The sequence below is a fragment of the Saimiri boliviensis genome, chromosome 5, assembly GCF_048565385.1.
Source record: "Saimiri boliviensis isolate mSaiBol1 chromosome 5, mSaiBol1.pri, whole genome shotgun sequence".
Classification (NCBI taxonomy): Eukaryota; Metazoa; Chordata; class Mammalia; order Primates; family Cebidae; genus Saimiri; species Saimiri boliviensis.
This window is the reverse complement of record NC_133453.1, coordinates 123,478,909-124,609,526: the sequence shown is the minus strand read 5'-3', so window position 1 is coordinate 124,609,526 and position 1,130,618 is coordinate 123,478,909. Positions and strand designations below refer to the sequence as shown.

General features: G+C 42.9%; 3 protein-coding genes, 2 long non-coding RNA genes and 1 other non-coding gene across 16 annotated transcripts; 2 read left to right on the top strand and 4 right to left on the bottom strand.

Annotated features, from left to right (window-relative positions):
• Window positions 1-11,824: 11,824 nt before the first annotated feature.
• ACMSD (aminocarboxymuconate semialdehyde decarboxylase) lies at window positions 11,825-79,126 on the bottom strand. Of its 3 annotated transcripts, XM_003931529.4 has the most exons (10): window positions 78,966-79,123; window positions 73,259-73,303; window positions 59,592-59,688; window positions 56,925-56,974; window positions 55,042-55,278; window positions 50,845-50,938; window positions 47,801-47,896; window positions 46,475-46,647; window positions 19,320-19,418; window positions 11,825-15,956 (listed from the first exon to the last, which is right to left on the bottom strand). In XM_003931529.4, exons 1-10 carry the CDS (start codon window positions 79,020-79,022, stop codon window positions 15,894-15,896), a joined length of 1,011 nt encoding a protein of 336 aa, XP_003931578.1. In that variant the 5' UTR covers window positions 79,023-79,123; the 3' UTR covers window positions 11,825-15,893. The 3 variants fall into 3 exon arrangements, with proteins under 3 accessions (XP_003931578.1, XP_074256007.1, XP_010340448.1); XM_074399906.1 differs by lacking the exon at window positions 73,259-73,303 and having other exon boundaries at window positions 78,966-79,125; XM_010342146.3 differs by lacking the exons at window positions 11,825-15,956; window positions 19,320-19,418 and adding an exon at window positions 34,078-45,389 and having other exon boundaries at window positions 78,966-79,126.
• An 89,909-nt stretch (window positions 79,127-169,035) lies between these two features.
• On the bottom strand, window positions 169,036-169,176 carry LOC120368235 (U4 spliceosomal RNA). The gene has a single exon (XR_005582427.1). It is a non-coding gene; the product is annotated as a U4 spliceosomal RNA (small nuclear RNA).
• A 7,973-nt stretch (window positions 169,177-177,149) lies between these two features.
• TMEM163 (transmembrane protein 163) lies at window positions 177,150-451,707 on the top strand. The gene is made up of 8 exons (XM_039479868.2): window positions 177,150-177,606; window positions 183,049-183,168; window positions 346,962-347,005; window positions 348,366-348,457; window positions 397,443-397,539; window positions 442,093-442,204; window positions 449,341-449,482; window positions 450,697-451,707. Exons 1-8 carry the CDS (start codon window positions 177,405-177,407, stop codon window positions 450,755-450,757), a joined length of 870 nt encoding a protein of 289 aa, XP_039335802.1. The 5' UTR covers window positions 177,150-177,404; the 3' UTR covers window positions 450,758-451,707.
• A 1,227-nt stretch (window positions 451,708-452,934) lies between these two features.
• On the bottom strand, window positions 452,935-777,971 carry MGAT5 (alpha-1,6-mannosylglycoprotein 6-beta-N-acetylglucosaminyltransferase). Of its 9 annotated transcripts, XM_074399900.1 has the most exons (19): window positions 777,602-777,971; window positions 762,648-762,754; window positions 730,880-731,012; window positions 651,057-651,439; window positions 635,697-635,861; window positions 587,800-587,876; window positions 586,674-586,763; window positions 568,687-568,758; window positions 566,259-566,420; window positions 562,666-562,835; window positions 559,428-559,562; window positions 554,350-554,483; window positions 541,431-541,564; window positions 503,765-503,914; window positions 493,412-493,558; window positions 484,753-484,869; window positions 479,206-479,280; window positions 465,705-465,862; window positions 452,935-458,876 (listed from the first exon to the last, which is right to left on the bottom strand). In XM_074399900.1, the coding sequence occupies exons 4-19, from the start codon at window positions 651,295-651,297 to the stop codon at window positions 458,678-458,680; spliced, it is 2,226 nt and encodes a 741-aa protein (XP_074256001.1). In that variant the 5' UTR covers window positions 651,298-651,439; window positions 730,880-731,012; window positions 762,648-762,754; window positions 777,602-777,971; the 3' UTR covers window positions 452,935-458,677. The 9 variants fall into 9 exon arrangements, with proteins under 9 accessions (XP_074256001.1, XP_039335801.1, XP_010340449.1 ...); XM_039479867.2 differs by lacking the exon at window positions 762,648-762,754; XM_010342147.3 differs by lacking the exon at window positions 777,602-777,971 and having other exon boundaries at window positions 762,648-776,582.
• Window positions 777,972-826,133: 48,162 nt separating this feature from the next.
• LOC141584638 (uncharacterized) lies at window positions 826,134-849,041 on the bottom strand. The gene is made up of 4 exons (XR_012517805.1): window positions 848,478-849,041; window positions 843,560-844,222; window positions 840,849-841,014; window positions 826,134-827,876 (listed from the first exon to the last, which is right to left on the bottom strand). It is a non-coding gene; the product is annotated as an uncharacterized LOC141584638 (long non-coding RNA).
• A 41,689-nt stretch (window positions 849,042-890,730) lies between these two features.
• LOC141584478 (uncharacterized) lies at window positions 890,731-892,728 on the top strand. The gene is made up of 3 exons (XR_012517547.1): window positions 890,731-890,802; window positions 891,364-891,443; window positions 892,496-892,728. It is a non-coding gene; the product is annotated as an uncharacterized LOC141584478 (long non-coding RNA).
• Window positions 892,729-1,130,618: the final 237,890 nt, after the last annotated feature.

Sequence of the window (1,130,618 nt, the reverse complement as noted above, 5' to 3'; positions counted from 1 at the left end):
TCTTCATTCGGAGTTTGTGTTGTGAATAAGGTTTCTAAGTTTAAAATCCTAACGATTTCGAGGCCGGCCACGGTGGCTCACACCTGTAATCTCAGCGCTTGGGACGGTCCAGCGGGCGGATCACTTGCGGTCAGGAGTTCGAGCGCAAGGGCAACATGGCAAAACCCCATCTCTACCAAAAAATACAGTAGTTTATAGTCCCGGCTACTCCCGAGGCTGAAGTGGGAGGATGGCTTGAGCCCAGGAGGTGGAGGCTGCAGTGAGCTAGGTCGCACCACTGCACCCCAGCCTGGGTGATAGAGCAAGACCCTGTCTCAAAAATGAAAAATGAAATAATAACTGTTTGCCAAAGACCATAGAAGCGAGTGATGTTGCTTTGAATTCCTAATTAAAGCTCCAGGCTCTTTGCCATTGTTTCGGGGCTCCTGTGCTCAGCATACTGTATTGCGCAAGAATATTGATTATAGTAGGCAGTTCTTGTGAACAGTTGCCCAAATTATCTCCTTTCCTACTCCCCTCCTTTGTTTACGTTTTATGTTGCTTACAGTTTTCAGGATAGGTTGATTTAAAGCAACATTTAAGAAGTACACATCCTTGGCCAGGTGCAGTGGTTCACACCTGTAATCCCAACCCTTTGGGAGGCGGAGGTGGGCAGATCACGAGGTCAAGAGACCGAGACCATCCTGGCCAATATGGTGAAACCCTGTCTCTACAAAAAAATACAAAAATTAGCTGGGCGTCATGGTGCGCGCCTTTAGTCCCAGCTACTTGGGAGGCTGAGGCAGGAGAATTGCTTGAACCTAGGCGGCGAAGGTTGCAGTGAGTCGAGATCGTGCGGTTGCACTCCAGCCTGGTGACAGGGCGATATTCTGTCTTAAAAAAAAAAAAAAAAAAGCAAAAAAGTATGCATATTGGGAAAGAAAAAATGAGAGTAGAAATTTAGGATACAAGGTTGAATACAAAAGTCAATTGTTTTTCTGTATCGCAGCTATGAACAATTGAAATTTAAAATTAAAAACACAGTGCCATTTACAATAGTACTGTCTCCCCAAAGTAATACAGGTTAAGTATGACGTATCTGAAATGCTTGAGACCAGATATGTTCTGGATTTCAGATTTTTTAAATTTTGAAATGTTTGAATTATAAACTTAGCAGTTGAGCATTCTAATCCAAAAATCCTAAATCTGAAATGCGCCAGTGAGCATTTCCTTTGAATGTCATGTTGGGGCTTGAAGTTTTGGGTTTTGGAGTATTTCTGATTTTTAGATTAGGGTTGCTAAACCTGTACTTAGATATGGATCTGAGGGGGCCCAGTGGCTCAGGCCTATAATCCCAGCACTTTGGGAGGCCAAGGTGGGGGTTTGCTTGAGGACAGGAATTCAAGACCAGCCTGGCCAACATGGTGAAACCTTGTCTCTACTAAAAATAAAAAAAGTGAGCTGGGTGTGGTGGTGCATGCCTGTAATCCTAGCTTCTTGGGAGGCTGGGACATGAGAATTGCTTGGACACAGGAGTTGGAGGTTGCAAACTGCACTCTAGCTTGGGCTATAGAGCAAGACTATCTAAATAAATAAATAAATAAATAAATAAAATGTTTTAAATAGTAATAGTATATATAAATAATGTTTATAAATAGTAATAAAACATCAGAGTTAAAGTTTTCTGCATATGATCCTGTACCTATTTTAGATCCATATATGTGTATTTTAGATCTATACATATATATGTAAGGATCCATATATATGGATCTAAAATACATATATATTTATTTTATATGGATCTAAAATAGGTACAGGATTTATATGCAGAAAGCTATAATAAAACTTCGATAAAAAAATAAAAAAACATTAAATATTAGAAAGCTATTCTGGGTTCATAGATTGGAAGACTCAATTTACATGTCAGTTCTTCCCAAGCTGATCTACAAATTCAGTGCAATTCCAATCAAAATTCCATCAAGTAATTTTGCCTATATGGACAAATTGATTCTAAAATTTATATGTAAAGGCAAAAACCCCAGAATAACCAACACAATACCAAAGAAATTGGACTGATATTACCTGACATCAAGCTACAGTAATCAAGAAAGTGTGGTATTTGAAAAAGAATAGACACATAGATCAATGTAACAGAATAGAGAGGCCACCCATAAATATAAACTGACCTTTGACAAAGGAGCAAAGGCAGTCAATGGAGCAGTAAAAGTCTTTTTAACAAATGGTGCTAGAGCAACCGGAAAGACATTTTTTTTTTTAAAAAAAGAATCTACATACAGACCTTATACCTTCTACAAAATTTAACTTAAAGTGGGCTGCAGACTTAAATGTGAAATGCAAAACTGTAAAGCTTCTGGAAGATAACAGGAGAAAATATAGTTGACCTTGTGTTTGGGAATGAGGTTTTAGATACAATTCCAAAAGCACAGTCCATGATAGAAAAAACTGGTAAGTTAGAATTCATTAAAATTAAAAACCTCTGGCCAGGCATGGTGACTCATGCCTGTAATCTCAGCAATTTGGGATGCTGAGGTGGGTGGATCACTTAAGGCCAGGAGTTCAAGACCAGCCTGGGCAACATGGTGAAACCCTGTCTCTTCTCAAAATGCAAAAATTAGCTGGGTGAGGTGGCCCATGCCTATAGTCTTAGTTACTCAGGAAGCTGGGGCAGGAGAATTGCTTGAACCCTAGAGGCAGAGGTTGCAGTGAGCCGAGATCTCACCGCTGCATTCCAGCTTGGGCAGAAGGATGAGACTGATCAAAGGGGATTTATCCCTGGGATGCAAGGATGGTTGTAAATCAATGTGATACATCACATCAACAGAATGAAGGCTGAAAACCATATCATTTCAATTGATGCTGAAAATTTATTTGATAAAATTCAGTATCACTTCATGATAAAAACTCTAAAAAAACGGGAGATAGAAGAAGCATACCTCAACATAATAAAAACCATGTATGACAGACTCAACTAGAAGCATACTGAATAGGAAAAAAGTCTTTTCCTCTAAGATCTAGAACTTGAAAAGGATGCCCATTTTCACCACTGTTATCCAACATAGTACTGGAAGTCCTAGCTAAAGCAGTCAGACAAGAGAAAGGTATAAAGGCATCCAAAGTGGAAAGGAAGAAGTCAAATTATCCTTGTTTGTAGATGATATGATCTTCTATTGGGGAAAACCTGAAGACTCCACAGGAAAATGATGGGAACTGATCAACAATTTCGGTAAAGTTGCAGGATACAAAATCAACATATAAAAATCAGTAACATTTCTATATGACTATGCTAACAGTCAACAATGTTAAAGAAATTAAAAAGTAATCCCAGCTGGGCACAGTGCCTCATGCCTGTAATCGCAGCACTTTGGGAGGCCAAGGTAGGCAGATCACAAGGTTAAGAGATCAAGACCAACCTAGCCAACATAGTGAAACCCTGTCTCTACTAAAAATACAAAAATTAGCCAGGTGTGGTGGTATGTGCCTATAGTCCCAGATACTCGGGAGGCTGAGGCAGGAGAATGGAATCGCTTGAAACCGGGAGGCAGAGGTTGTAGTGAGCGAGATCACGCCATTGCACTCCAGCCTGGTGATAGAGGGAGACTGTCTCAAAAAAAAAAAAAAAGTAATTTCATTTACAGTAGCTATACATAAAATTACCTAGGAATTAACCAAGGAAGCAAAATATCTCTATTAAAAAAACTCTGAAACACTGATGAAGGAAATTGAAGACGACACAAAATATGGAAAAATATTCCATGTTCATGAGTTGGAAAAATCAATATTGTTAAAATGTCTATACTACTCGAAGCAATCTACAAATTCAAGGCAATCCCTATCAAAATACCAATGAAATTCTATACAGAAATAGAAAGAAAAATCCTGTATATGGAATCACAAAAGACCCAGAATAGCCAAAGCTATCCTAAGCAAAAATAACAGACCTGGAGGAATCATATTACCTGACTTCAAATTATCCTGCTGAACCTTCATCACCAAAACAGCATGGTATTCACATAAAAACAGACATATAGATCAACAGAACAGAATAGAGCATCCAGAAACAAATCCGCACACCTACATTGAACTCATTTGTAACAAAGGTGCCAAGAACATACCCTGGGGAGAAGACAGTCTCTTCAATAAATGGTGCTGGGAAAACTGGATGTCCTTATGAAAAAGAAATGAAATTAGGCCCTTCTCTCTTGTTTGATAAAAAATCAAAAATGGATTAAAGACCTAAATTTAAGACCTTAACTATGAAACTACTACAAGAAAACACTGGTCTGACCAGTAATTTCTGAGCAATACTAAAGCACAGGCAACCAAAGTAAAAATTGGAAAATAGGATCACATCAAGTTAAAAAGCTTCTGCACAGCAAAAGATACAATCAACAAAGTGAAAAGACAGCCCACAGAATGAGAGAAAATATTTGCAAACTACCCATCTGACAAGGGATATAACCCTAATCTATAAGGTACTCAAACAACTACAGGAAATAAAATCTAATAATCTGATTTTAAAATTGGTAAAAGATTTGGATAGACATTTTAAAAAATAAGACATACAAATAGCAGATAGACATGAAAAGGTTCTCAGATCATCACAGAAATGTAAATCAAAAGTACAATGAGTACCAATCTCACCACAGTTAAAATGGCTTTTATCCAAAAACAGGCTATAACAAATGCTGGTGAGGATATGGAGTAAAGGGAACTCTTTGTGCACTGTTGTTGGGAATATAAATTAGTACAACCACTATGAACAACAATTTAGAGGTTCCTAAAAAAATTAGAGCTACTATGTGATCCAGAAATCTCACTGCTAGGTATATACCCAAAAGAAAGGCAATCAGTATATCATAGAGATATCTGCACTTGCATGTTTGTTGCAACACTGTTTACAATAGCTAAGATTTGGAACCTCAGTGTCCATCAACAGATGAATGGAAGCCGGGCGCGGTGGCTCAAGCCTGTAATCCCAGCACTTTGGGAGGCCCAGGCGGGTGGATCACAAGCTCAAGAGATCGAGACCATCCTGGTCAACATGGTGAAACCCCGTCTCTACTAAAAATACAAAAAATTAGCTGGGCATGGTGGCGCGTGCCTGTAATCCCAGCTACTCAGAAGGCTGAGGCAGGAGAATTGCCTGAACCCAGGAGGCGGAGGTTGCGGTGAGCCAAGATCGTGCCATTGCACTCCAGCCTGGGTAACAAGAGCGAAACTCCGTCTCAAACAAACAAACAAACAAACAAACAAACAAACCAAAAAAAAAAACAGATGAATGGATAAAGAAATTGTGGTACACACACACAAGAAGTACTATTCAGCCATAAAAAAGAATGAGATCCTGTTATTTGCAACAGATGATGGAACTAGAGGTCATTATGTAAAGTGAAATAAGCCAGGCACAGAAAGACAAAGATTGCATATTCTCACTTATTTGTGGGATCTAAGAATCAAAACAATTGAATTCATGGATAGAGTAGAAGGGTGGTTACCAGAGGCTGGGAAGGGTGGGTGGGGGGACTTGTGGGGATATGGGGATAGTTGATGGGTGCAAAAAATGGTTGATGGGTACCCATATAAGTTTTTAAAAGATTAGATGGTGAATTAAAAGAAAAATCTTAAAGCTCAGCAATAAGAAAATAACCCAATTAAACAATGGGCAAAAGATCTAAACTCATAACCTCACAAGAAGGTATACAGATGGCAAATAGGTATATGAAGAGATGCTGAACCAGAGCAACTCCATCTTAAACAGGAGCTGGGTGAAATAAGGCTGACACTTACTGGGCTGAATTCCCAGGAGGTTAGTCATTCTCAGAATGAGATAGGAGGTCTGCACAAGGTACATGTCATAAAAAACCTTGCTGATAAAACAGGCTGTGGTAAACAAGCCAGCTAAAACCCACCAAAACCAAGATGGCGACGAAAGTGACCTCTGGATATCCTCACTGCTCATTATTTGCTAAGTATAATATATTAGCATGCTAAATGACACTTTCATTAGCACTTCACATATGCCATGGCAAGTCATGATCTAAAAAAGGGGATATGGTCTAAAAAAGGGAAGACATGAATAATCCACCCCGTTTAGCATGTAATCAAGAAATAACCATAAAAACAGGCAACCAGCAGCCCTCGGGGCTGCTCTGCCAATGGAGTAGGCATTCTTTATTCCTTACTTTCTTAATAAACTTGCTTTCACTTTATGGATTTACCTTGAATTCTTTCTTGTATGAGATCCAAGAACCTTCTCTTGGGGTCTGGATTGGGACCCCGTTCCAGTAACAAGGGTATTTTCAGCAACAGTTCATGATCGCCAAAGATTGGAAATATGAATGTCCATGAATTGAGGACTGGATGATTATGGTACATCTATGTAATCTATGCAATTTTCATTCATAGGATCCACCCATTAAAAAGAAGAGGCAGTTTATATGTGGAATGATCACCAAGGTATTGAGTATACTGCAAGATACTTAAAAGTTACCAGAAAAGGGCAAATTCTGTTTGTTTAAAATGAAAAAAGGAATATATACTTATAAATACTTGTATTATCATAGACTGTGTTTGCAAAGAATACACACACAAAACAGATAAAATTGTTCCTTCTGGGGTGTAGACTGGGAGACATAGGTTGAATATGACCTGTTTGAACTTTTACTTATGTTTGTGTTGACGTTTTAAAAGTGTACTTTAGCCGGGCGCGGTGGCTCAAGCCTGTAATCCCAGCACTTTGGGAGGCCGAGGCGGGTGGATCACGAGGTCGAGAAATCGAGACCATCCTGGTCAACAAGGTGAAACCCCGTCTCTACTAAAAATACAAAAAGTTAGCTGGGCATGGTGGTGCGTGCCTGTAATCCCAGCTACTTAGGAGGCTGAGGCAGGAGAATTGCCTGAGCCCAGGAGGTGGAGGTTGCAGTGAGCCGAGATCGCGCCATTGCACTCCAACCTGGGTAACAAGAGCGAAACTCCGTCTCAAAAAAAAAAAAAAAAAAAAAAAAAAAAGTGTACTTTAATGTTTTTAAGTTGTGAGCATTTTTTATTTTCAGAAATGGAAACATTAATTTACCTCTTTTCAGTTTTGATTGGGAAAAATCCTCATAATAGTCTCTTTAAGTTAAACAAATTTAAAGCTATATTTCTCTTGGTATGTTAATCTGAAGTGATTACCTTGAATACAGATTTAAACTTTTTGGTTGGGAAATTTGAATTAGGCTGAGCCAGAATTGGCTTCCTTTTTTAGGGAATATAGGAGAAGGTGCTATACAAGTGAAAGAGAAAGGTGCTTTGATGGATGTGAGTGATTGTTTCTCCTTTGGAATCTGGGGTGTTGGAATTTTTAAAAAAGGTCGTTTTTGGAGAAGTACTTGCAGTAGATAAGAAAGGAGAGAAAACACTGAAAAGGCGATTTTCCTGAGTGACTTTACTAGATTCTGTGTTGTGAGCAGATTCACTCTGTGAGCAGTATTGTTCTAGGGCCAGACAATCAAATACGGCATTGAGGAACTTATTCTCTTTACCTTTCCTTAGAATCTTGTGCTGCTAATGGCATCTGAGAAGAATGTCTGCTATCACCAAATGACACCCTTGTATGGACATTGCCAGATTGGTTTGTGACTATATGTAAGGCATTTGTTACATGCTGAATTGTCTCCCAAACTCCTAACCCCAAGTAGCTCAGAATGTGACTATATTTGGATGCAGTTTCTTTTAAGTGGCAATGAAGTTAAAGTGAGGTAATTAGGGTGGGTATGACTGGTGCCCTTAGAAGAAGAGTCAATCATGATGGGAGACATGCATAGAGGAAAGACCATATGAAGACACGGGAAGAAAACACCCAGCTATAAGCCAAGGAGAAGGGCTCACTTAGCTGAAGGAGAAAGGCTCATGAGGATAGTGAAGATTCAAGTCATTGTAGACAGTCACAACTTTGTGAGACCTTGCCATTTGGATTACACTCAGATCTGCATGAATTCCCAACAGACTCAGTGAATATTGATTTCTAACTCTTTTCTTTGCTCATTTTAAGAGGAAGATCTGTTTATTTTTATTTTACTATTTATTCAGTGAATGCTAATGGAGATGTTACTATGTGCCAGGAAATTCAAATTGCGTAAGTCTGCACATTTCTGCACATTTGACTTTCCCTTTTGTATGTCTCAAAGATTCAATATTTCTTCAAACTAAACTCAGAATCCTGCCCTTCCAACATGGTCTTCTCTCTGTGCCTCTTGCATTGCAGTAAAATGACACTACTTCCAGTTACGCAAGTCCGAAACTTAGGGTTCATCTTTGGTATCTCTAATCCTTATCTTCCATATCTAATCGATCACCAAAGCCTTTCTGTTGGCCCTCCTTATTATATCTGGAGTCTATTACATATGTTTCTCCACCAGCAACACTATCATCACCTTGGCCCAGGCTATTCAACTTAAGCTCGGGTGCAAGCTTTTGCCATCCTGCAGCCTGCCAGAGGAGTCTTCAAAATTCAACTGTATCCTGAAGGAACAGTATTCAAAACAAAACAAAACAAAACAAAACAAAACAACAAAATAAGCTCTAATTAATGCCATCCCCCACTTAAAACCTTCTCATTGCTTTTCTTTTTGTTGTTGTTGTTTTTTATTTTGGTCTTGTTTTTTGACTTAAGACAGCAGACATTTATTCTGTCATAATTCCAGAGGCCAGAAGTCTAAAATCAATGTGTTGGCAGGGTCTGTGGTTTGAATGTTTGTCCACTCCCAAACTCATGTTGAAATTTAATCCCCAGTGTGGCAGTACTGAGAGGTGATTGGGTCATGAGGTCAGAGTCCTCATGCATGGATTAATAGGTTAATGTTTTAATGGGTTATCACGATAATGGAACTGGTGGCTTTATAAGAAGGGGACGAGACTGGAGCTAGCACATTCAGCTTCCTCACCATATGTTGCCCTGTGCTACCTTGGGATTCTGCAGAGTCCCCACCAGCAAGAAGGCCTTCACCAGATGGGGCCCCTCAACCTGGGACTTCTCAGCCTCCGTAACTCTAAGAAGTAATTATAAGCAATGAAAACTGGACTAAAACAGCAGGGCTGTGCTCCCTGCAAAGGCTATTGTGGAGAATCTGTTTCTAGGCTCTTTTAGCTCCTGGTGGCTCTAGGCCTTTCTTGGCTTATGACCATAAGACTCCAATCTATGCTTCTGTGGTCACATTGCCTCCAACTCTTTTTTTCTTTTTTTAGATTTTTAATTTTTGTGGATGCATAGTAGTATGGGGTACATGAGATATTTTGATACAGGTATGCAATGCATATTAATCACATCATGGTAAATTGGGTATCCATCACCTCATGCATTTATCCTTTGTGTCAAAACAACACAGCATACACTTTTAGTTATTTTTAAATGTATTATTAAATTATTATTGACTATAATAGTCACCTATTGTGCTATCACATATTAGGTCTTATTCATTTTTTCTAACTACTTTTGATACCCGTTAACCATCCCCATCCCACTACCCATTACACTCTGCAGCCTCTTGTAATCATCCTTTTGCTATCTATGTCCATGAATTCAACTATTTTAATTTTTTGCTCCCACAAATAACTGAAAACATGCAAACTTTGTCTTTCTGTTGCTGGAGTATTTCACTTAACGACCTCAGGTTCCATCCATGTTGTTGTAAATGATAGGATCTCATTCTTTTTTTATGGCTGAGTAGTACTCCATTGTGTATATGTACCACAGTTTCTTTATCCATTCATCTGTTGATAGATACTTAGGTTGCTTCCAAATCTTGACTATTGTGAACAGAGCTGCAACAAATATGAGAGTGCAGATATATCCTTTTGATATACTGACTTCTTTTCTTTTGGGTATATACCCAGCAGTGGGATTACTAGATCATATGGTAGCTCTATTTTTAGTTTTTTGAGGAACCTCCAAACTGTTGTCTGTAGTGATTGTACTAATTTATATTCCCACCAACAATGTGCAAGGGTTCCTTCCCTTTTCTCCACATCCATGCCAGCATTTGTTACTGGTTGTCTTTCGGAGAAATGCTGTTTTTACTGTGGTGAGATGGTATCTCAGTATAGTTTTGATTTGCATTTCTCTGATGATCTGTGATACTGAGGACCTTTTCATATGCCTGTCTGCCATTTGTACATCTTCTTTTGAGAAATGTCTATTCAAATCTTTTGCCCATTTTAAAATCAGATTATTAAATTTTTTTCTTATAGAGTCGTTTGAGCTCCTTATAGATTCTGGTTATTAATCCCTTGTCAGATGAGTAGTTTGCAAATATTTTCTCACATTTTGTGAGTTCTCACAGCTTTTCAATATATACAATTCCTCAACTGACTTATGGCATCACATGATCTTGTCACTTTATACCAAGAATGTCTTCCTTTCTCATCTTCAGCCACAGTGGTTTTCTTTCTTGCTGTGTTCTCTCCTGCCTGTTCCGTGGTGAGCAGGTCTGTGTAAACCCATCCCCAAAGGCTGAGGGAGCTGAGAGGCTGAAGAAAGAGGCTGACAAATTCAGTTTGTCAGAAAGAAATATTTAATAGGATCTTACAAACAGAAGTGATATCTAGGGTGGCGATGTGATGGTGGGTCCCTACATTCACCATCCAGAAAGTATCATTTGTATAGCAAGCTTTAAAGGTACAAACATGTGCAGCTGATTACATCTCACTCTTTCTTGCTGTAACTCATGACCACTGGGGAGATTAGATAAGCATCTTTATACAGGGCTACATACGCTACAGGCATTGGTTAAAGACCTTGCCGTAGAACACTTTGGTATGCAGGGGTCAAACATCAGTTATTATGGTGAGTCCCCTCCCAGATGGAGTCACTCTTGACATACAGTGACTGTTTTCCTACACAGACACAAGGCTTTCATTTATCCTGTTTCCTCTGCCTGGAATACTCTTCCCTTCCCTTTTTAGCTTTTAGCTCTTGTTTGCTTTCAGATTCTAGTTCAGGCAAAACTTTTCTCTGAAAAATCTTTCTCTGACTATTAACTAGGACAAATCCTTTATAATAAGATTTCTACCCACTGTGTGTTTTTCCTTTATAGCTTCTGTTGTGGCAGCAATTTTATATCCATTTGTTTTCTATTTGATACATGTCTCCCTACCTAGATTATAAGCACAACTGAGGGCAGAAACCATGTTTGCATTTTTCATACTCTGAGAAGCCAGCATGGTTGTTGGCCCAAAACAAGTCCTCAATACATTTTGTTGAATGGATGAGTGAATGAAGGTATAGGTCATCCCTCCAGAAAGTCCAGTCTAGAAGGAAGATAGGAGTCACAACTCAAAATGTGACGTGTGCTCTATTAGAGATAGCACTACATTTTTTTTTTTTTAAAAGGGGACTTATTGAGCAATGAAATTCCAGAACCTAGTAACCACCACTTTAGGTCCTGAGGAATTTTAACAGAGAAAGTAATATAATCAAATACGTACTTTGGAAATTTTTCTCTGGCACCAAGGTAGAAGATGAGTTGTATCAGACTAAGCCAAGGGGCAGGGGTACAAATAAAAGATTATTTCAACATCCTTCTGAGAGATGAAGACCTGAATTTAGTTGGAAGCCATAGGGAGGAAAGAACAGATAAGAAATACAATATATAAAATAGGTTGAATCTTTTGGATTTAATGGTGTATTTATATGGGTGAAGGAGAAGACTTAGGTGAGTGGGTAATGCTGTTAATCAGGGTTGGGACTATAAGAAGTGGAATTAAATTTTGGGATAAAAGGATTGAGTTTATCTGAGGCATATGGTTCTATTGAATATCATAGTATTGTAGCTTTTATTTCTCTCTCTCTCTCTCTCTCTCTCTCTCTCTCTCTCTGTGTGTGTGTGTGTGTGTGTGTGTGTGTGTGTGTGTGTCTAAAGCTGTTAGGACTTCTTGAATCTAAAGCTGTTAGGATTTCTTGAATCATTGTCTGTTCTTGACTCCTGAGTATATTTTCCTGGTTTTCTTCCTACCTCACTGGCTACTCTTCCATGCACAAAGCTGGTGCCTTCCTCTAACTGCCTTTTTTTTTTTTTTTTTTTTTTTTTTTGAGACAGAGTCATGCTCTGTCACCCAGACTGGAGTGCAGTGGCATGATCTCAGCTCACTGCAACTGTCACCTCTAGGGTTCAAGCGATTCTCCTGCCTCAGTCGCCTGAGTAGCTGGGATTACAGGCATGCGCTACCACGCCCAGCTAATTTTGTATTTTTAGTAGAGATGGGGTTTCTCCATGTTGGCCAGGCTTGTCTCGAACTCCCGACCTCAGGTGATCTGCCCGCTTCGGCCTCCCAGAGTGCTGGGATTACAGGCATCAGCCACTGCACCCAGCCCTAACTTCTAATTGTTAGTGAATCCCAGGAATTAGTCCTAGGGTCTTTTGTGTCTCTGCTTTACTTTTTCACCAGGTAATTTCATCCAGTCTCATTTCTTTAAATACCTTTTATACACTGGTGACTTTTCCCAGCCTCTCTTTTGAACTCTCCAGACTAGTATACTCTAGTACTTCCTTGACATTCCTACTTAAATGTCTAAGAGGCATCTAAAACATAACAAGTCCAGCTACAAAACTGTTGGTTCTCTTTCTTCTCAAGACTGTTTCTCTCATCATCTTCCTCATTATGGTAAATTGTAATATGTCTACCCAGCTGTTAAAGTGAAAAGCCTGGGAATCAAAGCACCCATGTTGAAAGTATGGATGAGTTTAATACCATTAACTACTATTAATCATCTCAAAGCTTAAATGTCACCAGGATTATATGCCCAGGAAAGTTATAATTAGAAAACCCTCCTTAAACCCAGATTAAAGAGGAAATCACTCATCTTTTCTTCTAGTACCTGCATAGTTTAATATTTTAGAATTAAGTCTTTGATCCAATCAGAGTTGTAGTTTATCCATACGTATGATTTGGGAAATGAATCAAATTTTATTACAGAATTATTTATAATTGTAAAATATTAGAAATTATTTAAATGCTCAAAGATAGGAGACTGATTAACAAAAGCATAGCGTGCACATGTGTACACACACTTCATATTCACACACCCAGGAGTCAACCTTGATTTGCTTCCTTCCCTTCCTCCCTCTTCATCACATTTAGTCCATCATTAAATGCTGCTGGTTCTGCCTACAAACATATCTCATGATCCCCATTCTTGTATTTGTGCCTGAGTCACCATCATTTCTTGCCTAGCCTCTTACTTCCTTTCTTGACCCCCTTTATTAAGTCTCTACAAAACTGTTAATATGTGTGGGTTTCTCTTTTCAGCTTTTATTTTCTTTCTTTTTTCTGAGACAGGGTCTCAGTCGGACACCCAGGCGTGGAGTGCAGTGGCATGATCGTAGCTCACTGCAGCCTCAAACTTTTGGGCTTCAGCCATCTTCCCACCTCAGCCTCCTGACTAGCTGAGACTATAGGAATGAGCCACCACATCCAGCTAATTAAAAAAATTTTTTTTTGTAGAGATTGCTATGGCTGGTCTCAATCTCCTGGCTTCAAGTGATTCTCCTGCCTCCACTTCTCAAAGTCTTGGGATTACTGTTATAAGCCACTACACCCTGCTAATTTTTTTTTTTTTTTTAAAGAATAACATAAGTCTGAGCATGTCACAGACCTGTTAAAGTCTCCAATGGCTTCCTGTGAAACAATATAAAAATCTCAACCCTTGATCGTTATCTACTGATCTGGCCGACTTTTTGGCTTTCTCTCCTATCTCTCTCCCTTGCTCACACACTCGTCACAGGCTTTCTTGCCTCAGAACCTTTCATTTTCTTTCTTATCATTCGAATCTCAGTTCAGAGTCATCTTTAAGGAGGCCTTCTCTGACTCTACAACTTAATATTTTACCCTCATATTTCTCCTAGTCACTACCACATTTTTGTTTTAATTTCTTCATCGTGTTTATCTTTCTTCCTTTTATTCCCCTTTTTCTTCTTCCTTACATGTTTATGTTTCTCATTCTTTAGATTGTAGGTTTTGTCAGAGAAGGAATTTTATCCTTTTTGTTTATATCTGTACCACCACTGCCTGGAGCATTCCTATAGTCCTGGCACATAGAAAGCAGGTAAATATGAATATACCTCTTCACTTTGTGTGTGTGTGTGTGTGTGTGTGTGTGTGTGTGTGTGTGTGATACTGAAAAAAGTGATTGGGTTACTTTTTATAGTAAGACAATCATTAAATGCTGTGTTCAGAGTGCTCAAATATAGAATATTTGAAAAGGTGTAGACATTACCCTCAAAGATTGGGGAAGGAAAGAACAACATATACTTCATGTTGTTGCTTTGTTCAACTTAGTTTTCCTTTTTGGGCAGATGGGAGCAATAAGCAGAATGGCTGTGGTGAGGGGTAAAATCCTGGAAAGAAACAGGGGGCAGGTGAGAAAGAAGAGGAGCAGTGAACTATAAAAAGTGAAAATAATGGCGTGAGCATAGTGAAGTAAGAATTAGATCTCATCTTTATTCTGGAGAAGGGTCAGCACAAATTACATGTTAATACTCAACTCTTTTTTTATTTTTAATTTTTATTCTCTCTTTTGTCCCTTGGCATTTTGAATACTCAACTCTTGCTTTTCTAGATGAATGGAAGGGAAAAGAAGTATGAATGAATCCAAAGCAAGAGGGTAGTTTTGAAAAATCATGTTTGATTTTAGAGTTCAGCCAGAGGTAGATGAATCATAGATGTTCATCACCCATTCCAGGATCAAGTTCCTTTTCAGCAGCCCAAGTGGGGCCGTAAATGAAATGGTTAAAACAAGGCTACCCTTTGGGAGGCCGAGGCGTGTGGATCACGAGGTCAAGAGATCGAGACCATCCTGGTCAACATGGTGAAACCCCGTCTCTACTAAAAATACAAAAAATTAGCTGGGCATGGTGGCACGTGCCTGTAATCCCAGCTACTCAGGAGGCTGAGGCAGGAGAATTGCATGAACCCAGGAAGCGGAGGTTGCGGTGAGCCAAGATCGCGCCATTGCACTCCAGCCTGGGTAACAAGAGCGAAACTCCGTCTCAAAAAAAAAAAAAACAAAAAACAAAAAAAAACAAAAAAAAAAAACAAAGCTACCCTCGTATTGCCCTGTTAACTTTCCAGAGCTAGTTTTATATAATCTGCTCAGTATTTTAAATAAAAAGAGCTTCTGGTAGAAGTAAAATTATAGACAAAAACGTTTCTCCAAAATGGATGTCTCATTCAGTCTGAAACCACAGCTGTGTTCCCATAGTTTTGCCTTCCTGTTACTCATCCTCTAACTGTAAAAATGCCTTATTCATCTCCTGGACTCCCAAGTTCCAATCTCTGTGAAGATCTGCTCAACAGTTTTAGGCCAAAGTAATTCCTCTTAATGAAACTTCGTTGATACTCAAAGTCAAGTTTATAGCTTAGTAATTATTCCAGAAACATGTCTTAGGTCCTTAATTGGAAACTCCCTGAGGTGTTGGATATTCTAGATTCATGTTATTTATTTTGGGGAGGCTAAAGCATTTCCAGCCCAATTCTGGGCTAATGGTAAGTGTTAAAGGTGGATGGAATAGGTTATTTGAGTCCAATTCACATATCTTTATTCAAAATGGACAACCTACCTGAGCTCTTTAGGATGAATCTTTCTCCATATAAATCATTAATGACATTTTATTTTGTATTTCTTCAGATTAATTTAAAGGGCACTGGGGAAATAATTTTTGATTTGCACATGAAATAATGTACTGCTTTTCAGAATGAAAACTTATGAATCATTTTTATTATGAATAATTTAGGATGTTTTAGACATTCTATTTCTGAGTAAAATAGTTCAAAATAGGATTTTGTTAATGCCTGTTGATACATATTTAAAAACAAAAATGAGATATTCTTTTGAAAGTTTGCCTTTGTAGTAAATTCAGTCATTCAAATTGTTTTCTCTCAAGACCCAAAAATGCCAGGGCATTGTCAGCTTTGAGTTTATTCTGAAAAGAAAACAAAATAATTTATATTAAAGCATTATTGGTTGTTTTTTAAGTGCTACATTGAATATGTTGATCAGGTTTTCAAAAAATTACCTCCCCAATCTGAGAGAAAAATATTAGCAGATTATACAGTGAATCTCTTACCCAAATCCTCTCGACCTATGTTTTGCCCTGCTATTTGAAATCTCAATCTGAAACTTGATTGTAGGGGGAGAGAAAAAACTTATAAAGGGGAGAGCCTTCCTTAGGAGATGCCTTTTTTGGGAAGCTAGACCCTGTAACAGGTTGGATCTTAAGGACCGTTTGGAGGCAAATAAAGAGAAAAGGTACAGTTAGATCTGTGGGACACAAGGGCTGCAAAAGGTGCCCAGAAATCATCTAGTCATCCCCCAGCTGCTCGGCCTATGTGTTTTTTTTCACATGGCCCTAAACAAAAGTTAAGCTTTTTCAGAGCAAGAGAAGTGATATAAATGAAGGGTCTCAGATGAGGGTACAAATCTGTACATCTTAAAATTTTCACGTAAAAGAAAGACTCCCCAGCTATAAACTGTATCAACTCTGCCTAAAGAGGAGATTTAAGAAGTAACTTTGTGATACCTTGATTTGTTTATCTAGCTTGTAAAAGACAGACATATAGCTGAGGATGGAAGAAGTGTATGGGGTTGTGTAACATCCATACTATTAATATGTCCTTCTATATTGTGACCACTTTAGGGTTTTTACACAGCCTTGAAAAGTGGGTGATTTGAGGCAGGGACCTCTTACTCAGAGTTCTTCCCCAGTACATACTTAGGACATCGTCCTCTAGAGGAAGATTTCAGAAGTGACTATTGCTGCTCGGAGAAACCATGTGCTTTACCTTTTAAGATAGCTTGGTACCATGTATCCTTTGAGGGAGGTACCTTTTAGAGTGTTAGATGGAGATCTGATCCTGGAGTCCAGGGATTTGGGATCACATCCATATGCTATAACCCACCAGTTATATTGCCTTTGACAAGTCACTAAACTCCCAAGTCTTGTTTTCTTTCTCCCCATCTTCATGGTGGAATGCATCCGCTTATACAGAGCAGTCGCTGCTTATCTATGAAGGATACATTCCAAGACCCTCTGTAGATGCTATATAGAATCTTATAAATGCTATGCACAAATTTATTGTTCCTTCCTCACAGTTTCATAGATAGAAGATGCATGCTTACAAAATAAGAACTTAGCAACCTCAACATATACTTTCTCTTTTTTTTTTCTTATTAAGTTGAGATCTTTTACCCTTTCACTTAAAGGAAGCACTTTACAGCTTCTCTTGGGCACGTCTGAGTTACCAGCATCACTACTCTTGTGCTTTGAGGCCATTATTAAGTAAAATAAGGGTGCGTTGAGCGCAAGCATGGCAATATGGCAACAGCCCATCTGATCACCAAGACAGCTACTAAGTGACTAATGGGGAGGGAGCGGATACAGCCTGAAGACACTGGACAAAGGGGAGATTCACATCTTGGGCTGGAGAGAGCAGGACAATGTGAGCTTACACTGTGCTACTCAGAATGGCATGCAATTTAAAACTTACGAATTGTTTCTGGAATTTTCCATTTAATATTTTTGGACTGTGGTTGACTCGGGTAAGAGAAACCGTAGAAGGCAAAACTGAGGATAAGGGGGGAATGCTGTACCTTCCAATATTGTTGTACTTATCAAATGGATTTATTTATTTTATTTTAAATTTCTTTAGTGGTATTTACCTTTGCATGGTTCAAAATTCAAAATGTATAACATAGATACTTCATTCCATTACTGCCATCTAACTACTTTCTTCTTCCCAGAGTTATCAGTTTCTTGTTTATGTTCCAGAGACATTTTATGTTTATACTGCATAAGCAAATACTTATATTCAGGCATATAAAGCTTCTTTTTTGCAAAAGATGTATTTGATCTACAAATGGAAGTATACTATACAAATTATTTTATACCTTGCTTTTTAAAATTTAATGTATCTTGGAAGTTGATTTCTAATTTATTTGTAGTGGCATAGTTTCCATTTTGTGGATATATTATGATTTATTTAACTATTCACCTAAAGATTGTTTTCAGTATTACAGCATTACAATGAGTAAACTTGTACAGAATGTCATTGTGAATTTGTGTCAGTATAAAGCCTTTATGCAAGAATACAAAAAAAAACTTGAAAGTTACAAGTGCATATGAATAAATAAAAGGCATGTAATAATAATTACTATTATTCTATTAAGTTTTTAATCAGGATATTTGGGATCATCTGGTTTCTGTTTAATTTTGCTTAACAGGAAGTTTTTCATTTTCAACCTTTCTTGTTTAAAAAAAATAAAAAACGTCTTTACGACACTTCCTACTTTAGGAAGGAAACAGGTAAATATTTAACAATATTTAATAGTTAATATTTAACAGTTCAAGACTTTTAGTGCCAAAGGGGACACTGTCTGTGTAAAGCAGTCTGAGGTTTCCCAGTTGATAACTTGTAACTAGTATACTGCAGAATGAATTCTTCCTGGCATCTGTTAATGTGCTTCAAGCCTATTGAGAAGATTTGATGAACAATATCTTTAATGATTAAGGCAGAGAGAGTTCGAAGTAACTTTTGGATTCTAGTTTAGAAGAAAGCCAAAAATTATGCCGAAGGATTACAACTAAGACTTTTGTAAGATTTATTAAGAGTTTATATATTCCCATATTGTTATTTTTGGCTATCCTTGACCTCTGGGGGTGATGAGCAGTGAAGGCCTTAGGATGAAGTAATTTTTTTTTTTCTGAAGGATTGGGGTGTGGAAGGAGTGGCAAAGGAGAAGGATTCTTAAGACACTCATTTTAAACTCATCTTGGTTCAGGAGTCTAAGGGGTAATGGTAGCATTATAGCACATATTAGTTTACCCACCTTAAAAGTCAAATGCCAGGGGAAAAAAAGGCCAGTTACTTGAAGTGTCTGATTCCTTTGGTCCTTTTTAATCAAGACTTTTGTTTCATTATCTAAATAACTAGCGTTATTACAACTTTTAAGATTGGTATATTTGTAACAAATAATATAGAAAAAATCTAGACCTTTTTTTCCATGATCCATCTAACATGCAGGCATATTTTATTGTCATATGCTTCTATACAATTTTGTTTCTTGGGTCTATGAATTTAGTTATACTAGGCTGACTTTCAGTTTTGTCATTTTTTAATCTTTTGCCTTTTGATAGTTTAGCTGTTTATGGAGATAGAGTAATAGTTTTTGGGATTTAAGTGTAATGGTTCCTCTGTTCTTTGTTTTCATGTATCAAAGTGCTCTGAAACCAAACCCAATTAGAGCCGGAAAAGTCAGTAAGAAAGCTGTGAAGTAAAAGACATTATACCTTTGTATCTTCATCAAATTCTTCCATGGACTCTATTAGTTTTCCAGGTTCTAGCTCACCTAGTGGAAAGGGGTAATCAGTTCCCAAAATGACTTTGTCCTAAAAAAAAAAAAAAAAAGATGTATTTCTCTATAATCTTGTAGAACATAAAAGAGCCTCCTGTAAACAATTATATTTACTTATTACAAACATTCCTGTCCTAAAATAACACATTTCTTCCTGATTAACAGAAACATAAAACTGGTCTAAAATTTTAAAAAGATTTAATGGTTCAAATTCTATTCGGACTTTTTTTCCAGCAGGTGTCACTATTAGGTCTCTTAAAGTTCCATGTCAAACCCATTCTCTGTTTTTTAAATAACCGAAACATAGAATACTGAAATACAAGAATTTTTTATTTACTAAAATAGATATATTCAGATGAGATTAAGGGATTCTTTCTTAGAATGTATATTGCAATTGATTTCACAATTTTTCAAAGCATTCTATTAACAGAGTAGGAAAGGAAAAATAAAAAACAAATTAACTAGATAAAAATTTTAAAAAAAGAAAAAGAAAAAGAAAATCCCCAAACAATTCCTATCTCTGAATCAGTTCTTATAAACAATTCCTATAAACTGGATCATGAGTTTTTGAACAGTATAACTTTGAATTTGTATTTGTCACTTTATACAGTGAAATGCATAGGCTTGTCAATCTACAATTATATTAAGCAGTATGTCAGACAATGTGCTAGACTCTAGATGTACGCTGGTGAACAAAACAGACATAGTCCCTTTTCTCAAGGAGCTCATAATCAAGTGAGAAACACATTAAATCAATAATGGCAATTTATTAAAATAAAATAAAAATGTTTTCAACCAGAAATTTTACTTCTCAAAATGTATTCCACTCTTACACTTGTGCTGGAAAGATAGAAAAGGAAATTAATTGGAACATTATTTGGAACAGCAAAAGACTAGCCAACTAAATTATAGAATATCCCAAAATAAAAATGAATAAAGAATACTTACATATGCTGAAATGGAATAATCTGCAAGGAACAGTGATCTTGAAGTTATAAGGAGAAAAAAAGAGTCTAGAACAATGTGTCTGCTATGCTTATGTATCTGTTTTTAATAAGGGACCTACAGACCCACAAATATGTGTTTGTACATATACGGTCTATTTCAGGAATGGTATCTAAGAAACAAGTAACATTGATTGCCTCCATGGAGGACGACTAGGGTTTGGGGGTCAGAAGATTCCCTTTTCTTTTTTTTTTGAGATATAATTCACATACCATAAAAGTCACCCCCTTTAAAATGTGTAATTCAATGGGTTTTAGCATATTCGTGAGTTTGTGTAATCATTTCCACTAATTATAGAATGTTTAAAGAATATTTTTTTCATCTTATATAACAGCAGATTTATATCACCTCCAAAATAAACTCTATATCCATTAGCAGTGATTCCCCATTCTCTTCTCCCTCCAGCCCTTGGAAAACACTAATTTACCTTCTATGTCTCCAGAATTGCCTATTTTGTACCTTTTACGTAAATAGAATCACAGAATATGTAGCCTTCTTTCATTTAGTTTAAAATTTTCAAGGTTCATCCATGTTGCTTGAATCAATACTATACCTAAGAGTGGAAGTGCTGGCACATATGGTAAATCCATGTTTAACATTTTGAGAAACTATTTTCTACCAAGGCTGCAGCTTTCTGCATTCCCACCAGTATGTGTGAGGGTTCCAGTTTCTCCAGATCCTCACCAACATTGGTTATGGTTCATCTTTTGATTATGGCCATCTCAGTAGGTATGAGGTGGTGTCTCACTGTAGTTTTTATTTTTATTTCTCTAAGAAGTAATTATGTTGAACATGTTTTCATGTGCTTATTGGCTATTTGTATTTCTTCTTTGGAGAAATGTCTATTACGATCCCTTATGTACATCCATGTCCATTTTGTTAACTTTTTATCATTGAATTTTAAGAGATCTTTATGTTCTGAAAACTAGAGCCTTCTAGATATATGATTTGCAAATATTTTCTCCATTTTGTGAGTTGTCTTTTTTGTTTTCTTAGTATTGTCTTTTGAAGCACAAAAGTTTTAAATTTTGATGCAGTCTTCTTTATCTGTTATTTTCTTTGGACACTTGTGCTTTTGGTGTCATAGTAAAGAAACTGTTACCTAAGCCAAAGTCACAAAGATTTACACCTAAGGTTTCTTCTAAGAGTTTGTGGTTTTAGCTCTTCAATTTAAGTCTTTGATCCATTTTCAGTTAATTTGCATGGTATAAAGGAGTCCAACTTTATTTATTTATGTATTTTACATGTGGATATCCACTCTTATCTCACTGTCATATGTTGAAGTCTATTCTTCATCACACTGAATTGTATTGGCACCCTTGTTGAAAGTTAGTTGATCTTTATATCTGTCTTCAAGCTAGTCACACACAGTCTTGATTACTGTAGTTGTACAGAAAGTTTTGAAGTTGGGAATGTGACTGTGCCAATTTTTTTTCCTTGATTGTTTGGCTATTCTGAATCCCTTGCATTTTCTTTTTGAGACAGTTTCATTCTTGTCGCCCATCCTGGCTCACTGCAACCTCTGCCTCGTGGATTCAGGCAATTCTCCTGCCTCAGCCTCCCAAGTAGGTGGGATTATAGGCACGCGCCATCACGCCTGGCTAATTTTTGTATTTTTAGTAGAGATGGGGTTTTGCCATGTTGGCCAGGTTGGTCTCAAACTCCTGACCTCAGGTGATCCACCCACCTTGGCCTCCCAAAGTGCTGAGATTACAGGTATGAGCCACTGCGCCCAGCTCCCTTACATTTCCATATGAATTTTTGGATTAGCTTATCAATTTTTACAAAATAAAAGACATCTGGAATTTTGATAGGGATTGCATTGGATCTATAGATCAGTTTGGGGAGTATCACCAGTTAGCAATATTAAGTTTTTGAATCAATCAACATGGAATGTCTTCTCATTTAGGTCTTCTTTAATTTTCTTCAACAATGTTTTTTTTTTTTTTTGAGACAGAGTTTCGCTCTTGTTACCCAGGCTGGAGTGCAATGGCGCGATCTCGGCTCACCGCAACCTCCGCCTCCTGGGTTCAGGCAGTTCTCCTGCCTCAGCCTCCTAAGTAGCTGGGATTACAGGCACGCACCACCATGCCCAGCTATTTTTTTTTTTTTTTTTGTATTTTTAGTAGAGACGGGGTTTCACCATGTTGACCAAGATGGTCTCGATCTCTTGACCTTGTGATCCACCCGCCTCGGCCTCCCAAAGTGCTGGGATTACAGGCTTGAGCCACCGCGCCCGGCTCAACAATGTTTTATAGCTTACAGGGTATATGCTTTGTGCCTTTTTGGGTTATATTTTTCACAAGTGTTTTTCTTGCTGATGCCATTATAAATGGAATTGTGTCCTCAATTTCATTTATGATTATTCATTGCTAGTAAATAGAAATATAATTAATTTTTTATTTATCTTGTACTCTCTAAGCTTGCTAAATCTGTTAGCCCTAATAGTTTCTTTGTGGATTCTTTAGGATTTTTTATATACAAGACCATTTCATCTGCAAGTAGAAATAATTGTGTTCCTTTCCTTCCAACCTAGATGGCTTTTATTTGTTTTTCTTGCCTAATTGCCTTGACTAGAGCCTTCAGTACAATGTTGAATAGAAGTGATGAGAATAGAGCCTTTGGTCTTTCATCATTAAGCATGATGTTAGTTGTGGTTTTTCACTTATTGAACTCTTATATTTTTTTGAGAGTTGGTGAAGAATTTGTTTTAATTTCTTTTTTTTCCTTTTTCGTTTTTTTTTTTTTGTTTTTTTTACATTTTTAAATAGAATTCACCAGGAAAGTCATCTGGTCATCAGCTTTGCTTTGTGGGAAGTTTAAAAATTATTAATTTAATATCTTCACTTATTATAAGCCTGTTTGAATTTTCTGTTTCTTCTTGAGCCAGTTTTGGTAGTTTTTCTAGGAATTTCATAATTTCATTTAGGTTATTTCATTTGTTGGCATGTAATTACTCCAATTTTTACTTACAGTTCTTTTTATTTCTCTAAATTCTGCAGTATTGCTGTCCCATTTCATTTGTGGTTTTAGTATTAGTAATTTGACTCTTTTTTCTTTATTTTTGTTGGTCAGTCTAGCTACAGGTTTGCCAATTTTGTTGCTTTCAAATAACCAAATTTTGGTTTCATTGATTTTCCCTATTTTTTAAATAATCTATTTCTTGTATATGCTCTAATATATAATATTTATTTTCTTTTGCTTGCTTGAGATTTAGTTTGCTCTGCTTTGTCTAGCCCTCAAGGCCAAGTCCTATGCCACCAAATTAAGGTCTTTCTTCTTTTTAAATATAGGTATTTTACAGCTATAAATTTTTCACTAAATACTGCTTCTAGCTGCATTCCATAAGTTTTAGAATGTTGTGTTTTTGTATTCTATTCATGTCTAATATTTTCTAATTTTCCTTGTGACTTCTTCTGTCTCGTGTCCTTCCATTTTAGCCTAAAGAACTCCCTTTGGCATTTCTTGTACGGCAGGTCTACTCATGATGAATTAGCTCAGTTTTTGTTCATCTAGAAATGTCTTAATTTCTCCTTCATTCTTGAAGGACAGTTTTGCTTGAAACTGAATTCTCACATTACAGGGTTACAGCAGTGTTTTTTTCGTTTGTTTCTTTCTTTCTTTTAGTACTTTAAATTTGTCTTCCACTGCTTTCTAGCCTCCATGATTTATGAGGAGGGCTAAGGGATAGAATCATAGGTATCGTAAACATGGTGGGCAGAGTAACTGCAGAAATGGAGAACAGAGGGAGAACGCCTGCAAAAGAGGCAGATAGAGGCAGGGAGGTGGAAAGAGAACTAGAAAGTAGTATTTTTAAAAAATGTAGCCAGCATGGTGGTTCACACCTGTAATCCCAGCATTTTAGGAGAGAGAGACAGAAGGATCACTTGAGCTCAAGAGTTGAAGACCAGCCTTGGCAACATAGTGAGACCTTAGTAAAACAAATTATCTCAGTGTGGTGGCACACACCCGTAGTCCTAGCTGCTTGGGAGTATGAGGTGGAAGAATTGCCTGAGCCTGGAGATGGAGGCTACAGTGAGCTATGATTATGCCACTGTACTCCAGCCTGAGTGACAGAGCGAGACCCTGTCTCAAAAAAAAAAAAAAATGCAGTGAGATATATTGGAAGGAAAAGTATTTAATAGGTAATGATTCACACGAGGATGACAAAGATAAGGACTGGATAGTGTCTATTGGATTTGACTGCTTTATTAAGTACAGTTTCAGTGAGTGATAGAGAAAAAATCAAATGCATTTGACGAAAAGTAAATGGGTGGTGAAAAATGCAAATTTAAGTGTTAACTCCTTACTTCTCTTTCTCTACTCTGTGGGATGAATCCACACATTGCAAAGCAGTTTCAAAGACAGTTTGCTTCTAGGTTTTATCATAGGATATTTGTTTTTTCCACATAGGCCTCGATGGGTTCCGAAATGTCCCTTCCTAGGTTCTACACTGTCCCTTCCTAGATTTACTCTATTTGTGCTGCTTGGGCAGTCAGTCTTATCCTAAGCCTCAAGCCCTGGTATGCGACTTCCTGCTGGACAGCCACACTTGGCTGCCTCACAGGCAATTACAACTCAGCATGTTATTCTAATACTGAAGTTGTCATCTAAGTGTTTACTCAGCATCAGGTTCATTCCCATTCTCTCTGTCACTCTCATTCTTGCTTTTGCTCTCCTGGCCTCACCCCCACTTTGATCCACCTTCGTTCTGGATATCTGCTGCTTGCTCTTCCAGATCTACTTTCCATCCTTCTTCTCTCCTATGTGTCACCTGGAGACTGACTTGTAGGAAGTATACAGTAGACTCCCTTGACCCTAGCTTCCAGATGGGTTTAGTTAACGAGCAACACAGGCAGGAGATTGTAGAATGAAAGGAAAGTATTTAATTACCTAGTATTATGTTAATTAAAGTATGTAATTGCCTTCCATGGAGTCATCTAGCCTCCAACCTAGAAATCTCAGCTCCTATCCACAGGCCCTTATTTATTTATTTATTTCACAACAATAGAACATAAGACTTCAGCGCAGGCCCTTTTTACGGAGCCTCTCTAGCTTCAAGTTTTGGCCTGGAATAGTAATGGAGCTTTTCACAACTTTGTTAATAATCCCTTTATTAATTTCCCTTTATTAGTTTAGTTCTCCCAATTCATGTGTGTAATCTTATTTTCTGCTGGAGCCCTAAATGGGTCACACTGTTTTACAGTTATACCAAAATTTTTTCTATATAAATTTAAGGGCTGTAAGTACAGTTTTGTTACATGGAGATATTGCATAATGGTGAAGTCTGGGCTTTTAGTGTAACTGTCACCTGAGTGGTGCACATAGCACTCATGCAGCAGTTTCTCGTCCTTAGACCCATCTACCCCTTCCACCTTTCCAAGTCTCCAATTTCTGGTTTTCCATACTCGATGTCTATGTGTACACATTATTTAGCTCCGACTTGTAAGAACATGCAATGTTTTACTGTTTCTGAGTTATTTTCACTTAAGATAATGGCCTCCAGTTCCATCCATGTTGCTACAAAAGACATGATTTCATACATTTTTATGGCTGAATAGTATTCCATTGTGCATGTATATGACAGTTTGTTTATCTAGTCATTCATCGATGGACACTTAGGTTGATTCCATTTCTTTGCTGTTGTGAATAGTGCTGTTATGAATAGTGCTGTTATAAACATACAAGTGTAGGTTTTGATATTATTATTTCTTTTCCTTTGAGTAGATGCCCAGTAGTGGGATTCTGGATTGAATTGTAGTTCTATTTTTAGTTCTTTGTGAAATTTCCATACTGCTTTCCATAGAGGTTGTACTAAATTACAGTCCTACATTCCCACCAACAGTGTAGAAGCATTTTCTTTGCATTTCCTCACCAATATGTTATTTTTGACTTTTTCATAAGAGCCATTCAGACTGGTGTATGGTGATATCTCATTGTAGTCTTAATTTGCATTTCTCAGATGATTAGTGATATTGAACTTTTTTTTCATGTTTGTTGGCCGTTTGTATGTCTTCTTTGGAAGTATGTCTATCCATGAACTTTCACTAAGTTGACAAAAACATACACTGGGGAAAGGATACCCTTTTCAATAAATGAGAAAATTGGATTGCCACATGCAAAAGAATGAACCCAGACCCCCCTTATCTCTTACTATATATGAAAATCAACTGAAGATGGATTAAAACTTCAAATGCAAGACCTGAAAATATAAAAATACTAGGAGAAAACTTAGGGAAAACTCTTCTGGGCATTGGTCTAGGCAAATAATTCATGACTAACAACTCAAAAGCACAAGCAACAAAAACAAAAATAAACAAATGAGACTTAATTCAACTAAATAGCTTCTGCATAGCAAAAGAAATCATTACCAGAGTGAACAGACAACCTGCAGTATGGGAGAAAATATTTGAAAACCATTTACCTGACGGGGTATTAACATCTAGAATTCATAAGGAGTTCAGAGAACTCAACAAAAAACACCACCCAAATAACCCCATTAAAAATTGAGCAAAATACATGAACATTTATACAAATATTTTATGGTTTCCTGACTAGCCTGTACTCCTATTTTTTATTCACTAACTGATTAATGAATGTGGTGGCTAATTTTCTATTTTGGCAGAATTTCAAACTAACAGAAATGTTGCAAGAAAATTCAAGAACCTTTCATATAACCTTCACCCAGGTTTACCAATTGTTTATACTTTGCCGTCTGTGCTTTATGATTTTCTCATAGATATTTCCATATATATACACACTTCTTTGAGCCATATGTGAGTTGGAGACATCATGACTCCTTGCTCCTAAATATTTTAGTGTTTATTTCCTAAAAAAAGAGATACTTCTTATATGACCACAGTATACTTCTCAAAATCAGGAATTTTAACATTGATAACAATGTTATTTTATTATCCACAGTTCATAATCAAATTTAGCCAATTGTCCCAATAATGGGATTTATAGCTAATTATTTTCCTTAGTTGATGATCTAATTGATGATCACATATTAAATTTAGTTGGCACGTCTCTGCAGTTTCCTTTAATTTGGATCAGTTGGCCTTATTTTTGTCACTTTTCATCTGGGTTAGTTTTGAAGATTATAGATTAATTATTTTATAGAATGTCCTCAGTTTGTGCTTGTCTGATGTTTCCTTGTGATTGTATACAAATTACACATTTGGTATAGAAATACTACAGAAGTGGTATTGAGTCTTATTCAGTGCGTTATATCAGGGCTTGTGATATCAGTTTCTATTAATGTTGGTAATTTTGATTGTTTAATTAAGTTGGTGTTTGCTGGGTTTCTCTAATGTAAAGTCACTGTTTTTTCTCATCATGATTAATAAGCAATTTGGGATGAGCCACTTTGAGATCATGTAAATATCTTGTTCCTTTTCCAACTTTTCATTCACTGGTGTTATTCAATAATAATTTTCTAACTATTGTTCTTTGTATATTAATTATAAAGAAGAGATTTTATTTCATATATACAAAACACATTAATTTATATAAAATATATATGTTTACCTATTTATTCATATATTCATTCTTATTTATATCATTTTGGACTCATAGACTTAATTTTATCCAATTGGTCTTAATCCATTATTATCACTGTTTATTTGATAGCCAGATCATCTCAGATTTGCTTAGTGTGAATCATCTCTTCAAGTTGACTCCTGTGTCCTTATGTTATTTCCCCACCATCTTTTGAGTACAGTTATCTCTCAAGACCAAAGTCTTTGGATGCTCAAGTCCTTTATATAAAATGATGTAGTATTTACATGTAACCTATGCATATCTTCCTGCATACTTTAAATCATTTCTTCACTTATGTTATCTAATACAATGTTGCTATGTAAACAACTGTTACACTGTATTATTCTTTATATTTGTATTTGTATTGTTATGTTATTTTTATCTTTGAAACTATTTTTGCCTTGCAGTTAGTTGAATCTGTGGGTGTAGAAGGGTGGATACAGAGGGCTGACTGTACTTCCTTTATTTCAGGTACAAAATATTGTTCTAGCTCATTTTGTACTGTCTCTGTCTTGGAAACAATCTTTTCTCCAAGCAGACTAGCTTGCTTTGATGGCAAATGGTAACTAGAAACCAAGATCTGGGCGCTATAAGTGATAACTGCTATTGATGTGGAAATACCCGCCTCACACACACATATCTATATTGCCATATCTTTCTATATTAAAAACTACGAGTTTATACCAATCCATCCATTTTCAATCCAAACACTACAGGGTACCTTCTCTTGTTCCTACTCTTCGTATTTCTAACTACCTTATACAACAGTAAGACACCTGGCATTTTACTCATGTTGTTTCTTCATTTGCATGAGCCTAGAATGCACATGAAGTATTTTCAGAAGTGTAAACCCATACCACTGCTAAAAGCAAATCTACTAGTGTATTTTTTTAAAGTAATAGTTACATAGAGTAAAATGCAAATTCTTGAGTGATGAATTTGTTGATTTTTGACAAATGAAGAGACTGGCATTGCCCACATCCCTATCAAAATGCAGCACATTTTCATCACCCCAGAAAGCTCCCTAATACTCCTTCTTGGTCATTCTCTCCTCTCAATTCTCCTGCTAAAGGTAATAACTTCCCTTTTTTTTCACCTTAGTCTGGTTTTGCCTGTTCAAAAACTTCATATGAATGGAGTCATACAGTTTATACTCTCTGGTATCCAGCTTCATTCATTCAGCCTTTTGTAAGAGTTATCTATGTTGTAGTGTATATCAGCAAATTATTCTTTTTCTTTTTGGTTTTGTTGTTGTTGTTTTTTGCTGAGTAGTATTCCATTGTGTCAAATACATGGTAATTTGTTTATCCATGCTTCTGTAGATGGACATTAACACTTTTTCCAGTTTTTGGCTATTTGGAATGAAGCTGCCAAGAATTTTTTATACGAGTTGTATGTGTGTATGTGTGGATTTGTATTTTGAATTCTTTTAGGTAAATACCTAGGAGTAAAACTGTTGGGTCATAGGATAGGAGTATATTCTACTAACACTGTATGAAAATTCTGGTTGCTTTATATCCTTGCTCATAGTTGAATTCTCAGTCTTTTTTGTTTTGGCTATTCAGTGGATGTGCAGTATTTTCTCATCATAGTTTAAATTGCATTTTTCTGATGAACTAATGATGTTGAGCACTTTTAAGTATGTTTATTGGCTAGTTGTTATTTTCTTTTGGGGAGTGGCCATTTGAGCCTTTTGCCCACTTTTGAAGAGTATTGTTTGACTTTTCATCATGAGTTTTAGTAGTTCTTTGTATATTTTGGATATCAGTCCTTTGTCATATATATGTTTTATGAATGTTTTCTACCATTCTGTGGCTTACTTCTTCATGTGATTAATGTTATCTTATGATAAGATAAAGTGTTTAATGTGATGAAGTATAATTTGTCAAATTCTTCTTTTTGGTTATTGCTTTCTGTGTCTTATTCAAGAAATTTTTACCTGCTTCCAGGTTGGAAAGATATTCTTCTATATTTTCTTCTTGAAGCTTTATTGTTTTAGCTTTTTTGTTTAGTCGCATAATCCTGCTCAAATTAAGTTTTGTGTATGGCTAGTATAAGGTAGGGTCAGGGCTTATATTCCCCCCACTTGATGGATTCTTGTTTCAATACCATTTGTGAAAAGGCTTTCCTTTTCCCGTGTAATTGCTTTCGTGCCTTTGTCAAAAATTAGTTGACCATGTAAAGATGAATATATTTCTGAGCTGGGTGTGGTAGCTCATGACTGTAATCCCAGCACTTTGGGAGGCCAAGGTGGGAGGATAACTCGAAGCCAGGAGTTCAAGACAAGCTTGAGCAACATGGTGAAACCCCATCTATACCAAAAATACAAAAATTAGTCAGCTGTGATTGTGAGCACATCTCAGCTACTCTGGAGACTGAGGCAGGAGAATCACTTGAGCCTGGGAGGCACAGGTTAGAGTGAGCCGAGATCGTGCCACTGCAATCCAGCCTGGGTGACAGAGTGAGACCCTGTCTCAAAAAAAAAAAAAAAAAAAAAAAGCATATATTTTTGGATTCTCTAGTTTATTCTGTTAATATATTTGTTTGTCCTTATGCCAGTATCATACTCTCTTGATTGCTGTTGTTCTGTAATAACCCTTGAAGTCAGTTAATGCAAACTTTTAACTTATTTTTCTTTCTCAAGATTATTTTGGCTCTTCTAGTCCTTTGTATATCTATATACATTTTAGATTTTTAGATTTAGCTTGGATTATATTGAATCTATAGATCTATGTGAGGAGAATTGATATCTCCTGATCTATAAACATGATAGAACTTTCTGTTTATTTAGATTTTTAGAAGTTGATCTTAGTTTTCAGTGTAGAGGTCTTACACATCATTTGTTCAGTTTATTTCTGAGTATTTTAGTTTTTAAAACAGTATTGTAAATTGAATTGTTTAAAAGTTAATTTTGGGGTCGGGCGCGGTGTCTCAGGCCTGTAATCCCAGCACTTTGGGAGGCCAAGGCGGGTGGATCACGAGGTCAAGAGATCGAGACCATCCTGGTCAAAAAGGTGAAACCCCGTCTCTACTAAAAATACAAAAATTAGCTGGGCATGGTGGTGCGTGCCTGTAGTCCCAGCTACTCGGGAGGCTGAGGCAGGAGAATTGCTTGAACCCAGGAGGCGGAGGTTGTGGTGAGCCGAGATCGCACCATTGCACTCCAGCCTGGGTAACAAGAGTGAAACTCCATCTCAAAAAAAAAAAAAAAGTTAATTTTATAATTGCTATGGCTAGTATATAAAAATACAACTGATTTTTAAAATATTGCCCTTATGTCCTGCAGTCTTGTTAAAGCCACTTATTAGTTCCAGTAATTGCTTTGCGGAGTCCTCAGAATTTATTACATGAACAATCATGTCATCTGCCAAAGAGACTATTTACTTCTTTCACCAATCTGTATGCCTTTTTACGTTTTCTTATTTTCTTGTACTGGCTAGGATTGCCAGTGCAATGTTGGTCGGAAGGCATGAGAGTGGACATCTTTGCCTCTCTTCCCATCTTAGGGAGAAGGTGTTTAATATTTCACCATTATCTATGGTGGTAGCTGTGATTTTTTTTAATGACACCCTTTATCAGACTGAAGAAGTTCTTTTCTTAGTTGCTGAGAGTTTTGTTTTGCTAAAAATCATGAATGGGTTATGAAGCCAAGTACTTTTTATTCATCTATAAAACGATCATACTATTTATTTCATGAATATAGTAAATTACACTTATTGATTTTCAAAAGTTAAGGCCATCCTATTCCTGGGATTCCAGTCTCATCTGCTTCAGTCAATACTAAACAGTGAAGAGAAAGGTCTTTTAAAAATACAAATTTGATCATGGCATATCCCTGCTTAAACCATGTCAATAGTTTTCTATTCCCTAGAAGGTAAAGCTCAAGTTCCTTAGCAAGGCATAAGCAGTTCCCAATAAACATGAGAAATAAATGGGTCCCAGACCTTTGCTGGGGAAGAACTTTGTGGTCTGATGTGGCTAGCTGCTTTTCCTTGGGAAGTAATTTTCTTCTTGATAAAACACTTGAGCAATTTTTTAATAGAGTAATGAGCTTAAAAGACCCTCTTAGGTAACCCACTTGATTGATTATTAGTCTTGAAACTAGTCTAAGACCTTTAACCAATAAGGCAAAGAGGCTATCATCCTTAACTAGGTATTATTTTTTTTCTTTAAGAAAATCTAGTTTAATAATAATTATCTCATGATTTTTTCCCTGCAAAATATGTTTGCAAGATGAATTTTTTTGAATTGGACTTTTGAGAATGCTTCTTATTTGATACAAGTTTGGAATAAAACTCTTGACACATGCTTATAATCAATGTAAGAGTTACTTTAACAAATGTGTGTGTGTTGAAGGAATGAATGCTCGAATATATGAAGGATAAAGTCTGACTGTAACTAGACCTGAAAAATATATCTATATACAAACACATATATATTTACACACACATGCACACATACACACACACACTTTTTTTTTTTTTTTTTTTTTTTTTGAGGAAAATGTCTCAGTTCACTGCAACTTCTGTCTTCTATGCTCAAGTGTTCCTCCCACCTCAGCCGCCCAAGTAGCTGGGACTACAGGTGTGCACCACCACACCTGGCTAATTTTTGAATTTTCTGTAAAGACAGGGTTTCACCATGCTTGCCAGGCTGATCTTGAACTCCTGAGCTCAAGCAGTTCACCCACCTCAGTCTCCCAAAGTGCTAAGATTACTGGCGTCAGCCACGATACCTGGCCTAGGCCTGAAATATTAAATGTATTTTAAATACTCTAAATTTGAGATATTTGAGATAAATGACACTTTGATTTCTACCCGCAAAAAAGATTTTCCTAGGTTTTATGACTACATTTATATGAAACAATATGGGAAAGTACATAATACAGTTTAGACGAAGGCCATGATAGACTAACAAGTCAATTTTTAGATTTCTATACTCATTACTGTAGGAAACCAAACAAATACACCTGCTGATAGAAGCCCTAAAGACCCAAAGTTATGTCTACTTACATCTGTGCCAACAGCTGATTTCATTCTGAACTCTCTGTTTGGTATTCACTGGAGGTTCATTTGTCCTTATTTCTAACCTCCTGTTGCTAAAGCTGTTTACAATTCCAAAACACAACATAATTTTTAAAAGTCCCGTGTTTTCACTACATTTTTCAACTACATTAACATGAAAATGAAGTCTAGAACTTAATTTTGCCTTCTAGTCAGGAATGTTTCCATTCTCAGTATTATGGCCTTCTTGTATATAAAATACTTTAAGAGGGGAATGTTCCATGTTAATCTGGAGAAAGCAAATAATTCTAAAGCAGAAACGAAAATCACTCTTCTGCAATTTGTCCTTCTGGTTAAGACACTTCCCTGCTTTCCTTCCTAACTTGAGTTTGGATGCCCATTGCAGAACATCAAACTTAGAGTTTGGCAATGTTTTATTATTATTTAGTGGCTATCATTCACAACTCCTCCCTATAGGAGGTTAATTATCTGCTTGTAATTATGTACAAGTAGCTAATTGTATGTATTTGTATTTGGTTTGTGACTGTTTCATTTTTCATACCTGTTATCTATCTGCACATCTCTTCTTGATAACTTCTGATAAATCTTTGACCCTTTCTGACTTGTCGGTAATTTCTTAAGAGAGAGAACAACAGGCATAAAAAATTGGAAATGAAATTCTTATTGAGTTTCTTGTTCAGAGACAGAAGAGATAGCACCAAGAAAAAATGGGAGGGAAGAGATTCTTCAAGAGTTATATGACCCTGTAGGATGAAGGTCACATACTCCATTGAGTACTGCCAGTCTCCTCTTGATAGATGCTTAATAAATACTTGGGTTAAAATATTTTTTCGGGCGGGTGTGGTGACTCACACCTGTAATTGTAGCACTCTGGGATGTCGAGGCGGGGGGATCACTTGCAGCCAGAAGGAACCTATGTTGACCAGTCTGGGCAACATGGTGAGACCCCATCTCTATAAAATCAAAAATTTAGCCAGGCATGGTGTCTGTGTCCCGGCTACTCAGGAGGCTGTGGTAGGAGGATCACTTGAGCCCAGGAGTTCAAGGCTGCAGTGAGCTGTGATCGCACCATTGTGCCCTAGCCTGGGTGACAGAGTGAGACCTTGTCTCTAAAAAAATTACTTTTTCCTTTCTTTTTTTTTTTTTCCCTGGACACATTGTTATACATTTATTTAAACTACAGTTCAATGATGAGTTATGTTAAGCTGTTTCTCTCCTTCTCACCATATACATATGTAAACTTTTGTGACTTAAAGTATCAGTGTGTCCCACAGTGGGAAACTTTGTTCCACTGCTCTGAACAAAAAAATTACTTTTTCTATTGCTAATTCTGTCACTTACTATTTCTCAACTGCAAATTGCTTATGTTTTAAATGAATTACATGAGGAATCCTGGGTTAAGGAGGCATATTATATGGCCTTAGATGACTGCTGCCTCCATTTCCATGAACCTTACCTCCCTGAGATACACAAAGCTCTCCTGACATATTAGGTTCCCAAATAACGTATCTGTTCGTGGCCTCCCAAAAGCTGAAATTTCTTCTATTTTTGTCTGTGATCCAAGATCCTATTCCCTTAGTATCCACCATGATCATGTACCAGTTTTTAAAAATTTCTGTGCTAATATAGCATTTGACAACATCCACATTTTAGTAAGGCATTTCTAAAGACTCTATTAAACCCCAGGGAATAATTCTAATGGTGGACCTTTTAGGAACCATGGCTGCTTCGTCTGGGATCCCGAAATTCTACCTTTTGGAAAGATGCTGGCTTTCCTTATTAGGCAGTAAAGTAGTAGATAATCAACACTTTATTCTAACATACATTTCCCTCCCCAAAGCCAGCAGCTGCACACATCTCCCTATGAGGTCAAGGACTTAACTGAGCTGATAATAATAGTGATTAATATTCCTGCCAGGGAAAAGAAATAAACTTCTCACCTGCTGGGACACATTAACTTTTTCACATTTTTAGGGAGTTCTGCAAACACAAAGATGTGCCTTACAAAGTAGTTCTAATCATGGGAGAAAGTTTCATTTATCTTCTGGAAAAGGAACACTTAACTATCTTCCCACTAGCATATCTCATTAGTAGCATTTGCAGTAAATACAACATAACTGTTATAACTTATTCCAAAAATTCTAGTATACCAGATATTTAGTTTGTTCCCTGAGGCATAATTTCCTAGAGAAAGTGCCTGGTTTAATTTAATCAATGCAAAGTAAAATTAGCTTTATATCCCCAAGATCATTATACAATTGAATTAAACAAACATTAACTGAATACCTACTACATGTAAAGCAGTGGAGTAGGTAATAAAAATCTCTGACATAAAAAAAAATCTCTGACATTTGTATAGTCCTTTGGCATAGTATTAACTCTTCACACCAACTCTGCCTAGTTATCATCCCCATTTTACAGTTGTGGAAACTGAGGCTGAGAAGGGTAAGTGACTTGCTATTTGGTCACCAAGTAACTAGTAGTAGTACCAAGACCTGAATGCTCTCTCACTTACCACAACTTCTTGAGAAGACAGTAAGGAAGCTTACAGGTCTCAAAAAAGTATTTTTACTCTTTTGAGGATTCTGGTACACAGGAAAATGTCATGTAACCCAAATACTTGGAAGCTGAAGTATTCAAATAAATTTAAATGTCAAGTTAGGTGGAGTTAGACAGGAACAACCCCCCTTTTATTGTTTGAGACGAAGTTTCACTGTGTCTCTCAGGCTGGAGTGCAGTGGTGAAATTTCGGCTCACTGCAACCTCCGCCTCCCGGGTTCAAGTGATTCTCGTGCCTCAGCCTCCCAAGTAGCTGGGATTACAGGTGCCCATCTCCATGCCTGGCTACTTTCTGTATTTTTAGTAGAGATGTGGTTCCACCATGTTGGCCAGATTGGTCTTAAACTCCTGACCTCAAGTGATCCAACTGCCTCAGCCTCCCAAAGTGCTGGGATCACAGGCGTGAGCCACCACGCCTGGCTAATTTTGTGTGTGTTTTTAGTAGAGATGGGGTTTCACCATGTTGGCCAGGCTGGTCTTGAACTCCTGGCTTCAAGTGATCCTCCCATCTTGGCCTCTGAAAGTGTTATTACACCCAGCCTCAGAAACCCTTTTTGTTTTAAGCCGTGTTGGAAATATTTCTAATACCTATGGTATGTTCTGCTGCTTACAATAGCTCTGGGTATAATTAAATCTTTCTTTATTGATAAATAATCTTTTCAGTGCTTCTTGATCATCCTAGCCCTTTAGAACCCCTTGAATAGAGTAGTTCTGAATGTGAAAGATGTAGAGGTTGTGGCCATTGCACTCCAGCCTGGGCAACAAGAGCAAAACTCCATCAAAAAGATGAAAGGAAGGAAGGAAGGGAGGGAAGGAGGAAGGAAGGGAGGGAAGGAGGGAGGGAGGGAGGGAAGGAGAGAAGGAAAGAGGCCAGGCACAGTGGTGCATGTCAGTAATCCCAGCACTTTGGAGGCAGGTGGATCACTTGAGGTCAGAAGTTCGAGACCAGCCTGGCCAACATGGTGAAACCCCATCTCTACTAAAAATACAAAAATTAACCAGTTGTGCTGGCTCATGCCTGTAATCCCAGCTATCAGGAGGGTGAGGCATGACAATTGCTTGAACCCGGGAGTCATGCCACTGCACTCCAACCTGGGTGACAGAGTCAGACTTTGTCTCAAAATAAGTAAATAAATGAAATAAAGTGAAGAACATATGAATAGATATTTTGGTTGGGGTGACGGAAAGTCTAACTTGTAGAAAGAGACTTCTTCACTTAAAAAATATTGAGGTGAAATTCATGTAAACAAAATTAACTATTTAAAATGTGCACTTCATTGGCATAGAGCACATTCACAATGCTGTGCAACTATTACCTCTTTCTTGTTTTAACTATCCCAAGAGCCAGGTACTAAAACATTTTACATGCTCAAAGTATAGATACTTGAGAAAAACATTTAATATGAAAGACTGAGACTTTAAAAAACAGACAAAAAAGCCACCTGAAAGAAGACTTGTAGCGATAAGTAAACTTCCTAAAATTCTTAGTATATTCAGAGAGATAAGAAAAGGTATTTCACCCACCCAACAAGAACAGGATATTTAAAAAAATTCAGGGAACAAGAAAGATAATAATCTTTTGGAAATTAAAAGGCCAATGAAATAGAAGGACTTTTAAATAAAGTTGAAAAAAATCTCCCAGAAAATAAAACAAAAGTTTAAAGAGGTGGTATGTAAGACAGCAAACAAAAATAGGTTCAACTTTAGAATAATGGGAATTCTAGAAAGAAAAAGCAGAGGGAAGGAAATCATTAAAGAAATAATTTAAGAAAATTTACAGAATGAAAGGGTCCACCAAGTGACTAGCATAATGGGTGAAAATAGACCTACATTAAGCAGTATCATTGTGAAATTTTAGGACAAAAAGACATTCTTAGACTCTTTCAAGTTGTGGTGAGGAGGAGAGATAAGCAGGATTTATACAAATTTCAAAAATTAGGATGTCATTACATTACCCAACAGCACCTCTAAAAGCCAGAACATAATAGAAAAATGACTTTAAAATTCTGAGGGAAAAAATTGCTTCCAAGCTAGAATTACCACCTAGCCAAACAATTAGATCATTGTGAAGGATGAATACAAACATTTTTAGATAAACAAGGTTTTGTTTTTCGTTTTTTGTTTTTTGGTTTTTTTTTCTGTTTTCAAGAAACTTTTTTTCCATGCAAGCCCAAATAGGGAAGATCCAGGTTTTCTGGGACCTGCACTAGCTTTAAGCCATGAGAATGAACTGAGTTTTGAGTACAGAGATAAACAACGTTTTGAAAAGTTCATCCCTCATACTTCCTCCTCTGAAAGTTGAAGGATGTCAAGATGAAGGAATAAAACCAAGAAACGGGAAAATAATGAGATTCAGCTAACAAAAAATCCAATGAGAGAGAGAGATTGAGAATATCCTCATGAAGAGAGATTTCAGAATGACGGCTGTGCAGCAGGTCTGAATAGCAACTCAGTCCCAATTAGAGCATCAGAAGGCTCCTGAAGCTATTTCTTTAAGAATACAGAAATAATAGACTAGTGTTAGTCTTTGTGTCTGAATGTACTGAGAGGAAAGTTACAAAGACTGGTGGAGAGGTTGGGATTAAGTTTGTGTAAGTAACATGCAAATAAAATAAAACAAGTAAGAAAGGAAAGAAGAAACTGGTGGTCTGCAGTCATCTTATTGAACCTCAAGAGAAACCCTGAGCCAGAATTTCCAAGCCAGAGGGTTCCTGAATTCCTGACCCAGAGAAAGTGAATGAGATAATAAACATGGATTCTTGTTTTAAACCACTAAGTTTTAGGTTAATTTGTGATGCAGCAGCATGTAACTGATACAGAGTTTGTTTCCTGGACATTTGGTGCTACCAGAACAAAAACCTGAAAGTGTGGGAGTGGCTTTGGAACTGATTAGTGGGAGGAAGTTGGAAGGCCCTTGACAATAATAAAAGACCAAAGGTCCTTGTAAAGACTCTTATTAGAAGCCCAGTAGCCTGTGAGAAGTAAAGGCTTAAAGGAGAATGAGGAAAATATGATTGGAAACTAGAAGAAAGGTGATCCTTGCTATGGTGGTGGCAAAAATTTAGCAATGCTGTCACCTACAGCAGGGGTCCCCAACCCCTGAGCTGATACTATGGGGATTGTTGGGTTTGAAAATTTCCAGCCTCTCCTATAGCAAATTATGCTAAATTAAGATATGGATTTCTGGCAAAAACTAAATCCAGGGCACAACTGGAAGAATGGAGTCAAAAAAATGAAGCTAAGCTGTGACTATAATGTCTTTGTTATAACCTCAAAAAATTTAGGAAGTGCATCAAAAAGCCATTCAGCCAAACAAGAAGGGCTTTTCAGAAGCTTAAGGCTGTTGTCTCTTAGCCACCTAAGCAGAAACCCAAACGTAGAGGAGGGCTTTTCTCAGAGATTTGTGGCTAAGTCTTTTGCCTAATGATGTGAAACTTAATAAGATTCATGAAAGACCTATCTGGTTTTTAAGGGAACTGTATTAGCAGAAACACCACCAGCTTGGACTGAAAGGAATAGACACAAAAAAGGAAAATAAACCTTTGGACTATAAAACATGTACAGGGATGAAGCAGCCTGTAAAAACTGCTCAGCCACAAACACAGGCTTTCATGGAAAAGGAAGGATGACTGAGAAGGTAGACGCAACAGTTATATTGGATTGGCCTCACACAGTGGCTCACACCTATGATCCTAGTACTTCGAGAGACTGAGGTGGGTGGATCACTTGAGTCCAGGAGTTTGAGACCAGCCTGGGCAACATGACAAAACCCTGTCTCTACAAAATATGCAAAAATTAGCCAGCCATGTACCCTTGAGCCTGGGAGGTAGAGGTTGCAGTGAGCTGAGATGGTGCCACTACACTCCAGCCAGGGTGACAGAGCAAAACCCTGTAACAAAAACCAAACCAAGCCAAACCAAACCAAACCAGCTATGTTGAATAGTTTCTATGCTTTGAGTTCTAATAAAGGAACTACCAATATTTTCCTGATGGATTTCAGACTTGCTGATGGCTAGTGACTGCTCTGAACCTCCTGTTTTCCCCTTTTAGAATGGGAAGGATAGCAACTGTTCTATGCTTGTCTCACCATTTTACATTGAGTGTGTGAGGAAGAAAGGAACTTGTCTGTTCAGTACACAGTTCTTCAGATTTGGAGAAAGTATACATGAGGAGCCTCATCCACAAGTTCACCTAAGCAACGAAATTCTAGACTTTAAAGTGATGCTATAGATGGATGAGACTTTTGGGGCAGTCTTGGGAGGGGTGGAGGTGTTTTGCATTTAGGAGGATAAATAATTTGTGACCAGAGGGAGGAATGAGGTAGTTATGCCTCCCTTCAAAAGGTGGGATCTAATTCTACTCCCCTTGAATGTGAGCCAGATAAAATGACTTGCTTCTATGAATAAAATGTGGTGGAATTAATACGACATGACTTCTGACTCTTAAGACATGAAAAGAACAGCCTCTGTCTCGTGTGTGCTCAATATCTCTCTCTCTCTTTCTGTCTCTCTCTCGCTGGCTGTCTCTCTCTTTTTCTTTCACACACACACTCTCTCTCTCTTTCTCTCCCCCTGCCCCATTCTCTCCTTCCCTTCTGTCTCCATTACCATCTCTCCCCATTTCTCTATAAGATAACTCCCTCTTGGCCGGGCGCGGTGGCTCAAACCTGTAATCCTAGCACTTTGGGAGGCCGAGGCGGGTGGATCACAAGGTCAGGAGATCAAGACCATCCTGGTCAACAAGGTGAAACCCCGTCTCTGTTTCAATGTATAATATTGTGATGCATTTTGTATTATTATTATTATTATGTGTAACGTGTTACTCAAGTGTTTGTGGTGATGCTGATGTAAACAAACCTATCCCTGCCAGTCCTCTAATAGTATAGCACAGATAGGCTGGGTGCAGTGGCCCAGACCTATAATCCCAACACTTAGGGAGGCCAAGGTGGGTGGAACACCTGAGGTCAGGAGTTTCAGACCAGCCTGGCCAACATGGTGAAACCCGTCTCTACTAAAACTACAAACGTTAGCTGGTTGTGATGGTACATTCCTGTAATCCCAGCTACTTGGGAGGCTGAAACATGAGAAATGCTTGAACCCAGGAGGTGGAGGCTGCAATGAGCTGAGATCATGCCACTGCACTCCATCCTGGGTGATAAGTGAGACTGTCTTAAAAAAAAAAAAAAAGTATAGCACAGATAATGATGTACAGTATTTAAGACCGGGTAATGATACAATTGACTATGGCACTGGCTTATATATTTTCTATATTATCCTTTTAATCATTATTTTAGAGTATGCTCCTTCTACTAATTAAAAAAAATTAACTGTAAAACAGTGTCAGGCAGGTCCTGCAGGAGGTATTCCAGAAGAAGGCATTGTCATAGGAGATGACAGTTGCAGGTGTGTTATTGCCCCCGAAGACCTTCCAGTGGGACAAGACATGGAGGGGAAAGACAGCGATGATGACCCTTACCCTGTGTAGGCCTAGGCTAATGTGTGTGCTTGAGTCTTAGTCTTTAACAAAAAAGTTTAACAAGCAAAAATTTTTTTAATATAAAAGAGCTTATCAGGATATAAAGAAAGAAAATATTTCTGTACAGCTGTATAGTGTGTTCTTATTTTAAGCTAAGTGTTATTACAAGAGAGTCAAAAAGTTAAAAAAATTTAGAACTTGCCGGGCGCGGTGGCTCACGCCTGTAATCCCAGCACTTTGGGAGGCTGAGGCGGGTGGATCACGAGGTCAGGAGATCGAGACCATCCTGGTCAACATGGTGAAACCCCGTCTCTACTAAAGATACAAAAAATTAGCTGGGCATAGTGGCGCATGCCTGTAATCCCAGCTACTCAGGAGGCTGAAGCAGGAGAATTGCCTGAACCCAGGAGGCGGAGGTTGCGGTGAGGAAGATCGTGCCATTGCACTCCAGCCTGGGTAACAAGAGCGAAACTCTGTCTCAAAAAAAAAAAAAAAAAAAAAAAAAAAAATTTAAAACTTTATAAAGTAAAAAAGTTACAGTAAGCTAAAGTTAATTTATTATTGAAGAAAGAAAATTAAAAAAAAAATTGTCTGGGCATGGTGGCCGGGCGTGTTGGCTCATGCCTGTAATCTCAGCATTTTGGGAGGCTGAGGTGTGGGGGATCATGAGATCAGGAGATCCAGACCATCCTGGCTAACATGGTGAAACCCCGTCTCTCTCCTAAAAAAAATGCAAAAAATTAGCCAGATGTGGTGGCATGTGTCTATAGTCCCAGCTACTCAGGAGGCTGAGGCAGGAGAATCACTTGAACCCAGGAGGAGGAGGTGGCAGTGAGCCAAGATCGCACCCCTGCATTCTATCTATCCTGGGTGACAGAGTGAGACTCCATCTCAAAAAATAAAAAATAAAAATTTAGCGTAGCCTAAGTGTAGCATGTTTACGGAGTCTGCAGTAACGTAAAGTAGTGTGCTAGACCTTCACATTCACTCACTACTCACTCACTGACTCACCCAGAGCCACTTCTAGTCCTGCAAGCTCCTTTCATGATAAGTGCCCTATACATTCTTAATCTTTTACACCTTCTTTTTACTTTCCCTTTTCTATGTTTAGATATGTTTCATACACAAATATTTACCATTGGGTTACAGTTACCTCCAGTATTCAGTACAGTAACAAGTACAGGTTTGTAGCCTACGAGCCCTAGGCTGTACCGTATAGCTTAGGTGTGTAGTAGGCTGTACCATAAAAGTTTGTGTAAGGGCACTGTGATATTCACACAACCTCAACATTGCCTAGGGATGCATTTCTCAGAGCATATCTTCACTGTTAAGTGATGTAGGAGTATGTAATTACGCAGCAGTAGGTTACCAATGGATCTAGCCAAAATTATGATATACCTATAATGAGGATATGACCAACTTCTCAAAAATCTATCCACTTAAATATGTGAAGTGTATTTTCTTTGATCAAGTTAATACAGGGAGGCACTGTAGTTTTTCTTTTTTTTCTAGTTCTCACAGTGATAGACTGATAATCTATAACCTGCATTCTTTGCATCCATGTGTAAAAATCAAAGCAAAGAATTCAAAAGCAAAAGAATTTTAGAAATGGAAGGAAGCCAAGAGATTATGTAATTTAAAGATTTTTTGACCAAATAGCAGAGTTTTAGAAATAGTAGGTGCTCGATGATTGTTTTGGTTCTTTATATATAACATATATCTGTATATTCTTAAGATGTTATTTAAAATTTGTATTTATTGGCCAGGTGTGGTGGCTCATGCCTGTAATCCCAGCACTTTGGGAGGCTGAGGTGGGTGGATTATGAGGTCAGGAGTTCGAGGCCAGCCTGGCCAACATGTTGAAACCCCACCTCTACTAAAGATACAAAAAATTAGCCAAGTGTGGAGGTGTGCGCCTATAATCCCAGCTACTTGGGAGGCCGAGGCAGGAGAATTGCTTGAACCTGGGAGGCAGAGGTTGCAGTGAGCTGAGAATGTGCCTGGGTGACAGGGCAAGACTTCTTCTCAAAAAAAAAAAAAACTTGTACTTATCGAAGTAATGTTTTTACATAAACAATCAAATATTACTAAAAATCTCTATTTTCAAAAGCAGCTCTTTTTTAGAAACATTTTTTGGCTAGGCATGGTGACTCATGCCTATAATTCCAGCACTTTGGGAGGTCGAGGCAGGCAGATTGCTTAAGTCCAGGACTTGCCTGGGCAACAGGGTAAAACCCTGTCTCTACAAAAAATACAAAAATGAGTCAGGTGTGGTGGTGTGTGCCTATAGTCTTAGCTACTCAGGAGGCTGAGGTGGGAGGATGCCTTGAGCCGGGAGGTGGAGGTTGCAGTGAGCTGTGATCATGCTACTGCACTACAGCCTGGGTAACAGAGTGAAATCTTGGCTCACTTTCCCAACTCTTATCCCTTAAGGTAGCCACTTTTCCCATTTTAGCTTGCATCATTTGACAATTACCTTTATAATCCCAGATGATAAGCTTATACTATTGTGTCTTAATTTACTAACTTTAGATAGAGAATATTTAGTGATTTCCCATTATGGTCATTGAGAATTTCTTTCTTACTTCACTGTCTCTATTTTCTTAATAGAATTATGATTTTCAGTTAAACCAGTACTTAATATTTACCCTATTATGACAACAAATATTGCTCACTGCTGAGTCAAATAACGTACAGTGATTATTGCCCCTCACATAGATTTTTTTTGTTTTCTTAGAGTTAATTATACTTTCATTTGCTTAATTTTCTATATATATCCTGCTTTCATTCCTAATGCATCAACAGATCTGTTAAATGTCTGTCAATAAGTATTTCCAACTCTCAGACAGATCAAATAATTCATCAGTTCCATTTTTTTCTTTCTGGAGACCTGCCTCCACAGCATTCTGTCTTCTTGCTCAAATCTGGCCAGATTGCTCTCTATCCCAGATGTCCTGCTAGGACTTTCCTTAGCCATTCTGATTTGGGGATTATTTTAAAAGAGAATTTGCTAATGTGAATATGACTAGAATGAAGAAGCATTAATATTTTTAAAAGAATCCTAAATTATTAATATATACTGCTCCTATGTCCTGGATTCATGAGTCTATGAGATTACATAAAATAAAGTTATATTTGCTCTTTTGTTTTTTTTTTTTTAGGAGATGGGGTTTCACCATGTTGGCCAGGCTGCTATTAAACTCCTGACCTCAGGTGATTCACCCACCTTAGCCTCCCAAAGTACTGGGATTACAGGTGTGAGCCACTGCGCCCGGCCACATTTGCTTTTGATGCCCAAATGATTATAGCTCAAGCTTTCATAGTTTTAATGTAAGATCTCAGCACCAAGGACTTTGTAAAGTACCTGCTATGTTTTTCTGGAGGTCCCTACTAGGAATGTATTCAAATGTGCTCACCAACTACTCTATCCACTGGTTACCATGAAGTGGTTGCCATATTTTTCCTCTTCTGCTCCTGTCCCCTGGCCAGTGTATATTGCACTGGGTGCTCATTGAAGGTACTTATAGTATCCTGAGAGTTTGCTGAAGTTGCTTATCATCTTAAGGAGATTTTGGGCTGAGACGATGGGGTCTTCTAAATACACAGTCATGTTGTTTGCAAATAGAGACAATTTGACTTCATCAGTTCCCAGTTGAATACTCTTTTTTTCTTTTTCTTGCCTGATTGCCCTGGCCAGAACTTCCAATACTAGGTTGAATAGGAGTGGTGAGAGAGGGCATCCTTGTCTAGTGCCAGTTTTCAAAGGGAATGCTTCCAGTTTTTGTCCATACAGTATGATATTGGCTGTGGGTTTGTCATAAATATCTCTTATTATTTTGAGATACGTTCCACTGATACCTAGTTTATTGAGAGTTTTTAGCATAAAGGGCTGTTGGATTTTGTCGGAGGCCTTCTCTGCATCTATTGAGATAATCATGTGGTTTTTGTCTTTGGTTTTGTTTATGTGATGGATTATGTTTATAGATCTGTGTATGTTGAACCAGCCTTGCATCCCCGGGATGAAGCTGACTTGATCGTGATGGATAAGCTTTTTGATGTGCTCTTGGATTTGGTTTGCCAGTATTTTATTGAAGAATTTCACATTGATGTCCATCATGGATATTGGCCTGGGCTTTGGATTTGCCAGTGGTGTTTTCTCCTGGTGTTTCAGTTTCCAAGAATACTAAGGGGTTCTAGGTTTGATGGGATGTAATAAGAACAGCCCTTTCCCCAATCCCACATGATTTTCCCTTTTCCTTTCCTCCATTGCTCAATGTTCAGAGCCCACAAAGTTTCTTTCAGTTTCTGCCCTGTACAGTCTTCTGCTTTCTGACCTCCTCATCATGGTCCATCCAAACCGAAAAAATCAACAGTCACAACCAATTGCTAACCATCCGTCTCTGCAGGGGTGACACAAAAGCTAAACAACTCAAAGACACAGCTCAACCACATAATTGATTATCAAGCTAAAATGCTTAACATTTATATTCTGGTGATTTTCTCAAGCCAGAGAAACAGTCAGCATTAATGCAAGATGACACTACTTGCAACTTTCAAATGATGGGCCTCTTTTTGCTAGACATGATTTTTTAAACCTTAGAGTCTAAACTCAACTCAAGTATCATATTGCAAATTTTTAACTTTTAACCCCAAAGATTTTTTTCTGGGGAAGATTTGGAAATCTTCTATAGATACCTGTTAGTAATAAGATGGAATTGAAATACAAAATATTTTAGACTTTTCATTATGGCCTTTTCCCTAGAAATTCTCAAACCTGCTGAGTTAGCATTTTAAAAGAATACTTAAAGGTGGATGTGCCACCAGCAGCAAGATTTGTGATGAGACCACATCAGAGGAAAAACTTTATCTTGGGGGCTTTAAAGTACCACCATGATGTTGGTGTTTTAATTAAATGAGAGTATCAAAAACCATATTATTCCGGGAAGAAATTTCAGGGCATGATACACAAGACCCTTCATCATCTTTCCCTGACTCCCTGTCCAATGCAATTTCCCAACTATGCATTTCTACCCTTTCAATTTTTCAGTTTTCTCCACATAGTGGATGAAGATGGTTGCATTCACAATTTACCCAACTAGTGACAGGTAGAGCCAGGATTTTAACGCAGGTCAATTTGACTTTGAAACTTGTGGTTCTTTCCTGTTTACCACATTGCCGTGTGTCTTGCTGGGTGTATATAGAGATGTCCCTAAGGAAGAGGAGCTGATGTGGGAGAATACCAAGCCATGTAGATTATCTGGGATTTCCCTGGCATATCTAATAGTTCTTAGTATTATATACTCTGTGTAGAGGAAGGCCTCGGAGAGAATCCCCTGTGCAAGCAAACCTAATCCCAAACCTCACTGTTTCTCTCCTTTCATCTAATGCATTTCTTCCATCCCTTTTTTGGAGAGAGGCCAAGTAACAGGTTGCTGATGCAGAATTCTGCTCCCCATGAGACATCTAAGTGGCAGACTGGGCTTACCTTTCCTATGACATCTGTTAACAGCTTGAGGGACAGAGGATCATGAACCAAAGCATCTGTGTAAAAGGAACCGAGGTATTTCTTTGGGTTCATTGGGTTGTCCTGGGCACACAGATCTGGGCGCATGCTAAATCCATGGGAGATTCTTCCCACTGTGAAGGGGAAGGTACCACCTGCAAGCAAAACCCATGACTGAGGGGCTAGTGTTGATTGTAAAGGATTCCTTTCATCTTGATGTTACATGCAAGAAGTTACCGTTGCCCAACTGATTAACAGTAATTACAAAGGACCTATTGTGTTCTGAACACCGGGAGATTATGAAAGAAATGACACTAACTCATCTAGAAATTCAGACTTGAGAAATTCACCCTAAAGAGAGAAGACAAATGTGTAAAGATATGCGATTAAGGTTTTCAAATATAGTGTGATTATAATAGCAAAATACTAAGACAGCATATCAGTTGGGGACTATCTAAATCATGATGGCGTATCCGTGAAATGTAAGGCCATACTCGAAGCCATCAGAAATGATGAAGCTCTGTATTTGTTGACATGGAAAGATGTCTTCTCTATGCTGTTGAGAATGAAAGGCATAGAGAGTAACATGTAGTTTGACATTTTGTATGTGTGTGTGTGTGTGTGTGTGTGTGTGTGTGTGTGTGTGTGTCTGTGTCTGGGTCTATGTGTCTGTGTCTGTTGAAGGGCCACAAATTCAATTACCTACAGAGACCAGGAAGGCAGTGTAAATGAATGAAATAGGCCTATTTGTAAACAATGAAAAATAGTAGGGACTATTGCAGACTGGGGAGCTCATGATCTAACTAGAGGGATTTAAATAAAAAACAGAAAAAAAAGTGAAAGAAAAATGGTGACAACAAAACTAAACTTGCCTGCAAAAATAGAATTTGGTCCCTAAACCATCATGTGACTAGAATGATGGCTGGAAGGAGGCGATGAACTGAATCGTATTCCTTCAAAATTCATATGCTGAAACCCTAATGCCAAATTTGACTATACTTGGAGAAAGGACCTTTAAGGAAGTAATTAAGGTTACATGAGGTCATAAGGTGGAGCCTTAAACCAATCGGACTGGTGTACTGATGTCCTTGTAAGAAGAGGAGGAGAAACCAAAGGCCATGTGAGGAAGGTGGCCATCTGCAAGCTAGGAAGAGAGCCCTCACTAGAAACCAACCCTGCCAACACCTTGACCTTGAACTTCTAGCCTCCAGGTCTGTGAGAAAGTAAATTTCTGTTGTCTTATAGTCATCCAAATCTGTGGCATTTTGTTATGACAGCCTGAGCTGACTACTAAAGATAGGGTCTTACCGCCATGTGCGAAACACACTTTCAGTTTGGGAAACTTCTCAAACACTCCACCCATGATCATGGAACAAATGGCTATTGTGGTCTCTGTTGGCATTCCTGGAAGAGGAAATAGTTTAAAGGTTCAGAGATGATCACCCCACACAAGAAGAAGTTCAGTGATGTTAGTGGCTGGGGAATTGTCAGTGCAAAGAAACTTGAGGCCCCTGTACCCTGGCATTGTTTGGCTGTATTATAGGGCATTACTTTGGCAAGGAGAACCAAGTAAAATGTCCTATCAGGGGGAGTCATCTAATCGCTAGAGCAGTTAAGGAGCCAGAGGACCTGGCTTTTGCCTTAATTCTCCCAACTTCAGTTTGGGGTGCAATGAGACAGATAGAGTATGCCGAGTCCTGGCTGAACCCCAGCTCCTCCAGTTTCTTCTTCCTGGTCTCTGGCAAGTTATTTCATGGCTCTGAGCCTGCACTTCATCTGTAAGATGACGTTTTTGGTGCCCATTTTGCAAGACTATTGTGGAGCCTTGTGAATAATGATGTCAGCCAAGTTCCTGGACAGAACCTCACAATGGAGGTGTTCAACAAAAGTATTAGTTGCCTCTCTCTCAATTTCGTCATCTGTAAAATGGTGAGTTCCTACAGTGGGTTGTTTTGAGGATTTTGCAGACAGTTAGTAAAGGGTCACTAAATAGTGACTATCATTATGATCATTCTTACCAAATCTTTATTGCATCTTGTAGCTGAGGTTGCAAATAACTGGATTAAAATAAATTATTTCAAGTGCTTTGTGCTCCTAGGAGAAGCATCTGGTCCATGTCTAATGTCTTTACCCCTGAGGAGCCAGTCCAAGCTACATTGCCACTGACTGCTTTTCAGACCATGACTCAGAAATCTGACCTCTCTACAGCTGTGCACTGCACCTTCTGGGGAAGCCTGACTCTGCAGGCTGTGGAGTAATGCTTCACAGGATGCTCATTCTGCCTGGGGCTGGTCACTGCTTCACAGGCAGAGATACCCCTAGCACTGCCTGCCTGGGAATTCTGGAAGCATGAAGAATTTATACCCATTTAGGAGAAGTTTGTGGGCAGAGCTTCCTGAAGGCAGAGAGATGGATGCCATCACTTTCTTCTAGTTCTGTGATTCTATTTTCCAGTAATCACTTGAACCATAACACCACAATCCATTCTCCGTACAGGAGTCAGAGTTATATTTATAGTGTGAATTGGATCATGACCCTTCTCTGCTGAGAATCCTCCACTCCACGAATAACTACCTTTGCATCCAGAATAAAATTCCAAAATTAGCCTGTTTGCTTGTGATATGTATACTTGTTTAGAATCTCCTTCCTCTAACCAGAATATAAGCTTCATGAAGGCAGAGGTTTTGTTCATGTCTATATCCTCAGCGACTGGGACAGGGCGTGGTATGCTAGAAGGAATCAGTGTATTTGTGCTGAATAAATGGATGATGAAATGACTCTGTATGCAGATGCCCTCCTGTTACAGTATAAATAAGCTTATGGGACTTATCAAAGTTTTGTGAATAAGGGTGAAATTTTTCTTTGAAGCTTGACAGTATCTGGGCATCTTGGGTTATCTCGTTCTATTAGTTACTGCCCAATAATTTGGTGGAATGAGTAGGAGGCTGCTTTACTGAATATTTTGGGTTCCAACAACAATCACAGGAATATATAAAACATCAGAGCAGAAAGAGACCTTTGGGGGAATCCAGATCAGCATTCTCATTTTATGGATGAGGGACTGGGGTCCATGGAGGTAAAGTGATTTACTACAGGAAATACAGTGAAATAGAGACTAAGCTGGAACTAAAATTCCATTTTTTTACTTCCAGTATATTGCCCCATTTAATTCTTCATGGTGGTTGCCATTTTGATTACTTCATAACTACTAATTGTACTAATTGGGCTGAGGAGAGAAAGAAGAATGGTCTCCTTAAAGAAAATCCAGTTCTGGCGCTGTGGCTCACACCTGTAATCCCATCACTTTGGGAAGCTGAGGTGGTGGATCACTTAAGGCCAAGAACTCGAGACCAGACTGGCCAAACATGATGAAACCCTGTCTCTACTAAAAATACAAAAATTAGCTGGACGTGGCATTGTACCTCTGTAATCCCAGCTATTTGGAAGGCTGAGGCAGGAGAATCGCTTCAACCTGGGAGGTGGAGGTTGCAGTGAGCTGAGATTATGCCACATACTCCAGCCTAGGAAACAAAGTGAGACCTTGTCTCAAAAAAAAAAAAAAAAAAAAGAAAGAAAAGAAAAAAAAAATCCAGTGCTTTTCATTTGGGGACCAAGTTTTCAAAATTGGGTTTATAGATGAGCTATATTTTTCACCAATAGCTCCAGGATTTTATATCTGTTCCCTATCTCTGCTTATCACAACTGGTAATGAGAGATTGAATAGAGCAAATGGAGTTTTCTCCTCTACCCTTTTGTGGAACTATGGATAGTGCAGGAACCAGAGGGCAGAAGAGAGAAGCAGATACTAGGAAAATTGCAAGCCTGGGGCATCTTTTATCTAATATTTCAAATCTTTGGGTGGTGGAAGTTGACCTTATACTTTTAATTCCAGGGTTCTCATTTGTAGGAGCTGATGCTATTATTATCTTCTAAAAAATCTACTAGATAGGCATGGTTACATTTTTTGAAGCCTCTTTGGTAGTCTGTATAGCAAGACTGGCTTTGGAGTCAGACATATCTGTGTAAATTACATTTTCATGTATTAACTGTGTGACTTGGGCAGCTTACCTAAACACTCCAAGCCTCAGTTTCTCCATCTGTGAAATGGTCATTATAATGTCAACTTCATAGATTAAATATATGATTTATTTATGATGGCATTGGATATGTTTAAAATTAAATGAGGTAATATATAGCACTAATCCAAGTAAGAGCTCAGCAAGTGATAGCTGCTATTACTCATAATCCTGTTAATTATTCATACTTTCCCTATTTGACATAATAGGTTTCCATAGATGATTGGACAAACCCAAGAGTTGGTCCTCTGTTCCAGACCCCACAGAGACACAAACCTATGAGCCAAGGGAGCCAGTATTTGGCCATTCGTCCATCCATCTGCATGTCCCAGGGATGCACGAACAAGGAACACTTCAGCCTTTCAGCTGCCTTCAAAGAAGCAATGAGAGAGAGAGAGAGAATGGGTTACTTTGAGGAGTGAGCAGATACCAGGTACTGTTTTGGGGAAACTGCTTTTCTTTGAGTCTCTATTGGTCTGCACAAATAAACTAAAATGCTTTTAAAATTGTTTTATGATCTCTATAAAAGAGATATTGACAAACTGTTCCTGCTTGGAAAATAAAAGGGACACTTAGAATTAACAAAGAGGGTTGGTAGATTCACGATTGAGGTTGATGAACTTAATTTATCGTTTGGTAAAGCAAGTGTCAGGAAACATCCATCATTCAAATGTTTTGGCTGAGAGCAAAATGCTCAAGGACTAATCCCACACCTGAAATGTAGGGGAAATTTTCCCTGCTGGCTCCAACTTGTTCTACTCTTTTGGAAGGACTGCTTGTAAATGACTATATCCTTGGAGTCAGGGTGAGAGTGCCCCCTCCTTTTCCCCACTTGAAAACCTGAATCTGTGGAAAGTGAGGAAGTGATGGGCTGGCGCTAAAGGCTCAGTGCTGGGCTAGGGCTGGCTGGCCTGACCCAAGCCACGTGACCACTCAGAGCCCAGCCCTGAGTGGAATCCCTGGGGTCTACAGGCATTCACACAGCCCCAGGAGCCCAGCAGAGTCTCTGAACAGTCTGCTGTGAGTGTGATGACCTCAGAGAGGGAAGAGATCAATGCCTTAGCCAGACAGGTACTGAGATGAATGTCATGGGCATGCTCCAGGGCCTTCTGAAAATGGAAACACCATCTGGATGGAATGACCTTTATTCAACAAAAAGTTTAATTAAAAGAAGTCCCCTCAACAGGCATTGAATATTAGTGCTCATCAAGATTCAAAAGAGATTTCCCTTAGAATAATTCTTCACCACATATATTGAGGTTCTGCAGTGACTCATCCTACTCTCATACATAGATATTTGTGCTAACCAGGCTGATGCAATGTGAGTCGTGTACGTGAGCATTTTTAAAATGGAAAGCCAAGTCTGGGACAACAGGGCATTCTGGAAGTGTCAGGAAAAGGATAACTTGAAGAAAGGACTTTTGATTCAACAGTTCCTGGGAAGCAGAAGAGATATAAGTCTTTTAAAGAGAGAGAAGCTAATTGGTTTCTGATAATAGATGTAGGTTAGAAAGAAAATACTGACTTCTTGGTATGGTTTGGGTTTGGCAAAGGTGCACGGTCATGGTATCTCAGTGGGATTTGACTCTTCATTTTGATACAACTTCGTCCTATGTGCCTTTGGTGGTTCTTTTCTTTTTTAAACTTCTTCCTTTTTATTTTATTTTTTGTTAACGTTTATGTTCAGGGTATGTGTGCAGGTTTGTTATACAGGTAAATTGTATGTCACAGGGGCTTGGTATGCACATTATTTTATCACCCAGGTAGTAAGGTAATAACCATAGTACCCAGTAGGTAGTTTTTTGATACCAGTCTTCCTCCCATGCTAATTTCTATTCAATTCAAATTAACATATTGTTGATCTCTTTCTATATGTGAGGCTTTGTAGAGAACAGAAAAAGAAGTTATACTCTCGAAATTATAACTAACGTTGACTGCAAACTTACTATGTGCCACAGCTGTCATGAGAATTTTACAATTATGAACTAGATTAATTTTTTATGAGATGTAAACTTTTACTACCCTCGTTTTACAGAAAAGAGAACTAAAGAAGATAGAGCTAACTTACTCAGGCCTTGTGGCTGATAGATGGTGGAGCTGGGCAGTTGGCATTACCATTCTGTCTGCCTTATACCAGTAGTGAAGTTGTTTTTGCACCTGAAAACTTACCTGAGCATGTGTGATTGGGTTTACTCATTAAAGAGGGAGGGGTAGGAGATAAAGGACAGTTAGACCTTTGGAGTGCCAGGATCACCTTGAAATGACAAAGCCAACTTGGCTCATGATAATTCGTTTCAGCACATTATTGACGCAAGCTAGAGAGCAGAGAGGCAGGCAAACCTTGCTAACCAAACAAATACGCTGCCACCCCCAGGACATCATGAGTCACCTGGGGACAGGATGTGCTCCTGAATCCCCTCAGAGACTGGATGTCCCCAAAACAGCCCAGTTAGAATGATTGATGGGTCGAGCTAGTCACACAAATGAAAATATCCATGTGGATGGGGGAGGGACGGGGGGTTGGGGAGGTGGGAAGAGATAGCACGGGGAGAAATGACTGATACAGGCAAGGGGACGGAAGGCAGAAAACCACACTGCCGTGTGTGTACCTGTGCAACAATCTTGCATGTTCTTCACATGTACCCCCAAACCTAAAATGCAATAAAAAAAAAAAAAAGAAAAAAAGAAAATATCCATGTGGACCCCAACCGGCTGCTGTTGCTTTCCAAGCTCCTTAGTAATTCATAAGCCCAAATCCAATGAATGCTAAAATGACTTGCAGCTGAAGTCTCGCTCACACTGTGCTGAAACAACTTGGATGCATAAGTAAATAAATCCTCTTTTAAAGCTCATTAAAGTTTATAGAAAACAATCACTGCATCAGCTAAGTCACTGCAGCCAGTAAGCTTCAGGGAGTTCAATATTTTGAGGAACATTAAATTTTTCAAGTCATTAGGAGGCAATTTAACAGGCAATCCCCTGACTGGTGGGCAGTCGCCATAGATACAAACATGGAAAATTTTTGGCCTGTAGTTAGACCTCCATAAATACTAAATGAGTAAATGATCAGTAATCACACTGCCTGGTGAGTCCACAAACATCTAGTTAAGTCATTATTGAAGATTTTGCATTTATAATGAAAATAATAGAAAGCAATATTATAATTCCAGGAGGGAAATAAAACATTAAAACTGCAATTGAGTGAAGAATTATGCATCATGAATCTTAGCACTGAGATGAGAAGGTTTGGTTTTAGAAAGAATTGAAAGTGGAGGAAGGAGAAGACGGATGGAGATGACTGTGAAACTATGGACACTTGAGGTCGGATATTTTAGAAATGAATAGCACTGAATTTTTGAAAATACATTTTACCATGAAATATTTTAAGTATAGAAAGTGTAAATAATAACACAATGAGCATCCATATGGCCACCACCTAGTTTCACCAAATGTTAACATTTTCAAAAATATATGATTTTAAAAGTATCTTAATTACAGATTGGTTAAATAAATCAAAACATAGCCATATATTGGAATATTCTGCAGTTATTTAAAAAGCATGCATTAAAAGAATTTTCACTTATGTTGGAAATTTTTAATTAGCATACAAAATCACATGTGTAACAGAATTTCAGTTTCATTAAAATATAGACATAGATATCAAAAAAAGTGATTATGTACTAAAGCAGTGGCAATTTATCTTTGAGAGGCTGGATTATGGGTAATGTTTGTTTTCATCTTTATACTTTTCTGTATTTTCCACAATTTCTTCCAAATTATTTTATAATTTTGACAAATGTTAAGTATTTTTTTTCCAAAGCAGATTTTTTTTTTTTTGAAATGGAGTCTTACTTCTCTTACCCAGGCTGGAGTGCAGTGGCACAATCTTGGCTCACTGCATCCTCCATCTCCCGCGTTGAAGAGATTCTCATGCCTCAGCTTCCCAAGTAGCTGGGACTACAGGCACATGCCACTATGCCTGGCTAATTTTTTTGTATTTTTAGTAGAGACAAGGTTTTGCTATGTTAGTCAGGCCAGTCTCCAACGGTTTCAAGTGATCCACCCGCCTGGGCATCCCAAAGTGCTGGGATAACAGGTGGGAGCCACTGCACCTGGCTGAAATATATTTTTTTTACATGTCATTAACATGATTCTTTTGCACACTGGTTGTGAAGAGGATATTTTGGCTTCCAAGTGAAAGATTAAAAGGAGGGCAAGGGGGAAGGAAGGACAAGAGTTTTCACTGTGTTAACTCAGCGCTGGCCTAGGAACCATTCTACCAGTTCCTCTTTGGAATGGCCCACTCCTTCGTGGGGGCTATTTCCACATCTTTTACCTATAGCTGATAAGTCGTGGGTACCGCTCTCCCCTCCCAGTGAGGTGGTGCTTCACCTCCTCCCTGCCAGCACCCAGCGGTGCCCCCGGCCCAGGCGCTGGACGGCCGGCGTTGGCTGAGCAGCCCCACCTACTCACCGCGTAGACAGGAAAGAGCTCCCGCGCGTTCAGGTCCCACTCGTTGACGTGGGAGCCAATTTGGACCCCAGGAAAGCCCAGCTCTTTCACACAGCGCTCCATCTCCTTGACCGCCAGCTCAGGGGCCTGCATGGGCAACGTCCCCAGACCCACAAACCTCCTGGGGTAGTTCGCAACGGTGGCGGCAAGGTCATTGTTTAAAAGCTGGCATAGGTTTAAAGTGTCCTGAGGTTTGGCCTGGTGGAGACAGAAAAGGGAAAACTGCATTGTTGAAAACCTACTCCCAGCACTTTGGGAGGCCGAGGTGGGCGGATCACGAGGTCAAGAGATCAAGATCATCCTGGCCAACATGGTGAAACCCTGTCTCTACTAAAAACACAAAAATTAGCCGGGCGTGGTGGCATGTGCCTCTGGCCTAAGCTACTTGGGAGGCTGAGGCGGAAGAATCGCTTGAACCCAGGAGGCGGAGGTTGCAGTGAGCCGAGATTGCGCCACTGCACTCCAGCCTGGTGACAGAGCAAAACTCCGTCTCAAAACCACACACACACAAACCCTACTTCTTTTTGACATTTGCTCTGAACAGTGCCTCCTCGTGGCTATAATATTTGTCATTTTCAAATGGCTTTACCACATCAGAAAACAGAGGCACAGATTGGGAAAGGCGGGGGCCACAGAAGACCCAGAAGCCAATCTTTGTAAAGCAAAGAAAACTGCAGTTGTATTGCTGACTCATTAGAAAAATTGAGACCAGAATCAGAAGGGAAGGACGCAATTCCTGGGCCTGGTATCCCTACACTAGAGATCGAATGAGCGTGGGCTATCCCCAACTGCCTCCATCCCCCACCTCCCAGGAGGTTAGGTTTAGCTAAGGGCCCCAGGCCACCATCAAGGCACCTCCTTGTCACGTCTCATTGAGGGTGGCCAGGCGGACTCACTGACTTGTCCTGTCCCTGCCTGTCCTCCTCTCTGTCCTTCCTGTTGGCTGTGACATTCAGGACTGTCATTGGCAAAATGCTGAGGCAGACACAGTTTGCTGTCGGTTTCCCTAAAGCTCCCTTCTTCACTGTTTTTTTTTTCTTCTGTCACCCCACTGCGCCCAGCTCACTGCTAGGAATCTGATCCTCTCTTGCAGTCTCAGTTGTCTGGTCAGAGTGGTAGCCAGTCTGATAAATTCGGGCATCTTGAGGTCTCAGGGCACTTTTAAATAGTGAATGCATTTGCAGGAACAGGTAAGGATGCAGTCACTCGCTAATAATGGATTTATGAACACAGGTTGGGGAAGTGTGTTAGAGCAGGTGGTATTTCCATTGCTCCTTAAATCACGAGAGTATCTGCTTGGATGAGCAGGGACTTAGCACACTCCCAGCTCCGTACAACAGTTTTCCTCTACAGGCTGGAAATCATGCCTGAAACAAAAGTGCTTGAGATTCACTTGGGAAAGAGCATCCAACGTCAGGATTCCCCTTCTGAATTGTGTTTTTTCCTTAGAGAGGTAATATAGTGTGTCATGATTTAACATTCCTACCTCAAAAATCATTCTTATTTCAGAAGACATTGGCTTGTCAATTCCCCAGCAAGGCATTGCAGGAATGAGTCACCAGACAGGTAAGTTCTGATGGAGATTAAGGCTGGTCTAGAACCACTGTACAGTGGAACTATAATGCAAGTCATATAGCAACATGTGACTACCGGCTACCATACTGGAGCAAAGACTTGGCTGTGAAGACAGTTCTAAGCGGGGACCCTGCTGATGTCTAAAGGGAAGGACAGTTGATAGTGGTGGTCAGTGGCAATGGTGTCCAGATTTGAGGCATCTGTTCACTTTTTGGGAGCTGGGCACGAACCTTCAACACCAAGGAGATAGCTTGCGGTTTCACACTCACCCAGTAGCTAAACATGACAGGAACTGTGGAAAGGGCTTGCACTGTTACTCCTAGATTTGGACACAAAGAAAGGCAAAGCTGGTGAGAAGAACAGCCTGGGCACTCCTTCCTTTCCCGAGGCCAAGCGGCAGCAAGCCTCCACCCTAAACTCCTCCTGCTCTCCCTCCTTGTGTCCCTCTCTCAGTCCCTCCCTAAGCCCCCCTCAGCTCCCAGCCCCAGATTCTAGGGAGATAAATAAAGGTTGGACACAAATGAGATCATTCAAGGAAAACTAACTGACCCCATTTCTGAAGAGTTATTTCTACCCTCCTTCCTGTGAAATTTTTTTTTAAGCAAGACTTTTTCAGGTTTTCCATCTTAGGTCATGTACAACAGAGCATGTCTCTCACCCACCTTCCCTGTCCCATTAATTCAGCCTCTGAGTGATCCTAGAAGGAGTCCCATGGTCTGGAATACCCAGAATGGGACCCTGAGTTTGACTCCAGCATCCAGGATGCCAAGAATCTTTTGTCTTCAGGAGGGCCTACTTCCTGAGGTTGTTGTAGGGATTAAATGAATTAATACACGTTAGGTTCTTAGAATAGTGCCTGGCACAAAGTAAATATTCAGTGAGGGTTGGTCATGACTAATTCTCTCAAGGAGAGCCAAGGAATGAAACACACAACAAAAACCAAAGATGACACATGCACTTTGTTTATCCTGCAGCTGTAAGCGGTGGTTTCCGACACCAGCCATTCAAGTCTCATGCTCACTAGTTTTCTCCTTGAAAAGGAGAAAAGGTCTTTGCTGTAGCTCCACATTTCCTACAAAACCTTGCTCTTTGCTGTAGATCAGGGAAGTATGTTCTTTCTCCAGCTTCCTCTCACTCCAATATACTTTTAGAACAGGGCGATATATGCTATACTGTGGAGTACTCTACAGAGGTGCTGCAGGTTTTCTGCAGAGTTCAATTTAAATGCCATTAAAATATACTGTTAATTAAAAATAATTTTTTTTTAGAGACAGCGTCTTGCTCCGCCACCAGGCTGAAGTGCAGTGGTACAGTCACAGCTCACTGCAGCCTCAAACTTCTGGGCTCAGGTGATCCTCCCACCTCAGCCTCCCAAGTAGCTAGGATGACAGGTACATGCCACCATCCTTGGCTAATTTATTATTATTATTATTTTTGTGTGGAGACAGGATCTCACTGTGTTGCCCAGACTGATCTTGAACTCCTGGGCTCAAGTGATCCTGCTGCCTTGGCCTCCTAACATGCTGGGATTATAGGTATGAGCCACCACACCTGGCTCTATTTTTAATTGTTAAAAAATATATAAAGCAATACCTGGATGGAGGTATCTACAGCTAATTCCAATATGCTGGAGACCACCTACTCATTTTGGGATAATGGGTTGATTCCTTTTTTGCAGACCTTGGAATAAAATGTCTCCTAACGTCTCTGTGTATGTTTGAACTTCTTATAATTTGTCTTTGATTAGGAAGGTGGAAGTCCTAAACTGCTCTTTTATTTGTATGTTTGAATTGTTTCTTTTCTGGTTGTGATGTTCCACCAATGGAAATGTGTAGTTCTGACAATGTCAGTGGCAATCAGTTCCCCATCACAGCCCATGGATGCAGCCCACATGTGTCTGGAAGGCTCAGGAGTTTTCTTGGAGCATGCTCTCCTCAGGTGGCACAGTCAGCCAGGCAGTTACAGGTGAAGCATAAAGTGGCCATCATGTCATAGTTTAGAAAGACTTTGAAATTTTTTGTTTGTTTGCTTCGAGACACAGTCTCACTTTGTTGCCCAGGCTGAAGTTGAGCGGCACATTGTCAGCTCACTTCAACCTCCGCCTCCCTGTTTCAAGTGATTCTTGTGCCTCAGTCTCCTGAGAGTCTGGGATTATAGGCACATGCCAGCATGCCTAGCTAATTTTAGTATTTTTAGTAGAAACAGGGTTTCACCATGTTGGCCAGGCTGGTCTTGAATTCCTGACCTCAGGTGATACACCCGCGTCGGCCTCCCAAAGTGCTGGGATTACAGGTGCAAGCCACTGTGCCTGGCCTGAAATTCTTTTAAATTGTGAGGACTTGTTTGATTTTTAAACATTCTTAGAGCTTGTTAGCAATTCAGCTTTGAAAGTAATGCTTCCTAATTCTCTTCTTTCAAATTTCTGGATTGATTTTATTGTAGTGTATTCTGAGATTACACAATTAACTTCGTTTAACTGCTTCTATTTCCACCCCCGATGCGTCGGTGGGAACGTTCCGTGTAGAGTGCAGTGAGACAAACTGCAGAGAGAAATTGGATCTTAAGTCTTACTAAGCAGGCAATTTTCATTCGTAGTTTTGTGATTTCCAGTTTTTACTATTTTAATTGATTTTACAATAAGTAAATACTATACATTTGAACTATTTTTAAAAAAATAATAAAATGCCTCATTTATCTTTTTCATGATATAGCATTCAATTTTAAAGCAGGGTATAACTCATATAAAACATTTTGAATAGAAACTCTAGAAGCATTGTACTGGAGGACCCTGTCCCTCCCACAGTGAAACTGGAACAGCCTGTCCTGGCAGAGAAAAGAGGGTTAGAAGTTACCGTCACATGAAGTTGTCAACAAACTTTAAGCACAAACATTGCCTTTACATCAGATGCTAACATAGGTAGCATTTCTTATAGTACCTTTTTGGTCCATTTCTCTAATACGAACTTCTGGATCCCAGCAATTCTCTTGCACCACTCTGAAGACCTTCCCATCTTTCAACATCTTTGCTTCTCCCTGGGGCAGAAAAACGACATTACTAAAATGCAGTCTAAGCCCACTCGGGCTAATCTTTCCTCATGTGCTTTAGAACCCATTTCTTCCCTAATATTTCAAAAGATTTTTAGTTAATTCTTGTGGAAGCGGAAATCAGTAAGTTAGCAAAAATCAGCTTTCTTTCCTCATGCTTTTCTTTGGCCTGGTGTTGAATGGGTGTGCTCTGTGGGTGTCAGTGGCTGGACACAGAGTTAGCAAGGTTGAGGTCATGTTTCTCTGGGCTGCCTGACCGAGAATGGCTGATCACCTTGCCGATCTGAACTCCTGGCTACTAGATCCAAGAGGGTGGCCCAGCGTCTGGCAAATGTTAGATCCATAACATTTAGAATTGGAAAGAACCTTTGAGGTAGACCATCTAGTCCAACCCTCTCATTTTATAGAGAAGCAATGTATGGATAATGGAAGTATACAATTTGTCAGACAGAGCAGGACCCACTGATGTCAACAGCTGTGGGAGGAGGTGGGCAAAGAATTCAGTCTAGAAGCATGCACACAATTTGGTGCTGAGTTATTTCTTCCATCAGGCATCATGCTTGCCTGGGTATACTACAATAATTTTTATAAATTTTAAATGACGAAAAATTGGCATATATTTATGCTGTACAGCAACATCTTTTGATATATGTGTGCATTGTGGAATGGCTGAATCGAGCTAATTAACATGTCCATCACTTTACAATATACTTTTTTTTTTTGAGGTGATAACACTTAAAATCTATTATTTTAGCAATTTTCAAGTATACAATACATTATTATTAACTATAGTCACCATATTGTGCAATAGATATGACCTTATTCCTCCTGTCTAACTGGGATTTCATATCCTCTGACCTTCTCAGTCTCTCCTCACCCCTTCAGCCCATGGTAACCACCATTTTGCTTGCTACTTCTATGAGTTAGAGTTTTTTAGATTCCACATATATGCATACTATTTGTTTTTCTATATCTGGCTTATTTCACTTAACATAATGTCCTTCAGTGCTTAACATAATGTCCTTCAGTGCTATTCATGTTGCAAATGACAAGATTTTCTTTTTATAAAGGCTGAATAGTATTCCATTATGTATATATAACCACATTTTCTTTATCCATTCATCCATTGATGGACACTTAGGTTGATTCCGTATCTTGGATATTGTGAATGATGCTGTAATGGACATGGGAATGCAGATACCTCTTTGACATACTGGTTTCATTTCCTCTGCATATATAGCCAGAAGTAGAATTGCTGGATCATATAGAAGTTCTATTTTTAATTTTTTCAGGAAAACATATGATCATATCAATAGATACAGAAAAAAACATGACAAATTCTTACGTCCTTTTATGACTTAAAAATTAAATTAGATATAGAAGGAATAAAGCTGGGATTGCCATACATGAACTTTATTGTTTATCAACATAATCCCACAGCTAACATCATACTCAATGGTGAAAATGGTGAAAAGTTGAAAACTTATTTTCTGAGATCAGGAACATGACAAGGGGGCTCACTTTTGCCACTTCTACTCAACATCATACAGGAAATTCTAGCCAGAGCAATTAAGTAAGAAAAAGAAAGAAAAGTTATCTAAATCAGAATGAAAGCAGTTAAATTGTCTCTGTTTGTAGACAACATGGTTTTATATATAGAAAACCCTAAACATTCCACCAAAAACTGTTAAACTAATAAATTGGGTAAAGTTGCAGAATACAAAATTTATATTAAAAAAAAAGCCAGTAGCATTTCTATATGCTAATAATGCACTATCTGCAAAAGATGTCAGGAAATCAGCCCCATTTTAAATAGTATTTAAAAATGCATAATAATGATTCTGACAAAGAGATGAAAGGTCTGAAAACTATAATACACTGATGAAAAAATTAAAGAAGACACAGACAAATGGAAAAACATCCCATGATCATGGATTAGAAAATTGATATTGTTTAAATGTTCATACTACCCAAAACAATCTATAGATTTAATAAAATTCCTCCCAAAATTTCAATGACGTTTTTCACAGAAATAGAAAAAAGCTCATACATTTCATGTAAACCACAAAAGATTTCAAATAGTCAAAGCAATTTGGAGCAAAAAGAACAATGCTGGAGGAACTAAAAGCCTTTTGCACAGCAAAGGAAACAATCAGCAAAGTGGAGAGACAGTCTAAGGAACAGGAGAAAATATTTGCAAACCATACATCTGATAAGGAGTTACTATCCAAACTACATAAGGAACTCAAAGAACTCAATGGCAAGAAAACAAATAACTAGGTGATTAAATGGGCAAAGGACCTGAAAAGACATTTCTCAGAATAGATATACAAATGGCCAACAGGTATATGAAAACATATTCAACTTCACTAATCATTGAGAAATGAGATATCATCTCATACTTGTTAGGATGGCTGTTGTCAAAAGACAAAAGATAGTAAATGTTGACAAGGATGCAGAGAAAAAAGAACCCTGTACGCTCTTATTTGGTACAGCCATTATGGAATACACAGCTTTTTTTTTTTTTTTTTTTTCTTTTTTTTGAGACGGAGTTTCGCTCTTGTTACCCAGGCTGGAGTGCAATGGCACGATCTTGGCTCACCGCAACCTCCGCCTCCTGGGTTCAGGCAATTCTCCTGCCTCAGCCTCCTGAGTAGCTGGGATTACAGGCACGTGCCACCATGCCCAGCTAATTTTTTTTTGTATTTTTAGTAGAGACGGGGTTTCACCATGTTGACCAGGATGGTCTTGATCTCTCGACCTTGTGATCCACCCGCCTCGGCCTCCCAAAGTGCTGGGATTACAGGCTTGAGCCACCGCGCCCGGCGGAATACACAGCTTTTTAATACTCAGTGGAGGGGGCCAAACTGAATGGTGTGTAGAACATGGCAGTGGCATGTACGCTGGGCCTCCAGTTTGTGATTCCTAAGGAAAAGGGAAAGAACTAGAGCAGGCCCTGGAAATAACATTACCTGAATTCAAATTCTTGTTCTGCCACTTATTGTGTGACCTTGAGCAAGTTAAACAATATCTCTGAGCTTCATTCAGTTTGTTCATCTTTGAAATAGGGATGATAATGACTTACCTTAAAAAATGAATATGACTTACATTAAAGGGATCATGTGAGCATGAAATAAGATAATCCATATAAAGCACTTGGTGGAGTGTCTGACACATTAAGTGTTGGTTGTTGTGATTATTCATTATTAATGTTGTATAGCTAATTAGGGGCTAGACAGTGTTCCTCTGCTTTGAGGGCACACCACCTTTGGTGATGCTTCAGGGCCTCAAGGTTACCTTTGGGCCCCACAGAATGTCCAGAGTGGGTGTGTGATGATCAAAGGCTTTGAGCTCTGCTTGTTGGAGTCCTCTGCCCTTCTTCTCCTCCTCCTCCTCCTCTTGGCTTGATCATGAGTTGCATCCAAGCCTTCATCCTTCTACTCCATAGACAAGACCTTCCCCATCTCCTGCATGAAGAAGGCTGGATACTTCACTTTTAAGTGCTATATCCTGTTCATTTTGCATACATATGAGGAAGACCTCAGATCCACATTTTATTTCTCAGGGATGGGGAACAAGTCAATGAGCAAGTTGACTTGCATATTTGTGACAGGTTCCACACACTAAAAGAGATGGGTCTCTGACAGCAGGACACCAAGACTGATGTGCTTCAGTTCCGATCCTCAGCTGACCATGCCAGCATCTGAACCACTTTCTAGGTTGGGGAATCTCCTCCAGGAGTCTTGGTGGAGGCAGGGCCTAGCCTCCCTCTGCAGAAGCCCCAATACTTGCCCTCCCTGCCCCAAGCTTGGCCAATCAGTCCTTGGTTTTGCATCAAGTGCTACAAAAAGACAGGAAGAGTTGAATTTATTCTGCCATTGATTTCAGCAGTGGCCATGTACAGTGGCTATTGGCAGTGGTGCTGGCGGCAGTATCCAACTGAGGCAGCAGCCTCCTAGCCAGGCTGTTCCTGTGGTGTTGTCTTGGCTGTGGCTTCAATCATGGGAATTCCCTGAGCTTCTGCATGTTTTCTGAGCTTGATTCTCCAGATACTTTGTAATTCTTGAGGGGCTTAAAATATTTCAACATATTTATTCTCTTCTTACACTAATGATTGTTGGTTTCTGTTGCCTGCAACCAAGAGTCCTGACTAATACTGGTTGCACAAATAGGATATAGGAACACATGTCTTTTCATTTAGCAAAGAAGGGAGAGGAGAGGGGTGATGGTGAAAAAGAGAAAGTTGAGAAACAAACTTTGATTTGGCAAATTGGAGGTCTTACTTATTTTTGCTCCTTGCTGGGAAAGCTTAATCACCATAAAATACTCAGTATAGCAGAGTGCCAAGGAGCCCAGTGCATTCAGACAGCTCTGGGTTTAAATCTCATTAAATTAGTTACTAGGGGTGGTTACTAGTGAAGCTACCGGCCCTCTGAGTTTAAGCCTCACTTTTTCTATCTGTAAAATGTGATCATTATAACTGTCATGCTTGTGGCCATCCAACATCCTTGGAACACATCCTGTGTGTGAAGAAATGTTCACAATTATAAATTTTGCTTTCTTGAGGTAGACTCCAAAATTTGCTTCCCCAGTTTCCCTTGTAATGGGGCACTGACATGTGCCCTGAGCTTTGCCAATGATATGTACCCACTTGTGAGTTTTAGGAAGTAGGGACCATACAGAGTCCACCTGTAGACAGGGGTGTTGTCTAAGATGTTGAACATGACTGGAGCAGCAGAGGCAATGCTTCTAGTCTCCGATCTCGGCAGAGGTAGCATGAGCATCCTGTCCGTGACAGGGAGTGGCAACACTAGTATCCTTGCTGGAGCAGGTCACCAGGTGTGATGTGGGCATTGATCATGTTAGCACAGCCTCAGAGCTTTTGATCTCTGGCCCACCCAGGAGCTCTATGAGTTGCTTTTCTAATTAAACTAACTAGAGTGGATTCTGTTATTTGCAATTAAGAACATTGAGTGATAAAGAAGATTCAATCATGGAATGTTTGAAAAGAACTTAGCACTAGGCCAGAGAGCACACTCAATAAATAACAGCCAGATTTTACCATGTATTATCAACTGCAAGGGAGGAAATTGGGTTTCTGTGGAAGGTGCCTGAGTAAGTTTTGATTTCAAACAAAGCAGGGTATCTTAAAGCTGCAATAGATTATTTAGTTCAGCCCTTGCATTTTACCAATAAGTGCATGAGGTGCAGTGACTTGTCCAAGGCCACATGCTTAATTGATACAGAGTCCCGGTTTATGAAGCCGTTTTCCATCTCATGAGGCCGATATTTGGTGATTGGTGTCTATGTGGCTAAAGTTAATTACTATAATTTCTTAAAAAGTTTGATCTTGTGGGGGTAGGGGATGCCTGTCATTAGACGGCAGGAAAAGTAGACTCATCAAACTTTGCTTTTTCACATTCTTCATGCTAGATCCATGGTAAGAAAAATGAATGGTAGCAAGTCAGTAGAACTCTTTCTGAGTAAAAATCACTGCAGAGCAGCTGTGCCCCTATAATAAGCCTCCAATTCTCGTTGATTTTTCAGCCAGAATTTTGAGAGCTGACAGCCATTGTAAGAAATCAATCCCTGATCTCTATTGCTTTGCATTCAGGAACCCAGTATCCCTGCAGGGCTGTGGATGTGCCTCAGAGGTCAGCACTTGCTGCTGGAGGAGGAAACGGGGGTTTCTTCGGTCCTGTTTTTTTTTTAACATTGATCTCAGCATCAACCAAGATTTTAAACTAAACTAATAACCAAGTAATGAGAGCAAGCTGCTTTAATTTACAATTAGAACCCAATCCCATTTTTTCTCTACACTCTTAAAAGAAAATTAAGTTTTTTTTTTTTTCTTTTTTCGAGACAGAGTTTGGCTCATTACCCAGGCTGTAGTGGAATGGTGCGATCTTGGCTCACCGCAACCTCTGCCTCCTGGGTTCAAGCAATTCTCCTGCCTCAGCCTCCTGAGTAGCTGGGATTACAGGCACGCACCACCATGCCCAGCTAATTTTCGTGTTTTTAGTAGAGACCGGGTTTCACCTTGTTGACCAGGATGGTCTCGATCTCTTGACCTCGTGATCCACCCGCCTTGGCCTCCCAAAGTGCTGGGATTACAGGTGTGAGCCACCACGCCGGGCCGAAAATTAAGTTTGTTTTTTTTTTTTAAAAAAGAATTTCTCCATGCAACAATTACTGTCCAGATAACATATTTTAAATACACCTCTAATATTTTTAAAGCCAGAACTTCATCTTGGAGTCTGACTCCTAGGGCACCTAACCTGTAAACTTCTGACTTTTAAGTTCTAGTTCTAATACTATCCCTGAACAAGCCCAAATATGGCTGGTATTTCAAATATCTGATACTGCATGTATCATCAGAAATGTATTTTCTTCTTTTTCTTTCCTTTTTAAAAATTGAGATGGAGTCTCGCTCTGTCGCCCAGGCTGGAGTGCAATGGTGGGATCTTGGCTCACTACAATCTCTGCCTTCTGGATTCAAGTGATTCTTCCACCTCAGCCTCCTGAGTAGCTGGGATTGCAGGTGTGTGCCACCAGACCCGGCTGATTTTTGTATTTATAGTAGAGACGTGGTTTCATCATGGTGGCCAGGCTGGTCTTGAACTCCTGGCCCCAAGTGATCTGCCCTCTTTGATTTCCCAAAATGCTGGGATTACAGGTGTGAGCCACCGCGCCCAACCAGAACCAGAAATGTATTTTGAAACTCAGTCTTTTACCATCAGATTTCCATTCTCCTCCCTGTCCTCCCAGTGCCCACTCAAGCAATCCCTCTAGTACACATCAGCTGCCATGCTGGTTGGGCTTGAGGTGCAGAGTTGGCAGAAATGGCCCAGACCTTGTCACCAGGAAGCAACCTCTGTAGTCACTGCAACTCCCACAATCCCCAGGTTCTGAAGGTCAGCCCCTCCTGGGAGGCCCTACTACCACCAACTGGATTTGCTCAGCCTGTTGCTCTTCTCAGTCCCTGGCCTGCTTTTCCTCCTGGGTTGGTGGCTTCTATCCTTCTAAGCCTACCTTACTTTTCTCTTTGCTCTTAGATTACAGCATTTTCCCCTTCCTTCTGCCTGATAGGCCACCATCCAATCCGTTTCCTAATACCATTGATTCTATCTCCAGAATATTGCCGACAATGGCTGGTCCACTTCACTCCACCTCCACTGCTCAGGCTTGTCCCATGCCCTCATCCTCTCTCTGAATGATTGCTCAGCCTCCGGCCACATTTCCCTGCTTCCATTCTGGCTCTCTTTCAACATAGTCTCCACAAAGCAGTCACAGTAAACTTAAAAATTCTCAACTCAGATCTTGTCACTGCCCCACTTAAAACTCTTGAATGGATTCCCATTTCCCTGAAGGTAAAATCCAAACTCCTTAACCTGGCCTGTAAGGCCCTACATGATCTCACCCCTGCCTACCTCTGTAACTTCCTCATGATTACACCTTTATAAATAATCTCTTTATGAACTCTTTTCAAAGTAGTCTAATTTGAGTGTGCCATTTGTTTTCTATTTGGAACCTGATTCAGCTAGCTTTAAAAACCATTTCTATAACATACTAATAATACTCTGTCATTTCTTTTCTTTTTTTACTGTTTTCACACAATTTATTCAGAAGTTTAAAAGTTAAAATGTGGGCATTTTCCCGTAAAACAAATCATCTCCTGCTACTCTCCAACAAAAAGACTCTCCTAACACTGCAGTTATTTCCCTATCTCTTGAACTCCTGGCGCCAAGTGATCCGCCCTCTTTGATTTCCCAAAATGCTGGGATTACAGATGTGAGCCACCGCTTACCACACACTCTTGCAAAACACACAGGAGTCAACACCCCAACTATTTGGTAATACAAAGAGACTACAGAGTTACACAAAAGAATCTCATTTACTTCCTTTTCACTAGCAGGCTATGAATGAAAGATTGAGAGGCAAACACATCATCTTCAAGAGTTGAGACTTCCTTAACCTTTTTTCTTCCTCTAAGAGGTTAAAACCCAAAGCAGTTTCACTGACAACTGTAACTCTGATACTCCATTTTTCTTTTCTGAATGGCTAAGCTAGGAGATACTTTCCTTTCAAAGCTGATCTTCACAACCTCAAGACTGGCAGAAAGCCGGCTCCCAGCTGCAGCTCGGCCACAATGCTCTGCAATAGGCAAAATTCCCACACAGGTGCAAATGATGCTTTAAGAGTTATCAAAACTTTTTTAAAAAGTAATAATGCATTAATATGGAGCCTCCACATTTTTCTCTAAAGGGGGTGGCAGTGGCGGCTGTGAAACAGAAGGCACTTTCTGCTAAAATTCAGAGTCTCTCATGAGAGAACACCACAGCAGAGAGACTCAATCCGCCTAACTTGCAGGCGACTCTTTAGGGTGGGGAGGAGTATTCTCCAGGAAGGCATCTGCAAAGGGAAAAACTGTAATCATGATTCCAAGGCAAAATGGCTAACATTGGGAGAGAAGAAATACCAAGAGAAGAGACAAAACATGGTTGCACCAAGGACTGAGGAGTGAACTTTACAAGGACTTGTCAGCTGGCTCTGTACTTCTATTGGACTGGTTCCCTCACCAGCTCCAAAGAGGTTCTGGAGACCTAGCAGGAACAGGAGCAGCACCTTAGCCAAGAGGATTCCTAGCCTCCTGCCTCTTCCTGGGTTCTCCTTGTTAGGTTCCCAAGGAATAAACTGAGTTCCCATTGGCAGTACTTGCAGGTATTGCTGGTCCACGGCAACATCTGTTTTAGGGGTTTTCTGATACAGAACCCAGGAGACAGAGGTTGCAGTGAGTCAAGATGATGCCACTGCACTCCAGCCTGGGTGACAGAGTGAGACTCCTTCACATACATACACACACACACACACACACACACACACACACACACACACACGGATTGCTTCTACACTGTTGGTAGGAATGTAAATTAGTTTAGCTACTGTGGAAAGCAATTTGAAGACTTCTCAAAGAACTTAAAATTGCTATTCAACCTAGCAATCCTATTACTGGGTATATATCCAGAAGAAAATAAGTCGTTCTACCAAAAAGACACATGCACCTGTATGTTCATCACAGCACTATTCACAATAGCAAAGACATGGAATCAACCTATGGAATAACAATGAATAACAATGGAATAACATTGAATAACATGGAATAACAATGAACTGGATAAGAAAATGTAGTATTCCATGTATATTCCATATACATCATGGAATACTATGCAGCCATAAAAAATGATGAAGTCACATATCCTTGTGGTAACACAGATGCACCTGGAGGCCATTATCCTAATCAAATTAACACAGGAACAGAAAACCAAATACTGCATGTTTTCACTTAGAAATGGAAGCTAAACATTGAGTTTACATGGACATAAAGATGGCAAAAATAGACACTGGGGACTACCAGAAGGGACAAGGAGGGAGAGGACGAGGCCTGAGAAACTGACCATTTCCAGTGGTTATGCTATGCTCACTACCTGGGTGACGGGATCAATTGCACTCCTAAACCTCAGCGTCACTCGATATACTCAGGTAACAAACCTACACATGTATCCTCTGAACCTAAAATAAAAGTTGAAATTGTTTTTAAAAAAGGAAGTACTTTTGAGAACAGGGAGTGCTGGTCCAAGAGTATTGTAGCTTTATCTCTAATGACGTGAATCTAAAAAGAAGCATTTATTCAAATATTACTTATAATAATAATAATTACTCTTAAAAATAAAAACATTTGAGGATATTGGACTCGATCAGTGACGTTCAGCCAGTTTTGGCTGTGACCCCACATTAAGAAATCTATTTTTTGGCCTGGCGCATTGGCTCACATCTGTAATCCTAGCACTTTGGGAGGCCAAGGCAGGTAGATCACTTGAGGTCAGGAGTTAGAGACCAGCCTGACCAACATAGTGAAACCCTGTCTTTGCTAAAAATACAAAATGGCACATGCCTGTAATCCCAGCTAGTTGGGAGGCTGAGACAGGAGAATTGCTTGAACTTAGAAGATGGAGGTTGCAGTGAGCCAAGATCATGCCATTGCACTCCAGCGTGGGCAACAAGAGTGAAACTCCATCTCAGAACAACAACAAAAAAGAAACTTATTTTTCACTGCCATTCAGAATACCCATATATATCTATTTCTGCAGATACAAACTGAGACAGAAGTTTCATGAAACAATATTTACTCTTGCCATAAGCAGTGCATTCTGCTATTTTGTTTTGCAATCTATTTCATTTTTTAAGGGGGTTAGTACTTTGACATATGAATTTGGGGAAGACACAAATATAGTTGATAACGGTGAGGAGTTCAACAGGATAATGTGGGTAAAAATGCTAAGTGTGATGTAAATGTGTGCGCGCGCGCGTGTGTGTGTGTGTGTGTGTGTGTTCCCAAGGCCCTGGGATGAACTCAGGGTGCGTTTCTAGATACTGTTGACCTACAGCTTTGAAATGGGCCCATGTCTACCCTCCTGAGTTGGAGGATTTAAAATGCTCCCAGGTGTCCTTGCCATCAGGGTACAATTCTGCCCCCAGCCCGTGCAGCTTCTGGCAGGTTGTCATACAAACCAAGGACTGACCTGCTACTTTTACTTTTGTAAATATTCAGTCAAAAGACAAATGATATTTTTCAATTCTGAGCAAGGCTTTACCATGACAAGCAACTACCTCTCAGTTTGTTTGGGGAACACTGAAAAACCAAGCGTTAAGAAGAGAAATGAAGCAAACCAGAGAAATGTTTTGGAAAGACCTTTCAGAGAACAGGAATCTTCAGGGTAAGTCAATCCTGGGGGTAGAAAATATTTCTTCACTAAAGGAACATAGGCGAATAAGAATTATTTTCAAATCCCAAATCCTGTATTTTCTCATTACGCTTGGCCCAATTTACATAATCATATACATTTGCATGTTATTTACATTTGCGTATTATTTTCTACGGACTTGAGAATCCCTGACCACTGTAATTATGAAAAATACAGACTGAGTCTGTTTTGGTTTGCTTTGTTTTGTTGTTGAGAGAGAGGGAGAGTGTCAGTCTTCTGTCCTATTTGATTACCATTGTATCAAATTTTGCCGGAAATAAGTCAGTCAGTAGATGTGACTGGAAAATAATTCCTTCTTGTTTTCTTTTGAAGATTTGGCTACTAAGTTTATGAAACTTACTGATATTAAAACAAAATGAAATGAAGGCCATTCAAAGCCTATATTGAGGGACAAACTGAAGACTGGGACATGGAGTAAGAAAAGAAAATCACAGCTGCCTGTCCTTGCAGCTGGGGCTTCCTAACAGCTTTGCCGTCAGCTCCATTCATATACTTTCCCTCAGAGAGACTTGAGGCCAGCATAGAGCATCAGCGTCCAGGCTAGGAACAATCACTTTGAATGGGAGAAGTAAAGCACAGTGTTTGAATTGGCATTCAGTGGACACATTGAAGAAAGTGAGGATGAGCTGTCCTAGAGACAGTGATGTTTAAAACTCTTTAGTGGTTCCCCACTGTCTTCAGGATCAAGTTCAAAACCCTAAGTCCATTTGGAGGCCTAAACCCCTAAATCATTCATGGCCCTGTCTGATGAGGTTTCTGGCCTCCTCTCCAGCTTCTTGCCTCTGCTTCACTCTCTCTACTCTTGCCTGCCTCTATCTGTTCTCCACAGAGCAACCAACGTGGTCTTTTAAAGCCACTAAGACCCTCCGAAGAATTTGCATTGTTTTGAGAATACAGTCCAGACATTTTTGCATGCCCTGCAAGTCTCCATGTGGCTGGGCCTCTGTCTACCTTGCCAGCCCCGTTTCTAACTGTCTCTCCCTTTCACTGCATTTCAGCCACATTGCCCTCCTTTCTGTTGCTTGAACACATCAACTCTTTACGCCTTGATGGCCTTTGCAACCTCTGTTCCTCCAGCCAGGAACACTTTTCCAGGTGTTCCCTTCTCACCCCCAAAGCCTTTGCCAGGTCACTGTCTAGCCAGCCAGTCTCTCGCTCTCTATCACATTACTGCTTTATATTCCATTCTCTAAATTGATCATGTTGACTTCTGACCCCTAGAATCTGAGCACCCTCAGAGCAGAGACTATGTCTATCTTGTTCACCAGCATATTCCCAGTGTCTAGATTGGTGGGCCTAACATAAAACAAGTTTCAATAAAAATTAGTGACTCAGTGAATAAATGAATGTATGAGAACCAGTGGTTCTCAAACTTGAACGTGCTACTTTGGGAGGCTGAAGTGGGAGGACCCTGGGCCACATAGCGAGACCCCCTGTCTAAAAAATAAAATTAAAAAATTAGCTGGGCATGGTGGTGTGCACTTATAGTCTCAGCTACTTGGGAAGCTGAGGCAGGAAGATTGCTTAAGCCCGGGAGTTGGAGGCTGCAGTGAACTGTGATTGAATCACTGCAGTCCAGCTGAGCAATAAAGCGAGACCCTGACCTTAAAAAAATTAATAATTTAAAAAAATCTTGAATGTGTATCAGAATCACCAAGAGCCTTCTTAAAACAGGTTGTTTGTCCTACCTCTAGAGTTTGGATTTGGTACGACCAGGGTAGGGACCGAGAATTTGCATTTCTCCCAAGTTCCCCAATGATGCTGAACCTGCTGGTTGTGAGACCACCGTTTGAGAAATGCTGGTACCATCCATAGCTAAGTGCTTGAGTTCTGGGATCACATATGTTTAATAGTCCACGACTTTGTTCCCTGTCTTCTTTTCCTAGAGCATGGTTTCTTTATTCCTTGGGCAAACCTCCCCACCTGCTTCAAGATGTGGATGAGCATCACTTCCTCCAGAAGGCCATGTCTGATCCTTGGTGCCCAAATCTCTGCCCCTTAGCACCTGGTGCAAAGGGACTCCTAACCTTTCCAGGCTGCATTGGGTTAACCCTGCACATTAACTGGATTTTCAGACCACGAGTCCTCCAGAGCCTGCATTAGTCATGTCTGTGTGCCAGCTGGAAGCTCAGGGATATTCCCTCTGAACTCTGAGAGGGTACGTGATGCCTCAGAAAATGAAGTCAGAACCACACCCTGGGGACACCTAGACTTCCAGCTCATGTTCAAGGCTCATTATTTCCAGAAGGCTTTGCCCACAAGCCGCCTTTTTGCTTTTTCCTTTTACCAACTCAACCCTTACAGTGTCTCCTCCCCTTTGTCTCCAATGTTTAATTTCTCCAGCTTGTGCTCAAACCTAGCGGTTCCATTTATTTTGGTCAGCCTTAATGTACTATAATAACCTGTAGAGAGCACTAGGTCACTTCCTTGAACTCGGTCAGCAAATGCTAAAATTGATTGGTGGTGGGGGAGGAGAGAGAGAGAGAGACAGAATGAGAGACTTGCTAATGGGTTCTCAAATTCTAATTTTATCTTCCTAAATACTGCTCTTTGAAACCTTCTCCATGTTTCCCAATTATTCCGAGAAATCTCAGTGCTGTTCCCTTGCCTAAACAAAGCTAATACAGGGGCAGAAGAGTGGGTGGGGTTCCCTGGAGGCCCAGCCTGCAGTGAGGAATCCCATGTCTCAGCTGTCCGTGAGTCCTACTGATGCTCATGTTTTGGAAGAAACTCACCTTGCTGTGGTGGTGGAGCTGCACCCAGCCTCCGTAGCCAAACCTCTGCAGTGGGGAGAAGCGCAGTTAGAGTCAAGGAGCAAAGACTGGGCTGCAATCAAGGGGCATCCTTAGCGCAGAGGATCCTGAGCTCCATCTTTTAAGCACTGCCTTTGCATTTCCCCCATATCCATGTAGTGCTTATTCAACATTTACAATTAAATTCACTTATATTTTTCCTCCAATATATTGATATAGGAAGAAAAATTCTGTATCTCAGCATTGCTGGTTTTATCTTTTCCCCTAATGCAGCTTGAATTTTTTTTTTTTTTTTTTGAGACGGAGTTTCGCTCTTGTTACCCAGGCTGGAGTGCAATGGCGCGATCTCGGCTCACCGCAACCTCCGCCTCCTGGGTTCAGGCAATTCTCCTGCCTCAGCCTCCTGAGTAGCTGGGATTACAGGCACGCGCCACCATGCCCAGCTAATTTTTTGTATTTTTAGTAGAGACGAGGTTTCACCATGTTGACCAGGTTGGTCTCGATCTCTCAACCTTGTGATCCACCCGCCTCAGCCTCCCAAAGTGCTGGGATTACAGGCTTGAGCCACCGCGCCCGGCCTGCAGCTTGAATTTTTAAAGTGAAGATTAACATGAAAAAATATTTGTTCACGTACCATCTAAAATCATTTCATAGGCCGGCAGGAGTACATCGCCCCCAAGGACCACTCTTTGGGAAATACACTGCTCTTCAAACTGTGGGTTGCAATCCTTGAGTAGATGGTGGTATCAGTTTAGTGGATAGAGACACAAACGTTTTAAAACAGGAAATAGTGTAGGTGGCAGATGCTGTTGGTGTCTACTCATACCCCTTTGCTTTGACACTTCTGTGCATGCTAGCCCACCTCCATCAGCCAGCGTCTGCATTTCATTGGTTGAGGCTTTCCCCTGGAACCTGCTTTGATCAAGCCATCCTAGCATGTCAGAAGTACTAGAAAATTAGCCCCCTGCATCCTCTCGGCCCAACAGCCCTTAACAGATAATTGAGGGAGTTGTATATAAGTACACTGAACACACCATGCCCTACCCCTCAGTCAGGATAATGCGAAGATGAGGCACACATTCTGCTCTGGAATACGAACCTTTCACTGGCTGCCCTGTTTTCCCTGCCTCACTTCCCCACTCTACTGGTGTTTCCTGGGATCACCTCCAAAGCAAACTACTTGCAGTTGAATTCTTGTCTCAGGGTCTGCTTTTTGGAAAACATAAGAGAGTAAAGAATGGAATGGAATAGAATAAATTAGGATGTCTCCCATGTGGTAATGGTTTCATAACACTTTTTCTTCCCGTTTAATGTATATAAATGTTTGTACTGAGTCACAGTGTAAAATAGATTTCTTCCTGGGGATCCTGCATAAAAACTGTTGAAAGCCACTGACTTACAAACATCGGTAAATATGACTCAAGTAACTATTGGCTTTGTCATATACCATCATATCGTTATTCATTCTTCACGCTTTCATGGAGTCTCATCTATGACGAGCCTTACGAGGGCAGAGAAAACAAAAGTGAAGGGCAGTTCCAGCCCGTGTGAAACAAAATCTTGGGAGGTTAAGGCTAGGGTAGGCAAGGAATCCAAGGGCTACATCATCGCATGTGAGAGGCACTGTGACCATGATGCACAGGTGCTCTGGGGGTCTCAGGGAGGGAGCTGACGTATACCTTGGGCTGCGGTATTGGGAGGGAGGTTGAAAAGCTTATCCTGGGGTGAGATTGGAGAGGATTGTCTAGTGTTCAGGATTTCCACGCTCCGTGCATGGCTCTCACAGTTTGATGTCAGAGGGAAGGAATGGAGACAGGAGATAGCTATGAGGGAGATCCTTAATGGCTCTGATTTGGTCAGCGGTGATGGGTCAATGAGTAAAGCAAGCTGAACATCAACTCAACCTCTTGCTTGTTGTGGCTGGATGAGGCCAGGGTGCAGCAGTTGGTTTTCATGCCATGGTGTAGGGAAGTTGTCTATAGGGAGTCAGGTCTTGGTGGAGCCCTTTCCCTAGCTCCTGTCACCTCTACACTGAGGGGAAGGTCTGGGCCTGGGCCACGGTGCAGTATAGAGGTGTTTGTGTCTCTGTGTCTGTGCCTGGAGTCTCAACAGCTTTGTAAGGTTTGGATTAATTCTTTACCAGTCTTATTCTACCTAGGTACAGGTCTGTTCCTGAGTCCTAGCCCCAAATAGTCATACTACCTTTAGAAATCTGTCTTCTGTTTCCTCCTCAGCAACATCAGCAGACCCAGTTTTGCAGGCTGGGCAGGCAAGGGTAACTATTGGCCAGAGCTCAGCTTCTCCTCCCTGCACCAGGCTCTCCTTTGCCTATGCCCACAACCCCTGCTCCCACCCTTCATGCATGCAATACTCTTGTATTCTTTCCTTCTTTCCCCCTGGAAAATACTGCCAAGTCAGGTGTGTTGCAGGAGGGGTGGAATATGACTTTAATCAGTTACACTTTAGAGTAAACTTAAGACTATGTGCTCTCAACTGGAAATTTGCCTTTGAACTTTTATCCTTAATGTAGAAGAAAAGGTTTTATTTCCTTCTTTCTTTACTGCCTGCTTTCTCCCTCTTATTCCTCACTCTCTTTCTTTCTTACTTTTTTGTAATTGTATAAGGAACTCCGCTCCATATATTAGCAGGTGAGAGAAGTATTCCATTTGGGGAAGGGCAGGGAGGCAGGAAAGGCCGAGCAGAGGGATCCTCTCTCATGCAACAATTCACTTACAAGGCCCTTGACTTTGTTGGTGTGAAATGTCTCCAAGTCACTGTTTCCTAATGCATATTAATAAAATGATGCTAACAGGAGTGGCTGGGACATAAGGTTTTTTGGGAATTAGCTGAGATAGTACATATAACGTTGCTGACACCAGGCCTGCCAGTGGACAGGGCTTCATTCGTGCTAACAATGATGCTGATGGTGATGGTGGTGATGGTAGGGGCACGAATGGCCATGGTGGAGGGAGTGAGGTGGGGGTAGTGGTGTGGCTGTAGTGGTGAGTATGGTGGCAGTGGTGGTACCTGTGATGGGTGATGGTGATGGTGGTGGCAGTGATAGCCATGGTGATAGTAGCAGTGGGGATGGTGATGGGGGTGGCAGTAGTGACAACAGTCTTATTCCAACCCCAATTGGAATACCCTGGGGTCAGAACTAAGGAGAGCTGTGAAGAAAAGAACCTTTGCCGGGCGCGGTGGCTCAAGCCTGTAATCCCAGCACTTTGGGAGGCCGAGGCGGGTGGATCACAAGGTCGAGAGATCGAGACCATCCTGGTCAACATGGTGAAACCCCGTCTCTACTAAAAATACAAAAAATTAGCTGGGCATGGTGGTGCGTGCCTGTAATCCCAGCTACTCAGGAGGCTGAGGCAGGAGAATTGCCTGAACCCAGGAGGCGGAGGTTGCGGTGAGCCGAGATCGGGCCATTGCACTCCAGCCTGGGTAACAAGAGCGAAACTCCGTCTCAAAAAAAAAAAAAAAAAAAAAAAAAAAAAAAAAAAAAGAAAAGAACCTTTTGTCACTCTGTGTCTATACCTCCCTCCTTTTCCTGGAAAGCATGAAGTGCCAATTTACATCACAGGCCCCTTGCAAAGACCTAACTTATTTAGGGAAACTTTATTCTTCTCCAGGTCTGTGCTTGACATAGCCCGCCATTCTCATCCTCGGTTGAGCTGAGCTTGGGGTCTCAAATTTATGAACCTGGGAGTGGTTTTGGTCCAAGCAAATGCCGGGAAGTATTTACAGTCTGAAAGTGTTTGACAATAACCAGCGTCTCATAGACATGTATGAGCATGCCAAAAAAAAAGCAAATTGAAAACATTCCAGGGAATTCAGTTTTATATATTGGAGTTACTTTATAAGGCCTCTGCTTTCATGACATCACCTCTGGAAGGCTGTGTCTCCTAATACCATTGTCTTGTGGGTGGGGGTCTTGACTGAATTTTGGGGGAGACATACACATTCAGACTGTAGCTCTTTCTAAGCCTCAAAATCCTTGTCTGGACAAGGAGGTGGATGCCCTGCAGCTTGGAGCCCTGCTTGGAGGGCCCACCATGCTAGCTAGCTCTCTCAGGGGGAGAGTACAGGTGGGCAGTGTCCTCTAGAGACCACAATAGTGGTTTCCAAAGCATTTCATGTGGATGTTCTTTGATACTCAAATAGAGAAAAAAAGCTGTAACACAGGAATTGGTGCTATTAGTGACCGAGGGGTGGGGTATGGTGTGTTCAGTGTATTTATATACAACTGCCTCAATTATCTGTTAAGGGCTGTTGGGCCGAAGGAATGCAGGGGGCTAATTTTCTAGTACTTCTGACATGCTAGGATGGCTTGATCAAAGCAGGTTCCAGTGGAAAGCCTCAACCAATGAAATGCAGACACTGGCTGATGGAGGTGGGCTAGCATGCACAGAAGTGTCAAAGCAAAGGGGTATGAGTAGACACCAACAGCATCTGCTACCTACACTATTTCATGTTTTTTTTGTTTTGTTTTTTTTTTTTGAGACGGAGTTTCGCTCTTGTTACCCAGGCTGGAGTGCAATGGCACGATCTCAGCTCACCGCAACCTCCGCCCCCTGGCTTCAGGCAATTCTCCTGCCTCAGCCTCCCGAGTAGCTGGGATTACAGGCATGCGCCACCATGCCCAGCTATATTTCCTGTTTTAAAATGTTTCAAAGATGGCTCAGTATCATTTGTATTTTTCAATCCACAGTTTCTACCACCCATCTTACCTAAGATACCAATGGACAAAGCAGTACTTAAGATAAACATCCTTCTATGAGACAACTACAAAAAGAAAATAGTTTCCTCTACTTGCACAATGAACCACATTTAATTCAAGTTTGGATTAATTCATTTTCCCTCACTTGGGATAAAACAGTTGAAACATTATCGTTGGTGTGAAAGTACTGGCCGAATGCTGAAGATTGGATAAAAGCTGATAATAAGCCTGAACAAATCTCTAGCCAATTTTACATTTTCTTTATGTTCCTTACGTTCCTCTTTTTGTATTCATTTGAAAGTTCTTAATGACAAAAGGAAATTTTCATCTTTAGAGAAACACAAGGAATATTCTTTAGGAGATGTCACTGCGCAAAAGCTTCATATCATTTATTCTAGGGTTTTTTGATGTACCTACTTCCTAGTTCTTCATGACAAAGATTTATAGAATAGAGAACATCAAACAGTGAAGGTTTCAGGCAGTATCCTAAAATAGACTAAAAATTCACAAAGCTATCTCTTGGTGCTTCTAAAACTTATTTTAAACATTTTGGAAAGGAGATATATTTTAGAAGTCCTCAAAACCCATCACATTTCATTTTTAATAGTCTTTTACTTAAAACTGTAACTTTAAATTCTGTAGTTGGCATGTATCTTCCCAGCAGCTGAATATGTGATTTAAAAAAAGGTAAATCTGCCTGACTTAAATTGACCAGAAATTTTAAAGAATGCTTCATTTGAGGGAAAAAAGGGATTCCGAGAAAGTGCTTATTTCTTTAATCCAATGTTCTTTCAAAATAAATATAAAAGTCATTTTTAATAACTAGGAAATCAGAGCTACCAAATAATTTAACCTCCCCGACCCTGACCAAAGCAGATAAACATAATATCTAATTCCACAAAGAAGAGAAAGGCATTGGGAAACCCGGGAGAAGTTTCAGAAATAATTCAGCAAATTAGTTACCATTACCTTTTCTAGATCTGGCCATTCTTTTGGTAGAATATGACTATGGATGTCAATTTTCATTGCCACAGGATCAGTGAAGCATGTAAGGATAAAAGTTTTGATGTCAAGAGACCTTTGTGAAAACTGTGGAGTTAACTGATTTACTTAGTCTTTTTATAGCCATCTTCAGGCACCAGTCAGTAGGCCTGCCCAGCCCAGTCTAGCTCTATTAGAACTGCCTTATTAAGGTTCAAAGTTCTGTTTATTTGTTAACTAAGCTTTGGTTAACCAAGCTTTATTTGTTAACCAAGCTTTGGGTTCAACCCTCTTTGGTAGTCAGGACTCTTGGCACAAAACTTAAAACAACCAAACAAACAAACAAACAAAACACCACAAAACAAACAAACAAAAAAAACAAAGAGCTGTACTCGACTGTATGAGATCAAAAGCACAACAGGATGTTTAGACTTACAGCAGGCCAAAACTGGACTAATTTTTCATTTTAAATATTTTAAGTTTTGTAAAGCTATACATAGTTAATAATTAAATAGTTTGTAGTTAAAAATAAAACCATGTGGAGGGCTTTTACAGAAAAAGGACAAATCACTAACTCATCTTTTCTTACTTTTCCTTGCACTATTCAGAAGCAGCCAGTTTTTATGCTTTTGCTTTTTGTTCAGTTAGTTACTTCCATATCTTTAAATAACATTAAACAATTGGCTTGTTCATGAAAATTTGGCGTGTTGAAAAGTTGTGGGAAAGTTTCATATTTACTTTAAAATCACAGAAGGAGTCCACTCTTCATGCACGTTTTTTCCTCCAATGCCTTTGTCTTGGACTCATTCATTCATGTATTTTTTTCCTTTTTTTTTTTTTTTTTCAATTTGAGACACAGTCTTGCTGTACTAGCTAGTCTCAAACTCCTGGGCTTGAGTTGTCCATCCGCCTGGGCCTCCCAAAGTGCTGGGATTACAGGCATGAGCTTAATTCATGACTTTAACAGATACTTATGGAGAACTGCTATGTGCTGAGGATATAAGGTTGACTGAGAGATAAGGTGATACATATGCTGTAATGGATAATTGCACACAGCCTGAAGTATAGGGAAAAGAAGATAGTAGCCATTTCCATTTAGCATTGTCAGAGCAGTCATGTAGGGCTTCATGACTGCTGAAAGTGGGGCTTATGGTCATGCCTCTGAGAGAGAGGCTGGAACAAAACAGCCCTCGATTGTTTTGTGTTTACCCTTTCCTCTTCCTGCAAAGCTTAATATGTTCAAGGGACCCCAGATACCCTGGCAAATCTTTAAACCTGCCTTGGATACTCCCTTCCACTCAGACTCCACAATACATAAACTGAGTAGTCAAAAAGCTTCCTTCTGTAATTCAGCTAGATTCTGTATAAATTATAACAAACAGCTTGAAAGAAAATAAAAGAAATCCTTGAAATCCATTTTTTGAAAAAGTCCAGTGAGCTAAAACTGAATAAGTAAGCCTTAAACTAACATGGAGGCACTTGCTAATACCCAGTAAGTAAGTGTGTGCAAGCACTTTTAGAGCACTCCCAATGGGCTAGGTACTGGTCCATGAATTTTATAATAGCAGTTCACTTATTACTCATAACATTCCTATGGGGGAAAAACTAGGACCAATATTCATTTTATAGAAGAGGAAACTGAAGCACAGAGAAGTTAAGTAACTTGTTCATGGTTACACAATAGTATGTGGGAGAACTGGAATTAGAATCCAGACAGTGTGGCTTCAGAATCCTAGAGAGTCCAGGTTTAGTATCCCACAAGGGAATGGGAGATAATAATATGGGCTTGTACAAAGTGGAAATGCCCTCATTACACTAACAGTCTTGACGGTTCTAGACTCTTAGGGAAAAAGTAGACTAGGAAAAAAATCCATTGGCCCAAAAAGGGAGTCTGTTATAAAATCTGTTTTCATTATGAGGGGGAAAAAAGAGAAGAAGTAAGTTTTCGCTGAGAAGTTCTTTGAGAATTACTATTCAAGGTCACCCACTGAGATTTTAGTTAATATGGTACTAGGTTGGTAATGCTCATCTACTTCCTCTCACCCTGTCATAGTCCATGTAGTGTTGCTTTAACAGAATACCTGAGTCTGTATAAAGAAAAGAAACTCATTTGGCTCACAGTTCTGCTGACTGGAAAGTCCAAGAATGTTGCACCAGGAGCTGTTTAGCTTCTGGTGAGGGCCACATGCTGAGTCACAACATGGCAGAGAAGCAGAAAGATGAGCAGATGTGTACAAAGAGAGACAGGACAAAGGAGACTAATGAGTTTTGTAACAACCCACTCTTGGGAGAACAAATCTGTTCCTCTGAGAATGAATCCAACCTCACAAACTAAACCAGTCTTGTGAGAAACCCATCTTAGCAGCCTAATCACCTCTTAAAAACACTGCTTCCCGACACTGCTACATTGGCAATTAAATTTTAACATGTTTTGTTAGGAAGAAATTACATCCAAACCATAGTACTACTCTTGGCCAGAAAAAGGAAATGTAAATCCTCTCTGAAGAAAGACATCCCAATTCTGTCTCCTCAGTATTGCCACAGAGTAAGCACCCCCCCAAAAATATTGTCTCATGATAAAAAATTCTACACACATGAGGGAAAATGTCACTATAAGCAAGAGTCCACAGATATAATAAATAATAGGTTTAAACCTCCAGGAAGGTTTACCAAGTTTGAAAAGGAGCAAAATGAAAAATAAAAATGAAATAAAAAAATTTAAAATACTCATTGGACAAGTTAAACAGCAAAATAAATGTGGCTAAAAATAGAATTAATGAAGTGGAAGAGAACTTTCACACAGAGATGAAGGAATTGAGCATATGTAAGGCACAAAACACAATGGTTAGAATAAAAAAGTTTAAATGGAGTCTAACTGTAGTGCTAAAATAGAGGAGACACAAGTTGGAGAAGAGATACTCCAAGAGATAGGAGCCGAGAATTTTCTGGACCGAATGAACCAACCGATCCAGGAATCAAAAACTGTATCAAGAAGAACTGACAAAAATTCATTTGTAGAAACCTTGTAGTGAAAAACTACAGAACAGCAAAATAAAAATAAGATCTTTGAGCTGTTAGAGAGAAAGAAAGATAATGCCTCCAAAATTCGGGAATTAGACTGACAGTGTACTTCCCATGGCATTAATGAGATCCATAGGACAATATGATAATATATTCAAAAGGCTAAGGGACATTAACTGTGAACTTAGAATTGTACACCATGTAAAATTTTAACAATGAGGGAGAAGTAAAGACATTTTCAGATAAAAACTGAATTTCTATCGACAGAGCCTCACTTAAGAAATGTTTAGGCCAGGTGCGGTGGCTCAAGCCTTTAATCCCAGCGCTTTGGGAGGCTGAGGCGGGTGGATCACGAGGTCAAGAGATCGAGACCATCCTGGTCAACATGGTGAAACCCCGTCTCTACTAAAAATACAAAAAAGTACCTGGGCATGCTGGCACATGCCTGTAATCCGAGCTACTCAGGAGGCTGAGGCAGGAGAATTGCCTGAACCTGGGAGGCAGAGGTTGCGGTGAGCCGAGATCACGCCATTGTACTCCAGCCTGGGTAACAAGAGCGAAACTCCGTCTCAAAAAAAAAAAAAAAAAAAGAAAAAAGAAAAAAAGAAATGTTTAAACGGCATACTCCTAAAAGAAAGAAAATGACTCCAGAAAGATGGTCTGAAATGCAAGACTGAATGGGGAACAAACAAATTGGTAATCTTATAAGTAAATCTAAATATATTAAGTAGTATTACTTCTACCACCACCAATAATAATAATAGTAATGCCTTTTTTAAGGAGTTAAGATGCTAGCAAAATGTTACCCAACTGCATCTGTGGCATGCCGTACCAACAGTGAATCTCCTAAATTTACCGTCTTTTGCAATCTGGATAAACTGAGAGTTTCTTAAATCATTAAGTCCTGCTTTCTTTTAGTTTACTATTTTATCAATCTATCTTTTCCTTTTGCATGTAATATAAACAAGAAGAAACCAGGATGAATCTTTAATACTTTGCTTGGAAATCTCAGCTAAACATCCAGTTTTATCACTTACAAGTTCTGATTTACACACAACTGTAGGGAACACAATTGGTTTAAGTTTTCTGCCACTATATAACTCACTTTCCTCCAGTTTCTGACATGTTCTCATTTCCTTCTGAGCCCTCACCACATTGCCTTTAATATGTATGTTTCTACCAATGGTATGTTTATGATGATTAAGGTGTTCTCCAAGACAATATGTGTTCTCTCTACCAGGCTTCTCACTTCCTTCGAGCTCTCACTGGCAGAATCTTTAACATCCATATTTCTACTAACAGTCTCTTCAAGGCCATCTAGGATTTTCAGTATTCTTTTACCCTCTGCCTAATGTCCCATTCCAAAGCTGCTTCCACATCTTTATGTGTTTATTACAGTGGTACTCCATCTTCAGGTACCAAAGTCTGTATTAGCTTCCAATTGCTGTTGTAACAAATTACTGCAGACTTAATGGTTTAAAACACACAAATTTATTCTCTCATAGATCTAGAGAAAAGAAGTCTAACATGGATCAGCAGGGCTATTTTTCTTCTGGATGCTCTGCAAAAGAATTATTTCCTTGCCTTTCTAGCTTCTGGAGACTATCTGCATCCCAGGCTTCTGCCCCCACAAGCCCCATCTTCAAAGACATTGGTGCAGCATCCTCTAGTCTTCTCTGCTTCTATCATCACCTTGCCTTTTTAAAATTTCTACTAACAGTCTCTTCAAGGCAATCTAGGATTTTCAGTATTCTTTTACCCTCTGCCTAATGTCCAATTCCAAAGCTGCTTCCTGCCTCCTTCTTATAAGGGCCTGTGTAACTACATTGGGCTCACCTAGATAACCCTGGATAATCCTTACTAAATTACATTTTAAAAGCCCTTTTTATCATGTAAGGTAACAGGTTCTAGGGATTATAATGTGGACATCTTTGAGCAGGTGGAGGGGGACACTTTTCAGCTGCCCCTAATTAGGCATTGTAAAATTTCCAGAGTAACTACTAAAAGAATACAAATAGAACATATAACTTATAAGCCAGTGAAGTGAAAAATGGAATAAGAAAAAAAAATTAATTCAAAAGAAGGCAATAAAAGAAAAAAACAGAAATATTAGGGCAAATAGAAAGCACAAAATGAAATGGCAGAAGTAATGAAATCCAGCTATATGTTGTTTGTAAGGAACATATTTAAACTATAAGAATACACAAAGTTTGAAAGCAAAAAATTAGAAGAAATTAAAAGCAGCAAATTCTAACCAAAAGATAGCTATGATAGATTTTGTTTATTTGTTTGTTGTTGTTGTTTGAGATGGAGTTTCCCTCTGTCACCCAGGCTGGAGTACAGTGGCATGATCTCTGCTCACTGCAACCTCCACCTCCTGGGTTCAGGCAGTTCTCCTGCCTCAGCCTTCTGAGTACCTGGGATTACAGGCATGTGCCTCCATGCCTGACATATATATATATTTTTAGTAGAGATGGGGTTTCACCATGTTGGCCAGGCTGGTCTTGAACTCCTGACCTTAAGTGATCTGTCCACCTCAACCTCCCAAAGTACTGGGATTACAGGTGTGAGCCACCGTGCCTGGCAGCTATGATAGTTTTTTTTATCGTAACATTTTATGGTAGCAGGAACATATGTCAGATAAACAAGACTGAAAAATGAAAAGCATTATTGGGATAAAAGAGAACCACTATATAATATATAGAGGACCACTATCAACGTAATATACAGAGAGGACCACAAAATAATATATAGAGAGGACCACTATAATAAAAACTAAAATATGTAATAATTCTAAATTTGTTACAAATTGCCTCAAAATATGTAATGCACACACACACACACACACACACACACACACACACACACACACAGACACACAGACAGACATACATCACTTAACAACAGGGATATGTTCTAAGAAATGCCTCATTAAGTGATTTTTCATTGTGCAGGAATCAGAGTACACTTACATAACCTATATGGCGTAACATTGCTTCTAGGCCTTGCATCTGGATAGCATGTTACTGTACTGAAGACTGTAGGCAATTGTAACACAATGGAAAGTATTCGTGTATGTAAATATAGAAAAGGTACCATAAATATACAATATTATAATCTTATTGGACTTTTTTTTGGTATTTTTTGCATTTTTTGTATATATAGTTTATTGCTGACTGAAATGTCCTTATGTGGCACATGACTGTATATATGTATATATATGTTTTACAAGTTTTCCAACATATGTCTTTCAATGATTGCTAAGTCAGTCAAATAAAAATTATCTACAGGCAGCGGCAGCAGAGTGTCCCAATGTTGGGGAACAGCCAAAGAACTTCAAAAGCATTCCATAAGAAAAGGGGAGTGCTTTTGAAGCTCCAGCGTGGCCCACAGGGCTCTAAGCCATCTTACCAGAGAATCAGTCAAGTAACAACTTTTCTGTAGCTCTCACATTTCCTCCCTCTCTCTGCTAGAGAAAGAGATCAAGCTTAGAGTGGGGAAATGCCAGTTAGGGAAGGAAAAGATTCATATGCTCACCTTCAGGGAGAGAGGCCTTACCTTCCCATGAGGATTGAAGAGATTCCTAATATATTGTACCGATAATTTTTACTTTCTGAACAGAGACTTGGTTTTCAATTTAAAGCAGCCTAAAAGTGAGTAGAAATATCTTGGATGATGGGTTGATGGATGCAGCAAACCACGATGGCACACGTTTACTGATGGTAACGAACCTGCACATCCTACACATGTATCCTGGAACTTAAAATTAAATTAATTTTTTTTTTTTTTGAGACGGAGTTTCTCTCTTGTTACCCAGGCTGGAGTGCAATGGCGCGATCTCGGCTCACCGCAACCTCCGCCTCCTGGGTTCAGGCAATTCTCCTGCCTCAGCCTCCTGAGTAGCTGGGATTACAGGCACGCACCACCACGCCCAGCTAATGTTTTGTATTTTTAGTAGAGATGGGGTTTCACCATGTTGACCAGGATGGTCTCGATCTCTTGACCTCGTGATCCACCCGCCTCGGCCTCCCGAAGTGCTGGGATTACAGGCTTGAGCCACCGCGCCCGGCCTTAAATTAATTTTTTTAAAAAAGTAATGTTTTGGAGGCTACATAGGTTTTCATCCAGAGGGAGGAGAAAGACAACTTTCACTAAGCAGAATTAAAGGGAAAGTGCGAGATCTAAAAAGGTGTGTATATGACTACATTTAATGTATGTTCAATGTACCTGTGACAGAAGAAAAGAGGACTGCTTTTAGTTTTGCTCATAAAGACAGGCAAACCTTTGGGCTGAACTGGCAGGAGGTTAGACACAGTGTTTTTGAGCAGATAACACTTTCTCTTCCCACTATGACACCAAGGAAAGTGAAAACCAAAAGGAAAACTGTATACAATTTCATCTCTACATTATAAATCAGATGAGCTTTTTAAAATTTTTTTAATTTTTTAAATATTTATTTATTTATTTATTTATTTATTTAGAGACAGCATTTCGCTCTTGTTACCCAGGCTGGAGTGCAATGGCGCGATCTCGGCTCACCGCAACCTCCGCCTCCTGGGTTCAGGCAATTCTCCTGCCTCAGCCTCCTGAGTAGCTGGGATTACAGGCACGCGCCACCATGCCCAGCTACTTTTTTGTATTTTTAGTAGATGGTCTCAATCTCTTGACCTTGTGATCCACCCGCCTCGGCCTCTCAAAGCGCTGGGATTACAGGCTTGAGCCACCACGCCCGGCAAATCAGATGAGCTTTATACTGAATGTTCCTTTGTGGAAAAGGCAAGAGATCCTTACATTGTTCAGTAGTTGCATTGCATAAAAATAAAGAGGTTTAGATCATGTCTGAGTAGCTCCATCCTCTTGGCCCTAACCTGATAACTGAATCAGCTCAAATACCAAGGTTTGACTTTCGACTCCACTGCCTATTAGCTGGAAAGCCTTGGGTAAGTTATGTAGTCTCTCCATAAAATTAGGATGATAATAGAAGTGATTTTATAGAGTTTCAGTAAGCATTAACTTGAGTCATATAAAGCTATCAGCTCTGGGTTATGCCTGGCACATAATCCAATTATTTTTTAGTCTACCGTATACAAAGACAGGCTTGAAGTCTGGTACCAGTCAGTTTAAGAGAATGTGCTTCGTCTTTCTTGGGTTATATTATATAAGAATTCTGGGTTTATGTGATCCAGGAATGTGGGGTTGGGGAGTGTCTTCCGTGGTAATCACCACAAGTGTGTTTTCTCTTGGCCAGGTCTGTGTGATCCACTTGAATGCAAGAGCCCCACTGATTGAAGGGACCACTTCTGGAGCTCCCGTTCCAAAATGGGATTCTTTGCGCCGACACTTGCTCCTCTGTCTTGTGTTCTCTGTCTCAGTGAATGATATACTATCCAAGCCAAACTCTCCCTTCTCTGCCTCTCTCTCTCTCTCTCTCTCCACAATCAATAAATCACCAAGTCTTTTTATTTTAACCCCATTGCATTATCATAACCCTGTTCCCTTGTCTCTAGTGTCACTTTCAGGCCCTCATTGTCTCACTCCAGGATTTTAAAATCATCTGCTAATGGTCTCTGACTCTAGTCTTGGTCCACAGTGATCCATTCAGAAGACTCTCTTGGCTGGTATGTGATCTCCCTAAAACCCAAAATGATCACATCCCCTCCCAGTGTAACACTTTTCATGTGTTCTCACTTCTAAGTCCAGGCTTTTATGGGAACTAAGGGCTCCGATGTACTTGTCCACCTCTCTTGTCTCTGTGCTTTGCCACTGTGCCCTATCCCACAGCCACAGGAAGCACTTTGTGCCTAGCAAATGCAGCACATTCGCCCTTCTGTCTTTATTTATGGCTTCCTTGGCCTCTGATGTCTGGAATGACCTTTGCCTGCCCTTCTTTCTGCCAAAGGTATTTGTATCCATTATTCAACATTTAGTTTAAACATTGCCTCCTCTGTGAAGCCTCTCCTGACTACTTCCATCCTCTAATGTTAATAGGAACCATATCCTCCTGGAAGAGTTAGTTGGAGGAGTGGGAGTACCAATGACCCTGACAAAGCAGTGAATGATTTCAATTTTATCTTCAAAGATACCAGAGTCCCTTTCTGTTGCCTTTTCCCAGTCCCCAGCTTTTGATGTCCAGAGACCTTTTAGCCTCTTTCTCCTCCTTATCAATACTTGCTGTGGAACAGGAGCTGGTTTCAGTCTTTTGTACTTTAGTTTGAATTTGTCTATATTTGGGCATTGTTGAATTAAGTTTTTGAGTAAACACCATGGGGGACAGGGGCCATGTTTATCTTGGATTACATTCTCAGTGAAAAGCAGTTGAGTAGATGCTTGTGGTGGTTCATTTTGTGTCAACTTGGCCAGGTCACGGCACCCAGAAATTTTGTCAAACATTATTCTAGATGTTTCTCTGAGGGTGTTTTGTTTTTTTTTTGAGATGGAGTTTCGCTCTTGTTACCCAGGCTGGAGTGCAATGGCGCGATCTCGGCTCACCGCAACCTCCACCTCCTGGGTTCAGGCAATTCTCCTGCCTCAGCCTCCTGAGTAGCTGGGATTACAGGCACGCACCACCATGCCCAGCTAATTTTTTTACATTTTTAGTAGAAATGGGGTTTCACCATGTTGACCAGAATGGTCTCGATCTCTTGACCTCGTGATCCACCCGCCTTGGCCTCCCAAAGTGCTGGGATTACAGGCTTGAGCCACTGCGCCCGGCCCTCTCTGAGGGGTTTTTAAGGTGAGATTAACATTTCAGGCCGGGTAAGGTGGCTTATGCCTGTAATCTCAGCACTTTGGAAGGCTGAGGCAGGTGGATCACTTGAGGTCAGGAGTTTGAGACCAGCCTGGCCAACGTGGTGAAACCCCATCTCCACTAAAAATACAAAAATTAGCCAGGCATGGTGGCAAGTGTCTGTAATCCCAGCTACTTGGGAGGCTGAGGCAGGAGAATTGCTTGAACCTCGGAGTCGGACGTTGCAGTGGGCCAAGATCGCGCCATTGTACTGTGCACTTCAGGCTGGGCGACAGAGTGTGATATCGTCTCAAAAACAAAAAAACAAAAAAGCATTTCAATCAATAGACTTTGAGTAAGAGTTTACTTTCCATAATGTGAATGAGCCTCATCCAGCCAGTAGAAGTTCTTAACAATTATGTGAGCCAATTCCTTAAAATAAATCTCTCTCTGTGTCTCTCCTTTTATGTACACACGCGCACACACACACACACACACACACACACACACATTATTGGTTGTGTATCTCTAGGAAACCCTAATACAGTGCTTTATAAATGTTTGATAAATTTTTATGAGCAAATTCATCATTAAATAAATAAACATGAATATGTGGGTAAAATATCCTTTCAGGAATATTTCTAAGACTCATGTGAAACTGTTATGTAAGAGATTTCAGCCCTTATTCAATATCATGGAGCAACAGGTGCCATTTTTAGTGTGTTCCATTGAACCCTCTGGCTCTTTTTATATTTAGTCAATTAAGTGTTAAAGGGTTTGGGAGGCCGAGGTGGGTGGATCACGAGGTCAAGAGATCGAGACCATCCTGGTCAACATGGTGAAACCCCGTCTCTACTAAAAATACAAAAAATTAGCTGGGCGTGGTGGCGCGTGCCTGTAATCCCAGCTACTCAGGAGGCTGAGGCAGGAGAATTGCCTGAACCCAGGAGGCGGAGGTTGCGGTGAGCCGAGATCGCGCCATTGCACTCCAGCCTGGGTAACAAGAGCGAAACTCCGTCTCAAAAAAAAAAAAAAAAAGTGTTAAAGGGTAAAAACGGAAACCAGCTCTTGGGTTTTGAGTTTTAAAAGCCTCACTTTGAGATGGGCATGGTGGCTCAAGCCTATAATCCCAGCACTCTGGGAGACCAAGGCGGGCAGATCTCTTGAGGCCAGAAGTTTGAGACCATCCTGGCCAACATGGTGAAACCCCATCTGCACTGAAAATACAAAATCAGCCAGACATGGTTGTGCACGCCTGCAATCCCAGCTACTCAGGTGGCTGAGTCAGGAGAATTGCTTGAACTTGAACCTGGGAGGCGGAGGCTGCAGTGAGCTGAGATCATGCCACTGCACTCCAGCCTGGGTGACAAAGCGAGACCTTCTCAAAAAAAAAAAAAAGCCTCACTTACAGTGATCTGTGGGAAGACTTTGAGCCTTAGATTTGGGAGGAACCAGGGTTGAGACTAAATTTTCACTTAAATAAAACTTTGCAGACCAGGCAGAGGGGAGTCAAAGAACAGAAGGGAACGTATGGATACTATGAGTCCCTGAGGAGGGCCTCTCTGAACACTGCCTTCCAGGGCCAAGCTTCAGGGTGGGGTGGGGAAGGAAACCCCAAGTGAGCTGGGGGATTTTGACCTAGTAGTAGAGGGAAACTGGGTCAGCAAGAAAAAGTGTTGAATGTTGTATGTGGACCAAGAAGCCTTTAGATAAGTATTCAGTGTCTGAGGCTCAGCAAGGTCAGACAGCTATAGAGTGGTCATGAAAGAAGGGTGACAGTAGCTGAAAGCTAGCCAGCCATGAAAGGGCTTTGAGGTGAGGAGTGAGGGATGACCCAGCAGGCATGTGTGTGTGTTGATGATGGGAGGAAAACCCAAACCAGACACCACCTGTGACTGCTAATGCTGTGGGCTACAAAAGAGAGTAAGAGAGTCTAGGGAAATGATTTAGAGCGTGCACACTGGCATAAACTTACAAATCTGTTTCTTTGGGCGAATTACTTAATTCTCTATGTATCAGTTTCTCCATATGTAAAATAGGACAATAATAGTAGAACCTATTTTGGGCTGTTGTAAGGATTAAAGGAGTTAAGTCGGGGAAGACGTATCAAACAGTGGTTACTTGGTGGCATATAAAGGTTAGTCATTGTTTTTCATGTTATTATTGTCACATAAGCCTGCCACAATTTAAACAAAATCTCAAGGAAGATGTGTGGGTAAAAGAAACCCTGAAATAACTGAGATTATGTTTCTGCCATCTGATGACATATGGATTTGTATGAACAAATGAGGGGTATTATAGAAAAGTAGAGAAAAATTACATTTTGCACATATTTGTACAATGACATACCTGGAATTTTTGCAAGTGAGTTAGAAATTCCAGATCTCATTATACGGACAGCGAGTTTTTCTTTGGAAGGTAGGGACTGATAATCCCACTGGTATATAGGCCATAATCAAGGGAGGTGTGCTTCCCAAGGAGCCATGGAGTGATGGGGACCAGGGGACAGGTGAGCGTTAGCTCAGTGGGCAGGGAGTGATGGAGATCAGAGTACAGGTGAAGTGTTACCTTTGGAGAGGAGGAATTGTCTCTCCTTTTGAGGGTGAAGGAAAAGATGGAACTATATAAGGGGGCCATGATGTGTTGAGATGAAAGCAATCACCGATCAAGAGCTGTTGGTATCTATGGGCTGTCTAAGGTAGCAAGTGAGTCATCCACTGAAACAGAGTTGGAGATTTACGAAGCAAGGACTAGCTTTAAAATGACATTTGGGCTGCTTTCTAGGTAAAGAACAGCATTAGGTCACCAGTATAGCTGGACTTTAAGAATGTTTGACGACTACTTAGAAACACACTAAGAAATTTTTTTTTTTTAGTCTGGAAGAAAATGCAACCAAATGTATACTGTGGTTCTATTAGAGTAGTAAAATTCTGAATGAATTTTTGACTCTGTGTTTTCCAAATATTTTATGATAAAGTTACTATAATCTGATCATTTGAAAGGTTTATAAAAGCATATTAAATTAAAAAGAATTTGTGATGTTTCACATTGTCACTGTTCTCAAAAGTCATCATCACTTGTCATCTTTGACCCTGAATCACAATGGTGTATCTTTTCTGAGCCGTTTTAGTCAAATCCAATGTTCTCATCCCACTCTGATAACCTCGACATACCTGTTGGCCCGAATAATTGAGTCAGTAATCCTGCAGCCCTGTGTGTTCTACTCCAGTTGCCTCCAGAATGCTTTTAAATCAACTACAGGAACCAAAAATTGAGATTCAATCCAGGATCCCCTCTGATTGTGTTAGCTTTGCCAGGTCAGCATAACCTAATAAGTCTCTGCACTTGTGGAAAGAGCTATGCCTACTGGCATCCAGGAAAAATGTTTGGCTCACTTGAAATCAGATTTATGAGTGCCAACCTAAAAACTAGTGGTACACTTGAATTTTATTCATCTTCTTTTCCACCATGACTTTGAATCAGGAAGCAGCTTTCCTCTGACTAAGCCTCTTCATTCCCTACTGCCATAATTGATGACTAATTCAGAAATGAGGTGGGAGACATTTACATAATGGGATATTATGTGCTATTCATTCATAATGACAATGCTAGGGTTGTCAATCATGGCATACTCTTACAAAGTGATGGAGGGGAGAGGCAGAAATAAAGGAATGGGAAATTCACCATCTGATGTGTGTTTTATGGGGAGAAATGACAGATACAGGTGAGGGGAAGGAAGGCAGCAAACCACCCTGCCATGTGTGTACCTATGCAACAATCTTGCATGTTCTTCACATGTACCCCCAAACCTAAAATGCAATAAAAAAAAAAAGAATGAACCTCACTCTAGGCTTATTCAGAACTCTGGTGACAGAAAATAACTCTTATTCTTGTAAGGTTGGGGTGGGTTAGGCAAAACCAGAGGTTCTCAATCTTAAATGCCAAGTGGCCATCACTTGGGAGAACTTTATCCAACTCTCCTCTTCACCTGTTTCTTACTCACCACAGTTGGCAGGAATGCCTAGTTAAATTTGAATTTCAGATGAATAATGGATAATTATATAAGGTGTTTCTCAAATATTGCTTGAGATGTACTTATACTTAAAAAATAATTCATTATTTACTTATTTTATTTTATTTTATTTTTATTTTTATTTTTTTTTCGAGACGGAGTTTCGCTCTTGTTGCCCAGGCTGGAGTGCAATGGCGCGATCTCGGCTCACCGCAACCTCCGCCTCCCGGGCTCAGGCAATTCTCCTGCCTCAGCCTCCTAAGTAGCTGGGATTACAGGCACGCGCCACCACGCCCAGCTAGTTTTTTGTATTTTTAGTAGAGACGGGGTTTCACCATGTTGACCAGGATGGTCTCGATCTCTCGACCTCGTGATCCACCTGCCTCGGCCTCCCAAAGTGCTGGGATTACAGGCTTGAGCCACCGTGCCCGGCTTATTTTATTTTTTGAGATGGAGTCTCACTCTGTTGCCCATGCTGGAGTGCAGTGGCTTAATTTTGGCTCATTGCAACCTCTGCCTCTCGGGTTCAAGGAATTCTCCCACCTCAGCTTCCCGAGTAGCTGGGATTATAGGCACGCACCACCACACCTGGTTAATTGTTGTATTGTTGTATTTTTAGTAGAGATGGGGGGTTTCGCCATGTTGGCCAGGCCGGTCTCGAACTCCTGACCTCAGATAATCCACCTGCCTCGACCTCCTAAAGTGCTGGGACTATAGGTATGAGCCACTGCACCCGGCCAAAAAGTAATTCATTACTTAACTGAAATTCAAATTTAATTTATTTTTACCTGCTAAATCTGGCATGTACACACCCCAAACCACATTTAGAATTAACAGGTATGAAAGTTGTCAGAAGCAAAATAGAGTCACTTGTGTCAAACTCGTAACAAAAAAATAAACAAAGCTAGGATTCTGAGAAGGGAGGGCCCTCAGTGCGCAAATGCCTGTGATAAGAACTGTTACAAAGATTCTTAGAAGGGCGCTTACGCACATATACCTGAAACAAGAGCTTTAGTCAAGGACTTCTCAAACTGCATCTTGCTACCTGAGTCACAAGCTAGCTGGACATATGGAACACTTGCCTGACACTGTCTCCTTAATGAATTGGCATCAACTCCTGTGATAAGCCCCTGTAACCAATGTTCTTTCTGTCTCATGACAAATTATGTGTAATTTCCCCTTTTCCCTTTAAAAGCTTCCCTTTTGCCTTAACCTCTTTGGACATGCCTATGGTCCTTCTAGTTGCATATCCTGGATTTGCAAATCCCCTGTGGGGTTCCTTATGTTATTTAGGGAAACACAGGTCTGATAGTCTCTTTAAATTCCTCAGGTGACTTTAATGTGCCCAAGATTCTGAAAGACTGGGCTAAACTTTAAAAGACGCCCTTTGCAGCTGGGTGCAGTGGATCATGCCTATAATCCCAGTGCTTTGGGAGGCTGAGGCCAGAGGATCGCTTAAGGGCAGGAGTTCAAGACCAGCCTTGGGCAACATCTTGAGATCCCCTCTCTACAAAAGATTTAAAAAGTAGCTGGGCATGGTGGTGCACACCTGTATTGCCAGCTATTTGAGAGGCTGAGGTAAGGAGACTGCTTGAGCCCAGGAGTTCGAGGCTGTAGTGAGCTATGATTGCACTCCAGCCAGGTGACAGAGTGAGACCCTGTCTCAAATACGTACATATATATATATATGTATAAAATGTATATATTTTTATTTACGCATAATATAAAATACGTATATATATTTGTCTCTATATAAATTTATACATAAATATGTAGATATAATTTGTGTGTGTGTGTGTGTGTGTGTGTGTGTGTGTGTGTGTGTGTATGGATGGTGTCCTTTGTGGGCTCAGGTTGGCAAAGAACAGACTAAAACAGGAAAGAGAAGGCTGGGAAAACAGCCATGGGATGAGTACAACCCATTCCAACTCCTTTATTTGTTTATTTGAGATGGATCCTCACTGTCACTCAGGCTTGAGTGCAGTGGCACGATCTCAGCTCACTGCAACCTCCGTCTCCTGGGTCAAGCGATTCTCCTGCCTTAGCCTCCCAAGTATCTGGGATTACAGGTGTGTGCCACCACACCCGGCTAATTTTTGTATTTTTAGTAGAGATGAGGTTTCACCATATTGGCCAGCCTGGTTTCAAATTCCTGGCCTCATGTAACCTGCCTGCCTTGGCCTCCTAAAGTGCTGAGATTACAGGTGCGAGTCACTGCACCCGGCCCCAACTCCTTTGTTTTTTAATAGAATTTTATAATTATATTAAACATTTATGTAAAAGATGTTTTGCCTTTCAAGAAGGTTTCCCCTATTCCCTATCTTTTCTAACTTCCTCAGAGCAATAAATGGTAGTTACTGTTACATGGACAAGCTGCTCCATTGTGTTGGACAGTAATTCTATCTTCGTGTTTAACAGCATCATCACCTCCAAAACTGCATAGTCTGACCGCACTGTTTCACAGCAAAATTGTACCCCACTCAAATGAGAAGAGCCCAAAGAAATTAGAGCAGTCATCACATTTATGTGAATGAATGATAGACAGTTAAAGATTTCATGAGACTGACGTGCTACCCACTGCGCTCAGGAGGCACCTGACAACCAAAGATTTTAAAGTACTGATTTAGAAACAGTGTCTAAATCACAAGCCTTCCATTTGTCATATTGTTAAAACAACAGATACAGAAATGAAAGCTGTATTAATGAAATGGAATTCAGGAATTAGATTATTAAGTACAACTAACTACATTTTAAATATAGATACCAGGTATTTCCTGATTCATAAAAGGTAAGTATCTAAACTACCTATCCTGAATTCCAAGTGTCAGAGAAAGAGGTCAGAGTCAATTACAAAGAAGGCGATTCATATTACCAGGTCCATTTTTAAAAACGATGAGGTTCTTTGGAGAAATCGCTTCAGTTTTTCTTTTTATCAGTGATTTTTGTTGGTCCTTTTGTTGGTAATCCATTAATGTCTAAACCTTTACAGTCTACTTGGCCTTTATTTTTATCATTGGCTTCTTGTACAGCTTTTCTAGGCAATATATGACTAACAAAAAGGGAAATCAGAGGGTACATGTGTGACTCCAGGAATTTCTTGTAGATCCAGGGGTGAGTTGAAATAACAGTACAAGGAATGCATACCACTGTCCCAGGCTTGAACTCCTAAACAAGGAGTTCAAGGTCTTCACTTTGGAAGACCTCTAGACTTCAAATTAGCTGGCTTTTCCCAGCCAACAACCCTCCCATGATATATAATACTTTGATGCAGCCATGAACCCCACATCACCTCCAACTCCTTTAAGGTCATCTATTTTGTTATCCTATATTCTATATGCACTGTAACTTATTGAAGAGAACACTAATGGTGCTTGCTGCACCCATGGCCTATCTTGAGACTGCCAACCTCTGGCCCCTGCTGAGTGGGCAATTCCAGGTGGTTATGCAGGCATGCATGGCCATGTTTTGTATCAGTGACCCTCCTTGCCTCTTCCAAACTGTGGCTACTGGGATGGGGTTGATTGAATCTAAGGGATGCACATCACCCAAGATGGTCAGTTTAATGTTTGTACAATGATTCATAAGGTGATGTAAAAACAAGAGCTCTGCCCAGGCGGGGTGATGATGATTAATTAGGCCAGACAGGTTCTCTCTTTGCATATTTTATTTATGGATACAGGGCATCAGGTGATCAGTAATAGAAGAGGAATCAGTTGGGTCAGTTGCTCTTAAAATTTAGAGGGCATTAGAATAATTTGCAGAGCTTACTAAAACACAGATTGCTGGACCACATCTCAGAGCTTCTTTATTCTTTTTTCTTTTTTGAGACAAAGTCTTGCTCTGTCACCTAGGCTAGAGTGCAGTGGTACAATCATAGCTCGCTCTAGCCTTGACCTCCTGGGCGCAAGCAATCCTTCTGCCTCAGCCTCCGAAGTAGCTGGGACTACAGGCATGCGCTACCACGCCTGGCTAATTATTTTTGTAGAGAAGGGGTTTTGCTCTGTTGCCTAGGGTGGTCTTAGTCACTCCTAGGTTCAAGTGATCCTCTCACCTCAATCTTCCAAAGTGCTGGGATTATAGGTATGAGCCATTACACCCAGCTATCACCCCAGAGTTTCTGATTCAATAGATCTTGGCTGAAACCCGAGAATTTACATTCCTAATAAACTTCAGGCTACACTGCTGCTACTTCTTTTGATGTAGGAACCACACTTTGAGAATGACTGGGTTAGTTTATGTTGCAGTGACAAGCCTCCAAATCTCAGTGATTTAACAAAAGCTTATTTCTTGTTCATGCCATGTGTCTATCATGCAGTGTCTGCGTGTTCTAGTCCACAATGTTGATTTCCTCACTCTGGGACCTAGCTGGGCTGGATGGAGCAGCCACTATCTGGAGCATTCTGGGCACTGAGGCAGGGGGAAAGGAGAGATGTGGTTAAGCACACCTTGGCTCTTAAAGCTTCCCCCTGGAAGTGACATATATCACTTTTACTCAGTTTCATTGGCCAAAGGAAATCATATAGCCACACACAGCTTCTCATGGAGCAGGTAAATGCAATCCTACCATTTGCTTAGAAGGAGAGAGAGCCAGAGGATTTGGGAACTGCTCTAATGACCATATGGAAAGGAGCGGAAAGTAAAACTGGAACACAGAAGAGAGCAGCAGGCACAGGCCATGAGATCATAGGAAGTGTGAATTGAGCAGAATTCTTGTTGGCTGTTTGGCCGTGGCAGGAGTAGTAGAAGCCAAGGTGTAGATGAAGAGGGTCATGTAACGTAGCTGTGTGAATATGTGTGGGTGTGGCAGGGGGCGTTGGCCAGGCTGTGCTGCTCAGGATTCAGAAGATGCTGCTGAAGCTTCTTTTGGTACTGGACCACATGAAAGGTTGTTGGCATTATATTCTGGTCGACATGGGATGCATTAATATGCCTGTTCCACGCTCCTATGAGAGTCCCAGGATCCTTATTTCCACAGACAGCTGGAAGCTCATGAAGGCTTCACCTATGAAGTCTCATCTCATTACCAAGTCACCACTGATAGAGGCTACCCCAACATTTAAATGTAATTTCTAAGAAACTCCAACTTGTATTTCTTAAACACTATTTAGAGGACACATAGACCAAAATAAAACATCTTAAAATTTCTTTAAATACATTTTTTCCCACATACAGCCTCACGTCCTCAATTCTTCCCCAGCCCCAGCCTTTGGATTTCTAGTTTTTATACTTCTTTCCCTTTTCTCCCAGTTTCAAAGTTTAAAATCGCCAAAGTCTGACTTAGAAAGACAGAAGTAGGAACTGGACTGAGCAGGCCCAGTCGGAATCCTTTTTGGTGGGCAGGGAGAGGGACTCTCTGGGGATACACCTAGGTTAACAGTATGACCTATCGAGGCCTTACAACAAAACCCGATTACTTTAGGTACCTGAGAGACACCGAGTTTGTTGTAATTGACAAAGCACAAACAATCCAGAAATGAACTTTCATGGCCTGAGGGAATGGATTCTAAAATGAAAAGTGCATACGTGCATCTGCACGTGCGTGGCTTAAATATTCTGACATTAACAGCAAAAAGGAAAATGGTGAATTTTCATTGTGGCTCAACTGTCAATCATTTACATTTGCGCTCAGACGTGTCTAATGCATCACGAGTGTGTTGAGTCTAGTCTAGTTGCTTTCCTCCACTATTTGCCCATTTTAAACATGAGTTCATCCTGAGTCTTTCTCTTCAAATAGTAATCTTCGGTTCACTAAGTGATTGACTGAGCCTGAACTCTGCATTTCACTCATCTCCTGGGATCCCTTTTGTGGACACTTCTGGGGGCAGATAGTATTTCTTTTGGACTTGAGAAATAAATATTCCTTCTCTGCACCCCATGCTTAGCAGACAGACACTGACTGTGGCTCTCTTCTGGCCTCAGCCCCTCCCACTAGGGCAGGGAGTCCCAGAGGTCAAGAAGCCATGCCCACTTGTAACCATCTCTCTCACCATTTAGACCATGGCCCTAGAATTCCCAGTGGCTCTGAGTCTGCTTCCAGGTTCTGTGTGGGTCTCTAAGTCCATCCTCCCAAGGACAGAATGTGACACTGTACACATACTCCTAGGACCACAGGGTGGCCAAGGAGTGGCTGTTCATGGGTGTGTAGATGGAGCCTGGACGTGGGGACTAGGATTTTATAGTAGACTATAAATTGTCTAGTGGATATTGTTACCTGGGGACTACACTTATCAACACAAATGTTTGAGCATTTCTTCTGATATAAATCTAAAGCTTGGCTTTTATTTCTCCTCTGTAGTTTAGGTACAGTCCTTTCTAGTGTACATAAGGGTCGCACATTATTTTGTGGTATAATAAAACAGTAGTAGTACATATAACTGCCAAAAGTTAAGGATGTCTTACATTAATTTTTTTATGTACTTGAAGTTCTGCGATACATGTGCAGAATGTTCAGGTTTGTTACATGGGTATACATGTGCCATGGTGGTTTGCTGCACTCATCAACCCGTCATCTACATTAGGTATTTGTCCTAATGCTCTCCCTCCCCTTGCCCCCATCCCCCAATGGACCCTGGTGCGTGATGTTCTCTTCCTTGAGCCCATATGTTCTTCTTGTTCAACTCCCACTTATGAGTGAGAACATGCGGTGTTTGGTTTTCTGTTCCTGTGTTAGTTTGCTGAGAATAATGGTTTCCAGCTTCATCCATGTCCCTGCAAAGACATTCTTTTTTATGGCTACATAGTATTCCATGGTGTATATATGCCACATTTTCTTTATTCAGCCTAACATTGATGGGAATTTGGATTTTATTTTTTGGATACAGGGTCTCACTCTGTTGCCCAGGCTGGAGTGCAGTGGCGCATCTCAGCTCACTACAACCTCTGCCTTCCAGGTTCAAGTGATTCTCCTGCCTCAGCCTCGCTAGTAACTGGAATTACAGGTGCCCACCACTATGCTCAGCTGATTTTTATATTTTTATTAGAGATGGGGTTTCACCATGTTGGCCAGGATTGTCTCAAACTCCTGACCTCAGGTGATCTGTCTGCCTCGGCCTCTCACAGTGCTGAGATTACAGATGCTCAGCTTTGACTGGGATTTTGAAGTCCATTATGGCATGGAGGGAAGCTGGAGATGGGAAGAGAAGCTGCATAGTTCATGGACCAGGGGCCAGAGATCTCGACAATATCGTGTTTGGGATCAGAGCTTTTAGGAACCTAAGAATTAACTTTTCTCCAAAATGTCAATAGTATGAGGTTGAGAAAACATGTTCTAAAGGTTAAGGACATGAAAAAAAAAAAGAAGAATTAACTTATCTCTTAGCATTCCACATAGTTCTGAAGGTATATTTGTTAAGATAGATGGATAGTATATATTTTATTTGATAGCTTGACATATAACTTATACATATTCACAAATATGGTACATGGATCTCCAATTATATTCTTGGCCCAGACCTTGTAGATGTTAGGGTCCAGCCTGTAGGGTAGATGGAGAACTCAGGAGGCTTGGATCTGGATCCTAGCTGGGAAAGTAAGGAAGAACCTGCCAATTTTATTTTATGGTGCAAACACTAATGAGACTGCTTTTACTATATCATTTTACAGATTTTTTAAAAAACAATGGGTTGTCTCCAAATTAAGTTTCCAAAGCTGCACAGAACACCGTAGCAAAAATAGAATAAACACTCCTATTTCACTTAGCCAGCTTGGGTCCCATTTTAGTCAGTCACCAACGTGTATATGATATGCTATGTTATAACAATTTTTTTTTGAGACAGGGTCTTACTCTATCACCCAGACTAGAATGCAGTGGTGTGATCTCAGCTCACTGCAGCCTCTACCTCCCAGGCTCAAGCCATCCTCCCACCTCAGCCTCCCAAGTAGCTGGGACTACAAGCCTGTGCCACCACACCCAGCTAATTTTGTTGATTTTTTGGTAAAGTTGAGATCTCACTATGTTGCCCAGGCTGATCTTGAACTCTTGGGCTCAAGCAGTTCTCCCCCTCCGCCTCCCAAAGTGCTGGGATTACAGGAGTGAGCCACTGTGCCCAGCCTTGGTGTGTTGTAACATTAAGAGCCCTATGCTAGAAGTGGAAGTGGTTTCTGGGCACTGAACCTGGTGGCCAAGAGCACAGGCTTTAGACTCAGAGAGAACTCTGCTAGAATGCCAACCCCTCCGCTTACATGTTGAGTGACTACAGGGATGTCATTCAACCTTTCTGAGCTTCAATTTCTTCATCTATAAATGAAGGATAATGACACCTACATCATAGGGGTATAACAAGGACTTAATGAGAAAGGCTTGACAATGCCTGGCACATAACATGTGTTCAGTAAGGGGTAGCTGCTGCCACTACTGCTGTTTGTATTCTTGCTGCTACTGTTATAATTGATCATGAAATCTTAGACCAGTAAATTACTTAAATTCATTCATTCATTCAGTTAAAAAATCAGATATGAAAAGATTAACATTGAAAAATGTATCTCTCTTTCCCCATTCACCTCATTCCACACAGCCCTGTCAACCATAGGTAACTACTTTTGTTAAGTTTTTGGTGTATCCTTCTGATGTTTCTTGATTTAAGTATAAGAAAATATAAGTGTATATTTTTATTTTCACCTTCTCATACACAAAAAGGTAGCAAATTACATATACTATTCTGTACTGTGCTTTTTTTCACTTAACAGTATATCTTGGAGATCTTTCCATGTCGGTCTGTAGACAGCTTTCTCACTCTTCTTCACAGATGCATGCTGTTCCACTGTGAAGCTTATTTCACTTTTCCTCCAGAGATAAACAAATGTATTTTTCCGGTGTGTTTCTCTAATGAACAAGACAGCTTTGAATGATTTTGAACATGTGCCATTTAATGCAAAGCAGGCATATCTGTAGGACGGGGTTAGTGGAGTAAATGCACCGGTAATTTATTTATTTATTTATTTTTTTGCGACACAGTCTTGCTCTGTCTCCCAGGCTGGAGTGCAGTGATGTGATCTCCGCTTACTGCAACCTCTGCCTTTTGGGTTCAAGCAATTCTCCTGCCTCAGTCTCCTGAGTAGCTGGGATTATAGGAGTGTGCTATTACACCTGGGTAATTTTTGTATTTTTAGTAGAGACAGGGTTTTGCCACGTTGGCCAGGCTGGTCTTGAACTCCTGACCTCAAGTGATCTGCCTGCCTCGGCCTTCCAAAGTGCTAGGATTACAGGCGTGAGCCACCGTGCCTGGCCTGCATTGGTAATTTTGATAGGTAATGCCAAAGCATCTTCCATGGGGTTGTACCATTTTGCATTTCCTCCTGAAATGCATGAGGTTTAAGTCATGTGAACTTTTCACTCAGTTTTTTCATCTGTTAAATAGGACCAATAATGGTGCCCAACTATATTACTTTCCTATTTCTGCTGTAATAAATTACCACAAACTTAATTACTGAGGTCTTCATCATGATGTCTTCCTCCTTCTCATCACCTCCCAAATACAAACTTTCTTCTATAACAAAGGCAAAGACTAACCACACCTCACTTCCAGATGTCTTAGGATGCCTTAGCTCTGTGGGGCGTAGGAAACTATTGCATAGTGTTGAAAAGCCCACTTTTCATTGCTTAAATGTGGATCGTGATAGTACGTCTCTCATAGAATTGACATAAAGAGCTGTTAAAAGAAAAACATATTGTAGACCAACTATGTCAAGTAGAGTTTATTTGAGCAAAGAAAATGTAAGCAAAAGAAAACAAAAAAATGATTCTTTTTTTTTTTTTAAGTAAATCTCTTGAATAAATTTTACGATTTCTGGAAAACAAATGTTTTATGACATTAAAAAAATAGAATTGTTAAAAATTTCGTTGAAAAGTTAATGTAAAACTACATTAAAGGGATTGTGATGCGAAAACTATTAGATAAAAAGTTGATCTACATCCACCTCAGAATTCTCATTGTGTCAAAGTGTCATCTCACCAAAGACTTGCCGTTTGGTTGTGTGGACAAAACATGTTTACAGTGAAGGGATCTTCAGGATCTGCTGACATTGCATCGCGGGGGGTCATTCAGACATGCGTTTCCATTTGTCATGTAGTGAGCAGCTATGATGTGTTCTTGTCAAAAGAGTTCAACTGGAATTTAGTCGAGCTTTTAGATCTAATTTCCCATTTGCAGAAGATACTCAGGTGAAAATGCCATGGTTTCCCCCGTTGGCAGTTTTGCTCTCCACGGTTTCAGTTTACCTGCAGCAAACCTTCGGGCAGCTCAAGAGCCGCGGGGAGAGGCAGCGAGGGAGAACAGTGCACAGAGATGGAAGATGGGAGGGGCCCTGGGGGAGCTTCACAGAGGAGAAGGCAAGGTGGGAACGGGGAACGTTGGTAACGTTCTGTGAAGTCTGCATCTTCAAACGCCCCAGCGCTGTCTAGTCTGATGAGAGAGGAGACTGGCCAGGCTTACGGATGGAGGGGAGTCAGAGAGGGAACGAGGATTTCTCAGGAGGAATCGAAAACAAAAAATGATTCTTGAATCGAGCAACTCCCAGAGCCAGGTTCAGAGGACTCCCACCAAGAGAATGATATGTCAGCATTTATAGAAAAGCCAGGTATAGGATTAGGGGAAGAGGGGAAAAGAAAAGAAAAAGCGAGATATAAAGGCAACTTATTCGGTTACAACTTAACTGATTAATGGCTTACAGAGCCTCCTGCAATTAACTGCAGCTCAGCTACTGGGATCAGCTTCTATACTGGTTTGGTCTGTTGGGCCCAGTGCAAGAGCCTAGTCCAAGTCAATAACTTTCTAAAAAATTGTATTTTAGAAAATAAATTTTTAAAATTTTATTCAGACGAAATGATACAACATTTGTAAAGTACTTAGGTTCTTATTATTGTCAGTCACTCATATCATCACAGTGTGTGTCACAGGGTCAAACCCAAGATGAGATCATCAATACCTGCAGCACCTCTGACATCTCAATGGGAATCATCTTGCTTGGATAATCGCCCCCATCCTTCCATTGGGCATACCACTGTCTCACTATCCACGGCCCTCTATACTCTCAGCTCCTTCCTTCTCAACTTAGATTCTTAAGTGCATACATTCCCTTTTAAACACTCTTGACTTCCATAGTCCAATCTGTCCTTCTTGTACTTGCTTGGCAGAATCCCAGACTTGGTGAAAAGCCAGTTGCTTGCCTCCTCAGTCCCTCAGCAGTGGACAGTAACTGGAGAAAATCATATAATACCAAACCACGATTTGCCTTTTCCACCATGTTGACATTTACACTGATAGTGTAAAAGCAATGATCGGTAAAACTGATGATACCTTATTAAAAGGAATCAAGGCAACACCACCGAACTGCACTAGCAGTGATTGTATTTTCACCATTATGCACTTGCAGTTAAAAGAAAAAGCCAGTTTCATTAAGAATGTCCTTAATAAACCCGTAAAAATTATTACTTGCATTAAATCTAAGCTCTTGATTATCTTTTAAATATTATGTAATATTTGGAAAATATTCCAGTGTAAAAATGGGACTGTCTGCATAAAAAATTGTTGCTGCATATTGAAGGGTGTGTATCTTGAGTAAAATAATTGTGCAGTTGATTTGAGCTGAACTAGCCACCTTTTTCATGAAATAACATTTTTACTTAAAAGAATATCTGGTGGACAAACTACGGCTATTAGTTTTGTGTAACTGACATAGTTTCTTGAAAAGTAACAAAGTAAATTTGTGACTTTAAGGAAGGCAATCAATTTTTTTGTCAACGATGACATTTGATGTTTTGAGCAAAAATTAGAATTTTGGGGAACGTGATGTTCCCCTGTGAGCTAAACAACTTTCTGTTACTTAAAGACTCTTTTAATGTGATCGATAGTGATATTAATGAATGTAGCTTAAAATATTATATAATATTTTTAACTATATATTATATAATATTGCCCACTGCAAACTTATTCCTTCTCAGCTGTGATGTGGCAGTGTTAGTAGTCCTCTGGTCCATGTTCCTGCTCTGAAAACCAAAGACAGTGATCCAGGGATGGTAGACCTGATAAAATCACAGTCAGCATCCCATCAAGTTTAGGTAGTCCTATTTGCAAACACTCTTCATTTGATTCCTTTTCTTTCCTGTGTTTGTTGGGGAATTAGCATCAAAGAAAATATATTTTATTTTCGTTATAAAATATTTGGAAGATCTGTGTAACTCAGAGAACTAATAGTTTTCAGGTCACCAATGCATGATGTTCCAAAATCATTAACAATGCAAGATAGACCATTGAGTTTTAAAGTCACAGAGTATAAAGGGTTCATGTGGATTCAGATTCCACATTGCAACTAACTTTTAAGAAACTTCTACTTGTCAAGTTTTGGTATAGAATCAAAGGAGAATATCCACAATTATCTGAGAGAGCTGTTATAATAGTTCTCCCTTTGCCAACTGTATGTCTATGTGAGCCATGATAATGTTCATGTCCTTCAACCAAAACAACATATCACAACAGCTTGAGTGCAGAAGCAAATGTGAGAATCCAGTAGTCTTCAACGAAGTCCGACCTTAAGATCTGAAAAACTGGAAGACATTACCACACTGCTCTACTTTTTTTTTTTTTTTTTGGACTTTGGAAAATACGGTTATTTTTCATAAAAATTTGTATTATGATTAAGTAGGGTTATGTTATTTTTATTCGAATTAATAAACATGTTTAAATTTTTTTTCAGTTGTAATTTCTAATGCGGTAAAGATTCATAGATTTAACCTACATAAACAAAACTCTTCAGTGTCCTCAGTTTTTAAGTATGTAAAAAGGTGCTGAAGCCATAAAGTTTGAGAACCACTGCTATAATGTGAGCTAGATGATATAACCTTGACCCAGAAGGTCTGGGTAGAGTCAGAGCAGGGAAGAGTAGTTTTAGCGACGGTCTATTTCATTATTGGTGGACAGCATTTTACAAACAAATACATTTAAATAATGCGTAGTTGACTGCGTTGTAACTGAGTAATCAATTTAAGCAGAAACCAGCAGGCAAGTAATTGTTTAAATATTCTTGTACTAATCATCCTCGATTATATCATCCCCTCGAGAAAAACAAAATTGGAAATATAATAAGGCCAAACCTGCTGTCCACACCCAGCCTCCAACTCCAGATCCACCAGCGAGAATGTCATACCAGACTTCAGGGGCTGAGTGGGGTTTGTTCCAATTAGAGTGGAATGACTGACTTCTTCAGAAAATGGAGCAGTGGGGTCAATGGCTAGTTAGCTGGATTCACTTAGTGCCTGCTGTCCAACCTGGATATCCAGGTCTTTACATACTTTTGACGGACTGAACCTCTCATTGCTGCCCAGCATTGGCATTCATGTGCCATTGCCCACTGCAAACTTACTCCTTCTCAGTGCTTTGATGTGGCACTGTCAGTGGTCATTTGGTCAATGTGACAGCTCTGAAAACCAAAGACAGTGATCCAAGGATGGCAGGCCTGACAAAATCAAAGTCAACATCCCATCAAGTTTATACTCTCCTGTTTGCAAACAGTCTTGATTTGATCCCTTTTCTTTCCTGTGTTTGTTGGGGAGTTAGTATTAAATGTCCGTTTCAAACCATGACAAATCTGGTCTTTAATAATTTATATTTCCTAAGTGTAATCGATGTTCCTGACTTTCTATGAAAGTCATACCATATCACCCCATCTCTATTCCCTAAGGCCTGCTTCATTTTCCTGCGTGAGTTTGTTTTCACGTCCAGTTTTACCAACCTCAAGTCAAATCCTTTGTTGAAAATGTCTCTGGGTGCTTTGTTAAGGTCAGCATGTGACAGAGAAATATGTATGAGTCTCACTAATGTCTGCCCATAAGCCACCTTGATGAGATCTCCAGATGGGGTGATTTGGTGGTTGCCTGAGGATGCTCATCTGCTAGCCTCTGCGGCTGGAAGAACAAAGTAAAAAATAATTCATATTTCTGACTTCTATTCTGGTGGTGAATTTTGCTTGGTTTTAATCTGGGATTTGAAGGTTTTAAACATCTGCATACTCAAGCATTGATTTCTCTAGATCCAGGAGGACCCTTCGAAATCTAGTCCAACACCTCCATTTGCTGCTGAGGCCCTTAAAGGCAAAGAAAGGAAGTGACTTGAGAGGTCAGAGTCAGCCGTGGCCAGGCTGGGATGCCTCATCTTTCTCCTTCCCCCACCTTGCAACTGCAGGAGCCTCAAAGGCCTGAGATCCAGTATCTGTCTGTAGGTCCTAGATTTGAGGCATTTTGATCTAGCCTGGTGCCCTACAGCCATGATGTGATGGATATTTGTAGTGTTTTCCTTCCTGGGATTTCTTCCTCTTTTCCTGATAGTATCCACTTCCCTTTCCCCTCTCTCAGTCCACGTGGCTTCAGTGGGGCAAACCCCATCCCAATTCCAGTCTAGACAGTGGCCAAGATGACTGGTAGAGGGATGAACATGTGACCTGCTTGGCCAATCAGACCCAGCTTCGGGCTGTTTGCTGTTGCTGTGAAGAAATAAGGTATCCATTACGTAGGATATAAAATTGAAGGTGTTCATGGTCATTTTGCCATTACTTGGGAAGAGACTGACTGAGAAGCAAATCGACCCTGTGGAAAGCAGAGCTGAGAAGGAGAGACTGAGGGAGAAACAGACAGAGAAACAGAGTGAGGGTAAAAAAAGAGAAGGGCAGGGGGAGAAGGAGCAGAGAGAAGGATTCCTGGTGAGACCCTGTGAGCACCTCAATCCAGCCACATTTCAAGCAAGATCTACCCCTGGATTTTGTGTGTGTGTGTGTGTGTGTGTGTGTGTGTGTGTGTAATATGAGCTATTACATTTTTTGTCTTAAGCCAGTTTGAGTTGATTTGCTGAAACTTGGTCTCTTTGGTTTGCTAAAATTCTGCTTACCGGCTAGAGTTTCGAGCTCCGGGATGACCCTGAATGCTACTTGTTCAGGTACATTATAGAAAAGTGCTAGTTGCTGGGGCAATTTGGTTTCTCTTCCTGTTGGAGCCTGTGGTGAGTTTTCTGTGCTTGAAGCTACTCTTGCCCTCTGAGCAGCCTAAGCCCCTGAGCTATGGGTGATCTGGGTTGCCTCTGAGTCCTTATTTGGTTTGGGGGCTCACTTGTAGAGACTGGAAGAGGATGACTCACTGTTCACCGGCCTTTGGTAGATTATCTCCAATGAGGAGGCCTGACATGCTTCTTTTCTGTCTTAGTTTTTAGGTTTCTATTTGTATTAGCATCTCTATCACTAGAGACATAAAAATAATGAACTCTCATGCCAATGAATTAAAAGGAGCTAGGAATCATGTGCATACTAACCGTAATGACATTACATGCATCATATGGGATGTATAATATAATAGTGTACATCACATAGTGATACTGAGAGAGTGCTGACCCATGCACAATATGAATTAACACAGTTTATTTTCTGTATCAATGAAAGGTCCTGGCAGAAACTGATGGCACATTCAAACTAGAAAATTCGAGAGACCCTAATGAAGGGACTAATTACAAAGTTGTGGGCAGGGTGGAGGGAAGCTGCTGGGTAAGAGCAGTGCCCCAGGGCTGGAAACATTAAGGTACAGTTACCTCTTTGAGGCCTGAATGGACAAGAGAAGAAAGAGGTTCCAGAACCGACTGCGAGAGCTGTGTGGCACTGTGGCCCGTAGGGAGAGAGCTGGGAAGAAATACTCTGTCAGAAGTGGATTTATCCTGAAGCTCTTGAAACTGAAGCCTGAAGGCCCCTACTCACATGGGCCTCTGGAATGCCAACTGCTGTTGGAATGTAAAATGTGTTTTGTGTGGGGAAGCAAAACCCATCAGCAATTGAAAGTATTTTTTACTTCTGGGCATAATGGTTCATGCTTGTAATTGTAGCACTTTGGGAGGCTGAGACAGGAGAATCGCTTCAGCCCAGGAGTTTGAGGCCAGCCTGGACAACAAGTGAGACTCCATCTCTAAAAAAAAAAAGTTAAAAAGCAAGTATTCCTCTGTAAGCGTTTTTGATAAGTTGTCCGAAGAGACCTCACACTAAAGGGACAGGAATCTCCAGGACTCCACTAGTTCGTTCTGATTTCTCTTCTCATTCTAAATAAATATCCATCTGTCTCAGTATGTCTTAGTATTTTTCTCAGTACCTCAAAAATCATATAAGATTTTGGGCTCCACAAAACCTGGATTTGCCTCAGTCTCACTCCCTCCTAGCCTCTCTTGGACCTGAGAGAAACTTAAATGAAAATGTATAATCCCTGTCCTCATGGATCTTAGCATCTAGTGAGGGATACAGATGAGTAAACAGTGGTAGCCTCTCCATGGTTTTCTGCATCCCATATCACCCCATGTGAGCATTATACATTGTGATTCTTATTTTATTGTCCTGTCACTATCTGGGTTTGTCTTTGTCTCTTCTCAGAAATCCAGGAGCTTCTCAGAGGCAGGAAGTGGTGTCTTTGATTACTGAATCTCTCATACCAAGCAAAGAGTAAGAGAAGAGTAAATCAACATATGAATGAATCAATGACTAGATGAAGGAGTGAGATGGGGGCTGTAACTGATCACTGTAGGAGGCATAGTCAGCATAAGGAAGGTGCTGTTCAGTATTTCATCTTTCTTTATGGTATTCTAGTTTACTTCAGATTCATGGGCATGGGATTTAAAAAGTTCTAGAAGTATATAGAACATGCATGCTGCTTTTGTCAAATAGAAAAAAAACACACACACAAAAGAAAACTTACCTCTCATACCTGTAATCCCAGCACTTTGGGAGGCTGAGGTGGCTGGATGTCTTGAGCCCAGGAGTTTGAAACCAGCCTGGGCAACATGGCAAAACCCCATCTTCACAAAAAATAGAAAAATTAACTAGGCATAGTGGTACACACCTATAGTCCCAGCTACTCAGCAGCCTGAGGTGGGAGGATCCCCTGAGCCTGGGAGATGAAGGTTGCAGTAAACCGTGATCACACCACTGCACTCCAGCCTGAGCGACAGAGTGAGACTCTCTCTGACTTAAAAAAAACGAAAGAAGGAAAAACTTACCTATTTATTACATTACACATTATATCAACCTTACCTGGGAAGTTTTGTGTGTGTTTTTTTTTTAAATGTGTCTGTCTGAGCCTTGTTTAGAACCAGTTAGTCAGAATTTCTATAGTTGAGGCTGGACTTCCAAATTTTTTAAAAGCCATAGATAATTCTGATGTTCATTCTTTGTTAAAATCCACTAGATTTAAACTATATAATAATTCCATATACCAGGAATGATATTGCACCACGTATCTGTTGTTCTTGCCATCTCTTCCCCTTTTCCTAGTACTAATACTCTGGCTTTCCTTTCGGGTTGATGTGGTTTGGGTCAGGGTGACCCTATGTCCTCAGACCCTCTCATCTACCCTGCTACCCCATCTGGCTCCAGGGGTGGAGCCGAGAACTGGTTCTGGCCTGCCTGTACATCCCATCCCTCTGGCCACAGAGATTGGCTCAGAGACAGGCACAAGATGTCAGTCCAGGAGCCTCCAGCCTGAAATCCTTGTGGGATATTTTGGAAAAGAGAAGCCCTCTTTCCACTGGGATGGCCAGATGATAGGAGGTCAGTCTGGGGCTGTGAGAGCGCCTGTTGGAGTGTGAAGGCAAAAGGGAAAAACAGATCCAAGTAACAGGGTGAGTCCTGGCGACGGTCGTTAGGCCCTCAGAACCAGCTGTTTGAAACCAAAGAACTCAACTCGGAACCATGTGGCGCCTTTTACTTGTGCAGTCACTTACAACCAGAACAGTCCTAACCATTTATATTAAGTTATTTTTCTGTAAATTTGATTAAAGTTTTCAATAAATACAAGTTGGAGTAATTCTTACAGTGATAAGAGCTAACATTTATTGAGCACTAAAATTTGCCAGGCACTGTTCTGAGAGCTTAACATACTCACTTATTCCATTCTCACAGTAACCTACAAGTGAGTACATGCCTATTTTACAGATAGAAAAACTGAGGCACTTAGTAAGTCCCACTTCCATCAACTCTGTGTTTAACATGCTTCCTGCTCTTGGGTAAGGGAAATATTACAAAGACCTTGCCTGCTTTTTGAGAAGCCACCATTTAAGTGAGTGATTGTACTTTTATGGGTTCAAAGTGTATTACTGCTTAGAGACGTGTGTCACTTTAGCCTTGAGAGGATAAGAAAGAACGGTGGCCACACCAGTGCAGGATCACAAAGGAAAATTGGTGGTCGGCTGGTGAAACACGAGGAGGTCTTTTTGTGCAGAAGAAAAGGTAAGATGGGTTCTTTTTTTCTCTGCAAGATTAACTGAATAATTAAGCGTGGTACACTACCCTTAGAAATTTAGACTCCTGCAGAAGGAAGATGGATGAGGAAATAACGGCACGTTGCCATGGCAGAGGAGATGGGGAGTTGGCTCCTGTGCTATCTCCTGGCAACCATTTGACAAGGAGCCACACTCGACTTTGAATTACAGGCAAGGAAGCTGCCACTCGGGGATCATTTGTAGGAGAACTTCAAGCTTACTTGGTACCGCGAGAAAAGCCCAGATATATTCATAGAAAATAAATACAATTTCAGGTGCCTCTCAGTGGGCCGCTTCCTAGGTCTGACTAGTCGTGAAAGCCATGGAGGCTTTGCTCGTGGAAGAAGCTTCTGCTTCAATTTTCTGAAAGCGGCATGCCCTATGCCAAGGAGGATTCACTCTTGTTTGCAAATGCTTCCACCCCAGGGCCCAAACCGTGGGGGTGGTAGCATCTGGGATACCTCCTGGAATGGAGTTGCCAAAAATCTTACCTCTGTCTTATAAAAGGAGCAAACCCCGTATTTGGAAAGAGGAGCACTGTGTGTGGTGAGTAGGGCAACCACTTCATCTGGCTTACTTGGGGCCTTTCCAGTCTTAGCACTGAAAGTCCAAGTACCAGGAAACCTCTCAGTCCTACACAACCAGGAATCGTTTGCCAAGACCGTCCCTCTTTTCAAAGGGAAAGTCCCACATCCCAGACATCCTACTCTGTTTGGGCTGCTAAAACAAAATACCATAGACTGGGTGACTTAAGCAACAGACATTTATTTTTCACAGTTCTGGAGGCTGGAAGTCCGAGCTCAGGCTGCCTGCTTCGTCAGGTTCTGGTGAGGGCTCTCTTCCCAGCTTGCAGATGGCTGCTTTCTTGCTGTGTCCTACATAGTGAAGAGCAGGACAGAGACAGAGAGAAGAACAGAGAGAGGGGGAGAGAAAGCTCTCTGGTCTCTTCTTATAAGAGCACTAAAATCCCATCCTGAGGACTCCAGACTCATGACCTCATATAAATTGAATTACTTCCCAAAGTGTTGGGGCTTCAGCATATGAGTTTGGAGGCACATATTCAGTCCAGAGCACAAGACAAACTGGCACAGTTGGTCATCTGGGGATGACCCACCTTCCCCAATGGTCATTTTTCATAATGCTTTGTTAGAAATCGAGAATGTACTCTTTGAGCATACAGATATATTTACTTTTGCTTTTGAATTTCCCATAGGCTAAGCCCACTGTGACTAAATCTCAAAAGGGCAATTATTTGCTTGCATAGAAACGAAGTATCCTGTCTACCTTATAAACACAGTCTCAAACACACCTCAAGCTTCACCTACTCTAAGTTGTTGTCTGGAAGTGGTGGCTCACACCTGTAATCTTAGCACTTTGAGAGGCCAAGGCAGGAGGATTTTTTGAGGCCAGGAGTTCAAGACCATCCTGGGCAACACAGCAAAACCCCGTCTCTGTTTATTCTAAAAACAAAAAATAAAACACTTTTTTGAAAAAAGAAGTTCTTCTTGATCCTTTCACCTCTCCTCAAGCATAGAGTCTGTGTTTTGTTTTCAAGGGCCAAGCACATAGTAGATGCTCAATAAATAACCAAGCAAGTAAAAATCTTCTGTAATTATGTATGTCTTCAAAGTTCCTTAGTTGCTCGTGTAGCTTTTACAGTCTTATGATGGTCAGTGATATCTTCTGAACTCAGAGACTAACGTGTATACCTGCTCTGTGACAATAACTCATAGTGCTGGGTGAGGATGGCTTTAGCAATACCCATTCCAGCCACTAGTCTTTGCCAGGGCATGGCAATTCCAAGGTGACTAAAGCCTCTGGGCCAGGTTTTGACTTTCTGATCCATGGAATAAAGATACTATAGGACAGGAATTCTCAACCTTGGCTGCACATTGGAATCATTTAGGAGCTTTAAAATAAATAAATAACCAGCTCCTACCACAACCAACCTAGGGGACTGAACACGATCATTTTGAAAAGCTTCTTAGGTTTTTTCTATGAGCAGCCAACGTTGAAAACCACTGGTCTAAAGGATCTTTAAGGACAGGGATAAGCTATAGGAAGGAATTATTCTGGGAACGCTTATCTGTTCTAAGACTAAAATGCACAGATACCAGCAGTGCTTGAGTCAAAAAAATCTTATTTTCTGTTTTTAAAATATACTGTACTTATTTTTAATTATGGAAATTCTATACAAATTACCTTCGTAAGGCTTCAAATCATTTAGAAGTTTGTAGGTAGATTAAAAAGGCAAAAATTTCTTTTTGGCCACACTGCAGAGGTAACTCTCCTGTTGGGATGGGGTGTATCCATTCAGATCTTTCCATTGCTGTTATATTTGAATATATTTGTATAAAAATATATTTTTCATAAATGCAATTATGCTTTTTATATTTGTCTCAATTTTTTTTTCTCCGTAATGACTGCGTCTTCTAGATATTTCCAAACCACCATATCTGTATCTGCTTCATTCATTTTCATTGCTGCCTGCTGTTTGTAAGATGAATGTTTAATAGTTAATAGTTAATAGTTGATATCACCATTCCCTTGTTTGTTTTCAGAGATTTGCTGTAACAAACACTGCTGCCCTCAACATCGGATTAACACTATTCTGTCCCACACTCAAGTCAATTTGCTGGAATAGAAACCTAGTGGAGGTTTGCTGCATGCATATTTTAAAAATTGAGAGCAACAGCCAAATTGCCTTTCAAAAGACCGTGGATTTACATCCGTACCAACCGCTCTCTGTGAACACTGCCTCTGCTCCCACCCCTCTGGTGGCCTTTGCACATGCTGTGCAATTACCTCTACTGGGATTCTTCTCCCTTCCTCGTCTTTCCGATTCCAGTTCAAGCCCCGCTTTCTCACCCCCTTGCAGGGTCATGCTTTTGTGTCCTAAGCCGTTAGGACATCAAGTTCTTGTCTTTCAGAGTGTTTACTGTGTATATTTACTTTAATTTAGGAATCATTTGATTCCTAACTGGCTCCTTGTGCTGTTTTAACTCTCCCCTGTAGCCCTCCCCCAGGCCCATTCCTTACCCTTCCCTGTGCCCTGGAGGCTGACCCTGGACTCCCTCCCGACCTGGCTCCCCATTGGGTTTAGCCACAGGAAGCACTGGCAGGTGAGGAAGGAGGGCTGTGACTAATACATCCTCCCATTCTAGAAGGCACTGCAGAATGTAAGTGATGTTATTCTAGAGATGACTGCAAATTCCATTTAATACTCTAACACATCATATACAGGTGGGGTGCAGTGGCTTACACCTGTAATCCCAGCACTTTGGGAGGCTGAGGCAGGCAGATCATTTGAGGTCAGGAGTTCAAGACTAGCTTGACTAACATGGTGAAACCCTGTCTATACTAAAATACAAAAATTAGCCGGGCGCAGTGGTGGGTGCCTGTAATCTCAGCTACTCAGGAGGCTAAGGCAGGAGAATCGCTTGAACCCAAGAGGCAGAGGTGGCAGTGAGCCAAGATTGCACCACTGCACCCCAGCCTGGGCGACAGAGTGAGACTCTATCTCAAAAAAAAGAAAGAAAAGAAAGAAAGAAACAAAACGCATCATACAGAAACTTTAGTACTTCATGATGAATCTCAGTGACAGTCCATTATACCTTAGAAGTCCCGCAACAGGAAGTCTGAGAACTAGGATAAGGTTATCAAATAGAAACTCCCAAACTGACAGCCAAATGAGGGGCTTTTAGATACAGATGATTCTTCTTATAATTGGCGGTTATATTCTATATAGTAGCCGCAAACACTGAATTGGCAGATTGGGAACAATTGCTCCTAAGAGAAATACAGGGCTAAATTCCTACAGCTTCTGGTCACAACGCTTTCATCAGCCAATAAATCTATAACCTTGTTTTGTGTGTATTTCTTCTTAAAGATATTTAATATACAGTGCTGACTTGCTAATGTTGAGCTCGTGGCCAACAGCAGTGCAACTCACGCCTGAACAAAGCTTAACTAACACACGGTATTTTCCCCATAGGGCACATCACAGCCTTCTTGCGCTTAAGAACTCTAGGCAACACTTCCACACTACACTTGGAGGCCATTTTAAACAGCAAAATCACAGACAAAAACCCCACCAAAATATGCAACATGTGGCAGTAAATAGGTAGCAGAAAGGACACTTATGTACAGTATGATAGCTGAAGCAGGGAGGCAGAGTGTGGCTGGTTTGACCTCATCTGGGAACATGCGGGTGGGGAGCCTCCAATTTTTTGCTGCTCTATGCATGCCTGCAGATGACCCATAAACACAGGCAAGTATTCCTTTGGAGGCTACATATACAGTTTAGCGAGTAGAGGAATGCACAAATACAGAATCTGCAAACAATGAGGATAGTTTCTAGTTTGTTTGACCAGGATGGTGATGCAAACAAAAAGAAATGGAATGGGAACGGCTGGGACTGGGGGATGGCTTCTGGAGCCGGCTACAGTTCCCTCCACTCCCAGCTGTTTCCTGTGGACTGCTTCACGAATTTACTTTCCCTACCCGGATGGTGGAGGCGTGAGTCTGGGGCACCTGTTGGGGGTTGCCAGAGGTGAAAGTGCCCCTTCTGCCGGAGAGCAGGTCTGAGAAACCATTCACTGTTTCCTCCATCCCAGCGATGTAGGAGAATAAGCACCCAGGGCAGTGGATGCTGAGCGGAAGGAAATCAGGGAAAACAGTGCAGCCTGCAGGGAGGAGGGCAGAGATGTGCTGTCAGCTGTCCTGGTGGGCTTGGGTGTGACTCAGTCCTCTCAAGGAGCCCAAGCGCATGCGGAGACATTGCCTGGCTCCTTCCTCCAGGAGATCCGGCTGCTCCCACCATGGAGGCAGTGAAGGTGGGGCCTGGGCCAGCTGACCGTCTTGCTCTGCCCTAAGGACATTCCCCTGCAGTTTCTAATGAGTGGCCTCACCTGAGCCAGCAGAACTAGAGGGAGGGCCTTGGGTCAGACAAGTTCCCATCATCTATTCACAGATGATAAGGGCTGAGTTTTCCAGGGACCTGAAATGTGTTTGTTGAGCACACAAGTTTACATTTCTAGCCATGGGAGGGAAATCTTTTTGATCAATTTTTTCTTTATTGCCAGGGAAAATGATACTAAACATAAAATAGTGTAGCATTACTCTTTTTTTTTTTTTTTTTTTTGAGACAGAGTCTTGCTCTGTCACCGAAGCTGGAGTGCAGTGGTATGATCTCAGCTCACTGCAACCTCTGTCTCCTGGGTTCAAGCGATTCTACTGCCTCAGCCTCCTGGGTAGCTGGGACTACAGGCATGTGCCACCACACTCGGCTAATTTTTGTGTTTTTAGTAGAGATGGGCAGTTCATCGTGTTGGCCAGGCTGGTTTCGAACTCCCAGCCTCAAGTGATCCGCCCGCCTCAGCCTCCCAAAGTGCTGGGATTACAGGTGTGAGCCACTGTGCCCAGCTGTAGCATCACCCTTAATACAGAACAGTTTTGAACTATGGTGATTTCCTAAGGGCCTGAAGACTCCTACACTGACTGCTTCCTGCTATTTTCCTTTTATCTGTTGGATTTTTGTATGTTTTTAGCTGATCAGTAATTATTGTTTCCTGCTATTAGTGTTCTGATGAAGTCCAGAAAAATGGCAGGGACAGACTTAGCGAAGTAAGCCTGAGCTACTGAAGTCTACAAAAGCAGGAAATACTGTTTGGAAGCTCCAGGGTACTGCAGCGGTTCTGCTTGCCACGGAGTTCCAGGGAGTTCTGCCAGGAGAGCGCTTTACTATTTCCCCTTGGCCTAGTCTATCCTGTGTCCTGCTCAGGACTTCCAGTGCTGAGATGAAAACCTACACTCTCTCAACTTTCTCCTGCTTCTGATCTCCCAGTGACAAACCCACTGCCTTTCGCCATGGTGTGGTCTTTATATTCTGATTGATAATCTTCACATGTATAGCTTCTGGCGTGGGCTTTGGGGCCTCTCTGTCTTCACTGCTCACTTACTGTCTGTTGCAGCTGTTGAGGTTGGTGCTGCTGGCCAGAGAGATGGTAAACCATAGCCCACAACTAGGTATATCATTCAGAGAGGGACAACGTAGGTGGAAAGAAAAGCTCAGTGGGCGGGAGATACAGGAGTGGCAGAGTTTTGTCCTGAGAGGCTAGAGAGGGAAGATAGCGGGAAAGCAACGATCTTAGTCTGTTTGGACTACCGTTACAAAATACCGTAGACTAGATGGCCTATAAATGGCAGAACTTTGTTTCCCGCAATTCTGGAGACCGGAAAGTCCAAGATCAAGGCAGATTCTGTGTGTGGTGAAGGTCCACCTCCTGGTTCTTAGACGACACCTTCTCACTTTGTGTTCACATGGAGGAAGGGGCTGGCTTGCTTTCTCGAGTCTCTTTTAAAAGGGCACTAATCTCATGCATGAGGGTTTTGCTGTCATGACCTAATCACCTCCCACTAGGATGAATTTCAGGGGGACATAAACATTCAGTCTATTCCAGTAAACTCAGACTGCCTGTCCTGGTGGGCTTGGGTGTGACTCAGGCCTCTCGAGGAGTCCCCAGCCCATGCGGAGGCACTGCCTGGCTCCTGCCTCCAGGAGCTCCGTCAGAAGCGGTTCTGGAACGCCTGATGAGGCACTATTTCCAGGAAAGTAAATTGTCGAGCAACTTCACAACCGGTAAAACAAAGACAAAAGTTTTCTTGCCTACAACTAATGTTGAAATTCTGCCACCCATCAGCATCCTACTACAAGCACACTCCTCATGGATTAAACGTGTCCTCCCTACCTCTGGGGATGACACCAATGGCCTATAGACCCAGTCACCCAGGCCAGAAGATAGGGACTCCCACAGACATGCCCTTTCCCTCACTCCCCAAAGCAGATCTGTCACCAAGCTCCATCACTGCCGTCCCCTAATATCACTGGCATCTTCCCACCTCTACCGCTGCCTTCTTTTCAGGTTCTGGTCTCTGAGATCCATACCTCACACTGTCACCAGAGACACCTTTCTAAAAAGCTAATGGGATCATACGTGCCCTGGTACATTGCCAACAAGACAATGTGCTAATTGTGCCAACTAATTTCATTAGCATGGCATGTTCAGCCCTTCATGATCTCACCTACAAAACGCTTGCCAGGAGTCAGCTAGGGACCCTTCACCAGACTCCCGGCTTGTCTGGTAGTGCCCATGCAGGTGTTAAGAGCCAAAAACACTTGGTTCTGTGCCTCAGATTTGCCACCTGCCAACTGTGTGACTCAGACAAGTCACTTAACATTTCTGAGACTTGATTTTCCCATCTGTAAAATAGCGATAATGATATTTAGCTTCGCTACTTACCGAACTGTTCATACTGGCTCCTTTTGGGAAATGCAATCAGGATGAGTGTGAAAAAGCCGCTTACACGTTATACAATCTTAAATTTTTGACTTCTTTAGTAAGAATATGCATTGCTTTTTACCAATGAAAGTGTTAAAGGAATGAAAAAAGTCTGGTAGAGGTTGCATAGCATGGTGGTCAGACTCTGGAGCCAGGCTGCCTGGTTTAAATCCAGCTTGCCCACTTACTCTCTGTGAGATGGTAGGCAAGTTATACCTTTCTGTGCCTGCTCTACTGATTTGTAAAACAGTGCTTAGCTTGAGAGGTGGTTGTAATGATTAAATATGTAACATATATGAAATGTTTGGAATAGTGCCGGCACATACATGCTGCATATAAGTCTGCCGTTATTAGTAACATACAGTGAAACACAGCAAGTGAGTTGTGCCTGTCTGGTGACCTCTGCCCCCGGCAGATTTTATAGAGTTGCTATGAGGATTAAAAGGGGTATATGCAAGTGGCAGCTGGCTCATGTTGTGTACCTAGTACCTGCTGAATAAATGCTAGTTCCCCCTCCGTTCTGCTTTCCTTTTCTTTCCAGGCTCAGTTCAAGGACTTTCCCTTTGGAAAGGCTTTCCTGACCCTGAGGCTGTCTGGGCCAGCCCTGCGTTTTCCTATATTAGGACCCTTTGCACAAGGCAGTGCCGTTGCTGTTTTACTTCTCTGTCCCGAACCAGACTCTAGGAACTTTGCTGGTAAGGATTGTCTTAATTTCGCCTTGCATTTCTAGCGCTTGGCACAGTACCTGGCAAACAGTAAGAGCGCAATCCTTATTCTTTGTACTTTGCGTGAAATAATACGACCTCTACCTTCAAGGAGTTTATAATGTATCTAGGGCGAAATATAAACATCCAAGAGTTTAATCTCATTAAATGTTAAAGACCTGTTTTCGACAATGTCATGGCACGGGTGCTGAGGTTCCCCTGAGGTCTTGGGACAACCGCCTCACCTCTCTGGGATGAAATTCCCTTAGCTGTAAAAGGGGAGGAACACACATTCAGGCCACATGCAAATGCTTGGTCAACACGCTGGTGCTTATGTAGCAGACTTGGGGTAGACCATCTGTCCATTCTGGAGAAACTCAGAGAGGGGACAAATTGGCTTTGGCCTCTGTGGTTCTGTAAATCTTTATGCAAGAGGCAGTATCTGAGTTGAGCTTTGAGGGGGTGGGCAGAGATTAGGGAAATAGGGAGGAAGGCAGACTATTTCAGGCAGGATAATATCTTGAGAAGAAAAAGTTTAAAGGAAATGAAGAGACAGATGGGAAAGAATCGATTTTTTTTTTTTTAACTTTGTTGTCCAAAAAGAGGAATTAAAAGAAAAGGCACATTGTCTGAATGCTGGCATTTTATTTCCTCTATTAGCTTTGAAGTAAAGGAAGGGAAACATGAACTCCAGGCTATTAAAAACAAACAAACAAACAAACAAACAGGGGGCCAGCACAGTGGCTCGTGTCTGTAATCCCAGCACTTTCGGAGGCCAAGTTGAAAGGATTTTGTGAGGTGAGGAGATCAAGGGTTCAGTGAGCTATGATTGTGCCACTGCACTCCAGCCTGGGTGATAGAGAGACCCTCTGTCTTGATTTTTAAAATTTGTTTGTTTTCTGTTTGAGATAGGGTCTTGCTCTGTTGACCAGGCTGAAGTACTGTGGCTTAAACATGGCTCACCACAGCCTCAACCTCTTGGGTTCAAGAGTTCCTCCCATCTCAGCCTCCCAAGTAGCTGGGACTACAGGCATGTGCCACCATGCCTGGCTAATTGGTGTATTTTTTGTAGAGACAAGGTTTGCCATGTTGCCCAGGCTAGTCTCAAACTCCTGGGCTCAAGCAATCTGCCCATCTCAGCTTCTCAAAGTACTGAGATGACAGGCATGAGCCATTGCACCAAAGTTTTTTTTTTGTTTTTTTTTTTTTTTTTAATAATAATAATAAAAAGCGAGAAACACAGAGGTCTGCTCAAACCTGGAGAAAACTGTGATTCTAAAATTTGATAAGACAGTAAAATTAATTTTTTTAAAAAACAGCAGGCTAGAGTTTAAAACAAGCAAACCAGAAACAGTAGGTGCAAGGATAATTAAGCTAATAACCAAATGTTCTTATTGCTTTGGAATTTAACTTAATCAAACGAATTTTAATTTTCAAAATCCACAACTCAGTAAAAAGGTCTTTAAGGAAGGAAACACTAACACTTAGTTGTTCTGTACTAAACTTTTAAGAACTGAAAGTGACATTTAAAAAATTACCTGTGTTTTTTTAGCCGGGCGTAGTGGCTCAAGCCTGTAATCCCAGCACTTTGGGAGGCCGAGGCGGGTGGATCACGAGGTCAAGAGATCGAGACCATCCTGGTCAACATGGTGAAACCCCGTCTTTACTAAAAATACAAAAATTAGCTGGGCATGGTGGCGCACGCCTGTAGTCCCAGCTACTAGGGAGGCTGAGGCAGGAGAATTGCTTGAACCCAGGAGGCGGAGTTTGCGGTGAGCCGAGATCGTGCCATTGCACTCCAGCCTGGGTAACAAGAGCAAAACCCCGTCTCAAAAAAAAAAAAAAAAAAATTACCTGTGTTTTCTAAGTTTTCTACAATGTGGCATCCGTTACTCGAGTGATTTATAAAAGTTCTAAAAAATAAAAGCTAGTTACAATAACCTCTGAATTTTTTTGAGTCCATATTCTCCCTCCTCTGGTTCATTTGCCTTCTATATGGCAATAGCCGAAAGTATAACAATACGAAGGAATACTATGGCAACTGCAGGTCCTCTAGCATCTGTTTATGTCTGTGTTTGTACCTTGCCTACATTTTTTGTTATGCTGTAGAGTATGACAAAGGTAACAGGAAGCTTAAGTACCATCTCTTCTTAGTTTAACCTTTAGCCAGTGCCAGTGCTGGGTGCCCGGGATCTGTTATTAATGGATATTGCCCCCTAGTGGAAAACTCACAGGTCCATTCACATTTGGGACAGCTACTTGGCCACAGTGCAATTTTCAAACCACTCTTTTGTGCAAGTAAGATGAAACTCCCCAGTTTTGAGCTGTTCTGTAAAACCTGGCTGTGGTAGACAGAATATTCTTTCCTACCCCCTACCCCCTAAAGACGTCAGTGTCCTAATTCCCAGAACCTGTGAATATGTTATCATCCATGGCCAAAAGGACTTTGCAGATGTCGTTAAGTTAAAGACACTGAGATGGGCGGTTACCCTGGATTATCCAGGTGGGCCCAATGTAATCAGAGGGTCCTATCAAGAAGAAGGCAGGAGGGCCAGAGTGAGAAAAGGAGATAGGAGAACAGAAGCAGAGTGAGAGATGAAAATGCTTTGATGCTGTCTCTGAAGACAGAGGAGGCGAACACGAGCCAAGGAACACAGGCAGCTTCGTAAAGCTAGAAAGGGCAAGGGAACAGATTCTCCTCTAGAGCTTCTGGTAGAAACCCAGGTCTGGTGACATCTTAATTTTAGCCCAGTGAGACCCATTTCAGAGTTCCAACCTCTAGCACGGTAAGATAATAAGAGTGTGTTGTTTGAATCCACCAGGCTACTGGTGATTAGTTATAGCGACTGTAGGAAATGAATGCACTGGTTTTTGAGAAAAGGAAAAGCCTGTATGGGGCATGCTGCCAGGAGACCTAAAACCCTGACTCTGGTGCTGTTCCTTTTGTGTTAATCACCCAAGAAGAATGTGAACCAAATTATTGAAAGTCATTACACTGTGAAAAATGCATTTAAAAGAAGGCAAATTTTACTCTCTCTGGCCCAGCAGGAGAGTCAATCAAGGTGGTATCCTTGCGAAAGTAACTGATGACAGTTACCTGACTGATGAGAATATATCTGACTGTCCTAGGGAGGGGGATCTTTTTTTGAAATGAACATTTTTTCCTTAGGCAATAGATATATGTTACACATGCACTCTAGAAAATTTGAAAATATAGGAAAACAGAGAATGAAAATCACCCATAACGCCACCACTTAGAGAACCACTGTTCTAGCATTTTTCTTCTACCAGGTTTTGTAATTATCAAGAGTAATTTTGTAATTATCCTGAGCAATTTTGAATCATTTTTTTACTTCATATTATATCATGAGTATTTCCCAAATCACTATAAATCATCTGAAAATATTGCTTTTAATGATGACACAATATGCAACCATTTTCATGTTCTGAAATGGACTGAATGTTGCTGTGATTGAGCATTTAAGCTGTCTGGGATTTCCAGTATAATGAATAATAGTGTGTGAATATTTTTATGCCGAGTCTGTCTGAATTTTGGATTATTTCCTTAAGATAGATAGCCAAAGATGAAATAAGTGGTTTAGAGGTTGTGGATAATTTCAAGGTCTATGAAACTTCTTGAAAAATTATTTTCCATTAGGTTCGTACTAGTTTTCTCTCCTACTAGCAGTATTATGGGCTGGGAAATCTGCTTGTAGTAATCTCAGTGACTCTTAAATATATTTAACTGTACCTCACCCTGAAAACACATACCCACACACTCGTAAACGAACCGAAACCAAGCTTTCTCTCTGAACACATAATGCGCTCCTCTGATGTTGTGTTTTCTTTTGTCTCCTATTCTATTTTTTTTAAATGTTGGCTTTAATTCGTAAGTTGATTTCAAGGCCTATGAATGAGTCATGACCAGTTTGAAAAACACTGGTAAGATCCTGGGAGTGGACACAGCTGAGTGTAATTTACATATGCACCTAGGAGGATCACAAGAACTGCCCTTTTTAAACATACCTCAAAACCCCAATTTCCTGCCACTTCAAGAAACATGCCTGTTTGATGAAATGATCATAGCACTAGATGAAAACAACATCTGCATTGAACAGCTGACCAACCTTTTAAAATCTGAATTTAGCTCTGCCTCAAAGCCTAAATGTCATTCCCATTAGTTCTACATTTTGGATGTTTGTTAATTCAAGAAATTCTCACAGGCACACATCTTGTGATTTCTATGCATTTAATAATGGAAGATGAAGTGGAAACAACGCAGAATTTTGAATTCTGTGAGATTTTGATGTAACTTCACCTTTGGTGTTATCAACACTTTTGTGTATCTGTGAGTTCTTCTACCTAGGCTTCAAAAAAAGATTTGAAAAAAGATTTAGACTTCCCAGCTAACATCTGGGAAAGCCTAATGAACAGCAGTTGGTTTTCAAAAATAGAGAAAAGGACATAGAAGAAAGAAACCAGGCGGGGCTCAGTGGTTCATGCCTGTAATCCCAGCATTTTGGGAGGCCGAGGTGGGCAGATCTCTTGAGGTCAAGAGTTTGAGACCAGCCTGGCCAACTTGGTGAAACTCTATCTCTACCAAAAAGTACAAAGATTAGCCAGTCTGGTGGCACACACCTGTAGTCCCAACTACTTGGGAGGCTGAGGTGGGAGAATCACTTGAACCCAGGAGGCGGAGGTTGTAGTGAGCCAAGATCAAATTTATGCCACTGTACTCCAGCCTGGGTGACAGTGAGACCCTGCTCAAAAAAGAAAAAAAAGAAACCATCTCTATTTTTAGATAAATGTCAGATCTAATTTTCTGGATTCAGTGTAAGAGAAATCCCTTCATATGTTTAACACATGAAATATTTTTTAAATCTAAATATATTAAATACAAATATAAGCAAATATATTAAATACATACTGTAGGCCACCCAGCTCTAAATTTTTTGAGAGCTGAAGGACAAACATTTCATGAAACATTATATTTTTGATTGGTATTTTTTTTCTTTTTCTTTTTTTCACCTGGAAAAGAGAGAATACCAGAAGAAAGACAACAATGTGTAACAGTTAGACATAAAAGATTATAAAAAATGCCTCAAAAATTAGATTACCTTTTATTTTTGATACATGTTTCCTTCAAGGAATTCAAAGCACTTCATAAACATCTTCCTTACTCATTTTCACAGTCCTTTAGTGTAAGAAACAGACAAAAGAATCTTGTATCCACAGTACAGCAAGGTTTGAGAGAAAAGAAGTCTTTTAGCCCAAGGACCTAACCAGATTCAAAAGAAGACTGGACAAAAATAATTTTACATTTAAAATTCTAAATGGTTATCTTACACGTGCCCTATGCCATAAACCACAGGGGACCCTTGGGAGTTTGAGGTTCTGAGAGCAAAGTTTGTTAAACACTTACATAGTATGAACTGTGGCCAGGCACTATTCCAAGTGCTTTTCAGATATCAACTTATTTAATGTTCATGACAACCCTAGAAAGTGGGTTTTACTTATGAGACTGAGGCACTGAGATAAGCGACTTGCTCAAGGTCACGGCTAGTGTGATGGGACTGAGACAGGAGAAAAGGGTCTGAAGGCAGGGAACCTCAGGCCAATTCATGCTGACTTCCTGGAACTAAATCAAAAGGAAAATCCCAACTTTCCATGCCTAAGTAACAAAACGACCAGAGGTTACTCCCTTTGCAAACCCCCACTCCAAACATCTGATTGGTTGCTTTCTGCAATCAGAACCAATCAGATGTTTGTACAGGAGTGTACTCTTTGTAACTTCACTTCAGCCTCTGATCGGTTGCTTTCCACAACCAATCAAACTGATTGTAGGCCAGTACTTTATTTGCATGGAGTAAGCAGCAAGTGGCCAATGGGAAACCTCTGGCGACTATTTGGACCCCAGAAGATTCAGTAACTAGCTCTTGACTACCCTGAGGAGCGTACTTTTGTTTTCAAGAACTCTGCTTTTGTTGCTTAATTCTTTCCTTGCTTCTTTTTGCGTTTTGAACAATTGTTTGTTCAAAATGCCAAGAACCTGGGCACCCTCCACCAGTAACCGAACTAGGGTCGGGGGACTGCAAGTCTGATTCCTTGATCTCAGTGATTATACTCTGTAATTGAACGGTCACTGTTTTCATTGGAAATCCACCCTTCGCTAGGATTTTATGTTGTCTGCTACATCGGGGCATATTTTTTGACATTGTCATTTCTGTCAGAGAAGGAATCCAAAAGCCCGTGTGTGTCTATGAATACATGCATATATACTAACATGCATGTACGAAGCAGGATAGAAGTTTACGCACTACAACTCACACACACACAATGCCCGTACCTTTGTGTTTACGCACTGAGCCCGTCTTGCCCATGTTGAGGAAACGCTTTAAGTTGTGTATTAAATTGACCTCAGTCTCTCCCAGTTTAAAACTGTGAATTGGGGGTAAATAGTGGATTTTACCCTATTTACATTCTTTCTCAAGACTGTGTCTTCCCGTCTCCTTGGGCACCTGGGTATAGGTGGTGGGCGGTGGGGTGGGGGACCCTCTCTGGGTTGCCCCTGCTGACCACTAGATGGCCCTTACCCTACAGGGCCATCTCTAACCATGATGTTGAGGAGGAATGAATCCTGGCTGGAATTTTGGATGTCACCACGAAAGATGAAGGTCTCTGCTACAGCCTTCAGTCATAAGGCCTTATGCTGTTGGGCCACCTCTTTTTGATGGCCAGGTTTCCTCTGGTTCACCTATTTTCTTAGCATTTCCACATCCCCTCCTGGAGCCCTGCATGCACCATGTAGACTGTGGTCCACTGGGACCACTAACTCCAGTTGAATAAAACTGTTCCACCACCACCCTGTAGCATCATGGCCCAGTGTGGGACTTCTTTGGTATCCTACAGTGTCCTCATGTATATAATCCCCAGTGTTCCCAGGGTTCTTCAAATGTAAGAGTGGGCTCATCTCTTCTGGAAGTTTCCACCCTCCCCCCCACCCCCCCAGGACAAGCCAAGACATTTGCACTTGGTTTCTTGTTCCCTTTCCTCTTCCCTTTTCAAATGTTCCCGCTTTATCCAAGTTCTTTCCTTCTCTATGATTGAAGCTTTACTTCTTTTTGTTTAAACAGAAGGTTTCAGTATTTATAAAACACCTTGGTCATTCAACAAAGCCCAGCTTTCAAGATTATTATCTTCGCCATGGATTTCGAATCTACTTGAAACTTAAAGCTGAGCTCTGAATTCTTTGATCTCAGTGGTGTCAGCCTTTTCTCTGAAGCAAAGAGGCCACTGCTTCAACAGGTGGGAAGTTGCTCAGCAACATGATTTACCGGGAATGATAAATAGCATTCCTTGATTCAAGTATCAGCACTGGAGAATAATGAGCCCTCAACTTAAAAATCTTAATTATAGACTACCTATAGGAGTAGAATAATATTAAGGGTAAATGTAAGTGAATGGGCTCTTTTTAAAAATCACGCAGTAAATGGCTCCCATGGCCCTGCCTCCCGTCTTTCTTCTCTACTGCAGTCTGTCCTCGATGGCTTTTAACCAAATAGTTTTGTAATAACTTCCTTCTGTGTTTAAACTCTTTTGACTTCCTGTCACCTTTAGGATTAAGTTCAATATTCTCTGTGATCTGGGCTCTGCATGGAGCTTCAGCTTTCTCTGGTGCTACACCCTGACCACTCTATCCTGCACCCTCCCCACCCAGTACGTCCTATGCCCCACCTGCCAAAGAGCCCAATTCCCTGCCGACTCCCCTGGGCCCTCCACAGTCACAACGGCAATCCCTCGCACATGCTTCCATCCTCTTCTTTCACCCTGGCCACTCGGCTTATCCTTCACGATTCAGATCAAGTGATCAGCCCTGGGGATATTGCCCTTCAAGCCTTGATGTATTGTGATGTGTCTGATCCAAGCAGCCTGACGGCCTTCTGTCCTAGTATTTAGCAAGCTGTGCTTTAATTGTCTATTGTCTATCTATATAAATTGTCTGATTGATCATTTGTAGTCCACATGTCTTAAATACCACTATTTTTACCAATGAGGATGCACATCTAACCATGAATTACATTAATCAACAAGTCACTAATTTCACCATTAAAAAGCAATTTTTGACATTCACTATTCTAATTGGCAAAGCATTGATGGAAATACAATCAGAAGCATGTGTTGTAGGCCTTCTGATGTAAAGCCAGCTGATCACCCCTAGAACACGTATGTTTGATGAAGACAACTGCCATGCTCGGAGATGACATTTGAACCATCTAGCACATATGTGATCACACCTGGTCTATCATGAAATGTTCAAAGCAATTTATAGACCTAGGGACATGCTCTTTAGATGTCAAGAACATCTGTTCCAAGAAGATCTCTGCTGTTGTTGTCAAAGTCGCTACATCCAGAATGGACTTCTAGAGCAGCCTTGGGCTAAATATGAACATAGGTCTTCTTGATCTCTACGACACACTGCATTACCTGGACTTGAAGCAACGTTGCCCATAAAGCAACCACCAGCCCTTATGGTACCTTTGTGCAGATTAGAAAAATGCCCCTTCCTCCAGGTGGATGCAGCCAGTGCCAGGCATTTCAATGAGCAGAGAATGAGCCGGGTTTGCATGCCCACTTGCCCCCCTTGGCCAGGTGGCCTTTTGTGGTGTGGAAAAATGGTCCTGAGTGTTCATGTATAGACTGCCATAAAAACCCTCAGAAAAAAGAATCCCTTTAACTTTTTCCTTCAGCTCCTCATCTTTTGCAAGTGATCCTCCAAGTGCATCCCCAACTTCATAGCACACACATATGTACATCCTAGTGAAATGTGAAAAGGCGACCACTCATCCCTGCAGGAACAATCATCCAGGCAAATGCTAGTCTCCGTTCTACGACAGCCTAGAAAGATCGTGTTTCCTCTCTCACTGTGCTCCTTGTTTCCCCTGCTCTCTTGAAAAACAAAGTAGAAACTTCAGAGAAAACAATCTAGTCTTGTAATTATATATATAATTAAAGTAGAACATTAAAAATCAACTTCAAGTCAATGGGACCATGTATCACTTAGGATGCTTTTAGTGGGAACAAACAGAAAACCGATCTCAAAATGGCTACAACTATAGGGGAACGTATTATCTCACTCTATAGGGGAATGTATTGTCTCACTCAGCGAGAAGTCCTGAAGTGGAGCAGCTGCAGGGCCGATGAGTCCAATGGCTCAAGCAACATTCTCACAAACACAGTTTCTTTTCACCTTTTCCCTTTGTCATCCTCACATATCAGCTTAGCTCCCTCTTTGTTACAAAGTGGTTGCCATTGTTTCGGGCTTCACGAACAGACATGAGAGCGTTCAGTAGAACGATAGGAACTTTTTGTTTAATGTGCTTTTTGGTTCCCTGCTCCCCTTCCCCAAAGATTTCCATACCCATACCCAGGTTGATCACCCCCAAGGAAATGGGATCGCCAGGCTTGGCTTTAGGCAATGCCACCATTCACACCTGGAGCTGGATGAGGAAGGAGGGTTTTTGTCGAGATGCTCAAGGAAGTGAGTCCAGTTCAGGGCGGCTGGTGTGGAGCATGCAAAGGAGGGATGCCTCAGCCCCTCATGCTGTGGGTGAGGAGCTGGCCTTTATCCTGCCTGTCTCACCAAGGCATTTAGTATCTGTTTGTAGAAATAATCTCGAAACCACAATCTTTAAATACAAATTCTCTTCCATTCACACACTGCTCTCCACTGTGACTCTTCTGATGACGTCTAAGTGGAAAAGGATAAGATCACTTATCTTGTGCTTTCGCATTTTCTGTGGGGTGGACTCTCCCTTCAAAGTGTCAGGGAGATTATCTGATGAAGCTGTTTATAAGAGCGGGGCTTAGGCACTTCTCTGGGACCCATGTGCACGTTTCTTCCAGAAGCCACACCTGGGCCCAGCAATGGTTCTAATCCAAGAGGGCCTCATCTCATGAGGCTGGGACTTCCATGCCATCCTCAGGTCCCAGCAGGCCTTCCTCCTTATTAAATGTTGCTGTTGAGACAGTTTTGGGAAGCATCTACCTTTTTCCCCAAAGAGAATTACTCACATTTTCCCAAATTAAACTTCTTGCCCCAGGTCATTTCTATTTTGAACCCTCTTTAGGCCCTGAACTGTGACTTTTGGTCTCTGCACATCACATCAGGTTCTATTTTAGTATGCACTGCAAATGTCAAGGTAATGACATGTGATTCCTTTTTGAGAAAACTGTGGAAGATGCTAATGGAGAAGTGTGTCACCAGATGACCTCCTGAGGTCCCCAGAAGAAACATACGTAGAGGTGGAATCCACTTCCACCAGGCTGGCCTCGGTGAATAGGGAAGGAAAGTCATGTTTGCTGTGACTCTACTCCAGGCCAGGGGCTTTGCAGCCATTTAATCTGCCCAAGAGACCTGACATGGGTATTATCATTTCCATTTTGCAGCCGTGGAAACTGAGTCTGAAAGAAGTTAAAGAACTCAAGGGTGGATTTGAGCCCAAATGCGCTGCCTCTAAAATGAATACTTCTATAAACACATCGTGCTGGGCTCTGGCAGGAGTGAGTAAGGATAAGTGTGCTAAATTCATTATGATAAGAGGTGCTGACCTCCATCTAAAGGAAAACCCTGATCCTGGGGCCCCGGGGGCCAAGTCACACTTTGAGCTTGTCCTGGCCAGAGCATCTGGGACGCTGAGGCAGAGAAGTGGGAAAGGTGTGTGTGTGGCTGGGGAGGGCGCAGCAGATCTTGCCCCATACTCCTCCATTTCTGAATCAGTATTTAGAGCAGCTGCTCCCTGGGGACTTTCACTTTGGGTCTCACATTAAGCAGGGCGGGGGGAAAGCAATCTAAAGACAGGCAGGGCATGAGTTCTGAGCCTTGTGCCAGGTCAGAAATAGAAAGGTGATAGCTCCCTTCTGAATGAGATGTTCTGGGAGCTAAGAAGACAAAATGAATTCCTGAGATTTATTTTTTTCTGTTTTGTCTGAAACTGTTTTCTCTTTCCATGGTGAAACCACTGCTGAATAACCTTCCCTGAACCTCACAGTTTGGATAAGGAAACAAATTTCCTGCTGCCACGGCAACAGCCTCTCACTTACCCAACTGTGGAGTCGGGGGGAAGCCCTGGGCCGCAAGGTCTGTGATGCATGAGATGGTCTCATCAGTGAAGGCCCCACTTACCAGTGCATTCACCAGGTGCCAGGGACCCACATCAGAAGCCCAGGCTCCCTTATCTGCTCAACAGAAGGCAGAGCCACATGGCCACATGGCCCAGGGCAGGGCACTGAGAATTCTTATGTAAAACCAAGCCTCCCTGGGCAGGAAGCCTGCGCTGGGGATAGTGATGGATAGTGATTCTTCACCCTTTCTCTGGGCCAGCCTCCCAGGGGGCTGCCTGCGTTCTTTGATAAAAAAAGCCAAATCGACTCATACTTTTTGGGCAGGGTACTGTATGATATACAAAATATGTATTCTACATTGGCAAGAGTCTGAAAGAAAATATGTCAAATGGTTAAGAGCAATTATTTGTGATTAATGTGATTGTATGTGATTTTTATTTTTGATGTTTATTATGTTTTCTTCAGAAGTCTCTAAATTGAACATGAAATACTTTCCTAGTAAAAAAAGGAAATCAGAAATTAATTCTTTTACAAATGGAACAAAACAAAAATGAAGAAATACAGTCAGTTCTCCCCTCACATCCTCAGTGCAGAAGGGCAGGCGTAAAGTAGACCTGAGCCCCAGCAGTGGCTTTGCCAACCCATGGCCCGTTGTTCTGTCAGGGGCATTTGAATTGCAGCACCTCCATCTTGAATAAGGGCTGGGTAAAATGAGGCTGAGACCCGCTAGGCTGCGTTCCCAGGACATTAGGTATTCTTAGTCTCAGGATGAGCTAAGGGGTCGGCCCCTGCTGATAAAACTAGATGGAGTAAAGAAGCTGGCCAAAACCCAACAAATCCAAGATGGTCATGAAAGGAACGTCATCACTGCTCTTTATACACTAATTATAATGCAGTAGCATGTGAAAGACTCCCCCCAGCGCCATGACAGTTTACAGATGCCGTGGCAACGCCTGGAGTTACCATACATAATCTAAAACAGGGAGGACCCTCAGTTGCGGGGTGGGAGCAATCTCTCCTTCCTGAAAAACTCATGAAAGATCCACCCCTTGTTTAGCATGTAATCAAGAAATAACCACAAAAATAGCCAACCAGCAACCCTCAGGGCTGCTCTGTGGAGTAGCCATTCTCTTGTTTCTTCTGCAATACTTTGCTTTCACTTTACTCTATGGACTCACTCTGAGTTCTTTGTTGCAGGAGATCCAAGAACCATCTCTTGGGGTCTGGATTGGGACCCCTTTCTGGTAGCAGTCCAGTCTCGTGCTTTTCAGTGCCATTTCTCTGACTCCTGATTTTTATCTCCCATCGGATCTCTCCTCTGAATTTCAGATTTGGATTTACGACTACCCATTTATTATCTCCACTTGGATGCCTGATTCTCCAACTTAGTATGTCCAAAACTAAATTCCTAATCTTCGTCTCCTGGCCTCCAGCCACTCCCAAACCTGCTTCTTTTGAAGCTCTTCCCCTTCTCCGGGGTAGCAGTGCCCTCTTTCCGACTGCTCAGACCAAAACCCTCAGAGTCATTCCTGACTTATCACTTTCTCTCACATCCCACATCCAGTCTGTCTATAAATCTGTCTGGCGTAGACATCATATGCTGTCATCTCATACATTCAAATCACTTCTCTTCACCTCCGCTGCTACTACCGTCAACCACACTGTCACCTTCTAATACCTGGATTACCACCATCACTTCCTGGTTTCCTCCCTTACATTTTAACAGAAGTTTTGTGAGATGGCTCTTGTTAGGCCTCTGCTCAAATTCCTCCAGAAGCTCCAAGGCATTCCGGGGCATTCCACATGAAAAGCAGGCTTACAACTGCCTTGAAGACCCTACACCGAGGGCCCACTCTCAGCCTTCTCTGGCCTTGTCTCCTACCATCTCCCTCCCCAACTCCAGCCACACATGTCATTTTCTGTGCTGCAATGAACATTTCAGAAACACTCCAGCCTTGGAGCTGTTGCACGTTCTGTTCCCTTTGCTGGGAATGCTTTTCCCCCAGATGTCTGCATGGCTGCTTCTTTATCTCCCCGAGATCTTCACGCCAATGATTTAGTTCTTCCTAGTGAGGGCTTTCTGTTCCTAAATTCCTCCACCCCAGTTCCAACATCACTTCCCCCTATATCCTGCTATCTGTCTGTAGCAAGAGTCACGAGTCACCATCTAACATTATTTATTTCACTGATGTGTGCTGTTTACTGTCTCCCTCCCCCTAGCTGGATGTGAATTGCCTGGGGCAAGGACTGTGTGTCTTGTCACTGCTGTATCCTCAGTCCCTGGGTCAAAGTAGGCACCAGCACAGTGAAGGGGATGCCAGCGGGTTGGGGCTGGGGGTCCCAAATGCCACTCGGACCTCGAACCCAGCTGGTGTCGAGGCTCTTGACACCATCTCGAGAATGATTCAAAGATGAGTCAGAAAATAGGGAAAGTACGGAGATGGATTACAAAGGGAATAAGTATACAATGGAGAAAAGGGAGTGCAAGCGTGCTCAAGAGAGAAACATGCGTGAGGGGGGATGGTCTGCTACCTTTATGGTTTTATTTAACCAAGGAGTGGGATATTCATGACAATTCTGGGAAAAGGTGGGGGATTTCTCAGAACTGCCGTGCCACCCATTTTTGCACCAACTATGAGTGTTCTCAGAACTGTCATGGTGCTGGTGAGTGTGTGATTTGTATGTTAATCAAATTCATTGCCATGTTGGGCTCAGTCGTCCTTAGCCAGTTTGGTCCACACCCTGTTTTTCAGGTCTTAATCAGCCCCTAGCTTCTGCAGCTATTTCAACAGTTTCCTTTTGCTTGTCATGTGAAACTGCTACCTGGAATTTTCTATTCTCCTACGACCACCTTGTATTATTCCTGTTTCAAAGGCACTTGTGGTAGGCAGAATAATGATCCCCCAAAATGTCTGTGCCCTCATCCTGAAATTTGTGAATATATTACCTTACATGGAAAAAGGAATTTTGCAGATTTCATTAAATTAAGGATTTTGAGATTATCCTGGGTTGTCTGGGTACATCCAACATCAGGATCACAGTGGCCAGGGGTCAGAGTCAAAGAAGGAGACGGGATGATGGAAGCAGGGTTGGAGAGATGTGATTGTTGGAAGGGGCCATGGACCAAGTAATGTGGGCAGGCTCTGGAAGCTGAAAAAAGCAAAGAGTTGGGTTCTCCCTTAGAGCCTCCAGAAAGAATAGAGCTCTTCCATCCCATTTTAGAACTCTTAGAACGATAAGAATAAACTTGAGTTGTTTTAAGCCACAGAGCTAGTGGTACTTTGTTACTTGGTCCCATCTGCAGGCCAGCACTGGAGGCTGACCAAAGCTCTCAGCACATGTTGGGCAGGGAATGGGAGATTTGAACTCATGTTATGATCTCTAATGTTGTATTTTAAACTATATTTTGTTTGCGTAACTGAAAATGAATGCATGTACTTGGCAAACAATTCAAATAGTCTGAATAAAATGTATGATAAAAATAAATTTCTCTTCCACCGCAAACTTACAGTCCTTGGTCTCTCTCCAGATGCAAGCGCCATATAGTTTCTTGCACATGCTTTCGGGAGCTCTATGAATAGAGATATAATTTCCCCCTTTGTTCACAAATGGCAGTGTATTACACACCCTGTTTTGCCTATTGCTTTTGACATTAAAAATATAATTTGAAAATTGTTCTGTATCGGCACACATAAATGGCAATCTTTTTTTTTTTGAAAGGGAGTTTCGCTCTTGTTACCCAGGCTGGAGTGCAATGGCGCGATCTCGGCTCACCACAACCTCCGCCTCCTGGGTTCAGGCAATTCTCCTGCCTCAGCCTCCTCAGTAGCTGGGATTACAGGCACGCGCCACCATGCCCAGCTAATTTTTGTATTTTTAGTAGAGACGGGGTTTCACCATGTTGACCAGGATGGTCTCGATCTCTTGACCTCGTGATCCACCCACCTCGGCCTCCCAAAGTGCTGGGATTACAGGCTTGAGCCACCGCGCCCGGCAGTGGCAATCATTTTTTTTCTGTAACTGTGTAATTCCATTCTCTGACATAGATGTACCTTGGTCTGTTGAACTAATTCCCTAGTGATAGGTTATAGCTAGTCTTTTGTTTTACAACTTGACTATTCATCTTTGCACACAGGTACTGTATATCTGAAGGATGAGCTCTTGGAAGTAGAATGGAGGGCCCTGGAGTAGATACACATTTATTCCGATATTGTCAAACTCCCCTCCAAAGAGGATCATACCTACTCTTACCAACAGTGTAGGGGTCTGTTTGCTCATGGCCTTACTAAAACTTTATTGTTACATCTTTTTATCTGTCAAGCTAATAGACAAAAAATGATATTATGTTGTTTTGTGTGAGGTTGATCATCTTTTATGTGGTCATGAGCCCGTTATATTTAATTCGATTTCTGTGGATTTTCTAGTCATGATTGGTCAGTTTTAAAAATTGATTCTTTGACCTCTATTTACAACTGACTTCGAAATACTTTACATATTAAGGAAGTTAACCTTCTGATATTTAGTATGCAAATATTTTTCCTCTGCAGTTCGTGTATTTTAGGTATTTGTTGCCATGTAGAAAAAATCTAATTTTATCAAGTCAAATGTGTCAATAACTTGCTCTATGGTTTCCAGGCTTTGTGTATTCCTAAGAAAAGCACTCTGCATTCTGTATTTTATATATTCTCCAGTTCTGTTATGGTTTATTGTAATACTTTTATAATTTCTATATTTTATGTTTAAATCTAGATTCACCTGCAATTTATTAGGTGTAGGGATCAAATAAGGGGTTCAGTTCTTTTTCCCCCAGGCTGGCAACTCAGTTGTCCCAACACCATTTACTGAAGGGGTTGTTTTTCTCCACTCATTAGAGGCCCCATCTTTATGCAATAACAAATTTTCAGAAGCATTTGTGTCTATTTCTGGACTCTTCCCTATTGAAATGATCTGCCTATCTATTCATGGGTCACTACCCAGGTAATTCTGTTGATTATTATAGTTTTGACAGTGAATTGTAATATCTGCCAGGGTTTATCTCCTTTCATTTCTCTTCACAAAATTTCTGATTCTTCTAGTGTATCTCACAAAATTCCTGATTATTCTAGTGTGTTTATTTTCTCATATTAACTTGAAAATCAGCTTGTTGACCAGGCATGGTAGCTCACACCTATAATCCTAACACCTTTGAAAGGCCAAGGTGGGTGGATCACTTGAGCTCAGGAGGTCGAGACCAGCAGAGCAACACAGTGAGACCCCGTCCCTAAAAAATTAATTACTTTAAATGAAAAGAAAATCAACTTGTTATATTCCCCTCAAAAAATCCCTATTTTTATTTTCATTGGGAGAACATTATATTTATAGATAAATTTATGGTAATATAACATACTTATAATACCTAATATCCTTTTAAATGGACTTAAAATGCTGTTTATGTTATCGATATAATACATGTGCATTGTAAAAAAAGTTTTGGCAATTCTGTAATTAATGAGGTAGCATATCAAAGTTCATTTTCTTGTGTCCTAATTCTTTCCCTAGAGGTGACCACTGTCAATCATGAGGTGTTCATCCTACAAGTGCTTTCAACAAGCATATTTGTAACTATGCATACACATATATTTAACATGTGTACATTTTCTTTTTTAGAGACAGGGTCTTTGCTTTGTCACCCAGACTGGAATGCAGTGGCTCACTGACACCTTGAACTCCTGTCCTCAAAGGATCATCATGCCTCGGCCTCCTGAGTAGCTGGGAATACAAGTATGTGCCACCACACTTGACTAATTTTTTTTTTTTTTTTTTTTTTTTGAGACGGAGTTTCGCTCTTGTTACCCAGGCTGGAGTGCAATGGCCCGATCTCGGCTCACCGCAACCTCCGCCTCCTGGGTTCAGACAATTCTCCTGCCTCAGCCTCCTGAGTAGCTGGGATTACAGGCACGTGCCACCATGCCCAGCTAATTTTTTTGTATTTTGAGTAGAGACGGGGTTTCACGATGTTGACCAGGATGGTCTCGATCTCTTGACCTTGTGATCCACCCGCCTTGGCCTCCCAAAGTGCTGGGATTACAGGCTTGAGCCACCGCGCCCGGCCATGACTAATTTTTTAATTTTCTTTTTTTGTAGAGACTCGAGTCTTGCCATCTTGAACTGGGTCTTGAAATCCTAGGCTCAAGTGATCCTCCTGCCTTGGCCTCCCAACATACTGGGATTAAAGGTGTGAGCCACTACACCCAGGCTATATTTTTTTAAATAGCTGTATCTAAGTTAATGTCACACATACTCTGTCAAACCCAATTTTTTCTTCAATCATACATCATATTAATACCCGGAGACTTACTTTATCCTTTTAAAGGTCACATGCTGGCACACTGTGTGTGGAAATAAGAATGTCATAATTAATTTACCTATTCCCCCCAGGGAATATTTTCATCATTTCCAGTTTTTCTTAATTACAAATGGTGCTGCGGTGAAGAGCTTCAAGCATTATCTTTGCACTTTTGTGCAGATATTTCAGCCAGAAAAATTCCTAGAAACAGGACTGCTAGATCAAAGTCTAAGGTCCCTTTTAATGATTAAGTGTCATGATGTAGAAATGATGTAGAAATGACTTGTCAATCAAAGGGATACTTTTCTCAGAATGTGCGTTTCTCTAAAGTCTTCCTCCCCAAGCCCACGTGGTGGCAGCTGCCGTTTGTATGGAATTCAGAAGCCCTGGGGAATGCTCAGTCCCATTACAAATGCTTACAGGTCCAGTGGCTGGCTAAGTGAATGGAATTAGCAACAACTTCTGGATGCACAGAGTCTTGGTCTCACCTACAGGCTCGCACTGGAGGCTGACCAAGGCTCTCACCACATGTTGGGCAGGGAGGAGAGTCTCAGAGAAGGGTGGTGAAAGGGAGGCGTGCTGTTGGTCTACTGACCTGTAACTTGGAATACGTTTTTCCACACAAAGGTTACAATTAGTAATAGTGGGAGTTGACATTGAAGTATTCATACAGCCATTAGCTCATGACTTCTGGGACTTTGAAGAATAAATAGGCTTTGATGTGTTGCTGTTTGAAGAATCAAATCACCGTAAACAATAGTTCTGATAGTACAATGCTGTCTGAGTCCAGACAAGTCACTTAAAAATGAGTTTTCTAACCATATGTGAATTGGAGGCTGTGTGTGAAAGACATCTCTCTAGCCTTCACCATCTTCCCCACTTCACTTCTCAGCCTCCCCTCCTTTCCTGTTGATGGTCCCCAGGTCTGCCAGATCCAGGTCTTTGATCCCTAGAGTATCCCATGTCATTTAGTGGCATCCTTTTGCTTGTCTTTCTCTCCTTCCAAACCTTTTACACATTCCTTAAGACCTTGACACGGTCTCAGCTCTGTCATATAGTTGGATGGCTTCATCTCCCATATTACCAAAAAAATTAACCCATTGGGCAAAAACTGCCCTAATTTCCTGGCTCCCACTTTACTTCTAATATATTCATCTATGTCCAATCTTAAAGGATGAGCACCCCAACTAACGCCAAGCTATGTTCTAGATAGATCCCTGTCTATCTTCCCCTCATTGATTATTGCTCCCTGCCTATGTGCAGCTGGGCCACTGCATTGCACAACTGTAGGAGGCGCCATTCTCAAGCGATACAGTGTAAATGGCGCCATCTGGAGTTGGCAATGGGCAGCGCTGGTCCTGAAAATAATTGCTCTCTACCATCCCTTTCTCCCCGGTATGTTATTGTCATTAATAACAATAGCCATCTCCCTTCCTAACACTCATTCTCTCTCCTTAAAAAGCTAAACTTCATAAAGGAGTCATGTACACTTGTCTCCTAACTCTCTTTGACTTTCCATTGTACAATTCATTTATTCTTTCAATATATATTTATTATGTTATATGCCAGGTACCATCCTATATGGTCAGACTACTAATAAATAAGGCCCACACACTCGCAGAGCTTACAGACTATTGAGAAAGAGAAATAGTGTTAATGACAAATATATATATATATAGTCATTAACACATTAGATATATATATCCCACACACTCGCAGAGCTTACAGACTATTGAGAAAGAGAAATAGTGTTAATGACAAATATATATATATATATATATAGTCATTAACACATTATATATATATACATTTGAGATAGAGTCTCACTTTGCTGCCCAGGCTGGAGTGCAGTAGCACAATCTTGGCTCGCTCCAACCTCTGCCTCCCGGATTCAAGCGATTCTCCTGCCTCAGCCTCCCAAGTAGCTTCAATGACAGGTGTGCACCATCATACCCAGCTAATTTTTGTATTTTTAGTAGAGATGGGGTTTCACCATGTTGGCCAGGCTGGTCTCAAACTCCTGACCTCAGGCGATATGCCTGCCTTAGCCCTGCAAAGTGCTGGGATTAGAGGCATGAGCCATCATGCCCAGCCACAAATCCCATTTTAAAAGTACTTAATATCAACTGAAAAATTATGATATCTATAAATTTGGAAAGGCTAACTTTACTTCTTATAAAGGGCTACATCCTGCAGGCTGGCCGTTCTGTGGGCTAGGAAGTATAGCCTCCAGCAGAAACTAAAAGCAGATACTTCAAAGGAGGGAAAGATGAGACATGGATTTATGCTGAATGAGTTAGCCAAGTATATATATGCAAAAGGTTGTAGGAGGAGCTATTAATAGTCACAAAAAGGGGGATGCACACATGTTTAGTAAGCTAAGCAAACATGCCTTTTACATGCATCCCATGTTCACTTTGGAGTGGAGACGTAACATTTAAATGTATTACAGTTAGGCCTTATGTGCCAAAGGTGAAGCAGGGACATGAAAGCACTCAGGGTGCAGCCTCTGCAAACTGGTCAGAACCAGTCTACCATCAGTGATCTCTTAACAGGAGAAAGTTGGCCAGGCGTGATGGCTCATCCTGTAATCCTAGCACTTTGGGAGGCTGAGGTGGGCAGATCACTTGAGGCCAGGAGTTGGAGACCAGCCTGGACAAAATGGTAAAACCTCATCTCTACTAAAAATACAAACATTAGTCAGGTATGGTGGTGCATGCCTGTGATCCCAGCTACTCTGGAGGCTGAGGCCTGAGAATTGCTTGTACCCTTGAGGCAGAGGTTGCAGTGAGCTGAGATCACACTATTATACTCCAGCCTGGGTGACAAAGCGAAAGTCTTGTCTAAAACAAACAAACAAAAAAATAGAAAGTTACTGACCTCAGTCTCTTATCCAATCAAAGCTGTAGCTACGGTTTGTTGAACGTGGGGCCAGTTAGTCAGCATCTGGTTGTCAGTGAGCTGCAATTGTTTCAATACTGCTTATCTCAAGGCCAGTGCTTGTTTAGCTGCTAGAAAAAAAGAAAAAAGCCTTGCAGCAGTTAGAATATTGTTTATTCTTTGGATGTATGACTTAACCCTTGCCTGGCATGGCTTTAGATTCTTGTTCATAATTTGGTATCTTATTGTCACAAAGAGTCCATTCTGTCAGTCTTATGATCTCTATTTTAACAATTGTTTCAAGCAGAGATAGGTTTTATTTCCACATAAATGGAGGCAGCATGTAAAAGCCCCCTGTGTAACAAGAAAGCGGATCTACTGTCCCTATTAAGTAAAGTATTTGCGAAATATACAATCTTGAAATACTACTATATTTCTTTTGGGACTGGCTAAGGATAGGAGTTCTCACCCTATGCTAGGTCAATCGGGGAGACATCTGCAGGTGACTGAAACTTTCCGCATTCCTCAGATCTCTTTGCTTCAACACTTAGAGGCCAGCCTGTTGGAGTATAAAGTTAGAGCAGACATGGAGAGAGAACACTCCAGTCACCTTCCCTAAGCCCTCTGCATATAGTGCAAGAATAAGTGGCTTGACTTTTGAGGCCCCCAGATGAAAACATGCTAATTCGGGGGAAAGACTTCCTGTTTAGCTCTAACTTCAGAAAACAGGCCAAGTGGAGTCAACTAAGCTCCAGACATAAGCACAGAAAAATGCAGAGGCATGAAGGCAGATGAGCGGGGAGGCTGAGTGGCTTCCTGTGAGTCTCATTGTTTATGATGATGGACTGTGGTGCCCCTGACTACCGTTTCTGCAACGCTAGGGGAGTGGGGGAACCCTGGATCCACAGAGCTGACTTCAGGATGGTGCAGCCCAGGAGGGTGAGAAGAGCAGCTGTGTTCAGATCTATGCCCAGCAGCAGCTGCAGGTAGTGAGCCCTTGAATCCGTGTTTGACTGCAGCTGATTACAGAGCTGTAGAGTTGGAATTAAACTAGGGGTGGGAGAGAGGCAAGAGCCTGGCCGCTTTGGCTTTCAGATAGAGAGATAGATATGGCTTTGCAGTCTAGCACTGCCACTTCCTAGCTGTGTGTCCTTAGGGAAGTTGCTCCTGTCAAGATGTGTTGGGTTCCACGTGACAGGATTCTTGACCAGCCTGGCTTAATTTCTGAAGACACCTCTGGTTCACTTAAGAAGCAGTCCAGAGCTAGGCAAGATGAGGTAGCTTTCAGTGGCTCAAGGAGATTGCCAAGGACCAAGCTTTCTCATCCTTTTCTTCTTCTATGCTCAGGTACATCCCATCCCCCACTACCCCTCACGATTGACTTAAGACTGACAAAGACCCCAGCCTCACCTCCTCTCGTGATAACCTCCCAAGCAGCAAGTACAGGAGCAGCCGCATAATTGTCTCCTGTTCTTTTCTCTCTCGTGGGGAGAAGACTTTCCCAGGAGCCCACAACAGACTTCCCCTTCTGTCTGTCATGCCCACCTCCGTACCAAACATGGATAAAGTGGACTATGGCTAGCAAAACTGGCTTCGCTAATCTTGTCTCACTGACTCACCAGGAGCTGGGCTCGTTGCCACTCCCAACAAAATCAGGTTCTGTTAGCAAGAAGGCACAGGGGATTGGCCTTGGGGAGGCACCATCCGCACCTGTCACGCTCAGCCTCCATGAGCCTCAGCTGTCTCATCCTTTCAAAAGTGGAATAATAGCACCTACCTGTTGGTTGGCATGAGGAAGGAAATAACAGAGGCAGAGCATGTGGTACAAAGTAAGCACTTGGTACAAGTCCATTCCCTTCTCTCTTTTTTTTTGAGACGGAGTTTCACTCTGGTGACCCAGGCTGGAGTGCAATGGCGCGATCTCGGCTCACCGCAACCTCCGCCTCCTGGGTTCAGGCAATTCTCCTGCCTCAGCCTCCTGAGTAGCTGGGATTATAGGCACACGCCACCATGCCCAGCTAATTTTTTTGTATTTTTAGTAGAGACGGGGTTTTACCATGTTAGAATCTAGACCTTTAGGACTAGCAGAGACCTCAGATATTAGCAGGTCAGTCCTGAGACGTTGCTTCAGTGGGTCACAGAGCAAATGGGCATTAAAGCCAGAGCTGGGAAAGAAATGCCAGTGGCTTAGACAAGGGCGGTGAAAAAAGTCAGGTGAGAGATATACGATGATGGTACTGCTAACTGAATGTGCTGATGGATTGTGCATGCCAGTGAGAAAGAGCAGAATCAAGGTGGACCCAGGGTTTTTATTTTTCTATTTTTTGTTTTTAAGCATGTATTTATTATTATTTTTTGAGACGGAGTCTCACTCGGTTGCCCAGGCTGGAGTGCTGTGGCATGATCTCGGCTCACTGCAACCTCCCTCTCCTGGGTTCAAGCGATTTTCCTGCCTCAGCCTCCCGAGTAGCTGGGATTACAGGTGCCTGCCACCACACCCAGCTAATTTTTGTATTTTTAGTAGAGATGGGGGTTTTGCCATGTTGGGCAGGCTGGTCTCGAACTACCGACTTCAGGTGATCCACCTGTCTCAGGCTCCCAAAGTGCTGGGATTACAGGTATGAGCCACTGCACCCAGCAGGACCCAGGGTTTTAGATGGTGCCTTGTGCTGAGATGGAGGAGACACTGGCGGGGAAGGCAATTTGAAGTTTTCAGACATTCTTATTGTCTTCAAATTCTGTGTTGTATAGGTTATGTTTTATACCATATAGGAATGGGCAATTTCTACATACATAGAGATTTCCACACGACATCCTACAAATTTCTCAGTATCCTATTACCTAATGTTGACACCTGATCAATCCAGAAAGTCAAATTAATGTTAAAAAATAGTCTCTGCCTCCTGAAATTAACATTCCCCCTATTTGACTCACTCCATTTGGGTGGCAGAAACAAAGATGGAAGAACAAAACATCATTGCCTTTCTGTGGATTCTGGAGGCTTCTGGGCAATGTCTTTAAGAGATACATCCCCTAAAAGTGCTAGTTTTCCTTAATTTAGGAGACACCAAGGGCAGGGTCTTGCATGTAACCCAGGGAGGCTGGTTTTAATTGTATGCTCCAGAACACACCTTCAAATACTGGTTCTTCATAGCCAGGCCTGATGTGGTCCTCCTTGGACTGAACAGATACACTCTCTGATACTGACTGAGATACAGTGTACCCACTTACCCTTGCCTTGGAGTGGTGGCTATGGGTAGGGATCTTGGGAGCCGAGGAAAATACAGATCAGAGAAATAACTTTAAGAGTTCTTTTTTTTTTTTTCTTTAAGGTAAGGTCTTGCTCTGTGGCCCAGGCTGGAGTACAGTGGCACAATCATGGCTCACTGCAGCCTCAACTTCCTGGGCTCAGCTGATTCTCCCATCTCAGCATCCCGAGAAGCTGGTACTACAGGCATGTGCCACCATGCCTGGCTCATTTTTGGAGATGGGGTTTCACCATGTTGCTCAGGCTGGCCTCAAATTCTTGGGCTCAAGCAGTGCTCCTGCCCTGGCTTCCCAAAGTACTGGGATTACAGGCATGAGCCACTGCACCTGGTCGCTCTAAGAGTTCTTAATGATCACCTTAGATAATGGTGCTCAGCCTTGGCTGCACATTGGAATCACCTGTGTATCTTTCAATGCTACTGAGGCCTGACTACCACCCAGAGATTCTTATCCCAGAGTTCTGGGATGTGGTCAGGGCATCAGTAGTTTAAAATATCTCCTCCCCAGGAGGCTGAGGCAGGAGAATTGCCTGAACCCAGGAGGCGGAGGTTGCGGTGAGCCGAGATCGCGCCATTGCACTCCAGCCTGGGTAACAAGAGTGAAACTTTGTCTCAAAAAAAAAAAAAAAACCAAAACCAAAACCAAAAACAAAAACAAAACTCCTCCCTGGGGATTCTAATGTTCAGTTAGTGTTAAGACTTCGTTCCACTGATTTTGTTCCACACTCCCTGTACAGGTAAGCTAATTGGGTCCCTGTACTTAAAAAAGGCCAGATGGCTAGTTAAGTGGGAGGATTCAAACCCAGGTTTCAAAAATCAATGGTCTTAAAAAGAGGTGGGTATAGTCAGAGGAAAAAGACAGGAAGACCAATTTAGAAGGGTTGGTGGGAACATCAGTGAATTCCATGAATTCTAATTTCAGTGGTTCCTGTCAGAATTGTAGTTACATCGTTTAAAACAGTCCCTGGTGGAATTCTGGCATGGAAACTCCAGACACCAGCCCAGGTAAACCTTTCTCCTCCAAAGTCGTGTCCTCTTTTTCTGGGAGTGGTTCTCACCATCCTGGGCAAACAGAATTAAGCGAGAAAGGACAGAGTGCACAGAGAAAGTGGGACATTCCTTGAAAGAAGGACTTTAAAAAATGAATCCATTCTTTTTATTATGATAATTCCAATGAAAAAATTTTTAAATAAAATTCATACGTAGTGGATGTACTTATTTCTGAAGTACATGTGATAATTTAATACATTCATATAATTTGGAAAGATTAAATCAGCATAATTGGGATAACCATCACCTTAAATATTTGTCTTTCATTAGAAACATTCGAAACATTTTCTTCTATTTTGAAATATATAATAGATTATTATAAATTATAGTCACCCTACTGATCTATCAAACACCTGTTCTAATTTCTTCTATCAAACTGTGTATTTGTACCCATTAATCAACCTCTCTTTATCTCACCCTCCCGCCTCCTCTTCCTAGCTTCTAGTAACTACCACTCTACTCTCTATCTTCATGAGTTCCACTTTTTTAGCTCACAAATATGAGTGAGAAACATGCAATATTTGTCTCTCTGTGCTTGGCTTATTGCACTTAAGATAATGACCTCCAGTTCCATCAAGTTTGCTGCAAATGACAGGATTTCATTCTTTTTATGTGGTTGAATAATATTCTATTGCGCATATAAATCACATTTCTTCCTTTTATTTTCATTTTTTTTTTGAGATGGAGTCTCACTCTGTCGCCCAGGCTGGAGTGCAGTGGCGTGATCTCGGCTCACTGCAACCTTCCTCCCAGTTTCAAACAATTCTCCTGCCTCAGCCTCCCAAGTAGCTGAGACTACAGGTGCATATCACCACACCTGGCTAATTTTGGTATTTTCTGTAGATACTGGGTTTTGCCACATTGCCCAGGCTGGTCTGGAACTCAGCAGCTCAAGCCGTCTGCCTGCCTCAGCCTCCCAAAGTGCTGGGATTAAAGGCATAAGCCACCATTCCCGGCCTCACTCTTTTTTTTTTTCTCTCTCTCTCTCCTGGAGAATGTTCCATGTACTTATTAAAAAATGTGTATTTTATTACAGTAAATGTCAATTAGGCCTATTTGGTCTAGTGTGTAGTCAAATCTAACATTTCTTTGTTGATTTTCTGTCTAGATGATCTGTCCGTTACTGAGAGTGGGCTGAAGTCCTCTGCTGCTATCAGTCTATCCCTCCCTTTGGAACTATTAATGTTTGCTTTCTATACTTGGGAGTTCTGGTGTTATTTGTAGAGATACTTAAAATTATTGTTATATCCTCTTGCTGAATTGACTATTTTATCATTATATCATAACCTTCTTTGTCCTTTTTACAGTCTTTGATTTGTAGTCCATTTTTAAATCTAAGTACAGTTATTCCTGCTCTTTTTTGGTTTCCAGTTGTACAAAATATCTTTTTCCAACCCCTTACTTTTATTCTATGAGTGTCTTTTTTTTTTTTTTTTTTTTTTTTAGATGGAGTCTCACTCTTGTTGCCCAGGTTGTAGTACAATGGCATGATCTCAGCTCATCACAACTTCCACCTCCTGGGTTCAAGTGATTTTCCTACCTCAGCCTCTTGAGTAGATGGGATTACAGGCATGCACCACCACACCTGGCCAATTTTTGTATTTTTAGTAGAGACGGGGTTTCTCCATGTTTGTCAGGTTGGTCTTGAACTCTCGACCTCAGGTGATCTGCCCACCTAGGCCTCCCAAGGTGCTGGTATTACAGGTGTGGGCCACCATGCTCGACCTCTATGTGTGTCTTTATAGGTGAAGTGGGTTTCTTGTAGACGATGTATAGCTGGGTCTTGTTTCTTTATCAATTCAGCCACTCTGTGCCTTTCTATTGAAGAACTGAGTCCATTTACAGTCATCGTTATTATTTATAAGTAATTACTACTGCCATTTTGTCACTTGTTTTCTGGTTATTTTCTAGTTCTTCTCTTCTGTTTTTCCTTTCTTAGTGTCTTCCTAAGTGGTTTACTCTAGTAGTAGGTTTTAATTTCTTGCTATTCATTTTTCGTGAATCTGTTACAGGTTTTTGCATTGTGGTTACCATGAAGCTTACAAAAACATCTTATAGCTATAAAAGGTTATTCTGGCAAAGGAAAGAATAGAAACAAAGAAAAAAAAATGAAAAAAATTATAGTTTAACTCTATCCCATCCTAATTTTGACTTTGTCATCTCAAATTACATATTTTTGTATTCCCTATCTCTTAACAGGTTGCTATTGCTAGTTTTAATAGTTTTGTCTTTTGGGCTCTATACTACTGTTATGAATGGATTACATATCCCAATTACGGTATTAGAGTATTCTAGGTTTGTCCATGTACTTAATTTTACCAGTGGGTTTTATGTCTTTAAGTGCTTTCTCTTTGCATGTCAGTGTTTTATTTTTGTTTTTTTTTTTCACATTGAAGAACTCCCTTTAGCATTTCTTGTAAAACAGATCAGGTGGTAGTAAATTCTCTCAGAATTTTGTTTATCCAAGAAAGACTTGTTCTCTGCTTCATAATTGAAGAATAGCTTTACTTGACACAGTATTCTTGGATGAGTTTTTTTCTTTCAGCACTGTGAAACTGTCATGTCACTCCCTCTCAGCCTGTATGTTTTCAGTTGGGATGTCTGTCGCTGGATTAATTGGAGCTCCTTTATACGTTATTTGCTTCTTACCTCTTGCTGCTTTTAGAATCCTCTTGCTGCTTTTAGAATCCTCTTTTTTTTTTTTTTTTTTTTGAGTCGGCGTTCCGCTCTTGTTACCCAGGCTGGAGTGCAATGGCACGATCTCGGCTCACCGCAAACTCCACCTCCTGGGTTCAGGCACTTCTCCTGCGTCAGCCTCCTGAGTAGCTGGGATTACAGGCACGTGCCACCATGCCCAGCTAATTTTTTGTATTTTTAGTAGAGACGGGGTTTCACCATGTTGACAGGGATGGTCTCGATCTCTTGACCTCGTGATCCACCCGCCTCGGCCTCCCAAAGTGCTGGGATTACAGGCGTGAGCCACCGCACCCAGCTAGGATCCTCTTTTTGTCTTTAACCAAATTGAGAGTTCGATTATTATGTGACTTGGAATGGTCTTATTTTGGTCAATTCTGTTTCTTGTCCTCTTACTTTTCAGTATCTGGCTATTTGTCTGTTTCTCAAGTTTTAGAAAGTTTTCTGCTGTTATTTATTCGAATATGCTTTCTACTCTTGCTCTCGTTCAGCTTCCTCTCGAACATCAATGATTAATAGATTTGGTCTTTTGAGGTAATTTTCTTTGTCTTGTAGGCAATCTTCATTCTTTTCATTCTTTTTTCCTTTTTCTCCTCTGACTGTATTTTCAAATAGCCTGTCTATGAGCTTACTGATTCTTTTCCCCTGCTCGATCTACTGTGTCTCTGAGAGCTTCTAATGCAGCAAATTTGAATTTGCTGTTTCCAATATTCGTTTGATTTTTTAAAAAATTTCAATCTCAGCCGGGCGCGGTGGCTCAAGCCTGTAATCCCAGCACTTTGGGAGGCCGAGGCAGGTGGATCACGAGGTCGAGAGATCGAGACCATCCTGGTCAACATGGTGAAACCCCGTCTCTACTAAAAATACAAAAAAACAAGCTGGGCGTGGTGGCGCGTGCCTGTAATCCCAGCTACTCAGGAGGCTGAGGCAGGAGAATTGCCTGAACCCAGGAGGCGGAGGTTGCAGTGAGCCAAGATCGCGCCATTGCACTCCAGCCTGGGTGACAAGAGCGAAGCTCCGTCTCAAAAAAAAAAAAAAAAAAAAAATTTCAATCTCTACCTGAAAACCATCATTCTCAGCAAACTGACACAAGAGCAAAAAACCAAACACCGCATGTTCTCACTCATAGGCGGGTGTGGAACAATGAGAACACATGGACACAGGGAGGGAAGCAGTACACACTGGGGTCTGTTGGGGGGAAATAGGGGAGGGACAGCGGGGGGTGGGGAGTTGGGGAGAGAGAGCATGGGGAGAAATGCCAGATAGAGGTGATGGGGAAGAAGGCAGCAAATCACACTGCCATGTGTGTACCTATGCAACAATCTTGCATGTTCTTCACATGTACCCCAAAACCTAAAATGCAATTTAAAAAATTTCAATCTCTTTGTTATGTTTATCCAAGTAATTTCTGAATTTCTTTTCTGCGTTATTTTAGAGATCACTGAGTTTCCTGAAAACTGCTGTTTTAAATTCTTGGTCAGAGAGTTCACATACCACCATCTCATTAGGGCACTAGTTTACTTTGTTTATTTGGGAAGGTCATCATTCCCTGTTTGCTGTTGTTTCTTGTGGCCGTACATATATGTCTTTATGTTGAAAGATGGTTTACTCTAGTCTTCTCTGGCTCATTTTGTTTTTTATTATATATATTTGCTTAGAGATTCTTCATAATTTTCTTTTTTCTTTTTTCTCCCCTACCAGGTAACTGCTTTCTTTTTAGCACTAGATGATGCCTTAATTTCAGGTTTGCCTCAGTTCTGGTTATCAGAATGCCACCTGACCTGAGTCGGGGAGTCCCAAAGGGATTATCCCAGAGATGCGGGGAAACTGATTAGGGGTTTGTGTCCCTGTGAAATGAATCTCCCACAAAGTGGTGCTGTTGCAAAACTCCTCTGATTTGGCATCTCTTTCGGCCAAGTTACAGAGCAGTATCCAGGGGTGGGGATAGTAGCTCTACTTCCCTGTTTGTCTCTGGCTGTCCTCAGGGATATTTCTCCCTTCAGGCATTCTTGATGTTTCCCATAGGTGGAGGCAGGGATAAGTCTCCTGCCAGAGAACTTGAGGTAGTAGGGAGGCTGGTTGTCTACCTTCATCTCACTTTTTCCATTGTAGAAACTGTGAGTTGTTGGGTGGGGAGGTTCCCTCACGCTGGGTGCTGGGCAGATTGTCAGGAAGGATGTGGCAGATTCTTAGCTGAGAACAGTCTGTTTCTGCTCAGACAGTTTCTGCCCCAGGAACTGTCACATTTGAGTTCTGGGATATTGCTGGTGATAGTCTTATGCTGTATATTTGTTTTCGGTTTTCTGTGAATTTCCATTCACAGAAAACTACAGGAAAGACTTTTGATCTTGGCTTTCTTAGGGCCAAACCACTGTGAATGAAAACAGGATATCTATATTCTTGACACTGAAGATGAATATTAGACTATAGGAATTAATTTTTCTAAATCACACATTGTAACACTTCAAAATCATGCATATATCAAATTAATGCACAAATTTTGCTATGCTTCTGAATTACCTGAGGGGATTTTTTTCTTTTCTTTTCTTTCTTTTTCTTCTTCTTTTTTTTTTTTTTTTAATATGGAATCTGGCTCTGTTGCCCAGGCTGGAGTGCAGTAGCACAATCTTGGCTCACTGCAACCTCTGCCTACCGGGTTCAAGCAATTCTCTGCCTCAGCCTCCCGAGTAACTGGGATTACAGGCGCTCACCATCACGCTTAGCTAATTTTTGTATTTTTAATAAAGACAGGGTTTCACCATATTGGCTAGGATGGTCTTTTACTCCTGTCTTCAAGTGATCTGCTCACGTTGGCCTCCCAAAGTGCTGGGATTACAAGCATGAGCCACCATACCCAGCCCCATTTAAAAAAATATTTGTAAAATACACATACCATAAAGTTTACTACCTTAACCATTTTTAAGTCTACAGTTTAGTAGTGTTAAATACACTCAAATTGTTGTGCTATCCTCATTACCATCCATCTCCAGAACTCTTTCCATCTTGCAAAATTGAAACTCTATACCTATTAAACACTAACTCTCCATCCCATTCTCCCGCTGGTGCCTGGCAACCACTATTCTACTTTCTATCTCTGAGTTTGACTAGGTACCTCATATAAGGGGAATCATACAGTATTTGTTCTTTTGTGTCTGGCTTTTTTTGCTTAGCATAATATCCTGTAGGTTCATTCATGTTGCAGCATGTAGCAGAATTTTCTTCCTTTTTAAGGCTGAATAATACTTCTTTGTAGGTATATACCAAATTTTGTTTATGCATTCATCCTTTAAGGGACATTTGGGTTACTTCCAACATTGGCCTATTTTGAATAATGCTGCTGTGAACATGGGTGTACAAATACCTGTTCAGGTTCCTGCTTTTGATTCTTTTGGTCATATACCCTGATGTGGAATTGCTAAATCATGTGACAATTCCATTTTAACTCCTTGAGAAACTGCCATTGTTTTCCATAGCTACACCATTTTACATCCCCGTATCAAGTGCATTTTGTGCATCTATTGAAGTGCATCTGAAGTGTTTGTTCTTTATTATTTTATTTTATTTTGAGACTGAGTCTCACTCGTTTGACCAGGCTGGAGTGCAGTGGCTCCCTCTTGGCTCAATGCAACCCCCACCTCCCGAGTTCAAGCGATTCTCCTGCCTCAGCCTCCTGAGTAGCTGGGACTACAGGTGCCTGCTGCCATGCCTGGCTAATTTTTATAATTTCATATGAGATTGGGTTTCACCGTGTTGGCCAGGCTGGTCTGGAACTCCTGACCTCAAGTGATCTGCCCACTTTGGCCTCCCAGAATGCTGGGATTACAAGCATAAGCCACCATACCTGGCTTTCTTTATTCTGTTAATATGATGCAGTTCATTAATTGATTTTTAGATGTTACTTCACATTCCTGGGATAAATATCAGTTGATAATGGTACATAATGCTTTGTACATGTTGCTGGATTCAACTTTCTCATATTTTGTTAAGGATTTTTGTGCATATGTTCATGGGGTTATTCATTAGATCAGGCATCCCCAAACTATGGCCCGTGGGCCACATGCGGCCCCCTGAGGCCATTTATCTGGCCCACCGCCGCACTTCAGGAAGGGGCGTCTCTTTCATTGGTGGTCAGTGAGAGGAGCACAGTATGTGGCAGCCCTCCAACGGTCTGAGGGCCAGTGAACTGGCCCCTGTGTAAAAAGTTTGGGGACGCCTGCCTTAGATTTTAGTCGTCTTTTCTTGTGCTATCTGGCTTTGTTGTTAGGCTAATGCTAGCTTTATATGTCATATTGGGAAGAGTTCCCACATGTTCAATTTTCTGAAAGAGATATATATGTAGGATGTTATAATTGCTTCCTTAAATATTGGATGAAATTATCCAGGCAAACTTTTAATTAGTTATTTATTTAATTTGTTGAGACAGTGTCTTTCTTGGTCACCCAGACTGGAATTTGGTGGCACAGTCATAGCTCACTGCAACCTCAAACTCCTGGGATCAAGCAGTCTTCCTGCATCAGGTTCTTGAGTAGCTAAGGCTACAGGCACTATGTACCACTAATCCTGGATAGTGCTCTTTTTTTTTTTTTTTTTTTTTTTTTTGAGACAGTGTCTTCCTCTGCCACTAGGCTAAAGTGCAGTGACGTGATCTCGTCTCACTGTAACCTCTGCCTCACTCGAGGGTTCAAGCAATTCTGCTTGGCCTCCCTAGTAGCTGAGACTATAGGTGTGTGCCACCACACCTGGCTAATTTTTGTATCTTTTTTTTTCAGTAGAGATGGGGTTTCACCATGTTGGCCAGGATGGTCTTGATCTCTTGACCTTGTGATCCGCCCACCTCAGCCTCCCAAAGTGCTGGGATTAAAGGCGTGAGCCACTGCACCCAGCCTTGGATAATTTTTTTTCATGTCTACTTTTTGTAGAGATGAAGTCTTGCTGTGTTGCCCAAGTTAGTCTTTAATTTTTGGCCTCACGTGATCTTCCTACCTCAACCTCCCAAAGTGCTAAGATTATAGGCATGAGCCACTGTGCTAGCCCCAGGTGACCTTTTCAAAGCCTGTTTCAGATTATTTATCTTTTTAGCTTAAAACCATTTAGATTAACAGCTAAACTCCTTACCTTGGTCTATGAAACTAAATGGTCTTTTCTGTCCACTGTTCCAAATTCATCTCTTGCCTGTCTGCTTCTCTTCCCCACCATATTCCAGCCACCCTGGCCTTTTGTGTGTCTCTTAAACATACTGAGCCTGCTCCCACTATGCTCAACTGTTTATACTTCAGGGCTTTGCACTCCCTTTAAAATATACTTTCCCCAGGTTATTTCATCAGTGGTGCTCATCTGGGTGTTTTGTTTTGTTTTTTTTTTTTTTTTGATGGAGTCTTGCTCTGTCGCCCAAGCTGCAGTATAGTGGTGTTATCTTGGCTCACTGCAACCTCTGCCTCCTGTGTTTAAGCAATTCCCCTGCCTAAGCCTCTCGAGTAGCTGGGATTACAGGCACGTGCCACCACGCCCAGCTAATTTTTATATTTTTTGTAGAGATGGGGTTTTACCATGTTGATCATGGTTGGCCAGGCTGGTCTTGAACCCCTTACCTCAGGTGATCCGTCCACCTTGGCCTCCCAAAGTGCTGGGATCACAGACGTGAGCCACAGCCATGGCCTCATCTGAGTTTTTGGATCTCACATCCTCAGAGAGGCCTTTCTAAAATAGAGGCCAGACTCAGGGATCTATTCCATCACTCCGTCTCATCATCCTATTTTAATTCTCTATGTGACAATCACATCCTAGAGGTTTTTGTGTTTCTATATTAACTATTTCTTCTTGCTTGAATGTAAGCTTCTTATGCACAGGACCCTCATGTTTTTTCTTGCCAGTGTCTTCCCACCGCCAAAGTCAATGTTGACACATCGTAGACAGTAAATATTGGTTGAAAAAATGGACATCAATAACCACAATTATAGTTGCTGTTTGGCAGCAGACACTGATTCAAATGCACTGATGTAAGACCAGGTACTAATTTAAATATTCACAAATACCACTTCATTTAGTTCTCTAAAATAACCCTAAATGCAAATATTATTTTCCCCTGTTAAGTAAGGAGGAAATGAGCCTTAGGAGAGGCTGAATAAGGGTCATGGCCATACCACTATTAGGGTGTGTGGCAGGGCAGCCCCAACTCATCTGTACCTCAATACACATCCTATCCTCTTTGGTTACAGGCAGGAAAAGCTGATCCACCAAATTAAACGTGGTGGCCTCGGGCTGACAGATCTCTGGGGAAGCCCAGGTTGAGACCCCTTCGTTCCGAGCGGTGGCCTATGTGAGCATCTGAGGAGCTGCGGTACAGCCAAGGCCCTATCTGGGGCACGGTCTTGATGAGTAACAGGCATCTTTAGAGGCTTTGTTTTCACATCCTCTTTTCAAAAATGGATTTGCTTCCTTAAACACAGTTGGCTTCGTCTTTTACATAATACAAATTCATATTCCTGTCTTTCGTGAAGCCAGTGTCCTTGTGGTCTCCATGTGTGTCAGCTGAAGCTTTAGATTGTCTGACCACAGAAACTGATGACCCCACAGTCACTTGAGCGCTTTTTTCTGTCCCAAGAACTGCACCTAGAGCACCACGGGGATGATCTCATGTCATCCTTGCAACAGCCTGTAGGGTCCAGCCCTACAGGGTTCTGTGAGCCCCTCTCTGCTGGTGTGGAGATGAGAAACTGTAGAAATAAAAGACGAGACACAGAGATAGAGAAAAGAGAGTTTGGGCCCGGGGGTCCACTGCCAACCAAAGCGCGGAGTCCGGCAGTGGTCCCGAGTGCCTGAACGCTCTGACTTTTATTGAGTACAAAGCTGGGGTCAGGGCAGGTAGGGCATGGGGCAAAGCTGGGGTCAGGGCAGGTAGGGCGTGGCCTTGGTGGTCGCTGAGAGGGTCAAGTACATCACGTGTCATATAGGTAAGGGCTTAAGACCTTCAGGTAGCCGAGATGAGGTAAGGAGCATAATGTGTCAGCACTTTTTCCACACTTGTGAGGAAATAACAAAGACATTAAGATTCCTATTACTTTTACTGATTATCTCTTCTAAGAAAAAACGAACCAGGTGCAGAAGCGGATCATGAGAGTGGACATGGAATGTGACCACTGAAGCACAGCATCACATAGAGACATTTAACCCCTGGATGTCTGTGGGGTTACCTGACAGCTGTCAGGCCTACCACAAGAGCCCGGAGGAGCGGAGTTTTCTCCTAATTCCCCCAAGGAAGGAGATGTCTGGGTCATCTTGGATGCCTCCTTCCCAAGATGGCTAAACAGGAGGCGCTTTCCCAGCGCTGGCGCTGCCGGACAGTTGAGGTGCCCTCCAGCAGCCCTTCCACAGGCATGACAGAGGGCTTAAAGCGTCTTGCCTTAGGGTCATTTCTTTCAGGTCACCCCAGGTTCACACTTCCAACCTGAGAGGCATTAGTAAAAGAATTAGGATCACCTGTGAGTAACTAATAACTACCATGGTTATATTTCTTGTTACTTTCTTCTTCATTATTTATATGGAAATAGGCTGAGGCTTCTGGCTCCTGCCTTGGCACTTATGGGATCTCCCCACTACCACAGCCCAGCTCTGGTTACTAGCCGATTTTATGGATTAGAACCCTTAGGCTTAAGGGGGCTAAATTTGTCACTCCAAATCTTGGCACAGGATATAAATGAAGGACTCTTTACGCTCCTACTGCCTATGCATGCCTGTGCAGTGTCTGGCCGAAAGGCATGTGTTATGTGATGCTTATTATTCATTACCTCTCTGCAACAGGGATAAGATAATGATGATGACGATGATAACTCTCAGCATTGTGATAGGCACTTGAGCTACGTAATCTCACAGTAGCGGTGCTATTGGGGCCCCACCCAGATCCCCTTTAATGTACCAAGCTGAGTGTTGGCTACTCAGGTTGCAGTCGCTTCCTTCTTCTGAGTGCTCAGCTAAGGGGAACCACCTTGCCTAGAAATGCCTGCTTTCCGCCTAGAGGTGGCCCCAGCCAATGATTGACAAATATGGGGTGCAAAAGTCTGGTGCCTTGTCTCAAGGTTGCATAACTCTGTGATACCCTCATGCTATGGTGGGATCAGGCTGAGGTTAAAAGGCAGCTGAATCTACATTTTTCTTGGTTTCTTTTTTCCTTCTATCTTGCCACCCACATTCCCTTTCTGAGACCACTTGCACCAAGAATCTCTGTCTCAGGTCCTTCTTCTATAGAACATCAGACAAGCCCTAGGAGTCCAGAACTATTGTCCGTATTTTGCTGAGTGACAGCCTGAAGCTGGAGGTGGCTGTCCTGACTCCATCTAGTCCTAGAGATGTGGCATGGCTCTGGGCACCTTAGCTATGTTGGGAGTGTTCATCCCCAGCGCCCGTCTTTGAAGCCACTGCCTCCCAAGGATGAGAAGTGCAATCTTATGAGCTGTGCTCCTCTGGTCCTACTCTTTATCTGCATTCTTTCCTTGGCTTCTGTCTCATCCTGGTTGCCCATCACCCATCGTGGACCGTGACTGTGGGACCCTTGCAGACAAGTGGAGGCTGAGGTAGCCATGCATTTGGCTTGCCCAGCATGATTTTCTTCCTGTGCCTTATATAAACCCAGGATGGAGTGCTTTCAGAGTCCCTCAGCTAGAGGGTAATGTAAGGCATACTCAGACTCCATCTGCCCTCGACAGTATTTCTGAACCTAGAGGAACTGCTCATGGTGGACCCTGGACTTCTGTTGATTTTTGCTGCTTACCTGTGAGGAAAAAAGTTGCTTTTCCTAAATTGTGCCAGTGTTCTGTCTCACCGAAAAATGCAAGTGGTGAGGTATTGAAGGTCCTTTTTCTCCTTGGAGCTGTCCTGATGGTGTGAGGACTGCTGCAGCCACCAGGGCTGCTTCGAGCCCCAGACAGAGTAAGAACCCTGTCAGAACTCTGGAAGCTGGGTTTGTGCAAAACCTCCTGCCAGACAGACTTTGCGCACATGATCAAGCCAGGACACTCAGAGCCCTTCTTGGGGACTGTTTTATAGAAACTAAGGGAAGGAACAATCTCCTGCCTCTGAGTTGCTAGGATTAGAATCTAGGAGTGTTGGCGTTCATCCTTCCTGCCACATGGGAAATGCCCTTCAGAGGTAATATAGAGTATGCCAACATCCAGGGGGTGACAGCACCGAGACATGGAGAGAGAAAAGAGCAGTCTAATAACAGTAATGCAGGTCAGGGTCTGTCACACCTGGTGCGCCCCGTCCTTCCCACTGGCACAAGCCAGTGGAGGCTCTGTCATTGACTTCTGTCTGTTTCACCTTGAGATTATCCTGGCTTATCTGGGTGGCTTTATTTTAATCACAAAGATCCTTATAAAAAGAAGCCAGGGGAATCAGAGTCAGAGAGAAGAAGGTAAACTGACAATAAAAACAGATTGGAGCAATTCAGCCAGGAGCCAAGAAGTGACGACCACCTTTAGAAGCTGGAAGGTGCAAGGAAACAAATTCTCTCCTGGAGTCTCCAGAGAAATCAACTTTGCCGACACTCCCATAAGATGATTTCAGCCCCATAAGATTGATTTCCAGCTTCTGATTCCCAAAATTGTAAGAGAATAAATTTTTGTGGCTTCAAGCCTCTAAGTCTGTGGAGCAATAGCAAACGAGTACACCCCGCTGCGCCTCCAGTTTCTCACTTGTAAATTGGGAATCTCAGCAAATTTAGCTGACCTGTGAGGCCCCATCTAACTCTCCTTTTCATATTTGCATTCTATAATTATACTTTTGGGCTAGGCAGAATAAGTATCTATCAGCTGGCTTTTTCAGACATTCAGGAATCGAGATGCAATGAAGTAAAATAAGGACACACAGCTCTGACCAAGGCGAATCAGAACCCAGTCACTCATCACTTCAGTTCTGTTAGATTACAAAGACGTAGAAGAGGTCTCTCTTGCTTGTATTTTATTTGGATATAGCACAATTTGAGCCTATCCCAATGGCATCAGCATCACGAGATGACAGCTCAAGGTCAGACTAAGGGAAGACTTGAAAGTCAGAGTCAAGGTGATGAACAGCAGCTCTTCCCAACAGTCAGTGAGCATTAGAACCAATTACCAAGTTTATAAACAGCCACAAAGTTTCACAGTCTCCCAATGTGGCAGAGACACTTGCACACCCAGAATTACTATTTTAGAATTAAAGTACTATCAGGACTTTTCCCCCCCCACTTATTTAGTGGCTTTTCATCTGAAGATCTTAGTGTCCGTTTGTACCCAATGAGAACCTAGAATTTTCAATCTTCACCTGAGAAAAGAGGAAGAAAACATCAGAGGAGAGAGAGGAACAAAAATTTCCACCCTTATATATAGGTTCCTTAAACAACTGTGTTGTAAAAGCCTGCAAAGCAGTGAAAAGGACTATGTTGAGTTCTTTTAATAGGGTCATTTTTAATTCACTCTTTTTTCATTAGATCAGCAAATATTTGTCTACTTTGTAAATGTGTATCTACTTTATACCAGGCACTGTTCTAGGTACTTGTGATACATTTGTGAAGACAAGTGGCAACCCTCTCATCCACATGGGCCACACATTCTCAGGATGTCTGATAAAGAGTGTGGCATTACTGACAGTGGAAAAGCTGATGGCTGTGGAATTAGAGGGCTTCCTTGGGCTCATTCCTGGGAAGTGAGTCACATGGTCAGCCTATGTCTCCAGCAGCCATTCCTCCTTCCCCACCGTATTGCAAACATATTCTTACATTTTTTTTGTATATTATGATCTTTTGACATCATAAAATCTTTTGAGTCAGGGAGAGACTGCCCCCTCCCCCCAGCCCCTGGGGCTAGCCAATTCTTAGAGGTAACAAAAGGCTCAGCCTGAACCATGTTTTTTTTGTTTGTTTGTTTTTTGCAAGACAGAGTCTCACTCTGTTGCCAGGCTGTAGTGCAGTGGAGTGATCTCTGCTCACTGCAACCTCTGCCTCCTAGGTTCAAACGATTCTCCTGCCTCAGCCTCCCAAGTAGCTGGGACTACAAGCACATGCCACCATGCCCATCTAATTTTTTATATTTTTAGTAGAGACAGGGTTTCACCATGTTGTCCAGTATGGTCTCGATCTCTTGACCTCATGATCCAACCACCTTGGGCTCCCAAAGTGCTGGGATTACAGGTGTGAGCCACCGTGCCCGGCCTGTTTTTTTTTTTTTTTTTTTTAGAGAGAGGGTCTCACTCTGTCGTCCAGACTGGAGTGCGGTGGTATGAACATGGCTTAATGCAGCCTTGACCTCCTGGGCTCAAGCCATCCTCCAGCCTCAGCCTCCTGGGTAACTGGGACCACAGACATGCACCACTACACCCAGCAAATAAAAAAAAATTGGAGTAGAAACAGGTACTCGTCTTGTTGTCCAGGCTGGTCTCGAACTCCTAGGCTCAAGTGATTCTTCCACCGTGGCCTCCCAAAGTGGTGGAGTTACCACACCTGGCCCTAGAGCATTTGATTAGCAAACTAACCAACCAGACCCCTCCCTCATCTGACCCATACACTCCAGGAGACAATGTCTCTCTGCTTTCATCACTCCAGAGCCAGGTGCCAGGCAACTAGGGACCACCCCTATGGCCTAGAGCCCACTGAAATTCTTCAAACCAGCCAATCCTAAACTATTCACTCTGCCCCACCTTGCTTTTTCCACAGAAACCCCAAGGAAGGCTCTGGCTTAAACCTTGCCCTGACTCCTGTCTCTGGCTCCTGACCACTCTGGCGTCTTCCCATGTGGCCCTGCAAGGCATGCTATGCTTCCTGTCTCCAGGACCTGTGAGTATAATAAACTTTGTTTTCCTGAGCCTCTCCTGTGTCGGTGTTGCAGCCACACTGACTCACCATTGCACAAAAGAACACAAAACAGCCACTTACCAAGCCCTCGTGTGGTTTAGTGGATGAACACAGGGCCCAGCAGGAGAGCTCCTGGAGTCAGATCCTGTGGTTCCGGTTTTGGCTTGGTTCACCCCCTAGCTGTGTGACCTCAGGAGAGTCACTTTCAACCTCTCAGAGCCTCAGTTCTCTCAGTTGTCAAATGGAGGTGGTAATGATGACTTTGTGTTGCTGCCGTGAGGACTGAAGAATGAAAAGTGCCAGGCCCAGAGTAGCTATGAGTCTCTCGCCTGTTCTCACCCCAGTTATTCTGTGAGTTGCAGAATAGTGTGATTCTATTATAGTTAAAAATTAAATATATATGTTCATATATATATATATATCTACTTGCAAAAAAAAAATGGCCTCAAAGGATATTTATAGCAATGAATAATATGGTGGCCTTCCTAGCCTCCATTCCAACTATAGCCCATCATGTAGTAGCCATTTATTTGGTTTGGTTGGAACTGACCCCTCATTCTTCAGAGGTTTGGTCCTATTCTTGGAACCAATTAGGATAATCCCATCCTTTTTGCCACAGAGATTGATTCAGGAATGGGAACTTCTCCAGTTATTACTTGGCATTCCCCAGGCCTTAATGACTGGCTCATAAGGAGGCATATAACCGAATTTGATCAAGTCAGAATGAAACCTGGGACTTTCACTCCATGGTTGTTGAGATTCTCTCTTTCCTCTCTTCCTTTTCTTTCCCTCCCTACCCACTTCTCTTTGATAAAATATGTGGCCCTGTTGTCAGCTGTGTTACCACCTGAAGTGAGCCAGCTTCAGGATGCCGCTGATGTCTTGGAAGGCAGAGCAAGGAGACAGAAGGAAACAGAGTCTTTGATGACATAGTTGAGTGACTGAATTAAACAAATCCCAAAGCCTGCCCAAACTCTGGACTTTCAAAATCTCTTTACATTTTCTGTTTAAAGTATTCAAAATGAAATGGTCAATGTGGCATTGTTTGTAATAGCAAAACACTGGGAACAAATGTTCATTCACTCAGAAAATGATTAAATTGTGAGAGGCAATACATTGTTTTACTGTTTTGTCCACTTTGCATTGAGCTTTTCCTTACTGGCAACATATTTTGAACTGATAAATGCACCAAACTGTAACACGTGGGAACGGTGGTGGTGAAAATAGGGAGTGGGCAGAGGGTTGATAGGGAAACTCTTTCACTTTCTATGGTTTTATACTTCTGTTAAGTTTCAACTTTCTTCTTTTTGGAGTCTGAGATGGAGTCTCAGGCTGGAGTGCAGTGGCACGATCTCGACTCATTGCAACCTCCACCTCTTGGGTTCAAGTGATTCTCCTGCCTCAGCCTCCTGAGTAGCTGGGACTACAGGCGTGTGCCACCACACCCAGCTAATTTTTGTGTTTTTAGTAGAGACGGGGTTTCACCATGTTGGCCAAGATGTTCTCGATCTCTTGACCTCGTGATCTGCCCACGCTGGCCTCCCAAAGTGCTGGGGCCTCATGTGTCAGCCACTGCATCCAGCCAAGTTGTAACTTTTACAATGAGCATACGTTGCTTTCTTTTGGAAATAAAAACTTTTTTCAAGTAAATGGAGAGTAATATATAGAAGACACTTTTTGTAAAATAGTTTGTGTCAAAGCAACATAGGAAATATTTTCAGTCTTGGGTAGGGGGCAGTTAGTGCATGGAGGGGAACAAAGGAGACACTTCTGGGGTATGGATCATATTCTGTTTATTGAAATGTTTCCACGTGTGTTCATTTGGTGAACATTTGTTGGGTGTAAACTGAAGATCTGTGTGCCCTTCTACATGTGTGTTAAACTTAAATAAAATGTTTATATAAAAATATTGCAGGATTTTAGAGAGGGGCTAAGACACGTGTCAGGTTTGAAATCATGTCATCTCAACAGCATCTGCCACATTGTACATACGGGATGGGAAGGGAAGATTGTCCATCATTTTTAGGAGGATGATATGAAGTTGCATTTTTTTTTTTTTTTTTTCGGAAAGTTCACCCATCTTAGTAGTTTCAAAGCTAGAACACAAGTTTCTCTTTATTTTTCTCCTGATGGAGGGGGAAGGAAGGAGGCCCAGGTGGGAGATGCCATCTCTGGGAACTGCTTCAGTGGCTGGATGTGAAGTCGGTCACAAATGACATGGTCAGCTCAATTATCTAAGGCTTGAAGGGAGCAGCTAAGGATTTACTCATTTGTTTCTTCAACAACCTTTTCTTTTTTCTGGGTGCTTAAACTCTGCCTGCATTCTGGTAAATGCCTCAAACACTAGGATGAATAAACTATGTTCTTGCCTCAAGAAATTTTCCATCATGCAGAAAGAAATTGGTATATTAACAAAATTAGAGAAATACAGTGTTATACGGGCTGCAATGGAAGTATGCAGAGTATCAACAGAGAGAGAGAGAGAGGGAAAAATCAGAGCCCGTTAGTGGGTGGTGTTTCAGGAGGCAGTGATCTAAGGGGTGTTAAGAATGTGAAGTTATCAGAGGTTGGTTACCTGCTGTTTGTAAGGCGTGAGGAAGAGTGAAGTCAAGGGTAGGTATTTCTCAGATTCTGGTTTGAGATGATATGGTGGATGATGCTGAAATTCTCCAATAAAGGGAGGTTGAAGATGCATAGATTTGGGGGTTCCTTTGGATATATTGGATTTGGGGAGTGGGCTGGCTCAGCAGGAGATGTTCAAGGACAGTTGGATTGTGGGTCTGGGGCAGGAGGCCAGAGGGGTAGGAAGAAAATCGTGGAGAGTAGATGCCATAATTTTTTTTTTGAAATGTGAGCAGAAGAAAACGAACCATTCTTTGAGCATATGTAACTCTTTTTTCCCATGTCAGATTCAGCTAACTTAGTTCCTTGGTTTTTTTTTAGCCCCTTACTCCTCCATGTTTTTGACATTTCCCATGAAGCTGAGTTGACTCATTAGTTTTGCGTTGTCAGTAGCCCTTAGCAACCTCTGACCAGTTTCAGTACAAATGTTTAGCCTGGGAAGACCTATCCCTCCCAATATATTGGTCATTCTGGATGAAAATTTTTATCAATAATTTTATTGTAAGATAATACACAGATACTAAAAATCACAAAAATCAAATGCATGGCTTAATAAATCATTATAAAGCAAGTACCACCCAAATCAAGAAATACAACTCTCCTGGGCACCCCAGAAATTCTTCCATACGCCCCATCCAAATCCTTTTCTTCCTCCACAGTTAAGCATTACTTGGAGAAAATTGTGATTTGTACACTTAAAGGTTTAGCTTATTTTATTGCAGAATCCTTCATGCCCACCATTGCCTTTTCCCGGGATGCCCTTCCCCCCTTGCAAGTCAGTGTTAGAACTCACCCCTGTAAAGCATTTCCAGATTACAGGTGTTGAATGCCCACTATGTGTAGTCAGTGTACTAAGGAATCCAAGAAAATAATGTGTCTTAGAACCCTCTCCCTCTCCTTACTGCATTACTAGCTACGTTTATTTTATTTGATTTTCTCCCTTTTGTTAATTTTGTCCTGACATCCTTTTCTTCCTGACTGTATTATAGATGATTTCAAAGTAGAAACAAAACATCCTGCTCGTGTTTTCCAGATTCTTGCCATTCAGAGGCTGATCCATACACCAACATCACCAGGGAGCTTGTTAGAACTGCAGAAAATTGGACCCCACACCTATGGAATTAAAATCTGCATTTTACCGAGATTGCTAGGTGATTCTTGTGTACTTTCGAGTTAAGAAGCCCCGTCCTTGAGCAGGGCTTTCTCGTGCTTTGCTGTACATTGGAATCACTTGGAGATCTTTCAGAAACATTTAACCTGGGTCCCACCCCCAGAGATTCTGAGCAATTGGTCAAGGGTGGGTTGGTTTGAATATCAAGATTTTTAAAAGCAGCCTGATAAGGTGACTAACAGTTTCAATTCCCTGGGACTGAGAGAATTTTCCAAGGCATGGAATTTTTGGTGCTAAAACCAGGAATGTCTCTAGCCAAGCAGGGAGAGTTTGTAGCCCTACGCCTGGTGATTGTAAAGTTGAGACCCACTGCTGATGAGAATGCACAACAAAGGCTGGTAATACAGAACTATGCCATTCTGTTGAGACCACAAGTCCCTTAAAGGCTGAAAGGGCATTTAGACATTCTTTTTGTATGTATATTTTCCAAATGAAGCCGCTGAATAATGCCATAACCAACACGATATTTCTCCAAATGTCCTGTAGTCATACCTCAAGTTTATACGTTTTTTTCATGGGAAAGGGAGTTAATAAATTTAACATTCACACCTTCTGGCATGTGGACCTAAACACACTTCCCTCTTTTCAAGTGAGGATCTTAGAGCCCTTCCTGTAACCGCTGTTGGAGTTGACCTTGGCAGCCAGCTTAGATATGCCAGTACTGGACAGGTCCTCACTCAGCCCCAGCCCTGGAGTCCATGCCTGCAAGAATACCACACCCTAGCGCTTGAGTGTTGCTTATGTTTCTTCAAGACATACAAAAGATGAATAATAAGTTTATATTTGGTTTTCCAAAGTCCATACAAGAAATGGAAGTAAAGCAACTATATACCTTTTTTTTTTTTTTTTTTTTTTTTTTAGAGACAGAGTCTTGCTCTGTCGCCCAGGCTGGAGTGCAGTGGTGCAATCTTTGTTCGTTGCAACCTCTGCCTCCTTGGTTCAAGCAATCTTCTGCCTCAGCCCCCTGAAAACCTGAGATTATAGGCACCTACCGTTATACCCAGCTAATTTTTGTGTTTTTAGTAGAGACGGGGTTTCACCACCTTGGCCAGGCTGACCTTGAACTCTTGACCTTATGATCCACCCACCTCAGCCTCTCAAAGTGCTGGGCCACCGCGCCTGGCCAAAGCAACTGTATACTTTAATCTGAAATCTCATGGAGCTGTATCAGGCGCAGAAGCCATGTTCTTGGCCATCTGTAGATTCTTCCATAGAGGCTGTGCATGGTAGTGGATAAAAGCAGACCTCAGGAATGAGGCTCAATTTCCTTATCTTTATAACAGGGATACTAATAATACCATATCTGATTTATAAGACTATGAGAACTATGTGATTTATTATGGGCAGTTTCATTAGAACACTCATGACCCTTAGCAAGTGGCTCTACCAGAGATAACTGTGATGTTTATTCCCAGAGGAGGCTCTTAACGTCTAATGTATTTCCTTTGACTTCCTGGTCTTTCTTCTCTTTCCCATGTATATTCCTGAAATTGGGGCTCTGGGGACATTTACTAAAAACGTTAAAAAATAGATAAGAACAAAAAAAAGACTCCACTCGATTTCTTTTTTTTTTTTTTTGTGAGACAGAGTTTCGCTCTTGTTACCCAGACTGGCGTGCAATGGTGCGACCTCGGCTCACCGTGACCTTGGCTCACCGCGACCTCGGCTCACTGCGACCTCGGCTCACCGCAACCTCCGCCTCCTGAGTTCAAGCAATTCTCCTGCCTCAGCCTCCTGAGTAGCTGGGATTACAGGCACGCACCACCATGCCCAGCTAATTTTTGTATTTTTAGTAGAGACGGGGTTTCACCATGTTGACCAGGATGGTCTCAATCTCTTGACCTCGTGATCCACCTGCCTCGGCCTCCCAAAGTGCTGGGATTACAGGCTTGAGCCACCGTGCCTGGCCTCGATTTCTTATAGTCTTTCAGTTACAGGTTTTATGCCCATGTGTTCTTATCCATATATGAATTTCTTGTATTTTTTATTTTTTTAACTTTTATTTTAGGTTTTGGGGGTACATGTGAAGGTTTTTTTATATAGGTAAACATGTATCACCAGGGATGTTGTACAGATTATTTCATCACCCAGGTATTAAGCACAGTACCTAACAGTTATTTTTTCTGCAGCTGGGCACAGTGGCTCACGCCTGTAATCTCAGCACTTTGGGAGGCTGAGGCGGGCAGATCACTTGAGGTCAGGAGTTCAAGACCAGCCTGGGCGACATGGTGAAACCCAGTTTCAACTAAAAATACAAAAATTAGCCGGGTGTGGTAGTGGGCACCTGTAATCCCAGCTACTCAGGAGGCTGAGGCATGAGAATTGCTTGAACCCAGAAGGCAAAGGTTGCAGCGAGCCTTAATCATGCCACTACATTCCAGCCTGGGTAACAGACCAAGACTCTGTCTCGAAAAAAAAAAAAAAGTTACCTTTTCTACTCCTCTCCCTCCTACTCTCCCCTCTCAAGTAGACCCCACCAGCCGTGTCTGTTGTTTCCTTCTTTGTATTCGTAAGTTCTTGTCATTTAGCTCCCACTTATAATGAGACATGTAGTGTTTGGTTTTGTTCCTTTATTAGTTTGCTAAGGATGATAGCCTCCAGCTTCATTCATGTTCCTGTAAAAGACATGATCTTCTTTTTTATGGCTGCATAGCACTCAATGGTATATTTGTACCACACTTTCTTTATTCAGTCTGTCATTGACATGCATTTAGGTTAATTCCCTGTCTTTGCTATTGTGAATAGTGCCGCAATGAACATCCTCGTGCATGTGTTTTATGGTAGAATGATTTATATTCTTCTGGGTATATTCCCAGTAATAGGATTACTGGGTCAAATGGTAGTTCTGCTTTTAGCTCTTTGGGTTTTTTTTCCCTTTAGACCAAATCTTGCTCTGTCATCCAAGCTGAAGTCCAGAAGTACGATCTCAGCTCACTGCAACCTCCACCTCTGGAGTTTAGCAATTCTCCTGCCTCAGCCTCCTGAGTAGCTGGGATCATGATGGATAAGCTTTTTGATGTGCTGTTGCAATCGGCTTGCCAGTATTTTATTGAAAATGTTTGAATCTATGTTCATCATGGATATTGGCCTGAAGTTTTCTTTTTTTGTTGAGTCTCTGCTGTGTTTTGGTATCATGATGATGTTGGTCTCATAAAATGATTTGGGAAGGATTCCCTCTTTTTGGATGGTTTAGAATAGTTTCAGAAGGAGTGGTACTAACTCCTATTTGTATGTCTGGTAGAATTTGGCTGTGAACCCATCTGGACCTGGGCTTTTTTTTTGGTTGGTAGGCTATTAATAGCTGCCTCAACTTCAACCCTTATTATTGGGTCTTGTCAGGGTTTTGACTTCTTCCTGGTTTAGGCTTGGGAGGGTGCAGTGTCCAGGAATTTATCCATTTCTTCCTGGTTTACTGGTTTGTGTGCATAGCATTGTTTGTAGTAATCTCTCATGTTTGTTTGTATTTCTGTGGAATTGGTGGTGATACCCCCTTTATCATTTTTGATTGTGTCTATTTTATTCTCTTTTCTTTTGTATTAATCTGGGTAGCAGTCTATTTTGTTCATCTTTTCAAAAAACCAGCTCCTGGATTTATTGATTTTTTTGAAGAGTTTTTTGTGTCTCTGTCTCCTTCAGTTCTGCTTTGATCTTAGTTATTTCTTGTCTTCTGCTAGCTTTTGAGTTTTTTTTTTTTTTATCTTGCTCCTCTAGCTCTTTCAATTTTGACAATAGGGTGTCAATTTTAGATTTTTCCTTGCTTCTCATGTGGGCATTTATTGCTATATATTTTCCTTTAGGGACTGCTTTAAATGTGTCCCAGAGATTCTGGTACATTGTGTCTTCATTCTCGTTGGTTTTGAAGAACATCTTTATTTCTGCCTTCATTTCATTGTTTATCCAGTCAACATTCAAAAGCCAGTTGTTCTGTTTCCATGAAGTTGTGTGGTTCTGAGTTAGTTTCTTAATCCTGAGTTCTAATTTGATTGCATTGTGATCTGAGAGACTGTTATGGTTTCTGTTCTTTTGCATTTGCTGAGGAGTGATTTACTTCCAATTATGTGGTCAATTTTAGAGTAGGCATGATGTGGTGCTGAGAAGAATGTATATTCTGTGGATTCGGGGTGGAAAGTTCCATATATGTCTTAGATTTGCTTGTTCCAGGTCTGAGTTCAAGTCCTGGATATCATTGTTAATTTTCTGTCTCATTGATCTGTCTAATATTGACAGTAGAGTGTTAAAGTCTCCCACTGTTATTGTGTGGGAGTCTAAGTCTCTTTGTAGGTCATTAAGAACTTGTTTTATGTATCTGGCTGCTTCTATATTGGGTACGTATATATTTAGGTTCATTAGCTTTTCTCGTTACATTAATGCTTTTACCATTATGTAATGCCCTTCTTTGTCTCTTTTAATCTTTGTTGGTTTAAAGTCTATTTTATCAGAGACTAGGATTGCAACTCCTGCTTTTTTTTTTTTTTTTTTTTTGCTCTCCATTTGCTTGGTAAATCTTCCTCCATTCCTTTATTTTTAGCCTTTGTGTATCCTTGCATGTGAGATGGGTTTCCTGGATACAGCACACTGATGGGTTTTGACTTTTTATCCAATTTGCCAGTCTGTGTCTTTTGATTGGGTTATTTAGTCTATTTACATTTAAGGTTAATATTGTTATATGTTAATTTAATCCTGCCATTTTGATGCCAGCTGGTTGTTTTGCCCATTAGTTGATCCAGTTTCTTCATTGTGTTGATGCTTTTTACTATTTGGTATGTTTTTGGAGTGGCTGGTACTGGTTGTTCCTTTCTATGTTTAGTGCTTCTTTCAGGAGCTCTTGAAAGGCAGGCCTGGTGGTGATGAAGTCTCTGAGCAATTGCTTGTTTGTAAAAGATTTTATTTCTCCTTTGCTTATGAAGCTTAGTTTGGCTGGATATGAAATTCTACATTGAAAGTTCTTTTCTTTAAAGATGTTGAATATTGACCCCCCACTCTCTTCTGGCTTGTAGGGTTTCTGCTGAGAGATCCGATGTGAGTCTGATGGGCTTCCCTTTGTGAGTAACCCGACCTTTCTCTCTGGTTGCCCTTAGCCTTTTTTCCTTCATTTCAACCCTGGGGAATCTGACGGTTATGTGCCTTGGGGTTGCTGTTCTTGAGGAATATCTTTGTGGTGTTCTCTGTATTTCCTGGACTTGAATATTGGCCTGCCTTGCTAGGTTGGGGAAGTTCTCCTGGATGATATCCTGAAGAGTGTTTTCCAGCTTGGATTCATTCTCCCTGTCACATTCACATACATCTATCAAATGTTGATTAGATCTTTTCACATAATCCCGTATTTCTTGGAGGCTTTGTACATTTCTTTTTACTCTTTTTTCTCTAATCTTGCCTTCTTATTTTATTTCATTGAGTTGATCTTCAATCTTTGATATCCTTTCTTCTGCTTGGTCGATTCAGCTATTGAAACTTGTGTATGCTTTGCGAAGTTCTTGTGCTGTGTTTTTCAGCTCCATTATGTCATTTATATTCTTCTCTAAGCTGTTTATTCTTGTTAGCATTTTGGCAAACCTTTTTTCAAGGTTCTTAGTTTCTTTGCATTGGGTTAGAACATGTTCTTTTAGCTCAGAGAAGTTTGTTATTACCCAGCTTCTGAAGGCTGTTTGTGTCAATTCATCAGACTCATTCTCCATCTAACTTTGTTCCTTTGCTGGTGATAATTGTAATCCCTTGGAGAAGGAGAGGCATTCTGATTTTGGTTGTTTTCATCCTTTTTGCACTGGTTTCTTCCCATCTTTGTGGATTTACCTACCCCTGGTCTTTGTAGTTGGTGACTTTCAGATGGAGCCTCTGAGTGGATGTCCTTTTTGTTGATGATGAGGTTATTTCTTTCTGTTTTTTAGTTTTCTTTCTAACAGTCAGGCCATTCTGCTGCAGGACAGTTGGAGGTCTACTCCAGACCCTGCTTGCCTGGGAATCACCTGCAGTGGCCTCAGAACAGTAAGGGTTGCTGCCAGTTTCTTCTGTTATCTTCGTCCCAGAAGGATACCTGCCCGATGTCAGCCTGAGCTCTCCTTTATGAGGTGACTCTTTGAACATATGGAGGTCAGGGAGTTGCTTGAGGAGACAGTCTGTCCCTTATAGGAGCTCAATTGCTGACCTGTGAGCTCCATTGTTCTGTTCAGAGCTGCTGGGCAGGTATGTTTAAGTCTGCTGCAGCAGAACTCATAACTTCCTTTTTTCCCAGGTGCTCTGTCCTGGGAAGGTGGGGCTTTAATTATAATTTCCTGATGTGCTGCTGCCTTTTTTCAGAGCTGCCCTGCCCAGCAAGGAGGTGGCCTAGTCACAGTCTGCCAGCAGAGGCATTGCTGAGCTGCCATGGGCTCTGCCTAGCTGCTTTGTGAACTTCCTTGCGGTTTTGTTTATAGAGGTGTAGTTAGAACTGCCTCGGTAATGACGGTCTGCCTTGGTAATGGCGGACTGCCTCAGTAGTGGCAGACGCCCTTCCCACACAAAGCTGGACCATCCTAGCTCCAGCTGCGCTTGCTGCAAATCTCTCAGTCCAGAGTGTTTCAGATTGCTGGTCTTTGTGGGGCTGGGACTCGCTGAGCCAGATCACCTGGCTCCCTGTTTTAGCCCCCTTTTTTTCAGTTGAGTGGGCGGCTCTGTCTCCCAGGCATTCCAGGTGCCAGTTGAAACAGCGGCCCAGATTTGTGTTTTTATGCGGTGACCCGCTGAACCAGCTGAAACAGCCATGCTGGAAACTTGTGGTGCTTTTCAGCCAGGGAATCTCCTGGTCTGTGGGCAGTAATAACTCATTTGGAAATGCAGCATTCACTCACCCTCTGTGTTGTTCTTGCTGGAAACTGCACTCCAGAGCTTTTCCTGTTTGGCCATTTTGGATCTGTCCGTTATATATGTTTTAAATGGAAAAATTAATCTATTTACATTCAAGCTTATTATTGATATGTGAGGCTTTGTTACTGTCATGTTGTTAATTATTTTCTGTATTTTTTTTAAAAAATCTTTTCTTTTTCTCTTTTTTTTTTCTTTCAGTCTTTATAGAGACTGTCAAAAATTGCCAATGCTGACTATACTGCAAGTTGGCATGGCAGTGTATTGGGAAAACTTTTCAATTAGCAATAATTGCACCTTGGATAAACCTCATTGGCTATGATACTGCCACTGTGCTAAGCTTCTTTTCTTTTTCTCTTATTGATTGTTGTGGTTTGGTGGATTTCTGTAGTGGTACCATTTAAGTCATTTCTCTTTCTCCTTTGTGTGATTAATTTAGCAATGAGTTTTATACTTTTGTGTGTTTCCTTGATAGTAAATGTTACCTGTCCTCCTCTTCCTCCTCCTCCTTTTCTTCTTCTTTCTCTTCCTCTTCTTTTTGCGACAGAGCCTTGCTCTGTCATCCAGGCTGGAGCACAGTGGTGCAATCTCTGCTTACTGCAACCTCCACCTCCTGGGTTCAAGTGATTCTCATGCCTCAGCCTCCTGAGTAGCTGGGAAGGTATGCATCACCATGCCTGGCTAATTTTTGTATTTCTGGTAGAGACAGGGTTTTGCCATGTTGGCTAGGCTGGCCTTGAACTCCTGGCCTCAAGTGATCTGCCCACCTTGGCTTCCCAAAGTGCTGGGATTACAGGTGTGAGCCACTGCGCATGGTCTAAATGTTATCCTTTTACTTCTAGGTTTAGGACTCTTGAGCATTTCTTGTAGAACTGGTCTAATGGTAAGAAATTCCCTCATCATTTGCTTGTCAGTGAAGGGCTTTATTTCTCCTTTATTTATGAAGGATAATTTTGCTGGATATAGTACTAGTGGTTGGCATCCACCACCCACAGCACTTTGAATATATCATTCTGTTCTCTGGACTGTGGGTTTTCCACTGAGAAATCTAGCATTAGTCCTATGGGGTTTCCTTTTTAGCTGACTAGATGCTTTGCTTTTGCTGTTTTTAGGATTAGCTTTTTATCTTTGACTTCAGACAGTGTGATTATAATGTGTTGGAGACAATCATTATATATTGAATCTTCCTGGCGATTGCCAAGCCTCTTGTGTCTGAATGTCTAAGTCTGTTGCTAGACTTGGGAAGGTTTCATCTATTATTTTATTACATAGGTTTTCTAATCCTTTCTTTGTTTCTGTACCGTCAGGGATACTGATTATTTTTGCTTTAAGTTGTCCCAAGTGTCACAAAGGCTTTGTTCTTTCTTTTTAATCATTTTTTCTTTATTTTTGTCTGACTGGATTATTTAAAAAAAAAAACTGTTTTCAAGTTTTGAGATTCTTCTGCCCAATCTAGCCTATTGTTAAAGCTTTCAAATGTATATTGCATTGCCTTGAATGATTTCTATCTCTTTGGTAAATTTCTCATTCATATCCTGAATTGTTTCTCCAATTTCTTTACAATTTTTAGAATTCTCTCATATTTCACTGAGCTTCTTTAAAATCAATATTTTGAATTCTTTATTTTCAATTTTTAAAAATTTCTTTTTGATTATGATCTATTGCTGGATAATTACTGTGTTTATTTGGCAGTGTCATATTTCCTTGTCTTTTCATGTTTACTGTGATATGTTTACTTTCATGTTACTATGAATATCCTTACATCAATATCTCCACATCTGATATAATGGTCACTCTTCCTGTTTTTAAATTTATTTTTGTAGGGGAAGACTTTTTCCTAAAAATGTATCTGTGGTGTTGGTTGGATAGGGCACTTTGGCTTTGATTCTGGGTGTGTATAGTAATGTAGTCTTTTTTTGATTTATCTGGTTGTAAACAGTATTAGTGTCATCTGCGATGTCCTTGGTGGGTTAGGATGTGGTGAAGTTGTGCTGGGAACTGGGATGCTATGTTAGTCAGGCTTCAGGTCCCAGTAGTGGTAGCAATGGGCCAACTATGTCTATCTTGGTGTGGTTCAGGGTGGCGTGCACTGAAGTTACCATTGGGCCAATTCTTAGGCCTCCAGATGGCTTGCTTGGATGCTGGTAATGGCAGCAGTGGAGTATGTGGGTGGGCAGGATCTCAGGCCTCTGGGCAGCCAGTGTGGCATGGGCAGTGGCAAGTAGCCCATCGGTGGAGTGATTCTCTGGGTTCCAAGCAGTGTGCATGGATGTTGGCTGTGGCTGTGATGGGCTGAGTGGGCCAGACTCCAGGCCTGCAGGTGATGCTTGCAGGCGGGTGGCAGCTGAAGTGGTAGAAGTTAAGAGTTTAGGCCCAATCTCAGGTCCCTGGGAGGAATGCTTAGGTGCTCAAGGTGGTTGATTGGGTTGGGTAATCCTCTGGACTCTAAGCTATATGTTCTATTTCAGAGAGATAGGTAAACCCAGGCTGGGTGGGCTTGTGCTCAGGCCCCACAATAATGAGCGTAGGTACCAGCCATGGTCTGCAGGGGCAGGGTGATCCTCAGACCACAGATGGAGTGCTTGGGTAAAGGGTGGCAGCAGCTGCACCGAGGCCCTGCCACTGGAGAGGGTGGGGCCATCCTCAGTGGCCACAGCCTGGGCCAGAGGGTAGGAAAAGCACATCTGTCTTATGCCCCAGTTCCAGTGGGGCTTGTTTCCCACCCCAGCAGTAGTAGCTTGTTCCTAGTTTATGCCCCCTCCCTGTCTACAGGAGCTCCCACCCAGCTGGCAACTAAGACCAAGCTGCAGCTCACACCCTGCTAGCATCTGAGTCTCTATACCAGTGGCACTCACTTCTTGGCACAACAGCTGCTGCCCATACCTTGCTTGCTTCTTAGCTCTGGCTATGGGACAACTTCCAGCTCATTCCCCAGTCCCAGGAGCAACAGAGTCTCTGTAATGCCTCAGTCTTGGCACCGCTGGGCCTCAGGACAGTGTGTAGTCTGCCAAAGGGTAGGTCTGAAAATGGCACCTTGCCATAGCTGCTTAGGCTCTGAAAGGGTGTGGGACCCAATGGGAGCCCCTCCCTGGAGTGGTTCCATCCCATGATCTCTTAGCAGCTCCTTATGTTAGTTTCAGGGGTTGGGAGGGTTGAGGGGCTCTCTTGCGGCAGGACTACAGGACTCCGTGGTAGGGACTAGGGCCTCTGGAAGTCATTCACCCTTTCCTCGCCTTGGGAATTTACTCCTGCTCCCAGTCCATCCCCTCCAGGAAGGCTATCTCTCTTTCCCTTCTCCTTACCTGCTTTCTGATGTTTCTTGTTACTTCCCTGTTGAATTCCAACATTCTCTCTTGGATGGTGTATTCGAAGTGTGACTGTTTATATACAGTAAGTGGAAGAGGTGGGCACCAAATGCTTCTAATCAGCCATCTTGAAGACCCTCCTCAGCTTTCTTTTTTTTTTTTTAAGAACAGTTTTAGATTTGCATAAAGTTGAGAAGTTTAGAAAGTCCCGTGCACTTGCACCCAGTGCACTCTATTACTAACATCTCACATGAGTACACATTTGTTACAACTAATAAACCATAATTGATACATTACCAACTGAGGTCCGTGCTTTCTTCAGAATTCCTTCATTTTTACTTAATGTCCTTTTTCTGTTCCAGGATCTTTCAGCTAGTGTTTGTGTCTCCTCAGGATCTTCTTGGCTGTCATGGTTCAGTCTCCCTTTTTATACCAACTGTTTTGTTTGGTCATTTACTTATTTATTTTTGAGATGGAGTCTGACTCTGTCACCCAGGCTGGAGTGCAGTGGCGTAATCTCGGCTCACTGCAGCCTCTGCCTCCTGGGTTCAAGCAATTCTCTTGCCTCAGCCTCCCGAGTAGCTGGGATTACAGGCGTGCGCCACTAGACCTGGATAACTTTTGTATTTTCGGTAGACATGGGGTTTCACCATGTTGGCCAGTCTGGTCTCAAACTCCTGGTCTCAGGTGATCCTCCTGCTTCAGCCTTCCAAAGTGCTGGGATTACAGGTGTGAGCCACCGTGCCCGACCCCAACTGTTTTAGATTATTCACTATTGTGATTATGAAATGAATTCATGGTGAATGCATATACACATAGTTGAAAAATCAATATAATGACTTAAATTATAATAGAGGAGGGATAAAAGTAAAGCAATACATAATTAATATTTAAATGCTCACTTGGAGCTACACCAGAGGTCATAAAGTAGTCAGATACTTGTACCTATTTATAATTTAAGAACAAGGAGACAAGCACTCTAGAATATTAATTACACTTTTTCTTAATTTTGTTGTTATTTTGAAACAGGAGCTGAAGAAATATACACATGTGGAATTACTGGGTCTGTGGGCATCATATATGTGTTGATTGCTGAAATGGAAACTATGAATGGAACTGGCTTCTGCATCCCACTTTTCTAAAGTGGTAAACAGAATACCATCCCTTTCTAGACTTATACAGTAGTTGCATTTTCAGAAAATCCTGTGTGTATTCACAAGATGCAAAAACATTTTGTGTTTATTTGTAAAACAAAGTTAAAGTTCCAAGGTGATTAGATGCACATTTTAACTGAAGTAAAGGTCAGGTCTGACATATGAAAGCCGTGTGGGACACAGACCAATCTCCTGTATCTGGGGCCACCCCCAACTAAATGTCAGTGGCCCCCTCCTCCCATCATTGTGATGACCAATGAAAGTACCTGCAAATTTCCAAAATGCCCCCAAGGGGGCGGTACCCCTGTGGATTATGGTGGTGGGCAGAGGTCGACAAGGCAGATTGGCCTTCATTTGTTCATTGGTTAAATGAGGACAGTAGTAGCTGAATGAGGGAGACAATGCATGTAAAACACTTAGCTAGGTGCGGGCACATGGTATGTCCTCCCAACATGTAAACTAGTGCTATCTTCCAGTTAATCAGCAGGGATTGTTTGAGGTGACCCTGTGCCCTCGATATCCAAGTAGGTGTGTGTGAGTAAGGAATGCGGATCAGGCAAGCACCCACCATCTGTGCCCCACACATGAAATAAACAGCGAATTATTAATCAATTACAGTCAGAAAAAGGAGCACCCAGCGGGGAGCTGGAGTCAGAGAAATCTTTCCGGAAAAGACAATAGTGGCTTGTTTAATGAGGGCAGCTGAAACATGATGGGAAATATATTTATTCCATGAATAACAAACAACTCCTAGATCCTTGCATCTCAAAGTGTGGTCTTGAGACCTGGAGCATCAGCAGCATCGGGAAGTTTGTTCAAAACAGAATCTCAGCCTGGTAGAAAACAAAAAAAGAAACTTTTAACGTGAGGAATGAAAGCCCCTACATTATCAGCCCCAGAGACTTAAGTGGAATGAAACCACAGCAGGTGACAACCCCTTGAGTGAAATAATGATCTCTAGGAGCCACTGACTATGAGGGCTGTAGACTAATTTATGCCAAGTAGCCATAAAATGGCCATACGCTGGACACCGTAACTCCTACCTGACAGTTCAACAATCTACAGCCCATCACTAACCCAAGTTATCTCTGCAAACCAATGAGGATTCCTGTCACACAACTTTATATCGGCCTTCTCTTTGGTCCCTTTTCCTTTAAAAACCTGCTTATAACAAAGGCTGATGGAGCACTCCTCAAGGCAACTTAGAAATGTCCTAGGTAGCTGTCCTTATTTAGGCTCAAGAAAATTCTTTCAATTATATTTTGTGCCTCAGCCTCTTCCTTTTAGGTTGACAGCCTCTATCCCAGACTGACTGAATTAGAAGCTGCATTTCTCTAAGAAAAATTGCAGGTGTTCATTGGCACACAAACCTTTGTGATGTGCTGGACTTACAGAACCAACTGAGGAACTAGTGGAAAGAATGATGGTGAGAATCTGCTGTAGACCGTGCGCGCGCGCACGTGTGTGTGTGTGTGTGTGTGTGTGCGAGCGAGCGAGCGAGAGAGAGGCACAGAGCTAGATGGTCCATATCGTGGAGAGTAATCACAAAGGGTGGTTACAGAACAACTGGCATCAGAATATGTTGGAGGGGGGAGGGGGAGGGATTTAAAGGAAGGTTGCCAGTCAGACCCCAGATCTATTGAATCTCAGAGAGCCAGGGAGGAATAATGATTTTTTTTTTAAGCCCCCAGATGACTCTTAGAATGGGGAAGGGCCTTAAAAAATACCCATGCCAATGTTCCAGCCCAGAATGATCATGCTAAATATGGCATCAGAATCTCCAGCAGTTGAAGCTTGGGTATTTTTGTTCTTAGACTTCCAGGTGATACTTTGAGAGCCATTGACAGGGGGATAAATGGGATAGACTGGAGATACTTCGAGAGCCATTGACAGGGGGATAGACTGGAGGAGAAAAGTCAAGGAGATGGCTCTGCAAATATATCTGATGGATGTTCTATCTCAGAGGATAGAACCAGGATTAGTGGGTAGAGATTTTCATTGCCTTTATCCAAGTAATCGTAACATTTTTTTTTTTCTTTGCAACAGGAAGGGATCTTTGAAATGACCTAGTTCAACTCTTTCAGTTTGTAGTTGAAGAAATTTATGGTCAACAAGGTAAAGTGAGTTGGTCAAGGTCAACTCAGATCTTCTCATTCAAATCCAGTAACAATAACAGCAGCAATGAAATAAAATGAGACCCCTTTCCCCATTTCTGGTGATATTTCCAGTGCACCACAAAGGCATTTAAATCCATCCTACTGTCATTTCAATCACAAGCAAAGCAGACATGAAAAAAGAAAAGGGTGACTCTTCAAGAAACAAGGGGGACACCTTTATATGAGGAATTGACATTTTGGAGTATCCAGATTAAATTCAGAGACTGGTATCAATCCAAAGTCGAAAGCCAGACTCTAGAGCTTGGATGTTGATACTACTGAAATAGTAGGGACAGAAAAGGTGTGATGTCTTTCCTCCCCATCATAAGGGGTATGGCTAACATGCTTATAACAAAAGACAGGTTAATAAGAGAAATGCGTAACAAATTTATTGAATCAAAGTTTTATGTGATACAGAAATGAACATGCAAAGACTTAGGGAAAACCATTTTTATGCTTAGATTCAGTGAAGAATGGAGAGCCTTGTAGAAATGTGATGGGACAAAGAGTGTGATCTAATGGTAATGGACTGAGGAGTGAACCCAGCGAGGCCTGTTCAGATTCTTCTTGGCTTCTCTGTGCAGCATGTATAGAGCAGGACCCCTTATGGAATGAGGGTCTTAGGATCTACTATTAGACAATGTAGGTCCGAGTATTTCTTCATGGCCACCTCTTACACAGAAAGGCAGGGGACCAGGCAAGTTGGAGTACTATTTCTAGGTCGTATGACCTCCGTGGGGAAGAGAAATTCTGGTTTCTATGAATTGCTTAGTGGGGAGAAAGTAGGGTGGGAGACAGTCTTTGTTTCTAAGGCAGCTTGAGGCCTCTTTAGTTTTTTTTAGTTCAAACAGCATACCAAAGTGCCATACGTTGGGGTGTATTTTTCTGAGCCCCAACAAATCCAAGCTGAATTTATTAAACAGCAGGTCCTCTTTTGCTCCTCTCTGGGCAACAAGAGAGCTGGTCTGTGCCCTGGTGTGAACTCTCACTGGTGAGACCAGCCCCACCACACAAAATGAATTAAGAGCTGCAGGGGTCAGAGCTGGGGAGACTTCTCGTAGGAGGGAGGCTTCCATGGATTTCTGAAGATCACACAAGACTTGGATGCGCAGAGGGGAGATGAGCCGGTGAGCAAACTGGTTGGGACAAAGGCCCAGGAAGAGTCGAAATGGGGAAGCCTCGGGGTTCACGCATCTTCTAGCATGCCTGCTATCCTAAAGATACCCCATCCCTGGCTAAATGGGTGCTTCGGGAAGAAGCTGGGAGGAGAGTTAAAGCTCCTAGAAGGAGGGAGAGCGATGGGCTTGGGGATAGATGAACCCTTTTCCCCTGGATGAGCAGTGAGGATGGCGGCCCAGGCGAGGACCCAGTACAGCCTCTGAAATCTATGCAGCTCCAGAAGAGAAAGATGCTAAATTAGGGGCGCTGTTCGCTCTCCTACCCAGGCGCGTCCGCGGGCTTTGCGGACCGCAGAGCAATCCAGTGCGAGGGGTCCCCTCTGGGCACCATCCCGCAGCACAGGTGGGGCGGGTCCCCGCTACGCCCTAGCCAAGCTCTGCGGGGCCGGGGGTGGGCCCCCCCGCCCTCAATAGTGACTCCAGCTTCAGCGTGTCTGGCCCAGCCGGGTTCCTCCCTCCCGTCCTCCTCCGTGAGCCGGCTCCCGCGGCCGGGCCTCGGGGCGGGTCCCTGCCGCCCGCACCTGCCCCCAGGGGCGGAGCGCGGCGGCGATAACGCGGCCCCAGCCTCCGCCACCGGCCGCGGAGCCGCGCGGCTCTCCGCTCCTCCCCGCCCCCGCCCGTGCACCTCCACTCCGCTGCGCCCGCCCGCCGTCTCTCCCTGTCCACGCGGCCCGTCCGTCCGCTCCTCCGCCCGCCGGAGCCGCGGCGCCTCGCACTTCTGACTCGAGTCCCCGCCGCGCTCGTCGTCGCCGCCGCCGGGATCCGCAGCCCCGCGCCATGGAGCCGGCCGCGGGCATCCAGCGCCGCAGCTCCCAGGGGCCCGCCGTCCCGCCGCCGCCTCGGGGCCACGCGCCCCCGGCCGCCGCCCCCGGTCCGGCCCCGCTGAGCTCCCCGGCGCGCGAGCCGCGGCAGCTGGAGGAGGAGCGGCAGGTGCGGATCAGCGAGAGCGGCCAGTTCAGCGACGGGCTGGAGGACCGAGGTGAGCGCTTGCCGCCCGGCACGGCCGGCGACGGGGGCGGCTGCTCGGGACCCGCCTCTCCTCACTCGCGGGCTGCGCCGGGCCGGCCGCCGGGCTCGGCGCCTTGGAGCTCGCGGGGGTGCGGAGCCCGGACTTCCCGGCGAGGGCGCGGCGAGCCGAGAGCGGCAGCCCCACCTCCTGCGGCCGGCCCCGCCTCGGCTGCGTTCCTTCCCTTCCCTCGAAGCCCAGACCCCGGCTGCTTCCAGGCCGACACCGCCTGGACCAGCGCCCTCCTCTCCGCCAGCTCCAGCCCCTCCTGCGCCAACGGGAAAAGTTTGCGGGAGGCATTTTTTTTTGCGTTCGGAGCCGAGCGCTCGTGGGTCACTGCGGGCCCTGCTCAGCTCGGAGGGACCCGGGCTCTATTCATCCTCCTTTCCGTAGTCCCCTGCGGCCCCGCCGGCTGCCTGGGAGAACTTCCCTCTGCGGGTATAGCTGCGAGTTGTCCCTCGGCGGCTGCCCGGCTGTCCGCCCCGGCGAAGGGCGCTAGGAGGGGAGCGAGCCGGGACCCGGGCCGTCGCTGGAGCGGTCGCGGGGTCTCGGGCGGTCCCCGACTCTCACCGCGGACCCAGGTCGCGGTGGGTCCCTGCCCCGTCGTCTGATGATGGGGCAGAGAACTGGCACATTTGGATTCTGGCCACCAACCTCATCTGGATGGATGCCACTGAAACCTGATGGTTCCGGAGGGCGCGTCTGCAGACCCTTCAGATCCCCCCTCCACCGACACCGGCCTGCAGGCCGGCACACGTGCCTCTGCTGGGGGACTACACTCTGCCTCCTACCGACTGCCGATGCCCCCAGGAGTCGCCAGCGTAGGACTGGAGAGACTCCCTGCTCATTCCCGCGTCTCTCTCCTCCATCCCTTCCGCGTTTCCTTTCAGCTTGGATTCTTTGCAGAGGGAGCCCTGTTCTTGGCCGCACCTTTTCTGCTTCTTGTTGATCCGAATCCAAATTGTCCCCCTCAGAACGAAATTTGTGGTTCTGCTAAAACCGCTTAGTGGCCAAAGCGAAGATTCTTGCAGCCAGGCCCTTCAGGGGAAGCCGGCTCTTTGCACCTCCACCCCCTTTTCTTGGAAGCCTTATTTTGTTGGCTGTGGCGGGTTTATATATTTTAGACTTAGCAGGTTTTTATCCTATTCTTAGTATCTCCTGTACATTTTTATTCCGGTTTAGTGTTCGGATGCACGATCTCTTTCTCCTTAGAAATTCTCAACTGTAGCATGTGAAATAAAATGACATGGAAACGGCAGTTCCCAGAGAATCCGCTGAGATGCTCAGCCAAAACTGGAGCTGCTCCAGTGGCAACGAATTCTGCACCTCTGTTGCAGTTTCTCCCCCTGTGCTCACATAACTAGATGCCATTTGAGAAGTGGGGACAGGGGACATCACGAGCAGGGAGCAAAACCTCTCACTTTTATTACAGGGTGTGTTCATTACCTTCTCCCCTCTCCAGCTAATGTTGTAGGATTTAAAAATTCCATATTGCAGAAAGACAGAAGCCTGGGCTGAGCTTATTTTTGTAGCATTGCAGGTCATCTGAAGAGCTGGCCTGTTCCTCCCTACCCCCCAAAAGGATAGGAGGGAAAACAGTACTAGAGTGAGTTCATATTTAGCATCATTTGGTAGTTCATATTCAAGTGTAAAAAGCCCTTCTGAATTCATTCTTAAGGTTATTTTTCTCTGGTCAACGGAATTTCATTTTCCATTATACGATAGCATGAAAGCATTGACTGTTCATAAACTGTCACTGTGTGAGAGCATTGCATATCACACACAGCCTCTCTGTTAGGATGAACCCTATTCCCCAAAGAACACAGTGCTGTGTGGCATTGAGAGCTGAACGTCAATGTGATATTCTTTTGTTTGACCTCTTCCTGATGGCAACGTTTATGTGGTGAATAAGTGATTTTTGTTAAGTAAACCAGAATATTACCTGGGGAGGTGTATTGTAAGATTCTGTGTTTGTTGTTTGGGTTATTTTTTTTTCTTATGGGGCTGCATTTTTCCGATATTGATTTTTGTATCCTTTGGGAATGGGTCGAGTGCAGCTACCTCTTCCCGACTGGTGAGGGGAACAGGGGAGGAGGAAGCCCCAGCACTTGCCTGCTGTGTGTCTCAGCATCCTGCCTGACTGGCTTTTTTTTTTTTAGGCTTAAATAGCTGTAGGCTGTCTGTAGAAGGGTTGGGGGCTACCGCAGATCTGCACGTGTTTTGGCATTCTCTTTTGTCCTAACTCCCTTTGGAGCTACCAGGATGCGGTTACAGACCATGGCTAACTCTCATCAAAGGTTTGCTTTTAAACCTAGTGTTTTGAGACTTTGGAGGCATTTCCCCCTTAGAAGTGATGTGGGCTGGTTCTCAGAAACCTAGCTAGCTCAGAATGTCAGTAATTGCAGTGCCATTTGGTTGAGCTTAAATTTCAGGGAGCAAGAGCTCTGTGGTCTACGACCTTTAGGGGCTAAACACAACAACCAGGCCAGGTTTATCTTAATCATTCTTTCCATCCCTCTTGAATACTCATTCTCCCACAAGTATTTTCCCACCATTCTGTCTGTAACCTTAGGGCCCAGCTTAGCCTTAGAGAATTATATGTGTCAGCATTTCCCGCTACTTCCCCATCTAACAAAAATTTCCCTTTCTTCAGAGTTCAAGCTTGACAAACTTAGGAGAAAGGAATTGGAACGAATGCATACTATTGTAGAAATAACTGATTGCTTCAGCCTCTCCATATATATTTGTACCTTCCCCCTCTCCAAAATAAATAAAAGATCAGTTTCTCATTAGTACAGTCCTATGCTTAGTATTCCCAGGCCCAACTTGCAAATGCAGAAAATTTGAGTGAGTTTACAAATTCAAATATGGGTCCAACTGTGGGTAGGGAGGATCCAGCCCTGTCTGCAAGTCAGAGGCCTGTTGTAACTTCTCTAGGCTGTCCTGCCTTTGCGGGCTGCCTTTCTTCTAGCTTTAAAGCACAGCTTCCTGAAAACATTAGGAATTCTCATACCTCTTTGTGACTTGTGAGTGTGCCTGCATCCACCATGAGGGTGGAGGTACCTGTGTGCGGACCATTCACTAGGAACTGAGTCTTTATACGTCATCATACTCCACTTCCCCTTGAGGAGTACAGAGTTTTCCATTCTTAGGATGGGCTATATTTTTAGAAAGGAAAATCAGCAGAACATAAGCAAAGGTTGAATAGAAATGGGAAAGCTCTTCCATTTTTGGACAATCTTCCCATTGTACTTATTCCATTTTATTTTTTAATTTTAAAAATCTCATGGAGGAGGCAAACACAGGGAAGAAGCACTGGTCGTAATTCTGAGAAGTCCCAAGTGCCACCTTAGGGGGACAGTCCAGCTGTCCTGGGCCATCGTCTGAAAGTCCTCCTGGAGAGTGTTGTTTCACTGGTAGGTGAAGCATGTAGATTGGTCTGCATGTGTGGTCAGGACCATTATATTATTGAAACTCACTGACTTTGGATGGAAATGTGACTGAAGAGAAAATGGGCATCATTGTCATTCCTCTTAGAAAACGAAATCTACTTCTCAGAGGAACCTTGTTTTTACCCCAGTGGATAAATCTCTGGAGATTGTTGCTGTCAAAATACCTAGCAAACGAACTGCTTATTTGAATCAGTGCTTAAATGTTACAGCTTCACTTCTGAAAATCAATTGGCCAGGATGAAAGGAAGATTTTTATATCATTTAGGAAAAGGCACATAAATTATTAAGTATGTGTGGTATCTGCTCATTTTAGGATAGTACTATAACTGGTGATTGTACAGATGAAAATTGGAATGGGGTGGTTTTTGGCAGCTAAGAAATAAATAGACAAAGGGACATGACATACACTTATTTAAATCACTTGTACCTGGGCAGAATTTGACAAGGGAGAACGTATTTAGTTTTTCCACCCAAGTCCACTTATGAAGGAAGGTTTGGGGAGGTTTTTACAGAGAGAGGATGGTGTTGGTGTTTAGGCTCAACATTTGCATTCTCATCTCCCTTTTGATTCTGTGTAAGCCTGTAGGTTTCAATTATTTAAAAATCCCTAAGCTGTGAGTTGAGCTCACTCAGCAACCTTCTTGACATTCTGGCTTGCTTTGCTCAGGACTTGTTCAAGGATGCTTGAATCTGGGTTATAAATGGAACTGAGAAGTTTTAGCAGAGCCCTGGTTTTAGCTTTTGATCAGGGTGCAGTTTTTGGCAACCAGAGGCTTAGCGTGGTACCCAGTTGGATGAATGAGATGGTGGCTTTTACGTGATGCGTAGGTGTGATATGTCTCACGCTATGTGATATTTTACAAATTGGTACCTGAGCTTTGATTACCAATTCCTTCATTCTTTGGAGCTGCTCCGATGAGGCTGCCCAACCCCTAAAAGTTGTATCTTGGGTTGTTTCACCAGAGATGGTATAATAAGCTCCTGTTTGTGTAAATGGATGGCTGAAAATGTGGTCCTCTGTGCAACTAAGAGATGCTGTATATAGTCAAAGGATGCTGATCTATAGTCAAAGGAGAAGGATAAAAATGTAAATCAAGATCATTCTGAAGACATTTTAGTCTTTTACCACAGGCAGTTATGGGCATTGCCTGGGAGTTGTCATGAATTTCTGTTGTTCTCGAGGACTCTCCATGTTGAAAGCATAGGAGCTAAAAATAAAACTTGTCTTATACAAGGCCTACCTGGGAAGCCACCTCTAGTTTTAGTAGGTTTGCACCCACTTGAATATTCTGAGAATTTTTGACATGTGCTTGGTAAAAAGGATGTGTATACTATAGAGCAGAATAAGGAGGGAAGGAAATGTGGCATGTAATTTGGGCCTGGAGGCTCTTGCTAGAGGTGGTGAAAGAGAAATGATTCTTCTCCTGCAGATTGTTGGGGGAGCAGTGAGGTCATTTGTAGTCTGACTTCTTGCTTTGGGCAAAACCCAGTCCACCAGTTGGGGCTGTGCTGGTGAATCAATGCAAATCAATGCCCACAGCTGAGGACCCTGAAGGCCCAGCTGAATGTGGGTGGTTTGTGCTGTTTTTCTAACGGAAGGGTCTTGTGGGCTGGAACAGCATCTACCTGAGGCCAAGCAGCTTAACACAGGGGCAAATAAACGGCCTGGTGTGATATGTCAGGGAATGGTGGGGTCTGTGGAATTCTTCGAAAGAGGACGGCTCCTGTTACCCTGCAGAGATACATGGCCCATATTGTCAGAGCCTGTGATTTTTCAAGGGGTGCCAGAAAACTTGATTTTCTTGTGAAATCTCCTAATTGTTAAAACACAGCGTAGTCCAAACAAAACACATCTTGGCCCTCGGGCTGTTACTTTGCAATCTTTGGCTAAGCAATTGTAGTTCTTGCTGTGGGTTTCTTAGTAAGGAAATGTCTAACTTCCTTTTCTCCTTGTTTTGGTCAGGCTTGCTAGAAAGCAGCACCCGCCTGAAACCTCACGAAGCCCAGAACTACAGGAAGAAGGCATTGTGGGTGTCCTGGTTCTCCATTATTGTCACCCTGGCCCTAGCGGTGGCTGCCTTTAGTGAGTATCAGGGGTCTCCTCGGCCCATGTGTGCTGCTGTGGCCCGTTTTATTCTCTAATTCCTGTGGGATGTGCTTTTGCTTTTAGTTGACTGTTATTGATGAGTAATTATTTTTAGATGGTTGGAAAGTCAGGGTACTTATAAATTAATGAAATGGCTTCTCTCCTCTGCAGAGGGACGAGTGGTGAGACGGTGAGGTGAGGAGTGGTACTGGGAGCCTTGGCTCTCCTCAGTATGTGGGTTTGCGGAAGTAGATGCTGGCTGCTGGCTGAATGGTGAAAATACGCTTGGTGGATGCCTTCAGCTTGGGCTGACACATGACACGTATATCTCCTTAAGATTCCTATTTTGAGCCTAATGCAAGAAGATGGGTGCAATATTGCAGTCAGCCCTCTCCTTTTCCCTGATCATATCTGTGTGAGGCTTGGAAGAAAATCCTATGCACATTTTAAGGAAAGGAAAATGGGAGGGTCTTCTCTCAAGTTTTTCAGTGGCCATGGAAACAAAAACACGTATTACAATTAAGACAAACTAAGGAAGTGGAACAGTTTCTGCCAGATAATCCTGTTTGGGGGTTAGGAAGGCCAATGGCATGTGTTTTCTTGACTAACATTTTGCAGCCTATGGAAATGTCCATGTGCTATTTATTCTTATGAATTGTGCAATGACTCACAAGCCTAAGCAGTGGCAGTTACAGCCCAACCTTGGTAGAAACCTGTGGGGTTTTTTTTGTTTTTTGTTTTTTGATGCTGGGGAGAAGATTGCATTTTGTGACGAATTTATTACCTAATAGAAAGATCTATTTTCTCAGTGATAGGCATCATATAAGGTGTCTCCTGTGACAACCCTCAGATTAGGAGAAAAAAGCCTGTGTCTGCTAGAAGACAAGCTCTGTGTGTGTGTGTGTGTGTGTGTGTGTGTGTGTGTGTGTGTGTTGTTTAAAATTCTGTTCTTCAAGGTTAGATCTGCTGCTGGAAGTTGAGGTTGGTTCCCAAGAGGGAATATTAAAATTTGACCAAATGCTCCCTGCAAAACTAGGCATATATTACTTGAAGCAATTTATGTTGGAAACACTGTACTGTGTCTTGGCTCTAAAAAAGCCAAACATTTAGAAGCGGAGGGCAATGCATTCCAGAGTATAAACATTTTTACCAGTGAGCCAGAAATCTGATCGAGGAGAATTCTGATTCCTGAAAATAGCTACTCCTTCCCCTTGCCCCCGCTTTTTTAATGCTGAAAGAAGAATAACAAGCTGGATTGATGTCCCTAGGGGATAATTTGGTTGCAGTGGCTGGTGGAGGACTTTGGATCAGACACCGTAATTTACATATGTAAAGGAAAAGGAAAGGGATGAAGGGAGGTGATTTACAAACAGAATAATAGTAACTCAGACAGGTCCATGTGCCTGATAAAGCTGTTTCGATTTATCACCTGGGTGTTTGAATGAGGACCTGAATGTGAAGAATTAGTGGGCAAGTCTTCTAGGGGAGTCATACTACATTTGATGTACTTAAGGCTCATAATAGACAAAAATTATGAGAAAGTTTGATTTCACATGTTACACCCGATCAGTTGGGTTATCTTAAAAATGTTATTCATTTCCTTTAATACAGAAAGACAGTTGCATGGTGCATACAGAATTAGAATATTGCTTTGTGACAAGTGCTTCTCTTTCTTTTAAAAGTGCTTTTACACCTTCATTGCAGCAAGTATTTAATTTAAATCTTCTAACTTGTAGCCCATAAAATGTTGGCATTGGCATATAATATCATGATTTGTGTTATCTATAGTACATTCAATTTGTTCTCATGTTACTTTCAATTTGTTCTGGTTTAGTTAAACCAAAAAATGCAGAAGGTGAATTATGTTTTCCCCTACTTTATAGAGTAGCTTTAGTGTTTGTGTGTGTGTGTGTGTGTGTTTCATATTTTAAACCCTTGATGTGGTCTCTGATTGTGTTGTTAGGGTTGTTGGTTTTACTATTTAGTTTCCTAAATATATTTCTAATATACAGTATTTAAAATATCTTCGAAAGCATTGTTTACGTGGTGACAGACTTTTGTGAAATTCTCTTCCTAGTTTTGAATGGAAAGAAATAGAGATTTTGTAAACTAACTTTTGAAGTTATGTTTAAATTAGCATATGAAGAAAAATGGGACATTTCAAAAATGGCAGTTTTTGTAACGTGTCACAGAAAGCCCTAGTCCTGGTCTTCAAGGAAGGGGTTAGTTAACAAAGAAGGATAAGTACAATGCTCTGACTTGCTGCACCTCTGTCCAACCGAGTCAAATGGCTGAGTTGAATCAATTAGTATTTTTAAGAGGATTGGTATAGAATTACTGTATGTGATGCTCCGGTGTGGTGAAGTCTTTGGAGTGTGTGCCTGTGTGCATGTGTGTGTTGTGTGTGTGTATGTGTTGGCAGGAGATGTTAATCATGATGAAAAGAAAGCAACTGTATTTATGGACGTGGCTTCTTGCTACTGCTGGATGGTGAAAAATTTGGGGCAGGAAGAGCATCCATCCTTGCATGGAATCAGTAATTAAGATGGAAGTACATGAACTGAGAGATTTTTAAAAACTTTTTTTTAGTTAGGTGGTAGGACAATATTTTTTGGAAAATGATAAATTCTACCTAAAGATTTACATACAAGGCTGAGGTCTCATTTATTTTATAAACAATTACTATTTTTTTGAGGCAATTGGGTCATCCTTGTAGCTATTCTCTTGCTAAGGGAGGTGTCTCGGAGCCACATCTCCTGGGGTCAGCTGGAGTTCCTGTCTTCACCGTCTCAGCTGCCATTTTCTATTTATTTAATTATAGTTACTGATTTTTCTTTTTTTTTTGAGACAGAGTTTCACTCTTGTTGCCCAGTCTGGAGTGCAATGGCATGATCTTGGCTCACTGCAACCTCCACCTCCCATATTCAAGCGATTCTCCTGCCTCAGGCTCCTGAGTAGCTGGGATTACAGGCATGTGCCACCATGCCTGGCTAATTTTTGTATTTTCAGTAGAGATAGGGTTTCACCTGGCTAATTTTTATATTTTTGGTAGGGACGGGGATTCACCATTTTGGCCAGGCTGGTCTCAAATTCCTGACCTCAGATGATCCACCCACTTCAGGCTCCCAAAGTGGAGTTACAGGGATTATAGGCACGAGCCACCTCGCTGGCCTGAGTATATTCTGAAGAACTGCTGTTGGCTTTTTTGAGTTTGGAAATGAGGAGGGGGCACACCTCTTTTTTTAGTCAACTGGAAAGATTTGTATTTTTTTTTTTTTTTTTTTTTGAGACAGTTTCGCTCTTTTGCCCAAGCTGGAGTGCAGTGGTGCGATGTTGGCTCACTGCAGCCTCCGTCTTCTGGTTACAAGCGATTCTCCTGCCTCAGCCTCCCAAGTAGCTGGGATTACAGGTGCCCACCACCACGCCAAGCTAATTTTTGTATTTTCAGTAGAGATGAGGTTTCACCATGTTGGCCAGGCTGGTCTTAAACTCCTCACGTTGTGATCTGCCTGCCTAGGCCTCCCAAAGTGCTGGGATTACAGGCATGAGCCACCACGCCCAGCCAAGATTCTTATTTTTACATGACATGTACATTGTAGGTTGTGAACTCAAATGTCTCTGAGACAGATCTCAATCAAATTAGAAAGCTTGTTTGCCAAGGTTAAGGATGTGCTTGTGACAGTCTCAGGAGGTCCTGAAAACAAGTGCCTGAGGTGGTTGGGGTACAGCCTGCCTTAATACTTTTTAGGGAGACATAATATATCAATGAATATCTGTAAGATGTATATTGATTTGATCGGAAAGTTGGGACAATTGGAAGTGGATGGCTTCCAGGTTATAGGTAGATTTAAAAATTTTCTGATTGGCAATTGGTTGAAAGAGTTAAGTTATGATCTAAACACCTGGAATCAATAAAAATGAGTGTCTGGATTCTGATGATTAGTGCGTTTATGGGGATTGATGTTTTATTATGTAGATGAAGCCTCCAGGTAGCAGTGTGTTCTTAGAGAACACACTGTAAATGTTTCTTGTCAGACTGAATGTCTGTGTTGATGCTAATGCTGGTCAGCTTTTCCTGAATTCCAGAAGGGAGGAGGGTACAATCAGGCTCCTCTGAGTCCCCTTTCCCATACAGCTGGAAACAGTTTTTCAGGTTAACTTTGGAGTGCCCTTGGCTGAGAGGAGAGGTCCATTAAGATGGTTGGGGAGCCTTCAAATGTCGTTTGTATTTTACAAATTAAAGATTGTTATCCTTCATCTCCTGTCAGCTTCCAGGTAGTCAATATACCATGTCTTCTCAAGTTAGTAGTTTCTGAAAGACCTGATGATAAAACTAGCTTATGTCAGTGTTACTGAGTTATTTGTTATAAATCATATATGTAATTATGATTAGCATTCATATGTCTGGTACAGTTTGAAAAATTAGGTGGACTTTCACAGTTTGTACCTCGAGTGTGCTTTGAAAGGGATATGAACTATTTTTTAATGTGAACTATTTTTGATAATACTTGGTAATGTAGTGATTTTGGATCTGTTCAAATGCTGATATAAAACCAGATGGTAATACATCTTGAATATTTCAGAGAGAGCTCTAGTTTGGTTTTAAAATTCATTCTGTTTATAATCGGTAGGCAGCATGGAAAATGGCAATCCTGTTATGAACAAATGTGAAAAAAAGTCTGTTTTAATAATGAAGCTAGAAAGAGAACAGAAGTTCTGTTTCAAAACTCAGGGTTTTGACATCATTGATATCTTTGTTACAGTGATGTAGGAAAATGCATTCGTTTTTGAGGTTTGAGTGCAAGTTAATTTTTAGGCACTCAATACATGTTTTGCGGGAAATAAAGACATATTTGAAACATCCTCGTGGGAAAATCTTTCCTAAGATACACAGCTTCATTAAAAAAGTACTCCAAACCCAGATCCTCTCAGAAAAAGCTCACTCAAAAATTGGGTGCAGCTGTAGATTTAAGAACTAGAAAAACAGCTTGGAAAAGAGTGATTTTTAGATGTGGATATTTTAAAAGCATTTATTTGATTTTAATGTAAACCCTTAAAAATGATAGGATATGTATTTTTATCTTTTTCTTTCTAAATTATGAGACTAAGAGTCGAGAGATGGATAAAATGAAATTGTATGATTCTTCTATAAACTCAACAAAAAACGTTTGAGCACTTTCTTAGGTGTTCTCTCATCTGACAGACACATTGGGAGACAGAAAAGACATAAGACCCTTCAGGCACTTTATGGTGTACTTAGAGTAACATGGAAATAGTTGCTGTGGCCTTAAAGGTGTGGCCTTGGCCAGGCGCAGTTGCTCATGCCTGTAATCCCAGCACTTTGGGAGGCCAAGGTGGGTTGATCATTTGAGGTCAGGAGTTCGAGGCCAGCCTGGCCAACATGGTGAGATCCTGTCTCTACTAAAAAGACAAAAATTAGCCAGGCATGGTGGTGTGCACCTGTAATCCCAGCTACTTGGGAGGCTGAGGCAGGAGAATCACCTGAACTTGGGAGGTGGAGTTGCAGTGAGCCGGGATCGTGCCATTGCACTCCAGCCTGGGAGACTTTGTCTCCAAAAAAAAAAAAAGGGTCTGGTCTGCCCTGACTTTTGCCCCCCTTTTTTCAGATATCCCTAACTTCTCAGGACTGGAGCCCATGTCATTTGGGTCACCCATCTCATGGGTCTCACATGACAGCCTTCTCATTGGCAGCTCCCCTCCCCATAGAGGCCTCACCAGCTGCAGGCAGCCATTCCCCCAGAGAAGGTTTATCCATGACACTGCCAATTTCCCTCATCACAGTTCTTGCCTTTGTGCCCGTCCTCCATGGATGAAGGCTGTGGAGCCCTTGTCTCTTCTGCCCGTGTCCGTTTCCCCTACCCCTGAAATACTTCCGTCCCCCAAAGCCTTAACTGTGCAGCTGACATTCTGCATGTGAAATGATCCTTTGCATAGTTTGCTGGTCATGTATTTATTTTACTGAAAAAAGCAGAATGTTCACAAGATAAAAATTTTTGCGACCAAAAGGTGCACAGCTCTTAAATCTCTGTCCCGTTCTGAAGTCTGTCTCTCCTGCTGGCCACGTTGGTTCCCAGTGCCTTGACTGTTCTTCAAGACATTTTCTGTGCATGTCCAGGTCCAGGCGTGGTGGCTGCATACACTTCTGGCCGCTCCTCATGTCAGACGTGGTGTCTAATCCTTGCTGGACTTTTCTCAGGCCCGGGCCTCTCCGCACGCTCCTGTGTCCACTGCCTCGTGCGGAGTGGAACTGAGGCAGAGAATCTGCAGGAATACTTTCCTGTCCAGCATCCGGCTACCACCGCGGAAGCAGGCGGTGGTGCAGGGGCCGGGATATGTGGGCAGGAAGTTTGAGAGCCACATTCTGGCGGTGTTCTGAGGGATAATGGGCTCTCTGTGGGTGTGCTCAGAACGATAAACCCAGGGGCTGCTTCTGAGAGGTGGAGACCAGGAGGGAGAGACGGGCAGGCGAGCGGTTTGGGAGCCTTGCTCTGACAACTCTCCCTGCCTCTCCACTCTGCCTTCATACCCTGTGGCCATGTGATCAGGGATTCTGTGCCTGTGGCCCTCCATGCTGTGAGCTCAGACAGCACACGGAGTACGGAGGCGTATTTCAGACAGGCTCCTTTGCTTACCATGAGGTCCCTCAGGATCTTGCCCGCTTCTTCCTGGCTGGCCTCACCTCCTCCCATCCCCATGCACTGCTGACTGCAGCCCCCAAGGCTCCCTGTGGGCCCCATGGGCTGTGTCCTGTTCCTTGTCCCAAACCACATCTCTGCTCTTCTCTTGGTCTCAGATGCCGTTGGTTCCTGACCTCCATGCTCTTTTTTTCTAGCAAAATTTTTACTTATCCCTCAAAATCAAGATGAAAGATCGCCTTTTCTGGGAAGCCTTCCGGCTGGTTGACGTGCCCCCCTTCCACCGTAGCCCCACGGACACACAGATCAGGGCCTTGATGCACAATACTTATATTGTCACGTCATCGCTTTCAGCCCTCAGCTCCACACCAGGGCCCGTCTTCCTCAGGCAGTGTTCTCAGCCACTAACGCAGTGGACGCTCGGACGTTGGCAGGACCGGAGTCAGTTTTCTGTCTCCGTGCTGGGGCCACTGTGGTTGCAGCAGGCGGAGGATGTACATTTGCAGGTAGAGACCCCAGACAAAGGAAACAAGGAGGGCATCTCCAACTTTGTAAATGGTGCTCTCACCCCTCCTCCTTACTCCACTGCCCAGCATCCTCCCAGCCCCTCCCCCGCAAATTGAAGCATCCAGGCTTCTGTTGACAGGGACTCGCCTGAAGCTGTTAGGAGGACTCCTCTCCCTAAGTCTCCACTCACAGAGGGCTGCTGTTTCCAGCCAGGAGTGGGGGCGGGGTCTCAGCAGCTGCCTGCCTGCCCTGCCTCCCTTCTCAGTGCCTTCTACACACAGCATTTCATTGGAAGTGTGGCCAGGGCACATTAGCACAAGGTGCCCTTGTCACACCGCCATAGTGGTGACACAGGGTAGCTGGGCGGCGGGCCCCAGGTGGGCTCATCTCATGCCCAGGGCCCATTGTCCCTTCTTGCTTGGGTCCTTGCTGGCAGGGGCCCTTTGGGACATTTGTCAGGGTTTTTCCTCTTGCCTCTCAGTCTTTTTCCAGTCATATTTGTTAAGCAGTTGGATGAGAAGGAATTTTCTAGTCTGTGAATATCCCAGGGCTATAATTTGGTCCTCTAGGAATTGCCTCTGTAAGGTGAATTTCTGGTGTAGCTCCTCTTGGACAGGAGGTGACTTCCCAGAGCCTTGTGCTGTGGCTTGAGATGCAGACCGGAAGGAACAGAGGGAGCCAGGGGGACGGAGGGCGCCCTGGCTCCCACCCCAGCAGGGAAACGCTTGCTCCCTGTCCGCCTTCTCCCATGCCCGATGGCCACGCCTCCTTCCCACTGGAGAATGTGTTTATCCAGGCCTTAGTGAGCGCCTGTCAGCGAACGACAGTCTTCTGTGCTGGCTACGACAGAGGACAGCAGAAAGTGGAGCAGTCTGTCCCCCTGTAGACCTCGGGTCTAAGTGGGAAGGTGAACTCTCTAGCTGTCCGAGACAATGACAGGGAAGTGGGCAGCACAGGTGACCTGAACACTTCCCTTTCCCCGGTGCTAGACACACGGGGCGCTCAGGAAAGGACATCACTGACCTGGTACAGCACAAAGAGTCTACAGCCCACAGGAGCCCCTGGCCTCAAAAGGAATAAGATGAAAATCAGAGCTAGCAGTGCAGAAGCTGGGGATGCTATGGGGTGGGAGTGGGGGAAGGCGTCTGGCCTCAGTTAGAGGGGCTTGGGTTATAATGTCCCCACAGGGACAGAACATAGATGCAACCCCACAGACTCGGTGGCCTAAACAACAGAAATTTATTTTCTCGGGATGCTGGAGGCTTGAAGTTCAAGATCGAGGTGCAGCAGGACTGGTTTTCTCCTGAGGCCTCTCTCCTTGGCTCGTAGATCTCCATCTTCCCCTGTGTCTTTACACGGTGTTCCCTATGTGTGTGTCTGTGTCCTCATTTCTACTATGAGGACACCAGGCATATTGGATTAAGGCCCACCCTAATGACCTCACTTTAACTTAATTACCTCTTTAAAGACCCCATCTCGAAGTTCAACTGCATTTTGAGGTACTGGGGCTTAGGGCTTCAACATTTGAATTTTTTTTTTTTTTTTTTTGAGATGGAGTCTTGCTCTGTCACCCAGGCTGGAGTGTAGTGATGTGATCTCAGCTCACTGTAACCTCTGCTTCCCAGGTGCAAGTGATTCTCCTGTCTCAGCCTCCTGAGTTGCTGGAATTACAGGCATGTGCCACCACACCTGGCTAATTTTTGTATTTTTAGTAGAGACAGGGTTTTGCCATGTTGGCCAGGCTGGTATCAAACTCCTGACCTCAGGTAATCTGCCCCCCTGAGCCTCCCAAAGTGCTGGGATTACAGGCATGAATCACCACTCCCGACCTCAACATTTGAGTTTTGAGGACACATAATTCAGCCAGTAACAAATGGCTTGGTCAGTACCAGGCAGGTGGAGGAAACTAGTAATAAATTCCGTAAAGGGACTTTATCTTCAATGAAAGGTTGGACCAGGATAAATCCCTCCAGCAGCCCAGAGACAATGAAGAACTCATCTGTGCCAGAATAGTTTTGTGTGGGCTGAGGAGGGGGTGAGCGGTGGGGGAGCTTTCACTGGAATTCAGAACCATGAGACTGACCTCATGTACATTTGTGTTTGGGATTTTTGTAGGTCGATTCCCTGGGACATAGACCCAGAGACTCAGCTTCCCTCCAGGAGGCTTGTTGGCGGTGGGGCGAGGCTGGGGGCGGCTCTCAAGGAGAACCCCGGGCAGGGAGCCAGAGATGCAGGACTGGGCAGAGGGGAGGTTGAACCGCAGTGCTGTTGCCTTAGAGGCTTGTCCCACAGGGACTTGGAAGCTGAGATGGCTTTCAGGTGATGCATGGGGGCCAGACCTGTCTTTGGTGTGGGCTGCCCCAGGGACAGGGACAACCATGGGAAGTAGCTTCCTTCAGTGGAGGGCGGTTCCCGGAAAGGGATGTGGACATCAGCAGCCCTCATTCCTGGCAGCTGGGGGAATGAATGCTCAGGTCCTGGAGGAGAATTTAGGAGACACACCAGGGCATCCATTCTTGGAATGTGTACCCTGCACTTAGCTTGGGAGCCCTCAAGCTGAGATAGTAACATGGACATGGTCCTAGGTTGGAAATACACCTGGAGCACCTGAAAGAGTCAAGGGCAGAACTTTGATCAAGGCCCAGCAGGTGTCGGATGGAGGCAGCCCCACCAAGGATGAGCTGACATTCCAACACTAGAAAGCTCCCGAGAAGACGGCCCACCATGACTGAGAGTCGTGCAGACAGCATGATTAGACCTGAAATTCTAGGTGAGAGAAGTAGCCGACAAGATCTGTAAAATAAGTGTGTTTAATATGAGCAGAAAATAAAAACGGAATCAAATATACAAATGCTGAAAAGAGCAACTAAGGAATAACCAAATAAAGATATTTGCTATCTTTTTTTTCTTTTACTGTCTAAGGTGGATGTAGTTATGAGAATGTTAAGAACGACAGCAGCCCCCTATTCCCCACCCCTCTCTCCTGTTTCCCCCTCATTCTCCTCCCAGCAGCCTCTTCACCTCTTGTAGTTAGTTCTTGTATTTACTTGTGTAAGTAAAAGGGTTCCAATGCTAATTCCTAATTTGTTTTTCAAGTTTAGGCATTATTTGTTAACTTCCCAGATGAAGGGAAATAATTTACTCATTTATCCTCCCGGCCCCACACAAGTAGACTGACTTCCTGCATTTCCATCCTTGACCGTAGTTACGGTTTTCATTATTATGACTATGGAAATCCTTTTCCTGGGGCCATAGGGTGAAGTATGATGACTTCTTTTTTTTTTTTTTTTTTTTTTTTTTTTGAAATGGAGTCTTGCTCTGTTGTCCAGATTGGAGTGCAGTGGCGTGATCTTGGCTCACTGCAACCTCTGCCTCCCGGGTTCAAGTGATTCTCCTTCCTCAGCCTCCCAAGTAGCTGGGACTACAGACTCACACCCAGCTAATTTTTCCATTTTTAGTAGAGACAGGGTTTTACCAAGAGATTGGCCAGGCTGGTCTCAATCTCTTGACCTCATGATCCGCCTGCCCCGGCATCCCAAAGTGCTGGTATTACAGGTGTGAGCTACCACACCTGGCCGATGACTTCTTTCTTGTACAATTTTTAATTTTTTCTTGATTTCATGTCTGTTTTGTTTATTCTTATGTTTACTTTTTTACAAATTTATTTCTTATTCAACTTTCATTCAGCATTTCTTTTCTAACCTCAGCTTCTCTGTGATATTTTCAGATGCAGAGGTAATTCTGTCGGTTTCTTCTTGAAGAAACCTCTTGGAGCACCTGACGTCCCGTAACCAGTTGGATTGCCCTTTCCACCTGGTGCACAGCTCCATCCCAGCATCTTCCTTCACCACGTTTTTTGTGATTCCCTTTATTTTTTCTCTTCTGTTGGACCCCCTGTTTCCTGGACACCATGTTTTTCTCTTCTCTGGTTTACTCCCTTTTAGGGGGAACACATCTACTCCCAGCTCCCTAGGTAAGGTCACATGGGAGGTGTAGCTTTCAAGCCATATAATGTCTGAAATGTCTTTAATGTATCCTGGCACTTGATTGATAGCTGGATAGAAAATCCTCAGTAGGAAATAACGTTCCTTAAGAGTTGTGAAGACTTTGCTTCATTGTATTGTCATTTGTAGTGTGGCTATGAAAGTCCTAAGATCTTCTGAAACTTACACCTTTGCCTGGGACCTGCTGTGGTGGATGGAGGCTCTTTTATCCATACACACCCTACTTCCTAGCTCTTTGTCTTTTTGCTCTGCTTCCTGGGAAATTTAATCACCATTATATTCCTACCTTTCTCTCTCACTCTCTCTCTCTCTTTTTTTTTCATAGCCCCAACCCTCCTACCTTTCTCTTGAGTTTTCATTTCCATTACCAAGTTAAAAAAATTGTCTGAGTATATTTCTTTAAAAATGATCTAACTCTTGTTTTGTGGATCGTTTTTGAAAATTAATTTTTAAAAAAATTTTTTTTTAATTGCATTTTAGATTTTGGGGTACATGTAAAGAACATGCAAGATTGTTGCGTAGTTACACACATGGCAGTGTGATTTGCTGCCTTCGTCCTGATCACCTATATCTGGCATTTCTCCCCATGCTCTCTCTCCCCAACTCCCCAGCTCCTGCTGTTTCTCCCCTATTTACCCCGACAGACCCCAGTGTGTGATGCTCCCCTCCCTGTGTCCCTGTGTTCTTATTGTTCAACACCCGCCTGTGAGTGAGAACATGTGGTGTTTGATTTTCTATTCTTGTGTCAGTTTGCTGAGAGTGATGGTTTCCAGGTTCATCCATGTCCCTACAGAGGACATGAACTCATCATTTTTGATGGCTGCATAATATTCCATGGTGTATATGTGCCACATTTTCCCTGTCCAGTCTATCATTGATGGGCATTTGGGTTGGTTCCAGGTCTTTACTGTTGTAAACTGTGCTGCAGTGAACATTCGTGTGCATGTGTCCTTAGAGTAGAATGATTTATAATCCTTTGGATATATACCCAGTAATGGGATTGCTGGGTCAAATGTAATTTCTATTTCTAGGGCCTTGAGGAATCACCACACTGTCTTCCACAAGGGTTGAACTAATTCACACACCCACCAACAGTGTAAAACTGTTCCTATTTCTCCACATCCTCTCCAGCATCTGTTGTCTCCAGATTTTTTAATGATCACCATTCTAACTGGCATGAGCTAGTATCTCAATGTAGTTTTGATTTGCATTTCTCTAATGACCAGTGATGATGAGCATTTTTTCATATGTTTGTTGGCCTCCTGTATGTCTTCTTTTGTAAAGTGTCTGTCCACATCCTTCTCCCACTTTTGAATGAGCTTGTTTGTTTTTTTCTTGTAAATCTGTTTTAGTTCTTTGTAGATTCTGGATATCAGCCCTTTGTCAGATGGGTAGACTGCAAAATTTTTTTCCCATTCTGTTGGTTGCCGATTCACTCTAATGACTGTTTCTTTTGCTGTACAGAAGCTGTGGAGTTTGGCTAGGTCTCATTTGTCTATTTTGGCTTTTGTTGCCAATGCTTTTGGTGTTTTGGTCATGAAGTCCTTCCCTATGCCTATGTCCTGAATGGTTTTGCCTAGATTTTCTTCTAGGGTTTTTATGGTGTTAGGTCTTATGCTTAAGTCTTTAATCCATCTGGACTTAATTTGAGTGTAAGGTGTCAGGAAGGGGTCCTGTTTCTGCTTTCTGCACACTGCTAGCCAGTTTTCCCAACACCATTTATTAAACAGGGAATCCTTTCCTCATTGCTTGTTTTTGTCAAGTTTGTCAAAGATCAGATGGTTGTAGATGTGTGGTGTTGCCTCTGAGGCCTCTGTTCTGTTCCATTGGTCTATATCTCTGTTTTGGTACCAGTACCATGCTGTTTTGATTACTGTAGCCTTGTAGTATAGTTTGAAGTCCAGTAGTGTGATGCCTCCCGCTTTGTTCTTTTTGCTTAGAATTGACTTGGCTATGCAGGCTGTCTTTTGGTTCCATATGAAGTTTAAGGTGTTTTTTTCCAGTTCTGTGAAGAAGGTCATTGGTAGCCTGATGGGGATAGTGTTGAATCTGTAAATTACTTTGGGCAGTATGGCCATTTTCATGATATTGATTCTTCCTAACCATGAACATGGAATGTTTCCCCATCTGTTTGCGTCCTCTCTTATTTTGTTGAGCAGTGGTTTGTAGTTCTCCTTGAAGAGGTCCTTTACATTCTTTGTTAGTTGTATTCCTAGGTGTTTTATTCTCTTTGTAGCAGTTGTGAATGGCAGTTCATTCTTGATTTGGCTCTCTTTAAGTCTGTTATTGGTGTATAGGAATGCTTGTGATTTTTGCACATTGATTTGTATCCTGAGACTTTGCTGAAGTTGCTTATCAGTTTCAGGAGATTTTGGGCTGAGACGATGGGGTCTTCTAGGTATACAATCATGTCGTCTGCAAATAGAGACAAGTTGACTTCCTCCTTTCCTATTTGAATACCCTTTATTTCTTTTTCTTGCCTGATTGCTCTGGCTAGAACTTCCAGTACTATATTGAATAGGAGTGGTGAGAGAGGGCATCCTTGTCTAGTGCCAGATTTCAAAGGGAATGCTTCCAGTTTTTGCCCATTCAGTATGATATTGGCTGTTGGTTTGTCGTAAATAGCTTTTATTGTTTTGAGATACGTTCCGTCAATACCTAGTTTATTGAGGGTTTTTAGCATGAAGGGCTGTTGAATTTTGTCAAAGGCCTTCTCTGCATCAATTGAGATAATCATGTGGTTTTTGTCTTTTTCTGTTTATGTGGTGAATTACGTTTATGGATTTGCGTGTGTTGAACCAACCTTGCATCACCGGGATAAATCCTACTTGATCATGGTGGATAAGCTTTTTGATGTGCTGTTGCAATCAGTTTGCCAGTATTTTATTGAAGATTTTTGCATCTATGTTCATCATGGATATTGGCATGAAGTTTTCTTTTCTTGCTGAGTCCTTGCCAGATTTTGGTATCAGGATGATGTTGGTCTCATAAAATGATTTGGGAAGGAGTCCCTCTTTTTGGATTGTTTGGAATAGTTTCAGAAGGAATGGTACCAGCTCCTCTTTGTATGTCTGGTAGAATTTGGCTGTGAACCCATTTGGACCTGGGATTTTTTTTGGGTGATAGGCTCTTAATTGCTGCCTCAACTTCAGACCTTGTTGGTTGGTCTGAAGTTGGTCTGTTCAGGGTTTCGACTTCTTCCTAGTTTAGACTTGGGAGGATGCAAGCGTCTAGGAATTTATCCATTTCTTCCAGGTTTACTAGTTTATGTGCATAGAGTTGTTTGTAATAATCTCTGATGATGGTTTATATTTCTGTGGAATCTATGGTGATATCCTCTTTATTGTTTTTTATTGCATCTATTTGATTATTCTCTTTTTTCCTTTTTATTAATCTGGCTAGTGGTCTGTCTATTTTGTTGATTTTTTCAAAAAACCAGCTCCTGGATTTATGGATTTTTTGAAGGGTTTTTTGTGTGTCTATCTCATTCAGTTCTGCTCTGATCTTAGTTATTTCATGTCTTCTGCTAGGTTTTGAGTTCTTTTGATCTTGCTCCTCTAGCTCTTTCAATTTTGACGATAGGGTGTTGATTTTAGATCTCTCCTTGCTTTTCATGTGCGCATTTATTGCTATATATTTTTCTCTAGAGACTGCTTTAAATGTATCCCAGAGATTCTGGTATGTTGTGTCTTCATTCTCGTTGGTTTCAAAGAACATCTTTATTTCTGCCTTCATTTCATTGTTTATCAGGTCAACATTCAAGAGCCAGTTGTTCAGTTTCCATGAAGCTGTGCTGAGTTAGTTTCTGAATTCTGAGTTCTATCTTGATTGCAATGTGGTCTGAGAGACTGTTTGTTATGATTTTCATTCTTTTGCATTTGCTAAGGAGTGATTTACTTCCAATTATGTGGTCAATTTTAGAGTAGGTGTGATGTGGTGCTGAGAAGAATGTATATTCTGTGTATTTGGAGTGGAGAGTTCTGTAAATGTCTATTAGGTTTGCTTGGTCCAGGTCTGAGTTCAAGTCCTGGATATCCTTGTTAATTTTTTGTCTCGTTGATCTGTCTAATATTGACAATGGGGTGCTAAAGTCTCCGACTATTATTGTGTGGGAGTCTCTTTGTAAGTCATTAAGAACTTGCCTTATGTATCTGGGCGCTCCTGTATTGGGTGCATATATATTTAGGATCATTAGGTCTTCTTGTTGCATTGATCCTTTTACCATTATGTAATGTCCTTCTTTGTCTCTTTTCATCTTTGTTGGTTTAAAGTCTATTTTATCAAAGATGAGAATTGCAACTCTTGTTTTTTGTTGTTGTTGTTGTTCTTCATTTGCATGGTAAATCTTCCTCCGTCCCTTTATTTTGAGCCTTTGTGTATCCTTGCATGTGAGATGGGTTTCCTGGATACAGCACACCGATGGGTTCTGGCTTGTTATCCAATTTGCCAGTCTGTGTCTTTTGATTGGGGCATTTAGCCCATTTACATTTAGGGTTAATACTGTTATGTGTGAATTTGATCCTGCCATTTTGATGCTAGCTGGCTGTTTTGCACTTTAGTTGATGTAGTTTCTTCATTGTGTTGATGCTGTTTACCATTTGATATGTTTTTGGGGTGGCTGGTACTGGTTGTTCCTTTCTATGTTTAGTGCCTCTTTCAGGAGCTCTTGTAAAGCAGACCTGGTGCTGATGAAATCTCTGAGTACTTGCTTGTTTGCAAAGGATTTTATTTTTCCTTCACTTATGAAGCTTAGTTCGGCTGGTTATGAAATTCTGGGTTGAAAGTTCTTTTCTGTAAGGATGTTGAATATTGGCCCCCACTCTCTTCTGGCTTGTAGGGTTTCTGCTGAGAGATCTGTTGTGAATCTGATGGGCTTTCCTTTTTGGGTAACCTGACCTTTCTCTCTGGCTGCCCTTAGCATTTTTTCCTTCATTTCAACCCTGGTGAATCTGACGATTATGTGCCTTGGGGTTGCTCTTCTTGAGGAATATCTTTGTGGTTGTCTCTGTATTTCCTGGACTTGAATATTGGCCTGCCTTGCTAGGTTGGGGAATTGCTAGGTCCTGGATAGTATCCTGAAGAGTATTTTCTAGCTTGGATTCATTCTCTTCGTCACATTCAGGTACACCTATCAAATATAGATTAGGTCTTTTCACAGAGTCCCATATTTCTTGGAGACTTTGTTCATTCCTTTTTACCCTTTTTTCTCTTATCTTGCCTTCTCATTTTATTTCATTGAATTGATCTTTGAACTCTGATATCCTTTCTTCTGCTTGGTCAGTTTGGCTGTTGAATCTTGTGTATGCTTCACAGAGTTCTCGTGTTGTGTTTTTCAGCTCCATCAATTCACTTATATTCCTCTCTAAGTTGTTTATTCTCGTTAGCATTTCGTCAAATCTTTTTTCAAGGTTCTTAGTTTCTTTGCATTGGGTTAGAACACGTTCTTTTAGCTTAGTGACGTTTCTTATTACCCACCTTCTGAAATCTGATTCTGTCAATTCATCACACTCATTCTCCATCCAGCCTTGTTCCCTTGCTGGTGAGGAGATGTGATCCCTTGTAGGAGGAGAGGTGTTCTGGTTTTGCGTGTCTTTATCCTTTTTGTGCCAGTTTCTTCCCATCTTTGTGGATTTATTCACCTGTCATCTTTGTAGTTGTGGGCTTTCAGATTGGGTCTCTTAGTGGACGTCCAGTTTGTTGATGATGAAGTTATTTCTTTCTGTTTCTTAGTTTTCCTTCTAACATTCAGGCCCCTCTGTTGTAGGACTGCTGAGGTCCATTCCAGGCCCTGCTTGCCTGGGGATCACCTGCAGCAGCTGCAGAACACTAATGGTTGCTGCCAATTTCTTCTGCCCAATGTCAGTCTGAGCTCTCCTTTATGAGGTGACTCTTTGGATATATGGGGGTCAGGGAGGTGCTTGAGGAGACAGTCTGTCCTTTATAGGAGCTCAAGTGCTGAGCTTTGAGCTTTGTTATTCATTCAGAGCTGCTGGGCAGGTACGTTTAAGGCTGCTGCAGCAGAACTCATAAACCCCCTCTTTTTTTTCCCAGGCATTTTGTCCCAGGGAGTTAGGGCTTTATTTACAAGATTCTCTTGTGCTGCTGCCTTTTTTCAGGGCTTCCCTGCCCAGCGAGGAGGCAGCCTAGTCACTGCCTGCCTGCAGAGGATCTGCTGAGCTACTGTTGGCTCCGCCCAGCTGCCGTGTGAACTTACCTGTAGTCCTGTTTATACGGGTGTAGTTAGAACTGCCTTGGCAATGGCAGCCCACCTCTATAATGGTGGACTCTCTGTAATGGTGGGCTGTCTCAGCAATGGCAAACTACCTTCATAGTGGTGGACTGCCTCGGTAATGGCAGACACCCCTCTCCCACAGAGCTGGACTATCCTGGGTTCAGCTGTGCTTGCTGTGAAACTCTCAATCCAGAGCGTTTCCAATTGCTGTTTTTTTGTGGGGGTGGGACCAGCTGAGCCTTATTATCTGGCTCCTTGCCTCAGAGCCCCCTCCTTTTTTTTTTTTTTTTAACTGAATGATCGACTCCCTCCCAGGTGTTCCAGTTGCGTGTTGAAAAGGCTCCGGGATTCCCGTGCGGCGACCCACTACGCAGGCTGAAACAGCGGTGCTGAGATTCCTAGCACTTTTTTGCCCAGGAATCCCCTGGCCTGGCTCCCTGTTTCAGTCCCCTTTTTAATCAGATGAATGGGTGGCTCTGCCTTCCCAGAGCTCCAATCGCCAGCTAAAACAGCACCCAGACCCGTGTATTTTGTATGGAGAACTGCCACGCAGAGGTGCTGGCTGCCACGCTGGCCAAAACAGCTGTGCCGGCGAAAACAGCTGCCCTGGCCAAACCAGTTGCACTGGCGACCCGTGGGGCTTCTCCACCTGGGAATCTCCTGGTCTGTAGGCAATAAAAATCCATCTGGAAATGCGGCATCCACTCACCCTCCGAGGTTTCACTGGAAGCTGCAATCCTCAGCTGCTCCTAATCGGCCATCTTGGATCCCTCCTTTTTTTTTTTTTTTTTTTTTTTTTTGACAGGGTCTCTCTCTGGCACTCAGACTGGAGTGCAGTGGCGCAATCACAGCTCACTACGGCCTCGACCTTCCAGGCTCAGGTGAGCCTCCCACTTCAGCCTCCCAAGTAGCCGCAACTACAGGGGCTTGCCACCTTGCCTGGCTAATTTTGGGATTTTTTTTTGTCGAGATGGGATTTCACCCAGGCTGGTCTTGAACTCCTGGCCTCAAACATTCTGCCCACCTCACCCTCCCAAAGTGCTGGGATAACAGGTGTGAGCCACTGCTCCCCACCATGGAGCTTTTTAATAGTGGTTATCTTTCTGAAAGTATTTGTGATGGTTAAAAAATACTTTTTCATGCCGGGCGTGGTGGCTCAAGCCTGTAATCCCAGCACTTTGGGAGGCCGAGACGGGTGGATCACAAGGTCGAGAGATCGAGACCATCCTGGTCAACATGGTGAAACCCCATCTCTGCTAAAAATACAAAAAACTAGCTGGGCGTGGTGGCGCATGCCTGTAGTCCCAGCTACTCAGGAGGCTGAGGCAGGAGAATTGCCTGAACCCAGGAGGCGGAGGTTGCGGTGAGCCGAGATCACGCCATTGCACTCCAGCCTGGGTAACAAGAGTGAAACTCCGTCTCAAAAAAAAAAAAAAAACTTTTTCGTTTCTTGCATCGCCTTTCTCCAAGGTGCTTCTTTCTCCAGTTGCTTTGGATTTATCATTCATCTTAGGGGAGGAATCTTAGGAGTGTGGTCCTAGATACTCTGCTCTTGTTCAAAATAGATCATTAAAAGGCTGGCCTGAGCTCCGAGCTTGTGGGTGGTGTTCACTGTAGGGCGACATGGTTGGACTGTTTTGTCAGTGGATTCCAGTTTGACACCTTCAGATCCTTCCTTTTGGGCTGCCCAGGCTTCCCTAAGATGGGTACTCTGAGCCTCCGCTTTGAAGGTTGACTCCTCACTGCCTGAATTTTGGGAGCTGAGTTGGGGATGAGGATGGAGATACCAGTTTTCTGTTTGAAATTCTTTTTTTTTTTTTTTTTTTGAGACGAAATTTTGCTCTTGTTCCCCAGGCTGGAGTGCATTGGCACGATCTCAGCTATCTAAAACTTCCCTCTGCCTTCTGGTTTCAAGTGAGTCTCCTGCCCCAGCCTCCCAAGGAGCTGGAATTACAGGCATGTGTCATCACACCCGGCTAATTTTTATATTTTTAGTAGAGATGGGGTTTCACCATGTTGGCCAGGCTGGTCTTGAACTCCTGAACTCCTGATCTCAAGTGATCCACCCACCTTAGCCTGGGCTGGGATCAAAGTGCTGGGATTATAGGCACTAGCCACTGTGCCCGGCCTAAAATTCTTTACTGGGTCAGCTACTTTGAGTTTGGTTCCTCCATCTTTGCCTGAGTCTGGTATTCCTCAAAGAAGAGACTGTTGCACCTTCGCTAGAGAAAAATCCTCCAATAATCCTATAGGATTGTTGGGGTGAGTGGGTATTGCCCTTCTGGGCAGAGCTGGGGATGGATTCTGGAGAGCTGCTTTTTACACAGGCTTTGAGCAAACCTCTCTATTGCCAGTCTTCTCTTTATTATACTGTGCTACCAATTTCTGTTTTATTGGGTATCCTGAGGTGTAAATTGGGTTGTCTTTTTGCTTTCACACTACTGTGTTAGGAGTTTGCTTTCTGGAGTCTGTTAAATCAATTACCACTTGCCCATATGCTTTCTAGCTTCTAAAAATTGTTTTTGTTGCCTTTTCCATTTTCTTTTTTATAAAATTCACTTTCATTTCTTTCTAATTTTTATGGTTTTACTTTTTATATTTAACTTTTTAATTTGCCTTGAATTTACTTTGGAGTACCAAAACAACATGTTTAGTGTCTTTGTACATTGCCTGAGCTCCAGATCTGTGCTTCCAACTGCCAGTTAGACCGTGTGGATTGTCCCTGTGCACCATGCATCTGCGTTCATCTAGTTTACTGGAGGAGTCTCCTTTGTGTTTGTTTTTGTTTTTGTTTTTTACTAATGGATTTGTTTTTTATTTATTTATTTAATTAGTTAATTTATTTGTGAGACAGAGCTTTGCTCTTGTCATCCAAGCTGGAGGGCAGTGGTGTGATCTCGGCTTACTGCAATCTCTGCCTCCTGGGTTCAAACAATTTTCCTGCCTCAGCCTCCCAAGTAGCTGAGATTACAGGCCCTGGACACCATGCTTGGCTAATTTTTGTATTTTTATTAGAGATGGGGTTTTACCATGTTGGCCAGACTAGTCTCGAACTCCTGACCTCATGTTCAGCCTCCCAAAGTGCTGGAATTACAGGTATGAGCCACTATGCTCAGCTGGGTTTGTCTTTTTAAAAACACGCCTCTATTCTTAGTTTAGTGGGGTTTTTAGAGGAAGCAAAATTACACAAGTAACCATCCTGCTATATTTCCCTGGAAGCGTCAGAAGAACAATTTGTAATGAAAAATATAGTATGTGAATCAGAAACCAATGAGGAATAATTAGAGAATCAAACTGTACATCAGAAGAGCTTACCTAGATTGTAGACCAGGGATTCTTTACATTCATGTTTACTAAAAAACATGGAAGATAGGATAAACTCTAATACAAACAAGTAAGAATTCCAAAAGCAGAGAAGAGAGGAAATAGAAAACAGTGTTTTTAGCAGTATCTGAATCTGTTTCGGAGTGGATGGGAGGGATGGGGCATGTACCTTTCAAATCATTAGGTGAAAAAAAAGAATTAGGAAACTTACCTCATTCAGTAGATGGCAGAAGTGAAATACATGATACAGACAAAAAGCACAGGAAGTACAAAATAAAATGTAGAAACAAATCCAGATGTTTCAGAAATCGCCAAAAGTATAAATGAATTAATCCATCAGTTAAAAGTCCGAGATAGATTGCTTTAAAAAAAAAAAATCAAGCTCTATGCTGTTAATAGGAGACAAAGTTTAAAATATAAGATCACAGAATACCTTAAATGTAGGGATAGAAGAAGATATATCTGGCAAAGACTAACAAATTAAAGTTGGTGTAGCTATACTGATCAGTGAAAATAGATTTGAAAGCAAACAGCATTATTAGGCATAAAGGGTGTTTACCATATAAACAAAAGGTTCAACACACCAGAAGATAAAACATTGTGAATTTGTATATGCCAAACAACAAAATCCCAAAGCACTCCAGCAAAAAATTGATGGGATTATAGTTAGAAACAGACATATCATAATTACAATGGTAGACTTTAATGCACCTCTTTTACTAGTTGGTGATAGATAAAATGAAAAAAATAATTAATGAAAATATTGAAGATTTGACTTGTGCAATTCAGTGCTTTTCACTTTTGACTGCTATCCATAACAGATAATGCGTATGTGACTTAGAATATATAAATTTAGAATATATAGAGTGTAAATATACTCTGTGTCATCGTATCTACAACACTTTTTTTTTTCTTTTTTTTAGATTGAGTCTTGCTCTATTGCCCAGGCTGGAGTGCAGTGGCACAGTCCTCATAAACTGTAGCATCTGCCTCTCGGGTTCAAGCCATTCTCCTGCCTCAGCCTCCTGAGTAGCTAGATTACAGGTGTGTACCACCATCCCCAGCTAACTTTCTGTATTTTAAGTAGAGACAGTGTTCCACCATGTTGGCCAAGCTGATCTTGAGCTCCTGACCTCAAGTGATCTGCCCACCTTGGCCTCCCAAAATACTGGGATTACAGGCCTGAGCCACTGTGCCCAGCCACTCTGTAACATTTTTGATTATAATACGTAGTTTTTTTGTACTAAAAAATTTAAAAATGCTGCTGTTGAACTGTGTTACGCTCTTCATTCTGTGAGCTATTAATACTTGATTTCAGAGTTGTTCAAAGGTTAAAAAAAATCCCTTTGATAATTTCTGTTCTTTTTCATTTAAAAGAAGTGTGGTTACATCCTAGCAAATTTATTTTATGCCTTACTAGTGAGTTGTAACCCTTTAGTTTCAAGAACACTGATCCAGTGGATCAGTGTGGAGCCATGTATCCAACAAGGAAGTTTCTACATCATGGAATATTTGTAAAAGATGACTGCTTCCGTCATATGCAAAAGAAGTCTCATCACGTTCCTCAGAACGTGTATTTTACAATGCTCTCTGACCACAGTGCAATACTAATTTGAAACCAAATCTAGCTAAAATATATCTCTGTTTATCATAATATATGTTGGGAAATTAAGCAACACATTTCTGAGTAGTTCAAAAATAAAATTTATATTAAATATTAATATTTAAAGCTTACAATGAGAAGTTGAAAATTGATGACCACAACTGTTCAAAACAAGAGGATAAGAAATAGAAAAAATAAGGAGGAAACAAGACATTGGAGAATGCAAATAAATGAAAGAGAAAAAGATATGAGAAATCAACAAATTAAAGGTTGTTTAAGACTCATACAATGGGCTTACCTCTGGTAAGATTGATTGAGAAAGAAAAGAAATGAGTGAAAGGTAATTAGAAATGAAATGAGGAGTGTAATTGGTGATATGAGAAAATTTAGGACATGAGACTATTATTTGCAATTGTATGTCTGTAAAGTTGAAGACTTAGATGAAATGCATAGTTTACTAGAATAACTTGCCATCAATGGCTCAACGGAAAAAAATACCTGAATGGTCTATGACCATTAAAGATTTTAAACCAAGACAGTAGTTCACAATCAGAGGTGATTTTGCACCCCCTCCCTTCCCTGAAGACATCTGGCAATGTTAAGAGACACTTTTGTTTGTCACAGCTGGGAACGGAAGTGCTACTGGTATCTACTGGGTGAAGGGCTAGAATGCTGTTAAACCTTCTACAGCACACAGGACAGCCCCTCTCAGCAAAGAATTATTTGGCCCAAAATGTCAGTGGTGCCCATGGTTGAGAAACTCTGATATAGGCCAACAGTGGGTTTGTGGGTGCTTTTACGAATGTTCAAGGATCAGATAATGCCAGTCCCATGTACTCCATTCTACAGAAAAAGAAGGAAAGCTTCCTATATCATTTTGAGACTACTACTACTGTGATACCTAAATCAAAAGCAATAGAGAATTTATAATTCAGTATCACTCATGAATATAGATACAAAAAGTCTTTAATAAGATATTTGCAAACTAAATCACTTTGTGTTTATATAAAAATAAATAAATAAATGAACATGCTCACCACATGTATTTATTTTTGGAGTGTAGGATGGTATAATCAGAATGTTTATGATGTAATTTACCACGTTCACAGAAAGTCAGGAATTTGTGACCTGGCCAACATGGTGAAACTCCGTCTCTACTAAAAATACACAAATTAGGCTGGGTGCAGTGTCTCACACCTGTAATTAGGCATTTTGGGAGGCCGAGGCAAGCGGATCATAAGGTCAGGAGATTGAGACCATCCTGGCCAACATGGTGAAGCCCCATATCTGCTAAAAAAAAAAAAAATACAAAAAAATTAGCTGGGTGTGGTGGCGCATGCCTGTAGTCCCAGCTACTTGGGAGGCTGAGGCAGGGGAATCACTTGAACCCAGGAGGTGGAGGTTGTAGTGAACTGAGATTGTGCTGCACTCCAGCCTGGCAACAGAGCAAGACTCCATCTACCAAAAAAAAAAAAAAAAAAAAAAATTAGCCAGGCATGGTGGCAGGTGCCTGTAATTCCAGCTACTTGGAAGGCTGAGGCAGAAGACTCACTTGAACCCAGGAGGCGGAGGTTGCAATGAGCCGAAATCTCACCCCACTGCACTTTAGCCTGGGTGACAAGAGCAAAAATCCATCTCCAAAAAAAAAAAAAATTGAGAAAAAACCTATAGTATCTCTTAATAGATGTATAAAAAGCATTTGAAAAAATCCCAGGCAAGATAGAAATTTTGAGCAAACTAGGATGGGAATTGCTGATACAGGTTATTTAACCTAAAACATCAGTTATAACTGGTAAATTAGACTCAGCCCTTTAAAATCTGGAATGAAGATAAGGATGTCTGCTGTTACCACTTCTCCTCAGTATTATACATGATGTCCTAGCCAGTGTAGTAGGGCAAGGAAAAGAAAGAAAGGTACTGTATATGGACTGGGGAAGAAAAAAGTAACCGTTATTACTTGTGGATATTACAGTCAGCTCTACATAGAGAAGCTAAGGGAAGCAAGGCATGGTAGCTCACGCCTGCAATCCCAGCACTTTGGGAGGCTGAGGTGGTGGATCACCTGAGGTCAGGAATTCGAGACCAGCCTGGCCAACATGGCAAAACCCTGTCTCTACTAAAAATACAAAAATTAACTGGGTGTAGTGGAGGGCACCTGTAATCCCAGCTACTCGGGTGGCTGAGGCAGAAGAATCGCTTGACTCCCGGAGGCAGAGTTTGCAGTGAGTGAGCCGAGATCCTTCCATTGCACTCCAGCCTGGACCACAAGAGCGAAACAACATCTCAAAAAAGAAAAGAAAGAAAAGAAAAAAGAAAAGCCAAGGGATTCTGCAGACACTATTAGAAGTAAGAAATTCCAACGAAGTTGTTGGGAATGAATGGGTAGAAGTTACATATACTAAAATCAAATGTGTTCTTATATAATAGCCATGCAGCAATACATTTTAAATTTTTATAATGTTATCATTTCTCATAGCAACAAATGAAAAAATTAATCTAATTCCTTCATGAAGAAAATTGTAAAATGCTATTGAAATGCATAAAATAAGATCTGAATAGAGAGAAATCTCATGTTCAGAATTGGGAAGACAATCTAATAAGGATGGCATTTTTCCTTATATTAACCCTAATACTTGCAGCTTCACTAAGAATTCCAGTAGGGTTTTTCTAGTGAAGTTGGTAAGCTCTAAAACGTAGATGGAAGAATAAAGGGCTAAGAATAGTCAAGATAATTTTCAAAGACAAGGTGCATATATTTCTCAAAACTTCTAAAACTAGGGCAGTTGAGATTGTGATATTTTTAGGGACAAATAGACTAAGAAAATTGAATAAGGAATCCAGAAATAGCAGCCACATATAAGGAAACTGGATATTTAAGAGAGGTAGCGTCACACATCAGGGAGGAAAATAATGATACCGGCACAATTGGCTGTCTACATGGAAAAACTAAAATAAGTTTGTACCTCCCACATATACAAATATAAATTCCATGTGATTTAAGAAACTAAACCTGAAAAGCAAGAATTTAAAACTTTTAAACAATAATATGAGACTCTCCGTACGACCTGGAAGTAAAAGAAAGGCTTTCAGATTTAAGACGCGGAAAGCACAAACCACGAAGAAAAACTTCAAAAAATTTAACTTCAAGCAGACTAAGAACTGTGTGCCTAGAAAACACTATATAAAATGATAAAAGGCAACTCATCGAAAAGCTATTTACAAAGCACGTAACTCGTAAGTGTTTAAGGAGGGAAAATCACACACTGGGGCCTGTCAGTGGGGGAATGGTTGGCTAGGGGAGGGCTAGCAGGGGGTGGGGGAGGGTAAGGGAGGGATAGCATTAGGAAAAATATCTAATGTAGATGATGGGCTGATGGGTGCAGCAAACCACCATGGCACGTGTATACCTATGTAACAAACCTGCACGTTCTGCCTATGTACCCCAGAACTTAAAGTATAATGAATACACTTAAAAATAAAATAAAATAAAATAAAGACATAAAAACAAGAACAACAGCAACAAAAACAGAAACACAAACAAACAAACAAACAAAAACCCACCAAAACCTAGGAGGGAGACAGATGTCCATTAACAGAATATTTGTTAGACATATTGTAGTGTCTTAATACAATAGATCTATATTTTACAACATTTTTCAGCTTTGTGAGATCCAGCGGACCCTTTTTATAACTAATATTTATATCTTTTTGTTTTTGTTTTTGAGAGAGGGTCTCACTCTGTCTCCTGGGCTGGAGAGCAGTGGCGCTGTCACAGCTCACTGCAGCCTCAACCCCAGGGACCCAAAAGATCCTCCCACCTTAGCTTCCCAGGTAGCTGGAACTACAGATGTATGCCACCACGCCTGGCTAATTTTTTTGTGTTTTTTGAAGAGATAGGGTTTTGCCATGTTGCCCAGACTGGTTGCAGACTCCTGAGCTCAAGGGATCCACCTGCCTTGGCCTTAAAGTGCTGAGATTATAGTGAGCCACTGAACCTAGCCACCAATATTTTATCATACCTATTTTAGTATCTTAAAATGAACTTCTATTTATACACACCATTAAAAAAATAGTACTATATCCTAAGTGTAATGTAAAGGAGAAATAGAGGAAGGTAATTTTGAAAAACATTGTATATAGTTAAATATATAAATGCTTTGTATGATGATATTAGATACAGCTAAGTAGTTAGTGGCTTACACCTGCATATAATGAATAAATTTGGATCTAAGAGAGGTTAGAAAAGAGTCATACTGTATTGCTGACATTTTATTTTCTATGACATTTTGAAGTAAGGGGTAGACATATATATTGGTATGCATATGTAGAATCATCACAAATGTAGCAGCTCCAAGAACAGCTGGATACAAGTATTTGTATTGTATTTTGAATACGTTGAATAGAGTTGCCACTGGTGACCTCATTGTTTGAAGTGGTTTATAACTCTCTATAAAGGTCTGAATAAAACTAGACTCTTCTCTTGATTTATCATGGTAGTTACAGTCCTGGAAAAATCAGTGTATATTTAAAGCTATGCAAAAGAAAATGAAACAAACTCTCCTAGGTAGGTAAAATAGAGTTGAGTTCTAGGCACAGATAATTTTTCACCTAAATGAGTGTCATTTGAGTTATCCGAACGTCTTATGGGATATGAGAAAAGTCGTCATTGTGCATAACTGCTTTGAACACTGCAGGATATTAGGATATCTCTGGCTCCCTCCTACCTGCTAAATACCATGATCTCACCAGTTCAAAATTTTGACAACCAGTGACAAGTTCCCAGCATGCCCCCTAGGGTGGACTACTGCCTTACCAAGAACTGCAGAAGTAGAACTAGCAAGATGGATGAATCTGAAAGGATAAAACAAGTGTAAAACCCTACTTTTTTTTATAATCTTCAGTACCACACTATGTTGCCTGTGGATGCATGGGTGGAATATAACAACAAGCATAGGAATAATGAACTAGTCTCAGGATAGTGGATATCTTGGGTTGGACAAAGACAGGAATCAATGAAGGATATGCAGAAAACTTCAGACATAACTTTACTGCAAATATGCTGACGTGTTAGATTTGTCAAAACTGAGGAGATGGGCTTTTAAAAAATTATTCTGTAGCTCGTTTTATGCTTAAAACCTTATAGAATGATCTCGGGTGAGACAACAAAGCAAGAGGCTGAATAAGGCAAGTTCAGAGGAATAGCAACCATTGTATCTATGCCTTTCTATGATACCCTTTATTCCCTCCTCCACTGATTTTCATTCTTTTTTTTTTTTTTTTTGAGACAGAGTCTCGTTCTGTCACCCAGGCTGGAGTGTAGTGGCACAATCTCAGCTCACTGCAACCTCTGCCTCCCAGGTTCATGCAATTCTCCTGCCTCAGCCTTCCGAATAGCTGGAATTACAGGCACATACCATCACACCTGGCTGATTTTTTGTATTTTTGGTAGAGAGAGGGTTTCACCCTGTTGGCCAGACTGGTCTCAAACTCCTGACCTCAGGTGATCCACCCACCTTGGCCTCCCAAAGTGCTGGGATTACAGGCCTGAGCCATGCCCGGCCAATATTTTTAGGTAGCCCCTGCCAGTCCTTAGGTTCATGCTTCATTTCAGCCCTTTCTCCACTAGATTCTTCAGGAAAAGTTCATTGGAACAATATTTACTGAGCTCTTTCATGTTTATAATATTTTTCCCCTGTGGCCTTTGTACTTGAATTTTGGCTGAATATAAAATTCTTGACTCACATTTTCTTTCCCAAATATCTTAAATATATTACTTCATTATATTATGATATAAAGCATTACTGTAAATGTTTTGTGACAATCTCATTTTCCTTTCTCTTAAAATTGACTTGTTCCTTTTGTTGGATGCCAAAATAATTACTCCTTTTTTAAGATCCAAGAGTTTGGCCAAACTATGTCTTAGTAGTAGCTATTCTAGGTCAACTTTTTTTAGATAAAAGGTAATTTCATGTCTTTCTATTTCAGGAAAGTTTTCTTGAACTACAGTTTAGAGTATTTGTTCCATTCTATTGCTTTGATTTAATTCCTCAGGGATTTATAATGTGTGTATGCTGACTGTTTTTTGCTTGTGATTTATATCGACCATTTTTTTCACATCATTTTTATTTTTCATTTCTTTTTGGTTAAAAATTCGGCTGTGTGCAGGCTCACACCTGTAATCCCAGCACTTTGGGAGGCCGAGATGGGTGGATCACCTGAGGTCAGGAGTTTGAGACCAGCCTGACCAACATGGTGAAACCCCGTCTCTACTGAAAATACAAAAAATTAGCCTGACATGGTGGTGGGCACCTGTAATCCCAGCTACTCAGGAGACTGAGGCAGGAGCTTGAACCTGGGAGGTGGAGGTTGCAGTGAGCCGAGATTGCGCCATTGCACTCTAGCCTGGGTGACAGAACAAGACTCTTTCTCAAAAAAAAAAAAAAAAAAAAAAAAAAAAAAAAAAAAATTTTCCCCCTCCTTTCCATCGTTTGGTTCTCTGAATGTATTAGCTTTGTTTTTGGTTTTGCTATTCTAGTGTCTCTGATGTCTTTAAGGAGAAATTCAGGGAGATTAAAAAACTTTCACCACCATTTTTTTCTTTCCAGAAAATGATGGAATCTGTATTTCTTTTTACCTGGGTACTTTTTATATTATTCCTTTATTTACTCAGGGAGATTTCTGGCATTCCAATTAATTGTACTTAGAGACATTGTGATATTTTCAGAAGTCTATCTTTGTTCACTTGACAAAGTACATTTTCAAAATGAAAACTTTCTGCTGTATTTTAAAAAGAGTAATGTGTTGGCCGGGCGCGGTGGCTCAAGCCTGTAATCCCAGCACTTTGGGAGGCCAAGGCGGGTGGATCACGAGGTCAAGAGATCGAGACCATCCTGGTCAACATGGTGAAACCCCGTCTTTCTAAAAATACAAAAAATTAGCTGGGCATGGTGGCACGTGCCTGTAATCCCAGCTACTCAGGAGGCTGAGGCAGGAGAATTGCCTGAACCCAGGAGGCGGAGGTTGCGGTGAGCCGAGATCGCGCCATTGCACTCCAGCCTGGGTAACAAGAGCGAAACTCCGTCTCAAAAAAAAAAAAAAAAAAAAAGAGTAATGTGTATATATAGTCATTTGTGAGAGTTTGGATCTAATCCCAGGTTATTCTTCAGTGAGAATGAGGAGATGTGGTATCAGAACTGAATAGATGTTTATTACAGAGTAATTGATGTACCAGTCTCCTGAAAGCAGAAGCTTAAACTGTACATGTCCCATAAAGAGAGCATTCTTAGGGAATGAATTTTGCATTACAAAGGATGGTCATTTTTTGCCCGAAGCAAGGACAGACATGATTTATTTCTGGTGAAATAAGAATAAGTTCTTAGTAAGTCAATCTCAGTACCTTTAAGTGATAAAGTCACCGTGCTAATGACGCTAGTCCTTTAGCTCTCCAGTGTTGGTCGTGCCGTTCTTTCCAGATCATTAGAGATTTGTTACCCTCTTTAGGTCAATTCTAATAGTTCTTCAGCTTTTGTTTGAATACATTAGTAGCGAGACCCAATTTATGTTGCCCAGTCCCAATTTCAGAAAGTTTTTTAATGGCTAAGTGAATGGTTTGCCTTTTCCTAACTACTCCTTTGTAGTCAGTATTTTCTTAGCAACACTTAGCAAGCACATAGTATACTGGACACTGTGCTAAGCGCTTTCTGTATATGATCACACTTCATTCTTGCAACATTGCCCTGAGGTAACTTTGTAGTTGGGGATTTTAAGACAGAAATGTTAGGGAGCTTTCCTGAGTTCCGAAGCTCATAAGAGATAGAGTATTCACACTCTGCTGAACTTGACTCAGAGCCTGCACTCTGAACCATGGGACCAGTCTCCGTTGTCTGCAAGACAGATCTGCAGTGCGAGCTTACTGTGTTGTCACCTCTTCCAAAGACTGAACACCCCCAGGCTCTTCAGCTGTTCCTTGTATAGGAGGGAACCCACTCTCTTGGCCAACCTCATGTGGACCTAAAGGTGTCCTGTTTAAAGCAGGCCCAGGGGTATCTTCTAAGTCATGTCATCAACAGAGAATATGGTAGACCTGCTACCTGGGATGTGTGGAATTCATACTAATGCCTACTAAAGCAAGTCAAGGTTGATTTGTTTTAAAAGCTATGTCATGCATTAGGTTTACAGTTTTTTTTTTTTTTGTTTTTTGTTTTGAGATGGAGTTTTTGCTCTTGTTGCCCAGGCTAGCGTACATTATTTCAATCTCAGCTCACTGCAACCTCTGCCACTTGGGCTCAAGCAATTCTACCTCAGCTTCCTGAGTAGCTGGGATTAAAGGCACGTGCCACCATGCCTGGCTAATTGTTTTGGATTTTAAGTAGAGATGGAGTTTCACCATGTTGGTCAGGCTGGTCTCGAACTCCTGACCTCAAGTGATCTGCTGGCTTGGCCTCCCAAAGTGCTCGGATTAGAGGCGTGAGCCACCGTGCCTGGCCAGGTTTCAGTTTTTGATCACCTACAACTGCTGGAGTTTTAAAACAATGTTAAACTCTATTTTTTTTTTTTTAGTATCTTACTCTTTAAGCAGGGTCCGGCCCATACCAGTATCTGCTACTACTCAAGGTTTCTGGATGAAGAGGGAGTAAAGAGTTCCAGAGCCTCGAGGGTGGGGTTAGTGGAATCTCTAAAAGAAGTAAGGGATGAGAGATAAAGTGGGCATTCTGTGGCATTGCGGAGGCTGAGGCACAAAGGGGTCTGGAGATGTCTCCAGTGTGCAGATGCCGGGTTATGGCCTGGCAGTACTTTGGGAAGGAGACAGCTGATGATCAATTGGAAACGTGGGACTGGAGTGTGACTTAGGGGCCGGAAGAAAGACGGATTTGGGAGTATTTTGCTTTAGGGCGGTGACTGAGGCAGAGTGGTGGATGGGTGATGTAGCCTGGGACGTGAGGAGGAGAGAGGAACCGCTTTGGACTGAATTATATCCCTCCAAATAAATATGTGAAGCCCTTAGCGACAGTGTGATGGTATTTGGAGGGCGAGCCTTTGGGAGGTGGCTGGGTTTACATGAGATCATAAGGATGGCAAGGGGATGAGGGCAGGACCCTTGTGATGGATTATGCCCTTAGAAGAAGAGACACCAGAGGACTTGCTTCCTCTTTGCCTCCACCCTCTGCACTGAGGAACAGCCACGTGAGGACGCAGTGAGGAGGCAGCCATCTGAAACCCAGGGGGAGCCCTCGCCAGACACCGACCCTGCCGGCCCCTGGATCTTGGACTTCCAGCCTCCGGAACTCTGAGAAATAAAGTCCTGGCATTGAAGCCCCCCATCCTGTGGTATTTTGTTATGGCAGCCCAAGCAGACTAAGATAGGATGGGAGAGGGCAAAGGACAGAATTTGGAGAATGACTTCTCTTGGGGTAGGAAGATGATAAGGAACTAATGGAAGACATAGAGGTCGGAAAGTTGAAGGGAATGTATTCATTTTCTCTGGCTGTTGTAACAAATGACTGCAAACTTGGTGGCTTCTAATAACAAGATCTGGGCCAGTGCAGTGGCTCATGCCTGTAATCCCACCACTTTGGGAGGCTAAGTTGGGCAGATCACAAGGTCAGGAGTTCAAGACTGGCCTGACCAACATGATGAAACCCCATCTTTACTAAAAATACAAAAATTAGGCTTGGTGGTACACACCTGTAATCCCAGCTACTCAGGAGGCCGAGGCAGGAGAATTGCTTGAACCTGGGAGGTGGAGGTTGGCAGTGAGCCGAGATCGCACCACTGCACTCCAGCCTGGGTGACAGAGTGAGACTCCATCTCAAAAATATAAATAAATAAATAAAAATAAGATCTCTTCTCTCACGGTTGTGAAGACCAGAAGTCCAAAATCAGTATCACTGGGCTGAAGTGAAGGGTCAGCAGGGCTGTGCTGCTGCAGAGGTGCCAGGGAAGAATCCTTTCCTTGATTCTGTTCTCGGTGGCTACTGGCATTCCTTGGCTCATGGCCACATAGCTCCAGTTTTTAAGGCTGGCATTTTCAAATCTCTGTTTCTCCCCATGTGTCAAATCTCCCTCTACCTGTCTCCTATGAAGATACTTGTGATGGCATTTAAGGCCCACCCGGATAACCCAGGGTCATCACCCCATCTAAGATTCTAAAGTTAATCACATCTGCAAAGACACCGGCAGCTCCTTCCTCAACGTATTTGTTGCTTATTAAGGTCATGTGCGCAAGTTCTAGGTATTAGGGCATAGAGCAAGGATTGTACAAGGATACAGAAAGGCAAATAAAACACTTCAAGAAGGTGTGACCAGCGATGTTACATTCTGGTCAGGGTCAAGGTTGTGGAGACTGTTCGTTGGAGTTGGTGTTTAGGAGTTCAGTTTGTGACCCTGCAGAGAACATTTTGTCGGATTGGTAAGCAAGGAAGCCAGGTTGCCAAGAGATGGGCATGAGCATTGGAGAAGGAAAGGGACTATCAGCATAGTGCTGTCTGTTGGAGAAGCCGGGTGGCACCCAGGGTTGTCTGACAAGGGTGTACGTGCACATGTGTGTGTGTCTATGTGAGCACGTGTATGTACATGCACATGTGTGTGTTTGTATTTACAATAGAGTTGTTTGGAAATACAATGAGTAACATTCATTTTCTCTTCCCAAGTTCAGAACTAGAGGAGTCAAACAGAGGGAAAGCAAAATATCAGCTTCATGGCTGAGAAACCCAGATCGGAGAATGGGGCTTTCAGTGCAGCCACAAGGGCTTCTTGACATTTGATGCCCAGACTACACAGGCTCAGTGATTGGCTGCCCTCCAGGAATGCAGGTCTGCTTGTGGAATGGCGGGTGCTGACTCGAGATCCACCTTTCTGCAGAAGGCCAGCAGCAGAGAGATGAAGAGGGGGCTTTGCTCCCCTTGTTCTTAGAATTCACCCAGCATTTTGATTTCTCCCCTGTTCTCCCCAGAGTCTTGCTCTGGGAGAGTCGGCTGCTCCCTGCTCAGGCTCTCACTCTCACTGCCCTCCTGTCTCCCTGGTGGTTGGCAGAGCCCACTATCCCCCAACCCCCATTGCCGACTACCATTCCCACCAGCCACACTGCGAGTGCCTGGAGTGCAGGACCCAATCTCCTCCGTTTTATGCCAGCCACCCCTGGGGCACCGCTTGCCTGGACCAGGTACATGGGTAGTCAAGATTTGTTGAATAAATGAATGAGGAAATTGTCTCTCAGAGTCGTTACCCAGGGCCCTGTCTTTACTTTAGTAGTGTATTTCAGTTGCATTGCTATTTGCATTTTCCTGGTATTAGGCTTTACACTAGTGGGAATGGCCACAACTGTGATTACACAAGGTCTAATTACTCAGCCTTGAGAATAGCTGTGTAAAGAAAGCCAAAGTCATGAAGTTCTTAATTGTGTCAGTGGGAAAGATTGGGTTTTTTGATAGTTTGCTCAACGCTCTGAAGAATTCAGTGGCTTTTCTTGTGATGAATTAAATCCATTCTTAACCTTGATTTGTGACTTTTCTCCTTTATAAATTGCTGATATAGGCTGGGTGTGGTGGCTCACGCCTGTAATCCCAGCAATTTGGGTGGCCGAGGCTGGCAGATCATTTGAGGTCAGGAGTTCAAGACCAGCCTGGCCATCATGATGAAACCCCACCTCTACTAAAAATACAAAAATTAACCAGGTGTGGTGGCATACACCTGTAGTCCCAGCTACTTGGGAGGCTGAGGTAGGAGAATTGCTAGAACCCAGGAGGTGGAGGTTGCAGTGAGCCAAGATTATGCTACTGGAACTCTAGCCTGGGCAGCAAAGCGAGACTCTGTCTCAAAAAAAAAAAAAAAAAAAAAAAAAACAAAAACAAAGCTGCTGATGTAGGTAAAGTTTGATAAATCGATGGATATCCAGTGTATATAAATGCAAAGGGTCCGGGTGCGGTGGCTCACACCTACAATCCCAGCACTTTCAGAGGCCAGGGCAGGTGGATCACTTGAGGTCAGGAGTTCAGGACAAGCCTGGCCAACATGGTGAAACCCTGTTTCTACGAAAAATACAAAAATTAGCCAGGCATGATGGTGCATGCCTATAGTCCCAGCTATTTCAGAGGCTGAGGCACGAGAATTGCTTGAACCTGGGAGGCAGAGGTTGCAGTGAGCTGAGACCACACCATTGCATTCCAGCCTGGGCAACAGAGTGAGACTCTGTCTCCAAAAACAAACAAACAAAAAACAAACAAAATGCAAAGGGGCAGGTTGACTCTTACTTTTGGGCTCTGCGTGCAGTTCTTTGGAGAAACCACATTTTTGATGAGGACCTGTATTTGCTTGGGTGTTCGTTTGAAATAAAGTTAAAATATAGGACATCTGGCAGTCAAAATTTAGGAAGCCGTAACATTTGGTCACAAAGCACAAGCTGTCAGTTTTTCTAACTGTATCTTTCCCTCTGAACTCATTGGTATGTGCTAGGGAAACATGAACTATGAACATTCCCCACCTCTCTCATCTTGCTTTCCTCAAGGAAGCCCCATCCCTGGAGCAGGCCTCCCTGGAAGTTTCTGGACCTCTGAGTTCCTTTGAGTGGCTGCAGGCCTGTCAGGAGTGGGCAGTTGGAGGGGATGTCACAGTGCTAGTCATTTAAGGAAGTGAGCTGAGTCTCTAGACCAGCGCTGTCCAATAGAAACAAAAAATAATTAGTCACAAATTTTTCTCACATGTGTAATTAAAAATTTTCTCCAGGCGCGGTGGCTCACGCCTATAATCCCAGCACTTTTGGAGGCTGAGGCAAGTGGATCACCTGAGGTCAGGAGATTGAGACCAGCCTGACCAACATGGTGAAACCCCATTTCTACTAAAAATAGAAACTTAGCTGGGCATGGTGGTGCATGCCTGTAATCCCAGCTACTTGGGAGGCTAAGACTGGAGAATCACTTGAACCTGGGAGGTAGAGGTTGCAGTGACCTGAGATCACGCCATTGCACTCCATCCTGGGCGACAGAGCCAGACTCCATCTCAAAAAAAAAATTTAGGTACTCCGTCAAACAAAGTAAAAAGAAACATAAAATTAATTTTGCTGATATTTTTATTTATGCCAGTATATCCAAAATATTATACCCACATTTGTTAACAAAACAGAATTATTGAGATATTTTACATTCTGTTTTTCATGTGAAATCTTTGGAATCTAGTGTGTGATTTACATGTATAGCACATTTCTATCTCGACTAGTTATGTTTCATGTACTCCGTAACTACATGTGGCTAGTGGACACCATAGTTCCAAAGCACGTGTGTGTGTGTGTGTGTGTGTGCATGCATACACATGTCTGAGTCCTGAAAGGAAGATAATCTGTTCCTTAGTATTATAAGATATTAGAACAGGATTAATACTTCGATGAAAATGAAAGATCATTTCTTCCATTGCTGCTCAGTGTCCGTTGCAGGAAATGTGGAAAGCAGAGTGTCTATGAATGCTTCCAGTGGAGAAACAGTTATAGCTGAGGAATTTGGGTGGTGGGAGAACTAAAATTATTTCCTCTTCCAAACTCCAAGTAATATATTTCCTAATTGCTCTTTCCTGTTTGAGAATATTTTGAAGATTAATGTATTCACCTGTAGAAGGACCAAGAGAATCTGGGAATTTGTATAACGAGGAAATTTATAAGGAACAGAGGTTTTATTTCTAATCTGTCATAGGTCAGTTATTGACTTTTTATGTGTATCCTGTATACCCACCAAGGTGACATTAATTTTGATTAATTTTCTGGTGACTGGACTTTGAGCCCCTTTCATGAGTTTGGAGACAGCCACCATTTGTGTCTTGGTGGGAGGGGAAGGAGGGCTCTGGGAGGCTAGAAGAAATTTATTTCTCAAAATGCTTGCAGCTCAGGCCAAGGCACATAACTGAAACAGAACCAGTGAGAAGTTCCTGCTTGGGGTTGTGAGTCTGGCAGGAGTGTCTTCTGAGGTTCCTTCCACATTGGAGATGACAGCAGTGTCTGGTGCACGGTGGGGAGCTTGCTGCACAGCCAGAAGTCAGGTAGGTGTTGAGCGGCTGGTGGTGGCTTCGTCATTGGAGTGATCTGGTCATGCCCTCTGCTGTGTTTTCAGTATCTGGCCTCCCTTGGTTCCTATTCCCTTCTTTAGCTTGTTTTGCCAGTCTTCCATTAAGCTGAACTCAGAACTCTTCTGCATGTAAATCCTTTTTCTGTTTGTTAATCAGAGTTGGTGGATGCTGTTGGCAACCACGGTTTGGAAGTTGTCTTGGTACTTTTTGTGTCTTCCCATGGTGCTTTGCATAGAGTTAAACATTCCATTATTGGTTGATGAACTAGGTTCTGCCTTTTACCACTGATCTCTTTTCTGATGAAAAAGCACAGGGTACCTAAGTAGGATGTTGGTCACAGTATGTGATTCATAAAGAATTTACCTCCACTTGGAATAACGTTACTGAGCTGTCACCTGAATCATGGATTTCACAGTTGAATGCCACTTAAGAAGTTTTGCCACCTTCACCAAATGTACTCTGTCATAGCCACACTGCATCACTTTTAGAGAGGCCTCTGATGTTCAGCCTCGTGACATTGTTGAAATTGTATATGGAGATGAATACACATTCATTGTGTGCGTTGTTATTAAGCCCTACATATTTTAAGATTGATTTTGTTTATTGGCATAGTGCGTGCTCATGATGTAAGTGAAATAGTGCTAAAGTTGATAACAAAAATGGGATCCCTATGGGTCCTTTTCCTTCTATGCACCTCCCATGGCTACTTCTTATGCAAGAGGAAACTCTTCCCAATATTTTATCTGTGCTTTTTTTTGTCAACCCCATTTCTAAAAGCCATCACTTTTTGGCATTTCTGTGGACCTATTTTAGCAAGTGGAGATTTTTACTCTGCTCCTTCCTGGGAGATGTTTCTTCCTGGGTCTCACGCATTCTGGCCATCTTGCAAGTAGCGGTACTAACTCTCTTTGTTTCTGACTGTTTTTTCAAGGATATTTGTATAGTCTTGGATGATACAGTGTCTTCCTCCAGAGCAAAAGGCAGTTTGCTTGTAGCTTTGGAAGACAGAGATACTGCTTTCCTCCAGAGCAAAGATTAGGCGTGCTTATTGCCCAGTGTGAAGAATTCAGCTTCCCTAAGCTTGAGTTCCTCTCCTGTAGTACAACTCACTGTGTCTGCAGTTTTTACCTGCACTTCTTTGGAGGGCCAGGGGAATGGGGACCCAAGGCAGAAATGTTGTTGATTCTCTGACTACTGCTATTGCTGTGACTAATAAATTGTCCTTTGTCTCTGACCCAACAATCTCATGTCTTCTGCCAGCATTCATGAAACTGGCAAACTAACTTGTTACCTTGCAAGTAGGGTAAAATCTCTGATCCTTCACAGCTTTTCACTTCCACTTCTCCAAATTTCTTAGTATTGCAGTCTTTGGTTAAATTTGTATCAAATATATTATTTTTGCTGCATAAAAATTATATCATGATGAGCTGAGTAGCGTGCTATGATTCTATCTTCTTTTCTGCCCCGTAAGTCAATCACTGCCTTTAAAAAATTTTTAGTTGGTGAGTTTTCTTTTAACCTATGGTCAAGTCGCCCCTTGCTTTTTGACAGGTCTATAATACAGAGAATACAACTCACGGATCAGCTGTCACATAACCTAGCAGTTCTTTCTTTTGACTGGAGATCTGCCCCTACAAGCCACCACCATCCTGATTTAATATGCACGGATTGCTTTTTAGGCTCTAGGCTGCATGGTTGAGCCTGAGGGCAGACTTCCCAACCCATACTTACGGACTTCTCTCCCTTCCTCCACCTGCTGTGGAGGCTGGATTAACTGTTCTCTTAAAAAGCTTTTACCTTTTCTCTTCCTCAGCCTTTCCTGCAGTCCAGGTGGCTAAGGAAAACTTTTGGCAGGTGAGATGTGAGCAGAGGCTTATCAGGCTGGGATGGGGAGGGGAGGTGGGTTCCGGGAAGGTTTGTCCTTTTCTGATAAGAGACAAGTGGACGCAGATGCCACTCCTTTCCTCCTGGCTGGACTCTAGGTATGACACCAGGACATGTGGTAGCCATTTCTGTGATTAGGACAGACAGTAATACAGGCGGACAGAGTCTTTACATCAAGCTATAGCTGAAGATAGTCTTGTTCTAGACATATTTTGGTGTGTGTGACATAAGTCAATACATTTCCTTTTTGCTTAGGCCAGTTGGGGTTGGAATCTCCATTTCTTGTAATGAGAAAGTACAAGTGAATGTAAAGCCTATTTTGCCATCCCTAACTAGGTCATGGAGAGTGTGATCATGCTCAAGAACCTGTGAGTTGGTCGTTTCAGAAAAAGAGGTTAATGATGATGATTATATGTTTGATTTATAGACAGAGAATTCTTTCCTAGTTTTGGTTGTGGTTTTTTCTTCCATACTCCTTTTGTAAGTTTTTTTTCTTTTTTTTCTTTTTTTTTTTTTTTTGAGACGGAGTTTCGCTCTTGTTACCCAGGCTGGAGTGCAATGGCGCGATCTCGGCTCACCGCAACCTCCGCCTCCTGGGTTCAGGCAATTCTCCTGCCTCAGCCTCCTGAGTAGCTGGGATTACAGGCACGTGCCACCATGCCCAGCTAATTTTTTGTATTTTTTTTAGTAGAGACGGGGTTTCACCATGTTGACCAGGTTGGTCTCGATCTCTCGACCTCGTGATCCACCCGCCTCAGCCTCCCAAAGTGCTGGGATGTAAGTTTTATAATGATGGCATACAATGCTGTTAGGGACAGGTGGGAAAGTGGAAGCTGTGGTGGGGGGTTCTCCAGATCTAATTAGGCTATCCTTGGACCTGACAGTGACTTTTCTTGAAAATATCTTATTTTATAACTCAAATAGTAACATTATGCTAAATTATGCTTTATTACTCATAAATAATTCACTTGCATAATTTAGTATTTCTAGCACTCTGAATTGTTTCTCTTAGCAAAGAGCAAAATTGTTCTCCCAAAACTGCTCATGATAAAGGACTTCAAGTTACAGATCCGATTATTGATTTGTTGTTTTCTACCTACTCACAGCTCTTTCTGGATTAGAAATTAATATGCTGTTAGGATATTTTGATGACTTGTATAAAGCAAGAGGATCGTGAGTGGTGGGTTTATAGTGGAAACCTAGGGCAATTAAATGGGAATTTTGGAAACAGTTATTTTTAAGGGTCAGACATCTTTAAGATGCAATATGTGGCTTCAGAAACTGACTCAGCCAGGATCTTTAAACATAATACTGTTTGACCCTCGAGAGAACACACATTCTGTCAATCAGCTTGTCAACTCAGCACCCAAGGGAAGGTTTGGAGAAGCAGTTCCAGTGTTATTTTAGTATGACATCAGCAAGGTGAGGGCATGAAGTTTGAGAATCAGGTGGGAGAGAATATATGTTCTTGGAGTGCCATGTTTTTTTAGGCCTTGCTCTTGGGAGCTAATTCATTCTGTTTTTAAGGTATCTCTCTGTGTTTCCAAAACACTGGGGATGTGGGGCTCCATCCTATTCTTGTTCCCTTTTCTGAAGTGCAGCCTCATTAGCTGAGAGCTCAGACCTTGTGCCCCACGCGCATGAGGTTTCATCGGAAGAAAAGCCTCTTCCCATTGTCCTTGTCCTTGGAGGAAGCTTTGGCTCCTTCAAGGCCCCACCTGAGCCTTGGCGCATGCTCATAGAATTATTAATAATTACCACCCCACAGCACTGCTGCCTATGGTTTTAGCTGGGGCTCGTTTTGCCTGTAGGGGGTAGTCTGGTGTGTCTGTAACCTTCACTAAGGAAGCCTCTCGATAGTAGGGTTTGTGACTGATAAATCTTTTTTTTTTTTTTTAGACGGAGTTTTACTCTTGTTGCCCAGGCTGCAGTGCAATGGTGTGATCTTCGCTCACCGCAACCTCTGCCTCCTGGGTTCAAGCGATTCTCCTGCCTCAGCCTCTCAAGTAGCTGGGATTACAGGTGTGCACCACCACACCCAGCTAATTTTGTCTCTTAGTAGATAATGGGGTTTCACCATGTTGGTCAGGCTGATCTTGAGCTCCTGACTTTGTGATCCACCCGCTCAGCCTCCCAAAGTGCTGGGATTACAGGTGTGAGCCACTGTACCTGGCTTAAATCTTTTCATTTACTTATAGAAGGTGCTCACTTCAACATTTGTTAAGAGAATGGGGGAAGCGGTATATATTATCAGGCAAAGACCAAGAGCTGTTTGTTTGCTCTGTGACCTTGAACAAGTCATCAAACCTTGTTATGGGTCTTGCTTTCCTCATCTGTAAAGCAAGCTGATAGCACTTACCTCCGGGATATGATGAGTATTGGCCCCAGCACATGCAACTACTTAGGTCATTTTAGCGCAAATAAATGGCAGGGATTATCATTAGTCATCGTTGGTAAATTGCTGCCCATTTCACGGCTTTAAATTTACCAGAAGTTAAACCGTAGTCTTCAGAGACCTCTATAAATTGAGGGCATGTGATGTCCATAGTCACCAGTGCGAAGTGTTCTGTGTTTCCCCCAATGACGACCTTGGTGTTGACATGTCAAGTTCAGGGAATTGCAGAAACGAGTCACTCCAGTTGCTCTCATTACCCTTTTGCCTGTTGCTGGTTATATTTGTTTTCATAGCAAAAGCTGATAAACTTCTTCCTCCTTCCCTCCCAGTGTCTACTAAACACCTGCTATTGAGCCAGGGTCTGTGCTGGAGACACGGGAATGAATAGGAACTGCCATTCAGCATACCCAGAAATCAGCATGACTTATTACAGATTTAACCAGTCGAGTTGCAGAACCATTAATAAGCAGAAATGTAGGTAACAGTGTCAAGTTATTCATGTTTTGTAATTGCCAGCCCTGTTGTTTGCTGTATGATCAGAAAAGTTGTTCTGGTGGTTTATGAATTTAGTTTAGGTTTCTGTTTTCTTTTTCTTTTCTTTAAATTAAACCCTTTAGTTTTTAAAGCAGTTTCAGGTTCACAGCAAATGTAAGAGGAAGGTGCAGAGATACTCCACATACTCTGCCCCCATACACGCATGGCTTCGCCCGTTATCAGTAGATCGTATGAGAGTGGTGCGTTTGTTACACTTCATGAACCTGCACACACGCATCATTATCACCTGATGTCCGTTGTTTACATTAGGTCTCACTCTTGGTGTGGTACATTCTGTGGGTTTGGACAAACGTACAATGAGACGTAGCCACCATTATAGTATCATGTAGAGTATTTTCACTCTCCTAAAAATCCCATCTTTCACTTATTCATCTTTTCCTCTAGGTGACCTGTTTCTATAGTTTTGCCTTTTCCAGAATGTCATACAGTTGAAATTATACAGTATGTAGCCTTTTCAGATTGGCGTCTTTTTCTTTGCAGTATGTGTGTAAGCTTCCTCTCTGTCTTTTATGGCTTGATAGCTCATTTCCTTTTGGTACTCAGTAACATTCCATTGCTTGGAGATACCAGAGTTTATCCACTCGTCTCCTGAAGGACATCTTGGTTGCTTCCAGGTTTTTGGCAAGTGTGAATAAAGCTGCTATAAATATCTGTGTGCAGGTTTTTGTGTGGACATAAATTTTCAACTCTTTTGGGTAGATAACCAAGGAGCACGATTGTTGGTAAGAGTGAGAAACTGCCAAACTGTCCTCCAAAGTGGCTGCACCATTTTGCATTCCCAGCAGTAATGAATGAGGGTTCCTGTCGCTCCAGATTCTCGTCGGTGTTTGGTGTTGTCCGCGTTCTGGACTCTGGCCATTCTAATAAGTGTGTTGTGGTAGCTTGTGGTTTTAATCGTTTGTTTGTAAATGTGAGAATGAAGAACTCTCCCAAGGCTCTTCTCGCTCTGATAGCCCGTGGTGCTGTAGACTTGGGCCTACTTTCTCATTAGTTTTCTTTCCGTATAGAGGGATGGTCCCCACGCACCTCAGTTTACTGAGGATGCTGTTGTTGCAGGAAATGGTCAGTGGACTGAGACACAGCTTTGACCTTGCAAAATAAGCTGAGCATGATCTATGTGTTCTTGGCCTCTCCACAAACAAGAGAAGTTGCAGCTTTGTTAAGTGATAGGGAAAGTGAATTAAAATGTATGAGAAAATCCCCCCTCACACCCCCTTTCTCAACCTGGGTTCTGCAACAGATTTAAGCTCTAATTCCCTGAGAAGAGTGTTGTATGAAGTGGATTAACTGCAGTCCCATGCGTGAAGAATAGCAACAGCCATGCACCATGCCTGGGAGAATAGGGAAAACTCACAGCAGTCATTTTCTGTGCTCTCTGGGTCAGATGAGGAATTCCAGTTGAGAAAGGCTGAAAGACTCAGTAGCATCCTTTGGGTTAACTGCATGCAGATTCTGCATTTGTTTTCTCAGGCATCTCTGAAATCAGGGTTTGCTGAAGGTTGTTTGCCACGTGTAATGTGTGTCCCCCTCTCCCAAGCAAATTGTTTTAGAAGTTTCCTTTGTATCCAGTTTCTAAATGTACACTTGTGAAAATATGCCTACATGGAAGGTGCTCTGGGGCATGTGAAAACTAAATTGGCAGTAGGTGGGTATCAGGCTGTTTTGTTTCTAAGAGAAGAAGGTGCTTGTTGGTGACCTGTTTATCTGTCCATTCCGCATACCCTGATTGAGGCTGCCATGTGCTGGACACCAGGGTCATCAGGGGGAGTGCAGTGTGGGATGATTTGTTAACCAAGAGTATACTGTGTTCTGGGGGTGACACTCTGCTAAGAGAAGGCATGATACCTCTGCGCGTTATAGAAGCTGAGTGGTAGGACGTACAGATGGAGCCTTCTAATCCTGGTTGCATGGGGTGTAGGGGGTTGGGGCAGAAAGAGAAAGAGAAAGAGTTGGGGGTAAAGAGAAAGAGGTTTTTTTTTTTTTTTTTTTTTTTGAGACGAAGTTTTGCTCTTGTTACCCAGGCTGGAGTGCAATGGTGCGATCTCGGCTCACTGCAACCTCCGCCTCCCGGGTTCAAGCAATTCTCCTGCCTCAGCCTCCTGAGTAGCTGGGATTACAGGCACACGCCACCATGCCCAGCTAATTTTTTGTATTTTTAGTAGAGACGGGGTTTCACCGTGTTGACCAGGATGGTCTCGATCTCCTGACCTCATGATCCACCCGCCTCGGCCTCCCAAAGTGCTGGGATTACAGGCCTGAGCCACCGCGCCCGGCCGAGGTTTTTAATGTGTGTGCTGTGGCTCAAGAAGGCAGAGTTCTTCAAAGGCCTTTGTGTCTGGGGAACTGGCGGTGGTTGGCTCAGCTTGCCAGGATGCTGGTATGGGGTTTGTGTGGGAGCAGCTGTGAGGCTGAGCTGGAGAGGTGAGTAGGGGCAGGTAATGCAGAGCCAGCCTTCCCGGCATGGAGCTGAGGCTCTATCAGTACTCATCAGGGTCACCAAAGGAGGTCAGACTGGAGAGAGGTGTGACTGGATGTGCCCCTCAGAGATGGCCATGGTGACCCTGTGGAGTGGGGTGCGCTGCTGGGTGGCTGTGTTGGACATTTGGAGAAAGGAGAGGCTTCTGTGAGCTGGCAGTGTAAGTTGGATGGAGGGAAGAGGATGACTAGGGAAATGATGGTAACTGTGAAGGCACCCTTAAATGACCAAGAATCTCAGGCAGTTGATCCGAGTGGTTATAAAGATGAGCAGAGACTCCATCCTGGATTATCAAATGTGTGCTATTGAACTACTTTTATTACAATAGTTTCCAGAGGTCGAGAAGCTCATCTTTATGCTTACTGTGTGCCAGGCGAACTAAGCAATTCATTGCTTTTGTGTAATTCTCATGACAGCTCTACAGAGAAATGGAAGTATGGAGAGGTTAGTAAGTTGCCCATGGTCACAGGTGACATGTGGCAGAGCTGGGTTTGAACCCCTCTTTGGCTCCAATGCCACGGTGCATCCTTTCTCTATTGTGCCCCCATGGTAAACCCTGTCTGCTCCAAACTTTCTGTGACTCTGAGCAGAGATCGGGGGCCGTCCCCACGCCTTTGATCTGGCCAGTGAGTAGGTAACTGCCCAGCATACAAAGTAGCTGTCAGAAGAACTGATAGAAACTTGAACATCAATGTGGTCCGTAATGAGTCCTTGAGAATATAACACTAGAGGAAAATTACAGGTTTTGGGGGTTTAGTTAATAAGAAACTGAAATATTTGTGAGGGGTGGGCATTTAGCCAACTTTGACCAGTGACTTTAAAGGCTAGTTTTTTGGTTTGGTTTTGAGACAGGGTCTAGCTCTGTAGCCCAGGCTGGAGTGCAGTGATGCAATCTTGCCTCACTACTGCCTCCTTAAAGAGTCTTTTTTTTTGAGACGGAGTTTCACTCTTGTTACCCAGGCTGGAGTGCAATGGCGCGATCTCGGTTCACCGCAACCTCCGCCTCCTGGGTTCAAGCAATTCTCCTGCCTCAGCCTCCTGAGTAGCTGAGACTACAGGCGCGCGCCACCACGCCCAGCTAATTTTTTTGTATTTTTAGTAGAGACGGGGTTTCACCATGTTGACCAGGATAGTCTCGATCTCTTGACCTTATGATCCACCCGCCTCAGCCTCCCAAAGTGCTGGGATTATAGGTGTGAGCCACCGCGCCTGGCTAAAGAGGTCTTTTTTATAGATCTCATCTTTGTGTGTTAAATCCTTTCTTTGATTTTAGTCTTTTAATTTAATCCTTTTATCTATCCCTTGAGGATAAATGTTTATTTAAAATGAAAATTTCATGAAAATTGTAATTAATTATTTAGAAAACAATTAAAAATTCTCTTAAGGCCTCACTTAAGATTTTTTTTGCTCCAAAACATTAGGTAGAAAATCTTCTTTTCTTCTGCAGCCATTTACATGGTGAAGAGGCTTTCGGAACAGTCAGGGTCTCGCCTCAGCAGCCTTACTTTCCCAGCATTGTGCCACCTGGCCTAGAGCCACGGAACCTCAGGTTGCTTTATTTTCTGAGCCTTCTGTATGCCCGGGTTCCTTTGTGTTTTTGTTAGAATGAACACCTAAAGAGCAACTTAAAGTAAGTTTATTCTGGCCGGTATAGGGTGGAGCGTTAGGGTTACGGGGAAGCCAGTGTGGTTAGAGAAGGAAGTCGTGGCTGAGTATCTGGGCAGGGTGGGTGGGGACCTTGTGGCTGAGCTCGTCACCTGCACATAATTCAGCTGTGGGGTGGTGGTGGGAGCTGGGGACGAGGGTCTGGGATGCTTCTAGACAGGACACCTCTTACCAGCTTTGTTACCTTGTGTAAGACTGAGTCTCTCTGCGCCCCTTCGGTCATTTGTAGATTGGGTTTAGTTATCCTCATCTTAAGTCCTTTCCAGGACACGTGTGAGGGATAAGAAAATGTCTTTAAAAATAAAATGCCTTCCAAAGTTCCTGGGAAGCTCCTGAACGCGTCTTACCTTTTTGTAAGTGCTTACTTGCGAAATGCTCTTCCTTCCGTCCCAGCACGCTGCGTCACTCACTGCTATTACTCGGCTGACCTGTTCTAAGTGTAGATTCTCACAGGGGCCAGGCAGGTGTGAAAATGATTGAAGTGGGTGGCATGGGTGGCGCCATGACACGCATCTGTCACCTACTTGAAATGCCAGTCTTGTTTTCCTGGAAGGAGATCTTTCCTAATATTGTGATGCATGATGTAAGGTGCATGGGTTTGTCCTAGGGTCATGGAAACAACACATGAGGCTGGACATATATGCATAGTCATGTACACATACATACGAACCACAGGGCCGGCGTTCAGTGGGTGTATGGCAGCATGGCTCTGCTGGTTGTTAAGATACCACTGAGGCAGCCACTGCCCAAGCCCCCTCCCTCCATCCTTGTGCCCCCCACCCCAGATCATCTGGCCGTCCCTACCAACCAGAAGCTGTAAGGGCTGATGCCTGGCCTGGGCTCTGGAACCTTCCGTAAGTCAGGGACGGACACTGTGCCTTATGCCTGACAGGGGCCTGAGCTCTGCTGATTGTCAAACATGTTGAGTGTCACCTCTGTGGATGAATTCATTATTTTCATATAAATAGATAGATACTGCAAGAGGTTTTCTGCTTGGTGAAAGACTGACATTCAGCAGTTGAATTAATAGCAGTCCTCAAATACAGTAGCCTCATTAAGGTGTAGCTTATCCACTTGAAGTTAGAACAAAACAGCTTAATAAAAATTCATTTTACAGCAACGAAAATCCAATAAGTTGAAGGATTAATTTATTCAGCAGACACTTATTGATCACTTGCTTTGAGCTTGGAAAAACAATACAAATGTGCCAGGACTTGCCGTTGCTTTTGGTACTTGGAGCCCAGTGGACCTGGAGGATGGGAAAGGACTCCCCAAGGTGACAGAGCTTGTGAGGAGTAGGGCTCGAGCCCAGGTCTGAAGGTTCCAGAGCCTCAGCTCCGACCTTCAGCCTCTCTTCCTCGGCTCCGGGTGTGTGGGAGGAAAAGCCTGGTGAGATGGAGGTGCCACAATCCTTTCCTCATTCCAGTGGGAGGATTTATATGGAAACTGGGAAAGTCCCTACAATTGTCCTTTATTTACAAAAAGACAAAAGCCTTTTCCTGTTTTTCTTTTCCGAGTCCATTTGCAACCCGTAAAGTCTGAAAAGGCAACCAAAGAGAATAACAAATTCACATGCTTCCACGGGCTGGAGAAGGAGACAGGGCATGCTGCCACTGCTTTGACCTTGAGGCTCAGTGGCCATCTGCCTGGAGTTAGCAGTGAGCTTCCTCCCTGTCCTGGCGCTCCCACCCCTTGCATGTGAAGCATCGGAGTTCTGCAGTCGCTCCGTGGCTCCCTTTACCCGTGGGTGTTTGCAGCTGGACTCAGGAAGGGAGCAGATGTGATAAAAGCAACTTTAAATAGCCCGGTGCAGTCCAGGAAAATGGACGTTCTGGAGCCGAAACAGCAGAATCAATTAGCTAGGGTCAGTCTGCTTTCCTGAGACCGGAAAGAAACCAGGGCCAAGCGGGCACTGCAGGTTGCGTTGGGGCATCGCTGGCACGCCCTCGTTTTTTGTGCTTGGCTGCAGATGGGCTTACTGGAAGGTGGAGGGGTGTCTCCTGGCCACAGTCTCTCTGTACTGTCAGACTGCACATGGAGAACTCACGGCCTCATTCGTTCAGCCCTATGTATCCAATGGCATTGGAAGCACTGCTGCCCATTTTATTAGGAACCGTTGGCACAGAGGCGCGTTTATTTAAGAAGATAAAGATTACAGAGTTAATTACTACAAAATAATATTATAGAAGAAACACATCATTTTGGGAAAAAATGGGAAAATAATCCTCTTCTGTATCTCAGGGACAGCCATTTTAATACTTTTTGTTCATTCCTACCATCTTAATCCATTTTAAGAAGCATATAGCTATGATCATATTATAGATACAGTTTTTATATTCTGCTGGTCTTGGGTGACTTTATTACAAAAAGACTTTTCAGAGATGGAAACTGCCTTCCCCCTGCTCCCTGCAAGATGAATTTAACTTTTTTTCTTTTGCTTATGAAAGTAATACATGGCTTGGCTTAAAAAAAAAATCAAACTATATTGAAAGCCAGTAGTTTCTTTATGATTCAAAAGGCCACTGGCACTTTTATTTTGGTCTTCCCCATGCCTTTTCGTGTGTGGATTGCATAAGCTTTTTTTTCTGTAGTCTTTCTCTTAGAAGGAGTGGGATTTGGTTCTGACGGAGGGGGTCTGGTAAGATCAGTTGCTGGCACTTCAGAGACACCTTTAAAAATAGCTCCATGTCGCAGGCCAGCGGGCCTCACTGCTCTGCAGCCTCAGTCCCAATGTGAGGGTCTGAAACCTCTTCAAAGCCATCATTCTCTGCAAGCCAAAGCCAAGAGGTCTGCAGAAGGGAGTGAGAAGAGCAGCATGGCCGGAAGCTGGCCTGCTTTGATTTGGAGCGTCACAAGTTGCACTCAGGGAATGTGGATATTTTCACAGTGTTTTATATCTCTCTCTCGGGTGGGCTGCATCTGGTTAAAATGGCTTCTGCAGAGAACTGCAGAAAAAAACGATGCTAACAGAAAGCATCAATATAGACTTGTATTTTTTGCTGTCCTATTTATGGTGGTTTATCCATTGGTTCTATAGATAATAGTGAGGGTAGTTAATTTTCTCATTTAGCGCTGGCCCATACAGTGCTCGTTCATTATGGTCTGCTCATCTCAAAGATTTTGATGTTTAGACATATATATGTGATGTTGATTCCATGTATGTGAAGTCTTGATTCTGTTTATGTGAGATATCCAGAACAGGTAAATGTATAGGGGCAGAAAGTAGATTAATGGTTGCCTAGGACTGGGGCTGTTGAGGAAACGTGAGAGGCCGCTTCCAAGGAGTGAAGAATTTTTTTAGAAGAGGTGATGAAAATGTTTAAAATTAAGTGTGGTGATGGTTGTGCAGTTCTGAATACACTAAAAACCATCGAATTGTACACTGGAAATCAGTGACTTGTATGGCATATAAATTATATACCAGTAAAGATGTTAGAAAAATACATATGTCACTCTACTGGAGTACTAAACAATGCGGCCAATATATAACCCATTGGAAGAGCATGTCCCTTAAAGAGAACATACATGCAAGAAACAATGCTTTTCCCATAGGAATGAGTGGAGATTCAGGCCTCCGAAATTGTTTTTTATATTTTTGAGGAAGGATGAAGGGCTACTCAATAGTCAACTGGAGTGGGCTTAATCATAAAAGCTGATGGTTACATTTTCAGTATTTTGCAAGCTAGTTGACATCCAGTTGGTAGCTTGAAATTGGCAATGGAGTGAGTGTATTTACACCATAGGAACTGGCAAATGCTGCACGTCAGGGCCTTTTTTCCTCCCAGAGAGCTGGTGAAACACTGAGCATCATGCCACTGGCCCCATTCTGTTGTTCCTTATGTCACAGGTCAGCTTTACTCCAGGCAATTGCATCAAGAGCGCGGTTTAGGTGAATTGTCTTGATGGAGGGTGGGGTGGTCAGGAGGACTGACTGTGAAATCTGCTAGGATCATATTCCCTCCGCCAGGAAGCATCTGGCTATAACGTGTCTACTTACAGGGTTGGCGGTGCTGACCTGAAGGGACTCCTGTTTTGGGGGAGTTATGCACTGTGGACATGGATTAGTCTGCTAATCATCAATGATTGCTTTCGCATGGCCTTTCTGCTTTTGAGAAAGAAAAATTTGATTCCCAAATCCTGGAACCGGTTTTGTTAATTAGCGCTGCTCTTTCACTGAAGGCCGCCTGTTGGGAGCTCTGGATGAAATTTGCAGTAGTAACTTGTGAAGCTAAGCAAGAGATCCACTTTACTTCTTATTCATCTTCTTTAATTTATTCAATCTGATTTAGGCTTAGATATCTAAAAGTCATTTTTTTTTTTTCTGACAGGAAATATCTGAATTATTCATATCCTTCTCATATTATGAGCTGAGCATATCGGTCCCTTGAGAAATCACTGCCACATATCTTACTGCTGTTCCCGTGTGTTAGTTTGTCAACATCTCTGAGTGAGATTAGTAATTAGATGGTCAGCCACACTGGAAATTGTGAAAACAAAGGTTTTGAAAAAAACCTCAGGCGATACAAGTGGCTAAGGTTTAAATCCAGATGTAATTCTCTTGATTCCTACATGGTTCAGATTTCTTTCATTTGTTGATTATTTTTTATTAAAAGGAAAAGTCACTGTATGATCTGAGTGTTTTATTATAGTTTACTAATATTTGGTCGGTATTTTTTCCTTCTGTAATGATCAAAGGAAATTTTAACAGGAAACTTTCCAGAGAATGGATTTTTCTCCCGAATGGAAATGTATTCATGTATTTCTTTTCCATAATACATACTGTAAAATTCAATCAGTACATAAAAAACAAAAGTGGGCCAGGCGTGGTGGCTCACACCTGTAATCCCAGCACTTTTAGAGGCCAAGATGGGTGGATCACGAGGTCAGAAGTTCAAGACCAGCTTCACCAACATGGTGAAACCTCATCTCTACTAAAAATACAAAAATTAGCTGGCCGTGGTGGCATGTGCCTGTAATTCCAGCTACTTGGGGGGCTGAGGCAGGAGAATTGCTTGAACTCAAGAGGTGGAGGTTGCAGTGAGCCGAGATGGCACCACTGGACTCCAGCCTGGGCAACAGAGTGAGACTTGTCTTAAAAAAAAAAAAAAAAAAAAAAAAGCAAAAGTGACAATCCTGTCAACCAAAATAAGAATCAGAGAGAGGCTCTCTAAATGAAAAAGATATTTCTTTGGAAATAAGCTTTGCAATGGGAATACACTTGCCATAGTAAACCATGAACATTTTCAGGGAGGTGAAGGAAGACAAAGGTTTTTTTAAAGGAAAATGAGGAGGGTTGCATAATCGTTTTGAGATAATTAGCCTTGGCTACAAAGATCAATGACAAGCATGGTGCCAGTCCGAGGTTGGACAGGGAGTTGCTGAGTAGATGTCCTTGCAGAGGTATTTTTAATGCAAGGTTGTGATGGCCTTTGCACAAGGTTGTGGTTTTTGCACTCATTTGTGATAGGTTTTGTGATGAGGCATGCAAGCGTGAGAACCCTCCTTTCATGGCCTTCTTTGACTCTATTTGTCAGGTTTTTTGTTTTTTTCCTAAACATTAGTGACTCTATTTTGATTTCGACAACGTTCACATCCTATCCTCCAGAGATGAGTGAGAGATACTTTTTATTTTTATTTACGTATTTATATTTTATTGTGTTTTACGTTTGGGGGTCCATGTGAAGAACATGCAAGATTGTTGCGTAGGTACACACGTGGCAGTGTGGTTTGCTGCCTTCCTCCCCATCACCTATACCTGGCATTTCTCCCCATGCTCTCTCTCCCCAACTCCCCACCCACAGCTGTCCCTCCCCTATTTCCCCCCAACAGACCCCATTGTGTGATGCTCCCCTTCCTGTGTCCATGTGTTCTCAGTGTTCAACACTCCCCTATGAGTGAGAACATGCAGTGTTTGATTTTCTGTTCTTGTGTCAGTTTGCTGAGAATGATGGTTTCCAGGTTCATCCATGTCTCTACAAAGGACATGAACTCATCGTTTTTTACGGCTGCATAGTATTCCATAGTGTATGTGTGGGACATTTTCCCTGTCCAGTCTATCATCAATGGGCATTTGGGTTGGTTCCAAGAGATACTTTTTATAAAGCTGGGGTGATACCTGTGATGTGATCTGTCGAGTGCAGGAGGCAGGTTAGAGAGCAGTGTGTATGTAAGATGTGATTTATGTACAGAAAGTATACTCCCAAATATGGGAGAATTTATACCCTCGACAAAAGCATGTGTTTGTGCACATAAATGAGGAATAGACAAATAGCCACCTTTTCCTTCCTGATAGCTGTGAGGTGCTTCATCGTACATATGCACCATAATATGTGGAACCAGTCTGCTCTTTGTGGATGCTCAGCAGGCAGTTTCAGAATTCTAAACAGTCATGGAATGAGAATGTACAATATTCTCATTCTGTATAGCAGTTTGTATTAGTTTCCTATTGCTTCTGTGGCAAGTGACTACAAACTTAGTGGCTTAAAACAACACAAAGTTATTATCTGACGGTTCTGGAGGACAGAGGTTCAAGATCAGTCTCAGCAGGCTAAAGTTAAGGTGTTGGCAGGACTGTCTTTTTCTGTAGGCTTTGGGGAGAATCTGCTTTCTTGCCCTTTGCAGTATCTGGAGGCTGCCTGCATTCCTTGGCTCATGGGCTCTCTCCATCCAGCAATTACAGCACTCCAACTTCTGCTTCCATTGTCACAGCTCCTTCTCCCACTCTCCTACCTTGCTGTTTCACTTATAAGGTCCTCGTGATTATGTTGGGTCCACCTGGGGAATATGGGCCAATCTCCCCATCTCAGGATCCTTAGCTTAATCAAGCCCGCAAAGTCTTTTTGCCTCATAAGGCAATCTATTCACAGGATCTTGGGATTAGGATATGAACATCTTTGGGGAGCACTGTACAAAAATGAACATCGCCGTTTTCTGCATTTCAAGAGGTTGTAGCCTTGAAGGGAGTGGGAACTCATGAAAGGACGTGGGGTGTTGGAAGATCTGCATTCATAGTGGCTGAGCCTTGGGTATAAGGTGGGAGGCAGCCAAAAATGAAAGTGGAGGGAAAATTGGAGCCAGGCGAACACGCGCTTATGTGAGCTCACGAAATGGTACTATATCTTGTGGATCAGGGCTTCTTGTCCTGGGGTTATTAGAAGGCCGCCAGGTGATCCTGTACCACCTGGCCTTGTATGTAAAACTTTAGGCATGTGTGCATTTTCCTGTGGACAGGGTCCATGATGATATTCATCAAGTAACAATGGAGTTTATGAGACAAAAGTTCAGTGCTGCAGCTGTGGTTGATGGGAAGCCTTTGGAAGACTTCAAGTAGGGAAATGACCTGATTGAAGTTGTGCCTTGGAAAACTGGCCCTGAGTGCAACTTGGGGGTATGGGAGTAGAGGCAGGGACATCCTTAGGAGGCCCTCATAATGGGGGCCAAAGATGATGTGCAGGGCAGGCAGTGGGAGTGGAGCATTGGGACTGGGTCCAAGGTAGATGGGGAGGTAGAATTCACAGAACTCGGATGACTTCATGGATGAGCAGGGCAGAGGGTAATTGGCAGCATTCTGGATGGATGAAGGCCCTGTTAGTGGACCAACGGGATATAGATGGTGAGCAGGCTTAGGGGTTATCTTGGGGTGGGAGGGAGTTGATAAATTCAGCAACTTGGGAGGCTGAGGTGGGAGGATCGCTTTGATCCAAGAGTCTGAGACCAGCCTGGGCAACAGAGTGTGATACTGTCTCTAGATAAAATAAAAACAATTAGGCAGGCAGGCTTGTGCCTGTGGTTCCAGCTACTAGGGAGGCTAAAGTGAGAGGATCACTTGAGTGGATCTCACCACTGCACTGTAGACTGCGCAACAGAGTGAGGCCCTGTGTCAAAACCCAAAGGCAGTAAACACATACATTTGGTTTTGTACATATTCATATTGTAGAGCCTGGGGCACATTCAAATGGGAGTAAATGGTATACAGTATATGGTCACAGCAATTTCTGGAGTCCAGAGGTATAGAAATTCATGGACTTTCTATATGTTTATTTGTTATTATTAAATGTCTCCACTCTGTTCCTCTTTAGTAAAGCTAAACCCTTGGCAGGATTTAGAAGGTTTTGAGGCAGAAATAGCAGTAGTGAATACACTTTTTATATTTTATAATTTATAGGACACTTTTTATAATCCAAATCCCATCTTCTCATTGCCTCAGTCTGATGAGGGGTGGTGGATGAACTGTAACTGACACGAGGGTGATGCTAATAATGAATAATAATTCTAGATAACAGATGTGAAAATTTACCATGCCAGACTAGGCTCCGAGTACTTTACATTTATTCGCTTAGTTTATCCTCACGGTAGCCCTGTAAGCGTTGTTTTTATCATCCCATTTTATAGATGAGTCAGCCAAGTTCCAGAGAGGATGAGGAGCTTGCCCTGAGTCACACAGCTAGGGGTGGGTAGAGCTAGGATTTGGACTCAGCTGGCTGGGTGTGGCTCTAAAGCCTGTGTCAGGCCCCTCAGGGATGGGGCTGTGGCCCGTATTCATGCTCATCAGCCCCAGTTCCTATGTTCTCTCTACTCCGCCACACTGTTTTTCCGGGGGGCGGGGAGCATGGAGGAGGTTAACAATGGCATTTCATAGCCAGCGTTGGGACGAAAGAGATCCCAGAAGAGGGTGGTGGAGGCATTGTCAGCAAGGAGCAGAGAGCTGTGGCATCCCTGGGGGCTGCAGGATGATGCAGCAGCTATGTGCAGAGGAGTTGGTTTCGGGCTTGAACCCAGGGAGGTCAGTGTTCCTGGAGAGCCAGGCTGGAGAGAGAGCAGTCAGACAGGAGAAGGAGGGCATCTGTGGCTGGGTCTGAAATGGGTTAGGAAGAAGTACCAAGTGATCCTGAAACTGCAGGAGCCAGGAGTTGGGGAGGGGTGGGTCTCCCTGCCGCAGGGGCATCTGTGCTCCTGAGAGTCAGCTTAGAATCTGAGGGTCTGCAAAACTGGCAGCAGTAATAGTGAGAGTTCTGCCACATGGGCAGGACGCACAGCCTTTGGGAGCCTGAGCCCTACGGGCCGGTTGCCAATCTTTGCCTTATTTGCTCTTAGTCTTTGCTGAGGGCCAGCTCACTGCTGGTGAGGAAGAAGGAGAAGGGATGCAGTCCCCAGTCCCAAACACTGAGTTGCTGACACGGCTGGCCAGGGGCACAGAGATCGTTTCCAGAGGGAGGCCTTTGAGAGCAGCGTGGCGTGCAGAGGGCAGGCCTTCCACAGGGCAGGGGCTGTGTTCCTAGAGTCCTGTCAAGACCCAGCAGCTAATAGGAAGAGTGGGGCAGTGCTTGAAAGAAAAGACATGAGCTGAATATCACAGACTGACATTTTGTTTATGCAAGCACTTATGTGGTGTTGGTTTCAAAGTCCTTTAAAATCGGGGACTTTAATGTCAAGTAATTAGCTCTTTATGGAAAGGTTTCCAGTTACAAATGGGGAGCAGGTGATCTCAGATTCCAGCCGAACTCAGTTAAAAGGCCAGGCCATTGGTTTTCTGAAATCGAAGCTCTGTCCTCCCATGACATGCCTTCTTTCCCTTTCCCAGCTCTTGCTCCAGCTCATTAATGTGCCTTTCTGTGTCATTTGCTGCTGTTGCCCACAGCCGTGGGATTCCAGCAGCTCTCAGTGAATTCAATGAATGTCACCAGTGCTGTTTTGCCTTCATTTATTGACAAGTGTGGCTGATTCTGGTTTTTCAGAAGCCTGCTCTGTAGGCGTGGCTGTCGTGGTTGAGGAAGGGTAGTGTCTGGGCAGGATTGCTAGGGAGGGAGGGAGGGGAGAAGCCCAAATCTTGCTCAGCCCTGCCAGTGTCCCCCACCTGGGGTCTGCCCTGTGGAAGCCCAGGAGGCCGTGCACTTCTAGCCATGGCGATTGCCCAATTCCTGTTTGAGATGCTGCAAGTTCTCAAGAGCGACCTTGAAGGAGGTATTGCGAAATTCTCAAGAGCCTGAAGTAAAAAATCAAATCAAACTCTTTTTTTTTTTTTTTTTAAAAAAAAGGTGCCATGTACTCTACTAGGAAGTAGAGTTGTGAAATTAAACACTGACAAGATGTTCTAAATCTACCCTGGAGGAGGTAAATTGCTATCTTGAGAGAAGGAGCCACGTCTACACAAGTTCCCATATTCTAGTCACTATGGCTGTACAGAAAATCATCCCAGAACACAGTGGTCTCAAACAGCAATAATTGCTTTTATTGCTCATGGTTTCGGTGGGGCAGGGTGGAGCAGCTCAGCTGGGTGGTTCTGGCCCAGGGTTCCTCCTGGGGTTACGGTTAGAGGGTTGCTGGGGCTGGGGGTCATCTCACAGGCTTTGTCCTCACATGTCTGGTGCCTGGTCAGGGAACCTTTGAATAACTTGAGGCTGGAACAGATGGGGCTGTTTGTACATCCCTCTTCATCCCAATGTAGTCTCTTCACCTCATCCCTCCAGCGTGGTGCTTTGCAGTTGCCAGACTTCTTCAGTGATGGCTCTGGGCTTTGAAGGCATGTGTCCCAAGAGCCAACCAGGTGGAAGCTATTTGCGTTGTTTGACCCAGCTTCAGAAGGTGTGCCACATCCCTTTTGCCACATTCTCTTGGTCAGAGAAGTTGCAGAGGTCTGCCCAGGTTTAAGGGAAGGGAACGAGGCCCACTGTCAGTGATGGAATGTCGGAGTCACACTGAGAGAGATGCATGTGGAATGGGAACCACGCTGGCGTAGCCATCTTTGGAAAAACAATCTGCTGCGCCCCGGGATGGGGAATTTTGTGGGAATTGACTTGTAACTGATGAGCTTTGGAACCAGGTTGTTAGAGAAACCTCACTTGAGATCTGGTTTCTGTCTTCCATCTGGAGATTATCAGAATTGAAAGCAAAAAGAAAAGGATGTGGAGGCAGCTGGGCTCTTGACTCTTGATTCTTCTTTTCTGTGTGATGAGGGCTAGAACCAGGACTGGAGAGACTCAGTACCTTGTGACTGAGGAAGCGACCTCGTGCCCAAAGTAGGAGGGAATCTCCAGGGGAGACAGAAGCTCAGGAACACATGAGCAGGCATCAGAAGGGTTCATATTTGCGATGGTGAGGGACTTTGGTCCTTACAGTGCCAGCATATCCTGGTTATGATCAAAAGACATTTTTCTTCAGTCCCGCTGTCCCCTCCTGTTCTTTGGAAGTGAGGGGGAGCAGTCCCGGGTTCTGCTTTCACAGACGCCTCTGTGGTGAGGAAGTGTGCTCGGGGCGCCCTGGCTTCTTGTTTGAGTCACTCTTTGGCATGTCTCGTTCATGCAGCTCATGCTGGAGGCTGTGAACCAGTGAGTCTCTTGGTGTGAGAGCTCCTTTAGGAAGTGCTGTAGTTGTTCAGCAACTGAAGTGGAGAAATGACCAGACTGGCCAGGGTTTGGCCTTCCAAATGTGAACACAGGCCCATCTTGACTCCAGAAAAACCAAAAAATTATATGTATGCCTAATCCCCTGTGTAGATTTTTGTGTGTGTGCGACTTGGTTCTTAGAAGATCAGACATTTGTTTAAGATATATTCAGTTAACTATGTGCTTACCATGTATTCACCCCTGTTATGGGATGGAGAGGAGAAAGGGCACCAGAAAACCCATTTTTCTTTCTTTCTTTCTTTCTTTCTTTTTTTTTTTTTGAGATGGTGTTTCCCTCTTGTTGCCCAGGCTAGCGTGCAGTGGTGTGATGTCAGCTCACTGCAACGTCTGCCTCCTGCAGAAAACCCATTTTTATAAACTCTGTGTTTTTTAAGCCCAGTGGAAGAGGAAAAGAAGTGACAGAAAAGACCCCGAAAAGTGAGGACTGGCTCTCTGGGTTCAGGAACTTGAATTTGCAGTCTGAGTGTTTGGAAGAATGTTCATGCCTGTCAATGAGCAAGAGTCCCTGTCAATGGGACTCTGTTGCCCCAATTGCCACTGCCATTCTTCCCCTTCCAGATCCTTGACACCGGGTCTAGTGACCTCGGAGGGAGGGAGATGTGGCCACTGATGAGCACTGATGGAAAGCGTGGGCTTGTTCCATGACAGGGTTATGTGCCAACCGGAGACATGTGGTTATAAAGCAGGGCGATGGACAACTCTTTTGGGTTCAGGTTTTTTCATTCTCTGTTCTTTGCAGTTTGCTTTCTCTTTTGAGTTGGTACTTTTGGGCCATTTCTTTCTTTGGTGTGTAGGATTTTGGTCCCTGGCCCCTTCTAAGTCCCTCAGCCTTAGTATCTACAGATGCAGAAGGCAGGGCTCAGCAGGTCTTGCTACCCTCAGCAGGTCTGCAGATCTGATCTCCCAGCAGCTGGGCCAGCACTTGCCCTGTTGGAATGGTCTGTATTCTTCCAACTGTGATGTTGAAAAAGTTTGTTAGAATAAAACATTCTAAATGTCACTGAATGTGTCTAGGTGATATCGGTGGATTCAGACCATTGGGTTGCTTTTTCTTCCCATCTCAGGAGATGTAACAATTAACTGTGTGACTCATTAAACAAACAGCACACAAAGACTCCAGCTCAATGAGTATTCTTTAATAAGACGTCACTTCGGAGAATCCACACAGTGTAATTCTTGCTTAAAACATATTTTAAACTTTTCTTTTGCAGATGCTTTGAGAAGTGGTTATATATGTGAATTATTAATGGTTGGAACATAGGTTTGGTTGTAATAAGAGATCCCCAAATAATCATAGTTTAAACACACAGCCGGGCTGGAGGCAGTCCAGGGCTGCTGTAATGACGCAGGGCATCAGAGATGCTGTTTCCTTCCTCTGCTCTGCTTTCTCTAGAATGTTGAGTGCGTTAACACGGAGGGAAGAGGTTTCCATATGCTACATCACATGTCTACCATGCCACATGCCAGTTAGGGTGAAAGGTGAAGGGTGAAGGGTGAAGGGGAGGAGAAAGCTCCACCCATCTCTATAAGGGAATCCCTTGGAAAATACCATTTACACTTAGATCCCATTGGCTAGAACATCATCTCATGGCCATTCCTGGCTGCAAGGAAGGCTGGGAATGAGATTTTTATTCTCAATATCAGATGCTCAGCTGAAAGCTGTGGTTCTATTACTATAGAAGAAAGGAAATGTCACAGGATAGCCAGCAGCCTCCATTGAAATGTTGGTTTTGATTATTCTCAGAAGGAGCACTTCATTGTGTACATGCCTCTAAAAGGAGGCATTCAGATTATGCAACTTCTGGTAACAGTTTGCATTTATTGAAAATGCCTACTCTATGCTGGCCATCATTTGTTACGTGGGTTGTTATCTCATTTAATCCAAATAAAATCCTTGTGTGGTAGGCAGATACTATTATGATCTCCTTTTTACAGATGAGGAAACTGGAGTAAATTGCTGCAGATCCTAAAAGGAGGAATGGGTGGAACTAGGTTTTGAACACAGGAGTTCCCTGCTTTTTTTTATTGTTGTTGTTACCCAGGCTGGAGTGCAATGGCGCGATCTCGGCTCACCGCAACCTCCGCCTCCTGGATTCAGGCAATTCTCCTGCCTCAGCCTCCTGAGTAGCTGGGATTACAGGCACGTGCCACCATGCCCAGCTAATTTTTTGTATTTTTAGTAGAGACGGGGTTTCACTATGTTGACCAGGATGGTCTCAATCTCTTGACCTCATGATTCACCCGCCTCGGCCTCCCAAAGTGCTGGGATTACAGGTGTGAGCCACCGCGTCCGGCAGGAGTCCCTGCTTTTGTCCTTAAGTGAAGGTCTACACTCTGGATGGCGGAGCCCCAAAGTTTGCTTCCCCTACTCGGTTCCAGAATAGGCATAGCCAGGCTTATTCTGCCCGTAGGCAGGAGGGTGGAGGATTCTGCTCTGGAGATGTTCACACATCATGGCTGTGCTGAAGGTGGAGAAGGTGAGGACCCAGAAGCACTTTCAAGGCAGAGCAGGTGGCATAGGTGGAGGCAGAAGCAGCAGTAGCTTCTGAGAAACTGGAAGTCATCTAATTAAGTTTGGAGTAGACGGTTTGTATGGGTGAGGGAGAGCCATGAGAAATTAGACCTCAGAGCTGGGTGGGGATCCAGTGTTGGAGTTTGTAGGCTGTGCCAGGGAACTTGGGTTTTATTCTGTAGTGCAACTGGGGGTTTGAAGGGGGAGGATTGGGGGAGATGAGATGAGAGGAAAGGCAGGCAGAAGTCGGCTGTTGTGAGCCCTGTGGTGGAAGGTGCTGGTGGGTGGGATTTAGTCTGATTAGCTGTATGTGCAGTGCAGTGTAGAGGATATGATTTTTTAAACTTTCTATATATTTTTTTCTTGCTACTATACTGTCTTAATTTGCAGATGACAGGATCAGATCGCAGAGGGAGCTGTGTACTAATTTGGGTCAAGAAACACACGTCATTAAGAAAGAGGCTTCTGTTGATCAGAGTAAGGCATATGCATTCAGCTACTTTAAAAGCAGCTTTCAGTCACAAAAATAATGATAGCTGCAATGTTTGGCAAGAGCTTGCCACGAGCCAGGCGGAACTTACACATACTATCTCGTTTAATGCTCTTGAGGGTGCTTTGAGGCTGGTGGTGTTATACATGAATTTCAGATGCAGATGCTGAGGTCTGGAGAGGCCGAGGGACTGGCTTAGCCACCAGGCCAGTGGGTGGTAGAGGCAGGGTTGGAATTCAGTTTGGTAATTCCGATGTTGTGCGCTTTCCCACTGTACGAGTTAAAGAGAAGGGAGTGGTGGGGTGTGCTGTGTACTCATCTCGTAGTGCACTGCTCAGATTCATTGTCAGAGTTTCCAGGGGACCACTAGCCAGACCCTGATCCTCCCAGTGGCGTTAGGTATGGCCAGGATAGATGTTAATATGGTTGGGCTGTGTCCCCACCCAAATCTCATCTTGAATTGCAGCTCCCATAATCCCCAAGTGTTGTGGGAGGGACCTGGTAGGAGGCAATTGAATCATAGGGTGGGTTTTTTCCCAGGCTGTTCTCATGAATAGTGAATAAGTCTAATGAGATCTGATGGTTTTATAAAGGGCAGTTCTTCTGCACACATGCTCTTGCCTACTGCCATGTAAGAGGTGACTGCTCCTCCTTCACCTTCTGCCATGATTGTGAGGCCTCCCCAGCCATGTGGAACTGGGAGCCCATTAAACCTCTTTTTCTTTACAAATTACCCAGTTCTCGGGTATGTCTTTATTAGCAGCATGAGAACAGACTAATACAGATGTCTTGCAATGGTTGCAAAGTGTGGACCCCCAAACAGCAATCGAAGCATCACAGGCTGTTTTGTTTCCTGTGGCTTTTGTTACAAATTACCACAAACTTAGTGGCTTAAAACATCAATCTAGCCTGGGTATGGTGGTGCTTTCCTGTAGTCCCAGCTCCTCAGGGGAGCTGAGGTGGGAGGATCACTTGAGCCTGGGAATTTGAGGCTGCGGTGAGCCAAGATCGTGGCACTGTGCTCCAGCCTGGGTGACATAGCAAGACGCTGTCTCAGAAAAAAAAAAAAAAAAAAAAAAAAAAAAAAAAAGCCCCAACAATTGATTCTGTTACAGTTCTGGAGGCCTGAAGTCCGAGCTGAGTCTTACAGGGCTAAAATCAAGATGACAGCAGGGTTCGTTCCTTCTGGAAGCTGCAGCAGCAGAGAACCTGCCATTCCTTGCCCCTTCCAGCTTCTGGTGGTGGCCTGTATCCCCTTGCTTGTGACCACACTACTGCAATCTCTGCTCCTTCTTGTCACCTTGCCTTCTCTTCTGTCATCTACTCTTCCCCTGCCTCCCTCTCATAAAGACCCCTGAGATCACACTTTGGGTTTAGCAGATAATCCAGGATAATCTCTCATCTCAAGTACCTTTACTGAGTCACACCTGCAAAGTCCCTGTCACTATACAAGGTAATGTTTAAAGGTACCAGGCATTAGGACCTATATATTATTGGGGGCCATTATTCAGGCTTCCATACCCAAGAATTTGTTAGAAATGTAAAACGTTAGACCCCATGCTAGACCTACAGAATCAGAGACGCAGGCTGGGGCCAGCATTCTGCATTTTAGCCAGTCCTCCAGGCGATGGACCCTGAAGTTGGTGTTGAGCTCATACAGCTCAGGCTGTAAGTGGAAATTGTCCACTGAGCCAGGTACTGGGAAGTGATTAGTCCAAGCCGTGGGCATTATAATGTCTCCACAAGGAAATGAAGTGGCAACAAGAAGCAGAGGCACTTGACATGAGAGAGCTTGCCTTTGCTGCTCTTGGGGAAAGCTGGTCTGAGACATTTAGACCTAGAATTTATGCAAGAGGACAGGGACATGTGATCTAGATGAAAATGCTGTGATAAAGATGGGAGGAGAGCCGTGGAACAAAAATGGGAGAGGTGACATTTGAGTTGGGTCCTCACATAAGCCTGTGCCTCTAGGGCTACTGAGAATCAGCAGGCTAGCCAGGTTGGATGCTCACCTGCCAGAAAGGCTCTGAGTTATTGTGGAGGCAGCCTCCTACTGCCAAGGCTTCACTGGTAGCTTCTGGAGCATCTGAGAGGGGACAGGTGTGGTAAAAAGGGCAGGAGTCGAATGTGGAGGGTCCTGGTTTTGCCACCTGTTATCTGGGCAGCTGGGCGTGCTCCCTAACCCACAGCCACTCCCTGTCCTCACCTGTGGGGTGGAGACAGTACCATCTTTCAGAGTTGGGAGAGCATGTGAGAAGACAAGGGAGGATGCAGGAGGTTGCTTGCAGAGCATCTAGCATTTGCGCCTGACGTGATGAACGGGATGAACACAGACCTGACAATGCTTCTGCATGTGGCTGGAGGAGGACACTGTGCGGAAAGGGACCTGCGGTGTGCACATGGCTTCAAGGACATCATTATTCAGACTCCTCCCAGAACCAAATGCAGAACTCATCCAAACAGCCAGTCAGGGCCTTCCACAAAAGATTTATTATCTTTGATTTTTTTTTTAGAAGTAGCAGAAGTAGAGAGAGTAAGAATAAGAAGGACGTTATGTAGCATTTTGCTCAGTGGCTCCTACCGAATTCTGTCCTGCATGTTTGCCTCACTCACCAAATCAAAGGCCTTGGGGTCCATCCAGCAGACCTTGAAATACGAGGACAAACCTGATGTGTAAGTCACAGAAACTAGCCTGAGCTGTCGTAAGCCAAAATCAGGGTTTATCATAAGGAATCTTAAGGCTTATCCCTAAAGGCAGGGGACTCTGGCTGTCACCTCCACCTCTGTGCCTTTTTGCAGTTCTGTTTAATTCTTTTTCTGCAGCCAAGTTTTTTTGTTCTGGCCACAGGGTGAAGCATGGCTGACTATGATAGAGGGTTGGTTACATAAAGAGACGTAACAGTCCTACAGACCCAACTCAAGGCTCCCACGCCAGAGAGTGTGACTTGTCCGTGGAGGGGGCCTGATTCCAGCCATGCTGTTCGCTGTGGCTGGTGGGGACTGGTGGGGTGGGCATGGAGGATACCATCACACAAAGTGCCCACTGGAGGGTGCTTGGTTCCAAGAGAAGTGGTTTTGTCAGCTCAGCAGGCAGCCCCAAGTCTGCCAGGCATGGTGCAGAGAAACCGTGTGATTTGGTTATTAGGTACCCAGAGATATGAGAGCATGTTGGAAAGCTCTTGGCTCTTCCTCACTCTTTTGAAACCCGTGATCTGAGAAGTCCCAGGAGCACTGGTGGGTTTCAGGTCAGCAATGTCAAGGGATGGAAACAGAAATGCGTATGTCCCTCCTTCCCTTCTTTTCTTCCTTCCTAGGAGAAAGATGAGAGAATAAGAATTACTCACCTTCCAAATTTCAGAATGGACCACTATGAACATTTGAGTCATACTTACGTCTTTTTTCCTGTATACATATTTTGAAATTATATGAATAGTTATCTTAAGAATAGAGCATTGTAGGTGAGAAGGTAGTCTCATTTTTTAACCGATACCTGTTCTGGCTCTGCCTCCACCACATCTGAAGGTACCCATGAGTACTGGTAATTTATCAATATATCCTTCTTATCCTTGTATTTTCTCTTTCCTTACATCTTTGTGTTTAAAGAGATCAATTTTTACCCAGTTCAAAATAACAATTTTAAAGAAGGAGAAACTATATATAATGATGGGACATTGTTTCCAAGGGTGGCAATTGAATGACTGAAAAGTAATGAATCCACAAATACTTACTCGAAAGACTGTATAAAATTGTGTTATTTGTTCCCAATTTTGACTCCATTAAAACTCCCCTTTTTGAAGTCACACAGTTCTCCAGAAGATATGTAGAACTAGAGCCTTTGGGCTCCTAATCTCGGATTGGCAAAGTGCCTTTTCAAGAATGTGTGTGAGCTCTATGTACATATCTATAAAGTATGAATTAAAAAAAGGTAAAAAATGATCTTTATTCTATAGATTTAAAAGGACTATGTATTGTGAATGGCTGCTCTTGAGATCATCGTTAAGTCCCTTGAACTTAGTAAATGTTGCTGTGTTCCACCCGAAAAATTAAGAAACCGTAACTTTTTTTTTTTTTTTTTTTTTTTTTGAGACGGCGTTTCACTCTTGTTACCCAGGCTGGAGTGCAATGACGCGATCTTGGCTCACCGCAACCTCCGCCTCCTGGGTTCAAGCAATTCTCCTGCCTCAGCCTCCTGAGTAGCTGGGATTACAGGCACGTGCCACCATGCCCAGCTAATTTTTTGTATCTTTAGTAGAGACGGGGTTTCACCATGTTGACCAGGATGGTCTGAAACCGTAACATTTAAAAGTCTTTGAATAGGGTTGCATGAGCTTCATCTAGACTTGCTGTAAAGGAACGCTTAGTGATGGTGCTGGGCTGTGGTGTGAAGCCATTGTTTTGAAACTTGAATGTGGCTGTATTCATTTCATTCGCCCATCAATATAAGTTTTCCTGCAGATAAATACCTGGTGAAAATTATGCGTGTGTATGTGTGTCTGAGTTTGTTTTGTGTTGCTATCACAGTGTACTTGAGGCTGGGTAATTTATAAAGAACAGAAATTTATTTCTTCTGTTCTGGTAGCTGGGAAGGTCAAAGGCACCAGCATCCGGCGAGGGACTTGCTGCACCCTCATGTGACAGAAGTCATCAGATGGGAGAGAGAGAGAAAGAGAACACACGAGAGCGAGCAAGCAAGAGCTGTGTGTGTGTGTGTGTGTGTGTGTGTGTGTGTGTGTGTGTGTGAGAGAGAGAGAGAGAGAGAGAGAGAGAGAGAGAGAGAGAATGTGTGTGCATGTGAATGCAAGAGGGGGCCAAACTCGTACTTTGGTAAGGAACCCACTCCTGCAATAAGGGCCCTAAGCCTGCAGTGACAGCATCAATCCATTCATGAGGGCAGTGCCCCCATGACCCAAACACCTCATAAAGGCCCCACCTCCCAACACCCTCTCATTGGAGATCAAGTTTTCGATGCATGAACCATGGGGACACATTCAAACCATAGCAAAGTGCAGCTACCTTTCCTCAGAGCTGCCTTTCATTTCTGAACTATCAGGAAATACTACTTTTGTCTCCTCCACCCCGCTTTGTTAACTGACTAAGCCAATATACTGGAGATCTTCAGCAATGCCACTGGGCATGCACATTTAGACTGCGGAGCTAATGAGGGTCCGATTGGGTATGTCTAATGGCCCGGTTTCTCTTGCTTCTCTCTGCCATGGACTGACTCCACGGTGGCTGTCATGTGGCTGATTTCAGAAGGTGGCCTTGGGTTACCAGTGGGCACATTTAGAAGATGACGCAAATGCATGCACTGCTGATTTTTGGATAAGGAAAGGAATTGCTTTTGTTCAAAGAATATTTTCTTTCAAAGTAATCTCTGAGCTTCTACCTATGACACTCCTGATTTACCCTTTTTGCTTATGTGTGTATCCAGTCCATTTGTGAGTTCTGTTGGTAATCTCCAAAACATGTCCCAAATCTGCCCCCTTCGCCCCGTCTCTCCAGACTCTACCCCCTTCACCCCGTCTGTGCTGCTTTGGGTTATTGTTGTCGTGTGTCTTCCTGATCGCAGAGGTCTCCTACATACCGTGTGTCCAGGCCCCTCCAAGCTGGTTTTCCCCTCCTCCTCATAACAGGCAGTATCATACTTTTAAAATTATTTTATTTTATTTCTTTTGAGACGAAGTCTCCCTCTGTTGCCAGGCTGCAGTACAGTGGTGTGATCTCAGCTCACCGCAACCTCCGTCTCCCAAGTTCAAGCAATTCTCCTGCTTCAGCCTCCCGAATAGCTGGAACTATAGGTGTGTGCCACCATACCCGGCAATTTTTTTTTTTTCTTTTCAGTAGAGACGAGTTTTCACCACGTTGACCAGGATGGTCTTGAGCCCTTGACCTTGTGATCCACCCACCTCGGCCTCCCAAAGTGTTGGGATTACAGGCGTGAGCCACTGTGCCCAGCGTCATACTTTATTAGTTAGAAATGAATTTTCCCACTGTCTTAAGAACCCTCTGGTGGTTCTCCATTGCACTTCAGCAGAAATCTAAACTCTCCACCATGGTGTCTGGGTGCTGAATGGTCTGCCTCCGCCTACCTCCCCACCTCATTAGCAGCACTTGCTGACTTATTCCCCTCCAGCCACAGCTCACTTCCAGGCTCCTCCCACACGTCCAGATCTGGGCAAGGCCAGCTCCTTCCCTCATTCTGGTCAAATCACCCTGTTTCACTTTCTTCATGAACTCAATAAACATTGTGTAGAGTAATTTTCTTGTCTTTGTTGACTTTAATTTTTTTCTCAGAGGTGGTAGTCTCGCTCTGTTGCCCAGGCTGGAGTGCAGTGGAGTGGTAGTAGCTCACTGCAGCCTCTAACTCCTGAGTTCAAGGGACCCTCCTGCCTCAGCCTCCTGCATAGTTGGGACTACAGGCTCACACCACCTAATTTTTCGTAGAGAGGGCGTTGATCTCTCTTTGTTGCCCAAGCTGGTCTCAGACTCCTGGCCTCAAATGATCCATGCCCAGCCCTTTGTTGACTTTTAAAATATTTGTCTCCCTTCACTTGAATGTAAGCTCCCTGAGGACAGGGCAAGGACTTGTCTTTCTCTTTCACCTGTGGCATCTGCAGAGCCCCTAGACCAAAGAGTGGGCACTTGGTGAATCTTTGTGGAGTGAGGAAACTAACGTGCCAGCGGAGATGGTACGTCCCAGTGAGAAGCGAGGAGGGGGCGGTGGCACACCCAGAGCCACTGCAGACATTCTGTGCCTTACCTGAGGGGCCCCTCTATGGTCTGTGCTAAGCATGGGGGAAGCAGGAAACCCTGAGTCTTCCTGGACTCTCAGGCTTTACACCCTGTTGTCCTCATTCTTTCTGAGGTATAGCTGTGTGCTGCATAATGATGTTTCTGTCCGCTGCATATGTGACGGTGATCCCATAGATTAAAAGGGAGCTGAAAAACTTCTCTTGCGTAGAGACATTGGTAAAGTCAAGGTGCAACACCTTACCTTTTCTATGTTTAGATGTGTTTAGACGCATAAATGCCATTGTGTTACAGTTGCCTCCAGTATTCAGTCTAGTAACGTGTAGGTTTGTAGCCTAGCAGCAGTAGGCCATACCACATACTCTAGGTATGCATAGGCCTCTCCATCTAGGTTAGTGTAAGTACACTCGGTGATGTTTGCACAATGACAGAATCACCTAATGATGCATTTCTCAGAATGTAATTCTTGTTGTTAAGAAACATATGATGGCTGGATGTGGTGGCTCACGTCTGTAATCCCAGCACTTTGGGAGGCCAAGGAGGGCAGATCATGAGGTCAGGAGTTCGAGACCAGCCTGGCCAATATGGTGAAACGCCATGTCTACTAAAAATACAAAAATTAGCTGGGTGTGGTGGCACATGCCTGTAATTCCAGCTAGTCGGGAGGCTGAGGCAGGAGAATAGCTTGAACCCAGGAGGCGGAGGTTATAGTGAGCTGAGATTGTGCCACTGCACTCCAGCCTGGGTGACAGAGTGAGACAGTGTCTCAAAAAAAAAAAAAAAGACACATGACTGATCTGACTGTATTTGCGTTCTTTTGCAAAGCAGACACTTCATAAAAAATTATGTTTCAGGGCTGGGTACAGTGGCTCACGCCTGTAATTCCAGGACTTTGGGAGACCGAGATGGGCAGATCGTGAGGTCAGGAGATCTGGACCATTCTGGCTAACACAGTGGAACCCTGTCTCTACTGAAAATACAAAAAATTAGCCAGGCGTGGTGGTGGGCGCCTGTAGTCCCACCTACTCTGGAGGCCGAGGCAGGAGAATCATTAGAACCTGGAAGGCGGAGGTTGCAATGAGCTTAGATTGCGCCACTGCGCTCCAACCTGGGCGACAGAGTGAGACTGCATCTCACAAAAAAAGTTATGTTCCAGAGAAAAGTAAGTGATTTTTCTGTTACCTTTTGTGTTGTAATATGCATTCTGCTTTTTCTCCATGGGTATGACAACTGGGGCGCAGGCTCTGTTTTGCTCATACCAATACTCAGAACAAGACCAGGATATGGGCTCTGAAAACTCATGAAAAAATTTAATTTTTCATATTGATCACCTTTCTACCTAGTGCCGGTGGGAGAATTTGTTATTTCAACAAAACTTCACAAAGGCCTTTCATGTTGCTTTTGTTCTCTAAAACAAGTAGAATCCTGAATTGAGAGCTAGGTTTTGGTGACCCATGAGCTGTTAAATTGGAACAGTGTATGTTACTAAATTTTTCTTAGCTGCGTTCTTTCTGCAAGTTCTGCCTGCCTTTCAGGATGTTGCTTGCTGTTCTCCTAGGCTTTTACCTATGCATAGTAGGAGCTTTTCGTAGTCTACAGGAATCTGCAAATGGATAGCTCTGACCAGCCTGACAATAAAAGTAACAATAAAATAGTTGATTCTCATTTCTTCCTGTTATAGCGATTTGTTTCTAAAGCAAATATTTGTTTATTTATTTATTTGTCTTTTTTTTTCTCTAACTTCTAAGTTCAGGGGATATGTGTGTCACTGAGGTTTGGTGTACAAGTAATCCCATCACCCAGGTAATGAGCAGACTACCCAGTAGGTAGTTTTTCACCTCCCACTCTCCTCCCACACAACCCCTTTAGTGGCCTCTCAGTGTCTATTGTTCCTATATATATATATTTTTGAGACGGAGTTTTGCTTTTGTTGCTCAGGCTGGAGTGCAATGGTGTGATCTCAGCTCACGGCAACCTCCGCCTCCCAGGTATAAGCGATTGTTCTGTCTCAGCCTCCCAAGTAGCTCGGATTACAGGCATATGCTACCATACCCCGCTAATTGTTTTGTATTTTGTAGAGATGGAGTTTCATCATGTTAGTCAGGCTGGTCTCCCAACTTCTGACCTCAGGTGATCCACCCGCCTCAGCCTCCCAAAGTGCTGGAATTACAGGTGTGAGCCACCAGCGCCCAGCCTGTTGTTCCCATTTTTCTGTTCATGAGTACTCAATGTTTAGCTCCCATTTATAAGTGAGAACATGTGGTATTTGGTTTTCTGTTCCTGTGTTACTTAGAATAATGGTCTCTAGCTTTATCCATGTTGCTGTAAAGGAGGTGATTTTCTTCTTTTCTATGGCTGTGTGGTATTTCATGGTATATACACAACTTGCCAAGACTGAGTCAGGAAGAAATCGAAATCCTGAACAGACCAATGTTGAGTTCTGAAACTGAATCAGTAACAAAAAGCCGACCAACCGAAAAGAGCTCTGGACCAGATGAATTCACAGCTGAATTCTACCAGATGTACAAAGAAGAGCTTGTACTAATCCTACTAAATCTATTCTAAAGAATCGAGGAGGAAGGACTTCTCCCTAACTCATTCTATGAAGCCAGCATCACTCTGATACCAAAATCTGGCAAAGACACAACAAAAAAAGTTCTTAAAGACCAATATCCTGTGTTAATATACATGCAAAAATCCTCAACAAAAACACTAGGAAATTGAATCCAGCAGCACATCAAAAAGTTAATTCACCATGATGAAGTAGACTTCGTTCCTAGGATACAGGGCTGGTTTGAAATATGCAAATCAATAAATGTGATTTACCAAATAAGCAGAATTAAAAACAAAAACTGTCCGATCATCTCAGTAGGCAAAGTAAAAGCTTCTTATAAAATTCAGCATCCCTTGATGATAAAAACCCTCAATAAACAAGACACCAGAGGGATATATCTCAAAATAATAAGAGCCGTCTATGACACACCCACAGCCAATGTCATACTGAATGGGCAAAGGCTGGAACCATTCCCCTTGGGAACTGGAACAAGACAGGACATCTAGTCTCACCACTCCCATTCAGCATAGCGCTGGAACACCTGGCCAGTGCACTCAGGCAAGAGAAAGAAATAGAAGCCATCCAAATAGGAAAAGAAGTCAGATTCTCTTGTCTTTGTTGATGATATGATTCTATACAACTGTTTATATAAAATAAATCTTTCAAGTTTGATTTATATCAATTACAGTCTTACTGCTTCATTATTACTTAAATATTTTGCTTATTTAATTGAAGATACGATTGATTTTTTTAAGTAAAAAGTTATTCATGTGAAAAATGTATATGATAGAGAAGGGTAAAAAGTTGAAAACTGAAGGTTACAAGCTCCTTTTTATGTGTTAGTGAGTTGAAATGTATACTTCCAGATGTTTTTATACACATACATATACATACTAAACCATATATAATAAAGTGCATTTTTTTACAAAACAATGTGGACGTACTGTGCATATTGCTCTATGCCTCCCTTTTTTTCACTCAGTTATATATCACGGACATCTTTGCATGCTATAATATGCAGACCTATAGCATTCTTTTTTTTTTTTTGAGACAGGGTCTCACTCTTGCCCAGGTTGGTGTGATCATCGCTCACTGCAACCTCAACCTCTTGAGCTCAAGCAAACCCCCAACTCAGCCACCCAAGTAGCTGGGACTACAGGCCTGCGCTACCGTGCCTAGCTAATTTTTTGTAGAGTCAAGTGTTCATGACATTGCCCAGGTTGGTCTCAATTTCCTGAGATCAAGCAATCCACCTGCCTCAACCTCCCAAAGTTCTGGAATGCAGGTGTGAGCCACCGTGCTCAGCCTAAAGTATTCTTTATTATGGCTGCATAATGTTCTATAGAGATACCTTATGTTATTTCACTGATTCCAATGCTGATTGACACTTAAATGGTTTCAATTTTTTTGTAATTAAAATATGCATCCATATTTTAATGTAATTTCACTGTATTTACAAGTTTAAGATCGTTGTAAACATCCATGTCTCTATCTTGTTATTTAATATTGATGCCTTTCAACCAAGAATGCTCCTAAACATTACCCGATTGGAATGCTCTTAAATGTCTCTCTTTTTCTAGTTTAGAGAGTGTTTCAATGGGCTACATTGCATTATTGTTTGCAAAAGGGATTATAAACATTTCCAGTGCATTAGCATTTTGAAGGTGTATTGGTCACTGATATCAGTCATAGGCATTAGCACATGGGAGAGATGGAGGGGAGCATAAGGATTCCTCAAGTTTTGTTTGATCATTAGTTGACATTGAACATTTCAAGTGTTTGTTTTCTTTTTTAGTGAATTGTGTGAATCTGTTTTGCTCATTTATCTCTTGATGCCTTGATTTTTTAGTGAGTTTGATAATTTTTTATATTATAGATATCATACTTTGTGGTATTTCATGTGAATATTTTCTTCAGCCTCTTTGACTATTATTTTGCTGAATGTACTTTTTTACTTTGATTGATTCAAATGTGTTAAACTTTTTGATACGTCACAGTTCTGAGAATTATGTCTCCAGTATTCTGACATTCAGTTCTTTCTTCAGTTTCATTTCTCTCCACTACAAATAAATGGATATATAATGATTTCTTAGTAGTCAGAAATGATTCTTCAGCACCAGGGAAGTGTTTAGCCACGAGCCATCAGCTGTGGTAATACCCTTGGGAAGTATTTACTTCTGGTTGAAGCGAATCATTTACATCCCATATTAGCAAGGACTAAATGGATGTAAGAAACATTACAGTTTAATACTGTTGGCAGGAAGCAGGTTCGTAGCACCATGAATCATGCTACCCATTTTAGAAAGCCTATTATAATTAGAAGCAACAATGCTTACACAGATTGACGAGTTGTCAGTCTGTGTGGAGTATCATTTTCTTTCACATCTTTGTGTATATAATTCAAATAGAAATGTAAATACAACAATCTTTTGTTGTTGCCAGCTGGATGATGGTTCTTTTTCCGTATCCTTATTATGTGTCTTTCCTACTCATCAGGTAGTGATAGGGACAGGAGGTAGGGAAATTCTGGGCGGAAGAGGGTGGATCCCCAGTGATGGCCCCACCCTCAAGCCTCGAACTGCAGCCCAAAGAGAGAATATGCATTCCTGTTTTCCTACTGGAATGTTCCCTTTTCCAAAACCACCCATGGCCTGCCCCACATGCCCATCCTGTGATCATAAAAACCCCAGGTTCCGCACAGCAGAGAAGAGAAGAGGAGGAGAAGCGGTGGGACGCCAGAGACTATGGTTGGAGATTGGAGAGAAGCAGCTTGACTTCGAGGGATGGCTTGCTGGTGTTGCTTCAGAGAGGAGTCCGGCCAGGGATGGCCAGACTCCGGGGAAATATTATCTTTCTACTCCATCCCCTTTTCATCTCTCCTTCCAGCTGAGAACCACTTTCATCAGCAGTAAAATCCCCCACATTTACCATCTCTGATTTGTTTGCGTGACCTCATTCCTCCTTGATGCTGGACAAGAACTCAGGTGCAGGTACAAAAGGCTGTCATGTGGACCCTCCACTGAGCTGTCAACACTTCAGCCATCTCTGGACAGCAAAGCTAAAACAGCACTGACTGTAACACTCTTTCTGGGGCTTTAGGTGTCGCAGGCACCCCAGATGCTGCCACAGGGCCACAGGGAGTTTTCCTCCTGCCAGCATCCAAATGCACTTGTCCTGGCTCCTGCACCCACTCGCCCATGCTCCCCCTTCTTCGAGGGGTGGAACACAGTGGGACTGAGCGAGTGGAGTCAGCCCTTGCTGGCACCAAAGTGGCCGGCTAGTTCTAGCTCCCGGGCACTCCAGCTCCTCTCTGTGAAGGAGTTGGGAGGTTTCCTGCTTCAGCAGGTTTTCCAAATGCTCAAAACTGGTGGTGGGTGATGTGGTTTTGATCTGTCAGCTATCCGCTTAGTACCTGTGGGGAGTAGGGAATGTAAACCCTTCTGTCAGTTGTACCAGAAAAGCTAGTCTATAACCTCCACAGTTTATATCGAACCTTACTGCTTAATGTACAATGCGACAGATTGAGGGTCCAGAGTGCTCAGGAATTGTTGAAGGTCCTCTGTCAGTGATTTCAGAGGTTGGCAGCACATTCAGAGAGCATTTGCTTCAAGGTGCTTTTGAGAGGTAAGAGATGCTGGGGGAAACTTGAGTCTTCCTGTTTAAATTTTATAAAAAGGTTGAGACTATTTCTTTTGTGACTGGTTTCCTTTTTGCCATAAATGTTCCCTCTGTGTCAGTTTTCTTTTTAATGTTTAATAAATATAGTTCCGAAACGTTTTGACTAATGAACTAGAGGATAATAATTACATGAACTCAATTTGAGCTGGAAGCAATGTGGAGGATGTTGGAAATCTTCCTTTCATAAATGAAGAAACTGAGGCATGCAGAGATTGAATGACTTGGTCAAGGCACACAGCTGATGACTGGCAGGTCTGGCTTTCCCAAGCCTGTCTTCTTCTTACTTCTCAAGCTGGGGACTTGGCATATGGTGCTCTTTGTCAGTGTGGACAGTACATTCTGAGAAACTGGAAGAAGGGACCCACATTGGGAATGGACTTCTGCTGACTTGCCTCTATCAATTACACAACTCCAGGTGGATGCAGAGTGTGAGGGTGAATAATTTAAGAATATGACTTATCCTGTGGTCTCCTGGAATCGTTTCTTGTATGCTTTCATCATGAATCCAACCACAATGGGTTCACATTCCTGGTCCCTTATTGGCCGAGGAATTTGTATTTAGTTTAAGAACATAGAATGGCCCAGACATGGTGGCTCATGCCTGTAATCCCAGCACTTTGGGAGGCCAAGGTGGACAGATCACTTAAGGTCAGGAGTTTGAGACTACCTGGCCAAAACGGTGAAACCCCATCTCTACTAATAATACAAAAATTAGCTGGGTGTGGTGGCACATGCCTGTAATCCCAGCTACTTGGAAGGCTGAGGCACAAGTATCACTTGAACCTGGGAGGCAGAGGTTACAGTGAGCCGAGATTGTGCCACTGCACTCTGGGTGACAAAGTGAAATTGTGTCTCTAAATAAATAAATAAATAAAATCAAAGCATAGAATGAGGGTTGAAGCTGAAAAGAAGCAAATCCACAACTAAAAAAGCCATCTAGGCCAGGCACTGTGGTTCATGCCTGTAATCCCAGCAGTTTGGGAGGCCGAGGCAGGCGGATCACCTGAAATCAAGAGTTTGAGACCAGCGTGGCCAACATGGTGAAACCACGTCTCTACTAAAAATAGAAAAATTAGCCAGACATGGAAGGCACCTGTAGTCCCAGCTACTCAGGAGGCTGAGGCAGAAGAATCCTTTGAACCTGGGAGGCAGAGGTTGCAGTGAGCTCAGATGGCACCCCTGTACTCTAGCCTGGGTGACAGAGTGAGACTCTGTCTCAAAAACAAAAACAAAAACAGAAAAAAACAAAAAAAGCCATTCCATAAGTTATACATTGAGACTATGTTTGCCTATTAATACTCAGACACTGTAAGTGAATAAATATCTTCTACAAGGAAATCATAATATTAAGAGTAAAGTGTATCTTTAAAAATATTTCACTTTCTAACCTAGCATAGAGTAAAATCAACTTTGATTTTTTAGTGTATACAGTACTATGACTTTTAACAAATGTAAGATTTGTGTAAACTACAACCATGATCAGAATACAACACAGTTTTACTATCCCCCAAAAGTCGCTTTATTTACATCCTCAATGCCTAAACTCTGGCAACCACTGATCTGTTCTTGCCACTAAAGTTTTGTCTTTTGGGGGATGTCATATAATGAAATTGTATAGGATGTAACCTTTCGAGAGTGTCTATTTAACTCAGCTTAATACCTTTGAGATTTATCCAAACCGTTAGGTGTATCAATAGTTTGTTCTTGTTTATTATTGCATAGTATTCCATTATATGGCTGTACCACAGTTTATTTGTTCTTCTTTTGAGGGGTGTTTTAGTCGGTTCCAGTTTTTGGCAATTATGACTGGAAATGCCATAAATATTTGCATACAGTTTCTTGTGGGTTTTTTTTTTTTTTTTTTTTTTTCTGACCAGATGTTGGCAAGCTTTTTCTGTAAAAGACCAGAGAGTAAATATCTTTGGCCTTGCTCACCATGTGGTCTCCGTTGCAGCTATTCCACTCTGCTGTTAGCGCACAAATTCAGCCATAAACAATACATCAGTGAAAAGGGCCTGGGCACAGTGGGGCTGCTGCTGGATTTGGCCTGAGGACATGGGTTGAATCTTATTCAAGGGTAAATCCTTAGGTATAGGATTGCTGGGTCATATGGCAAGTATATGTTTAATTTATAAAAAATTGTCAAGCTGCTTTTCAAGACTGATTATACCATTGTACTCCTACTAGTGATGTGTAAGAGTTCTGGTTCCTCAATGTTCTTGTAAGCGTTTGGTATAAGCAGCATTTTTAACTTACGCTATTCTACTAGGTACGCAGTAGTATCTCATCATGGTTTTAGTTTGCATTTCCCTAACGGGTAACGATGTCAGATACCTTTTCATGTGCTTGTTGCCATTTTTATGTCTTTTTTTAGTAATGTGGCTTTTCAAGTCTTTTAACCATTTTTCATAATTGTGTTATTTACTTACAGTTGAATTTTGACCGTTTTTAATATAGTCTGGATACATGACCTTTGTTGGATATGCGATTTGAAAATATTATCTCCCAGGGAGTAACTTGTTTTTTTTCATTCTCTTTATAGCGTCTTTTGCAGAAAAATATTTTTTATTTTGGTGAAGTCAGTTTATCAGTTTTTTCTTTTATGGAGCATGCTTTTGTTTTTGAGACGGAGTTTTTACTTTTGTTACCCAGGCTGGAGTGCAATGGCGCGATCTCGGCTCACCGCAACCTCCGCCTCCTGGGTTCAAGCAATTCTCCTGCCTCAGCCTCCTGAGTAGCTGGGATTACAGGCACGCGCCACCATGCCCAGCTAATTTTTTGTATTTTTAGTAGAGACGGGGTTTCACCATGTTAACCAGGATGATCTTGATCTCTTGACCTCGTGATCCACCCACCTCGGCCTCCCAAAGTGCTGGGATTACAGGCTTGAACCACCGCGCCCAGCCTATGGAGCATGCTTTTGGTGTCATGTCTAAGAATCTTTGCCTAACTTCAGATCCCAAAGGAATTCTCCTATGTTTTTTACTAAAATTTTGATAGCTTTATCTTTTACACTTAGATTTATTATCTATTTGCAATTAATTTTTGATGTGTGTGGTATAGAGTACAACTAATTATGTTGTGTGAGGTATGGATGGCAACTTATTTTTTGCGTGTGAGTGTTCAGTTGTTCTAACATCATTTGCTGAAAAGACCACCTTTTCAGATTGAATCGCATTAGCATCTGTGAAAGGAATCATGTGGCCGTATTTCCGTGGGTCTACTTTTGGATTCTGTTCTGGTCTACTTCTTTTTTCTTTTGCTAATATCACATGGTCTTGATTACCGTAGCTTTCTAGTAAGTCTTCAAATTAGGTAGTGTATTCCTTTAGTATTTTTCTTTTTCAAAATTGTTTTATTTGTTCTAGTTCCTTTGCCTTTCCCTAAGAATTTTAGAATCAACTTGTCTATACCTAGAAAAAAAATCTTGCTGGGGCCGGGCACGGTGGCTCACGCCTGTAATCCCAGCACTTTGGGAGGCCGAGGCGGGTGGATCACAAGGTCAAGAGATCGAGACCATCCTGGTCAACATGGTGAAACCCCGTCTCTACTAAAAATACAAAAAAGTAGCTGGGCGTGGTGGCGCGTGCCTGTCATCCCAGCTACTCAGGAGGCTGAGGCAGGAGAATTGCCTGAGCCCAGGAGGCGGAGGTTGCGGTGAGCCGAGATCGCGCCATTGCACTCCAGCCTGGGCAACAAGAGCGAAACTCTGTCTCGGGGGGAAAAAAAAATCTTACTGGAATTCAATGGCATTTTCTTAAATCTATAGATAAATTTAGGGAGATGTACATCTTTCTTATGTTTAGTCTTTCAATTCTTGGATGCAGTAGGTCTCTTCATGTATTTAGATCTTCTTTAACTTCTTTTATCAGTGTTTTGAAGTTTTCAGCATACTCTTAATGCACACATTTTATTAGATTTACCTGCATTTAATGTTTTGGAACTATTGTAAATACTTTATAAAACTTATTTCCAATTATACATTGTCAATGTATAAAAATATGGCTGATTTTAGTGTGTTTATCTTATACTCGCATACTTGATATTTTTACTTATTAGTACTAGGAGTTTCATTTTTACTTTTTTGTAGATTCCTTTAAATTTTCTGTTTAGAGAATTATATCATCTGCAAAAAAGGACAGTTTTATTTCTTCCCTTTCCATCTGTATGCCTTTTATTTCTTCTTCTTACATTACTATACTGGCTAAGACTTTTAGTGTAATGTTGAATAGGAATGGTGAGAGGGAATATTCTTATGAGCCCCCAGAAATCTTCTATTTATAGTTTGCTAAGATTTTTTATAATTTAACATGAATGGATATTGAATTTTGACAATTGTCAATTGATGTGATCATGTATTTTTAATTATTTATAGTCTTAATATGTTAGATTGCATAGTGGATTTCTGAGTACTAAACTAGCCTTACATTCCTAGGGTAAACTCACCCTGTTTATGGTGTGATATTTTTTCATATATTTAGCTGGATTCATTTTACTAGTATTTTGTTGAGGATTTTTTGCCTCATGTTCATGAAGAACATTGGTCTATAGTTTTCTCTTTTTACGTTTTCTTTGGTTTTGGTATCGGGATACTGTTGGCCTTATAAAATAAAAAGAATTATTACTTCCTCTTATATTTTCCAGAAGACTTTGTGTGGAATTGGAGTTATTTCTTCTTTAAATGTTTGGTAGAATTTGTTAGTAAAACTACCTGGGCCTGGAGGTTTGTTCTTCAGAGAAGGATTGTAAATTATGGATTCTATTTCTATAACAGAGTACTGTTCAGTTTATCTTTTTTCATTTTGAGTAAGGTTTGGTAGTTTAGGGAGGAATTGATGAATTTCATCTAAATTGAAAGATTCATGTACATAAAGTTGTTGTATTATTTATTATTCTTTTAATGTCTGTGGGGTCTAGTGATATCTCCTCTTTCAGTTCTGATATTGGTAATTTGTGTCTTCTCTATTTTTATGTCAGCATTTCTAGAGGTTTATATATTTTATTGATTTCTTTTTCAAATAATCAGCTTTTTGTTTTATTTATTTTGCCTTTGTAATGTTTTCAATTTCATTGATTTATGATTTCTTTATTATTTCTCTACTTCTGCTTGCCATGCCTATTCATTGTTCATCTCCGTTTGTATGAAGTAGAAACTAAGATTATTGCTTTGTTACCTGCCTTCTTTAAAAATATAAGCATTTAACGATGTAACATCCTGTGGAGCACTGCTTTGTCTGCATCCTACAAATTTTGACATGCTCTATTTTCATTTTTGTTCTATTTGTAATATTTTCAAATTCTTTTTCGAAGCATCCTCTTTAAGTCTTGGATTATTTAGAATTGCATTGTTTAATTTCTAAATGTTTAAAGATTTTCTTGTCATCTTTCCATTGTTGATTGCTAACTTAATCCCATTAGAGTCAGAGGATATACTTCATGTTTTCTGAACCAGAATATGGTTTATCCTAGCGAAAGTTCCATGTGCATTTGAAACACATGCGTATTCTGTTGTCATGGGATATGGTATTCTATAATTTCAGTTGGTTCCAGTTCGATACTGGTATTGTTCCGTTCTTCTACATCTTTGATTTTCTTACTAGTTCTGTTACTGAGAACGTAGTATTGAAGTCTCCAACTATAATTGGCCGGGTGCAGTGGCTCACGTCTGTAATCTCAGCACTGTGGGAGGCCAAGACGGGTGAATCACCTGAGGTCAGGAGTTTGAGACCAGCCTGGCCAACATAGTGAAACCCCGTCTTTACTAAAAAACACAAAAATTAGCTGAACATGATGATACATGCCTGTAATCCCAGCTACCTGGGAGGCTGAGGCAAGAAAATTGCTTGAACCTGAGAGGCTGAGGTTGGCTGCAGTGAATGGAGATCGCACCGCTGCTCTCTAGCCTGGGCAACAGAGCAAGCCTCCATTAAAAAAAAGAAAATCATGGATTGATCTGTTTTTTTCAGTTCTTTTTTTCGTGTGTTTTGAAGCTCTACTGTTAGGTAAATATACATTTAGTATGTTATGTTTTCTTGATGAATTGACCCTTCACCATTACGTAATGTCTCTCTGTATCCTTGGTGGTTGTTTTTGCTCTGAAATCTGCTTTGTCTCGTAGTAATATATCTACTCTAGCTTGTTTTTGATTCATGTTGACATGGTATATCTTTTTTTACATTTTGCCTTTAATCTATTTATGTAATTATATTTGAGGTGAATGATCTGTAGATGGCACATAGTTGGCTTTTTTGAATAATGCAATCCTTGTAAACTCTGTTTTTAATTGGTACATTTAGAACATTCATATTTAATATAATTATTGATGTGCTATTCTTTAGATACACCATTTTATTATCTATTTTTTGTTTTCCTAACCTTTTTGAGTTATTTGAACATGTTTTAGTATTCCATTTTAATTTAATTATTGTGCTTTTGACTATGTCTTTGTATATATATTTTTAGTGGCTCCTCTGCCAGATATATGTATTGCACATATTTTCTCCCTCCGTCTGTTGCTTGACTTTTTATTTCCTTAGCCATGTCTTTCTGAGCACAAGTTTTAAAGTTTAATTTCTCTGAATGGTATTGCTTTGCATGCTCTATTTAAGAAATTTTTTTCTACCCTCAGTTTGCAAAGATATTTTCTCATGTTTTCTTCTAGAAGTTTTATAGTTTTAGCTTTTATGTGCATGCCCACAATCAATTTCTAGTTACTATTTGTATATGGTGTGATGTGGGAGTCAGAGTCCATTTTTTCTTACAGTTGACTCTTCAGTTATTTCATCACCACTTTTGAAAAAGATTTTCCTTTGGCTCTTGAAATACCTTGCCATCTTTGTTGAAAATCAATTGCCCATATATGCGTGGGCCTGTTTCTGCATTTTATGTTGTGTGCCATTGTTTGACTACCCTTATATCAATTTTAATTACTACTGAAATTTTGTATTCATGGGCAATTTACTTTTGTTTTTCTGATTATGCTTTATTTCCAACTGCATCTTCATCAGTTTTCTTAAGAATGCTTTGAAGCTTTCTTTTTGCTGTTTGTAGTATGTTTACATACATGCTTGCTGTTGGTCATATTGCTCAGCTTAACATGTACAGCTTTATCTACTACTATTATTTGTTTTGACAAAATAAAGCTGATTTCTTTCCTGTGTTAAATGAGACCTGTTTGCCTTTCTCTCTGAGCTGCAGTTTGAGGACATTGAGTGTTATATGTAAGTTTTCTATGATCTGAAGGTGCTTGGTAGGTAAAGGGGTTGGGATGAGCCTGAGTGTAACCTGTTTTGAGAGACCTGAGCTGTGCTTTCTCTTTTGAGATTTAGTTAAAGGTCTTAAACGAGGGTCTGTCTCCTCAGGGTGTGTCTTTTTCCATGGGTTGGAGGCTAGTCTCAGGCTTGAAGCATTTCCCTGGTTCATAGAGAACTGCCCAAAGAACATGCTGTTATCAGTTTTGATGGCCTCTGCTGAGGTCTAGAGCTACTGCAGCGATGGTTAAGACTCATCTGCACCAATGCCGTTTTGCTTGAGTTTCCTAGGCTATTATCCACATCCTCCTCTTGCTTTTCTTGAAACTGGAGTCTGTGAGTGAGAATTTTCAGTATATTTTCATTTTCTGTAGGCCAGGCATTCTGCAAAAGTCATTTCTTTTCTTTTTTGAGGTTGATGGATGAAGTTTTATCTACTTCCTTTTTCTTTTTTCTTGGGGTGGTAGCGAGAAGAGAAGGCTGTTTTTTCATCAGTGTGTTAGGTATTAATGAAGTGGGGCTGGACCCTGGTCCTCGTGCTCTGCCATATTTAACACAGATGTTGCAGAGCATGGCTCATCCCTTCTTTTCTGCCTTTTATAAATTTACCTTCTGATTTTGTATTTCATATACCATATTATTGACATGAGTTTTATGCTTTTCCCAAGTACTGACTGCAGACCTAGTTCTTTGAAAATTGAGACTTTGTTACCAGGAAATAGAAGTGGCGGTAAAGAGAACCAAAGTCTTAGATAAACTATCCTCTGGGGAAACTGGGGTTTATTCTTAAGGAAAATTGAATTGTTAGTGCTCATTGTGTCTAGGAAAGAAGTGAGTAAGAAGATAATTTAATATCTGAAAGAAGCGGCTTGCTGAATATAATGCTCTTACTGACCTGACAATAAAGGAATGAGCTGAAGAAGAAACATTAATGTCTTCCTTTTCTGGGAGACATGGGACATATTCAGAAAAAATATTTTAATTTCATTGCCAACAGTGATTTGAAAAGTATCTAATACGATGGGCCTTGGAAAGAGTGGTATGTCATCTTTTGTGTTGCTGCTTGTTTCTGTGGCATTTTCTAGATCTTTATTTCTGATTTAGCAGACGGTTTGCTATAACTAGACAAAAGAGTCCTCCATGGATAAGGTTACACAAAAACAGCACATTTAGACGACAGCCTGTGTCAGTGACATTTTGCTGTGGGCCTCTTTGTTAGAAGCTTCTCTTACTGCAGAAACACCATTGGGGATTAGTGGCTCACAGCATCTCCAGTGGAAGCAAAAACTACCAGAAAGTGGGAAATGGAGCCAGAAACCACAAATAAAAGAGACCATGGCAGTACTACACAGTGGGCTAATTTTCAGATGGTCAGTCTTTCTCAGCAGTCATGATGAGGAGGCACTTGGAGCCAGTTATCCTGAGTTTCTCAGCGTATGAATTACCTCCTTTGTCTCTTCTTCAGTATTCTGTTTTCTTCACTTAAACCTTCTCTTTAGCTATGAACGCCAGTTTTCCTGTCCTATGAAAAATCCTCTCTGATTTTACTGCTGTCCTTCGCTCTGTGCTGATTCTGCTCGGTGCCAGCTTGGTTGAACGCAGCTCCGGTCTTGCTTCCTTTGGTGTTTTTTCGGGTTGTGTTGATAGATAACTGTGGGCCAGCCCCCAGATCGTCCCTTTCCTCCTTAAATGTTGGTGAACTGAGAGAGAAGTGGCATTTGGCACTCTGTACCCATCTCTCCCTGGGTGGCCTTGTCCCATCCCAGGCTTCAGCCATCACCTCTGTGGGTGGTACCTAAATCTCCGTTCCCATTCCTGTCCCTTCTCCTGAGCTCCATGGCACATTTTCAGCCACAGTTAAAAACATACCTGGTTGTCCCCTAAACATCTCAAGGTCACCACATGCACCGTGAAGCTCACCTTCATTCAAGTCAGCATCTCCCATGGTGAGGGTGTTGTTCTGACAGCTGCGTCCTGACATTTCAGGCTTGGAAACGCTGTAGGAGACTTCGGTTCTTCCTTCTCCTTTCCTCGCTGTCCTACCCACCTGCTGTGCTCCCTGTTCCTGTCCCCATACCATCAGTCACTAACAATTAATTTTCCCCTCTGCGATTTCTCCTGCACTGGTCCTAAATCCCTTCTATTCTCTCTATTACCCGCCTTCATTCGCGTTTTCTTGCCAGCGCATCGCTAGTGCTTCCTAAATAGACTTTCTCCGTCATCTCCCTTCCTTTAATCCTCTTGACTCTTCTGTCCAGATTTCCCACCTTGACAAAGATGTCTCTGATCCTACCAGCCCGCTTTTCTTGCCTTTCCTACTCATTCAGGAGCTTTCAATGCTGCATGCCCTTTGATCGACATTTTCCACTCCTGCTAGGATTTATCTTGCAGAATTATACAAATGTGTGTGCACAAAATCTGACACACAGTTTGCCGACATATTTGCTGTTGCGTTTGGCAATGGCAAAAGTGGGTAATAACTTCTATGTCCATCAATAGGGCACTGCTTAAATAAATTATGGTACAATCATCTAATGCATAGAATATCCTGTGGCTATTCATAAGAAAGAGGTATGTGTCTATTTGCTGATATGGAACAAACTCCAAGGTATATTGGTAAATTTTTAAAAAGGTGAGAGACAAAACAGTGTATATATTAAATACATTTCTATATGTGTTAAAAAGCACGATGAATATTCATCAGATATTTTTGGAAGATTACTTAACCCTGTTTTGTGCAGTTTAGTTTTTTAAGCCATGTATAGTAAGTCCCACTTGATATAAGCAAGAGCTGAGTTCCTAAGGCATATTTCTCATTACAAACACATCATCAAACTTCCATATAAAGACCCAAAACACTTCTAATGTTAAACATTGAAATAAATGTGAGCTGCACATACATTTAAGAAAGTTTAAGAAAAAAAACGAGATAATTACCCAGTTTTTGGTGAATTGGTAAGTGATGGTGGTTGTAGAGGTGGTGGGTTCAATCAAGGAATAAAGGTTTGCAAAGCAGAAATCATCAGGAGCACCTCCTACCACTAAGCAGCTCAAAAACAATCACAAATAGGGTGGACTCACTGTGCACACTCAGCCTGCATGGGATATTGTTGTGAATTTATATGATTATAGTAGACTTGATGAATTTTTATTTTATAATAATTTATATTCATTCATTGACTTATTGACTTATTCATTTTTTAAACCCATTAATTTTAGTTCTAGGTCAAGGGTGGCTAGAGCCCATCCTGGCAGCACAGGATGCCAGGCAGGAACCAGCCCTGGATGGGATGCCATCCCATCTCAGGGCACACTCAGGCACACCCACACTCACTCCTGTAGTATAAGTGGGGACCGTGTAGACTTGACAGTTCACCTCACATGCACAGCTTTGAGGTATGGAAAGAAACTAGAGTTCCCAGAGGAAACCCATGCTTGGAGAGAATGTGCCAACTTCACGTAGACAGTGGCCCTGGCTGGAATTGGATGATTTTTCTCATCAACGTTTCATAATCGCCCAACAGTTCACCTTGCCTGCTGCCTAGACAGAGCCGATTTCTCAAGACAGAGGAACTGCAATGGAGAAAGAGTAATTTCCGCAGAGCTGACTGTGTGGGAGACTGGAGTTTTCTTATTACTCAAATCAGTCTGTCCGAGCATTTGGGGATTAGAGTTTTTAAGGATAATGTGGTGGGTAGGGAGCCAGTGAGTCAGGAGTGCTGGTTGGTTGGGTCAGCGATGAAATGATAGGGAGTTTAAGCTGTCCTTTTGCACTGAGTCAGTTCCTGGGTGGGAACCACAAAACCAGATAAGTTTATTGATCTGGATGGTGCCAGCTGATCCGTCAAGCGCAGGGTCTGCAAAATATATCAAGCACTGTTCTTAGGTTTTACAATAGTTATATTATCCCCAGGAGCAATTCGGGGAAGATCAGAATCTTGTAGCCTCCAGCTGCATGTCTCCTAAACCATAATTTCTAATCTTTTAGCTAACTTGTTAGTCCTACAAAGGCAGTCTAGTCCCAGGCAAGAAGGGGGTTTGTTTTGGGAAAGGGCTGTTATGGTCTTTGTTTTAAACTATAAATGAAGTGCCCCCCAAAGTTAGTTCACCCTATGCCCAGGAGTGAATAAGGACAGCTTGGAGGTTAGAAGCAAGATGAAGTTGGTTAGGTCAGATCTCTTTCACTGTCTGAGTGATAATTTTGCAGTGGCGGTTTGGTAATGAAATAATGTCGAAGGAAAGATACTATTTGAGGAGCTGCTATACATGTGTACGTTTTCCCTAAAGAAACCTAGGTGAGTAAATAAATCAACAACACCTGTAGGCACTTCATAGGGACTATAGAAACAAGTCTGGATGTCTGAACCAGCCTTCCATTAAAGTACCTTTGGATTTGGTGCCTGTGCATGGACTTTGCCAACCAGCCTGAGCCCAGTGAGGAAAGGCACAGACTTCTGATCACTGGAGTGGTGTGGTGGGCACAGCCCTGACAGAATGCACTTAGTGCTAGACCAGGTAGACCCTTGGTCCACATGTCCTCGGGTCAGTTACTGGATTGCAGAGACAATGCAAAGAGTTCCGTGGGGGAAGGGAAAGGGAGGGTGGCCAGAGATGCATGAGTCAGGAGAGGGAGGGCCAGCCGGCAGCCACATACCTTCTGAGATGGAGGGCTCAGGGGATTTTAACCATCAGACCATTCTGTCGTCTGCTCCTTCAGTGTGAACCCTGTGTGTTGTTTATGGGGTCTCTGCTTGCCGATTTGAGTATGGGCCCGCACCCACAGGGTCTTTTCCACTTGGAACACTCTCTCCCAATCCCTGCTTTTACCGGTCTTGCCCCTGCTTCAAGGCTGGCTAAGATCCCATGTTCATCTTTCCTTGCTCCTGGCTATAAGTGCTCACCCTCTGCCCTCTGACGCGGGTAGCCTTTATCTGTGTCTGGGTTTCCATATTTCTGTCTTTCTACATGGGCTTATTGGGTTTTTCCTTGTCTTATCTTCCCTGTTAAAGACTTTAATGACATTCCGATAAGACCAGAGTCATTCATCTTTGTGTCTCCTCTATTCCAGTGAAGGTGTTTTCCAGGACTCCGGCAGCATTGAATGCTTGGTCTGGTCCCTCTAGTGTAATACTGGTTAGTCCAAGGATCTTAAAAGATTTTGTCACTCTGAGACACCTCAAATGGTAACTCAGCTGATGATTGACGGAAAAGGGATAGAGAAGGACGAATTGCTATTCCTTTAGCAAAGGAAGTAGGAGACATTTTAAGCGGGCAATTTTGGAGTGGGGTGGGAGCCTGAGGGTGGCTTGGAGATGCACACGCCTCTCCCAAGCACTGGGAACAAGTACCTGTCACCAGGAAATCAGGCTGTAGTATTCCTGTTCTCCAGTCAGCACAGGAAGCTCAGCAAGGAGTCAGAGAATATAATTCTCTCAATTTACAATGTAGATGGATTTTCATAAATGCTTTTACTTAGGTGTTTCTTTAACTTGCTTATCATTTTCCACGAGAAGGTTCCATGTTTTTAAGCCCATCTCACTGACTTTGCTCCCACCCCCTTCTCCCTCAACAGCTGCATGTTACACACGTGAAGCCAGTTGTCTTACTCGAGAGTCTTCTGGCTGAGATTCTTTAAAATTTTGGTCTCACTTGTTCAGTGTGTGTTTCTCATCTCTGTTTTACCCTTCTCTCTAAACTTAGCAGCTATTCCAGAGTTAGAGGTTGAAGAAAATTTGCCTTGCTTGGCATTATTCCATCTTTTTATTGCAGAGGTCAGCAAACCATGGCCTATGGGCCAACCATGGCCTGTTTCTGTAAATAAAGTTTTTTTGAGATGTGTTTATATAACTGCCGTGCAAGGGTAGAGTTGAGTAGTTTTGCTGAAGACTGTATGCCCCCAAAGCCTAAAATATCTACTGTCTGGCCCTTTTCAGAAAGAGCTGGTGGTTCCCTGTCATATTGTGTTAAAGTGTTATCCCACTTCTTCTCCCCCTACACCTTAATCCTATTTTCTCCTTGGCTGGTTCTTCTATTGTGTTCATGTCACGACACATCCAGTCATTCAGCCAACAGCACTAGCTGGAGGTGCGCAGCCCCGTCCTCACCGAGTCACTGCCTTGTGCTCCTCCAGTCTGCGTGAGGGTGGAGGAGGAGCTGGTCTTGAATTACTGTTCATGGGACCAGGCACTAAGCTCAGTGCTTCACCTGCTCAACCTCTCCACAACTTACATGGAGAGAATGGAATTATCCTCATTTCGTTGAGGGTAACGAGGCACAGAGCAGCCTTGTAACTTGTCCCATGTCTCATAACTGGCAGGTGCCAAGGCCTGGCTGTGAACCAAGTCTGTCTGACTCCAGAGAGTAGCCCATTTTCTCCTCTGCTGTGCTATGACCTCATCGAAACCAAGCCTAGCCTTGAGGTACGCAGGCTTTGGTGCATGCCCCATCTTACTTCATCTTTCTGGCACACCTGAACTTTTTCTGCTTATGTTTGTCTTCTCTGCTTCTTCTACCTAGAGAAAGAGAAATTCCTTAGAGACTTCTTTTTCTCATCCTTCCTCTTGCTTTTGCATCTTAAACCCATCTTAAATGCATATATATTAAAAAAAATTTTTTTGAGACATAGTTTTGCTTTTGTCGCCCAGGCTGGAGTGCAGTGGTGTGATCTCAGCTCACTGCAGCCTCTGCTTCCCGGGTTCAAGGGCTTCTCCTGCCTCAGCCCCCCGAGTAGCTGGGATTACAGGCATGCACCAACACGCCTGGCTAATTTTTGTATTTTTAGCAGAGACTAGGTTTTGCCACATTGGCCAGGCTGGTCTCGAACTCCCGATCTCAGGTGATCCACCTACCTCAGCCTCCCAAAGTGCTGGGATTACAGGCATGAGCCACTGTGCCTGGCCTAAACCAGGCATATTTTAAGACTGTTCTTATTCACTCTTCTCTTCTGTAGGGATCTAATCTATGATCAAAACTGAAAGTGCCAGCATTCTACAGAATCTGTAGTCTGCTTTTCTTTGTGAACTAAATTGTGGTCCTGATCTTTTGCCAAAGCTCACATTGTTCTAATTTTTTATGGAACTTGTATTAAGTGTCTCCATGGCATTGAAAATTTCTGTTCTTCACTGGAATCCGTTCTTCCCCTGGGCCTCAAGGTTTCTGTTCATGGCACTGTCATTCTTCCAGTCACTAAGATTCAGAAGATAATGGTGACATTTCCATCTATCCTACCTCACCTCCCGACAGCTTGTGTCTCTGTCATCTCGTGTATTTGTCCCAGCCTGTCCTATTCCTGCCACTCCAACCTCAGGCCAGCATTTGCAGTACCCTTTACTTACACTGGTATAATTGCCTTTTTCTGTCTTTAGTGCTCCAGGCCAGGAATGACAGACTGCCTTGTGGTACTATCTCCTTCTAACCAGGCTGTGCCTCAGAAACCTTCTGCTATGGTCTGAGTGTATCCCTCCAAAATTCATGTTGAAACCTAATCTCCATTGTGTTTGTATTAAGAACCTAGGGCCTTTTGGGGAGTGATGAAGACGTGAGGCTTTGCCACCATGAGTGGGGTCCATGCCCTTATAAAGACATTGAAGGCAGCTCCCCTCTCCTTCCACCCTGTAAGGACACAGCAACCAGGTACCACCTGTGAAGCAAAGAGCGGGTCCTCATCAGACACCACATCTGCTGCAGCTTGATCAGGGACGTCACCACCTCCAGAAGTGTGAACAAAACCTTTCTATTATTTAAAAGTTACCCAGTCTAAGGCATTTTGTTATAGCAGCTGAAATGGACTACGGCACCTTCTTGACACGGTCAGTGATGGCACTGAGCCCATCCCATCTCCGATATATTTATTAGTTATGGTTGAAATAATTTTCCTCATTTATAATCACTTACCTGCTTCGAAGCCCAGTTGTTCCTACTGATGAACAGATTACTAGCCAATGTCCAGAGAAGCACACAAAGCCTTCCCTTCTATGGCCTCTGGTTTTTCTTGCTAGCTCATTGCCTGCTCTGTGTTCCCTGAGTCCCAGGCAATGGGGCAATTCAGTGGTCCTACTCTGTGTTTCCTTGCTTCCCACATCCATGGTATCACTTCTTTCCAAATGATTTTTCCATCCTGCAAATCCCTTTTCAAAGACTATTTCCTCCCTAGCGTCTCTGACTTCCAGAGTAATGTGAATTTTCTCTTTTTTGAGCTTCCATATGACTTTGTTGGAAACTTCCTTATGGAACTTGGCTCCTACATGTGCCGTGGGGACTGATGAACTTGTCGTACTGTCTCTCCATGGCATCGCAAATGCACCAAAGCGGAAACTCTTCTCTGCTTAAATAATGTCTAAGATGCCTAAGAAATACTTAGGAAACATTTGTTAAATTATTCTGAATGGAATTATAGGAGAAAAGTCATGTGGTTGGCCATGAACTGTAACAGGCTTCTTATTCAGGTATTCCTAATATACTGTTGATCAAGCGGTGCTCAGTTCTTCAGAATGTGCCTTTGGTAACATTTAATTTGAACTAGAATATTATTGTCTTTAGCCGAGGCCCAGCACATACCAGTTGAGTATGATGGAACATGAAGAACCCAGAAATAGCTCCCTTGGCTTGTGATAGCATCAACTCAGAGCTCTGGCATTCGACTCAGGCCTTGGCCTTTCTGGGCTTTAGTTTTCTCATCTGTGAAGTGGGTCTGGATAAATACTCTTTCCAGTAGAGCCACAGTACCAGGGAACGTCTGGCAATGTCTTGAAGTAGTCACTACTTGTTGGGGGTTGGTGTGCTACGAGGCCAAGAATGGCACTAGCCCTGCTTATTACACAGGACAGCCCCCCAACAAAGAATGTTAAAAATGTCGCTAGTGTAGAAAAACACAACAGAAAAGGAAAAAGGGAAAAAAAGTCATTAGTGTGAGATTGAGGAACCTGAGGCAGAACTTAAAATTGAAGGTTTGCCGGGCGCGGTGGCTCAAGCCTGTAATCCCAGCACTTTGGGAGGCTGAGGCGGGTGGATCACGAGGTCAACAGATCGAGACCATCCTGGTCAACATGGTGAAACCCCGTCTCTACTAAAAATACTAAAAATCAGCTGGGCATGGTGGCACGTGCCTGTAGTCCCAGCTACTCAGGAGGCTGAGGCAGGAGAATTGCTTGAACCCAGGAGGCGGAGGTTGCGGTGAGCCGAGATCGCGCCATTGCACTCCAGCCTGGGTAACAAGAGTGAAACTCTGTCTCAAAAAAACAAAAAAACAAACAAACAAACAAAAAAAACAAACAAAAATTGAAGGTTTATAAGCAACATAGCAAGAAGTTAACAAGCTGTGTTTATCTGGGACCCTTCCCACCTGCCTGCAAAGGTCGGAACTGCCATGTCCCCCTTGACGTAGCCTAGCCACCCTAGTCCAAGATCTGTAAGCCTCGTTGGAGCCTGCGTTTTCCTTTTTATTAGAAGCATTAGAGGGTCTTTCTGTACACCTGGAATGCCTTTAATTCATTCCTTTTAGGTTCTTGTTTGTACTTGGTTGCCGATTTTTCCTTTTTAAACCAATTTTGTTTTCTCAAGTGTTTGACACTTAGCTGAGTGAGGCTGTCAAAATGTTTTACTTCTCCATTAGCATAGTCTGTCATAGCTCAGTATTGTGTGTGTTTGTGGTGGTTTTTGTTTAACATGCTGAGCCACAGATTAACAACCAGAACTCCCCCTCTGTCCCTCACACATCTCCCATACAAAACACAGATATTACAAAATCAGTTTCAAAAAGCATCCTAGACATTTTGCAGTGCTGAAGAGGAACTGGAGGTGGTGTGCTTCTGATGGGAGGTTGCCATGGCAACATGTGGAGATAACTCAATCTGGGTAGGAAGGGAGGAGCCCAGGGGAGAGGACCTGGCTGTCAGACCCCTGTTCAGCCCCTCAGCAATGTTTGATTTCTCAGCACGGTCTTGGGATCAGCATTTGACTCTCCAAGAACACAGAGGATGCGCCTGTGTCAGAACGGCCGGGCCCATGTCTAGGTCATTTGCTCAGGGCTTTCTTTCCCATTCTCCCATCAGGGACTTTTCCCTTTCACCCTGCTTCTCTCATTCTCTGCACAGTGCTGCACTGGATATGAGGGGCCTAATAAGGGAAATTCAGATCTACGAAGACATCACTGATTTGAAAATGCTGGAAATAAAAAGAGTCGTATTTAGAGGTTTGTTTTTTTTCTTTTTTTTTTTTTTGAAATAAGCTATAGCTTTGAAATAGGCTTATTATGTGGCACTGGTACCAGTGATCCCTTCCATTTCTGAGAAACCTATCTTGTCCTAGAAACTTGTCGTGTGTTGACTCATTGGATTCTTGTATATATTTTCATGTGTCTAATTATTAATCCCATTGTACAGATACAAAAAAATGAGGATCAGGGAGCTTAGGTGCTTGCCTAAGATCACACAGCTAGTAAGTGACAGGAATTAAACCCAGATTTTGACTGTTACTCAGTCAAGCACCGTGAACAGTCCTGACGTTCATGTGGTGAGCATGTTGTGTGAATGGATTCAGTTGCTTCTGGTGAGGCCCTCAGAGGGCCTGTGGCTACTGATATTGATATATAATTCATCATGTCCTCTGATTAAGAGAGCAGATCATAGGTGCTTAGATGTAGCTGTTACCATTCGTTTATACATTTATCCGAAATACCTGATCAACACTGGTCAGTTTGTCCATCAGCTCTTTTCTTTACACACAGAGATGTCAGCTAGGAGCTAGGCCTTTTGGAAATCACAAATTCTGAATTGATACTCTCTTTTATTAGTGAGGCTATACTCCTATGTGAAACCCATGCATGTCACTCCAATTAATACACTAACGGAATTTTATTAGAGAACTTGTTAGAGATGAAGTTTATTTTGAAAAGTAAAAACGCAAAAATAACTTAGAGTTTGGGTAGAGATTGGTGAGGGGGAAATAGCATAATCAGAATTACCATGAAGTTTAAATTGAAGATGTTAAATTAAAACAGAATGTACAAGGGCTGATCGGTGAAAGAAAATAGAAAAACCAAAAATAGTCCTCCACTGTATTTCTACAAACTAGACATGTAATAAGGCAGATCTTCTAATCTACAAAAAATATATCATTAATATATTAATCCTGTAACATGTGTGTCATATCAGAAACATAGTGTATCTGAAAGTTCAAAGTAAAAATCACACCTTTTCGTCTTGTAATCTCACTCCTGAGAAGAAACGATTAATATATTTTTGAGGTATATTACAAATACACCTAGAGACATGCACACTTTTGAAAGAGAGGCAGCATAGTGCATTCGTTAAGAACGCTGCACTGAGACAAGACAGTCTCGTTTCAAAACCTGCCTTTATGACCTTGGATCCATTACTTAACCTGTCTGTGCCGCAGTCTTCTTATCTTTAAAATAGTGGTCAAAATAGTACTCACAGGGGGTTTTGTGAGGATCAAATAAGGTAATTTATGTAAAGCAGTTAAGACCTGGCACATCATGAAACTTCAATCAAAGGCAGCTTTTTAGGGCGTAAGGTCATATTTTGCAACTAACTGATCATTTGACAATATATCATAGGCATCTATGATGAACATATGCTCATACACATATATTCATTTTATTCCTTTTAATGGCTATGCCCTGTCCCGTTACATCAACTAAACAAAATTCTTCATTGATGGTGTGTTGGGTGTCCCCAAGGCTACCCTTAGGCTTGAGGATTTTTTAGAAGGACTCACAAGACTCAGAAAAGCTGTTATAGTTATGGTTTATTATGAAGAAATACTACAGATTAAAATCAGCTAAGGAAGGTGGCACGTGGTGAAGTCAAGAGAAACCAGGTGCAAGCTTCCGCTTGAACTCTCAGTGGCATCATGTGGATGTCCTTAATCCTCCCACCAAGGATGTGTGACAACACATGCAAAGTGTGGCTAGGCAGGCTCACCTGAGCCTTGGAATCTAGGGTTTTACGTGGTTCCATTATGTAGGCAGATAGTGCTTGTATGACTGGCTTCAGCGAATCCCACTCCAGTTCCTCGGAACAAAACTAGGTGTCAATCATGTATCCCATTGTTGACATAAACAGGCGAAACCAGGACCGCATGGCCCACAGGCTCAGGCGTATGAAAGTGCTCGTATCAGAGAGAATATTCCAAAGGCTCAGAGTTCATATCCTACTTTTCAGCCTTGAAGGGAGGGCTTTCTTTGGGATTGTGCAGGGTTTGAGCGATTCGGGTCTGCTGAAGTAACCCATCCTGCACAGACAGGCATGCAGGAATTTTGCATTATTCTGCTATTGTGAACAATACTTCAAGAAGTAGCTATCTTTATTTTGTCTTGTGAACTTCTCTGAGAGTTTCTATAGATAGATTCATGAAATTTAAATTATTGACTCAAAGATTCTTACAGAATTCAACTTTGACAGTTTTTGTAATATTGTCCCCAAGAAGATTGCTGTCACATTTCCATCAAGAAAATCAGAGTTGACATTTCTGCCCATTTTTTTCAATGATATATAATAACCTGTTGTCATTTCTAATCTGATAGAATGACTTCTTATTAATTTAGTTTGCAAATCATAGTAATTAGATAGATTATACGTTTTTATATGTATGCTGGCCATTTCTATTTTTTTTTTTAATTGAAGAACATCATTTCAAATTTGAAAAATAGAAGGATTTAATAAACAGTGTTGGGACAATTGGTTAGATTTCTTTGAAAAACTTTATTGTATTCTATTTCTCCCCATATACACTAAAATACATTTCATAGAAATAACTTTTTCTGTAAAGGACCAGGCAGTACATAATCGAGTCACTGTGGGTTATATCCTGTCTCTATTGCGTATCCATCCGTCTTTTTTTCTTTCCCAAACAAATAAATATCAAATAAAAATCTGTGGTGGGCCATTGTTTGCTAATTGCCTTTTAAAATTATTTAATGTAAAAATTAGGTCATCTCTTTTTATATGATTGTTAACTGATTTTAGTATGAGAGTGTTTTGTATTAAGTAAAACTCAAATATAAAAATTTACTATTAATATTTGCAGTTTAGTGTTCTCTTATATCCCCGTTTAGGCTAGTAAGCAATAAAGGAAGTCAACAAAAGGCAAGACGTGTACCAAAGAGAAAAGCCTGCTAATTAAATATTTTTTTTATAAAGATTCGACTATTTAGTCCCAAATGTCCAAAATTAAAATGCAAAAAGGAAATGAGGAAGTTGATCTATAAGCGATGAAATTAAAATGTTTAACACTTTTTTTGTTGTTGTTGAGACAGTGTTTCTCTTGTTACCCAGGCTGGAGTGCAATGGCGCGATCTCGGCTCACCGCAACCTCCGCCTCCTGGGTTCAGGCAATTCTCCTGCCTCAACCTCCTGAGTAGCTGGGATTACAGGCACGCACCACCATGCCCAGCTAATGTTTTGTATTTTTAGTAGAGACGGGGTTTCACCATGTTGACCAGGATGGTCTCGATCTCTTGACCTCGTGATCCACCCGCCTCGGCCTCCCAAAGTGCTGGCATTGCAGGCTTGAGCCACCGCGACCGGCAAAAGTTTAATACTCTTAAAGACAGATACTTTTCAAATACATAGGACGAAATACCCTACTGTGCCAGAGACATAGGCAAAAGACATGAGCAGACAATTTCAAAGGGAGGAATAAGGTTACTAGTAAATATAATGTATAGTATGTGTATCACTGGAAGGAAAAGAAATACAAATTTAACATTAGGCTAGCATTTCCTATTCGATTGGCAATGCTTTTTAAAAAATATAATATTCTGTGTTGGCAACAGTGATGTCAAATGGGCTCTCTTAAATGCTGCTGGCAAGCATGTAAGTAAAGTCTTTCCAGAAGGCAGTTTGCAAGCATTTCTCAAGAGCCTTAAATGTATGCTCAGATCCTTAGATCTGAAAATAACTATAGGAATATTTAAATATTTCCACAGTATAGTTTTCTATTTCAGTATTAATGATAGCAAAATGTTTAGAAACAAACTAACAGAAGCAATAGGAGAATGTCTGACCCACCCATAAGCTGGAATACCAAGCACACATTAAAATCATGCTTCTGAAGAATGTTTTATGAATACTTGTGATAGGCTGAATAATTCACTTCCCATTACTCCCCAGCGATGTCCACGTCATCACCTGCAGAACTTGTGGATATGTTGCTTTTCATGGCAAAAGGAACTTTGCAGGTGGGATCAAGTTAAGGATATTGCGATGGGTGATTATGCTGGATTATCTGGATGGGCCCAATGCAACAAAGCTCCTTGAAGAGAGTGGCAGGAGGGTCAATGTTAGAAGAGGTGATATCATGACAGAGCAGAGGACAGAGCCATGTGGGTAATAGCCAAGGACTGTGGGAAGCCTTAAAAGCTGCAAAAGGAGGCTGGGCACAGTGGCTCATGCCTGTAATCCCAGCACTTTGGGAGGCTGAGACAGGCAGATCACCTGAGGTCAGGAGTTCGAGACTAGCCTGGCCAACATGGTGAAAACCCCGCCTCTACTAAAAATACAAAAACTAGCCAGGCGCGGTAGTGCATGCCCGTGATGCCAGCTACTCAGGAGGCCGAGGCAGGAGAATTGCTTGAACCCAGCGGGTGGAGGTTGCAGTGAGCTGAGATCATACCACTGCACTCCAGCCTGGGTGACAGCGAAAACATGAGCAGACAATTTCAAAGGGAGGAACAAGGTTACTAGTAAATATAATGTATAGTATGTGCACCACTGGAAGGAAGAGACTTCGTGTCAGAAAAATAAAAATAAAAATAAAAAGCTGGAAAAGGAAAGGAAACAGATTCTCCCCAGAGCCTCCAGGTGACATGCAGCCTTGCCTACACCTTGATTTCCAGTCCAGACGATTATGGACTTCCGACGTCCAACTGTAAACTAATACATCTATGGTGTTTTCAGCCATTAAATTTGCGGTCATTTGTTATAGCGGCACTGGGAAACCCATACTCTGGGGCCAGCTCACACACTGCAAGTGGGTTGGGGAGACAGCGTATCACAGTGGGACGGTGGCTGGGGTGAGGAGCTGCCCTCACAGCTGACTCTCCGATAAGGTGTTGACCCTGTCTGCCAAAAGCACAGACTTGCCAGACGGTAAACGCTTAGGCTGAATTATGTGTCACAGCCCCTTTCGTACCTCCTGTGTCACTGTTTGGGAATAACGTATGCAAATGCTGTATCTTTTCACTAGATGATATTTTCAAGGTTTTAAGCCAAATTCAGAATCTGCAAGGCTACATCTCATATAAAGGAAAAGAAGGAAGTCAGAATCACTATCTAGGTATCTCTGCTTCCAGCCTCCCGATATCCCCAAATGCCCGTTTGCCTGCTGTGCTTTCCTGATGGAAAACAGTACACATGTGTGTGCAGCACGGTTCCATTATGAAATGGTTTCACGTAGTTCTAGGCAGAAAAACTGACGAGTGGTGGGGTTAGGAGTGATTTCTGTTGTCCTGGCTATACTCTTTTGTTTCGTTTACTTTGGCAATCTATGTACATTGACTTCTTAGAACAGAGCAGTGCTTTTTATTTTAAAAGAAAGAGGAGAAATTTCGCTTTTTTCGGGTGCATGTTATAAATATTTTATTATAATTAATGGTAGTGGACACAAGCCTTTCCTTTCTCCGCTTTCTGTGCAGTATGTACGTTATCTCTTTCTCTATCCCTCCCTCTCTAACTCAGAGAAGCATGTACCCACATATATAACATATACACAGCAATATTTATATCAATTAAAGAATAAATTCAAAGAGTTAATTTGTTGAAATGCCATATTCTAGGCATTCAGCATACATAGACTAAGTAAATGCAGGTAGTATAAAAAGGGTTCGTTGTGGACATTTTGAAGACACATTTTTATTATTTTTAAATTATTTTTTTTGAGACAGAGTCTCACTCTTGTTGCCCAGGCTGAAGTGCAGTGGTGAGATCTCAGCCTACTGCAATCTCTGCCTACTTGGGTTGAAGTAATTCTCTTGCCTCGGCCTGCTGAGTAGCTAGGATTATTGGCTCATGCCACCACGCCCAGCTAATTTTTATATTTTTAGTAGACAGGATTTCGCCATGTTCCCTAGGCTGGTCTTGAACCCCTGGCCTCAAGTGATCCCCCAACCTGGGCTTCCCAAAGTGCTAGGATTACAGGCATGAGCCACTCCACCTAGCCATTCATTTTGAAGTTTTTAAAATTTTTATTTTAAGTTCAGGGGTACAAGTGCAGGTTTGTTCCATAGGTAAACTTGTGTCATGGAGGTTTATTGTACAGATTATTTCATCACCCAGGTATTAAACCTAGTGACCATTAGTTATTTTTCCCGATCCTCTTCCTCCTCCCGCCCTCCACCCTATACCCTCCATCCTCCATCCTCCACCCTCCAATGGGCCCTCGTGTGTGTCCTTTGCCTTTATGTGTTCATGTGTTCTTATCATTTAGCTCCTACTTGTAAGTGAGAACCTGCGGTATCTGTTTTTCTGTTCCTGTGTTAGTTTGCTAAGGATAATGGCCTCCTGCTTCAACCATGTCCCTGCAAAGGACATGATCTCATGAAAGATGAGAAATTTCTATGTGCGTTTGATGCTTCTTTCTACGTAACTCTACTACCTGATCACAGTTTTCAGCAATGAGCATTCTTTCAATGTTAGCAGAACACAAGTATTTATTTCTAGACCTGCCTTTATGTGCTGGCCCCAGATTATAGAGGAGGGGCTGGTGATGTCTGGGAGGTCTGAGCTTTCATGAAAATGATTATAGATCAGCGGTTGCCTGCCATCTTCAACCAGTGACTTACTTATTTTAATGTCTAGATAGTGATTTAGAAACTCCAGTTCTGGGGCAGAATGTTTCTGTGGCTTCACAGGTGTGAGAACAAGTAGTCATCTTACTCATCAATGATCTCTCATGGTCTTCGTAAATGGTTTTGTCTTTGTTGTAAAAGTATAGTGTGGAGTGATGCAAAGAGCACTAAATTCAGGGTCAGAGGCTAGAATTCTTACTATTAGTTGTTGCTAAATGAACCTTGTAAGATTTGCTTCACTTCTTTGCGCCCCATATACCTATATCCCTTTTAATAAAACAGGACAGTTTGGGCATTGTGAACTTTCTGGTTTTTCCCATGTCGAATAGTCTGGAATTCTTAATAGAATCTAGTACTTGGGTATGAGTGCTGCTTGATAAAGTGTAAATGGAAGTCTTAAGACTAACTCAAGTATAATATTCGGTATGCGGACTCAGGTGAGTGGGTGTCATCAGAATTTGTCTGAGGTCTGTATTTTTATGCAGAAAAACCCCACATATACACGAAGCCAGTGCTGATGAGAAAATGACTTTCTGTTCCTTTTCTTTTTGTTCTGCTTCTGTTATTTTCACCACCACCAGAAACCTTTAGAGGGGAGAGGGAGGAAATAGCATGGGAGGGAAGACTTGGTGCTGTTCACTAAAAAGTTCTTAGGAAAGTGATGGTGCTTGGGTCCGAGATGAGAGAATATTGCTTGCTTATTTGTGTGTTTTTGACACTTTCTCTTTGCTTTTGCCTGCCTTTCTTTTTCCTACTATCTTCCTATGGTAAGAAGTGGAGTTTTTATTTAATACTAGGTAGGTGAATTCAGTGAAAATGAACCAAGGAGCAGCCCTGCGCTTCCATGCCGCAATGACCATTTAGCAAGCAGGCCAGCTGGTAGTTGCTCAGGACTTAAGAAAACGACTTAATTGAATCAGCAGACACTTTAACCTACATAGACCTGTCTGTGCTGCATGTGTAGTTGTCTTAAGTAAGTGGAATTAGGAGAAGCCAGCATCATTTGCTCAGTAAAGAGTAACTAGACTTCTTGGTGTCCTGTGCGCACTGAAGCCAAATGCTTCGGTGTTACTCAGTTTCACCGCGATATGTTAGTGATGCAAACGCACGGCCTTTGCTATAACTTAACAAAAAATTCTTCTCGGCATGTTTCATTACAGCAATTAGCATTCTTCCTGTACAGAAGCGAAGCCACTGACCTCCTGCCACGGAGCTGTAATAGAGGCAACGGAGAGATGGGCAGCAAACATATTTGCTGAATTTATTCAAGCTACGATCTTTTTTGAAGTATAATTTACATACTATGAATTTGTCAGTTGTAGAATTTATAAACTTGTGTATCGCCATTATTCCATTGTTAAACATTTCATCACCCCCAAAAGCTCCCGGATGTCTTGTGTTCAGTCTCTAGTCTCAACTTCAAGTAACCACAGATCTGCTTTCTGTTTCTGTAGGTTTGCCTTTTATGGAAATTTCGTATAAATAGAACCATGCAATACATAGTCTTTTGTGTTTTGCATTTTTCAACAAGCATAATGAAATTTCAATGAGCATAATGAGTTTTATTCATGTGGAACATATCAGTAGCTTGTTCTTTTTAATTGTTGAATAGTACTCCATTGTGCAGATATACCACATTGGGTTTATTTATTTAGTTGAGACTTTGGGCTGTTATGAGTAATGCTGCTATGAATATTTGCATACAAGGCTTTGCATGGATGTATATTTTCATTTCTCTTGGATAAATACTTAGCAGTGTAGTTTCTGGGTTAAAGGGTAAGCTTTACATTTAGCCTTTTTAGAAACTGTCAACTGGTTTCCAAAATGTCTATACCATTTTACATTCCCATTAGCATCGTATAAGCATTCCAGTTTTTCCATACCATATGCTAACATTTGTTATTGTCTGTCTTTTGATTATAGCCATACTAATGAGTATTGTAGTAGTATCTTGTTTTAATTTGTATTTGCCTAATGACTAATATTATTAGGCATCTTTTCATGTGCTTATTAGACATGTGTGTTTTCTCCTTTGGGGGAAATATATACTCAAATCATTAGCCTGTTTTTAAAATTGAGTTGTTTTACTCCCTTTATTGAATAGTATGAGGAGTATATATTCTGGATACAAGTAGTTTATCAGAACATGATTTGCAGTTTTTGCCACCGGTATGTAGCTTGTCTTTTCATTTTCTTAAAGGTATTTTCTGAAGCACAGAAGATTTTATTTTGATGAGGTTCAGTTATCAACTTTTTCCTTTGTGGATTGTGTTTTTGGTGTTTGTTATCTAGAAAACCTTGGCCCTTAATGCAAGGTCATTATCATTTTAGCCTGTGTTTTCCTCTACAAGTTTTATAGTTTTAGCTCTCACGTTTAGTGCTGTTACCTATTTTTGTCAATTCTTGTATATTATATGAGGTAAGGGTTTCAGTTCCATTTTCTTTCTTTGTATGTGGGTATTCAGTTGTCCCAGCACCACATATTGAAAAGACCAAGCTTCCTCTGTATTGAAATGCATTCAACTTTATTAAAAATTAATTCACCATAAATGAAAGATTGTTTTGTCCCTGTGCTCTCAACTCTATTTCACTTATACATATTTCTATCTTTACAACAGTACCAACTTTTTTTTATTCCTGTACTTTTACAGTGTTGAAATTAGGTAGCATAGATCCTCCAACTTTGTTTTTCTTTCTAACAATTGTTTTTGTCTATTTTGGATCCTTTGCATTTCCATGTAAATTTTAGGATCAGCCTTTCAATTTCTATAAAAATAAATAAATAAGGCTGGACGCGGTGGCTCACGCCTGTAATCCCAGCACTTTGGGAGGCCGAGGTGGGTGGATCACGAGGTCAAGCGATTGAGACCATCCTGATCAACATGGTGAAACCCCGTCTCTACTAAAATAGAAAAATTACCTGGGCATGGTGGCGCGTGCCTGTAGTCCCAGCTACTCGGGAGGCTGAGGCAGGAGAATTGCTTGAACCCAGGAGGCGGAGGTTGTGGTGAACCGAGATCGCGCCACTGCACTCCAGCCTGGGTAACAAGAGTGAAACTCTGTCTCAAAAAAAGAAGAAAAAATAAAAACAAAAATAAATAAATAAATAAATAAACCTGCTGGGATGTAATAGTATATCTATTAAATCTGTAGAACAATTTGGGGATTATTGCGATGTTACTGGATGTAAAGAATTTCTCTTTGTCTATTTAGATCTTTACTTTCAGTAATATTTATAGTTTCTAGTGTACAAGTCTTACATTTTTATTCATTTCACTTCTAAGTGTTTTATTCTTTTTGAAGCCATAGTGCATGGGATTGTTAATTTCACTTTTGGATTGTTCATTGCTGGTATATAGAAGTACAATTAATATTTGTATATTGATCTTGTGTCCTGCAACCCTACTAAACTTGCTTTTTAATTTTTTTTTTTTTTTTGTAGATTCCTTAGGATCGTGATATCTGTAAATAAAGACAGTTTTTCTCCCTTTTCAATCTGGGTGCCTTTAATTGCCTTTTCTTACATTATTATTCTGGCTAGAACCTCCAGTGCAATGTTGAATAGGTGTGCCAAGAGCATTTATCTTTGCTGAGTAACTGCTTTGAGGGAAGCAAGTTTTTTACTGTTAGTTATTATTTAGCTGTAGGTTTCTCATAGATGCCCTTTACAAAGTTTTTTTTTCCTCCCCATGAATGGGTTTTGTCAGATGTTCTTTCTATATCTACTGATCATGAGACCATTGGCTTTTATTCTTATTCTATTAATGTGGAGGCATATTACATTGAATTTTGGATGTTAAACCGACCTTGCATTATTGTGCTAAATCTCTTTTACTCATCATGTATAATCCTGTTGATAGGTTGCTAGATTTGATTTGCTAATGTTTCATTAAGGAATATTGGATCTCTATTCATAAAGGACATTGGTTTGTACCTTTCTTGTGATGTCTGTCTAGCTTTGGTATTAGGGTAATACTGGCTTCATAAAATTAGTTGGAAAGTGCTCCTTCCTCTTCTACTTTATGAAAGAGATCAACTGCTGTAAGTGTTATTTCTTCTTTAAATGTTTGGTAGATCTAATCAGTGGAGCCATCTGGCCTCAGATTTTTCTTTATGGATAGATTTTTAATTACAAATTCATTGGGCATTGTGGCTTATGCCTGTAATCCCAGCATTTTGGGAGGCAGAAGCCTAGGATCACCTAGGTCAGGAGTTCAAGACCAGCCTGACCAACATGGAGAAAGCCCATCTCTATTAAAAATACAAAAAATTGGCTGAGTGTGGTGGCACATGCCTGTATTCCCAGCTACAGGAGGCAGGAGAATTACTTGAACCTGGGAAGTGGAGGCTGTGGTGAGCTGAGAGTGTACCATTACACTCCAGCCTGGGTAACAGGAGCAAAACTCCATCTCAAAAAAAAAAAAAAAAAAATTACACATTCAGTTTACTTGCATATGTGGGTCTGTTATCATCGTAGTAAAAAGTCTATCTGTTTTGCTAATTTTAAAATAACCAACTCTAGTCTTTTTTTTAGTTGATTTTCTGCTTTCTATTTTTTCTTAATTTTGATTTCACTTGCTATTCCATTCTGTTTACTTTGGGTTTATTATGCTCTCCATTAATGATAGAAGCCTTGTCTATTGATTTGAGACATGTTTTCTTTTCTAATATAAGCATTGAATGCTATAGATTTCCCTGTAAGCATTGCTTTAGTGGCACACTATACATTTTGATACGTTGTGTTTTTGTTTTCATTCAACTTGATTGTGATTTTCTTCTTCAACCTGTGAGTTATTTAGAAATGTGTTGTTTACTTAATTTATAAATATTTGGTGACTTTCCAAGTGTCTTTCTGTTATTACTTTCTAATTGGATTTTGTTGTAGTTAGAGGACAGACATTGAATTAATTATTTTAAATTTATTGAAACTTGTTTTGTGGTCTGTTCTGGAGAATGTTCCATATGCATCTGAAAATAATCAGCATTCTGCCATTGTTAGATGGAGTGTTCCTTAAATATTAGGTCAGGATTGTTGATAATGTTATTCAAGTTTTTTATATCTTTACTAATTCTGTCTCATTCTATTAATTATTGAGAAAGGAAATCATAGTTTCTAAGTATGATTGTTGAACTATCTATTTTTCCTTTTAAATCGATCAGTTTTGACTATGTGTGTTTTGGAAATCTTTTGTTAGATGCACATATGTTTATTATATCTTCCTTATGTATTGACCCTTTTGAATTATGAAATATCCCTCTTTGTCTCTAGTAATAGCCCTCATCTTAAAGTCTATTTGGTCTGACATTAGGATAGCCACTATAGGTCTCTTATGATTACTGTTTGCATGGTGTATCTTTTTCTATCCTTTTACTTGAAACCTAATTGTACATTTGAATTGAAAGTGTGTCTCTGGTAGATAGCATCTAGTTGGAGCCTGCCTTTTTTTTTTTCATTATTTTTTTCTGAGTCAAGGTCTTACTCTGTTACCCAAGCTGGATTGCAGTGACGTGATCATAGCTCACTGCAGCCTCAACTTCCCGGGCTCAAGTGATCCTCCCACTTCAGCCTTCCAAGCAGCTGGGACCACAGATGTATGCCAGTATGCCTGGCTAATTAAAAAATTTTTTGGTAGAGATGGGGTCTTACTATATTGCCCAGGCTGATCTTGAACTTCTGGGCTCAAGCCTTCCTCCCACCTCAGCCTCCCAAAGTGCAGGGATTATAGTGTGAGCCACTGTGCCTGGCTGAGGCCTGCTTTTTAAATCCAGTCTGATCATCTCTTCTTTTGATAGTAGTGCTTAAGTTTATTTACATTTATTGTAATTATTGATATGATAGGTTTCACATTTATCATTAGCTCTTTGTTTTCTATGTCTCATTTATTTTCTTTTTGTTGTTCCCCTGTTCATTCTGTATTGCTTTTTATATTAATCAAACATTTTTTGGTATACCATTTTAATTCCTCTGATTTTTAAACTTGACTTATTGAGTGTTTCTTGTGATTGCTGTAGGGATTCCAATGTACATTTGAATGTATCATAAGTTCCTTTGCATTAATACTAACATAATCTGAAAAAAATATAAAAGCTGCCTCAAATAGTTCCATTTGTTTCTTTTTTATTGTGTAATTATCTTATACATTGTATCTATATCTGTTACAAACTCCAGAATGTTGTGCTTATATAACCTTATGCCATTTAAAGAAATTAAAGTAAGAAAAGAGAAAAATATATATTCATACAGTCTTTTATTTTTGCCCTCATGATTACTATTTCCAGTACTCTTTATCTCTTGCTGTGCATTCGTGTTACCATATGGAGTCATATTCTTTCAGCTTCCCTTGGTATTTCTTGTAAAGCAAGTATGCTAACTACAAATTCTTTTAGTCTTCATTTGGCTGGGGGTGTCCTTGTTTTGCCTTCATTTTAAAAACCATTTTATTTTGAAATATTTCTTAATGGCCAGGCGAGGTGGCTGATGCCTGTAATCCTAGCACTTTGGGAGGGTGAAGCAGATGAGTCATGAGGTCAGGAGTTCGAGACCAGCCTAGCCAACATGGTGAAACTCCTTCTCTAGTAAAAATACAAAAATTAGCTGGGCATGGTGGCAGGTACCTTTAATTCCAGCTACTCAGGAGGCTGAGGCAGGAGAATCACTTGAACCCAGGAGGTGGAGGTTGCAGTCAGCTGAGACTGTGCTATTGTATGCCAGCCTGGGTGACAGAGCAAGACTTCATCTCCAAAAACAAAAAAAGAAATATTTATTAGTCATACGAATTTGCAAAAAATATATACAGGGAAATCTTACGTACTTTGTCCCCGTCTCCTCCAATGTTAACATTTTATATGACTATAGTACAATATCAAAACAGGTAATTTACATTGGTGTAATCCACAGAACTTTTACGAATTTTACCAGTTATACAAATGGGCTTTAAAGGGTTTGTGGAAAAACGGGACTAAAAGATAGAAATAGAAAGTGCAAGCTTTATTTCTCAACATGAGCTCCATCAAGTTCAAGAAACTTTTTAAAGTGATGATACTAGCCACTTAGTCTATCCTTAAAGAACTGGGGGTTTTGGGAATGTAGCCATATCAATGCAATCTTTTTTGCATTATTTATGGATACAAAATAAGTTCCCTTTAAAGATTTTTAAAGATTATGAAACAAAAAGAAGTCAGGAGGAGCCAAATCAGTACTGGAACGTGGATGCCTGAGGATTTCCCATTGGAACTCTTGCAAAATTGCCCTTGTTTGATGAGAAGAATGGGCTAGGACCATTGCCATGGTGGAGAGGGGCTCTCTGGTGAAGCATCCTCAGGCATTTTTCTGCTAAAGCTTTGGCTAACTTTCACAAAATGCTCTCGTAATAAGCAGATGTTGTCATTCTTTGGCCCTCCAGAGAGTCAGTAAACAAAATGCCTTGAGCATCTCAAAAAACTGTTGCCATGACCTCTGCTCTTGACGAGTCCACTTTTGCTTTGACTTGACCACTTCTGCCTCTTGGTGGCCATTGCTTTGATTGTGCTTTATCTCCAGAATCATATTGGTAAAGCCATGTCTCATCTCTTTTTACAGTTCTTCAAAGAAATGCTTCAGGATCTTGATTCCATGTGTTTAAAGTTTCCATTGAAAGCTCTGCTCTTAGGCTGGGCGTGGTGGCTCACACCTGTAATCCCAACACTTTTGGAGGCCAAGGCAGACAGATCACTTAAGATCAGGAGTTCGAGACCAGCCTGACCAACTTGGTGAAATACCATCTCTACTAAAAATACAAAAATTAGCCAGGCATGATGGTAGGCACCTTATAATCCCAGGTACTCAGGAGGTTGAGGCAGGAGAATCACTTAAACACGGGAGGCGGAGTTTCAGTGAGCTGAGCCGAGATCACACCACTGCACTCCAACTTGGGCGACAGAGTCAGACTCTGCCAAAAAAAAAAAGAAAGAAAGAAAGGTAGGTCTGCTTTTGTCTGCAGCAGATCAAGTGGAACAGATCAAGTGGAAAGTTTGCTCAACTTTAATTTTTCGGTTAGAATTATATAAGCTGAACTGATTGAGATGCCTATGGTGTTGGCTATTGTTTCTGCTGTTAATTGTCCCTTAGGGCATAAACAAGATTAACTTCTTTGCAAATTGATGTGGATGGTCTGCTGCTACGGGTTTCATCTTCAATATTATCTCACCCCTTTTCAAAATGAGCTATCTGCTTATAAACTGCTGATGTTTTTGGAACATGGTCCCCATAAACTATGTGTAAAGCATTGATGATTTCGCCATTCTTCCACTGAGGCTTCACCATAAATTTGATGTTTGTTCTTGCTTCAATTTTAGCAGAATTCATGTTGCTCTGATAGGGGCTCTTTTCAAATTGATGTCGTATCCTTTTTAGTGCTTCAGACTACATCTTGTTCAGACCTGCAATAACAAGTTAGTACAAGTATATTTTGGTGCAAAAAACATTGAAATCCATCCATAGTTTTTTTCATCATATGCATCTTCCATGAGCTTTTTGAAGACCCTTAGTACATGCACTCATTTGTGTGTCTTTGTGTGTGTGTATTTGTGTGTCTATATTAATGTCTTTTTGCTCATCTTCTAATTAGATTTTTAATGTTGAGTTTTGATAGTTCCTTATGTATCCTAGATATGCCTTTTGCCAAATATGTAACAATTTGCAAATGCTTTCTCCCAGTTTGTAATTTGTCTTTTCATTTTTAAAGTCTTTTACAGAGAAAACGTGGTGTGTTTTTTTCTTTCTTTCTTTCTTTCTTTTTTTTGTTTTTTTGTTTTTTTTTTGCTATTATTAGATGAAGTCTCACTCTGTCACCCAGGCTGGAGTGCAGTGTGGTGATCTCGGTTCACTGCAACCTCTGCCTCCCAGGTTCAAGTGATTCTCCTTCCTCATCTTCCCAAGTAGCTGGGATTACAGGCATGTGCCACCACGCCCGGCTAATTTTTGTATTTTTAGTAGAGATGGGGTTTCACCATGTTGGCCAGGCTGATCTCAAACTCCTGACCTCAAGTGATCCACCCACCTTGGCCTCCCATATTGCTGGGATTATGGGCATGAGCCACTATGCCCCACTGAAAATGTTTTAATTTTGATAAGTTTCAATTTATCAGTCTTTTACTGAGCATTCTTTTGTTCTCAAGTCTAAGAATTCTTGGCCTCACTGTAGATACTTACTATTTTCACCTATGTTGTTTTTTCTGAAACTTTTATAGGGTTTTACATTAGAGTCCGTGTTTCATTTCGATTTAATTTTTGTATAAAGTGTGAGGTTGTGGTTACCTATTCTTGCCTATTGCCTGTTTTGCCCTTTGATATCTGATGTTTCCATCATTGTATGTTGAAAAAACTGTCCCTTTCCATTGAATTGCTTTTGAATCTTTGTCAGAAATAATTGAGCATATTTTTAGGTCTATTTCTAGTCTCTGTTTGTTTCATTGATATATTTGTCAGTCTTCCTGCCAGTATTATACTATGTTGATTACCATAGCTCTATAATAAGCCTTAACATTAGGAAAAGTGATTTATCCTGCCTTATTCTTCTTTCTCTATTGTTGTGGCTATTAGGAAATTTCCCTTTCATATAAAATTTAGAATCATCTTGTCTATATCTACAGAAAAAACCTTACTGGGATTTTGATTAGAACTGAATTAAACCTATAGATACATTTTTGAAAAATTGACATCTTCACTGTGTTGAATCTTCCAAACCAAGAATGTGATAAGTCTGTTATTTATTAGGGCTTTTTACTTATTAGACTCTTATAATTTTCAGCATATAGATCTCATAAATGTTTTCTTAGATTTATGCTTTATTTTCTATAGAATAATAAGCATACATCTATAGAAAATAAGGCATAAATCTAAATATTTGTAAATGGTATTGCATTTTTAAAGTTCAGCTTCCATTTGGTTGTTGTTAGTTGCCTTCATTTTTTAAGGACAATTTTGCTGGATGTAGATTTCTAGATGGAAAATTTTGAACTTTTTTTCCTATCAGCACCTTGAATGCACCATTCCACTGCTTTTGTATTTCCCTTATAATGGTAAGTCCACCATTAATTGTACTGTTGTCCCACTATATGTGATGAATTATTTTTTTCCTCGTTTTTCAAAATTTCTCACTGTGTTTGGCTTTCAGTATTTTGACTCTGATTTGTCTCCAGTTACAGACCCCTTTATGTTGTGCTCCTCATTGATTTTCTTGGATGTCTAGGTGAATGCTTTGCCTCAACTGTTGGAAGTCTTGAACTATTATTTCTCCAATTTTGGGAGTCTCTTTTACTCATCTTTTGCTGGAACTGCCATTACACATATGTTAATATACTTGATGTTGCTTCACAGGTCTCTGAGTTTTATTTTTCTTTAACATTTTTCTTTCTCTTCTTTAGGCTGGAATATCTCAGATGACCAATCTTCAAGTTTGCCAATTTTTTCTGTGGCAGCTCAGATCTGATGTTAAGCACCTATTGTGAAGTTTTCATTTCAGTTATTATACTTTTCAACTTTAGTATGTTATTTGGTTTTTAAAAATAATTTATGTCTCTTTACTGATGGTCTCTAGTTGCCTAAACATTGTCGTGATACTTTTAAAGACATGGTTTCCTTTCGTTCTTTGAACACATTTGTAAAAGCTGACTTAAAGTAATTGCCGAGTAAGTCTAACATCTGGCTTCCTCCGAGACAGTTTTTATTGACTGCTCTCTCCCTGTACCTGTGGGCCCAACTTTCTTCTTTCTTCACGTGTCATAACTTTTTGTTGAAGATCAAACATTTAAAACAATATAATGTGGCAACTCTGGAAATCAAATTCTCTTCGCTCCCCAGGATATGTTGTTGTTGCTGATTTGTTTTTGCTTTTGGTTCTTTTATTTATTTATTTATTTTTTTTAGTAACTTTCTAGGACTAATTCTACAATCTCCGAATTTCCTATAGTGTGTGATCTCTGAAGTTCTGCTCAGTTAGCTGAGTTGTCCACTAGTGATTGGTCAGAGACTTCCTTACATGCCTTTGACTAAAATGTCTTCCATCCTTTGCCAAGGAGGCCTCTCTCTCTCTCCCTCCTACTCCCCCCTCCGCCGCCCACCCCCCCCCAGCACACGCACACTGGGGTAAACGTTCATTAGTGTACCAGCCATTTACAAGCTTGCCTAGCCTTCACTTCCTGCTGTTGTGAAGGCTTAAAATCAGCTATAGTGAGAGACTGGGGCTCTCCTAGGTCTTTCCTGAGCTCGCACACAGTCCTGCACGTGAGTGCAGCCTTCTGTCTTCCCAGAAAAAGTTAGAGCTTAAATCTTCTTTTTGAGTTTACAGGAAGCTCTTTTTATGCCTTGACTACTGAAGGCAGCTGTGATGTCAAACAATTGCTGCTCAATGTTTTCAACAACCGCCTTGAAGACAGAGCTTTTCCTGCAGAGTGATCGCTAAGCCCAGTCAAATACAGTATGTGTCTTGCAAGTGGGGCTATTTCAGATGCTCGAGATAGGTCAAATAGTGGCAATACTATGCGGATTGGCTTTTCAGGGAGCTCCGAGTCCAGTCTGTCACCTGTGGTGTTGGCAAGGCTGCTGTTTTTTAGGTAGCCATCACATGCTGGCCTCTGTGGAAGGTCCTGTCTGCCTCCCCCAGTCCCTTAGTTGGATTTCTGGTGTTTCTTCCACTTCCCCTATTGGGAGGAAGGGGATGGGAATGGATGCCAGTGTTTTCCGGCAAACTCTTGGTTTCATTTACAGGCCTATCATTGTGGCTGCTGTCTGGTTTCTTTTCTGTAACTGACTGTCATGTATGCCTGTTTACTCCGACATGGTAAACATGCCTGCTTGTTTACTGCCTGCTCGGCTGTTGTTGAGAGGGCTGCAGGTAGCTCCGGGTGGTTTCTGTCTCTGGAGGGCCGTGGTGTAAATTGAAAGCAGAGTCCGCTATTACCAGGTCATCTTCAGATTGCAAGAAAATGTGTTAAATGGATTGTTAGCACAATGGATTGTTAAATGGAGTCTAGCATCATTTTCAGGAAAATAATGCAGTTCCTATTATTTCAGCCTATGTGTCCTTGCTCTTTTGTTCGCCACTCTCTAAAACGCTGTTCCTTGTTGGTGTCCCTGCCCCGCCTCCCAGTGAACACCTCTGAACATGTCACGATTAGGTCAGTCGTCTGTGCTGTGGTGGGACCATACTTTCCAACATCCTTCTCCACTAGTTAAATATGATGCTCCTTCCTTCACGGCTTTGCCGCACTCCGTAGAAATCGCTGTCAAAGCACATTTAACACTTCATTGTATTTTTTGTTTGTTTAGGTGTTTGTCTCTTCCTTCTATCCTGTGATTCCCTTATGGGCATTTCCCTGTTTTACTAATTTTGCATCCCTAGCACTGTGCCTGGAAACTGAGTAGGTAGACATTGTTGAATGAATGAGTGGGAAAATTAGGTGAGACCCAAGCTTGGAAATCGACGCTTGCCAATTTGGGACAGCCTGGATTCTCCTGGGCAGAAATCATAGCTTTAACGGAGAGATGTAGTAACTGACTTTTGGCTACATCGTACATATTTTGCGTAATTGTTCTTTAAATTTTATTTTTGTTTGCTTGTTTCCCAAAATGCTTGAGTAAAAAGCATCTGCTTTCAGTTATTTATATCTAAGTTGTCAGCTGCGCATTCAGCATGCCAAGCGCTAGTTGTGTGAAGTGGTGCTGCTGACCCATGTCTTCAGAAGACAGTTGGGAGTGAGAATCACAGTCTTGGTATAGAAGCTCTTTGGATTTAATGATTTTGCCTGACCTGTAGTAATTTCCCAAGCTCTAAGGCACACCCATTCTCCCTCGGGTCCCCTTGTGCTGTGTTCTTCCCTCTGGATGCTCAGAAAAATTCATCAGGGGAGCTTAAAAATGTGTATCCTTGGGCTCTTCCACAGACAAACTGTGTTTTAATTTCTGGAGGTGAGACCCAGGTATGGATATCATTTGTACAGAAATCTCTAGGTGACTCAAATGTGCCACCAGGGCTGAGACTTGAATCCTCTGTGCATTCCTGGAGGTCAGTTCTAAACCTGGATTCCATCGACTTATGACCTGCAGAATGCACATACCCTCTGGGTAGATGAATGAAGGCAGGGTTCTCAAAGTGTGGTCCCCAGATCAGCAGCAGCAGCAGCAGCATTTGGGAATCCAGCAGGATTGTATGTCCTCGGACCTCTCTGCAGACCACTGAATCGAAACTCGGGGGCTTGGCCCAGCAATCTCTTTTAGCAAGTCCTGCAGCTGACTCGGGCGCACTGCGATTTCCAAACCGCTGAGTTTCGGGGAGAGGTTGGCCTTGGCGCTGGCCTTGGCAGGCACACGGCTGGACTTCACCTTCTCAGGGCAGAGGCTGCACATGGTTGGCATCCACTGTGGCTCTCAGAGAGCCCTCCACAGGCGCTGTCCCCTCTGTCCCAGCACAGGAGAGGACTGGTTCCCCGCCTTCACGCAGGAGGTGAGGGTCTGTCCTGGCACCAGTGTTTATAGCTGTCTCTTCTCTCTTCCTCAACCCTTGTCAGAAGCGGTGTCTAGATCTGCTGGTGCTTCTTCAGATTGGCCATGTGCCCTGTTTTCTCTCTTCCTCTTCCCCTTTCTGCTCCTGCCAGGGGTCTTGCTTGACCAGTCCCTTCTGCCTCATCCCACCCAGCAGCTTTGGCTTTCTCCCTCTGCTTTCTTCTCCCCTTCCCCTGTAGGCCTCGTCGAACCTTTCCCCAGCCCTTCTGTGCCCTTTTCACCAGCACAGTTCTCAGGGTCTGCCCTCACTGCTGCACCACACCCGAGCCTATTGCTACTTCACTGTTTTATTGAAACGGCTTTTTGCCAAATGAAAGTTTACCAAATCCAGAGACTCGCCCTCTGCCCCCGTCAATCCTCATCTTCCCTGAATTCTCTGTGACATTCAGTGCTGTGGCTACCCTTTCCTGATGGACACTGTGTGCTGTTTGCTTGACACCGATGCTCTTGATCTTCCCTGCCTCCCACTGGCTGGTCCTCACAGCCCTATACTCTGCCGGTTCATCCATGGGTGCTGGGGTGGGATGGCACAGGAGGCACAGCCCCCGTGTTCCTGCAGGTCCTGGTCCCCAGCCTGACTCTTTCAGGGTGATGGAGCTGTGGGAGAGGCAGGGAGCATGGCTCTGGAAACACCCCAGCAGAGTCATTCTGCAGCACAGTTCAGGAGAGCCTCAAAGAGGAGGGGATTTTGAGTCAGGGTCTGAAGGATGCCCTCGACTGACTGAGGCGAGATCAGGGAAGAAAACATTCAGTGTTAGCAGAGGGAGGAACATGGCATTTTCAGAGAGCAGACGTCTTCGTGCTAGAGCGTGGGAGTTATGGGGACAGAAGTTGGAAGTTGACCCTGGAGGGGGGTTTTCGTGTCAGAGAAAGACATTACATGCTGTGTTTAGAAATTTGTAATTTACCCTGAGACCCGTGAATTCAAAAAACACATATTTTAAGTTACCATGTAACTTTTACCAAAACTAACCCATCTTCACTATATTCCCTTCGGAAACACAAACAACTCCCCGCTCTGCCCCCTGCCTTTACTCAGTTATTTAAAAGGGAAAGTGAATGTTCTTCCCCTCCAAAATCACCCTGGTTGTGACTACTGGTAGCAATTTTGTATCTGTCCCAGATCTTTTGTGTGTGTATGTAATGTATATATAAATTTCTAAGATGGCATCTTACTCTACAAACTATTCTATAACTTGCTGTTATCACTTAAACAATACACTGCCGGCATCTTTACCCTCCTAGACGTTTGGATCTGCCCTATTCTTTCTCAGACCCATGGGATTTCATTGTATCAGTCTCACTTTTTTTTCTTTTTGAGATGGAGTTTCATTCTTGTCACCCAGGCTGCAGTGCAGTGGTGTGATCTCGGCTCACTGAAACCTCCACCTCCTGGGTTCAAGTGATTCTCTTACCTCAGCCTCCTGAGTAGCTGGGATGCCCGCTACCATGCCCAGCTAATTTTTGTGTTTTTAGTAGAGACGGGGTTTCACCATGTTGGCCAGGATGGTGTGGAACTCCTGACCTCAGGTGATCCACCCGCCTGGCCTCCCAAAGTGCTGCCCAGCCCAAATATTTTGTTTAACCACTCCTATGGAGGGCCATTGCTGTTGTTAAATGTTCTCTATTACTAGCAATATAGTAGCAAATATCCTGCTCATGTCTCTTTGCTCTTTTGTGTTCAAGTGAACTTTTGTAACATGGACTATCACAGAAAAATTGCTAAGCCCGAGATTACACTGAATGAGAACGCCCCTGCAAGGCGACTGAGCCAGCAGTGGGTGAGGATTGTGTTTTTAAAAACAAATCTTGGCCAGACTGATAGGCAAAACATAAGTGCCTAAATATTCTACTAGGTATTCTTGTTATCAGTGAAACGGAGCAGATTTTACTATGTATATTGACCAATGATTTCTTCTGTAAAGTATCTTGCATATCATTTGTCCGTTTTAAAATTTTTCTTTTTTTTTTTTCTTTTTTCCTAACTTGCTTTGGTGGTTATCATTTGCCCATTTTTAAAAATTGGGTTGCTTGCTTTCTTACTGATGCGAAGAGGTTTTACAACTACTTTAGGTGTTATCCTTTTTATTAGAATGTAATCATTTAATTATAATTTCAATGACTGCCACCTCATAGGTGTGTTTCAGTTCCCGTGGGGTTGCTCATCCCACCCACTCTGCTTCCCCTCTCTCCAGAACTTCAGCGGCCGCCAGTTTGGAAGTGACCTTTCAGATCCTTTCTGATCTCTTTACATGCACCTAGGAACCTTGAGAAAATAGCTTGCTTTATTTTGAGGGTTTTTTGCAGTAAAAGCTAAGGTCATGCCTCAAGTTCTCAAACTTGGTAGGTTTTCCATGAACAGCATATCTAGTCTATGTTTCCTGGTTCCACATGTAAACCAGCCTGTCTTTCCCTGCTGTATTCCATTCTCTACGTGGTAACAGACTTTAGTGAACCCTTCCCCACGGACGGACATTCAGCAGCCCCGCTTTTCCCGTGTTGTAAACAGGGCTGCAGCAGGCATCCTTTAGCATGCCTCCTTCCACATGCCAGGGCTTTTCCTGGAAGGTTTCAGCAGGGCAGAGACACTTAGGATCAGATGTGTCTGTCAGAAGTCAATCTGACAGTGGGGTGAAGGAAAAGGAGTTAGGTTGGAGCTAAATAACTTCACTCCTTTGATTGCAGTCATTCAGGAGAAAGAGAAAATGCATCTGAGTGGATGAGGGGGGGTTGGAGAGAGGGTACCTGTGAGAGGGGCTGCAGAGTGGGGTAGGCTGTCCACAGACTAACTGCAGACTGCAAAAGTGAAAAGCTTCCTTCCTCACTTCCCTCTCTCCCTTCCCTTCCCTTCCCTTCCCTTCTCCCTTCCCTTCCCTTCCCTTCTCCCCTCCCTTCCCTTCTCTTCCCCCTTCCCTTCCCTTCCCTTCCCCTTCCCCTTCCCTTCCCTCCCCTCCCTTCCCTTCTCTTCCCCCTTCCCTTCCCTTCCCTTCCCTTCCCCTTCCCTTCTCTTCCCCCTTCCCTTCCCTTCCCTTCCCCTTCCCCTTCCCTTCCCTTCCCCTTCCCTTCCCTTCCCTTCCCTTCCCTTCCCCTTCCCTTCCCTTCCCCTTCCCTTCCCTTCCCCTTCCCTTCCCTTCCCCTTCCCCTTCCCTTCCCTTCCCTTCCCTTCCCTTCCCCTTCCCTTCCCTTCCCTTCCCCTTCCCCTTCCCCTTCCCTTCCCTTCCCCTTCCCTTCCCTTCCCTTCCCCTTCCCTTCCCTTCCCTTCCCCTTCCCTTCCCTTCCCTTCCCCTTCCCTTCCCTTCCCTTCCCTTCCCTTCCCTTCCCTTCCCCTTCCCTTCCCTTCCCCTTCCCCTTCCCCTTCCCCTTCCCTTCCCTTCCCCTTCCCTTCCCTTCCCTTCCCCTTCCCTTCCCTTCCCTTCCCTTCCCCTTCCCTTCCCTTCCCTTCCCCTTCCCTTCCCTTCCCTTCTCCCCTCCCTTCCCTTCCCTTCCCCCTTCCCCTTCCCTTCCCTTCCCTTCCCTTCCCCTTCCCTTCCCTTCCTTTCTCATCCCTTCCCCCTTTCCCCTCCCCTCCCCTCCCGTCCCCTCCCCTCCCCTCCCCTCCCCTTTTTTCCCCTTCCCTTCTCCCTTCACTCCCCTCCCCTCCCCTCGCCTTCCCTCCCTCCCCTCCCCTCTTCTCCCCTTCCCTTCTCTTCCCCCTTCCCCTCGCTCCCTTTCTCTCCCTCCCACCTTATATACACTCAACAGATGTGAGCAAAAGAGTGCCAGCTAGATCAATGTTTCTGCCGTTGCTGGTCCCAGAATGAGAGGGTCCTTAGCCTGGGGGGGGGGTGGGTGCTAGAGGTTACAGCCTTCACCCTGCCAGGCAGGATACAACATGTATTGAGGTCATGTGTGTGCGTGTGTGTGTGTGTGTGTGTGTGTGTGGTCTCAGGAACCTGTGGAGCCACCTCGGGTCTTGAGGAGCCACCATATGGCTTTTTTTTTTTTGAGGGGGTCAGGAAGGGACAGCAGTTCTACTATTTGTGTTCAGAAGGTGCCACAGTAGCGGGTACATGTCTTCTTACCTCAACTTGCCCAGGACAGAGAGTCTGAAGAGGCCTTCTTTGATGGGGCTTCTTTACTAGGGCATCAGGATTTTATAGGGTCTGTTCACTTGCCATTTAAAATTACTTCCATAAAATTCCTCATTACTTTCAGTTCAAACATGGCCTTTGGGGCCAAATACAAACCATTATCATATAATAAAATTCCTTCATGTTTTAAAATAACATTTATGGTCTTTGAACTTGAACTCATTTAGGGAGGAGCCTGGTAATAAGGGAAAAAGCTTTATTAAAAAGTGTGATCTGCCCAGGTCCTTGAGTGGATTTGGGTGATCTCTTCCAGCAGAAAGAGAGAAGGTTGAGATGACGTAGGTGTGTCCGTGGGGCTGGGAAAGAAGAGTCTGCAGTGACTCTGGGTTTGTAATTTACCTGGCTAGAAGGATGATGTTATTTCCGATCCACCCGGGGCAGCATCTTTTGGAGGTGAGATCAATCCTGTGTTGGACGTACGGCTTTAAGTCGACAGTGCCTAGACCCGCAAAGGCAGCTATGTCCACTACAGAGTATAGCTGGGGAGCTAGATGAGGCCTGGAGATACAGGTGGAGGATTCAGGTGTGTGTACATGGGGCCTGAAACTTAGAGCCAGTGGGATCCCCAGGGAGAAGAGGGGGCGAGACAAGAGTCCCTGGTGGTGGGACCCTCCCTCTCAGGGACAGGCAGAAGACCCAGGAGGGCCTGGGGAAGAGAGCATTTCAAGGAGGAGAGGAAGGAATGATTTCAATGTATCCACTAAGATAAAGGTGAATTAGTGTCTGTTGTACTTGGAAATCAGAACATCTTCATTCTCCTTTAAAGAGGTTTCAAAAGAGGAGTGGTCACCCAGTGATGCTGATTCCTTCCCCTTTATCTCCTCTGTAGAGATGTTTACTGTGCTAGTCAGGGCAATTCAGGCTACCAGCTTTGACAGCAACCCTAGAAACCTCAGGGGCTTCACACAGTTAAGTCAAGAGTCTCTCACTCACATCACTTCCTGAGTGCGCTGGGCAGCTCTCTTCTAAGTGGTGACTTGGGAATCTGAGGACATTTACCTGATGATGCCACCATCTTAAAAATGAGGTCACTGCTGTCGCTATGGGAAGAGGAGATCATGGACAGGCATGCAGGGGGTTTTATGGTCAGATCTGGAACAGGGTCATTAAGGAAAACGATGTCACCTGATTGCAGCCTAATGGCATGGGAAAGCTGAGAATAGAAAATGAAACTGGTGAGCGTTTAACGGTCTCCACCGCAGCATGGCCAGCATCCCTCCAGCCCAACCTCTCCTTCGTTACAGGGTCTGCAGCTCTAATTTCTCACTGGACATGTCAGACTCAACTTGTTCAAATAAGGCCATAACTACCTTCATCCTCCATTTAAAGTAGATATCGCTTTCAGCTGCAGGTGACATTTTCATTTTCTCCTTGAAGAACAAGTTTGGGAGTGGTCAGGGAGGAACATTCCTACCTCTGAGCCTTTGCTCAAGCTGTTCCCTCTTCCTGGAGTGCTCTTCCCCCAGGTATCTACTCATTATCTTCATGTCTTTGCTACAGTCTCACTGTCTTTTTGAGATGGAGTCTCGCTCTGTCATCCAGGCTGCAGTGGTGTGATCTCGGCTCACTGCAACCTCCACCTCCCAGGTTCAAGTGATTCTCCTGCCTCAGCCTCCTGAGTAGCTGGGATTACAGGCCCGTGCCACCATGCCCAGCTATTTTTTGCATTTTTAGTAGAGACGGGTTTCACCATGATGGTCTTGATCTCCTGACCTTGTGATCTGCCCGCCTCGGCCTCCCAAAGTGCAGGCATTATAGGCGTGAGCCACCGCGCCCAGCCTACAAGCTTACCTTTTAAGTGAGGCTTGCTTTGTCTACACTGTTTAATACCGTAACCCCCAGCCAGAATTCCTGATCCTTATTACTCTACTTTTTTCATAGCTCTTGCCACTTTTGGACGTACAGTATGTTTATTTATTATGTGTATTGTTTGTTGTCTCAGAAGAACATTCCCAGGGCGGGGTTGTTTGTTATTATTTCCCTGATGGCACTGACGGAGTGTCTTGAACAGTTTCTGGCAGACAGCAGGCATCATAAGCATTTGTGAACTGGTTCTGAATTACTTAGACCGGAAAACTCTGGAACCCGTTTAGGAGGCAGGCCAGGAAGGAACACAGTTGGTCAGCCCAGCCGAGCTGTCTTTGCAGTGCCATTGCATCTGTCCCCTGAAGCTCACCATTTAGCTACGACTGGCTGTTGCGTTGATTTCCACCTCACTGGCTTCCGGGGCTCCTGCCTTGCTTCTCCTACCGCTCTTGTTAACATGCTGCCAGATGGATTGCTGGCAATGTCGTTCCGATCCCACGAGCATGTCTTACGCATTGCCCGGTTTGAGAGGGAGGGAAGGCTGGTGTTATTTGTTCCTGTGGAGTAGGTTCAGGTGATCATGGCTGACTTATCCTTCAGCCACAATAGAGAAAGTGCTTAGGGCCTGTGATACTTTTGCGTCACACAAATGTTTTAATTTCTTTTAAAATGCGAAGAAAAAAAGACCTTTTAGGGCACAGAAGTTTTAATCTATAATGTTAATATATTCATCTTTATACCATTGCAGTTGCAAGATACAATTTTTAAAATTTAAGTAGACATTTAGTAGATATACTTTATATATATACAGTACATATTTTTACTATGGAAGCATATCTCTATGTGTGTCTGTGTGTGTGTGTTTACGATGAAGGCAAAAACGTCCAGAGTCCATGAAAGTTTTAACACAGCCCCAGTTTTGACTTGGCTGGGGTCACCCAGGATATGGTGGACTGAGACCTAAAGTTGTCTTTGAGCTCTTGGGGCAAATTTAGTCCTCTCTTTCATGGGTGAGGGAGCTGGCGCCAGAGAGGCTGTGCTTGGCTGAAAACCGCATGGCAGCTGAGCTGCCACGGTCACGATTAAGGCTTCAGAACCTCTGGCTGATGTCTTGCCACGTGCTAGGCTTCTTTTCCTGAGAAACCTGAAGAAAGAGTAACTTAGACGAGTACAGAGTCTAAGGATCTCGTTTGTCTCATTGTTCACAGATGCTTATTGATGCTCCATTTCCCCCTCATGACCCAATCACCTCTTAAAGGCTCCACCTCTCAATTCTGCCACATTGGGGATTAAGTTGTAACTTGAGTTTTGGAGGGGACCAACATTCAAACCATAGCACTAATAAACCAAGTCTTAAAGGGAAACAGGCTATTAGCTAAGCAGATGAAATTCTTAAAAGGGCTAAAACCTGCTTTACTGATTTTTTTTTTTTTTTTTTTTTTTTTTTGGTGATTTAAGATAAACATGGATCTGGAGGCATCTGGTATGTAGTAGGCCCTCAGGTATTAGATTCCCTTCCCTCCCTTTCATTAGACAACATTTTTTATGCCATTGTTTGGCCATTATCCTGTTGGATCAGAGACAAGTGAAGAATTGCACTACTAAACAATTAAGTCACATAAGAACCACATTCACCTTCATTATCTGTGAGGATTAAGGAATCTTTCAAATTCCGTGTTTTTCTTATATAGTCCTCATGGCACTGAGCCAATATCACAGTTGTAGATTATTTTCATTCATTTAGTTATGTAGTCATTCATTAGTCAATATTGATTGATTGGCCTTTATGTGGTGGACAGTTTTCTAGGATCTGAGGATGCAGAAGGGAACAAAGCAAACTCCTGCTTTCAAGGAACTGGCTTTATAATGGGGGTAACACTAGAATTGTGGTAACACTCTCTATTCTGAGGTTCTTGATGGCTCTTGATGTGTGTGTGTGTGTGTGTGTGTGTTAACATACCTACACACAGAAGTTGTCTTAGCCGGTGCTATTAGGACCAAATGTTTTTGTTTAATGAAAAAGTAGAATAGGATGGGTGGGTATGGTGGTTCATGCCTATAATCTCAACACTCTCGCAAGCCGAGGCAGGTGAATTGCTTGAGCCAGGAGTTCAAGACCAGCCTGGGCAACATGGCGAAATCCTGTTTCTCTTAAAAAAAAAAAAAAAAAAAAAAAAAGTAAAATAAAGTTGGGAACATAGCTATCTTCAGTGTTTGTTTTAACTTTGTGTCTCTGGCGGTGGCTCATGCCTGTAATCCCAGCACTTTGGGAGACCGAGGCTGGAGGATCACAAGGTCAGGAGTTCGAGACCAGTCTAACTAACACGATGAAACCCTGTCTCTACTAAAAATACAATTAACTGGGCTGGGTGACACATGCCCAGCAACTAGGGAGGCTGAGGCAGGAGAATTGCTTGAACCCGGGATGTGGAGGTTGTGGTGAGCCCAGATCGTACCACTGCACTCCAGCCTGGGTGACAGAGTGAGACTTTGTTTCAAACAAACAAACAAACAACTTTGTGTCTCGGGTCTTGGTCAGCTGGGCTGCTGTAACAAAGTTCCATAGACTGGGTGGCTTATAAACAACAGAACTTTGTTTCTCATAGTCCTGGAAACTGGAAGTCCTAGATGAGGCTGCACGATCAGGCTCCGCTTCAGGCCTTCCTCCAGGTGCAGACTGCCATCTGCTCATGATATCCTCCTGTGGTGGAAAGCAGCCGTGAGAGCCCTATGGGCACTAATCCCATTCATGAGGGCTCCACCCTCATGACCTAATCACCTCCCAAAGTCCCCCACCACCTAACACCATATCCTGACCTTGGGGGTCAGGATTTCCACCTATGAATTTTGGAGAGGCATAAATAAACATTTGGTCCCTACACTTCCCATGTTTAAAGTTTGCAGGGCTACACCTGAAACATGTAAACCCTTTCTTGGGATTTCCTGGCAGGAGCTCTGAGATGAACTTCTTGTCATGAATCACATGCAGAGCATGTAGCCTCCAATTTCCAGTTTTCTTGGGGTTACAGCAGAGGCAACACCTACATACTTGTAAGGTCATCTGAGCCCAGAATTCTAACTTTTTAATGATTTTTTTCTCCCAGTCTTTTATAATTATCTTGCCCACAGCTGGTGTGAAGTCCATTTTTTTTTTTTTTTTAAACAGAGTGGCTTTAGTGAGTCCTTTCAAAGCATTTAATCCAATCCATAGAAATGGCAATGCTTTCTTTTCTTTTCTTTCTTTCTTTTTTTTTTTTTTTTTTTGAGATGGAGTCTCACTCTGTCACCCAGGCTGGAGTGTGGTGGTGCTATCCAGGCTTACTGAAACCTTCACCTCCCAGGTTCTAGCAATTCTCCTGCCTCAGCCTCCCAAGTAGCTGGGACTACAGGTATGAGGTACCATACCTGGCTAATTTTTTGTATTTTTTTCATTAGAGATGGGGTTTCACCATGTTGGCCAGGCTGGTTTGGAACTCCTGAGCTCAAGTGATTCTCTGTCTGCCTTGGCCTCCCAAAATTCTGGGATTATAGGCATGAGCCACCACGCCTGGCCTACAGGGCTTTCTTTTTGCCCTCTTGTGTATCAATTTGCCTCCTATTTACACAACAAAGCCTAGTGGCTAAAAGCATGAGCCCTGGAGCAGGCTGCCTAGGTTCTTACCTGAGCTCTGTCACTAGCTGGCTGAAAGCAGGGCTGTGGCCTTGATTTTTTCATTGGTAAATTAAGGCTAATGATCATATATACCTCACAGGATGGGTGTGAAAATTATATCAATTAGTGCAAGTAAAGGTCTTAGAACAATGTCAAGTACATAGTGCTAGCTATTATTATTATTATTATAAATATTTAGTGTCGGTATTAACAAATACAACTGACATAAGCAGGTTTGGAAGCAGGCAATACCATTTCTTGGCTAAAAACTGGTGGAAGAAGGATCCAGTGAGCACCTAAGACATAGCCTGGATCAGTCAGTGCATTTTACACAAGGAATGGACTGTCAGCTACTCTGGCACATGGGTAGGTGGAGGTCAGTTACAAAATGTATGCCTTATATATAATTGATCACACATTTGCACACAATCTCATTCAGAATATGCACCAAGCTGTCTGGAAATAGATTGTCCATCTCCGTTGTTGTTTTTCGGTAACCTATTATCTCGCTCTATCGCTCATGTGCCAAAACCTCTCCTTGTCATTTTCTCTCCAGGAAGGGGGGGTAGTGGGGAGAGAAAGCTAGAGACACAGAGAGAGACACCTTTAGTCCATGTAGCGTGTTGTACGTTGAAGTTTATATTCTGCGGTTTCTATGGATTCAGAGAGTTGGGCACCAAGCTTCCTTCTGAAGTTGGCACATTTGTGTGTTTGATGAAATGATATTTCCTTACTGATCATCTAAAGCAGTAGTTCGAAATGGACCTAAATGAACAAAGTCAGCGGGCAAGCTTTCTGCCAATGGGCGTGCCTCCCCGATCTATGGTTCTGCTGTATCCTGGGCTCTCAGGGAACTGGAGAGTCGCTTTTTGTGCCACATATGTCTTTGTTTTTATCCCGCTGTGTGTATGAGAGGGCACAGTGACAGGCAGCATATAAATAGCTAGCTCCTGTTTATATTTTTAGTGGTAATGACTTTTTTTTTTGAAATGGGATTTCTTATTTAATAAGTTATGGGATATAATTACCACCTAGCAGAAGGCAGACTGCATCACACTCATTGGAAGCTCACAGTAAAGTCCACATAGAATGGAATATAATAAGCCTGGTGATGAAATAGAGAACCTTTAGACTGCATTAATGTTCAACATTTCCCTCCGCCTCTCTCTGTCCTTGCTTCTCTCTCTCCCCCCCTTCCTGTCCCCTCTCTCTCCCTCCCTCTTTCCGGGCCCATCCTCCTTTCTGTCTTATAAACCGGAACGATGCAGGTTAAAAGCGTTTCTGGAGTAAGCCAGATACGTACATTTGCTGCTGCTGGGTGAGGGGGGCAAGTTCTGCCATCTTGTCTTTTCCTTTGTTCAAGAATTGTACCTAGAACTGCCTTTTTGTTTCCTGACTCTTCATTTAAGTAGCTGCCCACATCTTTTAAATTCTCTTTCTGGAGGACCTGCACATTTCATTAAAGGGCTCCGTTGCTCCATCTGGCATGTTGGTTTCTATGCCTCCCCTGCAGGAATGCTCCAGGTTCTGCATGCCAAAAAAAAAAAAAAAAAAAAAAAAAAAAAAAAAAAAATTCCCAGAATTAGTGTTGTGGTCTTCAATTTTTTATGAATCCAGCTTTTTGGCACTAGAAATGATTAATCCTGCAATAGCACATGTTCTAAACTGCCTGGATGCAGACTGATTGGGGAAGCAGTAACTAAGCCATTTAGATACTTGGCTGACTGTCCACCCCGGCTCCTCTGCCCCCACTCCCTACCTAGCCTGGACATTCCCCCACCCTAGTGTACATCTACCTGGCCCAAACAGAACATACACGGCTTTTGATCAGGGTCCCTTCTTAGGACATCTCCTTCAAATGGAGCAGACAGCAGCGGGCCAGGTACCTCTTTAAGTTTGTCAGGACAAGTCCTGCTACCTTCCTGGGGCATGTTAATGGCAGAGGGAGAGGGGACCGTCTGCTTGGCCTGCTGTTTTCTCCCGTCTCTTCAGGGGATGGTGTGGTGTTTTGTCCCTTTCTATTGCAATCATAAGTGAAAGCAATTAGAATCACAGTAGAACTTTTAGGAAATTTGCAGATTTTACAAGAAGCTGAAAGTGTTGTCTCCCCCTTCCTTCCTTGTCTAAATTCTGGCCTCACCCTTTCAGGCCAGCTCAAGTTCCACCTCTAAAGCCAGATCCTATCAGTTCACATGGATTTCTTTCTCCTCAGAGCTTATAGCATCTTAATCGGTACCACATAACCCAGGTATTGATCACTTACTATCCTGTCTTTTAAAAAACACCTTATCTTGTATTCCCAATAAAACGGAAGCTCCCGGAGCCTGAGGCTGCTTAGGAAACTTTGGGAAAAAGCTGAGTAGAGCACTGTATGAGAATAGCTGGTACTTGTGCATTGCTTTTCTAACTGTCTCATTTCCAAAGATATATGGTCTAGCTATCTGATCTATATTGATATCTGTATCTCTCTGTATACACCTGGATATATGCATACAAGGAGAGATAGGTTCTATTGTAAACCAAAACCAAAATAAAATCCTGAGCCCCCACAACCAACTGAACAAATCCCCCCAAACCCCTGGGCCAAGGGGACCCCAGGGAAACCTGAAAACAGACTTCCTTGCGCTTCCCTTTTGGAATTTAGGCATAGCTGACCAGCATTAACATTAAAAGAGAGATCCCAACACTGCCAAAACAGATTCTTTGTGGCCATAATATACTAAATTCCAACCTGACTCTGGCATAGCATCACTTGACAGATAGCCGGTCCTGAAGGACATAAAGATATTTTAACTCAAAATATATTTCCTTGACATATTTTGAAATGACCTTGCAAAACCATCTTCTGTGGAGAAATTTGCATCTGTAAAGAACCTCCATTAACGCAGCCAGGCCTTTCATGGATCTAGGAGAGATTCACTAAGAGTGTGACACCCTTTAAGATCCAAAAGGAGACTTTTACCATCTATTCTCTCTGAAGGCTGCTACCTAAGGACGTCATCTACATAACAAGAAGCTTGGCTTCCACAACCCCTCCTTATCTTAACTCAAGTTTTTCTTTTTACTGACTTCAAGTCTTCAGACCAAGCTTAACTCTTTAAAACAGTTGCTAATCCAAAAATCTCTGAATCCATTTATGGCCTATAACACTCTCCTCCCTGCCTGCTTGCTTCAAAATGTCCTGCCTTTCCAGGCCAAACCAATTCTTAGGACCTCTTAAGACTTCCCTGGGCCATGATCACTCATACTGGCTCAGAGTAAACCTCTTTTTTTTTTTTTGAGATGGAATCTCACTCTGTAGCCCAGGCAGGAGTGCAGTGGCACAATCTCAGCTCACTGCAACCTCCGCCTCCGGGGTCCCAGTTCAAGCAATTCTCCTACCTCAGCCTCCCAAGTAGCTGGGATTACAGGCATGAGCACCATGCCCAGCTAATTTTTGCATTTTTTGTAGAGATGGGGTTTTACCATGTTGGCCAGTCTGGTCTTGAACTCCTGACCTCGTGATCCCCCCCCACCTCGGCCTCCCAAAGTGCTGGGATTACAGGCGTGAGCCACGGCCCAGAATAAACCTCTTAACATATTTTACAGTTTTTTTTTTTTCCAGCGACACTATCTGTCTATCTGAATAACTTTCTTATATTTTCATATTCATAGGCTCTGATGGCTACAGGAAAACATAAGATGGTGTTGCTTCTGGGAGCTAAATGGGAGATAGCAGCATATTTAAGTAACGGCATTTGACTGGTGGTTGGAGTCCCTGAATGTCAGCCTTGGAATGTGAGCTTTATTTGGTAGACATTGAGGAGCTAGGAACATTTGTAAATGGAACAGTGTTGTGATGCAAAGTGGCTTTGGGCAGATTTATCTGGAAGCATTGGGTGAGAACTGGGAGAAACAGATTTGGGGGTATGACTGTCAGAGGTGTTTGAACCAGAGCAACTCCATCTTTAACAGGGGCTGGGTAAAATAAAGCTGAGACCTACTGGGCTGCATTCCCAGACAGTTCGGCATTCTAAGTCACAGGATGAGATAGGAGATAGGCACAAGATACAGGTCATAAAGGCCTGGCTGATAAAACAGGTTGCAGTCAAGAAGGCAACCAAATCTCACCAAAACCAAGATGGTGACAAGAGTGACTTCTAGTTGTCCTCACTGCTACACTCCCACAGCACCATTGTTAGTCTTGCCAACGAACCACAATGCAGCAGTCTCTCCTTGTGAAGTATCACCTGGAGTTTTTTATCACCTGGAGTTTTTTGTCTCACAACCGGGAGAATTAAGGAGCATGGCCACAAAGGATGAGGTTGGAACGAAAGTTTAATAAGGGAAAGAAGAAAGCTCTGCTGCAGAGAGGGGAACTGAAAGAGGGTTGTCATTTTTACAGTTGAATGTGAAGGCTTTTATAAGAAACTGATAAGGGATGGGTGTCTCATTTGCATAAGGCAAGAATTTCCGGTAGCTCCACCCCATCCTCCCAGTGTGCATATGGACCCTTAGCTTGAGTTACTCCATATTGCTTTGTTTCCCTTACCGCACATGTGTCACGGGACAGAACTTTCCATTGCAGGCATGTCTGGGCAAGTCACCTGTGCAGCCTTTCTTATCTTTGTGGCTGTGGGCATCTCTGTGCAAGTGCCCCTATCTGTGCCTGCAGGCTCTTCTTTTTTTGTTTGAAAGAATTCAACTGAGGACCTACTCTAACTGCCTGCCCAGCAGATTTCTTCCTTTCGCCTCTCTCACCATGACAGTTTACAAATGCCATGGAAATGTCAGAAGTTACCCTATATGGTCTAAAAACGGGAGGCATGAATAATCCACCCCTTATTTAGCATATAATTAAGAAATAACCATAAAAATGGACAACCAGCAGCCCTCAGGGCTGTACTGCCTGTGGAGTAGCCATTCTTTTATACTCTTACTTTCTTTCTTTTTTTTTTTTGAGACGGAGTTTCGCTCTTGTTACCCAGGCTGGAGTGCAATGGCGCGATCTTGGCTCACCGCACCCTCTGCCTGCTGGGTTCAGGCAATTCTCCTGCCTCAGCCTCCCAAGTAGCTGAGACTACAGGCACGCACCACCATGCCCAGCTAATTTTTGTATTTTTAGTAGAGACGGGGTTTCACCATGTTGACCAGATGGTCTCGATCTCTTGACCTCATGATCCACCCGCCTCGGCCTCCCAAAGTGCTGGGATTACAGGCTTGAGCCACCACGCCCGGCTGGGAGGAGTCTTATTCATGTTTTATTCCCAGTGTGATGTTCACAATAGGTACTCAATGAGTGCTCAATGGGCCGCTCTGTTACCGGAAAGGTGTCCCAGTCCAGACCCCAAGAGAGGGTTCGTCAATCTCCAGTAAGAAAGAATTCAGGACAGGGCAGGTCCATAGAGTAAAGTGAAAGCAAGTTTATTAGGAAAGTAAAGGAAGAAAGCATGGCTACTCCAGAGTCAGAGCAGCCCCAAGGGCTGCTGGTTGACTCTTTTTATGGTTATTTCTTGATTACATGCTAAACAATGGGTAGATTATTCATGAGTTTTCCAGGCAAACTGAGAACAATTCCCAGAACTGAGGGTTCCTCCCCTTTTTAGACCATATAAGGTCACTTCCTGACATTACCATGGTATTTGTAAACTGCCCTGGTGCTGGTGAGAGTGTCTTTTAGCATGCTAAAGCATTATAATTAGCGCATAATGAACAGTGAGGACGACCAGAGGTTACTTTCATTGCCATCTTGGTTTTGGGATTTAGCTGGCTTCTTTACTGCATTGTGTTTTATCAGCAAGGTCTTTGTGCCTTGTGCCAACCTCCTATCTCATCCTGTGACTAAGAATGCCTAACCTCCTGGGAATGCAGCCCAGTAGGTTTCAGCTTTATTTTACCCAGCTCCTGTTCAAGATGGAGTCGCTCTAGTTCAAATGCCTCTGACAATTCTTCTTTGAATCTTTGCCTCTTTCTTGATCATTGCCTTCTCTCATTCCCTTTTCAGTGCCTGGGTCCTGTGTATTCTACCTGTACCTCAGAGTTCCCCTCAGTGTGTTCCACCTGTACCTCAGAGCTCCCCTCGGTGTGTTCCACCTGTACCTCAGAGCTCCCCTCGGTGCGTTCCACCTGTACCTCAGAGCTCCCCTCTGTGCGTTCCACCTGTACCTCAGAGCTCCCCTCGGTGTGTTCCACCTGTACCTCAGAGCTCCCCTCGGTGCGTTCCACCTGTACCTCAGAGCTGCGGCCTCTCACTTCCGGATGTCATGAACTTGTGCATGGACTATTGCAGTAGCCTCATAATTACACTCTCTGCCTTTGACCTTTGTCTCTTTCTATTCATCTTTGGCATTGCCAGATAATAAACTTTTTGAGGGATAGCTCCTATTCTCTCCAACATGAAGTGACCCCTATTCCCTACTAAAGAAAGCCCCGCTCCTTAGTTTGCTGTTTCAAGAGTGTATGAGCTCCTTGCTGTTTAAGAGTTAATGAACTCCACTTCTAACTGTTCCTCTTCCTCCCCCCACCCCCCCAAATGGCCTCTTCCCCTTCCGATTTTTTGCCTATTTACTTGCAGTTCTTACATGTGGCCCTTCTTGATTCTGACATGATCAAAGAGTAAATCCTATGGCCCTTGTGCTCCTGTGAGAGGCAAACCTTTCATTGGGTACATTGCCTGACTGGAATGAGTTTGTAGGTGTCAGCGTTCATGCATACCACCTATTAGTTTCCTCTTACCCCATCTAGCTATGTTCTTTGTATACATCAGCCATCTAATAAATGTGTGAATGCAAGACTGTCCCTCTGGAGAGTCTCAAGGCCCATGAGAGAGCACGTGCCTTGGTTAATGGCACGTGCTAGTTCAGTGCCCTCTCCTTGTCCCTGGGGATGACCTTGTCTTCTCTCTCACTGCCCGTGCCACTGCAGCTGCATCTGGTTTAGGAACTGCTGATCGAACCCCAAGGTGATAATTGTCTTTTCTGTTTGCCATTGCTTCTCTTTCATGAATGATGATGTGACGAGGTGTGACTGGCATAGCTTAGCAGTGGGGGACGATGCCTTTATTACAGATTCACTTATCTCTTTCGCCTCTCCCTCCTTATTGTCTGACTCACTGTTTTCTTTTGGAGTTGCCAGAGATTGGTTAATTCCATTAACAACTTAACAGCTTTCAGAACTGTGGCCTGGCTGATTCTCCAGGATCTGCTCGGAGCTCTACCAGGAGTGGGATTTTTGGAATGATACCAATAGTTTCCACATTCATGTGGTGAATTCTCTTGGTTCCAAAAAAAAAAACCAACTGTCAATTGTAGGACCACAGGGTAAGTAGACTTTGGCTTATGGGGATGTTACAAGTTGTATAGGAACCTGGCTGATGTTGAAAGGACTGTGTTTACATTTTTTCTGGCTTTCTATAACATTTTCCTTGCCTTTGGATATGGCAATTTATAGAGAGATTATAACTGCCTGGATTATTTTTCACACTACACAATAAGGAGCACTACGAAGTTGCTTTCCTCCTAAAAGTAAATTAAATATAAATACTCTGCAGTAATTGGATTTGAAGTGCATCCCTTCTTGTTGTTTGTTTGAACACCTTTTCATCAGTGCCCAGGAGGTTATCTCTGGAGCCTTCAGGTTTTCGACACTGTGTAGATAAACTGCCTCTTTGTTAACTACAAAAGGAGCCCCATCAGCCAGAAGCCTTTGGGCCTCTTTGAATAGGGAACTGCTTTCTTACTGAGAGTCTCAGGGTCCTAGTTTTAGAACAGTTAGGAGGCAGAGTTTCTTGATGTCCTGTGTGAATGAACCACGTGTCTGGGTTCTCTGGTGTCTTCTTTGGCCTTTGACATGGGCATGCAGGAAGACACATACGAAGTCTGGCCTGGGGGACTGAGGCCTGTGTGTTCAGGTTTTCTGTGGATGGTGTTCTCAGTCTAGCTTCTCACATGGGGGTGATGCTTTGTTTTTTTGTTGTTTTTGTTTGTTTGTTTTTGAGACAGAGTCTTGGTCTGTCGCCCAGGATGGAGTGCGCAGTGGCGTCATCTTGGCTCACTGCAACCTCTGCCTCCTGGGTTCAAGTCATTCTTCTGCCTCAGGCTCCCGAGTAGCTGGGATTACAGGCATGAGGCACCACACCTGGCTAACTTTCTGTATTTTTAGTAGAGATGAGGTTTCACCATGTTGGCCAGGCTGGTCTCAAACTCCTGACCACAGGCAATCATCCCACCTCAGTCTCCCAAAGTGCTGGGATTACAGGCATGAGCCACCGTGCCTGGCCAGTGGGTGATACTTTGGTTCAAAGTTGAGGGTAGACCTTTAATTTAAGCAATTTATTTTCCCCAAGACTTTAAAGGCCATGGTTTCTCAGAACGCACTGATGAGATCTTAAGCTCAAGATTTCGCCTTATTAGACCGCTGTTTTCCCACCTCTTCGTTTTGCCCGGGTTTCTTGGGAAAGGAAGTGTACTCTGTCTACAGCTTAACAGGTGTGGAAAGGATAATAGGTGCCTTTGGGATTTTTCTGGTGGATTAAATTACCAAATTTAGGTGATACTTGACTTGAGATGGCTTGCCCTCATAACCACTGCCACCTGCTGCATTTCTGTGGTTAACTACGGATCTCAGTAACAGCCCACACTGGTGCTTACCACCATCTCGTGACTGGGCCAGGAGTTCTGCTGCTGCTGTACCAATCCCACTGTGGCCCTGACTGACCAGGCCTGGATGCTGTCAACAGCTCTGTCATGGGTTGAATTGTGTGCCTCCAAAATTCAGATGTTGAAGTCCTAACTCCCAGTATCTCAGAATGTGACTTCCTTGGGAAATAAGACTGTTGCAGATGTAATTAATCAGTTAAGATGAGGTTGTGATGGAGTATTATAACCAGGATAGGGTGCAGGGGCTCAGCTCCCTCCCCATGCTCACCAAAGATGTTACCCGGGGATAGGAACAGAGCAGCAGGAGGTGTCCCAAAGACACTTCCAGTTCTCGGATCTGATGTTTCCCCTTATGTGCCCAGATTCTTGATCTCTCTTTCCCCAAGAATGGGGGAAGGGGCCCTGGAGGCACAGTGAGCTTACCATTTGAATAAATACCATGGACCCAAAGAATTTTACAAAGAGCGGTTTATTGGGCAGAGAGAGAGAGAGAGAGAGAGAGAGAGAGAGGGAGAGAGGGAGAGAGAGGAGAGAGAGCTCCCACGCTGCCATGGGAGGGATCCAAGGGAGGAGTCCTCTAGGTAAGGAGCAGTGGGATTTTAACCTGGGAGTTATTCCTGCCCTATTCATGTTTTCCTCCAATGAGAGGAGTTTTTCAAACTTCCGCTGGAGTGATCGATCTTTGACTTTGATATTGGTTTGGCTTCCCTGGCCACTCTCAGAGGTTTCAGTGGGCTTTTTGGAACAAAGAAGCGCACCTGGAATTTCTACCTAGCCCGCGTGCCAGAAAGTCAGACAAAGAACTTTACCTTTCCAGATGGGTACGTGGGTGGAGGCACGGTGCTGGAAATGTCCTGCCTTTGAAACCACGCCCCTTGTAGACTCAGTTTTCCTTAACACCGTCCCTCAGTATGGTGGGACCTAATGCAATGTGACTAGTGTCCTTATAAAAAGGAGAAAGGTGGACACAGTTCGATACACAAAAAGAATGCCACGTGACAATGGAGGTAGTGATCAGGGTGATGGCAGCAGAAGCCAAGGAATGCCAAAGTTTGCCAGCAAAGCCCCAGCAGCTAGAGACCCTGGGGCCAATTCCCTCTGCAGCCTACAGAAGGAACCAGTGGTGCTCACACCTTGATTTTAGACTTTTAGCCTCTAGAACTCAGACAATAAAGTTCTCCCGGTTAAGCCACCTAGTTCGTGTTACTTTGGTTTGGCAGCCCTTGCCAGCCAGTACAAGCCTGAGATGAAGGGATCACCAAAGACAAGGAAGTTGTCCTGAAAGCAGTCATTTCTCCAACAGATGCCATCCAAACTATTTCAGTGGCATATATGTATCTCGACTCAACTGTAAAAATTCTTAGAATTCATGACCCAAACTTTGAACCCTGTTTGGTAGTCCTCAGGGCTGTGCTTGCTCTGCATTCCAGACTTCGTTGAGCTCTTCTTTCAAAAAGTTTTAAGTCCATGCACAAAAGCCTTCCCTGGGAGGAACATGTATGAGAAGGCATTGATACAAAAATGTTGGCTTTTATATTTAATAAATATTTGAAGAAGCAACTAGCTGTCCGAGTGACTGTTTGTTATTTAAATATTGCAATTTTACATTATGTTTATAGGAAATATTGATAGTAACAGCTAACATGCATTGGCATGGACTCTGGGCCAGGCAGTGTTCCAGGTATTTTTAATGTATTAACTCATTTGATTCTCACAACAACCCTCTAAGAGGAAATGGAGGAAGAGAGAGAGAAAATAACTTGCCTAAAAGTTTTATTAGATGTTTCTCATTGTAGCCATCACTTGAAAATCTGCTAGGTCCAGAGTGTGAGGTAGCCAGGCTCTGTACCTGTGGTCCCATCATCCCAGCTACTCATGAGGCTGAGGTGGGAGGATCACTGGAGCTCAAGAGTTTGAATCCAGCCTGGACAACACAGTAAGACCCTGTCTCTAAAAAAGAAAAAGAGGACAAGGCTTCCATCTCTTTCTGTCCCTGTTTCCAGGTGGGGTTGAAATGTAATGGTTAGATTTAATAAAGAACTCTGCATGTAATGTAGTTAGAATGAAATGTCTGCAGGCAGAGCTCACAGTTTAGGGGCCTCTCAAGTTCTAGATGAAGAATATCCAGATATCCATGAAGTGTCTTGTCCCTGAAGTGTCTCCGGAGTAGTTGGCAGGTCCCTGGAGCTGGGTCTGGAGTTGGGCATTGGACTCTGCTGTTTACTAGCTCTTTGATTCTGGACAAGTCATTGCCTTTGGTGAGCCTCATGTTCCTTAGCTAGAAATGGAAATCCTCCTCTAAGTTACATGCTAAGCTCAGTGCCTGGCACATTGTGGGTGCTTTCACATTATAGATAATTTGAATGAACATTAGTGTCTGAATCAAATAGAAGCTGCTACCCAGACTCTCTTATTTCTTTAGCAAGTGTCTCAAGTCTGTATCCCATGCCTTTGACTTTTTTTTTTTTTTAACTAGAAATTTCAGAGAAGTCTTCTAAAATTGTCAAGAAACGTGTTTCTGGGTACTTTATTTTCCAATAAACATTGAGGATTGTGTCTTGCCTGGAACTTAGTTTATGGGGAGGGGGTTTTCACCTGTGATTTTTCAGGTGGGTGACCATAGAGGACGCATCTAGGCCACCTGGCTGTCCTACATAACAATCTCTGGACATTCCTTCCTGGACCTCTACCTTGTAGTTGCTTAGTGCACACGTGCTTTTGCGAATGCTGCTTCAAACACCACGGCTGGGCAGTGAGTCTGTGGTTTTTGCTAGAGGCTGATGCCCTTCCCCAGTGCAGCCCTCTCTTGGCAGTGTAATACGTTTATGTTTTTTATTTCAAGGTTTTTCATTGTTCCTTAGTCCTGCTGCTGGCAGCAGTTGAGAAATTGTACTTGGATATCAATTAGGGCATCCAAAGTGTGACTTTATCCTGGAGCAGGGCAAGGAGGGTTTAGTGATGTGCTTGCTTTATCATTTAACCTTTTCATCTGCCAAGCAATAGTGTGCATTTCCTGTGCGCAGATCTTTTAGCCCATCTATTCAGCACTACTATGAGCCAGGTGCTGCTCTAGGCCCTGGGGATGGAACAGTGAACAGACAGAAATTCCTGCCCCCAGGGAGTGAGACAGAAAATATGTATTAGATTGTGAGGGATGCTGTGGAGAAAAATGAAGCCGGAAAGAAGATGGAGGAGGACAGAAATAGCAGCTGTGTGTTCAATAATGTAGTCAGAAAAAGCCTCCCTGAGAAAGCTGCACAGATGAGAAGGATTGAGGGAGCAGAGAGCAAGCTATGGGCCTGAGGGCAGATGGCATCTCATAGGGGGCAGGCAGCCAGTGGCTGGAGCAGATGTAGGGGAGGGGAGGGGCCCATGAGGTCACTGGGGGTGATAGTGTGTGAGTCAGCCATGCTGTAAAACCAGACCTTTCAGACAACAATGGGCTATGGAAGGTCTGTTAGTGGTTTATAGCATAGCTGACAGTAACTCCATGGATGCGGTGAGCCCCTTTTCTGAGAACTCCATTGCCTTCAGCTTCGTTATTGGCCCTTGAATTTTTTCTTGGTTGTACATCAAGTGGCCTCCCTTTTCTAGTGGCCTCCGACTTCTAGTGGCCCCCCATTTCTAGTGGCCCCCCATTTCTAATGGCCTCCCATTTCTAGTGGCCTCCCATTTCTAATGGCCTCCCATTTCTAGTGGTCTCCCAATTCTAGTGGCCCCCATTTCTAATGGCCTCCCATTTCTAGTGGCCTCCCATTTCTAATGGCCTCCCATTTCTAGTGGCCTCCCATTTCTAGTGGCCTCCCATTTCTAATGGCCTCCCATTTCTAGTGGTCTCCCATTTCTAGTGGCCCCCATTTCTAGTGGCCCCCATTTCTAGTGGCCTCCCATTTCTAGTGACTCCCCATTTCTAGTGGCCTCCCATTTCTAGTGGTCTCCCATTTCTAGTGGCCCCCATTTCTAGTGGCCTCCCATTTCTAGTGGCCTCCCAATTCTAGTGGCCCCCATTTCTAGTGGCCCCCATTTCTAGTGGCTCCCATTTCTAGTGGCCTCCCATTTCTAGTGGCCGTGACCTCTATGGGTTTTGAGTGAGGAGGTGTCATGGTGCTGCACTTGGTTTTATTGCTTTTGTTTCTTCAAATTCTAGGAGCCTCTTCTTAGATTGTTGTCTGAAACTTTTATCACTGTAAGTGACAAATACGAAGTGCCCAGAAGGTAATAATGACGAGAGCTACTTATTGAAAATTTAGGTGCCAGTAAGCACTTACTGTGGGTCTAAACGCGTCTAGGTGTCAGCTCTCTTGATACAGAGCAACCCCATGAGCTAGAACTCCCATTTTGTGGGGAAAGAAACCAAGGCACAACGATATTAAATAGATTGTCCAATGTTAGGTAGCTTGCCAATGCGGGATGAGGATTCGAATCTGGGTAGCTGGATTCCAGAGCTGGCGCTGTGACTGCTGTGCTGAGAGGAGCCTTCTGGTGAAGCTCCACAGTTCTCAGTCCACAGGACTAAACAGAAATGAAGTTATTCTCACGTTTTTTATCCAAATAATCATTGCACAGAGATGCCTGTTAAAATAGAAAAATAGTTTTAGTGCCATTTTTATAGGAAGAATGGTCCCAGAGAAGAGATCTCTTAGCAGACATGTGGAGTGTGTTTCAGCCAGTGAATTCTCCTCTACTTTTGCAGGAAAGAGGGAATTTAGGCCCCTTGGACCCAGAAGCCATTCTTCTGCCCCCTACCTTTCCTCCTTTCAGGAGGTGGAGGCTACCCCCAGCCCCGATATGAGACACCACCACTTCCTCTTCTTCACCTGCCAGTGACTCATTGTTGCCAAAAATAAAGCATCAACTTGAGGCGTGATGATTTTTTTCTTCTTGGTTTCAGAGGCTGAGCACTGATGATGGGTTGTGTGCAAGTCACAAGAATCACATGGCAGGACCTAGCACCAGCATGCACCAACTTGGGCTGGGGTTTCTGATTAGTCTGAGTGAAGCTTTGACATGAATTTGTGTCACGTCAGACTCCTATTAACTTCAGCAGGGATAGCAACAGGTTCGAGAGTCCAAAGAAGAGACCCAGAGCCAGGAAATGAGACATGGGGTTTTGTTTGTGGGAACTTATATGCAGGGACAGTCCAATGGTGACAGGCTAGACAAGAGAATTGCAACCTCTTGCAAAAAGCATGCAGTGTATAGGACACTTTCAAGTAGCGCAGCCTCCACGTGGCAACTCTGATTTCTTTCTTTCTTTTCTTTCTTTCTTTCTTTTTTCTTTTTTTTTGTTTGAGACAGTCCCACCCTGTGCCCAGGCCATAGTGCAGTGGCATAATCTTGGCTCACTGCAACCTCCGCCTTCAGGGTTCAAGCGATTCTCCTGCCTCAGCCTCCCGAGTAGCTGGACAGCAGGTGCACACCACCACACCCAGCTTAATTGCTCAAGTTATTGTTGTTAGATGTATCTACCATACTGGCCTTCCCCCACTTATAGGAGCTGGGGACATTCTTCATGCTCTTTGAGGGGTGAGGGGGTGGTTGCCTTTTATGAAGTTGATGAGAAAGCAATTTTGCCAAACTTACTCCTCTTCCCAGCCTTTGCCCTCTCTTTAGTTCCTTTCTAACTAGGCATCTTCCCATAGCACATGGCTGTCTTGTCTTTTTCCCTTTTTGACCTGATTATGCTTTCTAGGAAACTCTGTAAGTTTCAAGCTCTTGCGTACCCGTTGCTCTCTCATGGTTCTCTGCCATGTGTGTGCAAACCCAAGCAGTTCTGGTCGCAGTGCTCTTGATACTTCTACCTACACTCATGGTGACAGGGAAACCCCTCAGCTTCGTGACACCGTTAGGAAGGACAAAGTCTTCAATATATGTAGCCATATGTAACGATGGAATGTTTAACATGGAGGATCAGTGGTTCAGGGGCAGGAGGGAGATGGGAGGGTAGTTGCCTTTTTGGTTCTGTGGCTTCTTGTAAAGTTGTGTCATTTGGCCACTCTAGTATAATTATTGTACATGAGTATATGCATATGCTGATGTGTGCAAGGGGAAGGGATGGGGAAACTCAAGGCAGGAGATGCTCTCCTCAAAATGAGATGACTTCACTCTTGAACTTGTTTTCTCATCAACTTCATAAAAGGCTACTACCCCACAAAGAGCATGAAGAATGTTCCCAGCTCCTGTAAGTTGGGGACCTGGTAGGGGTTGGGTTGGGGGAAGGTCAATTCAGCAATGCAGCCAGAGTGAGATGGCAGCTGCTATTTTACGTTTGGAAGGAAGTGGACCCAGCTCTGGAATGAACGCGAATGTTGACAATTTCTCTCATCAAAGTAAAGTGGAGAATTTTAGATATATTCTGAAAGAGATAAGCATGATATGTTGCTAAGGCTATTTGCATGTAGACACTTATGAAGAAGGTGTGAAAATTGTTTCTGTGGTATTTTCTAGTTAATTAAAAAAAATTAATTGGCTTTTCAAGGGAAAGGAGCCTGTTGGATTGTTCTTCAAATAGCTGCTTTGGTTGAGAGAAGCTTGGTTTAAAAAAGAAAAAAGGGAAGATCAGGGTCAACCAGAAATGGTGCCTCAGGATGCAAACGTACGTCCTGGACTACAAATCCTTTTCCACTGGATTTGCCCCATGTGTCTCTGACTCTCCCTTCACTGCCTTCCTGCCCTGATTCTGTTCTTCTTGGCACCTGCGTCTGTGATGATCAGGAAGGTTAGGTGGTCATGATAGGGTTTAGGGACTGAATTGAACCCTACAGGTTATTTCATGAAGCCCCGCCTGGAGAGATTGGTGACTCAAACCCAGAACCACCCAAATCCACATCTTGCTCCTGTCCTAGGGTTGTTTTTGTTTTGTTTTGTTTTGTTTCTGAGGCAGAGTCTCGCTCTGTCGCCCAGGCTGGAGTGCAGTGGAGCCATCTTGGCTCACTGCAACCTCCACTTCTGGGGTTCAAGCAATTCTCCTACCTCAGCCTCCTGAGTAGCTGGGATGACAGGCACGCACCACCATGCTTGGCTAATTTTTAAATTTTTTGGTAGAGATGGGGTTTCACCATGTTGGCCAGGCTGATCCTGAACTCCTGACCTCAAGTGATCTGCCCACCTCGGCCTCACAAAGTGCTGGGATTACAGGTGGGAGCCACTGCACCCGGCCTCTAGGATTGTTTGGCTTAATTTTGCATTATACTGGGCTAGTTTCAGATTAATTTCTTGTTGTCTCAAAGACTGACATCCTTTTCACAATAAATGAAAGAATGAATTTTATTTCATATCTACCACTACAGTATATAGTATGTGAGCTATATACAGTATATATACAATATCTATACTATACGCTGTGTACAGTATATAGTATACTACAGTATATAGAATGTGAGCCAGTGAGCTCCTGAACAAGGATTTTATTTTATGCTTCCTTTGCAAAAGGAACACTTTATAGCACCACATAGTATGTTCCATCAGCCTGCTTAATTGGGCTTGACAATTGGGTTTTGGTTCTTAAACAGTTTTGTAACCCTCCTAATTAAAATCCATGTATGCTGTTACGTCTCTTAAATTGATGACTGTGACTCATGGGGTTGAGATAGCCTAATTAATTTTCAGCCCTTAATGAATTCTAGCTGTCTTCACCTTTGTTTCCCTTAGTACAAAAGTCATTGAGGTGCAGACAGCTAGCATTTAATGTGCAGTGAAAATGCATCATCTCAATTTAAGAAAATTCCTTTATTACCATGTAATTGGACAGGTAAAATCCTTCTGCTTTGTTTATTAAAGTGCTTAGTGACAGCCTGGGATTGAGATTTTCTTAAGTCTCAAATCTTACTAAGTACTCTGGTTTGATAATTGATCTTTGGTACATAGGTACTTTTTGTTTCTTGTCATCGTTTTCTTTTTTTAAGACTGAATCTCTCAATTTGGTATCATGCGAGGTCTTTCATGCCCTGAGTAAGAGAACCAATCATTACCATTAGCACAGGGGCCAAGTTGTGAGCAAGAAATACCCATGCAGTAAATAGTTTACTATGTGACTGACATTTCACATCTATTTCTTTAAAGTTTCACAACTTTGTGAGTGTCTCACTTTTCAGATAAGATAACTGAGGTCTGGAAACATTAAACAGTCTGCCCTGTCTTTATGGCTGGCAGAGAGCAGGCCTGGATTCAAATTCAGGTGTATTCTTTCGAAGACTTGTGGAACCGACTTAATCCCCTACCCCTAGGAGAGCATTTGCCCTGTTCATTAGCTCCTTTGTTAAGGGAGAAAACAGGGAAAAAAAGGGATGGATTTGTTTCAGGTGATGACAGCAAGAACATTCAGAACTTAGGTGAATCCAGAACTTTTAAATTCAGTGTCTGTCCAAAAAACTTCTTAGTGTTAGAAACTTCAAATCTGTTTAAAAAAAAAAATCATGGCAGAATTGTCCTAAAACATCACTTACAGCTTTGGAGTTATACTTGTAGATGGATAGATTTATGGTGATGTGATTTTAAATCCATTTTATTTTGTGAGAAAAACAAATGAATTTTGTGAAAGAATTCTGTGCCCTACGCTATATATGCTTTGATAAACTGGCAAGTTTACCAGTAATCCTTGTATGGATAGTTCTAATGGGAATAGTTTCTTCTTTGTAGATATAAAAGTATCTTCTTGGATGGACTTGGGTTGAATTGGGGGTTTATGGGGAAGCCATTCACAGGACAGCCTGCTGTAAAAAATCAGGTGGGACATGATGGGTCCTACGTAGCCTCCCACTAAGGAGGACCTGATGCCATCCAGCCTGGTGTGCTGGAAACTTCCTTTGAAGTTTCTCTTCTGCAGGAATAACTGAACCATCTATTTCCTTTTGCAATCCGTCTCTCCACTCAAATACTGCATGCATCCAGGATGGAAGTTTGTATCTCTGTGGTAGGGAATTTGGGAGGGAGTGAATGTAGTGAGACTGTTGATGAATAGAGCAGTCTCCTTTTACCTCTCTTCTGAAAATGCAGTCAGGCTCCACTTGGTTGAGCTGTAGGACAATTGTTGCTTTGTATGCACACACACCCTGTCTCTCACACACGCACACACATACACACTCAAACCAGTTATTTATCACTTAGGCCGGGAGATTTTACATGATCTGAATTACTGAGTCTAGGCTCTGTGGCAGATTACTGGGACAGGCAGAGACGGGAATCATCACAGCTGCTTGTTAGTATTACTTTGATGGTGCACAGTATTTTTCATACTGGTTATACCGTGGGGGAAGCATTGTCCAGTGCCTTTTGCTATTCGTTATTAAATCAATCTTTCTAACTGGCTGCGTGCAACATTACACATACAAACACTAACCACGATGGTAAATGCTTCCCTGCCTACGGGCATGATAAGCTGCAAATACAACTGGCTGACAGGAACGTCGTGCATTATATTTCTGGCTCTTGAAAGGCTAGACCAGTGTGGTGGAGGCAGTGACATGCGCAAAATATTCTGCCCTTTCCTTAGTTGGGTGTGTCTGGGTGCTTCTGTTAGGCGTCGGTGAGAGTAATTCCTGTTCTGGGGCACTTCCAGAACAGGAAACAGTGTGAGCAGAATCTGTAAGTGGACTTTTCTTTTTTGAGCTGAATCCTGTGATTCAGACTTTTAATGAAAGCCTGCCAGAATACTGCCATCTCCTCTGAAAACTAGCCTTTCTTTTCCTTATTTTTAAATTATGAAACTAATATAACTGTATTATCAAAACTAGGAAAATTGGAGGTTAAAAGAGCTCACAATTTCTCCTTTTTTATGATAGAAGTACAGCTGTTCCTTCGTACCCGAGAGGGATTGCCTCTGGGACCTCCCCATACAAAAATTCATGGATGCTCAAGAGCCTGATGTGAAATGGGATAGTATTTTGCATATAACCTACCCACATCCACCCATATACTTTAAATCATCTCTGGATATACTTAAAATACTGACTACAACTTGAATGCTGTGTAAATAGTTGTTGTACTGTGTTTTTATTTGTATTATTTTTGATTGTTGTATTTTCCCCCCACAATTTTCAATCTGTGGTTGATTGAATCCACAGATGAAGGCCCCACAGAGAAGGAGGAGGGCTGATTGTAAATATCTGGTGGGCACGGAGGCTCCCAAGCCTGGGCGGGGAGGGCTGGGGAAATGCCTCCCAGCTGAGATAGGTGTGTCTGGCGTACCTGGGAACACCTGCGGAGACTGCAGCGTGGAAGGATGGAGGCTGCGTCCTTTTTCCTGCCGGCTTCTCCTGGCCCTGCACCTCTGGCTGTAGCCCCTCTGGACTAGCTTCCTTCCCGGGCAGCGCCTCGTGCAGGGCTCCAGCTCACTCTGGGCTCTGGGGACACGGTCTTCTCCCCTCACTGCAGCCCTCAGCGTGGAACTGGCTTCTAACCCTTGTGCATTTCTGCTACCCCAGCATTTCAGTTGTGCTACTCTAACCCTGAAAATAAGGTATGATGTCTTCATTTTTGCCATCTAAGGTGACTTCTGTCCCCTACTGGGACCTTGGCTGATACAGGGCATTCTTGAGGGAAGGAACAAGACTGTAAGGAAGAGCCATGCTGTGTGCTACAGAGAAAACACAGATTTGAGTTCTCAAAAGGCATCAAATTAGAGTCGACGCCGTCCACATCTTTATGCGTGTGCACGTATATGTGTGTGTCTATATGACATGTAAATGTCTATCCAGAAAGGCTCAAAGCGGCAGGTACCGTGATTAAGTTCAGGAAAAATCTATTGGGTGTCTGTTCTGTGCTGGTCTCAACCTCATACTGGGGTGAGGTTGGAGCAGGAATTCAGATAGGAGTAAGACAGTTGCAGTTCCTGGAACTTCCAAGCCAGAGGAATCGGAACACGGCAAACAGTAGGTGGGATGGGATGGGATCATGCATAAGGGCGTTTATGAGGTTTCAGAGAGTTGATTCTGCAACATATCAGCGTTGAGTAAAATTAGCGTCTGTGTTTAATGATAGCTCAATTTAGGAGGTAAAAGGGTGTCCCCATCTCCCATCCTGAGATGATATTTTCCTTTCTTCTGGGAAAGGAAGGAACTCCCATGCATCCAGGAACTTAGATACCCTGTCTGGAAGATGCCAAGTTTGTGCTTGCTTTTCAGGACTTGTAAATACTTGCAGATGCCTTAGATTTTGAGAAAGGTGTGACTCCTCCTGGCCCCCAAACCCTCACTTTGTCAGCAGACTCAGGAGAGGCCAGGGCATTCTGTCTCCTCTCCTGGTTCCTTTTCGTGTGGGAGACCTTTCTCTCCTAAAAAGAAAACCTTCGCCTCTGAGAGGCATTCTGTTTGATTGGGAAGGAGTCCTGCTGGGCCATTTGTTCAAGGTTAAAATTCTTATTGCCACTTAATGGGTGGCCCTTTTATGTTGGGGGAGCTTATTCTGTCAGCTAAAATTAGTCCTATATGGGATTAAGCTGTCAGCGCTCGGGGAGTGGGGCAGCGGGGCGGGTGGGGGGAGGAAAATGCAGTTTTTTTTCCCCAGGTGTGGCCACACCAGGCCGTTCTGGCATTTTCGTTTTCCTGATTTAGGATTTGGTGAGAAATGCAACAGTCACAGGCTCGTCCCGTTACTAAAACCACTTTGTAGAATTTCACAGGCAAGTCACAGTCTGTAACCTAATTCTTAGCGTCTTTCTCCCTAAAATCTCCAGGACTTTTCAGAATCCTCATGTCCTCTCAGTTCTTCCTCTGTATCCACCGGTCTCACCCCACCCCTCTCCCGCTGACCAGTCCAATGCCTTTTCCTCAGGGGTTGTTCTTGGATACATCTTTGGCCACCACCCTGAAAACCCTCCCTTGACCACACGGCCCTGCACCTTAAATCGGCATCTTACTGCACCCATGGTGTCATTTGTTTCTTTCACTGGCTCTCCTGTCTTTGCCCAGCTTCGTAAGCACAGGTGTTCCCTGAGGTCCTTCTGGATCCTGGGCTCACCTCTGTGTGGTTGGGTCCCCAGGAGTCTGGCCCTTCCTGGGTCTGTTCTTTTTGGAGACTTGCCTCTCCCAGACATGCCTCGTTTTGACTTAGGATGTTCTCTCATGAATGCCTCCCGCTCCCATGCACCTGCTGAAATCTGCCAAACTTAAACTAGGCTCATCTGTGCAGTCTTTTGTGTTCTCTCTTCACCAGTCCAGATCCTCTTTAGGGATTGCACTCTGCAGGGGAGCTAAAGCTAAGGATCCTCATAGCTGCTTAGCTTTCTTCTACCTTGCCAGGTCGCTGGGCATTCACTTTGTGTGACACATCTCAGGAAAACGTGACCCAGAGGGATGGCATGGAGCTAGGAAAAGCCTGAGAACACTGTGCGTGCGTGTGTGTGTATGACTGTCTGCCCTGTCAAATTGTGAACTAAGAGGCAGAGATTGTTTTGAGCCACTTCGATACACACTGCAGGCTCCCAGCAGTGAAGGCAAGTGTGAGCATGACAGCATGTCTGACTGCTGAGGGGGCGATTCTCGGCCTGGCTCTTGGCTGACAACAGGAATGTGGGCAGTGGGAGCCTGACCTTGGTGCAGATGGGTTTGTTTCTAGAATGGCTTAATCAGGGTCCCTTCTATAGATGAAAACTCAAGGTCAGGCATTTGATAAGGTTATTCCCAGCTCTCAGGACCTGTGCTTTGTGGTCACTTACTTCCTCTCCATTCTTCCCCCTCAAGCTGTACAGAAGAACCCCACAGGGCCCAGAAGGTCATTGCGTTCCCTTTCCTCCTCCCTCTGGCCTCCCATTCTGCATGCTCAGGATTGCCACGTGGTCCCCTTCCCCCACTCCCCACAGAGACCCATATGTCTGAGCTGGCCTTGCTTGGCACATGGACCCTGCCTTCTTCTCTACCATGTAGTCACAGCCGTGCTATGCCGTGGGGACCTCACCTACATCTCCTGATGTAGATACAGCCTCACGCCAGGGCGTTCAGCCCAGCAAGCCCAGCAGCCTGGGTTTCAGCACCCAGTCCATCCCTCACCTGGGAGCCCTTGGGCAGCGAACCTCCTGCACAGCTGCATCGAATCGAGCTATCCAGCAATCTGCTCTCGACTTGCAAACGGAAAACCCGAAAGCATGGCGGATCCTGTTAATGAGCGAACCTTCCCATTTGGTCTTCAGTTAATTTCTTCATCCAGCTTTTCTTGGTGCAAATTTGAGAAACACGGAAAGAACCTGAGAAGCACTAAATAATTTTCAAAAAGATGACATTTGTACACATCTTTCTAGATTTTTTTGTTTTGTTTTTGTTTTGAGACAGGGTTTCATTCCTGTTGCCGAAACTGGAGTGCAGTGGCATGATTTTGGCTCCCTGCAACCTCTACCTCCTGGGCTGAAGCGATTCTCTTGCCTTAGCCTTCCGAGTAGCTGGGACTACAGGCACATGCTACGATATCCAGCTAATTTTTGGATTTTTTGTAGAGTTAGGATTTTGCCATGTGCCCAGGCTGGTCTCGAACTCCTGGGCTCAAGCGCTCTGCCTGGCTGGGCCTCCCAAAGTGCTGGGATTTCCTGCGTGAGCCACTGTACCCGGCCACATCTTCCTAGATTTTTGAGTAGAGCCTATGCCATAGGTCTGTTTTAATGCTTGGCTATTTTTCTATAAACACAGTTTGCAAATCTTATTTATTTTTATAGTATGCACCCGCTCTGTCGCCTAGATTATAGGGATGTGCTGCTACACTGTTTGGTAGTATGAGTTTTCTTTCTCATTCCTAATTGCTGTGTTGATTTCCTAGTGTTTTCATAGTGGTTTCTAAAATTTGGCTGTAAAATTTTAGAAACATAATTAAAAACACAAACTTCTGGGCAGTAGCCAGAGGCTCTGGGACACAGGCCACGTAATAGCTGATGGCTTCTGGGTAAGCTCTGTTCTGTGGGTCCTTCTGGAAGTTCACCCTGGGAGCCCTTCGCTCCCTGGGCTCTAGAAATGGAGGCAGCATTGCTACTGCATCCTAAGCAGAATGGCCCAATTGGAACCAAAAGGCATTTGAAGTGTTGGAGAATGCAAGGACACAATACCTAAAGCAGTGAAATAAACTAAAATTTGGTCTAAAATGTATGGGAACCAGAATCTCCTGGTTAACTCTGTTTTAATTTGTTTTCCTCGTTTTTATGACATGTCATTGTACTTAACACTGAAACAGCACAGAACTCTCAGCATCACACCTGTCTGCATCCTCTCAAGAACTGTGAATCAGCCCATGTCTGTTTAGAAGGGAGTTTTTCAGCCTTGGTGCTATTGGTATCTGGGGCTCTGATTCTTTGCTGTGGGGCTGACCTGTACCTTGTAGGCTGATGAGCAGCATCCCTGGCCTCCACCCATTAGATACCAGTAGTGATCACGTCTCTCCAAGCTGTGACAAGCAACAGTATCTCACTGCCAAATGTCCCCCGGTGGCTAAAAGTGCCCCCGGTTGAGAAACACTGGTTTATACCTTTCTGGTACATTTTAATAGGACTTTCTAGACTGAGTCCCTTCTATCCATCAGCTTTTACGATTCGACAGGTATTTCAGGTTGGAATATGGAAGCATTCTCAGCACTTGGGTTCTTCTAGTTGCTGGATGATGCACATTGAGAATCTGTTCTGGAGAGAAATGACTACTCTTCTGTGTTCATGCCTTTGTGGCTCCTTTGTGCAGTGTGATAATGATACCATGTGGGGAAGACTGAATCTGTTTCCTCAGGTCATGTAAATAAGCCCCTTAATTTTCTTTTAAGTCAGTTGAGCTTGAAAGAATCACAGATTGCTTAGGAACTAGGCAGAGTATGGGAGAGCCCTCGGTATCCAGGCCAGCAGCTTTGGTTGTAGGGAAGGATGTCCCAGGCATGTTGATTTTTTCCAGATACAACATTGTGTTGTACCTCTGGGTAACTATATATTTAAAAACAGATGCACGTAAATAGCATCTAAATGTTATGTGAGATCACCACTGTAGCAATCATATTTATTAGTTCTCTAATTTCAGGAGTATTGGCTCTTTGCAGGGCCGCACAGGCTTCTTTGCAGAGGTCATGAAGGGAAATTCATTTCAGATCATTAAGTGCTGAAGGGTCTGTAATAGCACACAGTCTTCTGAACTCTGAGAGTCTGGCCTGGTAGGACAGCCAAGAGGTACCAGGAAGGGCACGTGACATCGAGCTAAGCGGGGAGGATTTTGCCCCTGGCATTTAGACCTGTTGATGATGGAGCCCCAGTCAACTTGTTTCTTCTCTGAACCACAGTATTTTTTCTGTGAAATAAGGATGTTGGAATAGATAGACCCTCTCTAAGGACTCTTGCAACTTTAAATGAAAATGTTTGCTTTTAATTAAGGTGGTAATGAACTGGATATTTTCAGATATAATTAAATAGGACTGGAGAGGTATCTTTGTCTAAGAGGAGGTATAGTAGTAGGATATTAAAAATTATATTCCATCAGTGAAACTGTCCGGTGATGGATGTAATTAATGTTGCCATGGAGAATTTGTGGCCTGAGAACAGAGCTGTCTTCATATCCCTTCGTTTGCGGTCTCCACTCTGAAGTGGAAGACTTTGGAAGACATAGGCATCTTTGGAAGATGTTGGGGGTGCGGCTGACTATACCTTCTTCTTTCTGTGATCCTGGAGACCTGGGTGCTGGTTCTAGCTTTGCTGTGTGATTTTGTTCAAGTTGCTCCATGTCTCAGGGCTCAGTTCCCTTTTTTTTTTTTTCATGTGAAGAATTCAGCTTTGGTCCTGTGGAGAAAAGGTTAATAGAGCTGACTTGGGATTGCCTATCCTTAGAAAAGCCTGCTTGCAAGGTTGGCCCTTGGGTTTGTTTGGCAACATAGCTAGTAAGTCGTTCCCTATATGAATGTTAAGCCTTCTGTGAAGAAGTGTGGCTCAATGTGCCCAAACCATTTGCACAAATTATGTGGTTTATACTGAATACCTGCTTTTCTTCTAGAAGTCTAGAGTTCTGGTACATGCCTGGCGGTGGAGGACCTATGCAACAAGCCCCGAGTAAAATCACTGGACACCAAGTCTCTAACAAGCTGCCCTGGGACACGGCACTTGGCACCTGATTGTCAAAAATTGGTGCTAGAGGAATTTAATATGTCTGCTGTCACTCCACTGAGAGAGGAGTCCAGGAAGCTCGTGCCTGGTTTCCTCTAGACTTTGTTCCATGCACCTTTTCCTTCTGCTGATTTTGCTTTATATTCTTTTGCTGTCATAAATCTTAGCCATGGGTGAGTCCTGTGAGTCCCTCTTGTCTAGGAGTCCCCAAGACTACAAACCTAGGAGTAGTCTTGGGGACCCCTAATATAGGTACTCGAAAACTCTCTGAAAATGTATTTTGTAAGTAGAATTCTTGGGATTTTTTTTTTTTGGAGTCAAAATTATTTCTGTAAGTGTTCCCCTTAAGTTGGTAGTGGGAAAAATGTCACAGCAGAGGCAAGTGGGGGTGAGCCAGCAGAAACGTCCCTGTTCTGTGGTCAAACCATAGCCTTGTTGGCCATTAGGCCAGTGCTTTCGATTGTGAGAAAATAAATAGAAGCAAGAAAGGGCCAATGAAAAGTGAGACAGTACATGGGCAGTGCCATTTCAGCCATTGTTCTGTTCCCTGTGTATTTTACATATTGGCGCGTCCTCCTGTGTTTTTGAACTGGATGTGATTGGATTCTTAAGACTGAGGCTATCTATAATTTGAGGGGAACTTGTTTGAAGAAATCCCTTGTGTGAATCGGTTCCTAAATTATCTTCGAGGTGATGCCAAGATGAGGCGAGGAGTACTAGGAGCTTTAGCATCAAGCGTTTTGATTAAAAGAGACATATGTATGTGGTAGCAGCTGAGAGCATCACAGTTACAAGCAGTGGAAATCCTCATGTTTATTTAAGCAAAATAAACCGGAGCATATTACAGAATGTAACTGGCTGGATTTATGGACTCGAATGATGTCAGAATCCTGTTTCACTCCCTCCATTCTCCTTTCTCTCTCCTCTCTCCTTTCCTCTAGTCAGCTTCATTCTTGGGCTGGTTCTCTTTATAAGTGGCCTTGAATTGACCTGAAAGGATCCTAGCCCTTATAGTATCAGGGAGGAAGACCTTTCCTATCCTGCCATTTAGCTCACTCTCTGAAAAAGGATTCTGATTGTCCTATCACCGTGTCCGGGGAATGGCACACTCTACAGTCTGGTCACTTGCTTTCCTCTGACGCAGGACAGGATCATATCACTGTCAACTGCTCCAGTAAAAAGGAATATCTCCTCCTTAGAAAAGAGGATTTCTTTTATTAGAAGAAGTGAGGAGGGCAGAGTGAGCAAAAATGGCTATGTTGTATATGTATATGTAGTGTGTCCCCTTTATCTGCGGGGAATAGGTTCCAAGGCCCCCAGTGGATGCCTGTCAGCTTGGATAGTGCTGAGCCTGATAGTCATCTAATGGAATGCATTTCTGTTCTTGTCTTGCACCCACAAATTAATGCCTTTTCCCTCGTAACTAAGTACTTAGCATGCACTGTGGCACTTTTGCATTTTGAGGTGCAACAACAAAACTAGCATGATTTTTTTTCCTTCTTCACAACTCCACAGGGAGAAGATTCATTCTTACCATGGATCTTAGCAACATCAGCTTATAATTTTTTTTCTTTATTCACAACTTTCACCTTTTCACTTAAAGGAAGCACTTTATAGCATAGCTTTGACATGTCTGGATTGCCGGCATCAACTACTCTTGTCTTTGGAGCCATTATGAAGTAAATTAAAGGTTCCTTGAACACAAGCACTGAGATACCATGATGGTTGATCTGATTACCCAGAGAGCTTATAAGTGAGCAATGGGCAGGGAGTGTCTATGGCATGGATTTGTTGAACAAAGGGGTAATTTATGTCTAGGCAATAATGGAGTGGGATAGTGTACGATTTTATCACGCTACTCGGAACCACTTGCAATTTAAAACTTACGAATCACTTATTTCTTGAATTTTCTATTTAATATTTTCATACTATAGTTGACTGTGAGTGACAAACTATAGACAGCAGAATCATGGACAAAGGGCAACTGCTGTGTATGAATCCCGGGAAAAGATGACATGGCTTCCATGAAGTTGAGTGTTGGTTGGCGGTGGTTGATGAATGTCTCTGAGAACCATCTCTGATTATTGAAACAGAATACGATCTTACTTTCCTGATGGGCCATAATGATACTAGAGGCTTGATCTGGGCCAGGGATTTGGGATGTGCCTGTTATGAATGTGGGTGGGCGGGCGTGGGGGTGCTTCATTCATAAGTGTTTTCTAAGTGTTCTTTTGGCTAAATCTTTGCAGGTAAATCTTTGACAGAACTCTCATTCCTAATGGAGATTATAAGGAAGTCACTCGGTTTGAAATGATGTGGGGATGGGATGAGAGGCCCACTGTAGTCCCTTAAGGCTTAAAGCTACAGGGTCTAAGGAACTTACTTTGAAAAACCCTAAGGGTGGTGGTGCAACCATGTCCGTGTTCAGATCACTGCCCTGATACCTGGTTATGAGTTATTTATTAGCACTGAGTAGAAGTAAAGCTGGTGCTATCAGGGAAGAATTACTGTCACTGGAGCAAGAAAAACTGTGACTCCTTCTTTTTATTTTCTTTTGGAGCATCAACACTGATTCATTTTTGATTTATAGCTCAATATCACTGGGAAATTGTTCTGGTTCATGTAAAATGTCAAAAACACAGCTCTCCATCTAAAAAATCCTATCGGAGCTCAGTCCAAGCTATTTGTAACTGGTAACCAGTGTCACTGCGGGTCTTTGACATAGTGATTTCATGGACTGTCTAAATCTCACTTTTGAGAGTTGTCTTTCATGTTTGTTCTTGTGATGGATTCCCCAGACTTCTCCTGTGAAGTTGTGTTGATTGGTCCATGGATCTGATGATGTCTTCGTGGTTGTACTCTCCTTACTTTAGAATGCTCGCGGGGCTTATGGATACCTAATGCATTTGTTCAGAAGCCAGACCTAAGATTTCTTTCCTTTATTCTTTTTTTTTTGAGACAAAGTCTCACTCTGTTACCCAGGCTGGATACAGTGTGCTATCTTGGCTCACTGCAAACTCTGCCTCCCAGGTTCAAGTAATTCTCCTGCCTTAGCCTCCTGAGTAGCTGAGATTACAGGCATGTGCTACCACAGCTGGCTAATTTTGTATTTTCAGTACAGACAGATTTCATCACATTGGTGATGAAAGTGCTGGAATTATAGGTGTGAGACGCCCCCTCCCAAAGTGCTGGAATTATAGGTATGAGACACCACACCAAGCCCCTCTTTATTTTAATTTTATATTGTGAATATTGGCAAATCAGGATCTATTTGCTTTGTAACTGCGTAAGTGGTGAGTAGACCTAGGTAGTTTAAAATATCAGTAGCTTAAATCTCTTGCTGCACAGGCTCTTTTTGGCTAAATCCTGTTTAAGTCAGTGATGGCAAGGAACCGCATAATTACTGATTCTCAGTGACTATGTGGAAAATGGTTTGGCTGCTTTCTTTGGTTGTGGACAATGAACTGTCTCCCCCCTCGGAAATATCTGCGGATATTCTACATACACAGAGTAAGAAAACTCAAGCATACAGAGGGATATACGGTGGAATGAGAGATACCTTTCAACCTCGCACTCCCAGTGCCCTTCTACTGAGGTAATCATCTGGAATTTCTTGTGTAGCTTCTCTGAAATGTTATCTGCATATATAAAAATGTATTTCTGTACACACGCACACGCGCGCACACACACACACACACACACACACACAAGCTTTGATATTCTATTAATTACCTTGCTTTATTCTCTCACTACATTTTGTAACATTACACATCTATCTTTTTCAAGAGCTTAATGATATCATGGTATGCATGTGTGATAATTTATTAAACGACTCTCTTATTAATGCATGCCTAAGTGGTTAATATTTTGTTATATATCTGTAATAAACCCTCTAGTATGTATTCTTTCTGCATTTGTGCCAGTATAAATGTAGAATATATTTCTTTTTTTTTTCTTAGAATGTTTCTTAAAGTAGAACTTATTGGGTTCAAATAATGTGTCTTATATTTTGATAAACATCTCCAAGCTGCACCTCCCAGAGGCTTCTCCGCTGACACTGAAAGAGACTTTTGTCCCCATGCCATCATCAGCACTAAGAATTTGCAAAATCCTTTTCTATCTGCCATTGTAAGAGGTAGAAATGGGACTGATTTTCATTTTTTTTTCTTTTCTCAGTTTTGCTACCTTATGTTTCTTGGTTATTTTAAATTCCTTTTCTAAAACTGTATGTTCATGGTGCTTTCTTATCTTATCTTTTAGGCTCTTGGGCTTTTTAAAAATGTACTAATTTAGGCCGGGCGCGGTGGCTCAAGCCTGTAATCCCAGCACTTTGGGAGGCCGAGGCGGGTGGATCACGAGGTCAAGAGATCGAGACCATCCTGGTCAATATGGTTAAACCCCGTCTCTGCTAAAAATACAAAAAAATCAGCTGGTCATGGTGGCGCGTGCCTGTAATCCCAGCTACTCAGGAGGCTGAGGCAGGAGAATTGCCTGAACCCAGGAGGCGGAGGCTGCGGTGAGCCGAGACCGCGCCATTGCACTCCAGCCTGGGTAATAAGAGCGAAACTCCGTCTCAAAAAAAAAAAAAAAAAAAAAAAGTGCAAATTTGCAAGTGTTCCTTTAAAAATTAAAGTGTAATAGACATACAGAAGCATCACTGATGAAATCCTGTAGCTTAATGAAGTCTCACAACATGCACACGTGCCTCTGTACCCACGACTCATGCTCATCTCCCCACCTGAAAAGACCTGCTCACCCCTCTTCATCACTGCCCCCTGCCCAGGAGGTGACCACCAGCCTGAATTCTACCACCAGGGATTTGCTTTGTCTGTTTTTGAACTTTACACAAACCAATTTATACATAGATTATCCAGTGAATGCTTTTGTGTTTGCCTTTGTTGAAATGCATACGTGCAGTTGTGATTAGCTGTAATTCATTTATTGGCCTTGTTGTATTTCACTGGATGAATATACCGCCGATTTATCCATTTCTACTGTTGACCAACATGTGGGCTCTTTTCAGTTTTGGCAAGTAGGAATAATGCTGCTGTGAACATTTTGTAAGCATCGTCCAGTATCATATGTATTTTTTTTTTTTTTTTTGAGACAAAGTCCCGCCCTGTCATCCAGGCTGGAGTACAGTGCACACTGCAACCTCTGCCTACTGGGTTCAAGCGATCCTCCTGCCTCAGCCTCCCGAGTAGCTGGGATTATAGGTGACTGCCACCACGCCTGGTTAATTTTTGTATTAGTAGAGATGGGATTTCACCGTGTTGGCCAGGCTGGTCTCAAACTCCTGACCTCAGGTGATCCACCTACCTTGGCCTCCCAAAGTGCTAGGATTATAGACCTGAGTCACTGTGCCTGGCTGTATGTATGTATTTCCTTTGAGTATATATCTAGGGATGGAATGGCCGAATCATAGAGTATAATCAGCTTTTTTTTTTTTTTTTTCTTTTTTGAGACAGTCTCGCTTTGTCACCTCAGTGGTGTGACCTCAGCTCACTACAACCTCTGCCTCCCAGTTTCAAGCAATTTGCATGCCTCAGCCACCTGACTATCTGGGATTACAGGCATGCACTATCACACTCGGCAAGTTTTTGTACTTTTAGCAGAGATGGGGTTTCACTATGCTGCCCAGGCTGGTCTCAAACTCTTGGCCTCGTGTGATCTGCCTGCTTCAGCCTCCCAAGTAGCTGGGACTACAGGTGTGTGCCACTACACCCAGCTAATTTTTCATTCTTTCTTTTTTAGTAGAGGTGAGGTTTCACCATGCTGGTCATGATGGTCTCGATCTCTTGATCTTGTGATCCACCTGCCTCACCCTCCCAAAGTGCTGGCCTGATCAGCTTTTATAGAGATGGGCAGCCAGTTTTAAAAAGTATTTGTACCATTTTACACTTCCACCAACAGTTATTGAGAGTTCACTTGTATTGCATCCTCACCAACATTTGAAATTGTCAGCTGTTTTACTTTTTAGCCATTCTTTGAGTATGTAGTGGCATCTGTATGTGGTTTTAATTTTATCATCCCTCTTTACTAATGTAGTATATATTCACATGTTTATCAGTTATTTGTGTATCATCTTTCATGAAGCTTGCCAAATCTTTTGCCCATTTTCCTATTGGGTTGTTTTCCTCTCTCTTAGTGATTTATATGTCTATATATTCCGGATACAGGTCCCCTGGTAGTTATGTTTTATAAATGTCTTCTAAATACACTCGATGGCTTGCCGTTTTGCCCTTTTAAGGCGGTCTTTAATGTAGTTCAGTTTACTAGTCCTTTCCCTTATGATGAATGCATTTATGTCTTGTTTAAAACATCTTTACTTTTCCCCAAGATGATGAAACTACTTGACAAGATGCTATTTCAGATCCCTCCTATGTTATCTTGCACTTTACACATTTGTATCTACAGCTCATCCACAGTTTTCTGTATATGGAGTCAGGTAGGGTCACGATTCGATCGTTTCTTACGGATGCCCAACTGGCCCAGCACCATTTATTGAAAAGAATTTTCTTTCCCCAGTGCAATTCAGGAGTACTTAAAAAATACATAAATCAAGTAACCATATATGTATGGATCTTCTTTTGTTCTGTGGTCTCTTTGTTTATCCTTGTGCAAATATTTTATTTATTGTAACTTTGAAATCTTCATATCTGGTAGTGATTGTCTTTCAGGGTTTTTTGGTTGTGGTTGTTAAGGATTGTCTTGGCTTTTTTTTTTTTTTTTTTTTTTTTTTTTTGAGATTGAGTCCTGCTCTGTTGCCCAGGCTGGAGTGCAGTGGTGAGATCTCAGCTCACTGCAACCTCCACATCCTGGTTTCAAGTGATTGTTCTGCCTCAGCCTCCCGAGTACCTGGGACTAGAGGCATGCCTGCCACCACGCCTGGCTAATATTTTTGTATTTTGTATTCTTAGTAGATATGTATTTTGTATTTTTTTTTTTTCCTGTTTTTAGTAGAGGTGGGTTTTGCCATGTTGGTCAGGCTGGTCTCAAACTCCTGACTTCTGGTGATCCACCCACCTCGGCCTCCCAAAGTGCTGGTATTACAGGCATGAGCCACCACATCTGGTTATTTTTGATTCTTTTCACTTTCCACATAAACTTTGGCTTCATCTCATCAATTCTTTCACCACCTGCTAGGATTTTGATTGGCCATATTAAGGCTTCCGATCCACAATCATGGTATGACCCTTTGTAAATTTAATAATCGTCTTTTATTTCTCCTAATAATATTTCATTGTTTTTCTAGGTAGAAGTCTCGCATGTTTTAGTTTCATTAATTTTTTCCTAGGTATTTAATATTTTTGCTATTTTGAATAGAGCCTTCTAAAAATTGCATTTTCTTCCTGTTTGTGGCTAGAATAGAAATAACTGGAATTTGTGTGTTACTTAGTGTATGGTGGCCTTGCTGAATTCACTTCTTAATTCTTTCTAGTTCCCTTGTTCTGTCTGCCAGTTTGCTACTGCCTCACTGCTCTAACAATTGTGACTTTGTGGAGAACTTTGCCTGAAGGGAACAGCAAGCAGCTTTAATTTGAGTTCTTTTTCTTGGGGCACCTGATCTCAGTGGTCTACCGTGGGGAACATCTTTCTGCCTTGAATGTAAGAGAAGACTACCTGGCTGGCAGGGAGCCTTGGCTCCCCTTGCTGGTGAAATGATGGTGTCTGATGCTTGTATCAGCGTCTGTCTGAGCAAGCATTCAGTTGGTTCCTGCCCTTGCCCTCTAGTGTGTAGATTATAGGGAAGGGGTCCAGGGTGGATGCTGGAGCTCAACTCCAAGCTTGTCATTGCATATAAGGGACAATTGTTTGGGCTACTGATGACTGTGCCATCTAATTATGGAAAAGTCCAAGCTCTGGCCAAGACTTGATTGAGATATGTTATCAGCTCTCAGCATCTTCTCCTTGTATTGTCTAAATTGTAATGTATTTGGTACATATTTTTTATGACTTAGATTATTGGGGTTTGGCCGTTTTCTGGTATCTTTGATCATTTTATTCTTTTTCTAGTTTTTCATGTTTCTTGTTGCTTTGGGTTTTATGGCTCAGGATGGTAAGGAGAGAAGGGACAAAAGGGTTGTATTCCGTCACTTTTAACTTCCATGCTCTGAGTCATAACATCAGTCTTCTCATGGCTTTGATCCAGCTCAAAGGAGTTGATGTTGGTTCACCATAGTTTCTTTAAGTCAAATCTCTGGACCCTTATTCAGTGTATTTTTCTTCCTCACAATATGTTTCATTCTTTAAAATGTTTCTTAAGCGACTTTTCAAACCACAGAGGGTCAGTGTGTTTGGAATCAGCAGTGGCAAACCAAGGGCCACCTTAGTGGCCTGCCAAGGACGCAAGGATGGCCTTGGGTGACAACATCCATGCCTATGCTGCCTCTTCCTGCCCATGTGTTAGCTTTTGGTTCTGGTCTGAATTAACCATGGCACATTAAATAAAAAACAGAAATTAGAATTGGGGGTTAGAGATTCGTCAAGTCTTGTTCAGTTTAACAAGCATTTCTTGAGCACAGACAATGCGCTTGTTCTTGAGCCTATACAGGCCCTGAGGATAGAGACAAATACGATATAACCCTTGACTTCAGGCTTTTAATGTGCCGCAGGGAGAAGGCAAGGATCATTTCTGTGTGTTACAGAAGAAAGGCAGGGAGCTTTGGGGCTCAAAAAGAGACACCAAGCCTAGTAAGAAAGAATGGACTGAAAATGACGGTTTACCTAGAAATGAGCTTCAGACTCCCAGCAACCACACAGGTATTTAACATAGAAGGCTAAAGAAGACAAAATGTGAACGCTCTGTTCTATAAATTTTATGTCTATCTCTGTTTATTTAATGAATGCTTTACTTACTGAGCTATTGGAGCTGCATTTTGTGATTGGGGGAAATTTAGGGCTTTAAAAGGTATATTTTATCAAATTGTTGGGCAAGTAACTGCTGTATCCCTAGCTCAGCAGAATGGTGTCTGACACATAGTAGGTGCTCAATAAGCACTTGTCGATTGAATGAAAGTGCGATTGGTGAACATGGCTACTCATGTTAGTCTGGCAGTGTGGGTTGCAGGACACGCGTCGAGTGTGGTCTGAGGATGCCTGGCCAGGCCTGCCTCCCACAGGCTCACTTGATAGCTGTGCTGGCACCGTGAGCAACCCTGGCACAAGGGGGTATAAACTTATCCATGAGAACACGTGTTAGGAAAGCGTGAGGCACGTTCAGCAAGGACCTCGCTGCTACCGTTGGCTCTGGCGGGTGAGGTCTGCGGAGCAAATGTGCTAACAAGTTGAGGGGCTGGGGGCTCCACTGGAGATGGCCCATAAATGCTTGTACAAGTTGGGTAACTTGGCTTCAGGGGCTCTTCCTCCTCCCCTTGATTCCTAGACTGAAGCAGCAGCAAAGTGAAAGTGTGCTGTGGTGAGGAAGGTTGCCATTAGAAGCTGGGGTCTTGTCTCTCTGTCTCTCAGCTGGTGACTCCTGTCGGTGAGACCTCTGAGAACTTCTTGAAACCCAGGTCTGTCCCTGTTGAGTGGCAGGTGTCCTGCCCGTGTCCCAGGAATGCCAAACCCTGCTCCGGAATGGGGGTAATGGTCATTTCATGTTATGCTAACTGGAGCAGAGCTAATCTGGTGGTGTGTGGTGGTGGGGGGGGGAACAAGGGTGCCCTGGTCCATGCTAGGGACTTTCCTTGGGTTGTTTCTGTTTGGATTTTTTTTCTGTTGTACTACTCTGTGTTGGCTCTTGGCTCTCTGGTCCCGGGCTATTCTTACTCTTTCCTTAGTCCTAGATCTTTGACATTTACAGACGCTTCAAGCTCTCCCTAAAAGAGTGGTCCATTTAGAGGCTGCCTTCTCCATTATGCCCCAGAAAGTGCTGGCTGTGGCTTCATTTGCTCAGAAAAGGCTTGCGGGTAGTGCGGCTGGGCCTCCTGGTGTTTTGAGCCCTTGGTCCCGTCGGCCATCTCCTGGAAGGCTCTGTTCACTGCATGCTGGAGCTAAGGGGAAGGTGTTAATGAATCCATCTGAACATCTTCTGTGTGTTCAGGCACTGATCTTGGCATTAGGGATACATCAGGGAACAGATATTCAAAGCTTGTGCCTTTGTGGTGTTTATATTCTAATGGGTGGGGGTAGGGTGAGGCAGATGAAACATAAATACGTACATAAGAGAATGTGGTAGATGAGATGTACGTCAGATAAAGAAAATGTAGAGGTGGGTGACAGGGAGCTCAGACTGGGAGCCAGGGCAAGTTTCATTATTAAATGCAGTAACCAGGACAGCCCTAACCTGAAGGAGGAGACGAGCAGGCCAGGCAGATCTCTGGAGTAAGTTTGTTCCTGGTAGAATGAAGAGCCATGGCCTGGCTGTGGGGAGGTCACTAGGGAAGTCCATGTGACTGGAGTGGAGTGAGCAGGTGTGGCCCGCAGAAGAGGAGGCTGGAGGACAGTGGCCTGCCTCATCCATCCTAAGGACCTTGGCTTTTCCATGGAGGGTGAGGTGTACAAGCACCCGGGCTGCATGTTGAGATGGCTGTGTAGGGGTAGGGGCGTGGAGCGGATGAATGACAGTGGCGGCTTCCTGTTAGAAATTGGAGTGCCAGTGTCCTTTCATTGCAAAGTGGCCCAGAACGTTAGCAAATGGCACTCCTTACCCCCGTAGCAGCAGCTCCAGGGCAGTGTTTTCTAACCTCTTCAAGTGCATTCTTGTGGGTTACACAGGTTATTGTGGGCATGGGATTAGGGGAAGGGTTGTAGAGTCCCTTTTTGTATATAGCCACCTCTTGGTCATGTGAGAGAGACCCATGATCATCCCACAGGCCTTGGCAAGGGTTTGCCTGAGACAAACACTTGCTCTCCGCAGACAGGCAGAGCCCTGGAGGGTAGGAGGGCAGTGCCCACAGCCTGCCTAAGGCTAATAATGGTTCTCAGGATTGTCTGTAAAAATCAAAGAGCTCTCAAAAAATGGTTTTTGTCAGGTCTCCATATGCAAGCCTGGAGCCTGAAAGTCTGAAGTCCTGATCATCTCCTACCCGCTGCCTGCATTCACCATTGTCCGTAATCGCCCAGCCCAGTGGAGCTTCCCCCGACAAGCCCCTCACCTTACCCTGCCATCTTAACTGTTTTTATGATCATGTGAATACTCCGCACCCCACCCTGCCATCTTAACTACTCTTACGCCTTACCTGACCCACCACTGTAACTGAACTTATGGTAATGTATACTCCCTGCCCCTAACCCCACCACTGTAACTGATCTTACTGTGTAACTTTCCACTGCCCACCCCAAACCTATAAAACCAACTCCTTATCCCACTGCCCTTTGCTAACGCCCTTTTCGGCCCTAGCCCACCTGCACCCAGGTGAATAAAGAGCCACGTTGCTCACACAAAGCCTATGTGGCGGGGGTGGGAGTGTCTCTTCATTCAAAGCACACGTTTCTAACAGCCTGGCTTTGAGAACCTGGCCATGGTACAGCTTTTTGTAATTTGCTGAGAGCCAGACCTGACAGCAGAAAACATTGGAAGCCACAGTTCATGTAGCACAGTGAATCTTTAGCAGGCACTTTGCTGGACACTGCTGGACATGGCAGGTTGCTCGTGCCCTACATGTGAGGTCCCATACTCAAGACTTACACGGTCAGCTAGACACCACAGGGGCCAGGCAGGTGGAAAAGGTGAGCGAGGCAGGCTGGCTGTGATGCTGCAGGAGCGGTGGGTACTCCAGATCACATGCCTCATTGAAACACAGTGTTGGCACCACTGGGAGAAAGGGACAGCCCAGCGTGGGCAGATCTCAGTGTTTTGAGAGAATCCAAAGATCCAGATTGGTGTTTTCATTGTTGTGTGTGTTTGTTTGTTTGAGACGGAGTTTCGCTCTTGTTACCCAGGCTGGAGTACGATGGCGCAATCTCGGCTCACTGCAACCTCCGCCTCCTGGGTTCAGGCAATTCTCCTGCCTCAGCCTCCTGAGTAACTGGGATTACAAGCATGCGCCACCATGCCCAGCTAATGTTTTGTATTTTTAGTAGAGACGGGGTTTCACCATGTTGACCAGGTTGGTCTTGATCTCTTGACCTCGTGATCCACCTGCCTCGGCCTCCCAAAGTGCTGGGATTACAGGCTTGAGCCACCGCGCCGGGCTGTTGTGTTGTTTTGTTAGGCAGCAGAAGAGGTGGAACTATGAGGGGTCCACATTTATGTATGTGTGTATGTATTTATGGTGGATGATGGAAAGATGGTTCTCCATTTGGGTTAATTACATGGCTGGAGGTGAGGTTGTTGCCAGGCCTCTGTGTCATGGGGGCTGTCCAATTAAAGTAGGATTGATTTATTAACAAAATTTACAGTCACATAATTTAGCAACTTGGAGGTGTTATGGGGCCTGGGGGCATTGCTAAAGAGTGCTAAGGCTCAAGGTAATTATTGCCTGACTTGGGAGAGAATGACAGATGGGTCCTCGTTTTTGCTGCAATCTAGCCAGCGATTGAAATGGCATTCTTTGTTTAAGGTTGTGGAGGGGCTGTCTGCGTTGATCCTCTGTTGCCTTGCTGGCACTCTTACCTCTTTGTGCATTTCCAAGGTGTTTTGTCTCTACTGTCCAGAACCCGCCCTCAAAGCCTGCTGCTGATTCAGCTGTGGATTTACATTTAGCTTTGCCCTAACAATGGGTTGCCCGGGTCCTTTCCATTTCCCAGCTGTCTTTCTATTTGAATTTGAATTTCCAGCTGATACGCTTTCTGGTCTGGTGTGTGACTTACAGAAGGTCTGGTCTTTCAAGCAGACTTGTATAAATATTTATTTAAGACTTCTGTCGTGTGTGTGCCTCTGGGAGAGTAGCTGTTATTACCCCTTTGACACATAAATGAAAGCAGTGTGTGTGTGACATGCAGCATCCTGCGGGGGAGGAGGTCCCTCAGACTGGGAGTGACATTCTGCTTCTGCTCCACACGTTGGCTTTCTTGGCCCGCCACTGCACTTCTGTGGACTTTTTAGGCCATTAACAAACCACTCATCTAGGTGATTTGACCTAGAAAGATGGATTTCGAAACTAAGATGTAATAAAGACACATATGGTCACGTGCCTCCCTGTTAGAGCATTCGTGAACTCACAGTACAGCCTAGCCCCAGATGTGTGTCACAGATCTGGTTTCTCTCATTCCGTGTTAGACCTTTGGTGATATTTTTGTGAGTTGGATATCCTTTTCCCCAGATTTGTTTTTCTGATTTGAATGATTACATATGATGGTTGTAGAAAATGTAGAAAATAAATCTCAGGACCCCCAAATCACTAATCTGAAGGGAAAAGTCAAGCTGGGGACTGAGTTTGGTAAAACTTGCCTCCCATTTTATTCCTAAATAAGATAGCTACAAAGATAGAGAAGCTATGTACCTCCCCCACAATTTGCCCACAAGAAAATTCTTTGCGGACGAAAGACAGAGCTCAAGTCCCCTCTCTGCCTACCTGAGACAGATGCATAACCAATTGCTTCTGCTGCCCTATTGTTTCACCAAGCCGGGCAAAGGCTAAGTGACTGCTCCTCTACCCTCCCCCCCCGCCCCCACCCACCCCACATAGAAATTGTGTATTCCATGAAAGGCTAATCAGAGACTTAAAAACATACAACCATTTTTCCCTTATCTACCTGTCACCTGGAAGCCCCCTCCCTACCTCAAGTTGTCCTGACTTTCTGGAGAGAACCACTGTATATTTTACACACACTGATCAATGTTTCATGTTTCCTGAAAATGTATAAAACTCAGCTGTGCCCAGACCACCTTGGGCACATGTACTCAGGACCTCCTGAGGCTGTGTCACCGGCATTGGTAAAATAAACTTTCTAAATTGATTGAGCTCTTAGATACTTTTGGGTTCACAGTAGAAAGCAAAGAAACCCATTCAAATATTGTCACCCTTCAAAGACTAACCACTGTTACCATTTGAGGGAATTTTTTTTCTGGCTGTTTTCAATGCAACCTGGAAGGCTGGTTGTTGCACTGCATACTTCGCCTTGTATCTTGCCAGAATTATCTCTTGTAACTCTCCTCCTGCTTCCTTTGGCTTTAGCCAAAATGGCCTCAGACATGCCAACTGTCCCACCTCAGAGCATTTTACTGACTCTTCTCCTTCTCTGGAAGGTTCTTTCCCGGGTAACAGCATGGCTCACTCCTCCATCCCCTTCAACTCTTTGCTTAAATGTCCCCGTGTCGATGAAGCCTCCTCTGATCTTCCCATTCAGCTTGCACGTGTGCTGGCTAGAACCCCCCTGTCCCGGATCAATCCTTTCCTGTGGCACCCAATGCAGCACCCCACATACCACCTATCTGTTTGTTATCAATGCCATTGTTTTTTCTAATATGCTAATGTAAACATGAAGCAGTAGTACTTTTTTAAAAAATGGTTTGAGACAAGGTCTCCCACTGTTGCCCAGGCTGACTTGCAGTGGCGTGATCTTGGCTCATTGCAGTCTCCACCTCCTGGTCTCAAGCAGTCCTCCACCTCAGCCTCCTGAGTAGCTGGGGTCTGCAGGTGTCTGCCACCACACTTGGCTAATTTCAAAATTTTTTGTAGAGATGAGGTCTCACTGTATTCCCCAGTCTGTCTCAAACTCCTGGCCTCAAGTGATCCTCCTGCATTGGCCTCTCACAGTGCTGGGATTATAGGTATGAGCTACCACTACAGGCCAGCAACAGTACTCTTTGCAAAGGCTTTAAAATAGCTAACTGTAGCCTGCTCTTTGAGAATCAATCATATCTCAATCATCACCCTCCTATGGAACATTTAGTTACATCTAATGTTTTGCTGTTGTAAATCACATGAACCTATTATGAACCTTTTGTGCTTAAAGTGTTTTTCCATTTATTACACATTGAAATAAATTCTTGGGCATGGGATTACTGGGTCAACATATCTTGGTTAAGACTCAAGTGGCTGCAAGTGATAGAAACAACTCAAACTGGCTTAAGCAAATCAAAGGAAATTATTGGCTAATGTATTTGAGGAGTGGAGGGATAGGTCAGGCAGGACTGATTTAAGAGGTTCAGTCTGTCATCTGGGGTCTGATCCGTGTTTCCTTCATATCTGCTTTCTTCGTGTGTTGGCCTCATTCTCAGGCAGTCTCCTCCCACTTAGGTCAAAATCACTTTCTGTACCTCCTGTGTTCCTCCTCCTCTCTCTCAAATCTCCTCTGAGAAAGACATCCCCTTTCAAATATTTTCAGCAAAAAACTTGGAAAAGGTTCTCAGTGGCTCAGATTGAGTTCTGCCGTCTTTGAATCACTAGCTTTGGACATGGGACAAGTGAATGGGATATACTAGCATGGGAATAGCATCATCCTACCCAAATCACTTAGTCTGAGGGCAGGGCAGGTACCATTCCCCAGAGGAGAATCAAGATGCTCTTACAGGATAGGGACTGCGTGCTGAGCTGGCTCCAAATGATGCATCTTCATTTTACTCATGAACATTTTAGAGACTCTGTGTCTTAAAAAGAAAAAGCCAGCAGAGAAAGAGATAGGAGCCCAGTTGCATCCTAAGCACGCATTTTTTGGATGCGTCACTGCTGCCTAATCAGATGACAGTGTGTTTGTACTCTGACCACATGAGGCCAAGAACAGCCTTCAAAGGACTCTGCCTCATGGCTGCCTGGTTGCCCATATCTCTGTGGATGCGTTGCCAGTTTGCAGTGTAATTGCTGGAGGTCAGAAGGGCCCTTGTCTCTTGCCCACTGTTTAATAAACACCTGCCTTGAAGGCAGCATGGACATTGTTGGCCCTGTGGTGGCTTTCCACTACACTTAGCCACATGTGCGTGGAGCTCCGGGGGGCTCCACTACATCATCTCTCCCTTATGATCATCCTGGCCCAGGCCTCCTGGATCAGGTGCCCTCCTTATAGCTGGAGGGCACAAGGCACAACCCAGTTGTCCAGGGACTGTCCCCGGACCTTGTGGAGAGGACAGGGAGCAGGTCCTAGAGAAGGCACATTTGATAAACTGATGGAAGTCCTGGTGAAAACCCCATGGAAGTTGGGGTGGCGGGGAGGGTGCTGTGTAAACCATTCTGACCCTCCACTGAGTTTGTTCTTATCTCAAAATGGGGAATGTGTCATGATGAGTTATGAGACAAATCAGATGAAGTTATTACTTGACAATCTTCAGAAATTCCTGATAGGCCACGTGAACTCCTTCACTGGGATCCGGTGCTAATGACTATTTGCCGTTATTTCGTAGCAAGAGCTGGGGAGTTGGCCACAAAGGAAGCTGCGAGAGCTCAGGCTGTGTGGAGGGCCCTTCAGAGTAGTCCCAGTTACCCATGCAATTTTGGGCATTTCTCCCTTTCCATCTCATCAAGGAAATTAGATGGAGCCAATTTATAAGTAAATGATCATCTCTGTTAAGGCCTCTGGTTAATGTGGAGCCGTCTCGCTCACGTTTTCCTTGGCGCAGGCGGGATAGAGGATTAATATCCCACTTGTGCTCTAGGTTATCCATTCTCTGGGCAGGCTTTACTCTCACAAGCAGGTCTTTCCTGGATAATTCTGAGGATGTTGAAAATCGGGGACACAGGACTCGAATTGAGTCAGAGACACCCCACCCACCATTTAGTGGCCGTCTCTTGTTTGATTCCAGATTCCTAAGACAAGATTTCTTGTGTTTCTCAATAGAATTGGGTGAGTGTCCACTTGAAACCTGTTTTGAAGCCATGGTTCGCTGCTCGTGAGGCAGGTACTCTTCTGGGATAGTGAGTGGAGGGGAGTGCGTTCCTAGTTATGTCTTTCCCAGGGTGCTTAGGCCCAGGAGCGCAGGTGGAGACAGCCTGACAGCCTGGCAGCCAGCTCTTTTCTTTTCTTTTATTTATTTATTTATTTATTTATTTTATTTTTGAGACTGAGACTCGCTCTGTCGGTAGGCTGGAGTGCAGTGGCGCGATCTTGGCTCACTGCAACCTCCACCTCCTGAGTTCAAGCGATTCTCCTGCCTCAGCCTCCTAAGTAGCTGGGACTACAGGTGCGTGCCACTACACCTGCCTAATTTTTTAAATTTTTAATAGAGACGAGGTTTCACCATGTTGGCGAGGATGGTCTCAAACTCCTGACCTCATGATCCACCCGCCTCAGCCTCCCAAAGTTCTGGGATTACGGGAGTGAGCCACCGTGCCTGGCTATTGTTTTATCTGTTATAGATCTGTAGCATCTGCGCAAGATGTTAGTTGGAATTAAAAGGTTTCCACTGCTGATAGAGAAGCAACCCCCAAAAAGCACACAGCTGAGATATTCTAAAACAGGTTGTGGAGGAAAAAAAAAGATACCCTCCTTGACTTATTTCTGTGTAATTTTGTTACGCTTAGTTAACAGTTGTGGAGTGCGTACTGAGAACCAGGCTGTGTTTTGTAGGCCGCCTGAGTGCTCGCAGCAGTCCCGCCAGGGATCAGCTGCCTTTTCTGCACACAGCGTGGCTGGTGAGTGGATGTTCTCCGGGAAGGGCCCGTGCTGCTTTACAGCACCGCACCTGTGTGTCCTGTGAAAGCTCCAGCCGGTCACCGTGCACGGCCGCTCTGCCCTTCTCCCTGAGCCAGTAAGAGTAATAGCAGGGATTCCTGGAGCAGCTGGTGTCAAAAACAAAGGTGGTTAGGGATTTAATGGCTTGTATTCTGCCTCAGTTTGAGGACCTGAATGTGCCCGAGTTTCAGGAAGGGTCTGGAAATGCTCGGACGCCAGTGGTTCTCTCCCAACAGTGCTGTGGCTTTCCCACGCTTGCCTTCCTGCTCCTCAGTCTTTATAGCTAACGACGGCCGATGGCCACTCCAGCATTTACCAGTTGCTATTGTAATCACATAGATTGACCAGCTAGACACTCTGTCTCAAGTCCTAAATGACAGAAAATGAACTCTGGTCCACAGTGGATCAGGTGCCCTCCTTATAGCTGGAGAGCACAAGGCACAACCCAGTTGTCCAGGGACTGTCCCTGGACCTTGTGGAGAGCACAGGGAGCAGGTCCTAGAGAAGGGACATTTGATGAGCTGATGAAAGTCTGTGTAGGCTTTGGCCTCTGTGCCTCCCACCCATGCCTCTTCTCCTGTGCCAGTGACCACTTGCAGCACGTGGGCCTGGGAACAAGCCACTGCCAGCTTTGCTGACCCTTAGGGTAGGGCTTTAGTCTTGATTGGAGGTGCATGTGTGCTTGTTAAATATGGCTTTCTTCGGGAGATCTGCCTTTGTTATGTCAAACTGAGAAGTCTTTGAAGCTGTCATTGCTTTAGCACAAAACAGAATTAAGCAAAAGTGCTACCCAATTGACATTCTCCAATTTAAAAATATGAATCAAGACTGGGCACGTGGGGGCTCCCGCCTGTAATCCCAGCACTTTGGGAGACTGAGGCTGGTGAATCACCTGAGGTCAGGAGTTCAAAACTAGCCTGGCCAACATGCAAAACCCCATCTCTACTAAAAATACAAAAATTAGTGGGGTGTGGTGGAGGGTGCCTGTAGTCTCAGCTACTTGGGAGGCTGAGGCACAAGAATCACTTGAACCCCGGGAGGCGGAGGTTGCAGTGAGCTGAGATTGCGCCACTGCACACCAGCCTGGGTGACAGAGCGAGACTCTGTCTCAAAAAGAAAAAAGGATCAAAATGTGTTGTAATTATAATTGTGGCATTGAGATTTGTAGACATCTGTTTTTGTAGACATCTGTTGTTTGAGATCATTTGTCACTGTTTTCTAAACAACCGTTACTGGTGTCTACACTGGATTTTAAACTCTGGTGCCCCACAAATTTTTTCATCTATCTTAGCAATGATGTATGCCTTAGACACTCCACCTTATTATGAGAATAGTTTGGAGTAAAGCTTCAGAAGTAGCAGTTGTAGTTTTACTTTGAAAGTTTGATATAGTTCCCAGTCGCTAAATTCTCAAAGTATCAGAAGTCATTTGATTGACAGCTGTTTAAGCAATTTTATTGGGAAATTGACCCTCAGGTGCTTCAGAACACTGGGAGGGGAAGTCCTCACAGGTGGAGTCTCGCAGTCTTCCCAATTCACTCTTCATTTTTAAAAATTCTTAGATTTTACACGTACAGTTAATTTTTAGTTTTATTCTCTTGGAACTTCCCCACTGATGTTGAAAAGGCCATGTAATGTATGAATATACTCAAAAATGAGAGACGTTTTAAAATATTCTGAATAATATTTTCTTTCTTTTTAGCTGTCTCCGTTATGAGGTACAGCGCCTCTGCTTTTGGGTTTGCAGTAAGTAACCTGAAATGTACTTTCATGAAGTTTTGCACGTTTTTTCATAAGCCCATAAATCTCACTCTGAGCCCTCAGATGAGCGTGGTTAGTGTGTGAGAGCTTAGGATTAGAAACATATTTTATGGAAACCACTTCTATTAAAAAAATGGAATTTTAACAGAATTAAACTGCAATAAGACTGTATAATTTTCAAGCACAGATTGGGGGGACCACATTTCCCACAACGTGGGAGGATATTTTGGGCATTTTAGCCCATTTTTGCCTTCCAGGTTGTATGTAGACCTGTCACGCTCTGGAATGAAGCATTTGCTGGTGTAGGCAGAGGTGTTGTGAGTGAAGATCGGGGCTACTCATGCTAGGATGAGTCAGTCTGTAGCCAGCTAGGGGTAACCTGGCTTCCCAGCCGGCTTCCTAATGGAAGCTAGTTGGAGAAAGAGAGTCTCTGCTTCACAGGCTAGGTCTGTTGAGAAATTGAGTGACGTTTCCCCAGGCCCCTTGGAGAGGATGCTAGTGCTTGTGGTTTTCCAGCTGAGAAGTGTGGTGTGGTGCAGTGACCCGTAAAGAGAGCTCCCCTCAACACCCGCACTGCGTAGCTCTAGAGTCTTCTGTACCCAAGGGTAGGTATGCCTGTTCCCAAACCCACTTCTGCCCTTTTTTGTGAGAACTTGATACTGTAGGAGCATTGCAGATTCTTCCCAGGATCTTCTGAAAGATGTGGACCATCTAGAAAAAGATACACCACCACACACACACCCAGACATACCACATATACACACATGTATACACATATGCATACGCACACCCAGAAACACACAAACACGCACGTACATTTTTCTCTCTCTCTAGCTTGCTTGTGCATGCACGCTCTCTCGTTGAAACAAAAGCCTTGAATTTTCCATGCAACTTCAAAGTGCTGGCAGACTTACCGCACGTCCTGGTGACCCTCACCCCTGGACCCCAGGTAGAATAGTCCCGTTGACAGTTGAAAACAGAATTCTCACCCGAATCTCTTATCTGGGATGTGTGGGAAACTACTGCAAATATCTTGACTGTCATGGGGAAGCCAATTCCATGTGTTTTAGAACAGTGAACTTCCCCACCTCCTGCCCTATATCTCCAGAGTACTAGGAGCCAGGGGCCCTGGGAGCAGAGCCGCCCACATGGCACGCTGGGTGTCCTGGGCTCCAGACTCCCCAGGCATGAGGGTGGTGAATGGCTGCGTTGTAATGTTGGGAGGCCTCTTTGCTCAGAGCTCACTCATGAAGATGTTCGGAGTCACAGCACAGTTGCCCTGTGTCTTCACAGTTGTCTGCTATTAACTCTGGAAAACCACTAATGCCATGTCTCCTTCTCCTAGTTTGATGCCATCCTTGACGTCCTGTCATCGGCGATTGTCCTGTGGCGTTACAGCAATGCGGCCGCTGTGCACTCTGCCCATAGGGAGTACATGTAAGTGGATTCTTGTCTTTTTCTCCAGGCTGCAGAACTGTTGAGGTGAAGGCCATGGAATGTGGCCCTCGGCACAGCTTGCCCTGCAGCTTTTGTCCCGGTGATGAGAAGAAGGTCCCCAGGTTGCTTCTGAGAGTGACTAGTGCAATGTCAGCCACATGATAGGGTCCTCTTGGGATGGTCAGAGAGAGAGGATGTACCTCTATCATTTCTCCGTTCTCAGATTTTGAGAATATTTGTTTGTTGGTCTATCCATCTGTTCAATCCATCCATCCTCTCGCTTTTTGCTTCTGGAATCTTTGTTCTCTTGGATTTTTATGCTGTTTTTTTTCTAACTAAGATGAATTCTCACTGTCATTTTCAAAAGACCTCTTAAGGGCATTCTAAATTATTCTATTTGCCTTCCACCCCTCTCTGTATTAGGGGATGTTGCTTGCCCCCATCTCCACATCCCATGGGTGAAGACTTTGGCTTTGAAGGACCTACGTTTGTGACTCTAAAACATATGGCTTTTCCAGCTTCCGTCTCTTTATATCATTCGTAAACCCCAAGGTAATAAGAGCACAGCTTCCATAGTCAGATTTGCTAGCTCTGTGATTATGGAAGCCAATAACTGTTCTGTGCCTCATTCCCTCATCTGGAAAAGCAAGAAAACGACAATTCCTCCTTCATAGGATGATTGCGATGAATACACACACACACACACACACACACACACATTTTTATGCATGTACCTGTACACTAATACGTCTATATATGTGTGCGTGTAGTTATATGTACACATGTATGTCTATGCATGTGTGTATCGTGTATGTGTAGGTATCGGGGCAACAAGTTTCCCTGTCTCTGCAACTTTTGGACAGTTGAACACAATGAGTAAATGCCCCTTGCTGTGGTTTGTGGTGATGCCCAGATGGAAAGTACTCTTGAGGCTGGGCATGGTGGCTCACACCTGTCATCCCAGCACTTTGAGAGGCTGAGGCGGGTGGATCACTTGAAGCCAGGAGTTCAAGACCAGCCTGGTTAACATGTTGAAACCCCATCTCTACTAAAAATACAAAAATGAGCTGGGCATGGTGTGATATGGCTGTAGTCCACCTACTCGGGAGGCTGAGGTGGGATAATTGCTTGAACCCGGAGGCGAAGGCTGTAGTGGGCTGAGATCGTGCCACTGCACTCCAGGCTGGGCAACAGAGAGAGACTTTGTCTCAAAAAAGAGAGTACTCTTGAATGGGATGTTAGGCCATATTCCAACATACAAGTGTTGCCGTACCTCTTTGAGGCAAAGAGATTCAGATAGTAACGTATCTGAGATTGCATATGCCAGATGGAAAACTTTTGAAAGGTGACACCATAACTGACTGGCTAATGAGAGCAAATTTGAGTTCATTTTATTATTAGCTTTAGTTAGTGTACAAAAACTTCTTTTAAGTGTTACATGTCTATTTTAATGGGCATTAGTTCTTTTAGCAAATATAATTAAAGTATCAAACTTATGATATCACAGATAATACCATGTAGGATAAAGTTAATTTGTAAAAGTGATTGTGGTTGGAAAACTAAGAAAACAATGGTAGTAAACGCTCTTTTAAAAATTTCAAATGATGATTGAGCGTCTCTAATCTGAAAATCCAAAATTTGAAATACTCCCAAATTCAAAACTTTTTAAGCACCAACATGATGTCGCAAGTAGAAAATTCCACATTCGACCTCATGTGACTAATTAGTCAAAACTTTGTTTAATGCACAAAATTATTTAAAATACTGCGTCAGATTATCTTCAGGCTATATATACAAGGCGTATATGAACATAAATGAATTTCATAGTCAGATTTGGGTTCCATCCCCAATATATCTCATTATGTATATGGAGCCATCTCCAAATCCAAAAAAATCTGAAACCTGAAACCCTTCTGGTCCTAAGCATTTTGGATAAAGGATTCTTAACCTGTACTGTGGTGACCGACCTTGAGTTAATGCCTGTCTAGCCGAAGGAGCAACTAATGCATCCAACCCAAGCTGTTCTGGGTATTTGAGGAATTCAGTAAGAAGTGTAGAGAGTATAATGTAGAGATGTACTCAGATTTCAGGAGCTGATCACTGTCTTGTCAGAAGAACACGCCATCTTTGATTCTATAGCTATACTGTCCAATAGGATTGCCACTAGTGCATGATTTTAGCACTTGATATGTGACTTGTCTGAACTGAGATATGTTGTAAGTATAAAATACACACCAGATTCTAAAGACTTAATGACAAAAAGTATTAATAGTTTAGAAACGTTCATTCCGTGTTGATACTAGAATATTTTGGATATATTGTTAAACTTAATTTTTTTTTTTTTTTGCTTTTGCTTCTTAAAATGTCTTTTAGAAATTTAAAATGACATATGTGGCTTACATTATATTTGCACTAGGCAATGTCCTCAAGGGAGAAAGTTTTCCCTCTGCTTTTTCTTTCTTATTTTAGAGCTAATAATACATAATTTGATTTGCAACTCCAGAAGGAATTGAATTCAGAGTTTTCCAATTTCGCTCTTCTAATTTGCTTTTTAATCTGATTTCCTTTCTGCTGAAATGAGTTTCGTACATATTAGTCACAAAGCCACAAATAATTGTGGCTTTTCGATAGTGCTGGGATCTGTGTGAACATTTGTTGGGTCTGGAGGTTTTCCAAGATCACAACTGAAGATGAGAAATGTCTTTGGTTTCACTTTTTAAAATAATCTCCTAAACAGGTACTGTTTTTTAGAAGTATATTATTATTGCTCAAAAGACAAAAACTCACAGAGGAGTTGCTTTGATTAATTCCCAGGTAATTGTTCATGTGACAATGCCAATGAATTCACTTGGAGATTCCTAATCTAGGGATTTAAATGATGCAATCCTCTATATTGTTGGCTTTGGTTTAAAGTTTTAATCCCTGACTTACCTCATGTAAGTTTAAAATTAATGAAATCACTGCCAGCCGAGAAGCTGATATTTGCATAATAATGAGTGTAAATGAGTTAGGAGGGGCACAGCTAGAAAAGCCATTGGTTTTCAGTTACTTGCTGGAGAGTAATATTAGAGGAAATTGGAAAATGTGCAACTGGCTCTTAGCTAATTCCCTTTATTGTTTTGAACTGGACTCAGAACCTTGGAATAAATCTTGAGCTTGAATTACCTAGGCAAAGCAACTAGAAACCTTCCTTGGCTTTGCCACCTGGTGACTGGGTATCCTTACTGTGGATATGATGGGGTATTTTATACTCAGGAAGAGAGACTGGCTTCAGCACCTCAGCACCACCAGAGTGTAGCCCTGATAGTTTTTGTTTTGCATTTTTAAAATCTTTATTTTTGGCCGGGTGTGGTGGCTCGCTCATGCCTGTAATCCCCCAGCACTTTGGGATGCTGAGGTGGGCAGATCACGAGGTCAAGACATCGAGACCATCCTGGCCAACACAGCGAAACCCCGTCTCTACTAAAATACAAAAATTAACTGGGCGTGGTGGCACACGCCTGTAGTGTCAGCTACTCTGGAGGCTGAGGCAGGAGAATTGCTTGAAGCCGGGAGGTGGAGGTTGCAGTGAGCCGAGATGGCACCACTGCACTCCAGCCTGGTGCCTGGCGAAAGAGCAAGACTGTCTCAAAAAAAAAAATAACTTTTATTATTTTTTATTTTTATTTTGTTTTGTTAAAACACACAATATAAAATGCATTAGCCTAATCATTTTTAAGTATATGGTTCAGTAGTGTTAAGTATATTCACGTTGTTGTGAAACGGATCTCCAGAACTTTTTCATTCTGCAAAATTGAAATTCTGCCCATTGGACTACCCCAACCCTTTTCCCTTGTCCCCAGTCCCTAGCAATCACCATTGTACTGTCTGTTTCTGTGAATTTGACTACTTTTGATACCTCATATAAACAGAATTATACAGTATTTGTCTTTCTGTGACTGGCCTATTTCACTTAGCATAATGTCCTCAAGGATCATCCGTCTTTTGTAGCATGCGACTCAATTCCTTTCTTTTCAAAGGCTGAGTAATCTTTTTTATTTTTCTCTATTTTTTTGAGATGTAGTCTTACTCTGTTGCCCAGGATGGAGTGCAGTGGCGCGATCTCGCCTCACTGCAACCTCAGCCTCCCAGGTTTAGGTGAGTCTCCCACCTCAGCCTACTGAGTAGCTGGGACTACAGACATGCACCACCAAACCTGGCTAATTTTTGTATTTTTCTGTAGAGACGGAGTTTTGCCATGTTGACAAGGCTGGTCTTGAACTCCTGGCCTCAAATGACCTGCCTGCCTTGGCCTCCCAAAGTGCTGGTATTACAGGCGTGAGCCACCGTGCCCTGCATAAAGGCTGAATAATATTTTACTGTAAATACATGCCACATTTTGTTTATCTATTCATCCATTGATGACATTTGGCCCTTGTGAATAAATAATGCTGCTATGAACATGAGTGTGCAAATATCTCCCTGAGACCCTGGTTCCAATTCTTTTGGATAAATACTCAGAAGTGGGATTGCTGGATCCCATGGCAGTTCCTTTAAAATTTTTGAGGAGCGTTTATACTATTTTCCATAGTTATTATATCATTTTATAATTCTACTGGGAGGGTAGGATGAGAGTGTTAGGGAGAGAAGGGAGCTGGCCTCACAGTGGGTGACAGAGGAGCCTGGGGTGTGGGTGGGGTTGGTGACATTGGCCTGGTGACAGTGGATTGCTATGCAGCCACTCTAAAGAATGAAGCACTATCTTTGTACTTACCTTGTGACCTCCAAGCTGCATTAAGTGAAGAAAGCATGGCTCAAAATAGTATAGTGTGTATGGTCTTTTCTCATTTGTTTTAACAAAAGAGGTTTGCACCCACATGCACTTGTGTAGGCGTAGAGCAGATATAAAGGAGACTGGCAGCAGGGTCGCCTCCCCTTAAGTAGGGGGCTGGGGACAGAGGAAGGAGGGGAATTTTTTTTTTTTTTTTTTTGAGACGGAGTTTCGCTCTTGTTACCCAGGCTGGAGTGCAATGGCGCGATCTCGGCTCACCGCAACCTCCGCCTCCTGGGTTCAGGCAATTCTCCTGCCTCAGCCTCCTGAGTAGCTGGGATTACAGGCACGCGCCACCACGCCCAGCTAATTTTTGTATTTTTAGTAGAGACGGGGTTTCGCCATGTTGACCAGGATGGTCTCGATCTCTTGACCTCGTGATCCACCCGCCTCGGCCTCCCAAAGTGCTGGGATTACAGGCTTGAGCCACCATGCCCGGCGGGAATTTTCTTTATGACAAACAGAGCTGTCCAATAGATGCTTGGTGGTGATGGCCGTGTTCTGTATCTGTGCTGTGCGATATGGTAGCCACTAGCCACACATGGTCACTGGATACTTGGCGTGTGGATAGTCACTGAGGAAATGGATATTTATTTATTTATTGAGATGGAGTCTTGCTCTGTGGTCCAGGCTGGAGGGCAGTGGCGTGATCTTGGCCCACTGTAACCTCTGCCTCCTGGGTTCAAGTGTTTCTCCTGCCTCAGCCCCCCAAGTAGGTGAGATTACTAGCATGCACCATTTCACCTGGCTAATTTTTTGTAATTTTAGTAGAGACGGGGTTTCACCATGTTGGCCAGGCTGGTCTTGAATTCCTGGCCTCAGGTGTTCCACCTGCCTCAGCCCCCCAAAGTGCTGGGATTACAGGTGTGAGCCACCGTGCCCGGCCAGAACTGGATTTTTAACTGGATTTAATTTTAAAGAATTTAAATAGTTCCATGCAGCTAATGGCTACTGTACTGGACAGTGCCTCTTTAGTTGGGTCATTTTTAGCCTGCTTTCAAAAAAACAGACAAAAGTGCTTAATAAATGAAGAGTGGGGAGATTCGGAAATGAGAGAGTGATACTGAGGAAAGGAAGGAGGTGCTGGAGACGGAGGGCGTGGGGAGAAATGAATGTAGGAGGAGCTTGGCAGGGCCGAATGACACGGAATTTCACCTTTGTCCGTGGCACTGTCTGCGCTGTGTAAGTCCACAGGAAGAACAGCCTCCTGCCGCCATCAGCTGCGAGGGCTGTGGGATGCTTGCCACAGAAGGTCCAGCTTGACGCTCCTTGGGGGTTTCTGACATTTTGCCTGTGATGGCAGCACAGGTGCGGCTGTGTGGAGGCACCCCAGGCCCAGCTGTCTCCTGGGCTGTCAGTCAGCTAGCTGAGATGGAGATGGAGGCTGATGGGAGATGTTGTTCACCTGGACAGCCTTCTAATTCTACAACACAGAGTCACAGTGTAGCTCGAGAGGTGGTTCTCCTGTTCCAAAGGTACCTCCTAACGGCATTCTGCTCAGTAGCACGTTGGGATGGGAATAGGAAGACCCTGCCGTGGATGTCCTGAGAGAGGCACGAGTCCTTTTTGTGGCCTCTCATGTGAAATAGACGGGCCCACTGGTTCTCCCCCAGGCTGCTTGCTCTGCGTTCTTTTCCAATTTGCTGAGCCAAACACGTCGGCCTGAAAACCACTAGTCGCCCAGATAGCTTGATAGCCTCTTGATGGCTGACTTCAGCAGCATCCTTGCTGCTTTTGGAAACAACTCCGGAAATTTAAAAAGTAACTAATTCAGTCCAGAAGTGATGGATTGGTAGTTTGCTTTTGGTGCCTGAGCTGGACTGCAAAGGCAATGAGTTATACCAAGGGCATATTAAAATAGTATCATGTCTCCCCCTAATTCCTGTGGGGTGTTTGATCAGGCCCTAAATCAGAGGCTCTGAGAAAGTGAATCCTATTCACTCCACATTTGTCTAGTGCTCTTAACTTGCAAAGCTCTCGAATGTGTTTTAAGAGCAGAGCCTGAACTAGAAGAATAAATAACTTCAGAGGTGCCCTCGATGGCTAATGAGAGTCAAGGCTGAAGGAGGAGCTGTTACAGCAGAACGGGAGCTCATCCTCCTTGAGTAGTGTGAATTTAGACTTGCCTGGAGGCAGAAGGCAGTGGCCTTCCACTGTCCTGAAGAGGGCAGATGAAACCAGGCATGACACAAACATGACACTACTGGGTTATGATGTTGCAGGTAAGATACACTAGAGGCTGGAGTGTAGACTTGACTTGCTCCCTGTTATGGGCTAACTTGTGTCCCCTAAAAAGATATGTTGAAGTCCTTCCCCCGTTACGGAGAATGTGGCCTTATTTGGAAACTGTCTTTGCAGATGTGAACAAGTGAAGATGAGGTTCTGCTTGATTAGGGTGGGGCCTAATCCCCTATGACTAGTGTCCTTATAAGAAGAGGAGACAGAGACAGTCAGACACGGGGAGTAGGCTGCCATGGGACAAGTGGGCAGAGATTGTAGTCAGGCATCTCCAGGCCAAAGAATGCCAAAGATTGCAGCAAAGGCTGGAAGCTAGAAGACGTGGCTTCCCTGTAAGTTTAACAGGGACTGTGGCCCCGAGGACACCTTGATTTCAGACTTGCGGCCTGCAGAACCGTGAGACACTACGTTTGTGTTGTTTAAACCAGTGGTCCTCAACCCTTTCAGCACCGGGGACCGCTTTCATGGAAGGCAGATTTTTCCACGGACTTGGGATGGGGATGATTCAAGCGCTTCACATTAATTGTGCACTTTTCAGGTTTGTGCTCCTATGAGAATCTAATGCCTTTGCTGATCTGACAGGAGGTGGAGCTCAGGCGGTAATGCGAGTGATGGGGAGCAGCTGTAAATACAGATCAAGCAGGGAACAGTCTGTGGCCTGGGGATTGGGGACCCCTGGTTTAAGCCACTCAGTTTGTAGTGCCGTATGATGGCAGGTGTAGGAAGCTAATACGGTCCTGAGAAGAGTCCTCCCTCAGAGCTCCACTGTGCTGCTTACCTGCTCTGTGACTCCATGTGATTTATTAATCTTTCAGAAGCCCAGTTTTCTCATCCATGAAAGGGAGGGAGGGTCATGACAGCTGCGAAGGTGTCATGGTGGAGATCAAACATGGCATCGAATCACTTACTTTCCATCCCTAAAATTTTGAGAATTTTAAAAAATTTGTCATCCTGGAAGAGTTTGAAATTGCTGACCCTAGCATCGTTTTGCTTTTCAAGAACACAGAATAAAAGAATTCATAAATAAAAATGTAGGAAAACCCAAACACACACTTTAGCATATTTAGAAAGTTGCTTCTGACTTGGCAACAAAGGATAGCCATGTAGTGAGGGGATGCAAAGATTGTTTCTTGACACCTGAATTTTGTTCCCACTCCTGCACATGCTCTGCAATAAGAAATGTGTGGGGCACGACAAAGTCATATATGTTTATTGTAAACGGTGGAGGTAATTCATAAGGGTGCAGAGAATACAGTAAAACTCAATTGTTATTGGGCCTCCCAGGGATAACCGGAACATCTTAGTTCCTTGTGTGTGTGTGTGTGTGTGTGTGTGTGTGTGTGTGTGTGCACGTGCGTACACATATATCCATTTCGCTTTTTTTAAAACATAGACATGGTCTACATATAGCTTTTTTTTTTTTTGCAAACTTTCTCTGTATTTAACAACACATTTTGAACACTTTCCATCCATGCATAAATAGAGGTTTGTTATTTTTTGATAGCTATGCGGTAGTCTACATATAGGTTTAGCCCATTTTCTTTTAGCAATTTTGTGCTGAAGCCATGGGTTATTTCCAAAGTCTTGAGGTTAGAAAAAAAATCCAGAATAACTGTCCTTATCCATTTGTGTTTTAATGCCCATCTTCTTGTTTCTTTAGGATAAATTACTAGAAGTCTCGGTCAAAGAACATGCTAACATAATTTTGACGACCAGTGTCGCGCTGTCCTCCAAAAAAGTCGTGCTAATTTACCACTAGCAGGGGGTGAAAATGTTGATTCCCTTTTGCCAGCACTAAGTGTTAGAATTCTTTTATCCGCAGTGCTAATTCTCCACGCTGGTGTGCGTTTCTGTAGTTAGCAGCCTAGTTGAACATATTCTCATGTGCTTTGGGGGTATTTGCATTTCTTTTGGGAAATGGGTTGCCAGAATTTCAGATGGGAATGAAAAGCCTTTTATTTCAATTTTGGGACAGTTCCCGGACTGTGGAATCTAGGCAACTAAGGAAGCACAGCTTCATAATTGACCAGGTAGTTCCTGCTTTGGCTTCGCCACCGTGTTCTTTTTCTGCAGCTCCTCGGGTGCTTTATAAAAGATCTAATTACCTGCATTTAATTAATGTATTGGTCTGTTGGTTTGTCCATCTCCCTGACAAGGCTTTAAGCTCATCCGGGCAACGGTATTCCTTAACTGTCTTCTTTTTATCCCTAACCCCTAGACTTATGCAGGGCCTTTAGTGGGTCCTCATAAAGAATTGCAGAATGAAAGACTTAACTATGGAATTTCTTCATCTTGTGTAAGGTTTGGATGACCCTTATTAAGATGATAGTAGTAACCATGTACTGAGCGCCTGATTTGTGTCACGTATTATGCTGGACTCTGTGTTAAATAGAGGTATCAATCACTTAACACCTGGTGGAGAAGGTAAATTTTGTTCCTGAAGGCTCCTGGTTAGTCATAGATAGAACTGGAGTTTCAACAGCGGCTTGGTGTGCTCTGAAATTTGCTCATAACCACTATGCAATGCCTCCTTTCCACATGCTCATTTGCGTGAACTTGGTTTTACCAGCCTGACATTGCACCTGCTCTCTCCTTCCTCCTGGAAATGCATCTTCCTAGCAATTAGCTGCAACCCAAAATTAATTAGAGGGAGAGAGAAAGTGGTTATGGATCTAGAAAAATGAAGAACTATAAAAATCTCCGATTTGAAGTACAGTCCTGGGCTTGGGTTCTCACTGCAAGGTGGGGAAATGGCTGGCAGGTGGCCAGACACAGATAAACTGCCTGGGCCACTGCAGGGCAATCTAGGGGCCAGGTTGGTGTTCCGCGGAGCTGGTGTTCATTTTCTGGGTCTCCTGGCAGATGGCAGCCATGACAAGCAACTGGGCTAGAGCCCTGTGGCTTTGCCATCAAGGAGTTGGAACTGGCTTTCGTCTGCAGCTGTAGCCTGTCCTCTGGCACCTGCTGCCAGAAAGCATTTGCCAAAAGGAGAGTGTTCTATCCCTGGGAGTGCCAGGGCCTAGAGCTGTGAATCAGGCCGCCGTTGCACCCTGAGGATGGTTGCCCTTTGGACGCTTGCACCTGGAAGTCATGGGGTTCGTTATCCTTCCGTCTTCTGCTCCCTGCTGCCCTCCATCAGCTGCTGCCTGTGCGCGGAGGTGAGCGGGCTGAGTTCAGGAGCCCTCCCTGATGATGAGACTTCAGGAAGACAGGCAGGAGGCTGAGGTCCTTCCTTTGTGTCCACCTTTGTCAGTGGGGATTTGGGCAAACTCCTTCCCTTCTCAGATGTCCTGTGTTCAGAAGACAGCTCTGCGGGCTTGCTTTTCCCACAGCTGTCTTTGAAGTTTTAGGGTCAGAATTCTCATGGCATGTTGTTTTCTCATTTCTGTCTCCAGCTTTTGTCCCGTGTGTTTGCTACTGAACATTTGAAATTCAATTTGACTTTGCGTAATTCCTGTCATCGACTACAAATCAATACCAAAATGTTGATGTTAGTTATAGCCGATGCTTACTTTCTCCTTTATACTTTAAAAATTTTCTGAAAAAAGTTTCATAAGATACATATATTGTTTTTGTAGTCACATCAAGCATGCTTTTTCCCTTTTGTGGGCGTGGGGAAGCAGGCCAATGTGAGGACAAAGACTGAAGCTCTCATTTCCTGTATGTTGGCGTTGGTTTCCCGTGATGACCCCACTGGGTACTGTCATATGTCCACCATCAGCACCACTGGGTGTGCTTACCTCCCGTGCGAAGGGCCCCACCACAGTGCCTGTCGCCTTTCTTGGGGGTCCATGAAATTGCATCAGATAGAATTCTGGTGATTTTTTTTTTTTCCTCCCCATCTCCTGCCTTTCTTTTTTTTTTTTTTTTTTTTGAGACGGAGTTTTGCTCTTGTTACCCAGGCTGGAGTGCAATGGCACTATCTTGGCTCACCGCAACCTCCGCCTCCTGGGTTCAGGCGATTCTCCTGCCTCAGCCTCCTGAGTAGCTGGGATTACAGGCACGCGCCACCATGCCCAGCTAATTTTTTTTTGTATTTTTAGTAGAGACAGGGTTTCACCATGTTGACCAGGATGGTCTTGATCTCTTGACCTTGTGATCCACCCGCCTCGGCCTCCCAAAGTGCTGGGATTACAGGCTTGAGCCACCGCACCCGGCAACTCCTGCCTTTCTGTAAGTAGTTGCACCCTTTGAGCTTTTAGTCAGCGTGGGTTTTACCAGCATCTTTCTGTAGCGTGATTCAGCTTGTTTCTGTGGCTAAATAGGAGGTACTTAAATAAATCCTTGAGTATTTTTTCACCGTTCCTACCCACTTTGTAAGATTGTTATGAGAAACACGTGTGATGATAAAGGACCATTGCTTGTCACAGTGTTTGACCTGAAGTTAGGTACTCAATAAATGGGGGTTATTTTTAGCAGGCTTTCCAGGCAAAATAGAGATACGTGGTTTTTGTAAAGTAGCCTTATTAAAATATAATTCACATAGCATACTATTCACCCATTAAAGAGTACAGTTCAATGGCTTTTAGTGCAAAGTCGGGCTTCCATCACCACAATATTTTTCACAACATTTTCATGACCACAAAAAGAAGTCCCACTCCCTGTAGCCTTCACCGCCCAACCCCTCCCAGCTCTCCTTCCCCATGCCCAGCCCCAGCAGCCACTGTCTACTTCCTGTCCTTAGAGATTTGCCTGTTGTGGACATTTCATGTAAGTGGAATCATGTACTCTTGGTCCTTTGTGACCTAGCCTATATTTTTTCTTCCCTGAGTCATGCAGCGTAGCGTCTGCATTCACTCATGCCGTGGGGTGTTGAGTACTTCATTTCTATGGTTGGATCCTATTCCATTGTATGGATATGCCACATTTAAGTGATCGGTTCATCCGTTGATGGGCATTTGTGTAGTTTCCACTTCCGGGCTGTTGTCAAGGATGCTGCTGTAAACTCTGTGTTTATATGGTGTTTGTGTGGAAATGTGTTCTGCTTTTTCCTCGGCATAGAGCTAGGAGTGGCATTGCTGTGTGTCATTGTCTGGGCTGCTGTTATGAAATATCATAGACTGGGTGGCTTATAAACAACAGAAATTCGTATCTCACAGTCCTGGAGCCTGGGAAGGCTAAGATGAAGGCGGATTCAGTGTCTGGAGAGGGCCTGGTTCATAGATGGCATTTTCTTGAAGTGTCCTCATATAGCCGAAGGGGCAAGGCAGCTCTCTGGGGCCTCTTTTATGAGGCCACTAATCTCACTCATGAGGGCTCTGGCCCCGGGACCTAGTCACCTCCCAAAGGCCGCAGCTCCTACCACCATAGCCCTGGAGATAAGGGTTTCAACATAAAAGTTTTGGAAACAAACTTGTAGACCATGGCACTGGATTATATGGTAACTCTATGCTTAACATTTGAGGAATTGTCAAAACGTTTTCCAGAGTGACAATGTCATTTTACATTCCCAGCAGCCGGCCATGAGGGCTCTGACTTCTCATCCTTGCCAACTCTTGATACCATCTGTCTTTGCAGTTCCAGTTGTTCCAGTGGGTGTGAGTGGTATCTCAGTGTGGTTTTGATTTGTACCTGAGTGTTATTAAAGTACTATTGAAGTAGCGTGTCATTGTCTGGAGGAAGCTTCCAGGAGGCCCTGCACCTCACTGACATTGGTTCTGCTGGCCTCTTGACCGCTCTGCAGAGTCTGGCTTGCGGGCTTACGGACTGAAGCTTGATTTTTTTTTTTTTTTTTTTTTTTTTTTTGAGACGGAGTTTCGCTCTCGTTACCCAGGCTGGAGTGCAATGGCGCGATCTCGGCTCACCGCAACCTCCGCCTCCTGGGCTCAGGTAATTCTCCTGCCTCAGCCTCCTAAGTAGCTGGGATTACAGGCACGCACCACCATGCCCAGCTAACTTTTTGTATTTTTAGTAGAGACGGGGTTTCACCTTGTTGACCAGGATGGTCTCGATCTCTCGACCTCGTGATCCACCCGCCTCGGCCTCCCAAAGTGCTGGGATTACAGGCTTGAGCCACCGCGCCCGGCCCTGAAGCTTGATTTTTAATGGCATGAAGTCAGGGGACTCAGATGAATCAAGCTCAAAGAACTGCCATACAAACATGGATAGGATTGTATCTTGCTAGTGGGTGCAAAGTATCTCCATTAGAAGACCTTGACTGGATGTCTGTTATGGACCGGGTGTTTGTCCCTTCCCAAAATTCATGTATCGAAGCCCCTAATTTCCAATGTGATGGTTTTAGAAGGTATGGGTGCTTTGGGAAGCAACCAGGGTTACATGAGGTCATGAGGTTGGAGCCCCCATGATGAGATTAGTGCCATTATGAGAAGAAGAGATGCCAGCACTTGCTCCTTCTGCCATGTAAGAACACACTCTGATCCAGGAGGAGGGCCCTCACCGGAATCTGACCGTGCGGCTCCCTGATCTCAGTACTTCAGCCTCCGGAACTGTGAGCAAGTAACTGTTGCTTAAGCTGCCCAGTCTGTGATATTATGCTCTAGCAGCCTGAACTGTGAGGGTGTCCAAGTGGTTTCTTCCCATTTTCTTTTTGCAGTTAGACTCAGGTAGGGATCCTGGCACAAGCAGGGGTTAGGTGAATACAGTATTTGGGGCCATCAGCATCTGATTGCCCAATCTGTCAGTCTGTGTATTGGAGATGTGGTTTGGGTCTAAATGGGACCGCCTTTGAGACCAGAACACTGGCTAAGGTTCTTTCCCCGTGGGCAACGCACTTTGCAGTGATCTGCCGTATTTTCCCTTATAACTGTCTCTTGTGTGTTTCCCTAGCAGACCAACCCCCTTCCTGATTAGTAAGCCTTTTCTTTGGTTATGTTGATGCTGTCATCATCTGCTGATAATTAAGGCTTTCTGTTCTTTTTTAATTACAATTTTTCTTTTTCTTTTCTTTTCTTTTTTTTTTTTTTTTTTTTTTTGAGACAGAGTCTTGCTCTGTTGCCAGGCGCCAGGCTGGAGTGTAATGGTGTGATCTCGGCTCACTGCAACCTCCACTTCCTGGGTTCAAGCAGTTCTCCTGCCTTAGCCTCCCAAGTAGCTGGGACCTCAGGTGCATGCCACCATGCCCAGCTAATTTTTGTATTTTTTAGTAGAGACATGGTTTCACCATGGTCTCCATCTCTTGACCTTTTGATTCGCCTGCCTGGGACTCCCCAAGTGCTGGGATTACAGGCGAATTGCAATTTTTCTAAGTGCCTATGGGCCCTAGACATAGAACAATGGATCTTACAGCCTGGCAGGGAACTGTGGCAGGGAGCCAAGAGGTTTTTGTATAGTTTCTTTTCTGATCTGATAGGTTTTGACCTAAAAGTTTAACTCTGAAGATAGTTTTATTACTGACTTAGTATGCTTCGGGCACTATGCTAAATAGATTCCGTATTCCGTCTCATTTAATCCTTAGAACAATCCTATGAGAGAGAGGTTTCGCTCTTCCAGTTTTGTAGACAGGAGATGGAGGTTAGAGGCTCTCAGTGGTGGACAGAGGCCCAGAGCTGTCGAACTGGGACCCTGCTGGTGGGGCGAGGATTCGTGCCCTGGGCTGCTGGTCTCCAGAGCCTGGGGTTGCCTTCACTTCAGGTAGCAGCGCGTGCCCTGCTCAGGTGGGAGGCTCCACATGCTGTAGACCCAGGAGGAAAGAGGAGGATGAGAACAACTGAGAACTCCCCTGTCTCGGTCACTGCCACTGGGGTGTCTCACAGATTTCCAGCGAGCTGGATCGGGGAGCCCAGAAGGGGTTGTTGAGTGGAGTCTCCTTTCATTTTCTCTGCAACCCAGAAGGAAGTTGTTTTCCCAGTTTGAGAGGCAAAAAAATGGTATTTGAGGTTTGTTTGTGCTATACATAATATAGTGCCCTTTGCTTCTATTTCCTCACGGGTTAGCTTAAGGTTGGAACTTCTCCTCTTACCCGCCTTAAGAAAAGGATTAAAAGACAGTGCTGTAGACTTGAAAAGTGCATGTATGCACCCTGCACACGTGTGTGCTCCCTCTAAATAGATACACAGACACACACACAGATACACACACACAGACACACAATGTAAAACATACAAATAAGTAAATGAGTAAAATATTTATACATATAAAAGTAATATATATAAATGTGAAATCCACCCATTTAATTAAGTGTACAATATAGCATTGTTAACTATAGGCAGGTCTTCCGAGCTTATTCGTCTTGTATAATTGAAAGTTTATGCACTTTGATCAGTGATTCCCATTTGTCCATCTCCCCTTAGATTCTTAAACACAAACCACTAGAGGGGGAAATGTCTGAAAGGACTTTAGTATTTGGACAGGAAGATTGCTCCTCCATGCTTTAAATGGAAAAGTTAAAAGCCTTCTCTTTCCATAGCTTTCTTAGGGTGACAGAACAGGCAAATTGCTGTGTCTCTATTTGCTTTTGTGTTTGTTGTTACGAGGAATAGGGGGTGTAGGTGTTAGCACCCACCAAAATTTGTTCGTTGGCATTTTCAGCCAAGACAATGTTTGCTCTTTTTGTGTGTGTGTTTTTAGTGAGAAAAACAATATGCATAATATGTCAGTGGCGTGGAAGTCATCTGTGAACAATCAGGACATTAATCTTGCCTGCTTTTAAAAGCCAAGTTCAAATTCTCCTCCTCTCCCCAGGTGACTGAGGCTGAGATTATGGAGAAACCAGCTTTCTGTAGATGTAATTCTTCCAGAATATGAGGACATGTGTTAGAATCCGAAATTGAAAGTACCCTTCTGAAATAGTAGCGGTGTGAGGTGTCTGTTGACGGGTTCTCCTCTGGGAAAGCAGATGGAAGTTTGGGAAATGAGTCATTTAGGCCCCTGATCTCAGTGGTCCCCTTACCCCGACTTCAAGCAAGGTATTTTGCTTTTGGCCTCATCAAGACCAATCTGGTTCAATATCTGTTCTTCCTCAAGGATTCACTTGACTGTTTGGGTTGACAACTCAGGAGATCAATTAACTTTTTTTTTGGCGACAGAGTCTCACTCGATCCCCCAGGCTAGAGTGCAGTGGTGCAATCTCAGCTCACTGTAACTTACGCCTCCCGAGTTCAAGCGACTCTCCTGCCTCAGCCTCTCGAGTAGCTGGGATTACAGGAGTACACCACCATACCCCACTAATTTTTTCATATTTTTAGTAGAAATGGTGTTTCACCATGTTGACCAGGCTGGTTTCAAACTCCTGACCTCAAGTAATCCACCCACCTTGGCCTCCCAAGGTGCTAGGATTACAGACATGACCCACAATGCCTGGCCAAGGTTAATTTATAAATCAATCTTGAGGAACTTCCATGACAGGTGAGTGAATCTAAACTCCATTCTTGTTTGAAATTTTAGGTCATCATCTGCTTCTGTGGAATGGTGGGGGTTGATGTAGGTATCGGTTTGTGGTTGGATAGCTGTTCTGTTGGGATAGCCTGCATTTTGTTTCCTATGTGAGAGGGTAACATTTGTTTAAAAAAAAAAAAAAGTCCAGTTTTATCAATCAGATTCCTATCAACAGCTGCATTTTCTAACACCTGACCCTGATATTTACTCATTCATTTAATAAGTAAATTCAGCATACCCTGTGCTGGCTGCTTTTCAAGGCACCAAGCCAGCTCTCTGCTCTCCTGGACCTAACAAAGAAGATGGGCAGGGAAGTGACTGCAGAGAGTAGGCAGAGCTGTGAAGGAAACAAAGCAAGGTGATATGACAGCATGTGAGGAGGACCACTGTGAAGTCAGGGGCCAAGGAGGGTCACTGAGTAGCTCACACTTGAACAGATGCTTTGGATGATATAAAGGAGACTTGAGAAAAAGCATATCTGGACAGAGGGATTACTGCAAATACAGGGCCCGAGGTGGGACCAGTGTGGTGTGTTTAAAAGTCAGAAAGAGGCTCCTGTGGCGGGACCCAATTAGTGAAGGGCAAAGGTGAGGTGCAGCTGAGCCTCGGGAGCCTGGGGAGGAAGTTTTGATTATAGGAGCCATAGGAGGCCCCGGGTACATTATTAAGCCTTGGGGTGATGTGATCTGGTTATATAATTAACCTTGGAGAGTTCAGGTGGTTTATTACAAGAGAACCCTGACATTCTTGTGAATATGGAAGGCCCTGTGTTTCTTTAAAAATGAACATGTTTTCATTCATCTCACTGATTTGTAACAGTGGCGCGTATTTGTAGAACCAATATGTTTCAATTAATATGAATTTTAAAGTGTTTTCCTGTCCTCCATTCCCCATAAAAGATCATCACAATGAACAGTTTGGTGCGTGTGCTTCCAGAATACTTACTTTGCAAATAAAGTGTGATGCACGCCCATGCGCTTTACACATGCGCTTGTGTGCACACACAGACACACACACATGACTAGGTGTCAATGAAAATAGGATCTTTCTGTTCATATTGTTCTGGAACCTGGCGTTTCTCATAATATAAAACCAAGGACAAAAAAATATCTGCCTATATCTGTCACCCATTCTTTTTAATGACCTTACAGAGTTCTGCTGTTGGCTATGCCATAATTTATTTAACAGCCTATTAGGAAATCTGGGTTGTTCCAACTCCTGCTCTTTTATGCTGCGATGACATTTATGGCTGGCGTGTGAATCTGTGCACACGTCTTTGCTTATTTCTTTAGGCTCTGTGCTTGAGATGTGAGTACTTTTTTCTTTAAACTCAATTTAGTTGCTTCTTATTAAACATCCATAGTGTGTCCTAGCTGAACACTTGTTCTGAATGAGAATAAAGGCTGTTTTGTTGGTAAGGGTGTGTATTACACCAGAGACCTGTCACTCCCCAAGTATGGTGGACTTGCAATTTGCCACTGATCTGTAATCTTGATTGTTCATGGAGTGGCTGCTGTGATTGGAAACACTGCCAGCCGCAAATGCACAGAACAATGAGGAACATATGTAGGGAATGGTAAGCTCACCTATTTGATATGCACAAGAAGCCAGCAGAATTCCCCAAGTGCCTGTCACTGTGTGGGCACAGCTGCAGGTCTGTATTAGGTTGCTGTTCCCAATATCAGGAGTAACTAAAGCCAGGGACAGGCTTACAAACAATAGACTACATAAAGCCGGGTCTGCCCTTTGCATAATTAACCTGCGGTTCTGCCTTTCAAGAGATGTGTTGTTTGAGGCAGTAGCAAGCATGTTCAGGATCAAATACACATTTTCCTTATTGTTGGATCCACATTCTGCAAATATCACATCCTATCAAAAGCAAAGGAGCTCAGGGAGGAGTATTTGGCTGATGAAAGGTCTTGGGAGAAAGAAACGATTCCAGAGTAATTTTTTTGCATCTGTTGTTAAACCCAGTCCCTAAGACAGTCCAGGAAGATAGGCTGTACTGAGATGTTTGGGAGAAATTGCACAGCACGCGGGGCTTGTTCTGTGTTATCTCAATAGGAGGCCTTGTGTGCAGAGTTTGGAGAAAAATTTCTTTGCTCATCGTATATCCAGCTTTAATAGCCGGTCCGGGATTCAGGCCCAGTTGGTATCTCTGCCTAAATGGCTGACTCCCAGACACAGATGCACTGGACTTTTCGCTTTTGGCTTGTCAAGGGTACGAGATGATGGTCTGGTGCTGAATGCACATACCTGAACGTAGTTTTGACACCAGCTGAGTCCATCCTACCTGTGATAGTGTGAAATACCTATCTGGTCTTCCTGGATTCCTGGCATGACAACTCCTAAAATTCTTCGAATCTTTAAATTTATGTGTCCCTTTGAATGCGAATGAGCTCCTAGGTAGCTTCAGCATGGGGCTGGTCACCTGAAAGATCAAGGCAGAATTTAGAGGGTTGGGACTTCAGCCCAACCCCCCAACCTCTGGCGAGGAGAGAGGGACTGAAGGTTAAGCTGATGTGTCCATTGGTTTAATCAGTCATGCCTGCACAAGCAAGCCTCCACAAAAGCCCATAATGAGTGTTCAAAAAGCTCCAGATACCTGAAGACATGGAGGCTGATGCAGCCCAGAGGGCATGGAAGTGCTACACCCTGTTCTCCTGTGCCTCGCCCCGTGCATCCCTTCTTCTGTATCCTCTGTACTAACCTTTTTTATAAACCACTAGTGCAAGTAAGTGTTTCCCTGAGTTCTGTGAGCCAATCCAGTGAAATAATTCAATCCAAGGAGTGGGTCATGGGAACCCTAATTCCTAGCCAGTGGGTCGGAAGCATAGGTAAAACACCCTGAGGTTTGGGGCAGGCCTTGGAAGTGGGGCAGTCTGGTGGGACTGAGCCCTCACCTTGTGGGATCTGACACCATCACCGGTGGGTAGTGTCAGAATTATACTGGAGGACACCCAGCTGCTATCTGCTGCAGAATTGCTTGCTTGGTGTGTGAGGAAAAAATCCCAATACATTTTGGTGTCCAGAGGTGACAGAAGTCTTCTGTCATGGTTGCTGTTGCGTGAGAATAGGAAAATAACAAGTTTGGTTTTCTCATACCCACACAACACCTCAGCTTCATCAGCCTCCGTCCACTGCCTCTTTCTGCCCATTCGCTAGCAAGGGAGGTGGGTGCTGGGCCTGAAAAACTCCTCAGGGACACATCTAGGATGTTAGTCACAGTAGGTATTTCAGTGGTCTTTTAAAAGGGGGATGATTTTATGGCAAAGTAAAACCACTCTGTTAGCCCCCTTACTCCCTCCTCTGCATCAAAACCAGACTGAAATAAGCTTGATAGGAGTTGTTGCTCAGGCCAGAAAGAATCAAAGCACAGTTGAGGAAATGTAGAAAAGGATATGTCGATTTCTCCTTGGATCCAAAGCTTTCTAATATTGGACTGGCCCATTTCAAAGGAAGGGCATGCATTGTGTGTGCGTGCGCTCGTCTGTGCACATGGCTATGTATTGAAGAATTTTATTGCGGGAGAAAATATATTTGCACATTAGCTGCTTTCCAGAAATCATTACTTTGATTTATTCCTCATCCAACCTCTGAGGGAAGCCCTGGTTATTAAATTTGGTTCCAAAGAAGACATATGTTACTGAGTTAAAGAAAAAGCCTTAACTTATCAGTTTTGTTTCTTCTTCTATATAATAAAAATGGTTTGGGTAGATTCGTTGAGGAAGCCTTCTTTGAATTTCTCTGGGGCCCATTTTAATATTGGGAAGTAGGCCGGGCACGGTGACTCACACTGTAATCCCAGCACTTTGGGAGGCCAAAGAGGGAGTGTCGTTTGAGCCTAGGAGTTTGAGACCAGTCTGGGAGACATAGTGAGACCTTGTCTCTACAAAAAATGAAATAATTAGCTGGGCATGGTGGTACACACCTGTAGTCCCAGGTACTCATGAGGCTGAGGTAGAAGGATCAACTGAGGATAGAAGGTGGAGGTTACAGTGAAGCTTAATTGCACCACTGAACTCCAGCCTGGGCAACGGAGAGACCCTGTCTCAATATATGTATTACACACGCACACATACACGTCAGTCAAGGGGGCATTTTTTTCCCCTAACCGCTTTCTGGAGAGTAGAATCATAGGCATCCACAGTAAAAGATGGGTTGTTTCTGGGGCATTTCTAGCATGAACTTTTAGGGAGAAGGGCTTGAAGGAAGAGCAGATTCGTCCCCTTCCCTGGCCACTATATATCTGTTGCTTCTGGTTCGAGACTCACATGAGGACATGGGCTACCGACCTACATGAGTCTAATCCTCCTGTGAAGGCCTGGACTGACTGCTAGGTGGGAAGTGGCCTTGGTCAGCACCGGTGCCAGCTCTTTGCTTCCTTGTGAGAATCCTCCCGACTGCATTCCTTCCACACCCCTGATGGCAGCCCTCCGCTCCTCCAGCTTCTGCTTGGTTACTTGAAACTTCCTTTTTCGTGGTTTTTGAAAAACAGTTGCAAAAATACATATATTCTAACTAAAACAAAATGATTTTAAAATTAGTATGTACTCATTCTTTAAAAACTGGACAACTTTTTTTTTTTTTTTTTTTTTTTTTTTGAGACAGGGTCTCGCTCTGTCACACAGGCTGGAGTATAATGGTGTGATCTCGGCTCACTGCAACCTCTGCCTGCCGGTTCAAGTGATTCTCCTGCCTCAGCCTCCTGAGTAGCTGGGACTACAGGTGCATGCCACCACACCCAGCTAATTTTTGTATTTTTTATGCAGAGATGGGTTCCGCCGTGTTGGCCAGGCTAGTCTTGAACTCCTGACCTTAGGTGCTCCACCTGTCTCCGCCTCCCAAAGTGCTGGGTTATAGGTGTGAGCTACCGCACTTGGCCTAACACTGGACAATTGTATAAAGAGTCTCCCCTCATCCTATCACCCAGAGAATGCTTAGCTTTTGGAGATTTTTTTTCTTTACATTTCTTTTATGAATGTGCACAAATTTATATACATTTTGTTTTTGAGACAGTCTTACTCTGTCACCCAGGCTGGTGTACGGTGGCATGATCTCGGCTCACTGCAACCTCTGCCTCCCAAGGCTCAAGTGATCCTCCTTCCTCAGCCTCCTGAGTAGCTGGGATTTCAGGCATGTACCACCAGGCCCAGCTAATTTTTGTATTTTAGTAGACACGGGGTTTCACCATGCTGGCCAGGCTAGTCTTGAACTCATGGCCTCAAGTGGTCTACCCGCCTTGGCCTCCCAAAGTTCTGGGATTACAGGTAAGAGACGCAGCACTGGGCCAGGTTTATACATATTTTTATAAAGCTGAGTTAATGGTGTATGTTCCGTTGTGCATCCTGCTTCCTTCCCACTTTCTAAAGTGAGCATTTCTTTGTTGTTGAAAAGCTTGATGGACTTCATTTTAAGTGTCAACATTGCGTCTTATTGATAAAGTTATTAACCATTCCCCTTTTATTAAATACTCAAGTATATATATTTTTCTCCTATTATAACATAGCAGTGAAGAGCCTTGTGCATTCTTGTGTCTGATTTATTTAAGAAGAATATTTCTTAAATTGGAATTTCTAATCAGAAGTGTGATACGTATGACTAAATTGCCCTCTGAGATTATGACACTTTGTATTCCAACCAACACTGGGTGTTTTCATTTAAACAAATGGACGATTGAAGAGTCAATCTGGTATCATTACAATGTTTTTCAGTTTTCAAATGGTTTTAGACATGTCATTCCAAATTGATTGTTTGATAAATTAGGATTTTCTAGAATGATGGTCTAACCAGAGTTTAGTTCACCTAACTGTACCCTACCTTTTCTATCTTATAACAATGTTATATGACAGTTTTATCAAATGCCTTGTTAAAATCAAAACGTCCGGCCATTCTCCTGGTTTACTAGGTTAGGGAAGCCATCTCTAAAGGAAATGGAATTAGGCCAGTTGGATTTATTCCTGGTGAGCCTAAGTGAGGTGGACAAAATCTTTTTCATTTTGGAATTGTTAGAATAAACCTGTTGAGTAAGCCATCTAAGAATTTGAAGTAAGCCTTTCATCAGTCTTTCATTTCTAAGATCTGCTTACAAACACCAAGACCCATTTCCAGACTTTTAGAATAGTTTCCTGTTTGCCCTGATTCTTTTTAAAGACTATTGGCAGTTTTTCCATAACAATATTGGATGATCTTTCAGCGTCTGGGATAATGTGGTTTAGGATCTGGATGGTGTTAGAAGAACCAGGTGTTTCTTTTTGGGTCTGTCTTGTTGGACTTCTGTGTCCTCCTAATGAGTTTTATTTTCCGTTCCTTGCCAGTGGAAAGGCCAGAAGTGGTGCCGTTCTGTCTTTTGTCTCATATAAACATTGACCATTTTTCTCGGGTTGTAGTCAACCTGAGAATTTTGCTCTGAATGGCACTTGAAAATATTTTTTCCCCTTTTTTTGCCTAAATATCAAAAGGATATTTTTCAAGACTTAGCTCATTTTGCAGCTGTATCTAATATACATGTCGGTGTTCTTCTTTTCATTGTGTCTTTGGCTAATTGTTTTCCTGAGTTCCTCTTAAATATCACCTCATCAGAGAGCTTTCCATGCCATTCAGTGATTCATTTATGGGCATCCCTCCTTTCAGTCCTGTCATTTCCCCAGTCAGTGTTTGTGGTTTCAGCCAGGACCAGAATGATTCCCAAGGCTAGGACAGATCACTCCTGTAGCCTTGCTCAGGATGCCAGGAGAGCAGGAAGTGGAGATCCCTATGGTGTTGGGCTCACTGTCACATACGTATCAGGAAATTATATAAAGCCCTTAGACCTTCAACTTCCTGCCACAGCTGCTCCTCCCCTGTACTCCCCAGCCCTCAGTGATAGCAGCAGGATTTGGGAATTTGGGACTTTTTTTTTTTTTTTTTTTTTTTGGCAAATGTCTTTTGCACACGTTAAGGATTTGTATTTTTTTCTGAAGGTTTTTTTTTTTTTTGACAAAACTTTCTAAAATTTCTTTTTTCTTTTTTTTTTTTTTTTGAGATGGAGTTTAGCTCTTGTTACCCAGGCTGGAGTGCAATGGCGCGATCTCGGCTCACCGCAACCTCTGCCTCCTGGGTTCAAGCAATTCTCCTGCCTCAGCCTCCTGAGTAGCTGGGATTACAGACACGAGCCACCATGCCCAGCGAATTTTTTGTATTTTTAGTAGAGACGGGGTTTCACCATGTTGACCAGGATGGTCTCGATCTCTCGACCTCGTGATCCACCCGCCTCGGCCTCCCAAACTAAAATTTCTTTATAAACTGTCTAAGGTTTTCTCCCCTTCCTCCCTTTCTTCCCCCCCACTCTCTATAGTATGTATGTGTAGATACACACAAGCATATACATAAATCCTGATGCCTATGTATAGATGCATACATGTATGCAAACATGTACGCTATGTAGATGTGCAGAGGAGTCAGGGGAAGTGAAAGTGAGGAGATGGAAGAGACACGATATTGTAATCACCACAAAGATGAGATCTGATCCTAGTTATAGCTAATAGTCACGACTGACAAATAAGTCTGTTATCATGGGAAAGAAAATGAGAAATATGGGGGATTTCATTACCGGAATTAATCGATAACTGTCTAGAAAACTATTTGCGGTGAGGTATTTTCACAGGGATTTAGTTCACTGGTTACAGCTTAGACTGGATGATGGCAGACTTCATCTCTCTTGAACAGTGTACACAACATTACTGCTTTTTAGACATACTTAAGTTTTCATTATTAGGTTTTCTTAGTGAACATTTTTAGAGGGTTGGTAAAAGACAGGGCTTGGAGAATGAGCATTTACCATGTTCTTCTTAAAATATGATGGCCCAGTTAGGGCAAAAGCAGACGTGGAACGTTTATGATGCTTTGCAAATGGTTCTGTGAGAAGACCTGTCAGCTCATTGCATTGCTGGACTGTTTTCCCTGCAGGGTGTAAAGTAGCTTTCACTCTGATTTTAGAAGTAGCTAATCTCGTTGGAGAGACTTTATTAATTACATAACAGCCATGTCAGGTAGTCAGTTTGTCTAGCATAATTGTGGAGTAGATTTTAATTCAGCCCCTTCCTAAGAGACTTCTGATGTGGAACACTAGTATACTTAAAATATTTTACTTACCTTGGGTGGTTGTATAACATTCTGTTGTCCTGCTAAATGTGTCCTGAAGTGTATGCCCCCTTTTCTTTTATTACAAAGAGGGAAAAACTCCTTTTCTCCTCCGGTTGGCTTCCCAAGAGCCAGTGTGAAATGCGAAGGTAAAAGTGACCATGTGTTTGGACCTACTGTATGCAGAGCAAATCTTGTTTTGCATCAGCTCTGAAAGGTCTAGTGCCCAATGCATTGGTTGGCACTGGAAGCAGCCTCGGGGCACACCCAAGGCCTGGCCTGAGCCAGTTCTCCAGCTGTGTTTGAAATTCCGTTCAACAACCTGACAAATAAATGTGTGGTGCTGTATAAATTCCCCCAGCATTCCTGCCTCCTTGTTCACAAACAGTTCTCCTTGTTGCCTCCCATCTGACGTATCTTAATCTTACTGCCTGGAAATGTTCTGGAAAGTTTTCTGGACTACTGGACACCCCCGGGTGTGAGAGGTTGATGCGGGAGAGACGCCCTCAGGTCCTGCCAGGTGCCAAAGGCGGGCTTCCAAGGTCGTCTGCAGGGGGCGTCTGCCTTGCTCTTGGGAGTGTTGGGCAGTGCAGGAGGCAGATTCTGGTTTTAGTGGGTTCTTCCCTAAATACAAACTTGGAGGTCAGGTTTCCATTGAGTGGTTCCAAACCGTAGTACACTTGTCCCCTTAACCCAGAGGGTAGTCTCAAAAGCAGAATGTCCACTTCACTGGGCACTATCTTCATACACTTAGGATGTCACAACAAAGGGGGCACGTGCCCTTCCAGTGCTCCCCAGTGATTGATTTTGTAGTTGAATTCCTGCAAAATGGAGGCTTCTTGAATCTAGAGGTGATTGTGATACCCATCTGATGGACAACACAATAATCTAACTGCAAATGATTGGAAATTCCATGGAAGCTAAGGCTTCCCATTCAGCATGGTGCTGTTCAGACCCCAGGGGCCCCAGAATTTGCTGAGGGCTTGTTATGCTGCCAGGCCCACTGCAGAGTCTCTGATCAGGAGGGATGGGGTGAGGTCAAGAACTTGCATTGCTAACCAGCTCCCAGGTGATACAGGTGTCGCAAGTCTGGGGACCACACTTGGAGTAGCACTGATTTATCCTTTTGAAGACAGTGATTCTTATACTTCACTACACATGGGAATCACCTGGGGAGCTTTTAAAACTCTTGCATTAAATTAAAACCACAGTGAGATACCATCTGATGCCAGTCAGAATGGCTACTATTAAAAAGTCAAGAAACAACAGACGCTGGTGAGGCTGTGGAGAAAAAGGAATGCTTTTACACTGTTGGCAGGAATGTAAGTTAGTTTACCATTGTGGAAGGCAGTGTGGCCTAGTTCTCTCTAGGTCACACCTCAAAGACCTAGAACCAGAAATACTATTTTACACAGCAATCCCATTACGGGGCATATACCCAAAGAAATAGAAATCATTCTATTATAAAGATACATGCATGGGTATGTTCATTTCAGCACTGTACACAATAGCAAAGACATGGAATCAACCCAAATGCCCATCAATGATAGACTGGATAAAGAAAGTGTGGTGGATATACACCATGGAATCCTATGCAGCCATAAAAAGGAATGAGATCATGTCCTTTGCAAGGATATGGATGGAAATGGAAGCCATTATCCTCAGCAAACTGACACAGGAACAAAACCAAATACCACATGTTCTCACTTATAAGTGGGAGCTGAACAATGAAAACACATGGATGCAGGGAGAGGAATAATACACACTGGGGCCTGTGGGGCAGGACGGGGTGGAGGGGAAGGGGAGAACATCAGGATAAATAGCTAATGTACGTGGGGCTTAATACCTAGGTGACGTGTCATTAGGTACAGCAAACCACCTTGGGAATGTTTACCTAATTTAACAAACTTGCCCATCCTGCACATGTATCCCAGAGCTTGAAATTTTAAAAACCCAAGCTCTCAATTACATCCTGAAATATTATCAATATTAAAAAAACAACTCTAGCATTTCCCCTAGGCTGCTTCCCAGACTGATTACACCTGTATGTCTGAGTGTGGGACCTAAGCGTTAAGCCACCTAGGTAATTCCCATTTGCAACCAGATTCGACAACCATCATTCTAGGAATGCAGCTCACATTTTATTGAACTTACAAATCAGTCCAGGCTGTTAAAATGCAGGCTTGTAATTCAGGAGAAGTCTGGGGAAGGCCCCGATATTCTGAGATCTGGGGTTATATCGCTGCAGCTGGTCCAAGCACAGCATTTGGGGTTGTAAGGCTGTAAAATACTGGTGTAGAACAGGGTTTCTCAATCTCAGTTCTGTGGACATTTTGAGCTGGATAATTATTTGTTGTGTGTTGTAGAACATTTAGCAGCATCCCTGGTCTGTACCCACTAGATGCTACTAACACTCCACCCACTCAGTTTTGACAACCAAAATGTCTACAGAAAGTGCCAAGTATCCCCTGTGGGAGGGAGTTGGGTGGGGGGCAAAAATCTCCCCAGGTGAGAACCACTGGAGTAGTGTTATTTACTAAGGCTGGATTTCAGGACCCCTCCCCACTTCACGTTTCTCTATTTAATGGAAGCTTTATTTCTTTGACCAGGAGAAAAAACATTTATCCACCTCTAGACTGATCCTAAATACCTGGAAGAGGCCTCATCATGGTCAGAGTAATTCTTACCAAGATGAATTAGATATCAGCTCCATTGCTGAGAAAGGTGGGGAGATGGTGGCAGTGAGAAGTTGCGGGGTGACTGGGGGCCAGACAGGAGTGCTTTTCTAGGTCTTCTCAGTAATGGGTTTTGAAAGACGTCAGTAACAGCTTTTTAAGCGTGTTTTCTAAATGAAATTGGGCTTATCCTCATTTCTAATCATCTCTGAGTTTTAAAAGCAATAAAACAACTGAGCACCATACTTCAGTTCTTTCCTGTTACGTGAAGTTTTTGGCATATGACCTTTTAACAAGCCCATGAATAATTCCTTTAATTGACTGGTTGGTGATGTTTTTATTCTGTGGTGTCACGGCAGTTCAGTGATAGCACTTACAGGCTCCGACCCCCACCTGCAGACCCACCCACAGGCTATTAAATTGGTGAAGGCTGCAAATTGCATGCCTCTTTCACTGTTTTGAACTGGAAGCCCTTTTTACACAAAGCATGCTCGTGGTTAATAAAATTACTCTGTATACACGTATCAGTCTTATCCACAAGACCCTAATTGTCTAATTTGGTTGAGCCACCTCTGGCATTAATGGGGCAGATTGAATGTGGAGTTGTGATTACCAGCACCTCGTTATATAAGTACTGTGTGGGGTGGTGTGGTTCTATCCGTCTGCCAGAAAGCCAGCAGGCCGGTCATTAGGAGGGGAATGGGCACCACAGCAGCTGCTCAAAGCCATGGGGCATTTTTCTTTCAACATGCAAGAGATTCTATCTTTTCTCCCCCTCTTGTTTAAAATAAAGTGTGTGATTTTAATTCAAGATCATTGGGCAGACAAATGAGAAAAAAATGGGATACTTTTAATAGCAGGGAAAATTGGGATAAGCCTTAGATATGCCAGTAGAGTAACCATGGTGGGAATAATAAATGACGTTTCTCTTTACTGTTCCCACAGTCATTCGCCCTGTGTGGCTGGCTACCTGTCCTTACAAGGCCGCTTCTGTTGTGGGCAAAATAAAGGTCACAGTTGGTGAAGCCACTGTGAGATCTGGGGCCTCGAACACAAGCACTGTGGGTTATATACAAATGTGCCCTCATAATTTCTGATTGTGGGACTTTTGGGGAGCAAATTATCCAGTCCGCAAATCCACAGGCCTTAAAGTGCTGGCGCTTCAGATGCTGTCAGTGCCAAAATGGTTTAGTTTCTAGGACTAACCAGCTCAGTTAACCTTTTAGGTGCTCTCTTAGAAGCTGGCTTCCATCAAATAAAGGGAAGCAAATTCAAACGCATTCCTTCTCTGCGATGAATTCAGCCAGTGTGTTTTGTGCTGTTTGCTTTCCTCCTGAGGGAAATCGGATAGTGGGCAGTGCCAGTCTCTCCCTCCTGTGGAAAGCAAGCGCCTAGTTGGCCTGGCAGTAAGTATGCCCGGGCAGGCAAATGCTGTCACAGTGACTGTCCTGTTCTTAGACTTCTGGGTGCTGTAGAGCCATCAGTGGAGCTTATGAAGACTCCTGAACCTAACCCCACCCCTTCTAGAAATTCTCCATAGATCTAGGGTGGGGCAGTATGACAGATGCCTCAGGGCATTCTTCAGAGAAAGCGTCAGAATGAGATGAGAAACAGCACAGTGGGTATCCGGAGTGAGGGCATCGAGCCACATGGGCAGACCAGTCCACAGCTCAGCTTCACAACCTTGCGTATTTCTTATACTCTTCGAACTTGCACTTCCTCCACTGCTTAAATATGTGTCTTCTCTGACAGGTTTGAGGAGTGATGGGGTATAGTGTAGGCAGAGTGTCTCCCCAGTGCCTGCCTCGTGGGAGGAGTTATCCCAGGTGCATCTGCACCTGACACTGTCCCCGATGCTGGGATTATAGTCTGCGCTTCAGCCACGTTTATGTGCACCCTGTGTGCACAGAGGCTGTGGTGGTCTTTCTGTGAATTCACCATTGCTCCTTCCAAACCCTTGCTGTTAGCTGGCTGTCCACGTGTTGCCCAATTTGGTTCTGTTGGTCTTGTGGGTTGGCCCCAGATGATGGCCTTAGGAATCTTATGGCCATTTCCTGGTACCACCAGTCAAAGCCACACCCTTAGAGCACGGCTTTCCAGAACTGGCATGGTTGACATTTTGGACCAGATAATTCTTTGTTGTCAGGAGGCTCTCCTGTGCATTGCAGCATCCCTGAACTCTACTCACCAGAGGCCAGTAGCACCCCTGCCCAAATTAAGACCATGGAAAATGTCACCCGACATTGCTAAATGATCCCTTGTTCTCTGGGGTACCAAATTGCCCCTGGTTGAGAGCCACTGACATAGAGCCATGCCTAAGCCTTAGAAAAAAATGTTCCCAAGGCCCTTCCTTCATAAGGAACACCTGGAAAACTTTGTAAAACCAGAAACAAAACTAACACCTGCCCAGACCCTAATGAAAGACTATGGAAGAAGAAAATTCAAGAGGGAACCCAGGAATCGGAATTCTTTATGAGCCTCACAGAAGCCTCTGATCAACAGCTAGTTTGGGGATGAAGAGACTTACCCTGTCATGATACCCTTGCCAGTGGCTTTGGGTGAGTTTGCCTGCTACCATCTCATTCTAAAGATGAATTTAATATCTGCCCGTGCTGTGTCAGAGGTTAGTAATGGGGAAGTGAGTTTGTAAATAAGAACACATTTTGGACCTTAAGGTGTGGGCTCTAGACCCTGTCATTGGAAGATGGGAGTGTAAATGAGAAGTGTTTGTGTGTTTGGATCGGTTACATTTATGCATCATCTAAAAAGGTCACACACACAAAACTGCCAGGACTGTGCTAATAAGACCCGCATGTGAATTAACTCACAACAGTAGTACTATAATCATACAATGAAATCATGGCAAAGAGAAGTGAAATAGATTTCCTGAGATCATACCTTGATAGATTGCCGGTGCCGTAAGTAGCCAGACCACAGGTTCTGGAGACTATGCTTTGTGGAGTACTCTGCTGCCTTTTCTCCTAGCAAGCAGGTAGGCACAACTAGAACTTCCACTGTTAGTGCCAGATGTTAGGGCGTTGTGGTGGAATTCATGGAAATGTTCATGCATGACAATTCCTTATTAGAGGCATTTGTGTCATGAATGAATGCACAAGTCAGTCATCTTTAGGACGTTGATTTGATTCTCTCTTTGGAGGAATGTGTGGATCTATCAAACACGGAGTGACGGGTTGTCTTATAAGGACCCTCCCTCCCTTGCTTCTCTAAGGTTGTGGTTGTAGAGTTATGTAGATGAGAATGAGGTTTCCTCCTTCACTCCCCTTCGTCTTTATATTGGCGTGAGAGCTCAGGTGATGCGAACTGTCCTTGTCTCTCCTTACATCTGGCCCATAATCATCCACGTTTGCCTCCCTCTGTACATTCACGTGCTCAGCCTTCAGAGGACGTTTGTGTGTGGGGTTTCGTTTTGTTTGTTTTTGAGACAGGGTCTCCCTCTGTTGCCCAGGCTGGAGTGCGGTGATGTAATCTCGGCTCACTGCAGCCTCCGCCTCCCGGGTTCATGCGATTCTCGTGTCTCAGTGTCCTGGGCAGGTGAGATTACAGGTGTACACCACCATGCTCGGTGAATTTTCGTCTTTTTAGTAGAGATGGGGTTTCACTGTGTTAGCCAGGCCAGTCTTGAACTCCTCCCGACCTCAGGTGATCCGCCGGCCTCAGGCTCCCAAAGTGCTGGGATTACAGGTGTGAGCCTCTGTGCCCAGCCTTGTTTGTGTTTTAAAGCTTGCTCACCAACAGACCCCAGTGTAGCGGGGGTGGGGAGGTGGGAAGAGATAGCATGGGGAGAAATGACAGATACAGGTGAGGGGACGGAAGGCAGCAAACCACACTGCCATGTGTGTACCTATGGAACAATCTTGCATGTTCTTCACATGTACCCCAAAACCTAAAATGCAATTAAAAAAAAAAAAAAGCTTGCTCACATCTGCCATGCCACCTTTGTCCACTGTGCTTATTTGAGATCAACACAAACCTCAGGACAGACCTACCAAGGCTGCCTCTTATGGAACTGTAGAAGGTTGTTGTTTTTTTTTCTGAGATGGAGTCTTGCTCTTGTTACCCAGGCTGGATTGTAATTGCACAATCTCAGATCACTGCAACCTCCACCTCCCGAGTTCAGACAATTCTCCTGCTTTAGCCTCCCTAGTAGCTGGGATTAGGTGCCTGCCACCATGCCCAGCTATTTTTTTTTTTATTTTTAGTAGAGACAGGTTCACCATGTTGGCCAGGGTGGTCTCGAGCTCCTGACCTTGTGATTCATCCACCTCGGCCTCCCAAAGTGCTGGAATTACAGGAGTGAGCCATCGCGCCCGGCCTTATGGAAGATTTTAAAGACTGCCCCGAGAGAGGAGAAAGTCAGTGCTGCTGCTCAGGCCTGGAGACAGAAACACAGACACACACACACACACACACACACACACACACAGTGACACAAAAACATACAAACACAGGCCTCACACACAACTGGTAGTGTTCAGCCAAATACTTAATGGTATGAGGTGGGCTTTGAACCCGTCCATGCGCCAAAGGAAGACACACCTTTTGCTAATTCACACATCCATTCTCCCTCCTTCTCCCCCAACGCTGCCTCAAATATGTCGCTATTTGAAGGAGGGAAGTCTTGCTTTTTTTGGCTCTTTAATCTGATTTATTTGGCTTGGTCTATTGATAGCCTTGCTTTTAGGTCTGTGAGTATCTTAAGCAGTAATAATGGCATTGTGGGCTACAACAACACTTGTGCCAGGATTGTCGCTTTTGGTGGGACGTTTGAATCAGGAGAATGTCCTGATCCTGGGGTCCTGGACAGACTGCGTTTGCAAAGCCAGGAGGGTGTTGAGGTCCTGGGTCTGCCCTTGGTTTGTTTTCATGGATGTTTGTGGTTAGACTCTGAAAACTCAGAGTACTCTGTGTTCTTTCCCAATTGTTGTGCTTTCTCTTTAGCTTGACAAGATAATATCCTTTAACTGTCCCTGCTCTAAGCTCTTCCTGGAATGCCCCCTGCCTAGGATTGTGGCCTGAGACAAGGAAGGCAGGAGATTGGACAGTGATTCCAGGCGTGATCTAGGAGGCAGGAGTGAAGCAGGGGGCGAGTTAGACAGGAAAAGAGGAAAAGCCAATTGAGGTGAGATATCATGGTCACTTCTGTAGGCAGAGGTGGCTGGATTCTGCCTCTGAGAGATCTCTACTGTGTCACCCTCATGGGTGCTAAATTGGAACCTTTCTAGAAAGCACAGGGCCTTGGAAGGAAATCTGAGCTGGCCAAGAAGCTGACCCCCAGTGTAATGTCCTTGTCCCCTGCCATCTTTTATGTGACCCCCCAGTGGTTAAAAGACCATCCTCCCTACCTGTTTTGACTCTGGGATGTCCTTGTGTTTGCTCAGCACTGTGGCATGTTACATTTAGATTCCTTAATGTCTCCATTCCTAAGACAGGCAGGATGATATCTGTTGCCGTGGTGTGATTGTGGCCTTTTTAGCTTGCACTAGTGATTGAGGGACCAAATCAATAGCCAATTAATCGGCAGATCTGTAATTTGTAGAGAAGCCAGCATTTTGTGAATCTGATAATGCCTTTCAATGTAACTTGATATTCCAGAATTTTCAAAAACTTGCCCCTCTAGGTGAAAGCTCTAAGATTAATCATGAACGTGCTTTTCCCAAGTTATAATAGAGTGAGACTCTGATGTTTTGATATTCTTCAAATAATTAGATATCGTCATTCTGTTTAGAAGACCAGCTTCCCAATGCAATGGATGAATAGCATTTTCTTTTAAAATGTTCTCCTTCTGCTTTCTGTATTATCTTTTTTTTTCTTTTACTCTGGGAAATGTCAGCCTTTCAAAATAGTAGAGTGCATAGGTCACAGAGAAGTTGCAGAAATAAATAAGATCAGCCAAAAACATGGTGCATTTTTTTTCCATCTGACAACTCTGTAGTGATATACGCAAGGAAACCCACCATTTGCAGATCCCTCAGTGGGAAACTCATATTTTTTCTCCTAACTTGCCAATGGATAAATAATACCTACTGTTGAGTTCTTACATTTTGGTTATGCAAATAAATCTGAGCCTTAAACCTGTTGATTTAAAATAAAAATCTCTAATGAGCCAGAATTCCCATTGCTACATCTAGATTGGAATTTTAGGATGTCAGGACCTTGGTGGTTAAGTCAAAGTGGCTGACTTTCAACCTGAGGAAACTGAGGTCTAGAGACATTTTCCTGTTTTTCTCCAAGTTAGTGACAAGGACGTCTGAGCTCTGCTTCTAGCTTAGTGACTCCAGCAATACTGCTGTTCCAGTTAGAACAAATTAAACTCAAAATATGTGTGAAAATGGTGTATACGTGTTTAGGTTGACAAACACCCAGATAAAGAAAATTCTGGCTTGTGTATGTTGCAAGTCTCCAATTTGGCTTTGAGTCCCAGCCCAGTTGACCAGCTTCATAATGCTGGGTAGGTCACAGGCTTTTCCTAGACGATCTCCAGCTATCTGTTTCTCCCTAACTCCCCCTCTGCCCGTCAGCCCTCTGACTTGTCAGGGGGGAGAGGTGATGTATACTCCATTTGGCAGCATCAATGTAAAGTGTGTGAGTAATCCACAAGAGTTCTCTCTAAGCCACACGTGCATACCCGTGTGCCATGGGGTGTTTGCCTCAGGGATTCATATCCACGGCACTTGGCCCTAAGATCCGCTTCCCAAAGGACATGGTATAGTGGATTTTACCAGAGGTCCCAGTGATGGAAGATGATGCCATAGGATTAGGTTAGAAATGTTCATTTTTGCCGTGGGAAGGGTCGGTGGGTGGCGGTAAAGCAAGTCAGCATGATAAGCAGTTGTGCAGTTACAAACTTATGATGGAAAAATCCGTGTAAACAAATCCACTAAACATATAGCCATTAATTACAGCTCACAACCTCCCATCACTTTTGCCTCTGTTGTCTAATTTGGGGTGCTTGGTAAGTCTCTAGCCTAGAGTAGCATTTAATTTTGCAATCCTTGGCTGTAGACAGAGCTTAGCCTCTTCTCTACTCACCAGGGAGCCTTACCATACACACACACACACACACACACACACACACACACACACACACATATATATATATATATTTTTTTTTAGATGGAGTCTTGCTCTGTTGCCCAGTTTGGAGTGCAGTGGTACAATCTTAGCTCACTGCAACCTTCACCTCCTGGGTTTGAGCAATTCTCCTGCTTCTCAGCCTCCCAAGTAGCTAGGATGACAGGTACCCACCACCATGCTTGGCTAATTTTTGTACTTTTAGTAGAGATGGGGTTTCACCATGTTGGTCAGGCTGGTCTCAAACCCCTGACTTCAGGTGATCGGCCCACCTTACCCTCCCAAAGTGCTGGGATTACAGGCATGAGTCACTGTGCCTGGCCTGAGCCACCACCCACGGTTCATATTTTATATGTGCTTAATATCATCTTGGATGGCCTGTGCCATCCTACCCATCTTATTTATGTTTGCTACAATTTTGGGAGGGAAGTTTTGTTTTGTTTTTTTATCATTCCCATTTTTCTTATAAGGAAACTGAGTCTTGGAGAAGGGGCTGTGAACAGTTGAGCTTGGGTAGCAGCCTCCTGTTTTGTCCCAGAAACAGTACAGTAAGTCACCAAAACCACACCTTGCAAACCTGAGCCTCAGTGTGCACAGGACACACAGCATGCTCATGAAAACGTGGTCAATTTACACATCAAGATTGAGACTTGATAGAGACCAGCATTTCATGTCTTGTGAAGCTACAAATACAGGGCAGATAGAAAGTAGGAAAAGGATGATTAATTAGAAGGGAACAGAGTCTGTCTTCTTTCTATTACTACTTTACCATGTGCTTCCTTCCAAAAATTTCCCCACAGGGTTTAGATTTACTTTACGTATTTCTAATCTGCATGTGTATATATTTATATGCTGTTTTTCATTTATTTTTTGGAGACTTTGTTAATCAACAAAAACTATTTTAATGGCAATTGGTAGCTGAACTGATGGATCACAGTTACTTAAACACTCCCTTTGTGGCACATTTAAATTTCCCACTTTTCAATATAAATAACACTGCTGCGAACATTTTTATGCAAAAAAGCCTTTTCTCTAGGGATAGATTCCCAGAAGAGAATCAAAGTGAATGAATAATTAAGCCAATTACTTTAAATACTATAATCAAGGCTAGAAACACTGGATAATAGGTTACTAAGGAAATGATGGAGTATTTTTATAGGCATTAAAAGAAATAAAAGATTTAATTAACCATGTCAAGCCAAGGAGCCTGTGTTCAGAGGTGCTGAGCTTGTCATTTCCCATGGAGACAGAGCTGAAGAGTGGCTGGATGTTTCAGATCCAGGGTAGGAGTTCAGAGACCACAGGGGGCTTCTGTTCTTGCCTTTTTGATTCAGTAAGATTATTCACTCCAGAGGTGGTTTTCTGTGCATCCTGTGTCAGTGGGATTGCCTGGTTTTCAGGATGGATTAAGGCTTGAGGCGTGACTCATCTGTTGTCATCAGACAGGCAACTCCTTCCCCTGGTTCCAAGTACCACGTTGCTGAGACAGCCTTTTGCGGCCACTGCTATAAGATGCATCACTTTTAAGAACCTGGTATCTGTCAGCTTTGCTACAATAGCAGCAACCAACGTCTCAGTGACTTATGCCACAAACATGCATTTCTCAATCATTTCCATGTAAGCCAAGGTTTGATGGTGGCCTTTTCCACATGAGTTCTCATTCCAGATTTCAGGCAAAAGGAATAGAGCTCCTGTCCTAGGACCACTGTACAGAAATGAGGCCAAAAGTGTGCACATGGAAAGCTTCTGTGCAGGTACAGTGATGTCATCTCCACTCACTGTTGGCCAAAGCAAGTCACACTGTCAAGCCCCATAGTGGGCGGGGTGTTTGCCTCCCCTACACAAAGGTGCTGTCAATCATATAGCAAAGGTAGGGGTGTGAGGTTGAGAGCGATTGATGGGAGCAATGATACACTGTTCTGCAGGCCTACTGGGATTTGGCCTCCTTGTTTTCTTTTGACGACCATTCATCCCCTTCTTTACTGTAGCACAGAAGGCTCAGAATCTGGCCCTGTGCATTGACCACGTGGCCCTGGATGGCTTTCAATGCCTGGGCCATGGATTGGACAAGCTTGGTCAAAGCACTTCGTGCACAGAGTCCAACAGAAATTTGTAAACTTTCTTAAAATACTATCAGATTTTTGCACAGACCTCTTTTTTTTTTTTTTAAACTTATCAGTACCATTAGTGTTAGTGTATTTTATGTGTGGCCCAAGACAATTCTTCTTCTAATGTAGCCCAGGGAAGCCAAAAGATTGGACACCCCTGACTTTGACCCTAGCACCAGAGAATCTCTGGAAACAAAGGGTTTGCTAACACAGTACATGGCCAGCATGGTTTTGAGTCTCTTCATCCTGTGGCAGGTGGTATTTTCTTTTTTAATGTTTTTTTATTTTTTATTTTTTTTATTTTTAGTAGAGATGAGATTTCACTGTGTTACCCAGGATGGTCTCGATCTCCTGACCTTGTGATCAGTCAGCCTTGGCCTCCCAAAGTGTTGGGATTACAGGTGTGAGCCACCACGCCCAGCCCTACAGGTGGTATTTAATGAAGATGACCACAACCATAGCCCCCCTCCACATGTTGTGCAATGCTACCTTGTCACTCTTCCATCAAGAGGTGGCATCTTGTCCCTCTCTTCTTTAACCTCAGCAAGACTATGGCTCACTTGTGGGCTACAGAATGCCCTGGAAGGACACCGGATGCTTCCAAGGCCTTGCAGCTTCTGCCCGGTTTCAGTGGAGCAGTGGCTTGGGGGAAGTCAGCTACCCCTGTAGGAAGCCTGACTATACCAGGCGTGTTGGTTCAACAGTCTAGTTGATAGTCTCAGCTGAACATGGCCTTCTGCCATCCCTGTTGGGGGATGAATAATGGCTTTCAGTCCTTGTTTTTTTATTTTTTTTGAGATAGAGTCTTAGTCTGTTGCCCAGGCTTGAGTGCAGTGGTGCGATCTCTGCCCACTGCAACCTCCACTTCTCGGGTTTGAGCGATTCTTCTGCCTCAGCCTCCCGAATAGCTGGAACTATAGGTGCCCGCCACCACACCTGGCTAATTCTTTTTGTATTTTTAGTAGAGACAGGGTTTCACCATGTTAGCCAGGATGGTCTCGATCTTCTGACCTTGTGATCCACCCGCCTCAGCCTCCCAAAGTGTTGGGATTACAGGCGTGAGCCACTGCTCCTGGCCCAGTCCTTGTTATCATTCCTCTTGGATTGAAAGTCCAGGGAGAGAGTCTGCTGGGCCCAGCTTGGGTCGGGGGTCTGGGTACCTGGTGGGGTGCAGTGACTGTCAGTCCTCCCTTTGGGGAGAGTGGAGCCTGAAGGGATCATGGAGGCCCGTTACCAATGAAGGGGTGATGAATGCAGGTCAGGCCCTGCAAGTGTGCGGCACAGATAGTGCCTGAGTCAGCGTTTTGAAAATGCAAATAATCTTACTTCATTTTCAGAGTTGTCAGGGGCCGTACATGGTTTTTCACAGGAACATTTACACAGCTTAACTTAGTAGCACATGAGGCTCCACAGGTTTGGGTCTCGCTGTCCTTCCTACGCAGCTTCCCAGCTGAGTCCCTCATGGAACCCTCACTGCAGCTTTTCCAGGGCATTTGTAATTTCTTGGGGGAAAAATCTCCTCCACTTTGAAAGATTTTAGTGTAATCCATGTGCTGATGATTCCTGAGTCAAGTTGGAACCTAAACTCCTCTTCCACCTCCGTTTTCAACACTGCCACATGCATGTCTAACACACACACCCCACGTTTACCATATCCACAGCTGAACTCCTGATCTTTTCTGCCCCCAAATTGGCTTCTCCTACAGTCTTCCCTGTCTACGGAAATGGCAACTCCATCCTTTGCTTTTCTCAGTTTTAAAGCTTCAAATCATTCTCGGCTCCTTTGTTTTCCTACCATACATTAACAAGACTTGTCAGCTGTGCCTTCAGAATATATCCCTCCTGAACAGACCACAACTCAAAATCAGAAAATGTCCAAAGACTCATGCTTCAGTGCTACATTTGATCCATGACATCATTTGCCACATCCGCACCTGGCCTGAATATCCATGACATCATTTGACACACCCACACCTGGCCTGAATATCCATGACATCATTTGACACACCCACACCTGGCCTGGGTAGCCATGACATCATTGGACATGCCCACACCTGGCCTGGGTAGCCATGACATCATTTGACACTTCCATACCTGGCCTGAATATCCATGACATCATTGGACATGCCCATACCTGGCCTGGATATCCATGGCATCATTTTACATGCCCGCACCTGACCTGGATATCCATGACATCATTCGACATGCCCGCACCTGGCCTGGATATCCACGACATCATTTGACACACTCGCACCTGGCCTGGATATCCACGACATCATTTGACACGCCCGCACCTGGCCTGAATATCCATGACATCATTTGACACGCCCATACCTGGCCTGGATATCCATGACATCATTTGACACACATGCACCTGGCCTGGATATCCGTGACATCATTGGACACGCCCGCACCTGGCCTGGATATCTATGACGTTGTTTTCCATGCCCTCACCTGGCCTGGATATCACCACAGTGCTGTCCCTGTTTCTACTCCTGGTGGATAGTGGTCCTGTTAAAACATACCACATCATGTTGTTTCCCAGTTTGAGCGCCCTGTGGCTTCCCATCTTGTAAATGCCTAAATCCTGACAGTAGCTCTAAGACCTTACATGATCTGCCTTCACCATTCTCCCTTTCTCACTCCCCTTTGGAGTTAGGAGGGTTCCACCTCGGAGCCTGAAGCTTCTTCCCCCTGTACCTGTGTGGCTCGCCCCCTAGACCAGTGTCTGACACAGGCAGGTGTGCCGTGGAAATGCATGGGATGAAGGAATTCTGGCATGCCTTTGAACTTGCCTTCCCTTTCCCCAGAACATACTTTTTACTCCTCTTTATCAGGTTCTTTTATTTGATTTGTTCAAAGTCTGTCACCTAGGCTAGAGTACAGGGTGCAATCTTAGCTCACAGCAACCTCCACCTCCAGGGTTCAAGCTATTCTCATGCCTCAGCCTCCCAAGTATCTGGGATTATAGATGTGCACCAGCATGCCTGGCTAATTTTTGTATTTTTATTAGCAATGGGGTTTCACCATGTTGACCAGGCTGGTCTCAAACTCCTGACCTCAGGTGATCCACTCACCTTGCCCTCCCAAAGTGCTGAGATTACAGGCATGAGACACTGCGCTCGGCCCTCTAGGAATATTTGTGTGTGATTTAAATGCCCCCTTTCTCTACTCTTTGGGAAAAGGACCATGTTTTGTCCTTGCAGCTAATGCACAGCAGGTTTCTTTGCCAATGGTAGACCTTCAGCCAGTGTTTCCGTCAGTCTGCCTATTGGCATTGTGTTTCTTCATGTTTCATAGGCTGTATCTGCACACACACAACTACAAAAGCCATGATCAGCTTCTCTAGGACTGTTTTTTCCTAAAGCAGGCCTCTATTTCCCGTGTGTGTTCGGCAAAATCTGTTGTCACTCTCTTTGGGTCCCTACCTGGATATATTCCATGCATAGACAAGCAGTTGTGCGTTCAGCAGATATTTAAGAAAAAATTGAAATCGGTGCAGCTAATTGCCCTGACATTGAAAATACTTGCATGGTTTACTTGAAATAATCAGTTGGCTAAAGTAGCAAGGTTTGTAGATGTCCGCATTCTCCTGAGAAGCAGGTTTACCCTGAGAGGACCTTTGAAATTTTTTTAAAAAAAGCCACTGGTTCCCTCCTTCCCTCAGCAGTGGGAACGCATTGAATTCCAGCCAGTCTCCCTTGGATCTCATGGGAGGCCGTAGGATACGTGTTCCCCACGCTGCCGCTTCTCCCACCCTGTTCTAGCGTCGCCTCTTCCAGCATCCCTGCAGGTGCCTTCTCTGGTCTCCCCGCTTCCACCCATGTCCCTCTTCGGTCTTTTCTCAAAAGAGCAGCCAGAGCGATCCTCTCTGAATGTGAGTCAGGTCACGTCATTTCTCTGTGCAGTCCTCCAGTGGTTCCCGGTCATCCTTAGTGGAAAAACGCAAGTCCTGATCGGAATGGCAGGGCCCCTGGCTTCCAGCTGCACTGGCCTCATCACCATGGGTCCAATGTGCTGGGTTCCCTCTTGCCAGGAACCTTTGCGCTCACTGTTCCCTCTGCCCGGAGTGCTTCTCCCCAGGTGGCTGCAGAGCGGACTCTCCCAGCTGGTAGGTCTTTGACCGGATGTACCCTCATTAGAGGAAGTGTGAGTACTGGGTATAAAGTAACACCCTCCGGCCTTGTTCTCCCCTTTTTTTCTGCTTTATTTTTATATATAATGTACTTACTTGTTTACGTGTTCATTGCCTGTCCCCATGTGCGCTCCACGGGAGCAGGCAGTTGATCTGTCCTGTTTATGCCAAATCCTTGCCCTAGAACACAACAGTCAGTCAGTGTTTTGCTGATGAATTGAAAGAGCTTGGGCCGAGAGTCTCCACATGCATTCCCCTTGCAGTGTATATTGGAAGCAGAGATACTGGGCAGGGTTTGGCAACTTTTAAATGAGCTGTTCTCTGTTCCTTTCAATCTATCCATTCCCCTCCACCCTGGAAATGTGAGACCTGGAAGCCCCAGGAAAATGGCCCTGGGAGCCCAGGCTGGGAAGACGCCTCTCAGGCACAGGTCAGTGTATCTCAGTGTCCAGACCTTCCTTAAGCTTAGCAAGCCCCAGACAGACTCACTACCAGCTCCTCACTGCCTGTTGGATATGCCACCACTTCTTCCTTGTGGTCAGTCTCAAAATTGGGATTGTCCTTGCACCCTTCTCTTCCTCTGCCTGTGTCCCGTAAGTCACCGAGTTCTACCAGTTCCATCATCTTGGTGTCTTTCCATCTTGATTCTTGTCAGCTGTCATGACCTGTGTGTAGAGTCATCAGTTTGCCTTCGTGGCCACTGACATTGCCTTGCAGGCTATTTTCCTCCCTCTAGTTCCCTTCCCTTCAACCCTCCCAACCCCAGCTGCAGTCTTTGCAAAGCCCTGATCACATCATGGGTCTCCTTTGCTTAAAGTCCTGCAGCAACTTCCTGTCACCACAAAGGTTTCCTCAACCTCAGACCTATGTGTTCCAACTTGATGATTCTGCCCTATCTGTGTACTGCCTATCCTTTTATGTATTTAATATTTATCTAAATAGAATCATATTCATTTTGTTCTAAGCAACAATATCTTTGCAGTCATGGAGTGATCATTTTTTTCTAAGGTATATTAAAATATATAACTATTAAATACAACAGGTGTTTGTGTGCCATCTAAGATCTATTGTGTTTATCATGTGTGATGTGTCCGCCATCTTGAGGGAGCTTCCAGGACACACAGGCCTTTCTTTGTGGCCCTTGCGTTGTTACTCCCCTGGGGCCAAATGCTCCAGTAACAGCATCTCCGCTTTGAAATTCCCCTGAAATAGGGCCCCACAGTGCTGTGTTTTCATGCTTTTGTCCATGAAGTTTCTTCTGTCTGGAGTAACTTCCAAAGCCTTCTCATTTCTCCATTTTATGATTCCTGCCAATTCTATACCCAGCAAAGATGCCACATTCCGGAGCCATCTTTTCTTCCTGTTCCGTCCCCCGAGGTTGTGTTTTATCACTCTAAGTTCTTTCTTCATTTTGTTCCTTGTCCATTGCCCATTTTCACATTCACAAGTGATGGACTGTTCTTTAGTGAGTTCCATGTTTCCCGTCCTAGATTCATGCTCTCTGGAGGCTGGGTATAGATTATGTTTGCCTTAGCCTCAGGGCTTGGTCTCTAGGACTTAAAATGTGAAGGACTGAATTTTCAAGTCCCTTTCTAAAATGCAGATATCCTGGTGGAGCAGTTGCTGTGGCTGGAGATAGGCTGATGTTGGATGAGAACAAGAGTGAGACTGGCATGTAGACCTGGGGGCTTGGCGGGTTCACTGGAGGGAAGCGAATGGTGCATTGATTGGTGGGAGGTACCAAAGGCATGATGTGCCTTCATAAAGTTTCCTAGAGCAGTCCCTGTGAGCCCACATAAATTGATCCCATCTTGAGGAGTGGCTTGGGCTTCAGCTCCGTTGGTGAGCCTTTGTATTTTCAGCCCAACCTTAAGAGCTACACTGTTCAGTATGGTAGTCACTGACTACACATAGCCATTTTTTTTTTTTTTTGAGATGAAGTCTCACTCTGTCATCCAGGCTGGAGTGCAGTGGCCCGATCCTGGCTCACTGCAACCTCCACCTCCTGGGTTCAAGTGATCGTCCTGTCTCAGTCTCCCAAGTAGCTGGGACTACAGTCACATGCCACCATGCCGGGCTAATTTTTGTATTTTTTAGTAGAGATGGGGTTTCACCATTTGGCCAGACTGGTCTTGAACTTCTGACCTCATGATCTGCCCGTCTCCACCTCCCAAATTGCTGGGATTACAGGCATGAGCCACCATGCCTGGCCAATTTTTAATTAAAAGAAATTAAAATTTTATTTCTTCAGTTACAGTAACCACATTTGCGATACTCAATAGACATCTGTGGTGAGTGGCTACCACATAGAATAGCATCCATCATTGCAGAAAATACTTTGGGTCTGCTCTGCTCTGGAGAGACTAATTGTTTAACAAATTCTTCATGTTGACTTTTGTTCCTAAAATAGATGCCAGAAAGAAAGCCCTATCTAAGTGGGATTTCAGGTGGTCGGGTTCTGTTCAGCTTGTGTATTATTACAGATAAAAACCAAAGGTCATTTGTTGAGGAAGGAGAGGTTTTAATGGTTGCAATTTGAAGAAGTTACCTACCCTCTCCGCAGGAACGCTTGCCTGGAGAGCTGTGGTTTGAATGACTGTCCCTGGTCCAAGTCAATCTCTCTCCCTACTCCACAAACACAGCAGGTAGATGAAGATAGAGTGTAGAGATGGGAAATGGATGGAGAGAGGGGATGAGGGTCTGGAGCTCAGGAGAGTTGAGGGAGGAATGAGGTGAAGATGGACATAGACATGAAGGGAAGTGGGGGAATTCCAGAAGGTGGGGAGGGGAAGGCATTGATAGTGATGGATTGAGGGAGAGGTGGGGTCTTACCCAAATGGTGCTGGTTTGGCTTCTCGTTGATAGAAAGGAGAGAGTGGCTCACAGCCATACCTTGCTCACTTTCTCCTTTTATTCTGCCTCCAAGATGATCTTCATCTGTGGCTTTGTTTGAAATGTCAGAATACATGGGGAGAAAGAGGGCTTAGCTGGAGAAAACTGGCATTAGGAACCATGCAGCCATAAGGACCCTGTTGTATGCTCATACCACTTGGCTTTTATTTTTCATTATTTGCTTCACATTTGAGCACTGTTTCAGATTACAAATGCTCTGGAGACCAGAGTGCAATATGATAAATAAAACAACTTCACGTTAAACTGTGGGCCGAATTGGTTAACCACCAGGGCTACTTTGTGTTTAGATCTGTGGTAAAGTAGAGGGTGACTGGAGAAGCTTCTCCTGTTTGGCTTTTTTGATCCGATGGGAAGTGACCTGGAATTGGTAGAGCTGGACTCAGGCTTTCTTAACATGAGCCCCAGGCCTTTCAACCTGCAATTGACAAGGGACCAAGCTTGCCATCTGACATCATTTGGCATATATATATCAGTAGGTTTTGTCCTTATAATTTCAAAATGAAAAACCAATGCTCCTAGAGATTTACAGCACTGTGCACAGTTAGCCTCTAGCAGAATAGAAAAAAAAAGGCGGTGGGGCCTTAACTACCTTTAATCATTTATTTGAAGTGGCTTGTTAATCATTGCTTCCTTTCAGACATTAAATGTGTCCTCATTCAGCGTGTGTGTGTGTGTGTGTGTGTGTGTGTGTGTGGTGTATGGGGGGGTGAGGGGGAGAGGGAGAGGGAGGGAGGGAATATCTCTCTATTACCCAGACTGGAGTACAGTGGCACAATCATGGCTTACCACAGCCACAACCTCCTGGGCTTAAGCAATCCTCCTGCCTCAGACTCCTGAGTAGCTGGGACTACAGGCGCACACCACCATGCCCAGCTAATTTGTCTTTTTGTGGAGATGGGGGTCTCTATTTCCCAGGCCGGTCTCAAACTCCTGGCCTCAAGCAATTCTCCTGCCTGGGCCTCCCATAGTGCTGGAATTACGGGTGTGAGCCACTGCAGGCGACCTGTTCTGTGGTTCTTAAACTTGAATCTCCTGAAGGGCTTATTAAACCATAGATTGCTGGGCCACATCCCTGGAGTTTCTGATTGAGTAGGTCTGGGGTGGATTCTCTCAGAATTTGCATTTCTACCAAGTTCTTAAGTGACCGGATGCTGCTGATTTGTGGACCACACTGTGACAACCACTGACCTGTGGGAATTTAAATTTGGTTTCAGTCTGGGTCGACTAGGGGATTATGCTGAAGGGGTGCAGCTCATTTGCGTCTTTCTGATCCATCAAATTCTCCCCGAGTTGCAGCAGGAGGGAGGAATCCGTATTCTTCTTGGTGACCTGGTTCCTCAATGCCCTTGTTACTGGCCAGTCTGGCCTTTCCAGGTTGGGGCCACGGAGTGCTGACGGAACAACTGCCCTTCGCTCCCCACCCATCTCTGGTCCCCCGAGCCTGGAAGCAGCTCACACTTGCAGATGCAGAAGGAGTCGTATTTGCACAGTTGACTCCTGACTCAGATCTTCACAGCATTCTGGAGACCACTAGTCCCAGGGCAGTGGTGGTGTGAGCATGTGATGCGGCTGCCCAGAGCTTGCATGCGCGTGTGTGTGTGTGTGTGTGTGTGTGTGGCTGGACGGTTGACCAGGGTTGGCTGCTGGGAGGGAGGCAGTTGAATGGGGTTCTGTTTCTAGGTGCACTTCACAAACTCCTTGAGTGACCTTAGGCAAGCTGACCAATCCTTGATTCTTCCATTTCTAACCACTTGTGTTTATCAAACACCTCACTCCCCACCCCTATCCATAATAGCAGAAGAACAAAAACGTGGGTCTGGTGAGTGGCCTCCAGGGGACTGATGAGCTGAGGTGTGGTGCTCTGAGTGCTGGAGGAGAAAGCTGCTGTGTAAACACAATAAATATTAATAAAAGGTTAAAAAATAGGCCGGGCGTGGTGGCTCAAGCCTGTAATCCCAGTACTTTGGGAGGCCGAGGCGGGTGGATCACGAGGTCAAGAGATCGAGACCGTCCTGGTCAACATGGCGAAACCCCGTCTGTACTAAAAATACAAAAAAATTAGCTGGGCATGGTGGCACGTGCCTGTAATCCCAGCTACTCAGGAGGCTGAGGCAGGAGAATTGCCTGAACCCAGGAGGCGGAGGTTGCGGTGAGCCGAGATCGCGCCATTGCACTCCAGCCTGGGTAACAAGAGCGAAACTCCGTCTCAAAAAAAAAAAAAAAAAGGTTAAAAAATAGCACCGTGCCCTCTGCTAATAGCTGCTTTGGGCTGTTGGAGCCACTGTGCCACACGGGCTCCCAGCAGCATCGAAGGAGGGGCAACTGTGGGTTTTGAATTTCCAACACGTTAAAAAAAAGTGAATGGGTGTTTGAAAGATTTTGGAGCATATTCATAGGTATATTGGTGAGGAAAATAGGATGACAGTTCTGTGAATTTCAACTTTAATAAACCAAATCACAAATTTCTTTTGATCTTCATTCTATTTCAGAGTTGCCTGACCTTGTGGGCTATTCCACGGGCATGTGACTGAAGGGGTAGGAGTCTCTTTCCTCCTCCCATCCCCAGTGGCAAATGGTTGATGCCTCCTCAGACTCCATGGAGGGAAACTTACAGATCAGTCAGGGATGAATCTGGTGATGTTCGATCCACTCTACTGTGTGCAGAGCATCTGCTACGTGCTATGTAGTTCTTGCCCTTACAGAATTTATGGCATAATTTGGAGTAAAGGGAGGTAAGCAATAAATGATGTACGAGGCCCTTCAGACTCATCTCCTTGGGTAAATGTAAACAGAATCCACGTCCGCCTTTTGTGTGTGATGGAGGCATGGCTGCAGTGATCCGGTGAGAGCTAATTCCTGTGCTGTTCTCTGTCAGAATGAAGAAGGCATTTGTTCCTTCCTTCGCGCAGAGGAGTATGGAGGTAGAAGCTCCCTTGGGGATGTGGTGACAGATTGCCTGTGGAGTATAGCACGCAAATTGTGGCTGCCCTACTCGATTTTCAGGGAGGGAAAGCTGGTTGACAAACAAATGTACTACAAGGCCTGTTAGGTCCCACGAGACCCGTTCCTTTCTCCCCAGCTTGGATGTTGCTTCCATCTCGGCCTTTGTTCCAGGGAGTCCCGTGCTTTTGTCCCACGGTGGAAGCTTCCTAGGGACAGGACCCCGCCTGGCTCTAGGCCAGTCATTCTTAGTCCTGTGCACATGAGCATTGCCTGGGGAGCTTTTAAACAATTCAATCCTGGAAATTCTGATAAAATTGAACTGGAATGGTGTCTAGGCAACCTAAAAAAAAAAAAAGGAATTCCCTAGGTGAGTGCAATGTGCAGTCAGTGCTGGGAAGTGCTGAGTTGATGACTGAATTTACCTGAAAGGCTTAACCGAAGAGTGAGTCTCTGTGAGTCACTCAGGAGCTCTGTGAATGGAGGGAAGAACCACATTGCGAAACTTACCTCGGAGGCCTATCCTGATTTTAGAGTCTTCTCCTGTCATGGGGCCTCTCATGGCACGTGTGCTCACAGGGAGGAATGGCTGCTTCAGGTTCCTAGCACAGCTGGCCCAGAACTGTCTTCCAAACAGGAGGCAATTGCTTTGGGTGTGATGATTCCCAAGCCCTAGGAATCCTGCACTTGCTCCAATATGTAGTCATTTAAGGTGTAGCTCGTTCCTCCAGAACTCTATCACGGCCCCATTTGTCCCTGATTCCAGTGTTAGGACTGTGGTTCCCAGCCCAGCTGCACTGTCACACATAGGCAGCACATTAGCTACAACAGCACCTACTTACTGCCTGGATGATCTTTTCTGCCCCTGGTGGATCATGGGACCACATTGCTCACAGCATCCATGTAGGTTCTGTGGGATGGCGACGTCTTTCCCTTGCTGACTTTGGTGATCAAACCCTGAACGGTATTCTCCTAGAGGTGACATACTGTCAATCCTTGGTCTACCAGTGGTCACCCTGACAGTGTGGCAAGTTAGAGTTGTATCCATTCTCAGGCTGTGTCCTTGTCACTGTCAATTATGTGGACTCTTCAGCAGAGTGGAGTTCTCCCAGTTAAGATCCTCAATGTTGCCTTTTTTTTTTTTTTTTTTTTGCCGAGCCTGTGTCCCTTGGGGGTGATGCTCCTTCCATCATCCATACGTATATTCATTCGATCAAGTCTCTGCTGTATCCTAACCCATTCATTCCTTTTCCTTCCATCTCTGTTCTTTGTGTTTTGTTCCAACCTGCAGTGATTCCTTCTTTGTGTCTTTGCTTTTGAAGTAATAAAATCTACATCAGCGTGTGACTTAGAAGCTGACCGAGTGGACTCCAAGCAGCCTCGCTTACCTGCTTTTAGTCCTCACTCCTAACTGTGGAGGAGGGGGTCTGTCCACAGGCTTCCTGGGATTAGAAGTAGGTGCCACCTCAAAGTTAGGCGAGCAATTGGGCGCTGTGCTGTTAGTCCAGAGAAGGGGCTCCAAGGTGGATAGTGAAACATGATTTTGTTTGATAGTTGGGGCAAGAGAGCTGAGGAGGCTGCCAGATGGTGGAGGCATCAAGCTGGGGCCCGAGTGCTCTAAACCTCACTGTAGTCACTCTTGTGTCTTTCCTCTTTCCTCTCCCTCTTCATTGTCATTTGATATTTTAACCCTTGTAATGGTATCATGCCCTCATGCGTACCTTCATTTTCCATCACTCTTCGTTTTCCTGTCCTGAGATTTGTTGTGTCTGGGTTGTCACGTCTTTTTCTGTGTCCTGAGTCCCATCGCCTTCTTTGCCAGTGCCCACGCCACGCCCCCAGCTGTGTCCTCTCGCTTCACCTTGGCCTCACGCGAACCCACTCCTGCTCCTGTGCTGAGTGGCTTGGTTGACTGTGTCCCTTCTTACCCTTCATTTCTGCCTCTCGGACTGTCTCTGTCTTACAATCAACTCCTGTCTTGTCATTACCAAATAATTTCTCCTTTTCATCATTGGGAAAGTGCAAAGGTGTCTATCACGTCATATCCAAAAGAGGCAGAGTTCACTTCCCTTTGCTTAAGCTAACAGTAGCGGCTTCCCATTTTATGCTTTGTGCATCGTCTCATTTCCTCTGTAGGTAGGGAAGATATTCCCATTTGAAAGGTGAGGAAATCAAGGCTAAGAGAGACAACTAATCAAGATCACACAACAAGTTAGATAAATGGTGGAGTGTGGCATGTCTCATGCCAGAGCCTTCACTCTGCCGTTAAACCATGCATCTTCCTGTTGGAGCAGGAACGAAGCATCACATTTGCCAGGCAAGGGGGAAAGATTGCATGGCCTTGAAGACCCTTCCACGCCAGCATCCATGGGGTGCTGGGAGGTTCTGTAGGATGGTGACGTCTTTTCCCTGAGGTTGACTTTGGTGATCAAACTCTGAACTGTATTCTCCTAGAGGTGACTTAGTGTCAATCCTTGGACTGTGGGTGGTCACCTTGGGGGTGTGGAAAGTTACAGCTGAGTTCATTCCCAGATGGGGTCTTCGTCATTGTCAATCGTGTGGACTCTTCAGCAGTGTGGAGTTCTCCCGGTTAAGATTTTCAATGTTTTGTTTTTTGCAGAGCCTGTGTCATCTTGGGGGTGATATTCCTTCTGTCATCCATATGTATAGTGGTCAAAGCCATCCATGACCTCTCAACTAGGCTGCTCCCAGAAGTGGTAAGGTCCTTCTTGTTCCTTTACAGTCCTTCCTGCCAGTGCCAGCCCCCCCGGGCTGCCTCTTAGCACTGGGTTCCTGGGGGGAGTCGGGCATGTTGAGAGGGAACAGACAACATTTGGGGGACCAGAAGAACTTGTTGCAGGAATGTAAATGACCTGGCAGAGAGAAACACTGGGCAAGGTGAAGAGACTCCAGATAGGTGAGCTAGGACTGGGTTCTGTGTGCCTCTCCTTAGGTATTTGCACTATTTTTAAAGCTAGATTTTGTGGGGGGGGGGGAAGAGAAATTGGGTTACTTTTGTGAAGCAGAGTGATCCGATCTGTGTTGCCTGCATATGTCATTCTGTGTTCATTCAATGAATGTTGTATTAAGAATTATTTTTTTCCCTTCGTATCTCAGTTCAATATATAAGTCTATTCACATTAGGTTTTCTGGCACAATTGACACTGGGATATTGAAAATGGAGGACACAAATTCATATTAAAATGTGTCTTTGATTGCTTTGTCCTCTGGGTGAGAGTCATTACCGGCACTCTGATTCCTCCCCCTCCTCCTCTTATGAGTGCTGAGAAAAGAAATGTTTTTACAGCCTCCCATCATGCAGTCTTCATGGCAGGCAGCTGATTTGGTTACCAGGAGATGAAGATGTTGCCGTTACAGTAATTCCCTGCGTACATGTTGCAATGGAAACCTGAATGCAAAATCTGGTCTCTTCTCTTAGGATGTGATTTGATGTGAGCTTGGCTACATGCACCACCTGATATAAGGCCAAAATGATTAGAACTTTAATCTTGCTTTTGAAAAAAGATGTTAATCCTTGTTGGGGTGACGTGTTGCATGTATGTGTGTGTATGTGTGTCTTTATAGGGAAGACGGAAATGAAGTGGGACATTTGCCTGCGTTTAGTGGAGGCATGAAAGTGGCTGCTGTAAGTTGTGTTCCCCACTCCCTTGGAAACGACTGGAGTTGTCTCTGTAATGATTCACCAGGATTTTAACTGTTATTTGTCACCACAATTGGCCAGTGCTTACTCTCTAACATCTCAGTGACAGGGAGGAAAGATGGATACGGGGATAGGAATGTACCTGTTTGTGGGATTTAGTCTCTTTCCGAAGCAGAGATAGCTTAAGCAAATATTACTGTTGATGACCAGTCTCCCTGGCTGCCTGGCATATGGGACTCTCGCATCCTCCTTCTCCATCAGACTTGTTAGCCTGCATTTCATTCAGTCAGAATCTGAACCTTGGGTAAGGTATGAGGGCGCCAAGTGTGATTCTACATGCTAGATGTCTCAGATGACGTCTTTGCATTTTACAGGCATTGGAAATATACCGCAACTCTGAGAAATGTTTGTTGGTGGGCATTTTCTGCACTATGCCGGTTGACACATTCATTTATTTAGGCATTAAAAATTAATTTCCAGCAGGGCTCACGTGATGGGGAGTGGATGGCTGTGCTCGCGGCGCTTGTATTGGCTCTCCTTGTTATTCTCCTGGTAGCTGAACCACTTTTAACTGGGAGCAATATCTTATTATCCCACAGTGCAAATACTCTTAACAGAAGCAGCTCACTGGCTCACATTCCCCCTCCAGGTGTAAATGGGGGAGCCTGCCTCCTCTGGGGTTCAGAGGGGCTGAAGATTCCATGGTGGTGCCTGTCCTTACGGAACCCGTACCCACTACACCTTTGATCAGTTGTGGTATGGGATTGTAAAAATTAATATCACTTATTTTTTTAAGTTGACAATAATATATATTGATGGGGTACATAGTGATGTTTTGATACATACCATGAATAGTGATCAGATTAGGATAATTAGCAAATTAGCATATTCATTATCTCAAACATTTATCATTTCTGTCGGGAACATTCAATATTCCCCTCTTAGCTATGTAATGCATGTTATATAATTATAACTTACAGATTATTGTTTACCCTAGTCATCCTGTGATGGTTTAGAACACTAGAAGTTACTCCTCCTCTCTAGCTGTAATTTTGTACCTTTGTAAATCTGTCCCTTCCCCTTCCTCTCCTCAGTCTCTGCTATCTTCTTTTCTACCTTTTACTTTTACAACATCACCTTTTTCTAGCTCTCGCGTGAATGAGAACACGTGACACTTGTCTTTATGTGCCTGGCTTATCTCACTTAACGTAATGACCTCCAGTTCCATCCGTGTTGGAGCCCATGACAGGATTTCAGTCTTTTCTATGGCAGAGTAGTATTCCATTGTGCATATATGCTACATTTTCTTTATCTTTTCCTCTGTTATTGGTGTGGGATTTATGGTCATCTCATCAGCACTCTGAAGAAGCGATGGAGGATGGTTTTGTTGGTGGTTTCGTTTAGGTCTCAGAGTTGTTAACGAAGGTGCTCCTGTCTCCAGAGGGGACGGCTTCCTCCTGGGCTGAGTGGCCCATGGGGCCAGGTAAATGCTGCCAGCTGACGGCTGACCTTGTTTCTGTACTGGGTCTTGTGGTTCCCTTGCTGTGTGCTAGAGGTTTATAGAAGCCAACAGGTGACAGCCAGGTCCCCGACCTCTGGCCTGCAGTAATCCAAAATGGGCATTTATTCCCAATGCTTAATCTCAATGAGGAGTCACGAACTGAAATGCTTGTAGAAGCCAGCCCTGAAGCAAAAATAGGAGAAACTGACCAGGTCGACGGCATCTGGGCGTGCATGCCTGGATGAAGGGCTTGGCCCCCTCTGAGTTGTCATGTGGGAATGTGGGCAGTATGGAAGACTCAGCATCCGGTTTTCCAAGTGTTTAAGAGGAATGGAAACTTTTGTTTAATGTGATGTGAGACAAACTGGCAACTAATTAAACAGTTTTGAAAACCCTGGTTGTGAGTGGGTGGATCATTTCAAGCAGGTCAAATGAAGCCGGCGCCTCCTGCTGCACACGGGGAGTTTGCTGCTTCTGCAGAAACCAAGCTGCGAGTGTAGGATCTGGGCGAAACCCGGGAGACCAGTGCTTAGGGCTTCTGCATCACAGGCTTAGCTCTGACTTACACCTCCCCTAAGTCTCCGCTGCAGAGCTGCATTTTACCTGGGATTTTCATCCAGCTGTGACTGACTGTAGGTTCTGTCAGAAGCAGCTCTTCCCTCCCCTAGCAACCTTCTTTTCAATTTTGCTGCACGGTTCCCAGATTGGGAATAACTGCAGGAATGGGCAAGAGAGCTATGCAATTGGAATCTCCCAACTGTGAAGTTGGTTGACTGTGAGTCTCGAGGGGTGTTGCCTGCCCCTCCGGGTTTTGCTGGCGCAGTCAGGCCAGGCTCTCTGGGGAGCCCTGGACCAGGACCTGGGGATTCTGCTCCAGGGCTGCCTGGGCAAATTGCTGCAGGCTGCTACCTCCCAACCTGCAGGTCGTTACTTTGGATGGTTCATGAAACAGATTCCACAGAGCCGTCTCTGAAACTCGATATGAATTGCAGTTCTGGAAGCTGAGGCCGGTGGGGCCTGTGCCATGATGGTGCTTTCCTTTTACCAATAGGCTGCTTTATTTTTGTTTCTTTGTTTTATTTTAGCATAAAAGTATAGTTTTAACCAAAATAGGCAGGTTTCAGAAATGCATGACACTGCACACCTTCTGTCTGCCTCCCTCCCTGCTGCATCTTTCTAATTTAGTTATTTTTATATATTTTAAATTAACAGGTAAAAATGGTATATCTTTTTTTATGGGTTCATTTCAGGCTCTTTATTTTTTAAATTGATTTTAGGTTTTGGGGTACATGTGAAGAACATGCAAGATTGTTGCGTAGGTACACACATGGCAGTGTGATTTGCTGCCTTCCTCTCCATCACCTGTATCTGGCATTTCTCCCCATGCTATCTCTCCCCAACTCCTCACCCCCTAACTGTCCTGCCCCTATTTCCCCCCAACAGACCTCAATGTGTAGTGCTCCCCTCCCTGTGTCCATGTGTTCTCATTGTTCAACACCCGCCTATGAGTGAGAACATGTGGTGTTTGATTTTCTGTTCTTGCGTCAGTTTGCTGAGAATGATGGTTTCCAGGTTCATCCACGTCCATACTACAAAGGACATGAACTCATCATTTTTTATGGCTGCATAGTATTCCATGGTGTATATGTGCCACATTTTCCCTGTCCAGTCCATTATTGATGAGCATTTGGGTTGGTTCCAGGTCTTTGCTATTGTAAACAGTGCCACAATGAACATTCGTGTGCATGTGTCCTTATAGTAGAATGATTTATAATCCTTTGGATATATACCCAGTAATGGGATTGCTGGATCATATGGAATTTCTATTTCTAGGTCCTTGAGGAATCGCCACACTGTCTTCCACAATGGTTGAACTAATTTACACTCCCACCAACAGTGTAAAAGTGTTCTTATTTGTCCACATCCTCTCCAGCATCTGTTGTCTCCAGATTTTTTAATGATCGCCATTCTAACTGGTATGAGATGGTATCTCAATGTAGTTTTGATTTTCATTTCTCTGATGATCAGTGATGAGCATTTTTTCATGTTTATTGGCCTCATGTATGTGTTCTTTTGTAAAGTGTCTGTTCATATCCTTCGCCCACTTTTGAATGGGCTTGTTTTTTCTTGTAGATCTGTTTTAGTTCTTCGTAGATTCTGGGTATCAGCCCTTTGTCAGATGGGTAGACTGCAAAAATTTTTTCCCATTCTGTTGGTTGCCGATTCACTCTAATGACTGTTTCTTTTGCTGTGCAGAAGCTGTGGAGTTTGGCTAGGTCTCATTTGTCTATTTTGGCTTTTGTTGCCAATGCTTGGTGTTTTGGTCATGAAGTCCTTGCCTACGCCTATGTCCTGAATGGTTTTGCCTAGATTTTCTTCTAGGATTTTTATGGTGTTAGGTCTTATGCTTAAGTCTTTAATCCATCTGGAGTTAATTTTTAGTGTAAGGTGTCAGGAAGGGGTCCAGTTTCTGCTTTCTGCACATGGCTAGCCAGTTTTCCCAACACCATTTATTAAACAGGGAATCCTTTCCCCATCCCTTGTTTTTGTCAGGTTTGTCAAAGATCAGATGGTTGTAAATGTGTGGTGTTGCCTCTGAGGCCTCTGTTCTGTTCCATTGGTCTATATGTCTGTTTTGGTACCAGTACCATGCTGTTTTGATTACTGTAGCCTTGTAATATAGTTTGAAGTCCTGTCATGTGATGCCTCCTGCTTTGTTCTTTTTGCTTAGAATTGACTTGGCTATGCAGGCTCTCTTTTGGTTCCATATGAAGTTTAAGGTTTTTTTTTCCAGTTCTGTGATGAAGGTCATTGGTAGCTTGATGGGGATAGTGTTGAATCTGTAAATTACTTTGGGCAGTATGGCCATTTTCATGATATTGATTCTTCCTGACCGTGAACATGGAATGTTTCTCCATTTGTGTCATCTCTTATTTCGTCGAGCAGTGGTTTGTAGTTTGCCTTGAAGAGGTCCTTGTGGTGAATTACGTTTATAGACTTGCGTGTGTTGAACCAACCTTGCATCGCTGGGATGAATCCTACTTGATCATGATGGATAAGTTTTTTGATGTGCTGTTGCAATCGGCTTGCCAGTATTTTATTGAAGATTGTTGCATCTATGTTCATCATGGATATTGGCGTGAAGTTTTCTTTTTTTCTTACTGAGTCTCTGCCAGGTTTTGGTATCAGGATGATGTTGATCTCATAAAAAGATTTGGGAAGGATTCCCTCTTTTTGGATTGTTTGGAATAGTTTAAGAAGGAATGGTACCAGCTCCTCTTTGTATGTCTGGTAGAATTTGACTGTGAACCCATCTGGACCTGGGTTTTTTTGGGGTGGTAGGCTCTTAATTGCTGCCTCAACTTCAGACCTTGTTATTGGTCTGTTCAGGGTTTCGACTTCTTCCTGGTTTAGACTTGGGAGGATGCAAGTGTCCAGGAATTTATCCATTTCTTCCATGTTTACTGGTTTATGTGCATAGAGTTGTTTCTAATAATCTCTGATGATGTATATTTCTGTGGGATCTGTAGTGATATCCCTTTTATCGTTTTTATTGCATCTACTTGATTATTCTCTTTTCTTTTTTATTAATCTGGCTAGTGGTCTGTCTATTTTGTTGATCTTTTTGAAAAGCCAGCTCCTGGATTTACTGAATTTTTTGAAGGGTTTTTTTTGTATGTCTATCTCATTCAGTTCTGCTCTGATCTTAGTTATTTCTTGTCTTCTGCTAGGTTTTGAGTTCTTTTGATCTTGCTCCTCTAGCTCTTCCAATTTTGATGATAGGTTGTCAATTTTAGATCTCTCCTTGCTTCCCATGTGGGCATTTATTGCTATATATTTTCCTCTAGGGACTGTTTTAAATGTGTGCCAGAGATTCTGGTATGTTGTGTTTTCATTCTCGTTGGTTTCAAAGAACATCTTTATTTCTCCCTTCATTTCATTGTTTATCCAGTCAACATTCAAGAGCCAGTTGTTCAGTTTCCATGAAGCTGTGTGGTTCTGAGTTAGTTTCTGAATTCTGAGTTCTAACTTGATTGCACTGTGGTCTGAGAGACTGTTTGTTATGATTTCCATTCTTTTGCATTTGCTGAGGAGTGATTTACTTCCAATTATGTGGTCAATTTTAGCGAAGGTGTGATGTGGTGCTGAGAAGAATGTATATTCTGTGTATTTGGGGTGGAGAGTTCTGTAAATGTCTATTAGGTTTGCTTGTTCCAGGTCTGAGTTCAAGTCCTGGATATCCTTGTTAATTTTCTGTCTTGTTGATCTAATTTTGACAATGGGGTGTTAAAGTCTCCGACTATTATTGTGTGGGAGTCTAAGTCTCTTTGTAGGTTGTTAAGAACTTGCCTTATGTATCTGGGTGCTCCTGTATTGGGTGTGTATATATTTAGGATCGTTAGGTCTTCTTGTTGCATTGATCCTTTTACCATTATGTAATGTCCTTCTTTGTCTCTTTTGATCTTTGTTGGTTTAAAGTCTATTTTATGAGAGACGAGAATTACAACTCCTGCTTTTTTTTTTTTTGCTCTTCGTTTGCTTGGTAAATCTTCCTCCATCCCTTTATTTTGAGCTATTTTGTATCCTTGCTTGTGAGATGGGTTTCCTGGATACAGCACACAGATGGATTTTAGCTTTATATTCCAATTTCCCAGTCTGTGTCTTTTGATTGGGACATTTAGCCCATTTACATTTAGAGTTAATATTGTTATGTGTGAATTTGATCCTGCCATTTTGATGCTAGCTGGCTGTTTTGCTTGTTAGTTGATGCAGTTTCTTCATTGTGTTGATGCTCTTGACCATTTGGTATGTTTTTGGAGTGGCTGGTACCGGTTGTTCCTTTCTATGTTTAGTGCCTTTTTTAGGAGCTCTTGTAAAGCAGGCATGGTGGTGATGAAATCTCTGAGTACTTGCTTGTTCGCAAAGGATTTTATTTTTCCTTCACTTAATGAAGCTTAGTGTGGCTGGATGTGAAATTTTGGGTTGAAAGTTCTTTTCTTGAGAGAGAGATCCAAGATGGCTGATTAATTCCAGCTCAGGATCATAGCTCCCAGTGAAAGCACAGAGGACGAGAGGACTTTCAGATGAATTTTTCTTGCTCACGGACCAGGAGATTCCCAGTGGAGGAGCCCCGCGGGTCACCAGCATGACTGTTGTGGCTGGCGTGGCAGTTTTGCTGGCACGCCAGCGCAGCGGTTCTCAGTGCAGAGTGAATGGGACTGGGTCCCCTTTTGGTTGACGTTTGGATCTCCGGGAAGTCAGAGTCACCCATTCCGCTGATTGAAAAAGGGACTCAAGAGGGAAGCTGGACCAGAGATTCCCGGGCAGAAAAGCATCAAGAATCTTATTGCCGTTGTTTTGGCCGGTGCAGTGGGTTGCTCAGATTTCGGTGCTGGGAATCAACAAGTTGGACATCCACTCAGAGATCTAATTTGAAAGTCGGTAATTACAAAGATGACAGGTGTATAAATTTACAATGATGGGAAGAAACCAGCATAAAAAGGCTGAGAATACTCAATATCAGAATGCCTCTCCCTCTACAGGGGATCACAATTCCTCATCAACAAGGGAACAAGGCCTGATAGAGAATGAGTGCATTCCAATAACAGAATTAGGCTTCAGAAGGTGGATAATAAGAAACTTTTGTGAGTTAAAAGAACGTGTTCTAGCCCAATGTAAAGAAACTAAGAACCTTGAAAAAAGGTTTGATGAAATCCTAACAAGAATAGACAATTTAGAGAGGAACAGAGGTGAATTAATGGAACTGAAGAATACAATACGAGAACTCCACAAAGTATGCACACATTTTAACACTCGAATTGATCAAGCAGAAGAAAGGATATATCAGAGGTTGAAGAACCAACTTAATGAAATGAAACGAGAAGACAAGATTAGAGAAGAAAAAGTAAAAAGGAATGAGCAACGTCTCCAAGAAATATGGGACTATGTGAAAAGACCTAATTTACATTTGATAGGTGTACCTGAATGTCATGAAGAGAATGAATCCAAGCTGGAAAATATTCTTCAGGTTATTATTCAGGGAAACTTTCCTAATCTAGTAAGGCAGAACAATACTCAACTCCAGGTAATACAGAAAATACCACAAAGATATTCCTCAAGTAGAGCAACCCCAAGACACTTAATTGTTAGATTCACCAGGGTTGAAATAAAGGAGAAAATTCTAAGGGCAGCTAGAGAGAAAGATCAGGTTATCCATAAAGGGAAGCCTATCAGATTCACAACAGATCTCTCAGCAGAAACTCTACAAACTAGAAGAGAGTGGGGGTCAATATTCAAGATCCTCAAAGAAAAGAATTTTCAACCCAGAATCTCATATCCAGCCAAACTAACTTCATAAATGAAGGAAAAATAAATTTTTTTGCGAACAAGCAAGCACTCAGAGATTTCATCACCACCAGGCCTTGCTGGTGAGGAGTTGTGATCCCTTGTAGGAGGAGAGGCGTTCTGGTTTCAGGTGTTTTCATTCTTTTTGCGCTGGTTTCTTCCCATCTTTGTGGCTTTATCCACCTGTTGTCTTTGTAGTTGTTGACTTTCAGATTGGTCTCTGAGTGGATGTCCAGTTTGTTGATGATTAGGTTATTTCTTTCTTAGTTTTTCTTCTAACAGTCTGGCCCCTCTGCTGTAGGATTGCTGAGGTCCACTCCAGGCCCTGCTTGTCTGGGGATCACCTGCAGCAGCTGCAGAACAGTAAGGGTTGCTGCCAGTTTCTTCTTCTGCTATCTTTGCCCCAGAAAGATACCCGCCAGATGTCAGTCTGAGCTCTCCTTTCTGAGGTGACTCTTTGGATATATGGGGGTCAGGGAGCCACTTGAGGAGACAGTCTGTCCTTTACGGGAGCTCAAGTGCTGAGCTGTGAGCTCCCTTGTTCATTCAGAGCTGCATGGCAGGTACGTTTACGTCTGCTGCAGCAGAACTCATAAACCACCCCCACTTTTTTTCCCCAGGTTCTCTGTCCTGGGGAGTTAGGGCTTTATTTATGAGTTTCTGTTGTGCTGTTGCCTTTTTTCAGGGCTGCCCTGCCCAGCAAAGAGGCAGCCTAGTCACTGTCTGCCTGCAGAGGCTTTGCTGAGCTGCTGTGGGCTCCGCCCAGCTACCATGAGAACTTCTCTGCCATCCTGTTTATATAGGTGTAGTTAGAACTGCCTTGGCAATGGCGGCCCACCTCTATAATGGTGGACTCTCTCTGTAATGGTGGGCTGCCTCAGCAATGGCAAACTACCTCCATAGTGGTGGACTGCCTCAGTAATGGCAGACACCCCTCCCCCACAGAGCTGGAGCATCCTGGGTTCAGCTGTGCTTGCTGTGAAACTCTCAATCCAGAGCATTTCCAATTGCTGTTTTTTTTGTGGGGGTGGGACCAGCCGAGCTTGATCACCTGGCTCCCTGCCTCAGAGCCCCGCCTTTTTTTTTTAGTTGAATGGTCGACTCTGTCTCCCAGGTGTTCCAGTAGCCTGTTGAAAAGGCACTGGTATCTGTGTGATTTCCCATGCAGTGACCCACTGCGCCAGCTGAAACAGCTGCGCTGAGATTCGTGGCGCATTTTTGCCCAGGAATCTCCTGGCCTGGCTCCCTGTTTCAGTCTCCTTTTTAATCAGTTGAATGGGCGACTCTGACTCCCAGGAGTTCCTCGCCAGCTAGAACAGGGCCCGGACCCGTGTATTTTGTATGAAGAACTGCCATGCTGGGGCACCAGCAAAATAGCTGCGCTGGTGAAAACAGCCACGCCAGCCAAACCAGCCATGCTGGTGACCCGTGGGGCTCCTCTGCCTGGGAATCTCCTGGTCTGTGGGCAATAAACATTCATCTGGAAACAGGGTGTCCATTTACCCTCTGCGCTTTCTCTGCGAGCTGCAATCCTGAGCTGCTCCTAATCGGCCATCTTGGATCCCTCTTCTAAAAAGGGTGTATCTTTATGATGTCTTGATGTATTCATCACTGTGGAATGGTTAATATGGGTTGTTTTAAAAGCATCTCCTTCTTCCTGTTTTTACCCCAGCAGCCACACCTGGCTTTGGTAAGAAGGGGCAAGTGGTTAGCTTCTCCTTTTCTCAAGGACCCAGGGGCTCTGAAAGCTGAAGTGATCTTCCTGAGGTTGTCAGCTGGGTGGCAGCAAAGCCTGGATTTGAACCTGGTCTCCTAGTCCAGGGCTGTCTTGGCCCTGGCATGTGGGACCTTTAGGACCCTGCTGCCCATTGGCTTTTTGGGTCTGGCCTCCTGTCTGCTCCTTACACTCCTGAGGGCAGTGCTGTCCCAAAGTGGGAGGATGTGCAGGTCCCCAGCTGGCCCTGCCTGTCCCCAGCCCTTCTGGCTACTCCTGCCACCTACACCCCTTTCCACACGGGCTCCTTCACTCTGTTCTGCTGAACGGGTGTGCCCCCATGGCCTCGTCTCTTGAAAGCCCGCATGCAGGTGCACCGAGCATCAGTGGGGTCAGCGCAGGACCGTGTGGAGTGAGGGGAGGGAGGGGTGCGCAGGAGCACGTGGAGGCTGGTGCCGGAGTGAAGCTGCTGAGCGTGGTGGGAGGGCTTGGGTGTGGATGCCCCTGTCCAAGGTGTGCGCTCTCTGCCTCTTCTTACCTGCATGACCACAGGCAAGTCACACAGTCACTCTGACCCTGGGTCTCCTAATGGAGATAGCAGCTCCATCAAAGGCTTGTGATAAGGATCAAATGAACAGTTAATTAGAAGAATCAGCAGTAGAGGACAGAGCTGCTGTGGTGGCTGCTGCTCTTCTCCCTTCTGAAGTTTCTGAATTGCTCATCAAAGTTGCCCCCAATAGCGGCTGGAGGTCCGTTCAGACTCGGCTCCTCAGCACCATCTCGGCCTGTCCAGTTGTGGCTTCTCTGATGCTCGGCCTTGTGGGGCCCCTGGATGGAGCTTGTGTTGCTCTCTCTTGGGCTTCAGGCAGCTGTAGCTCTCTTCGGGCCAGTGTCGTGGGGGAATGCTGAACACACCATTGGAAGACCCGACCTCTAGGCCTCACCCGCACCTCACTGGCTGGGTGACTTTGAGCAAACCACTCTTCCTCTCTGAGCAAGTTTCCTTATGACAAAAGTGGACGCAGTACCCCTTACTCCACAACAGAATTGTGAGAAGTAAATGACACGATAATGAATGTGGAAATGCTTAATAAATAGCTGCATGCTTTACAAAGACAGAAGATAATGTTTCTGAAGCTGAGATTCTAGAAGTCTATCCTAGCCCTTGAGCTTTCTCTGTGTCCTGATCAATGAACAGCTCATTAGAGGCCTCTGCCTTGAATGGACCGTGACTTCTTCACCTCGTTCTCTTGGCCAGCATCTGGGTCCAGGCTCTTTTAAGTGGTCATGTGGCAATAATGCTGATTACCATTATAATTAGAGTAACAGTCACATGTTGGCAATAAATAATACATGGCCATATGTTGATACTAATAATAATTACTACCATTTGATTGCTCAACTCCAGACAAACCCTCTGTCTAGGCACTTGGGATTCAGAGTCAAATAGCAGTAATGGCTAGAGTTTTTGCATTGTGCTGCAAAGCCCTTGACTTCTTAGGGGACTTGGCTTTTGCTCCCAAGGAGCTCACAGTTGGGGAGAGACTCATTAGCTGCTACGTTAACTATGTAGTGATAACAGCTATCACAGACATGATCACGTGAGAGCACAGAGGAGCCTTCGTGTCAAGCCTAGAGTCGGGGGAGGTGTGTGGGGACCTTTCCTAGTAAGCAGATACTCCATGTGACATCTAAAGGAAGGGTGGTTGTGGGCAACCCAGGTGATGAGTGGGAGGAGGTGCGGGAAGAGGACGCGCTTCCAGGTAGAGCCGCAGAGGGGGCCATGGGTTCTGTGTGCCCCTGCGGTCCCTTTTATACTGTTGTGTCCTGTTTACGTGAGAGTCTCTGAGTAGAATGAGGAAGGAATAGGGAGAGCAAAAAGCAAAGGAGGAGGCAAAAGGAAGAAAGGAAAAAATGACTTCGTGTTGTAAGTCAGAAACGATGCTTAGTACACTCTTGTTTTCTCTCCCTTGCTTCATGAGATTTCCCTTCCAAGCTCTCCTTGTCTGTCTCCTGCCTGAGATTTTACCTAAAATTCCATCCCATTCACTAGAACCAAGCAGCTTCCCTCCAGCGATAAAAGGGAGGCCCTCTGAGTTGCTCATTTCCCTGCAGTCATTAGCTTCATTTTGTCTCCATTCCCCACGGACTGTGGCTCTGGCGCGGTGACCATTTCTGTTCACTGGCACGTCCAACACGTGTGTCCTGATGCATCCTGCTCTGGAGACCAGGCTAGGTCTGTAGGCCCAGTGGAGGTCCGTGGTGTTCCTGTAGGAGCCTCAGATGGGATTCCACGCTTCTGAGAAAAACTGGAAATAAAACTGTTGTCAAAGATGTGTTAGGTTTGGGGCCGGCCGTGGTAGCTCACACTTGTAATCACAGCACTTTGGAGAGAGGCAGGCGGATCACTTGAGTTCAGGAGTTTTAGCCTGGCCAATATGGTGAAACCCTGTCTCTACTAAAAAATACAAAACTTAGCTAGCCATGGTGGTGGCCACCTGTAATTCTAACTACTCAGGAGGCTGAGGCAGGAGAAGCACTTTGAACCCTGGAGGCAGAGGTTGCAATGAGCCAAGATCGCACCATTGCACTCCAGCCTGGGTGACAGATCAAGACTCTGTCTCAAAAAAAAACAAAAAACAAAAAACATATATATATATATATACACACACACAGACACACACACACATTTGTATGTGTATATATATTTGAGGTTTGGATTTTGTGAAATTACAAATTTCATTATGGATCTAACCAGCTTTTATTCATGTTGGCGAATTGGGGTGCCCTCCATTCTATAACATAGGATGGCAGCTTCCAGGGGGCAGTGGCAGAATCGTGGGCTTCACGAGGTGGGAACGAGGAAGCAAGAACAGAAGAGAAGCGGCCTGGTTAACATCGGGTCACTTTAGATTACTTTTTAGTATGGATTAAAGCAGAGGGGACTTTCTGACGACACTAACTTAGGTAGACTGGAATCTTCTGTTTTCGGGAAAAAATAGTCTGTTTTGGGATCTATCTGCTTCCTTAAAGTTTGTTTGGTTTGGTGGCATTTAGCATGAGTGACTCCATTCTGGTTTGGTCTGGTCTGCTGGGGCCTAGTGCAGGAGCTCAGGCCAAAGCGATGGCCTCTCAGAGTTTTGTGTAACAATTGAGAAGTCCCCAGCCAAGCACTTTTCCCAGGGATTTCCCACCTGAGGAGGTGACTGTGATTCTTTCCTCCAGAGGCTTCTGTGTCTAAAAGGTGTTCAGCATTCAGCCTGTAGCCTGGGGGTTTCAGGAGTGATTGATACATTCTTCAGCCATTTATTATCTCACTCTCAGTGAGTTTTTGCCTTGAGGAGGATCAAGACAGCCTCGCCTGCCTTCTTCCCACACCCCCGTCTTCAGTAGAAGGTGCCGTTTGTCCTCTCCCTGGTCCTTCCCTACCACTCAGGGCCTCTCCCCTCCCAACATAAACTCACTGAGCTCCCTCCTGCTTTCCTCCTTGGAAATGGGGCTTCTACACACATGCCTTCCTTTTCGGATGTCTCCTAGTCACCTGTGGCCAAGGCACCTTCCCAGGCATTGACTTCCAGCCCCGTCCCTGACTTTGCCACTCATGAAAGCGCTCTCTGAAGACACTCATCCTTTCCTTTGCTTCCCTTTTGACACATCCAAGTTCAATCCCTGCCTCCCCTCAGCCTGCCCCGGCAGTAGATTCTTCATGGCTCCTCTTTGGAAGCAGGAAATGTTTAACAGGCAGAGGGAGGGAGAACGGGGGCGGGGACCCAGGTGAGTGGTTTCCAGGATTGCTGCCCATGCAATCGGCATGTCTGCCAGGGGTCTTCTGAAGCAAGTGCCTGATCAGCGGGAGTGAGTTCCTGGGGCTTCTCTTGGCACCAGTGAGTGCCTGGGGGCCCTGGAGCCACAGGGGCTAAGGATGCCCAGGAGACAGCCCAAGCCTGCCATATCCTAACTGGCCATTTAATCTTTTTCTGCCCCAGTTTCTTTGTAACATGGAAATAACGATGGTAACTTCTTCATAGGATTGCTAAGAAAATAAAAAGATGTAGGGGATGTGCTTATCATATAACTGTTAACGGAATGTTGGCTTACACAATGGCCGATAGAGGAGGGGAGAGCGTTCCAAGCAAGTTGGTGGGCCTTTTGGCGCCTCTAGTTCTAGAAGTTAGGCTGCACTGAACAGTCCAGGAAATGCCTTCGGGGTGTTCTTCTCAGCTCAGGATGGGTAATGCCATAGGCTCGTTCTTGAGCATAACCTGTAATTCCGAGATCCACCATCAGCAATAGAAAGAGTCATCTTCTAGTATGACATGTTGTCAAGTGTAACTCTGAATTTAATTCTGGAGTTTTACTAGTTAATACTTTGAAACAATAATCATATGTAGCCAAAGTCCTCAACATCTGCGCATCACCATGTCCTCAGCACCGCAGAGAGAAAGGCAGAAATTACGGTGTCAGACTGTCAGTGCCATCTTACTCTTGTTACTTGAGACCAGAGAGTTCCACTTCCCCAGCAAGACTGACCTCTTACCTAGAGCCAAGAACCTACCAACTTCTAAACAGAATAGAACTGGGCACTGATGAAAGTGGATTATTAACAGATGGAAGGGAGGGAGAATGTGTCTGCGTCTGGGCGGGGCGGCATTCTCCCTCCCTCCGTCTGTTAACAATCCTCTTTCATCAGTGCCCAGTTCCGGTGGGGGGATACATGTAGGTCTATTTCTGGACTTGATACTCTCTTTGTACTCTTAAGGATGTACTCATACAAGGAGAATATCATATCCAGAAATAGACCTACGCATATCTAGTCAAGTGGTTTTTGACAGAGGTGCCAAGGTCATTCAGTGGGGGGAAGGAGAGTCTCCTCAACAAATGATGCTGGATCAACCAGGTTGCCATATGGACAAAAATGGGCATCAACCCTTATTCAAAAGCTTACCCGAAATGGATCATAAGCCTCAGTGTAAAACCTGAAACTATACAACTTCTAGAAGAAAACAAAAGAGAAAATTATTGCAGTCTTGGAATAGGCAAAATTTTCTTAGATATGGCACCAAAAGCATGAATCATAAGTCAAAAAAAGGTCTGGTATCCAGAATTTGTAAAGAATAGCTTGAGAAGACAAACAATCCAGTAAGAAAATGGACTTCCGTGATTTATACAGATAATTCACAAGAGAAGATAAATAGCCAAGAAACACATGAAAAGATACTCAACATTACCCTAGTAAGTGAGGAATTACAAATTCAACCACTACATAGTCATTAGAATATCAAAAATGAAAAAAGAAAATGAAAACCCCTAAAGACCAAAATTTGTGTGGAGCATCTGGAACTCTTATACACTCATGGTGAGAGGGTAAAATGGTACAACCACTTCGGAAAACAATCCAAAGTTTTCTTAAAGTTAAACATCTGGGCCAGGCGCAGTGGCTCATGCCTGTAATCCCAGCACTTTGGGAGGCCAAGGCGGGTGGATTGCCTGAGGTCAGGAGTTCGAGACCAGTCAGGCCAACATGGTGACACCCCATCTCTAACAAAAATACACACACACACACAATTAGCCAGGCGTGGTAGCATGCCCCTGTAATCCCAGCTACTAGCAAGGCTGAGTTAAGGGAATTGCTTGAAGCAGGGAGATGGAGCTTGCAGTGAGCTGAGATCGCACCACTGGACTCCAGCCTCGGTGACAGAGCAAGACTTCATCTCAAAAAAAAAAAAAAAAAAAAAAAATTAAAGGCCGGGCGCGGTGGCTCAAGCCTGCAATCCCAGCACTTTGGGAGGCCGAGGCGGGTGGATCACAAGGTCAAGAGATCGAGACCATCCTGGTCAACATGGTGAAACCCCGTCTCTACTAAAAAAATAAAAAAAAATTAGCTGGGCATGGTGGCGCGTGCCTGTGATCCCAGCTACTCAGGAGGCTGAGGCAGGAGAATTGCCTGAACCCAGGAGGCGGGGGTTGCAGTGAGCCGAGATCGCGCCATTGCACTCCAGCCTGGGTAACAAGAGCGAAACTCTGTCTCAAAAAAATTAAAATAAAATAAAAAAAATAAAAAGCCAAATATCCATTTACTGTAGGACCTAGCCTTCCATCATCAGATATTTACCCAAATGAAAATATGTGTCTGTACAAAGACTCTTACACAAATGTTTATTGCAGTTTCATTTCTAATGCCAAAAATTGGAAACATCCGTACGTGTGTCAGCAGGCAAATGGATAAAAATATCATAGCACATTCACGCGATTGAAGACTACTCGGTGGTAGAAAGACACTGTCGACCCATGCAGTGATGTGGATGGGTCTCGAAGTAGTGAAGGTGGGTACCAGAAGCAAGGCAAAAAGGAGTATGTATTTAATACTCTGACTCTATTTACCTAAAATTTTATCTGCAAACTATAGTGACAGAAAGCAGACAGTGGTTGCCTGAGGCTAGAGGTGGAGGGAGATAGGAATTACTAAAAAATCCTGGGAAAACTTTTGGGGGTGATGAAAATAGCCCCTGGCTTTTGGTGACAGTTTCCGATACGTTAGTCTGTTAATTATATGAATCATAATTAAGATATGTTAATGCTGATCAAGCTGTACACTTTAAGTATATGCATTTCAGGTGCATCCAGGGACTGTGGCCACAAACCATCTCCCGTTGCTAAGCCAGATAGGAATTCTGCTCAGATCCATGTAGGATAACTATTGTAAGGTGCTGTGAAGTGAGGTTTTATTTTTCCAGTTGTGACACATACACTCAGTACCTGGGATGTTGACCTCGCTGCTAAAATGGATGCTGTAAATAGACAAGAAGGGTAAGAGGGGAAAGTGTAAATAGTAGGCTAAATATAACAGCTGTCACCAGCGGCAGATAGCAAGAGGAGCCTTTACTCAACCAGGACCGATCTCATGCAGTTGCCAAAAACACCCATGAAGTGCCTGCAGGTGGCACAGGCTGGAGAGTGCTAACTACGTAAACCGCTGGAAGCATGGGCAGCTTGTCCTTTCCGTCTCCTGCTTAACAGTAGGATGTTTGTCAGTTCGAGTGTTACCTAGGAAATGATTGTTCAGGAGTCTCTGATTGGTCCTCTTTTCTTCGCTCTGGAAACTGTGGTTTTAAAGCAGGATGTGATGTGTCTTTGAGCCGTCTGCCGTGTTACTTATTTTGTCTATTAGGCCTGTTTGGGTAAAAAGCAAAAAAGAGCTTTTTAGCTTGATGTCTCATTAGACCTTCAAGGTGTTTCTGAAGTAGGCAGAGGCGTTAGACACATTGACATTTTATAAAGAGGAAATAGATTCTCAGATGAATGAAACTACTCCTTCCAGACTACATCATATCAGTGTCAGGGACACAGCGTGAGTGGAACCAGATCTCTCTCTTTTTTTTTTTTTTATAATTTTTAAATTTTATTGTAATTTAGGTTCTGGGGTACATGTGCAGATCATGCAGGATTGCTGCATAGGTACATACATGGCAAAGTGGTTTGCTGCCTCCATCTCTCCATCACCTATATCTGGTATTTCTCCCCACGTTATCCCTCCTCGCCCTCCCCACCCCCGCTGTCCCTCCCTTAGCCCCCCGCAACTGACTGCAGTGTGTGATGCTCCCCTCCCAGTGTCCACGTGTTCTAATTGTTCAACACTCGCCTATAAGTGATAACATATGGTGTTTGGTTTTCTTTTCTTGTGTCACTTTGTTGAGAATGATGGCTTCCAGAGTCATCCATGTCCCTGTGAAGGACACGAACTCATTGTTTTTTATGGCTGCGTAGTATTCCATAGTGTATATGTGCCACATTTTCTTTATCCAGTCAATCGATGATGAACATTTGGAACTAGGTCTCTTTAAGAATAAAGGGTGCATTCTAGGCCATGGAGTATCTCCTGAAGTACCACAGAATTTGGGATCTGAAAGCCTCCATGAAAAACTGATACAACTGGCTGAGTTTCCTGATGGAGGAAATACGGCCCCAAGACTCAGTCTCTCAGAAGATTCTGAGAAAACTCCCAAGTCTAGGACTCTTCCACACTCTCCTGAATGGGGTAAACTGCCCACCCCCATCTTCCCAGTGGCCTTGGAGACCTATTTTAGGGGTGTACTGGGTTAGGGAAACAAAAATGGAGAAGAGAACAGGGCGAGGGAGACACACTCATCTCTCCAGCCCCCAGCCTGCTCTAGAGGCATCTGTGTATTTCAGGACATTGGTGTTCATCAGAGTTGGGTATGGGAGCATCAACGCTGAGTGCTTTGCTCTTCAAATGCCTCTCTACTTGACCTTGGGACACCGAGTGAATCTTTTGGTATTCGTTTTTCCATTTGGAATGTGAGAACAAACTAACTTAGCACTTCCTTCTCTCTGCAAGGTTTTGAGAACACCTTCCTATCTTTTGAAGAAAGAAGATGTTGTTTTAGAAGGTGTTTAACAGTTTAAGGAATTTTTTTTCATTGAGTTTCCTAAGTGTAATATGAACAACGTGATCCTCATAACATCTCTGGTTGTTTTGTTGATTGTTTAGCTAATGGAGAGAATTACACTGAAGGCTTTTTTTTTTAATTTCCCAACCTCTGAAATATCCCTGATTATGTGGAATACACAATACAGCCTAGTACAGCAAAGCGGCAGCTGTGAGCTCTGGCAGGCATGAGGGTCCCCTCTAAATGACTTGTGTTCCAGCCTCCTCCTATCACAGGGGCCAGGTGGTCACTTTAGAATTTTCTGCCTGTGACTAGCATGTGAGTATTTGTTACCAAAGTTGTTAGGGAAACACTTGATGCTTTTTTGGAAAGTAACTTTGGAAAACTGAGTAAAAATTCCTTTTTTGGAGACAGAGTTTCACTCTTGTTGCCCAGGCTGGAGTGCAAAGGCGTAATCTCAGCTCACAGCAACCTCCGCCTCCTGGGTTCAAGCGATTCTCCTGCCTCAGTCTCCGAGGTAGCTGGGACTACAGGCGTGTGCCACCACACCTGGCAATTTTTTGTATTTTTAGTAGAGATGGCATTTCTCCATATTGGTCAGGCTGGTCTCAAACTCTCAACCTCAGGTGATCTGCCCACTTCAGCCTCCCAAATTGCTGGGATTACAGGCATGAGCCACTGTGCCCTGCCTAAGGGAAAATTCTTAACCTTTCAGTAATCCTATAAAAGTGGGCTGTCTGATCAGCCCAGTCTCTTGTGAGAGTGGAAAAATTCTGAAGCCAACATGAACTGAATACAGGATCTTTTCTTTAAAGAACTTTCCAAGGAGAGTCAGAACACGGAAGCCAGGCCAACTGTGGGTGTTTGTGAAGGTCGGTTGTGTCAGGAGGGACCCCCAGACCTGCTCTCTGATGATCTGTAGCGTTGGCTATTCTGTAGAGGGAGGCTGCATTCCGAGAGGGTGTTAAGAGGAAACAGCCATGAAGTGCTGTGGTCCTTGACACTTCCCAGCTACGGCTGGTGAGAGTTAGTGTTGCCGCTGGCTTCTGCCTGCTAGCCATCTAGTTTAGCTAACCCTGTCCCCAACCCCATTTTGAATGCCCAGACACCACTCGTGTGGATTGTTGGAGTAGCTCAGCTCACCGCATTGTAATTCTTTGTCTACCTGTCTCTCAAGGAGACTGTGAACTCTTGGAGGACCAGACTCACTGTTCACCAAAGCACCTAATACAGGACCTGGTATGGGGCAGGAACTCAACAAATGTTTGCTGAATGGGTGAATTCATGTGTGCATGTGGCCGTTGGCACATGGCCTGGGACTTTACTGTGGGAATTTTTACACCTCTATAGAAGAAAGAGAGACAGCAAAAGAGGCTTGTCCCAAACTGTTTGCCTTTGTTCATAGTCTTAACCTCATATCCCCTCTGTGCTGTGGGTATGATGAATGTGAACAGATGATGCGCAGGTGAGGCAGCCCATATGCATAAATATGGTGGCAGCCCTTTAACCATCACCCCCAATTATTGTATGATACATATTTTATATATAAATATATATATGATACATACAATATATAGCCCTTTAATCATCACCCCCAAGTATTGTATGATACATATTTTATATATAAATATATATATGATACATACAATATATAGTTCCTCTATCATAGGAACTATAACATCATTGTGGGTTATTCCATGGATGGTTATTGCACATAACACACTGCAACTTTTTTACTCAATGTAGTCTTAAAATCTAGAATATTTATCATGTGAATTGTTCATCATATAAATGTATATGCTTTAGACATTCCCTGGTTGGCGAACATTTGTGTAGTTTCCAATTTTTTGTTATTACAATGTTCAAATGAACACTGTCACATTGTCATGGTAGTGTGTAACATGTGTGGGTGGTGTTTCTTTAGGGTAAACATAGGTTTTTGGATAGTAGAGTATGCCATGTTTTGTTTTATAGATATTGCCAAATGCCCTTCAGTGTGGCTGCCCTAGTTCGTGTTCTCAGGATGTTACCACACTTTGTATTTTCAAACAATTTTCCAGACTAATGGGTGGGAAAATGGTATCTAATTTTAATTTGCTTCCCTCTGGTTATTGGTGAAGTTGATTATATTTTTATGTAAGCCGACTTTTTATATTTCCTCTTTTATAAATTGCTGCTTTTTATTTTATTTTATTTTATTTTTGCCCATTTATCTGTTGTTATCTTTTTCTTACAGGTTTTTAGGAGCTATTTATATATGTTCCAGGTACCAGTCTTGTTACATGTTGTGTTAATCAGGGTTCTCTAGAGGGACAGAACTAATAGGATATGTATGTATATGAAGATGAGTTTCTTAAGGAGTATTGACTCACACAATCACAAGCTAACATCCTACAATAGGCCATCTACAAGCTGAGGAGCAAGGAAGCCAGTCTGAGTCCCAGAACCTCAAAAGTATGGAAGCCGATGGTGCAGCCTTCAGTCTGCAGCCAAAGGCCTGAGAGCCCCTGGCAGTTCACTGGTATAAATCCAGGAATCCAAAAACTGAAGAACAGGGAGTCTAATATTTGAGGGCAGGAGGCATCCAGCATGGGAGAAAGATGAAGACCAGAAAACTCAGCGAGTTCGCTTCTTCCGCATTCTTCTGCCTGCTTTATTCAGGCCACACTGGCAGCTGATTAGATGATGCTCACTGAGATTGAAGGTGGGTCTGCCTCTCTCAGTCCACTGACTCAGATGTTAATCTCTTTTTACTTCTTTAGGAGGCCAAGGCAGAGGGATCATCTGAGGTCAGGAGTTTAAGATCAAATGTTAATCTCCTTTGGCAACACCCTCATAGACACACCCAGGAATAATGCTTTGCATCCTGTACTCTAATGAAGTTGGCACTCAATATTAACCATCACATATGTACATTGGAAATAATTTCTCTTAATATTTAGTTTTTCTTTTAATGTGGTCTATCTTTTGCTATAAGAAATCTTCCCACCCCTTTCCATTTTGGTGTGATCAAAATTATGTCTTTTTTTTTTTTTTGAATGGAGATTGTGGTGTTTTTGTTTGGCAAGGAAAGACACAGAGGTTTAAGAAGGTCTACTGCCCTGATGCAATGACTATATATGCCTATATTATCTTTTAAAATATATTAAAGGTTAGACTTTACAATTAGATCTTTAATTCATCTAAAATTTGTGTTTGGTGTGAGGTAGGGATCCAATTTGGTTGATTTTTCTTTTTCTCAGATGAATATACAACTTTCTCAAGATGATTTCAAAGGCCACCTTCATCATGTGCCATGTTCTCATAGGTGCATGACTGTTCCATTCTGTGGCTGTGTGAGTCCATTTTGTTCTAGAGTCATACTCTAAAATTTGTGTAATTACAGTGAGTTAATGTTTGGTCATCATCTTTTCTTGGATTTTCAAAGTGGTTTTGACTAACATTACATTTGTAGTATTCCATGTGAATTTGAAAACTGGTTTGCCAGGATTAATGGAAAATCCTGTTGGGGTGTTGTGTGAGGTTGCATTGAATTTATTAATTCTGAGAGAATTGGCTTGTTTTAACTATTGAATCCTCCCTTCCATTTTATCCTTCTCTGTTAAGATTTCCTTTATGTCCTTTGGTGAAATTTTTATCAGAATAATTCTTTGATATTTCGTGAGTTTTGTTGCTGTTAAGTGTATTTAATTAATTTTCTCAATTATTATTGCATAAGAAAGCTAATGATACTTGAATATTCTCATTAGCCTGCAACCTTGCTGACTTTAAAAAAATAGTTTTATTTTTATCAATGAATTATTTTGAATATGTTATATAATGCCAGTTTGTTTCTCTTTTCAAATTCTCTCTCTCTCTCTTTATATATATATATATATATGTGTGTGTGTGTGTATGTATATATATATATTTGTTATATTATCAGCCAAGATTTCATTATAGTGGTGATGGAAAGGGTGCTATCCTGTACCCTTCTGTTGGTTCTTATCATAACAGAAGGGCTTCTCATTTGCCTTACCAAAAGTGGTTTGTTGCTGGTTTGAGAGAGACTCTTCTATTTCTTGTTTTGCTAAAAGGTTTGCTTATTTGGTTAGTTTTAAAAGCATATATAGATATTGAATTTTGAATACTTTTTCTGTTTATACTGAAGTTTTCTTTTCCTTTAAGATGTGAATATTTCAAATATTCTAATAAGGCGTCTTTGAATTCTTGGGATAAACCCTCTTTAGTCAAAGAGTGTTCTTTCAGTCTATTGCTGGACTCAACCTATTTTGTTTGGAGTTTTCCATCTGTTCTTTTAAGTAACATTGGTCTAAATTTCCTGTCCTTTGTACCACATATAGTGAACTCTCAGCAGCTTTTCCACTTTTCCTGTGCTGTGGTGTACTGGCTTTAATGTAAAAACTCTCTTTTCCTTTAAGGTTTAGTAGAATTTATCTGTAAAACTGGACCTGTTTCTTTTTGAAGATCCAGTATATTTATAATTTATGTTTTTGTAAGAATTTCAAATTTTGTTTCTCTAGCAATACCCATTTTATTTAGGTTTTCAAATTTACTGGATTAAAGTTGCTCATATTACTTGTGATTTTTAAAATCTTGGATCCACCTGTATTTAGATGCCTGTTTTATTGCTAATGTTGTTTACTTGTGCTCTTGCTTTCTCTCTCAAGTGACCTTGCCCAAAGTTTGTATGTCCTAGTCTTTTTGACGAAGTTGCGTTTGATTCTGTGGATCAGTCGATTTGCCTTCTAGATCTAAGCGCTCATCTTTAGAAGTACCTTCTTTGTATTCTGTTCACATTCAGTTTTGGGGGGCAGGTAAATGAGCTGTATGTTTGTTTATCTTTTTGGTTTTAGCTGTTGGCACTTAATTTTAATTCTTTTTCCTGTTTTATTTTTAAATGAAAAGACTTGAAATATTCATTTATATAAGAAGCTGGCAAAGGTATTTTGTGTGAAGGGTGTTCTGCATAGAGCTTCTCCATGTTGTATTTTTAGGTATTAGGTGTGGATTTCAGATTCTGGCCTAACCTACACCCTGCCATGTGAGTACCTCTGATGGAGCCCTGATAGTTATAATTCTGAGAGTTCAGGTGATTATTCTTCGGGGCCTGATTACCAATGAGCCCTTTCAAGGGGACTTTCTCACTGAGCAGACCATAGGTGTGCTACTCAGTGTGAGGGGCATGTATCTCCGGTTGTTCACTCAAACACTCCCCTGGTTGTTGCTTTGAAGGTATTTTGTAGGTGCAATGAATGTCTATAATCAGTTGCCTTTAAGTAAAGGAGATTATCCTTGATAATCTGGGTGAGCCTGATGCAGTCAGTTGAAAGCCTTAAGAACAGAACTGAGGTTTCCTGGAGGAAGAAGAAATTGTGCCTAGGGACAGCAACTTCAGCTTGTGCCTGAGAATGCCCACCTGCCCTTCTTACTGGTTGGGTCTATGGACTTCAGTCACACTCACCTAGCGAGTTCCTGCAATCACACAAGCCAATTCCTTGTAATACGTTTCTAAATCTACAAATGGTACTCAACTTACGATGGTTCTGCTTAGGATTTTCCAGCTTTATAATATAGAAGTGATATGCATTCAGCTGAAACATATTTCAAGGACCCTTGTAACCGTTTTGTTTTTCACATTCAGTACAGTATTCAATGCATTACATGAGATATTCCATACTTGATTATAAAACAGGCTTTGTGTTAGATGATTTTGACCAATTGTTGGCTAATGTAAGTGTTCTGGGTGCATTTAAGCAGGCTAAGCCATGATTTTCAGTAGGTTAGGTGGACTAAGTGCACTTGTAATTTGCAGTATTTTCAAATTACAATGGGTTTATCAGGACGTAATTCTACTGTAAGTCAAGGAGCACCTGTATATCTCTCACTGGTTCTCTTTCTCTGGTTGAACTCTGATTGATACAGCCAGAAATGGCTGTCCTAAAGTATTTTACAAGTTTTTGTTTTTATCCAAATTAGTCATATATATAATTTGAATAGCCATTTATTCTACAAGGCTTATTGTAAAAAGTAACTCCCTCCCTAGAGTAACCATTTATAACTCCTTTCAACCTCCACACTTCTAAGTAGCATGTGCATGTTGCTGCAGCTTGATTTATTTGTTACCAGCATGATTTATGAACCTCCTACTCTGGTTGGCCGTTTAACCATTCCCCCATTGCCCAATTATCCCTCTTCCCAGTATATTTACATCTTGGTTAGAACAAGATTTAACACTGTTGTTGTTGTTGTAATTGTTATTTATAGCTGAGCCCTGTAGTCAGGAGTGATTTGTTTTTTCCTTTTTTGCATTTGGTTTTGTGTTTCTTGTTCCTAATAAATGAATGTATAAGTCATTTATACACACAGGGGCCTGTCTGGGCTGGGCATGCTCTAGGTTGGCCCCACAGTACTCCTCTTGGGATCCCACGTGTTGGAATCCTGGGGATTCATTTTACTTTTCTCCTAGTGGTATCTCATTGGATCCTATGTTGTTGTCTTTCATAGTTTACTCCATTGTTTTGGAGGAGCACATCCTGCAGTAGCTTCCTGAGATACAAAGAAAGTAAATTTTTCTTTGAGATCTTGAGTGAAACTATTGGTATTCCATCTTGGTACTTTATATAGTAGTTAGTTTCAGTAGAAGTGAGTTTACTCTTAGAATTTTGAAGGCTTTTATCCATTGTCTTCTAATTTCTTTTTCTCTTTTCTTTTTTTTTGAGACGGAGTCTCTGTCTCCTAGGCTGGAGTGCAGTGGTATGATCTTAGCTCACCACAACCTCCACCTCCTAGTTTCAAGTGATTCTCCTACCTCAGCCTCCCAAGCAGCTGGGATTACAGGTGCCTACTACCAAGCCCAGCTCATTTTTATATTTTTAGTAGAGACAAGGTTTCAACATGTTGGCCAGGCTGGTTGAGAATTCTTGACCTCAGGTGATCCACCTGCCTTGGCCTCCTAAAGTATTGGAATTACAGGTGTGAGCCACCGAGCCCAGCCTTCTTTTCTTTTTTGAAACAGGGTCTTGTTCTGTCACTCTGGCAGAAGTGCAGTGCTGCAGTCACAGCTCCCTGCAGCCTAGCATTCCTGGGCTCAGACAATCCTTCAGCCTCAGTCTCCTGAGTAGCTGGAACTATAGGCACATGCCACCATGCCTGGCTAATTTGTTTTATTTTTAATTTTTTCTAGAGATGGGGTCTTGCTGTGTTGCTCAGGTTGGTTTTGAACTCCTGGGCTCAAGTGATCCTCCCTCTTCAGCTCCCAAAGTGCTGGGATTATGGGTGTAAGCCACCGTGCCCAGCGTGTCTTCCAATTTCTAATATTTTTGAGATGAGTAATGCCATTCTGATAATTAATTCTTTGTTTAAATGAGAAAAAAAACTCTGCATTTTCTCTCTGAAGCTTGTGAGATCTTCTATTTGTCCTCAGTGTTCTGATAATTTTGTTATTTGCCTTGATGAGGGTGTTTTTTGTTTTTGTTTTTGTTTTTTTCCCCTCCATGCACTGTGCTAGGCACTCAGACCCTGAGTGGAACTCATGTCCTTCAGTCCTGGTTTTGCCAAAAAAATATTTTGTTTTTGAGATGGAGTCTTGCTCTGGTCACCCAGGCTGGAGTGCAGTTGCTCAATCTCAGCTCACTACAACCTCCGTCTCCCGGGTTCAAGTGATTCTCCTGCCTCAGCCCCCTCAGTCGCTGGGATTATAGGTACTTGCTACTACCCTCAGCTAATTTTTTTGTATTTTTAGTAGAGACGAGGTTTCATCACGTTGGCCAGGCTAGTCTCGAATGCCTGAGCTCAGGTGATCCACCTACTTTGGCCTCCCAAGGTGCTGGGATTGCAGGCAATCCCTGGTGCAAAATTGTTAATAATCTCAAAAATTGTGTTTTCTCTGATATATCACTTTGGGCTTCCTATTGTTCAAATTCAGGGCTGTCAGACAACGTTTAACAAAAAGAGCATCGTTCCTATCTTTTTAGGTATAAAGGGCGGTGGACTTTAGGTCTGATAGATGCATGCCTCAAGCATCTCTGACTAGCTGGATGCCCTTAAGGCGGGGGAGTGTTACTTAACTTCTTTAGACTTGTAATTTCCACCTGATAGGGATCTCGTGATGGTTATTTTTCAAATAAAATTGCATCATTTATTAAGCATTTGGGAAAAAGCCTCATATCTAATGGTCATCAAATCAATAGTATGGGCTGGTGGTGTTACGACTGGTACTTAAGGAACTCTAGTTTGATGCTGGGCTACAAAGGCAGGTGGCCAGAGGCCCTACCTCTGTGGCAGAGCAGAGCTCCTCAGGAGTGCCTCTGTGTTGCGAAGGGTTTGATGAGGGAATGTTGCGCTTGGTCCTTTAAATGCCTGATGGTCACCAGCAGAGGAAGGTGTGTGACCCCAGCCAGGGTGGCTCATCTCAATTCCATGGCAACCTTCAGGGGTTGGGGGGCTTGTCCCCGAGACTCTGGTTCCTTATCTTATATCAGAAAGCAGCAAACTGATGGGTGCCTCCTGGACCAGAAGCTGGGCTACGTCTTGGAGAGGCAGCCAAGCACCTCAGAGTGCCCTTATTGTCATGGAGGCGGTTGTAGCCCTCGGCCGCTGCTGCCTCGCTGTGGCTTCCTGTGACCCCACCAGCCTCAGCTTCGTGGTGCCCATGGAGCTGGGCAGCTGCTCCCTTCCCGGTGCTCTGCAGGGCCTCACCTGGCAGGTGTGACAGCCAGCCCCAAAAAGCCCAACGGCAACCCTGGTGTCTCTTGGCTGGGGAACTTTGTGACTGCTAACCTGCTTGCATAAACATCAACTCTTGACCCTCCAGGCATCAAAATGGTCTGATGCTAATTAAAAAATCGTGAAGCCATTGAATGTGAATCCGCGCTAATTTGTCAATATAATTTAATAACCAGGGGAAATGGAGGGCTCAGGCTTGGCGCAGTTTCTCTACATCTGCCAGCTTTTCTCATCTGCTGGTTGGGGGCGGGGAGGGTGGTGATGAAAAGTTCTCAAGACAAGAGTGACTGTTTTAATTTCACCTAGGGCCATAAATCAGTATTCATTTATTATTCAGTCAGCATTAGCATTTCCCTGGGTAATACTCTAACACATGTAGTGTCAGGATGGCTTGAATTTGTCCTCATTAGGAAGGCAAAGGATGCCTTTTTTGCAGGCATAAGCAAGCGAGCCTCCTGTTCCGCTTGCTGGCTCACATCTCATGAAAAAGCAAAGTGTAGGCCTTCAGGGGAAGGAGTGGGCTGGGATTTCAGACATGGTATCTGCTCGGTGTTTGTGGCCACAGTTCTTCATGACCTGGGTTTATGACTGCTGGTGTCACCCTTGATAAGGAATAAGCTTAAAGCGGGAGGTGACAACTGGCCCTGCAGAAAAACGTTTTATTTCTATACAAGGTTTTTCTGTGAGCAACACCATTAATAAAAACTCATCCTTGTATGGGAAACGGGAAATGTCTGGGAAAATGGCGGCAGTGGCCGGGAGGACAGAGAAACTTGGTGTCACAATGTTGGAAACTGCTGTTGGCTGATGACCAGTTAGAAACATTTTCTTTGAAGATGGGAATTAATCAGGAGGCAGAATTTGATTTACAGATGCTCACCCTCACCCCCACCTCCATTTTGGTGTATGGAGTATCAGGTGGATTGACAGGGAGGGACAGTGAAGTTCGTTCCTGCCCAGCACGTTGGAGGAGGTGGAAGGTCACCTTGAGACATCCTGACCCCTGAGGTCTTGCTCTGTGAGTGGACCAGCCATCGTCAAGGCTGCTTGTAGACTTGGACGGGAGAGGTGGTTCTCACAGCAATTTCATCTCAGCTCATGCCATGCTGATCTTTTGACCTGAATGTGGAGATGTCATGAAGGCAGGTGGTCTCTCCTAAATAATGGGGGAGCATTAGACACCATCAGCTTCCCTCCTATTCCTTGCCCTGTCCTTGTATCAACATCCGCCCAACACCATTGGGAACCTAAATAAAAAAGCCTGGTATATTAGTCCATTTTCATGCTGCCGATAAAGACATACCTGAGACTGGGTAATTTACAAGGAAAAAGAGGTTTAATGGGATCACAGTTCCACGTGGCTGGGGAGGCCTCAGAATCGTGGCGGAAGGTTGAAGGCACGTCTTAAATGGCAGCAGATAAGAGAGCTTGTGCAGGAAAACTCCCCTTTATAAAACCATCAAATCTCGTGAGACTTATTCACTATCAGGAGAATATCATGGGAAAGACCCACCCCCGTGAATCAGTTACCTCCCACCGGATCCCTCCTGTTGAAAAAATGCATGCTTTGAATGAAGAGACCTTCCAAACAGGCTTTGTGTGAGCAACATGGCTGTTTATTCACCTGGGTGCAAGTGGGCTAAGGCCGAAAAGGGTGTTAGCAAAGGGCAGTGGGACAGAAGTTGGTTTTAAGCGTTTGGGTAGTTTTTTGGGGGGCAGGGTGTTATAGAATAAGATCAGTTACAGTGGTGGGGAATAGGGGCCAAGGAGTATACATGACCACAAGTTCAGTTACAATGGCAAGGTTAGGTGAGAGGTATTTACATTAGCATAAGAACAGTTAAGATGGCAGGGTTGGGGGAGGGGCTTGTTGGGGGAGGGGAGCGCCACCTCCAGGCGATTAGGGACAATGGCGTATGGGGATTGTGGGAGTTGGGGGGGGGTGCGGGGGGAGGGGTGGGAGACATCAGCTGAGGCAAGCAGTACTTCAGACTTTCAGGCTCTAGGCTTGCATATGGAGACCTGACACCTCCCACAACACGTGGAAATTGTGATAGTTACAAGTGAAACCGTATCACCTGGTGTCAACAGGGGGCATTTAGATGGAATTGTGATAAACCTGTCATGGGGAGGGCTGTGAAACAAATCGCTAGAGTAAGTAAGACTCCAGGATGATACAGAATCAAAAGCTGATACCTGCAACAAGACAGGCGAATCTCAAAACCGTGATGTTGACGAAAGAAGTCTAAGCCCCACTCCTCCAAAAAATTCATACTATGTGATTCCACTTACATAAAATCTAAGAGTAGAAGAAATGCGGGCTGCGTGTCTTCCAGGAGAAAAGCTGACCTGCTCTGTCTGACCAGGGGCTCCTGAGCTAGCGTACAATAACCCACATCACAAGTCAGCACGAGAATCCTCACCCAGATCAGATTTTGTCAGCTCTCCCCTAATTGCTTTTGAATCCTAAAATTAGGCCTGTGGCTTTCACGGTATTCCAGCCTGGCTGAGAGAAGTGGAGGCGGTGGGGTGGGTAGCGTCAGGCCTGCCAGGTGGAGCTGGAGGGTGGTCGGGAGCCCTGAGCTGGGATCACAGTTTTGTCACTGTCTCTCTGCTGTCTCTGGGGGAGTCACCCCCTTTTTGCAAGCCTCAGTTTCATCACCTGCGGCAGGAATTGGATGCTCCCTAAGCCCTTCATCCTTTCTAATGCTGTATGATTTTAAGACCACCTCACGTTTGTACAGAAGGGATACTCACCCTTGTCTGTGCGGTCAGATTTGGGCCCTAAGGGTGTGTGTTTCCATGACTGGTACTCTGAGATGACAGGATTAGTACTGATATACATCAAAACATTTGAGATGTAACACCTTTGACACCCCAGGGGCCTGTCAGGTTCTTGGAACCCTTGTATAAGCATTTTGTTCATAGGTTAAGGTGTTGTTTTTCACACTTTGGTGCAGTAAAGTTGTATAATTGAAATCCAAGCATTACTAGCTCTTGGAAAAGACATTCCACTCAGATGGACTGGCCATTGGCTTTTGTCCCACACAGTCTGGAATGTAGGGGGCATGTTGGGAGAAGGGGAGGTGGCATCTTCTAAACTTCCCTGAAGTCTGGGCCTCAGGACTGTCTTAGTTCATTTAGTCTGCAATCACTGACTGCCTTAGACCGGGCCAGCTTACAACAAAATTGATCTTTCATGGTTCTGGAGGTTGGGAGGTTCAAGATCCAGTCACCAGCAGATTTGGTGTTCTGTAAGGGCCCGCCACCTGGTTCGTCGATGGCTGTCTTCTCACTGTGTTCTCACATGGGGAAGAAGCAAGGATGTCCTTTGGGGTCTCTCTTATGAGGAAGGGCACGAATCCTCAGAACTGACCCCTTCCATTCCAGGATGAGGGGAGCAGAATCCCAAGGTTGCATAAGGCAGCAAGAGCCCTGGGCCTGGATCCTGAAATGGTTCTTTCCTCCAAGGCCTCTGGGGCTGTGATGAGAGAGGCTGACTTGAAGACTTCTCAAATGCTGTCCAGGCCTTTTCCCCATTGTCCGGCGCCCTTTCAGTCCAGCTAATCTCTTTTGCAAGTAGTTGCTCCACAGGCTGCTTGGATTCCTTCCTTACCGCAGGCCCAGGCTGCAAATTTTCCAAATTTTCTACCCTCCGCTTCCCTTTGAAGTTAAAATTTAACTCTTTATTTTGCTTCCACATCTGACAGCAGGTTGTTAGATGCAGGCACACCACCTCTTGAATGCTTTGCTGCTTAGAAGTTTCTTCAGCCGCATACCCTAAGTTACCACTCTTAAGTTCAAAATTCCACGGATCCCTAGAGCACAAACACGGGCGGCCAAGTTCTCTGCTAAGGTACGCATGGGTGACCTGCACTCCGGTTTCCAGTAACTTCCTCATTTCCATCTGAGACCTCTTCAGCCTGGTCTTCACTGTCTGTATTTTTATCAGCATTTTGGTCACAACTCTTTAACAGTCCCTGAGAAATAGCAAACTTTCCTTTATCTTCCAGGCTTTTCCTGAGCCTTTCAAACTCTTCCAGCCTCTGCCCATTACCCAGTTCCACAGCTCTTTCCACATTTTCAGGTATCTTGATAGCAACGCCTCATTCTTCATACTAATTTTCTGTATAAGCCCATTTTTTGGTGTGTTGCTTTAAAGAAATACCTGATCCTAGGTAATTTATAAAGAAAATAGGTTTAATTGACTCATGGTTCTGCAGGCTGTATAACCATGGTACCAGTATCTGCTGGCCTTCTAATGAGGGCCTCGGGATGCTTACAATCATGGTGGAAGGTAAAGGGCAAAGCCAAGGAATCACACAGTGAGAGCAGTGGCAAGAGCAGGAGCAGGGAGGTTCCAGACTTGGAAACAGTCAGATCTCACATGAAACACCTTGATAATAATCCCATTATTCAGAGGATGGTGCTAAACCATTCATGAGGGATCTGTCCCATGATCAAGTCACCCCACGCCAGGCCCCACCTCCAGCATTTGGAATCCCATTTCAACATGAGATTTGGAGAAGACAGACATTCAAACCATATCAACCAAAACCTGTTCATTCCACGTCACGTACAGCTTCACCATTCTGTGGGATGGGAGGGACGGAAAACTGCTCGGAGGTCCATGCTCTTCTATTTCAATAGGTATGACCTTGGGTTGATAATTCATCACAGACTTCCTGTTGGTGCTTATCCAGTATTTTCTTGATTGCTCTGGATAAATCACAACCTTACTTTCCAGGCCTTCGTGGCATATTTTCTCATCTGAGGGTTACTATCTTAAAAGCAAAAGCTATGCTTACTCTTGGCTTCTTATAAAACACTTCAGCCTATATAGCAGTGCTCAGTGAGTCATTACTGATGTCATTGACTGAGCATTCGTGTTGTCCAGAACTTTCCCATTCCACATGGCTATGATACATACTAAACACTCTCATGAAGTCCAGGTTAGCAAACTGAGGGTTCCTGAAAGGAGGAGCTTACCAAACTCCACGCTGCACGTCATGTATATACCATGCTGCTTATTCGCTCCAACATGGCACATTTCTCTGTCATAGCCTTTTAAACAAACAGATCGCACTGTGTTAGAGTTAGTGGCTTGTGTGTCTATCTCTCTAACTAGGTTGTAAGTTCCTTGAGAGTAAAATGGCATCATGTTTATGTCGGTCTTCCTAGAAATTCACCCAGTGCCTCCTGCGTAGTGGTTCCCAAGTGCTCTGTCAGAGCCAGCAGTGTCACTGACACGGGGCACTGGACAACAAGTGAGCAACACAACATTCTCCCCAGCATAGAGCTCACAGGCTGATAAGAAAGAAGGGTGGGCGAGCCAAAGACTACAAGGTGGTGCAGCAAGTGTTCAGCATAGGTGTGGTGTGCAATTGTCAGTGCGCACACCCTACGCAGTCTGGAGGAATCAGACAGACAAGCTTTTCCGGAGAAGTTGATGATAAAGAGAAAACTTGTTGAATGAATAAACAGAAGGCACTCTACTGGGTTCACTGACTTGAATTGAACATGAGACATGGCAGTGATGATAATCATATGGAGACCAGGCTTCTGCAGGCCATACCACAGGGTCAGTGAGAATAGCGATGGGCTGTCAGGAAAAGCTTAATAGAGGAGAAACACTTGAGATATCTAGAAAAAGCAGTGTTTACCCACATCCATAGGAAGCTCTTGAGAATTAAAGCCAGCCCTCTGGGTCCGTGTTCTATCACTGACCTCTAAGCCTCTGATCTAATCTTTACAATGACTGTGGTTTGATCTGTGTCCATTCCAATAATGGGCATTATGAACATTATGATACACGTGATCATATCAGCTTATATGCATAAGCTGAATTATGTAAATGTCAGTAATTATCACCTAGAAATCCCTGAGATAAATAGTATTTTTTTTAAAAAAATAGTTTTATTGAGATAAAATGTACATGCAATAAAATTCACCCTTTACGTATACAGTTTGATGAATTGTGACAGATGTGTATTGTCACAGAACTTCCATCACAATGAAGATACGGAATATTTCCATCATCCCCAAAACGATCCCTCCTGCCCCTTTGCAGTTATGAATCCCGTCCTTTCCCCAGCTAACCTCCTTTCTGTCACTACAGCTTCCCTTTTCTTTTCTTTTTTCTTTTTCCTTTTGGAGACGGAGTCTCACTTTGTTGCCAGGCTGGAGTGCAGTGGTGTGATCTTGGCTCACTGCACCCTCCGCCTCCCAGGTTCAAGCAATTCTCCTGCCTCAGCCTCCTGAATAGCTGGGACTCCTAGTATGCACCACCACACCCAGTTCATTTTTAAATTTTTAGTAGAGATGGGGTTTCACCATGTTGGCCAGAATGGTCTCGACCTCTTGACCTTGTGATCTGCCCACCTTGGCCTCCCAAAGTGCTGGATTACAGGCGTGACCCACCATGCCTGGCCTAGCTTCCCTTTTCTGCAAAGTCATATAGAGAAAATCATTCAGTATTTAGTCTCTTGTGTCTGTCTTCTTTCATTTAGCATAATGCTTTTGAAATGCAGCCCTATTCTGGTTGAACATATCTGTGACTCATTCTTATTTATTTCTGAGTAATACTCTGTTGTCTGGATAAATCACAATTTGTTATGCCATTCACTGGTGGTTGGACATTTAGGTTATTTCCAGTTTTTGACGATTGTGAAATTAGCAACTGCGAACATGGGTGTGCAAGTCTTCGTGTGGACATATGCCTTCATTCCTCTTGGAGTAGAATTGCTGAATCCTATGATAAGTCTATATTTAAGTTCAAAAGGAATGACCCCTCTCTTGCAAAATGACTGTACCATTTTACATTCTCATCAGCAGCATATGAGAGTCCAGTTGCTCAACATCATCACGTACTTGGTATCATGTGTTTTCTTTTTTTAAATTTTGGTGATTCAAATGGGTAAGCAGTGATCACTTAACAGTGGTTTTTGTGTACTTTTCCCTGTTGACCAATAATGTTGATTATCTTTCCTTGTGTTTATTTGCTGTTCTTACATCTTTGGTAAACTCTCTGTTCAAATCTTTTACCTTTTTTTTTTTTTTTTTTTTAATTGAGTCATCTGTTTTTTTCTTATTGAGATGGAGAATTTCTTAAATATTCTAGATACCAATTCCATATCAGATATGTTTTACAATTTTTTTTTTTTTTTTTTTTTTTGTATCGTGGCTTGCCTTCATTTTCTTAATAGTCTCTCAAGGAGCAAAAGTTTTAATTTTGATCAAGTCTAATTTATCACAATTTTCTTAATGGTTAGTGCTTGTTTTTTGTCATAGGAAATAATTTGTGTAACCCAAGGTTATACATCATTTAGTTTTACAGAGTTAGCTTCACTCTGAGATCTGCAGTCCATCTTGTGTATAGCGTGAAATAAGGATCAGGATTGATTTCTTTCCATACATGTATTCAATTGTTCCAGTGCTGTTAGCTGTAAAGAGTTTACATTTCCCGTGGGACTGCTCTTGTGCCTTTGTCTAAAAGTAAATGACTGTATCTGAGAGTGGGCTGATTTTTAGGTTTTCTATTTTGTTCTGTTGATCTGTATGTCTGTCTGACTTTATGACAGTATCACTTCTTGATAATAGCTTTATCATATATCAGTTTGGAAATGACTTACTTCATACATCAAATAAGGAAAGGCCTGTGTAAACCTTTGAAACTTGTTCTTTTTCAAAATCACCTTGCTTATTGTCATTCCTTTTATTTACACATAAATTTTTAAATCAACTTGTCCATTTTTATTTCTTTAAAACAGCCTGCTGGGATTTGGGTTAGGATAGACTTTCCATCCAGATCAATTTAGGGAGAACTAACATTTTAATAATAATTGATCGCAGTGTATCTTTCCATGTACTAAAATCTTCTTAATTTATCTCTGTAATATTTTGTAGTTTTCAGTGCACGGGTCTTATATATATGCTGTTAAATTTATCAGTGAGTATTTCACATGTTTATGCTACTTTAGTGTTCCCAGAAACTCCACATTTCTAGCTAATGTGTAGAAATACAATTGGGTTTTACTTACGAACTTGGTATATGGTCTTATTCAACTCCCTTATAGTTCTAATAAGTATGTTTTGTGTGTGGGAGGGGTGGTAGATTACTGAGGATTTTCAAAATAGAAAATTTGTAGTCTGTAAATAAAAATGATTTTCTTTCTTTCTTTTCTATCTGTATACTGGCTAGTCCCTCCTAATCAGTGTCAAATAGAAGTAATGAAAGTAGTGGTCCTTGCCTTCTTCCTCATGGTAGAAGTAACATTCATTCTTTTCACCATTGGTTGATATTAGCTGTAGCTTTTTCCTAGAGTCCATTTATCAGGATGAGGAAATTTCTTTCTCTTCCTAGAGTGCTGAGGAGTCTCTTCCTTCCTCGCGTCCTCCCTCTTTTTTCCATGAATGGATAGTGAATTGCGTCAAATGCTTTTTCTGCATCTATTGAGGTGATGATACGGGCTTTCTTTTTGTTCTGTCAAAATGGGAAATTGCTTTGATAATTATTTGAATGTTTAATCAATGTTGTTTCCCTAGGATAGACCGTGTTTGGTCATGTTGTATTATTCTTTTTATGTATTGCTGAATTTGTTTTGCTGATACTTTGTTGAGGACTTTTAAGTCTGCTTCATGGGAGGTATTTGTCTATAGTTTTCTTACAAAGCTTTTGGTGTCGTGGTAATGCTGGCCTCAGAAATAAATTGGGAAGTGTTTCTTCTTTTCTGAAAGAGATGTTTTAGAATTGGTTATTTCTCTTTTAAATGATTAAATGTTTGGCAGAATTTGCCAGTAAAACCATTGGGGCTTGACGTTTTGTGAGAAGGTTTTTCACTCTTGTTGCCCAGGCTAGAGTGCAATAGTGCAATCTCAGCTCACTGCAACCTCTGCCTCCCTGGTTCAAGTGATTCTCCTACCTCAGCCTCCCAAGTAGCTGGGATTACAGGAGTGTGCCACCGTGCTCAGCTAATTTAGTATTTTTAGTAGTGGCAGGATTTCACCATAGTCAGGCTGGTCTCAAAAACCTGACTGCAAGTGATCCACCTTTCTCAGCCTCCCAAAGTGCTGGGATTATAGGTGTGAGCCACCACGCCCAGCCTGTCTCATTGATTTCTACTCATCGTTGATTATTTCTTTCCTTCTCCTTACTTTGGGATTAATTTGATTTTCTTTTAATTCTTTCTTAAAGGTAAAGCTCAGATCATTAATTTTAGGCCTTTCAAATATTTTTAAGTAAATTATTTACTATAAATTTTCCTCTAAGCACTGCTTTTGCTGTATACCACTAATTTCAATATATGCTATTCTATTTTCTTTCACTTCAAAATATTTTGTAATTTCCCTGGTGCCTTATCTTTTGATTCATGAGTTTTTAAGAAGTGGATTGTTTTATTGTTTAGTTTCCAAATACCAGAATATTCTAGATATCACCCTGCTACAGATTTCTAGTTTAATCCCACTGTCAGAGAATATGCCTTGTATAATTTCCGTTTTAATTGGTTGACATCTTTGTAATGGGATAGAATATGATCTACATTAATATTTCATGCACATTAAAACAGAATAAGTGTCCTGCCATTGTAGGGTAGAAGTTTCATAAACATCAGGCAAAGTTGGTTGTGTTGTTGAAATCTCTAGTTTACTGACTTTCTGTTAGTTCATTCTGTCAGTTATGTAGAAGTGTTATGATCTTCATCTTTAATTTTGGAATTGTCTGTTTTCACTGCCATCAGTGAATGGTCTATATGTGCCATCATTTTCATACACGGACAGGTACAGCAGTAAGATAAATTCACATAAGCAGGTGGCTTGCTGAAAGGATAGAGGTGTACTTTACAGAGAAATTGTCAAATTTTTCTCTGTACAGGTTGGACCATTTTGAACTGCTACCAGAATTGTATGAGAAACTGTTTTCTAGTAGCCTTGTAATACTTTTGGTTAGGTAGAAAGGATCTCACTGTAGTTTTGGCTTTGATTTCTTTTTTTTTTTTTTTTTTGAGATGGAGTTTCGCTCTTGTTACCCAGGCTGGAGTGCAATGGCGCGATCTCGGCTCACCGCAACCTCCGCCTCCTGGGTTCAGGCAATTCTCCTGCCTCAGCCTCCTGAGTAGCTGGGATTATAGGCACACGCCACCATGCCCAGCTAATTTTTTGTATTTTTAGTAGAGATGGGGTTTCACCATGTTGACCAGGTTGGTCTCGATCTCTCGACCTTGTGATCCACCCACCTCGACCTCCCAAAGTGCTGGGATTACGGGCTTGAGCCACCGCACCCGGCCAGCTTTCATTTCTTTTATGAGTATTTGAGCCTTTTTCATATGTTTAAAATTGATGTTATTTTCACTGTTTCTCACATATCTTTGTCCCTTTTTTCTTTGCTGGTCTTTTTCTTCTAGATTTCTATGAGCCCTTTATATATTCAGGAGATTAACCCTTTGTGATAATGTTTTCCCTAGGTTGTATTTGAATATGATCTTTCCCCTGACTGTGTTTTAACTTCTATCTTGTCAAGCATATCAATCTTTTATGGCTTTGAGATGGTTAGAAAAGGTCTTTGCTACTACAGCGTCTTGAAGGAGCTTGCCAGCATGGACATAACTTATGTGGAGTTTGCCTGTAACGTTCATTTATACTTGGCTCTGAATGAGTGGCTAATTTCCTTAAATGATTTCGATCATTCAGTGAAGATTCAACTGTGAGAAATTATAGAGACACAGTGCTGGTAACAGTGGAAACTGAAGACTGAGCAAGGAAATCGCTGTCCCTGTTTTCACAGAGTCCACTGTTTAGGGACATGAGAGGTGATGAGGCCTTCGAAGTGGGAACCTGGTACAGTTTATAGCTGGGAACACTTCCAGGTCCTGCCACTGGCAGAGTGACCCTGGGAAAGTCATTTAGCTTCTCTCCAACTGTTTCTGCGTCTGTCAGATGCCTGCTCTGACACTGCTGAGAATTCCGTGGCATGGTGGTTGTGGCTGCCCCTTGAGAGAAGTCATTGGTGGTGCAGCCTGTGTGGGTCGTGGTTTCTCATCATCAGCCAGGCCTCCGTGTCTACTGTGGCTTCCCAACTCTCTGGAAGGAATCTTCTCAGAAACTTTCTTTTATTAAACTTGGAGACTGTCTCAGCCTGGCCTGCCAAAGACAAATGCTGTAGACTAGGTGACTTAAACAACAGGAATTTCTTCTTCATAGTTGTGGAGACTGATGGCCACGATGAATGTGCCAGCAGAGTCAGTGTCTGGTGAGGGATTCTTCCTTGGGTTACGGATGACCGCCTTCTCACTGTGTCTTCACGTGGCCTTTCCTTGGTGCACATTGGTCATGGGGAAAAAGATCTCTTGTTTTCTTATAAGGGTACTAGTCTCATTATGAAACCCCCATATGACCTAATCTAACCCTAATTGTCTTCCAAAGGCCCCATCTCCAAACACTGTCACACTGAGGTTTAGGGCTGCAACATATGAATTTTATAGGAACACAGACATCTAGCCCATAACAGGGACTGATGCCTTTTTAAACATGATTTTATGGGTAGAGTCTCCCTCTGTTGCCCAGTCTGGAATGCAGTGGCACTGTTATAGTTCACTGCAGTTCCAACCTCCTGGCCTCAAGTGATCCACCTGTCTCAGCCTCCTGAGTAGCTGGGGCTACAAGCATGAACCACCATGCCTGGCTAACATTTATATTTTTTGTAAAGACCAGGTCTTGCTATGTTGCCCAGGCTGGTCTTCAACTCCTGGCTTCAAGTGATCCTCCCACCTCGACCGCCCAAAGCACTGGGATTCCAGGCGTTGAGCCACCATCAGCCAGAGACTGATGTCTGGAGCAGGCTGCTGACTGCATCTCTGTGACACTCTGTTTATGCCAGCCGTCAGTGTGACAGCAGTGCAGAGGAGCAAGGGCGCCGCATGCCGCAGGAGAGCCATTTGAGCCCTGGGTCGGGAAATCACAGAGCTTTTAGGACACTGAAAGCTGGCTTTGGGACAGGGGCTTTGGCAGGTCTGTGCCAGCCTGATCCTCCTTGGTTTCCTACGCAACGTTCGTCTGTTTCTGAGGCAGAGCCACTGGGCAGTGGTGAGTTGCAGCCTGCAGCTCTGGGTAAGACTCAGAGAAGTCCCCAGACTCTGTTCTCCGAGAGGAAAAGGTAGTTGCTCTCTCGGAGCCAGTCCTGGGAGCACAGGGTGGCTGGTAGAAATAATCCATGCTCAGGAAGTCTGCCTTTCGCATCTTGGCTTCTCCACATTTAAAAAACAGCTAGACCGGGTGCGGTTGCTCAAGCCTGTAATCCCAGCACTTTGGGAGGCCGAGGCGGGTGGATCACGAGGTCAAGAGATCGAGACCATCTTGGTCAACATGGTGAAACCCCGTCTCTACTAAAAATACAAAACATTAGCTGGGCATGGTGGTGCGTGCCTGTAATCCCAGCTACTCAGGAGGCTGAGGCAGGAGAATTGCCTGAACCCAGGAGGCGGAGGTTGCGGTGAGCTGAGATCACACCATTGCACTCCAGCCTGGGTAACAAGAGTGAAACTCCCTCTCAAAAAAAAAAAAAAAAAAAAAAAAAAAACATAGCTTCCCAATACTAATATAGCATTCACTCTGCCGGGCACTGACCGACCCCATGATACAGCCATATGAAGTTTTATGGCAGGGTTCAGGCAGATAAGCAGACTCCTCTAAGTGGAATAGGGGTTTGTGTCTGGAGGAGACTTTCCACATGGTGGTTGCTGGTGCAGACGTCTTGGTAAGGCGGTTGCCTCTGAGTGTAGTGTTGGCCTGAAGTCTGCAGGTGCACAGCTGGGAAAAAAAGCTGGGCAAGGACAAACTAGCGCTCATGAAGATGGCCCAGACCTGTATGTGACCCTCACTGTCTCAGCCTGCATGACACTGGACGTCCCGCAGAGGAAGCTCGTGCCTTTGCCACGGAGCTATAGGCACGCGGGACTCATGACTCAGCGCAGCTGGGGTGGGGGATGCGGCATGGAGAATCCCTGGGCCCCACGCTGCCCCACGCTGCCCCACGCTGCCCCACGCTGCCCCCTCTCCCCAGGTGAGTCTGTGGAACCACAGAACGTGCCCGGCTGAGCTGCACCAGCACTGCAGCCGCTTCACCCGCACCCTTCACAGCGCATGCAGATGTCTCTGCCAGTCAGCTTCAACTCGGAGCCATGCAGGAAGGAAATTCTCGGCAACGTGGTTCCGGCTGAGCTCTGCCATGCAGTATATGCAGCCGCTGTGAGGGGGTCTGTTATTTTTTTTCCACTTTATAGGTAGGACAGTGGAGGGAAGGAGAGGTTAAGTGACCTGCCCAGAGCCACACAGCTAGTAAATGGGGCTCCTGCTTCAGTGCCTTCGAAGCTGCCACCCGGTTCCTCTACTTTTTTGCCCCAGGAAGCCCACCCCGGCCTTCAGGGGCTGGACCTCAGGGCCCTCCGGTCCATGGGGAGCTCCCCCAAGATGCAGCCCCCCAGGTGCAGGAAGCTTCCCACACACCCTCGATAGCCACGGTAGAGCTCAGTCCTGGTCTCTTGGAGGTTGAAGTTTCTTTTCGTTTCTTTTCTTTTTTGAGAGAGTTTTGCTCTTGTCACCCAGACTGGAGTGCAATGGTGTAATCTTGGCTCAACACAACCTCTGCCTCCCAGATACAAGTGATTCTCCTGCCTCAGCCTCCCAAGTAGCTGCGATTATAAGCATGCGCCACCACCATGCCTGGCTAATTTTGTATTTTTAGTGGAGATGGAGTTTCTCCATGTTTTTCAGGCTGGTCTCGAACTCCTGACTTCAGGTCAGTGGCCTCGCAAAATGCTGGGATTACAGGCTTGAGCCACCACACCCAGCGAAGTTTCTTTACGTTTCCCCATGTATACTTATTTCTTGGTGACAAGCTTCCTGTGTTTCTCTTACAAGAATGCTGAGCAGGCGTGGTGGGGCTCACCGTGAGCGTCCGATGCGGCCGGCAGGTGGAGGAAATTTGTGTGTGGATGACGTGTTCGGGCCCCTTAACGACGATTCTTACCTTTTATTGGCAGCTGCTGCCAGGGCACCCACTGTAGGTATTCTGCCGCTTACAGAGGAGGAACTGAGGTCCGAATGTTTGCTTCCCAAATAAGGCATGGAGCTCAGAGTTGAGCAAGGCCTGTTGGCACTGGGTCAGCCAAGCCCTGGTTCCACAGCAACTTTGGCAGATGGAGGAAGGGCCACCGCAGCCGTGGGTAGCATCTCTTGAGCTGCATCTCAGGGTGGGCAGCACACCCCAGCCCCTGTGCCCCAGGGGTCTAGATAGGGTCAGCACAGATTTTCTGTACCTCTGGAAACTTGGGGAGGAGGGCTTGGCAAACAGACGGAATGGAGCCAGAGGGGTTTCGGGCGTGGGGTAAGCATGGTGAGAATTCAGTCTCCACATCTGGGTCCTCAAAGTTCTCGACTTTCCCGACTGCCTCAGTCTCCCAACCTGTGCTTCCTGAGTCCCATTAGCATCGGGGCTGTTGACGTGCAAGTCTTGGGTCGTGTGTCTTAGTCAGGTCTAGCTGTGATAACAAAACACCGCAGACCAAGTGGCTTCTAAAGCACAGACACTTACGTGTCGCGGTTCTGGAGGCTGCAGTCCAAGGCGCCTGCACATTCAGTGTCTGGGTGGGGCCCTTCTCCTGATTCACAAGACGGTGCTTCTCACTGTCTCCTCACATGTGGAAGGGGCAGGTCAGTCCTCTGGGGCCTCTTTTATCAGGGCACTCACCCCGTTCATGAGGGCTCTGTCCTTGCTGCCTGATCGCCTCCCAGAGGCCCCACCTCCTCATCCCATCACCTTGGCGATTAGGTTTCCACGTGTGAATTTTGCGGGGGGACACGCTCAGGTCATCATGTTCACCTTATTTTCTGTGGGTGCTGTCTCCTGGAGCTTGGCTGATGTGGGGCTCCTGACCCCTCCCGCTCTGTCCCCCGCTGGGTAACCTCTGCATAGAGGGGACGGAAGATTTGTCAAGAGGCCCAGTTTGGGAGAGTCCTTACTGGTAATTTGAGGAGGTGAAACTTCAGTGAGGTGATTAAACAAGCTTTTAAATGTGAAATAATGGTAGATTAATAGAAGAGTTTTAAAGGTAGTACAGAGAGTTCCCTTATCCCCTCCCTCCAGCCTGCCCTAAGGCTAACATCGCGCATAGCAGGCACATTCATCTCTAACCGTGAGCTGACGACGCCGTAGACAGAACTCTAGACTCTTCTCCTGTCCCGTGTCCCTGTGGACGACCTTCTGCTCCAGGATCCAGTCTGGATGCTGTGTCGCATTTAGTCGTCACATCTGCTTAAGTCTCCAGTCTGTGACAGTTTCTTGGTCATTTCTTGTGTTTCATGACCTTGACACGTGAGGAGTACTGGTTGGGCGTTTTGTAGAATGTGTCTCAGTTTGGGTTTGTTTGATGTTGTTTCACAGTTAAAATGAGTATGGATTTGGGGATGGAACACCGTGGAGGGTAAACTCAGGCTGGAGTGCAGTGGCACAATCTCAGCTGACTTCAACCTCCACCTCCCTGGTTCAAGCAATTTCCCTGCCTCAGCCTCCCTAGTAGCTAGGATTACAGGCGTACACCACCACACCCCGCTAATTTTTTTTTGTATTTTTAGCAGAGACAGGGTTTTACCATGTTGGCCAGACTGGTCATGAGCTCCTGACCTCAGGCAATCCGCCCACCTTGGCCTCCCAAAGTGTTGGGATTACAGGCGTTAGCCACCTTGCCCAGCCCTGTTTTTCCCTTTCTATACTGTGTTTGATTTGAGTCTCCAAGTCCAGCCCAAACTCAAGGGTAGGGGATAAGGCGGGGAGATTAATCTCCAACTCTCGGAGGATGGAGTAGCAAAGAATTTATGAACATATGTTACCAAAAACCACGACTGCCGTCAACCCATATCTTCAGGGAGATACTTTGACCCTATACAGATACCGTCTTGCCAGAGAAGTGGCTTTTCACATGGCTTTGTTCAGTTTTGAACATGAAGCAGGCTGGCTGCCTCTTCCCAGGTTCTGACATGCGGTTTGTGAATTTGATTCATCAAATGCGTAGGGAGAAGCTGATTTCTTTGCCTGTGTATGATGCTGCATCAGAGTTCTGCTGGCAGTTGCATTTTAATATTGGGAGATCTGAAGGCTGTGTCTGATGGGGGTGACACACGGGAGCTTGAAGCAGAAAAGCTGGGTGGGTCCCAATGTCAGGAGAATAGTAGTGCTTACTTTTTGCCTGTGGGACTCACTTGTTTGCTTGTGAAGGTAAGGTAACAGCTTAGAGGAAGCACTAAGATAACATCAGGAGCAGACTGTATTTTTAGATGCTATTTTCTCTACCCATGTATATGTGAACTTTCAATTGCCCTGTGTGAATTTAAGGGGAAAAAAAAAAAAAGGTTTTATGTAGCTCTGGCCATAACAGACCCTGTGGCAAATTCAGTTGGCTGTGTTGAAGGATTGTTAGGCCAGTGGTGTGTTTCATGTTCCAGAATCCTCAGTCAACTGCTTGGTGAGTTGCTATCTGTGGAAAATTCTATTTAGAAGAGGCCGTTCTTAGCATTCCGACCAACTCTGTTATTGATCAATGACTGCTACTCATTTTAGCAGAATAGTGGGAAGGCGAATCTCCTACAGGAAAAAAAAATACGTAATGGTTTTCTTTTCCATTCATAAAACTTTTATTCCACTTACATGAATTTAAAACACATGTTCATTATCTGTTTTTGCGCATCTTTTTCAATTCCTGCTGACACAATGGAGATGTGAAAGCATGCAGTATACCCCCACCTGGTGGCAGCATACCTGACCGACTATTTGTACTTGGAACAAAGCTGATGTGTAGGGCAAGTGGGTTGCAGATGATCAGCTCCAGCAGGTGGTGAATTGCTGAAATCTGGAACTTTCTTTTGCAGGACGATTTCCTGTTCAGTGTCTCCATTTTAAGTGGAATTCTTTGCAGCATCCTGGCTGTGCTGAAGTTCATGCTGGGGAAGGTTCTGACCAGTAGAGCACTCATAACAGATGGTGAGTAAGGCCAGGGTGCCTCATCTCCGGGGGCTGTGCTCACGGTGGAGGAAGGTGTTGTTTGGGTTTCTCTTAGCTGCTTGCCTTGATGGAGAACTCAATAATTTGGACTCCATTTCTCACTCTCCTACCCGCCTCAAGCTGCTTAATGATTCTCAGAGCTCCCATATCAGGGCAGATATCTTGTACCCTGGGAATTTAATAAACTCTTCATAAATCACCTCCACTCTGACCTCCAAGCAGGGAGGCTCGGGGCTCCCCAGCCTCTTAATCATGAAGCACAAAGGGCTTCCTGGAGTCTTGGGTTTTATGTACGTTGCTCCCCATAAAAAGTAAGTGCCTTTTCTGGATTCTGTCAATGTTTCCTTTGTGGATTCTCCATGCTTGTTTTTCCTTTCAGCTAGCGGGACGCGCGCCTGGGAGTTGAGGTTGCAGTTACTAGGTGCCTGCTCTGGGGAAATGAACTGTGTGTTCTCTGCTTAGAATCTCAACCAGCTAGAAGAGTCTGTGTGTGTCCCTGTGCGACAGGAGGAACTTCCTCTGTGACCTTTGGGGTAACAGAGAGAGGGTGTGTGAATGCAGGAAAAATATGTTTCAGGCCCCAGACTCTCCGAGACACTGATGAACAGACAAGAAACTTGACGGGCGGTGCCGCCTGGACATGTGACTTTTATTTATTCCTGAGGATGTGCAGAGCCAGGGGTCAGAAGGAAAGTGCTAGGGGGTCAAAGGGCAAAAGTCTTAATGGGATGGTGGGTGCGTCTGCACAAAATAGAGCAGAAATGCCTGGATTCTTTAAAAAAATGTATATATATGTATATATATGTGTTTGTGTATATATATGTATATATGTACACACATAAAAATTTTGTGTGTGTGTATTTTTTTTTCTTTTTCTTTTTTTTTTGAGAGATAGGGACTCGCCATGTTATTGCCCAGGGTAGTTTCAAACTCCCGAGCTCAGGCAGTCCTCCCACCTCAGACTCCCAAAGTGCCGGGATTACAGGTGTGAGCCACTGTGCCTGGCTCAATTGTTTTTTAAGAAACACTTCCTTGTCCCAAACTCTCAAGTCTCTTTTGCGTGTGAAGTGTGTGAGTGGAGATGTGCGTGGTGACAGTGATGGTTGGCAGGGCCAGGGTGGGGAGGCCCTTCTCACCCACGGGACAGAGCATGGTGACATGGCATAGGCTGCTTGTCTTATCCGATGTTGAGGACCTGCTGGGTGCAGAGCTGGACTTTGCAGTGGGTGGGGCACAGGAAGCCAAAGTGATGTTTCCACCCTGGGACTGAGCTCTGGCCCAAGAATCCATCCGCAGAGGTGGCGGGACTGTTGGCAGATGTGTGGGCAGGTCTGGGGGGTGAGGGTAAGGTGTGGGCTGGTTGTCCTTGTTGGGGGGCCAGAAGTCCCTGTGCCCACCGCCTGCCCCCACTCCCCACTCCTGAGTCTGCAATGCTGTCTTTTGGGAAGGCAAGAGGAGGCCCCCAGCTTTTCAGCCATGGCTGTTCTCGGAAGAGCATCAGCCATGTGCATGGATGTGCTTTGGGGTTCCTTTGAACAGGCCTGAGGATGTAGGGGGTTACAGGACCTGACATCCTGACTGCGAAATCCCAGAACCCCAGACGCTCATCAGTTGACCACTCACCAGGCTGGCTGCACTGAAACTGCTTGGGGTGTTTGCTGAAAACACGGATTCCTGGGCCCGCCCCAAAGATTCTGATTCCAGGGGATTGAGTTGGAGCCCGGGAACTGGTGTTTTACGCCAGCGCCCCAGTCCACGTGGCGCACAGCGAGGTTTGGTGCTGCCCCTGTGCCCGCCCCAGGGGCCAAGTACAGCACCTTCCCAGGGAGGATGGCCCCTGCTGTGCCCAGCTCTCCCGAATACCATGTGACATGCAGCTCAGAGTCCTTCCTCAGGGGGCCCCGCCCCACAGCTGCTGTTGGTTTCTGCCTTTGTGAGATGCCACCTTGCTTCCCGGGCTGAGGAAGCCTTTAGTCCGTATGAAACCAAAGCTATTTAGATGGTAAAGGTGGTTTGAAATGACGAGAGGACTGACTGCCTTGACTGCCGGGGTTTGAGCCTGCCTCTTCCGTGTGTAGCTTTAAGCAGCTCGAAGGCCCCTCCACGTGCAGCAGCGGGCAGGGCCCACTCCTCAAGCTCCGATGAAGCCCTAGGTTGCCACCTCCTGCCAGGCTTGGGGCAGTCAGGATCCTGCTGCCATCAGGTCCCAGGTTTGATGCTGTTGGAACGTGGAGTTGCAGTAACACTGGCCCAGCGGGGCTTACGCAGTTCTCTTGTGCCTGGCGCTGTGCTAGGTGCTGCGCTGGCTGGGAAACCAGCCCCGAAGCAGAGCCTCCCTTTCCGGTTTCTGCCTTCTTCCTGTGAGGCATCCTGCCCTGAGTCCCAAAACGTGATTGCAACTGAGCCAAGTAACCCCGCTGCTACAAATAGACACATCTTTCTACCAGAGCTGGATCTAAGGACCTTGTATCAGCCTCCTGAGAATGACACAGCATACTGAGGCCACACCCTGGGCATCTGGGGTCTCTGCCACCCACTGAGACATTGTAGAATTGTAGGCAGCTTGCATCCAGTTGACCCTAATGTATTCTCCTGCAAGACGTGGCTTCCTTGGCCTGGCCTTTCCTATCTGGGGCAGACCTGGGATTTGGGGTAGCGAGTTCACCCACTGGGACTTTTGTAGTCTGCTGCTTTGTGGTCTGAAAAAGCAAATGCCTTCCTTGGCCATGGAGCCTTCCTTTCCCTAGGGATGAGTGTAGCCAGGATGGGGGGTGGGTGCTGTGTCAAGAGCGGAGGGATGAGTGGGCCCTGGCCAGGGCTTTGGGTTGGGACCTCCAGCTGCCTTAGAGGTCCCTTTATGTGTCTCCGAGGGCCATACTCTGGCCCAGCCCTTTAGGCTGCAGAGTGGAGGCCTGGGTGGCCTCAGCTTCGCTCAGCTGCCTACCTCCCTGCCAATGTCTCCTCACCTAGAATAAGCGGGAAGGCAGGAATCCCTGGGGTCGGCAGGATGGGTCTGAACAGCTTTCTGGGCTCCCGAAGGTGAATCCACAGAGGCAGCTCCTCGGGCAGTTCCCGGGTGGGCAGTCAAGCCCCTCTGGCTTGCAGACCCCTGGCCTCTTGGTCTGCTCACTGACTGCAGTTGGGCTACAGACAGCCTCGCTGGCTGGACGCCTGACTGTGGATCCAGCAGTCAGAGCCCCCAGCAGGAGTCCCTGGCCCCACCTGGCCCATGGCCATGGGGCTTGACACCCCTCCTCGGAACACTGGCCCTGTGACCTGGTTGGTGGTGTTTCCTAAGATTATAGATACTCCAGATACACTATCTCTGTCTACACTTTGCTGTTCTGGCTTCCACCATGTGATAGGGTGTACAGGGGAGAACATCAATAAGGCTGCTTTTCTCATAAAACAACTTCTGACAGATTTACACACACGAATCCATCACATACATAAGCAATATTTCCATCATACTTGTGAACGAGGAAAGTCATTACGAGGAAAAGTGAGGGGTTTGGGTGAAAACTGTCTCTCAATCAGGTGAAAAGTAGGGAACAGGCCGGGCGCGGTGGCTCAAGCCTGTAATCCCAGCACTTTGGGAGGCCGAGGTGGGTGGATCACAAGGTCGAGAGATCGAGACCAACCTGGTCAACATGGTGAAACCCCGTCTCTACTAAAAATACAAAAAATTAGCTGGGCATGGTGGCGCGTGCCTGTAGTCCCAGCTACTCAGGAGGCTGAGGCAGGAGAATTGCCTGAACCCAGGAGGCGGAGGTTGCGGTGAGCCAAGATCACGCCATTGCACTCCAGCCTGGGTAACAAGAGCGAAACTCCGTCTCAAAAAAAAAAAAAAAAAGTAGGGAACAGCGGCCCTCCAGGCGGAGGGAGTCTGAGGAAGGGGCATGGATGGGGGGTCCCTTCCTTCCTCACTCAGAAGTGGGGGAGGGCAAAGCAGGGAGGGGCTTGAGGTCTAGGGTGTGATTTGGGATATTTTGCCAAATGTTGAAACAGGTAGGGTGATATGATTGCTGTTTTCTGCAGAGTCCTCTGGTCATTGGTGGTGGGGAACAGAGTGGAGGGAGCTGAGAGCTGAGCAGGGGAAGGCCTGTGGAGAGGAGGCAATGGCAGCTCGGATGGGGTGAGGGAGAGGCTGTGGAAGGTGGTGGGGTAGGTATAGATGGGCAGCGGAGGGATGAATCAGCCAAGTGGGTTTGATGAGAGAGAGGCAGAGAGCAGAGGCAGTGCCCCCACCCCTGAGCCTGTTCCCAGGGGCGCTGTGCTCTGTGGCCCCACCATCTCCTGCAAGGTGGTGTGTTGCCGGCAAAACATGCAGCAGTAATTATAGCCTCCTGCTAATTCTACTCTCTAGGATCTGGGCTTTTTCCATTCACTGATTAGCAGAACTAGGGAGCGATCTGTAATTATCTCCTCTCTGTTCTTTCCTTACTTTGGAAGGTGGGCGGGCAGGACGGGGTCAGGGAGTCATGGCTGTCATCAATGTTGGGGGTTCCCTGTGGCTGCCAGCCAGGCTGCCGCTGAGCCCAGCGTCCTATCTGGGGGGGGGGGGGGGGGGAGGGTCGGCCTCCCGTGTCACCTGGCAGGGCCTGGCTGAAGTGGGCCAGGCTGACCCTGCCAGCCGCCTTGCTGTTCGCTGGGGCGTCCTTATAGCTGGGAAGCAGATCTTCAGGGAGAGAAACAGCAGGATGTGGACGATGGAGACGGTGGAGAGATTCCCGAGTTACCCTACTTTACCCTGGGCAGTCAGTCTGGTCTGATCTGGTTTATGGCTTTGGGTGTGTCACTGTCATGGGTTTGTTCCTATCAGGATGACTGGGCTGAAGCTTGCTTTTTATTAGTTACGGTAATGTGATTTTATACAACACACACATACTACGAATCAGAGGAAGAGTCAGAGGGCCCTGGGGGAGCACTCTGGATGAGGGGCACAGCTTCAGTCCTATGGGAACAGCTGGGGCGAATCTGGAAACTCCTCTGAAACGGGTGTGCGCTCTTCTGCTCACATCCAACTTGCATGTACCCCATCCGTGATGATCTTTCAAGCACACAAGAAACTTGAGAATATTCTGCATACGATGAATGTGTTTAACTACACAGATCCTGATCCAGTTGGCAAAGCCAGACTGGGGGAGCTTTATTCAGGATGGCCCCAGCCATCGTTTTGTGCCATTAGATGCTCCTAAACCGGTAACAGCATGTCTTCGCTAGAGCGGCTCTGTGGTCCCAGCTGTAGGGAAAGGGCCAAGCTTGTGAGGCTGGCCCTGCAGAGGGGAGTGACGGCCGGGCCTGCCTGCTGCGCTGGTGCGGGCTGGGGACTCGGGGCTTTTCATGTGGAGTGAAGGATGTTTGGAGTGATGCCCTAGGCGGCCACAGACTCGGTCCCCAGTCCCTGTGTGCTCAGTCCAGCATCCTCAGGCAGACTCAAGAGAAGTGAAGCTGAAGTGAGTCAGGCTCTGTCATCACAAATGGTGGGCTGAGCTGGGCAGGGCAGAGTCCCCTCCTAGAAGATATGGTGAACAGGTGACCCTGCCACCAGTCTCTCAGCTGTGGGCCATCGGTGAGTGCCTGGCGGACCTGCTGTCAGCAGCAGCAAGCTGGGCCGGCCTTGGTGCTGGCTGGCAGAGCGGGTGACTTGGTGGAGCTGAGTGGACATCTAGTGGCTGTCTGGGGAACCTCACACTCTTTGCCTCTTTTCCAAGCAGCAGCTGGCTTGGGCTTCCTTCTCCTGAGGTGACTGATGTCCGAGGGAGCCGGGCAGGGGTGGTTCCCTCCCAGGACCCAGCGCTCAGGCCGGGCCCCTGCCTCCTTCCTCTGTGTGGTCACTCATTAATGCAGCGGTCATTTGCACCCCTGATGCATGCCAGGTGCTGTCCTGGGACTTCGAATACTGCAAGGAGATGACAAAAGCTCCTGTCCTTAAGCTTAGGTTTCTAGTGAGAGAGGAGGGGGGGCAGTTAAAATGGCAAAGCCTGCATGTTAGCTGGAGGCAGAAGGGTATCAGGCAGAGAGGAGGAGGTGTAGGGACTGGGGGCTGCAGACAGGGCTGGGAGGGAGGTGACCTGCAGTGGCGAGGCCCTGGGCAGTGGTGACAAGTCCAGTGGCCCTGAGGCGAGGGCAGCGTGGCTGTCGCAGGGTCGCGTGGCTGGATGCGAGGGGTCTGGTGGGATCTGAGCCGGTGACGGGGGCTTTCCTGCCAGAGTCTGGCTGCTGTTCACTGACAGAGGGTCCCCTTCATGGGGAGACCCTAGAAGCCACCCTAAGCCATTCCCTTCCCATTTGGCCTTTTGACAGCTCAGGTAAAGTAGTATTACATGTAAGCTTTGAGACCCAGTGGGCTGCTGTGTGAAGGAGATGGCGGTCAGTATCTAGTAGCTCCAGTTCTGTTTTTATGGCCGTTTCTCCAACCATGTAGCCAATACTTTGCAGAAAAATTTAACGTAATTGACTATATTTCTCTTCTGGAGGGAAAGGAAAAATCCTCAGGTTACTTAGAGGAGACTTGGGAGGGAAGGGATGTAGGTTTGGGTAGAATCCCAGCCCTTCTTAACCCGGATAACCTCCATCAATGTTTTTAACTTCACTGTTAGTTTTCTCGTTGGCAAAAACAGGGATGACGACGATAATGTGTCGTCATAGGATTGAGAAGATTTATAGGTAACTGCACATCCCGAACACTCAACTCAGAATCTGGCCCAGCAGACACTCAGATATGAGTCCCCAGGTAATCTGAATGCCTACTGTGAGCCCACAGCTGTCTTGGGCACTGTGGACTCAACAGAGAACCAAATCCTTGCCTTTAGGAGGCTTGCGTTCTAGCGAGCATGGGGGAGACGGGCTATAAACCACACACGGCGTCGGTCCCCGGAAGAGAAATAAAGCAGGTACAGGATGATGGTGGGGGTGGTGGCTCTATTCTGGGAGATGTCTGGTGACATTTGGGCAGAGACTTGATGGGCCCAGGTGGTGGCTGTCACTCGTGAGGGTTTTGGGCACCGTTCCTTCCGGCACATGCTCTAGTGTGTGGAGGCAGGGCTGGCATTTGGGTAATTTTCTTGGATTGCCTGGCACTGCCATCTAGCCTCTCTCTGCTTCCTTTGCAGGGTTTAACTCCCTTGTGGGTGGCGTGATGGGCTTCTCCATTCTTCTGAGTGCGGAAGTGTTCAAGCACGACTCGGCGGTCTGGTACCTGGACGGCAGCATCGGTGTTCTCATCGGCCTCACCATATTTGCCTATGGGGTCAAGTAGGTGCTTGTGCTTTCCTCTCTGCTTTCCCGGCAGCCAGGAGCGCCACTTTTCCACCACCTTCCTCCGTCAGGAAATGACAGAGTAGGCTTCTGAAGGTCACCTTCTGTCCCTGTGCCCCTCCTGAGCCTGACCAGTGTCAGGTGACTGGAAAAGCGCCCAGCACAAGTCAGATATTCTTGTGGCTGGCACAGAAGTGAGGGAGGGACAAGAGGCTTCAGGCCTTTAAGCCATAAAGGCACTCCTTTCCTTCCGTCTCATGCCTTTCGGAGCCCGTGTCCTGACACGTATGCTCCTTCCTCTGTCTTCAGGACGCCCCAGGGAAGCACCTTTATGTGGTTTCCTTGCAAGCGGAGCCCCTCCTGCCCCACGTGGGGGGTGCGACAGTGTGCAGGCCAGAGGCTGCATCCCTAGACTTAGAGAACTTCTGTGAAAGGGGACTAGTCAGTGCAGAAAGGCCGTGCAGCGTCACCGACATGGGCTTTAGCACCCAGGCTGGAGCTGGCCTTTCAGAGAACCATTTGTTTCTAAAGGGTGCTGTGCTTTTAAATGTTAAAATGCTTCCATCCCTCAAGGAAAGGTAGGATGGCTATCATCAAAAACAGGGCCACCTGCAAGTGTGGGTGAGGAAGTGGAGCCCGCATCGATGGCGATGAGAAGGGACGATGGGTGGCAGCTCCTGAAATTGTGAAACGTGGAGTCACCATGGGCGCCAGCTGTCCGTGAAATAAACAGCAGGGTTATTCATAATAGGCAAAATGTAGAACAGCCCAACCGTCCCTGAACTGACGAATGGATAAATGTGGCGGAGCTATGCGGCGGACTGTTATTCAGTCCCCACAAGGAACGAAGCGCTAATACTCGCTACAACATGGATGGAGTTGAAATGTTACGAAGGAAGTCACCAAAGGAAACGTGTTGTGTGACTGTTTATATAACATATGAATAGGCAAACCCACGGCGGCCAGGAGGAGGGTGCTGGTCATCAGGAGTGGGGAGGATGGGGTGGGATGCTACAGCAGGCATGGGGTTTCTTCTTGAGATGACACAAATTGATGAATATACAAAAAACTACCGAGTTACACAGGATGAATTTTGTGGTATCTGAATTCTCTTAGGAAAAAAAAAATGAAAACATGTTTCCCCAAAGCTCCCAGCCCCATGCGGTGGAGGGTCTGGTGGGGAGGTGACTTTGTCCATCTTGTCTCTGCAGACTCCTCATCGACATGGTGCCGAGGGTGAGGCAGACCCGTCACTACGAGATGTTTGAGTGAAGGGGGCCAGCGTCCGCATGAGGCCATCGAGGTTACACGTTTCCACATAGGCAAAGGGTGCCAATATTTAACTGAACATCTGGTTTCTTTTTGGAAGTTTTCTTTCACACGGTCTGTCGTTACAAGACAAGGTCTGCCCAGCCAGGTGGATCTACCTTGCCCCCTTCACCCACCGCCCCCATCAAACATGTTAGGACAACTCCCCTAGGAGGGGACCTGCTTCCCCATCTCCAGCCGGGACTGTTTCCTATTCTCTGCAGTATGATGGTTCTCGTGAGTAGGATGAGACCTTTGCTTGACAGAAAGGCCTTTGGTGGTGGTCTGAGCCTGCGCTGCATAGGACTGAGCAGACCCACCGCCTCCAGCCTGTGTGACCCTGCCCCTCCTGGTTCCCGGTCTCTCCTCTCCTGGCAGGTCTTAAGGGAAGATTGTACCCCTCACCCTTTACACACCCAGAACCATCAGTATGTCACTTCCTAATTTCTATCAGTGTATCTCATTAGTTTCATACTATTTTACTAATCCTAAATCTAAACTGATTTGCTCAAAAGGAGACCATTCTATTTTTTAAAGTACTTAGTGATATACGTATAAGCTTTGCATGGACGAATTCAATAAGCACACGACCCTTTCTTGTACATTCAGAACCTGAACATCCACGTGAAAACTGGATCCATTTTTGAGAGATGTGAAACTACAGTTTATTTGTAATAAATAATTGTAATCTATCCATATATGCATATATCTATACGCTGTGTTAAGTGGTAATTGTATATTACAGTCTGAGAGATGGTTTGCTGCTCTGTAAGGAACAAGACGTTCTCAGCTGATGTCACGGTAGGTTTAGATTCCGTAGCAGTGTTCCCCAACCCACAACGTTCTGTACCTCTCACACCACTGCTCACTCTGGCAGTAGTGTCTGACCAATAAAGACCTTCACCCGTTTTGTATGGTTTGGGAAGACAATCTTTGGGAGTCGTCACTGTGCGGCACCAACACATGGGGCGTCCCGTCATGGGCAAGTTTTTCACTGTGGCTGAAGGATGATGTAGGAGGGGAAGCTTGTGCCTAGGGGGCCTGAGCGTGGAGCCCCTGAAGGACTGTGGCACAGACCACCCCCTCTGATCACTCAGGTCGGGGCTGCACACTCACCTCGTGGTGCTGGAGGCTGCGCTGGTGCGTGGTGCCTGGAGCTGAGGGACAGCTGCGCCCAGGCCTTGCTCCAGCTTTGGGGCCCTGTCTCCCCTCCAGGCTGGTGGAGGGAAGGGGGTTTGTTCTGTGAGGTCATGGAACCTTGGTCCAGTACCATGCTCACAGGGGCTTCCCCAGCAGTGCTCTGAGGAATATGTCGAGGGATGTTATCATGTAACATGAAACTAAAGCAAGTGTGGGAAGTGTAGGATCCTGTTGGTTTCTCTTCTGCTGGTTTTCTTGTTGGGTCTAATACACAGCATGGAAGCTCAGGGAGGGAAGCTACCAACCAACTGTGGTGGCATTGCCCAAACGCAGGCACGTGGCTTTCCCTTGACAACTTTTTCAGGACTTGTGTTCCAACAAACACGCAATGTGACCTGTGTTGTGTCTCCATTCTGGTCAGTAGCCAGGAGGCCCGCCAGCTTGAGAGAGGCCATGCAGACGAGGGCCAGTGTCACCTGCAGACACAGTCAGGACTAGATCCTTCCTGTCTCCGGGCACTTGCCTAACCAAATGCTCCCGGCTCACTGCTTCCTGGCTCTAAAGCTGCTCTTGAAAGGGACAAATCTATGCCAGGTCCACTGGGTGCTGGTGCTCAGCCCCTTGTAGGGCTATTTTCATTAGCTCATTCTGAAAGATTTTCATTAGTAAATCACTGGTGCGGTGTACGATTTTCTCAAAGTCTTGCAGTTCACTTTCTAATTCAATTCCCTTCTAGGGGAAGGCAGTGCAAGGAGAGTGCTTTAAAACGAGTAGTGGTGGACGTGCTATAAGGGCAAGAAAACACAGCAGTAAAAGCTTCCCCTCTCCGCTCCGTAAACACACCTTCCTGTCTTGTGTCTTGCTAGCAGCAGTTTCAGCAGTGTGCTGCAAACGGTGAAATGCAGCGGGGGGAAGGTATGTTGAGGACGCACCTGGACAGCAGCTCAGCTTGTTCTGGAGGTGACCCGGCATGCACAGCCCCCCAAAATCACTTCCACCTGTCACACAAGAAAAGTTTATTGAAAAATAAAGTTCTCCCTAGTTTTCTCTACAACAGTGGAAAACAAAGCAGTGCTCTCTATGCCAGTACAGTATGTTTGGACAGCGACACCTTGTTTGCAGAATCCTGCATTACTTCACCCCAGAAGTGAACCACAGAAAATGGCTCTAACAGGATCTGTTTGAAGACACAGATGCAAACGGCCATTAGCTTAAAGACGTCAAGGTTGTGACAGCGACTACAGAAGGGACGTTACCATCTCCTTTGGCATCAACTATTACACTATTAAATACTTGGGCAGGACAGTGAGCAAAATGCTTCCCAAGTTCGCTCCCTCTCAGCTTGGGCGGACGTGAGACTGCTCCGAGGTTCCTGGTGTGCTGTCCCGAGAGGCGTTTAGGCCTCCAGCACCACAGATCCCCTAAGTACCCACCCCGTCCCCACCATGCTCCATCAACAGTGGCCCTACCCACCACATAAGCACAGGGTTCCCCAGCTGTGGGGTCAGGGTGGCAGTGAGGGAGTGTCTTAAGGCTCCACAAAACCTGGGCTAGAGAGATGCTTTGCAGACGGGAAATTCCAATCAATCACTGTATCCATAGGACTAGGAGACTGCTGATTTGGCTGAAGAGAATCCAAAGGAATTTGAAAAAGACACCAAACTCCAGCAAATTCCACACCTGCAATCTATCCAGAGTTATGCCAAGACAGGGCAGGAGATAAGGAGATAAAACTTTCCATCCACCGGGGAAGTAAAAGGCTAATCTCCTCCCAAAACAAAAAGCAAACTGATATTTAGGTGGTTCGGGAAAACATCGTTCAACTGTGAGCAGCCTCTAGGAGCTGTTCTGAGAGGCCAAAATCCCTGCCCCATTGCCCCCATCTGGCAGGGTGGGGTTGGCGGACCAGGCCAGGAAATAATGTTTAATTTGATAGAAACAGCAGAGCTAACCAACCTGGGAGTCCGATCCCTGAGGACAGGAGGGGCCACCCCAGCCCGTAGGGGGCAGCAAAAGGACCTGCTTGGGGAACGTATAAGTTCAACCAGTCGGTCATTCCCCCCTTAAAGCAGACAAGCCTCCATTACTGCAAAGGAATACTGTTAACTTTGACTCAAGGGGTGCAGTCTGTGAGAGAACACGTTTCAACTTCTAGCTCAAAAATGTTCCTTGAAGAAAACCCCTGGAATGTTCTGAAAGACATCAGTGGGATAGGGTTCAGTAGGTGGCTGGCCAAAGGTCACCTTTACCCTTTCCAGCTGGAGTTCATAAATTCTTGCAGCCTTGTTTCCTTGGGGGCTGAAGTCTGGCATATTTTCGAACCAGTACATTCAAGAATACAGTAAAATGCCAACCAGCAGGGTAGGCCCAGAACTAGGAATACTCTAAACCAGTAATTCTAAAACCTTCAATCAACTTGGAATCATGTTTTCATGTAGCTATCATTTTTGAATCAACAGGAAGGGAATGAGCTCAGCTCTTTATTTCTCAAGTTTTAGGAAACACTAATGACAATACTCAACATTTACTAGGGCCTACTATGTGCCAAGCACTGTGCTAAACACGGAATCCTCACAAAACCCTAAATGCTAAGAAAGCTAGGGTAATTTTTTTCTGCATTCGAAACTCTACAGCTAATTTGGTCTTTTGCTATAAAAACTTGGTCTCCCACTTTTTGTTGAAGCCAACAAGAATCACAGGAACTCACCCTCGGCTTCACCAAACTCCCAGCTTCCTAAATGAACGTGAATCTATTTCTGTCCATCCATCTACTCACATGAAGATGCCCTGCAGCCCCACAGGGACGGATGGGATTCGAATAAAGCCAATAGGGAAGTTAAAATACTTTTAAATAAATAAAATAATCCAGGCTTGGGATAGTAACACATACAACACAGCCTGTCGTTAACAAAATATTTTTTTTTAAATCAATTTTTGGCCAGAGGTGAGGGTGGCAATGTCTAATTATATACACATGCTAGGTAAACCACCTTGGAGAAATGGGGTGGCCACCTTGGTCTGCTCTAGAAAGCACACACCTACCTAGAGACATAGAGATTCAGTCCAACATGTCACACTCACGTCAGACCCTGCCAGTGAGTTGTACTGGGCTCCACTCCCAAAGGGGAAGCTCGTTATTCACCTTCATTAAATCTCGCATTCACTAAGGAAACAAAAAAGGGGTGCACATCCTTTCCCTTTCATGATGCTAACTAGTTCAAGTGTTTCTTCTCCAAGCAGGGCCTTGAACTCCTTGGATGCACCCGCCTGCATGCTTCTGCCTCAGCCACACCTCAGCAAGTGCGTGGTGGCAGGGAACACAGGTCACTTGGCACACTGGCAACCAGCAGTCCCCAGGTAGACCAGAAGGTATGGCAGAATCCACCCTTTTCTTGAGTTTCTCAAGGCTTCACACCCTCCTCTGGGGGTGGATGCATACATGCTATGGCCTGGCAGGGGGAGTGCAGGGAGCTTCTGATGTCCGGCTTGAACAGCCACAGTGACCCAGGGACATGTCCTGTCTCTTAGCTGGAGGAGTCTGCTATTGCCCTTCAACAGCATCCAGATTCCAAAAACCCCAAAGAAAAGTGAAAAGGCACATCAAGGAAACAAATATCACCAAATAAACAGACTAGTATCTCCAAACGCACAGGGAACACACAAAAAGGCAAACTAAAATGAGCAGTGACAAAAATCCAGCCCAAGCAAAAATGAAAAAAGCATCTCCATTTATACATGTGCAAATCAAACTGCATACACGAAATAAATGAGGTGTTTACTGGCATTCAAAGAAGTCTTTTTACTCCTGAAAGTGTTGACCTTTCAATGGAAAGCTTTCTCTTTTAGTAAATTAGGTAAGTGTTTTCCCTTAAGTTTTTAAAGAGCTTAGGATCACAATGGGGAAAATAATCCAAAACACGAGGCAAGATATGATTATAGTGCAGAAAAACATTAATCGTGACTTACGATTTCTCTCCTCATGGAACTGTTATCAGCTACAGATTGGTGTAGGATTCTATCAAGATCAGCAACGGCAAACCCTCCACCGGCTCCCACAGACAGTCAGTGGACCTTCCTCTCCTCTTCCATGCAGGGCTGATGGCAGCCCCGCCCCACTTCCTCTCCAGGATCACTGAGCACACCTGGGCCAAGTCTGAGGAGGCCTGGGAGCCAGTACACACTCAGGGGTCACTGACTTTTCAGATAATGCCCTCAACAACTGGAGTGTGGGCCTGTTTGCTCCAAGAGCAGCTGCCCGGCCAGTAGACCTCCGGCTCATTTCCAGCCAACACTGGACTTGGGGTGACAAAAGAGGGATTTTTAAATGGGAGAAAAGTACTCTTCGGGGCTGCCTGACCCTGGAGGCTACCCTTGTGGCTTGAAAAAGAAGGGGAAGGTAGGGAGGCCTTAAACTTACGGACAGCCAGCATGTGATCCCTGCAGCTTCTGGAACACAAGGCAGAGCTAAGGTTACTTTTCAGCTTTATTGCTTAGAAGCAGCAGAGGCCAAGTGGGTTAAACGTCATCCAGCCTGCCGGCTCCCCCTGCTGGTCAGATGCTTGCACTGACATCGGCAGCGTTCACGACTCCTGGAAGACCCTGGGAGAGGGCGGCCCTGGCCCAGGGATTGCAGGTTGGCTAACTAGCAAATAACCCACACCCTACAGCCAAGAGGCCTGTTCACAAGGAAAACCTCTTCCTCACAGCAAGGATAGCAGTCATCTACCCTCCTACTCCAGGAAACTGCCCTTACAAAGCTTAAAGAAATGCACACGCTCATACACATACACAGTCACCAACAAGGTTTCCTTTGGACTGCCGCCCTTCTTGCTAGGCCCAAGCAGAGGCTATTCTCAGCCAGGTCTGGAGGTGCCCCCGTGATGGTGCTCAGGGCAGAGGGCCCCCCTCATGGTACTCTCCCTGGCAGATGTGTGCAGGGGCTGCCTAAGGAGTGGAGGAGACCCCGGGTGCCTCCTCCCTCCTCCATTCTCTTAAACGAGGTACAATTCAGACCCACTGGGCAGGGGTCTCTCAGTGGGCCTAAGAAAAAAGGCTGGCCGCTCATTTGTGTAGCAACTGAGAAAGCAGAAGAACCTAACTTCACAAGACTTAAAGGCCCCACACTGACTCTGGTCCCCATGAAGCAGAATTCTTCCTTTCCCTCACATTCTGAAATCCCACCAGCCATTAAGCTTTGCCCATCAGCTCTGCCCAGCAGAGGCTCCATCAGGCTGCCCTCCGTTAGCAGACAGGGTGCTTGGAAGCCCCGGCAAGGAGCACATCACTGAGCAACCGAGGCGCCCAGCAGGGGCCAGGTGGATAATGCCAAGTGCTCACATCAGGCAGAAAGGGGCTCACTTGCACCAGCACGGTGATGTCAGACGCTTTCCAGAAACTTACAAGCTTGTACAGAGCATGGCAGCGACGATTCAGAGGGGGTGGGAACTTACACAAAGGCAGAGCATGGCGGGGTCCAGGGTTTGGAAGGTGAGGTCCAGTGTGTCTGACCAGGCCTACCTGCTGACTGGTTACTCAACAAGTCAGAGTAATCCTGCCTGAAGGAAAAGCCAGCACCAGATTCCCACCTTTGAGGGCCAGACCCTCGGGTAAGCAGCCAGGACAGTGCACTGCATTCATCTCGAGCTGCCCCCGCTCCCCCAGCAGACAGCCAGAGCCCCCTTCCCTGGACTTTGGTGCCATCAGAGGGGACACAACACAAACCCACCTGTCAGGAGCCCAGCTCCGGTCATGCCACAAGTTTTTAAGGACCGACCTCACTCCTGTCCGAACCTCGGCTCGAAGGCAACCCTCTCCAAGTCCACGAGCAGCGTGCGAGTCCCTCATCTCTACTTTCCTCTTCACAGTGGGGCCAGAGGGAGGGGGAGTTTACCAGAAACTCCAAAATCCCTCAGTCCCGTATTTCTTTCCTAAAGGGATTCTAAAAGAAATTATGGCCAAGGAATGTGTCTGGGCATGGGGACATGGAGGAAAAGGGCCTCGTCTCATCTTCTATCCCTGACTGGGCTCTCTGGACAACACAGGCACACCCCCCGACCGAGGCAGCCCACGCTCTAGCTGCTATCTATGACAATGCCCTGGGGACTCTGGCTGTGCTTCCAAAGCGAAAGTTTCTTTTGCTCTGCTGCCATCGTTTTGAGCAGCCAGGTCTCCAGGGCTGCTCCTGAGCACCCCACCAGCCCCACGGTGCACTGTGCCTCCTCCCTCCGGCACTCTGCTTGAAGCAGACAGAATAACAATATAGTGAAGGTGAATGATTAACATTGGAAGTAAAAGAAGCCTGTGATCAATCCCTCCTCTCCCTCCCTTGGTCCCCTCCCTCCCACCCAAATAAATAAGTTAATGGGCTTAGGAATGTTCCCATTCAGCGTTCTCTCCCATCAGCTCAATTCCTCCTGTTTTGTTTTAAAGGACTCTCGAGACTTTCTTTTACCCTGGAGCAGCTGCAGTGACACAGTCCTCCCACAGTTGCTCCTTGAGAAACAGGAATGACGTTGTGCCAGGGGCAAGCCAGGCGCCCGGCCTGACAGACCCTCTCGTTTTGTTTTGGTGAAGACTCCACTGGGCTGCTCCGAGTGCAGCAGGAGCAATACCAAATCAGAACCTTCTACCAAAAAGTTCAGGCTCTTGCCAGAGTCCCTGGATGACTTCTGCCCCTGGCCCTGTCTGACGGGGCTGGGGCACTGTCTTCCCCGGCAGCGCGGTGCGGGGCTGAGCAGGTGGCCGCTATAGGCAGTCTTTGCAGAGGGCCACCTGGCCCTTGATGAAGTCCCGGCAGGGGCAGACTCTCCGGTGCCTGGGGTGGGCGCCTGCGCAGCTGAAGAGCAGGAGGTCCCCTTGAAACACACAGTGCTTATTCTTGGGGTCAAAGGAGGGCACCAGGATGTCCTTGGCCAGCTCCGAGCTTTGGCAGGTCACCTCATACCTGAAGAGGAAGAGAAAGGAACAAGGGTTGGTGATGCAAGGGACAGAGCCTGTCCTCATCACTGGCCCTGTTAGCCCCCGTCTTGAGGCATGGGGGATGTTAAGCTGTCTTGTCCTATTTTAGAAATGAAATGGTGCCCACCCTCTGCCTCTGCAATCCTCCACCTCCAGGCATCTAGACTCAGGAAGGCATGTGTGTGCCAGGCTGTGCATGCAGGGGTGTTTGAGGCTACTCGGTGAAGCTTTGTCTGCAATGGAGAAGACCTGGAAACAACCCAAACAGTCACCAAGCTGGGAGTGGCCAAATCAATCATGGCCCTTCTGTGCTTTTAGACTTCTTTGCAGTCACTGAAAAAGAATGGGGGGAAAGAGATGAACAGGAGAGTCATCCTGAGGAAAGGCGAGTCCCAGAATGGGAAGCACAGAGCCATCAGCCCGCCGTGTGCACACGGGATGTGAGGGCTGCCAGCCGAGACAGCTGCATGCTAATGCCTTAGCAATGGTTGCTTCCAAGAAGTGAGAATGGGGCAAAGCTAAGCATTATTTAAATTGTTTTAAAGTGTGTTAAACTTTTTAAATTAAAGGCTTAAATTCCTGTTACATAGCCTTAGCCTCTTGCTGGAAAGCAATCAGACAGAAGGTGCTGTCCCATGGGCATTGGCTCCCGGGGTCTTTGCAGCTGCCCTTCAGCCACAGCAATGGTAACCTCAGTTAGAAGCAGGTGAACTGAGGCTTCAGGATGTGCAGAGAAGGCCTGAATCCAGGCCCTCTCTCCCGAGCCCTGCACTCCTGCGCCTCTGCCATCTTCTCCCAACAGCTGAGTAGTGTCAGGCTGTGGAGCCTGGTGTCTTTGCTTCCCTTGGCTGAGACCACTGCTTGCAGGGGCACAAGGATATTCCGATGTTTCCATTCCCAACAGTTTTGGCCTCTTATCTCAAAGAAGAGCCACATATCTTTCCCTCTCACTTGGGATGACTGCTCCCATCCACCTTGGTTCCCAAAGGAGGAGGCAGCCTCACCTGGTGTCCTTCATGAATGCTAGGTGGGAACACATGCTGCACCCAAAATCAGAGAAGGACGTATCAGGGGGCCGGGCAGACCTGGGTTTGAGTCTTGGCTTCATCTTTTAGGAGCTGTGTGGCCCTGGACAAATGAGTGAGCCACTCTGTGGCTCAGATTCCCTTCTGTAGAATGGGGATAAATAATCCTTACCTGTGGGAATTAAGTTAGTGCTTCCAGAGCATGTGGCAGAGTGAAGCTCTGAGTAAGTTGATAAATGGCAACTATCATTACTGTCAGGATCATGGTCGTGGTTGTCATCACCCTGCCTTGACAGACACTGGATGGGCTATGCCACCTCCCTTGCCTGTCCGGTGGTATTAATTTATACACACCAACCATTTCTGTTTCACTGTGTTCATGGAATCTCACTTTCTGATGACAGGGAAGAAGGGATCAGGATGAGGAGCTTGAGGTTTCTCATTGCCTCTGGGAAGCTTCCGAATGGGCTTGTATGTTGTGTATGTTCATGTGTGTACACGTGCGTGCACATGAGCATGTGTGTAGAGCATGTTTATGTACATGTGTGCATTTGTGTACGTGCATGCGTATGCGTATGTGTATATGTGTGTAAAGCATCCTTTTCTGTCTTACTCCTGCCCTGTCTTCCTCTAGCTAACCAACTGCCTGGGGCTCTCCTCCCCTTGCCAACATTAATCCTGCGATTCCCAGCACATCTGCTGGGGCTTCTGGTGAAGATCTCCCAGGCTGTCAGCCTGGCTCCTGCTCAGTTGCAGCTGAAGCCACAACTGCTTCCGGAACTCGGCATGTCACTGGTGCTCGGGCCTCCCTCCCCCAGAGTCTGCAGTGCCTCCTGCACATGCTAACGGCACCAGGAGTCCAGGCCTTGTCGGGAGAGCAGGCCTCTCTTCTCTTGCTCCCACTGTCACCAGGAGAGCACTGCAACTTCCTTAAAGACCCCTCCACTCCTGCTCTTGATGCCAGCTAGGAGATGGTGACGCCCAGGGGTTAAGGTCATGAATCATAAGAGGAAAGCACAGGAAGTCGATTTTTATGGATTTCCTAAAAGGAAAAATGAGTCAGAGACTTGCAGCTACTAGGTCCTTCACAGAATACCTCAGTTGGGCAACAAAAAGGAGGAACGATCTAGAACTCAATTCTGAATGACAAGTTTACATATGGAACATGGCCTGGAGATGACTTACTTTTTAGGTGAATTACAGCAGCTGCTGTACGTTAACTTAAACCATCTGCCTGGCACACTGCTAACCACAGTGTAGAAATCTCTACAGCGACTCTCAGACCCCATGGCGAGGAGTGTAATTGTCAGGGGCCAGGAAAAACCTTCCTGCCCGCTCCCCGAGTCACCAGGACTCAGGCTTCAGGCCACCATCTCCCAGGGTGGAAGCACACATGGGCGCGTGTCTGTGAGCAGGATTTAGCCAAGGCTGCAGCAGCAGAAGCCTGCCTGGGGTGACACACAGAGATCATGGCAGTGCTCAAGCAGCGACGCTTCATGGAGCCACAGGTGAGACCTGACACCAGGCAGCTCCTCGAGGGTCCAACTGATGGATGCAGTGCTGTGGAACGCAGGGCTCTAACCCACACCCTGGCCCCAGTGTCTTCCAGGACCCCAGGGAGCGCTCCCTTTTATTGGCATGCATGTGCCCATCCCACAGCCCTGAGCAGTCAGGAAGGTGACTCCATTTTCCTTGCTTAACTAGCAAGCAAAGGTCATGAGTGAGGTAAAGCATCTTTCCCCAATCGTTAGAGCACAGTGAGACCAGACAGCCTCTGCATCCCAGGATCCTCAATCCCTAGATGGTCGCCTGCCTTTCCAGTAGGTGCACGGTGCTGTGTCTGCCTCTCTGTCCCTGCAACGTCTGTCTCACAAACACTCATGTCCTCCTTGCTCAGAGATCTCACTGCAGTGTACTGTCTTCCTTTACTTTCTTCCTACTTTCTTACAGGATGGGGTTTCTGGGCCCAGCAGATCTAAGTTTACAATTTATAGCTCTTGAAGAATAAAAAGAGGCAAAGCCCCCTCCTATGGGGCTGGCCACACTTCCTCACCTGCAGTCACAGGCACTAGGCTGAGAAGTCACCAGTCCCTTCCTGACACAGACCCAAAATGCACAGGACAGGACACGCTCGACAGGAAGGGAATGAATGCAGCTGTATCGTCCGCTGCTCCTGCCCTAGAGTGACTTCCCTCTCTCAGCCCCCTCTCGAGAGGCTCTGTTCATTCCAACTCTGCCTTGCCAGGTCCCACCCGAACCCCCTCACACCTACCTTCTCTCTCTCAGGTACCAAAGCACTCAGAGTCTAGACTGCACTGCTTAGAATTCTTCTCAGAGAGCAACCTGAGTTGCCAATAATTTAAAATTTTAGAAGAAACAGCTTTAAGAGGTAGCAGAATTACAAGCTGGGCAGGAACACGTGCCCCTATGCATGGAACTGAGGTCCTCTCCACTGGGCCCCGCTGGAATGGACCCTGGAACTTCCTGGAGCCCCTCATCTTCCAGTCCCCACCCCAGGCCGGGAGGAGACTTGTCCAGAGGACGGGGCACACAGGAATCATGCGCACCCTTGGGTGACCTCTCCAGTGCTTACCTGCACCCTTGGGCCCTGCATGCACAAGAACTCAAGGCTGCTTTTCTGAATCACCCTCATGCAAGACAACACAGGATGCTCCCAAGGGTTCCCCCGACGTGATATACTAAAGTCATACTACAGAGTGAGGACAGGTGGTTCTTAAACACCATGGAGACCCAAAGACTGAAAAGAACTTACTTAGCTCAAACCAGGCTCCAAGTTGGAGACGAAAAGGCAGCAATGGCTTGCAGGAACTGCTAATTGCTAATCGGCCATGAATATGGATGGGCCACCAGGATCACCTCCATACTGAGGAGGCACTCAATAGAATGCCAGATAGCTGGGGTTTTACAACATTATCAGTATTTACAAATGCATGAACAAGTTATTCAGCAGGGTTCTTATGTTCAGAGAATTAATTTCAGACGGCTTTATTACAAAATTAGCATTCATTCCAGCCTCCTGCTAAGCAAGTCCGCATCTCTACAGCAGGGTAGGGGGTGGGGGTGCAGTCAAGCAATCCCATGGCATAGGGCCTGGCCTCAGGACAGCCCCATGCCAGGTCCCTCTGCTCTTGTGGACTCTGCATGGATAAGGAGATGGGGAAAGGCCAGGGCTGGGGCTGGCTTATCGCAACATGGCGCAGTGGCCTCGGGCCTACTCCACCACCCAAAGATCTTTGGAAGAAAGGGCTGTTCATTATCTTACCCATCACCTAGGATATCCCCATCTTACAGATGAGAAAACCGGCTGAACAGAGGGAAGTGGCCATCTGCCATTTGCTCTTTCTCCTTCCTGTCTTCCCTGTCCTGGACTCCTGGCCTGGAGGTGGCCTGCCTTCGTAGGGCCCTGTGCTAGCTCTGAGCCAGACCCTGAGCACAGTCCCTGGGCCAAGAGCCCTGACTCCTGCCTGGCCAGGAAGGGAGCCATGCTGTTCAGGAGTCCCATTTGGTCCCATTCCCAGGATGCCACTTCTCATGTCTCTTCTTCCAGAAGTAGGCTTATGCAGACAGTCTGTAATATACAGTCCCTAGGTCTGTAACTAGTGAATTCTGACTTCCAATGTAAAGAGTCCCAGGGTTCTCAAGAAGCCACCTTGCTCCAAGAGCTATTTGCAAAAGGAGTGAGTGGAAAGCCCCTGACAGAACCCTAGAATTCAGGATTTGCCCTGTGGAATTGGAAGCTTCTGGTACACCACAGGCTTTCCAGACATCTGGAGGCAGAGCAGGGTCCTTCCCTGAGACCCCACTTTTGGCCTATGCTTTTGTTCTCGTGGTGGAATCAGGGCAGCTTCTGTGCCTAGGTCTTCTCATAAAAAAACAGAAAAAAATAGTATCACCAGGGCCAGGCATGGTGGGTCACGCCTGTAATCCCAACCCTTTGGGATGCCAAGGGGGAAGATCACATGAGGCCAGGAGTTTGAGACCTGCCTGGCCAACAGGTCTCTACTAAAAATACAAAAATTAGCTGGGTGTGGTGGCATGGACTTATAGTTCCAGATATTTGGGAGGCTGAGGTGTGAGAATTGCCTGAACCTGGGAAGTGGAGATTGCAGTGAGCCATTGCACTCTAGCCTGGGTGAAGGAGACCTTGTTTCAAAAACAAACAAACGAATGAACAAAAAGCATAGCTTACACCCCTACTCAGGAGAGCTTCCCTACAGGCAGGACACCAGAGGCACACACTCTCCCTACAAAGGGTTTTATACCCACACTTAAGGATAAGAAGATTCACAGGAAGCAGGCCAGCTCAGACCATTGTGCACAGATAACCACAGTGGCCAGCAGCACTAACAGAGTGTGAAGCCAGAACGGGGGACAGGTGAGCCCTGAGCCCCAGGTCCACTCCACTTCCTAAACATCCTCTTCAAGCCTGGGATAGTACACCTGCTAGATTGAATATCTGGAGTTGGGACAGCAGGGTCTTAAGATTTGTAGGCTAGTCTCTTGGAGAAAACACCCAATCAGAGCTACGAAGGTAGTGGGTGGGTGGGGAGCTAGATAATTATGCAATATGTGGACCATGGTGGGGTGTGATAAAAATTGAGAGAACACATTCAGGCCTGACAAGGGACATGGGTGAGAGGCCAGAAGAAACCTCACATGGAAATTTGGGAACTGCAAATGCCCAACTCAAAATGCCAATGCAAAGGGTAAGGAAAGGCATCACCTAACTAATGCAAGCAGAAGGTAAGAAATTCAAGGAAGGCGCCTCCTGTGTGTGGCCCTGGGCTGCATTCCCAGTGCCAGCATCCCCAGTGCCGTACTTACCTCACTACCAAGGGACCCAGCAGACTTAGATCTGCTGGGGCCTGAGATGCACCCTGTGTCAGTGACCCAGAAGAAAGTACAAAAGGGGGCTGGGCGCAGTGCCTCACGCCTGTAATCACAGCACTTTGGGAGGCTGAGGTGGGTGGATCACGAGGTCAAGAGATCGAGACCATCCTGGCCAACAGGGTGAAACCCCGTCTCTACTAAAAAATATACAAAAATTAGCTGGGCATGGTGGTGCATGCCTGTAGTCCCAGCTACTCGGGAGGCTGAGGCAGGAGAATCACTTAAACCCAGAGGTAGAGGTTGCAGTGAGCCGAGATCGTGCCACTGGACTCCAGCCTGGCAAAAGCGAGACTCCATCTCAAAAAAAAAAAAAAAAAAAAAAAAAAGAAAGTGCAAAAGAGAAGAGGGCCGCAAGAGAAGGCTGCTCTTGGAATTTGTTGTGGGCAGTTTTGTGCCAGCTCCTTCTCCATGTTTCCGTTCTGACTCCAGGGTTGAACAGTGTCACTCACTACCAGCCCCTTGCACTGCTCAGACGCTGCTGGGGGCCTGGCTGCCTCCAGGGGTCTGAGGAGCTGGTCCATCTATGCCTCTGTCTCTGTGCCTACCTCCACCACTGTTCTTGGGGGTCAACATTAGCAAACAGAACACCTCCCACAATCTCCCAACTCAGACACAGCATTATTTATGCAAATACAACACCCCCATTCAAATTTTAAATACATCATCATGCCAGGTGACTTCATCTCACCCAACAGGAACATAGCAACACTGGGCTAACTCTCTCGGGGGATCATGCTGCAACCTACTCCCCTCCTACACCGTATCCCCACAGCCCAGTAGCTTGGAAGTGGAAATCTGTACCTCACACCTGACTACCCCACAGGGCCAGCAGCTGGAATCTAGGGGCTGAGTCCCCATGCCCGCCTCCGGGCACTTACTTCAGCATGTCCTTGTCCTTGTTGAGGTGCTGGAAGAAAGAAGGCTCACAGATGAGCTGGCTCTCCTGGCACACCTGCTTGCAGGACTGTCCGGGCTCAGCAAGCTTGACCTGCAGGGCACTGAGGGGCGGCCACATCACTTGCCCATGGCAGAAGTCCTAGAATGACAATGAAGCCATCAGCCACAGGTCCAAGGATACAGCTGGGGATCCCCAGCCCTGCCAACCAACCCCGGCAATGGGAGGCGGCACGCTGGGAGAGAACAGGGATGGGATGGGGAAGAGCTGGGAGCCACGCAGATGGGCTGGACTGGGGCTCAGCTGGAATAGGCCTTCAGGTCAGGTCTTGACCTCCCTAACCCCCAGCTTACTCAACCCCAAGATGGGAACCAACAGCTGTGCCTTCCACAGAGGGCTCCAGGAGGAGAGGTCATACCTGCAACGAACACCGCACCACCCCGGCCCATGAAGGGTGGCTATTCTCAATCATCGTCATCAACACTTATGTAGCCAGGCTATTCAGAGCCTCTGCGCTTCAAGGCCCATCTTCAGGCCTCCCTCCACCAGCTAGTCTGTTCCCTTCTCTCTGATTCCAAAGGCACTGTGTCTGCCCTACCTTGGCAGTTACCTAATGCGACACTGTTTCACGAGCACTACACTTTTATCTCCATGGCAAGGTTCTGATGCTGTGAAGTGAAGATCACGCCAAGGAGACTGCAGACACTTCTGATAGCACCTCATATGGTGCTGTGTCCTTGGTAGGGACTTAGTGCTGGCTGGCTGAAAACAATACAGTAAGTCCTCACTTAACGTCATCATAGTCTCCGAAACCGCCATGTTAAGTGAAAGGACAATATAAAGAAACCAATTTTACAACAGGCTAATTGATATTAACAAGAGTTAAGTTTCCATAGCACATTTCTTGTCAAAAACATCACCAAACTTCTAAATAAAGACCCAAAACACTTCTAATATTAAATACTGAAACAAATGTGAGCTATACATACATTTAAGAAAGATTAATAAATACAAGTAAGATAAATTATTTACTCAATTTTTGGTGAATCAGTGAGTGATGACAGTTGTAGTGGTGTTGGGTTCAATCAAGAAATACACATTTGTGAAGCGAAAATCACAAGGAATGCCTTCTCCCACCTCATAATTCACTATCAATCAATCACTAACATGGCACCACAATCAGGCCTGCCTCCACCAGCTGGTCTGTTCCCTTCTCTCTGACTGGGTGCATGTGTATGATTATCATAGACTTTATGAAGTTTTATTGTACAATAATTTGTATTAATACATTTGTTTTCGAACCCTCTTATTCCAGCTTAGGGTTAAGGGTAGCTGGAGCCCATTCCAGCAGCTCAGGGTGCCAGGCAGAAAGCAGCCCTGCACAGGACATGGTTCCATCACAGGGTGCACTTAACCCACATCCCCACTCATTCATGCTGGGACCATGTAAACATGTCAGTTCACCTCAGGTGCCCAGCGTTGGGATGCGGGAGAAAACCAGAGTCCCTGGAGAAAACGCATGAAGATGACGGAGAATGGGTTGACTCCAAACAGACAGGGGGTCCAGCCAGGAGTCAACTTTCTTCATTCTCAACATTAGAGCAAAATGACGTTATTCGAGAATCATCTGTATAACATTTCATTTATTCAACAACTGGAGAAACAGTCTAAGTAGCATGTGATAGGGTGAGGAGGAACATGGTACCACTACTAAGAATGTGTATTAGGTGCTCCCAGTGGGGCAGAGCCAGTCTTCCCTGGGATCTAGAGGGAGTGGAAGAAACCAGCAAGTGCAAGGAGGCCTCGGGGATGAGGAGAGGGCTGGAGGGCGGCCCCTGAGAAGCAACATGGAGTACCAGCATCAGGGGTGCTAAGGAAATGTACTTTGCAATGTGTGTCCTGCTGGAGGATCCTACTTTTCCTCACGTTTCCTTTCCAGATCTGTGTGGAGGAGGAGTTGTTCAGTAATTTCAGGGCCCCGGGCTCCTAGCACTAGTGCAGCCTGAGGAAATGTTTCTGCCCCTCCCTTGTCTGTCATGTGGAATGCCACCACAGGAATATGAGGGCCTCACGCTGCCAGGAGGGTCCCTTGGCATAGAGGTGGGTGTAGCACCGGAACAGAGGTCGGTCAGAGCTGCATCCAGGAGGCATACTGTTGCCATTTCTCTCTTTTTTAAACCTTGTGCTTGTTTTTTTTTTTTTTTTTTTTTTTTTGAGACGAAGTCTTGTTCTGTCACCCAGCAGGCTAGAGTAAAGTGGCACGATCTCGGCTCACTGCAACTTCCGCCTCCTGGGTTCAAGTGATTCTCCTGCCTCAGCCATCAGAGTAGCTGAAACTACAGGTGTCCACCACCATACCTGGCTAATTCTTCTATTTTTAGTAGAGACAGGGTTTCACAATGTTGGCCAGGCTGGTCTTGAACTCCTGACCTCAGGTGATTCGCCCACCTTGGCCTCACCAAAGTACTGACATTACAGGCACGAGTCACCGTGCCTGGCCTTGTATCACTTTTAATAAGCCAAAAGACAACAAGAAAGAACAAAGCCAAACCCACCCCAGGCACTGTGGGCGGCTGGCCCTGAGAGCACATCCTGTCTCTTGCTTTTACTAGCTGTGTCAACCTTTAGGCAAAATATCTAACAGTCTGAAGCCTTAGTTTCCTCATCAGAAAAAGGGAGATGTTACTGATGATTTCTTTGGGTTATTGCTTCTTTCTACCTCCTTGAAGGAAGAAATGCTGAGACAGGCACCTGCAGGTTGCTGCCAGGTTACTTGATGCTAGCTTCTCTTAGAGTCTCCTTAAATCTAGGACTGTGATTCCAACAAGGCAGGCAAACCCACTGCTGCCCTCCACTCATGTGTTCCTATCATGAGGGGACTCAAGTACTCCAGCCTGAGTCAGTTTTGGTGGTGAACAAGCAAAATGCTTCACCAAACAGTTGGCAGGAAACCTGAAACGTGGATTCTAACCAGCTGAAAACAGAATTCCCGGGAAGTCTCATAATTCAGAGATGAAAGAAACACACGGAATTATTGAGGGATATTAGGATGCAGCTTAATCTTCTGAAAATGCTGCACCGTGGATAAGTGGGTAAACAGAGCGTCTTAGGACCCACACAGCCCTGGGCAACACCAAAGACAGAAAATTGGACAGGAAGACCCTCAAATGACTCCTTACATTCATGGTGATTTCGGGCATAATCCAGGCCCCTGTGAAGCCATGGGTGGTAAGATAAGTTGAGTCTGAATGCCGCTACTATGGCTGACAGCATGGCTGCACAGACCTGTTGGACCCTGAATGGGGACATAGCGATCACTGGTGGCCGTTGCTTTCTTAGGTGACAGGAAACCTGCTGGTTGGCCTTTGACATTCTGTGCATCCCATCAGGATGGTTGTCATCAGACAGGAAGAATGAAAGCACACAGTGGTCCATGGAGTTACTGATGATCAGAGCTTAATGGGGGCATGGGCATTTGGAAAAGGTAAAGTGTCTTTTGACTGGCTGAGGCAAGCAACTTTGTTTATATAGGTTGAATATCCCTTATCTGAAATGCTTAGGAAGAGAAGTGTTTGATTTTTTTCAGATTTTGGAATATTTACATATATATATATATATATATATATATATATATATATATATATATATAAAATAAGCTATCTTAGAGATGAGACTCAAATCTAAACATAAAATCCATTTATGTTTCATGTATACCTTATACATGGAGGCCAAAGGTAATTTTATACAATATTTTAAACATTTTTATGCATTAAACAAAGTTAAATTACTTATGTGTGAAATTTTTGATGGTAGTATATGTTGGTGCTCAAATAGTTTCAGATTTTGGATTTTCACATTAAGGATGCTCAATCTATAATTTTTATTATTATTATTTTTTTAGGTAGACTCTTGTTCTGTCGTCCAGGTTGGAGTGCAGTGGTACAATCTCAGTTCACTGCAACCTCCGACTCCCAGGTTCAAGCAATTCTCCTGCTTCAGTCTCCTGAGTACCTGGGATTACAGGTACATGCCATCACATCCAGCTAATTTTTTATTTTTAGTAAAGACGGAATTTTGCCATGTTGGCTGGCTGATCTCGAACTCCTAACCTCAGGTGATTCGCTCACCTCGGCTTCCCGAAGTGCTGGGATTACAGGTGTGAGTCACCATGCCCAGCCCGCTCAACCTGTAATTCTTTAGGAGCAGTTGGATAACTTCTACAGCCTTTATATTTTATAATAAAGAGATTTTTAAATTCACATACACCACAACATGTGACTGAACAGAACGGATAAGACAACCGGGAAATCTGATTGTAGATCATATCATCTACATCAGAAGAAGCCAAGTGGGAATGTTTCTCTCTGTGTTAGATTTGGCTTGACCTGGTCCTGGATTAGGCTGGGGAAATGAAGATCCATGAAGGCTGAAAGCTCTTGTTTGGGCTTTCACGGTTTGTAAGAAAACTGTGGACCATCTCTGCTTATGTGACACCTACAAACAGAGCTCAGGGCAGCATCTCTGTACCTGTTGAGTTTGGGGACTCTTTAGAAACTTGGCTCCTTATTCATGCTCAGGCTCATGGGGTACAGGAAGCAACGCAAGGGTAACACTGAAGCCAGAGGCTGGGCACAGTGGCTCACAAATGTAATCCCACCACTTTGGGAGCCTGAGGCGGGGGAAATCGCCTGAGCTTAGGAGTTCGAGACCAGTCTGGCAAACATGATGAAAACCCGTCTCTAGTAAAAAGACAAAAAAATTGGCTGGGTGTGGTGGTGGATAACTGTAATCCCAGCTACTCAGAAGGCTAAGGCAGAAGAATTGCTTGAACCTGGGAGGCGAAGGCTGCAGTGAGCCGAGATCGCGCCACTGCACTCCAGCCTGGGCGACAGAGCGAGACTCTGTCTCAAAAAACAAAATGAAACCCTGAAGCTAGAGCAGAGTCTTGCTTTGTTTGACAAGGAGGAAGTGACGTGGCAAAGGACTGTGCTTCAAATCAGAAAGAGCAGACTGGAAGCCTTGCCCCACCACTGTGGTGCTCTGGGCACGTTATCTGGTCTAGTTTCTTCTCCTACTTGTCTGCAGAGAGCGACGCTAACAGATAGTAAGGCATGGAGCTGAGCAGAATGCTAGCAAATGGCAGGTGCTCCATAAACACTCCTTTCCCTCCTGTTAGCCCTCCTTGGAAGAGCTGCCTGTGCCCCACAGAGCTTCCAAGGTACTGCATGGGAGACATCTGCAGAATCTGGGTAGCCCTAGATGAATGACCATCTTGCACCTCAGCCCCAGCAGGGCAGGATGGCACCGCAAGGCCTAGGCAATGGGAAGTGCTCTTAAAGCTTCACTGCAGGGCTGATGTGCCCTGTTTCTTCATTTCTGTGTAAACTACAGCAGCCTCCCTTCTCAAGACCCCCTTCAATGGGCATGCTTAGTTCAGTCCTACATATGAACACTGGAGCTGCAGAAACCCTATCTGGTGGTCCCCAGGAGCATGGTCTGGCATCCTCTCAGCAGTCTGTTTTGGGGGTCAACAGAATCAGAAATAGTAAAAACAGCAGCAGCACCTTCTCAAAGCTTGGTGCCACCTGGAAGGTCTAAAGGTGATCACATTTAACAGAGGGAGGCCTGAAGGTAGCAGGAGAAAGCTGGGGATCTGGTTAAGATTCTGGCTTCCAGATGTGGGACTTCATAGATGTCTCTTCAGCTCTGCCTGCTGTCGCACATAAAATGAGGATGATGCCATCTGTCCTTCACTCCTTATCTAATTTCTATGAGAGAAAAATGAGGTGACTGATAAGAAAGAACTTTGAGATGTCAAGTTCTTTAATTCAAGGTTGACCTTAATTAAGTCAATTAAGTCAATTCAAGGTTGACCTTCTTCGCTGCAAGGGTCTGGAGATATAAGTTAAATTGGCTGATTACATATGATAATTTACCCACACCCGCAAGAGCCACCTTTTGGCCCAGCTGCTTGTAGGGTACAACTGAAATGGAAGCCCCTGTCAAAGCCTCTTCTCACCCATAAGTGCCAGCCCCACTGGGTGCTCAGGGAAGGCTGGACATCCTGTTTCATTCAACTGCAGCACAGGCTAATAAGGCAGTGCCAACTTGCCTTATCTCCTTACCATAAGCACTCATTCCTTCATTCACTGAACAAATGCTTGCTATTAGGCACAAAAGCAAAAGAGCTCAGAGCTCAGACTGCCTGGTGGACTCTTAAGTCCCCCGTTATTAATTAATTATTATGTGTAACGTGCTCAGAAAAGTGCCTGACACTAAAACACCATGTGCATGTTAGCTGTCACCATGACTACGTGCAATCTAGTCCCTGGAGTGTGGGGGCAGGGATGATGAACCAGAGGAACCACAAACCCCTGCCTTCATAGGGCTTGTATTCAGTGAGGGAGACAGAAAAACAATAGATAAGTCAACATATATAGTACATTAAAAGGTGATAAGTATTCTAGAAAAGAATGAAGTGAGACTGCTGGCAGAGATGATGTCCTAATAAGGCATCACTGAAACGGTGACAGTCGGGAAAAGACACGAGGAAGTAAAGGGGTGAGCCATGCAAGCATCTGGGAGGAACATTCCAGGCAGAGGAACACCTAGATCAGAGGAGCTGAGGAGGGAGTACATTCCAGGAGGAGCAGGGGCTTCTGGGCAGCTTGGCAGAGTGTGTGTATTATGGGTCAGAAGTGATGGGGTCCAGGAGGGCCCCAAAGTCAGAGCTGTGGGGTCTAATTGAAAGGTCTAGCTTTTCCTTGAAGTGACATGAAAGACACTAAAAATTTCTGGGAAGAGCAGCTATAGGACCTGTAGTGCTGGGAACAGACTGCAGGAGCGAAGCAGAAGCAGGGAGACGGGAAGCTGGTGCAACAGCACAGGAGAGAGACAGGACTGAGACTAGACACGGCACCGCTGTTTAACAAACCCCCATGAAACACTCACGTAAGCTGGCTTTGAAGGTTTCCTCATTCGTTCATTTAGTACTTCACAAATGACTAGGAAAATCTCCCAATGGGTGTTGGAAATACAAACATGAAGGAGACACAGTGTGCAGTGTACACGCCCCTCCCTGGGCTCAGAGGTTCAGTGAGCGGTCTAGTAAGAGAGGCCAATACCGAAAAATTATAGAAAAGTACAAAACAAATGCCCAAACAGGATGCACAGGCCACATGGCAAGAAGGAAAAGATTAACTTTAGGGAAGGGGAAAGTGGTGGGAGCAATCAGAGAAGGCTTCCAGGAGACAGGGAAGCCCATCTGGGTTTTGTAGGCTGCATAGAAGTTACTAGCTTACCTCTCACATGGTGCTTTGCAGATAGTTGTTGCTGGGAACAGATTGCAGGAGTTGCTGAACTAAACTGAATGTTTTTTTTGCATCCTGACAGTAGCAGAAGTAGAAAAGGAAACTATTCTAACTCAAAGAGCTCCTATGTAGTCGGAATGAGATATAAACAGTAATTTCCAATCTGGTTAACAAGCCCGCTTAGAACACAAGAACATCTGCATTCCTTCCTAACAAGTATTTCAACCAGGCACCAAATTTCTCTAAACGTGCTTGACTATTCTGAAATTTCCATGCAGCAGCCATAAACCAATGAAAAGTCTAATAACCAACCGATTTATGAGACGGAACAATGTTCTCAACAAATGAAGACAACCAACCCTGAAGAGGAGGAAAGAGCACCACCTTTGCAAAGAAGGCTACTTAGCAGCCTGGGGAAAACTCCATAAAAATACAGAAAGGGCCAGAGATGAGGAGGAGAATGCTCCCTGGGAGAAGTGCTAGGTGGAGAGGCCGGCTTGTTTGCATCCTCTTGGTTGGCTGGGCCAGTGGAAGGGTCACCTGTTCAGAGCAAAGCAGAGGAGCAGTAACAGAAGTGCCAGAGAGGGCTGAGTGGTATGTGAAAGGGGGGCCAGAAACCTGTCATCCGACCCACTGCAGCCAACTCTTTCACAGAGTTACTAAGTCCATGAGAGATTCACTGCAAGTGGATTTTGGTGGTAACCCACATCTGGAACCAAGAACACAGGTTCAAACATAAATGCCTGCAGCCAGGATCTAGAGGAAGAAAAACCACAAATTGATTTAAAAAAAAAGTTGGTAGGACAGGTAGGATCATGAAAATGGTGTTTGGGCCCCGTTCGGCCAGCTATTTGAGGGATAAAGCACACGTTTGTTAACTGTGTTACAGGTGAGAAATCCAGGGCCTGGCACAGGAAGTGTTCCATAAATATTGAGTAACTGACTGGATGAGCACACCTCAGGTGCCAGGCTGAAACTGACCATTCTCAGCCTGTGCTTGCTCTTAAAGTGAACTGTGTCCACTCATGGCCCCAGAGGGTTTTTTCCCAGAAGTGAGTGTGAATCTTGTTTCCACAAGAGAAACAGCGAAAGTGCCTGTGAAACTGTAGGCTCCTTGTAGGCAGCAATCTCCGTGGATGATCTCTACATATGCAAATCAACTGAGCAACAAGCTCACCTTTGAAGAGCCGAAACCAAAACCTACCTGATTGACACACTTCTAGCAGTCTACCCAGCAGAAATAAATACATAGGTCCACACACAAATCGCATGTGAATGTTCACAACAGCACCACATTAGTCAAAATGTAGAACTAACCCCAAAGCCCATTGATTGGTGAATGGATAAACAAATTGTGGTATTAATATATCCATACATGGACTACTACTCAGCCATAAAATCAGTTCTGACACAATTTAACAACATAGGTGAACCCCCAAAACATACTGCTAAGTGAAAGAAGCCAGAAATCTCCAGAAAAGTATAATCAATCTAAAAAGGCAGGAAACAGATCAGTGGTTTCCTAGCGCTGGGGTACGAGCAAGGACTGACTGCTAACAAGGACAAATGTGTTTTTTGGGGTGATGAAAATGCCGCAAAGCCAGAGTGTGGTGGTAGTTGTGTAACACTACCAATTTGCTGAAGAAAAAAAAAAATCACTGAATTGTAACCCTATCCGCAGTGAACACGTCAATGAGCCAGTTTGAAAAACACACCTTGGTTGGTTTCTGGGCTCCTGCAGCAACAAATAGTGAAGGCTTTGAGAGCACCCACAGGGCCAGGCATTGTTCTTAGTGCTAAACATTATCAACTACTCTTTCCTTCACCAGCCTGATGGGTAGGTTGCATTATCCCTATTTCTCAGAAAAGGAAAGAGCACAGAGATGTTGGGTAACCAGCCCAAGGTCAGAAACACAGTGGCGAGCAGAGCCAAGCTGTGAACCCAGGCAGTCAGCCGCTAGGGTTCGGTGCTAAATCATTACCTACCCTGTCTCTTTGGATGCAGGAATGACTGGGTAAAGAAAAGCTATTGATTTCTCAAGAGTAAACATTCCTCAAGCTAGTACCAAACTTCTCTTTTCACTTTCTTCCTCTTTCCTTGCAATCTGTCACCTCCACCATTGCTCCCACTTTTGGACCATCCAGATTCGCAACAGGCATATCCTTGCATCTAGAACACGCTGCAGTGAGCTTATTTTAGGCTCTGATGAACAGACATCCTGGGACCTTCAGCTGATTCCACAGCCATCCTTGGAGTTAACTCTAATTTTTCACCCTCCATCGCTTCAGATTGCTTTTCACATGAATTACACAGCTCTTTACAAATTAACATGACTGAGACCATCCTATATATTTCCAGTGTCTTTACAGAAAATAGAAAATAGGACTCAAGAGTATATGTATGGTTTTTATAAATCAGTCTGAAATTGCCATTCCTTCAAAAAAGCCCTGCTATACTCTCTGACCTGAGGCTAATCCAGACTTTCCCAACATACGCATAACGAAAACCTTAATGAGCCCAGCAGCATTCAGGATAGGGAACAACAGATTACAAAGAACTTCCCCCTGCCGGAGGGAGACAGCATCTCTTTTAGAGAGCTGATTTAAAAGAGCATGCGCTCTGAATCAACATTTTTAGTACAGTAAAGGGAGTGGAGACATTAACAGGAAAGAGCAAGTAGTTTTCCTAGATCCAGGAGTGTTTCTCATCGGGTGCCTGCACCCAGGGAGGGTTGGGTATGAGGTGAGTTTCCTGCTGGCGACTACTCAGCTGTACACTGAAGCCCAGGCTGCCCTCAATTACTGTCACTTGGGACCCTCTGGTGCCCACTGGCTGAGTGTGATGGACAACCTGAAAGTTTTTTGGGGTAAAAGCTTCCGTGTTCTCCTTGCAGATCACATGGATAACTCTGAAGGCAGTTATCAGCCTAATTAGGGCTGCAGTGCTCCTACCATTCAAGGTATAGGAAGTGCCTCCTCGGAGCTTAGACTTTCCTGTTCATACCAGGAACACCTCTCCATCCTCGCTGCTCTTTGACGATATTCGTCTAGTTGCAAAAAATAACGAATATGCCAACCTATAAAATACTGGGGCCTGCATCTAAAAGAAGAAGAAAACCCAATCTGTGAACCAATGGGGTCTTGGCTTCCCATCTTCCTTCTGGCATCAGGGGAACATTCTGGCTTCAACAGAATCTCTGGGATAAACTCAAAACAGGCTCCTTTAATGCTCACTTAGGAGCATTTGGAGAATGTTTAATAAGAAATGCCCAAATACAAGGTTCCCGGAATGATTTTTCTAAGCCCCAATTTGATAGTTCCACTGCTCCTCTGCCGGTGACAAAGCCTTTCTTTAGCTTCCTATTATCCCAGAATCAAACTGGAATTCTTCAGCTAAGCCTCAGCATCTTTTCACATTCTGCAATCTCCTCTAGCCTGGTCTCTTACCTCATCCCTCTCCTTCAGTCAAGTGTCTATAATTCCCCAGGACAACCTTTTTTTTTTCCTCCAGGCCTTTACATCTGGACTTGTCCAGCCTTCCATCTGTGCTACCAGTTTGCCTTCAGGACTCACCTCCTACAAGATGCCTTCAGATACACTCTAGCATTTCTCCCCAGTCCTCCCTCTGCAGGCTGGGCCATGTGATCCCAAAGCATCCCGTTACTTCACTATTACTAAGCTGAACCTACAGCAGTGGCACTGCCTGTGGGCTTGGCTGCCTTCCCCATGAAACTTGTAGCTACTTGAGGGCAGGGATGGGGACTTGGAGATCTCCTCCACCCCAACTGACCACACAGTTCGTGGCATGCTCCAGCTAACAAATATTCAGAGTACAGGAATGAATCAACACCACCAGGCAAACAAAACAAAACAACTCGGGATTTCTGTGAACTGCAGATCTCTGCCGAAAAGCCTACATGGTGGGGGTTAGGGGCTGCAGTTTTATTACTATGCTTAGTAACATGTTTTCCAAATCATAAGGTCCCAGATGAGCTTCCTGGTTCCTGACACACAGGAATAAAAAGCACACTCACTGATCATTCATCCATTCACTGTTTCTGTCACCTGAAAGTTACTGCGCACTGGCCATGTAAATAGCAGGGTACTAGGGATACAGAGGTGAAGCCAGGTAGAGCCTCTGCATTATGGAGCATTTAGCTAGGACTTTTTGGGGAACACGACCTTCCTGTTTGAAAGGAAACACAGCAAGAGTTACAGAGGACCTGATAACATTTAAAGACTGGCTGGGATTCCTGAGCCTCAGGGGAGAAATAAAAGCCTTGAAATAAACCTGATCAAGAGTTATTTATGCCTAGTGGTTGAGTAACTATTTTCCCTAAGAGGAAGTGGAGACAGGCAGAGGGTTTCAACAGCAACTGTTAGGGATCTTAGTATGATCTCAAGACAGCCACCACGATGGCGGCAAGAGCTGTGATGTCTTAAGACCCACAATTGAAGGAGTCCCTGCAGTTCCTCCCTGCAGCAGCAGGAAGGGTGAGCAGCCCTTGAAGATGCAAGAGGATGGGAAGTAAAGCTCTGGACACCTTCCATCTCCTGAGGTCCTGGTAAGTACTGCTGGTGCACACTTGGCCTCACATCAAACCAGTATCGAATTTGATTCCGCAACCTGTGAGCCTGGTAACTGTGAGTCTTGGTTTCCACTAGCTAAATAATGGGGTTATTACTACCACCTCCAGGAATTACTGTGAGAATTAAATGAGATGATATTTTATGATGTGTTTGGCACGCACTGGCACAAAATCTGTATGGATGTGGTTGCTAGAGTTGTGATGATACTGTCATTCCGGTGTCATATAAAGGCTGAATGAGATAAAGATTGAAATGGTTTCTCATGAAACCAAGTAATTATATTACAAAGCAGTATATTACAATACAATATAGCATAATATATAAATAATTAACAGTACCAGTTTGTATTTATTGAGCACTAAGATCTGCTCTAAGCACTTTGTATGTATTAGCTCATTCAATCCTCACATCGGCCCTATGAAGTAGGTCCTATCAGCATCGTCCTTGTTTTACAGATAAGGAAACTAAGGAATAGAGAGGCCAAGTAACATGACAAAGTCATGCAAATAGAAACACATGGTGCCAGGAGTAAAATCCACGTGGCCTGGCTGTAGTGTATGTCCTCTTGCTGCTGACAAATCTCAGTGTATCAGACACACCACACCCTGAAGTACATGACCATGGCTCCCAGCTCCAATGGCAGCACCCAGGACTGTCGGCTGCTCGCCAGAGTTTCAGTCTCCTCAAACCACCAAGTCTTCCTTTGAAGCCCACTTTGGGCCTACTTAGATTTTCAGCACAGCATTTCTATTTTCAGCTTGCACCATCCTCATCCCCTATTGTGTAAAGGTCCCTTGATTGCCTTTAAAAAAAAGCTTTACCCTTTAAGAGCACCTGATTTCTGGAATCTAGTCAAAGAGCTCATATTCTCCTACCCACAGGGGTTCTGAGTCTGTCTATTTCTAGCTGTAAGTTGCTTTTGAAGTCCAAGGAATGAAAACGTTATAAAATGACAGCAACAGTTTCCTGGCCTTTACTTCCAGGAGCACATGCTGCAGTTTCCAGGCCTTGCTGGGGAAGGTGGGACTCTCAGCACCTCCTTAGCTTTGTCCTGCTTTTTATTTGTTTTATATACTTATTACAAGGTTTCATTTGACAAAGGGCCCTGCTTTCAGATGTCTGAAAACCTCTAAAAAGTCCTAACATTTAGAATTGCTGAACATGTATTATTAAAAGAATGGTTAGAAACAGCTGCTTATTCTAGTCTTTCCTGAGGTGAGAAATGAAGATGAGGTAGGAACAGAAAGCTGTCTGTCTCTCCCCCCTCCCAAGTCTTCCTGATGAACCTCAGAACCCACTCAGGGCACAGGTTCTGACAGTCAGGGGCGTCTTCACAGTAACCATCCCATCTCTCCTGTTGTAAGTTTCCATTTCACCTTCCACTGTCATCAGGAACATACCTACTTCAAGGGAATACGGGTTCTCTTGGGTGACCATGACAGTGCTACTATTATCCAGCTTCTAGAGAATCCCAAAACAGGAAAATAGCCACAGAAACGCAGTGAGCGCTTAACTGTTCTTGAGAGCCCAATGGGGTAACAGGAAGCAGTACACAGCAAAGACAGACTGACTTCTGAGGCTTACCTGTTTTTCAATGAAAGCATTGATTCTCTGTAGCATCCCCTCGCATGTAAATTCATATGGCATGTATGGCTCAATCTGTGGAAACAGAACATGATACCATGAAGGAGAAGGACAGAGAGCCTGTACTGCCTACCCAGTCCTCCACCAACTCACTCAATACACAGTGCTAACACCGGGAGGTGGCCTCATGAGGGCTGACTATGGACTTGCAAGTCATGATCTTACTCTGATCCTTAGTAGGTATGGGTCTCTAAGCAAACTACTTGCCATCTCTAAGTCTTGGGTTCCTCACATATAAAAGGGTAGTAAGAAAATCTCCTGTTTGTTAGGCTGTGAAGATTATCTGGGAGAAAAAAGGTGCTTAGTGTAGTGTCTAGCACATAGTGGGCATTCAACAAAAGGTGGCAGTTACCACTTGCTAGCAGTTAAGTTCCATGGGGCAGAGTCCATGCTGTTGGGTCATCTTTGCATTCTAGTGCTGGGCTTAGTGTGGCACATGTAGGAACTTAGTGAACATCAGTTGAATGAATGCCTGGTCACTGCTCTAAAGCACACAACGAGCCGTTTCAGGATCCGTAACAGTGACCAAAGCATTGGTCTGCATTAGTAGGGGAGATTAGCATGTACCCAAAGAATTCAGGATGCAAAAATAAAGAGTGTCACAAGGAGTTCAGCTAGGAGGTCGTGGGAAGCTAAAGGGTCAAAGCAGAATTCTGCTCATTCTGGGCTTTTAAGGCAGGCTGTGAGTCTAGCAAGCCCAAACTGGGGAGGGCCAAGATGCTGAAGACATCCTTGGTGGAGCAAGTAGTGTGCTCTCTAACGCGAAAGGACAGCAGGCAACTGCAGTTCAGTGTTACGGAAGCTGGTGAGGTAAGGTGGAAAATTCACTGAATTTCCAAAAAAGGCTTGAGATTTCTGTATCAAAGAGCCTAGATTTTATTTGAGAGGAGTAGGGAACTCTAGAGGATGCTTCTTCAGGGTAGAGGAGGCAATCTTATGAAGACTGTGACACCTTAGAGAAGGGGAAGAAATGTGGGTTTCATCTCTGTTGTACAGTGTCTGCCTACACTATGAGGCCTGTGTTTTCAGGGGCATTACCAATCTAAAATGGAAATTTCACTTGGGAGAAAATCACCAGCAATATAGTCTTATTATTGCTTCAGATAGCCCAACAGCTCCTCTCAGCAATAGGGTAGACGGCGGCGGGAGGGGGGAGGGGAGGCACCTTCACCAGCTACCTCTTAAGTCTTTGCTTAAGTCTATAGGGTGGAGAACTAGGCAAAACAGAAGCTTGCTGAAAATGGGACAATTAACAGAAATAACACTCCTTAGTGGGCAGCCAAGTAGTTGGTCTTAGGGCATCTTCTCCCCTTTTCTTGTGTGTCAAATTATACATTACATCAAAATCTTCAACCATGATCTTCAGAAATTTTAGTTGTCTTCAAATGCTGAGCAAATGGACAAATGTGGGCCACAGTGGCCTACATCTGTCTGAATAGAGCTAAAAGAGGCTAAGCCGTAAATACTGTAATATTATGGCAGACTATTCTGCAAGAACAGAGAGGTCACTCTATTCCTAGACAGCTCATCTCTGAAGAGCTCAAAATACTCTGAAGAACTGACTTTCACGTTCTCAGTTAGTTCCTTGTCAACTCCAGCTTTTGAACGTACTGTTCCCTCTCTAACCCAGACACAGCCCTTCAACACAAAATGTAAAAAGTTTTTCTTTTATTTTTTGAGACAGAGTCTTGCTCTGTTGCCAGGCTGGAGTGCAGTGGCATGACCTTGGCTCCCTGCAACCTCTGCCTCCTGGGTTCAAGGGATTCTCCTGCCTTACCTCCTTAGTACCTGGGACTAGGGGCGTGCATACTGCCGGCCTAGAGATAAGTTTCCTCTCAAAGTTTCATAGAAGAAATGATCTAAAACAGAAAACACGGCATATCTGGGTTCATTAATCAGTGTTAAAGTAGGATTTGTAGAGTGAAATAAACATCCATTGGTCATCTTTCAGGAGATAAACAGATTTGGTTATGTGTTAGGAAGCATGCCATGTACTCAAGTGTCATTCCAACAACATTTCCAAAGGGAATCCCTTAGAAAATGAAAGAGAATTAATTCAAAGGGTTCAAAGCCAGAAATACAGAAATATGACTCTTCCTCTGTTCTCCTACCAACCAAGCCCAGTTTAACCAAAGGGATGTGGATTCATTCACTGCTTTGGGCCATTCACTATTTTAAAGGATATGAAGCCAAACAATTTTCCTGTAAAGGACAAGCAAAAAGCAAGCATGGGAGGGAAGGAAGGAAGGAGGGAAGAAGGGAGGGGAGGGAGAGAGATCTATATTGCTGGACCCTGTGGGTGAGGGCAGGCAGGGCCTTCTGCATTGGAAAGCTCTCGAGAACTCTGGCAAGCCCTGGAAGTGAAAGCTGTCATGTGGACTAGGGAGGTGGGAGCTTGGGCAGTTTTCTGCATAAAAGTTCTTTAGGAACAAGTGAAGGCCTCTTTGGGGGACAGAGTGAAGGAGAATGCTAAATCACATCCAGTCATTGAGAAACCCAAGCTCGGCCAGCTGTGGAGAAGCAAGGAAGTATTCTTGGGTATCCTACTTTGTTATTTAAAATAATAATAATAATAATAAAGGACTGTTACTCTTATGGCAAGGGCCACAGGACGGATGCCTGCAGATGGCACTGTGAAGTTCCTGCTGACCTTGGAAACTTTCCCTTATCTTCCCCTCCATTTTCTCCTCTTGACCTCCCTTCTTGTGAGATTTCCTATCTCCACCAGTACCCGCTCACCTTTCCAAGTCAGGGGATAACTCCTACAGGCAACTGCTTTCAGAGATCAGCCTCCATGAGAAGCCCTCCATAGTCTGACCTGACAGATGTGGTTTGACATCATTCAGTAAGAAACGGTCTTAGAAGGTACCAGGAGGCCAGGGTTTGACTCATGGCTCCTCCGTTTACTAACTATAGGATTTTGAGTGAAGCAGAATCTGTAATTTCTCTTCATGATTTCAAATGTAAACTAGGTTATCTCATCCCCCTGTTCAAAACTTCCCATCATACTTATAAAATCCTGAACATTTAAAAATAAACTAAAAATACCCCCCCCCCCCCCGCAAAATACCCCAGAAAAAAACCCCTGAACGCTTACCATGGCCTACTGAAAGGACCCACATATTCTGGCTCCCGAGGCCCCTTTTACGGTCTCCATTATTTCCGATGAAAAGTTGGCTTTTTTTAATACCATTATTCCTCTAAATGTAATATATTTTTTTCTGACTGCTTTCAAGGTTTTCTTCCTTATTCTTGCTTTTCAGCAGTTTGATCATAATGTTTCTTGGTGTGTTTTTCTTTTCTGCCTCTACCTCAGCTTTTAAATGACTCTCCTCAAGAGCACACGCATTACCCTAAATGTTATGGATTAAACTGTGCCCCTTCAAGAGATCTGCTGCCCTAACTCCCAGCACCCATGAATGTGATCTTACTTGGAATTAGTGTCTTTGCAGATGTAACCCAGTTAGATGAGGTTACACTGAATTAGGTTGGGCCCTAATCTTGCATAAAAGGAAAAGACAGAGACAAACACAGGGAGAAGACACAAAATAAAGGCGGAGATCAAAGCTTTGAGGCTGCAAGCCAAGGAACGCCTAGGCCTACCACGAGCTGAAAGAGGCAAGGATACCCACCTAGAGACTTCAGGGGCGGGACATGATCCTGCTGACATTTTGACTTCAGACTTCTTGCTTTCAGGACAGAGAGAATACATTTCTGCTGTTTTAAGCCACTGAGTTGTCTGTACTAGTGTGTTACAACAGCCCTAGGAAGCTCACATACTAAGGGACTGGGAGAATCAAGAAAGAAGAACCTTCGCCTCCACAGGCATGACTCCAGTGGTGAAGCTTCAGGCATGTGGCGGATATTTTGAGGCAGCCTAGAGGAACCAGATTCCATTTGGCACTTTTTTTTATCAGCTCGTCTCCTCAGGCTGGGGACTTCTGCCCTAAACTGCTAAGACTGGGATTGGGGTTGTATGTATCATCAATGGGAAGCTGACAGCAAAGCCCCATAACCAGATCACCTTGAAGCAGGCAGAGCACAGATAATGCATCAGAGTGCCCTCACTCCCCTGGAGATGTTTTGAATTAACTGACATCAGCAGCTCCTCAGGCCACAAACTGATTATCCTGTTTTGTTTCCCAAAGGGGTAAGATGGCCTCCACATGGGCGAACTGGCCATTCCTCCCAAGATATATGCCTTTCTAGCCTTTTCCCTTTCAGTCACACTGTGCTTTGAACCCATGCCCTTCTGGGTCCACTTCTCAGTTTTACTTTGCAAATTATCCTCATCTGTAAGACTTAACTAAAAGGCTGCATTCTCCAGAAAGGCTTCCACAACTTCCACTCCTGGAGTGTTTGCATGTTGCTTTGGCACTGAACATATTCAGCCTTGTATTACACTTACTTGCAAACATCTCTTCCTCTCTCCCATCTATCCACTGGGTAAAAAAATCCCTATGTGGACACTGGTAATACAGAAATGAGACAGATGTATTTCCTGACTTCATGTTGCTAATGGTGTAGAAATTTAGACTATCAACAAGAATCAGAATACTTACTATTGACTAAACACTGTGTAGTAGACACTGAATTTAAGCACTTTATATAAATTATCTCATTTACTCCTCACAAGTGACCAATAAAATGGTAATATTAGGCCTACATTATAAATGAAGGGAAGCTGCTAGTAAGTGGTAGAGCTAGAACTGAACCCACACTGTGTGAATCCAGCCTGTCCTCCCACATGCCCACACTGGTTTCTCTTCAAGCATCATAACCAAGTGTAAACAGTTCTCCCATCAAAGTACAGCAGCAGAGTGTAGTTGTGAGAGTCCACGGCAGGCTCAGTTGGGAGAGAGGATAATTGAACTCGTCTTTACTGGATGGTAAACTTCTGACAGGTGGGAAGCCAGCCTCCTCTATGTTTATGGAAGTCAACACCCTGTCCCCCAACCCCAGCCCCATCAGAGAGTACTCTGTGTATGGTAAGTACCTGACAAATGTCTGTCGAATTGATCAAAAGAGTCCAGAAATATAGTTATTTTGACAAAATTCTATAAAATGTTTATTAAAAATTCTATAAAATTATAAAATGTTCAGATTTTCTATAAAAACATTTCCCAGTAATTCCTTGCCCTTCTTGCTCTTTTGTAGAGCAAGCAGAACTATCTTTTCAGATCTTTGTGAGAGCAGCACAATCAGATCCCTGAACCAAGTATGACTCCAGCTCCTGCTCCTGTGACTGGGATCCAGAGTCAGGTTGAAATGGCCTATGGAATCCATGCCCATATCAGGATACCAGCTCTGTTTCCATTTCACAGAACACTCATGAAATCCCCAGGCCAAATCCTATAGCTTGGTTATTTTCTAACTCCAGGGTTAAGCTGACGTGGAAAAGATCTGTTTACTAAAACCAAGGACCTATAATGCTTTATACACATTTCAGGTTACATCAAGAAATGAGGGAAAGTGGAATAAACCAACCTTCTGATTTAAAATTGCTTTCACTGCATCTTCTACTTCCTCCTGATTGTTGAGGTCAACAGTCCACACGTGTGGCCGCCCAATGAAAACTTCAGCGTAAGGATGCTGGGATGTCAGCTGGAAAAGAACAAAACACCTCAGTCTCACAAGCGATTTTGAAAATAACTTTCTGTGCTAGATAGAGTGCTATGCTTTTTATAGTACTGAGTTATACTTACGGAGGTAACAAGAATTCTGTCCTTCCCCTTGATGATCAAAACCATCCATAAGCAGACAAAAATTAAACAGTGATGGCTCTGCATCTTGAATCCCACTTGGAAATAAGATAATGTCATAACCAGGTGACAAGGAAGCTGCTACAGGTGGCACGAACCCTCAACATCACATCAAGAACCCAGCCTTGAAAATCACCTATTAATAGATCAAACCAGTATCTACCTATTAGCCTGGCTAAGACAGACCGGTAACCATAGACAATTCCAAGAAAAATCAAGGCTGTAAAGTCCCAGGAGGCTAAAGTCATGGTGCATACAAAAAGTGATAGAAAGGAAAAAAATAAGACCATCAGAAATACACAGAGTTTTTTAAGTGGTTTCAGGAATAATCATTAGCATGACATTCAGAAAAACAAAGACGTTTTTATCCTAAAGGAGGTTTTATTTTAAAAAGAATGTGTGGTCAAAGAAACCAAGTGCAAACAGTGACAATTCTGAATTCATGAAATGTCCATTATTTCCCCCCGCCAAAGACAGGGTCTTGCTCTGTTGCCCAGGCTGGAATGCTGTGATGCAATCATAGTTCACTGCAGCCTCAAATTCCTGGGCTCAAGAGATCATCTTGCCTCAGCATTCTGAGTAGCCAGGACTACAGATGTACACATCGTCCCTGGCTAATTTTTTTTTTTTTTTTTTTTTTTTTTTTGGTATACACAGGGTCTCTGTATGTCGCCCAGGTGGGTCTCAAACTCCCGGCCTCAAGTGATTCTCCTTTGTCAGCCTCCCAAAGTACCAGGATTACAGGCACAAGCCACTGCACTCAGTTGAGTCCATTCTTTAATACAGCTAAATTTATCCCCTCATTTTGTTTCCACCTCTATCCTCACGTCCCTGTAAGGTCATGTTGTAAAGGGAGCATTCTAGACATGTGTGAGAGCATTTTCAGCTACCATAATAACTAGAGAGTGCTACTCCTAGTCTGTGGGTGGGAAGCAGGGACATAAGCTGCTTCACAATGTGCAAGACAGTCCCGCACAGGAATAACTGTCCACTGCCCATGAAACTTTCAAACACCCTGTGGGGCTTTCATGTGGGCTTATAGAATCCAGCTTTTTATTTATTTATTTTTGAGGACAGACTCTCGCTGTCACCCAGGCTGGAGTGCAGTGGTGTGACTTTGGCTCACTGCAATCTCCTGGGTTCAAGTGATTCTCCTGCCTCAGCATCCTGAGTAGCTGGAACTACAGGTGTACACCACCACGCCTGGATAAGTTTTGTATTTTTAGTACAGATGGGGTTTCACCATGTTGGCCATGTCGGTCTCCAACTCCCTGCCTCAAGTGATCCGTCTGTCTCAGCCTCCCGAAGTGCTGGGATTACAGGCATGAGCCACTGTGCCCAGCCAGAATCTAATTTTTTGACAGTTTAAACATACACTGAATTATCCAGAGACATAATCACTATGTAAACGAAGCAGTATCTGTGCTCTCTTTTATCTGAAATGTCATCAATGAGCTGTCACCATTTCAGAAAGATCAAAGCAGCAAAGTCAATGCCACTGAGGATGTCAGAGCCCCCAGTAAAACACACCTACATTAGTCTAGATTTGGAGGTATTGCATTACTGGCAATTCTGTTCATATGTGGGTATATGTAAACACACTCAGGCTTCGCTCCCCCTTCATAATGTCAATTTTAAGTAAAAAGGCTGAGCATATTCAACAGGATGTTGCACTCCTTTTAAATAAAAACACTCACTGTGAGGAGGAACAAGGCATCAGTGTCTGGTATAACTCTTGGGAATGGGACAGTACTACAGTTCCTGACTCCATAAGACGGAAGTATGTATCACTTTATTAGAAATTATTTTCCTTTTATTTCTCCATCCTATTTGAGTTAGAGAATTATTCCCTTTTGAAATGACACAGGTAGGCAAGGTTATATAATTCACAACTTTCATCTCATATTTATAATCATAGGAAATACTGGGTCTGGCAGTGCTGAGGCCTTTGCTTTGGAAGCCAATCTGATTCTCCTCTTTTCCTCAGACTCCAGTATCCTCAGAGGGCTGGAGGAATTAACGGGCACTCCTCCATCTTTCCCTTAGCCACTCTTCTTTGTATCCTACCACACCAAGAGCATGCATGTGCTCTCCAAGGCAGGAAGCCCGACAAGTCCCTGGGCCCAGCAGTGAGCCTCTGCTGGCTGCAGGTTATCGGGGTCTCTACCCAGCAGCACCCCCTCATCTGCCTCTTCAGTTTCCCACCCTTCTAACAGGTGCCCTTTTCCTTGGCTCAGCTCTATGGTCAGTGAGGGAAGGTACAGACTCTCTGCCGGCCCACAGAGCTCAGGAAACTTCCATTTCTTTTTTCTCAGCACACATTTTGGACTCAGCACTTACCAAGGAAGCCCTAGGCTGTGTCAGGTGTCCGGCTAATCGCTTGCACAAACATGATTTATCAGGTTTATTATGCATCAATGAAGATTCAGAGACTGAGAGGCAATTACACGTCCCCCAAGACCACAGAAGCCGGAAAGAAGAAGAGCCAATTTGAAATCCAAGTCCTTCAACAACTTCTTAGCTTTGGACAAAAAGGAAGGTAATGATTTTAAAGCATGTCTTTGGGTTCTTAAGACAAAGACAAACGAAAGCCCAACGTAAACACCAGCCTTTTGGTCCAGCTTTTACAACCTGCCAAACTAAATTTAGGACTGAATTTAGGCCTGTATTTTCTGATGATGAGCAAAACGTCACATCATTTTCATTGTGTGGCCTGGAGAACAAACTGATTAGTTTTTCTGACAGAATCGGGGTATTTAAAGTTGTCATCAATGTCACTATTCAGTAATTTACATTTCAGCAGTCTCTCTCCTCTTCCGCCTTTTAAGGTCTCTGCTTATTTACAAGGTTGCTCCTGGCACTCTGAAAATACAAAATGCTGAGCTATTATCCTTTTACATTTACTGAAGGTTACTTAACAAGTGAAGCATCTTGTGATTCATTAGTTCCCCTCTGAATGTTATGTTCCTTCTTGTTAATTTATTGAGAACCATCTGATCTAAGCTACTTCATTGTATATCAATCAGTAAATTTACTGGAGTATAGTTTGTAAAAGTAATGAAAATCTTACTAAATATGAGACATTATCTCGGAGAGGCTATTAAATCTCCAAGGAGAACATGAGTTCTCTTTATGGAAAAAAAGGCAAAAAAAAAACAAAAACAAAAAAACCCTGCAGCCAGAGTATTTCTAATGGCTTACAAAATGTGAGAATAATGATCAAGAACCTATTCATATGTTTCCCAACGTAAAGGTAAAAATCCAATTTATATTAAAATATAATCTGAACCAGCCACATTACTTAGGGCATTGTGGAACTTTTCCCCCTCTCAGTAGACATCACGGTTTGAAAAACTGGTCCAATGCAAAAATAAAAACAAAGCTAAACTCATATTTAGATACCTGGACTTTTCTTCTTTTCAAATGAAGGCAAAGAGACATACACGGAGTTGATATAATCAATTTATGTGGATCATTTACTGCTAGATATGCAAGATTAGCTTTGTAATTATGCATACTCTGGTTACAATGTTTCCATTTGTTAAGGAAGAAAAATAATTTCTGGGAATTTTTGACTCTTAGAAATAGACCTGTTGACAGCTCTTTTCCCATTAAAAGCTTCTTTGGTTAGGGGAATCTGGGGGACTTTTGTGAGCTGACAGAGCAGGACAGGGTGACCCACCTGGCCATGAGATCAAGCTCATTGGTCCCTCTTGGAGCTGTCTGATGTTGCCAGAGGGAGCCAGCTGTCAGATGGAACCCGCCCTCTTGCATAAAGCAAACTGCCCTTCTTGAGGACTCCCCAGCTTGTCAGTATTCATGCTTCTCTGGCTTGAGACCTGCTCTCCCTTCCCTTTAAAGCACAGCCCCTCCACTATCCCCTTAGCAGCTAACCCTGCACATCATCCACCCGGCACAACTCCAAGTTCAACTCCTCTCCTGAATTCACTTAGCTATTTTTTCATGCACTTCCACTGATTACATGTCTGTCCTATAACTCTTTCATATCAGATTTGGAGCTCCTGGAAAACAGGAAATGTACATTGATGAATTCTCCTAATGCAGCAACTAGTACCATCCTGTGGGGACACATTAAACACCTGTCAACTCCCTTCTGCATCCTGCCCTCCTGGGGGAGCCTAGGACTCATGAGAGTCATCTGTGTGAGGTCACTCGCTGAGCAACTGTGGAAAGGATCCCACAGTTTCTCTAACAGCATCACATTTAAGGGCTGGTGGAATCATGTGAAGGGATGAAGGGACAGGAGGAACCAAATGCCAGTGTGGCAGCTCTAATACCTATTCTCTTCTTATAGCATGAAGAATGAAAACCTTCCATGACTTCTGCAAAAAGTAAATTACAAAATGATGGCAACTGATAGAAAACAATGAACATATTTTTCTTGATAATGCCACACTGGCTGATCTGATCCATGAAACATTACATCATTCACTGGGCAATGTTCAGATTGTGTTTAAGAGTGTCTTTTTTTTTTTTTTTCCAGGAAAAAATACTCAGTGGCCACAGCATCATTAAAACCTTTAGAGCCAATATTAAGAAAACGTGTCAGTTGCCAATTTAATCTCAGATACTTTTGTCTCATTTCCCAAAGGCTTGTATGTAGAAACTGCAGTAAGAAAAGAGATGGGCTTCTTTGCTTTGCATGCATTTAAAAAATCACGAGGGAAACAGAAAATCACCATCAGAATACCACAGTAATAACTGTTGTAGACATGATCCACTGCTATATGATATGATAATTATTTATATACTATGTGATACTATACAAATCCACTGCTATATGATAAAAAATTTGAGGAATAACAGGATATTCACATAGTCCCAAAGTATTACTCCTACTATAGAGAAAAAGAATAACTTCATAGTTAGGAAATATGGGAAACACTACCTTAACCAAGTGATCAAGGTTAACATCACAATCAGTATGACATGTTGACATCATATGCCCGCTAATATGATGTGCTGAGGACGGTACATCACTTCTGGGATATTCTTGCTAAAAATACAAAACTTCAAACACATCATGGGAAAACATCAGCCAAATCCAAATTGAGAAAGTATTCAAAAAAAGCTGACCTGTGTTCCTTAAAATGGTAAGGTCATGGGTGACAGTGAAAGACTGAATTGTCACAGATCAGAGGAGACTAAGAAGACACTACTACTAAATGCAATGTGGGTACTGAACTGGATCCAGGAACAGAAAAAGGCTCTTAGTGGAAAAACTGGTGAAGTCCAATTAAAGTCTGTAGTTTAGACAATACTATGGTACCCATGTTAATTTCTTGGTTTTGACCACTGTACTGTAGTTTCGTAGAAGCTGCCATAGCAGCAGCTAGATGACGGGTATGCCTGAACTGTTTTATTTTTGCAACTTTTCTGTACCAGTAAAATTATTTCAAAATAAAAAGTAAATTCTTTTTTTTTTTTTTTTTTTTTTTTTTTGTGAGATGGAGTTTCGCTCTTGTTACCCAGGTTGGAGTGCAATGGCATGATCTTGGCTCACCGCAACCTCCGCCTCCTGGGTTCAGGCAATTCTCCTGCCTCAGCCTCCGGAGTAGCTGGGATTACAGGCATGCGCCACCATGCCCAGCTAATTTTTTTTATTTTTAGTAGAGACAGGGTTTCACCACGTTGACCAGGATGGTCTCGATCTCGGTTGACCTTATGATCCGCCCGCCTTGGCCTCCCAAAGTGCTGGGATTACAGGCTTGAGCCACCGCACCCGGCAATAAAAAGTAAATTCTAGCAAGTCTACTTGTAGGTTCCTCAAAGTATTAAAAGCAGAGACTAAAAAATACTTGTATACCACTGTTCATAGCAGCATTACAATGGCCAAAGGTGTAAACACCCCAAATATCCATCAACAGATGAATAAACAAAATGGTGTGTGTGTGTGTGTGTGTGTGTGTGTGTGTGTGTACATACAGGCATATATATGTATATATGTATATACAGTGTGTATATATACATACATACAGGCAAATAATCTGAAGACATTTCTCAAAAGAAGATATACTTAAGGCAAACAAACATATGAAAAGGTGCTCAACATCATTCATCATCAGGAAGATGCAAATCAAAACCACGAGGAGATATCACCTCATGCCTGTTAAAATGGTTTTTATCAAAAAGACAAAAGATAACAAGTACCTGGCAAGAATGTGGTAAAAGGAAAACTTGGTGCCCTGCTGGTGAAAATGTAATGCTACAGCCACAATGAAAAAGAAAATGGAGGTGCCTCAAAAAATAAAAAAATAGAACTCCACATAAGCCAGCAATCCCACTGCTGGGTATATATCAAAAGCAATTAAAATCAGTATGTTAAAGAGGTATCTGCATTCCCATGTATACTGCAGTGTTATTCATAATAGCCAAGATATGGAACCAAACTAAGTGGTCTCCAGAGGATAAATGGATAAACAAATTACGTGTATATGAAATATTTAGCCTACAAAAGAAGGAAATTCTGTCAGTGGTGGCAACATGGATGAATGTGGAAAACATTATGCTAAGTGAAACAAGCCAGACATTGAAGGAAAATTCTGCATGATCCCACATCGATGTGGTATGTAAAACAGTGAACTCACAGAAGCAGAGAACAGATTTGTGATTCCCAGAAACTGGTGCACGGGGACTGGGGAGACCTTGGTCAAAGTTTGAGTTATGCAAGTTGAGTAAGTTCTGGAGAGCTAGCGTGCAGCACTATGACTACAGTGAACAATACTGCATTGCATACTTGAAATTTGCCAAAAAAGGAGATATGTGTTTTTGCCATGAAAAAAAATCTATTTAGTATGTAAGCTGATGGATATTAGCTTGATTGTAATGACTATTTCACAATGTGTATATTTATCGAAACACCAAGGTGTACACCTTATATATATTTGTCAAAAATAAACAAAAAACCCAAGGGATGACTTATTCATTTCTGTTCCACCCCTAACTCCAAAGTTTCAAACAAGACAGTCACATGCTAAAACAGGGATTACTAACCTGAGATATTTTCACTGCTGGGTAGCATCTTTTTAAACTTTTCAAAAGAATAGGCTCATGGCAGACTGGATGTCCCTAGTCTCTATGTCCTATCACTTCCTATAGCACCTAGCACACAGATGTGCATTAAGTATTGCTGAGTTATGAATGAATAAACTGACCTCTTAATACAAAACCACTCCCCAAATGAAGAATTCAAATTATTATTCTAGAAGGGACCCCCCGCCCCATCCCATCTCCCACCTACACACAGGTAACCCTTGTTGGAAGTTATCTGGGCCACAGATTAACCTTTCATAGATAAACTATGGATCTTACTGATCTTCTATCTCCTTTAGCCATTTCAACAATGATAGAAAGGGTCAGAGAAAAATAACTCTCAAAATAATCAGTTCTGTAAATTGTCAAGGTTTCTGACTGACTAATACAAAATAATCATTGAAAATGCACCTTATATACTCTTGGGGAGAGAAAATGACTCAGAGGGTTTAAAAGTAGAATAGAAAAATTTACATTTTATAAACTGTCGTTCTACATTGATATGCCATAGGAGGGCTGCTCATCAATGTAATCCCCCAATCAAAGGCCCTGAATGACAAGGATGCTGCTATGACTTACCTTTATAAGCAACCTACAGAGCCACTTACTATTAACTACACAGAAATAATGAGAAAATCAATCTTATGGTTTCTTGCACACACCTGTTTCTGACAGATGCATAAACATTCAGCTTGATCACTCACACTTAGCTGTAAAAGACTTTTTTTTATTGCTCTAAATCAAATCCAACTACCCTCAACAGTGATGCATCACACACTGCAGATTTTCAAAAGGATCTCTGAAGGCAATTCAAATGAGGCTTCTGTAAATGGTTCTAGCAATGGCAGGATTACATCTCGGGATGGTGGGTGAAAAATAAGTCACATTACTTCAACTGCCCACAATATTCCTGGTATCCTGAGGTTGACGTTCTTTGAAAACTCCCACAGCCCACTTTTTATTCTCCAAAGCCCATCACAGGGAGCAGATTCTCCACAAATATCTGCTAACCAGTTGACCTCACTCCTTAAACTCCAAACATTCAGGAAATTAGAGTTCAGCTATAAGCACAAGGCTAGAATGTCTGAGTTTACAATAAGCTAGAGCTGGGGTACAGTGTCAAGATCCCTTACTTGGCGAAGGCAGAAACAGCCTCAAATACTGTCCCTAACTCGCAAGGTGATGACATGATCAGGTCACTTGTCTCTCTAAGCCTCCACATCTTCATCTCCCACCCAACCATGTTAAATGATGTTAATATCGACACTAGCACTCAATAAATAGCTATTATTCATATTATTCAAAGTAGAATAATTTTGATAGATGCTTACCTCTCTCAGAGTTGGCTTGCCAATGAAAAAGTCTGTGTTTTTGCTGCTTTTGGGTGGGCTGAACTTGGGATTCAGAAACGCACATCCATTTGCGATAGCCTCCAGGGGAGCTGGACCCTCATAAGGGAACCCAAGCCCAACAAACAACTGTAAGACAGAAAACCGCACACTATATGAACACATCAGGCAGGACGTGCATTCCTGGCTTGCAGGGGGCGGTTCTGTGGCCCATTCCCGTGTGTACACCTCACTTTGGAAGGCTCCCAGGCCCTGGGGAGTGGGACAGAGAGAAGTCAGCTTACACCAGGATCTGAAAAAACTACAAACTTCTAAAGACCCCACAGAGCTGCTCAGCTCACTGTGCTCTCTTCCACTAAGGAGGCAAAAAATTAAGTGTCTGGGGATATCAAGGGGTTAGGGAGGTTGGAGTATTAAAGAAAACACCACCACCACCACCACCACCACCAAGACCCAACAATAATCTTTCTGTAACTCACCAGGAAACATGACTGGAAAAACACTTGCTTAACTACACAGAAGGTTTCTTCATTGAACCAAAGAAACAACAGGCCCTTTCAGGAATGCTGGGCGGAGGGACAGAAAGGTCACTTGGAGATTTGATTGCAGTTCAAATGGAACTGCTTTAAAATGATGGTAGGTCAGTAAACACAGGTTTTCATAATGGGTTTGACACTGGGGGAAACCAACATCTTGGTGTTTATTTTCCCCTCAGATAGAGAGAGGGTGCTGTGTTGCTGAATCTGCAAGGCAGCTGCTTCCTTTTCCAGCAGGCAAACCATGTGCTTCCCCCAAGACAAACCATAGATGGCAGCAGCAACTTGCTCTGAGTCCTCAGAGCAACAACCGCAGCTGGGAGCCACGATGACAAAGGGGGCAAGCTGCAGTTCAGTGGTGCTGATTTCCTGGGTCCAAAAATGAAATAACTGCTCCCAGAAATGCCTCGGCACATACCAACTCAGTGGGTGTTCTTCTCACTGCTGGAGCACCGCAGGTTGCTGATGGGCAGGGTCCAAACCTGGGCTTGATGAAGCTGTGTCCTCCCTATCCGCAACAAGGAGACTGTTCTGTTCTAGCCCCCAGAGGCACATTAAGTGAGAAAGGATAACTGGGCCCCAGGGCATCGTTTCCTTCTGCCCTCACACAGAGCGTCACCTACCACACGGGCAAGTGCCGAGACGGAAGGAGATGGCTCAACTAGATTGAGCTGCATGCTGGGCTCTCTTTTACCCTCATCTTTTCACAGTAATCCCCTACTTCTCACCAGCTCTCCTCTCTTTGCAGCTGCTCTAACTGAACCATCATTTAGAAAGGTTCAGCTGAAGGGTGCCAGGCTCAAGCTGCTGGGCTATAGGTGTCAGGCCAACCCTGAGCACAGCCCATTGTGACATCCTGGAGAACCAGGGAGCTCCTGAAGGAATTCTGGGGCAAAGCACTAACATCACAGGTTTTCTGGACCTATTCACTTTTGTTTTGCACACAACGGGGTACTCAATCTTTTTGGTTTTTTGAAAGAATAAACTTTCATTTCCTGCAAACTACATGCTCATAATGCCAGAGACGTCCACAGGGCAGGGAGTTGGGGAGAAAAGAAGCTTTGAGAGGCCAGCAGAGCTCCTCCTAATGCTGGCTGGGTCATTTCGCCTTGAGCAGTAGAACCACCGGAGATCACGGGTGAGGGTGGGGGTGGTGTTGAGGAAAACTTGGTAGCCAGGAGCCTGGAAGCTGCAGGATAAAGGGAAACCTCTACTATCATTAGGAAACTCATGCTCTGCATTTTACTCTTATTATACAGCTAACAGAAATGAGACTGTTAGAACTTATAACTATGGGGTGTGGCCTGGGTAGGTGGCTCAGGGGTCGGGGAGATCTGACGGCTTCAGAAAAAAATGGAAGAAAACAGTGGGATGTACTAGTCCCAGGATGTCCCAGCTTTATGGAATATGAAGAATCCAGGGTTGTTATCCTCCAGGCTTGTGATCTCTGTGATCTGCCCGCTCCTAGAGGGCAGCTTTCCAGTGGAAAACAGGTGACCTTCGTCAGGCCATGGTTGGGCACAAGGTATCACAGGGAGTCCAGAACTTTCTGACTGAGAAGAAAGGTACTAGAAGACGCAGATCAGGATCTCTGCAGGTTTAGTCAGAGAACGCGCAGTGCTTCCTGACCTCTGAAAATCAAGGCCTGCCATCAAGTATGGATACCTTCATCAACTCTAAATTTCAAAGACCAACTCTGGAGGAAATGCAAGCAGCGCAAATGTTTGTCTATTTAAATAGAAAATCTTGAGAGAAAATTTAATTAGTTTCTTTAGACCAACCAATCTGAATCCATTAATTAACAGGATTTGAGGCTGTTGCTTAATGGACTTGAATGTGACCTAGGTTTAATAATACCTGAATAACAATATGAACCATTTCTTCTGCCCTGTGAGCACCACAATATCTCAGGACACCTAAAATAAAAACTTTAGGGTAACTCTCCCAAGCCTCATGTGTTCAGAATGAAGCCTAAGCAAATGCTGCATAATTTCCTGGCAATGAGCTTTTTGTCACACACATTAAGATTGTAGGAAATGAATTACTTGGAAATGCCGAAATAATTTTTTTTTTCACTTCAGTAAATAAGCAATTTTTTTCTTGCTTCTTGTGTACTTATTGCCTGTGACATTCCAATGGAGCAGATGTGTTAAGATCAAACAGCACATCTGATGTCTGAATGAAAACACAATAGGCAGAGAGAGTTCTTCACCACCAAACAGCACTCCGTAAACTTCCATGCGCTTATGGTCTTGCCACACACTGGCACCTTAACCACACTGAATGGCTTTTCCCCTAATCCCCTGCTATTCTGCCTACTTACCAATTTCCTTAGCAAGGAAGCAAAAGACACACTGAGAGAATGTACTCAAGTGCCAAGGCTTAACTCTGCCAGAGAAAACCGGCCATATTTTATTTATACTTCACCTGGCCTTCAGAAGCCCAGAATCTAATAAGGATGTTCCAGATGACAAAATATCTCCATGGCTGCGACTCTAGCTCCATCAATGAGTATTTCTCACAGAGGAATTGGTGCTCTAAGATTAAATTTTTGAACTAATGCTAAGCAGAGAGAACAGATGAAGCACCACACGTTTTCTTCATGGTATAGGATTGGGATATTCCTACACATCCACAAAGGATCCAGTAAAACCACTCAGATTTTCCCACTCTGTGAAAGAAGAAACAGTTGTTTTAAACTGCTAAGTGAAGTAAGAATCCTTTAAATATGGATAAACGGGATTTTATCCATGGGCTTGGTCAGTTTCACTCTTAATGGATCCTCACATCGAGGATAATCCTAAATAGGAAATGCATACTCAACACACACTTCAATTAGCAAAGTTAGTGTGGTGACTCTAGTGGGAAACTAAGCAATGTATCACCCCCAGTTCACCAGATGAACTGATGAATTCACTATTGGCACAAAGTGCCCAGAACAATGTGGTAATTATTAGCACAGGTTCTGGAGTCAGATCAGGCTTCAAGGCCTGGCCCATCATTTACTAGGTCAGTAACAATGACAAATTGCTAGGTGCTTCTGTCTATGGATTCTTTAAGGCTCATTTATAATCTATTCTATTTATAGGACCTTCATCCAGGTAACAAGCTTTCTAAACCTCAGTCTTTTCATATGTAAAATGGATAAAATAATAGTGTTTTATTTCATGGGGATGCTGTGAGGATCACATGAGCTAGTACATGAAAAGGGTTCATTCCAAGGCTTGGCACTTAGTAAGCATTTGGTAAACAGTCACTCAAGTTCAAATCCGTATGTAACTTCAGGCAGCCACATACCATGGCCTTGTATTGTTTAGATGGAATTTACGTGTGCAGGAGTTATGTCTGTGGGTTTTTACAAGATGTTCAGCACCTGCAAGTGCATTTATGAGTTCTCACTGTTTCATAAAGCACCTGTACTAAAAAAAAGGGGAGGGACATTCATCAGAAGAGAGAGGTAAGAGAGGATATGGTTTATAGTGACTGCCACATAAGCCAGTCCCACGAGTCACGTGCTATGGCTAAGCTTTATTTTTTACACAATGACTAGGAATCATTATATTAATGTTTCTGGTAATAGGTATCCTCTCATATCTTAAAAATAATCCAGATAAGGGCTGGGTATGAAGAAGACAATTTTTTCAAAATGTGATTCTTTTATGCAGCCCAAGGAGTCCCTCTCTGGCCATCTGCCTTCTTTCAGGTACCAGATGCTCAAGGGAGAGATAAACAGTGACCCCAACTCTCTCACATCCAGGTTGGCGCTATCCTCGTAAGAGCTCCACAAGCCTGTAACTCATGACCTGGAGACTCTCTAGGGAAGAGCTGAAAGGGCCAAGGAGGCAAAGATAAGGAGACCCACTGAGTGTGTTTACATGCTCAAAGCAGACTTCTGTCAACATCCCCTGCTAAACCAAAGACTATTTCCTGAAGACCAGCTGGCTGATTATGCCTAGCTACCTAAATACCCTTTTAGAAACAAAACCACAGCAACAACAACAAAATAGTCTGGGCGTGGTGGCTTGCGCCTATAATCCCAGCACTTTGGGAGGCTAAGGTGGGCGGATCATGAGGTCAGGAGTTCGAAACCAGCCTCGCCATATGGTGAAACCCCATCTCTACTAAAAATATAAAAATTAGCTGGGCATGGTGGCAAGCACCTGTAGTTCTAGCTACTCAGGAGGCTGAGGCAGAAGAATCCTTTGAACCCGGGAGGAGGAGATTGCAGAGAGCTGAGACTGCACTCTAGCCTGGGCAACAGAGAGACTCCGTGTCAAAAAAACAAACCAAACCAAACAAAAACCAAACCACAAACAACAGCATCAAGATAAAAAGTTCCCGAGTTTCGATCATTTGAAAGCCCTAGTGTAAAATCAAACACATTACAATTCACTTTGTAAATATATTCACTTGGAGACAGGGGAATAAAACAGTATTTGCATAAATTTAAACCTGTAGATGCTGAACATGTTCAGCTGGGCCAGCCTGAAGTGCTCACCATTAAAAGTCCACTCAGGCATCACCTCCTGCGAGGACCCTTTGCTGACCACGCCTCTCTCACACAAATTCCACACCAGGAAAACCCCTCAGCTCCCAACATGGGAGGCAGCAAAACAGGCTTATTCACCACCAGAACCTCAGTGGCTGCTTCATTAAAATGGTACTGTTTTAACAATACTAAGATCACTGGATTTTTGTGAAGAAAAGGCGAATACACAGAATACACAGGAAGGGTTTAGCATAGGGCCTAGCACATGGTAGAGGGGAGACATAATGGCTGTTACTGCTATAGGAAGCCGCGGACAGTGGCTCCTGTCTTCTGAATGGGACCACCCTATCCACTACACTGATTTCACAAGTCACAGGACCACATTTTACACAGCTGAACTGTTGGCCCCACTCACAGCGTGACAATAAGGTTTTATGTTGGTATCATTATTTGAAATTATTACTAGTTCTACCTGTGTACTTTTCACATTGTTACAGCTACCTGCTTTCCTTCTCCAGCACACCGGCGTGCTCCTTGTGGGCAAAACTGCTTGAGTCATCATTGTATCTATAATGTCTAGACTAAGGCCTAGACTATATCTAATACTTAGTATTATACTTACTTGCTGGATGAAAGAGCAAAAGAATAAATACGAGACTGGATCTTTCCAGCAATCAAATGTCTCTGCACAGAGGCTGAACATGTACATATTTGGGTGTAGGGATGCGCTTTTGCTCTGAAAGTCAAGTAGGTTACTGACTCATACCTCTGTATACTCTTCAGTCTACATACACGTATAGATGGGGGAGAGGCAAGGAGGCATGTATGTGTTCATACCATTTTTTCCCCCATTTAGATGGCATGGAAATGACTTGCAGTATGCTCACTAGGATGAAACTGCTTCAGTTGGCTGCCTGAAGGCAAATGGGAATCTGTAATAGAAACAGAAGGACGGCTCCCCCAAAGGAAGCAAGCTCTTGGGCTATCACTCACAGGGCCTGGAGATGTAGGCAACATCACAGAAAGGCAGGCATGGGGTATCAGAAGGATACTGTATCTCCCCTAGCTGGGGAGATCATACAGCTCTAGGCACATGGCATATGAGAACAGAAGGAAATCTCAGAGATCCCAGATGGTCAGTGTGTTTCCTTCTGACTCCTTTCTTTCTTCTTTTTTTCTGTATGAGACGGATTTTCGCTCTGTTGCCCAGGCTGAAGTGCAGTGGCACAATCTTGGTGCACTGCAACCTCTGTCTCCTGGGTTCAAGTGATTCTCCTGCCTCAGCCTCCCAAGTAGCTGGGACTACAGGCACCTGCCAACACACCTGGCTGATTTTTTTTTTTTTTTTTTTTTTTTTTTTTGGTATTTTTACCAGAGATATGGTTTCACTATGTTGGCCAGGCTGGTCTTGAATTTGTGACCTCGTGATCCACCCACCTTGGCCTCCCAAAGTGCTGGGATTACAGCTGTGAGCCACTGCGTCCAGCCCCTTCATTCTTTATACAATCATCTAAATACCTTTTATAAGCCAGGCACTATAAATGCACCTGTGGATAGAACAAGCAAAGGCCGTCTCCCCTCACATAGCTGCATGAGGGTCTGCTGCCTCAAGCCCTGGGTTTTTCAGACAGCCTTTTTTTAAAGACAGGGTCTCCCTCTATCACTCAGGATAGAGTGCAGGTGACCTCGGCTCACCACAACCTCAGCCTCCTGGACTCAAGTTATCCTCCCATTTCAGCTTCCAGAAAATCTAGAACTACAGGTGAATGCCACTATGCACAGCTAATTTTCTATAGAAATGGGTTTTCAGCACGTTGCCCAGGCTGGTCTTGAACTCCTGGGCTCAAGAAATTTGTCCACCTCAGCCTCCCAAAGTGCTACGATTACAGGTGTGAGCTACTGCACTGCACCCGCCTCAGACAGGTTTCTGACCACATCCAACCTCAGTAAGAAAAGACATAGTTGCGGGGGGTGGGGAGGGCAGGGTGGCACTGTCAGGCATGAGGATAAGATGGGTCAGAGGCACACATACTGCTTATTTGCCAGGCCTGCCCAGGTTCCTAGGTGAGTCCCACAGGTAAGCTGATAAGCTGACATGATGGGGAAATAGGACTGTCGTGACCCACCTAAGTCTTGGTTAATGAGTGGAGGTCTGGGTACAGAAGGGGGACAGCAACAGCACGTGCAGAAGCCGCAGCTTTGCCTGTGTTTTTCCCCACAGCCACAATGTTTTCAACTGTAGAAAGGACAGTACTGGTCCAGCTCACAAACCACCGAGTGAGCTCCAGATGCAAATGCACCGTTCAGTATCATATATGAAATAAGGAAGACTGGGGGAGGTGGACGTGAAGAGGTTAAAACCAGGAAGATGAGGAAAGAAGCCAACTGAAAAGAGATGGAGATTTCAGCCAAAAATAATAACATGCCACCCTAGTGAATCCTAATTTGCAGGCTTACACGGCACTCCTAGAGTTTGCTGGACTGAATGACTCGCCTGTGGTCATGTAATAAATAATTCATTCATCCAAATTTATACCCCAATTAGAAGAGTCTGCTAGATCCCAACAACTTCCTGGCACTTTTAGCCCCAGTATTAGTGTTATATTGAATTCCTTCCATCTTCACAGGTTCCCTGACGCAAGAGGCTACTAATGACGCCTGCACCCCTAATGGCATACCTGGACAACATTCTGCTGAGCAGAGGGTTTCCTAAGTTTGGTGCAGAGATTCAAAGATGGCTTGTAAAGAAAAATAATGAGTCAGAAGCTGACTAAGCATCAGTCATCTATCTATGTCTCTAACCCTCTTGAGGAGATCAGCCCTGCTTCCCTCACCAGTAAGGCGTCCAAGAAGCATGTGAATCCTGTTCATCCTGCAGACATTTGCTTCTCGGCAGCTCCAGTTCCCCTTTCCAATGTGGATTAGAATCCATGGCTTTTTAATTGCTCACAGACACAGAGAAAGGCATCAGAAACAGAAAGGGTTATAGATGCAAAGCCTGATTGTTTTTCCATGTCATTATTTCAAAGCCGAAGGTTCATTCACTTTGGAGCCTGTGGCTGTGTGCTGGGTGTGAGGTGAGTCAGCAATACACTGCCCCATTCTTGTCATATTTGCCAAATGTCTGGGACATGATTTCACTCAAGAGTATTTTAATATACTCTAGTCAGGGAGCAGGCAACAGGTAATGGGATCAGTGCCACACTCTACGCGGGTCCCTGTTTTTCAAGGATGAACATACACCCCTCATGCTCTTTATTTCAGCCTGCAATCCTTGTTCATTATGCAAACTTGGACACAGTGGCCAGATCTCCACTCTGGCCTATTTCCTATTCTCTGACAGGGTAATGGATGGTAGGTAAGTAAGGGTTCTTTTAAAATTTGTGAAGCTGAGAGAGACATTCATGAGGTTGGGTTAATAAAAGTGTGCAAGACAGTAATGGCACGCTGCTGAAAACCAGCTCTGCCAAAGGGTTTTTAAAGGAGCTTGAGCTCTTTCCACAATCCGATGTGGAGAAAAGTAAAATGAAACAAATGGCAAAAATAGTACTGCCATTAAAGGGCCCAGACATTCGGATGATTCTAAAATGTCAGCCTACGACAGAAGGTGATAGAAAGCAAACAAAGTGAAAACTAGAGAACACACTTCACTCCTGGATAGCCAAAAACAGTCATCAGACTGCAGATGACCTTGGAAGGAAATAAAATCTTAAAACAAACCAGGTCTTTGGCCAAAAGGCTAAAGAATTGGTCAAACTATTTTATTTGTGGCATCATACAAATACCTTGGACACAGAAAGGATCAAATGCATTTACAGATGGAGAAACTGAGATATATATTCTTCTGGCTAATGGGTGTCTATTTAGTGTTCTCAGGTTTTATGAAGATAGTACATCAAGGGCCTAGCAGAGCTTTAATTTGCAATTAAAAAATCATAAGTCAGGGCCACCTCCAAGACTTCGCCCCAGTTTACTGTGGGCAAGCCAAACTCTCTAGCCTATTTCCTCATGTTCAAAATAAAGTTAATAATAATAACTGCTCTATCTGCCTCTTAAGGCTGTTGTGAGAATCAAAGAAGATAGCGTATGTGAATACACTTTTTATAAATGAGGTATCACACAATGATTGGCAATCGAGATTATGCCATAGAAGTCTACCTGCTCAACCTCTCTCCCTTACCTTGAACATGAAAACAAAGTGAACCACAGATGACAGCTGAGAAATGCACTACTGATAATAAGCTTCCTTGTGCTTTGCATACCACGAGAGGGATCCATGTGCCTGCTTCACACCTGCATCCCTTGTACAATGCCTAGCACTTTGCAGCTACTTAATATTTGTGAAATTCATAAATAAAAACTTATTAATACACCGGATGGAGTTTATCTAATACACTGAAGTACCGGCCAATCCTTCAAGGTCAAACTCTCGTTTCTTCACAAGTCCCTGAACTTTATTTGGTACTTCCACGGCAGAGTTACAGAAAGAACACAGACCACTGGGTGGACTTCCCCACAGTGTCAAAGCAACAGGTCATCATGCTACTGCAGAGCAAAATGATCCTCAGGGACTTCCCCGGCTACCTCCACCACATGGTCTAAACTTTGCCTCCATCTGTGCCAATCAGACCCTCCTCCCCCTCATCCAATTTTACCTTCCACTATTTTTCAACACTTAGACTAGATGGGTTGGCTTCTAGCTCTTTCCTGAATAGGGCATCTGCACTTCCACCATCTGACTCTAACTCCTGTCCGGCCCAAATGCCAGGTGTGTCTACACCCCACCCATCTTTCATCTCTTGCATCTCTCCTGACACTTGCTCTGCTTCCTGAGCCCACAGTGACTTCGCCCTCATCTGAACTTCTTCACTGTCTAATGCATACTTGCCCAACAAAGAGGTATGAGGAAAAGCTGGCTGGGAAACCCACTCTTTGAGCAGTGATAATTGCGTTGGGGGAGAGTTCAACACCCTGGCTTACTTTGAAAACCACTGCTCCATCAGAAGGTCCATCCTTCCAGGCAGGGTCTTACCTTTTCCATCCACAGCCTTATCCCTAGCCCCTTGCTTGACACCTGACACTGATAGGTCCTCAGGAAATACAATTTTTGACTAAATCAATGAGCAAAACTTGTAACAATTTCATTCCACAATTCACTGACTTTTCAGTTGACACTGGTCTTGCAAACTGCTGCCCCAAAATAGCCGAAAGAGCTTATTGCAGCACTGAAAAACAAGCATGACATATTCTGATCCCATTTTCACAGTCAATGGTAACAACCTGAACACCGCATCCCTGGTGAATTTTTACCTTGGTTTCTCGAAGAAGAAACTGCAGGTCCCGTCCACTGAGGATACCATGGTTTTTCACGTAACTGGGAATATTCTTTGTGCTGGAGCCATATACAGTTGCATGCACTTCCATGTATGTGTGAATAATGTCCAAGTAGATCTTCTTATTCTAAAGAGGAGAACAAGTAGAAGACATTTCTCTTTGTCTTTCATTTGCATAACAACCTGTGTCATGGACCAGAACTTCTAAGACCAGAGGCCACAGAGTTCTTAATATGGAGATCACAGGAATTTGGCAATCAAACTGCTGCTAAAATTTCTTTTGAACGTAATCTGGCTGGACTTTGAGGGCATAAACAGTCATATAACCACTGCATAATTCTGTAAGAAGAAATACATTCTGTGGCAACATATTACTGAATACCAACTGTATAATTTTACAAGAAGAAATAAGTAGCCAACTATTTTGAAGTATCATCCTTGTTTTGTAAATTACCAGGGACCTAACAGTTGCTTTTGGCTCTTCCTACCTCTAGGAGAGGAAGTTTGGGGAAGGCCATCAGTTGGACTGGAATATTTACCCAGAGATGCTAAGCTGTCCCTGAGGAATACAAACATTCCCAGCTCTTGCCAATGTTTCTAGTGATGATTAACTCATGTTGTCAGAACTGGGTCCCACCTAATTCGGATCATGGGAAGATGAGAGTTTCTCACAGCTAGAGAGATAACGAGAAGACTCAGGTAGACAAATGTAGAATAAAGAGAATAAATATAACTTTCGATGAGCCCTGAAACATTCAAGAGTAGTTTTACTTACACTATTGGAAGCAAAACCAAACCCCCTTTCTTGTATTTGTAGGCACTGAATTTTGAGGCACGTTTTCTAAATCAAAACCACCTGTGAAGTGGAAGCAAGTTCATTTTTTTCTACCTCTATGTGTTTCCCTGTGACTAAATTGTACAAGCTGGGGTTTGTGGGTTTTTCTTTTTTTTTTTTTGGAAAATTTCAAAAAGTTCTGTAATGTTTTCCAGTTGTATAAAAGTGGGACAAGGTTTCCTCATTCTAAGCCTGCTTTCAGACACTCCAGGCAAATCTAATAATAGCTGGTTTTGTGACTTAAGACCACAAGGGACACAGGGGTGTGGTATCAGCAGCCACAGAGTGCAGGGAAGCCCAGAGGCAGGTTCTAAATGAGGCGGTTCATGATCTGGTCTCTGCCATTCACTGCCCTGGCAATATTACAAGAGATCCTTAACTTCAGGGGAAACATTTCAAGTGGTATATCAAAAGTCTTCAGGACTGGAAAAACAGCACAGTTCACATTCTTCATTGCATGCACCAGGGTGACTTTGCCATGGGCAAGACTACCCTTCCCATCCTAATATATAAACAAAATGAACAGTGGAACTGAAAGCTTAATTCCATGCCATGTCTGGTATGGCTGCAAGATGCTGAATTTACTACCTTAGAAATGTGTACCTTTAAATTAGTACAGAAGCTTACACCTACCTGGCATATGTTAGTTTGAAGGGTTCTTGTGCTAGATGTATCTGGTAACTCCTGCCCCCACCCACAGCTCCTGTTGAGTAGGCAGGGGGCTTTGTTACTCTGCCCCCAACTGCTGGCTGCTAACCGGCCCAGGGTGTGTCTGACCTGAGGGGACCCGGTCGTAGGCGGGCCAGCAGCCCAGGAATGATGTAGCAGGCTGAGGAAGGCAAGGGGAGCCAACCAGATGCTCTCCTGGGAAATCAGAATCCTGTGTACAGGGAGATTACTGCCAGATGGCCACCCGCTTTAGAGCAAAAAGGTCATTTGAGTGATGGAGTCTGGGCAACTGGGGGCCAGATAACAAGTTCTGAGGAAGCTGGTTACCAGTTTTGGTGGGTGGGATGGGAAAAGAACAAAGTAAGGGCTAAAGAAGACGGGAAGACTCACAGACAGTCGGTAGTAAGTGGGATCCAAGAGCGTGACTACAGCCAACACAGCCACTGCAAGCATGATACACGCACACAGAGAAAGAAAAAAAGGGGAGTAGAAGGAGAATGAGTGGAAAGAGGAGAGAGAAGAGAGTGAGAAAAGCAAGCAGAGATACACAGGAAGAAAAAACTAGGGCCTGGAGTGCTCTGGTTCGGATCCCACTCACAGCCATTCCCTATCCTAAGTTCCTCAGGTCCCTCTGGATCCTTATAATAAACACAGCTCTTCCCAGACCCCATCTCATAATTTTATTTGACTTACTCTGGGTAGATTTCACTCATCTAAAAGGAGGCCTCTCAGGACATTCTGCAGGCCTTGAAGCAGGAGGTGTGGGATGCAGGTGGGGACAAGCATCTCTCCTTTAAGCAAACGGAGGCATTTCGCCTAAAAAGCCAGTTGCCAGTTAGTGACGATGGGCTAAAGGCCCCTAGGCTATGTCTGTGGTGAGCTACAGGGCAGACCAGTAACTGGCCTATCTGGTTCCTGTCCTGGTGAAAAATATCCACTGCAGACAGACTCAAGATTAGGGTTCCCGGACTAAATGCTTGGGAAAGTAACAAGGCACTACATTACATATGTATTGCCATCAAATTCCAGAAAAGTCTGTGGCTTCTTGAAGCATAACAAGCGGGCAAGTTGGAGCAAATATAAAGAAGTATACGTAAAAATTAATAAAGTGTATGAACTTACTTTTAGGCATGGTAAAATCCCAAACTAGAGATTACTTTCAGAAAGGATTTACTAATTTCACAAATGCAAAAATCCCAACAGGTAGTTAGAGGGAACAAAATGTTTCAAGCATAACTTTAGCCTTTGACACTGTTGTGACAATTAGGTACTTCTACCTCAGGTCTCTTGTTACCACTTGTAGGAGTTCTCTTAGTGGAATCCTGGTGGAGGTGAACCACGCCACCTATTCCAGGTAAAGGTGCCCCCAAAGCCTCTCATACCAAACTGCTAGCCAAGTACCTACACCAGATTTGCACCTGTGGTTCTGTCCCTCTCAGGCTAACACACATCGAATTAGTCACAGTCCTGTATATTCTGCCTCCATAAGATTAAATTGGTATCCTTCTCTCTAGGGTGGAAGGTTCCATTCTTGCCATCAAGGTGCTCAAAGGATTCCCTTCTGTCTTCAGGAACACTCTTACCTTTTGTGTTTAAGATAACATGGTATTCAGGATTTTTAAAATTAAGGGTGTCCCAAGAACAGAAAACCAAACACTGCATGTTCTCACTCATAAGTGGGTGCTGAACAATGAGAACACATGGACACAGCGAGGGGAACATCACACACCAGGGCCTGTCGAGGGGTGAAGGGCTAGGGCAGGGCTAGGAGGGGTGGGGGGCTAGGGGAGGGAAAGCATTAGGAGAAATACCTGATGTAGATGACATGGGGATGGGTGCAGCAAACTACTAGGGCACATGTCTACCTATGTAACAAACCTGCATGTTCTGCACGTGTACCCCAGAACTTAAAAGTATAATAAAAAAAATTAAGGGTGTCCTTGTCTGCCTTTCCCCAACTAATGGAAAGGCTCAAAGTGGGGCGGGGCTTAGAAGTAAGAGACATTTCCCAGCATACACTCCCCTTCCCTTCCCTTCCTTCGGTCATCCAGGCATCCAGCCCCAGAGTGAAGGTGACACCATAGACCTTGGTGTCCCACTGATCTAAGAACTGGATCAAGGTCACTTCTCAGAAAGCTTTCTTTCTGCAACTTCAGAGACTAAGGTCAAAGAAAATTATCTGCTCCAAAAACTTTATCACCAAGAGATCTCTGGAGAAGCAGTCAAAAAGGGCTTACACCGAGCATCACATCTCGGCATGTAACCACCTTTGTCGTCCAAAGGTTCCAGCTGAGCAACCAGCAGCCTCCCTTAATGCTTTTATTTTCTAGTTTTAAATTTAAATTCCCATTAAGAACAACTGATCTAACTGATTAAAATTTAAATCTACCCAAGCTCATTTTGGGGGGAGGAGATGCAAGGGAAAAGGAGAGCACATGCTGGAGTCAATGAGCAGCTCTGTCTGTGTCTCCTCAGCTGTTGATGGTCCTAGCTGGAGGCAGGTACCTGTGCAGAACCAGTCATAAGATATTTAGACCTGGAAGAGAAAGCTTTGGGAAAACGATTCAATCTAAGCAACACTCCTGTAAGTCTACAGCAGGGGGAGTGGTAGAATGCAGAACCAGAGGATCAGAAGCTTTCCCCAACTTATTTTAAAACATTTTTAAATGGATACATAATTGTATGTGTTTGTGGGGTGTATGTGGTATTTCAGTACATGTATACTACAGGTAATGATCAAATCAGGGTATTTAGTGTATTCATCACCTCAAACGTTTATCATTTCTTTGTGCTGGAAACATACCAAGTTCTTTCTTCTAGTTAATCTGAAATACACAATACACTATTGATAACTACAGTCACCTTGGTCTGCTATAGAACACTAAAACTTATTCCTTCTACCTGTATGTTTGTACCCACTAACTTACTACTCTTCATTCCCACCTACCCTCTTCCCCAGCCTCTGGTATCTATCATTCTACTTTCCACCTCTATGAGGACCACTTTTTTAGCTCTCGCTTATGAGTGAGAACATTTGACATCCTTCTGTGTCTGACTTATTTCACTTAACATAATGATCCCCAGCTCCATCCATGTTGCTGCAAATGACAGACTGCCTTGTTTTTAAATGGCAGAATTGTATTCCATTGTGTATGTGCACATTTTCTTTATCCATTCATCTGCCGATGGACACTTAGGCCGATTCTGTACCTTGGCTATTGTAAACAGTGTTGTAATAAACATGGGGTGCAGATATCTCTTTGATCTCCAACTTCCTTTTTAACTGGTAAATTAGGGTACAGAAATGTTCTTTGGTGAATGGCAGTATCCTCCCCAGTAACACCTCTGCTCCCCACTGCAGACACACGTGTTTCTCCTGGAATTCATTTCCCCTCATTCATGCAGCACCTTATGACCTGTCATTTAAAAAATTCTGCAGGTCAGCGTGAAGTTGGCTCCTCCAGTGGTGAACATCTGAGAGTCTTAGGCAGTAGTACTCCTCCCTGGGAAGTGCTGTCAATCCCTCTCCAGAATGACAAAACCAGGCTGCAGAGGCAAGTGTGTGCCCCACCTCATGTAGGCCAGAGAAAAATTTAAGTCCTACAGAAGGCCTAACAGGACGGAGCGGTAAGGTCTCGGCCCACAGCTCAGGTCATGCCTAAGCCCAGCTGCCACGCTTGCCCTTCCCAGGGTTCCAACAGTCAGCCAATCCCTGCTACGGCCTAAACTAGGAAGTCAGGCTTCCATCATTGACAGCAGTTAGAGCCCTGGCAAGTACACTTGTGATTGGATGCTTGATTCTGGCCACCGTGGAACTTCAATCATTTTTAAAGTATACGTCGAGCATCCCTAACCCAAGAATCCAAAATGCTCCAAAATCCAAACTGCTGAGCACTGGAGCATTTTGAATTTCAGATTTTCAGGAACAGGGATGTTCAACCAGTTAAGTATTTGCAAATATCCCCAAATCTTAAAAAATCCAAAATCAAAAACACTTCTGGTCGCAAGCATTTTAGGTAAAAGATACTCAGCCTGTAGCACCTTCCCCTCTTTCCCCACAAATACAGAAATTGGCCCGTTACATGGTTTTACAAATATACAATAATGAACCATATTTTTTATTTAAGAAACACAAGGCCATAGAGTATGCCTGGACCAGAACCAGCCAGGAGAGTCCTTTACTCTTACTGTAACGTAACTCCTAGACAGGCTGAGGCTGGGGCTGCCAACTGCACAGAATGAAGATGCTGTAAACCTCCCTCCACTACAGGTCGCCTCCATTTGCTTTGCCTGCTCCCTCCTGCGTGAAGTACTGTCGTAACGTCTGGGCTGGGCTCCTTGTCTGAACAGTGGCACGCCCCTTAGGAGTGCTTTCAGATTCCCCCTGCTCTTCTCTTTTCCAGTCAGTGCTCACACAAGTCAGGCTACCCTCCTGCTGCCAGAAGGGGAATAAGCTGTATCATGGGATGGGGTGGTGGGGCCCTCCTTTCTAAATAGCATCGCAGAACTAGAGGGACTTTAGAACCGAGGTTGATGGCAAACAGGACACAGGAAGGAGCAGGGCAAATAAAACCCACCTCCTTTCTCTCTTCGAGACTATTCCAAGGTAGACCTCCTCTTTTGTAGGGCTTTGGGGAAAGTCTAGGCAGCCCAATATGCTACTGTGTCTGTGTGTCCCCCCAGCATGGTCAGTCGCACCATCTGTTACCCTGAACTTCCCTTTTCCTTCATCCTTGCTGCCCTGGGTTTGCAACTCCCTCTGCAGCAAAATATTGGTACTTTGGTCTTTGTCTCAGTCCCTGCTTTCTAGAAGCTGTGGGCTAAGGCATTGTCTGCAGGCTCTCACCCCTTCAACCCATCCTCCTCACTGTCACTAGTTTCTAAAACCCAAGTTTTGTTCCCCTACATAAAGGGCTTCCCAGTGCTACACGCAAGGCCCTTCACACTCTGGGCTTCTGCCAAGCTCTCCAGCTTTAACCCCAACTATTCCCTCTGCTACTTGCTTAAGGTTTCTACCTACACTCAACTTATCCCTCATTCCCAAACCTCTCCTGTTCTCTCACACCTAGCCTGCCACTGCCAATGCCCCAAAGACCCTTCCTTCCTCTCTCCTTTTCTTCTAGATGGCCTCCTGCCTCCCCTTCTTTTACAACCAGGCAGTCCTAGATCCACCCAGATGAAGGTCACTGCTGTCTCCTCTGTGCCTTGACCATCTTCCTGCTTGGGTTCCAATGTCGCTAGATGTTCCCAGATGGCTGGAAGTATGAACTTCTCCAGGGCACAACTAGGCTCAGCACAGGCCTGGCACAGGGTGACCGCTCAGCAAATACATACTGGCTGAGTGAGAAACACGAAGACGGTGGGAACACAAACCACAAAGCACTTAGGGACTTGTGGGAAACACGGATCTCAGGCACGGTGCATTCCTTCACTTTTCACCTGCTCCCAGCAAATGAACTTAAAGTCCACGGTTACCTAAGTGTGTATTCTAATCAAAAACAAAATAAAGAGAGAGTTGCAACCCTGAAAAGGTATATTTTATGGTTGATTCATCCTCCTTTTTATACAGCTCCTCGGTACCACGTTCACTTAGGAATTGCAAGGTAAATAAAAAATAAAACGAAAGGAGAGACGAAAAGAAACTACCTCATCTGCTCCTGAAGTCTAAAATTCAAAAAAGATGAAAAATCCTTTTTTCCAAGATGAGAGGTAAGTTATAAAATGAAAATCTCTGTGAATTTCAGCAGTGTAGCAGAACTAATTTACATTTCAGAACCATTAAAAGTCTGTGCAGTCCTTGGCTCCTTAAGGTCAAGGAATATACATATATGGAGGTGGTCCTTGCCGTGTGAGGCTCCGAAAGACCCTGGGAATCTAAGAATCTCAAAGCCTGTTCAACTCTTCTCTTCCTTCCCAAACCCATGCCTCTCTAGGAGAAAAGATGATTGCAGTGGTGCGGTCAGGGGAACCTTGCTGTCTTGTTTCCAGCCCAGTCTGTGGTCTACCTATAGGCCCACGGACACTAAACAGAAGGGAGTCTGCTTTCTTTCATGTACTGGCCCCTACACGTAGTCTTGGTTTGAGCTCATCTGACATAAATTACAATTTATCTTGGGCAATGGGTCTCAAGTATGATACTGAGTGGCTCTAGAACTTGCTTACCTCGGGGAACAAGTGGGAGGAAAGAACAGCCACAAGCACTTTACTCATTATTCTCTACTGTCCAAGAAGGAGAGAATTTTGGTTTCTGGTCCAAAGACAGACACAGGGAGATTTCTGAGGCTAAATGGGTGGTACAGACAGAGCAATTGGTCCTGTATTTGCAACCTGATGGCCAATGTCTCATCTATAAATAGGAAGTAATACCACTTCATGGTTCTTTTAGACATCTATTACATGTGCAGTGCTGGGCCAGCAGTGGGAATAAAATGCATGTAAAATATGTTTAACATGTACCTTTGCTTTTAAAAATAAGGTGCTAATACTGCTCCAAAGCCATAAAATGGGGGAAGCTAGACATGAGAGTCCTGAGCTGGCTAGCACCTTCACACCACTGCCCACGTGGAACCAATGCTTATGCCCACTCTACCTCTCTCAGTGTGAACTGGGTAGTCAGTGTGGGTCCCTATTTTCCAGCACTTCTGTTTTTCTAGATTTTCTCTGCCTTAGCACAGAGCTTTCTGCTATTTAACGAACAGCCCTTAAAGGACCCTGGGGAACCACCAGCCCGTTTGTGAAAACAAGAAACCCTCTGACACAACCTCCTTTCTGCTTTAAGAAGGGCAGGAGGCCTTCAAATTGCAGAGCTGGTTTCTCTTTTCCTTAATGCAAATGCAGTCACTTAGGGATAATGATGTTCCTTCATCTACTCTGACTGACACAGTCCTTTTAAAGCAACAAAACCTACCAGCTATACTACCATGCAGAAAACAGGCTGAAAGGTTGAAAACACACCACCACAGGCCAAATGTGTCAGCAGACACCTCCAGAAGCTTTCTATTTTCCACCTGCCTGGGCAGTAACCACAGAAAACAGACTGTTTAGTGACAAAGGGAGCTGTCACAGTGGAAGGTTTTGCCTTGGCAAACTGAAATTCCATGTTTTATAGAATCCCTAAAGGGTCAGGAAATCATGGACTGAATATCCTTTCCTGAAAGGGAGGAGGAGATATCCAGATGAGCTTTGGCCAGATACTGTTTAAAGGAAAGGGAGAACTGTTTTCTATTATTACAGGGCCATCCTGTGAGAGTCTTCAGGGTTTTGGAACACTGCATGGTCACACTGGCAGTGGGTGTGATGGGGCTTCTCCTGACAATTAAACTGAGGCCCCCAAAGGCCAGGAACCAAACCACAGAAGCTAAGTACCACCCAATCACATCAGTAAAGAATAAATTAAAAATAATACCATACGAATTAATACTTTTAAATCACTTTAGTGCATTTCTTTATAACAAGAAGAGGAAAGAATTCTATCTATATATTGGTTTCACTTAGTAAGAAATAGTATTATATTTTGTGTTTTCCAGTGTTAAGTGTCGTGAATCTGTAAGAGATTCCATCAAAACAATACTCTTTGTATATTCATGTTAAAGGATAGTGTTAGCAGATGTTAATCGATCTGTATTCAGTTGATCAAGAAACTTTTTTTTTTTTTTTTTAAAGAGGGAGTCTTGCTCTGTTGCCAGGCTGGAGTGCAGTGGCGCAATCTCAGCTCACTGTGACCTCTGCCTCCCGGCTCAAGCTGTTCTCCTGCCTCAGTGAACAGCTGGTACTACAGGTGCACGCCACCACGCCCAGCTAATTTTTATATTTTTAGTAGAGACGAGGTTTCACCATGTTGGCCAGGATGGTCTTGATCTCTTGACCTCGTGATCCGCCCGCCTTGGCCTCCCAAAGTGCTGGGATTGCAGGTGTGAGCCACCGCACCCGGTCAACAATACTCTTCGTATATTCAATTTAAAAGATACTATTAGCAGATGTTAATCGATCTTTATTCAGTTGATCAAGAAACTTTTTAATTTCAAAAAGCTTTTTTTCATATGAAGCAAAATATAAAAATAAGAACACACACAGTGACTGGCAGAACACAATTTCTGCAGGCCAGGAGGAAAAGTACTTGCTTTCTTGTAATTTCCAAATTTTCTACTTGTAATTATCTTATAACCAAGGGAAAAGGACCTGTCTGCAAAATCACATTTGGCAGCTCCAATGGGCATGCCTCACATATAGTAATTATGCAGAAATGTGAAAGGTGGGATGAGTGGAGAAGGCCCAGTTTCACTGGGAAACCAGAAAGGGAAAATGGAGCGTGAGGCAGGGCCCGCTTCTATGGAATGGTGCACACCTTTATCTTTCATTCCAAGGGCTTTACATTCCTGCCAGTCTCTCAGTTAGGAATAAAAAGGGCAGCCTGAATTCAATGCACCACAGATAAGGAAGGAGTTTATACTCCACTCAATGTGCATGTGCTTCTTCCTGGATCCTTCCAAAGCAGCAGGTGGGGGCGGCAGGGGGGCGGTGCCAATCAGGCCAGCTCCATTAGTTTGATTTTGAATTACATAAAGCAGGAGACCAGGCCACCATGTTGTGGAGAAGCATGGCAGCAGAGTCAAGGGCTGCAACAGTTTCACTCAGTGCTTCATTTACTGTAAAATAATTTATCATATGATTCTATAGCAGTGCTTGGAGATGTTCCTCTCTTGGAAGCCCCAATAAATAATATAAGGCACCTCTCTGGAGACACTGGGACAGCCAAACAGACTCAGGCAGGTCACCATGCCTTCTGGTGCCATCCTACCTCTTGACTTCATGGTCTGCACAGGGGGATGACAGACTCCAAATAAGACATAATTTCATGTGCCAGGAAGCTCTCATTGTTATAATAATTATACGCAGGGTAAACAGCACTGCTTCAAAAAGACAAGACTTTTTAAAGATCCTTATGCTCGGTGGCTCTTAACAGCAGTCTCACAGAAGGGGTGGCATTCATTACTCAGAGTAGAGACGGGAGAATTGGTCTCTGTCTGTAAATAGCCTTTACACAGGCAGGCCAGCCCTCCCACACTGATCTGAGGTAATCCGGCCTTTTCTAGGGCCCTATACACATTTGTGTAAAATTTAGCAGGCAGTTTGGGGTCAAGAATGAAGTCATCTGGGTTTTTATTCCAGTTCTCTGACTAACTTCTTATGGGACTTCAGCAAGTTCCCAAGCTTCAGTTTTCTTATCTGTAAAATGAGGGAATAGTAAACCTGCCCTATTATCTCATGTGGGTGTTCACAGAAACAAATGAGATTTTAAAATTATTATGTGAAGGGTACATTCTCTCTCTTACACACTGACTCTCCCCAAGGCTCATGCATCTGAAAGAACTCTACTCAGCACTTAGTGATGGCTGAGAGAGTGCACACCACGGACCTCAGAGAATGCAATGCCTTCCTGAGATGTGGGATGGCATCCCTCACCAAAGGGCTTTCTGTCCTCAGTGCAAGGCCCACTGACCCAGGGGTGCCCCCTTCTGGGTGGGATGTCACAGGTTGGTTTCCACCATGCCATATCACTAAGGTGAAGTTCTAGTTTTAAGCGCTAGTTGTAGGGCTGTGCTTACTAAATTTCCTTACTGAAGCACTCAGCCCCGTGCCATATGCATTAATACTCATGCTTCACGATGACGGATATATCCACTGGTAATAATGTACATAATCTCTCACCTCAGAATACGAGTGTCAGCGCGCTGCTGTTGTAGGCTGGGACCAGACATATGACAAATCAGGCCATTTAAAACATAAGATTCTCTTGGGCTTCTTCCCCTGCTCCCACCAAGCTAAGAACAAACTTCTAAATTCCAGGCACCTCTCTTTGTTTGTGAGGTACATAGACTGAGATTCTGATTCAGGTATGGCAGTGTAAGATCCCTTTAAAAGACAGCTGACCACCAGGCTTTAAATGAAGACCTCATTTTTAAGACAAAAGCTAAAAATACCCTCTCCAACCCTCTCCTCAAAATAAATCACATGCCTCTCGAAATTTCTTCACCTCATTCTTGATTTCTTGAAAACATGAAGATAGTAAAAGTGATCAGACTAATTAGAGTACCTTTGAATCTAAAATGCTGCAAATAAATATTCGAAAGGAAAAGCAGCTAAAGTGTCTAATTTGCAAGCAGCAGTTTGAAAACAGAAACAATTAAAATACACCAACAAAGCAAAGCTGAGGTCTCATACTTGTCAATGGTTTTGGAAAATCTCTCACTTTCTACGTCCTCCCCCTGCCCTCCCATTTCTCAGGCAGCTTGTGAGTGCTGAAGCTCTGCCCTGTTACCAATGACAATGTGACACACCCTACAGGAAGGTACGAGAAAAATGGGGAAGGACCCAGAGCCAGGGAATCAGGAGTTTGAACTTTGACATCTCCCTTTGCTGGCTATGTGCCCTCGGGAAGTGGTTTCACCCACCTGCACCCAGACTCTTCAGGTAATAACCACCCTCCCTCCTGGAGCGGTCCAAAAGATGACATGAGATAATGTGGTTAAGTGACTCCAACTACACAGAATTCTCCTCATGAGTTCTCAACCTTGTGGTTCTATTCTAGCCAAGCCTTTCTTCTCCATCCCATGTCCAGGGTTGTCACTGACCAATTATTTGTGTCCCCCAAAATTCATATCCCCGCTGTTGAAATGCTTAATCCCACTGTGATGGTATTAGGAGGTAGGGCCTGTGGGAGATACTGAGATCACAAGAGTGAAGTTCTCATGGATAGGAATAGTGCCCTTTTAAGAAGAGAACAGAGATCTAGCTCACTCTTTCCACCAGGTGAGGATAAGAGACATTGGCTGTCTGTAACCGGGAAGAGGCCCCTCATCAGAACCCAACCATACTGGCATCCTGATCTCAGACTTTCAGCCTCTAGAACTGTAAGAAATAAATTTGTTACTAATAAGTCACCCAGTCTACAGTACTGTATCACAGCAGCCCAAACAGATTCAGCCAAAGCTCACTAACTGTAGTTTCCAGTCTGTTCAAGAGACTCTCTCCTGCTTAGAAATGCCATCCTGCCATTTACCACCCGAGGTTAAGACCCCCTTTGAAGAACTCCAAGTGGTAGTCTCTTTGGGGTGCTTTCCTCAAGCAGACCGCTAACAACACTACCTACCTCCTCAACTCTCTCAGCACTCAACCCCTATCCCCAGCTATTGGAGCCCGAATCCTCTACATATTGCTGTCTCCCACCTGGTTAAACACTGCTTGAGAGTTCAATACATCCCCCTCCTCCTAATTGATTCCAGGCTTCAGTGGGGCAAGGACCTCATCAGATCGTCTAGATCATTAGTCTTTGGTTATTCGTCTAGATCAACAGCATCTGAAGTTGCTCTACTGACACATGGTAAAAGAAATAGGAGTCCAAGAAATGAAGACCTTTAGAGTCTGAAATAGGAAAAAAAGAGGCAAAAGTCTGAGAGTCGGCATAAAAGATGCTAAAGAAGTGACACTTATCCAGTAAAAAAAAAAAACATACAGAGGGGTAGAAAATGGCCCACTTCAGTAGAGATCTGGGCCCAAATAACTTGCTATTTTAAAGGAACTCTGCAGCAACTATTTTTAGCAAAAATCAGTGACCATTATATTTCACTTAGATTTGGAGGCAGGTGGGTTAGGGGATGTGTTTTCAGACAGAACATATCACGTGACTTAAATCTGTGTTTGTTGAGACAGACTCCTTCATGAAAATAATAGTAGACACAGGACAAGGTTAAAATCTTTTTGAGAAGTCCTGCATTGAAAAGGGTTATGGTGTCCTGCCATGTGATTTGAATACAATTTAATTTTTGAAAACAAAGGAAACATGTATTGAAATAAAAATAATTCCTTTCTGTATTTTCTGATGTAAAGTAACTGAAGTTGGATCTTGCCTGTGGTGTTTGGTTTGGTTGGAGGGTAGCACTGTTTTGCTGGCACCTCAAACAGTGCCTGATCTAAAAAGTGAACCTCAAAGTAGGACGCACAAGATGATCCACAGGGATGCAAGAAAAAAGTATGAATGTGTTTCTTTACGGTGAAATATCTGTATACTGTACCATTATTCCACTACTCTCCATTTTTTATCAATAAATTAGTATCCATAGATTAAGAGGTCAAACTCAGTATTTTTTCACTGACATGGTTGCAAACAATAAAAACAATCTGAAGACACAGTGGCAGTCTGAAGCATGGAAAGAAAGGCTTGCAAAAAACTGCACGAAAAATTGGGAAAAACTGATGAAACCACACTGACACCCTGCCTGTCCTAGCTATCTGCGTTCTCAGTTTGGAAAGAATAATTGTAAAAGGAGACTATTTTCTGAATTCCAGCAGAATGTGAGAGAGGGAAAGTGAACACGTTCATTAAAAAGTTCACAAGAGGCGGCATTTGGTCTCCTGCGTCCTTAACAGAACTTCTGAACTCAGGACCACATAGCTTCTCTCCAAAGGAGTTACCTAACACTCGCTTAGGCAAAAATACAAGTACTCCAAATTTATGATGAGACCAGCTTGCCACATAACCTATATTAGTTTTGATTCCAAATGTATTCAGGTCACCTTCACACACCATTAACTCAGTTATCCACCAAGCCATTAGACACCATATAAGCATGACTACAGGCCTCAGGGGCTCCAAGGAAAAATTAATCACCAGGGAACCTATCTAGCTGGTTGGTCTGATAGTTCAGCTGGGAAAGCATATGGAGTAGCGCAGAGGCTGAGGCTAAACTCCACCTAGAAAAATTAAAGTGAGAAAGAGCCTTCCTTTAAAAAAGGAGCAAATCTGGAAAAGACAGAGGGTGCTAGCTTAGTGCAGATGTTGTCTGGTCTGTTTCCCGAGATGACTTTTCAGAGATCCCCAAGCTTAGTCTTTATAGGCTATATTTATTAGTCAATACAGCATTACAGGTCAACATAGAATGCAGTGCACTGGAAAACAAATATATTAAAATTAAGTGAGTTCATAAGGACACTTGATTAAAGTATTACCAGCAAGTACTAATGAACTAATGGGTCTAGGCAATTATTCCTAACGGCCGCTAACATGAAGAAAAAGGCAAGATAACCAGATGTTATATGCCTTCTGATGCCAATACCCCAAAACCCCCTATGAAGCAGCCCTGCAAAAATCAAACCTGGGCTGGGCATGGTGGCTCATACCTGTAATCCCAGCACTTTGGGAGGCCAAGGTGGGCAGATCACTTGAGGTCAGGAGTTTGAGACCAGCCTGGTCAACATGGTGAAACTCTGTCTCTACTGAAAATACAAAAATTAGCCAGGCACGGTGGTGTGCACCTGTAATTCCAGATACTCAGGAGACTGAGGCAGGAGAATTGCTTGAACCGGGAGGTGGAGGTTGCATTAAGCCAAGATTGCACCACTGCACTCCAGCTTGGGTAACAGAGTGAGACTCCATCTCAAAAAAACAAACAAACAAACAAACCCCTGAAAGTGACCAGACTGCTGTATCTACCAACTTCAGAAAATATACTGGAGAAGAAAGGCCGCAGGTGTGCAATTAGTAAGATTTAGACTGTGGACAAAAATTTACAGGATAAATAACCTGGTTTAACAAATAAGCTCCCATTAGAGACTTAAAGAACATACACAATCATAATATATGGATCTTATTTCTATCTTTCTTTAAATAAAATGAAAAAATTGAGACAATCTAAGAAATCAGAACCCTGTCTATTTTAATATGAAAAATTTACTGTTAAATATTTTTAGGTATAATAATAGCAGTGGTTTTTTTTTTAAGATCTTCATATTTTAGAGATACACACTATACTGAAGTACTCTAATTATAAAAGAATAAGTGGTCTTAAATTTGCTTCACAATATTCTGGGGGTGGAGGCAAAAGAATAAACATGACGAATTGTTAACTTGATAATTGGTGATGCTAGGTGAGAGGTACATGGGGGCTCATTATACAATTCTTTTATTAGAAATGTTTCTTGGCAAAATTTACAGGAAAAGAGTCACCATAGTTTATTCTGAGAAAAGCTTTCAAACACTCAAAGTGGAAAGAAAGAACCCTTTCTTTTTCATTGTCCTTGACTTTCTGGAGAGAGGTGGCAACTTCTGAGCTTTAGGCACCTTCCATGTTAGTTCTGTGCCTCCCTTATACTCATCTTTTGTGTATCCTTCTAAAATCCAAGGCTCTGATCCCCGTGAATTTTAGCTGAACATTTTGGAGTATCCTAACTTCTCATTATTGGAATAGCTGTCATTGAAGAAATACGTGTGGAAAGTATACCGATTTTTAAAAAATCACCTGATAAGTCACTTTCCATTGGAGGTCTCCATGCGTAGTCTTCTGTTCAGAGGCAAACTCCCAGCACTGGACTTTGGAGCTCTTGAGTACACATTTGAATACTCAATAATCTGTGGCTATGAATGGACAGCTTTCTCTCAATATTCCTTTGAGAGAAACAACTTTCTCTCAATATTCCTTTCACCAAACAACTCTTTTGTGCTGTTCAGAACCAAGACATTAGGATGACAACAATTCTTCCCCTTTTCTCCAAGCATGTGGCGAGGGCTTGCGAGGTGTTTTATTACCAGCTGCAGGAACTTCTAGCAGAAATGGCTTAGCCATGTTAGTGGGCATGGTGCTTCCTTGTGTGCTCAGCTCTGTAGGAAGACTTTACATGCCTCATTCCAACTAATCCTTACAACCGTCTTAGGTAGAAGAGACTGCTGTTTCCACTTTATAGACAGACAAACTCAGGTCCAGAAGCTTGCCTAAGACCTAAGTTAGTTGACAGAACCAGGAATGGAACATAGCTCTTAACCAACACTCTATGACATCTAGTTTTTATGCTGGTTTGGTAAAGAAAATATATCCTACATATATTTTATCTGGCCAAGTGGTATCTTGTGTATTCTTAGTGTGTTAATACTTTGTTATTTTCTATTTTAATCTTCACTCCAACTTTTGCTTATTAAGATATCCCACATATACACATTTCCTTAGCATACAGCACTACCCTCTCTACCCCTTCATCTAATGCAAAAATATCCCCTTTTCCTTATGAACAGAATCTCACTTTTATTTGGGGCAGCAGTAGTCCCAGCTGAAGTTTCCTCATCTCCCTAGTAACTGGGAGTAGGTCAAGACTAGACATAACTTCAGAGAAAGCTCTTCAGAGGGGGCTGCCTCAGCAGAGAAATGTATACTCTTTTATCCTTATCTTCCTGTTTTTGCCTCCTGAGTGAATTGAGGCCTTAATGACTAGAGCCTTAGCAGCCATCTTGGACCAAGAGTGCCTCTGAGGACAGGTGCCATTACGAAGATGATAGAGTTGAAAGACAGAAATAGCTAGAGTCCCTAATAACAGATCACTGAAGCAGCCTAATGTACTTGTCTTTAAGTGAAAAAGGAAACTCTTTAAGACATTTTTTATGGTATAATCTAATATTCACATTTGAATGCAATTCTTAATTTAATGCACCAATCCATTTGCATATTCTGATTACAGGAAATTTTACCTGTTATCTGTGTAGTCCCTTGTTTAAATGGCATTTGTTCTAACTTTTCTGAGATCATTCCTGTCTTTTGCTTTTCCCATCAATGGTTTGTTCAAATATTTCGTATTTTGCCCGACAGCTTCTCCTATCCTGATTCTTAGGTGATTTTTCCATAGTCCAACAGCGAGCTAATTTCGCACATCTTAAAATAACATGCTATTTTACTTTGCATCAAAATTTTTACCCTGACGCCTTTTTGAGAATTTGTCACTGGATCGGAATGTTCTCAGTGCTTACTGTGATGTGACTCTGACTGACAACGAGGTGCTTCTCATATCTTATCTCATCTTCTGAGATTCTGCTGTTGATTAGCACAGCTTCTTAGTTGTCCCATATTTCCCCCATCTGTTAGAACCAATATGACCTTATTTTATATGCTCTAAGTAAAAACAAACAAAAAAACCCTGCTAAATGGATCTTCCTTTTCAATAAGCATTTTATTAAGCCTAATCTTCTGTTTTTCTTTCTTCTCCCAAGAACACTCAGTATTCATTACCTTCAGTGGCTTTATGTTTCCCTAGTGTTATATTGTCAAAACTTTTCCTTTTTTAACTGTCATGCCTTATTACATGTTTCATATGTATTTATAAATATCCAACCTCATGTGTGTACCTTTATAAAAACTGTACACATATGTCTAGAACCCGATCTCTGAGGCTTACCTTACTACCTCAGATTTTGGTGGCATTAAAAACGATGTTGCCCTCTGCCCTAGGTCTGTGATTGAACACTCCAGGTCTATTCGATCAGCAGCTGAGGGCTTCTCAAGTCAGGAGCCAATAGCAAGGAAAAGAGGGGCTTTTGATGGCACAAGGAGGATTAAGTGACTAATGACATACTAGTACACTTTTATTCTTCATTCTCTTTGGATTTAATATATATTGTGGTATATACATGCTGTCTTAATACAAATGCTGACTTGAAATTTTTAATGCTTATTTGTTATCTGCTTGATTTTTTTGCCGGTTATCGTGAGGCAGATTTTGCTGCTATTGCTGTTTAATGCATACCAGTATTTGGAGAGACAGACTCAGAGAATGAAGAAAGAAATACAATCGGTTCTGCTACAGTGTGTGTTTCTCTAATGTCAATTAGCTCATACACAAAGGATAAGTAGGAAACGATGTAAACAGAGCCATGTAAGTCACTTTGGTTCAGATACCACCTTTTTCCAGTTCATTAGTATTTTGTAGAATCACTAATAGCAGCTTAATATAATATACATGTACTCAGCTTAATATAATATACATGTAGAGGGTACAGTACTACACACCAAGACTAGTTTCCAGCTTGGTATGTGTGCCCATGGCTCTGCCCTGGACATACTCCCATGGAGCTCTCTTCCATCAGGAACGGTCAAGTGCATCTTACCCTTCTTTCTATAAACTAAAAGTAGGCTCAAACCATTCCCACCTCCAGCATGCTAATTTGACCTTTTTAAAGGTAAAGTTTTATATTTAGTATTTGCTTTTTAGGTTTTAAATGTTTTCACTCTGCTACAATTTTTATTTGGATTGTTATTTTTATAACTGCTGCTGTTCAAAAACCTGTAGATTTCATTTGCAGTGGTTTGGCCCTTACTTTTACCATAAGCCCTGTTATTTTTAATCTGCAGTTTTCAAGATTTTTTTAGAAATGCAGGTAACATGATATAGCCGAAGTGCTTGTACATCAAGCATCCAAAAGGTAAGTGTACTTCTGGTACCATCAAATGTATTCTTGAGAAATCCAAATTAAATGTGTATTTGTAAAAATCAAATAGTTATAAAGAATCAATATGCTTTTGTAACAACTGAGATTTTGTTTTACTAATATTCACCGTTCTAGTAAGAACAAGGAACTAGTAAGAACTAGGAGGGGATTGGTTCCAATGAAGCTGGTGAAGAAAGAATCCTGAAAAACTGAACCAGTTACATTCAGTGCATTGGCTTTCAAAGGCAAGTTCCAAACAAACTCCCCATCAAGGATAGCAGACAGGAAGGAGCCTAGGACTCCGGCACAGCATGCATCTGGGTGAGGGGATAATGACTTTTTTTTTTTTTTTTTTAAAACCACTGAGGTTCAAAAGCTGCCACAGACAGTAGTAAACAAATGACCTCAGATGGGTCCCACTGAAACTTTATGAACATTGAAATGTATTACATAACATTTTTATGTCCAATATACCCTTCTTTTGATTCTTTTCTCAACTGTTTAAAAATGTAACACCACGCGTCACTCATGGGCTATACAAAAATAGGTGATAGGTATGTGGGCCGGAGTTTGTGAACTGCTGATTTAGAGCTTTGGGATGTGTTATGGTGAGAGATTAATCCCTGTATTATTAATATAAAAATAACAACTGGATACCAGCTGCAGAAGTGGACAACAGCAGTATTTGAAACAGCCTGTGGCAGCCAGCAGAAACAAGACAATTTCGAAACCAAATCTTTTAATGAAGTACTGCTTAATAGCTAGATTAGTAATGAAGTACTTGACTAATACTCTCCTTTCAGTGCCTGATTTAAATGGGAGGCATCTGGTCTTTTATAAGAAAAATACAAGTTCATTAAATTGTGTATTGTTTAAATAATAAGTAAAAAATTAAATGCTCAGGTGAGTATGTTGATGGTTAATCACAGCAGTCTTAACTACCCATAGCAGACATCACTGCTCATAGTTTTTAATTCAGAAGAGGGAGAAATAGGTGATGAGTTAATAGAAAGAATCCTTTAATGAGGGCAAAACAAAAAGTGATACCTATATGCTACGAACATTTTACCGTAAAACTATAATGCTGTCACTGAAATCTCTTTAAAATGTCAGATAAGTGTAAAAATACTTGCAGAGCAAGGTAAATTCAGACTGCACATTTTTGTGAATTTCCCATTATTTTACTAGCGTCTTGACTACCCCAAATTTAACAGCAATATTTTAAAAGGACTCGCCTCTACTAAATATTTCCAAAGCTACCAAGTTTATCTAGAAGTGAGTGCTCTTACTTTTTACATTTATATTTCATCAGTTTATGTGTTAATGATACTACATAATTACAACACAGGTATGTGGCATAAACAGGTTTGATAGTAAACTCTCTCAACGGTTGATGTGCACACAGCTCAAACTGTGGGTGCAAAAATTTATGGTGGCTGTTGGGGGCAAGTCTTGCCACCCCAATGTTCAGTCTGCCTCAGCAGGTCTGACAAAGGAAATGGTAGAAACAGATAACCAGGACTTTGAGAAGTGGAAGTCCATCAAGAGATCTTCGGGTCTACTCCCAAACCTTCAGAGCAGTGTTCAATCCTGGAATGCCCAAGAATTAGCTGGGGAGGTACATGCTTAAAAGCGCTACCTAAGTTTGGCTCCCCCACTACCTGTATCAAATCACTGAGAATACTCGTGATCCTAAGACCCTATTTAGCTTTACTGCAGCCAAATCCCTGAGAGTGGTACTGCTTTTGACTAGATCCACCCATGATCTTCAGGCACACAATATTTGAAAACCCCTCTTTAAAGAAGCATTCCTTCCCAGCACTTTGGGAGGCCGAGGCGGGTGGATCACGAGGTCAAGAGATCGAGACCATTCTGGTCAACATAGTGAAACCCCGTCTCTCCGAAAAATACAAAAATTAGCTGGGCATGGTGGCGCGTGCCTGTAATCCCAGCTACTCAGGAGGTTGAGGCAGGAGAATTGCCTGAACCCAGGAGGCGGAGGTTGCGGTGAGCCGAGATCGCGCCATTGCACTCCAGCCTGGGTAACAAGAGCAAAACTCCGTCTCAAAAAAAAAAAAAAAAAAAAAGCAGCATTCCTGGCAGCCTCATTCTTTCCATGTAGATATAATAGAAGTCTCTGGAACAGTAGTTGTCAACCTTTGTTACATACTGTAATCACCTGGGGAGCTTCTATCACAATGTCAGATTCTGATCTAACTGATCTGGGGCTGGACCTGAGCACTAGGATTTTTTTTTTTTTTAGACAGGATATTGCTGTTGCCCAGGCTGGAGTATAACGGCACTATCGTAGCTCAGTGCAGCCTCAAACTCCTGGCTTCAAGTGATCCTCCTGCCTTGACCTCCCAATGTGCTGTGATTACAGACATGAGCCAACATACCTGCTGGTCACTGGGATTTTAATGGCTCTCCAGGTAATTCCAAAGAGCAGCAGCTTGGCTGAGAACCACGGCAAAACTTTAGGGGTAGTATTAAGGATGGGGCCAGACACTTCTCAATTTCTGAAAACCCAAACTTATTTCGTATTAACTAGGCTCTATTAGAAAAACTATTTATTTGTATTAAAAAATACATTTCAAACGTATTTTTAGCATAAAAGACCTATGTCCATGATTAAGCAGGGTCCAGGAAGCAGCTAAAAATTAACTTTTAATTGAACTACAAATTGAAATGATTTGGAGAAGATATCTAAAGGCCAAGTCCACAAAAGCCAGTTACAAAGTTTGAAGAAGCTAAGACTAAGATATGCATTTAAGAGCCTGGACAGGATTTCTGAAAACTGTTTGAGTTTCCATGGAAAGTAGGAAGCCAACCGCCCTTTCCTGGAACTACAATGATTCTATACAGTGTCCCTCTCTCTCTCTCTCTCTCTCTCTCTCTCTAACTCATCTAATCTCTCCCATCAACTGAACCGAATCGAAGAGACGGTAAGATACAGGTCTTGCTATGCTGCCCAGGCTAGAGTGCATTCACAAACATGATGATGGCAAATGACAATACAAGCAATTGTCCTGGTTTCAAGTGATCCTCTTGTCTCATCTTTTTAAGTAGCTATGACTAATGGAATACATCAGCATACCCAGCTATAATAGTCATTATAATCAGGCTATTCTAAATAGTAATTATAATCAGGCAAAATTCAATCTTCCCATGATTCAGAGTTCAGAATTCATTTCCACAAAGAATTACACGGGCTCTTCTATTTGCAAGGACTTCATCGGAATTCGGGATGCAGGCAGGGGAGGTAGGTGTATGAGAAAAAGAGCAAAAGAAGGGGGGCAACTTTCATCACTCTGTTTCTCTACCTTTTTTATTTTTCACAGAACATATCACTGTGCCATATATTAACTTAATGGTGTATTACCTTCTTTTTTCTCTTTAGAGTATCAGATCCATAAAGGCAAGCACACAGCATGTTTACTCTTTCATTATCAAACCTTAGAACAATGTCTGCTCCATAGCTGTAAGTACTGTTAATGAATGAAACCAGGTTCTTGCCCTCTGTTAAGTTAAAAATTGAATACAACCAACTTGGTTTGGGTGGAGCAGAAATAAGAGAGCTAAACAGGGCAATATCTGATCCTATGCAGGACAGCGAAAGTAATACTAAATTAAGATATAATCAGAAAAATGAGGGTTACCACTCCAGCATGGTATCAGTATTTATACTCTTCTCTCCTGAGAGCTTCACAGTGAACCTGCCATGTAACAGATGAAGAAATGGAAGCTCATACAGATGAGTAACCGGTTTGCCCAAGACTGCACGGCTGGGTGGCAAGGAGAGAAAGTAGAGGGTCTGCCTAGAATCCATGTCCCCTTTTTTTAACCACTCCACTTGCAGCAAAACAAGGCCAGGAGGGTCACACTTGCATTCTAACAACAGCATAGAGCCGGGTCAGACTGGTGCTACTGTTTTCTGTTAAAAGGTTAACTTCAGTGCTATCATAAATTAGTATGTTATGCTAATAAGATAACAGCTACCATTTGAATATTTACTATGCTCTAGAAGAAATTATGCCACATGCATATTTCTAGCTTATTTCTTTCCACAATCCTGTGAGGTGAGTATTATTATACCTGTTTAACACATGAAATTCAGGATGAGAGAGACTGGACCAGAAAATGATCTCTTGATTTCCTAGTGCTAAAAATCTCTAAGTTTGAACGACACCCTCCTTGTCTTAGGGAAAGGAAGCTCCAAGCAAACCTTTCTTGGGAACTTACTACATGCCAAACACTATACTATGCACTTCTTGACATGCCTCATCTCATTTCTACAGCCCTATGACCCAAGTACTGTTAGTGTCATTCTTGCTTTACAGGCAACAAAACTGGGTTGACAGAGGTCAAAACGTGCCCAAGGCCACAGGGCAAGTGATGGAATCAAGAAAAAGCGCAGAGCCATGGCCTAATCCTTTCACCACAAGGACACAGCTCTAAGATGCAAGCCACTTGATTTGTTCTTTTCCATGAGAAGAGCTGGAGTTCTTGTCAACAGGGGATGAAACAGACTTCGTGCTCCTAGGACTGGCTAACTTCCATCCAAATGTTCACATTTTATTCTCTTGAAATACATATTTTGTACCTCCTGGGGCCAGGGGAGTACAGGACTGTACCTCCTGCAGTCTAGCTCTGATCACTCGCTGGTAAGAACCCCAGTCCCATCACAGCCAGCACTCGCCCACAGAGCCACTTTCCCTGGGCTTGCAGGTGCTGGCAGGCTGCCTCTGTCTCCTGGTGTGCCCGAATAAAACTTAATTCTTTAAACTCCTGATGCAGCTGGCAAAGGGAAGCCCTCGAAAGTTACAGATGTTTCCTTGCAAGAACAAGAAACTGCTTACACTAAGACCTCTATGTCTATTCCTAAGCTGTGACTCATCTGTCTTTTGGGTTGTGGCCTCAATAACACTTCCTTATTTTATTCCTGAAAGAACAAAGCTGGAAGGGAATACTTGATTCTGGAGACAGGAATACTAGCGAGCCATCAGAAGATGATAAAATATGCAGAACTAAAGTACACACATTTCTGCAAGGGACTAAGAAAATATATTGACACTGTTTCACTAGACCATTGCTAATTCGTAACAGCAAACGTCTAGACACAGGGAGAAAGAATTGAGAAAAGTGTAAGCAAAAGGTGGGAAAGAACAGAGGAGAAGAGAAAGCAGGAGAAAGGGAGGAAAAGCCAGAAGGCCTGAGGCATCCATGTTATCGTGAGGATTTTAGAGTAGAAAAGACTCAAATTATCTAATCTCATTACCCACTGAAAGCCGAGGGCCTCAACCACAGCCACAATATAATCATTCCTACATGCCAGGCACTGCATTGAATGCTCTCACTTATCATCTCAAGTAATCCAGGCCAAGTGTGGTGGCTCACGCCTGTAATCCCAACACTTTGGGAGGCTGAACCAGGTGGATTACCTGAGGTCAGGAGTTCGAGACCAGCCTGGCCAACATGGCAAAACCTCATCTCTATTAAAAATACAAAAATAAGCTGGGTATGGTGGTGCACATCTGTAATCCCTGCTACACATGAGGCTGAGACAGGAGAATAGCTTGAACCCAGGAGGCACAGGTGGCAAGATCATACCACTACACTTCAGCCTGGGTGACAGAACGAGATTGTCTCAAAAAAAAAAAAAAAAAAAAAAAAGTAATTCAGATAACCACGTGAGCTGTATATGATTAGTGTTCTGATTTAACAGTTGGGAACACAGACTTAGGTTACTTAAGTGTCCAGTAAAACAGCACACAGAGAGTAAATGGCACAGCTTGGAAACAAATCCCAGTCTGTCTCTAAAGCCCATGATCTTAACTGTATACTGCCTCTAGGGTTTGACAGACACTTCTATGCCTGAGAGCCTTGTCAAGTAGATCTGACCCTGGGGAAGGTAAAGCACACAGAAGAATTAGAAAAGATGAGAACCTTGCTACGGGCTCTGCCTCCCAGTCGCAAAGCCCTGAGCTAACACATTCTGCTCCCCTACATGGTCTCCACCTCCCATCTCTCTAGTGCTGGGGTGGCAGGATCCTGATGCTGTAGAAGCTTCCCCAGAACCAGATTCAATATATTTTTTCTCCTGTAGCATCTTTCCATTCCCTCTAGTGACAATGCTGTGGTGCCAGCTGCAGAGAAAACATACCTCCAGGGGCCAGATCCATTTCCACTGAGCAATTAGAAACTATGAATTTGGAGCTGAACAGCAATCCACTGAGAACCGGTACACTGGCTGACCCTCCACGCCAAGGTCACGACACAATGTGTCTGAAGGCCTTCTAAGCAGGGCTGGCAGAAGAGTCTAGGTATGCTGGATGTAGCACACGCCACGTGGACTCTGTCAAGGACTGCTGGAATTAAGCCCGAGGTACTTCCCTGGACACATCTGGTATCTGGTAGCATGAGCGTTAGCCATTTCTCTCTAAAATAGGAGTCGGAGACCCTTCCAATCTCAGCTCACTGCAGTCTTGATCTACCAGTTCAAGCAATTCTCCTGCCTCAGTCTCCTGAATAGCTGGGACCACAGGCGCGTACCACCACACCCAGCTAATTTTTGTATTTTTAGTAGAGATAGGGTTTCACCAGGTTGCCCAGGAGGCTGGTCTCAAAATCCTAGGCTCAAGTGATCAGCTCACCTTGGCCTCCCAAAGTACTGGGATTATAGGCATGAACCACTGTGTCCGGCCTAGTCCTGATTATCTTGACTGCAGATAGACTCATTTACTATTGAGGGCTGCATAGCCACCACCAGATTTTATGAGCATATGCTGCATATATGGTTTTAAGTATAGAATTGTATATAGATGCTAAATACGGCTTTACAAGCACATGTATTACAAATATTTTCTAAATTGGTTTACCACTGATTGTCAATGCCATAATACCCTTTCTTGCCACTGAAGGATGACATCTGCTTCCAACAAATACTCCACGTTGTAAAGTCTGTTTCCAATCTGTATTTTTTATATAAAATTCCATCAACAAGCTCTGTCCTTGCAGGACCTATGTTTCGATGTGTCTACGACAAAGATCTGCACGGATATAGAAGGTTCCACAGGGTAAATCTCATGATTTTCACTACCAAAAATTATTTAAGTATTCCAGCTGGGAGGGGAAGCCCCAGGTGCCAAACCATACTAACGCTTCATATACCTGTTCTTCATGGCAGTATAAACAGCCACTGAAAAGAGGTCAGATTCCTTCAACTGGCCCAACACATTCCACTGGCTTAAATGAATCCCCTTCCCAGATTTAAGAATTGCTTCTCCACCTCCATTTTAAAATCATACATCTAATTTTGCTTTCGTCTCCAAGTAAAAGGCAGAAATCCATATTTCTGTTTCTTTCTACTGCTGGGATTTTGCTCCACTGGCTGATTTTTCAAACAATGGTTGACATAAGGACCATAGAGCACTCGTCCCAAATCATCCTATTTTTATTGTGTCTGAACCTCTAATGTTGACAAGGAATGAACACTATTCTCCCAAGATGAAGCAGGAGCAGCCTCAGGGATTTTCACCCTTGAACCAAATGAGGACCCCAGTTTTTCTTCCCCAGCCGGGAAGCATTCGTGGAGTTGGGAAGGTGGCAGTGCCCTTGACTGTCTCTGCACGCCTGGATTGTACTACCTCAGGAGGGCTGCCACAAGGAGCTCTGTGGCATCCCTAGAGGGAGCACCCCAGTGGAGGGAGCACCCCAGTATCTCAGTATTGAACAGTGAGGTGATCTCCCACCACCCCAACCACCTGCTGTCTGGGATGGACCACTATAGGTCTATCTCCTCAATATGTCACCATACTCAGAATATGGACTATGCCTAGAATTCTCATTCAAACCATGCTTTCCTACAAACTATACTTTAATAATGTTTTATTTAGGTGGAAAATCACATAATTACCTCATTCTTATAAATCTGTGCCCAATCACATTCAGAAGGCCATGCCTTTCAGACAGTTTTAAATTCAGAGGCATTACAGTTCTGTCTCCCTTCAAGAATGCTCTCCACCCTTTCTTCACTTGAGGGGAACAACCTTGCAATGCTTTTCTAACAACCTTCCACAGGGGTCCTCTGGCTTCTCTCCCTGTACTGCTCATCATCTGGGCCCCGGAGGCCCCGGGTCACTTGTGAGACGCTGCCTCCTCCTTGCCCATAGAGCACAGCTTCCACACACTTGCACTTGCTCAGTGGCTTCTGTCCATGGTTGGCTGCTGCTCCTCTCTCTTTGCTCTCAGACAGCAACATCTTTTCCCATCCCTCAACACCACTGATCCCAAATCGGCTGCCAAACTGTTAGGGCTGGAGTAATAGTAAAAAGCCTCCAGGCAAATTACAACCACAACAGCTGTGTTTACTAAGAGCTACAAATGAACTCATCCCAGTGCTATTGGATCAGGCAGGCAGTGATTCGGAACCTTCCAGAAGCACCCCACCCTCAGGATGTTCACTGGCTGCCTGAGCCTCCAGCTTCCCAAGCCAGCCTGGCTTTTGCAGGAGACCCTCTGCTGAACACCAAGGGCCTCTTTTCATGGACAGCAATCTTGTGTGTTTTCTTCTCACGGCTGCAGTGACTTGCACTTAGCTGTTCATGCTGCTGGGAGGGCTGCCAGCCACCCATGCAATAAGCAACTGGCTAGTGGTTTTCATGTGGGGTCACCAAGAAAACTACTCTCCATTCCCAGGCTTCTGGAACACCTCCCTCACCACCTGCGACAAAGGCCTAAGATTCTATCATCCGTCACTCAAACCTTTGCACCATGAGTGGCCCACTCTACAGTGTAAAGGTCACAGGAAAGGAAGGACATTGCTCGTGAGTATCATTTATCCTAAAGGTGGACTATTTCTTCTAAATGTCTCTGAGGCTTTGTTTTATCACCTGTAAAACAGATACATGCTTCAAAAGGCTATGAGACAGTGCTTTATAACATCTAAAATTCATACAAATTTTTATTTGCATTCCTGGGTTAAAAGATAAGAATTCTTGAGAGACTATCACTGATATCACTGGAACCCATATCCATATTTTGCACCCCACATGGATTTATGTGATTGGCTATTCTCATGGAAACAAGGGGGCAAGTTCTTGGATGCCATGTGGCTGTACTGGGAAGCAAAGGCCCGGAGCACTGGATGTGGTCCAGGTAAAACAGGGGCATAGCAAGTATCTTCTACAGCCTGACGTGATGGCTGGCTACGTGGCAGCCACACATCACACACAGAAAGGAAGAGATTAAGGTTTTTCTGAACTAGGAAAATATTTGAGTGTCTATCTAGCATGGCATTTCCCACACCTGCCTGTTTGGAGCACCTTTTGGAACACACAGATTTCCTGGTCCCTCCCCTGGAAATTCTGACTACATGGAGGTAACAAGGAGCCCTGGCACCTGGATGCTGAACAAGTTTCCAGCTGGCACTTACAATCATGCAAGCTTTTTTTTTTTTTTTTTTTTTTTTTTTTTTTTTTTAAAAACAAACAAACACAGACCTAGGTTCTAAGTATGAACTTCAGCTTTCCTGAATCTCCCTGGAACACACGCTGAAAATCATCTTAGCAAAGAACTCCCACACATCACTGCTATTCCAGAGGGCCATGACAGGGTCCTGCCCAGATCTACAACCAAGCTTCTGCTTGTTAACTGTAAGCTATGAGATGCTCTACCAGTCACGTTCTAAGGGGGAGTTTTCTCCAGCAGGTAAGAAGTCTACAGACTATTCCATTATCAAAGAGCAGGGAGCTGATAGGTTCCAAGTCCCAGATGCACAGCTGATTGCCATGCATTCTTTCTAACCACTTCGAGCCCCAACCAAAAGAAGACAATGATGGCAATCCCAAGAATGACTCAGTAGAAGCCACAGCAGCCCATATCCAGTTGGCTGGGCTGTCAACTGGAAAGTGTCAGTGGGCTGTGCTGTCGAGGAGAAGAAATTTGCAGTCTACTACACAGATTTCAAGAACCTGGGGTTTCTGCTAAAGCTGTATGCTGACAAAGGGACCTTGGTTTTATTTCCCCCCCCACCCTTATGCCCCAAAACTTGATAGACTTTTAAGCAGAAGACTGAAAGCACAACTTGGCTTGGAACATCAACTCAAAGCTTCTTCTGAAACCTCACAGATTTCAGAATGCTGCTGGGAGGGCTGCCAGATGAGGAAAGTGAGAGCCAGGGGGCGAACGACTCCCAAGGACAAGTAGCCAATAAGTGCACAACTGAAATGAGAATCTGGGCACCTCCTTTCTCACCCAAGGCTCCTCCCACTCCTCTGCACTGTGTCCAATCAGCGTCTCTAGGCTGAAATGGGTACAACAATGAGAGTGTGTGACAAGGAGTCCTTACGGATCTAAGAGGATTGCATAAAGCTTGCTGAAACAGGGAATGGACCACTAGAAGGATGAGTTCAGGTGGGGCTAGCCCCCAGTCCCATGGGCTCCTAATTAGTTCCACGCTGATTTCTACACACTTACACTTATCAAACACTGACATGCTTACACAAGGGATGTCACATGGGGTTATGTTATATTCAGCATGCGGCCAACACCATTAAAACAAATCCTTAAGGCTCCTGGTCCACGGCTCTTGGAATCTTAAAAGCTGATGATTCATTTCTGATGTTTCCCTTTGCATTTTATTTTTCCTCTGTTCCTCCCTTGCCTATTCCAAGCTTATCCTTGAATTTAGAGAAAAGGCTCTGATGTGAGTGCACTTTATCATGCGCCAGGCACAAAACAGGCCCAGGTAACCATGGCTTGGGGAGTGGCTGCCCTTGGGGGCTCACCGTCTCTACTGGTGCCTACACTCCTCCCTGCCTCTGGCAAGCACCATCAAGATTTCATGAAAAGATCTTTTCTGACTTTCCCCCCAGGGGAAATAAGCAGGAGGCACAGTGTTTTCTAATTTTTAATGTTCTTCTGGTTGGAACCAGAACAAATAGCTATGATCACATCAGACTTTCCAGTAAATCCAACAAAATTGATTCCAACTTTGTTATTTCAAAATACATGTAGGGTGGGTTTAAATTTATCTGATTTATTTATCTCTATATTATCTGGGCAGAGAAGCCTGGCTAAGTAGACTAAAGAACAAAACAGAATGACAAGGTTTAACCTACTTATGAAAATGTGTTCTTTTCAAGGGTTTCAGTACATTCTTTAATTACAAAGGTCTTGGGTGGTTCATTAAAACAATGAGCTAAGAGCAGTTAATTCCTACTATGAAATAAAATGGCATTTCTCCAAATAACTCCCATTTCAATTCTGCATTAATTTAAACTAAGGCTGAAGTCAACCAAATTAGCAAGCTAGATTCTTACATAGTTTTCAGAATGGAACTCTATCTCAGATGCAGCAGTCACCTAGTCCAGAGACTTTAACCACCCTTTTCTCCAGTTAAACCTTACTGGAAAGTCAAAAGCCAAATCTATGCCACAGATATATCAGAGCCGCTCTGCTGAGGCAGGACTGATCCTGTGGGGCTGCTCCTTGACCACCTATAATAGCAAACCCTAGGGCTCCAAAGACACACAGGTGAATAATTATTGATTAATTTGTCAATTAATTTCTGTAAAGGAGTTGTCAATTTTTTTTCTGTAAAGGATAAGACAGCAAATTTCTAGACTTCGTGGGAACACAAAAAAGTCTGTTATATATATACACACACACACATATTATTTTACAACCCTTACAATGTAAAAACCAGAAAGCTATCACCACACCCAAGACAGCAAACATATCCTTCTCTCTTCCTCTCCCCTCCCTAAGCAACCAATAACCTGTTTTTGGTCACTGTGGATTGGTTTGCATTTTCTCGAGTTTTATATGTCTAAAATATACAGAATCAAACAGCATAAGTACTCCTCTTATTTGGAAGTCATCCATGGTGTTGTGTATAATAATTCATTTATTTTAACCAATACCTTAATTTATGCAAGTGAGGAAACTGAGGCTGAGCGGCCTGCCCCAATCATACATCAGACAGCAGCGCTGGCCCAGAGCCAGGTTCCAATTTCCCTGTGCAGCATCCTGTTCCCATGCCATCTCTCTGCTAATCTTACAAGAGATTTCTAAAAACTCTTGAAGCCTTTATGGGGTCTGTGGAATTTGCATGCGTGTAGCTCTGCTCCTTTTCCACCAAACTCCCTCTCCTGGTCTCCCTGGGGCCAGCAGAGAACACAGGGAAATTCCAAAGCAGAAAGCTTTCCAAGTTGTATCCCAGGTTCCACAGATAAACCAGTAATGTAAGCTAAACCGAGGGGAGGTTCATTCAGTCATTAAGCAGTTACCGAGTGCCTACTGCGTGCCAAGTAGCAATGGGTAAGCAAAACAGATGCAATTCCTGCTCTCACGGGGCTTATAATCGTGTAATGAAGAGGGACTGACAACAAAAAATATATACAAGATGATTGAAATGATACAAAGGGAATGAACAGGGTGTCATGCTAGGGAGGGGGAGGGGTGACATCTGGTTGAGGGCACAAGTGTGGAACAGGGTGTTCTTGGTGGCTCCAGTTGGGGTGAGCCAGGACAGGCAGCAGCCATTAAGGAGGCATGGTGGCCCCTGGTAGAATGGGTGACACACAGGACTCCTGTGGTTACAGCCCAGGAGCCAGAGATGAGTAGGTACAGAGCAGGAGTGGCTGGCTTGCACAGAACACACCACCCAGGCTGAATTTCACTATAAATGTAAGGTGTTCTAAGTGTGAAATGAGGTCACTGGAGAGTCTGAGCAAAGGAGTAGCATGATTCAATTTACATTTTAGAAAAGATCACTCTGGCTGCTGCTGTATGGAGAATGAAGTGGAAAAGGGCAGGAGTGGGGGAAGTGGCATCACATTTCTGGAAGTTCTGCTGCCTGATTCCTCAGGCATATAGGAAAGGGACTGTGTGTCATTTTAGGGGATGCTTTACAACCACAAAGTCTTTGAGGTCTAGATAAAAAGGAAATTTCAAATTCAGTTAGGACTGGTTGACTTTGGTTGTTGTCAGGCAGGCGAGGGCTGGACCACACCAGGCCCTGGGGTCTGGAGTTGGAAACTATTTGAAATGCTCATATCAGGCTTATTTACTCTACAGAATTGGCTGCAAGGCTGTCGCTGACTTGGCGATCCTGTGGTGAGCAGCCAGGAGCAACATTTTACCTGTGAGGCCAGTATTTGCTCAGGGCTTCTGCTGTACACTTAGCTCACCCAGAGACACCTTCCTTCCTACCTTTAGAATCCTGCTCTAACCACAGACCCACTCCCTCCAGGGTAGTGGCGGTGGAGCAGCTCCACGGAACAACTGGCAGCAGGGAGGCAAGTCTCCAAGAGGAGATGTCAGAGCCCTGACCCTGGTTCTGGTTTGCCAGTCATGTGCTGTAGGACTTTGCCATGTCACTCCCTCTCCTTGAGCCAGTTCCTCATCTACCCACCAGGATGGATGAGGAAGATAACGCTGCCCGTGCTTCCTTAAAAGACATCAGCCTGTACCACCTTCAATGACGGCTGTGAAGGGCTCCAAGAAGCAGAAACACCACACATTCAAGGCTCTTTTATCATCAGTGCATTAGTTACTAAATAAGCACTAGCTCTTGCTGAATGCCTACAAAGAGGTACCAGGCTAATGCCTGGGGCTCCATCTCTAGAGTGATCAGGATTTCGGTTAAGTTACACATCACTTTTCCATGTACTGGCTATCTACCAGCCTCAATTATATAGATGAATATAATCAAGAACCCTGAAAAAGACCTCTGATGAGATCCATGCCAGGGATTATTAGCCAATGTGTTCTGAGAGAGACTCGGTTGACTTGAGACATGGCATAATTGAGAGGTCAGAAAACTTTTCCCAGAAAAGGCCAGATAGTAAGTATTTTAAGGTTTTGTGGGTCATATAGTCTGTCACAATTACCTAATTCTACAATTTTAGTGCAAAAGCAGCCACGGACAAGGAATGGCCATGGCCCGGGTCCAGTAAAATGTAATTGACAAAAACAGATGTTGGGCTTGATGTGGTCCACAGGCTGGAGATTGCCAACGACTTACAAAGGTTAAGACTTAGAATATGTTTGGGCAGGCTTCTGTTTTCCATTTCCTCACAGGATAGAACTCCCTGGCTCATACCTCCACCAACTGCCACTGCGGCATTTCCTATCTGGCCCCAGTGATGACATTAATAAGACCAGCAAACATGTATTTAGACTTACTGTGCACCAGCTAAGTAATGTACCCAAGCTTAGGCAGCTGATGGCACAGTCAGGATTTGAACTCCGCTATCCAGCTCCAAGTCTATGCTCCTGATCACATTGCCCAGGGGCACCTGAATGTACAAACCAGGACAGCAGGAAGACAGTGTGCCTCTCACCTCTTCTCAGAGCTCACCACAGCTTTACCTGAGTCTTGAGACTAGGTGGCAGAGACTAGAGTAGCAAGGTCTGCAAATACAAAAGTGAGACTGAGGGTGACTGAACTGGGCACCCACAGCAGCAAAAAGTGACAGCTAGCAGTCTGACAAGCGCAGCAGGAAGACAAAGGTAAGAGAAAAGACGTTCTCCTCCTCTTGCTAATTGGTCAGCTACTTTGTGCCACACACTGTACAAATCCCAAATATCCTAAGACCTTGATGCTCAAAGCATGCTCCTCCAACAGTCCATCAGTATCACCTGGATGCTTGTGAGAAGGAAAGAGTGTCAGTCTCATCTCAGGTATGAACCAGAATCTGCATTTTAACAAGATCGTCAAGTGATGTGTGCATTAGTAAGCCCGGGAAGCCAGTAGCTATTACTGCCCCAACTTTACAGGCTAGGAACCTGAGGCTCAAGACGGTCAATCACCTCATAACTTAAGAGTCTGAACCCCAATGTGTGACTCAGAGGCAACTCTTGTTCTCCTGACATGGTCAAAGAAAGGCCTCCAGGACATTTACCTTAGCAGTGATAATGCATTAACATGTAATAAGATTAAGGTGGGATCAAGAATAAATAAGATACAAACCCAGCACTATCACTTGAAGATTCAGTTATGCTCAGGATACTATTTTTAAAGAAACACAGAAATTAAAGTAATATAGTTAAGACTTCAATTTCTATATTTCAAAAATCTTTTTACGAAGTTGACTCATTTTCCATTCCCTGATGACTTCAGTTAAAAGAACGTAGAAGGATTTTGAATTTGACCATACTGGACAGATTGCTATTCTTCTGGGCTCATCTCCAGTGTTAGCAGGAGCTAATGGTTAGCTGGTGTCAGAGGGAGAGGTCAGGGACCCAGAACTGCAGGTTCCTGAGTTCAGAAGAGAGACGTGTACCTGGAATTAGGCTGTTAGCAGTCTCATGTGACATTAAGGGGCTTGGTCAGAGGTGGTTGCTAAGTTGATGCCCGTGGGATTCTGGAGTCTGATGGCAAGATTCCCCTCCCCACCTCAACCTCCCACCATGTGCTTTAACATCAGGACAAGACCACTGAGTGCCTAGATCATGAATTTGGTGGCAGGAGATTAAAGGACAAGCCCGCTCCTCCTTAGCCTGTATACTTCATAGACTTGTTTTTCTTGACAGGCATTTAGTATCTAGTATTTTAATAAGTATATTGATATGACTATAGGAACAGACTACTAAGATACTGCAAGACCAGAGTGTGAGAAAGGATGTATGATCTGGGACAAGAAAGCTGCCAGGAACGCCAGCAGCTCTCTCTCTCTCCAGGCCGCAGGAGTTGTATCTGTGTCTTCCACTCTGCCAGGCCCTTTAGTGCACCCTACTTCTGTCAAGGTGGTGCCTCTCCTCCTTATGGAAGAATGCATTAGCCTCTCAACAGCGCCCTCTCCCCATCAACACTGCTCCTGCCTCTTCATCATGTGGACTCCTGGAAAACTTCTGCCTCACGCTCCTGCTAAGGACACATTTTTTTATTTCTGTTTACATGGCTCACTCTCCGTGACTCTGCTTTCCAACACCAAGTGCAGAATCTCATTGATGCAGCTCAGCTTTCTGAGCTAGAATTATAGTTCCAGCCACTGGACTGCACTGGGTCAGAAGACAACCCCAGGGTCCAATCAGCCAACACTGGAGGGAGTTACGTGGTTGCATTTCCCACTTAAGTGCTGGTAGGTAGGTAGGGAGAGTCCCTCAAGAAGGAGGGTGGTGGGAAGAGTAGAGCAGGATTCATGGCACAGCAGGAATCTTCAAAATTTCAAGTCCTAGAATCTGAGGTGAAGGAAGACCTTCCAAAATCATCTGGTCCAAACTGTGCCCTCACACATCCCCCAGTTGCAATCTTAAACCTCCCAGGACACAAAGGAGCCATTTCCTTTCCTGAAGATCTCTGAGGCAAATCAGGATTGTGTAGGGGAGAGGGGAATGAGACACAAGATGGGGAAAACCATTTATAAAACATCCTGCTAGCTAAAGCCTATGTTGAATGTAACTTTAGAAATGTGGTTGGAATAACATCTCATTTAAAAGGCACATTGGTTTTCTGTAGGCACTCACCAAATACTCTGGGATGCAGATGCTTTAGAAAAAGAAACTAAATTCTCACATACTGTGCTGTGATCTAGAGTTGGAGAAGATGTCCTGAATTCATGTGAAAACTTTACAGGATTTTTCATCTTCTTGGGCTTTTTCCAGCACAGAATGCTGTATGTAATAAAACTGAAATAACACCCAGGAGCTTTGGGTGTTATTATTGAGGCAAAGATGAATGTGGACTTACTGCAACGCAACCTTTTGTAATCTTTAGGTGATTAGAAGCTTGGGCACTCACGGAGTTTTAACACCTCAAAAGGATTGCAAAATCACACTCCAAATCACCAGCAACATGATTAATGCTTTAGGGATTCTTTTTTTTTTTTTTAAGACAGAGTTTCACACTTGTTGCCCAGGCTGGCGTGAGATCTCGGCTCCCTGCAAAGTCTGCCTCCCAGGTATAAGCGATTCTCCTGTCTCCGTCTTCCAAGTAGCTCAGATTACTGTCATGCGCCACCATGCCCAGCTAATTTTTTTGTGTTTGGTAGAGATGGGGGTTTCACCATGTTAGTCTGGCTGGTTGCGAGCACTTGACCTCAGGTGATCCACCTACTTCAGCCTCCCAAAGTGCTGGGATTACAGGCATGCACCACCACACCCAGCCTCCGGGTTTTTACTGGCACAGAAAAGTAATCCTTTTAGTGTCAATGTTAACTTATCCAAAACAGGTGACCAAAAAGCTTTCAGAACCAATTTATTATTTTGTTTTTCTAGGGAAAGGGAAAAAAGTTGCCAGAGGCCCTAGGAGGTTGTTGCACTTGGCTCCAAAACAAAGTGATGTAATTTCAGTACCAAGCCAACACAGACATACAAGCTATCTTCTTCAAGTAGCTGCAGAGGCTTTTCTTTAAAAGCCACAGTCCTCCTAAAACCAATGCCACAAACCATTAATTTCACAACCAAGCTGAGCATGGGAACACCCAATATGCCTGTTTTAACCCAACTTTGGCTGAAAGTCATCTGGAAAATGCATTATCAACACAGGACACATTTTTACACAAGGAAAGCTACACAAATTGATGGGACCATCTTAAATAGCCATTTACAATCCAGATTGATTTTCATTTTACTTGAGAGAACAAAGTATGGCATAACATACATAGGAAACATTCTTACTTACCAGCCAAGGGTTTTTCACCCTTGGTTATTACAGATATTTTGTGGCAGGGGCCATCCCATTCATTGTAGGATGTGTACAGCATCCCTGGCTTCTACCCACTACATGCTCGTAGTACCACTGACCAGACAACACAACCAAAATTGTCTCTAGACACTGTCAAGTGTTCCCTGGGCATAGGAGAATAGGTAAATAAAATCGTCTGCAGTTGAGAACTGCTGCAAAAGACAAAAGCCTAGCTGTTTATGACAAAGAGTTGTCTGGAATTAAATCTGCCTCCCTGGAGATGGGCTGATCTCATCACCCGTTTGGTGTAGTTAGCACCTTAAAGCTGGGGGGTAGGGTACTGCTTTTCCTTTGCTGAACACAGGGTCAGAAAAGCAGTACCAAGGAATTCTTTATCCCTTATATCAACTGTCCTTGGTACACCTACCACACAGTAAGATGAGACCACGGTCTGTGATCATTCAAGAAAGCGATTAATTCTTACATTTAGGAAGAGGCATGTTTTGAGCTCCCGATGACTTTTATCTTCTAAAAACATTTCCTCAAAAAAAAAGTATGATATTTACCTATTGAGGGAGACTTCCCACATAAAAAGATCAGTATTACCTGTCAATAGGTCACATCCGACTTGGTTTCTCTCCTGTTACACTTTTCCTAGATGTACTCTGGAAATCAACTCAGGAGGGCCAACGGGGCCAATGCTTTTGGAAAACTTGGTTTGGTCTGTGGCCAAGAGTGCTGTTTCAGCCAAGACCTTCCTGAGCAAACTGCCTACAGTCAGCCTCAGCAGGAATTTACTTTCCAGATCAGGTGAGTAGCGACTATAGCCAAGAGGATGTGAAGGCCACTGCATTTCCCAGGAAAGGGAGCTGCCTACCTTCACAAACTATCTCCCAAGAAGCAGAGGGAAAGACTCTCTTGGTAAAGTTTCTCCCTGTGCAGTGCCTTGCTCGAGAAAGATATTCAACCTCTTAAGGGCCTTAGCTGTCAGAGGCAAGTACAAGATCTGAAAGTAGCTACAATGTGTCCCTTCTGACATGCAGAGAGTGAAGGGGGCTGCTGTACAGCCACTACAAGAAGAGCAGGTACAGCCTTGGTTAGAAACCCAAATACTGAGCAATTGAATCCTTGCACATTCTTGTTTATGTCTAAGTAGATCCCATTAAGCCCTGGGCACTTGGCTTGATTACTCCCTGGATCAAAGTTAAATTAAATTACCCAACAAGCTCCTTTTCAGAGAGGAAAACATGCACAGACTGACTCACCTTCCAGAAGCTATCCACTTTGCCATACACAAGGGACTGGTTCTGCCTTTTGATTTCATTAATGTGGTGGATGTCACTGGAGTTCAGGTGCTGCTCAACCACGAACCCCAGAAAGCTGTTGTCTGGGGTATGAGCTGGTGTGCAAAGAAATGGAGAGGACAGTTAGTGTCCAATCAGCAAGAAGAAACAACAATCGCATATTTAACACAGCCCATCTTACCTGTAACAGAATGTTTTCATCTTACCCTCTTCTCTCTTACCTGAGGAAGGTGAGGGACTGCTCTCTCCCACACGTTCCCAGTAACACTGTCATGAGAATACTTCTCTCTACGATGGATTAACCTGAACCAAAACCTGCTCTTTCTAGGGGAAATACATCTGTCTAAAAAATCAGTAAGATGTGTCCTCTCTTGTGTTCCCTTAGAATAAGGTTACTGTCCATTTCCCAGCAGAAAGGCTCTCACCCACATTTCATCACCTACTGGCCAGAAACCTGTAGAGAGCAGGGTTGAATCGGGAATTCTGAATAGGGGCAGGGCCCCTGAGTAACTGAATCTGACTCCAGTTGCGTTTTTCACCCAGATACATAACAAGGGGTTTAGGGGCAAAGCGATGAATAATCCCCCGAACCTTTCATCTCCTCTAAGAATTACTCACTCATAAAAGATGTAATTATGGGGCTACACTGAGCAGGTGCATGGAATGAAGACAGAATAAAAGGTGAAAGCTTGCTGGGGACAAACCACTCCAAAAACACAACCATTGAAGAAGAATATTGTCTACAGAGTAGGCTATTCTGGAAGAGAAAATTTTGGATTTCTCTCATTTGAGTTCTGTAGTTTCTCTAATACTTGACCAAGGGGGACAGCAACCCCACACCCTCTCCAAACATCTGCATCTTGTGCCTACAATTTTAAAAGGCATTTCACCAGCAAGTGACAATCGGGAAATAATTCCCTCTAAATTAAACAGAGACCCTACCCTCCTCTACTTTCTTTCTGTCAAGAGAAATCTCAGTTTTTCAGGAGATGAGCCTGCAGAGGCCAAGCACGGCTGATATTAAATGAAGCAACTGCTCTGCTTGGCTCTGACCTGAATAGAACAGCTATAAATAACGTGAAATCAACTTCCTCCTGGTAACTGAGATACACACAAGATTCTGAAAAGTCCATACACAGCAGCCTCAACCACATCCATTCACAGGTAGGTGGTCAACAAACAGGGGAAGCTGGTCCCTTCATCTTGTTCTGGTTGTCCTAGTACTGAGGAGCCCTTTCCCAGGCTCGTAGTGGCACAGAAATCCTTCGACAGACAGACGGGGAAGAGGTGATCCTGCAGCACAGGCCGAGGACTCCGATGCCAAGACTCCAGTGTCACCCACCACGCATGCAGGGGAACACGATGAAGAAGGGACACTGGCAGGAAGCCCTGAGCTGTGGAGATGCACAGGCCATGTAAATACTATGTTGTCACCCTCCGTTTCCCAGGCTTCTGCCTAATGGGGGTGACAGACTGGGGAGATAATAGGGTTGTGACTGGGGAGTTGTGCTCGGTCTGGCCAATCTGTTATTTCATTTCTGCATTTTTGAACAAGTGCCCAGAGGCAATGGCAATGGCTGCACTTGGCTGGAAACTAAATTACTGAATAACTTCTACTGCCAACAAAAGGCAATGGTTGCTTTTCTCCCCAATTCTGAGGCGCTGAGGGCAGAGGGAATTTTGAAGTATTAGCAGGGAGAGGAACACAGCCTGTGTGCATTCTCAGTGTTATTATGCAGCTTAAAATATTTCTTTGTAAAATTTTTTGTTAATTCTAAAATTTTTGAACTCCAACCTGACACTATACTTCAAGATCAGGTTTATTTTCAGAAAATTTACACGGTGATTAAAGCATGATGCTTGAGATACTTGTTTCTGAAATGCGGTTATTAAGTGCCCTAGGTGGGCACTTAAAAAATAATCCAGCAAGTAAAACAATGGGTTTATTTCCTACTATAACATACTAAGGTATAGTAAAAAAATAACGTTATTGTTAAGTCCCCAAAATGAAAAAAATACATACATGTAACATATGTTTGTGTGAAAGATTCTCCTAGCTTCTAGCTTGACTGGTGAGAGGGAGAAGTAATTACAAGAAAACTTGTGAGGAATGGTGGGCTTTTGCTGCACTATTACTATAATTTGGTACTAATTAACTCTGACACTATGAATTTCACATCTAAGTTCTTCTACGTTTCATCCAAACACTTTAACAACTCCTGTCTCGCCTTTTGAAATGTTAACTTGGGGATCAACAACCTGCAAGTGTGTTTAAAGGACCTCAAGTGAGACTTAAGATTTACAAACAGTATCACCACGTTTAATGAGCCAAGGCCTGAGCACTGGTCTGATCTCTACATGCCTCCTGCTCCCAGGTGACTCGAAACTTGCCACAGGACACTAAATCTTGGCAACGTAAGGGTTTGCTGAGCTATGACTTGCCCCAGCAGGTGATTCTGAAGTAACCATGGGCTTACTGTGGCTTGTTTCCAAGGAGCTGACCACCAGCTGGAGCCTGTCTGGTAACATCTGCAGACAGTGCCCTGGTCTTATCACAAGTGTTCTTAACGGTGGTTACAATAAATCAAAAGCCACAAGCCCAGAAGGATGTTATCTGAAATGTCCATTTCGTTGAGTTCAAATTTCACACCAATCTTACTTTTTTGCTCTGTCTTAGGAAGGGAATCGAGACTTTCATTGTGTTGGGAGGGTTTCAAAGAGAAGGTATTTACACATTAAGGTAAATCAAATAAATCTTCTCATAAACAGGATGCAGGAAATCCTGTACTCTGAGTAATCCCTCCATCCCAGAGGATAAACAAATGTGATCTTTTAAAAAGATGGCTGATGTTTTGAGTTCTGAGTACATGCTAAGACCTGTGCTAAGCATATTATAGTGACTTCCATTTTATCCTCATAACCATGTAACATGCTTGTACAAATGAGAAAACAGAGAGAGATTTGGTTTAACTACCTAAGTCTACATGCTAGGAAATGGCAACACTGGGATTCAGAGCCAGATTGGCTACTTTCAGGGCACCAGGTCCTTAAGTTACTCTAATATACTGCCTCCTGGTCCATATAATTTGTGAACCCTGTGAACTACAGTGGTAAACCATGCGTCAGAGGATCTTTGTAAGGTAGAGCAAAATACACAAGAGGGATCTGGAATACATATGCAGTATCACCTCAGTTTCTTGAGTATCTTGTGCCATATGTATGTGGAACCACACACATCGTTTTACTTGCTACAAACTGCAGGAGATTTGCCAAACATTGGCAATGATTTTAAGATAGTTTAGAAAAAAAATCTCTCTTCTTATTAAGAGAAACACTACTTTAAGCACTTTGGAAGCACCTATTTACAAATGATTACAAATCAGCTTGATGTGTTCCTTGAGCCGGGTATGATGATGACTACTTTTAAGAAATACTATTAGCTTAGTTTGAATAATTCATTCAATGACAAACATTTTGGAGAATTTCTACAAAGCAGGTTATATGATAAGTATTGACGAATTACAATATAAAGATGAGTTTCTGCCCTTAAGGAGCTTACCAACTACTTAATAAAGGAAGCATACACTGTATCACGCAGTTATAACATCTTCTTTCAAACTATAATTCAAAATTCATACTAAGTCAAGTTGACCTTTCTTTCAGTTGCATATATCTTTGAGGTCTGTTTTTTCTAAGTCCCAAACATCTCTAAGAATGTTATGTATCTTCACATCTCCTGGTCACCAAGAGAAGAAACCCCAGCCCCAGCCTGGGCCAATTCCTTAGCCCTCACAGTCAGTAAGTCCCAGGGATGTTAGTTTCTCAAAAATCCATTAACTCATCCTCTCCTTTTCATATTTGTTAGTCCAGGCCTCATCACTTTTTGCTAAGACTTCTGCAATAAACAAGTTTTTCTTTTTCCTACATACAAATGGATTTATTGATTTTCCTGATTATAATAGAAATATATCCTCAGATGAAAACTTCAGATAATAAAGATATGAGGAAAAATAGGTTACATATCATTTCATCACCTAGAAATAACCAGTATTACTAATCTTTTTTCTAAGTTTATGGATCATTCATTTTCCCCCTCAAAATACTGAATTCCAGTTGATGTCAGGCTAAAACATCAGAGGGTTCTTTCATGCATCAAAAAAATAATAATAAAGGTGGATTGATGCATAGAGAGAGGATTGGCATGCGTATTGATAAAGTAAACAGTTAATTGTAGAATCTAGAACTGTGGGTTTCTAGTAACATTTCTTCTACTTTTTTGTATGTCTGAGAATGTCATTTTAAATACTGAAGATGACTGGTTGTCATCATATTCATGATGTTTTTGCTTACTCTGATAAAACCGACGATAGAAAAAAATTCATTGAAAAATAGTTATGTCACACAAGAAGAAATCTGGATTAAAATCTATACATAGTAATGTTATGCTTCAAATTTTACCAAAATCGATTTTTTTTTTCCCCCAAACGGTGGTGATATTAGTTTCTTCAAGAGAGAAGGCTGGGATGTAGGCTAGGGAAACTAATACACAGTTGAGCTGAAAAGATGAGCGTCTGAACTGTTGACAAAAGGCACAAAAGGGTAAAATTTTCAAGTGTCAAAAAGGAATTTAGGAGGGAATGGATTCTTTAGAAGAGTAATACTCCTGAAAGCTGAGACTCAAATTCAAGGAACCCTATTCCTCACTGGTCTGCACAGAACTTAAAGGCAAGAGTCCTCCTGATTCAAGTTAAAGGCCAAAAAAGGCAGTTTCAATCACAAATAGCTCCTTTGCTTGTCATGCCCTAAAAATAAAATTGTACATGTAAATTAACTGATCCTCAGCTACATCCAACAGGCTTATCATTTGCATGAATGGGAACTGACTTAGTTCTAACATTACTATTTTGTTGGGCAAAAGTTTTGATCCACAAGCCATCATTCCAATTTGATCATGCAAATAAAAATGGCTGTGAGCCTCAAATTCTGGGATAAATTCAGAGATGGAATGTCAATGATAATGACAATTGCTATGGTCTGAATACCACTTCAAAGCCCAACCATGTGAGTAAGTTCCCTTGGAAAACACAAGAGAGTAAGATGAGGCCAATGGACTCAAGAAGTTTCTGCAATCTTAAATTTCTGCAACAGTCTCCTTCCCTATATTATTACATGGAATAAAAAAAGAATAGGCAATATTGTTCACTGCAATTTAATTTGACCAATACAAGATTTTCTGAATGCCTGCTATGTGCCAGGTACTCTTCAGGGTGGTTCCAGTAATGAACAAAGCAGCTAAAATTTCTGCCATTATTTATCTGATTCCAGGGGAGGAAAAAGAAAAGAAAATAAACAAAAGTAAGTGAAACCTAAATTACTGAGTAGCAATAGAGTTATGGAGGAAAATAAAGCAGGGAAGGGGAGTAGAGAGTTGGGGAGGGAAGGAGTTGCATTTTAAAAGAGGAGGTCACAGTCAGTCTCAGTGAAAGGACATTTGAATTAAAAACCTGAAGGAGGAGATGGGAAGTCTAAAAGAAGAATGTTCCAGGAGACGGAACAACCAATGCAAAGGTCCTGAGGGGGAGTGTGTCTTTTCTACTCAAGAAACAGCCAGGAAGTAGAGAGAAATGAGCAAAAAGCTGTGCGGTTAAGCGACAGGGCCTTGAGGTCCCTGGGGAAACGCCCTCTAGTTGCCACAACCAGGATGTTCCTCACCTCCGCATGCAAATTTTCCCTGCTCCATTCACCTGGGTCTGTAATTTCTAAAGTGGAAGTATGAGGAAGCCTTATTTTTGTGTACCTCCTGACTCCACTGAAGAGAACAGAGACTTAGACATCCCACAGATGGTCAGGGGACACATACTGAACAAGAGGATAAAACAGACAACCAAATAAAGATTCCAATCTAACTCCTAAATTGACTCATAAGGAACAAGAAAATACTTAGGCTTAGTTGCCTCTTTAGCCTTTACTAAGGAGCACCTTATGAGGATTTGGGAAAGAGGAGGAAGGGATTAAAAAGAAAATCAAAGACGTGGAAGGTGAAATGGAAAGGTTCTAAACACCCCCAGAATCCCCAATCTGCTCTTCACTCAACTCCCTGTTACAGCTGCCTGTCTTTTCGGCTCCAGATTCCCATAAGTATCAAGAAACACTGAATATTCTGCAGCCTTGACTATATAGAATGTGAGCATCCAGAAGGCAAATTCTTCTGTCTTCACATTGTGAATGACAGCCAAAATGCTGCAGGTATTTAACACACACATACACAAAAATAAAATGAAATAAAATCATACAAATGTAGTTGGCTCAGGCAATGTACTAATTGCTCTATGGTAATGATATGACTAGTGAGGCTGGCAGAACTGATTTCAAAGGTTACTGAAATTTTTGTAGGATATAAAAATAAGGTCTGAGATCGGAAACCAAGGACGGGGTATCTTGCAATGTCTGCTACTGCTGCTTTCAGCCATCAATTCTAGGGAAGGAGAAGGAAAAACTCAATTAGATAAAGATGGTTTACCACTGCCAATGTTTTTATATGAGCCAGATGAAGTTGTGAAAGTGGGTATGGTGCAGATAATTAGAGCTATCCAAATACTGAAAAATTTACAGTGTAAGTTATCAATTTTAGAGCTTTTTCTTCTAAATGGTAAGGGCAAATGCCTTCGCTCTTATTTTTCTATGCAGATAGATTTCTTGCATTTATTTACTGAGATATAATGCACCTTGAGACTGTGAAAAATAAAAGACTGCCTTCAGGAGTTAAAACAAGCTGTATGCATAGTAGACTGCAGGCAGAGACTGAAATAATGCGTAAATATAAGCCAAGCCAGGTACCTGGCAACCACAAAAAAAAAAAAAAAAAAAAAAAGCATCAGTGAAGTCTCAGCAAGAAATAACAAAAGCATCCCTAAATAAATATAAATTAGGAACTAGCCACTTGACTGTAGAAGTCTTGGACACAATGATTTTCAAATCTGAGTAGAATCCTGAAGAAAAAAAAGATGACACATTAAGTGGAAAAAAAGGAGACACAACATTTTAGTACGCATGTGACAAGTATGTAAAAATATACTTGTGAAAAGGACAAAAGTTACACCAGGGTTGGGGGAGCCTTTTTCAACAGGAGAAAGTCTTTCCCTGTTTTTGTAATTGGGTTACATTTCTTTATAACTTTGATTGGAAAGGTGGAGTAAGTCGCTTAAGTAGAGTTTTAAAGAAAAAAATACATTTTGCTTTAAGGGCAATTTGAAGGAGGTAGGGATGATAAGGCACTCTCAGAGACCAGCAGGCTATTGGGTGAGGCAGGGGCCAGGACCTGGGGAGGGATATGGTGGAGGGCTGAGGCTGGAGAGCCTAAGGTCTTGAATACTTTGCTATGGAGTTTGAAAATGACCCCATGGACAAAGGAAAGGCCCTGCAGTCTCTGAGGAGAAATAGCTTGATCCAAGCTGAGCTCTGAAGAACTTGTTTTTCTAGCTATAGGAAACCCTTAGTGCCTATTTCAGAGGTCATGTTAACATGTAGACAGGAGGAGAGACAGCAGGAACAGGGGCCTGGAAGGAGGAACAAACAGACTTACCAGATTGCTGGAAAAACCCATCACTTAACAGATCTAATCAAATGGCCTTAGTATAGTCTAGCTACCAGCCCCTCCAGAAGCTGCTTAGGAAGTTAACAGGAATAGTCTATGTGGACACCGCCTAAAATGTCTAGCTGCAAAGAGCATATGATGATGATGGCACCAGTGAACTCCTAAAACTGGGGGCAAAATAATACAGAAAAGCAAGGCTTTTTAACTCGCAGAGACACCACCAACTTAGGAAATGAGTTATAGGAGAAAAAGAAGGAGCCTTAAAGTGAGACATGTACCATGAATATTTAAGAATGCAAACACATTCTGGTCCAGCGTATTTCATTTCACTGCTCCTGAAGATGCATCCCCAACGGTGTATCTTCCCACTGGGTTATTCTGGATCGGCCTTACCCATGCTCTCTGTCTGTACAGGAGCTATAACACTGCTACATCTTACAGTAAGACAGCTAGACCTGAAGATTTGATTCCTCAAGTGTAGTACTTTATTTCTGCAGTCTCCAAGCTTTTCATTGTGCATCTCATCGGTAGAACACCATCTAAGCACACAGGAGTTTGAGTATATCCTCAACATATGTGCATATTTATACAGAAATTACATAATGATTATTACCCAGATCATCTAATTAAGCACTAGTAAATTTGTTTCACTTTTGAAAAATCAAAAACATATATATATATATATCTTTTGACATTTGATATTCAAAGGAATGGTCTTTCTCTTCAGACCACTCCAACAGCCACACTGAACCAAAGGGCAAAGGAATGGAGGGTTCTATGGGATGGACTTAGTTGGACTGGGCCCCAGGCCTTTATCACATGGGAAGACAGGGACCCTCCTGCAAGGATGCATCCAAGTTCACTGTGGGCAGGTGCTAGAAAACAGGGTGCAGAAACTATTTTGTTGTTGCTGTTGCAAATTTTTCAGCTAAGATACATCTTTCTAGGAAAAATGTCTCAAACTGCTTCATTTCTCTCTTCATTTCTGTATTTCCTCCATTCAAGTCAGCCTCATCCATGAAAGTTTTCCAACAACCTGTTACTTGATGGATTTAACAACCACTGATGACTGTTTTGCTTTACTGTCTCATCAGGAATTTTATAATGCTCATTTTCTAAATCTTCATTCCTTTTGCATTGATTTCTCCATGATTACTGACTTTCTCTCATCAGCTATTTGATTATCTTCAAATACAATTTGTGCTAGAAAGACATGATCAAAGTGGTTTTTTTTTTTTTTTTTTTTTTTTTTTTTTTTTTTTTAACAGTAATAAGGTGGTATCCTAGCAATCTGTGAAGGTGACCCACTACACTTTGGGGAGCTTTCTTGTTTGGTGTATCATTCTGGAATCCAGAATCTTCAAGTACTCCCCTCTTTTTGTATACTCAAGATCTTGGTTCCTACAACATACCATAACAGTTTCAAGTAACAATATAAATATTTCCCACTACAGCTGTACAGTCAAAAGATTGTCTTTTAAAGTCACTTAAGTAATCATCTTCTCTGTATGAGAAGTTAACACCTACCTGATGCATACAGCTGGTTTCTCTCAATCTGTTTTCAATTTTTAGTGAATGCTTTTTTTATTTGGATTTTTATTGTGGTAAAAGACAAGTAACACTAAACTTACTAACTTAACCTTTTAAAAGTGTTCACAAGTGTTAAGTATATTCACAGTGGTATGCAACAGATCTTCAGAACGTTTTCATCTTAAAATACTGACACCGCATAACGATTAAACACTAATTCCTCCTCCCAACTAGGTAATCACAGTAGAGAGCCAGAGTTGCCCACCCACTCTAGGGGAATCAGCAGCAAGGCTGCTGTGAACTTTGGGTGCACTCCAGAGAAGTGAAACCGTAATAGGAGGATATGTATGTCTCAGAGTAGAACAGAGACAGGCCTAGAGAGATAACCAGCTTTCACTGACCTTGCTGCAAGATAGTTGTTAGCTGAAGCATGAGAATAATAACCACAGGCTGTTCTAAGTAACTGCACCCTCCCTCTGCTATGTGCTTTGTAAATATGTAAAATAAAGTACCCTGAGACAGATTGGGGCCGGAGAGCCTGACATCCTCATTCTCCTGGACCACCTGGCCCTGCTTTCTCTATGTTTCTGTTTGTGTCTTTCTTTATCCCCCACCATTCCCTCTTAGGTCTTCGAACACTTGTGCAGCACGGGATGCAGCTCGCACCAGAAACCACCTTTCCACTTTCTGCTTCTATGATTTATGAATGGAATCATATGATATTCATCCTTTTGTGACTAGCTTATTTCGTTTAGCATAATATCCTCCAGGTTCATCCATGTTGTAGCATATGACAGGATTTCCTTTTTTTTAAGGCTAAATAATATTCCAAGCATACGTTTACTACGTTTTCTTTATCCACTTGTGCAGATGGGTATTTGGGTTGCTTCCACCTCTTGGCCATTTGGAATACTACCATAGTGAACATGAATGTGCAAATATTTCTTTGAGATCCTAATTTGAATTCTTTGCAGTATTTCTCTTTTTAAATTAGGTAAAATATTTACATGGTCCTAAAGTCAAAATAAGGAACATTAAGAGAGACCAACCTTCTAGTCCCATCCCTGGATACCTTTATCCAATGGGAATCACTTTATCCAACAGCAATCACCTTCATTCCTCTCTCCTTTCATTGTTTCTTTTGCAAATATAAGCTCATTCAGATACACTAACACGCCCACACACACTCTTCCTCTATATCTGACAAATATAAAAGGGAGTAGCTCTACACAATCCTGCATATTCGCTTTTATCACTTAAAATGTCCCAGACATGCCCCTCCTAGAGTGGAAACCTTCCTCCTTTCTTCTTACAGCTATGTAGTACTTCACTCTATTAATGGACCATGTTATTTACTCAGTCCTCTATGATAATTACTTGGGTTGTTTCTTGTTGCTTCCTGCTACAAACAGTGCTGCACTAAATGCCCTTGTGCACATGCTCTATCTTGATTTTGCTCATTGTCTTTGGGATACATTCCTAGATATGAGGTGCTTAGTTGGAGAAAGAAAATTCAGAGGCAGTTTTGCTAAATCCTGACAAACACCCTTCCCATTGGGTTAGTACCATGCTGCATTCTAACCACTAGGGTAGAAGAGGACCGGTTTTGCTCACTGCACCATTAGAATAGCTATGCTGTTTAACTTCTGCATTTCTTCTGTACATGGGACATGGTATCTTGGTGCAGTTTAAAAATTTGTTTCTCTCACTGTGAATGAGGTTAACAGCTTTTCATATGTTAAGAGCAGCAAATTTCTCTTTCCTCTAAACTGTGAATAGCCTTTTCCCATTTTTCTATTAGAACATGGAACTTTTTCTCCTAATTTGTGTGTGTGTATACATGTGTGTGTATGTGTGTATATACATGTTGGTCTGTCGATAGTGAATTTAGCCCTCTGTGATATGTTTTGCTTATGGTGTTGCTGGTTGTTGTTTTGCCATACAAGTTCTTCTTTTTCCTAAAATACAGTCAAGCATATCAATTTTCCTTGATCTCTGCTGAATTCTGAGTCATGGTTAGGAAACTTATCCCCTTCCCATGTTAACAGAAATTAATTCATGTTTTCATCCTCAGTTACATTTTAAGCAGTGAATTTCTTTCAATTTAATCAACCAATACTGCTGAAATTCTCCATCCACAGAGAACAATAGGTCCAACACTCTAAAACAGAACTTTATGTTTTCTAGTAAAAAAAAAACCTCCCTTCTCTATTCCCTGGAAACTCCATCTCTTGTAGGACACACACCTGACATATCTTTCAGCAGTTTTAGTCACTTTGGACACAGTTACTGTTTTATTTCACTTGGTTTAACACACAGATCACTTCCTAGGCTATTCTGTGCCACCTTATCCCATCCCCTCAAAGTTACACAGCGAAGTCAAACCATGCAAACTCTGAGCATCCTCACCATGCTGAAAGCCGGCTGTCACCTACTGTACCGAAAATCAATTTGACCCATGAACTGTGCCCCAGGGACAGTGTGTAATAGCAGGAAGATAGAGCTTCAGGAACAATAATGTTTATGAAGCATACAACACATTCTCACAAATCTGAGCTTACAAGAACACTTAAGCAGGAGCTGATTTTTAGCATTACTCTCCATTCTTAATTCTCCCTTCTCACGCCTAATAGCCAAAGATTAGTCCAATGCTGAGACGTTTAGTGAGTGTGACACAGGGGTCACCTTCAAGTAGCTGCATACAATGGGGAGGGGCAACCACATGAAGAGAAGGTTAGGAAGAGGTGTTTTGAATCTTGGTTCAACAAAGCAAACAGAGTCATCTCAGAAGTTAAGAGTGGAAACCTCTGGATTAAAATTATTGTGGCAATTTTAGCAAACAGGAATTCTCTCATCATCCAAATTAACTCTCATATGGCCTTTCACTTACGGAATAGAACTTCATCTCATCACTAAGGCCTATTGACTTATAAAATAAATTCATTTTTGTCACAAACACTGTCAAATGTGGTATCTGGGTTCACAGTCCTTAGCTAATTAGAAATGAAGCTAGTATCAGGTAAACAGGCAGCAGCAGGAAGAAACGGTAAAAGTGTGAAAGTAACACTATAGAAACAGAAAATGTCTAAGAGCCTAGCATCTGTGGCCAGTTAATTCATCATCATTCAGTCTGTTATTCTTACTATATTGGCTCATGAAATGATCAGTGCCTACTGCAAACAGTGACACGAAGTCAGCAAGAGAAAGTAAAATTTCATTCTGGGCCTAGGATTTAAGAAGTAGGTAAAATACAAAACTGAGTTTAAAACAGTTCTTTTCAAAAAGCTCACTTTTTACAAAAAAGTTTGATGCTGAAATAATTAAGGTTTAACTATGTGGAAAATAGATCTGCATGGAAGACTTAGCCCTTCACTAGGGACACAGTGTACATTTTAGCATAAAATGTGTTTAGTGCTTGACAATTGAAAGTCATTGCAAAGTCCTTTCCCAATAGTTTCTAATGATACTCTGTATTGAACATTTTTCTCCAGAACATTTCCAAGGCTTTTCAAAAAACGTTCATGTGGACTTTTGATTTCAACTAACAAAACAAAACCAAAAAAAAATAAATTCAGTAATTCCCAAGGAAAAGGTTCAACAACACTCGTGTGTGCAAAACATACACACACACACACATACATTCCTCTACAGCTAACGGTCCTGAGAATCATAACCCAAAATAGATGGCAGTTAGTTAATTTTCCCATCTATCTTTGGTGGCATTCTGGAAAGCATGTACGAAACATGAATACTCACGGAACATGGTATAAAACTGCTGAGGGTTTAGATTCCATTTTCCCCAGGGGGTCTTGTGGCCTTTCGACTGGGCATAATTTGCGTGATTAAATTCGGGTTCAGTACCAAATGAATCGAGGACTCGGAGCATGCACCTGAAAGAAAAAAGCAAAGTGTGTAACACTACATACTTGCCCCCCAAGTTGAAAGGTGAAAGCTCTAACCCTTCCTTCAGGACTACTAAAAATAGACAAATCCTTTTAAATAGAAGCAGCACCAGACAAGAATTGAGATGTTTTAGAATAGCTTGTGTACCAAACATCTACGTGTGTGACTTTAGAGAGTGAGCCATCACATAGCAGATATGATTTGCTTCACATCAGGTGACTAATTATAGAGGATCACTCAACTACCAGCAAAATGAAAAGTTCTATGACACCTTGAACTGGGGACTGCCAGGTTCACTGCTGTACCCCCAGCACCTGGCCAGAGCTGAGCACACAGTGTCTAATCAACAGATGCTGAAGTTCTATAGAGGTCTTATTCTGCTTAAAGTATATGACATGTGTTATCTCTAGGAGCAATCATTCAGTGTTTTCATCAATTTGAGTATTTGACCTTACATTAAGCTTAGAATCTCATTTAGCAGGCAATGGTATTTTTTTTTTTTTTTTTTGAGACGGTGTTTCGCTGTTGTTACCCAGGCTGGAGTGCAATGGCACAATCTCGGCTCACCGCAATCTCCGCCTCCTGGGTTCAAGCAATTCTCCTGCCTCAGCCTCCCGAGTAGCTGGGACTACAGGCGTGCACCACCATGCCTGGCTAATTTTTGTATTTTTAGTAGAGACAGGGTTTCACCTTGCTGACCAAGATGGTCTTGATCTCTTGACCTTGTGATCCACCCCCCTCGGCCTCCGAAAGTGCTGGGATTATAGGCGTGAGCCACCGCGCCCGGCCCTGGCAATGGTATTTTTAATGTATCTGATAATAACAGAACTTTATTTGCTTTCTCCTAGAGCTTGAAGAAATACAAGTGAAGATGTTTTGTTTGCTGTTCCACCAAAGCCATAAAACAGGGCCAAATCGGGTCTACCACCGATTTTCGTATGGTCTGTGAGCTTAGAATGAGCTTTACATTCTTAAATGGCTTTTAAGGAATCTTTTGTGACATGTAAAAATTAAATGAAATTCTGATTTCCATGTTCAAAAATAAGAATGTTATTTGAATGCAGCCACACTCTGTTGTTTACCTACTGTCTATGGCTGCGTTCATCCTGCAACAGCAGAGCTGAGTAGCTGCAGTGACTGCATATAGGGCCTGTGAAGCTTAAAATATTTAGTAGCTGGCTCTTTTCAGAAAAAGTTTTCTGACCACTGCTCTGGAGTGCACAAGGAACAACCAATTGGAAGAAAGGAATCAATCCCAAAACAAAATTTATTGGTTTTGGTAACATTTCATCACCGACTTTCAAAATACTTGATGTAAATTAAATATTTTTGTGGATGGCCAATAAAAGCAGCTCTTTCCCTGTTACGTATCAATAATACTTCTGAATATTTTATGCTTTTAGAAGACTAAGAAGCATAAAGGTAAAGACTGAAACCCACATTTTAGAATCAGATGATGGCACTGACTTTTGAAAACCTGGTTCAGTTTTTTTCTACTTTCAGAAAGGCATTCTTTCAACTTTTATTTTCACTTCAATGTATGCTTCAGGGGGAAAAAGTATAAACATGAGATTGAATTTTCTAGTAAGTATATTCATACATTGTCATTTCTGTGCGCTAGTTTTCTCATTAGAGATCACTACCATTTGTTAAGACACAGAAGAGAAGAAAAGGCAGGCAGGCAGGCCACACAAGTCAAATACAAGCTGACCAGAGGAATTTCCCTGCCTGGGATTCTTGTGTGGCTCTCACAGAATACGCTCTCATCACAGCAGCAGTTTTCACAATACCACCAAAGATATGTCATTGGCCTGGTGGCCAATAAGTGGGCAGAAACAAGGCCCACAGTCCTGAAAAAAGAAAGCTAGGGACCCAAGGAACTGATCAGTGTTTGTTTTCTTTGCTCTTTGAATACCTCAGAGCATCCCTTTCTTAACAAAACATACCCATTTCTTAACTTATATTTTTCTGTTTTAAAAAACTATGTATAAGAACTGCAGCTCTGCAGATCACTTAAAAAAAGGGGGGGGCGGCGGAGAAGAGGACAGGACGCACACTCATTTGCGGGGCTGCGGAATGCTCCACTCCCACCAGAGAATCGGAGCTGGGATTTGCCAGCACCACTTGTGAGTCAAAGATTACAGCTCTCTGTGCAGGTCCGACAGGGAGAAATGGGTCACTTGGGTCATAAGGAGCCTTGGCTTGAAGGCTCAACTTCTTCCACTTATTTGCAATTGACTCCAACAGTCTCCAGCTGTCCTTGGCATCTGGTGGATTGGTTCCAGGGCCCCTGTGGATATTGAAATCCAAGGATACTCAAGTCCCTTTTATATAGTGGTAAAGTACTTTCATAGGACCTATGCACATCTTCTCATATTTGAATCATCTCTAGATTACAAATCTAATACCTAATATCATATTTGTATTTTTATTATTATATTATTTTTATTTTTTTCTTCAGATATTTTTGGTCTGAGATTAAATCTGTGGCTGTGGAACTCATAGATATAAAATGTTAACTATATGCTCTTCTCTAGCTTTGGCTGGTGACTATATTTTTAACTTGAAGTTTTGCTATTATTATTTTTGATTTGGGCAATTAAAACAAATCTTGACGAGTAAAGTTCTCTGGTAAGGGCCTAACTCCTGAAAGCCTGGACTTTGCGGTGCCTAGATGTAAGCTATGTGGTGTTGGGCTCTTCCGGAAAGAGGAATAGAGTGATCAGATGTCTCTCAGACATTTTCAATTTGACATCCTTTTACTTGAGGCTTTGGCTTGGGAACTGCGTATTTTCTGGCTTACCTAGGTTTGATTTATAAAGCAGAGATGGAGACTGAAGTTTGTCTACGACATGGAAGGTTTAACATTATAGTTTTCCTTCTTCAATCACATCCCGATCTGTGTGTTTTTCAATTATTTTTATAATATGTTGCTAATATTTATGCCTTCCCTCTAATGTCTCTGTGTGTGGAGTATCACAAGGAGACTAATGACTTAAAAAGTTACTTGTTTTGAAGCCCAAGGCAGCTTGCCTTCCTGTTAACAGGGATCCCAGCAGCAATGCCAAAACCTTCTCTTTGTTCTCAGCCACACTACTACGAAATGGATGCTCATGAGTTCCTTGCCATGCCCTAATTTCTAATTTGATGTTTGACATAAAGCATATCTGGGACTTACTGTCTTGTATGTTCTTCAACAAAGGCCTTGTAGGAAGTAAAATGGGTATGAGTTTTGCAGTACCTAGCAGAACACTACTTGTGTGTAGGCATTTAATAAATGTTTAATTGAATTTCCTAGGTCCCTATGTAAATTGCACAAAATTTACAATTATTTTTCCAACAGGCCTCAAGGGTTTGCTCCTAACTGAAAGATCAGGTAAAAACATTACATTTAATGGAGTACGTACTAATAACCAAGATGAATAGAGAGCCCTGACAATTTCTAATTTTTTAAGGGGAAAGAAATTGGCAAGAAATTTCCAAGAGCACCCGAGTTGGCTTTTAATGGAATCTTCACTTCACCCCACCACAAAGACTGCAAAGCTAAAGCACTAACAGACCTCCTGCCAGGTACTATCACTAACAGAGATGATTTATTAAAGAAAGGCAGATAAACATTACACTCATCCATAAAAACCCCTCTGAGATGGTGCCTTTTCATCCAACAAGAGTTAAATATCAATCAATGGTGACCATTTTAATAACAAAATTTTCCTTTTTTAACAGACCTAAATAGTACCACTGCGAGTATTTTTCCATCCAAACAACTCTTCCTAATAGCAAGAACATGTGAGTCAAGGGAAGCCTGTACTGCGTAGATTCCTCTGCACATTTATCAGATGTCTGCCATTCACAAAACGGTAGAAAACAGCAGCTCTACTTTCATAAATATTTCAAGAAACAAGCAAAAGAAAAAAGAAAAAAACCTAATGCAAAAGGTAGAGCACTGTATTGGCCCACAGCAAGTTTTCAGGTTTTTAAAAATATTTATGTATAATTTACATTATTAAATATATTTAAGCTTATTCACTTTTTAAAATTTATTTTTTAAAAGAAACTTTTAAAGGCCATGTGTAAAACCCAGTATGGACTGCAACAAATGCAAGATAACAAGAAAAAAGCATATAACCTTTCGGAAATATTTTAAAATTCAGAATAGACACTTTTGCCTTCTGAAGGCTCAGACTCTACAGCTACTCTCACATCGTTAAAAAGGCATGCATTAAAAGTAGTGTTGGAGATCTAGTAGCATCAAACTATATCTTTTCCCAGAAAGACTGAAAGAAAATGGAAAATTAATAAATTTAATTATATAATTCAGTGTGACTTACTGCCATGTTTGTATACCAGGTAAAAGTGTTTCAAATACTAAATCGTGGTCCCAAACCCACACTCAGAGAAACACTGAGCCATTCTACTAAATAATAAAGACTGCACAGAGTACACATGCAACAAACTTATGTTAATCATGGGCTTATCTTAAAAAGTGCAAGACCCCAGCATTCAGATAGGGTATTCCCAGATTTCCCTTCCAGGAATGACAAGAATATTGATCAAGTAAAGGGTAAGAAAAGTGAATCATGATCTAAAACCCATGGACTACAAGAAATGACACTGCACATATTTTATCAAAATTGATATTTGATTAAATAGATGACACTGGCATATGCATACTGAGAGGAAAGCTAAGAATATTAGTCAAGACAGAAAAGAGGTTGAACATTTGTTTTCTGTTCTTAAGAAATCAATGAAAATAATGAATAGCCATGGAAAGTATAAAGTCACTGAGAATCTGAATTTTAATTAGGAATGAGCAATGCACTCCATACAGCTGAAAATATATTATTTGATAAGCTTTTTCTACCTGCAACCATGCAACCCTTGTTGGGGGGCGGGGGAACACTTAGGTCAGAATACCATGCAGCACTTACTGGTAATGAACCCAAGATGGTCCAAGAGTTTTCTTGAATTGAGCAAGTCCTACAATATCAATATAAATGAGCTCAACAATTCTGTCTCCTACAGTTGGACAGCCAGATCGGTTTCCTACAACCTTCTTCATGATTCTGGAGAAACAGCAAAAGAAAGGGGAGAAAAAAAAAAGAAAAATCATTTACTTAAAAGGTAATAAACTTAGCAGCTTTAATGGGCAAATGCCACCCCAAACATCCTAATTAGAGATGACAGCATGGCCCTTTCAAATCTGCTGCCTATATAAATTATTTCCATCCATTAAGGCCAACCCAGTACCCTGATTCTGACTCCTGCAAAAGCAGATGGTGACATATGAACACAGTCTTTGAAATCAAGGAAGATTTAGGTCTAACTCCATCACCACTATGTAGCAACTATGAGACCTTAAATAAGTTACCTAACCTCTCTCAATCTGTCTTTGCTCATCTTCCAGAAAAGAAGGACTAGATGCAAAGAACACTGAGTATCAATCTCTCAGGAGTTCTTCACAAGGTTAAATGAGCTATTGAATAGAAAATGCCTAATGCATACCAGATAATCAGTAACTTATTTTTCTCCCTCAGGCCCTGTTCTTATACTACTTAGCAACCTTACGAACCTTCCCCTCCCCTTTTCCTGAAAATCCTCAATTTCTAGCCTCTATAGTATTAACTTCTTTCTACTTGTCTCATACTGTTCCCGAACTTTTTCTCTTATGTCAAATTTTTCCTCCTCGCTTGACTGTATTACAGAACCAGCACTATGGCTTGCAGTTTTTTGTCACCCTTTCCCCTACCCATGCATCCATCTGAGCACAAGTGTACCAAATCACACTTTCCATCCACTCACTAATCAGTCATGACTTTTGCTTCTTATCCCTGCCCACACCCCACAATGATCCTTCACCAAATTACGGGCATCCTGCTTCAAAGGACAAGAGTCACAAACAGGACTCCACTCTACAGCTCTGTACTACCACCACATCAGCCACCTTCCCTCCTCTCCCGTTTATGAAAGAACTAGGTTCTGCTCTACCAGTTTCTTCCCCAAGAGTTGGAAAACCCTTTTTGTTAAGGGCCAGACAGTGAATATATTCATCTTTGCAGGTCATAAATTCTCAGTCAAAATTGGCTCAGCCTCCTGTTGTGGAATGAAGACAGCTATAACAATAGGCATGGCTGTGTTCCCATGAAACTTTATTCACAAAAAAAGACAGAAGGCTGATTTGGCCTGCTAAGTCATAGTTTTCTGATCTCTGGCCCACCCTATGTTCAGTGTTTCCCAAACTTGTCTGTATAATGAAATTACCTGGAGGCACCACAAAATACTTATGGCTATGTCCTACCCGCAAGGGTTGTGATTTAATCAGCCTGTGGCATGGTCTGCGGAATTTAAAAAAAGATTTTCCAAAGTTAAAAAATAAATACAAAGATCTCCAGGTGGTTCTAAAGTACAGATATATTTAAAGACCACTGCTCTATGTTGCTTCCACAATTATCTTCTTAAATAAAACACATCTAGCCCTGACCCCATTGTGAATAAAGACCACTAGAGTTAAGTCCTCACTTAACATCATCAATAGGTTCCTGAAAACTAGGACTTTAAACAAAACATCATATAGCAGGCCCTCCAATAAAGTCATTTCCTTCAAATCACTGGTTATAATGCTGATGAAAAAAATTGGTTTCACTTTACATAATTTCATTTAAGGTCCCAGTTTCCAAGAACCTATCAACAATGTTAAGCGAGGACATACTAAACAGATTTCCCCTTGACCATCAAAGTCTGACTGATAAATCCCTAACATACCTTTCCTGACCTCCCCAGGCAGTACTTGTTCCTGGTACTACCAGAGTACTCCATTTATTTACCTATGCATTCATTCATTCACGTATTTATTCCTTCACTCATTCATTCCATAAATAGTTATGCGAGTACTCATCACATGTTAGCCACGACCTAGGTGCCCACTACACAGTGGTGAACAATACTCAGTTTCCTGCAATCCCAGTGCTTACATTCTAGCAACCATGCACACCTCAATTAGAACTAACAGCACTGGAATTAGTGTAATTTTTATGTAATATATTAGTTGTAATGATCAAAAGATTGGAAGCTCCTTGATCACATGTTGGTCATCTCTGTATGTCCCATACCAAAACTAGTCCACAGAAAGCACCAGATGAGTGACTGCTAACTGTATAAATGCAGATACTTTATAGGTTGTTTACTCAATGTATTTTTTTTTTTTTTTTTTGGAGACAGAGTCTTGCTCTGTCACCCAGGCTGGAGTACAGTGGCATATTGGCTCTCCGTAGCCTCCGCCTCCCGAGTAGATGGGACTACAGGCATGTGCCGCTATACCCAGCTAATTCTTGTATTTTCAGTAGAGAAAGGGTTTTGCCATGCTAGTCAAGCTGGTCTCAAGTGATCTATGTGCCCTGGCCTCCTAAAGTGCTGGGATTACAGGTGTGTGCCACCGTATACTATTTTAACATGTCTCTCATCTCAATGAACTCTAGAATGTTCATTCAAGGTATTTCTTCTGGAAATATATGACATACAGCAACATGGTAACCTGACTGTTGGGTGGGAAGTCTCCATGGGAAGTTATCCTAAGGGAGTATAGGGGATGGAAGCATCTCTGTTCAGCCAGCTATGCCAATACAGAAGGGATTACAGGAGGGCTGGAGTTAGAAGCAAATTTCAGTGAAATAGAAAACCCAGGTAGAATTAACAGATTCAGCTTCAAGTTGGCTAATTGAAAAAGGATTGGCTCAGAACTTTCAGGAAATTTATTCTATCCAAATTAAATTACAAACCGGAAACCTGCCCTGTTTTAAGATTTAGAAAGATTTGATGTTGAGTAGGTAGTGCTATGAATTTCAGCAAGAGACAGGGAATTAGGAAAGTTAATAATGTTTTGTGCTACAGATGTTGGAAGCACCTGTAATAGCAAAGAATAAGCTCCTTAGTTTGAATTTTCTGGCATTCATTTATGAAGCCTCTGGAGCCTTCAGCTACAATGAAAACATATTATCCTTTTCACAGTGTATGTATTTAGCTCCTGAAAATAATCTTCTTATCTCCTGTTTAGTGAATTATCACTTTCATTTTCCTCCACAAAAAAATTACACACTAATAGAGGTAATACTTTAAGAGTTTACAATTTCTTTTTTGTATTCTGATTTTAAAATTGAAAAGTAATCTCCTTACTCCTTGAGCTCAGCCAGCGAAGCTGAAATCCTAATGTCATGGCCCAGTAAGTACAGAGATGTAATTAAATCACTCCACTGAACTAATTCACCAAGAGGGCCACCACTGAAAGCTGTCTCTGCAATCTTAAATCCAGATTCCTTGGTCAGGAGTCCCAGGTGAACAAGGACCTGAAAAACAGAGAGGCATATAATGATTCACACTGAACCACATACAAAATAAACAGTAATGCACCAAGAAGTGATCAACCAATCCCAAAGTCATGCTTACATCCTAGCAAATTCTCAGTGTGGGGAATGCTGTTTTTCTAGAAGGTACAAAGGAAATCATTTTTTTCATTGTGGTTTTAGAGAAATAAAATCACTGCAGCCCTTGGTATGGCCATGAGTATAAGAAATGGAAAGATAATCCCACCTTTTACAAGTACAGTATATTTGTAATATCGGGATTAAAGGAAGGTAAGACAGGACAGTATTTTTTAACATGAATGGTCTTTTATCTACAGTGAAAATACTTCTCACCTCTTACTATGAAACATTTCAAACACATAGAATTGCAAACATGACAATATAGTCAATACCAAAGTACTTATCATGTAACTTCAACAATTATTGATGCAGGACAAATCTTAATCTATACCCTCATTTTCTCCCAACCCCTCTACATTATCTCAAAGCAAATTCTAGACATCCTTTCATCTGTAAATATTTCAGTAGGTATCTCTAAAAGGAACAAACCTTCACTTGAAAAATGTAACCTCAACATCACTATTATCCCTAAAAAAAGCTAGTAATTCCTTAACATGATCTGATATCCGGTTAACGTTCATACGTCTTCAACTGCCCTTTATTTTTTCTAAGTGCAGTTGTGTGATTCAAGAGTCAGAGGGCATACCCAATAATTGCCTCATATGTCTCTTAGCCTCTTTTAACCGATACAGCCTCCCGTCAGCTTATTTGGTGGTGGGGGTAGGGACTGCTATGGTTTATTTATCAAAGAATCTGGGTTTTATTTTCAGTCATCTCCGACACTCCTGATTTTGCTTGCAATCTCAAGGTATAAGATTCTTCTGTCTTTTGTATTATGGTAAGTAAGTAATGCAGACATAATAATCAAATTGAGATTCAATTTTTTTTTTTTTTTAAATTAAGCAATATCACTTCACAGGTGGTGGTGTGGACTTCCATCAGTTTCAGTACAATGTACTGGAACAATGTATCTGTGTCTCTGTTTTGGGATATTAGTAGGCCTTGATGGTCACTACCTAGATCCATTAATCCATTAGGGTCTGCAAAATGATGATATTTGATCATTCCTTCTTTATTTATTAGCTGGAATAATACCTCTATAAAGAAAAACTACCCCTCATCAACTATTTGGTCATCCTGAGGTAATCCTAAGGTTTGTCTAGAAGGAGCCTGGTAAATACTTGATTCTTTCTCTTCATTTACCAGTTTTTCAGAATAATAAACTTGTTCTTTGGTATACTCTAATCATGATCCATGAAGTTTTTTAATTTAAAAAATCATTATAACATCAAAGCATATTTCATATGCTTCAAAAAAATGTGGTTATTCCTCTCCCTGACTATCCAATTGTCCCACCTGTGTCTGCAGGAGTCTATCCAAGCTGGCTCCTAAGTTTTTGACATGACCCTAGTCTTCTTAGATAGCTTCTCTGAACATGGGTAGACAGATGCACCAGACAAGACTGTTTTAGGCTCAACAGATACAACTTCTGTCTTGGACCTTAATAAGCCATTTTTCCAAGAACCTCTTATACCACCTAGTAGAAACAGCATTTAGGGACTAAAGTGTGGGCCTTAAGGGACTTGATTTTATTACTATTTATAGGTCTTACAGTGGCCCTAGCTAGGAAATTTGTTCTTCCTCAAAGATAAAACAAATCATGAGTTCATACTGGTGCTTCCAATTCAAACTCAGGGTTATACTGTTTTTACATAACATCACCAATCCTACCATCCATCAATTCCTCCCTTTCACACTGCACATCCCACTTCTCAATGACACTAACATAATTACTCATTACCTTTATTCCAGTGTTCACAATGGATTCAGAATGAGACTATCAATGCTACCACATATTATATGACTAATAAAAATGGTTTTAAGATATTTTTACTTTTTTTATGCTTTATAACATCCCATCAGAAGTGTATTTACTATGTTCTCAAATCACTAAGAATAGTCTTTTTCTGTGTGCTTTCATCAAAACTGGATGGATATATATTCAGTTCATTTGTTTTATATTTTTTCTAATTTTTAGGTTTTGGCAATAAAATTTAAGACGTACATAAAATGACTTGTGTCAAATCTACAAAGTCAGATATATTCAGAAGTCTAGTTTGTATGGTAGTTTCTGTTTTCTCCATCCTAATCCCACCTCTCCTTATTTGACCACTTTTTTCTTATTGTAGTAATACACGCCTAACATAAAATTTACCATTTTAATGTGTATGGTTCAGTAGCATGAAGCACATTCATATTATTGTGCAACCATCATCACCATCTCCTTTAATTTTAGCTTATCAAAATAAGAAAAATACATTTTCAAACTAAGAGCAAGAAACAAATGTGTGTATCTGTATATATCTTTATGTATACATAGATACAAATTCCCTCTCTCTCTTAAAAATAATGCACACTATTCTCTATTTTTCCTCACCTAACAATATATCCTTGAGGTTATTCCACAGGAATATACAGAAAAATTCTTTATTTCTTTTTACAGCCCAACTTCAGCATCGGAACACATGCTCTTCCATACACGACCATCTGGTGACAGAATGTTTGGTTCTGCTGTCTCATAAATTCAAGAGATCTAGGCAAAACTGACCTATCAAACTGTGACTTGAGGTCCTGCAAATACATCTGTACTTTCTTTTTCAAAGATATCAAATTAGTTGGATTAGGAATACTAAACTCATTTTTATTTATTTATTTATTTATTTTTAGATGTGGGAGCAAATTGTTCACTTTACTGCATTCTGAAATCAGAACAGTTAATCTAAAATCAGACCATATAGCTAACAGGACATAAAATCTTCTAAGCCCAGGGGTATTGGAGAAGTTTTCCAAGCATCTCCTCCTAAGCTAGAAAGAAACTGGCTCAAATTTATTCAAATTTCTCTCTCTCTGTCCTAGGAGCAGAAGCAGAATCACCAATCAGAAGAGTAGCAATGCAACTCACTGGCTGTCCAAAAGCCAGGGATGAAAATCAGCAAAAATATAAAACTGTCATAATGATATAACAGGAAGCTCTCAAAGACTGGATTCAGGTAAAGAAATGGGGGAAAGTTTCCTGATACCCTGACAAAGACAGAGTCAAAGGAAAAGTCTTACAGGCAGATATTCTGCTTGGCCTCACCCAAGAAACTTGTGCCAGACCCTGCTAAGAAGGAGTATTGTAAGTGGGGAAAGAAAAACCCAAAACAGCTGTACAAGAGACTGAGCAGATTCCCCCTGAGGGAATATCATTTGAGATATGACATTTCTCTTAGTCTTGTTTCCAAGCAAAATCAAATTTTAAAAGAAAACTGGAATCTAACTGCATTGAATTAATAAGAAACTCACTTTCTTCCGCTTTCTCTTTTCAAGATTCTGCTTTTCTGCCAGGGACTTGATTGCTTGGATCCATGCGTCAGCCATTCGCCGGATCCGTAGTCTCATCCACCGGAATTCTTCATGCTTTTTCATCATACTGTAGAGAATATTAAAATCCGTACGAATTTCCGCCTAGCAACAGAAATTCAAAAAAATGAATAGAAGATTAAAAAGTCAGAAGGCATAATTGTTCTCACGATGTGGCATTTGAAAACTTAAAAGGGTTAGTCAATTAAATTCAGAGCTTAAAAAGTAAGCCTTGTCTGAGGCAGCTTTGACTTTAAGGTCTCAGGATTGCAAATTGAAGCAAAGGCTGCTGACTGCTGATCTGCTGGAAGGGACATCATTAAAAAAATTAGAAATCGAGAAAAGTAGCATAGGCATTACAAAGCCCTGAGCTATGTTAAAATGCAGTTTTTATAATGAGTGTACTTGATGTACCTTGAAATTCTCAGCACTCAAATTTACTGTGCCACTCGGATCTACCATAGGACAGCAGACTTCTAAGAAAACTGAAGTCAATTCTTAGCAGGCTGTTTGACAACGTGGAAGTTACCAAAAAGCCTCTTTCTGTCCACAGAGTTAAATAAGGAAATAAATGCTCATTTCTAGTTTTGTCCCAGTCCAAACAAAAATTCATTATTTTCTAAGGAATTTAAGAGCCAAGAATACTATTTTTCTGCCACAACTAAGTACAATTTAAAGTTCAGACCAGAGTAACTTACAAGCCAGGAAGAATATTTTTCCTAATGTTGTGTATAATATAGCTAGATACAACCAGTGATTGAAATAATAGAGAAACCTAATAATAACCAGTATTTATTTCACAGAACATCTCAAACATGAGGAATCCACCTTTTTTTTTTGAGACGGTGTTTCACTCTTGTTACCCAGGCTGGAGTGCAATGGTGTGATCTCGGCTCACCGCAACCTCCACCTCCTGGGTTCAGGCAATTCTCCTGCCTCAGCCTCCTGAATAGCTGGGATTATAGGCACGTGCCACCATGCCCAGCTAATGTTTTGTATTTTTAGTAGAGACGGGTTTTCACCATGTTGACCAGGATGGTCTCGATCTCTTGATCTCGTGATCCACCCGCCTCGGCCTCCCAAAGTGCTGGGATTACAGGCGTGGGCCACCACGCCCGGCTGAATCCACCTTTTCAACTATCACCATAGCTCATTCTAAACACTCATCTCTTTCTTTTTTTCCCCCTTTGAGATAGGGTCTCACACTCGCATCCAGACTGGAATGCAGTGGCATGATCACAGCTCACTGGAGCCTTGAACTCGGGCTCAAGCGATCCTCTTGCCACCACAGCCTTCCAAGTAGCTGGAACTATAGGCACGCGCCACCATGCTCAGCCAGTTTTTAAATTTTTTGGTAGTGATGGGGTCTTGATATATTGCCCAGGCTGGTATCAAATTGCTGGCTTCAAGCAATCCTCCTGCCTCAGCCTCCTAAAATGCTGGAATTACAGGCATGAGTCACCACACCCAGCTTCATTTCCCTTCTTGACTAAACAATATCCTAAGACTCCTGTGGTTTACAGCAGGGATCCCTAATCTATAGTTCTTGAGCTAAATCCTGCTTGTTTTTGTGCATAAAATTTTACTGGAACTCCACCATGCCCCTTCATTTACATATCATCTACGGCTGCTCCGTGTGCTACAATGGCAGAATTGAGTAGTTGTGACGAGACCATACGGCCTGCAAAGATGAAACGAATAACTATTCCAGGTATTTTGCAGAAGTCTGCTGCACTCTGGTCTAAAGAGTACAGACTTACACTTTTAATGGGCCACACAAATACCTTCACAGTCCTCTTCCTACCTTCGCAATTTCATTTTCAGCCTAGCTTATCCAATCCCCTATGGCTTTGGCCCACTGAACCATGCATGCCCTACTCACCAAAACTGCCATGCTCCATTTTCCCAGATGAGAGGTACCCTTTTCTCCTTGACCTTATATAAACTCACTCATCATTTCAAATTCAGCTCCTATGTTATCTTCACTATGCAATCCACCCTGCACATTGCAGACTAAAATGACCTTTTCCTCATTAATTCCCACAGGCCTATATTATAGCATTTGTGACAGAGATGGTCATTATTTACCATCACCCTCATTAGATCACTAAGGGCCTCCACATTTGGCACCAGGTCTTACTCATATCAGTAGCCCATCATTTAGAAACCCTCAGAGAATTGCTCAATAAACAAACATATGTTAATAGTTGACTGATTTGGTCACCTAGACTTCCACAGAGATGAATGACCGAAGTTTTTCAGTGTTACACTATTTCAGATTATGGTTGGCATTTCTAAAAGATTCCACATGTATCCCTTGGCATCTGACTTAAATATATAAGTCTAGAAAGAGTTTTCCAAAATCACTTACCAATGAATTATGATCAGCTTCTTCGTATGGGTTTTTTGCTCTCCAAGGTAAATGAGGACACCAATTTTCAACCTAAAAAACATCAGTGACACTAAGTATGCCGCTTCACCTATAATGAATCAATATACACACAAAGCACAGAGAACAGTTCCTGGTACACAATGAACACTATATTAATATGTGCTATTTTTATTATTAGCCAAACTCCCATGCTTTTTAAGCTAGTATTCCAGATACAAGTGCCCTCTCAGATGAAACAATCGGCAGCAAAGGTCAGAAGAAACATTATACTTTACATCTGTACTGCAAAGTATTTTACAGCAATTAATTCCTTAGTCATTTAATCTTCCCATCTCTGTACCAGAAGGAGAGGGAGTCTAATGGCAGAAAGTTAAAGACTGAAACACTGCTACTGGGGAATGAGAATGTTAGGTGTCTCTGTGACTATTTATCAAATAGACAGGAATGATCCTTATCTGCTGTGGCACATCTGGAAAGGAAACTGAATGGCACTGGAGCCACAGAACTCAATCCTTTATCCAAGTCAGAAATGCCACTGATAGTTTAGGGCTAATTGGTCAAGGTTTCCCTCATTTTCTGCTGTTCAATTCACACTATCTCAAAAAGCAAGGTGGTAAACCCTATTTGAGAAAGAGATAAAAGGAGGAAAAAAAAAAAAAACCTTGATGATCTTGTGAGAGCCATTCTGGAAGATGGATTGTTCTGTCAATGCATAAGCTTTAGAGAATTGAGAGGAGGAGGAAAGAGAAAAAAAGAACTTGACTATAGAAATTATTTCAGCAAAAGTTATCAAAGACTATTAGGCAACTTAATTTCTGGCACAAAAAATGAGAAGAATTCATTAAAGTTATATTCATGTCTGTTCTCTGTAAAAACTAGCCACAAAATTTGAAGATAGCATTATTACCCTTTACTAATACATGAGATTATCAAATATGGCTAATAAACAGGCATTGAACATAATTTTTCTATGGGTAGGTAGACCTATAAAAATTAATGAGCAGGAGAGTTAAGGGAATGTCCTTAAAGGGTCACTAAGATGGCAGAGACATGTGTGGGACCACAGCCTCATGGGTCAGCACAAGACAGTTTGCTCTCTGAGTCTGGGCAAGTTATCAAAGAAACACGTCAGTTTCACTAATCTGGAAGTTACTCATAATGCAAGGTGATTTTTACTATAACCAAAGTAATTGGCCTGATTTGCATAAAGCCATCTGCCACTGCAGATGATCCCAAAGATATAAGCAGAGGGGAGCAAAGCTTGGGGGGAGAGCGGCATCTCTAAATAGGAAAAGTGAAATACTCTCTTTTCTTCTTATGGAATAAAATTAGACCTTGCCATACTTGTGAATGATTCAGAGACTCAAAAGGATTCCCCGCAAAAAAAGTTGAAATGGTTTTTACTCATAAAAAGGAAAATACCAACTTGCCGGAGGCCTATGGTCTAATTACTGGGATCTGAAAACAACATGACCATGAAAGGCAATATCTGCAGCTCCACAAATGAGAAAAATGAGGAAAAACAGCAGAGGAAAAGCCTGCAAGTAGATGAAGCCTCAGCTGGTCTCAGTAGCATTATGCACATCTGTACTTTGTATTCTTAGGCCAGACTGAATTATTTAGCTCCAATTAGATTTGTGCAAATGGACTCAATAAAGCATATTTATAACATGAAGGCTTGAAATGGATTGCAGACTTGTGAGATCTTTAACCTCACCACCCCATCCCACCCCTACTCCCCCCGAAAATGAGGACGAGCAAGGAAGGTACAGATTTACAATAAACTTCACACTAAATAAATAACCAAATTTACCAGCCACCCACCAGGATGAAAAGTTTTCCCATGAATAGCACGATAGGGAAAGTTGAAACAAGACTAAAGAAAATCAGCTAAGAGGAGAGGCATGAGTGAGGCCAGGTATTGATAAAGTTCCCTCCTCACTCTGCCACTGCAAGAATCTTTTAAGATTGACTGTGACAAAAATACAGTCCCAGGTGACTTTTAAAAATATGACTTCCCCACAGAATCTTCAAGACTGTAATGCCTCTTTGAAATTGATCATTCATCTTAGTTCTTCTTATCTAAATCACTGGCTACTACTTCCTAAGGCTCCAAGAGCACTCCCAAAAATATAAAACACAGTCAGTCCTATTTAGCTTTTAGCAAGAAATTTTACTTTTACACTCGCACTCGTAATGGTGAGAAAATCAATTATGAACATCTTAGCACAGACTGGGAAGGTGGGTTTTTATGGTTGTTTTTGTATGCTGTGATAGGATAACTGGTTAACAAAATAATTAAATTATACATAAACCAATTATCCCATGGGGAGAAGGGAAAAACAACACAAAGCATTTCTTTCTTTGTGAAACCTCGGAGGATTACCAGGATTGGAAGAAAGCCAGCATTGGCAGTAAGTCTAAGTACTGAAGCAAACAGCTCTCAAATGAGCAACATTTTCCTAAATAAGAACACCATTAATAACACTCAGGGAAAATCTTGCTGAAGGCTAGTAACAACCTCCTAATCCCTAACTTTGTTTTCTTTTGATCTGTCCAGGGTCCTTTAACAAGCTTAACCCACCAGTACAGGATGCTACCAATAAAGCTGGACCCCAAGGTGAGCCCCACCATTTTCTTGACCTGAAAATGGCTCTATTTCAAGTCATTCTCAATAGCTCTTCTACTCTTGACTCTCAGAACCCTAGTGTCCTACAGCTGCCTATAGGAAGCTACCTTTCTTCACACTTTCTCAACTGTGGCTCCTGGTACTCTCTTCCTGGGATATAATTTTATATTTGCCTTCGGTGCGCAGACATACTGGGCGCCCCGCCTCCCCCATCTCTGCCCAGCTTTTATGGCCTGGGAAAGACCTGCCTGGAACCCTATGCCAGGGAAGGGACTGGACAGTCTTAAAAGTAGCCTACAATTCACCACTGTAAGTCTAAGAAATTAAAACTGTCTGAGCTGATGGTAACACACAGACAACAATCAACTGAGGAGAAGCATTCCTTCAGTAACCTTAAACTGGAAAGCAAAACTCTTTGACGTAAACTAATCTTTTCAGCTCACTAGCCTCAGGCCACAAAATGAAGAGGCAACAAAAACAAACTAAGACCAGCCAGGCTAAAACTTTAGAACACCAATGGACATTCCATGGAAAGGACCCTTTAAATCACTTTTCTTGAACGAGGAGATTAACAATTTGTTTTCTGACATTCCTCCTCGCAGTGATTTAAACTTCTTTGAACCAAAAGGGTTTTGCAACTTAAACATGAGCATCGTGAATCAAAACATTCTCTGAGTCCCTGGAAGTCTAATCTGGTCAGACTTATTTCCAAGGTCTGCAGGATGGACAATTCATTATATTTAAGGGAAAAAACTTGCTGGCAGAAACATATACAGCTCAGGTAGGAGTTTAAAGACGAAAAGAAAAAGTAATAAAGTTACTGTGAAAACTAATAGGAGATTCAATGTATATATACATGTTGTTAGATATAATATGGCAAAACCTTAGTAGTAATGTTCTGTTCTTTTGAAAAAATAACGATTACTCTCTGTTATGGCTTTTTCTTTCACGATTACTATGAAGTGTTCTTTCTAATGGATCGCTGACACACAGAATTTCATGCTGTATTTTTCAGATTATTTAGGTACAATCCAAACTAAATGAGAAAAATGCATACAAAAAGTCTGAGATCATCTCTGGATGACGGTGTTCTGGGTGCTCTCCATTTTCTTTTTGCTAATCTACATATTATACATTTTTACAACATTAAGATAATTTGTAAAGGAGTTACATAAGCATACCATCATTTATGAAGGCTTATGTCAGGCTGGCGCTCTCTCTCTCTCTCTCTCTCTCTCACACACACACACACACACACACACACACACACACACACACATACGCGCGCTCTCTCTCTCTCCCTCCCCTCCCCCCCACAATTAATTCCCCATACGGCCTTATAACATGGGTACTATCAACATGTCACATGGGATGAAGTCCAGGCTTAATGTGAATTTGCCACTATAACTTCTCTAGTGAGTGGCAGGGCTGAGTGACAACCGAAATTTGTTGCTCTCCTGACCAGGATACATTAGAGTTACATTTAGGCCAAACTTAGGAACAAGAGAGCTATTTCAGTGGGGAAAGATGACTGAATCTGGGATCAGTCAAAATGGACTCTATGCTCAACTCTGCAAATAACTGGTCATGTAATCTTAAACTATTCATCTTTCAAGTCTTCTCATCTACTTCAGAGTTGTATCAGGTAACCCTCTTAGTTTTATTATCCTATAAGATCTGAGAGATAGAATTTATATCATCCTGTTAGGCTAGCTGGTCGTGTAGCAAATGAATACAGTTGACTGTATATCTAAATATTCATTTGACGCACTGATTATGCATATATATATATATACACACACACACAGATACATAAACATATACACATTTGTTATACTGATAACATCAAATGAAGTTACTCATTAAGGGATATGCTAAAAAAAGGTAATCCCTGCACTTCTCTCTACCACATGCCAACTCCTGACTACTCTACTTTCTAAAGTTCTAATGAGGAAATGCAGATAGTAAAGGACATCTACTCGTGAAGTGGTAAGTGGTTCAGCTTTCTAGACTGGTCCTCTGCCCCAGCACCTTAGCTCATTAATATTTTGGTCCAACTCTTCATCTGAAGAATTGTGTAGGGGGAGCGGGCTGGGAGAGACAAAGAATAAAAGTTGCAATGTACTAGGAGCCAAACATGAGGATAAGCTCTTTACACACAACACCATCTCATTTGGTCTTTTCAAATAACCTCTCGAGAAAGGCTATTATGCCAGAAGAAGACACTGAAGCACGGACTAGAAAGAGTTAAAGGCAGAAACGCTACCTGTCTTGCCCCAGAGCTGGTACCCTCAATCACTACTTAAAGCATACTGGCCAAACTTTTGGTTCCCATAGTCCCGTAAGCACAGTCCAGTCTTCAATATTGGAGTATTATTGCCTAGTTCTTCTATATGAAGTCCTTCAAAGTGACTTCTTAATACTCCTACTGCATGGCAGTACTGTATGATTAATGGAATGTAATAACAATTCCACTTCCAACTCTTGCTCCTACCATTTGTCCTATGTAGCAAGAGCAAACGAAAAGCCAAAATTGGATCACATTCTACACATACTCAAATGCTACAACGGCTTCTCCTTGCTCTCAGAATAAAACCCAGAATTTATACCAAGATCTTACAAATCTGATTTCAGCTCTTACACTGTCTGCCTCATTCACCCTGCCCTACATAAGCCAACCTCCTTGCAAGTCCCAAGAACGTGCAAGCTCATTTCTATCTCAGTGGAGTTGCCAGATTTAGGGAAAAGAAAAAGGATACCCAATTAAATTGTCACCGTAGACAACAATTTTTGATTCTAGTGTAAGTATGTCCCACACAGTGTGTGTCACATAAACTTGAAAAAATTCATTGTTTATTGAAATTCAAATTCCATTGGCTGTAATGTATTTTATCTGATAACCCTATAGTTCAGGACATTTGCTCTTCTTACTACCCAAAACCGTCCTCTTTCTAGAGTGTTCCATGCCTCACTCCCCTACTTCCTTCCACACTGGGCTCAAACTTCTCCTCAGAGAAGCGTCCCCTGACCTACTGACCTGGCCACTCTGCACCCTTCCTAGTTGATTTTTGCTCAGAGTATTCATCCCTGTGGCAATTCCTTTATGCACTGGTTTTACTGTTTGCTTCCCCATCTGCACGTAAGCTCCTTGAGGACAGAAACCTCATCTGTCCCGGTTCGTTGCTCTATCCCCAGCCCTGAGAACAGTATCTGGCACACAGGCAATGTTCAATTAGTATTTGCTGAGTAGTGAATGAATAATCAACAAGCATGACTTGGGCACTGAAGAGACTCATTATAATGAATCTCTTTTCCACTTACGCAGCCCTTTACTGTTTTCATTTTATTGGGACCTTTCAACAATACATGGAGGGAGGCAAAGCAGGCTTTATCTTGACCTCAAAGAGGAGAAACCCAACTGAAAACTCAAGGGAAAGCTCAAAGCCACACAGGGAAGCAGTGGGATCCAGACAAGGAATCAGGTCTTATTTGTTTCCTGTAACATTGTACTGCTGCCCCCTGCCAACACAGGAAGCAATATTATTAACACTAAGTACAGAACTGGCTACCTGCAAGAGACAGAGTCCAGGGCCAGAGTGATCCATGAGAGTTCTTCTCTGCATATTCAGGGTGAGGAGGTATGCAGAATTTAAAGAGATGCTGCAGTAACTGTTCAAAGTGCCACAAAACCAATGGGGTTCCAACAAGAGGAATGAGACACTTTAAATAATCCGTCCCAAATCACTCCAAGAGGAGAAAAACTGATTTTCCTTTACGTATGCAGCAAATAAATTCCTCCGTAGCCAACCAAAGAGATAATGCATAGAGATACTTTCTACAGCAACTCTCACCAGGCACACTTCGCACTGCATGCTGGCAAAACTGATCCCAACTGGTCTGTATCCACATAAGGACACTTTGACAATTAAAATCACTCAATTTAAAGAGGTGGTCACATTGTAGAGACCAATGATACAGCTCCTTTTTCTGTGTTTAATGTACAACTATGCGAAGTGACAATGAGAATAAAACTGGGCAAGAAAGCTGTGCCTTCTAATACAATTGGCTCATTCCATTCTACCAGCCTAATCTGATCCCTTGTGTGCTCTCATAATATTAGAAAGCATTTCAGTAGTCGCCTCTTATCCACGGTTTTACCTTCTGATAGTTCAGTTACCCAGTCAGCTACAGTCTGAAAATATTAAATGAAAAATTCTAGAAATAAACAATTCAAAAGTTTTAAATTGCACACTGCTCTTAATAGCATGATGAAACCTCCCAGTTCCTGCTCCATCATGCCCAGGGTTGGAATAGCTCCTTTGTCCAGGGGATCCTTGCTACAGACAGGACCCACTCATAGTAGTCACTTAGTAGCCTTTATGTTATCAGATCAACTGTCTCAGTGCCTGTGTTCAGTAAACCCTTATTTCGCTTAACAGTAGCCCCAAAGCTCGAGAGTAATGATGCTGGCAATTCACATATGCCAAAGAGAAGTCATAACATTGTGAAGAAGGAAAAAGTATTATATAGCGGGTTCGGTACTACCCTCAGTTTTGGGTACCACTGGGTCTTAAAATTAATACACTACTGTATAGTAAACAGGTTAATGAGTGCTCAAAATGCCCCTGCTTCATGTTTCAACTTGAATGTCCAAGCAGATTTTAATGTCACAAAGTTTACCATGACATTTTTTTTAAGATGAGAAGGGTTGGAGCTAAAAGTTACCCACTCAGAACAAAAAACTATTGCCAATTTTTAAAAACGCTTCAGATAGAATCATTCATTCAATACATACATGTGCCAGGCACCATTATACATGAGAACAAAACAGACAAAACTCTGTGGAGATGACTTTCCTTGTACTTGTTGTTAATATTATACGTTAATGGTTACTTGCGGGCCACTGAACTTTTCTTCTCTCTGCCTGCTAAGCACCTCTGCACTTCTTACTCCCACACCTCCTTCAAATCGGGTCAAACATCATTTTCTCACCTTCTCAGTGAGAAGGCGATAGGCTTCTCAGAGCCCATCCTCACTACTCTTTCCCAAACTGACACCATCACTTCTCCTAAGTACTTCTTACTCTCTCTTTAGTATTTCTCCATGGGCATGTATTATAATCTAGGGGATGATACATCTTACTTTTTTGATGTTGCTATCTCTCATTACATAACACAACAATAATGAGGAGTGTTTATTTATTGTTAAATCTCCAGCAGTCAGAAAAAATCAATAGCAATTAATGCTCCTGGCACTCAGATTGTGGTCCCTAGGCATTATTTCTAAGAGAAACTGGGGTGGTATGCAGGCCAGGGGAGGAAGGTGGTTCTTAGGCTGGTTCTGAGCCTAGGGCAGGAATTGTATGAGATGAATCTAGAATATCTGGGCATACCATAGAACAGGAAAACTATTAAAACCTACCACAGTCATGTCAAAAGGTCTGAGAAAGCAGTATGAATAGGTACTCACTGGCCAAAGCGGGACAACTCGACAATCAGTAAGAAAATAACTGCAATGCATTGTTCAAATGTTTTAATCCATTACTTCATAATGATAATTAAAAAAAAAAAGTAAAAAGAAAAAAGCTGTAAGATGCTAGGAAATAAACTGGGAAATAAATGGCTTATTTTTTTATTTTTTTATTTTTATTTGAAAAAAAGAGAGAAAGGAAAAAAAATAAAAGAAATAAATAAATAAAATTTAAAGAAAGAAGTAAAATTAAAAAAATAAAGGAGAGGAAGAAAGAGAAAGAGGAATTTTCTCCTTCATTTCAACCCTGGAGAGAGAACGGGGGTGTTGCCTTATTGCCTGGGCTAGAATGCAGTCTAAAAATGGGTCTGCCTGTAATTGTGCTTAATAATGGAGACATGAAAAAAAACGAGGGAAGAAAATAACAAACAAGCAGCCAACCAATATTTCATTTAAACCTGTAAGTAGGTATGATGTGGTATTGATAAGAGTGTATATTTTGTGTATTTAAAGTGGAGAGTTCTATAAATGTTAAGTTTACTTGTTCCAGATGTGAATTCAAGTCCTGGGTATCGTGAATTTTCTGTCTCATTGATCTGTCTAATATTAATGTTGAAGTCTCCCAGTATTGTTGTGTGGGAGTCTAAGTCTCTTTATAAGTCTTATATATCTGGGTATTCGTGTATTGGGTGTGTATATATTTAGGATCTTTAGCTCTTCTTGTTGCATTGACCCTTTTATCATTATGTAATGTCCTTCTTTGCTTCTTTTGATTTTTGTTGCTTTGAAGTCTATTTTATCAGAGGCAAAAATTGCAACTCCTGCTTTTTATTTATTTATTTATTTTTGCTCTCCATTTGGTTGGTAAATCTTCCTCCAACCCTTTGTTTTGAGTCTTTGTGTATCCTTGCATGTGAGATGGGTCTGGATGCAGCATACCAATGGGTTTTGGCTTTTTATCCAATTTGCCTGTCCGTGTCTTTGGATTGGGGGATTTAGTCGATTTAAATTTAGAATTAATAATAATATATGTGAGTTTAATACTGCCATTTAACATTAGCTGGCTGTTTTGCCCATTAGTTGATGTAAATTCTTCATTATGTTGATGCTCTTTACTTTTTTGCTATTTTTTAGAAAGGCTGACACTGGTTGTTCCTTTCTATGTGTAGTGGTTCTTTCAGAAGCTCTTGTAAAGCAGGCCTGGTGGTGATGAAATCTCTGAGTGCTTGCTTGTTCACGAAAGATTTTATTTTTCCTTCGCTTATGAAGCTTAGTTTGGCTGGATGTGAAAATCTTGGTTGAAAGTTCTTTTCTTTAAGGATGTTGAATATTGACCCCCACTCTCTTCTGGCTTGTAGGGTTTCTGCTGAGAGATCTGCTGTGAGTCTGATAGGCTTCCCTTTGTGGGTAACCTGACCTTTCTCTCTGGCTGTCCTTAGTATTTTCTCCTTCATTTCAACCCTGGTGAATCTGACGATTATGTGCCTTGAGGTTGGTCTTCTTGAGGAATATCTTTGTGGTGTTCTGTGTATTACCTGGAGTTGAATATTGTCCTGCCTTGCTAGGTTGGGAAAATTTTCCTGAACAATGTCCTGAAGCATATTTTCCAGCTTGGATTCATCCTCTTCGCCACATTCAGGTACACCTATCAAACGTAGATTAGGTCTTTTCACATAGTCCCATATTTCTCGGAGACTCTGCTCATTCCTTTTTATCCTTTTTTCTCTAATCTTGTCTTCTAGTTTTATTTCATTAAGTTCGTCTTTGACCTCTGATATCCTTTCTTCTGCTTGATCAATTCGGCCATTTAGAACTTGAGCATACTTCACGAAGTTCTCGTGTTGTGTTTTTCAGCTCCATCAATTCACTTATATTCCTCTCTAAATTGTGTATTCTTGTTAACTTTTCGTCAAACCTTTTTTCAAAGTTCTTAGTTTCTTTTTATTGGGTTAGAACAAGTTCTTTTAACTCACAGAAGTTTCTTATCATCCTTTTAAAGCCTGCTTCCATTAATGGAACCCACTCGTTCTCCATCAGGCCTTGTTCTGTTGCTGATCAGGAACTGTGATCCCCTGTAGAGGGAGAGGCATTCTGATTTTGGGTATTCTCAGCCTTTTTAGGCTGGTTTCTTCTTTCATTATAGATTTATCCATCTGTGGTCTTTATAATTAGCATCTTTGTAATTGGGTTTCTGAGTGGACGTCCAACTTGTTGATTAGCAGCGCCGGAATCTGAGCAATCCACTGTGCCGGCCAAAACAGTGGCGTTAAGATTGATGGTGCTTTTCTGACTCTGCACCAAGAACCACCGCACCAAGGCAGTGGCAAAACCGCCTCGCCAGCCACAAGAGTCGCACTGGTGACCCGTGGGGCTCCTCCGCTGGGAATCTCCTGGTGCGTGAGCAACAAGAATTCATCTGAAAGTGTGGCGCCCTCTCCTTCTCTGCACTTCCACTGGGAGCGACAATCCCAAGCTGCTAGTGATAAGCCATCTTGGATCCCTCTCCCATGGCTTCTTATATGAACTTCCTCTTACGGTGATCACATACCTGATGAACAGTCACATCTCTGCACAGAGGTGTTCCTGACATATTAAGAAGGAACCTTTAATGGATTAACAAACCTGGGCACTGACCAATGATCGCTAACATTAGAAAAAATAAAAAGAGAGAGAGAGAAATCAGGCATTATGTGCCTCCCAACTGAAGTATACTATACTATTATCCATGAAATAACTTGCAGAAATCTTACTCTGATCAAACCTCAGATCTAGCTATCACTTTACCAGAAATACAAGGGGGCAGAGAGCCAGGTTATGCAACAACATGGGCTGTAATCACAATTCAGAGTAAGACAAACTCTAAGGCAATGAAGCAGTTTCTTAACAAAAAAACAGAAGAAGGAAAAATAAGAGATGGAAGAGAACCAAACATTGAGACAGATTTAGGGGACATCAGCAACTGCAATTTAGGGTCCTTACTGGAAACCCAGTTCAAGCAAATAAACTTTTATTTATACAATGGCCTGAAAATATGAATACTAATCTGATATGAAGGAATTTTGTTAATTTTCAGGTGTGAAATTGTATTACCAGTTATGAGAACAGCTGTACAGTATGTTTTAAAACAGTCTCTTTTAGAGATACACAGTGAAACATAGATGGTATGATGTCTGAGATTGGTTCTAAAATAATGAACCAGAGGAGGATATAAATAAAGTGAGATTGGCATGAACTGACAACTGTTGAATATGGGTCATGGGGACACAGGAGTTTATTATACTCTTTTGTAGTAAATGCTTGAAATTATGCATATTAAAAAAGTTTTAAAACGTAATTTTAAGAAGACTTTTAGGGGAATACAAGAGAAATTACAGGAGACAATATTTAAATGTGTATAAAAAACAAACTGGAGACGACAGCATTGAAGCCCCATCTTGCCACATATATTCCAAGAAGTGTCAAAGAAGTGTTGGTTTGGGTTTTGCAAGTCTTGTCCTTTGCCTCTCTGATTTTTGCAGAGTAGAAGCCAGAACAAGAAGTCTAAATGTCAATGTTGCGGTACATAACATTCATAAACAGGAAGTATTACTAAGAACTTTAGTGGGTGAGGGGTAAAAAGAAACTGAGAGATGAGTTAGGCTAACTAACAAATACTGTTCTGTAACCTCAGGTTTTTGTTTTTTTTTTTAATATTATTTTATTAAGGATGTCTTAGAACTCAGGTAGTAAGTCCAACGAATATACATAGATGAAAAAGATACCAACAAAGGCTGAACAGAGAAAGTGAAAAGAACATGATCATAAATCTCTGCCACCTCCTTTACTGCCCAGAAATATTATCTTGAGGAAAGGGAATTTCCCATTTCAAATGGCTGAACATTTCAAGGGTGTGGCATTCTCGGGCAACAATCTGGTGATATTTTTAAAGTACTCCCTGACCCACCCCAAAATGTTAGTTTTTTCATTCAGGTTTTCTCCTGCAACCTAAACAGTCCATTCTTTATCCCTGCCCACTTTGACAAATTAGTCTGTGCAGCACTATTTCCAAGCTATCTTTAGCAGCCAACACAGCTCATAAATCCAAATCATTGTACTGGTTATTAGGATTTCATTTCATGCTCGCATTCACAAACATTTAAGCTTTCAACCTTTCCTGTTGGGCATTAATCTTAGCATTAATCAAGGGATTAAGTACGCTGAATTTAAACGCAAGTTAATAGCATGCTCAGCCAGTATCAGTTTTACATACTGTCAAGGGAGAACAGAAAGAAGAAAAGAACTTTACGTCTGTTTATGAAATGTAAGAAATAGATAGAGAAGTAAGGCATGAAACTACTTCTTTTGCTCCTTTATGAAGAAGTCATAGACACACTCTCATGCATCCAGTCCAAACTGGCATTTGAAGCAATAGCTTGTACACATCCTAAGATCCAGCAATCAATCACTGGGCAATTTGATTATTTCAGAGCAACCCTACTTGCAATGGCAACGGAAGTGCTTACAAGAAAAGCACAAACAGATTAGGAGGTCTGGAAAGGTATGACGGAGGGACACTTCCTAGGTTCTGTAACAACTGTTTAAAAAGAAAAAAAATGTGTCAGTGTCAAATATATCAGTATCATCTATCAACATAATATCAACAGAGGTGAAGAAATTCATTCTGAATTTTGTAAAAGCTGATAGCAGTAAAAGGCTTTGCAGATGGTTAAGTTAATATACCTGAAACAACGACATTCAGAGTAATTACTTTATAGGGCCTTGTCTCTATAACGGGAGTAGTTACATCGCTCACAAAAACAGATACAGAAAATGAACTGCCTGATGTTCTGGAAATACAAGGCTGCCTAATGAATCGTTTGCTCATTCCTACCACTTGGAATGGCTGACACCCAGTTTTCATGAGTTATGCCACAGGAGAGTTTGTGTTTTTTTTGAAGGTGTAGGGTATCAAAATTATGGAGTATTAGAAAACTAGCAATGATGGAATATCAGAAAACTAGCAATGGAGATCAACTCCTTGAAGTTAGCTAAATTAGAGCCATTTTTCATCACAAGTGAATTTCACCATACAACTGAATGCAAAGTGAATGGCTACAAGTCAGCTACCTAAGTTCAGTTTCCTTCATCCTCAAGAAGACAGCAGGAATGAAAAGCGCAGGACTTTGGGGCTAGGCAACTTGACCTCTGAGCTATCTGTGACTTGGCTCTCCATTACTCTAGAGTTGGTGAGAGGTTTAAATGAGATCTTGTCTAGTTAACCCACAGTATCTGCTGGGGACTGGTTTTAAGACCACTGTGGATACCAAAATCCTCAGGGGCTCAAGTCACTTAAATAAAATGGTGTTGGTCTATATTTGAGATGTTTGGTACAGTGGAGGATTAATATTTCATTATTCTCTTGTTTGCCCCCCCAAAGTCCCACCCCTAAAGAAGGGTAAACACTGAGCTTTTATCTCTACCATTTCTAGTGCAGTGTCAGACATATAACAAGCAGCTGTGGAGATATTTTAAGGAAAAATATTGATGGCTTTGCTTCCTGTGATGTAACCAAAAAAGATCCATAGAGTACAAGTTGGTGAGAGTAAAAGTACTAACAAATTTTCTAATCCCATAATTCAGTGGAAGCTTGTGCACTGAGACAACCATAAGACAGAAAAATGAAAGAAGAGTACCGTCTCAGACTCAGATGGGTCTGAATCTAAATGCTCCAATTCAACTAGTGACTGTCTATACAAGACACATTTTACTTCATGTCCTTTTGGCATCTGTCAAAGCTCTGATGTTAAACATAGATCAAAACAAGAACTGGCTCTTTCAATAAGTATTAAGAATAGAATAAAAGTCACTGGTGCATGTGTTGATCAAGTTAACAAGTCAAATGAAGATGCCTCTCAATCATCTCCCCAGTTGGAAGAGAAGCCTAGCAGATGATACAGGAAATAAAAACGCAGGTTTCAGAGTTGACTTAAACAACACAATAAGGAAAGTTTCAAGACAGCAAGAGAGAATAAAACCACAACAGCACCTACGAAGCCACAGATAGTGTCCAGGATTTAAAAAATACTAAAAAGGAATTCATTGGTTTTACAAAACACCTCTATTAATCTCACATGAACAATGGTAGAACACACTGGCACCATAGATGCAGCTAATTCTAGTGCAAACACGAGTATCATATCCAGAAAAGACAAGTCAAGGGAAAATACTCTCACCATGAATAAATGTACGTGAAGTAATGCACCTGTCAGTTAGCTTGATTCAGCCATTCCGCAATGCAGACCCATATCAAAACATCATGTATACCATGAATACATACAAACGTTGTCAATCTAAAAACAGGCATTAAGGGAAACAACTGAATTTCTGTATTACCAGAAGCCAAAGGATCTAAAGTTACATTACATTGGTGAATGAGAACCAGAAATGGATTCTAATTCTAAAATGGAACAATGTTTCCACATATAACGTCCAAGACTATGTGACACCCCATAACTATTATAATAATTTCAAATAATGACAACATTTAAAGCCATAGAAGTGTCCATTACGCTTATTGAGTGTCTTCTCTGCCAGGTTCTACTCTTATTCCTATTACTTTATAAAGGAAACATCTTAGGCACAAAAGGTTAAGTTACCTTTCTACAATCACAGAGCTTAGAAAGCAGCAGAAACAGGAGCTGACATCAGGTCTAAGATTCTAAGGTAGGATTCCTACTGAAGGGACCATACTGATGAAATTCTCCTTTAACTCTCCCAGGGTACTTATGACAATGCTATATGCTAACACAGAAAAGCCCAGAGGCTCAGGGTTATATTCAGATTAAAACTTTAAAAAGGGGTTCCTAGTTATCGCCACCCTTTCTTCCTCTTGCTTTTAAGATGATAAACACATAACATGGGATCAAGAAAATGTGTTTTCATTAATTGTTGAGAATAAATGGACATTCAGTAACTGCTCACTGAACAGAATTCAGCTGAGCAACAACAACAAAATACACCCACTCATCTGCATAAAAAGAGAGTGGAATGGGCTAATGAAGTGTATTTCACACCTCAGGAGAGGAAACATAGTTACTGGTCCCAAAATGAAATAGCCTCAGACAGCAAATGCATGTCATCTATCATGTCTCTTCATTCTGTATTCCTCTCTGCTTCCCTTCTTCAGAACCTCACCATATCCTTCATTGGGAGCGGGAGTGGAGTGTGATCAAAAGGAGGGAAAGAAGTCACAAATAACTGCAGTCTCTTCCATCTGGATCACTTTCCAGGCCTTTAGATGGAGGTATGGGAATGTAAAATCTTCTACCTCAAGCATACCCGCAACATGCGAAGGCTTAGGAAGGCATGAAATTAGCCCAGCTTATCAATCATGGAGCCCGGTTGGAGTCTGGCTAAATTCTATGGAGTAGAAAGGGGAATAAAACTTTTGAAAATTAAACTAAATGAAGAACCTTTTCCTCAGGGCAGGAGAGGTACTTGTAATTGACTTTTCAACTAGAATGAAGGTTCACGATTGGCCCCAGGCTTTACTCCTCTGGAGAAGGAAATGATAAGTCAGGCCACCGGCCACCCAAGCCAGAAGAGAGAAACTCAAATAAATGCTACCAAGTCAATTTGCCAGCAACCTCCTAATGAGGACCCTCACACACCCAACTCTCAGAGCTCTTCATTTCCAAGAGATATTTTAACTATCTTCAGCTCTGGGGTTTTCATGATGGCAATGAAACCACCTTGTCTCCCCCGATAAGTCACTGGAGCCCAGTTGGACCTCTGAAAAAATTTGACTTGAATGTACCCAGGCAAAAGAGGTAACAGTCAGAGAGGGGCAAACCCTACAGAATCAGGGCTACATGCCCTATTAGCATTACTAAGTGGCCTCTGCCCCCATTACCCTATGGCAAAGAAAAGAGAGGCGTCTGAATCCCGTAAGGAAAACTATGGCAAGAGTATTTTATTTAACCTCAAAAATGAAGGTATTCTCCTTCCTGCATGGCATCACCAGCTGTTATTAGTCAAGTAACAATAGCACACAAAAAGAGGGACAGAATAAAAAGAAAGCGAAGCAGAGGGTCTATGGAGGCATGACCTTAGTATTGGCCTGTTTCACAAGACCCCATAGCTGCCTACCCTGCTCCAACCCCTACCTACCCCAGTCCATAAAGGGGAAGGCAGCCGGTTTTGATTCCCTACTACGTTCTAGGTGAAACAGAGATTAAAGCATGTAAAAAATTAAAGTGGCCCTTAAAATCCTCTGCAACCGTTAAAATACAAAAGCTGCTATTTAAATTCAAGGGTACAAATGAAAATGAGGCTCAGATTTAGGGAAAAAAACAAGATAAAAGTAACTAACTTTAGTTACTTCCCTCCCATATCTATACTTACTCATCTTTTCCCTCTGGCTGTTTCTGAGTTGTTTCTGCTACAGTAAACCATTAAATGCTTCCTGGGCTTTTAAAGGAGGAGGAAGACACAGACTCTGCTCTTCAGATCCACACTCTGATTGTTACTACGAGCCATGACCCAAACACTGAATCTGAATAGGGTGGCCCTGGTGACTGAGATGGCAAACTCTCTAAAGTTCTGGAGCCCAATCTTGGCCCTGCTTTGATCCTATGCAGGCTGCTCGTACACAGGAAGGACATCTACTGCAGGGAATTCATAAAACAGCACTACCCAAGTCCAACAGTACAGATATGATGTCCTCATGCGACAAAAAGATGAGCTCTCACATGTTCATCTAAATCTCAGGGTACAAAACTGAGCCTATATGTGCTAATGACAACTGGAATGACTACTACACACATGCATTTGTATGGGCCCAGAATCCCCCAGCATATTCAAGTGTCACTGGGAGAATTCCAAAAACAGCTACACAGAGAGCAGGAGCTTCAGCTACACTGAATTCCACGACAGCATGTATGTTGACGGCATAGAGGCCCTGAAGATAAAGCCAATCAGCAACCAGAAGGTCTATCCCCATTCCCTGGTTTTGGTAGAGTATTCCATAGCTCCCAAATAGTGGCCCCATAGCTCCCAAATGGTGCCCCTCCATTGTCCCGTCACTGCCACTGTGGAAGTGATACCATAACTTTCCCTCTATTGTTTCTCTGCCTTGAATACATTTCCGTTTTTCATTTACCTAACTTACTTCTAATTTTTTTTTTCCCAAGATTCAGCTCATATGGCATCTCTTCTTGACAAACCCAGGAGATTCCCTGATATTGACTCTCTTTATACCTACCCAAGCTGAATGATCCTTCTTTCCCTAAATAATCTGCATTATTTAAAAAAACCAGAAAGTAACAAGTGTTGGTGAGAATATGAAGATATTAAAACCCTTGTGCACCGTTGGTATAAAATGGGGCAGCTGCTGTACAAAACAGTATGGTAGTTCCTCAAAAAATTAAAAATAACAATTACCAAATGATCTAGCAATTTCACTTTTGGGTATACTTCCAAAATTACAGAAAGCAGGGTCTTAATGTGGAGTTTGTGTTTAACGAGTATGGAGGTTCAGTTTTGCAAGATAAAAGAAATTCTAGAGAGGGACAGTGGTGACGTGAATATACTTAATGCCACTGAACTATACATTTGGAAATGGTTAAGATGGCAAATCTCATGTTATGTCTATTTTACTACAATTAAAAAAAATAGGAAAAAAAGTAAATAGCTAACTAACTCCGCTTATTTTTCCCTCAAGGGGAAAAAAACCCACCCTTCCTGGGGAGGTGGGGAGAGTGATGAAGGACAGAACCATAGGTCCTCCATATAAAAAGACCACGTTTTTAAGCTTTTCAAATTTCAGACTCAGCTACAAAACAGTCCAACCAACCACATCTACTGCCAGGAGCCACGGAAAGCTACTCACCTCACTGAGGTAAATAAAAAAAGAGCAGGTGGACCCATCCACTCCATAGTCTGCGTAGCAGGGATCTGAACGCCACATGTCTTTCATCCACTGAAACAAGAAGAACATCTCTGAGCAGCCCATTCACAGGCCCTCTACATCTGCTGACAGGGAAGGGACGGATAAGAATAGTGAAGACTGAGTGAATGGCTCAAGCTGTGGCCTAAAGAACTGAGTGAAGGCCAAGACAGTCATGCGTGCAGCTCACTTCCTTGGATGATTAGCAGGGAGACACTGGCTTGTCAGGCCTCAGCAGAAGTGCTTACAGTGGAGAACAAGGTTGTGATACAGCAAGCAATAAAGCCCAGGAGAGGTGGTGGCTTAGGGATTTTTATCAAGATCAAGTGCCTAATGGGACTCTGACATCTACACCCTCTCCAGGAACTCCAGTTCCATCAGCCCACAGCACGGTACCCAAAACAGTGTGTGAACGAGGACACTCGTGAGCACTGACAGATGGCCCACATAGATACCACCCAAATGCTTCTGGGGCTGATCCCACTGTCCTAACTACATCCCTGAATGGACACTTTTCTCTGAAAACTACTGAGCAGGGAAGGGTCTCCCTGGGGGCAGGCCATACAAGTAGGCTTTTTGAAAAAAATGCAGCCAAGTTAAAGAGCAGCCAAGTGTCTCTTGGTAGTCAACCCCAAATACAAATGTGACACTTAAACCACAATCTGGAGGTTTCAGAGCAGGAGCCTGGGGACTGAGAGGGCAGGGAGTTGGACACTAAATAACAGCAGTTCCTTGTCATTGGTCCTTGAAGGATCACCTGCTGGAAGCTGGGAAAGAAAGAGGGGAGGTCAGCTTCAGAGACTCAGCAGGTGCCTGAAATGGCCCAGGCTCTCTCAAGCTGACCCCTGAGAGACGCTGCTGACCAACCCCACAGGGTTGACATTGGCAGAGCAGAGTTGTCATAGCCACAGCCAATGTCGGCAGGATGGAGGCACCCCGTCACTGATCCATGTCAAGGGCTCACTCACCCACTTGTATCACTGAGGAGGAAAAGGACGGGGAGGGAAAAAGAAGGGGTGTTTGTGCACATTCGGGATGATGAAAATGACCCTATTCGCCTCTGTCTTACCTTGATCTTCCCCTCACAGTGGGGGTAGCCGTCCATAGGAGGCAATACACATTTTTCTTGAGCTCCGTTAATGATATCTGTGAAGAATGAAAAACAACAAAAGATACAATGAGGTCTATAAAACACAAGACTAACATTCTCATAAGCCAAGAGGCAGGGAGAGAAACCAAAAAAGAAAGGTATCTATTGGCACCCATGTTCTGATGCATGGAGACCCTCCAGCTCCAACGTATCTGATTGGCCCACAGTGATGACTGACCTGAGGACAGCCCACCTACAGGCTGGCCAGAGACCTATGACAACATGTGTGGCCTGGCTTAAAAAAGTGAGCCAGGCCAACCGGAGCACTTGATTAGAAATTTGCAATTGGGAAGCTAAGAAACCAAACAAGCACGGAGCAGGAAATAAAGTCATGTGATTAGGAGGGTCCTCCAGCACTGGTAGGGCCATTCTAGGCTATATGGGCAAGCTGAGGCCATGAACAGACCTCATGAAGACAATTGCATGAACTGAGAAAGCCAGCAGGCCAGAGAGATGTGAATAGAGCTGGTGCACAGAGAGCCATGAGACGTATCTGTACCATCCTAAGGAACTCCCACTTTGCTTCCATAGGATACAGCTTCTTACAGACCCAGTTCTTAGATTTCCATGAAGGTCTCCTTATTGTTTTAAAGATTTCCTCACAATAAACTCCTTTTTTATTAGCTAGCTTGAATGAGTTCCTATTCCTTGTAGCTACAGGGTCAAAACTAAAAGAAATGTCATCGAGAAGCTAAGGGTCATTTCTTTGTGATAGAAACATTTAATATACTCCCCCTAGCTATTTAAAACCATATATTATTGTGAACTATAGTCATCCTACAGTGCTACAGAACACCAGAACTTATTCCTCCTATCTAGCTGCAAAGAAATGAGAAACGTTGAAGATGATGAACATCCTAATTACCCTGATCTGATCACTATACAGTTTACATAACACAACATGACATCACTATGTACCCTATAAATATGTATATCAATTGAAAAAATTTAAATGAAGCTTTCAACCTAATGGTGAAGAACATACAAATAAATGAACAATGAAACAACAGTGTAACAGGCATTATGGCAGGGCTGGGAAAGGAAGAACACTCAGCCCACTCTCCAAAGGTCCAAGAAAGCCTCTTGCATCCAGTGATATCTTAGCCGAGATACGAAGACAAAATAGGAGTGAGCCAGCCAAAGGGACAATCCAAAGATGCTGCTCGAGGAACTGAGGTGGTCCCAAACAGAGAGAAGTGTGAGGTACTCAGGACAGACAGAAGATGCAGGCAGGGTCCAAACAGGAAAGGCTTCAAATGCCACAATAAGGACCCTGATCTTTACCCTAAGAACATGGTGGAACAATGTTATGGAGGGGAAGATTATGATCACACTATTATGCAGGAATGACAATTTTAGTTGGAAAACAGGACAACCCTAAACCTATATGCTTCTCTTTTCAGACCTACTATATTTTCAAGAAATGTCTGGAAAATATCATTACTTTCATCTGATAGTTTTCTAAGGAAAGCACTAATCAGAAATTAGATTCCAAACTGCAATATTATTTGACAGGGAGACTGAAATGATAACTCAGTGGCTGCTGAGGCTGAGACAGAAGTTAGTGCTAAGGGGAATTGTACCTGCCACTTGAAAACCAGTTCTTTTGATAGTCTGTCACCAAAATTCTTGACCTCTTGATTCAAATATTTCAACAAGCTCTCTACCTGCTAAAAATAATTAGAGCATAAAAATAAACACCCTCTTTCTCATGGGTTACATAGTAGTTAAAACAGAAGGTACTTGGCTTGCCAGAGTCCCTCTTGCATGATCTGTAAAATGGGAAGGATTCTGCTTCTATTTTACCCAGCTCTTACTGAGTAAGTCAACATGCATCAAGAGGCTGGTCTGGCATACCCAATGGCAGAGACCATGGACCACAGCAGGTGCTTAAAAGTTGGCACTTGCTATGTAATTCCACACAACTTTTACTTGCTATATCTGGGAAAACAGCATTTCAAATGCACAGACACTTCTGGAAACGCATTCTGTGGTTTTGAAATAGATGCAGACTTGAGGTAGGGCTCTCCTTCCAGCTGCCAGCTCCCAGAAGCCCTAACAAATGGAATGCCTCAGCGAAGAATAGTATTTCGCAATGAGTACTATTCCTATCACTATTTTTAATTCTGATTTTGCTTGGCAACATTTACTTGGCAAGATTGGGGGTTCTGGCCAAGCAAATGAGCAGCAGCAGAGGTTCCACAAAATTAGGCACAGTCTATGAGAGCCTGGAGCTGGTAATAAAGACGTTTTAGGGGACAGTTGGCAGGAAAATGCCATCCCCTTTACACCACAGACATAAATGCCAACTAGAGGCTACTGACATGGTGGTGTGGGAGGGTGGGGTGAAGAGGACTCACTGAATGAGAAAATAAACTAACAGGCCCATGAGGCCTACAAGCCAAGCCCCAGTGCTGACAGTGTGGGTCCATTCATTAAGAGTTTCAATAAAACTCTTTAGTAACAAAAATGTTAAGGATCAGCAAACTTTTTTGTGAAGAACCAGAGAGACAATATTTTAGTCTCTGTGAGCCACAAGGTCCCTGTCTCAACTACTCAACTCTGCTGTTGTCACAAAAAAGCAGCCACAGATAATAGCTGAACGAATGGATAGGCTATGTTCCAACGAAACATTATTTACAGAAACAGGCACAGACTCCCATGTTGCTGTGCTAGGAGACTGTCAAAACAACGCCCCTCACTTCTGCCAAAGCCTGTTGGACTGACTTCTTTCAAGGCTCCCTGCAGGCTTCCCTCTTCCTGGAATGCCCTTCTCCTCAGTCCCTCCAGACCACCACTCTTCCTCTGCCCAGTTAAAGCCCCTTCCTCTTTCTTCAGCTAAGCCAACACCTCTGTGAACCAACAGTCCCTAATCCTTCCTTCCCGTGCCCAGTCAGGATTTTGTTAGGAATCCCGCCCTCCTCTGGGCTTCCCTGGCCTCCTGCTCACATCTCTCCTACTGCAGTGAGCAACTGCCTTATTCCTTTATGTCTGTCCATTTCCCTACCCAGCACATGAGAAACCTATGGGAAGGTTCCGTCTTCCTGCTGGATCTTCAGATACTAAGTGCCATGTGACTGAATAAACACAGGCATGTTCCCCACTGCCCAACAGGCCTGACTCCTGGGCTCAGGGAGAACTAGACTGAGCAGAGACTCCCACCTGGCCAGGGCTTTTACTCTTCCTCAAACTTGCAGTCTGTCAGCTAATTCAGCAGAGTCACCTCTGCAACTCCATGTTCCGATACACAAATTTTCTCTCCATATTTAGTTACACGGCGATGGGTCTGAAGAGACAAGGGGCTTCCAGAGGCCTTGGTTCAAGAGTGTTCAAGGTTCTTGGGCAGAAGAAATCTGTGACTGGCAGAACCGGGAGTCCCAGCCTTCCCAGCATGGGGCAGGGCTGCTTCCAAACCGCACCAGGAATAACCTGACCAAGACTTTCCATCACACCACAGCTCATAATGACTCTCAGGTCCGTTTCAGAGGATGGCTCCTCATTTTGTTTCTATCAAATGACCAAAATTCTATAAACATTTTTATTAGTTTGTGTCCATGGAAGACCTTCCTACCTGTGGAAATGCCTCTCATCTAAGTTTGGTTAAAAAACAAAACTTTGGGCCAAAAAAAATATTAATGTTACTGGTTTCCAGAGGAAACGGAGCTTCCTATACAAAAGCTCTCTTCAAAAGAGGGAGGCAGGTACTGTGCTTACGGCCTGGGTGATGGTCTCCTCAGGACCCCAAGCCTCAGCATCACATAATTTACTCATGTAATAAACCTGCACGACATGGACTCTTTTTAATAAAAGTGGACATAAAATACATAAAATAAAAGGTGAGGGCATAAAAAGGAGAAACATCCTGCCAAGATATGTAACTTGAATGCTCTGCCTGCTATGTATCCTGAGATTTCCCCATGCCAATTTTTTTAAATGCTGAAAGGGCAAGGGAAAATAAAGATTTTAAGTGTAAGCAGTGAAGCTCAGCTCTGTTTGGGATGCCTTTTTATCTGGTACCCTTACACCAGCCCAAGTTGCAACATCCTTCCCCCAAAACTTCACCTCTGTATGATTCTACGGCATTGGCAACCAGGTGTCTACACAGAAGGTTGATTACGCAGGTGTAAAAATTCTGTTGCTTTATCAGTCACTTATGCCCACACAATGTAGTGGGTGTTTGAATATGGGTTTAGTCTAAGCGAACACACACTTTTCCTGCCATCAAAAATGCTTAAGATTCAGGAGGAGCATACATACGGCAGCACGAGATGTCACATACGCACACACAGAGGGGGTGTTCCTGTGAGGCATGGAGCCAAATTCTCCCCGACAGTCCCAACAGACATACACATATCAAGAGAGATGTGTACAGAGGGAGACAATGGCATTTTAAATACATATTAAGAAGCGAGAGGGACAAAGAAATACGAAACCAGACAGATATAAATATATATATATATATTCTTGCTGTCTGTGGCCTCTGAGCAAGTAAGGAAAAAAGGGAGAGTCGGAGCAGGAGAAATTGGTATGGTAGTCTCAAAGGAACAGTGAGAACAGAAATAGGGTAATACAGGACAGGAAAAGAAATGGATGGAGGATAATGACTTGCCTTGATACATCGCATACATTATCCCATTTTAGAAAAAAGGAAGATGGTTACCTCATCTGACAGTGTGAAAAGAAAAACCTTTAAAATCCTCAGCACTGACCTCCAAATTCAGCCCACTGTCACTGGGCATCTGCTGCCTGCCACATGCTGAAATGTCAATACCGTACCCTTCTACGACTCAGCCCTGCCTTCTGGGGTCTGGCACACGTGGGTACAAGGGAGAAACCACAGACAACAGTGAACGAGGTACCCAGCAGCAAAGCCTCCTCTACCCACTGGTACTACCAGGATACACGCCCAGCACACTGGAGACTCCATATTGTTTAACAATGAAAGGAACAAATGCAATGAAGAAAAGGCTTGGTGGGAGTCTCTGCTCAGTCTATTTCTCCCCGAGCCCAGTTCCAAAGAACTGAAGAGGAAAGACAGTACCACAGATAAAATGGAGTGGGAGAGCCTCACCTGAAGTTACTGACTCAAAGAGTCCAAGTTCTGGACTGTACACGCTGCACAGCTGAGAAAAACAGCAGGAAGCTGCAGCAGTGAAAGAAAAGTCATTCCTGATGCTGGGAGAATGGACATGGCCTGGCCCCTCTATGAGTTACTGTCACATCTTACTGGCATTCAAAAAAGAGAGGTTTATGGTTGTGTGAGAGATCATTTTTTTTGTTTTTAAGACAACAGTCTGGCTCAGTCACTAGACAGAGGCACAGTCTGTGCAGTGGCACAATCTCGGCTCACTGCAACCTCGGCCTCCCAGGTTTAAGCGATTCTCCTGCATCAGCCTCCTGAGTAGCTGGGACTACAGGCATGTGCCATCATGCCTGGTTCATTTTTGTATTTTTAGTAGGGATGGGGTTTCACCATGTTGGCCAGGCTGGTCTCAAACTCCTGGCCTCAACTGACCCATTCGCCTCAGCCTCCCAAAGTGCTGGGCTTATAGGAATGAGCCACCACACCCGGCCTGGATATAATCTTAATAAATCATTTGTTAACTGCCCCAGTTCTTGCACAAATCAGATGCTAGGTGCACTGGGTGTCACGCAAGGCTACTTTGATCTTCTCACTGCCCAGGATCATATTTATACATACAGATGTTATCATCCATTTTTAAAAAAGTATCAACAACTATCAACTATGCAGCACTGTAAAACATTCACTTACTACCAACTTATTTAAACTAATAACCACTCCTCATTGCTGAACAAAGGAGATCTGGAAATAAGGTAATAAAAACAATCTCAGGGTTAATCCCAATTCTGCTTAAAGATGGTACACCACGTGTAAGAATCTGAACTACCTGTTCCAGGGCGAGGAGGATAAAGTGAGGAAGTGGAATGGAGAGGAGCGGATGGCGGTGGGGGGGAGGAGGGGAGAGGGAGCGGGGGGAGAGAGAGAGACAGACAGACAGACACACACACACACACACACACAGACACGTGTTTACATGCAAGCCTCACACAGATGACAGTTCTTTCAGAGTGATGGCTGACCATACTAGGAAGAGAGCCTTTACCAAGAGTCACTTTTCCATACGCTAATTATATACAGCAAAGACGACAGGTGTTTGAGGTGACACTTCTTTTTCAGCACCTGTAGAACACAGTATCATTAACTTTTTATCTAGATCTGGACAGGCATCTGATAGATTAAGGGCATCTAAATCCCTCATCATTGCCATTTTAAAGGGCAAAAAGAGGGAAAAAAATAGAAAAAGTAGGTTTATAAAAACTCTCAGAAACCTCAAAGAACATGCGTATCTGTTGACCCCAGGAAGTTACAGGAAACTGATTCAATCTCCTTCCCCAATTGTTTTGCTGACTGCTAAGATAATCAACCACACGAGCAAGGGCTCCATTCAGTGCAATGACAACCTAAACATATTTTCTCTCAAAAGACAAAGGTCTCCAGTGATTCTATTTTGTGTCAGACAAGGTAGCATTTCTCTTGGCACACCTGTTATAAACATGGGGCCATGCTGATCAGATGGCCCCTGCAAAGGGCGGTCAAATGAGCCTGCCACTGGCCTGGCTGCTCAGCAATGGCTGGGAACCGACTCAATCTCCACAACGGACTTGGAGACCCAGCTCTTGCCAGCACCTCCATCAGCTGGCTTGGCTTCAGGAATGGATGACAATAAATCAGACTGAAACCAGCTATGGTGGAATACAGTCTCCCACTGAAAATGACCTCATCAGTCATTCTCAGCTTGGCAAATATTCATTTAGAAATGCTTTACTTTAGCACCATAGAAAAGTAATTTAATTTCTGTAACTGAGTCACGTACATGAATTCCAGGACCAGGGACCCACAGCAATAGGAAGTTCCCTCCCTACCAAAGCAATTGGGAAGTCAAAATATGGGAAGCAGGCAAGATTCACTCATGGACCCCCAGAGGTGTATACTGGGATTTTCGAAAAGGCTTGTGTGTGTATCTTTTTTTTTGCTTTTTAATCTAAGTTGAAAATGGAATCATCATTGCATAAAATAATTTTAGAGCTGCAAGGGACTTCTGAAACCATGCTATTCAACCCTCTACTTTTCCTGATTCATAACACTAAGGCCTAGAGAGATGAAGTGCCTTCCTCATACCTGGATTAAACAAAATCCACTGAGCACCTTCCATGTGCAAAACACTCTGCATGTTCTACCAGGCATTTGCCTTCTGAGTCGAGATTATTTCCACTAAACTGTTGAAATGTACACCACCACCTTCATGTTCTGCATGAAAAATTTCAAGAGTAAACACAGTAACAAATTCTTATTCTCTCTTGAAGAAGTACCTCCAAGGGCCTCATGGAGTTGCTGTATAAAAATCTGGAGCTGTACTGCCCATGTACAAAGACTATGGACATAATGGAAGTCAACAAGAAAATCAAATTCAGTGTGTGTGTGTGTGTGTGTGTGTGTGGCTTCTCTATGTATAGCTTTTCAAGAATAGGACTAATGTATAAAAACATTAAGTTGTGATGACTATGAAAACACACTGCCAAAGATAATATAAGAAAATTTCAAATCACAATTCAGCTAAATAACTCCAGATTATTTATACCTCCTTTTGTCATACCCTCTTTCATTTATTTTATAGCAGGATCATCTGTCTAATTCAGCTGTTAAGCCAGCATTAATAAGGTTTTTACTTTTTTTTTTTTTTGATAAATTAGTATTAAAAAGGGCACCTAGGACTGAGATTTCCAGTATGAGAAACAGTTATATAAGAATGCTATACATACACACAGCCACAAATATATACACCAACCCTCCATTCTGATAAGCCCTGCGCTGCTGCTACTGTAAATGTTCAGCAAGGGAAAAGGTTGGTTATCACACACCTAGGAGCACACGCGTGATAGCAAGAACACAGCTGGAGTTAAATAATTGTCACTGACAAGAGTGGGCAGAGCTTATCATCATTAGTCATCGGGGAAATGGAAATCAAAAGCAAAATGAGGTACCATTTCACATCAACTGAAAAAGCTACAATAAAAATTCAGGTAACAACAAGCGTTGACAAGGATGTAAAGAAAGTAGAACCCTCAACTAGTAGAAATATAAAATCGTGTAGATGCTTTGGAAAACAGTCTAGCAGATCCTTAAAAAGTTAAGTAGACTTATCATCTGAGCCAGTAATTCTACTCGTTGGTTTATACGAGAATAAAAACATATCGACAGAAAAATCTGTACATAAATGTTCATAATAGCCTTTATTCATAACAGCCAAAATTTGGAAACACCACAAATACTCATCATTCAATTAATAGACCAAATATAATATATCCATAAAGTGGAATATTATTCAGCCATAAAAAGGAATGAAGTGCTAATCCATGCTTCATAGACGAACCTTGAAAACATGCTAGATGGAAATAACCAGTCACACAGGCCACATATATGATTCCATTTACATGAAACGTTCAGAACCTACAGACAAATCTAGAGAAACAGTGAATTGGTGGTTGTTTAGGGTTGAGGAAAGGGAGGGGAGGTGACATGGTGCTTCTTTTTGAGGTAATGAAAATATTCTAAGACTGACTGTTGTGGTGGTTGCACAACTGAATATACTAAAAGCCTTTTTTTTTTTTTTTTGAGACTGTTACCCAGGCTGGAGTGCAGTGGCATGGGTCACATCCACGACTTCCTCGGCTGAAGCCATTTTCCTGCCTGAGCCTCCTGAGTAGCTGGGACTACAGGCACACACGGCCATATTCAACTAATTATTTTGATTTTTTTATAGAGATGAGGCTTGCTATGTTGCCCAGGCTGGTCTCAAACTCTTGAGATCAAGCCATCCTCCTGTCTCAGCCTTTCAAAGTCCTGGGATTACAGGCATGAGCCTGTAATTGGTCATAAAAGACTTAAACACTTTAACCAGGTGAAATGAGTGGTATGTAAATTTTCTCAATATTAAGTTGTTACAAAAGCCAGAAAAATTCTGACATTAACTCATTCAACAAACACTGCACCTAAATTAGAGCATTTGTTATGATTTCAGTACCTTCCTAAGCGCAGAGAGAAACACAAAACATTAACCGCCTTGAGGGAGCCTTAAATATGCTTAGAAGCCCAAAACTTGCTCACCAAAGGCAGTTAACAGTCCAATGCAATATACACTTCCCATGGGCAGCAGATGAGACATGTGATGACCCAGCAAAATGGGAAGAATCTGGAGCCCTGAATGTCAGTGTAGAGAATAGCCATTCTGCTGGCCTGGACTGCTCAGTACTACATTATCATGTGACAGAGAAATAGCCCTTTCTCTCATTTCAACACTGCATTTTTGGGTCTCTTTGTTGCAGCAGCTTAGTTTAAACCTTAAGTAACCACCAGACGAATGGGATTTGAGTTGAGCTCTGACATAGAAGCAGGGGAGAAAAGGGGAGACGAGTACACTGAAGAACAGCAGTAATAATGACGGCAGCCAAAAGAGACCGAGGATCTACTAGGAACACCACTTATCTTATGTACACCGATTACTCGACTGAGCCTCACAACAGTAAGTACTATTATCCTTCATTCTACTGCAGAAGACACTGAGGCCCAGGCAGACTAAGTAATTGGCCAAGGTCACAAATGAGCCATTCCTAGTCCTATCTGCACATTTAGAAATTACTTGGGGAGCTTTTAGGAATGTGCCTCACCTTCCAGACATTCTTATTTAAATAGCCCCCAGGCAGTGGTTCTGCTACTCCCTTTCTTTTTACTGCTCTCCCAACCTCCCGTGATTCTAAAGGGCAGCCACAGCAGGGAACCAATAGAGTAAAAGGTGAAATAACACTGAGGAAAAGGAACGGCCAGACATGGAAAACGAATTTTACGTTATAACAATCAGTGTTTTACCAGGTCAGCCAGTCCTCCCACAGTAGGTATGCATAACCAATCAATCATCTCTAAGAGGGCACAGGAGAGCAGAGGAGGGCAATCCGGCTAAAGCAGAGGACTCAGGGTAGGGTAGTAGGAAGTACTGTTGGAAAGGTAAGCTGATACGACCTGCCACCGAATCATGAATTCCAGCCTCAGAACATAATTTATCACTCTTATCACAGCAGGAAACAGGAAGGCCACTGAAAACACTTCTGGAGTTTCAGTACAATGGCAGCGGAAGTAACGGATGGTCTCTGAGTAGAGAAACAACATTTTGAAAAAAGGTGAACTCTAAAGGAAAAGGAGATGAAAGTCACATTTAGAGGATAAAAATGTGACCATGTGTAATTTAAAAGATACTACTGTATAAGATCTTTATAGTTGAATAGAGTTTATATCTAACATTGGAAATGGCCCTGGAGTTGAAAATTGTCTTTCATTGGTAAAGAAGTCAGGGGTGTTTTTCCAACACAAGGTCTTTAAAACAAATCATGAATGCTCAACCACTTCTTTGATTAACAGCAGCTTCTAATTCGTTTCTTAAATAGTCACTTTTAACACCCATTTCATTTAATTAATGAAAATTAATTAAACGTATTCCAAAATGCCGTCATCCCATCAGTCTCTAAAGTTATAAAGCTATAAAAGTCTGCTTCTCTAATCTCCATACAGATCAACCCTCTCATAAGACACTATTCTGGCCACCATGCAAGATGCCCCCTCATTAGGAAGACACCTGCTCCTGGACTGACACTGAAATGTGTCAGCAGAAAGTAGCACCTGCATGTCCTGGTCTTTTTAAAGTCTTTGACCACATTCAACCTCAGTAATGAAAAAGGTAGAAAACGTGAATAATGACGATGCCCTGGAAAAGGCAGGGGGCTTTGTCTTCTAAGAGATCTCAGCTGGGATTATCTCTCTGCCTTTTATTCATCACATAAACAGAGCAGGTTACTTAACCTTCAGGAGCCTATATTTCTTCACTCAAAAAACTAGTCAGCAAAGCCTTCTAACATCTGATTCTCCCTGGCTCCAGGTTCTGCACCTGGCACTCATTTATAGCCTCATTCACCCTCAGGACAAACTTCCAAAGTAAAATACGGGATTCTGAAAAAGATAAAGCCATGAGAAAGAGAGACTGCCTGCACCACATGGAAACATCACACACTAGCTCTCACTAGATCATTTAATCTATTTGTACAATATATTTATCCTATTATATATTCTCTGGGCCTGTCTTGCCCATCCCTAATTAATTTTGTCACAATGCTTGGTGGGGTGTGAGGTATAGTCAATGATGAAAATACTTTAGATCTATGGGAGGTAAAAATTTAAGTCTTTTTAAACAAATTTAAAAATTTAAGCATAACAGCATACACTTTATATATTCTAGTAGCGTTGAGACTGTAAGACAACTGAGTTTGTAATGTGGTTGGGATAATTAGAGTGCTTTTTAATGCAAGATTCTACATGTATTCATTTCTACATAAATGCCATTTTCTGTAAGTTTATATTTAATTTTTGCTATCATTTCTTCTCCAACAAAATGTTCCTTAGTATTTTAAGTAATGATGTAAAGGATATAAAATACTGCACATGGGTATCATATATGCACTTAATTACAACAAACTGGCGTCACAGTCAATAAATTGGGAGAATGCTAGTTTTATACAACAAAACAAACAAAAAAGTTATACAGGCATATTCCCAGAAAAAAAAATTGTTTCTATACATACATTTAAAAGAATAAGGTATGCTAATATATTGAGACATCCTCAGCTGTCAATTTCGATTCAAGAAAATACAGTGAGAAGTAGGTGGCAGACATTAAAAATTCAGGATACTTGCAAAACTGTATCATATTCTCGAGTTGGGAGCTTAAGGTGATTTTTATAACTGTTCTCCTTTTCCAATAAACAAAGTAGTGCCAAGCCTTTGCCAAGTCCCCTCTTCTCACATGCAGTTTACTAGAAGGGAAGAGTGTCACGCAGATAACTTAGTACAGTAAAACTTACTACACTTAACTACAGTTAAAGTTACTACAGTGACATGTCCTCACAACACAGAGCACCCATATCTCACTTCGGCCTCTCAAACTCAGGTTTGATTTTTCTCCTAAAACAGGGTTTCGTGTTAAGCACAGTTCATACATTTCTGCCTGTTCTTGTCAAACTGTCAAAGGTGTTTTGAGTTTGGATTTTGTTAAAATGGAAAAGCAATGAAATAGATGTAGTTTAGGTGTATATTTGTATTTCCTTCTTGCAACTGAAGAAGAAAATACATAGGGAATCAATAACTGAGAGAAGGCTAGCTATATCCCTGGGCTGTTTTAAGAGCGTATAAATTGCCCAAAATAGGTGTGTGCTCTTCATGTCACACAATGCCCACTTTCTGGATCATTTGTCACAAGCCTCCTGTAGCTGTTGGTTAAAAACAGGGATTCTATCTGGCCAGCCAGACATAATAGAGGCAAAGCAGAAGTGCTTCCACTATTCTCTTCACAGCAGATCAAGATAAATTTTTGTTTTCACTGTCTCGCATAAACTGAGGTTTTCATTTTGTTTTGGTTACTTGGTTGTGATCTCTCATCTTACTTTTTAAACAGAAAAATAAATTGTAAGATAATGTAGAATCAAGATGGCACCTTGATAATAAGATTTTGGTACTAGATAAAGTATCACAGAGAGAATGTATAAAAGAAGCTGAAAGCCAGAATATTTCAAACACCCACAAGCACACCAAATTCTTGGGTACAGTTTGAAGAAAGGCTAAAAGCTATTTAAATTGTAAGTCTCCTGTGATTGATCCAGAGTCACATGAAACCCACATGCCATTGGCATAAAATATACATGCCAAGCCTGCTAGGTAATGTCCTTGGTTAGGATGCCTCACAAAAACCAGACTATGCCAGGCATAGTAGTGCATGCCTATAGTCCCACCTACTGCAGAGGCTGAGACAGGAAGCTTGCTTGTGCCCAGTAGGTTGAGACCAGCCTGGGCAACATAGCAAGACTCCCATGTTAAAAAACAAACAAAAAATCAGACTGTCTCATAACGGAATTCCTTAAAACTTCCCCTAGCCCTTAGCAGGTATTCCTTCATGTAGAAAGGAAACGTGCTGTGTATTAAGACCATGTAAATTTGGATACCAATCCTCTGCTTGTAAAGAGACTAATGTACATATTCTGCGATGTTGTAAGTATTATATAATCCTGGGAACCTATTCATCGACTCCACAAAAAAAGCTAGTGAATATGTGAATGCAAGTTTTTCCTAGTAAGAAGCACAAAGGTTTTCAACTGCCTGGGAATTTGTTTCAGGAAGTAGTCTGTTCCCAGATGGATACTTGTGTTTTTCAGTTAGCTCTTAGAAGGCACTGATCCTCGGGTGGTGGGATTACTACCTGAAAACCCATTCACCATGCCAGTATCCAGAGTCAAGCGCAGTCCCTTTTTTACCCTCCAGCCGTGGAATCCGGATAGAAGAGCAACTGTTAAAGACACACTGTCCTTGCCAACCTAGAAATGGTGGTTATTGAATATCATACCGAAGATGTAAGAGCTAGCATGCAGACCAAAACCAGGCGGAAGGCAGCACTGTGGTAACAGGTAACTCAGATCGCTTCCCAGCCCATGGCAAACTGCTAAACTATACTCCCTGTGTAAGAACCACGTATCAGTTTAACCTGGGATTCTTTAAAAACCAAGATGAGAAACTACGCACTGGCAATGGCAGAGAAGCTTACACTGGAATAATCTTCCCACAGATAACACATACAGTATGACACTGAAGAGTGAGGGAACGTGAGCAGAAACTAGATTTGATCCTTGAATTCTTTCTGGAAACTACACTGAATTAAGACTCACATTTACACGGCTGTGCCCCAGAGGGAACTATTAAGTCTCAATGGTGGCAAACAAAAGGCTACAGTCTCACTGACTTCAGGTGTGAAAGAATGAATTCGTGGGTAGGGGTGAAAAATTAAGGTAGCATATTCCCAAAAAGAAGGAGCCAAAAGAGGAGAACCCCAAAGCCTGTATATAGACTACCTTCAACTTCTTGACTGACCCTAAAACTAAGCATTTGTGAGGGAGGCTCCACGGAAAGTTCAAAGCAGTCACAAGACTTAAGTTGCAGCTCACTGCAGGGCAGCCACAGTTTAAATCCCCAAAAGTCAAAGGGTCAATACTGAACCCAGCTCGGGGGTAGAGCCCCCCCACCCATGTGGCGCTGAAGGAATTAAGCAGCAGACACCCAGATAGAACAAAGTGGGACTATGGGGTGTTGGGGTTCTGGGGGGGACGCGGTAACAGCCTTCTGATCCGACAGCACTCTGAGCTGAAGGCCTAGAGCAGACTGACCCACACGTTTATTCTCTCCGAACAGCTGGATTATCATTAACAAACAGGTGTTAGGTATTTTCTCATGGAACAAAAATAAACTAGGTAGGCAGCTGGTGCCTGCTTACCACTGATCACTGATCACAGACAAAAAGAAAGTATTCTCCACGAGGAAGCCACAGGGGCAGGGTCACATATCCTGTGTTTAAAGAATTATTTTAACCAGTGTATGATATACATATACTGTCTTTCTACTTTAGGATGCCCCAAGTAGTTTTCTACCTGGGTTGGTGGGGGCGGGCGGCTAGCTGTTCCTTGCCATCTTCTTAGCAAACAATGTATTTTATCATACACTCAGCATTACTCAGCAATCATACACTCAGTATTTCTCAACAGGTCAAAATTTCAGGCTTTCCAGTGAAACCCCAAAAGGGCCTCACATCACAACCAGGACTTAAGATGGTCTAAGACTAGGGAAAAAATTGAAACAGACACACCTTAAGAAACCATGAAATCAAGTCTGAAGTTCAAGGCAGTAAGTGAGATATTTAACTGCCTACTAGAACAAAAATCAATACTCTTTCGAGGAAGTTTACAGAACCCAGGCACTCCACAGCATTTCCTTATAATGCCCAATATGTAATAAAGAATTACTAAATATGTGGAGAAACAGGAAAATGTGAACAAGGCAAGAAAAACAGTCAACAAAGACAAGATGATGCAACTGCTGGAGAGCAAAGAATTTAAAGCAGCTCTTATAAATAAGATCGAAGACAAAGGAAAAACGGTCATCATCAGTGAATACAATGATTCTTAGCAAAGAAATGGTCACTTGCTTAAAAAAAACACACTCAAGAACTGAAAAGTGTATTACTTCAAGTGAAAATCTCACAGAATGGAATTAACAGCAGTTTGGAGATGGAGGAAGATCAGTAAATTTGAAAAAAATATGGAAATTGCTTAATCCAAAAAACAGAGACAATAAAGACTAAGGACAATAAAGATTAAGGAAAATAAAATAGAGCCTCCATGACCTGTGGAGAACATTATGTAGGCAAATCTTTGTGTAAAGGGATGCCCAGAGGTAGAAGAGAGAAAATGGGGACAAAAAGTATTTGAAGAAATAATGGCTGACAACTTCCCAAATGTGGTGAGAAACATTAACTTCAGATCCAGTAACTCAGTGAACCACAAGATAAAGATGATCACATTTATTATAATCAAACTGCTAAAAGCAAATGAGAAAGAGAAAATGTTGAAAGCAGACAGAGAAAAACAAGACACATTACATAAAAGGAACAAAGATAGCAATGTCACCTGACATCTTGTCAGAAAAAGAGGCTGAAAAAAATAAACCAAAAAAACTCAGCATTTCTTAAGTGCTGAGAGAAAACTTACCGTCAGCTCAGAATTCTATATTTATGTCTTTGAAAAACGGCCAGCCCCACCCAAAAAAGCCACTTTCAGATAAATGAACAAAGATTTCACCTCAGCAGACCTGTATGGTAAGAAATAATAAAAGAAGCTCTAGGTTGAAAGGGAAATGACATCAGATGGTAACTTGGAACTACAGAAGGTATTAAGAGAATCAGAAATATTAATATGTGGCTAAATATAAAACACTATAGTGTTTCCCTTCTCTTCATTTATCAGACAATTAACTGCTAAATACAAAAACCATATTACGGTATAGGGAGATTTAAGGGCTTTGTAGACATAAGATACTTAACAACAGTACAAAGAATGGTGAATCAATATGAATTAAACATGAAATGTATAATATTACCTCTAAGTATATTGTGAAAAGAAAATATACTGCAATCTCTCTAACAAAGGATGGCAAACTAAAGCCCTTAAGCCAAATCTGGCCCACTGCCTGGTTTTGTAAATAAAGTTTTATTGGAATATGCCCAAGCCATTCATTCATACATCGTCTAGGGTTGCTCTTATAGTACGATGACAGAATTAAATCACTGCAACAGATTAGAAAACATATGGGTCACAAAGCTAAAATATTTAATATTTGGCTAACATAAAAAGTCTGGCTTTACATAAGAAGTTTGTCAACCCCTACCCTATAAAGTTCTCTGGTTAATTTTACTATTTAAGAATTTTTTTGGTATCTAGGAAGTGGAACAGTGAAGACTTGCATCCCCCAAGTCTCTTTCATTTTGAGTTAAAGGTGGAGGACATCCATACTCTAAGGTTGGAGGCAAAATCAAGCCAAAACCAAAAGCAAACTGACATGAGTGTTACTCTGTCATCATGAGCTCTAGCTCATACTCGTGAGTTCCAGCATGTTCTTACTGTCCTCCAGTTACAATTTATCTTTCCTTCCTAGCTGCCTGCCTTGTGGATGTCAACTCCATCATCAGACATAAAGGCAACAGCCTTACAGAAAATGTTAAACCAGCTCCCACAGCTGTGTAAGGTCAAACCCGTTTGACAAATTCCTTAACAGACACAAACCTCTCTTGGTGGTTCTGCTTCTCTGATTTAATCCTCAATAGAGACAAATTAACAGAAAAGTTGGTTCTTTAAAAAGATGAATAAAACTTATAAACCACTAGCAAGAGTGATCAAGAAAAGGAAAATATAAATGAGTAATATTAAGAATGAAAGACAGATATCACTAAAATTCCTATAGATGTTGAAAGAATAATAAAAGAATGCTATGAACAACTTTAGGGCACTAGAAATTTACCACTTAGAAAAAAAAGACAGGCTTAACTAAAAACTGGAAATGACTCACATGCTCATTATCAGGAAAACAGGTAAACCAATTATGGTATGTTCATACAACAAAGCACTGCTCTGCGATTTTTAAAAATGAATAAATTATTGACATACGCAGCACCATGGATCAATCCTGAAAACATTACGCTGAGAAAAAGAGGCCAGACTCCCCAGAAATGTTCATACTATATGATTTCATTTTGATGAAGCTCAACAACAGGTAAAATTAATCTACGGTGATGGAAATCAGAGTAGAGACCGCCTGTGGGGAATGCAGACTGAATGGAAGGAGGCATGGGGGAACATTCTGGGATGATGAATATGTTTCTTATCTTGCCTGTGGTGCTGATTTTGTAGATTTGTACCAGGCGTCCCCAAACTTTTTACACAGGGGGCCAGTTCACTGTCCCTCAGACCGTTGGAGGGCTGCCACATACTGTGCTCCTCTCACTGACCACCAATGAAAGAGGTGCCCCTTCCTGAAGTGCGGCGGGGGGCCGGATAAATGGCCTCAGGGGGCCACATGCGGCCCTCAGGCCGTAGTTTGGGGACGCTTGATTTATACATTTATTAAAACACATCAAATTGTACACTTTGGATCCGGGCTGTGCAGTATATGTGATTTTGCTCTCATATGAAAATTAAGCCAAATTACTTAAATGTATGCTTTCTCTGTGACTTAAGCACACGGATGAAGGATAGTTTTCCTTTGCTCATCGTTGACTATTAACCCTTTGCCAACCATCTTTGATGCAGGACTTTTCAACAAGCTCACATGCATCCTAAAGCACCTCAAATAATAACTTCAATGAGTTCCAACATTACATTTCACTGTGGGCTAACGATGCGAACGGGTCCATCTCTAGTTTGGTTATAAAGTGCATAAAACTAAAGTTTAATCTTCATTCTGGAAATGATAATCTTGGACTTAAGTACAAAGTGTTGGTAAAGTGTTCTTCTCTGTCACCGAGTACATTTAGGTGTCTCCTATTTGGGGTGAACTAGTTAACTGTGCATAGTGCTGGGCCCAAACCTCAAGAGAGGTTTTAAAAACAGCCTTTGCTCCAATAAGTCACTGTGCACGTGCAGAGGGAGTCACTAGTACTAGGAAATAATTCACCCTCAAGACATTCAACAGAAGGCAGGATGTGATTTCATTCCTGTAGACTTTGACAGAAATCACCTGACTTCAATTTTACAATATACAATCTTGATTTTTCAGCCTATCTGCAGGACCCAACTCTGTCTTACACAGTAAGCACCAACGTAAGTATTGAAAAGAGAAGATGATCTAAATGAGGGAAATCTGAAAGGTAATCAGGAATTTATTATCTTGCAGTGCTAATAAATCCAAGGGTCAGTGCTAATAAACCCAATGGTTGCTTCTTGCAAAAGTTATACTGAACAATCAACAGTGTAAGGAATTAATCTTTGCTTTACTTCTGTTCTGCTCACAAGAACAGAAATGAATTTAACAGCAACCTTTGCAACAAAACTGCAGATCAAAGAGTAAACACCAATGTCTTTCCATAATGATACGACAAAACTTAATGATATGAGCTTACAGAGAGTTATATACAAAGTTAGTGCAAGTCAACTGGAAAGCCGAGGAGGAATTTCTTCAGAAGCAACAAGATTTGTGTGTTCCACGGAAGATCCAAGGGTGGGTGTTTGCTATAGGAACAGAGAAGTGCAACAAGAGACCTTTGGGCATCGATTATGGGATTAAAGGAAATCAGCTTTGAAATAGTAACTCTGTAAATTTTTTGAATGAAGTCTGTACACATCCAATCTGAAAAAAATCTTGAAGAATGAAAGATGAGACAGGAGATACGTATTAGATATTGGGTTTGGCCCTACCACTATGAAATCAGAAGAGAGGGTGTAACTACCTTTACCAACACTTGTAGTTCATCTCGCTGAAATAAAGAAAATCCTGATTCAGACACACTACATCTTAAAAAATACAAAAGCTACGCAACCTTAAATACAAATCTCATTTCCATTTATTCAACTTGATGAAGGTTGCGAATAGCACTCCAAATCCTTCCTAACCTGCAGGCCTAGCTCTAACTCTCCTTTATCTGTGAAACTTCACAAGAGTACTCCAACTATCACAGGTACCTCCAGGCTGCCTGTGAACACCTATAAAATTTTTAGTCTATACTGACCAATCTAAAACTAAAAATCTGCTGTTTCTTTGACCATCCTCCAACTGGAATTTGTGAGCATAAATGCACCTACCTAAAAAGACTGCAAAGTCAGTGTAACTAACTTCCACAAAGTTAGTGGCCATGTGTCAGTCTTCTGTTGTATTCTCTAGAATAACACTGGCTCACAGAATTGATAGAGTTTTTGTGGACTACAGATGGTGACAGTGGTACTGAAGCCTGGAAACATAAATTCTGAGGGAGAAGATGAAATGATGGGCAAGTGTTTTAGGGCAAAATGGAAAAGTACAATTGGGAAGACCTAAGTAAGAGTATTATTCTTACATGGAACATCTCACTTTCACAGAAAAGAGGACGAATTCTTATCTTCTAAATGCCACTTCCTTCTTCCATTCTTCCTTTGTCTTTCTCATTCAGAGGGAAGGCAAAGTCTTAAACTGTTTTCATGCTTCTTGCTTGGAAATCATCTTTCAAACAGAACATTCAACCAGCCCTCATCTCAACCCATGGCTCCTACTTACATATACACACTTAACCATCACCATTATGAACTACCCCTTCTCCAATTCCTATCCTAGACTAAGCTCTCAGGTGTTCTTCTGATCACATCTAATCAAAAGAGACTCCAAAAGACCACCCAAATCATCTGCAATACCAAATTTATTGAAAACACCTTCCAACATCTAGAAACTCAGAACTATATTTAGCTGATGTTAAATTATGAATTTAAAAAGGATATGTAACAACAGAATATGATCTGCATGATGTCTAATTGCCCTTATAAACAGCTCCTCTGTCTGATCATTCTTATGAGTGGAAAAAATGTAAGTGACATATTTATTATGAAAATAAATAGTATTCTAACTCTAAATTTTTTATAAACACCATAATTTTTATTTGGTGATAAATAATACAGAGATAGGCCAGGCAAGGTGGCTCATGCCTGTAATCCCCGCATTTTGGGAGGCTGAGGCGGGTGGATCATTTGAGGTCAGGAGTTCAAGACCATCCAGGCCAACAGGGTGAACCATCATGACAATCTTGCCTTTTTCCTAATCTTAGGAGAAAAAAAAAGTTCTTTTCTATTAAATATGTTGTTAAACTGCAGGTTTTTCCTAGTTTGTTGAGAATTGCTTTCATGAATCAAAGAGTCTTCTCAAATGCTTTTCTGCTTATGTTAAGATAATAACATGATTTCTGACCTCTGTTCTATTATGGAGTATTATATTAATAGATTTCTGAATGTTAAACCAACGTTGTGTTCCTAGAATAAATTCCAATTGTTCATTATATATAACCCTTTTCATATGTTGCCAAATTTGGGGTTCTAATATTTAAGAATTGTGTCAGTGTTTACAGGAGTCCATGTTTACTTGTGATGTCTTTGTCTAGCTTTTGTAACAGGGTAATAATGGCAGAATGAACTGCAAGGTATTCCCTCCTTCTGTATTTCATGGAAGAATCTGTGAAGAATCGGTGCCATTACCTGTTAACATTCCTGAAAGAATTCACCAAGGAAGCCATTTAAGCATGTGTTTTTCTCTGTGGGAGGAGTTCTAATAATTAATTCAAATTCTTCGTCATTGGGCTATTCAGATAATTTTTTTTTTTTTTTTTTTTTTTTGGCCCAGGCTGGACTGTAGTGGCACAGTGAGGGCTCACTGCAACCTTAATCTCCTGGGCTCAAGTGATTCTCACACCTCAGCCACCCAAGTAGCTACAACCACGAGTGTGTGTCACCACACCCAGCTAATTTTATTTTTTGTAGCAAGTGGGGTCTCACTACATTGCCCAAGCTGATCTTAAACTCTGGGGTTCAAGCACTCCTCTGCCTCCACTTCTCAAAGTGCTATAATTACAGGTATGAGCCACTACACTCTGCCTTCAGATGATTTTGATAGAAGGTCTCTAGAAATTTTTCCATGTCATCAAAGTTGTCTCATTTGATGGTATGAACGTATTTATTTTATAATCTTTTAAATTTCTTTTTAATTTCTGCGATTTTTCCTTTTCTGGATTCTACATCTCTTAACACTTGAATACAGGGTTTTTTTTTTTCCTAATCAAATATCTAGTCTATTTTAACAAAGTAAAATAAAAGAAGAAAGAGTGGTTTAGTGGAATAGATTACAATATCTGCAGAAACAAGGTCAGTTGTATAAAAAGATTTTCTATTTTTTACTGTCTCTTATGTACTTTATAATAAGGAAAGTGGTTTTCTTTCAAGTACTAAAATTAATTCCTGGGGTGAGAGGGAAAAACAAAGCAAGGGGACAAAAGAGAAAGCAAAAGAACCATAGGTTTAGTCAGACGCAACAAAGGAAAAAAAAAGAGTATTTAGCTTTCCATCAGTAAAAACTTGAAGCCAAGGATAAAAAGAGCAGAAAATTCACAAAAACTGTTAAGAGCCAGGCAGCCACTCCTTCATACCAAACCAAGTAATTTAATATTTGGCAGTTCTTTAGTTCCCACAAATTCCAGAAACTGACTCCCAGGTTCAGCTAGTTTTATATGGTGGTAGGAACTTTTAAAATTGTGTGTTATTTTTTAGATTCCATGTGTCCATCCCCAATTTCCTGACACAGCCACAAAGAAAACATGGTAACTAAACTGGAATCAACTTGACCTACTCAGCTACATGAAATTCCATGAATTTAGTCTGTTTCCCATCCTCCTCTCTCTCTACCCCACCCCTTGACCTCAGCTGCCAAGTTCACAGTATTTCAAGGGTCTAAATTCAAATAAGAACAAACATGTTTCATGACGCTGCCCAATACTCCATGATGAAACCCTCTTCCCTTCCAAAGAATTTTACTGTTACTTTCCACCTCTCAAATAAAAATTATAGTTATTTTTTGGTTGCACTACAAATAATAAAACCACAGATTCTTAGGGTTCAGAAGGAATGCTGTAAATCCACCAAACCCATCTACCCACCCTTAAGCACTGTTTAGATTAAGACAGGGGAGTATCTGTTATATTAACACAAGAGGCTGAACTGAAACAGACTGCAACTTGGTCTAATTCAAGTTTCCCAAAACCATTCCTGTCAGGTAGCAAAGCTGCCCAGACAATACTCCTGATGGTTCCAAAAGAAACTCTGAACAGCCCTTTACTGGTTAGCCAAAGCCAGCAACATCACAAAAGAGCCAGGCCAGCCACTACTGGCGGCTCTTCTCATCCTCGAAGAGAATCTGGGTGACAAGTCGAAATGGAATGAATACCCTTAAAGTGATAACAAAACTCCCTACTAAAATTATGACTGAGTGAGAATAAAAGAGAAGGCCAATCCAGAGGAAGAAATATTTTCAACACCAATGAAGATTTATTTCCAATTAGAACTTATTTCACAGCTCTTGTGTTTGGAAATTACTGCAAGAGGATCCCAAGATATCACATTTTCCCTGCCTGAGTGAAGACAGCCACACAGTTGACTGGGCCTAATGAACTTCCCATTCCACTGCCAACCTTAGTCACGTCTAGCACAATCCAGCTCTATTATGGCTATATTCAACTTGTAAGTACTTTCACTATAGTTTCTAGATTTTTCTGGCCATTCCCATTGTTCTTTTCTGGCATCTTCAAACCACTGAAGAGCCACCAAATGTCAATCAACATAAGGAACATCTAAACTATAGACTCAAACCTACCTTCTATAAAACCAAGCCTTTGGCATTCACAACTACAAATCCCCTTATACAGAACTTGACCTGCAGTGGTATACACCTGGGACAAAAATCCTTTGTTAGATTATGTATATTTCTAAATTTGTCTCAGATATATGGACATCATGCCCTGAATACTCAGTCTTAGTGGTTTCTGAGGCAAAATCATCCAGCAGCTCCAAAAAGTCCCTATGTTAAAACCTCACATTAAGATTTGGAAATACGAAAATAAATATAAAAACACTGAAAACAAAAAGCTACTTTGCTGCTAGTGCAGAGATCTTTCGATGTCATAAAAGGTCTATGGGGCTAAACCACGGACAACAATGGATGCTTTCTCTATGTGATGACACCTCAAACAGCCACCCCGAGGCAGGGAAAACAAAACTTCTCTCTCCTCCATTTGCCTCCTCCATCAGAGGCAAAAGATTTGAGGCTGTAACAAAAGTGACCCATCTTTCTACTGAACAGGCAGTGCTGTGTGAGGCAATCTTTTCTAGATCTACCTAGAACAACTAAGAGGAATCTGGGAAGCCAAACGAGGGGGCAAGTTACTGCCTGGGGGTGTGGTCCAGCCCTCCCACCTCCCCGCTGTGCTTCACGTCCTCCACACACTTCAGTATGAAGAGAGAAGATGGTCTCACTTCGTCCTGGCAAAGCCAGAGTTGCAGACCTGGGAGCCATCACACATCACGGCATCAGCCAACTGCAGAATCAAGGGATTTGGCCTCTATCAAAACCTACAGTTTTCCAGCTTGGCTTTTCTTCAGTTTAAAGCAAAGAAGCACTTTGGGAGGCAGAGGTGGGCAGATGGCTTGAGCTCAAGAGTTTGAGACCAGCCTGGGCAACATGGTGAAATCCTGTCTCTACAAACAATGCAAAAAATTAGCCAGGCATGGTGGTGTCTACCTAGAGCCCCAGCTACTCAGGAGGCTGAGGTGGGAGGTCTGCTTGAGCCTGGGGGGCAGAGGTTGCAGTGAACTGGTATCGCACCAGTACACTCCAGCCTAAGTGACAGAGTTTGACTCTGTCGAAAGAAAGAACGGGAGGGGAGGAGAGAGGAGAGAGCGAGAAAGAGAGCAGGGAGGGAGGGAGAGCGAGAAAAAGGAAGGAAAGGGAAAAATAAGAAAGGAAGGGAGGAAGAATAGAGAGGCAGATATGTAGAAGAGGGAAGAAAAGCAAGGGAGCAGGGCATTTACTCTTAACATCTGCGAGCTTAAATGCTGTTTCCCCTGCATACTTACACTAAAATCACAGCACAAGTAACCAGCCTAGTGCTTGGAACCAAGTGCCCACTGATAATGTATTCATTTGCAATTTAATGACTCGACCATCCATTTTCCATTTTCATATTTTCCATTCACTGAGTAGTAATGGTTATTACATACATGTTATAAAAACATTCAAGAGAAGCAAGGGGGCACAGTGATACCCAAAACGAATTGTAATGAAATGAGAACAGGCTGCCTTTCATGTGTGAAGGTACCTTTTACATGTTACGGACCCACACTCCCTGGAGGCACGCTTGCTAGCTATTTTTCCCAGGGACAACAATGGATTTGCCCTACACCAGGCACAGATCTGTGAAGGTCCATGGCCTCCATCTGATATCTATTTGGAGAGCCCCACCTTGAAGCCTGGCCTTCTAAATACCTGCTTCTGCTCATCACGGGTCTGTGGCTCAGTTGCACAGGGTTTCCAAGAGCTGCGAGAGCAGCGAGTCACATAACATGCTTGGATAAAGCTCCTCTGCATGTCATTCAGAGTCTACAGCACAACCACTGGTTACAAGAGCTACCCCTGCTCAGGGTGCTAACACCAGGTGTGGCCCAAGGCAAAGAACACAGATGAACATAGATCCTAACGGGAAAAACAAACAAGAAGACAACCAAAACACCACCGTACCCAGTAATGACTGGCAGGGCAAAGGTGAGGCATAGGAGGAGCTAAACCAGAATTCTATGAAAATCACAGAAGTTGAAGACCTTAAAGAAAACCCAAAGCCCCTAATTTAAAAAATAAAGAAACCAGAACCTGGCTTAATCCCCACATTTAAGCTTTCAGTTAGCAGCAGACCTGGCAACAGAAACCAGTTCTCCTTTTACTCAGTGTACCTTGTGGGACTGAAGAGAGTCAGCTGTTCCACTTGTGAACTGAGGGGCATGAATCAAACCACTCCTCTTTGACCTTCACTGACCTCCTTCCGAAGAGGAGCAACTTGAGAGGATTAAATGAGATGCTCTATGTAAAGCAGAGTCAGCACTGAGCAAAAGGCCTTGAGTCTCAGAATGTGTTTTCCTACTTCTCAATTCCGATGCTCACTACATATCAGTAAATACCTTCCCTAAGGTACACTTAGTTCTGATGACCCAGGCACAATCTGGAAACCACACACTACTGCTATGATATTCACTAAGTTGACAGTCACTAAATTAGGCAATAGTTGCCTTGCAAGATAAAGAAACACTTCATTTTAAAATTCATTATCAGTGGGCCCAACCCTTTTAAAAATTAGAAATGCCAATCTCCAGACAAAAAAAAGGAGAAGGTAATCATATATGCCAACCCGGCCTGACAGAACCACTGAGTGAATGAATTTGAGAGGGAAATATTCTAGAGAAACAATCACGGAAAGCTCCAGAATGAACCAGACTCTGACTGCCAATATAAAGGGAGAGACGAGGCACTATACTTGATGCCACCTGAGTGACCACCAAATGTAAAACATCAAAAGATTCTAGCGGGGCCCAAACTTTATAAGCTTCTAGGGAAAACTGACTAGGCAAGTCGTCATAGCAGCTGTTATCACACTTAAATATAAGCTCTCTGAGGTGAGGTCTTTTTGTGTATTTTGTTTTGCATTATGGTCCTGGCACCTAGAAGAGGCTCAATAAGCACTTACTGAGTCTCATACCCGATTCTCAAACTCCGTATAGCCAATCTGATCCTCAAGTGGGCTTCCTCTGCCTGGCTCACCTGAGAGAAGTTCTGCCATGCTTTCTAATTTTATTTTTATTTTTTATTTTTATTTATTTATATTTATTTTACCACAATTGTAAAGCACTGGAGAAACTGGCTTGGCTTTGCAGCTCTATCTTGCCCATGTTTCTCTACTCATAGCAGACACTAGATAGAGATAAAGCCAAAGGATCAGCAAGCCTCTCTGTCACAGCCATCAACTCTGCCTGACCACCCTGTCAGTGCTGTTTTCGGGGGGAGCACCCCTTGTAATATAAAACCAGCCATGGAGGCAGCATGTCCAATGCAGAAATGAAGGATGATCTGGAGAGGTTTTAGAAGAACAATGTCTATGACCAAAGATAGTACACAACCAACTGTATGAAATGACTAAAGACAGGAAGCAACACCTCATATTTGCACGTGGAAGAGACACAGGAAGAAGAGTGTAAGAAAGGAAGAGAACAAGCAGACCATCAGTTTCCAGTCTGCTGCACAGTAAGTGCAACTGGCCTCAACCTATCACCTACTTTAATTCTCCACAAAGGCCCCAGAGACTGCTGAGTGGCTCTTACTAGGCAACTATCATCAGAGTAATTTTTAAAGGTGACAGTTCTGGCCAGAAATATTAAAAGTAGCAAAACTAAGAATGCACAATAATGCAACAAGTGGCCAAGATCAAGCTGGTGGAAGCAGCTCTTCTCCAAACCACCTCATGGTTTCAAGTGTGCTCTTTTGGAAAGATGGGATGCACACAAGAACACACGAGTAGGACTATCAAATACCTCACGGTGTGCCTTGAATCTGCATGGTATGGATAGCTCTCCAGCTGATAAGTCCTGTGTCACGAGTAGGTCCCCATGACCACTTCCAAGTTCTTTGATTTGCTAGGAGGACTCACAGCACTCAACATATACACTCACAGTACATATTCACAAATCTGTATTAGCAGTCGAGATTATAGCAAAAACATACAAAGCAAAATCAGGAAAGGGAAAAGGTGCATGGGGCAACTTCCAGAGACCAAGTATAAGCTTCCAAGAATCCTCTCCCAATGGAATCATATAGGACATGCTAAATTACTCCAGCAACGAGCTGTGAAAACAAATGTGGCTTACCAAGGAAGCTCATTAGAGATTCCAGATCTTACTCAGTGTTGGTCACTACATCTAACATATGCCAAGATTCCAGACTCCCAGAAGGAATAAAGGTGTTTAGCATAAACCATATTATTTGCACAAATAGCTGCAGCATAGTCAGTCACTCATAATCAGGGTATGGTGGGAAACTCGATATCCAAGACCCAAATTCTCAGATGCTAGTCTATGGTTAGTCTTGCAAGCAGACCTTTCTAAAGACAGCAGTATCAGGCCTATTATGCTGACAACTTAAGGCAGAGTCCTACAACCACACCAAAGTCCCTCAACATCTAGATGCACACAACACACAGTGTTCTGCTGACTCAGGTAGTACACACAGACCAGCAGGAAGCAGCTGGCTGATGGCTTTGTGCCCAGGCCACTACCAAGAGGCATTATTGGCAAGCACTTAGGAAGGGCCACAGGAGAGAGATCAGCACCCTGGAAGAGAAAAGTGTTCCCCAAGAGCGTGCAGACCAGCAACGGCTGCCTTCTCCAAGTCAGAGGGAGCAAGACAGGCCCACAGAGCAGAAGAGCAGTCCTGTCAAGCAAAAGCCATGTGGGAAGAGGAAGAGAGATGGCCAAACTGGGGTCCCAACCTCCAGGGCAAGCAATGCCCTTGAGGAGCAAGTCTGGGTCCTGAAGAGGATGGAAGTGATGCCCACACACGGGGACACAGAGAAGCCACAAGAGAAAGACTGGGGCCCTAGAAACAAGGCAGATGAAAGACACCCAAAAAAGACTGGCAGTTTAAACATGCGTCAAGTCTTTCAGCTTCTAGGTGTTAACCACTGGCTTCCACCCTCTGGTTTGTTTTTTAATGTAATGTGTTTTATAATGCCGTGAAAACAGTGACGAGAAATTTGAGCAGGTAAAGCCCATTTTGTACATCTGATATTTCCAGAAGGTATGGGAGTAGGGGAGAGGGAGAAGAGTGGGAAGGGAAATGGGTGGCTGTCACGCGAGAGTGTGGCTACAACAGCAATATTTCTGGAAACCAGTTATCTGGGGAATTCACAGGAAGATAGGCTGACGCAAATATTACACTCGCATACATCATTTGAAGAAAGATGCCTGCCACTGTCACTTATTGGTTTTTGCACAAGGCATGAAACCCCTGCTTGTAAGTTTTTATTCATAAGAACAACGAACCATCAATTTCTGTAAGCCTTTGCAAATACTTACACGGTATCAAGCACCACTAAACTAACATCTAGTTCAGGGGTTGACTTTTTTTTTTTTTTTTTTTTTTTTTAAAGAGTCCGATGGTAAATATTCTAGATTAGCTGGCCACACACTCTCTGTATCAACTACTCAACTTCTGACATTGTGGTGTCAAAGTAGCCACAAGCAACACGTCAACAAAGGAACATGTCTGTGCTCCGCTGTGACTTTACTTACAAACTGGACTAGATTTTGGCCCACAGTCCATCATTTGCCAACTACTGATCTAATTCCTATATGGAACTCTTTAGGCAGAAACAGTCTAAATGGTCTTGAATGGCCATTTAGGTTTTTTTCTGTGGAACTGATGTTGAGCCATTTGATAGGCAATGTGTATCATGTGCTTGATAAAGTGTTTCGGGTGCCTCCATCCTCACAAGAAACCACCAGAGCCATGTCATGGAAACGAAATTACACCAAATCAGCAAAAATAAAAGAGGCCTTTATTTCTCTTGACATTAGCAAGAAAATTCTTACTTCGGTAAGCACTTGAGAATAAAAACCAAAGACACATATGGACAGAAAATTCACAAAATATACAAATCCCATAAAACATATAGGAAACATCCAACCTCTCTAGCAATCAAAGAAACAAATGTAAAATATCATTTTCCATTTATCATACTGGTACATTTTTCAAAGGAAAATACCAAGTATTTACACAGAGATGTGAGACAGGGTATTCATACATTACTGGTCAGAGGGTAACTAGTAATATCATCAAGTCTTAAGATGCTTTATACTCTAGCCTTCTAGTTATAAATAGCAGAGTCTTATTTTCTAGGGAGATTGAACCAAAAAAGGCTCTGGACTCAGAACAGTGGAAAGGGTAGAGAAATGGAAGCGAGTTCTCTACAAGTTTTAAAAAGTCCCTGTCTCTAGCTTTGAAGCAAAGTTCTGGCAGCCTCTGGGCAGGAGACTAAAGGATCCATCTATGAGGAAACTAACCAGGCGCAGAAGACTGAAATAGACATTTCAGGTCTCACATCATCTATGGTTCCCTAGGAGGTGCCCCAGCAGCTGCCAGCCCTCACTCACAGCCAACCTCACCCTCAAATACGAAACAGCACTACCAGTCACCAGGTATGTGAGAAAACATTCTCACACAAAAGAAAGAAAAGTGAACTCGAACTGAAAGACGAAAAGAAAAAACTCTCAGACAGTACAGAAAACAGAAAATGATTTAACAATATTTAAAAATGTACTATCTGACAGATGAGCGAAACTTGATTCATGAAACCAGAGCAAGAACAGGATTTTTGTTTTTTAAAAGACCTTGAGAGAACAAGAACTCTTCGAAAGGAAGACTAAAATAAAAGAATTAAATTCAGAAGAGGAGATGGATATAAAGTTGTGAAACTCTTACAGAACATTCAACCCGAAGATGAACAGAAGGATAACAGGAGAGAAAAGTGATATGACAGTGTTGTACCAGAGCGAGCAGAGAAAATCAACACTATGACAAAAGGATGCCAAATTGCAGGGTCTTTATTACCAGCGGCCACGGAGGACTCACATCTCTCCAACCCGCGGCCCTGAAAGGAGGGTGTCAAGACCTTTTATGCCCGTAAACCATCTCCTGGGCAGGGGTGAGGGTGGGGCTGAGGGTGAGGGGCTTCGGACATTCCGAGGGCCAGGGGACTCTGGACATTCCGATTGTTACTTAAGTGGTTCAAAGAAGTCAAGGTAAGTGTTAGTTTACACAATGCCCGCGTAGGGTGGAAATTACAGGCCTTAGTTACTTATTACAAGTTGCAGGGGCCAAGATGGCAAGGGTTTGGAATGCTTGCCTGTCACATCGGGGTTACAAGAGCAGTTTCAACAGAAAGCCGAGGTATGGTTGAGGTATGCAGTTTTATGGGGCTTTTACCATGTCACAACAGAAGGGGTGGGATTAGGGCCCCAATGTGCACAATCCACCCAGTGAGTTCTAGAAGGAAGACTGTGGGGAGATGAGACAAACAGTTCACAAAAATTTCCCAGACAAGAAAGATATCACAGAAGAGTCAGAATGAGAATGAAAATGTGGTCCACACCAGGTACAGGAAACAACAGAACAGAAGGTAGAACTCAAATCCCACCAGCTTCCAGAAGGCTGTAAGTAACATCCAAGTGTGACAATGCCTCTGGACTTCGCAAAAATGACTCTGAAAGCCAGAAGTCAAAGGAACAAGATCTTCACACTGATAGAGAAAAACATGTTCAAACCTAGAATTTTATATGCAGCAAATGTATTATTCAAGTGGCAAGTCAGAATAAAGACATTTTCCAACATGCAGGAAATCTTGGTAGGGTGCCGTGGCTCATGCCTGTAATCCCAGCACTTCCGTAGGCTGAGGCAGGCAGATCACCTGAGGTCAGGAGTTCAACACCAGCCTGGCCAACGTGGCAAAACCCCTTCTCTACTAAAAATACCCAAATTAGCCAGGCACCTGTCATCTCAGCTACTTGGGAGGCTGTGGCAGGAGAATCACTTGAACCTGGGGGAGGGGGAGCAGGGGCCACACAGAGGTTGCAGTGAGCAGAGACTGTGCCACTGTACTCCAGTCTAGGTGACAGAGGAAGACTCCATCTCAAAAAAAAAAAGAAAGAAAGAAAGAAATCCCATAATTTCCCCCCATGTACCTTCTTCTCTCAGAAAACTACTATAGGATGAGGCAAGAAACCAATGAAGAGGAAGATGTGGAATCTAAGAACAACAAGGCCCAGCATCAAAGAGAGGAAAGGCATTGGAAACAGTCAGTCCCAGGACAACTGTACAGTAGGCCCAGGATACAGCCAGGCCAGCCTGCAGCAGGAGGGCAGAAGGCGTCAGGAAGACGACTGCTGAATAAAAATCTACCTGGTAAACCAGGCGTCCCCAAACTACGGCCCGCGGGCTGCACGCGGCCCCCTGAGGCCATTTGTCCGGCCCCCCGCCGCACTTCAGGAAGGGGCACCTCTTTCACTGGTGGTCAGTGAGAGGAGCACAGTATGTGGCGGCCCTCCGACGGTCTGAGGGACAGTGAACTGGCCCCCTGTGTAAAAAGTCTGGGGACGCCTGTCAGGTAAACAATCTGATCTGTGGGCCACAGTAAGAAGGGTTCTCTGATGGAATGTTTAGGGCTGAATTTTGGTAAGGATAAGAATTTTTGTGCATTTTGTTCACTGATGTGTGTCTTTCATACATTGTGATATGCTACACGATGAAATGAAGTTCTTAACGTTTGCATAGTTTTGATTATGACAATATTTACTAATTATTTCACACAGAAAATAGCATGAAATTAGTAAATATTGTCTTAATTAATCAAAACTACGCAAACATAAGTAAATTATTAACCCTGGACAAAACAGAAAGATGTTTCAGAATGGCAATTTACTATCCTCCTATTTTAGTAGGTGGTTAAGCAGTGTCCTTATCGAGTAAGAACTGACCACTAATCTGACCCCAACAAAATTTAGGACATTCTGATTCTAAGAAACAGAAAGAAGCCATGTGGAAGAGGGGTTGCTGGCCATGGTGGCAGTGTCAGAGAGCTAAATTCCCATCTTCCATCACAGAAAATGAGTGGATAACCTCAAAAAATGCCAGATAAGGAAAAGCAACATAAACATGTTATTGAGAAATATGAAAATATATTACTGCAAGCAACGGGAGTATTTGTGTTTGAGGAACAAAAGTCAGGGTAAGAATGAATAAAGTATATAGCAGAATACTGATTTTGTTGTGACTTTTAAATTTATACCTTAAAAATTACATACACGTAATAATTTGATAGAAATATTAAACTTAAAAAGGGCTTATACCCTATGACCTAGCCATTCTGTTTCTAAAAAAACTCTCCCAAGAGAATAATGCAAAGATTTACATTCACCACAATGATCTTTGTAACAGAAAAAAAAAAAATTGAGAACCTAGTTAATAAAATATTATGTGCCGATTTAAAAGTAAAGCTTTTGAAGAATAAAGAGAACACTTCCTTAAAAACCAAGATTTTAAAATCAAGAGCATACTTATAATGTTTATGCAATATACACACACAAAAGAGCTGGAAAAAAATAACCATCTAACAGTCAAGTGCTCTAGAAAACATGATTGCGAGACTTTTTTTTCCTTATTCTTTTCTGTATTTTCCAAATTTCCTACAATAACTTGGGCTTACCTTATCAAGCATTATAAAAAGTGTTTCCAATTTTTAAAGCAGACGAAGAATTGAAAAAGATTTCATTATTTTTCTAGAGACAATGGCCTCACTTAAAATATATAACGGTAAAGAAGAAAATCAAAGGGCAATCAATACACAATAGCAAAAAGAAGACCAAAACAAACAAAAAATCAAAACTCACAAAATTAGGTATGCTTAACACCTAAAACATTTATGACAATATCCAAATGACCAGAAAGGTTTGGACTCTTGGGTTATCTACCATTCTTGAGCCTTGAACTATTTTCATTTTTAAAAATGCCACGTTACCTTCTGATGTGATACACAATGAAATATGATTGTCCCAGCAGTGGCCGCATCTTTGGGCACATTAGAGATGCACCAGCCAGGATATGAACCCTGGCTGAGATGTCCACCATTTGGAGCAGATTATGCATCATCTCCTACCCTGATACTCTTTGTCTATTCAATTGAAGTAACTGTTCTGCAGGTTTGATCTGAGGAAAGAACTAATAAAATATTTTAAAGTTAATATTTGTGCCTGGGACACAGAGATTTCTCATAAACAGAGGCTTTTTTTTTCTCTATTTTATGAACACTCTACAAATGTAATATGTTTAGCATACAGGGTTGCATGCAGACTACGTACTGCATTCCAGAAAGCACTGTTCATTTAGACCAGGGATTGGCAAACTTTTTCAGTAAAAAGCCAGAGAGTAAATATTTTCCACTTTGTGGGCCATATGGTCTCCACAACTACTAAACTCTGCAGTTGTAGCATGAAAGTAGCCACAGACAATAAGTAAACAAATGGGCATGGTTTTATGTTCTAATAGAACTTTATTTATAAATTCAGGTAGTGGACTGGATTTGGCCCATGGGACAAAATTTGTTGACCCCTGACAGGCTATGTGAATGTAGCCCACCAGAACAGTAATGGCAGCTGAAAGTTCCAGCATTAGAATTGCTGAGATAAATCTGGAGAACCATCCACCAAGAATTTTGGAAAGTTGCAATCTCCCATTTGAGGGAAATGTTAGAACATCTAAATCTTTTCCACTTATAAAAGCTCATGAATCTCTGCCTCTGAAAGAGAAAAACAAAGATTAGGTGATTTGCCGAGGATCTCAGCATCAGTTCTGTCAGCAGTGGACCTAATCCCAGCCTCCTGAACCCTGACCCTACATTTCTTCACTAGGACTCACAGTCCCTAGCCTGGAATTCCTCAATCTGTGGCCATTTTACATTCTCAACTGTAACTGCTAGCCAATCACAAATTTCTCAGAGAGCCTAGTGCAGTGATGTATCCTTGCATCACACAGAGAGAACCCAGTGGCCAGGAGAAGCTGTATCGTTCTCCTGTTAAGAACAGGACCCAGTTTAGGTCAAGTCTCATAAATACCAAGAAGACCAATGACAACTTCATGATGGGATTCTGAAGCCTCAAAGCCACACACCCACGTTCTCCAAACTGTGAACAGTTTCTGTAAAAAACAGATACTACATTCCGCAACAATGGCTTTAAGTGTGAACAGAGACAGGCACCTACAGACAAGAAGTTGACCCCTGTAAACTCTACACCCACTTCATGACTGAAACTCCAAACCCTAACCCAAATGTGTGATCCTTCTGTTAAATCCTGATTTTATTTTTTTTATTTTTTGAGACGGAGTTTCACTCTTGTTACCCAGGCTGGAGTGCAATGGCGCCATCTTGGCTCACCGCAACCTCTGCCTCCTGGGTTCAGGCAATTCTCCTGCCTCAGCCTCCTGAGTAGCTGGGATTACAGGCACGCGCCACCATGCCCAGCTAATTTTTTGTATTTTTAGTAGAGACGGGGTTTCACCATGTTGACCAGGATGGTCTCGATCTCTCGACCTCATGATCCACCCGCCTCGGCCTCCCAAAGTGCTGGCATTACAGGCTTGAGCCACCGCGCCCGGCCCAATCCTGATTTTATTTAACTCTTTCTTTAATGAATGACCAGAGCCTGCTCCTGCTTTGGTGCCTCTAATATAATTTTTGAGGCTCCTTCGTTTTGGTTAAAAACTTATAGAACAAAGGCACATACAGACCCTTTGAAAACCATCTGCCAAAACCATATTTTGTTAATTATAGAAACAGCCAATATTTACTGAGCACTTACCATGTGCCAGCCCTCCACAGACACTTTCTTAGGTGGTCCCATGAGCTAGTTTCTGCTGTACAGATCAGAGAACTGAGACTTAACCGCTCTAAAAGACTTCACCACAGTGGCACCACTGCGGAACACGGACTTGAACCCCAGCAGCCTGAGTCTATACCGCACACTTTACGTCTCATCGTATGTTGAACCACTCAGTTAACACATCCAGACCTTCCTGTGGTTCCAACACTGCTCTCTCAAAAGTCCAGTTTGAGCCTAGCAGAAACATAAATGACAGATGATATAGCAAATGGTCTTTTTGTTTTTCAGTTCTGGTTTTAATAGACCTCCTTCTGTATTAGGATTAAAAGGGCCCAAGAGCGGTTCTTAAACATACCCAGGAAGAATGTGCCCCAGGCTGTTGTGCAGACAGATCCTTCCAGCTGCGAGGTGGAGAGCCCCAGGCTTCCCTCACTGAGTAATATGGACCTCTGCTCAGTCTCTCTTCTTCGGAGAGGCTTTTTTGACAAGCCCCAAACCTGAAACAGTACCCGCTTCCTTTGCTATTCCTTACTCTGCTTTGCTATTCATCAAGCATTTTCCACCACTAGCTATGTTTACATACTTGTTTACTTCCTGCCTTCACTGCTGTGGTATAACCTCCCAAAGGAAAAGACTTGGGTTTGCTCGTCACTATCTCCAGTGCCTAGACAGTGCCTGGCACAGAACAGGCACTTATCATATCTGTTAGGAAAGAATCAAATCAGTCTCCGGTTAGCAGAATTACAGCTGCTTTGTATTTTCATCTTTTTGTTTAGCTGTGATTTCCAGATTTTCAGCAGAGTATCCCTCCTTGTACTACAAAAGCACTGTTTGTCAAGCCTTTTCTCTTGAAAACACAGCATTATTACTCAGTTACATACATAAACTCAAAGGTAGAGATGATAGCTGCACAGTCACTGGTAGCCTGGAGGCATGAAAACCCATGCTAAATTAATCCCCATGCGCCGGGTCTGCCAGCTCCGTACACCCAAGCCTGGCATGGTGCACACTCCTGGCCAACTCAGGAGCTCTCCTGGCCAACTCAGTTGCTACTAATGGCCTTCTGCCCTCAGGGAGCAACCATTCTCCCCATGTGGCATAGCCACAGGCTAAAAGCCCCTCTCTTAATCCTCACTGCATTCCTGGGCGGTACAGGGAAGGTAGTTTATTTTCATCACCATGTCACTGGTGTCTGACGGAGGCCAGAAGCAAAAGGAGAAAACCTGAACTCATAACTGTCTCCAGGATACACCCATCTGCCTCCCCAGAGTTAAGATTCTGTGAACCACTGATGAGAAATAACTGGCACTTCTGCCAAGAGGTTCCCTGTGTTTCAACCTCAGATACCATCGGATACAGCTTTTACTAATCTTCTCTTTGCCTCGACCCAACTGCACCATGAAAAACAGTCTTAAATATTTACTTTGTTCTTCTGCAAATCTTGCTATAACTTGTACTGTTCACATTAACCACACTTAATGAAAGCAATTATCGAGAAGGTTTAGACAGGTTAATGACTGTCTTCCCTTGAGAACTGAGCACTCCCACACAGGAATTCCCTTCCCTATTTCGGAGTGGGAAGGTACAGTAAAGGGTCAGGCAGTTTCTGGATCTGCTTAAGTTTGCTGTGACAAGTAGCACAGGAACCACAGGACTCGTGCCTTGTGACAGGAGAAAATTCCTTCTGTGCCAATTCCTGCAGGTCACTGCTATCCCTACCAGAGACAGCTATAGAGTTTGAAGGTCATTTCCAAGGCCAGGAGGTCAAGCAAAGCCAACAGGTTCTCTTGGACTAGGATGAAAGCAGTTACAAGTTGAGGCTCACAAAAGGTGTGAGCACAGCCAATAGTCTCAGTCATTCTCCTCCAGTAGACAGTGAACTCAGCATTCCCAAAAGGAGCCCTGCTTTCCCCCCCAGCAGCATTTCCACTGCCTGACACAGACCTGGCGTCATACAGTCAGCATAGGTTGGATAAAAGATACATCAGTGTTTGTCACGTTACGTTCATGACCACTCCTTTCTAACAGGGTATTCATCACAGAGGGCAAGGTCAGTAGGTAGTTCACAGGGAGAAGATGTTGGACCAGGATCTCAATATGCATCATCTCATTGCATCCTCACATGAGGACAGTGTTGGTGTCACTGTCACCACTGCACAGAGTACACATCGGAAGCTCAGCAATGGCAAGTTTAATAAAATGCCAACAGCAAGTATGCAAGTGGATCCAGAGTTCTGCTCAAAAATATCTGATGTCAAAGGCCAGGTCCAGGCTGTGACTGCCAAGCAGCTTCTGGACAGCCCCTTCACAGGGTCTGGTTTTCTGTATAAAATGCAGCATTGGGACTGGGTAGTTTACATGCCCATCAAGCACTGACCATCTGCTACATGCCTGGCCCAAGGGTCAAAACCTGAGTTGGACACTTAAGAAGTGTATGAACCAACAGCCAAAACTTACTGAGCTCTTATTTTGTGCCCAGCACCTTGAGTGTGTTCCATGTGTTAACTCATACTCCTAAGCAGCAATACCATGGCACAGGTTCTTAACCTCATTTTATAAATGAGGAAATTGACTGGCTTTATCCAGAATCCCACAGTTCTACGGCTCCTGTTTAATCAGGTCCCCCAGTGGGGGAAAACATTAGCACAAGTCCTTCCCTGGGTGTCCACTGGTCTCTGGTTCAGGAGCATCTCTAGCTGCATCAAGGTAAAGAGAAAGTTTCCACAGTAAACGTTGACTAGAAAAGCTCTCCAACATGAAACTTCAAAACAGCTTAAAACCAGCGAAGAGTGAGCTGCCCAGCACTGACAGTGCAAATCAAAATGCAGTTTATAATGCTCCGTCAAAACCAGACGTGTCATCCTCAGCTGGCTCTGTCCACGCCATGGGTCCTCTGCTTGACCTAAGCGGATTTGGGGTTTGTGATCCCACACGTGAGACTTGCTGAATGTTCAAGGGTAAAAGAGAGACAGAAAAAGGAGGCTGTGAGATGAAGAGTATTTCTGCTGTCCTGAACTGTGGGGCAGTTCAGCCCTTCTCAGTCACACTTCTAATTGAATCCCTCTTTCTGTCCTTTCTAAACCCAAAGAATTTCCAAACGTCTTCACCCCACACTGCTTTCTTTCTTCTTTTTCTGGGACATAAGCGAGAAGGGAAAAACAAAAACTAGCAACTGATTTTTATTTAGGCTGCCTAATTTTAGAAGCTGCGGATATGCAAAGCCAAAAGCACAGCTTAAAGGAAAAATCTCTCAAAATGCCAGAAATTTTCAAACCTAAAAAACCTTTTCAAAAACATGGAATCAGATATCTCTCTCCCATGTCTCACCAAATCAGCTTTATTCCAAATATTTTTCTAAATTTTAAAATCTCAGGCTCTACAATGAGTTCATTGAAATACATGTTAGTGAAAACAGGTAAAGAATCAAACAGCACAGACAAGGGACTATGTGAGAAAGCATATGCTATGCTGTGGCTGTGGAATGTCTATTGAATCAATACCATATGTAAGCTGATATCACAACTGTATACACATACCTCATTAAGCCAAATTAAGCTAGTAGGATCTGTCGCCTTCTGATTAAAACAAACAAGTCTAATTTCAGTGTGTCCTATCACCAATACAAAGAACAACTTTGAGCAGAGGCACTTTTAAGGTCCCCCAGAGAGCCCTGCAGCGTATGTTACTGAGTTCCCCCATCAAGTGGCTGGGGAGGAACAGTATTCCCGACAGGGATATATATAGTCTCAGTTTCTGCAATGAAACAAGCCATGTATTCCTTGAAGGGTCAGTAATTAGTCCAACAGAATTAGAAGTTCTGTTCTGCAAGAACTATCCATTCAGAACAACCTCTCAGGTACTGGAGGTGGCCTGAATTTTTTTTAATCCTACTTACATTTTTATAATTAGCCACCAAAATACACAAAAGAAATTCTTATTATGGAATCTCAGTTTTCAAAAAGGGAAGTGAAGCAAAAGCTCTTCTGGTCTTAATGTAACAGTAAATTTACCAGGTGCTTCTGGGAATTCCAAAAGGATTCAGAGACTGTCAAAGCATACAAGTGGTAGAAATGGTGAAAGCATGGCCATCAGTGTCATGGCCAAGGTTCTAGGACACAGTGGCTGATCAGCAGGAGCGTGTTCAGGAGAGGGAGGAGTGCACTCAGGTGGACACTTACTGATAAAACCTGCAATTTGCCAGACTCCAAGCTCAGCATTGAATTGAAAAGAAAAATATAAGACCCTGCCCATGCCTTTGAGGAGCTTAGAGTCTGGCTACAGAAACAAGAAAAGAGTGGAAAAGTCCAAGGACATACATGGTAGGAAAACAAGGCAATACACCACAAACATCTGGGATGTGAGGGGCATCAAGCAAGTCTTAGGGAGATAGTGTTTCACATGAGACTTGAAAAAGATGATAAAGGGTCAGTCAGAGCAACAGAAGCATGCCAGGCTGTGGACAAAAACATTTAAGTGTGTAAGAGCATGAATAAACTGCATGCAGGGGTTTGGGCTTGTTCCAAGGGGGGCGGAAGCACATTTGGCCACAGTAGGGCTTAAAATGGTTGCAGAAAGTTAGCAATCCGGAAGTTTTGCCCTCCAAACCCTAGAGGAGAGAAAAGCTTTAGTCAGGTTTAGGCTGGCTCCAGAAAGCCAAACTATGACATGACCAGGGTCTCTAGTAGCCATATGCATTTTATCTGCTTATCTGGGATCTCTTCAGGAACCTTTTCCCAAAGATACCAAAAGAATAGCTTCTGGCAAGTATCCCATACCTGAGAGTATACAGCTGAAGTACCTGAAGGTGGTTCCCATGTCTGAATCTCTCACCAGCATCCTACGAACCTTCAAATGACATGAACCCCAAGTTCCCTTTTGGTTTAAGTTAATATAAGCTAGGTGGTTGGCTTCTTGCAACCAAATTGACAAAACATGAATCTGATGATGAGCCAAACATTGGAAACAGAGGCACAAAAAGGTCAATTTGGGAACTACAAATTTAAAGTGTCCCAGTGAAATACTATATAAAAAATTACGTTCTAATCTACAAAGCACTGTACAAATATTATTAATTTCACTACCAGTGATGATACCCAAATAACTAGTCACTACAGTGTTCCATTTTTACGTCAAGATTCCAAACACATAACTTTTAAACTGTAATTAACAAATGCTCATACAGTACCAACTTTATGCCCTTTATGCACGTTTCTAAGCACATTACCAGTCTCACCTAATCCTCCTGATATGGTTTGGCTCTGTGTCACTACCCAAATCTTATCTCGAATTTTAATTCTGTGTCAAAGGAGGGACATGGTAGGAGGTAAATGAATTCTGGGGGCAGTTTCCCCCATGCTTTTCTCATGGTAGTGAGTTCTCAGGAGAGCACATGATTTTCAAGTGTGGCACTTTCTTGCTCTCTCACTCGCTCTCTCCTGTTACCCTGTAAGAAGTGCCTTCCTTCCCCTTCCACTATGATTTAAGTTTCCTGAGGCCTCCCCAGCCATATGGAACTGTGAAGCAGTTAAATCTCCTTTGTTTATAAGTTACCCAGTCTCAGGTAGTATCTGTATAGCAGTGTGAAAACAGACTAATATACCTCCTGACAATACTGTGAAATGGGCACTGCTATTATTTCCCCCTGTTTTACAAATGGGGAAACCCAGCCAGAGAAGGTTAAGAAACTTAACCCAAAGTCACACTGCTATAAAGTAGTGGAACCAGGATCTGAATCAGGCCATTCTGGTCCCACAGATGCTGCTTTTCATTGTCCCTCGTCCCCTCAACACTAGCACCAAAGTTTCAACTGCCTTTAAACCGATATTCTGAAACAAATGGCTTGCAGCTACAGTCCTCACAAAACCTTGTCTCTCTGCTGGTTTTTTCCTCAATAATGAGTCACCAGTTATCCTTCAAGCTACACCCTTGGAAATCATTATGACAACTTCTCCCTTGCCCTTTCCCATGGTCTGTCCGGGTCCTCACCATGCCAGCTTCACCCTAACGTGGGTCTCAAATTCTCCTCCCTGGGCCTTATGAACATGTCTAACCCAGGGCATTCTCGTCCTAACTGGAGCCTAACTGAAGTCTCTCTCACATAGCTTTTGATTGGACCCCTTCATATGCATCTCACTCTATATGGCCACCAATTATTTTCTGGAAATAGAGACCTCACCTATTTATCCTCCTACTTTTAACCTCTCATCAGCTGCCACCGCCCAGGGAACAAAATAGCAACTCCTTCATTTAATGCTGAAAATGCTTCGCAAATCCCAGTTAACTCTCTAGTCTCATTTTTTTCAATATTGCTCCAAATATGCTGTGAAGGGTACTTGCTGATGTAAAGTAGATCTTTGGAGACCTATCTTGTTTTCTTCTACTTATTTAATTTACTTTCTCATGTCTTGATAATTAAATACTATGCTTAAAATAAAATAGGATTTCTTCTAAAACATTCTGCAATTTAAATCCATTCTCTAAGACTACTTTAAAGGATTGTTATTCTGAATTAGTGGCCCTTTCATAAGAAGAAATAATTACATTCTACAGAAGCAGAAGTAAAATGCACATTGCCAAAAACATACCATGGTGCAGGAAAGGAGTCCCTTAAAGTCAGGATCCTAAAACAGTCTCCTGGGAGTTTCTAAACTCCCTTTCCTTGGAGGCCTCAAAGACCAGTGGCAAAGCTAAATAAGGTGGAAATTGGGGAGTTTGTGAACAGCCTTGCTGGGAAAAGGGAAAGGAACTTTAGGTCTCAGCTGGCCAATCAGGAAACTTCAGTGTCTCAGACATCTTTCAGCACTAACCACAGGTGAAAATATCCGCTGGCACCAGATTCTAACAATATCTCATAGATCAGAATTTCACAAACCTGCCACAATTGACATTTGGGGCTGGATACTTCTATTGGGGGTGGTGTTTTATATATTATAGAGGATCCTTTGCAGCATCTCTGGTCTCCATCTATTAGAACTAAATGGGCTGGTCGCAGTGGCTCATGCCTGTAATCCCAGCACTGGGAGGCAGAGGCAGGAGGATCATTTGAGCCGAGGAGCCCAACCAGCCTGGGCAACATAGCAAGACCCCATTCTCTACAAAAAAGAAAAAAGAATTAGCTGGGCATGATGGCCCATTGCCTATAGTCCCAACTACTCAGAAGGCTAACGCGGGGTAGGGAGGGGACTGCCTGAGCACGGGAGGTCGAGCGTGCAGAGAGCTGTGATCATGCCACTGCATTCTTGCCTGAGTGACAGAGTGAGACTCTGTCTCAAAAAAAGAAAAAATAATAATTAAATAAATGAATAGCACATCTTCAATTGTGACAACCAAAATGTCTCCTGACATTGCCATGTGTTCCCTGGGGGCAAAATCACCCTCAACTGTTAATCACTGCTATAGATACATAGCCTCGAAGATCAGCATCACTTCTGAACTAAATTTTTCTTCTTCTAAATAAATATCAAAATATCCTTGACCACACAGTGAAAACCGTATCAACAAAGACAAGCATTTGTCTGCAAAGACACCAAAAGAATAGCTTCTGACAAGTGTCCACGTATTTATTGTTACCGCTGCAAATTACAAAACAGCAAGTGACAGGTAGACAGACAGATCATATTTGCTTCTTGCTCAAATTAATAGGAAAGCACCCTGCAATCTCATCTCTCTCCCGTCTCTCAGTAGCAACTGGGATCCCACTGACATGCCAATATCTGACCCTGGGAAAGCCATCTGCTGAGCCACTGCCTAGGGGTGGAGCTGGGACACTTCAGGTGCTACTTCAAAAACTGTTAACACGGGTACACAAACAAGGAAAGAACACAGGAACAACTTAATTTCAAGGTCCATTAACAGCACAAACGGGGGAAAATTGCAGTTCCAAATGGAAGCCCTGGAACTCAGCAGGGACATTTTTCATTTTCAACTTTCAAATGGTCATAATAATAATAATGGTTGCTGTTTTTAAAAACAGTTTCCAAATTCAAATACATTGCACTTCAACCCCAAATACTACAAAGTGTTGAATGTTGCTACCAACCCTGGAAAAAATGCAGGGTTGCCCGAAGTTCAATCTGGATTAAATACCAGAAAACAGTCACATGAGTTATGCCTGTACCTTTGATTTTGTGATTCTGCTTCCCAAGTGAACTTGCAATTGTTAAGTCATCACAACACTAAGCGGATGCTATCATGGTTTTGGCTTTTAGGGAACAGTCGACACTGGCCAGTTATTCAGCTGACGTTGAATAACAACTTGTTATTGAGAGTACAAACAAATGTGTACACATGTACACACACTACCCCAAAGAGAGATGCACAATGTTCTTCTCCTTTAAAATATCACAATCTAGAATTGTAACTATCACATCCTGAGAAGGCTCCACAACCTAGAACCATCGATGGGAAGTTCAGTCCTGACAACAAAAAAAGCAGTCCCACTTCTTAGATGGTGTCTGCTAAGGTCTGTGAACCTGGGAATGAAATACCAAGTCCTACTTCCAGGCAAATCACCCCAAATGTAAATGGAGAAGAAAAACTGTAAGAAGACACTCCTCCAGGTGGTGAAACCAAATGCTGTTCCCTCCAGTAGAATCCAATCCATGTGAGCAATATTTACTGAATTATCTTCAACAGGTAAGGTTACAATCAAGACATTATGGGCAGAACAAAGACAAATCAGACACTGTCTCAGTCCTTAGAAGGCAAGCATTTTCATGACCAGATATGTATACTTTTTACCTTTCCCCACACTTCAGGTACATGGCAAAAAACCACAGATTCACTCCACTTCCTCATTTAAGATCACAAAACTAGAGAAAAACAGAATGGGCCTTTCTAAAATTCAAACCATCATTTCAAAAGGAGAGAATTTTGATGAAGGCCTTTCAAGCCCTTTCAGAAAGTAAATATAGAGAAATTAATTTACTGTGTGATTGGTGGAAGGATGGGGATTTTAAATATCTGCTTTTTCATTCCACTGAGTACCCTTTATCTTCAATAAGACAAGCAGCTCAAAAATCCAGTTCAGTCTGATTTCTTGATTTTAATAAAGTTCATTTCCACCTAAATTTCTCTAGGAGCACATTTACTTTCACATTAAAAAAAACCCTTGGTGATAAATTTGCAAAGATAAGCCATACTGGATAAAAGCCACAAAGAACACAGCTAGAAAGAGAAAATAAGGGGACACACACACACACACACACACACACACAGAGCTATCCCTTTAAAGAAAATAAATTTAGGGAATCCTTCTTCAATTGCTATGGTACCCAATTTAGAGACAGTTTGTAACCAACCAGAAGATATATCAGCAAGCAATAAGATAAAACAATAGGCAATCAGAAACATCAGTGAGCAATAAGACACCAGAGTCAGTAGTAAAGACACACCAGGGAGAACATTTCTAAGCAATTACCACATGTCTCCATTCAAGAAGGGAGAGAGAAAAACTTCACTCAGCGAGGACTGGAGTCCCATAAAACTGAACTCTCACAGCTCAGGAGCCATTCCTGAGTTGACAGAGGGGTCTGAAGACAACAGCATTGGCCATGAATCAGAGAGAGGGCAGAAAAGCAAGGAAAGTCTGCTCATAAATGAGAACTGTTCATTTAAGTCCTTGTCTTTCTTTCTGGTACCCTACGTTACAGACATGGCAAATCATTTTTAATAACTATGTGGTTGAGTGACAAGATATGAAGGACCCTCCACCTTCTGGAGGAAATGAAGAGGGATGCCCAGCATCTCTGTATCAACTCTGGCCAAGACAATGTCTATGAAAGGGATGCCTCCGCATGTGCATGTGTGTGTGCGTGTGTGCGCGCACACACGCGCACACACACACACGGACCAGCTTTTACAAATGTCAGCCTAAGAGGAGACCCTAAGACAGAGCAATTCCTGATGAGACAGATAATTAAATCTAGGAAACTGGCAGGTCTCTTCTAGGTACCTTTAAGAAAATGGTAGCACCTTTTTGCAGACACATGCCTTTATAATTTGCAAATGGAAGGAAAGATGGAGCTAACACTCAGAATCTTTTCTCTACATAGCACTAGCAGATCTTAAGTTGAGCTCAAGGGACTCCAGCACTAATGTTCACCCTCTCCCAAGTACCTAAACTTAATAAAAACTGTGACAACACATCTCAGAGATGCTAAGAAGACTAAGTAAAATCATGTACCTTGGAGGCTCAGAAAGAGGAACTTGTATTTACTGGAATGCTGCTAAATGTCAGTTTCCTCTCCTTCCCTGAGTCCAAACTTTTTTCTGAGTCACCCTTTCTTTACAGCAACCATGGTCTGTGTCATTTTATGCATGTGTATTCTTTTCCTAATTGTTCAGTAAAAATCATGATGGTACGGACTGTGTCCCGCACATACCTGAAAGACGCAAAGTCACGCGAATGAGGTTCATCACTAAATGTGTAACTCTAGATTTGCTCCCATTGCCCAAAAAGGAAAAAATAAAAATAAAAACACAACACTCTGGTTCTTTAAATATTAAAAACAGAGCACTGTAGGGAGAAGATCCCATAAGTGCCAAGGCAGGAGCAAGAAGCCTCAGCCTATTTCCATATAAATAATGAAGAAGAAAGTAACTAGAAATATAATCATAGTAATTAGTTATTCATATGTGATCTTATTTATACGTGATCTTAGTTATTCAAAGGTGATCCGAATTCTTTCACTAATGCCTCTCAGGTCGGAAGTGTGAACCTGGGGTGACACTGTTTTAATCTGACCCAAAGCAAGACGCTTTAAGCCCTCTGTCATGCCTGTGGAAGGGCTGCTGGAGGGCACCTCAGCTGTCCGGCAGCGCCAGCGTTGGGAAAGCGCCTCCTGTTTAGCCGTCTTGGGAAGGAGGCATCCAAGATGGCCCAGAGGTCTCCTTCCTCTGGGGAATTAGGAGAAAACTCCGCTCCTCCGGGCTCTTGTGGTAGGCCTGACAGCTGTCAGGTAACCCCACAGACATCCAGGGGTTAAATGTCTCTATGTGATGCTATGCTTCAGTGGTCACATTCCATGTCCACTCTCATGATCCGCTTCTGCACCTGGTTCGTTTTTTCTTAGAAGAGATAATCAGTAAAAGTAATAGGAATCTTAATGTCTTTGTTATTTCCTCACAAGTGTGGAAAAAGTGCTGACACATTATGCTCCTTACCTCATCTCGGCTACCTGAAGGTCTTAAGTCCTTACCTATATGACACGTGATGTACTTGACCCTCTCAGCGACCACCAAGGCCACGCCCTACCTGCCCTGACCCCAGCTTTGCCCCACGTCCTACCTGCCCTGACCCCAGCTTTGTACTCAATAAAAGTCAGAGCGTTCAGGCACTCGGGACCACTGCCGGACTCTGTGCTTTGGCTGGCAGTGGACCCCCGGGCCCAAACTCTCTTTTGCCTATCTCTGTGTCTTGTGTCTTTTATTTCTACAATTTCTCATCTCCATACCAGCAGAGAGGGGCTCACAGAACCCTGTAGGGCTGGACCCTACAGAGCACCAGTGGCACATGTAAAGGAGTCCCACTCAGAACCACAGGCTTAGAGAACATGCTCAAGAGACATCTGTTAAGCTGTAAACTAGCTCAACACATATGGCTGGTATATTTCCCTATTTTGTTTGAAAGAATTAGTCCCTAAGTCCTTGCCACTTCCTTCTTCGAGGTGTACCCACTACCTGTACTCTGCAGCTTAAAGTCCAGGTAGCAAAGTCCCTGTGAGCCTTGCAGCAAACAGGACAGCAAGAGGTAGCAAGATCCCATGTTAGGGGAAAGAATGACAGCAGATGTGTTTATAGGGGCCCACAAGCCACAGGACCTCAGAGGCAGTGGGGAGCAGCAAAGTTAAAGGCAGAACACTCCATCCCACCTCCAGAAGTAAGACACAGAACAGTGACGAAACCAGTTAGGGCCTTTCCAGCAGCATTTTCTACTGGGTACAGGGGTGGCAAGTAGAGACTGAAGAGGCATGGTTCCATTTATTAATAAGCAGCTAAACACAGTGGGAGGTTCTCTTGTCTAATTACAGAAGCTGTTGAAAACTGCAAGGAAGATAGGATTTATGGCCTAGATGACACTGCTTCTGTGTTGTAATTAAAAGTTATTTTTAATACCTTTGTTTGGTTAGATACTTTGAATTATTAAAAATATTTGGCAATCTGAAATTTGCTACAGGACAAAGAACGTTAAAAAAGGTAATAACAACCAGCTTGCATAATGTAAAACAATTAAATGTTTTGACACTGGAAGTAGCAAAGGAAAAGAAACCTCCTACTTAAGTGTGTGAACTTTTAGAAGCAACAGGTAAAGACAAAGAAATAAGTTTACAAGTGTATGAAACAAGATTTATTTTAAAGCAGAAACTGATGTCAAAAGTAACCTAACTACTTACTTTATGCATTAACCAGAGATTGGCTACCACCCACCAAAAGCAGAGAAAGCTTGTCTACAACCATTCACCCAAAGCACTGAATCCTGACCTTCAGGGTCTTCACTTTGTCCTGGGTCCCCAGGAAATAGAGCAGTCATCCTAACAAGAGCAGTCCTGGCTCAAGCACATAGACCCAGGGGCTGACCTCAGAGCAGTGTGATAGTGGGGGAGCTGGCGGTGGGGCGAGGGTGGGTGGGTTCTAACGTGAGAGGAAGGCAACAACACGCTACGTATAATTTGGGTGTTGTGTTGTGTTTCATCAGTTTTCCTGGTCTCATTCAATATTCCAGTTTCCAGAAGGGGCCAAACAAAATGCATCCCAGTGGGAATGACATGTGGTATACATGGGTGGCTACAGAATCTGCCCAGGATTACACAGGAGCCATTTATCACCTAAAGGCCATTTCCAGAATTTCTATTTCTCCATATACACGTAGGAGGCATTTTCTCCAGTGGTGGCTCTTTAACAACAGGGAGGAGAGAAACTATTATATGTAACAGACTTTCAGAATTGTCTGATGGGAGTACAGAGGAGGAAGGAACTCTAAAAGGCATGAGCTTCTCAGATAACCTCTGTATTTCATTTAATCTAGGCTATGCATCTTCTCATTAGAAGTGACTTCCAGGAGTTCATTAAGAGCAAACGTGTCACAGAAACCACCAAATATTACACATCATAAAACTATAAAGAGCATTTTAACGTCTGCTATTAAATACTAAATTGAAACTTATCTTTACCACGGCCGTGCCAAGTTTATAGAATTTATATTATGTGGGTTCCAGTAAGAACCACTGCACTCCTTTATTCTCTTCATGGTCCAAAGCAGGGTGTGACTCCATATGACAGCAGAGAATTGCTATTTTTACCTGCCACGTTAATTTTCTCAAGTGCAACCAAGCTGGGAACAGCTGTGGTGGAGTTGGTTGAGTTTGTTCCGGTGCCATTGACAACAAGATTATCCACCTTTGACTCCAACTTGCCGATGCGCTGCAAAATGTTATCTAATAACACAGCAAGAGTTTTCTTCAGATCTGTAAAAGAAAGTACAGACAACTTTAAAATTCTATGGCCTCTGCTTATCTGTCTGGCTTGCTCTTTCTTTATCATGGAGAACAAAACTTCTCAAATGTTTCTGAAGTAGTACAAAAGATAGGTCAAACCACATCTGGGAGATGACAACGGCCATCCTCAATTGGCCCAGATCCTACTAAATGTATCAGTTTGTTGCAGAATACAAGTCAGGCAATAAGTGACATGGTGTAACTATTTCCAGCTACTTGGCCAATAGGGAAAACACCTTGTTAGTTAGCATCCTACTATAGCACTACATTAAATTCCTCCTCCTTACAGCACCATAGTCTCTCATACAAAGCATGACACCCCAAGGGTATAGCAAGATCCCAGAGTGGCCTCTGGATCAAGTACATTATTTTTCTTGTTGGATACTGTAGCATGTCCCAGGTTTTTAAAAAAGCGTTTATTTCTGTTAGTTACATACATTAACACTTCATAAAAGCTACAGCTCCAGGTTTCCAGGTCTGCTCGGTAACCCAGAGTTAACGATAATCAGATTTAGGAAATATTTAAAATAAATATTACGAGTCATTCATTTGCTCACAAATATTTATTAAACTACTCCTATGTGACAGATATTATTCTAGATGCTGGGATGTTCTCTCACGGTTCTTACATTTAAGAGTTGGTTCCCTTTCTCACACATCTGACTACACATTAAGGAGTGGTGCATTTCCCTCTGGATAAATAACAGGAACTCCTTCACCCCTATGGATGCATTTACTGTTTGTAGACAAGACATTCAAAGAAAAAAAAGACTTAGACTCTCTCCTCTAAAATTTCATAATCATAGAAAGATATACTGACTTGTACATGTCAGAAAAGCAGGTGGGCGACTGCATAACCATCCATGGAAATAGAATCCAGACCCATTTCTGAATTGGGAGTGGGCCAGGGGAAAGGGGCACAGTGTGGGTAGCAGGACTGAGAAAAGCCCTGAGTTAAGACAGATGGAAAGCTGCCACCTTCCATTCTCCTAAAAACAGAGCAAACTTGTCCCTGAGCAGATGCTGTAATCTGTCCATGAAATAAACACACACGGTCCAGTCAGCAGCCCAGACCACAGCCAGAGAACTTCGGCCAAGCTGCACCAGCCTGTCCCACTTTGCCAGGTGACCCAGAAGCAGATGCTGCTGCTGTGCTTCTAGTACAGCTGCAGAATTTGAGCCAAAGAACTTTTCTCTTTATAAATTACCCAGGCTCGGGTATTTCTTCATAGCAATGCAAATCGGACACCTGTTTTATCTTCACATCCACGCCCTGAGGTAGGTGTGACTCCATTTTACAGATAAGAAAACTGAGGTTCACAGATATGAAATAATGAGCTAATAGATCAGAATGAGGGCTTGCCTCAGGACAGCCTAATTCTCCAATGCCTCAATGGTACCAATCAGAAGTTAAGGATCTGAGTAGAAAAAAGAAACCAAGGGTGAAGTTCAGAGTTTTTCATCTCTAACACAGTGGTTAAAAGCCTGACTTTGGAGCCAGAATCTCTAGGTTTGAGTAATAGCTCTGCACCCGTTTCCTTATCTGTAAAAGAGTGACATGAACAATGCTTCAGCTTTGGGGTTGTCAAGAGGACTTAATGAGTTAATATTTAGAAAATGTTTTGAAAACCAGCTGGCACATAATAAGAACTGCATATATAAGTAAAATAAAATATATAAGTAAATAAATATATAAGTAAAATAAAACCTTTTAAATATATAAGTAAAATAAAACCTTTCACTGGAAAATGTTCTCATCCTTCCCAAAGAAATCTCTCCTCAGGTGATGCAAAGCTTTATTGCTTTATCCAAGGGGTCATGAGAGCACTCTCCTCTGGGGTCTGCAGTCCCACGGTCAGCATGACTCAGTCTGTCACAGGCACATCATCAGTTGGCATAGACAGCGGGAGTCAGTCACCTGTTCTGTAACTGAGTCTAATTCATCAACTGGCTCTCCAGAGTTCTGAAAAGTGCCAGAGGCCAGCCACGCAGAAGGGGGCAGTCGTGCCAGCGAGAAGTGGCAATGTTCGGTATAAAGAAATATTCCTCAGATATAAAAGATCAATCTCCCCCGTTTATAGCCTCTTTGCCTAGAGCCTGTGTCATCAGCCAACTAGGATGTGAATAGAATCTAGAATAGCATTTAACCATCACCGGTAATTGCAGTTGGCCAAGCACAGAAGCCTTGGCCCTCTAGTGTAACTTAACTCAGGATTTCTCAACCTTCTAATTCTTTGTTGTGATAACTGTCCTTGCACTGTAGGATGTTTAGCAGCATCCCTGGTCTCTACTCCCTGAATGACTGCAGCCATTCTCCAGGTGTGACAATCAAAAATGTTTCCACACATTGCCAAATATCCTGTGGAGGGACAAAACTGCCCTGATTTGAGAACCAGTGAATTCAATTAGGTGCATTCTCTTAAACCTGCATTGCCCATTGCCCCTCTGTGGAGGTATCAAGAGAGAACTGTGATAGAGGGGTTATAGGACAGAAAATGCCAGAGTGAGAAAGGCCCGCTGAATGAACCTGCATCATGTGTGACTTCCATTCCCTGGACTGCTACAAACACAATGGAAAGATGCAGGGAGGGAAGTCTGACTTCCTCCCTGTGGGAGAGCTAACAGAACATGAGCCAATGCTGACGGACTCTCAAGAGACTATTGAACATAGTCCTCAATCCATAGTTACTGGTGACAGTCATTAGTGGACCACACTCTACGTAGGATAAAAAGTTGTCATACTTACAATTAAGAAGACATTCATTCTCCCTCAGTTCAAATTACAGTGACCATTAAATATGTCTGACCTACTATCTCTTGTTGACCCCATCTGCCAAAGATTGACCTTCTGTGACTGTGGGACATGGAATGGATAAGGGGATTCACGATGATGAGGAGGGATCACCATCATCTCGGCAACCCCAATATTACCTTCTCCACTTACTGAACCTTTTTATATGCCAGGCAGTGTGCTGAGCACTTTACATGAACTAATTCATTAGATCCTACCAAGACAATCTGAGAAGCTTGTGATCATCCCTCTGCCTGTCTTACAAATGAATAAATCACAGCACAGAAAGGCTACATAATTTACCAGAGGTGATTACAGACCCAGGACTCAAACCCAGTCTCGTTCCAGGGCCGAAGGCTCTTAGCCACCATGCTTCACTGCCTCTTAAGAACAACAATGGACCTGCCCACCAGCAAGCATCTCTGATATGCTCCTCCTGAATCTACTTGTTAGGTAATAACCTCTGGGATTTTCCCATGCATTTGTGGGAAAACATATACCCACCACTCTTAAGACTCACTCATGTCCCTGTCCTGTGTCTACCTGACACAGTATCACTAAACATCCACCAGTTGACACTGGAGACTACCAAATACATCAAGTGATCCAAGATTTTTTTAAAAATTAAGAATCCTTCTAGATCTTCTGCCTTAAGATGAAGACGTAATATAAGGCTACTAAAAACCTTAAATACTTCAGGCACTTTACCTGGGTAGGCATGTTTTCTCTCCCAATATGAAAGAAAAAAGTTCATTTTCAATTCCAGCAGCTATCTGAGTCACCATTTCAAAGCAGCCAACCCAAGATTAAGGATGTTGTTAATAAAACGCACAGGACAGAGATGATGCCAAGCTCTCTGTATCATTATACAGCACTTGGCACATTAGGTATGTATTATGTAAGTGAACAAATAAATGAGTGAAACAAACTACAGTACTCCCACAAATAAGGCTAAATAAATTAAACCTTTCCAGGCAATGAAATTATTTTTGCATCTTTGTCTTTTACTGTTAAACCTCCAAAAACTATTAACAGCTTTATCACAATTTTCAAGAAATAACAGTCCAGCACAGTGGCTCACACCTGTAATCTCAGCACTTTGGGGGGCCAAGGCAGGTGGATCATGAGGTCAAGAAATCGAGACCATCCTGGCCAACATGGTGAGGCCCTGTCTCTACTAAAAATACAGAAATTAGCTGGGTATAGTGGTGCGTGCCTGTAGTCCTAGCTACTCAGAAAGCTGAGGGAGGAGAATCACTTGAACCTGGGAGGTGGAGGTTTCAGTGAGCTGAGATTACACCACAGCACTCCAGCCCGGGTAGAGCCAGAGCGATACTCCATCTCAAAAAATAAAATAAAGAAATAATAGTACTTTTGTTTGTGTTTTAACCTTAATGGTAACCCTTTTTATTCAATCAACTGTACAAAGAATTTCTATAGTTTAATAAAAATGAGAGAAAAATATTTCTCCAAATTCCAGTGTATTTAATATTTTTCACTGCGTTTTATAGCTATTATGGCCATAAAACGTGTCCTCAGCAAGATTATCATTTTCAATTACTAATGAACTTTTAAAATTTTGTTTGTGCTTCAAAGCCTTCACCAAAAAAAAATGAATCCCAACATTACTACCACAATTCTGCATTTCTAAAAGTTACTGTACGTGATGATGATGAGATCAAAGTAGTTGAAAACACTTAAAATGTCTCCCTGGGGAAAGTAGGCTTTGGTTTCTATCATGCTGGCATTCTTTGATAAATGGTAAGGTCGATTAAACCGCATTGGAACAGGTTATTTGACAGCTTCTATTAAGTTTTCATTTCTAGGAAGCCATGGCATTAACGCGTCAGAAGCAGCTGGAAGGGGCTAAGAGACATATCCTTGAGCAGGACAGCCAAGGAGCTATAACTGCTAATCACACTTTTCTCCATCTCTGGAATCCGAGGAGATGCGGGTAGAAAGGAGGGTCCTGCTGGTGGAGTAAGATTTATAGATCTATCGGCTAACACTCTGAGACTGGGTGTAAACCTTCATTTTCCAGATAATCAAAATCAATTGATATTTGAGGAATCACCAAAAATGCCCATGCTTAGGCGTTATGCTGTCCACTACCCCTTTTTTCCTGGAACATTCTTCTATAGCAATGGTTCTCAGCCTTGCTGTGCATCACACTCACTTTGTGCATTCAGAGTTACCAGGTTGCATCTTAAAATGCACTAAATCCTGATCTGCAGAGTCTGTCAAGGATCGGGGCACAGCCAACATTGAGATCTACTGTGAAGGTGCAGCCGCCATGATACTATGGCACAGAAACAACCATGCAATGAGCAAGGTCTTACAACTGAACTGCCAAAAATAATTTACATCTGTGCCTGCTCCTAAATCAAATCCCTTTTCAGCATGGCTGCCCGAGAGGCAGAGCGTGCACGACAGAGCCACAGAGCAGCTTCACTTGCTGCTCTGGAGAAACCGGAAAAGACAGGGCATTAATGAGAAAGGAAGGTGTTAATGAAAAAAGAATTAACCTCAACCTCTTATTTCCATTGACTGTCAGGAATGTCAAGTTTCATCAATTATGTATTTTAAAATTAATTTTAGAGTGACCTTTCCAAAGATAATATAGTTTCAGTAATGACCCAAATATAGTCTATTTATTATGCATAAGGACATTCAAAGCAGTGCTATTAATAAAATAGTGTTGTTACAGATAAGAACTGGAAATTACCCAAACACACAACAAAAAGATTAAATTACATTGAGCCATTCGTAAGATAGAATAAATCACTAGACTATAAACTTAGGAAGGGCAGAGACCAAATCTGCTTGTCATCTCTGTTTACGGCCACCAGCTATTAATATCAGGAGTTCAATAAATATTTGTTAAGTGGATGGATAAAAAAGGGAAAGTGTACAGTCATCAAAAATACCTAATGGCATAAGAAAATGCACTATCTTAATTTTAAAAAGCATACATACATGTAAATACACATATACACATGTGTGTGTATCACATTTTTTTAAAAAAGGAACTAAAGTGAAATCAAAATTTTATCTGCTAAGATCTGTACTTAGATGTAAGGAGTATATTTATTCTTTATGTTTTCTCCATACTTCCTCATATGCTCTAATTTTACATAAAAATTCACATTATTTTCAAAAGCACAAAGACATTGCTATTTTAAATATATATATAGTACAATGAATGGTGCTTTTAGAGATAATGCCATCAGTACCCTAAAGTCATGTAAAGCAACACTCAACAGAAACATCTTGGTGACCCTTATTGCCTTATCTCGTTTGAATTTTAAAGCCACATGTTGGATAATTTGCCTGCTCCTGAACTGAGGAATGTGGCTTCCACCCTGTGGCTGTCCCAGGCAGCAGATTCTGGACACGAAAGGACATGAAACAATCATCACCAAAGTCAAAGAGCAGCTCAGATGCTCAGTAACATTGACTAGCCTTCTCTTCTGGATTAGAACTACAGATTTAAGCTGTCACCAGAACATGTACCCAGAAGTGACTGTTTTTCCTGAGGTGTTGCAGAGGGTGTCATTACTATGAGGGAACTTTCCATGCATCAGAATCTGGTAAAAGATCGTTTCTTGGCCTGTTGATGATAGTAAGTGCTTTACGGAATCTGTAAACATTCAGAATAGAGTTCTTAGGCTATTCTCTGAATTTTCCTAACACATAGCCAGCTGCATGGAATAGGACCCAAGAATTTTAGCCCTTTTTATAGAAAAGATAAGGAATCAGAGAAGTGCTGAGAGGTCGAGCCTATTGTCATCCACTGTCTCCCATCTGACACCAGGGCTCATATCTTCCTGCAGGGCTGCACACTACTCCTTCCTGCTCACTGTACCATGCCAGAAACACTACCACCACCAATGCCTTGGTTAGATAAAAGGTGAACTTGACCACACCCAGCTTACTTTACAGCCCACAAAGGAAAGCTGTATCTTTTGAACAGGACAATGACAACCACATCTCCTAGTTTAGGAGGGTGTGGCAAGCCTCCCCTCTTCTGAAGCAGAGTGCATTTCCTCTTATGCCTGTTCAGGCTCCACCCCTGTAAATGCTAAGAACAGCTACGTAAACAGGTTGCTGAATGAAGCCTTGTGTTCAAATGCATGAACAATGTCAGATCTACATGAACAGTTATAGCTGGGTGGTAACAGATGCAGGTACATTCAGGCCAGAGTTAGTGATAATAGCAAAGAATGTACTTTAATAATCTAAGTGCTGGTTGGGCACAGCGGCTTACTGTAATCCCCACCCTCTGAGAGACTGAGATGGGAGGATCACTTGAGGCCCAGAGTTTGAGACCAGCCTGGGCAATACAGTGAGATTCCATCTTTACAAAAAAAGCCTTTCTTTGTTGTTTGTTTTAAATTAGCCCAGAGTGGTGGCACGTGCCTATAGTCCCAGCTACTCTGGAGGCTGAGGTGGGCATATGGCTTAAGTCTGAGAGGCAGAGGTTCTAAGAGTCATGATTAAACTATTGCACTTCAGCATGTGTGACAGACCAAGACTACCCCCAAAAAATAAAAATAAAACAGAACAAACAAAAATAATCTCAGTCAATCTAAGTGCCTTAATAAACTTTGTCATTTGTAATTCTTACAATAAGCCTAAGAGGTAAACTGATACTATATTGTCTGTTTTACAGAAGAGGAAGTGAGCTTTAAGATGGTTGGTGACTTGTTCAAGGTCACGCATTGGAAAGGAACACAACGTGTTCCACCCTCACAACAGAAACACTCTCTAACTACTTTCCAGAATAAACAATGGTTCCCATGTCAGGATTATGTATAATAGCTACTTGGAGCCTCTTGGATGCAGAGCCCATAGGGAATTTCATCTCATTTCCTGCTTCACTAAAAACATTACTGTGATTTTCAAATGAGTCCCAGCTGTAACTGTACCACAGAGCATCACAGAGTTCTGCCAGGAGCTGCTGCTATTCATTCATGGCTCCTACTATGTGCCAGGCAAAAGGTACTAAGCTCTGAGGCACAGCGGGGAACAAAAAGGACCAAAGTCCATACTGTTTCAGGACTTACATTGTAAGTGGGAGAGATACATGATCAGCTCATACAACAAATACATGATGCTAAGTAGCTTGCTACAAAGAATGAGAATCACAGTGGGCTTGGGCCCTGTTATGAAGGAGGGAAGGCTAACTTCTCTGAAATAGAATGGAATGGGCATGGCTGTGTTCTAAGAAACTTTATTTTTACAAACAAAGAAGGAAAAGAGGAAGAGGTAGGAGAAAGAGAGCAAATGCAGAGGCTCAGAGACAGGTGAATGCTCAGCCACCACCCAGCAGTCTTGTCCTAGAAGACAGCTGCAGTGCCTTAGTAGACTTGAGAGGGTTCAGAGCTTTTTGGGTGTACACAGCAGCATGAGGCCTGGCCAAGCACTTATGACAGCAAAAGAGCACCAGGACAGAGTTGGGAAGAAGCAGAAGGTCATGGAAAGCTATGGGCACCAGGTAAGACAAGGGGCATTCTAAGCCTTATCGTCTGAACATGACAATGACAATCACACTGAGATTGAGACTCCAACCCCACACATGTGCATGCAATCCCTCCTCAACCCAGAGGTGAAGTAGTGGTGCTGCATGAAAGGAAAGGTCATAATGACTGAGGAGTAGAAGAGCGAGCCCCTTATTCTGAGTTTACTCCTCCTTTGTAAAACATGGTCTTCCTCAGACCTCCTGACTGGCCTGGGCGTGCTTGTGAACTTGGTCTGGCTTTGATGAGGATAGTGGGTGGGCTGGACACTACCACAAGATAGCTGGAAAAGTCCCAAGCCACAGAGAGGCCCATTTTTAGGTTCCAAGCTTTTTAAAGCAGAAAGCCCTTTCTTTAATCACACCAGCCACATCACTGTAGACTAACTGAAGCCTTCTCAGACACACCAAACAGCCCAGCTGTTTTTTTCCCTTCCAGTTTCACTCCAAAAACAGTGTACTTCCCTCAAGGGCAGGGAATTTCTACTTCGGCAACAGTGGTTTTCCACATTGCCCCACAACAGTCCCAGCCCTCCCCTCGCCTGCCAAAAAAAAAAAGAAAAAGAAAAACAGTTCCTTGACCATATTTCCATATTTGTAGGAACAGAAACACAAAAGAAAAAGGTGAAAAAACTAAAACTAAAAAAACCCTTTACATGCTCGTTTCTTTAATGAAATTCAACCTGTTTTTATTTCTTTTTCACAAGAGAGGTAGAAGGAAACATTTGTAAAAGCTCTCATCTGAATCTCAGAATGTTGTCTGAATCTGCAACACAGGGCAGCTGCTACCCTTTCAGAGCAATCTGTGGCAGCCCTAAATGGTGTTAACATCTTAGGCATAGCATCCCAAGCCAATGAGGGCCAATCAGAAGCCCAAAGCAGTTACCTCTCCACTGCCCCCCAATCAGCAACTGAAACTCCTATACTGGTTCTCCCATCTCCAATACGTGTCTCCTTAAGGAAATAACAACTTCCTTCCTCCCACAGAGAAAGCAGTGAACTATAGGGTGAGGCCGAGGTCTGGTTTACGTCTAAGAACATCCATATTGATACCAGAAGCCGCAGCCTACAGGGTTCTGCATGAACTGCCGGCTTCTCCCTGCCTCAACACCTTCCATGCCACTGCTTGCTCACTTTATTCTAGCTACAGTGGCCTCCCTTCTGCCCCAGAGTGCAGCTGCTGGCCTTAGGGCCTGGCACACACCATGCCTTTTCCCTGGTACGCTCTGCCTCCCTCTCTTTTCCCACTGTACCTGGCTGTTCCTTGGTGTCATTCTGGTTAAAAGACACCTCCAGAGACAGGTGACCTTCCAGGGGAAAGTAGCCCCTCAGATATTTTAAATCCTATCCCCATTTTTCTTCCTGGAATGTACTGCTATCTGACTCTCTCTTGTTTATTATTTCTTCCTTCCAAAGAGAATAAAGCATCTATGAGAGCGGAGCCTTTGTCCATCTTTCTCTCCACTGTATGTACAAAACGTAGGGAATATTCCAGCCAATGACACACATTTCCTGAAGTACCAGGCTTGAAACACAGAAGCCTAAGGTCCAGTCTAGGACTAAGTAGCTCAGGGAACTAGGAGACAGGCAGAAGGTAGGTAAAGAAGAACAGGCATGCAGAACCTGGAGGTCAAGGAGGAATCAGGCAGCAGGCAAAGGGGATGTGGGTTAGCGGTGGGCAGAGAAGCTGGGAGCCCACAGCTGCTTGAGCCTGGGCTGGCAGCTTTTCTAGGGCAATGCCCCAGCCCAGAGAAGCCAGTGTTAACAAGGTGTGGATGGACCATGAGGGGAAATGTCACCTCGCCTCAGGTTTCTATTACTTTTCATTAGAGAACACAAGTGGACCAGGTTTGTCCTTTTAGATAAGAGGTGACCACTAGGGATCAGAATTTGGGTCAGGCTGTTGGAGACAGAGATCAATTCACCTCAAAAACAAGAACAGCATTGATTCGGGTGAGTGGCACCATCCGTGACACAATTACCGAGTCATCACTGGCAGGCATGGCCCCTGCCACAGTGGCTGGGAGATGCAGATGGGGCTGACCTGTGGAGGGCTCTGGCTCTATACATGGCTGGGAGGCAAAAGCCAACACATTCCTCTCTGGACTGACGGAGTAATACACAGAAAAGCCCTCCACACTGTAAAAACAAATACACTGAATGTTCCACGCGGGCTGCCCAGGAGATCTTCTGGGTATCGCTTTGGAGTTACCAAATCCCAAAAGAAGTTCAGAAGTCAAATCACCAAAACAAGGATGGATTGGGTCAGGGAAGAAGATACTCTTCAAGTTCTGCTATTGTTTGAGTACTAGTCACAAGTCACACTAACAGCCAACAAGCACACAGTATCAGGCACCTGACACACAGCACCTCACTCAAGTGTCGTAGTCCTTGGTGAGAAGCACTGACACCCACATTAAACAGTTTAGTGCTTCTAGGGCCTAAGCCACGGAGAGAGGATGCGGCAAAGCCAAACCAGTTGGCTCCAAAACCCACTACAACTCGACCTGTCACTTAGAAGCAGCATTTCCAGAGGCCAGAGAAATGCTGCATTTACATGTGCACCTTATGAAGATGGCATGAGCGAATCCAAACAGGTATGAAAGAGACTTGAGACACACACATACACACAAAATCCAGTAGATAGAGACACTCACCCAGAGACCATCTAGGTCAGAGATTGATAAACATTTTTGGTAAAGAACCAGACAGTAAATATTTAGGCTTTGCAGTCTCTATGGCAACTACTCAACTCTGCCGCTACAGTGCAAAAGCAGCCATAGACAGCATATAATCAAATGGGCATGGCTTTATTTACAAACACAGGTACCAAGGAAGACTTGGCCCATAGGCCATGGTTTGCTGGCTCTGCCTTAGACCATGGGAGTCCTGGGAAGTAGTTGAATCAATAAGGACTTTGAACAGGTGAGTATTAGAATAACTTATAGTGACTGCTGATTGATGGATTCAGAATGTTTCAGATGTTTTATGAAATAAATACTGGAATTACCGTGTTTCTCTGTTATTGCAATTGTTACAAACAAATGGGAGTGGAGGTGTTCCAATAAAACTATTTACACAGTCAGACAAAGGTCTGAATTGGCACATAGGTCACAGTTTACCGAACCCTGCTGCCCTGAAATCTCTAACCAGAATTTTTTTTTTTTTTTTTGAGATGGAGTTTCGCTCTTGTTAGCCAGGCTGGAGTGCAATGGAGCATACTCGGCTCACCGCAACCTCCGCGCCTCCTGGGTTCAGGCAATTCTCCTGCCTCAGCCTCCTGAGTAGCTGGGATTACAGGCACGCACCACCATGCCCAGCTAATTTTCGTATTTTTAGTAGAGACGGGGTTTCACCATGTTGACCAGGATGGTCTCGATCTCTTGACCTCGTGATCCACCCGCCTCGGCCTCCCAAAGCGCTGGGATTACAGGCTTGAGCCACCGCGCCTGGCCTCTAACCAGAAATTCTAATAAATCAACAATCATCTAAAATTAGCTACTACAATCCTTCAAATACCTACCGTAGACCCATTTATACTGAGAGCCTCTGATTATACCAATATGGGGATGAGAGAAAGAAGGAATTTTTTCCTTCTTTTAGCTGGATTCATTCAAACGAGATACAAATCCCAGCCATACCGGATCAACTCTTCACTCTTTTGAAGCAGATATGCAGGCAGTGCACTGTACACAGGCTGCATTTATCGCAGAAAAAGAGACTGCAAACTAATGGCCCATGCATCCCCATCACTGTTCTGCCAGCCCAGTTATACCACTGAGAATCCTACAGTCTCTGCACCACCATGTGACATTAACTGCTAGAGCTGCCTGCATGTCACACAATGTTACTGATACTGACAGATTCCAGGAAGAGCATATGTCATCAGAATGGCTCTCCAGCTTTCTAGGACTGGCCCTGGACTATACCAATCCGTAGTACAATCCTCTCACTCAATCCAACTTTTTGGTGCCAGAACTGGAAACCAGGGGGAAGACTAGGCTTTTAAGTTTAAAATAACTGAAACCAGGCTGGACACAGTGGCTCCCAGCACTTTGGGAGGCCAAGGCAGGCGGATCACCTGAAGTCAGGAGTTCAAGACCAGCCTGGCCAAAATGGTGAAACCCCCATCTCTACTAAAAATACAAAAATTCGTCAGTCATGGCAGTGTACATCTGTAATCTCAGCTACTAGGTAGGCCGACACAAGAATCGCTTGAACCCAGGTGGTGGAAGTTGCAGTGAGCCAAGATTGCACCAGCCTGGGCAACAAAGCAAGACTCCATCTCCGAAAAAAATAAAAATAAAAATAAATAAAAAACCTAAAACTAGTTATCTGCTTGTGAACATCCTTAACCAGATGGTGTCAGATAGCATTTGTGGTTTCCACTCTTAGTACAGTAGTTCTCCAAGGTGGCAAGAAGGGGACAATTATCACACATCTAGAGACATTTTGACTGTTACAACTAGGGAGATATTACTGGCATCTAGTGCATGCAGACCCTAGAGATGCTGCTAAAATCCTACCACACACAAACAGCTACCACAATCAAGATCTATTTAGACCAAAATGTGAACACCACCAAATGAGACACCCTGTCTTACTAGTAGGATCTCACCATGTGATAATCCTAAATACCTCAAGCACATATATTTAAATCCAATTAAATTCCAGAAACTCAACTCCAAAAACCACTTTGAGATGTTAAGTTGATTAGATGAAAGAGAAAACTAGCAGTTTGAGTTAGAGTTGCTGATGTGACCTGTTTGTTTCTTTGTTGTTTTTGAGAAAAAGACAAATTATTTTGCTAAGGTTCATCTATGAAAGGAGCAAGTGGGAATAATAATATCTACAGTTTCTTTGAGATGCAAAGTCCTATGATTATAGGCATATAAGGTGGCTGAAATTCTAACAGCTTATTCTGGGATTTTTGGTAACTTAAAAAATAATATTTCTGTGAGGCTGAAAAGCTAAGACCATATTATTGTCCTTTAAAATGAGGGTACACATTCCCTAAGAGATTTTCAGCAGTACACAAGAAATAAAAGCAGCCAAAACAACTGGATAAATTGAAAGCCTATACATTTGCTATTTGTGGGGCTTCTTGCCCATGAAAAGGTTTGACAGACTGAGAGAAACAGGAGAAAATTACCACTGAGCTATACCTTTTCCCCTTCAAAGCTGTAACATCAAATGCAAACAACCGGAAACTAAAACAGCATCTGTGTTACCTGCTATGTCATATACATTGGTAACACTAATGTTGACAATCAGCTTTATTTTCTGTTGGTATATCTAAACCACAGAGGAAGTGTGAATCAATGAGCAATTTTAAAATGCAACTTTAGAAAAAACTACCTAGCTGTTTTTCAGTGTAAGCTCCCACAGTACAGTCTCATTTTTTAAATCCATCAGTTCACAAAAGGTAACATTTTATTTAGATATATTAAAAGCCAATGCCTACATACACTTTTAATAGATTAAAAGAAGAGAATGTGATTATTTACATAGTAAGAATCGGAAAAAAATGTCTACAATGTTCCTTAAAAGCAAGCATCTTTTAATAAATAAATAAATAAATAAATAAATATATATATATATATATATACACACACACACACACACACACACACACAAGTGTATAAAATTTTACATACTTTTTTAAAAAACAAGGTTTTTTTTCCCCTTTTGGAAAGAAAAAACTGCATGTGTAACTGAGTATGATTTCCTGTGCTTGAACTCAACCTGCACTGAACTGTTGCTGTACATTTTTGGGAATCATGATTCGAACTCTGCATACTTCAGGGTACCTTCCTTGAGTGGGTCACAAAACAGGGCTCCATTTTCTCCACCTCACCCAACCCCATTCTTGTATCCCATCTATACTATCATGGAGACCACTTCAGTGAGGCCACCAAAACCTCAATTCAATGATCAGACTCTGTCACTGACAACAGGTCATCTTCTACAGACCAGGTCTGCTCTGCAAAAACAGCATGATCTAAATTCCATTTGCAGTTTTTGTGTTCGAAGTATTCGTGTGTACATATATTTTTGTGTGTGTATATGTAAAATATCAGAAAAATATACACTGAAATGTTAATTGTGGTTATCGCCTGGAGTAGACTTTTTTCTTTTTTTGCTTGTCTATAGCTTCCAACTTTTTCTATATTAAGCATAAAAGAAAAGTTGCATTCCATGTGTATTTTTTTTTTGCTCTGTATGATTTTAAAAAGCATCCTGAAAAAAATTCTTTTAAAGAAAGGCAACACATACACAAAGATTCCTTTCAAAGAGAATGCAAGTAGAAACAAGGGCAAGAAGAAGAGCAATACAGTCTCAAGAAGCCAAAGGTTAAAACTCACCAGCATGCAAGAGCCAGTGTCCTATTTATCAGCTGGAGGGAGGCACACAATTGGCTCTACGATTACTGGCTTCCACAGAACATTCCTCCCTATCTTCATCACCTCACCCCTACCAGTCTTAATTAAGTTTTGTTTAGGGAAAGATAAGGAGAATATTTTTCAGCATTCCCTGAACTCACTCCTACATGAGATTACGTGGTTCCAGAAATGTGTTCAGGGAGATGGAGCTAGCTGCAAATACAATCAACAGAACCCTAACTATACTAACCCATTGATTCCAGGGGAAAGTGTCTCTGCATACACCAGCTCAGAGCACCCAAAATGGCATTGCTTTAATTTTCTAAAGGTGCTCCTCTGTGTGCAATTCACTGCTTCTGAAGACAGTGGCAAAGGACACTTGGTCCATGACAAGACCATGTCTGGGAGCTTCTGGGGCCATTTCAAGGCCAAGGCACACATTAATGGAGCGGTCCCACTAGTGCAGTGCTTACCATAAGCTGTCATGACTCCAGCGTATGGCCCATCCACCACATTCCTGTTTTCTTCTGCCAGAGCCTTAATGTACCTTTTGCTGAGGTCCAGGATCTGCTCACGCAGCATGGAGCTGCTTTCAGGCTGAGTTCGCTGCTGGATGGTAAAGTGCAGAAGCATCATACCCCAAATGAAGCCAAAAGTCACCAGGAAAAAGCCCAGCTTCTGAGAGGACAACTTCCACGGAGTAAAGAGAGCCATTGCTCTCCAGCAACTTCACCTGTCCTTGGCTCTTAACGCATAGAAGATAGACACAAATTCATGGTGTAAGTTGAGTGTGAGAGTCTGCTGGTCTCACTCTGGCTCCTGTGTCAGCCGACTTCCTCTCCTCTCTTCCATTCTGCTGTGAAGGAGAAGAACGATTAGCAAAGTGGGCACAGCACAATCTAGCAAAATAAACCAGAAGCCATGTTTCCACTTGAATAGCTCTAAATAAAATGTCAACTCTTCAATTTGCTGGTTCAGTATCATACGATTCGGGATCTCTAAGCTGAGGGGAAATCTGGCTAGGCAACAAGAAGCTAAGCAAATACGCAGGGGGAAGTGTGTGTCTGCGTGTGTTAACAGGTGTGGTGGGGCTGTTCCAGCTTGGACCAAATGCAAAACAGGAAGTTTGTTTTGCAAGGTGGGCAGGAGACAGAAAGATAGTTCACTGAACGTCAGCAACAACTCAAGCCGAGGGTGGAGTTATATCACTTTCAGGCACTTTTGTGTGCTTGTAACTTAAGCTTACAAAGTCAGGATTATGTGCTTCTGGCAAGGACTAGAGCATGCAACTGGTGAGGTGAGCAAGAAAGCGGATGCCCCCTCGGGGTAACTAGACAAGAAACAGGTAGATTGCCCCATCTTATTTGAGCACGGCCAGCTTTCATTAACAGTGTTTAGAGACAGATGGCTCCCTCGGGGCCACCAGGCAGCCTCTCTCGGTGCACCAGCACAGAGAAGACGTGCCAGAGGAACAAGCAGTGGTATTGCTGTCCCAGCTACATCAGGGAAAGCTACACCCCACTGCTCACTTGCATGCTGCAGCACAAGAAATGTGGAACACCTGGCAGGCAGAATTTCTGTGGTTCTCACTTTCACTCCCACCATGAGGCAAAACGAGACATTAAAAGGCAGAGTAGTTTCAATATTAATGCAGCCAGATCCTATCTAATACTAGCACAAATCCGGCCACCCTTCTCAATCAGGCTTCCCAACAAGTAGGACCTGAGCATAGGTTTCAAATAGTTACCAGTATGTCCACCCTTTCTAGCCTGAGTCCTAGACCCAATACCAGTCAGCTTACAAATAGCGCCATTTTCTAAGTGCCATTCAAGGGAGAGGCTGAGCAATGATTCCGATCCCTTATAAGGAACTAACCCAGGATGTACTTCAGAGTGTACATATATGCTTCAGCCAAAGGATTCTTTGCAAGCAGCCCCAAAGAAAATGGTAGCAGGATTTTGAAGCAATTAGCTTTCAGAGTCTTGGATCACTGTTGGTCTGCCTCTTACTGTTTTCCCCTTGCCTATCAACAGAGTAACCAGTAGTTGGTAGTACTACTATTAATGAAAATAAATTATAAATTCTAGCTATGTCCCAGACATTATGATAAACATTCTTTAGTGGCTTCGCTCACTGAATCCTGATAGAAGTCCTATATGGTAAGAAGTATGAATATTATCATCTCTGTTTTATGAGAAACAGGAGAAAATAAAGGCAAAAGGTGATTAACTTGGTAAAGGTCAGCCAGCTATGCAGCAGAGGATTGATCATCTAGGCATGGGCCAGGGGTTATTAAACCATGCCCCACCTTCCCTTCCGCATCCTCACTCCCCCAAAGGCCTGTTTGTATATGGCAGAGAATGGTTTTTGTATGCTTAATGGGTCATGAAAAGCAATAAATATGTAACAGTTACCCTACGTAGCCCACAAAGCCTAAAATATTTACTATCTAACATAACAGAAAAGGTTTACCAACCTCTCAATTCTAGACCAGTGGTTCTCCAATTGTGGTCCCAAGCTAAGTAACGGCAGCATCATCAGTGAAAAATGCCAATTCTCAGGCCCCACCCACACCCACTGAATCAGCAACTCTGGAGCTGTGTGAAAGCCTGTACTTTAACAAGACTCCAGGTGATTCTGATGCACACTCAAGTTTCAGAGCCCCTGACCAGGCAGCCTGATTCCAGACCCATACATTCCACCACTATTCAACACCACCACAATGCCCAATACAATGATGCTCAAACTCTGTCCCGTACTACTTTATAACACAAGTTCCTCTGCCCCATCACACCCCACTCTCCCGTGACATACCTGCTGCTCTGTTCATCACCATAAACCCTGCACATTCTTCCTGAGGTGCTTCCCGGTCTTTACTAGGCTGCTCCTCCCACCCAGCTGGCGCATGAGTGCTCTCTATTATGCTGACAATCAAACCCAGCCTGTCTGCCAGGCCCCAGCTCTTCCCACCTGCCTCAGACCACTTTCCCCAGGGCTCCAGCCTGCAGGGCTCCTTTCCTAGTCTTACAACACTTCTGACAATGGAATACTATTCAACCAGAAAAAAAGAAAAATCCTATCTTTTGCAGCAACATGAATAAAACTGGAGAACATTATGTTAAATGACGTAATCCGGGAACAGAAAGGCAAATACTGTACAATCTCACATGCAGAAGCTAAAAAGTTGGTATCCTAGGAGATAACAGCACAGGTTACTAGGGGATGGGGAGGAAAAGAGGGTGGATGAGGAGGGAGTGGTCAATGGGTGACGAGAGCAGGAGTCAGTTCTGGTGTTCTATTGCACAGCAAGGTGACTATGGTTAATAATAATGTATATTTCTAAAAGAAACAATTTTAAATGTTCTCACCACAAAAGTAACTAGTTGGGGGTGATGGGCATGCTGACTATCCTACTTTGATCACTTCACAATGCATACACGTATTGAAACTCACATTGCACTCCATTATTATGTATAATTGTACCAAATATGTTTTAAAAATTGTAAAGGGGAAATAAAGGCGTATCATGAGTTAAAAATACCTATCTACCTTGGATTGTCTAAAGTTTCTACATGGGACTCTGTGACATCCTTTAGGGAACCCCCTCACCACAAACACACCTTCTCAGAGACAGACACTGACCACAGTGGCACAATAAAGTATCTGCTAAGTGAATATGTTGCCTAGGGCACTACAGCACTTTATTCAGTCCTTCTAACTTCAGGCCGAACAGCACCTGCCCTCTTTCCTTCCTCCACTCCTCCTCCCAGTCTAATGAGCATGGGCTGCCATCAGGCCCTGGCGACTGAACAGTGAACAAGACGGAGTTTCCACCCCATGGGTCTGACACTGTGAAAGCCACACTGCTAACTAGGTGCTGCACCTAGCTCCTCAGGAATTGGCTTCCCCGCCCCCCCACCCCGGCTTTGGATAACCCATATTCATTACTTAATTTTACCCCAGGGCTGAAGGAATTTTCCTAGGGCAAACAAATGAGGTGCTGTATCAAAAAAGATGATTTTATTTCACTATTTTAGCAAAGAACCCCAATCACTGGCAGGAATTAGCTGTCCACTTTCAGACAGGAAAACCCACTCTACTTCCTCAATTAACCCTACTCAATAGGCTGCTCAAGCTGTGGCATCAAAACAAAGAAAACATCAAGGGCCAGGAACCGAACGATGGCTTCCTTAGAAGGTAGAAGCTTTCTCCTCCACCCTTGCCTTGGAGAGGGGGTCAGACCCACCCAGATGTTGTACTAGATGGATAAAGAGATGGCCAAAAAAACTCAGCCTAGGTAAAATTATTCCAGTTCAGAGACATGCAAATTTGAAGTGAAAATCCCTAGCTATGAGGAGTTCAAAGTACAGTTCTGATTAGTGAGGGCCCAGATTTTAAGTGACTATAGAACTGCCAGGAAACGTCTCTTCTCCAGTGGTACTTACAGCTTGAAATAATAGAAACTATATTCGCGTATACATAGCACCCATAAAGAATTACAGTAGAATTCATCTCTACAATTCCTATTAAGACAACAGAACTTAAGACTTTTCAAAAGCATTATTCAAGAGACACCCCTATCTCTCACAGTCACAGGTAGACAATGAAGAGGGTAATGACCAGCCATCCTCACAGAGAGTCTTGGTGCCACCAAATGACAATGAGGATCATCAGGAATGACCAGACAATTAACAGGGAAGCCCTAGACTAACAGTGATCAAGAAGCTGTTGCTGGAGCTAAGAAGACGCTTGCCTCCAGACCTTCTAACAGCTGAGTCCTCTAGGTAAGGGCATCCAATGGGCACAGTGGGAGTATACAGTAGATATCAGAAGACCTTGTTGCCAACCAGATTAATGACAGCTCAACGCCATGACCTCATCAATTCACCTCCAGAGAAAAACGCGTGCACCAAGTCACTTGGCAGAATTTACCACCTCAACATGCATTCCTCCACCCCCACCCTCCTACTTCTTAAAAGAGTAACAATCATCTCATTCCTTTCCACTCACTCCTCAACACAACTAAATCATCTTCTACCTTTCTAAAGATGGTCAGAAATCTCTGGCAAAGAAATGTGTCAATTCTCTTGCTTTTAAAAAAAACAAAAAACAGAAAACAAAAAACACATGAAAAGATGCTCAACATCATCAGTCATTAGAGGAAATGCAAATCAAAACCACAATGAGATACCAACTTCACAGTCATAAGGGCATACAGATAAGAACAAGTGTTGGTGAAGATGTGGAGAAACTGGAATCATCATCTACCACTGGTGGGAATGTAAAATGGCACAGCCAGTGTGGAAAATAATCTGGCAGTTCCTTAAATGGTTAAATGGTTAAACATGGAGTTACCATATGGCCCAAACAATTCTGCTTCTAGGAATTCTCCCAAGAGAAACGAAAATATGTGTCTACACAAAAACTTGTACATGAAAGTACTCAGCAGCAGTATCCATACTCAGCAGCACTACTCAGCAGCATTATCAATAATAAACAAAAGTGAAACCAGCCCAATGTGTATGGATAATGGATAAACTGAGGAAATGGATACACAAAACTGGCATATCCATGCAATTAAATATTATCTGGCTATAAAAAGGAATGACCTGATTATTCTACACACAGATGAATCTTAAGAACATTATGCTAAGCGAAAAAAGTCACAAAGGACCCCATGTTACATGATTCCATTTACATTAAATTTCTAGAATAGGCAAATCTGCAAAGACAGAAAATATTTTAGTAATTGCTTAGAGCTGGGGTATGGAGAATGGAGGAAATGAAAGGTTAATAGGTAAGGTTTCTAGGGTTTTTCTAGGGTGTAACGAAAAGGCTCTAAAATTGTGTTGATGGAAGCGTAATTCTGGGGACATACTAAAAGCCATGGAGTTGTATACTTTTAAATGGGAGGATGGTATATGTGTATCATATATCAAAAAAAAAGCTTTTTTTAAAAAAAATGCAAGTCCACCTCTAAAGCTGTGGGGAGGAGGAGGAGTTCTGCTTAGAGCAGGCAGATGAGTCCTCATTGGCCCAGCACAGCCATCCCCAGGCTAAGCCAGCACTAAGGGCTGCCCATGGGCCTAGCAACAGAAGGAAATCACAACGATCTATTTCTAGTTCACCACACCCGACTGCTCTTATAATCTCTGGATCAACCTCGAAGGGCCCCCTTCAGAAGGCTCCTGGCCCACCTTGTCTGGCAAATGCCAATGTCTCAGCTCATCTGAGAACACTGAGCAGCAACCCACTTCCAATGGAGTGAGAACCAGACCAATGGGGCAGTTCCTCCAGGTCAGGCGTCCCCAGACTACGGCCCACAGGCCACATGCGGCCCCCTGAGGCCATTTATCCGCCCCCCCCACCCCGCACTTCAGGAAGGGGCACCTCTTTCATTGGTGGTCAGTGAGAGGAGCACGGTATGTGGCGGCCCTCCAACGGTCTGAGGGACACCAACTGGCCCCCTGTGTAAAAAATTTGGGGACGCCTGCTCCAGGTGGCCATCCAACATCCCTGCAGGCCCTGTTTCTTACACAAGGGTCTGCCTACTTAGAGGATAAACAAAGGCAGAAATACCCATCCCTTCAGAAGCAAGGCTAGCTCCAGGCAGAGATTCAGTCTCTTCCAATAGTCCCACAGGACAATTCCATCACAGCTCCACGGTGCCACATTCACATGGGACAGTGCAGCTCTAACTTAATGGTTCCCAGACCTCTTCTGTCCTCACTGTGTACCACCTGAGCTATTTCATATTCACCTTTAAATGGTGGCTAGGGGCCTATCTTTAGCTTCATCCTGTGCAGTAACCTTCAAGAAATCCTAAGTCTGCTGTCTCCACCCAATTTCTTTGGAAAATCCTACTCACATCTCCAGCTTCCCATCTTACCCCACCTCCCGCATAAGGGCTCTAGGGCTCCCTAGACTGAGGAGAACTCCTCTTCCTTGGAGTACTCACAGCAGCGCTCCTTCTGAAAAACTGTGTATCTACTGCTCTTATCTACTGTCTACAGGACAGTCCTGTTTCATCTCACCTGCGGAGTTTGTGAGGCCCCCAAATACAAGAAATGCCGGCAATGACCCTGCCTTCCACACAGAGGCTGGTGTGCATTAAGGGTTTGGACACTTTCACAAGATGTAAGGACAGGATGGTGAAAATGAGGTGACGAAATGCAAATCAGCAAAGACCTCCAAGACCTCCTTCTGGTATGAACCATAGAACCTGGGCATTCTGACATGATATTTGCACCTTAACCTGTTGCAAGATTTTACCCTTAGTAGCAAAAAAAAAAAAAAAAAAAAAAAAAAAAATCCCTTGAAGAGGCAGGGTTAAACTAAAGTGGATATGATGGTAGTCAGGTATTAAGAGAGAAGAACATTGGAGAAAAACACTCCAGAAAAAAATTCTAGAGGGGGGCAGCGAGATTACAGGAACAAAATATGTGGAAGACAAGGGATGGAGGGGAAAGCACCAGGGAACCCCTCTCAGAGGCCACTTGTCTTATCACTGTTATGCTTAGAAGACAGCAGGAAATGACACCTGAAAGGCTGACACGGAGGAACTGAGAGAACTCTTGCATCAAAAACCTGAAAATCTTTAATCTGCAGCTTGTTCTCCACTGGCATTATGTGATCCTAAGTGTGTCCATCTCAGTTTCTGCATGTATAAAATGGAGAAAGTTCTGGAATCACAGAATACTGCTAGAGCCAGAAGAGTAGGGGTGAGCCACCAAGTTTTCAAACTGTGCTGGTTCTCAAACTGTGCTCCAAAGAACATCAAAGATTCAGAGATATTCCAGAGGTTCCACAAATGTTTCATTTGACTTTTGCTTTTGTTTAAAATAAGTTTTTAAACATTTGCTTTTTTAAGAACAAGTTTTCCATGCCAAATCCTAAGATACCGGAGACAATCAATATACGTATCAATTGATACTGCAGAGGATCAGCAAAACTGCCCGGGCTACTTCCGAATCTGGAGTTTAAACTTCAAATTTTCACCTTACTGGTCACCTTACTTAGTAGTGGTCTAGTTATGTGTATTTTAAAATCCAGGTCCATTTATCTATTCATATGGAATTGTATGACAAAAACACTACCCTAATTAAATGCCAGGTGAGAGTTGGTCACACATCTTAAGGTTCCAAGGATGACTTCCATGTTACAAGTGACAGTTGTCTTTAGATGTTAATAATTCAACTTTTAAACAATTTCTACTACTTCACTTTTCAGCCTCCATCTCAATTTACATTGAAAGCAACTTCAAGTGCTTGGCAAATTATTTTTTAAAATAGCCATTCCCCTTCATAACTGGATGAATCTGGGCTGCTTCTACTCTGAACCAAAACACAGTGCAGAAATCAACTGGGTGCTAACCTTGCAATGACTGCACAACACCTTCTAAAACCCCCAGTTTTATGCTCACCACAGAACCACATCTTGCCGGTCTAACAATCAACTTTAAAAGGAAACATTATAAATTAAAATGTATAAAATAGCTTTTTCACAGACTAGAAGACTACATCTGGTTTTGTTTAGGGATCAAATGCAAACACTCAATTTTCAGAGGAAGACCCTGAGGCCAGAAAATGTTATGTTTTCCAGTTAGAATCAGAATCAAACCAGCACCCCAGTCCTGCTCCTAATACTATATGGCCTGTGCCAAACCAAGGTGAGTCACCAGCTGCATGCAGAAATTCACAGCGGAAGAGAGCTCTCTGTATGAAACATAAAACAGAAACCAAAGTCCAGTAATATTAAGAAGCCGTGAGTCTAATGTCTTACCAATCTGAAGGGTTAACAGAATCAACACATGAAAGGAAGAAAAACACACATTTACAGAATTACTGGTATAAGGAAGACAGATGGAACAGGGACGCGGGGGGCAGTCTTCATCTAAATACAGTTGGTATTAAAAGGAGAAGCAGAGGAGGAGGAAGGGACAGGCAAAGCAGCTTTCTCTTCTAAAATAAATCCAAATTTCTGAGAAGAAACTCTGAGGTCATTCACTCCCCCAGATGGCCCAGTGCCACCAACCTGATAGAGCCCACTCAGCAGGTGCCTAAAGCTCAACTGTGAATCCCCGACAGCTGGGATGCCATCGACTCTCTTCCAGCTCTAGGTAGCAAAGGCGCTCAGGAGCAGACAGGAATGCTGCCCAAGATCAGGTATGAACAGAGACCCTTCACTTTCAGGACCTCGGTCTTTTTTTTTTTTTTTTTTTAAATAAACAGGAAAAACACATTCTAAGTGAAAACAGCCTGTTCCCTTTAGCACTGGCTAAACTAGTCTTATTTTAATTAACTAGCTGAAAGACACCAGCTAAAAACAACACACCTTTGATATCTTGGGAAGGCTCTTTGAATATCTGGGTTTTAAACAGCCCCTCCCCACTTATATTTGAAGTGATCAAAACAAGACAGTCCTGTACCCAAAGTTTTCATTCATTTTGCTACATGTGCATTTTTCCTGTGGGCCGGGAAAGGAAAACCTCCAATACCACCCACCTGAAGTGGTTATTTGTCTTACAGTTATGCCATCCACTCAGCGGAGTTCAGGGCTCCGTATCTAGCATCGATAGTAAAATAACTTTCCAAACACTGTGTCTGGTGAATCTGGGTCCAGAACGTGCCGTCTCCTTCCTGCCCTGTGTATTCCCAGGTTCTGCCACCCAGACCCCAGCTGACAGGCAAAGCAGGCCACTAGAGGGCGTGGAAGGGGAAGGGAAAACAAACATTTGATGATTTTACCCTGACTTAAGTCTCCTGGGTGTGCACATTACTGGCAGGTGGACAAAACGGAACGGGGACAAGAATGAGAAGGAAGCTGTTGCTGCTGGAGGAGATAAGATCTTCACATGTTCTGTGAGTTTCATTCACCGGGCTCATACGATATTCACAGTTGACAGAATTTCCGATCAACAAAAAAAGGAAACAGCAACTCCAAGAATTCTGAAAACATCTACTAAACCAAAACAAAACACAGGTCCCTGAAAATGAAATAAATCGCTTTAATCCAGTGTTTCTCAGTCTGTGCACAGCTGACATACAGGTATGAATAATTTTTTGTTGTGGGAAGCTATTAGATGTTTAGCAGCACTGCTGGCCTCTAGCCACTAGATGCCATTAGAGCCCTCCAATAACCCTCTACAATTAGGGGGTTGTGAAAATCAAAAAACGTCTCTCAACAGTGCCAAAACTGCCTCAATTGACAGAGACTGCTTTACCAATCAACAAGATCATATCTACCTGCTAGAAGATGATCAGACAGGTTCTGCCCATGTGACCAGATTGCAGAGTGAGACAGAAGCAAACCAAGGTGAACCTGGTAGCCCATCACTACCCCTGCCTGTGCTGAGGCTGTGGAAGGCCTCAGAGTGAAGGAAGGTAGCCAGTTTCTGATGCTGTCTCAAGGTGACTGATAAATGAGTCTCATTTTCCCCATGTCTGCCAGTGCTGTCTGGGCACCAACTGAGAATCTCATTCCTAGCCTAGCTGTGCCCAATTTACTAATGAGTATAAGGCACTTGGTCTGTGCTCCAAAGATCCAGTCCATAAATCAATGAGCATAGAGAAGGCAGCTTTGAAGACGACAAAATCTAGATGATGCTTCATCAGACAGCCATAGAAAAGCCCTAGGATTGTCACCTGGCTTCCAGCCCAGGAAACCATGAACAGGCTTTAAGACAGGTCGATAATGACTCTCTAAGAAAGAAAGAATCGTCTGTGAAAAGATCACACAGCATGTCAATTTGTCGGGTAGGTCTCCTCAATGTTGAATGAAAATACTCAAAAGATTTGCTTCCACTCTCAAAGGACTGTAAAGCCACAAAGAAATGTTATAATAAGGGTTAAAATACACCTTTTCTCTAAGGATCAGCCTTCTGGAAACTCTACATCTAGGAAAAAAACAAGAACGACAACGGGCCAAAATAGCCCCAGTAATAAAGAAAATCACAGTCACAAAAATCACCACACTTATTTCAGAAATATGCGTAATGCCTTCAAGATAAAGCTCATTATTTAACAACTGTTTCCTGAACCCTCCGGCCCAATCACGCCGACCCCTAGTAACCCACTCCTCCACCTAGGGAGGAGCACAGGCTGGGTGCTGGCCTACCCCAGGAGTGTTCTAGCTGCCTTGTTTGTAGAAACTGAACAGTCCTCCCCAAATTTGATTTGGTTTAAAAACTGCACTAGCTAATGGCTGAGGAAACACATGTGTGTCCACACACATGCACTATCTGAAGTGACCACTCAGGCTTATCCAACTTAACCTTATAAAGAATTTCTCATCACTTCTAAAATAAAGCTACGGTAGTCAAGCCACTTGATCACACAGCCCCAAGCTCTAACAGACCCAGAGTCATAAAAGCCAAGGTCTGAATTTTCTTAGGGAAGAAATCACTGGTCAGATGATAGTTGGTGAGTTCACTCATTCCTTCATGTATATAGCAAGGTCAACTCTCCCAAACACTGCCAATAACTTGGGTCATCCTCACGGGTTTCTGGTCACAAACTCTCAGTGTGCACAAATGATAAACCAGCTCAAGCTAAAATGGAGCATCTCAGGAAGAGTTTCTTGCCTTCAGGGCTTAGAACTGACTAAATCAGGACCTCCCAACTCTGATGTACATAGAATCACCTGGACTGCTTTTTAAAACATAGAGATGCCCAGCTCTTACACCCAAAGATTTTGATTTACTTTGTCTGAGGTGTGGCCCAAGCAGAGGCATTTTTATTTTAAGCTGCTTAGATGATCTTGACACACAGCCAAGCATGAGAACTAGTAAAAGACATTCCATAACACCTCTATGGGCCCTATCCAGTAAAGCCCAAAATGTGATCCATTCTGGAATTTCAAGAGATAAGCTGTCTGCTCTTCCCCCATCCCACAAATTCAGAGTCACCGGCTTACTAGGTAATTCATCTGCCAAGGTAGGCTTGTTTTCTCCTTAAAGTAATCACAAGCTGGTCTCATGATGTCAATGCCGTGCCTGAGGAGCCAGGCTTTCAGTAGCTAGTCTACCACAGAGCCTTGTTAGATCATCCCACACTATGATTTGTAGAGAATAATGCTAAACTAATACAGCTTGTATTAACCTCTCCTGGGCATTTGGCTCCAAAGATGAGAAATGATTTGAGGCTAGCCTAATGGCCTCAATGTCTACAATGCTTTTAGCAACCAGCAAACTCTCGTCTATGGAGAGGTAGCACTGAAATGATCTGGTAGATTGTTAGAAACGCAGACTCTTAGGCCCAACCCCAAAACAACAGAATCAATTGGTGTTTATAACCAGACCACAAGGATATTTGTTTGCACATGAGAAGCACTGCTCCAATACTGCATAAGTTTATTTTTATATATTTTTTCCAGTTATGTTTCTAGATATCTAAACCTATCTTATCTAGAATAGTAAGAGCAGTGGTGTATCAGATCCTAATTTCCAGTAAAGGATGACAGAGAACATGGCACAATTCTCCTTTTTAAAACACATACAGAACTTGCATCACTTTTGAATAATTTAGATGTACATCTTAAGCTGACATGAGCATTATACACATAAACCGCGTAGTTTAATCATTGTGAAGTAAGAGTGCCTACAGGACAACTGGTCCTGCTTTCTAGTTGCTGACAAAAAGCAAAGGTTTTGATCCATTAGGTTAAAATCAAAGACACAGCCTGGATACATGTTTTCCAACATCAAACTCTGATAATGCAAATAATTCCACACAGCAAAGCACCTTATGCAGCTACCCAACATACACCTTGCACTGCTCAAAGTTCAACATCATGGGGGTTTGAGTTTTTACTGTTTTATAATTGACAAAATCCTCTCTTTAGAACAAGTGCTTTGCAATCACAAGCACTTCCCCAGTTGACTTCAAAGTGAAACAGCCTTCAGCTGAGATAAGCATGCTCATTAGGTGCCTTAATTTTGCATAAGAGTATTTCAACCAATAATTGAAAGTTTCTGGAAATGATTCTAATTCCGTTATTTTCCAGGGTACTTCAGTGACTTCATAGCCCCTTCAAAGTCTTTCAAAATTTGGTTGAAAGAAACTGTATTTGAAAGATGACTTAAGGGATACACTATCCATCCATTGTTCTGGATCGGCTTTGCCCAACCTCTTATGATAAGTGAGCCTTTTAACAGTAATGTACAATCTCTCACACATACACTCCCACCCCTTAAGAACGTTTTAGGCATTTCTCAGGGTTTACACATATATAAGAATATAGGGTATAGGATATTAAAGTCATAATCCATTTCTGAAACAAGGAATTAAACGTTTATGAAGTTCATTTTGATACCATCTATACTAATGTTCCAAATGATTACTGGCAAATCACCCTTTGCCCATTTAACCTGTAACACACAGCATTCAATTTAATTGTGTTGGTAAAAAAGTATGTCAATAAAATTCATCCTGAATTTATGTACTTGTTAGTGCGTATCTGGTGTGAGGACCAAATGCATATTCAAAACAGAGAGCAATCCACTTACCACCCCCAATTAGACAAACTGCCAGTGTTTGCATTTTTTTACATCTGGACTTCAAAACAAATCAAAGAGTTTATAAAAGAACTCACTGCTTCCTTTGAACATGTTTTCCGGCAGAACATTCATCCCATTGCCCAGGAAGAAAACATAGTGGGGAACTCTATGCCTCCTCCTTCTTTGGGGTGCTCACGGTTCCTCCAGAGGAGGGAGGACAGCGCTTCAGCTTTAAGGGGCTGCTGGACACACATTCTGTTCCTGCTCCCATGGGTTACATGGGCAGAGCCGCCCACAGATGCTCAGCCATCACCTGAGCGGCTATGAAGATCACATTTAGGGTGGATAAGGAAGTCTTACACCCAAAACACATCTCCCAACTTTGCTTTACACTAATAAAACTGGTGCTGTATTTTTATTTTTTTCTAGCTTCTTCTGTTTCCTCTAGTTCAGAATCCAGAAGGGAAGACGGATGTGATTAACTGCTGTCTCCCATACCTCATAAGTTTATTTGTATATATTTTTTCCAGTTGTTTCTAAATAGCAAGCTAAGACAGGCGGTTTTCTGGCAGCTATTTGAAAGCATTCCTCCACGAATAACACATTGCAGGTATATGAATCTTTAGTCCTAATAAATTAAAAGACAAAATGACTATAACAGTCATATTTTGATTTCTAAATATTGACTTTTTAAAAACTACTATCAGAAATGCCAAAAGTTTTTTGGTCAGATGAACGCAACTTCTGACTACAGGGAAAATAACATGGAGGAAAATCAACAGAATTCTCATATACTCCTCAATAATTTATACTTCAGTCTAACTTTTCCTAATGCATCCTGTCTTTAAACAACCCTCCATTAAGAACATAAATTTTTTTTATTATAATGTAACATATAATGGTCCAAAACCTCACAGATTGCTAGTGCAGATCACTCTTCCAACTACAACTAAATACCATATCTAAGCTCTTGATCAACACGGGTAGGCTTCCACTCTCTTCCATCTTGAGGGGAGATCAGGGATTATATACATAAATATATACTTTATGTCCTTCAAAAATACAAATGTTAAAAATACATCACACTTTCATTTTCTAATGAAAGCTCAGGGCACCCTCAAAAACCCCTAGGGGGTGAGAGCCCCTAGATGGCAATCACTGCTCCAGCTGTTCCAAATTCCTACATTTGGCCTGACCCTGGACCACATGTCTTGTAAGAGATTTTCAAAGCAATGTATATTTGACCTTAAACACAAAGCAGGAAAAGAACGAACAGAAAGTCCAGATGAAACATACCATTGGGTTTACTGTAAACATGTCAAAGGTTTTGCTCATTATACATTTTGTGTACCCAGGAAGACTTAGGGGAGAAATTTTTCTTTCATCTTCGTATCAAGAATATTCATCTAGGTATCCGAACAGCTGGCTGGGTTTTACTGGATGGACACACTACAGCGTAACTGACAGTGCTTCCCTCTTCAAGGGGGCTGGCAGGAAAAGCTCACCATCCACTTTCAGGAAGTAAGTGAACTAATTCTTTTGTATAAATCCTACTTCTGACTCATTTTCCTACTCTTTTCTCCTTGTCTTTTTTCTTAATGTTAAATGTATTTTTATCTTCTTGTATTCCATGTTTTACTCCTTTTTGGAACATATCATAATTGAACAAAAAGAGCAAGATAGCTGTGGTAGACAGAATACTGGCTCCCCAAATCCATCCACATCCTCATCCCCAGAATCTATGTGGCAAAGGGAAATCAAGGTAATAGATGGAATTAAGATTGTTAATCAGCTGACTTTAAAAGGGGAAGAAGATCCTAGACTACCCAGGTGGGCTCAATGTCATCACAGGGTCACTAAAAGTAGAAGAGGCAGTCAGAGGGTAGGTCAGAAGGAGGTCAACCTTGAGGTCTTTCCTCGAGACTGCTCAGACTATTAAGTGGTTTGCATAAATCAAGGTCATAAATTTAACAAGTCTGGTTATCTGGTTTCGCCAATAACCTCTGGTTCTTCTAGTAGTACTCAGATTCGGAATTTTAGAAGAATGAGGGAGCTCCTTAACAAAGGTGACAGTCCCCAAAAGTAATTGATAATACTAAGGGGAAAAGCCCAAGATATACAGAGCAGAAAAGAACAATAGCTTGGGGCCATATTTCTCTTTTTGTTGTTTGTTTTTGAGACAGAGTTTTACTCTTGTCCCCTAGGCTACAGTCCAGTGGTGGAGTGACCTCGGCTCACCGCAACCTCCGCCTCCTGGGTTCAAGTGATTCTCTTGCCTCAATCAGCCTCCTGAGTAGCTGGGATTACAGGCATGTGCCACCATGCCTGACTAGTTTTGTATTTTTAGTAGAGACAGGATTTACCATGTTGGCCAGGCCGGTCTTCAACTCCTGACCTCAGGTTATCTGCCCTTCTTGGCCTCCCAAAGTGCTAGGATTACAGGAACAAGCCACAGAGCCTGGCCTAGGGCCATATTTCATTAGGGCAACAGCCTTACATATCTCAAAACTGCCTGGAAGCATCACACATTGACACCACATCTTTCCTAAACACGATGTAATACAGAATTGCAGGATGATACCAGAAAATTCTTACAGCTGAACTCCTGACAAGGATAGATAAATAAGACATGACAAGGGTGGGGAAAGCACAGATACGGTCAAATGCCACGTGTGTCATTTGCTATCACATTGCATCTCCTCTGAACCTCTCTTCTGTGTTTCCACCTAACTTTATGCTCTATAAAGGTAAGATTATCTTAATTACCGCTGTACGAAAAGCTAACAATTACAAACAGTGATCCTTAACAGACATTCTCTCTTCTAATGCTCACTCTAAGCCTATGAAGTAGGTGCTGACTATTTCCATTCAGAGTAGGGGAAATCGAGGCACAAAGAACTAAGCAATCTGTTCAATGTCACGGTTATCAGGTAGCACAGCTGTTGGAGACTGGGCATCTAACTCTTTAATCACTGCTCTCTAGTGCCTCAGTACCTCTCGGAGTACTTCATACTCAGAAGGTCTCGAAACTTATGAAATGAATAAATGGAACAAGTCTAAAAAAAAAAATGAGAGGGGGCCAGGTGCAGTGGCTCACGTCTCTAATCTCAACACTTTGAGAAGCCGAGGCAGGCAGATCAGGTGGTCAGGAGTTTAAGACCAGCCTGGCCAACATGGAGAAACCCCGTCCCTACTAAAAATACAAAAATTAGCTGGGCATGGTGGCACACATCTGTAATCCCAGCTATTCCGGAGGCTGAGGCAGGAGAATCTTTTGAACCTGAGAGGCGGAGGTTGCAGTGAGCCGAGATCATGCCACTGTACTCCAGCCTGGGTGACAGAGCAAGATTCCCTCTCAAAAAGGCGGGAGGGCATTAAATCATTGATTTATGTAAGATGAGTTCCTTTGAATGATAGGCTCCTCCCCACCCCCTCCCGGGTTCCATCAAGGAAACTCTGCTAGTCAGCTATTTTCAAATGAGGAGCCAGGTAGGTATTATTAATTCCCACCTGGAGAATGTTTCAAAAAACAGTTTCTCCTTTGTCCTACTCCCCCAGTACTGCTTTGGTCATTGCAGGTTTGGTTTGTACCTGGAAATCTAAAAAGAAAACTTCCCAGATTATCTTGCAAACATTTACTTAGCCAGTGGAGCATCTCTGCTAGGAGGTGTCTTGCCTTCCATGATAGAGAGTAGAATCCAGAATGGCCAAGTGGGAAGTCTCACAGGAGGGACTTAATTTCAAAGACATTAGGAGGTGCAGGTAAAATTCAGGTAGTGAGCAAAACAATTCTTTCAGACCTCAGCAGCCAAGTACAGACCAAGAGGGTAAAAATTCTCACAGACACACACTCCTTCTGTATAACCTACCTATCTACCTACCTTAAACTGCAGAGGCTATCCTGAGGATAAGGAGAGATTACTAGCACATTTCTGGAGTTTAGAAAGATATCAAATCTTACTATTTTTCTTTTGCCATTATATCGTAGTGACATTAGAGTAGCTTCCATAGGATGAAAACTGTATAAAAAGGTGGTAAGAGGCCAACTAGAGAGCTGCAACCTCATCAGACAAATATTTATTGAAGGGGCTTGCTGGGTGCTCCCAGTGATGCTAAAGTACTGAGGAGAAAACATCTAGGGTACAAGACAGAGTCCCTGCACTTAGAAACATTCTCCAACCATGTACACACCCACCCACCCACCACCCCCACGGAACAGCCATAACACGCTGAAATTAGGGGCTCTACTGGTGGGTCCCTGTATTAGTCTGTTCTTACACTGCGAATAAAGATATACCCAAGATGGGGTAAATTATAAAGGAAAGAAGTTTAATTGACTAACAGTTCAGCATGGCTGGTGAGGCCTCAGGGAGGGGAAGCAAACACATCCTTCTTCACATGGTGGCAGCAAGAAGTGCCAAGCAAAAGGGGGATAAGGTCCTTATAAACCATCAGACTGCATAAGAACTCACTATCACTGCATAAGAACAGCATGGGGGTAATCGCCCCTGTGATTAAATTACCTCCCACAACACATGTGGATTATGGGAAACGACAATTCAAGATGAGATGTGGGTGGGAACACAGCCAAAGCATATCAGAGATTCTTCTGAGCTGCAGAGAAGCCTCAACAGGTTTCAAGGAGATCCTGTGGCCTAAACTGGGTGTCATCCTTCAAATTCCTCCAACTAATCTCAAGGTCCAGGCTAGACACCAGGAATAAAAGCTGAAGAAAAGTTCCTGAAACCAGAGCTCCAAGCTTTCTCTGCAGTCATGGGACCTGTGAAGAACAACTCTAAACACTGCACAGAGTACCAGGGCTAGAGGCAGAGCTTTGGACAAGTCACTTATCTCAAAACCTTGGTTTTGTCTGCCCTTAAAATTAAGCAGCAGAAATAGGTGGTGTTTGAGGTTCTTCCATTTTAAACTTAACTGAGAAAAACAGGTTTGTATTGAAAATGTGAATGTTTTCAACAATTCAGGATGACACTCATAGCCTAGAATGTGATCATGGTAGGAAAGGGAAGAGGAGCAACAGATAGAAACTGAGTTTCAGTGAGAATTGGAGATGAATGAAGTCACTATGAATAACAGAAAACCAAAGCTAATTTGACTGTGCCTCCTCTCCTTTTACCCCTTTCCTCAAATACACTAAATCTGTCACTTGCCTCTCATGACACTAGATTTACACACCCATTAAAAATACTTTTATAATCACTCCATGCAACAAAAAAAAACCCTATTATTATAATGATTTAAATGCCTACAGCCATACAGCAAGATCTAAGGGGGAGTTTATTAATACCTTAGCAAAACATGCCATGAATACATCATTTGGATATTCATGTTTTTAAAGTGGCTGATTTTTCCCGGGGTGTTCAGTTAACATTTAGCTCATGCTGTCACTGGCCCTGTCAACTGGATGAGGTTATTTTCCTCAATTCCATGGCTCTTCTCTCTCTCCACCAAAACCCAGCCCAGGATCAAGCTGAGGTATCAGTATCTCAACCCTCAATGGGCTCACGATCATGCTGGAAGACCTTTTAAACACAAACGGTAGCCCTCCCTAAGATCGTAATTCAATTGGTCTAGACAGGGCCAGAAAAGCAGTATAATTTTAAGCACCCCAAGAGCCTCTAAGATACAGCCAGAGTTGAGAACTACTGAGCTAAGCTAACCATCTTCCCAGGCCAATAGGTGGGCAGAAGGGTACTGAGGGAAGAGAAATAGGTATGAGGTGGGGGAGCACGGCAGAGAGGCAGGGGCTGTGTTGAACCAAGGACCAGGCACCCCTCTGTTAGGGCAGCCAAGACCGCCTGGGTTAGCCAGATCTTCCAAACTTCCAAAGAAGCCAGAAACCCTGAGTTTTGGTTAAATCTGCATATTTTTAAATGCTAGTGCTAATTTAATTTTTTTTAAAAAAAATTCTGGGTGGCCCAAATAAAATACATCTGCAGCCTTCTTTACAACCACCACCCTAAGCATTTGAAGCTGTGGAAGTCTTAAAGACTGAGGCAAAGATACAAGACCTTGGATTGAAAGCAGTTTACAATCTCCCTCACCTGCTCAGTCTATGATAGGTGTTACTTTATCCCAATTGCTCAACTACTCTGGACTTTCTAAACAGTAGCTGGTATTGTTCTCAAATACTGACTTCTGATCAGCACTTTCAAAGAATTCTGAGCACTGGCTTCCAGCCCTCAAGTTCACCACTGAACACAAGCTTGTGACTGAGTCACACCTCACCGCTAATCCTAAAGTGGAAGGAAATTTAAAAGCATCTGGTGAGAGAGAAGCAGGCCTGAGAATCCAGAAAGCCTAAGTCACTTCCCCAGGGCCACAAAGACTATCAAGGTAGGGTGAACAAATTTGTCCCCATTGGTCACCCTACTTGAAGGATAGGGCCACATTGCTGTGTCTTGTGCATGCAACCCCATAGTCTCATAATTCTTGATACATACATACATTTGACTTTTAGCTTTACCATCTGCTCCCTGTTGAGATTCAAACTTCTTGAAGGAAAAGATTCAAATCTTTCTATGAACTGACTACTTAATATTTGTTGGGAAAATCCCTGTAGCCCCTTTGGTCAGTAAAGATGGCTGCTGGTGGTACCCTTGGAAACTATGTATAGGCATCACTGCTCTAGGAGTCGCTTAGGAAGAACCCGTAAGCCTTGACTCCCACCAACCTCTGCCCGCACCCCAGCTTCCTTCTCAGCCCCCAACAACTGCTTCATCACATCAATAACAAGGTAGGAGAAAAACAGATAAATGAAACACATGAGGAACTTTCAATGGACTGTTTTCTTCTTTGACCCACGAAGTCTCCCTGCTCTAATGAGATCATCACCCATCAGGAAAGGACATATCATCTAGTATTCTGAATTCTCCGCTCAAGAGATACACTTCAGAAGACAGCTTCTCAGCTGTGAAAGAAGTTGGCCTTTGCAATCCTCTCTTAGAAGCCTGCTTTGGAATTATTCAAGAGGGCCAGAGGCAAACACAGAGTGTTGTGCATGGATGGAGAGGCAATCTGGTGTGGTAGAGAGGCTTGGCAATTAGATCCAGATTAAAATCGCTGCACTGACATAAGACAGCCCTGTGCCCCCACTTGAAGTTACAGAAATGAAGATCCAGTTTCCTCATATGTAAAATGTCTACCTGCAGGGTTTAAACTTGCAAACCGCCTAGTCTAGTGACTGATCCTTGATGAGAGATAGGTGTTACCGGAGAAGTCTCATGACTCCTACAATGAGCCCCAGAGGCCTCTGCGAGCAAAGTGGAAGGACCAAGCCTTCTGCCTGATCTAAATACATTAAAATCTGCCTTTGCTTACCTAGTTTTATTCTGAAGCAGGTTGTGGTTTTCTTTCTCCCCTTCAGTTCCTTTTCTAAAAGGATGTAAGCGTATCTGTGTGAAACACACACACAAACATGCACCAAGTGTCAGCAAAATGTTACTGCAACTGAAACAAGGGAATTTTCCATCCTGTCCATCAGTTTTGATGAGGAAGCAAAGCAGACTAGCCCAATTCCTAGTAGGGTAAAGATTGTTACTTCAAATAATTTTCTGGGTCAGCACCTAAAAGTCTGAAATCCATTCCACTAAATTCATTATGACCCAAAATAATACTTCATCTCTCAAAACAAAACTACGCTCTGATTCATTGCATAGAGCCATTCCCTGGCAGACACTGTATTTTAGAATTATGACCAAAACAAGTCCAGAAAACAAAACAAAAAACCAGCTTTAAACCCTTGTATTTTACAATCGACATAAGATAAAACAAAGCCAAATTTACGCATACCTGGAAAACAATTCACAATGACATTTTAAGCTAAGTGCATCTTGTATGCAAGAAGAATCAACGTCTATACTATTCTTGCAGCATAAAACCTGTTGTGGCAGTTCTAATTTTTTAACCTAAGAAAGTTATGACCTCAGGTCACTAGATAGAATTACATTACTCAAATGTGATCTTGGGAAGCTTTTGGGGGATATAATTCACTCTACAAGGAAAAACTGGTAGTTGCCACCCATCTCTCTCACACATGTACATACAAGACACACCATAACCACCACCATGCACAGAATCAACACCACCCATGCCATTCCTAAATAAGAATGTGCCCCAGTTAAGAAATAATCCAACATCTCATGTTAGCAGGAGGTGCTACACTCCTACCTGGCAAGAGAAATGGGCATTAAAAAAAACATTGCAAAGGTCTGTGGTCTATAAAAAAAATAACCTATTAGCATCAATTTTTTGGTTTGGTATTGGAATAGAGCATAAAATTTGGGGAAAGATGGGCCCATGGGTCTCTTTGTACTAGTTTTACAACTTCCTGTGGAATTATTTAAAAATAAATTGTTTTCTAAGCATAACTTACTACGTATTGTCCTGTTTGGGGAGATTTTTCAAGATGCAGAAGCCCTTTCCCAAGGCCCCTCTTCAGCTTATGGGTCCAGGATAGGATCTGAGGGAACATGTCCTCTTTCAGGGTCCATGACGGGGCGTAGCTTTAAGGGCAAGAATTTCCTAGCACCATGCTCCCCTCCTATCTCTCTCCACCCGGGAGATTCAACAGTTTTATGTTTGAATTTCACAGGTGCGGGAAGAAACTAAAAGTTAATCACTCCAGCGGAAGTTCTAAGGAACTCCTTTCATTGGCCGAGGTTCTTAGAGAAGGTGAGGGTTTCTCCCAGGATAAAAGTCTGTGCTCCCTCACCTGTGCCGGATTTCCAGCTTTCTGGAACTCCCTCCCATACTGTGGGAGCTCCCTCTGGGATTTCTCCTCTGGAATCCGTTTTCATACTCTTCATGGAAGCCTTTCTCTTCTTCTGCTTTCCTTCTCTTTTCTCTACCTAAATAAAATCACCTTTCTGCAACACTGTTTTGGGTCCGAAATTTTACTTTGCGAGCACACGGTGCAGCTGAAGCGGCCCCACTGCTTATTCTTTAAGAGGTTGGAGGCCAAGAGCCCACAACATCCAAGAAGAAACCTGGTTACAGATCTACACCTAAATACTTTGAAAAGGGCTCTGGTTCCTAGATGATTCTGAAACTCCTACCCTATTCAATGAGAACCACCGCCAAATGGGAGGTAAATCACTGAAGACACTTAACAGTGGTGAGGCTGCCATATTTGATATTGGCTGCTGAGGATAGGTTTGAAGGGGGGAAGGTTGGAGCCCAGTGGGGTGGCTCATGAAAATCTGGGTGAGAAATGAGTCCAATAAAGGCCTGAACAGGTAGTGGCAGTCCAGTCATGATAAGTAAAGAAACCAAAAGCTAAAAACATGTAATGGGTCAAATCAGCAGGACAATGGGCAATGACTGACTAACTGGAGGGAAGAAGGAAGGAGGAGGAGGAGTATGGAATGAACACTCGGTTTCCAGCTTGGGCAGCTGAGGAAAAGGTGACATGTCATTCGTCAAAACAGGAAAATGGAGGAGCTGGTCTGTTAGGGAGGATGGCTGCCTGAAGTTTGCACAGAGCAATAGTGCTGTATCACATATTGCAGACAGAACCATCTTTGTCTAGAAAGGCAATTCCTTCTTCCTCATCTCGCTGGGTGGAAAGTACCAGGAGACAGACAACTTGGCACAGCAAGCAAGAAAGGCCAGTCACTGCTCAGCCATGTCAGTCACTTGGCCCTGCCCTGGTCAGATCATTCTCACAGCCAGCAACAAACCCAGTCATCTGACCCCAAATACCTCCAGTGGGTAGAGAGCTACTCAACCAAGCTGCTCCCCTCAGGCTCTAGAAGTTCTGGGCTTCTAACATGTCTATCAAAAGGACTAAACTCCAGAGGGTAGACAAGGGGAACCATCCATCAAGAAATCAAGCAACTATTCATGTCACTTTGCCATAGTCTCTTTAAGAAATGGTGTTCCAAAGTCAAAGGAAGAATTCTATATGAGAGGATATCAAGAAAGCCTATGAAGATCCTCACATATGAATTTGTACATTGCTACACAGGAAGTATTTACCACCCACCACAGAGGAATGTGGTTTATTTGATAATTATTTGTCTAGGTTATAAACCTTTTTTGGTAACAGTTTGTTGGGATAAAATTCACATTCCATACAACTAACCAATTTAAAATGTATAATACAATGGTTTTAACTGTGCTCAGAGTTGTGTAAGCATTACAACAAACAGTTTTATAACTTTTCTCCCATACAAGTGCTAACCAGGCCCAACTCTGCTTAGCTTCCAATATCAGAATGGATTGGACACATTCAAGGTAGTGTGGTTGTAGAGAATTTCATGTAACATTTTATCACACCCAAATGAAACCCATGCCCTTTAGCTACTACCTCCTAACCCCTCCTCCTCCCTTCCAGCTCTAAGCAAGCATTAATCTACTTTAGTGTCTCTATAGATATGCATATTCTGGACACTTGATATAAACAGAAGCATATGCAGTGTTCTTTGGCAGGTTTCTTTCACTTTCTTTCACAAGGTCCAATGTTATAGCATCTATCAGTATTTCATTTTGTTTATAGCCAAATAACATTCCATTGAATTGCTGTATCACATTTTGTTGATCTACTCATCAGCTGATGCTATTATGAATAAAACTGCTATGAGCATTTTGTGTATGACTGTGTGCGTGTGCGTGTGTGTGTGTGTGTGTGTGTGTGTTTCATTCCCCTTGAGTATATACCTCGGGGTAGAATTACTGGGTCATATAACTCGTATTTAATGTTTTGAGGAACTGCTAAAATGTTTTCCACGGTAGCTACACCATTTTACATTCCCACCAGTGTATTAATGTTCCAATTTCACCATATTCTTGCCAACACTTATCTGTCTCTTTGACAATTTTTTAAATTGACAAATAACTGTACATAGTCAAGGGGTACAGTGATGTTTTAATACACAGAATGTATAAAGAGTAGATTAGGGTAATCATATATCCATCATCTCAAATATTTACCATTGTGTTGGGAAGGTTCAAGATCCTATTTGAAACCATATATTATGGTTAACTATAGACACCCTACAGTAGTACAGAACACTAGAACTTGTTTCTCCTACCTAGCTGTAATTTTGTATCCTTTAACACAGAGGTCCCCAACCCCAGGCCGTGGACCACTACCAGTCCTTAGCCTGTTAGGAACTGGGCCACACAGCAGGAGGTGAGCAGCCCGCAGGTGAGTATTATCACCTGAGCTCCACGTCCTGTCAGATCACCAGCTGAGTGAGATTCTCACAGGAGCACAAACCCTATTGCAAACTGCACATGTAAGGGATCCAGGCTGCATGTTCCTTATGATAATCTAATGCCTGATGATCTGAGATAGAACAGTTTCATTCCAAAACGACCCCCAGATTCGTGGAAAAATTGCCCACCATGAAACTAGTCCCTGGTGCCAAAAAGGTTGGGGGCTGCTGTTTTATTCTCTACTCTCTTCCCTTCTCCCATCTTTCCCAGCCATCTGTCTTTTTGATGACAGCCATCCTAACAGATGTACAGTGCTATCTCATTGTGGTTTTGATTTCCATTTTCCTGCTGACTAAAGACAGTGAGAATCTTGTCTTTTCACGTTACTATTTTTATTTATTTTGGGGGAAATATCTGTTCAGATCCTTTGCTCATTTCTTAATTGGCTCATCTGTCTTTCTGTCATTGAGTTGTAGAGTTATTTACATATTCTACATATTCTAAACCCTTATCAGCTATTATTTGCAAATATTTTCTCCCAATCTGTGGGTATGTTATGTTTTATTTTCAGTACATAATAGTGATACCTTTTCCATTCATAAGATGATTTTATCCATGTCTGTCCAATTATAAAGTATTAAAATTCATTTAAATCATTTTTCTAAAAATTCATACCCCATTTTCTGTGGCATTTTTAACATACATGGGCACATCTTGTAAATTCCGTATCATATAGTTATAGAATATTTTAAAAGGTAAACCATGACTTTTACAAATATAAAATAAACACATCAAAGATCTTGTTTAGCTCTAACGTAGGAACCAGAAAGATGTTACAACAGGTCCAAAAAATACAAAATACACGTGTGTAGACAATTAGAAATGTCAATCCGTTATACATAAAAATGGTTTTTTGGGAGGGATCAGTAATTCCCTCCTAAATGATCGGGCAAAATTCATGTGCAATTCTATGAGCAAGAACCATTTCCGACTGGGCGCGGTGGCTCAAGCCTGTGTAATCCCAGCACTTTGGGAGGCCGAGGCGGGTGGATCACGAGGTCAAGAGATCGAGACCATCCTGGTCAACATGGTGAAACCCTGTCTCTACTAAAAATACAAAAAATTAGCTGGGCATGGTGGCACGTGCCTGTAATCCCAGCTACTCAGGAGGCTGAGGCAGGAGAATTGCCTGAACCCGGGAGGCAGAGGTTGTGGTGAGCCGAGATTGTGCCATTGCACTCCAGCCTGGGTAACAAGAGCGAAACCCCGTCTCAAAAAAAAAAACCATTTCCATTACTATCACTTTTCTATAACTTGCCAAAATATAAAACAGTTCAAAGAAAATGAAAGACACAGATAACCTAGAAAGTTGCATTAGATTTTAATCTGTTTTACTCATTTCTGAGTCTTCCACAATTTTTCTTGATTTGTTGTTGTTGTTGTTGTTAGGTTTGTTCAATCACTTAGGGTTCAATGAAAACATACTAATTTGAACAAGGAAAGCTTAATATAAACAATTATTAACTACAACCTGGGATTCTGTTAACAAGATTTGACCAGGAAGAGGTAATACAAGGAACTCTGGAGCATACAGAAAGGTCAGATATAAGGAGTAGCCACTACCCTGAGACTGAGAAATTCATTAAGTGGATGAAACATCCATGAAAACACCCAACTGTGGGTGTTTTCTTCTCCTCACTTTGTTGGAGAAGACACAACTACAACTTCCTAGATGACAGCAAAGTCACTGGGGTGCCCTCTACGGTGCTGGAAAGCCGATTACAGGGAGGTAGCACGCTGACAGCACTCTGCTACAAGACACCCCAAGGGGGTGCCAGAGGAAGCTGCTGGCCAGCACACATCACAGAAGGTCGCCGGAGAGGTCACACTCTGGAAGAGCTTTCCCAGAAACCACCGGAAGCAGGAAACAAAACCCTTTCCCCCTCCTGAGATGTCTCTCCAGCGCCCTCTACTGGCAAAGATTAACATGTTCCAGCTGCAAAGGAGAAACATTTAAGAGGCCAGATCCATTTTCACAAAGCAAGGAACAGGGGTGAAATGGAGAGGCCATAAATCAATAAACCGCATCTGTACTAGAGCAAAAACATCTGGGAGATGTCAGATATTTATCCAGGGATAAAACACTTGTTTATCCTCTGGCTAGACGACCTTTTAGGCAACAGGGGCACCAAAAGTAAAAATAAGGATTCTTATCAGAGCTTTTCTTACCCTGTAATTTGCCGAGGGCAGACTCTAAGCATTTAAACATCTACAATGCTAAGAACTACTCTCAACTTTCCTGTGAAATCCATTGCTTTCCCCTTCCAAGAAACACCTTTCTCACTCTCCACTGCACCCATTCTTTTCTACATTCCTAAACACACACACACACACACACACACACACACACACACACACACTCATCGCTAAAACACTGTGGCGGTGACTGGTCTCACACAAATGTGACCTTCTGGAACTATGCCTTAAAACAATGACTAAGAGGATCCCAGTCTTTCCTCTTTTATCAAAAAGATTGCTCCTTCTGTAAAAATTCATCCCACTTTGTGCTCAATTCTCACATGGAAATCATCTCCTTGAGTCTGTTATTTTCTGGGTCCAATTCTTCACTGCCTCAAGTATTTAAACCAGGCTGCATTTTGTCCACCTAATGGCTGGCAGGTGAGTGAAAAGCTTGCCAACCAGCCCTGCCTAGGTAAAATAATGTGGCTCATTCCCGCCTGTTCTGCCCCAGAGCCATTGCCAAAACCATCTCATTAACACCATCAGCTGCCACTCCAAAGCTCATAGACTGTCTGAAGGATACAATGATTCCTACCTGCCATGAACCAGAACCCTTTTGAGGCCAAAGAAGATGCTAAGAAAATCACAGCTGAAGAGGATCCTACAGTAAACCAAGAGCCTTCCCTTCTTGAGAAAGCTTCCCCTCTCAAGTTCACACCCAGGAATGGACAATGCAATTCAAAGCTAAATAGATATTGTTAGAGTTTACCTTTTCCAGAACACAACCTATATCCATACTGACAGAGGTTTGAAAGGCATTACTTTTTATTTGTTTTAGGCAATGATTTGTAGCTCGGTATTTTAGTGCTCACAGAAGCTAAACCCTGCAGTGAATAAAAGTCAGGTCCTTAAAAAAAAAAAAAAAAAAAAAAAAAATAGTCAGGTCCTACCTGCCAGGAATAGCTAGTTTCTGAAGCTTACCACTACATGTTCTCATCTTTGGCCTCAAGAGGAAGGAGCAACTAAGCCAGAGTAGTAAGAAGATCATATCCAGAGCTCAATCCAGTATGGACCTTTTAAAGTATTTGTTTCCCCACAGACAAGGGGCCACCCCAGGGTCAAGTTTCTCACTGTTGCAGTCCATGATTCACAAGGACACAAGAGGCAAAGCCTTGAAATACAGAGCCCAGGAATGTCTCCTATCATTAAGACAGAGCATGGGATTGCAGATGGGAGCCATTCTTTGTATTATCACTGATGGGCCAGAGAGAACACAACATCAAAGTTACATTCGTTGATAGGGATATACCCTTGGTATTTGATGCTAAATTAGAAGTCAGAGGTTAGGAAGTTTATTAGTTACCAACATTTTAAAAATGGAGATTTCTCATAAAAATCTGAGTTTCTGGATTCTCCTTAAAAAAACAGGACTATCTGATATCACTGAACCATTTTCCTGTGAGAAGACCTTGGCAGGAATGGAGAATTGGGGCATGGCTTTCCAATTTGCCACAGAACCCATGAGGGCTGCTTTACATACCTGTGTAACCTGCCCAGCCCCTGCTGGCATTTTGGTCATACACTAAAGAACCATAAACCCCCTAAGGGCAGGTCACGTCCATTTTTATCTGTAAGCGTATTACAACACGCTGTCTAGCATACAGTTCCCAGGACCTGTGCCTGCTAGATGCTGGGGGCTCAAATCAAATAAATGACTGCATGAACTCTACCAGACCCTCTATATACAGTAGTTCATTTCATTCGTAACGTCATCTGGAAATACTTGCTTCCTATTTTACATGTGTGGTTCAGAGAATGGACTTCCAAAACCCATCTAGCTAGCAAGTAATTACAGGACTTCATCCCAAGTTTATGTGAAACCAAAGCAAAGGAGTATGTAAAAGCAAGTAGAAATACAGAAAAAGGAAACATAGAAAAATAATACAGGAAAAGCAAGTAAATAGAAATATAGAAAAAGAACTTTTAGTTTTTAAGAAAAGGCAATAGGCTAATTGTAGATGGTGGTTTCCCAGATAGTCTTTGTTCCATACTTACGGCCAAAAAGAACATATGTGATATGGTTACTACATCTCTCTTCTGCAAAATTCTTGAGAAATCTTGCATTAAGAGAGCCAAAATCCACCTGCGGAATCTTCAAGTAGGGTTAATTCAACTACAAGAACTAGTGACCATGCATTAACTAGGCAATCTGGAAGAAAAAGCTTTAAATGTAAAGATAACATGCCTTCCATTAGAGTTCAAAGACAAAAAGAGAGGGCAGTCACTCCATTTAATGGAAAGCAGGAATCCATAGTCCAGGAGCAGAGCAGAACAACCACTCGACAGTAAACACTCCTCCCTAAGGCTACACACCAGCAGGTGGTAACTAAACAAATGACTGTTTAGGCTATTTAAAACAGAGAAGGTGCTATCGTTTGGCTTAAAAAGGAATCAGGACAGCTCCCAAAAGAGGTCAAAAGTTTGGTAAAGCTCTAAAAATGTCTTATCATATAAAGTTGGCCACCTATCCAAGTATACTGCTAGTGACACACTCAAGTGGTGGGATAAAGAACTACAAGCTCTTCTCTCTGGTCCCTTCTGTTACCACAAGATATAGCTTAAGATAAAATTTTCCATTTACATATTGATCTGTCTGGACCAGACCCTTCAAATGTAGAAGCAGCATCTTACTGCTTCTATCTCCAGCACCTTCTATAATGACTGTATACAACAGGCACTGTTATCATCTCATCCTGAGACCTCATGGCTGACAATCAATAAAGAATTCTTTTCATGATCTATACACTGGCACATGAATACCCAGAGAAAGGTACAAAACCAAATCACATACTGACATATGGATATATATCTAGATCACTTTGTATTAGAATTTATCATAAAAATGATAGGAAATCAGAACCTAAGCTAAAATACAGCAAGGCCATTCCTACAATACAGTGCCTCTGAGACGTGGCCACTGCTGCCCGTGAAACAGGCTGAGCCTACAACCGCTCCTTGAACATCACTGTTGTGTGACTCACCTGGGGATGCGGTCATTCAGATTCTGAATCAGCAGGTCTAAGGAGACTGCCAGGTGTTGCAGAAACTGCCAGTCTGTGACCCACCCTTGAGAACAAAGGATCTAGGAGCACCAGTGGGAACGCATAACTTCCTTTATTCCTTGCAGCAGACACCACATTCCTTGAGTTAGCAGAGCTCATCACAGAGGACAGAGCCTGATGCGGTGACTTTAGATGGGAAATTCTAGCCCCTCCCTTTTTTTTTTTTTTTTTTTTTTGAGGCAGGGTCTCTGTCACCAAGCTGGCGGGCAGTAAGATCATAGCTCACTGCAGCCTCTGCCTCTCAGGCTCAAGCAATCCTCCTACCTCAGCCTCCCAAGTAGCTGGGACTATCAGTGCATGACACCACACCTGGCTAATTTGTGTTTTGTTTTGTTTTGTTTTGTTTTGTAGAGATGGGGTTTCCCCATGTTGCTCTGGCTGGTCTTAAGTGATCCTTCCACCTTGGCCTCCCAAAGTGCTGGGATTACAGGTATGAGCCGCCATACCTGGCCTAGATTGGACATTCCTAAGGCATCCAATGATCACTGTCTTTCATTCCATTCAGTGTCTAAGAGTCTATCAGCAATCAATCCTAACAGGTAAGAAATGATCAAGGCAGTAAACTCTTTACCATAGCTTTTTTTGGATGTCATAGTTTTGGAGACCTAGACTTATATAACTCCAAGTGCTTAGGCTTTATTCTTATAAGAAACATGTCTGTGTGTTCCTGTAGCCTCTATCCTATCCTTTTCTTTCAGATCACTTGTTATCATTTCAAATCTCTCAAGGCTTTCTAAATAACCCAGGCAGGACATCCTAATATTTGGGGGCCACAGTGTTTACAATAAAAGCTATGAACACTCTTCTCCCTCAAAATTTAGATGCTAAAGATTAATAGTTTAGGTGTTTGATCGACTATATCCCGATCTCATTTATAAAAGGAAGCTGCCCGTCTTCCAGAAGACATACGTTAAAAGACACAGGTTATCACTCATTCATAGCACTTTAAACAAATCCTTTCCAACTAATACTTACAGTAGATAACCAAGTTCCGCTCTGAAAACTTCCCACAGATCATGAAATGCCTGCAAATAGGACCCATATTTTATCTAACACTAAGCAAGATGACAGATGAATAAAACCCAAAATTTCAAGACAAAGCCACAATCTTGGGAACAATGAATAAATGCCATGACCAGCACTGCTCAAACCCATGCTTGGTTTGCAAATGGCATTTCCAAGGTAAATAAATACCTTGTTTTAAAAGCTGCTGCTCTGGTTAAAGAAGGGTCAAGAAAATCTTTTTCTTTTACGTTATTTGGTAGAGTATGTTTTTGTGAGCAGATTTGCCCGACTTCTCCAAAATTCAGATTGTAATTTTATGACAATATAGTTGTCTGCGTAAGTTCAGTAACAGTTTTTTAAACAACTGGAGACACTGGTTATTTTACCAAGACTGAAACTAAAATAGCCTATTTTTAGGTAAAGTTTCAACAAAACCAACTTTAAGGGGAGTCTATATGGTCAGTCAAGAAATTTCCCACATTTTATGCAAATAATCAGGTAGGCATAATATGCCTAAAACTAACCTTGCACACAAACTGGCCTGGCTATAATACTCTTTAACAAAAAAAAGCAGCTAAAAAAACTGTTTCAAGGGTACAATATAACACTTAGTACTAGGTTTCAGCTCTAACTTTTTGATTGCAGATTAAAGCATTATTTCTTGGCTACAATAATCCTTTAGAAAGTATCAGATGATAATTTTTCTTTACGTTTTTAATTAGTGCCCTAATGGAACAGGTTCCTTTTTTCTGTTCTAACATATGAATTATTCTTATAACTGTCAAAATATAAATGTGATTTTTCTTTGTTTTACTTCCAAGGGAAAAAAAAATCATGATATTCTGAAGACCAGAGATAAGAATCTCCCTCATTTGGCATCCCGCTGGCCCCGGATCCATTTTACTGCTAATGCTCTGCTGCTAAAACTTTGTGAGCTGCCCCGCTCTAGGCCCAAGGACTAACACAGAAGAGACGGGCACATAAGACTGTAAGGGCCTGTGTGAGGAATAAAATTAGGACATCGAACCCTCCAAATCAAGAAGGGGGTACAAAAAATGCCAAAACAGCTGGTAAAACAACTTCAGTTGCCTTCTAAACTATTTACGTCACTTTTGCATCCTCCCAGCCCTAAAAATTTTCTGCTTACTATAAAATTAAGGGAAAATATTTACTAACAGGATAAAATACTCTGTAACAAAGCCTCTTGGGTATAATACTCCCAATTATAAAAGTTGTGAAGATAAATACACACACACACACAATTTTAAATTATTTTCCAAAACAATGTTTACTTTTTGTATAGCTAATTGCTTTAAGTCTGTAACAGAAACCAAAAGTTAAAAATAAGTCAGTCTTGTAACTTTGCCTTTTGGTATTACCGTCAGGTTTTTTAACTTAATTGAAAAAGTAATGAATGCCTGTCCACATCCATTCCTATATAACCTAGAACAATTTATTGGCTATAAGTCTTTTGACTCTTAAAGCCTTCAGCCATAGAGAGTCCCGCCAAGGAAAAAAATAACACTGCAGAATTATGTGACTTCTGTGACAAAACCTTTTCTCTCCCAAATACTAGTATACGGTGCAATACAAAAGTGGTACTGTTAACAAGTCTGTAACAGTTTAAACACCAAGTACCAGGCATTTCCTGCATTTAATTTATACCCTCCCTCAGGATGCTATACCTATGGAGATAAATTGGCTGGAAAAGAAATTAAATTTATTAAATTCGAATTAAATGTTGGTCCCACAATTTTCAAAATAAAATATATTACAGGGTTCAAATAACCCTTAATAAGGAGGGTAAACACATTGTAAGTCTCATCAAAGAATATAATGATGCATGCAGGGTTTTTTGTTTTTTGTTTTTTGTTTTTTGTTTTTTTCTGGCTGACTAGGTTGTTTACTGCCCTCAGATTCTAACTATAGCTTTGGACGTCCAAATCTTCACTATCTTTATGATATTTGTTACTATATTAACATTAGACCTTCCTTGTGAATGTTATGCCAGCTACAGCAGAAGGAAAGGCACAATTAAAGACCTGGATCATGATAGCTCAGAAAATAGATCTGATCCAGGATTTTCTCAGACTAAACCCTAGGCCTGACTCCATCTCACCTCTTAAGGAATTGGCTATTACATCAGGTCGGACCATGTCCTCTCCCCATTACCCAAATCGCTAATATTTAAAACAATTACCATCAAGTCAGAGGACTCTAGGAACAAGCCTTCCTAGTACCATGGGACCTCGGCAAATCACCAGATCAGACAACTCTAGGAATGAGTGTTGCTAGCACCATGGGACCCACTGCTGTTGGCCTGCATATGCCTTCTGTAGAATGATTTTTGGCTAAGAGCGGGGACTGGGGACTAAGCTCTGATTTTTTATCTTGCCCAAATTCCTATCTAAGAGGTCTGGGGAGTCATGCCCTACCAACCATAAATTCTCATCAGATGAGTTTTATTTGACCCTGTATATAGTGACTGACTTTCCAATCTGATTCTGGCATAACAAGAAAGAAAATCAAAATGTTTTACCCCAAAATTTATTTCCTTGCCGTATCTTGAAATTGTCCTGCAAAGTTTCGTATGGGAAAACCCCACATTCTATAGAGAATCCCCTTTCCCTTTGTTTTCCTTCCTTCCTTCCCAGGAGATATCCAGGAAATAATCAATTAAGAGCCAGACACCCTTTTAGGTCTGTTAAGAAACATTTTACAACCTGCTCTCTCTCTCCCTGAAGTCTGCTATCTGAGAGATTCTTCTGCACAAGAAAACTTGGTCTCCACAGTTCTTTATTTTAACCTGAACATTCCTTCCCATTAATCCCAGGTCTTCAGATAAACTCAACTGTCAACCCAAAAATGTTTATTTACATTTACCTATAGACAGGAAGCCCCTGCTTTGAGTTGTACCACCTTTCTGAGCCAAGCCAATGCATTTCTTAAACGTATTTGATTGATATCTCATGGCTTCCTAAAGTATATAAAACCAAGCTGTACCCAACCACCTTGGGTACATGTTCTCGGAACGTCCTGAGGGCTGTGTCATGGGCCATGATCACTCGTATTTAGCTCAGATAAATCTCTTCAAATATTTTACAGAGTTTGACTCTTTTTGTCAACACCCACATTTTCTTAAAATCACACAAGAAAGAGTGGGGCTCTTAACTGTTATCCACAAAAAACTGCAGAATGGGGTGGAGAAGCAGGAAAAGAAAACTAAAAAGTAAATGGGGAAAAACTGGCTTGGAAAGGTCTTGCTGAACTGCCAACAGCATGGAGTGCTGAGGTGAAAAACAAATGCAAAAGACATTTGGCAGAATCCAAAAAGCACACCATCAGAATGAGCAATGAGGCCACAGCTAAACTCTCTGCTACAAGGCAGAGTGAGAAGCAGTCAATAACATATGTGAAGATGAAAAAGGAAGTTCCCTGGACAAGACTGAGCAACGCAGACTGGAGCAAAGGAAGAGGAGGGTGAGGAGCGGAGAAGGCCGATCCCGGCTGCAGAAAGCAAAACACAGCAGCAGCTTGCACACACATACATATATGCACTAAGGACAGAAAATCTAACCCCGTGTAATCTGAGGCCCCCTCAAGGTAAAAGAAGAGGAGACCAAATGGAGATGGGGAAAAAATGGGCTGGCTAGGCCATCACAAACCAGCTCAATCACAGACTGAAGCCTTCCTGGTATGTGGGGCAGATTTCCTGGCACTTGTGGGAGACATCGCCTCCCGCCCTCCCAACAACTATTATTAAGCCATGCTCCTTTCCATTAGTGCAGGAAACAAGGAAGAGACACCACCTCATGTGCCTTTTATCTGAACCATTTCTGGCAGAGACAGGTCATTTCAGTTGGTCAGCGTGGGGGATACAAGGCAGAGAGAGAAAAGAAATGAATATGCCCAAGGACATTATTCTGAAACTAGAGGCGCATTTGGAAATGCAGTCTGCTGAAATGAGAGGCTGGGGAAGAACTCGTTCCATAGAAGAGCATAAAGCCGTGCAACACTATTACACTGTAATTTCATGCAGAATATAAAGTTCTACTTAGCATTCTGAGCCTCCTGAACTACTCTGCCAGTCCTCCCCCCAACATGGGTACCTGTGCCATGCATTTGCTGCCTTCACAAGATAATGAACTTGAAACAGCCCAGGTACTGTGACATTACTTAATAATGCTAATATTCGTGTTCATGCTGTGCCAAGCTCTATTTAAATTCCTTTACTCACATGAATTCGCCTGTTCCTCTCAATAACTCGATGGAATGAGGGAGTAGTGCCATCTCCACTTTGCAGAGGAAACAGGTCAAGGAAGTAACTCTCTTGCCCAAGGGACAGGAGGCAGGAAGAAGATTTGAAACCAATACTCCTAACAACTTCACCAGAAGTTCCCAAATTCAAACACTTCCACTTTACTGTGTGTTAGTGATTCTGTAATTTTTTCCAAGATGTCCTAAAAGACCTCGTAAAAGCTCCATTTACTGAGTAGTTAGGTCCCAACAACTTAGTAGTGGTGGTGAAGTGGGGTCTGATAGATGTCTCTCTGGGTTTCCTTAAAGTTTTAAAATATCCCATGCCAACTTTATGACTTTGCTGTGCCACTCCAGGGCGCCTGAGAACACAGTTTGGAATTCACAGAGCTACACTATCCTGGCTTCCTCATTGTGATAAGGGAAAGGTATTAGGGTGCAATAACTGAACTGCCTGTTCTTAAAGGAGATGAGTCAACAACATGAAAAAGAAAGAATCCTGTTAACTTCCTTCTTAGCCAGCAAAAATGTCTGAGCCCCTTGGTTCTCACAACAGGCCTTTCCACCTGGCCCAGGTGAACTTTTCCAGCCTTGTCTCCTGCCACTGCCATCCCTACAGTAGACTCTGCACTCAGGAAGCAGGTACGCAGGCCTTGTTGCCTACCTTGGGCCCCTCTGCACCTGCCGCATGTGCTCTCTTCCTGCCTTCTCACTCAGCCACTTCCTCCTCCTGGGTGACTGCGTTTCTCCTCTGTGAAGCCACTCCGCCCACAGTGGTGGTTCGCTGCTCCTTCCTCTGGGTTCCCAGTCCACTGTGCCGCGCTCACACCTCCCTGGGCTTACTCAAATTCTCTAATTACCGGCCACTCACATGTCCATCTCCCTTGGCCCTTTGCTTACGAACGACTGGTATCTTGCTCATCTCCGTGGCCTTCCCAGACACTATGGACAGTAAACTATACACAGCCTTTAAGTTTTAGTTAATAAAGAATGGAACAACAGAATGAAGGATTGCTTAAGGAACCACATGACGGATAACAGAATGAATCAGTAAAAAAAAAGGATGTGACAGAGTAATGAAATGGATGGTCCCAATTAACATTTCCTGTTTTCTCCCTGTATCCCATTTCCCCTTGCAATAAGACCCAATAGCAACTCCCATCAACAAGTCTCTATCTTTTCCCTTTTAATCTGGGCTAGTCTTCACCTTGCTTTGGCTAACAAAACGCGTTAAGTCACAGTACGCCAGGCCCTAAGCTGGGCCTCCAAAGGTACTGCATGCTTCTACTTCCTTTTTAGAAGTAAACAGATGGCCTGGGCTAGCTTGCCACAGGACGGCAGACCACGTGGAAGGGAGCCCCATGGAAGCCATCCTAGACCAGATCCCGCCAGCCTACTCCTCAAATACATAAGAAAGCCTAGCTGAGACCACCAGCCTGAACACCCCCCAGCATCAGTAGTAAACCCAGCTAACGCCAAAAGAACCACCCAACTTACCCATAGACTAGTGAACACGAATGAAGGCTTACTGTTTCAAGCCATTAAGTTTTGGGACAGGGTGTCATGTGATAACAATTAACTGGGCCGGGCGCGGTGGCTCACGTCTGTAATCCCAGCACTTTGGGAGGCCGAGGCGGGTGGATCACGAGGTTGAGAGATCGAGACCATCCTGGTCAACATGGTGAAACCCCGTCTCTCCTAAAAAAAATACAAAAATCAGCTGGGCATGGTGGCGCACGCCTGTAGTTCCAGCTACTAGAGAGGCTGAGGCAGGAGAATTGCTTGAACCCAGGAGGCGGAGGTTGTGGTGAGCCGAGATCGCACCATTGCACTCCAGCCTGGGTAACAAGAGCGAAACTCCGTCTCAAAAAAACAACAACAACAACAACAACAACAATTAACTGATACGTTCAATTAATGAGCAGTCTAATTTATGACAGTGAAGTTCCTAGAAGGCTGGGGCTATGAGTCTTTGTTCTGTGTCACACTGAGAACCACAGTTTTTAAACATGGTGTTGCAATAAGTCGAGATACATCATGATCTGCTGTGGAGGTATTTGCATAAAGTATTTCTGAATTTTGCAAGTGACTAAGTTAGTGTAGATTCATCATCACTCTCATCTATACCACTGTGACTCAATTGTGCACTTGGATCAGCTTTCTTGAGACGGAAAGTGGAAGAGCAGGACCAAGAACCTGCTTCTCACTTCCACTGATACCTTCTGCCAGCCAATGATAGTAACAACTGTGTTTATTGATCACCTGTCTTATTTTCCCTGTATGTATGTCATCTGTCACATGAACCAGCTCTCAAAGAATCTCCGTTTTTGGTGAGGATGTCAAATCCTTTAGGGAAAGCACGAGGCATAGAAATATCTTTAAATATCTAGTACTGTACTCATACCCAGCATACAAAAGACATGGTCTTCTGCCCTCAAGGACTCATCTAGTGGAACCAAATGGTCCCTTTCAGAAGAGGACCAAATAAGAGCCCAGCCTTATTCTTTCTGACTGCAAGTCAGAAATCCACAGCAAGCTGGGTTGAGAGGGTGGAAAAAAAAAAAGAAAGAAAGAAATCCACAGCAGGTGGTGAGCCCCAGGGCCTGTCTTCTAAAATGTAAAGGCCTATGTAACAAAACCAACCTTATTTACAGACATCTATTTGGGGAATCACTCAAAGTCAACTGTATTTCTTAAATGAAGGACTTTAATGAACGTTAGCTGATGCAGTGTCTTTCCATGATGTATTTCCTCTTGACTCTCAGGTAACTCTGGGCCAGCAGATTAAGCCCCGTGAACCTCAGTTTCACATACATACAATGAAAACTCAAATAAGATTGAATGAGATAATTTAACATGAAAGTCCAAAGGTTTGGCACAGCCCAGACCCTTGTAAGTGCTCCCCCAAAAAAAAAATTTTTTTTAAATGTATTTCCTTCCTTTTGGCTACAAAAACGCATTTGGTATGTTTTTCACACAGATATCACTCTTCCTCTCCCTCAGACCTTACTCATCCCCTTCTGACCAAGTCACATTTGCAATACCAGCAATAGCATACATTATGAAAGTCATATCCGAAAACCACATTTCATTCAACAAACTTTTACCCAACACCATGCTGGGTGTGGTCAATATGAGGCCCCCTAAGAATCCCGCCAGCCTCCTGGCACTATTCTCTTCCTCAGAGGGATACCAACAACCTCCATAGACAATTCACAGGCACAGTTTATGAGAAGCCAGCCACCGCAGCCCTAGGAAACAGGATCCCATTATCTTACTAAAGATGGTCTTCTGCCAAGGCCATCATGGCTTTATTTCCTGACAAAAGGGTCCCTATGCTAAGGAAGATTCCTGTCATGTGCAGACTAGAGCGCCAATCTATTCCTATGGCTTCCAACTGTCAAGCACAGCAGTGGTCACATCTCCTCACCAGCCCCCTCAGGATCCCACCCCCACCTCCTTCCTTCACTGGGCACCTGAGAAACTATAAGGTTTCACCGCTAGATGAAGAGCAGAAATCGCAAAAGTAGCAGCATAAAAAATGATACCAAATTTATCTTCATTAATCACCTCCTATGTCGGGTGTGAACCGTCTCAGGGACACAGCTCGAGGATGAATCACATTTCGCCATCACACAGGGAGACCTGAGTCTCTTTAGAATGCTTCCTGTGCCAGCCCTATTTCCTAGTCAAGCTTGAATTTTCCTTCAAGATTTTCACAGTAAATTCTATAGATCCTGAAATTGCCTTAACAAACAGAAAAACCTGAACTCTGTGGTAAGGAAGAAAACAACGGCTGTGTTTTCAGTTGTTAAGTGGTTCTAACCTACTTCACCTTCACTCTTCTTCACTATCCTGACAACGATGGATTGCAACATGGAAATTTCCCACCTAAAACCTGAAAATCAAGTTTGATGTCACAGGACCACAACGTGAACAAGCTTCAGGCTAAGCCATCTTTCATCCATTGACTGCCCTGCATAGAACTATAATGTCCTGGTTTAGTACTAATAAATTCTGCTAGCTCAAATTGAGCTTGCCGGACTCGGACTTGGTTTATTTCTGCTGATCTCATTGCAACAAACCAAATATATGGTGAGAGCAGAATATAATTCAGCACGAGACACTTACTTTACCAGCTTCTTACAGAACCTCTGAGAGATGATGGAATCTATTGGAACACATCAGCCTCTCTGAAAAGTTAATAATAATGCCTTTCTAAGGTCACCATCTAAAGACAGTGGAGGTTAGAGTCCATTAAAAGCACAAAGCAGATAAGCAAGTCCTTCAGAATCAAAAATAAAGGATGGGATTAAAAATACAAACTAATTCCACTGCACACCCACCAGAATGGTTAAGGTGAAAAACATAAATACCAACCACGGTGAGGATGTGAGAGAGGGAAGCTTTCATGCACTGCTGGTACAATTATATATTGATACAACCACTTAGGAAAACTAGCAGCATCGCATACTACTAAACATGTGTACCCCTGTGATCCCAAAATCCCACTTCTAAGTATATGGTTTGGATATGGATTCTCTGTCCAAAATTTTTACTGAAATTTAGCTGATGGTAGTTGGGAGGTGTTTGGGTCATGGGGGTGGATCCCTCATGAATAGAATTAATGCACTATCAAGAAAGGAATTGAGTTCTCAATCTCTTGAGAATGGAGAAGCTTCCTTGAGAGCAGGCTGTTATAAAGCCAAGTCCCTTCTCATGTTTGGTCCCTCTACACACATGCCTGTTCCTCTTCCACTTCCTCACCATGTCTTGATGCAGCATGAGACCCTCACCAGAAGCTGAGCAGATGTAGGCACCCAGTTTTGAACTTCCCAGCCTCCAAAACTGTGAGCTAAAAAAACGCAAACCTCTTTTCTTTATAAGCTCTCCAGTCCCAATGGTTGTATTATAGCAACACCTAACAGCCTAGGACAATAGTCAACTGTAATGTGTACCTATGTTCACCACTCAATGGCAATGTGTATATCATATACTAGAATGTTTCCAGAAGCACTAATCATAGTAGCTGAAAACTGGAAATTATCTAAATGCCTATCTATGTTAGAATGGGTGGATCAATAAATTGTGGCATATGAACACAATGGAATACTATACAGCAACGAGAATGAATGATTAATTATATGCAACAATACAGATGAATTTCACAGACATAATACTGAGTAAAAGAAAGCAAACATAAAATAGATTATACTGTATGAGTTCATTTATACAGGGTGCAAAAACAGTAAAGATTGAGGGGTGAGGATTGTAGAGATAGTGGCTGGACAACAGAACATGAGAGGCTTCTGAAGGGCTGAGAATGCTCCGTTTATTTGATGGTTAGGTGGATGTCCATTTGAAATTCATCAAGCTCTGCATTTGTGATGTGTACTTTTCTTCACATAACATATATCAAAGTTAAAAATAAAATCAAGGATACTGGTTTGTATACTAAGTTACCTCAATGACTTAAAATGTTGGTTGGCTGTTAGGTTGTGCTGTAAGAAATATTTGTTCCTCCTCACCCCACCCTGTATTCCTTATACAGAGCTCCTAAAACCCTCATAATTTCCTAAGTGACAGGGTGAGAAGAGTATCTTTTGTTATAATATTTGGTCTTATATTATTATAAGGGAACTCCCTAGTTCCCTTCAAAAGAGCTTCCAAGACCTCTGAAAGCTCTATAGCCAGCTTGTCCAACTCATGGCCCAAGGACTGCAGCCCAGGATGGCTCTGAATGCAACCCAACACAAATTCATAAACTTTATGAATTTTTTTTAGCAACTATTTTTTAGCTCATCAACTATCATTAGTGTATTTTATGTGTGGCCCACAACAGTTCTTCTTCCCTTGTGGCCCAGAGAAGCCAAAAGATTGAACACTCCTGCTCTGAAGTGAGAAGTGTCTTTTTGTATGCTAATGACAGGCTGAGGTTTCCTAAACAGCTTCAGGATACAGCTGGCTACCACAAAGACCAAGGTAAGACTAGAAGGTTGGAACTTTCAGTCCACCCTCAAGATCTCTGGGGAGGGAAGGGTGGATGGACATTTATTTAATCAATCATGCCCACATAATGAGGCTTCCATAAAACCCTGCATGACAGGGTTCAGGGAACTTCCAGGTTGCTGAACACAACCATGAGCCAAGAAGGTGGCACACCCCAACTCCACAAGGACAGAGGCTCCTGTGCTTAAGACCCTTCTGGACCTCATCAAATGTACTTCTTCACCTGGCTGAACAGTTTGTATCCCTGGTAATATCCTTTACAACAAACCAGCAAATATAAGTAAATGTTTCTGAGTTCCGTGAACCATTGTAGCAAACTATCAAATTGAAGAGGGGGTTGTAGCAACTCCCCAATATACAGCCAATTGGTCAAAAGTACAGGTAACAACGTGGGACTTGTGACTGGTGTCTGAAGTGGGGGCAGTTTTCTGGGACTGAGCCCTAAACTTGTAGAGTATGTGATAATCCCTGGTAGTATCAGAACTGAATTGCAGGATACCCAGTTATTACCTGGAGAGATGGATAATTCACTAGTGTGAGGGGGAAAGACACCCACATTTGGTGTCACAAGTATTTTGAGAAACAATTTTTGACACTGACCTTCTTCATTTTAGAACATGAGATTTAAAAGGGGGGACTCCCACGTCTCCCTCACCTTGATGTGTTTAATACAATGGCAAAGCCAGTCCAATATCTAATTAAACACAACTTCACTTCATTTCACCACCTGGGCCACCTATTTATCCACCTGCAAAGTCAGCCCAATAATCCAACTGGTTACCAGTTCATCGTCTGGCTGCCTTTCTTTAATCTAAGAAAATGAAGTGAGGGATATGAAAAGTGATGCTTTCACCCAAGTCAGCGGCAAAGATTCCCTGAAAATAAAATGCAAATATCCAAAGGCCTATGCAGACCTGACTGTTCCAAAGAGCAAAAGAGTATCTCAATGTCAAGGAGAAGATGAGGCAAAACATTTCACCACATGCACCAACTTCAGCAAATCGGCATTCTACGCCCAGTGAAGCTCGGCATTCAGGCTGGCTCACTTACACCGTCACTCAGGAGACACGCAAGTCTCAAGGTCTCACTGATATCTTCCCTCTCTCTGGAAGATAATAGTTTGATACACTGGAACTGAATAAGAGAGGTGTATTTCTGGAGAAGTTCAATACCATGAAGAGGGGAACAGACTGAAAGCTGAGGAAATCTCACCTCTTCCCACAAAATTTTCCATGGAAAACTGGATCCTTGATTTTTAAGGAAGTTGGAGATGTCCCAAATTTCCAAAGAGCTCTTATTTAACACTCTCCCAAGGCAGATCAAAGATCAAGTTGATCATTTTAAGGGGTTTTATGTTGTTACAAAAATAAGCAAATTCTATACACAATTCCTCTGCCCACCCACATCCTCATCCCCAATAAATACATGAAAACAAAAGAAAGAGGAAGACAAATGACAGCAAGTGACACAGGGGAGAAGAGGTCTGGTGTTTCCATGCACGTGGCCTCCTTCATGCTGATGTAACAGAGCACCAGGCAACTCTGCTCCCAGGACACTATGGAAAAACAGACACTGACCACAACAATGAGGCATTTCCTTATTGATTCTCTTGGTTATTTAACTTATTTTCCCCAGAGGCTAAGAGTAAGATAAAGCTTTATCAAAACAAAGAATATGGTAAAAAAAATCAAAAATTTTTAGACGTCCAGCCAAGAAAGGCCATATTAAGTGGGTAAGGTCATGTTTTATTAAATTTTTACATTCCTTACATATTTAAGTTTCAGAACTTATCTAGGCTCTATTCTCTTAGACATTTCTTACGGAATTAATACAAGCTCTTCCTTAGCTTTTATCCACAAATGGGATAAAGACCATGTTTCTGGTACATATATATATGCATCTACGTTATAACAACTATAGTAAATAAATGCATGTTTCTGCTTGCTGGAAATAAAGGCATGTCCAATCCTCCTTTCTCACTTAAAGTGTTCCTAAATAGCTGAGGAGCTACTCTCTTACCTGCTGGAACTAACCAGATTCTGGCTCATGGTCATCTAAGACTATTTCCCTTGGACACCAAGCTTCCTGAACAGTCAGGATGGTCTAATGTTTTCTCCTGGGTGTGGTACATTTACACTGTAGCATACATACTAGCAGTTAAGTATTTATCATAACATGCATAAGCACAAATTCGTAAGCTGCTATATGCTGTCAATTAGAATGAGACCAAATTAAAATAAATGAGTTGATTCAGGATAAACTGAAGAAAATATGTTAAGTAACTAGTGTAGGTGGTAACATGAATATGGTGGAAATTAAGCCTGAAGTTTGGAAAATACTAGTCTACTTTCAAAAAAAAAAAAAAGTTCAGCCAAGAGTCAGAAAGCTCTGGATCTAAGCACTGCCTTGCTGTGCCCTTGGTGATCTTTCAGTTATCATCCCTAGGCAGGCCGCACGACAATGACAGCAACAAAGCTGACAGGGTTACAACAGTTTGACAAATGTGAAACTTCCAGAAGTAGAACACAAAGTCTTTTCACCTTCATATCAGGTACGACCACTAGCCAGCTGACAAGCATGGAACTTTGAGCTATGACACACAAACCAGCAAAGCAACAGAGTCCACGTTAATCCCTCTCCTCAAAACCTCCCTGAGCTGTAGAAAGTCATCTTGCCAAGCCTCTGGGAAAAGACCTCCTGAGGTTGGCTTGGTGGCAGGCAGGAGGCAGTCGATGATGGCAAGAGCAAAAATGACACACATCACTGCAACCTGGTGTCTGATCTCAATAACACCTGTGCACAAGACTCCCAGTAAGGCAGGGCTTCCCAAGGTCAGGATTTGCTGCTAAGCTCTTAAAAACTCTGAGCCTAGCAGAAGCAAATGATCAGTATCTCTGGCAAGCAACTTTTTTTTTTTTTAACCTTTCAGCGTCATCATGAGGTATGACACATGCCTTGAGAAAGAAAGTCCAATTTGAATGCTCAGACGTGAAAGTCTGGCTGGCTCAGGTAACTGGAAGAAGATGCTCATGCACGGTAACCTCTGAATGTCAGGTTAGGTTTCCTGGAGAGAAAGACCTATCTCTTCACCTTATATACTTAAATAATTGCCTCCTTTTTAAGGCAAAATAACAGCCTCCTAAAGAGGTGTTTGTCATAGCCCCAGAACCTGAGTATGTTACCTTACGTGGTAAAGGGTAATGAAGGATGCAGACAGAGTTAAGGTAGCTCATCAGCTGACCTTAAGATAATTATCCAGGTGGGTCCGATGCAATCACATCGTCCTTAAATGTGGAAGGGGGGTGGGGCAGAAGAATTAGTATTTAAAAAATGTTAAGAAAGCCTGGCTTGAAGACATAAGAAGCCATGAGTGAAGAAAATGTGGACAGCCTCTAGAAGCTGAAAGAATCAAGGAAACAGATTCTAAGAGCCTCCACAGAAGGGAACACAGTCCTGCTGACACTGGATTAGCTCAGTGAGACTCTGTATTGGTTCACTATTGCTGCCATAACAAACTGTCATTAATAGTTACATATTATACTTAGTGGCTTGAAACAACAGCAAACTATTCTTTCACAGTTCCAGACTCCAGAAGCCTGAAATTGGTATCAATGGGTAGAAGTGAAGGGGTCGGCAGGGCAGGGCTGTGCCCCCTCCAGGGGTTCTAGGGACAGTCAGTTCCTTGCCTCTTCCAGCTTCTAGGGAGTGCCTGTATTTTTTGGCTTGTGGCCACAGCATGCCGATTCCTGCTTCTGTGGTCACACTGCCTTCTCTTCTGAGTAATCCTCCTCTGCATCTCTGTGAGAAGAACATTTGAGGTGGCATTTAGAGCCCATCTTGATAATCCAAGATAACTGCCCTACCTCAAGATGCTTAATCCCATCTGCAAAGACCCTTTTCCCACAGAAGGCTACATTCACATGTTCCCCGAGTTAGAGCCTAACACCTGGAGGGTGTTATTCAGCCTACTACAGAGCCCTTTCAGATTTCTAACCTCCAGAACCGTAAGACAATAAACTTGGTGTTTTGAGACACTAAGTATAATGATTTGTTACAGCAGCGACAGGCAATTAATATAGCTCCTATCTCCCAAATATGTGCTAGGTCTGGGCAAGAGGACACAGTTAGCTCACCCCTACTCTTCATATCAGCATCCTGGGGATCCTCTGTATCCAGAGATGCTGCTGCTTCTCCCATTAGCATACTTGACATGATAGAATGCTGAGACTCAGCAGGAAGTGGCCATTAGAAGCTTCAGAAATCACTTCTCTTTCCTCTCGCTGATCACAGGTTTCTTAAGTAAACTGTATAGTAATTCAAAGCAAAGCTTAGGGGAGAAAAGGAACTGACATTCATTTCAGAGAATTCCTCTCAATAATGAGTACACTCCATCCACAAATGTCAAAGAGCTTTGCTCACAAAGCCAGTAATCCCTATCACAAATATAAGGCAATGTAAACACTTAAGAACCATATTCCTCAATTAGAAACAGCCTTTTTGGGTAGCTTTCCTAGCATTCCAGTGGCAGAACATACACTTTTAAACACCCATTAATCACTACTCTATCTCTTGGCATGCTATAATGCTGGTTTTCTATCATCTCTGTAGGGATTTCTATTTATAGAACTGCTCCTTCTCATTGATCTGCCTTCAGGACACTGCAGCAATTCCCCAGCTGACTTCTCTCCCAGAACTCACCTTGTTGGGATGCCCCTGGGCTCTGTCCTCAAATCTCTTCTCTATCATATTCTCTCCCTTTGCAAGTACACCATCCCACGATTGCAAATGCCAACTCTAAGTGGAGGCTCTCAAATTACATGCATCTGTCCTTGACCCCTCACCTGAACAAGCTCCAGCTTCCAACAGCCACGTGCCACGCATGAGCTCCACTTCAGTGGTCAGTATGCATCCCCAGCTTAGCAGGCCTAAAACAGAGCCGCTGCTTTCAGACAGATGCACACAGCAGCTCAAAAAACAACATCTCCCACTCTGGCTGCTCCAATGAGACCTTTAGCCCTCACGTGTACGTTCCCTTTACTCCTTTCCATCCCTCATATTTAACCTGTCAGTATCTACTGGCTCTGCCTCCAAGATGTGTCCTAAATCTATTTTCACTATCTCCACTATTTCAATCTCATTCCAAGCTACCATCACCTCCCACCCACACTACAGCAATAGGCTCCCAGTTCGTCTTCCTGCCTGCTTGCTCTGGTCCCCAGCCAGCCCTCACCCTCCACAAGGCTAAAAGCCATCTTTCTGAAGTGTAAATGTCAGGGGATGTCACTCAGTTATAAAATTATCAGGGGCTTCTGGCTCCACACAAACTCCAAACTGGACCATGAACTACATGGTCTGGCCACTGCCTACCTCTTGACCTCTCTCCCACTTTCTTTCTTACTAACATGGCATGCACACAGCTCTGGCCTTCTGTCCTCTCCTGGAACATGCCAGGCTTACTCCTGACTCATGGCCTTTGTACTTGCTGCTGCTTCTGCTGTGAACACTTTTCCTGCAGGTCTGTGTATGACCATCGTTTTCCTCCCAGAAGCCTTACCTGCAACGTTTCAATTATCACCCTAGTCTACCAAAAGCAACCACTCACCACTCTTTCTTCCTGCCTTTGTCTTTTCAGAACACTTTGGAAGACCTGAAGCAGTCTTAATTGTTTGTCGATGGAGTGTGACTCCCTTCCAGCAAACTACATGCTCACTGAGGGCAGGGCTTTTCCCACAGTATCCCCAAAGAGGTACCTGTTCAGAGCTGACAGAATGGTTTCACAACTTAAGAGCAGTATCAAGTCATCTTAAAAGGTACAGTGTTAGTCAGTCTCCTTGCTTTGAAGGAACAGTGATTTCCTGGGTTCCCTCTCAATCCCTCTTTCTTTATTCTCATTCCCTCTCCCAGCATCTGCTTTTTCTTTATGTGTAACCAATTCTCCCCTCTATCAACTGGCCAGCTCCCTTAACCTTCCATGACATCTTGTTTCTGCTCCATCGTAGCTCTGGCTAGCCAAGCCCCTCACTTAACCCCAGGAAATCACACCACTTGCTAACTACCTACCAAGTTTTCTTTTTTGAGTCTCTCAATTCAACTTCAGACTTAATCTCACTGGCCAAGGAAGCAAGGGGCACAGTACAGAACACGGGACTTAGGCAGAAATTAGAATTTCTAGTACTGAGATGAAGAAATGCAACAGCAGTAAGGCCCAGTGCACCTCCATTCATTCTCCTTTAATAGATAAATATGTGACTACACCATCCTCCCAAAGGGTGGGAGAGCTGTCAAACCCCACAGATGGTGGGAATCACCAGGATGCATGAAATGAGCACTAGGTGAATAAGAATGAAGATTAGGGGAGAAAAGAATAAAGAATCTCCATGTAAACAGCATGGTTAATTAAGAAAAACTACACAGTAATTAGACTAATCTGACCGTTTTATAAGTACCTGTACAAAGCGTCACTGTTAAATGGAATGCTTTCTCTTGGCCCAGGTATAACTCCAGCTTGTGGCAGGTAGTAAGTACTCAAAGGGAGTAACTCCCATCAGACCAAATCCCCACAACATATCTGCAAAGCAGTTACCATCACATTTTTCTGGTGAAGAAATGAATGTTCAGGGAGGTGTGAGGCCAACTTAAACAAGTATGATGAAAATAGTTGCATCTATTCAACCAGCCAATTATCAGAGAAGGGAAAATAATTCAGTGACCATACCAAACCCTGGGATCTTGTATTACAGACAGTGAACTACATTATTAGCATGGAGTCTTTCAAGCCAGAGTACCAATCAGCAGCTTTCGGAGGGGTGAGTAATCACTCCTCTCATTTAAAAAAAAAAAAGGAAAAAAGGCAGCGCTTGGCCCAGAGAGCAGGCCTTCTGAGCAGCATGTCAGAGCTGATAAAGATGCTGGTGCCTGGCGGCCACCAAGGCCACCCTGGACAACCATTCTGCCTTCTCATTAGCATTGTGCCACTGCTACCTCACTTGACAGTAACAACCGCGTGGAGGATCTGACAAGCACAGGTCACCCTGAAGGCAAAAGGAAAATGGATGTGAAGACAAATCATAAAAATTGTTTCACCCTGTCTGGAGCCATCGCAGGCTGACCCGGTGCTGTGGAAGATGCTGACTTCTTTTCTGAGACTGCCAAAGGGGCATCTGACTAATCACTCTTCACACCCTCATCATCCCATCTTTCCTCCCATCTACTGGTTCCCTAATGTAAAACAGTAAGAAAAGAAAAAGGCTTTTTAAGTAGAAAAGATAGAGAAAAATAATTTGTTTATTATGGCCAAAGCCTAAAAGGATTACAACATCCCAATCCCATATTCCAGTCCACCAGTTCAAAGAGAGGAAAAGTTAGTTCTTCCAGCTCCTACAGACCCCTGGGCCTACTTTTGCCTTATTTAACACACAACTATAGCTGTTGGTTCACAGCCCAACCTGTCTCAACCAAAGAGGCCCTGCAGAGGCCAAAGACCACAGCCTCTCCAGATTATATTTTTAGGAAATAGCTCCCAGAGTAAGATCAAGCACAGAGGGCACCTTAATAAAGGTATTTGAATGAGAAAACACAAAATAAGCAGGGAGTGGTGGCACATACTTGTAGTCCTGGCTACTCAAAAGGCTGAGGCAGGAGGACGTCTTGAGCCCAGGAGTTCAAGGCTGCAGTAAGCTATGATCATGCCACTGGACTCTAGTAAGCTATGTTCACGCCAGGGCCACTGGTTACTTCTGTAACCCAGCCTAGGGTACAGAGCAAGACCTGTATGGGATACTTCTGTAACCCAGCCTAGGGTACAGAGCAAGACCTGTATGGGATACTTCTGTAACCCAGCCTGGGATACAGAGCAAGACCTGGGATACAAAGCAATCCTCCTGCCTCAGCCTCCTGAATAACTGGCACTACAGGTGCATACCACAACACTGGGCTATTTTTTTTCTTTTTTATAGAGATGGAGTGTCACCATGCTGTCCAGGATAGTCTGAAACTCCTGGCCTCAAGCAATCCTCCCATCTTGGCTGGGATCACAGACGTGAGCCACCATGCCCAGCAAATCTTGTTTATTTTGTTTACCGGAACATAGGCTCCACAGGAGCACAGAACTCATCTGTTTTGTTCACTCTATACTTGGTGATTAAAACAGAGTTTAGGGCATACTCAGTGCTCAACTGAGAAAGGCTAATGCTAATAGAGGTTATATAAAAAGACGCTTAGTCTACAAACAGGGTTTCTCTGATTACATTTAGGGAACGAAGGACAAAGAGTGGCTCAATAGAGAAAAGAAGAGAGAGAGACTTGTAACACCAACTGGCAACAACTGCCCTCAGCCAGAAAGAACAGCAGTGCCCCTGTGAAGGCAGCATCATTGCAGACATGAGAGAAATTTCCAGAAGAATCTAAAAAGGAAGGAAGATGTCAGGGGACTCACAGACACCCCTGTCTGAAGTATTCAGGCTAGAGGGTACATTCCCTTGGCAGAAAATCTGTTTAAACTCTTGAAGCATGACCACTATGGTGTCCTTACCAAGGTCAGTCAGTCAGATATTTCTGGAATGCTTCCCGAAAGTTGTGACTTTCTCAGCCTTGCTGGGTGATGTTGGGGAGGGAATGGTAGGAGGGGGAGGGAGGCAGGGACATTAGCTAAAACAGTCCTCATTGCCCAAATAAACGACTTACTATCTTCACATAATTAATTCTTCATTTCAACATCACATCCTTTACCCAAGACAGAGAGAGAAAAATCGTCAGGTATTTACCAAAATGTACCTCTAATTAATGATTTTAAGACTAACTGTTTGTGGGTCGCCAGAACACTGAAGCTTCTTGCAGGCAAGAAGCATGTTCATTCCTGCCATTTGCACAACCTTCACATAGAGTGCACCAATCAGCATCTGCTTCCCCAAAACTCCAACAGAACTCATGAGCAACAACGGATAGTAGCCATATGCAGAGGAGCATTTCCTAAGCAAAAGATTTTTGGGTAAGTTTCCCACAGTTGAAGGTTCAAATAATAAGGGAGGCCAGGAGAAAGCAAAGGATTCTAAACCACTAGGGCAGGCGTCGCCAAACTTTTTACACAGGGGGCCAGTTCGCTGTCCCTCAGACCACTGGAGGGCCGCCACATACTGTGCTCCTCTCACTGACCACCAATGAAAGAGGTGCCCCTTCCTGAAGTGCGGGGCGGGGGGGGGGGGGGGGGCAGGGGGGCGGGGGGCGGATAAATGGCCTCAGGGGGCTGCATGCGGCCCGTGGGCGGTAGTTTGGGGACACCTGCACTAGGGGAATGAACCCACAAAATGAGTACTCCAGTCACCAAAAAAGTCAGAGAAGAAAAAATCATGGAATACTGTCAGACAGCTTGTTGGACCAGCTTACTGAACAGGGCAAAAATCACTTTTTTCTAAGCAGGGATTTAATGCTCCACCCTCACAGAACAAATAGTGGAAGGAGGTTCAGGCCACTGTTTTTTAGAAAGATAAAAAAGCAGCAAGCAAGCAAAATATAGTCATAGCCAGTAGCCAGCCCTAAAATGCCAGCCTCTACCAGAGAATTGACAGTCCACAGGTGACAGAAGAACAGCTTTCAGTCCACAGCTGGTCCCAAAGCTTGTACCACTCTGACTGGACTCCCTCTTGACACTTCAGCCCCATTCTGGGAGACTGTCTTCTAGGATATATTTACATGCTTCTGAGTCACATCAAGGAACAGGAAAATACACTGCCCTCTTATGAGAGGGGGAGGAGAGGCAAAGATATGCCATTAAGAAAGGAAGGGGAGGCAGTTACTCCAATATTTTAGTCAAATTATGTACATGAGATTTCCCCAAGAAATAGTGGCTTAACATATTACATCCAGAATGGAGTTTAATGTTTACTTTCAAATATATCACCAATTCTGGAAAATATGGAAGTATTTAGTTTTTCTGAAATGGTACACGTGCAGCATTTCCTGGTGTGCTAATTTTTACCTTCTGTTAACCAAAATGTTTTAAGACAACTTAATATGCCACAAGAATACATTTCAAGGGAGCTACGGAACTACACACAAATACCATTCATTCAAAAATTAACTTTGGCCTTTTTTATACTTGCTGAGTGTCAGAAACAACTAAATACCTAACATTTACAAGTTAAGCTGTAATATAAACCCCTCAAAGGAAGGAAACCATGATGCCGTTAACAAAAGCTGTAAGTAGTAAGATGAAGAATGCAAAGCAGTGGTTCCCAAACTGGGCCCATGATCAGACCTACCCGGAGAAGGTATTTGCTTAAATGTCCACTCCTGGGCACCTCCTGAGAACCTGCACTACTTAATTCACTACAACATATCATAGAAACCCATGAGTCTTCTCCAGGTAGTTTTGACCACTAGGCAGGTATGGGGGCAGCAGCCATAAGGAACGTGGCAGGAGTAGGCTGACTATGCTCCCCCACACCAAGAGAATTCCAGCTCGACAAGCTGCTTTGTAGTGGAATGCCCAAAAGATCTTAAGTCAACCACCTTGGACGGAGACCAGATTGGCCAAAACAACTAAGCCTCACACCCAGCTAGGCTCAAGGGTAAAAGGTGTCTCAACTTCCTGGGCCTTGCATGGTAGTTCTGAAGCTGCTTGGTAGTTTGACACTGGGTCAGAACGCTGGTGATCTTCAGAGCTACACAGAGCTTGACAGTAAGGAGAGGGTACATTCCATGGCAAAGTTCGGGGAGGGCAACTGAGGGCTGGTGAACAGGTTCACTGAGCTAGCAGAGGCAGACACAGCTTATAAAGTCGGTTTCATTTTTCAATAAGAAGAACCAGAAGAACATGGACTGTTACTACTCTTCTTAGCGATAGAGGCTTAAAAAGCATTTCCGGCCGGGCGCGGTGGCTCACGCCTGTAATCCCAGCACTTTGGGAGGCCGAGGCGGGTGGATCACGAGGTCAGGAGATCGAGACCATCCTGGTCAACATGGTGAAACCCCATCTCTACTAAAAATACAAAACATTAGCTGGGCATGGTGGCGCGTGCCTGTAATCCCAGCTACTCAGGAGACTGAGGCAGGAGAACTGCCTGAACCCAGGAGGTGGAGGTTGCGGTGAGCCAAGATGGCGCCATTGCACTCCAGCCTGGGTAACAAGAACAAAACTCCGCCTCAAAAAAAAAAAAAAAAAAAAAAAAAAACACATTTCCAGTTACCAAATAGCTTCTGGTACAGATGACAAGGCCCAAATGGGATGTACTGATCCTTCTTGTTCCCCCAAAGCTATTCTCCCTTTCTTACACAGGATTAGGAACTCTGCAGAGCATCCCCATACACAGAGCATAATTATCTCTTGCAGCTGAGTGGCAAGGTGATATTTTGCCAAGTGGAATGGGAGTAGAAAAAAATCCAGCCAATCTCTGGGTCCTCACTCCTCCTTGCCCTTCCTCCCACCCTTTTTTCCTCCCTTATTTCAGGCCATACAAAGAAGAGCAACACTAGAGGTGGCAGGGCAACCAGAAGAAAGGAACCTGGCGCCCTCAAACTTCGGCAGGACAGAAATGCTGTTCTAGCTGACTAACATAAAAGGAAGCTAAATTATCTTATTTAAGTCAGTATTGTTGGAGGTTTCTGTTAGAGCAGCTGAACAGGTACCTGAATACAAAGATTTTCTATCCCACATGGAATATGACAATAACTACTGATCATACTTTCCTTTTCCTTCTTGGCCTAACAAGATGGCTGACATCATCATCTTTGACTCCAAAGGAGAGCAAGTTATACCAGGAGGTTGAATAACTCTCTTTAATCACAAATCCCAAATTTTAAGTGCTAGATCCACCTGAAACCATAAGCTTTGCTCTTCTGGTCACTCAACGTCTCAACCTAACTTCTGAATTGACTTTTCTATCAACCTCTCTCACTTAAGTTACTCTATTTCTGGAATAAGTCTAGCATCACCTCGTAATGCTAATGCTGTTTCCCCTGCCTAGATGGCCCTTCCTGACCTAGAAAATTCCACAACATCACAGTCAAGTTCAAACGTAAAAATGTTCCAACTCCTAAGGGCCTGGAAGACTTTGAAAAATGGATTGAAGTATACTGAAGCATACATACCTCCTAACCCACCAGTCTGTGGAGTTCCTAAAGGAAAAAGTAGTTTTTCATCTTTGTATCTCTGATCACCCCCCATACCATCCACCACATACATCCCAGTGCCTGGCAGAGTGAAAACTCAAAAAATGTTAGATCAGTTAATTAAGAAATCATTAAACTGTGTTAAGGGTGGCCTTAGAGTAATTTTTAAAGTAGCTGAAAATTCAAAGGCAGAGGCTACAGCTTTAGGAAATCTCCTTGTAAATCAAACACATATATTCCTGTTAAACTAGTACAACTTAGCCTATTAGAATATGACATAGGAGACACAGCCTTTAAACCAGGGGCGTCCAATGTTTTGGGGTTCCTGGGTCACACTAGAAGAACTGTCTAGGGCCACACATAAAATACACTAACAGTATGATAGCTGATGAGCTAAACAAATTTCAACATTTTAAGAAACTTTACGAACTCGTGTTGGGCCGCATTCAAAGCCATCCTGGGCCGCAGGTGGCCATCGGGCTGGACAAACTTGCTTTAAACTATACAGGTGGAGCTAAAGATCCATGTCACTTACAAACATCAACTATCATTTATTAGGAGTTGAACCTTATGGGAAAACAATTTTGCACTTAGCAGAACAATTTGCTAACTCATAAACAAATCTGGGCTGTCATATTTTTAAATGATCATTTTGCTTTGAAAACGAATCCTATGTTAAATAGAAAAGAAAACTCATGTATTTTAAAGAGTGCTTTAAAAATCTCCCTTGGAGGCCGGGCGCGGTGGCTCAAGCCTGTAATCCCAGCACTTTGGGAGGCCGAGGCGGGTGGATCACGAGGTCAAGAGATCGAGACCATCCTGGTCAACATGGTGAAACCCCGTCTCTACTAAAAATACAAAAAATTAGCTGGGCGTGGTGGCGCGTGCCTGTAATCCCAGCTACTCAGGAGGCTGAGGCAGGAGAATTGCCTGAACCCGGGAGGCGGAGGTTGCGGTGAGCCGAGATCGCGCCATTGCACTCCAGCCTGGGTAACAAGAGCAAAACTCCGTCTCAAAAAAAAAAAAAAAAAAAAAAAAAAAAAAAAAATCTCCCTTGGATCCATAGTTGGTTTTTTTTAAGCCTTAAGATCTGAAGATAAAAGGTTATATACTACACATACACTCCCCCACGCCTCCCACCATTCTGGTACTTGAGTATCAGAATCAATGGCCTAAAATCTTTTCAAAGAAAGGGGAAAAACATACTTTCAAACACCAACAATAGGTAAATTCCCAAGCACAATTAGTTCTATGCTCCGCAAAAATTTTCACTTCTGCTAACTTGCTTACAGCTTGGCACAGGGCCTAAATGCCTAACTAATGGTTAAGAAACAACAGAGGCAATGAGCAAATTCGACTTCTGAAGAATCTGAAGAACACCATATCCAGAATGCTACAAATGAACCTTCAGGGAACTACCTTGAATAAAATACACTGGCAAAAAAGTTGTTTTAGTTTCATGAGGATCATCCTGACTTTTTGCCCTGGAATTTTTGGAATGGGGCCTTCTAGACCTTTGTTCTAGACACTCAGGTGTATTAAATGACTTACTGGAGATCACAGCCAGTTATAGACACAGCAAAGCCTAGACCCCACTCCGGTCTTCCAGTGCCTTCTCCAGCACAGCACACAGAATGAAGTCCACTTCTTAATACAATTGTCAAAAATAAAATCTACTGTGGAAGATGAGACTACCCAGCCCATTAAGATGTTTTTCCCAACTTTTTCCCAAAACACTCATGCACACCAGACATCAAACACAGAAAAGATTATAGATGTTAAAAAGACTCTAGGTGAACTTCACAATGAGATTAATTTAATGTAGTAGGTACTAGGAATTAAAAAATGAGTAAGGCCAAAGGAAACTCATTCCACAAGTAGCTTAGTGAAGCAAACGGAAACCTACGCACATAAATTATAAAACCACATGCTGCAGCCAATACGAGATAAGAACGGGGTATTATGGGATATTTCAGACTCCAGAATTTAAAGCTTTAGATCCTTCTTCTGTCATTTCTAGGGTAATTCTAGGAAATTATACTCTTAAGCAGATAAAAACATAAGAATTGTTACACATGATGCCTAGACTAAAACTGAAAGGCGATTTCAGAACTTTTGAAAAGATAAACCCTTGTCTAAAGACAGAAAATTCACACTTGAACCTTTTTTTCTGAGTTTAAAAATGTAAAGAGGTAGTAAATTTTTTTTTATAATTAATAAGTTTTCAAGTCTAACACAGTACCTGATCATTCAGATTCAAGTCACCCTCTTAGGAGGGTGGGAAATGAGCCACTGGTTTAGGAACCTGAAGGAATCCAAATTCTGTACAGACTATTCCAAAGGTTGCTTCAGTCCTGGAGGCTAACAACCTCCACTATGCACTATATAGACGCCAACTGTGTTCTAGGAGATATTTGAGATCAGAGGCCATAAAAATCAAATAGATATGTGACTTTCACAGCCAGTCTCAAATAAAATGCTGCTGGATCTTATAAGTCTGCACTATTAGCACCCAACTCCAACTTCATTATCAGTTTCCTGAAGCGAGGTTCTTACGACAACATGAACCACCTGAACCACAAAATACCAAACAATACCAAGCAGCAGCACAAATGGTCATGGAAAACATTCCACCAGGGCCTTGAACAGTACACAGAGTGCATGCAGATTTGAAGAACACTCCTGCCTCTCCACAAAGTCCTGGTGAAGGGGGCAAGATTTCACAATCTGCTTCAATGACAAAAGCAAGATATATCTACCCTGAAGTATCTAGACCTCCTGGGGGAGGGAGAGAATGCATGCAGGACCAAAACTCAAGGACTCTAAACACCCCCTATCATCTGTTTCCTAGTGTGAGCAAAATATTAAATTGATTCAAACATTTATTATTATTGAAAAGCACACAGACACAACTCATCTTCAAGCCACTGACTAATAAGTGGACTTAGAGGTAGTATTCCACCCCCTGCCCCCATGTAACTGTCCAAGGTTGTAGCTAGAATAAAGGATCAAGAATGCATCCGGAAAACTGGAACGGCAGTGGTATTAAAGCCACAAGGACCATTTTTTTCTGCCCCCCACCCCAACTAACTAATATATAAGCATCCTGTGCCACCTAATGCAGAAGGTGAAGTGTATTTTAAAGCCATTATTGCAACAGCTCTGAGAAGAAAAGTACTCTGTGCCCAGAAGTTGGGACAACAAATAGTTATTTAGGGATACAGATCTATAACAATATTAGCAATAAAACTAATTCAATTCATTCATAGGAAATTATTCTACAAAGTGTCACCTCTTTCTCCTTCCTAAAACAGAAAGATGGAGAGAAAAAGAAACAAATGCAAATTGCCACTGGCAGAATTTTGTATTGAAAGTGCACGGAATGATTCAAGAACAACTCAAGGTTTTCGGCAAATGCCCGTTCATTAACCCAGTAGGAGGTGCGACACCATCTGGCACCAGTGTCCATCGGAAGATATATCGCTCAGGGTCAATTCTGAGCAGCAAGTTTATTTTTACTCGTTTTAACATTTTATGCACAAAAGTACAAGGGCATAAAAAATGTCTGAGCTAGGTGTGCCAGGAAGATTTAACAGGCCTGGAAAATGGAATCCAAAAATGGGATCCAGCAGAAGCCAACTTTCAACACAATTGATTAAAACACCCCCACCCCCACCCCAGCAAACCCCACAGGGCCTTGGCTAGTAACCCACAAAGATTTGGGGCATATAAGAGAGGGGAGACTGCCCTGTACCCTCTAATGCCAAAAAACTCAGAAGGGCTCATTGGCATTCAGGCCCACTTACAGTGGGCATCTGAAGTAGGAACAGCCTCATTGGGAACCATACCCTTTAACTGATGGGGTCTGCACTAACTCTGGGTGATTACAATAGAATTGTACTGTAGTATAGTAAGAGGTGTTAGGACATACCCACACCACCTCACTTTTCTAGTCAATTCAAGTGCTACACACCAGTTCAACACTCAGATCCAAATAACACAACTTTTATCTGGCAAAATGTATGCAAACTGTTAATGACTAGCAATCTTCTTCCATTTGGTAACAGGTAATGTTTTGAGTACCTCCTACCCCAGATACAGTTTTAAGATCTTCCACATGTGTTAACCCAATCATCACAGCAACCTCACAGGGCAGAAACTGTATCATTCTCATTTTACACAAGAGCACTGAGGCATACAGTGGCTAAGGGACTTGTGCAAGGTCACATGGCAGAAGTGCCAGGATTCAAAAAAAAAAAAATCTCCATCCCTAGAGGCTGTCCCTTAGCCACAAGTCTACAGGAAAAGCTGTGCCTTGTGGCTGCCTACCTTTGAGGACCCTTGGACAGCCACTACTCTCCATCCCGATTTGCCCCCATTCCCCATCCTTAGAAAGGCCTCATGCCGATTTCCTTAGGGAAGAATGCGTGCTTTGTGATGGCAAAATTATCCAGCTTTGACTGCAGCTCAGGAAAACCAATTCTGAGAACACAGCACTGAGGGAGGTTAACTGTTTCCCTGAAAGTCTTTTCCAACAAAAACACAAATTAACAGCTGGATGGTACTGGATGTGAATAAAAGTGACAAATTTCACTGCAATAAATGAAGAGGTTCAAAGTTTTTCCGTTTCATCATTGTCTCCTTCACCACAGGCAGAATCTCTTCACGGCTAACACAAACCTCCTCTCCCTTGTTTTTCCCTTTTACGTAAACTCTAAAGTGTTAAATACTTCTTCACTTTTATTAAATTGATAATAAAATTTCAAGTTCTCAGTGTGTTTAGGGTAGCAATTAAAACCTCAGGCAGTCACGGTGAAAATTTTTCAAATAAAAATTATATAATAAGGACATCAGCGGGTGGCCTTTCAATTTTATTCACTTATCCCATCAATATTTTGAGCATTTGCTGCATGCAGAACAACATTCCAGGCACTTGGGACATAGCAACTAAGCTGACAAAGTCCCTGCCTGCCCTCATGACACTTGCATGCCAGCAGGACAACGAGGGAATGAGCAAACATATATGTGTATGCATGTACATGCATATGTGTGTACAATTTCAAGAAATGGTAAGATTTCAAAGAAACAGAGGAAGAGCTGGGGGAAGTACAAGACAACGTGTGCGGCTGGAGTGAAATAAATCACAGGAAAGGAAGCAGGAGATAAAGTCAGACAGGGGCCACTTCATTCTGAATGGATGCATCCAGCTATCCATATCTCAGGATCCATATCTCAGGAGACGGGAGGGAGATAGATAGCTATCTCCCTCCCCTCTCCCGAGTCCATGCCACTATCACTTCTGCTGGAATATTGTCATACCTTCCTAGCTGTTATCTTTGCTTCTATTCTTGCCCCTTACAGACAATTCTCCATGCAAGAGGAATGATCCTTGTAAAAATAAATCCAATCAATTCAGGATATCCTCCTGCTCAAAATCCTTCACACACATCCATCATAATAATAATGGAACCCAAGTTCTGTGCCCTGTCCAGCAAGGCTTTCCATATACGGGCACTACTTGCCGTCCACACTCAGCCTCTGGCTCCCTTTACTCCATCCATATGTCCCTTAGGCTGTGTCAAGGTTTTTCCTGCCACAGGGCCCCTTCAAGTGCCTGCTCTTCCTCATGGAACTTTTTTCACCCCTGGCACTCTGTTCAAATATCACTCCCTCAAGCAGCCTCCTGGACCACCCAATCTAGAACAGCTCCCCACACAGCACTCCCTATTTCTTGCCCTTAGTTCTTCTTCACAGCCTGAATCTCCACCTGACATCAGCTTTACCTCTTTCTTCCTCTGTCTTTATTCACCACTGTACCTCCAGTGCCTAGAACAACTGCTGGGTGCAGAGTAGGACCTCAGCAAATGCACATCAAATGAAGGAATGAATGACTCTCATGATGCCATTGCTGACTGGGTTATACAGAGTCAAGGCATGATCCACAATCCTGGGCATCCATGCTATCCACACCAGCTGCCAGGGACAAGGCACACCTGGGTCACATCCTGTCACCTGCCAAGCTCAGAAGGCAGTATCATCCATTAGACTCAGCCAACTGCTCCAATAAGCATGTTCTCTGATTCTGACCCTAAGAAGATATGGACTCCCTACAAAATCATTCGACAACCCAACATGCATGCAAACAGGCCAGCAAGTGCTCCAATTCATGAATTTCTCTAAATCTGAGCTAAGTGGCGCTGACATCTCAAATCCTCTCTGCCAGTAAGAGGGTGGGCAGAAATTCTAAGTAAGTAGAACCGACTCCAGGGCTCACTTTTTTTTCCATGGACTACCCCCTCTGGCTACTCAGTCTGTACACACCTCCTCTCTGCCCATTAAATTGGGCGTATCTCCCCTGTCACTTGGACAACACAGCATGTTCCATCCAGAGTAACTCTCACTACACAAAAGGCCTACACATTCCAGGCTAAAATCATAACTGGATTTTAACTGGACCCTTCCACATTGACCTGTTCTTTCCCATTTGGGGAGACAGGCAGGACTGAGGAATCATCTTCTGATTATTTGGGATCAGTCTTCTCCCTTGCTTTTTTTTTTTTTTTTTGAGATGAAGTCTCACTCTGTCACCAGGATGGAGTGAAATGGCGCGATCTCAGCTCACTGCAACCTCCAGGTCCCGGGTTCAAGCCATTCTCCTGCCTCAGCCTCCTGAGTAGCTGGGATTATAGGTGTGTGCCACCACAGCCAGCTTTTATATTTTTAGTACAGACGAGGTTCTACCATGTTCACCAGGATGGTCTCGATCTCTTGACCTCATGATCTGCCTGCCTCAGTCTCCCAAAGTGCTGGGATTACAGGTGTGAGTCACCACACCTGGCCTCTCTCTTGCTTTCTTTACCCCAAGTTGCCAGCAGTGAATTATGTTGTGTGAGCCTCTGGCCCCACACAGGTCCCTCTATTCATAATCTACCAGTCCTCATCCTCATGAGGACAGCAGAGCCCAAATATCACAGGCTCTCAGCAGAACACCAGGCAATCCTGCAATGGATTCTCTTCTTCTGAACCAGGAGCAATCTGACTGGGGGAAACAGCACCATGCTGTGGACAGCACCCCCCGCGTCTCCAAAGAATGCAGAAGATATTCCATCGCTACGCTTGCCTACAGGATTTGGATTTTTCCTTGGTTATTCATTTTGTCACCCATTGGTACTCACTGGCAGATAAGCAATTGCCAAAAATTGAGCAGGTTAGGGAAAGATGGTCTTAATACTGGAAAAGCTCTATTCTGTGGCTTTTTTTCTTTTGAAAATATCACTTTGATATGATCCTAGGGGCTGAGTACCTGAATCAGTTAAGCACTCATATCAAAATTACTGCAGAAATGAAACACGATAGGCAACACACAGGGCCCTTGTTGGCTGCACAGTAATCACGTAAAAATGGCAATTAGTTCCTTTAAAGGATGATAATTAACATTGCCTTTACATAACCCACTTTTAAGTTTCTTTTTTACTGATGTTTTCCTGCATTGGTAATCAGCAAAGTAATCAACATCAACGTCAAGCATTTTCTCTGAGACACAAACACTTTCATCAACACCTTTATATATACAAAGCCATTCCCATTTGGAAAACAAGGCGGGGTGGGGGCGGGGTGAAGATAGGGGATTGAAAGGCGTAGTTCTCATCCTTCAGCATTCTGGAATTCCCTCACTGACCACAGGGCTGCAGGATGAGGTTCTGCCCATAAGGACTCAAGACTTCATGTAAATGACTGCAGAGTGCGCTCTACTCAATATGTAGTCTTTTGTCCCTCTCCCCCTCCACCCTTCCTCTGAAATCCCAAAAGTCCATCATATTATTCTTATGCCTTTGCATCCTCACAGCTTAGCTCTCATTTGTAAGTGAGAAACATATAATATTTGGTTTTCCATTCCTGAGTTACTTCACTTAGTGTACACTGCTCGAGGGACAGGTACACCAAAATCTCAGAAATCACCATTGAAGAACTTATTCATAGAGCTAAAACCCACCTATTCCCCAAAACTATTGAAATAAAATAAATTACTGGAGAGCCAAGAAAAGTCTCCCTTGCCTCTGAAATGTGCCCCCTCTGGCCAGCTTTGCATGGAGATGCAGACATTTCTGAGCACCTTCGTCAGGCACTGAGTACGTGACAATGAACAGGCATGCTCTCTGCCCTCAAAATGTAGTCTAGTACAGATGTATCAGTAATTATATTTCATAATTATCTACTGATATGTCTGTACCCTACTACAACCAGTATCTGTTAAGGCTCTACTATGTGCCAGGCACCATTCTGGATGCTAGGTTCACAGCAGTGTGCAAATGCAGCAGTACAGGACAGGCACACAGCATTGCAAGAACAAAGAAGAAACGTCTCCCATCTGATCCCATCTGATCCCATCTGATCCAAGAGGATGAAGGAAGACTTCTCTGCAAAGGAATGAGTTCAAGCTTCTGGAAGGAGCCCTGAAAGAGAGAAGACATGGGAAAGGCATCCCTGGCAGAGAGAAGAGCACAGTCACCGAGCAGAAGAACTAGAGCTCGTGCACAGAACAAAAGAACTAGCACCAGCCACACTCCAGGGTACCCTCCCCTAGAGGCTGGAACATAAAGGCAGGCAGGGAGTGGTCAAAGAGAGTTTCAAGAGGCCAGACAAGGTGGGCAGGGGCCTGAAATGCCACGGTAGGACTCAGGACTCTCATGTCATCCAAGGCTGACTTTGAAGGGCCCTAAAACTCAAAAGCAACATGAACCATTTCCCATCTCAGATAGTTTCATCCTGAACTGCTTTATATTTGCAACCATTGCTTCTCCATCATCAGAGGACTGAAAATGCAAAAAATAAAGGCAGATTCAGAAAGTGGGCTCAAATAAGTTTCAAAAAAATAAAGCTAAGATTCTTTGTTTCAATTAGAGAAGATGGCTAGAAACCACTGAAGGGGAAAAGAAAAAAGAGAAAGACTTTCACACAAAAAAATTAAGTGAGCTAAAAAGCAACTTTCCAGAGACAAACATCCCTGACTTAGCAATTTTGCTAGAGCTGTTCATTTCATCTCTGCTGGGACCAACAGAAACTGCATGGTAAACGCTTTCATGTCCCGCATGGCCTGCTGCCCACATTACACCTCAGTGGAAGCCACGTCAAGCTCCAAACTTGGCCACTTTGCTCAACATGAACGAGCCAGCCCGTGACATATCCAAGAAGGAGAATACAAATCCTCGCCATGGATCATGGCTGCAGACAAGGCTATTTCTTAAAAACGATAGTTTAAAGTGAATTTAACAGTTCCACATTACCATGGGCCTTCTAACTGAGTGCTCAATTTCCCCAGGGCATGAAGGGCAATTTCAGATCCTCCTGGCCTGAACTTCAACTATTAAACATCTCATCCATTCCGTTTCTGTAGACAAGACTACCACTACTCAGAAAAGGGTATTCAGAATATAATATACTGATGTAATAAGACTGCATGATGTAATAAGACTACACTGCAATGCTATTGTTTCCAACTCAAATTCAACCATAAGTTTCTATACAGTGAATCCAGCTTATTGGTCAAACCTTAAGCTTGTAAGTTACTCTAGCTTCAAGTGAACTTGATTGCTCCAATACACACATGAACATAAATCTAATTCTATACAGTTATCTTCCTTCCAAATAAAGTTCTAAAGCCCAACAAGTGATGTAATTACATTGTTTTCTTCATTATGGAAGCAACCATATTAAATTTTAGTACCTCGAAGAACAATGTTTCGATTAGTGAACCCATGCACGAAACAAGCAATTTCTGTTCATCTACCACTGAAAATCCCAAGTTTGTTTAACTGCCACATTTGGGAATATTTCAAGTATCAACAGAATCAAAACCAAGAAATGGGTTAAAAATTAATCTTATATTCTGTACTATATAATTCCATTTATGTAACAAAGAAAAACAGGTCAATGCAGTAGCTAAGTATGTTTGAGATGGGGCTGGCTGTCATAGTGACCAGATAGGGGAACATGAGGAGCTTCCAGGGGCTGTGTGTGTTTTGTTTCTCTACCTTGGTACTCCTAACACAGGTGTCTTTGGTTGTAAATCATGCTGCATGCCAATGATATGTGTACTGCTCTTTGTATAAATTAATACAAAGTCTTAAAATACTGAGAGTGAAGGGCAAAGAGTTTGATCTACCCTCACAAAGACCAGAATGGGTCAGAATTTCAATTCTCTGTAGCATTTAAAAGAGCACCAGTTTCCTGTGGACAGATGCCATATCAACAGGAATAACATTCTTTGATTCTCTCTCACTTTTCTTAAAGATCTCAATCATCCTAACTATGGTGTACCTATCATAGATGACACTAGGTCAGATCACTATTTGAAATTCCCTCCTCCACACAAAATTATTTCTAACGATCATGTAATAACCAATAATCATAACATCCTTTTTAATCAGTCTTTAGTTTTGAAACGACTATTTCAAAAGAGTATCAACTTTAAAGTTATTTCTGAAACTCAGTGTTATATTTCTTCTATGAACTACCAAAGCATACCATATGTACTTAACCAGATGTTATACTCTCAGTTCACTTTTCCATTGTTTTACATTTTAATCACACATAAAATCTCCACTGATCACACACAATGAGAGAAGTGAAGAAACTCAAGTTCTGCTTCTTCGTCTTAAACTGCACTATCATTGTTTATTACAAATCTCTATTTAAACGTAACAGCATATTGTACCACAAGGGTTAGAAATGTGAACTCCACCTAGAGGAAGCTCCAACAATTCTAAACAGGAATTTACTCACGGCAAAGTGCGGAGCTGAGACCAAGTGCATTGGGAACAAATGTGTAACAGGAAGTTCTCCAAATTAATTTTCATGTAGCATGCAGTGATTAAGGTATAATAAGTGCACTAATCTGAAGTGCATATGTAAATATATATGTGTGTACATCTATACATATATAATTAGTGACAGTAGCAATTATTTAGAATTTAGACCAACAAAAGATTTTTTTTTTTTTCCTGGAAGCATTTTATCACCAGCTTAGAACTGCCCATGCACTTTGATGATTAAAAAAGCAGACTGGCTGAGGCCAGGTTGTTTTTAATCTCTACAGACAATGTGCCCCTTCACAACAGCTGCACCTGGATAGGACCTTTTCCTTTGCCCCACCCTCAGGAGACAAAAGAACCACACCAATAAAAACCTCCTGACCACACAAGAAAAACAAGTTTAGGCACAAAAAGCTCTGTGGACACACGTAAGCCCTTCATGTTTACATGAAGGTAGAGCAGGGTTTCTCAACCCCAGCACTCCTGACTATTTGGGCTGGATAATTCTTGGCTGTGGGGGCCATCCTGTGCATTGCAGGATGTTTAGCAGCCTCCCTGGGTTCCACCTACTGGATGCTACCATAACACCCTCCCAACCTCCACCAAGTGTGGGAACAAAACTGTCCCCAGTTGAGAGTCACTGTTGGAACATCTTTGGAAGAGTACACAAGAAATCGGGCACATTGCTTTCTTCAGGGGAGGAAGACTTCAAGTATCTTTTCAATTTTTAACATGTGTATGTATTTCTTATTCAAAAAAATACATTTAAATACACGAAGGAAACTAGAGAAAGAAATGAGAGTGAACATTTAGGTGAGACTATGCCACAGAGAAAGTGTTCACAGCCTTTCAAATTATCTTCCCTTTGTTTTCTTTCAAAAATGTGCCCCTTGAACAGAAAAAAAAAAAAAAAATTAACATCTGTCTAAGAAAGTCATTGCACCTTATAAAAGATTTTCTGTAAACATGGAAATGGGCAGTTTAAAGAAAAAAAACTCCTGGCCCCTAAAGAAAACATTACTGGTCCCCTTCTTGGCACCTCTTATTTTACACACAGTTCTAACATGTACTTTCTCCTGGTCAGGTCAAAACAAAGCAGAAGCAAAAGATGAGAACGGTGGCGAGGGCTGGGGTGCGGGACCCGCAGAGCCTGGTCCTGAGCCGGCCTTGGTATGGTAACAAGAGTGAAGCATTTGGTGGCATGTTCTGGAACTTTCTAATCATGGAACCGTAACCAAATCACAGCCCTCCAAGGCCTCAGTTTTTATTTCTGAAATGAAGGGTAATGCGTGCTTCACAGTGTTGCTGTGCAAACGGATCATATGAAATATGTGGAGTTTTTCATACAAATGTCAACTCCTACTTTTAGTCCAGGATTACACACATCCTGATTCTTAACCAGGGGTACCTGTTGGCTTTATCAACAGGAATTTTAGTATTAAAAATAGCCCTAGGGTTGGTTCCAGCAGCATCCACAGATTTGTCACTGGAAAGGGGTCCCAATACAGATCCCAAAAGACCGTTCTCAGATTTCCCACAAGAAAGAATTCAGAGGGAGTCCCTAAAGTGAAAACAAGTTCATTACAGAAGAAACGAAGGAATGGCTTCTCCATAGGCAGAGCAGCAGCATGGGCTGCTTAGCTGTGTATTCTTACAGTTATTTCTTGATTATATACTAAACAAGTGGTAAATTATTTTCTGGGAAAGGGGTGGGGAGCTCCTGGAACTGAGGGTTCCTCTCCCTTTCAGACCATATAGGGTAATTTCTGGACGTTGCCATGGCATTTGTAAATTGTCACGGTGCTGCTAGGAGTCTTTTAGCATGCTAATGCATTATTATTAGCCTGTAATGAGCAGTGAGGACCACCAAAGGTCTCTTTCTTCGCCATCTTGGTTTTGGTGGGATTTGGCCAGCTTCTCTACTGCATCTTGTTTTACCAGCAAGGTCTTTGTGACCGGTATTTTGTGCCGACTTCCTACCTCATCCTGTGACTGAGAATGCCTTAACCTCCTGGGAATGCAGCCGGGCAAGTCTCATTCTCATTTCATTTAGCCCCTATTTAAGATGGAGTCACTCCGGTTCGAACACCTCTGACAGATTCAGAAGTGGAAAAGAGCATGAAGCAGATATGAAGGGTAAGAAAGCAGAGCACAGGAAGAATAAAGTGTTGGGGGCCAGATTGCCTGGATTCCAATCCCACAGGGTGACACTGGATAACTTCTAGACTTCTATTTGCCTCAGTCTGTTTATAAGCAGACGATAACAGGACAGCCAACTTGGAGTGCCCACAGTGGCCTTGTTCTATAAAGTCTCTGCAGACACTGAATTACTGAATCCTGAAACATAGTTCCTAGAGAAAATACAGGGTTGGGTACCTGTGAGCCTCTGGTCACACATTTTCATCAACTAATCAATGCATAGTTGATGTGTGTGTTTGGAGACACCTTATGTTGTTGATTCTTTAGCACTGAAATCACAGCCAACAGTACTACAGTTTACGCCTGCATGAAGCTTATCTAGCATACATATTTTCTGAGATACATCACAGCCTTCTTATGCTTAAGAACACTAGACAGCCCCTCAGCACTATGCTTGGAGGCCATTTTAAGCAGCAAAATCACTTTTAAAAAAAAGTCACAAAAAAAGGGATAAACACAGCACTAACCAGATGGAAGAAAGAAACACTTATTTGCAATATGAGAGCTGAAGCCAGAAGGCAGGGCAGTCGCCTTGTTCATCCTCAGCAGGGAATACGGACACCAGGCAACTCAAATCCTCCACTCTGTGTGTCCATGAATGACCAGGAAAAGTGCTGAGTATTGATTTCAGGGTACAAATAAGAACTAATGAGGAGACAAATTCACAAACGCAGAAATCTGAGAATAATGAAGATGGACTATACCTGCCTTCACAGATGGCTTTGATGAGTCAATGAATTAATGCAGATAAAGCAAACAGGAAACGCTCAATAAATGTTATTAACAGGGAGCCAAATATGTAAATATCAAGCAGCGTAAAGAGCATGACAAAACCAAAGAGAGGACACAGGTGTTACCAAAGCCACAGAGGAAGGAATATGGCATGGAGGAAGGGAACCACAAATTCAAGTTCTTTTCCTAGAGCAACCGCTTACTCCGCTACTTATCTTCCTTTGCAACAAGGTTATAATCCCTGTGCCACAGCCATTTCAGCCTTTTTGCTCTCAAATCCATTCTCTGTATACTTTGTCCTTTTGCAGATATCACTGGAATTACATTTCCCAAGCTCCCTTGCCACCTGGTTTCAAGTAGTGCTGGCCTGTGGGAGGTAACAGCAGAAGCTGGGAGGGAAAGCAGCCTGGGTCTCTCTCCCAGCTCAACTTGCTGGGTAGGGTAACCTTCTCCAGGGAAGCAGCTCTCTCTAAAGGACCTTACCGCCCTTTCCATCAACTGCCTCCTCCACCCTGCCTCCACAGTCCTGGGGGTGGACATCTTCCTGAGGTTACAAATCTCTAAGTTGCGCTCATATCTGTTTGGTAACTCTTCTCTTCCATCACCTAAATATCCAATTTTCTGTATTAGAATCTCTGTTAGAAATGCCTGGTCCAGTTTTCCTGACTGATGCCCTATGAAATATTGGCTGTAGAAGGAGTTTTCAAAAGTTATAGTTTTGGAAGTTTTTACAGCCTAAATGTTTCCGGCCTAGAATCTCTCCCAAAGTCTCTCTCAGAATCTCACCTCTATGTTCTGACTCTGGCCTCTGATTTGAGGGCAAAAAAAAAAAAAATTGGTTTTGTCTTTAATTCACTACTGTAGTAAGAGAAAAAACACACTTATGCAAATATTACAGCTATTTAATTTTTTTTACATCATATTACATTACTTCTGCCATTTTTCATCATGGGCTACGACTGCCCTCACACCGATGCACCCATGCAGTTTCCCTCTGCTTAAGTGTTGTTTACTTTTTGAGAACCGAGCTCTACTCTTGACTCATAAATATCTTGACTTTTTGAACAAAATCCAAAAGTAGCTTATGGCACATCACCAATTCACTCTCATTGTCAGCATCGGCCATTACGTGCTACCGACTGCGAGCCTGCATGAACACTGGCCATTAATTCTGAGGCAAATTCCATTCTCTCTTCTTTCCATTGTTTCTTACCCCAGTGCATACAAATTTCATGCCTGACCATCATCATGCCCAGGCGTAACAGATTAATAAATGAGTTCATCTGGACAGAAGAATGCAGTAGTCGGTAAGATTCTGATCAGTGAACGGGAGAAGAATGGGGAAAAGCAGGCGAGGGGAATGCCAGCTACTCACTGAAATCCACACTCTCGTCATCTTCCTGGGCACACAGCTGTCAGGGGCGGCCAGGTGACAGAGTTCTTGGCAACAGAATGCGAGTAGGAAGTGACACTAACCACGGCCAGGCCCAGCCATAAAAACCTCCATGTTGGCTTCTCCATCAGATCCCCCCAGGCCAGTAGGCTGCAATGACAGTTACAGCAGGATGACCTAGAGGACCTGTGTTTAAAAAGTCAAAGCCTGGCTGGGCGCGGTGGCTCAAGCCTGTAATCCCAGCACTTTGGGAGGCCGAGGCGGGTCAACATGGTGAAACCCAGTCTCTACTAAAAATACTGAAAATTAGCTGGGCATGGTGGCGTGTGCCTGTAATCCCAGCTACTCAGGAGGCTGAGGCAGGAGAATTGCCTGAACCCAGGAGGCGGAGGTTGCAGTGAGCCGAGATCGCGCCATTGCACTCCAGCCTGGGCAACAAGAGCGAAACTCCGTCTCAAAAAAAAAAAAAAAAAAAAAGGTCAAAGCCTATTTAGCTTTAGTTGCTACTTCACTTTTTTTTTTTTTTTTTTTTTTTTGGAGACCGAGTCCTCGCTCTGTTGCCAGACTGGAGTGAAGTGGCACAATCTTGGCTCACTGCAACTTCCACTTCCCAGATTCAAGTGATCCTGCCTCAGCCTCCCGAGTAGCTGGGACTATAGGAGCATGCCATCACAGCCAGCTAATTTTTTGTATTTTACTAGAGATGGAGTTTCACCATGTTGGCCAGGATGATCTCAATCTCCTGACCTTGTGATCCACCCACCATGGCCTCCCAAAGTGCTAGGATTACAACCATGAGCCACTGTGCTTGGCCTACATGACTTAAAGAGGTTATTCCCTCCCATCCCACAGAACTGTTTTCCAACCTAAAACTATCAACAAGAAAAATCTTAACACTGGGCGCAAGATTAATATAGACAGACATACTCACACACATGGGTTTGTTTCAGGAGATCCCTATCACAGGACACGTGCCTTTCAAATGAGTTGGTCAGGTACCTGGTCATGGTGGCTGAGGGGGTTTATGAGATAACCCCAGCATGTCCCTTCCAGAAGGAGCCCTAAGGGGAATACACCTGGGCAAAGGCTCAGAAACAAGCCCCTATTGCTGGTCCCACATGTCCTGTTGGGAGACCAGTGACCTGCTAAACCACCACTTTTATTCTATAGCCTAAAAACCAAGACCTTTAGAGGTCGGGGTGGGCCTCCTGGTATGCAAGGGCAGAAACGGAGCTGAAACCCACCTCTCCCAGGTCAGTGCCACTCCAAGGGGGGCCCACAGCACAGTGCCACTACACCAAGTATTTGTTTCTGCTCTATGGAGAGATCAATACTGAAATTGAGTGCAAGTGTTCTAGAAACCTTTACAGCCATTAGCTAAGGTAATATTACATCTTTGAATCTAATAAAATTAGAGACTTATAGACTTTTTATTTCATTTTTCCAGTTGTTTGTTGTTAGTTGTTTTTTTTGTTTTTTTGTTTTTTTGTTTTTTTGTTTTTGATTTTGACAGAGTCTCGCTCTGTCATCCAGGCTGGAGTGTAGTGGCGCGATCTCGGCTTACCACAACCTCCACCTCCCGGGGTCAAGCAATTCTCCTGTCTCAGCCTCCCCAGGCCATGCCACCACATCCAGCTAATTTTTGTATTTTTAATAGAGAAGAGGTTTCACCATGTTGACCAGGCTGGTCTCGAACTTCTGACCTCATGATCTGCCCACCTCAGACTTCCAAAGTCCTGGGGTTACAGTGGTGAGCCACTGAACCCAGCCTAGAATTTTTTGAAACTGTTTTTCCCCCTCCCCAGAGTCCCAAAACTCTTCAGCCAATTCCCAAGGCCTCCACACCCACTTCCCAATCCTTCCTGCCTTACTCTCATGGGGCTTTCCTCCATCTTCTGGCCCAGCAACCCCCTTCAGCCTTCCTCTCAAGGTGGTGCCTCTCTCCATCAACAGTGGTCTTAACCTTCCCCAGCCCCTCCAGTGTGCTAGCCATGGGCACCCATTCTTATAAGCCATCCTGAGGTTCCAGCCAAAACGAAGAGTTAAATGGATGATTAGTCTTAAGCAGTAAGACAATAACATGATTGTGAGCTATCACCAAATAACCCAGGACTCCCAGAAAATAGCCAGTGAAAAGAAGAAAGAATGAGAAACCTGTCCATGGGCCCTACCCACTTTAATTATCCTGAGGAAGTGACTCCACCTGCCCAACAGATGACGTCTATCCATCACTCTAAACCCCAGTGGCAAAGTAAGGTGGCCTCCATCCCTCCAGGGAAGTGGAAACACGTGGAGAAATCCCATAAATGGCTTGGTAAGAAATGAGAAATTATTCACGAAGTATCATCAGGTATGATGAAGCATTATGGGAAGGCAACAGGATGTGGAGACAGCCTTAGCTCCGCCAAGTGGGACCCACTGAATTGCCCATCCTAGGGGAGTCCAGAGCTAGCTGGAGGAGGAGGGAGGAAAGAGGAAGAGGGTTCTCTCACTCACACTCACAGCTCCTTGAAACTAAATTAAGAGGGGAAATAGATGGCAGTGACCTTACAACAGAACAAAGGAACCCGTAAGTGAGGGTGGATCCAGGTAGTGCCAACCTTCCTCAGAGAGGAGGTACACTAGAGTTCCTGATAGGTCTGAGTCCCAGGCCAACCACACATTTCAGAACTTTAGGGAAAAAATAACAGTAATTTTAACACAAGCCAAACCAAATATCTTCCAAAGTTAGTAAGACTTATTAGCAGCAAGATCCAAAAGGCAGGGAATATGGGAAGATGGGTACATGAGAGACCGCCCTATTCAGTCTCTGTACTCGTGTAGATATTTGAAATATTTAATAATATTTAGACATTTTCTAGGGAAAGACAAAGAAATATGAAAACCAGGGCCGGGCACGGTGGCTCACGCCTGTAATCCCAGCACTTTGGGAGGCCGAGGCGGGTGGATCACGAGGTCAAGAGATCGAGACCATCCTGGTCAACAAGGTGAAACCCCGTCTCTACTAAAAATACAAAAATTAGCTGGGCATGGTGGTGCATGCCTGTAATCCCAGCTACTCAGGAGGCTGAGGCAGGAGAATTGCCTGAACCCAGGAGGCAGAGGTTGCGGTGAGCCAAGATCGCGCCATTGCACTCCAGCCTGGGTAACAAGAGCGAAACTCCGTCTCAAAAAAAAAAAAAAAAAAAAGAAAGAAATATGAAAACCTCTTGATATTAACTGGAATTCCAATTAGATGCAGTGCACCTGAACTCTGCTGGTGAAGAACACTGCTCTGCTGCTCCACATACCTGGACACATACTCCTGCTAGGGAGATATGGACTGGCCCACAGCCCCACCCTGCCCATGGGCCAGGAGAGACACAAGGTCTCACCCACCATGCCCCTCTGTCAATGGGCAATAGTGTCTAAAGTGCAACCGTAGGGATTCTGAGCCACTTCCCAGGCTCTGAGAATGAGGGCTGAGGGGGATACTGACCGGCACCACAAAGTGCCCAGAAGAGGTGAAAGACATTCCTCAGCTAACAATCTTGCCAAAGCCCATGGCCACCATCAAGCGGGCTCAAGGGGCCTATTTCCGTCCAAGCTAGGCAAGCTATGCACCCCAGCCAAGATCAAGCATTGGCCTTTTATAAAATACGACTGACCAACATCCTGGGAAGCACAGGAAGAAATCTGAGCACAGGCAATGAAGGTGCTTTATTTTAATCGCATTTAAGACTTGCCATCTAGTTCCCATGACTTATCTCAAATTATTCATCTTTGATGCCAACACGAAAACGTCATTAGTTTTTAATCTTATACTCTGCATTTGTTGATTAACACATTTCAATGTCTGTGCTACCCAGGTAAAAATAAAATGAAACGAAACTTTTATTACCTAAAAATAAAACTGCTTTACACTCATTCATTCAGCTCGTATGCTGCTATGTGCACCGGCAGCAGCCACGGATGGCAGAGAGAGGAACGAAGCCCGTGCTAGCCCTCAGAGAATGTCTAGACAGACCCACAGGAACTAAAACCCATTCCAATTCTGCCCTTTCTCTACCTTCTTTGGTAGTCTGTGTTTCTCAGATCCACTGGGGTGGCTTTGGTTTTTACTTGCATAAGGAGCATGGCATCTTTCTCTTCCAGTTATGTCTTAAGAGATGAGATGCAGAAACAGGTTCTCTGAGAAAGACGGGCATAACTAACCAGATACAGGATCCACTGAAACGTTTCCTGACATCTAATTCCTTGGGATACCCTCTCTTTATCACAGGCTCTGTGGCTGCTCGTTAAAGGCTCACTTGGACTTAGAAGCTCATACTCTTCCCCAATCTAGACTGACTTCATATGGTCTCAGATAAATCTAAGCATAAAGCCAGGACAACTTCTTCCTAAGTCAGAAGAGAGATGATGATTTATAGCATGGGTGGGGAGAACAGTGAGCCACTTCACCAGGTTAGGGATGACTCAACTATTTGTTCCCTAAGGTGGCCAAAGGGTGTAGAGGCCATGTGCATTATATGCTGAAAACCATTTACAGATTATAAGGAATGTAAAGTCATCTGTGATACGGCTTTCGAGTTATAAATGTCAATGGCAGCTAAGTCTGCTGCTTTGGGAACTCCTCCAACAACAGGCTGACAACAGTCCAAGCCTACAGCTCTGGAGGAGGCTGACAGACAGCTGCTCTTTCGGTAGTTATTCCTGAAAAAGCCAAGAGGCCTCTCCAAAGGCAGCTAGGTATATGACATGCTGGAGGGGTAAAGAGACAACATATTTGGTGGCAGAAAGACACAGCCCAGGAGCCCCACATGACGCCAACACGTCTGCCTACCTCATGAAGGCTGTCAAACCCACATGGTGCCGAGCTGAGAACAAGGGGGCGCAGATACTGTCGTGAGAATTGCAGCACAATAAATGCAGATAGACGCTCATCTTTCCCAGAGCATAAACCACAGGACTCGGTGGCAGGGCTGACAGAACCAGCTCCAGCCTCTCCAGTGCCAGCCTACTATCCCCAGCTGCCCTGCCTGGCAACCCTCAGAGAGCACTGAGCTGACTTCCCTACCTAGCAGCACTAAGCCAGTTTCAGGGGAAACAGACCCTGGAAGACAGATTGTTCAGTTGTCCGGTTGCTAAAATGAAGTCACATTCCTATTAAGCAGGGTGTGAGATGTGTATGTGGAGGACAGGGAAGGATGGATTAAATATGCTTGTATTTTAGACAAAAAAATCTCATGTTTTTAGAAATTTAAAACCCCTGTTAGTTTCCAAAGGACACATTTCCTGTTTCTCTGGTTTCTCCCAGTGGGACAAACTCTCAAAGTGACAGCTAGAGAGAAGCCTTAGACCAAAGTCACGTGGTCACATGATTTCCTAGCTCTAACGTTAATGCTTTTATTCACGTCAAGACATTCATCTAGTTGCGGGATGCTGGGATGTTTTTTCTCCTGTGATACTGTCAAGGACAAAGTGTATTCAAAGACTCACATACATAAAGGCAGCAAGAATTAGGAATGTTTAATGTTTCATTCTGTTGACCCCATAACCTTGAAACCCAACTCCTATCAGCCTACGAAATCTAAATGTTCTGCTCCAAGGTGAACATGTGATTTACCAAGGTAACTTCTCAAGGGTCCGCCTAGGCAGTGGGTTTAAGTGCTACAAACAATTCAAATGGTTAAAATAAAGAAGTACTTAGCAAATTCCTTCCTCCATAAAATATGCTCAGAATCGAGGACTCAAGAAAATGTACTTCTTAAGCAACGGTTCCTCCATACACAGTTCAGATATTGTACGGTCCTTAGGAGCCACACGTTCCAGGTCAATGGCTTTCCTTCCACTGACCCTGTGATCATGTGTGTGTCGGGCCCAGCACTCCAGGGCTGCTCTAAAGGGCCAGCCTTTCTACGTAAGAGTAAGTGGCCATGGTCAAGCTCGATAAATTTGTATTGAAGACTGAATGAAGTAAAAAATAGCCTTCGGCTCCAGTCACTTCACTAACTCTATACACATAAAAGAATCCTGTCCAATTACCTGAAAAAATTCCACTAGGCTTTCACCAGATAGCCAGAGATGTCCCCTCAGAATTATGGGTGGCGCTGAGAGAGCCATCCCCTTGCTCATTGGGACCAGCGTGCCAAAGTGTATTTTGATGGCCCTAAATCATAACACAGGACTACACTATACAACTTGGCACTCTCCCCGGCAAGGGCAAACATCCCGGCTCTCTGCTTAGCCCAGGTGAGTATCTGCTTACTATAGCACTTACGTGGCCTGATGGAGCCTCCTCCAATGTCCATTTTAGAGTAAGAATCACTTCTGAAATCACAAGGACAAGGACAAGCCATTTTTAAGTTCCTCCTCTTTAAGGACTTGATCCACTGCAAACACGCTGACAAGGAGCTTATATGAACTTTGGTTCTCCGTTTTTGGAGCCCAAATGCCTTTTTTAAGATCATTCCCAAAAAAAGCTACTTAAAAATAGCTAGGTGGGCGGCCCTATCACTTCAACACCCAGAGGCATTTGTCTAAAAAATATTCTCTCACTTGTTAGGATCCAAATCCATCCATTATTAGTTCAGCGGGAGTAATGCAACACTTGGCAAAGACAGAGCATCGGCACAAAACTGCTCTTTGTTCCAGGTCTCAGGAGGCACTAAACCGAAGCTCTTACCAATCCTAATGCTTTCCGGACTAGCCTGTATTAATATATATACACAGTCTCAACAATATCCACAATTTTAAAAATAGATAGCTCCATTACAAAAAACTGAGGAGTTTACAGTATGAGATAAACCCAATTGAATTACAAGCCTATTCAAATAAATTCCTTGTAGCCATTTGTCCTTGAAGAATAATATCAAAAGAAACAATAAAAAGCCATTTTAGAAATATATCTAGGCTGGGCATGGTGGCTCACACATGTAATCCCAGTACGTTGGGAGGTCGAGGCAGGCGGATCACCTGAGGTCAGGAGTTCAAGACCAGCCTAGCCAACATGGTGAAACCTTGTCTCTACTAAAAATACAAAAATTAGCTGGGTGTCGTGGCACATGCCTGTAATCCCAGCTACTCAGGGAGGCTGAGGCAGGAGAATCTAAACTCAGGAGGAAAAGGCTGCAGTGAGCTGAGATCGCACCACTGCACTCCAGCCTGGGTGACAAAGCAAAAACTCTGTCTCCCAAAAAAACAAAGAGAGAGAGAGAGAGAGATCTACTATGTGCTTCTGATTTGGCAATTTTCCCTCTATAAAACTCCTTTATAAAAAAGACTCCAGGGAAAAATATGTCCATTAACAGGTATGTATAGTATGTTTCTGATGTTTACGGACTGTATGAGCAGAAAATTGTAAAACTGAGAAAGACCTCAATAGTAAGGGACGGAAGGACAAATCTACCTTTAAGCTGTTGTCTTAAGACTACCTTATTCTTAAGGACTTTATGGAAGAGCATACTGTATAATCTTTTGAAAAGTTTCTGGAAGAGTTTCGTGATTTTTAGTATTAACATTTTTGTCTGTGTCAACAAGCCCTGAGTAATACCAGAGGTTTGTACACTTGGGCAACTTAGGAGAACAGGCTCAACCCACAGTCATTCCAAATCCACCATCTCTATGAAACAGACTGGGCTCAATAAATGTTTACTAAAAAATGGAAGGTTGGAAAGGACTGAATCCATGCCAGCGACCCTTTTTACACTAGCTTTGGTCTGAGATATCTCAGGGATGATGGAATGGGTTTTGAAAATGGGCTCTTGTGACACAGAAAAAGCTGTAAAGCTATAACTCTAATAAGTGCAGTCATCAAGATTTGTTCCTAGAAAACAATCCTCACCATCTTGGTCAGATCAAGAACACTTCACACATAAGTAGTAGTGTAGGCTAATGGAATATATACCCACATACCTTGGCCCTAAATGATACCAACTTACTTTCAGTGCTTCTAATCTTTCATAAATGCCTATTTGGTGCATCATGGCAATTTTCTTTATCAGTACTGTCCATGGATGGCAGTGACTTATGAATCACAGCAGTGATAAGGCTGTAAGATTTTTAAAAAGTTCATGATATAAAGAAGTAGTTTATTATCCTTATTTCACCAGTGCTTTCAAATCTGGATTTCTGCTTTAACAACAGGCCATGTAGTTAAGAACCCAATCTTGATTTTACCTTAAGAATCAGACAAGCTACTTCCTGAGTCACCTGAAAACTACTGCATCACCCGTGGCTCTAAAGTTCATTTGCAAAATGCCAGGTCACCAAGAAACCAAAAAACCCTTTAATTATCTCGTCAGCAAAATCAATCTTTAATGTTCAACTAATCTTCAGTATCATTTCCTGCAGAGCCAAGTACATAACATTAATGAAAATTTATAGCCATTTCTAGCTGTGTCAATAAAGAAAATATTGAAGGAAGTCCTTTCTCCTGCCTAATTTTCAAAACAGCATACCACCACAGCATTCATCAAGGTTTCCCCAAAGTATTTTTGGGGGATTAATTGGCTCCCTCAATTTCTTCTTGGGATTATGCTGTAATTTTCCTCCCTTTCTTAATCATACCTAAGCTGTGAAAGCATTTGTAGATAGATATCATGGGAGTACCGCTCAATTTTATAAATATACATATACATACATATATACATATATATATATACACACACACACACACAATTTTTTAAAAATTATCATAGAGATGAGGTCTCACTATATTGTCCAGTCTGGTCTCAAATTCCTGAGCTCAAGTAAGCCTCCTACCTCAGCCTCCCAAAGTGCTGGGATTAGTCATGAGCCATTGCGCCCAGCCTTGAAATCCCATTTTCAACCAACATTTATTCATTTTAAAATTTTTTGGATGAAAGATTATAAATGCCCTACAAACAAAATAACCTACTTGATACACTCCCACTCTACCACAGCATTCTATTAGAAACCTGCATTTGTGTCTTTGCCCTCCCCCAAAGCATCTCTAAAGGTGAGCCATGACAAGCCAATGCACGTGCAGGGCCCAGCTATGTGTACCCACCCAGGATCAAATGACACAGGACAATGATGGCCAATGCCAGACCTGCAGTTCTAACCTCTGCCCACCCACTTACCCGCATCAGCACTGGAAACTGTCAGGTTAATCCCTTCTCAAGGGGTCAACCTCAAGTATTTCTTTTTCTTATTCCCTATGGACGACATCCCTCCCAATAGAATCTCAGAATCTTGAATGCCAAAAACCACCATGGATTTCCCTTTTTCCACACCCAAGACAAAGGTAGCTGAGAACATCAAAAGCAGTTAAAGAGTGTCTATCGTTCTGCCTAAAACTCCTTTACGCTTAGAGAAAATACTTCAAATAAGACCAACTGATATGCACTAGAAGCAAATCATGACCACACTTACAAACTTTGTCTTTGAATCCTCCTCAAGCATCAAATAGTCACATAGAAAAGAGCTTACAATTACAAGACTAGCTTCACAGGGCTTTCATCCACATTGGGCAGAGCAGCTAAATTCACCATACTGTGAAGCCCAGTTTCATAGATCTAGATTGGTCTTTGACACCAGAACATATAAAATGGTAACCTTAAATAGGTTTAGATTCACTCAACTCAAAACTTCCATCTTTCCATTTCAATGAGGCCTCTCATAGAGTCTCCATGAAAAGTTTCCCCCAAATACAATAAAATCATAATCTGCCCCAACTCACTAATACTGCCTGGGCTCAAATACAAAGCTCCAGCCCTCAAACCGTGTGACAGCAACCAAATGACTCTACAACCCTCTGTCTTCTTTGTCTAAAACAGCGGTCATCATGGGGCCTCACTAAGAAAACAGGATTCACAGCCAAGGCAAGGGAGACACAGTTTATGTGCGGCACCAGGATCAGTGAGCCTTCTACAATGTTAGCAATTATGATTACTCTGGTTGCTGTTGCTTTAATGTGACAATAAATTAATAGAATAAAAGGGGGCAGTTCTAGAACCAGTGGAAGCCTAGAATCATAGGAGCAGGTGTTGCCTGATGCTACCTGACAGCTACTTTGCTGATAGCTACTTTGTCAGGCAGGTGGGACAAGGATGATTTAATGGCTTGTGACTCGGAATGCCTTAGTTAAAATGACTGCTCTCCTACAAATGGTCCTCCCCAGGTACACCGTGTTTCATTTACAGATGAGAAAAAAACAGCCAAACTTCTCAATCCATCACTAACTTGGATTACAGAGATAATACTTGTAGCCAAAGTTTACCCAAAATTTTAACCAAGACATGGTGAAAGAGTGCTGGGAGACCACTCATCTAGGTGTGCAACCATTTTTAATGTTCATTTGCAATATCACAAAGAACAAATTCCCTTTACAAGACATGCACACCATCCCAAATGAAATCTGGTATTGTCATCAAAATTTTAACCACTAGGGAATTAATCTTAAAATCCTATTTTCTAAACCATCCTCAAGCTACATCTATTTCTTTCCCTTAGCCCAATGTTTCTCAAACTGTAGACCCTGAACTAGCCACATCAACATCATCTGGGAAGTTGGGAATGCACAAATCTAAGACCCCACCACAGGCCCACTCAATCAGAAACTCTGGGGTGGGGCCAGCCTGTTTTAACAAGGCCTCCAGGTGATTCCTGGATGCCTGCTCAAGGTGGAGAACCACTGCCAACAGCCTATAAACACGTGGGCTGGACCATTACTTCAGACAGCTCTATTCCTTAAAAAACTATCTGGCATTTTTCTGTCCCCTAGAAACCTGCTATAGGATGATGTCAACTGTTCTTTCTATTTTTAATTCCTCATGATGAGGCTGAGGATGATTCATTCAGCACCTTATGTGATCACTTAAATAGTAAGGATCCTTCTCTCCCACCCCTAATGGAAGGTGACTGCTGCCTGTTATTTCTGATGTAATTACAGGAACAATTCAGTAATAAAAGCTTCTCCTTCATCAACCTCAGCAAAAGCTGTAATAGAGACTTATAACTCCCCGTTAGTTTCCATAACGTGTTCCTCATAAGGTATCCTTTGAAACCCATCTTACCAGATGTCATAACAAGGAAACACAGAACCCAGGATCAAATTTATAGTTAACAGAGATCAAAACTGCAAGTCTTTAGGCAAGTCTGTATCAACCATCTGGTTTTATCTCATTTATCTAAGTGAAATTCCTAATAAAGAAAAAAAAAGTTGATTTAAAGCTGTCTATGGGTCCTGAGATGACCATATCAATTGCGCATGCTCTCAACACTGCCCAACATCTATCTAATTACCAAAGTAGGAAGCATTCAGGGACATTTCCTAAATATTGAATAAAACCTTTTCTATACCTTTTGCTGAGGTGTGTATTAATTCAGAGAAGTTAAATTTCATACCTGCTGTGAGGTCTCCTGATGAATTGTGAATACCAGCGTGTTATTAATTTCCCTTTTGTTTTTTTATTAATTTCTTCTTACTTAATGCCGGACAAGAAAGGAGATTAATGATGTCTGAGACTCAATGTTCAGTTCTTGTAATACACTAAATCAACCTCACGTGTTCAAGTAAACAGCCCAGATAAGTTAATGATCATTGAACTGGCTATAGAAAGTGTCCAAAGTGCCACTTAAATAAATGCCCAGAAACCCAGAGTGTTTAAGCTGTAAACTCCAGTTAATACTCCTCAGGGAGGGGAAGAGAATGAACGCCAGAGTTCTGAAGACTGCACTATGCATGAATAAACTTGTGCCCTGTTGACCAGAGACATGGATTTATTTATCACACTGTAATTCTTACATTTCCAAGGGTCCCTCTGTGTATCACTCAGCCTCTTCACACCTTTCTCCTTGTCTTCTCTCAACCGTCTCTGCGATCATCTCAGCTCTCTTGGCTCAATACGTGTGAACAGATGAGTCGCCCTCATCAGAGGCTATGAAGGAAAAGAGCAAGAACCCAGTCTTATGCAATTTTAGATCATCAGGGATCTTTGTGTCTACATGGCAGTCCTATTCCCCTTCATATTGCTGATAGTGAGAACCTGCTATGTGCCGAGACGCGAGGAGCCTCACGCAAGTTATCAAACAAAACTGCACGTCTTTGAGGTACTACTTTCCGTATCCTACAGGAGCAGAAACTGAGGCTCAGAAAGCTAAATATCTTGCAGAGTTGATCCCCATCTTAACACAAATCTGCCAGCCTCCCAAGCCTGGAGTCTTCCATATCACAAGTCACAGAACATTTCTGGCTAGGAACACAAGTTACAGAACATTTCTGGCTCCCTAGGTACTTTTTCTTAGACGACCTGAATGCTATGAGCACGCCATCTTCCTCTAAAAAAAAACTTCCCTTCCTACTTCCAGCTCCAACTCACCGAAGTCATCTTTGAATTCCAACATGAAATATAGAATAGTACAATCCCAGGCAATATATTAAATTTTCTAATGCCCATTAGAGTATCCTATGTCTTAAATCTCCACTCTCAAATGAGCCTGCCCCACTAGGACTTACATCCCAGCTCTATGGCTAAACAATCAGTCATCTCTGGCCATCAGCTAGAGCAGTGCTGTCCAATACGGTAGCCACTTAACTACATGTGGTTATTTCAACGTAAAGAAAATTTTAAAATTTCATTCCTCAGATGCTCTAGCCATATTTTAAGTGCTCAAAAGCCAATTGTGACGAATGGCTACCATACCAGACAGCACAGATACAGAACATTTCTATCACCACAAAAGTTCTACCACACAGCCCTGGTGCACGGGTATCTCAGGGCAGCATCCTTTCATCTTACATCCTACCAATACCATGCTGGAGGACACAGCCTCCTTACCACAGAATTAAGGGATTGTCAGGCTACGTATGGCCATGCTTATGTGTATTTTGGTTTTTTGTTTTTTTTTTTTTTGAGACAGATGTCACTACGTTGCCCAGGCTGGAGCACAGTGGCTATTCACAGGCACAATTATAGAACAGAATAACCTCAACCTTCTAGACTCAAGTGATCCTCTTGCCTCAGCAGATCTCATCTTTGAAGGAATAACATTCCTGTAGGAGTTAAGTCATTTGGCATACTTATTAATCTAGCATACTAACTAACAAGTGGACTGATCTCATAGGAGAGAAAGTGTCAGAAATGAGAGGCACTGAGAGAAAATCATAGTAAGCCCCTGCACCTCGGGAAGCACCCAAGCACAAGCCCCACAGACAAGCAGAACCACCCACACGGGCGTATCTCTGAGGCACGTCCTCATCAAGGCTCTCTCCACTGAGATTAACCTCTCCAATTCTTCCTCGGCAAGATGAGGTCCCCCAATTTGGTCTCTTCTTTCTATTAAAGAGGACAATGGTGGAAAACCAACTCTCAAATCATTTTATTTCCTACTGACCACTCACTGAATTGTTTCACTAAAAGTTGGAATAATTAGCAAGTAGACGAGCTTTTGCTGACAATGACAGCAGGCTAGAAAAGAGAGCCTCAGTTCCCCTGGGGACAATTGACCTAGAGTTTTAATTTAAAAGATGTTCAGGAATTAAAAACCTGAGAAATTCTGGGGGTAGCTCCAATTTGGGGAAGAACCCCAGAATACAGTATTGATTACTGCTGGGTTAAAACAGCCAGCGTGAGGCACGCAGAGTGGTCAATAGGCAAGATCACTGATGTGAACTTCAACTGTTACCACCTGCAGGTCCCTGCACACTGCATTTCTTCTCTCCTCTTCCTGCTCTCTGTGCATTCAGCCACTAAAACTGAATTCCACACCCAAGACAAGCCAGCCTTCATGGCTGCAGACATTGGTCTATAAAGAAGTGAATCCAAGCCATAATGCCACTTCTTCTGTTGCCAACTCCTTTAGTGATTTTGGCAACCCCTTTGATAGCCCCTGACTCAAGCTGCTATACAGGTCAGACCTGGGTCCCTCTTAGTACAATGTCAAGGTAATAAATGGGAACTGTACAGAGTTAAGACAGGAAATCAAAGTGGAGAATTTTCTAATGACGAATGCAAATGAATTCATCCATCTGGGTGCTGAGTGGGGGAAAATAAACTAACAAGTTCCTCTTAGAGCTTCTGACAATCATCCAGTCCTGGACAAATGTACCTCTCTCCTCTGAGCATTCAACTCAATCCCATCAGTTAAGATGTCTGCCTCTTCTCAGCATTACTCACCTTTGCTTAAGAAGCACAGCTAGTTGAATTACCAACCCTGACAAGAGTCCCTGTCTTAACTGTCTCCTACTCAGCAGTTTACAGGCAGCTCTCGGACCAGCTGGGCCTTTCTCCAGCCCCATGACCCTCCCCTGATTTCATCCTGCACACCTGCCAGGTGAACTGTCCACAACACCCACACTCTAGCCCCCACTTACTCAAGAAGGACCTTCCGACTTCACTAAGGTGTCTTAGGTACCAACATCTCTAAGATCAAACCTTGGCCTCCAAGGTCCTCCAGAATCAGGAAGGGCTGCTTAAGAAATCGACCTTCTCTCCACATCGTAGTCAGGTTATCTTCCCTGCTCCCAATGCATCCCCCTTACAAACCAAACTTTCCATTGCATAACTCAAACATCTCCGGGAAACTTTCCCTCCTGGGTGTGGTAACTCTCCTAACCAGACTGTCAACTCCTCAAGAGCCAGGCACGTCTTACACTTCTCAGCGTCTCTAAGGAGTATTTCAGACACAGAATCTTCAGCAAAACCGACACTCCACAAATATTTGACAATCCACTAAATACAGTTTCTATTCATGCTCCTGAGTTCATTATTCCAACAGCAGATTCTCAGACCACTAAGGTCATCCCACTTCAATACACAGTTTGCAAGGCACTTAATGTCTCTAAACCTGAGCTTCATCTTCTGTGAAATTGCAGTAATAACAGCACCTACCCCACAGGTCACTGGGGTTAAAGAGAAAACGGCGAAGCACTTAGCATCATGTCTGGTCCACAGCAGGTATTCCATACATGTTATCTTCATCCCTCCTCCTAATATTAGTAAGTTTCCTTAAGAGGGCAATGTAACACAGCAGAAATAACATGGTCAGGAGGATAGAACGAACCTGCAATGAAATCCCAACTGTGTTCAGATCCTGTGGGAACTCAGGGAAGTCACTCATCACTCAGCTGTATTACCTTCAATGGTAAAAGGAGATTGATAACCTCAAATGATTAGTCTAAGGCAGGCGTCCCCAAACTACGGCCCGGCCCGCATTTATCCGGTCCCCCGCCACACTTTAGGAAGGGGCACCTCTTTCATTGGTGGTCAGTGAGAAGAGCACAGTATGTGGCGGCCCTCCAGCGGTGTGAGGGACAGTGAACTGGCCCCCTGTGTAAAAAGTCTGGGGATGCCTGGTCTAAGGACTAAACGGGAGAATATACCTAAAGTTCCCAGTACATAGTCAGCGGCTCAATTACTGGTGCTGAGTGGTTTTAACTCCCTTAAATCCCTAACAACTATAAAAGAAAACCACACCCTTGCTCTCCCCGCTGGCCTCACTGCCATCTCCTTCTGGTCACATTGTTTAAGGGAAGTCCCTGAACGAGGCCTAGCATTTCAAATGACAACCGCCAGTCTTCAGCAAAAAGTCCTAACACCATGAGTACAAGAAAATTACATGGAGAGCTGCAAGGAGACCCATTTATTTAAGGGGAGCATGTGTATTCTCTCCTTTTTTTTTTCTTGAGATGGAGTCCAGCTCTGTCACCCAGGCTGGAGTGTAGTTGTGTGATCTCAGCTCACTGCCACCTCTGCCTCCTGGATTCAAGCAATTCTCTTGCCTCAGCCTCCCAAGTAGCTGGAATTACAGGCTTGCACCACCATGCCCATTTTTTTGTTGCTGTTTTTTTTTTTAAAGGAGAGCCAGGGTTTCACCATGTTGGCTAGACTGGTCTCAAACTGGTCTCAAACTCCTGACCTCACGTGTTCCACCCATCTCAACCTCCCAAAATATTGGGATTACAGGTGTGAGCCACCTCACCTAGCCAAGCATGTATATCCTCTTCACCAATTACCACTTCACCAATCTCCAAATATTCACATTTTACACATGTTTAGCAAGGCCCTTCTGGAAATAAAAACACCGATACTATTATTTAAAAAAATAATCTATGAAACTATTCTAACAAAACGAGAGCCCAAAGTACTAAGAGAAAAATCCACAGATTGAACTGGATATGCAAACAAGCAGATAAAATATGACAGCTTAATGAAAAACCCCCCAGCCAATATCACAACATTATTAGAAAGAAAAATAAACTACTCTTCCAAACCACACTGGGAGTTCTTGAAAACTCCAAGGGGAAGTCAGAGCAGAAGACAGTCCTGAGCTCCTGATCCTTGCTTCCCAGGGGTCCAGGCTTCTGCCTCCTGCCAGCCAGAGTCCAGGGCCCTGGGAGGCCCTGCAGGAGGGGAGACAAAATGAGAGCAAGAGGCCAGCATTCAGAAGTTAAATGAGTAACCAGGTAACATGGTTCCCACCAGAAATATGTCTTCTAGGCAACGGTCTGATTACACAAATCTGAAAAATGACTTCACTTCCTTCCTGTTGCTCCAAGGCCCAACCCAGCCCCCAAGGCTGGGGCCCACAGTCTTGGCAATGTACTGGCCTGGCTCCGGCTCCACAGGATCATTCGCTCCTGATGCAGGCTGAGGAAGCCTTATTGGAATACATGGTGAGAGAGGCTGTCCTTCACGAGGGCTTAGATATCCTGTAAAGGGCTGCAAACCCTTGACCACTCCCAAATACTGCAGGTGGCCTCCCTGCCTCCAGGCTTCTTCATCTCCTTGTACCACCTCCAGCTGTCCTCATTTCTTCAGGCTGGAGCCCGCCTAGGAGCTCACAGGTGTTCTTTGCTAAAACTATTAAGTCTGCTCAGATCCTCCGGGCAGATCGTAGCCTGAAGTTCACCAGAAGTATCAGATAACACTAATGATCACAACAGAGCTGCTGGACCATTATCCAATGCCTACCAGCCGGCCAGATGCTTCCGAAAAACTGCATGCAACTTTCCCCACAACATCTTTTAGGAGCTACCCTTATCTCCACTTGCAGATGAAGGAACTGAAGCACAGAGACTTAAAGCAACCTGCACAAAGTCACAGCTGACAGGTGAAGCCAGGATGTAAATCTTACACAGCACTTACACCTGTAGCCACTCTCCACCCTTTGTCCTTTTGCTGACCCCTGGAAGAAACAATGACCCCTTACCGCCAACAAACCAGAATCAGGTGCTGGGGGGAGAAGTGGAGGACCAGATATGTTCGCACAACACCAGCACCCGATCCTTAATCTACACCAACAGCTGCACCCAGCTTTCGCATCCCTCACAAGCAGCTCGGGCGAGCCAGGCTGCATTTTACAAAAGTGGAAACCGTATTACCACTTACCCCAGACTCAACCACCACACCAGTCAGGAAAATATGCTGATTGACTTGTCTGATGTAAACCCATCCCCCTTCCTAGGAAAACACAGCAGCAGCAAGCTGAGGAATCTGCATTTTCGATCCCCAAAGGACTCTGATGCAGTTTCGGATCCATGGCACCACCACCCTTCTGCAGAGCACTCAGTTTCAAAGCATTTGGGAAAATGATGTTAGAATCCAATAGGGAACTTTTAAAGAGATATGCCACCCCAGCAACCGAATCTCCTAGCGAGTAAGGAGAGAAGAGGAGCTAAATTAGTGCTTAACTTCTAGGATCTGTATCACACCCCCACTATTGAGGCAAGGCCTTTCCAGTAGGAAACTGTTTTCTGTTGTTGCTGTTGCTGTTTTTGTTTTGTTTTTGAGACAGTCTCAATTTGTCATCCAGGCTGGAGTGCAGTGGTGTGATCTCGGTTCACTGCAACCTCCACCTCCTGAGGTGGGGCGGGGGGGTCGGGGGCGGTTGTTATGCAATTCTCCTGCCTCAGCATCCCAAGTAGCTGGGACTACAGGCTGTGCCACCATACCCAGCTAATTTTTAGTAGATACAGGTTTTCACCATGTTGGTCAGGCTGGTCTCGAACTCCTGGCCTCAAGTGATCCGCCCTCCTCGGCCTCCCAAAGTGCTGGGATTACAGGCGTGAGCCACCATGCCCAGCCTCAACTGGTTTCTTAGGAAGATAGTAAAATTAGATCATGTGAAAGTACAAATACTCTATAAAAACTCCTCTACAGATGCTTACTATTGACTTGAAATCAGAGAAAACACAACTGTCTTAACTCTTTTGGCCGGTATAAAGCACTAGAAACCTCTGTCTGAGTAATTTTGTCGGGGTTCAAATGTTTTAACATTCTCACTTCCAGAGATTCACTTAGCAGACGTATTGCAAGCAAAGAGGAGGGAAGAAAAAAGGGAGGAAGGGAAGGGAGAAGGAAAGGAATGGATGAATCCTGGGGCCTTTAACAGGACACTATGTTGGGAATACAGGGCCCCATAACACACACACACACACGCACACACACACACACACACACACACAGAGAGAGAGAGAGAGAGAGAGAGAGAGAGAATTTAGACCAGTGTTCTCCAGAAGAAATGTAATGCAAGCCACGTATGTCATTTTAAATGTTCTGGCAGCCACATAAAAGGTAAACAGAAACAGGTAAAATTAATGTTTAAAATGTATTTTATTTAGTCTAATATATACAAAATATACCATGTAAAACATGTAATCAATATTGAAACACTTATGAAATAGTTTACATTCTTTTCTTCATACTAAGGATTTGGTGTGTATTTTACATTTACAGTCTACCTCGATTCAGATTCACTGCATTTCAAGTGCTCAGTAGCCACCTGTACCTGCTGGTTATCACCTGAGACAGCCCAGATTCAGACAGTGAAGGGCAGATAAAGGGGAAGGGGAAGAATAAAACCCTAAAATCTTTTGGTGTAGGGCCCATTTGGGGAGACATTAATAGTGATGGCAGTGGGGGGTCCCATCTGGAGCAGCCGCTGCTGCAGCAGGGGAGACGCAGGCAGGGCCATGCACTCCACAGAAGCAACAGAGCCCGGAACAGGAAACAGCCCCGCCCGCTTCCAAGTTGGTGGGGCAGGAGCCCAGGCCTTCTGGGTGCAGCTGCAGCCACCCAGCCACAGCTGCAGACCTGGGCATCCCTGCACTCTTGAGAGCCCAGTTAGCCCCCCAGCCCCCACAGGCTTGGAAGGGCCTGCTCTTGCTGCCTGGCCTTTCTCTGCACCCAGCACCCACTCTAATTTCAGAGCCAAATTGAGCCCAAGTCCCAGGCACTACTGAAACCTGGACACATAGGAGCACCCTTGGGGAAATGCTGACATGCCAGCCCTCTGCTGCCTCAGCCTCCTCCAGACATTAGACACCAACAAACAGAGGAGGAAAGCCAAGTGGGGACTTAGAGGGGGTCAGAGCAACTCAGTATGGGCCTGCTGGTGCCCCCTGGCACAAACAGTCTGGGCACCATGGACAGCAGAAGGAGGCAGACAGGCTCCCAGGCGAAAACAAGTGGGTCCCTGCTAAAACCCCCACCTTCAGGCCAGGGACAGCCTGAGGCCTAGAGGCCAGGCTGCCAATTCCACCTACCAGACTGAGAACTTACGGTGGTTTTTCCAGCCTGCTCACAGCCACCTATGGACCAATCGGCACATACTTCCTTCCTTCGGAAGCCCATAGAAACCCTGGACTCAGCCAGACTCAGGCAGATATCAGGACAACCTGCCTGCAGAGATGAGCTACCCACTGTGGGTCTCCACTCAGCTGAGAGCTGAACAGACTCAGGGGACACGCTGCCTGTGGACAGGAGCTACCACTTCAAGTATTCTGAGAACTGTACTGCTGCTCGGTGAAGCTCCTCTCTGCCTTGCTCACCCTCCAGTTGTCCGTATACCTCATTCTTCCTCAGGACAAGAACTCAGGACCTGCCAAAAGGCAGGACTAAAAGAGGAGGGCACACCTCTGCCCTGCTTGCCACATTGTGAGCTATGAGGAGAGAAGAGCTGCGGCCCTTTCAGGAGCCCAGATCTGCGGGGCTCCCCAAGCCAAAGCTGTGACACCCTCTTTTTTTTTTTTTTTGAGATGGAGTTTTGCTCTCGTTGCCCAGGCTAGAGTGCAATGGCACGATCTGGGCTCACCGCAACCTCCTCCTCCTGGGTTCAAGTGATTCTCCTGCCTCAGCTTCCCAAGTAGCTGGAATTACAGGCACGAACCACCATACCCGACTAATTTTGTATTTTTGGTAGAGACGGAGTTTCTCCATGTTGGTCAGGCTGGTCTCCAACTCCTGATCTCAGGTGTTCTGCCTGCCTCAGCCTCCCAAAGTGCTGGAATTACAGGTGTGAGCCACCATGCCCAGTTGTGACACCCTCTTTGGGGCTCTGTAGTTCCTGGCATCTCCAAGCTTCAGGGCACCACCAGATTCCCCTCGTGCAGGTGGCCACAGAAGAAGCTGCATGCAGTATATCTGGTCTAGCTGCAGCCTCACACAGAGCCAGCACCTGTGCTGGCACCTGGAGCTGCCTGCTCTGCTGCAGCAGCCAGCATGCCTGGCTGTGAACAGTGGCCAGAGCCCGCACTCATTTGCCCACACACCCCTCGCCACTCCATGCCTGGATCACCCTTCGCACGTGTGGGATCTGAGTTGGGAGCATAAGCTGAATGCAGCTTGCCGGGCCCAGTGGGCAGAACAAGCCCAACAGGTGCAAGCAATGCTCAGGCAGAAGGTGTCGCCGGACACAGAGGTTTCCCCCAGGCAAAGCAATACTCTAAGGATCCCATGACAGTGGCTTATGTTTGCAGAAACAAGAAGACCTGTGCAGAAGAAGGCTAGAAAAGTGAAGCCCAACTTGTGAGAGCTTTGAACAATGCACCAAGGAATATGGCTCCATCGGGATCTAGGTGGCCCTCTAGCTCATCTATAACCCCCAACCTATGTTCATAAGGAGCAGGAATAATCGTTCTTCAAGCTCAATAGTGACTACATGAGAGCGATTTGTTAACCAAGAGACAGTTGGTGTCACCATACTGAGTGGCCCCAGGTATCAAGCCTGCAACTGAAGGGTCAGAGCTCAGTGCCATAAGGACACTCAGTATCACGATCCAGCTGTGCCTCATACAGCTGTCACACACCTGCCAAGAACCAAGCAAGAGTCTAGAGCAGGCGTTCCCAAACTTTTTACACAGGGGGCCAGTTCACTGTCCCTCAGACCGTTGGAGGGCTGCCACATACTGTGCTCCTCTCACTGACCACCAATGAAAGAGGTGCCCCTTCCTGAAGTGCAGCGGGGGGCCGGATAAATGGCCACAGGGGGCTGCATGCGGCCCTTGGGGGCCGTAGTTTGGGGACGCCTAGGATAGAGCCTTGTGGCACCCACCTACATAGAGCACTGGCTTCTGAGGAAATGGGCTGTAGAGCAAAGTTGCTCTCTGCACAGTGGGCCTAACCTCCACCCAAAGAAGTTAAACAACAGGTCTCCTCCTCCCCTTTTACAAGACACCACTGGGAATACAGAGACCCTCCCCTCTGTCTCTGTCTCTGTCTCTTTCTTTCTCTCTTTCACACACACACATACTCTATATTATGAGTAGAATACAGACCAGTGATCTTCAAAGGAAACATAATGAAAGCTGTTGGGGGGAGAGGGGACACAGTCAACTGAACAAGAATTTGGTAGGCAGGGAGGCAAATGTGACAATAGATGCAGAAGTCAAGAATGATTTGATGACCAGCTTTGAAGATGGAGAGGCCATGAGCCAAGGAACACAGGGTCACCTCTAGAAGCTGGAAAGGCAAGGAAACAACCTCCAGAGGGGATGGGATCCTGCCAGCACCTTGATCTTGACCCAGTGAGACGTACTTTGGAGTTTTGACCTCCCAAACTGTAAGAGAACAAATGTGTGTTGTTTTAAACCACTAAATTTGTGGTGATTTGTTACAGCAGCCATAGGAAATTAATATTCCACTTACAGAGTGGTCAGCTAGACTAGGGGTCCCCAACCCCCAGGCCATGAACCAGTATGAATCCTGGTCCATGGCTGTTAGGAACTGGGCTGCACAGCAGGAGGTGAGTGGCAGGCAGGTGTGCAAAGCTTTGTCTGTGTTCAGAACTGTACCGCACTGAACTGTACCCCACTGCTCACATTACCGCCTGAGCACCGCCTACTGGCAGATCAGCCATGACATTCAATTGGGAATTTCGCATGTGGGAGATCTAAGCTATGCGCCCCTTATGAGAATCTAATGCCTGATGATCTGTCACTGTCTCCCCTCCCATCACCCCCAGATGAGACGATCTAGTTGCAGGAAAACAAGCTCAGGGCTCCTACTCATTCTACATTATGGTGAGTTGTATAATTATTTCATTATATATTTTATATATTATGATGTAATAATAACAGAAATCAAGTGCACAATAGATGTAACATACTTGAATCATCCCAAAACTGCCGTCCCCTACACCTACCAGTCCATGGAAAAATTGTCTTCCATGAAGCCAGTCCCTCGTGCCAAAAAGGTTGGGAACCAGGGAGCTAGACGGCAACACATTGGTTATAATAACTCTTCAAAGTATCAATAGTAGTAACCATGATTTTGTTAGTAATACTAGTAAGGGTCATCATACACTAAGGGCTTACTAAACCCCCAAGAACCTTGCAAATGTTTCACAAGCTTTTTTAAAAAATAAGCTTTCATTGTGGAATCATTTTAAATTTGCAGAAAAGTTGCAAAGATGATACAGAGTTCCTGTATGCTCTTTGACCAGCTTCCTCTAAAGTTAACATATTACAAAACCATGATATGTCTGTCAAAACAAAGAAATTAACATTGGTATGATACTATTAACTACAGATTTTATCTGTTTTCATAAGTGTTTTATCTTCCCAAGAACCCTCCGAAGTAAGTACCATTCTAATCCTGATACGAAGGAGGATGCTGAGGCTTAGTAAGAATCAATCACCTGCTTATGTTAATAATAAAATGGCAAAAACTCGCAAGGCTTAGATTATGATTTTGGTTCCTCCCTATCTGGAGGCTCTGCTTAATCCCTACACCACAAGCTTGCCTAGATATCATCATTCCCATTTCATAATACAAGAAACCCTGACAAGAAGCTAGCTACCAGAAGGCTCACTGTATCCAACCTGGATATGTGTCCAAGTCCAAAGGCCCAGCTGCACTCTGGCCACACCACCATATCCCTCCATGACACAGAGAGACAAGGAGTCGCTCAGGGCCAGTGCAAAGGCCCCTGAAACCCATGAGGAATATCGTGGTGACTGTGATGTGGAGGGAGGGGATCACAGTCCTCAAAACTGCCTACTTATTCCAAGGCAACTGGTTAAACTAAGAGCTCTCTTGTGGCTCTCATCAGTGAACAGGGACACAGGGAGCCAACTGAAGAGTGCCTTACAAGGAGCATGTCTAGAGGAATGAGTGGCAGGAGGAGCAGCCACCAACTACTCTAAAGGGGGTTAGCTACAACCAAACCACAGAGATCCTTACTTTGGGCCTCTAGAAGGAACTCTTAAAACATTCCTCTCCTGGGGGATCCTGTAGCTCAGTCCTTTCTAGCCCCTGGATTTTACCACCTGGGCAGCAAAAGAGGCAGCAGGAGCTGTTAACAACCTACATAGAAGAACTAAGAAGAACTACACAGGGCAAGCAGACAGAGACCTGGACAAACTTACCTAGACGGCCCATAACAAGCCATGTTTTTCACTTTTCTTCTAGCCTTCATTTCCTTATTGGCACTCCATGATCCACTCCAGGTGTTTTCGATGCACACTACAGTTTGAGAACCTGTGACCTAGAAATGTATTTGGAAGGGTCTCTGTATGCAAATAAACAGGACCTTATGCGTCGACTAGGGGCCATGGAGAAGCACACCAGCTGATCTGGAAGAGGAGAATTCATTCATTTCACAGTTAGGGAGCAGCAGAGGCCAGGCTTGTGCTATGTGCTGCCGGACGTTCTAGGCTTTCTGGAGCACAAAGCGTAGGAGAGCTTGAAGATACCAATCAAGCAAGCCTACGAATGAACACAGAATTACAAACCATTGCAACTACTATGAAAGAAAAGCACGGCAAAAGGGCAGCAGAGAATGATGGGGATCTGTTCTCGGCTCAGGAGTTCAGAGAGACCTCCCTGCGGAAGGAAGGGACAATTAAGTAAAGATAGGTAGAGGCAGGAGTTGGCCAGGAAAAGAGGGAAGGAAGTAAACTTTCTTAGTAGAAGAAAAGCATGTGCAAAGGCCCTGGAGCCGAAGACAGCATGGTACTTTGGAGATCCTGCAAGAGCCAGTGTAGCTAGAAACAGAGGGAGGCAGGAGGACAGCTGAAAATGAAGCTGCTGGAGATACCACCTGAGCCAAGGGTGTGACCAAAAGTCTGTGTTGGCATCTAAGCTTAAAAAGGATGGCACTGAATTTTAGAATACTGACAATAAAAATAACAACCAACATTTTTTTCAGTACTTACTATGTGCCAGGCCCTGTTCTAAGTACTCCATAGTAAACGGTAATCCTGGCTGGGCGCAGTGGTTGATACCTGTAATCCGAGCACTTTGGAAGGCCAAGGAAGGTGGCTCATGAGGTCAAGAGATCGAGAATATCCTGGACAACATGGTGAAATCCTGTCTCTATTAAAAATACAAAAATTAGCCAGATGTGGTGGCACGCACCTGTAGTCCCAGCTATTGGGAAAGTTGAGGCAGGAGAATCACTTGATCCCTGGGGAGGTTGCAGTGAGCCAAGATCACGCCACTGCACTCCAGCCTGGCAACAGAGTGAGACTCATCTCAAAAAAGAAAGGTAATCCTTACAACATTCCATCAGCATGCTCCTATCAGTATGCCACTTTACAGATGAGGACACAATTCAGTTAAGCTGCTCCAAGTCAGACCTAGCTAAGGACTGGAAGATAATCAGACCAACTTCAGAAACCGAGCCCTGAACTACTTTGTCATTCTGCAGGAGAACAGAGAAGCAGACGGACCTCGATGATCTGCTTTTTATTTTCAAAAGCTCAGTGTGGATACCGTGCAGACAGGGGAGTGAGAATGGAAGCAGAGGCTGAGGCATCTTCCAGGCCAGAAACGGCAGGAGCCTGGGCCAGGGTGGTGGCAGCAGAGATGTCCATGACACAGAAATTCTGTGGCAGGGAAAGAGTGCACTCTCCTAGGGACTGCTTCACACGTTCCAAACTGCTGACCACGAGCAAAGTGTGCGCATCCTAAACCAGCCCCTCCACCCGCCATCAGACAATGCAAAGAAGCGCCAAGGAGATTTCTCCCTCTTCTGCAGGACCAACCCAAAACACAGGGCAGTCACTGAGCCACTGCTATTCCTAAGCATTAGCATTACAGATAAAGTCTGTTCTTTGTTTAGAATGGATATCATTATCTTCCAGGAGAGGTCACAGATGGCGGAGATACCTCATGAGGGTGCCCTGATGAACACTGACCAGATTCAAACTCAGATATAAAAAGATGCTTCCAGCTTGAATTTTAACAAGCAGAGTTTCTTTTAAATTAATTTGATCGCCTCACAGCTCATTAGGGAGAGTCTGACAGCACAGTCATCAGGATGGCTTGTACTTCTAGAAAACCCCCACTTATGGCTTGGTAAAATGGTACGGGTCTTAGAGAGGCCACTTCCTTGGATGAGATTTAGAGTCTCAGGGGTGTGGTCCCTGTCCTCTGACTTCAAATAAAAAAGGTGTTGGGAAGATAACGGAGGCTTACCACCAGCATACACAGCCCAAGAATCGAAGCCACGGACAGCTCTGTGCCGGCAATGGGGACACCTGGACTGCTGGAACCACTGGGTTTCTCGTCTCCTGTGACGGGTCTAATCAGGACTTCTGCAAAACGGGGCTTGCCTGTGCCCTCTGACCTGCATGTCTGGACACAGCACAGACAGGCCAGGGGTGGAGCCTGGCAGGATCTGGAGAAGGACAGAGACCAGGAAGAGGAGGGAGGAGCAGAGCCACTTCCTTAAATAAGTCGCAGCCTCTCGTGTTGCAACAGTGGCGAAAACATCCACACGCATTTCAGAGTTTTGAAAGACTTCATCTGAGATGGGTGGAGAGGGCCAAGTGCCCCTCTGAAGCTCTCTCCTGTGTGCCATCCGTTCCCCGACCTATATTCCATTTCTCCCGTATTCCTCCTCCTTACTTGCTGCCTTAATTGGTCACAAAGTCTATGTACTATAAATTGAAATTATTAATAACAGCTGGTGGGTGAAAAACGCTATGACTCTTATTTATAGAAGTATGAAATTAAGTACCTCTTGTTTCGCAGGGCTCTCGGTATTTCTTTCCATAGGATAAAAAAAATTAAATAGGGCATAAGAACAAACAGCAACATCCCTGCTCCTGCCCCTATGGAAGGGGCTGAGAAGCTTCTAATGATGAGGGAAAGGAGGGGGAGGATGGAGTGAAGAAGCCCATGTCTCTGGGTCTCAGCCCCCAGAGCATTAAGGCCTTCTCTTCCCAAGGAACCAGAAGCAAGAGTTAATATGTCACTCAGTGAACGCCACTCGAGAAGTATAGTCAGTTGCCTGCTTTAAGGAAATAGTCCTCGAGTGGCCTGTAAGATGCTGAGTGAGTGGCTTAATCACCCAGCAGGGTCTAGCAGGCAATACAGAAGACTCCTCCGAGACGGCAAGCCTGTAAAGGAAAAGCATTATCATTTGTAACCGGATTAATAACAACACGGGCTGGAAACAAACAGACAGCACTGGATTACGTTTCCAGCCTCTTCAGGGAGACCACCAAGTGCAATGGAGGGTTTTAATTCTTTGTTTTTAAACAAGAGAGCATCTCCCACCATGTGACACCAAGAACCCTCTCCGGGGAAATCACTTCTTGTGCGTTCGTCCTGCCAATGACAGGAGGCCTCAAGTACAGGGGTCAAAACAGGTGGTCAGGAGAAGATCTGGGAGGAATTTTACAATTCCAATTTAACAATAAAAAAAGAAAAGATGACCAAGGGTCTCCTGATTAAGCCTCTGCACTTTAAAAAGGGATTAAGGGGATCAATATTCCCAGTTTCCAGTGTTCTGTAACTTGTTTCTTTTTTTTTTTTGAGACGGAGTTACACTCTTGTTGCCCAGGCTGGAGTGCAATGGCGCGATCTCGGCTCACCGCAACCTCCGTCTCCTGGGTTCAGGCAATTCTCCTGCCTCAGCCTCCTGAGTAGCTGGGATTACAGGCACGTGCCACCATGCCCAGCTAAGTTTTTGGATTTTTAGTAGAGACGGGGTTTCACCATGTTGACCAGGATGGTCTTGATCTCTTGACCTCGTGATCCACCCGCCTCAGCCTCCGAAAGTGCTGGGATTACAGGCTTGAGCCACCGCGCCCAGCCTCTGTAAGTTATTTTACTGCTTGGGGTCTTGATTAAAAATGTGGACTCTGGCCCAGCATGATGCCTCAGGCCAGTAATCCTAGCACTCTGGGAGGCTGAGGTAGGCAGATCATTTAAGGTCAGGAGTTTGAGACCAGTCTGACCAACATGGTGAAAGGCCTGTTTCTACTAAAAATATGAAAAAAATTGCCAGGCATGGCAGCGCATGACTTTAGTCCCAGCTACTCAGAGGCTTAGGCAGGAGAATTGCTTGCACCCAGGAGATGGAGGTTGCAGTGAGCCAAGATCACACCACTGCACTCCAGTCTGTGCCACAGAGCAAGACTTCGTCCCAAAAAAAAAAACAGCGGCGGGGGGTGGTGGTGGTAACTCTATGCCTGGAAAGCGGATGCCTAGAGATTTCCCTTTTTAACAAGCTCCTTCAGGCTTTCTTACGCCACTGAGGTTGCCAAAGCGTTGCTCTATTTCATTAATGTACTGCTGACCTGCAGCTAAAGTCAGAGAACGATTCATACTTTTAAAACTAAGAAGATAAACTCAATCACATGTGCACGTAACTTGGAGACAAACATAGTTACCATGTTCATCAGTCAAGTCTCTGGCTTCCCAAATTTTTCAACAGATAGTTCATTATTTTTTAAAAACTTTAAAAGACATTGATTTTACATTTACTTCATTTCCTTTGGGGAAGACTAGCAGTGCAACATTTGGAAAAAGAAAGAAGAACTGAAGGTCCCACGGTGGTGAGCGGGTCCCATAGGGCATGCATGAGTGAGGTCCCTTGGTGGTGAGTGGGACCTCAGTCACTCATGCCCTACAGGCCACATAATTATGCAAAATTCAGGCATGCCCCAACCTTGAGCCTTTCCAAACCTGGGACTGAGAAGGCCTAGAGGCAAGGGGAATCCCAGTGTACAGAACATGCAGGGGTGGGGTGTAGATTTGGCACCAGCCCAAATCACAACAGCCTCAGATTCAGACTTCTGATAGTCTCTCCCAATGGAGTTCTGGAGCCTCAGAGAACCGAACAATGGCGCTGAAAGCAGAGGACATTCGTCACATAACTTTGAACATATATTCATTACCAGGCCACACCACCTATAATGGGGGTCTGGTTGGATTTGGAGTTGGGTTCAAGGCCACACAGATATTGAATGAGCCTTGTCAGTTCTTATTAACTTAGTATTTATACCAGGTTTATAAACTCTTGGAAATGTCCCCACATGCTTATCGACCGATATGTGCTATGTCTCCATGTTTTTGCAACTCCCATTATCTTGTGAAAAGCATGACTATATTCTATTATGCTTCCTTGTGTTGAAAAGCATCCAGTTCTTAAACGTAAATATTTAAAACTGTCTATGACGTTTATAACCCTGGGTTATGTATTTTCTTACTTTTTAAATACACTGAAAGGCTCAAATTATGGAGGTAGCCACTCTTCTCTTAAGCTCTGAGAGGCCCAACCTACAGAGCAGCTGATGAAGCAAATCCAGCACCAGCGTGGTCTTCTACCTACCACAGAGGAGAAGTGGAAATCTCCAGGCACAGGTGTCAGAAGAAGCAAGGGAGGGGGTCTCCCAATTATTAATAACATCTCCTCGGCTGGTGTCGTCGTGGCTGTCTTGCCTGCCCAGGGGCACCCAGGGACTGTGAATTATACCACTTCTGGGCATGGGGAGCAGAAACCAGGGGACAATTAACATAGAGAACTTCTCTGCTGGACACCAGGAGAGCCAGAGCTCAGGAAAATATAGCATCATGATCCAGAGGGTTTGCTTTTCAGTATTCCTCCTTCTCTCTCTGCCTCAATGGCCTTGCTGATGCTTCTTTAAGATAGAGGTAAACACACAACCATCAAGATGCCATGAGGCCAGGGAAAGGAGCATTTACATCCAGCACCTAAGTGCTCAGTACTCTGCCAGGAGCCTCACACTGCTGACATCTGACAGCCTCCCCGCCTGTTACCTGGTGATTATCTTGCCCAACCCCCACCCCCACCCATTCTCACCCTCCAACCAGCTAACTCCTGTACACACCTGGCTCCCCTGCCTGCTGGCTTCGCATTGGTTCAGCCAACCAGGCACCCAGTGGGAACTGGAGGAAGGAAGAGAGAGGTCCGGGTATTTCTGGCTCAATCTCTCATTGGGTGCCACATCTTTGGGTGACATTCTTCTTTGTCTCCTCTTCCACAGTTCCAGATCTCACTGCACTCCCGTAACTCTACTTCCTCCCCAGACCCTTCAGCCCTAGAGGTGACAGGGCTTTTCCACTGTTGTCAGTGTCTTGGTGGATCCCTCAACCTCTATAATTAGTCTTCATTCAAACCATCTGAGGTGAATTGTTTCCTGCCAGAAACTCTGATACTGACTCTCATTTTCAACATGATTGCTTCTGCAAAAGAGATGAAATGCACAGATGTGGGTCTATAAGCACGTGGGGGCATTTCCAAGACTTTATTAACCTGGTGTAAGTACTAAGTTAATACAGAAGAGCTGACAAAGCCAACATCTGTGTGGCCTTGAACCCAACTCCAAATCCAACCAGATAACTATGGCAATCCCAGGTATGGGTGTAGAGCCTCTAAACTCTGTCTGTAGTAGGTGCATGGGGATTTTGTTTTTTTAATCATCCTTGCTTTCTACCACCTGCTTGCAAGTAGAAAAACCTCTAAGGGACCTATAAAACATTTTCTCTTCTCTGGGGAGTAGAATCCACAAGGAAGATAATGGTAACAGCTGCCTGTCACTGATCTTGTACATTGCACAACAGTCCGGTAAGGAAGCTTTCTTTATCTCCATCTAACAGATGAGTAAAAAGATTCACAGATGAATATGCAACTTGCCTGGGCGTGACCTCAACGCTGTTCTTTCCTTTTCAGTGCACTATTTCTTAAAAGGAAGAAATAGTAACCACAGTCTCCAAGTTACTCCTGAATTGAGCCTAGAGGGATAAGTCTCCCCAAGCAAATCAAAAACACCAGGCCAGGCATGGTGGCTCACACCTGTAATCCCAGCACTTTGGGAGGCCAAAGTGGGCAGATCACCTGAGGTCAGGAGTTTGAGATCAGCATGACCAACAAGGTGACACACAGCCTCTTCTAAAAGTACAAAAACAAAAATGAGCCAGGCATTGTGGTAGGCTCCTGTAATCCCAGCTACTCAGCAGGCTGAAACAGGAGAATTGCTTGAAGCCTTGAGGCAAAAGTTGCAGTGAGCCGAGACTGCGCCACTGCACTCCAGCCAGAGCAACAGAGACTCCAAAAAAAAAAAAAAAAAACCACTAAAGAAAGAGAACTTTAATTTTAAGGAATAACTGCTAGCTCAGAAAGCTCTCTACAAGAGAAGTGAAGAACTGTGTACAGTGTGTCTATGTGTATAACATGTACAGTATAATCTCATCATGGATAATGTCTAGATATGTGTATGTCTACAATGATGGTTTATGCACAAAACTTGTCAACAATATTTGTTTCTGGAAAGGTGAGCGAGCCATGCTCTTCTGTACAGTTTAAATTTTCTATCATAAGCACGAAACTTAATTTCTTATCTAAAGAATCAGAAAGGAAGAAGAGAGGGAGGAAGTCTGGTCTGTATTAACACTTAGACCAATGGTTCTCAACTTTTCACTGCACACTGGAATCCCCTGGAATCAAGTGCAGTCACCAGGGCCCAATCCTGAGATCTGCAGTTCATTGGTCTGGGGTATGGCTAAAGTGCTGGAATTCTTAAAACACGCCCAAACGATTCCAATGGGCAGCAAGGGTTGAGGACCTCTGCATTATCAGCCAATATAAAATTTAGACCAGAGGGGACAGAAGACAGAACAGGGGTCTTAACTTTGGTATGCTCTGGACTCTACCAGCTATCTGATGAAGCCCGCGGATGTTTCCTCAAAATGTCTTTAAATGCATAAAATTAAACACCAAAGATTATTTAGATGTCATAGTATTTTTCCACCGTGATACGATATGAGTGCTTCTTTATTAATACACCAAGTAACAAGATCTAAAAATGGCTTTATTATCTACCATCATTTTGAAGCAGTGATGAATGTAAAAAATATTTAGAGATCTCTGCAACAACTGAATGTGATATGGACTTACCGATGACAAAGGTCAAGGTACTTCTAATACTACTTTGGTGTGTTGCCTATATTCACAATGAAAGAAAATGTCAAATTTCAGTTAGAACTCAGGGTATACTTTTTTCCCATCCAAGCTTACAGCCTTCCTGGCATAGAGGTGGAAGGAGGAGGGCAGGGTGCCATCCGTGAACAGGGTCACAGGACTTGCTCGTCCAGACACTGGTTCTATTACCGGGTGTAAGACCTCAGACAGAGGAAAAGAAAAAACAAAAACAACTTCAATCACATGCTAATCTCCATTAGAGGCTCTTCCTTTTTTTTATTTCCCCTTTTTTTTTTTTTTTTTTTTCTGGTCACTAACTCTAAGGCTCATTCAAGACACACAAAAAATGTGCATTTTCTGATAACTAACTACAGTGTATATTTTAATTATGGCAATATTTTTCAAGTACCACTTCGTGTGAAAAGATCTGTGTTTCTTCCACTAAAAAGACTCGACTGTGTTATCTGCCTCAACACATCCATCACATGAATGCCAGTATCTTGGGATTTAAAAGGGGGCTTTTTGAAACTTTCTAAGTGTTTAATCAGTAGGTTCCTTTTCATATAGAGCTACACTCTGCCTGCATAGACCCTGAACATGTTTTTTCTTTCATCTAAATTTGAAATAGCATTTACTATGTACTCGGCAACTATTAGACTTTCATTACAGCACCGGGTTCTCTTCCCAAATCAGAGTACTCAAATGCTTACATCCATGCTGTACCATTATCCCATTTTACTAATAAAGAAACAAAATGACTAAGAACTTCGTAACAGCCTGATGGTACAAAATCACTTTCTCAGGAAAAAAGAGAGTGAGAGAGGGCAAGAGCCCAAACTACATTAACATCCGTGTTGAAATTCCAGTTGTAAATTAAAAGGGATTTTTAAAACTAAATAATACAACATTTTCTTTGGGTGGAAAGGGACTACCACACCCACTTATCCTTGCAACAAACTAAGCTAAGAAACTCCAAGGCCTACTTTTCTTCATAGCCACACTTTTCAAATGACTTCAGAGAGACTTTTTAAATTCCTTCCATTCATGAAGTAATACAACACTCCAATGAAACGCAGAAGAGAATGGCATCCCCAGACCCAGCATGCAGGCACATGGCTGTGGAAGAGCAGTGGCCAGTCCCCAAAGCTGGAAGAAACCCAGCTGCCAATGCGGGTACCCCGTGATGCAGGAAGCGCTGGCCTATGTAAAGCAGCACACAAGTTAGAGAGGTTCCCCAGGCCAGCATTATCTTCAAACTATACATTTCTCATTCCCTAACTACCAGAAGGCATTTCAAATAAGCCTAATCAAACGTTTTGTTTTTGAAATAGGGTTCTGCTCTGTTGCACAGGCTGGAATGCAGTGTGCAAGGTTCCTTGAATTGACTGCACTATGGAGTACACCATCGTCAAGCCACGGTGACCCACGTGTACACCTCCAGATGGCCTCCTGGAGCCAGAAAGTCTAAGGTAACAGAGAAACTGCAAAAGGAGAAGAACAGATACCTCCTGCAGTGCCTGATTAACCGACCTTGCGACATTCAACCTTGTTCCTGCCTCAACTGATAAGTCAACCTTGTGACATTGGACCCTGTGACACCCCCAGCCTGGCTTGCAAAAAACGCCCTAAACTGTAACTTTCCACTACCTACCCCACCAACCTATAAAACCAGCTCCTATCCCACCAGCCTCTGCTGATTCTCTTTTCAGATTCAGCCTGCTAACCAAGGAGTGAATAAACAGCCCTGTTGCTCACATAAAGCTTGTTTAGGTGGTCTCTTCATTCAGAGTGCACTTAACACAGTGGTCCTATCATAGCTCACTGTAGCCTTGACCTCCCGGTCTTAAAAGACACTACTACCTCAGCCTCCTGAGTAGCTAGCACTACAAGCTCATGTCATTACATCTGGCTAATTTCTGTATTTTTTTGTAGAGACAAGGTCTCACTATGTTGCCCAGGCTGGTCTGGAACTCTTGGCCTCACGAAATCCTCCCATCTGGGCCTCCCAATGTGATGGGATTACAGGCGTGAGCCACCAAAGCTGGCCTAGTCAAACATTTTGATTCTGAAAACTCATTTCCTTTACTTGCAATGGGGTAGGGGGAGATATAATGGCATTTTTTTTTTTTTTTTTTGCCTCCTGTGAAATCAGTCCTCATTAAGGAATTTAATAGGGGTGGGGAGGCTCATAATGAATGAGTTATTTCAACATCAGACAAACACCACACTAAGTAAGAATGCCCAAAACTCTCCTTAAAGCAGAACAAAGACTGCAAGAGGCCGGGCATGGTGGCTCATGCCTGGAATCCCAGCACTTGGGGGGGTCGAGGTGGGCAGATCACAAGGTCAGGAGATCAAGACCATCCTGGCTAACATGGTGAAACCCCATCTCTACTAAAAATACCAAAAATTTGCCAGGCATGGTGGCACACGCCTGTAGTCCCAGCTACTGGGGAGGCCGAGGCAGAAGAACCACTTGAACCTAGAAGGTGGAAGTTGCAGTGAGCCAAGATCTCGCCACTGCACTACAGCCTGGATGACAGAGTGAGATTCCATCTCAAAAAAAAATTTTTTTTTTTAAGATGAGGAAAGAGCCCACAAAAGGGAGATCACAAGGAAAAGACCAGGCTAACTCAAATCAAGGACACTTACAGTCTTAACAGGAAGTCTCAGCAACGCACATTTTGTTCTCAACTTTGTTTTCCAGCAGGATGTATGGGAGTGAGGTGAAGGGACAGGGATTGGCAGATAGGTGTTAGGAAGGAGACAGAACTGGCAGTTATTAAGTCCTAGCAAGTTTAAGGGACTTCCACATGTGTCATTAACTCTCTTAATTTTTCCCACAGCCTCACCAGATAGATTATCACCTCCTCAACTTTAAAACGAAAGTGGAAATCAGAGAGGTTAAGCAACGTGCCCAGAGGCACACAGCTATAACCAGCAGAGTCAGAATTAGAAGGCAGGTCAAACCTGCCTCAGGGCCTCACTCTTTTTCCTGCCCCTCACTCCTCGGATCTGGTTAGTTATTTTCAGTTCAAATGTCAAGGCTCAGGAAAATTGCATATCAGGTCCTCTAAAAAACAAAACACACACACACAACTTACTTTGGTTCTAATTCCTTGGAAGGAAGGGGAAAACATCAGTGCATATCCAAGAAGTCAGAGAGGAGCGGGGAGGAAAGAACAAACAGCCAAATTTTCCAAAAGACCAAGGTAGGGGTTGGAATGGATTCCAGAAAATAGTGGCGTTGGTGAGGATTCAAGTTCCACAAGTGAGTATTCAACAAATGGTTTGTGATCACTTTTAAAAGGTGGTCTGCACAGCAGAATGGATTTGGAAAGAACCAAGCAGACCAGAGTGATGTCATGGCCGTCTGTACTGGAAGAGACCTCTTGTTTGTCAGAACACAGGGCATCTGTTTCAACAAGCCTTAAGAGCCATTTCCCACATCATGACATCATCACTCCCAAGGACCTCATCCAAGCAAGGACCTTCCAGAATGATTTTGGTCCCATAGCTCATCAGTCAAAAATGAGCATGCATCCCTAATATACATGACTTATTTTAAAATTAAAAACATATTCTGCTGCCAACTTATAAATATGAGTAAAACTGAAGACCTTACTTTGTATGGAAGAAAATATACATAAATTAAAGCTTTTACATTTTCTTCCCATTCCCCAAAGGATTATCCTGAGCACCAACTGTTGGAACTTAGTGTGTGATATGGTTTGGAGCTGTGTCCCTGCCCAAATCACACATAGAATTGTAATCCGCAGTGTTGGATGTGGGGGCCTGGTGGGAGCTAACTGAATCACAGGGGCTGAGTTCTCATGAATGGGTTAACACCATCCGCTAGGTGCTATTCTCCTGATAGTGAGTTCGCTATTGTGAGATACCGCCTCACTCACTCTTCTCCCTGCTCTGGCCATGGGAACTGCAGTCTTTTCTTCACCTTCTGCCATGATTGTGAGTTTCCTTGTACCTCCCCAGAAGCCGAGCAGATGGCCAGCATCATGCTTCCTTACAGCCTGTGAAACTGTAAGCCAATTAAACCTCTTTTCTTTATAAATTACTCAGTCTCAAGTATTTCTTTAGAGCAGTGTGAGAACAAACTAATCCAGTGCCCTAGATGCAACACAGTGGGTGCCTGGAGCCCAGGCAGCTTCACGTTCACCACACATCCCTGACCCACCTTGTCCTGGTGTGCTGTCCTGGCCTCTCTCCCAAGGCTGATGACCTGCTCTTCCTCCCTGAGCATCCCAGAATCACTTCTTTCCATTTTCTCTCCCTGCACAGCCTTTTCCTCCTAAATTCCCTCACCTCCCTGAACTTATTACAGTATCTTCTTTTCCCCCACATCCCTGTCTTCCCACTGTAGTAATTACCCAGCAAAATCCTCATACTGCAACAGCAAACGGTGCCTTCATTTCATAGTCTGCCTTCTCTTCTGCATTCAGGCAGTTCAATAGTACCAGAAAGATTAAACAAATACACAGTAACCATATAAACATTGTTACCGTGTTACTGCACACTCACTACTTCTGCAGGTCTTCCAAAATACTAACTAGGATTTTTCTTGTCTTCAGCCAGATCCAGCTCCCTTTATCATCAGCCAACCATTCCAGTCCAGCACCACCCTTCCATCCCTCTATTTCCAGGTGCCTGCCTGATGTTCCACATCCATCCACTCAACCATTCCTTCATTCATGCCAATGCTTCCCAGGCACCCAGGATGCTCGGAGCACGCTTTCGGCTCACAGAGCCACTACATCCTAGTAAACAAGAACATGTCAGGAGTTGGGAAGATCATGAAAACGAAGCTGTTCCAAAACAGGAAGCAAGCAGGGGCCAGAGATACAACCCCCTTCACTCCCTGCCCACTTCTGCCCTCCAGAGTGTTTTTCCAGATTGAAGTATTAACAAAATCCACATGACATGGAATCAACCTTTAACAGTACACAAACTTAGTGGCATTGAGTATATTCACCATGTTGTGCGACCGTCACCTCTATCCAGTTCCAAAATATTTATATCATCCCCCCTCCCAAAAAAAACCCAAAAAACCCAAGTCCATCAAGCATTCTTCCCATCCCCCCGCCCCTACCAACACTAATCTGCTTCCTATCTCTGTGGGTTCACCTATTCTGGGTATTCCACGTCGGTGGCGTCATCCCATCACCACTCCAATTTGGAAACAGCTCTGCTTCCCTGTGGTGCTCTCCCCGCCTCCTCTAGGAGGGCCTGTCTCACATCTGTCCCCACACCCCCAGGCCCACTCCAGCCTGTATCTCTAAAATCTCGGAAGAGGCTCTCTAAGCCTTTGAGCAATTCAATCACCCTTGAAAAAAGCAAAACAGGGCCAGGTGCAGTTAGCGTAATCCTAACACTATGGGAGGTCAAGGCAGGAAGATCACTTGAGGCTAGGAGTTTGAGACCAGCCTGGGCAACACAGTGTGACCTTGTCTATCCGCCCCTTCTCCACACACACACACAAAAAGTGTTAAAAAACAAAACGAACCTGACCCTTCTTCCTCTGTCAAGACAGCCCCAATACCTTCCGTCCCTTCTGAGCTTCTGATTCACTCAGTGGGATTCGCAAAGGTCCTCAGAGATTTCCAAATTAACACAAGCAGTAAAAACAAAGAAAGCCTTGGCTCCCCAGTGCTCTCTGGTCATGTGACGCATGTGACCTCAGATAATTATTGGTTTTGCCCCCTCCATGCCTCAGTTTATTCATCTGTAAAATGGGGTAACACTTCACTGGATTTGTATCATGAGTCAGAACTACCTGAGTGCTCACAAATGAACCAGACACACTGTAAGGGCTCCAGTGCCATCACGATGGTCAAGATGACCTGTCCCGTAAAACCCACGGCCCTGCTCTGCTCAGGTGGGGCCAGGCCTCTCTGGCCATAGGTTCTCTTTGGCTCAGCCTGTAAATGCAGGCATTTTCCAAGAAGTGACTCTTCCAGGGTAACACTCTTTAGGATGGTATCATCTGGTCTCCTGACCTTAACCACTATCAGTGCTGACAACACCTAAACCACAGGGCTCCGCCCTGCCCCTCTCAGGCTCAGCACAGCTTTGCACTCACAGAGGAACACCTGGGCGACACGTCAGCAACCCTGGGAGGTCCTGAACTCTGCAAGACCAAAATTAAGTGTCATCCTTCCCTTGCGCTCCTCAGCCACCTCTCCATACCCCCTCCACTTCAAGCTCCCCTGCTCTCCCACGGGGACCACTGCGCTGGCCTCCCCTCACCCCCCACCACCCCACCTCCTGTGCCAGGCTTGCTCCTGTTCCCTCCTTTTCACACTGCAGGCAGAAAAGACCATCTGAAAACCAAATGTGCCCAAGCCATGCACCTTTCAGGCACTCCACTGCTCTCAGGAGCAAGCCCAAATGCATTCCCAAGGAAGGCTTTTCCCGACCTTGCCCCATCCCCAGCAGCTCCTGCCCTGTCCTCTAGCCTCTGGGAATGCTGACTGCTGCCAACGATGCTGCAGTTAGCCTATGCAGCCCCGCTGGCAATGTCTTTCCCACTCCATTCTCCCAAATTCTGCACATCGTTCAAGGCTCACTTCAGCCACCATCGCCTCAAGGAAGCCTTTTCTGATGCCCTGGATAGGACTAAGCCCCTCCCTGCCCGCAACTCACTGACATTAGTGTGGGTCTGTTTCCTCATTAGGCTGTAAGTGTCCTGAAGACCTTGTTTATTTCCTCCATCTACCCATCCCTCAACCCATCCATCCACCCACTCATCCATCTATCCATCTATCCATTCACTTACCCACCCAACTATCCATCTAGCCATTCAACAATAACGTCCTGAGAGCCTACCGTGGGCTAAGCAGTATGAATACAATAGCTAAAAAGACAGACAAGGTTGCTGCCCATCAATGGAGACAGACAACATGTGAATACCACATCCCCCCACACTAGTCCATTTTTCTGCTATAACAGTACCACACAGACTAGGTTATTTATAAAAATACAAGTTTATTTGGCTTATGGTGCTGGAGGCTGAGAAGTCTAAGACTGTGGTGCTTGCTGAGTCAGAACATGGTAGAAAACCATGGGAGACCAAGAGGGAAGTGGGCTGAACACATCCTTTCAATCAGGAACCCTCAATAACTCTCAATTACTCACCCATTCCCAGGATAACAGCATTAATCCCTTCACGAGGGCAGTGCCCTCATGATCTACCAGTTTTTAAAGGCCCCACTTTACTCTGCTACAATGGCAACTAAATCACAACATCTGTTTTGGAGGGGACATTTAAACCATAGCACCCCACAGCAGCCGCACAGCGTGGCTTCTGGAGCCGGCTTCCCCGGGTTGAAATTCTGGCTCCTTCACTTGTTAGCTATAAAACCTGGTGCAAATTACTTAACCTCTCTGTGCCTCAGTTTCCTCCTCTCTCTAATTAGAACAGTAGTGCCCAGCTGGCACTTGTTTTTCTGCTAATTCATTTTGCTAATCTATTTCACAAAGAGATTAAATCAATGGAAAGTATCCAGAACATTGCCTGGCATATCATAAATGCTTTGTACAAAATGAGTTATTCTCTGATTACTGGAGCAATGGGACTGTTTATGACATGGTCCCACCCTGGATGTGGGCACAGGTGTTATATTAACCTTTTTGCCCTGTTTCTATATAAAGTACTCAGCAATGTTTACTGTGTCACACAGGTAAGCCCTACAGGAATGACTCAATGGCTTGGCATTAAAGACTTTTAGAGCTGGCAGTCACACTGGATAACATCTGACCCAACTCACCCACTTTTGTGGAAGAGACAAAGGCTTACAAACTTAGTTAGCGGCAGGGAAAGCGTCAGCCCCAGGATCTCCTGACTTGCCAGCCAGTGCCTTGTCCCCCATTCTAAGCAGAGTCGTGGCGCCCATGGCAGCACAGCTGCTCCGCATCGTCCCATCTCTCCTTTCCCACAGTGGAACCGCCGTGGCTCCCACACCCAGGCCGCCTCCTTTTCCGCTGGCTTTGCCTTCTCATGCCACTCCTTTTTCTTTTTTGTTGCAGGTAGTTCTCCTATTTCCAGGCAAAGAGCTGGCCCTTCGTAAAGACAGCCAGAGATCACTATCCTCTTCAGGGAGTGGTTCACGCAACCCACCACTGGTGGCAGGTGCAGGCCATGACCGCCCAAGTCCCTCTCCAGGTCCTGCTGGTCACTCCTGACGGAAAAGGCACTTTTTCTTCATCACCTGCCAAGATTCACTTTACCTACTTTAGGATTCATGCTTTTCCAGGTGTTCCGTCAGAAGGCAGGTCCTTCCTAAACATGGGTGTAGAAGGAAGCTCTCAACTAAAAGCTATTTCTGAATGGCCCAGCAAGTGCATAACCAGCACCCCTCCCTCGGCTTGCTCTGGGTTGCCAGCAGTGTGACCTGGCCTGTGGATGGCATGTCATCCACTGGCACTGCTGACCTGATGACAAGTGGTAATCTAGCAGGGCTATTTTATAGTCTCCAGTATTTACAGAACCGCTCTGTTAGGAAACTTCGGCCTTCACACCTCAGCTGGCTTAGAAAGCTGCAAGAGAACACGACACTGTGAACAAATAATTCCTGGGGTGCTGTGCGAGGTTTTTCATTTCTTTTCATGGCTGGGCTGCAATATCATTTGTAAGAACCTTGCGCTTCATCCGTCTTCATGTCTGAGCCTCCGCTGGGTGTGTTTGCATGCCTGTATCTGAATCTCACAGAGGCACAAAGGCTTGTCACAAACCCCAGTATAGCAAGTCTGGGAGTGCAGTCTATTTGAAGACTAGGATTTTTACCTTAACATCTCAGAGTAATGGTTATACCGTACACAAAATAGCAGCCACAGCCAGAGTGCTAAAAACAAGAGTAGTACATTTGTATCTACACACCTTAACTATTAAAGAATTCATCCCCACTTCTGGATATTAACAGCCACAGGCTATGAAGATGTTTGCCCTGGATATGAGATTCTGTGACTCCTACTCTGTCTTTCTTACAAATGCTAAAGCAGACCCATTCTTTTAAACAATCAATTGAAAACCATTTTTAAGAAGGAAGAAACTGTCTTTCCAGAAAAACACTTTCCATGTTTTTACATGAAAGATCTCTTAGACATTTCTCTGGCCAAAAAAAAAACCTTTTGCCTAGCCTTAGAGAATTTCTCTTTGGCTCTATTCTTAGAGCAAACTCATCTTCAGAAGGTTCTTCCATCTGTGCCTTACCAATTCATTTGCAGACAGAGTGGCCTAACAGCATGTAATGGAAAGTAGGCATGCTTTAAGAGCTTTAAGATCAGAGACCTGCATTTAACCCCCAATCTGTACCTTATCAGTAGGGGGACAGACCTTTTATGCCTGTTATCCCAGCATATTCATCAAAAGCATACCCCTTCACTCTCAAAAGCCATCCTGATTTGGATGATAAATTATACGACCACCTTGCTTATTATGTGAGCCACCCCAGACAACATACTTCACTTTCCCACGAGTTTCACGTTTGTTCAGTGAAAATAAGGGAAGCTAATATATGGTTATCCCAAGCATGAAATTAGACAGTGTACACAAGACGCAGTCACAGAAGGACCCAGTATTCCCTGTACACCAGCCACCAAGCTCAAAAGGTCTGTTCTCAGGGAGAAAGTGTTCATTCGTATGTGTAAAGTCCTCACCTTGTGGTTGTCAAGCTGAAGACAGAACCTGGATTTCCCACTTTCTATTGTGACATGGTCTATAAAATGGTAATGGGATCTATCTGTGTCCAGCAGCTGCACAATTAATTCTGTCATCCATCTGACCAGACGATGGACTGCACATGGGTATTTTTGTTCTTATACTTTAGACCTTCTGGACTTTATTTATGCTCTCCACAAAGTAGGATTAAGATCAAAATTTGCCCCAAGCCAAACCTCTATGAAACAGTCCAAGTGAATGTGGTTCAGAGTAGGGGAGGGGAGTGGTCAGAGATCCTGCAGACTGAACCACTACTACTGAGCAAATAAATGTGGTGAATTTCTTGCTTTCTCAAGCTAAAAAAAAAAAAAAAAAAAAAAAAAAAAAAAAAAAAAAAGCCATTGATAGGAGAACAGCTTCTTAATGAAATAATCTTAGGCATCTCACTTTAAAAATTAGGCCTAGGTCAGACTCACCTCTATAATCCCAGGACTTTGGGAGGCTGAGGTGGGAAGATCACTTGAGCCCAGGAGTTTGAGACCAGTGACCAGTGCCACTGCCCTCTCGCCTGGGCAACAGAGCAAGACTCTGCATCCAAAAAAAAAATTAGGTCTAATTGTGCCAACAATCTTGAACACAAATCTGTAATATCAGTCAGTGACTCAGAAAGCAACAGAACTTTGCTATTTCTGTTTGAAAAAAATAAAGATGAGATGCTATCGCTTCACTGATAAACTTGTTAAATACACATACATTCTCTTTAAACAATAAGAATATAATGTGATGGAACTGCCTCAATGATAAAACTGATCAACAACAAAACCCATAAAAAAAAAAAGAACAGAAAAATTGAGACTATTCTATTCCAATCTTCAGCATAATATTTTTTGAAACAAAGAACGAAAAATTATTCCCATTATCTTTTAATATAGCTGTCTGAGGGATTAGTGTTGAATACGAGAAATCCCTTCCCACTCTGACTTCCAAAGAAAGAGAAAGAAGGCCGGGCGCGGTGGCTCACACCTGTAATCCCAGCACTTTGGGAGGCCGAGGTGGGCAGATCACAAGGTCAGAAGATCAAGACCATGCTGGCTAACATGGTGAAACCCTGTCTCTACTAAAAATACAAAAATTAGCTGGGTGTGGTGGCATGTGCCTGTAGTTCCAGCTACTCAGGAAGCTGAGGCAGGAGAATCACTTGAACCCAGGAGACGGAGGTTGCGGAGGCAGAGGGTGCAGTGAGCCGAGATCGTGCCACTGGTACTCCAGCCCGGGCAACAGAGGGAGGGAGGGAGGGAGGGAGGGAGGGAAGGAGGGAAGGAGGGAAGGAAGGAAAGAAAGGAAAGAAAGGAAAGAAAGGAAAGAAAGGGAGAAAGGGAGAAAGAGAGAGAGAGAGAAAGAGAGAGAGAGAGAGAAAGGAAAGAAAGGAAAGAAAGGAAAGAAAGGAAGAAAGGAAAGAAAGGGAGAAAGGGAGAAAGGGAGAAAGAGAGAAAGAGAGAAAGGGAGAAAGAGAGAAAGAGAGAAAGAGAGAGAGAAAGAAAGAAAGAGAGAGAGAGAGAGAAAGAGAGAAAGAAAGAAAGAAAGGAAGAAAAGAAAGAGAGAAAGAAAGAAAGGAAGAAAGAAAGAAAGAAAGGAAGAAAGAAAGAAAGGAAGAAAAGAAAGAAAGAAAGAAAGAAAGGGAAGAAAGGGAAGAAAGGAAAGAAAGGAAAGAAAGGGAGAAAGGGAGAAAGAGAGAAAGAGAGAAAGAGAGAGAGAGAGAAAGAGAGAGAGAGAAAGAGAGAGAAAGAGAGAGAGAGAGAAAGAGAGAGAGAAAGAGAGAGAGAGAGAAAGAGAGAGAGAGAGAGAGAGAGAGAAAGAGAGAAAGAAAGAAAGAAAGAAAAGAAAAAGAAGGAGAAAGGAAATGTTCAGCATTTTCATGCTCTAAATATAGGTACGAGAGGAAAGAGATACTCATGGCAGCATAGCAATGACTTCGAGTCTGAAGCCCAGCAAGGCTCAGTACAGTAAGCTCTTCTGTGAGCAGTCACTTCCTATGGAAAGAAGTTTCCAGAAACAGAAAAAGGCTGACTCCACTTCCAGAAATCCAGTTACAGTGACAGCACAGCACCCTCTGGGCTGGACTCACTCAGTGGCAAGCGGGCAGCCAAGAGGAAGTGCATTCCTATGGCACTGATACCTTCAAGCCAACGGCAACAGGAAAACACCCCTGGCAACCATGTACACAACGTATTTCTTGGACAATGGGGTATTTCTTAAGGGTGCTACTGGTGATGATGTAACTTGAAGCATACCAAGAAGAAAACCAGGGGTTAATGTGTATTTAGGGCATTTTCCTGAAGAATGTCTGTAGGTTTTCTCCACTTGAATAACTGAAACAGAAGCTGAAATCCGACTTCTGTTTAGGATTCAGATAATTAAGACATTCGGCTTTAAATGAATCACATACCTTGTACTGACAGATACAGCCTTGCCGGAAGAATGTTCTGACAAACTTGCCTCCTTGCGTATGATAAAAGAGTGAGCCAAGGACAGAGTTCAATTCTTCGACCGGGTCTAAGAATAAAAAATGAGCCAGTTGGAGATAAGCCCATACCCACTCTACACTCGCAATTGACAGCCTTGGAGAAAGGCCAAGTCAGGAGAGGTCAACTCTTGATGAAGAGGAGGAAAAGGGGAGCAGTGGGTGTGCAGAGTCTAGAACACACCACAATTCTATTCCACCCCTTGGCGGACTCGTGGCAGACTATGGACTCCTTCTCAGAAGGACTTTCTTTTCTTTTGAGACGGAGTCTCACTCTGTAGCCAGGCTGGACTGCAGTGGTGCAATCTTGGCTGAGTGCAACTTCTGCCTCCTGGGTTCAAGCAATTCTTCTGCCTCAGCCTCCGGAGTAGCTGGGACTACAGGCATGCACCACCACACCCAGCTAATTCTTGTATTTTTAGTGATGAGGTTTCACCATGTTGGCCAGGATGGTCTCGATCTCTTGACCTGGTGATCTGCCTGCCTCAGCCTTCCAAAGTGCTGGGGTTACAGGCATTAAGCCACCGCACCCGGCCAGAAGTATTTTTTTTTAAAGCATAAAATAAAATACATAGGACTGCAGAAGAAATCAGTCATATTTAAATATAGTTACCAAAGTATTTATTTATTTATTTTGAGCCAGAGTCTCACTCTGTTGCCCAAGCTGGAGTTCAGTGGTGTGATCTCAGCTCACTGCAACCTTTACCTCCTAGGTTCAAGTGACTCTTCTGCCTCAGCCACCCTAGTAGCTGGGTTTATAGGTACCCGCCACCATGCTCAGCTAATTTTTTTAGTAGAAACAATGTTTTGCCATGTTGGGCATGCTGGTCTCGAACTCCTGACCTCAAGTGATCCGCCTGCTGAGCCTCCCAAAATGCTGGGATTACAGAGGTGAGCCACCATGCCCAGCCCCCAAACTTTGTTTTCAACTGTGATATAGCAATACCTGCAGCTTATTTCTTAACACAATAAACAACACTATGTACCAACAGGTGCAACCACCACCATAATTTCAAAGTGGTGATGAATATTGATATTTCATCATACCTGTTAACCATCTCTAATGTGACATGAAAACGTTAGATTTCTATTGGTGACAAAATCATAAACAGCACTAATACTGCTATGACTTATATTAATATTTTCCCATGCAAGCTCACAGGTCTCCCTGAAACTCAGGTGACAACCTAATTTCACCTTCCACTCCTGCAGCTTTTCCCGAATAATGCAGAGACCTACATGGGAGCCGTGGCCCAGCAAGAGCCAAAAACCACCATATGTATGGGAGGGTAGAGGCTGTACATCAAGGATAGTCCACCACCCATGGGTGTGGCCGGGGAGGTGCACCATGGGGCCAACATCTCAATTCTTGCTACACCCTCTGCATGGGCCAAGGTCTGCTTTTTTTTTTTCTTTTTAATGCTTCACATTAAAAGTATTAATTCAGCTGAATCATTGGGCTAGAGAAAAAATATTCCTTTACAATTCATTTCCCCTAGTGCTGTGTTCTAAACCCTATCAGCCCCAAAGTCCCTGGGGCTTACAGTGAGCTTATAATACTCCCTTTACTATCTGAACCAAATGTTTAGATAACCTACCTAAACACAATTTCAAACATATATATTTAATGTCCTAAGACTGACAGAAAAGACAGCAAAGGAAAGTAATTTATGACACACCTAATGTATTTCCATATGCAATTAGTTGGGTAAGACCACTCTAAAAGACTTAATGGAGCTATTAGATGCCTGCACCTAATGTGAAATTTTTTAAATGCATCTGCTACAAAGGTGGACTGATACTGGTGATGTGCTAATGCTATGTATGGGTAGGGTGAGTTTCTAAAATGGCAAATTTCCTAACAAAAGAAAGCATTATCTTCCTTCATGAACTGTAAAAGTTGATGTTTACTTAAAAAGTGCAACAATTATTTGCTTATATGTAAGTTAGGTCTAGATTCAGGTTTTGCTTGTCCCTGATTGTCTAGTGGGTAACAGGAAACATTTTGTGATACACAACTGTTCTACCCATTACAGGTCTTTATCATCCCTGGTCCCCATCTAATAAATGCTAGTAGCATCCCTCAATCACTAACAATCAAAATTGCCCCCACCCAAAATGCTGAAATGCCCCCAACAACATTTTAGGGCCTGGAACTAGACTAGAGTCCTGCCTCCAGGTGCCAACCCCTGCCCACCTCTCGGTGATCTCAAGCTGGGTACTGAGGAAAAACCAGAAATGGCATTACGAAAGATCAGTCTTGTGTGGCTTATACCCTGTAACAAATCCCCTTACCCAGAGTTCTGTCCTTGGGACAAGAAAAGCAGAATAAGGCAGGGAGGAGAAATAAACAGCTAGGCAGTTAAAAGCAGAGAGGAGGGCAAAGAGGATTTCTGGGGTTCCTAGAGCCTTGATCCCAGGCTGCAGAGGGCTCCTGGACCCTATCTTTGTGTTCCTAACACGAGTTCTCTACTTCCGCTGAGGCCAGCTCCAGCAGGTTTCTGTTGCTAACACCCTGAATAATCTTTATTAATTAAAGGCATCCAACCACCTGGAAAGATGGCCACCATCTGAACCTAAGGGCAGCAGCTAACATCAAAAATGCTTAGGAGTGAAACCATCCCCACAGGGTTGGTAAGAATTGCATGCGGAGTTCTGGACTGAAATATAGTTACAATGAAGCACCAGTAAGGCTGCACCTTGGCTCACTTCCCTGTTGCTAAAAGTCACATAGCACTAGATGGTGGCCATTTGCATCCCTTTCGTTCCTATAGGTAGGACTTCTGGTACTGGGATCGTAAGACTGTTTAGAACTGATCTGCAACCCCACTGTTCCTGTAGACAGGATCTCTGATAGCAGTACCATAAGGCCTTTTTTTAAGGATGGCTTAAAATGTTAGTCAGACCCTAAATTCCAACAGCCAGTGTGAAGACCCCCACAGAGGAACAGACCAGCATGAGAATGCAGCTGTTTCATCTCCCTCAAGTTCACCCTGTACTCTTCCACCAATCAACAACCTCCAAACTTGGCCCTCTCCAAAACCCTTAAAAACCCTAACTCAAATTCCTCAGAGAGAAGGACTTGAGGTTTCCTCCCCTCTCCTCATTCGGTGGCCCTCTGATTAATCCTCTTCTCTGCTGCAACCCAGTTTCTCTACATATTGACTTGCTGTGTGCAACAAACCTCTTGGTTACAGGATAACCTATCCCAATGTCAAAGGACCAACCTTTTTTGGGGGGACGGTTCTCAGATTTTACCTAAACTCTTCATGCCGTAGTTCAAACTCATTTATTTTGATTCCATTCTCACTGACAATAAATAAATGGGCCAGGGACCATCCTTCACCTGGCATTTCAGATTCTACAAAGACATATCCAGATCCCTCTGAAGTTTTTTCTGCCTCAGCTCTTTCTCATCAATCCCATGAGGCACACAACATAAATAACAATGGTGTCTTTTCTTGACAGGCTTGGAAAAATGAAGGTATTGGAGAATACGGCCTTTACGGATCCAATTAACTCTGAGCTTAAAAAAAATTCCTAAGTCTTTTCAACCACAGAAGTCCATGATTTAATGTCTCTAAATTTTATTCTGCTCAGAAATACCACCACCCTAATTCAGAAACGTGGCAATAAGGCGAAGCTGCCAGAAAGGTGTTGAAAAAGAAGCCAGGATCACTGTTTCTTTGCCTTTCCCACTAATGGACTCCATTATATCACCAAAAAAGCCACTGCTGGGATCTAATGAATAAATAACTAGCACAGGAATGGAATTTGTGTCCATTTTCATTCCAGTTAGTTTCTACTAGAAAGCCTTATTTAAAAATAAATTAAGAAGGGGGGTGCATAATGTTACTTACAATGAAACCATTTAGAAATGCTTGCAAAGTTTCCTGTATAAGCCAGTTGGGTGTCATGTTAGATGGCAAGGGCTTAATTGTTGACCCCAAGTAAACAGAGAACAGAGAGTTTTCACATCTGCCAGACATGTTCACTGTCATTTCTAGAAGGGTATCAGGAGAGCAAAGGGTCACGTGAACAGGTCACAACTGATGGGTTATGAAATCCGCTCAGGGCAAAGGTCAGAAAACTTTTTCTTCATGGGCCAGAGTTAATACTTGAGGCTTTACAGGCCAGATCATCTCTATCAGTCACAACCATTCACCTCTGCCATTGTAGTAGGAAAGTAGCCATAAACAACAGAAGAACAAATGTGGGATTGGCTATGTATCAATAAAACTTTATTTACAAAATAGGCAGCCTATTCCCTGAACCCTGACCAGAATTTTTTAAGTCAATGAAACAGAACAAAATAGAAAACACCAGAGGCACTATAAAGGTTAAGTACTTTATATGAAACTTTTCTTGGTGTTATCTACTTATATGTGTGAGTTCTGAGTCAGCATGTATTTCTTACTCTAGGTTGGGGTCAAAAGCCACCATATTAGGAGATAAACAATTTCAGAAGGAAAATATGTCTGTTTCTGTGAAGGATTTTAATGGTTTTCTAAAGAGGGAAAAAGGGGCAGATATAATGGGCAAGTTCTTGAAACTAAGTACAATCTTAAAAGAATATTGGTTATAAGTAGTAACTAATGAAAAGGTTTTTTAAAGGACACTAAAATTACTTCCTATTCAAACATCTGACATGAGCTGTGCATCAGTTAATAACTGCTGTACAGCAAACTCTCCCCAAACTCAGTGGCTTACAATCACCATGGATGATGTACACATCTCTACAGGTCAGCTGGTGGGTGATTCTGGTGACCCTGGCTGATCTAGACCTGCTAAGGAGATAGCAGGCAGCTGACAGGTCAGACGGTGCTGGCTGGTCTAGGATGGAATCCACAAGCACAAACCTGCCCCCTCCTCCATTGGGCTAGCCTGGGCACGATCTCATGGAGGTGGTGGGGTCTGAAAGAGCAAGCCCAGTCGTGTAAAAGGCAATCGGAAACAGCCACTTTTTACAACTCAGTTTATACACAGTATGTGCTAACATCCCACTGGTCAAAACAAGTCACACAGGCAAATGAGGGTGGGGGACCAGGGTGGGGGAAGAGGGAAGGAGGAAGAGAAGCTGCAAAGTTACAGGGCAAACAGTGTGGATACAGGGAGTATAGGGAGGCCATTAATGGAGGCCATTAGTTTAAAAAAAAAATCAATCTACCACAGGCAAATATTTATGGTTTATCTTCACCCTGGCAGACACAGAGAGAGGGTTTACATTATTTTAAGGTTTTCTATTACCATTTCTCATTGTATTTTTGCCTTATCGCTTGTAAGGCAGAAAAGCAGAGTGAAAAGAATGGTGATTTCGGGAATGCAGACTTGTGGTCCCTGGCTCTGTGACCCTGCGCAAGCTCCCTTTGTACCTCAGTTTCCCCATTGTAATAGGACGGCTGACAGTTACATAAACCAGAACATGTAAAAGTACTCGACTTAACATCTGGTCTCAGCAGACTTCAAACCTTATTTAGATACCAATGTGTTTTGCAAATAGTTGATTTGAATATGTTCAAAAGGGAGAAGAACAGGTCCTGTAATAGTAAACCTTCTTTATAAAGAATCGTTCCTTTACATAAAGAGCAAAGAACCAGTTCCTTACTAAGAGTTTGGAGTACTGTGGTGGGCAGAAAAAGGGTCCCCAGAAATGTTCATCATATATATACTAATTCCTGGAACCAGTGCTTCTGCTGCCTTACAGGGAGATGTCATTATATCAAGGACCTTGGGATAGAGAGATCATGCTACATTACCCTGCTTGGTCTAATCTAAGCACATCAATCCTGAAAAGCAGAGAATCTTCCCCAGCTTGGTGAGAGTATCAGTGTGATGGCGGTGAGACAAGGATTCGGCTGGACAGAAACTGGAAAAGGTGACAGGAGCCTAGGAACACAGGCAGCCTCTAGAAAAGACAAGGAGACCGACTCTCCCCTCAAGCCTCCAGAAAGGAACAGACATCTTGATCTCAGCCAGTGAGACCCAGAAGGGACCTCTCACCTATAGAATTCAAAGAGAATAAATGTATATGGCTTTAGCTGCTAAGTGTGCGGTTGTTACGGCAGCAATACAAGTACTCCACAGTGTTTCTATTAGAGACTGACAATGAAGAAATAGAAAAGTCGTCCTTGAAACCACTGAATTAGGAGGAAGAAACTCCGAATTTTAAGAGGTATTAACCAGGAATGGAATAAAAAGAACGAAAAGCTGTCTGGGCATGGTGGCTCAAAACCGTAATCAGAGCATTTCAAGAGACTGAGGCAGTAGGATCACCTGAGGCCAGGACTTTGAGACCAGCCTGGGCAACATAGTGAGACTCCTGTCTCTCCAAAATATAAATTTTTATAAAAAAATTAGCCAGGTGTGGTGGCACATGCCTGTGGCGCTAGCTACTCAAGAGACTGAGGCAAGAGAATCACTTCAGCCCAGGAGTTGGAGGTTACAGTGAGCTATGACTGCGCCACTGCACTCCAGCCCGGGTGACACAGAAAGACCCTGGTCCACCCCCCCCCCCGCCAAAAAAAAAAAAAACTGGAAAGTGGTATTTGATTCTGCTTATGAGAAACAGAGAAAAGGCAGTATTATAGAGTAAGCCAACTCATTATCATGAAAAACACTCCACAGGAAGAACAATAAAGTCATAATACACAGTATGAGCGAGGATTCCCTACCTATACTTAACAAGCTGGTACTAGGGGAAAAGCCATAGGAACAAAATCCTTTCACAAAAACTTTCTGCAGACTTCCTTTAACTGGTGGCTACTCCGGACCTGCTGCTCTAACTCACATTACTCCCTCTTTCTTTTCTTTTTTCTTCCTTCCTTTCTCCTTCCTTTTCTTCCTTTTCTTTTTTTTCCTTCCTTCCTTTCTTCCTTTCTCTCTCTCTCTCTCTCTTTTTTTTTTTTTGTAGAGGCAGGAATCTCACTTTGTTGCTCAGGCCAGTCTCAAACTCCTGGGCTCAGTCCTCCCATCTCAGCCTCCAAGAGTGCTGAGATTTCAGGCATGAGCTACTACACCCAGCCTCCACTTTTTCTTAAGAAAACATTGACAATAAGGTAACAAGCCCTAGTAATGTGTAGACACACAAACTCACATTCAGAGTCCCAATTTGTTGACCTGCAGGAGACCATAAAGTGTGCTAAGAGGCAAAAAAAAATGTCAACCGAAAGATTAATTTTAAAAGATGAACTCTAAAAGAGTATAATGACCAAACAAAACTTCAAAATCAGGAACATACCTGGGAATCTTTTTAAGAACAGACTAAAGAAGCTAAAGTAACTGAGTGTGCAGAACGCAGCCACTCAGGCACATTAGTAGAATACCCCAAGTGTAGGAGAAGCTAAGTGATGCATCGCTTGACAGATAAGAAGTCAGAATCACAAAGCACAGAACCAGCCCACATGAAGACAGCCAGCTAACTGCAGAAACCTCACCTGCCACAGTCGGAGTTCACTCTGGCTGCCACACTGCCTGGACATCTCCTCTCATCACTGTGGCATGCCAGGCCTGGAGCTTCCAGCCTGCACACGTGAGAGCTCCATGACACTCCTTTCTTTATTGGAGCTACATGTTCTTTTTGTTGGTGGTGATTTTTTTGTTTTTATGGTTTTTTTTGAGGGGGGGGGAGGGGGGTGGTTATTTGGAATAAGCCTAGCGGAAAACAAAAGCAAAAACACAAAAAAAAACCTTTCCCTTGATGGAGCTCACTGGACAGAAGAATTGCAAGGGAGGAATGATGAACCTGTAGAAGTTGATCATATTGACCCAGGAGAATTACATCTGTGTGTAATGTACAGTGAAGACTGCCCACATAACAATGTCATCTTTAAATCTGACAAGCATAATAGCTAAAAATCAAACAAAGGAAGAGGGGGAGAATGCACAATTCTGAGTCACAGAGACTAGAACTTTTTTACAGAGGGAGGCAATGAGATGAACAGAGGAGCTTGAAGCCATGTTTCAAAAGTCTTACTCAAGACTGGGGATACCTCATGATGAATACGACTGGAGAAGGGGCCGACAGAGGGCAACTCCTCTTCCCCTGCATATCCCCACCAGGTAGGGCCTCCAACCCAGGGTGCTCTAAAAAAATCACAGGAAAGGGGATGAAGGACGTATACCGAATACAAGTACCAAAGGAAACGTGCCAAAGGAAAACAGAGAGATCACACATAGCATGAGGCAAGGACGGTGCTTTCTCTTTGTATCCAAGAAAGAATCGGTCATTTAGAAAACTCCTCACTGGCATGAACGCTTGTAAATAACAAACTGGAGGTGAAAATAACAGACGGTTTAAAAAAAAAAAAAAGCAACTACAAGGAGAATGATACCAAACTCCTTTATGTTGAAAGGTGGTAGCTTCACATTGAACGAGTAGATAGAATTTGGCCCTGCTTGTGGCAGTGTGTAAACACCTAGGCACGTCCCCAGGGCGCTGTGAAGGAACCACAGAAGGCTTTGAGCCTGGTCATCTTCTCTACTCTTTGAATCTCAATGAATTTCAATTTCCCAAGGGAAAAAGTATTTTCACTAGAGGAAAGCAGATTATTTCAGAGCTGAAAGTAAGGACCAAGGTTTTTTATTTCTAAACATACAAAGATAAACATCCCCCAAGAAAGTAACAATGAAGGGCTGGTTCTTAGTTAAGCTTTTCGGCTGTCTGCTAAAGTAAGTCCATCGGCAGGGACAAAAACAACCTGAATGTGTTCTCAAGCTTCTTTTTAATTTAATAAAGGGAATGTCATTTAATTTCTTTATGTTATACCTCTTCTCCCACGTGTATAGGATTAAGCAACATTAGGGACTGAACAGATCTTTGGAGTTCATTCAATCCCCTCGGACTTCTCAACCTAACAACTGAAGCCCGAAGTGGTCACATGGGCTGAATTAGTGTGTTCTTCATCTACATTTCCCCTGATCACTGAGCTTAACTCTTCCGGATGTGCCCTGAACAGGCTGACACTTTAAACTCCTTGGCCAGCTAGGGACTGTTTAGTCAGCAGAAGCATTATGAATCAGGAGCAGGTAAGGAAACGGGTACTCACTGCTATGTCCAACGGGAAGAGTCCACAAAGTGTGGCGATCTCGAATTCAGAAGAACATTTTGTGTAGCCTCTGCTCTCTTTCTAGGATTCCACAGACACTGTGGGAATGTCTTCCCAGGCACTCTTTACTAGAAATGTTAAGGAATAGTCCTGATACCTCTGCCAGGTCACCCCCACCCACCCCATGCTCCTAAAGAAAGGAAATCAATACTGAGAGGAGCCAGGAGCCCTAAGACACAGAGAATTAATAAGAGTAAAATGTAAAATCCAGCCCAGACTGTATTCTTATGATGTCAAACTTAAAAGGTGACATGAGAAAGGGAACCCCTCATTCCAAAGGACATATGTCACTTAGATTCTCCCAGCTGGGGACGGTGACAGGGAACTGGGCCACACCAACCTGCTCCCCACCACATTCCAAGTAACGCTGCATGTGAGCACACAGTGGGCTCCAGGGAGGAACAGATGCCCAGTGGCTGTCATATTCTCTTCCTGTATCATCTCTATAAACAAAGCAGGCAGGCACCCGTTATCGGCTGTTACCAACTGTTCTGGGGACAACGGATGAGACATGAGGTCCAGCTTTGCCACTGCTGTCTTCTGGTGAGGCTTTGAGCAAAGTCCTTCTACCTCTCTGCACCTCGGTAACCTCAGCTAGAAAGAGCAGGGACCTCCCTGCGGTGCCCCTGGGTGTCTATGAAGCCCTCTCCCCTTGGATTGGAAAGAAGGTGCTGGCTAGTACACAGGGCATGCTCATCAGCCTTAACGATTACTCACAGCCCAACCCACAACTGCTCTTGACCTAGACCATCTGGGTTCGAATCCTTGCTCTGCCACTCAGTAACTGTTTGTGACCTTGGCTAGACTTTCTGACCTCACCACGTTACAGTCTCTCCATGAATAAGCTAGGAACAACAACAGAATCTGCCTCACTGTTGCAGTGAGGATTAAACAAAATACCTGTAGTACAAAAGAAGCATTTGCAATAATGCCAACGGAGAAGATAGATTTTTTTAATCGCCATCATTCCTATTTTCTTGCCCACTTTTTCCTGATATTTCTCCACCAAGACATATAATACAATCTCTATGATGATCACCAACATAACACACTCCCATGAGGCGACCCAGACATGGAAAAGACCCAAAACTAACAGAGTGGAAGGCTTTTCTGTGTAGCATACTTATAATAATTTTTTTAAAAACATTTTACCAGCATGACAGGATTTATAAGCAGTCTGAGCACTGAACAACAACATTAAAGCATGAAGTACTGGGGTGAAGGGGGGTGCTCATATCTGTAATCCCAGCACTTTGGGAGGACGAGGCCAGCAGATCATGAGGTCAAGAGATAAAGACAATCCCAGCCAACGTGGTGAAACCGCATCTCTACTAAAAATGCAAAAATTAGCCGGGCGTGACAACACGTGCTTGTAATCCCAGCTACTCGGGAGGGTGAGGCAGAAGAATCACTTGAACCTGGGAGGCAGAGCTTGCAGTGAGGTGAGATTGTGCCACTGCGCTCCAGCCTGGCAACAGAGGGAGACTCCATCTTAAAACAAAAAACAAAAAACATTAAAGCATGAAGTTTGAACAGGAGTAGGTGGCACATGTTCCCTCAAGGGCCAGCCACAGAAATCACAAAGGGATGCAAATGAGTGAGGCTGTTATTAGTCTAGGGATAACCTTGAAGTGCTGACATTTTAAAAAGTAAAACTATTACAAGCACCAGTAGTTAACTCTTACTAGTAACAGAAGAACTTGGATGAACTCATTGAGTGAAATACTCCTTACCCATTGCAGGGAGGCACCCCAGAAAGAGCCAGAGTCCAGCAGGCATTAATGCTAGCCTGGCAGTGAAGGTGACAAAGAGACAGTGCCAGTTTACAAGATAAACTGCTCCCACCAATCCAGACACAATAGCTTATAACCCTTGTCTATCCTGATTTTTAAGACTGGACAGAGTCCTGAGAGGAAAGCCCTGTTCCTGTTCCAGAAGAGTGTGTGTTCAGACAAGAGAATTGTGGGATTTTGAACAAATAAAGTGATTCCTCCAACCCATCCCATGCACACACACAGCCCTGCAGATATGACAAAGTCAGGGAAGGGTGCGCTTAATTGTGGCAATGAAAGAAAATAAAACAAAACAGCCCAAATGGGCAAACGCACAGCTCAAGTCCAAACTCCTCCGGCTGAGAACATGGTGAGAGTGCTAAGGCTCCTGGGACCCACCCTGGCGGCTTTCCAAGAGCTATTAGTTTGCATTAACACATAGTAAGAGAAGGTCTGATACATTAAAAGTGAGGAGATAATTTAGCAGGACATCTTTATACCCAGCACCAGCCCAGTGCACAGCACACAGCAGATGCTGGATAAATGCTCATCGGCAGCCAGCATCAGTCACAACTGTGGATGTTGACACAGGATGTAAAACATGTATAGGGGATACAGCTTAGATGCGAGACTTTAAGGGTTAGAGAGATCTTTACTTAAGTTCAAAGAGAAATTTGGAAGTGTAGCCATCTTCTGGCTACTAAAAGTGACTCTATGCTTCAAAGCAATTTTTAACTTTAAAGGCAGCCTGGTAAAACCTGCACTTACAAGTCCCAAATGCTTATTTATTTCTCACTCAATCTTCTCAATTGTCACCCAAATAGCAATAACCCCTGTATAAAATTATTTCCTCCCTTTTCTTAAGTCTCACCTGAATTACAGCAGTCAAAACTACCCATCAGCCTGATCACCTGACACCAAGACCCTTCCCCAAACTTTGAAATTCACCATAGGAAACTCCCAGAGACAAAGCTAACAGCACACACTTTCCTGAGGTCTATTACTGTTATAACACAGAATGCCACCCCCAATCACCCCTCCTCCGTGCCTCCTAGGGCCAGGAGCCCAGGACACACAGGAGGAAGACAATGAATACCTACTGCTCTTAAAGCCTCTTGAGAAAGAGCAGAGCAGCCACCTGTCTGTATGACCCAGAGAGAGAGAGAGAGAACATCAACTTTCCAACCCAGATCTTACAGATAACTGCTCTTTGCAGTTTTCCACACATCTCTGCAGGGTACACTAGTCACTGCCTGTCCCCTGCAAAAATTAATCCGGGGATGTCTCTGTAGTGACTTAGATCCTGAGACACGCGGAACATTAGGAAAAAGTTGTGTCAAATGTCAGAGTGACACCTAGAACGGTTCCTGGGCACTCATACTTCCAAAAGCTTCCCTGTCAGCTAGGGTCACAGGGGATTCTAGCATTTCAATGCTTTTGGAGGCCAGCTGGGCAGAAGGTGGGTTGGTTATTTTTAAACTAAGAAAACTGAATGGGATGAGAGGTTATGTGAATTCCTGTGATCTCCTGAGGTCCCTTCCAGCTTCCAGATTCTACCAAAGAATACGGCATATGCACATAAACATATGCACACACCTCTTTATAAAAATGTATACACATGTGGGAATATATATAAATGAGTACTGCTTTCACACTTCCAAACACAAAACACTTGAAATGCACACTGCTGGGGAGATCAAAAAGCCAACTTTTTGCAGCAGCAGTTGGAAGCACACACGGTTGCCCCCGACAGATCTGGGCAGAGCCCCCTCACCCCTCCTACCATTGCAGTTCACCTTAAGACCAACTGGTGGCCGCCTGTGCAGGTGCAAACACTGCAAAGCTCCAAATCAGGACTACAGATTCCTTTCTCCTAATGACTCTAGTCACGAGTGTCCCAGGGTGAAGAAGGCAGGCTGAAACAAAGGAGGAGAGGAGACGAAGGAAAAAGCCCAAACCCTATACCCAGGCAGAGCCACCCCTGAAGAGGCAGATGCCAGGCAGAGCAACTTTCTTCTCCTAGTCCCTACAAAGCGTGAAACAGTCACCCTCTTGCCCGTCTCCCATCACCTTGCTTTTCAGGGTCTCTCCACTCAAGGCTGACCACATGGACATTTAAATGAGCATTTAAAAGAGTGATGGAGGACGGCAAGAGGAAAAAACCTGGAAAAAACTAAAAAGCTCTGGAAAGGACAGTTTTGCTCTAATACTGCCAAATAAATCTGAGGATGCCCATCTCAGCCTTGAACAATAGCAAGAAAAATAATTTATAAGAAAAAAGTGGGGATGGGTGAAGGAGGGATGAAACTTCACTCACGACAGATCTCAGATGCTTTGCCCTTCATGAAAAACCGTTCAGTGATTTTCTCGGATCAGAAAAGGGGGTTCTGATGCAGCCGCAAGGCTTAGGATGTGCATGACACAGAGGTTAACATTGGGGAGTCTCCTGGAGTAAAACCCAAGTTGATCAGGTCCTGACAATAAACTGGGGGTGGTGGGTCAGTTCAATGACCTAGCTTCCCACTCGCATCTCTTTAGAATGAGATGCTACCTTTAGTATTTTGGTCTGGGTGTGTTTACAAGCGCGGTGTAGCCATTCACTCGAACCCCACACAAACCTGAGTTCACCCCTCCCCAACTGAAGACCCAGAAGTATCCAACCTCCCCTAACTGGGCCGCCAGAGCCAAGGATAGAGAGCAGCAGCCGCCCGGGGCCAGGCGTGGCAGTCAGTCCCAGGAGTGCCGGGCCCTAGACCGAATCCAGCCACAGCGCCCGCTTCCCGCAACCCCGAGGAGGCGAGCACGCCGTGGGCACTCCTTACGCCTCTGGACAATGCAAGCGCCACCCCCTTCCATCTTCAGCTCTTCCGCGCGGCGGCTACAAAACCGCGGCTTTGTGTGTGACAGCAAGTGTGTGTGCGAGCGTCCCTGGGCTCACACACCCCCTTGCACCCCACCTGCTCGCCGCGCCAGGTCCGGGCACGAGGCGGGCGCACAGGGCGCGGGTCCACCGGGCAGAGAGCCGCGCTCCAGGCCTCTGGCCACCCCGCCGCGGGGCGCAGGGGCTAACACCCACGCCCCCAATCCCGGCTGCGGGGGCGGTCCGGGAGAGCAGCGCACGGAGCTCAACTGAGGCGAGGCAGGGGCCGGGGGCGAGGAAGAGCCACAGGCGGGAGCAGCGCCCACCACTCTCTAGACCCGCCGCCCCCAACTTTGCGAGCCGAGGGCCCGGAGGGGGACCCGGAGGGGGCCAGGGCGGCCCGCGACTCGGCAGGAAGTTCCCAGGGCCGCACTGAGCATGCTCTCGGGGAGTGTGTGCGCGGGTGTGGGCTCTGGGCTCCCCGCAGCCTCCCAGACCCGGCAGCAGCGCTGAGCGCGCCGGCGGGATCGCGAACCCGCGGGCCGTCCCCTAGCGGCCGGGGCGCCCCAGGGCCTCCAGAATCCCCTGGCCCGAGCGCCGGCTCGCCGCATCCCTCCTCCCCAGGGGCTTGGGGCCAGCCTCCCTCCTCCTTCCTTCCTCCCCACTGGCCCACGGCCGAGCCCGCCCTGTGCTCCTGGGTCCCGAGGACCCCGGCCCGGCCCACGCCTGCAGCGTGACCCCACCGGGCTCCTCCGCGGTCCGAGCGCCCATCTGCCATTTCTGGCCGCTCCCCTCCAGCCCGCGCAACCGGAGCTTCCTCAGGACTGTCTCCTGGAAAGCATTCAAGCCCCCTCGTCACGGGGCCTGAGGGCTTCAGCCTCCCCCGGAAGGGCTGCCCGGGGCAGGTGGGCTCCTCAAGGCGCATCCCCCGGCTGCACTCCGGCGTCCCGCAGAGCGGCCGGGGCCGGGGCTCCCACGCAGGCTGCCAAGGAGCGGCGGACGAAAGCCCCCGGCCGCGCCGACCCAGTGCGGGCTCTCCCCGCTCGCGCTCGGTTCCCCGCGCCCCCCGCGGTCCCCTCTGCGCGCATCTCCCCGCGGGGATGGCGAGCTCCGACACTACGACCCCGACCGAGCAGCTCTTACCTCCTTGCTGGGCAGCAGCAGCGGCCGGAGCCCCCGCCGGCCGCCGTGCCCGTGGGGCCCGAGGCGCGGGGTCGCGACGCCCCGAGCCTGCGGCAGGGCTACCTGGGCTGGATCGCGCCCGGGGCCGCCGCCGAGCGGGCCGCGGCAGGGACGGTCTACAAACTCCCAGCCCTAGCGGGGACGCGCGCGGCGCGTCCACACTCAGCCCCGACGCAGCAGAGAAGCTCCTCTGGGGCTTTAGTCGACCGCGGCGGGAGTCCGTCCTCAATTTCTGGCAACCCTCCCGGAGACGACCTCGCCAACTTCTCCCCGCTTCTGGGCTCAGGGCTCCGGGAGGCAGAAATTCCGGCCGGAGACGGTCGGCGAACTCCCCGCCCCCGGCCGCGCGCTCAGCCAATTCGGAACGCCCCATCGTCTCAGGGGCCGTCGGCAAACTCTCAACCCTGTCTAGGAGGACTTCACCCAGCCTCTCTCTGTTCCGCAGCCCAAGGGGAGAAAGGAGCTAGCGGGACAGGCTGATCGCGGCCTCAAATACAATTCTAACAAGGTCAGGGGCGGTGTGCAAATGTGGCTATGACAGTGCATCCTCCGGAGTGCTGTAGTCCAAGCCCCAAAGGACAACGGGCCTTCCAGCAGCGAAGCCCAGTGATGGGGAGACTCTGGCCTCAACCATGTTAGGGGTGCAGGCAACTTAAACAAAACACGGCCGGGCGCGGTGGCTCAAGCCTGTAATCCCAGCACTTTGGGAGGCCGAGGCGGGTGGATTACGAGGTCAAGAGATCGAGACCATCCTGGTCAACATGGTGAAACCCCGTCTCTACTAAAAATACAAAAATTAGCTGGGCATGGTGGCACGTGCCTGTAATCCCAGCTACTCAGGAGGCTGAGGCAGGAGAATTGCCCGAACCCAGGAGGCGGAGGTTGCGGTGAGCCGAGATCGTGCCATTGCACTCCAGCCTGGGTAACAAGAGCGAAACTCCGTCTCAAAAAAAAAAAAAAAAAAAAAAAAAAAAAACACCCTGAGGCTCAGTTTCCTCCTCTGTAGAACGCATTACACAAAGCAGTATGTATACTGTCATTTGGTTTTTGTAACCTTGGGCAAGCCAGTTAACCATTTGAATTCATCTTTATCTATGAGCATAATAAATGCTGCTTCAAGAGGTTGTTGTGAAGATGATAAGAAATATATATATGAAATACTTAGCGACATCTGGCACATAGTAGGCACTTAATAAATGAAATCTATTCTTCTTTCTCTGCCCTGCTCCCACTCCGAGATTTTAGGAACACTCTGGATGCACTAGCTGTAAACTGCACTGTTGTAAATTCACAAATAAAACACATCCCATGGCCTGAAGGCATCACAGAGAACATTGACTGACATGACAGATTAAATCCAACCAAGCCCCAGGAGAGAGAATGCCATATATTTACATCGATAAGCATTATAGTTTCTTTTAAGTAGTATCTGGAATGGAGAAAGAGTGGGCTATTGAGCAGTGGTAGAATCCACAAGATCATAACCCCGGCAAGTTCCAGACCCCATAACTGATTACTACATCCAGATCTCACAAGGATTCATGTTCAGTTTCCCGTGATCTGCCCTGCAGGACTTCGCCCCCACTTCGCTATCCTCTCTGGGGTCTTATTTCTTGGACTTAGATCACCCCCACCCTACTACCCACCCACCCCATCAGAGGCATTTACAAACTGAGGATTATGGAATTTTTAGACCCTAGAAATGATTCAGTACCTCTCCTTCATTTTGTAAGTGAGCTTATGGCTGGTTGAGGTCTCCTGACCCCAGGACCTTAATAAGGCATATCCATAGCCTCTCTTGCACTGAGCAAGCTCTGGGCTTTGGGCACCTTATGTGAGTCCTGTCTTCAAATTTAGCTGGAGGAAATGGCTCTAACACTTCCTGACCAGATGAGCCCCAAATTATCAGCCACTTGGCTCCTCAGCTATTAGAAACTGTTGAGTCGAAAAGCCTATACTCAAAAGCCACCGGAAAATCTGCAAGTGAAGGATGACTGGTCTTCCTAAGAAAAGAACTTTTGGTGAAATCCCAGTAATGTTCTGAGGCACGTATTTCCCTCAGTCCCTTGAGAGAAAATAGTATCTCTTGCTCGCCTCAAGCACCAGGAGGGATATAGAAGAATGGTGACATCTGGTGGCCGGGAATTGCTGTACGGGATACAGATCATGCAGATTCTAATCATAATAGATTCGATTTGAAGCCAAGTTCCCATGGGTGGTTAATAATGGTACCACCTGGTTGCCTAGAGATTTCTGAAAGGCATCAATCATTTCAACTTTATGAACCCACTGCTATGGAGGATATTACAGATTTTTTTGTTTCAGGATATTTTAATAAAAAGTGCATATGTATATCGAGAAATTAAGTACATTCATATGTATACACAAATATGCATTTTCCATACTTGTATTATATGTTGTATTTATTTATATAAATGACATACTTTTAATGCCTTTAAGAAAAATTAATACTATCTAAACTGTTTTCCCCATAGTTAAGATTACAATTTTGATCATTAATTGCTAAAGGACACTGTTTTAGGCATAAGGATGCTTATTAGGATCCAGCTGTATATTTCATCACATCCTCTCAAGAAATAGTTCATTACAAACTCAGGAAGAAAAAACATAGCAGGATTTTAATAATGACAGCCCTGACAGCTGATGGCCAAGGCATTCCTGGTAAACAGAGATTAATTTTTAACACTTCTACCGCTTGTGAACAATGGGTGTCAGGTTAGAAAAAGAAAGCTATTTAGGACTGTTTCACAATAATGCAACAGTATCTGTTGGTATTGCTAAGTCTACTCTGTGTTGCTTCATTTCCTTTCATATGTCTGTCCCATGTGCAGTACTTTAAATAATTGCTCAATTATAAACATAGTAAACACAGCTCTTTACACATCAGCAAGTGTAGTCAGCCCCCTGTATCTGCGGATTTCTATCTGTGGTTAATTGAATCTGAGGATTTAGGATCCTCCAAATCCATGCTAACAGAGGGCCAACTATGTATTGTTTCTCAGCATCTCTTACTAAGCTCTATGTGAATTATGTTTTAACAATTCATGAAGCAAATTTTACTATACCTATTTTATAGGAAAAGAAGCCAAGACTTAGAAAAGGTAAGTAATATACTTACAGGATAAGCACTGTTGATAAGGATCAGAGCCAGGATTGAATCCAAAGGTCTTCTCACTCCAAAGCCCAGAACCTTTCTATTACATCATGCTCCTCATCCCAGATAACCAGGAAGAAAGGAAGATCCATGTAGAAACCACCGTGAACAATACGATAAATACTAAAGGGGATATTAACAATACCCTATATAGACCAGGTTTCTTAACCTATTGCATGAAAAATAAAAGCAACAAGTACATAACAGTTATGTATGTAAACCTTATAAAGCTGGGACCCATGTGGTTCAGTCTAGGAACTGGTTGTGAAATTAACAAATGTTTTTTTTTTTTTTTTTTTTTTTTTTTTCTGCCCAGGACCTGAACTCTAATGGCTTGAGGAATTATCTGCTATGCAATCTTGGTGCAAGGTAAAACCTCTGATGGTAAAGGTGCTGACCAAATTTTTAGGGCAGCACTGCCAGTGGTGGTGCCCAGTGACTGATGCCATAATGTTGATGATATAAGCTGTGATGACTGGCAGATAGTGATTCAGGTGGCAGCATCTTCACCTTGCCAGTTTCTATGACATGATTTTAGGAGTTCTTGCTATAATGCATATTTCTGGCCTCCCCCTTCTTCTTCTTTCTTTCTTCTTCTTTTTTTGAGACAGGTTCTCATTCTTTCGCCCAGGCTGGAGTACAGTAGTGTGATCACAGCTCACTGCAGCCTTGACCTTTCAGGCTCCAAGTGATCCTCCTACCTCAATCTCCCAAGTAGCTGGGACTACAGGTGCAAGCCATCACACCCGGTTTTTTAATTTTTTTTATAGAGATGCGGGGGTATCTCTCTGTTTTGCCCTGGCTGGTCTTGAATCTCTGGGCTCAAGTGATCTTCCTTAATTGGTCAGAGGAAGTTTCTGTTGCTTGTGATTAAGTAGCCTGACTGATACAAACATTTCACTTAACAGGCATAGACCCTAAGGGAAATAAATGAAATCAGGGATAGGTTATCTAGTCTAATTAAGGCTGAGGGTTGAAAGCTCAGCTTCCTTAAAGGTCTTTGTTGCAGGCAGCCTACGGTATACAGCAGCAAAAGTTTGTTATGAACTGTATACATCTCCAATGAAGCACCCATTGAAATTAAGCTTTTGAGTGAGCAAGTGACAACTGAGCAATAAGCCTTAGGAATAAGATGGTGAGAGTAAGGTGATTGTTTTTTATGGAGTTGAACAGCTTTTTTTTTTTCTCTCTTTTTTTGAGACGGAGTCTTACTCTGTCGCCCAGGCTGGAGTGCAGTGGCATGATCTCGACTCACTGCAACCTCTGCCTCCTGGGTTCAAGTGATTCTCCTGCCTCAGCCTCCCAGGTAGCTAAGACTACAGGCATGTGCCACCACGCCAGGCTAATTTTTTGTATTTTTAGTAAAAACAGGATTTCACCATGTTAGCCAGGATGGTCTTGATCTCCTGACCTTGTGATTCCACCACCTTGGCCCCCCAAAGTGCTGGGATTACAGGCGTGAGCCACGGCACCCAGCCTGAACAACTTTAAAAAAGAGAATTATGAGCTCAAACTTTTACATTCTCAGCTCTAAGTACCTATAAACTAGGGCTTTTCTATGACTTCTAAAACAGACAAGCAAAAAACCTTTTGATTTTTAGCAGCTAGAGACCAAAGTAAGTGAAAAAGACCCCAAATATTAGTCTTTTGGATTGCTGAATTACAAAATCACTTGCATTCATAGCCTAACCACTCTCTTATTTGAAACAGAAAGTATTGATTAGAATTCAGTGGGACCCTCAGGATTGAATGGAGTTACACAAGACAAAGGCAGACCTCAGGCCTTTATGTTGGCTTCCTTTGCCAAATGAAGGCAGTTATGAGGTTCTTGCTGCTTTGATTGAGATCATCTAATTACTTGGCTTGAGGGTGTGGCCTTGAAACTTTATACCCTATGCCAAATACTCCTCATTTTCTCTCGCTACAAAGCCCAGCACACCTCAAAAGGCCATTTAGAAAGGCAAGCTCTAAAGGAAAAGATTTACCCATCACAGGAAGTGTGAAATTCCGCTAATTTATAAAAGCGAAAATCTGGGGAATACATGTGGAGAGAAATTCTGAGAATGCTAGACCAAGGAGGGAAGAACATAGCGTTAGATCAGGCTGAATGTATTGATATGGAGGCATTAGCAAAGATTCTAGACTCACTGTGTTCGCTTGAGCAATTGGGAGTAGTATTCATCATCTTAGTTGCCTGCTGAAGTCTAGATGCATGAAGACTGGTGCAAGCAATAATGCTAGCTGTGTAACCCTTACTAGGTGCCAAGAACTTTTCAAAGAGCTTTCATGCATCAAATTGTCTAATCATAATGGTAAACATACAAGACGGATAGTATCATCTTCATTTATAAAAGGGAAAACAGGTATATACCAGTTAAACAACTTCCCACGTGCCGCTTGTAAGTGGTAAAGCTGGGATTCAAATCAGATAGCCTGGTTCCAGAGTCTCAGCTTTTTAGGTCTATGCTAAGTTAAATTTATGAAAGTGAGATGCCAGGGATACCTTGCTATGTAAAGAGAGAATCTAAGAATTTAAGAAAATGCTCTAAGAGATGTAAGTGTTAGCTAGTTATCTACCTCCATATTATGTTCTCTAAGATGCCCCAGAGACATATATTCATCTCAGCACTGAGGAGTCCACTGGTGAGGGGAATGCCAGCATTTTTTGGAAAGCTCTGTAGTGGCGTTTCTTTGGAAGACAGATCTCTTAATAAAGAGTGTGGCCCTCACTCAGTTCCCAAACCTGTTAGCCTCAAGCCCTTCGAATAAAAAAAGAAAAAAAAAAGGAGCGTATATACTGGTGGCAGACACCATTGGATGGTCAACCTAAAGCTGTCGCAAATCCCATTTCCTTTGCTCATCCTACTTCGGAGTCTGCAAAAACAGGTATTTGCTTTCTCAGGCTGTACTCTAGGAGTGCGAGGGGGTGGGGCAGCGTGTGATCCAGTTTTGGCCAAAGGAAAGTCCACTGAGGGATTCTGGGAAAGATGTTTTGTTTCCTTTAAAAAGAAATGCAGGAGGATTTCTAAGTGCTTATCCTGGACACCCCTGGACTTCCTGCCTTTGAATGAGGTCATAAAGCCTGGAAGCTCAACAGCCATCATTCAAACGCAAGGTATAAGCCTAAACTGAAAGGCCACTTGGATAATGCAGTACGGAAAGATGAAAGGAGCCTGGGTCTTTGAAGAACCATTTTGAAGCTCCACAACTCTGTAGCTCCAGGCTTCTTGTTCCACGAAGTAAACGAATTCCTACTTGTTATGGTATTATTTTTCCACTTTTCTAAAACCTATAGCCTAAACACATTTCTAAAGGATCAAGTAAACTTTGAGGAAGGACCCCAAATAATACCACTGATATGTACTTCCATCCAACAATCAGAAGAAATTTCCAGACGTTTCGTATTCTTACCCTATATTTCTTGAAAACTTCAAGGAGAATCCAAATACATTTATATCATTTACAGCAATATATATTTTTAAGTCCTCTTTCCCTTTCTATCTACACTGCACTGATCACATGGTACAGCTGCTCCAGAGTATCACGTTCCATAGGTCTCCAGCTCTCTCCTCTGTTCTCCTTCCCCACTGTTTCTGTCTTTATGATGTGGACTCCCCAGCCTCTGTCCAGGAAAACTGAGGAGGAAGGAGGGGCATTTGTAACTACAAAATCCCTCTTAGTGACTTCCAATACTCTCATATTAATAGTTGTTATTCCATCATGCATTATTTTAACCTTTCAACTAACTGTTGCTACTGTTGCTTATAATGAACATGTCTGCGTTTCTGATCCAATTACTCACTGACGTTCATTTTTAAAGTAAAGACGCTTTCTTTTAGAAGCCAGATTGGTCCAGCACAAGGTCAGCTCACATTTGAGAATGTCAAATGTTCACGAACTGCATATTTTTAAAATAATGATAATGGTTAAGATAATTTTATATGTAAAAACAGGGGAGCAAGGTTTATTTCTACAGAAGATTGTATTAATGACCCTCTATTAGTTTTCAATTGCTGCTGTAGCAAATTACTTCAAACATAACAACTAAAAATATTAGAAATGTGTTATTTCACAGTTCTGGAGGTTAGAAGTCTAGAATGAGTCTTAAGGACTAAAAATCAATTGTCAGCAGAACCAGTCCCTTCTGGAGACCATCAGGGAGAATCTATTCCTTGCTTCTTCTAATTCTAGAGCTGTGGTACTCATTGACTACAGGCAGCATCTCTTCAACTCCGCTTTTTTTTTTTTTTTTTTTTTTTTCACTGTCACCCAGGCTGGAGTGCAATGGTACAATCTCAGCTTACAGAAACTTCTGCCTTCCAGGTTCAAGTGATTCTCCTGCCTCAGCCTCCCAAGTAGCTGGGATTACAGGCACCCGCCATCATGCCCAGCTAATTTCTGTATTTTTTGTAGAGACGGAGTTTCACCACATTGACCAGGCTGGTCTTGAACGCCTGACCTCCAGTGATCTGCCTGAATCCACCTCCCAAAGTGCTGAAATGGCAGGTGTGAGCCACCATGCCTGGCCAAGTCACTGCTTTTTCATCACATTTTGGCCCTCTTGCTTCCCTCTTATAAGGATTCTTGTGATATATTTAGGATCTGCATAGGTAATCTGGGATAGTCTCCCCATGTAAAGATCTTTAGCAACCATGTGCAAAGTCCTTTTTTGCCATGTAATGTTCACAAGTTCCAGGGATTATGCTGGGAACATCTTTAGGGGATCACTATTTAACTTACCGCTGTCTGCCCTCTGAATCCCAAAGATTCACATCCATTCCATTTCAAACTACCTTTGCCCTTTCTCATGTCCCCCAAAATCTCAACCTATCATAACATCAATTCGAAGTCCAAATTCTCTTTGAATATTACCATTTCAAAAGCCCCAAATTTATTAATCTAAATTATCTCAATAAAAAGCAGGTAAGACTCTGAGTATGATCCACCTCGGGGAAAAGTTCCTCTCTACCATCGGGCCTGTAAAACTAGAAAATAAATTATCTACTCCTAAAATACACCATGAGACAGGCACAGGATAACAACTACAGATATTCCTATTCAAAAAGGGGAAAATGGAAGGAAGAAAGGAGTCACCAGTCCCAAGCAAATTTTGAAATCCAACTGTGAAAATTCCATTTCAAAAACTGAGATTAATTCTCTGTGGCTCTTGGCGCTACTCTTTTTTTTTTTTTTTTTTTTTGAGACGGAGTTTCGCTCTTGTTACCCAGGCTGGAGTGCAATGGTGCGATCTCGGCTCACCGCAACCTCCGCCTCCTGGGTTCAGGCGATTCTCCTGCCTCAGCCTCCCGAGTAGCTGGGATTACAGGCACGCGCCACCATGCCCAGCTAATTTTTTGTATTTTTAGTAGAGACGGGGTTTCACCATGTTGACCAGGATGGTCTCGATCTCTTGACCTCGTGATCCACCCGCCTTGGCCACCCAAAGTGCTGGGATTACAGGCGTGAGCCACCGCGCCCGGCTGGCTCTACTCTTTGTGAGCCTGAGGCTTTCTCCTCTGAATCATACTTCCTTTTTCATGAAGAGTGCTCATGTTGTCATCTAAATTGTTTTGCTGTTGTTGTTATTATTTATTTGTTTGTTTGTTGGGTTTTGTTTGAGATGGAGTCTCGCTCTGTTGTGCAGGCTGGAGTACAGTGGCATGATCTTGGCACACTGCATCTCCATCTCCTGGGTTCAAGCGATTCTCCTGCTTTAGCCTCCTGAGTAGCTGAGACTACAGGGGTGCATCACCACACCCAGCTAATGTTTGTATTTTTAGTAGAGATGGGTTTTTACCATGTTATCCAAGCTGGTCTTGGACTTCTGACCTCAAGCAATCTACCACCATGGCCTCCCACAGTGCTGGGATTACAGGTGTGAGCCACAGCGCCTGGCCCATCTAAGTAGTTTTATCAGCCTGTTTCCTGCCTGTAGAATTTTGGGAGTGCAACAACCTCTTACAATTTCTGTCTTCTTTTTGTCTCTTTCTGGCTAAGTTGGCAGTGTTGCTGCCAGTATAACAACAAGAATCTTGTAGGTCTCCTATGTATGTCACAGGGATTCAGTCCATTAGATAAGAGGCACTTCCACAGATCTTTCCTAGATAGCCCCATGAGATGTCTGAAGGAATCCATGAGTGATGTATTTAATTTCCTCAAAGAGCTCTGTGTGACAGAATACTGTGACATTTTGTTTCTTCTCAGACACTAGCAAAAGGTTGTCTAGGCCAGGTGTGGTGGCTTATGCCTATAATTCTAGCACTTTGAGAGGCAGAGGCAAGATTGCTTGAAATCAGGAGTTCAAGATCAGCCTGGGCAATATAGTGAGACATCATCTCTATGAAAAAAATTTTTAAAGCAACTGTACATGGTGGCATTTGCCTGTAGCCTCAGCTGCTTGCGTGGCTGAGGCAGGAGTATTGCTTGAGCCCAGGAGTTCCACAGTGCAGTGGGCCATGATTGCATCACTGCAATCCAGCCTGGAAAAAAAAAAAAAAAAAATCCATAGCTGTAGCTTTCTCTCTAGAACACACTTTCCTGACTGTAAATCTCCTAATTTTATCCTTTTTTGCAATCTGGACAAGCTGAGAATTTACAAAATCATTACATTCTGGTTTCTTTTGCTTAACAGTCCTTTCCTCAATTTCTCTCTTTCTTCTGACATTTACTGTAAGTTATAAAGAATAAGCCAGGTTGTACCTTCAACACTTTGCTTGGAACTATCCTCAGCTAAATATCCAAGCACATGGTTGACAAATTCTTCATTCTACATAAATATACAACATGGTTCTGCTAATCTTCCTGCCATTATGTAACATGATCCCCTTTCCTCTAGTTTCCAATAATATGTTCCTCGTTTCCTTCTGAGCTTTCATCAGCAGAGTGTTTAGCATCCATTGTTCTAACAACAGTCTGTTCAGCGCAAACTAGGCCTTCTCTACCTAACAACAGTCTGTTCAGTGCAAACTAGGCCTTCTCTACCCAATTCTCGTGCCACTTCCACATTTGCAGGCATTTGTTACATCAGCACCCCACTTCCTGATACCACAATTTGTACTAGTTTTATATTGCTGCTGTAACAAAATTACCACAAACCTAGTAGATACTTTCTGGTCTACATGAAAGACAATAAAAACTTATTATATTTCTGGAGGTCAGAAGCCTGAAATCGAGGTGTTGGGAGGGCTGCCTTCATTCTGAAAGTTTCAGAGAGATTCTGCCTTTTTGACTTTTCTAGCTTCTGCAGGCTGTTCTCAATCCTTGGCCCATGACCTCACATTACGTTGCGTTTCCTTCTTGCTTCCATCATCCCATATACTTCTTCTAACTCTGATCTCCTGTCTCCGTCTTAGAAGGACCCTTGAGATTACACTGGGCCCATCCAGAAAATCCAGGATAATCTAGCCATCTCAAGATCCTTAATTTAATCACATTTGTCATGTAGAGTAAATTCACAGGTTCCAGAGATTAGGATGTAGAGATTTTTGGAGTGCATTATTTAGCCTTCCACAAGCCCCAATTCTTCCCTCCTCCTTGGAACCATGCCCTTTGGCATATAATTTTGCACTGCCCTCTCACTGGCGGGAGAGAAAGAGGGAGTGACTTCCTTTGGCTAATCGAAAGAGGCAAACGTGATGCCCTCCAGGTATCTTTCCAATTTCCTCCTGCTCTCTTGTTATGAGAAGGCACGGTTTCTTCAGTCTAGCCCTGTGATCCCAAGAGATGGGGTGTCTGGAACAAAGCTGCCCAACCAAACCCAGCTCCAAGTAGAGCCCCCAACTGCTCCACAGACAAGAAGGTAGGCAGATAGTCCCTGCAGCTAACTCTCAATTGTGTGAGAAAGAAATGCTTATTGTTGAATGCCATTGATTTTTAGGATGGTTTGTTATGCAGCAATATGATTATTTTATTTGCAAAATAACTTGAAGGTCTAAGGGAAAACTGCCAATGTTCATTCAATTGTTCAGAATACCTGGAGTCACATGAATTTATACATGCACATACCCTTCACCCTTCATTTTATAGCGTATCAGACTTAATGTTTAGTGTTTTGTAAAAACTACCTCAAAATATTATCTGGCTGAAGCAAAATGTTTCTGAACTACAGAAGAATTAGAGAAGGCAGAGATTAAAATAGAGAAACAACTTTTCTTAGAACATTACCAATAGATTAACTTACAGAGGAAGGTGTTTTGCTGAAACAAGCTTCCAAAAGACTTCTGCAAAGAAAACCTTCAGGTATTGCAGTCTCTTTTCCCTGATTTACAAGTTTTGCAATTTAGATAGAGTTCCCCAAAATGCATTCTTTGCAACACCAGTTCAGCAGTTTCTTAATTGTTGTTAGTGTGTGTGTGCGTGTGTGTGTGTGTGTGTGGGTATAGCAGGTATGTGCTGACAGCTGGTTGTACACACTTCTTCCCAACTCATGTTCAGTGGTTCTGTGACATGAGGTTGATGGCTAGTAATGAGCCAAGGTGGGATTACTTATACCATGGAAGTTTGGCTTTGGTTATGAATGTGTGCACTGGGTCGTAATAAATGTGTATTTCTTACACTGGGTCATGGTCAGAAGCTCTGAAAGCCATGACTCTTGTAGTGATTGAGTAAACTTCAACTCCCTACAGTACTAACAATCTATTTGTGTAAAACCTTTCTGCCCCTGGAAGCAAGGCTTGACATAGCAGCAAGGCAAATGGTGACACTACCCAAATTAATTTGGAAACAGAGGCATTTTTCTATAGATGTTTCTGCCACGAGTGTCTAGGTTTCTGTGTTCTCTTTGTCCTCTATCCGGCTGAAGGAGTCGGGTGGGGGTAATATCTCATTCTAATGTTTTAAGTAAGCTATGACTTGAAACTTATGGGAAAAGAATAGATATCCAATAATGGAAAAAGAATGGGTATTTTGCTGGCATGACATCAAAAAATGGTAATGGTCCCCTGCTGCCCTGTTCTCAGACCATGACACATGCCCCCGCAATGCCATTCCTGACTGAGTTGGGGGACAGAAATTGGCTTTGAACTGCTGGTGGCCTGTGTCTGCAGCCAGCAGACATTTGCACAGCAATATGAGAGATCTCATGCTCTAAAAAAATTTACCAGCTCAGCTAAACTAGAAGCAAATCAAGTTGGCATTACTAATGAGGGTTAGAGCAATCTCTGAGACAAACAAATCTCCTGCGTGTGCATCCTTATGAGGAGGCTGAGATGCTGTTATCTGAATTCCTCATATTTTGATGAAACACATCATATACATATTTATTTTATTTTACTTTAAGTTCTGGGATACATGTGCATAATGTGCAGGTGTGTTACACAGGTATACATGTGCCATGGTAGTCTGCTGCATCTATCAACCCCTCATCTAGGTTTTAAGCTCCACATGCATTAGCTATTTGTCCTAATGCTCTCTCCTTACCCCCATCCTCCCACAGGCCCCGGTGTGTGATGTTCCCCTCCCTGTGTCCATGTGTTCTCATTGTTCAACTCCCATTTATGAGAGAGAACATGCTGTGTTTGTTTTCCTGTTCCCACATTAGTTTGCTAAGAACGATGGTTTCATCCATGTCCCTGCAAAGGACATTAACTCATTCTTTTTTATGGCTTCATAGTATTCCATGGTGTGTATGTGCCACATTTTCTTTATCCAGTCAGTCACTAATGGGCATTTGGGTTGGTTCCAAGTTTTTGCCATTGTAAATAGTGCTGCAATAAACGTACTGGTGCAGAAACATAGCGTATATTTTAATGAACAAACACACCCTTTGCCATGGCTTTGTAGCTTCCTCTGCATTTCAAGCCTCAGACATATTTAGATTGCTGGTGCTTCTCCCTGTCCGTCTTACTTGAGTTCCCTGTTTCATTGCAGCAGAGGTTTAAGCAGGAGCACGAAGTAGATACTGACGTAAAAGGAACCTTCCTAGAGCTGCATAGTGTAAGCCATTGCCATAGATCTCAGTCAGTCTCATTTCCTGCCCTCCTCCACACACAGTAAGTGTAGCATTGGCATGACTTTAACCACACCCTAACCTCCAGAACCCCGTTATTTTATTTAATCAGTTAACTTTAGTCACTCTTGCCTAAATAGCTATGCAGACGTGTTTTAAGTGGAGTCTTTACCTACCTCCACAACTTTCAACCAGATTGATGTCAGTCACTCCTACAAGGGAATATTGGAGACTCAGTGGTGTCAGAGTTCCCAGGCAGCAACAACCAGCTAAGAAAGTACAAAAATTTAACAACAACTGAAATTCTAGTAGTAGTCATGGCTAATTCTACATGCCAGGCGTAATTTTGCTCATTTTACTTGCAGTATCACCACACTCCTCTGAAATAGATGCAATTAACATCATTTTACAATGACTTGTTCAAAATTACAGAGCCATGGTGGTAAAATCTAGATCCAAGCCCAGAGTTTGACCCGGCTGCTAGCAAAATGGCATCACACCTCTGACTCCAAACCCTTCCCACTTCCTTGCAGACTGAGTTCTAATTTGTGTGAGAGGCCCAGATGTCCCTCCCGATCCTGTCCTTGGCTACCTATTGGCCTCCCCTTTCCTTGACCCCACCTCAGTGCACAGTGTGGAACTCTTGGTGCCCTGAAATTGCAGCACTGTAGATGCTTTTGCACAATGTCTTCCCTTCCACATGACCCTTTAAGGGAGTAGGAATGTCACTGACTCTGTCTGAAGTAATATTTTAAAAGATAAATCATTTGTAAATTTTAGTGTTTGACTCTTAGGGTTAAAAAAAATGTCTTAAGGCTGGGCATGGTGGTTTATACCTATAATTCTAGCACTTTGGGAGGCCAAGGCAGGCGGATTGCCTGAGCTCAGGAGTTAAAGACTACTCTGGGCAACATGGCGAAACCTCATCTCTATTAAAATACAAAAAATTAGCCAGGTATGGTGGCAGGAGCCTGTAGTCCCAGCTACTTGAGGGGCTGAGGCAGAAGAATTGCTTGAACCGGGGAGGCAGAGGTTGCCATGAGCCGAGATCACGCCAATGCACTCCAGCCTGGGTGACAGAGTAAGACACTGTCTCAAAAAAGAAAAAAAAAAAGGTTTCTTACTACGATTTCATAGTAGATTGCAATAATCACTGTGGAAGGGTGCCCAAGCTGAAAGTCACTAAAATAACTTTCAACTTGGGAATCATTCTATAGTGGTTTACATTTAGTTGCTTGATAAGCCCTCAACAATACTAAACTTTTCCTGACCCCTCCCACCATGCTCCAGGAAAACAGCATCAGATCAGACCATCCCATTCTTTGGTTTCTGAAATCTCTTACCCCTTTGTGTTCCAGAAAACTGCTAGCTCCAAATAACCCTCCCCGCTAGCAATAGATAAGACTTACCTCCATTCTTCCTGACAATTCCCGATTTTATGAAACCACAGATCTACTTCCTTTTCTTTGAGATTCCTCACTAAAGTATAGTTTCCCTATTCTAATAGACTGAATTTAATGATCTTCTTATGGTTTAGTGCATTTTGTCTTTGACAGTTTGGTCTGGCCTCAGTTTGGTCTGAGGACTCATGACTCAGGTCTGGGCCTTTCCCATGAGTCCTCAGGTCCTTGGGTTCGCTCCTCGGCCACTGGCAGGAGGAGCCGATGGTGAGTCTGCCTCTGTTTTGGGTTTGAGACTCTTGTCCATTGATGGTATACTAAATTTGATTTTGATTCTTTTTCAGTACTTGCATGATTTCTACTGCCAGCTTCTTTTGGTTTTAGGGCCCTGTCTCTGCTGGGAGAGGCACGACAATCTGCTTCGTTACTCTTTTCTGTTTGTGTATTTGTCTACTTTGGGCTCAAATCAATTAAGAAAACAATGAGTTTTATATCTGTAGTTATGCTTGACCCATGGCTAGAATTTCATTTTACTTTATTTATTTTTTGAGACAGGGTCTCTGTCACCCAAGCGAGAGTGCAGTGGAGTAATCACAGTTCACTGCAGCTTCAGCCTCCTGGGCTCAAGTGATCTTTCCACCTCAGCCTACTAAGTAGCTGGGACTACAGGTGCACGCCACCATGCCCAGTTAAATTTTTTTGTAGAGACGAGGTCTTGCCATGTTGCCCAGACTTGTCTTGAACACCTGAGCTCAAGTGATCCACCTGCCTTGGCCACCCAAAGTACTGGGATTATCGAGTCCCCATGCCCAGCCCCATGGCTAAAATTTTAAAATTGAATCTATAAGCTCTCTATCTGTATCTGTATGTACAGTGTACACATATCAGTGAGTGGGTAACATTTTCCTACCTCTGAATGGCATTACATTATAAAATCTTTTAAAGGTCCTCTATATTAATTGGCTTAGGAATGAATAAATGCTTATATAAATAGAGTATTCCTGAAATTCCCATGTATGATATGCAGAAGTATATCTTTGGGTCTGTTAATAAGTGTGTGTGTGTGCGTATCTGTGTGTGTGTGTGTGTGTGTGTGTGTGTGTGTGTGGTTTTTGGTTTTTTTTTTTTTTTTGCCACTTTCAGAAGTTGAACTAAAGGGGATGAAAAAGAGAGTAGTTTTGTTCTATAGTTAAACGACTGGTTATTCCAAATGAGGCAGAGAAAACTTTAGGACAAAGCACAAATGAATATAGAAAGTTGTCGAAAGTTTATAGAAATGGAATTTTGTTTGTCGTGGTCAAAGCTGAATAAGGTTTGTGATTTATTTGTAAGATTTTCAAAAAGATCTTTAGTAGCAGGAATTGTACTGGTGCAAAACTATAGTCTGATTCTCTCAAACTATATTTTGAGAGAATTTTACTATTATTATTGGTCTGCTCTTAATCAGCAATTATAAAAGCAATTATTCTTACCTTCTGTGTAATCTGCCTAGATAACAAAGATTCAGAGTATTATAAGAAAAGTGTACTGTGCTTTACGTTGACTTTGTCATGTCCTTGATTATTTAAGAGAACAAAGTCTTCTCAGTTTTGAAAGGGCTGAGTTAAGGTTCTTCACCATCATGTTACCTCCTACATTTATTTCTTAAAGCTGTTATCATCACTTTGATGAAACTGATAGCCAAGTATTATTCTTAGTAATCCATGATCATATCTTAATCAATGTTAAGATCTCCTGACAGCTTTTGATATTTTGCCTTTCCTAAGTTGAGTCCTAAATGATATTTTTTATACCTAAGACTGCCTTTTAGGTTTTTGAGAGGGCCTCTGAAGAAATGACAAGGGATTTGTTCTTTTACCTTGTAAAAAAGGAAGGGTCTAGAAATAATTAGGTTTATTTGATATGTTACTATCGATGAAGTCCATGGAATGTGTTGGCAAATCAGAAAGGAAGCATAACCTTCCCTAGGTTAAATTTGTGTGAGTTAAATGTTGTTACTGTAAATATTTTGAAATTATGGCTGTATGGGAAGTTCCTGGAGAATTGCCAATGCCCTCTCTGTCCAAGATATATTTCTATTTCCCAGCGTCCTGGTACTATTTTGCCTCATATTAGACAGCAACAGTATGGTGTTAGCATTCAACATTTCATTTCCTTTTTATCAGTGCTAACTTGGTCAGAACTTTAATTTGAATCTAGCATCTTCTAGACCAGTGGTTTTCAAGTTGGGATTCATATCACTTGCCTATGGAATTTTATTAGTATACAGATGTTTAGGACTTACTCCAGACTTAATGAATCCCTGAACTTCATGTTTTCCACATATTTTTGGTATATTCTAACTACATGCTTAATATTCATGGTGTATATCTCACGATTGTTATATACTGTATCAGAATTTTTTTTTCTTTTTTGTGACAGAGTCTTGCTCTGTTGCCCAGGCTAGAGTGCAGTGGCACAATCTCGGCTCACTTCAATCTTCACCTCCCAGGTTCAAGTGATTCTTCTGCCTCAGCTTCCCAAGTAGCTGGGATTACAGGCACCCACCACAATGCCCAGCTAATTTTTGTATTTTTACTAGAGATGGGTTTCACCATGTTGGCAGGCTGGCCTCAAACTCCTGACCTCAGGTGATCTGCCCACCTTGGCCTCCCAAAGTGCAGGAATTACAGGTGTGAGCCACCATAACCAGTCAAAGAAATTTTTCTCTGTAAAAATTATGTTCATCCACTTTCAGAAACTAGATATAATACCCACTCTTCTTTGAAAATAGGATTTAATCACTATGTTTATGAATATTTTATCTAAACCGTGTTTTGGATTGGCTTTATTTTATTTTGCATAGAAACAAACACATTTTCTTGTCAGTTACATTATTCTTTTTTTTTTTTTTTTTTTTTTGAGACAGAGTTTCGCTCTTGTTACCCAGGCTGGAGTGCAATGGCGCGATCTCGGCTCACCGCAACCTCCACCTCCTGGATTCAGACAATTCTCCTGCCTCAGCCTCCTGAGTAGCTGGGATTACAGGCACACACCACCATGCCCAGCCAATTTTTTGTATTTTTTTTAGTAGAGACGGGGTTTCACCATGTTGACCAGGATGGTCTCGATCTCTTGACCTCGTGATCCACCCGCCTCGGCCTCCCAAAGTGCTGGGATTACAGGCTTGAGCCACCGCGCCCGGCCATATTATTCTTATAATAAACTTTCCTCAGGATTTTTTCATTTTTGAAAATTACCAGTAATAAATTAAACACAACCAGTTTAAATATTTTGTCATCTACAGATAAGTGTTCCTTTACTCTGGTGCTTCCCTGAGAGGTTTTACAATCAGCTGTAGGCCTGAGTGGTTTTTCTTCAACAAAGGACAATGTCAGAGCCCTGTGGAAACAATGTTGCGAGGGACATGGGGTGGAGGCTTCTGAAGGCCTTGCTTAAGCAACTTGGAGGCCATATCCTTATCAGTGGACTGAGTCAGAATTTTCAGGATTTCACTTAAAAAACTAATAGGTTCATGAGATTGCTAACCCAACACTGAAAGGAGCAAGGATTAATCACATAGTACTGAATGAACTGTTGGGGCATGATCGAGGTTTTTGTTGAATATTGTTGCTATTTTAATGCTTTATTTTTGGGGATATGAGGAACCCTCTAAGCTGTCTTTTCTCTTAGGCTGTCTATAACTCATAACAACTTAATTGATTATGCTTTTATAAACAGAAATGAAACATTTATCTCTTTCTCCCTGTCTGAACTCTTCAGAATTCAGAAACTATTAAGCATTTTGTCTTCATGGCGCTGTAACTATTTGAATAGGTTCAATAATGAGGTCTTCCTTGTTAGCAGGACATAATTAGAAACCTTGGTTATGCAATTGTGGCTTTACCTAGAATGTCGTATTTGAGAATGATGCTTATTTAATCAGATATGACCAAACAGTTTTAAGGGACAAAGGCTGGCATTATGGAGCCAATGCTTACAGAACCCTCTTGGGAAAACTGTCCTCTGCTCAGCTTGTAGGATTCCTAGTACTTCTGTTGAGTAAGAGAAGTTACTTCCTGGGAGGTTCAGGAATGTAAAGATATTTTGGGAACCTGAAGAAGAGGGGAATTCACTCAAATCTATAGGTATTGCAGGTGAGAACTGGTGGTAAGTGCTTGGCTTGGTTTCCTAAACTTATGTGGCTTTTAAAAGTCCACTGTGAGATTCTTTTTTTTTTTTTTTAATAGTTTAACATTTTTATTTTTATTTTTATTTTTTATTTTTTGGTTATTTTAAATAGAAATTTTATTTACCTATCAATTTTTAAGAACAATTTTTTTTTAATTGCATTTTAGGTTTTGGGGTACATGTGAAGAACATGCAAGATTGTTGCATAGGTACACACATGGCAGTGTGCTTTTCTGCCTTCCGTCCCCTCTACTTTATCTGTCATTTCTCCCCATGCTATCTCTTCCCACCTCCACACCCCCACTGTGAGATTCTTTATGAACACTTCCATCAAAGCAAACTTCGAAAGACCTTGCTGACCTTGGTTTCTGTAAATAAAGACAGCTATCTTGCTCTAAAATGACCACTATGTAAAGCTGCTTACCTTTGCTTATCAGTAACTGCTCTCTGTGACCCTTATGTGACAGGCGAGCAGTCCAAACTCACACCATCTTGGCTCCTGCGACTTGTAATAAATAACTAAGGTCTATAATTTCCACCCTACCCAGATAATGTGTAAATTAACGCTTATCTTGACTTCTGTAAAACACTTTAGTAACAATCGGAGTGACAAAAGTCCCCTGGCCCTTGGAATGTCCAGAGTCCCCTCACCCTAGTCTCCGCCCAGGAGGTGATTTACAGAATCCACTAGCCCTCGGAATGTCTGAAGCCCTTCATCCCGATCCCCGCTCCTCACCCCAACTCTCAAGGTGGTTTTATGGGTATAAAATGTCTTGACACCCTCCTTTCGACCCCACGGCTTGGAGAGATGCGAGTCCTCCATGGCTGCCGGCAATAAAGACCCTGCAATTTTGCATACTTTCGCCTTGGTGTTATTTAATCTAGGACTCAATACTTCATATATACATATACAGATATAGATATATATTTTTTGAGACAGAGTTTCACTCTTGCTGCCCAGGCTGGAGTGCAGTGGTGCAATCTCAGCTCACTGCATCCTCTGCCTCGCAGGTTCAAGCGATTCTCCTGCCTCAGCCTCCCGAGTAGCTGCGATTACAGGCATGTGTCGACATGCCTGGCTAATTTTGTATTTTTAGTAGAGATGGAATTTTTCCATGTCGGTCAGGCTGGTCTCGAACTCCCAACCTCAGGTGATCTGCCCACCTTGGCCTCCCAAAGTGCTGGGATTATAGGCATGAGCCACCATGCCCAGCCTTTGAGAATATTTTTGATCAAGCAAAAGGTGACTGTAGAGAGAAATTCTGTGTGTCAATGGAAAATTATTTCCCAGAGTAAATCTTTCCCAGTTATCAGATTTTGACCCTCTTTCTGACTTTTGAGCTATTTTGTGCTTTTATGTAAATTGCACATACTTCATGGATATTTACAATCTATCTTTCTGGTAGATATTTAGGGTTGTCTTTGTCCCCTCTGTCTCTTTATCAGGTAAAAGAATAACTTGTGGTTTCTATTTGCAAATTAGATTGGATCCTTTTACCTTGCCCAACTTGTCAATCCACACCAAATACTCAGTTCTTCCAGTTTCCTTCAATATCTAGCTACAACACTCCACGCTAAGTTTTCCAGTTTTTAATCTCTCCCACCTCACCTGGTGTCATGGAGGACAAATACCTGATTACCCAAATTCCTATTTATTGAAACTCCAAGTTGCTTTGCTCTGGCTCTCTTCTCTAGGATCCAAAGAAGCCCCGAGAACTAAGGTCCAACAACTTGATGTGAACGTCAAAGGATTCATCATTGCAACAGATTATTCACGGGCTGAGTTTTCCCCTGGACACACTGCTGTCTGGCTGGTGTTGGGGCCATTAAAGAAGGAAGTCCAGCAAAATGCTCAGATCATGCATACTCTTATGTGGGAGGCAACCAAGACTGTGGACAACATCACCAGAGTATTGACATCCTAACTTGAAGAAACTCAATGAATGGCATTGCATAGACAAAAGGTTTTCCTTCACTGACCTCCTGGCAGCCGTCAGATTATTAACCGTCTGGTTTCAACTCTTAGCTTTTCAGTTTAATGCAGTCTTTTACATTACTATCTCTCTTTTTAAATGTAAGATGCCTGATATCCAGGACTTGAAAAGAACTGATCTTTGCCACTGCCTGTCAACAGATGGCTCAACTAACTTTGCAAGAACAATGCCAAGAAGAGTCCCTGAGAAACTTCCTTAGACCCTGCTTTGCCTCACCCAGAGGGCTTATGATCACTTCTGAGTTGTTCAGCAAGGCATAATATTGACTTGTTTTGAACTGAGCGGGGAACTGGCCATGTTAAACTTTATCTGAACCCTGTCCTCACAGAAACCAGTGAGTTAAGAAATCCTCCCATTCTTTTGTATTCTGGGAAATGATTAACCACAAAGAATCCGCCTCCCCCGTATGACATAGGTAAGACCTACCTCCACTCATTCTCATGATTTTCTTGTTTACCTGCATCATAAAACCCCAGACTCCCTGCTTGCTCTTTAGCATTCTTCACTCATGAGTGTTCTCTCTGTTGCAACAGCCTGAATAAAATCATCTCTTGAGTTGTCTGGCACATTTTGTCTTTCACACCCCATAGAGTACATTCCAGCTGCCCAGAAAGGTAGGATAAGGCAGCATTGCTTGGGATGTGAAGTGAAACACCATGAAAAAGGGGAGAATGCTACGAGCATGATGGACGGAGTCCTAACCATGAACATCTCCCTCATAGCCAGCAACAGTGTCAACAGAGCCAGCAGTAAATTGCTGGGTATCTTCCATTTGTCTCTCCAGACCCAGTGCTCTTTATTGTCAATGTCAACAGGCTCCAGCTTCTTGTTGAGTTGAACCTCCCGAGAGATTTGGCAGAATAATGGAGAGAGAGGACTTTGGAGGTTGGGGAATTTATTTTCCTGATCTCTCCCTGGCTCTGCCCCTACACAACTCCTTCTATACTACCTAAAGTTATTTGAAGTTCTCTGAGCATGGAATGCCATTTTAGTCTATTGTGCTTTGGCCTAGGCTAAGGCTGGGACACCCTTGTTCCCCCACCCTTCCCCAGAACCTACCTCTGGCAAACTTTTACTGATTTTTCAGGCCTTATGTTAAGGACTCTTTCCCAGAAATCTCCCCGTGAGCCCCTCAAGCAGTGAAGTGCACCCCCACCTCCCCACCCTGCTATAGGTACCTCCAGTACTGCAGCTGCCACACTCCTAGAGTGGTTTGTCTTCACGTTTGTCTCCCCCAGGACCTTCCTAGTCCCATGCAAACAGGGACTAGGGTCTTCTCATTTCACACTAGCATATAGTTTGCATATTACTAGTATTCAAGAAATACTGGTGGGCCAGGTTACATTAAGAATACAATTCATGGCCGGGCGCGGTGGCTCAAGCCTGTAATCCCAGCACTTTGGGAGGCCGAGGCGGGTGGATCACGAGGTCAAGAGATCGAGACCATCCTGGTCAACATGGTGAAACCCCGTCTCTACTAAAAAAATCCAAAATAATTAGCTGGGCATGGTGGCACGTGCCTATAATCCCAGCTACTCAGGAGGCTGAGGCAGGAGAATTGCCTGAACCCAGGAGGCGGAGGTTGCAGTGAGCCGAGATCGCGCCATTGCACTCCAGCCTGGGTAGCAAGAGCGAAACTCCATCTCAAAAAAAAAAAAAAAAAAAAAGAATACAATTCATGGTCGAGCACGGTGGCTCACAACTGTAATCCCAGCACTTTGGAAGGCCAAGGAGGGTGAATCACCTGAGGTCAGGAGTTCAAGATCAACCTGACCAACCTGGTGAAACCCCATCCCTACTAAATATACCAAAATTAGTCAGGTGTGGTGGTGTGTGCCTATAATTCCAGCTACTCAGGAGGCTGAGGCAGGAAAATCATTTGAACCTAGGGGGTAGAGGTTGCAGTTAGCCGAGATTACACCACTGCACTCCAGCCTGGGAAACAGCAAGACTCTGTCTCAAAAAAAAAAAAAAAAAAAAAAAAAAAAAAATTCATGTAGGAATCATGGAGAGAGGCATTGGTAAGGGGAGGAGTGAGGTGTTGAATCTTGACCTTTTGCTAGCATGGCCCCAAATATCTTTTACAGCATAAGAAAAGAGAAAGAAAAAGCTTCAGAGATAATATCTTTGGCTCAAAATGGGTCACCCTAAAGCAAGGGGTTTTGAAATTTGTCTTCTGTCTAGGGAGACAAACTACATACATTAATACACTGAACCCTGGCCTGAAGAGCCCTAAGGCTTTAATAAATAAAGAGTTGCACCAGGCCAAATAAGAACATAACACTACTCAATGTTCCCCTGTCTCAGTTACAACAATGTTTCCTGGGATCAGACCCGAGAGCAGCTCAGAGAACATGAAAGAATTTTTTTGCTTCTTTTAAAATCTTTGATCAAAGAGATGACTTTGGTATTCCCCAAAACAAAAGTGGACATCTCCAGTCTGCTTAAGGCTTCTTCTTGACTCTGGCTTGAAATGAAAGGTTATTTCTGGATCCTTCCTGTCTGAGCTGTTCTCTCCTCTGTGACTTCTCCATTTATTTAGGACAAAACCCCAGCTTTTGTTAAAAACATAATTCTGCTGACTGTGGTGGGTCCTTTGTTAACAAGAGCTCTCTTACAGAGAAAAGGAAAGTAATACTTGGGATGAATGCCCCCTACCCCACCATAAAATACTAGAATATTTGCCTTAGAAGGGACCTTAGAAATTATATAATCAATCTCTAATTTTTACAATGAGAGAACTAAGGTCTAGCATGGTGATCAACTTTGCCAGTGTCAGAGAGTAGGGACAAAATTGGTTTAGAATTCCAATATCACACTTTATTCATTTAACACTTTCTGTTACTTTAAATACTTCTAACTTTCAATTCATTCACCAATGAAGAGTGATTTCCAGCATCTGTTAAGTGTTCGATGCCTATCATACCACTGTTACAAAGAAAGCTTAATTTTTACAAACCCATTGTGTGATAGAGACTTCTGTGGTTCACCCACATCCAATTTTCCTTTCCTTCTGGTCACATGAGATATTAGACTTCTCTGCCCCACTACAGTTGGGAAGGACCACATAACTAGTTCTAACCAATGGGCTATGAGCACAAGTGATTTATGTTACTTCTGGGCCAAGACATGATACATGCAGTGTGAGATCTTTAGCACTCTTTTCTCTAGCTGCAGTAACGAGGAGGCCATTGGTCAAGCCGCCACGATAAGCCTGGGTCCTGAGTGACTGTGTGGAGCAGAGCCCTCTGCTGACACATGTTACGTGAGATATGTAACATGTATGAGAAACTTTAATTGGGTTAAATCACTGAGATTTGGGGGTTGTTTGTTACTGCAGCATAAACCTAATTTTCCAGGCCATTACAGCATAAGAAATGACTCATATTAATTTACAATAAAGTTTAAATGATTATGGTAGCTCTTTTCCTGGGACATAGTTTTGATCATCAACTTATAGGACTGAATTGGACATAGACCCTTTCTTCTAAGATTTTATAATCTAGTGCTGGAAAGAGAATGTGTGTAAATAGCTATAAGGAAGATTATGAAAACTACCATTGAATAGTGCAGATAACATGTGATGGGAATGTGGGGGAGGGAGGTGATTCCCTGGTGACAGGAGAAACACTGCAGAGTCCATGCTCAGCAAATGTTGTTGAAGCTCTTCTCTTAAGCTAGGCATTGAAAGCAGGGGACTTGAAAGATAGTTTGAACTTAAAATTTCAGAGAAGAGATAAGATCATTCAATATCTAAATGGAAAGACAGTGAAATCTACTCTTAGCTATTTTCTTCACAATTTTACTTTGAATTTTCTTGAGATTCTGGAATTTGAAGTTGCAAACTAAAACAGCAGCCTCAGGCCTTTGTTTTCTGAGAGTTTGGAAGAGAATGGCGTTAGTGTGGTTGTTTGGAGAAAGCCCTAGACTGATAATCAGACTTCTACTGACTGTGTCACTTGAAGCAAGTCATTTAATTTATTTGAATCTCATTTTCAATGTCTGTAGGTAAGAAAGATGGTCCAAAACAGTGTTTTCTATTGTGCTTGTCTAAACTGTGTACCATGGAACACTTGTTTCTTAAGACATTTAATGGAAAAAGTTCTGAAGTCAATAACTTTAGAAAATTCTGCACCCTACATACATCTGAGGTTTCCCCTCTTGGAGATTCATGGTGCACATTAGCTTATTCAAGGTGCTAGAAAGTCCTATCAAAAAGACACTGGTTTGGATTTGCTTAACCCGGTGTTTCCCAAACTTACTTGACTATAGGTAACTCCCTCTTGCACCCACTACTTGTTACCATCACCTGGAATAAGTGTTGTTTGAAACACACCTTGGAAACTGCTGATTGCTGACTGCATGACTCTGTACAATGAAGCTGTTCCCTTAGCTTTCTCGCTTCTCACAGCCTCAGCATATTTATTTCTCCCTTAATATTTTCTCCAACTCATCTGTGAAGAGCAGTATGCAAATAATCGTAGGTCAGACCAATGCCTTTGTTCTAGAGTCATTAAAAAGAAATAAGGTGGGTTAGGAAAATAAATCTTTTACATTTGATGATTGTCCTATACTTTCTATAAATTAATTATCTCATGATAGCGTCATAACATTATGGAGACAGAGGAGGGTGAAAGACACTATTATCTTTGTTTGATGTGAAAGGCCTATAAGGGGTTAGCCAGGACTCAAGATTTTTTCAACTTTTTTTTTTTTTTGAGATGGTGTCTTATTCTGTTTCCCAGGCTGGAGTGCAGTGACGTGATCTCAGCTCACTGCAACATCCGCCTCCTGGGGTCAAGCGATTCTCGCACTTCAGTCTCCTGAGTAGCTGGGACTACATGTGTGTGCCATCACACCCAGCTACTTTTTTGTATTTTCTGTAGAGCTGGGGTTTCACCATGTTGGCCAGGATAGTCTTGAACTCCTGACCTCAGGTGATCTGCCTGCCTCAGCCTCCAAAAGTGCTGGGATTACAGACGTGAGCCACCGTGTCCGGCTTATTTTTTTCAACTCTTAATTCAGTGCCTCATGCACTGTATTATGCTCCTAGAAACCAAGGATGTGAACAATAATGACTCATACATCAAGTGCTCAGTAAACATTTGTTGAATGAATAAATGATGTCAGACAGACTGGAAGAAAAAAGAAGGGAAGGAGAGGGAGGGAGAAAGAGAAGAAATACATCAGTTTTTCATGCTTCTGCCTTCAGGGAGTTTACAAATCTAACTTATATTTATTAAATGCTTACTCTGGACAAGGGGATACAGAAATCAAAAACATACTGCTATCTTCACAGAGCTTACAACCCAGTGAGGTAAACAGACAAGTCAGTAATAATAACAAGGACCAACTCTATTAAACTGCTTATTAATTACCAAGCCTGTTCTAAGTGCTTTCTGTATATAGTAACTCATTTGGTCCTCACAACCTAACGAGGTAGGCACTCATTGACCTCATTTTACAGATAAAGAAACTGAAGCAGCCGGGCGCGGTGGCTCAAGCCTGTAATCCCAGCACTTTGGGAGGCCGAGGCGGGCGGATCACGAGATCAACAGATCGAGACCATCCTGGTCACCATGGTGAAATCCCGTCTATACTAAAAATACAAAAAACAGTTAGCTGGGCATGGTGGTATGCGCCTGCAGTCCCAGCTACTTGGGAGGCTGAGGCAAGAGAATTGCTTGAACCCAGGAGGCGGAGGTTGCAGTTAGCCGAGATCGCGCCACTACACTCCAGCCTGGCACCTGGCGGCAGAGCAAGACTCGGTCTCAAAAAAAAAAAAAGAAAAAAAAAAGAAAAGAAAACGAAAAAGAAACTGAAGCACAGACTGTTAAGTACATTAACTCTCTCTTTTTTTTTTTCTTTTTTTTTTTTTTGAGACGGAGTTTCGCTCTTGTTACCCAGGCTGGAGTGCAATGGCGCGATCTCGGCTCACCGCAACCTCTGCCTCCTGGGTTCAGGCAATTCTCCTACCTCAGCTTCCTGAGTAGCTGGGATTACAGGCACACGCCACCATGCCCAGCTAATTTTCGTATTTTTAGTAGAGACGGGGTTTCACCATGTTGACCAGGATGGTCTCGATCTCTTGACCTCGTGATCCACCTGCCTCGGCCTCCCAAAGTGCTGGGATTACAGGCTTGAGCCACCGCGCCCTACCAAGTGCATTATCTAAGATCACACAGCTAGTAAATATCAGAGCTGGGATTCAAATGCTAAAATTTCTGCTCAGAGTCTGTGTGTTTAGCGCTGGGTTCTCTTGCACCTCCCGGGTGATAGCCTTAAGATAGATGAGCACAGACGTCAGCCAGGGGCTCTGCCAGGCCCACAATTAGAGCAGTTAAGTTAGCAGATGAGGAGGGTCAGGGAAGGCTCTTTGGAGGAGGTGACACTTGAGTCTCAAAGATTGGGAAAAGAATTCGCTCAGCAGAGATGAGGAAAGGGCTTTCTAGGTGGGGGAGAACAGAATATGTACTGGGAGACGGAAAGCAGAAATTGTAAGCGGCTTTGGTAGGCAGAAGCATGGGGCGGGGGGGGGGGGGGCAGTGGGGCAGGCCAGATGGGCGAGGCCAGCAAGAGACAGCTCACAGAGGCTTGTGAGTCCCAAGGGTCTGGGGTCTCCTACTAGCACTGGGTGAGGAGGGGAAACATCGATGTCTTTTAACTAGGGAAGCCACGTGCTCAGAGAGTTTATGTCGATTGAGGAGGGATGACCTTGTCATCCAAAAATTCATTTAAGAAGCTATTGTAGGCCAGGCACTGTGGCTCAAGCCTATAATCCTAGCACTTTGGGAGGCCGAGGCAGGAGGATCCCATGATATAAAGAGTTTAAAACAAGCCTGGGCAACACAGCGAGACCCCATCTCTACAGAAAGAAGTAATAAATAAATAAATTAGCCAGATGTGGTGGCATGCACCTTTAGTACCAGCTATTTGGGAGACTGAGGTGGGAGGATTGCTTGAGTCTGGGCGTTCAAGGTTATAGTGAGCTATGACGATGGCTCTGCACTCCAGTATGGGTGACAGAGGGGACCTTGTCTCACAAAAAAAAAAAAAGAAGAAAAAAAAATAATGAAACATAAACACTAACAAGTAAATAAATAAAAAGAAGCTCTTGTAGTACGTAATCCATATGGGAGGTTATAAAGTTGGAACCAAGGAAGGACAGTGGAAATGAAGAAGGGAGGACAGGTGGTATCTGTAAGGTGATGGGGATGACAGGCAGAGAGGGAGAAGATAGAAGAGATGAGCCAGCCAAGGAAAGAGTGTTTGGGGCAGGGTTTCTCAACCTCAGCACCATTGGTATTTTGGGTCACATAATTCTTTGTTGGCAGGGGGATGAGGGTATCCTCTGCTTCCTAATTCTCAGATTTCAGCAGCATCTCCCCCCTCCCCTTGCCTCTTCCTCCAGCTGTGACAACCAAAAAGGTCTACAGGCATCACCAAATGTTCAAAAGGGAGCGGTGCAAAATCACCCCCAGCAATGTTAGTTAGTGTGTCGTCTGCAGACCAGCAGCACGGGCGTCACCAGGGAACTTGTTAGCAATGCACACTCTAGCATCCCAAACCAGACCTCTAAGTCAGAAACTGCAAGGTGGAGCCTGGCAAGTTTAGGCTGCATTAGCTCTTACAGGTGATCTGGATGCTCACTAACATTTGAGAATCACAGGTTCCAGGCAGGAGGGAGGAATCCTTGAGGTCTGATGCTAAGGATAGGGCCAGGCATGTCAGGCCTGAAGAGGGGGACGCTCTGAGTGGATATTAGGAGATTCCTGGTAACACTGGTAAAGGCAGAGTTAGGAGTGTGCAGGGGGCAAAAGTGCCCCTGTCTCAGGTTGGAGGTGGGAGGTAGAGGAAATGGGAACTCTGAGTAGAGACCATTTCTTCCTTAAGCTTGGGTATAAAGGCTGGAGTGAAAGCTAGGAGATCATGCAGGGTCCAAGGAAGGGGATTTATGTTTTGGACGAGGCTTGAATATGAATATAAGTTCAGGCAAGAGAGCCAATTGGAACACAGCTTAATGCCTCAAATGAAAGAAGTTCTAAGAGAGAGAAGCAGTTCGGATGAAAGTGAAATTTGTGAATAAATGGTTCAAGACATCATATAACTCAGTGGCAGAGGCCACGGTATGGTTGACACCACAGATTCATGGGAGAAGTAGGGAAAAATCCATCTTTGGGGTTGAAAGTCAGCCCTGGGAATGAGTCTGGATCCAGAGAGGGTTTCACTGGAGACTCAGGCCTGGCCTACACCATGCAAAATACCTACGAATGTAGGCCAAGGACAAAGTTCTCAATTATTTGGACATACCAATTAAAACAGTTTCCTTTATTTAATGGGTTTCATTGCTCAAATTAAGCAGCTCTCTTTTTCTACCTCATTGATTCATTTATCTTGCACATAGATCCTGATTCAGTGGGCTGGAAACTCTAAGTTCATAAATCACTACAGAATTCTAGATTCTGGGTATGAAACAGTACCTTAAGAGGTGAACTGGTCCCTACCCTCTCTTTGGGCAAATAAAGCATTTTTGTGCTCACATTCATAGACAATTCAACTAAGCTCCCAAGTGAGAAAGAGACTTGCTCAAGGAAATAGTGTTATCTTGTTGTTAATACGTTAAATAATGAGCTTGATACTGACAGCTCTATAACCAGATGTCTGAGCATTATCAGAGCATAAACTGTAACTGACAGTTTCAGGATGATAAGTAAGGACCCTGTTGTTGAGAAAACAGCTAGTTAATATTCCACAGCAGTGAAGACTGTGGGGACCAGAGAGGAAAGTCCTTGGTGCATTTGCTGCGCTGGCACTCCCAATGAGGACTTTCTTCCAGTGAGTCATCACACTGGTGCCTCTGAGCCTCTTCTCTGAACCTCAGCTCACTGAATGAGAAGCAGACACCTGACTCCAGCACAGTCAGGTGGAGGCCACTACCAAATATCCCTGCTAACAGACTTCACTGATCACCTGGGACAATCATATTCCTTCTGTTTGGACTTTGAACTAGGGCTAAGGTTAGAATGTGAATTGGTAATGGGAGCACCTTAGAGAGGGGCCTGAGAGAGAGGAGGGAAAAACTTGTCATACCGACTCTGGAGCCTTGGGGTGAAGTTCGCTGTGACCTGGGCAGCAGTACTGCCTTGGATTCAGAGCAAGCTCTGAGCTTCTGACTGAAGTCCCAGGCTCTGTGAAGCCCAGTTGCTGAGGAATCCTGGTACAGATGCTGTTTCTGGCATATACTTGCTGCCAGAGAAGAATAAAGCTGGGTTTCCAACCAATCAACCAACCAAAACACAACAAAACACACACAACACAACAATCTTATTTGTTTCCTTTAGGAGACTCTATTTCTTGCAACCAGAAGTGTCTGGCCTGGCACCCTGCTCTAGAACTCTTTCCAAAGCTAGGACAGAGCATCCCAAGGAAAAACAGAGAATCCCAAGCAAAATCTCCAGGTTCCAGCCCATAGGCAACTTCCCGTCAAAGGAATAATTTCAGGAGGAAGGAAGACCACACGCTCCATGGTTGGTCTCTGTACTCTCACTACTGCTGATGCAGTGGTGGTTGGAAAGAATAGGAGTGTCTGTGGAGGAGAGTACATAACCAGTAGAGTTCTAGGCAGCTTCTAGTAACAGACATAGCCCTTTTTCTGCAATGCCGGGTATATACACTGAGGTAAATAAGATCTGTTCTTTATTCTCAAGAAGCTCACAGTCTGGTAAGAAAACAAATCTACAACCATATCAATGCAATTCAAGGTGATGGGTGCAGTTACACGCATTACAGGTGACTGAGGTGTATACATAGAGGAGAAAGAAGACCATTGACAGTGGAGTCAAGAGTGCATGTGAAGTCCTAGGGCTGAGAAGGCATGGCAAGCTTGCGAACAGCACCCAGTGCCCCATGGAAAGGCATAGATTGTGGGAGAAGGGGAGCGCTAGGGATGGATGGGGTGGGGATAGCTCACAAGGGGCCACAACAGAGGTCCCCAAACTTCCTCAGTTCACTGCTCTGTTAGCGCAGCAGACATATTATTAATAGTGCTCTGAGGCGAAGAGAAACACCTGCCACTTCCATTTGTTGAGTAGTTGGGTCTAAACCACTTAATGGATATTTATGTCCTAATAATTCTAGCCTTTTGAAAACAAAGTATATAAATTGAAACAAATACTAATATTATTATTTTTATTATTTTTGACACAGAATCTCGCTCTGTCGCCCAGGCTGGAGTGTAATGGCACCATCTGGGCTCATTGCAACCTCCACTTCCCAGGTTTGAGCAATTCTCCTGCCTCAGCCTCCAGACTAGCTGGGATTACAGGTGCATGCTACCATGCCCAGCTGTTTCTTTTTTTGTATTTTTAGAAGAGATGGGGTTTCACTATATTGGCCAGCCTGGCCTCGAATCCTTGATCTCAGGTGATCCACTTGCCTCGGCCTCCCAAAGTGCTGGGATTTTAGGCATGAGCCACTGCACCCAGCCAAAAACTAACATTATTATTCCATTCTTAAATACTCACAATTACCAATAGGATGCTCGTACCTGTTGCACACTGCACAGTTTCTCAAACTTTGGAATTAGATTGGACACTGCCACCCCCATTTCTGTGCCATGTTAAATTTTGGGTGACACCTCCTTTTTACCACAATAACCACCTAAAATTCAGCTTTGAAAAGACAGGATGTTATTGAAAAGAATGTAGTTGGGTTTAATGCTGAACTACGTCAGTTCATGAGGTGTCTGTCAATGTCAAGTATTGCTACATTTCCCACAAAAATGTAAAATAGCTCCAGTGCCCTTGTGAGTTTCCTACAGTGCTCTGAGGCACCTCAGCCTAGTCTGGGAATTCCTGGGCCACAGTAGTTCCTGGTCTCTAAAAGACAGACAGCTGTGAAACCACAAAATGCAAAAAACTTGGAATAAGTAACCGGGGATACAAAGCAATTGTTTGCATTGAGAGTGAGAGACACAATTCTCAAACATATGCAAAGCAGAAGGAGAAATAAAATACTCAAAGGTAAAGATTACAGCAAAGGAGATATTGTGTGCTTGAGAGATTATTATTAATCCTATGTAAATGATTTTGGTGTCCGTTACCTGTTAATAGCCCTCAGCCCGGGTGGGAGGTGTCACCTGTGCATGGAGGAGGGTGTAGAGTCAAAGCCTGACCTCTCGCCCAGGCTTGTGGCTGGGGTGGCAGACCCCGGGTAGCCATTCCACTCACTTCTTTCCTTTGTGTTGTTTTGTTGGTGGTGTGCTGTGTGTGTGCACCTCTTTGCTTGTTTCACACAAGCATAAAGACACTCCGAAGTTCCTGCTGTGGACTCTAGCCCTCTTAAACGCCAATCCCCAGCTTTCAGTACATTTTTAGTAGAATTCCCGGCTTTCCAAAGGGCTATAGCAGCAACAAATGTCAAAGGAGACAGAAGACATGAAAAAAAGAGAAAAAGTCAGCAGGCAGCAAAGGCATAACTGACGCAGAATGGAAAGACCCCTGAGTGAAGGACATAAAGGACAGAGTGGGTGACCTTTGCTTGTGGGAGATCAGGTATTCAAAGGAAGTGGTGCTATGAAAAGAAAGGGAAATAGGAACCCTGGGGAGAAAGGAGCATTTTCCTGCCACTTGGAGGCTGGTGGCCTTATCGAGTCTCTGCCCGTGTTGCCTCTGACTGGAATTGTCTCTCTGTGCCACCTGAGGAATGAGTGCAAACACACTCGTAGGAAGAACAGGCAGCCGGCTGCATGGCATAATTAGAAAGTCGCAGAAACTCCCCAGCCCTGGATCAAAAATAACCTCCCCTACAGGCCTACCACCAAGGTGGAAATATTCGCCATTGTCACGGGGTTTTTGAATTGGGGCACTGTGGCTCTGCTTAGGTTACTCTGTTAAAATAGAAAGGCTTATTTGGAAGGATAAAGCATCACCGACCAGTGTTTATCCAAACTTTACCCCAGATTAGCTAATTGTTACCAATACAATCTAACAGATTGCTATCTAATCATGTATTCTACTGTATCTTACGTTAACTAATGCTGCTTAACAGATTACCCCAAAATCTAGTGAATTAAGATAATAAACATGTGTCATCTTACAGTTTCTGCAGGTTAGGAATTTGGGAGCAACTTAGCTAGTGGTTCGAGCTCAGGGTCTGTTGTGAAGACGCAGTGAAGATCCTGGCGGAGGCTGCGGTCACATGTAGGCTTGACTGTGGTTGGAGGATCTGTTTCTAAGATGGCTCACCCAGGTGGCTTTTGTTAAGAGGCCTCAGTTCCTCACTACACGTGCTCTCCACGGGGCTGTCTGAGTGTCCTCACAACGTGGCTGCGGGCTTCCTTCAAGGGTGAGTGATCCAAGGCAGAGAAGCAAGGGGGAAGCTATAATGCCTGCTATTGGAAATTAAACTTTCTCACTTCTGGCAAATGCCACTATTATTATTTGGTCTATCACCCCTGCTGGAGTGCAGTGGTGCAATTATAGCTCATGGCAGCCTTGATATCCTGGGCTCTAGTGATCCTCCTGCCTCAGCCTCCTCAGTAGCTAGGACTACACAGCTAATTTTTATGTTTTTTTTTTTTTTTTTAAAGATACAGCATCTTCCTGTGTTGGTCAGGCTGGTCTTAAACTCCTGGGCTCAAGTGATCCTCCTGCTTTGGCCTCCCAAAGTGTCAGGATTACAGGCATAAGCCACTGTGCCCAGCCTGACACATGCAATTGTTAGGATAAAGTCAGTAAGTCCAGCCCATACTCAAGGGGAGTGTTACTAAATTCCGTCTCTTCAATGGAAGAGAACCAAATAATTTATAGACATATTTATAGACCAAATAATTTATAGACATAAAACCTACCATATCTAGTAACTCAATAGTCATGAAAAGATGGGAGATGAGACAGGTAATATTCTGTTAACAGTTTTTCGCCGGGCACGGTGGCTCAAGCCTGTAATCCCAGCACTTTGGGAGGCCGAGGCGGGTGGATCACGAGGTCAAGAGATCGAGACCATCCTGGTCAACATGGTGAAACCCCGTCTCTACTAAAAATACAAAAAATCAGCTGGGCATGGTGGCGCGTGCCTGTAATCCCAGCTACTCAGGAGGCTGAGGCAGGAGAATTGCCTGAACCCAGGAGGCGGAGGTTGCGGTGAGCCGAGATCACACCATTGCACTCCGGCCTGGGTAACAAGAGTGAAACTCCGTCTCAAAAAAAAAAACACAAAAAACAGTTTTTCTAGATGTAACTGACATACCACATACTCACCAATATAAGGCATACATTTCAGTGTTTTTTAATATATTAGCAGTGCTGTACAACAATCACTACTACCTAATCCCAAAATATTTTCAGCAACCCAAAAGAAAGCTTGTACCCATCAGAGATAACTCTTCCTTCAGCAATCATTCTTCCTTCTTCCCCATTTCCTCAGCCCTAGGCAACAACTAACCTCTTTTTGGGTTAGGTAATTTATTTTTATTTTTATTTTTTTTATTTTTTATTTTTTAGATGGAGTCTGGCTCTGTCTCCCATGCTGGAGCACCGGAGTACAGTGGTGAGATCTTGGTTTACTGCAACCTCTGCCTACTGGGTTCAAGCGATTCTCCTGTCTCAGCCTCCCGAGTAGCTGAGATTACAGGTGTATGCCTCCATGCCCAGCTAATTTTTGTGTTTTTTTTTTTAGTAGAGATGGGGTTTTGTCATGCTGGCCAGGCTGGTCTCGAACTCCTAACCATAGGTGATCTGCTGGCCCCAGCCTCCCAAAGTGCTGCTGGGATTACAGGTGTGAGCCACCACACCTGGCCTGAGATAGGTAATTTTTGATAGATGGTTAGTGAGAAAGAATAAAACAGAATAGATTCCTACTCTGGTCTCCAATCTTATTAAGGCTGATGAATGGAAGGTAGACAGAAGGCAGGAACCCAAGTGAGACAACACAGTAGCACCAGGCTTCTCTGCATGCTGCAAAGCACAGTCAGAGGTTCCCCGGGAACTTCTCATCATCATCGCCGGGTTATAGACTCTGCTTAGGAAACCGGCTCCGCCTGGTGGTCTTCAGTGGGATCCCTGAGCAGCCTCTGAGGGGTCCCTGAGACCAGCAACCTGAGGATTCTGGTGACTTGTGGATGGAAATGGGGGCCCAAATGCACTGCTAGGGGTTAAGAGATGCTGCATCTAGAACTAGGTACACCTGTGTTGGGAACCCAGCTGGGCCACTGACTAGTTTTTGCTCTTAGTTGGGTCACAAAACTTTATTTTAAAATCAAGGCTTTCTCAGAGGATGGTACAGGTTTCCCTTCGGTTTCCACCCCTTACCTACCAGTCCCTGAGACCCGCCTGGGCTGCACCAACCTGGGTGTGTTGGGAGAACTGGAGAACATCCTTAACCTTTGCACTCTGCACGGTGTTTCTTTCGTGGAGGATGACTATTACCTCTAATATTCACAAGGTGGCCTGGGATAAACTTAGATTTAGGCTGGGAGCCTTTCAGTCACCTCTGGGGCATTTGCAATAGGAGCTCGGGCAGGTCCCTCTTGGATTCTCTTCCTGCAGCTTGAGACACCCCAGGCCTGCTCTTGCCCCCTTGCCCCCCGACCTCGGTGGCTCCAGGCTTTCCTTTGAATGAAGGGTGAATCTGAGAAGCTGTTTTGCTCTCACTGCACTTAAAAGTACAGCAAAAGCTTAGAAATACAGCTCTGTTCATTTGTACATTTATATAAAAGTTTGTTTCATTTTAAATATTCACACATAACATGCACAAATGCGCTGCTTTGTGGTGTGAGCAGAAAATTTAAAAACCACGCTACAATCCAAACAAACAGCTTAGCCCAGCTGCAGAGGCAGCGTGGAAGGAAAGCATGTAGCTGGCCGGGCTCCCTGCTACCTCTGACCTCCTTCGGGCTCCTGTTCCGGATCTGTGCATGGATGAGAGTCGTGTTACACTGGCCTATGGCCTCCGCTGCCTTGCTTGGTGCCACCAGCCCCAGACAAGCCTTAGGAAGAGAAAAGGCCAGGGGGAGGAGCTTCAGTTTGAAAAAGGAGAAAACAACCTGGCTATCTGCCTACCTTCCTCTCAAGGCTGCCATTCCCCTGGCACTGCTGGGCACAGATAATTTACGCCTGGCTTCCACACCCTTTTTTCCTTGCCTTAGGTGGCAACCAGCTCTATGGGAACCCCTTGAGCAGGCCATACTTCTGGCCTCTCCGTCTCACTTGGGCACCCATCTGACCACTTACTTACCTCTCTGTGTGCTATTTCCTTCTTAGCACTACCTTTCAAACTCTCTTGTTTGCTTATTCATTTATCCTGCCCATACCCTAAGAATATAAGCTCCATGGGGCATGGGGACCCGTCAGCTTTCCACCCAACATCCAGGGCTTGGAACTCTGGTATCGCCAAGAGAGTGAATAGATCCATCTAGCACTTAATGTTTTCCAAAGACTTCTGTCCTGTGCATTATCTCATTTGATTCTTCCAAAAACCAGTGAAATAGGCATTTTCATTGATTCTTTTTTATAGGTGAGAAAGGTGAGGATCCAGGTCCAAGAATGACTTGTAAGGCTTCATAGCAGGAGAGGAGCCGGAGTTCGAACCAGCTTCCGACTCCGTATCTTTTGTTCAGTTCATCAAACAGTGCGCTTGTCGCCTGTGCCCCAGGATGATGTTTCTGCTTCCAGAATGTTTCCCTCCCCGACTCCCCCATTTAAATTTAATGAACTACTTACACCATAGGTTTTTTTCTCAACAGGACTTTTTTTTTCCCCAAGGGGATTTTCCATCTTCCACAACCACGTCTCACAAAACGGCTATCAAAGAGAAAAATGTTCTTTTCATAAGCTTAGATGCATAATCCTTCCCATGCAATTTTTTTTTTACTGACATAAAGAGTTCATTGGAAATAATATGGAATGATCTCTAAAATATAACAAGAAAAGCAAGTTGCAGAACATTGTATATGGCTAAAAGAAGGTGACGGAGACGATGTGATTCAGCAATCACGCTCCTTGATATTTACCCAAAGAAGCTGAAAACCCATGACTGCCCAAAAACCCGCACATAGATATTGAAAGCAGCTTTATTCATAATTGCCAAAACTTAGATGCAACCATGATACCCTTCAGTAAGTGAATGGGTAAACCCTGGTACATTCAGACAATGGAGTGTTAGCACTGAAAAGAAATGAGCTGTCAAGTCAAAAAAAGACACAAAGAAAACTTAAAATGTGTATTACTAAATGAAAGAAGCCAACCTGAAAAGTCTACACACTGTATAAGTCCAGCTATGTGACATTCGGGAAAAGGCGAAACTATAGAGGCAGCAAAAAGATCTGTTATTGCCAGGGTTTGGGATACGGAGGGATGAATACTCACAGCACAGAGACTTTAAGGGCAGTGGAACTAATGCAATGGTGAATACATAGCATTATATATGTTCCCAAGTCTCTAGAATGTACAACAGTAAGAGTGTCCCTAATGTAAACTATGGATTTTGGGTGGTAATGTTGCATCAATGTAGATTCATTGATTGTAACAGCATGTACCACTCTGCTGAGGGATGTTGGTAATGGGGGCGGAGGCGGGGGGCTGTGGAAGTATATGGGAAATCTCTATGCCTTCTGCTCAATTTTGCCATGAACCTAAAAGTGATCTAAAGAATAAATTCCCTTTAAAATAATACAATTACATTTCCAAAGGAGAGGAGAGGATACTTAAACATGTTTGCTTATATATACATTAAATACTTCCGGCAGGGTGTGCAAGAAATTAATTACATTAGTTGGTTCCAGTGAAGGAATTAGGTGTCTGGAGTCAAGGGTGGAAGGAAACCTTTTCACTATGTACTCTTTTATTCCTTTGCAACTTTAAACTATGTGACTATTCAAAAATAAAGTGGCTCACCCATAGAAGCCACGACCACCCCCAGCATCTATGCTAAGGTCTAATGATACAACTGAGCTCTGACTACTCAGTTTGGGTCTCCCTCCCTTTCCACCAAAAAGTGGCATAGCAGCAGGACCCAGGAGGGAGCTAGGGTCAGTCCCCACATCAGCTCGCCCACCAAGACATGTACAGACCAGGTATTGTCTGAGGTGTGGCGCCTGCACTGCCAGAGAACGTCCACCATCAGGCCACATGCTCTGACTCCCTCTCTCTCCAGGTCCCAGATGTAGAGATGGGACTGGAGCAAGTCCTTAGGGAAATAGTTGCTTTCTGTGAGCACGTTCTCTAAAAGGAAAGCGTTTTCATTGTTTTTTTTTTTTTTTTTTTTCTACCTGGTAATTTGTTGATAGGATCATGATGAAAAAATCTTAGCAAGACCATGTAACACCAGACAAGGCGGGCAAAAGGAGTTGCTGCTCTTTTTCTTCTAATTCAATTTTTAAACCTGTTCCTTCTCCCAGCCATCTCTTACCAACTATTTTCCCATGCTGTTCCATCCTCATCCCCTCTCTTCTCCTCGCCCTTAATGTTAGAACCTGCTTATTCCTCTGCTCGGTTCCCACCACCAGCACATTTTTCTGTTTGAGGATAAAATGGTGAGAAAGACTCACACTCAGGATCCCATCATCCCCTTCTGGTCCCTAGCTCCTGCTCTGGACAACCAGCAGGCCTGCCTTAGTCTCCTGAATTACAAAGCCAAGCAGCTTGCACAAGGCTTTCAGAACTGATGGTAAGATGTTTCCCTGCTGACTGTGACTGCGTCTTCCCAGGAGGTAAGAGTAAGAAAGCAGCCTGACTGCCCCTCCAGGATTCAGAACACCCCCCAGAGGTTCCTTCCCCATCAGATGCCCTCCCTCATGCACTGAAAACATGCACTGTTCTCTGAGGAAGTCTTGATTCGAGCAGGGGAGGTGCACATTACACTTTAAAAAAACCCGAACATAATAACAGTGCAAGCAGCAGAAACACAAGTGTGCAACTAATTACAGATAGGGAAGCAGATGGCCTCATCCTCGTGGAATGCATGAAGGAAACCTCCACAGAGCGAGGTGAAATGATGGCTCCTATAGGCCCGTGGCAGATGGAAGAAAGGCAGGCTGCCTTCTTGGTCCTCCCTGCTCTTTCAAGCCTAGCGAAGTCCCCTGTCATTAACGCGTCAAAGTCGCAGCCATAAACAAAGGAAAGGCTCCCACCTTTTTGGCAACTTCAAATCCTGGGAGGATAAAAGAAGTTAAGTGGAGGAAATGAAATGTTTCTGTAACAGTCATTCCTTTTCGCTTCCTGTTTGGGAGCATTCCGCCTCGTGGGGCTCTCTCTGGTTGTGTCTGTCCCGCTAAACCAGCTGGGGAAATGGGTTTTTGTCTGTTTGTTTGTTTTTTTCGTATCTCCTTCACCTTGATTACTGTGGTAAGCATAATTGTGGTCTGCACGTGCATCCCTATCCTGGTCCTAGGAGCCTGTGGGTATGTTATGTTACATGGCAAGGAGGAATGAAGGGAGCTGATGGATTGAGATTGTTAATGAGCTCACCTGAAGAAAACAAGGTGGTCCTGGATTATCCTGGCAGTGCCGTTGTGATCACAGGGTCCTTAAATGTGGCAGAGGAAGGGAGAAGCATCGGTGCCAGAGTGCTGCGATGTGAGAAAGTCTCCATCAGCCATTGCTGGCTTGAAGATGGAAAAGGCTGAGGCCACAGCCTGCAGGAAGCCTCTAGAAACTGGAAAAGGCAGGAAGAAGGGTTCTCCCTTAGAGCCTCCGGAAGAAATGCAGCCTTCTGACACCTTGGTATTAGCCCACTGACACCTGTGTCAGCCTTCCGACCTTCAGAAGGGTGAGATAATCAACCTCTGGGTGGTTTGCAGCCACCACGTTTGTGGTATGTTGTTACAGCTGCAACAAGACATAAATAAAAATAGAAAAGTGGGTCCTGCTTGACCCAGGACAGGGCAGAGCCTGCCTATAGAACCCTCCTGCTGGGGGTTGGCTCTCAAATCATCTCTAACAAGTGAAGGCGGATCCTACCTAGTGACTCTGAGCTAGGGCAGCAGGAAGGTCTGAGAAGGCATCTCTGACCTTTGACTTCTAATGTCTTGGGAAGAGATGAGGTGGCACCCAACAGTCGTAAGAGGAGCTGAGAGAAGCACTTGCTTCGAGGTCCAGGAATTCAGCATTGGAGTCTGTCAAGGGACAAAAGGACTGGGTGACCTCATGTAGAAGCAGAGCAGGCTGGGCCTGAAAGTTGGAAGCATCTGGAGAGGTGGTATCCAGGGGAAGGATGCTGCCCCACAAGGGGTCCCCATGAGGCTGGGGCACCCTGGAAAGGGGGCTGCTTTTTTTTTTTTTTTTTTTTTTTTTTTTTTTTTTTTTTTTGAGACGCAGTTTCGCTCTTGTTACCCAGGCTGGAGTGCAATGGCGAGATCTCGGCTCACCGCAACCTCCGCCTCCTGGGCTCAGGCAATTCTCCTGCCTCAGCCTCCTGAGTAGCTGGGATTACAGGCACGCGCCACCATGCCCAGCTAATTTTTTTTTTTTTTGTATTTTAGTAGAGACGGGGTTTCACCACGTTGACCATGATGGTCTCGATCTGTCGACCTCGTGATCCACCCGCCTCGGCCTCCCAAAGTGCTGGGATTACAGGCTTGAGCCACCGCACCCGGCCAGGGGGCTGCTTATTTACTTGTTGGAAAGAACGGCCTTGGCCGGAGGGGTTCTCTAACATAGAGTCTCTCCCGAAACTCTGAATTTCTTGCAAAGCATAACACTAACTTTGCGGATTCATTAAAAAGGGATAATGACCACTGAATGGTGTGACAAGTACAACTTTAAAAAATTCAACAGAAACTCATTTCTAATTCATGCCTAGAATCAGCTTTTTAAAATCCCTTTCTTCAATGCCTGTGAGATACAGAATTGGGCTTCACAAGCTGTTTAATTGTTCCCCTGCAGGAAAGGCAAGGCACAGTGAGTCCGAGCCTCCCTTCACTCTCAACCCTCCACCCTCCCCTGCTGACCCTGTCTTCTTTCCTCTAGAAAACCATGGGGATGCAGCAGGACGGGGAAGACCGGCATTGAGTGGCACCCAGAAGAGCCCATCCTGCTCAGTGGAGGTGAGCCCTGTTTACCGTCCAGAAAATATAACCTAAAAGAGGGCATGGTCTGAGATGGGACAGGCTGAGGGGTGAAGGCAGGACACATGTCACAGCTGCAGCACTTCTATGAGATATGCTTTGCTTTGCCTTTTGCTGGAACCCAAGCCTTAGGTTGGAACTTCTAGGAGCAGAGATCGTGTCTGTTCACACTTTTCACTCCACCCCAACTCTCTATCCCAAGCGCCAAGTGCTGTGTTGGACACAGAAAGATTCTATTAAACCTTTGCTGAATTGCATGAGATTGAAAGTACAACCAAGGTTCCTGTTTTCCTCTTAGCAACTGTGACTTAAAAATCTCACTTCCAGCAGACTCCAGGCCTCTCTGCGTCACAAGAGTTTAAATGAGACTGTATAGCATTAATGTAGGTTGGAGATGATGCAATTAAATGATTGATTCCAGTTTGAACAGTATTAGTTGGTTAATGGCCTTTGGGATATAATCCAATTCCTTAGCAAAAAATAATTATGATAACGAAACTTGTCCCTTATCCCATCTCACTCCTCCAGCTTATCTTTCTCTCCGCTATGTATGCACGGAATATCTCCTCTGAGCACACCAGATACTTTCTGGCTATTCCTCTGCCTGAAATGCCCTCTCTGCCTTTCCCAGTGTCTGGCAAATTCCCCACCTCTCTGGCAAATTCACATCCATTTTCCAAGACTCTATGTCATCTGTACTAGGGGCTTTTCCTGATGCTCGGGGCTGGTTAGGTGCCTCCTGCCCATGCACCCCTAGTTACCATGACCTGTTTCAGGGACTGCACCAAGTATTTTTTATATCATCACGGCCTAGAAAAATTCCTGGCATTTTCAAACAAATGTAGTAAGTTTCCAGCAAATGTCTACTGAATAGCTGTTATTAACAGCTAGTATTTATCGAGCCCATTTTCTATGCACGATGCCTTATGCTAAGCTCTCTATACTGCCTCATTTTGTCATCTCAGCAGTCACGTAAAGTAGGCTTGTTTCTCTCATTTTACACACTCACGGAGTGAGGTCTGGAAAACAGAAATAATCTGCCCAAAGTTACCTCGCCACCTCATGAAGGAGCCAACATTGAAATCCAAAAGCTTTTTTTTTTTTTCTTGAGATGGAGTTTTGCTGTTTCATCCAGGCTAGAGTACAATGGCGTGATCTCAGCTCACTGCAACCTTAGCCCCCTCAGGTTCAAGCAATTCTCCTGCCTCAGCCTCCCGAGTAGTTGGGATTACAGGTGCGTGCCACCATGCCAGGCTAATTTTTGTATTTTTAGTAGAGACGGGCTTTTGTCATTTTGGCCAGGCCGGTCTTGATCTCTAGACCTTAGGTAATCCACCCACCTCGGTATCCCAAAGTGTTAGAATTACAGACATGAGCCACCACACCGGGCTACACTTTTTTTTTTTTTAAATAATAATTTCAACTTTTGTTTTAGATTCAGAGGGTACACGTGTAAGTTTCTTACATGAATATATTGTGTGATGCTGAGGTTTGGGGTATGAATGGTCCTGCCACCCAAAGAGTGAGCATAGTACCTACCCAATAGGTGTTTTTCAGCCCTTTCCCCCTTCCCTCTCTCCCTCTTCGAGTCGTCTCCAGTGTCGATCGTTCCCATATTTATGTCCATGAGCACCTAATATTTAGTTCCCATTTATGAGTGAAGACATACAGTATTTGGTTTTCTGTGCCTATATTAATTCACTTAAGATAATGGCCTCCAGCTGCATCTATGTTGCTGCAGAGGATATGATTTCATTCTTTTTATAGCTGCATAGTATTCCACGGTGTAGATGTGTGTTAGCCCATTCTTGCACTGCAATAAAGAAGTATCTGAGACTGGGTAATTTGTAAAGAGAAGAGGTTTAATGGGCTCAGCGTTCCACAGGCTGTACAGGAAGCATGGATGAAGAGGCCTCGGGAAACTCACAATCATGAAAGATGAAGGGAATCAGGCACCTCTTACGTGGCTGAGTAGGCGGTGGGCAGGGAGGTGCCTCACACTTTTAAATAACCAGATCTCATGAGAACTCTATCATAAGATTACACTAGGGGGATGGTGCTAAACCAATAGGAACTGCCCCCGTGATCCAATTGATGGCAGCAGCGACCCACCTGGAGCAACCGCTGCCGTGATGCTGGCTGCAGTGGGGAAGGCAGGGCTGGGGCTGCATGCTCCATGGAACCAGTGGGAGCTGGGAACAGTTGGAAGCCCTGTCCCCTCCTGAGTTGATGGAAAAAGAGCCTCATTCTCCCTAGGCACAGCTGCAGCTGCAGACCTGGGCATCTACATTCTTGGGGATCTGGGGAGACCCCTTTACCCCCACAGGCTCAGAAGTGCCTGCTCCTGCTGCCTGGCCTCTCCCTACTCCCGGTGCCTCATCTGATCTCAGAGCAAAGATGAAGATGAGTCCAGGTGCTGTTGCAACCTGTCTGGGTATGCACATGCTTGGGGAAGTGCTGACACACCAGCCCCTTGCTGCCTCAGCCCCCCTCCAGATTCTGGGCACTGACAAGCATGGGAGGGAGGCTGAGGGGGTGCTGAGGGAGGCTCCACATGGGCCTGCAGGTGCATCTCAACACTGACAGCCTGAGCAACAGCAGGAGGCAGACAGGCTTCTGCATGGAAAGGGGTGGGTCCTGGGAGAAGCCCCACTTTCAAGCCAGGGACAATCTGAAGCCTGGGGGCTGGACTGATGGACCAGCATGGGAACTTATGGTGCCTTTTCTGAACCTGCCTATGGCCGTCCGTGAACCAATCAGCACACACTTCCTCCCCTCTGAAACCCATGAAAGCCGAGACAGCCAGACCTGAAGAGACGGTGGGATGGCCTGCCTATGGAGAGGAGCTACCCACTCCAGGGTCTGTTCTCTGCTGAGAGCTGAGCACTCTTTGGGATAACCTGCCTGAGGGTCTCCTCTGAGTTGTTCTGTTACTCAGTAAAACTCCTCTTGGCCTTACTCATCCTCCCCTTGTTCTGTGCACCTCATTCTTCCTGGACACAGGACAAGAACTTGAGACCTGCCAAATGGCAGGGCTAAAAGAGCTGTAACGCAAACAGGGCTGAAACACGCCCCTTGCTTGCCACATTGCGGGTGACAAGGAGAGGAGAGAGGGAGAGAAAAGAGCTGTGGCCCTTCGGCAAGCCCAGATCTTGGAGCTTCCTAAGCCAGGGCTATGACACCCTTTTTGAGACTCTGTGCTTCCTGGTGTCCTCAAGCCTCTGGTGCCACCACATTCCCTGGTGCCAGCTGTGGAAGCTGTTTGTTGTATGCTGCATCCAGCTGCAGCTTCACATCATTTGCAGCTGCCCACCCCACTGTGGCTGGCATGCCTGGCTGTGTCTAGTGGCTGGACCCCATGCTCACCTGCTCACAGACCGCCCGCTGCTCTGTGCCTGGCTTGCCCTTGGCAGGTGTGAAATTTAGGCCCATAGTGTTAGCTAAGTGCAGCCTGTCAGGCAAAGTGAGCGGAATGAGCCCAGTAGGCCTGAGTAAAAACCTGGGCAAAGGCAACATTGGCCACAAAGGTTTCTGGCTGGCAAAGTGACATAGTTACCTCCCATCAGGCCCTTTCTCCAACTCTGGGGATTACAATCCAACATGAGATTTGGATGGTGACACAGAGCCAAACCTTATCAATATATACTGCATTTTCTTTATCCAGTCCACCCCTGATGGGTAGCTAGGTTGATTTCATATTTGCTCTTGTGAATGGTGCTGTGATGAATGTGCACGTGCATGTATTTTTTTGCTAGAGTAACTTTTTTCCCTTTGGGTATATACCCAGTAATGGGGAAATTCAGAAGCTTATCCGATTCTCTGTGGGGTCTTCTAAGGTTCCAAAAATGGTTATGTACAGCCTAGCTTTAGTTTAAAATAGAAAAGATTTGGGAGGTAGATTACATTACTTTTCCCACCTGCCTTTCAGTCCACACTCTTGTCATGTGAGTTGGTGGTTCTACCATGGGAAGTAGGGTTTATTTCTTGGCTCCTTTGATGTTAGGTTTGGCCGTGTGATTTGCTTTGGGCAAAGGAACGTTAGTGGGTGTGAAGCAGACATAGGCTTTAATCTACCAGTGGGGATGGGCTTGCTCATTTGGCTTCTGCTTTTCCTCACACAGGAAGACCAGACCTCTGGAAGCTGCTGATCTGAGGAGAATGAGAGACAAGTGGAGTTGACCTGGTCTCAACCCACAGCTTGAATGCCAGGCCAGCTGAGGTCAATCCAGATAGAGTCATCAATTCTCTAACAACACACAAATACCTGACCAAGAACAAATACTTTTGTTATGCCATTGTGTCTTCAGATTGCTTCTTATGCAGTATATTTTTGGTAATTACCAATAAATACAGTTAAGAAAGTAATGCTAGGGACATAAGCAATAATACAAAAACAAGATTTCCCTCCCAGTGAGGACTGAAATAAGGCCTCTATCTTTTAGATACAAAGAAGACAGAATTTGTTGATGTGTTGTCCTAGATTGGCTAATTGGGGGAACACTGGAAAATTTTACTTCTTGTTAGCTTAATGAAAAGTCATTTTTCTGGGATAATGTCTTGCAGAGACTCAGATGTACTAAGAGAATAAGCCAGAAGTCTTTTAAAAATCCTTTAAAGCCCAGCAGATTTTGCTGGCTTGTGATGATTTAGAAAAGGAGTTTAAAAGATTTCGAAGTTACAAATACATAATTAGAAAGAAAATTTAGCTTGAGCCTGGGAGGTCGAGGCTGCCGTGAGCTGTGATTATGCCGCTATGCTCCAGGGTGAGTGACAGAGTGAAACCCTGCCTCACCAAAAGAATGAAGGAAAGAAAATAAACTGGCAACATTTTAATTCTGTGACAAAATTATACTGTTTACTTCCTGGCAAGGCTGCTCTTAGGTACACCTGTATCACTTTGTGGTTAAGGAAGAAGTATCAGAGTTAGGGGCCTAAATAAATAAATAAATAAATAAATGGATTTGGATTCAGAAACAATAATGCCCCCTATAGAGACTTAGAATATGCAAGCTTTCAGTGTATTTGCATCACCCACACACCTCCATCAAAATCTGTGCCTTCTAGTAAGTTTCTCTTGAATTGTGGGTTTGAAAGACACCATCCCTGGACACCTCTGGAGAGGATGTCACTCTGAGTGGTCGGGTTCGTTCTAGTTTTATCTTCTTGTAGCTTGGTCTTGGCCTTTTCCAGTGCTGCGTCAGCTCAGACACCAGGAGAGGCAATGAATGGCTGCAGTCAACCATGGCAGACCACGGAAGTATCTATTGTACACTAATTGCATCACTACCAGTGAGTCTTTTGATAATAATTTTAATGTTGATGAACTCACTGGGGTAGAGACAGAGATCCTTGCACATCTAGAGCCTTTCTTTCACTACGGTTGTTTTTCTTTAATTAATTGAAGGAATTCTCCCTCCAAGCCCTCAAATGTAACCAGTGAAAGTATTAAAAAGAATTGTTAAGATTTGTAGCAGTGTAGTCTGACCTACTTTGGAGCAAGCACATTCTGGGAAGGAAAGGAGCCCAGATTTCAACTATCTGTTTTCTTTGTGTCTAAATCCTTTACTCTTTTAGCTAAGAAAGGCCAAAGACAGACACTATTTCATTGAGATTTAGAGAATTTCATTTTATGTGGCTTATGATAGACTCATAAGCTTCCTTCCCATATGGGTGAAAGCCATTATGTAAAGGAAGAGCTTTTATAGTTGGGACAAGGGAGCAGTGTAAATTTCAGCTTTGTTAAAAAAGGAAAAAAAAAAAACTCAGGGCAAAAATTTTAGTACTTGCTAATAAAGCAGGGTAAAATTGGAGGGATAAACGTTAAGCTTTTTCAGGGGATCTTACAAAGAGAGGATAAAACTTCAAATGAATAAACGTTACTTTATGGTGTTGCTTGAATTCTTCAAGAGCATTCTCTTAAAAAAAAAACTATTAAAAAACGAGGCAATGATAGAAAAAAAAGCTGTTCCCAATTCAGGCAATTAGTCAAATGTTTCAGAGGAACTTTAGCATCTATGACATTTCTTCGTTTAATTATCAAAAAGACAAAGAAAGAGTTGACTTCACCTTTTTTCAATCAATCAACGTCTGAGTATATGACCTTCTATCTCCTACAGGCCTCAGAGCTCCTCCAGGAAAGGAGTTTGGGAATTGATCACAGGGTGGAGTTGGGAGGACAGTTTCTCCTGGAATTTCTTTTTTCCTCTTTTATTTTTCAGCAGGGGTTTTCCTGTATGTATTTCCACCTGCCAAGTTGCACTGGGTCCAACTCATTCATTCCACTACTGCTATTTCCTTTCCACCCTCTCCAGGATGGCACAACACAAATTTAGTAACTACAGAACTTCGCAGAATGGTATGTAATCAGAGTCTATGCATATCTGGGGAATAGCTCACGATCACAGGCTACTTAGCTTAGTGAGCTCAGCCCAGGAAAAATTAGGTACAATATTCTTGTGCAAGAATATTTATTGCTGTGCCTCTGTGGTGGTAAAACATGTCCTGAATGTTCACAAACCCAAGAATAGGTAAATATGTTGTGACACATTCATAGTCTAGAATACTCTTGATGTTAAAATGTAGGTGAATCTTTAAAAGCATTGAGTGAAACAAAAAAAGTTGCAAGAAGGTCCCAAAGTATGATAGCAAGTATATGTAGTTTAAAATGTAAAAAAATGTGATTTCGGCTGGGCACGGTGGCTCATGCTTGTAATCTCAGCACTTTGGGAGGCTGAGGCCAGTGAATCATCTGAAGTCAGGAGTTTGAGACCAGTCTGGCCAACATGGTGACACCACGTCTCTACTAAAAATACAAAAATTAGCTGGGTGTGTGATGGTACACACCTGTAATCCCAGCTACTCAGGAGGCTGAGGCAGGAGAATCGCTTGAATTTGGGAGGTTGTGGTTGCAGTGAGCTGAGATCGCACCATTGCACTACAGCCTGGGCGACAAGGGCAAAACTCAAACTCAATTAAAAAAATATATAATCTCTTGTATGTAAATGCAGTAAAGATACGAAAATCTCTGTGGCATGAGGACCAAAACTCAGGACTGTAGTCACCATTTAGGGAGGAAGGGCGAGAAACAGGAAGGGGAACTCAGGAAGTTCAGAGATATTTTTATTTCTGAAGTTGAGTGGTGGAAACAAGGTATTTATCTTCTTGGATTATACTTTTTTGTATGCTTGAAGAAAACTTCACTGTAATAATAGGAAGAGAAAGGAGCAAGCATGAGGGGCTAGGCCTGCGTTCCTGTCTAAGGGTTGCCCCTCACGATTTCTGCCTCCACTCTCTAGGTCTCTGTGTCCTCCCAGGGAATGGAAAGAGGCGGAGCCAGCAGTCTAGGATTTTAGGTACTGGTCTTCAGGAAAGAGGCAAGCGCATCTGTTTGCCCGTGTCCTCTCAAGGCTGTGTCTGGATGACCCGGTGAGGGAAAGGATAAAAACCTGAGATGACTGGTTATGACACCAGATCACTGGCATGCCTGAGAAACTTTGTTTTAAAAGTTGCACTTCCCACTAGAGGGGACTCTTTTGTTCTCAAATTCTTCTAGAGAAAAAAGATCCCACCGTTTCTCTGGGTAGCACACCTTTGAATCTGGAATCTGGTATCTGGCAATCACTGCTAAGGAGTGCAGAGCACTAGGAAGTCAAGCTATCATCAGCCCCTTTCTCTTTGGCATTTTTACAGTAATAGATTCATGGACTTAGGTAAAGGTCATACAATGAAAATGCCACTAACACGGTATTTTTTTAAAGAACATTTAATGACTTGACAATACCTCCTTGATATATAATGTTACTCGACAAAGGAGGATATGTATGTACCTATATATGGTGTGATCCCAATTCTGTACACACACTTGCGCACACACACACACACTCATACACACACAAAACTGGAAGGAAGTGCATCTAAGCGGTAGGATTGTAGGTAATTTAAATTTTCTTCTTCATACTTAAATGACATTTTAAATTTTTCTACAACATGCATGCATTATTGTTATAACCAGGCTATTGACATATGAATATACATGACTATCTATTTTCCAGTGTGCTTTGTTTTGGTCTGGAAGCCACATTCCTCTGCCTACCTTCCTGGCCCCAGCAGAGTAGAGGAGCTTATGCAGGCTGAATCAGTTGGCAGGGATGGAGAGTGACCTTTGCTGACGGTCATTCATACACTAAGCCACATTTTCAAAAGCTTGATCTCAGGAAGGCTTTCGAAGTTCCAGATGGCACATTGCAAAGAAATAAACACATTGCCAGAGTGGATTCAAACACTTCCAGAGAGTTATGGATGGAACGAAGTTGGTTTTGATTGCCAGCATTAAGTCCCTGTCCAGAGGATGATAATGTTTCCTTTGGTAGCTCAACAGCCCAAAACCCTGTTGTAAGACCTCCCTTTAAACCAAAGATCTCTTTGTTGGTCTGCTCAGGCAACACAACAAAATACCACAGAGGGCATGGTTTAAACAACGGACATTGATTTTCTCACAGTTCTGGAGGCTGGGAAGTCCAAGATCAAGGGGCCAGCAGGGCTTTGTTTCAGGTGAGGGCTCCCCTCTTGGCTTGCAGGTGGCTGCCTTCTTGCTGTGTCCTCACATGACCTTTCCTTGGTATGTGTGCGGGGGTGGAGGGGGAAGAGGGCCAGCTCTCTGGTGTCTCTCTCTTTTTTTTTTTGAGGCAGAGTTTCACTCTTGTTGTCCAGGCTGGGGTGCAAGGGCGCAATCTTGGCTCACTGCAACCTCTGCATCCCGGGTTCAAGTGATTCTCCTGTCTCAGCCTCCTGGGTACCTGGGATTACAGGCATACACCACCACGCTCAGCTTATCTTTTGAATTTTTAGTAGAGGGGTTTCTCCATGTTGGCCAGGCTGGTCTCAAACTCCTGACCTCAGGTGATATGTCCACCTTGGCCTAAATTGCTGGGATTACAGGCGTGAGCCACCACACCTGGTCATGTCTCTTCTTATAAGGGCACTAATCCTGTCAGTTCAGGCCCCTATCCTTATGACCCTATTTGATCTTCATTACCTTCTGAAGGTCTCATTTCCAAATACAGCCATGTGCCTCATAACAATGGTTAGGTCAACAATGAAGAACATATGCAATGGTGGTCCCACAGTATAATGCTGTATTTTAGTAAGCCATGCCATCTAGGTTTGTGTAAGTACACCACTCTACAATGTCACTGTGATGAAACTAGCTGGCGACGCGTTTCTCAGAACAGTCATATGAGGGGTTAGGGCTTCAATATATAAATTTTGGGAAGGATACAATTTAGTCCATAGTACTAGAGTGAACTTCAGAGAGAGCCTAATCTGCCTGCTCTCTGCGGGGTCAGACTGCCAAAGCCCTCACCCTGGCTGCTCCTGTAGAAGTGAATTCTTTGAAGAACAGCATTGAAAAGGACACAGGCCTCTGTGGAGGTAGATGAAGGTAGACAACAGTTGTGGGAGACACAGGGTGACATCTGGTGGTGAGGGCATCTGTAAGGGAATGCCAGCGGGATTTTTAATTTTTTTTTTGAGATGGAGTCTCACTCTGTTTCTCAGGCTGGAGTGCAGTGGTGCTATCTCAACTCACTGAAAACTCCACCTCCCAGGATCAAGCAATTCTCCTGCCTTAGACTCCTGAGCAGCTGAGACTACAGGCATGTATCACCATGCCTGGCTTATTTTTGTATTTTTAGTAGAGACAGGGTTTCACTTTGTTGGCCAGGCTGGTTTCAAACTCCTGACCTCAGGTGAGCCACCTGCCTCGGCTTCCCAAAGGGCTGGGACTACAGGTGTGAACCACCGTGCCTGGCTGCCACTGGCATTCTTAATAAACCACCATCCAATTCTACAAGGTTGGAAGGAAAGGGAGAAACTCCAAGTATGTGGAACTGGGGAACTGGTTGGAAATGGAAATTGAGACTCAAAGATTTATTCTTGTCTCTGAAAATCTCTCCCAGCTTGCTACTGACAATAATCATGATGGCCTAAGGGGATTTCTGTTGCCTCTTAAAAATCCCACTACCAAAGTATCCCTGACTTTCTTTTCTCTGTTCCCTGATGTATACAAACAACTCATTTACACAGGAAAGCCTGCCTTCCTTCCTTCCTTCCTTCCTTCCTTCCTTCCTTCCTTCCCTCCCTCCCTCCTTCCCTCCCTCCGTCTCTCCCTCCCTTCCCTCCCTCCCTCCCTTTTTTCCTTCCTTCCTTCCTTCCTGAGTTGTGCTCTGTCACCCAAACTGGAGTGCAGTGGTATGATCTTGGCTCACTGCGACCTCCTCAGGAGAGGGCTATTTCTTTGCACTATCTGGGACACCCAAGGTTGACTTATTCTCAGACTGACTCATATGTGAGGCTCCTTGGTTGATAACTCAGGGAATTTACTCAGTGTTACCTTTTACAATGCCGTTCTTGAACAAGCAAATAACTAGTTGCCGGAGACTGGTTTTGCTTTAGGACAGTTAAAAAGGTGGCTGTGGAATGAGCCTGAATTGGGGTTGATCCCTGCAGATGTCTGTCACTGTGTTAGGTCTATTATTAATACTAACTTGTGACTGCCGGTAGCCATAAAGAACCCTACCATTCTTGTGTTAGAATGACAATAGGCTTCAAATTATTTAGGACTAGTCAAGCATCTGAACACACAGCAGGCTGTCCAAAAATTACTTGTTGAATACATACATGAAAAAAGCAGCCAGTCAGGATGTCCCTACATCATCATCAACTGCAATAATAGTATTTATTGTGTATTACCTATGTGGCTAGAACTTCTGAAAGGGAAAGTCATTCCTAAATTGAAAATCCTTAAAAGTCGTGTAATCCAGTGATCTCACCTAGGAGCCTTAGGGCTGTCCACATTATCTCAGAGATTTGGGTGGGAATTATGAGGAGGAAGATGCAGACTTCAGAGTTGGGGCGCAAACCCTGCTTCAATTAAACCAGCATTACTTTTATCTATCTTCCATATTGGTAGTGTTAAACATTTGTATATTTAACACCATATTTTAGCAGTGACATATATATTAGATACTTAATTAGATATATATATCTAATATATATAATTAGAAAGAGAGTTTCATTGCTAAAACCCTTGATCATCATTATGATCAAGGTATGTGGATTACCTAAAATACTGTTCAGTGAGAACATATCCATGGACACAAGGAGGGGAACAACACACATTGGGGCTTCTCGGGAGGTTGAGGGGGAAGCACATTAGGAAAAAGAGCTAATGCATGCTGGGGTTCATACCTAAGTGATGGGTTGACAAGTGCAGCAAACCACCACGGCACACATTTACCTGCACATCCTGCACATGTACCCTGGAGCTTAAAAGTATATATATACTGTTCAGGCACATCAGCATCTCTCTTGGAAAACTGCAACAGCTTCCTAACTCGTTTCCCTGACCACTGCCACCCCTTCTTGTGCAATTTTGCCCCACCTCCAAGTCCAATCCAGTCTTCACTATGCAAAGTAATATATATCTATATCTACATATAATCATATATATATACATAAAATCATATATGTGATACGTATAGATTATATATGATTAGAAAGAGGATTCCATTGCTAGAATTTGAGTAACATTGCTTCATTCACACTCTTAACGGGAAAATCAAGTACTACAGTTAGAATGAGACTCAACATTAATGCCACACATTAGTGAGTGGCAGAGCAGAGACTAGAAACTAGGTCTCTGGGACAATACTTATTCAACCATACTCCATCACTTTCTCCCATGATAATACCATCAGGGTAACAATATGGTGACCTTTGGTTTACAAATTGGAGTATAATAATTTAACCTTTACTGAGTCCTCATTATGTGCCAGGCATCGTATTAAGTATTTTATGAGTAGCAATTTATTTAAGAAGTGGGAAAGGGAAACTGCATTTCTTTGACTCTCCAAATTTGGTTTACCTGACTGTGTGAACTGTCTAAGTGTATGTGCAGTAAAATGATTGTGTGTGTGTGTGTGTGTGTGTGTGGCGAGTGGGTGGGGAGCAAAGGTGGCAGATATTGAGAAATAAGGCTAAAGAGATATGCAAGCGATGAATCCTCAGTGGCCTTGAACTCTTCAGTTGCTGTGCATTGCACAGAGGCCACTGAAGAGCTTTGGGAGAGTATGTGAACAATTTGCTTTGTGTTTATAAATATCACTTTGCATAGTGAAGACTAGGTTGAACTTGGAGGTGTGGCAAGACCGCAGAAGAAAGGGGCATCAGAGAAACGAGTTAGGAAGCTGTTGTAGTTTTTCAAGAGAAAGATGTTGATGATTTGTTCAAGGAATGGCAGAAATGTTTGAACAATATTTACAGGCAATCCACTTACCTTGATCAATATGCATTTCAGTGATGAAAAATAATTTCTAGAATCCTTTAAGCTTTTGGGAAACCCTTCAGTGTTTACTGGATATAATGGTGGCTGAAGGCTGGTGGTGTGTGGATTCTTGATTGGAGATTTCAAACTATCCCCTGTACTTGAGGGTAGCAGAGGATGAAAACTGACAAACAGCTTTATCACACTGTTGATGCCGAATCATTTAAAATTAAAGTACTCAGTTGACAGCATAACTGAATGATGTGGATGTGCATGGTGGCTCAAAGAAAAGTGAATTGGAAGAGATTCTTTTTTTTTTTTTTTTTGAGACGGAGTTTCGCTCTTGTTACCCAGGCTGGAGTGCAATGGCGCGATCTCGGCTCACCGCAACCTCCGCCTCCCGGGTTCAGGCAATTCTCCTGCCTCAGCCTCCTGAGTAGCTGGGATTACAGGCACGTGCCACCATGCCCAGCTAATTTTTTTTTGTATTTTTAGTAGAGACGGGGTTTCACCATGTTGACCAGGATGGTCTCGATCTCTCGACCTCGTGATCCACCCGCCTTGGCCTCCCAAAGTGCTGGGATTACAAGCTTGAGCCACCGCGCCCGGCCTGGAAGGGATTCTTATCTTAAATGGTGCTTCAGTCTGCTGGAGATGAAATGAACAAAATGGGTGCAGTTGCCTGATCAGATCAGACAGTGAATGAGGAAAGATGCACGCACAGGTGCTAAGAGTTACAGATGTCACCATAGTTGGCAGGTGGCAAAATGGGCTGAGAGTCAGGAGTAGGCTTAACTTTTCATTCATTTAGCAAATATTTATTTAGCAGCTACCATGTGTCAGTGTCTGTGGGGATACATCAGTGAACAAAATAGACAAAAAAGTCTCTCCCTGTGGGGAGTTTACATTTTTGGAAACATCCATGGAGGAACGGGGGCTTGAGCTGGATCTGGAAGGAAGAGGAGGCCTGATTCGAAGAGAGAAGACAACATCGGTGGGGGACAGCAAGTATGAACTTAGACTCAAGGAAACTCAAGGAGATTCAGGGGAGAGGCCAAGGAGAATTGGTGGTAGGGGACAACAGGAAATCACATTTAAGGGGGAGGTTGGAGTTGGGCTTGACAGCTTGGCAGGGGAGATTGAACTTTATGTGCAAACTTCACAGAGCCCTGAGGATGTGTGCAAACTTCAGATGGAAAGGATGGAGCACAAGCAGCAGAGCAGATGGCAGGGCAGGAACATCTGTGGCCATCTCAGCAGTTATTTTTCTCTCTCACTCTGCCCAGTCTTTCTCTCCACCCTCTGAGTTTTAAAGATATCTAAAGTATTGCAATGATGTCTGAATGCAAGAGTAGAATCAGGTGAAACAGCATACAGATCGGTGGAAATTATTATGCAAACGACTTAGCAGTAATGCAGACAGAGTTCTCAGAATGAACACTTAACCGTTCTTCTCCTGGCCATTTAAGTATATTGTGAGCTTAAGAATAAACTCTGACAATTGATGTACTTGGGTGGAGTGGGTCCCTGGGCAGGATTATCTGGACAGAGTTCCTTCATTGGAAGTCCCTCATGGGGAATTTCATTTTAAATGACTGGTAAGAAGGTGGAGAATTCAGATTTGGCGAGAGGAAGGGGGAAATGAATAAAGTCTCCATATTCTTTTCTCTCCCCTTCTTCATGCCACACATGCTTTATGGAATCATTTATCACCTGACACTTGCCATTTATATCCCCAGTGTCCTCTCCTGCCAGATTATCTTACTCTTACTGTTGAAGAGAAATAAAGCTGCTTATGCAATTCTCTAGCTTGCTCTGCAAAATGTAGAACGCCTATGATAATTTCCATAGTCATGAATCCCCGGAATTCCTCAGAGCAAAAATGTGCATCATCATTACCTTGAACATGGGAAGCTTCCCTGTTCAACCAAGATGTCCCCAAGCTGCAACAACTTGATGGCACAAATCACAGTGGAACAATAGTGGAGACTCCAAACCTGGGCAGAGTCTTCCCCAGTGATTTCTGGGAATCTTTAGAGGGGGCATCATCTGTGCTCAGAGACATGTCTGCTCACATCCAGCCTCTGCTGCTGGTGCCTTCCGAGAGAATGCCCTCTGCATGGCATAGCATTTCTTCAACCCTCAGCTGCCTGTGGCCTCAGAGGACAAGGGGACATGGGGCTTTATGGTGAGTTCTTACATCTTATCATTGAGGCCTAAAGCATCACTGCTTGAATCTGGACTCACAAAATCCTTATGATTGTCAGCCTTGAACTCCTCTGTCTACGGAGCTTAACACTAAGCCATTAGAAATATGCGTAACAGTGTGTGCTGCGGTTTTACTATTTAAAGACTGGAAATAACTGATTTTCAATTAAGAGAAGAAATTGTATGAATAAATGATGTTATATCTGTATTGTGGAATAATATGCAGACATTGCAAAGAATGAATTAGTCCTATTTCAGACGACTTGGAAGGATCTGAGTTTCAAATTAAAGATGCAGAAATGCTTATGAAATTTAATTCCCTTTTATACAACAATATAACCCCTCATGTTTTAATATATGTGTATGCTTAAGGGATTGTTTCATACTTCTTCTTTTTTTAGAGATAGGTTCTCACTCTGTTGCCCAGACTGGAAGGCACTGGTTGCAATCATAGCTCACTGCAGCCTCAAACTCTTGGGCTCAGGTGTTCCTCTGGCCTCAGCCTCCTGAGTAGCTGGGACTAAAGGCATGTGCCAATATGCCCAGCTATTTTTTTCATTTTAGGTAGAGATGGGTCTCGCTATGTTGCCCAGGCTGGTCTTGAACTCCTGGCCCCAAGCATCATATGGTCTTTATATAATTTCATTACTATAAAGTAATGGAAAGGAAGGACACAATGTAGGTTGTTAAAATGGTATCCACACGTTTTGTGTCCTGCTTGTAAACCAAAAACAAAATGCTAAGTCAAACCAACTAAATGGACCTTCTCTGGGCCAAGGAAAGCCTGACAAACTGAATCCCAGATATGATGGGAAGGGAGGTTGCACATGCCTCGTTACACCCTATCCCTTTTGGAGCTTAGGCACAACTGACCAGGATTAACATTGAAATATGAGGTTATAGGACTGAGAAAACAGATTCTTTGTGACAACAGGATACCAAATTTCAACCTGACTCTGGTATAGCATATCATGGCAGATAGGATATCTTGAAGGAAATAAAAATATTTTATCCCAAAATATATTTCTTTGACATATTATTAAATGGCCCTGCAAAGCTACCTTTCAACCAATTGCCAAACAAAAAATCTTCGAATCCACCTAACCTCCCTTACCCTGTCTCCTTTGGGATGTCCTGCCCTTTCAGGCTGAACCAATATATATATCTTATATGTATTAATTTATGTCTTTGCCTGTTACTTCTGTCTCCCTAAAATGTATAAAACCAAGCTGCAGCCCGATTGCCTTGGGCACACCTTCTCAGAACCTCTAAAGACTTCCTCGGCCGGGAGCGGTGGCTCAAGCCTGTAATCCCAGCACTTTGGGAGGCTGAGGTGGGCAGATCACAAGGTCAAGAGATCAAGATCATCCTGGCCAACATGGTGAAACCTTGTCTCTACTAAAAAATACAAAACTTAGCTGGGCGTGGTGGCACATGCCTGTAGTCCCAGCTACTTGGTGGGCTGAGGCGGGAGAATTGCTTGAACCCGGGAGGCAAAGGTTGCAGTGAGCCGAGATCGTGGCACTGCCCTCCAGCCTGGCGCCTGGTGACAGAGCAAGACTCTGTCTCAAAAAAAAAAAAAAAAAAAAAAAAAAAGAAGACTGTTCCTTGGGCCATGGTCACTTATATTGGCTCACAAGAAAACTCTTTAAATATTTTAAGTTTTCTTTTTTTGTTGTTGTTAACATGCCTGTATTTATTCAGTTAACCTTAAAAATTTTGTTAATTTTTAAAAATCATGGTAACATACACATAATGTGAAATTTACCATCTTAATCATTTTCAGCATATAGTTCAGCAGTGTTAGTACATTGCTAGGCAACCATCACCACTATCCATCTCTAGAACGTTTTTCATCTTCCCAAACCGAAAGACAATTACAATAACTCTATTAAACACTAACTCTTCATTCTTTTTACCCTCAGCCCCCATCAACCACTACTCTATTTTCTGTCTCTGTGAATTTGTCTACCCCAGCTACCTCATATGAGTGTATTTGTTTTTCTGTGACTGGCTTATTTCATATTGTACCATGATCAGAATTTCCTTCCCTTTAAGGCTGAATGATAGTCCATTGTATGTATATATCACATTTTATCTATTCATCAATCAGTGGTACTTGAATTGCTTTCACTTTTTGGATATTGTAAATAATGCTGCTGTGAACACAGGTGTACAAATATTTTTTCTTGTCCCTGCTTTCAATTCTTTTGGGTCTATACCCAGAGGCAGAATTACCAAATAATATCATAATTCTATTTTTCATTTTTTTGAGGAACTGTCATACCATTTTCCACAGCACCTCTACCATTTGACACTCCCATCAACAACGCACAAGGGTTCCAATTTCTCTACATCCTTCACAATACTTGTTATTCTCTGGGTTTAAAAAATAGTAGTTCCACTAGTAGGTGTGAGGTGATATTTTATTGTGATTTGGACTTGCATTTCCCTAATGATTAGTGAAGTTGAGCATCTTTTCATTTGTTTGTTAACCATTTGTATAGTTTTCTTGGAGAAATGGCTATTCAATTCTTTTGCCCATTTTTTATTCGTGTGTGAGTGTATGTATGTATCTATTTCTGTGTTTATGTGTTTTGTTGGTGGTGAGTTGCAGGACTTCTGTTATGGGTTAAATTGTGTTTCCCCCAAATTCATATGTTGAAGTTCTTACCCCCAGTACCTTAGTATGTGACTATATTTATAGATAGGACCTGTAAAGAAGTAATTAAATTAAAATGAGGCTGTTAGGGTGGGCACTGGTGTCTTTATAAGAAGATATTAGAACGTAGACAGACACAGAAGAAAAACTACGCGGAGACCTAGGGAGAAGGTGACCATCGACAAGGCAAGGAGAGAGACCTCTAATGAAATTAATCCTGCCAACACCTTGAGCTCAGACTTCTGGCCCCTAGAATTGTGAGAAAATACATATCTGTTATTTAAGTCACTGTGGTTCTTTATTATGGCAACCTTAGCAAACTAATGCATATTCTTTATATAGTCTTTTGAATGTTAACCACTTATCAGATATGTGGTTTGAAAATATATTTTTTCATTCTGTGCGATGTCTCTTAATTCCATTGATTGTGTCCTTTGATGAACAGAGGTTTTAAATTTTGATGTACTCTAATTTTCATATGGTTTGACTCTGTGTCCCCACACAAATCTCATGCTGAATTGTAATCCTCGGTGTTGGAGGTAGGGCCTGGTGGGAGGCGATTGGATCATGGGGGTGGTTTCTAATGGTTTAGTGCCATTAACACCCTAGCACTGTCTCGTGATAGAGTTCTCACGAGCTCTGCTTGTTTAAAACTGTGTAGCTCTTCCCCCTTAGCTTGCTCTCTCCTGCTTCACCCCATAAAGATGTGCCTGCTTCTCCTTTGCCTTCTCCTATGATGGTACATTTCCTGAGGCCCCTCCAACCATGCTTCCTGTACAGCCTCAGAACCATGAGTCAATTAAACCTCTTTTCCTTATAAATTACCCTGTCTCAGGCAGTTCCTTATACCAATTGGGAATGGACTAATACGAAGTTATCTATTTTTTCTGTTGTCGCCTGTGCTTCAGTCTCCCTCTTATGCCAAGCTTTGCTGCAGCTACCAGCTTCAGGCAGGTAAGTTGACAGTACCGCCTCTCAGCTGCACTGCCCACTTTCACTTAGGATTTCTGATGCCACTGTGTGGATGCCTGCTGGGTCCCACGCGCATTCGCACATGCATGCCAACCTGGGAGTTCAAGGTGGGAAACACCCATGTGGCAACCATTGAACAACAGGGCTTGGGAACTGGTGGATTAACCCTTGCCTGTTCCTTCCCTCAGGTGGGCAATTTTCAGGTGTAATTCATACAACTCCTCGAGTGTCTGTGCTGGGCCAAAAAAAAAAAAAGGCTCTCCAAAGGGATCTATGTTAAATCTCTAGAACATACAAATTTGGAAAAAGGGTCTTTGCAAATGTGATTAAATTCAGGATTTCAAGATGAGGAGATTATCCTGGATTATCCAGGTGGGTTCTAAAACCAATGACAAGTGTCTTTTTTTAAGGCTATTTTTTGGAGCAGTTTTAGGGTCACAGTAAAATTGAAAGTACAGAGATATCCAATATATCCCTTCCCCTCACACATGCACAGTCCCCCCATTATCAACACCCTTTCTCCAGAATGGTACTTTGGAAAAATTGGTGAGCCTACATCGACACATCATTCTCACCCCAAGTCCAGAGTTTTCATGAAGGTTCACTCTTGGTGTTCATATTCTATGAATTTCTACAAATGTATAAGGAGATGTATCTACCATAATCTTATCACACAGCACGGTTTCACTGCCCTAACAAGCTTCTGCGCTGTGCCTATCAATTCCTCCCTTCCCTGATCTTTCTTACTGTGTCCATTGCTTTGCCTTTTCCGGAACATCATATAGTTGGAATCCTATGGTGGAATCCTATGGTATGTAGCCTTTTCAGATTGGCTTCTTTCACTTAACATGCATTTGAGTTTCCCTCATGTCCTTTCACGGCTCAATAACTTATTTCTTTTCAGTGCTGAGTGATATTCCATTGCGCAGATGTACTAGAGTTTATGTATTCATTCACCTACAGGACATCTTGGATGCTTCTAAGTTTTGGCAATTATGAATAAAGCTGTTGTAAACATCTGTGTGTAGGTTTTTGTGTGGACATAAGTTTTCAACTTCTCTGAGTTAATACCAAGCAGTGTAATTACTGGCTCATATGACAGGAGCACATTTAGTTTTGTAAGAAACTGCCAAACTGTCTTCCACAGTGGCTATACTATTTTGTATTTCCACCAGCAATGAATAAGAATTCTTGTTGCTCCAAAGCCTTGCCGGCATTTGCTATTGTTGGTGTTCTGGACTTTACCTATTCTAGTAGGTGTGTAGTGTAGTGGCATCTCATAGTTGTTTTAATTGGCGATTCCCTGCTGACACATGAGACAAGGGTTTGCATTTGCATGCGGGTCATTTATTTGGAGAAGTGACCCAAGGAACAAGAGGGAGACATTGAAAAGAATAAGGCAGGGAAGGAAGGAAAGCCACCACAAGTGTGCTTTACTGAACTGGCCACTGCCATGGCCACTGGCTCAGTCTCCCTGGGACCTTCCAAGGAGCTGTGTGTAATGCACCTCAGAACTGTCTACCTGTGTGAAGGAAGACGGAAGCACTTATTTATTCCCTTACTTCTATCTCCCATTAGTTACAGATTGCCACATAGGGTATTCTTTGTTTCTAATGTATACTATTTTTATTCTCTCTAAAGAACTTTTCACATTTCTTGGAAGGCAGGTTAAGAGGTAATTTTTAAGTGGGGGGAAATTGGAGATAGAAGAGGAAAAGAGAAGACACAGAGAAGAGAAGCTGATGTGAAGATGGAGCAGAGAGCTGCAGGCACAAGCCATCAGGAGCTGAAAGAGGCAGAGAAGGATTTTTTTCTAGATCCTTTAGTGGGAGTGTGGCCCTGCCAATGCTTGGATTTCATTTGTTTAGCCTCCAGAACTGTGGGAGAAAAAGTCTTTATTGTTTTAAGCTACCAGGTTTGAGGTGATTCATTGCCGCACTCCCAGGAAATGACGATAGTATCCTAAGAAGGATTAGCTCTAGTTGCCTACTGTGGTGGTAAGCTCAATAATTGAAGAGTTAGTTTTTCTTCCTTTCTTAGGTTGCTCTTCCCAGTTCTCCACTCCTGTTCCTTAGGATCATTTCCCAAAATGAATTCCTGCATGTAAGCCCTGGCCTCAGGCTTTGACTTCTGAGGAAAATCTAGGCTTAGACGCTTGGTTCCAGAAGTGACCGTAGGAAGCAGAACCTCAAGATGTTATGGTGGAACTGCTTCATTCACTGTCTAAACAGTGGGAAGAACTGTGTGTGGTGGTGAGCTGGTAACAACTGCTGGTACTCAACACATCAGTGAAGTTTTGGTGGGAGGCTCAAAGGTCTAAGATGTGTGAGGAACAGTCCCTCCAGGGTAAAGGAAAATTTATTGCTTCTTACACCTCCCGTTACTGAGAGGCACTGTACTTGGTGTGGCTCTTTCAATTTGGGAGGTAGCACTGTACACATTGGGGAATATTGCTCTAACCCTTTTATTGGGTGACTCAGAGTCCCACCATCAGTTTTGGGAAGGTTCTGCAGCAGTTCTAGGCTCTGGGGAAAGCTTTCCTGCCACTTAGGTCAGAAGCCCTAACATGGTGCTAGAAGTATCCACAATGGATAAGGATGCCGGTGTGTTCACTAAGGGATAAACTCAATATTTCAGTGCTAACTGAAAATGGACCCCTTTGCACTGTAGCCCCATGCAGGGGTGCCCTATAGAACAGTGAGAAGAGAATTTCTCATTATGGGAAGAGCTATAAGCTGTACTATGATTCCAAATTTGTATGGAAACAGAGATGTCCTTAAGTATGGCTACACGTCGACTCCTGGCAGTGGTAAGTTGTTTGGCTGGGTGTCTGGGCATGAGAGGAATGAGACTGAGAGATAAGTCAAGAAGTTAGTAGATGAGACATTTGGGAGGGCTTATGGGAGTGGGCATAGCATATAAGGATATTTGAGTGTAATGTTCATGCTCACCAGAGAGCTTCTACTATAGAGGAGTTTCCTTCATATAAACATCAGCTCCCAATGCTCCTTGACCACCTCAGGGTGTGCAATGAGCCTCTGAATGCCACAGTGGCTGGAAACAAGGCTATACACTTGGGCCCAGCAATATAAACTTCCTTTCATCAAGGCTGATCTAGCCACTGCCCTGACGAATGCCCAGACTTCCAGCCACAGATACCACAACCAAGCTCCGGATGTGACAATATTGCTCAAGAAAACCAGCCAACTGCCTAGTGGCAGCTGGATTTTTTTTTTAGATCCCTTCAACCTTGGTAGGAGCAGCAATTTGTTCTTATCAGAATTAATGACTACTCTGGATATGAGATTCTCATCCCTGGCTGTCAGTATTGCCATCCAAGGGCCTACAAAATGCCTGATATATCAGCACAGGGCCTATATAACATTGCTTCGGGTCAGAGACCCATTTTATAGCAAAGAGGTGTGCTCTTGGATGCATGACTCTGGATCTACCATTTAGCATATCATCTGGAAGTTGGCAGCCCAATACAAGGATGGAAAGACCTATGAGAGACTGTTTTAAGGCATTATCTTTGGGATGGCAACCTGTGGGTTTTGAGTATAGCTTTCAGGATGGTTATTAATATAAGCATTGAGCCAATAGCCAGTATATGGTCTGTGTCCCCTGTAGCTAGAGTACATGGATCCTGGAACCAAGGTGTGAAAGAAGGAGTAGCCACTCTCACCAACACTCCCAGTGACCCACTTGAGGAATTCATACCTTCCACACTGCAACCCTATGCATTATTGGATTAGAGGCTCTCTAAAACGTGGAGGCATGCTTGTACCAGGTGGGTTCTGCTGAACCTGAAGTTATAGCTACTGCCTGATCATCTTAGATCCCTTGAGCCAGTGGGCCATAAAAAACAATACTGGTGGAAATAATTGAGCCTAATTACTATGAGAAGTTGGGTTTCCACTCCCCTGTAGGGTTAAGAAAGGAACATCTGGGATGAGAGGACACTGGTGCTTCATGCTAAGTGGAGACTATAAACGGGCCATGGCAGCAACCACAACGGCAAAACTGTGCCAAGGGAACCACAGCTCCAACTCAGCAGGGATGAAGAGTGAAAGTCTGGCTGAGAGTGAGGGGAGTGTGAAATGTGTGTGGGTTAAAGAAATGGTGCACATCCACCATGATATGGGGTCCAGCTGCAGCAGGACGACTGTAGCTTGTTCCAATAACTCTCCTGTAGTGTCTTTTGTAAAAATTGCTACTGACCTCCTCCAATAAAGACCTTGTAACTGATTGTACTGACCGCCTCTCATGCCTCATACCTTATAATTCTTCAACCCACCTTCTATTATGGCCATTGCTCCAGTGACCAGCTTCAGACAGGTATAAGTTTCCAGCATCTTCCCTTCGGAGCCCTTCATGTCTCACTGTCTGCCTGGGGACCTCTCTGTAGCTGCTCTGTAAGATGACTGCAAAACCAGCCTTGTACTCACTCACTCATGCACGATCTATGAAAGTAAGAGGAAATGAATACCGTATGTGGCAATCTGTAACTAATGGGAGATAGAAGTAAGGGAATAAGTAAGTGCTTCCGTCTTCCTTCACACAGGTAGACAATTCTGAGGTGCATTACACACAGCTCCTTGGAAGGTCCCAGGGAGACTGGGCCCCAGTGGCCATGGCAGTGGCCAGTTCAGTAAAGCAAACTTGTGGTGGCTTTCCTTCCTTCCCTGCCTTATTCTTTTCAATGTCTCCCTCTTGTTCCTTGGGTCACTTCTCCAAATAAATGACCTGCATGCAAATGCAAACCCTTGTCTCAGGCTCTGCATTTTGGCTAAGATACGTGGATTCCTTGGGGGAAATGGACATAGTTATGGAGTGCTGATAAAAGTGAGGACAGAGAAAGGTAAAGAAAGGTTCACAGGGAAAAATATCATTTATATTAGATCCTACTTCTTAAAAATTACGTAGATGTGTACATGTATGCATAAAGAAATGTTTGCAAAACTAGTCACCAAACTACTGATGTTGATTATCCTAAAATGGTGAATATACTTTATTATAGTTTATATTTTAAAAAGTATTTGTAGCTGGGCACATGACTCATGACTATAATCCCAGCACTTTGGGAGGCAGAGGTGGGAGGATCACTTTATCCCAGGAGGTTGAGACCAGCCTGGGCAACATAGTGAGACCCCATATCTAAAAAAATTTCAAAAAATGTAAAAAAAAAGAAAAGTATTTATTAATTTTTATAAGTTGTTTGAATTATTTACAACAAATAGGTGATATTTATGTATTGTAATCAGAAAAACACCTTAAGAAAGAAGGTATAAATAGTGGAGGGGAAAAGAGTTGATCTTTCGACCAAGGTGGGTTTCCTCTTTCCTGGCATCTGTGCATAAAATCTTCCTTCCTCTCTCCTGAAGGAAGGAGGAGGAATTACGTCCAGCCATAAATACTTTTTAAAATATAAACTATAATAAAGTATATTCACCATTTTAAGATAATCAACATCAGTAGTTCGGTGACTATTTTTGCAAACATCTCTTTATGCATACATGTACACATCTATGTAATTGTTAAGAAGTAGGATCTTATATGAATGATATTTTTCCCTGTGAACCTCTCTACACAACAGCTTAATGCAAATAGAAATTCCAGTGTGTGACCAGAGCCCATTAGTTCCACAACAGGAGCTGGACTTTCACTGAGGTTCAGTTGGGAAGCCCTGTTACATATACACAAAAGCTTTCAATCTTGTTTAAATCAGCTGAATCAAACCTCAAGTTGCAGAAAAAGAAAATGGAAGTCCTGAGCTCACAAGGAGTTGCTATTTCCTCAAAATTCTCACTTACGACAGATAGCAAGGATCCATTTCTGGATCCTCTGAGAAATGACACCTTCTATTTATTATCTTCTTTCTCCCATTGGTCAAGGGTCACTACATGGGACACTAACCCCATCCAATTCTAAAGGTCTTGATCCATTCCCTGGATCAACTGTCTCATTTAAACTGTTTTCAGTACAGCTCGGCACAGTTCATCAGTTAATCAGGCCCCAAGTTGAACAGTGGGAAGGACCCAAGGCTGTGCTCTCAGGAGGTGGGGAAAGTATTGCACCTCTTTTTTAAACTAGGATTTGAATTTTGGAGAATACAAATAAGTTTCTAATTTGGAGAATAGGGACGTATGCACCTTGCAGAGAAAACCTTCTGGGTAGAAGGATTTTAAAACGTGTCACAGAAGATCGGTGAATCAAGTCCAAAAACCTGGGTTGGCAGCAGCTTCTTATGTTATTAAATCTTGACTTTAGAGTTGAAGGGAATTTCCCATTGGAAAAAACCAGAATGAAAGCTGAAAACTTGGCACTTGACTAGAAAATCGAGAAGAGAAAAGGCAGGTCCCTGCAAACATCAGTTTAGGGATCTAAGTCACCAGGGGCATCTCTGTTCAGCCTTAAGATCAATGTTTCTGCCACTCAATGTCTAAACACGAGCTCATGCACATTATTATTCCTTATTGAAAACCATCATTTACAAGTTGGCTCTCTCAGCCTTCACTGTTACCTTCCCCCTGTCCCCAACTCTAGGTTTTCCATAAGCTTCAAACTCATTGCCATCCTCACTCTCCTCCTGTTCTCTTTTTCTTTAAGACATATGTTACCTTGTCAGGAAAAGATTCTCAAGGTATGAGCCTGCTTTGAAAAGGCAGGGTTGAAGGCGGGCAGTTGTGGGAAAGTGAGCCTCAACATCTCCCACTTGTCTGCAGGATAATTTTTTCCTACCATCTCAGCGGGCTACCTGGGAACACTTTCCTAGGTAGCCCACTGGCTACCCAGCTGGCTGGCTACCCAGGCGACAAAGGTTGGATGCTCCAAGTTGCATGATATTTAATTGTGATTTAAATATTTGTGTACCTTCTGGTGTGCTGGAAATGTTCTCTATCTTGGTGGTGGTTACCAAGAATACAATATATACAAATTCACCAGCCTTGCACACTTGATTATATATAAAGTGCATTTCAATTAAAAAGTAATTAAAAATACACTTACCCTCAAAATATCCAGTGCCATGCATAAAACTTCAAACTGTCCTCTTATGATTTTGGGCTTTTTGAAACATGGAATATAGTTTATTGGTTTCTTCTTGGTCATTAAACACCACTAAGATAACGCATTCTGAATCAGCAGCAATTTTGGTTAGCACTCCCATAACTAAAAACAACTGACTTTTGCTAGGAGAAAAGGAGAACTTAGAGAAGAAATGGACCTTTAATTGCAGGACATTGTGGTAAGAGGCAACAATCTTCATTTAGTTGATTAGTTTCTTTTCCTTTCTTTTTTTTTCAAAAGGTGACATTGGATTTATAGTTGCCAAACCCTCGAATGCAGTTTCATTTCAAAATGAAAAAAAAAAAAAAAAACCATTCAATTCTTGAGTGATTTGTGGATGCACCTGCCTTCAGGATCTTTTCCCAGTGTGTGGCTTCCCGGGAGACTGCCCCGGACAACCAGCAGGATTGCGCTTCTCATGTGCTCGTGGTTGGAGCCTGCTGGCTGGAAGCAGGGTCCCTGATGCCACTCCATCAAGGTCGAGGGTCCCAGCGGCTTCCCCACTCCGGACTCTTGAAGCAGCAGAGGATGCTCTATCGACCGCTGGTCATGTTCTCTGTGAGATGACCACTAAACCAGACTGGCACTCACTCACCGCACAATCTACAGAAGTCAGGAAATGAATACCCTAAGTGGCAATCCTTGACCAATGAGAAATAGAAGTTAGGGAATAAATTTAAGTGCTTCCACCTTCCTTCCCACAGGTAGACAATTCTGAGGTGCATTACACATAGCTCCTTGGAAGCTTCCAGGAAGACTGAGCCCCAGTTGCCATGGCAGTGGCCAGTTCTAACTTGGAATTGTTTGCCTTTTTTTTTTTTTTTGAGACGGAGTTTCGCTCTTGTTACCCAGGCTGGAGTGCAATGGCGCGATCTCGGCTCACTGCAACCTCTGCCTCCTGGGTTCAGGCAATTCTCCTGCCTCAGCCTCCTGAGTAGCTGGGATTACAGGCACGCACTACCATGCCCAGCTAATTTTTTGTATTTTTAGTAGAGACGGGGTTTCACCATGTTGACCAGGATGGTCTCGATCTCTTGACCTTGTGATCCACCCGCCTCGGCCTCCCAAAGTGCTGGGATTACAGGCTTGAGCCACCGCGCCCGGCCTGTTTGCCTTTTTAAAATCAGCCACTCCGTGGGCAACCTGGACAAGTTGTTTACCTTTTGAGCTTTCAGGGTTTTTTGCCTACAAAATGATCAGACCCAGTGCACGGCAGCCCTGGCTGTGGGTGAAACCATGGGTGAAACTCACCTGGGAAGATATAACGTGAATAGGGAAGCAGGTGCTGTAGCAAACATTTTTCAGGGCTTTGGCTTTAAGAATATCAGTTCTTAGGTTTTTTGGTTGCAGAGCACATGTCTTTAAAAAATGCATGCGTGGCGTGACACAATTCTTTATCCTCCATGCCACTGAATGACATTGAGTATACTTTCCTTGGAGTTGAGTAGTCTGATCTGAATATGTCATGTAACCTACCTGTTTGTTTCCCTTTACTGCTTCTAAAACCACCTACCCTCTGTTAGAATAAGTGAAGCTATCACCAGTTATTTTTATTATTGTTTTAGACCTTCTTCTCTTTAAATATTTTTAGAATCCAAGAAGTTGCAAAATTAACACAGAGAGTTCCTGTGTACCTTTCACCCAGCTCCCCCAATGATAACATCTTATATAACCTTCATTGCCAGTGATTATTCCATGACATGACTTCCTCTCTCCACCCTCAGTGGAGGCCCAGAGCAATCAGCCTTCATATCTCGAAGAGCCTAATAGCAAGCAGCAGCATTTTTGCAATGTAAGAGGGAGGAGCTGAGATGAAAACCCAAGTTTCCTAGTTCCTCATCCAGAGCTTGTAGTGTCTTTGTGATATAGCTTTCCAGAGAGGTTAAAAAAAAAAATCCCCAAAACTGATGGCTTATCTATTTAAAGTAGAGGCAGCAAATAACTCATGAATTCATGCCTTTGATTATTATTCCTCCTTGCAGTGGAGATGGATGGATGAGTCGATCTATCTCTGCCTACACGTCTCTCTGCTCTATGCAAGGAAAATGAGATAGTTTGGGAAAGTCAGTGAGGGGTGATGGATAGAGGACATGGCCATGTCTCAGAGAACTGAAGATTTAGCCCAGTTCTGCCAACTGAGTGACCTTGGTAAGTCATTCTCTGAGCTGTCATTTCTTTGTAAAATGGCAGTGGAGGAAAACTAGGCTGGGGAAACGGAAGTTGGAGGTTCAAAATTGTATGAGTCTATGGAAACGTGTGTGTCAGGCTGGGCTCCGCAGGAAGCTAACTCTGAGAAGGTGGGTAACATGCAGGCTGCTTGTTAAAGTGAAGCTTTCATGGGAGGAAGGGGTTAAAGCAGGACTGGGCAGAGGGAGAATGTGAGTTCCAGTGACAGCCTTGGCAACTGCGTGAGCAGCTGTGGAGATAACAACATCCTTTGGCATGGTACAAGCAGAGGTGAAAGGTCCAAGCACTCACATCCGTCTTGACACCCACATCCGTCTGTCCAGGCAGCCCTCTGCAGCTGGGGCCATTTTTCTTGATGACAGTCTCAACTGCTGTTCAACAAGATCTTCACTAAAGGGTCGTCTGGAAGGCCCACGACCATGTCCACCATAACGCAAAAGCATGACATTGCTTTTAATCAATAGAAGAATGGAAATAATAAATACTAACATTTACAGGGATATTAGAGATTATGTAGCTCAACCTCCTCATTGAACAGGGGAGAAATAGGGAAGATTTAGTGACTTGCCCAAGGTCATACAGCAAGGTCATGGCCAGTCATGTCCTTGCTCTTGTCTCCATTCTTTCCAGGATAGGACAGCTCACATGCTATGCACCTGCTAAACATCCTCCTCTCTATGTAGAGAGGGCCATGCAGGCCACAAGCAGTCCTGAGGGTGCCACAAACTGGCCTTGGCCACAGCCACGGGGGTGCTGAAGCCTGTGCTGGTTGGTTCTAACAACTAACTCTTTTACCCCCAATGTCTTCAGTCTTTCAAATAAAACGGCATTTATCCTTCTGGCTGTCTGTGAGCCTGTCCAGGGAATATTTTCAAGGCAATCTTTTCTCCTTGGAGCCTGGTTAAAATGTGGGGAAAGTTAAAAATGAATTAGAATTAGGTTCAGTGGTGATGGTGTCTCAAAACCTTCGGCCAAATGGGAAATTCATCAATTCATCATTCAAAGCTGGACTGACAGAACACAGAGCCAAGCCGGAGAGGACTGGGAACTGGCATTTCCCCCTGGATTTGCACAATTCCTCTGCAAGGATCGTGGGGGCCTGCGTTGGAGAGCCCCACAGGGCTGGATAATGAACTTCCGCCGTCCTGCTGAGGGCTAGCCTCTGTGCCTGGCAGCACTTGGGGAGTATTCATGTGTGAGAATTTGGGGAAATGATGCCAGAAATGGTTACATTATGTAAAAAATGTCTTATCTTGTTCCATTCACAGAGGAAAAGAAAACATCAGTGCCGGAGCCAGAGCCAAACCTATTTCTCCGGGTAATCCATCTCTGTACTGCTGCTCCCTGAAAATCTCTCTCGCATTAGGTTCCCTGGCTTCAGACTCACGCACACACTGTATTCCTCAGAAATTTAGTAAGAGACCTACATGTCTTTTGTAATTCGTATTTCTGTGTCTTATCTCCACATAAAGTGCTAATATGGAAATTAATTTCATGCTCATCAGATAGCAAAGTAAGTTGTCAAAGTATGGGTTCCTTTTAGCATTGTTGAAAGTTCTCCCCACTCCACTCTCTGGCAGCTGAATACTTAATATTATCCAAACAGGGAAAATTAACTTGCTGCAAATACATAGGAACAAATTTAGAGCTAAAGCAATTCCTTCACTTTTCAAGCCCATGTGGGACTTGACCCTACTAGCTCAGTCTCTTCTCTTCATTCTGCCTGGGCGCCCCCTGCATCCTCTCTAATCCAACTGACCTCCAGAAGGTCATGTTATGGTGAACCCCAAGTTTCTCTTCAAAGAATGAGTAGGTCAATATGTTCAGCTCTCTTATTCTTCAATTCTCTATTTTAAAGTTTAACTTCCTTGTAATTCCAGTAAAGAACCTTCTCCACTGGTTCTAATCAGTAGTTTACATCTGTTCCCCCCGACCCCCCACCCCAGCTCTATCCTGACTCATCACGGTCACCTGCTGCAGTCACCTGCTTCATCACCTTCTTTGACCTAGGTCATCCCTAGCTACTTGCTCTGACGCATCGTAACCATCCTTGCCTCCAAACCACCCATCCTGCCACTCCAGCTCAGACCCCTGCTCTCTTTAAAATAGCCAATCAGAATTAGTCTAGTTTGTGCTTCTAACCCCAGCCAGTAGGGGAACGACACAGCAGTAGTGACGAGCGCCGTCAGGTATAAGTGCCCCTTCCCCGTTTGTCCAAGCCTGCAGCCACCATTGCTCCATCCATGCGTGGCACCCTTCTATAGAAGTAAACTGCCTTGCTGAGAGGGTTTATCTTCGAGTGCCATTTCTTTTATGGCATCGAAATTTTACTAATAGTCAGTTAAACGCATCACATGTTCTCAAGTCACTGTGTATACCCATCCCTTTGCCTAGATCATCCTTCCCTGCCTCATTTCCCTGAGCAACATCTGCTTCATTTTTTAAGAATGCTAAAATGTCAGTTCCTCTGAAAGCTTGGGGTTGGGGCTCTCTTTGTGTGTGTGTTCATGTGCTGTCCGAGCCTGGGGCTGGCACACTCCTCCAGGTGGAGGTGTCAGACAGCTCCCAGGGAGCTGGGATTTGATTCAATGCTCCCTCCCCACAGGGAGAGGATTCCTTCAGGTGAGCTCTGCTCATGTTCCGGGGGCTGCCCTCCACCGTGGCTACCCACCTTCAGAGGGTTTGCTTTCCCGGGGCCCTCCTGGATGGATCGGCAGCTCTTCCCAAGTCAGGCCCTGGTATGCCCTCGTCGGTTTCCAGCAGTTGGTGGCCGGGGCGCGGGGGCGACTGGGAAGACTCGTCCTCAATGAACGCATGCGTGTGAGAGCACAGGGATGAACTGCGAACCGGAAGGGATGAACTGCGAACCGGAAGTAAGCTTCTTTCGAAGATTAAAAAAGCGGGAAAAATAATTGTTCCTCTTGTTTAGAAGATGACAGCTTCCCCCACCTTCATTAAGTGCCTTTCTCTTTAAAAGACAAAAAAGGTAAGATTCTCCTGATCAGAAGCCAGAATTTTTCACAGCTCTGAAAAAGAACAGCGAATTCACTTTCCTCGTCCCAAAAGGTCTGCGCCGCCCGGTGCTCCCCGCCAGAGCCCTGCCTGTGGCGTTAGAGGGAAGAGGTGCGGCTCCGATGCGTTCCCAGGGCATCCCCGCGAGTTTGGCGCCCTCCCTTTCCTATTCCCCGCACCCCGCGTGCCTTGGGACCCGCTGGACGCCTGGCCCTGCCGTGAGCGCCGCTCCCCTCCGCCGGGGCGAGGGCATGCGGGGCGGGCACGCGGAACGGGCACGCGGGACGGCCCCTCCAGCCCCCGCCCGGCCGCCGCTCCCGGCTTCCCTGAAGGGCAGGGCAGGAGCGGGAGCGGAGGCCGAGCGGAGGGAAGCCGTTTGGGAACTGTGCTTGGTCTGACTGGGCCACCCAGGGAAAGGCACGGAGCTACCCTTGGCATTGGTGACGTCTCCCTCCTCGCCAGGTCCCCCTCAGCTCCGTCTCCTGTGAAAGATAATCCGGGGCTACGACGCACTTCGCCCCCTCCCGCCTCCGACTCCGGGGCCCCGTCTCCCTGCAGCGTGGTAGGAACGGCGCCCCTGCAGGGGTGCAGCCGCAGCCCCAGGGAGAAGCCCCTCCAAATCCCCACGCTAGGAGAGGCCTACTGCCCTGCCCCACAGGCCGGCCTGGCCTCAGTTCGCCTCCCTCTGTCCTCTGCCCCCAGCTCCCTCTCCCCAGAACTAGGCAGGGCAGGACAGCCCTGGGGGGCCTTGGCTCTTTCCTGGGGTCCTTTTAGAGCTCTTCCTATCCGTGGAAGGTTTATTCACAAAGACGATTCCTTCTGTTGTTCTGGGGCTATTGACTAAATATTGACTTTTGTGTAAAAGACATACAGGGAGTCGCTCAGATACTATCTTGTGTTAATCTAGTAAAATGTCTCCCTAAGTAGGACAACGATCCAGGCACTGACCCCATCCCACGAAGGGGCATACTATTTTCTGTCGCTGTGCACGGTGATGTCAGGACAGCATCCCCTTCCCCACCCTGCCTGTCCTCCCATGCTTGCCTGGAGCTGTGTGAAGAGATCTTATAGATCCTGTCACAGAACCACCCCTCACCCATTGGTGGCAATACAAAGAATAAGCACGACTGCTTTTGGGCCCTGAGCCCAGATCCTGGGGCCAGGTGTCCCCATACCTGTTAGGGAAGCAGTAAAGATTTCTTCCTGTGCCAGCAGTCTCTTGCTGAGCTATGGGAGGGGGATTCATTTTCTGATTTCGTGTATGGTTTTAGTTCCCATGAGAGTCCCCCAGCACTTTTCTAGCCACAGCCGTTTGTCTATTCTCAGCTATGCAACAGGGCTCCTCCTTGGAGGAGCTATGGTGTCTGCCTTCAGGGAATGTCCCCACCTCTCAGGAGGCCAAACCTCCTTCCTCATTGAGACAGCACAGCGTCCTGTGAAGCTGTAGAGCAGGAAATGCTGCCCAGGACACACTGGGGTCGAGGGCTCTGGGGAGAGGATCCTCACTCAGAGAAGGTGCCGGTTGCCATCAGGCAATGCAGGGACTTTGTCAAGGGCCAGAAAACTGTTTTCCGTTCCTATGTCCCATCCTCCATCTTGTTCTCTTTTCCCAGTGTTTGCCAGGCATAGGAGACTGCAGTGGCTTTAACTGTGTTGCCGGAGGAAGCATGAGTAGGTTGTGTGTTTGGGGAGGGATGGGGGAGTGGAGACGCATGGCATGTATATATATGTGTACATGAATCACATGAGATAGGCATTTAACTCTTGCTGTTTTACGAGAGACGTATTCAATTCAAAGGACGTTTATGGCGTTTATGCTGAGCTGGTTCTACTAGGTGTATGCTGCTTAGAAGGAAAAGACACATCACACATCTGTGCTGTAAAATGACTTCAATCCTTTAGAAAAGTGTTTCTCCAACTTTCGGACCCTGATGCACAGTAAAAAAATATATTTCTTAAAAAATTATGTTTACTTATGTAAAATATAACATAAAACGTGTTATCTTAACCATTTTAAGTGTACAGTTAAAAAAAATGCTGCAAAAAAGTAGTAGCATTGAGTATATTCGTGTTGTACAACAGATCTCCAGAACTCTTTCATTGTGAAAAATTAAACTCTATACCCATTAAAAATAAAGCCCCATTAGAAATATCTTTTATGTTGCAACCTCAGCGCACACACATAAGCATGCATGCGCGTGCACATGTGCACACACACACACACACACACACACCACTGCTTGAAAATTTTCATGAAACAAATACTTGCCCTTACTCTATGGAACACAATCTGATATTCTATTCTATTCTATTCTATTCTATTCTATTCTATTCTATTCTATTCTATTCTATTTATTTTTGAAAATGCTGGTCAAGACCCAGTACCTTATTTCAGTTAGTGTACTTTAGTGGGTTTCACACCTGCAGTTTGAAATGCTCTGCTGTAGAATACAGACAGGATCACAAATTGCCACATGGCAAGGCAGAGTCAGGTTTGGGGCACAGGGCAGGAGCAGGAAGACAGGTCTGGAGGATTTGTAGGAGGGAGGGAAACCACTGAGTCAGAAAGATCAGAATAGGTCTCTTGGAAGAGTTACTGCCAGAAATGTGCTTCAAAATGTCAATAAGATTTCAACTGAGGGCCAGGCATGGTGGCTCACACCTGTAATCAGCACTTCGGGAGGCCAAGGCAGGTGGATCACCTGAGGTCAGGATTTCAAGACCAGCCTGGCTAATGTGGTAAAACCACGTCTCTACTAAAAATACAAAAATCAGCCGGGCGTGGTGGCAGGTGCCTGTCGTTCTGGCTACTTGGGAGGCTGAGACAGGAGAAGCACTTGAACCTGGAAGGCAGAGATTGCAGTGAGTTGAAATCGCGCGATTGCAGTGAGTTGAAATCGTGCCATTGCACTCCAGCCTGGGCAACAAGAGTAAAACTCCATCAAAAAAACCAAAAGCAAAAAACAAGATTTCAATTGAGATTAAGAAATAAGAGGGATAAGATATATAAATAAAAGGAGGATGTTCCAGGCAGATGAGATAGCAAGTGTGATTGTAACTGCACGACTCACAATTAAGTAAATTTGTGCCTCTGTTTCCTTACCTGTAAAGTGGGGATAGTCATAGTATCCACTTCTTGGTGACATGAGGGTTAAGTAAATTAACCCATGTAAAGCACTTAGAAAAGTGCCTGGCACATAGAAAACATGCAATGCTAGTTCTTATTATATATTACGTTATATTTACTTTTAAGGAAACTTATTCAGATATTCCACCTATTTACAACTGAGCTGAAAAAAAAAAAAGACAGAAGATACCTTCCATTACAAAGCTCTCCCACAAAATGACATTATTGACAATAGTGATAGGCCATTGTCCATTCAATAGTAAGTGATAAAATAGTAAAAGCAGTAATAATAATAACAACAACTAGCATTTGTTAAGTGTCCAAGGATGGTACGAAACACTTTACATTCATCATTTCGTCTCATCAGTAGTTATAGTCAGAAGTCCAGCCATTCAAATCTCAGCCCTGGACTATCTGGATTCTGTATCAGTTTTTCATAGGGAGACGTCAGCCTCCACCAGAAGACCACTGATAGAGAAGAAAGGAGTTTGTCAGGTAGAGAGAAGCCTCTTTAAATCTAGGCAGGCTGGCGGGGGCACTGTCTCGGGACAGGTGGCAGGTTCTTGAGGAGCCACAAATGAAGTGTATCTCTGTTGCCATGGCTGCCCAAGTCTTCAGAGAGCATTTCCAGGGTAAGCCTTTGACCCTCACTATGAGAGCCGACCTGAAAATTTCCCATCTCTGAGTCTGATTTTATCAGAGGTTCCTAGGGTTTCCACAGGGAAACAGGCAGCCAAACAAAATATAGCATGGGGTTTGTAGAAACCTAGGAAATTCTACTGAGCTCCATCCCTGGTGGCACTGACCTTCTCAGATGGCCCACAGATGACTTTGCTGTCTTCATCCTGCACATTCAGCTACAGGATGGCTCACTGAAGACCCTGCACAGAAGCTCACACCCTTACTCAAAAGATCGCCTCTCAGGCTCTCCCTAAGATCCTGCTGACTCTCACATTAAGTATGACTTTGATCAGTCCAAATAGCTGCCTTTCTGTCTTGAAGATTAGGATCCTGACTTAGAAGGGATTGTGGGATGTGTGTGGAGGCTGCTGAAGATGGGCAGGCTGACTGCAAGGCTATGAAGGAAGGAGGACCTGAGACATTACACTTTGCAAATGCCCCATGCCTGGTAAACAGTACTCAGAGCCTTCTGGGCGCAGAACCACACTGCATGGCTTTGTTGCCCACCTAGATGCTGTGCAGAATAACCTGTAGGCAGACAGAGACCCTGTGTTCTCAAGACAAGGTGAACCAGCATGCCTAAGTGGAAGGAAAATGAGTGAATGACTCAGAAGACCTGGGGTCAGCCCCAGTCTCACCATGTACCAGCTTTGTGACTTTCAGTAAGTCACCATCCCTCTTAGAGTCTCAGGGTCATGTTTGCCAAATGGGGGTGAGGTGCATGATAATAATAGGACGCTGGCTGCAGGCTTGTAGTGAAGACAAGATAATATAGATGAAAAGTCCTCTGTGAGTTTAAAAGCACTGAATAAATGTTTGAGTTTAATTATTCAGCTCAGTGTTTAAGAAGAAAAGAGTATGTACTGCAAGATTTAAAAATAGTTCTCTCCAAAATTGGGGAAAATAAGTTTTGGAATGGAAAGGGATAACTTTCAGTTTGTTAAATGATTTACTTATGTGAAGTTTTGTTGATAGATGATTGATCAATAGATAGATGGAAAGACAGAGACAGGCAGAGAGAGAGAGAGAGAGAGAGCGAGAGAGAGTGAGAGAGAGTGAGCGAAATAGAAGGATAGAAGGTCCTGGTGGTGAACAGAAGTTCTGGAGTCACATGTGTACATGTATGTATACGTTCATTGATTCATTGATTCATTTGCTGAGTATCAACCATGGAGTAGGCCCTCAGCCAGGTGCTGAGAATATAATGGCAAGAAGAGACTAATATGGTCCATAGTTCTTTCAGTCTACTGGGGGAATTAATAAAATGACTCCACCAATGAATGTATAGTTCCAGACTGCAATAGTGACCCCATGGCATGGTGTGGTGAAGCCAATTTGCCTGGTTTCAAATTCTATTTGCTGGCTGGGTGACATTGGGTGTGTTACTTAAATCCTTCAAGCTTCAGTTTCCTCATCTGTTAAGTGGGGGATAATCGTATTCACCTCTTAGGGTTGCTGTGAGGGTTAAATGAGATAATACATCTAGAACAGGGTTTCCTAACCGCTGCATGATTCGTGTTTGGGCTGGATGATTCCTTGTGATGGGAGCTGTCCTGCACACTGCAGGATGTTCAGCAGCACCCCTGTCTTCTACCTACTATGTGCCAGTGGGCAGCCTTCCCCAGCACTGTGACAACCAGCAGTATCTCCAGACATTGCCATATACCTGCTTTTGGCCCCAGTTGAGAAACTCTGGTCTCGAGCATGTAGAACAGCATCTGGCACATGTTGAATGCTCAATATGTGTTTGCTTTTAGAATTTTCAGGCTCACACCTGTAATCTCAGCACTTTGGGAGTCTGAGGCAGGTGGATCACCTAGGTCAGGAGTTCAAGACCAGCCTGGCCAACATGTTGAAAGCCTGTCTCTACTAAAAATACAAAAAAATTAGCCTGGCGTGGTGGCACATGCCTGTAGTTCCAGCTACTCAGGAGGCTGAGGCAGGAGAATTGCTTGAACCTGGGAGGCGAAGGTTGCAGTGAGCTGAGGTCACACCACTGTGCTTCATCCTGGGTGACAGAGTGAGACTCTATCTAAAAAAAAAAAAAGAATTTTCATTAAGGAAAAGTACATAGAAAAAACAGAGATCCCTGATATTGTCACTGACTAGCTGTTGAACCTAATCTTGAGAATATTAATGAATTCGTGTATACCATGGTTTCCCCATCTCTAAAATATGTTGATCATCATATACCTTACTTAGTGGATTTTAAATAAAATAATGGATTAAGTGTTTAGTTCCACATGAGGATGTCTAAAACAATGATTGTACTGTATCTTTAAGACAGGGATCAGCAAACAATCCCCATGGGCTAAATCTAGCCGCCATCTGTCTTTGTATAGCCCACAAGCTGAAATGGCTTTTTGACTTTTTAAATTGAGTCTTGCTCTGTTGCCCAGGATGGAGTGCAGTGGTGAAATCTTGGCTCAGGGCAGCCTCCGCCTCCCAGGTTCAAGTCATTCTCCTACCTCAGCCTACCAAGTAGTTGGGATTGCAGGCACCTGTCACCACACCCAGCTGATTTTTATATTTTTAGTAGAGATATTTCAACATGTTGGCTAGTCTGGTCTTGAACTCCTGACCTCATATGATCTGCCCACGTTGGCCTCCCAAAGTGCTGGATTACAGGCCTGAGCCACCACACCCAGCCAGCTTTTAAATTAAAAAAAAAAAAAAATCAGAAGAAGAGTAACATCTCCTGACATGTCAAAACCATGTGAAATTCACATCAGTATTGTTGGAACGTAGCCCCACTTATTTCATAGCTGCCTTCTTGCTTCAAGGGCAGAGTAGAGCAGCTGTGAAAGGGACAGCACAGCCCGCAAAGTCTGACATATTTACTATCTGATCCTTTGCAGAAAAGTTGTCTGACCCTTGCTTTAAGGTCTTAACAAGACTGGAGAGTCGGACCACACACTTTTGGATATTATGTGCTTCTCCCTTCTTTTTGATGCTTGCTGATTTTAGTGAATGATGGAGTTTACCTGAACATCTGAACAACTGGTATGGCTTTCTGCATCAATTTGGTGTAGTCGGCAGGATCTGTGGCTGTGTGGCCCCCGAGGCAAGTGAAGAGGACTGGTATCATAAGGACTAGGGGCACACAGTGAAGCCTCCTGCCATCTAACTTTCAGTTCCACTACTGAACTCCTCTTTGCTGTCTGGGGCTGACTCAGTTGTCTCTAGACCTGAAGTTTCAGTTTGAAAAGCTTTGTCATTTCAATTCCAGGTCATACATGGAGACTGCCCTTTGTCTGTTTATTCTCTCTGTCACCTATTTCTACCTACAGTATCTTTTCCGTTTTTCTTTTCTTTTTTTGAGACAGAGTCTCGCTCTATTGCCCAGGCGGGAGTCCAGTGTCACAATCCTGGGTTCAAAGGATTCTTGTGCTTCAGCCTTTCAAGTAGCTGGGATTATAGGTGTGTGCCACCATGCCGGGCTAATATTTTTATTTTTAGCAGAGATGGGATTTCACCATGTTGGCCAGGGTGTCTTGAACTCCTGACCTCAAGTAATCTGCCCGCCTCAGCCTCCTAAAGTACTGGGATTACAGGTGTGAGCCACTGTGCCTGGCCTACAGTATCTTTTCTATAAGACTTTATAAAACATTTGAGTGTCCTGTTTTATCCCTGGTCTAAATCATTTGACCATGGGGGCCACTGCCTGGTTCAAAGATTAAGTAGGGGTTTCCAGCACTGCTTAGTTTTTGCTAATGTATTAGATTGCCTGGTAGGTATAGTTTGTTAAAATATGGAACAAGTACAACCAGGAGGACTCAAAATTTCATCTTCTTTTTGATGGGCCATAATGTAGGGAAACCTGAAGAATATTTTTCTTGAGTAAATGGAGTTAAGGTGGAAGTGGGAGGAGAAACTTATATGAGAGACAAAATGCTCTATTGCTTCCCATGCAAATACCCTAGAAAGTCTGCCAATTTGAGTCAACACTGAGAAAGAAGCCTTCTAAGGGGCCTCAAAAAGCCTTTTAGCGGGTTCCCTCCCCATATGCTCACCAGAGTATGCCTCTGCACCGTTTCCTGGCCTCAAGCCATCCCTGAATGCTTCATGAAAAACATCTCTTTTTGACCTGTGTGTGTTTTGAATTGAAATTTACTTTGCACATTAATTGCAGCAACAGACTGCAGGTTGAGCACGGAATAGATAGATCTTCCTATATGGCCCATCTTGAGTGGAAAACTAACGACGACTAAGCCACAAGAGCTGTCCAGTTTGGATTTGCCTCTTGCAGAAGTCCTATCTGTTTGTGGGTAGCTGCCCTAATGAGAACTAGCTTAGAGCACTTCCTGCCAAAACCAAAGTCATATTTCCTATGCAGCCATTTTGATGCCTTAATACCTACATTTACAATAAGCACAAAAGGACCTCCTTAAACGAGTGTCTTGGTTCTAACCCAGAGTCCATGTACCTCTAGATACATAGTCAAGCAGTCAGGACGTTTACCTCTGATGGCAGACGGATCGTCTACTGTTTGGTTGAGAATTTAAGCCACCTTAATGGGTATGCCAGCAGCTTTGTTCATTCTATAATTCCTAATTCTGATACCATCATCTCCAGGATCCCAGCTCAGGTCTCGGTTGTTTATCTGGCCAATACATTCTTGTTTCTCTCCAGTACATTCCCGTTCATAATTCCTCTTACCCTTTCAACCATGACCAATAGCCCACATCAATTACATGGATGAGCTTAGTCAGGGAATTGCTTGAGTTGTTGCAGCTGCTAAAGCTGCTTCCCTCAAGGACCATCTATTTCCTCTTGCCACTTACCCACCATAAAACAACTATATGACTAACAGAATGAGGCCCCTGATTAGAAAGAGGCCATCAGGAAAACAGCATGTTGCTGACTTTACCCTGTTTACTACCTGTTTATGCCCATATGGGCATCCCATGATTCCTAAGTTCCCTCTACCAGTCAATACATCAGTTGGAGGAGACACCTGGGAAAGTGGAGAAGCGGAACAAATCAGAACTGCCTGTGCGTGCCTGGATTTTCCAACACTGCCGCTTGTTCTCACATAGGTTCTCTGTAATGCAGGGAAGCTGGTGTCAGAAGCCCTTCACCCACTAACAAATTGAATGTATTGACCTTCTCTTATCGGGCAGTAACCCCATGTCCTATTTATAATATGCTTTTTTTGGGGGAGTCCAAGGCTTTCCCCTAGACCAGCTCTTTCAAACTTTAGTACACATCAGGATCACTTGGAGGACTTCTGTTAAAAGCACAGATTTCTGAGCCCCACTTCCAGTTTTTCATGCAGGAGGTCTGGGGCTGAATTATTTGCATTTCTAGAAAGTGCCCAGGTGATGCTAATATTGTTGATCTGGAGACTAAATTTCGAGAACGATTGCTCTACAAGAAATCAGACATGATTACTTTGCCAAAACATTGGTCCAAACATATTCCTCAACACAGACTCAGATTAAATCTCCAATGCTGTGGGGCAAGTCTTCCAATTTTTGTGTAATAGCTTAAACATTAAATCTGACCACACAATCCATAAGCTTGAAAGCTTTTGCAAGGTAGAGAGCAATAATTATGACATTAAGCTAGAATTAAGAAGACTTTTCAATAAAGATCTTAAGTGTCCCCAAACCTTATTAATTATCATAACGACATGTAGTTCTGTAGCCCGAAAGCTCAGTTTAAATGAAATTGTAAGGGGATGATGGGGGGGCGGTGTTTAGCTTACCTTCCAGCTGTTTCATCCAACTCTGGCCTGCAGGTCAAACCTGGCCTGCCACCTGTATTTGTAAGGCCTGCAAGCAAAGAATGATTTTCACATTTTAAATGGTTGCCAAAAATGACTGTTTCATGAATGTGAAAATTATATGAAATTCAAATAACAGCCAATTGCAATGACAATTTTATTAGTACACAGTTTTATTAGTACACAACCATGTCTACTGTTTTTGTGTTGTCTATAGCAGAGTTATTTGCAACAGAGCCGGTCTGGCCAACAGAGCCTAAAATGTTTACTATCTGGTCCTTTACAGGAAACTTTTGCTGACCCTTACTCAAGAGGGAAGGGGTTATATTGTGGTATCCATTTGCATGAGCGAAGCTCACAAAGAAGCCATAAACGGCCCTTAGGAGATGGAGGCCCAGTGATCTCAGGACTCGGAGCGTGGACTGAAAAATTCTAGGTTTTAATATTCCCATTGGCTTATTAACTGTCATTGCAATTAGCCATGTCTGCCAAAAAGTCACTTTCTCTTGGCCCCCGGCCATGTCCCTCTGTTCTCAGTGCCTCTTCACTCTTGCTCACCTGCATTCTTACTCATCTTCACATAATACTTCAGAAAATTGGTTAGTTAGCAGTTCTCTTAAGCTCGGCAGCTGAACTAGAAAAAGAGTTAGTGCTGGGTTTGTGTGTATGTCCTCATGATGGTGGTGAGTGATCTCTCTATGGTCTTACTACAAATATTTCATCTTGGAGCTGGGGTGGGTGAAGTCCTCCAGACAGAAACAGAGCTGGTACAGTGTTTAGCAAGATGCTGCATATCCATCAATGTGATCACATACAGGCCCCTGGAGCTTCACAGGACTGACATAAACCAACCACCAGCTTGGTGGCAAAAGTGTAGCCCAACATTCTTGTAGGAATGACCACAGTGGAATACTGAATCATAGCAAATTCTCCAAAGACACAAACAGGCAGCAAAACAAACACAGATTTTTTTGAATCCTGAATAAAATTAATATTTTGTGATTGCAGGGCCTCAAGAATGACTGACTACTTGGAACACTTCCCAAGCAAACAATTAAAAATACATGTTTCAAATATGAAGCTTTCATTGATAAAGCTATAAAGCACTTCTGCTTGAAAACATTTTTTCTAATGTTTGTGTGCTTTTGTAACTAAAAAATGTGAGGATTTTTAAATCTAAAATTAAAAATTATGAATTAAACTGCTTTAAAAAAAGGAATTTGATTTCTCCAGCTTGGTCATATATTCAAAATATTTTGATCTGTTAATAAGAGAACACAAGCCAAGGAATAAAACATCCATGTTCTAGAAATAGCAAAAATACGATATAGAGCTGGCTTTTTTGGTTTAAAAAATCATTTGTATATCTTCTTTCTCTAGAATATATTTTTCAAATAGGGAGACCTTTGTATACAATCCCTTTTCAACTTCGAAAGGTGGCAAAAAACATTTATATAATAAAAATGATAAATTTAACACTTTAATATTAAAAATGTGATTTGCTGGTTTTTCTCCATAGGGAAAGAACAATTGCTTTATGCAAATGTAATACAAGATGGGATTTCAATTGGGATATATTGTAATTGTGTTATGCTAGTTGCAATGGTAAGAAATGATCTCTTGTGAATTGGTGCCAGCCAAACCCTAATAATCTGAAAAATATATGCATCTAGAGAAATGTTTCCACTAGAACATTTTGTATACATTTTATTTTATTTGAATAGGTAATACAGTTTCATGGTTAAATAAAATCAAAACAATACCAAAAGGCATGCACTAAAACATTTGCTCTCATTCCTGTTTTCATCCACTCCAGCTGGTTCCCCAGAGGTAATCATTTGTATTAATTTCATGTTTATTAGTGTTTCTATTTTGCAAATACAAGGAGGTATGAAGATTTATTCTTGTTTCTCTGCTTCTCCTCATATAAAAGGGAGCATAGTAAAGGCACTGTGAGATACTTTGCTTTCTTCATTTACTATTAACTGTAGATTTTTCTTTGTCATATATGGAGAGCCTCCACCTTCTTTCTTGAGTCCTGTAGTACTCTGTTGTGTGCCTACAATGACCTCTTCAGCTGATCTCATTGCCAGATCTTGCATGTTTCCAGTCTTGCTATTGTGCCTTTAGGAACATTTAAAAATTTTCATGTGCAGGTTTTGCATATTTTCTCTTAAGCAATGATTTTTATTTATAGGAAGTTCTTTCTCTTGTTCTGAGAAAAATTTTAAGGTGTAATATCTGCCAATATTTTTCTAATATCTGTTTACAAAGCAAGGTGTTTTATCTGGTTATACTTTGTTGTATTTCCTAATGTTCTTAAATTGCTCTTAGAAGTCTAAACTTACATGATATTTATTTAAGGGTGTTTTTGAATTTGGCATTCCATACTAGAATTGCCGTTCATTTAAAATAAGATTTCCAATTAGCTGGGTGCAGTGGTGCATGCCTATAATCCCAGCTACTTAGGAGGCTGAGGTGAGAGGATCACTTCACCCTGGGAGGGGCTAGGCTGCGGTGGGCTGTGATCATGCCACCGCTGCACTCCAGCCTGGGCAATGGAGTGAGACTCTGTTGCAAAACAAGTAGGCTTCCTAATAATGCATTTCTGATATACTCTATGAAGTTATACTCTCATACAGAATCATAATAACCTGTGTTTGCATGTATCCTTCCTTGGTTATCACATGAATTCCAAACACTATGATTCTCTGTAAAATGCCCAGAAGGAAAATTAAAGACACTAACTGGCGCTGATCCAAAATAACACTAATTAGGAGAATGATTTTGATTTATGAACTATAAACTTTAGGATAATAATACTTAATGTAATTTTTTAGATAAGGAAATATTTATTGCTTATTATATAAAGAGGAAAATTGAGATAAGAGAAGGTATAAAGATAATATAAAAATTCTAATTATCAGATCAAAATACCATAAAGTAAAATTTTAATTGAATATGCAATTTCCTATATTGATAGAAATTGAACAATAAAATGCACAATTGGTTTGCCTATCAGGATCTTACATTTATGACTCTTCAGATATAACCCCGCATTTACTGTGAATGGCCCAGAGAAGCCTAAACTCTCGTGGATGACTTTCCACATATCTCTTGAAGTGGTGGGACAGAACTACTTTCTGCTTTACTGTACCAGCTGAATATTGCTACTGAGAAAATACTACAATAGTAGTCAAAACTACTCTTTTGAAAACTTAGAACTACCATCTGTTAGAATGTCAGCACCTTTGTTGAAAAATAAAGGGAAATAATGAGACTATAGCAACCCAGATAAGTACTTTAAAAAGCCAGAAAAAATGTGGGATAATGAGTGATTTTAAAATTCATTAATTCAACAGCATTTATTGAAAACAAATACAAAGGGTTTCGGGAATACACCAGAATATAGATTAACGGGACTGCCATTTTTAGTGAGATGTGTTCTAAGGGTAACAAGAAAAGCAGTTATTCTATTGAACTTCACTGAGAAGGATCACTGTTTGTATTAATATTGGTATTGCTATTTTGAAATTTATTCATTGTCAGTTAAAGCAAATAAGTAATTTTTTTTTTAGGAATAAGATTTTTGATGTTAATATAAGCTATTGCTAAATAATCTAGTATAAAACTTAGTACACACAGACACACACAGACTTTTTTTTTACTTTTCATTGGTAGGATGATGTCATAGATTGTGACTTTAAGTCAGAGAAAGCTGTAGAAAATGTTTGATGTTCAATTGGATATAATTATAAATGTCAATAACAGTAGTAAAGTAGTTGGGGGTATAAAAGAATGCAAGAATTTATCAAATTCTAAGGTATTTAGTATTAGATAGAAAAGATATTGACATGTGTAAGAATTCCAACTAATCTCATAGGCCAGAGTTCCCATTTTAGTGGAAAATTATCCAACACCTAAGTGGCTTTACTCATCAAATTTCAACTATAGACATGGTTGGAATGTGCTTGACTACATACTTAAAACAATCATACCAATGAAAAGCACCAGAAATGTTATAAAAAATATAATTTTAAAAATTCTTAGAAGCACTAAAGAGCCAACATGGGAATAAATAATTTTTGGGCTAAAATCTCAGTGAGAAAGAAGTACAGAAGGCAGCATGAAGAGACAGAGAGATGGTAAATATGAAAAAGTAATTAAGACACATGGAGGATAGAGTGATAAGGTCTAATACACATGTAATTGGACTTCTAGAAATACAGGATATGGAAAATGGGATGGAGGCAATGTTGTAAGACATAATTCTTGAGACTGTTGCCCAACAGATGAAAGACACCAACCTACTGATTCAAGAAATACAAAAAACATCTCAAGATTAAAAAGAAAGGAAGAAACACATCTACAGAAAACTAATGACAAAGAAACGACTTAAAAGCAGACCAAGAGCAAAAACAGATCACTATCAAAGGAGCTGCAGATAGACTGACAGCGGACTTCTCAACAGCAAACATGGAGGGCAAAAAAACGTATCCTCAATGTGCTGGAAGAAAACAGCTGCCAAATTAGAATTTTGTACACGGTGAAAATATCTTTTAAGTATGAGGGCGAAATCAAGAGGTATTACTTTTGGCATCTACTGGAGATGTAGTGCAGGCTATAAGGAAGTCCTAAAGAACCACACAGAGATTCAGGCCAAATATCTCAGGCTTCATATTGTAGACTGGGAGGCCATTGAGTTTTAGTATTTCCTGTACATTTCTCAATGATCATTGCTTGCTCTTGTAGCTTGTTATCACTTGCCAGGAAAAAAATGCTTCCTCTCACACTGCATATCCTTGACCGATAGATGGTTCCCATGTGTCTTTTCCCTGTGTTATTCAAAGAGAGCACTGTAAACTTGATGTGCTAAGATGGAGAGCTATCATCCTGCAGAAAAAATCTGCCTGCCCTCCTTATCCCCCAATAATAAAGCTATGTGTCACAGGTACTGTTGATTCAAAACCTGGAAAACAAGAATCATGTTTTACTTAGCCCTAACAAATACTGTGACCCTTTTCAGAAGTCAGTCATAAGTGGGCTTTACAAACAGCTCTTTAGAAACTGCTAACCTAGGCTCTATTTTAAGAGACCATCACAGAACATCTTGCCCTGTTACAATATTTGGCTATAATCACCTTGCTTCTTAATTCAGTGTACCTAAAAGAATCCATTGTTCCATTTCCATTAAATTGTGTTTCTAGAAAAGCCAGTCAAGGAACTGAGCGTACAAATTGTAGCGATCCTGTATAGCATGTCCTTGCTTTGTTCTTTCCTGTAGGAGGTTTTTTAGTCATTAACAAAGTATTCCTCAAAGCCTGGTGTCTGAGGTCTTACAACAGACACCAGGCTTTTCTATAACAATTCATCAAAATTATTCTTGAGAAGAGAAGTTTAATAAGCCCATAACATAGTTGCTAAGACCTCAAGGTCTTCAAGGGAAAAAACGTAATCTGCAAACCACCTTCAAAGGAGAATGAGTTTTGTGACTGAAGAGACCCTCATTTGCCCTGATAAGGTAGCTGAGGTGCATTGCTCTGTATAGCGGAAAGAGGTTAGAAAAGAGGGGTATGCACGAGAATCTGGGAGTGAAGAGAGAAGAACCAGTGAGGATCAGGATATAGATTAGGAAACAAAAACAATCAAACCTGGGGAGAATGTATTTACATATTTACTATTTTGCGGTGAAAGCTCTTAACCTTTTCTTTCTTTCTTTCTTTCTTTCTTTTTTTTTTTTGAGATGTAGTCTCTTTCTGTCACCAAGGCTGGGGTGCAGTGGAATGAGCTCGGCTCACTGCAACCTCTGTCTCCTGGGTCAAAGAGTTTCTCCTGCCTCAGCCTCCTGGAGTAGCTGGGACTACAGGTGTGTGTCACCACACCCAGCTGATTGTATTTTTAGTAGAGACAAGGTTTCACCATGTTGGCCAGGCTGGTCTTGAACTCTTGACCTCAGGTGATCCACCAGCCTTGGCCTCCCAATCTTAACCTTTTATGTGCCTTGTCGCCCTTTGGCAGCCTGGTAAACCTACAGATCCCTTTCCATGCAGAAAATAAAATACATAGGTTTACAAAGCAAACATGACATTGAAATACAGTTATCAAAATATAAAAGGAAACAAATTTGAGATACAATAGCATATGCACTTTGTTATTAACAGTTTATATAAAAAGATCTAGAAGTGGGTCTAATAGCCACCATATACTTTGAAGTAGTGGTGAACATAGATGACATATTTCCAGATGCAACAACTGTAATATGTTATTTTAAAAAAACCTGTGGTTTCTGTTGCTGAGAGAGCTACAGCTACAGCTCACACAGTTGCCTACCTTAATATCAGAAGGAAGTGCTTAACTTTAGTCTTTGTCCAACCAAGGTCACAGACCCTAGATAAAGAACTTTTACTTTATCTAGGGATAATGTAAATTTCCTCCTTCCCTGTGTTAAGCCTCTAACAGATATTACATTGAGCAGCAATGCTTCCATGTGAGTGGATTGTCTTGGGGGACCTGGTCTCCTGTTGACTCTCAGTGCCAAGGCATTTACCGGTGGCTCCATGGACCACGGTGCTGGCTTGCAGTAGGTGGAGTTGGGGCTCCTGCTTGCGGTCTTGCATGCTCATAACCAGGTGACTCATTAAAAACACACAACAAATATCTGCTTATGAGAGAAATGTACTTAAAGACCAGGAAGCAGTAGATTAAATATTTTCCCTAATATGTGTTAAGACCCTGTAGCAGGAAGGCTAAAAGGGGTGATTCCTTCCACCTCTTCCTATCAGTGCAGCACTTTTAACTTCTCAAAGCATTTTTCCATCCATTGTCTGATTTGTTTTTCACAACCACCCTGGGGTTGGGAATGCAGCTATTGTTCTTTTGCTGCTGCTTCTAAAAAAATATATATATATTTAAAACACAAAAATTCAATATGGAATAATCAGTAGTATTTCTGAGAAGAATACAACTATTCCATGCTCAGAAGGAATATTTAACTGAAATGAAATATTTAACACATAATCTCCCCTTGCTACTAAGGAAGAGAAAAGGCATTACTAAGTGCTTATTAAAGGAGAACACATTTTTGGAAAGTATGTGCTTAGAAACAATTCAAACAATACAGAAGCACTGAAGAGATTACTTAAAATTTTTTCTTCCCCCTAATAAAAGTACATCAGAGAAACGGTATCAGACAGAGCCCAGTTAGGGGACAGAAATAACTACAGTTATTCAAACATAGGCAATTCAGTCTACAGAATTATTAACTAGGTCCAAAGTTGTTAAGGAGGTAACTGGAATGGTAGAAGGATAACAGGAAGGCAGGGTCTGCAAACCACGACCCTTGGGCCAAATCCAGCCTGCACCTGTTTTTGTAAATAAAATTTTATTAGAACACAGCCATGCTCATTTGTTTACATATTATGTCTGCTTTTGTGCTGTCATGACAGAGAGGTTTGCTGACCCCTGCTCGGTACCGAGGTATCAAGGAGGTAGTGCCTGTAGAAAGCAGCTTCTACTTCCAGGACTTCGTGAACAAAGACACAGGCTTGGAAACGCCTTCTAAAACTTAGAAGCTTGGAGGAGTTAAAACTCAGACAACAGCTGGGTGCCGTGGCTCACGCCTGTAATCCCAACACTTTGGAAGGCCATGGTGGACAGATCACGAGGTCAGGAGTTCAAGACCAGCCTGGCCAATGTGGTGAAACCCCACCTCTACTAAGAATACAAAAATCAGCCAAGTGTAGTGGCTCACGCCTCTAATCCTAGGACTTGGGAGGCCGAGGTGGGCAGATCACCTGAGGTCAGGTGTTTGAGACCACCCTGGCTAACATGGTGAAACCCCGTCTCTACTAAACATACAAAACTTAGCCAGGCATGGTGGCACACACCTGTAGTCCCAGATACTCGGGAGGCTGAGGCAGAAGGATACTTGAACCTGGGAGGCAGAGGTTGCAGTGAGCCAAGATTGCACCACTGCACGCCAGCCTGGGCAACAGAGCAAGACTCTGCTTACAAAAACAACGCAAAACAAAACTCAGACTCCGAGGAGGGGCCACTGTTGGCTGCTGCTGCTGCCTCTTAGAAAGGGGAGGCCTGGCCGGGCGCGGTGGCTCAAGCCTGTAATCCCAGCACTTTGGGAGGCCGAGGCGGGTGGATCACGAGGTCAAGAGATCGAGACCATCCTGGTCAACATGGTGAAACCCCGTCTCTACTAAAAATACAAAAAATTAGCTGGGCATGGTGGCACCTGCCTGTAATCCCAGCTACTCAGGAGGCTGAGGCAGGAGAATTGCCTGAACCCAGGAGGCGGAGGTTGCGGTGAGCCGAGATCGCGCCATTGCACTCCAGCCCGGGTAACAACAGCGAAACTCCGTCTCAAAAAAAAAAAAAAAGAAAAAAAAAAAGAAAAAAAAGGGGAGGCCTGCGAGTGCAGGAAAGCTGTGGCCCATTTTCACTTGAGTGAGTAAAGAAATGAAGCTCAAGAGAACTGCGTAAGACCACAGGGCTTGGGCTCCAGTTCTTTAATATAGAATTTCAGCACTGGTTTAAAAGAAAGGAGAGAGGGTGGCAGGACATGGGATGGGAAAGGCACTCTTGCTTAGGGAATGACTCAGAGGGAACATGCAGTGCAGGACTAGAGCTTGGAAGAGAGAATGAAAGCTCCTCAGACCCCATGCTCAGGTCACTGCCCACACAGGTGAAACTGATCTCTGCGCATGGCCCCAGGCATCAGTATTTGCCTTCTCCCTCTTTTTTCTTTCTTTTTTTTTTTTTTTTAAAAAAAACATCTAATGTTTATTAATAAATTAGTACACTTGAAAGCATTTTTCTGACATTGGACCTTTACCACTACCCACAAACTCCACCCACACAAAGGGAGTCCACGCCGCCTTTGCATTGGAATCTGGCAACTGAGCATTAGAAGGGACATTTATAAATGGCAGCATAGTTGCAACTATATCAGACAAGGGTTCTCACAGCTGCAGCCATTTTTAACTAAAGTAATTGGTGAAGGCAGCAAGGTATCAGTATTTTAGAAAGCTTTCCAAGTGATTCCAGCTTGTGGCCAAGGCTGAGACCAATGCTTGAAACCGTGAAATGGGTGTGCTCAAGTCCACAGAAGCGCTTCCTCTTCTTGCCTCACTCATGGAGTCTTCCCGTGTTGGAAGGAGTCCATTGTTTTTGGGCAGAGGTGGCTACTTCTGCATCTGGTGGGCAGGTGGCAATGGTTGGCCGGGAAGCCACAGGCCTGTATTGGTCACAACCAACCTCAGGTATGCCTGTTTCTGGTGTGAGGCCGCCAGGGGCGAGCGGGCTTTCCCTGGGCTACTTGCTAAGAGCAGCATGGCTCCATCTCCTGTGTCCCCAGCGCCGTCAAGCCCTGGACTGAAGCTCCTTTCAGAGCCGCAGCCCTTGTGTAATGAAGGTAAAATAAACCCTCCCGAGGGAGGAAAACTCCCATGCAAGAGGAGGCAGGGACAGCAGTCACAGGCCCAGGTAGCTCTGCATGTGAGACCTGAGGGGGTGGATTTGCCAAGTCGCACAACCCGGGAACCTTTGTCAGGCTCCCTGATGATTTCCACCCTGGAGAACACACTGAGCAATGGACTGAAAAGGCAAGCCTGCTTCTTCCTTAATTTTTTTTTTTTTTTTTTTCGACCACAAGTGTTACATGTTCATTGTAAAACAAACCTTTTTTGGGAAAATACTGAAAAGCACAAAGTAGAAAATGATTATCTGTCTTTCCTTCCACGACCCAGATATGACTACAGGTAGAATTTTGGGGTAATCAGCTTGAACCAATTCAATGCACGCATAAAATATAATATAGATAGAGCAAAATTTATATGCTGTTTTAAAAATGTAATATACCTTGAGCACTGTCAACTGCACTATTATATTTAATGGCTTGCTGGTTCTATCTTCATATCACACAGCTTTATTTAATCACTTCTCTGTAGATGCCTGGCTTATTTTTATATTCCATTCTCCATAAATAATACCATAAGAAACATCCTTAAAGATAAGTCTTGCTCCATTTACTTGATTATTTTTAAGTTCCTCTTAAGTTCCAAGCTGTGGGCTTGCATACATTCTGCCTGGAGCTCTTCTGCTTCCAGGATCTTTACTTAGTTAACCTTTATTTCTTCATCCTAAGTTCAAGCTTAGGATGTCAGTTCTGCCAGGAGCCTTCCTGACCTCAAGGGTAAAGAAACATCTTTCCACATGGGTCTTTTGGTTATAAACCTTGGTAGCACTTTTCTCTTTTCCTTCACAAGACTGGCACATTTATTTCTGCCTCCTGTCAGGCCCTCAAACTTTGAATAGCATTGGGCCTCTGGAGGGTATTCAAGCATTTGCTGATTGATACATCAGCCTTTTTTTTGGTTTGTTTGAGACAGAGTCTCGTGTCACCCAGGGTGGATTGCAGTGGCACGATCTTGGCTCACTGCAAACTCTGGCTCCCAGGTTCAAGTGATTCTTGTGTCTCAACCTCCCAAGTAGCTGGGATAACAGGCACATGCCACCATGCCTGGCTAATTTTTGTACTTTTAGTAGAGACAGGGTTTCGCCATGTTGGCCAAGCTGGTCTTGAGCTCCTGACCTCAAGTGATCTGCCTGCCTTGGCCTCCCAAAGTGCTGGGATTCCAGGCGTGAACCACCGTGCCTAGCCATACATCAACCTTCCTAAGCTGGGTTTTTAGGTATCTTTTCATCTTCCATGGAGGCAAAGCTGTAGAAGACTGATTTAGCCTCTGTTTCACTCACAATTCCAAGGCTTCAATGAACAGGATAAGGTAATGAAGCCAAGACCAGGGACGGATCACCCCAAATGTTAGTTAGCTAACTGTGCTTATTTGATGGCCATAGTCAGCTTCACCAACCCAGCCTAGTAAGCTCAGAAAGCATGCCTTGGTTTCCCGAAGGACAAATTTACCTTTACTAGAGGAAAATATTTGTCCATCCATCCATCCATCCATCCATCCATCCATCTTACATAGATTGATTATATTCCTTCCCTTCCTCCCTCCCTCCCTCCCTTCTTTTCTTCCTTTCTTCCTTCCTTCCTTCCTTCCTGCCTGCCTGCCTGCCTGCCTGCCTGCCCTTCCTTGAGGAAGGGTCTCATTCCATTTCCCAGATTGAAGTGCAGTGGCACAATCATGACTCACTGCAGCCTAGACCTCCCAGGCTCAATTGATTCTCCCACCTCAGTTTCCCAAGTAGCTGGGACTGCAAGTGTGCACCACCATACCTGGCTAATTTGTGTGCTTGCGTGTGTGTGTGTATGCGTATACATATACATATATATATATATATATATATATATATATATTTTTTTTTTTTTTGGTAGAAATGGGGCTTCTCCATGTTTCAAGGAGGCTGGTCTCAAACTCCCGAGCTCAAGAGATCCTCCTGCTTTGGCATCCCAAAGTGATGGGATTATAGACATGAGCCACCATGCCCAGCCTTACATATTATTTATTTACTTAACAAATAGTTATTGAGTGTCTACCATGTCCCAGTCTTGGTTCAAGATTCAGTGAAAATGGTGGCTTAATCTCTCCATTTGGGGCTTATAGTATGTGGAAAACACTCTGGTATCAATGTAGAGACTATCCACTGAGCAAAGAATATAATTCCTACTCCCAAGGAACTTACAGTCTCCTAAAGATTTATGACAAGCACACGAGTAGCCGTGGCACTAGTTGAAGGTGGTATTAGAGCTGGAAACTAAGAATTATGGGAGAGTATAATATTTCCTTCTTTGTCTGTGGTTTCTGAAGGAACTTCCATGTCTGTATACAATTTCAACTCTTGGTCCAGTGGTGGGAACAGCATTCAAGCTGATCCATACCCTCCGGCTTTGTTGATTGATCTAGGGAAGGAGGGTGATCCTAACTTGACCAATCTGCATTCTTCTCTGAGATATTTCAGAATACAATTAAGAGGTCTGTGTCTTCCTAGGACTGCACATTTTAAGAGGCAAAGTTCTAAGGAGCTGTAGGCAGCCATATTTCTTGCCACATGGAAGTGTCAATCTAAACAACAGAGACGGAGACTTTCTAAAAGAAAATTATGTTTGGGAATAGGCATTGCAATGGGGATATGTGTGCCATGGAAAACTATGTGCACTTTCAGGGAGATAAAGGAAGACAAAGGATTTTAAAAGAAAAATGAGGAAGATTACATAATAGTTCTGAGATACTATCTTTGGCTACAAGGATTAATAAGAGTGACACTAGACCTGGGGTGGACAGGTAGTTGCTGGACAGATGTCCTTGCAGAAGTATTTGTGTGTGTGTGTGTGTGTGTGTGTGTGTGTGTGTAAGGTTGTGATGGCCTTTGTGCAAAGTTGAGGTTTTTGCAGAGTCTTTTGTGATAGTTCTTGTCATCAGGCATTCATGCGTGAGAACCCTCCCTTCATGACCTTCCTTGGCTCTGTATGTCAGAATTTTTAACACAACGAACTCTATTTTGATTCTGACAACGTTCACAGAATAAAATGGGCTGCAGTGAGAGAGCATGGAGCTGAAGTGAAGAGGGGGTTAAAAGATGGAGCATCTGGGAACCTTTGGCTCCATAGTCGCGGTTGCTTCTGCAGCCTGGCTATGGCTTCTCCCTTTTCTGGTTTTGCTTGTTTGCGTCTTCCATGTATTTCTCTGGCCAATATATTCACCTGTGATACTTATTAAAGTTGCATCTAACCAAAAGACTCTTTTCTAAATTGGAAGGCTTTCCGGAGTGGGTGACATTTGACCTGAGTCGTAAAGGTTTCATAGGACTTAGATGTTTTAAGTTTTGCCTTTTGGTCGAAGCCTGAACTACCAAATAAATAAATAAATAAAGTCACATTTTGATGGTTGTTTTGTACTTAAAAAAATTGAAATTATCTTTCCTCTAATAATATTGAAAGTAGGAAAATGTCAAATAATACAGAAAAATGTAGTGCTTACTCCCATCACCTCATAGTCCTCATAACCCTCCAGAAATAACAACTGTTAATTTGGGATGATCATTTAATAAACAGTGATCTGTAGTCTGCTGTTTTCTCAATATAAGCATTTAGAAATGTTTTTGTTTTTTGAAAAAAATTTTACTTGGAAATAATTTCAAATTTACAAAAATTTGTAAAATTAAAAATAGTACAATGAGGCCGGTGTGGTGGCTCATGCCTATAATCCCAGCACTTTGGGAGGCTGAGGTGGGCAGATCATGAGATGAGGAGATGAAGACCATCCTGGCCAACGTGGTGAAACCCTGTCTCTACTAAAAATCTTCAGCAGAAACCCCGACTCTACTAAAAATACAAAAATTAGCTGGGCGTGCTGGTGTGTGCCTATAATCCCAGCTACTCAGGAGGCTGAGGCAGGAGAATCACTTGGATCAGGGAGTCAGAGGTTGCAGTGAGCTGAGGTCATGCCACTGCACTCCAGCCTGGTGACGGAGTGAGACTCCATCTCAAAAAAACCAAAAATAACAACAACAGCAAAAAACGTACATTGAAAAGAAAATCTACCTAGATTTCTCTTATTTTGGTTATTTATTTATTATTATTATTATTTTCAGTCGTGCTCTTGCTGTGTCACCCAGGCTGGAGTGCAGTGGTGTGATTGTGGCTCACTGCAGCCTCAACTGGGCTCACATGATCCTCCCATCTCAGCCTCCCAAATAGCTGGAGCTATAGTTGTGTACCACCATGCCTGGCTAATTTTTAAATCTTTTGTAAAGTTGAGGTGTTACTGTATTGCCCAGGCTGGTCTGAAACTCCTCCTGCTTTGGCCTCCCAAAGTGCTGGGATTACAGGAGTGAGCCACTGTGCCTGGCCTCATCTTATGTTATTTTTTTCTTGTTCACTCCTCCCTTTGAGTCATTTGAAAGCAAATTATATACATCTCTCAATTCTTTAGGGTATATATTCTAAGAATAGGAGTAATCTCTCATATAATTATAGTGCAGTTGTCACTTTCATTAATTTCCACTGATTGATAGAATAATTTTATCTAACTTAGTGTCTATATTCCAGTTTTTTCAGTTGTTCTAATAATGACCTTTATAGCATTCTTTCCTTGTGATATATGATTTAATGTAGGATCAGGTATTGTTTTTAGCTGTCAAGTCTCCACAGCCTCCTTTAATCTAGAACTTTTCCGTAGCCTTTTTTTGATTTTACAATATTTACATGTTTTATAATAGAAAGTTCCTTGTTTTAAGTTTCCCAGATATTTCCTAGGGATTAGATTGATTATATTCTGCATTCTCTGCCAGAATACTGCATAGGTGATGTGTTCTTTTCAGAGGATAACATCTGTGAGTATAATTTAACTGCAGGAAAATGCATGAATCATAAGTGTACAGCTTGATGACTTTTTGCATATTTACGTACCCATATAACTAACAAGATCAAAATTGAGAATATTCCATTGGCTGAGGGAGCTTTGTTGTGCTGCTTCCTGTAAACGCCCACTCTCACCTCCCCACCCCAAGGTAGCCCCTCTTCTCCTAGCATCATATGTTAGTTTTTCATGTTTTGGGATTTCATATAAAATGAATTATACAGTCAGTATTATTTTATGTCTTACCTCTTTATTTTTTTTTCTCAGACAGTCTTGCTTTGTTGCCCAGGCTGGAGTGCAGTGGTGCAATCTCTGCTCACTGCAACCTCCGCCTCCCAGGTTCAAGTGATTCTTCTGCCTCAGCCTCCTGAGTAGCTGGGATTACAGGCACGCACCACCACACCTGGCTAATTTTTGTACTTTTAGCAGAGACAGGGTTTCACTATGTTGACCAGGCTGGTCTCGAACTCCTGACCACAGGTCATCCACCCACCTTGGCATCCCAAAGTGCTGGAATTACAGGCGTGAGCCACCATGTCCAGCCTGTCTTACCTCTTTCATCTAATACAATGTTTTTGACTTTCTACTACGTTGACATGTAGATCCGCAGTTCATTTTTTTCCTCTGCCATTTAGTATTCCATTGCATGAATACACTGCAGTTTGCTTATCAATTTTCCTTTTGCTGGAGAATGTTTTCAGTTTTCGGTCATTACAAATAAAATTTTTATGAAAAACCCTTTACAAGCCTTTTGTGGATATGTATTTTATGTATCTTTATATATCTACTCCAAGGTTGGAGTCAAATTGCTATACCATACAGAAAGCTTATGTTTACATTTCTAAGGAAGTGCTAAATAGTTTCCGAAAGTGCTTTTACCATTTTACACTCATAACAGGTGTTTGTGAGAATTCTAATGGCTCCTTATCCTCACCAGTGTTTGCAGTAGTTAGACTTCTTATTTTAGCTAATTCTGCTGATAATATAGTAGCATCTTTTTGTGGATTTCATTTGCATTTCCCTGATTAATTTTAATCATCTTCCTATTAGCTTTTTGGTCACCTAGATAGCTTTTTTTGGTGAAATGCCTTCCCGAGTGTTTTGTCCATTGTGTTAATTGGGCAGTATTTCTGTTATTGATTTCTAAGAGTTCTTTACATATTTTGGATACAAGTTACATGATGTATGTATGTATATGTATGTGTATATATATATATATATATATATGGTGAATATTTTCTCTCAGCCTGTGGCTTATCTTTTAATTCTTTTAATGGTATCTTCTCAGGGACAAAAGTTTTTCACTTTGACCAAATTCAATTTATCAATTAAAAATATAATTGCAGCTTTCACATTTCACATATCTGTCTCAAATTAATTTTTGCACGTGGTGAGAAATAAGGGCCAAGATTCCATTCTATGTAGGTTCTAGGCCCTGCTTCTAGCAGGGCTCTGGACTTTGAGCTCCTCGTGCTGTGGGTGTCTCCAACTCTCCAGCCTGGCCCAGCTTCTCCCGCTGCTGCGACTGCACAGCCAGCAGATGTGGCTGACACAGAGAATTAGCTCTGCACTTAATACTGTTATAGATTCCAGTCTCTCTTGCCAGCCCACAGGTTGTTCTAAGCTTGGCTAGTTTTTCCTCATTTTTGTAAAGTCCCTGTGCCTACAGCAGGCTGGATTCTCCATAAACTCAATAGAGCCTTCTAGGAAGGAGAGCAGCCTCTGACTCTTTTCACTTACGGGGGCCTCCTCCACCAGCACTCTGTTCCTTTATACTTCTTCGCTTCCACAACTCTGATGTCATTAAAAAATCTACAATGGTTTTCATTGTGGAAGATAGTGCGGTGATTCCTCAAGGACCTAGAAATAGAGATTCTACTTGACCCAGCAATCCCATTACTGGATATATACCCAAAGAACTATAAATCATTCTATTATAAAGACACATGCATTTGTATGTTAATTGCAGCACTGTTTACAATAGCAAAGACCTGTAACCAACCCAAATGCCCATCGATGATAGACTGGACAAGGAAAATGTGGCACATATACATCATGGAATACTATGCAGCCATAAAAAACGATGAGTTCATGTCCTCTGTAGGGACATGGATGAACCTCGAAGCCATCATTCTCAGCAAACTGACACAAGAATAGAAAACCAAACACTGCATGCTCTCACTCACAGGCAGGTGTTGAATAATGAGAACACATGGACACACGGAGGGGAGCATCACACACTGGGGTCTGTTGGGGGGTGGGGGGCCAGGGGAGAGACAGCAGGAGGTGGGGAGGTTGAGGGGCATAACACTGGGAGAAATGGCTGATGTAGGTGATGGGAGGATGGAGACAGCAAACCACCATGGCATGTGTGCACCTATGCAACAATCCTGCATGATCTGCACATGTACCCCAGGACTTAAAGTACAATAAAAAATACAATGATTTTTAGCTTATTTATGCTTTTCCTAGTTGTTACAGTGACCGTGATGACCCATTGCAACTGTCCACATCATCACTGAAAGCTAGAGACACAGTGCCATAACTTTCAGTACTGTCTACATAGTAACAATTCTCCTATTTTTATTTTGAGCCAGAACTTGGCTAATGAATCCCAGACTCTGTTATCCTAATGTTTCACAAGCATCTTGAATGTGCATATCTGAGATGGGATTCATCGTCTTTCCTTGTAAACCAACTGCTACCTGGAATTTCTTGTCTTGGTGAATGCCATTCCCACCCAAACAGTCACCCAATCCCTGAACTTGTTGACTCTCTCTCTCACCATTCACATCAATGAGGTACTAATTTCACTGGACTCTGTCTTGGAAAACCTCTTATATCTCACTACCTTGATTCCGCTGCCACTGTGCTGCTAAAGGTCCTCATAGTCCCTGGTCAGAACAATTGCAATCTCTTCCTAACTGAACCCTAGTCTCGGTCTTGCTCTCTCCTTCTCCTCACATTATTTTCCTCACTACTTTCAAAGTGCTCTTTTGACCAGACATGAAGGCTCATGCCTATAATCCCCGCACTTTGGAAGGCCGAGGTGGGCAGATCACTAGGTCAGGAGTTCGAGATTAGCCTGAGCAACACGGTGAAAACCCATCTCTACTAAAAATACAAAAATTAACCCAGGTGTGGGGGCACGTGCCTTAATCCCACCTACTTGGGAGGCTGAGGCAGGTGAATTGCTTGAACCCAGGAGGCAGAGGCTGCAATGAGCTGAGATTATGCCACCACACTCCGGCCTGGGTGACAGAGTGAGACTCAGGCTCAAAACATAAAATAAAAATAAAAGTGATATTTTAAAAGAAATGTCTTTCTGATACACAGAAGTAGCTAAAATAAACACACATCTCTTTGAATATTCGTATGAGATTGAAGTCACTCCAAGGCTGTAAAATTCCTGATAGCTCTCTTAATTTTTACAGAATAAAGTATAACTGTTTTAGAATTCAAAGTCCCTCCTAGCCCAAGCCCATCTTTCTAGTCACATGCTCACATCGATGACCAGGGGCCAGTGTTGTATAGCACGGTAGGGTGGGGTGCCATTCACATTATATTTATATATGAATGGCAATGCCATCGTGCCACTGGAGTTTTGCAGCAAAATAGCCCGATTATTCTCCAGCAGCTCTGGAATACTCTCGGTTTTCTGAAAATAATATGTTCACACCTTTTCACTGTTTTCTCAACAGACTTCCTTAGTTTAACCAATGGCAAGATTCTTCTTTACTTCAAGAGCTAGCTCAGGTGACTCCATGACCTTTTAGGATTTTCTGTAGCCACTCAGCCTATACAAAAGAATAAGTTATTCCCTTATTTGGGTTCCGTTATAAATGCCATTCCACATTGTATGACTGGTTTGGTTTGTATATCTGTCTCTCCTGCTAGACAGTCAGATTTTAGGGGGAAGTTTATGCAGTCAAGTACCCTCAACTGTTAGGCTGAATACATCTTTGTTAATTTGAATTGGAATTAATATATGTGGACAGGATGTGACCTGATTGTTGAGAGCTTTGAACATCGTTTGTGGAGTTTGTATTTTATCCAGGAGACAATGAAGAGGCATTAGGATGGGGGCTGGGCAGGCAGTAGCTGATGAAATGGACTCTGCCATGCTTAACAAAAATGGAGCAGCATCAAACAAAGAGCAGTCTAGGCAGGAAGGGCAGCTGGGTCACCTGTCAGCCTGCAGCCCTGGACAGCTACTCCCTCAGACACTGAATGGGCATGTGAAAGCCCTCTCCTGCAGAGGAGAGCAATTAGCCAATTTCAGAATTGACCCCATGTTAGCTTTTAATTTTAATATCCAATTTAATGTTCCAAATGTTGGTTTGTTTAAATCAACCCATAAGCACATTTACAGACGTTTCCTTCTTTTTTTTTTCCTTTTTTTTTGGAGATAGGGTTCCATTGCCACTCAAGCTGGAGTACAGTGGCACAATCATAGTTTACTGCAGTCTTGAATTCCAAGGCTCTAGTGATCCTCTCACCTCAGCCTCCCAAGTAGCTGGGACTACAGGTGCACGTCACTATGTCCAGATAATTTTTAATTTTTTTTTTTTTTTTTGTAGAGACAGGGTCTTGTTATGTTTCCCAGGGTAGTCTCAAACTGCTGGGCTCCAGTGATTCTCCAGTGTTAGCCCCCCAAAGTGCTGGGATTACAGGTGTGACCCGCCACACCCAGCCTGTGGATGTTTTTTTTTTTGATAGTAGTGGCGGGGCTGGTTTTAGCTGTAAACAGCAGCTTCTTTATGTCAGTCTGCATGTTTTACTTCTGGGTTGGGATACGTGAAGAAATAACCCTTCAGTCTGTAGATCAGGTGTGGGTCACCCCTGCCCCATCTGACTTCCTTTTCCCCAACTGGAAACCACAGACCTACAGCAGGACTTTGGGCTCATCCAGGCTGGACGTGGCAGGGACACGGCAGCAACGTATTTTTCTACAGTCAGGTCGTCCTTGCAGCTCCTTTGTTTCTCTCAACTTTCCTTATTTATTTTCTTTGTCTTCCCCTTGGTTCTGATTTTCTATTTCATTAATTTTGTTATGAATTTTTTCTGCTGAAAACAACATCAAATACATTTTTGAAAAAGGCAGGCTATAAACAAAACCAATAAAATAACCTAATAATATGCCTTGAAAAAAATGCATGTTTATTGTAGAAATTTTATGAAATGTAGACAGATATAAAGAAGAAAGTGAGAATTATTCTTTTGGGGAACACCAGTATTAACATTTTGGCATGTACCTTTCTGTATTTTTACAAAAATTTATATATTTGTATATTATACTTTATATATTGATATACAGATATTATTATGGTTTAAATGTCCTCTCCAAAACTCATGTTGCAACGTAATTGCCAGTGTAATAGTATTAAGAAGTGACACCTTTAAGAGGTGATTAGATCCTGAGGGTTCTGCTACCATGGGTCGATTAATGCCATTATCCACTGAAGTGGGTGAGTTATCCTGGGAATGGGTTTCTGATAAAAGGGATAAGTGTGGCCCAATTTCCTATGTCTGTCCCTCCCACTTGCATGCCCTTCTGCCTTCCATCATGACATAAATCAGCAGAGAGGCCCTCACCTGATGCTGGCACCATGTGCTTAGACTCCCCAGACTTCAGAACTAAGCACCAAATACACTTCTTTGCTTTATGTAAGGATTTTTTTTTACCAGCAGAGCAAAATGGACTAAGATAGACACAGATATATATCTACACACACACATCGATTAAATATGAGATAACAATAAAATGACTGATTAAATTTGTAATTACAAATTGATTAAATATGTAATAACAAAATGATCATAAATACTGTATTTTATAACCTGCTCAAGTCCCATATACAAAATAATGCAGTATTTGCATATAACCTATCCATGTCTTCCCATATACTTTAAATCATCTCTACATTTCTAATAATACCAATATAAATATTACGTAAATACATAGTTGTTATTCTGTATTTTTAAAACTGGTATTATTTATCTTTTAAAATTCTTTTTTCTTGGATATTTTTGATTGGACATTGGTTGAATCTGAGGTACCCAGTGGATATAGAGGGCTGACTGTATTTCACGCTATGCAACAGTTTAAGAAGAACTTGATTAAATCTTTAAAGGAGCTAAGAAATTAGATGATAAAACGTCTGAATTAGGTGGAATTGGAGGTTGCAGAGCTAAGGAAAGAAAATAAGGAATAAAGCACTGCCACTATAAGAGTAATAAATTAAAAACAGAAAGCAGTAGAATAATCATGGCTGAAGATGTAATCAGTGAAATTGAGGAAAAGCTAAAGGTAACTATATTAAACATAGGCTGGATGCAGTGGCTCATGCCTGTAATCCCAGCACCTTGGGAGGCTGAGACATATAAGTCACAGGAGTTCAAGAGTAGCCTGGCCAATGTGGTAAACCCTGTCTTTACAAAAAAATACAAAAATTAGCTGGGCATGGTGACAGCACCTACACTCTTAGCTACTCAGAGGGCTCAGGTGAGAGGATAGCTTGACCCAGAGGGTTGAGGCTGCAGTGAGCTGCACCACCGCACTCCAGCCTGGGTGACAGAGACCCTGCCTTAACAAAACAAAACAAAACAAAACAAAACTAAACAAAACAACTTAGATGATTTATTTATTTATTTATTTTGGAGACAGGGTCTCACTCTGTCATCCAGTAGTGTGATCTCAGCTCACCGCAACCTCCGATTCTCAGGCTCAGGTGACCTCCCACCTCAGCCTCCTGAATAGCTGGGACTATAGGCATGCATTATCATACCCAGCTGATTTTGTTTTTTTTTAGAGGGGTTTTGCCGTGTTGCCAAGGCTGGTCTCAAACTCCTGGACTCAAGTGATCCACCCTCCTCTGCCTCTTAAAATGCTGGGATTACAGGCATGAGCCACCGTGCCTGGCCAAAACATAGATGATTTATAAAAGAGAATGAAAGAAATAGAGAAAAACATGATAACGGCTATGGAATAGAGATAATAACAACCAAGTACTGATAAACGTGAAGTAAAGAACGCAATAGAAAAGTTGTTAAAAGGTTTTGTAGAAGAAAAATTTTTCTGGAATGAATATCTGAATTTGATATAAAAGATAAACTACATTGTAGAACAAAACTGGTCCAGATGGTAGACTCTGCAACGTATCCCTTTGAATTTACTGGAGAAAGAAAAAGATAGGCATTCTTCAGCTCATCACGCAGAATAACCAACTCTTTTGAAAAAGGGTCAGATTATTATGAGACTTTCCACAGCTATAATCTAGTCAATGGAGCAAAGTCTGTAATTATGAAAGAAAGTAGGAAATAAAACAAAACATCAGCAATTATCAAACATAAAAAAATCAGGGAATAATTACTTTAGAGCCATTCTGGAAGCAAATAAATCAACTACTTTCTGGTAAAATTCCAGTAAACTGAGAGATGATTGGAGAGGCCTTAGGAAACAAAAACCAAACCAAAACAAAACAAAATCAAGTGGATCAACCCATGTAAAAACACAGTGAGAGAACACCCAGAAAGTTCCGAGGTAAAGAGTGTGTGTGACAAGAATTTTATAGGCAAGTTGATTTTCTGCTAGAAAGGGGAGGACTGTCTCCCTGTCTCCCAACACACACTTGTAAAAATTTGCATTTGGTGATCAGACCCAGAACTGTTGGGAAACAGAGCTAATCCTCTAACGCCAAGCAGGAGCTCTGGTGGCCTTTTTCCTCGAGACCACTGCTGTTTCTGTGCCATCTTTTATTCTGGCCTCAGTATCTCTACTGATTTCTGGCCCCTCCTGCTTTGCCAGTAGAAAAAACACAATAGTTCGTGTAGGGATTTTGCATGATATTCATTAAGAGGTTAGACCGTAATGCTGCTTTCTAATAATGTCTTTGTCTTGTTTTCAAATTAAGGTTATGTTTGCCTCATAATATGTTCTATGGTTTAAGATTAGAACTAATTAATTTTTTTTTTCTTTAGACGGAGTCTCTCTCTCTTGCCTAGGCTGGAGTGCAGTGGTGCAATCTCGGCTCACTGCAACCTCTACCTCCTGGGTTCAAGTGATTGTCCTGCCTCAGCCTCCTGGGTAGCTGGGACTACAGGCACGTGCCACCATACCTGGCTAATTTTTGTATTTTTAGTAGAGATGGGGTTTCACCGTGTTGTTCAGGCTGGTCTTGAACTCCTGATCTCAGGTGATCCACCCACCTCAGCCTCCCAAAGTGCTGGGATTACAGGCGTGAGCCACCGTGCCTGGCCAAGATTGAAAATAATTTTTTTTTTAATGTTGTAGCATAATACATGTTTTAATTGTGAGCTTCTGTATTAATAATGTAGGAGTAAAAACAAAGTCTGATGTTACCAGTGGTTTAAAATTAACTGAGATTTATTTTATGCGCTGGTACAGAGTCAATTTTTACAAATGCTTCATTTGCACCTCATCTGTTCTATCTAATTATTGATTCTAGAGTTATATATACATGGCTATTAAGTGAAGCCTGTTTATTATGTTGTTCACATTTTCTATATCCTTACTCTTTAATTAATTTTTTTTTGTCTTGAAACCATGCATTTCTGAGACAGGCATCTTAAAATCTCCCACTGTGATTGAGAAATATTTATTTCTCCTATTAGTTCTGGCAAACTTTGTTTTATATATTTCAAGCGTATGTTATTAGAATCCTATATATCAATTAAGTGAATTATGACATTAATGCTTAACTTCTCAAGTTAACCAATATGTTTGCTTGCCATCCCAAACAACGAAGGACCTTGGGACACCCATCATTCCAGTATGCTCTTCTTTCCTTATAGGCTATTTCTGTCATATGTTTGCACTGTATCTTGTTTTACTTTCTCCTCCTAAGACATTATTATTTTCTAATAATTATTTGTTTGGTTTTGTAGTATACTTCCATGCTTAAAAAACCAAAATACAATATATGAAGTGAAAATTCAATCAAAATTTTTTCTCCCACTACTGACTACCACCTCACCACACAGAAGACTTATGTAATCCTCTGATATTTCTTAGTATTCACACAACTATGAATATGAATTCTTATTTTTCTACTTTCAAATACAACAGTCAGCATAATGCAAACATTTCTGCACTTTGATTTTTAAAATTTAACAGTGTATCTCAGTGATCTTTCACATCAATATGTAGGATTGTTATTCATTTTTATAAGACAATATTCCATTGTATGGATGTACAATAATTTATTTAATGAGGCCTTTATTGTTGACAACTTGGGTTGCCTCCAATCTTTTTTTAATGCAAACACTGATGTAATGAATACTCTATATTATAGTAAACATTGGTCAGTTTCTAGGAGGGCAGTTAAATCTGTGAAATGAATTACCAGAATTATGGTTGCCAGGCCACAGGGTAAATGCCTTTTTAAATGCACAGATTTTGCCAAATTGCCTTTGTGGATTTGGTTTGCTAATACTCTGATAAAAAATTTTGCATCTATGTGCATGAGCGAGATTGATTTATAAGTTTGCTTTCTTACAGTTTTTTTTTTTTTTGGTCAGTTTGTGTATCAGGATTATGTTTGCCTCAAAAAGGGAATTTGTGATGTTCTTTCCCTGCCCCCTACCCTGCCCTCTGGGAGAGTTTGTATAATACTGGCTTAATATTTTTCTTAAATATTTGGTAGAATTTGTTAGTGAGTCCATCTGGGCCTGATGTTTTCCTTGTGGGAAGTTTTTAAATTACAGATTTGGCCGGGCGCGGTGGCTCACGCCTGTGATCCCAGCACTTTGGGAGGCTGAGGCGGGTGGATCACAAGGTCAAGAGATCAAGACCATCCTGGTCAACATAGTGAAACCCCGTCTCTACTAAAAATACAAAAAATTAGCTGAGCATGGTGGTGCGTGCCTGTAGTCCCAGCTACTTGGGAGGCTGAGGCAGGAGAATTGCCTGAACCCAGGAGGTGGAGGTTGCGGTGAGCCGAGATCACGCCATTGCACTCCAGCCTGGGTAACTAGAGCGAAACTCCGTCTCAAAAAAAAAAAAAAAAAAAATTACATATTCAAATTTTTAATTGAATTATATAGTCTGGCATTACTGAAAAAGGAAACTGAGGCCTTGTTACAGAAAAAGAGTGTGCAAAAAAAAAATTCAGGCTGACATGATTTCTCTCAGCACAGAGAATTAGTTGATGATAGTAGTTAAGAACATAGTCTCTGAAACAAGACCAACTTGGTTTGAATTCTGAGGGAAAATTATTTAAGCTTTCCGCTACAGTTTTCTTGTGTGTAAAATGTGAATAATAGTAATGTCTACCTCATTGTGATTTTGAAGATTAAGAGCTAATGTAAATAAACACTTCTAGGCACATCATAGACACTTGTAAATACTAATTTCCATTATTGAAGATGTCATCCCACTGTATTCTGGTTTATGTTGAGAAGAGACTTGTAATATAATTTTTGCTCCTTTGATATTAATTTATCTTTTCTTCCTGGTTACTTTTATAATATGCTTTTGGTTTTTGGTATTTTCTAGTTTGATTATGATCTATCTCAGAATGTATTTCTCTATACTCTTTCTTCTGAAATCTGTGAATTAGAGTACTTAATCCATTCTAGAAAATGCTTACCTTTTATTATTTTTTTTCAAAGATTGTTTCTGCCTGGTTCTTTTCTTCTTCCTGGAATTCTGACCATAAAGTATTGTACCTTCCTATGCCATTGTTCATGCCTCTTGACTTCTTTTTTGTATTTTTCCATCTCTTCATCTATTTGTGGCAAATTGTAATAATGTCTTTACTTCTCATTTCTAGTTCACTGTGTGTCTCTTCAGCTATGACTAATCTGCTTTGCAGTCAATCATTAATGTTTTAATCTCAGTTATTACTTTAAAAAAAAAACCCAGAAGTTTTGTTTGGTTGTTTTTGAGATGTTTGGTTACGCTTCATATTTTTAGTTCTCTGTTCATTTTCAAGTGTCCCCTCTATTTCTTTAGGCATAGTAAACATAATTTTATTTATTTTTACTTTTTGGGGCAGAGTCCCACTCTGTTGCCCAGGCTGGAATGTAGCGGTGTGATCTTGGCTCACTGCAACCTCCACCTCCCAGGTTCAAGTGATTCTCATGCCTCGGCCTCCTGAGTAGCTGGAATTACAGGTACCTGCCTGACTTATTTTTTGAATTTTTAGTAGAGACAGGCTTCACCATGTTGGCCAGATTGGTCTCGAATTCCTGACCTCGGTCGATCCACCCACCTCTGCCTCCTAAAGTGCTGGAATTACAGGTGTGAGCTACCGCACCCAGACAAGTATAGTAAACATAATTTTAAATTGTATTTGTGGATAATTCTAAATCTGAAATGTTTCATTATGTTTCCACCCTTTCTTGTTTCGGCTTACTCTTAAGCACAGCCCTTGTTTTCTTGGGTGTTCTGTGATGTTAAATTCTAAGCTGCTCCTTAGAACTTGATCTGTAGGAATTCTCTGGGAGCTGAGCGGAAGGTATGTCCTCCAGAGAGAAATTCCAGTTGCTTCTGCTGTGTACCTTAAGGCAATATCACAGTATGGGATGATTTGAAATCCTGTTTTTCCCTTGAGGTTTTATAAAACATGAGGAAGTATAAATTTGGGACACAAATTTAAGTACATTTTAAACTTAATCTTAATACTTAAAAAATAACAGTAAAATCTAGCTCTGTGTCTGAGGGTCCATCTGTGTGTTTTTCTCTATATATGTGCCTAGAATTATTAGAAATAAAATCTACCAGCAGTAATGAGGCTTATTCCTAGTAATGCAATTTAATGAGTTTTATTGTGCTTTGTTCTATTTTGTATTGCTTAATTTTATTTCCCCCACCCCAATACAATAAAGTCCTTGCTTTAAGACAAACTGATATGCAAATACTTTGCTATAACATGCTAAATCTTCCCTCAGTCTGACCAGAGGCGTCCTGCTTGGGCCTCCCCTGTGCTTCTGTTCTGTAACTGGATTCCTACCCTGTGTTCTCTAAGTCTCTGTTTGTAACCTTGGATTAGACCCCGTCTCTGGTTTCAAATCCAATGTCTCCAGCTTCAGTACTTGCTGACAGACTAATCAAGCCTGCCTGCTAGGTTTTAATATCTGGCCTGCATTGAGAGTTCTTTTACCAGGGCCTGTCCAGCAGGTCACTCTTGTCAGATCCTTGGGGCCAGCTCCTGTCTTGCTGTTGCACCGGGCCCCTCTGTCAGCCCCTCTGGATGGTGTGCTCTGCTGGCTTCACTGCAGTCTTCAGCACCGTCTGCTGGACCAGGGCTTCACTTAGGAAAAAGCTACCCATAGGTACCAGCTGGTCCCTCTCGAAATCCCTCCTTCCCTAGCTCTCTCCCTCTCTCTTTCTAGTACCTTTCTCCCCATCTCACCTGTCCTCATCACTCTTTTCTCCACCTTCCCCTTCTCTCTATTCTATCCCACCTCTCTCTTCTTTCCTCTCTCCTTCCATCCCCTTTCTCTTTTATTCTTTTCTTCCCATTGGATGCCCTCCCATTCCCTCCCTTCATCCTTCTTTTCTTTTCCCATTCATTCTTCTTCCTCCCATTTCTTATCTGTAAAATGCTTTATACAGGCAATTAGATTAAATAATGAAATCTAGATTCCTTAGCATACTGTTGAATTCATAGTTAATGCTTTCTCAATGGAAGCCACGATAATTATTATATATTTATTAAATCATTGTTTCACCCATTCAACAAACATTAATATCCTATCACACCCCAGGGATAGTGCTGGCATTCATGGTTAAGTCACAACCAAGTAAGGAGAATAGCAAGGGAACAGAACAGACACACGCTCCACAGTTAGCTGGCTGGTCTGTGCATGTCCCCTTATATACAAGGCCATGGATTGTCAGGCCTGCAGCAGAGTTCAAGGGAACTACGCCACAGCTTGTTAACATTGCCCTCTGAAGGATTTGTTTTCCTCAGCAGAGTGTTATGGTCAAGAAGATGGATTTCCGTACCTCTAAATATGTGGAGCCTTTTGGTTGGCACAGAGCTGTAAGTCAGCCTGCCTGGACTGTAAGCCTGGGACATTCTCGAAACAGAATTCAGAAAATCTATACTTGAGTGATTTTTATAAGCAAGGTAGTAGATAGGAAATAATGGGGTGTGGGTGCTTGCACATCTTTTTCAGGAGGTAAGCTGGATCTCTGCAAGACTTGAGATTTCTTTTTAAAAGGAATCTATGCATTCTCTGAGTTTCATTATGAGCCAGACTTGGGCTCCCAGTACCAATTCTTGTCCAGAAAATTTTGTCTTTGGAAAGTAAGATGTCTCAGGACATTCAGAAGACAATTTTCTACGAGTAGTTGAGATGTTTTTAAAGTGTCATTGAGTGTGAAATGAATGATTTCCACCTGTATTGGGCATTTGGCCTTTGAGGCAGGCCCTCCGCCAAGCCCCCATGCAGGGTCACTGTCCAGAGAGGGCAGGGCAGGGCTGGCTTGGAGCTGCAATGCATCCTGGTAGCACCGTTGCTAGGCTGGGGCCTGCAGGCTCTCCGTCTCTGGGTTATTTATTGAAGTCTGTCTTAACTCCCTCTCTCCAGGTCCCTTTTCCTGGGCTGACCTCTGGATGCATACAGCTGGGCTGCCTCTTTCCTCCAGGCTGGGTGATGTGACCTGGAACTTCTGAGACTGAACCTGTCATTAAAATCTACCCGTCACTTGTCCCAACCCCTTAGATTCCTGCTCGCTCCTAGAGACCTGAGGTCAGTGAAGGTGTCGCATTATATCACAGCTTTCCCTGATTGAAAAGTTGACTGTGTCCCTACCAGATACCATAGGTGTTTGGGTCAGTGACAATGCACATCTTCCAAAGTACTTTAGGAATTAGTCTATTGAGCAATTTTTCACGTGGTATAGCAGGTGGGTAAGGGAGATATTTAAGGACCTGTGGGATTTTCTCTGTCTCTCGAATCATACCTGTTTTGTGGCTACTTTCTTTGTATATAAAAGGACTGGTCTTCATAGTAAAACATCTACAGCAAAAAGTTCAGGGACTGGAAGGACCAGCCCAGGCCTGAAAAGAAGGTGAGAGCCTTTGGCAGTTTGGTTGGTCTCATTTTCTTGGGCTGTTGTAAGCTGGATCCCAGCTAGCGAGGCTCTTTATCTTTTTGGGTAACAATTCTGTCACATACTTTTCTTCAGATTTTCAAAGTAATACTGCTCATTTTAGGTAACCAGAATGCACAAAATAAAAAAATATGAGTCATTCATCATCCTGCAAGCTAGTTAGAACCACAGCTGCCGTTGGATATTTGTGCTTCTGATCAGAGATGGATTGGTGGATGGAGAAGCCTCAATATCACTCCATTTAGCTGGGTGGAGATAATGCAGTTATTACAGTTCCTTAACTCTAGGAGAGTGGTCCTCAAGGTGTCATCCCTGAACTAGCAGCATTGGCATTGTTTGGGACTTGTCAGAAATGCAAAAATTCTTAGGCCCCACCTTAGATCTCCTGGGAATCAGAAACTCTAGGGGTGAGCCCAGCAATCTGTGATCAAACAGGCTCTCTAGGTGATTCTAATGCACACTGAAGTCTGAGAATCACTGCTCTGTAATGAATCCGACCCTCTGAACCAGTACACCCTCTTGACCCCTACCTCATCTGCTATGAGGGATTGCTAGAAGACAGCCTCAATTTAGCTCAGTTGAATTTAAGCTTAATTCAAGCCCATAATTTATATAGTCGTTATCGATTCCACTTCATTTGCTTGGGGCAATTGCTCAGGCTTTTAGGTCCTTTCCCCACCTGCCTCACCCGTCTCCTCTCAAAATGACATTTGAGAGTTCAGGGGATGAACCTTACTTGTCCACATGGCTAGATGGACTCCGGCCTTGTGCTGGCGCCTCCAGCGCAGGAGTGCTGCCTGCTGTTGCTGAGATACAGCTTGCCTGGGCTCATCTTTAGACATTCTGCTGGCATTTTCCCAGGCATCTGTGGACTGCTGACAGGTGTCCTGTTCTCCCCTTCAGTTCGTTCAGGATCCAGAGGCCTCCCCCTGCTACCTAGGTCTTCTCCCAGCTCCCATGGGTGCTATAGACCCTGGGTTTCTGCCATGTCTTCCACTTGCCCTTGACCCAGTTGGTCCACTTAGGCTGTTCCCTGTCCAGGTCTTAGCTCAGGGTCCCTGCCCATGATGCTCATGCCAATCAGCTGTGACTTTCTGCCTTCTTAGCCAGGCTGGGGTCAAGTCATGCATCACAGGGTGCTTTGCACAACAGTCCTTTCCCTGAGCCCCAAGGGGAAAGGAGGGGAAAGTCCTGTCTACCTCAATGATCCCCTGAGCTCTTGGGACACAGTTTCTTCTCCCTGAACATCTTCCCCACTCTTTCTCCGTTTATCTTCCCTCTAATCTCTTAAGCAAAGCCACTGATGTATTGACTGGCCCGTTTTCACCAGTTCCCAGCTTTCAGGCCTATCTCAGGGGTAAAATCCTATTGTAAATGTCAAAAACGAAACAGCAATTCTTTCTTTTGGCATCTGTAACGATGCCTTGCCCTGAGGCAGATGGATGTAGGATGGTAAAATAGGAAAACACAACAATATGTTTCCAAATCTTCCCCTCTTTTCATAATCAAATATATACACAATTTTTATATAATTTGGATTCTACTGCACGTACTTTTAGATAGGTCTTTTTTTGTCACTTATCCATATGCCATGAGCACTGTTTCCATGTCATTAAATACTTTTCTACAACATGACTTTTAATGGCTCTGAGGAATTCAATTAAATGTGTGGTGGGAAGGAAAATAAATTGCTATTTTAAAACCTTTTGGCAGTTTGTCTTGGTTTCTCTAGGGTGTGGTGGCAAACTTCATTTGAGGGAGACTTTTTGTTGTTGTTACTGGGATAAAAGAAACACTTCCGTGGGCCTTTTGAATATGCAAAGGCAGGGACCAATGCCTTCACTAGAGCTGTAGTTAGAGACAGAAAGGGCGACGGCAGGCCGGGTGTGGTGGCTCACACCTGTAAGCCCAGCACCTTGGGAGGCTGAGGTGGGTGGATCACTTGAGGTCAGGAGTTTGAGAGCAGCCTGGCCAACATAGTGAAACCCGGTCTCTACTAAAAATACAAAAATTAGCCGGGTGTAGTTGCACATGCCTGTAATCCCAGCTACTGGGGAAGCTGAGGCAGGAGAACTGCTTGAACCCGAGAGGCGGAGGTTGCAGTGAGCCGAAATCACACCATTGCACTACGGCCTGGGTGAAGAAGCAAGACTCCATGGCGGTGAGTTGTTCTGGCAATTGTAGAGTTTTGGCTTCCTGTAGGGGTTGTGAGTCAGAGATTACAGCCCTAGAACCCAGGCACCTGAGAAGATACATGTAAGAGTGGATTCTACCAGGACAAACAGGCGCCAGATGATCAGCAAGAAGTGTTTGAGCAGGTAGCTAGGCAGACAGCAGCAGGGCAGGAGAGCGCCCCCGCTTCAAGAATGCTAGGCAACCATCGAGCGATGAAGGTCAGGTGGTTGTTAAATTGTCTGGCTAAAATAATAATTGGTTGCAGCTGGTGCCAGGGAAAGGCAGCCTCCCAATAGATAGAAAACACCTGAAGCTGGTAATCCGCCGCTTCCAGGTAACATCTCAGAAGCTGGGCGACTGGGCCCAGGCATGCGCACTACGAGGCAAAACGGCCGCGTTTAAGTGGTCTGCGACCCTCCTCTAGTTCACAACTTCAGTAAACACACTGCGCATGGAGCCCCTCCCAGCTGCTGGCAGGCTGCTGTGCAAGTGGACAGCCTGGCACAAGGAAAAATCAAGGGAGGAGAGATGCAAAATCTCGGAAGCATGTAAGCATATAAAACCCCAAGTCCAAGGTCAAACAGGGCCCTCGAATCTCTCAAGTCACCCGGTTGACCCTCTTCCAAGTGTACTTTACTTCCTTTCATTCCTGCTCTGTAACTTTTTAATAAACTTTCACTCCTGCTCTAAAACTTGCTTTACTTTCTCACTCAGCCTTATGCCCCATGCATGAATTATTTCCGCTGAAGAGGCAAGACTTGAGTTGCTGCAGGTCTTTACGATTTTGCTGCTGTTAACAGAAGTAACTTGCATTAAAATATGAGAGATGGATTTAGCAATACTGAGATCTGACTTGCAGATTTGAATTTTATTTACAAATCTAAGTGATGCCTTGAGAAATTAATGAAGGGGACTGTTTCCATGTTTCTGGTAAACTGGAAAGAATAAAAATATGGCCAAAAGATAGGAGAAGCCAAAAGCAACATGAACACTAGAGGTGACAGCTACTCCCTGCAAATTTTTAGAAATATTCAAAAATCCCTGTGTCATAAAGAATGGGTAGTTCAGTTATTTTATTGAAATATTGTGCATTTGGGTGATTACAGAAGGCTGGAAAATCTGGGATACTTGAACGATAAGTACATTTTAATTTATTTGACCATCGTTTTTTTGGGTATCATTTCCCACTTTCTACTCTTTAGAACACTGCTATAAATAGCTTTACAGATTAAAGTTTTGGATGTATTATTGGTTGCTTCCTTGGGGCAAATTTCTAGAAGAGGAATTGCATCGTGATCACTATGCCCATCTTAAACACTGACGATACAGAACAATTTAAATCTTTGAACTCCCCAGGAAGAATAGTCCTGATTCTGCTAGAACTGCTACTTTGCATGTAGTCCCTGAACCAGATGGAGAATTCCAGTGTTTGATGGCACAATCACCCATATGGGTGGGGACATGCTGAGCAGGTCACATATCTCTCTCAGACTTGACTAGTTTCAAAACCAAGGATGATTCAATATCAACCTTGTCAGTTTGATTTCACAGAAATTACATTTAGAAAGTGCACACAACTTTTTATATATGAAAAAATCTGTAGATATTATTAATAATATTGAATTCTCTGCCTTTTTTTTTTTCAGGGTGAGAGAAACTTGCAGACTTAAGTGCTTTTTGTATCTATGATTCCAGAAAAGAAAGAAAAATAAACCATGTAGAACCTGCTTGCTGTTGCGTCCTCTGCCAGCCATTAGCCCCAGTAATTGGATTCAAGGATATTTGTGACCTACTTTTTGAATCACTGCAGCCCAGGCTGCCTGATTTCTTATGTTCTTTTGCTGAGAAACCAAGGTACAAGCAGAGGTTGTATATTTTTCTGTAAGGTGGAGGTAGGCTCTTCTGGAAATTCTAGAAGCTTTTCCAAGTTTATAGCACAAACTACAGGAATGATAAGAAGGGGTTTTGTAAACACATCGCTTTTGCTAGGATTCTGCCTGGAGTGGAGCCTTGGGGAGGGTTATTGTTGTCTCCATTGATGCTGATTCTGTCTCTGATACTCACTGGTAGCAATCAGATCTCACCTGGCATAAAGCACTGGTTCCGTCTCTTTTCTAGAAATGGATTTTTTTTTCCTGTTAAGAGTAGAGTCACCTCTGTATGGACAGCTGATACAAGGGGAAAAAGAAGCATTTCCAGCAGTGCCTGTTTACAAATAATCCTTTGTGACCAAATTGATGCAAAGTGGGCCATAAACATTTATTGACACCTGAAATGCCCAAACTCCAGAAATAGATAAGAGTTCCTCATGAAAATATACATAAAGCAAAGTGGTAGAGGAAATTGATTAAACCCATAAAGATATGGACAAGGAAGAGAAAGTAACCAATGTTTACTGTGTCTTTCTGTTAATAGCTACCCAACACTGTCCTGGAGGCTTTTTAAAGAGCTTATGTCATCGGAGCTGAGGCTGGGGCTAGCAAGAGGCCAATAAGGTGAGTCATGCTTGTGCAGGGGTGGATTCTGTCTTTATTTAGAATTTTGAAAGTTTGTTCCTCATGGATTTTTTGCATTGATTTTGATTTTTTTTTTTTTTTTAAAAAGGATTGCTCTATTGGGTTAAATAGGGTCTCTCCAAAATTCATGTCCTTCCCAAACCTCAGGATGTGAGCTTATTTGGAAATAGAGTCTTTGCAGATATAATTGGTTATGATGAAGTCATTCTGGATTAGAGTAGAGCCTAAATCAAAAGACTGCTGTCCTTGGTAGGAGGCCGTGCAAACACACAGAGACCCAAGGGGAAGGTGATGGATGTGAAAACAGAGGCAGCAATTGGAGTGATGCAGCTACGAGCCAAGGAGCACCAAGGACAGCCAGGAGCCACCAGAGCTAGCAGAGGCAAGGAAGGGTTCTTCCTTGGCCTTCAGAGGGAGCATGGCCCTGCTGACACCTCGACCTCTGATGCATAGCCTTTAGAACTATGGCAGAATAAAGGTCTCTTGTTTTGTTTTTTTTTTTGAAACGGAGTTTCGCTCTTGTTACCCAGGCTGGCGTGCAATGGCGCGATCTCGGCTCACCGCAACCTCCGCCTCCTGGGTTCAGGCAATTCTCCTGCCTCAGCCTCCTGAGTAGCTGGGATTACAGGCATGCACCACCATGCCCAGCTAATTTCTTTTTTTTTTTTTTTTGTATTTTTAGTAGAGACGGGGTTTCACCATGTTGACCAGGATGGTCTCGATCTCTTGACCTTGTGATCCACCCGCCTCGGCCTCCCAAAGTGCTGGGATTACAGCTTGAGCCACCGCGCCCAGCATGTCTCTTGTTTTAAGCTACTGAGCTTGTGATAGAATAGTCCCCTCTTACCCAAGGTTTTGCTTTCTGAGGGTTCAGTTCTGCAGCCAACTTGGAAGATTCCAGGAATAAACATTTCAAAAGCTTCAAACTGCACACCATTCTGAGAACCCCCCTCCCCAAGAATGCTAGGCAACTCTCAGGTGATGGTCAGGTGGTTGTTAAATTGTCTCTCTAAAATAATAATTGGTTGCAGCATGATGAAATCTTGTGCTGTCCTGCCCTGGATGTGGGTCATCCCTTTGTCATTGACATCGTCTGCTCCTGACATGCAGTCATGGACACCATCATGGCTTGGGGATCCAGGATCACTCTGAGGCAGACGATTCTCCCTTCTGACATCATCAGAAAGTCAGGAGCGGCCAAATGCTACATCACAACGCCTGAATCATTCACCTCCCTTCACCTCATCATGTAGGCATTGTATCATCTCACGTCACAAGAAGAGGGGTGAGTGCAGTACAGTAAGATATTGAGAGAGAGAGAAAGAGAGACCATATTCACCTAGCTTTTATTGCAGTATATTGTTACAATTGTTCTATTTGAATAGTTATTGTTTTTAATCTCTTACTGTGCCTGATTTATAAATTAAACTTGATCATAGTTATGTATGTATAGGAAAAAACCTGCCTTTGGGTTCAGTACTGTGTGGTTTCAGGCATCTGCTGGGGTTTTGGAATGCAATCCCCCATGGATAAGGGGGACTACTGTACTTCTTTATAGTAGCCCTAAAACCGTAATACAATTGCATGACAATATTCTCTTAATTACTGATATTTTGGTGCCCCCTTAACTTTTGCCCCTAAGTTGAGTGCCTTGCTCTCTTCACCCTAATGCTAGTCCTGTCCTGTAATTTCTCTATTGTAACCACCCAGTGAGGGATACACAGAGGAAAATTATCTATAGGCTCTTTGATATGATACACATGATACATTAATGGTCTACAAAATTTAGATAATATGTAATAGGTTGAGAAAAGCTAAAAAGACAGTGTGAATCAGAGGACTCGTAGGCCTGAGAGTTAACCTAAAGGAATAATCCTAAATATGAAGGGGAATTCTCTCCCACAAAAGCATGAATATTTTCTCTCACAAAAGCATTATTTTTAGTAAAATCTAGAAGCAACTGAAAGTCACACCATAGAGGAAGGTTAAGTAAATGATGACATATCTTCTCATTGGGCCATCATGCAGCCATTGAAAATGAAATTTATAAAAATATATTATAGCTTGTTAAATGTTTTAGCTGTAGAGCTAATTAAAATTAATTAGAAAAGTGTTTATATAGTATGACTATAACCATGTTAAAAACAAACAGTATCTGCAAAAATAACAATGCCTGGCTTCACTAGAAACAGGAAAAACAGCAGTATCTGTTGGTGATAAGTGATACGGAAGAATTATTTATGCCTAAATTCCTATTATTTTTTTTACGAGCACATACATTTGTTTTCTATTGCTCTGTAATGAATTACCACAACTTAGCACCTTAAAACAATATCTACTTATTATCTTGCAATTTTATGGGGCAGACATCTGGGCATGGCCCTACTGGATTCTCTGTGTAGGGTTCACAAGTCTGAAATCAACCCATTGGCCAAGTTGTGTTCTCATGATCCTCTTCCAATTCCCTTTGAGTTGCTGACGAAATTTAGTTCTTTCTGGTTGTAGGACTGAGGTCCCCATGTTCCTGCTGTTTACCAACTGAGGCTGACCCTCAACTCCTGGAGGCCACCCTCAGGATCTGACCTTGTGGCCCCCTCATAGCATGGTGACTTCCTTCTCCAAAGCTAGTAGGAGACTCATTTTTCAGTCAGCTATGACAGAATCTTATAGAAAATAACCCTATCAAGGGAGTAACTATCCTAGCCATGCTCAAGAGGAGGGGATTCTATAAGTAAGATATATATATATGTAAAATGGGATAGAAATGTGGGAGCTATCTTAGAATTCTGCTATTAGAATAAGGAAAGGAAATGTGTTACTTCTAGAATAAAGAAAGAAATCAGGGCCTCAAAGCCACAGGGTCGGCCCTGTTGTTGCAGCACTGTTCTGGGCTGGGTGGCTGGCTGGCTCCGCTGGGGTAAGTTCTGTGGGGAGAAGGTTGCTTTAGGGAGATGCTGCTGCTGTCTCTTCAAACCGGCTCAGGTTAAAGGTATTTTCCCTTCCGCCCTGCACAGGCATCCATGTTCTGTGTGTGAGAGACAGAATCCACATGTTTACTCCACTCTCAGTGGGGGTTATGAGCATTCCTTGAAGGAACAGAAAGAAAACTAACATTGACAGACATTTTGGTTTTTGGCAGGCCATAGAGTGAATGCATAATATTGCCTGGATGTTCTGTCCCCTCCAAATCTCATGCTAAAATGTGATCCCCAATGTTGAATGTGAGGCCGGTGGGAAGTGTTTGGGTCATGGGGGTGAGTCCCTCAGGAATGGTTTAGCACCATCGCCTTGGTGAAGAATGAGTTCTCCCTCTGGTAGTTCATGTAAGATTTGGTTGTCGAAAAGAGCCTGACTCCTCTCTTCTCTCCTCTCTCTCTTGCTGCTACTCTCACCATGTGATGTGCCTGCTCATGCTTCACCTTCTGCCATGATTGGAAGCTTCCTGAGGTCTCACCAGTAGCAGATGCCAGCACTGTGCTTCTGTAAAGCTTGCAGAACTTGAGCCAATTGAACCTCTTTTCTTAGCCAGGCACAGTGGCTCATACCTGTAATCCCAGTACTTTGGGAGGCCAAGGCAGATGGATCACTTAAGCCCAAGAGTTGGAGATCAGCCTAGGCAACATAGCAAAACTCTATCTCTACCAAAAAAATTTCTAAATTTAGCCAGGTATGGTGGTGCTCACCTGGTAGTCCCAGCTAAATTGGAAAGCTGAGGTGGGAGAATCACTTGAGCCCAGGAGGCGTACGCTGCAGTAAGCCAAGATTGCACCACTGCATTCTACCCTGGCCAACAGAGCTAGACCCTCTCTCAAAAAACAACAAAAAAAAAACTAACAAAACTCTTTCTTTCTAAATTACCCAGCCTGAGATATTTCTTTATAGCAACACAAGAGTAGACTAACACAGTGCCTTATGCAAGTTGTCACTTTTAAACAAATTTATTTTTATTTTTATTTTTTTTATTTTTTATTTTTGAAACGGAGTTTCGCTCTTGTTACCCAGGCTGGAGTGCAATGGCGCGATCTCGGCTCACCGCAACCTCCGCCTCCTGGGCTCAGGCAATTCTCCTGCCTCAGCCTCCAGAGTAGCTGGGATTACAGGCACGCGCCGCCACGCCCAGCTAGTTTTTTGTATTTTTAGTAGAGACGGGGTTTCACCATGTTGACCAGGATGGTCTCGATCTCTCGACCTCGTGATCCACCCGCCTCGGCCTCCCAAAGTGCTGGGATTACAGGCTTCAGCCACCGCGCCCGGCCTATTTTTATTTTTGAGACAGAGTCTTGCTCTGTCACCCAGGCTGGAGTGTAGTGGCACAATCTCGACTCACGGCAACCTCCACCTCCAGGGTTTAAGCGATTCTCCTACCTCAGTCTCCTGAGTACCTGGGATTACAGATGTGTACCATCATGCACAGCTAATTTTTAAATTTTTAGTAGAGACAAGGTTTTTCCATGTTGGCCAGGCTGGTTTCAAACTCCTGATCTGAAGCAATCCACCTGTCTTGGCCTCCCAAAGTGCTGGGATTACAGGCAGGAGCCACCATTCCCTGCTGTAAGTTGTCATTTTTAGTCCTCACAATAGCCTTAAGAGAGGAAAAGGAAGACTCAGAAAGGTTAAGAAGCTCTCCTCAGGTTGTGCAGCCACTTAGTTTCAACAGCAAGCATTTGAGCCTGGAACTTTGGACTCCATGAGCAATATTCCTTTCATTGTTTCAACAGTCATTCATTTCACAGAGTTGTTTAATTCCTCTGTGTGGGACCTATGAGGAATATCAGCGACGTGACAGTGAAGGGGCAGGTTGTGGCTTCTCCCTTGGTGGAGCCAAAAGTTCAGTAAGGAGAAGAGTCACCCAACAAAGGGTGCACAGATGTTAAAATTGTGGTAAGGGCCTCTGAGGCAGCTGGTGCTGGGGGAATTGGAAGATGGGAGTTGACCCGGTCTGAAGTAACATCTCAATGGCTTCTAGGGAGCACGAAGGGCAATAGACTACGAGTTGGCCGTGCAAAGAGAGTGAGGCAAAGGGCATGCCCGGCAGAGAGCAGGCGCAGGGCCTGGCTGGAGGAAGCACCACAGCACAACACAGGCATCACTGAAGGCCCAGGGGGCCCGAGTCAAGGGCACAGGGGAGAGGACGTGCTCTGTGCTGGGAGCTTACACAGGGCTTTGGTGGCTGTGCAAAGGGCTCTGGACTTTCTCCTAAGAGTGGTGGGGAGACTCCTGTGCTACACAGAGGCTGAAATCAGCAGGTGAGACGGTGGCTTTCTGTGCTACTTATTTTTATTCGTGTATTTAACACAATTGATCTCAGCTGAGCCTATTTGAATCCCATCGAGAGATGCAAAAGCTAAAACCAGTATCCTGCCTTAGACCAATTAAGAATGTGGAGGGATGCTGTCAGAATCAGGATTGATTTAACACTTTCCAGATGATTCTCATGTACAGCCAGTTTCAGAATTACTGACTTAATTGTCATTAAAGTTCAGCCTGGGGCCCTTCTGTGCCAGGGACAAGCACAGCATTAGGAAGCACGGACCTTGCCCTCAAGGAGCTTGGCTTTCTCTGGCATGTTCAGGCTTCCTCTGTTGATTGGCTCCTTTCATCATTAATTCACATCTGCTGGGCTCCTGGCCCATGTCCTGCCTGATCCTTAGGGACAGTGCCTCTACCTGAGGCACTCACAGGCACTGTTCCTTCCAAGCCTGTGTTCAGTAATAAACCACAATCAATCAGAAGTGGAGAAGGACAAGGCTGGCATGCAACATGACGGGGATACACAGAAACACTAACTCAGCCCAGTGTTAGGGACAGGGCATGGCCATGTCCAGATCTGTGCCACCCACGGGGTGACAGATAGCAGGACCTGTCAGCTCAGGAGGTCAGTGACCAAAGCGATCACTATGGAGCTCAAGGAGGAGGCTCTTTCTCCACCCCTTTGCTTTGGACAGAGGCCTAGTGATGTGAGCTTTCTTCCCCAAGAGGCTGTTAATGGTCCAAACAACCTGAAGGCCCAGTGCTCCCAGGACCCACTCATTGCCCGCTGGTGCTGGGCCTTCCTTCTCGTCTCAGCCCAGCTACCTTGCTCTGACATGGAGGGACAGAACATGGCAACTGCGTGTGGCAAAGCACAACACAACAAAAACAGCCACAAAAGACGCTCTTGGGACACTCAAGGAAAAATGAATATGGACTGGATACTAGAGGGTGTTGTGGATTGCTTGCAATTTTCTTAGTCATGGTGTATTACGGTTTTGTGAGAGATTGACATTTATTCCTAGGAGATGTATGCAGGAAAATCTAGGGGTCATGCCTTATAGGGTCTTCAACTTAATTTCAAATGGTTTAGCAAAAAATATGTTTATAAATGTATGCTCTATAGATGTAGACAGACAGAGAAAGCACATATGGGAAAATATTAACAACTGTTGAAATCAAAAGTGTACAGATGTTCAGTTTACTATTTTAATGTCTTCTATATGTTGAAATATTTTCACAATAAAATATTGAGAGGGACGTTACACTTTAAAATGCAAAAAAAAAAAAAAAATCAGTCAGATCTGAGTTCAAATCCTGGCTCTGCCTCTTTCTAGCAGAGTGGACTTGAGCTCCTTACTTTACCCTCTGGGCTTTTGTTCTTCATCTCACCATCAGGGACAGCGACACCCGCTCAGAGGGCAGTTGTTAGGATTGTTGAATATGATAAATGTAAAGCACTCAACACGGGACGGGCCCAAGCCAGGTGCTACACGGGACCCTGCTGGCCAGAGAGATTCAGACACATCCAGAGAGTGGCACCCTTTGGCCCTTCTCTGAAGAATCCATTGATCACTAAGATTGCAATGAGGTCTTCTTGATATCATCCACCTTCAGGGTTCAGATATGTGAAAGTTGGGTGGAGGAGAAAGGGATCTGGAAGATGCAATGATGAAGGGTGGGTGATGACCCCCGTGGCAGGAAATATCTGTAAAATGCGTACTCCCCCCAATATCTCATCCTAACCCCTGCAGCCTGTGAATACAATGAGACAGCACTCCTGTGATTATGTTACACGGCAACATTGACCTTAGCGAGTACTCAGATGGGCTGGATCTAATCACATGAGCCTTAAAGCCAGAGTTTTCTCCGGTTGCTGGCAGAAGAGGAAGGCAGAGAAAGTGGAAGCATGAGGGGAATTCGACTCACTGTTGCCGGCTTGAGGATGGAGGGGCCCCATGAGGGCAAGGCTGTCGGCTTTGAGAAACTATAACAGCAACCCTCACCAATAGCCAGCAAGGAAACAGGGACCTCAGTCCCACACCCCCAAGGGACTAAGTCCTGCCACTCACTCGAGTGAGTGGAAGTAGAGCCTTCCTCAGAGCCTCCAGACAAGAGCCCAGCCCAGCAGATAACCATGACTTTGGCAAGTGAGACTCTCAGCGGGGAACCCAGTTGAGCCCATCTGCACCTCTGAGCCACAGGACTGTGAGCTGATTGATGTGAGACTGTGGTGCCAATCAGAACCCCATGTGACACTTAGCATGGGCCGGTCCTGTGCTGTTTGCTCAGGATAACAGCTGCTAAGTTTGTGGGAGTTTCGCTATGTAATAATAGCGAAGTTATGCCCCCTTTGAGAGAAAATTAATTCTAAACGAAGAAAGATCTGGCTGCATTTGCAGCAGAGGAGAGGGCAGTGGTGTTGAACTTGTTGCCCTGACCCAACCACTGGATTTAATAATTAATGTATTAAATGCTGTGACGTTTTGAGAGTCCAGCAACCCTCCCCCAACAGGTTAGTGTGTTTGTCCTCACTCCATCAGGAGTTGCTTTGCTGACACCAGCTAGGGAGAAAGAACCAATAGGATCTGAACCTCAGGGGACAGCTCCAGCTCAGCCACTTAAATAACAATGACATCAAGGGTGGGCCAAGGAGCCTCAGGGCAGAGATGACAACAGAGTCACCAACTGTCCAATAACAGCTGTGCCACCCAGCGATGACCTGGACTAGCTGGGAGGCACTGAAAACACTACTTGGAGGATCCCTTAATTCTCCTGGTGGGCGGGGAGACTTTTGCAATGGACCAGAATAACAGGTAATGCGACCAGGGGACAATTATTAATATTAGTGTGACTTTCCTTGAACCCCAGATTGGTGAGGACTGAACCTATCCAGGCTATCGAAGGGCCCATTTCTATTTATTCATTTAACAAGGGCTTATGGTGTCAGACACTGTGCTGGGTGACAACGGCAAGATAAACAGGCTCTGCCTTGATGGGCTCACAGTAAAGACAGGGAGAGAGAAGACAGGCAGAGTGGGAGCCACAGAAAGAAACAGTGCAAAGCAGGGGCCATGCTTCCCCAGAGCTTTGGTCTGCTCTTAAGTCTTTCCAGGCTATTTGCAAGGAATCTCTCCATGGGGCAAGAGATGAGAGGCGGAGAGTGTTTCTTTGCCTTGTCCCCTCCCTCCTGCTTCCCAGTAGGCACAGTCCCCCTGGTGTCCCAACATCAGCACTTCTCTCCGCAGAGGTTTCGAGAGAGAGGTCAAGCCCATGATGGTGCCACCCAGCGCCAGGAGGCCCACCCTGGATTCACAGAAAGAGTTGTCAAAATAAAACTAGAAATACACATTTCCTTTGGGAATGGTGGGGTAAGATAGGCAATCAGGGTTCAAGAGCCACTGGGTGTCCACAGATGGGGATGTGATGAATCGAATCTCTGCTGGTTTGGAGAACTAGTTGTTAAGGGGGTCGTGAAGGGAGGAATGGGCTAGTGGTCCCATGAGCCTGGGACTTGCAGGTGATACCACGTTGGAAGAAGCACCTCACAGGAAACAGGGATGGGCAGTGACTCGGCTACAATTTTCCCAGCTGGAGAAAACTCAGCCCTCTGTGAACCAGCTCAACATAAAACCATTTGCCTTAGTAATGCAGGTTAAAAATGGTGGTGATTGCCAGCTCCCCCGAGTGCAGCCAATGATTACCATTAGTATAATTGGACTAGAAATTAACCCATTGTGTATGGAACCCACACATATCCAAACTTATTTCAGGCCAGCTGGTTTGTGAAACTCGAGTGTTAGCATGGTGGGTGTGTTCCTGGAAGAACTCAGGCAGGGGTGGGGGCTAGGGGACAGTGCCAGCTGTAGCCCTTTATTTCTTCTGCTGCAGTAGTTCTGGAACCCAAAGCGACAAGAAGTTGTACCGCGACGCTAACTGACTTTGCCCTTTCCGGTAAAGTGGCCTCCAGAGTGATGATCCATCCAGACCTGTTCTGCCTGCTCTCAGAGGGGTAGAGGACTGTGGCTGTGAGGATGCAGCCTGGGTGTTCTGCAGGGTCTGAAGACCCCAGACCATGCAGAGCTCTGAGGATGTTGGTGAACCCTAAACTGATCTAAATTTTGAGGCTGACATAGGTTTCCCAATTTTGGAAAACCAGATGTAATGGGAAGAAATTGCCCTGTACAATGTGGGGAAGGGGACCATGGGGTTAGCGTTTTACAGTGCTAAGGCAGGAATGGGGCTAGGGTGGGATAAGCAGGGTGCCTGGGATGCAAAAATGAAAGGAGGCGCTTACGCTCAGCTTCACGCAGGTAAAGAGCCAGCAGTTGCAGGAAACTGAGTGTGAGCCCGTCCTTACATTTTGTGCCCTAGCCGAAGTCCTGCCCTGGTCCTGCCTCTGGTCCTCATTGAGAGAAGAGATGCCTGTGATGGGGAAGGCCCTAGAAGGGGACTTGGGAAGACAGAGGCTCTTGGAGCAGCCTTCATTTCTCTCTCTTCCTTACTAACAGATGCCCAAATTAATTTAGAAGGGGTGAGCATGAACTCATTTTAATAAAAGCACCTAAAAGTTGATTTCCCAGGCACTCTCCCAGCCTAGCGTGGCCATGTGTGGAGGAGAATCAGAGTGTGTACTGTGTAGGCAGGGAAGGCTGCTTGGAAAGAGATGAATAGTAATCCCAGCACTTCGGGAGGCCGAGGTAGGTGGATCACTTGAGGTCAGGAGTTCGAGGCCAGCCTGGCCAGCATGGTGAAACCCCCATCTCTACTACAAATATATATGTATATAAAAATTAGCCAGGCATGGTGGCACATGCCTGTAGTTCCAGCTACCTGGGAGGCTGAGGCAGGAGAATGGCTTGAACCCAGGAGGTGGAGGTTGCGGTAAGCTGAGATTGTGCCATTGTACTCCAGCCTGGGAGTACTCTGGGAGACAGAGCAAGACTCCATCTCCAAAAAAAGAAGGAGGAGGAGGGGGAGGGGGAGGGGGAGGAGCTGACTAATCTGAGAGAAGCCTCCTTGTTTTGCCATTTTTACTTTGACTTTTCTCCTCCTTCCATCCTGGAATTCAGAAGCTCGAAGGGCATCTTGGGCTATTAGGTGACCTTGAGAATAGAAGCCACATACTGGGAAGATGGAATAGAAAGATAGAAGCCAGACACAGCAGAACTGTTAATGATGCTGTCATTGACTTCATAATAGCATATAACAGAGGTCTTTATAGATAAAGAATTATAACTCAGAGGTAAATTAACTGGCACAGCTCCTAAGAGGGGACAGAATGGGAACTAATATCCAGGGCTATCTGATTCCAAAGTGTGCCCTTAGCTACTAACTGGTACTGCTGTACAGGAGCCTCTTGGGACAGAGCTAAAAGTCAGCTTGTTTCTTTTTTTTTTTTTTTTTTGAGACGGAGTTTCGCTCTTGTTACCCAGGCTGGAGTGCAATGGCGTGATCTCGGCTCACCGCAACCTCCACCTCCTGGGCTCAGGCAATTCTCCTGCCTCAGCCTCCTGAGTAGCTGGGATTACAAGCACGTGCCACCACGCCCAGCTAGTTTTTTGTATTTTTGGTAGAGACGGGGTTTCACCATGTTGACCAGGATGGTCTCGATCTCTCAACCTCGTGATCCACCCGCCTCGGCCTCCCAAAGTGCTGGGATTACAGGCTTGAGCCACCGCACCCGGCCCAAGTCAGCTTCTTTTCTGACTCTGCAGAAAGGGTTTCTATCAAGACCCCGTGAGCAGCTTGTGCTCCCTGAACCTGAAGCCTGATCAATGACTCTGCTGTTCCCTGCCTCTGTGGGCTGGGCCTAAGGAGATCAGGCTCCCTCTTGGGGCCTTCAAGCTCTCAGTTTCCAACTCACCACCTGCACAATGCTGGTCCTGCCTGCCCAGCTGGGAGGGAAACACCTGCTAGGTGTTTTTTCCCCCAACCTCCACAAGTTCAGCTAGATTAGGTTCCCATGAATTGTGGATGCTTTCTCCTAAGGCCTTGGAAAGTCTGTGTCTGTCCAGATCAGCTGGCGTGATTAGCAGGCCAGACTAAGAGCCACTCTCTTATTCCACTGCTTTGTACTTCATCAAGGAGGAAGGGAGAGGAATTCTGGCCACAGCATCTTTGTGTTTCAAGGGCAGCTTAGGACCAGAAAGGCTGTCCAAGGACAGGTTCTGAAGGTGGCAGCATGGAAACTGGATTATTCTCAAGAAAACTGTCCAACTAGGAGATAGACAGGGCTTATCCCATACAATTTGAGGTCCCCAGTCATGTCCCATGTCCCCTAAACTTCCTGCTGTTTCTCTGCTTGCAGTGTCTCAGGATACTGATGACTCATTGGTTTTGTTTTGGAGGCTTGTGAGATTTTCAGCAGGCTTCTGAAATTGGGTTCTAGTTTGGGTTTACATTTTGAATTGTACTCATCCGAGGGTTCAGGCTTGTCCGACCAGGTGGAAGGCTGATGGGGGAAGAGGACACGTGATGGACCTGCTGGGGGCTGTTTATATGGAAAATAAAGCGCTGGGGTGGAGAGAGAGCTGTGTTAAGGGAAGAGAAAGCTGAAGGGAATCAGTTTGGTTGAAAGAGTGGGGAAGCGTGGGGAAAGGGATAAAGGTGAGGTGGGGCATCGTGCATGCCCTCTGTCAGGGTAGGCAGCCACAGTAAAGGGTGTGGTGCAAACAATGCAAGCTAAGTGCCTGCATCCTTGCCGGGACCTCGGGCTGCACCACATCAACCCCCTGGTTCCAGGATGTGTGTGTGTGGTTGTGCAGTGATGGGTGATGGTGCTGGGCCTCTGGACCCCTGCAGTGCAGGCTGCAGTGGGCACCAGCAACCTTGTCAGTGCTCAGTGACACCTGTTCCAGGGGGCTCAGCTGGGCACAAGCAGTGCAGTTACCACCTCTGCCCCACTGGCCCTGTGTGATGGCGAATTTCATGTGTCAACTTGGCTGGGCCACAGGGTACCCAGAAAGTTGGTCAAATGTGATTCTGGGTGTGTCTGTGAGGGTGTTTTGGGGTGAGATGAACATTTGAATCAGTAGACTGGGTAAAGCAGATTGCTCTCCCTAATATGGGTGGCCTTTGTGCAGTCAGTTGAAGGCCTGAATACAATGAAAGGCTGACCTTCACCCAAGTAAGAGAGGATTTTTGCTTGACTGCCTTTGAACTTAGACATCAGCTCTTCCCGGTTCTATAGAAAATTCCAGTTTTGGGACATAGGCTATATAGATTTTATATTTGCCAATCTCCATAATCTTGTGAGCCAATTCATTATAATAAATCTCATATATATATATATATATATACACACACACTTATGTATCATATATGCACATCTCTGTGTATGTATCTTCCAGTGTTTCTCTGGAGAACCCTAATCAACTCACACTCTCAAGAGGCATCACCATGGTGAGGCAGGGGATCAGCTGGACTCATTGTCATCACTGTTCATCAAAATAGGATGTAGCAAAGAAGCGGGGCCAAACCAACTAGGGCTATCAATTATAATACATTTGCATAAGACACTCCCACCAGCACCACGACAGTTTACGAATGCCATGGCAATGCCTGAATGTTACCTTATATGGTTCCAAGAACTCCCCGCCCCATTTCCAGGAAGTTTATGAATAATCCTCCCTTTATTTAGCATATAATTAAGAGTGGGTATAAATACAGCCAGCCTGCAATCCACGAGTGCCACTCTGCCAAAGGGACAGCCCTGCTCTGTCTATGGAGTAGACTTTTGTTGCACACCGTTGCCTGAGTCAATTTGCTGTTCTTCGCTGTCAGCTTGCTCTTGATTCCTTTCTAAGTGAAGCCAAGCACCCCCTGAAGCTGAGCCCCAATTTTAGGTTTGCTTGCATCAGTGGAACCGTAGTGACCAAATTAAAGGGAAAATGGTAACTGCCACAGGGTAGCCAAAAGAGATGTTTGAAGAAAACGTTTGGAACATTCCAGAAATATCTGATAGAAATCTTTAGGGGGAGTGGCTTATTTCCTTAGAGTCAGTGAGGACACAGAGGACATAGGCAGAGATCCCTCTTTGAGGGCCTGTGATTGGCTGGATAATGAATGGTTCCCAAGGATGTCCACATCTTAATGCCCAGAACCTGTGACTGTTACCCTATATGGCAAAGGGGACTTTGCAGATGTGCTGAGTGTGAGGGTCTTGAGTTGAGATTGTCCTGGATGGTCTGGGTGGGCCTAACATAGCCCACCCTTATAGGAGAGGGCTCTTATAGGAGAGAGGCAGGAAGATCAGAAGGAGAGGGTGTGAGATGTGGTGATGAGAGCAGAGGCTGCAGTGAGGCATTTGGAAGATGGAAGGGACTGCGAGCCAAGGAGAGCAGTTGCTCTAGAAGCTAGAAAAGGCATGGGAGGCTGACACAGGCCCTCTGTGGGAAACATGTTATCCTCTGGAAAGAGGAGGGCATCAAGACATCAGCCTGAGCAGCAAGGGAATCTCTCTACATAATCTGGTGGGAGACACTGATGATGGTCCCCCCCCGACCCCTCCCTGCCAGTTGCAGTGACTGATACCCTGATGATGTGGAACTACTGAACTGACCTTGGAAGTACTTTTTCCCAGATTACACTCTAAAAAATATTCTTATGGGTGAAGTCGCTGTTTTGGAGGGTTTTCTGATGTGGCAGCAAAATGCATCTTAATGGACCAAAATCTCGGCTGGGTTTCCTCTGACCACCTCAAAATGTCATATGTAAGGACCAGGGGGCTGGTTACATTTTGGAGACACTTGAGATTTCACAATTATTTCCCCTGCATGTAAAGCAGACCCATCCCATGAATGGCAGGAAGTGGTGTAGGGGCCCTCTCTCTGTGCTAGGATTTGGTTTGGTAGGAGCATGTTGTTAGACAAGGTGGTTTGCTTACCCGATCCGGATGCTTCGACATAAAGACAGTTTTCACCATGAAGAGACAGCGGAAGAGAGTGCTGCTAAGCACATGGACAGTAGGTAGGGGTGTAATTATTGCCAGAGAGTGAGGCAAAGGGCTGTTTCCTTGCTCCCCACGTATCTTATAGTTTTTCTAAGTTTGGCTTGGCTTCCCAAATAATCTGAATTGCACATTCTGTCTTTGTGTTCCCTTTAACTATTTTTAGGTCCTTTGATTCAGCTTTGTTGGCAGCTGCTCTTCCCCCAAATACTTGAAGAAATTCCAGTTCCACAGTTGGATAAGGCAAAGACTCACCCTCTTCCCCCTGCAGCATCCCTGCTTTACGAGGATGCAGGGCCTTCGACTCAACAGGGCACCCGCTGGCCCGCAGTTGGCATCCTCCACGCACCCTCCAACAGAGGCTTTCCCACATGATGTCAGAGCACAGGTCACCTTCTGTGAATGCAGTGCTCACCAACATTTTGAGGTGGCCCTTTTAGACTTCTAGTCTTCCCTTCAAAAAACATGCAATATTTCTTCTAAGGGTCTCTCTGTAGGCGTGGGCAAGGGCAAGACTTCTGATTGACTCCACAGAAAACACATGGCTTTTAAACTCAGCAGAGCTTTTAACACTACTTTAGGGTATTTTTCAAATTATTAGACTTTAAGTTCTGAGATATATGTGCAGATGGTGCAGGTTTGTTACATAGGTGTACACGTGCCATGGTGATTTGCTGTATCCAGCCCCCCATCATCTGCATTAGGTATTTATCCTAATGCTATCCCTCCCCAATCCCCCCAACCCCTGCTGTCCCTCCCCTAGCTCTCCCACCCCCCAGCAGGCCTTGGTATATGATGTTCCCCTTTCTGTGTCCATGTGTTCTCATTGTTCAACACCCACTTATGAGTGAGAACATGCGGTGTGGTTTTCTGTTCTTATGTCAGTTTACTGAGAATGATGGTTTCCAGCTTCATACAAATCCCTGCAAAGGACATGAACTCATCCTTTTTTATGGCTGTATAGTATTCCACAGTGTGTATGTACCACATTTTCTTTATCCAGTCTATCACTGATGGGCATTTGGGTTGGTTCCAACTCTTTGCTATTGTAAACAGTGTACTGTAGGATCTTTTACCCATTCCTGGGGCATTCCTTCTCTGAATCCTCACCTTGGCTGGTGACTGCTTGGGCTCAAATCACAGCTTTGCCACTGATGACCTATGTCACTGTAATCGCACTGTGCCTCAGTTTTCCCTTCTGTGGAATGGCTATGATAATGATAGCATTGATCTCTTGGTGGTGTTGCCAGGATTAAGTGAGTATATATGTACAGCAGCTGACACAGAACACACATCCTAGGGGTATTAGCTGCTGTTTGTTCCAAACCTTGGCGGCACTTCTTGAATTCCCACCCTTAGCCCTGACCCTGAGTTCTCAGGCCATGATGTTGACATGTTCATTATTGAGAAAATGGAGGCCTCTGGTGGAGATGATCCCACTTCTCTTCGACATCACACATTTGTGTCTCATGAATGCTTAGCCCCTTCTTTTCTATCTCAGAGGAAAACACCCCCTCCTGTGTGCCAGTGCAGGAGGCGTGTACCCTGCTTTTCTCGTTTCTTAAGTCTCATCTCCGTGTCCCTGTCCCATGTGGCTCCTTCCCTTCACAGTCGTACTTCGTAATTGCAAAGAAAGTGCTGAGTAGAACACGTTCCTGGTGGAAAAAAACCACAAATACAGTCACGAGCCACATAACAACATTTTGACCAAGACAGACCACATGTATGATGGTAAACTCATAAGAACACCATATTTGTACTGTACATTTTCTATTTTTTGATATATTTAGATAGATAAATATCATTATGACACAATTGCCTACAAAAACCATGTGCAATAATGTGCTATACAGATCTAGATTTGTAGCCTAGGAGCAATAGGATACCATGTAGCCTAGGTATGTACCATACCACCTAGGTTTGTGTGAGCACACTTTGTGATGTTCACACAATGAAACTGTCTGATGATGCCTTTCTCAGAGTGGAATGTTTGCCTTTAGTTAAGCAATGCATGACTGTAAATGAAAATTATAAATCACTTGGAATCCGAAACTGGCCCCCTCTGCAGTCTCCTCTTTCCACTCACACAGAGCGATCTTTCTATTTGTCAATTTCATCACACCGGTCCTCTGCTTCAAAACCTCCCATGAGTTCCCTTTCTACAGAATGAAGCAGATCTTCTTCAGCCTGGCAGTGGGGCTCTCTGTTCTCCCTCAACTGAGTCTGCCTTCCCATTCTTCTCCCCTTCCAGGAGGCCTTTCTGACCTCCAACTTTTACTTCTGCTCTTCTCCCTAGCTGGCAAAATTCTACTTGAAATTCAAGCTCCAGATTCAATGTGGTCTGTTTGGTAAAACTTCCTTCCAACTGTCTGCAGTCAGCAGCAGCGATTGCTTCCTGTGTGCTCTGTGGCATTGTGCAAATCTCTAATAAGGCATTTATCACATCCTAACACCTGTGCAGCATCGTATTTACACGATTGTCTAGATTCATGGAATTTGGTGGTTGTTGGGTGATTTCCTCTCATGCGACACTCCTTGGAATAGCTGAAATGAGGGTGTGAGTCCTCCCCCGGTGTTTGAATACACATTTAACTTACTTACATTTGGAACTGGCATCTTGTAAACAGCCCTCAATCCTAACTTGCAACTGAGACAGGGCAGTTTTGGGGGCTCATCCTGGGCGATCCTCTGTTAGGGGCCCCCTTTCTGGTCTTTGCAGGAGTCTCCAGGGACTCGCCCATGCCAGGTTTCCTGCCGTGCTCGCCTCCCCGAGCTATTCATGATCTGCTACTCACTGGACTTTAGATCGGCAGGCCTGCAGCTTCAGCAACCCGAATGAATCACTGGAAGGTAGGGGGATTAAGAGGGAGAAGGAAGACAAGGATGTATTAAAATGCAGATGCCTGGGCCCCACTGGAGTTGTGGATACCCAGGAGGCTTGGGGTGGGGCTCAGGCCCAAGACTGAGCATTTCTAGTAAGACCCTAGGACATGCTGTGACTGCTGGTCTGGGGACCACACTTTGAGAACCCCAGCTCTCGGACAGTGGTCAGGCTCTGAACTAGCTTTCCTGAACTGCTGTTCTCTTACGCTTTCTCCCTATCTCTATGTATGGCAATGCCCTGGTTTTTCCTTTATTCACTCACATCACGATTGCTGAGTCTCATTCATTTTAAACCTGTTTCTTCCTCCTTCCTGGTCCTCTGCCCTGACCTGCCTGGTTTGAGCACCCGGAGGACAAGGACTATGCAATTGTGGCTTGCCATCTTTAGTGTCAGCAATGACTGGCAGTCACTAGGAGCTTGAATACGTGTGAGAATAATGGAGCTGGCTGTCTGGTTCTGGCCCTGCTATTGAACAGGTTCTTTTGGCAGTGAGTTAAATAATCTCTGCTCATTTTTTATTGTTGGCAAATGAAAGAAATGGTGCTTGACAGCAGATATGGGTTAGAGAATTGAGTACAAAAAGTGTTTTGAGAGGAAGGTTAATTCATAACCAGTCGTCACAAGCTGGAGGCAGTGGCCAAGAGAGAACACACAGTGGATGTGGCGGGCAGCGGGGAGCACGGGAGGCCGGCAGAGCTGATTTTAGGGAGGGAGGCATCCAAGTTTTTCTTTTTTCTTTTGATTGAAGAATTTTTAGTCGATATGTAACATTTGTATATTTTTGTACTTGGATATTGTATTTTGTACAATATATTGTATTTGTACAGCATATATTGTTGTTGTATATTTATTTGTATATTGAGATGCATGTGAGATTTTGGTACATGCATAGAAGTGTAGTGATGAAGCTGGGGTGTTTAGGATATCTATTCAGAGGGGTCCAAGTTTAGTGACTTTCTTCACAGGAATACAAATGTTGCAGACTTTGTGAGAAAAAAAAATCCCCCCATAGGATCCCTGTTTGGGGAAAAATAATAAGAAAATGTGAATCCTGTGGCCTAGCATGTCACAGGATACTAATATAAAGGCTGACTATAAAAAAGTAATAATGTCTATTTTTTCTTATTAAAAAATTAATTCACAATTTAGAATTTCTGAGAATACAAAATGTATCCTGAAGGACATAAGTTTTCTGTAATCTTAACACCCAGAAAATATCAACATTTGCATATTGAAGGATTTCCTTCTTTTTAGTGTCTTTTTTTGAGGTAATATTTTGCGGTGTTTTAGTTCTTATATATTCTGTGTCCTGTTGTTAAAAATACACCTTTTATTATGCACAGTTTTCTGTCATTTACAAGACTTCAAAAATATGATTTTAAAATTCTTATTTTCTAATTACAAAAATAATACTTTTTGTAACTAAATCAAAGGATTCAGAAATATTTCCTGTACTCCAGTTTCACTCCCCAGAAGAAATCACTGCTAACAGCTTGAGATTTTTTTGTTGTTGTTGTTTCTGGGCATAGTCAGTAATTCAAATTTTAGAGCAAATAAACAAATGGGCTTATATGCCACTTGCTCTTAAAAAAGATTTAGCATTTTGTGGGCATTTCTTTTTTTACTAAAAATAGTGAACACGTGATTCTTCATAGCTACTCAACATTCTACGATTGAACACCCACATCGTTTGGCAGTTTTAGTATTCTAAGGAATGCTGAAATGGACATTCTAATATGTACTTCTTATCTATGAGAAGTTGGAGTATTTTTAATGGCTCTTGGATGCTAAGCACGTTGGTATTAAGAATTCAGCTTCCAAATGGAGCTCTTGGCTTTGGCCTCACCTCACCTCCTGCCTCTGCCTCTCTCAGTCAGTCTCTCAAGCTGCTTTGGGGTTGGGTGCAGTTTGTAGTGAGGATCACTGAGCCCCAGATCCCCCTAGTCATGCCTCAGTGGTAGCATTTTCCAAGAAAAAGGAGAAGTTTTGAGGAACTCAGAGTTGCAGAAATGGCCTGAGGGTGGAGGGGGTTCCCATCATTCTCCACTGTGAACACCTAGGGTTGGGGGTGGCTGGGGTGTGGGGTGTAGGGGAGCTAGGGGTAGGGGGAAAGGAGAGGAAGTGAGCCCTTCTCCCCTGAAGGAGAGTTTCCATCTCCATCTCTGCTCCTTAGTCATAGTAGAACAAATAGCTTTGGAACACAAAAAATGTGATGTTATTATGCTTAAAGGTGGGGGACAGTATTATTCACCGTCTTGGAAAGGTCGGGTCAATGGCAAAAAGAAAGCAATAGAAACAAGAGATGACAGGACTGAGGCTTCTAGAATGGGAGCTCACAGAGCGTCCTGCATGAGAACACATATGCGATGTGCCATTTCACGTGATGGGAAAAGGTGCTTCTTGGTGAAAGCCTGGAGAGGGTTCACGGTTCACTGAGAATGAGCAGGAAATCCCATCCTTCTAAAATATGCGGAGATAGGGAAGAATCTCGGGTTCTTGAAGAAAACAACTGATGTGTTATTATTCCAGGCCAGGGATGCGATACAAGGGTTTCAGCAGCCATTTCTCATTTCCCCAAGCATTTCTTGCTCTGGGATAATCCCTATATAAATTCCTTCTGGAGATGTGCAATGGGGAAAAGGATCAGTTGAGGAGGAAAAGAAACCATGAACACACAAAGGCTTCTCCTTCAGGCACAAAGCTGGAAGTTTACCACGGCAGCTGCCCAGGACGTCTTCAAAGGCTCATGGAACATGTGCCTGGTGGTCACAAGTCTCCAACACTTCGGGCTATTATCGGTTAGGATTCAGAGAAGCAGAAGTACTGGGACACACACACACACACACACACACACACACACACTCTCCCTGAAACCAATTGTATATGTATATTATATATAATATGATATAGTATTATTATGTATTTATATTTAGAGAGTTTCTGCTATTGGTAAGGTCAAATCCCTGCAGCCAATTTATATAAATATGTGTGTATATATAATTTAATATTATTACATTATATATTTATAGAGTGAGACAGTTCCTTCAATTTTTAGTAAGGCTGAATCCCTATAACACATTATTTATATATGAAGTAGAAGAAAATAAGAACAGTCTGGACAGAACAAGCCAGAGCCCACAGGATGAGCTGAGCCCCCTGTCGGTCCCCATCGTCTCTGGCCAGGGTGGGTGGGTGAGACGGATGTTCCTCAGAAGTTGAGGCTTTTCATCACATGTGAAACATACATGGGCAGGAGTTGCAGTGGCCGAAGAAGGATCTAGAGAAGGCAGAGCAGTCACAGACCTGACCACTTCCTCACACCTATGAGTGAGCTGGCAGATACATGTGAACATGTGTGAGCTACAAAACTCCTGCTGGCCAGGTGCAGAGGCTCACGCTTGTAATCTCAGCACTTCATGAGGCCATGGTGGGAGGATCACTTGAGGCCAGGAGTTTGAGACCAGCCTGGGCAACATAGTAAGACTTCATTTCTACAAAACATAAAATTATCAGGTGTTGGGGTACGTGCTTATAGTCCCAGCTAACTGGGAGGTTAAGGCAGGAGGATTGCTTGAGCCAAGGAGGTTGAGGCTGTAGTGAACTGTGATGGTACCTCTGCACTCAAGCCTGGGTGACAGAGTGAAATCCTCTCTCAGAAACAAACCGAAACCCTCCTCATCCATGCCGAAACACCTGCTGCTTCCCTATACTCACAAAATTCCCGTAAGAATCTTGTGGCTCACCTTAATCAGAAACATATAGGAAAGGAAATTCTAGGAACTGTAATTGAGCCTAACCAAGTTGACATATTACAAACTGCTACAGTCTTCTTCTTGATCCCTTGTCACTCATACACATCTCCTGAAACCAGACTTAATCTCCAAATAAAGGCATGATACAACCATCTGATGTACAAACAGAAACACCCTAAATCTTTTTCCAAAAGAAGATACATAGTCCTTTTTATGTCTGGGTAATGTTCATTCTTCTTATGAGAGATTCACACATCCTACTTTAAATACTGAAATATACAGTTAACATCTGTTAGCATATTTTTATATGTGATGATGGGAAGAGAGAGGGAAAGAAACAAATATTTAGCTAATACATATATAAACATTCACATCTAAACAAGGAATAAATATTCATGACTACTATAGCCTTCTATGCAACTGGTCACAGGATCGTAGCTGGTATTTGTAGCTACATTCTTTTACTACCCATTCCACATTCCTTCCCTTAGCCAAACACCTAAGCTGGTCATGGCTCCTTGCCCAGTGGGTGACCCAGACCTTCACTGCTGAAGGGTATGGGCATTGCTAGTCCTGCCTCACCTAGGTAGTTGAATTTAGTCACAGGGCATGGGAATACTAACACAGGTCCATTCCAGACATACGTCCCCCTATGCACTTTGTGTGGTCAGCAACTCAGTTTTGCCCTGATAGGCAGGAGTGATTCTCTCCGCAACCACCTTTTCAGCCTATTGATTCACAGGCACAAGGAGCCTAAAATGGTCTCCAATTCCAATTCAGTGGAACCATTGTTGTGCTGTTAGTAGAATTTCTCTCTTCAGAAAGAAGACCGCTAGCCCAGTAGAACCTAAAGCTGAGGGGACAGGAAGCACCATGGCTGAAACCAGACTGGCCTTGGCAAATAGCAGTCCACGTTCCGGAGCCACAGGGCTACTTTATTCATGAGCCCATTGGCCAATGACAGGAGTGACTGGGGAAACAGGTCGAGTGGTATCCATAGAACGGGTCTTCCTGTCCACTCGATTGTTAAATTCCTCCTCTGATGAGGTCACCCTGAGTAAGCTTGTACATGAAGTACCAATATCTTTACATCCCATTTCCATGTGGACTGATCCATCTGCATACCTCTCCCTAGTTCTCCTTGCCATTCATTTTTCAGTCTTGTTCCTTCTAAGTCCCTGACCATTCAGCCAAACCATGAGCTACCGCCCATGAAGCCGTTTAGACCCAAGCTTCTGGCATATCTCCTAGGAAACAATCAGGCGCCTACTCCAAGTTCTACTCATAAGGAGTATTCCCATTTATCACTGTCCTGGTCATCCCAATGTGGAGCTGCAGTGCTGCCGCCATCCACTTTCATGTGCGGAATCATCTGTAAACCCTGTGCAAAGCTTTCTTTTTCTCCTGCTCAATAAACTGGTTTTAGGGAACTCCCCATGAGGCTAGAGGTATAGGTGGAAAGAGAGAAGTCAGAGTAGCAGGTACAGAGGCTTTGGGGATCTGGGCTACTTCCTCATTCAATCTGTGTCCTCAGGACCTGCTCAAGCCTGATCTCATGTATACCACTTTCATTTGATGATGGAGTGGTATTGTGCATGCTGACATTTATGGCTCAATGGGTCAGACAACCCCAGTTTGTGCTGGGTAGCTCAGGGCACATGATGACTTAGGGTCCCATGGCCATTTTGTCTTTACTAAGTCTCAGAAGCAAGCCAAAAGCTGTTGTTGTTTATCTTAAAGGGATAGTGGTTATCTGCAGAGGATAGCATGGCTTTGCTCCAAAATCTGAAGAGTCTGCATTATAATTCACATATATTGCCTACCAAAGCCTTCATATATCATCACTATCAGCTACTGACTCTTCATGCATGGTTTTATCTGTGGGCTATATGGTCGAAGTGGTAGAGCAATTTGCATTGAAGCCTGAACCTGCTTCAAAGCTTTCACTTTTTCTGGGATCAACTCAAAACTGGCAGATTTTGGGTCACTTGGCAAATGGGCAGATGTTGCCTACAAAATCCAGAGAAACCTACTATGCATTGTGCCTCTTTCCTAGATAATATGGGCCCAATGTTGCAACTTGTCCTTTACCTTGAAAGAGATAGATAGACCATGACATTTTCTGAAGGTTTTTGTGGAGTTTGGCATGGAAATGTGGTGGTGTCCCTGTGGACTAGATTATGGCATGGAGCTGGAGTTTCCCTAGCCTTGAGGTAGAACAGTGAAGGTACATTGCTGGCATTGCCAACTAAAAGAAAAGAACTTCTGATGGTCTTATCAATAGGCACTTGCTGCATCAATAGCTACATATAAGGTGACATACAAGCTGCAGGCATAGAGGGGATGTGTTGCTTTGTTCCAACAACAGCCACATCTGGAAGAGCAGTTTCCATTGAAGTCACCACTTAATTAACTTCAGGATAATCCACTGTCATTCTACAAGCTCCCTCTGTCTCTTACACAGGCCAATTATTTAGGCCAGTTAAATGGGAATGGGGTAGTCATCACTATCCCTGCATCTTTCAAGTTCTCAGTGGTGACATTAATCTTTACAGGAATGTGATATTGCCTTTGGTTTACTATTTTTCTAGGGAGAGAACAGTACGAGTGACTTCCACTTGGTCTTTCCTACTGTGATAGTCCATGCTCCTCTGTAGGTTAGGGAATCAATTTGGGAATTCTGCTCAGAATGTCCATGCTGACGAAGGTACCCCAAAACTTGGAAAATGACCACAGGATGATTTCAGGCCCCACTGGGCCTACTGTGAGATGAAAGCAAACCCAAACTCTGTTAATCATTTGACCTTCATAAGTGCCTACTCTGACTGGTGGATTGCAGTAACATTTTAGGCATTCCCATAATTCCTGAAAAAGTCTAATTGTTTCTCTTTCCCTAAGGCACAAGCACCCTAGTAAATGGCCACAGATCTTTCGGAAAAGATTGGGAGGCAGACACACATTTATACATTTTTCACAGTATGGCAGGGTCTTTCTTCAAGGATTCACCAACTCTGTGTTGGTGAATCAGTTCAAGTCTGAGAACTGATTGACAGGCTGTGACTCTCATTTGGCAACTTAATCCAGAACTTCTGATCACTAGACTTAGAGCTTTCCTACTCACACAGATAAAGAAGACTTAATAAAACTACCTATCTATTTTAGTTCTAGGGACAGTATGATCAGCTGAGTCAATGCCAGTGATTTCTGTGAATCAAACTATTTTATTACTGCTTTGATTCTGATGTTGCTTGACCTCTGTAACCCTAGAATCCTATCACCTTCATTGCATTCAGGAGTCTTTTTTTTTTTTTTTTTTCTTTTTTTTTTTATTGCATTTTAGGTTTTGGGGTACATGTGATGAACATGCAAGATTGTTGCATAGGTACACACATGGCAGTGTGCTTTGCTGCCTTCCGTCCCCTCACCTGTATCTGTCATTTCTCCCCATGCTATCTCTTCCCACCTCCCCACCCCCCGCCCCTCCCCCATTTCCCCCCAACAGACCCCAGTGTGTAGTGCTCCCCTCCCTGTGTCCGTGTGTTCTCATTGTTCAACACCCGCCTATGAGCGAGAATATACGGTGTTTGATTTTCTGCTCTTGTGTCAGTTTGCTGAGAATGATGGTTTCCAGGTTCATCCATGTCCCTATAAAGGACGTGAACTCATCGTTTTTGATGGCTGCATAATATTCCATGGTGTATATGTACCACATTTTCCCTATCCAGTCTATCATCGTTGGGCATTTGGGTTGGTTCCAGGTCTTTGCTATTGTAAACAGTGCTGCAATGAACATTCGTGTGCACGTGTCCTTGTAGTAGAATGATTTATAATCCTTTGGATATATACCCAGTAATGGGATTGCTGGGTCAAATGGGATTTCTATTTTTAGGTCCTTGAGGAATCGCCACACTGTCTTCCACAATGGTTGAATTAATTTACATTCCCACCAACAGTGTAAAAGTGTTCCTATTTCTCCACATCCTCTCCAGCATCTGTTGTTTCCCGATTTTTTAATGATCGCCATTCTAACTGGTGTGAGATGGTATCTCAATGTGGTTTTGATTTGCATTTCTCTGATGACCAGTGATGATGAGCATTTTTTCATATGTTTGTTGGCCTCCTGTATGTCTTCTTTTGTAAAGTATCTGTTCATATCCTTTGCCCATTTTTGAATGGGCTTGTTTGTTTTTTTCTTGTAGATCTGCTTTAGTTCTTTGTAAATTCTGGATATCAGCCCCTTGTCAGATGGGTAGACTGCAAAAATTTTTTCCCATTCTGTTGGTTGCCGATTCACTCTACTGACTGTTTCTTTTGCCGTGCAGAAGCTGTGGAGTTTGATTAGGTCCCATTTGTCTATTTTGGCTTTTGTTGCCATTGCTTTTGGCGTTTTGGTCATGAAGTCCTTGCCTACACCTATGTCCTGAATGGTTTTGCCTAGATTTTCTTCTAAGGTTTTTATGGTATTAGGTCTGATGTTTAAGTCTTTAATCCATCTGGAGTTAATTTTGGTGTAAGGTGTCAGGAAGGGGTCCTGTTTCTGCTTTCTGCACATGGCTAGCCAGTTTTCCCAACACCATTTATTAAACAGGGAGTCCTTTCCCCATTGCTTGTTTTTGTCAGGTTTGTCGAAGATCAGATGGTTGTGGGTATGTTGTATTTCCTGTGAGGCCTCTGTTCTGTTCCATTGGTCTATATCTCTGTTTTGGTACCAGTACCATGCTGTTTTGATTACTGTAGCCTTGTAGTATAGTTTGAAGTCTGGTAGTGTGATGCCTCCCGCTTTGTTCTTTTTGCTTAGAATTGACTTGGCTATGCGGGCTCTCTTTTGGTTCCATATGAAGTTTAAGGTGTTTTTTTCCAGTTCTGTGAAGAAGGTCATTGGTAGCTTGATGGGAATAGCATTGAATCTGTAAATTACTTTGGGCAGTATGGCCATTTTCACGATGTTGATTCTTCCTAACCATGAACATGGAATGTTTCTCCATCTGTTTGTATCCTCTCTTATTTCATTGAGCAATGGCTTGTAGTTCTCCTTGAAGAGGTCCTTTACGTTCCTTGCTAGTTGTATTCCTAGGTACTTTATTCTCTTTGTAGCAATTGTAAATGGCAGTTCGTTCTTGATTTGGCTCTCTTGAAGTCTATTACTGGTGTATAGGAATGCTTGTGATTTTTGCACGTTGATTTTGTATCCTGAGACTTTGCTGAAGTTGTTTATCAGTTTCAGGAGATTTTGGGCTGAGATGATGGGGTCTTCCAGATATACAATCATGTCATCTGCAAATAGAGACAATTTGATTTCCTCCTTTCCAATTTGGATACCCTTTATTTCTTTTTCTTGCCTGATTGCTCTGGCTAGAACTTCCAGTACTATATTGAATAGGAGTGGTGAGAGAGGGCATCCTTGTCTAGTGCCAGATTTCAAAGGGAATGCTTCCAGTTTTTGCCCATTCAGTATGATATTGGCTGTTGGTTTGTCGTAAATAGCTTTTATTGTTTTGAGATACGTTCCGTCAATACCTAGTTTATTGAGGGTTTTTAGCATAAAGGGTTGTTGAATTTTGTCAAAAGCCTTCTCTGCATCAATCGAGATAATCATGTGGTTTTTGTCTTTGGTTCTGTTTATGTGGTGAATTACGTTTATGGACTTGCGTATGTTGAACCAGCCTTGCATCCCCGGGATGAATCCTACTTGATCATGGTGGATGAGCTTTTTGATATGCTGTTGCAATCGGTTTGCCAGTATTTTATTGAAGATTTTTGCATCTATGTTCATCATGGATATTGGCCTGAAATTTTCTTTTCTTGTTGAGTCTCTGCCGGGTTTTGGTATCAGGATGATGTTTGTCTCGTAAAATGATTTGGGAAGGATTCCCTCTTTTTGGATTGTCTGGAATAGTTTCAGAAGGAATGGTATCAGCTCCTCCTTGTATGTCTGGTAGAATTCAGCTGTGAACCCATCTGGACCTGGGCTTTTTTTGGGTGGTAGGCTCTTTATTGCTGCCTCGACTTCAGACCATGTTATTGGTCTATTCAGGGTTTCGGCTTCTTCCAGGTTTAGGCTTGGGAGGTTGCAGGTGTCCAGGAATTTATCCATTTCTTCCAGGTTTACTAGTTTATGTGCATAGAGTTGTTTGTAATAATCTCTGATGATGGTTTGGATTTCTGTGGAATCTGTGGTGATATCCCCTTTATCGTTTTTTATTGCATCAATTTGGTTATTCTCTCTTTTCTTTTTTATTAATCTGGCTAGTGGTCTGTCTATTTTGTTGATCTTTTCAAAAAACCAGCTCCTGGATTTATTGATTTTTTGAAGAGTTTTTTGTGTCTCTATTTCCTTCAGTTCTGCTCTGATCTTAGTTATTTCCTGTCTTCTGCTAGGTTTTGAGTTTTTTTGATCTTGCTCCTCTAGCTCTTTCAATTTTGATGATAGGGTGTCAATTTTCGATCTCTCCTTTCTTCTCATGTGGGCACTCATTGCTATATATTTTCCTCTAGAGACTGCTTTAAATGTGTCCCAGAGATTCTGGTATGTTGTGTCTTCGTTCTCATTGGTTTCGAAGAACATCTTTATTTCTGCCTTCATTTCATTGTTTATCCAGTCAACATTCAAGAGCAAGTTGTTCAGTTTCCATGAAGCTGTGCGGTTCTGAGTTAGTTTCTGCATTCTGAGTTCTAACTCGATTGCACTGTGGTCTGAGAGACTGTTTGTTATGATTTCTGTTCTTTTGCATTTGCTGAGGAGTGATTTATTGCCAATTATGTGGTCAATTTTAGAGTAGGTGTGATGTGGTGCTGAGAAGAATGTATATTCTGTGGATTTGGGGTGGAGAGTTCTGTAAATGTCTATTAGGTTTGCTCGTTCCAGGTCTGTGTTCAGGTCCTGGATATCCTTGTTGATTTTCTGTCTGGTTGATCTGTCTAATATTGACAATGGGGTGTTAAAGTCTCCCACTATTATTGTGTGGGAGTCTAAGTCTCTTTGTAAGTCATTAAGAACTTGCCTTATGTATCTGGGTGCTCCTGTATTGGGTGCATATATATTTAGGATCGTTAGCTCTTCTTGTTGCAGTGATCCTTTTACCATTATGTAATGTCCTTCTTTGTCTCTTTTGATCTTTGTTGCTTTAAAGTCTATTTTATCAGAGATGAGAATTGCAACTCCTGCCTTTTTTTGCTCTCCATTTGCTTGGTAGATCTTCCTCCATCCCTTTATTTTGAGCCTTTGTGTATCCTTGCATGTAAGATGGGTTTCCTGGATACAGCACACTGATGGGTTTTGGCTTTTTATCCAATTTGCCAGTCTGTGTCTTTTGATTGGGGCATTTAGTCCATTGACATTTAGGGATAGTATTGTTATGTGTGAATTTGATGCTGTCATTTTGATGCTACCTGGCTGTTTTGTTGGTTAGTTGATGCAGATTCTTGATTGTGTTGCTGCTTTTTTACCATTTGGTGTGTTTTTGGAGTGGCTGGTACTGGTTTTTCCTTTATGTGTGTAGAGCCTCTTTCAGGAGTTCTTGTAGAGCAGGTTTGGTGGTGATGAAATCTCTGAGTGCTTGCTTGTTCACAAAGGATTTTATTTTTCCTTCACTTATGAAGCTGAGTTTGGCTGGATAGGAGATTCTGGGTTGAAAGTTCTTTTCTTTAAGGATGTTGAATATTGGCCCCCAGTCTCTTCTGGCTTGTAGGGTTTCTGCTGAGAGATCTGCTGTGAGTCTAATGGGCTTCCCTTTGTGGGTAACCCGACCTTTCTCTCTGGCTGCCCTTAGCATTTTCTCTTTCATTTCAACCCTGGTGAATCTGACGATTATGTGCCTTGGGGTTGCTCTTCTTGAGGAATATCTCTGTGGTGTTCTCTGTATTTCCTGGATTTGAATATTGGTCTGCCTTGCTAGGTTGGGGAAGTTTTCCTGGATAATATCCTGAAGAGTATTTTCCAGCTTGGATTCATTCTCTTCATCACATTCAGGTACACCTATCAGACGTAGATTAGGTCTTTTCACATAGTCCCACATTTCTTGAAGATTTTGTTCATTCCTTTTTGCGCTTTTTTCTCTGTTCTTGCCTTCTCTTTTTATTTCATTGAGTTGGTCTTCGACCTCTGATATCCTTTCTTCTGCTTGGTCAATTCGGCTGTTGAAGCTTGTGCATGCTTCACGAAGTTCTCGTGTTGCGTTTTTCAGCTCCATCAATTCACTTATTCTCCTCTCTATGCTGTCCATTCTCGTCAGCAGTTCGTCCAATCTTTTTTCAAGGTTCCTATTTTCTTTGCGATGGGTTAGAACATGTTCTTTTAGCTCATTGTAGTTTCTTACTACCCATCTTCTGAAGTCTGATTCTGTCATTTCATCACCCTCCTTCTCCATCCGGTCTGGTTCCCTTGCTGGTGAGGAGTTGTGATCACTTTTAGGAGGAGAGGTGTTCTGGTTTCGGGAGTTTTCATCCTTTTTACGCTGGTTTCTACCCATTTTTGTGGGTTTATCCACCTGTTGTCTGTCTCTGTCCCAGGGAGTTGGAGTTTTATGAGTTTCCGTTGCACTACTGCCTTTTTCGATTTTTTTTTTTTTTCAGGTCGGACCCGCCCAGCTAGCAGCACGCCTAGCCTCTGCCTGCCCGCGGGGGCTTTGCTGAGCTGCTGTGGGCTCCGCCCAGCTGCCCTGAGCTCTTCCCTGTAGTCCTTTTTATATGGGCGTAGTTAGAACTGTCTGGGCAATGGTGGCCCCGCCTCTGTTATGGCGGACTCTCTCTGTTGTGGCAGGTTGCCTCGGCAACGGCGGGTTGCCTCGGCAATGGCAGCCTGCCTCCGTAGCCGTGGAGAGTCTCAGTAATGGCGGAAGCCCCTCCCCCACGGAGCCGGACCGTCCCGGTTCAGCTGTGCTTGGTTTGAAGGGCTCAACCCAGAGGGTTTCCAATTACTGTTTTTGTTTTCGTTGTTGTTGGGGGTGGAGGGGTGGGACCAACCGAGCCTGATCACCTGGCTCCCTGACTCAGAGTCTTTTCTTTTAAGTTGAACGACCCCGCGTTCCGGTCGCTTGTTGAAAAGGTGCCGGGATCTCCCGTGCTGCGACTCACGGAGTCGGCTCGAACCGCGGCGCCGGCTCCTGGCGGATTTTTTGCCTAGGAATCTCCTGGCCTGGCTCGCTGTTTCAGATGAATGGGCTATTCTGCCGTCTCAAGGCTCTGCTCGCCAGCTAAGAGGGCTCCCAGACCAGTGGCTTTTGTACGGAGAACCGCAGCAACAGGGAGTGGTCACAGCAGCCGCGCGGGCGGAATCAGCCCCGCGGGGGCCAAAACAGCCGCACCGGCTGGGACTGCGACGCTGGTGACCCCTCTGCCTGGGTATCTCCTGGTCTGTGGGCAATAAGAGTTCGTCTGGAAATGCGGCGTCCACTCACCCTCTGCACTTTCACTGGGAGCTGAAGTCCTGAGCTGTTCTTAGGCGGCCATCTTGAAAGTCGGATCCCCAGTCCTCCATCCATTCAGGAGTCTTAATTCAATCATAGTCGATGCCATAATTTCTGACCTACAGAGATAAACAAGCACTGAACTCTTCAAGGATGCTGAGTCAGGGGCCACCTCAGGAATTTATCACAGCCTTGGCAAAGGGCGTGTCCTCTGGACCCTTCCAGAATGGATGCACAGGTCTTGCATCATCACTTCATTCTAGCATTTTAATCTCCTTAGGTCACTGAATACTTGTCTTTATAGTACACTAAGAAGTTAGGGCATTGTGACTTCATTTACTGTAGACCACCTTTGGATACATATTTCAGTTAACCAAACAAGTGTTTGAGCTCTTCCCATCTTGAATCAAAGCATTGAATACAGACTGTCTGCTCAGTGTGCCCTCATTATTAAATTTGTCCTGATCCAAGTTCGTACTCCTTCCTCTTGAACCAAGGCAAGAGTGGAGAGGGAGTGCCTGAGAAAGCTAGACTAAAGATTCAAGAAGATTTAGTGAACTTGCTGGTCACCATTTACATCATGACATACATTCTGGAGGGGCCCTAAGAGACTGGTCAGGAAGATCTCCTGACTCGCAAGGCAGCCAACTTTCTCCTGAATTAGCTTTTCCTTGTATTGTTAGCTCCTTCTTGGTTTTCAGTATTGAGGTGAGCAGATGACAGAGTTGGGAAAGGATGCCATTGTCACTTGTATTCTATCTCTATTCCTTCCTCTTTGTAGGAAGAGTAGATAGCTCTTCAGCTTCCTCCTCTTAGAATAGGTTAGTGCTTTATGTAAATTGTGAGGATTAGAGAGACTATAAAGAGCTTGGCACATTGCTGACATGTAATACATAGTTAGCATGTATTCTTACCATTAGACCTAACTATGGGAGTAAAATCCATTTTCATCCTTTTTGTTTGAATATATTTGAGAGCTTTCTTGCTTTTAGTTTAATTTCTTCCTACATATCCTGAATTTTGTGCAGTCAGCAGATTATAGCCATTTGCCATTTCTTCAGATAACTATATGAAATATCTGAAATCCCAGTGTGGTTCGGACAGTGCTGTGCCTGAAATATCGAAGCACACCCATGACCGCTTTATTCCGGTGTAAACCTCAGTGCAAATGCTGCTTGATCAGTGGATGATTTGCACCATTCATGGAAATTAGAAAACTAGGAAACTAGTTTTTTTCCTAGTGCTTTTCAATAGTCATCCACTGAATGGAGATGTGAGCACAGGGGAAGAACAATCCATTCAATACTGGACCCTGTACATGGTATTTTATTTCCTAATTAAAAATATCTTCAAAACAACTTAATTTTTGTAAGTAAACAGAGGACGGCACAAGTAACTTAGCCAAGGTCACATAGAAAAAAAATCCAGGGTAGTGTAGTGCTTCAAAGCACAGGTTCAGAGCCAGGGAGTCTGGGTTGAATTCTGGCTAAGGGCAATTTATCTAATCGCTTTGTGCCTTGGTTTCCTCAGCTGTAAAATGAAGGCTACTATGGCTATCCCAAAGGTTTGCTATGAGGATTAAAGGAGTTACTGCATTAAAGCCTGTAGAACAGTTCCTGCACATTGTATATGTGCTCACTAAGTGTTTGCTAGTGAAAGCAAGTCTCTTGATATCCTGTGTTTATGTATTGACATTGGGGGAAGCTGAGTGAAGGGTACATGGGAACTCTGTACAGTTTTTGCAACTTCTTGTGACTCTTAAATTATTTCAAAATAAAATGTTACACAAAACAAAGTAAACCAAAGGCAGGTCTCCTGGCTCCAAAGCCTGTCTCTGTGCCTGTCCTTGGATACCCTTCTGTCCATCATTAGGAAAAGGTGTTTCTTAAAAGTCTTACTGCAGGAGCTGTTCCGGCCTAAGGGCTGCAAGGTTAATGAAAAGGTTAGCGTTTCAGGATCCAGCTGTACATTTAGAGAACAGCTCCAGCTACTTAGAGTAACTAATTAAATCTGCAAGGACCTGCAAACCTGTGGTTAAAAATCCCCAGAATTGAAAGCTATGAGAAGCATTATTCTGTCCCATTTAATGATGAATGGAGGGTCTTAACAAAAACTCCTCAGTAGCCTGTGTTTGTTTGGGATCACACATGTGTGCACACATTTGCCTTAGAAACCTCAAAGGTTAACTACTTGTTATGTATTTATGGCCTAAGTGTTAGATAAAATCCTACATAAGCACCTGGAACATACACTATAATTTTGCCCATCAAACAAAGTAAAAGAAGTATGAGGCCAGATGCACTGGGTCCTGCTTGTAATCCTAGCACTTTGCAAGGCTGACACAGGCAGATCGCTTGAGCCTAGGAGTGTGAGACCAGCCTGGGCAATAAAGGGAGAGACCCTGTTTCTACAAAAAATTGAAAAATTAGCCAGGTGTGGTGGGAGTGCTCGTAGTCTCAGCCCATCATAGGATTGAAGCAGGGGGATCTCTTGAGCCCAGGAGGGTGAAGCTGCAGTGAGCCATGATTGCACCACTGCACTACAGCCTGAGCAACAGAATGAGACCTTGTCTCAGGAAAAAAAAAAAAAAAAAAAAAAAAAAGAGGCTGGGTGTGGTGGTTCACATCTGTAATCCCAGCACTTTGGGAGGCTGAGGCGGGCAGATCACGAGGTCAGGAGGTCAAGACCATCCTGGCCAACATGGTGAAATGCCATTTCTACTAAAAATACAAAAATTAGCTGGGCATGGTGGTGCATGCTTATAGTCCAAGCTACTTGGGAGGCTGAAGCAGCAGAATCGCTTGAACCCAAGAGGCAGAGGTTGCATTGTGCCAAGATCATGCCACTGCACTCCAGCCTAGTGACAGAGCAAGATCGTCTCAGAAAGAAAGAAAGAAAGAAAGAAAGAAAGAAAGAAAAAGAAAGAAAAGAAACATAAGGAAAATATCTGGGAATATCATTTTTAAGACATTGAAAGGAATGATGTATCCAAATTCCTGCAGATCGGGTGATTTTGCTAATCCAGTGAGATATATGAGAATTTGCAAAACCCAGGGCTGAGGCAGAAACCAGTTTTTAGACTTCTAAAATTTGCTCTTGAACTCTAGTGAGCATTTCAGAAAAAAATATGTTCAGAAAGAAGCTCCTAGTAGCACTCAGGGATCCTCAAAGGTGGTGAGAGGGTGGGGTCTCTCAAAGAGAATGTGCATGGGTTGATTTAAAACTCATATTTAAATTGTAACAAAATTAATATTTGGAAAACAAGCCAAAAAAAGCTTCTTGGAATTTCTGACTAGATAAAATGAAGAATAAAATCTCCCTGATTGTGAGGAATATGTCAAAGGAAACAGATCCTTGCCCATCAATAATTCTTGGGGCAATAGGCAAAAAATTCCTCCAAAGGCATGAGTTAAAAAATGGTAATGAAGAATTCAGGACTGATGGTATGACTCTGTTACCCCAAGAATGACTCCTCATTGGCCCCATCTCTACCTTCCCTACTCTTCATCATCAGCCGAGACAAACCAGGATGACTGCTAAGTTATTAGCAGAAATTTTACTTTGACTTCACTCGGGGCTCAGTGTTTGAAAGAGAAGTTGAAAAAATATTTTTTTTTCCATGGATGTCTACTTTTTCACCTGTTCAAAAGAACTGAGTTCATTGGGCTTCAGAGAATAACTGAGGGCTGGTTGTTAAAGATGTGGGTTCCATGAACTAGAGTCCGTGTCCACTCCCGCCTGCCCCCCATGGCCATGCTTCACCAGCCTGACTACTGGGCTTGGGTCCTGCCTCAACGGCTTAGAAGTGAACTGTTCTGGGTGAGACACGTAATCTCTCAGAACCACCATCTCCTTAGCTGCAACATGAAGATGATGATAGAATGCGCCTAGGGTGGTGGACAAACTGCTTAAATGAGATCATGCATTTAAGGCACCCAGCACCTTAAAAGTTGTCAGTAAAACGAGCAGTACTTATACTCTCCTGGGGTGGCGTCAGTTGGTCTTCTGCCCACCTCCACCTGACACCCCAGCACCCTCCACACAGACGCCAGTGTTTTCAGTCCTATCATGGGATCTTGTGTAAATGCCTGGCCACATTCCAGGTATAAATTGTTGTATGTATAGGAAGGCAGCCTTAATGAAATAGAAACAGGATTTGGAAGACCTAGACACCTAATCTGTAATTGGGCTCCTGGTCAAGATGGAAGCTGAGTATAAAAGCTTCAACCTGGGGCTTCTCTCCAGGAAGGAGAGGAAGTAGTAAGAAGACCTAATAACACTCTCCCTTCCCTGTGGATTCCTGAAGTTCCAAGTGCTATCTTGCCTAGGCCCTCTCATGCAGACCCTTCTATAACTCAAATTTTACAAAGTGGGACTCTTGCTGCCCACCTCCCTTTCAGGTGGGGTTGCTTCCGTCTTGTGAGAACTTAATTCAGAGGTCTTCATCCTGGTGACAAATGGTCAGCTGCTCCAGCAGATGTTCCAGTGCCTGAAGCTCATGCTCCTTGAACCCGTGGCTTGGTGTCCCTTCTCAGTGAGCACAGCCATTCTTGAATTCACACCAGCTGAACTTCGTGAAAGTGCACTTAGGGCTACTAGCATTTGAATTTCCAATTTTTTTTTCCTTTTTGGCATTTTGTTTCTATTTTTTATGCTCCTTTTCTGTATTTTATGTATCCTTGTGTACCATCTGCCATCCTTTCTGGAATGAGGTGGCATAAAAATGCATACATAAAATATATGCTGATATTTGAGAAAGACTTATCAAACACATGCATCATTCAAGGTCATTGGTATTCAAGAGAGTGAGAGGGAGGGAGAGGGAGAGAATGGTATTTTTCAAAACATACATGCCAGGAATCTTCTGATCCCCTCTTTATCTTTATTTCGGGGACCAGGTCATTTTAGAGTCACTGAGTCACTTTAGATGACTCATATCTTGAAAAATTCTTCCAGGTGATTCGGACATACCTTTCTGCCTCCCAGCCCCCACCCATGGCTCAAAGCCACATCTCTGGGATTCCTCATCTCTATTCCTGTGTTTGGTCAGAAAGCAGCCTCCTCTGCCGGCTTAGCTCATCTCTCTATGGAAATGCCATCTTGGAGTTATGAGGTAGTGTTATGTCCTTGGCTTCTAGAGAGAGATAATATAAGAAACAGGCAGTTGAAAGGCATTTCTGAATCTTTTGCAAAGCCTGAGATGAGGCCATTGTCAATTATGTGACCAAATGTCACCCAAATAAAGATTTCTCTTCACAGTCCCTCACAATAGTCAGTGCTAGAGAAAAGTTCAGTTCTCCGGAAAAACTTGAATTCTTTCTTTTTATAGACTAGTAGAATCGCAGTGCCCATGATGCTGTCATTTATTTTTTCATTATCTTCTAGGGGATTCCGTTCAATCTAGCAAATATTGAATGCTAGCTATCATGTAATATACTGGATTATAAAGATCAATAGGGCCAGTTCTGGGCTCTGAGACACGGTCTAGCGGACACAGACCAAAATACATTGTAGCTGTGCTTTCCCCAGATGCCTTTTGTAATGACATCTCTTTGTTCCCAGTAGTTTCTGAAAAGCTTTGTTCTCTAAATTTATATGTGCCATGTTGTGTTTGTGTAGTTTTTCAGTAGCAGATAGACTTTTGGAGAGATTTCTGTTTTGTTTGTTTTTGGCTAGTTGCTGTCCTCTATTTCCTACTGCCCTACACTCCCCATTCAGAGCACGGCTACTTTCTAAGGCCTTCTTGTGCAATGGCCACAGCTGATTGACTGGAGGTGAATCCATGACCTGAACTGGGCCAGTCAGATTTTTCATACTGGGAATTTGGAGTCAGAGCCCTGAGAAACAAGTCAGGTGGTCTTGGGGGCTGAAGCTACCCCTGTGGGATGACTGTAATGGAACTCCTGGTAGTGAGAAAAAGTGAGATGAGATTGATGATCTTCAGAAGGAGAAGTTTGAATTAAACACCCAGAGGAAGGCTGAAATGAGAGACCACATGGAAGGAAGGAGAGCGTGAGTATGAGCAAGCGAGGGTGAGAAAAACACACAGAAGCATGTGAAAGTTCTCTTCGGCTTGTTTCTATTTTCTCTGTGACATAAAAGGTAAGGTCTTTGGTGAAGAGTAGGAAGGGGAAGAGGGTTCGCAATTTGAGAAGAGAGAGGGCGTGAATTACTCATCATGGAGTAGGGGCGGGAATTGACTGAGGGAACGTGGTCGGAGTGACAAACAGCACTACAGGCCCACTAGAGGTTTCTGTCATGAGTTTACATGGAAACAAGATGTCCTAGCTACATGCCTTTTCTCTGGACACTTTCAGTTGTGTGGGTGTGCACAGGCAGAAAGGCGAATTTAACCAGGGCTGGGTTTTCTGCCAGGTGAGTGTGACGGAGGAAGAGAGGAGCAACGATGTTGATTGTGTCTTCAAAGGACTGATGATAACAATGGACCACTGAGCCTAGTAAGAGAGGTCAGGGTACAAGCAGACAGTGCAATGATGGCAGCGTTAAACATCCTACTCCGGGCTAAGAATCGCTGGTGTGCCAGTACAGAGGGAATAAGCTGGAGAGTTAAAGGATGATGTTTGGAAAATAGGATATGTGAAACACAGATTGTGGAGGAGTGCAGTAAGTGGTAATGGCTAGAATAAGGTGGGGGAGAGCAGAGGTAGGGTGGACAAAATAATTGGAGATGAGAAGATCAAGAAACCAAGAGATAAAGATCCTCGAGGTGTCATCTGCGTGAATATTGAAATCATCAAGTGTTAGTACAAGAGTGGTCTTGGAGAGAGAGGGAAACGGAGGGAAGTCACTTGGATACCTTTAAATGTCTCCTGCAAAAAGGAGCAATAGAGGGATTGAACAGTGTACAACCTTCACAGAAGCTCTGTGTGGGGTGGGGTGGGGAGGTTTACGGAAAAGATAGGGAGAACCAAATTGTTTTTCCTATTCTTTTTTTTTTTTTTAAGACGGAGTTTTGCTTTTGTTGCCCAGGCTGGAGAGCGATGGCATGATCTCGGCTCACTGCAACCTCCATCTCCTGAGTTCAATTGATACTCCTGTCTCAACCTCCTGGGTAGCTGGGATTACAGGCGCCCACCGCTACACCCAGCTAATTTTTGCTATTTTTAGTAGAGACAGCGTTTCAGTATGTTGGCCAGGCCGGTCTTGAACTCCTGACCTCAGGTGATCCACCCGCCTCCACACTCACTCAATACTCAACACAGAATATCTCACCTCTAGGTACTAAAATGTGCAGGAGTTTCTCCCAACCCCAAACTAATTCTTCAGTGGACACCAGCTGGGCATCCTCCAATTTAAATCAATTCTGACACTACTTACTGGGAGACAGCATCGGATCCTACAGATTAAGGACGTCATCCCACAAAGACTGCCCCTTACTCCAGATGTCAGTTGTAAGTCCCAAGTTGAGATCTGCTTCACTGACCAACAGCCTATACATTAGACATTCCCACGTGCCCCTTAGGGGTTGATTTATTTGCTATGGCAGATCACAGAACTCAGAGAAACAGTTTACTTATGTTTACCAATTTATTATAAAGGATATTACAAAGAGTATAGATTAAGAGGTATATAGGGCAAGGTATAGGGAAAGGGGCAGAGCTTCTGTGCCCTCTCCCAGAACCTTCATACTTTCAGCAACCTACAATCTCTCTAAATCCTGTTTCTTTTGGGTTTTTATGGAGGCTTCATTACATACGCATGATTTACTAAACCATTGGCCATTGGTGATCAATCCAACCTTCAGCCCATCTCCTCCCTGGAGGTGGAGGAATGGTATTGAAAGTTTCAAACTTACCATCACATGGTTAGTTTCCTGGACAGCTAGCTTCACTCTGAGGCTATCAGGAGCTTCCATCCATCAGTCAACTATTGGCATACAGAAAAGACACATCACTTTGGAGACTCCAAGAGTTTTACGAGCTGTGTTTCAAGAAACGGAGGTGAAGACCAAATATACATTTCTTATTATAAATATTATTATAACAGTTTATAGGGGAGGAATGGAGTTCTGAAAGTAGCAATGAGAAGTGGGACACCTTCCCACTCACAAGCTCAGTGGTACCAGAGGAGTGAGATAAAACAAATCTTGAGGGGGCTGTGTGGGGGTATTGGGTGGGTAGAAGTGTCCTCAGGGAAGAGCCTGGCTTCAGCAGAGAAAGAAATAGAAGGAAACACTCAGAGAAGAGGATAAGGCTCTCCTCCTTCATACTGGAAACGAGCATTCAGAGAAGAGGTAAGGACAGGTGGCATTTTGCTGATGATAGTCCATGAGTTTCAGAAGTCACAGTGAAATAGTTTGTGTTAAAATGCACACTTTGAATGAAGAGACCCCCCCCCCCCCAAACAGGCTTTGTGTGAGCAACATGGCTGTTTATTCACCTGGGTGCAGGTGGGCTGAGGCCAAAAAGGGCGTTAGCAAAGGGCAGTGGGATAGGAGTTGGTTTTGTAGGTTTGGGGTGGGCAGTGGAAAGTTACGGAGTAAGATCAGTTACAGCGGTGGGGATGGGGCAAGGAGTATACATTACCATAAGTTCAGTTACAGTGGCGGGTCGGGTAAGGCCTAAGAGTAGTTAAGATGGCAGGGTGGGGTGAGGGGAAGCTTATGTTGGGGGAAGCTCCACAGGGCAATCAGGGATAATGGCAAATGCAGGCGGGGGTGTGGGGGTGGGGGGATGAGGGGTGGGGGTTGATTAGCTGAGGCAGGCAGGACTTTAGACTTTCTGAGTCCTGGCTTGCACATGAAGGCCTGACAGTTTGAATGGGTAGAGAGTTGGGTTCTATTACGAGATGTTCAGAACTTTGTGAGGGTGAGAGTCCAGGTGGAGAGGAAAGATCTGCGGTTGTGGACATCTTGTAATGATCTAGGGAAACAGAAGTGTAGGCCAGGTGACAGTGAGACCGATGGCTTCCTACCAGGAGGTGAGTGATTCTACTATGTCAAAATAGGTAATTCAAAATCTAAGCTGTTGGAATCTTAAAATATTCTGAACCTTAAGAGAATGTGATTATAGGACCTGAGTCGGATAAACAGGGAGTTATACACTTTCTCTGATTATAGATTAGCCTTTTTCCTTACCTATATTGGTTTGTAAAATGCTGTAAATGACTATAGGGCCCCAGGGAAGTCTTCTTTTCCAACTGTTGATTGTCATTATAGATTAACTTCTCTCTTACCTTTCTCACATAAGGACTTTGTTACTTAGTTGTCTAAGATGGAACGGTAAGTACACTCTTTTAAATTGGAAGGGAAATGAAAATAAGCTGTATGAAAAGGACAAGAAACTTTAAGTTGTAATTCATAAACCAATCTTGTGTAGAAAATGTTATAATCCTACTAAATTTCTTTGTTTTCTGCCTATGTAAGCAAGACCTTTTAACTCCGAAGCACTGACCCCATTACTCTGGAGTCTGTGTTTTTAGGATGGATATTCTCAGATTTTTGTGTGAATAAATTCTTTAAAACTGGATTCTTATCCTTTTGATTATTTCAGGTTCACAATTTTAAGTGTAGGTTCTACTATCAAAATGCCAGGGGTCTGATCTAGGTTTCATTGCTTGATGTCCAGAAAGCCAATCACTGAGACAAGTATTGTCAGGGAAGAAGGCTTTATTTGGGTGTGACTGCTGAGGAGAAGGGAGGTAAGTCTCAAATTTGTCCCTCTACCCAACTAAAATTGGTGGTTTATATAGCAAGGAAAGAATGTAGCTACCTGTGGTGGGTAGAGTGGTGGGGATGGTGGGGAGGGAAGAGTTAGGAAAGGGTAAAGAAGCAATCCAAAGGAATGAAGGTTCTGGCACTGAATTGTCTAGATGGGTGAATTGGTGAATTTCAGTTCTTTGATGCTACCAGGTCTGAGGGTTGGTTTCCTGAGGAAGGAACTCAGGTAAGACAAATGTTAAGTTTTAAGCTTTAAGACTGAGAGGGTCAATTTCTGTGTTTGATCAAAAAGACCGTAAATGTAAGTTCTATGGGACAATTGGGACGGTTTCAGTTCCTTCTTAGAAGTAGGTTCTTAGGTGATGGCAGTGAGGTGGGAAGGATGGGGAAGGGTTGCTCTGCAGTGCTCTGAATGGTGGAGGCTTGGCTGGCAGTAGGGGCACAGGACACAGGAGCAGGCACGTGGCTCAATCAATCACAGTCCCCAGCTCTGGTCAAAGTTGGTCTCTAACCCTGGGAACCAACAGTCCAGGCTTTTAGTTATCACTTTCTACATCTCTAGCATAGACCCACAGTCTCTTAAACATCATTCTCAAATCTCCAGACTCTGAAAACGAGCTTTTTATATTATGCATTTAGTAGCAAAACCTGCCCTGAGCTAAACTGAAGGAGTGTCTATATAAACATTATTTATCCTAAAAAGTGTGAATATTTATATATTTTTACCATAAAGTGTTTAATGAATTTGACTATAGGGGCTGCTGTATACTCCATGGGGTGTATATCTTACGTACTACCCTGTATTTTGTTTTAAAAATATGAAAAGTACTTAAACTCATCTGATTCCAAAGGTCATGGATAAGGGCTTTTGGATTTATGCACCCAAACAAGGGTGTAAAAGCATCTGCCTAGCCTCTTAAGGTGGAGACAGCTTCATGGGTCTTGCCCTGCCACCTGTGAACTCCGTGAAGAGCACATTGAGACCCCTTGGGCTTGTTTGCCCAGGAACTTGGGTGTCCTGTGGGCTTCCCCTGCTTGTTATTCACCCTCCTGTTTCTGTGCTCCCTTCTCTTCTACAGGTCAAAACAGCGTGGGAAGAGAAAGCAAAAATTAATGTTATTAAAGAAGCTACTGTCAACCTAAGGGAAGAAACTGAGGCAAAATTAATATAAGTAAGGAGTTTATCTGGGCCAAGATGAGGATAGCTGCTCGGAAGATTCAGGCCCAAGTGACCTTGGATATGTATGAGTTGTTTGTTACAAGCAGGTTTTTAAAGGCAAAAGCAGGGGGACACGTGGGGACATGACACAAAGTTGCTTGTCAGGAATTGTCTTTGGTTTACGGAAATGTCATGAATTAGTTCTTGGCTATACATTGTTGAAGTATGAATTATGACTTAATGGCATCCAGCATGTGGTGTCATTATGTTAATTTTGAGCTACTTAGGAAAATAAGCCTAGAGTTCACACACATAGCAAGCATATTCAAGAGATGATGACTTAGTTCAGGAGGGGAAGTGGGATGTGACTGTAGCCTCGTTCTCATGCCTCGCTGGGCCTGATGATGGAAAGGAGACTCACATTCCTCAGATAGAAAGTTTCTTTCCTTTCTCACTATAAGCCTCTGTCTTTCTTCTCTCTTTGTTGCTAAATGGTTTGGCATAAAATCATCTGCTCTGGGAGAAACTTAAGGACTTTTTATTCAGCCGTTGAAATTCATACCTACTGGACATTCTAGAGCTGTCGGTGGCTATGATTCCTGTCACTGAAGAAAACTGTCTTTAGAGAGTGGAGGTGAAGCCAGCCTTTATAAACAGCCATGTAGAGAGGCAAGGCTAGAAAGCAGGCCTAGCTCTGTTCCAGTTCCTGGGTCCACCATTTCAGAGATCAGTTTCCCTTTCCATGGTTTGATTATATGAGCCCATGAATCCCTGTCTCCTGCTTAAGCTGGCTCGAGTGTCTTGTCCATACAAGAAGCGTCAGGGTGTCCACTAAGCAGACAGTGGAAAGTGATGGGGTCCAGCATCTGGAATGTTGGGCATCTTAGTGTTGGGGGAGTTTGTCAGTCTACAACAGACTCTTCACTTCTGGGCTGGGCTTCAGGATGGAACTCAAGTCTTTTGGAGAGAGGAGGAGAAACTTATAGTCCTAGAGGAACTGGGGTCCTAAATGAGTTCCAAGTCAAGGATCAAGACCATGAGTCAAATATAGATGCCTGAGTGTTTTCTTCAGCAAACAGAATCAAGGGTGGTGAACCCAGAAACCCAGATGGATCCCAGGGGAAGGTATCACTTACAAAGTCATCTTTGATGCATAGAAATAAAAAAGGCAATCTAAGGGGCAGTATTTGGGTTGAAGCCCAATAATAAAAATCAACCAGCTTGTTCTAAGTAGCAGCTGTCATTTGGAAGAGGCCAGACAGAAAGGGTGAACATGGTAACATTTACAGATAGAAAGAAGGATAAGCAGATAATAGAGGAGAACTTCAAAGAAAAATGAAGGAGGTAGAATCTGAAAAAAAGTCCTGGACTGAAGAGACCATAATGTAGCTGCCTTTCATAGGTTATCTGTGGTCTAGGTTGTGGGTATAAAGAAAGCTGCTAAAGGTGACAGTTCACTGGAGATGGCAGGAGCACCATGAGAAGAACTGGGACACAGAATTAGGGCCAGATGGGACTACAGGATGACAAATTTTTAGGGTGGTAGACTTTTCCATTCATGGCCCCCAAGGGACCATGTCTTAGTATTCACACTCTTTTGCAGTGTCTCCCATATTGGAATCTGGGCTTGGCAAGGTAACTTGCTTTGGCTGATGATATGAGGAAATTAGATAGGGATAAATTAGAGGCCTGATAGGCACTTGCATATTGGACCTATGCTCTTTGAACTTTGAGATTGCCAGAGGATGCCTTGACTAGCTGTCACCATCTTACTACAAGCCTGTGGAGGAAGCCAGCACAGGAGGTAATGGAAGGAATTGCAGAGCTATGAAGCTGAGACTATAATGCAGCATGCCTGGCCCCCTTACTACCTCTAGTCTACTTGTTATATGAACTGATAAATTATTGTTTAAACTTCTCAGTAAGTTCAGTTTCTTGTAGCTGAAAGTGTCCTAATGACACATTGTATTAGTCCATTTTCACACTGCTATAGAGAACTGCCTGAGTCTGGGTAATTTATAAAGGAAAGAGGTTTAATTGACTCACAATTTAGCATGGCTGGGAGGCCTCAGGAAACTTACAATCATGGTGGAAGGCAAAGAGGAAGCAAGGGACTTCTTCACAAGGCGGCAGGAAGGAGAAATGCTAAGTGAAGCAGGGAAGAGCTTATCAAACCATCAGATCTTGTGAGAACTCACTCACTATCAAGAGAACAACAGCATGGCAGAAATTGCCCCCATGATTCAATTACATCCACCTGGTCTCTCCCTTGACCTGTGGGGATAATGGGGATGATGGGGATTACAATTCAAGATGAGATTTGAGTGGGGACACAAAGCCTGACCACATCCCACAGCCTTTTGTTTTTAATTTATTGAGGCAAATTCACATAATGACATTTTTTGAAAGCTGGAAATTCTATAAGTAAAAATGTTAGCAAGGCACTTAATAGCTTCAATGGGGAAAGTCTATCCTTGTGTCCATGGCTTCTACTCATCTGATCCCTTAAGTACCAGTTTCTGAAATACTGTCCACTGGGATGAGCAAGGGGTCCAGTTGGTAATTATAGAACATCACAGCCATGAAGAATTACTGAGTTACGTGTACTTGTCTGGAACTAAGACAGGCTTTTTGGTTCCAGTTGTCAGCTTGTGATCTATGTATCTTTGCTCCCAGGGGGCTTTATAAAGGATACCAGATACAGATGCTTCTCATGTCCCTTCTAGCTCAATGGGTTTTTCCCTCTGATAATCTGAAATTTTAAAAAGACAATAAAAACCACTCAGATCGATTCATTGAGTAACTGTATCTTCCAGACCTCATACTCTGTTTTTATAGACATTATAGACATATAAATTAGCCTCATGCACAGAAAAGAAGCATATCTGCAACACTTTTTTAAATCCGACATGTGCTGCTGCATAGAAGACTCCTTAACAAGCTCCCTTATTACACCTCCCATCATGTTCTCCACTTGAGTATCCGACAACTGGAATAGAGTGTTCTAGAAATGAGTAGTTATATATCTGTAATTATTTTCAGCTTCAACTGTGTCTATAATAAGCCAATGTACTTAGGTCACTAAGCTCTAAATAGGCCAGAGGGTATGGAAGACTTATATCTGTCCCCACCACTGGAAGAACGCTGAAAGCTTGTCCTTATTGTTCATGCTGTGTTATCTTCCCAAAGGGAGGGCAGCAGGGCTGTGTTATTTGGGGACAGCCAAGACATGCAAATGCAAGAGCAGAAATGATCAATGAAGCATCCCCATCGTCCATCACGGGGAAAACCCAGAGAGGGAAAATATGCCCTATTTTCCCTCACTGCTCTTAATGTAATACAAATTTCATCACTCCATCTCTCTTTTTAGCCTGTGCCTGAGCAAATAGTTTTAGAATATGCACAATCTGGAGCAACCCCATTAAGTCAGGATGGTAAATGCTGTAATGTATCCATGCTCTGTCCTTGGAGAAGTTGAACAGATATTGCAGATGAGCTTCTTAGGTAAGGACTGTAGCAGAGCCTTATTAACTAGGTTTAGAACAGTAGGTTGAAGCCTTTTCTCAGACAAGAACCACAGACTGTTTCTACTTGATGTGGTAGGTCTGTTAGGGATGGCTGGCTCTGTACTAAGGTTACAGCTCTAGGCAGGGTAGTTCTTGGGATACTTAGACCCCAGCTCTGCTCTTCTAGGAATGAGTCAATTTAAGTGTTAAATGGGCTCCATGTTTTAATCTTTAGCACTTGAACTTACTCTGTTTCTATCCTCTTGTTTGCAATCTTAGGCTCCGCTGTCTGAGGCGCCAGGACTTCTTCCACAGCCAACCAGCATACAGCTGGTCACTACAGCCGTAGGTGAAGCCAAAGGCTGAGAGGAATGAGAAATGCTGGTACCTTCCTTTGCCCAAGGGTGGGAGATGGTGCAAAGTCATTCCAGTCCAGTTCAAGTAAGCATATGTTGAGTTCTTCCTACTGGCTAGGCCATTAAAGACACAGAAATGAATAAAGCATGGCCTCTGCCTCAGAAGTGTTCATTGTTTACAGTAAGGATTGGCAAACTGTACCTGTGGGGTGAAGATGCTACACAACTATGCACCCTCATTTAGATATTATCTATGGATGCTTTTGTTCTACAATGGCAGAGTAGGTCTAATAAGATCATACGGGCCCAAAAGCCTAAAATACCTACTAACTGACCCTTCACAGAAAATGTTTGCTCACCTCTGTACAGCTTAGTAATTTTTGGCATATTTACAGAATTATGCAACCATTACCACTTACCAAATGTCAGAACATTTTCCTCACCCCATGAGACATCTCATATCCATTAGCAGTCAGCCCCAGCCCTTGATAACCACTGATCTACTCTCTATCTTTATGGATTTGCCTATTCTTGACATTTCATAAAAGTGGAGTAATGCAAAATGTGGCCTTTTGTGACTGGCTTCTTTGTCTTGCAATACTATTTTAAAGGTTCATTCATATTTTAACATGCATCAGTGCTTCCTTTCTTTTGATTGCCTCATATCATTCCATTATGTGTATATACCATATTTGGTTTATCTGTTCCTCAGCTGATGAATATTTGGGTTATTTCTACTTTTTGGCTATTGTAGTTAATGTTACTATGAATATTTGTGTATGAGTTTTGTGAGGATATGTGCTTTTGATTCTCTTGGATACATACCTAGGCATGAAATTGCTGGGTCATAGGATAAAGGACTGGCAAACGCTTCCCAAAGCGCCTATGCTGTTTTGCAATCCTACCAGCGGCGTATGAAGGTTTCTGTTTCTCGACATTCTTGCTAATACTTGTTACTGTCTGTCTTTTTTGAGTTAATTTTTGTGTATAGCGTGAGGTAGGGGTCCGAAAAATCCTTTTGCATGTAAATATCGAGATTTCCTAGTACCACTTGTTGGAAAGTCTATTCTTTCCCCATTCTTCACACCCTTTGTAAAAATCAATCGACCGTAAATGTGAAGATTTATTTCTGGATTCTCAGTTCTATTCCACTGATCTATATGTCTGTCCTTATGCCAGTACCACACAATCTTAATTACTGAAACTTTGTAGTAGGTTTTGAAATTGGGAAGTGTGAGTCCTCCAACTTTGCTCTTCCTTTTCAAGATTGTTTTGGCTATTTTGGATTCCTTGCATTTCCGTATGAATTTTAGGATAATTTTGTCAATTTATGCAAAAAAAAAAAAAAAAGCCAGCTGGGATTTTGACAAGGAATGCATTGATTTGCAAGATTAGCTTGGGGAGTATTCCAAGATCAGTTTTAAACTTTTTGTTTCCAAGATGTTTTTAGTGTGGATCATCTGGGTAACTTACATCAATGATTCCTAGCATTTTTGAGGATTAAGTTTCTTTTATAATGTAAACAAACCATTATTACTGACTTCTAAAAAATAAAACTTTTACTTTTCTATTAAAAGCATCATTTTATTGCCAGAGTACATAAGACCAAAAACTATTATAAACTAGAGAATGCTTTTAAGTGAATTTGTATTTTGTTAATTCGTAATAGTGTCTATATATACTTCAGAAATTATAGAGCAAAATGTGGAGAAAGGTTTAATATTCTGTCTTCAGCCACTGCTTGGTATATTTATGGAGTCCTTGTCCAGTTTGCAAAAGACCACCAGCTTCCACTTTGGGAACTTCTAGTTAGCAAGAAAACTCTTCTTCTAAAGCAGGTCTATTTTTCTGTCTACAGTGCCTCAGCCACAAAACAGGGAAGCCTGAGCAGGCCTAGCCTTTGTATACTGAATAAAGATGCCAAGTAGCTCACGATCAATCTGGTGCTTTTGAAGAGTTGACTTTCTTGTGAGGGAAGGAAATTGTATCCTGAGCTGCTTCCCCTGTTGTCTAAAGCTGACTGTGCCTCACCTGGCCTGGGAAACTTTGCTCCCTGGATGCTCTCAATTGAGTTAATTGGCAGTATGCTCAGATGAATAAATTCAGTCACAGAAATACCTCTAAGATTTTTCTTTGGCACCTTCAATTACCAGTTTTTATTAAAAAAAGAAAAGAAAGCAAGCAAACAGAAATCTTATGAGAACATTTGAATCTTTCCTGCTGGCATCACCTTTCTGTGTATTTGGAACAAAGTGGAGAAATAAAAAATTGCCTTTTTTCCCTCAGTCAAGATGCTCTATTGAAGAAAAGAATAAAATAAATTGATTGCTTATGCTAGTCCAGAAAATTGTTCAGAATTGTGTTCTCTTCTACTTAGAAATATCCATTTTGCCATATTGTCATAGAAAGTTCACTGATGTGAGAATCAGAATATCTGAACTGAAGTCCCAAATCCCTGTCTTGCTGATCTCAGTTTCTTTACCAATTAAATAGAGTTAGTAATAGCTAACTTTTGAATGTGAGAAGTAAGGAGAAAATTGAAGACAGTAAGGTAGTTAAATAATTCAATTCTTATGTTTTTTAATTACTCGTGTGCTATTTTTGCAAGAAAAATAATGCACCCACCACCTCCTGAGATTCCCAATCTCCTTCTAGAGGACCATGTTTTTCAGGTGAGGCATGGGTCCCTGCAGGCTTCCCTCCCCAGTGTGTGCCCAAATCATGCAGAGAGGACTCAGGAGCCCCCAGCGCCCAGCAATTTCTTCCTGATGGCAGAAGTGGGCCTGTGTAAGGTGAGACCCAGACAGTGAGAAGAGCGGGCAAGGAAGTCACCAGACAGAGAGATGCACATAGCACTTCTTTTCCTCCCTTCCCATTTCCCACCTCTCCATGTAACTAGCATGACTTGCATCTTCATGTGTGTTTTTTGACCCTGTGTTATCCTTTCTGTTTTAGTGTTAAACATTTTCTAGGCCTCTGGCTTGGTGCGGATGATTTGCCTTTGGAAAAACTAATATTTATTGAAACCTTCACCATTTAAATAAAACCCCTCTAATAATTCCCCCTTCCCTTCTTATTACCCTCCTTCCTCTGCAGGCTAGATTCCCATGTGTGTTCATCGCTTTGGGGAGGAGCTTGCCAAGGTGGGGTAACCTGCTAGTGACTGGCTTCCTGTTTCTAGAGCCTGGGCCATGATGGGGAGCAGTGAGGTGCCCTGGGTGGGGTGTGGTGTAATAGGAAAGTGTGAAGATGGGGGAATTGGTATGCCTCTGAGGGGAATGCGTAAGGTCAACACAGAGACCTTCTGTCCCTACTTTCCTGCTCTTCGACTAGAGAAACGTCCTCCAGGCTGAAGGTGGGTTCAGAGTGAGGAGGAGAAGAGAGAGACAGAGAAGCAGCAAGAGCAGACAGTCAACAGGCCTGAGAGGGCCATGGTGCAGTCTGCTTCAAAAGCAGGGCCTTGGGGCCCATGTCACTGTGGAGGGGTTGGAGGGCTACAGAACAGAGAGGTTCATCAGGCCCCCTCCCTGGCCATAGTCCAGGGAGGTTGCAAAAGCCTAGATGGGCTATGTCTGAGCAGGACATCTGGCAAGATGGGCCACAGAGAGCTTGGCTGAGACTCTAGTGTCCTATTCTGGCCCAGAAGCTTCACAGTGGGTCCTAAGTAGCACAGAGAAGTACAGCCCTGAAGGGCTCACAGGGACAGGAGTCTCAGCATGTGGACAAGTGATAGAGGAGAAAATGGGATGAGGCACAGTTTAGCCAACACCTACCTGTAACTGAGGCTTAGGAGATGCCCTCTCCTTTACCCTGTGACTTGGTACTAAGTCCTCTCTCTTGAATCGGTGAACTACCCTGGACAAAGGGGAAGTGAATTCGCATGGACTGAGATTACATTTTTGCCACCCTAGCAGGAAGAGGGCTCAAATAACAATTTGAAGGCATTATAGAAAATTTTGTATTTCTTACACTTTTGAGTTGGTGGAATAAAATTCATACTCACCACACCATTCTTGTCTATTCCTTCTATATGTTCTACTCTAGTTGATGTGACTTGGTGGGTCTTTCAGACTGGATTAAATATGGCACTACAGGTCTTTGTCAAACTTGCCATTTGCCTAGTCCTCTATTAGGTGCCAGGAAAAGCTGTGTGAAGGAGAAGTGGTTGGTGGTGGGCGGCCTCGAAGGCCCTCATGAGCCGCACCTCCCCGTGTTCTTGACCTTGCGAATGCTCTCCGCTTGAATATGGGCTGACTCTAGTTATTTACTTTGAGCAAACAGAATAGGCAAACCACTGAGATTAGATTACGATTAGACTGTGGCTTTCCTCTTGCTCGTTCTTTCTCTGGCTGGCTCAGAGAGAAGCCAGCTGCCATACTGCAAACTACCCGAAGAATAGGTCCAGAGAAAAGGAACCTGGTATCTTCAGAACCGAGGACCTAGTTCCTACCAATAACCCTGCTGGGGAGCTAGGCTTGTTCACGTGTTGAACCTTGAGACGACTTTGGTCCTGTTTGGTACCTAGCAGCCTTGGTGGAGTCTCTGAGCCAGAGGCACCTAGCTAAGCCTCCTGGATTCCTGACCCTCAGAATCTATGAGAAAATAAATGTTTCTGTTTTAAGTTGCAGTGTTTTGGAGTTATTCATTATGCAGCAAGAGATAACCAGTCCATGGTCCTTGCCCTCCAGGAGCTCTTGCTCTAGGACGAGAATTTCTTTGAAAAGAGCATCCATGGTAATAAAGATTGCAGAGCTAGGCATAATGGCATGGATTCTGTTAGTTAGGCTTTAGGCTGTAAGAATAGGAGATGAGACCCAGGATGCCGAATAGACAATAATGCCTCTGAGGTCTGGGATCGGTTTCCTGTGGCCAACACATTCTCCTTCCTTACAAAGCTTAGTTCCTAAAATGACGACATTTCCATTTTTACTCTGGATTGGTGGAAGTAAGCAAAGTAGCATCCCATGGTAGAAGTAAGAGAGCAGGGCTGTTTTGTGAATTTAGCTCAAATCAACAACTGCTTTTGGGGCTGCCACTCTGTACCTGTGTGCTGTTCTCTCACATACTCAAGGATGCTCTGCCCCAGCCTCTACTGAATTGAGGGCATTTTGCTAGGATAGATTGTAATTGATTTTCTTAGTCATTACCCCTTCTGTGAGGTCGGGCCACTGAAACATGAGGCGATTCGCATCGGTCATCGTTACAGTTGTAACAAATTTAAAGACAAGATCATTGAAAATAGAACAGGGTGGTAGTGGAGGTGGCTGCTTTTCTTCTGAAAAGTACTGACTCAGGCCACACACTGAGAGTGGTGCAATCTTTTTGGTTCTGTAACTTATATCCCAGGATACCCAAACCACTATGAGGGTACACTCCCTTCTCATCTGAAACATTATGTGCTAACAATGGCAACACTGGGAACTTCCGATATTTCCTCGCAAATTGATTTTTCCTTTGGGTGTGACATACTGGAATATTGCTCCTGGTTCTGGTTCTTAATTTTAGGTAAGTTCAGAAAAAAAGAATGCATCAGATTGAAGGAGGACATTGAAATCAGTTATATACTAATTAGCTCAAAAAGGTTTCCTTGTTCTTGTTCTTTTTTTTTTTTTTCCTCTTTCTGTATTGGCAAATCCCCATGCACATTGCAATTGGGTGCAGTCAAGCTGCTCCAGCCTTCTGATAACTGCCTCAATTGTCAGAAGTCACAGGGAGTGCCAGCAGGCAGCCACGGAACTACCACTGAGATTTGTGGAACTTTGCAAATCTTATTGGAATACATCGCGTTTCGTCTTGTCAGTCCAACTAGCTCATTGTTTGTTGTATGTGATGTCTTAGAGATAATCTCTCTCTGGGCACAGCACAATGTTTGTTTTGTCTGCTGAGCGTTGACTGCCTTATCTTCTGTTACCAGCATTCGGATTCTATGGGGAAGAAAATCCCACTCTCAATACACATGCTTGGGGTGGGACTGATCCCAATCCTGGTTCCAGAAGGGGGCAGGTAACCCATGGATGGGCAGTTACTTTATTCCTTGGTCCCAAGGTTTGGTTTAGGATGGACAAATGACCCAGTCAAGGCCATACGTAGCCACTGAGACTTGATTCTAGGACTTCTATTTGAGGAGTGAGAAAAGGCCTGTTATGCTCCATTAGGTACTACGGGCAGCTCTCTTATGATCACAGGGGAGTGCCTGTCTGTGAATGGAGACCACATAGAGGATCAGAGGAGAGACAGAGAGACAGTGAGAGAGACACAGAGAGAGAGAGGGGAGAGAGGGGCAGAGAGGAGTTTCATGGGTCAGTGAGAAGTTTCATGGGTCAGTACATTTTTTGCCATTCCTGCCCTTTTCTTGTTTAATTAAGTTTAACCTGGGTTTTTGTAATTTGCAGCTCAAAGAGTCTTGGCTATATGCTGGGAGTGCAGTCTGCCATGGGCCCTGCACATTTTTGCAGCATACAACAAGTTTAGACCCTGCCTGCTCTTTCCTAAGACCTTTCTCACAATTGTGTTTGCAGGGAGCACTGCTGCAGGATGAAGTAACCTCTCTCACGAAGAGCAGGCTTGCATCTGCTTGCTGTAAAAGCAGTGAGTCTCCCTTGTTCAGTGATCCTTTCTTGCCACTCATCCTGGGTGCATGCAGTCATCTACACCCCTACTGTGTTGTCCCTGTGGGACTTGAGGGCATGCGGAACAGATACAAACCCACAGCGTGTTCACGCTGTTACTTGGCTGTGATTAGTAAAGGCTTTTGCCTCTGAGGGGTCTTGTGTCTTCTGCCAACATCCATGAAAAATAACAGCCTGGCTTACTAGCTTAAAAAGTAAGGCAAACCCTTAACACTTTTTTTTTTTTTCTTGACGATTTATGGCTCCTTTGGGCTTCTGTAGGCTGTTGAATATTGCATAGCAGCTTGGTTAAGAGCACATGCTTGATAGGAAGACAGATGGGTTTGAGTCCCGGCTCTACCATTCTCTATCTGATTTTTGAGCAAGTTATTTAACTTCTCTGGCCTTCTGGTTTCTCCTCTGTGAAATGGAAATGAGACTTCCAATTACAAAATACATGCAATGCACTTGGCCGAGAACCTGGCTCAGAGGAAGTTCAGTAAGTGTTAGCTATATGTAACTACTGGTAGTAGTACTTAGCACATGATTTTTTTAAAAAAATACTTAAACATGTTTTCTCATTACAAAAGTAAAAAAAATTATTGTTGAAAAATTGGAAAATATATGTCAGAAAGATAAGAAAAGTTTTTAAAAGATACAATTCTACAACCTAGATAACCACTATTATCATTTGGTGAATATCAATCTGGAGTGTGTGTGTGTGTGTGTGTGTGTGTGTTTTAAACCAAAGCAGAATTACGTTGTATGCACAATTTTATCTGTTTTTTCTGACTTAATATAGCATAACCATCTTTCTAGTTCATACCTCTTCTGTAGCTTTTTATGAAAAAAATTATAAAATAGTTGGTAGGAATAGCACAATATAAATAGAACAGAAATAAGAAGAATAATAAAATGGTCACTTAGGAACCCATCATGCAACTTAAGCAACAGAAAATTACCATACCGCGGGAGGCTTCTGTGTGACCCTACCTGATCACATCAGCCTGTCTTCTTCACTTGCCCCCCCTGGATCCCTTGATCTTGAATTGTGTGTTGATCATTCTCTTACAATTTATACAGTTTTACCATGCATACATGTATTTGTAAAAATTTAGTCTGCTCATTTTAGAACTCAGTGACCTGGTATGCTGCTGCATGTGTTTTCTGTGGCTTGCTTTTATGCTGGACATATGTTCCTGAGATCCACCTATGCTAATGCAGACAGTTGTAAATTTATTCACTTTTGGGGGTGTGTGGTATTCTCATGTACACATGTGGTACGATTTAGTCAAGGGTATATGGAAGATCACGAAGGAAGAAAATTTGCTTGACATCATCTGCCTCCCTTGTCAGGTGTTTTACATTCTGGATGGGGGATGGACGTCTCACCCCAACCAAGACATTTGCTCTCAGGCCAATTCCAGGTTTCCCAGCCCCAGGCAAGCTGAACCCAGACAATGCAGGCCCCAGGACTATCATGGAGGAAGAAAAGAAGGCTTGAGGCCAGAGGTAGTTTACAACTATTTAACTGAGGGGAAATGTAGAAGAGACAAAAACGTTCTTCTATCAGGACAGAAGCCAGAGATGCAGAATTGAAGAGGTTGAGATTTCTCTCCATAAGAAAGAGAATGGAAAAGGTTAGAAAACTTAACCTGTGTAAGAACGCTAACACCCCCTAACCTTACTAACAGGTAAGTTAGCATAAGCAATGGGGAAGACAATTTGGCTAAATCTACAAAAATTAAAAGTTCACCTACCCTTTGATCCAATGATTAAATTTCTAGAAATTTATCTTGCACGTATATAAAATCATATACGAACAGTTACTTATTGCAGCAATTTTTAGGATAACAAAATATTAACACGATTTAAATGCCTATTAATGTGGGAATAGAGAAATAAATTATGGCTTATGTATCCAATGGAAACAGTGCAGTGCGTTAAGAAGGAGGTAACTCTATAGATACCAGTTTGGTACAATCTCCAGGTTTTATTAAATGTAAAAGCAAAGTACAGGCTTGGTGCGGTGGCTCATGCCTGTAATCCCAGCACTTTGGGAGGCCAGGGTGGGTGGATCACAAGGTCAAGAGATGGAGACCATCCTGGCCAACATGGTGAAATGCTGTTTCTACTAAAAAATACAAATATTAGCTGGGCATGGTGGCGCATACCTGTAGTGTCAGCTACTTGGGAGGCTGAGGCAGGAGAATTGCTTGAACCCAGGAGGTGGAGGTTACAGCGAGCTGAGATCGTGCTACTGTACTCCAGCCTGGCGCCTGGTGACAGAGCCAAACTCTGTCTCAGAAAAAAGGAAAAAAAAGCAAAGTGTAATGGTTTAAAATGGTGTGTGTGTTTGTGTATATGTGTGTGTACTTGTGTGTTTCTATCTGCTATCTGTGTATAGAATATTCCTGGTTACAGTGGTTTCTTCTGGGGATCTGGATATCTGGGGATATAAATGGGAAAATGATAAATTACTTTTTATGTCTTTAATATTTTGTGTCATATGAAGTGATCAATGAGCCAAAAAGTAAGTGAAATAAAAATAAAAAGATGTGAAAGGCAGGAGTCAGAGAGTAGAAAGTAGGTAAGTGAAGATGCTGGTATGGGCTGGACCTTTGTGAAGTGGCAGGAGGGGTTTGTCCTGAGAGGGACTATTGGGCAATATGTCGGAGGAGGACTTTTGAGAAGTTTTGCAGACTGTTGGGGTCCTGCATAGACTTTTGCCAGCATCCCTTTTGCCCAAGAAAACCTTTACTCCTTAGTGCCACGTTTGAAGCTGGATTCTTTTCCCTTCGTTATGTGCTTCACTCAGAGACGACTAAAGGCACCAGAAGCAAGGCCCTTTTTAGGCAAAAGTTGTAACAATAATGTCTAGCAAAATAATGACAATAATAAAGAATGGCTACTATTTTAGCAGTTACAATGTGGCAGACATTGACTAAGCATTTTACATATATTATCTCATTTAATCCCTATATCAACTATGTAAAGATATCAACCATATAAAGATACAAACTATGTAAAGATATATCAACTATGTAAAGGCACAAAAAGGTTAAGTAACATATGTTCAACATTATATAGCTAGTAAGTGAGAGTGCTGAAATTTGAGCTCAGTTAGTTTGCTTTTGAAGATTGTGCTTTTAACATTTCAATATATTCTTTTTCTAAGGAATGAGGAATTTGTTAGGCGTAGCAGCATAGTGTGTGTACACACAGACACATGCACAAACATACCCCCCAACTTAAGATTTAACTGTATACAAATATTTATGGGCCAATTGTCAGGTAGAGCTGACACAAGAATGTAGAAACATTATAATCTCGTTCACCCAAGAAAGATCTAGAGACATTGGGACAATCGGCAGGGTAGTCATTTGGGGAATATTGGGAAGAAGGATGTCTGCAAACTGACAGCCAAGCACGTGTCGTTGCCATTCCTGTTAGGCCGATGGGAATTCTCAGAATGTGAGGCTTGAGAAGGAAATCAAATAAATAGTTTGCTGACTCCTCTAACTGGCAAAAGTATGTTCAAAACTCCAAGTGGATGACTTACTCTCGAGTGGCCCTGAGAACCTGTATGATGTATTTCAGAGAAGACGTGGTAACCCAAATGCTCTGACAAATCTCCCTGGAGCTCAGATGAGCCAAGCTGCTTCAACTCCCATTGGGGATGAAGTCGTCAGTGTTTTCATAGGAAGACTGACTTGTTCTTCTTTCTTGTCTCTTATTGTTCCAACAAGGCTAATTTCAGTGAGTTTATGAGAACAATTTAGGGCTTATTTTTTCAGTCGCTTTTCTAGAGGGAGCTGAAGTAATGTCAGTTCCTTCATTACTACCTACAGAGGGAGAAAGTGCATTTCTGTATTGTTCCCTATATTAAACTTTTATTTATTTGGACAAGAGAGTTTCCAGGGAGGTACTTGTATTCCCACCAACAGCGACACTTTTCATCTCTAATTTGAAGAGGAAAGGCACTCTATATTCGGGCTTCCAAATACCATAGCACTAGCCTATGATGCAGCTATTAGCATTTGAAATGTCGCTAGTCTGAATTAAGATGTTCTGTAAGTATGAAACATACACTGCATTTCAATGACTTAATGTGAAAAAAAGAATGTAATATATCCCCCAACTTTTATATTGGTTACATGTCGTAATGGTCATAGAGGCAGTCCTTGCTTTGTGTGTTGGTGCAGAACTGTGCAAATGATCCTGCAAGCTGAAATGATACAAGTGATCTTAATTAACAATGGGTGAAAGTTATGATTATTATGCAACCTTTAAAAAATTTTTGTCTAAACTTTAAACATTCTTACCATCAACTGCACATGTATGCAGAAATTTAGAAGTGGGAAAACTAACCTATTTAGTACACAGTAATTTCAAATGATAGAAACATTGAGAATTAAAGTACTCTTTTTCTTCTTTGTGAGTAGTTTGAACAGAGCTTGCCTTCTTACTGTCCTATAACTTGTAGTACAGAGAGAGCATCTTTTCTAATCTTTGCCAAATTGTCATATTACTTTCTAAGATCAGCTTCCAACATTTTATCCTTTCTTTCCCAATGTTGTGAAATCCGAGAGTTTCCAAAGTGAAGTTTTGCTTTGTTTTTTGTTTTTTGTTTTTTTTTTGAGACAGGGTCTCACTCTGTCACCCAGGTGGAATGCAGTGGCTCTCACTGCAGCCTCAAACTCCCTGGCTCAAAAGATCATCCCCTGACCTCAGCCACTGTAGTGGCTGGGACTGCAGGCACACACCACCAAGCACAAATAATTTTTGTATTTTTTCATAGAGATGGGATTTTGCCATGTTGCCCAGGCTGGTCTTGAACTTCTGGACTGATGCAATCTGCCTGTCTCGGTGTCCCAAAGTGCTGAGATTACAGGCATGAGCCACAGCTCCTGGCTCAATGTGAAGTGTTTTGCTGGTGTCCCTTCCTCTGGGACATCATCCTTTTTGTGACAGTCATGTTCTGCATTTATGTCCATGCATTTGCCTTCACTAAGTTCCTCTGGCTGCATATCTTGGGACTCTCAAACAGCAGTAGTGTCAACAATCCCCACAGTGATCTGTGTTCTAATCACACCTACATTCACTTCCAACAATATCAATTTTTGTTTCTTTGCTGCACTTCTATCTTTGTTGGCCATTCCCTCTTTAGATTATTCATTTCTGTAAGATGTCATGTGGGTTTACGAATGGTAGACAAGGAATCAACACAACTCCATGCTTCACTGTCTGCGCCTGGGCTGAATAACAGATGCATAGTGACCAATCACTGATAGACTTCAAAAGAAATGGCATGATTGGTCACTGCTGTTGATGCACTCGTGTTGTTTATGTAGTGATTTTTGGACTGGAAGTCTAGGAGCCAAGTTTTTACTTAATGCAATAAAGTAAAACTGTACGCTAACTGTTCTTTGTGCAATAAAGTGCAGTTAAGCATAATGTACAGTTAATATACCACAGTTAATATACCACAGTAACTGAAATTTGAACCATGTTGTTGGAAGATTAGTGTTATTAAATTAAGTGGTGCTAACTGGAATTTATTCATATTGGAACCATGCAAAGCTATGTATGCCTGTATTTTTAGATACTGGGTTAAAGTATATAATTATTATTTGTACCTGTTTCTTTTTACTTTTCTAATTAGTAGGAAAATTTAAATCACATTTGTGGCTCACCCTATATCCGTGTTGGACAGCCCTGCTCTGTACCATCCATTTACAAAAAATTTAGGAGAAGAAAATAAAATAAAGAAATATACAGCTGATAAAGAATGAAACACTGTTAGAGTTTAAAGTAGTAAGCAACAAAGAAATAGATTCAGATCTTCACGAATTGAACATGATTGCATGGTGAAAAACAGCAAAGCTAAAATTAAAAAGATAATAGATTGGGAAAACATTTGCATCATATATGTAAGCCAAAGGCAAATTGCTGATATTATGAAATTATTCATTCAAACTTATTCCAAAATTATCAAGATCCCAGTAGATTGTTAAACAGATGAATAGGCAATTTAAACGAGAGAAAATTGTAATCGCAAATGAATACCTAGAAAAATGTTTATCTTGTCTAGTTATCAAAGGCATGGAAATTACTGTCAACTTCAAGTTACAATTTAGTATCCACTCTATTAACAAAACAATTACAACACTCAACACTGTGAGAAATTTGGTGATTTCATGCACCATGACTGACACTGCAATTAGATACACTACTTTTAGTTAGCAATATTGTATAAATAGGAAAAGAATGAAGATATTTTTAACCCTTGGACCTAGTAATGCCACTTCTGAGAATTTAAGGAAATGAAATAACTCAGCACAGGCAAAAAGTTATATATACAATAAAATATATATTGTATAATTTATTATCATAGCAAAAAAAGGAAAAGAAAAATTGAAGGCATTCTAAATGTCTGATACAGAACACTACATCTAACAATGACAAAATACATTGTGTTTTCCAAATGCTTATGGAAGGTTTACTATAGTTCAGCACAAGCTGTGTCATAAACGAAGCTGCAATGTATTTCAAAGGAGCGAAATCATTCAGAATGTGCTTTTTGAGTATAGTAGAATTATACTAGAAATCCATAACAAAAGCAAACCAAAAAATCACCAACTGCTTTAAAAGTAAGCTATAAAATTACAAATAACTCATGAATCAAAAAGGGAAACACAGTAGAAACTAGAAAATATTTTGAACTAAATGATAGTGGAGACATGGCATGTCAAAACAAGTGGAAAATCGCTAAATGGTGCTCAAGGAAGTAACTGCCAACCTAGAGTTCTATAATAATAAAAATATTATTCAAATAGGAAGGTGAAATACATATATTGTCAGATTAGCAAAAACTAGGAGAAATCATGCAATGCCTAGAGGAAAATTTATATTCTCAAATGTATATATTAGAAAAAAACTGAATGTGACATACCAATAATCCAAGTTTTCATGTCAAAATGAAACATAATTTTACATTTCACCACACACAACAAAGTAGTCCAAAGAAAGTCGTGGGAAGGTAATAGTAAAAATAAAAGCAGAAATAAAACAGGTAGAAAGCAAGGATTAATACAATAAAAAACCCCGAATTTCTTGAAAAATAGACATGAAATTGACAAAGCTATGACAACGCTGAGGTGAAGGGCAGCAAATCGCCAATACCAGTAACAACTAAAGAGGCGTTAGTGTAGATGCCGTAGACATTGAAGAGAGAAAAGGACATTACAAATAATATTATGCCAATTTCAGTGAAAGAAATTCCCTGAAAAACGTAACTTGCCAACATTGACACAATAAGAAAGAATAATCAGAATTTTATATATCTACTAAAGAATTTATATGTTTTATTTAAAACCTCTGCACAAAGTCTACCCCTGGTCTGGTTGATTTCTTTGGTAATTCGTAGTGAATATGAAATGATAACTCTAATTTTTATATACTCTTCCAGAAAATAAAAAGGAAGGTACCCTTCCCAGACTTTCTCTGGGACCAGCATAATCCTGATAGATGAATTATTTAAGAAAATTGTAAGAAAGGAAAATTACCAGACAAATATGTAGTATGAATTATATATGTAAACTCTAAATAATATATTAGCAAATAGAATTCTTTGATATGCAAATGGAGAAGATATCACAACCAAATGAAGTTTATTTCAGAAATGCTAATGATGATTTATTACGAATAAACAATCAATATAGTTCACCGTATACAGTATGCAGAAAAGTTGAGATAAATAAAATTATTATCTTAATGATTACACAAACGTTTACCTTTGATAAAACACAGTATTAATTTGTGATAAAAACTCTTAGCAAACCAGGAAGTCAATTTGATGGTGAATTATTGAAAACATTCTTCCCGTGAATAGGAGCGTGATAGGGATATCTGCTACTTCTGTTAAAAGAAAAATGAAATCTTAACCAATGCAATAAGGCTATAAAAAGAAATAGTTTGGAAAAGGCTGAAGTAAAACTGTCACTCTTCATGGACATCATAATTGTGTACATAGAGAATCTCAAAGAGAATCTAGAGACAACTACTAGAATTTAAAAGTAAATTCGGGCCGGGCGCAGTGGCTCAAGCCTGTAATCCCAGCACTTTGGGAGGCCGAGGCGGGTGGATCACAAGGTCGAGAGATCGAGACCAACCTGGTCAACATGGTGAAACCCCGTCTCTACTAAAAATACAAAAAATTAGCTGGGCATGGTGGCACGTGCCTATAATCCCAGCTACTCAGGAGGCTGAGGCGGGAGAATTGCCCGAACCCAGGAGGTGGAGGTTGTGGTGAGCCGAGATCGCACCATTGCACTCCAGCCTGGGTAACGAGCAAAACTCCGTCTCAAAAAAAAAAAAAAAAAAAAAAAAAGTAAATTTGGCACGTTTGTTGGATTGAAGAGCAATACATGAAATAAATTGCATTTTTATGTATTGGCAACAGAAAAGGCAAATAAAATTAAAAAGATATGATTTACATTAGAATTAAAAATTTCAAATCTGCAAATGTGTTTAATGATAGATGTTTAAGACCTTTACATTGAAAAGTGTAAAACTTTGCCAAGAGAAATTTTAAAAGCCTAAATATAGAGAGATTCCCTCCCATTTTTGTGGTTTAGAATTAAAATGGTCAGGATGTAAATTGTCTCCAAACTAATCTTTAGATTACATAATTCTGAATTAAAATCTCAGCAGGTTTTGTGTAGAAATTGACAAGCTAATTCTAAAGTTCGTATGAGAATGCAAAAGGCAAAACCTAGTCAAGGAGATTATTTATAAAAAGGAAGAATGTTGGGTACTTACACTCAGATATTGAGACATATAATAAAGCTATTGAAATTAAGACAGATTGAAGTTTGTATAACAGTAGATAAAAAGACCAATGGAACGGAACAGAGAGTCCACATCTCTATAGTAATCTGATATTTTGCAAAAGTGACATTGCTGTATAATGCAGAAAGGATGGTCTTTTTTTAACAAATGGTGCTGTCATTTGGATATCTGCATGGGAAGAATGAATCTTTATCTTACACAGATCAATTTCAGTTGGATTGTAGATCTATGTGCAGAAGTTAAACAAACAAAAAAATGCTTTTAGGAAAAAAAAATCCACAGAAGTTATCTTTATTATCTCAGATAGACGAAATTTTCTTAATTGGGGTATAAAATGCACTAATCATAAAATGCTCACTTGGACTACATTCAAGTTAGGAATTTCCTATTCATTAAAAGACACCATTAAGAGAGTGAAAACAGAAGCCACACAATATTGAGTATATTGTTAATACATATAAAAAGACTCATATCCAGAATATATAAAGAACTGAAAATCATGGAGAAAAAGCTAAATAATGTAATATGAAAATAGGCAAATGACTTAAACAGATACTTCATGGAAGAGGATATACAAATGGTCGATAAATGTGAAAGTGTTGTTTAACCTCATCAGTCATCAAGGAATGTAGATTAAATCACAATATGACACTACTACTCACTCATTGGAATAGCCAAACAAAGACTATGGATGATACAAAATATTATCCATGATAATATTTTATCAAATGTGAGAGTGTGGAGCAACTGAACTCTCATTCACTGCCGGCAGGAGTGTATGTTGGTACAATCACTTTGAAAAAATGTTTGGAAGTCCCTGCTGGCCATATGCATATCCTGTGAGCCAGCAATTTCACCACTGGTCGTATACCCAATAGAAATTCATGCACAGTTCACCCAAAACATACAAGAATGTTTGTAGTATTATCTGAAATAGTTCCAAACTGGAACAACATGTGTTCATCAACCAAAAATGAATACATAAACTTTGGCATAGTCATACAACAAATAGTATAAAGCAATAAAAAGTAATGAACCACTGTTACATGCAACAAAGGGTGAGTTTTCAGACTTTAATGTTGAGTTAAGTAAGTCTGACACATATGACTCCATACTGTATGATTGTATTTATATTAAGCATAAAAATGTAGGTAAAACTAGGCTTTGTTTATGGAAGCCAACGTAATGACTAACTTTGATTGAGGTGGGTTGTTGGTAATGTTTTCTCATTCAGCTAAGTGGCTGTTTATAAACTTGGTAATAATTCATCAAGCTATGTTAAGATTTGTGCACTTTTTGCATGAATGTTATATTTCACAAGAAAGTTTATAAAGCAAAATATAAACAGAGAAGTGTGTGTGTGTGTACACACACACACACACACACACACAGAGAGAGAGAGAGAGAGAGAGATGTGTTCAGTGTTTAGGATTGCTGACTGCTTCTGTACACTTTAGAAAAAGAGAGGTGAAGGAGAGAAACAATTGGGCCCAACTGAGCTGAAAGTGGCAAAACCTACAGAATATTCACTGAGATAGACAGTCTGCCTGTGTTCTGTGATTTCTAGCTCATAAAGGACTTCTCTGTACATTAACTCAATTCCTCTTCGGTACAGCCTTCTCATGTAAAAATTATCTCCATTTTGCCCTTCAGAAAACTGAGACTCACAGGTGATATTTCTAAGGAAGCAAAACTATGAAGCATAGAGGCACCATGCTCTTTTCATTACACCATGCTCTTTTCTGTTAGAAAACTAGACAGTTGGATGGAAGAACATGCTGTGGTCTGAATGCTTGTGTCCCTACCAAATGCCATTGAAATGTAATCCCCGTTTTGGTAATTTTAAGAGGTGAAGCCTTTTGGGAAGTGACTAAGTCATGAGGGCTCCACCCTCACAGATGGGATTCGTGCGTGTCCTTGTAAAAGAGGCTTTGGAGAGCTGCCTGGCCCTTCATCCCTCCACCACGTGAGAACACAGCATTTGCCCCTTCCAGAAGATGCAGCAACATGGTGCCATTTTGGAAACAGAGAGTGAACCCTCACCAGGCACCAAGTCTGCTTGCACCTTGATCTTGGACTTTCCAGGCCCCAGAACTGTGAGAAATAAATTTCTATTATATATGAATTTCCCAGTCTAAAGTATTTCATTATAACAGGAATGAACTAAGAGAGAGTGTGCTATATGCTATGTGGAATAAATTATTCCTCACACCTTTTGTATGAAATTGGCATTATCATCCTCAGGTTGCAGATGAGGTTCAGGAATACCAAATAACCTGTGAACATACCATCTAGTAAGTGGCCAAGGTAGTATGTGAACATGTGTCTGTCTCACTCTGAAGTTCATCTCTTTCTCTCAAATGTAGCTGCTAGCTGCTTATGTGTGGTATAAACAATTTAGCTGCAAGAATGTAGACAGCAGAAAGATCACTGCAGGGTGGGTCAGGGAGCCTTTGTGGAGGTGAAGGTACCCTTTGGTGTGGATTTAATTAATAAATTATTAATTTTTCTCAACTTCTCTATTCATGGAGTACATGTGCAGGTGTGTTACCTTGATATATCACGTGATGCTTAGGTTTGGGGTACAAATGATTCCATTATCCAGGCACTGAGCATAGTACCTGATGATTAGTTTTTCAACCCTTGACCCCCTCCTTCTCACCCTCCTCTAGGAGTCCCCAGTTTCTATTGTTACCATCGTTATGTCCTTGAGTACCCAATGTTTAGCTCCCATTTACGAGTGAGAACATGCAGTATTTGGTTTTCTGTTCCTGCACTAATTAACTTACGATAATGGCCTCCAGCTACCTCCGTGTTGCTGTAAAGAACGTAATTTCATTCTTTTTATGGCTGCATAGTAGTCCGTAGTGTATATATACCACAGTTTCTTTACCCAGCCCACCACTGATGGACATTTAGGTTGATTCTATGTCTTTGCTGTTGTGAAAATGCTATAGTGAACATGTCAGTGCATGTGTCTTTTTGGTAGAAAGATTTGTGGCTGGGTGCAGTGGCTCATACCTGTCACCCCAGCGTTTTGGGAGGCCGAGGTGGGTGGATCACAAGGTCAGGAGTTCAAGACCAAGCTGGCCAACATAGTGAAACCCCATCTCTACTAAAAATACAAAAAATTAGCTGGGCGTGGTGGCACACCCCTATAGTCCCAGCTACTCAGGAGGCTGAGGCAGGAGAATATCTTGAACCCAGGAGGCAGAGGTTGCAGTGAGCTGAGATTGCACCACTGTACTCCAGCCTGGGCAATAATGCAAATCTCTATCTCAAAAAAAAAAAAAAAAAGATTTGTTTTCTTTGTATATCCAAATATATATATTTGGATATACCCAGTAATAGATTTCCTGGGTCAAATGGTAGTTCTGTTTTAACTTCTTTGAGAAATGAAATGGGATTAAATAGGAGTCCATGATGTGGAAAGAACTCTGAGTTTGGGGGGAATGGAGGAGATCAAGAAACTGTTGAAAGGCTCATTGGTCAGTGAGCAGACTTGTTTGGCTGCCGTAGAGGGTTTTTAAGTTCCAAGAAGTCAGACTGTTTTGTGATTTGAGTTATCTCCAGTGCTCAACACAAATTAATTGCTTTATTAATACCTGTTGAATGATTGAAAGGATAAATGAATGAACCGATCAGTTAGCATCAAAATTTGGTTGAAAGTAACAGTTTACGGATGGCGTAGTTCATTTAGTCCACTGATAACACAATGAGGTTTAATTTGACACACTAGTTAAAAAACTGAGAAGCACCTAGAAAACGAGATGATACCAGGAAAGCCAATTGAGAAAATATTCAGGAAAATCAGAGTGTTCCAAGCATGACTTTGCTTTTGACGGCTAAATGTATCTCAAGGCACAGGGTGAAGATGGCTTAGATGAGTGGCTATCCTGGGGCCAGCATCTGCACATCATACTGAGAGTGCCTGCCCAACTCCTTCCATCTGGGACTTTTGAGCCTTTGTCCTTGCTGTCAGAATGGTGCTTTTTGGAAACTTCTCTATAAGCTCTTTTTATGAGAAAAAGAATTTGTTGGGATAACGGTCTACGTGATGTGACAGAGTATTTCAGGCACTACCTCCTGTTTGAAAGGATAAATAGTGTTTCAAGTCGCTTTCTAAGATTTTCTCTTTTTTGGTCTTGTAAGAACACTACTCCCCAAATAGGTTCTGCCCATGGGATGCGGAGATGATGAATTTTCTAACCTCAGTGTTGCTGACATTTAGATCGATCCATGTGCTTCTGGAAAGATTCATTTCTAAGCCATCATGGCTGATTGAATGATTGTATCCCCCAGGTGTTTAATAAAGGATCCATGTCAACCCCAAAAGAAGTTTCTGGAGGACTGCAATAAAGTTTTGCCCGTGACCCTCTCCATTTTGTCATTCCACCGTGAAGATGTGAAAGCCAGACTTCAGACAGACAATTAGAGGGTATTAGTAATGTATGTTGGATGAGAAATTGTGGCACAGCATTTTAATAGGCTGCAAAGATGTGCTGAAATTCACTAGGTATAAATGATGTCATAGGTAGACACTGAGACTAGTGTGAACATAATACATGAAATTACACTGCAGTTCAATTAACTGCTAGTCAAAAGCTAAAACAACATATTCTGCAGTGAACACTTGCAGACCTGTGTGCCCAGTTCACCTTTTCTAGAAGTTGCCCCTTCTCCTTGTCCAGATGGTTGAAAGAAAGCACTGAAGTCACAACGTGACCTGGTTCCTGGCTGCAGCTGAAAAGTCCAAAAATTGATACTCAGCCTAAGAATAAGGATCTGTTCTGTTTATTTGAAAATCAGAAGCAAGAATGGCAAGCTAGCCTGTCTTTGAAAGCCTAGACTCTAAGAAGTAAAGCTGTGGGTTTATAGGCAGCCATGTCCCCCACCACTCGGGTGGCAGAGGAATCTAGTCTTTGGAGGGAGAGGTGGACATGAGAAATGGAAAGAGACTCCTGTGTACATTTGGATTCCTCTGGTCAGTTGTTCCCATGGCTCAGCTGCATTTCTCTTCCTTCAGTATCACTGTATTCTAATAACCTAATAGATCCTCATATCTTCCCTTTCAACTCAAGCTAATTAAGTTTCTGTCATTTGCAAAGCGAAATGTTCCAAGTTTTGGAACATGACTTAAGCTCCAGCTGTAGTGCCCTGAATAAGGGTAGGATAATCATAATACTAAATCTCCAGGTGGCCAATTCTAAACTTTGCCCTGGCCACACTCATGCGGTCAGTGTGCTCATTTCCAGGCTCAGCTTTCTGAATATAATGGTCAAGAGACAGAAGTCTCCGAGGAAGAAGAGGTAGCTGTTTAGAAATGTTTAAAGGGTTGCCATGTATAAGTAAAAGTAGATGTTTTACGTTGCTCCAACAGACAAAACTGATACCAATAGTCAAAAGTTGGGATACAGATTTTGACTAGATATGAAAATGGTTTTTGTAAGTATTACACTTATCCAATAAAGGAATGGATGATCTGGTGAAGGATTAAGGTCTCTGTCAATGGAATCTTGGGTCAGAACTAAGATATACATTTATTTGGGAGTTTGACGAATAGATGGCTACTAATAGCTGTCATTTATCAAAGGCTTTCTATGTGTGGAACACTGTGCTTGACATATGATTTACATAAATTTACTCACCTTCATAATAATCATATGAATAGATATATATTATACATTTAATAGTTATCAAATATTATATATAAAAACAATATTTTGGTAATTTTAAATGTCAAATTAATAAAATAATTTGTTATGCTTCAATTGTAGAATTATGCTACAATTGATTTCAGTCTTTATAGTATTTGTAATTTTACCATTTCATGGCATTGTTGCTACTTTTAAGTTTTAAATTCTTTTATTAATACATAACTTTTATGCATATTTATGGAGTATGTGTGGTATTTTATTACATACATAGAATGTGTAATGATCAGATCAGGGTTTGGGTGTTTATTAACTCAAGCGTTTATCATTTCTATGTGTTGGAAACATTTCAAAACTTCTGGCTATTTTGAAATATACAATATATTATTGTTAACTGTAATCACCCTACTCTGCTATTGAATATTAGAATTTATTCCTTTTCTTTAACTGTATGTTAGTTCTCATTAATTCATCTCTTTTCATTCTCCAGCAACACCCCCACCAACACATACACACACACACACACACACACACACACACACACACGCGCTCACTTTCCAGCCTCTGGTAACTATCATTCTACCTTCTACTTCCATGAGATCAACTATTTTAGTTCTCATATATGAATGAGAACATGTCACATGTGTCTTTCTGTGACTGGCTTATTTCATTTAACATAATGACCTCCAGTTCTATCCATGTTGCTGCAAATGACAGGATTTCATTTTTTATGGCTGAATAGTATTCCATTGTGTATTTATTGCCATATTTTCTTTATCCATTCATTGACTGATGGATATTTTAAATTAATGAATAAGTCTCAATTTTGACTCAATTCTATAGGATATAGTGGCTCTTTCAGATTTTCAAATAATGCAAGCTACCACATTTTCATTTCCACTACGATTATTTCAGTTATATTTACCCAATTGCTTCAATATATTTTTCTGGATAGAGTACATAATGTCCTTTTGGTTATTATATAGCAGGAAAACCAACTTTGTCATCTTAAATTCTCTAGCTGTGAAGTTCAATTATTTTATCTTTCCTAAGTGGGTAAGACCAGAAGTAATATTTTCTATTTTACTGTTGATCTCCATCCCCAAATCCTTAATATTACCTGCTCCATAAAAATTCCAAAAAACAACCCTCAAGGGTTTGCTTAACATCAGACTGAATGAATGATTTCTTTGGAAAGATAACTCGAATTTAATATCTAGTCTGACCTATGATATTCTTTATAAAATAAGGAATTCTTATGTATCTTGTTGAATTCTAAACTATATGTTCTTGAGCTTTAAAATGCTTTCTAAAACTTTCTATTTAATTCAGCATTTTTTAACCAGATACTGTAAAAATTATGCATGACTATTGCCTTATTTTGTTCTTTGTTTTTTCCTAGTGTGTCCCATGTTCTTTATCTCTATAAAATGTCAGTAAAGAGACTAAACATAAATATACAGAGATCATGGCTAAGCCAAATGCAGAGAGCCTGATAGTGAATGCCAGATGCCAGAGATTCTCTTCAATTTAAATATTCAGCACCAGGTGGTTCAGTTGACCTAACAAAAGAACACGTGTTCATGAGATACAAAGATAGAGTTGGAGACACCAGTTCTCATTTGGATAAAATTTAGTTATTTAATGAAAGCTTGTGAAAAGGGTTTGAAATCAAGTTAAAATGAAATTAAGTCATTCATTCACATTTATACAGAAGGAAAATGTTATTGCAATTTGTAAAATTTCTTTTCAGAAATAATTCTTAAGACAAATGCTAGTATGCATAATGTCAGCTAGAGAAAAAAATCCTTTAATTATGCTTTAGTGAAAGCATAATATTAAGTCTGTTTCCACCTCCCTAAAGAGAGTCAATAATTAAAATAACTAATGTTTCCTAAAATGGGTTAAAGTAGAAATGGAATTTCTTATAAAATATATTGTATTTCTTGTTTTGAAAGATCTCATAGCTCAAATTTAGGTTGGTGCCTTTATAACCAGCTACAGTAAATAAGCTGGCCATGGGCTTTGACCTTCCCCAGAAAGTAATGACCTTAGGAGTATTCCAAGATGTTTTATTAACACAAGTGAAGTGAGTTAACAGAGATATGCTGCAATGTGTTTATGATACGTGTTCACATACATGTGAAGCATATATGTGTGTGCATGCAGTTGAGTACTGCTATTGTCAAAGTGACCACTGTCTTAGGAAGGAATCAAGTAAGGGCAGGATGTTAGCTTTACCATTAACTAAGCAAGATGGCATTGCCATCACTTACATTTATTTCTTACACGTCACTTTTTTTTTTTGAGATGGAGTTTCGTTCTTGTTACCCAGGCTGGAGTGCAATGGCGCGATCTCGGCTCACCGCAACCTCCGCCTCCTGGGTTCAAGCAATTCTCCTGCCTCAGCCTCCCGAGTAGCTGGGATTACAGGCACGCACCACCATGCCCAGCTAATTTTTTGTATTTTTAGTAGAGGTGGGGTTTCACCATGTTGACCAGGATGGTCTTGATCTCGTGACCTCGTGATCCACCCGCCTCGGCCACCCAAAGTGCTGGGATTACAGGCTTGAGCCACCACGCCTGGCCCTACGAGTCACTTTTTAAGTGTACAATAGAGGTTCATGAGGAAGTAGCCCCTTAAAAATGTTTTAGACAAAATTTAAAATTTGTATAGCAAATGGGTAGGTATATAGTCAATGCATTGGAATTATACACTTGCTCTACATTATTGCTTTGTAAGGGGTTGTATTAGTTTTCTGTCACTTCTGTAACCAGTTACTACAAACTCAACAGCTTAAACTGTGCAGACTTACTATCTTACGGTTCTAGAGAGTAGAAGCCCCATGTGGATTGCACTGGGCTAAAATTAAGGTATCTGTTGTGTTCTTTCTTGGATACTCCAGGGCAGAATCCATTTCTTTGTCTTTTCTAGCTTCTAGAGGCCATCCATATTCCTTGCCTCATGGTCCCCTTCATCCGACTTGAAAGCCATCATCATTGCATCACTGTGCTTTTCTTTTGTGGTCACATCCTCTGACCGACTCTACCTCCCCCTTCCACTTTTGAGTGCCTTCAGGATTACGATGGGCTCACTGGATACATCAGCTCAATCTTCCTATTATAATGGCAATAGATTAACAACCTCAGTTTCACCTGGTCCCTTAATTCATCTTTGCTAGGTAATGTGACACATTTACAGGTTCTGAAGATTAGGATGTGAACATTTGGGGGCAACATTTATTTTGCCTATTATAAGGGGATTTGGAGGCTTTACCATCCAAAAAGCAGATTTTTGCATAATTTCTTTGTTTTTAAGACAGCAGCCCATATTTTGCTACTCTTGGTATTTAGACTCCCTTGATTCAATTTTTCTTCCAGTCTTCTGTTATTGCAAAGGAAGGCCATAGTCTAATTGCATGTGACCGAGGAGGAAACTTTGAGGTTTATCTCCTTCTTAATCAACTCTTCTGTTTTCTGTCCCATTCTATTTCCCCATCTTTAGAGGTGTCATGTCCTCCCAATTTTGAGCCTGTTTAGGGTTCTATCTTATGAATTAGTTTCCAAGCTTGGCCACTGAAAGATGTTTTGTTCTGCTTAATAGAATTTTTTTTTTGCCCATGATTTCTCTCTTTCTAATTATCTTGTTCCTTACGGATAAAAAATTAATTGCTATAATTTTAGAAAGGTTTCAGGAGAAAGTGAAGACATACGTGTGTGTTCCATCAGCCATGTCTAACCAGAAGTCTAGGATACTTATGTTACAGAAGACAAAGTCCTAAGGCTGTCAAATAATTTGTCTAAGATGACAAGTCAAATAAATTGGAACCAGAATTCTATTCTAGGCTTTTCTGATCTTTGTTTTGGGAGGATGATTAGGTGAAATAAACTTTAAGGTTGCTCCTTAATATAATAGTTTAAAAATACATTAAACCACAGTGATTCTCAAGATTTATTTTCTGTCTCAGCTGAGAGGCAATTTGTATTATGTACATGCCATATAGTTCCTACAAGATTTTAACTAGCTTGAGAAATTTGTATGTCTTCATAACTCATATTGTATCATATATATGATGGTCACCTGATACATATTATAATGAAAGAATATGAATGCTTATTTGCCAAATGGAACTGATCTTCAGAGTCTCCTAACCTGTAATCCTAGAAACAGCTACCATCAGGCCTACGGCTCAGATTAAACTCCTGATGTAATGTAACAGTAAGTCCATAGCAAGACTCTTCACTCGAGTCAGCTGTCTGCTCACACGTTCCTCCCAAAGTTCTTACAGAAGCACACTTAAGATGGCCAAGGTTAGCTGTGTATGTTATTACTGCTTGGAAGCTATTGGCATAGTATCTAAATTTCAGGTAATTGTTTGGATGAACACATTTTGTATTTGGAGAACATTGATGGGAGTCATCAATGTTAGTGACATTTTCCTTGTAGTCTCCTAGCCTCAGGCATAGTGGAGATAGTATTTAGGTTGAGCTATGGGAGAAAATATCTGCCACAGACATATCTGATAAAGAACTATTGTACAAAATATCCAAAAAAACCTCTTAAAACTCAACAGTAAGAATACAATTTGGTAAAAGACCTTAACAGACACCTCACCGAAGAATATATTCAGATGGAAAATAAGCCTATGAAAAGATGGTCTACATTTTATGTTATCAGGGAAATGAAAATTAAAATGACAAAGTTATCACTATGCACTGATTAGAATGGCCAAAATCCAGAATGCTGATAAAACCAAATGCTGACAAGGATGTAGAGCAACAGGAATTCTCATTCATTGCTGGTGGAAAACAAAATGGTACATCGCTTTGGAAGACAGTTGGGCAATGTCTTACAAAACTAAACATACTCTTACCATATGATCCAGCAATCACGCTACTTGGTATTTACACAAAAGAGTTGAAAACTTATGTCCACACAAAAACGTGAACGTGGATGTTTATAGAAGCTTTATTCGTAGTTGCCCAAACTCAAAGGCAACCAAGATGTCCTTCGGCAGGTGAATGGGTAAATAAACTCTGGTGCATCAAGACAATAGGAAATTATTCAGTGCCAAAAAGAAATAAGCTGTCAAGCCATGAAAAGACATAGAGGAAATTTAAATGCATAAGTGAATTAATTACTAAGTGAAAGAAGCCAGTCTGAAAAGGCTGCACACTGTATGATGCCAACTACAGACGCTCCTCTACTTACTCTAGGGCTACTTCCCAATAAACCCATTGTAAATTGAAAATATCCTAAGTCAAAGATGGGTGTTTTTGTTAGACATGATGGGATGGGAAATCACAAGACTCAGTATCCAAAAAATGCTGGCAAGACAGTACACTGTAAGTGTAGAGCATCAATTGTTTACCCTCGTGATGGCGTGGCTGACTGGGAGCTACTGCTAACTGCTGTTCTCCAGCATGGCAAGAGCAGCAACACAGAGTCTGCCATCATGTATCGCCAGCCCAGGAAAAGATCAGAATTCAGAATGTGAAGTACAGATTCTACTGAATGCTTATCACTTGCACAATGGTAAAGTTGAAAAATAGTGAGTCAAACCATCATAAGTTGGGGACTGTCTGTATATGACACCCTGGAAAAGCAAAAGCTATTCAGATAGGAGAAAGATCAGTGGTTGCCAGGGGTGGAGTGGGGGCATGAACAGGTGGAGCTCTGAGGATTTTTAGGCAGTGAAAATACTCTGTATGATCCTGTAACTATGGATATGTAACATTACATATTTCTTCAAACCCACAGAATGTACAACACAAGAATGAATCATAATGTAAACAATGGACTTTGAGTGATAATATGTCAGAGTAGGTTGAGCAATTGTAAAAATGTATCACTGCGGTGGGGGATGTTGATAATGGGGAGGCCCTGCATGTATGAAGGTAAGAAGTTCGGGGGAATTCTCTGTACCTTCCGCTCAATTTTGCTTTGAATCTAAAATACAAAGTCTATGAAAAAAAAGTTTATGGTGCCCCCCCATCCTTCATATATAATTCAAAATTGGTACAATACTAAATTAAAAATTATTTTTTAAAAATTTCCTAAATGGGCCGGGCGTGGTGGCTCATGCCTATAATCCCAGCACTTTGGGAGGCCGAGGTGGGCGGATCATGAGCTCAAGAGATCCAGACCATCCTGGCTAACATGGTGAAACCCTGTCTCTACTAAAAATACAAAAATTAGCTGGGTGTGGTGGCACGCACCTCTGGTACCAGCTACTCAGGAGGCTGAGGCGGAAGAATCGCTTGAACCCAGGAGGCGGAGGTTGCAGTGAGCCGAGATTGCGCCACTGCACTCAAGCCTGGTGATAGAGCAAGACTCCGTATTAAAATAATAATAATAATAACAATTTCTAAATGACGCCATCTGGTTTTGGGAGGAAATAGAAAATTCCTTTTTTTTTTTTTTTTTTTTTTTGAGATGGAGTCTTGCTCCGTCGCCCACGCTAGAATGCAGTGGCGCGATCTCGCCTCACTGCAACCTCTGCTTCCCGGGTTCAAGTGATTCTCCGGCCTTAGCCTCCCAAGCAGCTGGGATTACAGCCACCCACCATGATGTCCAGCTAATTTTTGTATTATTATTATTATTTTTTTAAATTCAGAAAAAGGGTTTTGTCACGTTAGCCAGGCCAGTCTGAAACTCCTGACTTCAAGTGATCTGCCGGCTTTGGCCTCTCAAAGTGCTGGGATTACAGGCATGAGCCACTGCACCCAGCCAGCAAATTCTTTCAAAGAATATTTTCGCTCTCCTTTTTGTGTGGGTGCCCCTGCTTACTACTGCTTAGGGTGCTGCCTTTTTGGTTACCTGAGGTGGGTAGCGGAGATTTCCAATTCCCATATCCCTTTTCTTTCCCTGGTGGTTCCTTCTGTCCCCATGGCTGAGACACATGGAAAGGTGCAAGGTATGGAAACCCCCGTCCATGGTGAGGTGCCTGTTTGGGCCTCAAGATCCATTTTTTTGGTTTCTCAAATTTCTGCAAGTCTTCAGAGGTCCCTTCCAAGGTGGTACAATGAAGTTTTTGATAGATGGGTGTGAATTTGAGAGCCATTCTCTCTTGTCTAGGTTGGTGAACTTAGATAATTCATTCTGTCTCTTTGAATCTTGGGTTCTTTTGTAACATTGTTTTAAAGCTTTTGTAATATGCATAAAATACCAACTTCTTAGGGAGAATGCCAGGAAGAAATGGCATTAGGCACACAAAGGGGTCAGTGAGGTCCCTGTCAATAAGTATCAGTTCCACTCTTCTCTTTCACAGCTCTGTGATAAAAAAGGGTGACCCTGGTGATAATAATATGGTACATTTTTATAGTAATTTACACATTACAAAGCAATTTCATACACATTGGTAGCATGATCAAATATTAGTGTTTGAAGGCAACTGGAAAATCTAGTTCTTATCAATTAACCAAATCTCAAGAAACCTCATGTAATTTATCCAGGTCACATAGCTAGGTAAAGGCACAAGTGTGATTGAAGGCATGGGTGATATTCCACTCCTAAATATGCCTTTTGATAGATCTTATCCTTATTGCATATGTAATATCTTAGAATAGTAGCTTCTGTGTATAATCACCTGCCAAAATGCCACACAAATTCCCCAATATTTTCTCACCTAACTCCTACAACTATCTTCCAAGGTGAGTACTATTATGTTCTCGTTTAAGGAATCCCAGAATGAAGCCTCAGACAAGTTGAGTACCATCTACAAGGTCACCTAGCCGATAAGAGGCAGAGTAGAAATGGGTCTGGCAAACAAGCTTATGCTCCCAACACTAAAGGTTGTTGTCTAGATAGAGTTGTTATAGGACAGGGCAGATGGAAATAGTCGAACTGCTCTAACCGTTTGTGTGTGTGACTCCCTGCGATGGGGTAGTGGAGTGTGTATATCCTCTGTAGTTGACTTGAGTTGGAATCCAAACTCTAGAGAAGGCAGCCCGTCAAGTGGAATGACTGAACATAGACTCTGCTGTCACTGTTCTGGTACTCACTAATTGTATGACCTTGGGCAAGTTCCTTGTCTTCTCTAACTTCTGTCTGTGAGGTGGGATAATAACAGTATCAATCTTCTTGTGTTGTTCTAAAGAGGAAATGAGAGGTATTGTTTATAAAGTGTTTACACAGTACTAGTGGGTGCTTACTAAATGTTAACTTTTCTTATTATTGTTTTCATTGTTATTTAGCCTTTCTGTGTCTTGGTTAACTTATTAGTAAAATGGAAAAATGGTATCTATGTTACAGTGTCAGTGTAATAATTAGAGAACTCTAGGTAAAGTGTCTGGTCCCCAACATATTGGCACCCAAAATATGACTCAAGGGTATACTAGAGGCTTCTATAATGAAGTCACAGATAACTGCAGCTAAATATTAACCTATTGGAAAAGTATAGATAAATAGTCTTAATAGCAATAATGTTCTCTTTGGGAAGTTGTTTCCAAATCCCCATTTTCCATTTTGTAAAATCAACATCAGGGTTAAAGCTACATAGAGGTTAGGATAGAGATGAGCTTTGTGTAGGACTCAGTGGAGGAATGGCCAAAATGTCTTCAACACCAAGGCTGAAATGCAAATATCTATTGGTCTCTGTTGATTGCTCTCCTCAGGAATTGTCTTAACCATTAATTCCCAAGTTAGCTGAGACATTAGACAGCTCTTAAGAAAAATGATTTAAACTAGTGAAAAATCATGCCAGAAGACTGTTGATCTTGGAATTAAATGACACGCATGTCATGGCTTTGCAGTAAACTGTTACGTGCAATCTCAGCTCAGTTTTCTGTCAGGTGTGGGCTCTATGTAAATAAACTAACCATGCTGTTACCCCATGATGCCACCATCTGTAAAATGGGGATCAGGAGTGCTGTGAAAATGAAATGTGGGAATATGTTTGCCAGGATGTATTGTCATGCTCCATAAATGTCTTCAAACATTAAAAAATAATTTAATAATTTAAAAGTTAAATGTTAACTTTTAAATTATATAAGAGAGAAATACAGAATACATTATGGCCAAAAAAGAAGCCTAGCTTTCCAGGCCTCCTGTTCAAAGCATGAAATTACACCCAGGGAATTATTTTGATAATTATCCAAGTACAGTAGTACTAATTAAAAAATAACCTTTTATTTAGGTTTTAGTGGCTCAAAACTGCCTTGAAAGGCATTTTTATCAAACACTGACATACTCTTCCTTAATTATTTTGAGAGGCAAAGTCTTAAGGATTGTTTGGAAGAAAAAATTTAATCTTCTTGAACACTCAGTATCTCAACAAGTAAATGAATTTCTAACATTGCTATTTTAATTATTTGGCTATTGTCTAGAAGAAAGCCCTTTTATAGTTCCAAAAAGCTCCCTACTGTCATCTGAATTATGACGAAGTATTTCTTTTTGTAGGAATACCAACTCTTTCACAACTTAGTAACTGCAGAAAGATCAATTAATAAGTGTTGAATTCCTTATTTGCATACAGTTTAAGGACATCACTATGAAGACCCAGAATATTCTTTTTTATAAAATAGCTCATTTCTAAAGAGCGGCCAATGCTGGATCTCTTGGCTATTCCAACTGTCCTTTACAGAAAATAAAAGTATGGAAGGAACCACATTTCCCCAAATATAACCTGTAGGTTTCTGTACAGCAAGTCAAAAACCCCACTTCCCTCAAATAATGGCACCCTAGAGAGGAGGGGGAATAATATTTACTGAGCACCTGCTACCAAGCAGGCATTATGCCGAGAGCATTAGATGCATAATCTCTTCATTGTAATCCTGACAACCCATGACATAGAGATCCCGTCACATTTTTTTGTGCATTGTGCTGCCCACACCTATCTTTCTTCCCATTCCCTTCACCTCCACTTCAACTCCAGGTAGAGAAGTGCCTCCCAGTGTTTTCATGCTATGGCTTACAGAGAAAAGTGTAACATTTGCATGGCACACTGCAACAAACGGCAGAGTATTCTGGAACATTTAGGTAAGGCTTGGCGAAAAAAATCCTTTTTATATATAGAATAATTACAAGAAAAAATCACATATTGTAGGAGATATTAAATATTGAATTTGTACTGCTGCAGGACTCTCACCTTAGATCAGCCAAAGACGGGTCCTCGTCACAGCCAAGAAACATTAGCCTCACATGCAATTTGAAGAATGAGAATAAATGGAATTTATTGAGCAAAAAGCTGGGGGGCAGGAAACAGGAACCCTATACAAAGCCAGAATCCTGCTAGTGTGCTTCCTGCCTCCCAGCTTGAATCCCACGTTCCACCCAGGAAGAGGAGGGGCCAGGGTCCTCCCTGCGGCAAACAGCGGGAACTTCCCGAGACTCCCCCGCCGCGTGCCCTCCTCCCAGTGTGCTGGCTGGTTGGAGTTTCTCAGGCAACCCCTTCCCACCTGGCTGTCTCAGTATACTCTTACAAATAAAATCATTTAATGGACATAAAGCTATTGATATATTTTTCTTTTTTGTTGTGTCAGCTTGGGTAAGTTGTGCTTTTCAAAAGCTATGTCCGTTTACTCTGACTTGTCAACTGTATTAATACAAAACTGTTCATAGTATTCCCTTATTGTCATGCTAATGTCTACAGAACCTGTTTTTGTCCTCTCTTACAGGGCTGATGATAGCAATTTGTATTTTCTCCTTTTTTCTTGATGCTAGGTGTTCAGCAACCTTATTGATCTTTGCAAGGACTTTAAGTTTGTTGATTTTCTCTATTGTTTTCCATTTCCCTGGGCCCCAATTTTATTTTGTTTCTTTTTCTTATTTTGGGTTTCATTTGCTCTGCCTTTTCTTGCTTCTTAAAGTACAACCTTTGAATATTGATTTTACAACCTTCCTCCTCTTAAATATAAACATTTATAACCACGAAGTTCCCTCTAAGTACTGCTTTACTGTGCCGCATGAATTGTGAAATGATGTGCTTTATTATCATTCTGTTTATAATATTTCCTAATTTCCCTTGTGATGTGTATATACGTACATGTGAATATGTGTGTATGTATATGTATATATGTATATATGGACACACACATATGTAATGAGTTATTAGAAATGTGCTGTTTAATTTCCAAATATCTAGAGATTGTCTAGATTTGTGCTGTTTAATACAGTAGCCACTGGCTGTATGTGGATATTAAAATTAAAATTACAATGAATTGAAATTAAAAACTCAATTGCTAAGATGATTTAGTGAAATTTCAAGTGCTCAATAGTCACACGTGGATATGACTACCAGACTACCATCTTGGGCAGCACAGATATTTCCATCATTGCAAAAAATCTGATTAAAATATTTTATTGTCATTGATTTCTAATTTAATACTGCTGTGGTCAGAGAGTATATTCTGTATGATTTCTGACCTTTGAGATGTTTGGAGACTCGTTTTATGATCCAGAAAATAGTCTGCCTTGGTGAATGTTTTGTGCACACTTCAGATTACTCAGTCCTTTTCCGTTGTTGGGCGTCATGCTCTAGTACTATCAATTAAGTTGAGTTACATCTTCTCCATCTTTGTTTAAATTTTTTTGTCTAGTTGTTATATCAACTGCTGAGAGAGTGGTATTCAATTCTTCAAAATAATGATGGACTTATCATCTATACTTTCCTTTTGTTCTGTCACATTTAAAATGGTTATGTTTTCTTCAGCATGCAATTCATTTATCATTATGAAATGCCTGTCTTTATCTCAGTATGAAATACTCTTTTTGCTGAAGTCTCCGTTCTATCACATAACATAGTTGTGGCAGATTTCCTTTTTTGGGGGGGCGGGGGGCGGAGTCTCGCTCTGTTGCCAGGCTAGAGTGCAGTGGCATGATCTCAGCTCACTGCAACCTCCGCCTCCCAGGTTCAAGCAATTCTCCTGCCTCAGCCTCCCAAGTAGCTGGGACTACAGATGTGCATCACCATGCCCAGCTAATTTTTGTATTTTTAATAGAGACATGGATTCACCACGTTGGGCAGGATGGTCTCCATCTCTTGACCTTGTGATCTGCCTGCCTTGGCCTCCCAGAGGGCTGAGATTAGAGACATAAGCCATCGTGCCCAGCTGGCAGATTTCTCATAATTAATGTTTGTGTAGTATATATTTTTCCATTTTCCATCCTTTTACTTTCAACTTTTCTATGTTTTTATGCTTAAATTGTATTCCTTGTCAACAACATATACTTTGGTCTTGCTTTTTAAACCAATCTTACATTGTCTGCCTTTGAATTCATTGTTGAGTCTATACATACTTACTGATGTTTGTGTGTTATTCCACCTGCTGTTTGTTTTTTGTTCCTCATTTTCTGCCTCTTTTTAGTGTGAATTAAGTATTTTTATACATTAATTTCTGTTACTATTTTCTGTTAGTTATCATTAGTTGCTTTTATGTCTCTGTCATTTCTAATATAGATATTACTATATGCATCTCTTTTTTTTTTTTTTTTTTGAGATGGAGTTTCGCTCTTGTTACCCAGGCTGGAGTGCAATGGCGCGATCTCGGCTCACCGCAACCTCCGCCTCCTGGGTTCAGGCAATTCTCCTGCCTCAGCCTCCTGAGTAGCTGGGATTACAGGCACGCACCACCACGTCCAGCTAATTTTTTGTATTTTTAGTAGAGACGGGGTGTCACCATGTTGACCAGGATGGTCTCGATCTCTTGACCTCGTGATCCACCCGCCTCGGCCTCCCAAAGTGCTGGGATTACAGGCTTGAGCCACCGCACCCGGCTACTATATGCATCTCTAATTTATCACATCAACAACAAAAATTATTTTACTACTTCACAAACAATATAAAACTCTTTTTTTTTTTTTTTTTTTGAGACGGAGTTTCGCTCGTTACCCAGGCTGGAGTGCAATGGCGCGATCTCGGCTCACTGCAACCTCCGCCCCCTGGGTTCAGGCAATTCTCCTGCCTCAGCTTCCTGAGTAGCTGGGATTACAGGCACTTGCCACCACGTCCAGCTAATTTTTTGTATTTTTAGTAGAGACGGAGTTTCACCATGTTGACCAGGATGGTCTCAATCTCTTGACCTCGTGATCCACCTGCCTCAGCCTCCCAAAGTGCTGGGAGGCTTAACAATATAAAACTTAACAATATAAAACTCTTAAAATAATATATTTTAATTGCCATTCTCCTACCCTCTATATGCTTGTCATACTGCTTACTTCGAAATATGTCAGAACAATGTAAAATAACTACACCGTTTTAAGTTTTACTTTGAGAAACCAATAGTCTTTAAAATGTTTATGTGTGTGTTTTAGTGTCTTGTATCTACTAACACACTTTCTCTTTCTAGAGTTCTCATTTCTTCCTAAAGAACTGGGTTCCTAATATTGTTTCCTATTGGCCTAATTTATTTGAGTATTTCCTGGTAGTTGAGATATGCTTGAGGCAATTTATTTCACTTTTGTTTTCTTGAAAATATGTTTATCTTGTCTGCTTTCATTTTTGGAAAGTATTTCACTGGCATGGAATTCTAGATTGATCTTTTTTTTCCTTTCAACACTTTAAAATGTCATTGCACTGTCTTCTGGTCTCCATTGTTTTCAGTGAGAAGCTGTACTTTCTATTGTTGCTCTCCTGTATGTAATCTATCTTGTTTTCTCTGTCAATTTTTCAGATTTTCCTTTTATGTTTGGAATTCATCTGTTTGATTCTGATGTGCTTTTACTGGTATTTCCTTGAATTCATTCTTCTTTGGGTTTGCACAACTTACTGAATCTTGGGTTGATGTCTTTCACGTATTTTAGAAAATTCTAGGTCATTTAAATTTTTTCTAGTACTAAAAGTATGTGTTTGTTTGGCTGTTTTCTATGTATCAGGTATCTTGAATGCAAATAGTGTTCAGATACAAATTGTCTTCACTTTCACTGTTCTTTCCTGTTCTGTGTCTAGTGTGCTAATGATGCATCAAAATAATTGTTTATCTATAAAATGAACTATTTTTCATTTCTGGCATCTTTGTCTCTGAAATTGTCCATCTGTCTAAAGATGTTGCTCATTTTTCCACTCAATCCTTTTATACATTGCTATTATTTTACAGTCCCCATCTGGTAATTCCAGTAATTCTGTGGCTCTGGTTCTATTTTCTGTTGTCTCTCTTGAGGAAGAGTCATTTTCTTAATTCGTTCATGTGCCTTATAATTTTTGATGAATTGTAAATGAACAGTAGAGTCTGAATAAAAGAGTAATCATACTCAGAAAAGGGCAGGCATTTTTATTCTGGCAGGCCATAGCTTATTTTTACATTAGAATTTTTTACGTAACTTACTTTAGTTCATCTAGGTTTGATATTGTTGCTTTAGTTAGATTCAGTTCACCACAGGCTTTACATTGTTCAATGGAGAAATCAGAACCTTACTTTTAGCAGGACTTGGGGTGTGAGCGCCTGAGGGAGTTGATCAGTCCTTCTTTCCTGCTCTAGTACTTTAGCCAGCCCTGTTTGCCTTTGCTTCATACCTGTCTCAGCTCTCCTATCCTGTCCCAAGTGCAGATGGCTTCTGCCACATACTTAGTGCAAGGAATGGAGTATATGGGGTTTCTCTTAATGTTCTTGTTCTAACCCTGAACTTCAGCCATACCTGTGCACTTGGGTTTGGGATGAGATGTTTTTCTTAGCTCCCTGGCCCCTCCCATAATAGGGAGGTGGTCTTTACTTTATTAGGTAAGGACCATAGTGTCTGTGCGGTTTCCTGCAGTTCTTCTTAGACTCCAGAAGGCTTGGTAAATTTGTACTTGGAGAAGAGGGGATATTTTTCTCAGCTCTCCAGCATCTCTCCAGTAGCAGATGGCCACTGTCTAGTGTGCAATGTAATGCCCAGAGGGCCAGTGGAGTTTCTCAGTTCTCCCCTCTGCCTTTGGACTTCAGCAGACTCCATGTGCTGTGCTCACTGTGCCCTCAGCTCACCTGTTCCTTCCCCAGTGGTAGAGAGTTGCTGCCTTATAATTACCATGACGAGAGTGCCTGTGGGATTTCCTTCAGTTCTCCTGCTTAGAATTCAGAGGTGCTGAAAACCTGTGTGTTGGGGTTTCTTGAGAGCACTCAGTGAAAGCCTGTAGAAGAGTTTGCGGGTAAGTGGAGACTCCCTGGTGTCTGAGATTCCTGGGAATTCTAAATGATCATGCAGGCTATACTCTCTCTTTACAATAAGTTCAGCTGTTTTTTTTTTTTTTTTTTTTTTTTTTTTTTTTTTTTTTAATCTGTATCTATGGCAGCTTCCTCTTTTATTCACTGTGGGACCAAAGATAAAAGCAGCCATGGGGTCTTCTCACTCCTAGGAGGTTTTTGCCATTTTTCTCAATTTTGGTTCATTAGGTTTCTTTACAACCTGAGCTCTTTTACAGGCTTTTAAAAATTGTGATTTTGTAGATTATCTGGTTTATTCTTGTTGTTAGGGTGGGTGCAATGTTCTCTTGGCTTTCCATATCTCTAGTGGAAGTGGAATTCAACATAGCTTTTTGTATGTTGGGTTTTATGTTGAAGTGGGTACAACCCAACTCTAATTGACTTTTTAATGTGCTCTCTTCAAATTTTTGATCATCATCATTGAAAAGTTTCACACAGAGATGATAAAATATTTAAAAGATTTTTACAATCATTCAAACATTTGTAAGAGTTAAAGTTATATTTAAAGACTTAAATAGCTATTTTTAAAATTGACAAATGCTATGTTAAATTTTATTTGGTAACAATGCAAACAGAATTGAAATGCAAGCCATCTTTTGCATATCAAGTATTTGAAAATAACAATAGAGCTCTAATTTATAGAACATGCGTGGCAAAACATTCGCCAGGAAATTAAATGGATTGTTAGTGAGAGCACCATCAGCTGCAAAGGAACAATTAACTGATACATAAGAAATAGAAATTTGGAGTTACAAAGGAAATGAAATAAGTATACTGAAGAAATATCTACTTTTCTATATTAATTGCAGCGTTTTTTCAATAGCCAAATTATAGAATTAAACTAAATGTCCATTAACTGATGGATGGATAGAAAAAATGTGCTCTCTCTCTCTCTCTCTCTCTCTCTATATATATATATATATATATATAGTGAAATACTATTCAACCGTTAAAAAAAAGGAAATACTGTCATTTGTGATGGATAAACCTGGAGGATACTGTATTAAATGAAATAAGTCAGACACAGAGAGACTAATACCACATGATCTCTCTTTTATGTGAAATCTAAAAAAGTTGAACTCATAGAAGCAGAGACTAGAATGGTGGTTACCAGAGGCTAATGGTGGGAAAATTGGGGAGATATTGATCAAAGAAAATAAAATTAAAGTTAAGCAGGAGGAATATGGTCAAGAAATCTATTGTACAACATGGTAACTATGGTTAATAACACTGTATTATATATTTGAAAATTACTAAGCAAGTAAATTTTAAGTGTTTGCCTTAGTTTGAATGTGTTCCCTTCAAAATTCAGGTGTTGGCAATGTGATAGTGTTAAGAGGTGAGGCCTTTATAAGGCAATTAGGCCATAAGGGCTTCTCCCTGTGTTGGAATTAAGGCCTTTATAAAAGAGGCTTCTTACAGTATTCAGCTGCCTTGCCCTTCCGCTTTCCACCATGTAGAGACTCAGCATTTCTCCCCTCGGGAGGACAGAGCGTCAAGCTGCCATCTTGGAAAGCGGCCCTCATCAGAAGAGGTAACCTGCCAGCACCTCTCTCTCAGACTTTCCAGCCTCCAGAACTATGAGAAGGTACGTTTCTGTTGTTTATACCCAGTCTCAGGTATTCTGTGATAGCAGCACAAAATGGATTACAGTGGTATTCGACCCACAACAAGATAAATATGAGGTAGCACATATGTTAATTAGCTAGGTTTAGCGTACACCTTGTGTATTATTGTCGGCTGTACTGTCTAACAGAACTCAACTGAGATAATGGATGCACGTGCTGTTGGTGTAGGACGCATTATAGTGTAGAGATAGAGACAGTATCATGACTATAGAAACGACTAAGCCTGAAAATGGCTAACTATAAAAAGTGCCCTTGTGATGCTTTCATTCTGGGCAATGTGACAGCCAATGGGAGAAGTAGTACAGTATATTTAGGGAGCTCTAAAGTGATGAGAACCCTGACTTGGCCACTTGGCTAACTGTGGGATGCTGGACAATGTGATTTGCCATTTCTATGTCTTGATCTTCCTGTTTGTAAACTGAAGACACTACTGGCACATTGCTCATGGGATGCTATGTGCTAGCATTCAGTACCACTTAGGCACTTTGCAAGTGCTTAAAAAGCATGCACAGTTTTAGTAAAAAAAAAAAGATTTTTGGGACTTCTGACATCACAGGAAACGGTACACTGCCTCCCCTACCATTTTAGAAGCATTTCCCTAAAATGTGAATAGATGCTCTGCGGGAGAAAGAAACCAACCAAACATGTTACTATGATCAAAAGTTTGTGAGACGCTTTACATTGCACATCCTTTGGAAGTTTCACACTGGGGATTTGCACTTCAGAGTTTCTGAATTGCTCCATTATAGAGAAATTTGTCTATTTCACTTATCCAGGATGTCTTAAATGTATTTATACCTGAAATGCTTTTGTTACAAACCATTTATTAACCTCTGGTGCAACTATTTTCACCTGTCAACATCCCTGGTTTTTTCTTTTTAATCCTTTAATGAAGGGAAGAAAAAGAGGCACTAGTGTTTATGAACAATGGAACAGAAAACAAAGGTTATGGCATATCATCTAAAGTTACAAAAAATAATAGTCACTACATAATAGTGACCACCAAATAATAGATATTACTAAATAATTGTGATACAAATAGTGATAAAACTATACTGGGGGTAGGGGTTGGTGTGATAATTTAGGTGAGTGAAACTGATCTAAAGGAAGTCAGGAGATCTCTCAAATTAATGCACAAAATGAAAGTGACATAAATTCATTATTACAGAAGCTTTGATGTGCAAATCCACAATAATGTATTTGTGTATTTGAGAGACACAAATACATTATTTGTAGCTAATGTATTTACATTATGTAATGGATTTGTAGATAATGTAATTACATTATTTGTAGATAGTTACCCAAACAATTGAAATTGCTGTCTTTCACTAGAAGTCCCTCTGTAAAACCTGATCTTAAAGAAATGCAACAGTTACTTGGATAAAACTTACACAAAAATAAAATCTTTGAATATTCTAAATTTCCAGGTTAGTTCATTCTAGGCTGAGCCAACCATAGCACTGAGGGAAAAAGGAATATCAAGAGAATACAGGCCCCTACCCCGCCACCTCCGCAAACCTAACAGCAAATGCAGCTGTGATCAATCACCACTAGCCAGCTGGAACTTGAGGGACCGCTCTCCACTTGCTTGCTTTCTGTTTTGTGTGTGCTTTAATCATGTTTCCTTCCTCCCCTGCTTTTTTTTTTTCCACATTTCATGCCATCCTGCAGTTCTATATTGCAGTGTAAGATTAAAAATAATAAGCCCAGGGCAACTGGCTGATTGGTGAATTCAACCACTGTACTGTCTCGACAATATTATGACTATTTTTCCTCCTAGCAACTCCATATATGACCGCTTTCCTTTATGACTTTTTTTTTTTTAAAAAAGCAAACAGACTGAGAAGTCCCTACAAATCCTCAGCTAAGAAGAATTTCAAGATGTAGCAAGTTTTAGAAATGGGGTTTATATGCACTGTCTAAGCTCCCTTAAATTGCCACAGCAAATCAAGGTGGCTTGACTGGCCGATTAAATGATTAATTCTGCCCGGATTTAATTTCTGGCTCTTAGAGGGTTTAGCTGTGGTCTAAATTAAAGCATTAAGCTTTTAACTAGAAACCCGAGTTTAGTTTTCTCTTGGTTTACATGCATGGCTCCCATCTTCATCCTTCAAAATACAGTTCAGAATTCATCTTTCTGAACACCCTATTCTCTGCCCAGGACCCCATTTTCTTTCTCTCTTTCCCTTTCATTTTCACTTAGAGTTGCCCAGAAGGTCTGCTACATGCCTTTGTGACAGCACCTCCAACACTGTCCCACTGTCTATTACCTGTCTGTCCACCTTGCTAAAAGGCATGTCTTAGACATACAACCGGGTGTACGGTCCCCTCCCATTGAGTGTGGCTAGGCCCTGTGATATTGTGCCATTGATGGGATATCTTGCCGTTGATTAGGTTACCCTATATTGGCAAAGGTAATGCGATACACTGTGATTACCATGTTAGGTAAACCTGTAATAGCAGCCTGTAGTAATGCAGCCTTGCCAGTACCTTGATGTTAGCCACTGAGATTAATTGTGGACTTCTGACTACCACAACTGTAAAACAACAAATTTGTGTTGTTTAAAGTGTGTGGTAGTTTGTTGTAGTAGCAATACAAAATTAATAGATTTCAGTTCCTGCCCCATTCAATATAGTCTTGGTGGAAGTATCCATCACAATGTTGACTCTCCATTCCCCCAAAGAAAAGACATGATGCAGATTTTCTGAGACCAGAATCAGAACAGAAGGCCATTGGAGCTGGATCACCCCAGCAAAAACACTCAGGATAAGGATCCTCTTGAAGGCTGGATTCCCTGTGGGACTATCCTTCCTAAATTGATTGTTCTGATTACCTGGAGCCAATTAGTGACCCAGTATCTATCTCCATGATGAACTTCATTTTTTGCTTTGGTTAGCCAAATGCAATTTCTTTTACTTGCAGTCAAAAAACTTTACCAGCTATCATTTTGCTCAGCACTTACCATCTTTTCCAAATATTCTCTCCAGCTTGACTTCCCCTTCCAGATACTGTGCAGTGTGTTTTAATTACATTTTAATGCTTCATAATAATTTACTATTTACACTGTAACTCTTGACAGTAACTTTGACAATAAATCTAGGGTTAACTATTTTTAAGCCCATTTCACTGACAGAAATCAGACACAAAGAGGTCAACTCGCCCAAAGTCACATAGCTAGTTGGTGGTGGCATCTGAATTCAGTTCAAGCTCGTTTTAAGGTTTTTTTTTTTTTTTTTTCTTGGTAGTGATTAGATTTTTTTTGGTGTGTGTGTAGCTATGGCAAATCTTTAATTACCTTTAATCTGAAATAAAGTTTTTTGGTCTTTCATGACTGTGACATTTTTGAAGAGTACAGGATACTTATTTTGTAGAATGACCCTCAATTTGTGTTTGTCTGCTGTTTTCTTATGTTGGCTGTTGATTGCACTTTTTTTTGAACAGAAAGACACAGAACTGACGTATTCTTCTTAGTGCATTATAGTAGCACATCCACTGTTGACTTGTCTCATTTTCTGTGATATTAACTTTGATCATTTATTTTTATTTATTTTTTAAATTTTATTTTATTTTTTAATTATACTTTAAGTTCTAGGGTACATGAGCAGAATGTGCAGGTTTCTTACATAGGTATACACCTGCCATGGTGGTTTGCTGCATCCATCCCCCTGTCATCTATATTAGCTTTTTCTTCTAATGTTAGCCCTCCCTAATCCCCCCACCACCTGCTATCCCTCCTCTAGCCCCTCAGGCCCTGGTGTGTGATGCTCCCCTCCCTGTGTCCATGGCTTCTCATTGTTCAACACCCACTTATGAGTGAGAACACGTGGTGTTTGGTTTTCTGTTCTTGCATCAGTTTGCTGAGAATGATGGTTTCCAGCTTCATCCATGTCCCTGCAAAGGACATGAACTCATCCTTTTTTATGGCTGCATAGTGTTCCATGGTATATATGTGCCATGTTTTCTTTATCCAGTCTATCACTGATGGGCATTTGTCTTGGTTCCAAGTCTTTGCTATTGTGAACAGTGCTGCAATAAGCATATGTGTGCATGTGTTTCTATAATAGAATAATTTATAATCCTTTGGGTATATATTCGGTAATGAGATTGCTGGGTCAAATGGTATTTTTATTTCTAGATTCTGTCTTCCACAATGGTTGAACTAATTTACACCCCACCCCCAACAGTGTAAAAGCATTCCTATTTCTCTACATTTTCTCCTGCATCTGTCGTCTCCTGACTTTTTAATGATTGCCATTCTAACTGGCATGAGATGGTATCTTGATGTGGTTTTGATTTGCATTTCTCTAATAACCAGTGATGATGAGCTTTTTGTCCTATGTTTGTTGCCTGCATAAATGACTTCTTTTGAGAAGTGTCTATTTATATCCTTTGCCCACTTTTTTTTTTTTTTTTTTTTTTCAGATGGAGTTTCGCTCTTGTTACCCAGGCTGGAGTGCAGTGGCACGGTCTCAGCTCACTGCAACCTCTGCCTCCTGGGTTCAGGCAATTTTCCTGCCTCAGCCTCCTGAGCAGCTGGGATTACAGACATGCACCACCATGCCCAGCTAATTTTTTGTATTTTTAGTAGAGACCGGGTTTCGCCATGTTGACCAGGATGGTCTTGATCTCTTGACCTTGTGATCCACCAGCCTCGGCCTCCCAAAGTGCTGGGATTACAGGCGTGAGCCACCGCGCCCGGCCTTTGCCCACTTTTTGGTGGGATTTTTTCTTGTAAATTTGTTTAAGTTCTTTGTAGATTCTGGATATTAGCCCTTTGTCGGATGGGTAGATTGTAACAATGTTTTCATATTCTGTTGGTTGCCAGTTCTCTCTAACAATTGTTTCTTTAGCTGTACAGAAGCTCTGAAGTTTAATTAGATCCCATTTGTCTATTTTGGCTTTGTTGCCATTGCTTTTGGTGTTTTAGTCATGAAGTCCTTGCCTATGCCTATATCCTGAATGGTATTGCCTAGGTTTTCTTATAAGGTTTTTATGGTGTAAGGTCTTATGTTTAAAGCTTTAATCCATCTGGAGTTAGTTTTTGTGTGAGGTCTAAGGAAGGAATCCAGTTTTAGCTTTCTGCGTGTGGTTAGCTAGTTTTCCCAACACCATTTATTAAATGGGAAATCCATTCCCCATTGCTTGTTTTTGTCAGGTTTGTCAAAGATGAGATGGTTGTAGATGTGTGGCATTATTTCTGAGGACTCTATTCTTTTCCACTGGTCTGTCTCTCTGTTTTGGTACCAATATCATGCTGTTTTGATGACTGTAGCTTTGTAGTATAATTTCAGTCAGGTAGCCTGATGCCTCCAGCTTTTTTTTTTTTTTTCTTCTTATGATTGTCTTGGCTGTGTGGGCTCTTTTTGGGTTCCATATGAAGTTTAAGGTGTTTTTTTTCCAATTCCATGAAGAAAGTCAGTGGTACCTTGATGGGGATAGAATTGAATCTATAAATTACTTTGGGAAGTATGGCCATTTTCACAGTATTGATTCTTCCTAACCATGAGCATGGAGTGTTTTTCCATCTGTTTGTGTCCTCTCTTATTTCCTTGCGCAGTGGTTTGTAGTTCTCCTTGAAGAAGTCCTTCACAATCCTTGTTAGTTGTATTCCTAGGTATTTTATTCTCTTTGTAGCAGTTGTGAATGTGAGTTTGTTTTTGATTTGGCTGTTTGTCTGTCATTGGTGTATAGGAATGCTTGTGACTTTTGCATGTTGGTTTCGTATCCTGAGACTTTGCTGAAGTTGCTTGTCAGCTTAAGGAGATTTTGGGCTGAGACGATGGGTCTTCTAAATATACAGTCATGTCATCTGCAAATAGAAACAATTTGACTTCCTCTTTTCCTAATTGAATATCCTTTATTTCTTTTTATTGTCTGATTGCCCTGGCCAGAACTTCCAATACTGTGTTGAATAGCAGTGATGAGAGAGGGCATCCTTGTCTTGTGCCAGTTTTCAAAGGGAATGCTTCCATTTTTTGCCCATTTAGTATGATATTGGCCATGGGTTTGTCATAAATAGCTCTTATTATTTTGATATACATTCCATCAATACCTAGTTTATTGAGAGTTTTTAGCATAAAGGGCTGTTGGATTTTGTCGAAGGCCTTCTCTGCATCTATTGAGATAATCATGTGGTTTTTGTCTTTGGTTCTGTTTATGTGATGGGTTGTGTTTATAGATTTGTGTATGTTGAACCAGCCTTGCATCCCAGGGATGAAGCCAACTAGATCGTGATGGATAAGCTTTTTGATGTGCTGCTGGATTCAGTTTGCCAGTATTTTATTGAGGATTTTCGCATTGATGTTCATCAGGGATATTGACCTGAAATTGTCTTTTTTTGTTGTGTCTCTGCCGGGTTTTGGTATCAGGATGATTCTAGCCTCATAAAATGAGTTAGGGAAAATTCCCTCTTTTTGTGTTATTTGAAATAGTTTCAGAAGGAATGGCATCATATCCTCTTGTACCTCTGGTAGAATTTAGCTGTGAACTGTCTGGTCCTGGACTTTTTTTGGTTGGTAGGCTGTTAATTGCCACCTCAATTTCAGACCTTGTTATTGGTCTATTCAGGGATTCAACTTCGTCCTGGTTCAGTCTTAGGAGGGTGTAAGTGTCCAGGAATTTATCCATTTCTTCTAGATTTACTGGTTTATTTGCATAGAGGTCTTTGTAGTAATCTCTGATGGTAGTTTATATTTCTGTGTGATCGGTGGTGATATCACCTTTATTTCTATTGTATCTGTTTGATTGTTTTATTTTTTATTAGTCTGGCTAGCAGTCTAGCTATTTTGCTGATCTTTTAAAAAACCAGCTCCTGGATTCATTGATTTTTTTTTTTTAAGGTGTGTGTGTGTGTGTGTGTGTGTGTGTGTATGTGTGTGTGTCTATCTCCTTCAGTTCTGCTCTGATCTTAGTTATTTCTTGTCTTCTGCTAGCTTTTGTACATGTTTGATCTTGCTCTTCTAGTTCTTTTAAGATGTTAGGGTGTCAATTTTAGATCTTTTCTCATTTCTCTTGTGGGCATTTATTTAGATTTTTTTTTGTGGGCTATAAATTTTCCTCTAGGCACTACTTTAAATGTGTCCCAGAGATTCTGTACATTGTGTCTTTGTTCTCAGTGGTTTCAGAGAACATCTTTGAAGTCATTTTTCTGCCTTCATTTTGTTATTTATCCAGTAGTCATTCAGGAGCAGGTTGTTCAGTTTCCATGTAGTTGTGTGGTTTTGAGTGAGTTTCTTAATCCTGAGTTCTAATTTGATTGCACTGTGGTCTGAGAGACTGTTATGATTTCCATTCTTTTGCATTTGCTGAGGAGTATTTTATTTCGAATTATGTGGTCAGTTTTAGAGTAAGTGCAATGTGGTTCTGAGAAGAATGTATATTCTGTTGATTTGGGGTGGAGAGTTCTGTAGATGCCTATGAGGTCTGCTTGGTCCAGATCTGAATTCAAGTCCTGGATATCCTTGTTAATTTTCTGCCTCATCGATATGTGTAATATTGACAGTGGAGTGTTAGTCTCCCACTATTATAGTGTGTGCGTCTAAGTCTCTTTATAGGTCATTAAGAACTTGCTTTATGTATGTGTGTGCTCCTGTATTGGGTGCATATATATTTAGGATAGTTAGCTCTTCTTGTTGCTTTGATCCTTTTACCACTATGTAATACCCTCATTGTCTCTTTTGATCTTTGTTGGTTTAAAGTCTGTTTTATTAGAGACTAGGATTGCTACCCCTGCTTTTTTTTTTTTTCTTCATTTGCTTGGTAAATTTTCTTCCTTCCCTTTATTTTGAGTCTATGTGTATCTTTGCATGTGAGATGGGTCTCCTGAATACACCACACCGATGGGTCTTGACTCTTTATCCAATTTGCCAGCCTGTGTCTTTTGATAGGGGCATTTAATCCATTTACATTTAAGGTAAATATGGTTATGTGTGAATTTGATCCTGCTATTTTGATGCTAGCTGGTTGTTTTGCCCCTTAGTTGATGCAGTTTCTTCATAGTGTTGATGGTCCTTAAAATTTGCTATGTTTTTGCCATGGCTGGTACCGGAGCTCTTGTAAGGCAGGCCTGGTGGTGATAAAATCTGAGCAGTTGCATGTCTGTAAAGGATTTTATTTCTCCTTCATTTATCACTCTCTTCTGACTTGTAGGGTTTCTGCTGAGAGATCTGCTGTTAATAGGATGGGCTTCCCTTTGTGAATAACTTGACCTTTCCTTCTGGCTGCCCTTAGCATTTTTTCCTTCATTTCAACCCTGGTGAATCTGATCATTATGTGCCTTGGGGTTGTTCTTCTTGAGCAATATCTTTGTGATGTTCTATTTCCTGAATTTGAATGTTGGCCTGTTTTGCTAGGTTGGGGAAGTTCTCCTGGATAATATCCTGAAGAGTGTTTTCCAACTTGGTTTCATTCTCCCCGTCACATTCACGTACACCTATCAAATGTAGATTAAATCTTTTTACATAATCTGATATTTCTTAGAGGCTTTGTTCATTTTTTTCACTCTTTTTTCTCTAATCTTCTTCTCGAGTTGATCTTTAATCTCTGATATCCTTTCTTCCACTTGATCAATTTGGCTATTGAAACTTGTGTATGCTTCACAAAGTTCTCGTGCTGTATTTTTCAGCTCCATCAAGTTGTTTATGTTATTCTCTAAGCTGGTTATTCTAGTTAGCATTTTGTCTGTTTTTCAAGGTTCTTAGTTTCCTTGAGTTGGGTTAGAACATTTTCCTTTAGCTCAGAGAAATTTGTTATTACCCACCTTCTGAAGCCTGCTTCTGTCAGTTCGTCAAACTCATTCTCCATCCAGTTTTGTTCTTCTGCTGGTTGTGATCCCTTGGAGGAGGAGAAGCATTCTGGTTTTTGTCAATTTCAGCCTTTTTGTGCTGGTTTCTTCCCATCTTCATGGATTTATCTACCTTTGGCCTTTGAAGTGGTGACTTTTGGGTGGGGTCTCTGAGTGGGCGTCCTTTCTGTTGATGTTGAGGCTCTTTTTTTGTGTTTGTTAGTTTTCTAACAGTCAGGCCCTTCTGCTGCAGGTCTGCTGGAGGTCCACGCCAGACCCTGCTTGCCTGGGAATTACCTCTGGGGCTACAAAACAGCATAGACTGCTGCCTCTTTCTTTCTCTGGTAGCTTGGTCCCAGAAAGGTGCCTACCAGATGTCAGCCAGAGCTCTCCTATATGAGGTGTCTCCCAGTCAGGATAAATGGGGGTCAGGGAGCCACTTGAGGAGGCAGTCTGTCCCTTATCAGTGCTCAAGTGCTGAGCTGGGAGATCGGTTACTGTCTTCAGAGCTGCCTGGCAAGGACATTTAAGTCTGCTGAAGTGGAACCTGCAAACACCCCTTTTCCCAGGTGCTCTGTTCCAGGAAAGTGGGGGCTTTATAAGTCCCTGATGGGCTGCTGCCTTTATTCAGAGATGCCCTGCCCAGCAAGAAGGGAGTCTAGCCATAGTCTGCCTGTAGAGGCCTTGCTGAGCTGCTGTGGGCTCTGCCCAGTTGCTGTGTAAACTTCTGGGTGACTCTGTTTATACTAGTGAGGTTTAAACTGCCTACCAGAGCCTCAGCAATGGTGGACAACCCTCCCTCCACCGAGCTTGAATATCCCAGGTCGAGCTCATACAGTTGTGCTGGCTGTGAGAATTTCAAGCCAGTGGATCTTAGTTTGCTGGTCTTTGTAGGGGTGGGACCTGCCAAACCAGATCACTTGGCTGCCTGGCTTCAGCCCCCTTTTTTTCAGGCTAATGAGTGTTTCTGTCTCACTGGCATTCCAGGTGCCACTGGGGTATGAGGAAAAAAAAAAAACTGCTTCAGCTAAAATGGCCACTTAGTTTTGTGCTGGAAACCTGGGGCACTGGTGTAGGCACTGGAGAGGATCTCCTGGCCTGTAGATCGTGGGGACCCTGGGAAAAGTGCAGTATCTGAGCCGGAGTACCGGAGTGTCTGCAAAAGTCCATAATGGCCTCCCTTGGCTAGGAGAGGGAGTTCTCCAGCCCCTTGTACTTCCTGGGTGAGGTGATGCCTCACCCTGCTTTGACTTGCCCTTCTTGGGCTGCACCCACTGTCGAACCAATCCCAACGAGATGAACCTGGTACCTCGGTTGGAAATGCAGAGATCACCTGCCTTCTGACTTGCTCTTGTTGGGAACCGTGGACCGGAGCTGGTCCTATTCAGCAATTTTTTTTTTTTTTTGAGACGAAGTCTTGCTGTGTCTCCCAGGCTGGAGCACAGTGGCATGATCATGGCTTGCTGCAGCCTTGACCTCCCAGCTCAAACGATCCTCCCAACTCATCCTCCCAAGTAGCTGGAACCACAGTCATGGGCTGCCATGCCTGGCTAGTTTTTTTTTTTTTTTTTTTTAAAGTTATTTGTAGAGATAGGGTCTCAGTATGTTATGCAGGCTGGCCTTGAATTCCTGGGCTCATATCCTCCTGCGTCAGCCTCCCGAAGTGCTGAGATTATGGGTGTGAGCCACCATGCCCTATGGGTCTCTTATTTTCAAAAATCCATTTGCCCAGCCACCAGGCTATTGCGTTGAAATAAGTAATGACCATCAAGGAAATGTAACAGAGGCGTTCCTCACAGAACAGGAGAATCCAAAGATTAGGACAAGGAATGGGCTATGTAGCTGCTGTAGATATAGAAGCTAATAAGGAAGAAGAATATTTTCAGAAGGGAGGAAAATCTCAGCATGGAAGAATCAATCAAACAATGGCTCTTCTCCCAGAACTGAGTTCTGTGCTGTGGTATTTGGACAAAATATTAAGACAAAAAAGAGAAACAAAAGACATAGTTCCTATGCCCCATAGGAATCCTATTCTAATAAGATCAATGGTAGCAAAGTAAAGGCTGTTGGGAGGATTACAGGAGGTAATGCAAGGAGATCTCTCGGCAAGATGTTTGGCAAGTAATGAGGCTAAACAAACATTTACGGAATTCCAGGGCCAGCCGATTCCTTTGAAGGAGAGATCCTTTCTTTAGATACGGTCGGTTGGTCATGCTTCCACCTGAGATTTGGCCAAGCTCGCCGCCCTGATCCAAGGTTGCTTGGTTTCCTGTTAACCTAAGAGCAATCGTATTGTCCTTCTTTTTCAGTTCCCTGGAGGGCATTTCACTGTGAGCTCTCGTCTGTTCCCACCAGTGCCTGTTGGTTAGTATAGCAGGAGGCAGTTTTACCCTCCATGTCCCCTGCCCTGCCTTCCCGAACTGGGTGGCCAGGAGGCCCTCTTTGATGAGATGTCTGCTTAATGATGCATCAGCACTAGGTCTTTCACAGTGAATTGTTGGTTATTTTATCTTCAATGATTCTTGCCCAGGCTGGATTATTTCAAGCCAGTATCTTCCAGGAGAAATGGAAGGGCCTAAAATCTTCCATTCCAGCATCATGTTGGGGAAACACAGTTAGACTTAGGGCCCTGGAGGACAAAGTGGGGAAGTTGTAGAGATAAAAAGACCAAAAGAATCAAGGGGAGAACTGAGAATAGAATAGGCAGCAGGTGGACCAAGAGGCAACTCAAGGAAGCAAGGACATTCATTCATTCATTTATTCTTGGATATTTATGGATGTCCCCTGTATTTCAGGGAATGACCTCACAGGAAAAGCTTCTGCTCTTAAGGAACTCTCATGACACTTGTGAACAAATTAGATCATTTCAGAGTGATAAGTACTCAAAGGTAGAAGATGTTGTGATTGAGTGGGAAAGGGAGGAGGCAATATCAGAGAAGGAGGCCGGGAAGGTCTCTCTGAAGTGGTGATAGTCAAGTCTAGACCTGAATGATGAGAAGGTAGCATGTGGAGATGAAAAGAATGTTCCAGGCAAAGAAAGGACAGCGGGTTCAGTGTGGAGGTGAAGAGAAAGACCGGTCCAGGTAGGGTTAGAGCAAATTCAGAGTCTTAGTGGTCACGCACTTGGTGTGGGCAAACAGGAAGTCGACCAAGGTTAGAGCTGTTTCTGCTTCATCTTTTGGAGTGCTGGTGTGGGCAAGAATTGTTCCTGGTGGGAATTTTCTCTCCTATATGGACTCGACCAGCCTCCCCTCCAAAATGTCAAGGGGAAGGTATAGATAATGATACACAGCTCTTATAGATGGAGAATCCGAGATCATCCCAGAAAAACAGGAGTGGCCACGGTGTCCTCTCTATCAGGCACAAGTGTTCTTTCCCTCAGTCCACAGAAACGCTCACTGCATCCGGTTCTTGGGCTGCCTGCTTTCAAAAGAAGCTTCTCTCTTTTCTTTCCTCTTTCCACAATGTGTTAAAGAAGGCCGCGCATCATTCTTAGCTGATATTAACCTTCATTATTTGTTAACCCTATAGGTTCCCTCTCCATCCCCTTTTCCTCCTCAAATCCAGCCTCTCTGCCTCCACTTGGTTTATTTGGCTGTCGGCCCATTTCAGCAGGCCGTTGGAGACAATGTCCTGTACACTGTCCCTTACCAAGTACCTTGGAGCATGGGGAGGCTGGGGGTCCAGGTCTTATCCCTCCCACTCTGGTTCTTCTAACATTCCCACTTAACTGAAGGCAGACATTGCAGGACATCTTAAACCTCACAGGTTTGAGTGGACAAGAACTGAAAGTTCTGAGCGGAGCCTGGTAAGAATGCAAACGCCAAGTCTCTGTCATCAGATTCTGATTCAGTAGACCTGGGATAGGTCCCAGGAATCTGCATTTAAAGAGATTTCTCTATCCATCTGTTTTCTCTAAATCAAATTAAATATGATTCCAGAGACAGAAACAGTCTGACTTCAATGTTCATTTAAATATGTTTTAATGAGTTTCAAAGTATGATTTAATAGGTCTTGAACATAATTTGAATTTAATACTGAATAAATATTAGATATCATTAAAACTACTGAGAAACTAAAGAATGCATATTATAAAAAGGTTAAAATGATGTTGAGATAATTTACCTACTTTATGTTAAGTGGTAAAAACAATTTAAAAAATCATGTATTTCTCATTAAAAGTAAGCTGACTCTAAGCCTCAATCTCAGCCAGTACTGGAGATCACCCCCTTCCCAGGGGTCGCAGATTGAAGAAGAGCTAGGCTGTGTCTAGAAACTGGGGAGGGGCCTCAAGTATCCTGTCTGCCACACCTGCTGCTGATAGCCACATATTCTGAGCTCACAGGTATCTCTGCAAAGCCGACAGCTCTGCTGTTTCTTAACCATGCTTGGTGCCTGGGAGCCTAGATGGGCTGGGGTGATGGGGAGGGCTGGGAACCCTGATGCCAAGTACCCAGCCTCCTGGGTGGCCAAGCAGTCCTTCCCTTCACCTTGCCTCTTGCCTTCCTTTGGAGGCCTCTATACAGGGGGCAGGGGTGAGGCTGGAGGTGGATGCTGCTGACAGAGCCATGAAAACACCATCTCCTTCCCAGCCAGGAATCTGCATTTATAATAAGGCCTAGAAGGAATTGTGACCCAAGTGGCCCTCAGATTTACTTCTGGTAGTGCCTTAGGGAGTATATTCTGGACTGACTGGTGGATTGACTGATGAACTCACTTCCTTCATTCAGCAATTGTTTATTTACCTCTACTCTGTAGTGGGCACTGAAGACAGAGCAGTGATCAAAAGAGGCGTGGTCCCTGCCCTCCTGGAGCTTACTTGTCTGTCTCAGGCAGACAGTAAACGGATTCACAGAGTATGTGCAATGTGGTGCTGGGCAGTGATGAGGAAAACGGCAGGGTGAAGGGAAGAGGGGCATAAGTGCTCTTTCTTTTTTCTTGTTCTGTCACTTGCCCAGGCTGAGTGCAGTGAAGTGATCACAGCTCGCTGCAGCCTTGACCTCCAGGGCTCAAACGATCCTCCCACCTTGGTCTCCCGAAGTGTTGGGATTACAGGCATGAGAAGTATTACTCTTAAAAGGGTGATCCAAGCATCTCAGCGGGGATGGGGTCTGGATGGAGGGAGGAACGTCTGCAGGGAGCAGGGTCCTGAGCAGAGACTAGTAATGGCACAGGCCGTTGGCTGGAGTGTGTGGGGATTCTGGAGGCCAGAGTTGCTAAAGATGAACAGGGGAGGCAGGAGTGGAGACCTGAGTTTTTCAGGCTGGCAGGGGCAGTCGGGAGCCTTCACTGGGGCCAGGGAAGGACTGGGTTTTACTGGATTTCGGAAGATGAACTCCTCTGGATGCTGGCAGTGACTAGTGTGGAGCACACTCCTGGAGCCCTGGCTAGAGGCTCTGGGCTCCTGTGACTAGCTCCGGGTGCCTGCAGAGGATGGCCCAAGGGCACTGGGACCCCAGCATTGCCCTTTGCATTCCCAACGATGGGGACATAGACTTTGGAGGTGTTGGGAAGATCCAAGTCTCAGCAGAAGGCAGATGGACAGTACGAGGCACAGAGTCATGGCTGGAGATACAGCCGGCTCGCCTCGCGGGGAGCACAGGGATGTGGTCTGAGGAGAGAGGGCTAACTGCCCTCTCCAGGGGGGACATCAAGAGTCCGAATAGCCTGACACATTTCGGGACTGCCTTAAACTCATGGAGTCGCAGCCCACACCCAACTGTGTGGGTAAAAGTCACTTACTCCCCATCCCGTTTCTGTTGTTCCACTTGGGGTCCTGTTCTGGGAGAATTCACCCTGCGACGGCCCTGAGGTACTAATACCCAGTTAGCCCTCTCTGGTCAGACCACATCCCTGCACTCCCCAAGGCGAGCTGGCTGTGTCTGCAGCCGTGATGCTGTGCCTTGTACTGCCTACCTGCCTTCTGCTGAGACTTGGGTCTTCCTGACACATCCAAATTCTGCTATCTCTCCATCGTTGAGAATGCAAAGTGCAATGCTGGGGAGGCAGCTTGGCTGCTGTGTCAGACTTTCCCATGCAGGAGTTTCAGTCTTGGCTCCTGCACCACTGGCCGTGGGCATTAGGTGAGGCGCTTATGCGGTCTGAGCCTGGCTTTCTCATATGGGAGTCGGTGGGGTTTGTGTCAGTTAAATGCCACAAAGCACATGAAATGCCTGGCACCCCAGAGTTGATCAACAAATTCCAAAACTTTTCTTTTCCATACCACCCTTAGACTTTAAAATTTCTTTTCTTTCTTCAAGGAGATGCAGGAGGGCTTCTAAAAAAGGAATTATGGTAATGGCAAGCATTTATTCTGTATTTACTAGTGTGCCAGAAACAGTGCTAACGGCATTGCGCACTTTTCACAGCTCTGTTATGGTGCCTGTGATTTACTAAGTCTTTGAACCAGAAGATGTGTTCCTGGGTGTGTGTGATTTCAGTGAAGCAACAGCTCAGGTGCAGCTGGCAGTCTAATGTGGGTGGAACGCGTGGGAGTGGCCAGCTAGCATTCTAATCAAGACACCTTCTCCTGAAGGCTAAAACAGGTGTCTGTTATCTGCATTTCTGTTAACATCAGATACATTGCCAATCAGCTTAGAGAATGTCAGAAATATTTCTGGGTTGGTGAAATCACTGTCTTGTTAAATAGTATGGCAAGCATTGAAAGTGGGTTTTTAATGGTGAGATAAAGATCTTCAAGATATTTGGTCTGGATAAAATACCCTTCCATGAGTTGGGTATAAAGATCCAGAGTCACCTATGGCCTGATTCCATGGAAATAACTCAGGAGTTAAACTCTGTTACCTTCCTGGTGTCCAGCCAGGAGTAAGCAAGCAGGTCTGGTGTTGGACGCCAGTTGTAACGTTAGCAGAATCCTGCCTTGCGGTCACTGTTGTCTGCCTCCTGGGAGTCTCCCATGCAGATGAGGCTTCAGGCAGTCAAGGGACAGAATGCTGGGACATGGTGGAGTTTACAGAACAGGTACTGTGATTCCTTTTGTGTTTGCTTGCTGATACATGTCTATACACGTGGCAGAATTTTGAAATTTCTTTCCTTTTTAACCTGGTAGCCAGCCCGTAGAGAAAGGTTGCCCACCTTTCACCCACCTCAACCTTCTGAGGTTACCCGGGTCTACCCAAAGAAACCTAGAAAATGTGTATGATGAAACTGACTCAGAGCTCACGGTAGATCCTATGAATGAGGTCTCACTGTTAGAGGAGTTAAGTATTCATAACTTGGTCGTGTTCACCAGGAAGTGGCAGAGCCAGGGTCTAAATCCTGCTCTTAATCCAGATTTACTCTCTGGATTACTGTGCTGTCCTGACACCAGAGAATCCTTCTGTTACCCACTTCCTCCTCCATTTATCTCCATGGATAGGAAACCTGGGCAAGATTGGTAATTCGGGGCTGGATAATTCTTTGTCCTGGGGACTTTGGAAGATGTGCGTTGTAGGATGTTTGGCAGCATCCCTGGCCTCTGCCCACTAGATGTAGTAGCATCGTGAGCCCCAGGTGCGACAACCAAAAAAAAATGTCTCTAGTCATTGTCAAATGTTCCCTGGAGGACAGAATTGTTTCTGGTTGAGAAGCACAGGCATAGGTCCTATTCCCTTGGCAAAATTTTGCCTCTTCGTAAATCTTAAAAAAAAAAAAAAAAAAAATCACTCAGAACCAATAGCTGTGTTTTGCTGAGTGCTTGCGACGGGCCAGGCACTGTGCCGGCGTCACCTGTGAGAGGAGGTGTCATCAGCCACAGCATCACCTCAAGGTGATGCTCAAGCGTATTCACTACAGCTGCTCCAGGTACAAGGATGAGGAGCCAGCACAATACCCGCCGCCCCACCAGGTACCCAAGACCTTTATGAGGCTGGAGATACCTATTAGACTGCTTTTTGTGAGTGGATCTTTGCCATCTGGGCCTTTCAGAGGTTGTTTTTGGTAGACATCCTTCATATCTCACTGTAAGACCTGGCTGAGATCTGTAGGTCCTGACAGACTCAGTATACAGACAGACAATGGCCTAGCCATATATGACAACATGCCTCTGACCCACAACCTCTGTGGCAATCAGTCCTGGGAGCCAAACCAACACCTCTGTAGCGACTGGCCCGGCATGGTCAGGGCTTGTTCAATGACTGCCAACTTCTCTATTTTTTCCCCTTGTTGAGAGTCAAATATGCTCCTCAAACCAATCCCACAGGAAGCCCCATTTCTAGCAAGCCTGTCCCCAGCTTCCCAGTAATCAGTGCACTGAAACGTGGCTTTTTTCTACTTTGAAGCTTCCTTACTGCCCTGCCTACCTTGGCAAACGCAAGCGATGGAAGCTGCCTCCCTTGCTGTAGCAGGATCTGAATAAACAGTCTCCGCATGTTCTCATTTGTGTGGTTTCTGTTTAGTTTCACAATCTCCGCCCCACAGCCTGGCTACCAGCTACTGTGCTACAAGGAAAGCAGGTCTCAGGTAGAATTCTGCCACGTAGACAAGTATTGAGTGGCAAAGCACGCACAGAAATGGTCATTCCCACTTGCTGTGTTGGTTTGTGGGAGCCCCAGCCTCAGTTTCTCAAGAGCTTCCATAATACCTTACACGAAAACTTTAACTGGAAATAGATGAAGTGCCATTCTAAACAAGAGCGCTGAGATAGCTGAGCTGTCCTCGCAGAGTCCTGCTCTAAGTGTCTGAACACAGGGTCAAATTGGAGTGCCAGGCCTAGTGTTCCACTCGGGAGAGAGGTTTTAGCTGCAGGGCTTACTAGCTTCTTGTATTCCTGTTCATGTAAGGGTGTGCATGCCTATATAATATTTCTGTCCTTTCTACATGTATGGAACACCACTCGTGTCACCAATGAAAAATGGCTTTTATTATCCCTGCTGCCAACTTTTCAGCCCTCTAGCACTGATCGGGATAGTCAGATTGGAAGAGCTGCCAGTACTCTGGGGCGGGAGTGCCTAATTGGAGTCTTGCATATGGTAACAGTTCTGGGAGGGTGAATTTCTGATTAAGCCCTTCAGACGTTAACAGCAGGCTCTAGAATGGAGGTTCTTAATCTTTTCTGTCCCTGGACTCCTTTGGACTGCTAGTAAAACCCACAGATGCCTTCCCAGAATACGGTTTGTAAATGAATTAAAAATACATAAGAGGAAACCAATTATATTGAAACACACAGTAGCCATCACAATTTTGAAAAACAAATACATGTGATGTAATAATACATGTGTTTCTTTATTAATGTATTAAACATTAAGGTCTGGTGGCAGGCCTCAGAGCTACCATAAATTTGGAGTAGTCATGTGCATAAATATTTCAACAAATCTCCCACAGTTGTAATGTGATATACAAAATCTGTAATTTCTATTTCTTAAAGTCACAGGAACCTCTGTGGTTTTCTGCACTCATATTAGAAGGAAATGCTAAATTTTAGTTAGAGGCGAGTAAAAATAAGTACATAATTCTTTCTTTCCTCCAAGTTCATGAACTCCCCTGAATGCTCTCTGCAGGCCTCAGCATAAGAAGCCCTGCCCTGGAGTGTGACATTAAATATTCATACAGCACAGTGTCTGTGCTGAAGTAAGGTACAGTATGTTCCCAGTAGGGGGAATTGTCATTTATCTGGCATTTTCTACCCCACTACCTCTAGACGATGAACCTCAGGGCAGCAGAGATTATGCTGCGTTGCCTGCTGGATTGCCAGCGTTGGAACAATGCCTGATACATAGTCAGTATTTAGTTATCAATCATTTATTGAATGACAGCGTCAGACGGAGACAGCAGGTGCTGTGTCTGGACAAACCTCATCTGCACAGAACATCACTGCTGCCAAAGTCAAGCTCTCTTCAAGAACAGAGAGCGGGATTATTGGTATAGCCCTGGGCAAGCGAGGAGAGGTAGGTGCCCATGGCTCTGAGCACTCCACCGGACTGGTCCCGGAAGCTCCAGGCCTGTGCACGCTTGTGGTTCTTCTGGTGTGAGAGGGCATCTTCTACTAGAACCTTCCTCTAGAATGGGCATTGATCTCTTGTCCCTTTGCCCTCCATGCTCTTCACTTGTCCTTTGCTGCCGCTTCTGTCAGGTCTCAAGATTTTTTTGTTTGTTCATTGGTTGGTTGATTTTTCTGAGATGGGGTCTTGCCAGGTTGCCCAGGCTGGGCCTAAATTCCTAGGCTCAAGCAGTCTGCCCGCCTTGGCCTCCCAAAGTGTTGGGATTACAGACGTGAGCCACCACGCTGGCCTCAAGGCTTCTTTTTGTCCTTTTGTCTGAGACGAATCCATCATTCCCTTTTAACTCTCCCCCTCAACACCTCCCTTTCTCTTTTCTCTCTTTTGTGTGTTATTCTAGAATTCTTCCCTCCCTTCATAAGAGAACCTCATGACTGATTAAATCTAGAATCTCAGGCATAAAGGACCCCATGACAGTACTGATAACACTATTTTCTTGAGGGTAAAGCAGGCTTTATTTTTAAAATCCTCTAAAGTACAGAGAGAGAGAAAGATTGAAGGAGAGAGATTGGGAAAAAGGTATGAAAACCATCTGAGCGTTGTCTCACACCCATCTCGTTTCCTATTATTCTCACAACTTCTATAAAGTAAATACTGTTAGCCACATTTTTGTACAGATCTAGTTTAGGTAACATGCCTGAGTCCGTACAGCTGGTAATTTACAGAGGAGACTGGATCTCCTTCTCTCTGTCTGCTAGGCCCACACCGGTAGCTCCTAAACTCTTTGTCTGAGTCTGTGGAACTGGATGGACAAGGTTGGAGTCATCTGCTTTCCATTCCTAGGCTAGTGTTTCTCAAACTCCCATGGTGGAATGCCAGTTTGACTCAATGTCTCATCTGTTTCAGACTGATAAGTGCTTGCCCGGCAGGACTCGTTCACAGCCCTTGTCATAAACGAATCACCAGCAAATTTGCAACATCCGGGTGGGTCCAGCTCTGTTGAACAAGTCACAGCCCTGGCAATCATGGCAATGTCGAATTGCTTACACGTTTCCAGTGATCATCTTCACATTCCGCACTTGTCTACCTGTGGAGCGGCTGCACACAGGTTGCAATGCGCAGCGTTGGGTGGTCCACACTCAGGGCAGTGGTGGTGCAGGACGTGGCAACTTGCATTATAGCCAGGTCTCCAGCCCCATGAATGCGGCTGCCTGTCAGCTATCATTCTTCCTACTAAGCACATAGCAATCTGCAGATGTTTTACAACGTGGAGAATTCGCAGCTGGCTCCAGATAAATAATTTGACAATGTCTTCATTCACCGGGTAGAATATCTGATTCCTTTGAGATGTTTAGTGAAATATTTTCAAAGTCTCCCTTGCTCTGCGTGTGATGTTAATTATAGTGTTATTTACGGCTGTTGCTATGTGTTTTGGCTAAGAGGCAGTTGAATCATTTAAGAGCTGCCGCTTCAACAAGGACCTACCTGTTAAGGTGTTTGGACATCCTCGCTGTTGGCAGTTGTGACTGTAATTTTTCTTTCCTTGGGGCGCCCGCGGGGATTTCTGTGCTCCTGGTAAACAGATGTATTTAAATAGTCTGCATTCCTCAGGAGTATGATTTCTACCTGACATACAGGCATGCAGGTTTGCTGCTACCTTTTTCTATCGGCATCAGACACCCGAGGGAACATGTTCTCCAATCCGTTTCTTTGAATCTAGGCTTGATTCCTTCTGGGTGGTTCTGCTTCCTCCTTTGTACACAGCTCACCTTTAGGAGCCCCACGGAGCTGGAAACGGCCCTGGTATGCTGGCTTTTGTGTCTCGAACACACTTTTTTGGCGCCACCCAGTGGCCAATTAGGTTGATTTCGGGTCCTGGAATGGGTGACTCTTCAGATGTTTCACTGGTAAACTCGTTGTTTAAGGAAATCCCCAAATGTTTGAGAACCTGAGGTGCCTTAAGACCATGGCCAAGGAAATGACCATCTAGAAGAGTTTGATTTTTTTTTTCCCTCCAAAATACTCTACTTAGAGCACAGTTTGGAGAGCCTGTCTGATTTGGACTTGCACTCTCGCGCGGAGGCTTGCTAGCGGGATGACAACAAGCAAATTCTGTAATGTCTCTTAGCCTAATAGCTGATTTGTTTAAAAAAAATATGATGGTGAGGATTAAATAATAGACTTCCAGTGCTTAGCACAGTACCTGGCACATGATAACTGCTCATCAGCTATATGATTAGTTAAAATGGTCATTACTATCATTCTGATTCTTTGGTGTTTCTAGTAGAGTGGCTGGCACATCCTTTATCACTGGTTGTTATAGTAATGGCCAATTCAAAATTATTAGCAAATATTTGTCAGTTACCTTTTATAAATTCGAATATTCGTTTTGAGCCCGGCATAGAACAAAACACTTGGGGTTAGTAATAGGCTTTAGCCTCCAAGGGCTTGGAATTCATCCAAGTGGAGAGACATAGCCAACCAACAGTAGTTCTGTCTGGCAGGAAGGCCACAGGCACGGAGGAGGAGGGTGGAGGAGGCTGGGGAGGGGGGTAAAGAAGGAGCTTTGCCTTTGGAGCGTTCTTTCCAGCCAGCCAGCTCAGCCCAGGAGCACTGGAGCAGAGCCTGGCTGGGTGGAAGGAAAGGAAAGGAGAGGGGTGTGTGGTGGCAAGAGTACCCAGGGCGGGAGACTGACTAACGCAGACAGGAGGCAGAGTCTAGGCAAGGGAGGTCAGGGAGTGCCTGTCAAATAGAATGGTGAGTCTTTCCTAGTCATTGCGTGGGTTAGTTTCCCGGCGGGGGCTGCTGTAACAAATGACTGCAAACTGGGTGGCTAAGAACAATAGAAATGTCTTCTTTCACAGTTCTGGAGACAGAAGTCCAAAACCAAGCTGCTGGCAGGGCTCTGTTCCACCAGAGTCTCTCCTGAGAATGTATTCTTGCCTCGTTCAGCTTCTGGTAGTACTGGGTGTTCTGTGGCTTGCGGCCATGTGGTTCCAGCCTCTCCCTCTGAAATCGTATGGCTTCCCCATCACTCCTACACAGTGATGTGGGGCCCATGGGGTAACTGTCTCGTGAAACCCTTAACTTCACATCTGCAAAGACTCCTTCCCCAAATAAGATCACATCTACAAGTTCCAGGGATGAGGACTTGACGTTTTGGGGGGCCAGTATTCAGTGCATCTTATTTCTTATTTTCTCCCCTAGTCTGAATTTACTAGATTTCCTGTTCTTTTCTAGTCCTCTTTTCCTTAAACCCACTTTCTGCTTTTCTCATTCTCTGGACTATATTTTCTACCCACCCCGCCCCCCCCCCCCCGCCTCCTACCCAGGCTCTCTTCTTTTTTCTGGTGAGAGTTGAGGTGGCAGCAGGTTTTCCAGGAAAGTTCTTGGGTTTGCCAGGTCTTTGGTTCTGTGTGGCCCCTAATGGGGACTCCACTCTCCCCGCTCTCTTTCTTCATCCTTTTCCTAGATGGCCGCCTCCTTCCCACTCGTTACCACCTGTGTGTCCTCATCACCCACTCAACCTCCACTCCCACTCAGCACCAGCACAGCCTCTTCTGGGAATCTTTCCTGACCAGTCTCCCCTTCTCTAGGAGTTCTGCTAGGTCCCCCTCTGAGGGACTCCACGGCTGCTGGGTTGGCTACCTGTCCGCTGAGAGCTTGCAGGCAGCTCTGTTCCACCTTTTGTCTTCAGGACCCAGGCCAACAGAAGGATTACTTTAGTATTTGTTTCTAGTACGATACTGACACCTAAAGCCTCCACCTCGGAATGACACACATCACTTCTCATGATTTACTTATTTTTGAATGAGATGGGGGGTCTTTCTATGTTGTCCAGGCTGGGCTCAAGCTGTTCTCCCACCTCTTGAATAGCTGGGATTACAGGTACACACTGGCTAATTAAAAAAATACTTTAAAGAAGTGAGGGTCTAGCTATGTTGCTCAGGGTAGTCTCAAACTTCTGGGATCAAGCAATCATCCTGCCTCAGCCTCCTGAGTAGCTGGGATTACAGGCATGGTGCCACCATGCCTGGCTCTCTGCTCACATCTTATTGATCAAAGCAAGCCACATGGCCATTCCTATCTTTTTTTTTTTTTTTTTTTTTTTCTGAGATGGAGGCTCACTCTGTCATCAGGCTGGAGTGCAGTGGCACCAACTTGGCTCACTGCAACCTCCGCCTCCTGGGTTCCAGCGATTTCCCTGCCTCAGCCTCTCAAGTAGCTGGGACTACAGGTGCGCACCACCATGCCTGGCTAATTTTATTTTTAGTTTTATTTTTAGTAGAGACAAGGTTTCACCATGTTGGCCAGGACAGTCTCGATCTCCTGACCTTATGATCTGCCTACCTCGGCCTCCCAAAGTGCTGGGATTACAGGCGTGAGCCACCGCGCCCAGCTGGCCATTCCTATCTCTAAAGGGGCTAGAGAAATGTAATCATACCTGTGCCCGGAAGAAGACCTGGAAATATTTGGTAGATAACACAGATGACCAGCTCAAAGATGAACCTGCTGTAGAGTTCAAGTCTAACTCAGGAGAAGTGCATCTCTGTTCACGTAACCCCGGGTTTAGTCCATTTCAGCATGCAGGGATTTGTACCAACTTCATAAATTCAGGAGAGATGCAGACAGGGAGGCTGTGGGTGTCGTGCTTGCCGTTAAATGCATCTATTTGATTCCTAGGAGGCAGGGTAGGGCAAGGGAGGGAGAAGCCCATTTACAGGTTTAAGTTAGGTTCGGAATGGGCAGAGGAGTTTTCATGGCCAATCCAAGGGATGCACTCAGCTCCCCCCTGAAACTTTGTCTGCTGGAGAGGTTCAGGTAACCAGGTAGAATGGGCAACTTTGTGCCAACCCAGGCTCTACATGCCTCTGCAAGAAGCTCCAAGAATGTAGAGGAGCAAAAGCCACTATGCCCAGACAGAATGGGCCCAGGAGAAGGGATTGGAGTCTTTCTGGCTCATTGGTGAAGAACGTGCCTGCAGACTCCAGATACGAAGCTGGAGTCTCTACGGGGCTGCTCTGGTGTTTCCCCAGCTTGCCTCTTGGCTCTCACTGAAAGCAAAGCAAGACTTTGGACTTTGATTTTTTTTTTTTTTTTTTTTAAGGGTGTTCAGTTTCCTTAGTGGCAGAAGCAAGCTCCACTTTAAGGAAACTTGACACATTAAACTGCAGATAAATTAGGGACTGGCTCTTTGCTCTGTGAAAGGGTTCTTTGATGTAGAAAAAGGATTTGTCATAAAATTTAATAGACCTGAAATATGATCTGAGTTACAAAACCTCAGTTTATATACAACATTACGGGAACACATGTCTTTCTTATCTGAAGTTCATCTGCATATTGGAATCTGAAGTACAGGGAATCATTTAAAAAAAAAAAGTATAGAAACTGCCTCTTTCTTCAGAGAGGGAAAAGCCCTGGACTTTGGAATATGCAGACAGGGTATCAAACGCTGTCTCTGTCGTTTACAAATAGTCATGGAGTCTTAGGGAAGATGCAAATCTGAGTGTTATTGATGAGCGTGAAACCGTATACCTCACGGGGCTACGTGATGAGGTAACAAGTGCAGAGCTGCAGCTCAGCGCCTTGCACTGAATTGGCTTTCAGTAAAAGTTTGTTTTCTGTTTCCTGCGGAGGTGATCAGGATTGTATCTTCATTGTGAATATGCTCTATGTGTGGATCTGGAAACAGAATTGTTCATCTTCAGATTTCAAGGGAGCAGGGCAAGAGGCCGGGTTTCAGGCTGTAGGGATCTGGCCATCTCTGGTCTCCAGCCCAAGGCTGAGTGAAACCACAGTGAATGCAATTGCTTGGGTTTCCAAGTTGCCTCTCAGAGTGTCCCCAGTTTCTTCCTCCCGAAATGTCGGAGTGGAGGAAAATAACCATTCATAAGGCCTAGTGTTTAGTTGCCAGAAATTTCTGTTTGGAATTGAACTCGGCACAAAGGTGATTGGGAAAGTGCCCCTGTTCTCGGCCAGGTGGATGAGGGAGTAAGGGTCACTAGAAGTGGCACAGGCTTCTGCTGCCCCCTCTCCAGCACCCTGGATTCATGGATCTCATCTGACTGCTTCCCATCCTTCTTTGGAGAAAAGGCAGGGACGCCACCTGCAGTGTTCCTAGACAGATAGAGTTCATTCTCTGCTGATGTGTCATGAATACATTTTCCTCTCCTTCCTTCCCATCCTGTCCTTTCTCTTCTTCCTCCTTCTCTTCTCCTTCTACTTACTCCTCTTCTTCTCCTCCTGCTTTTCCTTCTTCTGCTCTTCTTCCTCCTCCTCTTCTCCTTCTTTCTCTTAATTCTTTTTAAAAAAATACTTTAAGTTCTGGGATACATGTACAGAACATACAGGTTTGTTAGATAGGTATACATGTGCCATGGTGGTTTGCTGTGTCCATCAACCCATTGTATGCCTCAGGTATTTCTCCTAATGCTATTCCTCCCCTAGCCCCCCACCCTCTTACAGGCCTTGGTGTGTGATGCTCCCCTCCCTGTGTCCACGTGTTCTCATTGTTCAACTCACACTTATGAGTGAGAACATGCGGTGTTTGCTTTTCTGTTTCTGTGTTAGTTTGCTGAGAATGATGGTTTCCAGCTTCGTACATGTTCCTGAAAGGGACACGAATTCATCCTTTTTTATGGCTGCGCAATATTCCGTGGTGTATATATGCCACATTTTCTTTATCCAGTCTATCACTGATGGGCATATTGGTTGGTTCCAAGTCTTTGCTGTTGTAAACAGTGCTGCAATAAACATATGTGTACATGTGTCTTTATAGTAGAATGATTTATAATCCTTTGGATATATACTGACTAATGGAATTGCTGGGGCAAATGGTATTTCTTGTTCTAGGTCCTTGAGGAATTGCCACACTGTCTTCCACAACGGTTGAACTAATTTACACTCCCACCAACAGTGTAAAAGCATTCCTGTTTCTCCACACCCTCTCCAACATCTGTTTCCTGACTTTTTAATGGTTGCCATTCTAACTGGTGTGGGATGGTATCTCATTGTGGTTTTGATTTGCATTAAAAAATTTTTTTTTACAGAGATGGTTATTCCCTTCTAAGATTATTTCACCCTCTGGGTTTGAATGCACTGATTTTTCTTGTCTCACCTCCTACCTCTCTACCGTCCCTGCTCAGCCTCCTCTGTGGACTGACTCCTTCGTTCCTGAATTATGAGGCTCCTCTGTTTTCCCTTCATATTTGCTCCCCTCTCCCCAGCAATTAGACCTACACCTATAGCTTCAGGAGATGCCCCCTCAAGACTCCTAAATCTTTATTTCTGGATGAGATCTATGTCCAGCTGCCAAACGTACATCCTTACTGAGGTGTCCCACTGATACCTCAAGTTCAACTGCCTTGGATTGAGCTCGCATCCTGCACCTACCTACCCCGCTGCTCAATCCAGAGACCTGCATATCCCCTTGTACTGCTTTACACCAACATTCAAAGACAGTCAATGACGATTTTCTTACTTTCGTATCTTCTTCTCGTTACTTCCCTGGTTCAGGCTCCTGTATCTACTACCTGCATCACACCCCTGATAAGCTTTCCACCTTCCATCTTGACAATGCGTTCTCCATGGAGAACCCTCAAGGTCCATTTCTAAAAACACAAGTCAGGACATCCTTTACCTAAATTGTAGTGGCTTTCATCATCCACTGGACAAACTTCCTTCACCCTTGTGAGGGGAGCAAGGTCCTCTGAGGTCTAACTCCTGGCTTCCCCTCCAGCTTTATTTCCTCCACTCCCACACTGTTAGCATTAGTCATTTTATGGGTCCCCAAGTGGACCCCACTGCTTCAAACTTCTCAGTTTCTGAAAAGTCCTTTTCTCTGTCATATATTTGGTGAACTCAAAGACATCCTTTGATTTTTACTTTTTTCCTCTAGCGTTGTCTCTGACTTTCCAAACTGAATTAATCACTCACAGCTTTGGGCAACTGCTGTAGCTCATACCATTGCACTGCTGTTGCTGCGCTTGAAATTGCTTTTTATGAGTTCATCTCTCCCATTAGACTGTGAATGCTTGAAGGCAGGGACTGAGTCATATTCATCTTTGTATCATCAACTTTGGGCCCAAGGCCGTATCATCAATATTAAATAGACACTCTGGTTCAGACCTTGAGTGTTTTACAAGAGCCTTTCTGTGCGTTTAGTAGGGAGGGATACAGGAAATCGTCTGCCCAGCTGTCATGTGAATGACCCTCCCGCATGGCTCCAAGAATTGCCCTGCCTCCTGAGAGCTGCTGGGATCTCCTGCGCCTCCTCCCGACCACCACATCCCTTTCGGTTCTGTAAACTTTCTGAACTCTTCTTTCTTGCCAAACTACCCTTCTGTTTTTCCAATGTGACTAACTTGGCAAATCTAGACAAAAGGATTGGTGGGCAAAGGTAATGATATAAATAATAGGCAGTTTACATTTATATAACTTCTGCTCATTTATGTTTTAGTAAAAATTTCTACCATTTGAATTTCTTTTTACAAACTTGAGATTATAGTTTACATGCTGTTAAGCTAAAAAGTATCATTATTGATATGAATGAAGAAAAAAATCTCAAATAATTGCTGAACTTTACCTAAATATTTCTTCCAGCATGAGATATCAAAATATTGTTGCCTTGAAAAGCCTTCTTAAATTCACAAAGAATATTAGGAAAAATTGTCAGGAATGAGAGTCATTATGTTTAATTAACTGTTTCAACTTCAGGCTGTGTCTATTGATGCCCTTCTTGTTATAATTTTGTTCAGGTGTCTCCCTCCTCTATGTGTACTAATGAATTTGCAACCCTGTAGTTAGACATTAAATTAAGAGTGAGCATGTAAATCAGTTCTGGCAATAAAATGTGAGGGAGGGCCTGCAGGAGAGTCTTAATTTTTTTTTTTTACTCTTATTTTACTGGACACCATCACATCCACGTAGATTCTTGAAGTTGGGGCAGCCATGGGGAAGAGGTAAGCAAGGACCAAGCCAACAAGATAATCACAAGGTAGACACACAACAGTGACCTGGATTATCCATGACATCTCAGCTGCTGAGTTAACTCACTCAGAGCCTCTCTCCATTGGATATTCTTGCAATGTGAGTCAGTAAATCTTCCTTCTTGTTTATGCTGGTGGTTCTTTGAAAAGATCAACAAAATAGACAAACCTTTGGCTAGACAAAGAAAAATAGTGATGACTCAAATTACTAAAATCAGGAATGAAAGAGAGGACATTACTACTGACTTTATGGAAATAAAAGGCATTATAAAGCTATGGTCTCAAATTAGTATTTTGAAAATTAAAATTCTGAAAATTAAAATTTGATAAATTAATTGCAAATTTTCTACATATTAGAAAACTATAATAAAATAGGAAAAATCCTTGAAAGAACAAAATAACCAAAACTTGACTCAAGAAACAGTGGAACATCTGAACAGGCCTACAACAAATAATGAGATTGAATTAGTAATTAAAAATGTTCTCCAAAAGAAAAGCCCAGGACCAGATGGTTTCACAGGTGAATTCTACTAAACATTTAAAAAAAAACTAATACTGTCTTTCACAAAGTCTTAAAAAAAACACTATGCCTTATAAATATAGACCAAAAAGACTGTATAAAATACTAGGAAATCATTCTAGCAATATGGAAAAAAATGTATACATAATGACCAACTGGGATTTATCCCAGGAATGCAAGGTTTCTTTAGGATACAAAAATTAATCAATGTATTAATAGAATAAAGGACAAAAATTACCTTACACCAAATAAAAAAATAGATATAGGCCTAAAATAGATCATAGGCCTAAATGTGAGAGTCAAAACCATAAAACTCTTATAAAAAAAAACACAGAAATAAACTTTTATGAGCTTGTATCATGCAATAGCTTCTGAGAAATGACACAAAAGCAGGCCGGGCGTGGTGGCTCAAGCCTGTAATCCCAGCACTTTGGGAGGCCGAGGCGGGTGGATCACGAGGTCAAGAGATCGAGACCATCCTGGTCAACATGGTGAAACCCTGTCTCTACTGAAAATACAAAAAATTAGCTGGGCATGGTGGCACGTGCCTGTAATCTCAGCTACTCAGGAGGCTGAGGCAGGAGAATTGCCTGAACCCAGGAGGTGGAGGTTGCAGTGAGCCGAGATCGCGCCATTGCACTCCAGCCTGGGTAACAAGAGCGAAACTCCGTCTCAAAAAAAAAAAAAAAAAGAAAAAAAAAAAAAAGAAATGACATAAAAGCATAAGCAATAAAAGAAAAAGTAGATGAATGAAACCCCATCAGAATTAGAAACTTTTATGTGTCAAAGAACTCTTTTCAAGAAAGTGAAAACCAACCCACAGAATGGGGGACATATTTGCATATTATATAACTGGACAAGGGGCTTAAATCACACTATATGAAGCACTCCTACAACTCAATAATAATTGGGCCAAGATGAGACTGATTTGAGTAGTGATAAAACTCTGGTCTGCCACACAGCTGGCTCTACATGAATTACTCTTTCTCTATTGCAATTCCTCTGTCCTGATAAATTGGCTCTGTCTAGGCAGCGGGCAAGGTGAACCCAGGATGTTACACATTTGGGTGCTTGTCTGGTATTGCCCTTGTAGCTAGCTGTCCGTTCAGTAGTCCCTTCTGGTGATGGAGCCAAGTGGCTGCCTAGTTGCCTCAGACTGGGGGCAAGACTCTGGTAGTCTCTCTACTTGTGGGGTGCTTTTGACACAATATGTGTGGATTTAAATGCAATAGAGATACAGTCCTGGGAGACATCAAATAACTGTAGCCCTGGCACAGGGTGTCTGCCTGTAACCCCATTGCAGGGTGTCTGGGTTGGTGAGTATCCTAGGCACCATGAATGTCTCCTTCCTTCTCCTGACTGGTCCTGTAGCTCCATGGTGAGGTGTCTTTCTGTAGTTCCACCATGGGGTATCTCTGTTTGGCTCCTGGGGAGTCTTGGCTCTCCCTAACTAGTAGAAAGAGTCTTGGTTCAGGAAACTTCTCAATCAGGAAGATTTTGGAGGGATTTCTCAGATGGAGAATAGGAGGATAGTTTGGAAGGAATACTCTTCGTGTTCTTGGTTAGGGATCTGATTTGGAAGGCCTTCTATCTGTCTCATCTTTGTGTGTGTTTGTAGATGTGGAGGAGATCACAGAAGGAATTGCTGACAGAAGTCCAGCAGGCCTAACTTAGAGAACCCTCCTTATTTGTCTGGTCACATTCAGTGAGCCATGAGGAAAGCTCAAGCAGCCTGTCCTGTTTTGGGGTGACTATCTGCTCTTTGCCTTGCTCAGAGACCACGCATTGTAAATTGCTATTCAGAGGTGACCCTCCCCACCTGGAGTATATTAAAAACAACAGAGAAATTTTGAGCTTTGCCAGGTTGTTATTGGGTGCTGAACAAGGTGACTAGTATCTGTTTTCTGTTTGTTTTGCTGGAATGGAAAAAGTTAATTCAGTTAGACATGCAGCCCGTTGGGGAGCATCTTGCAAAATTGAGAATATTTTGTCTATGGTTCTATAAAACAGAAAAGAGTTTTGTAAAGTAGCTTGACCCCCACAGCTACCATACAATGAGCAGGGTCATCAAAAGCCACTTTGTTCTTCCAGAAGCTACAGAGAAAGGGAACCCAGAACCCCGTATGCCAGCAAAAAGGGTAATAAATTCTTACCAGCCAAGTTTTTGGTCTCTCTCTCTCTTTCTCTCTCTCTCTCTCTCTCTCTCTCTCTCTCTCTCTCTCTCTGTGTGTGTGTGTGTGTGTGTGTGTGTGTGTGTGTGTGAATGGTAAATGTCACTATTTTTCTCTTCTGCAAGGGTTTGATTAATAGAGAAAAGGATTTGTCAGACTGGTCTTGGGGTGTAGCAAATCTGGTGTACTTTGTGCTAAGAATTTGTCTTTGTTGTTCTGTAATGAGAGAGGGATATCACAGGGTAAAATGTGGGTTTAGGACCCCTATAAACCTGCTTTTCAAGCCAGCCCAGAAGACTGGTCAGTTACAAATGTTCTAGGGGGTCCCTGAAACCAATATTGGGTGAAATTTCTCTGTCTTGTGTCCTTAAGAGCTTAACCTTGTGTCCATGTGGGAAACTTTCTCTTGGTTTCTGCCATCCAGAGGACAGGAATTTTGGGGTTTGTGTCGTAGTCCTAAAAATTATCTTGAGGAGTTAAAGCCTTTGCAAGCTTGAAATTGGCTGCTTTAGACTTCTTCTGGGAAAAGCAATAGGAGCTGCTCAATGCTGTGTAGCTCAGTAGCTAAGGCTTTGTCTTTTGACAGTGGCAGCCCAGGTTCAATTATTGGCTTCTGAATGATTCCTTTCTGGTTACTTATTTGTATAACTGCCATTTATTGAGAGTTCCCCTTCACCCTCATCATGGAGAGCTTCTGGTTTTCTGTCTTGAATTTTCCTTTCTCTGAACTGCCCTTGGAGAGATTCTAAATCTCTCTCTCTTTTTTTTTAACTGCTTATTATCTCTTTGAGATACACATAACTTATGTGTCCATAGTTATGTTATGAATTTAGTTAAAACTTATTAATTTCATGTGGGACATTGCCTGTCATAGAATTCAAAAACCAGAAATATTGGCTGTCCTGGATAGAATCTGGTAATAAGAGATGTAAAAAAATATATATATATATATTTAACAAAGGAACCCTTTGGTTAAAATCAGCTGAATTAAAAACAGATAGCCAAACTATATGTATTTAAAAGGGATTTATCTTTTTCCTCTTCTTGAATCAGGTTTTTCTGAAAATTTTATCTTGTTAGTCGACAATTGTTTTTCTCCATTTTTGTCTTCTTGCCACTGTTGATGTCCACATGAGAGAACCTAAGATAATTACTAACAGCCTGAGACTCCTGGGGAAAAACAGAGGAGGTACCACAGACCCCATTCTGAAAAAACCTTTGTTTTCCTCATGGAACCCCAGGAATTGAAAGAAAATGGAGCCCTCTCAAAATCTAAGGCTCTGTTCTTTTTGCAGTGTGATGGTTTTGAGTTTTGGGGGTATCAAAAATTTCTTTGCATTATGGGAGAGCTTTTAGCCTTGGTGTGTAATAACTGGATGGGAAATACAGTTTAAGGGATGGCTAATGGCAGGTATAGAGGGATACTTGGCTCTTTGCACACTTGGTTCAGAGAAGCATGCTCTAGGTCATCTGGAAGGTGTGGAAACATCCCTAATCCCCACTGAGAAACAGACTCCCGTAGGGTGTGGGCTGATTGATTACAAAATGGGCGGATTGATTACAAAATGGGCTGATGGACGTCAAGTTGCCTTGCAATGAAATGCACAGTAGAAGCAGGATATTATCTTCTCCAGTAGTATTTCCCTCCTTTTTGGGGATCCAGGATCCGATATGAAATGACACCCTTAATTTTGGGGATCTGTGTTTGCCTTCCAGTTTTGCTTCATTAGGCTCTAGAAACTGCATGCTTTCCTGGCTCTGTTCCTCCAAGGGCTTCATTCTGAAACCAGTAATCTAATTAAGAAACTTGCAAATGAAAAATCTTACTACAACTAGATCTTCTGTCTGTGTATTTATATGTGTTGTGTATATGATGCTTCTATATAAAAGAGCTCTGAGTAATTGGCTTAGAAAAATAAGCACTTAAATCGTATTTTATCAGAAAAATAGAAACACTAATGCCTTTCATTCATGTGACTTTAGTAATCGTTCAGAAATACAGTTTTAACGATTATTGGTAAATCATCTTCAAAATTTAGACATTGGGCCTAAATTTAGGTCAGTATCAGATTTGCTAAATGGTTTAATATCATAAACTACTTTGATCTTTGAAAATGGTTCAGTTTACCTATTTTGGAGCATGAGATTCTAGATAAGGTCTGGGAACATGTGGGGTTAGCCATACCCCCTAGCTATGTTAGAAAGAGTCGCAACTTACCTGCACTTCTAATGTTCTAGGCTCCATATCTAGCACCTAATTAAAAATCGCTTACTTTTCAGGTTTTCACCAAAAATAAAAGTTGCTAAGAGTTAACATTGTAACATATAATTGAGTCTACTGGAGAAACAGTTTTACACACAAGGTGGTTAAGCAAAGTAGAATGTGTTTTGGCAAAAGATTATAAGAAGACAATACTTTTTTGTGTAGTTGACGGGCATAAAGGATTAAGTTAAAATGAAACTGAAGGCTTAGGCAAGTTAAAGTGTTCATGGAGGGTTGATCTTGTACAGAAAGATATGCAGATATGAGCAAGGCTAAGATTTGAAGGGGATTATTTTGGCTTTTATTTTTCCCCTGTAGGTTGAACAGTTAAATGAAAGCATACTGATGTGGGGCCAGAATCTAGGTCCAGGTGCCCAAATAAGAGTTTTCTTAGAAAATTAATCTGTTGTCTAACAGAAAATTATACTGGGTTCTAAAAAGTTTACAAAATTCTTACCTTATGGTCAAGCTAGTAAAAACTGGACAGATTTATAAAATTTTATTTACAAGCTAGCTTTAGCACTAAAGATGGACTAACACAAACATGAAATTTTGTTTCCTCTTGTGAAAAAAGATTTTTGTGTAATACTGAGAAACTGAAAGGTTTTTGTTTGCCTTTTGAGTAAACCCCCGCCCCTCCCCGCCCACCACCACACACACATGAAAATGGAGGGGAGAGAAAAGAGACAGATTCAGTTGGCCTCATGTTATCTTTGAGTCCTGTTTGGAAAGTTAAGTCTTCTATCATAAGAAAGGTTTTTGTTTTTTAAAATTTTGACCAAATGAATGACTGTGGTTACCTGGGAATCTATTTTATGATATCCAGTGTTTTAAACTTTTGATATCTGGCAAACTTGGCAAAATCAAATTATAAAATGTCTTTTTCTGCCCTAATTTTTTAGATATTATGCCTCATGAAGTCCAAAAATGACACATTTGTCTTATTTGGTATAAAAGAATTGCCAAATATGGAATGTTGCAGCTTTCTTTGGACTGTATTTGTATAAATATGTTATTGGTATGAGTTCCAAAATTATGGGAAATGCCTATAATTTTGATATGACTTTGGCCACAGAAGTAACCAAAATTCCTAGTCAATTGTGGCTTTAACAGTGCTTGTCCTGAGACTTTTTTGTCATGCACAGACAATTGTCTTCTTTTGATCCTCTTCACAAGTGGTTTGTTATCAGCAGTAGGACTTTGACAGGTGCTCTTGAATGCAGATTTCTAATAATTTTGGAGAATGTGACGTTGGAATAGACTCTCATGGAAACCTGAAATATTAATGAATGTCAAGCAGTACAGGAGTGAACTGAATGGACTGAACTAATCCAAAGTAATAGAAAACTGAAGTAATCTTTTTTCGACTTTTATGCTTAAAACCTTGCTGATCCTTTTTGTTTTCCAGAGCCAGAAAAACTTTTCTTTTGAGCTGTTTACAGCTTTTGAGTTGAGTAAAATACACTCCTATGAACAAAATTTGGGGCATGTCTGTTTCTCTCTACCTGATTTATTCAGAGTTTAGAAACTATTTGTGAAAGAGATCTGACCTAACTGACTCCATCTTGCTTCTTTTTTTTTTTTTTTTTTTGAGACATAGTCTTACTTTGTCGCCAGGCACCAGGCTGGACAGCAATGGCGTGATCTCGGCTCACTGTAACTTCTGCCTCTTGGGTTCAAGCAATTCTCGTGCCTCAGCCTCCCAAGTAGCTGGGACTACAGGTACATGCCACCACACCCAGCTAGTTTCTTTTTCTTTTTTTTTTTTTTTTTTCTTTAGTAGAGACGTGGTTTCATCGTATTGGCCAGGATGGTCTTGATCTTTTAACCTCATGATCCGCCTGTCTCAGCCTCCCAAACTGCTGGGATTACAGACGTGAGCCACTGCGCCCGGTCTCCATCTTGCTTCTAACCTCCAAACTGTCCTTGTTCATTCCTGGGCATAGGCTGAACTAATTCTGGGAGGAACTTAGTTTCTAAGTTTATTACAGTTTAAAGCAAAAACGAGCCAGATGTGGTAGCTAACACGTGTAATCCTCAGCACTTTGGGAGGCCGAGATGGGTGGATCATTTGAGGTCAGGAATCTGAGACCAGCCTGGCCGACACAGTGAAACCCATCTCTACTAAAAATTCAAAAATTATCCAGGTGTTGTGGTGGGCACCTGTAATCCCAGCTACTCAGGAGTCTGAGGCAGGAGAATTGCTTGAGCCTGGGTGGTGGAAGCTGCAGCGAGCTGAGATTACACCACTACACTCCTGCCTGGGCAACAGAACAAGACTCCTTCTTAAAAAACAAACAAAACAAAGACAATAACAGCCCTTTTCCAAAACAAACCTCCTTCTTGCCTGTGGACTAGACTGCCATAGTAGGACTAATGAATTAGCCATAAGACTATAAGATTCTGACCCTCCCTAGACTGCTTCTCAGATCAGTGCTTAAGATATTTTGCAGACCCTATACTAGATGGGTCAGCTGGCACCACCCAGGTTGATTAAACTGGCTCATATGATCCTGTGGCCCCCCCCACCCAAAAATAGACTCAGTGCAAGAGGACAGCTTCAGTTCCCTGTGATTTCATCTGCAACCCAACCAGTCAGCACTTTTGACTCACTGGCCTTCCCCCACCCACCAAATAATCCTAAAAAACTCTGATCCCAGGCCGGGCGCGGTGGCTCAAGCCTGTAATCCCAGCACTTTGGGAGGCTGAGGCGGGTGGATCACGAGGTCAAGAGATCGAGACCATCCTGGTCAACATGGTGAAACCCCGTCTCTACTAAAAATACAAAAAACTAGCTGGGCGTGGTGGTGCATGCCTGTAATCCCAGCTATTTAGGAGGCTGAGGCAGGAGAATTGCCTGAGCCCAGGAGGCGGAGGTTGCGGTGAGCCGAGATCATGCCATTGCACTCCAGCCTGGGTAACAAGAGCGAAACTCCGTCTCAAAACAAACAAACAAACAAACAAACAAAAAAAAAAAACTCTGATCCCTGAATGCTTAGGGAGATTGATTTGAGTAATAATAAAACTCTGGTCTCCCATAAAGAAAAGGCAAAGGATTTGAATAGATACTCCTCTAAAGAAGATATGCAGATGTCCAAATAACACATGAAAAGTTGTACCTATTAGTCACTAGGGAAATGCAAATTAAACTATAATGAGTTACCACTTCACACACATTAGGATGGCTAGAATGAGAGGAAATAGCATAAGTTGGCAAAAATGTGGAGAAATCAGAACCCCCATATGTTGCTGGTAGAAATGTAAAATGGTTCAGCCTCTCTGGAAAGCCGTTTGACAGTTTTTCTCAAAAGCTTACACACAGCATTGTCATATGATTCAATATTCCACTCCTAAGCATGTATCCAAAATAATTGAAAACATGTGTCTGCCTAGCTACCTTGGTTAGAACCTATAGTACAATGTCAAATATAAGTGGTGAGAATACACATCCTTGTCTTGTTCTGTACCTTGTAGGAATGATTTTAGTCTTTAAACATCAGGTATGATATTGGATTTTTCATAGATGCCCTTTATGAGATTAAGGGAGTTCCCTTCTGTTCCTAGTTTGTTGAAAAATTTTTTTCATCATAATGGGTGTTGATACTGCAAAATGATTTTCCTGCATCTATTGCTCTGCATTCTTGTCTACACTTGGTTTTGTTTGGTTTTTTAATTCTACCATGTTGAAAGTTACAACGGTGGTAGCTTATTGTAGTTGTAATGTGCATTTTCTTTAATGAATCTGGCCACATTTTCGTATGTTGACTGGTCATTTAAATATTCATTTATATGAAGTTCTCATTTAAATGTCTTGTCTATTTCTATATAAGATTGTCTTTTTCTTATTTATTGGTAGGAGTTTTCATATTGTCTAGATATGTCTCTTCTAGTTATTTGTATTATAAAAATCTCGCATTTTTTTGGCTGTCTTTTTATACTCCTAATAGTATCTTTTGATAAATGCAGGTTTTTATTTTTAATTTAGTCTAGTTTATCACCATTTCCTTTATGTTAATAGATTTTGTGTTCCTTTCAGAAATCTCCTTTATGTTAATAGATTTTGTGTCCCTTTCAGAAATCTCTTTGCCTACTCCAAGATCAAAGATACTCTATTCATTATCTTTTAGGAGATTAATCATTTTATACTTCATATGTATATGTACAATCTGTGTGGTATTAACTATTTTGTATGGTGTGAGGTAGGAATCAGATTTCATATCTTCATATATGGATGGCTATCTAATTAATCAGCAGTATTTATTGATGAGACTATCTTTTCCCATGCTTTCAGTGCCCCGTTTATCATGAATCAAGTGTCCATACTGCACGGGTCTGTTTCTGGACTTTGTATTCCATTCTATTTATCTGTATTTTATTGCACCAGTACCACATTGATGTATTTTAGTTAATGTTTAATTTTTTATTATGCCAGTTGTGCTTCCAGATAGTATTCTTTGCATGTGCTGTTTTCTTCAATAGATTTTTGGGTACAGGTGGTGTTTGGTTACAGGGATAAGTTCTTCAGTGGTGATTTCTGACATTTTGGTGCACCCATCACTTGAGCAGTGTACAGTGCACCCAATGTGTAGTCGTTTATCCCTCACTCCACTCTCACCCTTTCCCATGAGCCCCCAAAGTCCACTGTATCATTCTTATGCTTTTGTGTCCTCATAGCTTAGCTCACACTTATAGGTGAGAACACATGATGTTTGATGTTCCATTCCTGAGTTAGTTCACTTAGAATAATGGTCTCCAGTTAAGTTCAGGTTGTTGTGAATGTCATTATTTTGTTCCCTTTTATGGCTGAGTAGTATTCCATGGTAAATATGTATACCACAATTTCATTATCCACTTGTTGACTGATGGACATTTGGGCTGGTTCCATATTTTTCCAATTGCAATTAGTGCTGCTCTAAGCATGCATGAGTACCACTCTGATTTAATTCCTATAGCTTTATTGTAAGTCCTGACATCTTCAAAAGTAAATATTTCTTTTTTGCTCTTCTTTGAATTTGTCATGGGTATTCTTGGTACTTGACACTACCTTATCAGTTTTAGAAACAGTTTGTCAAATTACACACACACATATACACACACATATACACACATATACACACACATGCACACACACAAGTCTTGTTGAGATTTTGATGAGATTGAATCTATAGGTCACTCTGGGGAGAATTGACACATTTATAATACTGAAACTTCTAATTCAGGAGCATAGTATTTCAAGTTATTTCAGTTTTATTTAGTTTCTCTGAATAATGCTTTAGAGTTTTCTATGTAGAGATCTCGCACATAATTCTGTCAAGATTTATTTCTTAGGCATTTGATTTTTTGATGTCATTACAAATAGTATAATTAAAACATTTAAAATTTTCTAATTCTTTGTTCCTAGCATGTGGAAATATAATTTTTCATATGTTGATAATTTTCTAGCCTAATTGCTAAGCCCATGTATTAATCTAATAATTTATCTATAGTTTATTTTATATATCTACATATGCAATTATGTCTCCTGCAAATAACGGTAGTTTTTCTTCTTTCTAATCTTTTTCTTGCCTTATTAGACTGGACTTATTAGATCAGTCCAGTACAGTGTAAACCTAATGGGCTTATTATATTAGTCTAATACAGTAGTTAATAAATTCCAATCTTGTTTCATTCCCATTTTCCTAGGGAAAACTTTTAACATTTCATCATTAAGCATAATATGCACTTCTGGTTTATTTTAGATAGCACGTATCATATCATGAAGTTCACCTCTTTTCCTAGTTTGCTAAGATTTTATTATGAATAAATGTTAAATTTTATCAACCTTTTTCTGCACCCATTGAAAAAAAATTTTTCTTTTTAGGTAAATACAATGAATCATTTTAGTTTCAAAAGTTAAACCACCCTTGTATTTCTGGAATTAACTGGTCATAATGTCTTATGTTTTTCATATATCGTTGAATTATTTTTGATCATATTTTGTTGTGGGTTTTTGAATTTTAGGATTATGTTTAGGATTCATGAGTAACAGTAAAGAATTTTCATGTGATGTCCCTTATCAGGTCTTGATATCAAGACCTTATAAAATGAGCTAGGAAGTACCCATTATTTTGAAAAATCTCTGTAAGCATTTATGGAAGACTGATGTTATTTCTTCCCTAGTGATCCTTGCTTTGGGGAAAATCTGCATATTCTATGAAGTCTAGCTCTCACTATGTTTCCTCCACTGGCCTCAGATCTGATGGTTTTGGGCAGGTGTGCTTCATAGTTTATGGTTTGGATTTGTGCTTGTTTCTTTACTTTATTGAAAATGATAAGTTTTTCTCGATCTTTTTTGTACATATGTTTTGCATTGAAATATGCTAAGTACCAAACCAATATAATGGGGAAAACATTTTAATGGGTTTTAATGGAGTTGTAAGAAGAGAGTACAGCAAAAATATTTCTATTCTATCTCTTGGGAAAAATACTTCTCTGTTTTAGTACAGGAATCTTTGCCTTAAGCCAAAGTAATGAAACTTTTTCTTTGGAAATTTCAGACATCCGGAATGGAAGAATAAAGGAACTGTTTTGGGAGACACATGGTTCTTAAGGAGAGAAACCACGGCATGTGGGAAGGATGCTGGATTGGAAGTCAGTGGGCCTGGGTATTAGACTACATTCTCTCCCTTATTATCCGTATGAGCCACTTAACTTATTTGAGCTCTCAGTTTCTTTTCTTGTAAGACAAAGAGAACAACACCAGCCTTGCCAAGCTCTCCAGATTAGTGGGAGGATAAAATGGGATAAAAAGCATATTATCCTATTTGTAAAATGCTATAGAAATTAAAGTATATTATTTTTATGTTTTTACATTGAGGAAATGTGAAAGCTTTATTATCCCTGGAAAGCTGTCAGGGAATAAGAAACAAAATGCTGTTATAACTACTCTTGCCCTTTTATTCCATCTTAACGAATATCCTCCAGCTAATCTGCAGTCACAGAGGAGTCACACTAATCTGGAACTTACATAATTCATAAACTACCACAGCAGCTTGGAAAGGGTTTAATCAGTTGCCTTCACTCTTAATTATTTTAAAACCTCAATAATAGTCAAATGAGCTGCATGGCAGTTTAATTAATTTGCATTAAGCCCAAAGGTCTTGAATGAGCAGTGAGTTTATGAACATGAAGTGTGAGGGCTTGGTGGCAGTGTGTCAAGCCGGAATGGGTATCTGGGCTGCTTTCCATTGGTTCCTCCTAAGTCAGGCTGAGAGAGTGTATGTGGCATTCACACAATTCCTATCTCTGTTTATTACATTAGAATTGGCCTTGAAACCAATGAAAATGAGCTCATTTGCCGTCACTTGCTGGTGAAAAGCTTTGGAATTATCTGTAAATTGCCTATGCAATTTACACTCTAGTTTCTATGGTTAACAGAGAACTGGCTGGATGTTACTTTTATGTTTGTAGGGAGAACGGTGCTTTGCATTGCCCATCATATTGGTTTGGTAATTAGCCTATTTCAGTGCAAAAAATCCCACTAGATGACAGTGGCATTCCTGTATTGTTGTAATCCAAGCATACGCAATAGCGAGACGGGTGCTCATTCCCAATCCAGGAAGCTGCCCTCTCAGGCACGGTTCTAGGAGGAATTTCTTTTCTTTTCTTTTTCTTTTTTTTTGAGACGGAGTTTCGCTCTTGTTACCCAGGCTGGAGTGCAATGGTGCGATCTCGGCTCACCACAACCTCTGCCTCCTGGGTTCAGGCAATTCTCCTGCCTCAGCCTCCTGAGTAGCTGGGATTACAGGCACGCGCCACCATGCCCAGCTAATTTTCTGTATTTTTAGTAGAGACGGGGTTTCACCATGTTGACCAGGATAGTCTCGATCTCTTAACCTTGTGATCCACCCGCCTCGGCCTCCCAAAGTGCTGGGATAACAGGTGTGAGCCACCGTGCCCGGCCTCTAGGAGGAATTTCTAACTCACATTGCCATCTCTCTGGGTTTTACGTTATAGCCCATCCCATCATGAGACCTTTATGCCCAAAGGGTCAAGAGGACAAAGAAGAAGAAAAAGCATGTGGGTGAGTGGAGTCAGTCATTTGACTTGTTTCATTGGTCTGTTCCTGTCAGCACTGGATGACTGCTGATTCTAGGGAAAGAAAGCATTCTGGGGTGTTGGTCAGGTAGCCCCAACTCTCACCCTCCTCTAATCCCATTGGCCATATCAATCTTATCAAGGGACAGAGCAGCAAGCAGTAGGCAGAATAAATGGGTCCAGAGACTTTCAGAAATGGAGTGACTAAATGTGCCATGCTATTCAGTATATGCTTACCTTGTTTATATTTAGAGGCTAAATGTTGTCAAAAAGCTGCTGATCTGGCCAGTTTAACCCTACGAGGTAATTGACGGACTATGAACGTTGCTGGGAAGTCTTGTGTGCTTACTCTGGAATGGTGCAGGTGTGCACTGCCACCAGTGTGTTAAGTTGGGCAGGGCAGGGAACTGCCAGCATCAGCCATGTGTGGCTTGCTCCGCTGGTTTGAGTGTAGTTGGTGCTCAGGGATATGGGTCAGATTTGATCCTAGTCGGTTTGCTCAATCCTAGATTTAATCAAGTCAGTTTCTTTGGATCTATTGCTCTACAAGCCAATTCTCAAATGGGTGCTCTTGGTCACAAGTGATAGATAGGAATCATTGGCCTTTAATGTTGCATGCAGGTAACTCAGATCTTTTGGGTTGCACTGCTGATAAGTTTAATTTCTCTGCGTCTGTTTTTTTCATCTACATAAAATTAGGGTGTTATGGGATAAATTGTCTTCTCAACCCACAGTTGCTTAGGAAAAATGTGACTGCATTTGGAGATGGAGGCCTTTAAACAGATAATTAAGTTAGTTTACTGGGTAGGGCCCTAATCCACTGTGACTCATGTCCTTATAAGAAGTGAGAACAGAGATGCTCAAGGACCATCTGAAGACATAGGGAGAAGACAGTCACTGACAAGCTGAGGAAAGAGTCCTTAGAAAAAACCAACTTTGCAGAAACACTGATCTTGGACTTCCAGTCCCCAAAACTGCAAAAAACTGAATTTACGTTGTTTAAGCCACCCAGTCTGTGGTACTTTGTTTGCAGCCCCAGCAGACTAACACGGGGGGTCGTAATGTACTACCAGCCTTCCAGCTTGTGAGGATTAACTGAGACACTTGGTGTGAAGCAGGTGCAACAGAGTCTGGCACTTAGTACAAAGAATGCTTATTTATGGAATGGATCTTGTTTAAGCACAAATCCTCCTACTGAGACCATTTTTCAACTTGGTGTGTGTTCAAGGTACCTAGAGTAGAGCTGTTCCTTAGAACTTTGTGTATTGATAGAAATGTTACGTAGCAATGTCCAATATGGTAACACTTTAATTGTGACTAGTGATACTGAGAAACTTAACTTTTAAAATTGGATTTAAATTTAAAGAGCCATCGGTAGCTAGTAGCTACTGTATTAGACAGTTCGGGTACGTACCCTACTAGAAGGTACATATGTGAGGCCTATTTCTACTTTAAATAGCTATAATATCATATCTTCAATCAGGATTAGGTGCCAGGTTCTTCACAGTCCTATAGGCTAGTTGACAAATGTCATCAATCCCATTTTCACTTAGAATTACTGTATACGGTGTCAGCTCCTGAGTGTCCAACATATTAAATTCTTTGCCATTTTCAAAAATGTTAAAGTCCCCTATTGGTGTATGCCTTAGAGGTAGGAAAGTGTACTTAAAGCTGAGGTGGGAGGATTGTCTGAGGCCAGGAGTTTGAGACCAGCCTGGACAACATAGTGAGATCCCATCTCTACAAAAAATTTGAAAAAATTAGCCAGGCATAGTGGTATCTGTAGTCTCAGCTTTCTGGAGGCTGGAGTGGGAGGATCACTTGAGCCCAGGAGATCAGTGCTGCAATGAGCCATGATCATGCCACTGCACTCCAGCCTGGGAGACCGAGCAAGACCCTATCTGTTTAAAAAAAAAAAATTAGTATTTAAAAAAGGACCCAAATGAAAATGACCCATAAAGGGCTTTTATTTGGATATTTGAGGGAATTTTAATTTATTCTCAGGTCTGTACAGATCTCTTTTGTGAAGAAGGAAAATGGGAAGTGACAAGGATTTTTCTAACAGGATCTGAGGCATGAGGGTGAGGTAGGGTCCCCAGACTGTGGATGAGGAATGTGGACAAGGACCTAGATTCTTACAAGTTGCGTCTCAAAACAGGACCCTCTGCTTTTACCTTAGGGGAGAGTGATCACCCCGTGGCTTCCAACATACCTCACCACTTCAAAAACACAGGCATAGCTGGAAGAGAAACAGCTCTATGGTAAGGGGAGCAAGGTTTTTCTTGAGTCAAATTCATTAGAATGGCTACCTGGTAACAGGCCTCTAGTAGGCAGGAAAGATGGAGAGTGAACCGAAAGGGAGGCCACCATTGCCCGCAGGGAGCATGTCATCTGGTAATGCAGAGCAATGTGGGGAAATAATGACACAAATGGCTGTGATAATGGTAGGAAGTCACTGTGTGGTATGATAGTGTCTGGTAACCATACAGACAGGAGACAGGGAAATACCGGGTAGAAGAGGGCACTTCCCCAGCAAAAGCCCGACCCTCAAGCCTGGAAACCCATAGCCCTAAATGGGAATATGCATTCCTGTTTTTGGACCCAAAAGTTGACTTCTGGCCTGCCATGCCCCCCATCCTGTACCCATATAAACCCCAAATCCCCAGGATCCATGAACAGATGAACAGAAGAGTGGCAGAACAGCATGGCAGAGCAGGAGAAAACAGAAGGAGCATCCGAACGTCGAGAGGAGTTCAGCTGGGGATGGTTGGGGAGGAGATTTGCTGATGGATCTTCACTGAGAATCACTAAGTTTTTTTATATCCCTCTGATTCAAGAATATTTTATCAGGCCATACTTCTTATAATTTGTTGCAAAAATCAGTACAAATATGTGAAATATAATATAACATTAGGTATTATTTTATAAATTATAAATGGCTGTCTTAAGAGTGTGATTCAGGCTGGGTGTGGTGGCTCACGTCTATAATCCCAGCACTTTGGGAGGCTGAGGTGGGTGGATCACCTGAGGTCAGGAGTTTGAGACCAGCCTGGCCAACATAGTGAAACCCCATCTTGACTAAAAATACAAAAAATTAGCTGGGTGTGGTCATGGGTTCCTATAAAGCAGGAGAATTGCTTGAACCTAGGAGGCAGCGGCTGCAGTGAGCTGAGATTGCCATTGCACTCCACCGTGGGCAACAAGAGCGAAACTCCATAAAAAAAAAAAAAAAAAAAAAAAAGATTGGGATTCATCACCAATTCCCCTCCCCATTTGAAAAATCACTAGACTCAACTACAACTTAAGATATGTGTGTGGGGAGCCATGGGGGTTAGTACTAGGAGGTTCGGTTCAGACTAAGCAGTATTACTGAGTGAACCAATCAGATCAGAGGGCTCTGGTCAGAGAAGGATGGATTTTATCAAGGAAGACATTGTGGAAGATGTGCTATTAACAAGGCATTGAAAAGCATAAAGAAAAGATTATGGAGGAATTGGTAGGGTTAGGGGAATGAATGTCTGCTTAGTGCTTTACTGAGTGAATAAGCAAATAATGAAGGAATGAATGCATGAGTACAAGGTGATATAAAATTATTTGGGTGAACGTTCCTTTTGATAGACTAGGTCACCAAGGGACAGGTTCTCCAAAGATGAACAAGCCACAAAAATGCATGGCTTATATTTGAAACTCTGATTATTGATAGCATATGAAGGAAAAAAAGTTCTTGCTGCTGTCACATAAGAAGAGAAGGTTTCCTTGGGGCTAACTGAAATCGAATGCAGTCACCATACTGGTTACCCGAAGTCAGCAGGAATGGTTGGCTGACTGAGGTGTCCCCTGGGAATTTCATCCTCAGTTGAAAATAAGAGTTCTCTTCCCTTCAAGTGAAATAACCCCAGAAAATATCCTGGGCCCTTAGCAGATTAGCTGTGAGCAAAATTCAGGCAGAAAATAGAGGCGATGGGTCAGCTGTGCAATGCAGGGAGAGGAATTGGATTTAATTCAGCAGAAAATAATGTTCTGGGTGAGAAGCCCACGTGTTTGGACTCCCAAGACTGAAGGAGGGTTAGTAACCTTGGTGGCCTGGCTGTCCAGAAAAGACGGTGTATCCCTCTTTCCAAAGGCAGCCAGCTGCAGGAGAGGGGAGGAGAAGCAAGCTCATTAGTGCCTGGTGGGAGAAGGTTGTTTTCTCTGAGGTGCAGGGCCTTCTGCCTTGAGGCATGCAGAGGCCAGCTTGCAGGCTGGTTTTCGTCATTTGGGGATAGTCATGGAACCCTTTGCAGGTGCTCTTAAGAATCTGCTGCCATTTTTAAGGAGAAGGCAAAGCGCAGTAATTTTCCAGAAGATGAGAAACCTGGTCAGCTCCTCTTTCCCTACCCAGATTCTGAATGGTTTGGGGATTAAGACAAAGGAGAAGCAGATAGAAGCTGAAAGTCACTTTAGTACCAATAGAAGTCAGGATGGAGGGCATGGCTTTAGGTCTATGACTGCTCAGAACTGGGCGCCATCATCCCTCCCCAAAGCCACTGACAACTGACAATGCTTGAAAAGGCAGGCCCACCCTCCCCGTGCTAGATCGACTGTGCCCCAGGAGGAGCAGCAGAAATCAAGCTTTCCTAGGGCAACTCATTCTCTAGAGGGCAGAAGGAGAAGCTGAGATAAGCAGGCCAATTGCTCTCACATTTATCCATCTGTCCCTGGACAGGAAAAGAGGCTAGAAATGTGGTAGCCAGCAGAGGGAAGAAAACAGTGCTGTCCTCCAGTATCCTGCTGAACCAAGTGCTTTTCCTGATTCATTCAGGAATATACACTCAGAGGACCCAGTGGGTAGCACCTCCCCCTACTCCTCCCCTGCTCCACCCTGAGTGAATTAACTATGGGCTGTGAAATCAACTGACTTGTCTAGGACTTTAGAGCAAGAGAGGTAGTTGCTATTCTAGTTTACAGAAAAAGGCATCCTAGAGTGTTTTGGAGGTTCAGTCTATTCAGTTCAGTGACTTGCTCTCCGATCTATTGCAGGAGTTTTGGATTCCAGATTCTAGGGAATTGGCAGTAAATTGATACTCAGGATTGGCTACATAATTTGCAGGGCCCAGGGTAAAAGGAAAATGCAGGTCCCAGGTTCAAAAGTTAAGAACAGTGAACAAAGGTCAAGACCCTATAAGTATGGGGGCCTGTGTCACTGCACAGCTTGTGTGCCGTGAAGCCAGCCCACTCTGTGCTTAAGGATATTACTTAGGGTCTTTGTATTTTTCCTTCTGTTCTTAATCTCCACTTGGGAGCATCTCTCTCTCTCTCTCTCTCTCTCTCTCTCTCTCTCTCTCTCTCTTTCTCTCTCTCTCTCTTTCTCTCTCTCTCTCTGTCTTTCACACTTTCACACCCCCTCTTAAATGTAATACATGCGTAACATGCATAAGAGAAATTGCACTTAACAGAAATGCACAGCTTGGTAGATTTTCACACACACAAAAAATACACTCATGTAACTAACCTCCTGAGCAATTAACAGACAAGACCAGAATCTCAAAACCACTGTGTGTCCCTTCCTAAGCATTTTGCTATTTCTTTTGTGATTGGCTTCTTTCATTCAGTTTTACCTTTGTGAGATTTATCCATATTGTAGTAAGTAGTTGAGTCTATTCATTTACAGTGCTGCATTTTAAATTGCTTATCTAGTATTTCTGTAGTTAATAAACATCTGGATTGTTTCTAGTATTTGGCTCTTACGGTCAGTGCAGCTATGGACATTCCAATATGTCTGTCTGGTGCACATGTGTACATGGCTTTGTTGGAATTGCTGGCTTATTGAGTAAGCTAATTAGCTCTGTTAGTGTACACTCATGTTGTACACTCCAGTGATCAACCAGTTCACCCTTCTGCTAGTAGTCTGTGAGTAGAGAGCATACTCTAGAGGAGTAAAGAGTTCTAGTTGCTTTACATTCTTGTCAACATTGGTTTTGTCATTTTTTTTAAATTAAAAAAACAAAGTTAGCCATTCTGGGTGGTGAGTTACATAAACACTGATTTATTTTTCCATTACTCTACTTCAGAAAAGACTGAAATGTTCTTAGACGTAAAACCACACTTCCTATCTCAGCTTCTCTTTCTCTACAGCGGCCTTACTCTCTTGTACTGTGTTTCTCTGTGTCATGGCAAATGGAGCCACAGCAAATTCTGTTGAGAAAGAAGAACCCTTCAGACTAGAGGGGTCAGGGAAGAAGACTTGATGGAAGTGAAGGAATTTGTGTTAGATTTCGAAGAAATTGGAAAAGGTGGGGAGGAGGAGGAGAGGGAATTCCCGGGATGATTAAGTAGAGGTGGCAATCAAGCTATTCTGGCTACAGAGAGGATTCTAGGGGGAGATAGTTAGTGTGGCTGAAGGTAGCAGGTGATTCCTTGCAGCTGAGAAGCTTGGCTGCCACCACTGATTTGCACATATCTTTTGTAGGGGCAGAGGAAAATTAATCTGGCCAAATTCTATTCAAAGGAACAAAAGAGGAAGAGGCTGGAAGCTGGAGACAGGATGGAGGGATGATGGAGGGCCTGCATTACGATTAAGAGCAGTATCAGAAGACCAAGAAAAAGTTACACATGTCTGGAAGCTGATTTGACAGTCCTTGGCAACATTCCTTGTTCTCAGGCTATTACCATGGGCTGTGGTGGGATGCCTGGTTGGCCTGCTCATGGTGACACATGTGCTATGTCACTCTTTGGCCCTTCCCTCTCCACCTTAATGGAGAAACACCAAGTAAAGATACACATAGTAGGTGCCATGCGTGAAATCATTGTCTCAGTCAGTGGTCCCCAACCTTTTTGGCCCCAGACACTGGTTTTGTGGAATATTTTTCCACAGATAGCAGGGGAGGGGCGAGGCCAGTTTCAGGATGAAACTGCTCCACCTCAAATGATCAGGCATTAGATTCTCCCAAGGAGCATGCAACCCAGATCCCTCTCATGGGCAGTTATGATAGGATTCAAGCTTCTGTGTGAATCTAATGCTGCCACTGATCGGACAGGAGGTAGAGCTCAGGTGGTGATGGCTGCTCTCCTGCTGTTCACCTCTTGGTGCTGCCCAGTTTCTGACAGCAATGGATCAGCACTGGTCCATGGCCTGGGGTTGGGGACCCCTGGTCTAAGTCACTGACACAGTGTGGCAGCATCTATTAGGCCTGAATGTAAAAGAATGTTACAAGATTAAAGTGCTTTAGTGCCCTTGAGCTGATTTCATGTCTGTTTAAGATGGAAAGTTTGTTTCTTTTCTTTTTTCTTTCTTTTTAACCAGTAAGGGTGTTTCTTTACTTTTTTCTTTTTTTTTTTTTAACTGGTAAGGATATGCTTTGGTATTCTGGAGCCCTGTAATATAGCGACTGTATGGCATGTTTGCAGCTACTGACTGCATGATATAGGATATTTTATATGGTTCATTCTTCATGGTTGCAAGTGATCTCTTTTTTTTCTTGGGTAGGTCTGCTTGAAAAACGGCAAGTTACCATATCAATTTGTTTCTCATTTTAATACTTGCATATTATTCTGCAGGCGTATGAAGTTGACTGTCTTGCTATAGAGATGCATGTGGTTCTTTTAAATGTGTTTATTTTTAATTTTCCATTCTGTCTCAACCCCAAATGCCCATTTTAGGATGTAGGAGACACATACCTAAATCTCTCTTGTGTCCAGAAGATGTGAGAACATGCGTAGAACCAACTTAACAATGATTTGTGCTGAAGGAAGGTGGCGATGGCTGAGGACCGAGCAGGGGTCTCCCACTTCTGCTGCGAGAAGCCAGACAGTGGTTGTTGATGTGCGTGTGGTTGGGCGCACATGTGAGTAGCTTTAAGGAAGTCTGTGATGGGCTGAGTCGGGTAGCAGTGCGCTGAAGGTGGGCTCCACCTGGTCAGTGAATAGGAGAAGGGGTCCATTTCTAGACTGAGATTTCACACCTTTTTCCCCCAGGAATATTTTGGACCCTCCAGACAAATCACTGGCACTCACAGGTCTTGGTTCATAACTGTCTAGTGTGAGGTTGTGGCCACGTGTCCTGATTTCCTCTCTGCCATGTCATGAGCATCACATGTACGTGAGACGCCTGTGCAATACAAAGGGTTTTTGTTATTAACACCAAACAAACACTCCAGAAACTCTTCAGATATTTCTCACGAGACATTTAGACTCAGAGCATTTGGCTTTGAATAATTAGAAAGACAGGAAAAGGATATTTATTACCAATTCACAATCAGGCCAAGTTTGCTTATCCTGTTTGTCTAAAATAAGAGCCAACAATCTGGAGTGGTTTTGATTGGATCTAAATATTTCCCCACATTTGAATGAGCTCCAAGAGGCCTGTCCAGCACTGGGGACGGAACACCTGCGTGTTCTGGAGGAGACCAAGCTTGTCTATGTGTGCAATGGCTTTGTCCTGGCTAAAGATGGGCAGTGGGGCCCTCATCCCCACCTCACTGACTATAGCCATTCAGCTTCCTCCTGCTGCTCTGAGTGCTTGGTGGGGGCCACGCCCAGTAATTAAATTGCTGTGGGAATCAAGATTCTGCCTTTAGCAATTCAGGCAACTCTGGCTATGTGAACTCTTTGAAGCTGACTTTTCCTCAAGCATGGTTAGCACTTTGAGAGAAAAGAATGATCGTAGCTAATATTGACTGCGAACCTGGTAGCGGTAGGCTCCAGGCACTGTTCCAAGCACAACCCTTATGATAACTTGTTTAGCCCTCATAACTCTTGAGGTAGATACTGTTACTGTTCCCATTTTACAGATAAGGAAGTGGAGGTGTGGAGAGGCTAAAAAACCTAAGTTCACTCTGCCAGTAAGTGACAACAGGAGTGATATTGATATAACACTAGTGACATAACCAGGATGATCCAGGCACCATCCAACAGAGGTAAGGCTGTGACCAGTCAGAGCAGAGGCAGCCTGTGAGCACAGCTGGCTTGGCTCTGCAGGCGCTGCTGGCTGAGCCCAGCCGAGGTGGGGATCCAAGCCCAAGCAGTCGGGCTGTAGAGTCCACATTCTTAGCACATCTCAACCTTGCCTCTGCTTTCCTGTGGGCCTAGGCCACAGCAGGTGCTCAGGTATGCTAAACTAAGTCCTGTGTTGTCTAACTGCTCCGTTGTGGGGCATTCCTGAATTTTCTATCTTCTTCCCAGAGCCTACCTGTGCTCTCCTGGCACCCCTCATAAGTGGCTGTCTAGTCTCTGCTCCAGGAGAGACCATTTTCTCCCCTTCTCTTTTCAGTATCCAATGAACATTCACCTTCTTTTACCTTTTCTCCTAAACAAACAGCCTGTTACTCTGTGTCAGCAAACTCAACTCCTCTTCCTTTTTCCCTCGAAACTCCCTGTACAGCATGTGATGGCATTCCTAAAGGCATGGCACCTCTGTGGTTCTCAGGGAGTGGCTCAGGCTGGTCCTGGAGAAGTGGGCAGGAGGGGTAGGCCCACACCAAGGTTGAATGACTAGCCCCAGTAGGTCCTTCAAGGTCCCATTCTTCTTTTGGGGAGAGAAATAGCATTTCTCGAGTAGAATTCCTTCATAGATTAAATACTGATACCGAGTCTCTGATTCAGTAGTTCTGGAGTGGAGCCTGAGAATCTGCATAAATACTGATACCGAGTCTCTGATTCAGTAGTTCTGGAGTGGAGCCTGAGAATCTGCATTTCTAACAAATATCCAGGGGGTGATACTGCTGCCGGTTCTGACACCACACCTTGAGACTACTGTACTAGATGATTTGTCTGTTTCTAGAGCCAGCCTTCCTCTACTTCAAGGAGTCTTAGAGCTTATGTTCACCTAGGAGCTTGCAAGGACACATAAGGCCCCTGTAGGGCCTGATCTCATCCTTTCTCAGCATCCTTGGCCACATCTTCACAGCAGCCACTTGTTCAAAAAGAGCTAATCCCAGCCGAAGTCCCAATGCCTGAGCTTGCAGGCTGAAAACCAAGGGCTGCACATGGTGCCTGTGGCAGCAGGGAGCATATGTGACCCGTCCCACTGGGGGGCCTCTCACCTACCTCTCCACATACTAGTATGATCCCACTTGGGGCCTGATATCCAAAAGACATGAAAGGGTGCACCGTGAAAATCCTCCCTTTTATCCACCCTCTGGCACCAAGTTTTCTTCCTCAGAGCAGTCAATGTCAGCTCCTCTCTGAAGTCTCCCTCCAGGAAGATGACACCTTTCACTTCCAGGATACTGAGCCTTGTAGGCATATCATTGCCACTACATGTGGGGCATTGATTTAGACTGTGAAGGCAGATCTGTCTTCACATTTTTTTTCAAGGATGAGAGCTGGAGTGCTGTGGTACAATCGTAGCTCACTGTAACCTCAGACTCCTAGGCAGAAGCCACCTTCCTGCTTTAGCCTCCTGAGTAGCTGGTACTACAGGCACGCACCACCACACATGGCTAATATTTATATAAAAAAATTTTTTTTTTAGAGATGGGGTCTCACTGTGTTGCCCAGGCTGGGCTCAAACTTTTGTGCTCAAGTGATCCTCCTGCCTCAGCCTCCCAAAGTGCGGGTATTATAGGAGTAAGCCACTGTACCTGGCCTTAATTATTCTTGTAATTGTATGGAACATGTTGTAGGCATTCTCTGAATGCTTGATAAATGAAAACAAAAGCAATGATTAGTGAATTAGTCCATTTTCATGGTGCTGATGTAGACATACCAGAGACTGGGTCATTTATGAAAGAAAGAGGTTTAACGGACTTACAGTTCCACATGGCTGGGGAACTTACAGTTCTGCACTGCCCTAGCAGACGTTCTTCATGAGATCCCAGACGTTCTCCATGAGATTCAGCAGATGTATGGAAATGACTAAATGTCCAGGCAGAAGTTTGCTGCTGAAATCTAGGCGGAAGTTCCCAAATCTCAATTCTTGACTTCTGTGCACTCACAGGCTCAATACCACATGGAAGCTGCCAAGGCTTGGTGCTTGCACTCTCTGAACCCAGGGCCCAAGCTCTACATTGGCCCCCTTCAGAGATGGCTGGAGCAGCTGGGACACAGGGCACCTGTCCCTAGGCTGCACACAGCACAGGGGCCCTGGCCCACAAAACCACTTTTTCCTCCTAGGCCTCCAGGCCTGTGATGGGAGGGGCTGCTGTGAAGACCTCTGACATGCCCCAGAGACATTTTCCCCATTGTTTTGTGGATTAACATTCAGCTTCTTGTTACTTATGTAAATTTCTGCAGGCTGCTTGAATTTCTTCTCAGAAAATGAGTTTTTCTTTTCTGTCACATAGTCAGGCTGCAAATTTTCAAAACTTTTATGCTCTGTTTTCCTTTTAAAACTGAATGCTGTTAACAGCATCAAAGCCACCTCTTGAATGCTTTGCTGCTTAGAAATTTCTTCTGCTAGGGACTCCAAATTATCTCTCTCGAGTTCAAAGTGCCACGAATCTCTAGGATGGGCCAGAATGCCATCAGTCTCTTTGCTAAAACATAACAAGAGCCACCTTTGCTCCCGTTCCCAACAAGTTCCTTATCTCCATCTAAGACCACCTCAGCCTTGATTTCATTGTTCATATCATTACCAGCATTGTGGTCAACAAGTCTCTAGGGAGTTCCAAACTTTCCCACATGTTCCTGTCTTCTGAGCTCTCCAAATTGTTCCAACTTCCGTCTGTTACCCAGTTCCAAAGTCGCTTCCACATTTTCAGGTATCTTTTCAGCAGCATGTACTCTACTGGCACCAATTTACTGTATTAGTCTCTTCTCATGCTGCTAATAAAGACTGGGCAATTTACAAAAGAAAGAGGTTTATTGGGTTACTAGTTCCATGTGATTGGGGTGGTCTCACAATCATGGTGGAAGGTGAAAGACACTTCTCATGGTAGCAAACAAGAGCGCTTGTGCGGGCAAACTCCTGTTTTTGAAACCGTCAGATCTCATGAGACTCATCCACTATCACGAGAACAGTGCAGGAAAGACCCGCCCCCATAATTGAGTCATCTCCCACTGGGTTACTCCCAGAACACATGGGAATTGTGGAGTTACAATTTAAGATGATATTTCAGTGAGGACATGGCCAAACCATATCAATTAAGAAGGCAGTACAGCACCATAGATATAACATACTGTGACTCTGGAGTCCCCAGACCTGAATACGGGTTCTAGCATTGACATTTGTTAATGTGTAACCTCGAACAGGAGCTACTTAGCCTAGATTATTGTTTTCTCATCTGCAAAATGGGCACAACAGTATCATCCTTATATGCTGTGGAGTTAAATAAGATGATACATGTAAAACTCTTGCTGGAGTGACTGGGACAGAATAGATTTTCAGGTATTGATAAGTATGTGTGAAAGAAACCATGTGCCAGACAGACCAGGGGTTGGAGGGTGAGATGAGCACAGGAAGAGGAGTCCGAAGCTTTCAGGGTTTTGAGTAATGTTATCTTTCAGTCAACAATATCGAAGTGAGATAAAGCAAGAGATACGTGAGGGTAGAAGATGGAGCTGGAGAGAATAGAATGAGATCAGAAGGCAAGTATAGGGAACGTTTCACTCCCTGTTTGGTCTTTGTTTCCATTTCTGGTTTTTACTAACGTATGAATTCAGTCTGTCATCTTTCACACATACCCTTTTCGTCTGTATCCATCAGCTTATATTAGTCTCCTGCTAATGGTAGAGGCAATCATAGTAAAACTTGAAAAGACCTGTGCTGAGAACCATGACGTCATGGATCTGTGTTTAATAGATGTTTGGGAATGGGAATGACGTTGTTATTTATTATGTGTGCATGCTGTGCCCAGGCTATTAAAAAATATTCCTCGTTCAGTCCTCCTCTAAGCTGTACTTGGCTTTTGTATTGGTTAAGCTCCCTTTTGTGCTAAGGAAAGATACACTGCACAATGCGGCAGACATTACAAGTTCCAGTATTATGAGTATCCAGTTATTTTCCTCTTTCAGGCCTATGGAGGACAGGACCCCCTTGCACGTGGACCAGGCCATGTGCCTGGTTCTGGGCATCTGTGAGTGGAGGCAGCACAAAGCCCACACCTCTCTCTCTGTCCTTCTTCAGGCATGTGAACATGGAGTAGGCTTTGGTATAGGGACAGAACTGCAAGATTAAAGCAACTGAAAGCCCTGAGCCACAACATGGGGAAAAGACGCTTTGAGGAAGCACCTGGATTGCTCAAAATCCTCTGCTGCATTAAGCCACTGAATTTGGGGGTTGTTACTATAAGATAATCTGGCTTGTTCTAACACACAAATCAATGAGAAGATGCTACAAGTCTCTTTACAGTTTTTCCGTCATCAGTAGTTTATATGTGGTACTAAAAACCTATGTTTCTAGTATAGTGGTTCAGACTCATCAGTTTATTATTTTCTTGATCATTATATTTCTGGCCTGGAGTCCCTTTCCCTTCCCTATTATTGGTTATGTTGGGCCATGCAGTTCCCAAATAAGCATATAACTTTCCAAATTTAATTTTTAAAATTAGTAAACCTTTTATAATATATATTATTTCTACTAATCCAAGTTTATTTGTACTATAGTTTAAATAATTAAACCCATAATTCTTAGTAATGTGCAGTAAGTTGGGATTTCAGGAACCTATCTCTATGAAGTCTAATCACATCCACTGTGGAGCAATCATAGTCGTGAAGACTCTGGTAGCTACAGAAACCTAATGACAGAAACCCAATCCAACTCAACTTGAAGTTTAAACAAAGTTAACTTTTTAAAGTTTGAATTTATTGTCCATCAGAATCAAACTCTAGGGCCGATGTTCATCTAAGGCGAGAGGGGAGTCGGGTGAGGGATTGCCAGGGTTCTTGCTTCTTCATCTCTTGCCTCTGGGTCTCTCTATAGCGGAAGAGTTTCTCACCTTTTCAGCCCAGCACTTTTACCTGGTGGGGAAATACGGCTGCTGTCTCATCCATAAGCTCTCCGTTTGTATCCTTTGGTCTTCGCAGTCAGAGAAGACAATAACTTTCTTCTCCCAAATCTAGTCTGAGAAATCCTGGGAAGAGTGTTCTCCTAGCTTCTCCCCTATTAGATTAATCCCTTGGCTAGCATTGATCGGAGTATTTTAGGAAGACACCTTCTGTTATGAGGGGAGGGGAAGAAAGGAGGCTGCAGAGACTGAAGATTTGGGGCTGGGCGCAGTGGCTCCTGCCTGTAATCCCAGTGATGTGGGAGAGCAAGGCAGGAGGATCATTGGAGCCCAGGAGTTTGAGACCCGCCAGGGCAATATGGCAAAACCCTGTTGCTAAAAAAACAAAAATCAAACAAAAAACCAAAAAGCCACCTAAAAATTAGATATTTTCAGAAATGTTATTGGTCACAGAGTGGGGCCAGTATCACCATTTTGATTTTAGTGTGAACTTGATAACAGTGCCTTCACTGATGGTTACAATCTGCTTTGAGGCTCTCCCCGACCCAGCGCTGTCAGACAAGGTGTGGGTGAGGACAGTTTATTGGGGTTGGCATATGACACCGAGGGTTACCCAGAACCAAGGTATTAATGCCATGGTTGTGCAGTTCATGCGGTACATATATTTGGGGAACTCGATGAATAAGGCTGGCTATGAAACAGCCTCTCTAGTTGTGGGAATCCTATAAATCTGCAGCTCCCAAGGTAAAATGCTCCTGAAGTACAGTTAGCAGGTACCAACTTGCAGCTATGTAATTACCGAGTTCCAGGTGAACACGCTGTAATTCATCCAGCATTGCTTCTTTGTGATGGGTGTCCACTGTGGAACTCTGGGAGCTGGTCTCTGGAAGATGACACAAAGAGTGCTGTACTGGCTTTTGTTTTGTTTTGTTTTGTTTATAACTGGCCCACCTCTCTAACTCCCTTCCCTGCCTCTCCTCCCTCATATCCCCTCTGGGACTTTAGTTATTGGTGCAAGGATTGTTAGAGAAGAACACACTTGCCTAGAAGGGAAAGATGGTAGGCGAGAGAGCCAGTCCAGGGCTGCTGCCCGCAGGAGTTCTTGTGTTTAAAATCAGCTCTAAGGGAAGAAGGTCAGAGTCTTCCTACCCGTGAGCCTTCAGGATGTGAATTTCATGAGTGAGATACGGCTTTTGGTGAGCTCCTGAAAAGTCTCTTCACACACTCACATACAGCTAGGAGGCTGGAGTAAAAGGGGAGGTTTTGCTGATCCTCACTTTTCTATAGAAATCAGACCTGGTTCTCTTTGAGGCTGGGCTTGGGTTTTTTTGGGAGGAATCTCAGAGACAGTCAATGAAGGCTGGAATTGACTGTGAGCCCCTTTTTCTCCTCCCCAATCCTCCCTGGGAGCTGCTCTCCTCTTTTTCTCTAAATTGAGCGCTCTCCAGACTTAGGGGAAGCACAGCTGTGCTGATCCTTCATGGGGGAGTCCCCACTGCTGCACGTTCAGGTTGAAATTGGGTCAGTCATACCAGTTATGTGTGAGGTGTGATGACATCTGGGAGCCCGGCTGGTTGAGGACTGAGGAGTCGGGGCCAAGGTTTCAAAAGGGAGACTCCCCGCACCCCTGCTCCATTCCAGCAAAGGGCTCTTGTCGCCTTAGGGCTTGTCTTTGCCACAGGGCCCGGGAGAACCTGGGAGAAGGTGGAGTCAGTCCCCAGACAAGAAAAACAAAACAAAACAAACAAGAAAAAAAAAACCAAACCAAATTAGGTGCCTGGATATCCAGGATATCTGCTTCTTTCTCTGTCCCTCTGGAGAACTCCTGCTTATCCTGCAAGATGCAGTTTTAGGACCATGTCTCTAATCTTCTCTAAGAAGCGTTTCCTGATCTCCCTGTTAGGGGCTGTTCTCTTCCCTCTTTGGGCTTCTGGAATACATGTTTATCCCAGCACTTCACATTGCTTGAATTACCGTGTTGCATACCTAGTTTTTTCCTCCTGAACCACATGCTCCTTTATTTTGCCTATTTAAAAACGCAAATATTAACTCATTTCATCTTCATATCAACCATATAAGGTAGGCATTATTATCATGCCCACTTTGTAGACGAGAAAACTGAGTCACAAAGAGGTTATATAATTGCCTGCAGCCACAGGTATTGTAAATGAAAGAGCTGCTATTCGCACCTTGGAAGTCAGGCTCCGGAGTCTTCACCACTGTGCTACAGTGCTGTTGGATGAGAGTAGCCCTTATGTTTTATTCATTTTTAATTTCCAATTTCTAACAATAGGCCTGGCACAAGACAAAACCTTAACAAATGTTTTTGAAAGAAAGAACATTATTTGTTAGAAAGGGAGAGGAATGAGTAACCTTTTGGATTCAGTACATATATATTCCGTGTAATGAAATCTGCACTGTACTATACTAATTTATCACGTTGTTTCTGAGCTTTTTCCCTAAGAAGATGTACGTATGTGTGCGTGTCTGAAAAATGCATTGCAGTTTACTGTTATATGTTTATCCCCGTGTTTCAAGCGCTCTTATATACTTCTGCTCCAGAACAGCGAGAGTGGAAACAGTGCTGCACACGCTTAGACAATGAGAGCTGGCACCGTGCGAGGCGAACTCTGTCTGCCAATGAGCCTGTACCCTCACTCACTCGAGTTGGATGTATTCCACTAAGAGGGTTGTTAATTCTTCTGTCGCCTCTCTTTTTTGCCATTTATTTCGTGTTCTAGAAAATCGCTTTAGCCCATGATGAGTGGCAGGAAAAAAACTAAACAAAGCTGTGGCAGTTAAGGGCCTGAGACCGTCTCAAAGAAACGCAACAGGTAGGATCAAGCTGGGGGGTAAAAGGCACACGACATCGTTCTCTAGACCTCGCCATGGCAGCCGCCAGCACAGCTGTAAGGCAGCGTCAGCGGCTCTTTAGCTGAGAGATATCAGAGGAACTCTTCAACCACCTCCAAAAACAAAAAAAAAGGTCCATGAACAAAAATCTCTCTCTGGAGCCAGAACTGGTTGTTTTGACAGACCGACACACTGCAGCAACCTCACAGTGTAAAAGGGGGCACAGAAAGGCGGTGCTGACCAGCAAGCTGTGTTTGGACGGCCTGGTGCTCCACGGGCTCCTTGAGCCTGGTATCCACCCTCCCAGCTTATCTGCATTGTGGGTAACCTGCCTTTTATTGGAAGTATGTGCCACCAAGCCCTTTAATGCAGAAAGAGCCAGGCATTAGTGTGTAAAGTTCACAAGGACAGTTTTGCACCCTTGCTGGGGGCCACACTTCAGATTATCCATCAGTAAATGACAACTGACACTTGCTATCATGGGGATACACTGGTTATGCTGAGGCCATCTAGTTCCCTAATAAGCATATAACTTGTCAAATTTAATTTGTTTTTTTTTTTTAGACGGTGTCTCACTCTGTCACCAGGCTGGAGTGCAGTGGCACCATCTCAGCTCACTTCAACCTTCGCCTCCCGGATTGAAGTGATTCTCTTACCTCAGCCTCTCAAGTAGGTGGGACTACAGATGTGCACCACCACACCTGGCTAATTTTTGTATTTTTAGTAGAGACAGGGTTTTACCATGTTGGCCGGGATGGTCTTGATCTCTTGACCTCGAGATCTGACTGCCTTGACCTCCCAGAGTGTCAGATTTAATTTTACAAATTAGTATGCCTTTTATAATATGTCATATTTCTATTTATCCAAGTTTATTTACATTATACATAATTAAACCCATAATTCTTAGTAATATGTAATAAGTTAGGATTTCAGGAACATATCTCTATGAAGTCTAATCATACAAGGTACCCTTCCTGCACAGATTTGGTTAGATCTCCAGTGTACAGAATGCATTTCCTACATTAAATGAGGAACACATTAAATGTGCCACACATTGTGCTAAGCTTTTTACATATTTTATCTCACTCAATTTTCATGATTCAAATTGTCATAGAAAGTACAAGGGTGAAACTGGATCCAGGAAATACAATTTAGATGTTATGCAGACCATTCATGTTGTCTTCTTTGTGGTTAGAATTGGTAGGTAAATACTGGATGCGTACTAAGTACCAAATATTCCTACTCAGAACCTAGAATAGCACTGATTAAGAAAATGAGAAAAAAAAACCCCACCCTTCCTCCATCACTTACTAGGTAGTTGATTATTCCATAATAACTATCCTGTATCATTTAGGACTTAGTTTCAACTGTAAGTACTAGATGTTAAGAAAATGGTGACTTTTCCAATGAAAGATTTTATTTTTCTTGCATAACACGAAGCCTGGATGTAGTGAGTCCAGGATTTAGAAGAGCAGCTTCACAATGTCATCAGAGATGCAGGCTACTTCTGTCTTTCAGCTGTCTTCCATGATCGTTAGTGCATGCTTGTCTCATGGGCATGAGATGGCTGCCAACCTCCAACCCTCTCATAGACATTCCTAGCAGGAGGAAGGGAATGGCCGAGGGCTGAAAGGGACATACTGGCTGAGTCAGCTCCCTTTTATTGAACTTACCCATCACTCCCACCTATTACCTTCCTCTTGCTTCTCATTGGCTAGATTCGTATCACATATTTGCCCCAGATGCAAAGATGGCTGAGGAAATAAGTTATGTTTACTGTCATGTCCAAAGGGACATGTATGAGCCAGTCACACATCTCTGAGGTTTAGTTTATTGTTTCCAGCTTATATAGTCATTCTGGTAACTCTTGAAGGTGGGGGACGGCTGGGGCAGGCATAGGCAGACCGACTACAAGGTATGGGTTGAGGAACACTTGGAGGCCAGGTAGTAGCATAAGGTAGACACAGCATCTTTGGGTCCTCATGACACACGTGCACATGTCTTTCTACATGCACATGTCATCTAAGAGCTCAAGCTCATATAATTTGACAGCTCAATGAACATCTGGCTGGATGGCTCCAGGACCACTAAAGGTTCTTTCTAATACCATATGACCTCTAAGTGGCTGGTGGACATTCACACCCCTAAAGAGCCAGGCTAGGATGGAAAACTCCTTACCGCCCATCCTCTGGACAAATACAAAATAGGAGTGATCATTCTAGAGACCGTTGAGCTGCTGTCTGTCTTTACTACAGCCAGATTGAGGTTGGAATATGGGTGGAACTAAGTCCTTTGTACTGGGCAGACACAATTCTAGGGAGGAAAGAAGAAATGGACCCACATGTGTTAGAGCAATAATTTTTGAGGTGGTGCAGTCATGATAACTAGACTTTAGATTGAATTTAATGACATCATGAATGACAGTCATAGAAATAAAATTGTCTCCCATCTTTGAGGTTGACTACATTTAGGAGCTGTGCATCCATTAACACATTTAATCCGGGTAACCAACCTCCAAGCCAGTTGGTCATTGCTCTTTTACAAATGAGGAAACAGCGTGGGTGATGTGCCTGACACAATGCTAGGGGGGCTTAATTGAATTAGGGCTAGTTCATTGTCCGAATTCTTCTCACCGCGTGATGCAAATCTCATAACATACCTGGAATCCTTTTAGTGCAAAAAGGAGTAGGCTGGAATTGGAGAGAATTAAAATATTCCGGGGAGGTGTTTGCTTCCCTGGGACTCTGGCAAACGGCTCTTTGGCCATGGCTGCAGTTGTCCAGCAGATGGCACCAGAGAGCTTAGAATCGGTTCCAGTCAGGGGCGCACGTGCTCTAAGGGAACGGGACACACATTGCTCAGGTTGCAGGACAGCCAGGAGGAATCTCAGCCGAGATCCGGGCACCGCAGGCGGGTAGGCATCTCCATCCACTCGGGGACCTCTGGGGAGGTGCAGGCGGGCTGAGACGCGCAGCCCTCTGAAGACCCAAATGAGTTGTGATGTGAACCATGTTTGGGAAGGGGCTTGACGCTTTAAAGGTGACGCTGGCTTCTGAGAATGGAGACATTGACTGCTGGATAGTTAGAAGCTACGAAACAACTCACGTTCGTAAGGACGTGGACCCCTCTGTGACATCTGCGAGCGATTTCATACATCAGCTAAGTGTTTCATCTGTAAGAAGAGTAGGAGGTCCACAGGATTGTGAACAAGGGCTACCTCCAAGGGGTTCTCAGTTCCTAAGGCAAAACTGGGGGGGAAAGAAAGAAAACAGCCAGCACCCACCGCCACATCAGTCTTCTTTTTATTCTGGCGAATTTCTCTAACATGTATCCTCCCAGACCACTGGCAACAAAACCTAAGTGCTGGCCCCCTTTGCCTTCGCTTTCCCAGTGAGTTTGCTGGGGCAGCCGGCTGCATGAGCACAAGACGAGGCCCGCTGTCAGCCCGTCGCGGGGTTCCGGGAGCTGCTGGGTGATGTCAGCTACTCGCCTTAGTCCTGGAGCCCTTGCAGGTTCAATCCCACATGCATAAATCAGTGCTTTCAGCTGAGGCCTTGAGTCACTGGGGAGTTCCCTGGTGGCCTGAAGTGAACACTCTTTCCCTCAGGTGTTTCCATTTCTCCCTGTCAAAGGTGTTCTGAATTGAACATGAGTGTAAGATTTATTTTTTTAAAGATGTGTTTATAAATGTTATCAAAATGACAGCGGCGTGCCGCTTGATGCCATGTAGAGAACTTACCAATCTTCAAAGCAGTCCAATTCGGAAACAGACAAACAGGCCGTTTTTATGGTGTCTCATTTTAAGCTGCTGTTGCTTGTGTTTGCACGTCTGTGTGTACGTGCATTTGAAGCCGAGAACGGTATGTTCTCTGTGCCCTTTGCTACTCAAAGTGTGGTCCCTGGACTGGCTGCATCAGCAGCACCGGGGAGCTTGTTGGACTTGCATCATTTTGAGCCTCACCCCAGACCCACGGCCTCAGAATCTGCATTTTAACACAATCCATAGATGATTTGTGGGTTCTTCAGAGTGTGAGCACCAGCTGCTTTATGCTCGAGCAGTTTTCTCAATACCTGGGGAAGGGGAGGGTAGAACCAGAGAGCTGAGCTCTGTCTCCTAGATGGGCACATTATTCCTGCTCATGGGGGACTGTGTCTCTGTTCCTTTCTTCCCTTTGAGGAGGGAGGGGCTGGTTGGTGGGGGTCAACACATTCCGTTGGGCAATAATGGGCTGGGGCTAGGTATTTGTGCCATTTTATGGCAAGAGGCGTGGAGTGGGGACATAGGGAGAAAATAGCTCTTGTGATGAGCCATGGTGGGCGTGGAGTATCCTGCAGGGAGAGGTGGCAGGAGGGCAGTGAAGTTTCAGCACAGACGCATTTGGGCAGCAGAAGCTCACCTGGAATTACATGACATCTCTTTAGATAGGAATGGGGCAGGCATTCTGAACTGGGAGCATCCAGCCTTTTGGGGCACATTCAGACATACGAAGGACTTATCCATGGCTGAGGGGACCCAGGTGTTGCCTCAGACTGTGCCCCGGGACTCTCCCCAGGGACTCTCCGTGCTAAGTGGAGCAATTTGGCTGGCTAGGTTGGAGGGCAGATGGAGACAGTGTGCAGATGTACAGCCATCGAAGATAAGAGATTTTTGTGCATATTGCATAGGCTATAGTTGTCCCAAAGGAGCCATTCCCATTCTTTTCCTGACCCTCACAAATGTCAGTTACATAACAGAGCCAGATCAATATCTATTTCTATGTAAGTATTGTGCTTTTAAGGAAGATCCAGTTTTTGGCTGAGATGAAAACACATTCCTTCTCTCAGTTAAGTTCCCAACCTAGTGCCATAAATAGAGTGTCTCTTGGTCTGGTTTCCCTTCTTTTAAAATCTGAGCAATATTAATTTCCATTGTTGAGGGAGGTGGTACTACCCACCAGGGAGACCTGCCCTCCTGGATGTGATGGGGGCAGTGCAGGTGAATGGTATTTGGCTGGAAGCAATGATCCACTCTTTCTTCACATGTGCACATGTCACTGGGAGTCAGGCTTCCCTTTCAGAGCATGCTTTGTTTCCCGACCCACCCCTGAGTCTCCAAGGCCACCCAAGTCCTTGGAATTTACTTTTGGCACAAGGAGAAGAAAAAGTATTTCTCTCTCTTATTGACTTTGATTCCCATGTGCGCCTCAGTTACTCATCGGACCGGAGTTTCTATTTGCAGGATAAACCCAGAAAGAAATATAATCCTCAGGGAAAATGGCAGCATGTCCCCTTGGGCCTCTGTCGGGCATGCTGGGCCTTGGAATGAAGTCCCAATCCCAAATCCTGAAGTTAAGGTCCCAGACAGTCTGAGTGTCTTCCGTGTGCTGCTGAGTTTCCAGTGCACGATTTGATCCTTCAGAAGCCAGCCAGCCTCACCCCTGCTTTCCTCTCCCCTTGCGGAGTTGGCACTCTCTGTTGGATGGAATCTTGCCATGATTCTGTCTCTGCAGGCTGATTGGGTGGCCAACCTGGTTCTCTGGATCTAGCTGCAGACATCTGGACCCTGCGGGGGGCGTTCTCTGGACCTAACTGCAGACCTCTGAATGCCTGGGGCCTGGCCACTATATTAATCATGTCTTTTAAACGGGATGTGGTAGCTCACACCTGTAATCCTGGCACTTTGGGAGGCCAAGGTGAAAGAACTGCTTGAGGCCAGGAGTTCATTAGCAACCTGAGACCCTCATCTCTTAAAATAAATTACCTGGGTGTGGTGGCGCACACCTGTAGTCCCAGCTACCCTGGAAGCCGAGGTGGGAGGACAGCTTGAGCCTGGGAGTTCAAAGCTGCAGTGAGCCATGATTGTATCACTGCACTCCAGCCTGGGTGACAAAGTGAGACTCTGTCTCGAAAAAAAAACAGAAACAGTCTTTTGATTTGAATGTTTTGATGTCTAGGCCTTGCTGATCCTGGAGAGATTTCCCTCCCAGCTAGCCAGTTCTGAAAGTAAGGAACTCTCTTACAAGTGTGCCTTTCACAGGCAAAACAATCGATCCAGAGACCGTATCCTGCTCTATCAGGTTCTTACACTCTGGACCAATAATCACCTAGGGCCAGGTACCAGATGACTTGGGACAGCCCCTATAACCTACAGCCTCCCCGAATGATTTGAACTAACCAGTCCTCAGCCTCTTCATGCTGCCTCACCTCTTCCATCTCATGGAAACCACAGCATGGGCTTGTGCCCGTGTCTCCCCCTTGCTCCCTCTTTCCCCTGGCCAACCCTGGAGCTTCTCTTGTGACCCTGCGTGGTGTGCTGTGCCGTGCCTCTTTTGTTTGGGGGGTCTGTGAACACACTTCTCCTTGCCTGACAGTCATTTCCATATGTTGTGTCTTACAATACCCAACAAAAGTAATCCGAGTGCATTTTAAAACACCAGCCCTCTTCTCCTTAGCTTGGACCACACTCCTTGAACCCACCGTTCGCCAAGCTTCCTGTCTGGTATGGGTGGACTTCCTGCCCTTCCTGACTTCCCACTTGGAATGACCATCTCTCCCCCAGGTGGTTTTTTTTTTTTTTTACTGTTATCTTACAAATATCCCAAGGTCTGAAACATCTAGAAATTAGGAATATGGTTGTTGTGCACGTTTTAAACGTTGCACCTGACCCACTGGGATGCATGTTCCTGAGCTGGTGCTGTTATTTCTATGGAAAGGATTCCAAGAGTAAAATGGCTGGGCTGGGGGACACACCGATACCGTTAATTTTGATAGATGTCTGTAGATAGCTTTGCAAAAAAGCTGCCACCGTTCACATTTCTGCTGGCAAGATGTGAAATGAACTCTTTCTCTGGAAGCTCGATGGGATCTTGGCATTCTTGGAGTCTAATCCCCGCCCTCCCCGCCACCAGCATCCCAGGTGAGCATTCACAGCTGCCAAGAGCTGTGAATGCTCACAGGTGCTGAGGCCACCTAAGAACCCAGGTGACTGGCGAAGGCAGGATGATTCCCACTGGTCTGTCTGTGGTGGGCACTGGTTCTTTGACCTGAGACTCTGAAGGTGACACTCTCTCTGATCCCCATTCCTGTTGGCTTGGCCTCCCGACACACCACCCAAATGATTTTTGCTACGTTTGCTTTCACAATTAGTTGAATGTCAAAAATTTCACGATTCCTGGGTAAATTTGTCTTTTTTTAAAAAAAGGTTTTTCTTTTCCATTTTCCACAGAACTTGACTTGTAAGCCAGGATGTGTCTTGGTGGCAGTTAGCTTGTGTGGGGTAGGGGATTTCCTGGTGTGACTCAGGCCATAAACTGTTTACTCCTCAAGCCCATGTCAGCGATTTCTTCTTCTATGCACAATTACTATTTTTTTTTTCTTTCTTTTTTTTTCTTTCTTTTTGAGACGGAGTCTTGCTCTGTTGCTCAGGCTGGAGTGCACTGGTGCGATCTCGGCTCATTGTAAACCTCTGCCTCCTGGGTTCAAACGATTTTCCTGCCTCAGTCTCCTGAGTAGCTGATACTACGGGCAACCGCTATCATGCTCAGCTAATTTTTGTGTTTTTGTAGAGATGATGTTTCACCATGTTGGCCAGGCTGGTCTTGAACTCCTGACCTCAGGTGATCTGCCCATTATTATTTTTATAGCAAAAAATGCAGCCAAGCAAGAGAAATATTTAACATGTTGCTAAACAGAAAAAAACATTATTAGCATTTTGGGTAGGTTGTTTTTCTTTTTCCTTCCTTTTTTTTGTGCGAAAGCTTATTTTTGGCCTGTAACCTGCACATTTCGGCTGAAAAAAAAAAAAGTATGTCATTCCTTGTCAGTAAAATGGTTTATAGCACCATTTTCTACAAATGTGTAAGCATTTTGTCACTCCTTAACATTGTTTATCCAAGCACCTATTCTTTTCTTAGATTTTTGCCATTGAAATAACATCTATAACAAATGGCTTTGCACATATGTTCATATAATTGTCCAATTATATTCTTAGGCAAAATGCCTAGAAATGAGATTACAGAATTAAAACGGAGTAACTTTTAAAAAGGCTTTTATGTTGCATTACACTCCAGAAAATGTGTCCTACTTTATAGTCTCCAAAGAAGGATTTGAGGAACTATTTCTTCAAACTCTTTCAAACAGTTGGGAATTATTTTTCATCTTGGCCAGTTTGGTAACTGAATTTAATGTTTGCCCACAAGGGCAATAAACCCCTCTCCTTCACCACCTCACCGTCTAACATGAAGGGCTTGGGGTGTGGCGTCTAGAGGCGGATGGACCGTGTTGATGGGACCCTGGACAAGTCATGTGACCCCCGTGAGTCTGTTTCCTCACCTTTAAAATGGGCATGATGAAAACGTGTCTCACTGGTTTGTTGAGAGGTTTATATAAAGTACTCAGGAAAAGTGGTACGAGGGTGCTTGGCACAGGGTGTATTCTCAATAAATAGCTTTTCGAACAGTCCTCATGGTCTTACCTTGTCTGCCTCTTGCTTTAAGCAACCCCCTCCTCAAGGCTTACAGACCTCCCATTAAACAGGTGGGACCCCACGGAGAGACGTGGGATCTCTTTGAGCATGGTCTACCCTGAGGAGCTCTATGCACAACCTCAGCTTTGCTTGCAGTAACATATCAGCAGTTACGCACCCCGCATGTGAGTTCCCCCTCTCAAATGTGCAAACACACATGCGCAATCCATAAGATTTCCATTTGGTTGATCATCCGTGAGGACTCAGAGCATATTAAAATTTGGCTTTTGAGGAAATTTGGGCAAATTACTTTAACCTCTCTATGCCTCAGTTTCCTCATTTGTAAAATGGGAGTAGTCATAGTCCCTGTCTCAGAAGTACGATGAGGATTAAATGTGTTAATGTTGATAATGTACTTAGGATGGTGCCTGGCGTGTGGTAAGCCACGTTTGCTTCCTAACTAAACAGGTGAGTGTGGTGCAGCACGCTGGTGTGCCCTTGCTGCTGGGAGTTTTACAGCCACACAGGAAGTGTGAGCAGGGGAGCAGCCTGCCGTCAGGGCTCTGTGCTGCCCGGCCCAGGATAGAGGAGTGAATGGAGATAGTTGTCTGTGCATTTTCTTTCAGTGGAGCGGAAGGGCAGAAAAGAGAGAGAGAGTTAACACAGGCTTTCTTTGAAGGGAGCTCTGCCAGTTGGATGAGGGTCAAATGACTGGATCAAACGTCTGTCTCATCCTATCTCCCTCCTTGTCACTTCAACTACAGGATCACCTTGGGGGAGACAATCCCCCAGTGAAACATGACACTAAAATCGAGATCAGAGAGTCTCAGGTGGCCCCTGGCTCAGCACGCGAGGAATGGGCATCCGGCTGGTGGGAAAGCTGGCGAAGCACAACTCTCAGCCATCACAGTCCTCACTGGGGAACGTTGCGGGGTGCATGAGCCTGGTTGCCTGAGCAGAGGAAAGGCCCTGTTCCTGGAGCATCTTAAGAGGATGGCCTGAGTGAGGGCTGCAGCTCACCCCGTGCCACCTCAGGATGAGTCCTGGGGCCCTTGTATCTGGAATCTGCCAGCTTTAGGTGATGTTGACTCCCAGATCTGCTGTGTTTGGCCAACAGAGTTCTTTTTAGACTTTGGTTTGGCAAGACTTGGGCATGAGCATTGGTGACTGGGCTTACTCTCCCAGCCGTTCCCTGTTGCCTGACCCCCTGCCCGATGCTCTGGGGACTGGCTCTGTGGGCCTTTAGGATTTCCGCCTGCATGTGGAAGAGACCCTAAAACTTGTGTGCTACTCACTGAGCAACAGCTGAGCACACCCAAACCAGAAGATGTGGCCTCTGCTTCTGCTGTTTATCCCCTGGCACCCTTTAGGAACTGTTCTCTGCTCCTGCTCTACCAGAGGCTCCTCCTACTGTCCTCCCTGGCTCTCTCTCCAGCTGTGGGTGGACGCTGAGCTTCTGACCACTCAGACCCTGCTGCACTTCCCAGAAAGACCTCAGAAATCCCCTGTTACCTGGATTCTTATCAGTGAGCCCCCACCCCTGGACAGGAGCGCCATGTGCAAGAGCATCTGCCTGAATGAAGGCCAACTTCATGGTACCTCTTTAGGTGACTACACATAGACACCCCTCAGGGTCCAGCCTGAAAGTGAGATCAGGTCTCCTGGCCCCAGCCCCACCACTCCTGCCTTTGACCTCCCCACTGCCCACACTGTGGGGCCCAAGCAAGGCTAGGACCCTGAGAATGACCTCAGACCTTGCCTCAGAACTTATTCACAGCTCAGCCTCTATCCTAGCAGCCTTGGTTGTGTGACTCAGCCTGCAGCAGTTGAAAATCAATGAGGTATAAAGAAGGACAAAAGGAATCCAGAAGGAAAAGGAACAGTTGGCAGGCAGCAGAAATCACAGTCACTGGAAAGCTTCACTAAGTAATGAACCACGTGGACCCCTGGGTGGGCTGTGGGTGAAGGCCCAGGTGTGTTCCAGCAGCAGCCTCTGGGTGGGAGAAGCTTGTTTCCTAGGCAGGTGATTGTGTGCTGGACTAAGGTGGCCACAGAGCATAGGTTTTCCCTCCACATCTGGCACCAGTAGGTCACATGAACTTCAAATTTCTTATGGAGGGGTGAACAGTGCTTCTGAATCTAGCGGAAGCCACTCTGAAAACCAAATCTGATGTGGGACACATATCAGGCCTTCAGTTTCAGTTCCCTTTCTGTTTGTGCTGAACTTGCTTAGAGTGAACTTGGACTCGGCATGAAATGTTGTAATTCTGCAGTTACTCCAGCTCAAAGTTTTATTTGTAGTGTTTTAGAGACAGGGTCTTGCTCTGTCACTCAGGCTAGAGTGCAGTGGTGAAATGGTAGCTCGCTGTAGCCTCAGACTCCTGGGCTGATGCCATCCTCCTGCCTCAGCCTCCTGAGTAGCTGAAATGACAGGTTTGTACTGCCGTGCCTGGCTAATAAAGAAATATTATGGAGACAGGGCCTCACTGTGCTGCCTAGGCTGGCCTTGAAGTCCTGGATTCAAGTAATCCTCCCACCTTGACCTCTCAAAGTGTTGGGATTACAGGTGTGAGCCACCATATCTGGCATACCTCTGTTTTATCAGATGCATGATAAGATGCATCTGGATTTCAGAGATGCTAAAATGGCAAAATAAATGTGCATCTTAGAATCAATGACATCCATTATTGGTTTGGGAAACCTGTTCCCTGGAGATCTACAGTATTCATTCTCCAACTCTGAGAAATACTGTCATAAAATCACCTGCATTTTGGACTTTGGACGAGTCCTCTTCTTCCAGACTTAGTTCACCAGAGAATCCCCTCTGTAGCTCCTGTAGCATTCTCTGGAACTTGTATTCTATAGAACATATTTTAGGTCACCTTAAGTCATTTAGAAGAGCTTATATTGTATTAGGTATAATTTCTTTGTTGGCTTTAGTTCGGTGATGTGAAACATTGTAGAAACATTTCCTCAGAGAAATGTCACTTTTAGCGTCGAAGGATTTGCAAGAACCCTTCAATGAGCTTGGGCCATTTCTTGCCTGCTTCAAGGGCTGATTTGCATAAAGAGCCCTAGGTTTGAGGGCAATTGTTGGCTTTTCCACATTTAAATTAAGATTGTAGGTGATGTAGAACATCCACCAAGAGCCAGAAGTGTCTCCATGTCCCACCGTTCTCCCGTAGCCGGGGACTGGTGCCTGGCTGTGAAAGCCCAACTCCTTTGCCTCCAGGTGAGTCAAATTCTATAGTGTAATTTCCACTCCGGAGCTCCCTGCAGGTTCAGGCTGAGGCTGGGACTTTGCCTCAGGTTGCACCCTTGCCTGATTTTCTTTTCTTCCCTCACTTCCTTGCAAGATTTTTCTACAGACACTACCTTAATAGATCACCGGCACATGAATTCTCATCTCAGAGGCTGCCTCCAGGGACGCCAGGCAGGCACCTAAAAAATCAATAAGGGTTTAAAAATACGTTAAATATTTAGTTTGCATTGCAATTTCTCCAGTATTTCATTATTTCTTTTAATAATTTGCTTGCTCGAATTAGGATCAGTGTATGGTTTATCCATATTCATGTGATCATGTTTAAAATCCCTTTTAATCTTTATGTACCTCTTTTTTTTTCCATTGCAGTTTTGTTTTTGTTTTTGTTTTTATTTTATTTTGGTGATGGGGTAGTTGTTTTGTTTTTGAGAAACAAGACTGTTCCAAGAGACTTTCAGAATCTAGATTTTCTTGGTGTTACTATTGGACATGGTCTTCTGTCCTTGCTTCCCTTGTGAATTGGTATTTACCTCTGGAAGTGGGACCAGATTCAGATGTAATGTGTTGGTAAGATTCCTTCACAGGTGCCGTGTTTTCCCATCAGTGGGTTCCTAATTTCCAGCTGTCTTTCTTTTTGTGATGCTGTCACTACTGAATGTTCAGATCTGTTATTGGGAGTTGCTAAATGGTAATATTCAAATTCCATTATTTCTTCTCTTTTAGCTAGAACATTCTAAGATGCTTCCCCTTATCAACTCTGTGGTTACTTAAAGTACAGTTCTCATAGAGATACGAAGTGTTTGATTTGATCGTTTATTTACCTGCTTTCAAAATGAATTGGTGTCCCTAGCGTTCTTGAGTGTCTTCTTGTCTTATTAGATTTCTTTTTGTATCCTGATGAGCTCAAATATTTATATGTATATCATGTTTTTCGATCCATCACAATTACGTAGTGTATATGTTTCGCTTTGTGATTTCCCGTTTAAAAAACTCAGAACTTTGTCTTGTAGATCTTTTCATGCTTGTATGTAAAGATCTACCTCATTTTTTAAAATTGCTACTGAGTACGATACAGTAGACATGTACAGGGTTTACATTAGATTCTTGCCTATCAGGCTAAGCTTTCTATGGTACTTAAGACAACTCACCATGGAAGTACAGAATTTTTATCTTTTGAATGAAAAAACAGAACCCAAGGTCACCCGGCTTAGAAGTGGTGACCAGGGATTTGAACCCAGCTCTTTTGGGCTCTGGAACCCCTGCTCTTGACCACGAGGCTCTGGCTAGGCCAACCCGAGCTGCTTTCCTGTTCAAGGGAATTACTCAGGTATCCCCTCCTTAGTCTGAAGCCAGTCCTTCTCCAGGCTGCTGGGCTCACCTTCCAGCCTCTTCAGGGATCCTCCTTTAATCAGTTCCCCCTCTTGTGTGGACATGTCTGACACTGGAATCAGTACCTTTTCCTCAGCAGTGAGCATTCCCGTGTCTTCTCCAACATAAAAAAACAAAGCATCCTCCCCTTGGCCCCACGTGCCCTTTGAGTCATGGCCTGCTTTTCTCCTCCCGTGGCTACCATTTATTTTATCGCATCAGAGGAGAGCAGGAGGCCTGCGAACTGGCTTTGTATATTCTCTGTGTGACCTTCGGGGGCCTTTCTACCTCACTGGAGTGGTGGGGGCAGGGGGGTGGTCTCAGCCTACCCAGGCCATTAGCTCTGTCTTTGCAGGTCCCACATGGAGGGCTCTCACCTGCCCCTGCTGGGTTATCCCTGAGGAGCAGATACATTTTGGAAAGTCAGACATAGCCTTTGCACTCTTAGCTTGGAGGTATTGGGAGAGCAGAAACTACAAGAGAAAAGTTTTGATTTGTAGAGGGGTCTTCTTTTGACTTTTATTAGACTCTGAATATTCATTCTTTCTTCATGGATTCTTCCTTGGCATGCTAGTATTTCTTTTTCTGGATAGCTATTACCAGTTCTCCACATGTTTTGCTTTGCATTATTAGCGCTAGTTTGGATAAATATATTTGTAAAATTTTGGGGGTCTGCTATGCCCTCTAGTCTTTGATTCCCTTACAATCAGCTAGCCCACTGGCTACCCTGCACATGGCGGGCACTCCGTAGTTGGATGATGATCTCATTGATCATTCTTGCTGGCCTGGGAGGAAGAATGTAGTCATATTAACAGACAAAACAGATGACATAGGCTTTAGCTTCTCTCTTCTAATACAAGACATCAGGTTAATGTCTTGCATGTGTTCCCCCAAAAGCTTATTTCTGCCACTATTACTGTCTGATGTTTCTTTCTTGGGATTGTCTGATAGAAAACCCCAGTAATAGCTTAAACCAATGAGGATTTAATTTTGCCCTGTAGTGGGGAGTCCGTAGGTAGGTGTTGGTGCCAATGAGGGGAGCAATAATGTCAGGCCAACTTTTCTGCCATCCCGCTGGTCATGGTTGGCCTTCTTCCATCATACTGCTGCCACTCCAGACATCATATCTATATGTAAGGCAGAAGGAAGATGGAGAAGAAGAGATGGTTACACAACTTCCATCTTTCCCTTTTTACTTGGAAAAATAGACATTTCCCCAGAATCTCTCTTTGTAGATTTCTGTGTATGTCTTGTTGGCCAGAACTCAGTAAAGTGACCACTCCTACTTTTGAGGAAAGCTGGGAAACCATATTTTCAAGAAGGTATATTGACATGACAAGAACCTACTAATATCTGCGTTCTTTTAGTAATAAAGAGGTGGACATGGATATTAGTTACTCAACAAACATATGCCTCTTCTGACTCAACACCCTTAGCATGAATTCTTTTCTAGGAAGTTTCTGAAAGTCCTTGCCAAAAAAAGGGCTCCTGGCAGATCCGATTTGCCAGATGGACAGTCCTGTCTAAATCCCAGCTAAAAGTCACTCTGAACCCCCTTCCACATTTGACAAAAGTAGACTCATTTGACAAGAACAAAGGCTAATTTAGAAATACCAATGTTCCAACTTACCATGTAAAAGGGTGTCGTAAACATGACTGCATCTGGTGCATAAAGAAAAAAGATAGAAAGTACCTGATGTGGGGCCTTGCACATGAATGCCACCCAATCAATATTAATTTCCTTCTCCTACTGTCTCCTCCCTGCTAGTGCCCCTCCTTCCTTGTATTAGTGGGAAAGGTCATCGTAATAGGCACTGGGCATTTCAGCTCTTTGACTCATGACCCAGAATTCCCAGAGAAGGGTCTCAAAAAACATGCCAACTCTCAGGACTCAAGGAAGTCAGAGATGGAAGCCAGAAACATCACACGCCTTTGGTTTAATTTAATTCACAAGTTGCTCATCCAGAAAACTTGAATCTATAGCAAACCAGGCCCAATTAGCTCTGGCACTTGCTCGATGGATCTGCTTGTTATCCTGTAATGATGTAATCAATACTGCCCGTCTGGCATGCCATCAGAGGTTCTATGAGATGCAGAGAAACTCAAGAGGCCATCCAGTCTGCAGCGTGACAGAAGGAGCTTACCCTAGCTTCTGTAGTAGAATCACTTCTCCATGTAGGCAGGGAGCATGGCTGCAGATATGGTGTAGTTACACCATCAACAGTAAGGACTATTTGGCCTTATTATTATTTTTACTTTTTATCTTCTTGATAGATTATATACTAAAGTAAAAGGAGCATTCAACTAGAAGTGAAAATATGGGTTTGAATTTTGCTCCCACAACTAATTAGCTTTATAATTTTTAGGAAAATTATGCAACTTCGGTAAACTCCCATCTTTCATAGAGAAATGGGTTGCTGCAAAGATTAAAGAAGACTTTTGTAAAAGGATATGGCACATAGTAGGTTTTTAATTAATGCATGTTTCTTCTCCTGCCAAAACAGTAACAGTAACTGCAATGGACCAGGGGTTTTCAATATATTAGCTCATTAATTCTCAAAATGTTGAAGTATAGGTAAAACCCTCAGTTACAGATGGGAATGTTGAAGCTCTAGAACACTAAATATCCTGCCCCTAATCCCAGATTGGTTAAGTGGTGGAGCCAAAATTTGTACCTAAATTTGTTTTATTTTAGATCTGTCTATTTATGAATATACCAGCTAGTCCTTTCAGTATTCTTGACCTAAAATCTTATCCTGCCTGCCATATTTTTATTTTAATAGGAAGCAAAGTCTTACACTAAATGAAAAGCCTTCATAGTGCCATTGCAGGCGTCACCAAGTTAGTTGAAGAAATCAACCAACTGACCAAAGTGGGTTTGAGCTAGAAGATGCTGGCACTGTTGCAAATTCACTCTACCCAGAGGAGTGTCCTTGGGAAGTGTGAGTCTACACAGCTTCTCTGGCCCCCAAGGCCCTTCTGAGTGGCTCACTCCTTCCCATTCCTCTTTTCTTCTGCAGGCCCTTGGCATGTGGCCCACCCTCCCTTCATGAAAGTGCCGTAGAGAATGCAATCTTTTTCTTTTTTAAAAAGATTTTGTGGGTACATAGTAGGCATCCATATTTATGGGGTACATGAGATGTTTTGATGTAGACATGCAATGTGAAATAAGCACATCATGCAGAATGGAATATCCATCCCCTCAAGCATTTATCCTCTGTATTACCAGTAATCCAATTACATTCTCTAAGTGATTTAAAAATAGACAATTAAGTTATTATTGGCTATAGTCACCCTACTGTACTATCAAATAGTAAGTCTTATTCATTCTTCATGTATTTTCTGTACCTATTAACCATCCCCACCTCCGCACAGCACCCCTTACCCTTCCTAGCCTCTGCTCACCATTGTCCCACTTTCTATGTCCATCAGTTCAGTTGTTTTGATTTTTAAACCCGCAAATGAGTGAGAACATGCAGGAATGCAACGTGTTTCTTTCTCTTCCATCCTGTTGTTTTCAAAACAATTATAAAACAATGTATAATAAAATCCATTTTGGTTTCTCCTAAGCCATAGAGAAAGAGAGGTTAATAAAAGGTGAACTACTTGATACATTATATAACAACAGGAAAACCCCCAAGCTCTGATGGGCATCATCTCTAGTTAAATACAAAGGGGACCCTCTCCCATGCTTCCTTGGGAGCATCCAGATGGATTTTCTTTCATTCTCTTCTCTCCGCTCTTCTCTGGGAAGGGAATATCTCCCAGTTTCACTGAGATTAGTACAGTTTGGTGGGAAAGAGACCGGACTTGAAACCAGGCATATCTGGTTGGGGTTTGGCTCTGCCACTGTATGATGTCACCTCTCTTGCCTCAGTTTCCTCTTCCTCCTCCAAACGTGGATAATGCACTTCTCGGCTGGGTTTGTCATGAGGATTAGATGAGAACACACAGGAAAAGGGGCTCCGCATAGTGCCAGGCACATGGTAAGCAGTTAATAACTGGTAGTTACTTATAATCACCAGCATCCTGTGGGGAATTCCAAGTGAGTATCTCCAAATTTCTTTGCTGTTTTTCGCTGTGGAGCTGCAACAAAAATGCCCAGCTAACCCACACCCAGAGTTCACAATCACTCACTATTCTGCATGTTCACAACAAGGGGAAAGAATCATATTCAAAAAGATGAATCATTTCGTTCATGGAAGAAACATATACAAGCCAGAGAGCTAATGATCGAAGGACTGCAGAGAAGCCCTGCAAAGTGACTCAGAAAGTAATGTGTCGTCACGATGTCGTTGGGTAAGTTAGTGTTGGGGTTTTTTTTGAAAAATTTTAAAGGAAGTCAGCAGACAATGGAGTGAAAGATTTGTCTGGATTTTTCCCTCTGCCTTTCCTTCTTTGATCTGAGGTTGGCGGGGCTGTTCTTTGAAGGGTTGGTTTCTGATGCCACTGATAGGTGCAGGTGGCTTTCTGAACAGTCATGTGGTCATTTATCATCCTTTATTATGTAGTTTGCCAACTCCACGGTAGAAGTTTTGAAACCTTTTTGGCTGATTTATGAATGCTAAATATGACAGGTACATTATAGGTCTTAATTAGGGGCCGCAGGATGTCTCTGCCTGCTCTAACAGTGAACCCACTCGGATATCTATCAAAACGTTAGAATTGCTAGTAGGGATAATGTCTGCACACCACCCCAGAGGTCATCCAAATACCAGGAATCATTTACAAAGGAACAGCTGTGTTCTCTACACAAAGTAACTGTGTGGGTGGAGACAAAAAAGTATAAATATTCAAAATTTCCTTGGTGCGTAGGATGCTGTTTTTGTGATTCCTGTAAACCAGGCGTCCCTAAACTACTGCCTGCGGGCCCGCATGCGGCCCCCTGAGGCCATTTATCCACCCCCCGCCCCCCCCCCGCCCCCGCCACACTTCAGGAAGGGGCACCTCTTTCATTGGTGGTCAGTGAGAGGAGCACAGTATGTGGCGGCCCTCCAACGGTCTGAGGGACAGTGAACTGGCCCCCTGTGTAAAAAGTTTGGGGACGCCTGCTGTAAACCATTCAAAGTGTGATTTTTCCTCCTATTTGTCATACACATTAGCAGAAAAGAATCAAGGAAAATCAATATAAATCTTTAGAATATTAGGTAGTATCTGAATTTGTGAGCACACGAGTTCTGGACTTGAAATAGCTTGGAATATTCCTTTAGGTTGTCATTTAGTAATTTAAAATATTATTTAAGATTTTTAGGAATTAAGATTTATATTTTCTCAACCCAACGTTTCAATATATTCTAGGCCCAAACTGATAGCTACTGGATTTCCATCGACAATGAAATATTTTGTTTGGACCAGTTCTGTCCAACTGAGCTTTTATGCTGATGGAAATGTTCTCTGTCTGGGCTGTCTAACAGGTAGCATCTAGTCACCTGAGAAACTGGATTTTAAATGTAATTACATTTTAATGAATTTCAATTGCAGTTGCACATGTGGCTAGTGTTTACTTTATTGGACACAGCAGGTTTGGGCTATTCTGTGGAGGAGATGACAGAGGACCAAGGTGTTCTGAGCTTGGCTGAGGACACGTGGCCGAGCCTCAGTCCTCTCCAGGTCATGAGAAGCAGTATTGCCAGGAGACCACTGGCTTCCGTCTTTCAAGTTTTTCTAGCCCCGCCCAAGCATCTAGTCACAAAACCTTCCCTGGACTCCCTTTCTTTTTCTGGTTACCTAAAATTACCTGTGCCCTTTTCCAGGTACTCTGTGTCTGCTGCCGCACAGAGCTAACTTTCACCCTGCAGGTCAACATTCTGTATCCTCACGAGACTGTAAATTCATGGCACCATTGGGCCCCTGGAAAGTCCAATCCCAGTAAAGGGAGAAGAACCAACCCAGGCAGAAACACCACAAGCCCTAGGTCTATGAAATTCATCCCGCACTCACTGTGACCTGCACCCTCATCCATCCCTACTTTACCTCCCTTTCTTCTTGCTTTCTTTTCTTTCTTTTTTTAGATGGAGTCTTGCTCTGTTGCCCAGGCTGGAGTGCAGTGTTGTGATCTTGCCTCACTGCAACCTCTACGTCCTGTGTTCAAGCGATTTTCCTGCCTCAGCCTCCCAAGTAACTAGGATTACAGGCGTGTACCACCATGCCTGGCTAATTTTTGTATTTTTAGTAGTGATGGGGTTTCACCATGTTGGCCAGGCTGGTCTTGCCTTGTAAGGCACTTCAGGATGTGTTCCACCACCTTGTAAGACACTTTGGAAGCCAAGTGCTGGGATTACAGTTGTAAGCCACTGTGCCCAGCCCATTTCTACTTGCTTTCTAGAACCCCTGTATTTTCTTGCTGTAATATCTTATTCTCTTACTGATGTCTTCTTGCTTTGACTCTCCCACTCAGTTCCATGTGAAGACCTCCCTCTGGTTTCTGGTAGCTTGGGATTTCCCTGTTGTGCTTCCAGCAACCAACCTCTTTCGCATGAACACTGGTGTCCTCCTGATCCAACCTGGGGCAGATCCTGCCAAGGTGACGCCTGGTGTCCTGGAATTGTCCCCCTCCTTCACGAAACACAGGAACCCATCGGTTTTTGTGGAGTGCTTCATGTTGACAAGAACCTATTTTAAAAATACATTTTTGTTTTGTTTTTAATTGCTTCTCAGCTGTAAACTGGGCACAGTTGCTTTGAGAAAGCAAAACCAAATGGCAACACGATAATCTAAGCTGCCCATCCAATCTGTCTTCTTCTTTCTGTTTTCTTGGACCTGCAGTGAGGTCCATGAGCCTTCATAGTCTCTGTATCTAGTAATAGTATAGGGATTTGTGGAAAAGGTAAATAATAAGGTAAATGATTTCATTCCTTTGTCTTCAGTATATGGACATTATGGCCCTGGGAGAGGGAGATTATCCATAGTACAGGGATGGAAAGGGGACAGAGATGAGAGAAGCAGCTTTGCCAGGTTAGCGGGTGAGTGACTTTCCAATGCTGTATGCTATCAGGGCATGCGAGCAGATGGTAAATGTTTTGGATACAGATGAAAAGGGGCTATCAGAGGCTTCCCTGAACAATTCTAAATCAGAGAGAAAACTAGACATTTACATACATATACTATATGTTTACATAGTGTGTTAGACCCACTAGTGCCTTAGATGATCTAACACAAAATATATGTATGTAAACATACACATAGATATATGTGCTCATAAAAGATCTAGCAGAGCAATGGATTACCCTTATCCCACTCAGATTGCAGAAGAATTTGTTTTACTTATTTTGCCTGTTACTGATATGATTTCCCTTATGACACCCCTTCCTATGGGAAGTGGGAAGCCCCAGGAGGGACTTAATGTAGTCCAATTTATAATTCTAGCCTGGGCCAATAAGTTGAACACTTTATCTGAGTAATTGTGTTTCTTTGGGATAAACACTGCCTTTCCTATTTCTGTCCCTCCCTGCCTACTTCCCTTCTCTTTAACAATATATCCCTCATGTGTGTGCAGGGAGGGATGCTGCTTACCTGCTCAGGTTAGTGGAGAGAAGACTGGGTCCTCACATCCACAGGCAGCCTCTGGAGACTCCCTGGACACTGGTACAGTGCAACAGGACTAGCATGTGTGAAAGTGGAACCAATGAGGTGTCCACATGGTTTCACCAGTTGGTATCACTGCTGCAGACACTGGCTCCCACCTTTTGAATCTGGTCTCAAAGTTTCTCCCGTCCTTAAGGACCTCAGGCTTCTTCTGGGCCACTAGGACTTGCAGTACCTCACAGTCCCCTTACTTGGAAAGATGGCAACCTCTGGGGCCCTGCACGCCATGCCACGGGAACCCACAAAGCTGACTCGGGCTGCTGGTGCTGGGACAGCACACCAGCAATGGTCCAAGGTGACATTGTGGGTGTATTCATCAGCTCAGGCTGCCGTAACAAAATACCAGAGACTGGGAGACTTAAACAACAGAAATTCGTTTTCTCACCGTTGTGAAAGCTGGAAGTCCAAGATCAAAGTGTCAGCAGGTTTGGTTTCTGGGGAGACCTCTCTCTTGGCTTGCGTTTGGCCATCTGCTTGACATGTCGTCACATGGCCTCATCTCTGCAGGCACACTCCTGGTGCCCCTTCCTCTTCTTAGAAGGACACCAGTACTATTGAGTGAGGGCCTACCCTTATGATCTCATTTAACCTCAGTTACATCCTTAAGGGCCTTATTTCCAAGTAAATTCACATAGAGGGTTAGAGCTTCAACATAGCTCCCTGCCTCCTCCATACCTGCCTGGAAGTTTCTAAAACTGCCAGCCTCTTCCAGAGAAGTAGAAAAAATGAAGACCCTGAGATTAAACTCAGCATCCCTCTCTCCCACAATCACTGAGGAAATTCTGTCCCCTGAGTCTGCCAGTCTTCATTCTGGAGATGCTAATGCAAATGTAGGTGCTCTTTTTTTTTCCTGAATAACATTGGGCTTTCACACATTTTGTCAAATAAGAAACTATACTGAATTTGCTCTATTGAGAACTAACTTCTCCCTGAATCTCTGAGACCAGTTGTCTGGAAGCCTCGGGACAGGGAGAGTCATAGGATGAGAAATATACATGAGATTATAAAAATAAAATTCTCTTTTTCACACATCCAATTATATTTATTGCACAAACACATTACACTTTCAGTGTCATCTCTTCTGTTTTCTTTGAATTTGATTATTTGTGTGAGTGTTAATGTCAGTCTATATAAATAATTAGTTATATTTTAATACTTATGGAATTTCATCTTCTTTCATTGTGATATTCCAAGTTAGGGGCAACAGGGATGTCCAAAAGGAATGTGGAAATTAATAAAGTCCAGCCAAATGCAAACAGGCAAAGGCTATTCAGAGCCTGCTATAGCAGGGGAGTCAGCCACTGTCACTTGCTTTTTGGCAGAGACTCAAAGGCAGGCAGAGTGAGAAAGCTTCAGGTGTGCGCTAATTGGGCTGTTGGCATGTGGAAGCTGCAGGCTGGCCAACTAGAAGCAGAGCAGCCTCCGTGATTTGTTAGGGGTACATACATGACTTTCTGTGGTTGGTCTTAATTTGGAAGTAGGGACAAAAATTAGGGAAGCTGTCAGTTATTAATCAAGGCCCTGGCTATTATGGGCCAACTATTACAGAATTTGTTGCTTGGCTTCCTGGACTAGTACCTAGAGATGGCAATCTGACTTACAGACTCAGGCTGGCTATCTATAGCTAGATAGTAGGTTGGTTTCTTGAGCTGGTTGCTGCGGATTGTGGGTCAGTTGTCAACATTCATATGTGGTGTACCCAAGGTCATTTGTATGTTCAGTGTCCCAGGAGTTTGTTAAACTCCCTGCTAAGCCCTTGTGCTTCCTTCAGGTACCTCCACGTGAACTGATGCTGAGTCTCAGAGCAGGTACCTTGTATGGCTCTTACACCGGAGAACCATGAGGTCTTGAGAAGACATGGTAGTGATGTACTGTCAGGTCCCACTGTGTGCCCTCTTCCTCTGTCCGAGCTCTTCTTAGGGTCCAGGCACACTGATGCCTTCACTTCTTGACTTGATGTTTACAAAGAAAGATACTTGTATTTTACATCATAACCCATTCATAGGGTTCAAAATGCCAAACCATAAAGGGACAGGCCTTCTCCCACCTGGCCTCCATCTCTCTTACGGCCCAACAGCGTCCCACATAGGTAACCATCTTTATTGCTTTTTCATGTATACATGAGAGACCTTCCAGAGTTTTAGAAAACCAAATAAAAGCCAGACACGGTGGCTCACACCTGTAATCTGAGCCCTTTGGGGGGCTGAGGTGGGTGGATCACCTGAGGTCAGGAGTTTGAGACCAGCCTGGCCAACATGGTAAAACCCTATCGGTACTAAAAATGCAAAAATTAGCTGGGTGTGGCAGTGGGCACCTGTAATCCCAGCTACTCAAGAGGCCGAAGCAGGAGAATTGCTTGAACCTGGGAAGCGGGGTTGCAGTGAGCTGAGATTGCGCCACTGCACTCCAGCCTGGGAGACAGAGCAAGACTCTGTCTCAAAAGAAAAATAACGAAAAAGGAAAAGAAAATAAAAACAAAAACAAGTGGAGCAAGCATGAGTAACGATTTTGTTTTTTCTGCTTTCACATGGAAAGTGAATATATTATACATACGGTTCTGTACCTTTTTTCACTTTATTGATTTTTCCCCATATTTATACATAGAAAACACCGCATTTTTCTTATTCATTTTTAAAAAATGACATAGCATTCCATTCTTTGTACCACAAATGAGTTCTTCAGAGACATCAGATCATTTCCAGTCTTTTCTAGTGTGAAGAGAACTGCAGTGGATAAACCTGTCTACATGCCATACGGTACCTGCGTGGTTACACCTGTGAAATAAATTCCGAGAAGTAGGACTCTTGGGTGAAAGCATAGATTCTCTGGCAGCTTTGCCAGCTATGGTTAAGTTGCCCTCTTTTGGAGTTGTACCAATTTGCACCCCTTCAAGCAGTCTGTGGCAAATGCATAGACTTGATCCAATCATCCTGTCTGTGGATAACTTTGACTGAGGGTCTTCAGTGTGTCACGTGGAGCTGAGTTTGATGGAGTCAGCAGGCTTGTTGGGGACCTCATCCTCCTCATCCTTAGGCACTGGCTTCAGACACCTCCATTTTTGGTTTTATGGAGGAGAGTGCCCCCATGTAAGCAGATGTAGGGACTTCAAAGGGCAAATTCCCCAACTGAAGGGCATTTATTCTCCTAGCCGAGCCCTCACAGCTGCTGCTTGCCTTTGTTCTTGATGGTTTTTGACCCTGACTGCCCATTGCTGCTGCATGGGCTTTCCTTGTAGCCATTCCTGAGGCCTGGCCCTGATGTCACTCCTGCCCCATGGATATGCTTTGGTACCTGCTGCTCCTCAGGAAGGGAGCGGGTCAACATTTACATCTGTATGTCTTCGCAGGAAGGGTCAGGGAGGAACTGAGGAATTACGAGCCTGGGCCATGGCCAATGTCAGTTTGCTGGCTGTTGTCACCTTCAGTTCTTGGAGCTGCCTTGTGTGTGTCTTGGCTTATCCTCCAAATCATTGCTTCAGCACTGGAGCAGCAGTCCCAAACTTGGCTGCACTCAGGGACCACCCAGATAAAACAAATGAGGGCAATGGGCTGCGGGTACCCGGGGAGGAGAGAGCGCCTCTAACCTTTGAGGCTCCAGCCTATTGCTGCCCTGTTGGAATCCTGGGCCCAGGAAGCCAAAGTTTTTGCTACTTTTGAGAGAAGTTAGAAATGGAGATTTTATGTTAAATTTCACAGCATTAAAATGCTAGCAACTAATTCGCATTGAAATAACATCTACCATAGCTCTCGGGACCCTGAATAGCACATCCAATAGTAGGGGTTGGTTTATGGGCTGTCGGTTTTTGACTCTGCCTTAGCCCTGTGTCTCGTTTCTCAGAATGGCCCAGCTTTCTGTCCCCTCAGTGTCGTTATGGGCCTGGAGGTGAGGGACTTGCTGCCATTTAGACCTGCTGACCTTGAAGGTGCTGGTTCTTTATTTTATTTTAGAAATGGGGTCCCTCTCTGTCTCCCAGGCTGGAATGCAGTGAGGCAATTATGGTTAAGTGTAATATCAAGCTCCTGGGCTCAAGTGGTCCTCCTGCCTCAGCCTCCTGAATAGCTGGGACTATAGGTGCACATCACCATGTCTAGTTAATTTTTTTTTAATTGTACTTTGGGTTCTGGGGTACATGTGCACATCCTGTATCCTGCAGGATTGTTGGATAGGTGCATATATGCCATGGTGGTTTGCTGTCTCCATCCCCCCGCCGCCCCCAACATCAGGCATTCTCCCTATACTATCCCTCCCCAACCTCCCCTCCTCCCTTCGCTGTCCATCCCCTCCCCCCCTCCACTGCCCCACCTAGCCCAGTGAATGATGCTCCCTTCCCTGTGTCCAGGTGTTCTCATTGTTCGTCACCGCCTATGAGTGAAAACATGCAGTGTTTGGTTGTTAATTGTTAAGTTTTTTTGTAGAGATGGAGAGTTTCCCTATGTTGCCCAGGCTGGTTTTGAACACCCAGTCTCAAATGATTCTCCTGTCTTAGCCTCCCAAAATGCCAGGATTTTAGGGATAAACCACTGTGCCAGCCAGCTTGTTAATATTATTTGTTCATGGTAACTTTTCTTGAATAATTGTCTCTTCTATAAAATCGAGACCCATTTTAAAGTCAATAAATTATAATAAAAATGTTGTGGCTCCTAGGAACTTTTATCTGGGAAAGCCCAGTGCTCCCACCTACCCCTCCCACCACCATTCCTGTTGGGGCTTGAGTCTCTTCTTGGGAGGAGAGCCCTGCTGTTCCTGTGTGTGTTCATGAACTTTCAAGGAATGCTTCTCACAGGCAAGATGGGTGTAATCTTACTCTCTCTGCTTTTGGAAATGGAAACATTCATGTCTTAGTCATAGCCTCATTTGGCTGTTCCTAGAACAACCTTCTGAGGAACCTTTGGCTTAATCACACTCCTCCTATTAGTTTCTCCTATAGCAGCATCTCCTTTTCATCTGGGAGGTAGAGCCAGTAATGGAAGGAACGTATTGATTCTGGAGCTGGTATTACCTCTCCAAGCCTCGGTTTCTATCGCTGTATAATGGGATCAGTAACAGTGCCCTCTTGACTTCCTGGAGCAAAAGTAAGAATCAAGTTACTCTATGTGAAAATGCTGTGTGAATTGGAAAGTGTTGCAAAGGATATATAAAGGTTTCTCTTCTTATTTTTATTTATTGCACAAGAGCATTACAACTATAAAAAAGGAAACATCGAAGACATAAAAAAGATATTGAAGACACCTGCATTCTCACTATGCTAACCCATGTGCAGTTACATTTTCTGGTATTTTGTATTCTCTTCCATTTCTTACCCACATAAAAACAATCAGAGCGATCCTGAGCTGAATCATTTCTCCCTCCAGGCTGGCTGCTCTCTGCCCTTCTGTTCTCTAGTATATGGGAGGGAAGCAGAACTGAGTCACTTGGAAGATGCTGGGTGAATGATTTATTCACTGAGCATTTTAAAAGAGACCAGACGTTATATGCAGATGAGATGCAGAGTTTACCTAACACCAAATATAAAACAGCAAAGAAATAAAATTCAAGAAAGTCTTTGGCCAGGAGCAGTGGCTCATGCCTGTAATCTCAGCACTTTGGGAGGTCAAGACAGGCAGATCATTTGAGGTCAGGAGTTCAAAACCAGCCTGGCCAACATGGTGAAACCCGGTGTCCACTAAAAGTACAAAAATTAGCTAGGCATGGTAGTGGGTGCCTGTAATCCAGCTACTCCAGAGGTTGAGGCAGGAGAATTGCTTGAATCCAGGAGACAGAGGTTGAAGTGAGCTGAGTGCACCCCAGCCTCGGCAACAGAGTGAGACCCTGGCTCAAAAAGTAAAAAAAAAAAAAAAGAAAGTCTTCATAGTGATAGTGATGCCTTATTTTACAAAGTATTTCAGGTTTTTAAAGAAATTTCGTGTGTATTATCTCTCTCTTTGTAACAGTGCTATGAAGAAGATAGGATGGAGAGGACATATGTATTATTTCATGGCTGAAACAAGAAGCATGAAGAGGCTAAGTGGTTGTTCAGGGTTATGGTTAGTTAATGCCAGAGCTGGGCTTGGGAACCAGATCTCGTAGACTGTCTCCGTCCTCTTAGTTTCTGTCAATTTATTTCTTCATTATAATCTCTGTGTTCAGTGACCACGTATTAATGCTTTTTCTGTATTAATCCCTCCAAAATATCAGTTACATAAGAAATCCTCACTGATTATTTGATTAATAGGATATGTTGAAAGCCACTTGCAGGGTTGTTTGAATATCAAAACTGTAAGATAGAGCTTATTGTAGCTCTCTAAAATGAACTCCAGTGAGCTACAAATCTTGCTTTACATTTGCCCGGAAGAAGTAGGTTACAGCCTGAGATGTAGAGATCCATTTGTTGTTCCATGAGTGCCTTACTTTGCACGTTATTGTGAAGCTTGCTAATTATGTTCACATCTGTTATTTTACATGGTCCCCAGCGCATCTCTCTGAGGTGTGTCGGTCAAGTAGCATCTGTTGCCTGTTATCAGGATAGGAGTCTGAACATTTCCGCCGGTGTCTCCGTATTGGAGTTGCCAAGGAAAACACAATGCAGTCAAGCCCTGGATGGCACATGTTATACTCATACAGAGAAGAGACAGAGAAAGAGCAGCTTCAATAGAGGGCATCAGTTCCCTGTGGTATTGGGACCCTCCAGCAGTCCATGAAGGCCCATTGACCTGTGTGCACTCATCTTGGGCTGCAGCAGAAGGATCGATTCCTTGCCCAAAGTGGGACAGAAATAGCAGTGGGGTTGGCCAGGTGCCATATAATCTACGTGCCTGTGCAGAACAAAGGGGTATACATTGAGTCCAAAACAGGGAAAGATACTCCCACAAGCCCAGCTCAGGCTGTGAGGACTCCATCTCTTGGTAAGGAAGCATTCTGGGCCCAAGGCCCATTCCTATGCACCTGAGAGATGATGGGGAGAGTCTTTGCAAAAGATTGCCTTTCTCAGCAAGGTGGTCAGCACAGACACGAGACCCAGGTGTGTACAGACCATCCAGAATTGCAGGGTCACCTTCACCGGGATATCCAAATCAGAGGGTTCCAGTCCCCCTTCCATAGGTTGCAGGCAGGTCCACCCAGTGGTTGCATGAATTTCCAAGGGAGACAAGTTTGATGCTGGGGATGGAGGATTGATAAGTTCTGTTCTGGGCCCTTTAAGGAGGCTTACAGCCCCCTCAACAGCCTACGCTGCTGTCATACGCTCCCAAGACACTGCCTGGTCCTTAGAATTGCTTATGCTCTCCTACCTGTTGTCCCATCAGCAGCGTTTCTTTATCATGATAATTCATCCCTTATACCTGTTGTGTGTTGCAGACGTTATTGATATTTTGGGGAAAATGGAAGGAGGTAGTTACACCACAGGCAGAAAACCACTTCCAATTCCATTCAGATGTTCTTGTTCATAGAAATCTACTAAGCACTTTTCTCCACAGGGAATTTCTTATTTACCGGCTGCCATGTTGTGGGAGCCTTCTTGCTGCCTATCTGGTCTGTGTTTTTTCTTTCTCTCACTTCTGATGACTCTCAACCCCTTTCTTTGGGGCTTAATTTTTTTTTTCTCACTTTGATGTGCAGAACAATTCCTTTCTCCCTGTCTTTTTTTTTTTTTTTTTTTTTTTTTTTTTTTTTTTTTTAAAGCTTCTCTTTCCAGACCATGCTCTGGAGGTTTTCACCTTTTATTCTCAAAGAAGCTCATTAAGGTATTCTATACAAAAAGAAATATCTTCAGATTTGCATTCTAAATTATATAAAAGTGGCTGCAGCTGGTTCTTATGTTAAATACCAACTTTCTTTCTTTCTTTCTAATAAGTATTTCCATTTTACAGGTGAAGAAACCGAGGCTCTGAGCCTTTAAATGGTTTGTATGAATATCAGAACTAAGGCCTTGTGTTGAGATTTTCCGACTCTACCACCCCTCCCCCCGCCTTTTTTTTTCAAGAGACTGCAATGTTAACAGTATTTGTTGTAATGACATCAATCCTTATCTTCATTTATCTTTTCCCGTCATAAGTAATTACATCAAAGAACACTTTACATTGACTTTCCACTGCTCAGAATTCAAGGAGCAAAATCTCAATGCTTAGGAGCAATGACTGCCATGGATGCTGTTAACACAGCAGAGTCAGGCTGTTTATATTCCTTGTACAAATAATTGTCTCATTAATCTTCACCTCAACTACCTAGTCCTGTTGCCAAGGTCAAGGTGAGGATGCAGGTGAAATGTAAATATGTCATTATGCACACAGAGCACAGTGCCCACACCAGTGTTGTTTGAAGTGGCAATGAATGTGGAGGGTCAGCAGAGATGAGGGAGATAAAGGTCCATTCTTCACAAATGTGCAAAATGGACTGACTCTGAGTCACATCAGAAACATGTGCTGCAGGGTAACCAGGCACAGAAGGGCCTTCTTAGCAAGGGAGGTGTAATTTCCTGAGGAATTCATTTCTACCAGATCTACTCAATGTTGAATTAAATGGTAAACTTTTACTCCCTTCCTAGATAAACATTTCTGTTTTTGTGGTCAGCCTGATATCAGAGAGGCAGTGATTTAAGTGCAAGAGAATCCACACAGACAAGAGTTTTTGCTTCAGTGCACAAATTACATCACTGGATAATAACTAGAAAAGAATGTATCATGGCATATCATCGATTTATGAGCTACACTTAAGAAAATGAAGATGAAGGATCATCAGAGGTTGATTATACATTTTTAGGCAAGATGAATGAGTTTCTGTCATGAATTTGGCTTTCTTCAAGTTTTTTTTTTAATTGACACAATATTTGTACAGATTTATGGGGTACGTGTGATATTTTGTTACACGCATAGAATGTGTAATGATCAAATCAGGGTACTTAGCGTATCCATCAGCTCAAATATTTATCCTTTCTTTGTGTTGGTAACAATAAGCCCTCTCTTCTAGCTATTTTGAAAGATACAATACATTGTTAACTATACTCACCATACTCTGCTATCAAACATTAGAACTTAATTCTATCGAAATTTGTTTGTACCCATGAATTTACCTCTCTTCATCCACCTCCTACACCTCCACATCCTTCGCAGCCTCTGGTATCTTTCTACTCTCTATCTCCATAAAGTCAACATTTTTATCTCCTACATGTAAGTGAGAACATGTGATATTTAACTTTCTGTGCCCAGTATATTTCACTTAGCATAATAATCTCCAGTTGCATCCATGTTGCTGCAAATTACAGAATTTTATTCTTTTTTATGTCCAAATAGTATCCCATTGTGTATATATACCACATTTTCTTTCTTCATTCATTGTTGTTGGACCCATAGGTTGATTTCATATCTTTTCAACTGCGAATAGTGCTACAATAAACATGGGGGTGCAGGAATTCCTTTGAGATACTGATTTCCTTTCCTTTGGATAAATATCCAGTAGTGAGATTGCTAAATTGGAGAGTAGTTTATTTTTAGTTTTTTGAGAAAGCGCCATACTGTTTTCTGTAATGGTTTCACTGATTTACATTCCCACCAACATTCCCTTTTCTCCACATCCTTACCAGCATGCTATTTATTATTTTCTTAAAGTAGTCCTTCTAACTGGGATACGATTACATCTTACCGTGGTTTTGATCTGGCTTTCACTGATGATTAGTGATATTGAACTTTGTTTTTCATATACCTGTAAACCATTTGGATATCTTTTTTATGAGGAATGTGTATTCATACACTTTACCTACTTTTTGATGGGATTATTATTGTTTTTGCTGTTGAGTTGTTTGAGTTTCTTGTATATTCTCTATATTTGCCTCCTGTTACATGAATAGTTTGCAAATATTTTCTCCATTTCAACAGATTGTCTTTTCACTCAGTTGACTACTTATTTTGCTCTACAGAAGTTTTTAATATAATATTATATATTTCCGTTTGTCTATGTTTTGTTACCTGTGCTTTTTAGATCTAAGCCATAAAATCTTTGCCTAGAAAAATGTCCAAGAGGGTTTTCCCGATTTTTTTTCTTCTAGTAGTTTTGTAGTTTCAAGTTGAAATACATGGATTTATTTCTGGGTTCTCTATTCTGTTCCATTGGTCTGTTTTTATACCAACATCATGTTATTTCAGCTACGGTAGCCTTGTAATATACTTTGAGGTATGATAGTATGATACATCCAAATTTGTTCTTTTTGCTCAGGATTGATTTGGCTATTCATGCTCTTCTTTGGATTCCATGTGAATTTTAAGGTTTTTTTCTCTATTTCTGTGAAGAATGTCATGGGTATTTTGGTAGGGATTGCATTGAATCTGCAGATTGTTTTGGGTGGTATAGTCAGTTTAACAATATTCACATTTCTGATTCATGAGCATAGGTGCTGAATGTGGTGATGGTAGATGGGTGGTCCTGACCTCAGGTCCCTGGCAGGAGTGCACAGATGCCAACAGTAGTAGATGGGGTGGGGTTACTCCCAGGCCCCAGGCAGCACACTTGTGCACTAGGGGGGTGATAACAGGCTGGGAGGGCCCATCCTCAGGCCTCCTGGTGGTGCAACATGGGTGTTGGCTGTGATAGACAGGGTGAGGTGATCGTAGGTCCCTCCCTGCCCCCCCAGCAGACTACTTTGGTGGCAGAAACAGAAAAAGTCAGTCCTCAGGGTGTGTAGAAATGCATGGTGGTCCTGCTGCTGAGTGAATGCGGTGAGGTCTCTGCCAGCAACAGCAGCCATAGGCAGATGGGGCTCAGGCTCTGAGGAGTACATGCTTTAGTTCCAGCAGTGGAGGCAGAGGAACCAGCAGGGAAATCCAGCTCCCAGGGTGCAAGCAAGGGTGTGAGATCCTGCTGCTGGCGGGGGACAGGGTCATTGCCAGGGCCTTGTGCTTTGACCCCCAGCAGCAGTGGCAGCAGCAGGGAAAGCCAGTCCTCAGGGTGCATGCAAATTCACAGTGACCCTGCTGCTGGAGGGAGACAGGATCATTGCCAGTGGCGTGCACCTCAGCCCCCAGGAGCACTGGCAGCAGCAGGGAAAGCAAGTTCTCGGGGTCCATGCAAGTTCACAGTGACCCTGCTGCTGGAGGGGGAGAGGGTCATTGCCAGGGACATGTGCTTGGACCCCCAGCAGCAGGGGCAGCAGCAGGGAAGGCTTGTCTTCAGGGTGCATGCAAGGGTGTGATGGCCCTGCTGCTGGAGGAGGATGGGATCATTGTCAGCGGCAGCAGCCATAGGCAGGTGGATTTCAGGCTCTGGGGAGCGTTGACTTTGGCTCCCTTTGTCCTGTAGGCAGCCTCTTCAGGGCACTGCACTGTCCATTCCCGGGGTGCATGGCACGGTGTATGCTTTGCTGGGTCCAACTGATGTCACACTGCTAAAGCCCTCCAGGTAGATTCAGGGGCTGTCACTGGGGCTCCAGGGTGTGGAGATGCAGGGGATATTGGGTCACCCGGAAGGATTCCTTCTGGTCAGGGCTGGCCTCTCCATATGGCACCTGGCTATAGCTGCTTAGGTCTTTGGGGTATATGGGACCCAACATGAGTTGCCTCTCTGGAGCAATGCTGTCATGCGGCATGCGGTCTTCAGCCAGCTGCCTATGCTAGTCTCAGGGCACATGAGGGTAGAGGGGCTCTCCTGTGGGTATAGTTGCAGGATTGTGCATTGGGAATGTGGCCCCCTGGGGATCTCTCTATTACCCTTTCTATGCACTGGGGAGCGTCTCTGGGCTCCCAGCTGGTCACAGCTGAGCCAACAAACTCACTTCCCCCTCCTTCCACCCCTCAGGGGTTTCCTGTCCCTTCTCTGCTGAATTCCAGTGTTCTCCCTTAAGTGCTTGATTCAAAATGTGATTATTTGTGATTATTCACTATTTTGCTTTTTCTTTGTGGAGAAGGTGAGTGCTGGATGCCTCTAGTCAGCCATCTTGAAGCCTTCCAATCTTTTGATTCGATTTTCTTATTCAGCAGTTACTGACTGGGCTAGGTACAGTGTGTTAAATAAAGACAAAACAATAGTGAACACGATGACATTGTGCCTGTCTTTAAGGAGCTCACGTAAACAAGTGAATGAATTATGGCTGCAGAAATCGTGCCATGAGAGAGGTAAAAAATCCAGGGTGTGTGAGAGCACAGAGCACAGTCTTGGTGGTCAAGGAGAGCTCTTCTTCCAACAGCTTCTTTGAAGCTGGTCTCTGGTGGATGAGAAGGAGTTTGCCAGAGAATAGAGAGGTAGAAGTGTTGGCTTTATTCCAAGCCAATAAAATAACAAAGGTCATAGGTCGGAGCAGTGGTGATGTCAGAGATATGTAAACCAGAGCAACTCTACCTGAATAGGAGCTGGGTAAAATAAGGCTGAAACCTGCTGGGCTGCATTCCGAGACAGTTAAGGCATTCTAAGTCACAGGATGAGACAGAAGGTTGGCACATAATCCGAGTCATAGAGACCTTGCTGATAAAATAGGTTGCGGTAAAGAAGCCAGCTAAATCTCACCAAAACCAAGATGGACACAAGAGTGAGCTCTGGTCTTCCTCACTGCTGCCCTCCCACCAATGCCATTACTGTTTACAAATGCCGTGGCAGCATCAAGAAGTTACCCTGCATGATCTAGAAGGGGGACGCATGAATAACCCACCCCTTGTTTAGCATATAATCAAGAAATTACTGTACAAATGGGCCACCGGCAGCCCTTTGGGCTGCTCTATGGAGTAGCCATTCTCTTATTCCTTTATTTTCCTAATAAACTTTCACTTTATGGACTCACCCTGAATTCTTTCTCATGTGAGATCCAATAACCCCCTCTTGGGGTCTGGATCGGGACCCCTTTTCTGTAACAGTGAGGGCAACTAGGTGTGGAGTGGTAGAGACAGAAAGAGAGAACATGTGGTTTAACTTTTGGACGTGTTGAGATTGAGGTGTTTTTGGAATATCCAAGTAGAGATGCCCAGGAAAAGTTGAAAATTCATGTCCAGAGAAAGGAACGGATTGGGATTGAAAATGCAGGTCAGGGGAGTCATGTAAGCACTGTGTGTTGAAATGAGCACCCAGGGTGAGTTGTATAGACCGGGATGAAGGGAATCCCAAAGGACTCCAACACTTACGAGTTGGACAGAAGAAGAAAAACCCTCAAAGGAGACTGGGAAAGAAGATCAGAGACGCAAGGGATATTGGAAGAGGGAGTGGCACCTTGCTAGTTTTTCACTTGGCGGGGTAGGTACTGCATTGTTGCCGTCAAGATCTTCAGATTGACCAGCCTGAGCAATGCGTACAAGCAGGTGCAGAGCCAGGCAGATGTGGTGTGAGACAGCACTTGCCACAGACACAGCATTTCTGCCATCCAGATTCAGTTTGAGGACTGTTAGTTTGAGAACCCTAAACTCAACAGGTTCTTTCATTTTTCTGACAAGGAAATTGACAAGGAGAGTAGCTCAGTGACTAACCTGATGACTCACATTTAATTGATGTCAAAGCAGAGGGAAAACATATCCCAGTCCAAGGCACTTTCCCAGATACCCTGCTGCTTCAATACTGAGCAGACCTCTGTAACCCACAAATTCTCTGTTAGAATTTTGGCATTTTAGGGGAGTACAAGATGCTCATTTATCCTTAAGAATAAGGTCATTAAAAATCTCCATGCTGTACTTAAGAAATGATAGTTTTCATGCATTCTTTTTTTTTTTTTTTTGTAAACAGAAGATAATGTTTTGGCTCATCTTCCAATTGATAGAGATGGTGTCCTCATTTTCTAGATCTGGAAAGCAGTAAGACTGAACATTTGAGAGATTACCAGAAACCACAGCTGATTTCTTTATCATCCTTTGATAGTATGAAATCATAAAATTAGAAGGAGATTAACATTCTGTCTAATTCCTCACACTTTTGGGGCATTTGCTATGAGCTGAGCACTGTGCAAAATGGTTCTTTGCATTTGTTTTTCATTCCTTTCCATGAGATGCTAATGGTAGGGAGTGCTAAGTGCTTAATTCTGGAGCAGATGTAATACCAAACCTACCTTGCACATCCCCTGGAACCCTTCAAAACTCTCTCCATAAGCCACCACAGCTTTAGAGTAAATAATAAATGATCTACTTGCAAAGCTTGACCAGTGTAGTTAGACCCTATGCATCTTCTGAAGATGGGACAGATGACCAGAGCATCACCCACCTGGATAAACATGAACAAATACAGTAAATTCCTTCATTCTTTCATGCTTTGGAAAACAAAGATTTCACTGTGTGGAGTTGCCACATCAGGCTCTCATTACAAAACCACTTCATCCAGCAAGACTTCTCTTTGGCCCCCGCCAGCACCTCCTCGTTCCTCACACTGCCCTGAGCACAGAAAGCAAAGCATTTTTGTCTTTCCTTCTGTTCTCCCCTCCTCTGCTTTGATTTCCGTCTAATTTCTTGTGTAGTGGGGCTTGGGCCAAAGTAACCTTTGAGTCTGGGAAGAACCCCCATTTAGAACTGAATGTGTAAATGACTGCCATCACTTGACTCTTCTTGTGTGCATCTGAAAGTTTTCCTCCCTTTCTCCTTCCTCCCTTCCTTCCTGTCTTCCCTTTTCTTCCTTGCTCTGGTTACTTCCTTCATTGTTCTCTGTTTTTTCTCCCCTTTCTTGTGACCCTTTCCTTTCTTACTTGCTGCCCTTCCTTTTCTTACTTCTTTCTGGCTTCTGTTTCTTGCTTTCCCGCTGCCCTTCCAGGCATCTTTCTTCATGCTTCTGCTTTCTTCTTTTTCTTCTTCTTCTTTTTTTTAAACTTCCCTTTCTCACTTCCCTTTTTTTATTTCTCTTTTCTTGTCTCCTTCTTCTTGCTCCTGTTTTTGCTTCCTGTTCCTTCTTCCCATTCTTACTTATTTATTTATTATAATTTACATTCTGGGGTGCATGTGCAGATCGTGCAGGATTGTTACACAGGTAACACATGCCATGGTGGTTTGCGCTATCCATCCCCCAATCATCTACATTAGGTATTTCTCCTAATGTTATCTCTCCCCAATCCCCGCACACCCTGCTATCCCTCCCCTGGCCTCCCACCCCACAACATGGCCTGGTGTGCAATGTTCCCCTCCATGGGTTCTCATTGTTCAACACCCACCTATGAGTGAGAACATGCGGTGTTTGATTTTCTGTTCTTGTGTCAGTTTGCTGAGAATGATGGTTTCCAGCTTCATCCATGTGCCTGCAAAGGACACGAACTCATCCTTTTTATGGCTGCATAGTATTCCATGGTGTATATGTGCTACATTTTCTTTATCCAGTCTTTCATCCGTGGGCATTTGGGTTGGTTCCAAGTCTTTGCTATTGTAGACAGTGCCACAATGAACATACGTGTGCATGTGCCTGACTTTCTTATTTGACTTCTCTTTGCTCATTTAGCTTCTCTTGTTTTCTTTTTCACTCCCCTTTTTTTACTTCCTCTTTTCTTTGCTTCAAGTTTCTGGCTTCCCTTTTCTTTTCATTCTTACTTATCTAGTTTCTTACTTCCTTTTCCCATTCCCATTCTTTTATGCTTCCCTCTTTTCTTCTCTTTTCTGACTTTTTTTTTTTTTTCTTTTAATCCATTGCTTCTCTTTTCTTGGTTTCCTTTCCTTGACTGCCATTTTTACTTCTCCTCTCTTATTTCCCTTTACTTGATTGCCTTCTGCTGCTTCCTTATTCTCATTTCTTTCTTACTTCCATTTTCTCATTTCCTGCTTTACTTTCCTCATTTCCTTTTCTTGCCTTTCAAGCTTCTCTTTCACACTTCTCTATTTTGCTTTTCTTTAACTCTTTTCTCTCTTCCCTTCTGTAATTGTTTTTCTTCAGTTCTTCTTCTTATTTCTCTATTATACTTCCTTTTATTGCTTCGTTTTTTCTTCTTTTCTTTCCTTTTCTTGGTTTTCTTTTTACTTTCCTACTTTGATTTTCTTTTCTGATTTCTGGTTTTCCCTTTCCTTTGTTTTTCACTTCTTGCTTCTGTTATTTTGTTTTCATTTTCTTTTCTTCCTTACTTTCATATTTTTCTTCTATTGATTCCATTTTTAACCTCCTGTCTTGTTCCCTCCTTAAAAAAAATCTTGTATTTTAATGTGTCTTTCTTCCCCTTTATTCCTTCACTTTTCTTGTGCCTTTTTGTTCTCCTTTATTCTTTTGTTCTCCTGCTCCCTTTTCTCATTTTCTTTTCTCACCACCTTTTTCTCACTTCTCTTTCCTATTTCCCTCTTCTACCTTCCTTGTCTTGTTTACCTTTTCTCAATCTTTCTCACCCCCTTCACTGACTCCATTTCTCACTGGCCCATCTTGCTTCCCTCTTCTTGCATCTCTTTCTTAGTCTTAATTTTTCATCCCTTTTCTCGCTGTTTTCTGCTTGCTTCCTTTTTCTCATTTTCTATTTTGTGCTTTCCTTTCCTAGCTTCCCTTTCCCACTTTCCTTTCTTGATTATTTTTTCTAGCTTCCCTTTCTTGCTTCCTTTTCTTTTTCCTTCCCTTTCTTGCTCTTTTCTCATTTCTCTTTTGAGCTTTTTCCCCATTGCTCTTTCCTGCTTTCATTTTTTACTTCCGTATTCTTGCTTCCCTGTGCTGCTATTTTGCTTCCTCTTTTTTACTTCCTTTCCTGCTTTCCTTTGCTTTCACACTTTCCCTTTCTTCCCTTTCCTTGCCTGCTTTCTTCTTTTAGTTTCCCAATGCTCCATTTTTCTTTGTTCTCCATTTTTCTGTTCTTTCCTGCTTCCTGTTCCTCACTTCCCTTTCTGGTTACTCATCACAGACTTCCCTTTCTCACATCCTTTTTCTTTCTCTCTTTTTTTTTGCTTTCATATTTTGCCCCCCATTCTTATTTCCCTTTTCCCACTCCTCTTTCTGTGTCTCCATTTTACTTACACATTTTGCTTGCTTCCTTTTCGTATACTTTTCTTCCTTTACTGCCTTTCTCTTGCTTTCCTATTTTTCTATTTTGTGTTCCTTTATTCTCTTTTCTTCCTTTTTGCTTCTCTTTTCCTCTTCCTGTCCCTTCTCTCTTCTCCCCCCTTATTCCTCTATCTTTTCTTGCTTTCCTTTTCTGACTTCTGTTGTTGTTCTCCTTTTCCGCTCTTTCCTGCTTCCCTTTCCTGTTTCCCAATTTCAGTTTCCTTCTTGCTTGCAGTTTTACTTCCCCTTCCTCACTTCCCTTTTCTCATTTCCCTTTCATCATTTCTGTTTGCTCAGCTCCCATTCTCACTTCTCCTCTTTCTAGATTCCTTTGCACATTTCCCTTTTCTCCTTCCCTTTCTTGGCTTCCAAAGTCCCACTTCCTCTCTCTTGCTTCCTATTCTGTTTGGCTCTTTTTGCTTCTCTTCCTCCCTTCCTTTATTTTCCATTTTCTCACTTCCTATTCTCACTTCTTTCTTAATTTCCTTTCTATATTTCCCTTTCTCCTTTTTCTTCCTCCTTTTTTTGCCCCCCCCCCCATTTTGCCTCCTTTTTCTTACTTTCTCTTCTTTCCTACTTTGTTCCGTCTTCTTGCTTCTCTCTCTTTTCCTCGTTCTTCTGGTTTTCCTTTCCCCTTTCCTTTCCTTCCCTACACTGCTCACTTTCTTTTTCTTGCTTTCCCTATTGCATTCTCATTTTCACTTCTGTTTTCTTGCATCTCTTTCTCATAACTCTTTTCTTTCTTTGTCTTAGAAATAGGACATCATTATCTTTCTTAGTCTGGCATCAAACCCCCGCACTCAAGCAGCCCTCCTGTCCCAGCCTCCTGCGTAGCCGGGACCACAGGCGTGCTCCACACTAAACCACGTCCGTTGTCTTGCTTCCTATTCTTATTTCCCTGTTTGGCTTCCCTGTTCTTGTTTCATTTTTCTCACTCCCTTTTCATGGCTTCTCAATCCTCTCTTCCTCTTTTCCTTCCCTCTTCTTGCCTTTTTTCCTCTCTCCCTTTTCTCACTTCACTTTCACTGTTTCTCCTTTTTACTCCTTTTTTTCTCAGTCCATCTCTTCACTTTCTTTTCTTCCTTCTGTTTCTTCTCTTCTATGCTTCCCTCTTTCACTTGCCTATTTTAATCATTTTTCTTCCTCTTTTTGTCACATTTTTAAGGATTCATTCCTTTCTACTCTCTTTCCTTTATTTGCTTTTCTTTCATTTCTCCTTTCTTTTCCCTGCTTTTTTCTTCTTTTCTTGCTTCTCTTCCATAGTCCTTGTTTGCTTCCCTTTTCTTTCTTTCTCTCTTCCTATTTTCACTTTCCTTTCCAACTACCTTTTCATGATACTTTTTTCTTCCTTCCTTTTCCCATTTCTCTCCTTTTTTGCTCTTATTTTTTGCTTCCCTTTACTCACTTCCCTTGCTCAATTTCATTTCTTCCTTCCCTTTTCCTGCTTCCATATTTTCTTCTGTTTACTCACTTGCATATTTTGCTTACCTTTTTTCCTTATTTTTCTTCCATGTTTTGCTTCCTTTTCCTGCTTCCCTTATGTTGCTTTTTTCTTCCCCCTTCTCTTTTCTTCTTCCCATCTCTCACTTTTCTGACTTTCTTTTCTTTCCTTCCTCCCCACTCCCCATCTCTGTCTTTCCTTGTCCTCAGCTGCCACTGTGTCTTCTTCATCTTCATCTTCCACGGTAGATAAGCTTTGGTCACTGTGGAGTTTGGAATGGGATTCTTAAAGAGCATTTGCTTCCAGTAAGTGAGACCAGCATTCAAATCCTGTATCCACCACCTTTTATCGGTGTGGAACCCAGCAGGTTACTCCACATCTCTGAGCTCCAATATCTTCATCTTAGGCAATCTACTTGATCGTTGAGTTACACTTCCTTTGTATTTCAGATCAAATTGGCTTGAACCCCATCCACCGTGCAGTGGTGGGTAGGTAGGATCCACATCTCTCTAGATTATAGGTGAGAGGATTGTTTTGTCTTTTCTCAGTGGCTTCTAAGTACCTGTGTTGGCCACAGAGTTGAAGTAATTGGTCTTTTTTTTTTTTGGTTGAGGGGAGTGGACAGAGTCTCACTCCAGCCCAGGCTCGAGTGCAGTGGCACAATCTCGACTCACTGCAACCTCTGCCTCTCTTGTTCAAGTGATTCTCTTACTTCAGTCTCCCTAATAGCTGGGACTAGAGGCACCTGCCAGTACACCTGGCTAATTTTTGTATTTTTGGTAGAGATAGGGTTTCACTATGTTGGCCAGGCTGGTCTCGAACTCCTGAGCTCGGGCGATCCACCTGCTTCAGTTTCCCAAAGTGCTGGGAATATGAGTGTGAGCCACTGCACCCAGCAAGAGATGGGTCTTTTCATAGTTCTGTGCTTTCTGTCTATTCTGAGCTACAGCATTTCAGATAGGAGATGCCACCACTTTCCTGCCTTCCTTCTGCAAATGTCTCTTGTACAGTGTTTCTGCTTGTAGCAGACTATCCTGATGGGTTGAGGCCAATGAGGGGTTTTAGATCTCCATGTTGCTGTGTGAATTTCATCTCTCTCTAAAGTAAAAGTGGTAAACTTGTGGCCAACAGGCTAAATCTGGCTAAAAACAAAGGCAGCCCACAGATATATTGTGTTTTGCTGGCACAGTGTTGTACAAAAACTTTTGAATTCATTGTCAGCATTTGAAAAATCAGAAGATTTTATATGAAGAGTCAGCTTTCTAGCTGCTCTTGAACAATGGAAGAGGAAGTGGTGCTGGGTTTGCATTTCTTCATGATTGGGTACAGTTGAGTATCATTTGCTCCCTTTAAAGGTCTTCATGTCCCGCTCAGCCCACTCTATTGGCGCCTTTACTCTGTATTACCTTCCTGGTCCGTTGTCCCCAGAGGCCTTGGGGAAAGAGGAAACCTTTTGTTTAATAATGCTTCTCCAAAACATCTTGCTTGTGATCAAAATTCTCTAAGATTCACTAAGCATTTCCTTTCTGGCACATAGTCTCTTTAAAGCAGTGAGCACAGGGTAGACTATATCTTCTTATATAGAGGGGAGGGAAAGAGTTTATCAGGAGAAAAAATTATTAGAATTTTATCCTGATTTTTTTTCTGGAAACTGCCCTCTCCAGAGCAGAAAGTCTGGTTCAGGTTGTGGAGGATGATCTGGGAGGACTGAGGGAATGTAGGTAGCATGAAAGCTTTCCTGCTGTGCTCCCAGAAAAATCTTCTTTATTAGGCAGAGTCCAGGTTAGCAATGAGCAAAGGGAACTGTTGGGATGCTGGAAGGGCTGCTTCCCATTTGAGGTAGCAGGCAGCAGACAGTTAAGTCATCAAAAGTCAGAAAAAATAGCTAGATGGCTGCTCAAAGTCTACGGAAACAGCAAATTTGGGGTGTAGTCTATAGAAACTGAGGGACAAGAATGAAGAAAGTGACTAAGAGCCTGCAAGCCACTGCAGCATGGGGCTCACAGTAGAGGGCCCTGCATGGGCTTCTCTGGCCACCAGGCTGCCCAGGAGCTGACGGCCAGGTGGCTTTGGCTAGGTACCTCCCCAGCGTCAGTCAGCCTGAGGTTTTCTGCTACGCTGCAGCTGGAAGATGAAGCTGTGAACACAAAGGTGAGACTGGCAGATGTGCTTCTGACTGGGAATCTGTTGAGAAAAAAACATTTTTCTATGTGTGAGGAGGGTGCCAAGGATTCATCCAAAGAGCCTTCTGAGTTTGGTCCTTTCAATCCACTGCCCCAACCTTCTTGGCACTGAAGTAACTTTTTTCTGTCAGTGACATCTTCAGAGACCTATACCCCATTCCTCTTCTCAAGTCAAAATGAACTGTTGCTGTGTCTCTGATGCCTTTGCTGTAGGTATATTATCATGTGAGGGCGCTTTTCACATTGCAATACATCTGAATGTTAATGGGTCTGCTTTCTCCCTTGTATATTTGCACATTTCAGGCACACACACTTATGCTTGTACCTTCATTCAGGGCTTTGTTCATTTTTACATTCCCATTCATAGTGTCTGGGACCTGGTAAGACATTAGGAAATGTCTGCTGGATGAATAAGAGACTGAATGAGAATTGACCCCACAGAGTCATCGCCCCCTCTATATACCATTTTCTAGGTCTTAGCTGTCACCTCCCTTTCTCAAAATCTTTTCTATATGCTTCGTTGCTTTTTCAAGGTCTCGCAAGGTGACCAGCTAAGTAATTTGATATCCCAACCCATAGCGATGCAATAGTTCCAGCAATTGGATCATATGCTACTCTGCACTGGCAATTTTGCAGACACATGTCTTTATTTTCTAATGAGGGTGTCAGTCCAATGCAGTGAAAATCCTTTGTGTCCTCTTCAGCAACATCCAGTTGTTGAGTAGTGTTTCTGGTCAAGTCGTTTCTTAAATGACCTGCCATGATCAGCCACTTACGTTGCCTTATTATGGTGCATCTTTGATTTTACTCTTCTCCAATCTGATGGTCCATCTTCCCTTTTCTGCTACCTTTCTTATCCCTGCAATATTTCCCAAACCATGGTAGTTGCCCGGGACATGGTATTTTGGACTGAGCTTCTCTTGTTGTGTCTTGGTGAATGGGGCTGGTGTTCTCTCCCTTCCTGAAGATGTTGGATATGATCTTCTGGTATCTCTGAAGATGCTGTGGGAGAGGCTGTGTGTATTTGTGCATGTATATCAGGCCTGAGCTCCCCTCATTCTAAAAATTTGAATGTGACCAAAGAAGCAGGTTCAGAATATAGAGAAAAAAATAAAATATACTTTTTTTTTCTAAAATGGTATCAACCTCATGTCCATCTGAATCAGTTTCACTTTGCAGATGTTTGCATCCACCTAATTAACTAGCGTTCTACCACCTGTCAGCTGATAGTTCAAAATTTGCTGATGCAAAGATTGCTTATGGCTACAGAAATTTAATCTGCTCACTGTGTCTAACCAGTAGCTCTTTTGCCCATGTCAAATCCCCCACAGGAGCTATCAGCCCTATGTGTGCTAGGTTTTGACAAGCCATTTTTGCTCATATACAATTAAATTATTTCACAGGGCAAGGAAAAGAGCTCGGGAGGGGAATGTGGAAGGCTCCGGAAAAGGGGAAAGCAAGGTCACAGCCGTGGTTTTCCTTTACTGAAGGCTACAGGAATCCCTATAAGTTTTCTGGTTTAGGGAAACAAATCTGATGTATCTGATCATTTTCCTCAATTGCTTTGTTCCAAGACCACAAGCCTGAAGGTTTGAACCAAAAGAGATGCAGTAAAGTCAGGCCTTAGGAAAGCACTTAGATAGTTGAAATACCATAGGCGTCCCTCCTCTGGTTCTCACAGCGGCTTCATTGCTGAGGTACCTAGCATGTTTGATTACTGTTTAAGTTATCAGTATGTCCTCTGAACTCTAGGTTTCTTGATGGTAGTGATTCAATTTTATTTATCAGAGTGATTGTGCCTGCTACAGAGCAAGTGCTCAAAACCCTGAGTTCTGAGTGCAGTGAGGAAATGTGTAGGTCAGAGCACTGACAAACAACCAGCACTTTTGAATATGAAAGAGAGGATGAAGGACACAGTGATGGCGCATTGGAGAGAAACACCACAAGAGACAGGGGTCCGGGCTGCCTAGAGTGGCTGAGGCCAAGAGACCTTGGCAGGCCATGCTGGGCTGCTGTCTCGTTTTAGCTACTTGTTGAATGTGGGAGGACACAGTAAGGCAGGCTGGAACCCTGATTTAAGCCAAGAGCCCCACTTTGGTGCATAGGATGCAATCAGGATGTTCAAGAACACCCCTCAAGGCAAATCACCACTGACCTGCATGGAATCAGCATTCATTCTGTGGCTTTGCTAGCAAGTGAGATGGGACTGACCGGCACTGTGGCTGTCAGATAAGCAGCGGTGGGGGAGGGCAAGTCAGATCTTCGAGTTCCTTCTACTTGGCATTTGGAAGTCACATTGATTCCTTGGGTCTGACAAAGACCTCAGTGATAGAGCTGGGATGTGTGTCTCCATCCAAATCTCAGGTTGAATTTGTAATTACCAGTGTTGGAGGTGGGACCTGGTAAGAGGGGACTGGATCATGCAGGTGGATTCCTTGTGAATGGTTTAGCACCATCGCCTTGGTGCTTTTCTTAGGATAGTGAGTTCTTTCGAGATCTGGTCGTTCGAAAGTGTGTGGCACCTCTTTGTTCTCGTTGTCACCATGTTCAGTGCCTGCTCTCGCTTTGCTTTGCCTTTTGCCATGAGTAAAAGCTCCCTGAGGCCTCCTCAAAGAAGATGCCACTATTCTTCCTGTACAGCCTGCAGACCTATGAGCCAATTAAACTTTTTTGAATAAATTACCCAGTCTCAGGTATTTATTTATAGCAGTGTGAGAACTGACAGATACGTTCAGAATCTCCAAGAATCATGGTAAATGCTGGTCTTCAGAGACAACATCTCAACTTCCTATTGATAGAACAGATTAACACTCCATTGATTAAAACAAACAAAAAGAAGAACCTTTTTGTCCCAAAGTTGATGAGGCTGTATGTAAAGTTTCACATATAAAATCTGAAGTGTCTATGGAACATCAAGATGGAGATTGCAGAGGCAGATAGAAATATCGACCTAAAATATAAGAAGTTGAGAATGAACATGAAACTTTGAAAATCATCAGCATAAAGATAAGCTTTATTTATATATTCCAGTAGAGTAGGGGATATAAAGTATTTGTTGAATGAACAAACTGATGAGTAAGTGACTGAGTGGAGTTCTTACTATGAAGTAGTATAATTAATTTTTAAACACAAGTATCCTGGGACTTTTACATCCAAATGAGTTTTCTCTACTTCAGAGTAATCAATTTGGATTTATTCCCATAATATTCTTATTGCCCGTGGCAGTTTCAGGCTCCTGTAGGAATTATTTGCATTCAGAGCACATGTTTCTTCTAATCTTCAGTGACGGTGATTTTTCATCTGTTGAGGAAGAGTGTGATTTCTGTAAACAATCAAAAGTGGTTCAGGGCCACATTTGGTGACTGATTTGAGGAATAGGAGAGATGGCCATTTTGGTCATTTTCAGTTTTAAATTCTAAAGAAACAATTTAATTTTTAGTTCTGAAGTCAGTTTTAAAATAGCAGCACTGAAGTTCAAGTTTCAGACCATAGCCTCCCCCGGTGATAACTTTGAAGTCCGACATTATATGAATTCTAATGGAAAAACCTAAAGCAAAAGACAGGTATTTGTAGACATAGCACATATGTAAATATATATATATATATATATATATGTATATATATATATATATATGTATTCTTAAGTGAAGTTTTGGTGTTCAGTGTTGGCTGAACGTATGCGGCCTCAACTGGCTGATTGTCCCTTTTGCTTTCTCCCTCCGCCCCACTCCCATTCTGTTGAGTGTTCTTCGGGTCATAACAGCTGCCATGTTTAAAGCACACTTTGAGTAGAGATAAGTACTGATAACAATAGAAAAGATTCTGAGAACAATAAATGGCAGTAGAGGTGGGCAGTACCCCACTGTACTTTGATTCTTTTACTCTTTGTCACTGTACTTTGATTCCTTTACTCTTTGTCACTTTGTCTGACCCCTGAGCAGATCTCACTGGGATAAACTAAGTCTTTGGTTGGATGGATTTTGTGGCATTCAAGTTTTATTAAGAGGACTTGACTTCAGTATTGAGGGGAATGGTACAAAGAAACCAGTGTGAGTGGTAAATCAGGAGACCTAGATGCTGGTTCTGCCAGTATTAATAATTACATAGCTACTGTTATTACTACTGATGCTGCTATTGTTACCACTACTTCTGTACTTTAGATTGGCACTGTTTGGTACTTTACAAATATTTTTATCATACTTTGCCTCATTCTTCACAATACCTCCATGAAACAGGAGGATATCAACTGACCCATTTTTCAGTTAGGTGAAGGGAGCCCACTAAGCTTTCAAGTACTCATTCAAGAATGACAAAGCAAGTCACTTTGACTCTGGGGTCTAGACTCCCTAAGATGCACTTACACTTTAAATTTTATGCTCCTCTCTTTTAATAGAATAGAATATATTAGGTGTGAGAGTGTAGTTTTGCATATCATGAGGTCCCCCAAAACAGGTGATCGAGGGGAATCACTCCTCATGGTAAGAGTTAGAATATGTGCAACAAGCAAGTGCAAGTTACATTAAAATTAAATACTTCAAGAAAAGATAAAGTCATAAAAGTGCTTATTTTGAGCCCATTTCAGTCTTACTACCTCTTCCTCCAGGCTGGGTAGAACCATTACGCTTATCTGTGAAGTTGCTATGGAAACCGATTGGGCTCTTCTCCCTCTGCAATAGTATTTTTCTCAGGCACTCTCTATCTCTCAAAAATCTTAGCAGTGAAACAGACATCAAACCCCAGCGGATTAAAAAATGGGATTTGTGTTTCTTCACCCCGCCCTTACCTTCCTCCTTTCAAAGGCATGACTATTGACAAATTTGTGGCTCATGAATTCTCCCTACAATGATCCTTTTTCTATGCAGAAGGATGCTGACAGAGGGGCTGCTGCGCTGATGGAGGGAGGCCTGTGATTGCCAGGCCACGGGGCTCCTGCAGATGACAGTCCCACCTGCCGTGGGCACAGGTGCTCTGTCCTGGTTTGAAGGATGAGAGCCACTCATCACACTTGGAGGAACATGAGAAACAGAATTATTGCTCATCGACATCAAAATGGTTGAGCAGGTGACAGATATCGGGATGAAGAAGAGGCTTGTTCTATTTTTTGGATTCTGAATTCACTGAACAAATGGGGGTTAGGGAAACGTGGGAAGAATCTGGAAACATGGGGTTCATGTGTTTCTTAATCTTGCAGGTGATTTTTTATTAAGGTCTGATGAGAATACTCATCAGCCCACATGAAGTCTATCCCCCACTCTAGGCAAATGAGATGTTCTACACAGTGTTCTTGTTACTACTATTACGGTGCTGCCTACAAGTGGTCTCTCCAGCATAGTGGTTTCAGGACAGCTGGGCTTCTTGCATATTGGCTGACTTCTCCCATAGTGAGTATCCCAAGAGGAGTAGGCAGAAGCTACATGGCCTTTGATGTGTGAGCCTCACAGGCATATAGCATCACTTCCACTAGACTTTGTTCAAGTAATTATAAGCCTGCAGAGACACAAGGAGTGGGGCACATAGGCCCACCTCTTGATGAGAGGGCTGTTAAAGCCTGTAATCCCAGCACTTTGGGAGGCCGAGGCGGGTGGATCACGAGGTCGATGGTGAAACCCTGTCTCTACTAAAAATAGAAAAAATTAGCTGGGCATGGTGGTGCGTGCCTGTAATCCCAGCTACTCAGGAGGCTGAGGCAGAAGAATTGCCTGAACCCAGGAGGCGGAGGTTGCGGTGAGCCGAGATCGCGCCATTGCACTCCAGCCTGGGTAACGAGCGAAACTCCATCTCAAAAAAAAAAAAAAAAAAAAAAAAAAAAAGAATTTGTCACCATTTAAAACACCTCAAAAGAAGTGTGTTTTCTGGAAATCTGTAGGAGACTTCTTTTTTTGGGGGTGGGGTGGGGGTACGGTGTCTCATTGTGTTGCCCAGGCTGGAGTGCAGTAGTGTGATCTTGGCTCGCTGCATCCTCTACCTCCTGGGTTCAAGCAATTCTTCTGCCTCAGTCTCCTGAGTAGCTGAGATTACAGGCACCTGTCACCATGCCTGGCTAATACTTGTATTTTTAGTGGAGACAGGGTTTCACTATGTTGGCCAGGCTGGTCTCAAACTCCGGACCTCAAGTGATTCGCCTGCCTCAGCCTCCCAAAGTGCTGGGATTACAGGCGTGAGCCACCGTGCCCAGCTCAGACTCCTTTAAGTGTCACGCTTTAAACCTTTTAACTCTTTCTTGATATCTCAGGATCTTCATTCATAGCATGGATTAATGCACTGTTTGGAAATAAATGTTATCTCCAGGGCATACTGAATAAGATTTTCTTTAAAAAACTACCTTTTGCTGAGTGTGCGCATTGTTCTGGGTGTTTTACCTATTTTATCTCATTTAATTCTGGAATAAGCCAATGGTAAGTAGACAGAATGTGAGCTGCATGTCAAAGATGAGGAAGCTGGGGCTCAGAAGGTAACTATCAGAAGCCACACAGCTAATAATCCCTGCAGGTTACTAACTCTGGAGTGTTCAATTGCAAACTCAGAATGTTGGGGGAGGAGTGAGGGTGTTTGTTTTTGCTTCGATTTGGAGGATACAGGATGTCTCTTCAGGCCCTGGCCTTCTTCATGCTCCCCATCTCTGCCTTAAGGACAGCTACCTTCCTTTCTTCTGTGCTGAAGTTGCTGCTTCCCCTCCCCCTTGGAATTCTTTTCTCTGCAAAACTGATGAATACCCGTATGATGTCTCCCCAATTTTCCCTTTCCCCTTTATTGCTGCACCAAAGACCACCCCAGAAGCTGTTTTTTCTTTTAGAGCTTTACTGCTTTACTGCTAATCATTATAGAAAAGATGCACAGTAGTTGATAATGATTTCCCTGGGGAAATTTCAAACTTAATCTGGTCCATGTCACTTTGGAGTATGTCTGTGACTCTGGCCTATAGTTTCTGACTACCGTATCCCTGTAACTAGTAGGTCCTCATTTGTACATAAGCGAGGCTACATTTTCATTAGCTATATGCAGACAAAGATTGAGTGCCAGCCACACCTTCACAGTGATTCCTGAGCATCTTTCCTGGCCTTGTCTCATGATATTTCAGAAACAGGTTGCTGCTTGCTGTGTCCCCAACTGTGGCTCCTCTCAGGCTGCCCATCCATGTCTTTGCTGCTGCTGCTGCCTCCACAGTATCTCCTGCTACCACCATCCATCTGGCCTGAGATGATGGGGCGGTGGGCAGAGAGGAGTCATTGCTTTCCTTGCTACCATCTTTTTCCAAGCATAGGGTAGGTCTTTCTCTGGCTTCCCCACTGCACAGCCAAGGCCAGGTTACTTTTGATAATTGGAGGCTTAGATATGGTATTTAGAATGGTCATCAACTCAGTCATCACTAGGAGCTCTTAGCAGATGGAGTCCCTCTTGGAGAGTCTATAAACAGAGACCGTCATTTCCACAGGTGAACAAGGCCCTCCTTGGCCCAGCTGCTGGCCCTCCTAATGTGTTCTGTGGTGTCTGCACTGAAAAGTTCCAGTTCTAACAGCCTTGGAGCCCAGAGAGCAAATTTTTGCCCTTCGCCCAGGCTAAGTCCCACTTTAGGAGGCTTCATTTCCTGCCACAGAACTGACTTCTTTGGGAGACCGAGGTGGGTGGATCATGAGGTCAAGAGATCAAGACCATCCTGGCCAACATGGTGAAACCTGGTCTCTACCAAAAATACAAAAATTAGCTGGGCATGGTGCCATCCACCTGTAGTCCCAGCTTCTCAGGAGGCTGAGGCAGGAGAAGTGCTTGAACCTGGGAGGCGGAGGTTGTGGTGAGCCGAGATCACGTCACTGTACTCTAGCCTGGTGCCTGGCAACAAAATAAGACTGTCTCAAAAAAAAAAAAAGAAAGAAAGGTCGATGGTAGGAATATTTACTTTCCTTAGAGAGAACCATCCCCACCTTGCAGCATTTGTTTTTGGATTCTCATTGTCGTTTCCCCACCCCCTACTTCTGAGGTTTGGAGAGTGTCAGTTTGGGGATAGGAGATACTTAATGGAGATGATGAAAGGAGAATTTGTATTCATTAGCTCATCACATAACTCTAAGCTGTGGAAGGGGGAGCTAGGAATTCATGAGGAGAGAGTCGTTAGCATGCCTCCTGCAGACCCCACATCTTAGCTGAAAGTAGATGAGTTGGGGTAAAAGGTGGGTATGGGTTTCACCTCACCTTAAGTCAAACTTTAAAAAGGTGCTTGGAAAACTTGTCATATTTCCCCTTGAAATCAGGGGATATAAGAGAAGATACCTAAATCAGACCTGATAAGACAGTTGCACTCCATAAGTAAAAGTAGAGGTTGTATTGGAAACACCCTGAAGTTTGTTGGGGCAAAGATATGTACAGACATGTTTCCTGTAGGCCTGGTGTAGACCAATTGGGAGGGAAGCAGCAGCAATCTCCTTAAAAAGGATCCCACTCAAAGGGACCATGACGGGAGATGAGGCAATCCCAAGGGAAGAAAAGACCATAGGGATCCAGGGGCGGAGGGGGCATCAGAAGTGGATTGTCAGAGAAGATAGCATCCATAGCAAGGCACTTGCAGGTAGGAGACCTCCTAGCAGAGAATTCATTCTCTGAAGAACCCTCAAAATGCCTCACGAGCGAAAGAATTAGCACTTGCTCAATGTGAAACATCCGGAAAGCTCCAGGCCCATCACAGCTGCCAAAGCCATGTAAAATGTGCTTTCTTCCTTTCTCCCTCCCCTAGGCCAACCTAGGAGTGGCCGCAAATTTCAGCTAGTGGGTAAGGAAGGAGGTGATGGGGAGAACGCAACATTTCTTAGCAACCCTCTCCTCCCTACTGCTGACCTCTCAGTCGGGGCAGGTACAAACCAGGGAGACAAGTTTCCAATACAATGAACAATTGAAATTTTAATATTGTAATACTAAAAGAAAAAAGTTTTAAGTGATACTGACCTGAGTATTCTAATACCTGAAAGAATGAGACTAGTCACTATTATCTGAATCTGTCTGAAAAAGCCATAGAATCTCAATCTAGTGTGTATAAAAAGAATTATGTGCCACAATCAACTGGGATTTGTTCCAGGCACATCAGGCTAGTTCAACATTTGAAATTAAGAATAATCGGCCACATCAATAGACTAAAGAAGAATCATATGTTCACATCAATTGATGCCACAAAAGTTCTTGACAAAATCCAACACCCATTCTTGATAAGAAATTTCAGCAAAGTAGGAATAGAGGGGAACTTTCTCAAGTTGATGAAAAACTACAGCTAAATCATATTCGGTGGTCAAAAACTGGATGCTTTCACACTAAAATTGAGAACAAGAAGAGGTTGTCCCCTTTTACCACTTCAATTCAACATCTACCAGAAGTCATAGCTAATGTAATACAACAAGAAAAGGAAATAAAAGGCATAAAGATTGGGAAGGAAGAAATCAAATGGTCTTTGTTCACAGATGACATGACTGTCTATATAGAAAATTCCCAGAGAGTCAACAACAACAAAATACTCCTGAAACTAATAAGTAGTTATATCAAGGGTCGCAAGGTACAAGGTTGATATACAAGTGTCAGTTGACTTCCTATATGTCAACAATGAACAACTGGAAATTGAAATTTCAAAACACATCATTTACATTAGTGCCAAAACAGAGAAAAAAATATCTAGGTATAAAAACAAAATAGGTTCAAAACATGAGGAAAACTATAAACACTGATAAGAAATAAAAGAAGACCTAAATAAATATTCTGTGATTATAGATTAGAATACTCTATATTATTAAGATGTAAGTTCTTTCCAACTTGATCTATGCATTTAAGGCAATTTCAGTAAAAATCTGACAAAGGTATTTTGTGGATATTGATAAATGGATTCTAAAGTTTATATGGAAAGGCAAAAGCTTAGAATAGCCACACAGTACTGAAGAAAAAATAGAATCATACTCAATAGTGAAAAGTTGAAAGCTTTTCCTTTAAGAGCAATAACAAGACAAAAATGTCCACTCTCATCACTTCTATTCAACATAGTACTGGAGTCCTAGTAAGAGCAACAGGCAAGAAATAGAAATAAAAGGCATGCCAATCAGAAAGGAAGAAGTAAAATGGTCTCTGTTTGCAGGTGGCATAATTTGATTTATAGAAAATCCTTAATATGCTACCAAAAAATGGTTAAAATGGTTAGAACTAATAAACAAATTCAGTAAAGTTGCAGGATAAAAAAAAATCACACAAAAGTAAGGTGCTTTTTAAATATACTAACTATACAATCTGAAAGACATTAAATGAACAATATTATTTACATGGTACCATGAAGAATAAGATACTTAGTAATACATGTAATGAAGCTGATGAAAGATCTGTGCACTTCAAACTATCAACCATTGATGAAAGAAATAGAAGCTGACACAAATGGAAAGATACCAGAAAAATCCATATTGCCAAAATATACTACCCTAAGTCATCTACAGATCTAATGCAATCCCTGGTCAAAGTTTCAATGGCATTTTTCACAGAAATAGATGAAAAAATTCTAAAATTCATATGGAACCACAAAAGATCCTGAATAGCTAAATCAATATTGAGCAAGAAGAACAAAGCTAGAGGCCTCACACTTCTTGACTTTAAATTATATTGCAGAGCTGTAGTAGTCAAAACAGTATGATACTGACATAAAGTCATATATTTAGACAAATGGAATGGAGAGCCCAGAAATAAACCCATGCATATATGGTCCATTAGTAGTCAACGAAGTCTCCAAAAATAGACAGTGGGGGATAGGATAGTATCTCCAATAAAGTATTAGGAAAACTGGATATCCATTTGCAAAAAAAGTGAAATTGGATCATTATCTTATACTATATGTAACAATTGACTCAGAATGAATTAAAGATTTAAACATAAGATCTGAAACTAAAATTCCTAAGAGAGAACTGGGAAAAAGCTTCATGAAATTGGTCCTGGCAATGATTTTTTTAAATATTTTTTTTATGTGACAGAAACCAGACACCAAAAGCTAAACTGAACAAGTGGGACTACATCAGACAAACTTCTGCATGGCAAAGACAATAGTCAAGAAAGTCGAAAGGCAGCAAACAGAATGAAAGAAAATACTGGCAAACATATACCCAATAAAGGGTTAGTATCCAAAATATATAAGGAACTCATGTAGCTCAATAGAAAAAAAAAACAAACCCAAAAAACAAACGCAAACCAAAACCCCTGCCTGAAACAAATGCCTCGATTTAAAAATGGGCAAAGGAGCATATTACACATTTTCATTTCACAGAAATGGCTAACAGGTATACAAAAAAGGCACTCATATCACTAATCATCAAAGAAATGCAAACTAAAGCCACTCCTGTTAAGATGGTTATTAATGGAAAAAAAGTCAAAAGATAGGAAGTGTTGGTGAGGAATGTAGAAAAAAGAGAACTCTTAAACGTTGTTGGGAATGTAAGTTGTTACAGCTATTATGAAAAACAGTATGGAGATTCATCAAAAAAATAAAAATAGAAAAACTATATGATCCAGTAATTCTACAACTAGGCATATATCCAAAAGATATGAAATCAGTATGTTGAAGAGCTATTTGCACTCCCATGTTTATTGCAGCATTATTCACAATAGCCAGTATGTAAAAACAGCTTACATGTCTGTCAATGGATAAATGGAGAAAGAAAATATAAGACACATGTATCTCACATATGCCATAAATATATAACTCTTTAGCCCTGAAAAAGAAAACAAATTTCTGTCATTTGCAATAATACAGATGAACCTTGGAGGACGTTATGCTATGAAAAATAAGCCAGGCATAGAAAGACAAATACTGCATGATCTCACTTATGTGTGGAATTTAAAAAAGTAGAACTTTGAACAGAGACTTGAAAGGTGACTCTCAGGGGTTGGTGGTTAGGGAAAATGGGGAGATTTGCACCAAAGGGTACAAACTTGCAATTATGAGATGAGTATCTTCTGGAGCGCTAATATACAGCATGATGACTATAGTTAATTATTGTATACTTGGAATTTGCTAAGAAAGTTGATCTTAAGTATTGACACGGTACACATAAACAAAAAGGACTGTGAAGTAATGTGTATGTTAATTAGCTTAATTGTGGTAACCATTGCACAATATATGTGTATATCAAAACATCCTGTTAAACTCTGAATATATACAGGTGTTTTTTTGGTTAATTATACCTTAATAAAGCTGAAAAAAAAAGTTGGAGGACTGACACTCTTTGACTTCAAGTCCTATTATAAAGCTATAATAATTAGGATGGCATGGCATTGCAAAATAATAGATAAATAAATAAATGAAGGAGAACAGAGTGTGCAGAAAGAGAGCCACACAAATACAGTCAACTGTTGTTTGACAAAGTAGCAAAGAAATTCAATGGAGAAAAAAATTCATTTACTCAACAGCAAATGATGTTAGAACAATTAGATATTCATAAACAAAAAAACAAAAAATTAGACACAGACTTCATACCTTTCACAAAAATTAATTTAAAATAAACCATATACCCAAATATAAAAGCAAAATTTAAAAACTTCTGGAAGATAGCATGGAGGAAATCTATGTGTCTTTGAGTTTGGCATTAAGGTTTTAGATACAACACAAAAAGCACAATCTATAAAAAGCTATGTTGGACTTTATTAAAATTTAAAAACTTTGCTCTTTTTAAAGACATTGTTAAGAGAAAAAACACAAAGCACAAACTGGAAGAAAATATTTGCAAAACACACATCTGGTACAGAACTTCTCAAAATATACAAATAAATCTTATGTTTGATATCATTTGTTGTTAGGGAATTTCAAACTAAAACACATTAATAAACCACAACATATCTGCTACAATGGCTAAAGTCCAGAAGACTGACAATACCAAATGCTGGTGAGGATGTGGAGCAACAGAGACTCTCATTCATTGCTGGTGAGAGTGCAAAATAATACAGCTGCTTTGGAAGCTAGATTAGCAGTTTATTACAAAGCTAAAAATATTCTTACTATGTGATCCCACAATCTTGATCCTAGGCATTTATCTGAGTTAAGTTTTGTCCACATAAAACCTGCACACAAATGTTTATAGTAGCTTTGTTTATAATTGCTCCAAACTGGTAGTGATCAAGGTGATCTTCAGTAAGTGAATAGACAAATAAACTGTGGTGTATCCATAAAATCGAATATTATTCATCAATTCAAATGAGATCTCAAGCAGTGAAGACACTGTGAAACTTTAAATGTGTTTTGCGAAGGGAAAGAAGCCAGTCTAATAAGGACAAACTGTAAGATTCTAACTACGTAACACTCTGGAAAAGGTAAAAAAAACATACAGACATTAAAAAGATCAGTAGTTGCCAGTGGGAAATGAGGGAGGGATAAATAGGTGAAGCACAGGTGACTTTCTTGAGGGGGCAGGTGAACTATTCTGTATGATACTGTAATGTTGGATATGACATTATACATTTGTCAAACTCACAGAATTTTGGAATAGAAAGAGTGAACCTTAATGCATACAATTAAGAAGTAATGTACATGGCTAGGGGATTCCAGGAAAGAATGTATACTGTTGATAAGAGAATGTGACCATATTACAAATGTGTAACACAACCTCAATGAAGGAGGGGTGATAAAGGTGCTGACCTAAGTAATTTTGAAAATGAGTGGAGACTAAGACTAAGGACAAAAGGTATTGCATATAAGCACTGCACTTTAGTGGATAAAGTTGTTTCTTATGGGGTTGCAGGTTAATATTTCTGATACTGCTATACATGTATACTGAAAGGGAGCAATTAAATAAGTGGATGATGGAGAGTGAGATCCAAGTTTCTCACTGTTGCTGTGGGAATTTACAGATAAGCAAGAGAAGGAGGTTAGAATGATCCAGGTAGGGTAATGGATTAAAGTTGGAGACATCAGTCAGCCATAATGTTTAACTTGATATAGACGCCAATGTTTACATACAGAAATATTTGTAGACAGTAATACGCATAAATTTATTTCTTCTGTTAGCTGAGAGGTTCCAAAAGAAATACACTAGTAGCAAAAAGGAACCAGGTCTCCTTGGAGAAATGGCTGATTCTAAGAGTGGAGCAGAAAATATACAAGGTGAATCCTAAGCATTGTAGTATAAGAAGTTAAGGAAGTGATAAAAAAACAACTTATTAATGTAGTATGTCAAAGGGACACAAGAACCAATGTAAAAATCTCCCAATCACCAAAGCTGAAACAATGTGAGCAGTAAAATTAAAGCATAGTGCAGGGTTATAACCCAGAACATCATATAAATGCCCATTTGTACATACATTGATATAAATCAAAGATTGAATGCATTAGTAAATGGGGAGAAGAGATTGTTCTCTTATACAGAATAATTTCAGATAAATTATGGAGCTACTCCACCCTAAAGGTGGAGGGACACAACTCTTTACTCCTGAGGCATAGGCTGCACACAGAGACTTCCTTTCAAAGTGTACAGTATGAAAAGGGAGGAAAAAGGAGTAAATGTACAGTGAAGAACCGTGACAAACAACTCAGCCAGATGATCATTGTCAACCTCAGCAGCCATAAATCATGTCAATAGTTTGCACTCTTCATATCATGTGCTGAAAATGGCATTTTAACTGTAATCTCCTTGAAAACGCAGATTATAAGTCACGAGAAAGTACCAGAAAAAAATCCAATAGAAGCGTTTCGTACAGTGTACCTGACCATTATGCCTCAAAGGTCATCAAAAACAAAGTCTGAGAAACCATCAAAGCCAAGAAAATCCTGAGGGAACACAACAGCGAAATGTAATGTGATATCCTACATGAATTCTGGGAATAGAATGAGGAAGTTAGGTAAAAACTAAGAAAATCTGAATAAATTGTGAAGTTTTAGTTGATAATATATCTTTATTGGTTCATTATTTTTAGCAAATGCTCCATACTAATGTAAAATGTTAATGATCAAGGAAACAGTATGTTGTGGCATATATGGGAACTCTTTGTGTTGTCTGTTTAATTTTTGTGCAAATCTAAAGCTATTTTTAAAAGTGAAGTCTATTAAGCAAAAAAATAAAGCTATGACTCTATGTCTATCCATTGTTTTTTTTTTTTTTTTGGAGGTGGAGTTTTGATCTTGTTGCCCAGGCTGGAGTACAATGGCATGATCTTGGCTCAATGCAACCTCTGCCTCCCGGGTTCAAGCTATTCTCCTTCCTCAGCGTCCCAAGTGGCTGATAATACAAGTGCCCACCACCATGCCCAGCTAATTTTGTGTTTTTAGTAGAGACAGGATTTCACCATTTTGGTCAGGCTGGTCTTGAACTCCTAACCTCAGGTCATCCACCCACCTTGGCCTCCCAAAGCATTGGGATTACAGATGGGAGCCACCACACCTGGCTCCTATCCATGATCTTATCCTAAGCTCATCCAGGAAAGCCGGTTCTTAGTTCAATTCTGAAGAAGGAAAAAACCAACCTCCCAGTTTGAAAACAGGCCCCAGAAATTTCTTCTTATTTGGGGGAGGGTTGGCCTTTTATACTTAATATTTGTGCCTTCAAGTGATAGACTAAGGCCCACCTTCACTAGGGAGCCAATCCCCTTTACTCATGTAAAAACACCCTCCCTGAAACACATGTGACCAAATATGTGGGCAACTTGTGACCCAGGAAAGTAAACATATAAATTAGCCATTACAATTGTCTTCTCACATATACCTTGTTTATGAGAATCAAAAAGGATAATTAATGTAGCATTTTGTAAAAACATAAAATGCCTAGCTATTGAATGGATGTTCAGACTAATGAAGAAACTACTTCTTTCTAATCCCAACCTTTTCCATTCACATTGTTTAGGGATTTTAGATATTTCTTTACAGTCACCCGAGCTGTCTTATATTATCTTCCCACGTGCTGTATGGGAACAGCAGCCTGAGGTATCCATGAGCACCAGGCTTGGTCCTTCCTGCCTAGGGGTCGGTCTGTCTGTCTGTCTGTCTGTCTGTCTGTCTGTCTCTCTCTCTCTCTCTCTCTGCCTCTGCTCATAATGTTTCTTGCTTCTATTTCTGTTATTTCTAGTTCACACCCCATGCTTTGTTCTTGGGTCCCTGCCAGCTCTTGCCCGTGGCACATCAAGACTGACTTTGGCTTCCCCACTTTGTGTTCATCTATACTGTGCATGGACCCGGTTCGTCTCCATGCCCCAGTTCTCCTTGCTCTTTGCCCATTTCATATTATTTCCTGTGGACTCACCTCTGATTGGTGCCTCCTAGCCAGTATTTTGGCAGGCTCTTCTCTCCTTCAATACCCGCACTTGTTCTTTATATTCTGCCAGGGGTCAACTCTGTTCTTTTCCTACTAGAGGGCAGACAGGAAAAAAAGGAAGAAAAGGAAAGAGTATAACCCGAGTACCCAGGAGAAACACTGAAGTCCTGGCTGGTGCACAAGTGAAGAAGCTACTTTACTCCCGAGTCAGATGGCCTTACGCATCTGATGTCATTTCAAAATAATTTCCTTTCTGCTAGCTGCTCTGGTTGTCAACGGTAAAGACTGTCATCCTGTATGACTCACATTTGTGACTCTTCCTCTTGGATTGCATACTTAAGAATGTTCTCATCCTGCTTCATTCGGGTCTCAGCAGGATCCTGGAATGAATAGGTCTAAGACTAGAGATGAACAGCATAACTAATGTTGGTGTCTAGTAAGTGGCCAGCCTTCCCAGGGGCTCTGTCTTCAAGTCTTTCCTTTCAGCTTGGGAGTCTGGTTCACTTTAGACCCCAGACAGCCACTCATGTCTTTCCTAGCAGCTGCTAAGTGTGCAAATGAGAACACTTTCATGAAAATAGTTCTATGGCTATTATGGGCCCCTACTCTTATCTCAGAGAGAAAATGCTTATCTCTGAGTCTTATATAATTCAAATGAGAGAGCTGTATAATGTGGCTCTCTCCTTTAAATTACAGGGAATCAGTGGTCTGTCCTTCTGAAAGGTCCTCTGCATTTGCCTGAATGAAAATGACTCAAAGTGAGGAATGTCTAATGATGCTTGTCGCGAACACGCTCTTAGCATCCTTATCAGGCAGGGCAGCCAGCAGGAGCCTCAGACATTTCAGCTATTTTCGCCCCTTGAGATCTCCTTGAGGTGCCTACATTAATTAGTCTATTACATTCACATCAGATAAATATCAGGGAGAAACACTTTGGTAAAAGGAAGGTTTTGGAACTCTCTCCGATGGATGAGAAAATTAGACGGAAAAATGCCCACCTGTTATTATTTGTGGATGAATCAGACTCTTTATGCAAAGAAGATTACTAGAATGGCTGCTTTTTTGCAGAATACTTCTCAACCTGGAGGCTAGATATCAATTTGCAAGGATTTGAAAAATCTATGATTATGGCTAATTTGCTGATTTGTTTCTTTCTGCTGTGCCTTCTGGAAACTAATTTTAAAAGTGTAAAATAATCAGTTCTCAGGAAACCCCTCAACCCCTTCAATTGTTCTGTTTGTGAAGGCTGGTTTAAAAGAGCAGCTACTAGTCATGTTTGGGGGAAGCAAATTTTATTCATATTCAAATTTTACTCATTGTTTTTGACTGCAAATCTTCGTATGGAGGGTCACTGTCAGTGACAGCTACCCACTCCCAGATCTTTGTCTTGGAGAGGGGCTCTGATATGGGTTAAGGACAAAAATCAATGCTTAGGGATACATATGAAGCCACCTCTCAAGGGGAGGCATTTTACAAGACTGAGGAAGAAAGGAAATCTACATGAAACCATGAGGGGTAAATGCTTTCTTGGAATTTTCTTCCTCATGGTTCATTTTGATGTAGTTGGTGCGATGACCTTACCCTTGCAAAGATGCAACTGGGTTGGGGCTGAGGGAACCAGGCGTAGGGCAGGCTTCTCAGACACCCCTCTAATCTAGGGAAACTGTTCCCTCCTCACATCTCACATGTATAGGCAGCTTACCAGGTAGACATCACGCCGAGCTTTGGCTCCAAATCCCTGGCTAGTGTTTACAAAGCCAAGAACCTGCCTGGGATGCCCTAGGCCTGTAGAGAGGTGTCGGCTCTGGCGGTGGTAGGTGATTGATGAAAGCTTAGGTATGTCAGGGTCTTGGGTGCCTCAACCAGCATTATTTAACATCTCTTAGTAAAGTGCCATATGTTTACCGAGTGATGAGATAAGGCTTCGATGCTGAGAGGTGAAGCGTGGTTGTAATTCACATTTGCTGGTCTCCCACTAGGCCATGCAGCTCTCGCACTTGCCCTGTTCCTGAATCTTGGCATAACCTTTTGATGCTCCTGGCGGAGGGGAGTAGTCTGTATACATACACAAGTTGGCAGAAACAATTTTCATGTTTAAAACATATGACAAATGTCTACTTTATCTAACTGTGATATTTAGGAACTCGGCTATTTCAAATGAAGGGTTTACGTAGTCATAAGCTGAGACACATTTCCACCCTGTAGAGTGGCTATAAGTACCTAATGTTATATTGAGTTTCCCTAGTGTATTGAGTACTGTGTACTATTAATTCAGTCTCAATTTTCATGTGATTAAGGAAGTGAGACAGGACAACAAATCTGTGGAACTAATTATTCAAAAGGTGTAAATGTTGAAAATAGTAAGTTGAAAAACTTAAGACTAGGGTTGAAGATAGTAAATGGCGATCTCAGGTAATTAGTGACATCACTGGATGGTTTTCCTGTCCAGACCTCAGCTTAGAGCTGTTACATCAGAATTTTTAGAAGGTGGAATGGCAGTATTTCTCCCCTCACCCCTCATCTGATTTCCAAATGTAGCCAAGGTTGATACTTGTTGATTGGAATGGTGATCCTTTCCCCACAATGACACGGGTTAAGAAAGCTAAAGAAACAGTTAGATAACCCACACGTGGTTATTTCTTTTTAAATTTTTCTTTCTTTTTTCCTTTTACTTTAAGTTCTGAGATACATGTGCAGAACATGCCTAGGTATCCACGTGCCATGGTGATTTGCTTCACCTGTCTACCTGCCATCTAGGTTTTAAGCCCTGTATGCATCAAGTATTTGTCCTAATGCTCTCCCTCCTCTCGGCCCCCACCCCCCAACAGGCCCCTGTGTGTGATGTTCCGCTCCCTGTATCCATGTGTTCTCTTTGTTCAACTCACACTTATGAGTGAGAACATGTGGTGTTTACTTGTTCCTGTGTTAGTTTGCTGAGAATGATGGCTTCCAGCTTCATCCACATCCCTGCAAAGGACATGAACTCATTCTTTTTAATGGCTATATAGTACTTCATGGTATAAATGTGCCACATTTCCTTTATCTAGTCTATCACTGGTGGGCATTTGGGTTGGTTCCAAGTCTTTGCTATTGGAAATAGTGCTGCCACAAACTTATGTGTGCATGTGTCCTTATAGTAGAATGATTTATAATCCTTTGGGTATGTACCCCGTAATGGGATTGCTGGGTCAAATGGTATTTCTGCTTCTAGATCCTTGAGGAATTGCCACCCTGTCTTCCACAATGGTTGAACTAATGTACACTCCCACGAACAGTGTAAAAGCATTCCTATTTCTTCACAGCCTCACCAGCATCTGTTGTTTCCTGACTTTTTAATAATCACCATTTTGGTTGCTTATAACTATCAAATTGCAGCAGTGCTTCCCAGTACATTTGGAATAAAATACAAACCATGGCTTCCAGGCTGTAGGTGATCTGGCCTCTGTTTATACTTATTCATTCATTTAATTATATTTATTGTAAATTCCACATGTGCCAGGCAAATGTCTTAAGTAAGTACAGAACGAGAAGTCACACAAGTTTCTTGCTCTTTGTAGCTTACATTCTGGTGGAAGGGACGAACCATTTAAACCACATGTAAACACATGTGTTGAAAAAAGAGTCTCAAAGAGTGATAAGACCTGTTTAGAAAACAGATCAGGATAGTACACCTGAAGTGGAGGAGTGGCGATGAGCTAATTGAGTGGGACTGGTCAGGGAAGGTCTTTCGGAAGAGGTCTGCTTGCACTTGAGGCTTCAATGCCTAAAAGGAGTCAGTCTTCTGAAAATCTGGAGGAAATGACTCTAGGCAGAGAGAATGGCATGTGCAAAAGGTCTGGGCAGGAATGAACTTGGCACAAAGCCTCTGGGGCTTGAGTGTGGTGAAGAGGGGAAGAGCTGGGATGAGGGCTGAAGTCGGTAAAGGCCAGTTGACGTAAGGCCTTACAGGCATGGTTCCAATTTCATTTTAAATGCCCTGAGAAGAACTTGTAACTTGTACTAAGGGCCCCATTTCACAGTTAAGCATTTGTCATTAAGTATGATTATTATGTTTATTATATAAAGCAATGCTTGCTTTATATGGTGCTATGGGATCAAATCTCAGTTACCAGAGAATCTTCCAAAGCAAGGATTCAATTCCTATGTGCACAGGTTTCACTTAACATGGTACCATGCAAAGGGAGGATGGCCTGTATCTGATAGGATTCTCTAATTGTTTTTATGCTAGTCTTATTTTATTAATTTAATTTTGAGATTACCTGGGTGGTGTGAAGAGACTTTGATCTACTGGATCTTGTTCCTGACCATTCACTCCCTCTGCATGACTAGCCTGTGTACATAAGGCAGATTTAGACTGCCTCCCCCAGTTGACCTTGGGCTTGCCATGTGACTTGCTTTGGCTTATGAGAGGTGAACAGAATAAACATTTGCTGTGTTCAAGCGGAGGCTGTACATGCCTGTGTTCTGCGAAGCTTGTCTTTACTGCTCTCGAATTTCTTCCCACTGCCAGTCCCAGAGAGGAGCTCCCGGACGAAGGATACCGGTTCTACAAGAAGACAGGCATTGCTGGGCTGTGGTGAGCCAAGCTGAGCCCAGAAGGGCTGCTCAGAGGCATAGCCAACTCACAGCCAGTCCTTATGTAATGCGGGCAAGAAATAAACATTTATCACAGTAAACCACTGGGAAATGGGGGTTGTCTGAATACAGTAAAAACTGGCTAATATGATCTAGGAAGTACAGAAAACAGTACTTGTGAAGTACTCATGAAATATTTACTGGCTGATTAAAAGGGATTAGAAGTATGGACCCTGGAACCAGACTTCTTCGGTTTAAATCCCAGCTCTGACACACTCTATCTGCAGGAATGGAGGCAAGTTACTCAGTCTCTCTCTGTGCCCCAGTTTCTCTATCTGCAAAATGGGTATAATATTAGTACATTCCTCAAAAAGTGTTTGTGAATAAAATATATATAAGTATATATAAATTAGCATATGCATAGTAATATATATATATTTTTCTTAGAATTGTGCTGTGGGCACACAGTGCTTGCTGGTATTATTATTTAATATTTATCTTAGTTTGATTTTAACCATACAGTAACCTTTTCCTGCATTTCACGTGTTATATAAAGTGACTTCTTATAAATCATAGTTTATTTTGCCAGACAATTTTGTGTTGAGTACTTAAGATATTCCAATTGCCTTTTTTTTTTTTTTTTTTTTTTTTTTTTTTTTGTGATGGAGGCTCACTCTGTCGCCTAGGCTGGAGTGCAGTGGCGCAATCTTGGCTCGCTGCAACCTTCACCTCCTGGGTTCAAGCAATTCTCCTGCCTCAGACTCTCGAATAGTTGGGATTACAGGCAGCGCACACCACTAAGCCTGGCTAATTTTTCTATTTTTATTAGAGATGGAGTTTCACTATATTGGTCAGGCTGGCCTTGAACTCCTGACCTTGTGATCTGCCCGTCTCGAGTCTCGACCTCCCCACTGCATTTACTATTTCCCTGTGTTCAACAAAACTGTTTTTTATTCTCATCTTCCAGGTCAAAAATGAAGGTGTTCAGCAGAACCGTATTTGGCAATTCATATCTGATATTTTAACAAGTGGCTAAGTGGCAAAATATTTTTATTAAGTGGAAAATAATTCATCAAAAAGGGGAGTGAAATGAAATGTTGAACCATTGAGGACATTTCAATAGTGGAAACTGAATATGTGACAGGTGCAGAGACATATTTAATAAAAATGTTGGGCACTAACTTAAAAACAAGAAGCAACACCAAGAATCAAACATACATTCTTATCTTGCAGGAAAATAAAAAGATCTGAAAGTCAGTAGGTCTGTCAATACTAAAAGTTACTTTTATTTCCTTTTCTCTCTTATTGGTGACGCCTATTCATTAAGCTTTTATTATATAATATACATCTTTTACTGTTGCTCACTGTGTTTCAATTAAGCTTTAGTTGCCCACCATAAAGCCTAATGCAAGCTAAAGGTTTCCTTTTATTCCTTTATCTCTACTGGGCACCAAAACTAAGCCATCTATCAGTGCTTTATTCTCAGTTCCTGAATAGACATTTGTTACCCAGAACTGCTTCCCCAGTTTCCCAGAGTTTTTGAAACATTCAGTGCCCTTTGAAATACGTTTAAATCCAAAAATATAAACCTTTCTGCCAGAACTGATACTGCCACAATGCAACCACTGATCGCCTGGGTTTTTATTTTTTGAAACATCATTAGACAATGGATTTGCACAGAAATGGAAAGTTCTTCCAACTTGCTGGGTTTAACTCCATGATATGTTGTCATTTAATGGCTATGTTTAGCAGCACAGAATTTTCCATGGGCATCAGAAGTCTTGAGGCCAGAAGTAGAGTCATTTCTTGAGGGCATCTTATTGCTACAGATAAACCCATCTTTGGGTGAGCTGATGATAATACAAAAGTAATTTTAAAAACTAGAAATAAAGCTTGCAGCTATTGAGTGACCATATGATAGACTGGAAAGTTCATAGACTGGGGAAGCAGGTTATCTGCGTCTGTGACTTCACTTAACATGCTACCTGGCTTCAAACTATACTACAAGGCTGTAGAGTATGGTACTGGCACTAAAACAGAGATATAGACCAATGGAACAGAACAGAGGCCTTGGAGGCAACGCCACACATCTACAACCATGTGAACTTTGACAGACCTGACAAAAACAAGCAATGGGGAAAGGATTCCCTGTTTAATAAATGGTGTTGGGAAAACTGGCTAGCCATGTGCAGAAAGCAGAAACAGGACCCCTTCCTGACACCTTACACCAAAATTAACTCCAGATGGATTAAAGACTTAAACATAAGACCTAACACCATAAAAAACCCTAGAAGAAAACCTAGGCAAAACCATTCAGGACATAGGCATAGGCAAGGATTTCATGACTAAAACACCGAAAGTATTGGCAACAAAAGCCAAAATAGACAAATGGGACCTAATTAAACTCCACAGCTTCTGCACAGTGAAAGAAAAAATCATTAGAGTGAACCAGCAACCAACAGAATGGGAAAAAATTTTTGCAATCTACCCGTCTGACAAAGGGCTAATATCCAGAATCACAAAGAACTAAAACAGATTTACAAGAAAAAACAGAAAAACGCATTCAAAAGTCGGCAAAGGATAGGAACAGACACTTTTCAAAAGAAGACATATATGAGGCCAACAAACATATGAAAAAATGCTCATCATCACTGGTCATTAGAGAAATGCAAATCAAAACTACATTGAGATACCATCTCACCCCAGTTAGAATGACGATCGTTAAAAAATCTGGAGACAACAGATGCTGGAGAGGATGTGGAGAAATAGGAACACTTTTACACTGTTGGTGGGAGTGTAAATTAGTTCAACCATTGTGGAAGACAGTGTGGAGATTCCCCAAGGACCTAGAAATAGAAATTCCGTTTGACCCAGCAGTCCCATTACTGGGTATATGTCCAAAGGATTATATAAATCATTTTGTTATAAAGACACATGCACACATATGTTCATTGCAGCACTGTTTAGCAAAGACTTGAAACAACCCAAATGCCCATCGATGATATACTGGACAGGGAAAATGTGGCACATATACAACATGGAATACTATGCAGCCATAAAATACGATGAGTTTGTGTCCTTTGTAGGGACATGGATGAACCTGGAAACCATCATTCTCAGCAAACTGACACAAGAACAGAAAATCAAACACCACATGTTCTCACTCATAGGCGGGTGTTGAACAATGAGAACCCATGGATGCAGGGTGGGGAGCATCACACACTGAGGTCTGTGGGGGTGGGGGAACTAGGGGAGGGACAGTGGCGTGTAGGGAATTGGGGAGGGATAACATGGGGAGAAATGCCAGATACAGGTGATGGAGATGGAGGCAGCAAACCACATTGCCATGTATGTGCCTATGCAACAATCCTGCACGTTCTTCACATGTACCCCAGAACCTAAAGTGCAATTATATATATATATGTATATATATATATATGTATATATATATATGTATATATATATAGATACAGATATATATATAAAATCCATGTGTACTAGAAACTGAATATGGTGAACACCATTTTTTGGTTCATAGATTGTTTTTGTTCACAAATTTACCGTGTCTCATTGGGAATGTCTAGTTTTTCTTCTTACATTCTTATTTGCCTTTTTCTGACCAACTCTCAACCCTTAAGGCTCGTCTCTATAGTTGGAGAGGCAGACTTAATGGCTGAGGGGGCCAGACAGATAAAAGAAGCTCTTGTCATTAAGAATTTGCTGATCCTTAGATGCTCTAACAATATAGTATACTTCAATGTAAGAGAACAAGGAGGCTTTCTTTTGCTTCCTGGCTCAGCTGCAGGCAAACAGGACTGATCTCAAAAGCCAACCAGGAGCAACTTGCTTCAAGGCTCCTGGTCTACCCATTCCCACCGCTAGATAGCGCTGTACCCATAGGTTTAGATTCATCATCGGTTTATAAGAATGAGAGCAGCTCACAAAATAATACAAAGAAGTTTCTCAGCACGATTACTTGGTGTGAAAAGGTACCTCCCAGGATTAAATTAAGAGCTTTTAGAAACAGTTGGTGGATGGAACAATTTAAACCTTTTCTGCATTTTTAAAATTCCCTGTAAGATGATTAGCCAGCAAGCAGAAAATTGGTAAAATTCCTCTGAAAAGAGTGAAATTACTGCATTAGTAACTTAATAATAGTTAATAAAGCAGCGACTATTTTTTTCACCCCTACTCCTTCCCCCTCACCTTCTAATCCTGAAATACAACGTTGCTACCTGGGCAAATGAAACTTTGAACTTATTTTTAACTTATTTAAAAAAATTGCCAGTAAGTGATACCAACAAAATGGTGTGGATTAGAGTAATACCTAAGTAGCTGGAATGAATTAAGCAATTAAAGTTACTTTCCTTTATGGTTTCCCTTTTGGATACAGGGAATTGGGTCAGAAACAGCACCTGGGATTTGTGAAACAAGATCATAATTGCGAAAGTAATTTTAAATATACAAAGTATTATTAAACCGTTAGTACTTTTTTTTTAAAATTACATTGGTTTCATTCAATGTGTGGGAACTACCTTTTGAGTTGTTGTCTTGACAATTGCCAGATAAAGTTGTTTCTAGATGAGAAAATAACTACAGTGAGAGAGTATGAGGAGAGGAAGAGAGAGAATCAATAGCATCTCCAAGTGAGTTAGATATTTTGGGTCAAAAAATGAGAAAGTCGTTGAAGAAAAGATGAATCTCTGATTTCTGCCCTTGAAAATTTACATTCTAAGGGGAGAAAACATCACCCTCTACAAGGAAAATGTGGTAAGATATACGGTAGTATATGTCACTTAATTTAGGGCAAAGTCTAGAGCATACCTGTTGCTAGTAGGCTACATTTTAACCTGACTAAAAGGAAATATGAAAAATGGCAGAGGGTGAATGAATTTCACATTAGGTAAAATGGAGGAGAGAGGCATGGTTTGGTGAAGGCTCGGAGGATGGCATTTTGGGGAAACTATGTGCTGGGATAAAAATGGCACTTCTTGAAGATTCAGCCATGAAGAGAAGAGCATATGGGAGGAGATGTCCTGCTGAAATTATGAAGTTTCATCTTGACCATACAAAAAAATCGAATACAACTTTAGGGTGAAAACTATCTTGTTTTGTGGATGTCAATTTACTTTTAGAATTACTAGTATTTATTGCCCACTACTGAGAAAATCTCGGTCAAGTTTTCTTTTTCCCTTCTGACCCTCTTTTTAAAAGCATGATGCCTTACACATAGAAGCACTTGCTCGGGATTGAGGAGTTGGTTGATTGCTCAGTGACTGTAAAACAGACTTTCTTGGCCGGGTGTGGTGGCTCACACCTGTGATCACAGCACTTTGCTGGGTGGAGGCTGGTGGATCACTTGAGGTCAGGAGTTTGAGGCCAGTCTGGCTAAGATGGTGAAACCCTGTCTCTACTAAAAATAGAAAAATTAGCTGGGTGTGGTGGTGGATGCCTGTAATTCCAGCTACTGGAGAGGCTGAGGCACAAGAATTGCCTGAACTTGGGAGGTGGAGGTTGCAGTGAGCTGAGATTATGCCACTCCACTCCAGCCTGGGCAACAGAGTAAGACTCGATCTCAAAAATATTTTCTTTAGAAACAAGATTCAGGGTAATGTTTTTTTTTTTTTTTCTAATTTGTTTCTTCCTGGTAGTTCACATTTAGAAAACCAGTATGGAGTGTTGAGGTTGAGAACCAGGGGTTGAGACACAATTTTTAATGGAGGTGAAGTGCAAGAGAGAAGCCAGCAGAGAGCCACAGCTTCTGCCTTACCCGACTATAAGACCGTGACGCATCCTGTCCTCTCAGTCTTCGTTTCTTGATCTGTGAAATGGAAGTAGTATTACCTGATGTCCCAACCACATGGCGGTGGAATAGAAAATATAAACAAAACACTCTGAGAAGTGAAGAAGGTGAAACAAAGATGATTATCATCTTTATAAAATGCTGTGATAGACATTACCAATGTTACTCGAATGCTTCCTACCAATGTCTCTAGGGAAATACTCATCTCAGCATTGGAGTGAATATACTTTCCCATTCTTTGGGTACATAACCTTATAAGATTAGTGTTTACTGAGTACTTGTTACATACCAGGTACTGTTTGACCCCCCCCCCCCTTTTATTTCTTCTACCAAAGAGCAAAAGGGATACAAAGGTTCATAAATAAGATTTTTAGTATTTTTATTACATGATTATTTTCCTTTTTTCCTTTTTTAAAGGTGGAGAAATATAGAAAACCAGTGGTAAGAAAGGCATAATTGTAAAATTTTTGAAAAGTTTACAATAAACACATCGTTAATAGTGTTTAAGTGGTAAGAAAGGCATGATTGTAAAATTTCTTAAAAGTTTATTTGGGTGGTCATTAAAGGTATCCAATTACATCATTGCCAAATGAGTCAGCCTATAATGGCGTGGTGTTTCCTCCAGCATCTCAAGGCCACACGTAGTCCTTTAGTGGCCTCCTGGGTGCTGTCCGGGCCTAACTCTTTAAGCTGGCAGTGCCCTGTGGACTAGCGAGAGGCGGCAGCAGCATCAGAGGCAGCGGCTGCTTTACGTGCGGCTGCTGTTTTGAATGTGGCTGCTGGTGGGTTTTAAGTGTTCTAATTAATTGCACTTTTTAATTGTGCAAGTTCTCCAGGGTTTCTGAAATGAAGAGCCTTGGTTTTGGAAGAGGAAAGTCAGCCACCAGCTGTTCCATCTAGAGTGGGCTATTTTGTGGGTCATCTGCACACTCTACTTTTAGGAAGCGCTAAGGGAGGGAATTTGACCCCTGACTTTTAAGCCTCAGGAGGGAGGGTTATCAGATTTTTGATAGAGTCCAAGGTCAAGGACAAAAAACTGTGTTGTAATCAAACATTCAAGCAATCTAGAAGTAGGCTTGGGGGGTGCTGGGAATATCAGAATTGGTGATTCTAGGGAAGCCTCTGAACACTGGGAAGGCAGGGGTCAGGACAGCTGAAGATCAGCACTCGGGGTACCTGGGGACTGCCGCAGCCCAGCCTCAAGGGCTGGAGCTATGTGGGGATTTAACATTGGACCAACTGAGAGAGCGTCTCCATGGGCCTTGACTCTGCTGGACCTGGTCTCCTTGGTGGGCAGGTGAATGTGCACTTTTGCTTTCTTGACCATCTGCTGTGCTCTAGAGAAGCAGTGGCTCACAGCGGTATGGGAGGCTCTAAGGAACAGTTGCTTTGCAGGTGCTCCTGAGGCTTGATGTAGGGTACTCTGCTTGGAACACTGTCTTCCGCCTCGGTGTCCAAGTCCTAGACTCATGCCACACTTCCTCTTCTAGGCAGCTTCCCCGTGTCCTCTGGCCTGGTGGGTCCCTTGCCCCTTGTGTCTACTGTGGCCATGCGATGTTCTTTTCCTGAGAGTGTAAACTAGAGGGCGGGCACCCCTGTGTGGGACATGGTGCTTGGCACAAAGCAGGCACTCAGTGTTGGCTGAGAAAATATGAGGCTCTAAATAAGGGTTTTCAAAACTTCTGCCCTTTGGATGCCACCTTCCCAATGTTTGTCATGTCTGAGGGCCCCTTGTAATTTAACTTAGTATTTTCCATCAAATCAATTTTATTTATATGTTTTTGTATTGAGGTAAAATATACATAAGTAGTTTACCATCTTTATCATTTTTAAGTGTGTAGTTCAGTGGCAATAAAAATACATTTGATCTTTTTCTCCTCCTCCTTCTCTTCTTCCTCCCCCTCTCCTCCTCCCCCCTCCTCCTCCTCTTCCTCTTCTTCTTCTCCAAATCACTTTAAAAAAAAATCTGCTCCTGTTTTAAAGCACTATTATCTGTAAGACGACAGCCTTGCTCTACTGGCAATACTTTTTGTTAAGTATGTTAAAACGAGTGCAGACACATTAATGCACGAAGTTCCATCAGAATAGTCTTGCACTCCACATGTGCAGCACCCACGTGCTGCAGGGTCCCTGTTGGCCCCTAATTCCCTGGCCCTGCCTCCACGAACGTCACCACCACCTTGCTACTGCCACAACTGCCGCTGGCCTGTCCCACCCCTGCTGCCCTCCCACTTGCTCTCAGCTGCCCTCTGTCCCCAGGCCTCACTGCCGTTCTCTGTCTAAAGCGAATCCACACAGTCTCCTCTTTCCATGTGGCTTTACTCGCTAGGGCCACGATTCTGTCTGTGAGTGGCGGATTTTAATCTGTGACAAGGTATTAAAGATTCATAAGGTATCACAAGTGAATGCCAATCATGGGCTCCAGAAAACGGAATTTGGGGCATTGGTGGCAGATCCCTCCAGGAAGAAATTTGGACTGGAGGGAACTTTTGGCACCTCTTACCTTGGGGTGAGATATGTCTTGACACTTTATTTAATTGAAAATTATTTATTATATAATTGCAGCCTTCTCCAATTCAAAATGAAACCATCCCAGCTTCTGTGACTTTTCCGTCCATTCGTTATTTTGAACCCCTCTTTTCTGAATTCTTGTTGTTTTCTTCCCTGGGTTCTTTTTTGTTGGGGGCGGGGTAGAGTAGAGGTGGTGAATTGGTCAGTGACTCTGGGGAAGTGAAGATTCAGTGCCCGGGTTTGTGAGCGTAATTGTACAAGTTTGTTGCTCACGCACTGCTGTATACAAGAAACACACTCAACTGCTCTACAAACACTAGAATCAGGAAGGCCACAGGGATAAGCAGGTCCTCTGGGGCCATGAGAGCAAGTTCAAATCCCAGCTCTGTGAGTTTCTAGCTCTGTGGTTTTGACTAAGTCATTGATTTCTTCTTAGCTTTTTTTTTGTATGTATTAGGTTGGTACAAAACTAATTGCGGTTTTTGCAGTTACTTTTTTTGGTTGTTGTTGCCCAGACTGGAGTACAATGGTGTGATCACTGCAACGTCTGCCTCCCGGGTTCAGGCAATTCTCCTGCCTCAGCCTCATGAGTAGCTGGCTGGCTAATTTTCGTATTTTTAGTAGTGATGGGATTTTACCACATTGGCCAGGCTGGTCTCAAGCTCCTGACGTCAGGCGATCTGCCTGCTTCAGCCTCCCAAGGTACTGGGATTACAGGCATGCGCCACTGTGCCTGGTCTGCAAATACTTTTAATGGCAAAACCACAATTACTTTTGCACCAACTGGGATTCCCTGGATAAAAGAGGAATAGTGATATTTTGCATATGCTATTTATGCAGGCTTGTTGTGAGGAGTCTCATGCCTGTACACCCTCCAGGAGTGCATGGGCAAGGAGGAGTCTTAAGTGCATATCCTCATGCCTGTGCCAGCCTCATCCCAGAGGCCCTGACACAGAGCCGGGGTCTGATGGTGCTGTCAGTACTGACTGACCCGGCGAGTCTCCCCTCTCCTAGACCGAGGTTCATCTTATCATGAGGGTGCCTCTATGGAGGCTTCAGATGCTGTGCGAAATCCAGGGAAGACATCCAGGATTCCAGAATGCTATAGACCCTTAGAGTATGTACATGACACATGGGTGTATGCAGTTAACATTGACTGGAATATGTCTCCCATCATTTGAGTGGGGTGAAGCAAACCTGCAATGTTTAGCTGTCACATTCTAAGGTCTCCTTGTTTTGGTCCCATTGCTTTAAAAAGTCTGTAGAGCAGGCCCTGAGCCAACTCCTTGGCAGTGTCTGCCAGGCTTGTCTGAAAGCCAAATACGAGCCTTCTGGGCCAAGAGTGGTTTTTGGCTGAGAGAGGCCACAACACCTCATATCCAACAGGGAGGGGAATCCGCTGCCCATAAAACTCAGTAAAAAAAAGAACAAAAAGAGACATTGAAGTCAGTATAACTCAGAGGGAGTTTCAATGGAGTCTGACAGATAAAGGCTCAAATTCTGGAATCTTTGGTCGAATTGTTGCCGCTAATTAGAGGTGACACTCCCAGGGACTTAGTGACCTCATTTTGCTCTGGAGAGACATGGATACGTATCACAAGACTCTCATCTGACAAGGTCTGAATGGCAGCCTCTGTTTAAAAACAGATGTCTGACAGGGCCAACCAGGTTGATGTAGGATGTGAAGAGAACCCTGACAAAGACAGGGGAGCAACTCAGACAGTGCTCTGTGCCCTGTGATGGCTGGAACCAGTTCCATGTGTCCAGAGGCTCAGTTTATAAGATTCTCATCTCCCCTTTCCCCACCCCCAAGCAAAATGATGTCATTGTGATGAACAGTCACAGTGAGGATCCTTACCTGCACAAATCTACCCTTGTTATTCGTGCTTGGTTTGGAACCTTTGTCATCACAGATCACACCTAGTTCAAACACGTGCCTAAACTTAGCTTTCAATCTGCAATGTTATTAGTGAATTATGTTGGTTGGCGATGAAGATAATATACTGTCAGCAGGCTAACCAGCTGGAGGAGGGAGCATGGGTGTTCTCATAGGGCTTGAATGAAAATATGATGTCTAATATTTCAGCAAGTGCCCCTCCCCACACACTCTCAACCACTGCAAAACCCGGCCATTAAGGCTGCTGCTGGAATCTTGGCACATTCTTTCTAACTCGTTGCTGGGAATCATTTGTAAAGTTCTGTTGTGGCAATGTACTAGAATGATACTAATCATGTCCAACTCTGTTATTTCTTTCACATGAGGGACTCTGTGTTAGTAACCATCTCAGAGCCTATCACAGAAATCAATTTATTTCTCTCTGTGGCTTTAGGATGAAATTTCTTCTTAAAAAATCACACACTTTGATTATAGTTGACCCTTTTCTAGTCTTGAGATAAACTCAGATCAGAAACCATCAGTCTGAAATATATATCCAGGATCATTTCTTGGCACGAGTTTATATAGAAAAGATTGAATGAGAGTGTAGAATGAGTGTGCTTTGAAGGAGCATTAAATCTGTCTTAATAGAAGTGGTTTAATGACATGAAATGTCTATTGCATTTTCCTAATTAAAAATTAGGGATAAGGACTAGAAAATTTTTGAGCAAGTAACAAATAAATAGTAAAAAAAGATAGAGTGAAAGTGAAGTTTCACACTCCAGTCCCTCAACCTCCTGGTGCACCTGTCCCAAGCAGTAATTGCTGCCTGATTCATTTGGTCATTGCAAAGATAGTCTGTGCACATAGAATGCACTGAAATATAAACTCCATGTCCTTTTTTTTTTTTTCTCATTCAGTACCATAGCTCCAGCTTCCAGAATAGTGCTGGACATGTAAAAGGAGCTCAAATAATATTTGTTAAATGAATAAGCAGAAATGCAAACATACACACACACACACACGCACACTCACACTCACACACGGCAGTGTACAGCATACACTGTTCTGTATTTTATTTGTTCGTTTAATATATTTTCCAGCTATATCTACAGAGTTGCTTTATTCTGTCAGCAATTGCCTAAATTCCATTGTATGAATGCACATAATCTGTTACTATGGATCCACTAATCATGGGGATTTCGGTTGTGTCTTTCCTTTCTGTATTGAAAACAAGTTACAATGATATCTATGTATTTATGTCTCCATGTATATTTGTCTCCATGTAAATTTATCCATAAGATAAATTTTTAGGCTGGGTGTGGTGGCTCACTACTGTAATCTCAGCACTTTGGGAGGCCAAGGTGGGCAGTTCACCTAAGCTCAGGAGTTTAAGACCAGCCTGGGTGACATGGTGAAACTGCATCTCTACTAAAAATACAAAAAATTAGCCGGGCATAATGGCACATGCCTATAATTCCAGCTGCTTGGGAGGCTGAGCCATAAGAATTGATTGAACTTGGGAGGCAGAGGTTGCAGTGAGCCAGGATCATGTCACTGCCCTCCAGCCTGGGTGACAGAGTGAGACTCTGTCTCAAACAAAACAAAACAAACAAAAAGATAAAGTGCTGTTTAGGTTGAGAGTATCTATAAAGTAGTTTCTTAGAATTATGTGGTCAAAGTAATCCGTGTATGAAATGGCTACTTTCTGAGTAAATAACCGTCGTAAACTCTAAGGAGTTTTCTGTTTTCATTTAAAGCAAAATTGTTCTCCCTTTGCCTGGAACCCTTCCTCTGTTCTTTAATTAGAGAATTCCTTGATAGTTTTCCTGAAACCTCCTAATGTCACCACCTCTATGGAAATTTTCCTTGACTTCTCCTGGTGGAATTAATTGCTATCAATTTTGTATCTGCTTATCACTGTGCACATATCTATATGGTAGCAGTTGTCACATTAAATTATTATTTACTTACATGTCTATTTCCCCAACTAGACTGAAACTTTCTTGATGAGCAGGGTTATATCTTATTTCATCTCTGTATCCCCAACAACTGGCACAAAGCCTGCCTTGTACAAGTACTGCTAATGATTTGTCCAGTGTTGAATATACCAGTGAATTTCAGTGCCATATTTACCATTGGACAAAGCATTATCAGTTCTTGCTACGAGGCAGGCTTAAATCAATGTGGAGAACAAAAGTATAAGTAATTCTTGTGGCTGAGACTTTGACAACGGTGGAAATGGTGACACATTTGAAGTTAGTCCTGTGAGATTCAAAAATAAGACTGGAGGGTTAGGTAAGCACTGGATCCCAGCTGGCCAGGGAAGTGTCTGGACAGTCAGCTCAGGGGAGTAAGAGTCAAGTGCACAGCCTGTCAGTAGCTTAAAGTTAGGCAAATGGCCTGGAGCCTGATGGATGCAGATACAAAGTAGAAAATGAATCTAGGCAATTACTTGAGCAGAACAGATGGGATGAAAACAGGGTTGGGAATTCAGGTGAGTTGTCTGGGTTCCAGGGAGTGTTATCCCTAAGGATGGAGTGTAGCAGGGTGGGTTCAGGTCTGGTCCTTTCAACCGGAAGAAACAAAGGCATATTAAAACTTGTTCTAAGAAAGTGAACGCTTTTTGAAAGGAAGCTTATGGGGCATTGAATGAAACAAAGATCTCCCAGGAGCTAAGAAAAGTATATTAGTTGTCTAATGCTGTGTAACAAATTACCTCAAAACTTAGTAATTTAAAGACAATAAACATTTATTATCTTACAGTTTCTGTGGTTCAGACATCTAAGAGCAGCTTAACTGGGTAGTTGTGGCTTGAGCTTTCTCATGAAGTTTCTGTCAACCAATCATCTTCAGGCTCCACTAGTAGGATTTGCTTCTAAATCCACTCATGGGGTTGTTGGAAGGCTTTAGTTCCTTGGTGACTGTTGGCTGAAAACTTCTTTTCCTCCAGGAGAACTTCTCCATAGACCACCTGAGTGTCCTCAAGACACGGACGCTTGCCTGCCCGAGTGAGTAATTCAAAAGAGACAACTCAGGACAGAAGCCACAGTCTCTTGTGAGCTAAGCCTAGACTTACAATCCAGCAGTCTTCTATAACCTAATCCCTAAAGTAGCATACCATCGCTTCTGCCATATTCTACTTATCATTCATACCAGTCCTGTGGGCAGAGGCTCCGTAAGGGTAGGGGAATCATTGATGCCATCTTGAAGGCTAGTTACCAGAGAAATGAACTGAACAACATCGAGACCTCTGCAACTAGAACTAGAAGACTATAAGGTGCCAAATCTACTTTTTTATGGAGCCCCGGAGGGACTGTTTGGCCTTTTCTTCGTGGCATCGCTGCTACTTTTTGCACGTCTCTTCCATCCTCTTCTAGTTTTACTCCATGGACTTGCTGTCTTTGTTTCATCAGTTGGCTTGTACATAGTCCTACAAGAGCTCCCTGCTTCAGTCCAATGCATGCTCATATAACTCTATTTCTCCTTCCTGCTAAGTATCTCAGTTACTCACATCTAATTTCCCACGAGAGAAATCTAATTGTTTCAGCTGACATTTTCATGTCCAATCAGAGGTAGGAGGTCAGCCTCTAGTAGAAAATGGTGGGTTGAATGCCCACCTCCAAGCCATCAGTTATTTTTAGGGGCTGGGATTAGGCGATAAGAACCCTGCGACATGGACATTTAAGGCTGGGGATAGGTCTCCTAGAAGCCCTGTGGGCAGGGCAAACAATGACTGGCATCTTTAGTGATTAAGAATACAACCTCTGGAGCCTGCCAAAGTAGGGCCTGAAACTGTCAACAATTTGCTTGGCATGTTTCCTTATATATACCATTAGGTATATATGTCATCTCTGTAAAATTGGTGCGATAATAATAGTATTGTACTTAATAGCATTGTCACAAAGATTAAATGAGATTATGCACGTAACATGCTTGGCACAGTGCTGGGAACATAAAAACCTTCAACAAATGCTAACTACCATGTCTATTGATAGAGCTTATTTTAGGTGATTTTTCTGGGAGCCAATGGAGGAGTTGTTTCTATCAGTTTCATTCATTCATTTATTCAAGAAATATCTGTTAATCTTTATTTTGTTGGAATTTGCATTTTGGTTATAACATATACATCAAAATTGGACCTATTTTTGATTCACTATCATATTACTCACAAAAGCTGTTTCAGGCTTTTTTGTTTTAAAAAATATTTTAAATATAGGTTCCCAGTTCCCCAAGAACCTTCTCTCACTCTTCATGGATAACACCTTTGCCTCCTTTACCAAGAAGCACTAACAATAGGTGATGAAAAATACCTTGGGTTTGGCACAAGAAGATGTCGATTTGAATCTTGGCTCTTCCTGTGACTGCTTGGCAGGTGACTTATCTTCACTGACCTGATTTTCTCCTCTACAAATGGTTGTAATAAAATTGACCTCACATCACATTAGAGAACATAGGGTGTTGTGGTTAAGAACAAAGACATTGAAGCCAGACCATTGGGTTCTGCCTTTCACAAGCTGACCTTGCGCAAGTTACTTAATGTCTTGGTGCCTTGGTTTCTTCATCTGTGACATGAGATGATAGTACCAGCACCATGCCCATAGGGTTGGGCTGGGAAGACTCAACTGGCTGATGTAAAACACCTAGGATGACCTAGCACATCGTAATTGCTACATAAATCTTACTTATTTTCATATAGTTTTGTTCCTGTCTCTAAGAACCAATAATAACCTTTTACTGACTCCATCAGAAACGAAAGCAAAACGAAGAACATAGATATTCAGAGGTTGGAAGTTAGAAGTTCTTCATTCTTACCACGTCTCTCCCAGGAGTGTTTTTCATCATAGTCCCCTCTGTCTTGCAATGTTAGGAAAAAATATCCCATGTGGCTACTACCTTTCTTTATCTCTTTGTCATCAGCTATTCATGAAAAGGGAGTCACAGTTACACTTCTTTTTGACGGTTTCCAACTTCATTGACCGTTGAGTCTGGCTTCTAGCTTGCTGCCTGCTGCCACTCACTGCCCCACTTTCCTGAGCCTTTAGGACACCGAACGCCTCTTTTTCTGGTAGTTTAGTCCGTTGGCAGAGCTGCTTTCTCTGAGTGCTCATCTTTAATTCTGTCCTACACCACTCCCCTTTGAGATAAATTTGAATCATTCTCTTCTCTCTTGTTTTCAAAATGCTTTTCTTTGGTTGTGTCCCCTTAGTCCCAAGTCTGTCCTCAGTAGTGTTGCCATTAAGTATTTATCCTTTGCAATGGCTTAAATTACCTTCTCTGGGAAGGGCACATCTGAATATGTAGATCTGGCTCTAACTTCCCTTTCTGTGTGTCTGAGTCCTTTGAGTTTTAGACTCAGTCAGTGTGTCTGAAACCAAAGGCATCATGCACCTTTCAGTTTAACTTCCCAGGCGTCTTTTAGGAATGGCTCCACCCTTGCCCTGGGCACCCAAGGATCAGAGTCACCTGCTCTTGGTTTCATTCACCTATTTCAACATCCATTGTGTGACAAGCATTGTGTTAGGACTGGAGAAAACAAATATGCATCCACATAGCCCTTGGCTTTAAAGATTAGGAAGAGGTACACATGGTAGTGTAGAAGTGTGGTGAGTGTGGCTGGGGCTCCAGGGAGGGCATGGTCAGCTATGTTTGGGGAGAGGCAGTGCTCAGAAAGGACTGCAAAGAGGAGGTGAAGCTTGATTAGAATGTTAAAGGTGGAAAGATTTTCAAAAAGAGGGAGGAAAATTCAAACAAAGGAGAGTTTGAGCCAAGGCAAGAGAAGGGAAACAGCCAAGAGCTGTCAGGACCTGAGCACATCCCCGGCTGGGCACTCTGCCAGAGGACAGGTTCCCTGCAGGCTTGCACAGATAGGTCTCTGGCATTTGTCCTTGCCTCTTGCTCCCCAGTTCCCTGTTCAATCCTTCGTTGCTTTATTATTGTTTTGATTTCATTACTATTTACTGTGAAACATTAAAAACACATACAAAAGTAGATGGTCTAATGAACTTCCCCACACTCATCACAGGCTCAATGATAGTCAATTCTGTATTCCCACCCTTTAGTATAATACTGACTCAAATTGCACTTACTTATAAAAGGTGAGGAAATTTTAAGAAACATACCTGCAATGTATTATTTTTAGCTCAAATAAGCACATGTTGGTTTCTTAGTAGTATCATATATTTAAATCTCATAAATGGTTTTATTGTTCATAATTTATTTTGATCGAGATCCAAATCAAATCACATTTGTGATTAGTTGATAATAATTTTAAGTGTCTCTTAAACTATACATTCTCCATCCATTTTCTTTTTGTTTTCTTTGTAATTTATTTGTTAAAGAAATCAGGTCTTTTGTCCTTAGATTTCTCCCCTACAATCTCAGTCTTGCTAATTGTAACCCTGTGGTGTCAGTGGAAATATTCCACTGTCCAATGTATTTCATGTAAGTTGGTTGGTAGACCTATAGATTTGATCCATAGATTAATTTTTTTTTTTTTTTTTTTTTTTTTTTTTTTTTTTTTAGCAAGACTACCTCATGGTGGCATAGGAAGCACAGAACATGGACTTGTCTCTCTTCTAATAGTTATTGATGCTTAGAACTATTCATTCATAAAGAGCAGCAAAACAGTGATATCCTAGTTCTATCATTCCTTATTCATTTATTGGCAGGAATACCTCTATAAAGATAAAGTCCTCTTCATTTAACATTTGGGTACTTACTGGTACATTTCACATAGGAAAGATAAGATAAATGTATGATTCTTTCCCTCACTTTATCAGTTGGTTTCCTAGAATGTTCCTGGAATGACCAATCAGCGTCTTTATTCTTAATATCACCTTGAAATTGTGGATTTAATATATTTGATGTATTTCAATCCACTGCAGTTAATGTACTGATTTGATACTTAAATTTCCCCGCATTTGGCCTGTGGTCATTTTTCCAAGTTGGCTCTGAGTTCTTTGTACAAAAACCAGTCAGCCTTGTTACCTGACACAACAAGATACTCTAGACTCGTCTTTTTTATTTTCTGCTCGGGTCTTGAAGACAGCCACCTTTCCAAGGACTGTTGGTTTCTTTTAGTGGAAAATATACTTCAAGACTACTGTTTGACTCCTAGGGTTCTTCTTTACTTTGAACCTCAACTGTTATAGCAAACTCGACCTCTTGGCTTCTGATTCCTATAGACTGTCAATGTGCTGTGTTTTTGCAGCCAGATCCTTCAGAACTAGTCAGGTCCCACTTGCATGTAGCCGTTTTCACTGGCCTCTCTGATATACCAGGTCCATCAGCTGGCCATTCCAAATGTGCTTCTCAGCCTGGCCCAACCTGAAGTCCTAGCTGCAGCTTTGCTTCTCCCTGCACACCTTGTCATGTACTGGCCAAATGGACCCACTAGTTGCTTCATGACCCTGTCTCTTATTTCCCTACCTCTGTGCTTTTGTTCATGCTCTTCCTTTACTTGGATTACCTTTCCTCTGTCTCTATTAGTATGTCTTTAGATGTCCTTGGGAACATGGTTGATTTCAGGTCTGGATCAGGAAATGTGTAAGCCCTCCCTTAAATGCCACCTCTCTTTAGGGGCTGGTCTCATCAGCTGATAATGAAAGTCATTCTTTCTCTGAACTCCTATGGCTCTGTCTCATGGCATAGACATATCTGTATTTCCATGGCATAGACACTTCCATATTTCTAGGACCATGAATTCCTAGAAGGCTCACATCCTGGCTTATTTATTCTTTATTCTCAGTGCTTGGCCAGGCACGGTGGCTTATGCCTGTAATCCCAGCACTTTGGGAGGCCCAGGGAGGTGAATCACAATGTCAGGAGATTGAGACCATCCTGGCCAACATGGTGAAACCCTGTCTCTACTAAAAATGCAAAAATTAGCTGGACATGGTGCTGTGTGCCTGTCATTCTAGCTACTCTGGAGACTGAGGCAGGAGAATCACTTGAACCAGGGAGCCAGAGGTTGCAGTGAGCTGAGATGGCACCATTGCACTCCAGCCTGGTGACAGAGTGAGACTCTGTTTCAAAAAAAAAATACTCAGTGCTTGACACATAGCAGATAGTCCAATAAATGTCTGTAGAATAAAAGAGCCCACAAATGAAATAAATTGATAATTTATGTTCTTCTTGGTATTATAATTAGTAGATTCCTATGATGTTTTCACCTACCCTCAATCTCACCGGACCATGATCTCCTTGAAGACAGGGATAGGGCATCCCAACCTTTCTCTCTCTTGTAGCCCCTAACACAATGTCTGGCTCAGCTTAGGGTAGCCACCCAATGCATATTGGCTGAGTTGAATTTATGCCAAGAAAGAGGATTTTACATTCAAAGACTCACTCTTGCTTTAGCCTACAAAGATTTGAGCTTTTGACCTGCTCTGTTCTACCTTAGTAACAGGGGGTTTTGCACCAAAGGAAACCACAATTCTATTTTTCCAGTTTTGCCATTATACAATTTGGCATCTACCAGCTTAATATTGCAATTTTCCTCACCCGCCTTTTTTTTTTTTTTTTCTCTTTGAAGCTTTCTGTCATTGCAAAGGCTCAGTATGGCAGTGAAAAAAGCTTCCCAGAATCCAGTCCAAGAACAAACAACCAGTGACCCCGGGGATGATAGCACAAAAATGCTATTGACAAAAGATGGTCAGAGAGCAGTTGCCTTTATTTGGACAGAGTGAGGGAAGAACTCCAAGTGAGTCTGTTAGCCAAGCACACCCTGGGTGTTCTATTGCTCTTTTGGGGAGTGTCACATGCCTATAATATCTGGAGCTAGGGAAGGGATCCAGAGCTCTCAGTGGCTGCACAAGGGACTCCTGACCACAGATGTGCACATGGGTGATATTAAGTGCACCAAGTCACTCATCCTGCTGGCCAGAGTTGGGCTTGAATTCCATAGGCTGAATTGTTTAGGCCCATGCCCTTTCTGCTGTACCAATCTCTCCTTCTTTCATGAGGAAGCCCAGAGGGGTGTGTGTGTGTGTGTGTGTGTGTGTGTGTGTGTGTGTGTGTGCGTTTTCCTAAGGAAATCTTAAAGTCACAGGACATAATGGAACCTGGGTGTCCTAAAACCTTCTTTCTAGTTCTCGTTCTTTCAGTAACTAGCTGTGAAACACTGAACTAGTCCTCTCCCTCTTTTGGTCTCAGTCTCTCTATCTACCAAATATCTAGTTTTCTAGATCCCTTCAGTTATCCCTGAAGTTCTTTCTAGCTCTGGATATTATTTATAACTTTCTCACTGCTGGAAATTCAGCTGATTCAAGTAATTTCTAAAGGAGCCTTTAGATTCTGGTGGCTGGTGATTGTAAAGAAATCATCAACTCTGGAATTCTCAACTCTGATTTGGAGGACTCCTCTCTACCAGTAGGATTTTGAACACAAAAGGACGGCTTCCCAAACAGCAATCCATGGCCTAAATCCCTGCTCTTTTGCCAGCCTGTGAAGACTCAGCCCTTTTAGCTTCCTCTTTCTCTCTCACATAGAAAAAACATTCATTTATGCGGAGGATATTCAAGTTATCTATGTAAAGAGAAAGATGTCTGACCACCTAGGGCTAATATGAATTAAGCTCTTTTCCAAACTCCTTGAGTGTTCAGTTCAGCTAACTGAGGTTCTGTTATACAAAAGAAGTTTGGGAATTTCCATTCCCAAAATGCCCCCTCTGCTCGGCATGCTTTATGTATATTTCCTAATTGAATTCTTATAACAGTTCTTTCAGGTGTTACTATTTTCCTCAATATACACAAGCCCAGTAGAGAGAAGGTGTTCACTAAAATGTTCTTATTGAAAGAGAAGGGAAAGAGGAACGTCTGGGGGGAAGAGGAGAAACAGCAGCCTTAAAGTGAAGTCATTTGCTCAAAACCACATTGAATACCATGCTTTGAAGCCAGATTTATCCTATTCCAAATTTGATGTTTTATTTCCTCCTTATCATTACATTCAAAAAACCCTGTTAATATCTTTTTTCTTTCACTTAGCATTTTCTGGATTATGTCATTGAAGGGTTGTGTGAAAAACATTTTCTGTGAGAGGAATGAGAAGAGAAGCCCTCATCTGTCTTTTCCATGTCACTGTGGATGACTTGGTTGGAGTAACTTTGCCTTCCAGCTGGGTTTGAAGCAAAGGCACCCAGAATAGCTAAGTTCTGAGAAGATTCTCGAAGAAAGGCTGGCAGCTCAGGCACCTGGAAAAGCACCCCCATATGTGTGTCATCTTGTCCTTCTCAGGACAGAGTCCTGGAAAGAGGCATGATTTGTCCCAGGCCACTTCTGCTTGTCTGTCTCCTGCTTTGGGTTGTTAGGTTGTAGCTCTGTCCTGTGCTGTTAATAAGCGGAACATGGCTCATTTCCATTATGTAATAAAACCTAACTTGACTAGAGAAGTACGGTTTTGACTGGTACTGCCAGGCTTTGTCCTAAGAATCGCTCCCTTCTGTTGGCTGCTGACCATAAACAACTTGATTTTTGTAAATGTCCAAGTCCCTCCTTAGAAGCAGAAGACACTGACATTATGGGTCAAGGTGGTGGTATGGGGGCGTATGTATTTAAAAGCCATCTTTATTTATTGTTGCTTAGTGGTGTGGGCCAGAGTTTGTTTGTGGATTCAATTTTAGTGTGAATCAGTCAACATTTTTTTCATGGCCCTGGGCTATACTTTTAATCCAGGGCCAGGCCAGCCAGCTTGCAACACCATGAGGTGCTTGTAGGACCAGAATGCTAATGACTAGAGACAAACTCTTTGTCTCCCTGAGTGAAGTCACTTATTTCACATGCTCCCCTGACAGAGAATCTTCATCCCACACTTTCCACACTGATTGGCATCTGGGAAGGAAATGCTTTCTTCTTTAAAGAGAAAGCTGAGAATGCTGAGGATAACATTCAAACCAGTGAAGGGCCTACTGGTCTGCTTGGCCCTCATCCTGCTCCCTATTCACGCCCCATACCCCAGGACCACCTCCTCACTGGTTTGGTTTTGGCCAGGGCTCAGAAGGTGGAGTTACTCATCCTTGAACACTTTGGAGCAAGCATGGAAGAAAACCATTATACTTCAAACTTTTTCGTGCAGCGGAAGCAAGAAGGAGCTTTCCAATCATTTGAATACAAGGCAAAGGAAGACTAAAGGTTCTTTCCTGCCTGCTCCAGTTTGCTCTCTGTTGCTCTGTATTCCCAATGCCCCACCTGGCTGTGGATCAGGGAAATAAGAGAAGCTGCATTTTGGCAGCTCTGTCTGGGTCGGCACTCAGTCCAGCTGATGATTCCTTTCTGACCTGACTGCCACTGTATACCTGAGGTTGGTTTTCCAGCCTTGATATCCAATCTCTTAGGGTTTCCTTTACACTAGATTACTTCCCTGAAGCAGACTTCCAGCTATTTTTACTGGTGCCCTTTGACACTGCACAGGCTCTCAGGTTTGGACCTGATGCAACCTTCTGGAGTTGGGTCCACTTAGGGACGCACATTTACTTTCATCCCGGGGATCTTATATTTGAACTTCTGGTAACGGATTTTCCCACTCCTCCAATTCTATAAAAAAGACTGGGTGCGGCTGGCCTGACTGGCCTTGCTCTCTGGGGTTGGATTGGAAAGTAAGAGGGCCCTTTAGCCACAATAGTGTCATGTAGGGGTAGAAGGTGAAGGTTAGCACCAAGGTTGTAAGAGCAAAGAGATCTGATTCAAATTTTGGGAGCCACGGGGTATTGTCAGGCTGGGTTCATGTCTCAGAGGTAAGAAGATGAAAATGGGCAACAGTGAGCAGGAGTGAAACGATGGCACAGCCCTATGGACTGCCTGTTCCTTATATACCCTCACCCCTGAATTTTGTACATTTCCATCAGAGTTTGTATGGATGGGGCAGATCCATTCACAGAGACTAGGGCAAGTTGTGCTTCCAGCGGGTAAACCCATACTTCTGGGTCAGGTCATTGCTGACCTTGGGCTCTTAAAAATGATTTTAACTGATACATAATAATTGTACATATTTATGGGCTCATGTGATATTTCGATACATACATCCAATGTGTAATTAGGATATCTGTCTCTTCAAACATTTATTATTTCTTTGTCTTGGGAACACTGCAGATATTCTTTTCTAGATACTTTAAAATACACAACAGATTTTTGTGAACTACAGTCACTCTCCTGTGCTGTCAAACGCTAGAACTTACTCCTACCTAACTATATTTTTGTGTCCATTAACCAACCTCTCTTTATTGCCCCCTCTCCACTCTACTTCTTCCCAGCCTCTGAACTTGGTTTTGACACTGTGGTTTAATCATGGAAAGAGTGAAATCCTAATGAAAGCACAGGCAACCACATATAATATCTATTTTCTTATTCTGGGCACCTCAAAGAACTGGATGGGGAGAATATCTTTTCTTTGCTTTCTAGATGCCAAAGTCTGGCTCTAGTTTTCTTTAGTAGTTGACTTTGTCAAGCTTACTCTAATAGAACAGCCTTTTGTGTATTTTTTTTCTGCCAAATCCCCTTGGCCTCTGAACTAAAGCAAACTCTACTGAATGTTATTGCTGAATAGCTCAAGGCATGTTTACGATATGTATGACTTTCTCTGGCTGACCTCACTGATGAGGGCTGTTGCTTAGCCAGGGACCCACTTAGAGTGGCAGGGGATGAGAAATTATAGACCGTCCAGCCTAACCTCAGAGGTAGGCAGATCTGAGAGACATTAAGAAGGAATGAGATCACAAAACATCTGGAGAAATATGAACTGACAAAAACTAGCCATCGTGGTTTCGTAAAGGGTAAATCTTGTTTGACAAATGTGGTGGGAAAAAAGAGAGAGAGAAGGTAGGAGATAATGTAGAAAGCAGAGGGTTTTGAGACAGTAGGCATAAACTATTAGGATTTCCAAATGGCTTTTGACAAGGTGTTGTTAAATGGGTGTACACGATGAGTGGCACCTTCAGCCTTCCCTAAGGGGAGAGCCTCAATCATTGTAATAAAGAGCTCAAGTCAAGCGGTAATTATCTTCCTTCTTTTCCTAAGGGCACGCTCTTAAATCCTCAATTATTATACACTTGGGTAGTGAAAATAGAGCCAAGTTAGCCTGTGTTGTTTAAGACCTCCAACTTTCTCTGCAAGGTGCTTTGACTAATAGGTTGGCTTTGGAACATCTACAAAAGCTGTTCTGGAAAGACAGCTGAGCCACTTGACTATGACCATTAAGCCATCAATGAAATAGATTTCTAGTCAAGAGGCTGACCAACTGTGGCCCACAGGTCAAATCCACCTGGGTTTGTAATAAAGTTTTATTGGAACTCAGCCGTGCCTATTCATTTTCATATTGGCTATGGCTCCATTTGTGCTGCAGTAGCAGAGTTGAATCATTGTGACTATTATTTGGTCTATGAAGCCTAAAATATTTACTATCTGACTGTTTACAGAAAAATTTACAGATACCCATTCTAGTTTATCTGTAACCTTCTTCAACCAGCCATTTAAGATAGCCCCAAGGTAGCTATCTCTCACTTTACCCCATTTTTTTCTTCATAGCATATGCCACTATTGCAACTATCTTGTCTAATTATTTACTTATAGTTTGGCTCTTATTTCCAACCAGAAAATAAATCCCAGAAGGCAGGCATCTTGCCTATTCTTTTCATCACAATGTATTCCTAGTTTCTAGCATATAAAAGTTGTTCAATTATTAGTTATTACATTGATGAATGAAAGAAAGCTTGCGTATGAGAAAAAATGGTGAGGCAAGGGAATGAAAATGAAGTAGTGAAAATGCTTAGTGACATGACGTGCTTAGTGACTGATCATATATTTATGCTTTATGCTTAACTAGCCAGACAATATTAACCCCACATTAGCTGGAAGAAATATCCAAATTGATATTCCCAATCACTGTTTTTTTTTTTTTTTTTTTGTCAAATTATAACCTACCTTAAGCCATAGTAGGCAAATATCTCTTTCCACAGTTAATAAAAATTTTCAGGAATGGATATTCCACACTTACTGGTGGTGGCCTGACTTCTTTCTGAAATGAATTCTTTACCCTCTCATTGCTGTCTCATTGCTGGGTTGCATGCCTAGGATCAGGGTAACCACAGTGTCTCCGTAATGTCTGGGCCATGCCTCTGAGATGGGAAGACTGATCATGGCTAAATGGAAGGAGGCAAAGAGAAGCCTAGCCCACTGGATGATCTTGATTAATCCTGCTTCCCATTTGGAGCTTGGGCCTTACCTACATTTTTACTTCTAGCAGAAAACATTATAAAATTGATTGCTGTAGTTATAATCTTGCAAACCAATCAACATGTCAAATGGAGCTTTGTGGTCTTAACAAAATAATAATATGAACCTCATAAGAGTTAATGAAAAATTATTTCCTGAGTTCTTAGAGAATAATTTGAAAGATAAAAGGACATGGCTCTATTCCCTGGGTTATCTGTTTCCTAGAGCATTCCTCAAGATAGCTCTGAAAGAAGTATAGTTGAGTGGGTAGCATGGTATTTTGCTAGCTATACTATCTAAGAGAGAATAGAGGTGCTTATCTGCATCAAAAGTGTCTTTATTCCATGGATGCGTTAATTTGTCTTAAAATGTCTGTTATGGGCTACTAGGGTCAAATCAAAAGGACTCAGGCCAATTTTAAGCAGGTTTCATTGGTGAAAGATGAAACAATTTATGCATTAAAAAGAATAATAACTGCAGTGGATGATACCCATCAAATATAATTAAATCCATGAGTTCAAAATGACACTAGGGGAGAAAAACTATAGCAGCTAATTGTTCACCATTGTCTGGTGCTAAGGAACCAACTCATTATTTTGAACACTAAAAAGAAAGAATCAAATGTTTATTTTTTCTCTCCTATATTAACTGTACTACTGAGTAGTCAAATAGTAGATGATGGGAAATTTATATTTATAGAAGTATCTAGCTAATAAGAAGAGATGATAAAATTAGAATATCATCCTTATGCAACCACAAATGAATTAGTGAATCATGGCCACTAACTCCACAAAAAGAGACCACCAGACGTTATGTGCCTCTTGACCAAAGAACATGTAACTATCTTTGAAGTAGTCTTGTCAACGAATGAAACTTAAATCTGATCAAGCCTCTAAATGCAACCGCTAATTTACAGGAAATGCAGCGGGTAGAGGATCATGTTCAAAGACAGCACGTGAATGCAATCAGCAAAAAACAGACTGAAAAGTTCTACAAGATAAATATCATTGTTTTTTTCAAATAAATTGTAAGAAAGAAAGAGTTGAAGGGGAAATCTATGAACTGAAAGAAAGTCAAGAAATTTAACAATCGATCAGTCATAATGTATGGACTTTTTAGTGTTCTGATTTCACAAGCGAACTATGAAAATCATTAAAATTTATTTCAATTAGAAATTTGAATGCTGACTAGATATTTGATATTAAGAAATGATTGTTCATCATTTTTAGGTGTGGCATTGATATTGTATTATAAAAGGAATCCTTTTATAGATAAATAATGAAATATTTATAGATGAAATGGGATTTGCTTTAAAGTAATATAGGACAGAGAGTTAGGTGAGGGTATAGATTAGTTGTGACTTGAAAATGGCTGGGTGATGAGTTCATTGGGATTATTATATTGTTCTTCTCACATTTGTGTAAGTGACATGTCTGTTATAAAAAAAATTAAAAACTGACTATCTTGGCAAAAATAACCATGGTTGTTCAAACTATTTGTTTTAATGGCATTTAGGGAAGACGACATATGACTATAAATCATTAATTCATTGTGAAACCTTCCTGTGTGAACCTATATTATCTAAAAATAATACTTTATATATAATATAAAGTTATTTATATGATAATATTATTTTATATTATCTAGATTATTACCAGGCTATCACAGTGATTTAAAACTAATCAGTAAAAATGATTTGCTTAATGTAATTCATGTTTTCATTTCATTATGGAATAACACGTAAATGAAAGCAGTACAAATCACATTCATTAATTTGTTCTTTCTTTTGCAAGGGTGCACTGTGTGCTAGCACCAGGTCAGGCTCTAAGGATAAAAATTATCTAAGTGGTGTGGTTTGGCTATGTCCCCACCCAAATGTCATCTTTAGTTGTTCCCATGGTCCCCTTGCAGCATAGGAGGGACCCAGAGGGAGGTGGTTGGGTCCCGTGCTTTTCTCATGGTTGTGGGTGGGTTCTCATGAGATCTGATGGTTTTATGGGGGGCTTTCTGTTTCCCTTGGCTATCATTCTTCTTCCTGCTGTCATGTGAAGAAGGACACGTTTGCTTCCCCTTCCAACATGCTTGTAAGTTTTCTGAGGCCTCCCCAGCCCTGCAGAACAGTGAGTCAGTTAAACCTCTTTCCTTTACAAATTACCCAGTCTCAAGTATTTCTTAATAATAGCATGAAAATGGACGAATACACTAAGTCATGGTGTGACCCTGGAGAAGCTCATTTTCTTGTGGGGAAGATGGACAAGTGAGAGACCACAGAAAGCGGAAGAGCAGGCCTGTGAGCTATAGTACATAATGCAGAGGGAGTGCAGTCCACGTGTCCTGGAGAGAACACTGCCTCGGTTGGAAGGCTGAGCCCTCATTAGGGAAAAGGGCATTACGGGAGGCAAGAGAAGGTGAGAGGCAGTGATAACTGCAAGGCATTCCAAGAGGGCATTTACCAGGCTTTAGCTAAGCAGTGCTAGAATGTAGAATGTGAGGGGAAGAGTGAAGAGGGAGGAAGCTGGTTGGTGAGCATTTTGTGCTAAAAATTTTGGGGATGTGGAAGAATCAAAAGGCACACTGCTCTATGCAAAGTCCTGAAGATCCTGTCTCACAGAGGGGCTTGCCTTGCTTTCTACTGTGATGGTTGATGAGAAGCAAAGCTGCCCTCGATGTTGCCCCTCGGAATCCTTTCTGCATGCTTCTTTCTTGCCAAGCTCTCTCTGCTGTAGCCTTTCCTTCTTAATCTCCCTGGATGTCCTCATTCGCAGACCAGGCTTCCTTTTCTTCCCTTTCCATCTAAGTCTCAAGAGGGCAAAGGCTCTGACCTTCTTTGACTGCATTTGGCTACAGCCGGCTGCTGCCTGAATTGGTGTTCATCAGTGACTCTCATGGCCTTTCTTCAGTTGAGTTTGCCAATTAGAAAGGACTTTGGAAATTAAACAATTTTAAAACTTTTTTTTTTCTTTAACTTAAAGAACTATCTCAAAGCAGTAGTATGTGTTACATGATGACTTATTTCTGTTGTTTTGGTTTAACTTACCCCTTTAAATTAAAAAACAAAACAAAACACCCAAACTTAAATGGTCCAATAAGGGCAATTCCTTGTCATTTATTGAGAGCTTTTTCTCGGTCAAAGCAAAACATTAGCATTCTTAGCTGTTCACTTATCTATACTACAGGAAACCTACAGTTATGCAAAACCACTGCCAACATAATCACGAGCTGCTGTGTGGAGTCTTAAGTACCTCATGGAAAAATAACTCTAAATTGGAATTCTTCCCAAAAGCCAGCTTTGTTAATGCTTCAACAACCAAAGTAGGCAAAAAAAAAAAAAAAAAAAGGAATCTAGAAAGCAGTTATAAAGTTATAAATATGAATGGCTGTTAAACCTTTCAGCAGAAGGCTTTAGTCTAAAAAGAGTAAGATAATGCACAAATGCTCTTGCAATAGGACCATGGCTGTGTCATGCCTTTGCTTTACCTAGAATTAATTATAGGTTTAAAATGCTTTATAGTTTAATGAACAAACAGAACACAGCCTCAAGTGTGTTTTATTAACCTGGCTGTACCTTGTATTTTAGAGCAGTCTTTGAGAATGTAGGAGATAAGCTGTGTCTGTGTATGTGTGTCTGCATTTATGTGTGTGTCTGTGCATGTATGTGTGTGTCTGCATGTGTCTGTGCATGTATGTGTGTGTCTGTGCATGTATGTGTGTGTCTGCATGTATGTGTGTGTCTGCATGTATGTGTGTGTCTGTGCATGTATGTGTGTGTCTGCATGTATGTGTGTGTCTGTGCATGTATGTGTGTGTCTGCATGTATGTGTGTCTGTGCATGTATATGTGTGTCTGTGCATGTATGTGTGTGTCTGCATGTATGTGTGTGTGCATGTATGTGTGTGTCTGCATGTATGTGTATGTGCATGTATGTGTGTCTGTGCATGTATGTGTGTGTCTGTGCATGTATGTGTCTGCATGTATGTGTGTGTCTGTGCATGTATGTGTGTGTCTGCATGTATGTGTGTGTGCATGCATGTGTGTGTCTGCATGTATGTGTCTGTGCATGTATGTGTGTGTCTGTGCATGTATGTGTGTCTGCATGTATGTGTCTGCATGTATGTGTGTGTCTGCATGTATGTGTGCATGTATGTGTGTGTCTGTGCATGTGTGTGTGTCTGCATGTATGTGTGTGTCTGTGCATGCATGTGTGTGTCTGCATGTATGTGTCTGTGCATGTATGTGTGTGTCTGTGCATGTATGTGTGTCTGCATGTATGTGTCTGCATGTATGTGTGTGTCTGCATGTATGTGTGCATGTATGTGTGTGTCTGTGCATGTATGTGTGTGTCTGCATGTATGTGTGTGTCTGTGCATGTATGTGTGTGTCTCCACAAGAGCAATGTGAAGCAAGATGGACATTGGGTTATTGACACAGCTGTCCTGAAAACCATACATTTAAATCATGAGTCCTTTCTGAGCCCTTGTCTTTAAAAGAAGTTTCTGCTATTTTAAATTTTTCTCCATTTTTTAAAAACAGGCTCTTTTATGGGTACTTCCTGAATACATATTCTTTTCTTATAACTATAAGGAGGAGCTCTGAACCAAGAGCAAGAACGTTGGAAATGAGAAAGACTCATAAGGTTATTGGGAGCTTTTCATTCTACTGAGTGCTGTGGTGTACATGCTTTCGTAGGTTGAAACCTAATTCTCAACATAATATTACAAAAAAGTGAAGGCTTTGGGAGGCAACTAGCTCATGAGGGTGAAGCCTTCATGAACAGGATGAGTGCCTTTATATAATGGACCTCATAGAGCTCCTTGGTCATGTTAGGACGCAGTGAGAAGACGCTGTCTATGAACCAGGAAACAGGCTCTCACCAGACAGTGAATCTGCCAACACCTTGATTTTAGACTTCTCAGCCTCTGGAACTGTAGAAATAGTGTTTATTGTTTATAAGCCACTCACTTTATAGTACAGGTTGAGGATCCCTTATTCAAAATGTTTAGAGGTGTTTTGGATTTCAGCTTTTTTAAAAAAATTTTAGAATATTTGCATGATACTTACTAATTGAACATCTAATCCCAAAATCTGAAATTTAAAATGCTCCAGTAAGTATTTCCTTTGAGCATCATGTCAATGATCAAAACGTTTGGATTTTGGAGCATTTTGGATTTCAAATTTTTGGATTAGGGATGCTCAACCTATATTTTTCTATAGCAATTTGAATGAACTAAGACACTGAGCAAACAGGAGAGTGATGAGAGACACCAGTTTTCTGAATGAAACCATCCCTTTATTCTAAGAGCAGATGAACATAGGTTGGATTTCTTGGAACTCAGATGTCTTTAGCACTTCAAGGGTTGATCATTGTGTTCATGTACTGGGCCTTCTCATTCTTTTCTTCAGTGGTTACTTGGCTGTTATTTCTCATTTATACCCACATCCTCTTTTCAGCATGCCAAGTTAGTGGTCCTAGTCTTTTGGCTGCTTTAGATCATTTCAAATCAACTTGCATTCTTGATTTCAAATTGCCAGGGGAGGGTAGTGATGAGAGTTTAAGGTGCCAACGAAGATCATGGCAGCCAATGATGATTGAGGCTAAAAATGCACTAGGCATTCCATAAAAACCTTAACTCTGGATTCCAGCTCACCCAAGCCTGTGGAGGGAGATCGATCATCATTTTCTTTATTCAGGTGAGGAAACCAAGGGTTAGGGTGGTCAAGTTATTACCCAAGGACCAAGATGGCTTTGTGGACAAGCCGCATTCACAGTACAGGCAGCTGACTCCAGAGCTTGGCTCCTGGCCAGTGTGCTTGTGGGTTTTACAAGTCTCCTGAAACCAGAGGATTCCACTCATCTTCAGCCTTTGCCAGGAGACAATGATTTCTCTTCCAGATTCCTGGATATCTGAGAAGTTACTAAACTGTTCGTGAATCACATTTATACTCTCTCAGTTTTAAGAATAAAAAGCAATATTTCTTAATCCTTTGGAGAAAATGAGATAAAATGTGTTTTTCAGATTTAAATATTTGCAAAAGTGGTAATGCTTGTTTTAAAAATTTAAATATTACAAAATTGTGATAAGTGAAAAATTCCTTGCTTGCTTCCTTTGCTAAAACTCACTTGTACATTCTTCCTTACCTACCACACCTCTAAGCCCAATTCCAACCCCCACATGTAACAAAGGTTAACAATTTAGAACATATACCTCTTTCTCTATCTCTATTTCTATGCCCCCACCCCCTTCAGCCAACACATACACAACTACGTGGCAGTGTTAAGTGGACAGACCCTGGAATAAAATCTGGATTCTGCCGTTAATTAGCAAGGTGATTTTGTGCTAGTGATCTCTCCAGGCTTCAGTTTTTTAATCTGTAAAAAAGATATAGTAATGTTACCTGTATTATAAGATTGCATGAGTTATTATATAAAGCCATTAGAACAGAGATTGGCACATGATAAGCCCTCAATAAGCATACAATCTATATTTCTGTGTATATATGTATATTCATACACATAAGGATGATAGTATAGATTTTCTTTCTGTTTTGTATTTCTTTTTTTTTTTCTTTTTGAGACTCTTACACTATCACCCAGGCTGAAGTGCAGTGGCACAATCTCGGCTCACTGTAACCTCTGCCTCCCGGATTCAAGCGATTCTCTTGCCTCAGCCTCCTGCTGTTTTGTATTTTTGACAGAACACTATATGATTTCAGTTATATAAAATGGCTTTTTAAAAACACCAGTTACACAATGTTCTATTATATACGTATAACCTTTTGATAGACTTTTAGATGTATCTGTTTTTCACTCTTATAAACACTGCTTTAATAAACTACTAGGTACATAAATATGCATTTGACTTAGCATTGCTGTCAGATAAATTTCTAGACATGGAATTGCTGATGAAAATGTATGCACGTTTAAAATTTTGGTTGAAACTGCCAAAGTGCCCTCCCCAAAGGCCATACCAATTTACAATTCAGAACATCAAGACTGGATGTGTCTATTTTCCCATAACCTTGCCAGTGCTAATTATGAGAGCATTAAAAAATCTTTATCAGACTGGCAGGTGAAAAATGACTTATTCTTATTTTAATTGCATTTCTTTTATTAGTAGTAAGGTTAAGCTTTTTTAGTGAGTAAAATGACTATTTGTATTCTATGAATTGGCTATTCTTTTGTCCTTTTTTCTACTAGGTGGTTTTTAAAATGGATTTTAACAGTTCTTATATATTAAGGATTTAATCCCTTATCACTCACATATGTTATAAAGTTCCCCACATGTTAGTTGGTCTTTTCATGTTTTTAACTCATTAGAAACTTAAAGTTCACACATAGACAAATCTGTGAGGCTTTTCCTCTCTGGTTTGAAAATTCTCCCTATCTCACGTTTACATAATTCTTCTCCTATATTTTCTTTTAGTAGCTTTTTAAAAAAATATTAAAACGTATGTCAAGTAAGATAGCTCTGAGTACCACAGTGTGAGGTAGGGAATTTAACTTTATCCTTTAAAATAGGCAATTTTTGGAGCAGTTGAAGAGAGACAAAAGGAAAAAATTATATTTGGAAAAACTACAATACGTAGTCACTCATTCATTTAGTCATTTAGTTAACACGTATTTCCTAAGTGTTTATCATATTGCTTCAACCATACAGGTGTGTACGCTGGCCAGTAGAACTTTCTGTAATGATGGAAATGTTCCACAGGTTGAGTATACCAAATCTGAAAATCTGAAATCTGAAATGCTCCAAAATTTAAAACTTTGTGAGCACTGATATTACCCTCAGAGGAAATGGTCATTGGAACATTCTGTATTTTGAATTTGGGGATTTGGGATGATCAACCGGTAAGTAGACATGATGCAAATATTCTAAAATTTATAAAGATCTGAAACACCTGTGGTTATAAGCATTGTGGATGAAGAATACTCAACCTGTATATCTGTGCTATTAAATGCAGTAGCAACTAGCCACATGTGGTATTGAAATATGGCTAGTGTAATCAGGTAAATGATTTTTTATTTTTTAACTTTAAGTGACAGAGTTACTTGTGGCTATTGCTACCATGTAGGACAGTGCAGGTGTAGATGACTGTGAAGATAAACAGAGAAATAAATTGCATGTGTGTGTGTGTGTGTGTGTGTGTGTGTGTGTGTACATGCACATGTGGCTATGATGAGAGCAAAAGAGAATGCATGTGAGAATGCAAAAGAATTAGCCAGATGATTTCTGTTGGAAGTTATTGTCGAATTTTAGAAAAATTTGCATTTTGTATCTTTTTGTGATTTAGGGATTTGAAAAAGAGGACATTTAGACAAAAGATAGCATGCATTTTTGGCCTTGAGATTCCTAGTCAATAGCCCTTTCTTTTCAAGGTTTTAAACTGACTGTCTGCCTCAGTTCTGCATCCCAGCTCTTTTCTGCATATCACACATCTCTCTTTTGGGAAGGCTGTACCAAACCTGCAAACCTAATGACCTAGCTTTATATTGGCTTCTCTCTTCTGGGGAAAAAGATGAGCTTTCTTTTAAAAATAAGCTTAGAAGATACCAATATGAAACATTCTGGATGTGGCTTCTGAAATCTCTTTGATCTTTTCTGTAGGGTCCCATTAGTGTTTTAAGAATTTGGGGACATGGCCGTTAACTGTCTTGACACTGAATAGTTCAGAGAGGCCTCCGAAATGCTCACTGGATGATATTAACATGCAGATGTATTTGCATGGTGAAAAGCCTTGCGATTCTAGGCAAGAAATCCTTTTTATTTCCCTTTGCAAAAGAAAATAGACCTATTTCTCTGTTGCGTAAAATTTGTGTAACCTGTCTGACCCAAGACAGTCAGAATCAGAGCAAGGTCACTCCTGCAGCTCTAGAAGCAGAGAGCTGTATGTGGAGGAGGTCATTTGCTGTATGAGAGGAGGATGAGGAAATGTTAGCCTGGGTCCAGGAGCATGAATATGCAGGTGACTGGAGCCACGGGCAGGTTGTCAGATGTGTGGTCACCAGATTTATTACCAAGGTGGAACGCATACATCATATGTAGAGCCAGCTGGTCACCTGTCAGGTGGAGAGCTGAGACTGAAAGCGGGCTGCTCAACATTGAAGAGATAACAGTTTTATGGGAATCAGGTGTCTAAGGGGAAAAAAAGAACCCATCCTGCAAGGTGCACCTGCATGCTTTGTTTGTGATAAAAACTGGAGGATGAGAAAACAAAAGCAAGCACTGTGGAAGTATTAGACCCCGAGGCTTAGAGAATGTTTGATGTGGCATCTCATGAAACTTTAATCATGAAATTCATTCAAATTCATTGAGATATGTGGGATGATAGGAACTGACAAGCAGCAAAAGCCGTCTCAGCTCAGGGTGATTTATGGAGAGGTAGAGAGCGGGATGCCTCTGTCTCTCCCCTCCAGCCTCACTTACCAACTTCATTAATAACCCAGATAAACAAGCCATCTAGTTCATGAATAGCATCTGATACTAGATTGAGAGGTGTTGGGAATAACAAAGAAACCCCAAGCAGACAGTGGACCCTCATGAAGAAAAACAGAGAATAGTGACCAAAAGTAAATAGGATTCCGTTTGAGTACAGAATGATTAAAATTTTTCTGACAGTCTCTGAACACATTTGAGGAAAGAATGAAAACCCACTGAGTAATATGTAGTAATTATTATTATGAGTTCCTATTCTGGACACTTTCATTTTATGCTCACAGCAACTTTATGATTTGGACTGTTTTATATCCTCTTTTACAAATGCTGCAAACTGAGGATCAGGGAGCATAAGCAATTAACAAAGAACCATTCAGATAGTAAATAGTAGAGTTAAGATTTGACATGCAGGTGTGTTAGGCGTTGCAAGATAGTGCTCTTTCTTCTGTGTTCTTACTACTCAAAATATGGTTCACAGGCCTGCAGCATCAGCCTCAGCCTCACCTGGAAACTTACATGCAGACTCCCAAGCCCCTTCCTCAACCACACTGAGTCAAAGCTGTATTTTTCTTTTTAGCAGGATTTGCCGATAATTCATATGTGTGAGAAGGTCTGAGAGGCCCTGGTCTGTACTCAGTGCACATGGGAATGCAAGATCCTAATGTAGACAAGACTCTGTGACCTCCTCTCTCTTATCCCAGGGTCATCATCTCAGTTCATCCTCAGACTTAGTGGCATCTGCATCTTACAAGGGAATCACCAGCCTCACAACCACAATGGCCCCACCCATTCAGAAAGTAGCGTTTCCAGAGCAAATAATGCTAACCTTTGCTTCATTCACATCCCATGTTTACTGTGATCCCAGCACTTACCACACAGTACTGGAGTTGTTGATTTAATTGCTGTCAAGTTTTCAGTAGGGTCTAAAATCTATTTTTTTTTTTTGAGAAGGAATCTCGATTTGTCACAGAGACTGGAGTACAGTGCCACGATCTTTGCTCATTGCAACTTCAACCACCTGGGGTTCTTTTGCCTCCACCCACTGAGTAGCTGAGACTACAGGCACGCACCACCATGCCTAGCTAGTTTTTGTATTTTTAGTATAAACTAAAAATGACAATGTTAGTTGAGACTAAAAATGACCATCTTGGCCAAGCTGGTCTCGAACTCCTGACCTCAAGTGATCCGCCCACCTCAGCCTCCCAAACCTCCCAAAGCTTCCCTGTAATCATCAGGGATTACAGGCGTGAGTCACTGTGCCCGGCTGGGTCTAAAATCTAAAAGGGCAAAGGTTTGTCTGTTACCCCAAATCTCTGTTTCCCTGACAGCTAGCACAGAGCCTCACCTGGCCCAGAGAAGATGCTCAACAAATGTTTGTTGAATGATTGTGTGAATGAATGAATGGACACTGGGTTTTTTTTTTTTTTTTTTTTTTTTTTACTCTACCTAGGCTACTTCTCATTGATGACTTTCCCTATACCTTTACAAATCAGAGGTTTGCTGAAAACATCTGGAAAGCTCTTTCATTCCTTCCCACCCTTAAGCATAGGTATATTTTCCTTCCAGGCTCCTGATGGTGTTTTCTTCTGGCAAAAACCAAAGACAGGAAATCTATAGTATCCTCTTGACAGTGAATTTAAAAAACAACAGTTGCAAATAAAAAAACTACTTTCACAGATGGAATTTTCATGTTCTCATTTCTACTGTATATTGTAATTTGTGGTGGAAGGCTAAGGCCAGGACAGATTCATTCGGTCATTCAACAAATATTTATGAAGTCCTGTTATGCACCAAATGTTGGAGATAGGCAGACAATCAGATACACATCTTACCCACATTTGTGCAGCAGAGACACTGACAAGGGAGATAAGGAGTAAATTGGGATAATGAATTCAAAGTAGTTCATGAAGTTCAACAAACATTTCTTGAGTTATAGCTCTCAGCCATGCACTGTGCTAGCTGCTTGCAGGGAAAGATACTTAAGATGAATCCTTTGCCTAACACAGATCGCAACACAGTGAGACCAACACATGAACAGATCCTCTCTGTGCTGTGGCAAGGGCAGAGATAGGAGTGCCCAGGATACTAAAGGAGCATGCTGGGGCAGGGGCACTGAATGGGGTGAGTGGCCAAAGAAAGGTGAGTCTTGGAAGAGATCTTAGAGGACACGAGCCTGTGTTGAGTCTTGGGGCGTAATAGGACTTTCTGGAGTGAACATTGAAGTCAAAGTTTCCTTGACTGAAGGATCAAAATAGCTAAATGCCACAGTGCTGAAGTGCCATGGGGAGTCTAGGGAGGGAGAAGTCGTATGTCTCAGAGATAGGAGGACAGGGACCACATGAAGGCTAAAATAGAATTTGTGGCATTGTCATTCTATACTATGGAAAGAGTCTGCATAGACGTACAACTGAGTTTCTTTCTCCTTCATTCTCATTCGTTTCAACTCTTTAGCGTTTGAAGCTTTTAGTACATTAAAAATCTTATTATGAAAAAAGGCAGTTCTAAAAGTTTTTAAATGAAAATATTTAAATACAGATATAAATTTAAACATAAATGTAACAATTTTGAAAACAAAAGCTAATCATAGGATCTATTATCTGCATCAATTTGCTCACTAAAGTTGGTGTAGTTCAGCCAATGGACAAACAACTAAATGTCTATGATCATCATCTTTACTTTGAACCCTGTTAGTATATCTCCGTAACTCATTACATGCATAACCTTTTTTGACAATGGCTTTGGAAATCTTAAAAGCCGCTGGAGAATGGGAAGGTGGACCAAGTGGTTCTCCTGGCCTAGCTACACGCTACAGTGGATTTTTTTTTAAACTTAAGAAGATACCTGCTGAGAATGTTGTGGATGTGCTTTGTGTTTGGGCTGGAACAACCCAGTTCTAGCTCAAACATTTTGTCCTGGACTGTTCCTTGAATGTTCTGTCATGTTAGGTAGGCTTCCAGGAGGAACAGAGTTTAATCTACACAGTCTGCAATTCCTTCAGAGCCCTTGGAGGACAGAAAAAGCCTTCCATGGCCCCATCCCTTGGCTAAGATGTGAGATTTGTCCGCGTCACAAATCAGTGTTGAATGTCCAAGAAAAGCTTCTTTAGGCTTTTGAAAGATGTTGATGGG

Bases quoted from the DNA above. Each gene is read 5' to 3' on its own strand.
- ACMSD (XM_003931529.4), bottom strand. From the start codon at position 79,022: ATGAAAATTGACATCCATAGTCATATTCTACCAAAAGAATGGCCAGAT. The intron at 56,975-59,591 runs GTACTATAAGAA...GTCCAAATCTAG, and splicing joins TAGAGAAATGGACCAAAAAG to GAGTAACAGTGCAAGCCCTT. The intron at 19,419-46,474 runs GTAAGCCCAGTC...TTTTTTTTTTAG, and splicing joins TAACAGATGTCATAGGAAAG to GACAAAGTCATTTTGGGAAC.
- TMEM163 (XM_039479868.2), top strand. From the start codon at position 177,405: ATGGAGCCGGCCGCGGGCATCCAGCGCCGCAGCTCCCAGGGGCCCGCC. The intron at 183,169-346,961 runs GTGAGTATCAGG...CTTTCTTTTTAG, and splicing joins CCTAGCGGTGGCTGCCTTTA to CTGTCTCCGTTATGAGGTAC. The intron at 348,458-397,442 runs GTAAGTGGATTC...TGTTTTTTGCAG, and splicing joins TCTGCCCATAGGGAGTACAT to AGCCTGTGTCATCTTGGGGG.
- MGAT5 (XM_074399900.1), bottom strand. From the start codon at position 651,297: ATGGCTCTCTTTACTCCGTGGAAGTTGTCCTCTCAGAAGCTGGGCTTT. The intron at 484,870-493,411 runs GTAAGCATCTAT...GTTCTTTTCCAG, and splicing joins GCAAGCCAACTCTGAGAGAG to CTGACATCCCAGCATCCTTA. The intron at 479,281-484,752 runs GTTGGTTTATTC...CTGTTTCCACAG, and splicing joins AAGCAATTTTAAATCAGAAG to ATTGAGCCATACATGCCATA.